The sequence below is a fragment of the Pholcus phalangioides genome, unplaced genomic scaffold, assembly GCF_987345545.1.
Source record: "Pholcus phalangioides strain wild (caught in Gottingen) unplaced genomic scaffold, Ppha-v1.0 ptg000017l_1, whole genome shotgun sequence".
Classification (NCBI taxonomy): Eukaryota; Metazoa; Arthropoda; class Arachnida; order Araneae; family Pholcidae; genus Pholcus; species Pholcus phalangioides.
In genome coordinates, this window is record NW_028301610.1 from 26908806 (window position 1) to 28062238 (window position 1153433).

General features: G+C 33.7%; 9 protein-coding genes, 1 long non-coding RNA gene and 73 other non-coding genes across 97 annotated transcripts; 6 read left to right on the plus strand and 77 right to left on the minus strand.

Moving 5' to 3' along the window:
* The first annotated feature begins 207 nt into the window (after positions 1-207).
* LOC149072625 (uncharacterized) lies at positions 208-31488 on the plus strand. 4 transcript variants are annotated; one of them, XM_089246209.1, is made up of 7 exons: positions 208-320; positions 3441-3539; positions 6331-6429; positions 8261-8468; positions 19024-19237; positions 27698-27778; positions 28230-31488. In XM_089246209.1, the coding sequence occupies exons 2-7, from the start codon at positions 3445-3447 to the stop codon at positions 28649-28651; spliced, it is 1119 nt and encodes a 372-aa protein (XP_089102335.1). In that variant the 5' UTR covers positions 208-320; positions 3441-3444; the 3' UTR covers positions 28652-31488. The 4 variants fall into 4 exon arrangements, with proteins under 4 accessions (XP_089102335.1, XP_089102338.1, XP_089102337.1 ...); XM_089246212.1 differs by having other exon boundaries at positions 211-274; XM_089246211.1 differs by having other exon boundaries at positions 214-295.
* A 14480-nt stretch (positions 31489-45968) lies between these two features.
* Positions 45969-57651, plus strand: RpL23 (ribosomal protein L23). The gene is made up of 5 exons (XM_089246488.1): positions 45969-46113; positions 51498-51581; positions 53180-53308; positions 53449-53562; positions 57517-57651. The coding sequence occupies exons 1-5, from the start codon at positions 46101-46103 to the stop codon at positions 57597-57599; spliced, it is 423 nt and encodes a 140-aa protein (XP_089102614.1). The 5' UTR covers positions 45969-46100; the 3' UTR covers positions 57600-57651.
* Positions 57652-64963: 7312 nt separating this feature from the next.
* On the minus strand, positions 64964-97480 carry LOC149072627 (uncharacterized). The gene is made up of 11 exons (XM_089247186.1): positions 97225-97480; positions 97038-97095; positions 87999-88955; positions 87355-87414; positions 83833-83927; positions 77951-78241; positions 76531-77210; positions 73846-74070; positions 70933-71228; positions 70098-70244; positions 64964-67112 (listed from the first exon to the last, which is right to left on the minus strand). The coding sequence occupies exons 3-11, from the start codon at positions 88869-88871 to the stop codon at positions 66906-66908; spliced, it is 2874 nt and encodes a 957-aa protein (XP_089103312.1). The 5' UTR covers positions 88872-88955; positions 97038-97095; positions 97225-97480; the 3' UTR covers positions 64964-66905.
* A 52861-nt stretch (positions 97481-150341) lies between these two features.
* Positions 150342-194067, minus strand: LOC149072628 (N-acetylglucosamine-1-phosphodiester alpha-N-acetylglucosaminidase-like). Of its 2 annotated transcripts, none has more exons than XM_089246250.1 (11): positions 193841-194056; positions 192722-193098; positions 190245-190338; positions 187356-187495; positions 180548-180656; positions 179086-179214; positions 171379-171632; positions 162739-162867; positions 161759-161878; positions 158572-158678; positions 150342-156932 (listed from the first exon to the last, which is right to left on the minus strand). In XM_089246250.1, the coding sequence occupies exons 1-11, from the start codon at positions 193918-193920 to the stop codon at positions 156813-156815; spliced, it is 1659 nt and encodes a 552-aa protein (XP_089102376.1). In that variant the 5' UTR covers positions 193921-194056; the 3' UTR covers positions 150342-156812. The 2 variants fall into 2 exon arrangements, with proteins under 2 accessions (XP_089102376.1, XP_089102375.1); XM_089246249.1 differs by having other exon boundaries at positions 150343-156932; positions 158572-158629; positions 193841-194067.
* A 14155-nt stretch (positions 194068-208222) lies between these two features.
* On the minus strand, positions 208223-208293 carry TRNAG-CCC (transfer RNA glycine (anticodon CCC)). Its single transcript has one exon. It is a non-coding gene; the product is annotated as a tRNA-Gly (tRNA).
* Positions 208294-208461: 168 nt separating this feature from the next.
* TRNAG-CCC (transfer RNA glycine (anticodon CCC)) lies at positions 208462-208532 on the minus strand. The gene has a single exon. It is a non-coding gene; the product is annotated as a tRNA-Gly (tRNA).
* Positions 208533-208700: 168 nt separating this feature from the next.
* TRNAG-CCC (transfer RNA glycine (anticodon CCC)) lies at positions 208701-208771 on the minus strand. Its single transcript has one exon. It is a non-coding gene; the product is annotated as a tRNA-Gly (tRNA).
* Positions 208772-208939: 168 nt separating this feature from the next.
* Positions 208940-209010, minus strand: TRNAG-CCC (transfer RNA glycine (anticodon CCC)). Its single transcript has one exon. It is a non-coding gene; the product is annotated as a tRNA-Gly (tRNA).
* Positions 209011-209178: 168 nt separating this feature from the next.
* Positions 209179-209249, minus strand: TRNAG-CCC (transfer RNA glycine (anticodon CCC)). The gene has a single exon. It is a non-coding gene; the product is annotated as a tRNA-Gly (tRNA).
* A 168-nt stretch (positions 209250-209417) lies between these two features.
* TRNAG-CCC (transfer RNA glycine (anticodon CCC)) lies at positions 209418-209488 on the minus strand. The gene has a single exon. It is a non-coding gene; the product is annotated as a tRNA-Gly (tRNA).
* A 168-nt stretch (positions 209489-209656) lies between these two features.
* Positions 209657-209727, minus strand: TRNAG-CCC (transfer RNA glycine (anticodon CCC)). The gene has a single exon. It is a non-coding gene; the product is annotated as a tRNA-Gly (tRNA).
* Positions 209728-209895: 168 nt separating this feature from the next.
* On the minus strand, positions 209896-209966 carry TRNAG-CCC (transfer RNA glycine (anticodon CCC)). The gene has a single exon. It is a non-coding gene; the product is annotated as a tRNA-Gly (tRNA).
* Positions 209967-210125: 159 nt separating this feature from the next.
* On the minus strand, positions 210126-210196 carry TRNAG-CCC (transfer RNA glycine (anticodon CCC)). The gene has a single exon. It is a non-coding gene; the product is annotated as a tRNA-Gly (tRNA).
* A 168-nt stretch (positions 210197-210364) lies between these two features.
* Positions 210365-210435, minus strand: TRNAG-CCC (transfer RNA glycine (anticodon CCC)). Its single transcript has one exon. It is a non-coding gene; the product is annotated as a tRNA-Gly (tRNA).
* A 169-nt stretch (positions 210436-210604) lies between these two features.
* Positions 210605-210675, minus strand: TRNAG-CCC (transfer RNA glycine (anticodon CCC)). Its single transcript has one exon. It is a non-coding gene; the product is annotated as a tRNA-Gly (tRNA).
* Positions 210676-210834: 159 nt separating this feature from the next.
* On the minus strand, positions 210835-210905 carry TRNAG-CCC (transfer RNA glycine (anticodon CCC)). The gene has a single exon. It is a non-coding gene; the product is annotated as a tRNA-Gly (tRNA).
* Positions 210906-211064: 159 nt separating this feature from the next.
* TRNAG-CCC (transfer RNA glycine (anticodon CCC)) lies at positions 211065-211135 on the minus strand. The gene has a single exon. It is a non-coding gene; the product is annotated as a tRNA-Gly (tRNA).
* A 159-nt stretch (positions 211136-211294) lies between these two features.
* TRNAG-CCC (transfer RNA glycine (anticodon CCC)) lies at positions 211295-211365 on the minus strand. Its single transcript has one exon. It is a non-coding gene; the product is annotated as a tRNA-Gly (tRNA).
* Positions 211366-211524: 159 nt separating this feature from the next.
* On the minus strand, positions 211525-211595 carry TRNAG-CCC (transfer RNA glycine (anticodon CCC)). Its single transcript has one exon. It is a non-coding gene; the product is annotated as a tRNA-Gly (tRNA).
* A 168-nt stretch (positions 211596-211763) lies between these two features.
* On the minus strand, positions 211764-211834 carry TRNAG-CCC (transfer RNA glycine (anticodon CCC)). The gene has a single exon. It is a non-coding gene; the product is annotated as a tRNA-Gly (tRNA).
* Positions 211835-211993: 159 nt separating this feature from the next.
* Positions 211994-212064, minus strand: TRNAG-CCC (transfer RNA glycine (anticodon CCC)). Its single transcript has one exon. It is a non-coding gene; the product is annotated as a tRNA-Gly (tRNA).
* Positions 212065-212232: 168 nt separating this feature from the next.
* On the minus strand, positions 212233-212303 carry TRNAG-CCC (transfer RNA glycine (anticodon CCC)). Its single transcript has one exon. It is a non-coding gene; the product is annotated as a tRNA-Gly (tRNA).
* A 168-nt stretch (positions 212304-212471) lies between these two features.
* Positions 212472-212542, minus strand: TRNAG-CCC (transfer RNA glycine (anticodon CCC)). The gene has a single exon. It is a non-coding gene; the product is annotated as a tRNA-Gly (tRNA).
* Positions 212543-212711: 169 nt separating this feature from the next.
* On the minus strand, positions 212712-212782 carry TRNAG-CCC (transfer RNA glycine (anticodon CCC)). Its single transcript has one exon. It is a non-coding gene; the product is annotated as a tRNA-Gly (tRNA).
* A 159-nt stretch (positions 212783-212941) lies between these two features.
* Positions 212942-213012, minus strand: TRNAG-CCC (transfer RNA glycine (anticodon CCC)). Its single transcript has one exon. It is a non-coding gene; the product is annotated as a tRNA-Gly (tRNA).
* A 159-nt stretch (positions 213013-213171) lies between these two features.
* TRNAG-CCC (transfer RNA glycine (anticodon CCC)) lies at positions 213172-213242 on the minus strand. The gene has a single exon. It is a non-coding gene; the product is annotated as a tRNA-Gly (tRNA).
* Positions 213243-213401: 159 nt separating this feature from the next.
* TRNAG-CCC (transfer RNA glycine (anticodon CCC)) lies at positions 213402-213472 on the minus strand. The gene has a single exon. It is a non-coding gene; the product is annotated as a tRNA-Gly (tRNA).
* A 159-nt stretch (positions 213473-213631) lies between these two features.
* On the minus strand, positions 213632-213702 carry TRNAG-CCC (transfer RNA glycine (anticodon CCC)). Its single transcript has one exon. It is a non-coding gene; the product is annotated as a tRNA-Gly (tRNA).
* A 159-nt stretch (positions 213703-213861) lies between these two features.
* Positions 213862-213932, minus strand: TRNAG-CCC (transfer RNA glycine (anticodon CCC)). Its single transcript has one exon. It is a non-coding gene; the product is annotated as a tRNA-Gly (tRNA).
* Positions 213933-214091: 159 nt separating this feature from the next.
* Positions 214092-214162, minus strand: TRNAG-CCC (transfer RNA glycine (anticodon CCC)). The gene has a single exon. It is a non-coding gene; the product is annotated as a tRNA-Gly (tRNA).
* Positions 214163-214321: 159 nt separating this feature from the next.
* On the minus strand, positions 214322-214392 carry TRNAG-CCC (transfer RNA glycine (anticodon CCC)). Its single transcript has one exon. It is a non-coding gene; the product is annotated as a tRNA-Gly (tRNA).
* A 159-nt stretch (positions 214393-214551) lies between these two features.
* TRNAG-CCC (transfer RNA glycine (anticodon CCC)) lies at positions 214552-214622 on the minus strand. The gene has a single exon. It is a non-coding gene; the product is annotated as a tRNA-Gly (tRNA).
* Positions 214623-214781: 159 nt separating this feature from the next.
* Positions 214782-214852, minus strand: TRNAG-CCC (transfer RNA glycine (anticodon CCC)). The gene has a single exon. It is a non-coding gene; the product is annotated as a tRNA-Gly (tRNA).
* A 389-nt stretch (positions 214853-215241) lies between these two features.
* TRNAG-CCC (transfer RNA glycine (anticodon CCC)) lies at positions 215242-215312 on the minus strand. The gene has a single exon. It is a non-coding gene; the product is annotated as a tRNA-Gly (tRNA).
* Positions 215313-215471: 159 nt separating this feature from the next.
* Positions 215472-215542, minus strand: TRNAG-CCC (transfer RNA glycine (anticodon CCC)). Its single transcript has one exon. It is a non-coding gene; the product is annotated as a tRNA-Gly (tRNA).
* Positions 215543-215701: 159 nt separating this feature from the next.
* TRNAG-CCC (transfer RNA glycine (anticodon CCC)) lies at positions 215702-215772 on the minus strand. Its single transcript has one exon. It is a non-coding gene; the product is annotated as a tRNA-Gly (tRNA).
* Positions 215773-216170: 398 nt separating this feature from the next.
* On the minus strand, positions 216171-216241 carry TRNAG-CCC (transfer RNA glycine (anticodon CCC)). The gene has a single exon. It is a non-coding gene; the product is annotated as a tRNA-Gly (tRNA).
* Positions 216242-216400: 159 nt separating this feature from the next.
* On the minus strand, positions 216401-216471 carry TRNAG-CCC (transfer RNA glycine (anticodon CCC)). The gene has a single exon. It is a non-coding gene; the product is annotated as a tRNA-Gly (tRNA).
* Positions 216472-216630: 159 nt separating this feature from the next.
* Positions 216631-216701, minus strand: TRNAG-CCC (transfer RNA glycine (anticodon CCC)). The gene has a single exon. It is a non-coding gene; the product is annotated as a tRNA-Gly (tRNA).
* Positions 216702-216860: 159 nt separating this feature from the next.
* On the minus strand, positions 216861-216931 carry TRNAG-CCC (transfer RNA glycine (anticodon CCC)). Its single transcript has one exon. It is a non-coding gene; the product is annotated as a tRNA-Gly (tRNA).
* A 159-nt stretch (positions 216932-217090) lies between these two features.
* On the minus strand, positions 217091-217161 carry TRNAG-CCC (transfer RNA glycine (anticodon CCC)). The gene has a single exon. It is a non-coding gene; the product is annotated as a tRNA-Gly (tRNA).
* Positions 217162-217320: 159 nt separating this feature from the next.
* TRNAG-CCC (transfer RNA glycine (anticodon CCC)) lies at positions 217321-217391 on the minus strand. The gene has a single exon. It is a non-coding gene; the product is annotated as a tRNA-Gly (tRNA).
* Positions 217392-217789: 398 nt separating this feature from the next.
* On the minus strand, positions 217790-217860 carry TRNAG-CCC (transfer RNA glycine (anticodon CCC)). Its single transcript has one exon. It is a non-coding gene; the product is annotated as a tRNA-Gly (tRNA).
* A 159-nt stretch (positions 217861-218019) lies between these two features.
* On the minus strand, positions 218020-218090 carry TRNAG-CCC (transfer RNA glycine (anticodon CCC)). Its single transcript has one exon. It is a non-coding gene; the product is annotated as a tRNA-Gly (tRNA).
* Positions 218091-218249: 159 nt separating this feature from the next.
* Positions 218250-218320, minus strand: TRNAG-CCC (transfer RNA glycine (anticodon CCC)). The gene has a single exon. It is a non-coding gene; the product is annotated as a tRNA-Gly (tRNA).
* A 159-nt stretch (positions 218321-218479) lies between these two features.
* Positions 218480-218550, minus strand: TRNAG-CCC (transfer RNA glycine (anticodon CCC)). The gene has a single exon. It is a non-coding gene; the product is annotated as a tRNA-Gly (tRNA).
* A 398-nt stretch (positions 218551-218948) lies between these two features.
* On the minus strand, positions 218949-219019 carry TRNAG-CCC (transfer RNA glycine (anticodon CCC)). Its single transcript has one exon. It is a non-coding gene; the product is annotated as a tRNA-Gly (tRNA).
* Positions 219020-219178: 159 nt separating this feature from the next.
* Positions 219179-219249, minus strand: TRNAG-CCC (transfer RNA glycine (anticodon CCC)). Its single transcript has one exon. It is a non-coding gene; the product is annotated as a tRNA-Gly (tRNA).
* A 159-nt stretch (positions 219250-219408) lies between these two features.
* Positions 219409-219479, minus strand: TRNAG-CCC (transfer RNA glycine (anticodon CCC)). Its single transcript has one exon. It is a non-coding gene; the product is annotated as a tRNA-Gly (tRNA).
* A 159-nt stretch (positions 219480-219638) lies between these two features.
* On the minus strand, positions 219639-219709 carry TRNAG-CCC (transfer RNA glycine (anticodon CCC)). The gene has a single exon. It is a non-coding gene; the product is annotated as a tRNA-Gly (tRNA).
* Positions 219710-219868: 159 nt separating this feature from the next.
* TRNAG-CCC (transfer RNA glycine (anticodon CCC)) lies at positions 219869-219939 on the minus strand. Its single transcript has one exon. It is a non-coding gene; the product is annotated as a tRNA-Gly (tRNA).
* A 159-nt stretch (positions 219940-220098) lies between these two features.
* On the minus strand, positions 220099-220169 carry TRNAG-CCC (transfer RNA glycine (anticodon CCC)). Its single transcript has one exon. It is a non-coding gene; the product is annotated as a tRNA-Gly (tRNA).
* A 159-nt stretch (positions 220170-220328) lies between these two features.
* On the minus strand, positions 220329-220399 carry TRNAG-CCC (transfer RNA glycine (anticodon CCC)). Its single transcript has one exon. It is a non-coding gene; the product is annotated as a tRNA-Gly (tRNA).
* Positions 220400-220558: 159 nt separating this feature from the next.
* TRNAG-CCC (transfer RNA glycine (anticodon CCC)) lies at positions 220559-220629 on the minus strand. The gene has a single exon. It is a non-coding gene; the product is annotated as a tRNA-Gly (tRNA).
* A 159-nt stretch (positions 220630-220788) lies between these two features.
* TRNAG-CCC (transfer RNA glycine (anticodon CCC)) lies at positions 220789-220859 on the minus strand. The gene has a single exon. It is a non-coding gene; the product is annotated as a tRNA-Gly (tRNA).
* A 159-nt stretch (positions 220860-221018) lies between these two features.
* Positions 221019-221089, minus strand: TRNAG-CCC (transfer RNA glycine (anticodon CCC)). Its single transcript has one exon. It is a non-coding gene; the product is annotated as a tRNA-Gly (tRNA).
* Positions 221090-221248: 159 nt separating this feature from the next.
* TRNAG-CCC (transfer RNA glycine (anticodon CCC)) lies at positions 221249-221319 on the minus strand. The gene has a single exon. It is a non-coding gene; the product is annotated as a tRNA-Gly (tRNA).
* A 159-nt stretch (positions 221320-221478) lies between these two features.
* Positions 221479-221549, minus strand: TRNAG-CCC (transfer RNA glycine (anticodon CCC)). Its single transcript has one exon. It is a non-coding gene; the product is annotated as a tRNA-Gly (tRNA).
* Positions 221550-221708: 159 nt separating this feature from the next.
* On the minus strand, positions 221709-221779 carry TRNAG-CCC (transfer RNA glycine (anticodon CCC)). Its single transcript has one exon. It is a non-coding gene; the product is annotated as a tRNA-Gly (tRNA).
* A 159-nt stretch (positions 221780-221938) lies between these two features.
* On the minus strand, positions 221939-222009 carry TRNAG-CCC (transfer RNA glycine (anticodon CCC)). Its single transcript has one exon. It is a non-coding gene; the product is annotated as a tRNA-Gly (tRNA).
* A 159-nt stretch (positions 222010-222168) lies between these two features.
* On the minus strand, positions 222169-222239 carry TRNAG-CCC (transfer RNA glycine (anticodon CCC)). Its single transcript has one exon. It is a non-coding gene; the product is annotated as a tRNA-Gly (tRNA).
* Positions 222240-222398: 159 nt separating this feature from the next.
* On the minus strand, positions 222399-222469 carry TRNAG-CCC (transfer RNA glycine (anticodon CCC)). The gene has a single exon. It is a non-coding gene; the product is annotated as a tRNA-Gly (tRNA).
* Positions 222470-222628: 159 nt separating this feature from the next.
* Positions 222629-222699, minus strand: TRNAG-CCC (transfer RNA glycine (anticodon CCC)). The gene has a single exon. It is a non-coding gene; the product is annotated as a tRNA-Gly (tRNA).
* Positions 222700-222858: 159 nt separating this feature from the next.
* On the minus strand, positions 222859-222929 carry TRNAG-CCC (transfer RNA glycine (anticodon CCC)). The gene has a single exon. It is a non-coding gene; the product is annotated as a tRNA-Gly (tRNA).
* Positions 222930-223088: 159 nt separating this feature from the next.
* TRNAG-CCC (transfer RNA glycine (anticodon CCC)) lies at positions 223089-223159 on the minus strand. The gene has a single exon. It is a non-coding gene; the product is annotated as a tRNA-Gly (tRNA).
* Positions 223160-223318: 159 nt separating this feature from the next.
* On the minus strand, positions 223319-223389 carry TRNAG-CCC (transfer RNA glycine (anticodon CCC)). Its single transcript has one exon. It is a non-coding gene; the product is annotated as a tRNA-Gly (tRNA).
* A 159-nt stretch (positions 223390-223548) lies between these two features.
* TRNAG-CCC (transfer RNA glycine (anticodon CCC)) lies at positions 223549-223619 on the minus strand. Its single transcript has one exon. It is a non-coding gene; the product is annotated as a tRNA-Gly (tRNA).
* A 159-nt stretch (positions 223620-223778) lies between these two features.
* On the minus strand, positions 223779-223849 carry TRNAG-CCC (transfer RNA glycine (anticodon CCC)). The gene has a single exon. It is a non-coding gene; the product is annotated as a tRNA-Gly (tRNA).
* A 159-nt stretch (positions 223850-224008) lies between these two features.
* On the minus strand, positions 224009-224079 carry TRNAG-CCC (transfer RNA glycine (anticodon CCC)). The gene has a single exon. It is a non-coding gene; the product is annotated as a tRNA-Gly (tRNA).
* A 159-nt stretch (positions 224080-224238) lies between these two features.
* TRNAG-CCC (transfer RNA glycine (anticodon CCC)) lies at positions 224239-224309 on the minus strand. The gene has a single exon. It is a non-coding gene; the product is annotated as a tRNA-Gly (tRNA).
* A 159-nt stretch (positions 224310-224468) lies between these two features.
* TRNAG-CCC (transfer RNA glycine (anticodon CCC)) lies at positions 224469-224539 on the minus strand. Its single transcript has one exon. It is a non-coding gene; the product is annotated as a tRNA-Gly (tRNA).
* Positions 224540-224698: 159 nt separating this feature from the next.
* On the minus strand, positions 224699-224769 carry TRNAG-CCC (transfer RNA glycine (anticodon CCC)). The gene has a single exon. It is a non-coding gene; the product is annotated as a tRNA-Gly (tRNA).
* Positions 224770-224928: 159 nt separating this feature from the next.
* TRNAG-CCC (transfer RNA glycine (anticodon CCC)) lies at positions 224929-224999 on the minus strand. Its single transcript has one exon. It is a non-coding gene; the product is annotated as a tRNA-Gly (tRNA).
* Positions 225000-225158: 159 nt separating this feature from the next.
* On the minus strand, positions 225159-225229 carry TRNAG-CCC (transfer RNA glycine (anticodon CCC)). Its single transcript has one exon. It is a non-coding gene; the product is annotated as a tRNA-Gly (tRNA).
* Positions 225230-225388: 159 nt separating this feature from the next.
* TRNAG-CCC (transfer RNA glycine (anticodon CCC)) lies at positions 225389-225459 on the minus strand. The gene has a single exon. It is a non-coding gene; the product is annotated as a tRNA-Gly (tRNA).
* A 399-nt stretch (positions 225460-225858) lies between these two features.
* On the minus strand, positions 225859-225929 carry TRNAG-CCC (transfer RNA glycine (anticodon CCC)). Its single transcript has one exon. It is a non-coding gene; the product is annotated as a tRNA-Gly (tRNA).
* Positions 225930-226556: 627 nt separating this feature from the next.
* TRNAG-CCC (transfer RNA glycine (anticodon CCC)) lies at positions 226557-226627 on the minus strand. Its single transcript has one exon. It is a non-coding gene; the product is annotated as a tRNA-Gly (tRNA).
* An 8360-nt stretch (positions 226628-234987) lies between these two features.
* Positions 234988-258939, plus strand: LOC149072702 (uncharacterized). 2 transcript variants are annotated; one of them, XM_089246573.1, is made up of 3 exons: positions 234988-235256; positions 250183-250272; positions 256096-258939. In XM_089246573.1, exons 2-3 carry the CDS (start codon positions 250216-250218, stop codon positions 257533-257535), a joined length of 1497 nt encoding a protein of 498 aa, XP_089102699.1. In that variant the 5' UTR covers positions 234988-235256; positions 250183-250215; the 3' UTR covers positions 257536-258939. The 2 variants fall into 2 exon arrangements, with proteins under 2 accessions (XP_089102699.1, XP_089102700.1); XM_089246574.1 differs by lacking the exon at positions 234988-235256 and adding an exon at positions 247432-248145.
* Positions 258940-285560: 26621 nt separating this feature from the next.
* On the plus strand, positions 285561-286310 carry LOC149072703 (uncharacterized). Its single transcript, XM_089247250.1, has one exon. The coding sequence runs from the start codon at positions 285678-285680 to the stop codon at positions 286308-286310; it is 633 nt and encodes a 210-aa protein (XP_089103376.1). The 5' UTR covers positions 285561-285677.
* A 2356-nt stretch (positions 286311-288666) lies between these two features.
* On the plus strand, positions 288667-326871 carry LOC149072704 (solute carrier family 52, riboflavin transporter, member 3-A-like). 2 transcript variants are annotated; one of them, XM_089246200.1, is made up of 6 exons: positions 288667-288773; positions 321387-321625; positions 323507-323992; positions 325600-325806; positions 325891-326121; positions 326496-326870. In XM_089246200.1, the coding sequence occupies exons 2-6, from the start codon at positions 321410-321412 to the stop codon at positions 326691-326693; spliced, it is 1338 nt and encodes a 445-aa protein (XP_089102326.1). In that variant the 5' UTR covers positions 288667-288773; positions 321387-321409; the 3' UTR covers positions 326694-326870. The 2 variants fall into 2 exon arrangements, with proteins under 2 accessions (XP_089102326.1, XP_089102325.1); XM_089246199.1 differs by lacking the exon at positions 288667-288773 and adding an exon at positions 298015-298155 and having other exon boundaries at positions 326496-326871.
* Positions 326871-354180, minus strand: LOC149072705 (alkaline phosphatase-like). The gene is made up of 9 exons (XM_089246198.1): positions 353985-354180; positions 345868-346091; positions 343106-343286; positions 342846-343009; positions 330888-331089; positions 329610-329750; positions 329011-329205; positions 328815-328925; positions 326871-327166 (listed from the first exon to the last, which is right to left on the minus strand). The coding sequence occupies exons 1-9, from the start codon at positions 354052-354054 to the stop codon at positions 326904-326906; spliced, it is 1551 nt and encodes a 516-aa protein (XP_089102324.1). The 5' UTR covers positions 354055-354180; the 3' UTR covers positions 326871-326903.
* A 20713-nt stretch (positions 354181-374893) lies between these two features.
* Positions 374894-869319, minus strand: LOC149072706 (uncharacterized). Of its 4 annotated transcripts, none has more exons than XM_089247135.1 (11): positions 868401-869319; positions 410476-410577; positions 398787-398924; positions 393397-393866; positions 385899-386096; positions 384491-384610; positions 384223-384356; positions 382284-382398; positions 381973-382178; positions 381753-381829; positions 374894-381075 (listed from the first exon to the last, which is right to left on the minus strand). In XM_089247135.1, the coding sequence occupies exons 1-11, from the start codon at positions 868492-868494 to the stop codon at positions 380003-380005; spliced, it is 2727 nt and encodes a 908-aa protein (XP_089103261.1). In that variant the 5' UTR covers positions 868495-869319; the 3' UTR covers positions 374894-380002. The 4 variants fall into 4 exon arrangements, with proteins under 4 accessions (XP_089103261.1, XP_089103262.1, XP_089103260.1 ...); XM_089247136.1 differs by lacking the exon at positions 868401-869319 and adding an exon at positions 525178-525658; XM_089247134.1 differs by lacking the exon at positions 868401-869319 and adding an exon at positions 459588-460550.
* Positions 707979-922626, plus strand: LOC149072707 (uncharacterized). Of its 6 annotated transcripts, none has more exons than XR_016194503.1 (5): positions 707979-708135; positions 786026-786070; positions 878691-878762; positions 917204-917317; positions 922480-922626. It is a non-coding gene; the product is annotated as an uncharacterized LOC149072707 (long non-coding RNA). The 6 variants fall into 6 exon arrangements; XR_016194506.1 differs by lacking the exon at positions 707979-708135 and adding an exon at positions 752799-753137; XR_016194504.1 differs by lacking the exon at positions 917204-917317.
* Positions 922627-1153433: the final 230807 nt, after the last annotated feature.

The window sequence follows — 1153433 nt, forward strand, 5'->3', positions numbered from 1 at the left end:
CATGTTATCTACAAAATAAATATTGTTGCGATATCTCTTGTCTTTCTTGGTGTTGCAATTTGGGTGGCCAGCAGTGTAATTAAATTTATTTAAAAAATAGGACAGTTAGACGAAAAATGAAGAGCACGGGACGTATGGTTAAGTCATGTTTCATTATCCGAAGCAGAAACATTAACGTAATATACAAAATTTCAACGTCAAGTCCAGTCACGTCAATCTGCATGTCAAGAACGCGCGTAAAAATTGTAAACAAAAGAAGCATTTGTTTGTGTTGGTGAGATTATGTTGGGCGTTTGTATGAGACTTTCTTCATAGAACGAGTTATTACAATTATATTTGTTCGAAATTTGTAACAAATTTTATTTGTATTTTAATTTTCGTTCGAAATTTTTCCTTGTTTGTTATGCATTTAAAGATTTTGTATATGTATAGTGGTAGATCTATTATGCATAATATCAAGGCCATTCCACCGTTAACCAAACACTAAAAAGTTATTCACGTCACTCAAGCTAATTTTCTCCGCATTTAGTTTGCATACTGATATGATTGAGTTATATTATTTGGTTGTATAGCGAACAGTTAGAAAAGATCTCATCCTGTCAGTGATCGTCAATCAGAATAGACTGACATTACCTCTCTGGGGTCCCTGAAACTCAGGTTGTCGAAGAACTGAGGTCTTTAATGAGTAAAAGTACACTGTGTAGTTCGTTAATTAAATTCTTATAATTCTCCAAGATTTAGAGTATTTGAAGCATTATAGTGTGTTGGTGACATCACTGCATGCATTCAGCAAGGACATAACTACACAGGGAAAATGTCCCCAGTGCCTGAGTTTCATTTAGCCCAGTTTCCCAACCTTTTTTGTCCCACCGCCCCTTTAGAATTTTTTTTTCTCCCATTGCCCACAAAACAATTTAACCCATAGGATCCTATGCTATACCCGTAGCTTCTACCGCCCCCCGTGGAAAATTCCATCGCCCACGTTGGGAATCACTGATTTAGCCCCTACCACTATATGTATGGCTTGAAAAATGGGGGGAAAAAAAAGATTTAGGAGCCACACATCCAAGTTTTGAAGATTTGGTTAAAACTGATGTAGCAAAGTATTTTATAAGTATGTTTAGATAGTTTTGCAATCATCGCTCGAAAGCAGGGTATCACGTGTAAGGTGGAAGTACATTGATCTTCCTATAGAGATATGATGGAATATTTATTGTGATTCTCTTGAATCTTATGTTAAAAATTTGTCAGTTACCAAAGTTTGTGAAGACCACAGATCTCAGATAGTAACATCTCTAATGAAATCTTAAATACAGTAAAATCTCCCAACAATGGCCACTAACAGGATCGTGAAAATGTGGCCGTTAATGGGAGAGGTAGTTTTATTCCTGGAAAAAAAAAAACAACTAAAATTTTTTATCCACATACATAGCATGTGAAATGACAATCCATTCTGCAACTGATTATGATATAGTTATATAATTGATTATATTAAAATATATACTTACACTTTGATAATATTATAATTAATCGATCTACAGCACTATTATGACATTCTAAAATTCAGGCTTGTAGTGCTCAGGTAGAACACAACAAGCGGGAAATCTGATATGGACCAAGATGATGTATCAGCAACCCCAGATAGTTCTTTGTTCACACTGGACCTTCAACTAGACCAGTGTTTCCCAAAGTGGGAAATATCACCAGCGAGGGGCAATGGAATAATCCAAGGGGCAGTAGAAGCTATGGGTTCAGTATAGGATCCTATGGGTTGTCTTGAGTTGGGGTGATGGAGCAAAAAATTTGAGAAACTATGTACTAGACCTTTCCAGGACGTTCCCGAGTCCAATCCGATAGCTGAAGACACAGGCGCTGACATACGTTCTTGTTAAAAAAAAGATTGACACATCTCAAAAAAATTAATACCCTTCACATTTCTATTTACGAGCACCATTTCTTTTGGATGTAGCCATCCCTTAGACTAAGGAGTGCCGTGAACTGCATATCCCTCTTGTCATTAGAGTACTGATAACAGGTCTCTTCTGTTGTCCCCTATATTATCTCTTCAAGATTTTTTTCTTCTCCACTGCCTTCAGTATACTCATTTGGCATTTGTACCCAAGAAAAGAAAGCATACATAATCTTCCCCCCCCCCCCTGTAAAGTTTGGGGAGCGGAAAAATTCCTTAAAAATCAGCTTGAAAATTATTTTTCTCATAGCGATATGCATACTTTTTTCCCGACTCCATATCCAAAGTGGCTGTTATTCGGAAATCATTGTGTTTGGAGGTTTCTTGTAATGTTTAAGTCTATGGGACGCTTTCAGTTCCAATAAAATGTGGCTGTTATTCAGAGATTACTGTTGTTCTGAGGTGGCCGTTAGAGGAGGTTTTACTGTATTTGTTCAAAAAGAAATGTCAAGAACACATAATTGCGATTCTGAAACCAATAGCCAAAATTAATGATTTTGTACAAAGGAACTACTGCTCCATAGCTGAATGTGTATTAGCATGGAAAAAGCTGAAATTGAAGATAAAAGAAGCATCAACACATCAAACAATAAAAAGGTCTTATCATCAGAGTATAAAAAATATATATGAACAATCATTAACAGATGCACACTTTGCTGCATTTATTTTAAACTAATGAATTGAACAACTTGCAAAGAAATAACAGTGATAAAAAATTTGAGTGTATGTTCATTGAGTTTATTGAAGAAAATGGCACATACATAGTTCTGAATCTTCTTTGGAATGAAGGTGATCATAAGAATGGCTCTCTTGGTCAATCAAATTTTCTTTAATTTTTTGCTTAGAACTTATTTCTGAAAGTGTATCTAATTTTAATCTTTAAAATCTTAAGGTTCCCAGAATCTTTATTACAAAAACTTTTGAAACTTGGAGAATATTATCAAACTATACTTGTAATTATGACATGATTATGCCAAAAATTGTTTTGTTCTGAATGTTTTAGGCTATAAAAACTGAGTTATATTTAATAATGTAAACAGAATTAGTAATTTTTTTTTCGTTATTTGAAAGAAAAAGACTAGTCTCTTGATTAATCTCCAATTTTTAGATCCAGGAGAATATTCTCGAACTAAAATTTTGTCAAAAACAAATTGTTCTAAATGTTTCAGGCAATGAAAACTGAATTATATTTCATAATATAAACAAAATTTGTAAAAAAAATTTCATTACTTGAAAGAAAAAAATAATATTCTCGATTGTTCTCCCATTTTTACATCCAGGAGAATATTCTTGTTCTCCAGAGAATATGCTCATATCCCATCTCTGTAAAAACTATATTATTGTTCAAATTTCTACCAAAAATAATGTCTATAATATTCTGTTATTTTAAAAATTGTTTTCATTTCCACAATTATTCAAACCAAAATTTTATTTCAAAGTAAAAAATTTGAAGATATTGTTCCAATTTCAGAACAATGGCGGAGTTGCCAGGTTACAAAACCAAGTCATGCAGGAGTGTCAAACCAGCAAAGCGTATTTCTGATCAGAAAAGGCAGAAATGGTCTGTCAAGTGAGTGTTTTTACAAAATGATGTTAATACACCTGGGTGTTTAAATTTATTTGAATGCTACAAATTCATAAAAAAAATTTAACTAATTTTCTGCAAAAAGTTTCTGTGTTGAGAATAATTCTGAATTAGGTGGAAGGTAGAGGGACATGTTAATTGTGCTGAAAGATCTATTTTTTATCAATAGGTGATGCAACTGTTGAATTAGGAAAATATTCTGATTTTGTTGAATTAGGAAAATATTCTGATTCTCAGTTAAAAAAATTTGATCTTTCTCAACCATTTTTCTTGCTTAAAAATTTCAGTTGTTATCCACACCTATCTATAGCTTTCATTTTCCACATTCTGAACAGAAGGAAGTTTGAGAAATGACACTACTACCCCTAGATTTTTAAAATTGACCAATATACTGGCAATTTCTGAAAATTAGTTGTGATAACACAGTAGAAAATCATAGTTGACTTGAGCATGATTCAGCCATTATGAGTAAAGTTAGAAAGGCCCTTTTTCTTCCCCCCCCCATTGAATTTCATTATTGTGCCAATGATGGAAATAAATGTTCAGTTATATAACTGGGGTAGTGAAGTGGTTGTGGTTCTCCACTGTATATGTGCTGTTGGGTTAAAAAAAAACACTTCCAACAAGATGTATGAAAACTTTTCTTTATTTTTGTGTGAAGTGAAACAATCTAGTTAATTTTTTATTAAATGAAATTGACACTTTTGTTAATTTGTATCTTGTGAAGGGTCTGGGAAACAGACCTGGATTTTTTCTGAACAAACTCTTAAAGATAGTCACCTCTTTTGAGATAGAATGGTAGTAAACTGCTGATGATATATATCAAGGCTGTATGCAGTGAGTACATAAAGGTGAAAAATAACAGTTGCCACTCGCCATGTGATGACTAGATACTTGAGCGTGGAGACTAATATTTTTTGCTCTACTTGCCACCAATTTTCCACGTCACATGACAGGAATAATGAAAATGATGAATTATTTCAACAATTTCATACATGCCGACCTTGGAACCAAGCCTCTCCATAGTGGCAATGTTCATCACCAGAGGGTCAACCCCCACCCAAAGAAAAAAAAAATTGAAAACCCAGAAAAACAAAATTTTCCCGAATTTTTTTCCCCTTTTTTTTAAACATAAGTTTTCTTCAACTTTAGAGAAAAAAAATTGTGAATATGACATTCTATATCAAACTAGCAGTAATACCTATCATTGTCCAGATTTTCTTCATATACTGGGAGCATTAAAAAAGTGACAAACCATTGTTGGGACAAGGTAAAAAAAGTAGGCAGTCCAAACGGGATTGTTGCTGGACAGTTTTTTTTTTACCGTATCAGGTATTTACCCTAAATTGGGACCTGTTTGGTGCATATACAAAATTTGGCAAAGATTGGTATGAAATTGTAAATTTATGTAGAGAACATGCACAGACACACAGAAAATCAGCTTTATGTAATTGAATTTATAGTTTTTCGTTCCATCTGTGAGTGACATATGAACTTCTATTTATCAAAAATCACTTTAGATCATTAGATAAGTTATCTTAGTGCAAACTGCACCTTTTTATGTCAATCGGTTGATTTGTTATTAATTCGATATTTATTTTTGACTTGATATTTATACCTTAGAGATGCAATCTTTGCGTGATATTATTTTGTACTCAAAAGGATAATGGTATTCAAAGAAATTTTTGAACAAAAGGTTGTAAAAAACACCAGATTTCCGTAGTTTTTAACGATTCGCCATAGTTCCATATTTTATGGTATAAATCCATAGAGAAACTATAGGAATTCCATAGTAGTTGGCAAGTATGCAATTCCCTAAAACTGGCAACAACGGCAAAAAAGCTGTAACAATTTTTCACAGTGTCACAGTAGAAGAGAAGACAATTCATCAAATGAGAAGGAAAATCATTTCATGGGTTACGCCACTTAACAGTGAAAAAAATGGAGAAAAAAGTTTTTAGAGATGGCTCTGAAAAATCAACATGTGTTTGTATGGTTCAAAAATTAGATATCATGTTCTCTCAGTCAGGTGAATTATAAAAACGACATATAGAGACAATGAGCTGAAAGGAATATGCTAATTATTTAGTCTCCTTAAAGAAAGATCACAGTCCGAGTAAATATGCTCAAAAACATAATGTAGACAAATTTTAAACTATCAAATATTTTTAGAATCACTGTTGGAGAAGATGACTTCTCCAAAGTTGTCTAAGTTTGAAAAGATGAGAATGATATTGCCAATTCTATAGGTGATTCCACCATGCAATGTCAAATTAGAAAGAGTATGAAACTAGGTAAAAACCATCATCAACGGCAAATCCAGCTCAATGAAAAAACATACAGTAGAAAACAAGGTTTTCATAAAAAAATTGAAAATATCATTAGAGAATTTAACATTCCAAAGAAAGAGTAGTTGTGATGGCAGAATTCCATTCAAAGCAGGTGTCCGTAATTAAAGATTCAAATGTGGTATATTTTAATTAATGTGTATATACCTACCTAAAATAAATGATTGGTGATGAATAGATTAAAAACAGAGAGGAGTGAAATTATTTTTGTTTGATGGGACCCTGCTCCAGGATGTAGGAGCCATGGATTTGATAGTGTTTTGGTTTGATCTCTTCCCCCCCCCCCAGACTTTTGGAAGAATATGGTGTCAATGTTTATTTTGTCTCAAGAAAAAAAAATTCAATCTAATATAATGCCGGAAGAATACAGAAAAGCTGTCCAAAGGATTTTCTTTTACATTCGTGTTTGTATTTGTGATTACTTTTAGGGAAATGAGGTTGCTTGCTGGTGGTCTAGAAAAACATGGTTTTGGAGATGTTTCAAAGATTGCGGCCGAAGTTGGTACAAGGTCTGAAAGTGAAGTGAGGTATGTTAATTTATTCTATAATTTTGACATGATATTGTCATACATAACATACACATACATACAGTATAATATTCTATGATAATTCGGTGTTTTTTTTTCTGAAGAAAACAATATGCTGGTACTCACCATGAAGATATTATTAAAGCATCCACACTTTTCCTCTTTCAAAACATATGCCTCACAGACTCCCATTTGTTTTATTTTTCACCTTATCTTTCTTTTAACCAAATCCTGTTAATGAAAGTTATATAACTTTTCATAGATGAAGGGAGAATTTAGTGACAAGAGATTACAATGAAGAGAAAATATGATACAGACATCAAAAACACTGACAGATTCTGAATACTTCCTGAAACAGACAATATAGAAGCATTTAAAGCATTTCCTCTCGCAACTTTTTGAGGATATATCAGACAATTTAAAAAACATTATTCATGTCAAAGTTTTTTTGAATAGCCAGTTTTGGTTCTAGGCTAAACCAGTGTTTTTCCACTTATTTTATCTCGTGACATGAAACTACAGTTCAACTTCCATGACACCTAATTAGGATTTTTCTAAAGTAGTTTTAATGGTTTAATATTAACAAATAATTTATTGTTATTTTTAATTAAAAGTAAGTTAAAATCGCTGAACCAAAGCTTAATTAAATATCTGAGCTTTACTTTACTATCTATTGTAACTCTTATCTATATTGTCTGTTTCAGGAAGTATTCAGAATCTGTCAGTGTTTTTTATGTCTGTAGGTAGACAAATCTAATGATATCACTCCAGTTTAAATACCCTTTTTGGTCTGGGTGTCAGTCTCGCACTATGGGTCTGCAACTACCTTGGGATAGAGTTTAATGAGCTTCCTTCTTTTGCTTCTTGTGAGCTTTCTGTCTCACCGTCTTGGGCAAAGTTATGTTCTTTGCCACATACTTAGCTGGAAGTAATCGTAACACCTTGCATATTTACACTCAAGAGTCATAGAACCACAGATCTCCTCATGTTGTGGCACAGTGGTAAGATGTTCATCTTCCATTACGAAGGTTACGTCAAGGTCCACAGGGTTTGAATCTGGGCAAAGACATCAGAAACAAGTTATTTACCTACCAAGCCTGGGGTGACCACCAATGGATGGTGCCTTCGTTCTCCACCCAACTCTATTGGTTGGAAATTCCCGTATGGCAATATATGACCGGAGTTAGTGTGCAGTAAAGTAGATCTCGTGTAAGCTCCCGGTGGACATGGGAAACCCAAGCTATGCCAACATGGGTTAAGATGGCCCTATTGCCATGGACAGCTCTGTTGGATTTTGAAAGAGTAGTCACATTTATTTCACCCAAGCTTTATTTGAGGGGGTTAAAGTTAGAGTGATGTAAGTCAATTTTCAACAGTTCTGGCTTAAATCCAGAAATGCAGTCTAGAAATGCTAAACTGTTGAAAGAAAAAATCAACCAAGTCTCAGCTTCAATAGTTTGCCACTAGATTGTGAAATTATGAAATTTTTAACAGGACTCCATATGACAACAATTCTGGTGAGGATTATTGACTAACACCCACTGTGTAACTTTAACCCCCTCATTTATTCACAGCTCTCTGTGGCCCTCTTTATCACTTGACATGGCTCCTCTTTCATCTAATGTTCACTCGCGGCCCCTCTAGAATATTCCAGGACTACAAGGGGACCCCAAGTTGTGAGAACCACTGATTTAGCCTACTGCCTTGTGACTTTATTCATTTTTTTTTCTTTTACAGTCCTTAATAGAAGCTTTGATTTATTCATAAAATTTATTTTTTGCAAAAACAAGGTAATTTAATAGTCTCATTAAAAAACACATATATTTTCCAGGTATTTCATGCAGAGGTGGTGCAATAGAGTGTATAACAAAAATACTGGTAAAAATGAGAATCCCTTGTATAAGCTGTTTTCAAAAAAGCATGCAAATGAAATCAAAGACTTCCAAAGTTTTCCTCCTATAGCCCTATGGAAAAAAGTGATCTCCAATCTTAAACAGCCCAGATTCAGAGGCATTGACCATAACAACATTTTTGCAGATGTAAGTTGAAATTTGATTAAAATATTTTTTAATGATTTTAAGTTGGCAAAAGAAATTAATGTGCACCTTGTAATTATGTAGAACCTCAATTATACAGGGTGCCCTGTAAGTGCTGATGCATCCTTTATCTCATGAATTGTTCATCGTAGAGATATAATTCCAATTCAAAAAATGCTTAGAAGGCGTTCAAAAATTACCCTGTACCAGTTTTGAAAGTAAAAATAGTTTGGCACAAAATAAAAATTTTTATATGGTCCTGTAACTTCCGATTTGAAAGTTGTTGCTCTGTCTCTCCTGAGGCCAACAAAAAATTCCATTTTACTAAGTGCAATATCCGCTGAAATATTTGAATTCAAAAATTAGAGAAAAGTTGTGAAAGAACAGCAAAAACTAACTGATAACATTCCTTTCCCTCATTTATGCTGTCCTTTCCCATCTTTTCTTCAATTTTGGAATTTGAATATCTCAGTGAATACGCACTTAAAAGCTTGGATTTTTTTTTTTTTTTTTTTTGTCCTTGAGAGAAATAGGGCAACAACTTTATAATTGGAAGTTAGAGGATGAGGGACTGTATAAAAATGTTTATTTTTTATTTTGTGACACTGTATTTCAACTCTCAAAACTGGTACAGGGTAATTTTTAAACGCCTTTTGAGCATTTTTTAAATTGAAACTATACCTCTACGATGGGCAGTTGATGAAATAAAGGCCACAATAGCACTTACAGGGCACCCTGTATAGAGTAATGGCAAGGAAAGAAATTGTGTATAGCCTAGAAAACCTGGGTAAGCTACCAGGAATTAAAAAAATTGCAAAATAACAGTAATCACAAAATAGTTTGAATAAATTGTGCATTCATGCACATTTGAGTGGTTTAAAATTAATACCTAGAATGCGTTTCCATGTTATTTGATTTCTGAGAAATTGATGCTCATTTTGAACCAAATCAGGCCACAATGATATGAATATGGAATTTTGGGTGGAGGATGGAACAATTGCACTAGCCACATCACCCCTAAAGTGAATGCAAAGGCAATGAGTGATCATAATGCAACATCAAGAACCCTAGCTCAAGAATTAGGGTTTGTTGCATGACAACCGGTGTCAACACATACCATTCGACATCATCTGCAACAGCTAGGAATTTTTGCTAAGCCTCCATGGCTGAAACTGTAAACATAATAGCATAATTGGGCAGGGTAGGCGAGGTCGCTAAGATACTTGCCTGCAGTACCAAAGGATGATCATCAGGTGTTGCAAGTTCAATACCTAATTCACTCTTGTCATAATCTTTTCTGACATGGAGGTGAGGTGTAACAGAAACAGTGATAAGATAAGATGACTGCAGAATAAGTTGCCACCACAGGAAGTCTCCCTCAGTGAGATATATGGTAAAAAAAAATTAGTCTGTCTAATTAGTCTTACTATGTAGAAAATGGCTGTACTGTGAAAGAAATAATCGAATAATTGTGCAATTAACAAGTATAGCTATGTTCAGTATTACTCTCAGAGTTTTCTATGGGAACTACACTTGGGAAAGGCCAGAATGACAGATCATGTATGCCCAAACTCCGATAGGCCAGAAAGGGGTTTAACAAATTTCAAAACACTATGGATTTTTTGTCTAAAAATGTATGTCTACCATCACGGAAAAGTCATGAAGTCATGGAATGAAAAAGGGGTCATGGAAAAGTCACTAAATTTAAGCAAAAGTCACAGATTTTTTACAAGTTTTAAACTTTTTTTTACAGCACTATTTTTCCCCCTAAAATCTGAACTTATTTTGAAGCTGTGGCATCCAATTTTCGTTTCTTCCAGGCTTTTTTTTCTGTGGGAGGTGAACAAAATGATGTCCCATCTAAATTTACTTGTGTAGCATATATTTTTATTTCTTTTTTGTCTTAAGGGTTCTCCTGGGGGGGAGATATTGCATGGTCTCTTTAAATCATTTTCATGCATCTCTGTTGTGAAAAATTGGGGAAAATTTATAATTATTCAATGTGGGTCCAATGGACCCCATTGGTAGTAAACGGTATAGAAATTTGGTGGTAGTCTAAAGGTTATGGATTATCATGGGTGAGATAACATCAGTTTGACTGAATTAAATCTTTGAATGGAGATCTCAATGAAAAATTTGTCTTATAAACCGAAATTAATTATAAAGTTTAAATTGTAGATGTAATGTCTTAAAATACTTAACAAAATAGAGTAATTGAAGTTAAACAAAACTTGTTTGTATTTCCTTCTTCTTGTCTGCTTTAACTAAGGATAATTCAAACTGGTCATGTAATCCCAAGGGAAGTTACAAAACAGCCACGTGACCACAGAAAAAGATTGCTGTAGGGAGTCCAACATTAAGGGGTTAGCACACCAACCTCTAGGTGAGTATAAAAAAAAGCTGCCATTTGGAATTGGCAATAAATTGTAGGTCCCAGAGAGAGAGAGTCTAATTAGCCCTGAAATGATGATGCTGAAAATGACCGTGATGCGATAAAAATGATCAAATGAGAGCCTTTAAGTTGAGATCTTCGTCCGGCAAGACCAGATTTTTTAACTGGCCCCCGTATAGCGTGAAAGAACAAAACCAAAAAAATTAAGAATTATCTTGGGCTTCCAGGCTGAAGCCCTGTCAGCCCCTACTGTGCTTTCCTGCGCTGGTGAACGGAGCACTGACTGTTGGCATTGGAAAATCGGCCAGCACCATGTTTGTACCTTCATACACAGGGCTGCAAATAGATACTTTGTCACCCGAGCAAACTGGCATTTTGGTGCCCCTTGACATGTAAAAGAAGAGAGTTAAAGGGTGAATTTAGCACCCCTTCTGGTCCAGTGCCCGGGGCACCAGGCCCTCCTGCTCATTCCAGTGCCATCTTAATGCATGGGCCCGCTGGATGCTGCTTTAAGAGCAGAGGGGTCTTAGAGAAATGAGAATTAGTTGAATTTTCCAAGAATTCGCCAGGTAGGATTCAGTAGAATCACTTGGCCTGGGGCTCCTGATGCTCTTGATATTGCCCTGCCCCACACAATGGTTTCGGCTCTCGTAAGCAACGTTTCCTCTATTTGATCTGTGCCAATGTTTTGTCTGTGTGCGGTAATGCAGTCACTAAAGAAATGGGCCCATTCGTGCACATTCTATTTAGGCAGCATTTTCTTCTAATGCAAGTCAATGCTGTCAGCAAACTGCTGATTTTGACAGTTGATGCCGATCATTGAACAAACTGCTCAATTCGCCTCACTCTGTTCAGCAGTGTTCTGCTCATTTGCTCTGTTTTGAGCCCACTATTGTTATGCATCACAGTGCAGCTGTTGTGCACACGGCTTAATATCGATCAATAATGTGTTCATTACTTTTGCTACTGCAAGATGCGTTTTCAACATTCACAGAGCTTGTTTCTCAAGGTTTCATCATGTGGGTCTAGGGTTACCAGATGCTTTTATATACAGAGAACCCGGGACCCACACATGCAGGGATGAATTGCATTGAATATTCATGAATTACTGAGGGCATAGGTGGCCTTGCTAAATTGCTTGAGGGCATGGGGAGATACTCGTAGAGCGTAGGGATGATCGTCCCTTCCCACTCATTAAAAAATTATATTATTGGCATAGGCAGAAGCAGGCATTTGTCACCCCCCCCCCCCCGTTTGAGATACAACCTGTATCTGCTTATGCTTGGAGGAGGAGCTTATGTCTTATGTGGGGCTTGGGCCCTTGGGGGTCCATTTACTATGTAGTGTTGTATTTGAATTAACTTGAAATATCAAAGTTTTACAAATTAAAAAAAAAATTATTCTGGTCAAATGGGTCTGCGCGAAGGGCAACAGTATGCCGATTGGTCCTATGGAAAACCTGTTCTCCGCCACTATATATACTCCTGGCTGATGCTTCAGCAGTGCATTCATTCTTCAATTCATCTTGCTTCGTCAACAAAGCAGTTCTGAGTGTAGAGCAGGAAGTGTTCTCACACTAACCTGTTAACATCATATGAGCGTTCTCTAACCATGTTCAACTAATTTTTTTTAGTGTTTTGTTTCGTGCTACTCTGGCTAGTCCAGGTACTTGGTGATGAATTCTCACGTATAGGTAATAGATATCTACGATAAGTTCATAAGGTGGTTGATGTTATTGTGATACATCCGGCAGTGATGTGATTATGGCTTCTTGCAATAAATAGCGATGGTCAACCTCTTCACGTGATGAGATCTCACTAGTGTCTCTGGTGTGTCATCTTCCTGTCAACTAACACTTAATCTTGTGTGCTGTGTCATCGATGTGCCGAATGGTGAATCACAATCTTGCCGATGTTATCGTCTGATTCCTCAGAGAAGTCATCAGAATTCTCGTAGCCTGAGGGATAGTTGCTGACATAATTGGGTGAGGTCTTACATGTTTTATATCAAGAATTTGGCAATTGTGTTCAACTCTGTTTAATTGATTTATTTAATGAACGTAACATAAAATATGCAGAGATGTGAAATAATAAACGATTTAATTTGGAAATTGCCTATATTTTCTTTGAGTTTGCCGATGACTTGCATTATGGATGTACGAATCATGGGACGTAGCCTATAGGAGATGCTACAGTGTGTACAGTGATACTTCAGGTGTGTAGCACCGGCATTGAATGGGCCACGTTCAACTGTCCATAAGATCAAGCGCACTATCCTTCGATATTATCTGTACAAACTTTCACTTGTGCAGCGGTTGCTTCCACATGATTATGATGCACGACTCCGGTTCTCACTGCAGTTTCTAGCTCATGTTGAGGTCGATTCAGAATGCCCTTGGAATATCCTCTGGACAGACGCACATTTTCACTTGGTTAGTGCAGTCAATACTCACAACTGCTGAATTTGGGAACCAGAAAATCTGCACGCTATCTTAGAGGTTCCGTTGCATTTACCAAAGGTGGCAGTGTGATGTGGATTTACTGCATCATTTATTCTCTGTCTCTACTTCTACAAGGAGTTACGTTCTACAGGTCCAGTGACATGTTCGATCACCGGGAAGCGAGATGCATTGCTGTTACAGAACAAATTGTTCCGGCTCTGCAAGCACGTCACTTCCTTGCAGACACAACCAAATGCAAGACGGGGCTCCTCCACACATTGCAGTGTGTGTTATGAATGTTCTTAAAACACATTTTACAGAAGAACGTGTCATCAGCCGGCACTTCCCTAAGCTGGCCTCCCCGGACCTTAATCCATGCAATTTTTGGCTTTGGAAGCATTTGAGACATCTGGTAAGTCATGACAACCCAAGAACTTTACCTGACCTTAAAGGAAGCATTTCACGCTACATGCTGAACATTTCCCTGCACTTTCGGTCAGTTGTGGAACATGCATATTGCGATTTCACGTGGTACTGAAAATTATCACTATCACATAGCTGCCAAGTCTCCCGAATTTTTCGGGAATCTCCCGAATTTTAGCTTCATCGCTCGACCTCCCGAAAAGTTCTTAAATCTCCCGAATTTTTACGAAAATCACAAAAATCCCTAATTGTCCCTTAAAATTCCCTACTTCATTAAAAAAAATCCCTGCTTATAAAAACAATCCCTAAGGAATTTCTTGTGGGGCATGAAGCCTCTTTTTTTTCCCGTTTCGAAATGACGTCACACGTCGTAAATGGGGAAATTCCCTTTTTAAGGAAGTTTTACAAACCCTCTGATGGTAACAAGAAAGTTGTTTGTCTTATCGTGCAGGGAAATGGCTTAGCAGCCAATAGTCCTGGATAATAATTGAAGATTATAGTCACGCGCATGTGGTCAAAATTTCTTTTGTTATAACGTGTGATATAACAAAACACGAATACTGATAAGCAAAAACATACTTAATCAATTTTAAAGATACTTATTTCGATGAATTTCCTTTCATCAAACGTTCCAGAAGAGGGCCGACTTTTCCTTTTTGTACAAGTTGTGTTACGGACATAAACATCGGGCATGGAAAGACTGCCATCATCACTCGTGAAATGAAAAAAAAAACCATCAAGCAAGTGTCACAAAAAGTCAGTGTTATTCAAAAATTGACGGTGTTTTCCATCATCTTCGGATGATTTTGGGGTCATTCGCGCAGAATGTTTGTTCACAGCGTTTCTGATTGAACACAATATTTATTTTTACATCACTGAAGTTTTGGCCTCCAATTTCACTTGTTTTTTGCGTAGGAATTTTATTTCCAAGGGTTTAACTTCCATGTGTGTAAAATCCCTATTTTAATTTGACTTCAGTAGGGATTTTATTCCCTACGCTTTAACTTTTATGTTTGGAAAATCCCTATTTTATTTGGAAAAATCCCTATTGTATTTATTAGGGAATGGTTTTAGCATAAAATACGGGTTTGCGCGAAAATCTCCCGAATTTTCATTTTCAAAAGTTGGCAGCTATGCTATCACGTGGAACATGTTTTGTTGCAGTAACAATTGTGAAAGTGTTTAACAATTGTTAAAATTGTAAATGTTTGCCTAAATGTGTCATTTCTTAATAAAACACCCTCTGGTGGTGACATGTGCAACTAATTTTCTTCCTGTGAAACAAATTCCCATCACTTCATGAAGTTCTCCACAAAATTTCACAATTTTCTGATGACTGGTTTCGCCTGTGTGCTGCTTTAAAATAGGGTCTTTTAATTATGGACGCCCTGTATATCACATTTTTTTGTAATAAATAAGGTGTTTGAGCTTTACAACCATGGAATTCTGTAATTATTTTTTCACAATTTTTGAATTTTCACCAATTTTGTAATTCTAAATTTTCATAGTTTCTAGAATTTATTCTTTCATTAATTCTGAATCTTCATCTTTTTCTGTAATTTTTTGTTTTATCAATTCTAGAACGCATTCATTAATTCTGAATTTTCATGAATTGTGTAATTCTAAATTTTCATCAATTTTAGAATTTATTCTTGCATTAATTCTGCAATTTTTCTTTCATCAATTGTAGAATTTTTTCTTTCATCAGTTCTGAATTTTTATCATCAATTCTGCAATTTTTTCTTGAATCAATTCTACAATTTTTCTTTCATTAATTTTGAATTTTTGTTAATCCTGGAATTCTGAATTTTCATCAATTTCACAATTTTCATCAGTTTTAGAATAATAAATTTTCATCAGTTTTAGAATAATAAATTTTCATCAGTTTTAGAATAATAAATTTTCATCAACTAGAATTGATTTTTTTTCATTTCTTTCATTAATTCTTTTTTTTAATCAAAATTCTGGAATTTTTGCTTTCATTAATTCTGAATTTTCATTGGTGCTGGCAGACCTGCGAACTCTCCGGATTTAGGCGTGAGACTCCGGATTTATTAAAATTTCTCCGGATTTTGGCAGAAAATGAGATTTTAGCGAGCTTTCACGTTGTCGTGACGTCAATGACTGCCGTCGTCGTTAGGGAAAATGCCCATAGAGGACAGCTGTAAAAAGTCTTGGTGACCGCATTTAAGCAACTGGCAAAGACGTGACTGTTTACCTAGCGTTTATCGGCAATCAGGGGGAAGCCCTTGGTTGCCGAAATTCCTGTATAATCATTATTGTATTCCATTGACAGCCGTGCAATAAACATGTTTTTTCATCAGCAACTTTGTATTTTGAAATTTTTTAATTGTTTTCTCTGATTAAATATGTCTTCAGCAAGAAAATATAAAACTTTAAGCTATGTAAAGCGCTAAATATAAAGCTTTTAAGAATTCATATACCCAAGATTATCAATCACTGATAGCATCCACAAGAGGAAACACACATGTTTTATAAACAGTATGTAGATGTGATTTCTCTATTCTGCATGAAAAGACTGACATGGAATTATATTCTGCTCAGGGCCAATGCAGAACCTGCCTTGGGGGAAATGGAACTTTTTCTTAATTAATTAAAACAAAAATTTTTTTGTCAAATTTTTTTTTTTTTTTGATCAAGTCTCTGTGCTGGAATCATTTTTTTTTCTTTTAAATTATTTTTTATTAATTCTAAATTTTAATTAGTTCTCAGATAGTTTCTTTTGTTGGGGCAAGGGTCAAAGACTTGCGCTGTGGTGTCTTGGGGCAGTCCCAACCTATGTCGGGGGCATCGCGGAGCAACGGTTCTGACAAGTCTTTCAAGCAGTTTCTTTGTTAAATTGCTCTGGAGAGCTGTGGATGAGCATTGAATAGGGAAAGGGGCGCTGTGAGTGTAAAAAATTTGAGATCGTCTTCGATAGGTCCTAATACATGTACATAAAATCATAGCTAAGGAGCCCCAAAATTATCAAGACGCCTTTGGCCCCATTATTATTTTTGCACTGTTCTGATGAGGGTAGTCCTAATTACATGTTTGCAGGTTCCAACTTGTATTAATGTATCTATAAATATGACTCATATGAAATGAATGAGTGAACACCAGGACTCTGCCACTGGACTTATCCCGTTGCCAAGATTCCTTCCAGCCTCGCTGGGGGGGGGGGGGTACAACATGTGGGTACCTAACATGGAACAAAGTTTGTGTACCTAACAGTTTGAATGCTTATATAGAGAGTGTTGTCTGATTTATTTTAGTGCTGCCATTTATATATCAAATTGTGAGTTACGTAATGGTTGAATATTTGTACTGTGTAGGGCTGTTGCTCTCTGTGGTAAGACTTTTTAAAGGTCTGACTCTGATAGATAAATTTGCTTTCTGTGTATGCTGTAAAACTTATGCTGTATGATTTTCATGATTGAGATACATGGGAGCATGTAAGGGTTGCAGCACCCCCCCCCCCCAATCATCAAAGATTTGTATGGTTGACCAAAATATATATATGGGTGTACGTTGTACGTAAAAAAAATTAACCGGGAATGTACTACTATGATTTAGTAGTACATTCCCGGTTAATTTTTTTTTGCCAACAATAAATCATCAACGGATGACAATAAAGAATGACAATATTTTTCCACTTGAAAACATTTATTTAACAATGTTAAGATTAAATTACAGTTTAACAGTTTTAGATTCTTCCTATAACAAAGAAAATTTAAAGAGTTTTTAAAGTTAAATATGTCACAAAAATATCACATTAAAATTTAAAGTCTCATCGAATCTGTCCGACTAGAATGTCTCTATGAGTCTATTGCACAGGAACTGTCTCTCCATCCATGAAGCCAGCACCAGTTTCTTTCAATTGGAGTCCATGGGCATCCACACCTTCTCTCCAACTGCAGATTCAGCAAAGTTGGAGGTATTCCAACACTTTATGTGGTCATCAAGGCCTGCAGGATCACAACTGAAGTACCGACAAGAATTTCTGGAAGGAAACTTTTACTTCCCATTCATTTTTAGGACTGGCTACCAAAGCAGGACTCTGACAATTCAGGAAGTGCCCAAGCGATCAGGAGAACTAGTCCTAGATCATGTCTAAATCTGGATACAAAAGCAAACAAAAGTGAGTGTTCACAACGCACACCTGTTTGTTTGTTATAAAGGAAAATTCCCTGTCATGTGCATTCACTAGAACCAATCCGCTTGAGATTTGTTCGGTATTCAAAATAGCATAATATTTCAGATGGAAAAACTAGTTTATATATGCTTAAAAAATTTTACAACATTGATTAATTATGCCATTCGGAATCTGGCATTAACACAATTGTAAACATTCAATATCTGGCCAGGATCAACAACATTAGGCCTATTTCAGATTGAGTATTTTCATGGCATTATTGATCTTAAAGCGGTCCATGGCCCACCATCGGTGTGAAGGTGAATATTGCACTTATTTTATGTATGAATATATTTCCAGATATTTTAAACTAAAAGCGTATTGCACATTTATTTCTTTAACTGAGGTGGACGACGACTCATCGCGGGCCTGTACTACAGTGAAAGGAAGGTGACACAACAAATCTCAGGATCGATCCTCCACACAAGTGTAAACGGAATTTGGATAGAACATCTGCAACCCGACTTCTGGTCCTGCTCTTGTCGAACAGCCAGGAGATCCAACCCGTCTGCCAGATTTAGCTAACTTGACTGGCCCGAGTCGGAACACCAGTGAGTACCTCGGGTGGTTTCCGGTAGCCGAGAGGTCTTTGGAGTCTGAAGTAAACAAATTAATGAAAAAATTGAATTTATGAAGGATTCTAGGTCGTCATGTTACAACATGTATTGACATCATCATCATGCCCTATCAAAAGTTGCGAACGATTAAAATTGATTTTTTATCAAATGTTTTTATTTTGTAAGTTTACTTGCATTCCCCCATTTCATTAAGAGCCCCATATCTTATTGATACAAACCCCCTTGGGGATCGTGACTCACAGTATGAGAATCACTGATATAAGAAAACAGTCCAGCATGGTTCATTTGTTCGAGCAAGAAAAGGTCACCAAAATTTCACAGAATGTTGCTTTTGGTGTATGGTAGACACCCGGTCTACCATAATTTCCATGGTATGGTAGTAGGTAGACACCCGGTATACCTACCGACCGTATGGTAGACACCCGGTCTCTAATTTCTTTAGTTTCTTTTGCGCAAATAATACATTAAATCAAATTTTCAATTTGTTTCATTGAAAAAATTCATTCATTTTTCATTGTATTTATTTAAAGTTATTCAGACAGTTTGCCAAAGAAGAAGAGCCATATCAATTTGAGGGCTTTCCCAACTTCAAAAGGATCTATGAATACTTGGCATATACTCTTGATGGGGGCATTCCACCAGTAACTTCAGCAGAAGACAATTTAATATTGAATTATCTGATGTATGATATGAAACAGTTCATGGACAAAAATGATTTGAAAGAAGAAAAAGAATTTTTCCAAAGTATTTTGGCTCATTGTTTTGTTTATTCTTTTTTACATAACTTTTTTTTATTTCCATACATCACAGAAAAAAGAATCGACTATACAAATCTATGAGGCCAGTCTCTTACTAGACATTAGTAATAATAACAAACAAATATATGATTATTAGAAGAAAACTAAAATGTAAGCAAATGAGTGTTTCACAAATTATTAATTTGTTGTGGCAAACAGTGGTGGTGCAATTGAAAAGCTTATTTTCAAAAGAAAACGTCAACAACCTGTTGATTTCAGAAGGTTTTAACTAGCCAAGGAAGGTACCTTTACTGCCCTCTCGTTGTTAACATAAGAAACACAAGGTTCTACAGTGGAATCTTCCATTACAGGACATCTCCACTGATGAACAAAATTTCGAATTACATTACTGTGCTTGGTGCACAGACAGGAAGAGATATTGAAACCGAAGTGATATCATTGAATGCACCTATGCAATGTGCATCTGATGATACCACTGGTTTTGACTTGTTTTCGAAAAGAATTTCGTCGCACAACTTTTCTGAATGTTCCCAGTGTTGTGCCAGATGGTTTAAAAGACGTATTCATGTCAAAAAAAATTGACATAACACATAAAATGCAACAAAAACAGTGCATAATTAATTTTTATCACAATTTGCATTACATGAAACTACCATATTTCGATATGATTGCCCTTTTCAGCTCTGGCTATATCTCAGGTGAAAGGATGCTCATGTTGAAATATGGTTGCTTTATGTAACACGAATTGTCGTAAGTAGATTATATGCACTAAAAAAAGTGGCGAAATATGCTCTAAAAATATACAAATATGCATTAAAAACCCTAAAATATACACTACAAAATATGTACTAAAATTGAGAAAATACGAGTTAAAGAAAATCACCATGCAAAAAAGGCATGTTTATAACCCATGTTTATAAAATGCAGATTTTCTATATCTTAGTGTATTATTCATTCAGAAAAAAACCATCTCCACATGTGTATAAATATGCAAATAACTTCCACATATTTTTTATTTGGGCATTTCTAATTTCTAGTTAGTCCTAGCTGCTCAGCAACAAAATACCAGTAACAAAAGAATTTATGTTACTGGTATTTCTAGAAATATCAACAAAAGTGATAAATTTTTGTTTACCTCATATTTAACACTTAACATTTAATTCAAAAAATGTGGCAAACAAATAAAGCACCCTGCTTCCAGCTATAGACCATTATAGCTAACACTTGCTGAAGGTTGAGTCTGCAATCTTTCACACAGCTCACAACATTCATTATAACTGTTATAAACTACAGAATTTCTTGTGCTTATATAAATAATTCAACTTTATAATTTATTACAGTATTTTCATTGTGATGGCACTGCTCTATAATAAAGAAAACAGGTCACTAAATCCTACTTGCATGAGAAAAAAACCCAATGTTATGACAATATTATGAGCAATATTCATTCGAAAAATTGTAAAAAAAAGAAAAAAAACGCGATTGAGATTTCGTTAAAATTCAAAAACACATCCTTATCCTGAAAATTATTTGTGTATTTATGTGCACCAATGCTGAAAAAAGGCCAAAATATGCAAATGCACATATACATTTGCATATAATCGTAGCTCTAGTCATACGTATTAATTATGTGCTGTTAGTATTGCATTTTATGTGTTATGTCAAGTTTTTCATTTTACAGTGTGTGAGTTGAATTTTAACTCTTTTTAATTTGTGAAAAAATTTCTGGGCCATGATAAAAGTATTTATAGTCTGTTTCAGGTTAACTTTGCAGTGAAGAGAAAGGTAGAGAGTGTATTCCTTCGCCGCAAAATATAGTTCTCATATATCGGAGGTTTAAGATGAACCTTTATACAGAATATTTCAATTTTTTCTATGATTTTGAAAAAAATACTGAAAAAACATCGTTTTGAACCGATGTTTACTTGTTTAAAATTTTTAAATTATAAAAAATATTGGTTACCATTATTAAAAATCCATAGCAACGGCAACGACACTCTGGCGCGATATCCTAGAAATTTTCCCCGCCAATATCACTGTCGTGTTTTTTTTCGTTACACAATTATATACTGTATATATACATTTTTTTTTTCGTTATTTGGTTGAATTTTCCATAACGATACAATTTTTCATTCAGTTTTACATGCAGTTGTAGGCTTACATAAAAACGAATATTCAATCAGTTTTATTTTCTCCTAAAAATAGCCTTCAGTGAGTTCAGATATTCACTCATAGATTACAAGAAGTGTTTCTCTTCCACGAGAGTGCCGATACTATTGTGACTTGTGAGAGGCCCTCTATGGGTGCAGAAGTTTTGGTTATAGATCCTCCTTTTTTAAATTATTTATTTTTTGCCATGTTTATGGGATAGTTTTAGTTTCCGATCACGGAGAGTGTTGACAGAGTCGCGACTTCCACTCACACGAACGGACGCCATCCTCCACCCGCCTGTTTCTCCTCATGCCCCTTGCCTTTAGCGTCTCTTGAGATACAATAAATGAGTGTGTGGGGGGGGGGGGTCCACAGTGGTTTGGGCTTTAATCTGTTATGTGACAGTTGTGTCTTAATTTTCCCCAGAGATAGCCACGCTAAAGTTCTCTGCTCTTCCATTCCTGAATACTATATTTTAGGTTTTTGAATATTCGTTGTAAACAAAACTCCATAAGAATAATCCGTAATAACCATGAGCAGCACATCAACCGTAACAAAAGACTAAAGCTGTCGGGAAAACAAGTGGCATCGACGTATACCGTTCGGGGAAGGGGGGAGGTCGAGTGACAGAAATTTCGGCAAGAAAAGTGAGTAAAAAAATTCTAAACTTTTCCGTATCATCATTATTATTATTTGGTGCTATTCCTGCATTTACACGTGAAAACAGAGTTAACCTGCTTCTTCTTAATTTTATTTAACATTAATTATTTCCATATAAATTGAAGAAAAAATTAAAAATCCCCAAGTTTTTGAGAGCCATGGTTAATATACAGTATTTTAAAATTACACGTTGCTTTCATAATATTGTTTGGATTTTTTTTGTAAATAAATTTCAGCTGAGGTAAGGGAAATATTGCAGAAAAATATATGACTTTTTTGAAATTTTTAATATTACTTACGGCCCATCAATGAAGAGTTAGTGACACGCTGATAGAAGATAATTATTTGTTTCTAAATTTTAAAACATTTTCTAATCAAAAAACAAAACAAATGATTTCAAAAACCTCACTTTAGTTTCTGAAAGTATCGGCAGTGGTTTTCTTTTAATTCTATAATTATTACTAATCTAACTGTGCAATTACGTTACACGTAAAAAATATTTTTCTCAGTGAGATTGGCGAGAATCGGCCCTATCTTACTGAGGCCGCGCATCGATACATTGGTTAAGAGGCTTTCGTTCCCATAGCAACGAGTGATGCGGTTCCCTCGTAGCTTCCCCTTCACTGCAAAGTTAACCTGAAACGGACTATAGTGTAAATCACGTCTTTTTATATATGCCAACTGGTTGATTTTTTCATAAATTTTAAAATGTGTCCGAGAATTCTCATCCATCCTGTACATTCCAAAAGAAAAAAAAATTATTTGAAAAAAATGAAAACGTATTCATGGGGAGGATAACAAGAAGCAGTTTTGTAATTTTAGCTAGCCAAAACTGGTTTTAACAAGTCAGAAACAGGTAGTGGGTTTTCTCTGGTTCCCAATTTGAGCTGTGAATGCGAGCCAATCTTCCCTTGAAAAGTCTTACCACACCAAGCAACAGGCCTACAACGGTACAAATATTCAATCATTACACTTCACTCACAATTTAAAATATATAGATGGCAGCACTAACTATGTGCTCAGGCTATTAGGTATACACTCATGCTTCCAGCAAAACTCATTCAGTAGTAAATTGCCCACGGCAATAAACTGTAATTGGGCTCTGTTTGAAAGGAAGAAAAGTAAAAAATGGCTAAAACTATTGAAATACACATCAATGTTCTTAAGGACGATATATATTACACTATAAAAGTTTTAGAAAAAGCTCTTTAATAAATTGTATGTGTCGCCTGGCAGTCGAGTGGTTAGGGAGCTAGCTTCTCACTATGCAGGTCTGGGTTGGAATCCCGGTTCGGGCATGAATGTTTACTAACACTAACAAATTCCCTGGACGGATCATGCTGATCCCTTGGGAATACGTGAGGATCACGTTATTAAATTTAAAAATAAAAAAAAAATTTGATGAAAACATTTTTAATGAGACCTATGTAAATGTATTATATGACAAATTTCTTGATATTGTGTTCAGGCATCATGATTTCTGGACAAAAGTCTAAATGCAAAACTGCAAATAATTTGAAAAGTGAATGGATTACGTATGAATCGAAATGTATGGTCAATACTAAAGAAGGGCTTTATAAAGTTTTTAAACAAAATCCTTCAGATCGTGATGAATAAAATGATTACAAAAACTATAATATACAGTTAAGAAAGCAAATAAAAGCTGCAAAGGATGCTTTCTACCATAACAAATTTATAAACTGGTAACATCAAGAAACACTGGATAGTTACTAATGATATCATAAATCGAAAAATAAATACATTTGTACTTCCAGTAAATACTGACTTTAAAACATTAGTGGATGAAATTAATGAATTTTGTATTGATTCTGCAATAACTGAAGATTCTGAGTTATATAAATAGATGGAATTAGAGCTTTTAGTACCAAACCAGTATAATTCTATAGTCATTGCTGAGATAGAGGAAAGAAATATAAATAATTTACTAAATAAATTAAAATAATGAAGTGGTTGGTTATATAGATGATTTAATCACACCAAAAATGTTCAAAACTATCAGTAAATACCATTTTAAGTTTATAATCCACATCATAAGCTCTTCAATTCTCAGTGGAGTTTTTATTGATAAATTAAAGCATGCAAGTGCTTGCAAGCTTGCATTAAGCATGCAAGTCAAACCCATTCCTAAATCCGGTAACGTCAACGATTTCAAAAATTATTGTCCAATATCTGTTTTGCCTGTTTTTTTTGAAAATTTTGAAAAAAATAATGAAGTACAAAATTAAAAAAAATTTTAAATCAATTTCATTTTTTTTCAAAAAATCAGTTTGGTTTTCTTGAAAATAAAAATACCGAGATAGCAATTTTGAAGTTTTCAGAAAAAGTATGAAAACATTAATGTGTGTGTGACAGAAATAGAACCCTTGCTATATTTTTAAACTTGAAAAAAGCCTTTGATAGTGTCGATCATACAATTCTTATGCATAAGTTATATTTTTCAGGTCTAAGAGGCAACACTTATCACTGGTTTTAAAGTTATCTGTCAAATAGAATGCAATCAGTTAAAATAAATGCTATAATATGCTCATATAGGATTATTAAAAATGGCATCCTTCAGGATTCTGTTCTTGGACCAATTTTATTTCTAATCTTGGTTAATGATGTCAATAATCTGAATTGGTGATTTGATTAGCTATGCCGATGACACAACTATTGTTTTGTCAGAACAAACATATACCATGTTGTTGAAATCTGATACTAAAGAAGATTTAACAAAAATTAACACTTGGTTGAGGCGTAATAAGTTTACCTTGAATCTCAACAAAACTAAATATATAAATTTTCAATTATATAATAGAAATATTGAAACACATAATTCGATGCCACGAGTTGGGATGTTCTGGTGACCAATGTTTTTGCCCGATTGTCTCTATAAACAAAAATTTGAAATGGAACTCTCGTGCAACTGCACTTAGTAACAAAATAAAATACATGAATCTTCATTTATATTGCTTGGAAAATATATCTCAATTTATTCTTACACTTTATTTTGCTTGGTTCTACTCACTTATTCAGTATGGTGTCTGTGTTTAGGGAGGTGATTATGGGTCCAACTTGAATGTGTTAATAACTTCTCTGAAAAAACTATATTATTTCCTCTCGTAACCCTACACTATCTGCCTATAATTATAAATCAGACTAGATTTAATATTGAAAAACTATATATATACCAAGTCTGGTCTGAAATCACACAGAGCCCAACAAACATGTCTTCGTCGAGGTTTTCAATATAATATTATACGACCTAAAAAAACATTAACCCAAAAGCAATTCATATATTTGGCTCCATTATATTTTAATAATCTGCCAAATGAAATAAAATATGAAAAAGAATTAAGAGCTTTCAAAACACTAATTATTAATTATGTTAATCTTTTACTACAATAGGAAGGTACGTCTTAGCCTCCAGTATACAGTGTTGTCACACCAAGGCCTCTATTTGTGTCTGTTTGTATATCTTGTGTGTACTTGCTATTATATGACAGTGTTTGCTACCACAGAAATATTTGTTTGCATACTCTAGATGGATCAAGCGATCCCTTGAGTAGAATATTGCATGTATATATATTGTATTTTTCTTTTCTCTTTCCCCACCCCCCAATAGAATAATTTTCATAAAACTGGAAAAATGCAACCAATAAGCACATCGGTTACATTCGAGTGATCGTAACCAATAGGTTTTTTTTAACTTTTGTAAAAGATTTTTATCAAACTTTTATAGTGTAATCCTGTAAGCTGGTGTAGTAATAGTTTTAACTGTTTCTTTAATATTAAAGTTTAAGTTAAAATCAATTTTTATTTTTAAAAACCTTCAGAATATTTTTGTTAAAAAACAGGATTTTATCTATCTTGACTAGGGAATGGTTTCAGCTATGTACCCCAAAGTAGAATATGCCAAAATCTGTGATGTACGTCACAGTACAATTAGTGCTATTGCAGAACAATCTGGAAGAATTTTAAGAAAACACTATTATGGGAATTTTCACTGCAGAACATTTTCAGTCAGTTGAGAGCTCATTGCAGAACGATGCGAAACATTCTGCTTTGGGGGGTTCTATGCATAAAACCAGTTTCAACCACCCTGGTTCTTATCAGTTTTTATCGTTTTGAGTGGTTTACTATAGGTATCCTCAAATGGTCGAAACAAACAGCAACCAATTTTTCTACTTAACCTTTTTTTTTTAATTTCACACGTTTTTATCTCATATAGATATCTTAACTTGATACCTCATTTTTATGTATGGCTACAATATGGCAAAAACTGTTTTTTTACTATAATGTGCAAAACCTTGTCAACCTCAATGCAATGAGCTCTCAACTGACTGAAAATGTTCTGCAGTGAAAATTCCCATAATAGTGTTTTCTTATTGATTATTTTTTAATTTTTGACATGTGGGGCTAGAATTTTTAATTTTATTTTTGTTTGCAGTAAATCTTTACTTAAATACAGTTAATTAACTAATCTACATTTAAGTATTCATACTTTACTTCTTCAGTCATTAATTAAATTAGATTATTATGGAAATCTCATAAAACTACTTTTTAGGAATTAATGGTAAAAAATTTGAAGTTTGAGTTTTGACCACTTAAAGTGGCCGAAACTGGTCAAAACTGATATTGATTAGGCTAGTTAAAACCTTAAAAAAGGTGTAGAAGTACAGAAATTTTTGCTCGTTTGTATTAAGGTCACATGACTCTCAAACAATCTTTTCCCTGCCACATCCATTTTCTATTTGCTTACCATAGCCTCTCCGAAGCGCAGTCTATTTTCTTGCATTATTGTTAATAATGGTGCTTTCGTTCTGTGCTTACACTTGTTTTGGAAAGCAGGGATATATCAGCCAAGCAAAGGTGCATTCATTAAAACTTGCATTTTCCGCTAAATAAGCTGCACAATCTTAATGATTTTCGAATAAGTATTGAAATTTATTTCAATAACAACAACAAAGTGTTTAAGTATTTTTGTACTTTTGAATAAAAATTTAAATTTTTTTTATCGATATGTCTATGTTTCGTAAGTATATTCGTGTTCCTCTTGACAAATAAATTTTTTGCAAACTACAGTAGTTCAGATGCCTTTTCTTAACCCATTTTAGACCGCTCTTTCGATTAAAATCAAATTGCATTTAATTTTTGTTATGGTTACTGGTTACTTTACATACATTAATTTACTCCAGAGTTTTGAGTCAAACAGGGGACTCCTATTAGAGAATATTATTTATTCCAAGATTACTTTTCATTAGATTGATAATGAATTTTCATAAAGAATCTAAAACACAGCCCTGTTTTGGGCATTATTACACCTCTCCCCCCCCCCCCCCTTATATTGCATTCATTGGATTACTTTTAAATGGGCCATATCTTACTGGTTGTGTTCTATAGCTAAGATAAGATTTAAAGCATGGGTGTTGCCTCTTACACCAGAAGATTCAAGTTTGTGGAGGAGAATTAAATGATTAACACTGTCAAAAATTTTTGTTATATCAAGGAAACAACAAGGGATTGTCGTGTAGGGCATTTCAGTATATGTGAATTTTCATAGTATTTAGCTTTTTATAATTCATGTTTTAATCGTGATTGTGTTCACTTTATTTTTTTTTTTTTGTCTCAATAGATTTTTTGGGCCCTCATCAGTTTGTACCATCATATGACATGGACAACTTTGATTTTCAAGTCATCTGTGACTATATAAATGGCAAGTTGTAGTGGAAAATTTTCATATTTTTGTAATATATATTTCTATGGTAGAGGCTCTCGGTTCTCAAGATCACTAGCTCTCCTTTATTCAGATCTTTCCCTAACTGGTCTTAAAAGAATGTTGAAAAGGGAGAAAACGTCATGGAACTGGCTGGCGCATGGGCAATTTCGAAAATTAGTTGTGATTTAACACACCATTTAAATAATATAAATTTCGGTGAATAGCAGTGACACATTTTCCTTTTCTATGGCTCGAAAAAAACCAACCTAAAAACTCTGGATTACTGATTATCGAGAGTCTCTGTGCCAGTATAGTCTTAACACATGGGCTCATAAAATGGCCCGCTGCCCCAAGAAAAGAAGGGGAGCCTCATAAAATGTTTTCTTCATGCAAAGGAATTTAGTGCTTTTTACCTTTTTAAAAAAAAAATTTCCCTCTATTTTTATAGAAAATGAAGAAATCACTTCACATTCAAATGATGTCAAGATGGAAGAAGCTGGACCATCCAGTAACTGCTCTCAGAATCAAGTTCATTCTTCTTGCACCAAAGATATATCAGTTGCAGATGGTTCATCTAATCAGATTGATGAATTGATAAAAAAAGAACAGTTGCCCAGTGAAAAAAAGAAAGATTTCTTAGTTGATTCACTGATTAAAAAAGAATATCCAAAAGATGTAGATTACATTCCAAAAGGAGATACTGTAGAAGTCCCTGCACATCTGTATCATTTGTACAAACTCCATCAGGACATACAAGAAAGTATCAATCCAATGATTGTCCCAGTGTGGATGCAAGAAGCAGAACAAAAACTTGTATATGACTATTATGAAAGTCTTGAACCTCGCCCAATTGGCAGTGATGGTGACTGAGGTTTAATTTTTTTTTTTCACTTCATTGCAAGCAAATTCGGAATTAGTATAATTGTCAAACAAATTTCTGAAATTTCGTCACAGACCTGTGCCAACTTTTGCACCTAAAGCTTAAAATTTGTTTATTTTCATTCAAGTTTATGCATATATTAATGTTTTTATGAAATTGTGGATTTATTTTATTCTACAAAAGCATCAGATAATTTTTTTTATACAAAAAACAGCTATAATAATTGAACTTGGCTCAAGCTGTTTGACAGATTGACACCAAAATTAGTTTTCAGACTATTCAAAGGGTGCAGAAAAAGAGTATAGGAAAATATAAAATTTCTAATGTGGTGGGCATTTTTCAGTGAAATGCTGCAATGTAACAATTCTAGTCTCATAAAGATCATTTTCTTCTATTAAATTTCTGCTGGCATTGTCAAATGTTATGAGTTAAGAAAACCCTACCATTTTTATTGAGAACTGTTTGATGGGCTCAAAAACAATGTGCTCCGGAAATATTTTCTAATTTCATTTTGTTTTTCATTTCCAGAAGATGTTTTTTAGTGTGCTGTAATGAATAGAATTTGAGTGCTTGATTTATATTTGTTTTATCTACGTCCTCAAATGCAACAGTGAGTGCTAAACTATATTTACAGTGAATAGATTTTCTTTTCTTTTCTTTTTTACTCTATGTCTATAGTGTGCATGTTCTTATTTAAAATCGTAAAAAGTCCATCTAATATAACTACTGTTTATCTTGCTGGTAGAAATTTTTTCCTTGCTATATTTTTTGCCTTAAACTTCAAAGAAACAATTGTATATACGTTTTTGATAAATATGTTTCAACATTATCTTCCTAGGTTATCATTGTGAAAAATTTCTGAATGTGAATTTTTTTTAATGTTTTCAGAACAATTTGCCAAAAATTTTCATTTTAGATTAAGACAAAATACCTGCTTTCTTCAGGATTTCTAAAATGAATGTTTAATTTTGTTTTTCTGTGTTGATTTAATTTGGATTTTCATAAAAATATTTTTTGTGAAATTTTTTGTCCTTGCGTAAGAACATTTCTTATTTTTGTGAAAATTTCTTTGTTCCTTCTTTTTTTAAACACATTCCCAGTTTCATCAACTACACATGCCTTATAGAATGTGATACTATGCTCCACGTGTGGTTCATGGGACAGGGAATGCGTTAAACCATGATTTGTTATTTATGTCGTATAACTATGTACTATGTAAAAGAATAATCCATAGCATAGCTGCCAAGTCTCTCAAATTTCTATTCCACCTCCCGGACTCCCAAGTTTCAACCGTGATTGTAAAAAGTCCCTACTTTCAGGGGAGAATATTCTTAAGGAATTTACCCGGAAAAAAGACTGTTGATATTTTTATGCGTATCACAAGCGTAATGTAAATTGTCACCATTTCTTCAAATCACAAAACAATATTTCATTTTCGGAGGAGATGGGAAAAATTCGCCGAACAGTCGGTCTTTCCACTTCTGAAATTATCAAGATGATTTGTATCTGCTTTGACTATATTTCCCGTTGAGTCTGTATACAACCCATTTCGTACTGGGTGGCATGTTTTTTTTTTGTTCACCAGATTTGATTTAAGAGTTGTAATGACAGGTAATTTAACCTACTGGTTGGCCACGATTGACAAGTTGGCGCTTATCAGCGATGGTTTCTGCAAAGGGAAAAAATCCCTGCAATTTTACTTTTATTAATGAAAAATTCCTTTACTGTTTTTTTTTTAAATCCCTTTTATATTTACTTTTGTGCGGAATTTGGAGGCGCGTGAAAACCTCCCGAATTCTCATTCTCCAAAGTTGGCAGCTATTCCACAGCTTGTGCTTGGAAATTTCCATAAATACTTAATCATTTTGATTCCTTTTTTTTTTTTATTTCCATGCCACTATCAATAAGATTCTTATCGCACAAATTGATACAGAAAACAATTGACACACAACCTGTTTAAGAATTGAATGAAAAACTTTATATGGGAATATATACAGGCTGTCCATTCTTAGGGATATACTTCCAGTTACAGTGAATCCTATGTACAATATTCTCCTCTCAATATGACAAATTTTCATCATTCCAACTTTTTCCTATATTGATATTTACTTCCCCTGGATATAATGTTCAAAATTTTCACCATTTCTGCTTAAAATATTTGGGAAATTGACATATTTCCCCCTTAAAATCAGCATACCTTTTCTCATGTAAAGAAACGAAAATGGTGATTATTTGTATACCAGTGATTATAACAATTTTGTGAAAACTAAAATTGGAACTTTTCTTTTATGGCTATTTCAAAGCCAATCATTTTTTTGCTTATAAGAATAAGCTAAAAACTGTTTCCTAGTTGTTCAAGGGTTGGATGCAATAATTAAATTTTTTTTTTCTCCCACTTTGTCCAACAATAGTATAAAGAGAATTAACTGTTCTTACTACTATTCAGATACACTAAGGTTATCAAATTATGTCTCTAGATAGGGAAACTACAGATAAGAACCGGGGAAAAATTTCTCTGAGGAGTTTCAATAATTTTTTTTTGCTTTCTTATTAAAATTTTCTGTATTAATTGAATTCCAGAAAATCACGAACAATCCTCTACAGTGGTATTAAACAATGTCCATGTATAACAAAGGAATAAATTAGTCTTTCTCATCCACTTCTCTAAAACGTTTCTCAATCTATCAATACAAAATCAAGTCTAAAAAAACGAGACAGACACAAAACACGGATAACATGACAGGTTTTTCAGGTGCCAGTATTGAATAGCATTTGAAAGATTTGCAACCCCCCCCCCCCAACTTAATTTAATCTTTCACAGAACATCCAATACGATAAAGAAAACCCAAGTTAATGAGAATGCAAAGATGCATTGTGCATTCATGAAAATGTATGATTTCTGTTTTTGAAATTTTTTTTCTTTCCTGTAAACTATATTCCATGTTATAATACATGTATATATTAGTGGGATAATAAATTATTGCTTCTTACTAAATCTATGTTTACCAAAATGTTTTTTAACAACTTAAAACTGTATGAAGTAACTATGCTGTATAATTCTCAGACATTTTCTGTTTGAAATGTTTTCCCATGTATAACATTTTTTTGTTGCAGTTTCTTGCAAAATATTATGAGCAGGATCTACTGTATACACAAAAATGTAGTCACACATCTTGTGCTGTTTCAGTCAGAAAAATTATTTCTTGGAAAGTTGCAAATTTAAATCCCTATACAGTCCCTTCGTCCTGTAAGTTATATCCTGTGCAATATGATTTTTATGTATACTATAATATGCGGAATAAAAAAAGAACATTGTTTTTAGATTGAAATTGATAAAGCTATAAAACATTGAATTTCAGACATTTTATGAATCCGAAATTGCATTATTTTAGCCAATCTCTTCAGCCATATATAAATTTATATCTAATCAGCAATGCACAGTTTTCTTTAGATTCCATTTAGGGGTCATTCAAGTATTATGTCAGCATCGAGGGGAGGGGGGGTTTCAGATTTGCTGACTTTTGATGAGGGAGTTTGACGGTTGCTTACGTCATCAACCACCCCTTTTTGAAGATATGAAATATTCTAAGCTGCTGACAAAATTTTGCTGACGGGGGGGGGGGGGGGTCAGTGTTTTGCTGACTTTTGTTGGGAAGGGGGAAAAAATGGCTGAAAATCTGCTTACGTAATACTTGAATGGCCCCCATATGAAGGACATAACATATATATAAGGAGTTACTATTTTAATGCACACCAACTTCAGTCATATATCGCCATATGGCAATTTTCCCCCTTTTTTCAAATTTGAATATCAGTGAATATTTCACTTTGAAATAAGGAGAGACAGGGTAACAACTTTCTAATTGAGTTTTGGGGCACACTGGGACTGAATAAAAAGTTTTTTTATTTGATATCGATAACTATACAACCCCTTGAAGCATGAATGACATATCTGAGTACTACACGTTATTTGAAAACTTCTGATTGGAAGTATACTTCTAGGATCAATGGTTTGCCAGTAAAATGCCTTGCCCCTTCACTAAAAAGTATGACAAGAATGTCTGACTACAACGTCCTCTTCCCCCGAAATTTAAGGAAAATGACTGATATAGGGGAGAGTGGGGTAACGCCGAACACTTAAGGGAAATCTCTAATTACTCAATTATTTGTAATAGTTCATGAAATATTTAGTATAGGTAGATACCCTGTTTCATTATCTAAACTGAAAAACCACAGAACGTTTGTATGTGTGACTATAGTTTTTATAGAGAATTTTTTTTTTGTAAGAGCTTACACTTTGTTCACAGAATTGCCGAATGGGGTCAGCTAAGTAAGGAATATGTAGCTTCCGTTACATAGTTTTTTTATGAAATTAATTAATTTACTAAAATGACAATCAACTCTAGAATTAAATGTTCCTGTGAAAATACACAACTAAGGTTAACAAAGCTAGTAATCAAGGAAACAGTTATTTTCCGGATATTATGCTGAGGTGAGCTCGGAAAGAAAAGTCATCATGTCTCCGCCGGAACTCGAACCCAGGCCCTCTTGCCTACCGGGCAAGCATGCTACCATCTACACCACTGGAGACACATGAATCTGCCTTCCTAATTTCACGCACTGTATCGTGAGGCGCTGAAGTAGAGGCATTAGTAGCCTCTCTTAACTTCAGGAAATGGCCCCCGGGTGGGACGGTTTAGAGAGATATAGATGGCTTTTTTCTCAGCCAGTGATATCAAGGAAGTTATTTTCCGGATATTATGCTGAGGTGAGCTCGGAAAGAAAAGTCACTTTTCTTTTCACCTCAGCATAATATCCGGAAAATAACTGTTTCCTTGATATCACTGGCTGAGAAAAAAGCCATCTCTATTATGCTGCGGTGAGCTCGGAAAGAAAAGTCACTTTTCTTTTCACCTCAGCATAATATCCGGAAAATAACTGTTTCCTTGATATCACTGGCTGAGAAAAAAGCCATCTATATCTCTCTAAACCGTCCCACCCGGGGGCCATTTCCTGAAGTTAAGAGAGGCTACTAATGCCTCTACTTCAGCGCCTCACGACACAGTGCGTGAAATTAGGAAGGCAGATTCATGTGTCTCCAGTGGTGTAGATGGTAGCATGCTTGCCCGGTATGCAAGAGGGCCTGGGTTCGAGTCCCGGCGGAGACGTGATGACTTTTCTTTCCGAGCTCACCTCAGCATAATATCCGGAAAATAACTGTTTCCTTGATATCACTGGCTGAGAAAAAAGCCATCTATATCTCTCTAAAGCTAGTAATGTTCGGAATTGCCCCAAACGACACGTCGTGGCAATTTCTCAGTCGAACCTGAAAATATACAGCAACCAAACTTTCTTCCTACTTAAGAATAGGAAACGCGTAGAATCTAAATGCGAACGTATTTTACTCATCTCCAATTTACTAACGAAAGTTCGGAAAAAAAAACTTTGGATGAGGTAGAGGGGGATAGAGTGATAGGGGTTTAATCATCTGCGATTCTATAGTTGGGGAACCTAGTGTGTAGGGATTTTCCTTGGGGGGGGGGGGGAGAGATTAGCTTCGTTCGAGACGTTTTTCATCGCTGAAAGCTGCCTTTGCGGGTAATCCTGTGGATGGAAGCGAATATGAGTGAATCTTCTCTTCTGTCAGAGTACCTGGACTTATTATTATCCGCTCGGGAGGGGGTTCAGAATCAGATCATCGAGAAGAAATATATATAAGATTTCTATTTCTCCTCTGAGGTTCAGATGTGGCAGTGATGATGGGTGAAGTCTTAATATATACGTGAAATCATGTTTGAAGGCTAGAGCAGGGTTTTCCAACCTGTGTTCCGCGGAACCCTAGGGTTCCGTGAGAGCTTTTTTGGGGTTCCGCGGAATCAAAAGGGACGGAAGCCCAGAAATTCGGGAACCCTGGTAGCTTGAAAAATAATTTTCTTGTTATTGTTTCACCTGAAGCAATTTTTTATTTTTATTTCTGTTAAGAACGGGTACTCTAAAATAATTCAGAGAAAATATTAGATAATCGACCAGTAGAAGACAAGCAAATATTCTTGTTGGCTCCTTTCTTCTTTTTTTCTTCCTATTCTCGCACACAAGCATGAGCTGAGATACGGGGGGGGGGGGCGTGGGCTGATCTAATGTATATATGTATATACGAATTGACATCATCTTGCCCCCCCCCCCCCCCGAGACTTCCAAGTCTATCTCCGCCTATGCACACAAGTCCTTCAGACAACAACAGTCATGATGACTTCGTGGGAATTGGTATTCCCAAAACTCTCAAGAGACCTACATGAGGATTTTTATGAGGGTGTTCCTTCAAAGATTCGGAAGTATTAAATTGTTCCTTTGTATTCTGTGAGCCCCCATCCCGGCCTGCCTCTCTTCCTTGAAATCGCCAATTGAAATTCATGGTGTCGGATTCTTATCACTTTTCTGACTAGCAAATCCTAAATAGCAATCCTAAGACAGTGAAAAAGGAAAAGCTTTACTTTCTAACTTGCTTGAGGTTATATTCTCCCATGCTACAGATTCGTTACCACAAATGGAACCCCGTTTACACAACGTGCAAGAGGCCACGTCAAAACGTCGTTTAAGGGTGAAAATCGTACAATTGAAACTTCTTTGAAAATGACCCCCCATCCCATAGACCTCACAGAAAATATCACAAAAATTCAATGGTTTCAATTGCATTTTTCTTGAGAAAAATTAGCCACAATATTAAATTTTTCAAAACAATATTATAAATTACTTAGATAACTAATTCGCATTTCATCACCGTTCCTTAAATCCCGAGTATTCTTATGTTGTTTTTCTGAAAATTTGAAAGAGGAAAAAAAACTTAACTTTTCACTTTTTAAAAAAGTTAGTTGTTTTGTTTTGTTTTCCATATCTAAGCAAAGCAGATAATAGTTGGACATCGAGTCCAACTCTCTAAAAGAGAAGAACCGAAATACTAGATATCAGTGTTTCTCAGTCTCTCAGGGAGCATCGCCAACTTTTGTCAAGGGCGTCGCGGGAAGCTGTCGACATTGCTGATTGCCTGTTTAGTGCTTTAAAGGGGTTTTTTTTTTTAACTATTCTGAGTAGGGCTGCAACCAGAGAGGAACTTGGGAGTTCTGGTGACCCGGGCGCCGGACTACGATGGGCGAAAATTTCACTCTTCAACTTCTCCCCCAACATTAAAAGGGGGAGCCTCGTTAATGGTGCTTGCCCCGGCTGACCAAGCATCTGGTTGCGGCCTCTGATACCGTACCTCTGTCAACAATCAGTCAATTAGTGACGGTGGTGATTATCGATTCAATGTATAGAAATGATCATTCGCGGAAGAAGGTCTCGAGAAAGGCATTGACATTGACCTGCGTTTTTTTTCTTCCAATTATTCTTTTGTTTAATGTTAAAAGAAAAGCGTAAGAGAAATTTCCCACGAGTGACCATCATTGTATGTGGGTGAGTTCACCGAAAATGTCAATATTCCCACTCCTAGTAATAACACATAATCGTTCTCAATGTCTAATCAGTGTTGGTCATGTAACATCCCATGACAAGCAAACATTTAGCACGCTCCAGGAAAACAAAATGGTCAATTGCTATAAACTGACCGTCCTTTCACTTACGTGTTTTTGCTCAAGTTGGAATTTTTCGCTCCTCTGAGGCCACGATATCAGTTTGTGCTCTCTTTAATCACAAGGGAAGTTATCCAGCAATTTGGCTGTAGTTTCGTTGTGTTCTTATTTGTTTGAAGCCTCAGTTCGTCTTGTTTTACTCTGTTGAAGCTTAAGAATAAATAGTTTTTGTTCATATTCACTGTAGCTGGTGCTGGTTTGGCACCCTGGACCGGGGGGGGGGGGGATGTAATATTCACCCTTTCTCTCACTTTGACCACTCGTTCCACATTTCGGATGAGAATGGTGTATGCCAAAATTCATACTCAACCCATGACCAAGTACAGTGAGTAGTAATTTTTTCCTGTTGTTCTGTATTTTGTTATCAATATTATTTATTGTTAACGGCAATTTCATCCAGGGTAGTGACTACGATTTTTATGAGGAGGGGCAAACATGATATTGCCACCCTCTCCACTTAAATTCTGATGATTTTATAACGGTATTTTTGTTCTTCACTGATATTTTCCGCCTCCTAAAGTTTAGCGCCCGGGGCAGTTGCCCCGTCCCCAGTTCCGGCCTTGATTTCATCTATTTTTTTTTCTTTTTACTATTTTCTTGTTCTTTTGACAGTTTCTTGCATTGCGCGAATTTTAATGTGAATGCTTAAACGAGAAATAAGTTATACTGTGTACTAGTTGTCAAGATTAAAAAACCGTGGGTATTTGTGAAATACTAATTACATAGCAGTGAAATATGGTAGCCCAGGTCGATAAGATACTCGTGAACTGTGCCGCAAGATGCTCAGAGATGTCGTGTGTTCAATACCCTCTTTTGTCCTTTACAGTGCTTTTTCTGATACAAGGAACTATTGCGAAAACAGCGCCATGATGATCAAACAGCACATTGCTATTAAAGAGTGTGCACACCAAACGTTTGGCGTTCAAACCCCTCTCCGTGAGAAACAAAAAAAACCGTTCGGGATCGGCTGTGAACTGTATAGGTAACGGTCTAATTAGTTTATTGAAAATGAGAAAAATGAATGTGGAGGAGAAAAAAAAGATTAAATGAGCATGTTTTTCGTTATCCTGAAACTATGTGTATAACTATAACAAGGATGACCATATGAAAAAAAACGAAAAAAAAAAGACATTTCCATTGATGCAGAGCCTATAGCTCATGTTAAATAACGAATTCACGATTTAAAAATTTCAAAGTGAGATTTTTTATCAAGCTTGACAAAATTAACATTTTTATTAAAACGATGAAATAACAGAATATTATGAAAAAATAATTCTGCCCCGTAAAATATGGATCATATGGCCACACAATGTGTAACTCACAAATATATACATTATATATATTTTTTGACACTTTTATCTACTGCAAGTTCTTGGGATTCTTGTTTCGCAGAGCGAATACAGACTTTTAGAACACCCTGTATATTGAAGAAATATTCAAAATTTATTACGGGTTCCGCGCGAGCTTTCACGTTGGAAAACCCTGGGCTAGAGAGTGTGACGTGCAGAGAAGGGATATTGAAACTATACGGGTTGAGCTTGAAACAAAAGGCGTCATAAGTTTAATGTAGGGGTTTGTTACAATCCGCCGAATAGGGATCCAAACTATATTGTCAAACTTCATGTGATGAAATTTCCTACATGTGAGGGTTGTCATATAGGTGATTTCAGTGCGATCACCTGGATATCGATTGGGAGAACTTTTTAACTAGAGGTCAATATGAAAGATATTTTCTTAAGTTTGTGCTCGATAGTTTTTTGTACCAGCATGTATCAGAAGCCACAAGGGGTACTGCTATTTTGGATTTAGTTCTCACTAGTTCCGAGGTTGTTGAACATGTTTCGGTGGAGGAAGAGTTTTCTTTCAGAGATCATCGTGTAGATGTTAAACAACATCTACATTTTTGTCCTTACCCAAAGCCTTAGTCACGTGATCATAGAAGCAAAGGAGGTTAGTCACGCATGACTTCCCCCTTCCTGAATCCATGCTGATTAACCTTGATTTCCAGAAGGCATTTGATCGGATCCAACATGGTAAGCTCTTGAGGCGTTTACACGAGATTGGGATTTGGGGCAACTTGCTGAATTGGCTAGAATCGTGGTTAAGAGATTGGTCGCAACGAGTTATGGTGAACGGGGAATTCTCTAATTGGACAGGCGTCACAAGTGAAGTCCCTCAAGGAATTGTCCTTGGCCCAGGGGCGTAGCCAGAAATTTCGTTCGGGGGGGGGACCACTTTCATTTCAGGGGGGGACCAAAGTGACAGAACAATGGATTTGGCCATCTTTTTCCCTTTTTTCGGTCATTTTCTCACATTTCGGGGGGGGGGACCAGACCCCCAAGTCCCCCCCCCCCTCGCTACGCCCTTGCCTTGGCCTCATACTTTTTTCACTTTTTATCGATAAACTCGATCAGAGTATTGATGGGATTGCTAGCAAATTCGCAGATGACGTGAAGCTAATGGGGTAGTCGGAATCAAAGCGAAAGGGAGTTGCTCCAGACCCACTTGAACAGGATTGGGACATGGACAAATGAGTGGGGCATGAAGTTTAGCGTTGACAAGTGCATGGTCGCTTATTTTGGCTCGAACAACCTACATTTCTTTAACGAATTGAATGGTTTTGTATTGCCTCTTGTGGTATTGTATTTGTATTTGTTAAAATTTGGTTCCCCTCCCCCGCGAAAGAAATTTCTGGCTACGGCACTGCCTTCACTTCTTATGCTCTGACCACTATCATGCCTCTCTCCCAAAGAAGAGGTTAACCAATACTTTTTGGCCACAACTAGGGGGGAAGCAAGCGGGTCTGGTGCGCCGGACCAGAGGGGATGCAAATTTCATCCTTTAACCCATGGTTTTCCCAAATTTTTTTGTTCCACCGCCCCCTTCTTCAGAATTTTTTCGCCTATCGCTCCCAACCTAAGGGCACCCATAGGATCCTGTGTTATACTTGTAGCTTCTATCGGCCCCCTGGACCGTTCTATCGCTCCACTTTGGGAAACACTGCTTTCACTCTCCTTCAACATTACAATCAGTGGCGTGGCCAAGTTTTGGTCAGTGGGGGAGCGAAATTCGGAAACGCCATTTTTTGTTCCTGCTTTAGGCTCAAACTTAAAATTATGCATTAATAGAAAGAACTTGAAACTTTTCAATTTAAATAATCAAATCAAATTTTAAATTAATTTTAAAAAATGTAAATTCTATTTTATGTTTTGTGTATTTTTACAAATGGAAACACGAAAAACATCTGGGAAATTGCCCTAAAAAGGTCATTGAGAAAAAATTTAAATTTTAAAATATAAAAAATGATATATATATATATATATATATATATATATATAAGGAGAATATTTATAAAAAGAAAAGTATATTATTCTCTCTCTAAAATTATTCCACGGTATGAAAGTACAGAAAAATCTTCATGCGTCCATATTATCGCTTTCTTCATGTTACACTCTTGTTGTAAGCACATATCACATATACACACCTACTACTCAATCGTACATGCACTTCCAAGACATTTCTCTCATAGAATTTCTAACAAATTGGTACATGCCGGAAAGTTCTTTCTTATATTATGCGTGACCGTGACGTATCTATGATGTCATAGTTATTCGTGGTTTGTGTTCAAGAAGTTTTGCCATCAGTTTTCTATATTAGAAGTAAAACTGGCAGATGCCTGAAGTTTCGTGTTATGCAAATACTACGGTGAAAGCCTGCCTCTCTGCGGGAAAACTTGTCAAACGAAAGATCGGTTAGCATTCGTAATTCGAAATTGGAAAAACGGGGAAAAAAACACTCACTCCAGTCAACCACCACTCTGCCTCTAGTAGGGTTCAAACTGGAATCATCGGGATATGAGTTCATCATGATGCCCGCACGATCGCGCAGTGGCTATCACATACTACTGGATTGCTGGCTATCACATGCTACTGGATTGCAGACGTACAAGCAGAGGATACCATGAATCCAGAAAGGTTTGGGAACCGCTGCTTCAAACGAAGTGGTGTGTGCCGGAAATTGTCGTATGTGTCCATAATGTATTTAAGTATGTCTGAGGCATGTTTGAAATGCCACTGCTCATTTTCCGAATCGAAGTGAAAGTGGCAGTTGTATGAATCAATTGAAATCATTTTCATGTTTTATGGTCTCTACCTGCTTCCTTTGGAGAAACCGTTTGAAAGGGAGTTCTGCACGAAGTTGAAAAACTTAAGCAGGCATTGCGCACGTCTATATTTATTTCTAGTGAAATAAATTACTACTTTGTATTTTATAACAAATCAGAGAAGAATGAAAATGTACCGAGTGATGAATGGTACAGACTAGTGCAGGAGTTTTCAAACTTTTTCCATCCACGGCACTCCCTTACTCTAATCAACGCTTATTCAGCTCCCTAGAGCAATTTAACAAAGAATCTCTTTGATAAACCTTCGGGTTTCTCCGCGGTGCCCCAGAAAAAAGTTGGCGGCGCACAGTTGGAGAACCTCTGGACTAGGGAGTTCTTGGTTCTTTCTCCTCGTTGTTTGACCAGAGGGTTTTCGGGTAAGTGCTGGCAAATCGCACGACCATAAAGTCCATATTAGTACGCACCGTAAGCCCTCGGATAAGTGCTAATTGAAAAACACTAGATAATCTTTTAAGAGTAGACACGACATTTCGATGGGACGTTTTTGATGGGATTTATTTTTCCTGAAATAGTATACTTACGTATCTTCAGTTACGTTTAAATTTTCCACGTAATACATGGGCAATTCCTGGCCCGGTGTCCAGATGCGTCAAGTGCAAAAGGGCCTTCATGAAGATAAGATCGAGTTAAAATTTTCGAGAGTAAACTGTTAGGCAGGCATTTCTGAACACCACCAAACATGGTCCCCTATCTGTCCCTTGCGAGATATAAGCGGTTCGCATCTCAGCCAGCTATTAAAAAACCTTCGCGTGGACAGCGGAGAATGACATCATCCTCGGATAAGTCGCCATCTCGTGGCAATGTCAGCAATTGTGAGCTTTGGCTTGAGTTAGGTCCGACCATCCATGTACGGTCCCGTTCAGTGCACACGAGCTCCAAGGAAAGATTGAGACATTCGTTGCCTTTGTAGTCTGGTGGTATAGGGCAGTGGTTCTCAACCTTTGCGAGTCCGCGGCCCGGTTTCATTCATTTTTGTGAGTTGAAAGCCCAGTCAAACACATAACCAACAGAAAATGAATGAGGAAAAAGAAAACGGCTAATCGCTTGCGGCCCGCTATGAATGATGTGAGGGCCCGGTACCGGGCCGCGGCCCGGCGGTTGAGAAACACTGGTATAGGGCGTTCACCCGGAAAGTGGAAGGACGTGGGTTCGATTCCCCGTAAATTCAGCTGAATTTTCTCTCTTTCCAAAATATATCTTCGCATCAGCCAGCTATTAAAAAACCTTCGTACTCTGAATCTAGCCAAGTCTCCTATACATAAGATGGTATTTCTAGGAGCTCAAGCTCTACCTAAGGTGCCCAAAGAAAACGTGATACATCTTGAATCCTAGCCATTACTTCATAGCTTCAGTCAGTGGTCTCTCCACAGGCGCCTTATAGTTAATGCTCTTGGTGACCCCTTCGGAACAGAATGAGCATTTCATTAACACCATATTCTCAGAACTGAAGCACCTATGAAAGGTATTTCTAGGAGTTCTACCGAGAACGACCAATGGTGGGATGGGGAAGTTACAGCAAGAAGTGGGAAAGATTCTGTATCCTTTAATAAAGCTGGGAACAGATCCTGGTCTAAACCTGCTTCCAGATAAAGAGCTTGAGAGAAATTTTCAAAAATGGTATATATATAATGTGAAAAAAAAAACCTCCACACTTTCTTTTTTTTCTTCTTCTCTTAAAAGACTATTGCAAACCCAATCACCGTGAAACTGTGAGAGGCGCCTATACAGTATATATAAATAGAGATTTTTTTTTTTTCTCTCTCTCTCTCTCATCATTTTTTAGTCAATGAAGGCAGAAATTAAACAATTAAATTTTTTTCAAGTTTTTTTAAAGATCAAAAGTCATTTAGGAGAATAGGAGCCAATGTAGCGTCCCCGACTACGCCACTGATTATTATGGGGCGCCAAAATGCATGCTTGCCCCGGCTGACACTACTGCGCTAAAGTGAAGCAACGAACGGAAATTTCAAGCTGACAGAAAGAACGGAAAGCCAGCAAATTTTGCCTGCGTTGTAGAGAAACAAGTGGGAACTATCACTCAGCTAAAAATAATTTGCGTTTCGTTTTTTTTTCAGGGTGGCAGTAAATTCATCTGTTCTGTATTTTCCTGTCGCGTTATTGTAAAGGAAAGTCAAATGGCCAAATTTTAAAAGCCCGAATAAAGGATACCTACATAGATAGACGGAGATACGGGGGGGGGGTGCACCCCCCCCCCCCAGTATCAGAGTATCAAAGATGGAGCCGACTGATCTAATGTATATGTGTTATATGAACTGACATCATCACACATGCCCCCTCTCCAGACTTTCAAGTCTATCTCCGCCTTATGACACGATATTTAAGTGATGCCCCATGATCGGTGCCCATCGCATTAAGACCGATAGGGCCTCTCGAAGTAGTTACAGCAGTCTGATGTAACGCGAGCCCTAAAGTCAACTGTTCCATCATTAGTCACTATGAAAATGAGCGGACGTCCAAGAGACACAGCTATTCACGATAACCATTATTTGTGTCTTTAAGCACGACGTCACAGACCACACGCAGCTTGTAAACTCGGTTCGGTCTTTGAACAGAAATTTTTTTATCACGCCAAACCCCCCAATGCTCGAAGGTTGATGGAGGGTCTGTTTGGAAATCTGGTCTCAAAGCCGCTTGAAAGTTGATCTCCTGTAGCTTTGCCTGGTGTCTCGAGATCTCCTTCACTGGATCCCAACTAGAGGTGATCATATCCCATGTTCGCCGACCTTTTCCGTTGAACGTTTTTGTGACTAATGATCGATTTCTATTCTACGTCTGTTGAATAGGCGCCGAAACTTGGCTGAGGCTATTTGAGCTATATCAGCCTCCTTAATGCTTTTTCCATGTCGGTGCCTCTGTCCTGTAATTCGAATTTTGATTTCTTATTTTCTTTGTAATTCCACCTGAAAGTGTCTTGTGTTTCATCTTATGACCTGTGTAAATGCCAAAAAAAACAGGATAGGTACATTTTTGCTTTTATGAGCAGTACTGGGCAAATACTGGTAGGCGCAGATCAAGGGAGATGTGTCGAGAGGGGTATCCTATTGCGTAGGTTCGTATCATCAGTATTTTACTTAACAGATATGTTTTTCCCATACATTATTACTCAGCTCTTTGGGGAGGGGGTGATCGTCCCCTCTAGATCTACGCCTGAAAACTGGGATAGCAACAAACTCCATAACCTGAATTCATCGGTGTTTCAAACATAAGAACAAGCTGATTATCAAATTTTGATGTGATTTTTACTGAAAGATATTTTTGGTTCTTCGTAAATTGGAGAAGTTGCTTTTACATCTCCCGGTACTGATTATGATCGAGTTTAAGATTAAATTACGTAATGAAATGGATCCCAAAATTCATCCATTGGTAGGCTGACTATATTTGTTCGAGAAAAATACGTGAAACTGGGCTTCGAAATACGGGGAAATACGGGACATTGCCAATATTCGCCAAAAATGATGCCAAAAGTGAGCAAAGTTGCCACCTCATGCTAAAATCTAAGGAAAAATCGCCAATCGAGAAAAATGAAGAGCCACTTCAAATGGCAATGAATTAAAAAAATATGACGAATTTGTGAAATAAATATTCTTATTTGTAGTCGTAATTATCGTCAGTTAATTTTTGAGTTGGGAAGATAATTTTTTAATCGTTGATGTGAAGAATAAAACCCAAATTGGCTTCGTTGAAAATACGTAAAAAACCCATTGAGAAGAAATATTTCTAAGTTTTTTTCCTCTAAGCTGAGCACCCGGTCGGATGAGCGCGTGAATGGGCTTTCTCCCTCTACTTATATTTCTTCTCAATGAGGCTTTTCCGGGCTAACGAGAAAGAGCCCCGGGTTTTTCGAGTAGACGTCATAATCATCATCAGCATAACTCCTGAGGGACCTACACTGGATGATCCCCATAGAGATCAATGTTAAAATTGCCGATTTTAGCGTAGATTTTAAATTTTAGTGGGATTTCCCGCCACATCAATAATTTTAAAAATTGAACTGAATTCTCTATTTTTGAAATATTGAGCTCGCTTAGAGATACGAAGCCTACAAAATTAAATATAAAATAATGAGCCAGACCCACTTTTGAGGGTGATATTCATGCAATAACATTGATTTCAAATTTTTATTTATATCTTTTCAAGCGGGAAAATGAGAATTAATGTCTCCGTATTGCCTTATATTATCCAATTGCATCAATCCATACAGTTTAGGATGTTTTTAAGTTAATTATGGGCCCATATAAATTACATCGAAGAAATTCCGCAGCGTTAATCAAGCAGTTTTTGAAGGAAAAACAGGCAGATCAATAACTTGAAGTTAAAAAAAAAAATTCGAAATTTCTAGCTCCCATTGAAAAGAAGAAAAAACGATTCATGAATACAAGAATACAAATACGTCTATGTTTCTTTAATTTAGATTTGTTTCTTTCATGAATCGCACAGGAAGTCGCCATATTGCTTATCTTGTATGTCTCTCTCTCTCTCAAAAAAAAAAAAAAATATATATATATATATCACGTGAGCCGAAAAGCCTCTCATGGGTTTCCCTCTCTCTAGTCTATTTATCCTCTAAGAAAAAACCGGGACATTTTGCGAAAAAGTCGGGACACCCAGAAAAACAGAAAAAAACCGGGACTGTCCCACCAAATACGGGATGTATGGTCACCCTATACATTGGTATAAATCAAAAAATATTTATCTTTTTAATCAAAAAATATCAATTAAGCATTAAAATGTGATTTAATGAGACTTTTTGGATCACGTGATATTTCCCTCTTTCTTTGAGGAACATGCAAAACGTATGTAAGGCAACAAACGAGGCGACTTCTTCGGCAGTTCATGAAAGATTGAAAGAACAAATATAAATTAAATAAATGTAAAAATGAAATAGTTTTTTTTTTCATTGATGGGCGCTAAATATTTCAATTTTTTTTTTTTTTTGAAGCTCAACATATTTATCTGCCTGTCCAATTACCTCAATTGCTGCGGAATTGCTTCCATGCAATTTATGAGCCATTATTAATTTTTCAAAAAAACTCAACTTATACACTGTGTATATGTGAATTGATGCAGTGGAATATTAAAAAGGCAACAAGCGGACATAAAATGCAATTTTCATACTCGAAAAGATATAAATGAAAAGTTGAAATCAATGTTATTGCATGGATATCCAACTCAAAAGTAGGTCCGGTTAATTATTTTATATTTAATTTTCTGGGTTTCGTATCTCTAAGCGAACTCAATATTTCAAAAATAGAGAATTCAATTCAATTTTTAAAATTATTGATGTGGCGGAAATCACCACTAAATTTCCGCATTTCTATAGTAAAATCGCAATTTTAACATTGATTTCTATATGGGGATCATTCTGTATCAGTCCCTCAAAGTAATGCTGATGATGATTATGACAAAAAGAGAGAGAGCCGCATTAAAAATTTTGAAAATTTGTAGTGCCCTCTATCGACTCATTGTGAAAACGTTATGTTTCACTAGCATAAAGATGGCAGCACAGCAGAGTTAAAGTCCCACCCGACGTTTGCTGTCACTTCCCGTAGCCGCTTGTTATCTTTAGTTGGCAACAACCTACTCAACGTGCAGTTTACTAACGGGTGAAAGATGTCTAAACGAGGTAATTAAATCCGTCTGATCCTTAATTTTAATTCGATTTACAGTAATTAATCTTTCAATAATCGATTTTTGAATTCATCCTCTTTCCAAAAATACTTTTATTTCCATGATTGATGATTATTATAATGCTAACAAACACCGTGAAGATACCTCTAGATTCGGATGTTATTGATCTCATCGGTTCATCTATTTTAATTATAATGCCATTAAACTGTCTCGTAAGCATTTATCCTCGGTGCCATGCTTCAATATTAATCCGATCTTGAATTTGCAATGAATATTTCTCAATAGACTTCAGTTGCCGCGTTTGTAAACAACACGTCGTAATCCCATATCGTATAATCCGATGTAAGGATTAGCGGCCCGTAGATCTCAAATAGCCATGCACTATTTTTTTTTCAAATGAAGCTTACACATTGTTTAAATGAGATCTTGAAAATAGCTTCGCTGCTATTTGACAGTTTGACTGTCAAAATCTAAATACCATATTGAATGGAAAAACCATCTAAAAAGCACCAGCGCTGCATGAATATTGTAATAGGTTTTGAATTCATACCCAATGGAAAGTTAATTAGCTGCTTAATGAAGTTGTATCAGGCTAGGGACTTTGTTGCTCGGAAAGGTTTTTTATGTTGACACTAAATACTGTTGATGAATTAATGTTGTATGGCAAGGGGAATAATTAAAAACATGTTTTTTTGTGCATTCCATTGTGTAATTTCAACTTTATACCCCCAACATTGGTAGATGAAATGCAGCTCCTTTCAACAACAAGATCAGAGCTAGCTGAAACCTCAATGATTACCAGGGCACGCATAAAAACTATTGAAATTGTGCATGGGGGATGTTAAAAAAATGTGAATTTTCAGATTTATCTTTTTGGACAAGAGGGTTAAATTAAAAGCAGTGACTAAGCCAGTTCTGCAGTAACCAATCAGTTTTCGAGCTGTGGAAAGTGCAGTCAGTGTTGATGTAGACACCATGAAATTGTGTCCTCATTCTTATTACAGTGTGATCTACTGGGAGTTGGTATACAAGTTTATGGTCCATTTTATCCAAACTGCTAATGTTATCTAAACTACTGATTACCTGTGTTCAATTTCCTAAGTGAAATAGAACTGTTTATTTGAAATATGTGTGGTAGAAGATCACAGGATTAGGTTTTTGACCTCAAAAACTTAGTATTAAAACAGTCAATAACATGTCAGTATAGTCATTCTTTTACACTCAAGTGATAACTTTCCTCTCTTAATAATCATATGCAATCAGCACTGTTAAATTAAAGGACATTTTAGTCCAATTTAGTATTCTTATTGCTAGCTATATTCTGTTATGTACAATAAGGGTATCGTTTGTTTATTTAATAACAGAAAGCAACATTTACATAGTATATGGCGTAAAGAGTAGAGTACATCAAATACTTCCATAGTTTTTCCTTCAGCTTTTGTTATGCTCTATTGAAATCGTATATTTTACATAAAATATATATACATATATATTGTCCAAAATTCTGTAGAGAGCAGAAAATTATTTTACAATCGTATTAAGTATTCTTTGTATAATATAGTGATTTTAAACATTACATGCAATCTATGTGTGTATTTTCAATGGGAATTTTTATATCGAAAAGCAATATTTGAGGTTTTTGACCCGGACAGTGTTAAAAACCTGCCAACCCTGATTAATACATCTGGTATTTTGTCACCTTTTCCTGAACCATATGACATGATAGATTTGTTGCCGTGGATCTCCCATATCTAATGCCACCCTTTGTTATTCCAGATGCGTTACCATCAGAATGTTAAGCATAATTTTTAACGATTGAAAATAATCTAACAATAGATATTGACATACTGAATTGATATAATATTCATCTACTGAATATCCAGTTGTCAAATACAGCGGAACTTTGGTTAACAAGTTAAAATTTTGACTCAACGAGTGATTTCTATTAGTGGCAAAAATTTTGTTTATTTAGTTTCACGTTATTGCAACTGAGCAGGTGATTTTTTTTTAATTTCGTCCATGCACGTACTGTGGAAAATTGTGGGTCTGGGTATGTGGTCAACAAAACTAGATGTAGCAGTGTAATCATATATAATTTTCTTTTTAATTCTGCTTCAAAAAATCTGCGGGCTGGTTGAATTGAACGTCAATTCGAGGAGAGTCGTAAACAAGAGCCACCAGTTGTAAGAGATGTCCTTGGGAAAGACCATGGAACTGGAGGTGAATGAAGATGGCTTTCAAGAACTAGTGGAGAAACATTACTATTAAACCATGCATGCATCTCGTCCACATTCCTCCATGGGATTTCTAATGAATAGGTACATGTTGGAATGTGTGTTGTGAACCTGATGTGAAGTTTGTTTCTGTGTAATGGTTGTTGTGTATAGTGCTTTCATCTGCCATCAATTTTTTTAACTATAAGTGAAGTGTAATGATTGAATAACTGTATTGTTGTAGGCCTGTTGCTCTCTGTGGCACAACTTTTTAATGGGGAGATGGGCTCGCATTTGCGTCTCGAAGTAGGGAACTGCAGAAAACCAATTTCAGCCGACCACCACTATAGTGGTGATTGGGTTTGAACCCATGTCCTAGTGGTGCAAGTCTGTCACTATGACCGCTCAACTACTCTAGTGGCTGGAGAAGCATGACTGGGAGTTGACCTCTGACGAACTGATAGATCTCTCTTGCGTATAATGGATGCGATTTTCTCTGAGGAAAAGAAGAGAGATCTCTTTATTTCAATGGTGGTTACAGAGGACTAAATGGAAGAAGCTGAACAAAATTTTGTAGAAAAGAACCACCAACATGAAGCTATAGCAGTGTGCGAGCAGTGAATCTGTAGATGATGTAATTTCTCATTTCCAAGAAATCCTAAAAATGAGACAAAGGTGTCATTGGATAGGTCTTTCTCAGTCACACAAATAGAATAAGTGTACAGATAATAGCAAGTCTATAAATCATCCTAAACAATAGTCCTCTCTTATTGTTTACAGAAAGTTTAATTTGTGAACATTTGCAAGTTTACTATGATTATTATACTGGGCATGTTAAAGTGTCACATACCTGAAACTAGAGATGCGAATTTTCTCCGGAGAATATTCTGGCCTTGACAACGACGTTGGACTGTTGAGGACTGGAAACACGTTGCCTGGTCTGACGAGTCTCGGTTCCAATTGCTTCAAGCTGATGGACGTGTACGGGTATAGAGGAGACAACCTCATAATCCATGGACCCTACATGTCAACAGGGGACTGTTCAAGCTGGTGGAGGCTCTGTGATGGTATGGGGCATGTGCAGTTGGCGTGATATGGGACCCCTGATACGTCTAGATACGACTCTGACAGGTACAACTGATCACCTGCACCCATTCATGTCCATTGTGCATTCCGACGGACTTGGACAATTTCAGCAGGACAATGCGACACCCCACATGTCCAGAATTGCTACAAAGTGGCTCCAGGAACACTCATCTGACTTTAAACACTCATCTGACCACCAAAATCCCCAGACATGAACATTATTGAACATATCTGAGATGCCTTGCAACGTGCTGTTCAGAAGAGATCTCCACCCCCCCCCCTCTTACTCCTACGGATTTATGGACAGCCCTGCAGGATTCATGGTGTCAATCACCTCCAGCACTACTTCAGACATTAGTTGAGTGCATGCCACGTTGTGTTGCGGCACTGAGGGCTCGCGGGGACCCTACACGATTTTAGGCAGGTGTACCGTTTTTTTTGGCTCTTCAGTGTGTAATCACAGAACTGTTTTCTTCAATGCACATGTACTTAAATTCCGTATCGCTCACATTTCTTTAAAAGTTGTGCAATTCAACCATGTTGGTTAAATTTTTTTGCTTCAAACTTTAATATTGTGGTTTACAAACTTCAATATTCCCATCTTGACAGGAAGAGAGACGGGGACAGAATATTCTTATCGAACATAATTATTCTCAAGTTATTTATCGAGATTGTTTATTATAATACATGTTATTTCATATATTCTTGATACTCTGAAAAGATTTCGGTAACTAAAGAATATTCTTTAGTTACATTCATAGTTTCTCATAGAGAATATTCTATTCCATGTCCCATTCTCTGGAAGGACTATTATTAATAACTTCAGAATAATTATTTTCTATAAAAATATTCCCCAGTAATTTATGAAAGTAGTCCTTCCAGAGAATATTCTCAAGCATATTATATGTAACTATATTATAAATAACAGCAGAATATTCTCATCAAGAACTTGTAAGAATATTCTCAAGTTATAATAGTAGTCCTACCAGAGAATATTCTCTAAAAGATTATTCTCGAGAATTTTAAATCTCTACTTTAAAAGTTGCGTTTTTAAATAGAAAATAAATATATTTTCTTTAAAAAGAAAAAACGTATAGGTTAAAAGCCCCTAGTTAGAATATTTTAAAAAAACTGCCAGAAGAGAGGGATTAGCCTTGTCTTTTGCCGATAGGGCTGGTTTGCGTTTAGACTTATGATTTTGAGTTTTTGATTGAATGCTGGAATGACCAGTTCCAGCATACATTCGTAACCACAAACTTTTTTCATTTACTCTTACGTTCTGAAGTTGTTTTCAGCTATCGCATGCGTAGAAACGGATCTAGACATTGCTATTAAATATATGCTTAATCTAAATATAAAAACTGTATAAGAACACAATCTTTGTCACCCCAGGTGGTAGCAATTAAGTTTTCTGGTTTGGCCCATGGACCTAACATATGTTTTATGCATTTTATTCGCAGAGGTGGGAACTCTGCGCCGCACTGCTCCAATAGCGTATTTTCACATTTTTCTGCGCCAAATAACGAATTTTCCTTCAGTATGCCCGGAATTTCGGATAGGACGGCAAAAAATTTTTGTTCCTGCTAGCCGAGCTCTTTACGAGAAGAGCGTGTTTTATTCCACGATACTCAAACTATCGGTCCCTGATCGGGCTTTCCATCGCGAAACCCTGATATTGTCCGTGATCGTGGAACTGAAGATGGTTTGCAATCCCTTTCAGCTTTAAAGTGCAAATTCGAGTGTTTCCGTTTAAAACAAAATTTAGTTTTGGTTCTTGTATTCATTTAAAAACATTTACATATACTTTGAAAAAACCATGCAAAAGTATATGTGTATGATTTTTACTTTTCTTATCCGATCAGAGTCTTCAATCAGAATTTTTCTTTTTGGAATTGAGTGAATTTGAATTATAAGCATGAATGTTTTCAATTAAAAAAAAACTTGGCTTTAAGCAATTACTCTTCTGTAAACCTTTTTTTTATGGAATTGTTAATTTGAATGCATGTGTGGAATGAAGTCAAAGCTGTCAGATAATTTAGCTTTAGCATTTTTGATCAATGATCACTTTTATCTATTTTAGGACGTGGTGGTACCGCTGGTGCGAAGTTTCGCATATCTCTTGGTCTTCCAGTAGGAGCCATTATCAACTGTGCAGACAACACAGGTATGTGAACTTATAAATCTTTTTAGTAATAAAAATGTATTCAATATAGCTGGTGTTATTTTATACAGTAACAGCTGCCAAGTCTGATTTTCCTGGTGGTTTCCAAAGAATCTTGAGTCTTGTCTGTAATCAAAAAAAAAAAAATTAGTAGTGGGGGTAATTAGTCTTTTTTTCCAAAATGATGTGTCATTGCGTTAAAACCAGTATCAGTTCAGTCTCTCCACTGTGAAATTGGTAAGATGATCTGTGTCTTGGATGACCATGTCCCATTTTTCAGACTGATGATTTTATGTTGACATGATTTTAATTTGAGTGTAGTAATGACATTTTTCCAAAGGGTAAGATCTCCAATTTTCTTTCACTAATAAATCCCTGCTTTGTTTTTGAACAGAAATGGATCATTCTGAAAATCGAATTCTCATTCTCTAAAGTTGGCAGCTATGCAATCAATGTGGCATGTGCTATTGTACTAGGTTGGAAAATTTTTAACCTAGTGCAATAGCACATGGCTTGACCAATTGGGGAAAAAATGAGCGTAGTCAAATTTCCTATGAGCAAAGCAAATTTTAGACGCCTTTGAGTTCATTCAGAGAGGACAACTGATCCTAATGGCAAGGAGTGGCTAATAAATATAGATTAAAAGAAAAATGTTTTTACTTTTTTCTTGTTGATTCACTTGCTGCTGTCATAAATTCTGCTAATATTATGTTGTCTTTGGACTCATTCAGATTTGTCAATCCCTGGTTCAAACCATATAGAATTCCTACTCTTTCTTGTCACTCAGGGTGAACCAGAATGGTAGATCACACATGCCCTAGCTCAGGCCAGGGGAAAATAAATTGTAATTTTGTATCTCTTTTGCATTTAACCAGTCAGCTGTCCAATTTTTCTTTTTTTTTAAAGTTTGAAGCTTATAAAATAAAATTTCCTGGTTAAATTTTTTTGTCTTCATTTAAACTGACTCATGTTTTAAATCGTCAACAAAACATTATGATAATTGAAATAATTACTAGTTTTCAAAAATTGAAATAAGAATAAAAATCGGTGCGAGCCATTGTAACCACCAGACTGGTTAAAATGACAGCAAATTTTATGTTCATTGCATGACAATTGGTTTACTGAATTGTAATTATGACGTTTTTTTATAGTGGATTGGGTATTTTTTCTAAAGAAATTTTCAAAGAATTATAGTTGGGGTAAAAAGGTTTTTGTTCAGTTCCTTAACCCCTTGAACCTGCAATTTATTTTCAGGCAGCACTGCTCAGACATACAATTTCATGGCAAGCTAGACTCTTCATTACAGTTCAAGGGGTTAATGAAAATTTTTCACATCGCACATTATATATTTTTTGACTCATTTTGTTAGCTGTATCTGGTGGCCAGGTGTCAATTTTGTTCCAAATTATGTAATCAGAGTTCTTGTAAACGGCAACACTCGCCAGAATCACCCAAGTTGTTTTTGATTTCTTACCAATTCACTTACATTAATAAGATTTTATAATTTTTATAAATAAAACTAGTTTTGTGGTGGTGCTTCCTTCATTAATGCCAGTTAATAAATGTATCTGGATTTTCATTTCATATTTGTAAATTTTCAGGTGCAAAGAATTTATACATTATTGCTGTAAATGGAATAAAAGGTAGACTAAATAGGTTACCTGCTGCCGGAGCTGGAGATATGGTAGTCGCTACAGTTAAAAAAGGAAAGCCCGAATTGAGAAAAAAGGGTAATTATAGAAATAAGTTTAATTTGGTGCATCAAATGTGTTTAAAAAAAATGTGTTGCAATTACAATGTTTTTTTTATATTGAAAGTCAAGTACAAAGAAATGTGTTCACATAAGTATTAATATAAATATATTTTATAGTTATGCCGGCAGTTGTGATCAGGCAGAGAAAACCATACCGGAGGAAGGATGGGGTGTTTTTGTATTTTGAAGATAATGCTGGTGTGATAGTCAATAATAAGGGCGAAATGAAAGGTAATTTTCATATGCTTGTGGTTTTTCTCATTTGTTTTGTTTAAAAAGATTAATCCGGTAGTTCAATTTTTTTTTTTTAATTCACTAGATTGTCATTTTATGCATAAATTTTCTGTCAAAATAAATTTGCTTCTAGTGATCATACTTGATCATAACGTATGCCTTTTTGTACTTGAATATGACTTATATAAGAAGGTTTGCTAATTATTATAAATTTAATTGTGCTTCTGCTAATAGATTCATTCCGAAAGTCATTCATTAGCCGAAACTTATAAAACACAATGAAACATATACACTTTCACAATTGCAGGGGTGGGAACTCTGCGCCAAAACTAATATCTTGCGCCATCCTGCTCCAAGAGCGTATTTTTACATTTTTCTGCGCCAAATAGCGAATTTCGTTTCAGTATGCCCGGAATATCGGAAAGGACGCCAAAAATTTTTTGTTAATGCTAGCCACGAAACGTTTCTTTACGAGAAGAGCGTGTTTTATTCCACTATACTTAAACTATCGGGCTTTCCATCGCGAAACCCCGATATTGTCCGTGATCGTGGAACTGAAGATGGTTTGAAATGCCTTTTCAGCTTTAAAGTGCAAATTTGAGTGTTTCCGTTTAAAAAAAAAGTCGTCACTGGAAGCAGCAGAAATTACCGTAGTCGATTGTCATTGTGTTAAATCCCGATGTTTCGTGAAAAAAAATTCCATTCCGGAAGTAAAAAGCGCATGTCCACTGAATTACGAATGTTAGTTTAGAAACTTTGCCGAATATCGCCAATGTTGCTGAATATCGAGCATTAAATCGCCAATGTTGCCAAATAACGAATTTTAAGATAATTCTTTTAATACACCGAGGAATGCTATAAAAACAAAAAATAATTTCGGTCTGAAAATTAAACGAACAGCTTTAAAATTGTATAAATGAGAGTATATAAGGAGATGCTTGATATTTTTATTTTCCAGTATACACACACAACTAACACCAGCTTTAGTCTGCTATAAATATAAAGCTCATGTTGACAAAAAAACCCAATCAAGTTCATACATGTCCCTATTCATCTGTGATTTGGTAAGCTCATTTCTGTGTCTGATACATGCAGATGGAGGAGATAATCTCCCACAATGCTCGGCTTGATGCTAAGAGTCTTGACTGAAAGAACGCATACTCTTTAAAAAAATAGGCCACCCTTTTTTTCAATGCATTTCATATTTTGGGTGAACCTTTCATTTCATTTGAAATGGTTCAAAGAATTTCAGAAAGAGATAAATCTAAAAAAATATCCAGAGGTGAACATGAGTGAATCGCGCCCTAGTGACAGTAATTCTGATTATTGGTGTAGAAATTCAGCTCACAAGGAAGCTATTTTATGTTAGTGCTTGCATTCATACCATCAAAAATGTTCGTTATCTGAATTTGTATTTGTTAGCCAAAGCAGAAAAATCATGGAAAAAAAATCTTTGCTGTCTGGAAAATTTGTAAGCTGTGAGTTATCACTGTACTTACAGAATCAATTTCTTTTTAACACTTGTTACAATTTTACATCTAATTAAGAACATATTACCCATTATTTACTCTCAAGTATTAATGCATCGTAACATTTACGACCTATTTTTCCACTAGATGCTCTTTGCCCCTTTTAGTAGCTCAATACGTTTCTTGTCTAGGTACATCCTTCAGTTAGTGAATTTGTGTAATTCACATGCTCATTTCACATTATTGCAGTAGGATTCTATTTTAATTTTCTACTTATCCCTTAGAAATTCACCCTGACATAACCTCTTGCACAGAAAGGAATAGGTATACACCACAATAAAATATAATCAGTAAATTGCTAATTTATTAGAAATTGCAATTAATATAATTGTTTAAAATTTGTGTTAAGTATTCTGCCGAATATCTGTGCAAATCTAAGCTAAGCATTATTTGGCCGAACCAAATGTTCGTCCCATCTCTAGTATAAGGGATTAGATTTATCTGGTATTAGGGGAAAAGATATTCCTATTGTTAAGAGGCCTCACATCTGGTAAGGACCGTCCTGTTCCTATGATTTGGTCAGGCCATTTTTTTCTAATGCATTTCGATAGGAAAGGTAACTTCTAGATTGTTAAGACTTCAGTTTCATACCAAAAACCTTGGACTGAAAGCTTATGTGCACTGAAATGTCTGAGTTTAGCCCTTTTTTAAATACATTTTCAGACCTGCCAACTCTCCCACTTTGGGCAGGAGACTTTGGATTTTTCATCCTTCCTCTTGCTCTCCGGATTTTGGCAGGAAATTAGATTTTACGCGAGCTTTTATGTTGTCGTGGCGTCAATGATTACCGTCGTCGCTAGGGAAAACACCCATAGAGGACAGCCATGGTCATTTCCATCGAGCAGTGTTAAAAAAGTTGTGCCCGCATTTAAGCAACTGGCAAAGACGCGTCTTCGTAGCGTTTATTGGCAATCGTTTATCAGGGGCATGACCTTGGTTGTTGAAATTCCTGTATAATCGTTGTGTTCTATTAACAGCCGTGCGGTAAACATGTTTTTTTCTTCGGCAGCTTTGTAATTTGAGTTTTTTTTAAATTGTTTCTTCCGATTAAACGTGTTCAGAAAGAAAATATAAAACTTTAAGCTATATAATAAAGCTAAAATATAAAGCTTTTAAGAGTTCATATACCCAAGATAGAATCACTGATAGCATTCATGAAAGGAAACATTTTATGAACAGTATGTAGATGTGATTTCTCTATTCTGCACGGAAACACTGATACTAAATTATATTCTGCTCAGGGACAATGCAGGAGTCTGTGAGTGCCCGGGGGGGGGCCTCAGGAGAATCTCTGGATTTCAAAAGTTGGCACGTCTGCATTTTCTTAGTTTAGTTTATCTTTCAGAAACTTTTTGAGCTATTTTAAGTAAAATTATACAAATAAAGTACATTGGAAAGTTTTAAGGAAGAAATGAATTAGGTTGGAGTGCCAGTGATTTTTTTTTTTTCACAATGATTTAGCCCACAGTGTTGTTTAAGAGGTAGTCGTTGGCCTAGGTACCGCTACTTTGATCAGAACTGGTCCCATTGTTCGTTGTCTGAAATTCTAGTTTTTTGATGAATTCGAATTTTTTGTTTTTAAGTTGGCAGATTAGAGAAATTGACAAGAAAATAATTTCTTATAAATATGGTTACTAGCTAAAATACCATGTATAAGTAGTAGTTTGGGTAAGTTTGGTTCATTGGTTAGCACATCAGGCTGGAGATTGGGGTTTTATCAGCTGTCATGGGTTCGAATCCAGACATGAAAAAGTTTGGCCGCTGTGGTGGTCGAGTGGTTATAGTGACAGACTCGCGATGCGAGGATCCGGGTTCGAACCCCACAGTGGTGGTCGGCTGAAGTTGGTTTTCTGTGGTTCCCAACTTCAAGGCGCAAATGCGAGCCGATCTCCCCGTTAAAGTCTCGCCACAGAGAGCAACAGTCCTACAACGATAAATCATTCAATCATAACAGTTCACTCATAGTTAGAAAAACTGGTGGCAGATGGCAGCACTACACATAACAAGCATTACAGAGAAACAAAAAACTTCATGTCAGGTTTCACTATACGTACGCGCACATTCCTGCATGTACCGATTCGTTGGGGGTTCCGTGGGCGGGGTGCATGTGGGGTGTAGCAGTAGTAGGTAGAGCCTCCAAAAAATGGCTCGGGGATCCATGATGTTCTTAAGTCAGCCACCTCGTTGGGCAATTTGCCTGTTGTGGCGTTGTATTTGTATATTTGTAAATCGATGCATGTATAACGTAGAACATAAGATACAGACGTATTAATTGCACACAAATAACAAATGTGACTTAAATGAGTACTTCAGTGGAGGGGGGGGGGGCGTTAATGCTAATGTCAGTGTATCACACATTCATACACTTGTAATGTATCTTCATTTTAATATACCTAAATGTCTTTTTTTTTTTAATTTATAGGCTCTGCAATCACAGGTCCAGTGGCCAAAGAATGTGCGGATTTATGGCCTCGGATAGCATCTAATGCAAGTAGCATTGCATAGGCTACTGTATAAACATGGAATAATAAATCCCGTGTTGATTTTCCTTTATTGATTCAATTTGGTCATCTATCACGACATCTTTACTTCATTCACAAGGTTCATCATACAGACATCTTGTACCTAAAGATTTATTAAATTAAATCAATGAAAACCATGCAAAATTTGCTGAGGATTTTTTTTCTCCCTGTTGAGTTTTAAATTGTTTTTTTTTTTCCTCCATGTTGAGTTGTTTTTTTTATGAGAGTCATTGTTGAGTTTTGAATTAAATTTCAAGTTACATGTGAGATGATGTCCAGTAAATTCCCTGATTGGGGATGTAGTCTTTGGAGCAATCATGGGATGAATTTGGTGTCCCTCCCTCTAGTACAGCACCAGTGTAACCACTCATCTGCACCCCCTTCCAACTTGTGGCCCTGAGGCTATCAACCTGTTTGATGCAGTATAGATAAGCATTTGGAGTAATTCTATCGCACACAATAATTATGAAACACGTTCTGGGGGTATACCGCCTTCTGATTCTTAATAACCAACCGTCCATACGTAAGCAGCACTTTAGAATCGAGCTCTGATTTCAACCTCGATGCAGTTGTTAAAGGCAATTCTGTAGGTCACATGATTATGGACTCTCAAAAAAATTCCCTTATGGGGAATTTCACCACTGACGGATCAGCCCCCAGCTAAAAATTAACATGTTGACAAGATGGGAGAGGGAAAGGAATCTCAGGATGAAGCTAGCCTGTAAAAATAATGGAGTTGGAGGAAATGATCAATGCTTTTTGAGTCATGTTTCAGTAGAACGAAATATATTCATATTTAATAATCCGATATGATTTTAATTGGATTCTTCCCACGTTTACAGGGATGCATCCCTTTTACCCTTCACAAAGAGGAGCTATGCTATATATGCTGCAGTGTTAGAGCTGTTATTATGAGTAATTACCAGCCATTTCGGTAAGTTTGATAAATTTGCGGTATGTGAACAAAATTTATCACATTTGCAGGTCATTGTGCATAATCATCAAACCATGGTTAATGCAATAAACAAATCGTTGTGTTTACATTATGTATGTAAGTACAGCGAACATTACAAGACTAACAGTTTTTATAATATGCTTGTTTACTTCAATTAGTTATGGCAAAATTCACGTGGTATAGTACATGTATCGCATAGCTGTTTCGTGGTCAAATTAAAGTGATCAGATAATATGGAAATATTAAAAATTGACATTGCTTCTGTAATGTTTGTTTTTTTACATACACTGAAGTGTTTGTAAAAAAACAAACGCAGTAGCAAGTTAATTTTAAAATTTGTGAAATTGTATTTTGGCCGATTAGAGCTTTACATATATTTTGTGTGAAAAATTCAATTTTCTCATTTTTTAAAGTAAAAGATAATTGTCAAATCCACAAGTTCTCCCGTGACATAAAAAATTTGTAATTACGACCCATCAATCATGATATTTATGGATTGAAAATTTGAGAATTGTACATAATCACTGGTAAATGTGATAAAATGTAGCAAAATTTATCAAACTTTATTGAGATCTAATTTTAACACAACCAACATGTGTGCTGTATATAGACTCCAACACTTTTCCACTTCCCTCCCACACACAACCTTTCGGCAACTTAAAAAGTTGGACAAATTCCTTATTCAACAATAATGCATCTGTTGTATATTTTTTTTAGAATATGATTGTGAATATGAGTCATAAGAAAAACTTATCTAAGAAGGAATTCACGTTATCTCGCATGGAAGAAAAAAATTGTGTATTAAGAAGTGGGGTCACCCAATTCTTAACTACGGAAGGAAAACTATTCTTATTTAAGAATGTTGTAGCAAAATTCCCTCTTGATTCTTCACTAAAGATCGAATCCGTAGTTAAGAATCGGGTGGTGGTACACCCCCAGATTTCAAATTTAGAAAAGGAAGAAAAAAAATGATTATTCCAATTATGTATATAATCATAAGTTTGAGCTTTGAATTAACCAAGTTTGAAAATCATAAATATCTCTACAACAAAGATCAATAGAATTATGCGGTAAACGGTACGTTTATTAGCAAAACTGTAAGAATGTTGTGCAGAAATTTCGAAAATTTAGTTATAAAAACTTAACAGATGGCGCTCTGCGTAACAATGAGGTGGCGTAAACGAACAATGAAATTTGACGTGTCTTGCAATGTCTCAACGGAAATGGAATCACATGCAACACCAATCAACGATTCAAGCTTATCCAGAGTAGCGGGAATGTTTCGATAGACAGTCTCTTTCAATGCGCCCCACAGAAAGAAATCAGATCGGGAGAATATGGGGGCCAATCTATTCCTGTGTCAGTAAATTTCGGATAATGTAACGCAATTTCTCTATTCCCAAAGTATTCATGAAGAAAGCGGAAAAACTATCTGTTCGATGTGGTCGAGCCCCATCTTGCATGAACCAGACGATACCTGGTCGGCCCTCCAACGCTAGATGTGTGCTGACAAATTGTTCCAAAATTGTAACATAACGTTCAGTAGTAATCGTTTCTCACACGAAGAAGGGGCCGATAATGCCTCTGGCGCATACCGCAGCCCATGCAGTAACTTTAGGCGAATGCAGTGGTTTCTCTTCACACAAATGAGGATTTTCGGAACCCCAAAATCTCCAGTTTTGTTTATTTACGAATCCATTCAAGTGAAAATGTCGATCATTGTGAGAATCTGATTCGCAAAGTCAACCCTTTGTCGGGTATGGCCTGATGACTGGATTTTGTATGGAAACATCTGTAGGCTATTTCTCAATATTTTTTGCGTGCTTGTGTTCTTCAAACCAGTCTCTGATGCAATTCTTTGGATGTTTTTTTTAGGATTTTGCTAAACAATTCCAGAAACTTTGGCTGTATTTTCAGGAGTGACTACAGTTTGCCTAGGCCCAACATTTCCCTTTCGATCATCATCCACGCTGCCAGTCCGTTCGAATTTGGCGAAGAGCATGCGAATGGTTTTCGCATCGGGTCCAACTGAAACATTGAATCGGTTTTGAAAACTGCGCCTTGTTGCCGTAGGACTGTGTTTTAATCTGTGATATTCCAGTACCAAAAAAAAACGTTCAATGGAATACGTTATTTCAATTTCTACACGCTAGCCTCTTTTCACTATCCAACAGTCATACTGATCGCTTTAGACTTTGAAGCACGTTTTAAAGGCTATTTATAGGTATCATTCCGATTACAGTGCCATCTGTTAACAGTTTTTGTAACTAAATTTTCGAAATTTCTGTACAACATTCTTAGTTTTGCTAATAAACGTACTGTTTACCGCATAATTCTATTGATCTTTGTTGTAGAGATATTTAATTTTGAAATAAGGGCTTATTCGCTGATATATAAGGGCTTATGTAGGTTTTTGTCTTACACGTGAAATAAAAAACATGAATAAATATATACACGCAGTTAACGAAAGGTCATCGAAATTAAAATTACAATATCAATTACATATAAAAATTTAATTACATTTGAAAATTCAGTTATAAAAATTTGAAATGTTAAATAATTTATTTTTGCTGTGATAAAATTTCAATATGTGGAAAAATTTCCATTGTATTGATATTCCCCAAATTACAGTGAGCCTATCTTTAACAGTAAATTTCTATCTGTCCCATGGGCTCGAGTCACCAACATCTGCCATTAAAGTATCTCCATAAGGACCTGAAATATTTAATTAAATTAATATTTAATTTTCACAGTGTAAGCTGCACTTCCCGCTTTTGTTGGGATTTCTCACAGTGAAGGGAGTTGGGCGCTGATCAAGGGTAGAAATGTACAGTGCTTATGAATGACGATTCGATGAAGTTTTCATATTGCCCACAGGATGAGCACAGACAGAGACCATGTAATCACCAATAAGAAAGACGACTATGGGTCAGTCGCATAGATATATTACCATTAATGTTATGTTTATAATCAGTCGCATATCGCTCGCTGGCTTGAATATTTTCACATAGTTTTCATTAGCGTCGAAGCTTTTGGTACAAGGTTGGTGGGCTTGGTCTACATGTTTCTGTTGGCAAAAACATGGAATATTGTAAAACCGAATGTGGAAATGATATGTTGGTTTGCGTGCGTTTAAAAGTTTTCTCCCATAATTCATGTTCCGAAATTAGAAAAACTTTTAATACAATTGAAAAAAAATAAATTAGCCTGTTGTTATAATTTTCTTTATTTGAGTTTTTGTTGTATCATGAAATAGAGATACAGATTATATGGATGACAAAAAATGTAATTTTTAAATTGTTTGAATTCAATTTAAATTGCAATAAATTGAAATCTTTTCCTACATATCGTTAAGAAAAAAAATTATGGTACTTTAAAATATAGCATCACCTATTAATCATCTGGCTTTTTATTGCGATATTCATGTTATATAAGTGTTTAAATAAAATTTTACTTAAAGGCACTGAAAATAAAGGTTTAGATATTGTGGAGTGTTTTTATATGTACGATACAAATTGTTTTTAAAATTATCCTAATAAATGTAGGCTATAATCAGAGACGGATTTATAGTTTTCCCACCTGTGGGCTATTGAAACCTTGCCTTCCCTTTCTAATTCATGTTCTTGTGATCAATTGTATCTTGTATTCAATTTTGGTTACGCACTTGAAATCTTGGGATAAAGCCCGCATACCCCCTCCCCCCCATCTAGGAAATATAGATATATTGTCGATAAAAAATTCCTTAAAGATATATTTTCTGCATAGATACATTTAATAGTGAATTACGCAAATCGTGCTGGGGGGGGGGGCACATTGATCACAATTTATTATCTCGATGTGCACCCCCGACGCCCCTCGCTGCAAGAAATGGAAATCTCTACAGAAAGCGGGAAGCGCTGCCTATACGATGGAAACTAAATTTTCAAAATTTATTTCATCCCAATTTATTATCTTGATGATATGAACGCCCTCACTGCGAGAAACGGAAATACGGCGTATACGGTGAAAATTAAATTTTAAAAATTTATTGGATCCCAATCTTGGTGTACTTTCCAATGTCCCTCGATGACTTCAATGAGTACTTTTCTTCATTTGTTAAAAATTAAAATAGAGATGGGAAAAGGGGGAATATTTCCAATAAATTAGAAAAAAAATGAGTTCAATTTTTCACGCCTAAAGCAGCTATCCTATTTATAAGATCGCAACATATGAATTTTAAAGCAATTCAAATTTGTCGCGACAACTTTGTACAGCAACGAAATGAGTCTGCGAAAAATTTGTACCGCAGCGAGTTTGTAGCACGACGAATTGACCTAGACCTGTGCCAAAGCAATTGTTTCCTGAAGAAAAGATCCAAAATAATACTAATGACTTTTTCAGGGCATAGTGACTCTTTCATGTTAGTAGATATAATGCTATAAATTCCAAATACTTTATGCTGCTGCCAACCTACAATTAAACTTTTGGGCACAAATACCAATTTTTTAGTCCACCTGGGATTAGTCTAGCCCTGGATATCAATATAGGATTTCAATGCCAGCTTTCTTGTAACTGTTTTTATATAGAATGCGAAACGGTCACGAAAACAAGTATATATATTCCATTTGCATTTTTTATTTATACTCTTTTGGATTGTGCTCTTGACCACTTTATGATCAAGGACATAATATTGCGTCCAAATGCCAGTGGAATAAATTTGAGAAAGATGTTTTCTTTCCTCATTGTGAAGCTTGGTTGCAGCCCTATATATTTTTTTTCCTTTGGGTTTTTTTTGTATACCCCGATAGTGATTTTCTTTCCACATGCGATGTATCTTACTTGCTGGGATTACACTAAAAGTTCATTTATAACATTTAAAAAAAATAAACTGTTGGTTACATTCAGCGAATGTAACTGATGTGCTTATTGGCTGCTTTTTTCAAGTTTCATGAAAGAACTTTTACCAAACTTTTGTAGTGTAATTCAAGCTTTATAAAAGTAAATAGGTAAGGTGAAAAGAAAAATCTTTGTGCCTACATTCTTGTCAACTTATCTGCTTTACTCTTTTTTTTTCCATTCCTAACATCCAGTTAGGAAAAGGCTGCTATATGTATCGCTGATTCGTCAAATAGAGAGCACCTGAATTTTTTGCCAATCGCATGCAAGCTAATGAGTTAATTCCACAGCCAGAACGGAATTAACCTTTTAACAATATATAAATGTTTAACACTTTATTAAAAAAATTTTGTTTTTCCTGAGGTGTGTTCACGATGGAATCGAATCCCAACATCCTAATAACACGAGATGCAAATTTAGAATATTTTAGGTATTGATGGTATTTTCTCAATCAAAATGTAAAACGAATACGATTGCTTGTTGAAAAAAACTTTTTACAGTATGAAATTTTGTTTGATGTCTTTCTACAAGTGGAAGCCAAAAAATATGAATATCACCAATATTTTGATACCCTATTTTTTCACGCACACACAAGGACTGATATTCGATTTTCTTGCAATTTATTTTTTTCTATCTCGCACCCCCAAAAATGATTGTCAACCTCCAGTTAAGAACCACTGTTCTATAGCTATATTTTTGGAAGATTTTCAAAACTGCTGCAACGATATTCTTTACGCTAGTGGTTTTGAGCGGAATATATATTTTGGTTCATATTCAAATGGTTCCACCCCCCCCCCCTCGCCGATCAGTAGTAGGAGTAAGCTATTCACTTTTTGATAATAGGAGTATTTGAAAAATTTTCCCTCCCTTTAGGGTAATATAGAAATATGTGTATAAAGTCTTTTTTTTCCCCTTGGTTTTTTTGAAATATTCTGAGTTGGAACTATCACATGCATAGGCGGAGACTGACTTGGAAGTCTGGGGGGGGGGCACGATGGTGTCAGCTCATGTACATTAGATCAGTCGACTCCACCTTTGACGCTGGGGGGGGGGGGCATTATCTCCGCCCATGATCACATGCACAAAATCAAGGGAAAAAGGTCATGTCCCTTGGGGCCCAATTTGTTTTTGTGTGTTTATGTCTTCTTTATGTGACTTTTGTTTTGCCTTATAAGTACATTTTGTGTTTTTGTAAAAAAAAAAAAGTGGCATTTTACAGAGGGTTTGGTGATTTCTACTGCGCCAGTTATAATACAGATCAGAGAAATTTATGAAATCACTTAAAGGGTTAATGATTCAAAATTTCATTGAACATATGTACTAAATATGGAAATAAAATTTGAAACGGGAAAAAGTTTAAAATACACATTCTTAAAGATTTTGCATGCATACATATCCCTTAAATCTGAGGAAGTAGTGGGGTCAATGAATATAATTTATTGATGACAGACTAATAAATTTGAGACACATTTAGTCAAAAAGGTTTTGATGCCATTGAGAAAGAATTACTAGTCAAATAAAATAAACATATCTTTATTTTCCAAGCAACCTGAAATCTTTGTCAAAAAGGTCTAAAACACTCCATTATAAAATATGGTGATAGCAAAGCATGACACGAGTGTATTGACAGCACTCTGTACAGACATTTAATGCTGAATAAATTAAAACTTTCATAGTATTATCAATTTCCCGGTGTTCCTAGCAAAACCTTTTAATTTAAAATATATAAGTCTTATTGAAGCTCTTTTTTTTTAAGGAAGTTTATAACAATTTTGACACAGAATAGACTTCACAATGGATACATAAAATAAATACAAAAAGTATATTGTACATAATAAAAACAACACAACGCATAAAGAAACCTTTACAATCATTACATACAAAACCGATTCATTTTCCTGAGACATTTAACAAAACCTTATAATTTACTCTTTACAATATGTATAAGCAATGAAATCTTAACCTACATTTTGCACATAAAAATCATTGACATGGTGCATAATTTTTTTTAAAAATTTTTCATCACACAACTTCTAGTCCAACAAAAGGATCATATTCAGATAAATAATTTTCTTAATCATTCTAGTAATGAAAAAAAAAGTTAAAAGTAAAAAACAGAATGGATACCATGAAAAATCACAATCCATTATAGCTAAAAACTGCTTCTTCCCAATTCAAGGCTTTCCTTCAGAAGGATACATAACTTACCTTCATAAACCCTATCTGCATTTACTGGCTGTACATCAAAACAAATACATCATAAACTATAGAGTACCATTGCTGTAGCAGCATGATAGATTGAAATGAAGTTTCATGGGCTTGATATGTAATTAAACTAGAAAAACGCTATTTTAGATTTATGGATTAGGAACAAATATTAAGTAGAATAAATAAAAAAAAAAACATTCATGAAAATCAAATTAAAAGTCACCTGTGAAAGATCTGGGTTTCCATCCTTTGCAACAATACATACAGCAAAACTTTTTTTAATAGATTTATATTCAATTTTCACACCAAGCAGTTTATTTTTTTTTTTCGTTGTGACATAAAGCAAAAGATTTGCATGACAGTAATTCTGATTGCAAGCATTTTCTATATTAAGATTATTACAATAATACAACTAACAGACCTGAAGTTGTAATGAAGAGGAATTAAAATAATTTCTGTCCTCATCAGACGTAATGATTAGCTTGTTAAAGATAGATGGCATTAAGATGAATGCACAGCACAGTGAGGTCCTCACTCTGAGCAGTTGATGAACCAAACTCTTGAGAGAGACTTGCAGGAAAAGCCTTTGCAGTCCAGAGGTTTTTCCTCTTCGGTACCTTCGTTAGTACAGTTCATACTTTATAACCCCTGCCGGCAAGAAGGAAGGCTCCTGGATGTTTGTCCTGTGGAATTTTTGTATAGCTTATGAATTTTGCTTGTCAAATCCACAGAGCCTTCCCTATTATCATAAAGGGCCGTTGTAACAATGAAGTACCATTGTTTCCTAATGTGGTCCTATGTTGAGTCCACCTCGACATAGGCAGCAAAAGGTTAAGTATCGGCTATAAACTGTAGGTCTCAGTCTAATTACAAAAATGGTCAAGAATTTGAGACTAGTTTCACAACTAATAACCTCTCATGGTCAGCAATGCCTAAATCTAACTAGTTGATCAATAAATAACTAATTAATAATTTTATATCGGGTAACTCGAAAGGAAAAAGGAAGATTTTCATTTAAGAACGATTCATAATAGACTTCTAATTATCATTTCATTGTCTTGGATTGATAATGATTTTTTAAGTACAGATCAATTTACACATAGCTTTATCTAGACATTTTTGAATAGAAAGCTGAAGATTGTAGTCTTAATAATACATATGATTTTAACAATTGAAAACAAAAATGTTTTTGTGACTTCTCACTTCATGAAAAATATATTGAATAAAAGTTTAATTCAATCACACAAGTCATTAACTGGATGTAAAAATGGACACATCATTATCTGCAACATTTATGTTTTGTTGTCGACCTTTCTTTTTAGCAGCAAGCAATTGCCTTCTAGCTTCTTCTCGAACTCTTGCAAGTTCAGCTGACTTGGCTCCCCTCTTAGGAGTGCATGGATTTGACTTAGAGACTGCACCTGATGGAGATTTTCTCGGCTTTCTATGGATAATATCCTACAAACAAAAACTACAACATAAGATTTCTGTCAAGATAAAATAAAAAAATGCATCTTTTATATTTTTAATAAAAAAAAAAGTTTTTCTTAAAATATAAATTAGTCTTTTTGAAGATTTGGTTTCAGTGCATGATATGTTAGTTTGTTAAGAATTGAAACATTAAAAAAAACAATGGGCAGAACAGAATGTTGCAATGGTAGAATATGAAGCTTTTTTGAGTTTCATAATATGAAGTGGTAGAATAAACTTCCGTATTCAGTATTTATAATTTTAATCAGGTCATTTCATGATAAACTTTTGAATTTAAAATTTGACAATTATAATTTAAAAAAAAAACAATCTAGGCAGTAAGCATTAAAATACATGCAGATAGTACAAATTTTTTGGAAATGTATCAAAAAGAATACATGAGAGAAATAATATTGGTTTCTAGCAAAAATGTTTAGGGTTATACATGCACTCAGAAAATTTTTCCCGGCAAATATGCCCCATATCCCATGGTATACCTTCTACTTCCTTGTATAACCGTGAAATGATCAAAAGATATCTAATTTTTCTTTCTTGAAACTGATGTCTCATTGTAGACATGTAGAATATCTTAATGTATAACTAGGGTTACCAGGTTTGAAAACAGGAAGGAGGACGCCTGCACGAGCACTCTTAGTAACGTTACTTTTTTCAATTTCCACAACAGATGGCACTACTATTCTGACCAATAAAACCAACCACAACAATAACGTTTTCCAGCTCTGAAACAGAACTGCTAAAACAAAGCAAAAACGGAAAAAATTCTGGGAATTTCAATAGCTCTTGGTCAATGCATGTGGGGGAAAAACACTCATATCAATGAGGAGATATATGCTTCAAAGCGGGAAAAAAAATTTCCCCAGAACAAAAAGAAAAATAATTCTGGAAACTTGAAAAGAAGGGCAAATTTTAAAAGGTAGGAAGATGCTTGAAATGACATCAAAAAGGAGGATATGTCCTCCTGAAAAAGAACGTCTGGTAACTATGTACAACTGATGCAAGCAAAATTCCCATTAAAAAATATGCTTGGAAATATTAAATTTATGAACTAAGGAAACATGAACAATCATATATACATAAGGTGACCATATCTACTATTCAGAAAGGACTGATCTCATTTTTTTTATACAACTTGGGCACATAGCCTTGAGGCCATTTATGGCTGGTTACCCTGTGAAGGGGTGGGTGAGTTGAAGTGAAAATTTTGGCCAGAGGTGAGGAAGGAAAGAAAATAGAAAAGAAAGTCATTATTGTTGCATCAGTTGCAAGACGATTTTAAGTTTGTTATTTGACTTCAGCAACTAATTCACATTTGGTTTCAGCGGCCATTTCTTGGCTCAATCTTTAATTTCAATGTAAAGGGATGAACAAGCTGAAGTGAGAAAATTCTTCCCCCCTCCAGTCTTGTAGAAATTTTCAGTTTGAATGGATGGCCTACCTTTTGAGTGCTAATTAGCAATTATTTGCAGCAGTTGACTGAATGTTTTAGGCCGGTATTACACTATAAAAGTTCGCTTTTGTAAAACTTGAAAAATCTAACCAATAAGGTTATTTGTTACAGTCTAGAAAATGTAACCATTGACCTTATTGGCTGCATTTTTCAAGTTTTACAATAGGACTTTTATCAAACTTTTATAGCGTAATACCGGCCTTATTTCAGTAATGTTGAGTTGGGTGTGAATGAAATTTTTTTATGAAATACGTTTTAATCAAATGAATAAATTTCAATTGTGTTTGAATACTATAAAAAAGTAAATTAATGGTAATTGAAAAATCTGACTTTCTCTATAATTTGCTGCAATAGGTTTCAGATAAAATGGACTTTAACCTATTTGTTCAAGGTTTTTTAAGCTGTGTGTGTGTGTGTGCATGTAGTCTATGGCTGATGTTTCAGCATATACATAGAATTTTTACTGCACAGTGAGAAATCCACTATGATGTGTACAGATTTTGCTTTATTATCATACCATACAGAGCAACAACTGATTTATACACATGGGGGTTCCCTCTAATTGGCTGCTTGGAACTGATTTGGTTATAACTGGAAATGATAGGCTGAATGTCCGTTTCATTTTTGTCTCTGGCTGGGATTACACTATCAAAGTTTCAGAAAGGTTCTTTTATAAAACTTCAAAAATGCAACCAATAAGGGCATCGATTACATTCCAGCAAATGTAACAAATACGCTTATTGTTTTTCTCAATTTTTGTAAAAGATATTTTATCAAACTTTTATAGTGTAATCCAGCCACACTGAAATATGATCAGCTTATACGCATACCGACTTTCTTTCAATCCAAGCACAACTCAGGTCTACCACCATGGGCAATTTACTACCTAGTGCGTTGTGAGAGTGTGTATATCTAACAGTCTGAGTGCGTATCTAGTGTTGTGTGTGATTTTCAGTGCTGCCATCTATTATTTCAGAAGTGAGTGTAGTGTAATGAAAGTATTTGTACCGTTTATAGGCCCGTTGCTCTGTGGCGAGACTTTTTAAAGGGGGAGATTGGTTCACATTTGCACCTCAAAGTTGGGAAGCGCAGAAAATCAACTTCAGCTGACCACCACTGTGGCGCAGGTGGGATTCAAACCATGCATATAGATTTCAATCTTTGCCGTCCATTTTCAAGTCTAGATCTTTGAAACTGAATGAGATCTTTTCAAGCTATCAGCCCATATTTAAGCATAGGCTCAGACACAACTGTCCTGCTGTGGTCAGAGCGCACTAAAGCAATGCACACATATTTTATCATTTTTGTCACACTGTGGTCATTTCTACACGAGGGCTAACTATACACCAGGACCTACAGTTAACTGCTGAATCTGAATAGCAGCATTTGACTTTTTTTTTGAACTGAAAAACTCTGGCAAACTCATTTGGTACTTTAACAAACTTTTATGCATTGTCATCTAAATTTTACATGGAAAAAGTTCATTACATTAGTGGAATACAAACCTTTTTAACTTCTTGCCAATTATTATCTTTAATGGCTTGAATATCACTGAAAGTCTCTCTCACATCTTTAACCTGAAGCATTACCATATCCCAAAAACCTTCTAAATCAGAAGCTGTGGTATAATAAGGAGTGTCAGGACTTTCTTCCTATTAAAAAAATATATGCATTGTAAAAGTTTAGAAGCACTAATACAAGTAAACTCATGATAACACAGCCATGCATTTTCCCATGGTTTCCTTTAACAAACCCTTCTTTTATAGCAAGGTCTCTGCTGGTATCATTTGCATAATACTTTTTAGACTTTTTACAGTCCAACACAAGCTTGTAGTTCTCTTACCATTTGGACTGCTTTTGGCTTCAATAAATAAGTAACCATGGGAATTTTTCAATGGTCACCAGAATTATTAATCATTCCCACTATTTTGATTAATATCACATTGAGACCATGTATGTATTTTTCATGAATCTCTTAAAAGAATTATCATGATGCATTTTGATTAAAAATCAAAAAAATATTGGAAAAAATTACCATACTTCTTGGCCTATCTACCACATGATAGTAAGAGCCAGTCTAAAAAAAACATTTTTTGCATATTCTGCAAAATTGTACTTCTAGAAAAATGCTTGCTAAATGCTCAGAAAGCTGTTTTTAAATAGTAAAAATACAATTGTATTAGTTCATATTTAAATGTTATACAATAACATTCACAGCAAATTTCTTTGAGATGGTTTTTTAAAAATACAAGCAATGCAGAGTATAAGCTAAGAAATATGACAGATATATAGAGTGTTGAAAGAAAAATTAGTGAGGCAACAGATGTGAGATATACTTACTATGTTCTTCATGCATAAGCCACGGAATTGTTCAAATTTTTGAGAAAGCAGAAGATTAGCTTTTCCACAAGCAGCTCTAATCTTTCCAGACACATCATCTGGAATATTATTTTGAAGCTCATTTTCCCACTTTTTTATTTGTCCTTTGATTTCTTTTGAACATATCTCAACAGTTATCAAGAAACTGTGCCCATCTTTTGTACTTGATATTTCATCATGAGAAGTTTTGATAGGCATTAATTTTGCTTCACTTGCTACATTGACTGAAGGTGAACTTAATATTGCTGATCTATCACCTGAAAAATTTCATTGCAAAATTAATGATTGTGTCACAGTTACTAAAAACTAACTTCTAATTTTAATAGGGTAATTACAGTGAAAATAAATTTTTAGTAACTATTTGTACCCAAAACAGTCTCCAGTGAGAAATGTGTGACTCTTAAGACCAGAACCGATGACTATATAAGCTCGAATTGCGATGGGTGTGTGGTTTGTTTGATTAGTAGCTCCCAATCAAGAAATGCAAATGTGTTTCACCTCTACCACCTGGTATATATTGTACTAAAATTAACAGTTTACATTCATTGCTTCACTAGCTTTCCAACCACAAATTATAATTTTTTGCATGTTCTGAACAGCCAATTACATAATTTTAGATAAAAATATACCAATACAAGGGCCACAACAGGCAAATTGCCCAATGAGGTGACCCATAAAAGGTATGGATGTCAAATATAACCAAAATACCCAATCACCAAAAAATAAGTAAATAAATAAAATAATATATAATACACCAAGAAAAATATTTTTACTATTACTATATAATGAGCCTTATTCTAAAAAAAAAATCCACAAAATGCTGCATCCAAGTATGTTTACAAAATTAAGTAAACTAGCTAGCAATATTGGTGTGAAAAAAATAATCAATTGCACAGGTGACAAAAATTTATGGTGAGAAGAAAAAATCCCTCCAAAATAGTTTGTTTAAAATCAGTTGTAAGCATGAAATCAGTGCCACCACCACTGCAGAAAAACAACTGGTAAATTAATAGTAGTAGTTGTAGGTTTTAAATGGCATCCCAATTGTTTAGAAATCCCTTACCCTCAAAACCAAAACTTTTTACCTCCTCTAAAGGGACTGTTGAAGTATTACGTCACCAGATTTTTAGCTATTTTTGACCCCCCCCTCTTGTAAGCAAAACTGACCCTCCTCCCCCCCTTGTCAGAAAAAAATTGTCCGTTCTTCCCTCCTACTTCCTAACGCATACTGGGATCAGACATGTATACAGGGGGCATGACCCCCCCCCCCCCAGAAGATCAAAAAATTATTTTTTTGATGCAAAAAATTCAATTTTTTTTCTATTAAATTAAAATTTCAGAAGAAAATACCTTTATATGTTATTATAATCAATTTCTGTTAGTTTCAATGCTATTTGAAGGCTAAGAACTCAAAATTTATTTTTAAGAAATTCATTGTGACCCACCCTTTAAGCCATATATGATAAACCCATGACCGTGGACCAAATGAAAAATCTCAGGGTTATCTGATGCGGGCCGCCACCTCAAACCTAATTTTGTAAAAATGAACTAAGCTGCACATTTACAGATAGCATAAGTGACCCATGGCACAATTCTAGAGCATTTAAGTGGCCTGGAACATTTTCAGATCACTCAAGTATAGGCCCATGGCACATTCACAGATCACTTGAGTGACTCCTGACACCGTTCAAGAACACTTAAGCACATGGCACATTTAGAGATCCCCTTAAGTGACATGTGGCAGTTTTAGAGCACTTAGTGGCCCCAGTGCAGTTCTGCTTCACTCAAATTACTTGCAGCACATTTCCAGATTACTAAAGTGATATGCGGCATAATTACAGATCATTTGAGTGACGTGTGGCACAGTTCCAGGGCACTTAAGCGGCCTGTGACACATTTCTAGTGTACTTGAGTGGACCAGACACCTTTCCAGATCACTTGAAGGATTCGCGGAACATTTATAAATAATAAATATCTTCACAACATCCAGTTTTCTGTATATCTTGCATTAACAAGTGGAGAGCGATATCATGTCATATATAGCCATCTGGTGGCTTGTCGTCCATGAGCTATTAGCTGATCATATCAGACTGTCCATTGCACGGTCTCGTTCTGCATATCTGTATATATTTATGCTCCAATGAAAGAAAATCTCTATCTCCTCTGTAGCTTAGTGGTGAGAGCACTCATCTGTCCAATGAGGAACCCGGGTTCGACTCCCGGTAGAGGCAGAGATGAGTTTTTCCCTTCCTTAAAAAAAAATCAACATCTCAAATAATAAATATCTTCACAACATCTAGTTTTCTGCATATCTTGCATTTAGAGATCACTAAAGTGGCTCTGTAGATAGGGGACAATGCTATTCCAGATGCCCACAAACTAGATAAAGATTTTTCTCGTTTGCACAGAGTAAGATGCCCTTAAGAATATTTAATATTTTTATAAAGGGTGGTTGATGATGTAAGCGTCATTGAAACCCCCCTTGTCATCGAAAGTCAGCATATCCGATACCCCCTCCACCCCCTATCGATGTTGACTTAATACTTGAATGACCCCTAACTACTATTTCAAGTCACGTGACTTTAAAGGACTGACAGTTTCTTTGTGGTTTCTATCAAGTATCAGTAGTTGAAGTGGTTCTTAACTTCGGTCCTCCGACCAGTAGTTAATTCGGACTAGTAGTTCCTAACGACCACAGAGATAGTTTCCCCCTGGTTACTAAGTTTGATTTAAGCTACCCATTTATACACGTGATACAAGTATCTGACACCATAAGTAAATAATCAAATTAATTCCTCTTTTAATTAATACCGAAAAAAATTAAGAAAGTCATAAGAAAATTAAAATGTGAAAATAATTTGAGAGAAAGCTTACACTCATCAATTCCAACATCACTTGGCAATGAATGGAATCCGTGGTCTTCTAAATCTAAATGCTTGCGGTAAACATCTTTATTATTTTCAGAAAAATTATAGTTTGTTTCTGCCATATACATTTTTCCTTCTTTCAGAACAGATGCTTTTGGAGATACTGAATCTTCCAACAACAATTGTTCCCTAAAGTCTTTCCTCAAATGCCTAAAAACTGGCAGTTTGCTATCTGTAAACAGTATGAAAAATAAAATTTTATTCAATCATTAACATGTTTACATAGCATGCAGTTGTCATTCTAACAATATAAAAGCACTCATCATTTATTACAAGTTTATAATGAATTTTGTTTTTATTTCAATCTAATTTGGTTGAATAAATCATTTTTGTATTTTGTATAAATTTTAGCCCAAATATTAGAAGTTTCAATGCTTCACTATCACAAGCATGGAACATTCAACAGTACACTTCTATGGCTTCGTTGGGCATATAAAATTGGGGAAAAATTTAACATATGAAGGATAAAAATTTAAAAAATAGCTTTGAATATGATTTTGAAGACTTAACTCTTCCTGATTTACAGATCAAATCAATCAACCAATTGATAAAGCAGTAAAATAACCGAGTCAATTTTTACACTAATACCATTATTAGCATAGGCACTAGCATATGCGGAAGGGGGATGCTAGTGAGCTGAGATTCTCAAGCTTTTCTACAGTCAAAAATGCACAAAACTCCCCTTCAGGACACAAAAGAGAGACTTGCCCTTGGGAAAATTTGTATACGCTGATAGGGGTGAGATATTTTTCATTGAAAAAAAGGTCTGAAAAACAGTGAATCATAGTGGTACTAAGTATAGTATTTATGCCATTATTGGCTGTAAGTATTTATTTGTCACCACAATCCCCCCCCCCTAAAAAAACAGATACAGATCCAAGGAACCAACAATGAAGGTGTGAATCCCAATCGAGGCGTGAATGCGAGCCCCCGTTTAAAAAGTCTTCCCACAGAGAGCAACCGACCTGCAAACAGTACAAATGTAATTCAATCATTACACTTCACTTCTGAAATATAGATGGCAGTACTGAAAAATCAGACACAACACTAGATACCCACTCAGACTGTTAGGTACACACACTTACTCTTCCGGCACAACTCAATAGGTAGTAAATTGCCCATAGATGGTGATAGACGTGAGTTGTGCTCGGTTTGAAAGAAAGACTTCTAGAACACAGTTATAATAGTATAATTAATAGGGCTAGGATTTCCATGTCTTAAAAACTTCTAAAAAATGCTCTATAAAAAATGCATTGATGCTCTTAACTAAATATGCTCTACAAAACGAAAAAATATGTCCTAAAAAAATTTTCATTCCTATCTCAGATAACATTAGTTTTTGTGAAATAATATGACAGAAGTATATAAGTGCTGATGCAGTCTGAACTATTTTGAACCATTACTTATTGTATGAACAAAAATTCTTCATTTTACTAACCACTACGAGTATCAGAGAATCAATAACAGCTTTCATTTTCTTTTACAGTTGATATATCAAACACACACGCAGAAATTTTTTATAAAGGTAGAAAAAAACCAATGATTTTTTTCTTTAGTAATTGAAGACCTCGTTTATGCTTTTTGGTGTTGATATGTTGCAGCACAGTGGATTTCCTTTCTGCAGCAACTTCAGTATCACACAGTTAGCAAAACAATAGTGTTTTATCTGTACAGAACACTTTCTCACCATATACAGAAATTAAGAAGAATTTGAAAATATTGAGGCCCCATAATTTTTATCTGGACCTGCTTGAACTTGATCAGATGCAGTGAGGTAATCTCCATAATTCAGAATTAATGTGCGGCCATCTGTAGATAAAACATCCAGCCTAATATTTAGCTGTACAAAAGCAGTGCACAAAATTAAAAAAAAATTGAATAATTCTTTTCATTTGATAAAACTCTCAAACTTTACCAAACACTAAAAAATTTCCTCCATGGACCAATTTTACCCACAAGTTACCATCACCGATTCAGCTGGTTAATCTATTTACAACCACACACCAGCATCATTGAAAGGGGCTAGTATTTTGATGCTCTAAAAATTCAATGTCATTGCAAATTGATTGAAAAACATGAATTTCGGGATTTTTTACCAATCAACAATGACATTTCATTTTTAGTGCCTAAAAAATCTTAGCCCTAAATGAACTCTAAACATTCACTGCATGCTTGAGCATGATTTTCAAAAAAGGTGCTAAGATTATCAGTTGGAGTGCATATTTCTGGTGTTTGACCCTTTAATAAATGGTCATAGATGGCCCAGGTTGGTACATTTTGGAGGCTTTCGTGAATAATGAGAAAGAAGAAAGAGCTTTCATCAAAAGTAGAAATCGAAAAAACCAGACGAAATTGAAATAGCAGGGGAAAAATTTACTTAAAAATGTAAAGACAGAAATCCGAGCCCTAATAATTAAGATTACTATATTAATAAAAACAATTGTAGATATGAGATGAAAAAAATTCAAATAAAATTGTTTTTCAATTAATTACTGAACTGATACTATAGTTTTTTAGTGGCTTGGCTATACTGCATATCTAAATTGGCAATAAACTTTTCTTAGAATCATATATTTTTAATTTCCTATTTAAAAAAATAAAAAATAATGAAAGGAGTCTGTCAGTATCATACCCAACTGGCTTTTTAAGACTTCCGGAGGACAAGATGGACTTCGTTTTGTACTCACAGAATTGTCAAAATGTCTATTTGAATGACTGGTAGGAAACCGGCTGTTTCGAGTTGGTAGTTTAGCCTTCTCTTCAGCAGATACTCCATATAGACTTTCAATTCTTTGTTGAACCAAAGACTTTGAGCCATTACCAACTTCTTTAGCTAAAAGAAATTTTTCACTTGCGTGACCATTTTGAGAAACTTTTGTTGGTGAATCTTTGACTAATTCTGGTGGCGAGTGTCCATTATTTATGAATATCTCTGTAGTGTAGTTTTTGGGTATTTGCAAAGGTATCTGCAACTGCTTGCTTATATTCACATGTTTTGATTCCATGAAGAGCGTTCGAGAATTCCCATTGCAATCGGAATAGCTACGAGTACATCGCACATTTGAGGGTGCCACTGTATTTTCAGCACCAGAGTCATACGTATGAGATGCCTCTAAACTAGATTTGCGGAAAGCACGGGCAGGACTATTATCACGACTACGACAAAACCGACTATAGTTTGTATAGCCATTGATAGCACAGCTTATACTAACATAGGAAGGCAATTTTATTTCTGCAACTGTACGTTCAGTTTTGTTTGTACTACTGTGGTGTCCGTTGCTGAAGCACACACCATTTTTCTCTTCAACAGAACTGGAAAGAGATGATACTTGATATACATATGAATTATATTCAGGAAAAATGGAATACATTGAAATTCTATTCAACCAAAAAAAACTTGGTCCTGGTTCAATTTATTAAAACAGAGTTTGACTGTAATTCTGTTACATTTCAAAATAAAGCAAAACATTTTTAGTGTTAAAACATTGATTTGATTTCATTTGACACTATGAATGAAATGCAGTTGATCCAGATTTTAAAAAAATTCCTTGATACAAATTTTTTTTTTAAAGTTTCTGTATACATATTTATGTTAATCTCAACCCTGATAATGATTTCCTATGATTTAACGAATAAAAATTTCACTTTTAGCTCATTTGTTAAATCACGGTTCTACTGTATACTTTAAAAACAGAGATAGTGATCATTTTAATACACTGTGTCTACTTTTGTCTAGGGATCACATCCAATGAAAGATTTATAAATACAGCTTTCTTGGAGTAGGAATGCATTCTTATTGATCAGAATCAAGAAAGACCAAAATGAGTAATAATTTTAATTGCAATTGGTCCATAACATTTCAAATTGTAATTATTAGTTGATGTTTTTTGAGTAGGTGAAACTATGCTAATACACTGATGTTTTCTTCTTAAAAAAAAATAGTTTGATGTAATGAACCAAATATTTGGTTTCTTGGGGTTCGTTATGATAAGCTTCGACAACTATATGTGTATTAATACTGCAGAAATAAAAGCAAAGCAATGATTACATACTTATTTACAACTAACTCTGATCTGTACGTCTTATCTTCATTTTTCTGGTTCTTCCTTTTCTCAGGCGAGTTCAAAGAGCCATTAAGTGACAGAATTTTTTCGCTTTGTAGAGTGAACTCTGAAGCTGTGGTGTAATGAGCTCTACCATTTTCGACTGACTCGCTTGCATCCAAATCCAAAGAGCAAGATCCAATTGATTCAACTGAAGCCATCCTAACACGAATTTTTTCAGCTCTTGTAGTGTTATCACAAACCCCTTGTTTTGCTAAAGTCAGTGATCCAGGCCGTAAGCTTTAAATAAAAACAATTATAGCAAAATGTGGTTATGGTGTAATTATTGTAATATTATGGTATACATATTAGTGATATATAGAGTCTTATTTATCCGACCTTCACCTATCCGACATTCCACATTATCCAATGTCCCACAGCAAATAAAAAGAAAAGCACCACTCGGCAACAAGAACTGCAAGTTGTGAGCGTAGTCTGTTTTTTCCTGCTCCTGACTCTACCGCGGCTAATTAGTTACCCCGTCTGTATAGTGGCACGCCCATCTATACTATGAAGAAGATCAGTATTAACTAACTGATGAATAAATCATCAATCTTGTAAACTGCGATGACAACGAAATTGAACATCCATATCAAGCACCAATTGTTGAGCCTCTCAGAATCTCACATAACGATGGAGTTAAGGCTCCAGAAACTGCAATTACATTGAGAATTTACACACAATTTACGAATATACAGGAATTGACATAATGATACTGCAAAGATGCAGAGACCTAGCAGCGAAGTAACTGCACTCATTACGAAAGCAGACTACGATAAAAAATTTATTTAAATCATCACAGGACTGAACTTTTTAAATACTGTATTTAGCTTCAGAATTTTTTGTAACTCAGGGTCATAACAAGAGGGGGAAACTTGATGGACAGGCCCCCCCCCCCCACAAAATGTGAGAAAAATGGCTGAAAAAAAGGGAAAAAAGATGGCCAGATCTCTTATTTTTTTTTATCAGTTTGCCTCCCTGAAATACAAGTGACCTCCCTCCGAATGAAATTTCTGGCTACGGCCTGCTGTAATTGTAGGTTCATTTTTCAAGTTAGTTTCTTCTGTTTTGTTGTAAAACATGATTTTAGAGTCGTAATGTATAAAATTATAACATAGTTTGATGTTTAATAGGCTTTTCCTTCCTATTACCTGACGTTATGCTGGCCCATTTATGTCGGATAAGTGAGACTACTGTACGTCCATAAAGGTATGCAAGATAAATTTCAAGTAACTTTTTTGTAAATTGTTTCTTGAGCTACAAGACAAAATACTAACACATATAATCATTTCATTCATCAAAACTACAGGGCGTGACAAATAAAAGAAAGCAGCAGGTGTCACCCTAATTTCTTAGGGGAGCCAAAGCATAATAAATATCATGTTTTTATAATGTGTTTGCTTCATTCCATTCCTGTGAATCATTAATTTGCAAGCGTGTAAAACCTTTGTTGTGTTTTGCGCCATCAATCATGTCATCACGAACTGTGTGAGTGCTTTGTCCCTCCTTGTGCTACAGCCGATTAAGTTGATTGCAAGTGTATATGTAATCATCTTCATATTTTCGTTATTATTACCGTATCATCCAGTTCCCAAAATTTATTTTTTAAATTCTTTTTTGTGAATACATTATAATTACACAAGATTTTTTTATTCATTTTCCATATACAATCCTTTTTAGATCAATATTTAAAGTATTTAAATATATTTGCAATTTAATTTTATATACATAGTGTAACAGGCAAGCTGTTAACAAGGATGTACAGCAATACTTTTATTCACGAGACACGTGAGATTTAAGTTGTATCGAGAGACAAAGACATTCTCGAGGAGTTCGATTTTAACCTTCATGACGAAGGGTTATGTTTCGCAGGTTAATGCAAAATAAAGGAATGCTTCATGTTCGTTGCTTCGTATACACCTCACCAATCATCACAATAGTTAATATGTTTTTTTAAACTGTACTGCAAATAATGCTGTAGATAACTTTAGTTAACAGGAACACAGGACCCGTAAATGTCAAGAAATGCAGAAAAATGTAGCATATATTTAAAAATTTCTAATTTACCCAATTTGTTTAAATTTTTGAGGGTCACATTTAAAGTATGTGTAAATTGATGTGCATGCATCAAATTTACAAATTTATGTTTTTGTTTGCAAGCAAAAAAGTTGTAATGTTTTTTTTAAATTATCATACACGCCACCAGTGCGCACACAATTTCATCTGCCCAAATTTGAATTTCTGCATAAAATTTTGTTTTGTTCCAAACTGTTTGTTTAATGAAATTAACTAGGATCTTTAAGATATGTAAAATGAAAATATTTTTAAAAGTTCAGAAACTTTAATAAAAATTTTAAATTTCAATGGATGTCTACCATTCTTGTTCATTTTATACGCCTAAGTAAAGGACACATACCAGACAAATTTCATGGAAATAGGACATAGTTCATGAGATATCATGCGCGCAATGACAAAAATTGATGTTTTGAGAAAAACTCGTTCAAAGATTGCAAAGTATGAATTTTTATGAAATTATGTTTTCCTCAAACACAGTACTACACAGATTCATGAGAATAGCCTCATTGTTCAATAATATAATTAGTTTTTAACATTGCCATCGTGTTTTCATACTTTAATTTGCCATTTTAATGTTCTAAGATCCTTGCCGCTTCAAACGTTCAAAACACAGCAGGTTGTAAAAAGCCACAGATCGGAGAACTAATAAGGCAAAAAAAAAATTCACTTAAATTTATTTTGTAGTCTGTATTATACATTTAATGTGTTGTGAGTAATATTTGAGATGAATTAACAACAAACCCAAGGAAACTGACAAAAAAGATTAGTTTACATAATGGTCGAGGGCTCATTGATTTTTGACTGTTGTGAAAAGAAAAAAAAATGTCAATGCGATTTTTTTTTTGGTTTTTTTCATTTTTATAGCAAGTAGTGGCATTACCATGAATATATTTTGTGGTGTGATACAAGAAACATGATTACAATTTATTTTGGAAAATAAGCACTGTGTCCAGTCTGCAAAAGTTTAAGTAGACGTGAAAGTTGTCGACAACATCAACAACAAATCGCGTTGCATAGACATGCAAGTGCATAACACATTATTATGATTGGAAGAAAATCTTTTGAAAATCAGGTTTTTCTCATTCACTAGGTGTAAACTTATTTCTGATGCCTATCACCAAAACAGGACTTTACAACAAACCACACAGAACAACACTACACGCAAATATGAATTTTGCATTTCTTCTATTGTTTTCAGTAATATTTCAATGGAATTTTCCCCCCATTTCATGAAAACGGTTTTATATTCATTGTTCAGAGTGTAATCACACTGATAATATTCACAGAAGATATGAACTGCTGTATGCACATAACTTAAAATCTTTTAGTATGTTCAATACATTCACATCTTTGATGTTTTTTCTTTACCACCACACAATCTAGGTTCATGTAACTTATATATGTTTCTAACATGATTAGTTAAAGGGTAATTTCACTAAACATTTTATAACTACACTAACAAATAACCATTCATGAAATATAATTGTGAAAAAAAAACAATTATAAACTAAATTGTAATGTAACACAAAACAACATGATAGACTCGCAGAGGCATGTGTACAAAGAGCATTGTCAACAAAAAAAAAAGTGAGTAACACTTTTTTTCTTCAACTCAATAAAGAAAAAGGAAAAAGACTCACTCAAAAGAAATATTTTGAATGTAGATGGAGCAAAAAAAAAAAAGAAGTCTATAACAAATATATTTAAACGCGAAACATGTGAGATGAACATGGAGGCACATTACTGGAAGTCCCTTTAAACTTGTGAAATTGGAATTTTTCATGTTACACATATTCCCACCTATCTCGATTTCTACTGCTCATAGAACAAAAAGTGAGGTATCAAAATGTTCAGGAAGACTTGTAGAATTTTTTAAAATAATAATAAAAAAAATTTGATTTCTTTTGATCGTTCAAAAGTCCTGTGTCCCATTAAGCAACTTTTCTAATTTACAGTAATTATTTACTTCCAGAAAGGGGTAATGGGGATGATTGTCCCCAACCCCCCAAAAAGCCCGATCATATGTGGATATGAATCCATTCCGTATTTTAGGGGACAGTAGTGCCTAGCAGTAAACAACTATTCACCCCCTTTGACTCTACGCCTGCAGGAGGCTGCAGACTGCTGGTTTTGCACAGGGTGCCACTTGGTCTAAGACAGGCCCATCTTGGAGAGGAGGAGGCATAGGCCCTACCAAAGAATAATTCACTTGCAAAATTAACCCCTCCTCCAACTCAAAGTTTATTGAAGGGCCCCAGCATCCTGAGTCTCCAGTTTGTGCTGCCCAAATAGTGCATGTAAGAACTTTATACACATACAATACATGATTTACATTATGATAATCAAATTCATGATTCAAGAATTTAAAAGAATTACAAAAATTTGCATTTTTAAGAAAACAAAAAGGCAGCCAAATCACTGGGTGGTAGCAGAAACAATGATCGTATCTTGTAAAAAAGCAGAACATATAGTCCACACACTAAAATTCAGAAAGTGGCACAAACATAGGAAATAGTCTGAATTAGGCTTGGTAAAAAACTTGGCCATCCCGGTCTAGTAAGACTAATGCTTTTTTGTTAAAAAATAATCCTTTAATATATATCCTTTCTTTTTATTTATTAAGGGTTTTAAAAAAGTGAAAAAAAAAAAAGAGTACTTATAAAAAATCTTTCGTTTGCAAGCAACAGAGGTCTGGAGAGGTTTTTTGGATAGATTTAGTGTGTCTGAATAGTGGAAGAGAATTCCAAAGCCTTCCGAGTCGCACTTGATAGGCTTCAAAGCTTCAATAAGTTGCAAACATGTATAATATAGTAGCCTCTTGAACATATGATAAATGAGGTTCCATGTTGAAGCATCGTATAAATGTGAAAGTCATGCAACTAAAAAGTAACTGCAAATAAGAGTAACCCCTCTCAATAATTCAATTGTGTTTTTATTTTGTTTTCAGTTACTGGGCTTAAAAATCACCTGAATACACAAATTATGTGGGGAAAAAACTACAAGAAACTAAACTTTTCAAAATTCTATTATTTTAAATTTCCTTAATTCTCACGTAACAGATTTTATTTATATCAGACCTTTGTATAATCATCTTTAAAGTTGAATATTTAATTCTTACACAAGTGTTTCACTTTTGCCACTGATCCAGCATTTTTGTCGAATTCTTCCGAAATTTTGCTTAGAGAGGAAGGGTGCTTTTTTGGTTTCTCCAAAATTAGGAACAGCATATTTGACATGGCCAGCTAGCACAGCACTATAACCAAAGGAAATTGTGGAATTTAATCGTTCCATTTAAAGAAGTGATAGTGTGCGTCTTTTTTTAGCAGATCTGCACTCTCAAATGTCTCAATAGGTTTTCTATCCTTTCAGAAATAATGCTTGAAACAAAGCACAAACATAGAAAGTTAGGTTAACACTAGTGTCTAACCTAACACGGAGTGTTAACCTATGTCTATCACTAAACTTTTTATGGCTCAATATTCATATGTAGTTTTTTTATATAATAAATTTATTTCTTTTTCAAAAAAAGATTTTTTTTACTTCATCGTATGATCAGTGTGCATTTTAATGAAAAAAGAATACAATATTTTTACGTACATTTTTGTTGCTCAAGTTTTAAGCAGTAATTTGTATTATAATGTGAATGCACCCTAATTTCCCATTCAATGCATAAGATTTTTTTTTTTGAAATGCAAAGCTATGATGGTAACTCAAAATTTTACGACATTAATAGACACAAAAGAAATCGGACTTACCTGGTTTCTGTTCCAGCATAAAGCTTTGTGTCAAAACTTCTACTAACAGGTACCTTCAGATAACTACTACTGATTGATTCTTGATAACTGGATGGCTAGTAAAACAAATGAAATCCTAAGTTTAGAATGCAAATGTAAAGAATAATTCACCGTTTCTAAAAGGATGATTTGCACCATATATTATTTTGAATTTGTCTTTAAAAAACTAATTGGCTACACTCTCATAATATGCTTTGAGCATTAGTGCCCTTTACCTCAGACATATAGATTTATACAGGACCTTAGGAGCTGTTTCTTGGGGGGGAGGGGGAAAGAGCAAACTAGTGGATTGAAGAGATGAAGAATACGGGAAATCTTCTGTACAGAAATTATGAGCTAATAACCTTAAAAAAAGTTGTATTTTAACTCTTTATCTACAACATAATGAAATAATTATCAAATTTTTTGGTAGGTCATTTTAGTTCTAATTAAAGCCTAAAAACAAGAAAAACATTTAGTACACAATGATTTAATTGACCTGGTATTTGAAAATTTTGTCAGCACTATACGTTTATAAAATAAAAAATATCAATTCAAATATGTTGAATAATACATAATAATGAATATTTTATTTATTTTAACACAAAGAAAGCCATAATTTGTTTTATACATTTGTTAGGGAACATTTTGTAAAAACATTGTTTTATTACACTAAAAAAAAAATTGTAATACAGTAACCACTTTTACAAGGGCAAAACATCAAACTGCATTTTATCAATTAACATATTTAAAAAACTAATAGTCTGATTTAATAATTGCTCAGATTTAACCCCAACACCTCCTGTGGGAGACAATTAACAGCAGGCCGCAACTAGCTACTTTGTCACCCAGGGCAAACCAGCATTTTGGTGCCCCTTGCCATGTAGAAGAGGTTAAAAGGATGAATTCAACACCCCTTCTGGTCCAGAGCCAGGGGAATCAGGCCCACATATGCCCACTAGTTGCAGCCGTGATTAACAGCACTTCGAAAAAAGTCCATCTAGCTAAATAAAATGCTCACAGAGGGCACAAAATTAGTTCTAGATGTTGTAAACGTTTGGTAGTAACTTATTCATATTCATCTTCCAGCAGAAATGAATTTTAGGCAGTTTTGAAGTTCAAAATAAAAGTAAAAATAAAATGTAAAATTTGAAATGACCATGAGAACTGATGAGGTTCAGACATGAACCGTAACATATATTTTTCTGACCGACTTTATAATCTATACATATAAAATAACATGTCCTGACTGATTCATCACCGAGCTCAAACCACTGAAGATACAAATATGAAATTTGGCCAGTAGTTTTACTTTATGATGTAAAGACATGTTAAGACAGGTTTTTTCAAAATTGGATCTCTAAGGAGGTCATGGCGAGCACAAAGAAAAATCACGCCAACCAGAAATCACTCTAAAGCTATGAATATGAAATTCGGTGTCAGTGGGTTTATTTCATGATATAAAGACTCACTAAGAGAAGAGGGTTTTTTTTTTTTAATTAGACCCGTAAGGGTGGGTCACGAGGTGATTCAAAGGCTATATAGAAAATAAAGCACAGCCGAAATATCACTGAAGCTAAAAATATGAAATTTGTTCAGTATTTTCATTTTGTGATTTAAAGACTCAATAAAATGAGATTTCTCAAAATTCAACCCCCAATGACCAGGGGAAGATCATTTGATCATTTTTGTCTCACCACGGTCATTTTCTACACACAAGGACTAATTAGACCAGGACCTACAATTTACTGCCGGTTCTGAATAGTAGACTTGTTTTTTTATACTTATCGAGAGGTTGGTGCGCTAACCCCTCGATGGGGCTTCCAGGCAGTAGCAATTTTTTTTGCAGTCACCTCGCCGTTTTTGTTGTACCCGTGTCAGGAAAGTTTTCTGACAAGGACAAACCAGGTATCGAACTCGCAACACCTCTAAACATCCTTTGGGTACTTTAGGTGAGTATCTTATCAACCTGGGCTACCGTGCCTGGGGGGGGGGGAAGATAATGAGGGAGTTCAAATGTTGTATGGGGGAATCCGCGCAGAGCAAATTTTCATATTACCAAATCCACACGAGTGACGAAGTGTGTAACAACTAGTTTGTCATAAAAGCAGTAATGCAGAAAATACATGGCTAGCAAAACATTTTCTATAAACACTTTATATCTATAAAATCTGATCGTACTGTAAATAAATGAAACATGAAATGAAAAAAATAAAATAAATTTAAGAAAATAATTTACTACTTTATTTTATTGCACCTCTGTTGGAATAATATATTTTATTTAAATGCCGCCTGGCAGTCCAGGGGTTAGGGAGCTAGCTTCTGACTGTGCAGGTCAGGGTTCGAATCCCGGTTTGGGCATGGATGTTCTACTAACACACTAACAAATTCCCTGGACGGATCGTAAAGATCTCTTGGGAAAACATGATAACCATCTTAAAAAATACATTAATTTTTTTTCCTTGCAACAAGTGCTTTTTATGTAGTTGCACTTTTGAAACAACTTTCATAACATTTTCTCATATTCAAAATCAGAATTTTGCTTTGTTGTCAATACTGTTGAACAGAAACATGTTTGTTTTATGAATGCGCAAAAGCTTTATTTGATATTATTAGAGTACATATTTTATTTGGAAAAAATGTATTGCATCATCTGTAGAACATTTATATATATTATATATGCATACAGAGTTTCAACTTTTGAAAATTCATATTGAAATGTGCTTTATACTACAAGCATACAAGACTAACATAAATTTCATCTGAAAATTTGTCAATTGATGGTGTTGAAGACACTTAAAAGAGTGATTTTATAGCAACCAATGATGGTATATAACCTCTACTGAAAGAACTAATACAATCGTTATGGGTAGCAATCCCCTTAAGCATTCTGTATGTAGGATTATACATACAAATACAACGCCACAACAGGCAAATTGCCCAACGAGGTGGCTGACTTAAGAACATCATGGATCCGCAAGCCATTTTTTGGAGGCCCTACCTACTACTGCTACACCCCACATGCACCCCGCCCACCCCCCCCTGGAACCCCCAACGAATCGGTACATGCGGGAATGTGCGCGTACGTATAGTGAAACCTGACGTGAAGTTTTTTGTTTCTCTGTAATGCTTGTTATGTGTAGTGCTGCCATCTGCCACCAGTTTTTCTAACTATGAGTGAAGTGTTATGATTGAATGATTTATCGTTGTAGGACTGTTGCTCTCTGTGGCGAGACTTTAACGGGGAGATCGGCTCGCATTTGCGCCTTGAAGTTGGGAACCACAGAAAACCAACTTCAGCCGACCACCACTGTGGGGTTCGAACCCGGATCCTCGCATCGCGAGTCTGTCACTATAACCACTCGACCACCACAGTGGCGAATCTTACAAAGTTAAGAAAATGAATCATAGGGTATTTTGCACACACACACAAAGCTATTTGTTTTGAGAAATAAGCAACTTAAGCAAACTTAATCTTTGCTACTTGATTTATCTCTACTTTACCTTTTTTGTTTCAATTGATGCATACAATGCTCCTGGTTGAGAAGAAAGGCCATCTTCTGCCTGTAGAAATAATGAAAATGATTTAGATTTCTTTTTAACACAGCATGAAAAGTACACTAAACCACAACTATGGGATTAATAAACTGAATCTAAATTACAAAAATTGAAAAAACTAAGTTTGACTCAAAATTTAGAAACAAATATGAACAAAATAAAGAAATGGGCCAAATGTTTTATGTATTGAATCAACTATTTCTCGTCCATGTAACATGCGTAAAACAAAGATGCTTCTTTGGAAAATATATACTGCTGTTAGAGAAATAAAAATGCACAGGCAAATGAAAACCTTATTTCAAAGAAACAAAACCTTCTTGAATAAAAAAAACAAAATTTAAAATCATGAATAACAAAGTAGACATAATTCATGCCTCAAAACTATGCAGAATGAATAAAATTAGAATTTCAACAAAATTGCGGAAAAAAAGTTCTCAGCGCATCAGTAACTATGATAGTGAAGCACATGAATCATGCAAGCACGTTTACAAGACAAAAACTTATTCCTTAGCTGGTACAAAACCTGTCAAATTATACAGTGATGCATTAGAGCCATGCAGTTTTCTTCATGCAGCTGCAACATTGAGTACCTGGCTTAAAAAGGACCTTCTGTCTCTAGAGCTACTGTCAAGGCTTCGATCACAAAATCGAGAATTCTGTGACTCTAGGCAACTTGCACTTGAACATTTTCTACATTTATTCTTTTTAGCTAGGCTTTTGAGAGCTCGTTTGATACGTTCAAACCTACGTCTTGGTGAAAGTCTAAAGAGTACAGAGTTTTCTGAGCGATACCTTGAGCAAATATCATTATGAGACTTGACATTGTTCTTATTTGTTTTATTCATCATATACTGGTGGTCCAAAAAATCACTTCCTGAGAGTGGTCTTTTGTTATTAGCAACAGCACTTAATATGCATTTACAAGAGTCACTTTCATTCAAGTCTTTCAGAGAAGTGAAATGTTGAGCTTTGGTTCGTACAGCCAGTTCAAAAGAATGATCACTCTTGTCACTTCCATCACAAGACACATCATCTTTACTTTGTGGAGAGAATTCAATTACTATCCATGGATTTTTCATGTCTATTGCACTTCTATGGAATTTCGGTTTCAACTTAGCGAAAAAATTTGAAAAACTTGAGCTTCTAGACTTCCTGCGAGTTTCACCAGTTGTACTGCTGATGACATTTACTGGAAGAGTTGAATACTTTCCAGTTTCTATTTTCTTTGGAGTTGCTGGTGTACTACTGGATAAAACACAGTTTTGGGGTTTAAGATGCTGATTTGAACCACACATAACAGAAAGTTTTGATTTATAAGATGCTGATGAGGAAATATTAGAGATGGCTTCAAAATAGCTAACTGAGCGATAGTGTGTGAAAGAAGTATTGATTTCAACATTTTCAAACTGCTCACGTTTGGGATTCCCTCGGTTTACAATGTCACTGACATTTTTCAGGTCCATTTTTGGTCTAGAAAAGTTTCACAAAAAGTTTGTGTTTTTTTTTGGTCAGATAACTTTAAACCCTAACAAACAATCCACACATTTCTGGAAAACAAGAGATTCATGTTAAATTTTGCTGAAGTGATACAATGAGGTGAGCTAAAGAAAAATCTATAAACTTATGCACATTATAAAAAATAAACAATTCATTCATATTCATGGTAGCAAAAAAAAGAATAAATATACATTTAAACAAAATTTATAAAAAGCAATGAAAAGGAGCGGCAAATTAGCTACAAGCAGCAAAACGAAACGAAAATAATACATTTAATACTAAAACAAGTTTCAAACTTGTTCTGTATCATCAAGATTAAAATCAGTGCTGTTTTTGGATGAAAGTCAAGGCATCTCAACCACACATTTTTGAGACAAACATACAGCTGCCAACTCATGGAGGGCGATATAGAGAAGAGTATCATGCCTTCTCCAGCCTCAATGATTGAGCTGACTGATAATATACATGTATATTTGTACTGGCATCATCATACTTTTCGAGGGTGTATCTCAGCTTATGTGCCAAACCCTGGAGAATTGAGAATTAAGGAGATTTTTATGCGGATCAGAATTCCTTAAAAAAAAACAGCACACAGATAAGTATAAGTTACTGGTGAACTTACATTAAAACATAGGCTTCAGAAACTAAGAACTGAGGCCATTTGAGCTCCCCCCCCCCAATAATTTCTGAAAAACAATTCAATGCACTGCTCTTTCTCCTGTGTATGTACTTGAGTCCCATATATATGGGACAACCAGCAACTTTCAGTCCCTCCCGATGTTTTCTTCACATCTATGTCTCTGTCTTGAAAGGCATTTCAGAAAAACAAAGTAGGGATTTTTTTTATAAATGACAATATATATAAAATATTAAGGATTGTTTACCTTTGAAAAATGTGATATATTGTGCAGCCATCCTCAATTATCTCTCAGGTTAAATTATTACACTAAAATCAAAATCATGACAACAAAAAATTGGGCCAAAAACAGAATGTATGGGAATGTATGGTCAAAGTTATTTCAGATTGGCCATACAGAAGGCTGCTGTGTGACGAATTTCTCTTTTCCATACTAAAATTATGAATTTTTTTATGATTCGAGGCAATAGTGAAAATCTATGAATGTCAGGCCATTTTGGGGGGGGGGGAGGCAACAGACTTTGGTTAAATTCATTGGGAATACTTTTTTTCTCTCAAAAGTAAAGGTTTTTGTTATCACCAAAACAATTCAGAGATATAAGAATTTTACCGGAGTCTGGGAGATGGAGTATAAATTCGGGAGCTTTATGGAAAAGCAAGGAGACTTGGGCAGCTATGCAAAAAAACAGTATCACCACCAGGGTTTGAGCTACAGTCACATTTTTTGCAAAATGTGAAAGAAAATCTTGGAATGCAAAAGAAATGGTAGCCACTTTCGCAAAAATGCGCACAGGAGGTACGGAACGAGTAGACATCCAACCATCAGTCATTACATTAGCATTGTAGCCTTTTGCGAAAGCTTTTGACCCCATTTTCACTTTTTTACGAAAGGAATTTTTTATCTAGCTTAAACCCTGATCACCGCAAAAGGAACCTCCAGATATTTTTGTTTTTCCCAAATTCTTAATCCTTTTTTGGTAATGGTCTGTTGAAGTTATACAAATGGTGAATACTGATAAAATTTTTACTCTTAAACAACAAATTTAAAAAATTACGTAAAAAAGTGTTGCCTGCTGAAGTTTGTTGTTCTCCATAAAATGGCAATTGTCAGCAGGGGGAGAGGAGAGTGGCTTGAGAAAAACTCTGTACCCATGCAGGACTTATTTTTGACACTCCTCCTAAAGTGGCACCCTGTGCAGCCGTACGGCCCAAGAGCAACCCCTGATTGGCAGTTCTCATAATGTAATTGTGATTTTTCTTTCGTTGGCATGGAATACTGAACAAATTGTTCTTTGCTGTACAGTCGACCCTGGATATTTGCAGGGGTTACGTTCCAGGAGTGCCCGCAAGTACAGAAAATCCATGAATAACCCAAATCCTAAAATTTTCTTTAGACATCTCATTTTTATAGTATCTGCTTTGTATGGTCCAGTGATTCAAGGCAATGTTTTCTGAAAGCAACAACAATGTTTGTTAGTAATTTCTGCTAAATTCCAGTTAATTTGCTAGAATATAGTAACAAGGCTTTCTCTATCAATTTTTCTACACGTGAATAATGTATCGTAGATGGATCTATTGCATGGAAACAATGTATTGCTGCTTTAAACTTATGAAACCTTTGCCACATGCTCATTATAAAACTTTTCTTCCAATTCTCAGGATTTTCCGATTAAATAACGATGGCTATAGTTTGCAAGTTATGCAATACATAACTTGCACACTTTTTTTATCGCATCCACAGAAAAACCACTTTCTATCTGAGACATGTGAATCCAGGGCTATACAGGTGTAGCTACAGCAATGGCTGATTGAATTTCAAGTTCTTATTTCTCGATATATTTGACTGTAGACTCATTGATGCCATAATAAGGGCAAACCGAAGCAATGAAGCTAAACTTTGCCAATATTTCGAATTTTCCTTGCAAGTTTTTCACTATTAGCAGCATTTAAACAACAGTTTTGTATAAATATTTTCTGAAGCACCAGAAAAGCCTTCAAGAAAGATTTTTTTAAATGTTTATTTAACACATACAGCTTATATTTTGTTCTGATACGAGAATTATTACCTCAACAGTGTTTTTTAAAAAAAAAAGGGAAAAATGCTGTGAATATGAAATACGCAAATACTGAGGGGTAACTGTATACTCCCTCTTGCTATTGAAGATGTAGGCCAACTAACTAGAACACTGAAATTATTTACAGTTACTGTTTTAATTTCATTCCAGGCTTATTTAATTTTAGTTATTGATGAGTTGTCATAAACTCTTCACTTACTTTTAACACAAAAAGCTTAGCCTCCTAGGTCTATACATTGAATTTGCCTGCTGACATTTTGATCATATATAACATTTTGCAGTTGTGTATAACCAAGTAACGAAATATGTTTTAACAAGATGTGTCAGTGGATATTACAGACTTTCTGAAATACAAGCATTTAAAATGTGACAGCAAGTCTGTAAGATGTTATAGTACAGCCAATCCCAGAACCAAACTTGATGACAATACCACGACCTCTATTTAGTGGTCACCTCCACAAAAACAGCACCTTTTTCACAAAACACCAATTCGCCATCTTAGAGAGGTTTCACTGCATATACAGTAGGACGTTCCCTATCCAAAGTAAAAAAAGCTAAACCCTGGTTGTGAAGGACCGAATCATTGATAAATCTAAAAGTAATGAAGACATCAGTCCAATTTCCCAAAAACTAAAGGCATATATTTTTCAACTAAAAAATTTAATGTTAAATAATGTTTTCCCCCTAGACTTTTACAGGATTGGGCATTTCTTCCATGTGTTACTAGACATGAATAACATATAATTTTTAAAAATTTTGTTTTGCCTTCAGAAGGAAATTTAGCAATCACACATGGAGAATATTTGGCACCAATAAAAAATTTTCAGCAGCTATAGAAACTGGTGGTTTATCCACCCAGTCAACGTTTCTCAACCTGTGGTCCGCAGTTGGATCTCGGAAATATACTAATTGAAATAAGATTTTTCAATGAAAATGTTGCTCGCATCTTAAAAAAATGTGTTGGAATGGAACATACCATACTTTTCAGCGGCAACTTTCTGTCAAGTGTTAATCTTTTCTACAGTAGTTGAAAAAAAAACAGACGAATCATCTGGTGGTCATTCTGCTCTTATCTCCCGTCTATTTATGACCAAAGAAATGATGTTATGAGGGGGGCCACTATACCACTAACTTTATGGGCTAAATAGCCCTATGCAGAAAAGAAAATTAAGAGTATAAGCATCTGACAGTAATGCTTTTCTTGTCACCCATGTCTAAACCTATGGATTGCTACCAATGAAACCGAAACTCTGATTCACCAACTGTAAAGTTTTGGTGATACAAAAAACAGGATGCATATGGTTTCAGCTCATCCAAAAACAATTTTTTCTTTATCAAGTTGCACCTATAAACTAAATGTAAAAAAAAGTAATTTTCAATAACTAATTTTTGCTTTTAGCGGTTACACGCAAATATGCTTATGTTCATATTAGATTAGCCTCACCAAATGTGAAAAATACGTTTTCTTCCAATTACCCTGAAAAAATAAATACATGGGACTGGTTGGACCACAGTGGCTCCAGTGTAGTATTATTCGTACATTTAGACCCTGAGAACCTTCAGATTGTCTTTCTTCTTTCATGCAATAAAAGATGTTGTAAAAACAATTTTTGGCTACAAATTTCTGAAAGATATTGATTTGATTCCTCTTTCTAATGACACTGTCAGTCGCAGCATCAATGATATGGCAGATAATGTAGATTCTCAGTTAATCTAAAGAGCTAAGAAAAGTCCATACTATGCGATACAAATCTATGAGACCACTGACGTGACTAATGACGTGCAGTTGATATGCTACACTAGATATGCACATAATAACATTCACAATGATATTTTATTCTGTAGAACTTTGCCGACACGAACAACTGGATAAGAATTATTTCACTCTCTCAACAGTTGTGTAAGAAAAAAGATCCAGTGGAAAATTGTGTGGGTTTTGTTTGCATAGAGCTTGTGCACTTACTGGCAAGCACAGTGCGTTTCTAAGGTCAAGGAAGTAGCTCCGGATATGAATTGGGTGCATTGTTATATACATAGGGAAGCATTGGCTTCCAAAGGAATGGCACCAGAATTTAAAAGTGCTAGACAACGCTGTAAACCTCATTAATTTCATTAACGCCCGGCAGTTTAATAGCAGAATATTTACGGTACTGTGCAATGAAATAAGTAATGAGCATAATCAACTCTTGCTTTACTCTGAAATTCACTCGCTTTCCAGAGGTAAAATACTGATGAGACTGTTCCAATGAAGGCATGAAGTTTTATTGTTTATGAATGAACATGTTATGCTCGACTTTGGGTGGTCTAGCCCAAAAATAGAAAGAGAAGGGAAAATGAAAAAAAAAAGGTTTAAGTATGCAAATTAGTAATTGGCATAACTTCCCATTGGTCTCATTTTTGCTTGGGAATAAAAAGTCAGGATAGTTTGGCAGATGCTGAGTTTTTTCCTTCTCGTTGAGGTTCTCAGTTTTCTTTCCTCGAATGACAGTGGTGGCCGTAACGTGCATCAAGATGTGATATTTGTGAGGCACTGACTTTTCCAGTTTTCCCGTGGCAGAGATTTAAGTTCCGATCTTAAGGTCTGTCGATTATGTTCAAGATCATGTTTCCCTTATTGCGCTACGATGTCGCTCCTCGAGAAGGCTTGCGATGGATGACCAGATCTACGGGAGATGTTTACAGGCATCGCGTATCGAGTGTGGATAGCTAACAGGCTTTCCAGGAATTTCTGACGGAAGTATGAATCATCTAGTGGTGAATGGTTGCTAATGTTTTCTATGTCACAGTATAGCTGGCTCTGAGTGAATCAGTTCTAGCTTGGTTTCTCCTAGTGTTTCTATTTGATCATATAGTAGTGTATTAGGCTGACTCAACATTTGGAGTTTTGTTTTGTGTTAATATTTTTTTTTTTGTCACATGCGATCAATTTTAATTATACTGTAAAATTTATGTTAGTTAAACGTTTGAAAAAATGCTATTATTTGAATAATACTAGGTTCTCAGAACGTTTTGTGTCTTTTGAATCTAGCCACTGTACCCATAGGTCGGGACTGCTATCTGGTGGCCTGGGTTTTTGCGAGTCTACACGACGAGGATGCTTTTTTTATGTTATTGATCCGGTGTCATGTTGTGTGCCGAAAGGGGTGCAACAAACACGAGCCTGATTCTGATTTTGCATCGCTACTTGTAGATGAAACTTGTTTGTTAACTTTGGCATATCTTTCAGACATTTTTTCTAAATTGAATGAGCTGAATATCTCTTCAGGGAAAATTTCTAACAGTTCTTGATGCCTTCGACAAAGTAAAGGCATCTGAAAGAAAATTAGATTTATGGATTAGTTATACACAGAACCGACAATTTGCACCTTTCCCAACATTGGAATTATTTTCAGTGGAAAGCAATATGTACATTTATTCAGAGTTTCCCAGAAAAGTCAGCAAACATCTCGAAATTGTGAAGGAGAAATTTGAATTATATTTTCCCAACAACCATTTTGAGAAATTTTTGTGGATTTGCGATCTGTTTCAGGCATACAATGATGAACATCACCTTCCATTGTCAAAAAAAGAAGTTAATTGAATTATCCAGTGACAATGGGCTTAAAATACAATTCCACAATCTTGGAACGTCAAAGTTTTGGATTTCACCTTCAGTGAGAAAGGATTTTTTTTTAATTATCTGAAGAAGCATTGAAAATCGTCATGCAGTTTTCAACCACCTATCTCTGTGAGAAAAGCTTTTCATATTCTCTCCCCTCTTCAAATAAAAACAATACATAAATCAACTTGGTGTACGTGGTGATCTTCGACTGCATTTGAGTAATATTGAGCCAGATATCCAATAACTCTGTAAGGGCTGACAAGCTCAACCATCTCATTAAGAGTGAAAGGTACAAAAATCCTATTCATCCAACAGTGGAACCTTTCGATGACAGACACCCATGGGACTAAATAAATTAAAGCCCTGTTCTGAGGGTTTCAAAAAGTGTCTGCTAACAAGAAGTGAACGTTATGGAAGGTTCCACTGTACAGTATTTTGATTTGTTTAATACAGATAAAATATGTAATGTTTTTTCATGTTCAAAAACATGCCCTTTCATATTTACCATGTTATTAATGGAGCTCAATGTTCTTGTTTTGTAGTCAGAAATTTTTATCGGAAAGAGAGGGGACTAAACTCTGGTACTTCACTCCGAGCGGGTCAAAACTGATATGTTAGTGTGATAAACATAATCACATGATTGTGTATGCATCGTTAATTTTTTTTACCTTTCGGGAGGGTTGACCAATCCTTCTATCCCCCTCTCCACCACATAAAATAGTGGTCCGTAGAACACATTCAGTCATTTGACTGGTTCGTGGGTTGGGAAACACTGCACCAAGTAATAACGTAGCAATGACAGTTTCATAAAATGAACCAATATCCATTTATTTAGTTTATACGTCACCATTTTCACATTAATCTTGTTGTCATGATAGTGAATGATAAATTTGCTCTTTACATCAGCAATACAAAGTTGACACTCCGATTAATTTTATTAAAACAAAGTTTTTGTGTTGGGATTTCTCTTTCCTGAACAAAAAGGAACATACTGCACCATAGCTTTTAGATTGACAGATCACAATAGTTTTCATATCTAATGACAATATTTTTCATCTCTAGCAATTTTACTACCACAAAAAACAAAACAAATTTTTCTAATACGTATAAGAACTACACCTAGTGTTGTTTTTGACAATAATAGAAATAATGTTAGAAACAAACAGTGTAGCCACAAAACACAAAAATGTTGTTTCTATTATGTACATAACAACTACACCTAGTGCTGTTTTTGTTTTTCTAATACAATTTCTATTATTATCAAAGTGTGATTACCATAAAAAAAAACCCTGACCACACAAATGTTGTTTATAATATTTATTGCAACTACATATCTAGTGTTTGTTGTTTTTGACGATAATAGAATGCATGTTAGAAACAAACAGATTGATTAACATGAAAAACAAATCTAATCACAAATTTTGTTTTGTTTGAAATATATATAACAACTAAAGCAAGTGTTGGTGTTGACAATAATATAATACATGTTAGAAACGTATAAACAATGTCATATCACTAGATGAACTCTACATTTGTGGTTGCGATATAGTCATGTACACACAAAGCTCAAATTTGAATGCAACTTTCAGTGCGAGACATGTAAAATATTAGCTTAAACACATACTGTAAAGTGTGTGTGTGACACACTAGACACCCACAGTCTAGTTTGTAACTACAAATACTATTTTATTTATAATAGCATTAATTGGCAAAATAAACCAATAAAAAAAAGCATAACCACAAGTGTAGCAATTTTACGTTAAAGATCAATAAAAGAACCATACTTGAATTAATTGCAAGTATTGAATAATTCACTAACCTGAAAATGCACAGCCTGGAAAACTTCCTTTTAATCATTACCTACAAATCCTTTTATGCTAAAAAAAAGAAAGAAAAACATTATAAACGTGTGGGAGGAGAAAAGAGGAGTCTATGGACAAGATATAATATTGACATTGAAATAATATTAGTAATTACGCTTGAAAATGGAAATTGAAAATTAATACTTAATATAAAATCCGGAGAGATTATGTCCTCGCGGCGTGAAATCTTCAAATAAGGAAAAACATCACTGATTGTACGAGCAACTCTTTTTTCGGTCGTTAAAAACACGTTATATATATTCGTAGAAAATAAATGCGGTTTTTTTTTTCGATTTTTTTAACCTTTTCGAGCTGTCAACTTGTATGGATAAAATGTGCGAGAAATCGACATCCCACCACCTAAACATCACCAACTATAATGATTTTAATACCAGGGAGTGGCGGCGACAATCAAAGGAACTGGTAATAGGGAGAAAGGAGAAAACGAGACGCACTCACGCATGTGGCTGCTCGGATACTTTATCCAATCACTAATCACTGCTTATTCGCACGAAATACAATCTCTGATAAGAAATTCATTTTAATTCGTCAATTTTTACGATTGGTGTATACCTGCTGCGCGCGTTAAAACCTACCTTAGAACTGATGGACGTATTTTTTTAGTCCGTAATGTGTGGATTACTGAAATCTTTTGTAAATTTTTAGATGAGAATATTCTCTTTTGATTGATTGAAATATCTGAGTCTATAGGTCTAACCTGATTTTGAGATATATATTATGTGCACATTCATCCAAACATTTTTCAAATACAAATACAAATACAACGCCACAACAGGCAAATTGCCCAACGAGGCGGCTGACCTAAGAACACCATGGATCCCCGAGCCCCTACCTACTACTGCTACACCACACATGCACCCCCCCCCCCCCGCGGAACCCCCCAACGAATAGGTACATGCGGGAATGTGCGTGTACGTGTAGTGCAACCTGACGTAAAGTTTGTTTCTGTGTAATGCTTGTCATGTGTAGTGCTGTCATCTGCCCCCAGTTTTTACTAACTATGAGTGAAGTGTTATGGTTGAATGATTTACCGTTGTAGGACTGTTGCTCTCTGTGGCGAGACTTTTTAACGGGGAGATCGGCTCGCATTTGCGCCTTGAAGTTGGGAACCACAGAAAACCAACTTCAGCCGACCACCACTGTGGGGTTCGAACCCGGATCCTCGCATCACGAGTCCGGCACTATAACCACTCGACCACCACAGCGGCTAACATGCTAAGATGCAAACATGCACGCGCAATGAAGAAAAATAGCAAGGAAAGGGAGAAAAAGAAACTGAAAAGTTTTGGAAAGAGAAAAAAAATTGTTTTATAATATAAAATAGAAAGATTTTTTTCTCTTATTTGTATCATAAATTCATAAAGCTTCACCATTAAAAAAAAAATCATACTAGTGGACGTAAAATCGTCTTAATCAGTCTTCAAAACTTATTTGTCGCATCGTCCAACTTCAAAAAAAAAAAGAAAAAGTTCCCACAATTGTTAAGAGCATTTGATCATTTTTGTCGCACCACGGCCATTTTCTGAACACGAGGGCTAATTAGACCGGCATCTGCAACTAATTATCTACTCTGAACGACAGCGTTCGACATTTTGCCTTTTTATATTTACCGAGGGGTTGATGCGCTAACCCTTCGGTATGGGACCCCATGCGGTAGCAATCTCTTTCCAGAGCCGCAACTAGGAGGGGAGAAGGCGGGTCTGGTGTCCCTGGCACTGTACCAGAAGGGGCGCTGAATTCACCCTTTAACTATATCTTCTACATGCCAAGGGGGCACCAAAATGCTGGTTTGCCCCGGGTGACAAAGTACCTAGTTGCGGCCCTGTCTCTTTCCCTGTGTGTGTGTGGTCATGTTTTCACCGTATTTGTTGTATCTCCGCGTCAGGAAAATTCTGACAAGGAAAAATCAGGTATCGAACTCGAAACACCTCTAAACATCCTTTGGTACTTAATGGCGAGTATCTTACCGACCTGGGCTAACGAGTCCCACTTGTTTAGAAAACTAATAGGATCCTACGTTATATCTGTATAAACCTTTTACCTTCTCTCTAATCCAGCGTTTCTCAACCTTTTTTAACCCACGCAGTCCTTTCCGCTATGTAATTTCTATGACGGAGCCCCGGAGGCCCATTTTTTATTGATTCATCAAAATTTCTGACTTATTTTTATTATTCAAAAATATTAATATTTTTTTTTTCAAATTTATTGTTTTTTATTTTCTTCGAGCGGCCGCAGCCCCTGGGAGTTCACACGGAGCACCGGTTGAGAACCGCTGCTCTAATCCATTTCATCGTCCCCCCCCCCCAAGGGGCGGTATCATTCATTTTGACCCATTTGATCTAAATCTATGTTTTTCAAAGTGGGCTCCCTGTGACATAAGGAGAATGGTCCAGGAAGACTCATAAGTGGAGATATACTTGAAGGGGCTTTTCCAGGCACGTCATTTTGCGGGTAGGGGGGGGGGCCAGATTTTGAAAATACAAATATATATTTGTATATATATATATTTATATATACCATTAAATTTAGAGGAGACCTTCATCCAGCAGTGGATTGAAAATGGTTGTTGTTGTTGATGATGATGATGATATATATATAAAATTATAAATACATTGAGTACATGTTCTTTGCCCCCCTGGAGAAAGTTGAAATGACGGCCCTGGGCTTTTCTTTCTTTTTCTTTCAAACCGAAAGCACAACTCCGGTCTATCGCGAAGGGCAATTTACTACCGAATGAGTTGTGCCGGAAGAGGCAGAGATGAGTTTCGACCCAACCCGCAAGGGCAAAAGGCTTATATCCCTGGAGGGACAGGCCTGGGTCGTGACTGGTTTGTCGGAAGTGTACATGTGTACCTACCAGTTTGAGTGCGTATCTAGTGTTGCGTGCGATTTGTAAGTGCTGCCATCTATTTTCTGAATTTCAAATGAAGTGCAATGAATGAATATTTGTGCCGTTTGAGGTTTGTTGTTGTCTGTGGCGAGGATTTTTAACGGGAAAATCTGCTCGCATTCATGTCTGAAAGTTGGGAACCACAGAAAACCAACTTCAACCGACCACCACCGTGCCGTCGGTAGGTTCGAACCCGGGTGAGATCGTTACTATGATCATACGACAGCACAGTTACAGACTTGAAGGAAACATTGACGATGATGATGATGTTGATTCATTTATATGCATACAATATCGGCTCCATCATTGACGTTGGGGCATTGACCACCCCCCCCCCATCCCCCATGGGGGTGGGTGTAGAAGCTACAGTTATTGTATAGGATCCTATAGTAGGTACGTATACAATAGCGTGCGATTTTGTAACGCACGACCCCTGCAACGGTTCTAATCCGTTCGTGGGTACACAAACTTCTTTTGTGTTCCTTGAAAAAACCGATTCTCGGTGGGTCCAGTTCAAACAGCTCAAGAATCGTTCACAACACCGTACAAGTTACTGAACAACCAATTGCGAATGCTTACATTACATGATCCGCACGCTAATGTATACCCGACTTATGGGTTTTACTTGAGCTAGGAAGCGAGAAGAGAAAAACTCTTTGAAGATTGGGGCGAAGGGCGATATATATATGGGACAAAAAATTTGGAAAACTATGGCCTTCAATTTATTCATCACGATCGCTTTTACAAGGCGTATGCAGAGGCGTTCACAGGACCATCGAAGATTAAAAATAGTTTTTCAAAAAAATTAAACGGAAATACCTTCTATATGCTTTTTAGAATGCGTCTTGAAGGTTAGCAGCTGAAAATTTCATTGGAGTGAAAATTTAGAGAAAAAAGTCAAAATTTCTTTTTAGTATTTATTTTACTAGAATAGATTAGCCCTCGCGTGCAGAAAATGACCGTAGTGCGATAAAAATGATTAAAGAATGAACAGATTGAAAGAACGAGGTTTTGAAATTGATATTTTTGGTCTGCCATGAACAATGTGACGGTAATTGTCGAAGCAGAAGATGAGTTTGTGGTAGCAATGAAGTAGCGTAAGTAGGATTTTCTCAAGGATCGGAGGAGGGATTTCACATTGTTTTCCTTCCCAAAGGGGGCGGGGATTACGTGCTTACGGAAAAAATACAACATAATCTCGGCTCAAAGGGAAGGTTAGCCCGAACCCCGTCTTTTGCGTACATCAATAGTGTAAATGGTCTACATCAGTGTTTCTCAACCTGGGGCCATATGGCCCACTTAAAGTCTTGCGATACTTTAAGGGAAGAGGGGGGCACGGCTGAGAATAAAATTGAGGGGGTGAGCCATGGTGGTTTGCTGAGGGGCCACAAAGCACTGTGAAAAAAAATTAAGATATAAAGAAATTAAGCTTCAAGTGAAGTATGGTGGGGAAAGATGTGAACATTCAGAATGAAGCGGAACTGCCCGTAGAGTCAGGGCCGTCTTAACGCATGCACCCACTCAGACACAGCCCGGGGCCTTGAGTGCGTAGGAGGACCTCACTATAATGAGATTTGATACTATTTTTTATCTAGAATAAGTATGCAAATTTGTACACAGGTATTCCCAGGTGAAGTAGGGTCCCTCCTGATGCTGCTAAAAGGGCCCTGCATAGAACCAGGGTCCATCTTAAAACATGGGCTAATCCAGGCATGGACCTGATATCAGTAAGGGGACCACCCACGTGATGAGCTCTGGTACCATGTGTTTGCGAGTATAAGTAAATCCTTAAGCTGTCATTTCCAGCTTAAGTAACGGACTGCAGACCATCCTTTTGCCCGAGGGTCCATGGAGGTGAGAGAGCACTGCATAGAACCCTCCCCCTCTCCCTCCCCCAAAACCCCTCACCATATCAGTGGTTGACCTCACTCATGAAAATCTTCGCTAATATCATTTTGTTCAAAAAATCGATTCAATAATACTTAAGTAGGGTCTCACTTCTTTTTGGGGTGAGGGCCCTGGATAAGACAAGGGGGCCCACGAGAAAAAAAATATGGTCCAAAGGGGGCCATGGGCGAAAAAAAGGTTAAAACCACTGGTCTACATACATTGGTCAGTGGCAGAACTTTGCGGTGGGGACTGTCTTGAAGTTCTTAAAAAAACTTCCATTACTAATTAAAATCTTATGGGAAGTACAAACCAGCCAGTGGTTTATTTGGCAAATACAACGGACGTAGGCTAATTTATGCAAAACACTTGCGGATCACTTGTCTGCAAGCTGAGTCTATCTCCAGGATTGTTTTTTTTCAGTTGTGTAGACGTATTTAATGAAATTAGACAAGGAGGTAGAGCATTTTAAGTGAAATAAAGCATGTTTCATATACATCTGAAGTTTTAAACCTTTACTTTTCCGTCATCAAATCATGGCCCCCCCCCCCTCACATGAGAAGGAAGTCAAGGATCCAGACCGAAGGATATGGAAGAATCCGATTATTTTGTTTTTTTACATTATGAATTTACCGTTGAGGGCTTCGTTAAGTATATTGAAGTGCCAATGCATTCAGAATACCAACCTGGTAATGAGGGTCATCACCCCCTAGCTTTGATAATGACTGGATTGAACTAGTGAGCGGAAATGTAACGGTGGTGTCGCTTGTCAAGCATCAGCTATAGAAGTTCATAATTCAGGAAGGGCCTGTAGTGTTAGATTACGTGCGTTCATTCCTTTCTCCATATTGACCCTAATACGAAACAAGTTCTTCAAATACAATACAAAACCGAGAAGTCCACGGTATGCACTTTGAACCAGGCAGTAGCCAACTGAGAACTGTGAAAGAAACGGTTGTCTGTATCTAAGTAGCCAATCTCTACGGGCATATGTGTAATTTTTTTGGGAGAGCGGCGGGCATAAATTTATTGTAAAAAACGGCTCATTAGTATTAACATAGTAATTTCCGCTTCAACCCACCCCTTCGGGAATAACAGGCCAAGCGATAGGCCTGGGTTGTTGTCGGCACTAGTAGTAGTAATGACATAGTAGTTGGTCGGTCGTTCCAATGTTATTAGGTTGGGTTGAGGATCACTAACAAAGACTATTCGTGAATTCTATTGTAATTCGGTTTACAGAATTCGTAAAAGGGTTAGGTGAAAATGAGTACTCCGAGACTAAATTTTCGTCCAAAAACTGCTCCTTGACCCAAAAAGTTTGGGAACCGCTTTACTAGAACATTAAAAAAAAGTACAGGAATATAGAACACGCTTGATATTTACAAAGACGGAGTCAAGTCGTTGCACTCGCCACTGATTGTATCGAAAATTTGTTGGATTTTATTATGTTTAATTGAGTGAAATCTTTTTAATGAAACATAAGTTTGCATGAAACGTAATGTAGCAATTCTGTGTGTGTGTTGAATACTTTTATTTCTCAATTGAATGAATATATACAGAATTGTGATTGAAATACCATACTGAATGCAACCAAAGGAAAATTAAAAAAAAAATTGAGGCATTAATTGCTTCAGACGTCTGCTATTGATGAAAAAACATTCAAAAAGTCTAATGAGTTTTTTTCCAATGATTGATTAGATTATTCATCCCTGAAACAGAAGACGCCACTCGTATTAGGCTACGTCTTTTCCAACAGTAACAGAAATGGATCTACTGAGCCATGGTAATTATTATTTTTTTAAAGATCCCAGTCGTTTGATATGGTCTTCCCTATTATAGAACCAGCCACTGTAATAATTATTTTTTTTGGCTATGGGACCTTTCTTATCATCCAATATCTATCACTTCCGCGTATTATAATTACATCTTTCCCACCAACATCCAGTGTCCTGCTTATTATTACATACGTCTGAGACGGCAATGTCATTGTCCAAGTAAGTATGTTTTTTCTCAACCGAAACAAATCTGATCGATCTTCTGATATATACAAACATTTTCGTCTGAACAATACCATTTCGCAAATGGACCAAACACTAAAATGATTAAAAATTCAAAGTTGAAACAAGATTTAAAATGGGTCAAGATCCAATTCACATTTTCAAATTCAGTCAGTTCTTTCTCTTTCATCGTAACTTGGAATTTTAACCTTTTATCTATTGACGGTACTGTGAAGTACCATTTTCTTTTTTAACCCCTTAACATCCCCTTACATCAGGGCTGGACAAATCCCAGACTCAAGCCCACCATGACGACTAAAAAATTGGTATTAGTGCCTAAAGTTTTCTTTGTGTAGCTACTAAATTGCAGGCTGAGAGCAGTCCAAAATGTTTGGAACTTATAGCAGCTTATCTGTCAACATGAAAGAGGGTCACTATGCCCTGAAAAAGTTAAAAACAGCATTATTTTGGACCTTTTTCTTCAGGTATAAGTTTTTATGGAGCATAAAAAATTGTTCTGTCGCCTAGATTTTCTTGCGATTTGTCCAGCCCTGCCTTACATAAATTGCTGGGCATTGGTAATTTGAAAAGTATATAGTTGTATAACAACTTTACGATTACCAGATGAGACAGCACAACTGTGGGATGAATAGTTTTTTGAACATGACGGAGATTTCACGAGGGGATTTACTTTCATGGTCGAAATTGTAAGCAGTTATTGTTGCAACTTTACAGAGACGTAATACTAAGAAAATAGTTAAAGCTGAATGCATAACATTTCCCCTCCCCTCAATGTTGATCCAAAGTTTGGTTTATGTTAACATTTTTGTAAAATAATACCTATGGGGTTTTTTTTCGAATGCCGAGAAAATTTGTGACTGGTACTTATAATATCGTCAGTACATGGTGAGGTGTAGATTGTATTGTAAACAATGATGAACTGCAACTCTGTCAGGGGCGTAGCCAGAAATTTCGTTCGGGGGGGGGACCAAAGTGACAGAACAATGGATTTGGCCATCTTTTTCCCTTTTTTCGGTCATTTTCTCACATTTCGGGGGGGGGGGGACCAGACCCCCAAGTCCCCCCCCCCCCCCGGCTACGCCCTTGAACTCTGTTGTACAGTAATTTGAACGTGTGTTTTTGAGAACGTAATTTGAACGTGTGTTTTTGAGAACGTAATTTGAACGTGTGTTTTTGAGAACGTAATTTGAACGTGTGTTTTTGAGAACGTAATTTGAACGTTTTTGAGAACTAGTAAATGAGATCTTGATATAACGGTACTCTGCGGACTAAGGGAAAACCCTAAAAAATTGTACAGGGATTATCGTTGTATCGGAAAACAGAGCATCGTCGTAATGCACCATACAATTTATGCTGTTCTTGACATATTTTCTAAATTCACGTTGTTATTTATTCACCACCCTTGGTATTCATTCGCCACAAAAACTGTAATTAATAAGTTAATTACTAAAATTCTTTCAAATGTTTCACCCCTGTAAAAGTGTTTACTGTATTACACTTTTGTATACTACTCTCTGAAACAAGTTACGTTTTTTTTTGTGGTGAAATAAATGAGTAGTTATGCAAACTGTATTATTTAACATATTTGAATTGGTATTTTCGTTTTTATTGTAAGCGTATAGTGCTGACGGTACTTTAAAGTACCAAGTTAATTCATTAATTGTGTGCTAAATAATTTTTTTGAATTTTTTTTTTTGTTTTTAGAGACTCTAATCAGAACTAACATGACCTACTAAAAATTTTGCACGATGATTATTTCATTTTTTTCATAATGTGGTAGATAACGGGTTAAAAAGCTGTAAGCTGACGTAATATAATTTTAATATAATATAAACTTCTAAAGTGAATATACTTCAGAATATTTTTGGTTTCAATTAAATTTTTAGGGAATACTCCGTTAATCTCAATGTAAATTCTATGAATATTAGTCAAGAAGTTATAACCAACATATTCACGACAAAAGACAGTCGCAAAACCTCGTTACTAAAGAGTGAACTTTCACATTACTGTCGGGAATATACTGTATTATCTTCTTTCAAATTAATAAATTTGCCTCAAAAGCAGTTCCATTTCTTCTTTTTGATGGATATGTTTCTAGTTTTGTCTTGGTACAGTGAAGACGCCTACCATTTTTTAATCTGAACACCAATTCATCAAAGAAAAAAGTTTTTTTTTATATTCACTCCATGTGAATGATTTCATCTGCAAAGTTCAAACCTTGAAATAAATGAGAGAAGCCAAACTGCAGGTTTCTCTGGCCAAACCTTGCGTTCTGCATTAAGACTCTAGGGTGAGTTTTTGCGAACTCCCTTTCCACTGGAGCAAATTAACATTCTGGTATATTTATAGCGTACAAATATAAAAGAAAATATAATGTGTTTCTTCGCTCTATAGCCCTGTCAGCTTCTTCATCGTGGGATCTATACCAGTGCCGTCTTAACGCATGGGCCCACCCGGACACGGCCCGGGGGCCTCAAGAGAAGAGGGGCCTCAAAAAAATAAGAAGTGGTTGAATTTTTCCAGAATTCGCCAGGTAGGGCCTCAGAAAAATCACTTGGCCCGGGGGCCCATGATGCTCTTAAGACGGCCCTGATCCATACTTCTGGCACACTGACCAACACCAACAAGAGTCTGTATGATTTTATTTGATGCATTTCTACCTGTGGCTGCGGGCAGCTACACATAGCTGTACAAATGTCATGTATTTTTTCGTTAATGAAACTGAATGGTTGCTGTTACTTGGTTCTGTATGCTATGAATGGGTTTGGCCAGACGTCCTTGACACGTAAAAAGTCAGTATCACACGTATAAGGTGTTTATTTTCCGCCACAGCTGTGACATTACTCTGGGATGATTGCATAAGTTCTTTGTAACTTAGGCTTGGAACTGTCTGACCTCAAAGCGAACTATGTACTTCACTCTAGTAAGCTGACAATTTGATATGCAGAATGCGGTTGCGAACAACACACAGCTATTGATCATGATGACCATACTTGATTTACAATGTTATTAAATCATGGTCAATATGAGACATTTTCTTTACTCTTATGTTTTATATTTCCACATACATTTTATTATTTTCATGCTATTCCATTCACTAGTCTCGACGAAACATTAAATCTCGTTTGCAGTTCTTTGGACTTCAATTTTCGGCACAATGCGTAGTTCTACAAGAATAAGACGTAGCTTTTTAGGATAAGGATGGTGAATCGTGTTGATGATGACTAACTGGAATGAGTGTACATGAGTGTCATAAACTTAATATCATTTAAAAATTACCATATTTATTTTAAAAGATTTGCAGGCTTTTTTCAACATTTTAAATGGTGGGAATTTTGAACCACCAGTTCCATTTCGCCCACCCTTGAAGAGAATATTAGTCGAAACACTTGCACTTAAAAAAGGGTAGACAAACCATTAAAGAGAGATAGGTGGCTTTTTTCTCAGCCCAAGATATCACGGAAACCGATATTTTCTGAATGTTAAAGACTTGCAAAAGAGCCCGGGTCCCGGCAGAGACTAAATGACTTTTCTTTGCGAGCTTACCTCGGCATAACATCCAGAAAATATCCGTTTCCTTGAAACCATTAAATTTCATGTATTCTGCGGTATTACGGCGTATTAAACCGATTTAGAGACGTGTAATATGCATCATAATAAATTCCATAAATTTTGTATTTGTTCAAAAAATTATCAGTTAAAGCAACGTGTCTATGAAAGAAAAATAAATATCCTTAAATTTAATCCCCACAGGTTACAGAGAAAAGTGCATGTTTATTTTTCTTTATATCTTTTTATTGTCTTGTTCTTACTTGTAGCGTTTTATATTTTGTCGTTCACTGTGTCTTTATATTTTTGTCTGATTGTGTGTGAATGTATAATAATAAAAAAATATATATCATCTCAATGGTGTGTATATTACATGATAATATGGTATTTTGGAAACAGAGATACAAAATCATACGTTCAGTAAACACAGGGAAGACGAAGTCGATAAAACTCGTAAAGAATTGTTGGTTCCGACACAAAAAAGCGTAAAACCATTTGGACATGCATCGCCGAATTGTATAAGACCGATGACCATCGGTTGCAAAAAAAAAACAACAAAAAAACAAAACCGGACCAAGGACAAGAGAAGCTGTTTGTTTGATCCACGAACCATGACGACACCAACTTTTGGAACGAACAAAAAATGTTTCCTGGGTATACAGAGCGTATTCTGTGTTAAATGTACGTAGTACGTACTACTTGCAACCTGCCTTGATGTGTTCCTGGTCTCTTTTTTTTTCCTGTTCTTTCTTTTTCCATCCCATCCTCTACCAAAGTTTTGAACGTGATCAACACCCCGGTAGTTATTTTGTCTGTAAACATGGAAAAACGCATAATTTTTTACTGTTTTTTCCTTTCTCTGAAACAGCAATTGCGCAAGGACACATTGATTTTCAACAGCTAAAAGCCTACGCTAATGAGTGTTCGTGGTAAGGATGATTAATTTTTAGCGTCAAATTTACGTGTTGTGTGTAGCTGGATATGATGAATGTTATTGGAGATATTGAATCCGATGGAAGTTGGTGTGCAATCCATCTTCATACCCCACATACATGTCTCCATCCTTTAATCACCGGTTATATCGGTTTGTTAGTTTCAGTTGAAATGTGGAGTGGGAAGTAATCAGTGTTTTCTAGATGGTTCCATCAGATTAAAATATAAAATATCCAAAAAAAAAGATGATCATACTTGTTTTGGTTAGTCATGAATTTTTTTTCTGTTGTCATACACGAGTTGCTTGATATTTTTTTTCGGTAGAGGGTTCTAGTTCAATTCAAACAGATGCTGCAGATGTATCGGAAGATTGAAGTTACGAAAACCGGAATCTCGCAAATGCGCTTGAAAACTAAGAATTATTTGAAAATTTATATACAGAGAGATTCTTAAAAAACAAGACATGACAAACTTTACGAGGCATCAGTATACATCAAACTAAACATTTCCTGACATAGTTTACCGGGTCGGAAATGAAACGTAAAAGTGTTACTGGGCGCTTACTCGTTGAGAAGTGCCCGCTAACTTAGAAGAGTCATTCTGGTTGGGATTTTATCTTTGGAAAAGACAACGACGTACTCAAAATTCTTCTCGGGAAGAACTCTTATATGCAAATGCCAAATACACAGCCTTAATAAGGCCGTCTTGAGGACATAATGTAATAATGAGGACCAAGTAATATTTCTGAGGCCCTACCTGAGTAATTCTCGCAAAATTCGACTACTTCTCGATGGCCCGGGGGGGGGGGCATCTGTTGAGTTGGCACTGGGCCTTATAAAAGACTAGTTCAGTTTGCAGAGAGATACAGTTCTAGAGAGTTTGTCAATCCCTTCATCACAGCCGTGCATTCCTGTTGGTAATCCCTCTTTTGAACAATTCTTGTAATTATTGCTTATTGAATGTCATTTTGTAACTAAAAAGTCATTCTTATGTTTTAACTTCACCTTATCGATGTTACAATGAAACGCCCTTTAACACATTTACGTTTCATTTCCGACCCGGTAAACTATGGACAATAAATGTTTGGTTTGGTGTGTACCACTACCTTCTAAAGTTTGGCTCATCTATGTATTAATAATAGGATGCAATGAAGTCAGTTTTCTGACTTAAAAACCTCGAAATCGAGCATAATTGAAAATGTTTCCGCACCACAGTTTGTAGGTCAGGGAATCCAATCTAAACGTCCTAAAAGAGTAGCTGGAATGAAACTTGCGCAATTCTCAAGCTCCGAATATCGAGTTCAAACAATGGTGTATTCGAGAGAAATAACCTCTTTATTCCAGAGAGAAGGTACACATATATATACTTTCATTTTCAACGGTTTTAAATGGTTTTAATGATTCTTTTTTCAAGTCAAGACCTGAGGTACACATATGTGTAGCTAACTCAAATGGTCCTAATAAAGATATCGACCCAAATTAATTAATTTATTTATTTTCTTTTTAAAGGGCATTTTGACATACAATAAACACAAATCAATTTTTTTTTTCAATAGCCAGTTTTGGTTCAGGTTGAAGAGGATAAGATATGCACAATATCAGACTTCCAGCTGGAATTTCGTAGAAATCACTCCAATTTCTCTCCAGTTTTTCTCCCCAGTTCTCTTATGAAATAAGATATAAGGATACGAACCTATAGTGTGCATGCTGGTTTTTGATTCTGTGAGTCAGAGCCGTTACGGATTCGTTAAAAAAACAAGAAATTCAGATTTTTAGCCAATCAGCAACGACGCCGAATCGAAGAATCGGAAACCATCGTGCACCATGTTCATACCCTAACTTAGCCAATAAGTATCACTCTTCACCTCGAATTACCTCAAGAATCTTTCCAATTTATCTATTCGTCTATAACTCATACTCATAAGCAAATATGAACTGCTGGTTAGTGAGAAAGAAATGGAAATAGGCTAATCTCTCTCTTGGTATGGGAGCAAGATGTCCAAATGAATCTTACAAAAGATTAAATCGGTCAAACAAGACTCACACATATTATTCTTATCAGTTTGAATAAGTTAAACCTCGTGAGATATGTTTTTCAGTGACAAACATAGTACCGGGACTTATCACGTCTTCGTGAACTTCAAATGGAAATAAGTTTTTGGTAAGTTTCCTTGCCAACAGGAATCACTTTGAATATTAAGATGGTCGGACTAATGAAAAATTAAAAATCAATCTGAACTTTTTTTGAAAAAAATTCGATTAATATGATGCATATCGAAATTATGCATGTATACTGTATTATGAATCATGGATTTTTGTATTAAAAGTCCAAATTTAATTAATTACTCAGCCGGTCTAAAATTTACTCGGCAGAAAAATAACTATGTTTATAAGTAGTAAAGTAATAATTTCAAAGCACGAAGTATATGTGAGAGTAATTATGCTTGAAAGATGTTTCTCAGACCAAGTTGGTTACCCTATTACTAACTAGGTGTAAGAAACATCACGCGCGCTAAACGTATACAGTGGACTAATAATAACTGGCGTGAGCTGCTTCTTATGTAGCTAGTCCCAAGGTCGACTCTTCAACTAGTATGTTTGGAGCAAGAGTTGAGAATTAAAAAATATAATTTTTCCGTAAATCCCCCCTTATCAAAGGCAGATGCCACAGCACTCAAATCACGAATTCAGAAACGAAAACATCAGACAAATTTTTTCATGGCATAACGTAACATGGTTCACGTTTTACGCTCCACACATGAATTCATTCCAGTTATATTAGAGCAGTGTTTATCAACCTATGGTCCGCGGCGATGATGTAGGTGGTTCACAGGCAGACTTGATAAAATTATTCGCCCGTTGTAATTGATATTAGTAATATCCATGTGGGTTCAAATAAAATTATACCTTAATACTTAGGTTCACCATAAATCATCTAGGGAAATGCAGGAAATCGCTGTGCTAAATATGACATATCACTAAATTTTGCCAAAAATTGAAATTCATTATTTTGAATGCAATTTGCTAATTACTGGAAATTAGTGGAAATAAAGGGCTGCTGCAAACCGCACTAAACAAAAATATATTTCACGAAACAAAAATATTCGAATATGATTTAATGACCGTATATCATTCAGAAAAATACGGTAAAAACAAGGATCTTAAATTATTATCCGTAAAATACGGAACATCACCAATTGGCAGAAGTAGGCACAATCACCAATCGTAATTAAAATTCCAAAAAAATACGTACAAAACGTTAAACCTATCAAATATCTAAGATAAATATTTATTAAAATTTTTGCTATAATTATAATATTTGTATGTTATTTATATTATATCATATATACATAGTGTGACGATTGGTGAGGTGTATACGAAGCGACGAACATGAAACATTCCTTTATTTTGCATTAACATGCGAAACACACATCCCTTCGTGATGAAGGTTAAAATCGAACTCTCTAGAATGTCTTCGTCTCTCGATACAACTTAAATCTCACGTGTCTCGTGAATAAAGTATTACTGTACATCCTTGTTAACAGCTTGCCTGTTACATACTCCCCCTCTGGTTTCGCGGACGTCCCGGCAAGGAACCAGCAATAGGCGTTATGGGAAGTTGTTCAGTGTTCTTGTTAGTTCCAACTTTGAGTGGTCGTCCCTTCTTTCGTGATGACACTATGGATACAGCATCCGGTTTCGCACATGGTGTGAGAGCAGAAGTACGATATACGCTGACAGAGACACCCGATTTGGCCGGGTCAGCTACTATGTACCTCGTAGGCGATCTCTGGGCTAGCACAGGGTACGGTCCATCTCGTTGTGGCGTGAACTTTGTCGACCAGTTCTTCCTTCGAGAACTCGGTTTGGAACCGTTGTCAACATAACCTTTGCGTTCATCCCGTTTTTGTTCCACTTTCTGCTTCACAGAAACTCTTGTAAGGCTTTGCATGGGAGTCAACCTGTTTTCACGACTTCTTTGGGCATGGCTGCGACTTTCTGATCGACGCGCGTTAGGGGTTTGATCCGAATATTTAATGCCGCTCCCCCTGCATTTATCGTTCCCTTCTCTAGCACTGCTTATACTTGTTTGGGTCCTTGACTCATGGAAGCTATTGCTAGACGTTATTGTTTGGCTTGGCATTTTACAACGATGCAGTATGTGATAATATCCTGGTGATCCTGGACTGCGTCGCCTGGCACCGGAAAGTTCGACTCGTTCGTTCCTGCGGAAACGTAAGTCTAGTACTTGCCTGCCTGTCGGAGTAACTCGTGGTTGCCTTTGCACCGATTGGTGATGAAAGCTTCTTGCGGATCGGTGGATTTCGCAATGGACAGCAGGACGTGGATAGCCAGAAACATGACGTGGATAGTCACGGACGCGACCTGTTTGGTTCCTGAGACGTCTAGACCGATCCCACCGCTGAGGTTCCGATGCCATATCACCATGGTGAACTTCGCCTTCGGGAATGTCTCCTCCCCCTGGACTGAAAAAATTTTCATTCTTTTTCCACGACCTGTTCAGCACTTGTTTCCGTTGCTCTCCTTCAACTTGTCGTAGTTGGCAAGAATTCAAGTTAACATGCTCTACTACATGTTGAACAGTTTTAATCGTAGACTCGTTCACAAAGTGGAATCGCTTCCGAGTATTTTCCCCGAAGAACCATTGCCTTCGCTTGAGATCCAACACGATACCAGCTTTCTCTAGAAAGTCGATTCCCAAAAGAGTTCTGTTACCGACGATTCCAGGAAGAACTATAAATTTCGTCCTTAGTCGCTTCCATTGGATGTTGACCAATACCGTTGTGGTCCACACATTCACCGTTGATTGCTGTCCGTTTGCAAGACGCATCTCGATAGTTTCCTGATGGAATTTGGCGTTTTGCTCTTTCAAAATACGATGCAGAGTATCACTTGCGATACAGTGCGTAGCACCGCTGTCGGCACAGGCAGTTCCCACTTTGCCATTTACATGAATTTTTAACAATGCTACGGGTTTTGTTACAGAAGAGCATAGATTCAGTTCCAACTGACCAAACTGAGCGGTTGTCGCTGTCATTTCGGGATTACAGGTCGGACACTGCGCTCTAATTACCCCCGGATATCCACATCCATAGCAGCTTAGAGGTCGCTGTTCATCCAGGCTGATCATGGGAAGTGTCTGTTCATCTGCAGGAATCACTGGTTTTGATGACGTCCATGGATATTTCCTCGGTGTTTGCTTTCGACGACCCTCGACATCGTACTGCTGGTTGACTTTCTTTGGGAAAGTACTCCTGGCATCTTCATACGCGTCGAGTTTCTCCGCTAGTTCCGATGGGGAGATCAACATGGCCCATACATCGATGAAATGTTCTTTCACTTGTGGAGGGCACTTCTTCTTCATCTGATCAGCTATGACTAGATTAATCAAGTCCTCGAATGTTGTGACCTTAACTTCTGTTAACCACCCTTCAAGATACGTTTTCAACTCAAAATAAAAATCACGCCATGAACTCTCCGAGTTCTTCCGATGCTCTACAAAAAGCTGTCGAAATCTGTCCGCATGTAGCTTAAATCGCTTTAACAGCAGTTCCTTGAGATACCGATAGTCCTTGAACTTCTCGTCAGGCTCCCTGGCACAGATCCTAGCCACCTCCTTCGGTAAACTATTGATGAGATACGTAATCCACAATTCTTCCGGAATCTGGTGTAATCCCATGTGTCGTTCGAACAGGACCAGGAACAGTGAAATGTCATCTGATGATTCAAAACGCGGAACCGACACTTGAAAGTCCCGATTTGTCACAGCCGGTCGAACGGAAGCTTGGCACTTCTCCGCTTCTATCCTCAGTCTCTCGAGTTCGAACTGCATTTCTGCTCGCCGGTTCCTCTCTTCGGCATCTTCCCGTCGAATCCTCTCCTCTGTTTCTTCTCGTCGAATTCTTTCTTCTGCTTCTTCGTGTCGAATTCTCTCTTCTACGAGGGTCTGTAGCACTCCTTTTGCGAAGACCTCATCGTATTCTTTACTGGACGTAATCAGCTTCTTCAGCTCTATCACTTTCATCTCGGGTTCGGTAGGTTCGCCCATCTCTTCGGCAAGGCGACGGAGTTCGTCTTTTCGATATTTCGCCAAGTATGCCATTTTCATTCACTTGGTACCTAATTAGGATGCCCGCTTAGCTAAAAACACTCACGCGTCTATTTTAAACGTTGGGCGCCAATGTGACGATTGGTGAGGTGTATACGAAGCGACGAACATGAAACATTCCTTTATTTTGCATTAACATGCGAAACACACATCCCTTCGTGATGAAGGTTAAAATCGAACTCTCTAGAATGTCTTCGTCTCTCGATACAACTTAAATCTCACGTGTCTCGTGAATAAAGTATTACTGTACATCCTTGTTAACAGCTTGCCTGTTACAATAGTTATATAATCATACGTAATTAATATAATTATATTATCATAGGCAGGGTGATTCAGAAAAGATGGAAAAACTTTGAGGTGATAGTACACACCAATACAAATAATTGTCATCAAAGAATGCATGGTCTAACATGAAACGCAAACGCGCTAGCGCGTATCGAAACGACCGCGCCGCAAACGTTAAAACGGCATTCCTGTTGAAATTTATCGAGAGAAAAAGAACACCATGCATGGAAATGTAACCCGGGGAAGAAAAAGAAACCGTATGCAAATCTGCGTCACAGTGAGTAAAAGGCACGGATGCCAGCCCTGCGAAGTTATTCCATCGTGAAACCGTTCTAACAGTTGTAACGTACGGGATTATGGCACACTTTAGTAATACTGAAAAAGCAGACATGCATTTCATTTACGGAGCTGCAAACGGAAGTACCACACAGGTAGCATGAATGTACGGTGAGCGTTTTCCCCACAGACGGTTGCCCAATCCGTGTAAAGTACAAATTCAAATAAGTATCTTTCGAAAAACGGGTCATATGTATAAAAAAATCGGAACGAAAATTGCAAGAATGTCATGTAATAAGGGACACAAGTGGTCCGTCACACTGCTTCAGACATTTTACTGGTCCTTGTTTTCAGAAAGGTTGAGAAACACGTTAAGAGCAAAAAGTTTCATTTTTCTATAACTAAAATGCTGATATCAGCGCAGCAACTAGGGGAGGGTAGAAGAGAGATCTGGTGCCCCGGGCGCCGAACCAGGAAGGGAGCTAAACCAGAATTATGTGAAGGGGGCGCTAAAATGGATACTTGCCCCAGGCGACAGAGTTAAATGCTTGTATCTAGTTGTGGCAGTGGTGATATGGCCTCAAAATATTCTACTATAGCACGGGATTTTCAACATTTCTCAAGTCGCGAGCATTGCCTATACTCATCATCAAACGAAGAGTACTCCTTACGACAAACTTTGACATCCTTATGTCTGAAATCTGCATAATTGTAATCCTAAAATGCGCAATGTCTACAAGATGGTTAATTGAAGCTCTGATCAAGTGCTCGCGAGCACGAAATCGGACACGAGCACTCGGTGTGCATTCAGCACTCAGCCTTGAGATACTAAAAGTGGGGGGGGGGGCACAACAATGCCAGCTGGTCGAAATACGGGGGTTTTAAGAACGCGAGATATCTCGTAATTGCCGAAATATAAGGCATCAACTTAGGTGATATATCTCGTCACTGTAAGGGTTAGTAATAGCAACTTATCACTTTATACTGAAAACTTCGCCCTTTCAGACCCTGGTGCCACACAGGGCCGGACTTTGGCAGGTGTGAAGGGCACGTCCACATCATCCTTGAATGGGGCCCTTGATTATTGACAGGACCCCAGACAAATTAGCTAGCTAGCTCCTTATATTAATTTACGAGAAAATTTATAGTTTTAAGTAAGGAAAAATATGAGACATAAGGCCCCAGAGAGAGCAGTCAGTCTTTTCCCCCATGGGGCATGGTATTAACGGCACAATGAGCCCTCGGGAAACGAGTTTCTCTGGGTACGTCTCCCTTTCAGACTTGAGGTGTCAGCCACCCCAAATCAAATATTTTTTCATGTACTAGGTATAATTTTGTTTTGCATGTGTCTCGTTAACGTGAGGCTCTCTATCCACCTGAACCACCCAGTGGGCTTATGCATGACCCCCCACGTCCTGTAACAAGGCCCCTAGGTTGGGATATTTGGCGGGCTCCCACATGCCAGAGTTTTCACGGACCCTTGTGTAGTAAATTTATGGCGTGAAAAAAAAGGAAGATAATAATCGCCCCGGACTGGAGTCCGGTCAGCTCCACCCTCGTGGGATCATGGACCCATGCCCATGCGTTAAAACAGCCCTGCATCTTCCTTGGAAATTTTCTTTGACGGACTAGAATTCCGAAACTTTTAGAGGGCCCCGTAAATTGATTTTCGGTGAATGTGTAAGCAAAAATGGAGCTCTAAGCTAAATCCTTATCATATCGTCCGTGGGCGGGGGCAGTGGCATACATATAAAAATCAAAGAGGGCCGCAAAACTGTTCTTGCACCGGGCCACTGAATGACCAAGTCCGGCCCTGGTACTATAAATGTGTGGGTTGCTTTTTCTCTCACTGTAGTTTTTTTTCTGTAGAATTTTTTCTTTTGACCTCAGGGAGTTAAGCCCTGCATTGAAGGATTTTATAAGTTTTGAGTTGGAAATATGGTGAATATGAACATTGTGGGGGCTTTCATCAGAGGACAGCACTTGAAGTTAAACTTTTAAGGAGACTTTAGATGGCTTCCAGGGGAAAGTGCCTACGGGAAAAGTGTGATTTATTACATAAAATTTAGCAATAAAATTCTAGAAAAAATTGAAAGGTGTAGATAAATATACCCTGCATCGTCTTAGCTGAAGAAATTTGAACGAAATGAATTATTTCTTCACAGAAAAAAAAAAATTAAAAAAGTTCCAAGTTTGAAAAAATAGAGATTTGATGACATATATGACATGATATGAGGACATATGAAAGCTGTACAGAACGTTCTTCGAAAGTAGGCATGTACAAATAGAATAAGGCATAATATCATGGTTAATATTTAAAGACAGGCACCTTGGAGAGAAAATCATGTTATATTGTGTATAGAACAGTGTTTCCCAAAGTGGGCAATATCGCCCCCTAGTGGGCGATGGAATGGTCCGGGGGGAGGGCGATCGAAACCACGGCTGTAACATAGGATTCTATAGGCTCGCTTGAGTTGGGGGGCGATGAGAGAAAACAATTTCTGAAGAAGGGGGCGATGGAACAAAAAGTTTGGGAAACTATGGTGTAGAACTAATTACATACGCGTCTCGAGATGTCAGCTTTCACTATCACGCTGGGAAATGAAAGTACAAATGCTGATACCTTTTGGAGAGACAGAGAAAAGAATGAAAGAGAATGAAAACGAATGAACAAGTTTCAAAATTGTGAGAAACTACCAGACCGAATCCCAAGAAGCGAAATAACTCTAAGCTCAAGTCAATTTCTTTGTCTCCATTGCTTTTCAAATGCCATCTTTTATATTTATTTTCTTTTCCCAGTTTCGGAATATTCTAGTAAAGTTCTAGCTAATGTTTTAGAATTTGATGCGTTTTGTGAATGGCGTATACGACGTGATGATGATGGCACTACTACTACTATTACTGCTAGTGCATCTTGAATGCTCTACTGAACGCGAAGACTGGCAAGAACAAGAATGAAAAGAAAGAAATAAAGGCAAGCACCACTGATCAAATCTTATATAGTACTTATATTTTTCCTCATATATCCTATCGAAAAATTACACAACATACCCTACCGGTCATAAATGTTTCATTTCTGTCACGTTTCTGGCAAAATATTTTATAGAATAGTATTCGAAACGGTTTATATATAGCCGATAAACGAAAAAATATTCATTTGAGTCTAACATTTGTGGTAAATTTGTTCTAGAAGATAAAGGATACTTATCATAAACTTATAATTTGAACATAGTATAAAAATATTTTGGGGGATTGGCTATATTTATGTACGATGTTCAATATGCGTGCATCGGTGAATAGTTGATCACTTGGAATAGTAATCAGATATCCCTACTGGTTCAAATAAATGCATAATAGCTAGTATCAAAATGTAACTGGTGAGTTACTCTTGATGACTTTTTCGCTCATTGAACTGAAAACTTTATGTTTTATAAATTTTTTACCAATCGTTTAATTTAACGATTTATAAACGATTGGTAAAAAAGTAGAGTAAAATATTTTTTTGCTCTATATCAGGGGTGCAAAACCTCCGATCCGCGGGCCAAATACGGCACGCCAAGAGGTTCCATTTGGCCCGTGAAAGGTGTTCCAGTAGTAAAGTATCAATGCAACACAACGCGACTAATGACTAGGTTGGTCATATTTCCGTGATAAAGGAAAATTGGGATCATCCGAATATCATATGGGAATCGGGATCCATATGGGATATTGCCAATTAATCGCAAAAATTGTTAACGGCAACTAAGGTTACCAGTTACAACCAAAAAAAATGTCTGAGGCAAGTATGGTTGACAATTATAGACGAAAAATTGTCGAAGGCAAATAAAGTTGCCAATTACAGATAAAAAAATTCTCAAAGGTAAGTAAAGTTGCTAATTACAGCGAAAAATATTGCCCCAAAGGCATTAATTTATAAGTCATAAGAGAATATTCTCAATTATTAATTTGAAAAATTAAGTTTGGATGGCCAAAATTACGGGAATGCCCTATAAAATACAGGTCATATGGTCATCCTTCTTTTCAAGTTTCTGGCCCGCGAGCGGCAGAATTACTGCATACCTGGCCAACGGACTGAAAAGATTGTGCGTGCACCTCTACTCTATATGGTTCACCATTATAAAAACGTATTGAATTTTTTTTTTTTTTTTTGAAAATGCGGATGTGAATGGATGCCGTTAGCATATTTTGATTAAAACAATAAATAAGCACAGCAATTTAATTCATTAAAGTGGATTTTTAATAGCTAAAATAGTTAGTTAAGGATAAAATATGCAGTTTACCTTGATTTTAATGCTATTTACAAACAGAGATAAAATATTGTTTAGCAAAGTTAAATAGTTCTTACCTTGAATTTTATTTTGAATCTTTGAATCCCCTCAATTTTGTGCGATTTTATAAATCTCTGAACACGTAAAATTTCAGCAGCTCTCAAAAAAATTACACCAACAAAAAAACAACGCTTTCTAGATACAAAAAGTACTGAATTTACGTAGCCATATTTTGAACTGAAATGACACTATAAAAATGATATACTTTCTACAATACCAAAAAAATTGAATACAAATACAACACCACAACAGGCAAAATGCCCAACGAGGTGGCTGAGAAAAACTTGCCCATAACAAATATGGATGTCATATATTTCTAAAATTACAACAACCCTAATAAAAATGCAATTATAAAAACTAGAAATAGTATACATATACAAGATAAAATATTATACAATGTGCCTATAAAGAATACTTATGGTTGTCTTATTCTAAGGATGGATAGCTTCTCGATTTACCCCAACATGCTTATCGTATTTCTTTTTAAACGTGCTAATTGTGTTAGAATTTACTACCTCCGAGGGTAAGTTATTCCATTTATTAATAACCCTATCGCAGAAACAATTCCTGCGACACACCTAGAATTGTCCCTTACCAATCGATACTAGTGTCCCCTTGTAGAAGCAGTCGATTGACGGTGTAACAATAATTCATGGTCCATCTTATCCATCCCGTTAAAAATTTTGAACACTTCGATCATGTCTCCCCGACACCTGCGTTCATCCAATGTGAACATATTCAGAAAAAGAAGTCTCTCTTCATTCCTATACGCATAATTATATTTGATCTCATTTCATGGATATTTACTACGCATATGTTATGTACTGTACAATGTTTACATCGTATTATCATGTATGTACTCTCTATATCTTACGTCTCGTGTCATCGCTTTTTGTCTAGATCATTCCCAGAACCCATCTGTTATAAAAACTCTGACGTTGTACCCGGGATACCTGCTTATAATCAGATTATATATCATACTTTCTCAATGCTATACGAAACGCCATAATTATTGTTATTCATCAATATATTCATGTGTTCGAATGTATACCGCCGGTGAATTCACTACTGCACAACTGAACTTTATATATTCAAGTGAACGTTGAAATTTCTCCTTACTTGATCATCATTAGGACTATAATATCCAAATCTAAATATGTCTCTAACTGGCAATGAAAAGTCCCCCCATAGCTTCTTCAGTCTTGTGATATTATTAATACCAGCAATTGGTCAATATCGATAATTCCCACTTACACCTTTATAGTTCATTGGACCTGAATTTTACAAGTATCTCTCCTGTGTGTTTTTTTCATGTTCTACTTTTAGATTCGGGCCTATGACAAAACCCTTCCAACAGAGGACAAGATGAGAGGAGTTGGTGATGCAGATCGGCTGATAGTTGGGGACAGAGTACGGTGATGAAAGCGGATGGCTCGGGATGTTATCGTTGGTTTCTTGCGGGCGATCCACCCGGGCTCCTTGGCGACCGGCGGGGGTTTCCGAGGACTTTAGGGGGGGGGGGTTTGAATGCCTTAAGTCGGAAGCGATTGGGGCCCCGGTGGGGTTGGATCCTGTGGCTTACGGGCCGGAGATGCCTGCCGGGCCCGAACATCAAGAGAGTTTTTCTAGCATGACCCAGTCGCTAGGTAATCTGTTTCAGAGAGAGGACCATGTTTGGTGTTAGTGTTTGTAGTCCTTTCGTGGGTCGGAGGTCCGGTGGCGCAATGCCGGCCGGTGTTCGGCCCGTGGTCTTGGTGGCTGGCGGGGCTTTTTATTTTTTTTCCAGCATGGCCCAGCCGTAAGGTAGCATGCTTATATCCCACAAGGGACAGAGCGGGGGCCATGTTTGGTGTTTGCATAACTCAAGCCCCGTCTGCCAATAACACGCGTAGCTCTTCTCTGCACCCCTTCAACCAATTCTATGTCCCTCTGTAGGTATGGCCCCCAAAACATTACAGCATACTCCACTCCAGGACGAACTAAGCCTCGGAAAAGCGTAAGAATGACTTTACAAGAACGCGAAGAGACCTTTTTGAAAATAAAACCAAGCATTCCATTTGCTTTTTTAAGCACCGCTGAGCAATGTTCAGAAAACATGAGCCGCTCGTCAATGAGAACTCCCAAATCGGTCACCCTAGTTGAATCCGGGATAGTGACACCATTTAACTCGTAAGAGAAACGTGGGTCGTTCGAGCCAAAATGAGCGACCATGCACTTGTCAATGCTAAACGTCATGCTCTATTCAAAATGCCATCGATACCCTGATCGAGTTCATAAAAAGTGCAAAAAGTATGCGGCTAAGGACACTTCCTTGAGGGACTCCGCTTGTGACGACCAATAAGAGAATTCCCCGTTCACCATAACTCGTTGCGACCTATCTCTTAACCACGGTTCTATGCAATTCAGCAAGTTGCCCCCATCCCAATCTCGTGTAAACGCCTCAAGAGTTTACCATGTTGGACCCGATCAAATGCCTACTGGAAATCAAGGTAAACAACATCTACATTTTTGCCCTTACCCAAAGCCTTAGTCACGTGATCATAGAAGCAAAGGAGGTTAGTTACACATGACTTCCCCTTCCTGAACCCACGCTGATTATCCGACAATACATTATTCTCGTCCATCCACTTAACCAATTGCCTTTGGATAATAATTTCCAAAATTTTCGAGAGGGAGCTGGTCAAACTCAATGGACGATAACTGAAAACACAAGTGGAACTTGGAACACTTTTTTGAACATTCGCAAGCTTCTAATCTCTTGGGACAACACTACTGTAAATTCCTGAGGACCCTGGGATAGATATCATCTGGTCCCGGTGCTTTGCTTGCACATACATTTTTTAGAAGATTAAGGACCTCCACGTCTTCCACTTGAATATCGCTGAGGATTTTGACACACCACGCAACACCCGGACATTGAATAGCATTTTCTCTATTAAAAACCGACGTGAAAAAGTGATTGAAAGCACTACACACGGCTACATTGCTCTCTAATCTAGACCCACCTATCGAGAGGGGGGCAACTGTCTGTTCCCTTGCATCCATTATTGACGTACCTAAAAAATGATTTTGGGTCAGAGCCAATGTTATCTGCCAACCTAGATTCAACTTCCTTTTTACTATCCCTTACCGCTTTCTTCAACGCACTTCTTTTATCAGTAAACAATGACAGGTCATCTCGTTCACTTTTATACTCTCTGAACGCTCTTTTGTTTTCAAGATAAAGGTTACGCACGATATCCGTGAACCATTGGGGGCGCTATGTACAAACACGCTTTTTTCGAATAAAGGGTATGGGGCCATTCAAGTATTACGTCAGCATCGAGGGGAGGGGGTTTCGGATTTGCTGACTTTTGATGACAAGTGGGGGAGGGGGTTGGAAGGTTGCTTATGTCATCAACCATCCCTTTTTGAAGATATGAAATATTCTAAGCTGCTGACGAAATTTTGCTGACGGGGGGAGGGGGGGTCAGTGTTTTGCTAACTTTTGATGACAAGGGGGGGGGGTCAAAAATGGCTGAAAATCTGTTTACGTAATACTTGAATGGCCCCTATGACGTCGTGCAAAATAGTGGATAGCTTCGTACTAAATTCTTCCCACTGATTCCACACAGCCGGTCTTTGAAAACTTCCGCTAACCGTTCTCTCGAAACATCAAAGTTAGTACTCCGAAAACAAGGACCCAGTCTTTTGTTATTAACCTTACTCGAAGAAAAGTCACAGAAAAAACTAACGGCACGAGATGATCACTGGAAGAAAACTCTTCCTCCACTGAAACGTGTTCAACAACCTCGGAACTAGTGAGAACTATATCCAAAATAGCAGTACCCCTTGTGGCTTCTGATGCATGCTGATACAAAAAATTATCGAGCACCAACTTAAGAAAGTCTCTTTCATATTGATCTCTAGTCGAAAAGTTGTCCCAATCGATACCCGGGTAATTGAAATCACCTATATGACAACTCTCACGTGTAGGAAATTTCATCATGAAGTTTGGATCCCTATTCGGCGGATTGTAACAAACCCCTACAATAAGTTAATGACGCCTTTTTGAAGCTCAACCCGTACAGTTACACTCTCTAGATTTCAAACATGATTTCACGCATATTAAAACTCCATCCCCTTTCTTATCCGATCTATTTCTTAAAAAAGTATCGTATCCTGAGATTTGCAAGAAAGATTCATCCCCATCATTTGCCCAAGTTTCTGTAATGGCTATAAGATCCAGGCCCTCCATAGCTATCATAGTTTTTAAAAAATCTTTCCTATTACTAAGCTCCTGGCATTTATTAGCACACATTTCAATTTTCCCAGTGATTTTGTGTCAATCGAGAAATCATCCAAGTCTGAGGTGGGTAAATCACCGTCCATACTGTTATTATTAACAATAACTAACCCGCATTCTCGTCTACTTGGTCTAGGAGTAAAAAAAATCTGACCTAAGCCTATGGTAAACCTCCCAGACCCCTCTCCTATTCAGATGAATCCCATCCCAACGAAGCTATCTGTCGGTAAATGCGGGAAGCTCCAAGAACCTGACCTCCCCCCCCCCCCCCCCCCAGTGAAGAGCAAATGTTCTTTAGTTGTAAATTAAATTAGTGGATCCTACCCCTTTACCCCTTGCTACCCGTTGGCAGAACTGGAATCACTGCCACATCTGAACCCCCTCCCGAGCGGATAATAGTAAGTCCCTGTACGCTGACAGAGACTCACTAATATTCGCTCCTACCTAATTCGTTCCCATTGAGAAAAGAAATAGGTATAATGGATTATTTTTTTGACCATGTATAATTTGCCATGTATTTTCAAATATACACAGGACCATAGAGGGTGAAATATGATCGCAAATATCTTACAATTAGATTTCCAAGAAACATCATTGGAAAAAATTGTCCTGGGATTACAATATAGTAGCAACGATCTACTGGTCGAACGCATTCGACGGGTTGTCGACCATTAAATTATAGAATGATAAACTATATTTGTTTTCTTCTTGTTAGACAATTGAGATTAATGTAAAATAAATTTTATAACGAGGGCAGGGAATCGATTAAATTTTCAACTGTTTAACCAAAAACTTTTAATAGATTGATCGAATTTAGATCGAATATTTTCAAATGCTAACGTAGTATTGGTAAGTAACTATATGTATACTGTATAATATTAATTTGATGCTATAGAGAAATATACAGTATATTCTATTCATTTCATGCACCTATTAGTAAGATGTCAACAAATGTAAGAACAGATTAAGAAATTAAGGCCACCCACTTGAAGAAATTTAATATGCTTGACATATTTGTAAAATCTAGGAATATTTTCATTTGGATTTTGTCATTTTATTTAGAAAATAAGTTATTTTAAGTTGATCAGATTTCCGGAAACTACTCTCGATCTTCGTCTTTTTAAATCTCTCAACCTCAATTTAAAACTATAATCATCACTTGTTTCCGTTGAATCGATTTGAAAAAAATTGTTGAAAACATATTGATTCACACAAATACTTTAAAATATACAAATACAAATACAAATACAACGCCACAACAGGCAAAATGCCCAACGAGGTGGCTGATAAAAAGATGCCCATAAAAATATGGATGTCATATGTTTAAAAAATACAGCAACCCAATTAAAAATGCAATTAACACAAATTACAAACAATATATACACATGATAAAATATTATACAATGCCCATAAAGAATACTTATGGTTGTCTTATTCTAAGAATGGATAGCTTCTCGATTTACCCCAACATGTTTATCGTATTTCTTTTTAAACGTGTCAATTGTGTTACAATTTACTACCTCCGGGGGTAAGCTATTCCATTTATTAACAACCCTATTGGAGAAAAATTCCCTGCGACACCATAACCTTGCATTGTCCCTCACCAATCGATACTGGTGTCCCCTTGTAAAAGCAGTTGATTGGCGGTGTACTAAAAGTTCATGGTCCATCCTATCCATCCCATTGAAAATTTTGAACACTTCGATCATATCTCCTCGACACCTGCGTTCATCCAATGTAAACATATTCAAAAAATGAAGTCTTTCTTCATAACTCAAGCCCTGTGTGCCAATAAGGACACGCGTAGCTCTTCCCTGCACCCCTTCAACCAAGTCTATGTCCCTCTGTAGGTATGGTCTCCAAAACCTTACAGCATACTCCAGTCCAGGGCGAACTAAGCCTCGAAAAAGCGGAAGAATGACTTTAGGAGAACGCGAAGAGACCTTTTCTTGAAAATGAAACCGAGCATTCTATTCGCTTTTTTGACAACCGCTGAACAATGTTCAGAAAACTTAAGTCGCTCGTCAATGAGAATTCCCAAATCGGTGACTCTAGTTGCATCCGGGATAGTGACACCATTCAACTCGTAAGAGAACCGTGGGTTGTTCGAACCAAAATGAGCGACCATGCACTTATCTACGCTAAACGTCATGCTCCATTCATTTGCCCATGCTGCAACCTTGTTTAAGTTGGTCTGGAGCAACTCCCTATCGCTTTCATTTCCGATTACCCCCATTAGCTTCACATCATCTGCGAATTTGCTAGTAATTCCATCGATACCCTGATCGAGTTTGTCGATAAAAAGTGAAAAAAGTATGGGGCCAAGGACACTTCCCTGAGGAACTCCACTTGTGACGTCAAATGATCATTTATCTAAAATGTTATGCATAGGAACATAACTTAAAACGTCTAATCGGTTTTGTCAACTAAATCGGTCAACTAAAAAACAGTTTTCGATTTTGCAAATACCATTGAAAAATCCAACAGGATGAGAAAGTGAATGGATCAATAGTTTTTTGGGCCTAGAAGATTCGTGGGCCCTTTACATGAGCCCCGTTTGACCTTGCGAGAAAAGAGCACTGGTCACTCAATAGATTAGATCGAAGACTCACCGGTCATTATAATAAATGATTCGTTAATGAGCGTGATAGACTCATTTAGAAAAAAATTATCTTACATAACTGATACGCCATTGAAGATGTTCCGAATTATTCTTCCAATATTAGGGAGAAGGCGGCTTTTTTTTTTTTGTTTTGTTTCGATCGGCAAGTAAACAAATAAATATGTGTCAAAAATATATCGTCTGCAGCAACTTTGTCGGCTTGTTTCCGTTGCTTAACCTTGGCCGTCGTTCCCTATCAACTAATTTATCGCTATTGAAGGTCCACTAATCTCGTTTGTTGATAAATTGACAATTGTTACGGCACCCGTACGATCTCTCCTTAGAATAGAGGTTACAAATGGTGATAATTTGTAATCGCAACACGTTCCAAACCCATCTCCGTGTCTTATCTCCAGCACTTTTCGTGACAATCAGTTTCGTCGAATTTGTCATGGTGAAAATAAATAGTAAATACGGCAACACGTTGACGTTTAGGCTAACTGTCGAAATGTAGCATTATTCACTGTACAGTGATACCTCGGCTGACGAAGATAATTCGTTCTGAAATCGCATTCGTAAGACGAAATCTTCGTTAGCCGAAACGCGATTTCCCATAGGTTTCTATGGAGAATCATTTAATTTGTTCCAGGTACTGCCGAAGATCTAAAAATAAGTTTTATAAAACACTCAAGAGCACTGCAAAAACAAAAAAACCGATAGTTAAAATAGGACTGTCTTAACGGCACCATGGGCCTCCGGGCAAAGTGATCTTCTTTAGCCCCTGATAAGCTGAAAGTACCTGCTTATAAATTTCTGAGCTTTCTCTCGAAAATGTGCCCGTGCCTGGGACGGCCCATGCGTTAAGACGGCACTGGATTAAAACTGAATGAAGGCATAATTCCATATATGAGAATTTACAAGAGGTTGAGATCCTGAAGATATTTTAATTTTACACGATGTACAAAACCTAGTCGGACTGTTGGTGACGTCTTATGATGTGGTCGGCTCCATTCTCTGTGTCATACAAATACAAATACAACGCCGCAACAGACAAAATGCCCAACGAGGTGGCTGATAAAAAGATGCCCATAAAAATATGGTTGTCATATATTTCAAAAATACAGCAACCCAATTAAAAATGCAATTAACACAAATTATAAACAATATATACACATGATAAAATATTATACAACGCCCATAAAGAATACTTATGGTTGTCTTATTCTAAGAATGGATAGCTTCTCGATTTACCCCAACATGTTTATCGTATTTCTTTTTAAACGTGTCAATTGTGTTACAATTTACTACCTCCGGGGGTAAGCTATTCCATTTATTAACAACCCTATTAGAGAAAAACTCCCTGCGACACCATAGCCTTGCATTGTCCCTCACCAATCGATACTGGTGTCCCCTTGTAAAAGCAGTCGATTGGCGGTGTACTAAAACACGCAGATGGAAAAGATAAGCTCCTAGCCTAGAACAATGGTTCTCAACCTTTGGAAGCCCGCGGTCCGGTTGATTTCTTTTTTGTTAAGGATCAGTCCCACGAGAGTGGGCTAGGGGACCCTTGGTAAGATAATTAAAGTTGATAAAAGTCTTTGTTGGACATAAACCGCAAAAACCACAGCCGGCGTGAAGTAATCCGTACTTGTTAGGTCATTTCTAAAGGAAGACGCTCGTTCCGCTGCCTTTGTATTGAAAGCCATAAACATTATTGCTTCCCCGAGGCCCGAGACAACCGCGGATCCTGACAAAGACTTTTATTATCTTTAACTTTAATTATCTTACCAAGGATCCCACTCTCGTGGGACTGAGGCCTTAGAGGAATACCCGGTCATACACACTACTAACGGAATGAATCACTCACGGAACAGTTTGACTGATGGCAGGGACTAGTACCGAGCCGCAGCCCGGCGGTTGAGAAACACTTTTCTCAGGCCGTAGCAAGAAATTTCGTTTGGGGGGAACCAAAGTGATAGAACAATAGATTTGGTCATATTTTTCCCTTTTTTCGGTCATTTTCTCACATTTTTTCGGAGGCAGACCCCCCCAAGTCCCCCCTCTACGGCCTTGACTGTTCTAGAACGTCCAGACCATTTAGCTTGAAGCTAAGAGTCTAGCACTAAAAGAACGTTCATACAGACCATAGTTTCCCAACCTTTTTGTCCCATCTCGCCCGCTTCTTCAGAAATTTTTTCTCCCAGCGCCCCCCCCCCCTCCCCCAATGCAATCTAACCCATAGAATCCTATGTTATACCCGTAGCTTCTACCGTCCCTGGAACATTCCATCACCTCCCAGGGGGCGTTAATGCCCACGTTGGGAATCACTGATCCAGACCATTCAGTGTCAAAAATCTTCGTGTGCACTAAAAACATTAATCTTTTTTTTTAGTATATTTTCTCTTAGCTTAATCGTTTATTTCCATGAAATGATTCAAAAACGGTATCAAAAAGAAGTGGAAATAAATCTTGAAAGTGATTACGAGGCAGGCATATATTAATCGGGCTCTAAAGACAATAATTCTGATGATGATTGTGCGAAAATTCAGCTCACAACGCCACTGTGCCATGTGAGCGCATGTCCACAAAAATGCTCGCTAGCCGAAATGTTCGTAAGCCGAGGCGTTCGTTAGCCATCGGCGACGACAGTTGAAGTGTTTTGAAGAATCGTAAAAGCTGAAAAATGGAGAAGGTTCCGTTAAGGTGTCTAAGATTAAAAGCACCGGAGAAACGGATTTGTTTCGATGATAAATGAAAGAAATGACGATTGCGATTGAAGAAAAAAAAAATGCCTTGACCAAATGGCTGCACTCGTTGTAGGCGTATAACGGGATCAAGGCGTAGGTTTTTTCCCGAGTAACTAACAATCTAAACCAGCAGCTGCGAAGAGGCGATGACTCATTGTAGGATGGTTTTCAAGGTTTCCAGTGGGTTTGACACGCAGACCTATTTATCATCGTAACCAAACAGAGCAATTTCTCAGCACACAGGCAACGAATTTACGCGAAAAAACTGTTTGAACAAACGTTTCCTATTTCCTAACGAGATCGTCTTCCTTTTTTTTTTTTTATTCCCTTGTCTTTGTTTCTGTATAAAAAGAATCGGTGATGTGAGTCAAAAAAAAAAACAGACACCAAAAAAAAAATCGTTTTCAGACATCATAAATTCACCGAAAATTTGCGGATGATACGGATTTCGTTCACGCTAACAATAACAGCTACGAATAAATGCGACAAGAGATTATAATAATTTTCAGACAGAAAACGAAAAATTGACAGTGAACGGAAAGATGCTGTAATAAAATTCGATGTTGTTTTTCGCATGAATGAAACAAGTTTTCTTTCTAGTGTTTTCGTAAAACTCCCTGCGACATTTAATTTTCTTTTCTCCCCCAAACTTAAAATTGGAGACTCGACGTTGCATTTATTAACCTATTTCCCAGTAGATGGTATCGGTTGGAGGAGTATGCCCACGCATAGGCTAGTTAGATTTGAGGAAAACGAGGCAGAAGAAAAAAAAAAACAAAAAAAAACTAGAAGACTGTCAAACCAGACACTCGGGACAGACATATTTCATGCAGTCAGTGAGAAAGAGACCAGACCAACAGACGTTGACATTACCAGCAGAGCTTTCATTTTGTGCTTACACTCTACTGAATCGGATCACTGAACAGCCAAACCGGCAGCAGCGACAATAGCTCTGCAATGAAAATCGTCTAATTTTCTGATTAAGTCAGTTTTTTTTCTTTAAAAAGACGTCGGACAACGTTGAATGGTGCTTTTCTTTGAGTATACAAGGTGCATAGTAAAGTCACACATTACACAATCCCCTTTAACTTTTGAACCAATGATTTTTGACGCACTTTCAATTAAAAGTAGGGCAGACTGCCCTGCTGCAGACCTTAGAAAAGGACCAGACCCAGAAGAAGGCACTGCTACACCTCTTAGCACATTATTTTTCAAATTTTTCAGTCAATTTTTACCGTAAAGTTTCACTAAATTCATTTTTAGTAATTGCATACTGTATGAAACAACACATAAATTTTAATTTAACCTTTTTTTTCTTACTGTAATCATGAAAAATGTTTTTTTTGCAAAAGGCAAAAATGTTTCAAGATACAACAAGGGGTCTTGTACATTGAAGCATGCACTGTTGTACCTTGAAACAGGGTAAAAAATTACGAAGATAAAAAAATACAAATGATACGGGAAAAATAATATACATAATAAGTATTTTTTTCAATATAAATGGTATATTGAAATATAAAATATCAAAATAATGTGACGCAAATATGATTATTAATATATCTAAACAAAAATAACAACAATGGAGGTAGCCTACCTCCAGTTCCTACCCAGGTGGGAACTTATTTACATAGATGAAATGCATAATTATGCTTTATTATATTTGTAGAAACGAAAATTATGTTTCTAAATCTTTAGTTCAGTCATTACCTCATTCCCATTCTTTAGCATTATTAGACGAATAGTAAAAAAGGTTTCCATTTTTCGCAAATATTTTTTATTTCATGACATATGTATCTGCACATTTTTAAATGAAGATTTATCTTTATCCAGATTTTTTAGTTCATATTTCACCGTTTTTAGCGCATATAATCCGGTTTTTATAGTAGTAATACAGTAAAACCCCTCTTTTGCGGTCATCGGCGGGACAAAAAAAATTCATTCGTAAAAAGAGGGGTGACCGTTAGAAATACATACTTCTATTACACAAGGGGGGTGGGGAATATTATTTGGCCGTAAAACAAGGGTGACCGCATCCGAGGGGGGTGTCCGTTAAGAGGTATTTTCATAATATCGGTTTTCCTTCCTCAGGTAGAATTTAGTGAATTAATAGAGATGTTCGTATTATCCAAATACCAACTAGAAATTAAAAATGCCTAAATAAAAAATACATAGAAGTTTTCTGCATATGCAGGGATATATACATATGTGGGGATATTTTTTGTAAATGAAATGTGCACTAAGAAATAGAAAATATGCATATATCTGATTTTTTGCATGGTGATTTTCTGTCATCAAAAGATGCATATTTTCTCATTTTCGGTATATATTTCGTGATTTTTAACTTTTTCCGTGTATATTTTGGTTTTTTTTAAGTGATATTTTGGCATTTTAAGTGACAGTTTGGCATTTTAAGTGATAGTTTGGCATTTTAAGTGATAGTTTGGCATTTTAAGTGAAATTTTGGCATTTTTAAGTGTATGTTTGCATATTTTTAGAGCATATTTCGCTACTTTTTTACTGCATATAATCTGGGCAAGAAAATTTTAGGGTTCAATACCAATATGTTAGTCGCCATGATGACCTGGCGCCTGGGATTTGTCCAACCATGGTTTACACTGTAATTCATTACTTCTTCTTTCTTTTATTTTGAAAGAACAAATAAACCGATTGACACAAAATTTTTTTGCATTTGATTTTCAATTGAGTGAAATATTTTTCGAATTCATTTTTGAAAAATGCACTTCGGGGGTGGTGACATCCCTTAAAGAGGGCCACGGAGAACTGTGGAAGAAAAAATTAGATGCCAAAAAATAAATCTTTTAAGTTAAATATGGTAGAAAAAAGTATGACCACTATCAGAATCCAACAGAACTGTCCATAGAACAAGGGCCATCTTAACGCATGGTCCCATCCGGCATGGTACGGTGAGCTTACATGATGAATTCTGGTGCTATCATAGGCACCCCCCCCCCCGGAATCTGGCGGAGGAGGTTGTTTGAGCCCCTCCCCCGCAAATAAATTTTACGAGGGGGCTGGGGGCCCCAATAATTAATGAATATGTACAATGCAAAGCACCACTCCCTCTCCTGCATAAGGCTAGAGTCCCGTATTTACACGACAACTGACAACTTTCAGCCACCTTCAATGTTTTTTTTTTTTTCATTTCGGTGCCTCTGGGTACTGTGATTTTTTCCGACATGGCCCACGTCTTCGACCACCTGCTTGAGACAGAGCGGCATGCCATGATCTGTTAAGGAGGAGAGTACTATGATTTTAGAGTGAGTACTTGAATTATGCAGGCTGTTAACTTCCATCCAAGTACGTTGACTCCCAGAACCATGGGGTAAACAGAACTCCAACCCTATATAGGGCCCGGGGTAACCCTTATCATTTTTTGACGCTGTAAACTCATTATGGAGGGTTCCCGTCAAGAATCCCAGCCTAGGGGCCCTGCTGCAGGATGTGGAGGCCATTCTCAGAACATCACTTTCCTCAGGGGCCCATGATGTTGAGACCACCCTAAATAGAAACAGGGCAAGAAGGAAAATCACTGAACTCTAGAGAGTACAGGGTTTTGGACTCTCTCTTTGAATCAATTTATAAAAAAAAATTGCTATAAATTTAATGAAAACAAAATAAATTCGTTCAGTAGAAAAGGTCTCACTCTTGGATGCAGTGGGGGGGGGGGGGTCGTTGAATAAGACGGGGGCAGCATGGGCGAAGATACGGGGCATGGGGGCATTGCCCCCCCCCCCAGCGTCAAAGGTAGAGCCTGCTGTTCTAATGTATTATATGAATTGACATCATCATCATACCCTCCCCCAGGAATCATCATCGTGTCTCCCCCCCCCCAGACTTTCAAGTCTATCTCAGCCTATGGGGGGGGGGAGGCATGAGAAGAAAATGTGATCCAAAAAAGACAAAAAAAAAAAAAATGTTAAGAAATACTTGTGTGTGTATTCGATTCTCATTAGAAGCGTATCGAAATTCTGACACTTAAAATTCAGAGTTTAGTATCGGAGCTAAAATTCTTCCAGCGTCGCACATCAAATCAATGGGAATTTCACACCATTAAATAAATATATATATTTTTTCCTGATGACCGATTATGTGAAGCTAATCAATCACGCTACCGATTTTCAATGAAAAGTCACTGGAATGTGACCGATTCATGACTCAACAAGAGAAGGATGATCAATACAGCCTTCCTCTGTAAGGGGAGGTTAACCACACCCGTCTCTTCCATTAAAGTAAATGATGTTGTACACAACAGTTGATATTGGCGAATCTAATGATTGGCAAAGCTATTACGAAATACTTCATTTTCTTTTTGTTTGTTTACTTTTGCTGAGAAATATTCGGATACTGCGAAACAGGGCGGCTAGGGCTCACTTGCCATCCGGATGTAAATACAAATACAAAGCCGCAACGAGCAAAATGCCCAACGAGGTGGCTGAGGAAAAAGATGCCCATAACAAATATGGATGTCATATATTTCTAAAATAACAGCAACCCAATAAAAAATGCAATTATGAAAACTAAAAACTATATATATAATGATAAAATATAGCACAATGCCCATAAAAATGCTTATGGTTGATCATTTTTGTGGCACCACGGTCATTTTCTGCTAATTAGACCGGGACCTATACTTTATTGCCGGTTCCGAACGGCAGATTTTTTTATACTCACCGAGAGGTTGGTGCGTTAACCTAAGTATGGATAGTTTCTCGATTTACCCCGCCATGTTTATCGTATTTCTTTTTAAACATGTTATTTGTGTTAGAATTTACCCTTATTAATTGTCCCTTAGGGGCCATTCAAGTATTACGTAAGCAGATTTTCAGCCATTTTTGATCCCCCACCCTTGTCAGCAAAAGTCAGCAAAACACTGACCCCCCCCCCCCTCTCAGCAAAATTTCGTCAGCAGCTTAGAATATTTCATATCTTCAAAAAGGGGTGGTTGATGACGTTAGATACCTTCAAACCCCCCTCCGATGCTGACGTAATACTTGAATGACCCCTTACTAAACGATACTACTTCACCAAACACCAACTCTCGTCATATCGCTATATTGCAATTTACTGCCGTTAGTGAGATGGTTTGGAAGTGAAGGTGCTGTCTATCGGTGGTCGCCTCGAGTTCGTTTGGGAAAACATCTTATCTATATCCTCCCGTGGGTTCGAACGCGGGACCCTGACAACAACCTTAACGATGGTAGACGAGTATCTTATCACCATGCCACTCGGGCACTACTAAACGATACTGGTGTTCCCTGGTCGAAGTAGTTGATTGAAGGTGTATTAATAACTCGAGGTTCATCCTATCCATCCCGTTGAAAAGTTTTAACTCTTCGATCATATCCCCTGACACCTGCGTTCTTCCAATGTAAACATATTAGAAAAATGAAGCGTGGGCGGCGATACGGGAGGGCGGGGGGGAAGGGGCATTGCCCCAATCTTCAAAGGTGGAGTCGACTGATCTAATGTATATGTGTATAGAAGAATTGACATCATCATCATCATCGTGCCCCACCCCCCGACTTTCAAGTCTATCTCCGCCTATGAAATGAAGTCTCTCTTCACAACTCAGGCCCCGTGTGCCAACAAGGACGTGGCTCTTCTTTGCACCCCTTCAATCAAGTCTATGTCCCTCTGTAGGTCTGGCCCCCAAAACCTTACAGGATACTCCACTCCAGGACGAACTAAGCCTCGGAAAAGCGGAAGAATGACTTTAGGAGAACGCGAAGAGACCTTTTCTTGAAAATGAAACCGAGCATTCTATTCGATCTTTTGACCACCTCTGAACAATGTTCAGAGAACCTAAGCCGCTCATCAATGAAAATTTCCAAATCAGTGACCCTAGTTGCATCCGGGATAGTGACACCATTCAACTCGTCAGAGAAATGTGGGTTGCTCGAACCAAAAAAAAAAGCCTCATGTGCCGCCCCTAAAGACGACCCTGGTGGGAGGCTGAAAGGGCTTCAGTCAAGGGGGCTCTGGGATAACCTTAATTTTTTATTTGTTTAAAGCTGCCCCTATTATTTACAGAACAAAAACTAATTGAACATATGTCCCGCTTTTAATTGACTTATCTAGGGTATTGTTTCTCAAACACCGGGCCGTAACCCAGTATTGGGCCCTGCCACCAGTCGAACCGGGCCGTGAGTGATTCACCGTTTCATTTTTCCTCATTCATTTTTCATTAGTCGTGTGTATAACCGTGACTTCGCCTCACAAAAAAAAGACATCAACCGGGCCGCAGGTTTCCAAAGGTTGAGAACCACTGATCTAGAGTAGAGGTCTTCAACCTGTGACCCTCCGACAAGACGTTTTAGTGGCCCGCGAAAACACCGATTAGTGGAAAACGAAATAGCATTCCACTATCTAAAACTATGATCGTAATTCTCATTCATGTTGGACATTCCTTCTAATGGTGCGAACAGTTGGTATATTTAGACAGACAGACATGACCGCTGACCGTCCAGAGAGATCATCTCTCTCTCTAGCATATCTACAGAAAAATCAAATCGTGACCAGAATTCTGACTGACCAGTTTCTTCACTTTAAATCAATAAGAGAATAATTTAATAAAATTTTCTGAATTCCATCAAAGAATTTTTTATCAATGGTGGTTGAGGGGTTAAAACCTTGGAATAAATTTGTTGAGGAATTTGATGTTTCGAAATGAAATTTTTTTTTTTTTTTTTGCTTTAGACCAGTGAATTCCAACGTGGGCGTTAATGCCCCCTGGGGGGCGATGGAATGTTCCAGGTGGCGGTAGAAGCTACGGGTATAACATAGGATCCCATGGGTTCGATTGCATTAGGGGACGATAGGAGGAAAAGATTTCTGAAGAAGGGGGCGATGGAACAAAAAAGGTCGGGAAACTATGCTTTATAGACCACAGTTTCCCAACCTTTTCTGTCCCATCGCCCCCTTCTTCAGAAATTTTTTCTACCAGCGCCCCCCAACGGAATCTAACCCATAGAATCCTATGTTATACCTGTAGCTTCTACCGCCCCCTGGAACATTCCATCTCCCCAAGGGGGCGTTAACGCCCACGTTGGGAATCACCGCTTTAGACTGATAGTCCTGGCGCATTTTTGCGTAAAATACTCAGAGTAAGCGAGCTCTGAATCTCTGAAATTAATTAATAATTACTTAATGATTTTATATATATATATATATATATAATGATTGTTTATTAATTAATTATTGATAGTTATATACTTCATTTGTAGATAGTTTTATTTTTTGCAATATAAATTCAAATTTCACCATAACAACTCATTGTATAGTCACCGGGGGGGGGGGCTACAAACCTCTCCCATTACATGTGACCCGCATAACGTTACGAAAATATTGACGTGGCCCTGGGATGGAAAACGTTGCAGACTCCCTAATGTAGAGTTATTTCACCGTTCTTAAGAGGTAATTTTTGCCCATTATACAGCTCTTATTGATGAACTATCATACTTATTTTCTTTGCTTTTGGTTTAATTTAACTTTAATTTAATTTTATTTTTAATTTACCTCAAATCTTTAACAAAGAGTTAAACCTTGTTGAGTCCGAAATACCTACTCTAAGGTTCCCAGGAGCCCTGGAGAAGTGAGTACCCGAATTCTTTCTTTGCCTTTTATTTGACCGTTCCCGAAAAATTAGTGGTCACCAAAATACACACTTGTCCCGCGTGATAGAGTCCATTCTTGTTTCTGGTATTACGACCCAGCCATGTTTGTTCCCATGGCCCCCCGCATCTTACTGCAGGGCCCCAGGCTGGAATCTTTGATTGGCCCCTAAGACAGGCTTTCCACGGGCCAATTAATAGTGAAATTATAGCGTGAAAAAACAAAAAAATGGTAAGAATCATTCCAAGCCCCTAGGCTGGGACCCTGTCACTCACACCCTTGAGGGGGGCAGTGTCTGTTTCCTTCACTTTTCATCTTCATCTTCGCGTTTTCAAGATATATGTCAAATGAGTGACATCACGTGAATTTGCATTATTCCGAAATTTCGAAAACTTATGTATAGAAACAAAAGCCTAGGTTGCTCAGGTGCGCCGTACCCTTGCACCCCCGCTTAAGTCGCTCCTGCTGCGGGAAGTCGGATGCGTGAAAACGAATTATTATTACGAGGTCAGAGCCGTCCTTGGGATGCAAGACAGGTGCGGCTGCACCGGGCCAGGTCAAGAAGGCCCCCACACTCACAGTAATGGAAACGAATAAAAAAAATATCGATGAAATATTTTTTATAACATGTTGGCAAAAATAGAAATTTTTATGAAAAGCTAAATAATATACATAATTAGTTTGTTATTCGTCCCACGAGCTGAGGCGTACCAACGATTTCGGGGACCCAGGACCCAAACATTCTTTGAGGGCCCCATTGAGCCGGATTTTATGTATTTTTTATAGGGTGTCGGCATTCAAAAAGGTGTAAGTTATTACAGAATTTACAGGAAAGCCGAAAAATATTTATATTAAAATACGAACACACAAGTAGGTGTAATTCACACACAAAACTGTAAATTGGTAAAAGTGTATGGAAATTTGGAATGGATGAAAGAAACCGAATCAATGAAAATTCAGAATTTATGAAAGAAATCATTTCCGAATTTATGAAAAAAATAATTTCAGAATTTATGAAAAAAATAATTTCAGAATTTATGAAAAAAATAATTTCAGAATTTATGAAAAAATAATTTTACAGAATTTACGAAAGAAATCATTTCACAGAATTTACGAAAGAAATCATTTCACAGAATTTACGAAAGAAATCATTTAGTAATTTAAAGCCTTGTATAATTTTCGGGCATAGGCGGATACAGAGGGAGGGGACGGGATGATAATTTCAATGAAAAACTTATATTATTTTCATAGGCGGGAGAGCAGAGGTGGACATTCGCCCTCCCGCGGGCCCCTGTTTGATTCAGACCCTGCGCTCGGGTTCCGTTGATCCGTTAACACACCTATGACCACGAATGAGGGGCTCCGCTATTACTTTTTGCAGCAGGCCCCGCAACTAGTAAGGGTGGCCCTGGACAAGGTAAATGTATTTTACATAGAGTTAATATTTTTGTTACCACGCATACAGAATCCGATTTCGACATGGGGCCCTGGGTAAATTCTTCGCACTTGTTCATGAGGAAATCGGGCCCTCTTTTTTGTTTTTTATTTAATGTGGAAGAGTATTTTTTCCAAAGGAAACTCGACTCCTAGGACATCTACAGCCATGTTGAGGAAAAAGAAGTTTAGTGCCACACGTATTATCGCACGGATGGTTTAATTTATTCACGAGACTCTTGAATTTCAAACAAATGCATGACGCCTATGAATCACGTTTTTAGCATACAATTCTGTCAACCGATCTCCAATTTTCTTGACCTACAATGTGTACCTTTTTTTCACTGTCGTTGAACGTTGAATAAACAGTTGTTTATTCTGTACGACAGGTGCGGTCGCACCAGGCCCCGGACTGGATAGAAGTTAGTATATATATCAAATATGTTTCAAATCTGAGATTTTTCTCTCATTTATTCTAAATTTAAATCAATTTTGAGATATTTCTTTTCATTAATTCTGAATTTACATTAATTCTGAATTTACATTAATTTTGAGATTTCTTTTCATTAATTTTGAATTTCCATCGATTCTGGAATTAATTCTCTCATCAGTTCTAAATTTCCATCTATTCTGGAATAATTGAGTTATTTCTCTCATTAATTCTGAATTTCCATCGATACCGGGTGTTTTTTCTCTCATTAATTCTGAATTTCCATCGATACCGGGTGTTTTTTCTCTCATTAATTCTGAATTTCCATCGATACCGGGTGTTTTTTCTCTCATTAATTAATGAATTTTCATAAATTATTGGATTTTTTTTTTGATTAATTATGAATTTTCTTTGATTAATTCTGAATTTTCTTTGATTAATTCTGAATTTTCTTTGATTAATTCTGAATTTTCTTTGATTAATTCTGAATTTTCTTTGGTGAATTGATATTCTTCGGCATTTCTGTATATTCTGTGATAATATATGAATTTTGGGGTGGCGATTCCCCTCGCCCACAGAATGTATAAAATCGGGTTAAGGAGCACCGAAATTATTTCTCACCTGGCCCCGCGTCTGATAACACCGGCCCTATTCTGTAGAATTACAACGAATGGCAATCGAAAAGACACGAGACACTGTGAAAATAATTTTTAAGTTTTTCCGGGAAAAATTTATAAATAATAATTATGATAATCGGATGAGAGAAAGAAAGAGAAATAAAACCCGACTAAAAATATAATATGGATGATCTGAAAAAAACGTCGTGACCCTTATAAGGTAACGAAAAACCGTGAAAACTATTCCGTGCAGCTTATTAGGGTGAATTTGCAATTCAAATTCTCGTGACGACTTAGGTCTATACTTTAGGCCAACTAGAAAATTCAAACTAAAGTTTGATCTATTTATAATACTTTGAAAAAAGGATTTCCTTAAAGAAAGTATTAATGAGCCACAATTGAATACACGAACTTCCGTGACCTAGGCTCTGGTTTTCTATTCTTCTTAGTTGATTATTTTGGCGGCTTTGCAGTAAGCTCTAGAAAATCAGCTCAGACAAAAGAAGTCTATAAATATTAACAACGAACCACAGCTTGGGGAGGGGGGAAGAATATGATAGCAACATACAGGGTGATTGTAATTATAGTTCTCGTGTACTCTGAATACTTTTTCTCAAAAACTGCTTATCCGAATTACAGTCAAATCTTTTGGATATCTTAATGAGACCATGAGAGAGAGGTTTATGAAATAAAAAAGTTCAATTTTCGACCACCAGGTGAAAAAGTGGCACTTTTTTATTAAATTTTTCTTTTTGCCCATTGACCAAGTTTCAACGGAATACGTCCTCCAGAACGAGCGCTATATAGGTTGGAGTAATGTTAGTATACTGACGAGTGCTATATTCGTCTGAGTAGTGTTAGTATACTGAAACTACATGTATACTCAGATCCATGTAGAGCTCGTTGTGGTGGAAGTATTCCATTGAAAATTTGTATATACGCTATATGGACCATGAAAAAAGGGGAAATTCAATAAAAAAAGCACCACTCATTCACCTGGTGGTCAAAAGTTGAACTATTTTTTATTTCATAAATCTATCTCCTATGGTCTCATTAAGATATCCTAAAAATCGGAGTACGGGTACTTTAATTATAATCACCCTGTATATCAACTGAACAACGCATAAAATTGTGTGAATAACGATCCAAAATAATAAATACCTCTTACCTAAATAAAATAGAATGCCATACATTAACACTTGGACAAAACTATATATACGGGATTGTAAAATTTACATTATTAAATAATAATTGGTTGATAAGAAACCAAAATATAAATTCAGTTAGACGTATAAAAATATAACACGTCCCAAAAACAAATAAAATACTTTTTAAAAAAAGCTACTCCTATACAGCCCCAAAAATATTGAGCTATTTCCATAGCATTAATACAATTAATGTTATAAATTTCACAAAGACATTCTGTCAATTATACAAAAAAAACTTAAATTATGCAGATATAATACAGTGAGTGTCATTTATTGTGTAAAAAAATATCTGAATTTTATTTAAAAAAACTTGTACTATGTATTGCGACCTTTCACTATTCTTCCGCCTAAATATTTTTCAGTATATTTCTCTGCACCCCCCTGGTTGAGGGGATGCACAGAAGAGTCACGCGTGCTCTTGTTAGCACACAAGGCTTGAGTTATGACAAAAGACTTGATTTCTTGAATGTTTACATTGGAAGAATGTACGTGCCGGGGGATATGATCGACGTGTTCAAAATTTTCAACGAAATGGATAGGATGGAGCATGAGTTAATACACCGTTAATCAACTGCTTCGACAAGGGGACACCAGTATCGTTTAGTAAGAGAATTCCAGGGTGTGGTGTCACGGAGTTTTTTCTCTGATAAGGTTAATAAATGGAATAGGAGTCGTGAATTCTAACCACAATTGACATGTTTAAAAAGAAGAGTACGGTCTTTAAAAGTATACAGTCTTTAAAAGCGGAACGTAAAGTCAAGTACATTTTGTGGGCTGAAAAATTATATGCGGTTTCGGACGGATACAGGTTTATCCCAGATTCCCTTCGGCTAAAGCCCTTTCAGCCTCTTGGTACTAGACGAAGGTAACTCCAGCAGTTAGTTCCCGTGTTTCTCAATAGATAGAGCTAACGCTATCGTAGCATTGGGGTGAAAAAGGGGCCGACTCAGCCCGATGGAGGGAAAATAGAGATAATCCATTCTTGCTCAAGCTCTTCAATTTTGTCTCGAGCCGTCCCTGGATAAACAGGGTGCCCGGGCTAAAGATGTCCAAAAAGTAATGGTTTATAATGAGAGAACCACACGATTAGTTGTGTGTCATTGACTGAGAATTATTCCAAATATTTTATCCAAGTTTTTTTATCACGTGTAAAATGTATCTATATCTATGTGTACTGTATCTCTCATGCATGTGTAATATTGTATGCATATTTATGTGCACTGTCGACAGCTGCTTTGAGGCGATGCTTTTAACGGCAGTAGCACTGACTGCCAGTCGGCATGTGAATGCCACAACGTAGGGAATCAGTGACGCGTGTTAGATGCGGTTTACAAACTGAGTGGAATGATGAGCCTCCAACATCGGTGTCAACTGTGTATCTCTGCAGAAGTTGATTCAATAACACCCAGAGGCACGGACATGAAGAAACATTGATCTGGGGGATGTAAGTTACTGGTCGTCCCTTATATACGGGACTCAAGCACTTACGCAGGAGTGCTTAGCATTGTTTTTTTTTCAGAAATTATTAGGCGAAGGGGACTGAATCCCCTCCTTACAAAATTTATTGGGGGGGGGGGGGACTCAAATGGCCTCAGTCGCTAGGTTCCGGCACCTATAATAACACCTAAAACGTTACTAAATACTTGAAAAAACATCGAATACCATATGGTTCTCTCACTACAAACCAGGTACATTACCTATCCAATAATTAATTTCTATGAATTTTTATTTATTGTTTAATGTCTTTTCAGCTATATATGGATAATATTTAATTTTATCTTCATTTTTTTTTTGAAAATTAATTCAAAAATGAAACTAAAAGATAACTATTTTTAACATTATTTGAGATTTAAAAAAAGATTCATCGAATATAGTTCTTCACTTATTGATTCCAGCCGCAATAAGTATAAATTAATATTTATTGACACACAACTCAACTGAATTTTTTTAACGTTTTTCCTGAGTCGTGTGTTCACGACAGCATCAAATCTAAGCACAACATGCTAATAACACCAAGTACCAATGTAAACAAACCACGAAACAGTTTAAGTATAAAAAAATAATGGTATATATTTTTTTTTCTCAACCGTAATGTAAAACAAGCACGATCGCTAATCGAAAAAGAAACTTTTACAACGCAAAATATGTATGACACATTTCTGCGAGCAGAAGTCAGAAGATGATGCCAGTTGCTGTCTTAAGGCATGGGCCCACCCGGGCATCTCAAAAGAAAAGGGGCCTCACAAAAATAACTTGGTTGAAATTTTCAAGAATTTGCCAGATAGGTCCTCAGAAATATCACTCGGCCCGGAGGCCCATGATGCTCTTAAGACGGCCCTGAAATGAAGCGTCAAAATATTGGTACGATTCATATTTTTTTAGGAATCGAAAAATTCAATTTTTATCATTATTTTCCTGAATAATCAATCAACATATTGTAAATTCTTCCCCATCTCGCACACCCGGTTGGGAACCACTGTTATAAACTGTTACGCTTTAGCCTGGACACCCTTTATATCGACGGCCCAGTTCAAAAAGGCAACAACTAAAAATCCCATATTTTGAGATACCTACCCGACTTTTGAGGGATGGAACTAAATAAGAATCAGCTCTCAGATTTAATTGAACTAGGGAGCGTCTATAAGCGTAGTTGCGAGTTGTTGCCGTTCAGCAATACGTGGAGGCATTTTCCACCGTTCTCATGGCGTACGTGCATGACTCAAAAATGGAATTTTCTGAGTTTTCGCCTTTTTCTGAAATTGTCCGTCGATATGAAAAGGTCTTAATGAACTCTGAGAAATTTTGATATTAATGTTGGAAAGATGATAATGACGATGATCTTTTTTTTTTGCTAGAATGTTATTATGGAACTAAAAAAAATCCTACGTAGGAGTACAACGTCCGACCCTTGACAGTTGGTTTCTTTTTTCTCTTCAAGACTTTGAATTTTTCATATACCATCCATTCTAAAGTCGATGCTTTTAGTAGACGGACCAGAAAGTCTGGTTTTCTCCCACTGAGTCCATGAGATTTTGAGTGAGAGAAGCATGTTTTGCACGTCCCACGATTGATAATTCGGCTTTTCTTTAGGGAAGATAACGATTCTATTTTATTATTATGTATTTTTCTTTCTTTCACCATCATCTCCGAGTTACGTAACGAAAAAGAAAATAAATAAAAATATTAATAAGATTCTTTTTTTCCCCGTGGAACGTAACTAGTAAAAGGAAAATAACCAGTTTCTATCGCATACTGGAAGGGATACTAAATTTGGAAGGAATCGAGCCGCTGGTGATAATATGACGTATTATATATAGGCTGATTTCTTTTTTTTTGCAGTCGATTAGTATCAGTGTTCCTGTATGATCCTAAAAATATTCCGAATATTATTTTTAATCGCCTTGATATAATCAAAAGGTCGTTGAATTTCATTGTTCCAGATGATTGCGGCTCGTGTGGAGCTTTTTGAATTCAGAATCTTTAGTCACAAAAACATTGAATGTTGGCTCCGGTAACGATAGTCGGGGAAAAAAAAAATTGATGTCAAAATAATTGGCTTTTTCACAAAAAAAACTAATCAATTTTAAAATACAGAATATCCTAATCAATTTTTTTTTTTGCTCTTGTTCGTTTTTCCCGAATTTCTCCTTCAAAAAGAAAAATTAAAATAAACCTTTATCATATTAGAAATATATTAAAAACACTTAAATAATTACAATGCGACTTGAAGCTTTTAAGGTAAGGGTGGCCAATTTGTGACCCGCTGTGGTCAGGGCCAGTTCCAGACATTTCTCAAATGTATCGATCCCCATCGGCCTCCTTTAGTTGGCGCCTTATGCGGCCACGTACTTCGCAGGATTCAAAAGTCCTTCCCTGGCTGTGGTACGCGAATGTTTCTCACAAAAATTTACCAAATTTCGCTAAATATCCGAAGAAATATTAGAAATTTTTTGATTTTAATTAAAATTTGTAGAAGCACGGGGGGAGTTTATTTAAGAATATATAACAATGCCGTGTAAATGAAAGACGTCTGGCAAACCTAAACGAGAGAGAGAGAAAAAAAAGCGGTACGCCCAAAAATGTTCATGTTGGAGTGTGGCACACGTAAGATTGATCTTTTTTGTTGCACGAGTTAGGAAAATTTGGCCACTAGGGCCATCTTACCTGTATCATGGACCCTCGAGCTAGAGGCACATTTATGGTTTTGCCGCCCTTCTCCTATTCCAGTCTAATTTTCTTGACTACTCTTCGCCACTGTGTGCTATAACCCGCTTGGCCTCCCCATCCCCACAAGTACTGTCTCTGAAGCCACTCTTTTAGTCATTCACATGCTTGTATACTGTTTTAATCACTCACCTACTGACCTGGTCCCTCGCTCGAAGACAGGAAGGATCTAGAGCTCGCTGTTGGTTTTTCCCTCATTGTGCTGAGTGACCATACACTCCGCATTGTCCCGTATTTTCCGGGACAGTCACGGTTTTTCCTCTGTTCTAGATTTTATTCCGTTTTTTAGTCGAAGTTTTCTAGAATTGGTTATTTAATCAAACACATTGATACAAGTACTTTGAACGGATTTATTAAATGCAATATTATCATATTCGCATTTCGCTCGGTGGGGCTGACCTCCCCATAGATTCACGCCTGTGCACCAAGGTCACTCACTTACCTGGTCCCTCACTCTGTAGGTCACTTTTTTGGTCATTCATATGCTCTCCCACGCTCTAAGTCACTCTTTCGCTCATGTGCTTGCACACTGTTTTGGTCACTCACTAACCTGGTCCCCCGCTTTGTAGGTCATTCGATTGATCATCCATATGCTTGCAAACTCTCTAGCTGACTCACGGACCTTGTTCCTTGCTGACTGGGCGGAAGTGGATTTATTGAGGGTTATACAATTCCGCCGCCCTTCGCTCATTCTAATTTCCTTCACCGTTCATTCCTCAAATTTGCCACCTTGGGCTATAAATAAAAATAATAAACCCGCCGTGGGACTATAGCCTGCTAAGCCCACCACTGTAAACAGGGCAAAGTGGTTTTTCGGGGATCCACCTGCTTGGCTAGAAATACCTGCTAACCCAGTGTTTCTCAAAGTGTGCATCGCGGCGAGCTGAAGATATTAATTTGTGTGCCTATTTATGCTTTGAAGTGATTCTTTTATATGGGAAAATATTCACCAAACTATTCTAGGGAACCGATGTGCTAACTAATTAACATATACTTTGTCGAAAAATTTCACCATATCTCCTATTCATTAGGCCCTTTTTGCACTTCGGGCTCCCCGGGTGGGCCCATGCATTAAGACGGCACTTTTGTCACCACTGTTTTGAGCCAATGTTTAATAGTTAGAGTTTTCCGAAGTAGCCCTATGTGGGAGTTAAGGAACGATCCAAGTAAGCACTCAGCGCCGCAACTAGAAACGAAAATTTACTGTCGCTCGAGGCCAATCTTCATTTTGGCACCCGTCTCCGTAATTTTGGGCGGAAAGCAGTTCAGCGCCTTTCGAGACCCCCTCCATAAGTTTCGACCCTGTAAGCAGTGCAGTAGCTATATGGGTGAAATATAGTCATGGGGCTTCCATCTGGATGAGGCTGATAGGGCTTGAGCCCAGAATAAATCTATTTTTTTCTCACACTGTAAATTCACTTCACAGGGAGGTCGGTATCCAGTACGTCGGATTGGCCGGGAACACTGGCATGGCAGTCGGACTAACATACCGGACGAGAACTCGCAGGCTACTATACCGGAGATGCAGGATACTTTTCACAACACGCTATCGCCGTGGGATTTATCGTCGGATTAGAGCACAACCTGCTGTACCCAGGAACTGGCTACAAATACCTATTTGCAAGTATGTGACTTTGAAATCTATACAGTCTTTCACTGACATTTGGAATGTCTCGAACTCAAAGCGATTCTCCTCACTTACAGACTATGAAAAAGGGACTACTAGCAACCATGGCCAACACCTGGGACTAGTACAGAGCCAAATGACTTCTCATGGTCAGCATACTTCAAAAATGTCAACTACGACATACAGATATGTCGTCGGCGACAAGAACCCACTAGTCCAAAACACATCTCTGCAGTCTATAGGCACTCCAATCCTGTCATGCACGTACTATGGCACAAGGACGGCGTCGCGTCATACCTAAAGCAACAGTACAATACAAGGGCGAGGAAGAACTATTCTCCAAGTGGCAACTCAATTCAAAAAAACCGTTCAAGTACCATCGCCGTATCACTGAATCTCATTGGATTGATGACTCTTTTACAGATCTCAAGACAGGCAGCAAGAGAATTGATGACATTATCGGAACACATACCTATACCTGACGGACAAGCTGAAATACTAGAAAACGACCCTGCACAAAACGTTAAATCCACATAAATGACATATCCTAGGTGGTTCTGCCGGACATGATAGCCCTCATGTTCGCTATAACTGACAATGACTCAAAAAAAAACAACTCAGTATACTGTTTAAAGTTATATCATGGGCGGAGATACATCATCATCGTGCCCCCCCCCCAGACTTCCAAGTCAATCGCGCCTATGAGTTATATGCATGTATCTTTTTAGTACTGAATTCGACTACAAATATTCACTGTTCTTTCTTGAATAACCTTTTGACTCACTGATTTCATTACTGTGAAATTAATGTTTTTCTCTTTTTCAGCATAAGAGGACATAGAAGCTGCTCCCGGCATTTCACTGAAGTGCTATACAGTGAAGTCTTCCATTCGGCGAGTTTTAGAGACTTCACAGCAAAACTCGCTTGCTCCTTAAAGTTGGCTCAAGCGTAAAGCTTCGCCCCTGAAAGTTTGCTTTTCCGACAACACATTTAGGATCACCTGGGACCTTACGACGCCTACAAGAACATTGCTCGGGTAATACTTGCTTAATAGTGTAATGCCTCTTCCGGGGGGCACGGCCGAGATTTCAGCCTTAGGTCTGGCAGAAAAAACTAGGTATAGAAGTATTCGTAATTGGGATGCCGCAAGATATTTTGAATATTGTTATTACTATAAGTGCGGGGCCTCCCAAAACGTGGGGTCCGGTACGACCGCACCTGTCGCAAACCCATAGCCCTCACATCCTGGAGCAGGGCCCTCAGGCTAGGATTTTTCACGGGCTCGATGAAATTCATAGCGTGAAAAACCCAAAAATGATAAGCATCCCGGGTCCCAGGACTGGAGCCCTCTGTCAGTACTACCCTTGTGGAGGCCATGCACACACTCCTAAGGGAGGCTCTCTAAATTGCCGAACAACTTTTAGGGACCCTTTCTTATCACGAATTTCAATTTTCGGAGAAAGAATCAAAACTTTTCATACTTTTTGTTACTGTTGATATATTTTTATTCCAGAAAAAAAATGCAGGCCATTACCAGATTCGAAAACTGAGAAAGGAGGACGCCTGTTCCTCAGTGACGTCACTTATTCCAACCAATAAAACCAGCCACAGCAGTAATTTTTTCCCAACAATAGTTTTTCAGAACTGCTTAAAGAAAGCAGAGAAAAAATTCTGGGAATTTCGACGATTATTTTTGAATACGTGCTGAGAAAAAACAAAACATTCGTACCAATGAAAAATGTGTTTCAAAGTGGGGAAAAAATTTTCATTGAAAAAAATAAAAAATAATTCAGGAAACCCGCTTTGGTCCTACCCTCAAGGCGATAACAGCGGCTTACAAAAGGCCTGATAGGCTGAAGTGGTAACCATATTTTGGCACAAGAAATTTATAGTAACTGTGGTGGCGCCCTCTTTTGCAGACGAATACAAGCGTGTAGGCTCTAACTTAACAGAGGTGGTTTGAAATTATATCGATTTAATGGTTTCAAGCTTAGGGACCCGGCGGCTCCAGAATGAGGGAACTATATAAGTATAATTTTGGGACTTCCACCTTTTGGTTTGGACCGCGCATACCGAATTTGGGAACTACAGTAGTCAATCGTTTGAAACTAAGTGTAGAGCTGCCATCTATTTCGAATAATTCTAGTTTCTTCCACTGTGCCCGAGTGGTAAGATGCTCGTCTACCATCGTGAAGGTTGTTGTCAGGGTCCCGGGTTCGAACGCAAGAGAGGATATCGATAAGATATTTTCCCTAACGAACTCGAGGCGACCACCGATAGACAGCGCCTTCATTTCCAACCCATCTCACTAATGGCAGTAAATTGCAGTATAGCGATATGGCCAGAGTTGGTGTTTGGTGAAGTAGTCTCTTCCACTCTCCAACGCGGAATCAGGCCCGTAACTAGGCTGAACCAACCGAGCCGAATGGGAGGTCTCACAAAAAGTGTACACTTATTTCGCAAAACAATAATTTTTTTCAAGCCAAGCCCCCCACCACCCAAGAAAGAGTCTGCCCTAGAAGGTGCGCTACGGCCCTGCACGGAATATTAAAAAAAAATTACGTTAGTTAAAATTATAAAATTGTATAGAAAGCAGGGGCGTAGCCAGGAATTTCGTTCGGGAGGGGGACCAAAGTGATAGAACAATAGATTTTGCCATCTTTTTCCCTTTTTTCGGTCATTTTCTCAAATTTTGGTGGGGGGGGGGGGTAGGGAACCCCCAAGTTTCTCCTCCCCCCGCTACGCCCTTGATAAAAAGTAAAATATTTTATCACATCAGGCAATGTGAATAAATCATGCTACTAAGCATCATACAGAATTTCAATCATGAAAATAACTTCCAATTTTCACTCCATTCACGATAGGAATATTGTGCAAATTCACAGGGAAGCTTAGCTAATTGGAATTTTCAATTCAATGTTGGAACTAAATTGAGAAGAATATGGCACATACCTAACACTATCAACTTTTCTTAGAAGTAAAACTAAAATTAGAGAGAATTGGAAGAAACAAGCTGCTACTATCCCATGCCCCCCCCCCTCCCCACAAAGGTGGGGTTGACTGAGCTCCAGCCCTGTTGCCCGAGGCAATTACCTTTATTTTTTTGTTTTTATCATGCTATAAATTCACTATAGAAGGGCCCCGTGAAATGTCTGACTTGTGGCCTACCAAATATCCCAGCCTAGGGACCCAGCTCCAGGATGTAGGGCCATGGATTATCCAGAAGCAGGTGAATGAATTTTCAAGTGGTTTTAATGGTGGGTGGCAGAGATGAATTTGAAAACGAGTGCCAAAGGAAAGTTCGTATTTGTGCGGCATATTGAATAGTGCATTTGTGTGAATTGCAAGATGGCTGACTTTCCTTTCTGGATACATCTCAGCATTAAAATCCAGGAAGTCCTCCTCCTCAGTGTATTGTGGGCAGAGGAAAAAAAACACCACTAACCTTTCAAAATTTCACCGTCCAAACCACCGTGGAATAAATTCAAACTCAGAAATGTTTTCTTTCCTCTACCTTCACCATCGCAAAGCTTCATATATAGCAACTCTATTATCTTCGGAAATTATATTATAAAGAAAAGAAGGGGGAAAAAGTATCTTCCTACTATATACATGTAACAAAAAAAATTGTGATTTTAAGTGCAATATTCACTGAGATATTTAAATTCAAAGACTGATGAAAAGTTTGGAAAGAACAGGATTAACTAACGAATAATGCTTCTTTTCCAGCTTTTTTAAATTCAAATATTGCAGCGAATATTGCTCTTAGAAACAGGATTTTTTTTGTTAGCCTCAGAAGAGACGGCAGCAAACTGTGTAATTGGTTTTTTTTTAAGATAGGGTGTCCATATAAAAATGAGATTTTTTTATTTTGTGACATACTGTATTTTCACTCTCAAAATTGGTACAGGGCGATTTCTGAACACACTTTGAGCACATTTTTTTTTTAAATTGGAACCATACCTCTAAAATGAATTGTTGATGAGATAAAGGGTGCATTAGGACTTAAAGGATCCCCCTCAATATAGGAACAAATTTTAAAACAAAAAACCTTATCTTATACACAAATGTGTAAAGTATTTAAAAAATCATAACCTTTGATTCTTATTATGAATTTCAAATAGCATGGATGAAGTAAAAACTTTTTTAAAGCAAATAAGCTACAAGTATGAAAATACTAAGGCTGGGATTACACTATAAAACTAAGTCTGATAAAAGATATTTTACAGAATTTGTGAAAAAACAACCAATAAGGGGTCATTCAAGTATTACGTCAGCATCGGGGGGGGGGAGGGGTTTCGGATTTGCTGACTTTTGATGACAAGGGGGGAGGGGGTTTGAAGGTTGCTTACGTCATCAACCACCCCTTTATGAAGATAGGAAATATTCTAAGCTGCTGATGAAATTTTGCTGACAGGGGGTGTCAGTGTTTTGCTGACAAAGGGGGGGGGGTCAAAAATGGTTGAAAATCTGCTAACGTAATACTTGAATGGCTCCTAAGAATATTGGTTGCATTCACTCGAATGTGACCAATATGCTTATTCGAGGATGATGCCACTCTCCGCTATCCATACAAATGTTTTTAACAGCTGGCTGATGCAAAGATATATTTTGGAAAGAGAAGATTCAACTGCCCCTGCGGGGAATTGAACCCATGTCCTTTCACTTTCATCATTTTAATACGCTTATATTGGCAGCATTTTTCAAATTTTCTAAAAAAATTTTTTTTTATAAAACTTTTGTAGTGTAATACCAGTCTAAAGGACTTCTATATATACCTGAAGATGAGTGTCAACATGTTGCAGTGAAAGCTACAGGTACACAATACTGAAAATTAAGTACAGTAGGACCCACTAATAACAATTTTGCATTCAATAACCACATTCTGGACTTCATGAGGAAATCAAGAGTTTTTTTTGGTACAATGGTAATTGTATCGAAATTCTATTCCTTTTAGCAAGAATTTTTTTTCCGTATATCTCAGATTTGCAGCCACAACAAGACGGATGAAGGAAAAAAGAAACTGAAAATAAGATAAAATGAGAAGTAAACACAAGGAGAACCCTAGAAAATTGTTTGAATTTCTCTTACAACTCTCCCAATAAAGAAATGATGCATTAAGAGAGAGTAAATGACAATCAAATATTTAAACAAAAAGCGCACCACATCTCATAAACCCTGTTTTCAAACAAGCAGGAACACACAGCACTTAGTCCAGAAGATGGTGCAAAAAAGTCAAAATGTAAGAAATTGACCAATCGGAATAAAACAAAAAATGGTCACTAGCCTCTGACCTTGAATAAAAACCTTGCATGTTTGATTACGAGGAACCTGGCCAGAATTTTTTCCTTACATATATAAATTTTGAAAATTTGAAGTTTTTGCTTTTGAACTGATTCATTGAGTGACTATATTTAACAATCATTTTTGCCTGTCCCATGCTTCTCACCAAATATTGGTCTTACTGTATACGTATTTGCATGTAATCACATAAAATATATTCTGAGCAGACTCAAGCAACTGAACTTATTGCAAATAACTTTTCCTGGCTCTAACAATGCATGTTAATGGATAGTGCATAGATACAAGTTGGAAGAATTAATTTCATAAATAATTTGACCCTTGCATTCCTCAGGATTTTATTCTTGGGAATAAAGCAACAACCAGAATTTTGCATATGCAGCTGCACATAATCCTCCTTAGTCCCTGTGGGAGAGAGGCACTAAACAGCACTTTAAAAAAGTCTATCTAGCAAATTGAAATTCCCAGAGACCTCAAAATTAGTTCCAGATGTTAGATACATTTTATAGTAACATGTTCATACTTATCTGTAGGCAGAAAATAATTTTAGGCAGTTTCACATTTAAAAATAAATGCAAAATTCAAAATGACAGAACTGAGAAGGTTATGCAATGACATTATTTTTTTCAAAGTAGCAGAGTTTTTATCTGCTGATTGCAAGCAGGAAATCAGAAAATTTTTTTGAGCTAGTGAAAAAAAAATTATTTGGAATGTGTGGCATATTATTTGTTATGAACAACAAATGTTTGTTCATATTCAAAAAATCTCTGCATGAATCTACAATGTACAGCACATTTTCTACAATGTTTTTTAAAGCGGAATAGTCTTCAATATGCAATTGAATATGTATATTGTTATCCTTGACAAAAATAGAATTTTATTTAAAATTAGGAACATCATTATTTTTTGTGATTATATAAGTATTCACACTTAAAAATGTGAAGACAAGTGACTATAGATACTGGTTTAGTACCGTGTTTCTCTGAAAATAAGCCCTAGCTAAAATTTTCAATCAGATGCATTTAGCATGTCATTGCAACACATGACGAATGTATTGAACTTACATAAAATAATACATAATAATAAAACCATTATCATCAGATAAAAATATAAATGAACAATATCATTGAAATTTATACTTGTTGCTTTTATCACAGAAAATGAAGAAAATTTCTACTAACAGCATTTCTGATAAATAAAAAAACAACATAGCCGGTATTACACTATAAAAGTTTTAGAGAAGTTCATTTATAAAACTTGAAAAATGCAACCAATAGGTGTATTGGTTATATTTGAGCAAATGCAACCAAAATTAGGTTACATTCAATTAAATACACTTATTGGTTTCTTTTCAAGTTTTATTAAAGAAAGTTTCTTAAACTTTTATAATGTAATTTCAGCCTATGATATATTTGGCTACTCAATGAATGCCAGTCATAGGCCAAGATTACACAATAAAACTTTAGTAAAATATCTTTTATCAAACTTTTATAGTGTAATCCCGGCCACAAGTAAACAACTGGTAGTTTGATTCTGAGGGCCGAATGAAGTGCCAAGTATTCCTGTCCGGCATGGACACAGCCTCATTTGGTCCTGAAAATCTAAACTGAACTTCCTGTTTACTTTTATGTAGTAAAATGTTTTATGAAGTCAAAATTTTTTTTTGTCCAATTTTATGTAATCATTTAAGAAAGTCTTCAAAAAATATAAAGTCATTCTACCAAAAAATAAGCCTTATCATGATTTTTTAGGATGCTCCTAATATAAGCCCAAAAATAAGACATTAATTTTTGCTTCAAAAAATGTATTAGAAGACCGAGTCTTATTTTCGGGGAAACACAGTAGTAAGAAATCTTTATAAATCTGAAGAACTTCGTTCTCTATATAGATCTCACTCACACACACAATTTTTTAACAGTCTATAATAATAAAACTAATTATATACACTTTTCATGACAAGTTTCTAAATAGTCATTTCTTTCAATATAAAACTACAGTTGAGTCCAATTTCTTTTAAAGGTGATCTACATTGTGATACTTTACAAGGAATGTGATTTTTTTTACAGCAAATCAATATGGTCAATGAAATACAAAAACTGGATTATAACATCAAAACAAGTTTTTGAAAGTTCATTTCTCTATCATTATTTTATGATATTTTATGATATTTCTATCATTATTTTATGATATTTCTCTATCACAAATATTCCCTCTACTGCTACATTGTCAAAATTTAAAAAAAAAGAAAAATTACACACATTAGAACTTTGATTATTCTTTATAAGTGCTGCTTTGTAGCAATAAGAATTTTTCAATTTCAAAAAATTTTCAGATGGTAACTATAAAAAGAATATAAGGCTCAATAAAAAACAAACATTACTCAGCTAGTGGTTAATGATTACACATTTTTACAATTACAGAAATTGAAAGATCCTCCTCACACTGCTAAAACTTCTAATATATTTTAGCAAGTTTGAATAATCAAATATTTAGCAATAATCTTGATTATTAGAATATAGGCAAACAAATTTTATGTACAAAATCTACCAAGCCTATGGTTTTACAAAATAGAATGATGATTACTCAGAAAAATTATGAAGTTATGATAGAAAATAGTCTGGATAGATCAACAAGAAACTCTATGGGAAAAAAAAACACCAAAACAAAAGTACAGTAGCCACCACTTATAAGAATCAAATCAGCAAAACAAAAACCAAACACTGTTTTAATGTAGGAAAATCATCAGTTATAAAAGAATCAGATTTTTTCTTATAAGAATAAAAAAATAAAAATTCTCCAAAACTGCTTCCATTCATCTCAATGGTAGGAATTTTTAGAATATAGTAGTTTTGTTACTCACAAGGTTATTTGGTGGATTGTCAATTTTTTTCACCTTTGTAATAACTTTAACTATCCCATACTGAGATTGTTGCCTCTCCCCCAAACAGTAAGGATTGCAGCTTTGCAGTAGAGTGAGCATCCATGAGTGACAGAAATTATCGGCAAAAGGATTATGGGAAAAAAATGGTCAGAAACCAGTTTAGTCATTTGTCAAAGAAGTTACTCCAATAAGCAAATCTATTTATAGCAGTTTCCAAAACTTTTTGTTCCATTGCTCCTCTCTTTAGGAATTTATTTTTCTCATCCCCCCCCAAACTCAATCAAGCCAACCTATAAGATCCCAAGTTACACCCGTAGTTCATACCCCTCAGACCATTATTGCCAACTTTGGGAAACATTGATATTGAGTTATGCGCTCATAAAATAGTACAGTAGTAATATAGGGCATTACTGCATAACATTTTAGTCAATCTACATTGACAAGAACCATGTCTAAAGAGATATATATATATATGGTTATCTTTTCAAACTAATTTGAAATTTAATGAATATAAAAATTTTAAAAGAAATTTACTAAGGATAATTAAAATAAGAACTCCTAAGGGTTTTTTTTTTACTTTTTTTGTTTTAAAAACAAAACATTCTTGGCTTAAGCCCCCCTCCCCCTCCGAGTGCTCTAGTGGTAACTATATGGGCAAGAGGAAAAAAAATCCAGGTATAAGAATAAACTGCTTATAAGAATTAAAATGGTTGAACCAAACATGATTCTTATAAGCGGCGGCTACTGTAATACATGTTTTTACAAAAACAGCTTTTACTGCTCAAAATTTAATAGTAAACAATAAAACCACCTATAAATGCATATTTTTTGGGTAGAAAAATAAAATCAAAAGCAAGCCATCATGAGCTTGAGAGACAGATAGAATGTAAATAGCTCAAAAAAGAAAAACAAAAAACAAACATACATTAACTCAATAATTGTTTTTTTTATTGATAAAAATGCAATTTTTCATTTTGATCAAAAACGGTAAAACTTAAAGACAAATGAATTTGAAGATAAATATTTTGAAAAGGAATAACTGAGAAACAAAATTTTTAAAAAGAGAAACAATTATCTCAATAATATGCTGATTACACTCTTCAGTACAGGCATTCCTTGCTTTATACAATTTCACTATAACATGATTTTGAAAAGTTAATTTTAGAAATTTGCAAGCCACAAAATTTGGTCTTTAGTTTGATTTTAATCCTGAAAATGAGCTTACAAATTAGAGGTACGGCATAATTAAAAAGGACAAATTCATTTTATTTGTTGACGAGACAAATATAAGTTAGAAGACACTCAAATCCATCTCACTGGATCTTACAGAGAATTTTTTGTATCACAGACAATGCTATCAGAATTTTAACTGAAAAAAATGAATCTTGAATCACCGTATTTGTGAGGGATATTCAGAATTCTCTAGCCCTGCTTTGAAAGTTTTTATAAAGAGATGAAGAATGCTGCTTGTCAGCTTAATCACGACTGCTTTAATTAAAAAATTATCAGCCTAACATATTAGGTTCTTTGGGAAAGAAAACATCCACACTCACTACAATCAATATGAGAAAGTGAAGACAGAAGTAAAAATATTAAATTTAGTCTGACTTGACTAGATTCATTTTTGTTTAAATAATTTATTTATTAAAAAAATTTATTGTGCTGCTCTGAAAGTTGGGTTTACTTTTTTCTTATTCTTCTGAAGAAAAACCCCTATTCCTATCTTACCCATATTAAATTCAACTCACTTTACATGATTTCGTCTTACACGATTATTTTGTAGAAACAATCATATGTAAAGTGAGGGACACCCGTAGTTTAATAATAAAAGGGGAACTCGAGCACACAAAAATAAATTTATCAGAAGATTTTGTATTCTATTGGGTTAAACCAATAACCTATTGTGCCTATATATTAGTATAAATATACTTCAGTCTTCATACAGAGTCCCTTTTTGACATTTTCATTCAATTGTATGAAATGCTTGCAGTATCTCCATATGGCAGCAGTATACATGACAAGCATTACACAGAAACAAACTTCACGGAAAGGTTCACTACACACATTCCAACATGTACCAATTCATTAAAGGAATATGGATAGGTGCATGTCTGGTTTAATAAAATGTCTACAGGTGGAAACTCTTTAAATGAATCATTTCACATTACATAGTTTAGTTTCTTAAAGAGAATTTATTTCACCTAAAGTTTTTGATATTTCAGAATTGTTCATAATATAATAACTAATTTTATGTGAAAGTTGTTTGAAATGAATTCTGTATAAAGTTTAGTTAAATAGAGGTTTCTATGAAGATTTACACTGTACATGTACAAAATCCATAAATATAAATCAAAGTTTCTCCATTTCTTTTAGAGGCGTTTCTTCACTTTCAGAGGAAGACAAGGCAAAAAGATCATGATATTGTTGCTTACGTTTTTTCAAATGTGAAGCTTTGTTTTTTTTGCAAAGACAGAACAGGAAAAGTAAGGCTGAAACTATACTGACAAATGTCACAACACATAGAGCATAGATGGCCCACTTGTAATTCCTTAAAGAAAAAACCATTTGATCAAAATACTGTGGAACATAAAAATATGACAAAAAATTTAGTTTGAGAAACAAGACAAACTTCATGCTCATTAGTTCCAAGGTACGTAACACATAAAAAATGGTCATAAACCTAATAAAAATTGATGTTTTTTTAATGTCATGATTATAAAAATCAACCACACACAAAATAATGACAAAAAAAAATCGAAAGAATTTGAAATTCTTGAAAATTACTAGAATTTTAGAATCTCACATAAACGAAATTTAGTCAATATTTTATAAAGTAGATGCCCACTAAGATGGAATTTCTGAAAATTCATCCCCCCGAGGGGTTCAAATGTTATATGGGGGAATCATCGACGAGTAATTTTCAGATTACCAAATCCATGTGAGTGAAGCTGCTGGTAACAGCTTGTAGTCCATAAAAATGGTTGGGCCATAGTTGAGAGCAAAAAGTACAATTTTCTATTATTTTTATATAAATATTTTTAACGCACGCAGTAGTAAAAATGTTTATTAAACATATGTAAGTACTAAATTACCTGTAATACAGAACATCAATAGCTCAGAGAAGCTTGTTGCAGTAACTTGTAGCCAAGGAAGTTTGCAGCTGACAAGATAACGTGAAAAAACATAACCCCTAACCAACAGCTGATTCGCGGGAAAGTACTGGAGCGAGGGCATCCTAACCACATCTCCATATTACACAATCAATGCTCTTTGCTTCAGTAATTAAATAATCCATTAGATGTTGTTAGCATTTCGATTATCAATGTTTTAGTGAGCACAGGAGTTTGGACCATAGTTGTGTGAAATTGAAATACTCTGATTTTACCCAATCAGCTCATATATGACATGACATTCACATCCATCTGTTACTAGGCCTTTAATTCCATTGATATGAACATTACAGGCCATGTATAAAGTTGCATATCTCCATGTAACTTCTCAGATAGCTAACAGGGCACATATGACGTGTAACTAAAGTAAAGACAATGTGGGAACAGGCATAAACTCATGCAAATTCCTATCATTGACGTAATACTATTTCATCACTACACTGCAATTTACAGCTATTATAGAGTTGGGTTGGAAAGGAAATGAAGGTGCTATCTTTTGGTGGTCACCAAGCTCATTGGGGAAATAAATAAATTAATTGAATTAAAATAAATTAAATTAAATTAAATTTTAATAAATAAATATATATATATATATGTTATCTATATTCTTTCCCAAAATCAAACCTGGGACCTGACTGCAACCTTCACAGTGGTGGATGAGCATCTTACCACCACACCACTCGAGCGCTATTGACATAATACTGACATCGCACTGCTTGTTCTATAAATACCTTTCAATCTTATAATGCGTTGTGCTCTCCCTTTAAAGTTAACAAGTTTCCATAATTAATCCATTTTTTTCTTGTGTTTTGTTGACAAATATGAAGTTGAGCAATCTTGAAAACATATATGCATTTGTTTGAATCATGTAAAAAGCACTAACTGTTCTGGTTGCATTAAATGACTGTTTAAAAAAACAACTAAATGTAGATGATATATCTATATAAAATTGTTATATTAATAATAATAATCTCTATGAATTTGTCCTCCATTTTAATCATCATGAAAAGTACTTACCTTATGACTTCTAGCATGATATTTTGCTGTTGGTTCATAACTTTTGTGATAATGCAATCTAAGATATAAGCGGGGAAGAAACATTGATAATGAATAGTTGGAAAGAGCTGCAAACAGAGATTAAAAACTTACAATAGATAGTAAAACAATGAAAATGGTTTAACAAACAATGTTAAAAGAAAAGAAGTTTGAATTGATCTGAAGCATATTCATTCTTTCATAACAAAATAGTTAAGCAATTATATAATGCTTAGTTTCATAATTAAAAAGGGCTCTCTTCATGCTATCAAGTCATTCTTCCAGTTTTCTGTAGCTTAATTCATCTTGGGCTAGAGTGATTACTATTTTTTTCAAGGGACATGATTTTGGTGTTCAATATTTTCAATGGGATGGATAAAGATGGACTTCAAGTTGTTTACATGCCACCAATTTAGGGCTTCAACAAGAAGACACCAGTACCAATTGGTTAGGGACAATTCCAGGTTACGATTAACCAAAGAATTATAATTATATATAATTATACAAAGAATTTTTGCTAACAGGGCAGTGGTTAAACATATAATAGCTAACCATCTGTTGTCCTAAATTCAACCACAATTGAAAGGTTTCAAAGGAAATACAATTTTAATTTCGGAAAAAATCAAGAACAAATATATTATTGGTTGATGAAAACAATATATGGACAGTAATTTCATTTTCACTCAGTTTGTTTCTTTGTAAAAAATTCTTTAATTTTGGGTAACTGTGTTTAGGGATAATGGATGGTCATTTTGGTTGTGGGAAATTTTGTTTTCAGTTTTTAGCCATCTCGTTAGGCAATTTGTATTTATGTATTTGAATTTGTATTTATGTATTTGAATTTGTATTTATGTATTTGAATTTGTATTTATGTATTTGAATTTGTATTTATGTATTTGAATTTGTATTTATGTATTTGAATTTGTATTTATGTATTTGAATTTGTATTTATGTATTTGAATTCTCTGCTAAATAAAATTATTCTTTAGTTTATTTCCAATGTTGAGGCATGAATGTAAGCTATAGAAATGATCGTATGAAGTACAATCTTGTGTGAACATAAGCTCCATTCACGTCTTCCATTTAAAAAAGTCTCTCCCTAGAACAGGCAGACCTGCATTAAAAATACACATACATGACATTTTCTGGCATACACTAATAGATGCCAGAAAATAGGGGCTCGAGGCCTCCCTAATTAATGAATATACAATGCAACACAACCCCATCCTCCTGCATGCATATGCACTTGAATCTCATACATACTAGACAACTGGCAACGTTCAACCCCCTCCTCAATGCTTCGTTCAAGTCAGCATATCTGCATGCAATGATTCAAGATTTCCCAGAATTTCAACCTCAATTTTTTTTCACCCTGTTTGAAAGTAGTAGTGTTCAAAGAGAGAAACTCATGCTACTCTCATATGGAAGCACTTCACCATGCTGACTTCGTCTCACTGTACAGATGCATACTGACTTTCAACTCTTGTGATGAAGAATATAAACATATGATATCCATAGTGTCACCTGGCACTGCATCTGGCCAAAAATGTGATTTACTGGTTATGAAAAAATTATAGCTATGGAATGACAGACTATATCTGGAATATTGCCCCACTTGATTCAAATTGTTTTCATGAATGAGTAATGACAGAACAGTCCAAAGAGAAAATCAGCCATGTCTTTGAAGAATTTTATTCCCCCCAACATCCTGATGACATAACAGCAGAGAAAATATTCACAAAGCATTTTCCTCATGATGAAGCTAATCAAACCAAAAACGACCCTCCTACAAATAAGCATGCTTCAAAACAAGTTTCTTTGACCATCATAGCTAATACAGATGTTTTCATTTAAAGCCTGAGTTACATAATTTTTGACAGTAAAATTGTTATTGCACAATCATTCAATATTTTCCACCACTTGTTTTTAACAAGTTTTGTCCATTGAAATTGACGAGTGCCTTTAACTTTATGAGAGTTTGCATCCGGTAATCATCACTGAGACTATCTTGATTCTCCATACAAGACAGGTTTTTGTCAGATAGAATGTCCATCTTAAACAGGTTTCACCAAAAATATTACAGTAATTTCCATTAAGTTTTTCCAAACACATAATCAACAAATTTTATATTGGAAAAATCTGAATTTCTTTGTGTGGACAGTAGCAGCCATGGCCCCCACATCCTGGAGTGGGCGCTAGGCTGGGATCTTTTGCAGGTCCCTGATCAGACTTTTGATGGCCATCTTTCTTTTGTGGGGGGAGGGGCATGACAGCAGCATATTATATACAGTGAAACTTTGATATAATGATACTATGCGAACCAAGATAAATATCTTTGTCAAGGGATTGTTGTTATATCGAGAAGCAACATTATCATCTCATACCATTAAATTTATGCCATTATCTTTTCTAAATCAGCACTGTTAGTACTAGAAACACACTTTTATGTATTTATTTGCCGCAATAAATTCAATTGCAATTGATTACTTGATTAATACAATTCAATGGGATGCATTTCCCCCACAAAGTTGTTTACCATGTTGCACTGTCATGTCATACAATGAAAGTAGCAATACCAATTACTTCCTTAACGCTTTTGGTGATCCTGTGGTGTAAAATACTGATGTAACAGAAGAACAAAAACAAGTGAGAAAGTTAAAATCGAATTCAAAATGATTCGGAGCAAATTATTAAAATATTGTTGTATATTGTTGGTGTTAAAAAAATCTAAAAAAATATCATTATAGAGGGAGTTATCATAGTAAAGGATATTGTTGCATCAAGAGGAGTTCAACATTAGACTTCAGGCAATTTCAAACATGATTTGAAAAAATATCATTGTAGAAGGATTTATCGTTATGTTGAGTATCGTTATAGCAAGGTTTCACTGTATATATGTTTTCAGTTTTTTCTTAAAGAGAAGTTTAGATACAAATAACTATTTTGAAGAATAACTTTTCTATAGGTAACAGATAGCATATAAAAACATGCAACTGGAAGAATCATATTTCATAATAAAACATGACTGAAAACCCCTTCCATTGCCGGAGATTTCATTATAGGTGATGAAAGTAACAACCACGACTTTGCATACGTGGATTATAATCCACGTGGCCACTGTATGCACAAAATTATTGTACTTTGAGTAAATAATATATCAAATACTCACCAGCATAAGCATCATGATATTCACTGCTGCCACAAGATCCATTTATTGAATTGCAAATACAAGAACCTTTGCAAGAGCATCTGTTCATACAATCCTGCCCATAAAAGCCTACAGGACAATCTAAATAATTCAATAAATATTTATGTTATATTCATTATCAGAAAAAGTAAAAACTATAAATACAATAACAATATGCAAACATTAATATGGGAAATACCACAATAAAAAAAGTGCAAACTATGTAAAAAATAAAAATACCAAATAAAGGACAAAAAATTTTCTGAAAATAAAGAATTTTAACTTGAATATTGAATTTTTACTTTCATATTCTCTAAATTAAGCATATCAAGAATATCAAAGAATTTAAAAAATCCCTGAAGTTTCTTCTTTGGCTAGTTCCTCAAGGGTATTATAGTTCTATCCAACACAAAATACAATGTCAATAACGATTAAATACAATTATTCAACATTGAAATTGAAGTCAACTCTAGTGTACACTATCTGAACTATTTAATATGGTTAAAGCAAATTCTACACAACTGACATGACATAGCATAGCAGCCTCAGACACATGTATATAGGAGCACTTCATGATTATTAAATTTTGCGCTATGATTTTAGTGAATGAGTATGTAAACTGGCAGGCTGGCAATTCAAGGCAAAAAGGGGCCCATGGTGCTCTTGAGATGGTTCTGCATATTAAAATGTATTATTAACATACTGCAAACCATGTCATTCATATGTAAGCAACACCAATGCTTCCCATGGAGCAGCATCATTATATACATGTAAATAAGGAGCATTCAAAGAAAATTACATAACAGCCCACAAACTTTAATATCTTATTATAATAATACAATTACACAAGAAAATACAACTTTCGTTTTTGGTTAAAAGTTGTTGCAAATTGTATTATATAAGTATTAAAATAATTCAGTTGTGGGTCTTCATGAATAAAGAAAACTAATAGCAAATCTAACCATGTTCACATTTTTCACCAATAAAGCCTGCTTCACATTTGCACTGTCCAGTCACTGGATCACACGAAGCATGATTCAAACAAAAGCACTTATTTTCACAATTATAGCCAAACCATCCACTAGGACATGCTGCGATAAAAAATAAAAAAAATAAAAAGGTAAGATAGAAATACATAGATCAAATGAAATGCAGTAGAATGATGATTATCTGGAGCCACTGTTACTTATGAAGAAAAAATTTACAATCAAAAAGTTGGGGAAAGATATTAACCCGAATTATCTGACGAATGGGCAATAAATATATCTTTGTCCTAATCTAACCGCATATTAGAAAGAGGGAAGACAAAATACACAAATAAAAGCATAAGATGGCACGAAAGATAAGAATGTACATAAAGTTTTTCACCCTCACTCTACCTGTTTTTTTTCACTCTTATAATATATATCATATGTGAGGAAAAAAATCACTATCAGGGTATACAAAAAACCAAAAGGAAAAAAAAAATTGTAAGGCTGCAACAAAGCTTTGGGATAAAGAGGAAAGAAAAAAAAGCGAACGTGTTTGAATTCATTCCACTGGCGTTTGGATGCAATATTACGTCCTTTGATCGTAAAGTGGTTAATGAAAGAACATACATGATAAAAATGTATATTTTTGAAATGCTTGTTAGAACTTACAATTTCAAAAATAAATAGCTAATTAACATAATTGCATTACGTTAATTGACATAATGAAATACTACTGAATTTGATTAATATAAATCTTCATTGTCTTTAAGTTATGTATATTGTGTGCAGTCAACAGGTTAAATCATTCAAAATCTTTATACGAATACAAGGCCCACAATGATGTGGCAGAAAAAATTAGCCCATAAAAATATGGAAATGAAATACAACCAAAATACCCAATATACAAGCATGTCACCAAAAAAGAATTAGTAATAATTAGTAATACACTACCCATAAAAAAGATTACGGTTGTCTTAGGGGTCATTCAAGTAGTACATCAGCATCGATGGGGGAGGAGTTTTCGATTTGCTGACTTTTGATGACGAGGGGAGTTTGGATGATGCTTACATCATCACCGCCATTTATGAAGATATGAAATATTCTTAATGGCATCTTACTCTGTGTGCCAAAAACAAGAAAAACCTTTCGATAGTTTGTGGGCACTTGAAGTAACATTCCCCCTATTGATAACTGCCCTACAGGGCCACTTTAGTGATCACTAAATGTTTTGCAGATCCAAGCGATCTGGAAATGTGTTCAAGCCATGTAAGTGCTCTGGAACTGTGCCACACATCACTCAAGTGATCCATAATTATGCCGCGGATCACTTAAATCAGAGAATGTAGCGTGAGTAACTTGAGTGATGTAGAACCGCACTGGGGGCCACTTAAGTGCTCTAAAACTATGTCATATGTCATTCAAGGGATCTCTAAATTGCGTAAGTGTTCTGGAAATGTCCCGGGTCACTTAAGTGATTTGAAAATGTGCCACGGGCTGCTTAAATGCTCTGGAATTGTACCACGGAGCATTTAAGCGATCTGTAAATGTGCAGCTTAGTTCATTTTTACAAAATTAAGTTTGAGGAGGGCAGGCCGCATCAGATAACCCCCAGGGCCATATTTGGTCCACTGGCCAAGGTTTTACCATATATGGCTTAGAGGGTGGGCTACAATGAATTTATTAAAGATAAATTTTGAGTTCATAGCTTTCAAATAGCATTGAAATTAACAGAAATTGATTATAATATATGTAGGTATTTCTTCCAAAATTTCAATTAAAAAAAAATATTTTTTCGCATTAAAAAAATAAATTTTTGATCGTCGGAAGGGGGCACGAACCCCCTATGCCTCCCCCCAATGTACATCTCTGATCCCACCAATATGCGTTAGGATTCAGAGGGGCAGAACTGATGACAAAATTTTGCTGGGGAGGGGGTCGAAAATGGCTAAAAATTTGCTGATGTAGCATTTCCTATAGGCCAACATGTAAGACCTCATCCAATTATGTCAGCAACAATCCACTCAGGCTACGAGAATCCTGACCACTTCTCTGAAGAATCAGACGATAATGTCGGCAAGATTGTGATTCACCAATCAGCACATCGATCACACGGCACACAAGATTAGGTGTTTGTTGACAGGAAGACGACACACACCAGAGACACTAGTGAGATCTCATCACGTGAAGAGGTTGACCATTGCTATTCATTGCAAGAAACTGTAAATCACATCATTGCCGGACGTATCACGATAACATCAACCACCTTATCACCTTGTGAACTTAATGTAGATATCTATTACCTATACGTGAGAATTCATTACCAACCAGCCGGAGTAGCATGAAACAACACTCGAAAATATTAGTTGAACATGATGTTAGGGTGTTGTATGTATCAATTTTGTTAGAATTCACAATCCCAGGAGGTAAGCTATTCCATTTATTCCATTAACTCCCTGCGACACCACAACCCGGAATTGTCCCTTACTAAATGATAATGGTCCCCTTGTCGAAGCAGTTGATTAATAACTCGTGGTCCATCCTATCCATTCCATTGAAAATTTTGAACACTTCGATCGTATCCTTCCCCCAACACCTCCGTTCTTCCAATGTAAACATTTTCAAAAAAATCAGGTCTCTCTTCATAGCTCAAGCCTTGTGCACAAACAAGAGCATGTGCAGCTCCATATACTAAGTCTATGTACCTCTGTAGGTATGATCTCCAACACCTTATGGCATACTTCAATGCGGGACAAACTAAGCCTCGGAAAAGCGGAAGAATGACTAGAAGAATGTGAAGAGACCTTTCTCTGAAAATGAAACCAAGCACTCCATTTCCTTTTCTGACCACTGCTGAACAATGTTCACCAAACCTCAACTACTCGTTAATGAGAATTCCCAAATCAATGACCTTAGTTACATCAAATAAGAATATCATCCAATCGTAAGTAAAAAGTGGGTTGTTCGAACCAAAATGAGCAACCATGCACTTTTCAGCACTAAAACACATGCTCCAATTCATTTGCCCATGCAGCAATCCTGTTTAGGTTGGCCTGGAGCCTCCCTATCACTTTGATTCCCGACTACCCCCCATTAGCTTCACATCATCTGTGAATTTACTAACAATCCCATCAATACCCTGATCGAGTTTATCGATAAATGTGAAAAAGTATGGGGCCAAGGTCACTTCCATAAGGGACTCCACTTGTGATGCCTGTCCAATCAGAGAACTCCTCATTCACCTTAACCTGTTGTGACAAATGTCTTAACTAGGGATGGGACGAATAGTGATTTGGCTGAAATTCTCTAATATCAGCTTTGGGTTGCCATAATTCATTTTTTAATTTAATAAATAAATATATTTGCACCTATTTGTCCGATATACTTCGTTCTTTTTATCTTTCTTTCAGGTCAAAAGAAATAAGAAGATTTACGTGTATCGCAAGAGCAAAGATGTCATAGGGTCGAGAGCATTTTACGAGCTTTTAGCTATTGCTCTCTTCCCTGTCCCAGCTTTCTTCACCATATTATGAATTAACTATTTTCTACCGTGTCCATTCAAACATTTTTCTCTTTGCATTTTCTGTCAGATATTGTAAATATGTAATTTAATTGTAAACTCTAATTTGTATAGTATTATTGAAATTGACTGGGGACAAATAAATTATGTTATGTTATGTTATGAATATCGAATATTCGGCAGCCCAATATCTATTTTTTTTTAAATTCATCAAAATTATAATAAATTTGGTGTTTTTAACTGCAAATTAAATTATTGGTAATTTCAAATGATATTGCATTTCAATTGTACAATCTATTATTTGAATAAATATTAAAAACTGTGATAATTGAAAGATTTTTATTGTCATGATACTTGACAATCAAATTTAACAATGATATATAGTCGAACTTGAATAATTCAAAATCCAAAATTCTAATTATCCAATTAATCTATCAGACCTGTAAAAAGGCTACAAATTTCAATTTAATCATCAACATTCACAAGAGAGGGGAGATAAGTTATCAATTATTAAAATTTTATCAGTTACGAAACTGTTTCCCAAATTTTAATTATTTATAATTATAATTGATCTTAGCTACTGTTCTGAAATCATTCTATAAGGATTTTCTTGACCATGCTTAAAGCCTTATTTACCGAAACAATTCATGATCATCGGTTTTGAAACTATTTTCAAATTTTGCTTGTCATTCTTATGCTATTAATGAAATACACTTTCAGTAACATATTATAATTTGTACTTTGACTATAAAAAGATTCAGATTTTGAATGGTACACCTTGATCCATAGGTTGAACATCATAACTGGTATCAAGTGGTACACATTCACGATGCACTCTAGCTGAACAATATCAAAATAGCATAGAAAGAATACAGAAAAACAGAATATTCAAAACTTTTGTTTTTAAAATTTATTGTTTAACAGTTTGTACAAGGATGATGTCACTCTCCGCTACCATACGATGGTTTTAACAACAGCCAGTTGTTAAAACCTTCGTATGGTAGCGGAGAGTGACGTCATCCTTGTATAAGTCGCCATCTGGTGGCAGCGTCAGCAGTTTTGAGCTTGGCCTGAGTCTGGTCTGGCCATCCATGTACGGTCCCTTTCAGTGTACACGAGCTCCAAGGAAAGATTGAGAGATTCTGTGCCTCTGTAGTCTAGTGGTCTAGGGCGTTCACCCGGAAAGTGAAAGGACGTGGGTTAGATTCCCCACAGGGGCAGTTAAATTTTCTCTCTTTTCAAAATATATCTTCGCAACAGCCAGTTGTTAAAACCTTCGTTTAACAGTTTGGTCAAATAAAACAAAGTCTGTGTGACTTTCAGAATTTTTCCAAACTAAATTTGCTGATACAAAAATCATAACCTTTTCCTTCCAACTTCGAATTATCCAAAACATTTGAATTAAACAAGAAATTTTAACATTTAATTAGACAGAAAACTCAAGGGGAGTTCGTAAAATTTCAAATTATCCAAAATTTGAATTAATCAAGTTTGAATTAACCAAGTTTTTTACTGTATTGTATTTTAATATTATTTAAAAAGAATCAGTTTTTTCACCACTTATCACAATTTTACATCTAATCAAAAAAATTTCAACTACTATTTACTCTCAACTATACTCTGTTCATTCTAACTTGATGTAAATAAAAGCACGTGTGCGATGCCCAAAATGATTGGTTGACGAACATTTCACCGTTTCTTACTGTGCAACACCGCCAAAGATATAGTCCTTTGTCGTTTGCCCCTCATACCATAAAATAGCTCATAATTTTTATTTTTTTTAAATATTTATTCCATGTCATTTCAAAGTTATCTGGAAGACGGGAAAAATATTTTTTAAAGATCGGTCACAAAGCGTCTTTGCTGCTATGTCTTCAGGGTGGGTGTTGACAGGATACGCCTTTCTCACTCAAATATTACCGTCCCCTTTTTAAACGGAAGTTTCATTTTATTATTATTATTCCTATTCGCAAACAGATTTGATATACACTTGTATACGCTTCTTCAAGAGTTCTTGCAAGAAAAAGAATTTTCTTCTTTATCATTTGATGACATAAATGAAATATGCGTGTCTATCTTTCTTGCAGAGCCATTTGAAAATGCATTTCTTTGCAGCTGCTCTGGACTCCTATAAACAACTACTACTTCACCAAACACCAACTCTGGCCATATCGCTATATTGCAATTTACTGCCATTAGTGAGATGGGTTGGAAGTGAAGGTGCTGTCTATCGGTGGTCGCCTCGAGTTCGTTTGGGAAAATATCTTATTTATATCCTCTCTTGGGTTCGAGCGTGAACCCGGGATCCTGACAACAACCTTCACGATGGTAGATGAGCATCTTACCACCATGCCACTCGGGCACCCTATAAACAACTGTCAACAAGATTTTTTTTCTCACCCACACGCTTTGACGTACACTGAAGGGGGGGGGGGTTACTTATCGTTCATGGTGAATATACGCATTTCAAAAGAATTCTCACTTCTGCTTGAGCAGCTTGTTGGGAGGAAGTAATATTGGTTTCGTCGAAGGCGGCGAGCCGAAGAAGTCTGAGGATTATCACGTAGACGTGAAGGTAACGTTTTGAAACTCTGGTTCGAAAGAGTAATGCTCATTTTTGATTCTGTTAGCCTCATTATGACAGACACTATAGATCCGGTGAAAAAGCCTGGCCTGGGGGCCAATTAAAAGATCCCAGTCCAGGGGCTCTTGCTGCTGGATATTGGGGTCATGGCTCGCAACCTACGCACGGATAAAAAACCGAGATTTCTTGACAAAAAAACAGGATATCAACAACAGGTTGAAGTAAAGATTCGAAATAATGTGGATGACTCTCTCATCAAATTGGAACTGCTACAGCCCGTAGATTATTATGAAATATTTAATTATACAGACCAGCAAGAAAAATAAAAAGTGGCAACACAACGGTAAGTTGCTCATAATTTGTTTCACGTTATAATTGGTAGCATATCCGACCCAGGAAAATCATACAGCCTAAATTAGCTCAGAAATAAAATTGTAAAATTCTGAAGAAAAAAAAGTAATAAGAAAAAATTTTTTTTTTCTCCCTATCTGCCGTAAAATAATAAACAACCCGCACAAGCTTTTGTAACAACCATGGCCCCACATCCTGCCACAAGACCCCCCCCCCCCCCCGCTGTGAATTTTTGGCGGGCCCTCAGACCAACCTTTCAACAGCCCTTCTATATAGTAAACATTTCGCGTAAAAAAATAAAAAAATGACAAGAATTGTCGCAGGCAATGTCTGGGCTGGAGTCCTGTCATCTCAACTATTTTTTTTGGGAGATATATACCTCTTTCTATTTTAATTAGTGTTATCAACAGTTTTTATTTCAACAAAATTTGGAGAACAGTGAAAAAAAAATTTCCAGGAAAATTCTTCATAACGAATTTACAATCTCGCGTTTGAGGAAAAAACACACGTAATGAAGGAACGGGTAAATTTACAACCAATAGAGATAAAGGATGCGGAGTGATATCAAAAACTGGTACAGCGGTTTATTTACATCAGGACTCAAGTTAGAGCGAACAGAGTATAGTAATGCATCATAAAATTTACTACTTATTTTGCCTCTTTCAGTAGCTTAATATGTTTGTACATCCTTCAGTTAGTGAACTTGTATGTATAATTCATGCTCACTCCCACCTTATTTCAGTAGGATTCTATTTTTCATTTCATGTTTTCTTTATCCTAGAAATTCACCCTGGCATAGCCTTCTCTTACAGAAAGGGATGTACACCACACAATGAAATATAATCAGCAAATTTTTAATTTATGCGAAAAATTACAATTAATATGGTTTTTAAAATTAGTTTGTTGCTTTTGGATTTACACAGATATTAGACTGAATATCTAAGCATCATTCAGCTGAATCGAATATTCTGCAAAAGGGCTGAATATTCGTCCTATCTCTATTCTTAACCATGATTCTGTTCAACTCAGCAAGTTGCCCCCAATCTTTTGAAAATGCTTCAAGAGTTTACCATGTTGGACCCGATCGAATGCTTTCTAGAAATTAAGATAAACATTATAGACATTTTTGCCCTTGCGCAAAACCCTAGTCACGTGATCATAGAAGCAAAGGAGATAGGTTACACATGACTTCCCCTTCCTGAACCCATACTGGTTTTCCAACAATGTTATTCTCGTCTATCCACTTCACTAATTGCTTTTTGATAATAATTTCCAAAATTTTCAAGAGGGAGCCGTCAAACTCACTGGATGTTAAAATTTGGCACAGCTTCTCTACTACCCTTTTTAAATATGGTAACCACATTATCAAGCTTCCAATCTTCTGGAACAATAGCTTCATCAGCACTATTGTAAATCTGAGCAACTGGCCCCTGCAGTTCATTTGCACATTCCCTAAGGACCCTAGGATAAATATCATCTGGTCCTCATGCTTTGCTTGCACAGACATTTTTTACAAGTTTTAGTACTTCCACATTTCCCACCTGAATATCGTTGAAGGCTTTATCACTTCATGACACATTCATACTTTTGATATCACCTTCTCTATTAAAAACTGACGAGAAAACATCATTGGAAGCACTACGCATGTTTACACATTGCTCTTTCTATCCTATATCCTTCTATTGAGAGTGGGCCAACTGTACCCTTACATCCATTGTTGACATACCTGAAAAATGATTATGGATCAGCACCAATGTTATGTGATAGCCTAGATTAACTTTCTTTTTACTTTCTCTCTAATCACCCTCTTCAATGCTCTTCTTTTTTCAGTAAATGATGACAAGTCACTTTTTCCACTTTTGTATTCTCTTTTCAAGATAAAGATTATGTACGTTATTCGTGAACCAGAGAAAGGGTGCGATGTTAAAAATTGAAAAAAACAAAAGCCTTGATCCATTTAGTTGAAGTGATTGATGCTAGAATGTGAAAAAGTTTGAGTGATAAGATTCTATTAATCATAATGTTAATCAAAGTTATTGCTGAAAAAGAAGCCAATTTTTATGAAATTAATAATGCATTCAATATTTAGTGAACTCATTCAGTAAATGATTCCATTAAAATGGATTGGTAAAAAAATAGAGAAAAATTATATATTTGAAAAAAAAACTTATATACTAACATTTTTCACAATCTCTCCCATAATACCCAGGTCTGCAAATACAACCAGTAGTAGAGCATATACCATTGCTGGAACAATTGTTGACTTGACAACGCATCTTGTCACATTGTGGTGGCAACCAATTCTCTTGACATTCACATTGGCCTTTAGAACAGCTGCCATGGTTGTTGCAATCTTTGGGTTGACACTCGGGATAATGAACACACAAAGTTGTACTGACTTTTCTTGCACACGTGAAATCAGCATCTTCTTCACTTGACCGAAAAAAAATTCCAAAGAAAATTTTTTTAGCTTATGAACTTTTAGGATAAAACCTGAAATTTCAAATTCGGATGTAGAATATGCAACTGAAGAATGAATCAATTGTATGTAGACTAAAAAGTACAGTATGTATACATTTTTTTTTAGAAATAACTTGAAAGGCTTTCAGTGGGTCAATTTTATTTTGCAAAACATTTGGCTTAACATTTCTTATGCCAGCAAATATCAGCAAAGGATTTTATATTTTATTATTGTAAAAACAAACAAACATTAGTGCGATATTGGATTACAACCCTCTCAATGGCAAAACTCCTATACTTCCACACCCCTGGTCCAGGGTGTCTACCAAATACCAAAAGCAAAATTCTGTGACTTTTTGGTGACTTTTCTGTGACCTTTTCTCATTCACAGGGCTCCCACTCAAAAAATTAGAAAAAGTAGGTTGGGGAGAGGGTACCCCCTTAGACAACATAATCATAATTTAAAAAAATCCCTAAATTTTTTTTTTTGAAAAATTTTAAAATTAACTTTTTCTTTCATAACACACTATTTCAGTATCCTGTAAGATTGACTCAAGCCAAAGCAAAATGACAGAAATGTCTTGGTTACAAAAAAAATTTTTTGGCCAAAATAGGGTCTTAGCAACCACAGATAATTCTTTTCTGCTCTCCTCACAATATATATTACATTCTTTTTTGGGAGTCCAGTCTGTCAACTCTCTTTGACAATTCATATGGTAAATTATGAACATACGTAAGTTTTTTAAGAATGATGCTCTTCTGATACTACTTCCAAAAGCAAAATGTGTAAATTACAAGGTCCAACATAAATAAGTCAAGGTGGACCAGATGGTTTTACTGCGTTGTTCATCCCATTTAAAAAGGATTTGTTTAAATTTTAGTGGTCAATGCCAGGGTAATCGTTTTTGACAAATGAAGCACTTTAATTTCTAGCTCTTTACTTGAGAACTGTAAACATTGTGACTCTGCATGCTCTAAAAATACAGAAGAAAATTGAATGCTATTAGGTATCAAAGCCACAAAACCTAGAACAGGTCTGTGTATCCAACTGCTTTATTATGTTAACTGTTGTTTTTTCACCTATAGCCTTCACAAAATGTGTACCATAATTTGGAATGATGAATGTTAGTTACTGTCCAAGACAATGAAGAGTAGTAAATACAAAATTTTTTTTCAACCAAGCAGAAGTTTTAAGGACGACTCTGTAGAACCCTCAAACTAAGGGAATGAAAAATTACTAAACCACCAAATGGTCCACATACACTTCACCCCCTTAAATAACCTTAAAAACAATACAATTTCTGCTTTGGCATAATCATTGATTGCAATCTACATCATTTATATTATTTGGCATCATGTCTACGCGCGCTGTTCCCTTTTCAATTAAAATCAATTATATGAATTTTGTTGATAGGATTTTGCTAAAAAAGTATGAAAAGTAGAACAAAGTGGGACATTTTACCAAAATGTAGGAAAAGCAGGACAAGTGGGAGCCCTGAATTTAACAAAATGAGCTATGCTGGACTGTTTCTTCTATCAGTTGTTCCCAAATTGTGAGTAGCAACCACTTAGTAGGGTTTGGGTTAATAAAATAGAGGGTCTTAATGAAAGGGGGAACGCAAGTAAATTAAAAAAAAAGACAAATTTTGTTTCAAATTTTTAAAAACGTTTAAATTTGAAGTTGATTTAAATACAACGCCCCATAGAAACTGGACCCTAAGGGCTCAAGCTGTGTCGGAAGTGAAATGAAGTGATGTATAATAATCGGATCGGGTGAAAAGGCCATGGAGCCGAAGGGAGACAGGTTGTTGACTGTTGGACATGAGAGCAAGTCGAACGCTCTGGTTTAGGAGTCTATGTAAATAAATATGAATATAAGCTATTCTCGTTGGCTCTAGTGTATACTTAAATCGTAATATGTCTAGGAGGCTAAGCGAAACACAAGCCACATAAGCCTTCCCCCAGCCCCGCAAAAGCATAAGTGGATACAGGTTGTTTCCCTAACAAGATGGGGGAAAGGATAATGTCCACCTTTTTTGCTCTTCTACCTACGCCAATAATTTTTTTTTTAATCGGGTGGGGGAATGGCAATCATCTTCATTGTCCTCCCTGTATCCCACCCATGGCTTCAATCAACTTTGCGAAATCACCTAAGCCCTCAGGTTATGAATACAGGGGTTGGAAGTGACAAAAGTCCATTTTGGAGCAGCAAAGTATAGGATTTGGCACAGATATTTATAAATTAGAGCAGCAAAATTAACTTGCAAAAATATTTTCGTTAATCCTCACCCCTTTTCAAAGTAAAACAACTGCCCTATCTTTTGTTATTAAACATCTTTTCATCAGCTTTTTTTTGGTGTTTCACAGGCTTTTGACACCTAGTTTGAAAGAGTGGCTGTCATAAAATTTTTCACACAAGTCTATTTAAAATGATTTTTGCTTATTGAGGGCTCTATTTGCTGTCTGGAACAGCAGCACTTCAAATGGGCGAAATATTTTCCATAAGTGAGCACCTGATTTTTTGTGCACTTGGAAAGAAATTGTCACAAAAATGGGAGAGAATTGCGGAAGAATGAACACAATTTTTGGCGATTTAGCACTCATTATTTGGCAAGATTGGCAATCCGACACTCGTTATTTAGCGATATTGGTGATTTAATGTTCGTTATTCGTATAGTAATAGGTACAAAATGAAGAGCAAAAAAAAAACATCCCAAGTGATTATTTTCCTAAATACTATAGGCCAGAGAGATGACTCATTGCAGCTCGTAAAAAAAGTTTTTTATTTTTAATATTTTTTTTCTCAATACTACATCCACATAGCGGAAGGTTCGGATGGGCGGCATATATTTCAGTAATACGTATTCAAGAATATGAGAGTGGAACCAAAGAAGGGTGGCAAAATCTGTACAGCCTACAGGCAGCAAAACCGTAAATACACAGTGGCAGAGGACGCTCGAGTACTTCCAGTACTTTGAGGCACGGGGGTGACAAAATGCTGTTTGCCCCGGATGGCTGAATCATGTTCGCCCCCAAGTGGCAAAAATCCTAGCTACGGCCCTGTCAGAAGATGCTCGAGCACCTCAGAATTGGTTCAGAAATCAAAATTCCTCATGCAAAGCTTAAAACGAGTGACCATGGGCCTGAAACACTTTCAAAATGCCCGGATCTATCATAATGGTGAACGAAACAAAAAGGCAAAATAAACAGTTTAAAGAAAAAATTATGAAAATTGCATTTTATTGGAGCTTCATATTATTTTAATTAATCATACTCCCATAGATATTAATGGGATACATCAAATCTTTAAAATAAATTGAAGGCACTGAACTAAAAACTTATGACGAGTTGAGAGTGAAAAATGATCTTTTCCCTTTCAAAAATAAATTAAAAATATAACCCTTATATACCTATACGGATAAGGTTTTATCTTTCCCCATTATCGGATCATGTAGATTACCTGAAGATACATTAAATAGTCATGGTGTTTAAATTTATTTAATTATTAATACTTTAAAAGAATTTGATCCTGCAAAACACATGTTAAGTATAGGGAAAAGAACGGTTTGTTTAGGCTTACTTGTCAGCCCATAGAGCTGCCACAACGGCTTCAATTTGCATGCATGATGTCACCTTGTATTATAACCTCCTTGATTGCAAACCATCTTCAGTTGCACGGTCACTGATATTATCACGGTTTCGCTATGGAAAGCCTGATAGTTTAAGTACAGTAGAATAAAACATGCTCTTCTCGGAAGGAATCGTTTCACAGCAAAAAAAAAGCAGGAACAAAAAAATTTTTGCGTTCTTTCTGAAATTCCGGGCATACTAAAATTTGCTATTTGGCGCAGAAAAATATGAAAATACACTATTGGAGCCTGATGGTGCAAGATGTTAATTTTGGGGCGGTATGGTACAATTGGAGCAGAGTTCCCACCTGTGAATATTCAATGCAATCCATTCCTGCATACACCCTTGCGAGTCATATATACGGACGTCTGGCAACCCTAGACCCCCCCCCCGTCATCAACGTTTTTGTCGTATCAGAGTTTCTTCGCCACCTATGACAAAACTTTTCAAAGTAAGCTCCGTGGGAGCACCTGCGCTCGTTGAAAACGCGTCCTGCGAATACAAAACTACTAAACACACTATTGATCGATATTAAGCCATGTGCAGAACAGCAGTGTGTTGCGCTGTGACGCATAGAAATAGTGAGCTCAAAACAAAGCAAAAGAGCCGAACGACGTTGAACGGAGCAAAATATAAGTGATTGAGCAGTTTTATTTGATCAGTTCAAAAATCGGTGCCAATTGTTGAAATCGGCCAACAATGGACGAGCATCGCCAGACAGGGATGTGCATCAGAAGAACACGTCATCTTAATGGAATGTGCACGAATGAGCCCATTTCTTTACTGATTGCATTAACAAGCGCAGGTAAAATAAAAAAAAATGAGAAGAAACGTCTGTTATATACAAGAGCCGAAACCATAGTTTAAGGGTACAAACATAATCCAGCCGATTTTCCAATTCGGAGGGAAGCACAGTGGAGGGCTGATCCAGCCCAAGGACTAAATGTGATGAGATAATTCTCATTTTTGTTTCTTCACACTATAAATTCACTATCCGGGGCCCGTGAAAAATTTGACCTGAGCCCACCACAGATCTCAGCTTAGGGGGGCACTACTGCAAGATGTGGGGCCACTAGACCAGTGTTTCTTAGCATTTGGAATGCAGCGGCACGATTGATTTCTTTTTCTTGATTGGAAGGCCTCGGCATACGCAAGATTAATGGGAAATAAATGGGTAAAAATGAAGTAATAAACCACTCACGCCCAGTTTGGCGGATGTCAGGGCCCGGTGGTTGAGGAACACTGCACTAGACCAACCAAGGGCCCTTTCGAAGGATGCGGAGATTTCACATATTCCTTTTCCTATTAATAGTTTTTGAAGTCCAATATTAGACGCTTGTTATTTGTTCTATCGTCATGCTTAGGTATCCGTCTAGATCAGGCATCTTCAATCCGTTACTCGCGAGCACCCAGAGTGCTCGATGCTTGTGTCCAATTTGGTGCTCACGAGCACTTGATCAACATTTCATTTAAACTCCTTGTGCAAATTGCATTCAATTATTAAACTCATCCGGATTTCATGCATTAGAAAGTCAAACATGACTTAAGAGTGCTCTTCTTTTGATGATGGGTACAGGCAGTGCTCGTTACTGGGAAAAGGTTACAGACCTCTGGTGTAGATCGCAAGCTTGTTACCGCATTCCAATGGTTCTCTTTTGTCAGCTGCCTCCCTTGCGTAATTCACGGTTCATCGGTGGCTTCCCAAGAAGTTTGGCAGTTTTTTTCCACCATATAAAAGAACCACTTTAAAGCATAGGTTTTGTGCACACAAATCCATATTTTGAGAGGAGCACGGATGCACACTTTTAAAAGCACTGTGGTACTACTTTAAATTCGGCCTAAAACTTATGTTGCAATACAATTAATAGCGAAAGAGTCAGATGTCTGTCTTCTCTTGAATTTGATCGTTCTGTCACATGCGTATATTGTACGATTTCGTTGTTCACTATAGCTAGTTGGTAAAGATCGACGCGACAAAAATAAATAAAAACATGGATGAAAATTTAAAAAAAATTCTTTCACTGAGAGAAAATTTGTGCCCTTTCACCTCTCCTCCACAAGGATGGGCCGACAGGGCTGCAGCCCTAAGGCCCGGGACAATCACCATAGTTTCGTTTATAATTTTTGTCGCACCATGGTCATTTTCTGCACATGAGGGCTAATTAGACCGGGACCTACAATTTATTGCCAATTGCGAATGGAAGGCTTCTTTTTTATACTCATCGAGAGGTTGGTGCACTAACCCCTCGATAAGGGACTCCCTGTGGCCCCAAAGCAGAATATGCTGAAATGTAACATGTACTGCTTGCGATCTTAGCCAGACAATAAAGCATGATGATAGAGCAAATAAGCGTAATATCAGGCTTTGAAAAAATGTGAATACGAAAAGGAATATGTGAAATCTGCATGCTCGTCCTTCGGAAGGGATCTGAGCTGGGTTGCTCTAGTCGGGACGGTCATGATTTTTCCCCTCTTAATCCAGTAAGAGGGAAAAAATTAACATCACAAAGGCCCTGGTCTAGTGCAGTGTTTTTCAACTGCTGGGCCCTGACATCGGTCAAACATGCAGAACAACCAGTGCTATTGCAGAACAATCTGGAAGAATTTTAAGAAAAGTGTAGAAAAACGCTATTATGTATATGTGAATTTTTACCGCAGAAAATTTTCAGTCAGCTGAGGGCTCGTTGCAGAACATTCTGCTTTGGGGCCCTGCGGTAGCAATTTTTTGCTGTGGTCAAGTCACCGTTTTTTGTTGTACCCTTGTGTCAGGAAAGTTTTCTGACAAAAATGAACTGGGTATTGAACTCGCGGCACCTCTGAACATCCTTTGGAACTTTAGACAAGCATCTTATCGACTGAGCTACCGCGCCCGCATGACAAACCCATTGTTTCGTCATGCTATAAATTTACTACAGAGTCCCTCAGTAAAAACTGGCTTGTGAACCCGCCAAAGATCCAACAGACCTGCTCCAGGATGTGGGGAGAAGATCACTTCCTTTCTCCGGAAAACCAATATTGTTCCCAAGAGGACTCCCTACTGTCGTGGTCTATTACAGTCCCCTCCCCCACCTCTAAGAATTATCACATGATCCTGAGAACACCGCTTCATTGAAGGGAATACTTACAGATGTTGAAAGGTCCGGACAAGCAAGAAAGAAAAGTTCTTTTTTTTTCATCCAGTCTAAATAGCTTTTTTGCCCCACCCATATAATGTCTGACGCAGTGTACTAGGGTGGCTACATATTGGCATTGTTTTTTTCTGTTGCTACTCACCCATCCATTCCCCCCGGGGCAAAAAAAAGGTACAATGAGGGAGAACAACAGAAATATTGAATGCCACAGCTTCTCCAAAGCCTAAATTTTAGGGGGAAAAAATTGAAAAAAAGATCTCTGGAGAATCAAAAAAATCTGTGACCTTCAGTCAAATTTCGTGACTTTTTCTGGACTTTTGTGACATTTTTCTCATTCCGTGACTTTCCCGCGTTGGTAGATATTCTGTGGTCTCATTGGTTTTATCCCCAACACCAGCACATTTATTCTGACAATCCTGGCACATCATGTATTAAAGCTTATGCAGTACACTTCATCCTATGAATACATGTGGGATTTCTGGATAAATGTTTGTCAATATATCAATGATTGAAATTCATAAATTTTTTACTTTACCATAGAGCAGTATTTCATTAATTTAGAAAAAAAAAAACAACTACCAGAAATTCACATGTACAGATTATAGACAGAAAATTATGGTAGTTAACTCACAATCAATTTGATTTTTTTTCAATTTTTAGCTCACCATTTATCGTATGGGTAATTGATGACTGTGCTATTGATCACAAATGTTGCAGAACCACCACCATCCAAATTTATTGCATTTACCAATCCAAGTTTTAACAAAAAATCTTGAAATTCCAAGAGAGATAACCTATAAAAACAGGAAAGAATACAATTTGTCAACACAATAAAACCCTCAGTACAATGTAGGCCTCGCAACCTGCGACCCATTTCATAATTTCAACTGACCCACTTGAGTTCCGAAAATAAAGTATAATTATATTCGGGTATATAAAGTATATACCTGAAACATCTTAATATACACATTTTGGTTGATTTTGACCAGCAGACAAGAAAGGTTGCTGACCCCTGGTATAATGTCTATCACTTTCTTAAGGCTACCCTCGCCCCATAACAGTTTTTCAAAATCCGTCAGCAAAATAAGTAAGTCAACCAGAATTTCATTTTTATTCATTCCCCAGAGGTGATGTTGACTAACAATTGCACATGGAATATGCAAATCAGTAATTGGTGAAACCTTCCCTGGTGGTAATACATGCTTGTCTTGTATACATCTCATCCTGCGATACATTATGCCAGGCATTCCTCAATTGTTGCTCTAGATTTGCAACATTTGGGTTGCCCAAATGTGGCAGTCTAACATGTCATATACATGATCAATGGATGAAAGGTCTGGTGACCAGACAGACCAAGAATGAATATTGACAGCAAGGAGTCAGACCACCAGATATGTGAGCCATGCGGGACCGGGCGTTACCATGCTAGAAAATGGCAGAAAATGACATGCCATGAAGAATAACACAAACAGTTGCAGAATGTCATCAACATATAATTGAGCTGCTGAAGTTGCAAGCAGGATCACTAGGGATAACCTGCCATTGTAAGAGATAGCACCCCACACCATTACATAAGGGGTAATAGCGTAGCTGCCTACCTCCATAAAACAAAGGAGGCTGATTGGGACTGCACCTTCATACATTGATGTGATGTTCATTTGCTCCAAGATCGAAGTGGAATTCATTGCTCAACACCATGTGATGCCAGTCTGCTGGCATCAATGATTGGCTACAGCACCACACCAAAAAACTCTGTTCATGTTGTGGAGTTAAAGGCAGACATCTTAAAATCAACTGTGAACATAACCCAACTTCCATCAAGCACTGAGATCATAGAAGGCACTTCATGTGCAAAAAAAATTCTTTTTTGCAAAAGCTCATGATTAAGCTCATGATTTTTATCTTCCCATGAATATTATGCCCATCCCACTCATGACCCACTTGATGTTAGCTCAGTCCCGAAGCAAAACTATTTCATGATTTCACCAATAGGAATATTATTTTTTGCTCAAAAACTTACCTGATGGTATAAAAATTACATTTTATTAAGATTAAACCACAACTTCGTTGGGTTTTGTTTTTAACTTTACTTGATAATCTTAATTGTTCACAATGATCTAATATTACCCATCAATACCAGACTTTCCCTCCACCTGAACAATAACTATTCTTCCATCAGCATCATGCCCAACTGCTGTTCTTGAAGATTGAATTTGAACAAAGTAATCCATGGAACCTAAAAACAAACAGGTTGAAAATTTTTTAATCATTCAAAAAAAAAAAAAAAGAAGATAAGACTAAAATCCAATATTTTTTATAATAGATCATTTCACTTCACTAAATGTCTCAAAATATTTAGACAGGCATTTAAGAAAAGGTAGATATCATCTAAAGGAATGGGAATTTGCATAGAAACCCATAACTGAAAATCCAAAAATGAAAGGGGGAACACGAGTGAATTCACAAAATAACATTTGATAAGAAATCAATTATTTTAATCCTTTGAAACTTTCCGCAGAACATGATGATGTCAATGCACATACAAACATGCCAACATTGGCATGAAGCCTCTCAGTGCTGAATATTGAGCTTCACCACGATCGGGTGGGGTGACAACCCCTCCAACCACAATAAAAAAAATTCAATTCTTTTTAAATTTTTAAAACATTTAAATTTAAAGATTTAAATACAACACCTCACTGGACCCTAAGAGCTCAAGCCACATAAGCCACCCCCACAAAAGCATACGCGGCTACAGGTTGTTTCACGAATGGGGAGAGGACGACAAATATGTGCACCTTCTATCTATGCCACTAATTTTTTTAATCAGGGGTGGGGGAGGGGAGCGATCCTCCCCACCCATGCCTTCAACAGACTTTGTGAGGTCGCCTAAGCCCTCAGTTAGATCATGAATATCCAATAAAATTCATCCCAGCATATGCCCTTGTGGGGTCCTATATACAGACATCTGGCAACACTAAACACCTCCCTGTTTTTGTTGTATCGGAGTTCCCTCAGTGCCTGCGACAAAACTTTCCAAAACAAACTCTACGGAAGCACCCGCGCAAGTTGAAAACACATCCTGCGAATGCAAAACTACTGAACACACTATTGATCGATATTAAGCCATGAGCAGAACAGCAGTGTTGCGCTGCAACGCATAGCAATAGTGGGCTCAAAACAGAGCAAAAGAGCCGAACAACGTTGAATGGAGCGAAATGTAAGTGATCGAGCAGTTTTATTAGATCAGTTCAAAAATCGTGCCGATTGTCGAAATCGACCAACAATGGATGAGCATCTATAACAATACCCATAGACCCCCGGCAGAAAACAGTCCTATTCTAGTCATTTTTATATACAAGTTGTCTCATCTTCGAGTGATTAAATTTATCTGTGATATTTTCATTGTTCATAGTCCAAAAAAATATGCGATCCTGATTGCGTCACCATTTTGAATTATTGTTGTTGCCAATTTTATTTTGCAAAAGTTGCTATAAAAATCTGTTTCACCATGAAAATTAGATATATTTTTGAGATGGTCGGTCCCAGGAGTTGGATCGTACCGCACTTCCCTTTCAGGTATAAATATCCAGAGTCACGATCGTCACTTCGCATTTCATCTCGCTGTAACATCCCTTATAGGAGTTATGCGCCCGGTTCGAATTATCCAGTTAAAAGCAGACAACAAGCAGGAAACAAACAAACAAAAGTTGTTTTGTATCACTTCAAAAGGCTTATTACATTAATAGTTATTTTACATTAAGTTAGACTCGTTCATTAAAACAAATTTTTTGCGTTAAAGTCAATTATTCAAACATCAATTTTAGTTATAAAAAAAGTCCATGTCCATTTAGCCGGACACCACCTTTCTTCTAGCAGACCAAAAGATGCAAGTGCATTAGATACGATAGCGATGTAGATCTATTCACGTCGTTGAAATCAACTGAAGAAAGAAGTCCCAAGATTCAAAGCAAGTCACCAGCAACCAGTTTTCAGGTAGATCTCCCAGCAATCATCAATGAAAATCCACGGGAGCCCAGCCAGTTGAACGTCGAAGATAGCAGACGTACTGGACGTTTCTGTAGCATTAGACTAGAAGTTTCATCAGGAACCGAACCAATCGAGGTTTCATCTACTAGAGAGGGCAACTACTCAAGTAAGAAGTGAATACTTGAATGAATGAATGCATGCGATTAGTGAGAACGAGTGACATGCTTTATACATCATAAACCTTTTTCAAATTTAGGACCATTCGTCCACAGGCAACACACAGTCTCTCGCTAAAAATTCAACAAGTCACAAAAAACAATTTGCATACGATTGCATGCCGGCAACATCACAATTGGCCTCGATCGCTGCCACACGACCACAGCCGCAGACGAAAAACAAGTAAACATTCATGCGATGCTGACTTTGGACTTTTACGCCAGGGGCCCATGGATACGTTACATCGCTTTCACTTTCAGCTCAGTATAGATCACTTAAGGTGAAGGTGGTTGCCTTTTGGTGAATCGTTTACAGTATGAAAAAACTCGTCTCACTGGTGTTCGGCACGTCGCCAGCTGGTTCCGGATCTCATCATGCCCCCTCTCTAGTCATCCGTTGTCACCACCGTCGTCCTGCATCCTGTCATCGTTCATCTGTCGTTTGGATTACCGTCGATCGTCACCTCGGCTCTAGCCGTTGAGCCTGCAGTTCTTGCCGCCACGTGGAGCCTCGTCTCAGGTCGTGAACTTCGCTTGTTCCCATCAAGGTCAATGACATCACGGCTCATGCAATTCACGAAAGATAGTCAAACTTCTGTCGCCGGACTATATTGTTCAGTCAACGGACTTGCACGGGGATCGGTATGAATTTGAGAAATAATTTCGTTAATCATAACCTACGTAATTGTTAAAAGTGCTAATAAATTTACTTATGCTAAAATCTGGAAATTCTCTTGAAATCATTTGTCTCTCTCTTACTGTGTATCGATTACACCGATTTCACCAGATCAGAATCCTGGGTCGCTATGCAGGGATGTCACACATCGCCAGACCGGGATGTGCGTCAGAAGACTGCATCTAAATAGAATGTGCATGAATGAGCCCATTTCTTTACTGATTGCATTACCGCATGCAGACAAAACATATCGGCACAGGTGAAATAAAAAAATTTAAATAAACATTTCTTATGTACGAGAGCTGAAACCATAGTGTTAAAGGTACATAGTCCAGCCGATTTTCTAATTCTGACAGTGAACGCCCCATTCACTCGTGCAGGGAAGCACAGTATGAGGCTAACAGGGTTCCAACCAGCACCTCCTAGAGATGGAAGACCTATGCACTGTTTGACATAAACGTCATTCAGACTATCTAGCAAGTTTTCCACATTTTGAAACAGCATCCTATTTCATTTCTTCTTATTTTGGCATAGAATCTTCCTGATTGGTTCACAAATACTGCATAGCAATTGGATGTGGAGCATAGAAATCGCCAATTCTGAGTCTGTTCATTTCTTTTCCTCACAATGATGATACTGCCACGAGTAGCAAAATTTTTTCCCTGAATATTCTGAGGGAAAATGGTGGGACTCTGCTTGTGACGTCAGTCACAAGCAGAGTGCAGATGCCTTCTATCTGTAGGAGGTGCTGTTTTAGCCCGGGGACCCTAGAGATAATTCACAATTTTTTTTCACGCTATCAATTCACTATATGGGGGCAAATGAAAAATCTGCCTGGGACCGTTGAAGATCCCAGCTTAGGGGCCCTACTGCAGGATGTGGTTCTCAACCTTTGGAATCCTGCGGCACGGTTGATTTCTTTTTTCCAATGATTGGAAGGCCCTGCCATACACACGATTAATGGGAAATAAATGGGTAAAAATGAAATAATAAACCACTTATGGCCTAGTTTGACCGATGTCAGGGCCCAGCAGTTGAAAAACACTGCACTAGACCAGGGCCTTTGTGATGTTAATTTTTTCCCTCTTACTGGATTAAGAGGGGAAAAATCACGACCGTCCCGAATAGAGCAACCCAGCTCAGATCCCTTCCGAAGGATGAGCGCGCAGATTTCACATATTCCTTTTCGTATTCACATTTTTTCAAAGTCTGATATTACGCTTATTTGCTCTATCATCATGCTTTATTGTCGGTCTAAGATCGCAAGCTTGTCACCGTATTCCAATGGTTCTCTTTTGTCAGCTGCCTCCTTTGCGCAATTTATGATTCATCGAAATGGTTATAGGATGGGCTGACAGGGCCGCAACCCCCTGAGGCCTGGGACAATCAACATCATTGTTTCTTTGTGCTATAAATTCACTACAGAGCCCCCGTGAAAACTCTGACTTGTGGACCCGCCAATGATCTAACAGCCCTGCTCCCCGATGCAGAGGGAAGGTCATGTCCTTTCTACGGAAAACTGATATTGTTCCCAAGAGGACTCCCAATTGTCCATCCACTCAACCCCCCCCCCCTTCCCCAGGAATTATCACGTGATCCTGAGAACACTACTTTAGGGGAATATTACAGATGATGAAAGGTCCCAACAAGCAATGAAAGAAAAGTTATTTTTTTTTCATCCAGACTAAAGCTTTTTTGCCCCACCCATATGTCTGCCTCGATGTAGGGTAGACTATACATTGACATAGTTCTTTTCTGTTACGACTCACTCATCCATCCCCCCTGGAGCAAAAAAAAAAAAAAAAATCCTGAGAGAAGAAATATTGAATGCCACAGCTTCTCCAAAGCCTAGATTTTAGGGAAAAAAATCGAAATGGAGAATCAAAAAAATCTGACCTTCACTCAAATTTTGTGACTTTTTCGGGACGTCCGTGATCTTTTTCCCATTCCGTGACTTTTCATGATGGTAGACACCTTGTACATTTAGTATGGAATGGCCGAGTTACTCAATGAATTAATTCATCACCAATGCTTCTTATACAGACACGTATTGTAGACACTGTTTGAATCTGTGTATCAAATTTTGTGCAACCATGGAGAATTTAGAGGTATCTAGTACAATAAAACCTATCTCTTTTTTGCAGACACCAGCGGGGCAAAAAAATTCATCCGTAAAAGAGGGAGTGATTGTTAAACAGGGGTTTGAAATGCATACTTTTATTATACAAGAGGAAATTATTATTTGGCAATAAAAGAAGGGTGACTGCATCTGGGGGGTGTCCATTAAGAGGGGTTTTTACTGTACTTAATTTTTTAATAATTATGTCTATAATGTTTTCTCACTGATCACTTCTTAAGGGGCTGCTACCACTTTCTCATGATGTTTCTGGTCATGGGTTCCTGTGCAATTTGAGACATCCTGTATTCATTAATTGTTTTTTTTTATTTTTTATTTTGGTAAAACAAGTCTTTTCAGTTTAGTTTGGAATTTATTTGAAAAAAGTCAGAATTAAATATTAACAGTAGCCAAAAAAGGGATTAAAATAATAACCAAAAAGAGTTTATGAAAAGGAATTAATATAGATAATGTAATTGATTAGAGAAAAAATAACAAATAGAAAACTAATTATTCTAGGGGGTGCAAGGAAGGTAAGTTGTATTGCACTGGGTATATATATGGGATGGGAAAAAAGGTTAAGAACCACTGCTTTAAATGTAAAAAAATTGCTGAACTGCATGCAGTCAATGACATGAAAATTTGGGGGGGGGGGTGGCCACCAAAAATACTCGAGTACTTGGGGCCTTTAAGAGTCTTAATCCACCCTGCCCTTACAAGACTAGTGCTGGAATTGAAATACATGCGAAAAGCTGAGAATTTAACTACCAACTATCCTTGCTGACCTACAGGTGCTTGAACATGAACCTGCATCATCTTCTAGCAACATACTCCTGACCATACTTACTGACTCATCATTATTTATATTAAGCTTTTTATCTGCACACAAGTAGAATAGCATCCACATGTAAAAAATACAGCAAAAAAATTTTAACACTTTTTTTTGGTCCAATCATTAGATGCCTCACTTGTCAGTTTATTTCTATCACATAATTTTCAGACAAAACAAATATATTCACCATATTATCTACATTTTATGAAGAATATTTTTTCTCTCATATTATTAGTCTCTTACCAATTCGGTGAAAAAATATGCTTATTTTCTCAAGTTTTCTAAATTACATAAACTGACTTCAATACTTTTAAATAGTGATTTTTTTATATTTAAATGATAATATTGCATCCATAAAATAGAATTTTTTTTTAATGAATATGGTCAGACTGCTGAAATATGTATAGAAGTGTAATTTCAAAGATCTAATTGGTTTTGCAAAATAAATGAAGTTAATTTGCAAACTTAACATGGAAGATTTTAATTAAATTTTATTCAGATGGAGTCAATTAATTAATTCGACTAAAAGTTTTTACTGCAGTTGACAATCGACTAATTGCAAACAGACCTAATTGCAAGTGATTTAATGTTACTTAAGTTACTCAAGCACAGTAAATTTGTAGTATGTAGGTCTCCACTGGCTCTGTAAAACTAGGCTTAAAAAATAGAAAAATAATGTAGGTGCTATAGCCAAATATCTTAGGGCCAAGTATATATTTTTTGAGTAAAATGGTAAAAAAAATAAAGTTTCTCCCCCTATTTTTCTGGGACTTATTGATCATTTCTGTGTTTGTAGACTTGCTGACATAATTAAAAAAAAGTTTTGTGCCAAGAGACTCCAATTTAATAATCACCAATATAAAATTTTAGATGGCAATGTCAATTTTCAAGTTACTGTGGCGACTTGGCACCTGGGAAAAGTCAAGCTCTGATATAAAACAGTCTTTTGGATAATTAGTTTTGCCGTGCTTTCAATTTCCCTTGTTTAACCTATATGTTATTATCTGTCATTCAGCTGATCTTTTTATTCCCAGTTGGGCCAGACAAGAGAAATTCTATATTAGCCGTTAACAAATAAACTAATGAAGTTATCAATGTATACATACCAGTTTCTTCAGTATTTTCACACTCCCAGTCTTTGCTTGAATTTACATAACCAGTACCATTCCTAATGATCCATATTACACCTCCAACAAGCTGCAAAAAGTCACCTTTATTGTTCAATACCTCTTCCTCAGAAATATACCTGTTCAAACATTTTTTTCCATGCAAATATGAAAAATAAGTACCTACAGTAAAAATCTTGATCTGACAAAGTTAGGACTGAGCCTACGTTGATAAATAATAATTTTAGAATAATCGAATATGTATAAATTGGAAAGTCCAGTATCATCAATACCAATTGCTAATGAGTATATATTATAACAGACGTAGAAAATAATGGTCATGCTTTGCTTTGAAGCTCTATCATAAAATTTTTCAACAATTTTTGATGAGTAGCAATCTTTTAGCTAACTTGCACTTGCAAAGTTCTGCCTTCATCAGTTTCATGAGCAGGGAAAGTCTGCACTAAGGTAATGATTTCCTCATCGATAAGGAAAAATATATTATTGCTAAAGATCTGTCTAGGTCAGCAGAGTTCTGGAGGAGTGAAAGTCTTTTGTCTTAAAAAATTATAATTAAGAAACTAAGGAAAAGTTACAAATTCCTAACACACTTCTACATAAAATGGGTGGCATCTTCATAGGACATACGTGGGGTATAAAGCACAAGGGGGGTATAAGTGCAATTTTTAAAAAGTCATTAGTTACTTGAGTTAAGTATAGGGAGAGTGAAGCTAAAATTTCCTTTTATTCAGAGCACAAAGAGTGCGTGTGTGTTACTCAAACAGAGGCTGAATTCTAGTGGTGTAAAGAAAAACGACTTCACCAGCCATCTATTTTGTTTGGAGCACAAGGGATATATTGCAGTTATATTCATTGTGCAGCCATGTTGAGTGTTTACACTAGTGGTTCTCAAAATTTTGTCACCAACGGTTCCCATGCCCAATTCATGATTCATCTGTGGCTCCCTATAGATTAGTTTAACAGATATTTTCACACTTATAAAAGAACCACTTCAAACCATAAATAGGCATACAAATCCATCTCCAGCTTGCCACAACACCCCTAGGAGCTACAATGCACGCTTCGAGAAATACTAGTTTAAACCAACAAAAGATGCTCCCAATGTCAATTTTGAGTTGTTCTAGAACTTACTATGCTCAACAGTTATGGACTTTTTGATTAAATTAATTTTTGTGTCCATAATCTTAAAGATGGAAACGTAGTTATGTTTAGACAATGCAAAGAAATTGCTTTCTTCTTGCTCAAATTAATTTTGTCCTCACCAAGCCATGTCATTTATTTGACAGCATTTAGCGACAATATTGGGGGACAAAACAAGAGTCACTTCATTGTTAAATTCTGAATTTATGTTATCCGTAGCACTTATACCAAAACTAGATCACAAATTCTTAGTTTTTGGACACTCATTCATGGGATGTTACCAGAATTCTGGGTTAACAGAGATGGCAAAAAAGGAAAGTGACTGGGAGGTGTTTGTTCTAGAATATACGAAAACTCTCATAACCAAGGCTAATACATTCATGGTGGTGAAGATGAATTACAAAAACTTCACCACTTTAGATTCTCTTAAGCATTTTCTTAAAGACACAGTGACCGGTAAATGGGAGATGCAATGGCTTCACTCCAAAAATGAACGAAAAATTGCACGTGGAACGTTTTCTATAAAGAAAACTTAGGTAATATTGCAGAGTTTCTACAATGAACTTGAAGTCACATTAACCTGCAAGAGTTGCACCGAGATTTCCCAAACTGAAAGTCAATGAGCTACAACAAAAGATCAAGTACAAGAGGTTCAAAAACCTGCTATTCCTTTATTATTTGAGCCACCAGTGCACCATGACTCCTATAATTCTCTTCAGTACCAAATTCCAGGAGGCCAACGAAGAAAAATTTGTACCCAAGAGCATGTGTCAGAAAAAAATACTGAGGACGATGCAGAACTGGATCAAAATGACAGTGAAAATGAATCTGATTCTGACTGAAAGACATGCTGTCACATTCCTCATCTGTGTAAAGACTAATGTTTTCATAAAATTCTTATTTAGATTGTATTATATAATTCGTACATTACACTTTTATCATTTACTTTGCACTCTTATTTAATAGGAAAAATAGTTTGGAAAACAAGTGCAGCATCTCATTATCAAATCTTTTATTAAAATTTTCATAAAATTTAAAAATTCTTCACAAATCTACTGTAAACTACTTCATATGACCAAAACGCAATGTGTAAGCACAAAACTGATATTGCAGAGTTTGCATAAAATTTTTCATTGTCACTTAACTTCACACAAACCCATTTTTCTCAGAATTAGGTATGTCACATTCACAGAATACCTTTAAATCAAGATTTCACAGTAGATAATTTTTTAACTTGTAACTTACAAAGAAAAATTACTTGTACAGGGTGGTCCTAAAATAACTTTGCCAATATACGAACCCCTAGCAGCCACACAAATCAACAAATTTGGATGAAATTTGAGATTTAAATGTTTCAGAGTATACGCTAAAGATGTGAAAAAAAAATTGAAATCCCAGCGCTTGCGGTTAAGGGCAGAACAAAAAATTTTACAAATTCAAATGGCAATACCCACTTTTATGCATTGCAAAATGATCAGCATATAAAAAAGCAAATGGCAATGGAGTAGTGCCTGTAGACCCATAAATGTAGGCGCAGGATGCCTGTGAAAAGGGCACATATATCAGCAAAGTTATTTTATGACCATCTTGCATTTTGATTTATGATAAACAGAATTGTAAAGCTGCTCATACAATATTATGAGTTTATAATATGACAAATGACTGCATATAACATTTGATATATAGGCCCTATATAATTATCATATAATATATTAAAAATTATCTTACCCAGTGAAAATACTTCCATCACTTTTCAGACCGAAATGAGCATTTTGTATTCCTTTTGAATTAACAACCACGACTCCATCACTGATAACATTTCCTACACAGAGCAAGATACAGGTAAAACTTGTTAGATGCTCATAAACTGGGTGCATCAGGGTTCAAGTTCAAATATCTTTAAAACTTGTGAAAACCAAAAAATAAGAAAAAATTTTTCAAAATATTTCTTTGTAGTGAAAAATATTTTTTTTCCAGAACACCGCCAGAAAGGAAGCTGTTTCTTCAGATTGCAATAATTTTAAAATTTTAGTCAGAATCACAATCAAAGGTTGAAAATTGGTTTAGACCAGTGTTTCCCAAACTTATTCAGCCCTTCGCCACCCACCCCTGGGAAGTGACATTAAAAATCCACATTAAAAAATTGAAAGATGCAGTGAAGAATTTTCAATTTTTTTGTATCAATGTTTTCCTGCAAAAGAGTAATATAAAAAGGCTGAAACAATCATGTTCACACTCTCTGAAGCATGGGTTGGCAACCAAATTTACCTGGCAATCTGCTGCTTTATGACTTTTTCGCCTTATCAGAGATCAACTCAGATGAGACAAGAGTCCTGGCTATTTCATTGTTTTTTTGTTTTTTAATCACTAGAATACCACCAAAATTATTTTAGTTTTGTTTTTGGACACTGTTGATTTAATTGTCAATTGGATTTTTACCAATCTTATCATTTGCAATTAAATATGTTTGCAATTTAGAATCAACAATAAAGGCAAATATTGAGGGGAAAAGCCATGAATTCCTGAAGTGTTTTGACACACTATAGATGCCGTCTTCAAAGGATGAATACAACCACTATCAACGCTGACCGGGGATCCCACTTCAGGTCAAATAATCAATAAAAGGTCTCAGTTTAGAAAATAATTTCTTAAACAAAAATGATAAATTATCTGAACTATTATATCTGAATTATTATCAAGAGAAATTATCTGAAAGATGTAGATACATTTTTATTTCTTCAGTCAGTTCTTTGACAGTTTGACTAGTGGAATACCCTTGTCTTCATCTATATTGCAGTACATTTTAGATGGAGGGAGTGCAAGATATCCAGTTAAAATTATAGTATGAGAGAAGAATTGCTGTAATTTGGAAAATGTAACACTGATACCATAATTAATTTTTTTAACGTTCTTCATTCAATTCCTTCAAAAGAGCTAATCCTCCATTGCTGCACAACGCTTATGATGTATCTTCAATCTCGAAAATAAATTAAAAGGAACCTTCTCCTATGCTGCTTCAATGAGAAATGACCACCACAGCAAAATACAACAGCAAACCAGTCATATATACGCAGAAACATTGCTGCTTGTCATAACATGCAGTGCCTTGTAGGATGTGTTCCAAAAGTTGCACTCGTGCAACCTTATATACAAATACAAAGGCCACAACAGACAGAATGCCCAACAAGGTGGCTGAAAAAAGATGCCCATCAAAATATAGATGTCAAATATATATCTAAACTATATCAAAACTTGAACAGTACAGTGCTGGTCTATGAATAAATTTACAATCAGTAGAATATCAGAAATTAATTCTTTCATAACGGGTTGCAGGCATAGGCGGAGATAGACTTGGAAGTCTGGGGGGGGGGCACAGTCATTATTGCTGGTGGGGACATGATGATGATGTCAATTCATATATACATTTATACATTTGATCAGTCGACTCCACCTTTGATGCTGGCAATGCCCCCCCCCCCCATGCCCTGTATCTCCGCCCATGGTTGCAGGATTTTTGGATCACTCTGTATACTATATAGGCCTATATACATAGTATATATTTTTAAATATTAGAATTCCATACATCTTTTAAAGTAGAAAATATTGAAAGAAGAGCATGAATTCTCACAATTTGCAAAAAAGAATTACAGATGACAACTGATGAACCTAAATTATAACATTCAATGTTGTTAAGGTATTGGTTAGGCTTGCAGTGCAAATTATTTACATGAATTTTACGTTGATAGAGTATTATTTTTGCACTGCATAGATGCAGATGTGAAAAATAGTTTGGTAAACAAAAATAGTTCGATTACGTATATCCAGGGCTCGATTTTGACTTCAGTGGACCCTAGGCAAAGCAGAAATTAGTAAGGTTTCCACTGCAACTGAGATGAAAGATATTTGGTTAGTCAACGAATAAGTTAAATGTTTAGATCTTGAGGACCCAAAAATCATGTGGTATGCAGCAAATGTCCCACTTGCCCATGTGGATATCATGTTCTGCCTGCATAATAATGCAATGCAAAACAATTTTAACATCCCAGAATTTTTTGTGAAGGGCCGCCATCAGTATTGGTATTATTTACAATGATATTAAACAACAGCATTTGATTTTTACTGAGTGAATTGGCCTCAACAAGGTTCGACTGTATTTTAAATGCAGTGAAATATATATATATATATATATATAGAACTCGGCTCACCATGACACTCCCCATTTCTTGTGTTGAAATAACCAGCATTAATGGCTAAAATGCAATCTTTTTGCCTGGCTGTTTCAAATACTGTCTGCCTCAAGTTTAACTTGCAACCTCCAGGTTGATTGGGCTCCAACACAGACAATGTTTGTACAGGGTTTGATATAACTGCATAATGACCTCGTACAACTTTCGATGCTCCTAAATCGGTGTTCCAAACTTGAACAAATCTCTTCATTTTATACAAAGGTGAATCATCACCATTATTGTTAGAATGAGCAGGAAATATTTCATGAGGTTGAGTTCCCGATTGTTGTTTTTGACACTCATGTATTGCACCATAACTCAACACAGATCCATGCTGGCCATTATAAGGAGTTAGGCTATTTAAGAAATTGAAAAACAAAAAGTTCAAGCTATAATAGTAAAAAAAAACAATGGATTATCAACTGCAAAATGTGATATCATAATTTAAAAAAATGGAAATTTTAGAATATTTCCCCAAATTAATTTTTTTTAAAAATCTATCATTGAATAGAATGAAAATCAAACATGAAAATTAGAATAAAAATTATGCTTCTACTTAAACCAGGGGTTCTCAGCCTATGGGTCAATAGTTTCGGAGATGGGTTGTTTAAATTTACTATCATACAGTGGGCTCTTGATCTATGGGTTGCACCCTAAACTTGATTCGAAAGGGATTCCCAGATGTGGGTCGTAAAAATCCATTTACAGCCAGGGATTCTTGAGCTATGGGTCCCGACCCAAACTTGATTCACAGGGGCTTCCGAGATGGGTCGTACAAATACACTTAGTCCCAGTGACGTCTTAACGCATGGGCCCACCCGGGCACGGCCCGGGGGCCTCAAGAGAAGAGGGGCCTCACAAAAATGAGATTCGGTTGAAATTTTCTAGAATTCACCTGGTAGGGCCTCAGAAAAACCACTTGGCCCGGGGGCCCATGATGCTCTTAAGACGGTCCTGCTATAAATGCACTTATTGCGTCACTGGTTTCACCAGTTTCGAAAAACAAACAAACAGGGGTCATAAAGCTGATTTTTTTTGTCACGGCTCGAAAAGGTTAAGAACCCCTCACTTATTAAACACTGTCAAATGCATACTCACTCAGAGCCAAGCACAGATACGAAAATGGATAAAACGGATATTAATTTATTTGAGTGCAATATTAATATGTTTAGGTGCATATTAACTTTAATATAATCAAGTGTATCTTAATTTTTCAATGCATTCGAATGCATATTGTATTTATTCTTTAACTATGTTATAAATATCGCTCGAAATCCTTAACATCACGATCACTGCTAGCGCATTTCAGACTAAATTAGCGCGGTTGTGTTTATATAAACAAACCAGAAAGGTACGATTTTAATCATATGTCTACATCACTTTCTACGATGTATTTCGTATTTCCCAATTTCCGTTACTTAATCGTAAAATTGGTTATAAAAATAAAGAATATTAATTAATAAATCAATTAATTAAATTAATACAACCTAACAGCTGAACAGTTCTGAAATATGATCGAATTTATTCAGCCGTTCAAAATTCTCTCTAAACTGTAGAGTCCGATATCAGACCGGCAGCGAAAAATGACCACGATACAATAGTCACAAAAGTGACATGTCTATGTAATTAATCAATTTGTGCGGTATGCAATCAAATAACTACCTAAAAATAAAAAAAAAGAGTTATCGTTTGTGCATGAATCTAGATCACTCTCAATTTTAAGATAGCCTAACTACACTGCTGGCCACCCAAATTGCAACACCAAGAAAGACAAGAGATATCGCAACAATATTTATTTTGTAGATAACATGTTGACCAAGCATCAAATGATTAAATTTATAGACTTCTGTGAAGTGTGGTTCCTGCCAAAATCAGTAGCCAGAGTAGCCGCCATTGTTGGAGATCACCGCTGCCACACGCCTCGGCATTGATTCAAAGAGACTTTGGATGTGTTCTTGGGGTACAGCAGACCAAGCAGCTTCCACGCGTTGCCAAAGTTGATCTGGTGTGGCAGCTGGGGATGTAATCTGGGTCAATCGTTGAGCAACCATGGACCACATGTTTTCTATCGGCGAAAGATCCGGAGAGCGAGCTGGCCAGGGAAGCAATTCAATCTGGCGATTGACGAAGAACCTTTGGACAATGCGTGCCACCTGTGGTCGCGCATTATCCTGTTGAAATATGGCTGTGGGCAAGCTCTGAAGGTAAGGAAGGACAACTGGCTCCAACGCCTCGGTGATGTAGCGCTGGCTTTTTAAAGTACCGGCAATGCGTACTAAAGGAGTGCGAGAGTGATATCCAATACCGCCCCATACCATAATACCCGGTGCAGGACCAGTGTGGCGGTGCATAACGCAGCTGTTCAGCATCCTCTCTCCACGGTGTCTCCAGACTCGAATCCGACCATCGTGGTGTTGCAGACAGAAGCGTGACTCGTCAGTAAAGACAATTTCATTCCATTGTGCCGTCCACATCCTTCTTTCATCGCACCATTGGCGGCGGAGACGTCTGTGGTTCTGCGTCAAGGGTAGACGAAGCAATGGACGTCTTGCGGACAGACCACTCTGCTGTAAACGGCGTCGAATGGTACGCGCAGACACTGGATGATGCGGTACAGACTGAATGTGCTGTGCTGTGGTTCGTGATGTGGCTGAGCGATCCGTCACTGCCATACGCACAATACGCCTGTCATCACGTGAAGTGGTGCACTGAGGTGGATGCGATCGAACACGTCGGTCCGTCGTACCCTCCTGCATCCAACGATCACATATCCGCATTACAGTTGTTTGGTTTCGTCCAACACGACTACCGATTTCCCTGAAAGATAATCCACAATCTCGGTAGGCCACTATCCTTCCTCTGTCGAACTCGGATACAGCGATCAAAAGATGATCGCTGTTTTCTACGAGGCATAATTGATCGTTTTTTTGAAAAAACCACAAGAAAAACACAATTGCCGTACTTCAAATCGTCGAAATCTCCAAGCCTAAAATAGCGCTTTGAAGTGGCGCCACAGGTGCGCGTGATGAGCGTCTGCGCTGAAATTCTAATCATTTGCATATCTCACCTCCGCTAATGCATGTTGTAAATTTCATATTATTTGCATGCTTCCTTCAGGGTGTTGCATTTACGGTGGCCAGCAGTGTATTTGATAACTGTATCACTATGCCCTCATGCTTTTATAGTCTACAGCCAAAGCCTCCTGGATAGAGACGGGTTTGCTACAGTCCAATTCAACCTTATTGACTCCTTAACACGTGCTCCAAAGCCTTTTCATACATTTTGTTGTTACTTTATTTACCGTCGAATTTTTAAAATAAACTGTTGAATCTCATTTTCAAGTAATGAGCTCTTTGCATTTATTTAAAAAAAAAAATTAAAGTGTTAAATCTTATTTTTATTTGATTTATATGAGGTATGTGCTATCAACATACACGGTTCAGGTACCTAGGGCGGGGACCTTAACAAATACCTTCTATGACCCTATTATAGATTCCATGTGCAACTAAATGAACAAAACATTATTAGCAGATAATGTATCATCCATTCATAGGATGCCCCCCCCCCATGACCTGGCTCTTGTAGGTGCCCTGGGTTTTACCATTGGTACAATGTTAATTTTGTCCATGGCTTTCACATGGAATTCTGACAAGATTCCAGCTGAAGGACCTGGGATGAATCTCACTGGAATCCATGCGAGGGTGTCCACCTTGGGGATCCTGGTTTAATTTATTGGTTCAGTCCTTGAAAATAAACTTTATTCATGGTGATACCGTTGGAGGGATTGACAGGTTTCCGAAAGGAATCTGATCGATACTTGCTGCCATAGGCAGTGATACACTTGGAAGTCTGGGGGGGGGGGTGCCACGATGATGATGTCAATTGATATATGCATATATATAAGGGGTGATCAAATGAAAAGGTACGAAACGACACGGTAGGTACAAATGTAGACTTTATACAAAATATACACCATAGGCCTGAGCACAACGATCCCACTGATGAACAAGCCGCAGGATTCCTTGTTCCCAGAATTCCCGCGGCTGTGACGAGACCCAGTCCTTCACAGCGTCCTTGAGTACGTCGTCCGAGTTGAAGCGCTTCCCTTTCAGGTGTTTCTTCAGTGGACCAAACACATGGAAATCGCAGGGCGACATGTCCGGACTGTAGGGCGGATGGTCCAACAGCTCCCACTTGAACTTGGCCAGTTCCATGTGTATGACTTTGGAGACGTGTGGACGCGCGTTATCATGGAGCAGAACCACACCCTTCGTGAGTAGCCCCGGTCTTTTGTTCTTGATGGACCTGCGTAGGCGTCGGAGTGTCTCACAGTACACATCGGAGTTAATGGTTTTTCTGTGCTTGAGGAATTCCACAAGTAGCGGACCTTGAACGTCGAAAAAGATGGTGAGCAACACCTTGCCTGCTGACGGCACGGCTTTGAACTTTTTAGGGGGAGGTGACGACGCATGCTTCCACTGCATGCTGTCCCGCTTTGTCTCTGGCTCGTAGTGATGGCACCAGGTCTCATCACCTGTGACGATCCGCTCCATGAAAGCGGGGTCTTCCTGATACCGAAACAGATGTTGCAGTGCTAGCCCCATACGCAGTTACTTTTGCTGGTCGGTGAGCTGCTTCGGAACCCAAGCGGCACACACCTTCCGATATTGCAACCTGTCGTGAACAATTGCCCACACGGTTCTCATCATTTTTTGTTTTTTTATACGCTATAAATTCACCATAGAAGCCCGTGAAAAGTATGTTTTGGGGACCCGCGAAAGATCACAGGATGTGGGAGGGCGGGGTATGGTGTTGCCAACAGCCAAGAAATTTTCCAACTAGATTAGTCTTAAACAACCACAATGAATTTCGGCAATTATTTGGATGACCTCGTATGTCTCGTATTTTCCCGTAATGTTATAATAGACTACTAGTACACAGGGCTGTTGAATATTCTTTACTTGTTAAGTAGGAGAAGTAAATCCTTCGATTGCTTCTTCATGAGGACTTAGAGGAATTAAGAGAGACTAGGAGTTGAGGCTAATACATAAGGTCCAATTTCCACCTTCTCGTGGTGCAGCCAGTAAATAGCCATGTTCAGGGCCGTCTTAAGAGTATCATGGGCCCCCGGACTAATTGATTTTTCTGAGGCCCTACCAAACAACTTCTCGAAAATTTCCATTTTTGTATGGTACCCGGGTGGGCCCATGCCTTAAGACGGCACCGGCCATATTGAACACGTGGTGAACAGACGCGGATGGGCTTCCTTCAACCCGCAGTGGCCAGCGTGGAGGGCTATGACTAAAAAACCCTCTAAAAATCACGAGCTCTGTGAATAAAACAAGATAAGGCCCTCAGTTCCCCAGCAGTCCAAGTGTCCCTGATTATTGCAGCCATCAGCAAGACATGAAGAGGTGCTAAGAATCTCTGGGTTGAACCAGGCTGCCATAGGATGACCTTGGCCACGTATAACGGGCGATCTCTTTCAACAGACAATCGTTGACAGGATTTCGAAGAACTGGAAAGAATAAATTGGGACATCTTAGGCATCTGTGACGTAAGAAGAAAAGAAGGACAAAATAGAACTTGCCAATGGACATGTATTTTACTACAGAGGAACAGATAATGGAAGAACTAGTAGAGTAGGATTTCCCATTCATAAAACATGGAAAAATCACATCGTTGAGTTAGATAGCACATCTGATAGAGCTGCAAAGTTGCGGGGAATCGAACCCACGTCCTCTCTCTTGCCGGGAGAGTGCCGTAGAGATAGGGCGTGGGTTCGATTCCCCGCAAGGGCAGTCGAATTTTCTCTTTCCTAAATATATTTTCGTATCAGCCAGCTGTTAAAAACCTTTGTATGGATAGCAGAGAGTGACATCCTCCTCGGATAAGTCGCCATGTGGTGGCAGTGCCAGCAATTATGAGCTTTGGCCTGAATTAAGTCCGACCGTCCACGTACGGCCCCGTTCAGTGCACACGAGCTCCAAGAAAAAAAATTAAGATATTCGTTGCCTTTGTAGTCTAGTGGGCTAGGGCGCGCACCCGGCAACAGAGAGGACGTGGGTCCAATTCCTCGCAAGGGCAGTAGAATTTTCTCTTTCCTAAATATATTTTCGCATCAGCCACCTGTTAAAAACCTTCGTATTACAGTATATTTATTCCTCAAGAAAGCAAAAAGCATCTGCTCTTTCTTACTGTTGCTATTATAACTCCATTCCAGGAAAACTAAAATTCATTAATAGACTCTGAAAAAAAGATTGTATTTGTTTGATTTCTATGTAAAGAAACCAACTGTTTATATTTTATAAAATCAGATACTCATCCAATTGCATTAATGTTGAGAGTACATCGCTTCAGTCTTTAAATAAGGTAATACTTTGAAAATTCGTCTAGTGATTGTAGGATTCATACTGTGCACACATAAATTTTGGCTAAAAATTTCATAAATACAGTATATTAATTATGACTAAGGCCAGTATTACACTATAAAAGTTTTCTAAAAGTCCTTTTATAAAACTTGAAAAATTCAACCAATAAGCTTATTGGTTGAATTTGCTCGAATGTAACCTATGAGCTTTATTGGTTGGATTTTTTGTTTTATAAAAGGGATTTTATCAAACTTTTATAGTGTAATACCGACCTAAGAGAAAGGTTTTTGATAGCTCAAAAACTATTTTTTTTTTCAAGAGATATTGCCAGGGAGAAGAACCGTCCAGTAGTTCTGAAGAAGAGTTCTACAAACGTTTGGAAATGGTTAATGCCAAAACATCAACCAATGGAAAGTCTCGGTAAATGGTGTTTCGAAAATGAAACGAATTTCACGTTTTGCTGACTCGCACTTTTTTATGCACGATATTTTGTTATCGTTTAATTATGCTTGATCATTATTTATCAAGTATATTATCATTGTGCTTGATTGTTAAAAATGCCTAACAAATTTGTTAATTTGTTATTAAAAAAAATTTATACTTATGTCCCACTATAGAAAAATAATGAATAAAATTCAATCTTAAATCACAAGAATGCTCGCATATCAATTATTAAGTAGTTTACATCTAAGTGTAGACTGATTCCAAAAAAAAAAAACTTTCTATAGACAGTAAAACGTATAGGATACCCCAAGAATTCGTGAATACTTTCAAAATTCACAAAAATTCGTATATTTTCATGTAATAAAAGTTTCAATGAAAAAAATGATTCGAACTTTCTAATCCATTTGTTCTTCCGATTCTTAAAGCTCTACATTAAACGTCAAGTCATCATACGGCGTAGCATCTACGTTTTCATCTTCTCAACTGTGCTATTATTGCTGTCTTAAATTTCAAAGATGTCGTCTCTAGTTCCGTCCATTGTGCTGTTGACACAACACTTTTGAAAGGATTTGATGATGATTTCCGTGGAAACAGAATTACACGTCTCGGGAACCCACTGGTACACTTGGTCAATGTCGGGTATCTTTAAGGCACCGCTTTGTATTGTTTCTTTAACTTCGGAACTCATCCACTCGGCCATATATAAATTCCTTAAATAATCTTTAAAAAGCCTTGTTGATAATCACATCTAAAGGCTATAAAATCGGCGTTAGTCCACCGTGTATCAAAGCCAACGATATTTTTATTTATTTTTTGATTTGGCTCTAACATCATCGGTTCTGTTGGGCTAAAATTTAACTACAAAATAATGTTACTAATCACCCTACTGATTAGTAACGCATCTACATGTATATTACAAAAATTACACAACTAATTACACTACTGATGACGCCATCTATAGCAGTCCAATGACGTCGCGAATCTTCAAGCTAGCCGTGTGGAGGTCACGTAGCTATATGATTTGAGAAAGTGTGGGGGTCAATATTTTCTCCTCAAAAAACTGACCCGTGTATAAGCCGAAACCCTCAAATAAAGGAACAAAATTTTCAACAAAAAAAAACTCGGCTTATAGGAGTACGTAGAATTTTCTCGAGGGTGTTTCAGATTTTTTCCTTCTGAGGGGGTTACGTTTTTTCCTGCAAAATAACACCATAATTTTGGCTCAAGGGCCTCCCTTTGCGTATGCCAATGTATACATGAGTATATACGGTAACTTTCGCAAACCAATATATATACTAATGTCTTTAATTTTTTGAATTTTGAAACTACTTACGAATTTATGGGACACGCTGTATACATAAATGCACTCTACGCATTTTAAAATATGATTAGAATGGATACATTTATTCTCTCAGCAGATTGGGTCATAGTTAAACTGGAACTATTCAAGCTATTCAAAGCTTGATTTAATATCCGAAATGGCACAAAATTTCGTATGAAAACTAATAAAAGCCTATGGGGGAAAGGATTGTGTCTGTGACGTTTTAGAAACTGCCTTACCTGCATAGCACTTTTAGGTGAGATGCTCCATCTTGCATGAAAGTCATCTGGTTCAGACGTTGCCTTTGTCGAAGTTGCGGAGTGACGATACACTGTTCAGCATTTTACAGAGGCGTATTTACAGGAGAGGGGGCTAAGCGGTCGAAAGCCCAGAGCAACAAAGTTCAGTAATTGGTGGTCAAGAACACATAAATTAGATCGGGAGAATGACGGCAAAATTTGAATTACTCCCAGGTGACAAAGCCATAAATCCAGCTCTGAAATTTTGTTATACAGTAAAACCCCTCTTAACGGTCACCCCTCTTTTAACGAGAAATAATACTTTCCTTTTGTATAATAAAAATATGCATTTCAAACTCTTGACACACACGGTCAGCCTTCTTTTTAAGGAAGATTTTTCTTGTTCTACCGGTTTCCGCAAAAGAGAGGTTTTACTGTACATGTGTTTGTTAACAAAACAAAAAAAAAGAGACTAGGGATTAACGTTTCCCCGGTTTTTCTCAATCCCGCAAAAGCGAGAATTGGAATCCTCAATCGCGGCACCCCGAGAATTTCCCGGGATTCGTTTATCGTAAACATGAGCAATTCAAGTAAATTTAAAAGCATTTAACCCTTTAAGCTGCATTGACGAGATATCTCGTCTTCATAAACGCCTCTTATTTTATCACTGACAAGCCTAGATATTTTGTGAAGTTGATTTCTCAATGGAAAGCTTTTACTTAAACTTCTTAGTTTGCACCTGGTGGAAATTGGAAGGAAGCCTACTTCATTAAAAAAGATGGCATTTTGAAGGGAGGTTTAGTGGTTTTTGGAGTTTTTCTCCCTTTCGGAGTAATTTCAATATTTGTAGAATAATCCTTCTAACAATTTGAGCTAGGCAGTTTTTATTTATTTTTCAAGAAAAAATTCATTGAATCACTTTTGAAACAAAGATTTGCAGTTGCGAAAAGGCTTCACGTCCTGCACTTACAACAACGTTTCAGTGGTGGACTTTGTCGGGTTCGTTTTTGAAGAATGATTTAATTAACTTTTAACAGTAAACATTAAATATTAATACTCACTTGCAGCGAGCATTTCAAGTTGCCTCCCGAGTCCACTCTAAAGCTGCGCTCATAGTGGAGCGAATACGCGTACGAGCTACAAGAATTGCGACTAGGAAGAAAAAAATGCATAGGGGTGGAGGAAGAGATGTCCGCACATAGTAAAGAAGGATAGAGAAAATGATCGGAGGGGTTCTGAAATGTAAGGGTGTGATGACGATCCCTCTTCAGAAGAGGGAAGGAAAAAAAGGAGAAACGGACCAATCAGCAGATAGTAAAAATCAGCAGATCGATTTGAAAACAAACAGGTTTGTTCAAGTCGCGCACCTCGTTGAGTAGGCTCTCTATTTCCTTGGCCTCATTTCTCGAGTACGAGCAGTGTAAAAAAACAATACAATTGTTTTCGTCGCTATTCTCTATTATACATTCCCGTATCTCTTAGTAACCGCACCATGTGCTTGGCCCAATTAAAAAAAACACCAGAGGCTTTTTTCCTCTTCTCCATCGAGAGCCTTTCTTCCTCCCAACCACGTTTTTAATCCCATCATGCCTGTTCCTGATTGCGCAAACTTTACAGACTTGTCAACCCTTTACGCGGCATAGAAATATAAATACAACGCCACAACAGGCAAAATGCCCAACGAGGTGGCATAGCAGCAATCATTGAACACCTTTGAAAATGCCATAATAATAAGGGTTAATAAGTAAGTGAATACACACCTACATATGAATGATAGAAGTTGTGGTAGGCTGTGCCATAGACCGGCCACAAGTTTTAACGTGAATACGTTTTTTGTGCCTTGAATCGCGTGGTAGGGTCATTATCCTCGGCTTTATCTATGGAAAAGCTAACAAATGATACCAATTTCGTCTATTTTCGTTGAGAACTGCTCGACATACAGCGAAAAACAATTTGTTACGAATCAGGGCAGCGGGCCTGGTGCCTAAACGGAAAGAGATATTAAAACCGAAATAATATCATTGGATTTGTCTTTGCAATGTGCATCTGACGATACCATAGCTTTTGACTTGCATTGCGCACAGTAGCGTATTTACAGGGAGGGGGGGGGGGGCTTAGTGGGCTATTGCCGATTGCGGCAAGTGCAGAGGGGCGGTAAATTTGGGGAGTGAGTGGCCAAGAAAATTTGTAGAATGGAAGAAGGGCGTAATCGGACGATATCATTGCTTTTGGCTTGCGTTGCATATTTTTTTTTTATATATCATCAACCATTTTCAATCCACTGCTAGATGAAGGTCTCCTCGAAATTACTCTGTCTGATGCTTTTGCCATCCAGTTGACTCCAGCCACTTTTCGGATCTCGTCCATCTTACGCACTATGGGGGAACCAATCCAGAATACTTGTGGTTGTGGTCCATCTGTTGTCCTGTCTTCTTGCACTATGTCCAGCCCATTTCCATTTTAAGCGTTTTATTCTTTCCATGATATCATACACCTTTATGTGGCTTCTTATGCGAGTAATTAGTTTTCTGTCTCTTCTTGTGATGCCTAACATACATCTTTCCATGCTCCTTTGTGTAGTCTGTAGCCTTTGTATCGTCTTGCTTGTGAGTGTCCATGCTTTAGCTCCATAAGTCAGTGCTGGTAGCACACACTGGTTAAACACTTTTCTTTTCAGGCATAATGGCATGTGGTTTAATTACACAGTTTTTGACAAAAGTGCTCCATCCGATCCTGTTTATTTCATTAATGATTCTGTTGTTGTCCATGCTATAATTTCTTGTCCCAGGTATACATAGCTTTCTACTTCTTCGATCTCTGTGTTGTTGAATAATATCATCATCTTCAAAGCAAAGGAGTTGAATGTAACTTTGGTCTTTTGCAGATTCATTTCCAAACCCACCTGAATACTTGTCTTTGCCATTTCTTGTATCATTTCTTCTAGTTCGTCTGAATTACTGTTGATAACAAGGCTGATAATGGAGATATAGCAGAAAACAATTTATTACTAATCAGGGTAGTGGACCCGGTGCCTGGACGGAAAGAAATATTTAAATCGGAGTGATATCAATGGATTTGTCTGCAATGTGCATCTAACAATACCATTATTTTGACTTGCGCTGCGTACAGTGGCGGCGTATTTACAGAGGGGTTAGCGGGCAGCAAGCTCAGAGGGGTGGTAAATTTGAGGAGTGAGTGGCCAAGAAAATTTGTAGAATGGGAGAAGGGCGGCAAAATTTGTATAAATCTCAATAAATCCACCTCTGCCCAGACAGCAAGGAACTAGGCTAGTGAACGACCAAAAGAGTGGCCTATAGTTTTTCAAGCACGTGAGAAAGCAAAAGAGTGATTTAGAGCTTTAGCAAGCATGTGAATCACAAAAGAGTGACGTACAGAGCAAGGATACCAGATCAGTGAGTGACGTAGAGTGTGTGCAAGCATGTGAATGACCAAATAATTGACCTAGAGAGGGTGAAAGTATGTGAATGACCAAAAGAATTACCCAGAGCGTGCGCAAGTTCGTGAGTGACCAAAACAGTGTGCAAGTACGCCGGCGACAAAAACAGTGTGCAAGCATGTGAGTGACCAGAACGATGTGCGAGAATATGAATGACTAAAAAAGAGTAACTTACACATCGTGTGAGCATGGGAGTGACAAAAAGAGTGACTTGGAGACACTTAGAGTGACTTATTGAGTGATCTACAGCATGCGCAAGCATGTGAATGTCCAAAAGAGTGACGTAGAGCAGCCATCTTATACCTGTCGCTCGTGAGAACCATGATGGTCTTTGACTCACCAAGAGTGCTCAATGCTCGTGTCCTATTTCGTGCGAGCACTTGATATAGGCTTCAATTAATCACCCTGTATAAATTGCAATTATGCAGATTTCAGGCATAAGTACGTCAAAGTTGTCGTAAGGGGTGCTCTTCGTCCGATGTGATGGCCATTAGCAGTGTTCGTGACTCGAGAAAGGTTGAGGACCCCTGAACTAGAGCATATGTAAACGTGTAAATGATAAAAGAAGTGACTCATAAAGCAAGGAACTATGCAGGTGAGCAACCAAAAGAGTGACCTAGAACGTGTGCAAGTTCGCGAGTGACAAAAAAGTATGCAAGCATGACCAAAACAGTGTTAGCAAGATCATATGACTTTACTCCAGATTCCCACTGTCTGACAAATTACTGGAAATTTCTTCAACATTACATTATGTCTGGGTTGGTCAATGCTAAAATAAGGGGGGCAAGAGATTGTCGAGATATCTCGTCAATGCAGCCTAAATGGTTAATTATACTGTGTAATCTCGGTTCCGGAAATCTATTTTTATCATATGAATTCTGAATTTCATGAATTTCCACCCTATCTGGAATTTCTTTTCCAATGAATTCTGAATTTTCATCATTTCTGGAATTCCCAATTTTCATCAATTCTTAAACTATTTCTTTTATTTATTCTGAATAAAATTCATCTATTTTAAAAGTATTTTTTTTTTCATTTATTCTAAATTTTCATGGGTGTGCTGGAATTATTTCTTGCATTTATTCTGAATTTTCCTTTTTTAAATTTCCGATTCCCCTCACTCACAAAAGAAAAAAAAATCGGGAATAGGGGGGTCCCCACACTATTGTTTTCTCACCCAGGCCCACGTCTGGTGAGAGCGGCCTTACTTAGGCATATCTATTTGAGTACAGAAATGTTTTCTGTTTCAACCTTATTTTTCTTCCGGTATCCCGAGAAATGAATTCGGATTCCTGGGAAATTTCCCGGTTGCGTTTTAGGTGCGGGTTCCCAGGAGAAAAACCCTAGACTAGTCATGTTGGAGAAGTATTCTGAAAAAATTAAGGTCGAATATGGAATATTTGATCTCAAGTTACACCAAACAGTGATTTTTTGGTGGATATGTTACTGCCAAAGTCCGAAATCGGCCAATTCGCGACGGGGCCGACCAGTTTGGGCAATGATCACCGGCCACTCTACGAAGTCCGATATCAAAAGACATGATTCGGGATCAAGTTGGCGTATATATTTTCTCGTGATAATTATGTCCACCTTAGTTATGGCAACCCATCAAAACGCAGTCACGATGCGGTAATCATTTTTTCTCCAAAATTTGGCAGAAAAGACTTTTATAGTTTTTCTCTCAAATCTCACTTTTTTCCCTCTCGTCACTAGAGCTAATCCAATACAGCTGCTACACACAGACATGTATCACACATTGCCGATGAAAAAAAATGGATTTGGCTCCTACCGGGCCGTCTTGCATCTGCACATCGAGCTTTGGCCAGGGATCTCCAGCCACTTCGCGAAATGGCCCGCCAAAGTGCGGATCATTTCTGCAATTCGGACTTTAGCCAAAACTCTTGGCCGATTCGCGAAGTTGCCGGCCCCGTCGCGAATTGGACGCATTTCGGGCTTTAGCAGAAACAGATATGGACCAGTGTTTCCCAACGTTTTTCTTGTCTCGCACCTCCAGTGCGATTCGTGTTACCTTCCCGCAATTCCTTGTGTTATGTGTTGGCTATTTGATACAAAATTCATATTTTTTGGAGCTAATTACATTAATTGTTCTTAAATTACTGTGAAAATTCTAAACTTGAAGCAATATAAAATTAATTTATTAATTTAACTCTTATTTAATTGATTAATTTTAATTTAGCAATATAAAATTAATTTATAAAATACACACAGTTGTATTATATCAAAAAACAAAATTGAAATTAGAGATGTGGTTCATTAACTTGGTGAGGGAGGGAGATCATAAACGAGGGGAGCATCATCAGAAAGCATTGCGCTTTTTCTATTTTGGGATGTCATTAAAATCCGTGTTTTCATTGGTCAGTTGCATCAGGGTCTACCGCAGGATTAAGACGCACGTTTCAAATATTGTGCGACCCATTTTTGCGAGCGAAAGTTAAAAAAATGCGGTGTTAAAAAGTAGATATGATTTGTATTGTTTAAAGATATGAAAAATGGACTTTTTTTCAATTCAATCTTCTTTAATAACCAATATGAACATGCTATAACTTTTTTTCCATCTCGCACCCCCAAAAAGGCTTTCCCGCAGCCCTGATTGGGAACCACTGATATAGACCATGATTTCCCAAACTTTTTGTTCCATCGCCCCCTCTTCATATTTTCTTTCATCTCATCGCTCCCAAATCAATCCAACCAATAGGATCCTATATTAGATCCAAAGTTTCTACCATCCCCTCCCCTTTAACCCAGGGGCGATATTGCCCACTTTGGGAAACACTGATATATACACGGTAGAACTGAAACTTTAGTCTAAAGTTTCTGCCATGATTCTGAACGTGAGGAGCACGCCCCTTGGATGGGGGGGTGGGGGATATTATTTTAAGGGGGCGATTTGATTTGTAATTGGGACAATTGGAAATTATAACAATTCATATTGGATTACAAAACAATTTCTCAGACTTACTCATTATTCTCACTACGATCACATATACTAACCTCACTTGGTGATCTATCAGACGAACGTATTATCTCGGCTCACTCGTGGTTCCTCCCGGAATCGTAGTATTCCGCGGCATACCGTTGTTGTTAATATGTCAATTCACCTCCCGTGGCGGTGATATTTTCTCTCAAGTCATTTTTTTAATCTTCCGATATTTTTAACAAACTTGATCATATTAACTCTTTATCATGCTTCACATTGCTGCACGCGATATCTCTTCATTCTCTCCAAGAGAGTTATGGATGTGAAAATGAGCCATGCCCAAAATCTACATATCCTCTTACCTCGTACTTATGCGTATAAATGACAACAATGGAAAGAAATAGAAGATTACGTTTTATAGAACCGATACGGGCTACGTACCAAGAATCACTACACGTACTGTAGAAATAAAATAAGAAACCATTAGAAAATAATCATGATGTTCGAAAATCAGTGTGCTTGATAATTCGCGTTTCGTCACACTTTGCTTTCATCTTGTCACACATTTTTGTTCAATCGACATCGATTTTCAAACCTCGATTCGATTACAGATCACCGAGAGAGTTCGAGGTGAATCAACATAAAATCAAGAGTAAATATCAACTGTAACCAATTGATTCATAAACGATAAAGGTAATACATCGAAATGATGCATCGTCCGGGAATCGAACCCGGGTCGCCCGCTTGGGAGGCGAGCATTCTACCACTGAACCACCGATGCGCAATGGCCGCCTAGCGTCTTCAACCCGCATGGGTCGTTATCCGTTTGAAACAAATTTGTCAAATACAGATCACCGAGAGAGTTCGACGTGAATCAAAATAAAACCAAGAATTAATATCCACTCTAACCAATTGATTCATAAACGATACAGGTAATATACCGAAGCGATGCATCGACCGGGAATCGAACCCGAGTCACCCGCTTGGGAGGCGAGCATTCTACCACTGAACCACCGATGCGCCATGGCCGCCTAGCGTCTTCAACCCGCATGGGTCGTTATCCGTTTGAAACAAATTTGTCAAATACAGATCACCGAGAGAGTTCGACGTGAATCAAAATAAAACCAAGAATTAATATCCACTCTAACCAATTGATTCATAAACGATACAGGTAACATACCGAAGCGAAGCATCGACCGGGAATCGAACCCGGGTCGCCCGCTTGGGAGGCGAGCATTCTACCACTGAACCACCGATGCGCCATGGCCGCCTAGCGTCTTCAACCCGCATGGGTCGTTATCGGTTTGAAACAAATTTGTCAAATACAGATCACCGAGAGAGTTCGACGTGAATCAAAATAAAACCAAGAATTAATATCCACTCTAACCAATTGATTCATAAACAATACAGGTAACATACCGAAGCGATGCATCGACCGGGAATCGAACCCGGGTCGCCCGCTTGGGAGGCGAGCATTCTACCACTGAACCACCGATGCGCAATGGCCGCCTAGCGTCTTCAACCCGCATGGGTCGTTATCCGTTTGAAACAAATTTGTCAAATACAGATCACCGAGAGAGTTCGACGTGAATCAAAATAAAACCAAGAATTAATATCCACTCTAACCAATTGATTCATAAACGATACAGGTAATATACCGAAGCGATGCATCGACCGGGAATCGAACCCGAGTCACCCGCTTGGGAGGCGAGCATTCTACCACTGAACCACCGATGCGCCATGGCCGCCTAGCGTCTTCAACCCGCATGGGTCGTTATCCGTTTGAAACAAATTTGTCAAATACAGATCACCGAGAGAGTTCGACGTGAATCAAAATAAAACCAAGAATTAATATCCACTCTAACCAATTGATTCATAAACGATACAGGTAATATACCGAAGCGATGCATCGACCGGGAATCGAACCCGGGTCGCCCGCTTGGGAGGCGAGCATTCTACCACTGAACCACCGATGCGCCATGGCCGCCTAGCGTCTTCAACCCGCATGGGTCGTTATCCGTTTGAAACAAATTTGTCAAATACAGATCACAGAGAGAGTTCGACGTGAATCAAAATAAAACCAAGAATTAATATCCACTCTAACCAATTGATTCATAAACGATACAGGTAACATACCGAAGCGATGCATCGACCGGGAATCGAACCCGGGTCGCCCGCTTGGGAGGCGAGCATTCTACCACTGAACCACCGATGCGCCATGGCCGCCTAGCGTCTTCAACCCGCATGGGTCGTTATCCGTTTGAAACAAATTTGTCAAATACAGATCACCGAGAGAGTTCGACGTGAATCAAAATAAAACCAAGAATTAATATCCACTCTAACCAATTGATTCATAAACGATACAGGTAATATACCGAAGCGATGCATCGACCGGGAATCGAACCCGGGTCGCCCGCTTGGGAGGCGAGCATTCTACCACTGAACCACCGATGCGCCACGGCTGCCTAGCGTCTTCAACCCGCATAGGCCGTTATCCGTTTGAAACAATTCTGTCGAATACAGATCACCGAGAGAGTTCGAGGTGAAAATCAATAGTTAATATAAACTCTATCCAATTGATTCATAAACGATACAGGTAATATATCAAAACGATGCATCGACCGGGAATCGAACACGGGTCGCCCGCTTGGGAGGCGAGCATTCTACCACTGAACCACCGATGCGCCGTAGTCGCTTAGCGTCTTCAACCCGCATGGGTCGTTATCCGTTTGAAACAATTCTGTCAAATACAGATCACCGAGAGAGTTCGAGGTGAATCAACATAAAATCAAGAGTTAATATCAACTCTAACCAATTGATTCATAAACGATACAGGTAATATATCAAAACGATGCATCGACCGGGAATCGAACTCGGGTCGCCCGCTTGGGAAGCGAGCATTCTACCATTGAACCACCGATGCATCATGGCTGCTTAGCGTCTTCAACCCGCATGGGTCGTTGTCCGTTTGAAATAATTTCTGTCAAATACAGATCACCGAGAGAGTTCGAGGTGAATCAACATAAAATCAAGAGTTAATATCAACTCTAACCAATTGATTCATAAACGATACAGGTAATATATCAAAACGATGCATCGACCGGGAATCGAACACGGGTCGCCCGCTTGGGAGGCGAGCATTCTACCACTGAACCACCGATGCGCCACGGCTGCCTAGCGTCTTCAACCCGCATGTGCCGTTATCCGTTTGAAACAATTCTGCCGAATACAGATCACCGAGAGAGTTCGAGGTGAAAATCAATAGTTAATATAAACTCTATCCAATTGATTCATAAACGATACAGGTAATATATCAAAACGATGCATCGACCGGGAATCGAACACGGGTCGCCCGCTTGGGAGGCGAGCATTCTACCACTGAACCACCGATGCGCCACGGCTGCCTAGCGTCTTCAACCCGCATGTGCCGTTATCCGTTTGAAACAATTCTGCCGAATACAGATCACCGAGAGAGTTCGAGGTGAAAATCAATAGTTAATATAAACTCTATCCAATTGATTCATAAACGATACAGGTAATATATCAAAACGATGCATCGACCGGGAATCGAACACGGGTCGCCCGCTTGGGAGGCGAGCATTCTACCACTGAACCACCGATGCGCCACGGCTGCCTAGCGTCTTCAACCCGCATGTGCCGTTATCCGTTTGAAACAATTCTGCCGAATACAGATCACCGAGAGAGTTCGAGGTGAAAATCAATAGTTAATATAAACTCTATCCAATTGATTCATAAACGATACAGGTAATATATCAAAACGATGCATCGACCGAGAATCGAACACGGGTCGCCCGCTTGGGAGGCGAGCATTCTACCACTGAACCACCGATGCGCCACGGGTGCCTAGCGTCTTCAACCCGCATGTGCCGTTATCCGTTTGAAACAATTCTGCCGAATACAGATCACCGAGAGAGTTCGAGGTGAAAATCAATAGTTAATATAAACTCTATCCAATTGATTCATAAACGATACAGGTAATATATCAAAACGATGCATCGACCGGGAATCGAACACGGGTCGCCCGCTTGGGAGGCGAGCATTCTACCACTGAACCACCGATGCGCCATGGCCGCCTAGCGTCTTCAACCCGCATGGGTCGTTATCCGTTTGAAACAAATTTGTCAAATACAGATCACCGAGAGAGTTCGACGTGAATCAAAATAAAACCAAGTATTAATATCCACTCTAACCAATTGATTCATAAACGATACAGGTAATATACCGAAGCGATGCATCGACCGGGAATCGAACCCGGGTCGCCCGCTTGGGAGGCGAGCATTCTACCACTGAACCACCGATGCGCCACGGCTGCCTAGCGTCTTCAACCCGCATGTGCCGTTATCCGTTTGAAACAATTCTGCCGAATACAGATCACCGAGAGAGTTCGAGGTGAAAATCAATAGTTAATATAAACTCTATCCAATTGATTCATAAACGATACAGGTAATATATCAAAACGATGCATCGACCGGGAATCGAACACGGGTCGCCCGCTTGGGAGGCGAGCATTCTACCACTGAACCACCGATGCGCCATGGCCGCCTAGCGTCTTCAACCCGCATGGGTCGTTATCCGTTTGAAACAAATTTGTCAAATACAGATCACCGAGAGAGTTCGACGTGAATCAAAATAAAACCAAGAATTAATATCCACTCTAACCAATTGATTCATAAACGATACAGGTAATATACCGAAGCGATGCATCGACCGGGAATCGAACCCGGGTCGCCCGCTTGGGAGGCGAGCATTCTACCACTGAACCACCGATGCGCCATGGCCGCCTAGCGTCTTCAACCCGCATGGGTCGTTATCCGTTTGAAACAATTCTGTCAAATACAGATCACCGAGAGAGTTCGAGGTGAATCAACATAAAATCAAGAGTTAATATCAACTCTAACCAATTGATTCATAAACGATACAGGTAATATATCAAAACGATGCATCGACCGGGAATCGAACTCGGGTCGCCCGCTTGGGAAGCGAGCATTCTACCATTGAACCACCGATGCATCATGGCTGCTTAGCGTCTTCAACCCGCATGGGTCGTTGTCCGTTTGAAATAATTTCTGTCAAATACAGATCACCGAGAGAGTTCGAGGTGAATCAACATAAAATCAAGAGTTAATATCAACTCTAACCAATTGATTCATAAACGATACAGGTAATATATCAAAACGATGCATCGACCGGAAATCGAACACGGGTCGCCCGCTTGGGAGGCGAGCATTCTACCACTGAACCACCGATGCGCCACGGCTGCCTAGCGTCTTCAACCCGCATGTGCCGTTATCCGTTTGAAACAATTCTGCCGAATACAGATCACCGAGAGAGTTCGAGGTGAAAATCAATAGTTAATATAAACTCTATCCAATTGATTCATAAACGATACAGGTAATATATCAAAACGATGCATCGACCGGGAATCGAACACGGGTCGCCCGCTTGGGAGGCGAGCATTCTACCACTGAACCACCGATGCGCCACGGCTGCCTAGCGTCTTCAACCCGCATGTGCCGTTATCCGTTTGAAACAATTCTGCCGAATACAGATCACCGAGAGAGTTCGAGGTGAAAATCAATAGTTAATATAAACTCTATCCAATTGATTCATAAACGATACAGGTAATATATCAAAACGATGCATCGACCGGGAATCGAACACGGGTCGCCCGCTTGGGAGGCGAGCATTCTACCACTGAACCACCGATGCGCCACGGCTGCCTAGCGTCTTCAACCCGCATGTGCCGTTATCCGTTTGAAACAATTCTGCCGAATACAGATCACCGAGAGAGTTCGAGGTGAAAATCAATAGTTAATATAAACTCTATCCAATTGATTCATAAACGATACAGGTAATATATCAAAACGATGCATCGACCGAGAATCGAACACGGGTCGCCCGCTTGGGAGGCGAGCATTCTACCACTGAACCACCGATGCGCCACGGGTGCCTAGCGTCTTCAACCCGCATGTGCCGTTATCCGTTTGAAACAATTCTGCCGAATACAGATCACCGAGAGAGTTCGAGGTGAAAATCAATAGTTAATATAAACTCTATCCAATTGATTCATAAACGATACAGGTAATATATCAAAACGATGCATCGACCGGGAATCGAACACGGGTCGCCCGCTTGGGAGGCGAGCATTCTACCACTGAACCACCGATGCGCCACGGCTGCCTAGCGTCTTCAACCCGCATGTGCCGTTATCCGTTTGAAACAATTCTGCCGAATACAGATCACCGAGAGAGTTCGATGTGAAAATCAATAGTTAATATAAACTCTATCCAATTGATTCATAAACGATACAGGTAATATATCAAAACGATGCATCGACCGGGAATCGAACCCGGGTCGCCCGCTTGGGTGGCGAGCATTCTACCACTGAACCACCGATGCGCCACGGCTGCCTAGCGTCTTCAACCCGCATAGGCCGTTATCCGTTTGAAACAATTCTGTCGAATACAGATCACCGAGAGAGTTCGAGGTGAAAATCAATAGTTAATATAAACTCTATCCAATTGATTCATAAACGATACAGGTAATATATCAAAACGATGCATCGACCGGGAATCGAACACGGGTCGCCCGCTTGGGAGGCGAGCATTCTACCACTGAACCACCGATGCGCCACGGCTGCCTAGCGTCTTCAACCCGCATGTGCCGTTATCCGTTTGAAACAATTCTGCCGAATACAGATCACCGAGAGAGTTCGAGGTGAAAATCAATAGTTAATATAAACTCTATCCAATTGATTCATAAACGATACAGGTAATATATCAAAACGATGCATCGACCGGGAATCGAACACGGGTCGCCCGCTTGGGAGGCGAGCATTCTACCACTGAACCACCGATGCGCCACGGCTGCCTAGCGTCTTCAACCCGCATGTGCCGTTATCCGTTTGAAACAATTCTGCCGAATACAGATCACCGAGAGAGTTCGAGGTGAAAATCAATAGTTAATATAAACTCTATCCAATTGATTCATAAACGATACAGGTAATATATCAAAACGATGCATCGACCGGGAATCGAACACGGGTCGCCCGCTTGGGAGGCGAGCATTCTACCACTGAACCACCGATGCGCCACGGCTGCCTAGCGTCTTCAACCCGCATGTGCCGTTATCCGTTTGAAACAATTCTGCCGAATACAGATCACCGAGAGAGTTCGATGTGAAAATCAATAGTTAATATAAACTCTATCCAATTGATTCATAAACGATACAGGTAATATATCAAAACGATGCATCGACCGGGAATCGAACACGGGTCGCCCGCTTGGGAGGCGAGCATTCTACCACTGAACCACCGATGCGCCACGGGTGCCGAGCGTCTTCAACCCGCATGTGCCGTTATCCGTTTGAAACAATTCTGCCGAATACAGATCACCGAGAGAGTTCGAGGTGAAAATCAATAGTTAATATAAACTCTATCCAATTGATTCATAAACGATACAGGTAATATATCAAAACGATGCATCGACCGGGAATAGAACACGGGTCGTCCGCTTGGGAGGCGAGCATTCTACCACTGAACCACCGATGCGCCATGGCTGCCTAGCGTCTTCAACCCGCATAGGCCGTTATCCGTTTGAAACAATTCTGTCGAATACAGATCACCGAGAGAGTTCGAGGTGAAAATCAATAGTTAATATAAACTCTATCCAATTGATTCATAAACGATACAGGTAATATATCAAAACGATGCATCGACCGGGAATCGAACACGGGTCGCCCGCTTGGGAGGCGAGCATTCTACCACTGAACCACCGATGCGCCACGGCTGCCTAGCGTCTTCAACCCGCATGTGCCGTTATCCGTTTGAAACAATTCTGCCGAATACAGATCACCGAGAGAGTTCGAGGTGAAAATCAATAGTTAATATAAACTCTATCCAATTGATTCATAAACGATACAGGTAATATATCAAAACGATGCATCGACCGGGAATCGAACACGGGTCGCCCGCTTGGGAGGCGAGCATTCTACCACTGAACCACCGATGCGCCACGGCTGCCTAGCGTCTTCAACCCGCATGTGCCGTTATCCGTTTGAAACAATTCTGCCGAATACAGATCACCGAGAGAGTTCGATGTGAAAATCAATAGTTAATATAAACTCTATCCAATTGATTCATAAACGATACAGGTAATATATCAAAACGATGCATCGACCGGGAATCGAACACGGGTCGCCCGCTTGGGAGGCGAGCATTCTACCACTGAACCACCGATGCGCCACGGGTGCCGAGCGTCTTCAACCCGCATGTGCCGTTATCCGTTTGAAACAATTCTGCCGAATACAGATCACCGAGAGAGTTCGAGGTGAAAATCAATAGTTAATATAAACTCTATCCAATTGATTCATAAACGATACAGGTAATATATCAAAACGATGCATCGACCGGGAATAGAACACGGGTCGTCCGCTTGGGAGGCGAGCATTCTACCACTGAACCACCGATGCGCCATGGCTGCCTAGCGTCTTCAACCCGCATGGGTCGTTATCCGTTTGAAACAAATTTGTCAAATATAGATCACCGAGAGAGTTCGACGTGAATCAAAATAAAACCAAGAATTAACATCCACTCTAACCAATTGATTCATAAACGATACAGGTAATATACCGAAGCGATGCATCGACCGGGAATCGAACCCGGGTCGCCCGCTTGGGAGGCGAGCATTCTACCACTGAACCACCGATGCGCCACGGCTGCCTAGCGTCTTCAACCCGCATGTGCCGTTATCCGTTTGAAACAATTCTGCCGAATACAGATCACCGAGAGAGTTCGAGGTGAAAATCAATAGTTAATATAAACTCTATCCAATTGATTCATAAACGATACAGGTAATATATCAAAACGATGCATCGACCGGGAATCGAACACGGGTCGCCCGCTTGGGAGGCGAGCATTCTACCACTGAACCACCGATGCGCCACGGCTGCCTAGCGTCTTCAACCCGCATGTGCCGTTATCCGTTTGAAACAATTCTGCCGAATACAGATCACCGAGAGAGTTCGAGGTGAAAATCAATAGTTAATATAAACTCTATCCAATTGATTCATAAACGATACAGGTAATATATCAAAACGATGCATCGACCGGGAATCGAACACGGGTCGCCCGCTTGGGAGGGGAGCATTCTACCACTGAACCACCGATGCGCCACGGCTGCCTAGCGTCTTCAACCCGCATGTGCCGTTATCCGTTTGAAACAATTCTGCCGAATACAGATCACCGAGAGAGTTCGAGGTGAAAATCAATAGTTAATATAAACTCTATCCAATTGATTCATAAACGATACAGGTAATATATCAAAACGATGCATCGACCGGGAATCGAACACGGGTCGCCCGCTTGGGAGGCGAGCATTCTACCACTGAACCACCGATGCGCCACGGCTGCCTAGCGTCTTCAACCCGCATGTGCCGTTATCCGTTTGAAACAATTCTGCCGAATACAGATCACCGAGAGAGTTCGAGGTGAAAATCAATAGTTAATATAAACTCTATCCAATTGATTCATAAACGATACAGGTAATATATCAAAACGATGCATCGACCGGGAATCGAACACGGGTCGCCCGCTTGGGAGGCGAGCATTCTACCACTGAACCACCGATGCGCCACGGGTGCCGAGCGTCTTCAACCCGCATGTGCCGTTATCCGTTTGAAACAATTCTGCCGAATACAGATCACCGAGAGAGTTCGAGGTGAAAATCAATAGTTAATATAAACTCTATCCAATTGATTCATAAACGATACAGGTAATATATCAAAACGATGCATCGACCGGGAATCGAACACGGGTCGCCCGCTTGGGAGGCGAGCATTCTACCACTGAACCACCGATGCGCCACGGCTGCCTAGCGTCTTCAACCCGCATGTGCCGTTATCCGTTTGAAACAATTCTGCCGAATACAGATCACCGAGAGAGTTCGAGGTGAAAATCAATAGTTAATATAAACTCTATCCAATTGATTCATAAACGATACAGGTAATATATCAAAACGATGCATCGACCGGGAATAGAACACGGGTCGTCCGCTTGGGAGGCGAGCATTCTACCACTGAACCACCGATGCGCCATGGCTGCCTAGCGTCTTCAACCCGCATGGGTCGTTATCCGTTTGAAACAAATTTGTCAAATACAGATCACCGAGAGAGTTCGACGTGAATCAAAATAAAACCAAGAATTAACATCCACTCTAACCAATTGATTCATAAACGATACAGGTAATATACCGAAGCGATGCATCGACCGGGAATCGAACCCGGGTCGCCCGCTTGGGAGGCGAGCATTCTACCACTGAACCACCGATGCGCCACGGCTGCCTAGCGTCTTCAACCCGCATAGGCCGTTATCCGTTTGAAACAATTCTGTCGAATACAGATCACCGAGAGAGTTCGAGGTGAAAATCAATAGTTAATATAAACTCTATCCAATTGATTCATAAACGATACAGGTAATATATCAAAACGATGCATCGACCGGGAATCGAACACGGGTCGCCCGCTTGGGAGGCGAGCATTCTACCACTGAACCACCGATGCGCCACGGCTGCCTAGCGTCTTCAACCCGCATGTGCCGTTATCCGTTTGAAACAATTCTGCCGAATACAGATCACCGAGAGAGTTCGAGGTGAAAATCAATAGTTAATATAAACTCTATCCAATTGATTCATAAACGATACAGGTAATATATCAAAACGATGCATCGACCGGGAATCGAACACGGGTCGCCCGCTTGGGAGGCGAGCATTCTACCACTGAACCACCGATGCGCCACGGCTGCCTAGCGTCTTCAACCCGCATGTGCCGTTATCCGTTTGAAACAATTCTGCCGAATACAGATCACCGAGAGAGTTCGATGTGAAAATCAATAGTTAATATAAACTCTATCCAATTGATTCATAAACGATACAGGTAATATATCAAAACGATGCATCGACCGGGAATCGAACACGGGTCGCCCGCTTGGGAGGCGAGCATTCTACCACTGAACCACCGATGCGCCACGGGTGCCGAGCGTCTTCAACCCGCATGTGCCGTTATCCGTTTGAAACAATTCTGCCGAATACAGATCACCGAGAGAGTTCGAGGTGAAAATCAATAGTTAATATAAACTCTATCCAATTGATTCATAAACGATACAGGTAATATATCAAAACGATGCATCGACCGGGAATAGAACACGGGTCGTCCGCTTGGGAGGCGAGCATTCTACCACTGAACCACCGATGCGCCATGGCTGCCTAGCGTCTTCAACCCGCATGGGTCGTTATCCGTTTGAAACAAATTTGTCAAATATAGATCACCGAGAGAGTTCGACGTGAATCAAAATAAAACCAAGAATTAACATCCACTCTAACCAATTGATTCATAAACGATACAGGTAATATACCGAAGCGATGCATCGACCGGGAATCGAACCCGGGTCGCCCGCTTGGGAGGCGAGCATTCTACCACTGAACCACCGATGCGCCACGGCTGCCTAGCGTCTTCAACCCGCATGTGCCGTTATCCGTTTGAAACAATTCTGCCGAATACAGATCACCGAGAGAGTTCGAGGTGAAAATCAATAGTTAATATAAACTCTATCCAATTGATTCATAAACGATACAGGTAATATATCAAAACGATGCATCGACCGGGAATCGAACACGGGTCGCCCGCTTGGGAGGCGAGCATTCTACCACTGAACCACCGATGCGCCACGGCTGCCTAGCGTCTTCAACCCGCATGTGCCGTTATCCGTTTGAAACAATTCTGCCGAATACAGATCACCGAGAGAGTTCGAGGTGAAAATCAATAGTTAATATAAACTCTATCCAATTGATTCATAAACGATACAGGTAATATATCAAAACGATGCATCGACCGGGAATCGAACACGGGTCGCCCGCTTGGGAGGGGAGCATTCTACCACTGAACCACCGATGCGCCACGGCTGCCTAGCGTCTTCAACCCGCATGTGCCGTTATCCGTTTGAAACAATTCTGCCGAATACAGATCACCGAGAGAGTTCGAGGTGAAAATCAATAGTTAATATAAACTCTATCCAATTGATTCATAAACGATACAGGTAATATATCAAAACGATGCATCGACCGGGAATCGAACACGGGTCGCCCGCTTGGGAGGCGAGCATTCTACCACTGAACCACCGATGCGCCACGGCTGCCTAGCGTCTTCAACCCGCATGTGCCGTTATCCGTTTGAAACAATTCTGCCGAATACAGATCACCGAGAGAGTTCGAGGTGAAAATCAATAGTTAATATAAACTCTATCCAATTGATTCATAAACGATACAGGTAATATATCAAAACGATGCATCGACCGGGAATCGAACACGGGTCGCCCGCTTGGGAGGCGAGCATTCTACCACTGAACCACCGATGCGCCACGGCTGCCTAGCGTCTTCAACCCGCATGTGCCGTTATCCGTTTGAAACAATTCTGCCGAATACAGATCACCGAGAGAGTTCGAGGTGAAAATCAATAGTTAATATAAACTCTATCCAATTGATTCATAAACGATACAGGTAATATATCAAAACGATGCATCGACCGGGAATCGAACACGGGTCGCCCGCTTGGGAGGCGAGCATTCTACCACTGAACCACCGATGCGCCACGGTTGCCTAGCGTCTTCAACCCGCATGTGCCGTTATCCGTTTGAAACAATTCTGCCGAATACAGATCACCGAGAGAGTTCGAGGTGAAAATCAATAGTTAATATAAACTCTATCCAATTGATTCATAAACGATACAGGTAATATATCAAAACGATGCATCGACCGGGAATCGAACACGGGTCGCCCGCTTGGGAGGCGAGCATTCTACCACTGAACCACCGATGCGCCACGGCTGCCTAGCGTCTTCAACCCGCATGTGCCGTTATCCGTTTGAAACAATTCTGCCGAATACAGATCACCGAGAGAGTTCGAGGTGAAAATCAATAGTTATTATAAACTCTATCCAATTGATTCATAAACGGTACAGGTAATATATCAAAACGATGCATCGACCGGGAATCGAACACGGGTCGCCCGCTTGGGAGGCGAGCATTCTACCACTGAACCACCGATGCGCCACGGCTGCCTAGCGTCTTCAACCCGCATGTGCCGTTATCCGTTTGAAACAATTCTGCCGAATACAGATCACCGAGAGAGTTCGAGGTGAAAATCAGTAGTTAATATAAACTCTATCCAATTGATTCATAAACGATACAGGTAATATATCAAAACGATGCATCGACCGGGAATCGAACACGGGTCGCCCGCTTGGGAGGCGAGCATTCTACCACTGAACCACCGATGCGCCACGGCTGCCTAGCGTCTTCAACCCGCATGTGCCGTTATCCGTTTGAAACAATTCTGCCGAATACAGATCACCGAGAGAGTTCGAGGTGAAAATCAATAGTTAATATAAACTCTATCCAATTGATTCATAAACGATACAGGTAATATATCAAAACGATGCATCGACCGGGAATCGAACACGGGTCGCCCGCTTGGGAGGCGAGCATTCTACCACTGAACCACCGATGCGCCACGGTTGCCTAGCGTCTTCAACCCGCATGTGCCGTTATCCGTTTGAAACAATTCTGCCGAATACAGATCACCGAGAGAGTTCGAGGTGAAAATCAATAGTTAATATAAACTCTATCCAATTGATTCATAAACGATACAGGTAATATATCAAAACGATGCATCGACCGGGAATCGAACACGGGTCGCCCGCTTGGGAGGCGAGCATTCTACCACTGAACCACCGATGCGCCACGGCTGCCTAGCGTCTTCAACCCGCATGTGCCGTTATCCGTTTGAAACAATTCTGCCGAATACAGATCACCGAGAGAGTTCGAGGTGAAAATCAATAGTTATTATAAACTCTATCCAATTGATTCATAAACGGTACAGGTAATATATCAAAACGATGCATCGACCGGGAATCGAACACGGGTCGCCCGCTTGGGAGGCGAGCATTCTACCACTGAACCACCGATGCGCCACGGCTGCCTAGCGTCTTCAACCCGCATGTGCCGTTATCCGTTTGAAACAATTCTGCCGAATACAGATCACCGAGAGAGTTCGAGGTGAAAATCAGTAGTTAATATAAACTCTATCCAATTGATTCATAAACGATACAGGTAATATATCAAAACGATGCATCGACCGGGAATCGAACACGGGTCGCCCGCTTGGGAGGCGAGCATTCTACCACTGAACCACCGATGCGCCACGGCTGCCTAGCGTCTTCAACCCGCATGTGCCGTTATCCGTTTGAAACAATTCTGCCGAATACAGATCACCGAGAGAGTTCGAGGTGAAAATCAATAGTTAATATAAACTCTATCCAATTGATTCATAAACGATACAGGTAATATATCAAAACGATGCATCGACCGGAAATCGAACACGGGTCGCCCGCTTGGGAGGCGAGCATTCTACCACTGAACCACCGATGCGCCACGGCTGCCTAGCGTCTTCAACCCGCATGTGCCGTTATCCGTTTGAAACAATTCTGCCGAATACAGATCACCGAGAGAGTTCGAGGTGAAAATCAATAGTTAATATAAACTCTATCCAATTGATTCATAAACGATACAGGTAATATATCAAAACGATGCATCGACCGGGAATCGAACCCGGGTCGTCCGCTTGGGAGGCGAGCATTCTACCACTGAACCACCGATGCGCCACGGCTGCCTAGCGTCTTCAACCCGCATGTGCCGTTATCCGTTTGAAACAATTCTGCCGAATACAGATCACCGAGAGAGTTCGAGGTGAAAATCAATAGTTAATATAAACTCTATCCAATTGATTCATAAACGATACAGGTAATATATCAAAACGATGCATCGACCGGGAATCGAACACGGGTCGCCCGCTTGGGAGGCGAGCATTCTACCACTGAACCACCGATGCGCCACGGTTGCCTAGCGTCTTCAACCCGCATGTGCCGTTATCCGTTTGAAACAATTCTGTCGAATACAGATCACCGAGAGAGTTCGAGGTGAAAATCAATAGTTAATATAAACTCTATCCAATTGATTCATAAACGATACAGGTAATATATCAAAACGATGCATCGACCGGGAATCGAACACGGGTCGCCCGCTTGGGAGGCGAGCATTCTACCACTGAACCACCGATGCGCCACGGCTGCCTAGCGTCTTCAACCCGCATGTGCCGTTATCCGTTTGAAACAATCCTGCCGAATACAGATCACCGAGAGAGTTCGAGGTGAAAATCAATAGTTAATATAAACTCTATCCAATTGATTCATAAACGATACAGGTAATATATCAAAACGATGCATCGACCGGGAATCGAACACGGGTCGCCCGCTTGGGAGGCGAGCATTCTACCACTGAACCACCGATGCGCCACGGCTGCCTAGCGTCTTCAACCCGCATGTGCCGTTATCCGTTTGAAACAATTCTGCCGAATACAGATCACCGAGAGAGTTCGAGGTGAAAATCAATAGTTAATATAAACTCTATCCAATTGATTCATAAACGATACAGGTAATATATCAAAACGATGCATCGACCGGGAATCGAACACGGGTCGCCCGCTTGGGAGGGGAGCATTCTACCACTGAACCACCGATGCGCCACGGCTGCCTAGCGTCTTCAACCCGCATGTGCCGTTATCCGTTTGAAACAATTCTGCCGAATACAGATCACCGAGAGAGTTCGAGGTGAAAATCAATAGTTAATATAAACTCTATCCAATTGATTCATAAACGATACAGGTAATATATCAAAACGATGCATCGACCGGGAATCGAACACGGGTCGCCCGCTTGGGAGGCGAGCATTCTACCACTGAACCACCGATGCGCCACGGCTGCCTAGCGTCTTCAACCCGCATGTGCCGTTATCCGTTTGAAACAATTCTGCCGAATACAGATCACCGAGAGAGTTCGAGGTGAAAATCAATAGTTAATATAAACTCTATCCAATTGATTCATAAACGATACAGGTAATATATCAAAACGATGCATCGACCGGGAATCGAACACGGGTCGCCCGCTTGGGAGGCGAGCATTCTACCACTGAACCACCGATGCGCCACGGCTGCCTAGCGTCTTCAACCCGCATGTGCCGTTATCCGTTTGAAACAATTCTGCCGAATACAGATCACCGAGAGAGTTCGAGGTGAAAATCAATAGTTAATATAAACTCTATCCAATTGATTCATAAACGATACAGGTAATATATCAAAACGATGCATCGACCGGGAATCGAACACGGGTCGCCCGCTTGGGAGGCGAGCATTCTACCACTGAACCACCGATGCGCCACGGGTGCCTAGCGTCTTCAACCCGCATGTGCCGTTATCCGTTTGAAACAATTCTGCCGAATACAGATCACCGAGAGAGTTCGAGGTGAAAATCAATAGTTAATATAAACTCTATCCAATTGATTCATAAACGATACAGGTAATATATCAAAACGATGCATCGACCGGGAATCGAACACGGGTCGCCCGCTTGGGAGGCGAGCATTCTACCACTGAACCACCGATGCGCCACGGCTGCCTAGCGTCTTCAACCCGCATGTGCCGTTATCCGTTTGAAACAATTCTGCCGAATACAGATCACCGAGAGAGTTCGAGGTGAAAATCAATAGTTAATATAAACTCTATCCAATTGATTCATAAACGATACAGGTAATATATCAAAACGATGCATCGACCGGGAATCGAACACGGGTCGCCCGCTTGGGAGGCGAGCATTCTACCACTGAACCACCGATGCGCCACGGCTGCCTAGCGTCTTCAACCCGCATGTGCCGTTATCCGTTTGAAACAATTCTGCCGAATACAGATCACCGAGAGAGTTCGAGGTGAAAATCAATAGTTAATATAAACTCTATCCAATTGATTCATAAACGATACAGGTAATATATCAAAACGATGCATCGACCGGGAATCGAACCCGGGTCGTCCGCTTGGGAGGCGAGCATTCTACCACTGAACCACCGATGCGCCACGGCTGCCTAGCGTCTTCAACCCGCATGTGCCGTTATCCGTTTGAAACAATTCTGCCGAATACAGATCACCGAGAGAGTTCGAGGTGAAAATCAATAGTTAATATAAACTCTATCCAATTGATTCATAAACGATACAGGTAATATATCAAAACGATGCATCGACCGGGAATCGAACACGGGTCGCCCGCTTGGGAGGCGAGCATTCTACCACTGAACCACCGATGCGCCACGGCTGCCTAGCGTCTTCAACCCGCATGTGCCGTTATCCGTTTGAAACAATTCTGCCGAATACAGATCACCGAGAGAGTTCGAGGTGAAAATCAATAGTTAATATAAACTCTATCTAATTGAGTCATAAACGATACAGGTAATATATCAAAACGATGCATCGACCGGGAATCGAACACGGGTCGCCCGCTTGGGAGGCGAGCATTCTACCACTGAACCACCGATGCGCCACGGCTGCCTAGCGTCTTCAACCCGCATGTGCCGTTATCCGTTTGAAACAATTCTGCCGAATACAGATCACCGAGAGAGTTCGAGGTGAAAATCAATAGTTAATATAAACTCTATCCAATTGATTCATAAACGATACAGGTAATATATCAAAACGATGCATCGACCGGGAATCGAACACGGGTCGCCCGCTTGGGAGGCGAGCATTCTACCACTGAACCACCGATGCGCCACGGCTGCCTAGCGTCTTCAACCCGCATGTGCCGTTATCCGTTTGAAACAATTCTGCCGAATACAGATCACCGAGAGAGTTCGAGGTGAAAATCAATAGTTAATATAAACTCTATCCAATTGATTCATAAACGATACAGGTAATATATCAAAACGACGCATCGACCGGGAATCGAACCCGGGTCGTCCGCTTGGGAGGCGAGCATTCTACCACTGAACCACCGATGCATCATAGCTGCTTAGCGTCTTCAACCCGCATGGGTCGTTGTCCGTTTGAAATAATTTCTGTCAAATACAGATCACCGAGAGAGTTCGAGGTGAATCCACATAAAATCAAGAGTTAATACCAACTCTAACCAATTGATTCATAAACGATACAGGTAATATATCAAAACGATGCATCGAGCGGGAATCGAACTCGGGTCGCCCGCTAGGGAGGTGAGCATTCTACCACTGAACCACCGATGCGCCATGGCGGTCTAGCGTCTTCAACCCGCATGGGCCGTTATCCGTTTGAAACAATTCTGTCGAATACAGATCACCGAGAGAGTTCGAGGTGAAAATCAATAGTTAATATAAACTCTATCCAATTGATTCATAAACGATACAGGTAATATATCAAAACGATGCATCGACCGGGAATCGAACCCGGGTCGCCCGCTTGGGAGGCGAGCATTCTACCACTGAACCACCGATGCGTCCTCCCAGACCTGCATCTTGAACCCACACGGCGTTATTCATTTGAAACAATTTCTGCCTATAGATCACAGAGAGAGCTCGAGGTGAATCGACATAAAATCAAGAGTTAATATCAACTCTAACCAATTGATTCATAAACGATACATCTAATAAATGAAAACGATGCATCGACCGGGAATGGAACCCGGGTCGCCCGCGTGGGAGGCGAACATTCTGCTACTGAACCACCGATGCATCGTTTCACCCTAGCGTCTTCAACCCACATGGGTCGTTATCCGTTTGAAACAATTCCTGTCATACAGATCACTGAGAGAGAGAGAGAGAGAGAGGTGAATTGACGTAAAATCAAGAGTTAATATCAACTCTAACCAATTGATTCTTAAACGACACAGGTAATTTCTCAAAACGATGCATCGCCCGCTTGGGAGGCGAGCATTCTACCACTGAACCACCGATGCGCCATGGCCGAATAGCGTCTTCAACCCACATGGGTCGTTTTCCGTTTGAAACAATACTGTCAAATACAGATCACCGAGAGAGTTCGAGGTGAATCAACATAAAATCAAGAGTTAATATCAACTCTAACCAATTGATTCATAAACGATACAGGTAATATATCAAAACGATGCATCGACCGGGAATCGAACTCGGGTCGCCCGCTTGGGAGGCGAGCATTCTACCACTGAACCACCGATGCGTCCTCCCAGACCTGCATCTTGAACCCACACGGCGTTATTCATTTGAAACAATTTCTACCTATAGATCACAGAGAGAGCTCGAGGTGAATCGACATAAAATCAAGAGTTAATTTCAACTCTAACCAATTGATTCATAAACGATACACGTAATAAATGAAAACGATGCATCGACCGGTAACGGAAGCCGGGTAGCCCGCGTGGGAGGCGAACATTCTGCCACTGAACCACCGATGCATCTTTTCAGCGTCTTCAACCCGCATGGGTCGTTATCCGTTTGAAACAATTTCTGTCAAATACAGATCACTGAGTTCGAGGTGAATTAACATAAACTGAAGTTAATATATACTCAAACCAATTGATTAATAAACGATACAGGCAATATTTCAAAGTATTGCATCGACTGGGAATCGAACATGGGCCGACTGGTTGGGAGGCGAGCATTGTGCCACTGAACCTCCGACGCGGCATTTCAACCCAACGTGTTAAATCCACATGGTTCGTTATCCATTTGAAACCGAAACAAAATTTCGGTCATATACAGATCACTTAGCTCGATATTCATGAACATCAAATTAATATCAACTCAAACAAATTTATTCATAAACGAGATACAGGTAATGTATGAAAGTATTGCATCGACTGGGAAGCGATCATTCTGCCACTGAACCACCGATGTGACATTAAACCCACATGGTTCTTTATCCATTTGAACCAAAATTTCAGTCAAATACAGATCATCTCGGGGTGTATTAACATCAAATTAATATAAAAACTCTAACCAATTGATTCATAAACGATATAGGCAAAATATCAAAACGTTGCTTCGACCGGGAATCGAACCCGGGTCGCTCAGCATTCTGACGACGGATACGTTACAGCTCTTTCATACACATGCCTTAAATGCAGATGGCTCATTATCCATTTCAAACGGAAAACGTTTCGTCAAGTATCAGAGAATACGGAACACTGAGTTCGAGGAGCAGGAATTATCAAATAGCGCGTTTACGTTATTTCCAGCTTGTTTTTAGTATTTGATTGCTAAAATTGTGCAAAGCACCTTTCAATATATTGCATCCGCTTGGATTATTACATTACAAATAAAAATATTAAATAAATAAATATTGCAGGGTATGGAATTTAACCCGTGCCACCTACATGGTTGGCAAGCATTCTGCCACTGAACCAATAATGCCGCGTTTTGGGCTGAATCTGTTAAATACATACGAAAAATGAAAGCCCAGAGAGCCAAGCGGAGATGACGTGTTGATACATATGCTTTAAAGAAAATATCTGACCTCTGTAGCTCAATGTTTGAGCACTCGCTCGGTCTGAGAGTGGTTGGTGGTTCGATTCCTCATAGAGGGAATTGTGAATTTTCTTTCCGAATTTCATCTTCAATTCCGCTTGGTTATCCAGGCTTTCGTACATGGTTCATTGTCCACAGCAATCCAAAAGTAAAAGTTATTGCCAGTTATCAGAAAGTACGGTTCACTGAATCCGAGGTGCATGAATCATTGAAGAGCGTTCAAGATATCCTCAGTGGATTTGTATTATTTTATTAATTGGCCTGATACGGAGGAGCTGTCAAAATATTTCATTAGCGCGTAATCGAACCTGGGCCGCCCGCGTGACAGGCGAGGAATTTTCTACCACTAAACCAACGATGAGTATTTCGCACGGGTGCACCTCAAATACGCACATTACTCGTTATCTGATAGAAACCGAAACTAAAATGCGTCGTTGAATATCACGCGCGCGTGCACAAAATAATTGCAATTCATTATAATCAATGCGCATTAATAATGGAATATCGTTCAAGTTATGCTAATTTCGTTTCTAATGTCACTGCTATACCGAGCAGTTTTCAAAAGCTATCAATGGCAGGGACTCGAACCCGGGCTGCTCGCGCGTGGGAGGTGAGCAATTCACTATTGAACCACTGATGCGACAATCTCAGCCGAGGGCCTCAAATTTATTTGGCACGTTATCTGTAAGAAACTGGAACTAAACATTCTTGTGAAATTATCAGAAAACACACCTCATTGTGCTCAATATGCATACATTATCAAAAGGCCATGATGTAAGACAGTGGGTTTTCAGCCTTTGAGACATAGCGGAACAAACTGACACTTTTCACGAATCCCAAAAGCTACAAATTCATATTTAGAATTCTAAGATGGAATTCAGATTCGAAAGAGCTTAACGTAATGTTAATGTGAAAGTGAGAGGGTTCCCGTGTGGCCCCCAAATTGAAGAGGGAACGGTGGCCCTCCCTTTAATTTATTCTGATCTATTATTACTTTCCACAATTCTGATTGATCTGGAATCGCTCTAAATAATTCTCAAATTATTCCTTTCGGTAACATTCTGAAATTATTTTTACATTTATTCTGATATTGTGTAGTTTTTTAATTCTTGAAATTATTTCTTTCATTAATCACCAATTTCCATCAATTCATTTCTGTTGATTCGGTGATTATGTATGCCTCTTTTAGATGCGATAAGTTCAACTGAGGTCCAGCTCTGTCTCCTTCGTTGATACACGCGGTATGTCCAGATGGACGTGTGCCACAGTGGAAGGCTTTTTTGGATGCCAACTTTTTTTTCCTTGAACTACATGAAATCAGGGGCCTTCAAAGTGTTTATCCACCCTCATACTTATTGTAATATCAATTTACTAAATGCGCATAACGTTACTGATGAAATCCGGGAAGCATTCACATCGAGCCTCATCAAATTTTTTTTTCCTGTATGTTCATCTCGAATATTCTATAGGGGGTGCCAAAACAAAATTTCATTCTAAGATACCAGTAGCCAATTTTCACAAATATGATTTTTCAAATTTATTTATTCTAATTAATGAGATAATTTGTGTGTTGAAACTTTATTTTCACAATACGCCTGTTCAAATAAGAAAAATTAACATCCAACCTGGCAGTATAGAAGTAAGCAGTTGGTACATTAGGCCTATTCCTGACTGCGACTTTTTCCAAAAGATCCTGAATTTAGTTTGTTTGCATGTGTGCGTGAGTTGTGTAGTGTACGTATATGTAGAGAATGAAAAGAGCCAGGCGAGGATTGTTCACTAATTTCTGCAAAATGAGTACTTATCGAGAGAAAACACAAAAAAAACAACGCAGTAGAAGGAATTATAAGTCATAAAAAGGGGAAAAAGTAGCAAAAAGAAAAAAAATGGCTTAACCCAGTGATGTGAGATGCTTCCCGGATTTCATCAGTAACGTTATGCGTTTGGTAAATTGATATTACAATAAGTATATGAGGGTGGATAAACACTTTGAAGGACCCCTAGTAGTTGAAACGGTGCTTAGCTTCGGTCCTCCGACCGGTAGTTACTAAGGACTAGTGGTCACTAAGGACTAGTAGTTACTAAGGGCTGCAGAGATAGTTCACCCCCTCACTGTTCATCATGTAGTTTATCATGATGATAGTTCATCATGTAGTTCAAGGAAAAAAAGTTGGCATCCAAAATCCCCCTTTCTTAGGAGCGGCCAAAACACAAAAGGACAAAATTTTGGCAGGTAGGACATATTGGGCCATTTATTCGTAATTGAAATTTTCATGCTTAGAGATGAAGTGACGGATGTTTCTATACTTTGAAGACTGCCACGGTTTCATTGCGAATGAGACGCAATGGTTTATCGTTTACAGCTGTGAAAAAATAAATATAAGCACAGCATATTTATTGCATATTATGTTAAATTGTTTTGCATATGTAAAGGTTTTTAAATCAATTTCTATTTAAATTCTCAATGATATTTTCCATATACAAAAAAGAGAACAATCCATGGAATGAATTTTGTGGAAACATTGAAGTCGAAACTTCTACACTATTGCCGTGTTTTGAAATTTGCAGTGGACCAGATAGAACCTCTAAGCGTGGCGGTAGTTAGCCCATCACTAGCCGAACTGCAGAATAAAAACGAATTAGGTGAACCAAAGAAAATAATTGGAATATAACTAGGTCTGGTCCGATTAATCGATTAATTGTGTTGGTTAATCGATCAATTAACAAATCGCAGTTAATTGATCGCAGTTAAAAATTTTAGTTGAGTTAATTGACTCGATCAATTCGATTAAAATTTTTATGAAAATTTTGTGAATCAACTTGATTTGCTTGAAAAACTTGAAAAAGACGATTAGTTGTTTTACAAATTACGTTCTTATACATAACATTTTGTATAAGTGACCATATTAAAAAATATTTGAGTCGATACAACGAAAACTGATGATTTAAGTTTCAAATTGATGGGAGCAAGGCCGGTTTAAGACGCCTGAAGTCCCTAAGCACTTAAGTAATTTTGGTGCTTCGACCCCCCCCCCCCCATTTCGTACCCTTGACTACACAGTTCAACAATTTTTTGCATTTGAAGGATAAAAATTTTTACTTTCAGGTTTTTTTCACGTTTAGATTTTTTTTTTTGGCGAGAATTGACAATATTGGACATTGTCGAATACCCTCCAGGGTGATCATACGTGCTGTATTTCCCATGCATTATTCCCGTATTTCCATGCATGCCAACTTGAGCCCCCATAAGGGTGGGGCTACTAGTAATAAACCAGACATGCACCTCGTTCATATTCCTCTGTGGAACTTCTAACGAATTGGTACATGTTAGAATGTGTGTGTATGTATGTATAGTGAACCTTCCGTGAAGTTTGTTTCTGTGTAATGCTTGTTATATGTAGTGCTGCCATCTGCAATCAATTTTTTTTAACTATGAGTTTTTCTCAACTCATAGTGATTGAAGTGTAATGAATGAATAATTATACCGTTGTAGGCCTGTTACTTTCTGCGGAAGAAAAAGTTAAAGACTTTTTAACGCGGAGATCGGCTCGTATTTGCGCCTCGAAGTTGGGAACCGTAGAAAACCAACTTCAGTCGACCACCACTGCGGTGACGGGCGGGGTGGGGGGAGTTTGAACCCGGATTCTCGCGATGTGAGTCCGTCACTATGACCACTCGAACAACACAGCGAGCGGCACAAGGGTGGGGCTGACGGCTCGAGCCCTTGAGCCAAGGGACGATTTTCATCATTTTTTTGTTTTTTCACGCTATAAATTCATCACAAAGGAACCCGCGAAAGTCTGGCCTTGGGGGTCCACAAAAAAATCTCAGCCTAGGGGCCCTGCTCCAGGATGTGGGGGCCATGTTCCCATCTATCTGTCCACATTGAAAAAACAAAATCTTAAAAAACGTCAAATGAAATTTTATGTTTTGAAATATAAAATGTCATTTGACGTTTTTCTGCGAACTACGATCGTAGTTGGCAGAATATGATGCGAATATTACAGTATTTCTAAGCAAAACTTCATTTATTTGAAAGGTTTCTCCCCTAACTCCAGCTTTTCTTATTTTTGTAAAGTCCTTGACATCTTCAAAACTAATGCAACGTGAACACACATCTGCTTACACTTTCAGCAGAGATGAAGCATCAAGTCTCTATATTGGTCTGCAGGCCTAAGAAGCGCAAGTGAATGTTACTATCATTGTTTTTGTATTTGCCAAAATGTACTTTTTTTGAAATTTTGCTTTCATATTTTCCAAAAAAACAAAACAAACAAACCTTCGATTCTTACCTTTTGTTCTAGTCTTTTACAAATATTTCTATGTATTTTCTCCCATTGACTGCATTTTAGAATTTCCTGAACCAGCTTCAGGAGCAACTACTGAACCTTAGCATAGCCACAATATTATTCAGAAGTACCCTGTTCTTTTGGGGTTAATCGCCGTGACTGGGAACCTTTTCTTTCTGATGCATTCTCGAGTTCATTTGGAATATAGACCTGGTGGCATTTCTTTAGTTTCTACGTTGGATCAAACTACACAGTTGATCCATATATGAGTTATACCCGTACATCTTCACATTTTAAGTTCAAGTCCTCATTCTATAGAACTTGGCTCACGCTGTGCCTTTTTGACGCATGGGACCATCCGTGCTCGCCTCGGAGACTTTAAGTGCAACGAGGGCCTCGTGACGTTAGATCTGGTTAAAATTTTTGTGAGCGAGTATACAAATTTGAAGGCAGATATTTTTAGCTAGATGGGAGCCTTGGAAAACTCTCTTTGCCCAGGAGCCTATCAAGGCTGTAGCGTGACCCCGGTGAGTGCTATGAGGGCCCCCTTCCCTCAAAAGGGGTTACGCTGACAAAAGGAGGGTTTGGGACTCCCATTCGGCTCGGGGCCATGGTTGTCCAGCCGGGTTTTGGCTTGGTTTCCGAATTATTAAATTTTTACCTTTTTGTTGCTCTTTGACCACCTTATGGGTATTTATTCAAGGAAAATTTCCCTTTTTTGTGTAAATTATTCACACACATTTTGAAAAATGTGCTCCCATCTTTATCGGTGAAAATATGTGGTAAAATATTGAACTGCATGTATGATTTAAAAAATATAATAATTTATTTTTTGTTTGATGAACTCAAAATTTCTCTACGTGGATCAATTTTCCCCAAGGATATGGGAAATTTGTCACTATAATAATTATTATTATTTTATAGTTACCATCACCGGGGCGGGTTTCTAGTGTGCCGAGAAGACATAACAAACTATTTGGGGCATAGGCGGAGATAGACTTGGAAGTCTGGGGGGGGGGGACATGGCCATTATTACTGGAGGGGGCAAGATGGTGATGATGTCAATTCGCATATACATTAGATCAGTCGACTCCACCTTTGACGCTGGGGGAACATTGCCCCCCCCCCACGTATCTCCGCCCATGGTTTGGGATTTCCCCCCCCCCCCTCCACTGCTACATCCCTACGTATAGAGCTATTTTATAGATCAGGACTCTACTTCTCGTGAGCCGAAAATATGAACTGAACTTGTCGTTCACTTGAATCTCTTGCAACAAGTTCTAAACAATTCTCCTGCAAATCGAAACCTTATTTCGCTTCAGGATATATTTTCTTCAACTGAACAGTGTAATAAAATCCACGGGATATATATATCAGATTTGAAACATTCAATTAACATTCAGATAACTTAGGCCATCAGTTTGATGCCTAGAAATACTTTTGTGGGGCGCGTGCCTTCAGGCCTTTATTACGAGCCGCCCATCAACCTAGGATCCAAAACGATATTTTTGTGGAGTCGGACGAGTTTTCTATTTCCTGATCCAGTGGAACCTCCCATAACGGACACTCTCCGTTAACGGACACTTTTCTGATCCCCGGTCCCGTGGAATAGGGCTTATGTATTTCACTTCCAGTTAGCGCGCAGTAAAAATCAGGAAAACTAATTTTTTTTCCACTCTTCTTAATTTTTTGGTTATCATATTCAACTAAGATCATATGTTTAATCCCAAGCTCGTATTGGTGAATATGACAAATGGTCAATTAATTATTTAATTTACTGAACATAATTATGGTCTGGGATGATGAATCCGAATGGTGATGTTGGTTTTGTTTGCTGATATGTCTGAAGAAAGCCAACATTACAGGACTGATGATTTTGTTTTACGAATGTTTTCATCTTCTTCACACTTATTTTAATTGAATTTTTATTGAAAAATATAGTAGTGCGCGTATCGTGTACAGATAGAAATAATTAATTGGTTTAATGAACAGAAGAAAGGTTGTAATTTTTGTCCCTATTTATTAGACTTTCGAACTTTATTTATGCATAATCGCCAGTAAAACTGATAAATGTAGTGAAATTTAGTCAAACTTTCTTTATCGAGACGATTGGTGATTATGCTTAACCATCGGTGATTTTGTACACACACACACACACACAGTAACATACATTTTAACATTAAATAGGAATCAATTGCGACCGAAGCCAAACGTCGTATAAATGTGAAAGTTGTATGGACGACGTTCCGCTGTATGTCGTACCTCCTCGTTAGCGGACACTCCCCGTAAGCGAACGAAATTGTTGGGGGGGTCCCACACGTGTCCGTTATCGAGAGGTTCTACTACATTGCGTATCCGACCGATCTAAGTCTTCCCAATATATCACAGAATTCTTTCTAGAAGTTCCCTTTTTTTTTTGCACGACGTTCAAATCCGAACTATTTTCTTATGATAAAATTTCTTACATCCTCCGCCGATGGGGGAATCGAAGGCGATTAACGGAATAAGATCGGAAAAGTGTTCGATTCCATCAGCGAAGTTGATGAGAATTTATTTCCTCGTCTCTAATTCGTTCTTAACTTATAAGCATCAAGTTTGTTTTTTTTTTTCTTCAGTTCGCGATGGGAAGGGAAACTAATAACAAAAGTTGAGCGAAAACTGTTTGTAGAAAAAAAAAATAAAAAAATAATGAAATATATCTTGGCTTAAAACTTGGCTGTTTTTAGACGACGTCTCTTCCATGCGCCATTCTAAACATCGCCAGACTCGAGAGAGGATCCATTTCCATCTTCCACTACTAAGCTTTCGTTCTCCAGAGGGAACGGTCGGACATCATCGCATCTCTGTAACATACGGCTATAAACGGTGCAGGAGAGCGAGAGATAGAGAGAGAGTATACAGTTGTCGTCTCTCTCAGTGATCCTCATCATCATCAGGCGGGAAGTCGGTCGTTTCCTTTGATCCATTCCTCTTCTTTCGTCCGCAGCGAGTATATTTCTCCCACACCGAAATCGTCGATATCTCCATGTCCAGGTAAGTGAGATGCTCTTGCTCTAACTCGGGGGGGGGGGGGAAGCAATGTATTTAAATTACACGATACCGTTACATTGTTTAGCTTAGCCTGTGTGAAGCCTCGATATTTTCACCCCCTTCCCTCTTGCCGTTCCGAATGCAATCGATTTTTTCGACGGTGTACTACTCGGAACCGATAAAGAGAGAGAGGATTCGGTTGTGGAATCTTTTGCCAACCCCATGACCTTCTCGACGGCGTTTTTGAAAGGGGAAAAAAAAGGGCCAAAAGCAAAATAAATAGATAAAAATAAATAAAAAAATTACCCCGTGTTGTGTCGTATGTGCTTGTTTTTTTTGTGCTCCCGACGACGTCGTCGTCGTCGTTCGTCGTCGACGGCGTTATTTATTTGTTTTTGTTTCCATCCTTATTAATTTACGAGTCTAGGCACTTTTAGTCATCGTTGCATTCTTTCTCTCTCTCTCTCTCTCTCTTTTTTTTTTTTTTGCTGTCGGTTATTATCATCATCGTTGTAATATTCGATCATTTGCAAATTGTGATGACCGGGGACGATGATTTCTTTTGTTGATCTACGCCGCGTCCGTCGGGAGGGACGTATGTGACGTAATAAAAGGGTCATTGCTGTTGGTTTTTTTTTTTTGTTTTGGTTGTTGATGTTTATTGTTGCGCTTCCTTGTTGTTTTGGTGCTCGTTCTATTTATTTTTTATTTTTTTCGGGGCGGGGGGGGGGGGTGGTGGTGTCGGGATTAATGTCGGCACTGATCGAATGTTATATCGGAATCGTTTTCAATGACGCATTAAAAATTCTTGTACTGTTATTTAAGCTTTCAGGAATCAAATAGTTTGAAGTCAGTTCAAAACAATGTTTTTTTCGAGTCACGATCACTGTTATCACCAAAAAAGATCACCTTTATGACAATTCCAACGTTTTCAAACTCAGATCTGCATCCTGCTAATAATATAATGCCAATTTGATGAGGTCATCTATTTAATTTAGTTTTCGAGTAAAAATTTAGACCAAAGCATCGATCACTCTTGATGGGCTTCAGTGAGCACATAATTAACTTCAAATTAATCCCTTAACTCGGTGATTCTCAAAGTGTGCAACGCGGCTGCATGGGTTGTCATGAAGAGTTAGTGCAATGAGGTGTGTCCGTTCAGTGTTCTGAAATTATGCATTCTAATGAGCCGAGGAAAAATGATGACAAAACCAAGAGCACCGCAGGTGGAAAAGGTTTGAGAGCACTACCTTAACTGAACTTTTCAACATGGGCAATGTACTATTAACGATAATACATTTAGGAATTTTAAAATTCAAAAGATACCTAATAATGTATCGTAAACTCGTAAAACTAATACATTTATAGAATGAAAATGACTGACCACTTATTTGGATACAGGCCATGTCTGCGATAGTGACATTGACATGTTTTTCTTAAGAATTTAACCTTTTAATTGGCAAGCATTAAAATATCCAGAGGAGAAAATTTTTCAGTGGTTCTACTAAGCGCAAATGAGGTACTTTGAATGCTATTACGTGACAAAAAAAATTATTGTCTATATTTAAAACATTATGGGATGTTGCACTTGTGAGGGAACACGCTATATTTATATTATTTACATAGATTTGAATAGCATAAAAATGTCTCTCATTTATTGTTTACCAACTTCTTCTACCATTGTTGAAGAATGCAAAGCAATATTTCTCCTCCACGCATGGTATTTCCCTTTAAAATGCAAAGGTCGAAAACCGTTCTTGCTTGGCTTGCAAGAAATAGGAGACGTATGTATGTTCCTTGGAGCCATTCTGCTAGAAATTGTAGGAACTTCATGATCAGCTCGAAAGTAAATATCGAATGTTTAGGAGTTGCTTAGAAGCATCATTGCCGAAACGAGCTCAAACTATAAAATGGCTTTATTTGAAAAATATATGAAACTCATTTGTTTATGAGAGCAACACTACCAAATAGAGGGTCAAGTTTTCTGGTTTTGCAACTGGATGAGGTTTTGTTAGAAAGCATTTCCGTCTCAATTTCTAAAATGAGTATAGGAGTATATACTGACTAGATGCATGCAAAAATACCGCAAATTGGGAGACGTTCCTTTAGCACCAAGGCTACTTTATAACATTAACTAATTTCAACCTTCTTTGCCATTTTTATTTCATCTTTACTGGTGCATCGTATCCACCATTCGTTTTTGTGCGTCCGAGATGCGTGAAATTCATCCAATAGATAAGATTGTCTTTTCTTCTTGATGAAGTATATTGATTAGTACGGATAGATGATAGTTTTTGCCGAATTGAAAATTCCATTTCTTAATGAACTCTTACTAGCTAAGTAAGCTCTTGCTGGTACCAAAGGTCGCTGCATTCACTCACTGTAAGATTGGTCTGTATTGTGTGTAGACACACTGGTCGAATATTTTTATCTATGTATGTATACGAGATAAATCTGTCGACACCTATTTCTGTGATCTCCAAACTCAGCGTCTCTAAAGAAATCAGCAATTTGTGGGGAGTTTTCCCCTCTCGATTCAAAAACTGATAATAGTTAATCTATCCAAACTGCTGTGAGGCAAACGATGAGACGCCATTGCATATGCAGCAAATAGCTATTCTCGAAAAAAACGATATATATATATATATAGCTTTTTTTTCTTCATTATTGCTTTTTTCCACCATATGTTCAATTTTGGAAGATGATCAAACACCTTTTTTTTCAAGTGCGAGACAAAAACACTCGATGATAGTAATTGACTTTCGCTGTTTTGTTTCCAAGTGGACTAAGATCGAAAAGGTAAGAAGTATTCTCATCTCAAACAATGGAGAATATTCATTTACGAACGAACAAGGTTTGTATGGAGATTCCGTATACTTAATTGTTTGTATTGCACCATACGTGCCAAGTCAGTTCAAAGAAAGATGTACCATCGCGTAGATTAAAAAAAAAAAAAAAAAAAAAAAAAAATTGGGGCCCATCAAAAGGTAAGGAAGAATCTCTTGCTTTTGCTCTTTCTCTGGGGGGGGGGGAGACAATTTTTTGAGGGTCTCGAGTCTTCAATTATCCTTTGGGCCAAAGCTGCTGCCTCTGCATTCTGACAGCAAACAGCTGGTTGTTGTTGTTCTGAAGATCACTACTGTGCAAAAAAAAAAAAAAAAAATTCTCAGAAAATTCCACTTGTACATGCAAGTGCATATCGAGTCACAAATTTCAAATAAAACAATAGGAATTGATGAGATTAAGATATCCATCTCTTTGAAGGATTGAGGATTCACATTTTTGTCCAATATAAAAACTGCGTGTGTGCGCGCACCAAAACAAAGGCTAAATATAAAAAAACCTCCTCTTAGAAGAAGAACCTTGCAGAAAAGAGAAGACGCGAGAATTCAATATCAGGGACATACTGGCACTGACATTGTTTGAGTGTATGTGTGCGGTTGGTTTGACTGTGTTCAGTCGTTTTTTATACTGTAGATATATATATATATATATATAATTCTTTTCACTTCCCTGTTGCAGCATTGTTGTGTTCGTGCCACTCGTTATAACGTAACTCACAATGAAATAACCCTAATTGCCACGACAGCGTAATCGTTTCAAGTATTCGTCAGCAGCGGTTGTTGCACAGTTTTTTTTTCCTCCCCCCCCCCTTCTTACTTTCTTTTTCCACCATTTCTTCCACGTTAGCCGTAAGGAGAAAATAAATGGTTTATGTAATAGCTATTATATATATCTCTTCACAAGCTCTTAAAATATACAGAATGGTAGAAATTTCATTTTATTGGTTTCTGATGGTAATTCAATCTTCTGTGTCTACATAAAAGAAAAAAGTAATCGTTAAATAGTAGTTCGTGACAAGAAAAAACAAAGATTATCAAAAAATGGAGGCCTCTCTTCTCTCTCTTTCTTTCACCACTTCATAAATATCTTTCCAAAATCGGTGAACAAAAAAAAAATTTAAATATGTATACTGTTTTATTTTCGGGATAACTAAATTACTCTTTATGGTAGCTGCTGATTTGGAGAGATATAGAAAAATGTGTTTCTCTCTCTGTTTAGACAAAGAAAGTTCTTCATAAAAATTGAGAAGTCTCTGCACCAAAAATTTTGAATTGCGAACCTGTCGTCAGAAACAATTTATTAACAAAGTCACTGATTCCACAAAATTTTTGCATCATCACATCGGTGACGAGTGTCACAGGGTAATTTGCGAAACGGATAACATTGAATATGTAGCAATAAGGCTACATAATTATCCCAAAGCAGTTCGTCAGAGGCAATATATGATGTTATCAAATTTCCCTTGAGATCGGCAGGGACGCACGAGATATTTACAATTCCCAAAAGTGATACGAAAGTCAAAAGTTAGGAAATCCTGGCGTTCTAAAGCAACTGCCATGCCTTTAGGAGTGGATGAAGAAAAAAAAAATGTTGCTGTTTAAAGCATTAAACCTCGCTAAAAGAGCCTTAATTAACACTTGTGGATTCACACCACATTGTTGTAAAAGTTTCTTGTCATAAGAACTAAAAATATTTATGTTTTCCATAGAAAAAGAGCTGTGTATAGAACAAAGGTTTTGTTTCTGTCCAAGAATTTCGCCACAATTGCCCAATGGTAAACAACAACTGACAAGTTACGCCTGAGATTTCTTGGACTGGAACAAAACAATTTTTTTATTCACAACAAACAGCTATTCCCATAGCAAGACAGTTTATATGGTATTATATAGCAAGTTTTAAGCAGAGGTGTTTATTTACTTGCTTAACAAACAGTTATGGTTAGTATTACAACTATTATCAAAAACTATCTGGTTAGTATTATTGGATATAAACTTCTTTTTTGTTATTGTTGAAAACACACTGGTATTTATTCATGGGAACAGCTACCACTTAAGGGTGCTATTATCCGAATTATAAATAAGATATTTATTCTGTTTAGAGGGAGAAATCTCGTCACATTAGCTGTTTTGAGACGAACATACAACAATACAATCAAATTTTTTTACAAACAAAAACTACGGCTAAAAGTAAATAAAAAAAGGTTTTTTTTTCTTTTTTAGGGTATAATCAAATTATTTTTTCAACAAATAAAAACAAGTTTTTAGTCAGAATAAAGTCTGGTCGTTCACGCGTGTTAGAATGCATCTGTTTAAAGCTTTAAACCTCATTAAAACGGCTCCACTTAACACTTGTTGATTTACACCGCGTGGAATGTAAACTTCCTTATCATAAGAACTAAAAATATTTATGTTTTCCATGGGAACAGTTGTATTGAATAAAATAAGGGTTTTGTTCTTGTCCAAGAATTTCATCACAGTTGTCCTATGGTAAATAACAAATGTCAAATTTGGTTTAAGATTTCTTAAACTCAGGCCCGTCATTTGGGGGATGGGTTCGGGGGAAGGGCAGCCCCCTGGCTTTAGAAAATACACCAAAAACCGTATATATATATATATATATATATATATATTACATATACACTACATTGAGTATATGTTCTTCACCCCCCCCCCACCCCTGAAAAAAGTTGAAATGATGGTCCTGCTTAAACTGAAACTAAACAATTTTTTTATTCACAACAAACAACGGCTGTTCCCATGGGAAAACATGGATAGTTTTGTTTCTTATGACAAGACAGTTTGCACTTTACAAGGTATTATGCAGCAAGTTTTGAGGAGAGCTGTTCATTTAGTTGTTCAGTAAATACAGTTTTGTTTAGTACTACATTGAATACAAACTTTCTTGTCATTGTATAGAAAGAAACATTCATCCCCCAGAGCAGCATCCACTTAAGATGCCACTATTAGAATATAAATAAGAGATTTTTGTTTCTGTTTAGACGAATAAATCTGGTCACAACAGTTTGATTGTGATGAACATACAACAATGCACTCAAGTTGCTTTATAAACAAAAACAGCGTCTCTAATAAATTTGAGAGAAAAAAAAAAACTAAAGCATAAATATATACAAAAAGATATAAAGATTTGTTTCTTTTGAGTGTAATCAAATTATATCTTCTTCAAATAAAGACAGCAGGTATTTAGTCTGAATAAAGTCTGATCCTCCATCTGAGATTACATTTTTCCACACCACGGTCATTTTATGCACACGAGGGCAAATCAGACGGAGACATGAGTTTCCCAATCTGGGTTACTCAAGACATGATAACGAATAGCCGTGGAAGCTAATTCTAGAACTAGTCGGAGGTTCCCAAGAGAACATGGATATCATTTCAAGGGTTCCACAAGGGCAAAAATGATGAGAAACACTGCGGTGAAGAAATAACCGCGGTTCAGTCACGCTGAAACAAAACTTACGTGGATAATAATAAACACGAAAACGAGAGAGGAAAAAAAGGGCAGTTTTCGCCATCGTTTATTAGAAATAAGAGTACGACATGCGATTTTACGTGATTCGCATGACATTACAATCCTTCAAGAGAGAGAGCGACAGTTTCTCTCTCTCTCTCTCTCATGTTCATGTTCATTTTTATTTTCTTACAAAACTATGATTGTAGTTTATGGTTGAATATCACACTCAGAAACAGACAAAGAAGAATGGAACCCAGAGAAACTTGGCTTCCTGTTCTTTCATTGCTGTCCTAGCGTGACTATAAGAGTTGGAAAAAAAATATATAACTCAAAGGCACAAGAGGCATCCCCCACTGGTCCCTGGGCATATCTTTACGCTTTCTGGCTTGCTGCCTTCTCATTAAAGTTGGTGAGCCTTTATTATTTAACGAGTGACCGGGTCTCGCTCAGTGCGGTTCTACTAGGGAAAAAAAAATAGCGGTTTTTTTATTTTTATTTCAAGGTTAAGGGAGGATTAATCTTCAGAAATGAGCATGTTCTGTAGTCCGTTGGACGGAATTAAGCTTGAGAAATAAGATCTTATTCTAGTTTCTTGTATATTATTATCATTATTATTACCATCTTCATCGGAGAACGAGGCTATCAGCTCGAATTTTAACGAGATTTGTTCCTTTTCCTCGAACTCTTCCCAGTGGAACGTCTAGGTTTATGTCTAGGCAAACTGTGTCTGTGTTTGTTGAAGAGTGTTATTTATTTGTTCATTGTTAATGTTATCTAATGGTTGCACCGTGTATTTTTGCCTTTTAATTAAGAGAGGAATGAATAATTATCACTATTAATTAGTTATATTCTTATTTATCTTACTGAAAACACCTCGAGGAAATTGTAATTAGTTTTATATTCGACATGGCTGAACACAGACGTGGATTTTTTTTTTTGGTGTGTCTGAATGATTTGAGAATTATATTTATATACAGGGTGAAACAAAAATACTTATACACAGTCAACTTTTAACCGTTGTTCATAAAAACTTAATCTCAGAAAAACTATTCGAATAACATGACTTTTGATATGCCATTTATTTTTCAAAGGAAATATAAATTTTATTTTTTATATGCCTCCCTTACCTATAACTTGAAAAAACAAAAATTTCTCTGCGTTCAATTTATTAAAGCGCAAAAATTCAATTTTCTTAAGTGAAATAATTGATGAAATATTTTTTTTGGATATCATGATTTTCAGCACTCATTCTGAAGAATTTCTACTTTTTGTGAAAAAAGACAGAATTAAAATATGGCGGGAAAACATGTGATTACTTTCAAAATCCAGTAGAACTACCCAGGGCAGCAACTACGGTGTCGTAAGAAGTTCTGGTGCCCCCGGGTATTGGATGCGAGAGTGCTGAATTCACTCTTTTAACCCCTCGTTCAACGTTTCACAAAGAGCCAAAATGCACGCTTTTCATGTCTGATCGAGTATCTAGTATCGAGTATCTTACCCAGGGCCGTACTGGACTATACTGGACGTACATTTGTTAGGGGGGGGGGCACTGGTGCATTATGAAAAAAACGAAGGGTACACAGAATCTTTTTCGGAGATATTTTGAGTCACTCAACTTAATAAAGTTGTATTTAACCCTTTATATCCGACATTTTGGAAAGTAGAACGAGAAGAAAATTATAATAAATTAAAATATAAGTATAAATTGTAATAATAATAATAAATAGTTATCATGTAAATTATTTTGTAGGTCATTTTAGTTCTAATTAAAGACAAAAAACAATGTTTTTGAAACAATTAGTTGGTTTAAAACAAATTATGTAACCTGGTACTTTAAAGTACCCTCAGGATATAAAGGGTTAAAATAGTAAGAAATTGGCTAAAACGACATTTTTCAAGATATTTTAATATTTATAATTTTTCGAAAATTTTGATCTCGCTTTTGATGGAGTCACGAGCAGGAGCGTAAGCAGGATCGACCTTTTTAGGGAGCACAAAAGTGGTTTTTTCCGAGAAATTTTCAGTCAAAATTTTCCCTTCAAAAAGCATTTAAATTAACAGAAATTGGTTAATATAGCATATAAAGGGTATTTTCTTCCGATATATTTTAATTTTTTTTCCACCGAAATATTATTATTTTTCCCTAATATTTGGTCGGCTCGGGGTCCGGGCCCTGCGTACGCCTCTGGGCACGAGAGTCCCCCTTTGTCCCATTTTTAGGTAAGCCTCTGGGCACGAGAGTCCCCCTTTGTCCCATTTTTAGGTAAGCCTCTGGACGACGTGGACGGCATTCTCGCACAAGGGTCTGGACCTTATTCACAAATTTTTGTATACGGTCAGAATCAATTGAAAGAATTCAATTGAACAGCACTAAGAAATCAATTCAATAACACTCAGAAATCAATTGAATAAGTAGAAAGGGTCTCTCGTTCCTGAGTGTAAAGGGGCCCTGATTTAAAGACAGGGGGCCACAAGAGGGAAATTTTATGCGAAAGAAAGGGAGCGATGGGCAAAAACGGCTGAGAAACACTGTATAAGAATGTTACTTAATGGGCGTAATTATTGCGTGTTCGTGAGTTGCGCCGGAAGTGTAACTGTGCACCTAACAGTCTGAGTGCGTATGTAGCCGTGTGTTTGATTTGTCAGTGCTGCCATCTATATCTCAGAAGTGAAGTGAGTGATGTGTTATGATTGAATTGCCTATTTGTACGTCTGTTGTTCTCTGTGGCGAGACTTTTTAAAGGGGAGATCGGCTCGCATTCGCGCCTTGAAGTTGGGAACCACAGAAAACCAACTTCAGCCGACTACCGCTATGGCGATGGTGGGGTACGAACCCGGGACCTCGCGACGCGAGTCCGTCGCTATGACCACTCGACCACAACAGCGGCGATGTACGTGATTATAATGGAAGGAGGTTAACCTGTTCATGGAAATAAGACAGACAAGCTGATTCTTTTGCCATCTATTCATTTCTTATATGAAAAGAGATGGCTTTCCAAGTCGAGGAAATGACTGTCAAATGTGCGTTCCAGATGGAATGTCAAGGTCAGTGATTCGAGAACGAAAGACCGTAGACCATAGAAAGGAAAAAAGAAACTCAACAGGTGTGTCTGTCATTTGCGGTTTTGCTGCATTTATTTTTTTGCTTCAACGTGTGATGTATGGAAATAGAAGTGGCATCATTTTAGATGTAACTTCTCGCAAAAGAGTGAATGATTCATTTTCATAGATTTTGTACAAGCATGGCTCAGCATTCTTTTTCTTGTCTGGTTACCAGAGGTTTCTATGCTACATTGCCATTGCCACGTTGAAAAGCAATTTTGGAGTACGCTTGCTTTGTCCCGTGATTGCAAATACAGTGTACCCATCAGAAAAAAAAAAAAGGAATCATTAATTTTGATCCTAATGAACTCTTCATACTAATGAACCCTAGACGGATCGTATGATCCCTTGGGTTAATATTGGAATATAATATGTGTTTGTGTATTTGTGTTCTGTATTTGTCTTGATGTGTTAATCAAATTTCAAAATGAAAAACAGAGACCGCGCCTAAAGAGTGTTGGAAATGATGTCCCTATATTTCAATGCATTTGCCCACACATTCTACCGTGGTTCTTGATGAAGCATTCCAGTGTCTCTACAGTGCATACTCTGAGCGTCAACGGTGGTGTTCATCTTCAACTGAATTGCTTCAAAAACTGAGTCATGAAAAATAGGTTTTAGAAAACAGGGAAACAGAGCTGTCCAAGACTGTAGCCTTTTCTGCATAAATTGTGAAACCTTTTGCTTTGGATGTACAGTCATTTCGCGATAAGTCAAACTTCGATAACTCAAATATCGGTTCAAGTCGATGTTTTTGGTCAGTCCCAGAATTTTTTCCGTTTTTAGCAATTTTAACATAGAATTCAACATTTTAGCAATAGAATTCAACATTTTAGCAATAGAATTCAACATTTTAGCAATAGAATTCAACATTTTAGCAATAGAATTCAACATTTTAGCAATAGAATAATAGAATTCAACATTTTAGCAATAGAATTTATAATGTGGTATACATTTTATTTATATTTCCTTTCATTTACACGAGTATAATGTATGCGTCCATAATACAGTATGTGAGTCTAAAATCTATTTCTAAATATTCTCATTCAATAATTAAATATGATTAAATTAGAATAACTTGTATTTTCGAATTTATTCATCTCCAGTAGTTTGACATGTTTTACTAATACGATATTCGCATAAACAGCACTGTATTTTAATAAATCTTTTTTCCCATTCTGAAATCGAAATTTCTGATAAATCAAAATAACGATAATTCGAAGATTTTTGTCGGCCACTGCACATTCGACGTATCGAGATCTGACTGTATTTCATCACACACTAAAAAATGATACCCTTTTGGCATAAAACACGTAAAAGTATTGAAGTGGGAAATGGCAAAAAAGAGTAAATTTATTAAAAAATGGACTTATGGCTTTTCAGTTCATTAGAAATGATTCTGTTGCTAACCATTCTTTGATCATGGTGGAATTTGTGGCATGATAAACCGCACTGCCTTAAACCTTTAACAGACATAGCAGAAATCACTAAACCCTCTTTAAAATGTCATATTTTTTTATGAAGAAGGTTTTTTCATACTTTCTTCCGGTATAAAGTAAGGGAGAATGAGGAAATGTGTTCCATTGAAAAATCAGCTTTACAAAGTATCTGGGCTTTTAAGAAGGGCATTTGAGAAAGCGAGAAATCTCGTCAATGCTGTTGAGAGGGTTAAATGGTGACCGTAAAGTTTTTTCAATTGTTGGCTGAAATTGACCATAGGTGTATAGCCATGTAGTCAGCTGTCGGTAGCGGATATCAAATATGAATCTAAAATACCAGAACGTTAGCTTTCGTCTTGAACTCATTAAATAAAATGATCGGGATACGTTATTCATAGCTCTCACAACGTTCCCGGAAAAATTGCGTTCAACAGATTTTATACATAATGACTGTACTTGGTCAAAATTTGGCTTGCCTGATGTTTATGATATTACTTCATGACCATATTAGATCATATATGGATGTGCGATCACGGCATTACTATAAATAAGAAAATACAAGAGTGTAATTTTGAATTTGCTAGAAGGTGTTCAATGGTGGTCATCCTGTTTACGAAGTGTAATTAGAACCTGACTGTAGGAAGATGGGCCAAAATGCCTAAAATTCCGCTGACATAATACTCGAATGTCTCTATAAGAGACCATGCTTCATCAGTGATGATTATTAGTGCTGAATAAAAGTCATGTTCCACGGAGTAGCAAAGAGACGGGAAAAAAGCAGATTAAGATGAATGAAAAGCAAAGGAAATGGCAGAAAAACACGGGAGAATGTATTTCTGTCGCGTATTGTATAGTTGAGGTTTTAGGAGTGGTCGGGACTAGTGGTTGCGGCATCTAGTATACAGAAGAGAGGTGTTTTCTCTCTCCCCCCAATTATAGGGCGTTTCCCTATTTCAAGCTTGGTTGAGGACGACTCCAGTCTCAAGCCGATCGATGCGGCAGGAAGTTGGATGATTTTTCTTTTATCATCATTATTATTATTATTATTATTATTGTTGTTGTTATACCATTATTCTAGGGGGCGTTGATATATTGTAAAGAAACTTCGAGAGTTTTTTTTTGTTATTTTGTGACATTTTCACGCATTTCACCTGTTAGTCTATCTTCGGAAGTAAGGCAATCGTTGGGATTGCGAGGGAGAGTATCAAGATATAAAACTGGAGATGGGTGCAGGTTTTCCACATTTGTAGTTCAGAATATTTTATAAGATTAATTAAAGTTCTTATTAATGGATGAGAGCGTGTAGAACGTGGTAGAAAAGTTAGGCCGTAAATTATTTATGTTTTTCGCATGATCCCCTCTATTGTTCGGGGCATTTCCTCGACCGTATCAAGTCCCTTCTACTTGTGTTGATTCTCTAAGTTCTCTCCCATCTGAAGCCGCATATAACACACTCCGATGCAGGTGGTAGACGTATCACCGTTGTTGTTGGCGAACCACCCTCGTTGCCCCCTCAATGTTTAATGCCGTTTATTTCCCCAGCAGTCAACCTTTGACCGTGGTGTTTTGTAACCATCAGCTTGTGAACTTTTAACCTCCGAGAGCTCAAGGGAAGAAAACGTTTATTCTATAAACTTGGAGAGAAATACATACTTCACCGTCCGAACTTTGTATCCCAAACTTATTTACCTCCTTCACTATGATGTGTAAACTCTACCAATTGGTTTTGTGAGGATATTCGTATCCCAAATTATTTATCAATACAAAGTTGAAGCCACAACACGAAGATTGTCCAACAAGGTGACTGAAAAAAAAAAAATTGAAGAAAGAACAAGGCCTCTTTTCGACTTGGAGGTGTAAACTCTACCACTTGGTTCTGTGAGGATATTTATGTCTCAAATTATTTACCTCCTGGTCTTGTGCACGTGTAAATTCTATCAACTGGTTCTGTGAGGATATGTATCCCTAACTTATTTGTGTCCTCCACTTGGATGTGTAAACTATCAATCGGTTCTGTGAGATTAGAGGCGTTAAAGGTAAGTCCATTTGTTGATTGGTCATCAACCATGATGCATTAGCTATGAAATGTATTGTAATCTATTTTCCTTTTCTTATAGTACTGGACACAATACCCCTCTTGGACCATATCAAACTGAATATCTTTTTTGCTGTATTAAAAAATAGGACCCGTACATAAATTCCCAATTTAAAAGGATCAAATGAATCCTAATGTTTGCTAAACAGGCAACTAAGTCGATAGTTATTTGTTTAAGCATTCGGAAGATAACTTTATCTCTAAAGTGTTATTAAGCAAGAGATATTTGCCGATAATACATTTTGTATTTAAAATAGAACAAAAAATATACGCAACTTCTCTCTCTCTCTCAACAAAGAGATCTTTTGTTAATCCAATCTCACAGCTTCCTTTTATCCTTCCCAATCCTTAATCTTTAATGATAAGCAAAGACGTTAAAGAAACATTATCAGCAGACTAATTGGCTCAGTTTATTCGACATAATCGTCGAATTAAGATTAACAACGATTGATTCAGCGTACATAATCGTGTGTGGTCTTGAGCTCTGATCTTACGGCCGTAAGATATTCAATTTCGGATAATAAGCAAATAAAAAAATGTAAAGGAGGATGATAAAAATGATAAAAATACATAAATAATAGCAACGACATCTTTCAAGTGATCGATAGATCGATCGATCGATCGGTCAAGAACGTTCAACTCATAATCACGTGTCAGAAACTTGTATGAAACGAACTAAAAATGCGTTCACCTTTGATTTCATTGATACTGAGTATGGTTTGGTGCCTTTTTCTTGTACTAATTCCATTGTTGTACTGTATTTAGGTTGTATAGCTCAGATATTTTGTAGGGAGGTTTCGTTAACCCTTTAGGCGTCATTGACGAGATATGTCGCCTCCGTAAAAGCCGCTTATTTTAGCATTGACAAGCCCAGATATTTTGTGAAGTGGATTTCTCGAAATGAAACACTTTTTCCTATATCCCTTAGTTTGCACCTGCTGAAAATCGGAGGACAGCCTACCTCATTAGAAAAGGTATAGCATTTTGAAGGGGGGTTTAGTGATTTCTGTTGCGTCGCTTAAAGGGTTAAAAAAGTTTAAATTTATTTCAGTAATTTTTCCCACGGCAATTCGTTTTTATTGCGATTAATCGCAATGTCTTCTCGTTGACTACTTGTTCCTTTGCTGATTCGTAAACAGGGACTAAATGAGCGAATTAGATCGTAAAAAAATCGCCATTGGAACGAACTTTTACTCTGGAAAGTATTCCTTACAGCAACACTTTTTCAAGAACAAAGAACCAACTATAGATGTTCCCTATTTTATATTGCATTAAAATAGATTATCCTTGAACTAAGATGGTATCGAGGCAGGTATTCTACGAAATGAAACTCCGCTCTATCAAAATTTAATAAATTAATAATTTCATGCCGTTATACGATTACCCGAAACAAACTTCAATGCGTTATATCATCTTAGATATTTTGAGCAAGACTGTATATATTGAATATAAATATACTAAAAATAAATTTATATATAAATATACTAAAAATAAATTTATATATAAATATACTAAAAATAAATTTATATATAAATATACTAAAAATAAATTTATATATAAATATACTAAATAAATAAAAAAATTTATGTGTTTTTTAAATCAGTTATCCATGAACTCTAAAGTAATCCCAGTCTAGACAAAATCTAATTTTAATTTCTAAAACTTCTTCAGTGGCGCTTTATTCGATTCGTTGGAACAAAATCGATTAACGTAACCGAGATTGGGTAACGAGGAGATGGTGGTGGATCGAAAATTGGAAAAAAATTCGTAATATAGTTGTTATCCGATCCTAGATGGTCGGTGTCATCTTTCAACTACCCTAGTTAAAAGTTTAGTCGATTTTGGTATTTTTTGATCCCACTATAATTTTATCCGATGATATACGGTTGATATGTTCTATTTTCGTTCAAGCAGAGACAGAAATAATGTTTGTTGGATGTATTTTTGAATTTTATATTAACATTTTGTTTTGTTTTAGATGGTACGATGCCTCTGAACGAAACTGAAAAACATGGGCTGTGTGTATTCTAAAGTAGAATTCGGGAGCCCCAATCCTAGGATATTTCAGGTAAGTTTTTCATTTAATTATTTCAGTTAAATAACGGTATACATCTGTTGAAAATGGTCTAGGATGTTTTGCGGGGTCCGTTTGTCTTGTTGGACTTAGAAATGAGGTACGATGGTGGATGTTAATCAATTTCTTTTTTCCGATTAATAAATTTGAGATGATAAGAGATATTAACAGGATGTATATAATATCTTACCGCACTGATATTATAGATCAGCGGTCACCAACTGGTGTTCCACTGACCACTGATGGCCGGGGAGATAATGTTGATGGTCCGTTATATACCATCCTTACAAGGCAATCAAAAGTGTTCTCGCCGTTATCAACATGTAGCATGGAAGAAGTGATCGTTGACATGGAAATAAGCGCGACACGTGTCATATAATCACTCGGGGGTGAGAGTGGAGATATTGATCTTGACCAAATATGAGATATATATATATATATATATATATTTGCACCCTAATTGTGCCAGTCGAAGCTCGAGCAGCGGTCGAAGTAGCTCGCTCAGGGCTGTCTGCTTTATGACTTCAAGGTATGATTGTCCGCAGCCTCACCAAGTCATCAAGTCATTATGTTTAATTACTAATTATTGAATGCTTAATTACTAATTACTGAATGCTTAATTACTAATTACTGAATGCTTAATTACTAATTACTGAATGCTTAATTACTAATTATTGAATGCTTAATTACTAATTAATCAATTCCAATTACTAATTAATCAATTCCAATTACTAATTAATCAATTCCAATTACTAATTTACAAATTTGAATCACTAATTTACAAATTTCAATTACTTATTTTGCAAATTTTAGTTACTATACTTCACATGTTTTTATTATTAATCAACAGATTTCGTTATTAATCAACAAATTTTTAAATTTAATTTCTAATAATTGCCGGCCCACTTAAGAGATCATTTAGCAGCAAATGTCCCTAGGTCCAATTGAGTTTGACCCCCCTTGCCCTGAAATGGCATCCTCGTCCTCAGTACTTCCTGGAACCTCTTCAACAAATTATCTCACCTCTTCCATTTCTTGCCTAGACAACTAGCGTCATTAAAAATTCTTTGCAATTCATGCAGCCTCAAAGTTGTTTTCGTCCGAAGTACCTGATTTTCACCACCAGTGCATTGTATAGCTAGAGGTACGTCAGTAAAGAGTACCAGATGCCGATAGGGATTAATTTAAAGACTTACGGTATGTGACATTTGCTGCAATACTATTTTGTTTCTGACGGTCGAGAAAAACGGTAAGAAATTTTTTTGATACCTTGCAGTTTACCAAATGGTTTACCGTAGACCGGTGTTTCTCAACCCGGGCCCTGACCTCATTCAAACCGGGCCGCGAGTGATTAGCGTTTCATTTTTCCTTATTCATTTTCCGTTGGTCATGTACTTGACTGAGCCTTCGACCAGCACCTCCTAGAGATAGAAGGCCTCTGCACTGTTTGCCGTAAACGTCAATCAGAATACCTAGCAAGTTTGCCACATTTTGAAACACAGCATCCTATTTCGTTCTTCTTATTTTGGCGTAGAATACAAATACAAATACAAATACAACGCCACAACAGGCAAAATGCCCAACGAGGTGGCTGATAAAAAGATGCCCATAAAAATCTTCCTGATTGGCTCACAAATACCGCATAGTGATTGATGCCCCACATCTATATGGCTAAACATATATGTTGCTGCATATAAAACATATATGCTCAACCCGCGCCCCTCGGGAGTCATCTGTTGTGGCCCGCGACACAAATCTAATTTTGTAAAAATGAACTAAGAGACACATTTACAGGTCACTTAAGAGAGCCGTGGTATATTTACATAAGGATGTTTCTCACATGGGCAAACGGGGCACGTGCCCAGGGACCACAAATTTTCAGGGAACCAAATATTGACTTCCTTTTGTATTTTACGTCCAGCCTACATGCCCCCTCCCCTTGTGTACGGCTCTGCTCGAAGGATACTCGCATATATATATATATATAATATAAAAGCCGCCCTTAAAATTCATAATTTTTCCAGGACCTGAACTTATGAGAAACGGGCCCTGTATTTACCGATCACTTAAGTGACCCGCGGAACATTTCTAGATCGCTTAAGGAAGCCGTGGCATATTTACAGATCGCTTGAGTGATCAGCTGCACAGTTTCAGAGCACTTAAGCGACCCACGACAAATTTCCAGATCATTTAAAAAAGACCCACGATATACTTACAGATTACTTAAGTGATGTTTGGCACAGTTCCAGACTTCCAGAGCACTTAAGCGGCCGTCGGTGCGGTTTCAAAGTGCTCAAGCGTCCCGCGTTGCAGTTCCAGAGCACTTGAGCGTCCTGCGTTGCAGTTCCAGATCGCTTAAGCGGCCCACGGCACATTTCCACGTGACTTAAGTGGCGCGCGGTACATTAATAGATCACTTTAATGATTCGCGGTGGATTTACAGATCACTTAAAAAGGCCCGACACGTTTTCAAATCAATGAAGTGGCCTGCACCCTCCTAAAAGCTGAGCAACCCTCGTCCATATTCCTCTACGGAATTTCTAACGAATTGGTACATGTTGGAATGTGTGTGCAGGTGTAGCGAACCTGACGTGAAGTTTGTTTCTGTGTAATGATTGTTGCGGGTAGTGCTTCCACCTGCCATCAATTTTCCTAACTACGAGTGAAGTGCAATGATTGAATAATCGTATCGTTGTGTAGGCCTGTTGCTCTCTGTGGCGAGACTTTTTAACGGGGAGGTCGGCTCTCGCATTCGCGCCTCGAAGTTGGGAACCACAGTAAACCAACTTCAGCCGACCACCCCTATGGCGACGGTGGGGGTTCCTGGACTGACTCCAGCACAAGCACAGCATCGAGTTTCGGTGTGCACATTGAATTTACCGCATTTTAAGTAAGATAACATTTTTGGGAGTGGCAATTTTAGGTGGGAACAAAGAACACCGTTATAAAATTATCGCATTCTAAAGTTGTGGGGGCGGCAATATAATGTTTGCCCCGTGCGGCTGAATCATGTTTGCCCCGCAATCATGTTTGAACTTCGCAAAAGACTGAGATAGGGAAATTTTGACTGCAGTATACTTTTTTTTATAGTTTTTACATTAAAAATTACTCCAGTACAGTGGAGAACCTCTCCTAACGGACACTCTCCGTTAATGGACACCTCACGTTAACGGATGCTTTTTAGATCCCCAGTCCCTTGGAATAGGGCTTTAATGTATTTCACTCTCCGTTAGCGGACAGTAAAATCAGGAAAACTAACTTTTTTTCAAAAACTCAAATTTATTAATTTCTGGTCATAAAACGGGAATTCATTATATTCAACTAAGATTATGTTTAATCCCAAGGTCATGTTGTAAATAATTAATTACTTAACTAACTGAACATAACTACGGTCCAGTATGTGTGGCAAATTCGAATGGTAATGTTGATTTTGTTGCTTGATGAAAGCCAACATTACAAGACTGATAATGTTGTTATGAATGTTTTTATCTTCACACTTATTTTGATTTAATTTTTATTGCAAAATATGTGTGGTGCACGTATCATGTACGGTTAAAAATAATTACAGTGGAATCCCGTTTTAACAAATACCGTTATAGCGAAAATCTCGTTTTAACGAAGCAGTTTTCTAATCCCCCAGATAAGTTTACATAGGAAAAATGCAAACACCTGGAATTCCTTTATAACGAAATTTCACTGTAACGAAGTGATTTCTCCGGTCTTTTAAAGTTCGTTATAACGGGATTCGACTGTAATTGGTTTAATGAAGAGAAGAAAGGTTATACATTTTTCCATATTTATCAGACTTGTGTGCGAATATCAAAGTGCAATATTCGCTGAGATATTTGAATTCAAAAATCGGAGAAAAGTTGGGATAGGACAGCATGAATGAGGGAAAGGAGCGTTGTGTGTGTGTGCCCGTTAGTTTTTGCTGTATTTTCATAACTTTCCTCCAATTTTTGAATTCAAATATCTCTGTATTGGTTAATGCAAATATAATAATGAATATAAATTTTCTGTTGGCCTCAGGAAATACAGGGCAACAACTGTCTAATTGGAAGTTAGAGGACAGGAGGGATCGTATAAAAATGTATATTCTTTATTTTGTGATACACTGTATTTTTTCACTCTCATAACTGATAGAGAGTAATTTTTGAACGCCTGTTGAGCATTTTTAAAATTAGAATCGTACCTCTACGACAAACGGTTGATGAGATAAAGGCCGCATTAGCACTTACGGGACACCCTGTATAAAAAAAAAAAATTAATGCTAAAAAGGGGGGAAAATCTTCGGGTGGAATTAGTGATACTTGCTCGGCCGTTTCAACTCTTTCAAACCCTGCTTGCAAAGCGACGAATTAGAGGGAAGAGAAGCGAGATGAAAATATAGCTGCGAGCTATGAACATAGCTCACATAGTGGGGGCGTTTAATATAGCAGAGAGTATCAAATATAGAAACTCGTAATCAGCTTGGTTTTTAATTAAAGAATGCTTAAAAAATTTCCATAACTATAAAAACCATTACTTAGACAACAGTTTAGAAATAGTGTTGCGTGAATATCGCTATTTCTAAATATATAACTACGGAAATAATCCACTCATATATATTTTGGTCGCTTTCCTTCCTACATCTTTTCCCGCGGCACTTGAGTGCGATGACTTCTCAAAAGATCAATACTTTCCTACTAAATTTATGAGTAAAAAATTGAGAAAATTATCAAGTTTATCAAAGCCGTCCTACCGTTTAAATTTGTATTATTAGCGTAGGCTGGAGGGTGGAAGTGGAAAATCCCTCCCGCTCGAATAGCTTTATTTGCGTAAATATTTGTTGGTTTTATTTTATTTTGCACAAGAAACGTAATTATTGACACACAAAAACCCAGCATAAAAACATTCGGTACGCTTCCAGTATGGAAATATTTACGGTACACAAAAAAATAAACAAACAAATAAAACTTGCCAATTTTTACACAGAAACATATATGTGATTCTTAATTCAGACTACTCAAATACATTTTCTCACACGCGGTGCGTGAAGCTTAAAACTCAAAATATAAATCATTTTTCGGTTTGGTTAAGCACGTGCGCACGAAAAAAGTTTGACGGGAAATGTATGAAAATTATTCGGTACTTGCTGTTTCCATTTGATCGTCCACACAATTCTGAAGCACGTCGAGAACTTAGCATCAACGATTCTGGTGACATTTTTGACCTCGCTACCTCTTTTTAACAGCGAAAACAAGCTGTTAATCATTGAAAAATTTTTAGAAATCACAATGTTCTCGAAGTGTCCATCATCACTGAAGATTTCCTCCAGTTCCGTATCTTTCAAGCGCCCTGCAACAAAAAAAAAAAAAAAAAAAATTCACCCTCTCCTGCTTCTGTGAATGAGTTCTGTATATATGGGGTGACTATCGACTCTCAGCCTTCGTCAATGCTTCCTTCATGTTGACGCCTCTACCCTCAAAGGAAAAAATCGCACAGACTTGAGGTCCGACGAATACAATGACCAACTCATACCTTTGCCATGCATACGGTGCCACGTCACTGCAGCGCCGTCTATCAAATACATAGTCTAATGACACAAAGAAATGTACTAACAAAAATTTCTGACTGTGTCACATTATCCTCCTGCCAGAATAACTCTCTCAACGTTGTTTTATTGCTTGCTATTCCATTTTAAACAGTCTATTTTAGAACACCCTGTATTTCTGTTGTTATAAAGATATTGTTTTATGGAGTATCGAGTTCAGTGTGACTCAAATGCCGATGAAATACCGATCAATAATATGTGACCAAATTTTTTCAATTTTCCAGGTGTGGAACGTAGACGGCGAAGGACGGCATGTCAAACCAGGAAAAATTGAAGTCACAGAATCGGAACTTGTCCTGTACCAGAAAGGTGATCTCACAGTGAGATGGCCCCTGAAGAGTCTCCGCCGATATGGGTTCGATGCGGAGCTTTTCTCCTTTGAGTGCGGCCGGCGTTGCCCCACAGGACCGGGAGTTTACGCATTCAAATGTAGGCGAGCAGAAGCTCTTTTTAACGTTCTCCAAGAAAGCTTACAGAATTCTGGTGGAGCTGGTGGAGTTGGGAACATTTCCATCGCTTCCATCGATGAGCAGGCTAGTGTATCCGCTCAGGCTGTTACACCAGTCCCGTTTGGTTCCAACAGCAATGTAGCAGTCGGTAACGTGGCCAACAGCACTCCTAGACAGACACCTGCAGTAGATTCTGCAGGTTATTTAGAGCCTATTACTGCGAGTCATCATCACCATCCTTGCCCACATAATTCCACTGGGACAAGGAATTCTGGTGTTAATGGCTCGGCAACTTCACCCGGTGCAAATTCTGTATGCATTCATTCCATGGGTAGCGAAGGAATGACTGTGGAATGGTCAGCAAACGGAACGTCGAGCTCTCTGCCCACGTGCTGCAGCTTCGGTGCATGTAGCCGAACCAGCAGTAGCAGTCATCAATACGTTAACCGAGAAGTTGTTGAGCAGGTATCACCTAGCTTCTCTGGTAACGTCTGCACGTTGCATCAGTATATGAACGCATCAGTCATTGCAACCAATCCTTCTCGTCGGTGCTGTTCCACAAAATGCCAAAGCCAGTCTCAGAGCGTATACGTGAACAGTCACGTAGTGAACTCGCCAAATGCGCAATGTTGCTCGGGATGCTGCACGGTAAGTTGCATGCACTGCGTTGACGTTAACACCAACTACGCAAAACTCGATGATCTACTCAAGCAAGAACAGTCCGTTAAAAGACAGAAGGAGCACCAACACTGCTATGTTAACGTCAAACCAGAACAAATGGGCGGTACAAGCGGCGCTTGCAGCAGATGCATGTCCGGTGGGTCCACCCCAACTGACTGCCTTTCCAGATGCAGTACAGTTACATCTCCAACAAGTACCACAGCATCTTTGAAAAGCCGTAAAGCCCACGTTTACGCCAACCTTGGCTCTCCGAAATCAGCCAGCAGCTTTGAAGCTCCTAAACATGAAGTCAAGACCCAAGTTAATTACGCAGTTTTGGACTTGGACAATAACAACACGACTCATCACCCTCCTCCCACCTTAAACGGCTGCTCAGTCCCAAACACTCCAGCTCGTACTCCAGAAGGGTACGTCCAAATCGATTTTGATCGCACTGTAGCTTTATCCAATTCCACCATTCCATGTCTAAACGATGAAAGCGTCCGTAAAACCAGGCATAACGCTATCATGCCTTGTGTCAGCATGCCCTCCTGAAGAGCTGTTTGATGATGGTCAAGTCAACGCTATCTAATAATCCATTCTGTACTGAAATCATCCGACCTATGCGCAATTATATTGTCAGAACGCAAAAGCTAAGTGATTTCAAAATTCTTCACGCAACTGATAAATCATCTATTCTAAAATTCAAATCAATTTGTTGTTTCCTGTTTGGAATGTTGTCATTGTGGCTTTTTGTGAGTGCTGTTATTTGGCGTTTCGATGTGATACCGAAGGTACAGCATATACCTTCTCGAGAACGTTCTGCTGCTCGTGGCAATAGCGCAAACGCATCGAATTGCTGACGAAGCTTGAATATGTGATGTTTTGTTTAGTGGTAGTTGTTTTCATGTTGGCAGCGACTAACCTGAGGATGTTGAAGTAGAAGAAAGACAATGGTCTAGATTTTAGTCGAGTTCAAGTTCGTGGTGCCGTTGCTTTCTGAAAATGTCTTGTAAAAGCTTTTAGAGCCAATGAGAAAAAAGTATCAGATGCAATGATGCCACTTAACTAGTACTATTCATGAACCGATTCTTAGGAGCTTTATGTATGCTCTTAGATGTGCAATTTTGTAAATACTGAAGCACGTAGACATTTCTGAGCACACACACACATGGTAAATTATATTTAGTAACTAATATGTTTTCAAAGTACGGATTAGTAACGATTAAAAAACACACAGCTGAAGTGTGTATATATTGTAAATACCCCACATGAGACATGTTGCGCGAACCTGAGGATTCCGCCATAATTAGTGCTTTTAGGATATTTGGATCATGTAGCTTCTTTTATATAAAAAATCAAATGTAACCTAAAACAGCCCACTTCGATTTAAGAATGTAGTATTCAAATACATAACTGATATGCAAATGTAAGATTTGAAGCTCAATTTGGTGCAAATATGGAGGCAATGAGAACATAATGCAGTATATATGTGTGTATATATAATATAGATAACTCTCTGTTCCTAAAATACTGAATACTATGTGGTTAAGCTCGGATTTATGATGAATAAACACAGAAAATGTCGTGGATGATGCGGTAAAATGATTTATGGTAATATTCAAGTGCTGTAATTTTGAAGTTAATTGTGTGCTTGTACAGAATAATACTGAAATTATATGATTTCGTATTTTTTTACCTTTGTTTTATGGTTTATTTTGTAATAGACGTCGGATTTTTGTTTTGACCATACCCTGTATTGCTTTTTCCTTTCCCCTTTAAATTGTTTGAGATATATATTGTATTATATATATATATATATATATATGAGATAGTTGTGCTGTGTGTTAACGTTTCATTTCGCCTCATTGTTGTTGTTCGTGTTATTATGCAGACTATGTTGTTCGTAGTGCCTTCTGAATATTTTTGCTTGTGTCTGCTAATAAAACAAAAATATTACTTGGGTTTTTTTTAATCCATTGAGTGAGTTTATTTTTATCAGGAGTCAAACACGAACTCGTTCCTTAAATAAAAATTATCGATCAATGGTTCTCGAAATCTGCGTCGTGGCTGATTGCGTGCCGAACTTACATGGACGTACTGAATTATCACGTGGTTTTAAGCATTAAAAAAAAATCTGAATTACGAAAGATTTAATTATGAATGCTTAGAAATGTAAAAAAGTCCGGCGGAATTACTATGGGTCACTCAATTTTGTTTTTTAAATATTACTATTTTGATCGCCTATAGAGACCAAGAATGAATTTAAAATCTCGCAACCCTAGACTGACGTCATTCAAACAACAGATGATCAGGTACAGAGCACATAAAAAGAAAGAGAACAGAAAGTGAAGGAAGAAAACACACACACATACAAAAGGAGAGAGCGCTATACATTATATTTTCTTTTTTATAAAATGTGTGTGAAGGGAGTTCAAATTTTTCACAGATAAATCACCAAGAATCGCGAGAGGTGATGAGTAGCCAACTGCTGTAATTTTTAATATTTTTTTGTGGCTTCAATAATTGCACTTCGCTGCTAATTTTTTTTTTGTTAGTATGGGTTTCTGGGTGAGATGAATGCATTTTAATTTTTTCATAATTTTTTGAGGACGATGCCTTGGGACCCTTTCCTTGTGAGAGCCGAGTGGTTAGCACACCAGCGTCTCGATAAACCGGGACTCGAGTCAGCGTCCGACTTTGAACTGTGTTGGCACTGGGAGAGGTAGCAGTCGTCAACATGCTACGCGAATAGATTCAACTCAAAGTTCAGCAAATATAGTATATTTTGTTCCAATCAGGATCTCTCAAAAAGGCAAATGTTCTACTTGCCCATTTCGAAATTAGGCCAAAAACGGGTCCTTAATTCCATCTTTGCATGAGAGGGGGTGTGGGGTGGGGACTAGATTAACTAGCCCTTGTTAGGAGGGTACTCCCCCTCTAACCCCAACGAAACTTCATAGTTCCACAACATTTGCCCCCCAGTCCTATTTATGTCCCCCGTTACTTGTGATTCTTGTTATTCAAAAACTAAACTCCAATTCACGTTGAGGAGTCCAAAAGGTAATTTACTTTGTCAAATTGTCAAAAGCAGTGGTCCTTAACCACGGGTTCTCTAAGAGACTTCAGGGTAGTCCGTGAGTTTTTTGAGATAATCAGCTCACTGTTTTCACATTGCAATACAGAGATTATTATTTTGTAAAGGTGGGGTCTGTGGATTTCATTTTTCTTCATTTAATTGGCACGGGGAATCCGTTAACTTTATCTTACTAGTAAAAACTTTGCGCGGAACACAACGTTAAGAACCTCCGGTAAAACCTCTCAAAGAAAACACTGAAAAAAGTTATCAAGAAATTGTTTAAAAGTATAAATTTGAACTGATATAATAAAATGGTGGGAGTTCTGAAAAGTTCCAAGCCTTTATAGAACTCATTCTCGGATTGCCCCCCGGGCCCTTGGGATTGACTGGTCTAAATATTGTTCAATGCGATATGTGCTTGGTGACGGTGAGATTCACCTACAATGTCGCGTACCGTTAACGTCACTAGAACAGCAAAAGATGAATAGTAACGAAATTTGATGCTATGTTGACGTGCCGCAGAGTGCGAATCAGCCTTTAAACCAGGAGTGGCCAACCTTTCTCCAAGCCGTGCCACTCTAATTTTAAAACGCAGACCATACGTCTCGTTTTTACGGGACTCCGTTCCTGCAAATTATTGTTGGATTGTTCTCTTATTTTCGCAAAAATGATCATTATCGCAGTGCAGATTGTGTATGTAGCCCACGTATATCGGTAGAAGTTTACCTTACCTATATACAATGTTACACGTAGATACCGGAACCTGAGAGCACCCACTGATTGGGCCCTCCTTCCCAATAAACTTTGTAAGAGTGTTTAGTCCCCCACCCCCAAAAATTAATGGATATACAATGTAATTATGCATGTCTCTTATGTGGACGATCCTGAATTTTGTACACATGGGATGTCCTGCTACTATGGCCAAAAATGAAAACCGAACAGTAACCCATTGAACAGAAGTTCACTCATCCCACAATTATTATTTTTAAGAGTACTTATCATACTAAATATAGGTTTGGAAGCCTACAAAAGACCATCGTTCATAAAAAAAAGGATAATTTAAAAGTTGGAGAGAATTTGTTTGATTGAAAAAAGGAACAGAGGTTTTGAAAACCGTTCACGGTTCCATTCCTGATACCATGGCGTGCCGCGGGTTGGCCCAACCCTGCTTTAAACTGTTGCTCCCAGACTAGTTTAGTTTGTCTTCGATTTTATGAAAAAAACAATGGCCATTCGTTTTTTAGTCGGAACAGCCAGGAAAACAGAAAAATCCAGTACAGTCCCGGGAAATACGAGACGTATGGTCACCATACATACCAGTGAGAGATATAGAAGAAAAGCCATAAGTGTAGTTTCCGGTTAATTAGCTTTCATGTGTATGAAATGATTAAGTAAAAACAAATTGCACACATAAATAAATCATCAAACTGATATAAACTAGTATTTTAGTCATTCGGTTAAAAAAAATTATAGTATTTCATTTGAAAAAAAACCAAGTTCATAATTTTACGGTTAGATGGCGGCACATAACAATACAAAAAAAACCCCCAAAAGTTTAGCATTAATATGCATATAAATGCATAAAATCGAAGAATTCTCAGAATATAAATGCATATTTTTGATGGATGCATATTTCATGGGTTTTCAACCTATGGATCGCGACCCAAACTTGGGTCGCAGGGGCATCCGAGATGGGTCGTACAAATCCACAGGAGTACGCAGAATTTTCTCTCAGGGAGTTTTTAAATTTTTTTTTTCTTCTGAAAGGGGGGGGGGGCGTTTACGTTCTTCCTGCAGAATAACACTATAATCTTGGCTGGGGGGGAGCACCTTTGGTACCCTTGCATACGCCAATGTACAAATCCACTTAAGCCCCGTTTACATGTGCAATAAGATATCCAGGGAAGTTACCCGTAACAGGGATTTTCGCTATAACCCGTTTACATGGCGTTTATTTTATGCCGGTATTCCCCCTCTTCTTTCCGGAAGTCGTCACTGGTTACGTGGGTTGAACGCAAGTGGTTGGTTCAAGATGGCTGACGAAGGAGCTTACAGTAGTTTTCGCGGCACAATGCATTATGGGAGAGGAGGTCGGAGTGACCCACCATTAATTAGTTATTCCCCAACAAAGATGGGACTCTTTTGACGAATCTCTTCGTCCCATGCAGGTAATAATCACCAAAGCGACCCCTAATCTTACCCATGTATAAACGGGGCTTATCAGTCATGAATTCTTGAACACATAACACATAAGTTACGACCCATAATTGATTCGCAGAGGCTTCTGAGATGGGTCATACAAATTTATTCACAGTCAGGGATTTTTGAGTTATGGGTCACGACCAAAACTTGATTCCCAGGCATTTCCGAGATGGGACGTACAAATTTATCCACAGTCAGAGATTCTTTAACTATGGGTCACGCGACCGAAACTTGATTAACAGAGGCGTTTTTTAGATGAGTCGTACAAATCCACTTGCAGTCCTTTTATAAATGCACTTATTGCGTCACTGGTTTTACCAATTTCGAAAAACAAAACAGTCCCATAGGTCGCGAAGCAGATCTTTTTATTGTTTTTGAGTCGTGGCTGAAAAAGGTTAAGAAAATCCCTGTTTTATTTAAGCACGCTTTTTTCCCGCTGGTGAGATTAAGTGAATTAATAGAGATGTTTGTAATGCAGTCGAATCCCGTTTTAACTAATACCGTTATAGTGAAAATCTCGTTTTAATGAACACTTTTCTAATCCCTCAGATACGTTTATATAGGAACAATGCAAAACCTGTAATTCCATTATAACGAAATTTCGTTACAACAAAGTGATATCTCTGGTCTGGAGTTCGTTATGACGGGATTCGACTTTACTGTATTTTCAAAATATCAACCTTTTACCGTAAGGCTATTTCTAGATATATGTCAAAAGTGACTGAGTAGCTGTAGTTATTTGCATGTGGAAGTATTTACATATGTGGGGATATTTTTTTGAAATGAATATGCATTAAGAAATAGAAAATATGTCTTTTAAAAACATGTTTCTTTTGCATGTTGAGTTTTTAATTCATGTATTTTCTCATTTTTTTGGTACTATTTCGGAATTTTTAACTTTTCGTGACTTTTTAATGCATATTTTGGGTTTTTCATACATATTTTGGCCTTTTATGCATATTTTGTCGTTTTTAAGTGCATATTTTGTCGTTTTTAAGTGCATATTTTGTCGTTTTTAAGTGCATATTTTGTCGTTTTTAAGTGCATATTTTGTCGTTTTTAAGTGCATATTTTGTCGTTTTTAAGTGCATATTTTGTCGTTTTTAAGTGCATATTTTGGCATTTTCAACTGATGGAACGAAGAGAAAAAAATGTCCTGGTTTTTCCCTTTTTTTTTACACAAAGCCTACATGAATTTTTATTTTTCAATTCATTCCACCTTTTTAGTACATATAATCCGGGCTCATAAATTTTCAGGAATTTATGTTCAGAATCATATAGCTTAAGAATTTTCTCACTTTTTTTACCAGCCACGTCGTTTCATATTTTACTAGGGCTGGTCCGATTAATCGATTAGTAGGAAATTTTTTGAATTCGTTACCAGTATAATGGATTTTCCAATTTCGTAATATTGAAAATCGCAATACATTGTTCCTATGCAAACTCATTTAGAGGCTAGAAATGTTTTCGTTACAACGAGATCTTCGCTATAACGGCATTAGCTAAAATCGGATTTTACTGTATTTGCTTACATCTAGATATGTGCGTCAAAATAAATAACATTTATATTTATAGCATCAGTTTACCCCAATACTACGTTTGTTATGAATGGATAGCATTTGAAAAGTATTTCGACTAAAATTCGATTAAAATCAATTAAAACTTTTTTGATTTTAAGAAAACTTTGAGATTTTGATCGATTCCCAGACCTATATTTTACTGATGTTTAGTAAACGCTGGTGACAACTGGTAGAATGATTCACATTTTATATCGATATTTCGCTTTCCTTCTTAACACATTGTCCTCTAGAATTTGCTCATAAGATTACATATTTATATTTTGGATTCTTGACCTTAAAATGTTCTATGTGGCTCATTGGTAATTATGTACATAAAAATGCAGGGTGGTCACGAAGTCTTGACCGCTTTTGAAAAAATATTAAAAAAAGCTATTTAAGATATAGAGCAGCCATCTTCAACTTGTTGTTCGCGAGCACTATGGTGCTCCCCAAAGTGCCAAGACTGCTCTACGCTCCTGTCCAATTTCGCGCTCCCAAGCAGTTGATAAAAGCTTCAATTAATCATCCTGTGTTAAATTCAACCAAGGATTATGCAAGATTTCAGAGACATACTTATGTCAAAGTTGCCATAAGGGAGAGTGCTCCTCGTTTGATGATGGGTATAGGCAGTGTTCGTGATTCAATAAAGGTTGAAGATCCCTGGTATAGAGAAACGGCTTGAAGAGCATTTGAAAGAAAGGGTTTCAAAGTTGTTATTTTTACTTACTACAAAATTGCTATACGCTTACACACCTTCAGTGGCGCGGAGGATGTCAGGCCTATGTAGCATTTCTTGCCGTGTTATTTGTAACATGAGTGTTGCAAAGAATGGAAGTAAAGACATTGAAAAAAAAACCTTCGAAACCTTCTTTATTAAATGCTTTAAGCCATTTGTCTCTATCTTCAACAACTTTTTTTTAAATACATTTTTCAAAACAGGTCAGGACTTCTGGAATATCCAGAATTTTATGCAAGTACAGATCTGAAATAATTAAAAAAAATCTACAAATTCAATTAAAAACTAGAGTGGCAACGTGATTAAAATCAATAAAATTTCTTCCATTCTTTGCAAACCTAATGTTACAAATAACATGAAAATAAATGCTTATATAGGCTTGACATCTTCCACGTCACTGAAAGCGTGTGCGCATGTAGAAATTTTTTTATTAAGTGAAAAAAAAAACTGTGAAAATTTTTCTTTCAAATGCTTCAAGCCTAAGCCTATCTTTGATAGTTTTTTTAAAATACTTTTTTTCGAAAGGGGGTGAGGATTTCCGGACTACCCTGTGTATTTAAAACTCTTCTTCACAGCATATAAATAAGAGGGTGTCGTGCTCTGTGCGACTAAGAAAAAAATCTAGTCGTGCTGTGAGCGACTAAATTCTTTTTCATTCTTTACTTTGAGAAATTTTTCCTTGAGATATTTCTATATCTTGTCATGTTTGACCGTCCTGAGATAGGTTAGTTTTACCCTACTGTTGACAAGCCGTGGTTGTCCGGATTGATACAGTGGGGTAACTCTATTAGCTAGGTGCACGTTGCACTAAGCCTTGGGGTCAGCGGCTTTAGCTCTGTAGCTATAACCAAAAACCACGCGATGGACATTAAGAGGGTTGGCACAGCACCTCCTAGAGATAGAAGACTTCCGCACGCTGCCTGTGACGTCAGTAAGTAGTACATTTTCCCTCAGAATATTCAGGGAAATTCCCTACTCGTGCAAGTATCACCGATGTGCGGTATTTGGTTGCTCAGAGCACGACGATATTTGTCTTTGTCGCACAGAGCACGTTTTTTCCTTGGTCGCTCAGAGCACGAAACCAATAAGAGTTAAGTGCTTTGTGAATTTAGTAAGCAGTGAATTAGAGAAGTAGAGCTGAGAATTTAGTTATCAGTCAAGTTTTTGTTGGTGACAGTTGATAGATAGGGAAGGATGAACATTGTATGGACCTTGGTTGCCATTTTATTTTATTTCTGTAATTTATCAATAATACATTCGAACTTGGTTAATTTGAATTTTAGTAATTCCCCTCCAGTTCCGTATTCAATTTAATGTTTAATTCACCTGTTATATTCGATTTTTTCCACTAATGATTTTGATAATTCGAAATTTGATTCAGCTATGTCATTTGCATAATGTTTCTTTTCTCTGAATTCCTGGCTAACTTTTAGTTATGACTTCGATCATAACATCTTTATTCCGTGTTTACTGATTTTTACCCGAGAATATAACGAGTAGTCTATATTGAAACGTTAACCATTTCACGTAGAAGCTTTTGGCAATAACTATGGATTATCTCTATTTGACGAATCAGCGATAAATCCGGTAACCTTGTCCTAACCTAACCGCACGTTAGATAAAGGAAGAAATAAAAATAGAAGAATGGAAAGAAAATAATATAAAAGAGAAAAAACCCAGTATAATAGATAAATAAGTAGATAAAAGAGTGTTTTTTAGTCTCTTTTCATCCTCACCCTACGTGTTTGTTCCCTTTCGCTCTTATATGTACAAAGTAGAAAAATACATTATATGTGAGGAAACAAAATCACAAAACAGGAGTATAGGAAAAACGGGCAAATCTTCTCATGAAGATGACGGAAGAAAAAATCTGAGAAAGCAATGGAGGTCCCTATTCCAATACCTGCAGAGGCTACGAACATGCTAGAAAATTAAGGCTGTTGGAGTTCAAAATTAGCATATTAATTTTATAAATCAACTTCGAAGATTTTATACTATGTTTAAGAGCATTCAAAAGAAAACAAATGGAAATATATTACAATTTTACAAAGGAAATAGTTTTCGTGACCATTTACGTTCAAAACAAACACTAGTTGCAACAACCAGGAAACTAGCTCAGTAAATGATAGTATTCAATACATTTTTATAATTATCAAGAGTTTTTTGACTTTTTGTGGAAGTTTCGTCCTCTTATATTGATGAATCCGGTTATTCGAATTTTGGATAAATCAAACTTTTTTTTTAAACTTTTTTGTTCTCCCCGTGAGCTTCGAATTATCCGAGTTTGACTGTATAGAAATTTCGGTATCTTACTTCAAATGTTTGTTTGAGGTTCGCGCTTGAAAATCATATCACTGTAATGAAAAAAAAAGTGGATAAATTCTTAGATTACAAGTAGTCAATAAGAGTCATGAGGAACAGTTATCAGCCAAGTTTTTGTGTCTTTGATGTTTATTAAACGCTTATACGCAAGTAATAAATAGTAGGAGGATAAAGATCATACAGACCCAAGTTTCTAATGTTCTCTTCTGGAATTTATCGATAAGAAAGCATAAGATGTTTACTTACAATACCTCACCCCCAAAAAAGGCAATACCGCTGTGATGAAAGAAAGGTGACAGATTTTTCGATCACAGCTTGTCAACAAGAGCCGTGAGACATTATTATCGGCCAAGTTTCGCCTCTTTTTACTGATGTTAAGTAAAGTCTTATACCGAAGTGTCAATTGGTAGGAGGATAAAGATTAGATATTTCCTTCTTATCGTTGTCTTTTAGAATTTATTGATAAGATAAAATGCAATATTTGACTTCTTGAATTTAAAGTCAATTTGTCCCCCACACTTTCATTTATTATATACAATCATTATTATTATTATTATTTGTTATAATTTGTGCTGAATTTTCTGTAAATATATACTCTACAGCCTACAATGTTGTGATTGCCATCATGAGCCAAGTTGGCTTCTTGGCAATTTTGTTCCCCTGTTTTTTTTGTTTAATATTGTTTTCTTAAAGAATAAAAATATATGTGTTGATGTTGTTGTTGAAGCGTTGCGTGAGTTTCACTTTTAATCGGTCCCTCAAAAAAAAAAAGCTATTACAAAAAATCTTCGCCGAAAGAAGCGGTTAGCAACCCTGCTTGTCTTTCGCAATATTTTCCTTACATTTTAATCACGAAGCAATTTTCAGCAAAAAACCCACATCGACGAAGCACTAATCTTCATCTAGCGCTTATACGACTTAACTACAATAAAGTGCCACGAAATTAGAAATAGATATTGGATCTCGTTCGCGCTACTCAGCCACGGCAATGGATGGAGTGGCGCTGTGGATCGTTTGCATGGGCCATTCAATACCTGAAAACTGAGCTTTTCGCTTTCGCCAGTGTATGGCGAGAAAACACGGATGGTAGAAACAGAATGGGGGTAATCAGACTAACTGAGAAGGGAAATTAGCCTTGATCGAAAGTGGTTAGTATAAGCTCAGGATTATATCGTATGTCACCATCGAGGCCAGACATTGGCTCAGATTATCACCCAGATTTATGAGGGATCCAGCCAAATAGTCAGTACCATACGATGTACACTTCAGCGTATGATTTATGAGAATCAAAAATCCAGGAGATTAATATTGTCTGAAGCACGTCATCGAGCTCAGCGTTTTGTCTGGCGCAGAAGACATAGTGAATGGAACCATCGACGATTGGAAGCAAATAGCATAATGATGAGTTCCGTTTTCAATTTTACGACCCGGATAAAAGACCAAGAGCATAGAGACGGTTCTTAGAGACCTGTGCAGTCATGTTGGCTCGATGTGTATTTGTGAAAAGCATGCTAGACTCTCCTCAGGTTCAATCTCAGAGAATGACGAAAAAGAGGATGACGACGATCTTTCTTTTTCGAATCTCAGGCTGCTACACCGAAAAATGGTGCCCCTCTGGGATATTCTTCACTCTTCGGCTGCGGGCAGTACAATTATCGATCTTTATTTCATTACCTATCGACACCCTACTTAATGGTCACCCAAAATTTTATGACCTGGTCAGTTTTATTTCCCTATTCGGTCAATTTCTTGAAAAAAGACCAAGAAATGTTTCGCAGACATAGTTTGGGAAACACTGGCCTGTTGGATAATAAACATTTTTCGATTGAAATTGAAATTTATGAAAAACAATTTTTAGACGTTGTTTAGACGCGGTTCATAATCAGCTAATTTTGAGCGCATTGATTAAATTCAACTGTCATCAGATTTCAATATGAAATGCTAATCAGATTTCAATATGAAATGCTTATCAGATTTCAATATGAAATGCTAATCAGATTTCAATATGAAATGCTAATCAGATATTCAGAAAAATGAAATACTTCAGATGAACTACTTCTGAATTCCTCGCAATCAATTCTTTATGTAATGATCTTTTTTCAAAATTCGTAAATTTTGAATCCCATCCCTCTTCATATAAGATACGGTAGTACTAACTTCAAATATTCAAGGCAGTGCTTGTCAAACTTTCGGCACCCACGGCTCCCTAACGCAGATGATAACGGTCCTTCTCGCCCTGGTGGTCATTCATTTGTGGCTCAATCGAGCTGACAAGCATTTAGAAGCAATATCTGCAATCAAGTACAAATACAAACACAATTACGAAGGCCATAACAGACATAATACAATTACAAAGGCCCAACGAGGTGGCCTGAAAAAAGATGCCCATAAAAAATATGGATATCGAATGTATATCCAAATTATATCAAAAATACAGCAACCGGATAAGAGCAATAAAAAAAACCAATAATTATGAAAAAATATAAATATACTGCCCATAAAAAATTGCGGTTGTCTCATCTACGTATGGATAGCTTCTCGATTTATCCCAATATGTCTATCGTATTTATCTTTAAACGTGTCAGTTGTGTTAGAATTCACAACCCCCGGAGGTAATCTATACCATTTATTGACAACCCTATTAGAGAAAATCATACTCAATATGACAAAATATTTTGTTACACATAATACCACGCACACACATAAATATTTCTAGACACCCATTGAACACATCCTCATCTTATATAAGAAATATCACACACACACAATCACTAATTCTTACAAACATGGTAAATAATATACCACGATAATTCTTATATACATAATCCATAATATATGGTTATATGATAAATTACGTGTAATATGATTTGTATTACGCTAGAAGAGTTTCTTTGTATCTCCGAGAAAAGGCAACAATTCACATGCAATGCTGACGGAAGGGAACACTTGTAGGACAAAAGACGGACATTTTCTTAAGAATAATATCAAGTTAGTAGATAGAAACGAGCTAAGAAAAAAAAAGAATAGAAATCATAAAAAAAGCTGTTGATTACATTAACAGGGAACAACATATAGAATATTCCAGAAGGTTCTATTCCCATCATATACAAGAGAGTAGTTCCCGCGAGATATGCGACAACGGAAAAGAGAATAAAAAGAGATATATATATATAACAATTCTACCCGCGTGCGTCAGTACATTAGCGTAGGCGTGAGAGTATACAGTAAAAAACCCCCTTAAGCGAATTTTCGAGAAAAAAAAGAAAAAACCATCCTCGTGGAAGTTGCACTGTTCAAAAATCAAATCATCGCCAGTGAAAAACGAATTGAGTTTGTATAAAAGCAAAAACGCGGATTATAAACATATTTTATTTTTATTTCACGTTATATTTTCTCACGGAACCCTGTTATTTGAACGAATCTTTCTATTCAATTTTATATATCCCGATACAACAAATATTTTACTCTCTCTCTCTTTTTATTGTATATTTAGCTCAATTTCCAGGTAAAGATGAACGTTACAGAGAGAGAGGTCCGGGTTCATAAGATCCGGGTCCAAAATGCACTGCATTGCACTGCACAAAAAAAAAAAAGCGCTTCACTTGACAGCGGAAGCTTCCGCACGCGAAGGTTAAATAACAAAACGCAACAAACCGTTATTACCTATTTAGGGGATGTAAAGGAGGAGGAAAATTGTCATATTGGAGATGTCGTAAAGAGGGAACATGCAACATGAAATTGCAAAATGAAAATTTCAGGTTTGATTCCAAAATTGTTTGAATTGATTATTGACCTATAGGCATATTATTCTGCTTAATGTTGTTCCGTTTTGCCTACTATCTCAACGATAGTTTGAAAAATTATGGTTACTCTCTTTGCTCATTCCCCTGTTCACGGAGCGTTTTGTGTTTGCAATCATTCTTGGTCATTGAAAGCTTTGTGTTCAATCTTCTGATCACCGAAGGCGTTGTGTTCAATCTTCTGATCACCGAAGGCGTTGTGTTCAATCGTCTGATTATTGAAAGCTTTGTGTTCAATCGTCCGATCAATGAAGCTTTGTGTTCAATCGACCGATCACTGAAGGCTTTATGTTCAATCATCTGATCTCTCTCTCATTGAAAGCTTCGCATTAAATCGTCTGTTCACTGAAGAATTTGCGTTTAATCATTTGATCACATTGAAGATAATTTGCGTTTAATCATTTGATCACACTGAAGATAATTTGCGTTTAATCATTTGATCACACTGAAGATAATTTGCGTTTAACCATTTGATCACACTGAAGATAATTTGCGTTTAATCGTCTCATTATTGAAAGCTTTTCATTCGATCATCCGATCACCGAAGGCTTTGTGTTCAATCGTGTGACCATTGAAAGCTTCACATTAAATCATTTGATCACTGAAGAATTTGCGTTTAGTCGTCTCATTATTGGAAGCATTGCGTTCGATTGCCCCATGACGATCAATCGTCTGACCATTGAAAGCTTTTCATTCGATCGCGCGATCACTGAAAGGTTGTGTTCAGTAGTCGGATCAATGAAAACTTCACATTCAATTGTCTGATCATTAAAATCTTTGTGGTCAATCGTCTGATCACTGAAGGCTATGCGTTCAATCGTCTAACCATTGAAATTTTTGTCTCATCACTGAAAGCTTTGTTCGATCGCTTGATCACCGAAGTCTCCCTGGTCAATCGTTCGATCATTGAAAGCTTTGTGTTCAATCACCTGATCACTGGGAGCTTCGTATTCATCTCTACTCATCCCAAGATCATAAGAATTTGGTGTTTTTTTTATTGTAGCTCATTCCTTTGATCACTCTACGTTTATTTTATATATTAGTACATTCCTTTATCACAAACGTTTTGTGTTTATTTTCTTCATCCCTCTATCACCGAAGGCTTTGTGTTTATAGTGATTTTTTTTAATCACAGAAAGCTTTATTCTTTGCTTATCTCCTGCTCACTAAAAAGTTTATGTTTATATATTAGCCCATGGTTTAATCACCAAGAGCTTTATAGTCACAATCATCTTTGATCATCAAAAGCTTTACGTCCACCATCAATCCTTATCACCGAAAGCTTTACGGCCACTATCAATCCTTGATCATCGAACGCTTCATGTTCCCAATCCTCTGATTACATTCACGGCCTTCACTTTATCTTTGCTAATCTCAAGATAATCAGAAGCTCTCTTTGTGTATCTTAGCTTCTCTTAGCGTATTCCCTCGATCACTAAAGGCTTTATGTTTGCCCTTTGCTCATTGCCTCACCATTGAATACATTGTGTTTATCTTTACTCATTCTAGGATGTTAGAACGTTTGTTATTTAGTGCATCACCATGGGTGAGAGCTTTATAAGCTCAACTTATGACAACATCTTAACTTAATCTATACAAATGCATAAAAACAGCGATACTTGCCTTCATTGTAAATAAATACAGTAGAACCTCTTGATAACGGACACCCACGGGACCAAAAATTTTGTCCGCTAATGGGGGAGGTACGATATATAGTGAAACTTCGTTTATACGGCTTTCACATTTATACGAAATTTGTCTTCGGTCGAAATTGGTTCCTATACATTTTAATCTTATTACGTATATACACACATATTACATTTTAATCTTAAAATGTATAATATGTGTGTATTACTGTAAAAAGTGATACACCGGCAGTTACGCATAATCACCAATCATCTCGGTAAAGGAAGTTTGATTAAATTCCACTACATTTATTCCTTTTATCGGCGATTATTCATAGTTTCCAAATAAAGTTGGAAAATCTGAGATAAATGTACATGATACGTACACTGCATGCATATTTTCCGATAAAAATAAAACTAAAATAAGTGTAAAAAAGATTCATACAACATTATTAGTTTTTGTAATGTTGGCTTTCTTCACAAGTATCGACAAATAAAACCAACATTACCATTCGAATTCACACCGTCCTGGACCATAGTTACGTAGAGTTAATTGGATAATTAATTGATTATTTATCATATTTACCAATACGAGCTTGGGATTAAACATAATCTTAGTTGATTACATGATAAATTCGCGGTTTATGATTAAAAAAAATTAAGAAATTAGTTTGCCTGATTTTACTGTCCGTTATCGAGAATGTCCGCTAACGGGGAGTGAAATACACTGAAACCCTATCCAACGGAGATCAGGAAAGTGTCCGTTAACGGGGAGCGTCCGTTATAAAGGGGGAAGGTTCTACTGTATACCTATTTATATAACCGCTGTAAATATTGTTTTATAGCGGTTTTTTACTACTTTTTCTATAAAACACCATTTTTCTTGAATTTTTACTGCTCGTCAAAAAAACAAGTAGAAATTCTCTAAATATGTAGATGGCCCCCGTTCTCACGAAAATTGAATTAAATTCCTCTTTTATCCAGTTATGAAATGGAACAAAATATTTGTAGAGAGACTGGGAGGTGCAATGAAGTACAAGTAATGACAATAAAAAAGAGCCGACTATACAAACGTCCAATGTACAATAGGACGTGAGCAAATGAGTGTGACAGTATAATGTGAGCTAAAGTACGGGGGGGGGGGGTTTGGTGTAAAAAAAATGAATATTCCGTGCAGGACCTTCATTTCTTTGTCGTCCAATCTCCGACTCGCTTTCCCGAATCAAAATTACTGAACTGTTTCATACTTCCCTCATCACGCTTTATAAAGTCAGATCTCAGAAATCATAACTGCTATGCATACACGTGGGGGTATATAAAGCTGCCGGTCGTTGGTCGCTGTAACATAATTTCATAGCATGGACTAGTTAGTCATACCGGACAGTACTGCAAGAAAGATCTCGTGTAGTATCAATTGTTGTGCGGTTTTTCTTCGATAGTTTAAAGGTAAGACGTCATCGATTTTATTTTATTGTAGTGTTTCAAATATTTTCTAGGATATGATGGAATTTGCGTTCTAAATACAGGGTGAATGTATATGAGTTGCGGTAAATGTGATGAATGCGGTTATTATACGTGTAACCGGTTGTTATGCATATTTATCAAGTACTTTGGTAAGTTTGATAAATTTCCCTAAGTTTACCGCTTTTACCGGTGATTATGCATAGTTCCCAAGAGTCGTTGGTAAATTTGATGAATTTAACTAAATTAATCACCTTTGGAGGCGATTATGTATAGTGCCCATGCGTCGTTGGTAAATATCATAATTGCTAAAAAGTAATCACTTTTACCGGCGATTATGCTTAATACTCAAGCGTTTCATTGGTAAGTATGATAAATCGTACTATATGATATACTATACATGATAATTCATACATGTATTGCATCATTATATCGGGGTACGGTCGTAAAACTTGTTATCATTATATCGGGGTACGGTCGTAAAACTTGTTATCATTATATCGGGGTACGGTCGTAAAACTTGTTATCATTATATCGGGGTACGGTCGTAAAACTTGTTATCATTATATCGGGGTACGGTCGTAAAACTTGTTATCATTATATCGGGGTCCGACTAGATTCGTCACACACTCATTTGGAGTTTCTCAAATTCACAAATTACACTTATTATGCATAATCACAGATAACGGCGATAGATTTCAAGTGTTCATCCAATTTATCAACGACACGTGGTTATTATGCGTAATCTTCGATAAAAGTGATAATTTTTTTAGTATTTATCAAATTTACCAACGACGCTTGGGTATTATGCATATTCGCCAGTAAAACTGATAAATTTACCAAACTTGACGATTGGTAAGTATGCGTAATATGACCAATTTATCACATTTACCGTAACATGTATAATATTAAAGCTTCAAAATGATCTAAAATAATAATCAGTAGTCAGAATTTTTGAAATTTTATCTTATGCTATAGAATTTTGGTGAACGAAAAAACAAAATTAGTTGAATAATTTGAAGAATAAATTTTCCGGTTTAAAAATTTTACATATAAACTGTACAGGAATACTCTTTTGAAACTTTAGCTGGTATCAGAATACGAAATAAAATTTTATTAGGCCACTCATAAATAGTCATTATTTTTGTATCATTTTCAGCCGTAATTGGACACCAATTTTTTACGCAGTGGCAAATTTCTCAACTCTTTTCCTTCACCAATAAAATTTTCATTGTTGAAGAATTTCGAAATAGGAATCTAATCCGTATACAGGGTGTTTTACGAAGAGTGTTCAAAAGGAATAAAAATTAAAAAGTGGAAAATCAAAAATTTTTAGTAAGAAATTGAGCTGTGGTAAATTTGGTTCCCCCTGTGATAGTTTATAAGTTTTTAATTTGCGTGAATATAAAAACTAAAACTTTTCTGTGCTTTGTATTTATTTTAATTCATAAATTACTCCGGGTGGCAGAAAATAGACATTTACTGTATTATATCGGAAGAAATTTATTCAGTATCATTTGGGGCCATTCAAGTATTATGTCAGCAGATATTTAGCCTTATCCTTACACCGGGGGCCATATGGCCCCCTGGTGGTACTGGGATACTTCAAGGGGGCCACGGAAGAAAATTTAGAAAGGGCCATGACAGGTGGTTTGGAGGGCTGCAGAGAGCTGAGAAGAAAAATTAAGGTGTGAAGAAATATAAAGCTTTTATATATTAGTGACTATACACTTACAGAATCCAACAAAACAACCCATAAAACCAGGGCCATCTTAGGGCATGGACCCACCTGGGACACCACCTCATCGCCTACATTTTGCATGTTCCCTGAGATGGGGTTTTACGCAGGACCCCTGGTAGATTTTTCACAGACCCCTGTATATAGTGTGAAAAACAAAAAAAATGATGAAAACCATATCAGGCCTCCAGGCTGTAGCTCTGCCAGTCCCACTCTTATGAAGGGGTCATGCCCGGGGTCTCGTGTCCATAAGTGACCCCACCTCATGATATTTTGTACAGTACAATAAATTTTGAAAATAAGTAGGGAATATGTAGGCTGTTTATTTCCAGCTAAGTATGGGATTACCATAGCATCACTTTGCCTAAGGGGCCTATGAGTATTGAGACGGCCCTGAATAGAACTCGGACTAGCGTGGAGCTCAGTAAATTCTACCCCAGTGGTCTGGGGGACAATCTTATTTGCAAAATTTTCGTTCAGTATAAATTCACTGAAAAAATCAATTTAATACGTATAAACGATCTTGCTTCTAGATGAGGGTCGAAGATTCTGGGTAAGACAGGGGAGCCACGAGAAAAAAAAATGGTTTAAAGGGAGGGCCACGGGCCAAAAAAAGGTTAAGAACCACTGCTCTAAGCCATACATGCTAAACCCATGGCCCGCGGGCAAAATGTGGCCCTCGGGGTTAATCTGATGTGTCCCGCCACCTCGTAATTTTTTTTGTAAAAATGAACAAAACGGCACATTTACAGATGGCTTAAGCGACCTGTGGCACAATTCCAGAGCATTTAAGTGGCCCGTGTCACATTGTCAGATCACTCAAGATCACTAATTTTTCTGTATTTTGTATTAGTTTTGTAATTAATTTTAATCAAGCAAAAAACCCGAATTTTCAAAAAGTTGAAATTTTCTGAATTAAACCGAAAGAAATTTATCCATTATCATTTGAAGAAAAATTCGCCTACATATCTGCTATGGAAATTCTTTATTTTTGCCAATTTTTTCGAACTAAAACAACCAAGTGTGAAAAGTAATACGATATAGTCCTTTGCGACAGTTTGCAAATTTACAATTTTCGTAAATATAAAAACTAAAGTTTTCCTGTATTTTTTTTTATTTATTTTGTTATTAATTGTAATTTATCAAAAATGGCTACTTGTAAAATGTTGCGATTTTCTTTATTATTACGAAAAAAACTTATGTAGTTTACCATTTAAAAAAAATTTCACCGAGATATCTGCTATTGAAATTCTTGATTTTTTTTTTTCACTTTTTACCAAGTGTGAAAATCAATACGAACTGAGACCTTTGTGATAGTATATATAAATTAGCGTAAATATTAAAAAAAATTTCTTTAGTTTGTATTAATTTTGTTATTTATCCAGTATCACGTGAAAAAATTCACCGAGATATCTGTAATTAAAATTCTTTATTTTTGTCACTTTTTACCAGCTTAAACAATCACGTGTAAAAATCAATATGACAGCCCTAGATAGTGACAAAAATCAAGAATTTAGATCGATATCTCAGCTGAACTTTTTTTTTTGAATAATCGTAAATTAATGGTATAAAATAAAAATTTTATAAATTGGAATTGTTCTTATTGGGAACCGCATAAAAATTTTAATTCTTATATTTAATGTAATTTTTAATTTTATGGAGCTAAAACTATCACAGCTTAATTTCCATAGTTTGAATTTTATATAATTTATTACATAATTTTTATTAATTCAGACACTTTCCGCAAGGCCGCCCTTATCCAACGCGGGGCCCGGTGAGGAAATCATAGCGAGGTGAAGTGCGTCCCAAAAATTTCGGGGCACCAAAAATATTTAGGACCCCGATTTTATATATTTTGTAGGGAGTAAAAATCGGCATCGTAGGCGAAATCGGGGAAAAATCGGCATTTCAGAATATACAGACCTGCTGAGATATATCAATACAAAGAATTTTAAACACATAATTAATTAAAATGTAAATTAACACAAAAATTGATGACAATTCATCATTGAAGGTAATTGAAAGAAAAAATTCCCGAAACTATAAAAAAAAAAAAAAAATTAGTAATGATGAATTTTTTAGGAATAGCTGAAAAAATAATTCCAGCACCAATGAAAATTAAGAATTAATGAAAGAAATAATTCCAGAATTCATTAAAATTAAGAATGTGTGAATTTGAGAAATAATTCCAGAATTGATTAAAATTCAGAATGAATGAGACGAATAATTCCCCCCAGAATTGTTTAAAATTCAGAATGAATGAGACGAATAATTCCAGAATTGATTAAAATTCAGAATGAATGAGACGAATAATTCCAGAATTGATAAAAATTCAGAATGAATGAGACGAATAATTCCCCCCAGAATTGATTAAAATTCAGAATGAATGAGACGAATAATTCCAGAATTGATTAAAATTCAGAATGAATGAGACGAATAATTCCAGAATTGATAAAAATTCAGAATGAATGAGACGAATAATTCCCCCCAGAATTGATTAAAATTCAGAATGAATGAGACGAATAATTCCAGAATTGATTAAAATTCAGAATGAATGAGATGAATAATTCCCCCCAGAATTGTTTAAAATTCAGAATGAATGAGACGAATAATTCCAGAATTGATAAAAATTCAGTATCAACGATAGAAATAATTCCAGAATTGATGAAAATTCAGAATCAATGCAAGAAATAATTCCAGAATTGATGAAAATTCAGAATCAATGCAAGAAATAATTCCAGAATTGATGAACGCGTCAGATAATTTCCCACGAGTGCGGGCCCAGTGCGACCGCACCTGTCGCCTAGCCCTGAGGGCGGCTCTGACTCGAGAGTAAAATTTAATAGTTCTCACTTATTGGTCGTCACAAGTTGTAGTGCAAATAGAAATCGTATTTGAAATCGACCGAGAGAGAAAGTAAAGAGAAAAAATCGATCCACTAAAGGAATATTGCTTTATACGCACTTGGGGTTATTTTTAGGAGTTTTTCCGAATTTTATATTTGCACAGAGAGTATTTTTCCAGAAAGTTTGAGGGAAAGTCAACTCTATCTCGGAGCTAGATTGAGAGTGGAATGTATATAAACTTGGAGGAATATTGATCTAATTTATAGATAGAATTTTCGAGAATAACCTTCTATCGACTGGAATCGATGGAAATTCTATCCCTGAGATAGATCGAGTTTAGATAAACATTACTCTATTTGTTCCGTGTTTGGTTTGATTTAATAACCTAATAGAATTTATTTTCGGGAAATTTTTTTTTTATTTGTTTGGAATTTTTCTGAAAATTTTCGAAAAAAAACGTGTGTTAATTTAGAAATTTTTCTAAATATTAGAAATTTTATCATTTCAGAATTTTTCTATGAAAAGTGACAGTTTTTCTAAAAAGTTTAAAAAATTTGATAACTTAGAAATTTTCGAAAACAAAAAAAAAAAAATAGAACTAGAATATCTGCGAATCTCGTACAAATATCGAGACGAACAAATATCTAGGAATGAAGAATCTAGGAATTGTCCAAATCAAAGAAATTTAGGAATTTGAAAATCTAAAAACCATCTAAAAAAATTAATAAATAGAATAAATAGAATAAAAACTACCTATGCCCCCCAAAAATAGGAGGAACTTAGAAATCAGAAAATTTCGAAATTTCCAAAAAAAAAATAAAATAAAAAATAAATAAATAAATAAATAAATAAATAAATAAATAAATATATATATATATATATATTTAGAAATCGGAAAATTTTGGAATTGTCCAAAGATTATAAATCTAAAAAATATAAAATCTAGATATGTTCTTGGTAAGTTTAAAAATTTGGTAACCTAGAAATTCTTTGAGTTATAGTTAGGTATTTCTTTGAAAAAATACAAGTAGGCTACTCGTGGTAGTAATTAAGTTTAAAGCCTTATTTTTCTCGAAAACATTCATCAATTTTCCCTAAAATGTAAAAATTTAATAAAGGAATTTTTCTAAAAATATACGAGAATAATAATACGTTTTATAAAAAAGTTACAGATTTGATATTTTTGAATTTTCATATAAGAAACAAGAAATTAAATAGTTTCAAAATTTTACTGTGAAAAATTTAAGAACCTTTTTAGCTAAAAAAAATTAGGAAAAATTTAAGATATCTAGAAAAAAATTTCTCTTCTATCTAGAAGTTTAAAATTTTTTAATGTAAGAACATTGTTTAAGATTTAGGAATTTAACAATCTAGAAACTTTCCGGAAAAAGTTTGAAAATAAGGGAACTAATAATTAAGAATTAAGACTAAAATAATTAAAAATTAAGACCCTAAAATAATTAAAAATTAACTCTAAAATAATTAAAAATTAACTCTAAAATAATTAAAAATTAACTCTAAAATAATTAAAAATTAAGACTCTAAAATAATTAAAAATTAAGACTCTAAAATCATTAAATATTAAGATTCGAAGTAATCAAGAATTAAAGCCCGAAATATAATTAATAATCAAGACCCTAATGATTTATAAATTAAGACCCTAATTATTTATGAATTAAGACCCTACAATAATTAAGAATTAAGACCCTACAATAATTAAGAATTAAGACCCTACAATAATTAAGAATTAAGACCCTACAATAATTAAGAATAAAGACCCTGAAATAATTAAAAATCAAGACCCTAAAATTTTTAAGAAATTTTTTTCCAAAATAATCAAGAATTAAGACACTAAAATTATAAGAAGAATTTCGTAAATAAATAAGGGAATTTCCAAAAAAAAAAAAATTAATCAATAACGAGATTTATCAGAAAAAAACACCATAAGTTTAATAATTTATGAATTTCCCAAAAAGATGGTAATCAATTCGATTTTCATTTCAAACTTATGATGAATAGACATTAAATGACATAAGAAAATTAAAAAAAAAAATTAAAAAAATTTCTTTCATAAATAATTATTTCCAATTTTTACAATTGAATTTTTTTCCCTCTAATTTTCATATAACACTACAAATTATTTAATTATATTTTTTTCCCATTTATTAATCAAATATAATAACATCACGGGAAAAAATGCGATCAAACTTATAAATTAATTTATCTCGATTAATTTATATTAATTTTATTACTTATTCAGGTGTTTCTAGAAATATTTTAATCATTAGTGATTTAATTTTCATTAGTTACACACAAATAATTAAATTATACCAAATAATCGAGAGAATTATTTCCGGTATTTTCAGGTTGAAATTGTCAGGTGTGATCACGGCGCAAAAAATAAATGTACAGGTGGCCAAACACATGCATACACAATAGAAACAATGCTCTCCCTTCCATGTCTAGTAAAGCTGAACATGGTTGTCATGGTATTTATTCAGCCCTCTATATCTCTCCACCTGTTTTCTATTTCGAATTCATCTCTAAATATGTCTGCCTGATGTATGCGTGCCATGATTTCAGCTGTACGCAGCATCTATTGAAATAACATTGATCTTAAATAATAAGCTTCATTGTTCGGTTGTCACAATGGTTGCTCATACCCTTTAAACATGGTGCTATGCAAACTATGCTCTAGTCTAGCGGTTCCCAAACCTCTTTTGACTCGCGGAGCCCTTTTAAGTAAAATAATTCTACGGCGGAGCCCCGTATATATTTATTCAATTATTAATTATTCATCAAAGTTACTCTGATTTATTTTTACTATTTAAAAATATTTATAATTATTTTTTAAAACTTTACTGTCTTTTTTTTTTATTTCATTTTCCTTGAGCGGCCGCGGAGCCCCTAGAGAGTCCAAGGGCTCTAGTCTAAGGGCCAGTCTCCCCCTGCACAAGGAGCCCCAAGGGCTCTAGTCCATAGTTTCCCAAACTTTCTGTTCCGTCGCCCCCCCCTTCTTCAGACATTGTTTTCTTTCATCGCCCCCCCCCGCCCACAACTCTAGCGTACCCATAGGATTCTATGTTATGCCCGTAGCTTTTATCGGCCCCCTGGACCATTCCACCGGCCACCAGGGGGCGATATTGCCCACTTTGGGAAACACTGCTCTAGTCCATAGTTTCCCAAACTTTTTGTTCCATAGGATCCTATGCTAAACCCATAGCTTCTACTGCCCCGTTGCGTCATCCCATCGCCCCATAGTCCGCGGGCCATATGTGGCTCAACTCTAATTTTTTTAAAAATGAACAAAGCGGCATATTTTTTCAAATCACTCGAATAACACGGTGCAGTTTCCCATCACTTGACCCGTGACGCAGTTCCAGATAACTTGAGTGGGACCCGCGACGTAATACTAGATCCCTCAAGCGGCCCGAGGCACATCTACAGATCACATACACATAACATTGAATAAAAATTGATTCAAAATAATCATTTTTTAGTTAAAGTGTCCCGAGAAATGGTGAAAACGATCATAAATTTTGGACTGCCTACGTTATTTTCTACGGAAAAATCATTTTTATATCAAATTTTAAAGCAAAATTTATTTAATATTCGAAACACTAATTTAAAACTTACTCAGAATGGAAGGTTTTATGATATTTGTGACCAGACGTAAAATATTCATGGATTACTTGCATGTAAAAAAACGAAACACTAAAGTGGACGTAACTTCAGTTCGGAGCGTTATAAAAACGAAACAAGGCCTGGTTTTTAATTACAAGAAACGGGGCTTTCATAAAATATATATATGAATATATATATTGTTCCTATGTAAACTTATCTGACGGATTAGAAAAGTGTTCGTTATATAAAACGAGATTTTTGGTATAACGGTATTCGCGTTAAAACGGGATGTTTTAACGCGAAGGGAAATGCTTTTCCCTTCTAAGCATTTTATGAATTTCTGTCCTCTTTCTTGACCCTTTCCCGAATTTCTACGCTTTTCGGAATTTATGTGCGAGGTTCTTTGCTGGAAATTTAGGCATCCCCGCTGTTTTCTGGAAATTCCGGTGCCTCTGTGCTTTCCTGGTCTTTTGCTCTCTCCTGCGAATATTTCTGCCCTTTTCCCCGACTTTTTCCCTAAATTTTTGTGCCAATGTTTCAATATTTAAACTTCCGAACTCGCATTGGCAGAATTATTCTCATTTTAAACATTGCGAGAGAAACACACTTTCCTTTCACATCATATGTCGCTAACCACTTTTCGATGTACATCATCGAAATTGGTGCGTCACGGCTTTTGTGTACACTGATGGCGCCCAGACATTAAAACATAAATGAAGATATCATTCCATTCCCACGCTTCAATTAACCAATCAAATTAGAGCTTCTTTTTTTCTTTTAACGTAGAAGTAATTCTCAGTTACTCTTACTTTCTTTGCGGCTTTGCGCGGGTAAGGGTTCGCGTATGAGTCTTTCCCTGGGGTGCTCTTAATTCTTGAGAAGGGGGGAACCCCTTCAAAATATTCAAAATGTAGTATTTAGCGCCTCTTGGCCGCAAGAGAGCCAGTGGAGATGAGCAGTACCTTGGTAAGTCCCATTTATTTCTGTGTGTGTGGAATTTCATATATTTCACATTACGATAATCTATTCTTTTATATTTGGGGATCATTTGTTTTCATTAATTAATTGAATTTAAATACAACTCTTCAGTTTGTTTAATTTTAATTATGTCTGGGTAATTATATATAGTTTTGAAATGATAAGAATAGTATTGGAATATATATTGCGACACAACGTCAATATCGATTATTTAATTGTGTATGTGCTTTTTTTATTTTAAATTACACGAGCTACAGAAGGGGCTCGTGAAGTCTGACAGGGGGCCCCGCTCCATGATGTGGGGACCATGATGTTCGCGACCCACGGCCTCTCCACATATTTTTCTACTCCTTTGCCTTTTTAGGACCTTTTTTTAAAAGTTCCTGTTCCTATATAATGCTTTTTTTTAAATATCTGCCTTTTTTGTTCTTTTCTGAATTTTTGCCTTTTTTGTTCTTTTCTGAATTTTTGCCTTTTTTGTTCTTTTCTGAATTTTTGCCTTTTTTGTTCTTTTCTGAATTTTTGCCTTTTTTGTTCTTTTCTGAATTTTTGCCTTTTTTGTTCTTTTCTGAATTTTTGCCTTTTTTGTTCTTTTCTGAATTTTTGCCTTTTTTTATTTTTTTTTCTGGAATTTTAAGGAATTTTTGCTCTCTCTTTCCCTTGCCTTTTTTGTTTTCTGAATTTCAACTTCTTGCCCATTTTATGATAATTTTTTTTTACACTCCGCCTTTTCTAAAAATTTCCATGCCTTTTTTTTTTCTAAAATTTCTGCTAAAAGTTACTGCTCTTCGAAAAATTTCAGCTCTTTTTCTGACATTTAACGCCCCTGCTCCTTTTCCGAATTTCGGCGCCATTGCCTTTTTACTGAAAGTTTCGCCGCCATTGCCTTTTTCGAAAAAAAAACAAACTCTTCCCTTCTTGCCCCTTGTTGAATTTTTGCCTTTTTTCCCTGAATTTCGACACTCTTGCTTCTTTTTTCTTCTTCAAAATTTCGCTTCTCCCCCTTCCCGCCCTTTACTAAAATGTTCTGACTTCTTACTTTTTTCTGAATTTCTGCCCTCTTTCTTAATTCCTACTCCCTTCCATGTTTATCCGAATTTCTTCGTTCCCTTTGCTCTTTCCTGAATTTCTGCTCCCTCGCTGTTTCTGAATTTCTGGCTCTCTTGCCAATTTCGATTTCCCTGGTCCTTGCCTGTGATCTAGCGATCGATCCCTAAGCGATCACAGACCGTCTCTGTCCATCATCAGAAGAGCGCAAGAGCATCCCAATGCAGAGGGTTCTTGAAAGGTGAGCCAACGGGCCTCGTGTCAATCAAGGGCCTCGGAATCCTAGAAGATTCATCCATTCTCAATTTATTTTGTAATTGGCACTTCGAATACCTCTGAAATAATTTTTTACAGAAGTTGAAAACGATCTCATAATCGGACCTTATTACATAATATATAATTATGTAAACTGTACCGTATGAATACCTAAACATTTTAAAAAAGAACAAAATATTAACGTAGACTTAATTCTTACAACAAGTATTCACATTTATTTTATATTTTTAACAAATTTATATCACTGATAAGTGATTAGATAAATTGATAATACTTGGAATGCCTTGGAAAATTACATTATTCCTCTTTTCATTACGGAGAATTATTGTTATACAAATACAAATACAACGCCACAACAGGCAAAATACCCAACGAGGTGGCTGAGAAAAAGATGCCCATAAAAATATGGATGTCGTATATTTCAAAAATACAGCAACCCAATTACAAATGCAATTAATAAAAATTATAAACAATATATACACGTGATAAAATATTATATTATTATATTATAATTTAATTATAGTGACGGACTCGCGATGCGAGGATCCGGGTTCGAACCCCACAGTGGTGGTCGGCTGAAGTTGGTTTTCTGTGGTTCCCAACTTCAAGGCGCAAATGCGAGCCGATCTCCCCGTTAAAAAGTCTCGCCACAGAGAGCAACAGTCCTACAACGATAAATCATTCAATCATAACACTTCACTCATAGTTAGAAAAACTGGTGGCAGATGGCAGCACTACACATAACAAGCATTACAGAGAAACAAAAAAACTTCACGTCAGGTTTCACTACACGTACACGCACATTCCCGCATGTACCGATTCGTTAGGGGTTCCGGGGGGGGGGCATGTGTGGTGTAGTAGTAATAGGTAGGGCCTCCTAAAAAATGGCTCGGGGATCCATGATGTTCTTAAGTCAGCCACCTCGTTTGGCAATTTGCCTGTTGTGGCAGGGTATTTGTATTTGTATTATATTATACAATGCCCGTAAAGAATACTTATGGTTGTCTTATTCTAAGTATGGATAGCTTCTCGATTTACCCCAACATGTTTATCGTATTCAAATATATTTAACTAGGTCGTGGTGCGTATTCCGGATAGTCGCGAGCCGGATATGCGACAGTCTACTGTACAATGCTAATCCCAGAATTTAGATGTCGGACAAAACTTCGAGAGTACATAATCGGGCGTACATATGTTGAATAAAGATGTTTTTCTTATGCAATATATTTATTACGTAATAATATATTTCAATTTATACGTTCTTAATTTCATTTATAGGTTCTTCGAATATAATTGAGGATGACATCACCTTAGTTAATTCTAGCAACTGGCTATGAACTGGCTGTATCAGACGTTGTATAAGATATATTGAGGACTTTTTTCCTTAACTTGGACAGATTTGAGATGGCTTTTGTGGGTGGTTACGAAAATTCCATCGATGTGTACAGTAATTCCATCGATCAACAATTGTTTGGTAACGAAGTAATGGATTATACTATAGAAGACATATCCCAGTCCGCCATCTATAAACCGCATCATCATTTTTACCACGCCAATTCGGTCTGCGATCCGTCGGCTGGAGGAGCGGCATCTACGTTCATGGACGATACTTTCCAGAATGGGACGTCGGATAACTTCCCTGGTAATCGAGTCAGAAAACCAGACATCACCATCCCAGGAGAAGATCACTATAGACGTTGTCACGAATCCGACAGCAACGACAGTAATGATCCATTCTCTAGTTATTGCCGGATACCAGTTCCAGGTTTCGATTCTGGTCCGATGTCGAGTTACCAAATGTTCTTGGAGACGACTCTCATGTGTAAAAGGAACGAGAGGGAGCGTCAACGGGTCCGTAATGTCAATGACGGTTTCTCTCGGTTGCGCAACCATTTACCAAGGACTTTCCAACAACATAGGAGACAGAGCAAAGTTGAGACACTGAGAAACGCCATAGCTTACATAAAACAACTCCAGAACATTCTTCAAGATGGCAACAGAACTAAAGAGAATGTCAAAATAAATTTTGGAGTTTAAAATATAGATATTTTTATGCACTGTATGTACTAGTAAAAAGATTATTCTTTGTTTCAAAACGAATGGAATGTGTACCACTTTATCTCCTCTCCATATCATAACTTAATCATAAGATGACCATATTTCCACGAGGCAAATACGGGACTTCCATTTACAGCGGAACCTCTCTTAACGGGTGTTATTGGAACCGTACTCCCTGTGACTCCCATATCCACGGTGATGGAAACGAAAAATTATTTTTGGATAATTTTTTATTTAAAATAATAAAATTGATTAGAATATACTACATTTCACAAAAAAAGTTAAATTCACGTTAGTTTCGTTGAAAATAAGGGACATTTTTTTTTACGGGTAAGCAATAATACGGTTTAAAGCAATAATTTACAGTAAAATAAGGAGAAAGTTGAATATCATGTGAGAAATTATTTTGTCCCTTAGAATACGTGTCATATGGTCACTGAACGTAACTCGTTTTTAAACAAGATCTGGGTGCCAAGATGTGTCGAAAATCCCCGCTGCTGTATCACAGACTCTATTATGGACACCATACACGCTCGGACCCAGGGCGGGAGGGGGGTGACTAATTGTGTAGATTCGTAGCACAGTCCCGTATTCAACAGGACAGGCCAATTTTTTCCATATTATTCATCACTTGGAAGCGACGATCGTTCGCATTGCCTCTCTGGATACGCGCCTGTTCCCACATATTCCAACGATGCATTGGGAAGGGGCGTCTCTAGGGCCACACATGTCACCGCTATGGAAGGGGTGCCAAATAAGGGTTAAGTAAAACAATGTAATTGCAGAAAAATTTGAAAAAAAAATGTTTTGCATGTAAAATTAAAACTGAATACATTGGATAGACAGGACTTGGATGTAGGGAAAACTAACTTTTAGCGATTTTCGATGGTGCTGCTTATACGTCTAGGTAGGACACCAAAAAGATGTCGCGCACAGATGTGAATTTTGCCTCAAGTCACCGCTGTCTCTAGGTCAGAATTGTTGGGGGCCTCGACCATGGCCCCCACAAGGGTGGGGGCTGACAGGGCTCCAAACCTGTTGCCCGGGATGACTCTCATCATTTTTTTTTTTGTTTTTCACGCTATAAATTCATCATAAAGGGACCCATGAAAGTTTGGTCTGGAGAGGGGGCGCAAAAGATCCCAGCTTAGGGGGCCCTGCTCCAGGAAGTGAGAGGGGGCATGGCCCCGACGTGAGAGCTCTTATTCAGCGATTTATATTTATTTATTTTTAATAATCTTTTTAGAATGAGCATATGATCCGTATTTTCCGGGATATTTATATACGAAGTTTTTTGGCCATCCCGACTTTCTTGTGAAAATGTCCCGTTATTTCCCGTATTTTCATCGAAGCTTTTTTTTGAATTATTATTCTTTTGAAATCGATTTAAATTACTCTTTCCCAACTTTTATAAACTGTATTATGATAATTATGCTTTAAAAACTTTTTCTCGTCGAATTCGTTTAAATCTACTGCAATTTTCAGTAGGGCTTCATTTCCTGCCATTAGTAATTTTTTCCGGCAATTTAAGACAATACTTTGCAAACGTTGCTTAAGTTTGGCATCGTGTTTTTACAACAATTGGTGATTTCCAGTTTTTTCCCGCAATTTGGCATCCAAATTTCCCCCGTATTTTTCTGCAGGACATATGGTCAGCCTTGATCTGCTATAAAATTGAAAATTATACAATTTTGGATTTCGCGTGGTGGGTGCAGACTGGAGCCTTGCCAGCCTCTTCTACTTTGGATTAGGGATTACACGGTTGCCTATGTTATATAAACTTCTGTTGACGAGAATACCACTAAATTCATTATTGATAGGCGAATGGAAACGGCCTCAAACCAAATTTTGTAAAATGCACTGAGCGGCACATTTCCATATTACTTGAGTGACCCACAGCATAGTTCTGACGCACTCAAGTGTCCTGCGGCACAATTACACATTCCTAAAGTGACCTTTAGGGATCGTTCACTTTGAGGGACCCACGACACATTTACAGATCACTTAAGCGGCCCATTTACAAATCATTAACCGGTGGTGCTATTCCAGGTTCAGCCATTTAGAGATGGCAGCACTGAACTAGATACGCATTCAAACTGTTAGGTAGACACACTTCTATTTCCAGCACAACTCACTATGTAGTAAATCGCCCATGGCGATAGACCTGAGTTGTGCTCGGTTTTAAAGAAATAAAGATAACTTGATTAAGTGACCCGCACTCTCCTAAAGGTTGAACACTCTCGCGCTATTCAATCAATAAAATACATAATATTTTATTGAAAAAAAATTCCTATTCAAAAGTTTTAAGTTATATGTATAATTTCATAGATGGCAGCACTTTGATCTCCAAATTTGAAACACGAAGTAAAACTATTACGCCATTCTTTCGAACTCTTTTTTTGAGATAAAACTCACGTGAGAGGAAACATTTCTTGAATTCCGGTAAGAAATCATTAATTTTTTGAATAAATTCAAAACTTTTACACATTCGATGATTTAAATATGCATGAAACTCGCCTAATTCGTGAAAACATGGCCCTCCACGTACGAGAGGCTGAAATAGATCAAATGTGGGATGAAACCGATCATATTTCAATTTTCTTAATATAAGTTTATGCGGGCCTTTGATTATTTCATCTTAGAGCCGGTCGAAGAGCATAGCCCAGGGCCCCGGCACCGCGGTGTGAAAGCCCTGCGTAAAATACCGATTTTAAAAATAAGAATAAACATATAGGATATATTCATCTACTCTTGGCGATGAAGATAACTTTTGGCGCGTTTTCGAGAGATTGGCTGCCTCCAGGCAGAATGTTCCAAGGGAATGTGCGCGTATCTGAAGGTCAAGGTTTCTAGAATATACGTCTGAAAGTCTTGAATCAGAGGTGCGTGGGAAATTTCCCGTATTTGTGGGAAAAATTGGCCAAAATTGGCCCACATGGGAAATTTCGAGATGCAAAATTTTGAAAAGCAAAAGAACTTTTGTTGAAAAAAATATATAAATGCAAAACAAATTCTTTTCTAGCGTAAAATACTTGACTGCATATTTCCACCGATAGATGGCAGGACAATTTTCTGAATGTGTGGGAAACATTTAGTCAAAAGAGAAATTTTGCTTGACGAGGTTACCATCACTGTCTTCAATCTATTTCCAGTCGCGAGCTCTGCGTGTACCCAGCGGTGCCGTCTTAACGCATGGGCCCACCCGGGCACCTCAAGAGAAGAGGGGCCTAAAAAAAAAAGAGAAGTAGTTGAATTTTTCGAGACTTCGCCTAGTAGGGCCACAGAAAAGTCACTTGACCCGGGGCCTACGCTCTGGTACCCAGTGGCGTAGTCAGGTTTTTTCAATAGACCAAAATCGGGAAAGGCGCCTTTTTTTCTGGTCTGGATTTAGGCGCAAATTGAAAATTATGCATTCATTGAAAGTACTTTAAATTTCAATAAAAAAAATCAAATTTATTTTAGTTTCAATTCGTTTTTTTAATTGATTTTATTTTTCAATCAATTAAATTTTAAATATTTCAGTATAGCCTACACCAGTGTTTCTCAACCGCTGGGCCCTGATATAAGTCAAACCGGGCTGTGAGTGATTCACCGTTTCAATAGTCGTGTGTATGACCGGGCCTTCCACTCGCAAAAAAAAAAAACCAACCGGGCCGTGGGCTTCCATAGGTTGAGAACCTATACTAGTATAAAAATACAAAGCCGCACAACCGGTAAATTGCTCACAAAGTGACTGAAAAAATAAGAGAATTTATAGAAAAGTTTTTTTAATTCCATCCATGTTACACTGCTATCGTGAGCAGATATCATATACCACTAGATTGCAGAAGCTCACGCAAAGGGTGCAACTATGAACCGAAAAAGTTTGTGGAACTGCCGTTTAGGAATTGCAAAAGAATTGGTGTGTGCCGAATAATGTCGCATGTATGCGTGTGTATGGCTAATGTGTTTGAGTGTCGGAGGCGTTTAAATTGTTTGAAGTGCAACTATCCATCTTCCAAATTGGAAGTGGCAGGTGTACGAATGAATCTTTTTAGTTAATCCATGAAATGATTTCATTTATATATATTTACACTTTATTTACAACGGGTAATATTTACATAATACAAACGGGAATGCTGGTAGAGAAAAATGTGGCCCGTGCGTCGGGGAGTAGGTAGGACAACTTGGTCTTGGTCTTATTATTCAGGGCTCTATGCTGCCAAGGCTAATCCCTGAAGTGAAAGGGAAGAAAGAAAAAACAAATTCCGCAGGAAAGACACATAAAAAACACAAAGTAATACAACCTTCAAGAAAGAAACAAAATAATTTGGCAAAAAGCAAAAAATACGAAAATGGTGATGAGAGGGAAGGAGAGTGTGATTTCTTCAAACCAAGGGGACGGTCTTGGTTACTAAAACAATATGCAAATGATATGTAGTCCCCTGATAAGTGTGTGTAAAGAAAAAATGGGAAACCGAAAAAACAAAATTACCAGCGATTACATGAAGTAAGGAATTCTTCTGACCTCCGAATCGCAACTTTAGGAGAAGTAGAAATAAATTTATTCCAATTGTTTATTTGAGGATGGCAATTATTAAGTGTCCGATTCCGAATATGTGAGAACTTTGAACAGTCTCCAACTCACCACAGAGAGTGTGAACAGTTTGGACTATCCAGTTCGCGTAGAAAGTGTAAATATGTATTAAGAGGAGCCCTATTAACAATGAATTTGAAAAACAAAATCTCCAACTTTCGAGAAGAGATGGGAATACTTTTCACAGGACTTATAGAAGCCAGAAAATTCTGGGAGTAAACTTCTCCGAGAGACTGAATTTGAGTTCTTAAATTTCTGAGGTAGGACAACATCAACAACAAACAAGCAAGCAGAGCCAGACGCCTTTGACTCCCGATTTCTGTTCTGTTGCCACCAGCAGAATATAGAATAATAATTATACAAGCTGCGGAGAGATACCCCAGCGCCAGTGCGGGGAGCACTACAAATCGATGGAATATCAAGTGAAATAATTTTCCCGTTTATTAGATCTACCTGATTTCACACACACACACGCATACTCAACCCCACGATCTCAAACCAAATTTTGTAAAATGCACTGAGCGGCACATTTCTATATAACTTGAGTAAACCACGGCACTTATAAAAATCACTCGAGTGACCCGCGGTATAGCTCTGAACATTGAGCTATAAGTAAAGTGGAGTGAGGACTGCGCGAGCCGTCGTCCTACGTTAGCAAGAGTTTGCTATCATATGTTTGCTATCAAATAATTACTTAGTTACAATGCAAACCTTTGTCTAGTATTTTACACAGACAAACTCTAAATTTGAAGGGACTTTCCAACATATGCAATTATTCACAGCATATAAGAAATTCTTACACATACTTTTTGCACCGTTGTTAACATTGACGTAAGATCTGATATTTTTTTGTCCCACCGTTTCAATCTTTACATGGAGCAGTTTTATTTTGAGCCTCAGTTCAGCTTTGGTGGGAATATCTGACTTCGGCACTTCAGAACTGATCTGGCCTTAGGGCAATCCTCCCTTGACAAAGTGACTGTAGCCAGTAGACTGTTGACAAAGGATAATGCTGTAGCAGCTGCTTCAAATTCATTTTGAACATCTGATTCAATCAGTGTTCGCCATGTTGTCATGATTGTGAACAGCAGTTTCCAACCTTTTAAAAATCTGCAAAAAAATAAAACCTAAGTAAAATATTAATTTCATATACAGTATACCTCTTATAATGGCCACCTCCAGACTACTGCCATATTTTGTTGAAACCAAAGGATTCCTGTCTCAGACTTAACATTAAAAGTCACCTCCGATCAACTATTTCCGAACGAACACTTGACACAGAGTTGAGAAATTTAAAAAAAAATTCAAGTTGATTTTCAAGGCAGCCCCCCCCACCTACCAAATTCTATGAAAAGAACGACTGTGTGTGTAAGATTTCTATTCCTGGGTATAAATGCTAGATAGGTGTTGAAGGCAGTGGAGAGGGGAAAAACAGAAGACATGCTGTCAACACTAATACACAAGCTGTCCATTTACTAGAAAAGATTTGCTTATGTGGCACTCCCTACTTCAAGGCATGGTTCAATACAAAAAATGGACCTTGCAAATAACAAATGAATAGAAATATCCAGGGCATAAATTTTTTGGGAGGGATGTGTCAATCTTTTCACAAGAACATCTTCAGCTATCAGACTGAACATAAAAATGCCCTGGAAAGAAGGCTCAATTAATTTTGGGGGGTCCTGTTAGTGGCCGTTGTTAGGCGGTTTTACTGTAATTTTCCATTATAGTTTGCAAATAAAGTTTTCTAATTTTTACGCGAAAAACTGAAGTTGCCAAGATTTTGAAACTTACATAAATATTTATAACTATATATAATATTTTAAATATATATATTTTGCAATATAAAAGCTGTGTACTATGGTGCACAATAGCAATTTGACTGTTCGCCGCATAATTGAATACACTAGTTAATCAAATATTATGTGCCAGAACTGTTGATAACCATTTAAGTGGGGCCGATTGTACTTGAAATTTAAAACTACTTTAACAAGGAAAAATAACTTAATATCTTACCAGTGGAGGGCGTGTAATAAGTGATAAGCGTCGCTTCTGCAAAGGTTGAGGGTGATGTGGAAAATTGAATATAATAGGAACAGCATGTTCTTTCAAATAGCATTGAGAAGAGGAGTTATAGCTGTCAGCTGCGAAATTCTCAGCACAAATGTTTTAGCAGCATGTCAAGATCTTCCTTTCACAGCTTCCACCCATTATTTAAGAACTTCTGGGTTTCGAAGAGGGAAACCTTTATTTAAAAAAAAAGTATATTCATTACCAGGCTTCAAGAAAGCAATAGAATCAATCAATCATTGTTCATAATAGTAGCCTAACAATGATAATTGTTTGATAATTATAATACATGAATAATATAATTAGATGTGAACATAATTATAACACTTTGATGATTATGATACATTTATGATTTTGCATATTTAGCAAAAACTGATGATGTAAATAATATCGGACATAAATGCATATGAAGCATATTTCGTCAGTATTTCTGCAATAAAAATTCTAACCCCAACAGTAATAAGCAATTTCAACACGATTTAAAAAAATATATTTATGAGGTTTAAAATTCATGCGATATTAATTTGTTATTTTGAATTATGCTCATTAGACAGAAATTGAACGTGAAACGAGAACTACACATGCGTTTAATTTTACAATTATAGTATAAAAATGAATGCATCTTTTAACACAAAAACCACGTACATTTACTTATGAAAAACTGAAATTTATTTCCATCTTCCTTCAATTTCATCATCGGTTGGAGAAATTATAGGCAGAACATGATATCAGCATTTGTGTATGTGAAGATGGACAACTATATTAATGAAATAATATGAAAACAACGGAAAAAAACACTCGAGATGGAAGTTTCCCCTATTGTTTACATGCTAAAATAGCAATGTTTTGCCCGTCACGCCCACTTTTGTATTCCTCCGCGTCGGCTCGCGCACGTCTGTGTTATTGAATAGGGAGTCTTCACTCCAGATTACTTATAGCTCAGTGGCTCTGAAGCACTTAAGTGTCCCGCGGCACAATTACAGATTCCTAAAGTGACCTGTGATACAGTTACGGATCACTTAAAAGACTTTTATGATCACTCAAGCGGACCGTGACTCATTTCCAGAACACTTAAGTGACCCACGATGGAGTCCCATCGTGACCTTAAGTTACCCGCTGCTTATTTGCAGGTCACTTTGATTTGGGAGGCCCGTGACACATTTATGCGAATCACTTTGAGAGACCCGCGACAAAGTTACAGATCACTTAAGTGCCCCGCTACACATTTACAGATCACTAAAGTGGCCCGCGGTACAGTCCTAGATAATTTAAGTGACCCGTGGCATATTTACAGATCACTTGAGTGAACCGGGGCAAAGTTCCAGATCACTGAAGCGGCCCGCGGCTCATTTACAGCTCATTAACCGGCGGTGCTATTCCAGGTTCAGTCATTTAGATGGCAGCGCTGAACTAGATACGCACTCAAATTGTTAGATATACACACTTACACTTCCAACACAACTCACTATGTAATAAATTGACATTGTGCGTTGTGTTGCTTTTTCAGTTAAATAAATCCATAGGGTCAATGCCTAGAGATAGAAGGCCTCTGCACTGTTTGCCATAAACGTCATTCCGACTACCTAGCACGTTTACCACATTTTGAAACACAGCATCCTATTTCGTTTCTTCTTATTTTGGCGTAGAATCTTACTGATTGGCTCACAAATACCGCATAGTGATTTGATGTGGGGCATAGAAATCGCCAATTCTGAGTCCGATCCTTTCTTTTTCTCACAACGGTGATACTGGCACGAGCAGGGAATTTTTTTCCCCCTGAGTACTCTGAGGGAAAATGGACTATTTACTGACGTCACAAGCAGACTGTGGAGGCCTTCTATCTCTAGGAGGTGCTGGTCAATGGCGGATCGAGCTTGAATTTTCACACCCGCTCGAGGCACTTATTTAGCACCCTTCTGGAGTATAAATCACACCAGTAAAACAACCACGAAAACTCGAGACTAATTTCGATTATTTTTCCGGTTTTCATCCATTTTTAAAGTTTCTACGGACTTTTTGCCCACCCTGTATTTGTATAAGTGATTGATCAAATTCTCGGAGAACAAAACATTTCATTAGAGCAGCAGTGTGGGGCATGGCCCCCACAAGTTTGGGACTGACAGGGCCATTCTTAGTGCTTTTGTTTTTTCATACTATAAATTCGATAAACAAAAAACTGGCCAGGTGCCCTGCTACAGGATGTAGGGCCATGGTATAGGCTTCCCAATGGGCCAGAAACAGCAGAACTTCGGCAGACGGTATGCCATGGTCATCTCGAACAATACCTTACGCCACTCAGGTGATCTGACAATGTGCCGCGGGCCACTAGTGTTATCTGGAAATGTGCCGCAAGTCTTCCAGATGAAGTGTGCCGTGGGCAGTAGCGTATTTACAGGAAGGGGCTTATATATACAGCGGGCTATAGCCCAGGGCGGCAAGTTTAGACTGGCTTCACATTTGAGGAACGATTGGCCAGGAAAATTAGTAAAATGGGAAGAGGGCGGCAAAATTTGTATAGCCCTTCAGGCGGTAAACCCATAAACCCACCTCTGCCTCATTGCCATAGCGTGCCTCCTCAATGCCCCCGGGGCAGACTTTTTTTGGGAGGAGGGGCCCCGTCTAAAACATAGTCTTTGTACCATCGCCCCCTTCATCAGAAATTTTTTCCTCTCATCGCCCCCCCCCCCAACTCACGTAAACCCATAGGATCCTATGTTAAATCAGTAGGTTCTATCGCCTCCTTAGACCATTCCATCGCCCACCAGGGGGCGATATTGCCTACTTTGGGAAACACTGGTCTAAAAGGTTATTAAGGCATGACAAACGGAGCGGGAAAAGGTAATAAAATGTTATTATTCGAGCCAAAAACCGCAACCGGAAGGTGCCTGGAAGACCGGTGCGTTTACGTCGGTGAATTTCGAGAAGACGTTGGTCCATTGTTTCTTCCCGTTGTAAGACATTTTATTGTCTTTTTTCCGCTCCATGCGCGTTGAGTGTTCCGTCTATTATCACCTTCATGCTAAACTAGCTGTTACCCGCGGCTTCGCTCGCGTGGATTTGGTAATCTGCAATCTACTCGGCGTCATGTTGATTCCCCCATATAACATTTCAACCCCTCGTGGTCCAAATCGGGGATGAATTTTCAGGAATCCCGTCTTACTGTGTGTCTACATTATAAAACATAATACTGAATAAATTTCATATATTTATGGTTTCAGCCAGTTCAGCTCAGTGATGATTGCTCCATATAACCTGTGAACCCCCTTCCCCATTATTCAATTCAATTCAATTTTATCCATCACATCATAAAACATACATTGGCAAAACGAAGAAAATCCATCCAAGGGATCGTTGTCGATCCATACTGGTGGACACGATTATTATTGAGTTAATTTTCAGAAACACGAATAGTAAATATTAATAATACTAAAATAAATAAATAAATAACAAACAAAACAATGAAAAAACGCAAGACAGAGAAATCATCTAAGGAATATGACATACATACACACACATATACGCAGACACAAAATATTACATTGATTTAAATTAAAATTAGTGATTTGTTTTATTAATATAAATAAAATAAATTATAAATGAAGCAAATAATTAGTATTAGTAATGAAATAAATAATGGCAACAACGGAAGGTGCGATTCAGAAATGCTTTGAGTGATGGGGTAGTGTTTTCCTTTTTTGCGAGAGCTCAATAGGGAAAAATATATATTGCATATTAAAAATAGCTTTCAATATCATTTATAGAGAGCAAATATTGTTTGAGACGTTTGAACATTAGGGGGTTGAATTTTAAAAAATCGCTTCTCACAGTGGGTTTCTACATTACAATAAAATAGGCTGACCCAGTTTCATATTTATAGCTTCAGCGCTTTCGGCTCGGCGTGATTTTTTAATATGACCCCACCCATCCCTTTATTTTAGCCCCTTATCATCCCCCTTAGGGGTCCAATTTCGAAAAACACTTCTCAGTTGATCGTCAAGTCATGAAACTGAACTTCTCTGACCAAATTTCATGAATTTCAACTGTTTCGGCTCGGCGTGATTTCTCTATGTTACCTTTGAAAACACTTATGACCCCCCACTTAGGGGGTGGGATTTGGAAAATCCCCTTCTTAGTGAGTCTTCACGTCATGAAATAAAACTACAGTAGAATCTCTCAATAACGGACACCCATAGGACCAAAACTTTTGTCCGCTAACGAGGAGTGTCCGCTATTCGGGAGGTACGACATACAGCAATACTTTGTTCATAAGACTTTCACAGTTATACGACGTTTGGCTTCAGTGGCAATTGCGTCCTATATGTCACTGGGCGTAAAAGTGATACACCGGTGGTTATGAATAACCATCAATCGTCACGATAAAGAAATTTTGATTACATTTCACTACATTTATCACTTTTACCGGCGATTATGCGTAATTCCGAAGTAAAATTGGAAAGTCTGATAAATATAGGAAAATTTATAACCTTTCTTCTCCTCATTAAACTAATTAATTATTTTCTAGGGAGGTTTTACTGTATTGACCAAATTTCATATTTACAGCTTCAGCGGTTTCGGCTCGGCGATTATGAATGAGTCAGTCAGGACATGTTATTTTATATACAGGTTGTCCTGTAAGCGCTACATGAAAAGAAGCACTTCTGCTAATTGCAGTAGATTAAAACGAATTCTACGGAATAAAACATTCAAAACATGTGAGTTGAATATTCTTATCTATAGTCGTAATAATCATGATATAATTTATGAGTTTGGAAAATAATTTTGATCCTTGACTTCAGTTAAGAATAAAAATTGAAATTGTCTTCTTGAAAATACGCGAAAACAAAAAACAAAAAAAAAGGAATGTTTTCACAAAAAAAGAGTTGGAATCACCTAATTTATGTGAAAATATGGGCATATACCGGTAAATGCGGGACGTATGGTCATCTCACAACTAGATGATTTCACGCAAGTACTAGGATGATTTCACGTATGCTCGTTAGCCTAACCGTAACTGCCAAACCTAAAACCAAAACTTGTATCATATTGAGTTAGTTTGGGTTGGTTGATTAGTGATCGCGTGCTTAGTCCGGTTGCTTAGTTTTTTTGGTGATAAAACCTGTGAAAACACAGTGATAAGATTTACCTTTTTATCATTGGAGAGAATGATGGAAAATTTCGGTGAGTTTGTTCTTTATTATCTCATATACCATGTTAACATTAAAATAATCAGATACATGTCCCGCGGGTTTTTTTCCCATGTTATTGATGTTCTCGAATTACAAGCATGATATATACAGCCGAATCCCGTTATAACGAACGCCAAGAGACAGGAAGAATCACTTAGTTATAACGAAATTTCGTTATAAAGGAATTCCAGGTTACCTGGCATTGTTCGTTCCTATGTAAACTTATTTGGGGGATTGGAAAAGTGTTCGTTAAAACGAGATTTTTTCGCTATAACGGTATTCGTTAAAACGGGATTCGACTGTAATTAACGAACCACCTGTATAGTTGATCCTTTTTTAGAACGTTTTCCCGTTTGGTACGACTTATTTTCCGGCCCCCCCCCCTTCCCCGTCGCTATTTCTCGTATAGGCGAACGAGGCATGTGCTCGGGGGTCCACGAATTTTAAGGGCCGACGTCGTTTCACTTTTTTGATTCAAAACCAAAAAGAGATGACAAAAATAGATGTTTGCTAGAGGTGACTAAATGGTTTCCAGAGGGGGAACAAATTCACTCACAACCCCGATTCTAACGAGCTGCCCCCCACCCATCACCCCCACATGGGGGGCCCGGGACAGTTCTCGTCATTTTTTGCTTTTTCATGCTATAAATTAACTACAGAAAGGGCCCATGAAAAGTCTAACTGGGGGCCCGCAAAAGATGAAAGCCTGGGGGGGGGGGTCCATGCCCCCATCCCCACATTATCGAAGTCTTTCGTCAATTCTCTGGAATTATTTTTTTCTCTCTCTCTTGTAGTAATTCTGAATCTTCAATTCTGGAATTAGTTTTTTTATAACCATTCTGAAATTTCATCAATTCGGCAACTATTTCTTTCATTAGTTTTCACTATTCTAGAGCTATTTTTTTTTCATTTATATTTCAATTTTCATAAGTTTTGTCACAGAATTATCAATTTCATTAATTTAAAATATTCTTCAGCTCTGAATTTTCATTAAATTTGTTTACATTTAATTGCGTGTGTATTTTTTTTTTGTAAGTATATAATATTTTTCACCATTCTTGTATATTCTGTAATAATGAATGAGTTTTTTGTGTATGTGGAAGACGATTCTCTTCTAAAATATATAATATCGGGGTTGAGGGTGCCCCTAAATATCGGGGACCCTGATAATTGCCGTGACATCCTTGGCCTGCTGTAATTATTTTCGCACCGAGCCCCGTGTCTGTTTAGGACGGCCCTGTAATTCCCTTGGGGGGGGGGGAATTTTCTTTCAATAATTCGGAAATTATTTCTTTCATTAATTCTGGAATTTTCTTTCAGTAATTCGGGAATTATTTCCTTTATTAATTATTATTTCTTTCATTAATGCTTCAATTATTTCTTTCATTAATGTTGAAATTATTTCTTTTATTAATGCTGGTATTATTTTTTTCATTGATTCTGAAACTGTATCTCATTGATTCTGAAATTGTATCTCATTGATTCTGAAATTGACTCTTTCATTAGTTCTGGAATTATCTCCTTCATTAATTTTGGAATTATCTTTCATTAATGCTGGAATTATCACTTTCATTTATTTTGGAACGGAAATTGTCACTTGCATTTATTTTGGAACTGTAATTATCAGTTTCATTTATTTTGGAGCGGAAATTATCACTTTCATTTATTTTGGAAATGAAATTATCACTTTCATTTATTTTGGAACTGAAATGATATCTTTCATTAATTCTAGAATTCTTCTTTCGTCAATGCTGAAATGATCTTTCTCATTAATTCTAGAATTCTTCTTTCGTCAATGCTGAAATGATCTCTTTCGTCAATGCTGAAATGATCTCTTTCGTTAATTCTGGAATTATCTTTCATTAATTTTGCAATTATCTTTCATTAATGCTGAAATTATCTCTTTCATTAATGCTGAAATTATCTCTTTCATTAATGCTGAAATTATCTCTTTCATTAATGCTGAAATTATCTCTTTCATTAATGCTGAAATTATCTCTTTCATTAATGCTGAAATTATCTCTTTCATTAATGCTGAAATTATCTCTTTCATTAATGCTGAAATTATCTCTTTCATTAATGCTGAAATTATCTCTTTCATTAATGCTGAAATTATCTCTTTCATTAATGCTGAAATTATCTGTTTCATCAATTCTTGAATTATCCTTCGTTAATGATGGAATTAGCGCTTTCATTAGTTTTGGAATTATCTTTCATTAATTTTGGAATTATCTTTCATTAATTTTGGAATTATCTTTCATTAATTTTGGAATTATCTTTCATTAATTTTGGAATTATCTTTCATTAATTTTGGAATTATCTTTCATTAATTTTGGAATTATCTTTCATTAATGCTGAAATTATCTCTTTTATTAATTTTGGAATTATCTGATCGATGCTGAAATTATTTCTTTCATATATTTATTGTTTTAAACTCCTATTTATACCATAAGAAAATAACGAGGGATTGTGTGTGTTTTCACCAAGTCACGTGATCTTCCGACGAATGATGTCGCGGACAAAGTTCTCAGCACCGCCAAGGCGAAGACCGCCTACGTCATACTCCCTCCAGTAATATAAGCTCGATGGTGTTTACTGTCTACGCTGACCATATTTTCTCGAGCGATATACGGCAAATTGGGATTCCGAATACGGGACATCACCAATTAGCGCCAAAAGTGAACAAGTTGCCAGATATTGCTGAAATTACGGAAAAATCACAATGGCGAGAAATTACCGCAAATTGCAGTGGATTAAAATGAATTCCACGAAATAAAACGTTAACCAAGGCAAATGTAGGAGATTGGTATTCTCATTTATAGTTGTAATTATCATAATATAATTTATGATCTGAAAAATAATTTCAATCTTTGACTTCAATAAAGAATAAAAATTCAATTAGGCCGCTTATAAAAAACGGGGGAAACCAGGACACTTTTGATAAAAAGTCGAGAAGCCAGAAAAACAAGAAATACCGCGACTGTCCCGAGAAATATGGGACGTATGGTCACTCTAGTGATGTCTGTTTACTCAGGGTCGGATCTTGAATCCAGTGAACTGTGCGGCCACAGAAGGAGCCAACTGAAGGGGGGCGGGGGAGGTTGATTTTTTTTGGGCGTCAACTTAAGGGGAGGAGTGAATTTTTTGTCACCAAAATATTATTCGCTACACTTGAAAAATGTCTATAACCGGCCGTGTGTTTACTTGCGTTATATTTTTGTTAATAATGGTGTTTTCATGCTGTTCCTATGCATGTTATGGAGAGCAGCATGTCTGGGAATGGGAAGAATAACGTTTTTTCCACAAAAATTAAAAAAATCATTCATTATTTTCATTTAGAGCTAGTCCGATTAATTGGCCAATTGTTAATCGCAGTTAAAAATTTTAGTTGAGTTAATCGACTCGATCAATCCGATTAAAATTTTTATTAAAAGTTTATAATTTAACTTGATTTATTTAACTAAATCGAATGAATGTTTTAAATTATGTTCCTTATAATAATACTTCAGATAAGGGATCGTAATTAAAAGCATTTGAATCAATATTTTGAGGAAATTTTTCGACATGAGGAAACACAAGTCGATTCAACGAAAATTACTTATTAACAAAAAACGACAAGATCAGAGTTAAGAAATTCTAGGATATGACAAACATGTTCAGCATATCGTCCGGTCGTACCCCTTATGCCAGAGATATTAATGTTCAAATTTTCACTTTTGGGTTAACCAGCTGGTTGGATCACTTATTTTGCTAGGTTTTAAACGCAAATGTTTATCCCCTATTGAAACACATTCTACATAAAACTCTATGGGTAGAGTAACCGTCCAAAAGTAGTTCTCCAAGTTCTAGAAATTTGCACATTCATGTTTCTGGGCAAAGTTGGACGATATTTAAAAGCTTCAAGCTGGCGGCCTTTATTTCTTAATCTATTTATATATATTTGTTTACATCCATTCAGTAAATAGATGCGTGAAATGAATGGAATAAATCAATTAATACAAGTTATTATATACTTACCAACACTACGTTTACTATGAATGAATAGCTTTGAGAAATATTCGATTAATGGATTAAATTTTTTTGATTAACCAGGTAAAAATTTTAATCGATTCCCAGCCCTAATTTTTGTATTTTCTGGTAGATATTAGTTATTAAAGTTTTCCCCACCCAAAGGTGCATATATTAAAACTTGCGCTTTCCCGCTAAATAAGCTGCACAATCTTGCTAATTTTTTAAAATAAATATTGAAATTTAGTTCAACAACCAAGTGGTTACAAATATTTCTGCCCTTTTGAATAAAAATTTAGTAAAATTTTAATCGATTTGTGTCTGTGTTTAACAAGTTTATCCATGTTCCTCTTGGTGACCGCCAACAATTTTTCCGCCAACTACATTGTAGTTACTACAATAGTTCAGATATGTGTTCTTAACGTACTGTATTTTTAACTGCTCTTCCGATTCTTAAGCAAATTGCACACAATTTTTGTATGTGGCAACTGGTTACTTGACATATCTGAGCAGTTTAAAAAATTAGACACTATTTTATTATGCTTTTCTTTTTAATTAATTTAACTTTTTAATCAATATAAAACTAATTAACTTTACCAACTTAAAATAATTTATCATTATGATTGCGGGAAATCTCATGTATCATGTAATAGAAGAAGAAAATATATTCTTTTATTGTTGAAAAAAGTTGTTTCAGGACAAAAAAATTCTGTCAAAAATTAGGACAAAATTTTGACGAAAAATTATAAAAAAATTAAATCCAAAAGCTATTTCTTTCAAAAATTACTGGATATTTACAGGGAGTTTTAGAGGCCTATAGCCAAGGACGGCAAGTTCAGTGGGGCGGCAAATTTGAGGAATGAGTGGGTCAAAAAAATTAGAATGGGAGAAGGGTGGCAAAATTTGTACAGCACCCACAGGTTGTTAAACTACAAATCCGCCTCTGCTTAGAGAGTGGGGAGCGGGCTAGGTGAATGAGCGACAAAAATTGTGACCTAGAGAGTCTGTGAGCATGGGAGTGACCAAACAGTATGCAAGTATGTGAGTGACCGAAAAAGCAACTGAGAGACACGAGCGTAGATAGATTGAGTCCATTTTTGCTTCTGGTATTACGGCCCCAGACCCTGCCTGTTCCCCTAAGTTTGCTCGAGATTTTCATTGTCAAGGTATGGTTCCAAAAGGGTGACAGCACGTGGTATCACGACTTTTTATTGTGCCAAAATTTCAAAATTTATGTTGCTAATCAAATTCAAGTTTCCAATCAACAAAAGCTCAGACTGCCGATTGTATGCACCGCACCCCAGTGCCGTCTTAACGCACGGGGCCCCCCCAGGCACGGCCCGGGGCCTCAAGAATAGAGAGGCCTCACAAAAATGCGAAGTGGTTGAAATTTTCGAGAATTTTCCAGGTAAGGGCCTCATAAACATCACTTGGCCCGAGGGCCCATGATGCTCTTAGGACGGCCCTGCCACACCCTTTGCACCTTCGTCACCCCTGGTCGTCCTGAGTAGAACACCAAATATGCATTCCGATACAATAGGCGACTTGCCCAACGAGAGAGAGAAAAACAATAGAAAAAAATGTGTGCCAAAATAACAAAAACTATAAGAAATTCTGTGTGTAAAGGCAGCATATGGGAGAAACAATGTATGCAATTATTTTCGTCACCAGAAGTAAAGAATGTTCGTTAATCAGGAAGTTTGCGGTTGGAATCAGTAGCTCAAATGATGCTCACAAATTTACTTTGATACACAATATTTTTTTCGTTGCCTGGAGGCCGCAAAAAATCATCTCAAGGGCCGCATGCGTCCACCCTTAATCTAAATATTCTAATTCATTCGATAAGTGACAATATGGAACATTACATTTGGTTTACATTACATTACATTACGTTTGGTTTTGCTCAGCACCGCAAACTATCCAACCAAAAACAGTTTCTTGCAGCGATAATTTAGATGTGGTGTAATCCAGTGTTCACATAAAATTTCAAAGAATATTTCGGCACCCAATAAAATACGAAGGTTTTAACAACTGGCTGTTGCGAAGATATATTTTGGAAAGAGAGAAAATTCAACTGCCCCTGCGGGGAATCGAACCCACGTCCTTTCACTTTCCGGGTGAACGCACTAGACTACAGAGGCACAGACTCAGGCCAAGCTCACAACTGCTGACGTTGCCACCAGATGGCGACTTACACAAGGATGACGTCACTCGCCGCTACCATACGAAGGTTTGGTATGGTCGTATGGTAGCGGAGAGTGACGTCATCCTCGTACCCAATAAAATGTCGATTCTATTCGGAATATCAAAGCCGGGATCTGATAGCCGTAAAGTCTCTGGAAAAGGGGAAACTCTTCAGATTTGCTGATGTATATATTTCGAAGGACTGAAACCCAACACTTTCGGAACGATCAGCAACTACAACGAGCTCCTAAACTTGTCATGTGACGATGGAATTATCACGTGCAGTTTCTGGTTCATGTTTACTGGGAAGCCCCTCAACCCAGACACAGCGAAGAAAGAGTTTTATTTCTTTTCAGTCCAAAGTCTATCTGCTCATTCAGTACTGTAGTAACAAAGCTTGGCAGCGATGCACTTATCCAACAGCGCTCTACATTGTTGTAAACAACCTTGTGAATCCCTGAAGTATAGTATTTTGCCAGTTGTGCAGGGGTGCTATTTATGAGGGTCCACGTGTGAATGGCTTCCCCCATCTCAGCTTGTTGTCTATCAGCAAGTGGCAGTATGTTTGATGCTTGTGTGGGAATCTTAATTTTTTTATTTTATTTTATCTTCTAACCCAGTGGTTCTCAACCTGTTGCCATGGCCCCCTTGCGTTCCTGGGATATTCTATGGAGCCACGGGTGAAAATAAGAAGAAAGGGGAACCACGAAAAGTGCTGAAAGGGGGGGGGGGGTCGCAGAAAGCTATGAAGGAATCACGGACAAAGAATAAATTATTTGTTCTATGCTATGGAAGAAATAAAGCTTACCAGTGAAATATGAAAGGGGGAAAAATATGAGACTACGTTCAGAATTTAGCAGAGCTGCCTGTAGATCAAGGGCCATCTTAACCCATGGGGGTCCCCATATCCATAGGGGGCCTACGCGATGAGATCTAGTACCTGTGGTGTTTGTAAGCACAGGTGTTGCAGCCCTTAGACAAATACTATATGGGAGTTATTTAGACCAGTGGTTCTCAACCCTGACTTGGATACATTAAGGGGGGGGGGCACGGGTGAAAATCTGATGAAGGGGAACCGTGGCAAATGATGAAGGGGGCCGCAGAGAGCTGTGAAGAAATAAAGTTTTCAAGTGAAAAATGTGCATAATCTGCATACATAAATGCTCCTACTTTCAGAATCCAGCTGATGAGCTGTTCATGGAATCTTAACCCATGGCCCGGGGCCTCATGTTTGGGGCCTCAACCAAAGACTGAAACTTACTCTGCCGTTCGGGACATGTATCCATTTTGGCACCCTCCCCCCCGTAACTTTGAACACAGACCTATTATTTCCATACCATTTGGCTATTTAGTACAATGATCTCACCCGCCCTTCTGAATCCGTGCCTGGCCCAGCGTTACAGAGATTGATCTTAATTATAAAATGTTTGTTCATTATAAATTTAGGTTTAACCAAGTTCATTTAGGTCATTTTATAGTAAGGATTTCCTCTCCTGGATGAGGGTGAAGCCCTGGATAAGACGGGGGGCACGAGAAAAAAATGTGGTCCAAACGAGCAGTGTTGTCTTAACCCATGGGCCCACCCTACCTCAAGTGAAGGGGGAAGGGCTCGCAAAAATGAGAACCACTTTAAATTTTCAAAAATTTGCTACGTAGAGCCTCAGAAAAATCACTTGGCCCGGGGTCACATAATCAGTCATAAAATCACTATGCTCTCAAGACGGCCCTGCAAAGGTGTCCATGGGCCGAAAAAGGTTAAGAAACACCGATTTAGACAATTAAAACAAAGGTTTTTAACAACTGGCTGATGCAAAGATATATTTTGGAAAGAGAGAAATATTTCAACTGCCCCTGCGGGGAATCGAACCCATGTCCTTTCACTTTCCGGGTGAAAGGCCCTAGACTACAGAGACACCGAATCTCTCAATCTTTCCTTGGAGCTCGTGTACACTGGAAGGGACCGTACATGGACGGCCGGACCAGACTCAGGCCAAGCTCACAACTGCTGACGCTGCCACCAGATGGCGACTTATACAAGGATGACGTCCCTCTCCGCTACCATACGAAGGTAACAACTGGCTGTTGCGAAGATATATTTAATAAGTCGCCATCTGGTGGCAGCGTCAGCAGTTGTGAGCTTGGCTAAGTCAAAGCCGCTTGAAAGATGCAGCAAGACTCTTAATGCAGCTTTGGCCTAAGTCTGGTCCGGCCGTCCATGTACGGTCCCTTTCAGTGTACACGAGCTCCAAGGAAAGATTGAGAGATTCGGTGCCTCTGTAGTCTAGTGGTCTAGGGCGTTCACCCGGAAAGTGAAAAGACGTGGGTTCGATCGCCCGCAGGGGGCAGTTGGATTTCCTCTCTTTTCAAGATATATCTTCGCAACAGCCAGTTGTTAAAAACCTTCGTATGGTAGCGGAGAGGGACGTCATCCTTGTATAAAACAAAGGTGTTTCTTTTTCAATAAATTTTGCCTCTCATTAACGCCTAAGCTCTTATGGAACTCTGAACAATTATGGATAGAATGTTTCATTTTGCATACAGGACATGATTTCCCGTAGTTTGAGGATTTTACAGCAAAGGTTCTCGATTCATTTATAGGTGAATTTTGAAGCTCACGAACGGGCATGGTCCTCTTGTGAATTACCTTTCAGAAATTGACACATGTACTTTCCAAAAACGAAATTAAGCTATTCCAACTAGGAATTTCTGTAGATTTTAGAGTCATTTCGAATTGTTTTCTTGTTTCTCTGTCGACCTTTCTGAGAATTGAATTGGATAATATGATTTCACTTAGATCATCTGTTTCAATGATTTGCAATGTTTAACGTTCTCAGGTGGTTTAGAATGTTCATCCCGCAAGGTTTTCAAATCTTTTGCCGATTCTTGGGTGATTTTAGGGATTGAGATTCACCACATTAATTTACGTATTAACAATTAAACGTTTATTTTCGAACCGTTTCTCTAGTGCAGAGAATAACGAATCGAAGGTGTCTTCAATGCTTTGAACTTGTCTAGCTTCACCTTTTAAGGCAGCTTGTAAATAATACAGCTTTTGTGTATCGGAAAGATTATTATTTTCTGTGATCAGAGAATTGAATTGATTTTTTTAATAAAATATTAGCCATAGCCGAAAAGAACATCAAATAATAAGTAAATTGATCCATATAAACTAATTTGGATACTTAATGCAATTAATTACAGAAAAAAAATTGAAATTTCTAACAGGTAAAAAACGCATTACCCAATCAACGGGGTGCGGGAATGTAAGTTGCATTGCATTGAAGGTGCGGGAAGGATAAAAGGTTAAGAACCACACACTATATTATAGACGAAGTTCTCCGAAACCGTCTATCCCTATAAAGTCCACTCTTTTATATTTGCCGCTGAATTGCGGCAAGGGAATTTCTGGTAAGATTCTAGATCATATTTTTTTTAAATTAAAACAAACAACAAATTACAAGATACAAATACAATATACAAATACAAACATAAATTACACGACAACGACACATGATACACACACATATTACATGCACTATGTAGCTCCAAGGGACGGTAAGGTCCTTCCAGTAGGAAGAAATCCCCATTTCGGAGTTAAGAAAATGGTTATTTTCTTTAATGCAGTACGTGTACTTCATTGCGTGTCAAAATTACTCAATGAAGAGAACGTTTTTAACTATAAATTTCAATGGAAGGTAAATTTTTTGGGTTAAGACATATTCCGGTGGAACAACTATAAATTTATAGACAGGTTTTTTTTACTGTAATGTAATGTCATTGATAGAAATAAATATATGGTTTTCCATGCGAAACCTGGAAAATGATATATTTTTCAGTGCAATGATTATAAATTACAATCAAAAACGAGAGGGCGTGAAAAGTATACGGAAACACCCGAAAAAAATAAATGAAAAGGCTGTGATGATGACCCCCCCCCCTTTAGACTCTGTTCTTTTTGTTTGACCCTTTAAGCGGCAAACTAGATGTCTCGCCTCCATAAATAAGGCAAACAACTCCGATTGCACACCCCGCAGGGTTAAAATACTAAAAGTATAGTACAGGGTGGGCAAAAAGTCCATAAAAACTTTAAAAACTGGAAAAATAACCGAAATAAAAAACGGTTTGCAGGGTTAGCATCGCTAGGTCACGGGAATTTTTTTTAGTTAGGAAAAAAAATAACTAAAAAAACTGCCGATAAGTGGCGCTAGAACGAGTGACTTCGGTGGAAATATGCAAATGAGAGACGGTTATAAGAACTCGCGCTCCTAATCCACAACCAGTTCACCGTTTTAAACGGTGTACGCAAACGGTGTATGCTAACCTGCTGCACTCTTCCGTTGCTGGATTTGTGACTACATTAGCGGACTACTCTAAATGCAGATCCTTATTGCTCGTTCTATACGTTTTAGAACCGTATTCACCGACATGGTTTAAACTTTAGTCACAATTTTTGGATAAGAGATTAACATACGTAGATTGGTTAAAAACCTGAATTTAACATTATAACCAATCCGTATCGATCTCCTATCCCATCCTATCTAAAAATTGTGACTATAGTTTAAAAATACCAGCCGACATGGTTCTTAATCGGGGGTGAGGGATATCATTTTTGACGGTGCGAAATTTGAAAAAAATTACAACATGTTGACTGATTATTCAGGAAAATTGAAATGATGATAAAAATTTAAATTTTTCAATTCTTAAAAAAAAATTTCCCCCTAAAAAATACTTGGCTCTTTCGTTTGCAGAAATATGTCACGCGAAATTTGCATTGTAAAATTTCTTTTTCGATTTGCGACCGTACTTGTTTCAGGTCGTGGTCTGCTTACATTGGTACCTCGTGTTATAAGCATGTTGTGCTTAGAGTTGATACTGTGGTGACATGACGCTGTAAAAACGTCAAAAAATTCAGTCAAGGAAACATTAATTTTTTATTGTCGCTGCTGGAATCAATAAGTGAAGAAATATTCAATGAATATTTTTCTCCAAAATATCTCAAAATGTTGAAAAAAATAGTAACTTTTTTTATGTTTGGTTTTTGAATTAATTTTCAAAATAAATGAATAAATAAAGCCAAAATAAAATATTAGCCATAGCTGAAAAGGACACTAAATAATAAGTAAATTAATCTCCATATAAACTAATTTGGATACTTAATGTAATTAATTACAGAAAATTGAATTTTCTAACAGGTAAAAACAGTAATAAACAGCTGTAAATAATACAGCTTTTGTGTATCGGAAAGATTATTATTTTCTGTGATCAGAGAATTGAATTGATTTTTTTAATAAAATATTAGCCATAGCCGAAAAGAACATCAAATAATAAGTAAATTGATCCATATAAACTAATTTGGATACTTAATGCAATTAATTACAGAAAAAAAATAGAAATTTCTAACAGGTAAAAAACGCATTACCCAATCTACGGGGTGCGGGAATGTAAGTCGCATTGCACTGAGGGTGCGGGAAGGATAAAAGGTTAAGAACCACTGTATTAGACGAAGTTCTCCGAAACCGTCTATCCCTTTGGGAAACAGCGCAAACCATCCTAAGATGGTCTCTCTGGGTGGTCATATGTCTGTCTGTATTAGACGAAGTACGAAAGTCTGGATAACCAAGCGGAGATGGAGATTAAGTTCGGAAAGAAAACTCGCATTCCTCTGTGGGGAATCGAACCACCAACCTCTCACTGTCATCCAGCGAGTGCTCAATCATTGAGCTACAGCGAAGACAGGTGTTTCTTTTCCTTATATGCTGAACGCGACTGCGCATGGACAGCCATATAGCTCAGCTAATAACTCTTATGACGTTATCCCTCCCAGATGGCAACATATAGAGAGAAACGATGTCACTCTCCGCTGTACATTCGAAGTACGAAAAGCGTGCGGATCATACGAGATAACCAAGCGGAGATGAAGTTCGGAAAGAAAATTCGCAGAGGAATGTGAATTTTTTTTTCCGAACTTCACGTCCGCTTGGTTATCCAAGCTTTCGTACTTCGTACGTAGAGTCGAGAGTGACATCATTTCTTTCTTGGTTGACGAGACAGTATAGCACCTCCTAGAGATAGAAGGCCTCCGCAGTCTGCTTGTGACGTCAGTAAGTTGTCCATTTTCCCTCAGAATATTCAGGGAAAAAACATTCCCTGCTCGTGCCAGTATCATCGTTGTGAGGAAAAGAAATGATCTCGGGCTCAGAATTGGCGATTTTTATGCCCCACATCCAATCACTACGCGGTATTTGTGAGCCAATCAGGAAGATTCTACGCCAAAATAAGAAGAAACGAAATAGAATGATGTGTTTCAAAATGTGGCAAACTTGCTAGGTAGTCTGAATGACGTTTACGGCAAACAGTGCAGAGGCCTTGTATCTCTAGGAGGTGTTGGGCAGTGCCGTCTTAACGCATGGGCCCACCCGGACACGGCCCGGGGGCCTCAGAAGAATCACTTGGCCCGGGGGCCCGTGATGCTCTTAAGACGGCCCTTTGGCGAGACATTTGTATATGTGTTTGATTACATATTTTTTTAGCAGTATGTGCCTGTGCATCCGGAGCTAAATTCTTCAATTCACGTGTTTTCTTTCGTAATTTCCCAGAGTAAGTATTTTTCATTGTTGTTTGTCGTGTTGAACGAAATTATTACGAAATAAATCGTATATAAAATCCATCGTTTCTCAACCTTTCTGAACCCAAGGACCAGTGAAATATCCGAGACAGTTTGACGAATCTGCAACTTACAGCATGAGTAGGGTGACCATGTGTCCCGTATTTGATGGGTTATTCCTGTATTTTTGACCGTTCCGACTTCACATTTATTGTCCCGTTTTTTTTTCCAACGAAACTTATTTGAATTTGTAACCTTTACTTAAAATGGTGGGTGAAAATAACTTTCATGACTTATATAAATTAAAATATGATAATTATGACTATAAATTATGTAAATACTCGTCTTACATATTTGTCATGTTTAACGTTTTCCCCGTCAATTACATTCCAATTCGGTTCGAGTTCCCAAGTCTGCTTATTCATAATTTTCAGCCATTTCAGCAACAATTGGTGATTTTGCTGACTTTTCGGTGATAATTAGCCCCTTATTTTGCCGTATTTTAGATTACAGTTTCCCGTATTTTTCTAAATGAAATATGGCCTATATTTTTCTAAATGAAATATATGAAAAATTCATGACTTTTTCTTCTCCTTTATTTATTTTTCTCGTACACCAACTTGTTTTATTGTAGTGATCAAGTGATCTGAAAGAGCCAACTTGGGAAGAGAAGTATAATATGATCATTTACGATCATGTTTCGGCCACATCAAGAGTTTTTCTCTCCTCTTTCGTCTTCGCTTTCATGCTCAACATAATGTTTTATCTACTTTTCTAAGTAGGAAAATATCTCAGGAAAAGTATTCATGTAAAAAACAACTTTAATATTGAAGTCGTAGCTTCTTTCCCCCCACCCCTAGATTTTTACGATTTTAGTTTAGGTTTGTTTCGTAAAATCCAAAAAAAAAAAAATATAAAAAAATTTGAGACTTTTCTGTTTTAAAGAAGGGAAATTTTGTGCTAGAAAAATTTTTTTACGGACATCATTTTTACCGTGTATTCATATTTTAAAGAAATGGGAATACCGTATTCTTGTATAATAATAACTATTTTAATCGTACACTGTGTAAATTGGAATGCAATGCAAAAACTATACAGAGAGATTATTAATCAACGGATAATATATTGAAAGTAAAATTAGAAACTAAATATTAGAATTTTTTTATGAGTTTGTGGAACGAGTGGGTGTCGAGGCATGTTTATTTAAGTGGGAGTTGGTGCACGATCTTGGCTTCCTACGCTTTCCTATGGTAAAAATCTTTTAAGGAAGATTTAAAAATTTTCTATTCACTTTAGGCACTCATTTTTTTCTCAAATACTATGGAAATTTTTATACATTTTAACCAGATCATTTAGGATTTTAATGGTTGGTTACATTTTTATCTCGAATTTTAAGTTCAACAACATGCGATTTTCTCAAACATCACTAAAATTTACCTGTATTTTGTATCTATAGATTTTTTAACAATAGATTTTTTTTTTTGGAAAATTTGAGTGCACCAACCCTCTTAATTGCATATTTTTTCAGCAATATCTAACATCGAACACCACCGTCGCCATCGTGGTGGTCGGCTGAAGTTGGTTTCCTGTGGTTCCCAACTTCGAGGCGCAAATGCGAGCCGATCTCCCCATTAAAAAGTCTCGCCACAGAGAGCAACAGGCCTACAACGATTAATTATTCAATCATTACACTTCACTCGTATTTAGAAAAACTGGTGGCAGATGGCAGCACTACACATAACAAGCATTACACAGAAACAAACTTTACGTCAGGTTTCACTACACGTACACACACATTCCCGCATGTACCAATTCGTTAGAGGTTCCGCAGAGGAATATGAACGAGGTACATGTGTGGTTTAGTAGTAGTAGTAGCAATATCTAACAGGCCTGTATGTTAGCCCCAAACTCTTCAATTCACATGCTTTCTCATCTATAATATCTCAACGCATTTGTTTTTCATTATTGTTTTTCGTATTGAAATTAATTTTGTCATAGCGTGATCGTATTTCGTAGAGACAAAAAAAAAAACGGGACAACCACGAAATCGAAAAGCGATATCACTGAAATATGGCTAAATCACTATCATTTGTTTGCTGAAACTGTAAAGAAATTACACGTGGTCACACTAAAATCATCACTGAACAGTGACAAAAGACTGCTATTTAAATTTGAATGTACTTCATGGAATTTGAAAATTAAAAAGTAGTAAAAATAACATTAATTATGTAAGTTGACAGTTGAATTTTTAATCAAATTATTCAAATTATCTACATCCGGGATTTCAGTGAAAACTAAGTTCTCCGCATAGTTGAAAATAAGAAATTACGTGACGTTTTCGGTCTTTCTTGCATCATCATATATTTCACAGGCATTTTCTCTTTTAAAATTCTTGATCACTGTGATAGAGCCATTCATTTTATTTAGAGCTGAGAATCGATTATCGTTAGTTACGGCCCTGGGGGGCGGGGCTGATATTTCCCGAATACGAAAAATGCTTTTCACAATGGAGACAACAAATTTCGATCTTGTCTTTTAAAACTGAAAATAACTGAAAAAACCCTTTCAAAACTGAAATAATCACCAATTTCCATTGAATTTACTTGAATTTCCCCAATGTCGAAAAATTTGATCAAAATATTAATTCCAATATTTTTAAATATGGTCTCACTCACATCTAAAAACATAACTTAAGACATCTAATCGGTTTCGTCAAACAAATAAAAATAAATTATGAATTTTTATTAAAAATTTTAATCGGATTAATCGAGTCGATTAACTCAACTAAAATTTTTAACTGCAATTGACAATTGATCGATTAACCGACCCGTTAAATCGGACCAGCCCTAATTTTATTACTACCTTAATTTTTTGGATTGTTTCCCGTTTTTTTTTGTATTTTGTGTATTTGTGTACATATTTTTTCGTAGTAAGTACAAGTTTTTATCTTAGGATCCAGGTTCGAACTCCGTTGAGCACACAGTGGTGGTCGGCTGAAGTTGATTTTCTGCGGTATTCCACCTTGGAGGCATGAATGCGAGCCGGTCTCCCATTTGAAAAAAGTCTCTCCGCAGACAGCACGCAGACCTACAACACGGTACTGATATAACATGAAAAATTCGAGCACTTCCATGTTTACTTCATCAAATGGAAGACAGATGGCAACACGAAACAAGCTCAACTCGACAACGTAAATACGTTAGAGCCACACATACACTCAGAACCATGGGCACCGGAACCTAGGGGCTGAGGTGATTTAAGCCCCCTCCCCAATAAATCTTGTAAAAGTTCTGAGCCCCCCCCCCCCCACAAATAATTTCCGAAAAAACAATGCAAGCAACAGTCTGAGTGCATATGTAGTGTTGTGTTTGATTTTTTTTTCAGTGCTGCCATCTATATTTCAGTAGGGAAGTGAGGGATGTGTTATGATTGAATTACATTTATGCTGTTTGTAGGTATGTTGCTCTCTGTGGCGAGACGTTTTTTAATGGGGAGATCGGCTCGCATTCGGTGTAGCGAACCTGACGTGAAGTTTGTTTCCGTGTAATGATTGTTGCGGGTCCTTCCACCTGCCATCAATTTTTCTATGAGTGAAGTGCAACGATTGAATAATTGTATCATAGTAGGCCTGTTGCTCTCTGTGGCGAGACTTTTGAACGGGGAGGTCGGCTTCTCGCATTCGCGCCTCGAAGTTGGGAACCACAGTAAACCAACTTCCGCCGACCACCACTATGGCGACGGTGGGGTTCGAACACGGGTGCTCGCGACGCGAGTCCGTCACTATGGCCACTCGACCACCCCAGCGGACAGTGTTTCTCAACCACCGGGTCCTGGCATCATTTATACCGGGCCGCGAGTAATTGGCTGTTTTGTTTTTCCCATTCATTTCCCGTTAGTCGTATGTTTGGCCGGGCCTTCTACTTACGAAAGTAGACGAAATCGGGCCGCGGGCTTCCAAAGTTTGAGAATCACTGCCCTAGACCAGTGGACTACAAAAGCAACGAATTCCGCAATCTTCCCTTGGAGCTCGTGTGCACTGAACGGGACCGTACATGGACGGCCGGACCTGACTCAGGCCCAGCTCGCAACTGAAGGCGCTGCCACCAGATGGCGACTTATGCAAGGATGACGTCACTCTCCGCTACCATACGAAGGTTTTTTTTACAACTGGTTGTTGCGAAGATGAATTTTCACCCGGAAAGTGAAAGGACCTGGGTTCGATTCCCCGCAAAGGCAGTTGAATTTTCACTCTTTTCAAAAATTCATCTTCGCAACAGCCAGTTTACCATACAACCAGATGAGTGACGTCATCCTTGCAGAGAGAGAAAAAAATATACGATCGTTTCGCTAGAGTAGGCATCTTCAACCCGTTGCTCACGAGCACCTCGGTGCTACCTGAAGTACCCAGGGTGCTCGATGCTCGTATACGATTTCGTGCTCGCGAGCACTTGATCAACGTTCCAATTCAACACCCTGAAGGAACTGGAACCATCAAGGATTGGAACCATCATAATTTCTTGCGTTCGTATGTAAAACTTGCAGTAAGGGTGCTCTTCTTTTGATGATGGCTACGGGCAGTGCTCGCGACTGAAAAAGGTTGAAGACCTCTGAGCTAGAAGATCATGTTTCGGCCATTTTTTTTTATTCTCTATACGTATTGCTTTATCTACTTTTCCAAAGTAAAAAACATTGCAGAAAATTTTTTTATAACAAACAACATTAATGTTAAAGTCGAAGCTTCTTTCTTTCGCATAATTTAATGCTATATAATTTCTTTTGTTTAAGTTTGTTTCATGAAAACTATAGGAAAAAAGGAAATTGAGAATTTTGACAATTTAAATTGTGTTTTTAAAGAAGGAAAATTTTGTTCCACAATTTTTTTATTACGCGATCATCATTTTTACTATGTGCTTATATTTTAAATAAATGGGAATACACTATATTTTCGTGTAAAAATAACTACTTTAATCGTAATGTGAATTGAAATGCAATACAATAATAATCAACGGGAAATACAGTCGACGCTCGTTATAGCGACCGTTCCATTACAACGACCGGTAGGATAAGACCCAAACGTTTTCATGCAATGACTACCCTATATGCTTTCCTTTCGATATGACGTCCCTCCCAATATAACGTCCGTTTTCAACGGGGAGAAGGGGGTCGTTATAGCAAGCGTCGACTGTACGTATATTGACGGAAATACTGTCAAATCCCGTTTTAGCGAAAATATCGTTTTAACAAACTTTTCTATTCCCCCTGATAAGTTTGCATGAAAAAAATACAAAAACCTGGAATTCCTTTATAACGAAGCGATTTCTCCGGTCTCTTGCAGTTCGTTACATCTGGATTCGACTGTATTAGAAACTAGCCGCTGTGGTGGTCGAGTGGTCATAATGACGGACTCGCATCGCGAGGATCCGGGTTCGAACCCCACCGGCGGCACAGTGGTGGTCGGCTGAAGTTGGTTTTCTGTGGTTTCCAACTTGAAGACGCGAATGCGAGCCGATCTTCCCGTTTAAAAATCTCGCCACAGAGAGCAACCGGCCTACAACGTAACAAATATTCAATCATTAGACTTTTCACTCACAATTTGAAATATAGATGGCAGCACTGAAATATCAAGCACAACACTAGCTACACGCTCAGACTGTTAGGTGCACTCACTTTGTTCCAGACTCTGCCACGAAGCTGGGCTGGAAGAGATCTCGGCAACGGGACAAGTCCGGTGGCAGAGCCCCTGTGGCGTTCATTCATTCATTGTATTAGAAACTAAATATTAGACCAGTGGTGTTCTTATTCGGGGGTACGGGAGAGCACTTTTGGGCGTGCGAGATGGGAAAAAAAAATTACATGTTGACTGATTGTTTTCAGGAAAATTGAAAGGATGATAAAAATTAAATTTTTCAATTCTCAAAAAAATATATATTTTTACTAAAACAAATAATTTTCTAAAAAATAATTCTAAAAAATGCTTGGCTTTCGTTTGCAAAAATGCATCACGCGATGTAAAAGTTTTGCAAGTCGTACTTGTTTTTTCCATTTAGGTTGAGAGAAAATACCATTATTTACCTAAACTATTTCGTGGTCTGTTTACATTGTTACCTCGTGTTTATACGCATGTTGTGCTTAGATTTGATACTGTCGGGGGACATGACGCAGGAAAAAACGTCAAAAAATTTAGTCAAATGTCAAAGAAACATTGATTTATAGTTGTTGCTGCTGGAATTAATAAGTGAAGAGCTATTCAATAAATATTTTTTTCCAAATCAAAATGTTGAAAAATACCAACTTTTTTAAGTTTCATTTTTGAATTAATTTAAAAAAAATAATAATAATAAATGAATGTAAAATACCGTAAACCATCGGTTCTAAAGCTGGGATCCCACAATGACTGGGTCCAGGCGTCGTCCTCAGGCCTCGTGGAAGCAATAATTTATGGTTTTCAATACAAAGACCATAAAATAATGACGGAACGGGAGGTTTTTCTCCCTCAAGCCAAGCGTCTTGCTTTGAAATTTCCGAAAAAGTACGGTATTTCATGACGCCGGCTACGGTTGCCGATAGCATTTTGCGGTTTATGTCCACACAACAAAGACTATTTATTATCTTTTACCTTAATTATATCTTACCCTGCGTCAGGAGCCAGTCATTGTGGGATCCCAGCTTAACTATATAGTCAGGGCCGGTGCCAACGGTCGGCTACGGCGGCATTTCTCATGAGACAGATTTGTTAGGACGTTGTTTTCACTCTCACAGATGTTTACACACCAAATTCATTTTGCAGAGAAAGCACGAGCGGGCAAATAAAAGCGCAAGTAAATACAATACTTTTGGAATGTTCTCCATTCAACTCTTTGGAGATTCATCAGTTCATCTACGGTCAACTCCTCGCCATATTTTACCATTAGTTCTCGAATGTCAACCTCATGCGCCTCTAATCCCACGGTCTTCCCCAAGGATCACAATCTCTTCGACAAATGTTGGCTCCTGTTCATGAGCTAGCCCCTCAAATTTACGTTCAATAAAGTAGTCAGCCCAGTTTCCTCCAAGCAGAATTTTAAAAAAACCAGTGGTTCCCAACCTTTCTTTCGCCATGTCCCGCCTAAGCATCTTGTACAATCCTGATGTCCCCTTTTAAGAGACGCGGGGAGGGGAAACATGGGGCCCCGTGCAACTCCCCCCCCCCCTAAGATGATCGGAAATTGAATAATATTTGTGAAATAAATAAAATTTAAAAAAAATATTTAATTTCTGTTTTTCCATCAATTTCTGTGAATTGAAAATGTCTTTTAATTTAAAGGTTAAAAACTCAGTTTTCTTTTGCGGAGATTCCCTGTGCTTTCCCTCAAATTAACCAAATTTAACCTGTGTGCCGCCCCCACCCCTAAAAATAAATCCTACTTACGCCCTTGTCACTTTCCTGTAACATATAGTTTTTATTATTGAAAAACCATTTAGACATTGCGTGCCAAAAACATTTCCCATGAAGCCCAATGCCAACAGGTCATACTGTGATATCTCTATTCACGCAGTGACATCTTAACGGGTAATCCCAACGGGGCCCAGGGCACCGAGTGAAACAGGGAGCATGTGATTTTCGGACAATTTGATTTTTTTTACTATACTATTTTTCATTAAATATGTATTTTCCTGTGAAGAAATCATTTTTCCTGTCAACATGAATTTTCATTAATTCGAATAATTTTCCCGTCAAATATGAATTTTCATAAATCCTGATTGTTCCCATGAAAAAGCAAATTGCCCCCCTCTTAAAAATCATATTGCTCCCCCTCCACGTGGGGCGTGTTTTACGGAAGATTCACCTATCAACAATTCATCGACGGAAAACTCACCTACAACAATACGACACTAGTCAGTGAGCCAATAAGGGAGCGAGGAATGGCTGAGTGAGTGAGTCACAGTAAATGATACAGTAATTAGTGAGTGAGTGAAGAGTAGTTTTTGTGTTGGTTTGTTGGTGAGTGAGCGAGTGACTGAGGGGGTGACCTAGAGATAGAGTAAGTGAAATGACCTAGTGGGCGAACTAGTGAATGAGAGAGCGACCTAGTGGGCGAACTAGTGAATGAGAGAGCGACCTAGTGGTAGATTGAGTGAGCGAGTGATAGAATGAGTGACCTAGTGAGTGAGTAAGTGCGTGACCTGGTGATTGAGTGTGTGACAAAGTGAGTGACCCAGTGAGTTAGTAAGAAAATGACCTAGTCACACGGGGAGCAACAGAGCGAGTGAACTAGTTAGTGAGTGACAGAGTGGGAGAGAGGCCTGGTGAGTTAGTGATAGAATAAGCGATCTAGTCGGGGGGTAACAGAGGGAATTAGTGATGACCTAGTTAGTGAGTGAGCGAGTGACAGAGTGAGTGACTCCTAGTGAGCAAGTGAGCAACCATTCATTCACTTGTTCACTCATGCCGAACTGTTGTCGGTGAATCTTCCCCCCCCCCCAATGGTGAATTTTCCGTCAATGAATTGTTGGCCGGTGAATTTTCCTCTCGGTGAATTGTTGTCGGTGAATTTTCCTGATGCGGTGGGGCATGGGCTCCACGTTGAGAACCACAGGCCTAGACATTTAGTCATGATACGATGTACAGTACAAGCAAGTAAAGATGCAACAAACTTCGGTTAGCGAGCAATTCGCATAACGAGCAAAAATTTGCAGCAAATTTAAAAATTGAAATGGCGCTTTGTTTATTTATTTTCGCGTTATCACAACTGGGCTGATGGTTTTTCGCTTCCGTCCACACATGTACTGTGGAATTTCGGATAATATTCTCCCCTTCAGTTTCCGGGTCAGCGTGCTTCACTCGAAAAATTGAACATACGTGCGAGCGTGACTGTTTACGATACAAAACTAGAAGTAGCACATTGTAACCACGCGCATGTGCGTTTGAAGTTTTTTTTTCAAGTTCTACTTGTGTGTGGAGAAAACTGAGGGTTGATTGCATCATTGAACGTGACTTCAAGGGGCTAGGCTAGCTCATGAACAGGAGTCACCATTTGTTGAAGGGATTGATTCCTTGGGGAAGACATGGGACTAGAGGTGAATGAGAACGACGTTCAAGAACCAGTGGAGGAACATGGCCAGGAGTTGACCGTAGATAAACTGGTGGATCTCCTTTGCACGAAACAGCAAGAGTATACGGACGGTATCTCGTCTGAGGAAGAGAGAAGTGAGGAGAAGTCCCACACTTCAAATGAGATTGAAGAAATCTGTATAGAATGTGGGAATTTGTGCAAAATTTAGTAGAAAGGAGAACCAATCAAATAAAGCTGAAGAAAAGCGAGCAATAAATCTGTCCAACGACACAATCCAACCCATTTCCGAAAAATTCTAAAAAGGAGGCAAAAGCAAGTGCCATTGGAGTTGCATTATTTATTATATTATTACTGTGTTGTATTATTGATTGAAACCGGGTTTTTTTTTCAGTTATTTTTATGTGAATGCATAATTGTGGAACGAATTATCTGAGTTTCCATTACTTTTTATGGGGAAGTTTGATTCGAATAGCGAATGATTCGGGTAACGAGCATGTTGGTGGAACGAACTAAGCACCTTAACCGAAGTTCCACTGCACCTTCCTTTTTGTTAGGGCAGCGGTTCTCAACCGGTACTCCGCGGAGCCCTTGGGGCTCCTTGTGCACACTCCAGGGGCTCCGCGCCCGCTCAAGGAAAATAAAAAAGAACAGCAAAATTTAAAAAAATAATTGTAAATATTTTTAAATAGTGAAAGAGTAAATCAGTAACTTTGTTGAATAATTAAAAAATTGGCCTTACGGGGCTCCGCCATAGAATTTTTTTACTTAAAAGGGCTCCGCGAGTCAAAAAAGTGAAGAACCGCTGTGTTAGGGTATAATTAACTTCGAGTTAGACAGCCACGCGGCAAGTGATTGGTTGGTTAGCACAGCTGCCAGCCGTTGTTTCGACTGTCCTGATTTGGATCTTGTCGAGTGGAATATAACCTTTTCAAACCTGAACCAAAACTAATCATTAAAAAAAAATTGTTTTTTAGATTGATTTGTGTTTATTGTATGTGTGCTTATTGTGCTGCAAAATGCCCTTCAAAAAGAAATAACAAATAAAAACGATTAATTAATTGATTGATTTCAGTCGATATCTTTACTAGGATCATTTGAGTTCCCTTACGCGAGAATCATTAAAAACCGTTAAAAATTAAGGTACACGTGTGTGTACCTCTGGAGTGAAAAGGTTAAGCAATAGCCATGAGAAATTTGCAAAAAACTGTAGATTCCAATGTGGTCAGTCCTTTTCTGTATGATATGACCATGGCCCGACAGAAATGACCCAAAAAACAATCATACCATGACTTTTCAACAAATGTGTAGATGTTTTGTGAAAAAATGTTTTTTTTTTTCATTTAATTTGTTGTACAGTATTTGATTTGATTTTAGAAATACGTGAAGAGCCAGAAAAGATGGTTTTGCGGAGGAATATTCTGGTTGATGTCCTTGCGGCAGTTTTCGGTATCAGTTCGTGGCTGGAAATAAGTGGAATTGGAGTCGAAATGCCATTGATGGTACAAGTGCTTCCGGAAAAATGGAATCTTGGATCCTACATAGTAGTAATCACTCAATTCGCTAACATTGGACCTTTGGCTTATGGGATTGCTAGACGTTACAAGTCACATGAGGTACGTGATGTATTTGGTCATGTTCAGTATATCTCAGTTATTGTCGTGCCCGGGACTCGAAAATATTTAAGTTGTTAATGATGGCCGTGATTGTATTAAATTATAAGGAAGGATATCAAGAGTCCAACAACTGCCCAAGCTTGTTCTTATCACATCGAAGCAAAGTTATCTCTTGGAGATCGGTTGCAGATTTTTCCCTTTCTTTGTTCAAAGATGGGCTTCACCTATGGGCACATGACCTAACAGGCATTCGACGAGCACGTTGGTGACTGGCTTCACAGTGATTGAAGGCAAAAAATAAATAAATAAATAAATAAATAAATAAACAGAGATAACGTCACTCTCTCCACTTTCCGTGCGAAGTGTATACGAATCATGACAGCGGGCTTGGTGCAAAGACTTGCTATTGTGGTAGCAACTTTTTTGCAAATGAGGTCCCACCCCACCCCCCCGTACCGTGCCCGGATGGGACTGATGTGTTAAGATAGCCCTGGGTGTTACGTGAAGTACACGTAAATTCTGCAATTTTTACAAGTCATAATTTCCTGATGAAACGGGAAACGGCATCCCCATGAACTGGGGATTCTTTCGGGGAATTCCGAACACCGTTGTCCTCGGTTCCTGTTTGAATCTAGAGGGGTCTGATTAGTATTAAACTTTCGGTGCTAAAATTGGTGCTAATTTGGATAAAAGATGGGGGTGTAGCCAGAAATTTCGTTCGGGGAAGCGGGAACCAAATTGATAGAACAATAGATTTAGCCATCTTTTTCCCCTTTTTCGCGTCATTTTCTCACATTTCGGGGGGGGGGGGGGACCAGACCCTCATGCCCCCCCCCCCACTACGCACTTGGTAAGAGATAAGTAAAATACGTTCTCGTTTAGAGTAGTGAGCTTGGTATCATTAGATTATACGTTTCTTTAGCTATTTATTAAGTAGGAAGAAAGTTTGTTTGCTGTGTGTACATTTTGAGGTTAGATTGAGAAATTGCCACGAGGTGTCGTTTGGAGAAATTGCGAACACTTTGTTCAGTGGTACAGAGGACTGCAGAAAATTTTATTAGTGATTTTTGTAGGCAGCGTTAGGTTCTAAGCCAGTTTCAACTCTGTTGTTGATGTTATTTTTGCTATTTTTTAAGAACATAGATGCGAGTGTTACTTAAATTTTTAGAACATGAAAGGTATTCATATCGATTATATAAAAATAATTACTAGCTTTATGTTCACCTTAGCTGTATATTGTCACAGGAATAATTGATTCTAGCGTTGATTACGTCATTTAAGTAATTAAATTAATTAATTTCTCATAGAAACTACGTAATGGAAAAGCTACATATTCCTTACTTAACTGATCCCGTTCGGTATTGCCCCGACCCGAACAGTGTAAGCTCTTACGAAAAAAAATTCTATGAAAACTTTAACTATAAAGTCAAATGTTTTGCGGTTTTTTAGTAGGTAATGAAACAGGGTATCCAATTATAGTAAATTTTTTCATGAACTATAGCAAGTAATTGAGTAATTAGAGAGTTCCCTTAAGTGTTCTCTCGGCATTACCCTGCTCTCCCCTATATATGCTTCAAGGAAATAAATGATCACTGCTTCTGCAGCGTAAAAATCTAGTGTACTCACACGGATTGTGAGGGTACGGTGGTTGCTCTTGAAAATGTCCTTCCATAATCCATCCCCACGTTGTATTCAGTTGCTTACACTTTAAATGGCAGCAATGTTGTATATCGAAATCTTCATGAGGGTTTTGCAGTAATGGTTACAGAAAGGAGAGTCCTAGAGAAATACTTTCTATGGCACGACATTCTTTCATAATTAAACGCATGTTCAATTTTCATATCGAATACTTAAAGTTTCCTACATGTTTTTACTACTTAGGTACTAGAAGTTCCAACGATACACGCAACCCTTGCGATTGCTGCGACGTCCTGTCTGTTACTCGCATTCACTTGGGACAAAACTCATTATATCGGTGGTAAAGAGCACAGCGTTGCCTTGTTGACGTTAGCTTTCTGCCTGGCATTGGTAGACTGTACATCATCGGTATTGTATCTCCCTTTCATGGCAAACTTCCGTGACATCTATGTCGTATCGTGTATGATCGGCGAAGGCGCTTGTGGGTTGCTTCCGAGTCTCGTTGGATTCATCCAAGGTGTCGGAGGATCCACCGACTGCGGGAATGAGACTGCCATCGAAAACAATATCACTGCCATCGAAAACAATATCACTGCAAGCTTCCAAGCCTCGGGCCCGGAGCCGCGGTTCTCTGTAGGAGTCTACTTTGTCATCTTGTTCGTGATGGTTATTTTGAGTTGGAGTGCTTTTGTCTTACTCTATAAATGGTCGCGAATAGACTCGGAAAGAGTAAGTATAGTTAAAAATTCTCTGTTTTAAATTAGTTTACCATTAGCATGTTGAATTATGTTTAGAGAGTGTCTCAAAATCGACTGGCGATTTTCAAAATAGGATAGCAAGGAAACAGTGACAGATATTAAAGCCATTCTTGTGGAATATAAATGTGCGAAGTTAGGAATTTCAGGTACGCCATTCATGTCGCAAGGGTTTGTATAGTTATTAAAATGAAAAAATAACTTTCTATATGGACATCTTGCCCTCAAAAACCCAATTAAAAAGTTTTTGCTCTGCCTCTTCTGATGCGAACAAAAAAAAAACTCCGCGTTTCTAAGTGCAATCCTTGCAGAAATATCTGAACTCAGAAACCGGAGAAAAGTTGGGAAAGAACAGCGTAAATCAGGGAAAGAAGCGTTGTCAGTCATTTTGCTGTTCTTTCCCAATTTTTCAATTCAAAAATAACTCAGACAATATTGCACTTAGAAACGTGGAATTTTCTTTGTTGGCCTTAGAAGAGACAGGCCAACAACTTTCTAATTGGGTTTTTGAGGACAGGATGTCCGTATAAAAAGTTAATTTTTTGTTATTTTATTAACTACACGACCCCTTGCAACATGAATTCCGCAAAAAATGACTTTAATATCTATCACCGTTTTCTTACTATCCCATTTTGAAAACCATCAGTCAATTTCGGGACACCCTGTATTTATTAATATACGTATTGTTAATGGCAGTTTCAGTGCTTGCATCACAAAGGAGATGAAGAGGTAAGAAAAAAAAAAGACAAAAAAATAACAATAAAACACTGAAAATAAAATAAGCAAGTGAATGTTTGCATGCATGAAAGAAAATAGAATAATTTTACAAACTACACAAGTAAAACTAAAAAAACACTCTTTTAAAACTGTTAAAAAGCGGTGCATAAAACTAAAATTACATAAAACAATATACAATGATAAATTGAAATCACAACGATGTAACGAACGCTGGCTTGGCAATAATAAAAACAGTGAAAATTCTACGTAAAATATCAGTTAAAAAGCATAGCATCGAAGCAGAGCCACCCTTAGGGGTATGCGACAGGTGCGGTATAAGTATCAAGAATAAGTATCCTGTACTAAGTATCAAGTTGCTACGTTTGCGATATGAACGAGGGAAAATAGTCAAATCATCAGTATGCCATGTATTTATGGGAATACCGAGGTCACACAGTGTTTAGTGACTGATGACAGGTAGACGTTGCCGATAGAACACTGGCAGCCTGGGTTGCGGTGCCCAAGCTTAAGAACCACTGTTATTGAGGGCGATGTGGAAGTTCATTGGATTGGCACCATACGCGGAGCCCGTTGAAAACAGCCTGAAGGTTTGAGCACGAGTTGAGATCATGAATATTTATGCAAAACTGAACACCTGGTTCAAGCGGGCTTTTGCATTTATGGCTCTGCGGGAGGTTTCCGTCCTCGCTGAGCCCTCCTTAAGACACCTACAGTATGTTGCTCTTAAAAAAAACTTCTCTCTGAATATGGACCAGGTTGTCGTACGGTAAGTTAGTTATAAATTCACAATTATTTTTCTTTCACCAAACATGTTACCTTGCATAGGTTTGTATTTATTTCTAGGTTTCAGTGGAACATACCAGAATACTAGACTGTACTTCTGATGCTTACGCCACGACTAATCCATCTTACGATGATTCTGCAGACACTCCTATTTCTGCTCAGGCAGAAACTGGTTCTAAATTTCTGTCTAAATTCCAGTATAATTCTCTCCTCGCCATTCAGACATTCATCTGTATCTTCCAAAATGGCGTTTTGTCATCCATCCAAGTAAATTTTCTTTTTAAACACTACATATATAGAATGTTTAATCCCCAATCCCAGTTTAAATTAATCCCATTTTGCACTTTTCAGTCATTCTCGTGCATGCCGTACGGAAGCTCTACTTATCAAATGGCTGTGAACTTCTCTCTGATATCGAATCCAGGTGGTTGCGTTATAGCTCTATTCAGTCCTGTCTGGACATTGAAGAAAGTATTTTTGATCAATTTGATAAGCATTTTTTTCGGAGTATACATTCTCGTCATTGCTTTATTGAGTCCTGAACCTCCTTTTAAAGGGAATTTTCTGGGCAGCTTATTGATAGTGAGTATGAATCTAGATATTTCTAACCTCTGTAGTCACATAAAGATTGGCCCGTATTGCACCTACCAATTTGAATTGGCAACCCTGTCAGAATATGTGCGTATCCTTTGAGAGTTGGGAGTTAAAACTGGTGGATCCATCCGCGGATTAACACTTACTGCACGTCGAGGATTATCATAATACCCGCTTCTGCACCAGCAAATGTGTCCATGGCTATACCATCAGCTTGACTATCAACATCCAAAGGATGTAGGCATACCGCGCGTGAGCATACACATTATGCAGGGTTCCAATTTGAGTTGGTAGGTATGAGAAGCGCCACCCTATAAGAGTCGTCAGAAAAATCTCATTAAAATGATTTCCATTGTTTTCAGGTAGTGGCATGGATGGCGTTAGTTGGAATGGCGTCTTACTTGAAAGCGAGCATCGCCGCCATGTTGAGAAAACATGACGGCAATCGAGCTCTGTTCTGGGGTGGAGCGATGTCTCAAATTGGATCTACAATCGGTGGTGTTTTTATGTTTTGCATTGTCAATTTCACTTCATTGTTTAAATCTGGACAAACATGCTGAAGAACATGAGCTTTTTTTTCCGACTCAGTATTATTTTTTTGTAGTGTTATGTCGTACATAGGCGTACTTAAGATATACGGAAAATATTTAAACCAGAAAATACTTTTGTCTTTTTCATACGCACATAATTTTTGTGTTTTTTTTTCTTCTATAAAATAAATGTTCGTTACAAACATATAAAAATATGGCAATTTATTCCTTACTTTACATTTATACATTAAAATATACAGACACAAATAATAACAACGCAATGTTCCTGTCTATAACGTTAGAGATACTTGCGGCTGATTTGCAGAGATTCTTGTCTGGCCCTGTGCAAGTTGCATATCCAATAACGTACGGTATGTATGACTGATCGTGCACTCCGTGGAAAAGATGGGCTTTCGGACCGGTTGCGTACACTGCGACGTCCTCGGCACCATGGGTTTCCCACTTGAGGGGCACTGCTGTTTCTTGTTGGTACTCGGCATCAACTAAAAGAAATTAAATAAGGACTTGAGATGAAATAATTGACATTCGAATATTGCTAAATTGTTTGAATTTTTTAATTTGCAACTAATTATCCCTCCAATAGTCACTGAGTTCTGGATTGTAAAAGTGTAAAGCGCTTCACAAGAACAAGTAAAAGTATATATCCTTATTTGGACCCAGTGAAATCCGGGAATGTTTTCTCAAATTAGTCATAGCAACGAATGCCTTATGATGGCCAAGACGTCACGGAATCTGGGGTAAAGTCATGTTCTCTGAGGCCTCCGTGTTTGTTTTTGATATTACCAGGTTCGATAGTACCAGCCTGACTCAAGTTACTCACCTACTCTCAATAATTAAGTTCGAATGATTGATATGATCAAGCATTCATGGGGAGTCCCGGTGGCATTATTAAGAAACCTTACATTGATACGAATAGGGGAGAAATTTAGCGTCTTGTGATTGGTCGTAAAGAGTGACGAAAAAATCACGCTCTTTTTTGCGCAGTTCGTGGTGAAGTTCAAGATGAAAGAGCAGAATGGAGGTTTTTTTCGCTTGCCATTGTGTTTACTGTATTTCGTGGTTGCAGACAGGCCCAAAACTTCATTTTCAACTGTGGGGAGGCAAAATGGGTCTGGTGCCGCGCACGCTGGACCGGAAGGGCACCGAATTCCCTCTTTAACCACTCCTTCAACATTACACCGGGGTGCCAAAACTCGAGCTTGCCCCGACTGACCAAATGTCTAGTCCAGGCACCCCCAACCTGTTGCTCCCGAGCACCACGGTGCTCCCTAAAGCACCTGACGTGCTCGATGCTCGTGTCAGATTCCGTGCTCGAGAGCACTTGATATACGCCCCAATTGAACACCTTGTACAAACTGCATTCAAGGATCCTCCTGATTTCAGACATGTATCTTAAACTTGCCGTAAAAAGGTGTTCTTCTTTCAATGATGGGTAACAGCAATGCTCGCGACAAGAAAAAGATTGAAGAGCTCTTTGGTCTAGTGTTGTGGCCTCGCGGTTGCAGAAACTTCCTTTTATTTTTCTATTTTAAATTTCGTTTGATTTTCTAATTTAATAGCAAAAGGGGAAAAAATCGTCATTCTGACTTCATTTCAAACTTCGCCAAGAGCTCCGCCAATGGTGACGCACTACTTTTGTCATTCATTGTGACCAATCACGGAATACCGAATTTCTTGTTCTAGTATCAATGTGAGGTTTGTTAATATGCGTCCGGGTGAGATCATGGCATCATGCATAAAGGCTGTGCTGATTAGGGCACGCAGATTTTGCGACATGCTATGGAGAAGCCACGTTGACGTAAATATCGTGGTGAAAAGAAAGTTTTCCCCTTTATTTCACGGGAAAAATTGAGTATTGAGTCCTGCGCAGAATAAATCTCACAGCACCAACTTTTTAGTTCGACTTGTCTGGATTCTAATCCTAGTTTCAGCATATAGATATACTTGTCCAAATATATTTACATTATTATATTAGTATATGCAATTAGCAATCTTGGTAGCAGAATTCGTCGGACGTTATCATCTTATTAGGCAGTTTGCTCTTGAGGATTAGTTCCGGGCAGCAATACGCTGTCTTGAATTTAGACATTGTTTATATGTTGGACATAAGATAAATGTAAACTATCTTACGGACTTCATCCTCAGTGAGATTTTTGCTTCTATCTTTCTTGTAACCAGGTCCATTTGCATAAATAAGCGTTGTCAATGTCAGGTTGTCGATATTAGACACTCCACCAATACCTAAAGAAAATTAAAATGTCTTTCTTATCACATTCATCTAAGTATTCTTGTTAACTTTTGCGGTAATTAATCGAATTTGATTTACCCAAGATATTGTTGCCTCTCCTTGGATAGTCTCCTCCGATTGTGAATGTGTGCGAATGGTCAGCAGTAACGACAATGAGGGTTTCTTCATTGTTCGTCATATCGATTGCCGTTTGAATGGCTTCGTCGAATTCAACGCCTTCTTCTAGAGCTTTCTTTGCCCAGTTTTCGTGGTGGGCCATGTCGATTCTACCTCCTAGAAAACAATTAGCAACAATCATCAGATAACAAGAAAATATTTTATCTATTCGACTTGAAAACGATTGTTCATCATCTCCACTTTGGGTATATTGTATGACTCTAGTAATGGCTGTTGAATCTTATTAAGATATGCCGTAATGTGACCTTATAGGTTCTTGCGCCATCATCAAAACCAATGAACGACGTTTGAGATCATAATATGATATCGGAATATTTGTCGCCATCAGCTTTATTGTTATTACCTTTTGGTGACAACGAATCCATTGCATACAGTATTTGCGTAATTTGGTATTCTGGTTCTTTTCAGAGGTTTTATATAAAATATTTGGAGGGGAATAGATTTTTGCAACTGTACCTTATATTCTTGCAAAATAATGATAAATTGTTAATTATATCCACCTTCAACGGCTAGGAAGTATCCATTGGGTCCTTTCTCTAGAATGCGTATTGCCATTTTTGTGAGCTCGACCAGATCAGGAACTTTTGCTCTTAGAAATGGCCTGTCCGTGACATACGGAAGGTGCGAGGCATTGAATAATCCTGTGGAATAAAATGTACTTCAACTCAAAACATAAACAATACGAGATTGATCATTCGCTAATTGAAAAAATTGCCTAGAAAACATACTTAACGAACCGCAAACAATATACTCGGGTAAGGGAGCCGCGGATGCAAAATTTTACCCAATGAATGGTATATGATCAGCCAACATGAAAGATATTTTTCAATATACCCACCTTTTGGTTTGTAACCACTTGGACACGAACTACACCTTCATATTTGAAACCACTTCAGGACAGCGAAAAATCATCTTTAATAAATTCAAGTTAGTCTCTTGCAGCTGCAGTATATTTTCTGATTTCTGCAGGTAGACTTTATATGAGTTGACTGTGTAAAGGCATAGTTTTTGGCTTCCTGCGTCAGCATTTTGGGCTATTTGTGATGTACTTATATTAACAATTCCTAAAGTGTTTTCAAGGCGGTTCAATGCGACCACCACACAGAATGGATATGAATCCCTTCTTTCTCTAGTCTAGAGACATCCAACGTCTATCTGCAAAAAACTGAGAATGTACCGCAGCTGCAAGTGACCCATTGTGACTTTTTAACAGGGGGATCATCTTCACTTCAGATACGACTGTAGATGCCTACCTTAGTTGTAGTCCTTAGTTGGAAGTTCTGGTATCCTTAGGCCATGGCTCTTTAGTTTAGAATCTTCTTACTTTGATGCCCGATATAGATGGGCGAGAGCCATAGTGAGATGAACAAAAATGAGACATCGTAAAAATTTACCATGAAATTATGTCGAACATATAAAGAATCTTCATATCTTAAGACAGTGGTTCTCAACCTTTTCTGACTCGTGGAGACCTTTTTAATGAATAATTTCTCAGGCGGAGCCCTGTTTAACTCGAGGAGCCCTTTATAGTATATTATTTATATGGCGGTACCCTTTAGGCCTCTTTTTTTGTTTGTGTATCAAATTTATTGATTTATTTTATTATTCTCGAGTGGCCGTGGAGCCCCTGGGAAGTACACACGGACGGGCTCCGTGGAGCACCGATTGAGAACCGCTGTCTTAAGAATAACATTGTACGAAAAAGAAAGGAAAATGGCGAGCTCATTAAGAATGTTGTCAGCTGCAAACAAAGAGACGAGAGCATCTTAAAGACGTACCTAAAAGATAATCCATTTCTTTTGGGTTGATTTGACTAAAACTCTCGTAATCTGCGACGTATTTGGCCCTCGAACCAGCGAATTTCTTGGAACTCACCCATTCTTCGAGTAGATTAGTAGAATCACTCCTGTTGCCCATTTCACCATTGTGATCTTTCACGTTGGATGGTAAGAAGACTCGATTGCCTCCGCCCAAGATAACCTGCACAGAATATAAAAAAAATACTCAAAAAGTTCTGTTTTCATCTTTTGCATAAATGTTGTGAATATTTTTATTATTCCACATAAAAAAAACACTTCTGGAATTTTGATTAGTTTCTTGGGATGTCTTGGGAACCCTACGGTTCAGCGGAACTACGTTTAACTCTTACATCGGCAATAACGAGGTATCTCGTCCAATTTTATGCTTTTTTTGGCAATCACGAAATATTTCGGCTGCTTAAAATTTTATCATTTTATCATTTCGGCAATCCAGATCCCCAGCTACTGCGTTGAAATCGTTTTTAATTGTCGGTCAAACATGTTTTCCACCCCCCCCCCAACCTGCCAGTGGGTGAGGTCAGCTTTTGTTCAAAGTGAGATAACACAAGGAGAGACACGATGTTTTTCCTTTCCCTTCGAGGTAGTATAGGATTACAGCACAAATAACAGAAAACGGTAGTTTTCTCTTCTTTGTTATTATTAATATTATTTAAACAGGTGTGGTGTAGCAATTTTTTTTTCAGAAGGTTCAGCGATTTCCACTGTGGCAGTTATAATCGGGATCAAGAGATTTTTTAAAAACCACTTAAAGGGTTAAGAAACACTGCTTTAAATTTCAAACATTTAATAACCGTGGAAGTTTAACTCTAGCGATCATAAATGCCGCTTTTTTTTACTCTAGTGATCATTTCATCACAATCATTTACTAACATCAGAGAAAAATCATTTATCCACAATTCCCTTGCCTTAGCGATCACTCAACGATGGCTTCTTCTGCCGAGTGATCACTCATTAGAGGCTTTCTTGCCTAGCTGCTCCATTTATTAACAACCCTATTAAAGAAAAATTCCCTGCGACACCATAGCCTTGCATTGTCCCTCACCAATCGATACTGGTGTCCCCTTGTAAAAACAGTCGATTGGCGGTGTACTAAAAGTTCATGTGGTCCATCCTATCCATCCCATTGAAAATTTTGAGCACTTCGATCATATCTCCTGGACACCTGCGTTCATCCAATGTAAACATATTCAGAAAATGAAGTCTATCTTCATAACTCAAGCTCCGTGGGCCAATAAGGACACGCGTAGCTCTTCTCTGCACCCCTTCAACCAAGTCTATGTCCCTCTATAGGTATGGTCTCCAAAAACTTACAGCATACTCAAGTCCAGGACGAACTAAGCCTCGAAAAAGCGGAAGAATGTCTTTAGGAGAACGCGAAGAGACCTTTTTTGAAAATGAGACCAATCATTCTACTCGCTGTTTTGACCACCGCTGAACAATGTTCAGAAAACCTAAGCCGCTCGTCAATGAGAATTCCCAAATCGGTGACCCTAGTTGCATCCGGGATAGTGACACCATTCAACTCGTAAGAGAACCGTGGGTTGTTCGAACCAAAATGAGCAACCATGCACTTATCAACGCTAAACGTCATGCTCCATTCATTTGCCCATGCTGCAATCCTGTTTAAGTTGGTCTGGAACAACACCCTATCGCTGTGATTCCCGATTACCCCCATTAGCTTCACATCATCTGCGAATTTGCTAGTAATCCCATCGATACCCTGATCGAGTTTATCGATAAAAAGGGGGAAAAAAAGGACCCGTGGCTGTCTTCCCCGAAACTCACATTTGTTGTGCGCTTCAATCTCCCAAATGGTCACATGCTCGCGACGTTCTTTATGGTAGTAACCGTTGTGCGAATAGTCATGATGTGTGAAGGGGCGGCTCTAACTCACCTGGTAGGGGCTGATTCTAGGATGAACCTGATTATTTTTTAACCATCTGAAGTCTCACACCATTATCTAGCATAGAAAGACGTCCCGCTTTTGAAGAAATTGTCCCGTTTTTTCTTTTTTGGTCCAGAATTATCGTTCTTAATTATGGCAGATAACTTTCTACACATTACAGCTCTCATTGATGAGAAATAATATTTTCAAATACAAATACAACACCACACCAGACAAATTGCCCAACAAGGTGGCTGACTTAAGAACACCATGGATCCCCGAGCCATTTTTTGGAGGCCCTACCTACTACTGCTACACCACACATGCACCCCGCCCACACCCCCCCCCCGCGGAACCCCCAACGAATCGGTACATGCATGCGGGAATGTACGTGTAGTGAAACCTGACGTGAAGTTTTTTGTTTGATTCTCTGTAATGCTTGTTATGTGTAGTGCTGCCATCTGCCACCAGTTTTTCTAACTATGAGTGAAGTGTTATGATTGAATGATTTATCGTTGTAGGACTGTTGCTCTCTGTGGCGAGACTTTTTAACGGGGAGATCGGCTCGCATTTGCGCCTTGAAGTTGGGAACCACAGAATACCAACTTCAGCCGACCACCACTGTGGGGTTCGAACCCGGATCTTCGCATCGCGAGTCCGTTTCCTTCTTCTTCGGGTTGCATTAGTGACCGCATCAATTTTATGAGAATCAGCATTAGATAGTCCAAAAATTGATAAACTTGACCCTGAATCTAATGGTATGTCTTAACACCGTTGGGGGGGGGGGTGATAAGAAAAAAACATTTCTGGCAAGGGACGGTAAAGAAAATAATGCTGGAAAAATTTGTGCTAATTAACAGTCACACTGGTGATAAGGTCGATTCAGATGATTGATTGATATGAAGAATTTGTGTATTTATTTATTGTTTTTTTTTGAACAGGATTAGGTGAACAATTATTACATGAAACTATTTTGTGCGTTCTTTTTGACAATAATAAATGATTTTTACAGTGATACAAGTGAATAGGATTGTTATCTCTCTAATAGGGTTGTTAATAAATGGAACAACTTACCCCTGGGCATGACCCCCCCCCATGGGCAGGGCTGACAGGGCAGCACTGGGGCCCGGGACAATTATCATCATTTTTTTTTTATTTTTCATGATATAAATTCGAATCCCGTGAAAAATCCGATTCGGGGGCCCATCAAAGATCCCAGCCTAGGGGCCCTACACCAAGATGTGGGGGCCATGCCCCCCGGTGGTAGTAAATTCTAACACAATTGACAAGTTTAAAAAAAATACGATAAACATATTGGGGTAAATCGATAAGCTATCCATACTCAGATCAAACATAAATATTTATCATGGGCCATTGTATTATATTTTATCATGTATATATAGTTTTTAGTTATTATAATTGCATTTTCAATTAGGTTGCTGTATTTTTTAGAAATACAGTCGAACCTCGCTATAGTGAACCCGGGATATAATAAACTCTCGGTTATAGTGAGCTTTTTCAGTGGTCCCAACTGAACACCTATTTAACTAACGTTATTTTAAATGCTTATAGTGAACTGTGTGTGAGAGAAAATGAAAGTCCGCTTATAGTGAATTGAATTGTCCCTTTCCGCAGATTTTTTTAACAGTTTTTCAAAGGTAAGTTTACACATATAAGGATCCCGAACGACAGTATTCCTTGACTTCCGTGTCAAATCTCACTTTTTCATCCTCCCCACCGTTTCTAGGAATCAACCACTGATCCACTACAAGACACCACTCTTTTCAAACTACCTTTTGAAAAATCGGAACAATAGTGGAACAGACCTAGAGTTATTAGATCTCTTAGTTAAATTTAGATCTCAAGTGCATCAAGCTTATTTTTTTGCCTCCCAATACAACCTCTGTGCTGCAACCGATGGATGGATCAGAGCGTTGTTCTCAGCCTCAAATCTCACTACAGGAAGCAGTTTGTTATGCGTATTTTGGAAAGGTATGAGATGAACAGCGAGTATAACATCTCTCTTTTGGAAGCAATCGTTTTGCTGGAGAAGTCTTGAAGACAAGTAACAGATGCAACAATTCGCAACTGCTTTGGACACACGGGTATTTCCAAGAACGTATTGGAGCAAGGAAGAGACAGTATTGCGGACGACGAAGATGAAAACCTACAGATCGCTATATGGCTGGAAAAGCATTGTGTAAATCTTTTTCAAGATGAATGTTTCCAACAAAACTACCATAAAATGCTAAGAAATATCAATGTTTCAACAAATTTGGATATAGTGAACAATGGGTTATAGCGAACTTTTAATTGGATCCGCAGACGGTTCACTGTAACGGGGTTCGACTGTATATGACATCCATATTTGTGTGTTATGGGCATCTTTTTCTCAGCCACCTAGTTGGGCATTTTGCTCGTTGTGGCCTTGTATTTATTTATATTAGTAATAATATGTAATAATACAGGGTGAGAGGGAGAGTATAATTAAAGTTCCCGTACTCTGAGTAGAGAGAGAGTTTTTTCTCAAAAACTGCTTATCCGAATACAGCAAAAATTTTATATCTTAATGAGACCATGTGAGAGAGATTTATGAAATAAAACACAAAATAGTTGAATTTTAGACCACCAGGTGAAAAAGTGGAGCTTTTTTTTTTTGCATTTTACGTTTTCCCATGGCCCATATAGCGTATATACCAAGTTCCAATGGAATACGTCCACCAGAACGGATGCTATATAGTTCTGAGTAGTTTCAGTATACTGACACAGGGCCGTCATTTCAACTTTTTCCGGGGGGGGGGGGCAAAGCACATGTACTCAATGTATGTATATATATATATATATACCATTTTTTTAGTGTATTTTCAAAAGCCGGGGGGGCGCCCCCCCCCTAAATGACGGGCCTGTACTGACACTGCTCAGACCAATGTAGCACTCGTCAGTATACTGACACTACTCCTCGGCATATGTAGCGCCCGTTCTGGAGGACGTTTTCTCCATTGAAACTTGGTAGATACGCTATATAGACCAAGGGAAAATGTAAAACGCAATAAAAGAGCTGCACTTCTTTACCTGGTGGTCAAAAACTGATTTTTTTTTTGTTTCATAAATCTCTCATTAAGATATTCTAAAAATTTGGTTGTATTCGGATAAGCAGTTTTTAGGAAAAACTACTCAGAGTATGGGAACTTTAATTATAATCACCCTGTATTTAGTAATATTTTTCGGGAATGTAAAATACTGTATTTATTCGGGCATGTATTATTATTGAGTCACATGCCCGACCGGGAATGCTAATTTTTGGAGATTTGTCCAGCCATAGAATATACAATGCAACTCAGCCCTGCTTTTTCTGCGTATGTGCTTCAGTCCTGATATAAGGATTCTTCATGCTGGCGCCTCTGCGGGTATAAACAATGTCTGAAATATCCCGGCTATAGCGAACCAAGACAATGTGAAACTTTCACAAAACATAAAGCCTTGTAAAATTGTTTCAAGCCGATTAATGTCAGAAGAAAAACCAAATGGACCTCCATTTTTACGTGCCTTGCTGCATTTTTCTCTGCGATTCTTTCTTGAAAATACTTAGTAAAAGAGGCTTATCTTGTCTTGTTTGGACAGCCATTTGTCGACGAAAGCGATTTGGTAAGGCTTTAATGCAACAGATATTGCATTCAGATTGCTTAAGATAAAATACAATGTTTTCCAAAAGTTAAGTACGTGATGGTAAAAATTCCACATAACTTCAAAAGTTTTGCTTCGATTGTCTAAAGCGACGATTCCCAACGTGGGCGTTATCGCCCCGCGATAGAATGTTCCAAGGGGGGCGGTAGAAGCTACGGGTATAACATAGGATCCTATGGGATATATTGCGTTGGGGGGTGATGGGAGAAAAAAATTTCTGAAGAAGGGGCCGATGTGTGTGGGACAAAAAAGGTTGGGAAACTATGGTCTAAAGCAGCGGTTTTCAACATTTTTTGACTCGCGGAGCCCTTTTTTAGTAAAAAAATTCTATGGCGGAGCCCTGTAGGCCCATTTTTAATTATTAATTAAAGTTACTGATTTATTTTTACTATTTAAAAATATTTATATCTATTTTTTTCAATTTTAATGTTTTTTTTTTATTTCCTAGAGAGGCCGCGGAGCCCCTGGAGAGTGCACAAGGAGCCCCAAGGGCTCCGCGGAGCACCAGTTGAGAACCGCTGGTCTAAAGGCTTCGAACCCAGAAAATCAAATTGCTTATTCCGAGAATATTTTAATAAATAAAATTATATATAGGAACAATACTCGGTTTACTGAAAATATTTTTCGATCGGGGTTCCATAAAACCCCGGGGTTGCCCGAGACACTGCTTGTTGTTGGGTGAGAGAAAGAATTGAACACATTGGTGATAGTTAGGTAGAGAGAGAAGTAGAAGTTGAGTAAAAAGGGTTAGGGAATCCTTTACGACAGCGTCCTCAACCTATGGTCCGCGGACCAGAGGTGGTTCGCGACGATGGCGTAGATGATCCGCAGGCAGACTTGATGATTTAATTCTAACTGGATGGAAAATTATTCAGCTGTTGCAATTGATATAGTAATATCCATATGGATTCACAAATAAAAATTGAGCCTTCATACTATGTTCATTATACCTCATCAAAGACAATGTGGGAAATTGCGATCCTAAATACTGGACATCACTAATTTGCAGCCCAAAAATTCAATTTACGACAAATTCGCTAATTACTGCAAAAAGAGGTGAAGGGTGGGGAAATAAAAGGTTGCTACAAATCACAGTTAACAAAAATTTGATGGAAAAAAAAACATTCAAATGACCCGATTACTGTAAAATACGCGACGTCGCCAATTTTCTTTAAAAATTTGCCATAAGTTAGCAAAATCCCGAATTGTAGTTAAAATTGCTGAAAAATTGAGGAAAAAAAGTTTAACTTGACAAAGTGAGATGAATATTTATATTTGCACAAAGAAAATATCGTAAGTTATAAAAACGCTATTTATTAATAGTATAATATATATAATAACATAGTACACATAATTATAATAACATTAGTAAAAAACGGGACAAAGGTATAAAAAGAAATTCAGAATCACTAAAAATACAGAAATGTCCCGTAATACGGAACCGTCGTGGGTCCGTCGAACGTCCACGCGAGTGGTCCGTCGAATTTTTTCAGATATTTTACTGGTCCTTGGGTTCAGAAAGGTTGAGAAACACTGCTTTAAGATATAGGAGTTCCCTGGAACATAGGTTTCTAACTGGGGTTCCATGAGATATTTTAATGAGGTTCCGTAGAATTGAAAACTGTTAAATTTTTCGTTGATGTTACAAAATAAAGTATCTACTCGTATACTATAGAAGTGTTTGTGTATTTTCGAGTTATTAGGTGGAACAATCTCGTAGTCATGAAGAATTCCACGTTGAATCTTTGAAACCTCTGGGCAATAAAATTGAATTTTTTCAAGGGTTCCCTAGGGGATAGGCAAACTACTGCCCGCGGGCCAGATGCAGCCCGACTGGACGTTCTTTCCTGCCCACCGCTGATTTTAACATATAGTATAGAAATTTTCAATTCCAGTTTTTTGATAAAAATTCATTTAAGGGGGGGGGGGTGTTCCATTATCTGCATATGCAAAATACAGTTGTGAGAATTTAGTTATGAATTGATTTGCAAACTTTTGCATATATGCATAAAAAGAAAAACGCCCTAATAAATATACTGTATATATGGATAAAGTTTTCAAATTACATTTATTTGTGTATGTTCAAAAAATGTGAAAATTAGTAACCAGTAAAAATTAGTATATTTAATATATTAGTATTAAAGAGAATTTTTATAAAATACTGTAATATTTTTTGAGTGACATTGAGTTTTACATATTGGCCCATCACTGCCCTAGAACATCGATTTTGCATTAAGATGTTCTCAATAGCATCGATATCGCTTCAACGGTTCTTAGAACATGGATGTTACTCAAACAGTTTCCTAGACCATAACTTTTTAACTTATGTTTCACTGAAGTCTAGGGTTCCACGGTTCGTAAGATGTGAAATATTTCATAAGTTGTCCAATAGAAATATCTATACCGTGGAAATGTTCGTGCTTGTTTTTTGTTCCGTGGAAACGTTTCGTGAACCATAAGCGGTTCCACATGAAGTAAAACATTGGATCTTCTGCCCATGAAAATTGCATTTTTACAAGGGTTCCCTAAAATATCGATTTTACTCTAAAGGTTCTCTGGAGCAAAGGTTTCCAAACAGGGTTCCGGGAGAGGTTTCCTGGGTTTCCGTGGCATCAAAAGCTGTAAAATACTCGATGTTGCAATAAAAGCATCTGTGTTCGATGTATATTCTTCTCGTTTGGGTAGGATTCTATGGAACCCTCGTAACCATCAAGGGTTTCATGGAACAGTCTGGCAGGAATTAACACGTTAAAAACCTCTGGTCAGATCATGGATATAGGGAACAAGAGCTGAGAAGCGCTATTCGAAATAATCCAACGAACTAGCGCAAACTATTTATCCTACGAAAACAGCCTTATTATTCCCCTGAGTCCGAATCTGATAATAAAAACGACCCTGCTTTTAAAAAGCAGTGTGGTTACACATCGAACCGCTCGTAAAAATTCAGTTATTTAACCCTTTCAGCGGCAGTGACGATATATCTCGCCATCTTGGAAGCTTTTTATTTCAGCAATGACAAGCCCAGACATTTTGTAAAGTTGATTTCTCAAAACGTTATAACCCTTTTTCCTTGCACCTGCTGAAAATCGGAATAAACCCTACTACATAAAAAGAGATATGACATTTCACAGTGATTTCTGCTATGAAGTGGTTAACAGGACGAAAAATGGTGCCGATTTTACAAAATACGGAAGATTTCAAAAAATGTAATTTCATTGGAAAGCAGTGTGATTACACATCGAACCTCTCGTATAAATTTAATTATTTAACCCTCTCAACGGCAGCGACGATATATCTCGCTTTCTTTTCGAAGCTTTTTATTTCAGCAATGACAAGCCCAGACACTTTATGTAAAGCTGATTTCTCAATAGAACACATTTTCCTTTTCCCCCTTGCACCTGCTAAAAATCGGAATAAAGCCTACTTCATAAAAAAAGAGATATGACATTTCTCTCACAGTGATTGTCGCTATGCCGTTCGAGAGATTAACCAGACAATGAAGCTGATTTTATAAAACACGGAAGATTTCAAAAATGTCATTCCATTAGACATAACACATCAAAAAAAAAAAAAAAAGCGTGTAATTGGCAACATGCATGACAAAGGTCTTTCTGTCTCTTGTTTAGCATGGAACGTACACAAAAGAATCTCGTTTCAACATTGATAGAAAAAGGGCTTAACTTTTATTTCCCACATGTCCGTGATTGATGTAACAGGAGACTACAAAGAAGATTCTTCACCATGAATGGTCAACACGCTAAAATAAAGAACCTGATTTTTTTGTGGTCCTTTATTTATTTAGTTACTTTTTTACACAGTTGCGGGTAATAAATAGTTGAATGCAAAACAAGGCGGAAACAACATTTTGTGGCTGTGTTTGTTTCACAACGAGTTTCCGAAATAGAAATAAAACACGAAACCAAGCAGTGATGTCTCTCTCAGTGGTGTTTCGTTTTGTAACGCTATAGCGTGCGTGGTCTAACGCATTTACTTCAAACAGGAAAAACCACAAAACGTGATTTTATGTGAAATTCTTCTTATAGATTATTGCAACATAATACGCGCAATTTTACTGGAAAATGAAATTCTTGCAGTGAAGTAATTCAATTTCCGCGATGGTCAAGAGATTGGAATTTGAAGAGCTTTTTTTCGTTGGCAGAAAATGGTTCTCTCGGACTGTATTTTTGTTTAGCGTGATTGTAGCGCCGTGTGTTTAAAACAGATGATACTGGATATTATGGAATTTATACCTACGTCCCTAAAATTTTCCGTTTTGTTGATTTTATTTTGTGGTGAAATATTCGTCATTTTTTTTTTTACTTTTTCCCGTCACTGATATGAAAAGAGGGAAATGGCCATTATGCATCGAATTTAGTTTTGAAACCGGAATTTTTTCGCATTGAAACATTATGAGTAGATAAAGATAGTCTATAGAGAGATATATGCGTGTAAGTTAATTTTTTAAGGAGAACCGATGTAGGACCCCGCCCGTACCGAGTGTGGGGGCCGGAAAATAATCGTGGGATCCCTAACGCGTGGATAATTTTTGCTGATTTCTTGATTCCTTACGCCATCCATTAAAAACAGCAATTTTCAGAATTTTTGTCCCCGGGAAACCATTGCGAGTTATAATATTGATATTAGTGGGAACCCTTAAAGTATAATCAATTTTCTTGGGAACCCTTGAAATAATATCCATGTTCTGGGCTTCCAGATTTAGGTTTCGCGAATTTTGTATAGATATAGATGTAGTTTTGTGTGGATATTTTTATTGCACCGCTAATGAGAAAAAATTCACAACCTTACTGCGGAACCTCTAACGAATCGGTACATGTTCGATTGTGCGTGTAAGTGTAGTAAAACCTGACGTGAAGTTTGTTTCTGTGTAAATGCTTGTTATGTGTAGTGCTGCCATCTGCCACCAGTTTTTTCTAACTATGAGTGAAGTTGAATGATTGTATCGTTGTAGGCCTGTTGCTCTCTTTGGCGAGACTTTTCAATAGGGAGATCGGCGCCTCGAAGTTGGGAACCACAGGAAACCAACTTCGAGCCACTGCGGCGACGGTGGGGTTCGAACCCGGATCCTCGCGATGCGAGTCCGTCACTATGACCAATAATCGAAAGAAACGAATTTTACCTGGTGACTTTAATTTTTACTCGGCAGCCAAGTCAAATATGGATTGGGACACCTACGAACTTGACTGGGTTGTGTCAAAACCATCGGGCGCGGTAGCCCAGGTCAATAAGATACTCGCCTAAAGTACCAAAGGATGTTTAGACGTGTCGCGAGTTCGATACCCGGTTTGTCCTTGTCAGAAACTTGCCTGACGCAGGGGTACAACAGAAACGGCAAGATGGCCACAGAAACAGATTACTACCGCAAGGAGTCCCGCACCGAAAGGTTAGCGCACCAACCTCTCGGTGAGTGCAAAAAAAGGCTGCAATCGGCAATAAAGTGTAGGTTCCGGTCTAATTAGCCGTCGTGTGCAGAAGATGACTGTGGTCCGACAAAAATGATTAAGGGTCCAAACCATCTTTAAGAGACTAAAGCTTGTGTTTGTTGGTACATAGTGTAAAATAAAAAGATCTTTAGTATCTCATCTTCCTGTGTAAATTCTCATTCACCCAATTTTGAAACTGTTCATTTCAGGCTTCGGTCAGTTCTTGTATTTTTTATAGCTCTCTAGGTGTTTTAAAAAACGTATTTTTAAATTTTGGGCAATACCCGGAACGGATACACGATTTTCCGTATAAACCAACAGGAAATTGCATTTCGGGTAACGAAGAATTGGGCTGACGAACGCGATTCCCGAACGAATTGTCTTCTGTATATATTTGCTCTTGCTATTGAAATTGAATACTTACTGCCACGGAATCCTTGGTGATTTGAGGAATCCCCAAGATTTCCGCGTTACCACGCTCGAGAATCATGAATATTTTCATCGTTCATGAGTTTTCAACTTGTTTTTATTATTAGGAAAGTTTTTAAATTTATATTACCCTGAGCGCGGGGGTCCCTTTGGAGTGTAGGGACTGGTACGGGCGCACTTATCTCCGCATGATACGAATTCAAGAGGCTTAATACGAACCTTTTCGATGTATTGACAACATTCAGGCAGATCCCAACGAGCAACTGACTCGCTTGGCACCAAAGCCGCTTGAAAGTTACTCTTAATGCAGCTTTGCTTGGCACGTGTTGCTTGTCTCTTGACCACAATCCCCAATACAAATAGGGTAGACCCACCTTCGGGTGCTTCACTGTAGTGTGAGTGAGCACTGTAGTGTAACAGGCGATGACTGCCTGCATCAGAGAGTTAGCAAATCGATCAATTTTGTATCATACTCACATGGATATCTTTTCCTGGACTGTTGCGGACAAGTTGGGTAGCTATGTCCGGGCATTTCGCGTCCGGTGTTTCTGACTCCCAGTTCCTATCGGCGACGTGTGCGTATAGTCCAGCTGGCGTGGCATGTGTAACTCTAGCAGATGTCACAAATCCAGTCTTTTTCCCTTCATAATAGATCAAAAAATTTCGGTAACAATTATATCTCTCAAGAATAGTTAATATTATAATAATATAAAAAAAAAATATTTTGCATTCGTCACCTTCATCCTGGGCCCATTTGAGAACTGAATGTACTTGGTTTGCTTTATCTAGCGATGCTGGGCAATCTCCTAATTTGACCCGACCATCCACTCCAATCGTTTGGAAGTTGGCTTTCACTCCGCAAAAATATGCTGTCGCGGTGTTCGCGGAATCCGGATTTTGCCTGTCTAGAGCGTAAGTCTAAGATAAAAACAAAATAGTTATTTTGAGCTAAATTAGATTAAATTTGCAAGGTAACCAAAATGTTCTTGCCGTTACAAAGAAACAGAAAGGCAATCCTCATCGGCAGCCAACGCTTTTTTGCTAAATTGGTTGCAGTGGCAAAGTAGTGAGAATTACACTCATGTCCATAAATTGAGGATAATGCCAGCTCCCGCAAATAAAGGTTCGGAAACAAAACAAACGTTACTTATTCATAAAGCCCATTTATTAAACAAAAGATAAAGAACAAAAACGATGGTGTATGTATGATACCATTCATAAAAACTACGATTTTTGCTCCCTGGAGCAATTGTAAAAAATATCTCCTTTACAAAAACTTACTATTACATGGTTGGTATGATGGTTAATACATTGTATGTCTCCCATGCGATGAAATACAGTCCGTACAACGCCTAGGTATGCTGAGTATCAAATTATCGATCTGATCTTGGGGAAGATCACTCCACTCAGCAAGCAATGCTCTCCGAAGTTCCGGTACACATGTAGGAGGTGGTTGACGGGCTGCTACTCGTCGGCCAAGCATGTCCCACACATGCTCTATCGGATTCAAGTCAGGTGAGAATGCTGGCCATTCCATACGGGTTATATCCTCAGATTCAAGGCATTCGTTTACGGTGTTTGCTCGGTGAGGACGGGCGTTGTCATCCATAAGCACAAATTCTGCGCCCTTGGCACCCCTAAACAAACGTACATGTTGTTCCAGAATGATGACCCGATAAATTTGGGCTTTCATGGTTCCGGTTTGAACATGCAGATCTGTTCTGGAACCCAGTATAATTCCATCCCAAACGAGCAATGCTGCACCACCGTAACGGTGTCGTTCAATGATGTTGTCTTGGTGGTAACGGGTACCTGGCGTTCTCCATATGAAAGTCCGACGTGAATCAGACTGCAAGCTAAACCTGGACTCGTCGGAAAACATCACACAAGCCCACTGTGACGATGTCCACATTGCATGTTCTCTACTCTAGGCTAATCGCTGTCGACAGTGAGTTGCCGTGAGCGGAACACATCTGACAGGCCTGCGAGCATATAGACCAATATCTCCCAAACGTCTGTACACGGTTTGCCTTGAAACTGTGGTACCCGTGGCTGCAGATAGCTGACGAGACAGGTCGGATGCTGTGCTCCGTCTGCTTCTTTTGGCAGTTACTGCCAAATACCGATCTTCATTCGGCGTTGTAACTCGGGGGCGACCTGTACTGTACGTCTACTGACATTTCCGTTATCTTGGAATCGTTGCCAAAGCCTAGAGATGACACTTCCATCTGAGTACGCCCACATTCCAGGCGGCCGATAGTTCTACCACGTAAAAAATCATCCACATGCGTCCTCTGTGTCATAACTATTCGCTTATGGCACTGAGCGCCTTACAGAACTCTTGTAAACAATTTCACTTCTTTGCCACCATTCCTTATATACCCCCCTCTTACACTATCGTCATTGTGACGTACTATCGGCATCATCTGGTGGCTTCCTGAAATTTGCATATCATTCTTGCAGATGTGTGTGATAATTCTACAGGTGAAATTTTTACTTTAGATTTCAATTTCCGATCTTCGATCGCTTCGATTTCTGGGATATTTTAAAAGAGGCACGGAAAAAATAAAGTGAGAGAGGAGTCATGATAAGTAGTTAAGGGTGCCACAGAGAACTCAGAAAAAAATTTAGATGTGAAGAAATGAAGCTTTTAATTGAAATATAGTGGGGGAAATGTGACTACTTTCAGAGCCTATAGAACCTGGACCATTTTAATGCATGGGCCCATCTGGGGTCTTATGCCCATTGAAGGCCTACATTTGGTATTACCATTTTCGAGAGTAAACAAATAACATACATGCATACAAATAAGTTGTTACTTCCAGCTATTAAGAGGCCACAGAATATCACTTTTATCGGAAACAAATCACGTTGAGACAGCCCTGCATGAAACCCCAACAAAAAAAGAAACTCACTGAACTCTAGCTCATGGTAGGCGCGAATCCAGGGTGATATGTAGGGAGGGAGAATTTATTGCGTAGGTTCATTGGATTGTCTCCACAGACCGATTTTTCCTATATAATTTGGCTCTTGGCAGGGGTGATTGCTCCTACTCTTTTCTGGATTCCCGCCTGACCCAGGAGTTGACCTTATTTATAAAGTTTATGTTCATTATAAATTTAGTTTTAACTAAATTCAATTTAGTAAGAAGGGTTTCTTTCCTGGGTGAGGGTTCTGGATAAGACTAGTGGGGACCACGAGAAGAAATATGGCCCGAAAGGGCCATGAGCTGGAAAAGGGTTTGAAATTATGGCCCAGAAGGTACAGTGAGTACAGAGGATGTTTCTAAGAAATTTTCCGCCAGTTAACATCAAATTTCCACCACCAGAGCATTTTGCAACCGGAGACCATCCACAAAAAAGCACTGTAATGCCGATGAGTATTGCTGTTTTAGAACCAAACCTCTCAACATTGCTTTAATGATTAACGGTGCGATATTTAATGCCTAGTTTTTTCCCCGATCACAAATGAACAAAAATCAGTGATTTTCGTTACTCACTTTAGCTAATGACACAAACGGGAACTTATCAAATGCTAACAGCTCTTCTTCACCACTCTTATTAGCCTTTTGGCCCTTATAAATTCTCATAGCCGTCACACTCGGGATACCCATACCGTCTCCCAAGAAGAAGATGACATTCTTGGCAATTCCATTCATCTGCTGCAATTCGATCGATGACTTGAGAGTTTCACGGCCTTTCCTTTCCCAATAAGATCCAAACTCTATTAACAAAAGAAAAAAATGAATATCATGAAAATTGATGTAAAATTTTAGGCAACGTCACCAAAATACATATTTCTTATGGGTTTTAAAGCATGTCTGGGAGGGATGAAACTTGCGTCAATCGTGACTACGCATTTCATCATGTTACGATTGGTTTTTTATTACGAAAGCTGAGTCATTGACAGGTATTTTGAGGGGATATCAAGGGCGAACACATAAATTACCAAGGAAAAAAAAGAGAGTGAGATCGCCATTTTCCATTAACCTGTTACGGAATCTCTGAAATAAGTAGTTGTTGGCAGATCACGTTCCCCTTGACCTTGGGGAAGTTGAGTACAAGAAACTCTGTTGCCAAGATAATTGGATGAATGCGGTTCTGCCCCCTCCACAATCTTATATTATTTTGATATGTAGATACTTATAGAATGCGCTGAGTTTGAGATCTCTATTCACAGCGCAATGCTCTTTTTCCCCATTCAAGATCCTCTGCTGGAGTTTCTTCAACTCATTTATTCTCTCGGCAGTCAGAGCTACCCATACCAGACAAGGGGCCCCGGTGTGAAAATAATGGTGGGGCTAGGGGTGTTTTGACAATTTCGGAGGTCTATAAAAATTTCTGTAGGCTCTTTAGCCGAGATTTTATTACTTTTTTTTTTTGGGGGGGGGGGGAAGGTGATCTGCACATAATATCCATACGAAAAAATATCTACGCATAATTGAAGAAGAATCATCACAAAATTAGTAAAAATTTCGCATTGATGGAAATTTAGAACTGAAGAAAATTTTAAATTGATAAAAGTAATGATAATTCAAAATTGATAAATTAAAAATAAGAAATCGAATTCCATATCAACTTCGAAAATTCAGAATTAGAGAAAAATAAATAATCTCTCAGTTATTGTGAGAGAAATAATTACAGAATTAATGGAAGAAATATAGCCCTGGAATATATTAATGGAAGAAACAGCCCTGGAATATATTAATGGAAGAAACAGCCCTGGAATATTAATGGAAGAAATAACTCCGCAATAAATGAAATAAATAATCCCAGAATTAATAAAAAAGTAATCCCAGAATTAATAAAAAAATAATCCCAGAATTAATAAAAAAATAATCACAGAATTAATAAAAAAAATTATTTCCCAGAATTAATAAAAAAAATTATTTCCCAGAATTAATAAAAAATAATCCCAGAATTAATAAAAAATAATCCCAGAATTAATAAAAAATAATCCCAGAATTAATAAAAAAATCATCCCAGAATTAATAAAAAAATTATCCCATTACTAAAATTGAAGAAATAATCCCAGAATTAAAATTAAAAAAATAATCCCAGAATTAAAATTAAAAAAATAATCCCAGAATTAACAAAAAATTATTCCAGAATTAATTAAAAAACTATCCCAGAATTAATTAAAAACTAGCCCAGAATTAATTAAAAAATTATCTGAGAATTAATGAGAGAAATAATTCCAGCACACCGGTAACAATTCAGAATTCATGAAGGAAATCATTTCAGAATTTATAAAAGCATTCGATAATTTGTGGGCCGTTGTTTGATTCGGGAATCTTTGGTCCCTTTGGGCCCCCAAACTAGAAACTGCAGTTATCCACCCCGGGGCAAACACCAATTTTTGTGCTTCTCCCATTATGATTTTGGGTGAACAAAGGGAAATTCGGAACCCATGGCATCAAATACACCCGCCTTTTATCACTCATGGCTCAGCAGCGGAGTCCCCCTTTCGCACACCTTTGTTTTACTTAATTTCCATTTCTATCACCGTAAATGCGGCGCTTCCTCATTGCCCATGGTCTGGTGTGACCGCAACTGTCACACATTCCCTTAAGGGCAGCTCTGTTGTATATTTTCAGGACGCAACAGCTTTTTTGACCACTAAAACCAATTTTAATCATAAAAATCCAACTAGTGTGCCCAGTCAAGCCAACACGCGTCTTGCTGAGTTCTTAAGGCTCGTTTACAAGCGTCAAGTAGTTAATTTTAAGTCGTCAAGGCTCAATAGACTGTCCCAACGTAAACAATCAAGTAGTCAATGCTCATTGGATAATACGAGGCCGCACATACTGGTGCATGCTCATAGGGCCTACTTAACCGAAAAAAATCCGGTTTATGTACTTGGCAATTAAACAATTTGACAACTTAACAACTAAACAGCGTGTAAACGATCCTTAACGTCTGCGTACATCCCAAGATGGTCTCTCAGGGCGGTCAGCGGTCATGTCTGTTTGTCCGCATACATTTTAAAGTACTATGCGACTTAAAATTTAGTTAAATGTTAAACTTCTTGACGCTTTTGTAAACGGGCCTATATTTCAAGTAAGAATGAGCTCAAATACTTCTGATTAGATCAAGGGTCCTCAACCCTTTGGAGAGGGTGGTCCACTTCATAGGTTTGGAAAAGTGTCACGGCCATTTGAGTGATTATGGAAATGTGCCAAGAGCCACTTAAGTGACCTCGAAATGTGCCAAGAGCCACTTAAGTGACCTCGAAATGTGCCAAGAGAAACTCAAATGATCTGTAAATGTTCTGCGAGCGACTCAAGCGATCTGTAAGCGTGCTGCGAGGTGCTGAAGTGATCTGTAGGTGTGCTGCGAGCCACTCGAAGCGTCCCACGGGCCACTCAAGTGATTTGGAAGTGTGCCGTCATTCACTCAAATAATCTCCAGATATACTACATGCCACTAAAGTCAGCTGGAGATGTGCCGTGGGTCGCTCAAGTGATTTTGAAATGTGCTTTTGCGTCTCTTGGGGGATCTGGATATGAGCCGTTGGCAGCTTAAATGATTTGGAAATGAGTCACGGACTACTTAAGTGATTTGATAACCTTTCGTAGGCCACGCGAGTGGTTTGGGTTTTTTTTTTGTTGCGGGCCACATCAGATGACTCCGAGGGCCTGCGAAATTTTGCCCCGGCCATGGGTTGAGCGTTTATAGATTAGATCATCGTTTCTCAACCTTTCTGAACCGAAGGACCAATAAAATATCTGAAACAATTCGACGGACCACTTATGTCTGGTATTATGGGACGTTCCTGTACTGAATTGTTTTGTACATTTGTCCCTTTTTTTCAACGATGCTCACTTAAATTTGTAATGTTTAATAAAGTCGTAAATAAATGGAATTTTCATAACTTATTATGATAACTATAGCTGTAAATACTCATCATACATATATCAGGTTCAACAATTTTTCTCAATTTTTCAGCTATTTTAACTACAATAGGGGATTTTCTCTACTTAAGAGGTACACATGACGTTCAAATGAAAATTTCTTATTGCTGTATATATCTTGCTAAAAATGCTTTAATGACATTTCAGTACCAATATAATAACAATTTCAGGTCTCTCATGATGATGAGACAAATAATTTTATATTTATTGGTAGTAATCGTTTCAGAACCATAATGGAAGAAATAACATCAAGACATAATTTCAGAATTAATGGAAGACGTAATTTCAGAATTAATGGAAGACATAATTTTAGAATTAATGGAAGACGTAATTTCAGAATTAATGGAAGACATAATTTTAGAATTAATGGAAGACGTAATTTCAGAATTAATGGCAGACATAATTTTAGAATTGAGGGAAGACGTAATTTCAAAATTAATGGAAGACATAATTTTAGAATTGAGGGAAGGCATGATTTCAGTATTAATGGAAGACATAATATCAGAATTAATGAAAGCTGTAATTTCAAAATTGATGGAAAAATTTAACTTCAGAATTATTGGGAAGACATAATTTTTCAAAATTGATGGAAAAATTTAACTTCAGAATTATTGGGAAGACATAATTCCATAATTGATGGAAGACATAATTTTTCAAACTTGATGGAAAAATTCAACTTCAGAATTATTGAGAAGACGTAATTTCAGAACTAATGAGAAGACATTATTTCAGAACTAATGAGAAGACATTATTTCAGAATCAATGGAAGACATAATTTCAGAATCAATGGAAGACATAATTTCAGAATCAATGGAAGACATAATTTCGGAATAGAGGGAAGGCATGATTTCAGTATTAATGGAAGACATAATATCAGAATTAATGGAAGCCGTAATTTCAAAATTGATGGAAGACATAATTCCATTATTGATGGAAGACATAATTCCATAATTGATGGAAGACATAATTCCATAATTGAGGGAAGACATAATTCCATAATTGAGGGAAGACATAATTCCATAATTGATGGAAGACATAATTTTTTAAAATTGATGGAAAAATTCAACTTCAGAATTATTCGGAAGATATAATTTCATATTGATGGAAAAATTCAGCTTCAGAATTATTGGGAAGACATAATTTCAGAACTAATGAGAAAACATAATTTCAGAACTAATGAGAAAATATAATTTCAGAATTAATGGAAGACATAATTTCAGAATTAATGGAAGACATAATTTCAGAATTAATAGAAATTAGATTGAGAACCCAATCTTCAGAATTGATGACACAATTGTGAAATTGTGTCACCAATTCTCTGAATTACACATTGAATTTCTCGGTGACATAATAATGAATCATAACCGCGGACGTTTTCGTAAAATGAAATAGACATCACATGGAAAATCAATGGAAAAACAATACTACACTTCCTGAATAATAATCAGGTAAATGCATGCCCGTCATATATTACAGGACACGTATACCCTGCTTCCGGGAGTAATAAATGAATAAACTTACGTGTTTTATGGTAGTTTTTTTTTCTTCAAAAAAAGACAACTTATTATCATCGCTTGTCCCAGATGATAATCATCGCGAGTTTTGTTACTGCACGTCTCTGCCGGTACATTGAACCGGCATTCATTTGCATACGCTATCTTCCCGTCATCCACCGCTAATCGGATCTAATATAACCGTTTGTATCTCCAAACGATTCGGATGGAGATACATAATTACGATTATTTATATGTAATTAATATTATAGCTTAAATCGTGTTAATTTTAGTTTTTTTTGTTGAATTCTCAAAATTTTTAATGTACGTGTCCAGAAAGTCTTTTTTTTTTTTCATTTTTCTTGTCAACCGTTGGTTGTAGACTAGAATTATCGATCGCAAAAATGTTTCAAAAGTAAATATTTGTATTGTGTAGGCTGACAATATCTGCTCGATAAAAAAAAAAAAAAAAAAACAGGAAATTGAGCTTCGAAGTATGGGAAACACGGGAAATTGCCATTTATCGCCAAAAGTAAGCAAAGTTGCCAACTCGTGCAAGGATCGCAGAAACGCCACCAATGCGGGGAATGAAGCGCCACTTTTCAAAATAAAAAATAACATGGCAAATATGTCAGATGAATATTCTTATTTGTAGTCGTAATTATAGTAATGTAATTTCTGAGTTGGGAAGATAATTTTAATCGTTGATTTGAAGAATAAAATGAAAAATTAAAAGTCAAGTTGGCTTCGTAGAAAATACGTGAAAAACCGGGGCATTTTGTAACCTTGATAGCAAAAAAAACCAGAAAAAACCGGGATTGTCCTGGGACATATGGGACGCACGGTCACCCTAATATTCTGGTATTTTTACGGGGAAAAATTACAAAGTTTAATTTTCTAGGGAGAGTTTGTATTTTTGGAAGTATGCACCAAAAACACAAGAGAAAATTAAAAAAATCGTCAACTTTGAAATTGAATATCTCGCTTAGTTTTATAGTTGTTATAGCGATGAAATTTGTTTTGTTTGCCTACGAGTTCGGGGATTCGCAAAAATTTTGGGAATGCCAATAAACCCGTGATATTGGTGGGGGAAGCCAGCATCAAAAAACGCATACATAATTCCAAAATGTACAGAAATGATAATAAAATTTAACTACACAAAAATATACGAAAGATTAACAGGAAGTGATAGCAATTAATGAAATAATGAAATAAATTGTGTCAGATGAAATAAAAATTTAGAATCAGTGAAAGAAATAATTTCAGAATCAGTGAAAGAAATAATTTCAGAATCAGTGAAAGAAATAATTTCAGAATCAGTGAAAGAAATAATTTCAGAATCATTAAAATAAATAATTTCAGAATCATTAAAAGAAATAATTTCAGAATCATTAAAAGAAATAATTTCAGAATCATTAAAAGAAATAATTTCAGAATCATTAAAAGAAATAATTTCAGAATCATTAAAAGAAATAATTTCAGAATCATTAAAAGAAATAATTTCAGAATCATTAAAAGAAATAATTTCAGAATCATTAAAAGAAATAATTTCAGAATCAATGAAGATACAGAATTACTTCCAGAAATAATTACTGAAGATTCTGAATTACTAGAAGAAATAATTATTAAAAATTCTGAATTACTGTAAGAAAAAATGACTGAAAATTCTCTTTCTCTCTCTCTCTCTCTCTCTCTGAATTACTTCAGAATTTAAGACGAAATAATTTCAGAATTAATGAAATAAATAATTTCAGAATTAATGAAATAAATAATTTCAGAATTAATGAAATAAATAATTGCAGAATTATTGAAATAAATAATTTCCAAATTAAAGACACAAATAATTTCAGAATCGATGGAAGAAACAAATTTCAGAACACAGTACATGAGAATTCAGAATTGGTAAAAGAAATAATTTCCGAATTTATAGATTCAGAATTAGTGAGAGAAAGAATTACTGAATCAGTGTAAATTTAAGGAAATAATTTTCAGATGAAAGAAAAATTAGAAAGCGATGTGCAAGAATTTTTTTTTTTTCAGAATTCATGTAAAAAATAATTTCACACTAAATGAAAATTCAGAATCAAAAAAGGTAATAATAATTTCAGACTCACAATGAGAAAATTCAGAATAAAAAAAAAACGAAATAATTTCAGACTCAATAAAAATTGAGAATGAATTTGATCTAATTTTAGATTCAATCAAAATTCAGAATAAAAGAAAGAAATAATTTCAGATTTAATGGAAATTCTGAATTTAAAAAAATAATTTCAGGCTCAATCTCAAAATCAGAAACAGAAATAATTTCAGGCTCAATCAAAATTCACAATCAAATAAAGAAATAATTTCAGCTTCAATGGAAATTCAGAATGAAAAACAAGAAATAATTTCAGACTCACTGGAAATTCATTATGAAAAGAAAGAAAATTTAAAAATCGATCTAAATTCAGAATTTACGAAAGAAATAATTTCAGATTAAATTAAAATTCAGAATTAAAAAAAATAATTTCAGATTAAATTAAAATTCAGAATTAAAAAAAATAGTTTCAGATCCAATAAAAATTCAGTATTGAAAAAAAGATAATTTCGGGCTCACACAATGAAAATTTATAGTTAATGAAAAAAATAATTTCAGACTCAATCAGAAAAAAAAGAAATAATTTCAAATTCAATCGATGAATGAATAATTGCAGACTCAATGAAAGTTCAGAATTTACCAAAGAAACAATTCCAAATCAATGAAAATTCAGAACTTATAAAAGAAACAATTTCCAAATCAATGAAAATCAATGAAAGTTCAGAATTTATGAAAATTCAGAATCAATGAGAAAAATAATTACTGAATCAGGAAAAATTCAGGACTTAATGGGATCCTTCCATTAATTCACCAATGCTTTCAAAAATTCCACTATTGTTATAGGAAGCTAATAATAGATCTTGATACAAATAGAATGGTTCGTTTAGATCATAGTTTCCCAACCTTTTTTGTCCCATCGCCCCCAACACAATCTAACCCATAGGATCCTATGTTATACCCGTAGCTTCTACCGCCCCCCTGGAACACTCCATCGCCCCCCAGGGGGCTGTTAACGCCCACGTTGGGAATCCCTGGTTTAGATAGAGCAGAAAAAGAAGGAATTTGCCGTAAGAAAAATATTATCACCGTATGCAGAGAGAGATGATATTTTTTACGAAATTGAACTTTCTTACCTTCTTGTGCGGAAACAACATAAATGGCGAATCCAACAAGTAAAGCGAATGTTTCCCGCCGAAAATACATGTTGTTATTTGTACTCAATCAAATGTCTTCCGTGAAAGTATGTTTTGTTGATGGCATTCCTGGGGCCCGGCATCGAGTGAAGTGAGTAAGTAGTAGGACATTACTTGCCGAGCTAACAAAACTGATAAAAAAGAAAACTAGATAAAAGTAGTAATTTTCTAACGCAAAAATTGGCACGCGTTTCGATATCGTTTCAACGCCAAGATTTGGCGAAACGGCGATGATCATTGACCTTGGAGTATGTAGTATATACAAATGCATGAGTATTTTTCTTTTCTCTTCGAGTTCATGTCTTGAGAGGAAAAGTAGTTTCTGTTTGAAATATCCGTGGTCATTTTTGTGCAAAGTCGACTTTTTTGTGATGTGTGTGGCTCTATTTTTATCGCTGGTGAAGTTGAAAGCTTGGTGAGAGTGCTCGGTGTGTGTTCTAAAATGGTGATTCGGCATCTACAGTCATCATATGAGAGTCTAGATCAGCGGTTCTCAACCTTTTTCGACTCACGGAGCCCTTTTTAGTATATAATTTCTATGCGGCCTCATTTTTCATATACAGTTGAACTCCATTATAACGACAACTCTGTTATAACGTCATTAAATGGCCGTTCTGACTAATTCATACGGAGACTAATGTTAACGGACCTCACTTATAACGTCGACCTCGGATATAACGACACATTTTTTTGTCGTTATTCCATTTTATCATAATTAGGGTGATACTATGACACGTATACAGAAAATTTCGTAATTTTGTCCTTCTTGCCTTTTTTTTCCCTTATACAGGGTGATTCAGAAAAGACGGGAAAAACTTCAAGAGGTGGTAGTACACACGAAAACAAACAATTGTCATCGAAGAATGCATGGTCTAGCATGAAACGTAAACACGCTAACGCGTTTCGAAACGGTTTGGCGACAGATCCCCACGGTGCATTTCCGCATAGGGGAGAATTTGGACACATTTCCGCACAATTAAGCCCTTTCTTAAAAAAATCTTATTTTTTTCCGTGTGGCCAAAAGTGGAACATATAGTGTAACGTAATTTCACACAACTATGGTCCAAAATAACACCATTTTCTAGATTAATCATCATAACTTCTGTATTCAGGCTATTCGGTTTTTTTTTTTTGCTGATATTGCCTGTAGAATGATCAAGTATTAATATTAAACACTTTTTTTTATTCCTTATGCAGCTCAAATATGGATTTTTTGAAAATTAAATTTTGGACCATAGTTGTGTTATGAAATCCCAACTATAGTCCATCAAATATTTCGTGTTATAAATCGTTTGCGAACCATAGTTGAGAGAATGTACTACAATCATGTCTTATATCCATCTTTATCCTCTTTGCTAGAAGAAGGCGAAGAAGGGCTTCTTCTAAATTCACTCCTGAAAGGGGGGTTCCTAGAGAACACCGAGCCAAAACCGCTGAAGCTATCATCATAAAATTTGGTCTGAAGCTTCGTTTCATGACGTAAAGACTAACTATGAAGGTGTTTTTTGAAATTCAACCGCTAAGGGTGTCATAAAGGAGTTCAATAGGAAGGGTTGTATGGAGAAATCACGCCGAGCCGAAACTGCTGAAGCTATAAATATGAAATTTGGTCAGTATTTTTGTATTTCGCAATTCACTGGGAAGGGGTTTTTCAGAATTCAACCCCCTAAGGGAGGGGGAGGGGAGTTCAAAGGTTGTATGGAACAATCATCACCGAGCCGAAATCACTGAAGCCATAAATATGAAATTTAGTCAATATTATATTTTATAATGTAGATACCCGCTAAGACGGGATTTATGAAAATTCATCACCCGAGGGGGTCTTGAGGGGTTCAAATGTCACATGGGGGAATCATCGACGAGTAATTTTCAGATTAAAATCCGCGAGCGAAGCTGCGGGTCCATAAAAATGGTTGGACCATAGTTGAGAGCAAAGTACAATTTTCTATTATTTTTCCTATAATTATTTTTATACGCACGCAACAGTAAAAATGTTTATTTAACATATGTAAATACTAAATTACCTGTAATACAGAACATCAATTGCGCATAACAGCTTGTTGTGGAAACTTGTAGCCGAGAAAGTCTGCAGCTGACAAGATAACGTGAAAAATATAACCCCAAATAAAAAGCTGATTCGCGGGAAAGTACCGGAGCGAGGACGTCTCTCTATCTCTTTTCATAACCACATCTCCATATTACACTATCAATGCTCTTTGCTTTAGTAATTAAATAGTCCACTAGATGTTGTTAGCATTTCGATCATCGATGTTTTAGTGAGCACGGGCATTTGGACCATAGTTGTGGCAAATTACGGTACCAATTTTGGCCACTTGCATGGCCTAAAACGGTGCGCATAGTAAATTTTGAACACCTGTTTTAGCAACCTACCATTAATTGTTAAAAATAACTAATTTAGATATGAAATTAGGATAGGAAGAAAGCTTACCTTTCAAAACCTAGTGGTGGTATTTTCACACATTTCTGAGAAAGCTTGATGATAAATTTTGTGAAATTTTGCTCTTAAACAAAGAACTCAACACTTGTGAGCACACATACTGCAGGTTTATGCATTTACTCGTCTTGCAAGTCACATGATGATTAAAATAGTGTAAGGTGTGAGAATGAATCTTATTGGTTAACATCAAATCACAAGCTAAATACTGGACAAACTGGTTTAATGCGGCCAAAATTGATGTAGTGGCCAAAAGTGGTACACTTCCCCTACATCATATGTGGAAATAAATCACTATTAGGATATAGAAAAAACGAAGAGGAAAAAAATAGGCGTTTCTTCCCCATTGTTGTAACCCTAAGCATAGGTAAGAGAGATAATACCAATAGAGATAACTTGCTTGAATTTATTACACTGGCGTGAAAGAAATATTGCGTCCTTGATCTTAAATTGGTTAATTACTTTCTCGCTTTTTCTGCCATCGCTGGTTGTTTTAAGCGTGCCCCTGAACGGTCTTCGACCAATCTTTGGTAAAGTACTCTAGTGAGTATGGTGCTCTCCTAAATCGCCAGAAAAACCCGTTCATTTCACCGGCATCTGAACTTTTACGGGTAAAAAATTCATCCAAGGATGATGTCGCTCTTCGCTATCCATACGAAGGTTGAATGGATAGCGAATTTCGCGCTCTTCTGTCACGTGCTCTATGCCACTCTTCGCTATCCAAAACCTTCGTATGGATAGCGAAGAGTGACGTTGGATAAGTCGCTATCTGGTGGCAGTGTCAGCAATTATGAACTTTTGCCTGAGTTTGGTCCGACCATCCATGAACGGTCCCGTTCAGCGCGAACGAGCTGTAAGGAAAAATTGGGAATCGTTATCTTTGTAATCTAGTGGTCTAGGGCAGTAGTTCTCTCACCATTTGGACACCCGCGGCCCGGCAAATCGCTTTTGCGTAAGTGAAAGGCCCGTTCATACACACAACTAACGAGAGATAAATGGAAAAAATTAAACCGAATCACTCACGGCCCGGTGTGACTAGTATTAGGGCCCGGCAGTTGAGAAACACTGGTCTAGGGCGCTCATCCAGCAAGTGAGAGGACGTGGATTCGATTCCCCGCAAGGGCAGTTGAATTTTCTCTCTTTCCTGCATTCTCCAGCTGTTGAAAACCTTCGTAAAATATTCATTACCGAGAGGAGCTGGTGATGGAACACGTTGAATAAAGGGTATTAACATTTTGGAGCTGGGATTTTTTGGAAACACAGCTACGTCGAAATGCTGTCAGCAAAGCAATAAAAGTAGGTAACAGCTGTGCAAACATCACAGTCCCTAGGCAAAACAAGTTCGGTTTGATGAAAGAGATTACATAGCAATTAAATAGCAGGAACAAGTCGAAAGCTTGACGTTATGAACTTGAATGATTGTTTTTGCAATTCCGCGATATTTGCTTTTGACATACAGTGGATTGTGACTCTGCAAAAGTAGTTCCGGGTATTTTTGCACAGGAAGATTTAGCTGGAGAGCATAAAGAATTGAGAAAACGCAAAATGTTCGTTGCACACATTTGGCATTCTTATAAAGAACGTCAAAGTCTCTGACTAACTGACTGACACACACCCACACACAGTTGCGTATTTACAGGGGGCTTAGCGGGCTGTGTAACCCAGAGTGGCAAATTTGAGGAATGAGTAGGCAAAAAAATGAGTAAAATAGGAGAAGAGCGGCAAAATTTTTATAACCCTCAATAAATCCGACTCTGCCCTGACAGCTAGGGATTCGGTCAGTGAGTGACCAAAAACGTGACCTAGAGAGTTTGCAAGCACGTGAATGACCAAAAAAAAGTGTGACCTACAGAGTGAGGAACCAGGTCAGGGAGTCGTCTACAGCGTGCGCAGCATGTAAATGACCAAAAGAATGACCTAGAGCAGCCATCATCATCATGCCCAACGAGATGCCCATAACAAATATGGGTGCCATGCATTTCTAAAATGCAACATCCCAATTAAAATGCAATGATAAAAACTAAAAACTATATATACATGATAAAATATTATACAGGGTGAGCAAAAAGTCCGTAGAAACTTTAAAAATTCATAAAAACGGAAAAATAACCGAAATAAAAAACGGTTTGTAGAGTTAGCATCGCTAGGTCACGGGAATTTTTTTTAATACAGGGGGAAAATGACTCAAAAAAGAGCCGGTACGTGGCGCTGACTTACACAAGGCAAAGAAAAGATACGCAAATAACGAACAGAATGCCTCCAAATCGTTTATTACAGCTGTATGTCTTCCACATGACCACCACCACAGGGGATAACACATTGCAGACGAGTCACAAATCCAGCAACGGCAGAGTGCAGCAGGTCCACATACACGGTTTACAACGGTGAACTGGTTGTGGATTAGGAGCGCAAGTTCTTATAACTGTCTCATTTGCATTTCCCCACCGAAGTCGCTCGTTCCAGCGCCACCAGTTTTCGAGGGGTTTTTTCCAGCCTTAAAAAAATTCCCGTGACCTAGCAATGCTAACCCTGCAGACCGTTTTTTATTTCGGTTATTTTTCCGGTTTCTATTCATATTTAAAGTTTCTATAGACTTTTTGCCCACCCTGTACAATGCCCATAAAAACATTCATGGTTGTTATTCTACGTATGGATAGCTTCTCGATTTACTCCAACATGTTTATCGTATTTCTTTTTAAACGTGTCAATTGTGTCAATTTTACTATCCCCGGGGGTAAGCTATTCCATTTATTAGCAACCCTATTAGAGGAAAAACTCCCAGCGACACCACAATTTAGAATTGTCCCTTACCAATCGATACTGGTGTTCCTTTGTCAAAGCAGTCGATTGACGGCAGATTAATAATTCATGGTCCATCATATCCATCCCGTTGAAAATTTTGAACACTTCGATCATATCCCCACGGCACCTGCGTTCTTCTAGTGTAAACGTATGCACCTCCTTTTCTATCCGATCTATTTCTTAAAAAAGTATCGTATCCTGAGACGTGAAAGGAAGATTCATCCCCATCGTTTGCCCAAGATTCTGTAATTTTGGCTACAAGGTCTAGGCCATTGTTTCCCAAATTGGAGAATATCGCCCCCTGGTGGGCGATGGGATTTTCGAGGGGGCCTATGAGTATATCATAGGATCCTATGGTTGCGGGCGATGAGAGAAAAGTATTTCTGAAGAAGGGGGCGATGGAACAAAAAGTATGGGAAACTATGGCCTAGGGACTAGACTCTAGACCCTCTAGTATATATCCCTCAGTAAATCCGCATCTTCCCAGACAGCTAGGGACTACATCAGTGTGTGACCATAAAAGTGACCTAGAGAGTTTGTAAGTACGTGATTGAGCAAAAGAGTGACTTAGAGCGTGAGCAAGCATGTGAATGACCAAAAGTTGATCAAGAGCACGTGTGAACGTATAGATGAACAAAAAAGTGACCCATAAAGCAAGGAATCATGTCAACGGGTAACCGAAAGAGTGATCTAGAGCGCGTGCAAACACGATGGCCAAAACAGTGTGCAAGCATGTGAGCGGCCAAACCAGCGTGCATACATGGGAGTGGTTAAAACAATGTGTGCAGGCATGGGAGTGGTTAAAACAGTGTGCAGGCATGTGAGCGGCCAAACCAACTTGCGGGCACGGGAGTGGTTAAAACAGTGTGCTGGCATGGGAGCGGCCAAACCAGCGTGCGGGCATGGGAGTGGTTAAAACAGTGTGCAGGAATGTGGGTGACTAAAACAGTGTGCAGGCATGTGAGCGGCCAAACCAGCGTGCCGACATGGGAGTGGTTAAAACAGTGTGCAGGCATGTGAGCGGCCAAACCAGCGTGCGGGCATGGGAGTGGTTAAAACAGTGTGCAGGAATGTGGGTGACTGAAACAGTGTTCAAGCATGTGAATGACTAAAAAAATGACTTAGAGAGTGTGCGTGAGCATAGGAGTGACCAAAATAGTGACTTAGAGGCACAGGTGTACTTGCAGGTGGGGGGAGGCCAAGCGCGTTATAGCACAGTGTGGCGAATTCGAGGAAAGAGTAGTCAAGAACTTATACAACAATGGGAGAAGGGCGGTAAAATTCGTGTACCCCAAGGGGGGGAAAACCCATAAATGCGCCTCTGTGACTATTATCCGCCAAATTTTTTTGACACGTGGCTTTATCTTGGAGCTTCATAGACAGATTAAGATTAAACATCCTCCATTTGTTCAGAAGTTCAAGAGCATGGGTCAATCAACATGAAGATCGGATAAGGTCGCCCCCAAAACAGAAGCTAAGCATGAAGTTCATCATTTGAGTTGTGAATAATTTCAAGGGCTCCGTTCGTCTTTTTTATATATATATTCCTCGTGTTTTTGTTAACTGATAACACAGTAGAATCAAATAATCTGATCGAAACCTCAACATAATGAGTGAAAGGTGTCGAAATGTTCGCCAATCTTTGACCCGTATTTTGGAAATGGACGGAAACATGGGCAGATAAACAGGAAGATGGGATGAGATCATTTCGCTTGGCTCTTCGTTTCACTCAGGTCTGATATATCACTGATCTACTCACACTTTAGTACTCGTATACTGTATATCGAGGATGCGTAATCTCCGGCCCACGGGCCGAATGCGACGCGCCAACGGGTTCCACCCAGCCGCGAATGATGTTCCGGTAGAAAAGTATCAATACACGATAAAATGCCTGGGCTGACCATATATATTTTCTTTATAAAAATAAGGGAAATCTACTATATCCATACGGGATATCTCCAAGTTCCCCCAACAAAGTTCCAAGTAAAGTTGATAATTACAGCCAAAAACTTGTCAAAAGCAAATTACAGCCAAAAAAATTGTCAAAGGCAAATGACAAGTTAAAAATTGTCAAAGGCCATTTACAGTAAAGAAAATGGTCAAAGTCAAGCGAAGTCACCAATTACAGCCAAAAAAGTTGTCGAAGGCCAATTACAGTAAAAAAAAAAAATTGGTAAATTGTAAAAATTGCGGTTCTCTTTTTTACAGAGTTCCTATAAATTCTGTGACTATGTTAGTCTTTTCATCGTCGGGCTGCGAGGGCCACACGTGGAAAGCCGGCCATGAGTTGAAGACAGCTGCTCTAGAGAGGGCCATGCTGAGAACGTGGGTGGAATACCCCCTCACCCCCGTCAATGACGGAACAGATTGATCTAATGTATGTGCAAATATATGAATTGCCATCATCATCTTGGTCACCCCCCAGCCTTTCATGTCTATCTGCACCTATGGCTGAAAAGATCCCTTTTTTAACATTCGCGGTCAGGGCCGTAGCATGGCTTTTCGGGGCTACGGGACAGACATTTTCTTGGGGCCCCCATGAAAGGGTTACGCTGAGAAAAAGAAGGGGGTTGTCCCGTTCCGTGGCAAAGTTCGATTTGAATCGGCTTGTGCTGCCATCTGTTGAATAGAATATCACGAAATAACTCGTGTTGTTCTTTTTTTTTCCCGGAATTAGGGTTCCCGGATGTCCTCCTGTAATATATCAAGTATATAAGTTAATCTGATGTCTATGGCTATAACCCGCTTGGCCTCCCCACCCCCCGACTCCTGCAGGTACACCTGTGTCTCTAATTCACTCTTCTGGTCACTCCCATGCGCCGACACTCTCTCCAAGTCACTCTTTTAGTCGTTCAGATGACGATTCACGCGCTCTCTAGGTAACTTTTTTGGCCATTCACAACACAAGCTTAAACACGCTATAGGTCACTCTTTTGGTCATTGACTTGCTTTCACGCCCTCTAGGCAGTACCATCTTAACGCATGTGCCCACCCTGGCATGGCCCGGGCCATGGTCCCCACAAGGATGGGGCTGACAGGGCTCTAGCCCTAGGGCCCGGGAAAATTCTCAACATTTTTTGCTTTTTCACGCTATAAATTAACTATAGATCAGATCGGGGGGCCCGCAAAAGATCCCAGCTAGGGCTCTACTCTAGGATGTTGGGGGCCCTCAGGAGAAGAGGGGCTATACAAAAATGTCATTCGGTTGAAATTTACTAGAATTTAAGTTCTTCGGGAAAACCAATTGGCCCGGAGGCCCATGATGCTCGTAAGACAGCCCTGCATCTAGGTCACTCTTTTTGTCAAGGACAAGCTTACCCACGCTCGAGATCACTCTTTTGGTCATTAACGAATTTCAAATGCTCTAGATCGCACTTTTGGTCATTCACGTGCTTTCACTCTCTCCATATCACTATTTTGGTCATTTACAAGATTGCACACTCTCCAGGTCACTCTTCTCTTCATTCACAAGCTTACATGCGATCTAGGTCACTCTTTTGATCATTTATGTGCCTTTACACTTTAGTTCACTCTTTTGGTCATTCACATGATTGCACACGCTCCGGGCAATCGCTAACCCGGTCCCTCGCGCTGTAGATCACTATTTTGGTCATCCAATCCCATGCTTGCTCACGCTCTATGTCACTCTTTTGATCATTCACTGATCTAGTCCCTTGCTGGCCGGGCAGAGGTGGATTTATTGAGGTTTATACAAATCTGCCGCCCTTCTGACATTCTACTAATTAGAATGGTCACTCATTCCTCAAGTTTGCTACCCTTCGTAACTTTTCGCCCTGGGCTATAACTCGCTAAGCCCCCCCCCCCCCGTAAACAGGGCTGTCTTAAGGGCATCATAGTCCCCCGGGCCAAGTGATTTTTTTGAGGTCCTACCTGCAAAATTCTCGAAAAATTCAACTACATCTTGGTTTTCAGAGGCCCTTCTTCTCTTAAGGCCCCAAGGACCGTGCCCGGGTGGGCCCGAACGTTAAGACGGCACTGCAGATGCTATTGTAACCATGACCCTGCTTGCTCCAGGATAATATGAAAACACAGTCCAAAAAACAACTCTGGAACAACACCACCGCAACATCTATCTTAAGAATACCATTGTTTGCTCACCAAAAGCTAATACCGTATACTGAAGTGCAGGGGCGTATTTACACAGGGCTGGGTGGGCTTAGCGGGCTATACAGCCCAGGGCGGCAAATTTGAGGAATGAGTAGCCAAGAGAAAGTTAGCAGAATGGGAGAAGAACGTCAAAAGTTTATAACCATGAATCCGCCTCTGACCCAGAGAGCGAGAGACATGGCCCGCACATCCTCGAGCAGGGCCCCTAGGCTGGGATCTTTTGCAGGGTCTCCAGACTAGATTTTCACACGCATGTGAATAGCTGAAAGAGTGATCTACAGCGTATGCAAGCATGTGAATGACTGAAAGAGTGGCGCAAAGTGAGTGCAAGCCTATGAATGACCAAAACAGTGTGCAAGCATGTGGGTGACTGAAAAAGTGTGCAAGCACGTGAGTCATGGGCGGAGATACGCCCCCCCCCCCCCAGCGTCCTGCGTTTCTGAAAACTCGCCCCCCTTTTGTCCTATTTTCTGGTTTTCGGAATAATTTTTTCCTTCTTTTCCTGAGGATTTTTTTTTTCACTTTGAAACACATATATCTCTTCACTGATATGAGTGTTTTTATATTTTTTTCCACAGGCATTCACCCATGACCCCACAAGGGTGGAGCAGAATTAACTACAGTGGGACCACCCCAAAAGTCCCAGCCTAGGGGGCTCTGCTCCAGGATGTGGGGGGGGGGCATTCATTGACCAATAGCTGTCGAAATTCACAGAATTTTTTCTCTTTTTGCTTTTTTAGGGATTTTTAGTGGGGAAAATTATTGTTGTGTGGCCGCGTGGTTTTAACGGTCAGTATAGTGGCGCCACCTATTGTGGAAATTAGGAAAAGTGACGCTATTGACGTCCTCCTTTCTCAGTTTTCGAAACTGGTTACCCTATCCGAAGTTATATCATCGGATTTGTGCCGCCATCTATTGAGAACATTAAACACTATGTATTTGGAACTTCGGCTTTAATGCAATGTGGTTTCAATGGGAAAGAAAAATTGCTTTCACAGAGGGCCCACACACATAATTTCGAGAGGGGGGTTGAGTCCCAAGTAATTATTTATGAAATTCCAAAAAGGCACTCATTATTTCAGAATGAACAGAAGTGATGAAAATACGCGTAAAATATATAAACGAATATAATAATGAATGAAAAAATAAATACTGAATGCAATTACGGTAATATAATATGATTAAATATAAATACAATTAACAGGGCGGGATTAAACCATATGAACGCCCTAAGCCAGGGATTCTTTTCCTATTGGTTGCGACCCGGGTCACAGGGGCTTCTGAGATGGGTCGTAAGAACCCACTTACAATATAGGAAAAATAATTCCAAAATTAATGAAAAAATTCCAAAATTAATGAAAAATAATTCCAAAATTAATGAAAAATAATTCCCAAATTAATAAAAAAAATTCCAAATTAATGAAAAATAATTCCCAAATTAATGAAAAATAATTCCAAAATTAATGAAAAATAATTCCCAAATTAATGAAAAATAATTCCCAAATTAATAAAAAAAATTCCAAATTAATGAAAAATTCCAAATTAATGAAAAATAATTTCCAAATTAATGAAAAATAATTCCCAAATTAATGAAAAATAATTCCCAAATCAATGAAAAATAATTCCCAAATTCGCAAAAAGTAAAGAAAAATAATTCCTAAATGAATGAAAAATAATTGGGATAATAATTCCAAAATTAATTGGGGAACCCCGAATGCCGGGGGGGGGGGGGGCCTCATGACAGTTTGATCTGGTTAAAGTTTTGGGAGAGTTAGTATGCACATGGCCCCTGCAAGGGTGGGACTGGCTGGGCTGTAGCCCTGAGGCCCGGGACGATTTGCGTCACTTTTTGTTTTTTCATGCTGTAAATTAACTATAAAGAGGCCCGTGAAAAGCCTGGTCTGGGGTCCCGCCAGAAGTTCCAGCCTAGTGGCCCCGTGCTATGATGTGGGGGGGGGGGGGCTCATGAGTATGCAAATTGGTAGGCAGGTATTTATAGCTAGGTGGGAGGGGGCGCTCGGAAAATTTTTTTTTACCCGGGCGCCTATGATGCTCTTTACAGGCTTTGGGCTTACTTTATGGAAATACTAAGCAAATTACAGCCAAACTACTGATGCCCTAAGCACGGGTTTTATTTTGCTTTACGGTCAATCCGGACATGATAATTAATCCGTATATTACAACAGATCTGGACGTAGCAATTTTTTCATTCCGCAATGCCGAATATTTATACCAAAATTCTATATACAGGGTGGGCAAAAAGTCCGTAGAAACTTTAAAAATTCATAAAAACCGGAAAAATAACGAAATAAAAAACGGTTTGCAAGGGGAAACTGTGCATCGCTAGATCACGGGAAGTTTTTTAAGACAGGAAAATAAAATTATTCAAAAAAAAAACAAAAAAAAAAAAAAAACAGCAGATAGGTGGCGCTGACGTCCACAAGTCAAAGGAAAGATACGCGAATAACGAACAGAATGCCTCCAAATCGTTTATTCCAGCAGTATGTGTTCCACCACCACAGGGATAACACATTGGAGGCGAGTCACAGATCCAGCAACAGCAGAGTGCAGCAGGTCCACATACACGGTTTACAACGGTGTACTGATTATGGATTAGGAGCGCGAGTTCTTATAACCGTCTCATTTGCATATTTCCACCGAAGTCGCTCGTAGCAGCGCCACCTATCTGCTGTTGTTTGAGGGGTTTTTTTTTTTTCCCAACACCTCCCATTAGCGGACAAAAGTTTTGGTCCCGTGGGTGTCTGTTATCGAGGGGGTTCTATTGTTACATGAATGAAATGTGAAAGGAAAACTTTAAGGAAAAATAATTTTTCTCATTGATTTTGAAATTATTTCTCGCATTAATTATGAATGTTAATTATTATTAATAATTAACAATAATTATTTCATTTCTTTCATAATGTGGTAGATAAAGGGTTCATTGAAAACGATATGACATTTTTCGTTAGTTTAGTGGTATATACAGGGTGGCTATAAATAAACTGACACTACTCAGACGTATGTAGCGCCCGCTGTGGTGGACGTATTTCATTGAAACTTGGCATGTACGTTATTTTGACCATGGGAAAAAGATAACTGCGATGAAAAAGTGCCACTTTTCCACCTGGTGGTGAAAATTGAACTATTTTTTAACAAATCTTTCTTTTCTCCCCGAATGGTCTTTAAATCCTGATGTATCCTGTGTACCAGCGTTTCTCAACCTTTTTAAACAAAAAGACTAGTAAAATGTCTGAAATACTTCGACGGACCACGGACCACTAACTTACCGTATGAGAGGTGAGGCCATATGTCCCGTAATACGGGACATTCAAATTCAGAAATAAAGTACATATTATGCAGGAATGTTTCACAGATTTGACTTTTTTTTAACGGAGCATATTTGGATTAGCAATCTTTACTGAAAATTACGAATGTTCCATTTTTTACAGTATTTGAGCTCCCATTTCCCGTGTTTTTCTGAATGGAATATGGTTACCCATGTCATGATGGAAACAATTCCATTGAGAAATAAATTCTTTTCTACCGCAATATTTGCTCTCTTCTTCCTCCTCCAGCAATTTCGGTAATAATTGGCAAATTCGTCGTAAATTTTTTTTTTTTTTTGCCTATATATCCCGTATTTAGAATCACAGTTTCCCGTATGTTTCTAGTTGAGATATGGTTACCCTAAGAACGAAGGTCTCTAATTTTCTATTTTAAACCATGAGGATATTACTGTACTTATATCCATTACAATAATTCTACAATTTTTCGGTCAGTTGGAATTTAATTACCAAGTCTGTCTGCGGACCACATGTGCCATCGTCGCGGGGAAAAAAAAATCCTAATTGGATGAGCCGCGGCTATGAATTAGCCATCCATAAGAACTAAAAATTTACTTTTCATGGATGTACATGTCACCCTGAAATGTATACATCTGACAAATTGCCAAAATTTCGTCAACTTTGCACCAAATATATTTCTCATTCAAAGACCCAAAATAGTCAATTTCAAAAATGCTAATCGCAATATATTCATTCTAAATTAATATACAATGACAATAAACATCGTTATTTATCTAAATAATGTATTATAAAACATAATAAAGCAAAACAAAGCTTTATCAGAAACGAAATTGCACGCCAAGCCTCCATCAGGGCCGTCTAAAGAAAATCGTAGGGCCCCCGGGCCAAGTGATTTTTCTGAGGCCCACCAGACAAGTTTACATGCTTACTCTTGAAAATTTCAACTAGATCTCATTTTTGTGAGGCCGCTCTTCTCCCGTGCCCGGGTGAGCCCATGAGTTAAGACGGCACTGGCCTCCATTAGTGGGAAACATCGTGAATCAAAATATGCAAATAATAAATAGTAATAGTAATAGAAAAAGAAGAGAAAATTTAATTCGCTTGGAAAGTAATTTTTCCATCCTTAATAAAAGTTACATTTGCAACCTAAAGCAGTGATTCTCAACCTTTTTAAGTCCGTGGCCCCCTTTGGACCATATTTTCTTCTCGTGGCCCTCCAGTCTTATCCAGGGCTCCCTACCCTCATCTGAGATCTTTTCTACTTATTGAATTGAATTAAGTCAGAACTAAATTTATAATGGACAAAATTTTATTCATATGATCGATCTCCTGAACCCTGGGCCAAGCACAGATCCACATTGGAGGAGGTGGGGGGGGGGGAATCCGCGCCCACCCTGGACTAGAGTTCAGTGAGATTCTCTCATGTGGGGGAGTATCAACATCATGGGTCCCCTGGCATAGTGATGTTTGTTCTGGAGCCCCCATACTTAGCTGGTAGTAACAGCTTACATATTTGCATGCTTACACTCGAAAGTCGATTATTCCCTGGACGGATCATGCTGATCCCTTGGGAATACGGGAATATCACGTTATTAAAAAAAAAAAAAAAGTCATAGCACAAGATCTCTTCCTGCAGGCCCTGTGGAGATGAAGCCCTGGGCTGCAAACACATGGGTTAATGTTGCCCTGGTACCATGGACAGCAGTGCTAGATTCTGAAAATAGTGGCATTTTTTCCCGGCATATTTCACTTGAAAGCTTTATTTCTTCACAGTTCTATGTGGCCCACTTCACCACTTGTCGTAGCTCCCCTTTCATCTGCTTTTCACCTGTGCCCCCCCCCCCTAGAACATCCCAGGACCGCAAGGGACCATATGGCCAGCATTGCATTTTTCAAACACTCACGGTGTTCACACGTCTAGTAGGCTACCCATTGGAAAAACAAGGAATTTCTTCTTTCCAACTCGTAAAAGTACCCACTCGTCACGTGGTTAGGCGTAGAAAACAAAAAGCAACCCTGCATGCGCGATCTAGTGTAATATTACATCCATGTGCCCTGGGTAGCCTATACTTCAGATCAAACGGAAAAGTAAAAAACAATCGTGCTTATATGACCCAAATTTCAGATTTCATTAGGCAAATTTTCAGCGTTTCTTCTGTATATTACGGTGTTACTGTATCAGTAACATTTACGTAATAAAACATTAGATACGCATATTGTCAGTTGTGGTCATACGTGTGTGGGTAAAGTGGTCATCTGTACAATCTAACCACCCAGCTAGTGTCAGCAATACTGTAATGCAAGGGTGCTCAAACTTTAGATGAGTGCAGGCCAGTTCGCTGGTTTGAAAATGTGTTGCGGGACATTTATGTAACCTGGAAATGTGTCGCGGGCCACTTAAGCGATCTGGAAATGTACCACTGGCCATTCAAGTGATCTGTAAATGTGTCATGGGCTGATTAAGTGCTTTGGAAGTGTATCGTGGATCACTCAAATGATTTGTAAATATGCCGCAGCTCACTTGAGTGATTTGGGAATGTGCCGCGGGCCACTTAAGTCATGTAAAAATGCACCATGGGCTGCTCGAGTGATCTTGAACTGCTGGTAACTTGAGTGATGTGGAACTGCACCGCTGGCCTCTGAAGTGCTCCAGAACTGTGACAAACGTCCCTTAAGTGACCAGTGGTATATATTTACAGATCCCTTAAGTGATTTGTTAATATTCTACGGCAGCTTAATTGCTCTGGAACTGTTCGCGCGTCCCTCGACTGATTTGTAAATATGCCACGACTCTTTAAGTGATCTGGAGATGTACGGAGGATCACTGATCTGCAGATGTGGAGCTCTGCTCATTTTTACAAAATCAGGTTTGTGGTCGTGGGCAACACCAGATGACCTCGAGGCAAGGACGCCGGAAGTAAAAAATGTTTGGTATTGCTGGAGTAATGAGCACATAATGTTCACTTGGATATGTCCGAAAACCATACGTCACACATTCAACAAAAATGTCCCGTTTTTGGTAAATCGCCCATCACCCGAACTGAGGGTGAATAAGCTATATTTGAATGATGATTGGCGTGTGTTGCTGAGCAATACCATTCAAATGATTGGTGTTGCGTTAGCAACATGAGCACATATACTACGGAGTCGCTGCCTCGAGGGACACATTTAGCCCGCGGGCCATGGGTTGAGCATATATGCTGTAACGAATGCTGTTTCGGATTTAAGTAATATTGGGATAACTATGTGACCCTTCTTTGAAATTTTGGTTGCTTCAACTTTTTTTTTCACAAAAAAGTCCTGTTTTTTTCAAGTATTATCTAGAACATAGTTTCCCAAACTTTTTGTTCCATCGCTCCCTTCATCAGAAATTTTTTCCCCTCATCGCCCTCCAACTCACGTAAACCCATAGGATCCTATGTTAAATCAGTAGGTTCTATCGCCCCCTTGGACCATTCCATCGCCCACCAGGGGAGCGATATTGCCCACTTTGGGAAACACTGATCTAGAATCTTATTTGCGTTTTCGATCCTAAATAAATCGAAGATTAAGACAATTTTCATTACGTATAAATTATAATACGATAAATATTCGTATCTTATGTATTTGTTATGTTCGACGTTATTTTGGTCAAATACACTTCAAATACACTGTAATTTACAGTAGCCCTCTATTTTGTTTCCACTCAGTGGAAATTTTTTTTTTTAGTGAATTCACCTATAATTGGCAATTATCCTCACTTTTTGCAACTTTTTGGTGAGAATAGATGCTGTAATTTGACCACGACCTACGTACAATGACCAGTAAAGTAAAGAATTTTGGGTAGTAAAATTCAGGCTGTATATTGTTTCGATTTTAAGACAAAATTATGGGAGAACTTGGGAAATTCAGAAACTGGCCCATAAGAAAGTTACGCCCGGATTTTTCATTTGTCCGGTTTTCAACCGGCAACATTACGCCTCTCCAAGTTGCTCAAAACCTCGTTTTGGAGAGGTGGCTGAGATGTTTTCGTTTTTGCGTGGTGAGGTTGGTTTGGACCCGGCTTGACGCTTCCGCGGCATGGTAGAAATCATCAAACCCCCTTCAAAATACCGTACCTTCTTTTAAATGTAGGCTTTCTTGTCCGTTTTTAGTGGGTGAAAACTAAGGGGTATAGGCAAAAATGTTGCATTTAGAAATCGACTTTACAAAATATTTGGGCTTGTTAATGATAAATAAGAGGCTTTCAAGGTGGCGAGATATCTCGTCAATGCTGCACAGAGGGTCAACAGTATGTGGATAAGATTTATGTGCATTATATTATAGTGTGTAACCAAACTGATGCTCAAAACTGTAAGGGGTGATAGAACTCACCAAAACAAACAAATTTCACCTTACAATGTTGGATCGGAAAGCAAGCGGCGAGTCGTGAGAGGGCGAATGGAAGTGGAGAACACCGCAAAGACGAATAATAAATAAAGAATCTTTATTACCGAAAACTTTAAAACAAATGTTCAAATGAGCGATCACAAGCTGCAATACCGGCGCCATATAGGTGATAGATAACAGCTGAATGACGGGTGCTACAAAAGGCGACGTTTCATTCACTCCAGAGAGAGCGCCCTCTCGTGGCTCTCCGCTTACTTTCCGACCCCACATTGTATGGTGAAAGTTGTTTGTTTTGGCGAGTTCTATCACCCTTACAGTTCTGACCATCAGTTTAGTTACAGCCTGTATAATCCCCGAATCATAAGTGTCTCTTGACACCAAACACGGAATGATCCACTTGCATAGTGCATGAAGAAACCAGCAACGCCGCAGTGTAAAATGAACATTAAAATACATTTATAAGATTAATGTAAACATCGTATATATCAATCTTCGTGGGATAAAATTAAATTTTAATGCATCGCACATTTTCTTCTATTCAAAATAAAAAAAAGAAAATGGTTAGAAAATGGCTGAATGCTTAGAATCAATTCCGAATACAGTTAGTCGTTCCTGCGTATTGGCGTGGGTTACGTTCCAGGGGCTGACCGCCAATACAGAAAATCCGCAAATAACCCAAACCCTAAAATTTTGTTCTTTAGGCATCTCATTTTTACAGTGTCTGCTTTGTGTGGAAAATAGAAAGGGGGGAGGGGGTGGACGAGTGATTCTAGGCGTGCTTTCTCAAAGAACAACATAATGTCTGTAGGTCTGTTTATCAATTTTTCTACATATGAAAAACGTACCGCAAATGGGTCTATTTCATGAAAACACTCCATTGCCGATTTAAACATACGAAACCTTTGCTATGTTGTTCATAATGAACTTGTCCTCTAATTCTAAATCTTGATCATGTTCATACATGATCCGAGTTGACTGCTTCGGTTTCAGAAGCCGTCAGCTCGATTAATCCCTCCTCTGTTGATTTCTGAATTTTCTTCTTTATCAATTAATTCTCTAACTTCTTTTATCGCTACATCAGTGAACCTTTTCTCTATTAACAATCCAGAAAAAGTGTTTTCATAGTCCAAGCTTTCGCATGGTTCATACAAAATACTGGGAAAAAATGTGACATTATTTTCATCAATACCTTACGGATTTCCAAATTAAATAATGACGGCTATAGTGCAGGTGTAGCAACAGCTGGTCGAATTTCATATTTGCTGATATATTTGACTGTAGACTCATTTGATGCTTTAATAACGGAAACCGCAGCAATGAAGCTAACCTTTGTCAATATTTCGAATTTTAATTGTGAATTTTTCACTTTTAGAAACATTCAAACAACAGTCTTGCATAAATATTTTCATAAGCGCAAGAAAAACCTTTAAGATAAATTTAAGTGTTTTACACGTACAGCTTATATTTTGTTTCCGTACGGGAATTATTACCGCAATCGTGTTTTGCAAAAAAAAAAGAAGAAGAAGAACTGGGAACGTACCGCAAATACCGAGGACCAACTGTACTTCAAATGCACAATTCAACTTACTGATATTTGAATATTATACGATGATACTCATATTAAATTTCTTAGAGATAGTCTGTTTTGAAACAAAAATGAACGGAGGACGAATCAATGTAAATTCCCTAAGATTTTAAAATTATGATTTTAAAAAAATGCCAAAATCATGTTACGACGCGCGTGTGTAAACAGAAACCCAACAATTTTTGGTTCACTGAAAATCTATGATACCACTATACATTTTGCTACATTTTAATCATAATTTTCATTACATTTATCATTTATCGTAAACCCGGGCTACTTTGTTCATGGGGTCCTTCTATGTCCCAAAACGATAAAATAATAAAACGAACTCTATTTACTGTAGAATACTATTTTCGAAAGTAGTTTTTGTAGTTTCTGCTAGGTAGCCTACTACAGAAACTAGTTCCGAAAATGCTTTTCTACAGTAGTTAGAGTGCGTTTCATAATTTTATCGTTTTAGAACAAAGGACCCCCGGGTCAAAGTACTGTAGTATGTGTTTACAGTACTTTTTTTATGTTTTCACTTTTTTAATTTTTTGATAAAAAATTAAACTTAATTTTTGTTAATGTAAAATTTTTCAAATTTGTATTCCCGTTATAAACCTAACATTTCTTTTCTCTATGCTGGTTTTTTGCCAAAAGCTAGCCAATGATGCAAGCATTCCATGAAAATTTCTAAAATTTATTTATAATTGAAAAATACACACACACACATTGTATATTTTTAATTATGTTTTTCTTTGCTATCATGATCTACTTTTGAGAAAAATCATTTCGTGATGAAGAATGCGAGTGATTTTTGAAAAGGAATTTTCAACGATTTTTTGCAATAAATCTTTTTTTTTATTGTTCAGTCTATAATTATGAAGGTGAAATAAAATATTAGGCCTAATTAAGCCACTTGAGAAGAAGAAATCTTATTTAACCCCTTTACGATCAGGGACGATATCTTTCGTCCAAACGGCAGTGGAATAAATTCAATCCAGATTTCCGTGTTTTCTTACCTCTCTCCTCACCATCGCGAAAGTATATTGAAGTTGTTTTTTTCTCCCCGTTTTCCCTCCACATATAATGTATCTTTCTACTATATACATGTGTAACAGCAAAAGAGAATACATAGGTTAAGGGTGAAAAGAGAAATCTACTGTGTGTATACTCAGTTATCTACTTATTATAGTATTTTCTTTTTTGTTTCCTTCTCTTCCTTTTTCTAACTTGCGGTTACGAGAAGGTTATCAGATGTATCACCGATTCGTGAAATAGAGATCCAAATTTGTTGCCAAAAGCTTATGCGTGAAGGGGTTAAAACCTTTCGCCCATTTTAGTGACGAATGTCAATGTGGGAAACGTTAAATCGTTCTCTTTTGCCGATCAAAACCTTCAATTCAACCTCTTTACGACCACGGGCGTAATATTACGTCCAAATTCCAGTGGAATAAATTAAAATAAGTTTGTTTTATTTCCTCTCTTTTCACAATCGCGAAGCTTTATAGCAACCCCGTTATCTACGAAAGATTTATTTTTCCAGATATATATCTTCTCATTACATACATGTAAGAACGAAAGAGAACACATAGGGTGAGGGTAAAAGAGGTCTAAAAACTATCTATTACACTTTTTCCTGTTACATCCCCCCCCCCCCCGTTCTTCTAGTGCACGGTTAAGTTAGAACAAGGTTACCATATTTATCGCCAATTCCTTAAATAGATATATCGAAATTTCTTGCCAAACGCTTGTACGTGAAGTGGTTATGAGGAATCTGTAACATCAATAAGATCGCCAAAAAACTTTTGTTTTCGATAAAAGCGGCGAACGTAGAGTTTAACACAAGTGTCAGCTCCAATTTATTCACCAATGTAACCCTAGAGTCTCTGGGAGATAGGTTTTCCATTTTTGGCGAAACTAGAATAGCAACATTCTTTGAGTTTATTTCCCATCTTCCAACATAGCCACCCGTTCATCAAAGCGATTACTTTTCTAGCGATAGAAAAATGTCGCCAAAGAACGCCAGAACCCATCGTGAACGATGAAACATACGTTGAGCCCCCTTTAACGACGGATTTATTGCAACCCTGCCAGAAATGTCGCCATAAGTGGAATTTTATTTTTAGACATGGAAAAGAAGTTGAACAGTCACTTGTAGACTTATATAAATAGAATATTTTGTAAAAATGTAACACTGAATGAAACAACGAGAGGGTTAAAATTTCAGCATTTTTATTAAATTTACTATACGACAGCTCTGGGTATAGGAAGTTTTTTTCATTTTTTTTTCCAATAAACAACAAAATAAAACAGGGAGACTAGATAACACAAATATATGAAGATATAGTTACATTTTTTTTTCATATTTCCAGAAAAAAGGGGAAAAATAATCTTGGGGGTGGGGAAGAGAAAAAGATGCTTGAAAATACAAGAAAGGAGATGATACAATAATTTTTCATTTTTACACATTTCATATTACATAGTTTTTCACTTTTCTGAGCCAAAAAACAAAACTCTCATCTTTGATATATAGGAAACATCTCGCTCATATTCATAAAATCTTCCGACTAATATCAGAAGAAAAATTCCGAATAAAATTTTCGGTTTTATCTACAAAAATTTCACTTAAATAAAAAACACAAAAGTTATTTAAAAATTTGAGCATAAGAAGCCGAAACTAAAAAATTAATAATAATTATAATACTGACCCAATTGGTCAATTACATGGTATATTTTTTTTGTAACACTCCTTTCTTGCTTTCCATACAAAATAAATTATATATTTATAATATATATATATATTTATAACTATGTATAATATACATAGAAACAAATGAAGCTTTATTCAGGATACATTGTGATGACATTGTTTTCACATAAAAAAAAATATTTTAGTGCCGAAAGTAATTATTTCATAACAAAAATTTAGAAAATTTCATTATCTTTAAAATGTTCCCAAACCCTCTCAAGTTCTTGGAAACATCTCTCAAAAACCAGCTTCATAGTTTTATTATAATAATAAGCAATCAAAATTCGACAAAACATCACCATTATCTCATGAGACCAATTGAAAATGTATTTTTCATTCAAAAATAAACATCAACTCAACAACAAGACTTCTAAGAAAAGTTATTGCAATGTTTTTCAAAAAAATTATCTATAAAAGCGGAGAGGGAAAAATTCCACAAATTCTTGACCAAAATTTGATGAGGTTTGGGGGGTTAAATTTTCCAATTATCCAAAAAACACTTAATAACTGTAATTGAAAAACAATAACATACATTAAAGATACAAGTTTTTTTCTTCTTCATTATAATAATATAATAATAATCAATTTTTATTATTATTCTCCAAACAAAATGACTTCTTTCTTCAAAGAACAATCTCGAATTAATTGGGAGAAACACCAAAAAACCCAAAGAAGTAACAGTTGTTGAGGTCTCGTTTTCATTTAATTTTAGTATTAACAATCAACAGAACATATAATTCAGGCATAATTTACCCTTCATCTTTCATTCATTTACATATTTTATCGATAAATGGGGCTTTCAAAAATGCCTGAATTGAAGTATTGCACACTGAATTATTCGAGGAATGCCAGCTTTGAGAGACATTATCATGGAAAATCATAAGTTTGTTGAATCAGGGAAAAAGGACAAAAAAATATAATCAAAAAACTATCATACACAAACACACACAAAGAAAATAAAGGTGCCTTTAAATATATAACTGCATTATCAATATGCATATGTTATATATGAAAGCAGAAAAACATAGACATACAGCTTGTATATAAATAAAATATATAACTATTTAGAAATATTCTATAAACTGTTGTTGTGTAAGCATTTCTCGTTTCTTTTTTGTTTTATCTACACAAACTATATTCTCAAAATTTGAAAAATCCCTACTAATTTACATAATGAAATAAAGAGGAGGTAAATTATCATAATTTAAAAAAAAAATTCATAGGAATTGTTTTTTTTCTTTACAATACAGAGAGAGATACACAATATGTATATAAACCATTATTAGTACTATATCACTATCTGCTCCACCAATGCATTATATCATGCAGATTAAGTTGATATATTCAGAATTTAATACAACATACAAATATTTAACATGCAATTCATCATCAGGACTATGATGGATGGATACGGAAAAAACGTTTCTTTGTCGTAATTTTTTTTAAATTAATATTTTGCGCTTCAGGAAGCCATAGTGACCATATTGTGTTTAATCAAAATATGATTCGATTCCTATTGACTGTTTGCTTTAGCTGAAGGGATTGATTGATGGAATTTTATTTACAATCGTTTATCTCAAGAACAAAGTGATTGTGTGATGTGGTGAAATAATAGATGATTGTCTATAAATCAGGAAAAATATATCTTGAAAAGTGAAACATATTCGAAATTATAAAATTTTTGACAAAACTGAACTTTAAGATATTATATCAGCTGTTGAGATAATGTTTGTGGTACCAATCAAAGAATTAATTTCTAGGGAGTTATAATTATAATGAAAAAAATTTGTTTCAATAACTAATTTGGTTCTGGAATTTCACCTCAAATTTAATTGTAAAAAATGTTTTTATTTCAAAGATACGTGATTTTGAATTAAATTTTGAGATCTGTCAAAGTGTACCTTCAGCTAATGCAAAATGAATATATGAATCCTTTATAATTCGATGAATATTTGAAGAACATGTGTTTTATTTTTTGGAGAGATGAAAAAAATCTCAAAATTTGGATGCATTTATTAAATAAGAGGATCTGGCACTTTCTCTCTCAAAATATCTCCCTCATATACCAACACCAGAATCTCTCTCACCATTCCTTATTTGAATTTCAAATGACTGGGAAACATAAAATACAATCACATCACCATTTGCTTGCTAATATGACTATGCCATTATTTCCTTTTATGTAGCATATGAAATATGGTGCATTTATTTGGAAAAAATTTAAATAATTATTGTCGATAATCATGATTTGTCAAAAACTGTAAAGCGAATGTTTATGGTGTATATAATATTGTTTAGATCATTATGAGATTCTTTATTACATTACTGAAATTAAGTGCTTTCTTTATATACCAAGGTTACTATTGGTGCAAAAATTACGTGAGTATAATCTCCCGATGAAAAGTTTACTGATTATGATGTTCACAATTTTGATGTCAAATGTAGAAATCTGAATTTTGAAGAATGAACAATAATTTAATATGATAAAGATTTCAACTAAATTAGAAAATTCAGCCAATTCCCAATCCTATCAAACACCACTGGTAAAAAGCATTATAAACAACTTTCAATCACAATTTGTAGATAATTTAGATTTTTCAGCTTAAACATCACTGTGTGTAGTTATATTATTGTATGTTGTTATAACTTCATTAGGAAAAAGATACTGTGAAGCTTCTGCAATCATAATTATCTTATGTAAGACACACCACAAAAAGACCCAAACACCAGTAATCACCATAGTAACCGTTTTGCTCTAAACGACAGAGTCAAAGTTCAGCAAGCAAATGGTGTTGTTAAGAAACGTATAAGTGTATCTGGTAAGACATAACTAGTACTACAATGTGTGTGGTGATCAAAAATATATTATGTATGTATAACTCAAGAAAGAAATTGGAAGTAATGCAGTTTTCAAACTTGCAACAAGATTATATTTGTTTTTTTTTTTTCTTAAGATCGTGCGGTAAAGTTTGTTGTTTTTCATTTCATGTTTAAAAAGAGGGGAGAAGAAAAAGGTGTTGACACTATCACATATATATCATCACATGACACAACTCAACTTAGAAAACTATGTTGGAAACGTCATCTTATATGGAGTACAATTTGGCATCCTATCACTAAATGCACTGATTGTGGTTTTTTTTTCAGGGAAAGAGAACCTGGCATTTCATCATTTTTCCCCTTCATCATCTTCTAAATTTAGCTGTCCACAAGAAAATGTTCAACTGCAGCAGTTAGTGTGAAAACAAACAAAAAGAAATGCACACACAAAAAACACGCAGTCTATGCCAGGTTATTAAGAACCACGATTGCAGCACAGCAGAATCTTGACGAAACAAAATGACAAATATTGCAAGTCTATAAGATGGAGTCGATATTTGATTTTTCTTATTTACTGTATATAGGTCATTATCATTATTCTTTTAATGTTCTGTGTACAACTTAGCCAGTCCACTCTTTGTACAGCAGCATTGTTCATGTAGGTCAAACAAAAACTCGTTTGTTTGTGTAGTCGCAATGCTTTTCGGCCTGCAGCTTTAGTTTCGCAGGTTTTCTTTTTGAAAAGAGTCCATATTATATGGCCAGTGATTTTTCATTGTCACCTTGTCTAGGATCAATATATTAAAGCCGTAAATCCAAATTACAAAGTCTTCGTCAAACATGATCTTTCATCTGAAAGTTTGGAACTTATCTTGAAAACACACAGTACACCACAATTTTCATTTAGTCTGAACTTTGGCCTTTTTTTAGTATATATTATGTATTTTTTTAAGCAGGATAGTTTCACTATGGCATTCATTGGCATCCAAAGGCTACCCCTCTGGTTCTCTGACTCGTGTTAGGATTTTTCTTCGCCATAAGAAAGAAGACGTCAGAAACATTGAATCACAGACGTACGTAGTATAATTTCCATTTCTTAGCCATTTTTTGCCAGAAAGTACTAGTAGTAGTAGTAGTCGTGACTCACTCTTACATGACTGTATGTGGCCCCGCAATAAGAGAGAAAATCTTGGGGGTTGGGGGGGAGGGGATGCCATTTTCCTGCTTACTTTATTGCACGTTTGGAGATTTATGCAACACAACAACTGAGTGGAATGAATATATCTTTACATACATATATATGCAAGCCTAAACACTCAACAATTAGAAGTTTTTTGTTTTATAGTCATTTAGTGAACATTGTAATTTCCCCCTTTGGTGGATAGTAACTTCTGTAGAGTGATAATTTTTCATAAAGGCCCAGTAAAAATAATAAAATATGACTCTTTAATTGGGGGAAAAAATATGTAATATTACATATGAATGGGCAGGAATCATATATTGGTGAATAATGCTCGATTTTAACACTATATGTTCTGATGTCATTGGCAGACGTGAAATATATGGGGTAATAAAAGGATGAGGAAAATAAAACTGGGAATTTTATTGTCATAATCCAGAGTGCAAGTTTAGCAAGTATGTCTGCAATGAAATCTCCCTCCCATTTTTGCCCTTCCCTTAGAACCTGTAGAATTGATAAAGTTTCCAACAAGCTAAAGAGTGAGGCCTGCTCAGGAAGGAGGGGGGAACATGACCTGCTCATCAATCGATTTTATAAGCATTGTTGGGGGAACCTGGTTCTTGTTTGATGCCTTTCTGAGAAAAGGCCAGCAGAGCATTTAGGCTGTTAGAGGAGCCCTTGGAGCCCATATTCATGTCCATTCCGTTTCCGCCTCCAGCACCAACGGGTGAAGATATATCAATGACTGGAGAATGGCTGCCATGGTGAGAATGATGCTGGTGTTGCACTTGGTGGTGGTGGTGGTGGTGTGGATGATGGTTGTTGAGAGCAGCTGTGCCATTGGTCATTGGCATTGCGAACCCCTCGGAAGACGAAGATGATACACTGACTCCAAGGCTGCCATTGTTGTTACCATTGTTGTTGTTGCCGTTGCCGCCGAGTGAAGATGCGTTATTCATGCCGGTAGGCCCGTTCATAGGATCTGCTGAAGAGCATGGACCATTCATCATCGGGCCAGGGCTGCGGCCATTTTGAGCAGATGGTGAGAGAACAGGTGCTACAGAGGAACCAATATTGTTGGCAGTATTGCCATTGCCAGTGTTTCCGCTGCCGTTATGGCTAGCAGACGAGGGCGAAGGGGTAGATGCTGGTGGCGGGTGACCCATTGGGGTGGCAGCACGAGACGAATTACTGTTGACAGACACAGCGGTCGATGTGGAAATGTTGGGTCCATAGTCTCTGTCAAGCCTCGGCGGTCTGCCTCTTGGTCGTGGGCCATCTGGCTTTGCCGGAGCCATGCCACTGTTGCCACTACCAGACTGTTGGGGATGAGAATTCATGCCAGTGTTGTTTCTAGGCGGACTTGAGCCGGAGCCAGACTGCATAGCAGTGGCTGCAGCAGCAACCTCACTCTCTTCCTTAATCTGATTTGCCAACTCTTTGACTACTCGAAGTCCTTCGTCCATCAGAGTTTCTTGGACAAGCTGCTTAGTTATCTGTGCACTGGTTTTCTTGACCATTTTCATAGTACCAAACACGTCAGCTGCTGCTGCACTGTTGTTATTAGACTGGTTAGAATCTTGGGAAGGAGAATCATGTGCCTCATGGCTCAGAGTAGGAGAAGAAGCATTGCTGTAAGCTGAAAACTGTGAATCTGCAAAGAAGAAATATGGTCATGTAATAACACTATCATAACAGTTGTATAAATTAGGCAAAAGTTTTGAAATTTTAACTGAGAGTTTCTTGGATTCCGTCTATCAAATACCAAGAAAAAATTATAACATCAACAATTAGTATTCAAAATATGCTTTAAATCAGGAATTCTTAATGAGGAGTCTTTAAAGATATATCACGGAGCTTGCTTGAGCTCGGATGAAAAAAAAATTATAATATTTTTTTTTACATTGCTATATACCATTGTCGTACGCAAGGGGGGGGGGTTCTAACCCTCCCCTCTTGAGCCAAGATTATAGTGTTATTTTGCAGGAAAAAAATTAACCCCCCCCCCCTCAGAAGGGAAAAAAATCTGAAACCCCCTCGAGAAAATTCTGCGTACGCCTATGCTATATACTGAATATTATTTTGTAAATGGCTCTATGGCCTTCATTTTATTACCAAAGGTGGGCCCGTGAATTTCACTTTATTGACGAAAGAGGTAAAGAACCTCTGCTTTAAATGATGAAAAACTGAAGATCCCCCAATTAAATTTTAGAAAAAAATAATAAATACATGGAACTTTGATCATTTGCTCAGAGGTATGACATTTTTTGAACACATAAATGAAGTAAATTCGATTCTGTCATAATAGTTCATCAAAATTAAAAGCCTTACCTGTGTCATCATTATCCATCTTATCAGGATCTGAACAAGAAGAAAGTCTGCCACATCCTTTGCTTCCCATATAGTACCTAAAAAAGATGAAGTTGATTAAGATACTGTATGAACGTATTTTATGAACACTGCTGCTGGCTCAACTGCAAGAATTTAGACATTTTTGACATATATTTCGACAAAAAAAACACTACTATACATATCCATCAAATGACCTTACCTATCAATTCTCCTCAGCTGTTTGCTTAGTTCACTCTGGTCATTGATCAGCTGCATCTGTTGGGTAGAAATTTGCTCCAGCTGAGATGTAAGATGACTGACAGCAGTGAAATTCTGCATCTCTCGGGCTTGTTGCATCCTAGTCTTCATCTCTTCTTGTTGACTACCAAGCATTTTCAGCTGTTCCGAGATGGCATCGAGCCGCTCCTGCAAATTCATCGAACAAATCACAAATAAGAAAACTGTACAGAACAAATTCCACTCGGAAAGTTGTCGAAACAAAAGATATTGGGCACAAAGTAGGCTACATACTTGTCGTTTCTTCCGCTCTTCTTCCATTTGGTTTTTGTCAGTAGCCTGTCCAGGGCTAGCATCTAAACGGAGACGCTTGCAAGTTTCATCATCCATCTTGTTGTAAGCTTGTGATCTACATAAATAATTTGAAACAAATATAGTTCTTTATATTCGAATGGTACTAATGGTTTATTCTAAAATATCATATTGGATCATATAAGTTCATGGTCTCTCTTTGTTTTTTAACTGTTTGCAACAATGATGGATAATGAAGCTTTGGTTTTCCACAAACAGAGAGACAAGGGATTAAAATTCCAATTAAGGCGCAGACATTTAATAACCTTTTTGAGCATTTTTTTATGGGGCTGAAAGTTATTTTAGTTTAACAAAACAAGTTCTCAGAGAATCAACTTAAATTTCTGTTCAAAATATCTAAAACTTATATCTATCGACATCATAAAATATAAAAGTTAGCTTCTAAATCTCGATATAATCAATCAAAAAATAACATAACTCTTGATTTTATCATCAATGTGATATTTTTTAATCAAATTTATGCATTTTACACTTGCTTTTGTCCGAGTATGAATTAACGTATATTTAAATTATAGGTAAATACTTGAACACTCTATATTTGTTAATCATAAATTTCTGCAATTTACATGGTTATTTGAAAGCGTTTGAAAAAAATTTAAATTTTCTAAATCTTTGTTTTCTTACTTAGGGACCGTTCAAGTATTACGCAAGCAAATTTTTAAGCCATTTTTGACCCCCTCCCCCCCCCCTCTTGTCAGCAAAATTTCGTCATCAGCTCTGCCCCTCTGAATCCTAACGCATATTGGTGGGATCAGAGACGTACTGCATGAAAGGGCATGGAGGGCTAGTTTCCCCCCCCCCTCCCCCGGACGATCAAAAACTTATTTTTTTAATGCAAAAAAAGTATGTTTTTAAATTGAAATTTAGGAATAAAATACCTTTATATGTTATTATAATACATTTTTGTTAATTTCAATCTTATTTGAAGGCTATGAATTCAAAATTTATCTTTAATAAATTCATTGCGACCCACCCTCTAAGCGATATAATGATAAATCGCATAAACACCCTTGGCTCGCGGACCAAATATGGCCCTGGGGATTATCTGATGCAGCCTGCCCTCCTCAAACCTAATTTTGTAAAAATGAACTAAGCGGCACATTTACAGATCACTTAAGTGTCCCGTGGTACAATTCCAGAGCATTTAAGCGGCCCGTGTCACATTTTCAGATCACTTAAATGATCCGGGACACAGTTCCAGAACACTTAAGCGATCCGTGACACATTTAGAGATCCCTTGAATGACACATGACGTAGCTTTAGAGCACTTAAGAGTGATGTAGAACCGCCCGCAGTGCGGTTCTACATCACTCAAGTTACCCACGGCACATTTTCAGATTATTTAAGTGATCCGCGGCATATAATTACGGATCAATTGAGTGATGCGTGGCATAGTTCCAGAGCACTTAAGCGGCCCGGACACATTTCCAGACCACTTGGATCCGCGAAACATTTAGAGATCACTAAAGTGGCTCTGTGGGGCACTTATCAATAGGTGGGAATGTTACTTCATGTGTAACGACAAACTATCGAAAGGTTTTTCTCGTTTTTGGCGCACCGAGTAAGATGCCATTAAGAATATTTCATATTTTCATAAAGGGTGGTTGATGACGTAAGCATTATCCAAACCCCCCTCCCCCCCCTTGTCAGCAAATCGGGAACCCCCCCTCCCCCATCCATGCTGACGTAATACTTTAATGATCCCTTAGAATTAAAAAGTTATTACTAATTTTTTGGAAATTTCGCAAGTTTTTTGAAAGTAAGGGAGTTTCCTTTCTTGAAATACATCGCTTTCATTGCGTTTTTATTAAACTGAAAAATCAAAATATATCAAAAGCTTAATATTTTGATGTTTACATACCTAGAATGACCCTTGGAATACTGGTAGCCGCTTTCGCGAACAACTTGCCTTGCTAAAGGAAAAAGCTCATCTCTGCGGGTCAACATCGCTGGAATGTGCTTACATATTTGAGCGGCGGCTTCGTTAACTGATACCTACACGGACGGGGGGGAAAAAAAAACAAAATAGCAAATTTTAGCTATAAATTATCATATTCCAGTTCTAAGCAAAACTTCCGATAAATTATTTTCGATTAAACTCCATGCTTCTCAAGAGAACTCGCGCGTACCTCGTGCAACGTGAGCGGCTTCTCAGGCTTCCGCTTGCAGTCGAACCGGCCGTAAATGGCCGCGTATTTCCGAATCTCATCCATGCGCCTTGGGTCATCCTCTGGCATATTCATGACGTACTGTAAGATTTAAAAAAAATCCACGACTAAGATTTTTTGAACTTGATTTCTTGTTTTCCAATCATAAATTGCAACACAGAATTACTTTAATTCAAATAAGTAGGATGATGTAATCCAATCTGAAATACAAATGCTACAACAACGAAAAAAATTTAAAAAAAAGAAAAGAAATCCGACTATAGCAGGCGTTATAGTTTAATATTCCACAAAAACTCATTGTTCGACAACTGATAGGTCAATTTCTATCAAGTCATTTTTACTCAAAGTGTAGGCCAAAGAAATGAAAAAAACTTTCACGAATTGATTTCTGTGTGTCAAGTTCCAAAGAAATAACGATATTTGACTCCTACAATAAATGTTAAAATTTCAAGGAACTTCTTCAAATCCGTTCACTACGAAACATTGCTACTAAACTTTCAAAGCCCATAAATTTAGCTATGTCTAATTAACCTCTTCACCCGTGAACTGGGTATCAAAACACCTTTTTTTTTTTTTACTGTTTTTCAAAATGTCCCATAAAAACAAATTTTCAGTGAAAAAAAATATTTATAGATAAGTTGGTTCGATTTCTTTACTAAGACCATTGGAGTAAGGAACACTCAGGTTTTTAATTTTTAAAAAAAGTATCATTAAAACCGTTAAACCTGAAAGTCCATGTGTGTGGACCTCTTAAACGAAGAAGTTTAAAAAGCATTATTGAGGAGTTTTTCGTATTAAATATTAAAAAGAATCTGATTCTATAATTCATTAGTATTATTCCTGTTCATCTATTGTTTAAAAATAACTAAGGAAGTATATTTTTAGGGGAGAAAAAAGTTATTTGCTCCATTATTTACTAAAATAAATATCTTAAGATTTACCCTACTATTATTCAAGACATTTACAAACTGAAACACGGAGTAAAATCATATTTGCTTTGTTATTATAGCTATAACGTTTATTATTATTTTTTCAGTTTCGGACTTCTATACAGACTCTGCTGAATCATTCAACATAAAGTAAGCAACCATAAGAAAACCACAATCAAGGACGCTAGACCAAACTATCCGTTATTCAAACCAACCGATATCGGAATGGAAAAGGTCTCATCTCTGTAATTCAATTTATCACAGCAGATGGACTATGTATAATTCTTCAGATCGAATCACTATTAACAATGACAATTCAACAGGCCAAGAGAAAAACATGGATTTACAGAGAAGCAAGCAAAAAAGCAAAGCTGAAGGACAACATTTTTTCGACGCGTTTCTTAAATTCGTCTTTCCTGTCTCTGGTATTTCAGCCGTACCTCCAACTCTTTGGTCATCCTCCTTCGATTAAGTTTCGGGTCGTAAGCTTGCAGTTGCATGTTGATAAGCAACGAAGGCGCAGCGAACATAACCAGAGCCTCTGCAACTTCAGCCAACCTCTGGATCTGATATTCTTCAAGGACCGGTGTCGCGTATGGATCTCCGCCACCGATAAAGTCGCCTCCACCAAACAAGCCCTTTAAAAAAAAAATACGAAAAAAGGGGTTCTCAAAAATTTGTTTTCAACAAGCCAAAAAAAGGCTATAAATTCTTTTTTTTTGTTTTTCAATGTTTTCCAGTCATTAACAAAGCAGAAATGTCTGCCAAATCTAACAATTAAAAAAAAAAACCATTAACACCCCCTCCTAAATATATTCTTTTCCCTACGAAGAAGTGAAATATGTAAATTATATGGACAGTTAAAAGTGGCAGAGATTGATATATCGGTGGCGGATAGGTGAAAAAAACTGTGTGAATAGCAGAGATATAGAGACAAGGCAGGCAAGAAGAGCAGAGATAGAGAGTAAGATATCGGTGTTGGCAACCCAGTCGAGTAGAGCGAGAGGTTTAAAAATAAATAAATAAATAAAGAGGCTCGGGCGGCTATCATGGGGCTTCGCGATAGATAAGAGCAATAGTTAGTCACATGCATGATACGCTAACCATAGATGATAGCTAGAAAGAGAAAGCAGAGAATAGAAGCAAGAGATGAGAAAAGAAACAGAAAAGTAAAGAAAAATAATCTCAAAAAAAAAAAAAAAAAAAAAAACGCTTCGCAGACTGAAAACACTGAAGCAACACAAAACAAAGCAGCAAAACACAAAAGAAGCACACACACATTACAAAACAAAACTGAAAACAAAAACAACTAAAAAAGATTCTATTAATACAAAACATAAATACGTATTGAAATTTTAACATTTTTCGGGCGGTTATGTCATGATCGAGGCATAACAGGCCCAAAAGTTTGAATATTAAGCCTCGATCCCTTCATAAAGCCCGGAAAGTTTGAACGTCAGGCCTCGATCCCAGCACAATAGCCCGAAAAATTTAAACATCAAACCTCGAACACGAGATAGCCCGAAAAGTCTGAAAATTAAGCCTCGATAACGGCACACATCTCGAAAAATTTGAAAATTAAGCCTCGATATTACGGTATAATAGTCGGAAATGTTTGAATATTCCTATGAACTCTGGCCGTGAAAGCCTACCTTATCTTTTCATAAATGTGAATTGGCTATTTCAGCGTTTCTTTACTTATGGTTCGCGGACCAGTGATGGTCCGTGATGATGGCACGGGTGGCCCGCAGGCAGACGATAATTAAATTCTTACTGATTGAAAAATTATCCGAATCTTGTAATTGATATCAGTGTAAATGGGTTCGAATACAAATTAGATCTTAATACTTAGGGTCATAGGCGTACGCAGAATTTTCTCGAGAGGGGGAGGGGGTTTACGTTTTTTCCTTCAAAATAACACTATTACTCTTGGCTCGTGGGAGCCCCAAAACACCCCCTTTTGCGTAAGCCAATACTTAGTAGGATAACCATATCCCATGCAGAAAATTTAATCGAAATTGCTATCCTGAATACGAGATATTGCAATTTTTAAAAATAAGAATGCTATTTATTACAAATCTCTGTTAATTTTATCGCCAAAATCACAGAAGGGTGCACAAATAAAGAGCTGCTACAAATCGTAATAAAAACAATGTATTTAAGGAGAAGACAAATTGATCGTGCCTATTTGGTCATTTTTCATGAAGTACAGGAAATTGGCATCTTTGATAAGGCAAAATACGGGACATCAGCAATTCTCACCAAAAATATTATCAAAATCACCAAATTGTTGCTCAAATTGCTGAAAAGTTACAAATAATTTATGGAAAATGAAGCGCTACCGGGAATTATACCAAGTTGAAATGTAGTTCGAGGAAAAACATTAAACATGAGAAATATGTGAGATGAATATATAATATAATACCCATAATTATCATAATATAATTAAGTTACGAGAATTATCTTTATTCCCGATTTCAGTAAAGATTACAAATTCAAATGAGCTCCGTTGAAATAACGGAAAAATTTTATAATGAAGTCCTAGCGGCCAAAAATACAGGAGTGTCAGGTAAAATACGGGACATTTCCTTCGTGATATGTAATTTATTTTATCCCTACATCTATGTGTTCTATATTTTAAGGGACACATGGTCACACTACTAATGTTAAACGTTAGTGGTCCGTCGAATTGCTTCAGATATTTTACTGGTCCTTTAGTTCAGAAAGGTTGAGAAATCCCACCCAGACGTCAGTTCATTTAGAACTCACTAGAGGGCGCTGTTCTACAGAAATATGAAAATTCTCTCTGCGATTCTACTACGTACCGTACAATCAAAAACTACGATTACTCACGAAATTTTCCCTATTAGTGGAATCAATGAAAGTGGATAATTTTTATATTTTCAATTAAAAATTTGATTTATATAGCTTTTTTGATGAATTTTCGTCAAAACATTTGCAAAAAATTTTGGAGGATTCATATAAAAAAATAAATATAACATCCAATATCAATTAATACGTTGATAAAATCAACTCTTAATTTGTATTTTCCCCAAGCACAAATTAAAGAAATAAGATCAAATTTATCGCGTAAAATTTTTTCGAATTAAGATAGTGCCAAATTCAGGTGATCAAACTGGCTGCGAGAGATATACAGTAATATCTCACCTAACGAACGCCTCGGCTTACGAATTTTTTGGCGAACGAAGAATTTATTCGTGATTATTCCGCCTCGGCTAATGAATACGAATTCGGCTAAGGCCTGGATTACATTATAAAAGTTTCATAAAAGAAATTTTATGAAACTTTTAGTGTAATCCTGGCGTAACGAACATTCCTTGATATGGATGCATGCGCTAGCATGAAACAGCCGCGTCGTGAGACGAGTTTTAGCGCCAATCATCTCACACATCAGAATCATGGTCACTCGAGCCCCATTTTCTAAGGCCGGGATTACACTATAAAAGTTTTCAAAAAGTTCTCTTTTATAAAATTAGAAAAATTCAACCAATAAGATTATCGGTTGCATTTGTTTGAATGTAACCTATGAGCTAGCTTTATTGGTTGGATTTTTCGAGTTTTATAAAAGGGATTTTATCAAACTTTTATAGTTTAATCCCGGCCTAATGCCCGCTTCGAAATCTTTACCCAGATGTACCTCCAGTTCTTTTTCTAAAAGTTTTTCTAACAATTTCATGTAAAATAAAAAAATTCAGTTCATAGGCTTTTTTAAATACATGTTCTCTTTTCAAAGCACGCGTTCTCCCTTGCAAAACGCTTGGCATCAATCAAGCTGAACAGTTTGGAAAATCTAGGACAGTGGTTCCCAAACTTTTTGAAGCGCGACCCCTCCTCCCCTACATAGGGTGACATATGTCCCGTTTTCCGGGACATTGTTATTATTTTTAATAAATGCGCTTCATTCAATGTGATGAATGAGATCGAATTGTTTTTCAATATTTAGTTGGCAAAACTGTCTCATGAGATTTCAAACTACCCACACGTTTTTAGCTTTGGATCCTGCGGACGGTGGATCCACATCCACAATTTAGAACAGAATGCGTATCTTGCGCATCGTAATGGTGCAGAGTGGATAACTTTATAACCAAACACCGGGCCCAGTGCAAAAATATTCTCGGTTTCTCTCGTAGGGGAAAACAATTTTTGTTGATTATTTATATTATTTTTAATATTCATAATATTTTAATGGTTGTGGCACCTTTGCTTTATTATACAAAAATTTGCTTTATTCTGCAATTAAAGTAGTATTTTCCATTATAGCGAGTACCCGGTGTACTTAGTACCCACAATATTTTTAGACACCCCCCCCCCCCGATATTTTCAATGACTTCAGTTCTTCACCAGAAGAGCTTCATAAGCGACACACTAGCGTTATAACTTGTTCATAATCTAAAAATGTAGACGTCTCCCCTACACATTCACATCGTTCTGTGTTTTTAATTTTCCAAAATATGTAAAAATCGGTTGCTTATTTCTGAATCTCCCTGTTGAAATACTCACCTGATCTGATTTGTACAAGTAAAATTTGATAAAATTACATTATATGATACGTGCATGGTAAGTAGCTGTTCAGCTGAAGTCTATGCGTTTTTTTAGTTTTGTAATATTTTCACTTGCGAAAATTGGACGTTTTCATTTTGTAGAATCTCCCGCGATCCCCGGGGGGGGGGATTTCGACCCACACTTTGGGGACTACTGATCTAGGAGATAATCTTTTCCATCTGCATGCATCGGACACAAAAATGAGTCGACTAAATCAAAAATAAATGGAAACACCTACGAACTCGATAGGTTATGTCAACACCAGACTAAAGCTGGTTGTGCATAATATAAAATAAAAAGATCTTCAGCAGGCATAGGGCTATTTCATCCTTCCTGAGAATTTTCATTTATTCGATTTTGATGCTGTTTATTTTGGTCTTTGATCAGTTTGTCTTTTTTATAGCGCTCCTTGGTATTTTGAGAAATTATTTTTAAATTTTTGGCAGTAGGCCTTCTTAGGACGAATATTCACCTTTAAATGCATAACTTTGCATATGTGCAAGGGGTCCTTTGAATGCTGATTAGGCCTACTGCAGCCAGTTAGAAGATAAAAAATTCCAAATTATTTTGGCACACAAGGTGAGGTCATATTCTTTCCATTTTATATTTTGAATTTGTAGGTAGATGTCCCAATTAACGACAACAACTCTTTGTTGCAGGGCATTATGTGGCTGTGATTTCGCTAATTTGTTAAACTGTTTTGTTCGCATTTCTTTTTTTGTGACCTTGAAGTTTGCAACCCGAATTTTTTCCTTGCTGTAGTTTGAATCACAAAGAACGTAATTTGGAAAGTAATATTACTCCAATACATTTATTTTATATGAGATTCTTGAGGCCCTGTACGCCCTCTTTAAGGCCCTTTATAAGCACAACAATTCGAAATAGATTTTTTTTCTAATGATTTTTTCGGCTTTCTATACGTGCCATTAAGTACGAAAAAAAAACTTATCAGCTCGAAAAGGAAAAAAATCATGAATTTATTAAGGAATGAACGATTTTCCACAGAAATTTATGGGAAACAGCGTTTCAGCTAACGAACGCGATTCCGGAACGAATTACCTATGTTAGCCGAGGTATCACTATTGCAAAAAACTGATCGCCAATACGATCGATACGACGCATCAATCACCGGAATCAGAACACTATATCCAAACTCGAAAATAAGTTTATTTGAAAAAACCGCGGGCACGAGAGAGGCCGTAAAGTCAAGTACAAAAGGTTCAACCACGCCCCCTCAGAGCTAATTATGTGCCAGAATACGGTTCCGGGTGGGAGTAACTTGTTCCAGAAACACCACCCACAATCATAGGATAAAGCGTGGGCGGAACAGGAACTCCTGTTGTCACCGCCCTCTAGTGGACAACACCTTAACTGCTTTCACGCAACAGGAGAAGGCACGAACCAAAAAAAAAATCACATTCGTTATTTATTCCAAAACTACTTTAAATTTACTTGTTTTTTAGTGTGAAAATTAATTCCCAAAATAATCAACGATGTATAAAAAAATAAATTTCATAAAAGTAAATTCTTAAAGACATGTAAATTACACGCCATTGAATTAACAATCAAATAGTCTTTAATTAGTAAATTTAAAAACTAACAAAATTCCTAAATACCACCTGTTCGTTTACATATAAGGGGGGCCAAAGTCAGAGTGCTGAGAGTCGATTAATCTTCATTTTGAAAAAAAAAGTTTTACTAGAATTGTTATTGGTTAAAATTTTAATGCTAAAAATTTGTGATTTCACAATCTAAAGGCGGACTACTGAAGCTGTGACTTACCGTATTTTAACGTGTGTAAGGCCGGGATTACACTATAAAAGTTCATTTATAAAACTTGAAACATTCAACACATATCGGTTACATTCGAGATCGGTTGCGTATTGGTTGCATTTTCCAAGTTTTATAAATGAACACACTTTTATGGAACTTTTATAGTGTAATCCCGGACTAAGGAACCCCATGGATAGTAGCCTATTATATAAATATTAACAAATTATATTTTATATATAGTTCTTTCCTTCCTGAAATCAACATCTTAAAAAAAATAAACATCTTCGCACAACCTCCAGTTTTCTGTATATTTTGCATTGACAAATTACTCTATTTCTTGCAATTTACGTTGAGAGTTACCCTGATGATGATAATGAACTAGCTGATTGTGATGTACTACATGAGAGAGATGAAGAATTTAATGGTTTCTATAATGAATAAAAAATATTTTTTTTTGTATAGCCTATATCTTTTTTCTGGATTAGGCCTACACTATAAAAGTTTTAGAAAAGTTATTTTATAAAACTTGAAAAATGAAACCAATAAATAAACCAATAGGCCTATTGGTTGTTTTTTCCAAGTTTTGTGAAAGATCTTTTATCCAACTTTTATACTGTAATCCCGGCCTTAAAAATATCTTTGATCGAAAACTTTTTTCCCTAATTTTAAGCCCAAATAATCAGGGGGCACCTTATACACGAGGGTTCCTTATGCACGTTAAAATGCGGCAATTTTTTTTTCAAAAGTTTAGCACTTCTATAGATTGCATTTCTGGACTTGACAAAATTGTTGGAAATGTGATTACATACATTCTGACTTTAACTTCCTCATTATAATCTCGTTGGTCTTGTTCCTGTGTTCAAATCAAACTCATATCACACTTGACATAAATATAATTCATGCATTTTTCATCTTTAGTCTGGTCGCTTTTTTCCAAGTAGGTCTATAATCACCAAACCAGTCTGGATAAAACCTTCATTCAGTGATTTCAAAGTGAAGACCATCCATGTTGGTACCATTTCTACGTTCTGGGTGATTTGTAGTCTTAATATCATGCATAGGCACTACTGTGTGTTCCATCTTGAGACAGCGTTATCAAACTAAAACAAGGCCTATTCTTTTACTTGATATGATTTTCTTTTGAACCTTTTAGAAATGAACTTACCATATTCCGATTTATGTATAGAACTTCTGCCTTAGTTTGAATGTTAGATTTGGCAGATTATATGGTGAGCTAGCAAGTTTTGCGTCACCCATAGAGCTGGGTGAAATCAGGGAGGAATCATTGTCAGGGCCGCAACTAGATGCTTGGTCAGCCGGGGTAAGCACGCATCTTGGCGGCCCCTTGTAATATTAAAGGAGGGGTTAAAGGGTGAAGTTTGATCCTCTTTGGCCTAGTTGCGGCCCCGATCATTTTCATTCAATTGATGACGTTTCCAATTGTTATGGCATTGAAGATGCCTTTTCAGCTTACAGAAGAACGCTCTCTTGAGATGGAACACGGTATGTCTGTGACTTACCTGGATGAAATACTAAGGTAAGACTTGCATAAAATGAAAAGAAATGATAAAACACAGGATTGAAATTGAAAGATTATCTTACCGGTGGCAGAGCCTGGGAATACATTTGCTGCAGTTGACTATGAGCGGCCGCAGCGGCCGCGGCTGCGGCCTGTTGCTGCTGCTGCTGGGCCGTTTGTTGCTGTTGCTGCTGGGCCGTCTGCTGTTGCTGCTGCTGGCTGGACAGCTGCGACTGGTGATGCTGTTGCTGCTGCTGCAGGTGCTGGTGATGGTGCATCTGGTGCTGCTGCTGGAGCTGGTGGGCGGAGGGCGAGGATGGCACCACGTCCTTGGAGCCCTGCGCCCCACCCGCCCCGTGCGGGGACGGAGACGAGTGGTTGGCCATCATGGTGGAGGCCATCGGGGGGCTCGGCCTCATCGATGGGGGCATCTGCCCCATGGCGGAGGCGGCGCCGCCGCGGCCCATGCCGCCGCCACCGCTACCCATGTGGTGATTGGCAGCAGCGTGACTGGGTGGCAGCGCTGGTGGTACCAAAGGAGTCTGGAACATGGCTACAATGGGGAAAGAGAAACCAAAACTAAATTCTCGAGAAAGCCACTTCTTCAACAAGGCGAGGAAATGAAAGAAACAAAAGGTAGAGGAACTTTTAAAGAAACTAACTTTTTAATCACCTCAACTATTGCCTTTTTCCTAATCGATAGGTAATTTTTAGGAAATTACCCGATCATTCAAAAATTAGAAGCGAGCAAATCTGAGCAAGCGCACACGACCCATCACTCGGGGTCACGGTGCACCGCAGATAAAAAGTTTTTGTAGCCAAAAAAGCAAAATAAAACAAACAGAAACGCACGTTTTCCTATCCAATAAAATAAAAGGCCAGACAAGGGGGTCGTTAATTGTTGTTTAAAAAGCAGAGTCGCTAGCCACCGGGCCACCACAGCCGCCACCCATAGCTGTCAGGTAAAACGATAACGAAAATAAAACATCATTTTTCAAATGGGTAAATAAATTTGTCATACCTGATTGAATAAAACTTGCTACTGGCCCAGAAGCTGCACTCGCTTTTAAATAAATAAATAAAGATTTAGAACATACAATTTTTAATGGTGGTTGTTGCCCTACCTTTTATTTGCCTGAGGATTATCAACGAATAATTTCAATGGGAGGAAAAAATATGTATTCAAAAACAATCACTTCCGTAGAGGTAAAAACAAATGCAGCTCATCAGCTGCAAACATAATTCATGTTAGTTGCATCAAATCAATTTTCTTCAAAGGAAAACAAAAAGCTCAACTTAAATCTACATACATACCAACATATTCTCCAGCAACGACCAAACTCGAAAGCTAACAATCGCATGCTACGATGCTCGAAAGAAGTGGGCATGCTGGATTTCTAAACATATAGCCCATTGATAGGCAATATATATTTCCGATTCTGATAGCTAGAAACTATTTCAACAATGGTTCGATTTTCTAACACGAGTCCTGATAGTCTTAATCATGCATGGGATGGGCTGCGTGATTAATGACAATATTCTACAACTTGGCGTCATACCGTGACCATTGTGGTGAAAAAAGCAGTTGAGTTCACTAAGACGTATGCCTAATGCAAGGAAAAATGATCTAGTTGGCAGAGTGCATCTACTACAGTAGGCTATATCATGCGGATCGTAGATAAGAAACATACAGAATGTTTAAAAATATTGGAGTGCTCTCAAGATTTAATTGTAGGCGTATTATTTAGCATATATTAATATATAACTGTAATAATGGCACAACTAAAAAAAATCATAATTTTCACAATTAATGCTAGCTAAATAATTCACGAGAATTATTTGCTGAATGTCCACTAATCACAATATTCTATGAGGGAAAATAAATTGTTTCCTTCGTTTTCTCGGTGAGTTATGCTATTATTGCAGCCAATATGATCACAAAATTACACAGAAAACTCAATTTTTTTCAGGTGTTTTTTTCACCCTTCCACACCCAATTTAGCATGGTTTTTATGAAATCATTACAGTAGCCTACCGATAAAACCAGTTGGTAAATATGGCACAGAGCTATGACAACAATTGGTGACCAACCCATCAGGGGTACATAATTCTATATTTCACAAACATTACGATGGAAATGAACCAGAGCAACATTCTGTTCATTGATAAAGTAGAAGTCAATTTTCCGACTTGTCCAGATACACACATATAGGCTACATTATAGTGATAAATTTCAGTGGGAAAAGGTGACTTTCTTGCTGTTTGATGAAATCTTAGCCACTGTCTTCTTACTGTCTCAAAGGCAAACACACAAAAAAATAGGTTTTAGAGAGACAGCGTATTTTTTTAATATTATATTTGATCACCATATCTCTAATATTTCACGATAAAGCTTCAGTCATTAATAAACACCCTGTACATAAGTTCTATCCATCATACAAGAAAAATCCACACAACATCCTCCCGAGACAGCCAACATCGTAATCACAAACTGTACAAAAATTTCGATCTTCCACGAATAATGCGGCCAATTATCACTATTAACCTATTTTTGACAGCTCCTCGCAAATTCATGACCAAATTGCACAACTTTTATATAGGCATGACTGGTTACTTCAATAACATTTGAGAAGTTTAAAAAAATTGGGCATTATAATTTAGCCTGTTTTTCTTTGTAGTTAATGTAACTTTCCAATTACTGTAATTAACTTTTCAATTTATATATATTAACTTAATTTAACAAAAATAATTAAAAACTAGTATTTTGGGAAGTGTTATTCAGGCCTGCCCTGTGATAAAAAATTGAGAAAAAACTTTTTTTTTCTATTTTTGGTCCTATGGAATTTTTACCCCATGGTCATGGGGAAAAAAATTTAAAATCATAATAAAATTTAAGAAAATTATTTTCTGAAAAGTAAAAAAAAAATCTAATTTCTTTGTGAATAAACTTTGAAAACACTATGAAACATTAAACTTTTTAATTCCCAAAAATATTTATAGTGGATGCTGCTTATAACGCCTTAAAAAAAAACGGTCATGAAAAACGTTGTAAGCGGGAAAAAGCATAAACGATAAATGTTGAAGATAATTAGTTGGGGTTGGGACCACGAAAATACGTCGTTCTAAGTAGGAACGTTATAAGCGGGATCAACATTCATTCAGAAATTTTCATGAAAATTAATTGAGATTTTTTTTTTAACAAAGCGTTGCGTCAGTCAAAAACGGGTTAAAAAGATACCTAAATTAAACTAAAAAATTTTATCACTCACAAAAACAGTTATTCCTTATTAAATAATATCCACGAGCCACTTAACACAACTTGGTACGGAACTCAACAAGGAAACAATCACAGAAGTTGCCTGATAGGTACCTCGGAAGAAGCAACGCACCAAGTTCATTGGAACAAAAATTATACAGCACCTATACCTAGGATCCAAACTATCTCCGAACACACCTCGAAACCAGGCTCTGCCGATTCAATGAACCAACCCCTGAATGAGCCCCTTTCTGAGGCCCTTACCCAACCATCCAACCAGCGAGCATTGCTCTAGTAGGAAGGAGGAGGGTCTTAACACCCCTAACAGGGGATGTTGCCCCTTCAGAGTGGTTCCGGAAGTTGTTGCATTCTCCAGGTGTCTAAACTAGGAAATTGAGCCTGCTTGAAAAGTCATTGACATTTCCGAGAAGTGATGAGAGCGGAAATATTTGAAAGCGGAATAGAGGGAACCAAATGTTATTCGAAATTTTTATCACGGCAAAAATTTCGGATAGAAACAAAATTGACATTTTTCTTCTACCACTAGTCTGCTCGAAGTAAGAAATTTCTAATCTTCGCGAAATTTACTTTTGATTTTACAACAGAAAATGCTCAAAAATATAGAGCACGAGCTGCTAAGACAAGGGTGCTGAACCTTGTGAAGAGTGAGGGCCACTTCATTGGTTTGAGAACGTGTCGCGGGCCGCATAAGTGATCCGTAAATGCGGCGCAGGCAACTTAAGTGGTCTGTAGATGTGCCGCGGGTCACTTAAGTGGTCTGGAAATGTTCTGCGGATTACTCAAGTGATATGGTTACGAAGGCTACTGCTTAGTTCATTTTTACAAAATTAAATTTGGGGTCGCGGGCCAAATCGGGCCATGGGTTGAGCATGTAGCCTACAGTAGGCTATGTGCTAAAGTGTAATTTGGTATCTGGCCATCAGAACTCGAGAAATCGAAGGAAATTTAGGAGCCAGACAGATTTCTTAAGAGGCAAGCATAGATTTTTCCTCTGTTGTTTTTTAGACTTTCCGAAGCTTAATGACCTCTTTTCACATTGGAAGAGACAGTGAAATCAGAAAATTTATGCCACTCTTTCGACGCTGATTTAGCAATCATATGTAGGAAATTTTTGGCACCAACACCGATTTTATAGTTGCCATGGCGACGTGGAACTGGGGATTTGTCAAGCCCGGCTGGTCATAATAAAATAATTCGGAATTTCTATTTTTTTATTTTTTTAAATGGTATCATGCAGATTTTAAATCACACAGTTGGGGTCCCCATTTTCCGTAAGACCAAGTTAGACTGGCTGTCTAATTAGTGGCCAAGATTCCATCAAACAGCGAGAAAGGGTTATTTTCCTGCTGAAATCGACCACTATTATGTGTAGGCATCTGGACATGTCGGACAGTGTCGACCTTTGCTCCATTTACATCGCAATGCTTGTGGAATAGGCCTATTGAATGCCGTATCTGGAACTCAAATTTTTATAAATATACGTAAAATTTACTTTTGATTCTACAACAGGAATGCTCAAAAATAAAGAGCACAAGCTGCTAAAATGCCTTTAGTAACTGGTCATCACGACACGACAAATCAAAAAAAAATTTTAGCACCAGGCAAATTTTTTAGGAGCTAAGCATGGCTTTTTTCAAGAGAAAAACAGTCCTAAATAATGTTTTTTTAGACTTTTCCGAGACAATGACAACTAAAAATTTTTTTTTTTCAATGTTGGAAGAGACTGAAATCAGAAAATTGCCATTCGACTCTGATTTAGTAATCACATTCTGGGAATTTTATGCATCAGTACAGATTTTACTGTCACCATGGTGACTTGCCACCTGAGATTTGCCAGCTCTGCTGTCACAATAAAATAGTTCAGAATTTAAATTTTATTTCATTTTTAGATGACATTCATGGAGATTTTAACCAAAGTTGAGATCACACACCATTTTCTGTAGGACCAATTTAGACTATTGTAGGCCTACTGGCATTGTTTTTTCAGCAGAGGCATTGTGGCATCCCGTAGAAACTGAAATTCAAACCAAGATGATATTCAATCTGGAACTCCCAGAAATGTTCGAAAATTGCGTACCACTGGGTCGCCAAATTTGGCTATTGATGGTGGGGGGGGGGGGGGGGTCTCGGACGTATGTCCTATTACGTGTTAGACACTTTATTGTTAGCGAAGTTATTGGTCGTTATATAATTTACCTGGATTGGAGACCCATTCTTGCAGGGCCTTTTGGAGTCGACGAACGTGCAGTGGTTTCGAAGCCATTCCCACCAGCGCCATGATTTCCAGGAACTCTTCTTCACCGGCTTCGCACAACTGCTGGACGTCGTCTCCACCTACACAAAAAAACATTCATATATTAAAAAACATGTCCTGGAAATTTTTAAAAAAAATCATATCATAAAACATTCCCCGTAATAAAATATGAATTCCACAATGAAAAATTCATCGAATATGAATTTTGAAAATTTCACTTATACAGAGCATAAGTGAAATTTAACTGCTTAAACAAGCAATTATAGTAATTCACGTAGAGACTTTTTTTTACCTTCATTTCAGTGAGTGAATTCATTCACTTCATTTCAGTACCTTCATTTCCGATAAAGTGAAATTATTGACAGTATTATTTGAAAATTTCTTTGGTTATATAGCTCAAATGAAAAAAAATAAATAAAATATTTAGGTTAAAAAATTTCAATTCAAACTAAAAAAAATCTGCCCGTAATGAATAGGCTATGGTTTCTAGGTAGGCCCCTACTCTTATGATCCCATTTTAAAACTCATTCTTAATTTAAATGAATAATAATTCTAAAATAATTGAATCAAAATACAAATGGCCAAACAAAAAATGTGGTTCCGTCCAGGAATGCTTTGCCACGTAACTTGTCACAAGTGGAAAATCCATTAAATTTGAATAAATTTTAAAGCAAAAATTGCATACCTTTTTCCTTTAAGATTTTCTTTGTTCAAATAAAAATATTCTTTTGAAAAAGCAAAATTCCTTTCAACCATGAAAAACAAGTTTCGCCGTTTCTTTACAGAAAAGATTATTGATTATAATCCATTGATACATTTTCAATCATGATCTGAAAGGACATAATTTTAATGCTCATCCAATACCTCCTGTTGTGCTGTTGAAATTTATGGAAATCGGAATTTTAAAAAAAAATTCATATTTCTTAGAGAATTTACACAAATAGGCCTACTCGAATTTCATTGATATTACGTTAATTGTTTTTTGGCGGGAAAGGTGAGATTAGCTTTATTTTCAGTTTTAGAGTTTACATTATAAAATTTTTGAATTTTTAATTAATAAATTAAAATGATTTATTGATTAATTTGTAATTTTCAATAACTTAGTGTCCGATCGGAAAAAAACAAAAAACTGCAACTTCCGATAAACTTTCTAGTAAATTTAACTTCAGTATAGGCGTCTAGTAGCCTTACTTGATTTCATAACCACACACTTTAGTTAAATTAATTTAAAATTTAGGCTTACGGTAAGAAGCCATAGTATTTACTTGTCATGTATCCAAGTGCTGATCAGGAATGAATCTTAGCAATACGATTCCCATAATGAACATCGAAGGTAGGTCTTTATCTAAAAATATTTAATTAAAATTTTACAATTTTAATTAAACACTTATGAACGCGAACTAGGTCTGACCACACCAGAGGGCGCCATGAATTAACAAATACTCGAACCGGTTCCTGTTAGAGGTGAATTCCAGATTCCCAGACACGGCCAAAAAAAAGAAAAAAACTAGAAATAACTCGAATATGCTGTTTTGGAGTTCAGCGATTAAATATGCATTTTATGCTTTTAGCTCTTAATTTGAAGCGAAATTTAAAATAGAAAAACATTCGTTTACAAGTTGGTAATTGATAGCGGGATCAAAGCTTGGAACAGGATCAAAGGTTACTCTAATTTTTGTGATGAAATCGATGGAAATTTTAATCGAAAAAAAAAAGACACTTAGATTACCTATACCTAAAACATTTTGAGGTCTGTGCGCACATGATCAGTTTCAGAATTATAACCGTTGGACATCCTATCGAAGGACTCTTGTCACACACGCAACGACCGTCACCAACGCATGCAAAATGATTCACGTCACACATAAAAAAATAAAATAGAATAAATAAAAAAACATCCACCTGCGTCTGCTACTACCTCGGATATATAGCCTGTATATAAATATCAAAAGAAAAAAAAAAATGTATTAAGAAAATAGCACACAGCTGAAAAATTACAGACGTCGGTAGTCGTTTGTGACGGTGACGCAAAGTGACATCTCTCCGCTTTTTCATATTGTATCAGCTGAAATAATGATAATAACAGTAGTATTCGAAAAAAAAAACAAAAAAAACTGAGTACCAGGGACGTCTTATATGTACCAACTAGATTGAAACATCCAAAAGAGAGGAATCGCAAATATTTTCTTGAGATTATTTTGATATTTAAATATGCAATCAATTAGGGAAAGTGTCCGTATACCGTCCCTCCTAAGCAAAACCGTTAATTCTGAAAATCCGTTTAGAGTTAAAAGTGATTTAAAAACTGATTCGAGCAACACAACTCCATACCTAATAGTGGTGCAAGTGCGATTGTACTAAATAAATTTGTTGTAACCAAAATAATAAAATCAAAACAACGCAAAGTTTGGATTTTCATCAAAGGTGTCCCCCTTCTCCAGTTATTAGCTACACATTTTATAGTTGCTTATATTTATTAATTATATTATATACAGTGATATATATATAATTATATTCATATTGCTTATTATATATTTATTACTTTATTTATATTAGTTCTTTTTTTCATGTGAATAAGACATTAAACATAGTATAAAGAGGTCGACAAATGGTCAGAAAAAAATATCACAAGAATATACATGATGAGTTTGATATACTCAGAGGAGACGGATTTAAGAATTCAGCTATAGCGAAAATTGTGACTGCTTTTAACGAAACTACTACTACAGCTACACGACTATGACAACAATGCAACGCGCTATTCAAGTAGTGATCTATAATTATCAATCTCTCTCGCTAACTGACAAAAAAAATAACTTTCCGTAAGGCCGGTATTACACTATAAAAGTTTTACAATAGTTCATTTATAAAACTTGTAAAATGAAACCAATAAACGTATCGGTTACATTCGCTCGATTGTAACCAATGCAAGTACTGGTTGCATTTTTCAAGTTTTATAAAATAACTTTTATCAAACTTTTATAGTGTAATACCGGCCTAAGGCGTAAATATAACTGCCAAAGTTGATTTCGCTCTGTAACAAGTTATAAAAAAAACTATTTTTGGAAAATTATAAAGCGTAAATGAAGAGAGCAAAGCAACTGCGTCACTGCAAGTAGTCAACTGAATGGTTCTGAAGAGCAAGTTTTATATCTGATATAGATTATTTTCTGAATAATATTGATGCGAAAAAAGGGCCGTAGTGTGCCTTTTCGGGGCCCCGGGGAAGACCTTTCCTTGAGGGCATTCTTGAAAGAGTTATTATGCAAAACAAGTACATTTTTTGGGGGCCCCATTCTGTTCGGGACCCTGGGGCAGTGACCCGGTTGCCCCAGCCTAGTTACGGCCCTGATGCGAAAGTAATTTTTGAATGATAAAATTCAACCCTTGCCAACCCGAAATCGTAAAGTTCTTCACGGGACCAAGATGAGGTCATTTTGACCCAAGCAGATTCTTTTTTTTTGCCTAAGAAGCTAATAATTATATCATAAAATACTAATTTAAGACAATCATCATTAATAATTTGAGAAAACTGAAACTCGATTTATGGAACAGTAATTATCCGTATTAACTAAAAGAATAAAAACAAGTATAAAAGTAATTTTTACTCAGTTTTCAAAGATTTTGAATAAATATATAATTTTGTTTATCAATTTTTCAAATGATAAAAGCTTTGTGGGTCTCAATATCTACCGAAAGATTGCAGACAAATGATGAAAATGATGTAAAAATATCATTTTCATGACTTCCGCGTGATTTCTTAATTCTCGGAAATGGGAAAAAATCAAAAGATTTCGAATTTTCAAAATTATGAAAGCATAAGATAATTAAAAGAAACGACCCAGAAACGCGGTATGTTGCAAAATGTTCAATGCAAAAAGACAGTGAAAATATAGCTGTGGTGTCGAATTGACCCCATCTTGTGCTTCCGGGCAGTGTTCGGACAATACGCATGCAGATGCATGATTGACGCATCAAAATTCAATTTTATTCATCCAAATTTTGTTGAGGAGTGAAAATACGTCAAATTTTAGGGTTTTTTTTTAAAATATATTCATTTCTCTATTTTTTATTTTAAAAAATTCCCCTTTTACAAAATTACCCCTTAAAATTTTGGAAAGGAGGGAAATTGCTCTTCAAAATCTTTCGGGATAACACTGCTTCCAAGGATAAAAATACAGTAAAAGTCCGTTATAACGACAATCTGGATATAGCGTGTGATTTGCAGGTGATTGTCATAGAGCTAATGCTACAAAAACATCCGATTATAACGAAAAGTCCGTTATAACGACAATTTTTCCTGTGATTGTGAGCTGTCGTTGCAACGGACTTCTATTTTATTATCTTTCACGAAATTCTGATCAATTTCTAAACATTTGGTTATGGTATCGTCCTTAAAACTTTGTTAAAGTCCATAATATTAAGTTATATATATATTTTTTTTTAACTTTTTATAATTGTATAAATATTTAATTTTTAAACCGACATTGAGAATAATTTCGATTATTGAACATAGATTATGATCAATTTCTGATATTCATATAAATTATGAGTATCTTTTGGCAACTAATTTTATTCTTAATTCCTGTTCTATCGGAGTAGGATATTTGCCCAATGAATCTGAATATTGATGATTGGAAATCTGAATTATTCATTAAATATAATATTTTCATAATTTTATTTTGCAGTTTTGGAAAAATATTCTCAAAACGTTGAAGCGCAAATGTAACAAGACTTATTTATGTTAAAAATGCGATAAATAATAGAGATTCATTATCTCGCTGTACCTTTCCTCAATCATATAACTAATAGATATTTTATTTTCTCCTTAATTAGCCTACTTGACTGACAAGTAGTTGATTAAAACATTAAAACAATTAACGTTATTGGCCATTTAATCATAAGGTAACAACTGTAACGACAGCGACCAGAAAAATGATCTACGTTTTTGAAAAAGTTTAATTTATTACCAATTATTGAAATGGAGATTCAGAATAAATACTTAAAACAAAAATTGGGGGGGGGGCTGTTAAACCTACTTCACTTTTCGATACCAAGGAATTTCTTCAATTTAGGAACAATCGATGATTTAACGCACGCGAACATTATTTTGGCCGGTAATAACTATAATCCGCGCAAGCCGTTGTTTCTCAACCAAAGGCCATATTAACTCCCCGCGGTCCTGGGGTATTCTAAAGGGGCCACGAGAGAAAATGAAATTGAAGGGTAGCCATGACAGGTGGCAAGGGGGCCACAGATGGCTGTGTAAAAATATAGATGTGAAAAAATAGAAAGTGAAATTATGATGGAGAAAATTTTGACAGCTTACAGAATCCAGCCGAACTGCCCATATAACCAGGAACATATTAACACATGAGCTCATTCAGGCATGGTCAGGGGTACTCATATCCATAGGGGACCTACATAAGGAGATTCCTGGTACTCCAAGAGTAAGCATTCAAAACTAAGTTGTGTTACTTCCAGCTTAGTAAGGGGCACGAAAACATGGTTTTGTTCGCGAGCCCATGATGTTGAGATGAGACAACCCTTAGAACCTCCAAACGAAAGCAGCTCACTCAACTTTAGCCCAGGCGTTCAGATATCGATCTGTTACAAAATTTTTGTTCACTATAAATTTACTCGATTCAATGAATAGAAAGAGTCTCGCTCCTGAATGGTGTGGGGCCCCGGAAAAAGACAGGGCACCAGGAGTAGAAAATGTGGTCCAAAGAGAGCCAAGGGTGATAATAGGTTAAGAATTAATTTAAACCATGGATAGTCCTCGTCTATTTTGAAAGTTCATCCGGCACGCTAAGGAATTTCAAAAGTACGTATATTTCATTAACTTGAGATGTAGAACGAGAAGTGGAATAAAAATAGATTAATAAATTTTGGAAATATTCCCACACAAATTAATAATTTCCCTGATAAAAATTCATAAAAATTTGTTTGTCTTGAGCTCATCAGTGATTCTGATTGATATTCGGCATTCTAAAAAACTAGTTTTGCGGCCCGCTAAAGTAAAGCGAAATACTGTTTCGCAAGCAGAAAAAATTTACACCCGTAGTTTAATAATTTCCACACCCAAGTTCAAATTCCAGGCTGGACATTTCTAATTACTTAGCTGCAGGTTAGGAAATCGCCCTCCCACTAAAACAATTTTAAAAAATCTGGATAATAGTACATATGTGTGGTACGATTCCTGTACATAAAACGACAGATTCTTTTTAAATGCATTTTTTCTATTCAATCAACCATCACTCCATAAAATATTCAACGATATAATCATTCGCAAATTAATTGCGCTTAAATTCCGTTAAAAATAATACCTGTTGTGACATTGCTTATTAAAAGAATCGATAAAAAAAATTATATTATTTTTCAATTGTCATAAAGAAAGTATTAAAACTTCAAGAGGCGAATTATTTTCAAGATTTCAAAGAGAAAGCTTGAATAACTTATACAAAAACTAATCTCCGATTTCAGATCAGAACCTGGATTAATTTAAAAAGAATCTGTATTTACCCATATTATGTGTCATTAAATGCAAGTCAACTTAATTAAAACATTTTATTTATTTTGTTGCCGGATTATTTTCTTCAGAAATTATTTACATTCAGTATTTTGTTATTTCCGAAAATTTTTTAATATTGGAATGTATCAATTTCGAAAATTTATTGATATTTTAGTTTCTGGATCAAGACGAATCTTTAAATTGGCCAGATAAAATTTTAAGCAGAACACAAGACTGGTTATTTTTATCCTAGAACCTCCAAAATTTTTTTCCAGTTTGCTCATTATCTAAAATGAAATTGATCTTCGTTAATTTTTTTGATGCGATATAAGAATAATTACTATAATAACTCGATGATGTAATTTAAATTGCTTAATTTAAGAAGGGACTACAACTCTGTACTTCAGGATATGTTGCAGTTATCAATAAAGATAAATGAAGAAAAATTTAAGATATAACCTAAGATATAACACAGAAATCACAATCGAGATTCATGAGTAGACTTATTATTGAAAAATAATCATCTCTAATATACGTACATCTGAACATTTAATATTACATATGCTTTGAGAATTCTTCACCGAAATTCTCAGAATGTTTTGCCAATAAATATTTGATTTTAATTCCATAATCTTAATGAAGAGATGCTTTTTCCCTAACTAATCAGTGTTTAGTCTAATTCAGCGTCTCTCAAAATTTTTGAACCCAAAGACCAGTAAAATGTCTAAACAATTCGACTGACCACTAGTTGTAACTTCTGTTGAAAATGTTACCAATATTATCGTAGTTTCTGGAATAAACACTTCGCTGTTAGTGCCGCAAAATATCTCCTAATAAAACCTGAAATTGGTCAACGGCGCAAATTATGCTTTTTCATTTTATCTGAAATATACTCATGCCCATCTTACTAAGCCTGAGAACCTCGGACCCAAAAATCTTGTGAGCTCATTTTCAAGTTATACAAATACAAATACAAATACAAATACAACACCACAACAGGCAAAATGCCCAACGAGGTGGCTGATAAAAAGATGCCCATAAAAATATGTTAAAAAAAGTTAAAAACAAATCTTTTAGTGTTAAAACATAGAATCGAATTGCCAAACGTATTTGATATTGAAGAAAAAAAAATTAAATAATAAAAAAGACAACAATCAACTTGGAGGCCAGATTTTGACGTGGGACCTAGCCGGAGCCTCCACCTAGCTAAGCCACCTATCAAGAAGCTATTTAATACTCACCAGATTGGATTCTGGCGTGAAATCTATTCGTAGTCACTATCGCAAAAATGATCTTTTTCAATATTTTTAGTAGGCCTATCAAGACAGTAGAAAGGACTCTCTAAACATTATCGTTAATTATAACCTTGGAAGCTTTGAACACGTAAATGCAACAGGCGCTGAACCAGTGTTTCTCAAAGTGTGCGCCGTGGCTCCTAGCAGCATCGCCGCCGTTTGGAAAGGACGTAGCGGGAAGCTGTTAACATTAATGATTGCCTATTCGGGACGGTTATTCACGGTTTAAATTAGTCACAATTTTTGGCTAGGAGATCGACACGGATTGGTTCAATTCAGGTTTTTAACCAATCTATGTGGTGATCTCCTATCCAAAAACTGTGACTACAGTTTAAACTATGTCGCTGAAGTCCACTTTCAGTGCTTTGAAAAATGGTTCTTTTTTTAGACTATTCTGTGGAGCCACGGATAGCAAGGAAGTTGTGTGTGTGTGGCGAACTTTAACCTGAGAACTTCTAAACACGTAAACGCGCGCTTCTTCCAAAAATTAAAGTAATTGCATACAATCAAAAAATTTGAACCAAATTTTCAAGTCTCCCGGCGGGTCACCTGTTCCATCTTCTCGAACCATAGGTTCAGAAACGCTGTAAGCTACCACTTATTGTAAGCTGCATAAATACAACTGCAGAATAATCAAATTAAAAATTCTATAGGCCTACTCCAGAATTCTTATTTAGCAATGAAGCTCAAGCTAACTTGAAAATTCTTACAATAGTTCCTTTTGATTGTTTTAATCTCATTCAGACGTACTTTTTTTGTATACCTTAAAATTTATTTGGAAGGCACATGTAATAGCCGAACGATATAGGCTACTGACTGATGACAATGGTACTGCCGCGATCATTACAGGACACCAAAAATCTTAAAATTCTAACCCCCGTGGGAAACAAGACGTGTATAATTACGAATCCAGAATTTTTGTTGATGTATGTCCACACGAAGGAATGTTTATAATCACATAATTTCCGCGATGTTGACCCAAAACTACCACTCCCAAAAATATAGATTAAAAAAAAGAGAGAGAGTGCAATTCGCAAAAAGTTCAAATACCTTCTCCCCCTTAGTGAACTTGTTCCTACAAAATTTCGCATGTACATAAATGTACATATAAAAAGCTCGGGCATTAACACCGAAAATGCACAAAAAAAACCTCGTGCAGGTAAAAAAAAAAAAACTACCTTTCCACACGGTTTCGGGTTAGCTAAAAAAAAGGGTTCAAACCTAAAAATCAGGGTTTAAGGACCCTTCGAAAAGGGGTTCGTTCTCTGGAGGCCTTTCGATGGTGTGCCTGTGAGGGAATTTTACGGGACCGAAAATATACTGTATATCGCTTCCGGTGCATAGTTTGGGAAAAAGTTGTGCAGGTACAAAGATCAATGCCTTTACTGTATCTCCCGCGTTCCCTTCTTGCCATTGTGATTTTGCGCAACCCTTTATGGAACCTCTAAAAATACGTGGATCTAGTAGATGTCAGTGACATCGCTCCATTCTCCGATCCTTCGATGCACTGATTCCATAAGAAAAAAATTACATTATGTCTAAGAAAACCTCAAGATGCCTCTTCGTCTTCACTATTCTCAGGATTATATGATCGGTTAAAAACCTTAAAAAAAAGTGGTGAACGTTGAAAGGGTTTTAAGAAACGAAAAGGGAGAGGGGGCTAAAAATTTGACGGGAAAAAAACCAGGTAGACCACGTAAGAATAGGGTGCCGTACATTTTCCTTACACTACCTGATCACAACGGGCTTAAAAATAAGGGTGAGGCAACGCTCGAAATATATTCCCACGATATTTTTCCATGTAAATTTCTTATTCATCATTTCCATGATCGTGGAACTGATAAGAAATTTCGCCGATTTCGGATTATAACTTCTGACATCATCGTGGTCAGAATTCAGACAATTGCAATAAAATTCAGTTTTCCTAAAAAATTTCGAAAGTACAGGAAACATTAATAAATTAAATACAATATTGGGACTTCATTGGCTGTAAAAAATAGTTTCCACTCTAATCTATAATCAATTTCTTTCTCAAATACAGTGTTGGTATCTCGCATGGGCAAGCTAAGCATATATGCAGGGCCCACATATTTCAAGAGGACAGTCTTTTCTGCCTTTTCACGAAATATTTCCAAAAGTGGATTCGTAAGTAGAGGTAAGGTAGGTAGTAATAACTCCCTACTTATCTGTAATCACAACATAAAGTTATCACCAAGTTCATAATTTTAAGTTCGTTTTGCGTATATACTTTATTATCTTGTGGAATTTTAGGATGTAAAATTGAATACCCTGATTAATAACCGTGAAAAGCAAACAAATGCAACAGCCTAAATTCAGAATTTATTTTGATAGAAGTTATAAATAGTCGCTACGTAATAACTCTCTATAACTATGCCTCAAAGAATGCGCTATATAAAGAGGAGCAAAAAATTCGCTCAGGGCCCGAACTTACGGGTCCTGAGTAAAGGCAATCAGCTTATGAGACAATAATCGGCACAGATTGCTTTGTCTTTTCTATACACACCCTCGGCGATATGAACGAGTTCATGGACCCATAGGCAAAAACTTCTTTTTTGACCCCTTGGAGCAGTGATTCTCAAACTTTTATCAACCCCGGCTCTTTTGCCCAATTGCTGGGAGTGTGAACATCCATCCGTGGCTCCGCAGAATAGTTGATATTTTCACACTTATAGAAAAACCACACTTCAAAGCACAAATAAATATCTCCAGCTCGCCGCGACAATCCTAGGAGCAGCGACGCACACTTTGAGAATCACTGCTTCAGAAATTAATTTGCCGTGATCATGTAATAATGATCCTTACAACAGAATGAAGTATTTTCGATCCAATTATGAACTAAATTTGTTCATTCTGTAATTTTCCATGAAAACAAACGAATAGAGAGTAGGCCTTTTTTGTTGAATTTTACTGATGCACATTCTCTCTTCCATATAAATATAACGTAATTGAATACAGATGATTTAAATTAAATATCCGGAAATAATTTCTGCACCCTTTGAGTGATCTTGCTCCAAAACTCAAGACGTTTATTATTAATATGCCTGTCTGGTAAACTCGAGGCAACTGGAGGTTGAACAGCTGGCCGTTTCGGTCTTTTTGGCGACCATATCCATCCCAAGGTCGATGGCGTAACATCAGCAGCAGCAGCAAACACTCCAAGACATACAGTTTCTCTTCTCTCATACAATTTTTTTTACTCTAGATATTTCAACTTCCCGGTGTTATCGTCTTCAACAGAGCCATTACGATTCAACTAACGTCCAAGAGGTTTTCCCTTCTTTCAGCAACTGTGTTACTTGATAAGAAGCAACACACACGTCCGATAACTTAATTTTATGGTCACTAGTCTCTTTTTTATTATGTGCAGTCACTAAGTCCTGCAGGTCTGTTACACGCACATGACCATGACATAGCAAGTTGATATTGTTTCCAGTTTTTTGAGAGCTGATTAGCTCATTCTAATCACCTAGTTGGAACTATTATATCCCCTTAGGGATGACATTGAAGAATGAAGTTCACAATGCTAGAATATTCTGATTCTTTCATGTCTTCCTATATAATCTCGTTTACAAGTACGTCAAATAATTTTTTTCGTGAATACTAGAGGTCTCATCCACATTCTTTCATGATGCTCCACTTTTTTTCTGTTTTATTCGGTGCAAAATTCACGAACAACATTCAGAATGAAATTAATGAATTTAAAAACTTACCTGGCATCGGTATAGGTTCTATTTCTAACTGTACAAGAACCTGAAAAATTTCCAGTTAAAAAAAACTGCAATAGACTAATTAGAGACTCACCTTGACATATGAAAGTATCGTAGTAGGCGAGGAGATTAGCCCTTTGTAGGACCCTGTACAACTGTAACTCCGACTCATTGGTCGGCTGGGTCGTCATCGCCACTGAAATAAAGTAAAAACAAGAAAAATCGTCAATATATACGCCTGACAGAAATTGTAAATGCAAAAAATATAAACACAGGTTTAATAAAGAGTATATTCATTAAGTGATTTTCTTAACATCAGTATGAAGAATCCCTTTACCGCAACCAATAATCTGGTCCTATATTGGCAGTGTGTTGCCAAATCAGTTATTTTCCAACTAGATCTGGTCTTTTTTTCAGCCATTTAGTGGGAAAAATACCCATCTAGTTGCCAGTTGTTTTTCCAGTCTTTTTCAAAAATTTTCTTGTCTACTAATAATATATTATTAAGTGAAAATACGGGTATTATCCGGAAATACGGCACGTATGTTCATGCAAATAATGGTTGAAATTAACTTTTTTACCAGCCAAATTCAGATTTAGATTGATTATTATAATTTTTTCCTCTTCTGATTTTTCAGTTTAGACATCAGTCAAAAAATTCATGGAAAAAAAATTCCCTATATGTTTTCTGAACTTGCTCGTGTCCATATAAACATTAAAATTAGAAACAATAAAATTGAATTTTGTTCTTCCTTAAAAATAGGTGATTTAAAAAAATTAAATTGATAGTGTAAAAATATAAAAATACGTTGAAATGATTGAAATTTTTGTTTTGCAAATCAAGTTTGGAATCTTACACCTTCGGGAAAAAAATGTAGTGCTTTCATGTACAAAAAAAATATTTTTTTTCTGATTAATAAAACCCATGTTCCCCATTGGGAACACTGGCCGTTAAAAGGTTAATTGTGGTTGTTCAAGCCCTGTTTCTCTAGTTGTTTTTGATGAAAAATCGGGTTGGAAAATTTTTTGATTGTTGGCAGAACTTTATATTGGTCAAAAGTTCACTATTAAAATGAATAATTGTTTCTCGAAGATCGATTGTCTATTCCACAACAACAAAAAAAAGAGATTGTTTCACTATGAAGTGACAGCATTCAATGTTCAAGTGAATAGAAGCATCACCGATACTTATCATTCAAAATTATGATTGATCTCCCAAGAAAAACAAAAAAAAAACATTTTTGCAAGTCTTGAAACCAGGACCTATAATTACACGCAGAAAAATACACACACAAAAAAAAAAAATCAAATTTTCTAAAATTTAGGACTAGATAAATTAATATACATTATTAAGGCTGAACAAAAACTCTTTTCTTGTCAGTTCGTAACTATCCCATGACACAAAACTGATAAAAATCTCAAACAAAAACGTTGACGTCCCATGGGAATCATACACGTGTAAACAACGCAAAACTTGAAGCAGACCAAAAACTAGTATCTTGGATTTGATATAGTCCCTTCCCAACCCGTCTATTGTTTAAAGACATCGAGACGATGTAATAAATAGGTATGTATAATATACCAGATGATAGTTAAACAACAAACAAAAAAAAACGTCCCATTTCATAAAAACGTCTTGTCTGAGACACATTTAAAATAGAGTGCGTCTCATCACCTAGAAATGAGAGGGAGAAAACCCAAACTCTATGTCTAATTAGATTTTGGCGCTGGTGGATATTAGTCCGAAAAATCACACACACACATAAAAATTATAGCTCGTAAAAACAAAACCAAAAAAAAAAAAAAGGGTGTTATTATCGAGCAATTTCTTAAAGCATCAGATTTAATTTTTAAGGAAACGCGTCAAATGTTACGACATCAACAAAACGTCCACGAGGAAAGTATACCCCCGCAGGCGTGTGCACTAAAATGAAAAATAATAATTGATAACAAAAATCAAAATGTGTGCGATGGGGAACTGGTTGACAAGAATTTTAAAGAAGCGATAATAGTAGCTCGTGTATATTGTATTTTGCATTGGAGAAGCCAATAACCGGCGATATTCTTATGACAAAAAAAAAAAAAAAAAAAATGGATTAAAAAATTTGCTGAAAGGAATATTCTTAATTGGGGTTTCGACGTGACAGGTGTCACAGACACACGCGTGCCAACAATGTCATCGTGATAAGTGCTCATTTCAAAAGAAAAAAAAAATCTGTATTTGTTTTCATATGCGCTTTCCATATTGGGTATTACAGCTGTGACTAGGACAATCGTAAGATTTGAATAGTGTCACAAATTGGTCACCGGTCAATTCGAGACACTCTACGGATCAGCATCATTAAGGTGCCAGAAACATTTTCCAGACTTAATGGCATCGACGAGCTTTATATGGTTTGGAGAACTGGGTTGGTTAAAAAAAAATCGAAATTGTAGTGGCCAAAATCTAAAGGTGACCTGCTATGTATATAAGAATAGAATCGATTGATATGTTCTGTCCCTTCACTGCTGAAGAAAATCCGGAAATTTGTTCGAAAACGGGAGTTCACTAATGAATTTGCAGAAAATAAACAAAATTTTACGGATTGAATTCTAATAGCAAAAAAAAAAAGCGTGTGTTGACCAATGATGACAGTAAGAAATGCGCGAAATTTCATAAATTTCAGTTAACTTTTGTATTCTGGTTGGAATTCAGACAATTTCAAAAAATATGCTTCCTGAAATTTTCAAAAATACAGGAAAATTGATAAATTAAGTAAAAATTTGGGACTTTATTGGCTGTAGAGTCGTTGATTATGCTAATCTATAATCAATTTTACTTTCAAATACGTATAAGAGACGTTATGCGGCAGAAATGTTGCTATTTCTTTGTCTTTGCCATATCCATGGCTGCATGGATTAGTTTGTAGGCTAGTCCAAACTTTTTTTCTGGGCCTTCTTGAGCCTACTTTATTATATTAGAAAAGTTGCGTAATTTCCCATAATTTGGGGATTCCTGTCGGACTCGGAGACTAGACCGAGTCCTGTTAGGAAACCATTGACCACAGACACACTCGAATAGCTGAATATGAAATCAACCTTACTGACTACTTTGTGTGTATCCCGAAAAGCTAACGAAAAAAGTCTGTTTACTTCTTCTGTGCTACATTTACTGCTATTTCTCTCATAGCTGCATTTATAGAATACTAACGTCTCATATGTAAACTAACGCTTATTTTTAAGAACAAAAGTGATTATAGATTTTATTCGAACTGTAAATAACGATTTTAAAGCTAACGAAGTCTTTATATTATACTTGATTTATACATTTTTTGGCACTGTTAGAAATTTTTATGAAAATAATATATTATAACGGACTGGGGATAGATGCTACATTCCTTTGCAGTTTTCTTCCGTTTCGTAAATTTTTATTTGAAGAAAATTGATTTTTACCTCATAAGCAATTTTTTATTGTTTTGGTTTTTATTTTATTTTACTGGCGCTATTTCTTTTATTTATATATTTCACTTTTTAAACACTTACATTTCCTAAGAGAAGCAATATTTCTGCATTCTCACAAGTTCATAATATATAGCCAATTGTTCAAATTTTATGTTTAAAAATCAAATATTTAGATTGGTATGAATTACATACCTGAAATAAATAGTGAAGATTTAACTATCCTCCCCGATCTCCCTTAAATACCTACTCCAAATTTCCACCATGATAAAGATAAATGGTATTAACCTAAATTTATGAAAAATCTCACGCATTTCTAATTGCCACATCGTGAACACGATCCTAATGTCAAAATTTGATTCGCGAAAAATTCCGTTTTCCCCCTGTATATTCTTAAGTAGATCTAGAGCACAAATTTTTCAATTTTGAAGGGACAGAAGATATCTCAGTCGATTTCAATAAAATTTCACACTGTCCTTATTATTGCATGACGGGTTAACTTTCCCAGATTGCACAGTCATCGTAATTTCAATACTATTTCTTTGCCAATGTTTTTAATACTTTCAACCATCCCGATACCGGAAAATTTTGCATTTTATTCAATAATTTTTTGCATTGCACTTATCGCATAGGTTATTTCGGAAACAGCTATTGCACAGCATCATCAAAGTACCAAAAACTCAATTTCAAGACTTGATAGCGTAAACGAGAGAAATTTAATAACAAATCACAAGTCAATATCAAAAGTTCAAAAAAAAAAAAAAAAAAAATCCAGGAATCCCTAATAAAATTTTTCAAAGCGAAACGGAAATTTTTTTAATACATAAAATAATGAGTTCTTCGAATTTAGATAAGAGTCTGAGATGTAATTTCTCAGCAAGAGGAGGAAGAGGCCATTACCAAAAGGATTCGTGATGTCGAAGATGGCATATATGGACAAAAATGAAGAGTAAAAAAATTGATGAAACAAAAAAAAAATAAAATCATAACGTCCTTATAGAACGACACGGACTTGGATGGACACACTCATACATTTGGCTAAAGAGGAGAGAGAGCCGTAAAAAAAAAAAAATCAAATAAAAGGCACACTCGGTAATCGGAGGTTAGCGTGATAGGCCGTAAACTACGTTCTGAAGGTAACTAACTGCGTGACCGTTTCGGGCGGTGAAAGGACCCCCCCCCCCTTGAAAATGTGTGTGAATTGTTACAGAAAGGGTTAAAAAGGAGGGGCGACGAGGACAAAGGCACTTCATTGCACACCTTTAATCTTTTCAATGGTTCCTAAATTTACAAGGGGGAAAAAAATTAAGGAAAAATAAATGCGATGAAAAGGGGTGGATCTCATTATGGGAGTGGAAAACGACAAAAATGTCTCAGAAATATTTCCGAAGAAAAAAGTTATTCCCGCAAAGAATAATCAGAAAAGTTTTTCAAATTTTTAATTGAAGGTTTTTAACCTTCAAGGGGTCGTATTTTGCCTTTGAGGTGAGTCGTATTCATCCGCTTGTATTGAGGTTATAAATTCATTTGTTATAACAGTGGTTTCATTGGGGGGTCTTAATGATTTCGGGGGACTTTCTTCAGATATGATTTTATATATAGCATTTTTGGAGAAATTGGGCCTCCAAAATGGAACGTTATTAGAATGTACAGCAATGCCGAAAATTATCTAAAAACATGAACACGTTAAAAAAAATAACGAAAATTTAGACATGATGGAATTCGAAATTTTAATGTACGAACAACATAATCCCAATGAAAAAAAATTCTATAATTAACGGAAAATGATCCCAGAATTTATGAAAAATAATTGAAAACAAATAATTCCAGAATTTTGATGAAAATTCAGAACTCAAGAAAGAAATAATTCCAGAATTTCCAAGAAAGAAATTCCAGAATTTTTTTTCATGAAAATTCAGAACTTAAAAAAAAGAAATAATTTCAGAATCGATGGAAACTTTTGATAATTAGAGCTTTTCCGATTTGATTCGGGTCCCTGGGCCCTGTTGGTCCACCTGCCAAGACATCATGGGCTAATTTCACTAATTTCGAAACTAAGCACATTTCATTATATTCAGAAATATAATTAGTCTATTTCTAATATGAAAATTCTTATTTGAGTCGCTGATCTCACTTGATCGCGTTGTTGATCTTGGGTCGCGGCTGAAGATTATCACGAACCCCTGCTCTATGAACACCAGGGACAATGGTCAAAAATTATTTTAAAAAAAGAGCAATTTAAGGCCTTCAAATCTCATGGGCCTTAAAAAAGACATCAGGCATTCAAAGTGACACCAATTAAGAGATAGAGAAAAAACCTCGATTCAAACAAAAGGAATCAATAACCATAATCTAATTAACACATACATATAAGTATTCAGATATTTTACAAAAAAGAGAAGACCCTTCAATTGCAGACAGTTCAAGAGCATGACTCGTCAACTATCTCCTATTCATCTCTCGGTGGGGTTTTTAATAATAAACTTCTCGAACTGAAAAACGAACAAATAAATTGAAAACTTTAAAAAACACGCGTATTTAAAAAAAAAAAAAAATCACCATTCCAAAAGCAAAGAGTTGATGTTAACTCGCATTTAAAATGTTCTTTAAAATAAAATACAAAATACAAAAAAAAACCAAGAAATGAAGAAACGAACGGAGCGGTATTTCCGAAGTTCGCAATCGCATTGTGCCAGAACAAAATTTGCATAATCTGCATATATTACACAAACATAAAAGCGTGAATCGGAGTGAGAAAAAGGTCCATGCGTGAAATGTAAAAGCTACAGGCAAGATTCAAGTGTTAATTTTATTTTTTTTTTAGTATTTCCTGGATAAAAGCCCCCCCCCCCTACATTTTTTCCGTGTTTTATTTTGATTGGTAGCGGCATTAGAAAAGCCGAGAATTCCAACGCCTTTAAAAGAGTGATTCTATTCAAATTGATTCACATTCAAAGCTTTTTGAACAAATGAAAAATAGAGCAAGGGAAATGAATGGGCTAGAAGAAAGCTATAAAGGGGGGGGGGTAACTCATGAATATTAGCTACGAAATGCCTATTTCGCGACAAGCAATCCGTGATGGACGCCAACTTGTGGATACCATCGAGTGAACTACATTATAGCCAATTAATTCAAATCAGAATTCCAACATGTGCGTCTTTGTCAATGCAACGAATCAAGAGGTGTCAAGACTCTTGAGGATTTGAAAAATTGAAAAAATATAAAATTCACTATTTTTGTTCAAAATAAATTTAAGGCTCACATTTTTATTTAAATTTTAATTTTATCTGCTTTATTTCTACACGTATGGTGAAAAAAAAACCTCTGCATTAGATTTCACCTAGACACAATGTTTTTTTGAATTTAAAATCACGCCGACAAAAATTAAAAAATAAAATTACGATTATATAAATCACATCAATAACGTATTAAATAGATGAGAGATAGTAGATTCACTTTGTATTAATATTCATTATTCTATCATATTCTACTGCTGTTAACCCTTTATCTACCGCATATGTGAAGTGCAAAAGCTGCAGGCAAAGATTCAAGTGTTAATTTTATATTTTATACTATTTTCTGGAGCAGAGTTAGTATACTGTGTAACTTCCTATTTGGCAATTGCTAAATAGAAGATGTCTTTATTTAAAAATTAATTACACATATATATATAATTTCTTTGTTGAGGGTGGAAATAATAACAGCGTGAAATTTCACAAACAATCGATTTTTCTTCCAAATTTCAAATCAAGAGAATGGAAATCGAAAAATAAAATTACTCATGATTACTTTGTATGGATAATATTAACTATTCTAGTACATTTTATTCATTTTTTTTTAACGTAGAGATTTTAATCATTTTTAAGCCAACGGTACTTTAACACTTAATTCTGCATTATGGGAAGTAGAATAAAAAGAAAATTTTAATAATAATTATCATGTAAATTATTTTTGGTCATTTTTATTTCCAATTGAAAACAGAAAAAAAAAAGTTTCTCAAACAATTAGTTCGTAAATAACACAAATTATCTTACCTAGTACTTTAAAGCACCATCGGGTTAAAGTAGCCTACTAGGCGAGATAATTTTCTATATGTAGCCTACTAACTGTTAAAAAACGGTTTTTTTTTCTTTTATTATAGAACCAACATGTCCTGCCAAATAATTTACATAATTATTTATTATTATCATGGTATTTTTCCTATTATAATTTGTTGTAATGTCGTAGATAAAGGGTTAACATTGATATATTCCATTCACTTTTTTTTTTTTAAATTGAGATTTCATTTATTTTTTTAACGTCGGGATTTCTCATTTTTTAACATTGAGATTATACTAATTTCTTTTGTGTTGAGATTCTACTCATTTTTAAAACATTGAGGACATTTAATTTTTTAAGGTTAGATTCTACTAATTATTTAACGTTGCGATTTCTCTTTTCTTAAACATTGAGATTTCTAATTTTTTAGCAGAGATTACTCATTTTTTAGCAGAGATTACTCATTTTTTAGCACAGAGATTTCTCATTTTTTAGCACAGATATTTCTCATTTTTTTAGCACATAGATTTTTCTTTTTTTTCAGCAGAGATTTCTCATTTTCTAGCGCACAGAGATTTTTCCTTTTATATAAGTAGAAATTTCTCATTTTCTAGCATTGAAATTTCTCTTTTTCTAGCATTGGAATTTCTCATTTTTTAGCATTGGAATTTCTCATTTTTTATCATTGAAATTTCTCATTTTTTATCATTGAAATTTCTCATTTTTTAACATTGACATTCAGCTCATCCTTTGACGTTGATATTTCTCTCATTTTTCCACACCACGTCGAGATATTTCTTTCTCTATTTTTATATAATATCTAGATTCTATCCCTTTTTTTAACATTGAGATTCAACTCATATTTTTAACGTTGAGATCTGTTTTTCAGCGTTGAAATCTGATAATTTTTTAGATCTTGAATCACATTTAGTTTTTTTTTTTTGACGTTGAGATTTAAAAAAAAATTTTAATGCTCAACAGATTCTACTCATTCTTTTTAACGTTGATATTTTCCTCACTGCCGGCGGACAACAGAGAGATCATCCCATACATTTTTTCAATCACGATTTCAACATGTGTGTCTTTCTCTCAACGCAACAACGCATCAACGTCATTTCAGAGATCTCACACTGCTGTTCACGAGAACCGGTTATCACGCAATCCCACACCAGATGGTCAACAACGGGACTCGACGCAAACTTCCGCTCGTTCCGCATATAACAATTTTTTCAACAAAAAAAAAAAAACAACCCCACAAAAATTAACCCTTTCTCTATTCCACGGTATAAAACCGAAAACTCATCATCAAGGACAGACATAAAACACTGGTCACCTCGAGATAGTTAACCGATGCGTAAAGACAAAAACCCATTTTTCAACCCATAGAAACCACCAGGAGGAACCAACCCAACAGGACATTATAATTTTCATTTTTAAGGTAAAAAAAAAAAAACGAACTAAAAACTAGATCTGGGGGGGGGGGGTGGGGGGGGGAGGATGAAGAGAACCCCAAAAAAGCGCAGGCGCAGCAAAGTGAAGTAGCACGTACATCAGTTTTCCAGAACAACAACGGGGTAAAGCTCAGATTCGGGATGCTATGGCCGAACAGAATACGTGTAAGTTGCATATATCAAAAAAAAAAATAATAACAATAGCAGCAAAAAACTGCAGCGACTAAAAATTCTTGTTCTTCTCCGATTCACGCCTATGCTCTACCTGCATAAAAATTGAAGAAGTGCAATTAGGCGCGAAAGACCAGAGTTTTATAATAATATAACCGAAAGAAAAATGGCGGAGAGAGAAGATTCTTAGGCCTTTGCCAGAGCTCTAGAGGAAGCAAAAAAAAAAAAAAAAAAAAAACACAAAAATACAAAAAAATTACACAACACACAAAAGCGAATTCAACCCTTTTTACCACCTCCTCTTCCTGAATCTTCACTCTTATAAACCTCTATTTTTTCCCAGCACACACTTTTTTTTTTCCTTATTTAATTCCGCCATTTTTTTTTTTTCCTCCGCGCGCTCTCTCTCTCGCTTATATATATATATCGAGCGCCCGAAAAATAATAATGAAAAAAACCATATAATAATAATAAAAATGAAAAAAAACCCCATTTTTACAGAGGAGAGAGAGAGAGAACTCGTGGCAACAGCCGAACAGCGCGCGCTAAAGGGCTACGTGAACGATTGCAGCGCCTCACGGCGGGGAGAGTCGGTTTCACTCCAGCTCTCTCTCTCTCTCTCTTTTTCCCTACCAGAATCATTTTTTTTTTTTTGCCCCAACACATTTCTTTCTCTCTCTCAACCCTTTTCCTATAACAAGTGGAGCTCCGCATTTAAATATACTGCTTTTTTGCCTCTCTCTCTTTGCCCTCTCTCTCTCTCTCCACACATACTAATTCTATATATCTCTCTGCATTTCTAGCTCTCTCTCTCTCCATTTTTTTCTCTCCACTTGGTTCTTTCTATTTTCCACCATTTTTTTTTTTAAATGTATTATACCGTTGTGCTTTGTACGAGCTGCTGCTCTTTGCTGATGATGTCTTTTCCTCTCATTCCCCAATTTTTTTTTTTTTTCCCTATCCCAATTCCCCGATCGCAGCGCCACAGGAAAACAGACATCCAAGAAAAGTGAAGGCTTCTTAACGGGTGTTGCTAGGCAACGGCATTTTTTTTTTTGCCCCATTTTTCTTCTTTTTAACCCATTACGTACGTATCCAATTTTTTTTTTATTTTTTCTACTATCCTCCTAAAACTGAAGTTATGCTCTTCAAGAGAAAGGGTTAAAGCATGAAATTGTTTCGAACCTGAATTTTTCGATCGAAGTCTCTCCTCTCTTTTCACGTGTTGTTTTTTTTTCCCCCCGTTTTTTTTTTTCATTCCTGTTCTCCGGAATTTAATTCTCCCGAAAACATTAGCGATCAACTCCTAACGGATTTAGGAAGGAAAAAAAAAATGTTTCCATTAAATCTAAATTTAGAGGGGGAAAAATATTTTTAGTCGTAACTTCGGAAATATTCCGCTATGGAAAACCCCCTTTTTTTCGTTTTAAATTTCATTTTATATCATAATCTCTTACGAAAAGTACTTTATTATTAGCTTATGTAACAAACGTCGGAGCTATACTGGATTATTATTTTTTACATTTCAATCGGACAAAAATATTCGCGCGTGTATTTCAAAAATTTTCGTAACAAGCAGCGTGTTATTTGGCTCGGTTACAAACTCGCCAAATAAATATCCCGGGCAAAAGTTTTGCGTGGAAAACTGGAAATTCCGAAACCGAGAAAGTTTTCCCACCATCGCCAAAAAATCGAATCATTGGCTACCAAAACAATCGAACCACGCGGTTATAAAACCCAGAGAGAATTCTCTCTCCGTAACATTGTACCTTAAAAACTCCACTGTATTCAGAGTCTCTTACGCCACTGAAAAACTAAATATTTCATCAAACTCAAATTAAAGGAAAAAATTGTCCGAAAATTTGCAGCCCCGAAGTAATGCAGCATATCTCCTCAAGTTCAATTTCGTTCAAAAAATTGCCCGAAAATTTACTGCTATGAAGTTAAAGCAAAATATTCCGCTAATCTCTTTTTTCCCCCCAAAAATTACCGAATCGAAGTTAAATATTGTGTTAAAATCAAAATTTTTACGAAATTCGGCCGCCTTAAAGTCAGGTAAAATATTTAATAAACCTCATATTCCTTCAAAAATGTTTCGTCTCATGCACGCTAAATACGCTCGATTGAAATTTTTCAGTGATGTAAATTTTTTGCTCAATTCTTAGACATCATACCCTAGCCCCGGGAAATTTTCGATGACAATATGGGAATATCCTAAATAACCAAGACACATCACGACAATAAATCTCACACCATACAAAACACGGATGAACTCAGCACACACACACCCCCGAATAACAATTAAAGATTCCTCTAGGAATATTCGAATATTTCCGTGACTTATTCCATAATCCACACACAGAAGGTAATCGCAGAAGAAAAGTGAGATCTTATGATAATAACATTCAAAGAAACGAGCGTTTGAATATATTAAGACACATTCACACACACACACACATAAAAAAATTCCGAATCCAAAGCCTCAAAGAGCGCTCACATTATCTACAAAACAACAACAACAACAACAACAAAAAAACTGAATAGAGAATCATAAATCATGCAGGCTTAACAATTTACACGAAACAAAAAAAAAAAAATCAAAATGGAAGAGCATTACATAAAAATCATGGATAAAAAAAAAAATAGTTTCGTGTGTCCACTTTTGGGAGTCCCCGTAGCAGCAGCAGAAGCAAAGCAAGCAAGCAGCTAGCACTAACCCTTTGATGCCTCGCAGAGAGAGAGAGAGAGGAAGCTAAGGTGTGTGTGTGTGGACGGACAGGAGCGGGGGGGGAGGGGCGGCTAAAAATACGACTCCACCCTACACACCCACGTCCATCCACCGGAGAAACGAATATATTTTTACACACACACATACGCACAAAGAACAAAAACGGAAAAAAATAAACAAAAAAACCAACTAATATATAAAAATCCTCTCTCCCGCTCCGAAAAACAGCAAAAAAAAAAAAAAGTATCAAAGACAAGAGCGCAAGAGAGCGAGCGCTCTCTCTCGAACGCGGGGAAGAAAGAAGAAACAAAAAAAAAACGAATTGCAACCGCCGCCGCCGTCGCCAAACCCCGCCAGCCTCCCGCGCGTCGAGGCTGGCGAGCATTTTTTTTTTTCCTCTCGTTCCGAAAGGGGGGGGGGAAGAAGAGAAAAAAACCGGCGATGAACCGACAATCGCGGCAACCCCGGAAGAGATCGGGAGCCAAAAACGTTGAGACCGGAGGGAAAGGGTTAGCTCGCGTGATCCGACAGACGTCGGGGGGTTGTATGGGAGGCGAGGGTAAGTAAGTAAGCGCGCTTCTACATCATCTGCGCCCGCCATCCACTACCTACGTTAGTTTTTCTGGGCGCAAAGGGTTGAGCTCGCTCGCGCTCTCTCTCTGGGGTATACTACATACACGCACACACAGACAGACACACGCGGAGCTACATAGATAGATAGATAGACAGAGAGCGAACGAACACAGCACAGAGAAAAAAAAAAAAAAAACAATATATAATAATAAAATAAGAGAAAATAAGTGCCTTTGTCTTTTTGGGAAGCAACAACACAATGGACTGTAATTTTCGCGTTTTTCTTTTTTTTCGGTCGTTTTTCCTGCCATTAGTAATTCACAATTTTTTGTGTTTTTTTTTTCCTGCGCTCTCGCGCTTTCCCATTTTCACCCCCCTCGTCCACCCTGGATAGCCACACCTAAAAATTCGATACGGACGCCGTGACACCGCACGACAATTATTAAGGCTCTGATATATATATGTATTTTTTTTTTTTAAATACATATATATTATTGGGGCCCCCAGTCCATTTTCTCTGATTTAACCCTTTTTTTTTTCTACCCCAGAGGTCACGCAAACCAGAGACGTTTTTCCTCGCTTCGCACTGTACGAAAAATGAGAGATTGAAAATGTTTTGTTTTTTTTATTGTATTTTATTATTATTATTATTTTTTTTTTTATCTCTAGCTATGGATACTGTGTATATATTTTTCTCTCCCACCGTAATATTTTTTCGTTATAAATACATCGTGGGGAAAAAAATAATCCCAAAACATGGCGTGATTAACGATTGTTTTTCAATCAGTTACGATACTGAAAAGCGGTACATCGTCACGAACGCAGTAATAGATTTTGTTGTTCTTTTGTATTTTTGTATTAATGCTTGCGGATGATTTAGAAGAAATTTGTCTTTATGTTGTTGGAGTATACTTTTAGATTGGTTGATGAGAAAAATCGGCGGTAGCTAATAAAAGAAATGAACTAAAAATACCATTTTTATGAATACTATTGCCTATCAGATTACGATTTGAAACCACTCAAAAAGACAACATGCCAAAAAAAAACGTTATTTAAACCATAAGAGTTTGTCAGAGTGGGTGATATCACCATCTATGCCAGGGGTCTTCGGACTTTCAGACATTGCGGATCAAAAAAAAAATTCCATGAAGCCCCAGGGTACACAACCGCTATACTATACTGCGGTATCTACATTCACACAGTGGCGTTTAGACGGATGGGCCTTTGGGCTACGACTCGATCAGTGTAGCCCTATATTATCAGAGAATTTATTATGAGATTATTTTTTCATTATGTATAAATATGAGTTTTCATTAATTCTGAAATTATTTTTTCAGTGAATATGAATTTCCACGAATTCTGAAGTAATTTTTTTTCATTCAATAATTATTTCCATATAAATAATTATTTATATTTAGTATGAACCGTCATTAATTCTGAAAAAAACAATCAATTCTGAAAACATTTCTTTCATCGATTTTAAAAATATTTTTAATAATTATGAATTTTCATGAATTGCAAAATACTTTTAATAATCATGAAATCATTTTTCTCTCAATAGTTGAGAAATATTTTTTAAGAGTAAATTTGAAATTATTTCTTTCACCAATTTTGGGATAGTTTTTCCTCACTGATGTCTTTTTCGGGGTATTTGTATAAATTCTGTATTTATGTAGAGCCTTCCATCGGCAGCCACTACAAAAAGCTTAGAGGGCCATGTGTTGAAAACCCCTGACCTATAGTTTGCTGATGAATTTTCAAGCACATTCCCCCCCCCCCTTTCATTTCTGTGAAAACGTCTTAGTGGTAAAAAACCGAATCGAATTGTCAACAAACGAAAATGAAAAAAAAAATGAAATATTGAATTTAAAATGTTAAAAACCAGATTACGCAAAACTCTTCCAAGATTTCAAGGAGCCCGTGGCCCTCCCTTTGAGATGCCATGGGAAGATGGAACTTACCAATGGAGCAGCGGCAGAAGAAACGAGTACAATGAATCCTATGTGCAGGATTGTAATAAATTGGAAATTATGAAAAATCCACAGTGAATAGCGCTTCGAAGATCCCGGGTATACTTTGTTTCTCTCATTAAGGCACCACGGGGGTTGGGGTGGAACTTACCAATTGAGCAGTGGATGCATGCGCCCCCCACCACGTACTGAAACAGGGCTCCTAGGCTAGGATCTTTGGTGGGCCGCTGATTAAGCTATTGCGAATTTATAGTATGAAAAAGAATCATATTAAGCCGGAGCTCTGTCTGCCCAACTCTTGTGGGGGTCATGGGTAGTAGAAATCGGTGCAATATAAGATTCTATGGGTCGGGGGAAAAAAAAGGATAATTTTTTTTTCTTCCACACCCCTTAAAAGGGGGCCGGAGAGAAAAAAATAAGTTTGAGAGACTGCTCCAAAAATGGATCTATATCAGTGCCTCTTAGAGGGCAATGGAACACAGACCAGGAGGGCGGTAAAAATACAGCATGAGATCCCATAGGTCGTCCTAGAAAGAGTGGGGAGGGGGCACTAGAAAAGTTTTCTATGAAGGGGGCGACGAGACAAATAAGTTCGGAAGACTAATCTAGTGTCAATTTTTAAGACTTTATTAAAAAGATTATTTACAAGAACCTCGCATCATGGTAGTTATAATTTGGGTTCCACAGGAGCTTTTTTTTGTGGTTCTGCAGTAAACCAAACCTGCGAATGGCCTACCAAAACCTGTGAATTTTTTCATTAATGGTGTAATAAAAATATCTAATTGTAGAGGTATCCATACGCGTTTGTATCCCATGGAAAAGTCGGAATCTCGTTACAAAAACGGATAGATAAAATTTCACTCCAATAGTATAGCTTGTGTTATCTGATAATTTACACAGATTAAAACAATTGGTAAAAAAAAAAAAAACTCGTTATACCGAAAACGTAAACCGAGTTGATTATAATGAGTTTTTTTTTTCATCACTCACGGATCGGTTTCAAGAACATACAAGGGCATATACATAGAAATTTCATTTCAACTAAGCAAACACTAATTATCAAAAATAAATCAGCATCGCATCAAAAAAATTTAAAAAAACAAAAACAAAAAAAAAAAATCTGAAACACAAGACTAATTTTTTTTTTAAAAAACTCGTAAAAAATTCAAAACATGAAAAAACCGGAAAAAATCGATAACCCTTCCGAACAAAAAAGAAAAACACCTAAAAAAACCTTAATTAGAAAAAAAAATAATAATAAAAAAAATTTAATAAATCTCCTCGACTTTAACAAGACAAAAAAAAAACACTGCAAATACTGCACTGCATCAGGAGACGGTACACGTACAAAAACCCCAAAAAATCGATACACGATGAGAAAAAAAAAGAAAAAAAAATGCAAAAAAAAAAAATCATTTTTTTTCCCGAAAGAAGAAAAAAAAAATCATTTTTTTCGCCAAGATGATGAAAAACAAGCGCTTTTTCCCCCGTTTTTTTTCCCCCTCAAGAGGACGACCAAAGGAGAAAAAAATTATATTTTTTCTTAATTTTTTTTTTTTTTTTTTTTGCAGATTTTTTTTTTTTTTTTTTTTTAATCTTCACGAAAGTCCATTTGGCTTCTAAGGAGCATGATAATAAAAAACACAGCATGGTAGAGCATTAACCGAGAGAGGATGGGGTTAAAGAAAAGAGAGATAGGAGAGAGAGAGAGAGAGTTAAAAGCGCTGCTCTCTCCTCCGAAGGAAATTCTCCATTTCTTTTTTTTGTTATTTTATCGTTTTTTTCTTTAAACATTTTTTTTCGCCGTCTGGCTTCGTCTAGACTCATTTCTATTTTTTTTGTAATGCGTTGGTGGATGAAGAACACTTCAAAAAAAAAAAAAAATAGAATGAAGCTCTTCATACAAATCGTACATAAACCAGACGCTGAAGAGCTAAAAACAACATATACCAACGCAGTGGGATCTATTCCATGCTTTAAAAGACATCAAGAATCCGTAATGAAAGGGTTAAGATAAAACACATGTGGTAGAATTTATTTCTTGAAAAAAATTCGAATCGGCACTGATCGAAACACAAATCGATATCGTGTTTGTTTTAACCTCATAAGAACGTATTGGAAGTTTTCTTACAAATACCGATCAAAATCAGGGCTGTTAGCATGTTTTTAATTGAAACAATACATAAAAACAGCAATTTAATTATAGTATATATTTTTTTTGCTAAAATGACCATTTAAGGATAAAATATACAGTTTTCTTTGATTTTTGTCTGATCTATAAACTGCTAAAAGCTTGCTTAGTAAAGTTGAATAGTTGTTACTTCGAATTTGATTTCAGATTCCCTCAATTCGGTGCAATTTTACAAATCTTTGAACACGTCATTTTTTAGATCTGCTAAAATTTTACATGACGAAGAATCAACTCCTTCTGAATAAAAAAAAATATTGCTTATATAGCCGTATTTCGTATTGAAATATTAAAAATATGTAGTTTTTGAAATACTAAAAAAAATGGAGAAAAGACATTGGTATAACTCAGTGGTTCTCAAACGTTTGCCAATCGTGGCTCCCGTGCCCCTATTCATGGTTCAGTAAACGGCTACTTGCAATAGTTCAGTAAATATTATGTATCCATAAAAGAACCATTCCAAAGGATGAATAGGCCCACACATCAATATTTACAGCTTGTCGCGACGCCCCTAGAAGCCGCGACGCACACTTTGAGAAACACTAATATAACGGATTTTCTGGCCATGTGTATTCAATATACATCAAGCCGTCATGGAGCTATGAATGTATTTTTTTTAAACTCCTTGTCGAACCGTAGATGGTTAACGAGATGGTTTCGAAATTTTAGTACTTTGAATATATGGATTTCAATGTGACAATATTTTAATATACGAACAAAATATGATAAAATCTTCTTCCCCCGATACGTTTTTTTTTTATTTATCTGATTTATTTATCGACGTTTAATTTATCTGAGAAAAATTTTCGGTATTTTTCAGTGAATGAATTCACATTTTAGAGACTATTTTTTAATCCCCTATAGTTCGATGTAAATTTGATTATGCATGGTCAAAAAATCCATTATATCAATTTCTTCTCTGATTATTTATGGTATTTTGGAACGTCCACCTTTCAGTGTCATTTCAGTACAAAATTTGGCTGTATAAGTACAATACTTTCTTTTTTTCAATCTACAGTCGATTTTTGTAATTTTTCGAGAGCTGCTGAAATTTTACGTGCTCAGAGATTAAGAATTGAATTGAAGGAACTGGGAATAAAACTCAAAGTAACAACTATTAGACTTTGTCAAGCATAATTTTATCAGTTTATGCAGTCAAATGAAGAAAAATTGAAAATTTTACCTTGATTGGCCGTAGTAACTAATTAAAACAATTCACTCTAATTAATTTGCTGTATTATTTCAATTAAAAATATGCTAACAGCACCGATTTTAATCGGTATTTGTAAAAAAATAATTCAATACGTTATTATGGGGGGGGGGGGTGAGGGTGAACCATAGAGGGTTAAAAAAAATTCAAACCCACATTGATCAAAATACAAATCGAACGTGTTTATTTTAACGAGATTTCAGATATATTGAAATTCAAATATTCAAAACGACTCCTAGCAAAAAAAAAAAAAATAAATAAATAAAATCCTATTCCGCGATACGTTTTTGTTATGACGTATTCATTCAATTTACCCGAGAAAAATTTCCAGCATTTTCAATGAATAGAAGAGACTCGAATTTATAAGGATCATGGTTAAAACTTTTTTTTTTTTTAATAATAAAGAATTAAAGATTAAAAAAAAAAGTAGGATAAATACAGCGAAACTGGGAGAATAACAATAGAGAAAAGACATTTTGAGGGTTTTTAATTATTTTAAAACATTCAAAAAGAAACTCTTTTTCCTAGTATTCTTTCTCTTTGTTGTTTTTTTTTTTCATTCTCTCGAAAATTCCCGAACACTTCACTGAAATGTTTGCTCCCATTTTAGAGCTAAGTTACGTGGAAAATTTAGATTTTTATAATTTCTCCTGTGTGTATATTTGCTCTTTGGAAAATCTTACTTCTTTATTCAATTTTTTTTTTGTATTTAACATTGTGGTGTATATTTTGCTTTCGGTTTGAAAATTAATTTCTTTATGGTGAGGACTTTTCAGGAAAAAAAAATTATTCTATATAAATTTCATACTTTCTTATATTTATACAATACCGCATTCAAAGTAACCAAAATGATAGCACGGAAATTATTTGTAGATATTCAAACCGAAATGTAATAAAAAAAAAAAACCCCGATTGGGTAGAAACCGGAATGGTACATTTTTACGGGGGGGGGGGGGGGCACCGGAAAAAACCCAATAAAAGTGTCATTATACCCAGCGATGCCATCGGGAATAATGTCGGAAATGCAAATGACGTGAAACCAATAATAATATAGCGAGTGAACTTCCACGTGGGTTTTCAAAAATACGTATTTTTTAAATCTTCTAATCTCGATTAATTTATAAAATATCTATGGTATAAATATATTTGAGAATTTTTTTTTGTTATGAAGGAAAATATATTTGTTTTTGAAATTGCAAAAACTTACAAATGTCCCTAATATTTACAATATAGCTACTGTCAAACTCTTTTACAAAATCGTGAAAACGAGAGTGTGGTAACCAAATGCTGTCACAACCAAATTTTCTCTATAGATGGAAAATGAAGAATGATCGACACAAACAATGATCCCCATTTCCAGTCAAATTTATCCAAAAAAAACCACTGCCTGTCACGAAAAACGTCGCACAATCCAATACCGTGTTGGGCGGTTTTTAGTACAAATTATGGCACGTGGCGTCTGCTTTATGACATAATACAATATTGTTTTTTTAGCCCAATATTCACCAATGTCTCCCTCTGGAACAAGAAAAGGTCAAATGAATCCCGAGATTCATTTGTAATGTCTATATGAAGTTTTATAAGCTCCCGATCGGATTTAGTTTGGGATTTGATGGTGGCCAAAGTGTCCAAATGATGCCTCGCACTATTTCAACCAATTTTTTTACAGTTCGAGATTAGTGCATCTTGGAATTGTCATCCTGATGCCATCCCTTCAGGCACAAAAAAAGTCCATTGATAAATGGTAATAATTTGAGACACTGAGCTGACTGGCTCCTGCTTAGCACTGTGACCCTAACACAGACCAACAAAAACAACTGCTGATCTTGAAGCATGCACAGAAGTTAGGCCTACAGTGCAATTATACCAAAAAAAAAATTCACAACGCAACATTTTTTCAATGTGTTAAGCTGTAAAAATTCGTTCCTTGGGGAAAAGCTAAAAAGTGGTGTAAAAAAATTGTGTCGCCGATCTTTTAAACAAAATTTACATCATTTTCTATGTGAATCAGTCAGAAACAAGGCCGTCTTAGGAGCATCATGGGCCCCGGGAAATTTGTCCCTGACCTGACTAGAAATGTCTGTTTTTACATGTTTACTCGCAAACATTTTGACCAGATTTCATTTTCATTCGTAGAGACGGCACCGGTCGGGATCACACGTATTGCAGGCCAGTGTTTTTCAGAATGTGCGTCGCGGCTCCTAGGGATATCGCCAACCTTTGTCAGAGGCGTCGCGGTGAGCTAAAAATATTGATGTGTGTGTGTGCGCGCCTATTTATGGTTTGGAAGTGGCTCTTTTATGAATGCAACAATATCTACAAAACTATTCTGGGGAGCCGCAGATGAATCATGGACAAGAGAGCCACGGGTAGCAAAAGTTAGAGAATCACTAATACAGGCGATAACAGAGTCTGACCGTCAGTAAATTAAAACCTGTTTTCCGATGCCACCCATTCCCTTCAGGCTGACCGCAAACGATCTCCAGATTTTATCTCTGGACGGCGGTCATGTCGAATGTTTATTAAAATATCACCAGATATTAGAAGAGTGACGATATTAGGAACATGTCAAAAATAAAAATTCTTTTTTCCCCCAATTTAAAAAAAAAAAATGTCTTCCTTTGTCAGAGTCATGATTTATAAGAGAAACAGGAGAAGAGACTGGAAAACAGGATGAATATATACAAACTATAACAGCATGTGTCTCTCTTTCGCAACAAAGTAAAGAGAGTTAGCAGTTCTGTGACACTGCTGCTGCTGCTTACCTATTTTTACAGCCGTTCAACATAAAAAGCAAGAAAAAAGGGAGATAATCACTCACTGATTTATTCATCGCTTGCAGCAGATTTTCCAACTTTTACTACTATGGTCTCTTCCTTGTAATTTTTTATGTTCGGTCTTTAAAACTTATTCTTAGCTATACGTTCAAATAAGGATTTAAGAAGACTTAAAGCGAAAAAAGGATTTATTTTTTGCTTCCTCTAAATACACTTATTAGCTGGAAAAAAGTCTTGAAAAACATGGATATACTGTACTCCAAAATAACAACTAAGTTTGGCGTACCTATTTTTTTGACTGGCTCAACGGAGACTATCAATTATTCATATACGATTATAGCATTGAAGATTTTAGATAGTTTTGAAGATTTTTTGTGAAAGATTTTCACGGATCCTCTTTCATGAAGGATCCTATTTTCAGCTGGAAGCCAAACCTACATCAAATGCCATCTAAACGAGTTGAAGGGGCGGCTTTGAATTTCGGAATAAAATTTCTAGAATTGTAAATTACAAAATAAAAATCGAATGTTGAAGAAATTAAAAAAAAAAAATTAGGATGGACAAAAAAAGTTTCAACGATCACGTCTCACTCCATTTTCGGCCTAAAATTAAGAAACCTTAATAAAGCTTACATGCAGGGTCGCATTAACATGGTAGGTCCCCGACAAAAATATTTTTCTGAGGGCCATACCTCACTAGAAATGTCTTTAATTTTTACATGCCAACTTACCTGCTTACTTTCGAAAACTTAAACCGGATTTCATTTTTATGAGCTCCCTCCGCCTCGCGGCAAAAAAGAAATGCGTTAAAATGACATTGCCTGCATCTGGAGGACTAGAGAGAGCAGAGGCCTCGATTCATTTTTTAGAGATAGGATAACAAGTTCTGAACCAAAGGTACTAAAACGATCAAAATTATTATTTTTCACGCGAATTTTTTAGATTAGGGAATAAGTTGTTAAATTCGTAAGACCCTTGGAAATGAAATTGGAGTCTCGAATATTTGCGACACTTCTGCTTGATCTCGAGGCACTTTGGTGGCACCCTAAATGTGTCGTGACGTTAGAGTCAAAATCCTAACACAACCTAAGTTTTGAATCACCATATATATTCGATATCACTTCATCCCATAAATATTTATCTTATTATTTTTCCAACTACAGACATCTGGTTGTAATTGGAGAAAATAAAAGAAGTAATTGTTACATTAAATAATAAATAAACGAAAATAAACAATGATACTCAAAATAAAGATGAAATAAAAACACATCAAAATTAGAATTTCTAAAGTGCTCTATAGGTGTATGAAAAATATCAGCGTGCCAAATATATTTTCACACCCAAAACTTATTACGGCACCCTAGGATACCGCGGCAACCGTAAAAATCGGTGTTAAATAATCTTTTCGAACCTCAACAATGATTTTTTTCGGTATTTAATTTAATTTCTATATAAAAATCCATTTCATTAAACTCTCGTTAGTAGCTTCAATACCTGTTTTATAGTTATTCTAAAATTCAACACCGAACAATGCCTCATGAGATAAAACACGCATATACACGAATAATACATGTTACACAAATTTTGTATATACGATATACATAATTTTATGTACAGGGTGTTCTGTAATTACTAGTACGGCTTTCATTTCATCAACCGTTCGTCGTAGAGGTATGATTCCAATTAAAAAAAAATTTCAAAAGGCTTTCAAAAATTACTATGTACCAGGTTTTTGAGAGTGAAAATACAGTGTGTAACAAAATTAAAAAAAAAACCAAATTTTTATACTGTTTCCCTGTGCTCTAACTTCCAATTAGATAGTTGTTGACTGAAAAACCATTTTGACATTTAATACGCTGTTCTTCCCCAAATTTCCTTTCTTTCGCGTTTTTCGAATTCTATAATATCTCTGTGAATATTGCACTTAGAAACATGGATTTTTTTTGATGGCATCAGGAGAGAAAGGGCAAAAACTTTGTAATTGGGTTCTTGAAGCACACGGGGACCATGTAAAAATATAGATATTTTTACTTATTTTTTGACACACTGTATTTCCGCTCTCAAAACTGTTACAGGGTAATTTTTGAACGCCTGTTGAAAATTTTTTCTAATTCGAATCATACCTCTACGACGGACGGTTGATGAGATAAAAGACGTGCTAGCATTTGCAGGACACCCTGTATAAAGAAAAAATAAATTCAGTTAAATCAGCCCATAAAAGAAAAATTAAAGAAAATCTGAGAAAGGAAACCCATATAACATCCGAATGTTTCCCATAAGAAACAAGTAAAGTTTTAAAAGAGAGAATTTTTTCCGCTATTTACAGGAGACCGGAATTTATTTTTTTGTTAATTTTTTCATGTTTTTGCTGAACTTTAATCAAATGTTCTTAGTATCTTTATGCAAAAGTCAATTTCATGGTGGAAGGCAGGGAAAAGGCTGCAGAAAATGTATACGAGCGCTCGCGGAAAAACCTTTGTTTTATGATTCCGAATATACTTTGCTTACCTCGAAAATTTTCAAGTTCTTGTAAAAGTTGAAAATTTTTTTGTGTATATATGCACACATATATAAAAATCTTTTCCCCCTCCTCTCTCTCTTTTCTTCTGTTGGTTTTTGGAAGCAGCCATCTGCCCGTTCACATAGGCTAGCGTTAGTAAAGCCTCCTGGGGGAATGTCTTGAGCAAAAGACTAATCTTCTCAAGTTTTACCGCATTTTAGCCATTTATATCATATTTTTTCAAATACTCTACATCTACGGAGAAGGTCAAAAATACTGACTAGGTTTTATAAATGCGAAGACGCGCGCGTAAAATTTTTTTTATTGTTAATAATATGAGAGATATCGAGAATTTAAACGTTTTAATTATCCCAAAAATTATAACAATACCGAGACTGAAAATAACGAAAGGTTGATCTAGATCAGAGAGATTCTTAACCTTTTTCAGCCTCGACCCCAAATGAACAACGTGATCAAGTTTGTGACCCATCTCGTTCTATTTGTAATTAAAAAAGTTATCATTACCACGTGCGGCAAATATTTCTGAATAACAAAATGTTTAGTTTTGAAATTAGTGAAATCAGTCTATGGTGTATTTTAGAGTGAGCCAAACTCGGTCCCTGGGCTCAGGACCTCAAACGAAATAGAGTGCTCTAATGTACTAAAAGGTTTCCCAATTCTGGATTTTTTTAAATTTTTTACAATTATTTTTTTTCCCTTTGTTTTAGAATTAATTTTAATTTATTTTAGAATAGTTTTTCATGAATTCCGGAATCATTTCCCTCATTAATTTTAAATTAATTTTTCATAAATTTTAGAATTATTTTTCAAAAAAATTTTGGAATGATTTTTGAAAAATTTCTCCCAATGATTTTTCAAAAATCTTTCAATCATCAATTATGGAAATATTTTTCATTAATTCTGGAATTATGTTGCTTAATTAATTTCAAATTCTCATCTGGTTTGAATTTTCCTTAATGTTTATTTAATGCGTTCATCTTTTTGGGTAAGTCTACATAACTTTCAACACATTCCTGCGCGTTCTATAATATCATGCCATTTGGGATACCGATTTTTTGAAATTTGAAATCATAGAGCAAGAGAGGTCCCAAATGTGTCTGGGCCCCAGATCAGGAAGCGGAAATCGTTAAGACGCCCCTGAAACCATTGGAGCGAAAAAATGGATATGTAGGCCTAGTAATCAAAAATTGAAAACTTAAATGTATTTCAGATGTTTGAATGGCCTTCTGTATAAGACTATATCCCTTAAATTTTTTTATTGGTTGATTATTGGAGCGCGTGTGCATATAAATAGAAAAGTGCTTTGATTGGAAGTTTTTGATGGAAAAGATTGGAGTTAAAAAAAAATTCTGATTGATGTGAAGAATGATGAAAACGAAACCAAGTGACCTAAAATATTACAAGGTTTTAAATTCTGAAAAATTTCTTTAATTATAAATTATTTTTCATTCATTTTAGAATTATTTTTCATTTAGTTCAGAATTAATTTTCATTTAGTTCAGAATTAATTTTCATTTAGTTTAGAATTAATTTTCATTTATTCTAAAATTATTTCTCTCATTAATTTTCAATCATTTTTAAAAAATTTTAAAATTTCTTTTCCATTAATTATGGAAATATTTTTCATTAATTCTAGAACTATGTTGTTTGGTTATGGAAACATTTTCCATTAGTTCTAGAATTATGTTCTTTAATTGATTTCAAATTCTTATCATGTCTGAATTTTCATTAATGTTTTTTTTAATGTGTTCATCTTTCTGTATAAGCCTAAGATAATTTTCAACATCCTGTGCATTCTATAACATCATGCCATTTGGGGTGCCAATTTTTTCAAGTTTTAAAATCATAGCGCAAGAGAGGCCCCAAATATGTCTGGGTCCCAGCCCAAGTAGCCGAAATTGTTAAGACGCCCCTGAAACCATTGGAGCAAAAAAAATGGATGTATAGTAATCGAAAATTGAAAACTTGAATGTATTTCAGATGTTTGAATGGCCTTCTGTACAACACTCTATTCCTTAATTTTTTTTTATTGGTTGATTATTGGAGCGCGTGCGTATAAATAGAATTGAAAAGTGCTTTGATTGGAAGTTTTTGATGGAAAAGATTGATGTTTAAAAAAAATTAACTTATGATTGATGTGAAGAATGATGAAACGTGTCTGTCATGGATAAAAAGAAAATATTTGCGGCTCAACAACTTGCTAAAGTTTTAAAAGAAGTAACACGAAGTAAATTCTAATGGATTCGCATTTTTGTTCGTTTCCCAGAAGAGTAAAACTTAAGAAGAGCTTATGAAATACGTCTAGATAATTTTTTTTTTCTTTCGTTTTGATAAATTTTATCTTTATACGAAGAAACAAGCATTTAGAAATAACAATTAGAAAAAATTACTCGCCAAGAAATGAATTGCATGTTACGGGCTTAGCGTTGATTGGCGACGCGGGACTTCATGCGAATAAATAACCGGTGAGCGGGGGTTCTTAACAGCTTTTCCTTCACGTCTTTTTGCTGCCAATTTTTCGGCAGTGGCGGAAAAACTGAATTCGATTTCGATGCCAATTAAAAAATAAACTAAATAAAAATTATCATTGTCCTCACAACAATTAGACAGTCGGTTGGGTATAATTACAGGCGCCGTTGGGACCCGGCGCCGGCTATCCATTCCCGGACCGCCACCACCACCCCCGACCTCTCACTCAACATGCAAAAGCACGCTTTCCCAACCTCCGGGAAGCCAAAAACGTCTTTTTTGGACCTCCCTAACCCCTTCGTTACTTGGCTACTGCACAACTTCCAGGACCTGTCCCTCCTACAACTCCTTCAGACAAAACTGGCAAAAGCTCTAGATTACCCTCCTCCTCCTACGGCCGGAAAAATTTACAGGTTTTTTTTGTTGTTGTTGTCGTTTTGCTTTTTCAGTTCCCAAGTGTGACTATATCCGGGAAAACATACCCACATTAGTGCATGTTTACAAATTCATTTGTATGCCAGCTAATTTGACCGGCTGCTCATTATCTCGACAGGGGGATCTTAAAAGACAGGTCTTAATAATTGCTTTCTTAAGATTAAAAATAATTAAAAACCCAGAGCCTTCTTACTATGGAAGTTAAAGACACATTCAAATTCCTCTCTTATTTCTTATTTTATTTTTTTTACTTTCCAATGAATTTTATTCCAGAAAAGAAAATGGAATCTTAACCGCTGACGAGTGATTTTAATGGAGGAAACATGATATCAAGGGTCCCGGAGCTCCACCTCGACATGGCTTGATTATTCAAAATATTATTAATCAAATTTTAATTCACCAAAGGGATGAAAAGCGGTCATTATAAATGAAATTACATTGATAAAGTTACAAGCCAATTAGGGAATGGCCTGTCATTAGTCGGTAATTCAATAGCTATGGTTAGAATGCTGGACAACTTTAAACTGGAAAATTTTCATGTCGCGCATTGACTTGTCACATATGTATTCATTCAAAAGCCTTTGATATTTTATTCCTGCATGAAAAACTTGGAAACGTAAAAATTCTTAAATAACTTGAGTGATTATAAGCCGTGGTTCCCAAAGGATGTGCCGTGACATTGGTCGGAGGTGACACGAGATATATAATTTCTAATCTCATTCCCAAAAGCTCCACAAACTGAAAAAAGTTCGAGAACTTCTAGATTAGAAAAAAAGAGATAATCACAAAAATGCCAATGAAATGAGAGACGGATTTTCAATAAACTTCACTTCAAATATCAATTATAAATTTCACTTTATTGAATGATAAAATTTAATTTTGAAGGTTGATTGAAATTTTAACCCTACAATGCATGATTTTTTTTTTATTTTGAGCTGATAATTTCTTCCATAATTAATGAAGCCTATAGAAAGCCGGAAAAAATATTTAAAAAAATCTATTGTGAATTGTATTCCTTACACAAGATCTCAAAGGGGATGTACAGACGACGTAAAATCGCATATAAAATAAATGTATTGAAGTATTATTACTTTCCAAATACATAATTACCTTCTTTGTGATTCAAACTATAGACAGAAAAAAAAAATTGGGTTGCAAACTTCAGCGTAAAAAAATAAATAAATGCATATAAATCATTTCGACCCTAAACTGCACGATTTTCTTTTTCGACCGATAGCAGAAGATTTACGTTTCTTTTTTTTTAATTGAAGAGTTTTACTGCTATCTATCAATGGCTTTCGAATGAAAATGAAAAATGAGAATAATGGATGTCTCAAACACGAAGTTGTCAATTTGCAACGGGAAAAGAAACATATTTAAAGTAGATGTTGCCAATTGGCAACAGTATGCACTATAGGGTTAAAACATTGCCTCCTTTATTAGTAAACTGTTATGCACGTAATTTTGATTTTTCAACAAACGTTTTTATATTACACCGCATTAATGAGAATTTTTGACTTACACTGAAAACTCACTGTAGGGTAGTAATATTGTTATAACGATCAGTGTGAGATCTTCAATCTTCTTGGTTGTTTTTTCTTACTTCATGTGTTTTGTAGCCTACTTGAGTTTAACCCGAATAACATTTTATTTGAAAAAAAGTTGATTTTTCTTTAACGCGAATTTTTAAAAATTATAAGAAATATGCATAAGCCTATAGTTCTTCTTTACATTTGTAAAAATAATGAGGAAATTAAAATACAAAAAAATTTAAGAAAAGTTTCTTAGACCTACTCTCCAAAAAATAAAGCGTTTTAAAGGTAAGTTATATGATCTATCACAATTCGGCTGGCCACTTTTGGGCAAAAAAAAGTCTTTAAAAAAGGAAAGGACCCAAGTGTATTGTTAAATTTTGAAAGCCTTGGCCAAAAACCTGAGTTCGGAAACATTAAACTAACCATCTTAGTTTTTAAAATATTAAAATGACTGGAAAAAGATTGACATTCAACAGGCAAATGGGACTGAACTCCAAATTAAAATGGCTTATAGCTGGGTTTCTCAACTTTCCTGAAACTCCTAGAAGTTGGACTGAAAAATTGTTGAAAAAATTGGGTGGACCACCAAGTTAACAAACAGTATGTGTGGGTCTAATTTATTTGAACATAAGTGAATACAAATAGTAATATTAGTCGCATGCAATTGAATGATAATTTAATTAGAATTAAAAATTTCAAGTTTGCCTGCGAATAACCTGTCCCATATTCGCGGACCACAGGTTGAGAAACGCTGGCTTCAATAGGCCAGGATAGACTGTTATAGTATATTCAGTAGTCCAGCTTACTTCACCTTCGAAAGAGCGGATTGGTCAATTCTATCCCTTTGGGAAGGAGTGCTACGTTCATTGTTTGTCCCTCCAAAATTTCCAGGAAACGCCTCTGAGAAGTGGACTGACCAGGTGGGAGACCAATGGCCGAAAATGACTATGAATGTCCTTAAAATTAGAGAACCCCACCCCTTTTTCGCATAAGGGTTTGAGGTACCATTGAAGTTAATTCAAAAACCTACACTGTTGAGTCAATAAATAACAAAAGGCTGCAACCCACCAATGTGTGTGTGTGTGTGATCAGTTTACCTCTTTACCATTGAGCTAAATAGAAACTTCGGTGAGCCGAAAAGCCCACCTGTTTACATATTTCTCTATAACTAAGTTACACATTCGATCATATTTTCTAATCACAATGCTCTTTCAGATAAGGTGGAATTAAAGTTGCATATGAAAGATTTAATAAGGAAAAGCCATAAATGGAAATTAATCAGTAAATTATTTTTATTTTTTAAATTTATATTCGTATCTAGACGTATAGGCCATATTTTTATTATAAAAATTAAGATGCGTAAAGTCAATGGAGTTTGAAAACATAATTTTTATTGAATTACAATCTTTAAATTTGCAGGGCTTACACTGGAATAGCTCACCACAAATATTTATTTGAAACTTCACCAGAGAAATTTTGGATTATATATACGAAACCACTGAGCAAATTTTGTAGTAGGCCTATATAATAAGAATGTATGCACGAAAAAATGGGATTTCTACATCATATTAAATTTACATTATTCTTTTTTTTAAAGAATGTCGTTAAAAATTCGTAGCCTGAAAATAGGATGACAGACTTGTTTACAAGTCTTCAATAGTTTAAAAAATGCAAAAATCCAGTTGCCATCTGTGTGGATAAATACTGCTCTATATATATATATAAGTAAAATTTTTAATTTAATAGTCCTCTGAAAGCTGATACAGGGTATTCGATAATGAGAAATATGAAGAAATATAAGCAGCCAAGTTATACATTTTTACAATTCTAGAGATTTGCTCCTCGTTCATTAATTTAATCTATTTTTAAAAACTTACGATCAAAATTAATCATTGCTGGTGAAAAAAAAAACCAAAAGGCATTTCGGTGTAATCTGTCCTAGAATAGAAATTTCGAATAATTCTCTAATATATATTTTATTATATTAGAGAAGTCTTTTACAAAGTTCAATATAAAATCACAATAATTATTTATTTATACAATATTGCTTGGCCGAGGTCTATACAAGGGAATGCGGTGGTGAAGTTGTTTGAATTGATCGATAATAATTGATTATTCAAAATAAATCACCTTTCGCAGTTTCTATATGGGCATTAGAATGATGATAATTGAAACCCAAAAATTCTTTCGTGATATTTGAGAATCTATTCAATTATGATGACATTATTGTGAGTCACTGAAAAGTGAGATTACGTGATTTTTAGTAGGAATTTTTGAGAGTTCAAGTTGTCCCATACATGTTATCAAGAGCCATTTCATTCAACTACGAGTCTTTTAAAAGCTGTATGTGGAAGAAAAAATTGTGAAAAATACTATGTTGTCCCGACTAAAAAAAAAAAAGACAATTTTTAGAAAATTAATAAGCAGTTCTCAAATATATACGAGGTGGCTTGAAGTTTCAATATGTCGATGTTACTGCTAAAGCCCGAAGCGCTTTGAGAAGTGCATTTTCGCCATTTCGCGAGAATGCCGGCCACTTCGTGAATTGTCATAGAGTTCTGGCCCCGTCCGATTTGCAGAAATGATTCGGACTTTGGTCGGCCAATTCACGAAGTGGCTGGCCAATGTTCGATGTGCTGATGTGAGACGGTCCGGTAAGCCCAATATATTTTATTCACAGCTAAATTGTGATACATGGCTATATACAGTAGCTGTATTGGATTAGCAACATGCGACGAGGAAAAAAAAAAAAGACATTTGAGAGAGAAAACAAGAAATATAATAATATAGTTTTTTTATTGTCAAATTCAAAGGAGAAAAAATTACCGCATTGTGACTTTGTGACTGCTATATGATGGGTTGCCATTATCAAGAAAAAATATGCTGAATGGCGATGTCCCCGAATCATAGTTTTTATTTTCGGACTTTGCCCAGAGATCTTCAGCCACTTCACGAACTCAAAAATTTACAACGAAATTTGCCCATTCACGAACTGGCCGATTTTGGGCTTTCACAGTAACATTGACATTTTTCTTGGCTGTTGCCGACCTGATGACAGGGTGATCTGCTGAAAATGACCAAGATTTTCCGATATTACTGGTTGCGACTTATTTCTGTAGGGATATTTCAACACCACGTGGTTATACCTGTCCCTAACAGCAAGAACTGGAAATATGACATAAAGTGGTAACACATCGATTTCATTAATTGGCAAAAACATAATTTTTCACTGTCTGATGATTTCTCCCCCCTGAATGTGTGGAATCCTAAATTCAATTTGAAAACAACATATTCATTCATTTCGGCACTTGTCATAAATTTAATTTTAAAAAATCAGCTGTTTTCGAGGAACAACAAAAAAAATTTTTTTTTGTGTTTCTATTTTCAATGTCGTTTCTGGGCATAAACTAGAAACATACACAGGAATTATTTTGTTTCGTAAATTTCTTGATTGATACTTCTAAACTAAAGGATAAGACATACTGTATTAAAATGAAAAATAATGAAAATCAATGTCTGAATTCGGCCTGTAAATGCATTTTTTTCCCCAACATTTACGATTCAATCTCCAAGAAGGCATCAGTGACCGAAGACATGCTTCAAAATATCACCAAGCAGAGCCAGGTAGTAAACTTATAATGTATGTAAAAAAAAAAATTTTAATTACCTTCAGTACTGTGCACAATTTTTTTTTCTGTATATGGATGTTTACAATAAAACTATTGTCATCTGTAATAAAGGCAATCCTTTTGATTTCCATGTAATCAATCTACGAGAAAATCATTGTTTAATCTGCTTATTTTGAACAGCTGCGAGTATATTCATGACCTAGCAGGGAATTAAAATAGAAGTTTTCTATGTTCCGTGTAGTGTAATTTCGAAATTGCCATGCGCAGCACGAAATTCACAAATTTAGATATTTTTTATACAAACACTTCAGCTGCAAAAACGAACAGAAATTGGAAAAAGGCAACTAAATGAGGATTTTTTGTCATTCTTTTGGGACTCGCCCCCTCCCCCCCCCCCATTTCTCAACATTTACTATTCAATTCTTCTCTTTTCAGCCCTTTCTGACCTGGCATCCATTTCAATACAATGAGTTTCAATGCGCAAATTTGTTCCTATTTGATGTTTATTCTTAATCTTTCAGTATTGAAAACCAAAATTTTATTATGGATTAGGTATTCAGTTTTGGCAACAATACATTGTCACAATGCGACTTTAATTTCTCTATTGCTGTAGAAACTTATACATTTCCTCAAGGCAAAGGTATCATGTCGCGGATGTCATCAACATTGAAAATTATTTTCCTAGAAAAACCATGATCATATACAAGGGACCATTACATATTAGAGAAAAAGGTTCGAGATCATTCGTTTTTCAGGCAAAATGAAATTTTATAGTTTTTTTCTGAGACTCGATCATTTTTTAACATTTTAGATTCAAATATCATTTTCTCAAGCCCGCTCAGACTTGACGTCCATATCAATGGACTAAGTTTCGAATACGCGAATTTGTTCTTACATGATGTTTATTTTTATTCTTTCAAAATCGCAATTTTATAAGATTAGACATTTGATTTTGTTTTGGCAACAATACAGAGGCATTGTGGACTTAATTTCTATTGCTATGGGTACTTCTGTTCATTGCAATTAGTTTGAGCCGCAGATTTTGAATACTTATTATGCATATTAGATAAAACTGCACAAAAACCAAGAAAACAGAACTTTTATGACTGGAAGTCACTTATACTTTTTTCTATTGCGTCAAGGGGATAGTATCCTGTCGCGGACATCCTCAATACACCGAAAATTGTATTCCTAGGAAAACTTTTCCAAAAAAAACCCCAAAAAAATAAAAAAAAACATGATAGTACAAGTAGGACCATTAGATATTTAAGAAAAGTGTTCCGGACCATTTCCTTTTTAAACTCAAATTTTTAGTTTTTTTAAACTCATTTTGCAACTCAATTTTTTGTTTTTTTAGGTCGAGATTAGAGGCCTACTATAAAAGCGATAAAAGATCTTTTACGAAACTTGAAAAAAAACAACCACCAATTTATAATATGCTGCCGGCCTTAGTCCTTTCAGACTTTATTCCAACTCAATGGAATAAGTTTCGAATGCGCAAATTTGCTCTTATATGATGCTTATTTTGGTTCTTTTAGTATTGAAAACCACAATTTTGTTAGATTAGATATTCAATTTTGTTTTGCAACAATACAGACGCAACGTGGACTTAATTTCAGTCACTATGGGTGATTCTAGCTCATGGTAATTAAAAATTGACTCTTCCAACTCACTTCTGGAAGGGTTTATTAGAGCCTAAGATTTTGAATCCTTATTATGCATATTACATAAAATTGTGTACAACACTTTTTTATGGCCGGGAATTACTGACATTTCCTCAACGCAACGGTGCCAAGTAGCGGATGTGTGTGTCCTCAACGTTGAAAACTATATTCCTAGGAAAACTTTTCTAGAAAAAAACCACGATAATACAAGGGACCATTACATATTCAAGAAAAGGGTTCGGGACCATTTTCTTGGGGAGGGCAAGGAGAAAAGAAACCCCCGTGCAGGAGAAAGTACCCAAGGAACTGTTGATGTGAACGAACCCTTTCTTTTTCCCAAGAAAGGAAGTGAAAGTTCGGGGCCAATGACATAAACGAGTTAGAAAAGGGGTGAGAACTTTTGTGAACGTGGGTTTTTTTGATCGAAAAAGGGGGGCCGATGAACTCCCGTGTTTGCTACCTGGCGAAAGGGGTGCATAGGATCTCACGCCGTCCCAGGAATACTGCATAGTCAAACTAGGATAGTTCCATAGGACCGAGGGGAAGCCGCGGGGGTCCTCGAACCGGGAACGCTGTACATGGAACAAGATTGAAGAAGGGGGGGCCCCTCGAAACTTCTATTGGGGGGGGGGTTTATTATACAACCTGCGTTCCGATAGAGAAACTCACGGGGAGAACTTTCACTGTCTGGAACCATCCCATGTTACGTTATAGGGCTCGGTTTGCCGTACCGGTAAAGAGTGGAGGGGGTAAAATCGAAGAGTACATAACGGAGTGTACAGAAGGGAAAAGATTGGATCTTGGCTCAAAAAAAAAGGAACCCGAAATACCTATAGGGGAAAGTACAGTGAACTTTCTTGCACAAAAGGGTTGCGATGTCATCGAACTTCATCGTCGACAGTACCGAGGTAGGAACAGAGATTTCTGATCCTTCTAAAAATGAATTTGAGCTTCGCGACTCGAATCCAGTGCATCAGAAACTTAGTTCTCACCACAGCAATTTTTCCTACAAAACTTTTAAAATATATTCAATTAAATATTTCGTCAATTATGACAGCTCTGCAGTTATGATCCAACAACCATAGCATGTATTAAGAATTACGTAAAAAATTATAACATATGTTGTAAGGAAAAAATTTAAAAAAATTAACAAACATCGGTGAAAACCCGAAGCGAAAATGTTCAAGTACCTGAAGAATTAATCGGTTTCGGCTTAAAATAAAATAAATAAAATAAAGGCAAAGACATAAATCATAGAATCTTCGAGATGATTTTCCTAAACGGAAACATACAAGCTAAGTCAACAAAATTTTCGAATATTTCCGAGTTTTAAAACCGCATTCCAATCAAAAATTCAGTGCTCCCTTGTAAGAAATTAAATGGGCACACAGAAGTAATTTAAGAAATTTATAGCCCACCAACAACTTTATTTTTTTTTTCATCCCATCCTTATTCCACTCTCCATATAGATATACAGTACATTTCTTTCTCATGAAATGACCCAGGAAAAATTTTTCAATTTTCCTCTGGTCCTCGGAGAGAAAACGAAGGAATTTTCCGGAGAAAAGCAATTTTTGAGAGCACGAAAGATTCGAGAAAAAAAAAATCAGTAAAAAAATAAAAGTATTTTAAAATAAAGTTGATTCAACAAGCCCCAGAAAAATAAAACGGATCGCAAAAATTCCCATTCCTCTTAATTAGCATTTATAATTCTTTCGGCTAGCTAACCCTTCCCTTCCGGGGAAGACATACATTTTTTTTTTAATTTGAAATTCTCCATTTTTTGAAAGAATTAAAAAAAAAAACTAATTTTTAAAATCACGGCGAGTAGCGATGGGAGTAGAGATGTTACGTGTGTGTGTGGGGGGCTTCCCTGCATATTACACACACGTCCAGAAGGTGGGGTGGCGGGGGCGTCTGAAGCAAACATGAGAATATTCAATGAGGTTAATAGCAAAAGGGGGAAGGATTATGCGAAGAAAAACTTCACGGCGAGAGCAAGAAGAGAGCCCGGGCCCGCTCTCTCTCTCTCTCTCTCTCCCACCATCACGAAGCCCGAAAGGGTTCTTTTTGCAAAGCCATGCGCGCACTCTACCGAAAGACAAGACATACATCCATGTATCCGGATTTAGTAGGCAGGACTTAAAAAGATACTTTACACGTAAAAAATATTACTAGAAGATTCTGGAGAGGACGCAGGGGGGCGTACGAAGAAAACGGCCACCATCCATAAAAAGAGGCGCCCCCCCTTTAAAAATGCACCGAAAGAGTGAGAAATGAGCCATTGCACACACACATACACACACCGTCTGTCATGGCAGAACGGGGTAAAAACAAGAAACGAATTAATTTTAAACATGCTTTTCAACGTTATACACGAGAATATTACATCTCCCTGGAGATTGGAAAGCAAGAAAACGAAAGGGTAGGCGAGACACGTACACGTCATTACAAAAATACCTGTCAGAAAATTATTAAAAAAAAAAAAATTGCTGAAATAATCATCACTATTAATCAATCTATAACTAAAGATAGTTGAAAACTAAATCTAAAAATGATCACAACGCAGAAAGACCTATAAAAGATTCATGTATCATTTAGATGAAGAAAACATTCACTCGAAGTAAAAATTGTTCCCCCCCATTTCTTTTTCTTTTTTTTTGCATTTTTACCTACATCACAAGAATTTTCGTTTCTCTCTACGTCAACTGAATCCACCAACGATATCAATGCTAATTGACAACACTTCATAATTAAAGATAGAGGGATGGTCCAAGCATGCGTTTACAACGGAATTGAAGTCCGATGGGACGAGTTCGATACATATAATAAAAAAAACACATAAACAACATAAATAAATATAATTGATAATGATAGGAAAAAAATAAATTTCCGAAAACGAAGAACAAAACTTGGCTTTTCCGGTGAAAACTCAACGAAATAATTATCATTTTTCCTCGCAATATTACAAAAATGCGAGAACACGGAGGAAGGGCTTCAGCGTAGATTTCACTTTGACGGCGATACACGTTTAATTGGTCGATTTTTATTATATCTACGATTCATTTTTTTTTTTTTACTATTATTAATTTTCTTATTACGGCACACGCGTTAGTTCTCGTTCGCGCTCTCTTTTTCTGTCTCGGGGAAAAACGGGAGGAAAAGAGAGAAAGAAATCTCAATTAATATTTTATTCGGCTACCTTTATTATTAGAGAATCTATTACAAATCAAATATTTACCTTATAAAACTGTTTGGGATTATACAAGAGCGATTCGAATGTCTGAGTGAAAGTAATTCCCTCATTAATTATTCCTCTGGACGTCCTGTAAATTTATCAGTTTTTACCTTCGATGCTTCGAAGATGATGATGATGATGGGGGAAAAACTGAAAACAGCACGAGTATGTGCGTTCAATTTATATTTTTATACCGTACGATAACGTGTAATAAAGTACGCTATTTTTTTTATTTGTGTTATCAGACTTTATCAAGGGCCATAAAAATTCTACATATATTTTTTTCAGTAATCTTGTTTCAAGAAGCTATATAGGCATGTGCAGTCCAACATTTTTAAAGTGGTCTAACTGGCAAGTTCATGAGAGAGACTGAAACCATGCACGAGGGTCAATTTTTCATCCTACAAATCCTGCCAATCATATTCAAGGAAAATTTTGTGAATATGGAGTGGTTTACAATTGAGACATATGCCTACTTTTCAGTGCAATTGACCAATACAAAAACAAAGGCCACAACGGGCAAACTGCCCAACGAGGTAGTAGGAAAAAAATGCCCATGGTTGTCAAATACATTTTAAATTTCAGCAACCCAAAATAAAAGCTATTCTCATGATCATGATGGAAATCATTAAAAACAGCACGAGTATGTGCGTTAAATTTATATTTCTACACCGTACGATATCGTGTCATAAATGACGATATTTTTTTTTCTTATGTCAGACCTTCTCAAGGGCCATGAAAGCTCTGAAAAAAGGGCCAATTTTTTTGGCCCTAGCCTCATAAATATGCAGTCAAAGGTTTATGTAAGTGGTGCAACTGGGAGCGAGGGTTAGCCGGTTTACGAGAGAGATTGAAACGGACGAGGGTGAATTTCATCCTACAAAAACTTTCAATCATATTCAAGTGGTGAATTGCATCGGAAAATTTCTCGAATTGAAGTTGTGAACGATTCATCCACCACTGCTTACTTTCCAGTGCACTGACCAATACAAAAACAAAAACCACAACAGGCAAACAACCCAACGAGGTGGCTGTCAAATACATTTCAAAATATCAGCAACCGAAAATAAAAGCTATTTTCATGATTATAATGGAAAAAAAATTAAAAACAGTACTCGTATGTGCTTTTAATTTATATTTCTACACCGTAGGATATCATGTAATGAAGCACAACATTTTATTTTTGGCGTCAGACTCTCTCAAGAGAGCTTCTAAATAATAATCTTCTCATAAATAAGCAGTAAAATCTCTTTTTAAGCGGATTAACTGGGACCAAAGGTCAGCTGGTTTATGAGAGAGATTGAAACGGACAAGGGTCAATTTTATCCTACAAAACCTACCTATCATATTCAAGGAGGGTCAATCGCACTGGGAAAATTTCTCAATATGAAGTTGTGTGCAATTCAGCCATCATACCTACTTTCCAGTGCAAATGACATACAAAAACAAAAGTCACAATAGGCAAACTGCCCAATGAGGTAGCTGAAAAGAAACAACTGAAAATGGCCATGGTAGTCAAATACATTAAAAGTTTCAGCAACCCAGAATAAAAGCATTTTTCATGCTCACGGAAGTGGTGGAAAAGTTAAAAACAGCATCCATGCTTTTAATTTATATTTCTATATCGTTTTATTTGTGGCGTCACACCCTTTCAGGAGCCATGAAGTTTCTATATATGCACATTATCAAAATAATGTTCTTATTTCATGGAGCTATGGACATATACAACTTTTTTTAAGCTGTCTAACTGGGACCGAGGATCAGTAGGTTTACAAGAAAGATTGGAGGGTCAGAGGGTCAATTGCACTTCCTGCAAAACTTGCCAATCAAACTCAAGGGGTCAATTGCACAGGAAACATTTCCCAATTTCAATAACTCCAATGGCAATTCTACCACCATGTCTACTTTTCAGTGCCACTGACTTTTATACCCATTGAAATTAGTAAGAAATTAATTACGCATTTATATTGTAGTATGTGTGTGTGTGTGTACGGGCATCTTTTTCTCAGCCACCACGTAGGGCATTTCGCCTGCTGTGGCCTTGTATTTCTATTTAGTACTTTAAGTTTGTTGGGTAATGTACTTAAGAGACCGAGTTGCAGTGCATGTATACCATTTCATTAAAATGACATCTAGTTGAAATTTTCGAGATTAAGCATGTAAATAGGCAGGCAAATGTTTCTAGTCTATTAAGGGAGTCAGAAAAATCCCTTTTCTCGGGTGCCCATTATGTTCTTGAGGCGGTTTGCTAAAGACAGACCATACCAAAGATAATTTATTTTCTTGACAACCCTCCCCCCTTAAAAGAAAGCCTTTGTATAGGCTCATATGTTGTTGTGTCTTCAACCATCATTTCCTGATCAGTTCCAACACCCTAAAAAGGGCGATATCATTTTTGAGATTACATTTTACACTGAAACATAATAACAAATTGCAATTGAAAATTAAGGGAATAGCCAATAGGGACATGCATACTAAGAACTACTGTTACGATCATAAGGTCACTTGCATCAAGTAACGAACGGAATTTTTAAAGTCCGGTTAAGAGAAGGGTAGGCCTTTGGCCCACTGTATTTTGTTTTAAAAATAGTTGTGGATGGGCTTTGACTCTTTCAATTGCTATTTCAAGACCACAATAAATTTTGTCGACAAAAACTAAGCAAATTCAAAGCATTACGCCTTATATTCAAGACCAGACTAATTACATCGTCAGTCAATCGGATTTCACTAACACTTGAGAAGGATAATAGGAAAGTTTTTTTTTGATTAAAAACAAAACAAAAATTCATAAACACCTCCCTTGATTCCTATCCGACACCCACTAGAATTTTCCACGGTTAAGTTCCCCCTAAATTGACAAACAGAATACCCGAGAGTTAACACCTTCACTTTAAAAGCTATTCTTGTTCGATTAGTAATAAATCGATGGGCTAAAAGCAGCGAAAAACACTAAAAAGTCTTCACTCATCCACTCTTCTCTATCTATCTCTCTCTCTCTGTGTGTTCGATTCTCGCTAGACCTGGCGCTCCTTTTCATTCAATTTCGCGACCTTAGCAGCATTAAGCAACACTGTTCCGTGGAGTAGTTAGTGCTCCACTGTACGTAGGTGTGTGTGTGTGTGTGTGGAGGTCGAACCACTCGGAAAACCTATTGTTCTTCATCTTCACACTCCCCGCTCCTTTTTGCCGAAATACCCTATCCCAATAAACGTTTATACGAAAACCTGATAGACAGATGAGCCCCAGGAAAAATAATAAAAAAAGGAGCGAAAGAGTTAAAATACCCGCTTAATTCCCGTTTTCGGTGGCAAACCGCGCTCTCTTTCTCACACCATATACACACACACAAAACCGAAGAAAACGCCGAAAAACATTAAAAAGACATAACTCAAATGTTGACGCGAGTTGTTTCTAGACAGGCGCATCATATAAAAACGCATGCAGACATCACCACCAACCCAAAAACTTTTCACGAAACAATATCATTCATCGCGGATGCTTTTTAATAGTATGAGATTTCAGCGCCGCACACACACATACGTACCTTCCGCCTTTGACTGGTATGGAATAAGGCGCCCCGGCGCCTCTTTTCTCTTATACACGTCCTTTTACTTCAAGAATTTCATTTCTCCACTCTTCCAAAAACGTCTCGCACAGTTATTTCTATTTACTTCATTTTATTTATTTTATTTTTTAGCGTTTTGCCGAGCGCTAAATGGATTAAGTTGTCTTTGGGAATTTGGCTTCGAATGTGTTTCGCGTATTTACAACATGTGGCAAAAGCAAACGTCGCTAACAAGCTCCATTATCGGCAACAGTTACTTACTCACTCAGATACATAGTAAAGGCTTTGCCGTCACCATCTCTCTCATTCTTTCTCACTCATATACACACAACGCTTCGTCTAAAAATAGATGAAGCAATTCATATGATGCGATTAAGACTTTAAAACACGACATACTTATGAATTATGACAGTTTATGAACTGAATTTACATAAATTCCGTAGAGATTTTTTTTACGAAATCGGTTACTTAGTTGCCATTTCGACATGAATTTCCAATTTTCTAAAATTGACCTCAATTCTTATTTTCCTAAAATTTTTTAGACTTTTCCCCGTATCGAATGTCAATTTGATTTTTCGTCTTTTCAATTAGCATATATTCTAATGGAATTATTATTATTTAAATTCTTAGGATTTTCTACTTATCTGAATGTCAATTTTATTTTTAATTAGCCCATAAATTTTCGACCGAAATTTTGATTTTTCTAAAAGTTTTTGACTTTCCTACTTACCGAATTTCAATGCTAAATTTATTTCTGATCTCTTAAATGGCCTATATTATCGAATTCCGATCATGTTGGAGATTTTAGGATACGTAATCCTATGGAATAAACCTTAGCGGTCATTCAAGTATTACGTCAGAATCGAGGGGGGGGGGATTGAAGGTTGCTTACGTCATCAACCCCCCCCCCCCATTTTTGAAGATATGAAATATTCTAAGCTGCTGACGAAATTTTGCTGACAGTGGGGGAGGGGGGTCAGTGTTTGCTGACTTGTGCTGACAAGGGGGGGGGGAAGGGGTCAAAAATGGCTGAAAATCTGCTTACGTAATACTTGAATGGCCCCTTATATAAATTATTTGTGATTATCAATTGATGAGCATCGATATTTTATATAAGATTAAGTTATTTATGAAGAACCAGTATATGGTACACCATTTAGCAAATGAAGCGTCAAGTTTACATGTAGAGGAATTTGTTCCAAAATAAATGCCATGTTGCAGGCCAAATCTCACGAAACCATTATTTTGGGTTTTCGAATTTTATTATTATATTCATCATTAATCATTATGACTTATAGATCAATTTTTGGCCATGTCATCAATTATTTTAGAATAATGTGAAATCAATAAACATATACAAATGGTTCACATTGTCATATTAATGAGGTCAGAAACCACGGTTATGATACTTGAATTATTTATGAATGACCAATTTATAAAGTATAATTTTAGAGTACTTTTGCATTTGGTATATTTTCTGCTTCATTGGATACAAGTAAGGAAAAAATTTAAATTAAAAAAAAAAAGAAGCAAATCATGTTTGTAAATGAATCACTTCACCATAAAATTGATTTTAAGTTTAAAATTTTTCTTCTCAGTTTCGGTCATTTAAAGATCATCATCAATATTTTCCTAATATAATCTGTGTTTCCGCATTTAAAAATTTTCTCTCAAACTCATATTGTAAAAACCTACCACCGAAGTCCTTGGAACCTCAAGAAGCTTTTATTGAAAAATTCATTTTTTTGGATTATACTTTAATTTATGTATTTTTTGTGAGAAAAATTTCAATCTTGAAATAATAAAAAAAAAAAAAAAAAAAAAAAATCCAATGGCATGGCGAATAATTAAAAATTTGAGTATCATCCCACTCGAACTACATTCCCATTAATTTAACACTATTCAAAATTTGCCGATTCCATAATTAATAGCACTTTATAACTCGTTAGAATCATTGGAATCTCTTTCGCCTGATAATGATTCTGACCAATTAGTGGAACCAAGTACAAAAATGCCCTTCAAATCTGGTATTGAAGCAGCTTTTTGACATTTATATATTTGCATATAAACGCAAATAAAAAACTCGTATTGCTATATGCTTATGACTATTATTAGTTGATAAGGAATCTCTTTCACCGAGCAACAACGAACAAAAGAGGACAGACAGACCCCCACCACCTAAACACGACAGTGTTGTTGCTGAACAAGAAATGCCATTGTTGTTTTATTTCATTTAATTTTTTTTTCTCTTTTTTTATGACTGCCTACGATGCAAATAGCAAAGACGAAAAGACTTAACAGCAATGTTATATTAAAAGAAAGCAAAAACAAGGCAAGAAAAAAGCAAATAAAAAAAGTAAGAACATAAGATGAGGTGTTGAGGAGCTGAGACAAAAGACGTATAAAATGGGGGGTAGAAAGAGAAACCTCAGCTCTAAGGTTCAAGGAACTTTTCTTATAAAATAAGAATAACGAAAAACAAAACGAAAAAACTGTCACGATACAAACTTCAGATGATATGAGGCTGGTACTTCCAGTATCTAACTTTTCTTCTATCGAAATAAACCAATGGGAAAAATTTTTCATTAATCGTTCTGTTTGTGACAAACATTTCGAAGAAAAACAATCGCTTTCATCATGAAACCGGCTGAATACGATACCCGTGGAAATTCTATTGAAAAAAACCTGTCTAGAAACTTGGAATTTTTTTTTTTAAAGAAATTGAAAAAAAAAGGGTTGAATTGATTTCAAAATTAGTTATTTGAGAACATCAATAAGAAACTGTCTTGATTTTTGGTGAATTTTCTTGTACTTAATCCTTGGAAGCCTAACAGAAAAAAAAAATTATAGAAACCCAAGATGAGGTCATGACCTCAGTAGATTTTAGTTTGAAAAACTGCTGATGTAAAAGGAATCGCTAATTTAAGGGGTCCCCCTGCCTTTTAACATAGTGAAAACTTTCTTATGAAGAAATATGATTAAAAATAATATTTATATGTATTCATTTATTTCAAATTTCCACCATATATATTTGATATTGTATGCTATCCTATGCCAGAACAAAATTGTACATATCTTTAATATTTATTTTTTCACAAATTTTTAAATAACGAATTAAGAACAGTTTGCGTGCATGATAAAATAACATGGCATCAATGAAATTGAATAAAAATTGATTCAAAATAAAGGAAGATGTTCAGTTCACAAAATGACGAAAAAAGTTTGCGATCCATTCATAAATACTTAGGTTACAAAAAAAATTAAATTTTTTTAAAGTGCCAAAAGTGCCAAATCTTCAAAAAAAATTTTTTTTTTTAAGATTTTAAATTTTTTTTAATTTTGAATAAGATTGAGTCGATAAGATCTGAATCTTTTTCATCATTTTATAAACTGAACAGTTTCCCTTATTTTGAACCATTTTTTATTCAGTTGCATTATTCCATGCAATTTTATCATGTACGCAAGCTATTTTTAATGAATTTTTTTGAAAATTTGTAAAACAAAGTATTGAAGATATGCAAAGTTTTGTACTGGCATAGTATAGCATAAGCAGTTAAATATATGTGGTAGACGTTTGAAATAAATCAAAAAGGATGCATAATATTTTTAATAATACTTCGACATAAGAAAGTTTTGACAGCTAACATTAGAAAAATGGAATTTTTTTTTTTTTTTAATGTTAATGTGTGATTGAAGTTACAATTAGAACAATCATCGATCTTTGCCGGATTATCTTATATACTTCACTTTCGGAATCCTAACATAAAAAAATCCATACAAACCGAAGATGAAGTCATGACCTCAGTAAATTTTAATTTGAAATATAGGCCTACTGATAATAAAATAAAATGCTAATTTAAAACAATTTAAATTTGCAAGAAATATGAAAATTGCAATGATCGTAATTAAAGTTACAGTTAGGAAAGTCATCGATACTGGTCTGATTTTCGTATACCCTCGGAACTTTCTAATTACAACTCAGCTAACGAAGATATTTTGTTCTGGAATCACGTTCATTAGCCAAAATGTGATTTTCCATACCGTCGGAAGATTAACAAAAAAAAAAAAAAAAAAAATCCATAAAAAAACCCAAGATGTGATCATGACCCGAGTAGATTTTAGTTTGGAAAACTACTGACAATAAAATAAAATTCTAATTTGAGACGATTATCATTTAATAGAAATATGAAAATTAGATTGCTTGACATAAATTCATAATTATGTTAAAAAAAGAAAAACATCGATCTTTGCCGGATTTTCTTATACCCTTGAAAGCCTTACAAAAAAATCCATAGAAATCTGAGATGAGATTCATGACCCCAAGTTCGGAAAACCACCAATGATATAATAAAATGCTAATTTAAGACGACTAATATTTATTAGAAATATGAAAATTAAATTTCTTGAAATATTCATGATTAAAGCTACAATCAGAACAGTCACCGATAGGTGCCTGATTTTCTTATACTCAACCTTCTGAAGCCTAACATGGGAAAAAAAATTCATGGAGAAACCCAAGATCAGGCTCTGACCCCAGTAGAGTTCAGCACGAGAAGCTACTAATAAAATAAAATAATTTTAAATATTTCACATCTTTTAGAAGTACGAAAATGAAAGTTCTTGAAATATTCATGATTTGACTTACAATTAGAACAGTTATTGAAATTAACGGGAAACATATAGTAATAAGCAAATTATTTTGGCACAAGAATTTTTAACTCTATCTCTTAACTCTTTAAAGTAACAGGTTAGACAATTTGTTATGTTCTAACTAATTGTTTAAGTAACAGTATTTTTTTTTGTCTTTAATTAGAACTAAAATGGCCTACCAAATAATGTCCATGATAATTATTTATTATCATTATACTTTATTTTTGTTTTTATTTTCATTTCTTATGATTTCTATCTTAATCTTTTTTCATAACGTGGTAGATAAAGGGTTAATTAATCAATGTAATCATGTATGATTGTGAAAGCGTTGTAGGCCAGGGAAATTATCTATAAACGTTGAAAATGACGCAAAAATATCTTTTTTAACTCTCACGTGAGTTCATTCATAAGTTTTAAGAAATTCCAAGATGATTTGAATTTTAAAAATTATGGAAAAAACAGGAAAGGATTTAGAAAAAAGAATACCAAGAATGTAATTATGTTGCTAAAAAATTAAATCTAAAAAAATGACCCTATCTTTTGGGCTTTTGAGGGTTAAAATATCTGTAGCCTACTCACATTGTAGGAATTCTTGTGTGGTGAACTAAACTGTATAGCATAGCTTCCGAACCTTTTTTTCCAACGCCCCCTTCTTCAGAAATTTTCTTCTCCCATCGCCCCCCCCCCCCCAACGCAATCTAACCCATAGGATCCTATGTTATACCCGTAGCTTCTATCGCCCACGTTGGGAATCACTGCTCTATAGTGTCAGTATACAGCATTTTTCTCTTACAATTCGATTGCCATTCAATTGGAAACTTCCTCTGATTCCAGTCTTATTCACGGATCTAATTTAAAGATCAGCTTAAACATTTCCAAGAGTTTCAGTATTCGGAACTCCATCCTTCCCAAATCCGGAACTCGTTTGACCAATGGTCTAACTCAGTTTTTCTAAACTTTTTCCAGTCCATGGTGCCCCCTGAGCAATATTTTCTTCTCGTGACACCCCGTCTTATCCAGGGCCCCTCCCCTACCCTTGGCCAAGAGCGAGGCCCTTTCTACTTTTCAAATTGAATTCAATCTCAATACTAAATTCATAATAAACAAAAATTTCATAGATAGGATTCATTTCTGGAATCCTGGGCCCAGGCACGGGTCTAAAAATTGGATAATCTTTTCTCCCTAAATCCGAATTATATTGGAAAAATAGGTCTGCGTAAAATACGAGATGATCCAACGAACCTACAGAATAAATCAAACCTTCCGATACATCACCCTGGGTCCATGCCAACCCTGGGATAGAATTCAGTGAGCTTTTTCCCCCCTTGTTGTGGGGGTTTTATGTATGGCCGTCTCAACATTATGACTCCCTGGGCAGGATAATGATCTCTCTGGGGGCTACCTTCTTAGTTGGAAGTAATAGTTCACATATTTATACTTACATTCGAAAATCATAGTATCATATCTCATCGTGTAGGCCCTTATATGAGGCTCCGGGTCATGTCTACATGAGCCCATGGGTTAATATGGCCCTATATTTATGGACAGCTCTGCTGGATTGTGAAAGTAGCACATTTTTTTCCCCAACATATTTCACTTGAGAGCTTTATTTCTTCATATCTCTCTGTACTCCCTTCATCACTTGTCGGGGCTTCCCTTTTATCTGATTTTTCACCCGTGGCCCCTTAGAATATCCCAGGACCGAGAGGAGGTCACATAGCCCCAGGTTAAGAACCACTGGTCTAACTTGCCAACCGTCAAGTTAACACAAACGATGTATTACCAAACGTACCGAGCCAAGTCTATAACGAGATTATAATGAGAGATTTTATGCTAAAGAAAAATAGTAAATATTGCATACTTACATTCCAAGCCACAGTATTTCGCCATGTCCAAATGTAAATTTTTTAGAAGTCTCGTCATCTCCTAAATCTATTCAAGACATTCTTATAGATCTCATGCCTCAATTTTTATTCTTAGATTTTAACTATTACTTTCCTTCAAAAGTTTAAGTCTCATTATAACCTACATATCTCAAGTCAAAAATGTGCGTCAAGTAAGTTCGCTGTTAGAATTTTAAAATTACAAAATTTATTTAGTTAAAAATGTTCGAAGAAAGTATTGAAATTAAATTTTAACACATTCGTATTTGCAAGACCAATTTGAATATTCAATTTATGGAATTGAATAATTGATGCACTTTTTATGGAGCCAGAATAATTTTTTAAAAAATTAATATGCAAAAAATACTCAAAATTGAAATTTCTTTCAGAAAAGTATCAATTAAACCTTTAACAAATGAATTTTTAATTTAAATTTAAGAATTTAAAAAGTGTTTTATTCTTAACAGTCGACATTTTTCGAACATTTCAATTACATTACCTTAAAATTTCTACATACTGCTATTGTTTAACACGAGAAAAAAAGTTTTCTTTCTTACAAGAAAAATTATTTTTTCCTGTTGAAGTAAATTTTTATTTTTTATGACTAACAAGAAAAACTGGTAGTTATTATTAGTTAACTAATTTTGAAAAACTATCAGGAAATATCTATACATATGAGATTTTTTTCAGACAGTTATTGCACAAATATTTCTAAAAAAAAACCTTGAGCAATTGTGTTTTTGTAGATAACTTCCTCCTCATAATGTCATTGAAAAAAGAAATTGTTTTCCTCGATATAGTTAATGAATGGAACAAAATGCTTAAATAATGATGAATATCAGTTTATATACTTCAGAAATAAATCTTAAATAAAAAAAATAATTAATATTTATTGTTTGGACTTTTTAAATTAGAGTATTAGTGGATTTTTAGTTTCAACTGTTCATCAATGTTTTTTAAATTTTAATATTTTTATTAGTTAAAGATATCAATTATCAATGGAGATTCTCATACATAAATTTGTCTCATTTTATTGCATGGGATTTCCTGAAATGTTATTATTAAATGTGAAAATAAAATTCCAACTATAAAATAATTAAAGTGTTTTTCTTCAGTCACATGAATTTGATGTTAAACGAGTGTGGTTATGTGTTTATAGTTGATTTTTAAATCAAAATTACTATCAAATACTAATTTTAAAATTAAATTCTGTTTCAACTACTATTTGTATTCGTTAAACTTTATTATTTCTCTGTGTTATTTCATAATTTAATTATTATAAAAACCTGTAATTTTAGTATATTTTTATCAGTGTGTATAATGGATATAATAATTAGGATACTTATATGTACCAAGTATATAATATCCTTATATGTACTAAGGGGATGTGGAGTTGATGAGATGAAGCAGTTGTTTCACATTGAATTTTCAAAATGATTATCAAGATAAAAGTTAACTTTATGCCTTATATGTTATCATTATTTAATACTGTGTTGATAAGAAGTTAATTAATTAATGAACAATTGTGTTACAGGTAGAATTTTTATAAAATCTAAGATCATATAGAGGAGAATGGGTGCTTAACTTCTCTGGCGTATCTAATTAATATTTGTTAATTATTATGAGGTTATAAATGAACTATAGAGATTCAAGAAAATTCAAATTGTGCAATACATCAGCTGACAAGCACCAAAATTCTATAAAAACTTTAATATCAGTCAAAAGTTAAATTGGCTTTTTTTTCTACGTTATTTAATTTTGTGAGGAGAATATTTAAAAAAACTGATACTCATTTTCGTTAAAACTTGATATAATTTGAAAAATTTAGGATACCTAAAACTGTTTAAGACACTCAGAGATGTTGTGTGGTGTTTAAATTTAAAAAAAAGTGACAATCATATCAGTGCCTCATGGTTATGTGTTGTGTTCCTACAAATGTTAATTATATGAAAAATAAAAGTAGAATAAGCTGTGAAAACGAATTTAATTGATTCAGTGATTCACTAAATACACTGAAAGACCATTATTCAATTTCAAATCAATGACACAGACATGCAGGGGTCCCTCATCAATATGTAAACAAATACTGTTTACATTATACATGCTCTTGTTAGGCTTAGGTCTGGACCAGAGAGTGTGTTGACCTCTCTGCTTTACTAGGCAAATTTTGGTTTTGTGAATGCACTAATATGCTTTAGACTAATGTATATTACTCATCTTTAATTATAGATCTGTGATTTATGTTAAAAATTTATAGAATTCAGTTGCACCATGCATATGACTGAGGGATGCAGCACAGTTGTCGAGATGATGACCATCATCTTGCTTTTTTAAAGCAGTTTAAATTGATTTTATCATCCATAGGTGTTTATGTATAACCAAAATTAATTCAATTGAATGCATAATCGACAATTATTAGGACATAGAGAACGTAGTAAATGATATACATCATGTTTTGGCTCATTTGAATAAAATCATATCTCATGGTGTGCATGTCCTTCACCTGAACCTTTATATGTTAACTATGCATTCTTTCAACATAACATCAAATTAATAAAGATGTATTTAAGATGTAATACAGTGCTTTCAGTAACAATATGATTGGCAGATCATGTTGTAAGCCAGTCACACTGTTTGAACACAGCTTTTAAGAATCATGTAAAATATGGCACTATTATTCTTACAATTACTTCCATATGTGCGTTTTATCATTTAATTACAAAGATTCAGTCAAGATACACATGATCAAAACAAGAGTTCATCAAGTCTAACTCATGTTGCTGACTGATTTGTAAATCCCGTAATTATGGCACAAATATTGGATTACAGTTTTATTGTGTGTGAGTGCGAGAAAATATTAATTTGCTTTTCTCAAAGAATTTAGGTTTGCAAAAATTTTAATGAGATAAAATTAGTTGGTTATAAAATCATGATCTATGTGCATTAGTCAAACATGATGAGTTATAATAGTTTTAATTTTTTAAACCCTGTAATGTGAATTCTGCTTGGTGTGTAAGCAGTGTTATTTATGTATATAACGCGTATATAATATATGCATCATGTAAACACTCACCGGTGCCGTTAGCATTTCTAGACAAGACCTTGCCTTGTGCCGCGTTGGGGGTGGCAGACCCAGGGGGAGGTGGTACACTGGGGCTGTTTTGCCCCCTCGACGGTAAGTGAAGGTCCGTGGACTTGACACTTTGTACGGGATCGCGGTCCATTTACGACGGTGAGAACCGCCAGTCAACACACACTCGAACTGAAAATACCGACGACCGAGTCCAGTTAACAAGTACGAGAAAAGTTTCACTGAATGATGACGACAATGATGATGATTCAACCGTGTGCAACCCCCAAGAGAGCACCACCACCACCGTTTTAATAATAAGTTCGTCACAGTCAAACAACTGTCTGTCTGCATAAAAAAAATGATAATTATTAAAAAAAAAAAAAAATTAAATTAGAAGTCACCGGTGACCGACGGAGTCTGTCGACGACGGACAACTTCGATGGCGACGAGCTAGTATCGGACGTCCGGTCGTAAAAAAACAACAAAAGTCGTTGTAGAAAACGTTGTCAAGCATGTAGAACGAACAGTAGTGTAGACAGTCTCCACCGGTGTTGTTGGTAACCGCATGAAGTCCACCCACGACGGTGTTGTTTTGTTTGGACCGCCGGCGGGACATCGCATCAAGTCCCGTGGTCGAAGTCTTCGGCCGTTATGATGGGAAACAGGAGGAAAAGGAAAAAAAAAAAACAACAATAAACACAAACGTAAACAGTACGGCACCCGGATTGTAGAAATCTTTTTAAAATACTTTTAAATTCTCATAATATACCGTTAGATATCATCGAGTAACGTTTCGGTAAGAAAAGAAAAACCACCGCAACGTCGATGAAGAGCAAGGAAAAAAAAAAAACCTCGGATGTGGGAAAAAAAAAACACCGCAAAAAAAAAGAAACACGCACGCACACAAAAACACGAGAGCTCAACGAACGGACGTCCTCTCGCGAACGCAGTTGCACGAAAACTAATCGCTGACGTCGGGGAGAAGCGGCAGTTTCGACCGTTCTCTCACAGATGGCGCTGGCGTCGACGCGCCCCTCCTCCACCGCTTCCCGTCTTCCCTATGCCCCGCTCTCCCGACCCTGTTGAAGGAAAAAGGGCCAGGCTCATTTGCATCCCTTTAGCATCGCAAATGCAAGAGAAGATTAAAATTTACGCGGCCGGAGCCAATCAAAAGAAATTATTCGAGGAGCTGCTCCGCAAAAACAACGAGAATATTCTATACCAAAAAAAAATAAAAAAAATTTAAACACGTATATATATATATTCAACTCTCGCATATATAAGTAGTAAAAAAATTTTTTTACTAAAATAAATTAAAGGAGGAGTGTGATAGATAGAGAGAGAGAGAGAGAGAGCCTTAAAAGAGAGAAGCTCTTTCTGGAATATATTCAAAAATAAGAAAAAATTGTTAAATTTTTTGTTTTTTTTGGCTTTTCATTATCATAAAATGTTGTAAAACTGTGAAATATTCATGCGACGAGATTCCAGTCTAGAATATATTATCATAAGTAAAATAAACTTTATATCTTGGACAAGTGTTGATCGAGCTCTTGAAGATAAATTTTTTAATGTTGGAATTACAAAAAAAAATTTATTGAAAAGAATCTCTTTGTTATCTTAAGGGGGTGAAGTGTCACTCTTAAAAAGAGTTATATATGGATTTTATAAGGAAAAAAAAAAAATCGAAATATTTCTTTTAAGATTTTATTCAGACTTGAATTTATTTGCTCCTTAGTTTTCTGGGTTTTTGGAATTTAAGTGCTGAAAATAATTTTATATTATGTGGAATGGTTTTATAGCGGAATTAAAATTTTAGATTTAATTAAAATTTTTAAGACGCGAATTTTCATTGAATTAGCCTCTCTTTTTTTTTGACAAGTTTCTGTTTTGCGAGCATTTTTAAAATTTATTGAAGGCTGAAAAAAACTATTGATGTAGCCTTTGTGTGATAACATTACATCTCATTGCAAGTTTTTGCATGAAGAATTTTGAAGATGGCTAAGTAAATTCAATTTAGATAATGAGATGTCTGGTCAGTTGATGAACATCATGATGTGTCTCATGGAGTTTTTTCTAAGAATATAAGATCTTGACAAACAATATAGTTAAAAGTATTTTTTGTTGCATTTCATTGTATGTAAATGCATACAGTATTTTTCCGATCAATTTCATTAAATGTACGTGAATAGCACCTTTATGAATATTTAGAATATCTGCTGAGTTTTGAATGGTCAATTACAGGTTTTCTTTTGGACATAGGACACAGTCACTCGCTAATCCACTCAGATCATTCTAGACAAAAATATGACATGAACCATGGAGATATAGGGAAATACTTTTAATTTTTATATTCATTATTCTATATCATTATATTCCGATTTATCTTTATGCCACTAACACAAGCTAGGTGGTGAAAGTGAACAGATTTCACAATTTTCTTTATTAGTTGTTGAAATTTTGGAATCAAAATTCTTAGTCAGATGGTCCATTCGATTCAAATTGTGAGCTGGTGACTTTTGTTCTAAACTCAAATTTGGAGATTTGAAACTTAATGAAACCGTTGAACTGCCGATATACATAAAAAAATCATCTCCATGGACTTGATGAATATTTATAAAATCTTTAACATTAAAAAGCTATTTAAAAATATTTATTACATCAAGTGCCTGAAATGAAACTTTCGATTGAACACCCTGTACAAATACTCAAAATACTTTACTTCGATTTCAATAAAAGACCGACTGGACATCTTACTAGGCTTTCAATTTCCTCGTGTTACTATAAAATGCTTGTTTTAATATAAATTGACACACCATCAGCTGAAATATGTGCTCACCCAAATGACAAAACGTGCAATATTTGTGAATATAATCTTCAGGTATCATTATTTTATTTACGTGGATTATTTGTGAAGTATTTTATAATTGACAATCCTATTAATCTATATGTGTGTGATAACATTTTTAGCCATTGAATGCAATAGAAAATGAGTTTTAGTGCTTTCAATGGCAAAAAATGTTGGTTGAAGATCTTAAAATCCCCTGAGTTGTGTTTACCTCAGGGGTCCCGACTTTGACCTTGGAGAAATCAAGAAAGCAGGACCTTCTACGACTGATGTCTGAGATGTTTGGTTGTTTAGTGAATAAATTAAGGCTAAATTATTGAGCATTTTATCCGACTTCTCTATTCGGAAATCGCACACCTATATTTACTTCATCAAAATCAGGGCTTGATAACTTGAAGAGAAATTTAGGTGCTAGCCAAATTTCTTTGGATCTAAGGCCTGGATTACACTATAAAAGTTTTGTAAAAGTGCTTTTTTTATAAAACTTGAAAAATACAACCATAAGCTGATCGGTTACATTCGAGCAAATGCTCGAATTTATTGGTTTTATTTTTCAAGTTTTATAAAAGCACTTTTACAAAACTTTTACAGTGTAATCCCGGTTAAAGCATATTTCTGTCCCCAAGAAAAAATGGTTCTGAATAATATTTTTTTTGACTTGGTGATCCCTTTCTTTGTCAGTAGACGTGCTCAAATAAATTCTAAAAAATTTATGCTGTCCTCAAACCCCAATTTAGTGGTCAAACCTGAAAAGTTTAAAAAAGAGTCAAGCTTCACTTAAAAGTATCCAAACAGTCCAAATAATGAATAAAAATACATTTTTAATGAGTTCATTCCATGGAAATTCAAAATAACTCCAAATGGTCATTCAATAACAAGTATTGTCCCTCAGAGATGTAATAGGCCAAAATCCGATTCATTTATGTATTATAAAACGAACTAATTAACAGTTATCATAATTCACTCTATGAACATGAATAACATTTCAAATGTTCTAAAAATATGTTCTTTGCATTCAATTCATGTAAAATTTGAAATCTTTTACAGTAGAGTACTTGGATATTCCAAAAGCTTCACGGCCAACAATTCGGGAACCTCATCTTAATTTAAAATCCATATATAAGAAGAAATTTTATTGTTTCAATAAAGCGAAATTAATCAATATTTATGGTTGATTTGGTACAAAAATTGAAACAAATTCATGTTGTGAATACTGTTGTACCTAAAGGAAGACCAACCGGTCGAGAAACATGGGAAAAACAAAATGGGTCAATTTCCATTTGAGACAGTTCAGTGATTCAAAAATTTTTTTCAGGTACGTCTAGTCTGATACAAAATATCTCTATTTGATAGAAAAATGAAGATAAATTGAAAAAAAAAATCGATAATTTTGATTTTATTCGATTAGTTTTAACGGGTCAAATCAATATTAACCAGAAGTTATTTGAAACAATAGAAATTGAGTGTTATATGTGATGCTTGAAAATAGACTGACCACATCAATCAATGTTATTTTATGACATGATATCAATGTTATTTTGTATACACGTTTTTTCTTTCATATAATGTTTATTTATAACTTGAGCAAGATTTTTTTTAGGATAAAGTAATCTGACTCATTCTTAACCGTAAAGGGGGGAATCGAATGGTTCAATTTTGGTGTGACGTTTGGTGACTTTTTGCGTTGTTTCAGTGTAATAAGGGATAAGGAGGACAAATTTTTTTAAAGTGTCAATATATTATTTATTTTGGTGGTTCTTAATCTGGGGCCATGGGCCCCCCTTGGCCCCGGAATATTCTAAGGGGACCACGGGTGAAAATCAGATGAAAGGGGAGCCACGACAAGCTGTGAAGAAATAGAGCTTTCAAGTGAAATACGTTGAGAAAAATGTGACTATTTTTCCACAATCCAGTAAAGCTGTCCATAGAACCAGAGCCATCTTAACCTATGGGCCTGTGGACTCATATCGGGTCTACCCGATGAGATTTGGTACTATGATTTTCGAAAATATATAAGGTTTTATTTCCAGCTAAGAATGGAGTTCCCCCAGAACATAATTTTTCCCTCGGGATCCACGATGATGAGACAGCCATGCATAAAACCCCCACAAGAAGAAAACTCACTGAACTCTAGCCCAGGGTAGGCATAGACCCAGGGTAATGTGTCAGGAGGTTAGATTTATTGTGTAGGTTCAGTGGTTTGTCCGGTATTTTACACAGACTTATCTTTCTCACATAATTCTGCTCTTGTGGGGGGGGGGGAAAGCTCACCTACTTTCTTGATCCGTGTCTGGCTCAAGGTTCCAAAGATCGATTTTATTTATAAAATTTTTCTTTATTACAAATTTAGTTCTGATAAATTCAATTCGATAAGTAGAAAGGGTCTCGCTCTTGGATGAGAATAGGGAGCCCTGAATAAGTCGGGGTCACGAGAAGAAAATATTGCCGAAAAGAGGCCATGGGCTGAAAAAGGTTAAGAAACACTGATCTAATCGATAAAGCCAAATAAGAAACATTAATATTAACTTATATGCTGCAATAAAAATGAGAAATTCACGTTTTTATAGTTATTTAGAATTTATGGCAGTTAATGCATTCGTATTATGTGATACAAGAATATGTTTATATACAAGAATGATCTCTTATACTAATTGTAGAGTTTGGGTTCACGTCACCACAGGCCATAAGAATTCAAGAAATCGAAAATCTGAAATCTCTCTAGTCCTCGAACCAATTTGGATGCGATTGTACCCAAAATGGTCAATAAGCTTTAAATTAATTATCGAATATATTAACATAATTTTAGAATCTAATTTAAGAAAATATGTGGTTTATATAAATACATGAAGGTTTTCACAGGGCCGTCTCAATAGAATCATGGGCCCCCGGGCCAATTGATTTTCCTGAGGCCCTACCTGACAGATTGCCGAAAATTTTAACTGGGTCCATGCTTTAAGACGGCACTGGATTTTCAAAAAACTAGGTAAGCCGCCTATCATTCGAATGGTAGTCCAGCTTCCTAACCGTCCGTTTGACCAGGCTTGGGTTCCAATATTTACCTCATTTTCCGGTAAATAAGCTAGTAGGATATACAGTGGAGCCCCACTTATACGACGTTTGAGTGCCCCCCCCCCCCATAGAGTTTGAAGAAAATATTATAATTTTTATAAGGTTTTTATTGAGTCATAAATTTTGTTTAATCATATTTTTGTGGGTATTTTTTCTCAAATACCGTAAAGTTTTCTAAAAAACGAAGTACCGATGATGTACATATTTTCTATTAACACAGAGAGAAAGACCTGTAGTCCGCACTCTTAAATGATTTCAATGCACTTTCCTAGGAAATATTTCCTCTGGGAATATAGCTGTGGACTTGAAGAGAAAAAATTCCAAATCATCGCATTTTAATTAAATTAAATTAATTTCGTTGGGGCTCGCCACAACCGCTGATTTCTCAGAGAAAAAGTCACAATATTATCACATGAACGTCCATTCTAAATTGGCCATAGCCTGTATAATGCTCATTTTCGTAGCTGTCAAGAATCACGACAGACTTTGACTTTTAATATGTATGAAAAATCATTTCAGTCGGCACGTTTCCACAATCTACGAAAATTACGTGGATTCGATGAATGAAAATGATGCTGTTTTCTAAAGATTTGGAGTTCGAGTTGAAATGAAAACGTCGAATAATTGATGTTGTGCGTCGAATAAATGACAAATTTTAACATAAAATGCATACAAATGAATTGCGACTAAAGCCAAACGTCGTATAATTGTGTAAGTCGTATACAGTTAGGAAACGTATAACCGTAATTCCACTATATAAGTGGTATAAAGAAAAATGACCGAAGAAAAAAAGGTTTTCTTAGAAACACCGCAGTTTTTCATCGTCGCTGCTTTGTATAAGCCGCACGTTATTTTATTATAAGGCCGGCATTACACTATAAAAGTTTGATGAAAGATATTTTACAAAAAATAAAACAACCAATAAGCCTATTAGTTACATTCGCTCGAATGTAACCAATCCTCTTATTGGTTAAATTTTTCAAGTTTTGTAAAAGAACTTTTATAAAACTTTTATAGTGTAATCCCGGCCTGAGAACTGGAAAAAAAAAAACCACATTTGAACAATTTTTTTTTTAAATTTAAATTGCCGTTTAAGTTTTATAATATTGCTGATTAGATATTATGGAGTAAAGAAATATTTTTAACCGTAATTATAATAACCACATAGATTTTTGGAAAAAAATCATTATAATCCCTTAATTTGTTGAATAGGTCACATCTTTGAATTAGACACAAGAACTAAAAATTAACTTTAAGACTGTATAAGTCACGGCTCTAGTACAGGAACGTACGGTAGCCTGCAGGTTCATATTATCCTTCATGTTGCATAAAACAACCGTAAATCAACAAAAAATACCGAACGAAGGTCATTGCAATTAAAAATATTTATTTTGTAACGATTATATATATAACTCACGATAATGCACTGCTCAAAACAATTATAGGAAATGTAATTTTTGTATAATTGTAATTTTTAAACATTTCAATTGATAAAAATTTGAAAAAGATAGATTGGATAAAAATTGACAAAGAACATTGTTAGGTAATCACAAATAGTTGTGTCACAAGAATTAATCATCGACTAAATTTTAATAAATTTAAATAAAGAATTCATATTCCCCCTCCCGATTGTTTTCAGCATTATATCATCCCCGGACAGACGTTAACTATAAAAATTTCCAGATTAAATTTTCTTAAAAACAATATTAAGTACTTTTGGATTTTTATAATTGCTCTATTTAAAGCATACATCTCTCTCTCTCCGTATATATTAAATTTTTAATTATAATTTACAGTATTCTTAATACATCAATCAGCAAAGTATTAGAAAAAAGAACCGATATAAAAAAAAAAATAGAAAGGGTTAAAGGTAATTTTTTTCTCACGCTTTCATAGTTACGATCATCTAACTCGAGTTCCTTACATGGGAAAAATTTCGTACAAGAATACTTTGAGGAGTTGGTTCACCACCGAATAATACAATAGGGTTCAAAAGGGAAGGTAAAAAGAGTAAAAAAAAAATGTATTAAGTAAGAAGAGAGGGGGAAAAAATACGGCATAAAAAATATATAAGAAAAGGTTAGAGGTTAAGAAAAGGTATTGGAGGGAGAAAATGGGTAAAAGAGAGTATTAAAGCCACAAAAACTAGTTCCACAAGTTTCATATACGAATACGTATTTTAAATGAAATCAGGTAACCCGGATATTACGCTGTATAAGTTCGTATACCTCTAATATCAACAGAGAAATAGAAAAATTTTATAATTTTTTTTTCCCCCCTAAAAATTATCCTTCAAGCTTCCAGGAAAATTTCCTGTCATATATCTTGAAAGGGAAATATTTTTTTTTTTGTTTCAAAGTAGACCGCTATCTTCATTGTGAGGAATATTATTCAAAATTTTTGGACATCCAACAAAGTTTTACATCCGCCTAGGGACATGGTAAGAGTTCCTGCTACTACCAAAACTACCATAATTTAACTTAACTATTTCCATATTTACCTTTTTTTCCCCCCCTCTTGTTTTATATAAGCGAAATTTTGGGAATTTTTCTTTGAAATTTAAGATGTTTGAAGATTGTTTTTGATGCGCCAATTATTTTAGGTACAGCACGGTAAATAATGGAAGACGTCACACTCTCCGCAAAGTCTGCCAATAAAATACAAGGGTTAATTGTACCAAACAAGTTTAACAATATTAATTGAACAACGAGTTATAGAACAGCTGTGCAATTTAGCCGTCATACCAAGAGTTTCTGGTGCGACTTACCAATTACAGCATTTCTCAGCCTTTCTGAACACAAGGACCAGTAAAATATCTGAAACAATTTTTTGAAGGACCAACAACTTACAGTATGTGTTCTTTTATTTAAACCTATCCGAATGTAATATCAGTAGTATACAATTTAAAAAATATATATTAATCAGCATTCATTTTTCAAATATGCTTGCAGACCACTACATCCGGTCCGCGGACCATAAATTGAGAAACGTTTACTTATACCACAAACAAGGCCAGGAATTACAGTTTGGAGCCGAATCCAAATGGGTTTGATTCTATGTCAGTCACTAGAGATGTAAGCCTGAACGTTTCAAATTCGAGGTTGGTTAGTCAATCACTTGTCTGTCACGGGGTATACTTGGGGAAAGCCGAAACTGCTATGCTTCTCGGCGGATCGCACTTAATATAAAACGCATCGATTAAATCTAAGGATCCGTTACAGCGGAAAAATTTCCTGGAAGGAACTGCAAAAAAAGCGGCTCAATGAGGCCGTTATGTAAACTTTATGGCGCAATTGACCCATACCACAAACGGAAATGAGAAATACACAGTTTGGAGCCAAATTCAATTGAATTTGCTTCTACTCCACTACCAGGTGTCATATTGGGTAAACATAATCCTTACTGCTATGCTTCCGTTCGGACAAAGGTCAATTGGCCGGCTTTTATATAAAAGGAACCAAGCGCCATTAAATCTCTCTCTCTCTCTCTCTCTCTCTCAAAACTGAGAAAAAGCTATTTAAAGTTATCTTCGATTCAGTTATCTTTTCAGTTTCGTAGTTGGTTCAAGTACACACAGACGGCATCGCAGCCTATATGTCACTTGGTTCTATTTAGATAAAAAATCCCACCTTTCAATAGTTCAGACGTCGTATATCTCAAAAATGTTAAAAACGGCGCTTGGTTCCTTTTATATAAAAGCCGTCCAATTGCAGTTCCTGTAAAATGCGGCGATCAAATCGAAGGGTCCGTTGCACTGGACAAATTGCTTGGAAGGAGTTGTGGAAAAACGACTAAATGCATCTGTCAAGCCAATTTTTTGGTGCAATTAGCCCATACCACAAACAATTTTAAGACCAATCCGAAAATGCAAATCTAAATCTTTCAAACTCGAATCTAGTTAGGCACTCGGCTGTCAGGGGATGTATTTCGCAAACTAAATTCCTACTGCTATACTTAGAAAAAAGGTTAATTTTGCAGTTCCTGTAAAAAACGCCGATAAAATTCGAGAGCACCGGAAAAATTGCCTGGAAGGAATTGTAAAAAAGCGGCTTAATTCGGCTATCGTGCCAACTTTCTGGGGCGATTGACCCATGCTAGAAAAATATCATGATATGCAGTTTGAAGCTGAATCCTACAGGGTTTGCTGCTTTGCTACTCATTGAAGATGCAACCCTTAACCTTTCATACTCGAGGTTGTGTGCGGTTTGTTAATCGCACGACTGTCAGGTGACATATTTGGGAAAAGCTGAATAACAACTGCTATGCTTCCGAGAGGATGATTGTCATTTACACTTCCTATAAGACGCGTCGATCAAATTCAAGGGTCTGTTGCACCGGACTAATAGCCTAGAAGAATACGTAGAAAAGCGGTTTAATTCGGCCATCATTTAAACTTTTAGGTGCGATTGACCCATACTACAAACAAGACCGAGAAATTCAATTTGAAGCCAAATCCAATCGGGTTTACTTCTATGCCACTCATTGGAGATGCGAACATAAACCTTTCAAATTCGAGGTTGGTTATTCAATCACACGTCTGTCAGGTGGCATACTTAGGAAAAACTGAATCACAACTGCTATGCTTCCGTGCGGACAAGGGTCAATTGCAGTTTCTGTAAAAAACCTTGATCAAATTCAAGGGTCCGTTGCATCGGAAAAATTGCTTAGAAGAAGTTTTATAGAAAAGCGGGGCTCATTTTTTTGGCTGTCATGCGAACTTACCGGTGTGATTGACACATACCGCAAACGAGACCGAAAAATACAGTTAGAAGCCGAATTCAATTAGTTTTCTTCTCTGCAATTCACTAGATGTGAAAACTCTAACCCTCCTAAACTCAAAGTTGGTTAGTCAATCACACGACGATCAGGTGGCATATTTGGAGACTGTTATGATTCTGTACAGATGAGGGTCAATTGAACTTTCCGTAAAACGCGTCGATCAAATTCAAGGGTCCGTTGCACCAGAAAAATTGCCTGGAAGGAGTTGTAAACAAGTAACTCAATTCGGCTTTCATGCCAATTTTCCGGTCCGATTGACCCATATCACAAACAAGACCGAAAAAATGCAGTTTTAAGCTTAAACTTTTCAAACTAGATCTTGGTTAGAAATCCCACAGCTGCCGGGGGGATGTTTGACAAACCAGATTTCTATGCCTATGCTTCTATGCAATATTGGTGGTCACTTGATAAATTCACTTCTTGTTGAATTTATCAATCAAAATCAAGGATCCATCACACACCGGACAAATCAACTGGAAGAAGTTGTGGAAAAGTGGTGCGATTCAGCCGTCATACATGCTATCCAGTGCAACTGACCACTCACCAGGGTCTCTGAAAGGGTTATATCTTTAGCTTCTACCGCCCCTTTGCTTAGTTGCATCGCTCTCCAAGAAGCGATACCACTTACTTTGGGAAACACTGGTCTATATAATGGAAGAATGAGAGATATTGACTCTCTGATCATTTCACGGGCTAAATACAGGAAACAAAATGATGATAATTGGGGTTCACCCTTTACTGCGATAAGAGCAGTCACTGTTCCAGGAAGGCTATCCAAAAATTTTTGGAATGCTTGGATCGGGACAACATGTCATTCTTACAATAAAGCTGAGACTAATGTCATGTGGCGCAAATTTTTGACGTCGTGGCCTGGTTCGCAGATTCATTCCTATGGTGCTCAATAGGAATTAGATCCCTAAGCAAGTCAGCCATATTCCTGAATAACTATTCCAAGAAACGGTACGAACAGTATGATGATGATCATACTGCCTTCCCCCCCCCCTCGAACTCTTGCTACAGTGGGGACAGAGGGAAGAGCTATCCATAAATTACAATATGATGCTGTGATAATAGTTTCCTATGACCCATCACTAGGAGAAATAGCCGCATAGTCACTGATCAAATCCACTAAATTCCAGTGGTGTCTCGATACTCATGATCAGAGAGAGTTTATTTTAGGATAAACTTATAAATTTATATTTAAGGCAACAAACTGATAAATTTATATTTAAGGCAACAAACTGATAAATTTATATTTAAGGCAACAAACTGATAAATTTATATTTAAGGCAACAAACTGATAAATTAAATTTTCATTAGACAATAATATATATACATATATTGACTATTCAAAAAAAAAAAATACCCAACCAGAAAATTTAAATTCGCGCATTACAACGTGAAAAATACTTACACAGATTACATTCCGCCTAATATAAATATTAGTTAAAATATCTAATAAAAATAACATGTACAAAAATAAAAAAATGTATGTATAATTTTATCACCGGTAGAATTTTATTTGGCAATTTCGAAGCGTTGAATTCTACCAAAAAAATAAAATAAAATCACTTTATACATATAACAAAACTGGATTTACCCTTTAGTTACCTGTATTTGTTTGATTAAAATTTCAACAATTTAAAAGAGGGGGCTTATAATCTCTTATCCAATGGAAATTGAGAGAGACAGAGAGAGAGAGAGCAAAAGCGACAAATACAAAAATCAAAATAAATAAGAAATTAAAAATTGAATAAAAGTCAACATCTTTTGCCATTAATTTAGCCCTATTTTAAAATTTCACAGCAGCAAAACACATGTATTAATTCGAAAAGATATTCTCCTATGCGACATCCCACAAATCAATTCCTATGTTAAAAAGAAGCAAGACGTTCTCTCTCTCTCTCTCGCTCTCTTTTTCACTCCTTATCCTCGACACCAGCGCCCCCTGGCGGTGGGACCAGCCTTTTTCGGGAGCGAAAATGAATGGAAACACACTCGACACACGGTATTTTAAAGGTTCTTTTCGTCGCTCCTCCCATCTTCTTCAACCCTTTTCTCAACTCATATTATACGCTGGTTGTCTTTTGATAAAAAGGGTTCTTCTCCACAAATTAAACTGTTTTCTTGGGACGTTTAATTCAATTGCAAACTTATTTCACACGCTGTAAAAGAGAGAGAGAGAGAGAGAGACAGAAAATCCCGTTTTACGTTAAATTCCTACTTCACAATCCCACTTATTCACGTTTTTTAATTTTATTTTAGGAACGTTTTACTCGAAATCTGCTAATTCTGGTATTCATTTCACTATCCAACATTAAGAAAAATGCACTTGTCTATTCAACTGCTGTTCATCACTCGAAATGCTAACTTAATTTTAGGAAATTCTTGACATTGTTGGATTCTGTATAATAGAAAACCCAGCTGCTCTCCTGATGTTTTAAGTAAAAAGATGTATTATACCTTGAAATGTAATTATTATTCCTCTCCCTCTTGTATGACTTTTAAGTATTTGATATTTTAAACTTGATGGGATATAAAGTATGCTTAAATTGCTCTATTTGGATTTAATTTAATATATTTGTTTACGCAATCTCGGGGAGGGAGAATAAAGATATATGAATATTAAATAATTTTGTGTTTTATTGAGAAAATGGTTATTCGCAGAAGGATCGAGATTGCTAGATATCTTTTTCGGTCGTTCTCATTTGGATATCTTATTGAATGATTGGGATGTCTTGGATAACCGACGTTTTAATTGGTATGAAATGAAAATTTCGACCGGTCGTTTCCCCCATTTTCTTCATCCTTTCCCTAACTCATATTACACAGGGTGTCCTGTAATTGTGCTAGCAGGGCCTTTATCTCATCAACCATCTGTCGTAGAGGTATGATTCCAATTTAAAAAATGCTCAACATGCATTCCAAAACCACCCTGTACCAGTTTTGAGAGTGAAAATACAGTGTGTCACAAAGAAAAAAAAATCTAAATTTTTACACGGTCCCCTCGTGCTTTAACTTCCAATTACAAAGTTGTTGCCCAGTCTCTCTTGATGCGTACAAAAAAAATTCCATATTTCTAAGTGCAGTATTCACAGAGATATTCGAATTCGAAAAACGGACGAAATTTTGGAAAGAACAGCGTTAAATGCGGGTGAAACGGTTTTTGCGCCTTTAACGCTGTTCTTTCCCAAATTTTTCCTGCGTTTTTCAAATATTTCTGTGATTATTGCACTTAGAAACATGGAATTTTTATTTTTTTTTGTTAGCATCAGAAGAGATAGGGCAACAACTTTGTAATTGGAAGTTAGAGTTCTTTATATCCCTGTAGAAAAATATAATTTTTTTTTATTTTTTTACACACCGTATTTTCACTCTCAAAACTGGTACAGAATAATTTTCGAACGCTTGTTGACCATTTTTTAAATTGAAATCATACCTTTAGGACAGACGGTTGATGAGATAAAGGCCGTGCTAGAACTCACAGGACACCCTGTATATGAGTACATAATATGAGCTGTCATATACGCTGGTTGTAATTTGATAAAAAGGGGGTTTTCCTCTACTAATTAAACTTTTCATTTGTACGTTTAATTCAATATGAAAAATTTGTTTCACACGTGGTAAAGAGAGAAAGATTTAGAAAATCCAATTTTACGTTAAATTCGTGTCGTCCCCCCCCCCTTCACAATCCCATTTATTCTCATTTTTATTACTTTTCTTTAGAAACGTTTCATTCAAAATTCGCTAATTCTGACATATATTTACTTCACTGTGCACCATTAAGAAAAATACACTTGTCTATTAAACTGCTGTTCATCACTCGAACTGTTTACTTGATTTTAAGAAATTCCTGACATTGTCGGTTTCTATAGAAAACCCAGCTGCTCTCCCGATGTTTTATTTATTTATTTTTTTGTGTTTTAGTTAAAAAAACGTTTTATGTTATATAAATGTAACTATTTTTCTCTCCCTCTTGCATGACGTTTGAGTATGTGATGTTTTCAACTGTATAGGATCTAAAGTATATTTAAATTGCTCTATTTGAATTTAATTTAGTATATTTGTTTACGTAATTTCTGGAAAAAAGACGTATCAATACATTAAACAGTTTTGTTTTATGGAAATGATGGCGATTTGCGAAAAGATCGAGATTCTTTGATGCATGGTTAGATCGTTTAATTGAATCTTACTGGATGATTTAGATTTCTTATTGATCGTGACTTGAGAACCGATTTAATTTCGTTTTAATTGATATGAAATGAGAATTTCTATTGGTCGCTTTTCCAATTTACTTCGACCCTTTCTTAACTCATATTATACGCCTGGTTGTGTTTTGATAAAGAAAAAGGCTTTATCTCAACAAATTAAACTGTTTTCTTGGGACGTTGAATCGCAAACTTGTTTCACATACGGTAAGAGATAGAAAATCCCGTTTTACGTTAAATTACTCCTTCACACACAATCCCAATTATTTTATTTTGTTTAATTTTTTCGTAACGTTTTCCGGGAAATCTGCTATTCTGGTATTCATTTCACTATCCAACGTTAAGAGAAATGCACTTGTCTATTCAACTGCTGTTCATCACTCGAAATGCTAACTTAATTTTAGGAAATTTTTGATATTGTTAGATTCTATATAATAGAAAAGCCAGCTGCTCTTCCGGGTTTTTTTGTTTTTTTTTTGTGTTTTAAGTAAAAAAACGTTTCATGTTATAAATGTAATTATTTTTTTGGCCGGAATCTAAAGTTTAAATTGCTCTATTTCGATTTAATATATCTGGAATAATAAAGATATATTAATATTAAATAGTTTTGTTTTATGGACATGATGGTGATTTGTAAAAAGATCGAGATTCTTTGATGCATAGTTATGCCGTTTTATTGAATAATTTGGATTTCTTATATTGGTCGTGATTTGATAACCGATTCAATTTTGTTTCGTTTTAATTAATATATGAAATGAGAATTTCTATTGGTTGCTTTTCCTATTTTCTTCAACTCTTTCTTAACTCATATTATACACTGGTTGTCTTTTTTGATAAAAAGGGTTCTTCTGTACAAATTGAGCTCTTTTTCTAGGACGTTCAATTCAATTGTAAACTTGTTTCACACGCGGTAAGAGAGAAAGAAAGAGATAGAAAAAATCTCCCGTTTAGGTTAAATTTCTCCTTCTCACAAGCCCACTTATTATTTCTTTAGGACAGCTTTAATTGGAATCTGCTAATTTTGGTATTCATTTCACTATCCAACATTAAGAAAAGTACACTTGTCTAACTGCTGTTCACTCGAAATGCTAACTTAATTTTAGGAAATTCTTGACATTGTCGGATTCTATATAATAGAAAACCCAGCTACACTTCTCCCGATGTTTTATTTTATTTTATTTTTTTAAGTAAAAAGATGTTTATACTCCTGAAGGTAATTATTATTTCCCTCCCTTTTGCATGACTATTAAGTATTTGATATTTTCAACTTGATGGGATCTGTAAAATAAAATTAAATTGTTCTATTTGAATTTAATTTGATATATTTACTAATCTCTGTGTGAAAATAAAGATTCAAAATATATTAGATAGTTGTGCTTTATGAAGATGGTGGCGATTCGAAGACAGATTGAGATTCTTAGATGCATTTTTTAAGATGTTTTATTGATACTTATTAAATGCTTGGGATTTATTATCGATTGCGATTGAATGCATGACTTAATTTTGTTTTAATTGTTATGAACCGAGAATTTCTATATTGGTTCTTTCTCGCGTTTTCGCTTCAACCTTTTCTTAACTCATATTATACGCTGGTTGTCTTTTGATTAAAAAAAAGGGTTCTTTGCAAATTAAACTGTTTTGTTGGGACGTTTAATTCAATTGCTAACTTGTTTTACACGCGGTAAGAGAGAAAGAGATAGAAAATCACATTTTACGTTAAATTCCTCCTTCACAATCCCACTTATTCATGTTTATATTTCATTTATTTTTTTAGGAACGTTTTATTCGAAATCCGCTAATTCTGGTATTTCATTTCACTATCCAACATCAAAAAAATACACTTGTCTATTCAACTGCTGTTCATCACTCGAAATGCTAACTTAATTTTAGGAAATTTTTGATATTGTCGGATTCTATATAATAGAAAACCCAGCTGCTCTCTCGATATTTTATTTATTTATTTTATTTTTTGTGTTTCCAGTAAAAATATGTTTTATACCCCTGAATGTATTTATTTTACCTCTTCCTCTTGCATGACGTTTAGGTATTTGATATTTTAAAGTTGATGGAATCTGAGTTATGTTTAAATTTGTCTATTTTAATTTAATTAAATATATTTACTTACATAATCTCTGGGAAAATAAAGATTTTATATGAATATTTAATAGTTTTGTCTTATGAGGATGATGGTGCTTCGTAGAAGGATCGAGATTATTAGATATATTTTAGGTCATTGTATTGAATGATTTTGTTTTGTTTTTGATCACGATTGGCTAACTGATTCAATTTTTGTCAAGTTCATATGCAATTAGAACCTTTGCCATTTAGAACCTTACATATTCTTCTTTTTTGTGTTTAAATAAGAAATCAAATATGAAATCTAATGAGATTAGATTTGATATTAGAAGATTAGATTCATTCATATGATTTGAATATGAAATCTAATGAGATTAGATTTGATATTAGAAGATTAGATTCATTCATATGATTTGAATATGAAATCTAATAAGAAATCATTATTACGGTTCACTACTATTTTAGAACGTATAAAATAACAAAAAATATTGTGGTGATTATTTTTAGAAAGAGTATTTGTAGAATATGAGTGATTATTCCTTTTTAATACGAAAGCATTGAGATCGTTTATGTTTGAATATAATGTTATAAGTTATAATTCTAAATTTTTGAGAAAAATAATGAGAAATAGGATGAAGTATGAGAGAAGTAGCTGAAAATGGATAACAACAAAAATTAAACGCTACTGTTATACGTATTACACAAAATTGAGGGATTTCGAATTTTAAAAAAAAAGCAGAAAAAATGAAAATTCATATAAATTTAAAACAAAAATTTACAATAACTCAAGAAAATAGCCTAAATTTAGGAAAATTAAAGAAATAACTTGTATAAAAATTTAAAAAATAAATATTGTTAAACAAAAAAAAATAAATAAATAAAAGTGCATAAAATTGAAAATGTAAAATATGTGGAAATAAGAAAAAATTAAAATCTGCAGAAATAAACACAATCAAAATAGGTATAAATAAACAAAATCAAAACAGGTATAAACAAACAAAATCAAAACAGGTATAAACAAACAAAATCAAAATAGATATAAATAAACAAAAAAATTAAAATGTGTAGAAATAAACGAAATTAAAATGTGTAGGAATAAGCAAAATAAAAATGTGCGTAGAAGTAAACAAAATCAAAATGTGTAGAAATAAGCAAAATAAAAATACGAGTAGAAGTAAACAAAATCGAAATTGGTATGAATGAACAAAATCATAAAGTGTATAGAAATAAACAAAAAATCAGAATGTGTAGAAATAAACAAAAAATCAAAATGTGTAGAAATAAACAGAATCAAAATATATACAAATAAAAAATCAAAATATATACAAATAAAAAATCAAAATACGTGGAAATAAAAAAATAAAATACGTGGAAATAAAAAATTAAAATATATAGAAATGAGAAATGAAAATATATTGAAAGGGAAAATGAAAATATAATGAAATAAAAATTCTAATGTTTAAAAAAATTTTTGAAATAAAAGTTGAAAAAGAATTTTTGAAAAAAAATTTGAAAACCAAAACATGTAGAAATAAACAAAATCAAAATAATCAGAAAAAATCAAAAAACGCGTAAAAAATAAAACATAAAAAAAAAACACCGAAAAATTTGAAAAATAAGTATAAATTGAAAGGGGGAAAAAACAACAACAAAATGAGTAAAATTAGGAAAAAAAAATGATATAAACAAAAATTAAAAATAAATAAAAAATTGCGAGAACGTCACAAAAAAAAAATTTAAATTTACAATAAATACTAAGTATCAAAATAAATCAGAAATGAATAAAAACGAAGTAAGAAACCATTAAGAAAGGGGCGTAGAAAAACTCAAATACATACAATCATTACTCAGCGAGCTCGGAAATTTCGATGGACAGCTATTTGAAGAGACGAGATATTTATGAGGAACCTAGCGCAATGTGTATACATACAAGCACATGGGAAAAGTTTTAAGGGATCGACGAACCCTGAGCTAGGAAACACCAAAAAAAAAAAAACGGGGTTCAGTTCAACGAATCGGGTAGTGACTGAATCCCGATAGCGGAAGCGCCAAACCCAAAAACTTCGGGAAGAGTTAATACTCACAACAACTCCATATACAAAAAATAAACGGAAATAACGGGGGCAGGTGATGTCGAGGATCGAACCCGAGTTCGTTCGACGACCCCTTCGACAAGAAAGGGTTCAAAAACCCTTTTCACTATCAAAGTGAAATTCCCATGGATGATGATGATGATGATGGTATACGAAATGTACATACTTTTCTTGTATAGCCTATCGTTAAGAAATTCGATATAAGAAAACTCGAAAAAAAATTGATTTTTTTTAAATCGGAAAATTCATTTTCTCTATTGTTGCGATCGAAATGAAAATATTTAATTGAAGAATTGCAAAATTCCAGAATTTTTTTAATGAGTTCTCGTGATATATCGGACGTTTCATAATTAAAGTTCCCACAGCCAAATTTCCAGGATATCTTAATGCAGGGGCCTTCAACCTTTCAGACACGACGGGACAAACTGAAACTTTCCACGTATGCCCGTGGGTCACCAATTAATGTAATTTACTCGCATCTTAATAGAAGAGGCCAATGGGGGCCCCCCCGAGTTAAACAGGAACAAAAATAATTGACGAATTTATTTATTTTGAAATTATTTCTTTTATTAATTATCAATTTTGATTAGTTCTGAATATTTTTTTGGACTGGATCTGAAAAATGTTTTTGATTAATTACTGATTAAATTCATAAATTCTGAGATTAATTTTAATCTGAAATAATTTCGAATAATTATTTAGTTGTCTATTTCGGTAATTCCGAAATCATTTTCTCGATATATATTTTGAAATAATTTCTTTCAATAATCATCCAATAACTCTTTTATTGAAATAATTTCTAAAATTATTGCTTTCAGTAATTATGAATTTTCATCAATTCTGAAATTATTTCTTTCATTAATCCTAGTTCTCATCAATTTGTTCCGAAATTATTTCTTTCATTAATCCTAGTTCTCATCAATTTGTTCCGAAATTATTTCTTTCATCAATATTCCGAAATTATTTCTTTCGTTAATTCCAAAATAAATCGTTTTCAACCTTTTTCCGAAAATGATCAGCGGACCACAACAAAAAGTTCCGATGGTCAAATGTGGCCCACGGGCCATGCGTTGAAGACTCCTGCCTTAATGAGACCATGGGAGAAAGATTTGTCCGATAAAAAATAGTTCCCATTTTGACCACCAGGTGAAAAATGGGGCTTTTTTTTATTGCATTTTTCTTTTTCCACTGCCCATATAGCGTATATACCGAGTTTTTTCAATGGAATACGTCTACTAAAACTGGCTCTCATTAAGTCTGAGGGGTTTAGGGTCCGTTCTGGTGGACGCATTTCATTGAAACTTAGTATATACGCTATATGGACAGTGGAAAAAGGAAAATGCAATAAAAAAGCGCAATTTTCTACCTGTTGGTCGAAAATCTAACTACATATTTTTTTATTTCATAAACCTCTTTCCCATGGTCTCATTAACATATTTCGAAAATTTGGCTGTAAACTACTAAGAGTAGGGGAACTTTTATTATGGACACCCTGTATTTTTCTCCAATTACTTATCATGCACAGAAATATTGTTCTATTACCAAACAGGGGTTCTTAACCTTTTTCAGAAGCGTCCCAAAATCAACAACAAGATCAGCTTCGCGACCCATGGGACAGTTTGTTGTTTTTTTTTTGTTAAAATTAGTGAAACCAGTGATGCAATAAGTGCATTTATAACAGGACTGTTATGTGGAATTGTACGATTAATCTAGGAATCCGCTGTGAAAAAAGTTTAGGACGTGTGACCCATAGCTCAAAAATCGCTGTCTTTAAGTGGATTTGAACGACCTATCTCGGAAGCTCCGGTGATCCAAGTTTGGGTCGCCGCCCATAGGTTAAGAACCCCTGTATTAGAAAATAATTATGAATTCCGTTTGAATATATTATATGTTGTCGGAATTCACGCCAAAATATTCCTAAAATATTCTATTTTAAAGTAAAGTATAATATAATATCTAAAGGAAAAATAATTTCAATATAATTATCATATTTACTAAATCCGATAATCATAATCGATTTAATAATATTTCGAATAAATATTTTTTTCAGTATTGAAATATGTTATTAAAAATACTTTCACTCTTTCATAAAAACATATTCAATAAATATATTAAGAAACGAGATTGCGTAACTAATATTTATATAATTATATTATTTTATGAGCAAATTTGATGCCAAATGTGGGGATGGAATTGCTTTTTTATTAATAATTGCTAACAATCAATTCTGATCAGTTTTTCCTGGAAATTGAGACTTTTTTTTTGATAATAAAATAAGTTTTTGATCAAATTTTCATTATGGATATTTTTCAAGATTTTTTGCGACTTTTACAAGAATTTGGTTTGGATTTTTTTGCTGGAATTTGGGGAGAATGTTGAAAATTTGAGGTTTTTCTTGTTATCAAGATAAAATAAGTAGGCCTATATAATTTTGTGGTTATTCGATGACCAGATATATGATTTCATTTCCTACTTTACATGAATCATAGAGGCTAACCGTGAAAGAAAAGTGAATGTTTGCATCAACAACAGCTGAACCATCGTCAAATAAATATCGCCGAGCACGAATTCAGCTGCTGATATCACTGAGACAGCCATCTTGTTGACGCGTCCAAGCAAAATTTTATTTTATTCCCAATGTTTTCGAAGAGATCATTATCATTCATCGTGTGTTATTAAAAGAAATTTATTATAAATTTTTAAAAGTCGATTTAATTCCTAAAATTTGTATTTTTTGTAAAAGTTATTGTGTTTGAAATATTTACCTTACACTAATTTCTTCAAAAAAGTTTTGTTTTCAGGTTACCTTTAAACGATTGATTGAACTGAAACTTATTGAATTTTTTGAATTTAATTTTGGGTATTTTTAAACAAAATTATATGGTTTATTTATTTATTGAGAAATTGTCTCTTATCACCCGGTCGGATAAATGAAGTGGTCGTCTGTGGTTATCGTGTTCATTTCGCTAATTATGTCGCTGTCAATTATGCTAATCGTTAGATTATTGTTATAATTCTGTAATTGTGAGTAATTTTGTGAGAAGCGAAACAATCTAGTCAATTTTGTACAAAAGAAATGAAATTTAAAACGTATAGGGTTTCGTTAATTTTTATTGTGATAATTTAAGATAAATGTGATGGGTCTGTTTTTCATTTTCAGAATTTTGTGAAGGTTCGGAAAAACGGACCCAATTTCGGTTAGACTGATCTTTGAATATCGATCTTATACGACTGCAAAACCCGTGGCAAAAGCAATTTAGTATCACGATTTTTTCTGTAATTGTATTTTAACATTAAAATTTCCTATTTTTTGATATTTCATGTACATCACGGATAGCAAGATAGTTTCAAGTAAAAAAAATCTAATCAGGACATCAATTTCATAGCTGATTTGGAAATGCCTTCCTGGATACAAACGCCTAAATGTATTGAAATTAACGAGATAATCACCGAATATTTCATCCGAGTAACATCGATAGATACATAATTATCTAACAAACCAATAAAATTCAACCCTCAAAGCAAACAACTTGAGTCAATAGCGAAAGAGCATCTAACATTCCTCATCCATTCAAGCCAAATGGAGACATCACGAATTACTACAAACACTCAGCACGTGGTTTTTCATCGAGACCAAAGTATTTACGTTCCCCGCGAAACACCAAATATAATCTAGTATTTCCCACGCCGGGGATAATTTACCTGTGTGGTAAAGTCTATTTATTTCTCAAAACACCAAATCGTGTATGAGATTTACTCATTCATACAAGCTCTTTCTCGTACTGCACGGAGGCTTACACGTGAAAAGAGCGAGTAAGAGAGAAATGGAAAGAGTAAATCAGCAACAACCTTGTAAACAGAATCCAATTGATACCGGAAAATATCTTTTAAAGTAAGAAGAACGAACGTCGAGAAGTGCAATTAGTGGCTAAGGAATTGATGCCGAGAGCAGAGCGGGATTCTCAGATGAAAAGAGAGAATCCCCCTTCGAATATTAGAGAATCAAGAGGAGAGAGTGAGAAAAGAGAGAGAAAGATGATCGCTAAGAGAAGAGCAAAAATGTCGACCTTCTCTCGGATTCACATTTCTTAAAACGAGAGCAGCTACAAAAGCGTGTATAAAAGGGGCTTCTATCAACAAATTCTTAAGAAAAGGAGCACCGAGAGCGAACGAGAGAGACTTCGGTAGACAGTGCTTAGACTAAATAGCTTAGACTTAGGATGTGTGTGTAAATGCAATGGCTTCTCTTGTTGTTAATCATCATCTTCATCCTTTGATGAAATTGACGTAGTGGCTGTGTTTCCCATCTCATCTCGGGGAAAAGAGGCCGAAAATCAAAAATCTTGAACAATCTTGTAAAAGGGAGAGAGGGAGAAGATAAGATTGTTATTATTATTAGTATTATTATACGACGGGGCGCAGATTTTTCATCATTAGATAGACAATAAGATAATTTGATCATTTACAAATCTCTCCTAAATGGATCAAATCGAATAATTAACACTATAGTTAATCAATTACGACGATATAAGTGGGACTTTTTACATGATTACCGTTATTATTATTACATGATCGAAGTATATCGATATTCTTCGGGTTTTATAATAGATGCATATGATTTAGAAGTAACTAACACATTTGAAATTTCTTAGATGTTCTTTTGCTCAATAACATATACGTAGTTTATACAAAAATTGCCGCGTTTTCAAGACAGATAAAATTTAATTGGTCGAATGGCCGACGCGGTTTCGGCTCTTCAATGGAGAGCCGTCATCAGGACCTCGTGGTCAGAATTAGTCGTAGAGGGGTGATGTTTACGTCTAGTCGTCCGGAGAGTTCGCTTTTGTATTTGCTGTGACCGAGTGGTCTTTGGATGCGAATTGGGGAGCCATCTGTTGCAAAGTGGTGAAAATTTTGTCTCGACTGAGGTTAATAAAGCCTGTCCAAGCTGACAAAATGGTTCAAAATGCAACAGATGGCTCCCCAATTCGCATCCAAAGACCACTCGGACGCAGCAAATACAAAGGCGAACTCTCCGGACGACCAGACGTAAACATCACCCCTCTACGACTAATTCGTGTGAATTCTGGCCACGAGGTCCTGATGACGGCTCTCCATTGAAGAGCCGAAACGCGTCGGCCATTCGACCAATTAAATTTCATGTCTTAAAAACGTGGCAATTTTTGTATAAATTAAAACCAGGCAAAGTTTCTAATTTTTGTGATAATATACGTAGTTATAAAAATTGTAATCGTTTTTGAATAAAGTATTTCCATTATTTACAGTGTCATAGAATTTTTTTGAAAGTTAATTTGCTTTGGCGTTGTTTGTGAAAATATTTTAAAATGCTTATTTGTATTTTTATCATTGGAATATGAATAACAAAATCAATTTTTTTAGTATTTTTTTCAACTTGATACTCTCTGATGTGATTATTGAATAGTTATCGGTTGATCATTTTGTCACATAATGGTCATTTTAAGCGCACAAGGGATATGAGTCAAGGAAATTTAGTTTTGAAAGGGCTTCTATATCAACATATCCTTAAGAAAAGGAGCACCGAGAGCGAGAGAGAGACTTTGGTAGACAGAAAATGCTTAAACTAAATAGCTTAGATTTAGTATGTGTGTGTAAATGCAATGGCTTCTCTTGTGTTGATCGTCATCTTTATCTCTCGATGAAATTGACGTAGTGGCTGTGTTTCCCATTTCATCACGAGAAAAGAGGTCAAAAATCAAAACTCTTGAAGAAAATTGTAAAAAGAGAGAGAGGTGAGATTATTATTATTATTATTATTATCAGCATTTTTTATTATATCCGACCGGGATTTTTCCTAAATGTTTCAATTCCAATAGTTAACACTACAGTTAATCAATTACGAAAATACACAAGTGGGACTTTTTACGTGTGTGATAATCGTTATTATAATAACATAATAGAAATATATCGATATTTTTATAATGAATAATGATATTTCTAACAAAATATACGTAAGTACGAAAATTGTACCCATTTTGGATAAAATATTTTCATGTGTTGACTCTGTGAAGATATTTTAAAATGATTATTTGTATTTTAGCATTAGAATGAATGATAAAATGATATATTTTTAGAGTATATTTTTATGAATTTCTTAGCATACTCTCTGATGTGATCATTGAATAGTTATTGATTAAGAATTTTGCCACAATGGTCATTTTATAATGGCCGAATGCAATTTCAAACATTGCTAGTTATTTAGACTTTTATAATTTTAGTGGGAATATTTAGAAAATGTTTTCTTAATTTTTAGCATCGAAATATGAATTATATAATATATTTTTCTAGTACCGTATATTTCAATGAACTTCATACTTTCTGGTGTGATTGATCGCCGTGTTATTTATTGAGAATTTTGTCACATCATGGCTGTTTCATGCATACGAGGGGTATATATTGAGAACATTTGGTGTTTGAAGGTAATTTCAGATGACGCCGCCCATTCACTACAATACGGTGTTGAAAGGTCAAGTGCCATACACTATAAGAGTATTGAATTTCAAGGAGATATTCCACATATTTTGGATACTAAAGAATCACATTATCGCAAAATTTATTACGGATAATATTCGAGTATGAATATCAATTTCGTAATAGTCAGTTATGAAAGCTAAACTTATTTAGGGTTGACGTAAGCTCCTTCGGACCTGAAATACCAAAAGAAGCTGAAGAAACCTCTTCAGAAATATTACATACAAGTCCCATAGACCATCCAGCACACAAAAATTTACTGTAACGACATGGACACAACGGTACAAAGAATACCATCAGCTTCCATAAGATTTTGTTTCCCTAAAGAAACCCTCATATAAGATCACTCCGTTGGACAACCGTGAACCATAAACCCGAAATGACGTTAGTTTTACGAACCGTACCATTCACTCCATCCATGAAAGTATTCCAAGCGAAGTTATCGTAAGTAAAACATCATCGTTTTTCTAGTTTTTTTTTTTTTAAACTTTTCTTTACTTTAGAGGTTCGAATTTCCGAAAATAGGCGAGTAAGAGAATCTAAAATTAAAAAAAAAAAAGAAGGTAAAAATCTCTCCGGTTAATTGTAGGGTCTCCCAAAGATTTTAAAATTCAAGGCCCTCCCCGATCTCTCTCTTTTCACTCTCTGTGTTCACATACAACCCAAAGGTTTTTAGTATGCAAGATATTATTGCTTCGCCAGCCGTTACTTCAAGTAAAAAGGGTAGGGCGAACGTGTGCGTGCATAGCTAAAAATCTTTGAACGGAACATTTACCATATTTTCCATTCGGCTTGTTGTCGACGGAAAAACTCAGGATTACAGCTTCTTTCACATAAACGACCATAATTCCCTTCAAAAGCCGGTTTTTACTCCTTTTCTCCCCTCAAAAAAGGATAGTTTTTGGGAGAAAACTCTCCTAAGAGACACAAACCTCTCTTATGTATACACTATAACCCTTTCGTATCATTTCATATTAGTTTTTTTTTTAAAGAAACCTGGTTCATCTAAAGTTTTACTATTGAAATCCTTGTGGGAAGTAAACTCACATTCTTAAAAATAACACATAAGAAAACACCTAGAAGTCTCAATAAAATTATAGTTTTTTATTTTAAAATTTAAAACACATATAGAAGAACAACAGTAAGTATTTTTAGAGATAGTTATAATAATAACAACAATAATAAAAACAATAAAAATAAACGACTTCTGCGGTAGCAGCCATCATAGGAATTTGTTACGTAAATCGGTTTTTGTTCGGTTCGAAATGGGTTATGGCTGAAAATGGCGTTTCGTAGAAAAGTTTCGAAGGAAATATTTTTACAGATTATTCCAAGTCAGAAAATAATATAAAATCAAATTAGAAAGTAAAAAAAAAAAATATTATGTTAACATTAATAGTAAATAAAAAAATTCAAGCAGATTAAGAAGAAAGGATATTATAATATCCCTATATTACATTTATACTCTTTCATTATATTCCGATTCATTTTCGTATCACCAACATCGGATAGACTGGCATTTTTTATAAGTCTAAAAAACTGTAAAAATCTACATATTAGTAGCTTTTTTGGCTAAAAATATAAAATTCTAGGGAGGTCAAAATTATCATATATTTGGCTTCTACGAAATTTTGCGATCTTGCGCTGGCGAGGGTTAAGTCAGCATTCCTCAATCAGGATTCCGTGGAATCATATCGGTCCCTGAGACATCCATAAGGGTTGAAATTCCGTGAAAAATAGTATTCAAGCAGTGTCAAATCTTTAATGCAATGTTTTGAAGCAGTGGTCACCCCAATAGTGTGATCCGTGAAGACGGATATTATTTGCAATTTTAATGCTTATTAGATTCTTTCATTATATTCTGATTCATCTTTGTGTCACAGACATCGAATAGACTGACAGTTTTCTAAAAATTATAAAAATCTATTTATTAGAAGAGTTTTAGGCTAAAACTGTGAGTTTCCAGTGGGGGATCAAAAAATTATCCTTCACAGGGACGTCTTAAGAGCATCATGGGCCCCCGGGCCAAGTGGTTTTTCTGAGGCTCTACCTGGTAAATTATAGAAAATTTCAACCAGATCTCATTTTTGTGAGGCCCCTCTTCTCTTGAGGCTCCCGGGACGTGCCCGGATGGGCCTATGCGTTAAGACGGAACTGATCCTTCATTAGACTTTTAATGATATTTTGCAATCTAGGACTGTCGAGAGTAAATCCAGCGTTTTCAAGCAACAAATAGTGTCTGTTAGGTTTTAGGGCAGCGGCACCAACCTGTGATCAATGGAGTGGTTTAGACATAATTTACGGTCTTAAGGTGTCCGACTACTTTGAAAACGTCATTTTGGAAGAAAACATCGATTTTAATTTTTTTCAATTTTCTGAAAGCTCTATTTGTTTTGTGATTCCCAGGTAGGCCTTGTTTTGTTTATATGACGCTTAGAACTGAAGCTACATCCACTTTAGAGTGTTTCGTTTTTATATACAGCAATTTTATTATAGCAACAGTGAATAAAAACTTTAAACACGGTTTACGAAGAATGCTATTTTGACATTTTATCTCAGTTTGAAACATGATTCATAGAAATCTATTCTTTATATCATTACGAAATTTTAGTATGACATTTGGCTACATATTGTTAAAGTTATATACCAAAATCTAAGGTCTGTCACATGTATTTGTCTAATTACAGTGTTTTTTATATACGCCATATGTAGATTTCAAAAAATTCACACGTACATTAACAGATTTGAATGTAACTTATGAGCATATCATTGAATCATTTAAATTTTCGTTCATAACTTGCATCATTACTAGCTAAATATACTGCGAAAATAACAAAGCATTCCACTCATGGAATTTTTTGCAATCGTGTTTGGCATGTTGCATGAATTTTGCTTAAAATTTGACATAAAGATGACTTTTTCATAGGAAATGACATTAAGTAGTCCAAAATTTATATTTTTTTCAGCATTTTGGGGCACTTTCTATCAAAAAATATTATTAAAGTTCACTCCATTACCATTTTACCGAAAAGTGACAAGAAAGGTAGCCCCGGAATGTTTATATTGCTAGAAAACTCTCTTAAGAGACACAATCCTCTCTCTACATACTATAAACCCTCTCATATCATTTTATATTTTTTGTTTTTTAAAGAAACCTGGTTCATCCAAAATTTCACTATTGAAATCCTTGGTAAGTAAACTCACATTCTTAGAAATAACATAAGAAAACACCTAGAAGTCTCAATAAAATTATAGTTTTTTTTTAAAAATTCAAAATACATATAGAAGAACGAAAGTAAGTATTTTTAGAGATAATTATAATAATAACAACAGAATAATAATAATAATAAAAAAAATAAACGACTTCTCCGGTAGCAGCCATCATAGGAATTTGTTACGTAAATCGGTTTTTGTTCGGTTCGAAATGGGTTATGGCTGTAAATGGCGTCTCGTAGAAAAGTTTCGAAGGAAATATTTTTACCGATTATTCCAAGTCAGAAAGAAAGTAAAATCAAATTAGGAAAAAAATAAATAAATATATATATATTATGCAAATAATAATAATAAATAAACAAATAAATAATAAAAAAAATTCGAGTCGATTGGGAAGGAAGAAATGAGAAAATATTAGAGAAAGTATAAAAATTTTTATAAAGAGGGGACACAAAATGTACGATATCGCTGCTTTTGCGAGGTAACGACTCTGTTAACTAATATATATTAATAAGAAGTTTTTCGCCCTCATAGGAATTGGATTTCATTACGGCTTTAGTCCCACGGAAAAGCAATCATTCGGTTATTATTATTATTATTATTATTATTATGTTATTGCTTTAATATATTTTTTTTTCTTATCCGTTTCCTCTTTCCTCTCTTACTTCTTCTAAATAAGTATATAAGTAATAATATATGTAATAGAAGTAGAGAGAGAGAGAGAGACGGAAAGTGATAATCGGCGAGTACCAATAAGGATTTTCCGAAACAGCAACAAAAATTGCTATAATTACTCGATTTCTGATCATAATTTCAAAAGATTCCAGCAGCAGCAAACGGTAACGAGCCTCTTTTAAATTAAAACTAAAAGATAACTTCCCTAAAAATAAGTAAAATAAAATTTAAAAAAAAATTCTCCTATTTTTTAACAAAAAAAAAAAAAATTACAAAAATTGTGGTACTACTAATAATAATAATTATTATTATTGCAGTTATGATAATGAGAACGCGTACGTGTGACTTCCGGAATATTTAAGTTTTCCTTTTTCTTAAGTGCAATAAACATATCTAATTGGATAATCTTTTTCCCCTGTAATTTATGATAATTCGTTTGGAGTACGGTTGATGAAACGCTTGTGTTTTTACGCGGGAGATTGATTCTTGATTCGTATCTTCATAAATGATATATTTGAATTTCCCCGAAATTTTTATGATTGGAACGAGAGTTGATGGCTTTGAAGTTTTTTGAATGATAATTGGAGATAATATGGGATTTTTTTTATTGCGTAGAATATCTTGCGATGATAATTTATGGGTCGGAAAAAATAGTAAAAGCAAAAATTAGGAACAATACAGCATGGTAGTTATGGGCATCTTTTTCTCAGCCACCTCACTGGGCATTTTGCCTGTTGTGGTGTTGTATTTGTATGCATTTGTATTGTATTTGTATTCAGCAGCATATCTGAACATTTTTTCAAGCTTCAAATTAGTGAAATAATCCTCACCGATATATTGGATCTGGCTTATAATCCCCCCGGATACAACACAAATTTTCGTTTTAATTCCCATAAAGTAATAGTATTATATTAGGGTAAATCGAGAAGCCATCCATACTTTGAATAAGACAACCGTAATAGTCTTTATGGGCATTGTATCATGTGTATATATTGCTTATAATTTTTGTGATTGTGTTTCTAACTGGGTTGCTGTATTTTTGAAATATATGACATCCATATTTGTTATGGGCATCTTTTTCTCAGACACCTCGTTGGGCATTTTGCCGGTTGTGGCGTTGTATTTGTATTTATTAGACAAATATACCGAACCATATTTTTCGGTTCTTTGAATTTTGTTGTATCGGTGTTTGGTGGTATTATCACCAAATACGCCATATCAAAAAATCATCTTGTTTTTTTATGGATTATAACCAATCTCTTGAGTACAAAATGCGAATGTCTTCACAATTTTATGCAACCAAAATTTTTTTTTATTGTGTTTTGAAAGAAAATTTTTCAAAAAAAGGGGGTCCCGCGATCGACCGTAAGGTTCATGATCTCTGTTAAATAGCGATTGATGGGGAGTGATTCTGTCTCCCCCCCCCCCAAAAAAAAACATCAAAGAAAACCCGTTTTCTTCCTGCAGGAAACAGTTTTCTCAGTATTAGTTCCTGGTATTCTTTCCTAAGAAAGTTATAAGAAACCCTTTTCCTTTACCTCCGCAACGGGAAACATTAGTTTTTTTTGAAAATTTTTGACATTTTTAAAGTTAGAGACAATTGATGTACTCTGTCGTTTGATTTATGACCTGTTTAGTATAGACCTACATGCAAAATTCAGTGAAGATTGGTTGAAAACATACATACATGAAGATTCGTATTAACGTACATATAAAGTGACAATCAATTTGCAGAAGATGTATTGCTGATGCACAGTATTTCTTGGAATAAGCGCCATGGTGCTTATACGGTTATTCTAAACACCGAGTTAAACAAGAACATGCTATAGCAACTCGCCATCTTTTCAACCTAATTTCTGCATTGTTCTGAAATTCATCCCACTGATGCCTTTAGACCTCTTGAGGATCACTTCTTGAAAACCACAATTCTAAGACAGAGGTTTTAAATGTTCCAGTTCCACGCGAAACCCAAACATAAATTAATATTTCTCTATGTATTTATTTGTAACATCAGTGAAAAAATTTGCCGCTATTATTACCGAGGAATCTCTGGAGAGCTCTTACGAAACCCAAGTTGGATAAACGCATGCTCTAGGGAATGCTCTAAGGTTCCAGATAGTCTTCCATACCTATGCGACTTCCTATTTTGGTGAGCTAACCCATAGGATCCCATCTGTAACTTGTACCACCTCGTGGTCAGTTAAGGCACCCCCGTCCAAGTAGCGGTATTTCCCAATTTGGGGAACACTATTTTAGACCATTTCGAGAGAAACATACTCTTCAAAGACTTACGGATTTAATGCCATGTTTCGACGTTTCAGAATTTGTATCGAAATCAGCGTTCTAGTTTAGACCAAGACTGTCTAACTGACACTGTGTATGGACATATCTGGAAGCGGTGCAAAGAGGCCTTGGTACATACATCTAGGCCCTTCCCATGATAACTGGCATTGCAATTGACTTGCCAAGTATAAGACGGCCCATTTACCGATTTTTAAATTTGATATCCTAGTCAACGTTATAGTGAAAATGTCCTAAAGCAGCGTTTTTCAAAGTGTGCATCGAGCTGGAGATATTGGTTTCTGTATCTGTTCTGGGGAGTCACAGATGAAGCATGAATTTGGTTAGGGAGCCACGGGTCACAAAAGTTTGAGAACTACTGTTCTAAAGACTCGATATACAAGTCAATATTCCATATCCAAGACAACATCAACACTCGATATCCAAGTCAACGTCATAGTCCAGATGTTTTAAAGACTCGATATCCAAGTCAACGTCATAGTCCAGATGTTTTAAAGACTCGATATCCAAGTCAACGTCATAGTCCAGATGTTTTAAAGACTCGATATCCAAGTCAACGCCAAAAGATTCTTAAATATTCGAACATTATTCATCAAAACGCATTTTCCATTCCGAAAACAAGTTAGAAAATCTACGCGTAAATGCGGTAGTAGCAAATGTGTTACAGAGGCGGTTCATAGCAAAGTTAATAGTCCTAAAGACTTGTCACAATTGTCATATTCAATAAGAAGACCAACAAAAGGAGAGGAAAAAGAGAGAAAATGTTAAGAATCCCTCAGACAAGTCATGATGGAGTGAGTGAGTTGTGGAGAGAATTGAATTTTAGCAAAATGGTGAATGTGTGTTGCGGTGGAAAGGGAGAAACAAGGAAACGGACCCATTGATTATTTTTTGGGAGTTTAGTGCGTGTCGAATCATCGTTGGGCTTTGTCTTCTTGCCGTTTAGTGATCTCATTTGTCAACTGGGAAAAATCACTTCTGGTAAAAATCTACGTTTAGCTGCTGCTGTGGTTTTAAATGGCATTTTAATCACTCGTTTTCAAGAGGCTCCCTCCACCAACCTTTGTATGTGTGTTCCTCCATTCTCTCCCACTTCCCTTGGCATTTTTTGGTTTTTAACAGCATACGATATATTTTTTAAAAATATATTTTTCCTAATTTTTGTTGTTTTTCGAACTTGAAGCTCAGCTCTTTTAGAACAATTTGAGAAACGTTAAATTAGCTTAATTCTGTTTCCTATTTTCCAATTGATGTTTGAGTCAGATTTAACCCGATGTTATATGTATTTACTTATAAAACGAGAACAAAAACGCAAAACGAGCGAGTAATGGATGTATTTGCTTTTTTGGAATTATCGATTTTTCTGTGCGTGAAGTACCCTAATGGTTTTTGATTTGCTGCGCTGAAATTGATGTTTCATTACTGCATTTGTATCTGAATAGATCCTTTTTTGTGAAAAAATAATAATTCCAGGAAAAAAAAATTGTTTGAAACAATTTTTTTTAATTATTCCGAGATTTCTGATGATAATGATAGTGGAGTTATCAGTGGATCGATAAGAGGCGTTGCCCATTAAGATGATGGTTCTGGTGTTATTAAAGGGAGAGGAATTTTGTTTTTGATAAAAAATAATGTCCTTTTTTTTGGTGGAATTATCTACGAAGTTTGTTTTCTCCATCTATTTGATTTATGGTGAAGAAAAAAAATTATAATTATAATGAGAGAAAAGAGACGGATATATATATATATCTATAAGGCATAAATTTACTGTGTGCTTGCATAATTAAGTTGATTGTGAATTAATTCTAGTAGTTTAACGTGCTGTTGGGTAATTTGACAAACGTGTAATTACGGTAAATTAATTTGTGTACAAAAAAAACGCTTTTAATTGCTATGATTCGATCACAATTAAAAGCGAGTCTGTGTGAATTCTAACTTCGTAAGTTCTGTTTTCTAGATGTATGAACCATAATTCATTATTCTTTGGAGTAATAAGGGGTTTTAACTATCTGCGACCATCATAATTCGTTGAGATCAATGTTATAACGAAACAAAAAATGTAAAAATATAATTTCGAAAATTGGGATTTTAAAATTGTTTCTTAATTATAAATTGCTAAATGATATAGAAATAGCCCTATAAATACTTGAGATACAATTGTAATCGGTTTAAGAAATGCAAAATTAATCCTATAAGTTTAAGCTCGACAATGGAAAAATAAAATTTTTGATGTTTTCTGATTTTAGGGAGATATATATCACGACGTAAAAAATATTTAAAATGTATTTCTGTTCTGAAGAGTAACGCGAAAGTGTAAAATATAAAAATTCCTGAAAATTACAACGTAAGGAAAAAAAAAATATATGTAAATGTACATTTCATGTAAAGATAATGAAAAATTTATTAATAATGATGGCGTATAAGACAAAAGACTAGACGAACACGCACATACTCGACCATAATAGGATAAGTCTCTAAGATGATAAGTTATTTTATCAATAATTCCTTAAAAGCATTTTTCATTAAAAATCGATATTTTTACACCTTTTTTAAACCATACAGATAAAAAAAAAATTACTAAATTTTCTATACTTTCACTATAGAACATTTTAAAACTCGTGAAAACCTGATATTTTATCCTAACAAGAAAGAAAGAAAGAAACTTTCGAAACTTTCTACGTTGAAAACACTCGAAGGGTTTCTGTATTAGAGTTAAAAAGGTTTCTTACGTCCATATTTACTTTCACCTTCGGTTCTTTGAAGTACTTTTCGATATCAGATACACATTTTTTTTTTCTCCATTATTATCATATTATCCTTCTTGTTACCACAGCATGTGCTCTTAATTTTCTTAACCAAGAGACAAGAATCGATTACGGACTCTCAAGCATCAGTTTCTTTCATTTTTCAAGGACCAGTTACATAGAAATCGAAATAGGAAGGTGTTTCGAACGGATATCTTTCGAAAAGCGGCAGCGGCGCTACTGTTGCCACCAATAAAATTATAAAAAAAAAATTATAATATTTTTTTCTTCCCGTCGACATTTTCGGATAAGAATCCCGATAACATTCAGTGAATGATAGATAGTACAAGAGTGGATATCGTATCATGGATTAAAGATTGAGATGAAAAACAAAAATTACGAGGGGGAAAGAGAAGTATTTGGAGATGTTTCTGATTCTAAGATATTCGAGATTTAAGATTAAGAAAAAAAAAACAGTCGTTTTAGTTGATTAAAGCTTGGTCGTGTCTTTGATTGCTCAAAGTATAAAAGTCGATAGATAGATAAAACTAAAGTGTAAAAGAAGACGTAGAAGAGATTCAAAATTGAAGGTTTTCTTCCCTCAACAAGAAAATTTCCTCTATAACCTTTTTCCTCTCCTCCTACGTTTTCTTGAAAGAAAAACAAAAAAAAAAGACAAAAAAACAAAAAGATAAAACAAGAAACGGAAAAAAAAAAAAAAATAGTTAATGAAAACCAAAAAAGAAAAAAAAAAAAGAAGAAAAATATTTTCTAAGACGACGGAAAAACGAAAAAATTTTTCTTGGGCAAATGCCTTTCTTGAAATAAAAAGAAATAAGGTTTTACGAATTTCCTTCGTTGAGCCGTGTGTTTCTCCGCTTTTTTAGTCTTTTTTTGAATTTATTATTATATTATTCTCGTCTTTTTTAAAAAACAGCCTCATCAAAAGAGACTTTGCTCCTTAGAGGAATGAAGTAAGAAAGTTAAAAGAGAGAGAAAGAGATGGGAAAAAAAAAATATATATATATATATATATATATATATATTTTTAAGAAAACGCATATGCGTTCCTAGAATCTTCTCTCCTTATATTTTATTTTATTTTAATTTTTTTATTCTTCTTATTCTTCTTACGGTGCTGATGTCATGGCGTGTAAGAGAGAGAGAGAGAGAGAGAGAAGAGAAAAAGAGTTAGAGAGAGAAGCGAGTGAATGTTTCATTATTTTGAAGCATCGCTGGAAATTGTCGAGAGTACGTACGCAACGTAACGTAACGTAACTTACGCTATACCGGTCGGTCTTTTCTTGAAAATGAAATAATAATAATAAAAAAATTTTTAAGACCATGTATGTACGAGGTGGACGTTGTTTTCTCCATCTTTCTGTTTCTCTCTCTCTCTCTCTCTCATCACTAGTCGATCATTGTCTTTTGCAACCAGAAATAAGACGGAAAAAAAAAAACAAACTTGAAAAGAATGGAACGGAAACTTCTCCTTTTTGTAGGAAAAAATAATAATAATATATTAAAGAGTAAAATTTTATGTATAAATATACTGAGAGTTTTGAGCCCCCTTGTTATACTAGGAGGAACAGGAAATGAGAAAGGTTTTCGTCGGGAATTTGTTTTGGTTTTTGGGACCATGAAAGAGCTAGTTGGAAACCACCTCCTTCCGTGGAAAAAAAAAAAAACTGGAAAAATCGCATTATATCTGTTCGCCAATAGCGATGATTTTGCATAATGATTGCGAAAACTGTATGGAGGGTACTTCTGTGTCTTTAAAAAAAAAAAGTACCGGTACTTTAACACGGGTTCTTAACTATTTTCAGCTGTGACTCGAAATCAAAAGAGCAATCAATTTCCCCTGATTAACAGAATGTTCAGTTTACGAATTAGTGAAACCAAACTCTGGCGTCTTAACAGGTGGATCGAATACATTTCAATATACATACTAAAATTCACAGTAGCCCTCCATTTTCACATCACTGGCAGTTTTTTTTTCAGCAATTGTATTTATAATTGAGAATTATTCTCACGTTTGGCGATTTTTGGTGAAAATTGTTGCTGTAAAGTGACCATAACCTATATATAGTGACTAGTGAAGTGGAGAGTTTTGGATGGCAAATTCAAACAGGCTCTACTTCAAGGGTTCTTGACAATTTTCAGTGGAAAATTTTCCGTGGAAAAAAACTGAAAAGTCACATTACCTGTTCGCCAATAGCGATGATTTTACATAATGGTTGTGGAAACGTATGGAGGGTATATATGTGTTTTTAAAAAAAAATTATTAGTGCTATAAGACAGGGGTTCTTAACCATTTTCAGCAGCGTCCCAAAATCAAAAACACGACTGACTTCGCAACCCATCGGTCTATTTCCAATTTAAAAATTTTTATTAAAATTTCTGGTTAACAAAATGAATTTTTGAATTGGTGAAATCAGTCCACATAACGTAGTAACAGTTGGACCTGATACACTTTAATACACTAATTTTACAGTAGCCCCCCATTCCCCAGCGATTCTACCTATAATTGGAAATTTTTCTCACGTTTTGGACTTTTTGGTGAAAATTGCTGCTCTAAAGTGAACACCACCAATGTTTTTTAACCAGTTACGTGGAGACTATCGGATGGCTATTTCAGACTGTCTGTAAGTAGTGCAGGGGTTCTTAACCAATTTCAGCCGGGACCCAAAATCCAAATCAACTGTGTGACACATCGGTCTATTTTCAATTTGGAAAATATTATTAAATATTTGTGACTTTTTAAAGAAATGTTTAGTTTTTTGAAATTAGTGAAACCAGTCAGGTGGTGGACAAACAGGGCCTGAGCCCAGGACATCAAATATTACAGAAGGCAAAAATTTTTAAAAAGCTTCCAGTAATTCTGAAATTATCTCTTTCATAAATTTTGAATTGTTGTTATTTCTGGAATTATTTTTCATTAATTTTAGAACTATTTTCATTAATTCTGGAATTATTTTTCATCAATTCTTGAGAATTTTCTATTAATTAAGTAAATATTTTTCATTGTTTCTGTAATTATGTTCTGCTTCCATTATTTTCGAATTCTCAGTATGTCTGAATTTTCATTAGTATTTTTTAATGTGTTAATATTTTTATATATGTGGATAATTTTCAGCATTATATGCATTCTGATACTATCACGCAATTTTGAATGTCCACTTTTCCCCAAAAATACTGTATATAAAATCATATAGTTATTAGTAGTACGTCCCCACAAAAGTATGTGGGTCCAGTCCAGGGCGCCGAAATCATTAACATGCCCATGAAACATTTTTGTATTTTTTCTGCCTCTCGTTGGGAATTTTGTCTGTTGTGGCTATTGTGAATTTGTTTTTATATAAGATATTATGTAAAGGTCATATGAGGACTGTATTATGTAAGGATTATCTTATGCATCAATTATCAAAATGTAGGATAACTGAGATATTTGGAATGTTGTATTGCTTTAATGCAGAGGTTCTTAACCTATGGGTCGTGACCTAAACTTCGGTCACCGGGACTTCCGAGAAGGGCCGTACGAATCTATTTACAGAAATATTTTTTGAGCTATGGGTCACGACCGAAATTTAGTTCACAGGAGCTTCCTAGATGGGTCGTTCAAATCCACTAACAGCCAGAGATAGTTGAGCCATGGGTCACGATAGAAACTTGATTTTCGGGGGTTCCAGATATGGGTCGTACAAATCCTCTTACAGCCAAGGGTTTTTGAGCTATGCGTCGTGGTCCAAACTTGATTCGCAGGGTCTTCCTAAAACTGTCGTAAGAATCTACTTATAGCCAGAGCTATTGGTCACGACCCAAACTTGTTTCGCAGAGATTCTCGAAATGGATCGTACAAATCAACTTGCCAAGGGATATTGAGCTATGCCCCAAACTTGGTTTTGCAGGGTCTTCCGAGAACGGTCGTACGAATCTACTTATAGCCGAGGATTTTTGAAAAACAGGTCACGACCAAAACTTGATTCGTGGAGGTTTCCAATATGGGTCGTACAAATTCGTTTACAGATAAAGGATTTTGAACTATGCATCGTGACTTAAACTTGATTCGCAAAGACTACCGAGAATGGTCGTACTTCTTACAGCTGGGGACAGCGGTCACCAACCGGTGGTCCATGAAGAGGTCTGAAAATTCTTAAATTTTAATGTTTATCATACTCTTTCATTATATTCTGATTCGTATTCGTGTCACCAAAACCGGATAGACTAACAGTTTTTCAGTCGGAAAAATATTATTGAATATCCAATATTTTTTCAGCCAAAAATCAATTGAGAGTCAAAATGACCACATTGTGTGCTTTTATATTGTTTCTAGTTTTTGTAGTGGCATTTTAATTGGGTTGCTGTGTTTTTGAAATGTATGACATCCATATTTTTGTGGCGGGCATCTTTTTTTCAGCCACCTCGCTGGCCATTTTGCCTGTTGTGACCTTGTATTTGTATTTTAGGAAAGTTTGCGGGCTAAGGTCAAGTAAGCGTTTAGCACCCAGGGTTCCGTGGAACCATATCGTTCCCTGAGTAATCCATGCGGACTCAACGGGCAATAGTATCAATTAGCAGCAGTTTTTCGAAATTTTAATGTTTATCATATGCTCTTTCATTATATTTATTCCGTATTACCAACACGAGATACAATAAAAAAATTTTCTGTGTCTAAAAACTGCAAAAATATACTTACATTAGTAGCTTTTTAGGCTAAAACGATAAAATTATAGTGGAGGTAAAAGTCATCACTTTTACGAAATTTTGCGACCTTCCGCTGGTGATGTTGTCACCATTTCCCGCGGAACCATATCGTTCCCCGAGACATGCTTGAGGGTTCCGCGAGAAATATTAGTTGTTAGCTGTGCCAAATCTTCGCTGTAATATTCTGAGGCAGCGGCAGGCACCAAACGGTGATCGTGAAGAGGTCTACATATTATTTGGAATTTTAATGTTTATTAAACTCTTTTATTACATTGTGATTCATGTTCGTGCCACCAGCAAGGTTAGACGACACATGTTTTCAGTCTAAAAAAGGCAAGAATCACCAAGTTTTGGCGAGGGCTAAGTCATTGGTTATATGTCAGCTATTTTTAATTGGGTTGCTGTATTTTTGAATTGTATGACGTCCATATTTTTATGGGCATCTTTTTATCAGCCACCTCGTTGGGCATTTTGCCTGTTGTGGCGTTGTATTTGTATTAGTAGTTCTCCACCGCAGTTCCGTGAAACTATATCGTTTTCCAAGATATCCATAAGTAGCCTACTCCACGGGAAATAGTAGTAACTAGCAGTGGCAAATCTTTTTTAGCAATACTTTAAGGTGGTGGTCACCAATCGGTCATCAGTTGAGCGATTTCGACATAATTTGCAATTTTTATGTGTTTGTTATACCGTTTCTGATTATATTCTCTTTTATTCTAGTATTCGTCTCTCTGTTTAACCAACATAGAATAGGGAAAAAATACAATTAAACAAGATCATTTAATACTAATAAAATTGCACCTTTATGACTATTATTTTATTAAGAAGTTTCATGTTAGTTTTAGGGTTAAAAATGAGGAGTTAGGTGGTTCACGGGGTTCAAAATTCTGAGTCAAGTCATGAGTGAAGTCTGAAAGGTTGACGACCGTTGCTCTAGAACACGGATATGACTTCAAAGGTTCTTTCCGCAAGGCTAAAATGATATAAAAGTGTACCATGTGTGATAGCGATGGACTATGAACAAGATAGGAATCCCATTCGTAGGCAATCTACTTAAGATTGAATAAAACCTTGATTGTAAAATAGTTCTGAAGCTAAGATAAGAGTAACGTCTACTCAACTAGTATAAGATTAGCTTTGACCTGTACAAAATTGTAATGATATTAATGTACTGATGAAATCACCACTGACCGAAATTTATTGCGCTTATATTGTCCAAGTGACGTTCGTGATAAGACATAGCACAAATATTTTCATGAAACAAAATCTAAAAATGTATGATTCTTACCTTTTGAAGATCCATAATAAAAACATGGATATTGTACGAGTCTTTAAGCCAACAGTATATGTCAATAACCTACGAAGCACTTTCACTTACCTGTACAAAAACGGGTTCATCAGCCCCATGAAAAACTTTCTTCGTTTCCGGCTAAGACGGAATCCCCGGATCGGAACCCCTTTTTCAGAACTTTTATATACCGACAGCCAATGGATTCCGTGGGAAAAATCTTCAACCCTTTCTCTCTCGCAAGCTTTCACTCTCCTTTTTACACGTTTTCATGCAATACTGTATACTGTGTCTATACCTTTTTCTTTGGTATATAATTCTTCGAAACTCTCTTTCCCTTCTTTTTCAAAAATCTTCCCTGTACGGAACCCTCCCTGTAGTGGTGCGTATAGTTATAAGCCCTATGTACTGTATGTACTGCTGCACCCCCTTTGGGTTGACGAACTCTGGATGCGTTTACCCCTTTCTGGGTACCTCTTGGATGCCACCGGTGGAGGGTAACGTTCCTATACACAGGTGGAGCGACGCACAAGTACATAGGCTAACGAACTTTCGGCAGTATAGCATTGCGGAAATAAACCCCGAATGTATATACTGTCTGTACAGCTTCCGATAAACATTTGAAAAACCGGAAAATATATGTAAAATACGTTATGGCAGCGTTTCTCAACATATGGTCCGCGGACCAGAGGTGGTCCACAGGCAGACTTGATAATTCGATTTAAAGTGAATGAAAAATTATTCAGTTGTTGTAATTTATATTACTAATATCCATATGGACCCTAATATAAAATTGCACCTTCATACTAAGTTCACTATTTGAAGAAAAATGCGGGAAATTCAGATCCTAAATACGGGATATGACTGATTGTAGCCAGAAGATGTAATTTATGACAAATCTTACAAATTTACTGCAAAAATGGATGAAGAGTGGAGAAATAAAGGGCTGCTACAAATCACAGAAAGCAGAAATGTATTTGTCGAAAAAACATTTAAATAAATAGATGACCATACCTCCTTGAGGAAAAATAAGGGGAACTGGGGGATCTTAAATACTGTAAAATACGGGACGTCGACGATCGTCAGCAAAAACGTTGCCATTAGTCCGCAAAATCCTTAATTGTAGTTAAAATAGCTGAAAAATTGAGGAAAACAACATTGAACCTGACAAATGCGTAAGACGAATATTTATAGCCATAATTGTTATAATAATTATGAAAACGACGCTTATTCACAATTTTAGTAAACATTAAAAATTAATTAGCATCGTTGAAAAAACTGGACGAATGTCTAAAACAAAATTTGGAACGACTGGAACAAGTGGTCCGTTGATTTATATCAGATGTTTTACTGGTGAGAAACGCTGTGTTATGGAATACGTTCTTAGACGATCCGAATTATTTTTAGCACGAATTTTGCTTAAAAATCAAAGTAAAACCGAAAATATGTGAAAAATTACTATAAGTCCCTATTAATCATCTTACACTTTTTTCCAGGAAATATTAAACAACAAAAAATTATTAATTCAGAACTTCTAAAATTATTTATGAAATAATTGTGAAGGAATAGACAAATTTATTTAATTATTTCTAATTATCATGCAGTTAGTGTCATAATTATTGGCATTAAGTGAGTTTATGTCCATTCCGGAAAGATGGATTATTCCATATGAAACGGTTATCTTTTAATGAATAATTTATAGTGGGTATATAATTTCTTTATTTTTAATGAGTACTATATTGATTTCATCTAATTAAATACTGCGCATGCGTACAGTAAAAAATATTCAATTGATATGCTATTACGAAATTATTTCGTAAAGATATGTATATTGAAGAAAAAAATAATTATTATAATTATATACATAATTATGATAGTCTTGAGCGAAATGTTGTAACACGAAGAAACAGATTTATTCCTTGAACGTTTGCGTGTGACTTAATTTTGGGGATTGATGAGATAATATTTTCGCATATTGGGGTCCAATGAGTAAATGTGAAATATTGCACCATGGATGGCGCATAAAATATTTCCTTGTCCTATACTGATTGCTATCAAATGAAAACCGTAAATTTATAAACATTATTTTGAATATTTTGTGGATAATTATAGGCCTATAGTTATAAAAATCAGTTCCACAATAGCTTGGAGGCAACTGACTGTATAATTCACATGCAAAATATTTCTTAATTTTTTGGTATTGGCTAGTGTTGTGTATATATACAGTCGATTCCACTTATGACGTTTTCCCCGCTTAGGATGACTTATTTCCGTGGTTTTAACACCAAGTATATATATAATTCTCATTAATATTACCCATTTGAAGTGTTTTCCCGCTTATAACATTTTATAATGACGGATTTTCGAAAACGTTGTAAGCGGGATCCGTATATATATAAATACTTTACAATTCTTCACGTTTTGTCACTTTTATTATGCGATTTTATATTGAGAGAAAATTTTACGAATAATTTTAGTACCTACGAGATTCAAGTTGGGAGAATTTTCATGCCAATTATATACACAATTGAATCTATTGATTATATCATTCATGTAAGCTATTTTGTAATGTTTTGATATTGACTAGGCATAGTGTCAATTTCACTTCACGATTTGTCACGCTTGTTCACGCGATCTTTTATTTGGCAGGAAATATTACGAATAATTTAGTATCTACGGGATTTTCAAATTGAGAGAATTTCCACATGCCAGTCATGCGTACTAATTTTACTTTTTATAATGAAATTCTTGACAAATTTCGAATTTTAGCTCGGAAGCAAATCATTTCGAACATGACTTGTCCTGGGAAAAATTTATGAGAATGGTACAATCTCAAGAATCTTGGATTTCTATGAACTACTAATTCCGATGAATTCATCATCTTATATCAACATGAACTAGAATTCCAGTATTACAATGCTGCGAAAATAAACATCACCAAAGCATTTGTTTTCGATGATATTTTGAAGTTTGTTTTATTTTGCATTATAGTAGGAAGTTTATCACGATCAGAAATGATAAAATACAAAAATTGCTGTAATTAAAGACAGTAGTAGTAATGACCTTTGGCTGCCATGTGAAGCTGTTAGAAGACACAGAGGCCACAACAGGCAAATTGCCCAACGAGGTGTCTGAAAAAAATATGACCATAAAACATAGTTCGATTGAAGATGAACAAAATTTTCACGATATGGTTTCGAAATCAAGAGTTTGTTAAAAATATTATTTTGGAATCAATGTGTACCTTGAGTGAAATGCTAGATGCCAAAGATGCATGTTTGGATCAAACTATAAAGGCAATGTAAAACCGAATAATATAGATATGTTCTACAGTTGTGACAGACAACAATCTGTATAAGTTTTAAATCATTTTTATAACCGACTCAATTGCGTATTTAAATTTTATTCTTGGAAATTTTTATACTGTTTAGTAGAACTACTACGAGTATGGATAGAACCAACAAATCGAATGAAAATATGAAATAATATCTACTCTATTTCCCAATCATATCTTTAATTTTTCTGGAATTTGACCTCTTCAAAATTTCAACAAAAATATTTCTTTGATTTTTTTTTTAAATATATGAATCTAATATCTTTAAGTAGGGCTAAACATTCTGGAAATCTACCAAAATCAAGTTGTGGAACAGTTTTTTTTGGCTAAACACGGCATCTAAGAATCTAACATCAACCGATGTACAAGTTCAGACGATATTTTTCCTTATACTTGCTCTACGATGATAATAGTACCTAAGGCCGGGATTATACTACAACATTTTGATGAAAGTTCTTTTAAAAAACTTGAAAAATGCAACCAATCAGCGTATCAGCTACATTCGAGCGGATGTAACCAATAGGTTTATAGGTTGTCTTTTTCAAGTTTTGTAAAAGATCTAAAAATACTTTTATAGTGTAATCCCAGCCCTAAGGAGGAATATTTTTGACATATGGAAAAAATAGAATAAAATCGGACACGAGAAACAGTTTTAAAATAAGACTTCCAACCAAGTTTATATTGATTAACTGAAATTCTGAAGTTGTATTGATTCAGCGAGTATTTGGCTTTGCATAATGTTTTAGCCTTGCAGCTAGACTTTTCGATCCCGTGGGTTTACGTATACACGAGAAGCATTCTGTCCGTTTTTATCCGTCATTGCAGGCCATTGAACGTTGCATTAAATAGCTATGGTGATCATGAATGCATAAACATGTTTTGTGAGAATCTATAAACGTTTGTTTTTCTATGTCTGGAGGCAAAGAATATCACATCTGAGGCAAAAGGTGAGGTTAAATTAGCCCATTTGTACCCACTGCTCTCATTCGAGTACAGTAAGGACTTGTCTTTGTATAATATTTTAGCCTTGTAGCTAGATGTTGTATATTTTAGCACGTGTAGATGACAGCCCTACTCAGAGATCGGCACTGAAAAAATTCTCGAGAAGCCATTTCTGGTTTAGAAATGAACTCTTGATATTGGTGTATTTTATTATCTCGTGGGTACTGTTTTTCCACCTTATATTATCGACATTATATTGTTATTTTCATGCAAGTGATTCTTTTGTAATTGATTATAGTCTAATGTGAATAACTAGCACAATTCAATTTCGTTTCACTTTAACTTTTTTTTAAATATGTCGTCATATTTTGCTGTCTTCTATCGAGGACACTTGTCCAGTATCATACATCATGTTTCTGTGTTGATGTATTTAAAAATTCTCTTTGAATATTATTAATTCCCGCAATTTCAACAATAAATTCATAAAACATTGAAATGAAATTCCATGCGTATCAAGGTGCGGAATTAAACGTGTTAAGAGAGGTTCTATTGCAATAGGCTACATTCAATTTTATGTAAAAAATCGATCTTGATATTTCTGATTAAATCCATGCGGAAATCGGCAACTGTGATTATTTGCCGGAATACTACTAGCAAATATTATGCATGAAAAGTTATAGCTTCCTACAGAAATAATATCAATTAGACGCTTGAGCTGTATGAATAAGTATAGTGTTCCATTCATTTGATGATTAATGGTGATATAAAAGTTATTTTTACAACCTCTGTTTTCAAGAATAATGTCCAAATTTTGCAATTATTTCGTCTGAATTTTAAATTCCTTGTAGATAAATTTTGATAGCCGTCCGCATCCGCAATTCCGAACAATTCTAAATCACTATTTAACCATTATTAACTGCTATCACTATTAATTGCAGGTATATACGTCATCGAAATATTTTCTCTCATCGATACATTAATACCTTACAATAAATAACAAATATTTATCGATGTATGTATATTCCGATAAATGCAGCCAGGTATTTCTTTAATTTTTAAAATCTATTCTTAAAAGTATACTGACCATTCCCTCCATTAACCACGCAAGATATTGAAAATAAAATGCAACTAATTGAGTAACTGCATGTGGGTAAATTTTCTTGGGAAAACGTCCACGTGTATTACCAAGAAACCAATCAGCAGTAAAAATAAACCAAAAAATAGGCTCCCACTGGCTAAACCAAGCAAGACCTTTTACAAAAGCCTGACATTGCTTTTCTCGGACTTAATATTATCTAAAGCTGCATAATTTAGCAGTTTTCTAGGGACTCTCGTAAGAGATGTAGAAGCAAAGTATGTACATATATCCAATCTAATGAAGTAAGTAGAGAAGAAGAAGATGTAGAGAAGAAGGATGGGGGGGGGGGGGGCGAAGAAAGGGATTATAGGAAAAGAAGTTGGATAACCAGGAAAAAGGATTAACAAAGGAGCTATTGAAAGCTCGGGAATTCAAACACCTGGTATCTGCTTTTAAAATTGATGCACTGCAAGAAAACTTGAAATCTCAACCAGTTTTAAATAAGCTCACAGCACATCAGAATGGACTTCATTGAAGAAGCCCAGTTTTAACCAATACATATATTTTTCCCTTATTATTTTTTCAACATTATATATATGGATAGCTGATTAGAAATATGTTCAAGAACTAGCCAATTAAGCCCGCGATGAAAACTTAAAATTAACGGAGAAGAATAAATTACTAAAATGAGAGAGAAGAGCCTCTTCAATATGATCTTTTATTATGAAGATTCCTCAGAACATCATTCATTATATCCTTTCACTAAGAATAATTTTATAAAAATTTTCATATCGATTGGTCTAGAAAAATTTTCAAGGAGGTATTTAAGCTTCTCCTTAATATAAAATAGACATTAGCACGGAAAAAGCGTAGATTCGGTTGTGGGAACGCATTTCCGATCGCATTCCATATTGATCAATGGATCAGTAATGTATTTTAAAAAATCAAAATAATGTTCCATTTAAATGCACAGAAGTAAAAAAAAAATGAATTTGTTTCAATCAAAAAATGCCATTAATTTCATTTTTCTAATATTTCCTTGAAATTTAAAAGAGATATGGTTTAATTTTTTTTATAAATGAATGATTATTTCTAAACAATTTCTTTCTAATTTCAGTTCATTTAAATAATAAAATTAATAAAAGTTGAAATTTTAATGACCGAAACCATTGTTATATAAGTATATGATGTATAGAAGGTTTTTTGCCCATGAATTTCTCACATCTTTAGATTTATTTATTAAAAATTAAATAAAATTTTAAGTTAAAAATGTGGCGAAATTTTCACCACAAAAATATATCTTATTTAGCTTTATAATTTCCCTCCGAAATTCAGTTCAATTTTTTAATAAATAAATGTGATTATTAGTACCAAACAATTTCCTCCAAATTTCAGTTTATTTAAATGATAAAATTAATAAAAATTTAATTCTCTTTTAATTAAACCGAAACTATGGTTTCATAAATATGTGATGTATATAGATTTTTGACACAAATTCCTTGCATCTTTGAATTCATTTATCGAAAAATTGCATAATATTTTAGGTTTAAATTACTAATTTATAATTTTAGAAGATTTTAGAGGAAACCTAAAAATATATTGGGATTTAGCTTGGAAATACAGTACTAAAAATCTTAGTTTTGTAATTGGATGCCTACAAACGTGTATATATTGACGTATTAACGACAAAACACGTATTTTTTTTTCACGTTAAATTCCATTTTATAAAAGCGAGGATTTTTATTTGTACGCTCTCTTTCTACCTGTTTCCCTTCTGTAAACGTTAGATGTCAAACAAATGGGCAAACACACCAGTCATTATTGTTTGTCGTCTTGACTTAAATCGATCCCGAGTTCGAAATAATCATCTCTCAAGCAATGATTTTCTAGCACTGATTTTACGCCAGATTTTTCCCAATTATTTACGCTGTTCAAGCAAATATAAATGTCAACTTTAGATTATGTACTAATCACTAATCGGAAAATGTCAGATACTGTATTTTTGCATTTTGTAATGTATATGTGTATATATATATACACACACTTGCTGTTTATTTTCATGTTAAAATATATACATTTATGTGTAATATTTGCATAAAAACAATTGCTATTACAACAGCTTCTGTGTCACATCTGATTTCTCTGTGTCAATATCGCATTGATATTAAAGTCTTGAATGCATATTTGACTTTCATATATGCAATTTTTGGCCCATCAATTTTGTAATTTATTATTTTAAAAAATCTAATGTCTAATTAATATTCGTATACATGAGTGGTGCAATATATTATGTAATTATAATTTATATACAGTTTTCTCTGACATTATCGTGAATGCAGTAACAACTATTAGTTTTATTGATGATTAATTTTGGTGTAATGTATAAATTTTTGTTAAATTATTCAAAGATTTGCCTGATTTGAATGCTCATCAAGACTGCTCAAAATTGGCTTTAATGTCTATGGAAATTTACAATTAAAAATGTTATTATTCGATGCAATTCTCTTACTTCAATCCTCATAAATACCCATAATTTTGGTTGGTTTTATCTTGCGAGACTAATACGCAGCAAACCCTTGGACCAGAGCAGAAGCATGAGACAAAACTAGCAAATAAATGCTAATGAATTTGATTATATCATTTAAAAAATGCTTATGTGAAATGTTATTAATATTCGTGTATATGTACGGTACAATTATACTACTAATATATAGTTTTCTCAGACATTATTGTGACGAATGCAGCAGAAATGAATAGTCGATGATTGTCTTGTGAATTGATTTCGCTCTAACGCAATGTATGAATTTGTGTTAAATGATTCATAAACATGATTTGAACATTCATCAAGACTTCTCAGGATTTGCTTTAATGACTGAAAATTTACAATAAAAAATGTTGTTTCTCGAAGCAATCTGTTCACTTCAGTCAAATGTTTTCCCCACCTGATAACTATATAAAATTCTGGTTGGTTTCAATTCCAAATAGTTACTAAATACTGCACTAACAATTGGTTTAACAGATCTGGGTTGAAATGCCGATGAAAGTATAGAAAGCATGGCCATTCAGAAAATCGGCTTCAAACCATATAGGCCTATATGCCTATATATAAGTTCAGGCCTAATTAGCTCTAGTGTCTAGAGCATAATTGACAAACTGGGGTTCTCCGAGAGAGCTTTTCTATTTTTATTAGCATCATAAGCAATAGAATCTTTTGGCGTTTAAATAAAAATATTTATATTTCAGAAATATTCATGTTTGTTTGGGTTGCCACACACACAAAATTCTTGTAACCATCAACGCTTCCACGAGACTAAAACGTAGCAACCCGTGGTCTAAAGAAGAATCATGACGACAAAAACTAGCAAATAAATCGCCAATTTTCGATTTTTTTCATTAAAAAATTTTGTGATGTGAAATTAATATTCGTATACATGTACGGTGTAATTATGTTATTAATATATGCAATTTTCTTAGACATTATTGTGACGAATGCACTGGAAATGATTAGTTATCGTTGAATGATTGTCTTGTGAATTGATTTCGCTGAAACTCTTAATGTATAAATTTGTGATAAATGATTCACACACACACATAGATATGATTTGAATATTTAGCAAGACTGCTCAAGATTGTCTTATGAATATGAAAATTGCAGTTAGAAATAATTTTCGATATAATTTGTTGACGTCGATCTGATATCTTCTTCACCTGATACTACGTGCCACATAATTCTGGTTTGTTGCAATTCCAAGTATTTACTGCATCACAATTAATCCAATTGCATTAACAGGTCTGGGTTCGAATTTCGATGAAAGTAGCCTATAGGAAGCATGGATATTCAGAAATTGACTTCTAACTGTATATATAGGTTCAGGTCTAATTAACTCTTGTGTCTAGAACTTAATTGGCGAACTGGGATTCCATGAGAATTTTTCTATGGTTCCGCAGCATCTCACAAGCTGTTAAATCGTTGGTGTTGAAATAAAAAATCTATATTATAGAAATACTCAAGTTTGATAGGGTTCCGTGGAACAATCTTTTGACCATCACAGGTTCCGCGAGCATGATGACAAAAACTAGCAAACGAAATTGCTAAATCGACTAATTTACTCTAATTTTAAGCATGGATATAATTCAAATCATTTTCACGTATATGAGTAAAATAACATGCTATTTATTGAAACATCTTGGTCCCTTTATAGTTGGGATGTTTCTATTCAATATTGAGTTACATTTGTGAACAATGTTTTAGTGAATAGAACAGACGATTTTGAAATTTAAATTTCGACGTCATGTTGTTTATTCAAACATAAATTTTCTGCTTATAGACCTACTTTAAATGTTTTGGAGGTATTGCAGGAACGAGAGAGGGAATTTTCACATAATAAACTTTCATTTTCATATCCAGGTTCTTGGAAATGTTGAAATTTTTATAGAATAATTGAATTACAATTAAATTATTACAATTACAATTAAATTATTACAATTACAATTAAATTATTACAATTACAATTAAATTATTACAATTACAATTAAATTATTACAATTACAATTAAATTATTACAATTACAATTAAATTATTACAATTACAATTAAATTATTACAATTACAATTGAAATTTTTGTATAATAATTGTATTACCGAATATCTCTTTTATACAATGCTCTGATGTCTAAGTTTGAATATCTACGCATATAATTATATCTAACAACAATTCACAATTTTTGGGAGAAATATAGCAGTTTGATATAAATATAGCAGTTTGATATAAATATAGCAGTTTGTATAAATATAGCAGTTTGATATAAATATAGCAGTTTGATATAGAGTGCAATAAAAATGAACCGTGATTTTTATCTTTTTAAATGTTGTGAATAAACTGATTTGAAGTATAATTTTCAGGAAGTAGTGTCTATACAATTTTTGTGTAGTGAGGAAACTAATGTGTTTGGGATAAGAATGTTTGATCTTGACGTTGCCTAAGTAATTGAAATATATTGGAATATAATGTATAATACTCATCACAAAACATTTTAATTTATTTTATTATATAAATATACAGTAGATGTGTTTATACGCCGTTGGTGAATATATCAAGTGCAAACCTTGTTTTTTGTCTCAACTTGAATGATTTGTATAGAATTTTATTTCCAAAAATGCTTTTAATTTCTCAATCTAAAATCTTTCTAAATGATTCAGGTGGTTAGCCTGACGAACACTATTTTCTTGTTACGTAAGGGCGTTCGTAACCAGAAGTCCATGGACCTCTTTGCCAAGAAAGAAGCGCGTACATTACTGTATACTGTTTATTTAACTGTGCTTCAATTTTTTTTTTATGCACTCAAAAATATTATTCTGTGAATGAGTCAAGAACCCGTGTGACACATGAAAGAATTTGAATCGGAAAAATCTTAGTATGTGTCTAGTACTCCTTAAACATTCAATTAAAAACGGGTATTCTTGCAACAAAACTTTGAAAATCTGGTTTCGAAAAAGATTAAATCTTCATTACAAAGATTCAGATTAATGCTTCTTCATTTACAAAGATTCAGGAGAGAATAATCATAGTTAATTTTTCTTCACGAAATTTCTTTTTCCGTGATTATCGAACATTTAAAAAGACAAGTCCATTAAAATTAGTGCAAGGCAAATAACCAAAGCTCTATCACCACTAGAAAAGCGAAAAAATGGGTATTTTGATTGTAAATATTCTCTGGCTCTATCAGTTAAAAAAATTGCAACATATTTGCAACCATGTCGGATTTTTTTAACTAAAATTTGCGCATGAAAAGAAGCGACATGGAAAAATCATTACAATCTTTCAGACAGATGAACAAAAAATAAGTATTATTTTTACTTTTGATGAAAAATAATATGGGTTGTCCTGAATCATTATGTGCAACTGGAGAGCGGTTGTTGCTATAAATTTCATTAGTCCAGTTCATTTCGATTAAGAAAGCTCAAGTTAAATACAGGGAGCCAAAAAGAAAAAAAAAACAATTAAAGGTGAATGATTAATCACGAACTGACTTTGATAGACGAGAAAAATAATGACTACTGAAAGGCTTCACCATAGCTTAGCCAGGAAAAATACACAATAAGAAGGTAGCCGGAGGAAATGGTGAAATAATTAATCACAATATATCTGGGTTCAGGAGTTCTTGGTTCAAATATCGTTTCAGTATGAATGGTTATTCTTGATCAGAGTAAGCTGAATTGAAGTACGGTGTGAATATGCTTTCTATTAGAACTATTCGCTTCAGAATTAGAAGAGAGACGGAAAAATTTAGAAAAATATGCCCATCATGCTGTTTATACATCTCAAGTAATATGAACAATCCTACGTAAATACAATTAGAGTGAACGTTTAGTTTTTATTACGGGAAATCTACTTCAAATCCTCGTATGATTCTGTCAAAAGTGTTCTAGGAACCATATAAGATATTAAAAATACCTTGATAATCTTTTTAAAAAATTATCTCCACTGCAACGACACACACACACACCATTTTTTACTGTAGCTATCATGCGTAAAATAAGTCGGGAAATATGAAGAATTTTAAATTGGAAACATCTATCATTTCCGGGAAAACATTGTGAAGTCATATAACAGTGTCATCTTCTAATAAACTGTGTGTCCCTGCGTTTACTAAAGATATATTTTGAATACTTTCTCTATTAGATGAGATATGTTACATGGAACCATCGAGTTAAGGATCTTCGTACACTATGACCTCTATTTCTTCCATCCGCCTTATATAAAAATACTAAAATTGATACTTATAATTAATTGTGTTTACCACAAAACCCCTTCGTTTCTCTGTTTTTCTATGAATAAAATATTTTAGTGTCAAAAAATATGAATGAAAACAGAACTGCCGTTGTGAGTAAATTGGTTCATATTAATTTTTGTTGTATCTATCATGTATTAAAAAGTCGGAAAATATGAAAATGTACAATTTAAATACAGTGGAAGCTCGATATAACGATATTCTGCTGACCATAGAAAAAATATCGTTGCAGAGGGATTATCGTTATATCGGGAGGCAACATGAGATTTACGTGTGATCAAAATTTAGGCTGCTGTTTTCATCTTTTCTACATCGGAATTGTTAATACCACCAGGAAATGCGCTTTTATGCATTTATTCGCCGCAAAAAAACTAATTGATTAATTTAATAATCAATTCACTTAGATGCATTGTCCTTGGAAAGAAGTTTATCACATTGCAATTTTTTGTCTCACACAGAAAGTAGCAACACCAATAACTTCCATTAGCTTTCAGTGATCCTTAAGTGTGAAATATCAAGATGTTAAAACCAAATTTTTGCACCAATGAATATTAATTATATATACTAAAATGCATCTAATGAAGAAAAGAGCTGTTGCTGAAGCAAAAAATCATATAATAAAAATCATATAGGCCTGCTGGAAGGACCATAGGGGGCCCTTAGGGCTACATAGTGCATGTAATATATGTGTGTGTGTTTTGTGTCGTTGTCTTTGTGTAACTTATGTTTGTATATTATTATTATATTATATAAATTTGTATTTATATATTATATTATATAAATTTGTATTTGCATATTATATTATATAAATTTGTATTTGTATATTATATTATATAAACTTGTATTTTTATTTTATTTATTTGTATCTTGTAATTTGTTGTTTGTTCGTTTAAATAAAAAAATAAAAAAATTCAAAGCAATTTTGAGAAAAAAAATCGTTATAGCGGTTTCAAAAATGGCGTAAAAATATCGTTATAGAGGGATTTATCGTAGTAAAGGTTATCGTTGCATCGAGAGGAGTTTAACATTAGACTATAGGCAATTCCAAACAAGATTTGATAAATTTGATTTGAAAAAGATTTGAAAAAAATATTTCTATAGAGGGATTTATTGTTGTATCAAGTATCGTTGTAGTGAGGTTTCATGGTATTCACCAATTGAAACATCCATGTTTTCTACTTTTTCGAAAACCGTTTTAGAGTCATAACGGTGTTACCTTCCAATGGTAACTAGGATGACGGAAGAAATACTTTTAAATACAAATTATTACATTTTTATTTTAAATAATTAGTTGAGAAAGGTAACATGGAACCAAAAGAGAGAATTAATAAACTTCTGTAGGAGAGTTAAGAAACTTCCTACTATTATTACCTCTATTTTTCTCTATCCACCTTTCCTGAAATATCTAAAATTAATAATTATAAATAGCTGTGTTTTCCACAAAAACCTTTCGTTTCCTTGTTTTCCTATCAATCAAATTTGAATGGATACAAAAATATATCGAACACCGGTTAACGAAAACAGAGAGCTGCCATTTCAAGTAAATTGGTTTATACGACTTTTTATTGTTGCTATCATGTATGAAAAAGTGAGAAAATAGAAAATGATGGATTTCAATATTCAAATTAGAAACACATTTTTTTCTACCATTTCCCGAAAATCGTTTCGAAGTCATAAAAGTGTTATATTCCAACGATGATTAAAGATATATTTTGAAATACGTTCTATTAGATAAGAAATGATGAGGTAAAACCACATCAGAGAGTTACGAATCTTTCGTAATAATACTGTTGTGGCCTCTATTTGTTATATTCTCCTTTCCTTAAAAATCCAAAATTATTGATTGCAAATTATTACAAATAATTGTATTTTCCACAAGAACCTTCGCCTCTCAGTTTTCCTATCAATCAAATTTTAAGCACCACAAAAATATATCCAACAACCTTCTGAATTAAAACAGAACTGCCGTTGTTGGTAAGTTTTTCGGAGAAAAATGTGCCTTTTTTATATATATACGGAAGAGCACTGACTCACACAAAATATATGTGCTTAAAGCTGAAAGAAGCTATATTCCTATAATTTAATTAATATTGAAATCAATGGTCTCTCGCAATAAAAATACGTACCAGCGACTTTTAAATTACACAGTGGCACAGGAATTTGAATGTAACCAATAGAAGTCTTGTCCAGTTTCTCGACTACTGCACCACAATCAAGAAGAATCACAATAACAATGCGAACTGATCATTCAAAACCAATAAATTTCATCTCCCACAATAATCGGGACAATTAGCCAACTGCTAGTCATCTGGTTTACGCTCTAAATTCACTACTGAGTTGGTTTTAGTTTGAATCCCAGGTAAGGGTATGAATGTGTAGTCATATTAATACTAATGCTTGCCTGTACCGAGATGTCCTCTAGAATCCAAGAGTGCTCGATATTTGAGCAAAGTTTCGTGCTCCCGAAATTATGTTCCACACCAAATCTAATTGCTTTTTTTGAATCCCCATATTTTGCTGTTCTAAGTTTGCGCATATGTTAAAATTCCTAAAAGGAAGAGGTACTCTTCATTTGATGCTGCGCGTGAATGGTACTAACAATGAAAACAGTTGAAGACACCTCGAGTCTAGCCGTTAAAAATCAGCTCTAAATTTAAAATTCTCATTCATATTATTTTATTAAAATAGTGAATTTCCAGTATATTTTTACTGATGATTATTAAGAAATGCCACTTTCTAAATTAGAATGAATTATCGCAATATAAATTTGACAGTTTTGGTATAAACGGGCATTCCTAGTTAGTATGTGTTAATTTTTTCACAAAATAGCGCAATTCAGTTTGAAGCCGAAACTGCTTGTCAAAGACAAACTGTACATAAAACAGGGTTCGAATCTTTATCATCTTCACTGCATATGCTCTCAAAATTTTATAATCAAGCGCGTCTTCATTTTTGATTTTACTAGAGCTATCATGTACGTAAAAGTCCGAAAATATGAAACGCAGAGTTTGTTGCGCTTACCGCACGACTGTGTCACGCAGCTAAACCAAACAGTACAAATCTCAATTTATAGCAGTTTATTATATCTGAAGAGTATCTCGATCGTCACTATTATTTTTGAATAAAAGCTTATATTCGGTCTGCTACAAAAAATGTTCTGAGAAATCAATCAATATGAGTATCCTGAATACTAGGCGTAATTCGTTTCGATCGGCCATTGGTTAGCTGGACTGAAGCTGAGAGATTAGTTTGCATAAAAACGAATTATATGAGCGGAATATCTTGCAAGAAACAAAAACATTGACGGTCACATATCTCCGAAGACCACCGTCCAGCGGACGTCGGATGCGGAAGTCTACTAAGCCTCACCACGCGGCGATATTTTCCGGTACATATTATCGAAGATGTTTTATTTAATTCAATTAGTCCAGAAAATCCTGGAATTAATGTGTGATTGAAGCAACCTCTGCATGTAATTTTATGACTTCATGTTAATGATTTCCGTGAAGAGAGAGATTTGAAGACTATAAAGCATTATACTGAAAATAAATATTAATTATATTGTTATTAATTAATTAATTAATGTTTTTCAAACATTTAGCAATTCACGCCAGCTTTCGGCATATTAGTTTACGTATCTCCATATGATAATTCGAAGTTCGAACATATAGTTAAGTTTTAACATCTAGGAAGTAATTGAAACACGTGTTGAAATTTTTTTATAAAGGTATGCAATGAGATATTAGTAGTTTATGCATTTTGAAATGTGGTCAGTAGGCCTATAGGACAGAGGTCTTCAAGCTTTTTCTAGTCGTGAGCACTTCCTGTACCCATCATCACAAAAAGAGCACCCTTACCGCAACTTTGACATACAAATGTGCATGAAATCAGGATGATTTCGGTCCGTGAATTTGTACAAGGCGTTTAATTGGAACGTTGATCAAGTGCTTGTAAGCATGAAAACGAACATGAGCATTGAGCACTCTAGGTGCTTTAGGGAGTACCGTGGTGCTCGCGAGCAACGAGTTGAAGATGCCTCCTGTAGGACTTATTACCATCGCATAGCCTAATCGCTCTCAAATTTTGGAATCAGGTGCCTATTCATTTTTGATTCCGCTTGTAGCTATCATATATGTAAAAGTCAAGAAAATTAAATTTTCTGGATGGGATATGGTTACCCTAAGTATTAAGATCTAATTTGTATTTGAACCCATTTCAATTAAAAAATCAATTACAAGACTCGAATAATTTTTCATTCAGTAAGAATTAAATTATCGTCTGACTGCGGACCACCTGTGCCCTCACCACGGACCATAGATTGAGAAACGCTGACCTAATATAATCGAATTCCAAGATTTGAGATTTACCATGAAATAAATCATTCATAAATTTAATATAAAACATTGTCTTAAAAGCCGAAGTAAAATAAAAGAACGGGATCTGTCATCACCCATTGATATAACAGTGACCAAATAACGGTAATTGACAGATCGAATTCCGATCTTTCTTCTAAGAGAATCGATAGTTACTCATTAAAAGATTATCGATTGAACAGAAACCGATATTTCAATATTACCTTTATCGAGACGTAGAATCTTAGGGGCATTCATTCAGAGACAGTTTTTTGTGTTTTTTTTCCCCGGAAGGTTTGACCACCAAGTCTGATATTTTTCCAGACAAAGTAGTTATTATTAGGATATTTCTTCTAAGACTTATAAGAAGTTAGGATCGCAATTTGATCTATATTTTTAATACTAGCTATATTACTTTTTACAGGTTGTCTAGATTATCCCAAATGCAAGAGAATAGCGTCTCTTTTGTTCTAAGACATGCAACTGATTCCTTATCCTCTTTTTTTTTTTCTTAATTGCAGTTTTTTGAAGATGGATCATTGCTATTCTTCCTTTTGTTATCAGGGAAAGAAGTCAGATTTTCTCAGAGAACACCCTTTTGTTACTTCTTCAGAAGGAGATTACAGGTTTTCTTCTGTTGGAATCGAACAATAAGACACGGCGATGTTTTTCGCATTAAACTAGAATTAACTCCGATATTTTTCTCGTTCTAACAAAGGATATTCTTTCCACAACCAACATTGATTCCTTATTATATATATATGTTTTTCAATTGTTGTTATTTTACTATTGCTTTTTTTTTTTTCGAATCAAAAAAATTAATGTCAAAAAATTGTCGTGAAAACCTTAATGACCGGTTCAAAGAGATTTCTTGAAGAATGCATGTCAAGATATCTCGTCATGTTTTGTTTCCGTTTTTTTGATTAGTAGGCACGCGACTGAGATTCGATTCTGGTGGTTAGAATAACAGATAAAGATTAGGCTGAGACTACATTTTAATATTTAATACTATGTGATTGAATGCTTTTTCATTTATTATTAACGTCTGCAGTATAACGTCTTTGAGTATATTTTTGTATTCTGCGATCATATTTGGTCACTATTGGTCAGTTGAGGGATTCTCAAACGATGTGCCACGGTACTAAGAGATGCGAGATTGGCATCCGAAGAATGCTGCAATGTGAAAAATTTCGGAATCCTTGGGTAAATTAGATTTGTCTCTGCAACAGCGTAAGAATATAATGAGAATGAATATAATATAATATAATACGTATAAATATAATGCGTTACATATTCCGTGACACATTATATTTCTGAGAAAATCAGAAATATCTGACACATTTCTCGCTGATATTTTATTAAAATTTCCTATATTTTTCGAGAATATAAGAATTTTGAAATTTTTGTGAGTCTGTTAGGTCAGTTAGGTTACTTTATTTTCATGATTTGGAAAATCTGGTTTGATCCATCTCATTAATTTTCAATTTGGTTATTGTCATTTTGGGTGTTGACCGGCGAACGTAAAAAGTTCAGGAATCTTGGTCAGTCAGATTTATCTTTGTTACCAAATGTTAAATTATATTCTTGAGAGAATTACATGTCCAACAAATTTCTCATCGGTACTTTAGAAGGAATTTCTGTACTTCACGAGAATATACAAATTCTGACATTTTTGTTATGTTTTTTCCCAACAATGCTACGAACGTGAAAAGTTTCAGAATCCCAGTCAATTATATTTGCATTTGTTACCATGCATTACATTGCATTTCTAAGACAGTTAGAGATATCTGACACACACATTTCTCACCGATAGTTTATGAGAAATTTCGGTATTTTCCGAGAATATACGAATTTTGAAATTTTGTAAAGTTCTGTAGTGTGTTTCTCACCCTAGTAAAAAAATAATGAGTCTTTGTTGGGGTTACTTTATTTTCTTGATTTCGGAAATCTGTTTCGATCTTTCTCATTAATTTTTCACTTTGGTTATGGCCATTTTGGGTGTTGGCCGGCGAACGTAAAAAGTTTAGGAATCTTGGTCAATTATATTTATCTTTGTTACCACGCGTTACATTGTATTCCTGGGAAAATTACATATCCAACAAATGTCTCACCGATATTTTAGAAGGAATTTCTGTATTTCACAACATTGTATTTCCCGAGAATATACAAATTCTGAAATTTTTGTTTTTTTCCTCATAGGGGAAAAAAAACAACATAATCTGGATTTTTTGTTGGTTACATTATTTTTTTCGGGAGGAGTTTTCTCGATTCATCTCATTAACTTTCACTTTAGTTATGGTCATTTTGGGTAGTGACCATTTGTACTAAAGAGTAAGAGTGATGGCAGGATTCCACAGCGGTTCTATCACTCCATATCTTGTGATTTGCCCGATGCAATTAAGCGTAAAGTGGAGAGAGGATTTGATTGACAGGTTTGTAGACCTACAGCTGAATAGCGGCTGTGAATTAACTTGTCCAGTGTTTCTCAAAGTGTGTGTCGCGGCTCCTAGGAGCGTCGCTAACTTTCGTTAGAAGCGTCGCAGCGAGCTGAAAATAGTGATGTGTTTTTGCATTTTTATGCTTTGAAATGGTTTTTTTTCATGGGAAAATATCCACTAAAGTATTTCGAGGAGTAGCAGATATTAACTATGAATAAGGCAAAGGGAGCTGCGAGTGGCAAAAGTTTGAGAACCACTGTGTTTCGGATATTTTGTTACATTATATATCTAGCACTTTATCCATCATATGATTAAATTATTCCAAAGTTCCATTCCGAAATTAATAATTCTTCTTTGCAGAAAATTTTGAAACTTATACGGAGAATTATGCGTAAATATTGGTTTTTTTTTTGTCTAATAGGCCTACTGTTAACCGAGAAACATGCTCTCTTCAAAGTATTTTAACCTAAAAATTTTTAATACAAACGAAGAAGTGCTGTAAAAATGTCCATAATAGACAATGCATCAACATTTTTCCTTTTATAATGAATAAAATTCTTGATATAGCATTTGATAATTTTGTTTTAAGCAAAAGCCAGATAATTTTATTTTAAGCCAAAATAGTCAGTATTTAGGTAATCTTAGCCATGAGATTCATGCTATATTTTCACAGGTAGATTAGAATGAATGGGAAACAGAAATCGGATATGCAAATCGTCATTTCCGAGTGTTTCCCGTTCTTCAAGTTATTTACATCAGACAGCACAAAACGACTACGATGCAAAGAAACGAACACCCTGATTCATTATCAATGCTTATGTGTTATTTTAGCAAATTTATGAAATTTATATTTTAATAATGATAGTCCATCTCAATTTAAAGGTAATATTTGTCAATAGTCATCCGTAAATATAAAACAGAAATTCATCCATTTTTAGACGTGCTTATAGAATTCTAACAATATAATTCCACGTTTGGTGAGAATTCCACGTTTGGATTCGATTTCTAATGGCTAGATTTGGTCTTCAATTTTTTCAAGTCGTGAGCACCATGGGCTTGAATTGTCTAGCAACCGATGAAGGGCACCTCTTCCGTATAGCAATTCTAACATGTTCTAAAGTTCAGAACAGCAAAATGCTATTTCAGGAATGCAACTATAAATATAATTCGGCCAATGGGGAAAATCTGGCTCAACAGACCAATCCCGACGAGGCAGTGCGACTCAAGTAGGGAGAAGGCGTAAGTAGTAGCCTTCTTCACGTCCGCAACCACCCGAAAACTTTTAAATTTAATTCTAATTTATAAATATGATGTCTATTAAAACTACGGAAGCACAAAATTTTGCTCAAATATCGAATATTGTTGAATTATAGTGAACTTCTCGGTGCTGGCAATCATTAGAATTAAGATGAGTTGTGTGCTACTAGACATGAATTCATGCCTTTATCCGGGATTCAAAAGAAAAAGCAACCCAGTAGCCATAAACCACCACATGACTGACAATCAGTGATTATTTTAATTACTGTGGGAGGTGGAAATTTATTATTTTTGAATGATCAATTTGCATTGTGAGATGTTTCTTCTTGCAGTAGTAGAGAAATCGGGCAACCCTTGTATTGGTTACGTTCTGACTTCTGGGACACAGCACACATGGTTACGGTCAAACCTATGAACTGCGGTATACCATTGTTACGGTTAAATCTATAGACCAATGGCATAACATTGTTACGTTCTAATTTCCAGAACCGTGGGAAAACAGTCCAGAAGAAACATTATACTGTGTGGTAACAAAAGGCCTATATGCCTATCGCAATGCATTGTGTCGGAATGTTACCGACAGTAAAAAATGTCTAATTACTTACATAATTATATTTAGTGTTATTTATTATTTTTTAATTCAAATCGAAATTTTCTGTATTTCTAATATTTTAGAACATTGAAGTATCGGAAAGTGAAGTACGCAACGATATTTCTGAAAGCTTTTCAAAACTTTTGATTTCAATCCCAAACGAGTCATCACCCATCAGATAGATTTACGCATTTACGATTCTACAATCCAAATTAATTTTAAATATTTCTTAATCATAATGCAAAAAAAATTTATTTATTTCGGAATGTAGTTATTGAGCTTTTAGTGCACTTATTAGTTTCAGATATTTTATTATAATATATTATGAACACACTATAATTTAAATTAAATTTAATTATATTTAATTTTTCCCAAGATTTTCACATTCCGAAACTAATAATTGTTATTTGCGGGAAATGTTGCAATAATTTGAAGATTATGTGTACATAAATTTTGTTTTATGTAATTCTTATTTGTTACCGGAAATCATTTGTTTTCTGCAAAATATCTTAACCTAAAATTTTAATTACAAATGAAAGAGAATGCCCATGATAGTCCCTATAGCGCATATACATTTTTTTATACATGTAGAATACCAATGATAGCCATCAACATTTTTTTATCGGGAACCAATTTCTCAAAAATTGTATTTAATAATTTTATTTTAATGAAAATATTCGATATTTAGGCGATTTCAGTGATGATCTCTGAGATTTACGCTGTGTACGTATTGCTATTTACCGGTAGTAAATAGTAAATATAGAAAACGGCAGCCGTGCATATGCAAATTATCATCTCCGGCTGCATTTCCCTATTTCAATTGCGTGCTTACATTCCAAATATAACGCATTTTTGAAAAAATTATTATTAAATTTGAAATTTTTGGAAACTATTATAGCCTACTTATCTGATTATTTTTTTATTATTAATAGAAACAGTAAAAATGACAGAGGAATACATTTTAGTTTCTTCATCGTAAGCTAACACGTATCGCATAAAATATCAAATAGACTTTGTTACTACTAAATGCAAGACTTAATTTCTATATATTTAATGTTATTCCAGCTAAATAGCTAATCTGATAATATAAAAATTCATAATATATAGAGTGATTGCTTTTCGTCTATGTCTAATCATAGCACCGCATGCGGAAGCTCTCGATTCCAATGTCGTCATTTTGCATTTCTTCCCTCTCATGGAATGTTTAAGATCTAAAATCTAAGACCATTTTGAGAGAGAAAAAACATAAAAATATTGTTAAACAATCAATCGCGGCCAAATGACATCAAAGCTATTATATGCAAAAATAATGGAAAAACGAAACTGACATATCCTTGAAATATTGAATCAATCATTAACTGATTATATTGATTTATTAAGCCCTATTGTCAAGTAAAGACACTTAAACCTCAATGGCCCTTTCTCATTTGCTTCATTATTTTAAATTATACCAAATAATTTTTGGTAAAAAAATATTCATCTGAATTTAATACAAAACTTGAAATTACGCATGATTCAAAAATTAACCGATAAGAAATGAATGTATTTTAAATATCTTTCCTCTTAATAAAATTATGATTAATATATGAATAAAATCACAGTGAGACTAATCACCTCAATGGATTTATTGTTAACTGCGTTTCCTTAAGATCTAGTCATATCCAGACCATATATCTAGTTTTATCAACGTCCATCAAAAATCTTAAGATCTAGAATTTAATTATGCAAGAATAGGCCTACTTTTGAAATTCTATCGAACAAATAGATTGACGCGATCATTATTAAATCGATAGCAATCACTCATAATAAGTTAATGTGTCATCTCTGTGAATCATACTATTATATAGGCTACCTAATCCACGAATCTTCGGCCGTTAGATAAAGAGAAAGACTTCAGAAAATGAGTTCAACTGTAAAGAAGTATGTAAAATACTATTATTTATTATAATGCAGATACATTATAATAGTCTTGAGGCTGCAAAGGACAGAGAGAAAAGATAGTAAAGGTGAATGTATCATATTGTATCAAAGTGAGAAAAGTTTTTCAATGCAGTATGAGGGAGAACTAATTTCTACTTTTCATTTTACGTGATATAAAGCATGCATATAACATGCGAGAATGAATAAACATGAGCAAAGAAGTGACATGCAATTTTTTTGAACGTCTTACCGTGTATATGTGATTTCAAGTCTTTCCGTATATATAGGGCCTACGCTATGAATTATATATTTAAATATTTTATATAAATATTTATAAAAATTTATAGTACTGTCGGAAACAGAAATTGTTTGATCGATTCTTAGAAAAACCTTGTAATGTCACATGTTTAAATCACGAGAATAGTGGGGACGTATTAACTGAATTTTAGGGAAAATAATTTTTGACATTAAATTCTCAAACTAAATTCATGTTAACAGACTCAATATGGTTTCAGTCAGCAGAATTTTAGGATATTTTGTGATTTTGAGGAAATGAGACTTTTCCAAACTATTTATATCCTTATTAATGCTGAATACAGTTCGAAACCATTTTAACTGAAATTACCAAGACCGTGTGTTATTAGTTAAGTATGTTATTTTTATGCAAATTTGTATTTTCCGGCAGAATAGATAATATGCCTTATGAAATTTACCGTAGTTAATGTTATATTTACCTAGAAGTTATTTTTGCTTTTAATAAAAATCATATCAATTCATATTATTAAAAAAACAATTCTAAAAATTTATATAACTTTAATATTCTGTTATGCAAATTAACAACTTATGCTACAATGAATTCTGATTTTACTGAAAATTGGTATTAGCATACACTTATTTATCACGTGAACTGAGAACTTAAGAGTATGCCGCTAAAAAAATTCAGACGAAAAATAAAGAAATACATGCTAAAAAAAACGTGAAGGACGTAGGGGACATTCCAGAAAAAATAATTAGAATAATTCTCTTTTTATATAAAATTTATTTAAAAATTTTTTCATATGCTTTGAATTTCAAATTCGGAAACTCGCAAAAAAATCTCTAGGTTCTTATATAATATTCGTAATAAACGTTATATGTTTTTGTCATAATGTAATGTTTTTTTTTTTCCGAGAGAGAGGTCAGGTCGACTGCACGTGGAAGCGAAGCCATAATACGTTGTTGGATCAAGAACCGGAACGCCCATCATTCCGATTAGGCGGCACAACCCCCTAGCGATCGTATTGTGCGAAAAAGGGGGGGGGGAAAGCACGAGCCTATGCCGTCAGCGTTGAACGCCATAATTCCCTGAAAGATGGCGCTGCTACCTGCCGGAGGGAATTAACCACGGCTATGCTCTTTTGGCGGTAAAATATGCAAGGACTTGAAAAAATATATTATCTACATTTATTATATAAGACACAAAAGTAATTTTAAACCAAAAATATATATTTAAATATTAACTTGTATCTAAAATTTTATTTAACGCTGAGATTGCGTGTTAATAAAGAAAAATAATTCAATATATTTCACAACTAATGATATAAAATTTTTTTTAAAACTCAAATTTTGTCCAGTTGCCTTAAAAGTAACTGCTATTAATTAGTCTTGAAAAAGAAAGAATTTAACAAAAGTTTAATCTTATTCACACTGTTTCGTGTAATTTTTAATTTGACATCTAAATTTTTATACTGTTCAATCATTTTTTTTTTAAATAATGAAAAATTTTAGAAACGAGAATTTGTGAAAATTTAAAGTTCGTGAACGTAGAAATTATTTGACGATCATTTGATTCCATTCAACTAAAGTAATTTAATAAAGAATTTCGAATTTAAACTTAATTTTTACTTGAGTAGGCCTATGTTTAAAAAAAAAAAAATTATAGTTACCGGAGTAACAATAGCGAAATTTCCAAGTTCCGATTTTTCAATTTCATTAAGTTTCGAATTTCAAGTCTGTTAGAATACCGGTAAATATTTTTGGTATTATAGACTCTTCAACAGTTTAAACTTCACATGAAAAAAGCCTCAATAATAATTTCAATTTGAAGATTTCGAAATAATTCTAGAAGAGAAGTCTAGAAATATCCAAATATTTTATATAGAAGCATTCGAAATGCAGTGTGATTTCAGTAAAATGTCCAAGAGGGTTTGGTTTTATGTAGGAATTTTTTTTTACATAAAACAACCGTTTTATTTTCGCGTCCAAATAGAAAAAATTATAAGTCAAAATTATTTAAATTAATACTGTCACTGTCCACTAATTATAAAGTTTTTGAAAAGAATGTAAGGAAAAATAAAGAATATCGGGGGAGGGGGGAAATATCAAGTTTCGAATTCACTTACTTTTGCTGACTATCATGTTGGCGTTTTGTTAAAATGTCCAGATTCACCGTACACTTTCACTTTTTTCAGTCAAAGTCAGTTATGTAAGTCCAATAAAATGTCCGAAGGACAGTTAATCAGAGTTCAATTGCAATATGTCCCGAACCACTAATAATCAAGAAAACGGATCCATCACTATAAGTTAACAACACTCGTATAAACAACGTCCATCGACATCATGTCCGGTTAAGTAAGTAGAAGTCCAGTCCAAGTCCAATGTCCACCGAGCACACACGGAGCAAAAGTCGTGCCAACCAAGAGAAGAGGGAGATTCAACTCCTTGACTCCGCAGGGAAGAAAGTTTTTTGCGTAGAAACTTGTCGGGCGAATTTTGGCGAACTCCGACGTTCCGTAGAGAACTTGTTGTTCCGGGGGTCTCAGGACAAGTTCTGTTTTAGCTTCTTGCCAGCACGAGGTCCCGCGCCTGTATGCATCCCCAGTTTCAAGCAGGGGCGGCGCCACGAGCTCATATGGGCGGGGCCGAGATGGGTCGTACGCGATTGGCTGGCCGTTATCACGTGCGTCGGGAAACGCCGGAACCTATCGCGAGAGGGCGCGCGATGCTCCGTCCGCCGGATAAGCGCTGCCGTTGGGAAGCCTAGACAAGGAGAAGGAGTGTTCTAGGCGGCCAGAGAGAGAGAGAGAGAGTGAGGAGAGAGAGAGAGTGAGGAGAGAGAGAGAGAGGCAGCACAGACCAAAAAAACGCCACAGCGAGAGAGAGAGAGAGCACGCAAAGAAGCGAGCCGAGCAGCAGTGGAAGAAGGAAGGCGGCACCTTCAACAAGAAGAGTGGTTTGGTATATAAAAAAAAACCACAGAGGCGCCCCTATTAGAGTCTGCGCATTAAAGAACTGCCATATTTTTGGATTTTTATGCAGGAAGCTATCGATCGCCCGAATCCTTGTTTCTTCTTCTCTCTCCGGCACCCGCCGCCTACGACAACCCCCCCCCCCTTTACAAGAAACAATGTTGATGCTGATGATGATGATGACACTTCCAGGAGAAAAAAAAAAATTCTGGAGATAGAACTCGCCAAAAAAAAAAAAACAAACCACAAAAAAAACAGGGAAGTGCAAAATTTTTTTTACATAGATTTTCTATAATATTAAGAATTATAGTTAGAATTTCTAAATTGAAACTTTTTCATCTAAATATTTTGAGTAATTTTTTCTTTAAAAGTAAATTTTTTTGCGCGCATTTTTTCTTTTTTGTTTTTTTGCATGAACAATTTTTTAAAATAATATTTAAGGGGAAATATTATTATGTAAGTTTCTATTTTGGAGATTATTTCATTTATTTTATAAAATATATTCATATGAATAATAGAATTTTTTTACAACAAATATTCTTATTTCTTCAAATATTTTTTTTTATAAAATTAGATTTTTTTCTATTTAATAGTAAATATTAACTGAATTTTTTTAAAACTTAGTATGATGTTAGTGCCTTATTAAATACTTTGAACTGCATTATGTGGTTTTAGGGTAAAAATGTTGGGATTTGTTTTTTACGATTAATAGAAATATTTTTATAAATACTTTTTTTTCCACAATTTCAATTCTAATTCTGAAATATTCTTTTTTTCCCCTGTATAAATAATGATAAATTCTAATAACCTGTAGGTTAAAAATTTTCTTATTTCATATTTTTCTTTAATTTAACAAAACTAATTATTTTGTCTTCCAATTTTTATTATTTACCAGTGTAATTATTTATTAAACTATATAATTTATTAATATGAATTTTTTTGTGAAATCAGCTACTTTTATTATCACATATTTTTGAATTTCATCATGTGGATTGAGTGACGAATTGGATGGCATTGAATGTCGAATAAGGTATGTGCATCTGCTTTTGTTTTTAGTAAACAGAAAGATAATATTATTTTTTGATAAAAAAGTAATATTTTGATTAATGAAAAAAATAAATATTCGCTTAATTTTAATGAAAAAGTAGGCTAACATTTATATACTGATTAACGAAAAAAATAATTGTATTATTTAATATAAAAATAGTGATATTTATTTAAATTTAACATGCATGATAGTTATATTGGTATGATTGGTGGACTCATCTTTTCCCTCAATATCATAAACATAAATAATTTCAGCTCAAATTTTTAACATTATAAGAAAGTGACAAATATATAGAAAGAATTTTATATAAAAATAACCATGAACGCGTGAAAATATTTTCCGTTATCATGCAATCATGTTTGTTATGGTATTATTACCGCGCAATTCTATAATATTGACCAATGACTCGAAACCGCACGGTAAGTATAGCCTACCAATTTGCGGCTTTGCAAATCAGGTTTGAGTAACAATCTCGGTTGGAGGCTTAAAAGCGAGGCTCACCGCGTGACCAGGGGTGGACAGGGGCTATCAGGCTGCAACCTCATATGTTTTTTTTTTACATTTTTTGCTATTAATTTACTGTAAGTCAATACAAACAGTCCTGATACCTAGTGACCCACAAAAAAAATTCTGTTTTAAAATCCATTTTTGATTTTTTGAAATCCCCTGCAAACTATTGGTCAAGCTATGACCATGATGAGACTAAATAATCTGATTTTGTAAATCATAAAACAATACTAATTCAAGTTTGAAAGAAATTTCCTCTCTGCCACTCGTAAATTTATTTCATCAACATTTGATTCGCTCATATTAGTAGGTCACAATCTAAAATAGCCTTCTTGTATCAAAAAATGACCGAAACCTTCCATTTTTAAGGGTATTTATTCGAAGATTTAGTATTATTGGAGTATAATTAAATATTCAGTAATAAAAATAATTTCTCATGGTTAACTGAAGAACATAACAAAAGAGAAACATCTGGGATACATAATATACATTCGGCTCAGGCCACACGGTAATGATTACGACTACGAGAAACCTCCTTTAATAATTAAGGTCATTCAAAACACAAAACACGTAATAGTTAGAGACTTAATTACAAGTTTGTTTGAACCGAATAATGACAATAATAATAGAAATAAAAAAAATCACAACAAACATTTCGATATTCAAATCACATGAAATAAAAACAACAATAGGACAAACACGCAACAACTGATTGAATGACCATAAAATGGACATTGCAATAATAGAAACTATAGTGGAAATTGAAAATATAAATAGGAAAATACATGGCGAACACATATTCATTCGTATTGACCTCGTTTTCATTTTTTTTTGTCCGAATATCAATTAATATTGGCCAATATCAAAAAATAATGATCCGATATATTCTTGATTCCTTGAGAAAAACATCATAACATTCATGTATACGAGGAAATAACAATAATAATCATGTGTATTGAGTTTCTTTTGAAAAAAAAGTAACATTGCGAACAATGATTTTATTATTATTTCATTTATTTTATTATTATTATTATTTTGAAATTATTTTTTCAGTGGTTTTCTTTATGATTTTTTTCAATTTAAATTTTTATGTTTTTTAGTTTTTCTCTCCCTATAGGATGTAGGTAGTACCAAGTATAAAGTGAATAAAGATTTTATTTATTTTTTTATTTATTATTTTTTTTTTCTTTTCTTCGGAATAATTAATTTTTTATTTTTATAGAAACATTTTATTTCTATAAATTAATAAAAAAAAATATTTTATTACTATTACCATTATTTTCAAATTGGTAGAAAAAGCGAGATTTTATAGAATTTTTTTTTGGAAATAAATCTGACTTTGAATTTTAGTTTTACGCAGGAACGCCCGAATATTCGGAATCTTTGTGGAATGGTCAATGCTCGTAATAATTTCAATTAACTGTACCTCAGCCGAATAGTCAATGAGTTTGGTAAGGACTCGTTGGAATGGTAAAACATACGAGATGAAAAATGGGTCTCTCTCATGTATGGTTAATGGACATCAAAAGAATTGAGCTGTTTAGTCAATGGAATGTAATTCACCCATTCACAGCCAGAATGGACATTAGAAATAGCAAGTTTAATTGATGGACTTTATATGGTCTACAAATACATACTCCACTCAATCATGCATGGTTTATAACTTATAATTTGGCCATGTATGACCAATCAGCTGTACGAAATTTTAGCCGTTTAGGCAAAATTTCTCATAAGAATTCAGCTATATGAGAAATGGGCTTCATAGAAATTTGGTTGCGTTACCAATGCATATCATAAAAATTTGGTTGCATGCCCAAGGGACTTTCAAAATAGAATAAGAATTCAGCAGTAAAAACAAGGACATTTCAAAATTCAGCCGTATTATCAAGGACGTTCTAAATTTCAGCCGTCACCGGCATTTCAGAATTCAGCCGTATTATCAGTGGTCTTATATCAATGACTTTTCAATATTCAGCCGGATGGTTAATGGACGTGTTAAACTCTGCCATGCTAGTACGAACACCAGAACTCTGCCGTCGCGATTATCCCGAAATTATCCTACCACCGGGCTCATCCATGTGGACAATGGGTAACATAATAACCAAGCCGTACGGTAAATAGAACCAATAAAAAGTCACCCGTAAGATCAAACGATTAATGCACTTAGTACGGTAAATAGACCTAATAAAATGTCGTCCGTATGATCAAAAGATTAATGCACTTACTTCGGTAAATAGAACCAATAAAAATTCATCCGTATGGATCAAACGATTAAAGCACTCAGTGAAAATTTAGCCAAATGTCAAAGGAATAAGATAGTATATTTAACTAATGCACGAACATTCTGTGACCGAATGTTCAGTGCATAAAGTTTTTGATCAAAGTTCCATCAGGGTCGCAAGCACACAAGTCCAAGTTATTTCGAATGGACTTGATGGTAAGATTCATTCCAACTAAAACCAAAACTGACAACAAAAACAGAGAAATATTCCCAGAAAAGAAAAAAAATCACACAAGTAGTATTTTCGATACTCATCGGATTTTAAGACTCATCGGTTAATTTACTGCGGTAATTGTAAAAATTAAAATAATTAACCCCAAATAAGATTTTACCGATGTTTCCGTAATGAAATAGCGGAAACATCGGGACTAGACGACGATGAGAGAAGTGAAATTGACATCACATAAACTATTCTCAACGAGACAGCCCACAATGGAATTCCACAATACGTTCGTTCTACATTTTTCCCGACCACGGAAATATAAGAAGGTATTTGCTGGCATTTTATAGAGTGAAAGTGAGTGACGCGACCTCGTTTTCGACTCTACTTATCTTTTGAGAAACAAACAGCGATCCAAGTGATTCCATGTCGGGTGTTGATTGACTTGATGAAATTAGTCCTTTCCTACCTACCTATACTTCTCCAGACAAAACTGCGAGAGAAAATGAGATAAAGGATTGTGGGATGAATGCTTTTCACAAACAATTCACGGATCGTAGGATAGGCCATCAAACCTCTCGCTTTTCCTAACGTGATTGGTTTATTTATTTCTAGGAATCCATCTATTTACATATATTCCACTTTTATTGGTGGTTGAGAGAGAGAGAGAGAGAGAGAGAGAGACTCTCGTCCTGCAAGAAAAGGACGGTTCGAAATTCAGAAGTATTATTATCAGTGGTCTTCTGGAATTCAGCCGTATTATCAAGGATGTTTTGAAATTCAGTCCTCGTTGGCATTTTAGAATTCAGCCGTATAATCAGTGGCCCAGTATCAATGACTTTTCAAAATTCCGCCGGATGGATGAAAGACGAATTAGAACTCTGTCATGCTGGCATGATTGCCAGAAGTCTAACGCCGGGCTTATCCTACATCATCTATAGCAGAAGGCCTCCGCGCGAAGTTCGTGACGTCGATGAAGAAAGTCATCTCACCTATAGTCATTGAATAGATGGTGTTGGCTTATCCGGGAATTATACAGCAATTGGCATATTCAGAAATTATCCTGCCATTGGAATATTCAGAAATTATCCTGCCATTGGCATATTCAGAAATTATTCTGCCAACGGTCTTCCATGGACATCATAATAACTCAGCCGTAGGGTAAAAAGACCGAATAAAAATTCATCCGTAGCATTAACGCACTTTACAAGAATTTAACCAAACGGCAAATGCATTTAATAATAAAATTAACTATGCAAAACATTCTGTGACCGAATGTTCATCGCAACATCCAAGTTTCTAGCCGAAATTGCATCAGGGTCGCAAACATACAAGTCCAAGCTATTTTGACTGAACTTGAAGGTAACATTCTCATTCCAACCAAAACCAATTCAACAACCAAAACGGACAATAAAAACACAACAACAATCATTTCCAGAAAAAAAGACACATAAAAAACAAGTGGTATTTTCGATATTCGGATAATCAAGACTCATCGAATAAGTTAGTGAGGCAATGGCTACCACAAGAGTGTGGCTGACAAGGCTCCAGCCCTGGGGCCCAAGACGATTCTTATCATTTTTTTGTTTTCTCATGCTATAAATTCATCATAAAGGGGATCACTAAAAGTCTGGTCTGGGGGGGAGTTCCCGTGGAAGATCCTAACCTAGGGGCCTTAGTCCAGGATGTGGGGGCTATGACTACGGCAATATTAAAATTAATGTTTAACTACACAATGAGATTTTGCCGACGTTTGTTTGTTTCCGCTAGTTCATTACGGAATCACCGTGACTAGACGACGATTAGGGGTCATTCAAATATTACGTCAGCATCGGGGGGGGGGTTCGGATTTGCTGACTTTTGATGACAAGGGGGGGAAGGGGGGTTTGAAGGTTGCTTACGTCATCAACCACCCCTTTTTGAAGATATGAAATATTCTAAGCTGCTGACGAAATTTTACTGACAGGGGAGTGGGGGGGGGAAGGGGGTCAAAAATGGCTGAAAATATGTTTACGTAATACTTGAATGGCCCCTTAGGAGTGAAATTGACATCACATAAACTATTCCCAACGGGACAAACCGCAATAGAATTCAAATACGTTCGTTCTAGATTTTTCCCAACCACGGAAATATTAAAAGGCATTTGTGCGTATTTTATAGAGTGAAAGAGAGTGACGCGACCTCGTTTTCGACCCTACTTATCTTTTGAGAAACAAACAGCGATCCAAGTGATGCCATGTCGAGTGTTGATTGACTTGACGAAATTAGTCCTTTCCTACCTACCTAACCTCTTTATACAAAACAGCGGGAGAAACCGAGAAAAATGAGGTAAAGGATTGTGGGAGATGAATGCTTTTCACAAACAATTCACGGATCGTACGATAGGCTATCAAAACTCTCTTTTCCCAACATGATTGATTTATTTATTTCTAGGAATTCATTTATTTACAGACATTCCACTTTTATTACCAGCTGAGAGAGCGAGAGCGAAGAGAGTCGCTCCCTCTCCGAGGAAAGGAGAAGATGATTTTGAGAGATGAGAAGTTGGCTTTTCTCTAGAAGATGGGTTTATTGTAAGGAGGAATATGTACGAAATTTCTCTCAACAATGCTTCAGGAGCTTTTTGGAAACTCCAGAGACAATTCTGAGTGTTCCCACCCCCTCCCCCCGATGGGTTGTTGTAGCCAGTCATTTTGAATTGCGCTTTATCTGGTCCATTGTTTTGTGACATATCAGGGTGGAGGAGGGTCATCGTCGCGAGTGTTCGTCAAGAAAGGTGAAACGGGCTAATTGATTTGGATTTAATTATCACTGTCATTGTTGAAAGGGCTTTTTAAAAGGGAGTTGCCAAAAGCATCATGGGAATTATAATCTAAATGACTTTTGATGGATGGAAAATGTCCGATTTGTATTATCGGAAATCGATCGTTTCAATTTAAAAGTTTTAAGCTGATTGATTGGCACGTGGAAATGTTTCAACAGGTCCGGGTTTAATTTGCGATTCATTTTTAGATTAGGGGTATCTAAAAAATGTCCACATGAGGCCAGGGCCGTAGGATATTTGCCGCCTAGGGCAAACACGATTTTGCCTCCCCCACCAATTTAAAATTCGGTAATTTTATAATGGTGTTCTTTGTTTCCATCTAAAACTTGCACCACCCCCTAAATTTTTCCTCCCTTGGCAGTTGCCCCCTTCCCCTCTCTAGTTCTGGCCCTGCATGAAATATTTTTCGGGCCCCCAAGCCAGACTTTTCACGGGCTATGATATTTGCTTATTTTACAATCCGTCAGGCTTCAATTTCACAAACATCATTCAAGAATTCAACAAACTGAGAAAGACTAAATATTTTAAATAATTTTTGGTCCTTGAAAATTTGTAGGCACATTTGCACGTAGGAGGAAAGGGCACTGTCCCATGATAAAACAAAAAAAAAAAAAGATGGTGATTGTCCCGGGGCCCAGGGCTGGAGCCCTGTTAGCTCCGCCCTTGTGGGAGCCATGGGTAGGACAAAAAATTTTCGGTAGAAGGGGACGATGAAGCCAGAAGTTTGGGAAACTCTGGTATTGGCCCACTCTGTGACAGACTAAAGTGGTCCTCTAAATCATGGCAAAAATCATGTAGTTCAGCGGTCATCAAACACTGGTTTGCGGGAGAATTTTGGTGGTCCGAAGAGAAAGTTGGACATTATTTGGGATAAGTCATCATCGTGTTGTCAAAACAAAATAGACGAAACAATTTAACATTTCCTATTTGTAAAATGATTTATTTATTGAACATTAAAAATATTTTCCCTTTAAAAATTTCACCGTTCTGTGGGATTCGAATTGTGAACTTAATGGTCAAAAAGGTTGGTGACTGCCGTCTAGATTTGTCCGTATTTCTCAAGATGTGTTCCATGGCGGTCTAAATTCTCTCTCTCTCTCTTTGGTGGGATTTATTTTATTACAAAATAAAATTGAGTTACTTATTTAAAAACAGGATTTCAGAAGTGAGAAATTTAAAAAGTTAAAATTATTAAAATGCATCATATATTTCTAATATTTGTGGTATTTATAATATGCTAAGCTTGCAGAGCAGAGAATACTGTAGTTTGTAATTGTCAACTATTCTTCATAGTGTTACGTAGCCTACACCCCAAAGGATTGAATTTTGATAAGATTTAATTATACACAATATAGGTTGAATGAAATTTCATAAAGTAAATAAAAGTAAATAAATATTATTTTTCGACTTGGGTTAAATAAATTTGATATAAACAGTTCGTATAAAAAGCTAAAGCGTAATAAAAAGTAGCCTACTAAAAAGTTGACTGAGTCCAACTGAGTACCGAAGTCAAGGAATTCTAAAGGTCTTTGATACCAAGAAGTTCAAAAAAAATGTAAAAAAAAATCCCTTCAGAAAAGGGCTTTGAGCCCGAATAAGTTCCCTATTTTAGCTCTCAAGAAATCTTCTCATGGTACGAACGTTTCTTCTCACCATAATAATCAGGATCCTGTTACCGGGAACTTGTACTTACGGAAAAGGTACTGCACCCTAACGGGTAAACGACCCTTTTTCTCAGTACCTTTTCTTGGGCCCCCCCAGCACATCTACGGATGCCATCAGTAAAGGGTAACGTTCCGATACACAGGTGGAAGAAGAAGCAAGGTACAAATCCCAGGATATTGAACCCGGGATAACCTACCATATTGCGGAAATACATCGAGTTTGTTTATTGCGGCTGTAGACTTTAAAATAAAATTGTATACCGTCTCTGGTACCGGGTGAGACTGAATTTTTCATGGATTTCTGATTCAAAATATAATATCGGACTATACGAAGAAAACTAAACAATACGGGAATTTGGTGGCAAAATGAGAATTTTCTGTAAAATAGTAACATCGGAATTTTGGGAGCGAAATTCCGGTGTTAATTTTGTGTCAAAATAATAGTATGGGGATTTTTAGTTTTATCAAAATAATAACGAGGGAAATTTGTGTCAAAATAATAATCACGGAAGATTGTGAAAATCTCACAAATCAATCAAAATTAAACTGTAAAATTCTTGTATACTTGCAGACAAAATAAAACTGGCTGCTGCCCGAATGCTTGATTGCACAATTTTCTGACTCTATTGCGTGCCGTATTTAAATCACGTTTATAAGTTATGTAGTCGTTAAAAATCGTTTTGAGCAACAATTATAAATTTAGTACCCCGTATGTATACATAACCCCATAATGAAACTAATAGTTATGGTAACATAAATAAAACATATGTTCTATCCATTAAGTACCAACGACCCATTTTGAGTGAATTGGCGCATAACATATATAAATTCATTTCTCGGGTATCATTGCCGCCAACGTTTGATTAATTCAAACTTAATACATCAACTTCAGAAACCAATTAACATTTCCAGAGTACGAATCCCTCTTCCATATCACTATTGGCAAGTGACCAGAGGCTAGGACAGTTTCCAAAAAAAATAAAAAAATTGGATAGGAATGGTTTTATCTATAAAGACCCGGACACATCGCGTGCAAAACATTAACCTTTTTCTAAAAATAAAGGCAAATATTATTGATTAAATTCGAACCGATTTTTTTTTTTACCTTGGTTCGAAATGTGCGTCACTGGCTAAAAAATCGAAAAATAGAATGGACGTGGATCTGCAACAAATGGGTATCACAGGGTGGGGTCATTTTTATCATCAGCGGACAGCGGCCGGAGTGAAGTTACTACTAGCTTCAATAGCGGAAATCATTGATTGGCTATGAGCCAATTCATTTTTTTTCCACGTTCGGACATCTCTCAACTAGGTCCATCATTGGAAATTTCATTCTAGTCAAAGATAATTATGGAACTTATTCTTATTTTCTTGGACTATATGCAGCACCCTTACAATCACCAATTGAGAAAATGGAATGCATTTTTGGAAGTGACCACGGGAAATTAGTTTATAATGACCCAACAGGGACTGACTAAAATTGAGATTAGGAGGACTTTTAATTGGAAATTATGACGGAATATTGTTTGACGGCAACTCACCATCAAAACAGAACCGTAGCGAAAGCCAATCTGGCCGTTCACGAAGCTATTTCTCAAAATTCTTCCCCGAAACCATTTAAAATTTGAAGAATACGGTTGTTCATCAGTATAACATACGTGTATTGATGGATACAACTGACCAGAGTATAAAACTTGCACTCTTTAATATTACTAATATTGTTGAAAATGTACTGGAATATACAAGGTGGATGGATAGAGGCTACAAGATGATCCAGAACCACGAGCAGTGCTAATAATAAGTTGTTCGTTTCACAATTTCCGCTGTAAATTCACTTTGATAGCTGCAGGGCTGAACACTACATTCCGGTTTCTTCGAGAAATGCACTTTTGCGTCCTTTCAAACTACTTTCTGGAAAAATTCTTGAGTTTTACAACTAACAGTCCGTTTAGAATGTCTTTCACTCAACCGCTGTATTTGTATCTGCAAATTCTTTTACCGTCTCATCTTAGTTTAAAAGAATAAGGAAAGTCACACAGGTCCAAGTCTAGATAAGGAATTTAATGTTTGAGCTGCCTAAAAAAAATCCAAGTTTCTCAAAAAAAGTGTGGAACCTGGCATTGTGTTATTATGCAAAAATGACTCACGGAAGTGACTTTTTGTTATTGTCTCAGAATTTTGTTAAAGACAATTGGCTAGTTATTTTATCCTTCTAAGTCATTAGTATTATGTTGTTTCATGAGTGGGATTGCGGCCACAACTCCAGAAAGTAAAAAGAAATTTACTACCATTTTTTCAGTTTTTTTGAGATTTGATCGCTTCAGCAGGTTTTGTTCATCTTCGATGACCCAAATTACCGATTGCTGTTTCGCTTCTGCATATAGTTTATAAAAATATAAAAATGCAGGTTTCTTCACTTGTGACGATGTTAGGAAAACGCCACATGGAATGCCACTAGTAATACCCACTAGTCCTAGAAAGTTTCTGTGCTTCCGTCAATAACTATAGCACCTAAAAAATTTTCGAATTTCCTCCCTCGACAATATTGCTGCAAAATGGTAGGTACCATAAATAACCCAACGCCCATCGGATCTTCTGGTAGGTAACATTTTAATTAAAAAAAAACAGCAACGCCGAGCGTGTTTTCGTGCACTACAGATTCAACAAGTCGTCTAAGAAGTGCCGAATCTTCCAGCCGTTCTTGACCATAATTATCGGTATCCGTTTCTGACGTATGCTGCAAAAGGTGCAATGTCAAAAAACATCTTCCGTCAAATTTCCACAACTTTCTGTATACAACTTCTCTAGCAAGTCCTACTTTACTACCTCCATTTTATCAGTTTAACCCGTTTATGCCCGCACTGCGCTTTGAATCCCATTTCGATATTGGGATATTTTGTTGAAATTGCACAATTAAGTATATTCCAAGAGTTTTCTTTAAATACATTAAGAGCAAGCAAGATACTGGGCGACAAGTCTCCTGAATTGGGGACCGAAATATATGACGACATATTAAAAAAAAGGTGAAGTGAAACGAAATCGAATTGCGTTAGATATTCGCATTAAACTGTAGTCTAAATAATCAATTACAAAAGAATCATTTACATGAAAATATCAATAATGTTGATATAATATAAGGTGAAAAACAAAAGCACCTACGAGATAATAAAATATACCAATATTACAAGAGTTCATTTCTAAATTGAAATGGCATCTTGAGAATTTTTTCGATGCCAATCTCTGAGTAGAGTTATCATCTACACGTGATATACAGCATCCAGCTGCAAAGCTACAATATTATACAAAGCCTAATCCTTGCTATAGGCCTATTCAAATGAGTACAGTGGGTACAAATGGACTCTAACCGGCCTCTTCCTTTAACATATTTTTCCACACCTTAAAATTTAACGTTCCTCCTTTGTAATTGAAGAAAACCTCCTTATTTTTAATTGCAATAAATCATAATCACCAGCCTAATATTTAAATGGTATTTGTGTTATGGAATATTTTTCTATAAAGATTTGATCTATTTTGATCAAATTTCTCTAAACTGGCCCAACATCAGCATCAGTTAAACTGGTTAAGAGAGGTTCTACCAGCACTTACAGATAGTAGGCATTAGGCTAATCTTCTTATGAATCAATACAACTTCAGGATTTCAGTTAATCAATAGAAACTTGGTTAGAAGTCTTATTTTAAAACCATTCATATATATATATAGCTGTTTCGTCTCCGATTTTATTCCATTTCTTTTCCATGTGTAGAAAATATTTCTCCTTAAGCACCATTATAATTGTAGAGTAAGTACTAGAAAAATATCGCCGGAACTTGTACGTTGGTTTATATTAGCTGCTTAGATGCCATGATTAGCCGAAAAGCTCTACTCAAATGAGTACAGTGGGTACAGATAGGTTGATTAACTTCACCTGTCTCGGATGATATTCTTTTCCTCCATAACCACACAACATAGAAAGACAAAAGTTTATAGATCCTCACCAAACGTGCTTATGCATTCACGAAGACCATAACTATTTAATGCAGCGTGCAATGGCTTCCAATGGCCGCTAAAAACAGACAGAATGCTCCTCGTATAAAAATCCCACGGGATCGAAAAGTTTTTACACATTCGGTTATCTAAAGAACCAAATGTCTCCAAATGTCAAGAAACATTTAATCTTTCAAATCATTCATTTCAACCTTAACAAAACGTCATAATAACCTATAATGAACGTCATCTCTCTTGGACGTTTTTGTCTTCCAATAACTCTAGTAGGGAGACGCAGGTGTTGACATTCTGTCGACACATACACGTCATACATAAATGTATATACACGTACGATTTTCTTTTACGACTCGCGAATGCAGACCACGTTTTAGTGTATGACGTGACGTGTTCCAAGACCCGGAAGACCAAAAGGATACTGTTTATACACACACAACAGATTTGAATAGTAAATAGTCGGAGCAAGGACATGTTGATGACGGAAAAAATAACGAATGTCTCTCATGTAAAGATACTACTACACACCATTACTTTATATAAAAACAATAAAAGAAATAATCAGCTCTCTGAAGTTACATTACAAGATATCTTTCTAAATACGGATTATTTAGAAAGAACCATGTCGGTCTCATTCGTGTTATTGTATACCATGTATGCAGATTTATTAGCATTAATTGCGTTTTTTATTCATCTTATCACTTCAATCATAACTATTTTTTTAGTTATTGTACAAGTATAATATATGACTTGTATTATTGGCTTAAACGTGATTAGAATATATAGAATACATAGTACTAAAAATTTACTGATTTGAGTTATATTGTTTATTGCTGGAATATTTATTGACATCTCTCAAATTATTACGAATAAAAGTTATAATTCGGTCTATTTTTGCATCATCCGTGTTTTCTTATGCTAAAATTACCTTTTTTTTTCTTAGAATCTATTTAGATGTTCTCTGTGACTAAGAAAGTCCGTAAATATCCAGATTGAATCTGAAAAATTCAATGCTTCATTTGAGTAAAGTCCCTCACTATAACCCATAATTACTTCTCGATCACGTTCCAAATTATGAATAATATAAGATATGAAATATATGACAGTAAAGCAAAGTTCTTTGGAAATTCGGATATTTTTTTTTTTTGCGATATGGTATCTCCTCGAGAGATGGAGATACCATAATAAAATATTTATAAGGGCCGCAACGTTGTAACAGCATTCGTATCGGACACTTTCGTCGATCTAGTTTTCAATTCAAGAATAAATTAAAGGAATGCTAATTTATATTTCAGCGTGGATTAAACATACTCCCGAAAAATCATAAAAAATCCATAAAATTTGGAATTTTCTAAATTTTAAAAATTAAAAAAAAATTCTAAAAATTTTGTCAAAAAGTATTTAACAGCTTTGTTTACTTGGATGATGTCTTCAGAAAGTAATATTGATTAAAGGAATACTAATTTATATTTCAGTGTGGATTGAGCATGCTCTCAAAAAACTATATAAAACAATAAAGTTTTATATTTTCTGAATTATATAAAAATTAAAACCTAAAAAATGACCAAAAGTAAAGGGTGTTTAACAGCTTTGTTAATCTCTTATATGATATCTTAAGAAATTAATATTGATTAAAAGGAATTATAATTTATATTATAATGCGAATTTTTAACATACTCTCAAAAAATCACAAAAATTCTATAACATTTGATATTTTATAAATTTTAAGAATTCAGAAAGTTAAAAAAACGTAAAAAATGAAGGAAAACAAACGGTATTTAATTGTTATAATTAATATATCTTAACTTAGCGTTTCTCAAAGTATGCATCGCGGCTCCTAGGGGTGTCACTAACCTTTGTCAGGGGCGTCACGGTGATTTGGAGATATTTTTGCGTGCACTAAATTTATGCTTCGAAGTGGTTCTTTCATGAATGCACGATATCCACGAAACTATGCTGGGGAGCCGCAGATGAACCATGAATAAGTGAAAAGGGAGCCGCGGGTGACAAAATTTTTAGAACACTGTCTTAACCCTTGAATGCGTAGCTTTGCATACGTGCAAAATGTGCTTTAAACGTTCATTAGTTCAGCCAGTTTGCTTTTTGCACTTTTTTTTGCACATAAGGTGAGGTCATGTTCTTTCCATTTTATATTGTTAATTTGCTGGTAGATGTCCTAATTGACGACAACAACTCTTCGTTTGTTGCAGAACATGTGTGGCTGCGATTTCGCTAATTTGTTAAAAAGTTAATTTAAATTTGTGTTTTTTTTACTCTTTGAAATTTGTAATTCCAATTTTTGTTACTGTAGTTTGAATCACAAAGAAAATAGTTATACTGTATTTTGGGAAGGTAATAGTATTTCAACACATTTATTTTGTGTATGATTTTTGAGGCGTTGCGCGTCTTCAATAAGGCCCTGTATAAGCATGACAATTAGAAACAGAATTTTTAAAATTGATTTTTCCGACTTTCAATACGTGCCATCAACTATGAAAAAAATTATCAGCTCAAAAAAAATCACAGCATTTAAGGCAATGTTTCTCAAAGTGTGCGTCACGGCGAGCTCAAGATATTTATTTGTGTGCCTATTTATGCTTTTATAATTGCAAAAATGCCTACTAAACTATTCTGGGGAGCCGCCGGTAATAAAAGTTTGAGAACCACTGATTTAAGGGGAACTCTTGCGTTGAAATTGAACAAAAACTTTTTCTTTGGGAAAATACTTCAAAGATTATTACTAAACGAATTTTCTAAACATTTTTACTTATATTGGGTTATAAAAAAATGTTTCCAAATATAGTCGACTATTACAAATTTTTATTACAAAAAAGAAGTGGTTTTTTGAAAATTTGACTAAAGTTTAGTTTTCCAAAAAATGTTATTACACCCACGAAAAATCACGAGAAATCCATAAAATTTGACATCTTCGGAAATTAGATAATTTTTTTTCAAAAAATGACCGAAAGCAAAGTGTACTTAACAGCTTTGTTACAAAACATATCTCAAGAAAGTAATATTGACACGATTGTGTGTGGGACTAAAGATTCCACCACAGGTGCCTCCAAAATCACTTGAATTACTCTCTATGAAGAGAATTTCGATCTAAATGTATAGTGTCAACTGGCGGCGTGTTGCCGCTTTATCGCTATTCTAGGTAAAATAAAACAAGGCAAAGGATATCCAGGAGAGAGAAGGGAGTCAAAAACAATAAGCCTTGAACAGCCACAGATGGATGAACTCCTAGCTTTTGGCTTAAAAGATCGAAAACGCTTTTAAACAACAAACTTGAAGTACCGCGCCAAAGGAGAGCGCGTAGAAATAAAGACACAGAGAGCAAAAGAGAGTGTGCGAGAGAGAGAGAGACATAGCTTTTTGGTTTTAACTGTAGACAAATAGTGTGTAATTCTACTTGAAGAGCTTGTAAGTCACAGCAATTAGATTCCCACTTCAGCTGAGTTTTGTCGCAGATCTTTCAAAAATTGGAACTTTACTCACGTGATTTTTATCTTACTTAGAGTCTCTCCCCATTTCTCTCTGTTGGTCCAATTTTTTTATGTTAAAGTTTCGGTCCATCATCTAGTGTTTACGTATTTTTATTTGGAATGTATGAATAGTTGTGAAATTGCATCTTAGAGAGGCCTTATGATCAGAAAGCGCAACGAGTTTTTCGAGTCCAGTTAGGGCGCTGTTGCTGCTCTCTGAGCCTACTTGATTTCGATTCTTGCGTTTGGATTGGGCGTAGAGACAAAAAAATTACCTTCGAGGAAATACTTCAAAGATTTATTGCTTAACAAATTTTCTAGACATTTTTACTGATATATTTGGTTGAAAAATTTTTTCTTCAAATATAGAAGACGATTGTGGTACAAAAAAGGAATTGGTTTCTCAAAGTATAATTGGAATTTACATATATATAGAATTCTTTTTCGAACAAATTTTTGTCACCAAAAAGAATTGTTTTTTTCCAAAATTTAATTGAAGTTTATTTTTCAAAAAAAAATTTCTGCAAATTTTTGAATAATCGATTTCAGTTTGTGTATTTTTATTTGTAGTTAGCTAACGAGTTAGGCCGCTGTTTCTGTCTGAGCCTACATTTAATTCTTGTTTTGGATCGGACGTAAATAGGAGACAACTTTAGAAAATACTTCAAAGATTATTGCTCAAGGAATTTTAAAGATATTTTTACCGATTTTGGGATTCAAAAAAGTTTTTTCGAATATACAGTAGTGGACTATACAAATTTTATTGTGAAAAAAAAATTGTTTTCAGGAATTTTTATAGACATTTACTTTTCTAGAATTTTTTTGAGAATTTTTAAATAAGCAGTTGCTGTTTGTGCATTTGTATTTTTAGTTAGTTAACCAGTTAGGCTCAGCTGTTGCTTTCTCAACCTACTTAATTTCAATTCTTGCGTTTGGCATTGACGTAAATATGCAAAAAAAAACTTTGGAAAACACTTCAAAGATTATTACTAAACGAATTTTCAAGAGATTTTCGCTGATTTTGGGTTCTGAAACAAATTTTCTTCGAATTTAGAGGACTATACAAATTTTTGTTGCAAAAGAATCACGGATTTTCAAGATTTAATTCAAACTTTTTTCTTAAATTTTCTTTGAGAATTTTGGAATAATCAGTTATTTTTTGTGTATTTGTATTTGTAATTAGTTAACTACTTAGGCCGCCGTTGCCGTTCTTTCAGTCGACTTGATTTTAGTTCTTGCGTTTTGACTGGACGTGAATAGAGGCAAAAAAGTCCTTTGGAGAAAATACTACAAGAAATATTTCCTAAAAGAATTTTTGAAAATTTTTACCGATTTCGAGTTTTAAAAAAAAATCTGCAAACGTAATTGTTTTTTTTTTTCAATTTTGTGTGTGTTTCAAAATTCATTTTTCTAAAAAATTTCCTCGAATTTGTGAATAATAAGTTGTGGCTTTTTTGTGTATTTTTATTTGTAATCAAACAATACACTTAGTGTAATCAAATCAATCAAAACAATATCCACATAACATAAAATATCTCACCAGGAATAACATTAATATCCGTGTCTGAACTTACCTATAAAAAAAAAAGAAAAGAAATGTAAGTATTCATATAAAATACTAAAAAAAGAGATTTATTTTCGAATTATAAAATAAGTGATGCAGAAAAAAAGCATTATATATATATATGAATGAGAGATACACCGTATGATTATGATAACATTGATCACCATCATTCAATTGGAAAACACTAACGAGTTTCCTATCTATAAGGTTTACATTGGAAAGCGGTCAGTGTTACTCCACCCAATTCTGGTAACCCCTGGCAACACTAGTGGACGAATCATTGTCAAGACCATGGAACAAGAGAGCAGAGAATACTAATAATAAAATAAAAAAATGCACAGTACAATAGAATAGAATAAAACGAAAAAAAAAAAATCTATACATAATACATAAAAACCCTTTTTTTCTCATTTTTTCAATACTATATCTTATGTATTATAGAATGTATAGAAAAGAGCAAAACAAAGGACTGCTCGAGGTGGAAAAGAGAAGGAAACGGGTTTTCAACAGTGGTTAAGGGTTCAAGAAACAGAGAAGAACTTTCTATTCGTATACAAAAGCATAACATTAACCCTTTCCATAGAAAAATAACTCGCAAAACAAATGAATTACCACCCAACCTAACCCTTTTTATGTTATTTTTTTTTTCTGGTGAAATAGACGAGCAGGTGCGGAGCGAAGGCACCTGTCAAAAAATAAGTATAAAGAACTATAAGGAAAAAAAGGATATATAAGAATAAGAAGATACTGTATAAAGACTAAAAAAAAAATATATATATATAAGGAGAGAATTGCCATTTCAAGACAAAAGCCTAAAGAAAACCCTTTCAACCCTTGAGTTGCCATCCTATAGCCTTTTTTAAGTCCGTTTCCTCTTTTGTTTTGTAACGGGTGCCCAGTGGGCCTATGTATAAGTTAACTGTTAAGATCATGGATTGTTATCCATTGTTATCCGACTTGGAAATTTAGATTTATAAATTCTGTAAATTAATAATTACAGTATTGTCCGGGAAGCGAATTGTGATAGGAAAGTTTCGAAACTTCATGGAAAGTGAATTAGAGAAATGCAAGAGAAATTATTGCATGAATAAATGTAAGTTTTAGAGAAGTGTTATAAGCTTTTCACCTCTTTAACAGTTTTCATCCTACAGTCTTTTACTTTCGTTTCCTCTTTTGTTTTGTGAAGGGTACCCAGTAGGCATATTTATAAGCTAATCATTAAGATCATTCGTTTACTTATTTCGTGGAAATTTAGATTTATAAATTTCGTAAATTGATAGTTAGTCCTATCATCCGCAAATCGGATTGATAGAAAAATTTCAAAACTCACGGAAAGTGAATCAGAGTCGTGCATGAAATTATTACATGAATAAATGTAAGATATCATTTGCTAATTACAACGTGTGTGATCAGAGGCGAGAGGAGAATATTCTGTGATTACCGTTTATAAGAAGCTCAATTTTTGTTGTTTCTTGCAGTCGGGTACTTTCGACTTTAAGGGGTACCCTGGATGAAAGTAGGCCCCATGATGAGGGTTGAAGGTGTTTGGTTTGTTAGTGGATATTTGATGTATAATAATGTAGATCTGCAAATACATTTTTTGTGTAGTTTTATTCACCTTAATTTAAATTACGATTTTGTTGATATGAATAAAATAAGAATATTTACTGAATATTAGTTTGAAACAGGAAAAGCATAAATATTATCTATAAAAAAAACCAATAAAGTAGAAACCAACCTTCTAATATATTTTATACAAAATATTTTGTGATTAATGCTATTTTTTATTCCAGTGGTTTAACCGCGGTTTTCGGTTATTCGTGGTCCTCTTCACCATTTTCCCTTGGTAATCTAGGTTATATCATATAACGCGGAGCTTCGTAACATGTTAGTTTGAGTGAACTCATGATCGTTACGAGATGTTTCAACGGACTTCAAACATGAATCAAATTACATGATGTGGATGTATTTATTTCTCACCCCAATGAAATGCTTTTTAGCTCTTCATGCACTGTAACCAGGAAAGCTCTCACTGAACTCTGGGGTTCTCAGAGCTATCGTTAGGGGTTCCATGAGCAATAATAATAATTAATATAGCAGTGTAAATATTTATAGTAATGTTGTAAAGAACATGGTATACGCGACTTAAGAACATGCCTGAGAGCATTCAAGGTTCACAAGGATATGGATCTCTAACTAGAGAGCTTAAAAATACTTCCTTATATATTGGAGAAGTATTCATGTTTGCTTGAGTTCCGTTGAACAGTGTTCTGTTCACCAAGGGTTCCGCGTGAACCAAAACGTCAGCAACCACTACTCTAGAATATGAATATTATATATATATATATATATATATATATTTCAAGGTTTCTCCACACCAGCGTTTCTCAACCTATGGTTCGTGGACCAGAGGTGGTCCGTAGGCGGACTTGATAAAATTATTCACTCGTTGTAATTGATATTTAGCATCCATTTATGAGTCCAAATAAAAAATTATACTTCCACACTTAGGTTCATCACACATCATCGACTAGAATGTAAGAAACTGCGATCCTAAATACGGGGTATCACTAAATTTTGCGAAAAATTGCAATTCATTGCTTTCAATGCAATTTGCTAATTGCTGCAAAAAGTAGCGGAAGGTATGAAAATAAAGGGCTGCTACAAATCGCTGTAATCAAAAATATATTTCACGAAAAAAATATTCAAATGATCCGATGATCATGTTTCATTGAGAAAAATAAAATTCGGAAATTTGGGATCTTAAATAATAATCCCTAAAATACGTGACATCGAAAATTGTTCTCTAAAACATTGTCAGAAAGTAGGTACAATCCTTAATCGTAATTGAAATTCCAAAAAAATTGAGGACAAAACGTTAAACCTGACAAATATGCGAGATGAATATTATTTATAATTTTTGTCATAACTATTATAATATAATTTATACTATGGAAACGCTGTACAAATTCAGTTAAATATCGCTGAAAAGACGGGACAAATGTGTAAACAAAATCGCAACAACGAAAATTACAGGAATGCCCCGTAACACGGGAGACAAGTGGCCCGTCAAATAGTTTCAGACATTTTACTGGTCCTTGTTTTCAGAAAGGTTGAGAAACACTGCTCTACAACACGGATATCTTACAGGTGATTCTTGGAACATATATCTGATATCACATTTGAAGATTTTCTAGAACACCGTGGAATACTGGTTGGGAATCACAGCTTTATTGCTACATTCAATATGATTCTATCCCAAAAAAAAAACACTTCACGGTACCCTTGACCGATCTCTCTCTCACAGCACACATTTTGGGAATCACCAAGAATAAGGATTTCCAATTAGATTGCCTTTCTGGGGTTTCGGAGGTATCAAATGATATGAAATTTTGCATTGATGCTGCAATTATAAAATATCTACTCATGTGTAATATTCACGTTCACTTGAGTTCCGTAGAACAGCCTTGTAACCATCACGAGTTCCGCGCTAACTAAAACGTGGGAACCTCCGCTTTAGAACGTGGGTATTGCAGAGGATCCCACTTAAAACGTTTTCAAAGAACCGCCATTAAAAACGTTACAAGCGGGAAATATTAATGAGAATTAGTTGGAGTTGGGACCACGAAAATAAGTCCTACTAAACGGGAAACGTTCTAAATGAGAACGTTATAAGCAGTATCGACTGTATTTGAAGGTTTCTCAAGACCACGGGTGAGATTCCTAGAACAATTGTGTAATTTAAATTGTTCCCAGGAACATTACATTACTTGAAGGTTTCCTAAAACGTAGATTTAAGGATACGTATATTCTTTGGAATACGGATACTGCTTCAAGGGTTCCGTAGAACATGAAAATTATTCCAAGCTGAAAATCATTTCAAGTTTGAGAAGCCGAAGGAAATTCAATGTTTTACATGTGAATATATTTTTGTTTTGCATTATAAAATGGTCTCATTTTCAGGTTAACGTTTGGAATGTGGATGCATGACCTATGGAGGGCTTGGGTCACCGTGAAATTTGTTCATTTGGTCACAGCACGGTCATTTTACAAATTTGAATGAATATAATGGACTATGAGATATAATTTGAGAATCGAATAATGGATTCAGATCTGAACATTGGTGCTGTACAGCCGCAGTCAAAATCGGTTACAAATTTGAACCCAGTCTTTGTTGTTGACCATTATGTGTACCAGGATAATTACTTAAGCCGAAGCTCTGAAATTTTTTATGAGGTTTAAATTTAAATTTTGCGCTTTGATTTAGTGAATTGTGAGAGTTAATGATTGGTCAAATTTTTAATAGCTTTTTAGGTTTTTTTATTAATCTTACTTTACTTTTCTCAAAGAAGAAATACCAATTGTATGTTATTTTCCATGTCACACAAGTTGATAATTATTAGTGGATTTTACTGGCCAATTGAATCAGTTAATTAAATTTTCCTTGGGATGCTAGACTTAATCTGTCACTACAAAAATTTTAAAATAGGTGACCTTTTTTCAATAACTGTATTGATTACATGATTTAATCATTACATTTTAGTTACTATATTGAGCTATCAGTATTTTCTATTTGTATCAGTCATCAGTTGATATATATATTAGCATAAATGAATAACTTATAAAGAAATATATAGGTTATATAAATTGGATATTTAAATTCAATACAAAAAAAATATAAAAAAACGCGATCGAAAATCCAAACTCTTTCCATACTTCGAACAATATAAATCATATATAGTTTAATATCATCAATCAATTCAGTTAACAGATAACTATAACAAACCACCCAATATTGCCGTCAAAAATCAATCAAAATATGATATATCATTAATCATTCATCATTATTAAAACATAAAAAGTTAAGCATCGTAACAAAATAATTTTAATTTCATAATTTTTTTCAGTAAAATCACGATTACATAGGAATTAATAACTTTATTGTCATATGAATCACGTGACCGAAATATATATTTATTTATTCCCTTACGTAATATGTCACTGACATCACGCTGATCGTAAATTATTCCTAAATAATAATGCCTAAAAAAATAATAATAACCCCGCTACAATTACCAACACTTCCTACCACGAAAAAAAAAGCCTAGTTAATAAACAACATAATTAAAAATAATTTATTACCTACAATATACCATACATAATAATACTTTTTCTTCACTCGGAACACACAATAATCCTATGCAATTTTCTTAAAAAATAATAACTCTTTTATATACAGGTTATTATTATTATTATAACTATATCGAGAAGAAGGCCATAGAACAAAAAAAAAATCATTCATAATGCTTATTAACAAACACGGATTAAAATTCCCTTCGGCCATCTTGGAATCGTGAGAAGAGAGATTCAAACACCATATTATTATTATTATTATTATTATTAATAATAACAAACTGTAAGAAAAAGAATTGAATTACAAGATGGCGTGAGAAAGAAAAATAATAGATGTAAGAAAGGATAAAAAATGGCCATTTTTTTTAGCCTTGGCCGATTTTTTTTTGTAATGGCCCAAGGGCAGTAAAGGTCATTCTATATAATATAATTTCTTTTTTCCATTGGATATACAAAATAATAATAATAATAATAATAAGTAATTAATCTTAAGATGCGATTATTCTTACTCGAGCACCTGACCAATTATACAATTTTTCTGGATTTTTGTTTGCAAGCTTTTTATGGGATGAGTCTTATAGAAATTTTTAGACAAAAATATCGAAATAATAATAATAGTAATGGTCGTGGCTGATGGCCGGGGTTGTGGAAGCTCCGCCCTCTCTTCCGGTCACGCGCCAGTTGTTTTTACCATGGTCAGTCACACTTAGATGACCACAAATTCATTGGAATTGAAAAATTCCACGGCTCTGTGATTATGTTTTGAGGGCGGGATGTTCGAAAATCCAACAGTTATGTGTGTGTTGTTATTCATTTAACCTATTATATCATTATTATCATCATTTATAGTCGAATAATAATCGTTTACGGATTAATAATATTCATGATTATTTTCTGGAATGTCTCTATAATGTTAAAAGTACTAAAAAATTTTTATAGTCGGATTTAAGGCGCAAGGTTGCTCAAAATTTTTGGAGAGTGCGGGCCACTTCATTGGTTTGGAAACGTGTCGCGGGCCGCTTTAGTGGTCTGAAAGTGTTCGCGAGTTACTTTAGTGATCCGGTAGTCTTTTGTAGGCCACTTGAATGGTGATCGGCCGAGGGTCACAATCGAATGGAATGTTTCATGGTTTTCAATTTCTTATAAATTTTTATACAGCAATATATGAAAAATTTTAAAACGAAAAACTAGAATAATGTTTTCCATTGTTGCCTATAGCATTGTTGGGGGAATATCTCATACACACGCCATATCATTGTTGGAAAAAATCGCCGCCTGTAGTATTGTTAAAAAAATGTTATGTTAAATAGCATTGCTTTAAAACCATTGTTGCTGATAACAATTTTTTAAATAAATTTTTGAATTTTTTCAGTTCGTCCGAAATCCCTCCTTTTTTTTAATAATCGTTTTGAAAAGTCATTGTTGTGTGCCTCGATTGCTTTTGATCGGTTATTGCAGAAAACAGCTTGTTTGAAGTCGAAGGGCCACATTTGGGGCGTTGGTCATTTGTTGGGTGTGATTTAAGGGTTCTCATACCTTTTAACATTGCCAAAATACCTCAACAATTATGCTCTGGTAGAAATAAAAATATTATTGAAACACTAAAAATATTATTGAAACACTAAAAATATTATTTAAACACTAAAAATATTATTGAAACACTAAAAATATTATTGAAACACTAAAAATATTATTGAAACACTAAAAATATTATTGAAACACTAAAAATATTATTGAAACACTAAAAATATTATTTAAACATTAAGTTATTTCAAATTTGGTATAGATATTTTTGATTGTACATGCTATGCTACGCCATCGCAATGTTTTATATACACGCACGCACGCACACACGCACACACGCACACACACACACACACACAAAAAATAATTTAAATTTTCAAAAATCTGAATTTTATTTAATTTAAAATATGATTGAGTTAATGAAATTTCAATCTTTTGCTTGATGCACTGAATAGTTTTCTTTATTTTCGATCAATTTCTATTCAATTGTATTCATGTCATGTTATTTTATCATGCCCGTAAGATGCTAATAATATAATTTATTTCGTAAATGTTTGAAAACCATGTGGTAACATATAAATACAAGTACAAATACAAATACAATGCCACAACAGACAAAATGCCCAACGAGGTGGCTGATAACATTCCTTATACAATCAAAATATGTGTAACAAATTGGAAATAAATCAATTGTTAATATTTTTAATGATAATTCCAATATTGTTTTTTTTAGGCTTTTTGTCCGTGTTAAAACGTATGGAACCTTTTATGGTAAGAATATTTTTAATATCCATTTTTTCGGAATAGAGGGCTATAAATATGATGATTTAACGGCAGTTTGGTATTCGGATATAAGTAGGAAAAAAAAAAATAAATGAAATAAATAGCCAATGACAAAGTGAGAGGATGAACCATTCGGCTTGTTAACCTTATACCAGATGAGGTCTCTTTACCCCTCCTCTTTCCTGGATGAAACATTACATGTTAATTGCAAAACAAAAATTTCACTCACGAAATTGCTCTTAAATTACTGCACTGACTTTTGTGGAGGAGCTATTGCGGTGCTACCGGAATAGCCTGGAACTATGAGAGAGAGAGAATGATGCTATGTGGGAAAAGGAGCAAAGCATTTTATTACACAAAAGACCCGAAAAAAAAAGAAGTAAACTTTTTCTCAAGCCTAAAGCGTATAACACAGTGGTGTTAATGCCACTAGAAGCGGCGTTTTTCCCAAGCCTTACGGTTTTTAATAACGCCTTTTTAACGACTTTGAACGCTATATGTTACTGCATATTTCACTGTTCCCTTGGCACAGACATTGGAGAAGAGATGGAGGGACGGTCGTAAAATATAAGCGTAAAATATACGTGGGTACGTACACAGTACATACTTCCTAATACTCTAATACTGCAGAAGAAACTGGGCAAAGAAGGGCGGCAGAGACAAGTACGATGGCGCTGAGAATCCGAAACAGCTATATTACACCTTCTTCTTCTTGTACGCGAAATCTGATCATTCCGCGAAGAAAATTAAAATGAGCTGAAGAGACGTCATTCGAGTTTTGTGGACCCCGTGGGAGCAGTTAGCCGTAAAGGTTAAGTCGTTTTCACCTTGCTTTATTTTCATTCCAAACCCTTATATCCTTAGACATTTGAGGATTGCGGCGATTTGTCTCAACTTCATCGACATTTCTCCTCCTTCTACTTATTTAGTCGTGAAGAATGGTCAGGATATTGGGAGGGTTGGGTCTAACATTACCGAGAAAAACATGGAGAAATGTTATTATTATTATTTTTTGGATATTATTACTCTTAGTATGATTAGACACTAAATTTGAGGATATCCGGATAGAAATCTTATTCTTCTAGAATGGTCAAATATTAAGAAAAAAGCAATTATTTGACTGAGTTCAATGAAAAAACGAGTTCAGGGATTTGTCCAGAAATTTTTTGCATGGTTCTGTTTTTGTAAAAATTTTCTTTATTTTTATGAAAAGATCCATAATTTTAGGAAAAAAAAAATAATTTTTTTATGAAGCAAAACATTCTAGTTAATTTTGTACAAAAGAATAATAAAATATTGAATTTATGGTATCATTAATTTGTATTTTGTGCGTTTTTCCAGGTTCAGAGTTTTTCAAAGGTTCCAGAAAATGAATCCAAATTCTGGCTGGACACACCTTTGTGGGTTTAGGATGTTTAAAAATTAATGGCAATACTTCTATTTTAATTAATAATATGCCATTCCCTAATCAAACTAGAGACAATATGAGAAGTCTTAGGTATCTGGGTCTGTGCAGCATTTTTTTACGAGGTCCCGTTTTCATGAAAATATTCTTTAGTTTAGTGAAATGTACGTGATTTTGTGGGAAGCAAAACAATCTAGTTAATTTTGTACAAAAGAAATAGAATTTGAAAGTTATGTTTCGCTAATTTGTATTTTGTGAAGGGTCCGTTTTCAGATTCGGAATTTTGTGAAGTGCCCAGAAAACGAACCAAGATTTAGGCTAGACAGACCCTTGGAGTTTTAAAAATGTTTAAAAATTAATGACAATATTGTACATTAATTAACAATATGCCATTCTCAAATCAAACTAGAAGCGAAATGAAGTCGTGAGTCTCTTTGTCTGTCCAGAACTTTTTTTATAAAGTCTTATTTTTGTAAAAACATTGTGAAAAGTAGATAATTTTGTAGGAAACAGAACAATCCAGTTAATTTTGTACAAAAGAAATGTAATTTCAAATTTTTGGTCTCGTTAATTCGTATTTTGTGAAGGGTCCATTTTTCATGTTCAGAATTTTATGAAAAACGGACCCGAATTTTTGAGAGACCATTGTAGTTTTAAGATGTTTAAAAATTGAATGGTGTATCTTCATTAATACTATAACATTCCCGAATCAAACTAGTGACAAAATTATGAATGATTCCTTAGGTCATTGGGCAACAATGACGAGCAGTAGACGTCGATTTCGGATCATGAAAATGACCTATCAATGGGTATTAATCACCTCATAGTTCCAGTTTCCACTAAAGCATAACACTGGGAAGTTGTGATTAATGAATAATCGAATTCACATCTGAGGTCAAAAACGAATGTCTTAGGATTAGCCAATCACTGTTGCGTATTGGTAAACCTTCAAACCATACTTCTAGAGAGGTCTACATTTACGTTTTATTATCTGTTATTCCTATTATCTGACGAATGTAAATGACTAAATTTTTTTTTTCGATTTTTTTATTAGAAAATTAAATTATATATTAAGGAAAAGAGAATAATATATTCACAGGCCCTTCATTATAAATTTGAAAAACTCTTGGGAACAACGGGTGTTGTCTTTGGAAGAGTTCCATCTACAAAAGTGTAAAAGAAAATCCATTTGGACGTTCTTTGTCTTGCTATATAGAAGAACGAACAAAGGAAATGAATTTGAGTTCTTATGAAGAAATAAGAAATTCTAAAACCACCGAAGAAAATTCATTCGGAAATTCGGAAAAACTCGCTAAAAGAAATTATCTATCCGTCATGCCCCACCCTTGTATACCACACCCACGAGAGTCATGCAATTTCTTTGAGAATCATCTAAGTATTTTTTTCCATGTATATTGGATTGGAAATTTTCTCTCACACTAAATTACTGAAGCGATCCAATGGATCATGAATAATAAAATATTCGGAATCTTTTCACACAAAACAACTAAATATTTTTATTTTCTATTCCAGTTTTAAGAGTCATAATAAACTTGGGAGTTCTGCGAAAGCTTTATAGGTTTAGCGGATAGTACTCATGTCAAGATAAATAAAGCAGAGTATTAATTGAGATGGCAGATTTATCGGCTAAGATTCAAAAAGGAATGGTTACGCCGTCGGTGAATCTATCGGAGTCTGTTTCGTTTGCTTAATTTTTGTCGCGCCAAGATCATTTTACGCACGCGAGAGGTAATTAGACTAGGACGTAAAGACTAAAGTCGATTTCTGACGGCTGCGAGCATTTGCACTTTAAACGGATTTGAACTCGAGACCTGTTGAATTAAAAGCCGATCATCCGTCTATTTTGGTCGATTTGTAATTTTCAAACTTTCTACTTGTGGTTGTTTGGTCTTTTTTTTTTGTATTTAGCCTCTAGACTTGGCGTCTGGTTTCAAACTTGGATTACAAAGATTTCATAACTTCAATTTATTTTTGTTTATTTTAAAGCTTCTAAACTTTTACTTACATTTGTTTTATCAAAGCTTTTGAACAGTTCAACGAATTCTTCCGTTTAAGTTTTGAACTTTCAAAGTCAGAAACAGTTTCATCTTTTTTATTTATACGAATAATTCGGCTCGAATAGTTCGGCTATTCTTGTTTTTTTTTAGCTTTCAAACAATTAGGATATTTTTGTTTGTTTTCAAACATTTGGCTATTTATGCTTATTTTCAGTCTTTCAAGCATTTGACTATTTACGGAAATTTTCAAATATTCAAACCTTAAAAAATTTATGTTCATTTTTTGAAGCATTAAGCTATTAATGTTTATATTTTAAGCATTCAGCCAGACATTAATGTTTATGCCCAGCCACTTATATTTATTTTCAGGCTTTCGGCCATTTACTTTTTTTTTTTTTTTTTTTTTCAGTTTTCAATTATTTGGTTATTTTTATTCACTTTGTACATTACGCATTTTTTATACATGGATGCAGTATATCCGCTCATTACAAGCTGTCACAAATTTTGCTAATTTTGATACTTTTTTTACTAAATATACTGTCATAAATTCTGATATTTTTTTCTTTATTACATGGATACAAGTTCGGCTATTTTTCTTTACAGAATTGGTCTTTTCAATTATAAATGTTTTATATATTCATATGCACAACTTTAAAATGTACTCAATAATTTCATACTTCAATCATGTATTATACTAGCCAAAGCAAGTTTGTCAGCCAAAAGTGAAATAAAAAAAAACCTTTAGAACCACTTTCGCCTGACAAAAACCGTACAAACTTCTTCATCCAATAGATGAGCTGATGAAATTACCGGCAACGTTCATGTTCCGACCGATCGACATTTAAACTGACATCGAGATAGAACATCTCCAAATACATCATGGGCAGAAAAAAAAAAGAAGAAACGCAGCGGAAAATTTTGTGTCTCAAGCATGAATTAACAATTAATTTTTAATTGATTTCAGCGTCAGATTTATGGGAAACAAGACTATACGTGTAAAATTTAATGTAACGATAAATCGCATGTCAGAGAATCTCATTATCTTAAAACATACTCAATACTCGATATTGAAGTTAGAAAGCCAGAACTTCGCAAAGTCTTTCGGGGGAGGTAAAAAATACACAACGTAAATACCATTTTGCAATTTTAAAGAAGTTCCAAGTAATTGTGTATTACCGACAAGTTCATAACTCAAATATATATATTCGTTTATAACCCTTCTTAAAAGAACCAAAAAATCAATTCTTATTACAACAACTAGAAATGATTTCAACTCTAACTTTTTTTTTTTTTTAGCTGGCGTGCAGTATACAATAAAGAGAGTTACCAATTTTACAACATTCAGATACTTAATGTTCCAGAGAGCATAAACTAACTTCCTTAGAGATAGCGGGGAGATTCACCAAATCCATATCTAGCTTCATCCACCAACCCTTTTTTGGTACTACCATCAAGGGTGCATAGGGAGAAAGACATAGCTAAATTATATGAAAAAAATGAACCCCCCCCCCTTCGGTTCTCTAAGGTTTTTCCACCCCTGTTCATCATAATGAGTTATCAGCCCATCCTTAGCATTGACCGCGAACAGACGAATCCAAGCAGCGACCCAGTTGTTCAACGAACTTTAATTAATATGATGAAGAGATATATACATGCACAAGAGAGAGAGAGGGTAAAAATCGAAACATTTTTCTCTACCACAAAACCAACCCTTTTCAACCCTTTTTAGAAGAAGAAACTTCCTAGTTTCGAGAGTTATTTAGTACGTGATGAAAAAAAAAATTGGAGGAAAAAAAACAAAACAAAAATAAATAAATAAAAATAAATTAGTACCAAACGTAAGAATTGGATAGAACATGGATAAGGGACGAGAGAGGAAAGGGTCGAAATGATTCCCACAAGAGTAAGGCAATGTTGTTGCGCATGCCATGCATGTAGACACCAAGCGAAGGGGTGTGCGAAGGCCGTAGTAGAGAGACACACTAACGATATGCTGGATTGTGGTTAGTTGTGGTGTTGGGATAAACTCACTGCTACTTTTGTGCTGTAAAATGACCAAATATCACGCGAAAGTGGTAGGTGTCAGAGGTTTTCTAAGGGTCGAGAAGAATGGAAAATTTACTCTTATTTTTTTATGATCATATTTATACCAATAAGCACCCCCAGTGAGTTACCATCTTGTCTAAAGACGGAACGCAAAAAAAAAAAAATTGCGCTTGAATTCTTAAACAGAAAAGGCTTTTGTCTTCTGTTGTTGCTCTCTCAGGAGGTGAAAACTTCTCAAAAGTGAGTTTTGTGTGGGAAAAATTGAGGGGTTAAAATAAGTTGCGTGATGCCATTTGTGTGTTGTATTTGGGGACGGGCGAGGACATATACACACACACACACACACACATGAGGTCGTGACAAATATGTGAATTAGGCGCTTTTGTGTCTGGGTAAGAAAACAATGTTTTAGGGGGTAGTACCTAATGACCAGCTGAGAAAAGTTTTCTCAACTAATTAAGCCATTGCAAAACCTTTGCGATGATTTCCATGAAAACTAACATTTTTTTTGTTTTCTTTTACTTTATCGTTTGTTTCTTTGTTATCTCTGACGACTTAATGAGTTGATTGTGTTCTGGACACGTAAGTTTTAGTTTGTTTAATGTTAAGAGGATGGAGAGCGCGATGAATATATGTGGTGATGATTTACTGATGAGATTCAATGCAAAGCAAATACCAAATTCTAATACAAAAAATTTAAATTAATCTCCAAATTTTTAGCAAAAATTTGACTAAAGATGTTGATTAAACAATAAGAAAAATTGATGCAGCATTTTATTATCAAAATAATGAGTAATATTTTTTATGATAACCATAGTTATATGAGAATAAATCCTAATGTGTCTACGACACGGATTCCGCTACTTACTATAACTTTCATTAGTTTTGATGGAAATTGATATAGCATTGATGCACGAAATTTTTAAATTTGAACATTTTGAAAATTTCTGCGTCTAACACTGCGTTCGAATTTTTTTCTACTTGCATTAAAAGTGAATTTCTAATATACTTTAACATAAATTGTTTTTCAAGCATTTACTGTTCTAAAATCTAATCCTTTCCATCAAAATGTCTTTTTCATCAAATAATGAACGTTATTTCAAACACTTGTTGTTAAAATGTCTCAAAACTGTTGTTGGCATTGTAGTGTTACATGTTTTAACGAGAGGATTTCTTATTAAAACGATTTCAAGAAATTTCACGGCATAAAGTATGGACTAATTGCCATTTTTGTTGTTTAAAGAGTCTAAGAACATAAAATGTGAATAAATTGTGGTGATTTTTTGGAAAATTTGAAGCAAATATTTAAAATATAAAAATAGCCAACAAGCGAAATCCTAAAAAATGCCCTTGATAAATTGCAAGAAGTAACCACAGAATTTTAGAAATTAACAGAAAATTTTTAAATGTTCTTTAAAAGCAGGAAGTTTTTTTCCATTGGAAAGTATAGGGAAACCCAAAATATCATGCATCAACCCGTTGGATTGAATACAAATGACTAAAACAAACGGAAGTTCACATTCTATAACCAAATTCCGATATACCGATCGCCGATGTTCGAATTATTAGCATTGATGGAAATGTCGGAAACTGTCCGAAATTGGCTTCAAGACACCGATCCTGATAACATGCTTATGAAAGGACCATAACGTGGTTGAAAATGAAATCAGTAGCATTTATAAAAATTCTCAACTTCACTGCTAGTATATTCCATAATGAGCAATAGTGACCAAGTCTAAAATAAACAAACGACAAATGTTTTATATGGGAACCGACCCAATATTTTTTCTAACCCAAAGACAAGTAATGGAGACCCAGAGAAAAGTACCACGAGCATTTGTATCATATGAAATTCATGGACCTTTTAGGCTAATGTGGTCATTTGTAATCGGCGAGTTGCTAATCTTAGCACGTTAGCCCCTTTCTCTGAGCACTTTCACCTGTTCTTCTTTCAATCTAACATGTAAACATTAGATCCCCCGATGGTTAGTTCTCACGAGTCTAATTCTAATTTATGGGCCGTTTTTTTTTTTGCTGTAGCTAAATTGTGAATTGTTTGTGTGTGGTCCACTGTAAATTATACAAATTTTGCTTTTTTTTTTTATTTACTCCTGCATCACGCACACTCGGCATAGGTTTCATAAAAACCATATGAAGGTTGATGCACTGTATCAATGCCCACATTTATATGAATAAGGCTTTATTGCGTGCATTCTCATGGTCAAGAACAATCAACATGGTTAAAACAAGCAATTATGATTCGTGTTTCCAAATAATTTTTAAGGGACATTTTAACACATGATTAATCTCAAAAAATTGGTTAATAGAGATCCTTTGATATAATATCTATTTATTTTAATAGTATATTTTTTATATTTGTACTCGAATAACTTCTATGATAGCTTCTGCGGTGGGTGAAATATAACGATCTGTAATTATGATTGGAATATTTATAGAGCTGAAATTTTTATTATGAATTTATATAGTATCATTATGCTAGTATTATGATTTATATAAAACATTTTCTATATGAACGTTTTCAGGTGTTTTATCAAGGTTTTTTTTACTATTTGTCGGATGAGACGAGAGGTTTTGAATTCAAGTTGGGTCAAGGGGTGTCCGTGGCATGCCAAACTGATTTTTGCAAGTTTTCAATTATGGTCTAGCAGTGTGTTTCCCTAAGTGGGTAATATCACCCCCCTGGGGGCGATAGAAGCTCAGGGTTTAGTGTAGGATCCTATGGGTTGAATCTTGACTTTTTGGGGGCGATGAGAAGAAAAAAAAATCGAAGAAGGGGGTGATGGAACGAAAAGGTTCGGAAACTAATGGCCTAGATCAAGTGGTTCTCAATATTTTTCAGCCCCTGACCACGTTTAGACCATATTTTCTTGTCGTGGACCCCTGTCTTATCCAGGGGCCCCTGCTATCATTAAGATTCAATATACTTTCCACTTATTAAATTAAATTCAGTCAATAAAAATTTTATAAATAAGATCGATCTGTAGAACCAAGAGCCAAATTATATGGGAAAAACAGGTCCAAGTAAAATACGGGACGATCCAATGAACCGCCCCTCCCGACGCAACACCATGAGTCCGTGCCTACCCGGGGCTAGAGTGTGAACTCCCTTCTTCTCGCTCCCTTCAATATGCACGACCAGAATAGGTCTCCTGGCAAAGTGATGTTCTGGGCTCCATACTTAGCTGGAAGTAACAGATTGCATATTTACATACACTCGAAAATTATAGTATCAGATCTCATCATGTAGGCTTTCGATGGACATAAGACCCCTGGCCATACCCACACGGAAACATAGATTAAGACTGCTCTGGTTCCATGGACAGATCTGCTGGATTCTGAAAGTAGGCACATTTTTTCCTTACATATTTCACTTAAAAGCTTTATTCATTCACATCTCTCTGCGGCCCCCGTCACCACTTGCCGTGGCTCCCCTTTCATCTGATTTTAACCCGTGCCCCCCCCCCCTCCTCCGGCATATCCTAGAACCGCAAGTGGGCCATTTGGCCCCGGGTTGATAATCACTGGTCTAGATGATGGTATTTGCTGTCCGTATCATGAGAAAGTCTTCTGAGTAAATTCTTAATAAAAATAAAAATTTCTATTTCTATTTATCTTCTCTCGTGGAGATTTTTATATTTCAAAACTTCTTTTAACCTTGACTGGAACCGGACTAAGCTCATTAATACAGAATTGACACTAAATGCATTTTCTATAATCTCCCGTGTTGCACTAAATCCAATTTATTTTGGAATAGAGAGCAAAAATAACGCGCTTTTTTGTCATATTTGCCGCTAATTCCTCTTATAATTCCGTAATTTTGGATTACGCGTTTCGCGAACTTGATAATCACATTACGTATTTTATACATTTTGTGGTGCCATTGAAACTTTGAATCATGTTTAAAGATCCAATACAATTCGAAAATGCTAAATGAAAAAAAAATGTTTTTTATTAAACTACTAATTGTCTAACAATAAATTTCCCCTTTGTTACAACAACAAAAAATTTACCATGACCCCCGCTCAGTCCCCGTAGGGGACATGAGCTGGTTACCCCCAGAGCAACAGATTCAGATAATCGGATGATCATCTATGACACAGCGTTTCTCAACTTTTCGAAACCTAAGTGCCAGTAAAATGTCTGAAACAATTCGATAGATCACTTCTGTCCCGTATTACGGGGTATTTTTAGTTGCTCCGAATCGTTATATGCATTTGTCGGGTTTTTTCAACAATGATTATTCAAATTTGTAATGTTTACTAAAATCGTGGATATAAATAGTGTTTTCATAATTATTACGATAATTATGATAATAAACACAAATGATCGTCTTACGTATTCGTTAGGTTCAACGTTTTTTCCTTTAATTCTTTCAGCGATTTCAACTACAGCAATGCCATCGTTTTTGATGACAGTTATCAACGTCCAGTATTTTACCGTATTTAAGATCCCAGTTCCCCTTATTTTTCTCAATGAAATATGGTTATCTATTCATTTGAATGTTTTTTTCCATCAAATATATTTTTGTTTTGTGCGATTTATAGCAGCCGTTTATTTCCCCACCTTTCACCCATTTTTTACAGTAATTAGAAATTTGTGATAAACTACATCTTTTGGCCACAATCAGTGATATCACGTATTTAGGATCTCAAAATTTCCCGCATTTTCCTTGATGAAGTATAATGAACCCTAATGAACCTGAAGTATAATGAAGTATGAAGGTACATTTTTTATTTAAACCCATACGGCAATATTTACTAGCAATATCAATTGCAATAATTGAATAATATTTCATTAAGTTATAGAATGGAGTTACTAAGTCTGCCTGCGGACCACCTATGCCCACATCGCGGACCATAGGTTGAGAAACGCTAATTTATGCGATGATTAATCTTATTATTTTTTTACAATTTAAATGGATTAAGATGATGAAAATTTCTGATGCAGATAATACGATTTTTTAAACCCAATAAACTTTTGGTAATTTATTTTATTAAAAAATTTAAAATTAATGAGAAAAAGATATGTAATAAAATTTATTTGAATGCAAAAAAAACTACTTCATGTTGGTATCTGGCATTTTAGGGAATAATTACGATACCTGTAAAGTAAGAAAAAGTAAATGGTGATTTTCTAGGCAACGAAACATTTTTTTGATTTTGAAAATTTTATACTATTTTCTTTAAATTATGTGAAATTATAATTTTTTTTCAACTTTAAATTTAGTCTGATTCAATTGTTATACAGAATACTTATTTTTAAAATACCTGGTAAAAATGCACAATTATAGGCTTGAAAAAATATAAATCACTTGTATTGGAAAGATAAAATTTATATATTTAGTGATTTTAATTTTAGGTGATTTCTCATTATACATTAATTTCTATCTCGTATGATACTTACGTAACTAATTGGTAATAATTATACTTAAATCTGATCTTTTCATTGCATTTTATCTATCAGACGTACGAACAACTTATGTAACATTAAATAATTTTTGCGTGAAAATTTAGATGTATTTCAAAAATTGAAAATTAACAGTACAAAAAATTTCCAAAATTCTCTAATAATTATCAATATCAATAATATAATAGCTTAAATAACCCATCAGAATCAGTAATCAATGGTCATTCACAATTTTTGATTTTTATAAAAATAATTAGCCTATTTAATCGAACATAATCAATACGATTTTGTACATTCATTGCAAGTTAATTCTTCATAAATTTATACCTAAACAAATAACCTTCAAAAATTTTTGAATTTCATTGATTTTAAAGTTTCGTGAAACTCAAAAACTAAATCAAATATCAAAGCAAATTCCAGTTTTTTCAAAATTAAATCCAGGAAAACGAAATTCAGGAGTCATAAATTTTTTTTTTGCAATTAAATTCACACCTTTATGAATATAATATAACTCAAACATCACACTTGACGAAATTTGCATTTTTACAAAAATCCTCTTCCACTATCTAATTTTTTTTTTTACCGAATACAAATTTATAGCATTTCAATGTTATCGAGACTTCTCTATACATGTAATATTTCTAAAACTATATCCTTCTCTTTTCACAAAGCAACCGTTTTCGTTTCTATATTTTTGCATATTTTCCTAATACCAAAAATTTCGTCGCTGAAATTTTTTTTTTGTTATTGTTATATTACTATTATTTTATCATTATTTCCTAATTTTTTTTTCTCTCTCCCTCGAAATTTTAACTGTTATAAAAGGGAAAACAAATGAAGTTTGTTTGCAAAATCAAATCCTGAATTTTACATTGTATTCTAATCAATGGAAGAGTAGCGTTGTTTATTTAGTAAAAAGTCGTGTTCACTAATTAAAGAGCTCCCGCTAAGAGAGAGAAAATTTTGCAGTTTTACCTGATTTGGGAAAATTGCCGTAGGAGCTACTGTTGCTTTTAACAAAACGGCAAAATCTAAACAGATGTTTCTTATTCAGGGAAATCCTTATTTCTATCGCCGGTATGCTAACATGGACAACTGTTATACGTTTGTTTGTTGAGTTTTTTAGTATTAAATTTGCTGATAATTTTTATCGTTTGTCTCTTGCATTCGTAAAAAGAATTAAATTTAAATTTAAAAATTCAAGACGTTCCCAAATAAAAATTTAATTTTTTTTTTTAAATTTTTAAGTCGAAATACGTTCACGTATTTACGAGAAAAACGATTGAATTTATAAATATTTAAACGTAATCCTTTATCATAATATGAAGATGAAAAAAGTTGTTTTTGAAATTTTGTGTTACACGGCTAGAATGGAACGAATTAAAAAATTTTTTTGTTCATTTTTGGCATTGTTAATTATTCAATAAAATTTTATTTTTTAATGAAAATTTTGTCCTTTTGGAATCTATATTTTAATTTTTATTAGTATAAATATGGTTGATTTTTAAGGATGAATGTTTAGTATATTTGAAATTTCGGGTTGCAAAAAATGATTTAAGTTGATTCTGATTAGAAGGATGAAAATATGTAATGAGCCAGTTACTGTAATACAATTCATGCAATATATAGGAAAATAACGTAATATACTCTAGCCGAACTGGAAATGAAGTCAGAGTTGAAAAATATTTATTTTTTTGTTATTATATATATTTTTTTCGCTCGATTTCCTTGTCATTGATATTTGTCGATTTGTTATATCGATGATAATTTGTATTTAGGAATGGATTTTGTAAATTTTTGCATTTTCTAAGGCAATTGCATTCTTAAAAAATTATAGCTATTCGTACTAATTTTATGAATCAGAGAAATGCATTTTATATATATAGTGTATATAAATGTACATAAAAGTATATTAAAAACATGAAAATTAATACAAAAACTTAATTGCATTTTTTCATTTGAAAATTTTTTCGGTTGTTTTACTTTTTTTGAATGGAATTACTTTTTTTTTACATTTTATTTATTTTCTTGGATTTTATTTAATTTTTCGGATTTTATTCTTTTTGTATATTTTAGTTGTTTTTTTGTACATTTTAGTTGTTTTTTTGTACATTTTAGTTGTTTTTTTGTACATTTTAGTTGTTTTTTTGTACATTTTAGTTGTTTTTTTTTATATATTTTATTTATTTTTGGATTTTATTTACTTTTCGGATTTTTTTTGTTCGATTTTATTTCTTTATTTTGATTTAACCTTTTTTTAAATAAATCATTTCCAACAGGTCTTGAATAAGTACAATATTGATTTTCGCTAGCATCGAGTATTTTTTAAGTATCTCAAGTTAATTAATTTCTGTGCAACTGTTAATATTTCAGACTTACTACTCAATAAATTGACAGCAATTTAGTAATTAACTAATCGTATCGGTATATGTGGTTTTTCATAGATATTTGTGATGGTCAAAATTAGATCTGGACATGAATTTAAGTCTTAAAAAAAATGTTACTTATGGAAATTTACAACTCTTATTTTTCAAAAATAAATGACAAACTTAAATTTCTCGATAAATTTATTTTAATATACGTTGATAGCGATCCCAATCGCTAAAATAAATCACAGCCTAAGACGTAAAGTTATTAAATAGAAAAAAAAAATTCAAAACCAATATCATTATCACTGACCAACTCCCACAAAAAAATAGAATTACTTTTATGTATTAATTATTATCAATCAAAAATTATCGTAGAAAATTTTTTAAAATTAAAAACTAGCGACAACCTGCTGGAAGAGAGATAAGGAAAACATCTATAGACAAAATGACCATTTTTGAAGTATTTTGCTTGTTTAAGATTATTTTTTGCTATTTATTTTGAAGAAGATTCCGCACTTTTAGTAGGTTTTAGGCCCGTAATCACTTGAATGAAGTACGAACTGATAAATGAAAACAAAATTTTCTTTTGTTCTTTGACAATACCTATCAATTTTAAGCTTGTCACACAACTCCTTTCCTCACCATATTTAAGTAAAATAACAGAGAGAGAGAGAGCGCGGCTATTTCTCCCATCCGAAATCCCTACAGCCGGTATTTTAAAAAACGAAAGCTCTTTCTCTCTGTGATCTGCATAAAAATCGTTCAAGAATTTCAAAACATCAATTAATCGATCCATCTCAGCCTTAGATTTTCCAGAGAAGTTTATAGAATACACGTAAATATACGCATAATAAAAAAAAAGAGCGATTTTTTGGAAATAACCGAAAGGAATTCCGTGCTCTTTTATGTACATCATCCGTCACTTTGGCTTCTACTTATTTCTATCTAACAAAGAAAAATCTTCTTACATGTAATTTTTTTGCTCCTCCCTTAAAGACTGTTGTATCTTATATATTTATTTTCGTTGTTAAGATACAAAAGCGCAACATCAGAAGAAATGCCAAGTCTTACCTGTGATAAATTTTAGAAAATATTTTTGTTTTTGCAGGTACTTCATCATTCTCTCCTATAACCTCACGTTTAAATCCTTCCAATCACCACCTGAATAGAGCTCAATTGGCGCTTACAAGTAAGTTGAGGGTCTTTTCATGGTTTTTAGGGTATAATTCCGTGGAATTAAGAATAGAGATAAGAATAGTTTTTTTTTTAAATATTTATAATGGAAATTTAGAAAAATTCCTCTCCTTCGAACACTTGATTAGATCCGATAACACTCAATCAAGTCCTATCTACAATTAAGAAACTTCAATTATTTCATTAAAATTCATCGGAGAAAAAAAATAATTTTTGAAATAATCTTAGGACTTGAGATAATAAATCAATATAGAAGTAAAATTTTAATCGTTAAAATATTGTTCACGTTTTGTCTCTCCATGGTCATTTTTCTTTGTTTTTCCATTGGTTAGATAATTAGACTAAGAGAGTGAGATGATTGAAACTGATAATGAGCAGAGGAATCCATATTTAGACTTTTTTTAAATATATTTTCAATTAAGATTAATTAAAGTGGAAATTTTTATAAAAAAAATACTTTCTAAGTATACGTTTTGTAAGGAATTGTAGAAACTTTCCAAATGTGAATTTGATAATTATAAATGTAAATTCACGCTGTAAATTCTAGAAAAATGGAAATATATATGTGATACAATGAAAAATGTTTGATATAGGAAATATAAAATATACAAGTATTTCTCAAATTTTCTAGATTTGATTTCGTGGGGTTTATTGAACCATTTGAAAAATCTTGTAATTTTATTTTCAGTAAAGATTCATTTCGTTAGATGGTCATTGAAGCACGGGTCTTGGCCGAATAAATTTTTTAAAATTAAAATGGAATGAATACATTTAATTGATTTTTATTTGCATGCGCAATCTCCTGCACATTCATTGAATTCAATTAGTTTACAATAAAATGTACAGAAATTGGGAAAATTATTTTAGTGTTGTCTGTGTGTGTGTGTTGTACATATCTTTACTTATAATAGATAAATACATATCTTTTTTTTTTACTTTCTTACATTTTTTTATTTTGAATGAAGTTAAATATTTATAAGCCATAATTCTGTGACTCGTGATATTATTATTCATCAAGGGATCTCTAACATTCAATAATAAACGAGAGTTATAAAAGGTTTGTATTATATTGCAATTCGAAAAAATACAATAACTCAATAGAAACATCGAAAACCAATATTATTGAATTGATCTAATTTAATCTATTAATTGATTCTATTAATTGATTTAATTAATTGATTCTGATCTAATTTAATAAATTAAAATTGTCAAAATGTTGTAATTTAAGAACTAAAAGTGATATGGCGGAAATGTTTTCGAAATTCGTATTATTACCTAGGAAATAATTGACCCTTTATTCTACTGACGGTACTATGAGGTAACAGGCTAAATAAATTGTTATTTAGCTAAAATTACGAGAAACAGTTTTTGTATGTAATTAGAATTAAAATTACATCACAAATAATTTGCATAATAATGATTTATTGTTATCATTAAATTTTTATTTATTATCAATTTTTTTTTAAATTGTATTTTCATAATGCGGTAGATAAAAGGTTAAAATGCATTTTAAAACAACATTTAAAGCTGAAACATCGGAAACGTTGTAAGAAAAATTTTGGCACACCACTCTAACCATATAATACGTATTGAAATATCTCATTCTTTCAACATAGGAAGAAATCAATAAACAAACTAAACATTAGTCGAGAGATTTCAAAAACCTTTTTCTTAGAGAATAGGTAAATGTCACCAACACGGAAAAGCGATTGACAAGTGCCGTCAACGGCTCGATATCCCAACAACAAAAATGCCAATAAACATAACTTCCCTTGATGAGAAATCCAATACTAATTAAGCCGATAGAAAACACAAGAACTTAATTACTTAAATACTTTTCAAGTGGTCTTCAAATTTTACATTCATTCATCATCAACGCCCCTCCCTCAACCCAATCACTACGACTCGCGCTTGAAAGACGATATTTCAAGTCGTTTTCTTAACTTTTCAAGCGTTCATAGTTAAGTTATTCGACATTACATAACAATGATTATTAATTAAAAATAAATTTCTATTATTCTTACACCATTTCGTTCTATAATTAGCATGTTTTCTTCCACAAAAATAATAGGAAAAAAAAATCCCCTTACTTGTAATATCCGATCGTCACTTTCTGTTTTAGACGTTGCACAAGAAACTGGATACAAATACATCGTATCATGATAACATGATAAGTATCAACCAGAATCATCTCTGGTCTCGATAACTAGTCAACTTGCTCCTTGTGATCACAACTAAACCCCAGAAATGAACGGGTTCTTGTGTAACGGAAGTTGCTTGAGGGCAAAGAACTTTACATAAAAGGGGTTTTTTCTTCCGATGGTAAAACTTTTCCTTCCCAAAAAGTTGATTTGGCATTTTTTTTCTCAATATTTTACCTTATACCTTCGGTTGGGTTGGAAGAAAAGAAACCACCATTTGCTTTTACCCTCTCTCATTTTTTTTCCATTTTATTGGAAGGGTGCACCAAGTTCACCTGTCATGGTATTAAGGGGTCCAAAATAAGAGAAAGTGTTGGAAAGGGTTGTTGGTTTCTTATATAAAAGATTCTCCCCATGACTATAAGGTCTTTGATTTCTTCCAAGACTTTCCCAGTTCACTAGCCTTTAGATGGTAAACAGAAGTGAAAGTTCACTCTTTCTTTGAACTTTTACTGTGGAAAATGGTTTTTTTTGGCGCTTTTCGTCTACTTCCCACAGTATTTAACCCTTTTATTCTTCCTATATTCTTTGTACAAGTCGATATTTGAAAAATATATATTTCCCGGTAAATGCGATAAATCTGGTTATTATTCATAATAATCCGTAATTATGCATAATCGCCGAGTGTTTTTTTAAGTTTGATAAATTCCCCTACATTTTAATAACTTTTACCGCCGATTATACATAATACCCAAGCGTCGCGTCGTTGGTAAACATGATAAATCGTACTATGTGGAATACTATACATGATAAATCGTACTATGTGGAATACTATACATGATAAATCGTACTATGTGGAATACTATACATGATAAATCGTACTATGTGGAATACTATACATGATAAATCGTACTATGTGGAATACTATACATGATAAATCGTACTATGTGGAATACTATACATGATAAATCGTACTATGTGGAATACTATACATGATAAATCGTACTATGTGGAATACTATACATGATAATTCATACATGTTTTGTATCATTACATCGGGGTAAGATCGTAAAATTTGATATCATTATATTGGGATCCGACTATATACATCACACATACTAGAATCATTTGGAATTTTTTTTCATGTTTATCAACTTCACCAATTTCACTAGGGTATTATGCATAATCACAAATACAGGCGATAAATTTCAATCATTTATCAAATTTACCAACGACACTAGGTTATTATGCACAATCGCCGGTAAAAGTGATAAATTTATTAAACTTATCAAACCAATTAGTAAATATGCATAATAATCGGTTATAATGTAAAATAACCGATTCATCACATTCATTATATATATTTTCAGAATATTTAGACAACATCTTGCAATAAATTTTTCTAAATTTAAAACAAAATTATATATCTTATGTGGTATATGAATGTGTTTCTAACAACAAACATATATATTTCTCTCCAGGGGTGACAATCGATACCGTTAAAGAAATACAGAATACCACACACTTACATTTTTATGAAAAATATTAATATATTGTTATTTTCCTACGCTCTCTTTCTAGAAGACTAAAATATAGAAGTTAGAAGGGCTTCCTTATATATGTGCGAAAAGATTCCCAATGACTATAAGGCCTTTTTTTTCCCTAAGACTTTCCCAGTTCACTAGCCTTTAGATCAAGGGTTCTTAACCTATGGGTCGCAACCCAAACTATAGTCATAGGAGCTTTGGAGCTGGGTCGCATGAATCCATATGCAATCCGATAACAAATCCATTTGTTACACCACTGTTTTCAGAGATGTCTTAACGATTCCGGTGGCCTGGGTTGGGACTCAGACATTTTTGGGGCAATCTTGAGCTATGATTTTATGTGCTGTATTTTTGGGAAAGATTGACATCGAACATGGCATGTTGAAAATTATCCGTATAAAATTATGAACAAATGAAAGATTAATAGAAATTCAATTATGAATTGAATTTGATATGAACATAATTCCAGAATTAAAAGAAAATAATTGTAAAATTAATGAAAAATAATTGGAAATTAGTGAGCGAAACATTTTATAGAATTGATAAAATAAACCAAGCTTTTTCGATAATATGTAGGGGTACCCCTTGTTTGATTTGGGTACCTTGGTTACCGTTGGCCCACCTGTTGAGAAGCCATAAATGATTGGTGTTTCACTAATTTCAAAAACTGAACAAAATTTCTTAAAAATTTTTAAATGAAAAATAGACCGATGAATTTCATCGCGAAATTTATCATGTATTTTGGGTCGTGGCTGAAAAAAGTTAAAAACTCCTTCTTCAGAGAGAAGTGAAAGTTCACTCTTTCTTTGAACTTTCACTATAGAAAATGATTTTTTGTCGCTCTTTTTGGGTACTTCCAACAGTATTTTACAATTTCATTGTTCCTAAATCCTTTATACGAGCCGATATTTGAAAAATATATATTTTCAGAATATTTAGACAACATTGTGAATAAATTTTCTTTTCGCAATTTTTTAATGGCATAAATTCTTTTTAACAACAAAAAAAAAATATATATATTTCTCTCCAGGGGTGACAATCGATACATACTAAAATAATATAAAGCACCACAAATTTTCATTTTATTAAAAGTATTATTATATTTTGTTCCTTTCCTACTCTCTCTTTCTAAAATACTAAAATATATGGCGGAAATTTTCCAGAGGAAAACCTAAAATTACTTTCATCCCTTCCCAACATTTCCTTGTTTCCTTAAAACGAAATCCCCGATAATCAAGTATTTTACGCGCGTTTGGGAAATTTTAATGAATGAAAAGGCAATAAGTTCTACCTAAAAGATTTGTAAATAAATATAAATAAATGTATATATATATATATTTTTAGCCCCTCTTTACGTGGTTATCGTGAATGCCATGCTATACGTTATCGATACGTCTCTAACCACTAATTAAAATCCAAGAAATTATTTTGTTGCAGCGGTTAACAGGGCTCTGCACTCTATCCATGGTGGTTTTATTATTCAGTAGTTTAATGCGCAATGCTTTCTAAGTCTTCGGATTTTTCGCACTAACGAGGTTTAATGAAGATGGAAACGTCCAATGGGAACTGCTAAAGGCTCTCTTTCTCCTTCGAAAAAGACTTTGATATGTTTTTGTTTAAGTCATACGGAAACGTATGATAATTATTTACATAGAATTTAGGTAGGAAAAAAAAAATAATTCAAACTTTTTGACGCGGTAAACTATCACTGAACTAATCAAATTGGTTAGATATTGGGAAAAATAGTTATCAAAATTATTCGGCTTAATTGACTAAATGCATGCATGGATTTGATTGTTATTTATTTTCATGACTATATAGGATATTTCAGTGTCGGACAATAGTGAAAATTCTAAAATTGAACTAAAATTTAAAAGTATTACCAGCTGAGAGAAAGAAATGCATCAGTGATGATTCATGTTCGTAAAATCTTCTAAAATATAAAAATTTCAATTTTATTTACAGCCCAAAAAAAAAAAAAGCTAATTATTAAAAAATGCTGATGTCTACTACACCGGAATAAATTTACCCCGTAATATTTGAATGAAAATTCATTTAAATATCGATTATTGAAATTGATTTTTGTGTGTCACTTTTTTGCGTGCTAAAATATTTCTCAAAAGTCCTAAAAGTGACAAAAGTCGATTATCGATATTTCGGTGAATTTTCATTTAAAAACATCAGGTAACAATTTCAATCGCAAATTTTACTAATCAGCATTTTTTTTCATCATTAGTTAAAAAAATTAAATTTTAATATTTTTCTTTATTATTTAGAATTGCATTTCCTTTTTCTTGTTTATTTTTCATATTTAACATATTTTCATATTTCATATTTTACAATCAACATTCGAGAATATTTATTCATTTCTCAATCACCTAGCACATTCAAAAAATATTTAAAAACTACTATTGATATTATAAAAAATATTTAAAAAAAAATATTGATGCTATAAAAAATATTTAAAAACTACTATTGATATTATAAAAAATATTTAAAAAAAAATATTGATGCTATAAAAAATATTTAAAAACTACTATTGATATTATAAAAAATATTTAAAAAAAAATATTGATGCTATAAAAAATATTTAAAAAAAAATAATTATTGATATCATAAAAAATAGTTTAAAAAATAATATTATTTAGGGATTTATTGAGAATTTTTTTACCGTGTAAATAAAAAATTAAAAAATTACAAAATTACACATTAAAATATACACATTAATACACATTAAAAAATTAAAAAATTCTCTGATATTTTTTACATAATTTGAGGGTTTACTAGGAATTTTCTCGTCTTGGAACATATGTGTATTATATCTAAAAAAATATTCAAGAAATAAAAAGAAATTTCTTTTCATATTTTCAGAAATACGTTAGAGAAATTTTCTTTTCGTGTAATTTTCGTAACCCAGTATATATATATATATATATATATATATATGCCTATAAATATTTTAAAAAAAATATTATTTATGGAAAATTTTCTCTTCTCTCTCTCTCTCTCCCTCTTGAAACATCTATTATATCAAAAAAAAAATAATTTTTGATATTTTCAGAAATATTTGAGAAAAATGTTCTCTTCGTTAAATGCGCTCTGTATCTGTCTAAAACACTTTTTCCAAAAAATAATTTTTGATATTTTTCATGATAATTTTTGATGTGTGTCTAAAAATATTTAAAAAAAAGCATTGTGTAATTTACGGAATGATTAGGAAATTTTCTTCTCTTGCAACATCTATCATATCTAAAAATATTTGAAAATTAATTTTTGATATTTTCAGAAACATTCGCAAAAAATTTTCTCTTCGTTAAATGCACAGTATATGTCCAAAGAAATTGGACATAATTTCTCTTCTGGTAACACCCAGAATGTGTAAAAAATATTTTTAAAAATTATTATTTTGATATTTTAAAAATAATCAGAAATTTTCTCTTCGTGAAATACCTAAGCATATCCACAAAATATTTAAAAACATTATTAATATTTACGGAATTATTGAGAATTTCACCGTGTAAAAAATAAGGTAAATAAAAAAATTGAGCAATTCTAGAAATTTTAAACTTATCGGGAAGTAATCTACAAAAAATACTGTACAGTATGAAAGGAGAGGAATCACTTCCTGCAGCTGCCAACACTGTATGTACTTCAGCAATAAGGAAAAAAGGGGTAAGCGAAAGTGATGAAAGGGTTAAAAAGAGAGAAACCGATCGACGAAAATATCAATTTCAATTGACTTCCAAGCGAAAACAGAGAAATTCGATATCATAACATGTACTACTACTAAACAAAAGATAATAAATAATTCGATCAGATTTCCAGAAAAGTGGTTGATTTTTTCGTAATTGATCTCTCTTTGGTTGTTTTCTCCTCAAGGAGTAGATGATGCTTTTTAAGGAAATTGGAATACATCGCAGTCTCGATAAGTAAGCTATATGTATTTGATTAAGATGGATTCACATTTGTTGCGGGGAAAATGATATTAGAGAATAAATAAATAAATTCGAGATAAATAAATTTATGATGTTTTTGATGAAAATTATTCTCTGTAATTTCAGTTGGAAAGATATATATATATAGATAATTATCATTTTTCGAAAATCGATATTTTACTGATATTTCGAGGGATTTTATATCCTTTTATTTTTTGAGGTAAATAGATATATATTTAAATTTTGTTTCCGGACATGAAAAATACAAAACCAATAAATTAAATACAGTATTGAATGAAAAAAAATTGAAAATAAAAATAATCGAATAAATAACTTGGTAAAAAAAATTATATATTTGTATCGATTACTCTAAATTTCGCAACGATTTCATTTGCACGATAAAATCAATTTTTGTACTTTATGAAAAAGTATTTATTTTTATAGATGCATAATAATATTATGGGTATACGTGAAAACTGATATAAAATTTTGCATAGATTTAATTTCTAGAATAAATAAATTTTTTATATCCGCTAAAAATGTTTTTTCTATAAACAAATATTATTACATTACGCATATGCGTAAAAATTTTGTTATAAAAACATTTCGTGTAGATTTCCAGAAAAGAGTCAAAACTTTTTTTTAAATTTAAAAAATACTTATTCCTATAAATAAATTTTAATTTTATAGCATACATATACGTAAAAGTTGTGTAATGAAATTTCCTATAGATTTTGTTTCTGCAACAAATCAAGTTTTTAAATATATTAAAAAATATTTTACTTTATAAATATATATTTTTATTATATTATGCATATGCGGTTATAAAACTTCGTATTGATTTTATTTCTACAATAAAATCAGATTTTATAAATTTACTAAAGATATTTATTCCAATAAATACATATTATTATTATTATTGTTATTTATCATGATAATACGTAAAAATTTTGTGATAAAATTTCGTTTAGATTTTTATTTTAAAAATATTTATTTCTATATTTTCTAAGGTTATAATATGCCATATATGAGTAAAAATTCTTTTAATGAAATTTTGTATAGATTTTACTTCCACGATAACCAATTTTTTAAATTTATTAAAAAATATTTTTCACTAAAAACATTATAAAAATTATATTACGAATATACAGTAATGGATAAAATTTATTATTTTATGCATTTAAAAAAAGAACCCGTATCTGAAAAATTTATTAAATAAAAAAAAATGTATTATTTTTTTTTATTTTACTGATTTCCGTATATTGATAAAAATAATTTCATATTTCCCAGTTTTAAATGATTTGAAATTGCCGGTTATCGTTATTATTATTATTATTTTAGAGTGTTTGAACCCTGAGCGCACGAGGGCATAGTCCCACTTTCCACTGAAAAGGCGCACACTGACACTTCGCAATATTCAACCCTTTGCTCCCTTAAAAGCAAGATGGCGACAGGGAGCGAATGTTTCCGGAGAGGGCGAGGAGAGTGAGTGAAGGGAGAGTGCTCTCCCTCCTTCCTTTTGCAAAAACAACAGCGAAAGGGTTAAAAAAAACGCGTGTGTGCATGTGGAAGAGCGAGCGCTTATATCGGCAGCTGTTTTATTTCATTAAAGACACGACTACCAGATTTTTCGCATTTTCCGACTTTTTGGCGAACATTTTGGCGAGATTCGGACCCGGATCGATTACAGGTTGGGGGTTTTTTTCTCAACACAAGCATAAAAAGGGATTAAAAGCAAAGGGTTAGAAACCAAAGGGTTGAGGAATGCCAAGGGATCGATTTTTTGGCGATTATTTGGCAGAACTGGGGAAACAATGGACGTGGGGAGCGGGAGGGGGGGGGGGAAAGGGTAATTTCGTAGGAGAAGAAGTGTAATTATATACATAAAAAAATTTTTTATCCAGCATATTTTGTAGAAGGTGCGCCTGCGTGGTTCGACGAAATCGACCGAAATTTTTCTTATTTTTACTGCAGCTTCTTTTAGATACACTAAAAATGGCAGCGGCAACCTTTTGCAAGGGAGAAGAAGACCAAGAAGAACGTCATGGCGCATATGCCGAGAGAAACTGCATTTTTTTTTTTATGGAACCTTTCTTGCAAGAGAAAATATCCATGACGTTGTTGCTATGGTGATCGATACACTAATTATTAATTTTTTTTGGTAATTGTTATTTATATCTCGAATAATATATATATATATATATATATATTGCTTTTTTTCTCCCTCTAGTGGAATGTTTTTTTTTTCATGAATATATTTTTTTTTTCGACGTCTTTAAATTTTTATAAAAACGTCCGCCATTTTTGCTTTGAAAGGTCATTCAGTGTGTTTTAGATGCGACACGTTTTCCGTGTATCTGCAGGACCGTAGTGGCTCTTCTCGGGGCCCCGGGGCAGATTTTTTTTTCTTGGGGCCTCTCGTGAAAGGGTTATTATTAGGTAAAATAAGAGTACATTTTTGTGGGGCTCCCATTTTCGGCTCGGGGCCCTGAGGCAATGCCCCGGTTGCCCCAGCCTGGTTATGGGCCTGCATGTATGATAAGCACTTTTTACTTTATTTTTTTTTATGTGTGTGTGTGTGTGTGTTTTGTGTAATTTCCTTTTTTCAATTTTTTTTTAAATTTAAATTTAATTTTTTTTAAAAATTGCAGAAGAGATAATGCACATATTTAACCCTTGATTTAAAATATAGACTCACTTACTTGTTACATACCATAAGCAAAATTAGTACGGTATGGTGTTTTGTGTGTGAAATTCGCAGTATAGTATATATAATGTAGGTAAATAATGCAAATTGTGTGAACCACAGCCAATTTGTAAAAATTCAACTTTAGCAAAAAAACCCCTCTGTAGTATCTTTTTATTTAACGTTTTCCGATATTATCAGAATTAAGTGAATATTAAATAAAACTTAAATAATAAAAAAAAAATATTTACGATTGAAAAAATTTATTTTTCTAACCAGCACATACACACAGAAATTTTTAATGAAACATTTTTTTCAATTCACTTCCATTAATATTACTCTTGGAATGCTAATTACATTCAATAGTAATTTCAATTACTTTTAAGAATAATTTAAATTAAAAATATTTTAAAAATAATTTAAATTACAATTTTTTTAAATAATTTAAATTACAATTCTTTTTAAATAATTTAAATTACAATTTTTTTTAAATAATTTAAATTACAATTTTTTTTTAAATAATTTTCTCCGCAATATTTTTAATTATTTTTTGATCACATATCTTGTTATTGATAAAATAATTTCATACAGATTATTCTAATTAAAAAAATATGGAAATATAATCATTATGGTACAAATCTGAATATCGATTGCTATCGTAGATTTTATTCTTACCTATGAAGATGGTAATAAATTGTGGTATATAAGAAACTCACCTATAAAATAAAAGAAAATATTATTAGTATCAAAAAATATTTTTTAATTATAAATATTCATACGTTAGATAAAATTTAATCAAATTTGAACATAAAATGTAGTCAGAAAAATTCAAAAATGATTCAATATAATAATTCAAGCAATTTTTTTATGAAAAAATTGTTTTTTTCTTTACAAAATTTTCCAAAAAAATATTTTGCACCTTAACTGTTATGTTATCTGTAGCCGGTAGCTAAATGATAGTTGGGTCCTAAATCACACAGGGTCCCTCAAATCATCAAAGAGTCATATTATCCAAATTTACTCTAGTGTTTTATTTCAATAGGCTATTCTATAATTCTATTTTGCTATCGGCAATTCATTTCAATGTTCCGATGCTAGAAGATATTTTACAGAACATATATATAAATAAGTTTCCATATTTAATTTTCGTACTCTCCAAACGCATTAAGACCATGGCTCGCACAAGGGGGGGGGGGGGCTGACAGAGCTCCAGCCCTGGGACCCGGGATGATTCTCATCATTTTTTGTTTTTCCACGATATAAATTCACTACACCGGTAAATGTCTGGTATAGGGCCTCACCCTAGAGGCACTGCTCCAGGATGTGGGGGCCATGGTTGACCCCCCCCCCCTGACTATAGATATCATCACATGATAACACACACATCACATAATAATCACATGATACTACCGTTAGTCATTTCTTACATATTTCACTGCATTTAATGAAAGAAATAGTTGTTGTGATACACATGGCATGGCATGGATGTGAGATACAGATATAAAAAAACGTCTTAGCCGGATTCCATCGTATGTTTATAAAAAATTAAAATTATTACTCACAGTAAATTTGCTATAACAACGCAATATCGTGAGTAGATTGAAATTTATGAAATTACTGCGAAAGATGCATGTTGTAGCATAGCTTTATCGAATAAAATTGTTTTTTAATGGATATATTTAACCACAATAATGAAAATAATTTTGATCATGAATGGATGAAAATAGCCGAGAACAACCAGAATCACAATTTAACCATTATTCCAGCAAGATCCAGCCATTCTGCTGTGTACACGCTAAAATAATGAAATTCAATTCGTAATAAGAATTAAATTAATTATTTTATTCTCGATGACGAGAAGCTATTCTTGTGTCTGAACTGATACACAGGAAGAGAAAAATAATCGGGCAGGTGAATGCACCGAAATCTGTTCAAACATATTTATTACGGAAGTATAAAACTAGTGACATACACAGAAAAATAATAAAAATCGAAAATCCCAGATTTTTCGGCTATTATCACGATAATCCATATCCTTTTATAGACAGTGCAATTGATACTATTCAAGGACCCTTCAATCAATGACCCATTAAGCCTTTTTCTATACCTAATAAATCTTAAATCTAATTTATTTTGATACACATTCATAGCTAGAAAATAATTACCTCTAAAATTTAAGGACTTTCTTAAAAATTTAAGCATTAATCTGATTGTGTTACGGACAATATTTTTGTCAGCAAATAATAAATTCTAACAAAAATTACCGGATATATTTTGAGTAAATTTTCGATTTATATTATTAAAACTATCCAATTATTTTTTAATTTAGGAATTTCCACTTTTATAGACAGTGTAAATGACACTTTCCGGTGACCCATTAAGTTTATTTCTGTATATTAAATCTAAATTTGATACACATCCACAACCAGAAAATAATTCCTAAAATTTGAAAACTTCTCCAGATAATAAGCATTGATCTAATTTTATCTCGTATAATTTTTGTCTAAAAATAAGACTCAGACAAAAAATTGCCGGATACATTTTAAATAAATTTTCAATTTTTACTATTGAAATTATCCGAAATTATTCGGATAATTGGATTATTTTTTCGATTTATTTACAAAATTTCATAGTTAAAGGGCGAGAGAGAGAGACGAGACTCGTGACTGCTCGTCATATAATCTTATTAATAAATGACACCGAAACCCAGCAAAGTTTCTCCCCAAAATCCTCAAAACTTCCCCCTCCGGATGACGGCGCTCAATTTGGCGGTTATTTCGGATCGCCAATACGACGCCAATTGGCTGGAATTGGCGCCCGTATCGATCCGGCGCGCGAAAATATTTTTTTCTTCATCTGTGTGTAAAACGCATTTTTCTTCTAGGTCTCTTTTTGCTCCGGGTTTTCTCTTTTCTATCTCCGTCCGCGTCCCGGGTAATTTTGCATAAACGCTCCTCTCCTCCGCATAATGGTTAATGTGTTCCGGGACACACAGAAAAGGGGGGAGGGTGTCCGCGCGAGAGAAGATGCACGGACGAATCCCGGCGTTTTCTCCATGAGTTTTTATCGTGGTGGAAGGGGTGGTAAAGTCTCCGGGGCGCCGGGTGTGGAGAGGGAGGCCGCATCGATTAAGTACGGCGCCCTTCTCCCCCCCTTACCACTCTTCCTACATAAATACACACGCCGTTCTCATCAAAGAAGAAAGAACCACCCACCCACGGTTTTGCCCCGCCTCATTCCGCATTTTAATCCACTGGAGATACCCCCCGACTCCCACGATTTCGGCGCCCGCCACCCCTTTTTACAATGCTGTTTTATGCTGAGGCAGGGGGGGATGACGCACGGGGAGGGGTGGTAAAATGATAAGAGAGAGAGAGAGAGAGGAGAATTTTTCCGAAAAAGAACTTTCCTGGGTAAAGAGTTTTCTTAGGGAATGCGGGGGAGGCGGGCTTCGTGCGGGTCACGGGAAGGCGGAGGGGGATGTTTGAGGAATGTTATGTGCGAGGGAGGGTTCATAATGTTGGGGGAAAAAAACGCATTCCTGTTCGTGCATACCAAAGAAGGTCGACAGAGAGAGAGGATGTGTACTGTGTACACACGGCAAAATAAATGAAGAGGAGGGTACATTCGACATGATAAAAATAAATAAATAATTAATTAATATTATTAATAATTTGAAGTTGAGAGTTATAAAAAATTTTTTTCTCGAAGTTTTCTCGTTTTCCCATGTTTATGAAAATTCTTTACGGAATCAATTTTCGTGATGGAAGAATTTTTGTTTCGCGCGCGCGCGTGTGTGTGTGTGTGTGTGTGTATGTGTTTACCCGTTTGTTTACTTTTATGTGGAAAATTTATTTGAGTTTGTGTTTATTCAGGGTAGAATTTTGGGATCAAGTGTTGTTCACCGAATACCAATACACGTACATACAAAGACAAATACCGTATTTTCGCGTCCCCCCCCCCCACCCGTTTTAGGTAGATTACTTTGCGGGTTCTGTCTTATAATGATGCATAAATAATAATGTTTGAATTTTCATATAATATTGGATTGGTACAATATTTTAGATTGGATTTTTCGGAAATGGTGTTTTTGATAAATTACGAATATTCTATTATTTTCATGTTCTATGTTTGTTTTGGATATGTAATTTTTTTTTTTAAATTAATCGGGAATGAATTATAATCATGAATTCCCATCAATTCCCTTAATGATGGAATATGAATTTTTAGGTCAAATTTTTTTTTGGGATTGAGTGAAAAGATTTTTTTTTTATTCTGTTGAAAATGTGATGAATTAATGAATTTTGATAAAAAAATATATATTTTTATTTCTAAACTTTTTGAGTAGACATATCTTGAACATTATGTATGTTTGTTTTTGTGGCTTCAAAAAATCAGTTTTACAAAAATGACAAAAAAAAATTAAATTTATAGAAATAATTAAAAAAAAAACTATTTTTCAGAAATGGCTGAAAAACACTTCATTCCATTAAAAATCGAATACAAAAGACTCAATTTTTCCTCTCGAAACTACATAAAAAAATATAATTAAATAAATAACAAATAAATGAGAATACTGAATTGAGAGTAATTTTAAACATCTTCAGTTTTTGGAACTTCTCTGTAAGGTATATTTATTTTTTTTCAAAAATCGCTGAGAAAATTAAAATTTCTAAAAGCATCGGTGAAATTTAAAATTTTTAAAAACAATGCTGAACTTTAAAAATTTTAGTTCAACATTTATTAGAAAATTAACTATAACAATTTTTGATTATTATATTGATATTAATTTATCTTATATTGATCTTGGAGTCATTAATAATGCTTTTACAATCACTATTATTGATTTTGGGAGCATCTAAATGATTTTGGAATCACTTATAATACTTTATGAATCGCCCATAATGATTTTGGAAATACTTATGATGATCATGGTGTCAGATCTCAAGGATGAGCACATAATTTCAGAAAAATTTGGTTAAAATTTTACGAACAGCAATTTAAAAATAAAGTTGGCTATATATATATATCTAAATCAAAAAAAAATTAAATTAATCTAGATGTAAATTTAAAATATTATATTACAGTTTTTTTAAAAGAGAGTGAAAAGTCCATATAATGACAGAATATATTTTGCATCTGACATAATTGCATCAAATAATGTAAATATTACAACATCGATTGTAACGACAATTCGGGTATAACGTCAATAATTGGCTGCCCCGGTGGATTCTCATAGCGAATAATGTTAGTGAACCTTGCTTTTAACGTCGATAAAAACACAATGACGTCGGATATAACGACACTGTGTTGACGCTTTTGCTCTCGTTTTAATTAATGCTTATCACCACTGTAAGTCATTATCAAATTTTTGGCCATTTTTGATATTTTTTCATCACTTTTTTTTGATACCGTTTCCTAAATATTCACTATCATTCTTTTCCTGATGGGGCACTAGCTAACACTAGCGACACAGGTAGTAAAGGGTTGAGTTCAACACCCTTTAGGGGTTTACATTTGTGTATAGGTACGTAGGTACAAGGAAAAATCCCACGGATGATACAGGAAAAATGAAAAAAAAAAAAAAAAAAACCTGGAAAAATCTGTTCTCAAAAGTTCGTTCAACCCTTTTTTATGTGCCGATTTCTAAATCGGAAGAAGGCCGTTCCCAGGACGTTCACCTTTCTCAGGGTTCGGCAAAAAAGGGGTTCGAACACCAGGTATGGGCCTATAGGTATGCCTACAGGGTTGCCATACATTCGTGTATGCCCCCCTTTTTCACTTTTTTCGCCCCTCGCTCCCATCTTCCGCATAACCTGTTCACTTTTTAGTGTTTAGGAATTTATGTGAAGGTGCGGTAAGAGGTCTTTGATCCCTGAAGTCGATATCTATCGAAATGTTTCTTGGTTTTCCATATCTATAGATTTATTTTACAATGCAGTGAAACTCGATTGTAGCAACCTTGGCTGAAACGGCAACTCGGCTATAACGTCAATAATTGGTGGCCAGGCAGATTTTCATGGGGAATAATGTTAATGAATCTTTCTTTTATAACGTCGATGAAAATGCAACGACATAGTGTTAAGGGCATGTTCGGCTGATGTTCAACTGATACCTAACAATTAAAAGAAAAAATGAATGTTTGACGCTCCCACTTGCTTATTCGCATAACAAATACGGGACATCGCCGTATTTTCCCGTAATTTTGCCCGAATTTCTATAAAAATTGCCCCGTTTTTCAATGATGCCCACTTTTTTTTTTACTTCATAATATTCACTAAAATTAGGGATGGAAATAATTTGGATCATTTATAAATTATACTTTGATTTATATTATGAATAGAAATACTCATGTTTATGTCATGTACAACTTTTTTTTCAAAATATATTTTAATTCTCTCCAGACTTACAGTAGCACTTTATTTTCCGCTCAAATGTTGTTTATATGCAATTGTATTTGCAATTTCGCTGACAATAGGAAAAAAAATTTTGTGGAGAGAATTGGCAACGTTCCATTTTTTTATCATAGCGATTTCCCGTATTTTTCTCGCAAAAACATGGTCATAATGTTCATAATGAAATAAGTTTATTTATAGTATTTGACTGCATGTGATTATATTTATCGCACTTAAAACATCAACATCAGTTGTAACGACACTTCGGATTCCATGGAATCTTCGCTGTTGTTAAAACCGAGTTTGACTGTATATTCAATGTTCCTTTATAAACGGAAATCTATTGTTTATCCAGAAAGTATAAAAAAAATATTTTAATATATGTTTGTACCAGGCCCGTTGCCAGGAATTTCGTTCGGGGAGGGGGGACCACTTTCATCTCGGGGGGGGGGGACCAAAGTGATAGAACAATAGATTTGGCCATCTTTTTCCCCTTTTTCGGTCCTTTTCTTACATTACGGGGAGGGGGCACTAGACCCTCAAGTCCCCCCCCCCCCGCTACGGCCTTGGTTTGTACAACAGACAATGTTTAATGAAACCTCATTACAAAGTACCATTCCTTAAGGACATATAAGAATCTCCTTAATTAAAAGTAAACAGGACTGAAGAACTAAGAGATGATGTATGCAAATTAGAGAGAGCTTCGGAAAAAATAGGAAATAATAACTTTGAGAATTTCTGTCAATATCCACGCCACCTGGAAACACACAGGAAAAACTCTGAATACTGACGGGATTAAAAACCCAGCAAACACTGTAAAATTGCCTAATATCCAGGCTTATCAGGATTTATTATTTCTTTGGAAAAAAAAAATACAACCACGGGTTGAAATATTTTGAATATAATTCCACCAATCCGTATCTGTATTATATAATAACCCCGGCCTAGAATAAGTTGCTAGGCTCAGGATTATCCAACAGGTTACGGTAACAAGAAAAGAGTTTAGAAAGAAAGACAGGGTTATTGTTATTATCTTTAAAAAAAATATTTCTGGATAAATCCACGCTAGCTGTACTCACTGGAACCAGCGTTATTGTGGAACAGCTGTTGTAGACAAATTGATAATGAGGTTGAGTCTGGAAGGCCGCTTTCGACTAAAGTGAGGGAGGAAAAATTCTAATTTTTGTAGGATTACTTACTGCCTGTTTTCCTGCATAGCATTTCATTGTTATGGGAGTTAAGAGCGGGCGAGCTTTTGGTAGATGGATTTACATAACATCTTATTCGGATTTCTATCCCATCGCTTTTCAAAGTGTCATAACCATACACAATTCATCTAACCTGTCAAATACTACTACGACTGTGGAAGATGGGACGCTGCACACAACAGAACTCACATACACAGGGGTAATGGAATGCAATTTATGGTGGAATTAGTGACTGGAAGTACCGTGCAATTTCCACTGTAGATGTGAAAATGACTTAGAGGATTATTAGTTTTTTAACTGTCCCTTTCCCACTTCGGTTATTATTATTATTTTGTAATATTTGGTTCAAGCAAAATTATGAATTGGATCGTGCTATTTCGAAACATTAGAAAATTTCATAGACCAAGCCGTGTCAATCATTCATCATCCAGTCTACTTTGGATCTTCTATAGCAGTGATTCTTAACCGGGGAGCATGTGGCCCACTTGCGCCTCGAGCTATATTCTAAGCGGCCCTAACCACATACATAATTCATCCAACCTGTCAAATACTGCTCCGACTGTTGAAGATGGTTATGACATACAACAGAATACTCACAAGGGTAATAGAATCCAACTTATGAAGGAAGTACAGTGTAATTTTTACTGTAGATGTGAAAGTGACCTAAACGACGTTTGTTTTTAAATATCCTTTTCCCACTTCAATTATTTGTCTAAAGCCGGGTTTTCTTAGGAGTAGAATTTCTGCGCTGCGTGCAGCGTAAAAACGCTGATTGGTTAAAAACTTGAAATTCGGGTTTTTTGACCTAGTCAGAGTTTTCACGCTGCACGCGCTGTAGAAATCTGGTTCTAGGAAAACCCGGCTTAAATGTAATATTTAGTTCAGACAAAATTATGAATTGGATCGTGATATTTCGAAAGAGAAAATTTCATCAGCCGCATCAATGATTTCCAGTATAGTATGGATCTCCCAGAAAAGCGGCTCTCAACCGACGGACACATTGCCCACTTGTGGTCCTGAGATATTTTGGGGGGGGGGGGAGGCCAACCATTCACAATTCATCTAACCTGACAAATAATACTACGACTGTGGAAGATGGGATGCTGCATACAACAGAACACACATACACAAGGGTAATTGCAGTTTATGGTGGAATTAGCGACTGGAGGTACTGTGGAATTGCTACTGTAGATGTAAAAATGACTTGAAGGATTATTTGCCTTTAAATATATCCTTTTCCCACTTTTAAATGTAATATTTAGTTCAGGAAAAATTATGAATTGGATCGTGATATTTCGAAATATTTGATAATTTTATTGACCAAGCCGCATCAATGATTTCCAGCCCATTTTGGGTCCTCCTAAAGCAGCGTTTCTCCGTTTTTCTGAACACAGGGACCAGTAAAATGTCTGAGAACGTTCGAAGGACCAATTTGATATTTTATTTATTTATAAATTAAAAAAAAGCTCGCATTACCAATATTTGTGGCGTAAAATTGAATAACTTCCATTTAATTAGTATTAAACTTTGAAGTCTGCTTGCGGATCATCTCCGGTCTGTGGCCCATACTTTTAGGAACGTCACTCTAGAGCGGTGATTCCCAATGTGGGGCCCACGCCGCACAAGGGGGAAATTTCGTTTTTAAGGGGGAGGGGCAATTAGAGTTTTTCTATGAGGACTTGGAACCTTCTGAACTCTCTTCACATTTTGTATATCTGTTCAAATTTTTAATTTTTAAACAGTTTCTTGGCGACTTTTATATTTCTCTTTAAAGGGAAGGTGTTTGACGAAGGGTTCTTGATGTTTTGGGTTCCATGAAAAATTTGTGTCAGTAAGATTAAGTCCATGGACCCCCTGTGCCAATAAAATGAAGAGAAATGAAGGCTTCGAACTTCTTTAAAAAATAATATTCTGTGTATATCAATGTAAGAACAGTGATTTAATTGGTGATAGAGAGATTGACTTATTTTTCCCAGCCCAATACACCAAGGAAACAGATATTTTCTGGATTATGCAGGAGGGTCTGGGTTCGAGCCCCGGCGGTAACCAAATTACTTTTCTTTCCGAGTTCATCTCGGCACAAAATCCTTAATGAGTCGATTGTTTTCTCATCCATGCTCACCGAGCCCTTGAAGTCTCCTTGAAAGCCCCCCCTCCCCCCGATTAAGACCCACTGCTTTTGACTTTGGCCGGGATTGCACTATAAAAGTTTTAGAAAAGTTCTTTCATTGTAAACTTGAAATATGCAAATAATCGTATTGGTTACATTGAGCGAATGTAACCAATAGGTTTATTGGTAGTTTTTTCAAGTTTTGTAAAATATCTTTTATCACACTTTCATAGTGTTATCCGGGTCACAGTAAAAGTAGACGACAGAAATAATGAGGGGCATAGTCCCCTGGTTTTAAAATTGAAGGAGGCAATTAAAAAATGATGGTTCTTAGAAAAAAAAACAAACTTTGTTGTGGAACCCATGAAGTTTCACCACGGTGGGGGGGGGGTGACGGAAGTCCGGGGGGGACATCAGGATTTCAGAGATGATTTGGTGGGGTATGGCCTAAAAAAGATTGGGCACCACTGCTCTAGAGGTTAACCCTCACCAGTACAAGATCTTAAAAATTCATGTCAAGATGGGGTCATATTGCCCCAGAAGATATTTATCGTATTATCAAGCTAAAAACAAATAATATAATATACTGAAGTAATAGTTTGAGGCTATCAATATTAATTGAAAAAGAAATTGATTTCTTTAATAGCCATGACTAATGACCCTCACATCATTGAGCCGGGCTTATAAGCTGAGATTTTTTTATGGGTCCCAAGTCATAGTTTTTCGTGGACCCCTTGAGAGTAAATTTAAAGTATTAAAAAATAATAATAATGAGATTCCCTTTGGGCCCCAGGGCTGAAGCCGTGTCATCTCTTCTGTCGAGGATTATGATCATGAACAATTAAAATTACGATCAAATCAATTATTTAATTTACAAAAAGACAAAAAAAAACTATATGAAAAAAATTATTTTGTAACAATAATATTAACATTAACATAACATTCAAAATACCTCAGTTTTATTGAATTCTGACATTCACAATGATTATATTATTATGATTTATAAGATAACACCCTGAATACGATTTTTACAGATAAAATTTCTTCAGCTATTGCAATTTTTGTCATTTTTAGATTTAAAGCCCAACAAAAAAAACAATTTTAAAATGAAAAAAAAAACCGAAAAAGAGGTAGAATTCAAAAAATTATGGAAAATACAAGGAAGGAAAGAATACTTAAAAACTTATCTTACTAAAAAATTTTTAAATGTCAAAAAATATACAAATCTCCTATCATATGATAAAATTAAACCTATCTTGGTCTTTCAGGGTCAACACGTTATAGTAATTCAGAACTAAATTCACAGTTTTATCATTTTATCATGGATAATTTTCTTAAAATTAGATGCGTAGCCTTACAAAAATAATTTAATTTAACCCATTCTCATTCTGAAATTATTTCATTCACTTAACTAACGACCTTTAACTGGAATTCTACTGCTTTTTCGCAATGCACCAACAAAATAACACGAAAACAATGTTGTGAACGGCGCGAGGGACGGCACGAGGATGCTTAATCACATAATCAGAATTAGTATGATTAGGCATCTCTTTTAAAATTTATTCAAATTTCGATCAATTTCCTAATCCAATAGACCAAAAATAACAATGATAGAATATAGCTTTCAACGGGTTCCACGAAGTACACGGTGATGATGATATTTCTTTTGTGCAACAATAGCGTTAAGTGATGGTATAGCATATACGACTAAATTGCTCCTTTCATATTTTTGAAAAAAAAAAAAATATTTCTATTCCCTATATTATATCCTTGGCCTAAAAATATCAAATAAAAGGTGTCGTAGAAGGAAGGGATTGGACTTAAGAAGGAAAAGAACCTTTTATATATAAAGTGAGGAGAAATTGTGATTATCCAAGGTCAGTGAGAGGGAGTTTAGGTGAAAAACTCAAGTGTGAAGAGCAACTTCATTTTTTATGCTTTATATTTGGGGCTAACAACGGGAGAAAAACGGTGTTCTAATTTTTTTTTTTGTGTGATTTTTTTTACTGTTTTCTTCAGACATTTTTTTTTTACCGTTTTTTATGCGTCTAGTTTTTTGTGTGAAATCGGAGACGTTTTTTGAGCTTAGTTTATACAGCACACAACCCGATCATCTTTTTCTTTCAAAAGTCTAGTTCTCAATCTTTGCACGTTTCTTGAAATAGGATTTATAGAGATTTCAAGATTTTATGGTGAGAAGGATTAAAGGTCAGATAATAAACGTGAGTCATTCAATTTGGTGCTTACAAAGTTTGGAGTTACACGTGTTCACAATTAGAAAAAAAAAAAGCGTTAATCTTACAAAAGGAATTCGTTATTTTGGTCATTAGGCGGTCATTTTACTTTTTCTTAAAATGGCTAATTTTAAATCGGAATATTTACTTTACTTAACAGATGCTTCTGCAAGGATAAGTTCTATTTTGAATTTTTTTTAATTGAAATTTTACCTGTCGGAATAATCATGGGCACGCAATGCGATAATCATTAACCAGCTGGCATGAATTAAAACTTTTAAGTGAATTTTAGTATTTCAGCTGTTTAATGAGTGCACATTGCTTCAACTCTTCAATGCACGAATTATTGTTTAATAATTTGAAATTCATCATGTTTAACTATGTCTCTAGAATAAGAATTTACAATATTTTTTACCATGTTTTTAAAATTTACTGTCAGTTGCTTCGTACTAGAACACAAGAAAATGACTGAATGGTTTTTGGATGCAAAGGAGGCTAAATTATTAATTAATTATAACACTATTATTATTAATTGATTTTAGCTCAGCTGTACGATGCATCGAAAGGTGAACCCTTTATTTACCAGATTGTGAAAAGTAGAACAAGAAGAAAATGATAATAAACATAAATTTATTGATAAGGAAAAAAATATATATCATGTATATTGTTAGGTAGGCCATTTTAGTTCTAATTAAAGGTAAAGAATAAAGCAAATACTGTTTTTCATACAATTAGTTACCACACAACAAATTATCTAACCTGGTACCGTCAGTAGATAAAGGGTTAACATTATTTCCAGTAATTACGATTTGTTCGGAAAATACAGCGAAGACAAATGTATTATGTATAATACCCGTTGTTTGAAACAGAATATGATAACTTTTAATGTAAATTCTCCCATCCAGTGAAAATAGGTTTCAATGCAATTTTTTTGTAATCATTCATGATATGGTTTGTAAAACGTAGACTGTGTATATTTTTGGGAATAATATAATTTTCGGATTGAATATGTGCATAATATCATACATTCGAATAAAAGTAATAAATGTATCGATAATTAATATTTCATAGAATAATCTAGAGTTAGTTTAACATTAAATATATTTTTTAAATTGTGAAATTAAATTCAAAGCATACATAGCAGAAAATGAAAACATTAAACCACAATGATGCTAAAAAATTCAAAATTTGCAAAAATTACGGGAGCAATCCTTTCATTATGATCAATATAAATCAATTAAAACCAATTCGATATCAAGCAATTTTTAAGTAATATAAAAGTAATCATTCCGAGCAGTAGTTTTTAAAATATGGTCCATGGACCTCGGAGGTCCATAGAATGTGTTCCATGATAAAATAGAAATCTTAAGGGAATGATAGAAAAACCTGTACACACACCCTTTCGCGAAAGACCATGTTATGGCTCAGGGAGTCTTTTGTACCCTCTCTGATACAACGGAGGATCTCCGAAGAAGTTTCTGATTTTGAAGTTTCAGAATTAGGCACCCCTGCCAGATGTCGATCTATCTGGCAACATAGTGGAAACCTCAAGAGCTACGACACACCGGTTGGGAGACACTGTACTAATAACAACTGATTTTATTTGAGAAATTTCTTCTCCCATGAGATCAGTCAGTGCGCCACAAAAAATATCTCACAGAGACTATTATTATATTGAAAATACTAATAAGGCCATGATTCCGAACAAGCGTTACACGGTAGTCTTTTAAGGTGTAGCCAAGTTTTTTCGTGATCGGAAAGAAGTTTGTCTCGCTTGATTTAAAATAATTCTTACTCGTTCCCAAGGATGAAATGAATGTGAAAGTCTAGAAATTCCTGAAAACTTGGAAAAAATTTAAAAAAATAAGGCTTCAATTGAACAATATGCCTCTGTCGTGGCCAGTGGCGGATTAAAGTCGGTCGAGGCCCCGGGCGCAAAAGAAAATATTGTGCTCCTTAAATTAGAAAAAAGTGTGAAGTTTGGATTTTTCGGGCCCTTTAGAAGGCGCGTGTCCGGTGCGCCCGCCGTTAAATCCCCCTCTGGTTGTGGCCCTGGGACATACTAAACGAACGAGGGCAGAAAATCAAGTGTATTACTAGCCATGTCAAAATACTAAGAATTTTCTCAAGGGGAGAGAGGTTTCAATTTTTTTTCTTCTCAAGAGGAGTTTCTCCTGCAAAATAACACTATAATCTCGTCTTGAGGGGGGTCAGAACCCCAAACCCCCCTTTGCGTAGGCCAATGCGGAACACAATATAACCCTTACCAGACAGATCGACAGAGCTCCAGCCCGGAAGCCCCATTATCGACTTTATTTATGAAAGTTTTTTAAACCATAACTTAAATCAGGTATCAATTTAGGATCCTAGGGGGGATGGGAAGAGCCTCGGTTAAGAAAGGACGGGCTATGAGAAAAAGGGCAACAGCAGAGATGACCACCCTTTTCCTCGGACAAATATAATCATCAAAAATCTTAAACATGCCATTATTATTTTTTAATTATTTCTCTCATTTAACAAAACATCCCATATGTACGAGAATGTTTGACATTTCGAATTATCTCCAGGTATCCAAAAGAAATTTAAATTGAAAAAAAAAGGGATTTTTTTTTCCATTTTGGGGCAAACGCTCTCGCATAAAATTCATAGCACCATACCGTGCCGCAGCGGTATCACCATACCTCATAACATGGATGCCGCTTCAAGGGTCCCCAAGAGTATAAATAATATATTTTAAGGGTCCCAAAAATGCAAAAAATTCCCTAAAGGTTATAAAACCTAAAACTCTGATAACCCGGAAAACAAACAACACTTGAAAGTAAAATCGACATAAAAATATAACATGCAAATACGCATAAATCATACCAATAGAAACCACCATGTTTTCTGTACAAAAAATAATCACAGTGAGTCCTTGAATATTTTTTTTACAATTTTTTTAAGATTCTCTTTTTGTTAGTGTTTTTTTTTTTTTGGTAGATGAAGATCAACTAAAGAGAAATCATTGTCTGACTTTTCAAGGATACGTATTAAAAACACACACACAGAAAAAAACATGTATAGAAAGTGAAAGGATATGAAATGACCAGCAGGAAAAAAAATCATAAATAAACTGTTATGCCATTTTCTTTGAATAATTTTTCTCATTTATGGTTGCCAGACACCCTGTATGTACGAGAATGTTAGATATTTATGAGTTAGGTATTTCAAAGAAATCTCCAAGCATTCCAAAAAATTTAAACGGATTTTTTTTCCTTTTAGGGCAAACCCTCTCGCGTAAAATTCATAGCATCATACCGTGCATCGCGGTACCACCCAGGGCCGTAACTAAGATTTTTGCCGCCCGGGGCAAACATTATTTTGCCACCCCACAACTTAAAAATTCGATAATTTTATAACTTTGTTCCCACCTAAAATTGCCGCTCCCTAAATTTTGCCACCCGAGGCAGCTGCCCCCCCCCCCTCTAGTTCCAACGCTGGCACCACCACATCTTATAATATGGATATCGCTTCAAGGATCCTCAAGAATATAAATAATATATTTTAAGGGTCCCAAAAAAGCATAAACGTCCACAGACACGACCTTAAAATTTTTTTATAAAACTTCAACTACCAAAACAAACACGGCAATCAACGAACACTTGAATTATTTCACCAATTTTTAAGATTGATTTTGCTTGTTAGTGTTTTTTCCCGGTAGATGAAGATTAACCAGAAACCATAGTCTGAATTCTCAAAGATACATATTAAAAAAGAAAAACTTATATAGAAAGTGAAAAGATATGAAATGGTCAGTAGGAAAACGATCATAATGGTTTCTTAGTAATACTGACCAAAAATCTTAAAAACATACCATTCTCTTTGAATAATTTCTCTCATTTATGGTTACCAGATATCCTGCATGTACGAGAATGTTCGGCATTTCAAAGAAATCTCCACGTCCCGAAAAATTTAAATTAAAACGTGATTTCTTTCAGTTTATGACAAACCCTCTCACGTAAAATTCATAGCATCATATATACCGCGCTACGGCGGTACCACCACACCTTATAACATGGATACCGCATCAACGGTTCCAAGAGTAATATATTTTAATTGTCCCAAAAAAAATCAAAAAATTCCCAAAAAGTTATAAAACCTATAACTCCAACCACCAAAACCCGGAAATCGACGAACACTTAAAACTAAAAAAAACCGATATAAAAAGAAAACAACATGCAAATAACGAATAAATCACACCAATAAAAAAAACCAACACACATGTTTTTACTACAAGAAATTGATCACAGTGAGAGAGAGAATGTCCTTGAATATTTTTTTTTAGTATTTCTTTTAAGATTGATTTTCTTTGTTAGTGTTTTTTTTCGGTAGATGAAGATTAACCAGAAATCATTGTCTGACTTCTCAAGGATACGTGTTAAAAAAAAAAACACACACACACAAAAAAAACATGTATAGAAAGTGAAAGGATATGAAATGGTCAGCAGGAAAATGATCATAAATAAACTGGTTTTCTTCAAGAAAAAAAAATAATTAAAGAAATAGAAAATAACAAAGAAATCCGGGTACATATATAAACACATAGGAGGTCATACCAGGTAAGCTCTTTTACTCATTCAATACACGTAATCACGACTGCAGCTGGCCCGACCTTTCTTACAGACGTCCAAAAAAACAACAAAAGATGGTCACACAGCAAAAATATATTTTTTATATATAAATATACTATTAGCCCCCCCGTGCCAGTAACTTTCACATAATTCCTGGATAATATAAAGGAGTATAAAAGAGACTTTTTCCCCCCAACGTTTCAGGTAGGAAACCGAACCCCTCCATTTTTTTTTTTATAAATGGGAAAAAATATAACTCTTTATTACCTTTAGCAATTTTTTTATAGACAGGTAGGTGAATAAGGAAGTGAAAATTTCCATTATTCAGGGGCTGTAGTAATATTACAGGAATTTTTATGATGGGTTTTGCAAGAATGAAATAACAGCCGTGATTTTAGGTCATGTTCCAATTTTATGTTTTGTATTTTGTGATTGTAAGATTGATGTGAATATTGTGGGTTTTTTTCGATGCTTTAAAATTATTTTCAGTATTCTGGAGTTTAAATAAACAATCGAGGAATTTATTATGAATATTGTTAGAAATTTTGGTGAAAAAAAATTTACAGGGTGATTCAGAAAGCATTACCCGATTTCAAAATAGAAGAAAAAAAAAATTCAAATTAAAAATCAAAATCATCATATGGTAGTCATTAAGAAAAAACGAAAAATTGCTATCCGAAATACGGGATATTGCTATTTGCTACAAAAACCATGTCAATTCTTAATAGAACTACCATTAATTACTGAAATTAATGAAATTTAGAGTTATTGCAGATCGCAATTATATATTTCTAATTTTTAGACATATTTCTAATTTTTTAGACATATTTCTAATATTTTTAGACTACGTTTCTAATATTTTTAGACTACGTTTCTAATATTTTTAGACTACGTTTCTAATATTTTTAGACTACGTTTCTAATATTTTTAGACTACGTTTCTAATATTTTTAGACTACGTTTCTAATATTTTTAGACATGTTTCGAACGGTTTAAAAATCAAATAATTTACAATACTAAATCATTTCAGATTTTTTCAGTTATAGGACGCTAAATATTTTTAGAATTTCATAACTTATAAAATTTCAGCATTGTTCTTATATTTTCGAGATTTGCCAAAATTCCGTAATATTTCCCCGATATTTTTATAGATTATCGAATGTTTTCAAAAAAAATTGGAATATCTTCATTTTATTTTCTTCAGATATAAATCAGTTTGAAGTTAATGACCATGTAATTTACAGACTATTTCTTCTTTGGTATTCTACGTATTCTACGTATTGGACGAAGATCTTGATGGATAAATAACATTCTCATGATCATATATCACGTAAAATAACAAATACTTCTTTATAATCCATCATTATCTTGTCTGGTTTTTCTTATTCCAGAGATAAGAAGGAAAATACATCTCGACCTTGGCTGTCAGGGACCACAAGGAATGGATAACACAGGTGTGTTAACATAGGATAAGCCCTACCGTATGCAAATGATATTTATCCATTACGCAATAAATATGTAGTTGTTGAACATTGTCTTTGTCGCTTCTTTTCCACAGGCAATTTTTTTTTTGTAAAAAAAGTTTATTCATTTGCTTTTAAACCTCTAACTTAATTTAATTTGATTTAATTTATTGATTCACCAATATAAAAACGTATTGAATTTTTTTTTTACAAAAACTGCTTTAAATTGGTGTTGATAACAATTTCAATTGTAACAATACATAAACACAGCAATTTAGTAAATTAGAGTATTTTTTTTTAATTATCTAAAATGGTTAATTATGTGAAAAAACAAAATTTGCCTTGATTTTAATGTTATCTATAAACAAATGAAATTTTGCTTATTAAAGTTGAATAGTTTTTACCTCGAATTTTATTTCCGATTCCCTCAATTTGGTTGATTTCATAAATCTCCGAACACGTAAAATTTAAGCAGCTCACAAAAAATGTCACTAACAAGGAATCACCTCTTTATACTGTAGATTAAAAACTATTGAATTTATAAAGCCGTATTTTTTACTGAACTGACACTAGAAAATGCACTTACTTTCTAAATACAAAAAAAAAAAAAAAAAAAATTCCGTGTTTTTAAGTGCAATATTCAGAGATATTCGAATTCGAGAAACGGAGGAAATTTGGGAAAGAAGAACATTACATGCAGAAAAACCGCGACAAACTGTGTTACCACTCTCAAAACTGGTACAGGGTAATTTTTGAATGCCTGTTGAGCATTTTTTAAATTGAAATCATACCTCTACGACGAACGGTTGATGAGATAAAGGCGTGCTAGCACTTATAGGACACCCTGTATAGAAATGCTTCGTAAAAATTGCTCAAAGAATGCAAACCAGGGATCGAATATTCATAAAATTTACGCAGATTTAAAAATGACGCCGACAAGAAATCAACTCTTTCTATATAAAAGAGTATTGTACTTATAAAGCCGTATTTTGTACTGAAATGACACTAAAGGATGTCTAAAATACCAAAAAAAAGTCGAGAAAAGAAATTTGTAATTTACCATGCATTTGCCATGTGTATTGAAATGGAACCTGGAGGATTGAAATCAATTTATTTCTCATAAAAAAACCAAAGAATAATTTGGAATTCAAATTTTATTTTTCACGGTAGAAGTTATACTTCTTTTATAAATTTTATATGAACACACATAATAAGGAAATTTTGCAAGATTTCACGAGTCTCTTAATCATAGCGGTGTCGTTGCATCGAGTCACCAAAAAAGTGACTTGAATTGTAATTACGTATTATGCAAATGAAATTTCAGCAAATGTTTATAAATTCACCGTGACTTGTTTTCCTCTTGAAAATAGATTGAAATTATGTGAGTGAGTGTGTGGAGAGGTGAATACTCCGTTATAAACTCCCGAATTATGCTTTCCCCGAATCGGACTTGTTTTAAACGAACATACACAAAATGCTAAATATAATTTAGTTTTAAAATATATATATATATGTTTTCTCGTTTCGTTGTTGGGGCGAATGCTGAGTGAAAAGTGATTTTCATTTTAGCCCATGCCAGCTTGAAATTCACTGACGCATTCACACACACACGCGTCCTTTTTAAAACAAGTAAATATCGCACAATGAGATCTAAACATGTGTTACGGCAGTTTTGTGGTGATACAAAGCTCTCTCTTCTCTTCAGCGAGTGTTCCTTGGGAAATTTCTTAAAACATTCTCTAAACAGTTACGTCCACTGCTGACGTTAGAAGAAAAGGCTTAATAGTAACTTGGGGGGGGGGGACCCTAAATGTCATCAGATTTTTAGCGGCTGGTAGAAATCACGTGCGAAATAAACTTTAGAGTTTTCCGTAAAAGATTTTAATACGTATACAGACTAGTTGTTTGGTATTCTTGTGGCTAACACAATATTAATGCTTATCCATTTTAGTTTACAGATCCACTATGAATTTTTTGGATTTTAAGTGTTTACGTGTTTCGCATAAGAATAGTTTTTATTAACCATTATACCGTGTTTATTCGAGTCTAACGCGAACTATATCTCTCAGCTGCAATAAATGCATTTTTTTTCTTCAAAACTTGATACTAATTTAACATGAAATGATAAAAATAGAAAACACGGGGAATTTTAGAGAGAAAAAGAAATCCCCCCCCCCTCAAAAAATTGTAAATTCGAAATTAGCAAAACAAATTGTAGGTATGAAGGACTGAGTATAGAGAGAGATTCTTTAAATATTTTTTCGTACGCAAATAACGTATAGAAGATGCATGGTCGAAGTGATAGTGTTTTGAGCAGCAGCTAATGTAAAAAATCATGGTTTTGTGCAGTCTGGCGGCAGCTGGATGAGTGTTTCCCAAAGCGGGCAATAGTCCGGGGGGAGCGTTCAAAGCTATGGGTTTCGTATGGAATCCTTGTAGTATAGAAACCAAATCTTTTTTTTTTTGTTTTAAGGAAACTGGACCCCTTTTTAAAATATGATAAATAGCTTGTTTAACCTGTAGCGATGACGACTTACACATTTTAAATTTCACAAATGAAATAAAGCATAATCAGCGAGCTGGATATTCATACCAAGCAAGCTCACTAATTATTAGATTAGTTAGAAGTAGTTTATGCCAAAAATAGGTGTGGCCACAGTAATGGGACTCGACCATATATGTGATTAAATTTTTGAAAATGTTTATAGAGATTGGATACATGGATCAAGATATACACCGTCGCTTATGTTCTTCGACGAGGAGAAGGCATGTCTTTGTCGGTAATGGACAATTGCAGGTTATATTGTCTTAAGGCAGTGGTTCTCAAACTTTTGTTTGAGATTGGGCTCCCTTGCCCAATTTATGGTTCCTCTGCGGCTTCTCAGAATAGTTTAGTACATATTTTCCCTTATAAAAGAACCACTTCAAAGCATAAATAAGGCACAGAAATCAATATTTCTAGCTCGCCGTGACACCCCAGCAAAGGTTGGCGACGTCCCTAGGAGCCACGACGCACACTTTGAGAAACACTGTCTTAAGGGGGGTTCTTCGTTAAACAGAGTTTTGAACACACGGAACAGCTTTCTACCACAATCGACATATTAGAAATAAAATGCGAAAAGCTTCCATCCATAAATGACATCAAATATTTATTGTGGGCAGTAATTTTTTTTTTCATGTTTATTAATTTTTTCCACATATAGTCGTAATCTCGGGTTCAGCACGATCTCATAATATTTGAGGGTTTTATGCAGGGACATAATTAGGAATTTTGCCGCCCGGGGCAAATATATTGTCGCCCCCCCCCACAACTATAAAATTCGATAATTTCATAACGGTGTTCTTTGTCCCTACCTAAAACTGCCACCCCCTAAATTTTTCCGGCAGGGGTCGGAGGGAAACTGCCCTTCCTGCTATCTCCTAGATCCAGCCCTGTCTTATAATAATATTGATTTGATTTTTCGATTGATTGATATTGAGGAATAAAATGCCTGTCATTATGGTCATTTTATATACAGGGTGATTATAAAAAAACTATCCCGACATATGGGCCCCTAACTATCATACCATTCACAGAAACTGAATGAAATTTTGGCATAAGGTATTTTGATGTATGCGCTCAAGAATGATATGGAAACAACAGTGTCACTCTAACAGTTACGGTTACAGTGAGAAAATTTCGAAAATATCAAATGGCAACACCAAGTTTTTTGTATTGGAATGTGATCTCCATTGTGAAAAACCCTAAATAGCGTTCGAACGGCAACTGTAGCATGAAAATCACCGGCGGTAGATAGGCTAAAAGTGAGGACAACCAATAAGGACAGAGAAGCAGCATAAAATAAAGCATTTTATTGTGTTTCACAAATTTTCCACATGACCTTGTGGAGGACTAATCAGGCTGGGATCTCAGCCGAACAAACGGTGTGACGAATGAAACGAACATTAATGCTCTGGTGCAAGGCAAAGTCCTTTTTACTTTTTCCTTGCCTAGCTCCGGGGATTTTCGTGCTACAGGTGCCATTCCAACGCTATTTAGTGTTTTTCAGTATGCAGATCGCATTCCAATACAAAAAACTTGGTGTTGCCATTTGATATTTTCGAAATTTTCTCACGGTTTTGTTTTCTTACGGTTACAGTGTAACCGTAACTGTTAGAGTGACACTGTTGTTTTCCATATCATTCTTGAGCGCATACCTCAAAATACCTTATGCCAAAATTTCATTCAGTTTCTGTGAATGGTATGATAGTTAGGGGCCCGTATGTCGGGATAGTTTTTTTAAAATCACCCCGTATATAGATTTATAAAGTATTTCATTGAGTTGTTGCCTCTGTATGAACAGTCAGTGGAGAAATACAAAGAAGGAGCACACTGCCGTATCTTTTATGGACGTCGACCCTTTCCGTACCCCAGAGGATAGCCTACTTATAGTTAAATTATTTTACAGTTCCACTTGTTGCGCTACCATAGTTGAAAAAGAAATATTACAAAGATCGGCATTTTTGGCCAGATTTTACGAAGAGATTCATTCTTCTGCATTCCTGAGAGAAGGGCTAAGGCCGGGATTACACTATAAAAGTTTCATAAAAGTTCATTTATAAAACTTGAAAAATGAAATCAACGAAGTTATTGGTTCCATGTTTCGAGTTTTATAAATGAACTTTTATGAAACTGTTATAGTATATTCCTTACCAAATTACACAATTTTATATATATTTATATATTGAACCATATATTTCAGAAGTTTCAAAAAAAATTAACACAAATTTTTATGTTTTTTCTTAATCAATATAAGTTTCTAGTAAATTTACTTTTCTATTGATATAAATTAATTAACTTCCTTTAAATAAAATAGTTAGTAACTTTAATCACGGGAAAAAATTTGCAGATTGAAAATCAAGATGGAATTTCTGAAAATTTCCTTTTTGAAAAATCATAAAAATTTCATTCCCCCCCTCCCAAAAAAATTAAAATACTATGACATTCATTATACTTTTGAATTTCTAGAAATACTCGTTTCACACGAAAATTTTTAAGAAAACTATTTGAAAAAAAAATTTAATCCATTTTTTAACGAGCATTTCAATTCGTGTGTGACCGAATTACACAATTTTTACATATAATTGCTTGAATTATATATTTTAATATTAATATGTTTCAAAAAATTGAATATTAATTTAGCATTATTTTCACTTTGTCTAACTAATTTAAATGTAATTTCAATTTGTAAAAACCATAAAAAAATTGAATTTCTTCGTAAACAAATTTTCAAAGATATACTATGACACTTACTAGACTTTTCAATTTCGAAAAATATGCACTTCATATAAAAGTTTGTATGAAAACTGCTTAAAAATTTTTTTTTTACAAAGTGTTGTTCAAACGCAACGCCAGAAAAACAATTTTCTGTCTATATGCATATATCATTATGCATATAGACAATAATATTGTGGGTCTGATATATATATTTGCTGTTCTAGACATTATTAAATCAGCTATCCCGGTAGCTCTTTATTATAGAAAGCGATAGCATGGCAGAAGAAACAAGTAATAGAGATTTATCTCTAGTATCACTTTTCCAGACATACAAGGCAAAACACTCAAACACTCAAGTGTCCATCCAAAAAAAAGTATTTTCTTCAATCTGTTGCTCCGGGATACAGCATAAAATATTTTCTCCAGAAAAATATCCCTTTTGGATCACATTAAGGGACCATATGGTGATGATTTAACAACTTTACCAGAGAATTGCCTTTTCAAGAAATAGTTTATGAGAGGTCACGGCTTTCTTAATTTGGTCATAAAAGCGGAACGGAAACTTCTTTTGGCGATAAAGGCGAGCCATCGAGGGTTGAAAGGTGGGATAAATTTCCTCATATAGAACCAGAGAAATCTATGAAATTCTTCGGCAAAATTCAAACTGCCTCTGGCTGACACTCCACATGACCATCCTCGACACATCAGGACAAAACTATTCCCGTTAGGCGCTTCATGATGGAATCTATTTAAAACGAGTTGTTCCTTTTTACCCCCTTACGACGTACACACATCACATAGTAATACCCTATTTGGCTCACTTTTTAAATAGCTTTTTTCCGAGGGTTTTATGTCTTTTTGGGGAAAATTCGGGGCCTTCAGGAATATGTCCGCAACGAAAGGGATGGAGAAGGGGGGTTTGGCAGGGCGGACTATCCTCAAAGGTGGAGAATTTGATAGAAGGCAATAGAGTACGAGGAGAGAGAGAGAGAGAGAGAGAGAGAGAGAGAGAGAGAGAGCGTAAGAGAACAGGAGACGTTTATTTTCACGGGTACGCAGTTTTTCGAATTTTTCAGTGTCGGCTATCGACGCTATAGGGAATAGGAGACGGAGGGTAAAAAAGATTCAGAAAGAGAGAGTGAGAGAGAGAGAGAGAGAGAGAGAGGGTGTATTACACTACAGTGCTACTACTACTACTACAAGCGTACTTAAAAGGCAGTGGCGGGTACCATACCGTCTGTTTCGCCAGTGTCGTAAATAACAGAGTTGTTAATCTTTTGCCTTTTAAGCCTGGTCTCCTCTTGCTCTCTCTCTTGCTCTCTCTTTATATGCCAGGCATACCTCGATCAGTGCCAGGACATTGTAAAACCATCCGACCATGAATTCGTGGAGGGGAAAAGACCCCCCTTGCCTTCTTAAAGGAGTCGCTTTCTTGGCTCATTTCACACGATTGAAGATGATGGCTGATGGTTCTTCGATAGGGGTTCTTAACTTTCACTTTCTCAGATTTAATCTAAACGCTTCGTTGGGCTTCTTATGGAATTTTTCTTATGTGGAGGTGGTTAAGAAGCCATCTCTGAGTCTGGTAATTTTTTTTTCGTCCTCCTAGGCCGGCCTTTGCTCTTTATTTATGGCATAAATCATCGAGCGGCTAATGATCGGAGCATGGAAAAAATGTTTCTAACGCGTTTTCTTCACATCAGTGTATCATAGTTTCCCCCCGAGGAATTCTTGATCATTATCATCTATCACACTATCTATGCACTTTTTCTTTGGTCCGGTAATCGTTCTACATAATCTACACGGTATCAAGATTTATAAACAGACGTTTTAAAGTTGATTTCAAATTTTATGAAGCAAAAGAGTTTTATTTTGTCTTATTTAGAAAAATGATTAGCAAAGAGAACAAGATTTTTCTGTGACAGTCGTCGAACTTTCAAAAATTGTTAAAATACGGAAATTAAAATTTTTATACTGCCCCCAATCAGAAAATTTCGATAAGTAAATTTTGCTTCTAATTAAAAAAAATTATCGTATGAGATTTGGATGAAGTTCACCGAGACATCAGTTATTGAACTTTTTGGATTTTTGCCATTTTTTGTAGTCTGCAATTTTTTTAAGACTTCATTGTTTAAATCCTTTGCGGTCCAGAGGTTAGATTATAGAGGTTAGAACTATTTATGAATTTGTGAGACACCCGGTATATAGGGCATGGATCCAATCAAAATAATCAACAAGGCACTGTGTAAGTTAGTGGTGGCTCTGTATTGATGAGGATAGCGTTCGCATGGCATGGCATGACATAAATCCTCTGGTCAAAGTCTACCTGTCATTAACTGGAGAGTGCCATGTTTATCTGCTTGGAGACCATTTAAAGCCGTTCATGGAATTCGTGTTTCCTTATAACGCTGGATAATTTAAAACGATGTTTTCCAAAGTAAGCAATATTGCTCCCTGGTGGGCGATGGAAGTATCCAACAAATGATTTGGCTACCTAAATCTCAGGCCACAATCTCCTTAGAATATTTTTTTTATATATATATTTGGAATATAATTGAAAAAAGCATTCGTACACTTGATCTGAACCAAATACAACCATATTTTTGGAGGCTATCGAGATTGCGTGGCTGGACATTTCTTCTGTAGTAAGTGTAGATATACTATAATAACATGTTTTCAAGCACAATATATCAAACCATAGACTACGCACCATTAAATAAGAATAATTAATCAGGCCAAGGGCCCAGTCATTGCTTAATCATTAGCTAAAAAATCACCTAGAAGTAACTCGAAGTCTTTTTCTGGATCTATCTACAATGAAGCCTCGATACACTGCGGATGAAGAAAAAATAACGATATAGATGGGTCATCGTTATATCGATAGGTAGCATTTCATCAGTCATCGCAACATTTATGCTGTTGTTGACATTTCTTCGAAATTGGCGTTTTTGTAAAATGATGACATGCATTTACAAATATTTGTTCACAACAAAAAATTATAATTGAGTTGTTGGTTAATAAAATTCAGTTGGGTAGATAGTGCAAAACACCGATATTATTAAATACGTTCGAAAGTGAAGAATTTAAAAAATAAATTTAAGGTGATCTTTTTGAGTAAAATAAAAAAAATAATAATAATAAAAAAAATATATATATATATATATATATATATAGTTGTAGTGGCTTCTCGAAATATCCTAGAAAAATATCGTTATAGAGGGATTTATCGTAGCAAAGGATATCGTTTTATCGAAATGATTTTAACTTTAGACCATAGGCACTTCCAAACAAGATTCGAAGAATTATCGTTGTAGAGGGATTTATCGTTGTATCGAGTATTGTTGTAGCGAGGATTCACTGTATTGTAATAACATATTTGTTTCAAACACAATATATCGAATCGTAAACTCCATCACAACCAAGAACAATTAATCTGGCGGAGTATTGAGTCATTGCTCAACAATTGAATGAAAAACATCTAGAAATATCATCTTTTTCTGATTTAAAAGTGTATTTAGGTATTGAATAGAATCGAGTAGCACATTGAAAATTAAATATTCAGAAAGTTTCACAAAAATTAACGATCCATCCATCTAATCAGTTTTTTCCCCACAAGCCGAATTTTTTTAGAAAATTTTTCTACAAAAAAGTCTAGAAATTTTCAAGAAAACGTTCCAGGGCGTAACCAGGGAGTTTTGAACCACACACACAAACTGTCTATTCATACTAGAATAAAAATGCCTTGTTCGTGTGGAGCGCTTTTCTTAGCTGCTGCAGTGCCTACCGTACACACATCTCTCGCCTTGCTTTTGTTCAAAGGGCACTGAACAAACCCTTTTCTTAAGGAAAAATCATGTCTACGTAAGAATGAACATATTACATATTCCAGACATTAACTCTTTAGAACATATTTAGCATATAAGTGAAAGGTGTCGTGTATTAAGTAAAAGTATAAAACGTATTAAAAAAAAGAGGCTATCCGCGATGGCAGGGCTGGACGTCTCTTCAGGGCTTTTACTGATTGGTAGAGATCACACAAGGTCTAATTGGGCTTTAAGGAGGTCTGACAGAAAGATCATGGCTTTTGAGGACTTCGGTGTACGAGGTAAATGAAAGAATGTAATTGTAAAGTGAGTTAATAAGTGTACCAATTTAGCTGAAATGTTATAATTTGGTACGAGCATGTCTTGTCAAACAGTAGAGTACACCCATCATAATGAGCATATAAAATAAAATGATTTGAGTGTTTTCAAAATTTTATTGTAGGAGTATTATTGGAAATATGGTCACAAAATTTTACTAGTAACATTGAGAGACCAACAAAAGTTTTTTTGCAATATCAAAAAATTCTCAATATGTGTATGCCTCTCAAATTCATCAAACATCAACTCTGTTAACATGTTCAAATAAAACCACCGCTGCTCAACCTAAAATTAAACCGACACTTCAATAGGTGTAAATACTGTAATAAGTAGATACCGTATAATCCGACACTATTGTTTCAAACACAATATGTCGAATCATAGACTCCACCATCAAGTAAAAACAATTAATCAGGTGAAGGACAGTTATTGCTTATTCATTAGATGAAAAAAAAAAAAAAACTAGAAATAATTTCACGTCTTTTTCTGACCTGAAAGTACATTCATGTTTTGAATAGAATCGCGTATCACATTGAAAATTAAATATTCAGAGAGTTTCCCAAAAATTAACGACCCATCCATCTAGTCATTTTTTCCTCCAAGCCGAAATTTTTTGGGAAAAATTTCAACAAGAGAGTCCAGAAATTTTTCAAGAAAGCGTTTTTCTACCTAACAAGGAAGTTTTGAACCACACAAACTGTCTATTCATACTAGAATAAAGTTGCCTTGTTCGTGTGGAGCGCTTTTCTTAGCTGCTGCAGTACCGTACACACACATCTCTCACCTTGCTTTTATTCAAAGGGTACTTAACGAACCCTTTTCTTCGAGAAAAATCACGTAAGAATTCCGCTATAAATGAAGGGATTCTTCCAGGAAAAATAAATTAAAATTAAAAAAAAAAACCCACCCAAACTAAGAACACACCTAAAATATACGTTGTTTCCTCCCATTGTTTTTCGACGTATTTTTCCTAAAAGTTTTCCTCTCCCCCCTTCTAATAGCTTTCCTGGTATAATTTGTATCCGAAATTTCCCAAAATCGTTAATCACAATTTTTCTTGTGCAAGGGGATGGCGATAGCGAGCATTTTTTTGTTAAAAATTTATTTAGTTTTTTTTTTATATTTTATTTTCAAGTCACCGCTGCTGCTGCTTTTCCCAAAAATCGCGAATCCCGCTTGAAACAATAGGCTGTTGGTTGATTGTCGAGGGTACATTGGTTGGTTGCTGTGGTACCTTTTTCCTATACTTTTTCGTTGGTACTGGGGAGAGGGTTATTTTGTCTGGTAGCCAAACCGTTCAATTCCTCTCTCTCTCTCTCTCTCTGTGTATGTGTCTCCCATTTCCCATTGCTATTTCTCCCAGATTCCACTCCAATGCACCAGATATATACGGAAAAGTTTTCGTTTCACCTCCCGAAAAAGAGAAAGTACTAATGACGAAGCATCGGAAACCGATGGAAAGTTCTTTTTCCGAGTTCTAGAATTAATTTTTTAATTGTATGTAACGTATATACTTTTTTTTTATCGTGTCTTTTCCTTTATTTTCTTACCATCGACGGCGATATATTCTTAAAAGAGTTGAGTTCCTGAAAGAGACCAATTCTCTTCAAGAAACCCTCTCTTTCTCCCAAAAGCAATTTTATTCACGCCTGGAAAGAATACAATAAAAGGCGACGACATTGCAAGATACAGTACTAAACCACACATAGAAAAATCGGAAAAAAAAATTTATATATATTGATATATAAGGGATTTTCTTGAAGATTCTTCTAGGAGATTCCAGTCGGATAAATTTATTTATTATTTTCTGGAATCTATTGGCGTCGGAAAGTATCGAAATAACCCTTTCATGACTTTATTTTTACTCTCTTGGGAGAATTCTCGCCGAGATTGGCAATGAAGGAATGCACTCTTTGCTGCTCTCTTTTTGCTCTCTCTGTAAGGTCTGGTTGGAAAGTTATTATTCAATCGTCGCCCCATTCGATTTATAACAAAACAAGTTTTAATTAGCAATGTTTCGTTAAGGGAAAATAAAATAAATAAATAAATAAATAAAATTTTTCGGGGTGTGTGGTGTTTTAGGTAACATCTGGCGATGGTTACATGGACAACTACTGCTCTTACTAACAATTATGCACATTTATAAATATGAAGAAATGGAATTTGGGATTGTATTTGGATTCTTATTGGATATCTGTGAAAAATTATTTAAATTTTTTTGTTTTGTTTTCTTATGCTGGAAAATTTTCTAAAAATTTATGATTATTTTGGATGATTTTTATTAGCGTTTCCGTTAATTATAAATACACTCTCTCTTTCTGGCCGTCGTATCTTTCGAAAAATTTTTTACTTTTCACTTCTTACCGGGAGAAAACGATCGCATAGATTATTATTACGTGGTACTTCTCCATATATGTAAAAATTTTTCGACGTATAAATTCTATTTTTACCCTCCCGTGAGGTAAAATGTCAATGGAATTTATGCAAATTTTCCTCCAAAAGGGCTAACGGCTGTGTTTTATTTGTTTGTTTGTTTGGAAAGGGTTTTATCTGGCGTTGTGAATCTCGTTTTGTGAGGGGGTTTTATTTTTGTGTTTTCCGATTTATGAAGTGTAATTTTATATGCTTTGTTTCCCCTCAATTTCAAAAATTTACGTTCGGAATAATAATAATAATAATAATTTTTTTTTTTTACTTCTTTGCGTTTCTCTTTGTTTGGCTGTGGAACAGTGCATCAGGATATTAAATTTACTTGGAAGTTTAATTTAACGATGTTCTGGTCCGTAAAAACGTATTTGCTAAAAAAATTTTTTTAATGAATATATAAAATTATTGATCATAAGGTGAGAAAACATTTGGAAATGATGATGTTTCCTGGAATGTCAGTGGAAACTATGCCTGCAGGATGTATTTCATTTTGGAAACAAAATGATTGTGGTCGATGGAGTAAATATTTTTGCGAAAGAATTTCACCAGATTGGTTAATTTGTATTGAGATTTTAGCTATGCTACAGATTGAGTAAAATAAAAGCGATACTGGAACTAAATAAAAAATTAGGAATATCTGTGTGATCTAAACGACCTCAAAACAAGCCGTCTGATTGAATGTAAAATAATTGAATTTTTTACAGATATATTAATAAAGTTTTTTAATAAAATTTATTAATTCAAATACCTTATTGAACTGTATGTTTCGATCTTTTACTGATCGGTTAGCATAATAAATAATGAATTTTCGATACATTCAATTCATACTTTACAAATCAGATCATTATTTTCTCAGAAATAAATATTATTAAGATTGATAATTAAAATTTTTGCATTCGTAATAAATTGATATACAAAAAATATTATTAAAATTGGAAAGATTTAATCTAAACCTGAAATAAACAAAAGCCTGAGAGATTTAACACCCTTGAAATCTACTCGAAACTCCAGACAAAATAATTATCATTTCAAAATAATGATAACGGACTGAAATTCGGTGGATATCGAATAATAGTGGGTGTAGGAATAAAATTTTTGTGCAAGTATTTTACCCCCCAGAGTGATAATTTCTATTGTGATTTTAGTGGTTTTCAGTTTGTTTCCAGATTTAGTAAAATGAAAATTACTGCTGAAACTGTATAAAAATTAGGAATGCGCGTGCATGTATGTGTGTATGTGTGCGCGACCAAAACGACCTCAAAACAAGCCGTTTGAGATTGAAGGTAAAATAATTAAATTTTTTTTGCACAAAGGGATACAATTAAAAAATTAATTAATTTTATTAATTTATCTTCATGTTAAACGGTGTGCTTCGATCTTTTTCACCGATCGCTAGGCATAATAAATAATGGATTTTAAATACATGCCGATTCGATTCATACTTTAAATCCGATTTTTAAGAAATAAAATTGATAATTAAAATTTTTGAATTCGTTATAAATTGAAATAGAAGGAAGATTACCAAAAAATTGGAAAGAATTAATCTAAACATCGAATAAACAACAGCCTGAGAGATTTAAGTCCCTTGAAATCTACTCGAAACTCCAGATAACATAATTATCATCTCAAAATAATGATAACGGCCAGAAATTCCGTGGATATCGATATTCCTAATACAGATGGCCAGAGGAAAAACGCATTTTAATAATCTCGACTAAATCACTCCTTGATGTGCTTAAAATATCATCATCACGGCACCAAATATCCACAGCTGGGCCATCGCCGTCATCGTTTAACATTAATGTATCTGTCGCTACTACTAGCTCAGTGGTGCTAAAATTTTTACGAGCAGATTAAAAATTTGCGTTTTATAGTTTTCCAAGGGGGGCCGTGGAGAAAGAAGACACGAACACCAACATGGGAAAGCTAAAAGGAGAGTAAGAGCGAGTGAATTAAAATATGCTACTCAATCTTCATTTTTCCTATCTTGGATATCAATTGTATATAAACAGCAACTTAATGAATAGATAATCATGGAAGAGGGGGGCCCCCCACCGACACCTCTAGCAAGGGGCCCCCTTTCCACCTTAGCCGAAAAGCCCTTTTCCTGAACGGAAGATGCTCATCTGGAGACTTTTAGGTAACACAAACCGGCGAATAATGGCATCACTGGGGCGGGTAATGGAGGCCATTAACATCTCATTAATGGTGTCACCAGAGTCTGCTATTACTTGGGAAAAGCCAGGAAATTGAGTGAAAAAGAAATAAAACATGTAAAGAGAGAGAGAGAGAGAGAGAGAGAGGTAGGTGAAAGGGTTAGGAGAAAGAGAGGTGGCTCGGTTGCCGGTGGTGGTGGTGGTTTTAGGTAGAATCCGCATTTTCAGGTGAAAATTCCTGTTTCCCAATCACCAATATCCGTTAAATCTCTCCAAGGCGACTGCACTTTCGTCATTGAAAAATCTGTTTTAAGTGATGATGCTCAAGTTTTGATTCTCCCAAGAGATGGAACCTGTTGATGAGTGTGTGTGTGTGTGTGGTGGAGATCAAACGCTCAAAATTAGATGCATATACATGAGCTCCATGGTGTCCGAAAGAAAATTTTACTAGACATTTTAAAATTTGAGTGAAATATTAAAAATTATCAACAAAAAAAGAAACAGAAGGGCTTTGCTTTGATGGTTAAATATTCCAAAAATGATTTTTAGGGGAATATATATAAAAAATGAAATTTTTGGAATCTGAAAATTGACAATTAGTGAAATTTGCGGCTCTCTATATTATATGAAAGGAATTTATTTAAGTAGATTGAACCTTTTTTGTTTTTATATTAGCAAAATATTTTTTTCATCATGTATATAATTTCTATTTCTCTCTCTCTCCCTTTTGATAGATTTACTATTACATAACCCTATCGATAAGTTCTTAGATGTTTTGTTTTGTAATGAAATTTACTGAAAGGCCGGGATCATACTATAAACGTTTGATAAAAGAATCTTTTACAAAACTTGAAAAAATAACCAATAAACCTATTTACATTTATTACTATATTATCGGTTACATTCGCTGGAATGTAACCGATAATATAGCTTATTGGTGGCAATTTTCAAGTTTTTAAAAGAACATTTATAAAACTTTTATAGTGTAATTCTAGACTGAGTTAGAATTTGTTGGCTTATGGTATGGGAAAATCTCCTTGGTTGTTTTTTCTCGCTTTATTTTTGTATTTTCAAATTGATTTCAACCTTATTAAATTTGAGTTGAAAAATTTTTGAGGCAGGTATTTGAGCGCATAATCAAGAACACTTTTCTTTGTAGTTCTGAATTTTTTTGAGGTGGCTATTTTAGTTCGCGAAACACTACATTATTAAAAACGCTTATATAGCCGGGATTACATTATAAAAGTTTTAGAAAGGAATTTATAAAAATGCAACCAGAGTATCGGATACATTCGGGCGAATATAACCAATAGGCCAATTGGTTGTTTCTTTTCAAGTTTTGTGAAAGGTATTTTATCAAACTTTTGCAGTGTAATTCCGGCCTATTTGAAGTACTGAAATTTTTTGAGACAGCTATATATATATATATATTAGCCCGGAAAACGCTACACCAGTGTTTCCCAAAGCGGACAATATCGCCCTCTGGTGGGCGATAGAATGGTATAGGGGGGCGATAGAAGCTACACGGTTACAACATAAGATTCTATGGGCTTGTTTGAGTTGGGGGGGGGGGGCGATGAGAGAAAAAAATCTCTGAAGAAGGAAGCGATGTGTGTGTGTGTGTGAAACAAAAAAAGTTTGGAAAACTATGCGCTACGTTATCAAAAACGCTTCTATTTTAAGTCCTCACATTTTTTGAGAAAGCTATTTTAGTTCGCAAAACGTTACAAAAATTAAAGCCACTACTGTATGAAGTCTTGAAATTGTTTGAAATACCTGTTTTAGCCCGTGAAATGCTACTAAAATCAAAAACACTTCTTCTGGCGGTCCTGAAAATTTTTGAGGCAGCTCCTGAAACGCTACAAAAATTAAGAACACTTTTTTGAAGTCGTGGAAATTTTGGAGAGACAGTTATTTCATCTCGTAAAAAACAACCACAAAACATAATAATTAAATTACCTATCAGTGAATTTTCATCTATTTATTACGGGATTATTTTTTTCGATACAGTAAAAAAGAGCACAAAATATGCTAATTCACATATTTTTGATTAGGGAGTACACAATTTTTAATTTTCGTATATTTTCCTAAATATATATATATATATATATATATATTTTAATTTAAATATGACGAATCGATTTTTCACATTTTACTCGAATTTTAAAATCAACAGTAACATTTTCATTCCATTCAGACACCTTTTGGTTGAACATTCTACATAAATCTAATTTTAGAGGAATTTTTATAATATTTATTGACGATGAAAGTTCTAAAATTTTTTCTTGAAATATTCCCCATAAAATAACAAAACTCGTGAATTTTTTTTCTTAAATCTACTTTCATCAAATTTTACTTTTAAGTTAGACGATGGTGATGAATGGTTCAAAGTTCCGCAATAATAAACCACAAAAATTAGTTTCGCGTGAACAATAGCGATCCTTCATTCGCTGGATACGGAAATACTAAAAACAATGAATAAATTTTAAAAAATGCATTTATATACAATATAATTCTCACTAGAGGCCAAGTAAAATTTATGTAGCTTTGAATAAAAATTGAAAGCGATATAAAATACCTAAGAGACGAGTTATAGAGTCTTTTAAGAGAAAATATAGCGCTTTTTGAGGGAAAAATATTTCGTCCATCCGCGGAAAGGAAAAATAGCGATTGTTTTCTCCACAACACTGTTTTCCGCGCATCGCCTCATTTGATGAATATTGTTGAGTGATCCTCTTGGGGGATGTGTAAAAAAATACACACTCACATAATGTGTGCACGATGTGTTTAAGTTAACTGAGGTTATTATTATTCTCATAAGTTTTCTCAAAGACTTAAAGCTCCCACAGATATAATAAATTCTCGCGTCAATTGATAAGGAATAACATAGCTATTATTCCTCTATAGTAGCCACGCACAATGCTTCTGTGTGTGTTGTGTGTATAAACACTGGTGTCGCTAACAATTCGAGAAATATTTGGTAACAAGGGAATGATTATTTTCTGTAGGTTTGTATTTCTTTTTATTTATTTAAAATAATTATTTAAATTTATAATTTTATAATATAATATATATATATATGTATATATATATATATTAAAATATTAATTATAAAATAAAATAAAAAAATTATTAAAATATATTATAAATATATAAAAAATAAATTATTTAAAAAAATTATTACTGATTATTTTGGAATTAATTTATGTGTGTTACTCGAATATGTCTCTATAGTGTGACATTGTTGATTATAAATAATTGTGAATGTTGTGGTAGGTTTTGGATATAATTATTTTTATTTTAGATATTATCTTAATTTGTGATCTAGTTGGAAAATTTCGTTTTAAGAGAGACATTTTTACTGACCATTTATAGATTTTTTGTGTTTAATTTGGATATATTCTAATCTTATTCATTAACCTTTTAACTGGTATATTAGAAATCACTGAACCACCTTCAGAGAATACAGTTTTGTTTTATAAAGTAGGTCTTTCTTCCTATTTTCAATCTGTGCAAAGTAAGGGAAGTAAGAGAGAAAAGTCAACTTTACAAAATATCTGGGCTTGTCATTGTTAAAATACGAGGCTTTTAAGAAAGCGATATAACTCGTCAATGCCGGTGAGACGGTTAATGAATTTTGTTTGGAGTGATTTTCATTTTAATTCTTTAATTCTCGTCATATCAACAATTTACGAATAAATATATGTGAATTATGGATTCATAATTCATATTATAATTATGAATTAATATTTTTCTTATATATATACAGTATATACGAATATATGCCATAATTTACCGAAAACGCAGTGGCCCATATAACTTTAAAATTTTCAGTTTTTGTGGCTATTCCAATGCTGCAGCCTATTCAATATTTTATTTTTTGAAAGTATGATTTTTAAGGATTTTAGTTAATGTAACAATATTTTTCCTTACATGTTTCTTTTTTAATCCAGTCAAAAAATTTAATTTTTACTCAAGAAAAACATGTGATGTTTGGTTAGTGATATCGTAAAAATCTCAAAGAAAACTAGAAAAGTAAATTTAACTTTATTTAAATGTCAGAGTGTTTTATTTTTAGTTCTTCAATAAAAATTACTTGCTCATAACAAAGCCAGAGTTCCTTCTAGGAAAAAACTTATTTTTATAAGGTTATTTTTCTGCAAGCGGCATTTACAAGAAACGACGTTGTTATTATTTTTTAATTTCTTAAAAAAAATTATAACCCTCAAAATAATTGGGTAATATCATGGTTTTGGTATGATATAGTAATATAAATTAAAATACGACGAGCACTCATCAAGGAATAAAATATAGTATGAATTGCACAAAATTTTTGAAAAAGTCGCAAATTAAACTAATCAACATTCTTCGAATGAGTTTGATTTGTAAACAAAAATTGTGAAAATTTTGACTGAAATCAATCCAATGTTCGGAATAATATCAATGAAGAACAGTCTAGAAAGAATGAGAAACAGTCTAGAAATGCAAAGGCAATATCAAGACAACTCATTGAGAAGTCATCAGTGATTTATTGATGACTTCTCAATAATAAATAACATTCATTTTTATTACAGGTGGCTCATGACTAATGACCAAGAGACGTTTTTCTGCAATGTACACACGTGAATCCTAGTACATATTTTCAGCACAAACTGTGAGAAATGATGAATACTATAGTTCTGATATGTATTCTTACAGACCTATGGTGTGACTTCCTGTAACAGCGCACTATCCAGTAGATCATGTGTGTATGAGCATGGTGATTGAAGAAGGAATGCATTGAAAAAAAAAATCGAACTCTGACTGTGAAACAAATCAGTGCTAGAAATGTTTCTGAAACAATTTGCTTTTCACCAGGAGTCAGAGAATATTTTGTTAGTATTGATAACAAGCTTGTTTAATACTGGGGAATTTCTTGATTCATCCAAATACAGGAAGGGAAAAAGTCGGTAAAAAATTTAAAAGTTCATAAAGTGAATCAAAATTTTAAGATTTTTGAATTGAAATATTAAGTATGTAATTGTATAAGAAACTGTTTGTTATTCCTAGTCATAGACATATGAATAGGATGAAAAAAAAAAACCCCTAGGCAAGTGGTTCAAGAAATTAATTTTCATTTTCAGTTTTTGATGCGCAAAACATTACCATTTTCCGTTATTCCCTATAAAATTGTTAAATTTCATCCATTAATTGTTTGGACCACATTTTTATTTTATCACATGGTCAGGATCGTCTTAAGAGCATCATGGGCTCCCGGACCAGGTGATTTTTCTGAGCCCTACCTGAAAAATTAACGAAAAATTCAACTACCAATTTTTTTCTGAGGCCCCCGGGACGTGCCCGGGTGAGCCCATGCGTTAAGACGCCACTGCACACAGTCGAGTCACATTAGTGTGATTACCAGATAATATCCAAAAAATAATTTTGTGCAGTTTCTGAGCTGCAGTAAAATGATCCCCATAAGATGTTTACATTCAAGCAGATTGCGGCCCATTCAATAGCTACTTGGAAATGCGTGGTGGGGTGATACCCATAATGATCTATGGGTAGAATATGATGATCGAGTTTGGTCCAAATGTGTTGGGTTCAAGTCTAGATAATCGTAGGACCAGAAATTCACTTGAAACTCGTGATCGTATTCTTTTAAAATTTTCATACATTTCAGGACTACGTGGTATGTGGTATTGAAATTTCTGAATATATCTCATGCGCTCGAAGAAGTACAGCAAACGTTTATTGCTGTATTACATGATCTGCAATGATGAATTCATAACCTTAACGGATGAAAGTGGCTTCCAGAGGTATCAATGTGACTAGACAATACCATAATAACATTTCTCAGAAAATATAATACTACTATCGCTTGCAATTTCCCAAAAAAATGGTTAAAGCGTTTTGTTCCCGGGTCAAACAACGGCCATAAATTCCATGTAGTGCAGAATGTGACTTATCCAAGAAGGCAAATCTTCGCCAATCACAAAAGGTCCAATTTTGCTACTACCTTGCGAATTGAAGTCATTTGTACCGAAGCGACTTCGTTATTATGAATATCCATCTGTTTTGTTGCACCATACGCAACAAGGTTCACTACGCTGACATTTTAAACAAAGAGTTGGTTTACCTGGACAGTGGATTGCTCAATTGTAGCATGTCGATAAACCCTCGTGCATTCTTTCGGTAGGTATTCAACTCTCGCATCAACCGTACTTGGTGCTTCACTGTCTTTACTTCAGTTGATCGCAGTAGTGTCATTTGTTTAGTCACGGTACACTTAAACGACTCCAGCCCACAAATATTTCACAAACTGCTCAGTTTCAGGCAAACTGATATGATTGGCTGAAAAACCAACAGCAATCTCGTGAGAGTAACGGCTAGTACATTTTGAAAATGTTTATGTTCCGCATTATAATTTGCACTAAGCCACCTCGCGAATTTTGTCTTATTTCACTAGCTACACGCAGTTGATGTTCAAAACCAGAGTTGGTCACAATAATGTGACTCGACTGTACATGCGCCATCTTTATTAAATTTCTATCAAATCTATGAGGAACTATAAACAATGCGATTATTTAAAAGATGGATGTGATGTAAAAAAAAAAGCACCAAATTCTTTTCTATAATAACAATATCCATCTCGTGACTGACGCTGCTCAGAGTCAGACCTGTGTAGCACCCGTCACCGTCAGTATACTGACACTGCTCAGACCTATGTAGCGCCCGTTCTGGAAAACGTATTTTATTGAAACTTTGTATATACGCTACATGGATCATGCGAAAAAAGAAAATGCAATAAAAGCACCACTTTTTTGCCTGGTGGTCAAAAATTGAATTATTTTCAATTGTATAAATCTCTCTCCCATGGTTTTACATATTAAGATATACTGAAAATTTGGATATGTTCAGATGAGTAGTTTTGAGAAAAACTACTCACACAGAGTACACGGGAACTTATAAATACCCTGTATTTCGTAATTGTTCATCACCACACAATGTAGCAATGTTTTGAAATTTTGCCATCTAATTATTTGCCATCCAAGCATGGATTTTTATAGATCATGAAGTAGAGACCATGAGCCAGAAAAGTAAAGAAATGAAAAATTCACCTTTTGCCTAATCTTATAAGTAACACGCAGCATTTTACAAATTTGTATACTTTAAGAATGAGTCGGAGCAATGCCCCAGGGCAGAAACAAAATTGCTATCGAATTGACTTTTGAATGATTCAATCGACTCAATTGTTCAGAAACGATCTTCTAATTGACCTATCGGAACCGTGCCAAACTTCAATGCGTTCTTATTCTCCCTTGTTTAAAACTTCTCCATGGTTAGTCAAATTACCACGAACATATTAACTTCTTAAAGAAAATGAGTTCAAACACACATCAGGTTCTTCACAATGCAAGTACATTAATTAAAGATCACCAATTCTTCTATTTTCGTGCAGAAAAAAAAAATACAAAAATTAAAATTATGTTATGCATTGAATTTCAACTAGTTAAAACACAACGAAATTTCATGTGTGCTGATACTACACATGATTTAAATTTTCAAACATTTTTAAAAATAACTTCTCACCATGACTTGAAACCTCACTAAGAAGCTAACCTTCAGAATATTTAAAGTTGCACTATAGAAATTAGTCACACGATTTGATTTCATATTTACCATCAAATATTTTGCCTAAAATTTCAAAATGACTAAACACCCAATAATTGATGCTAGTAATGCTTAAAAGATAGAAATACTTATCAGCTTCGTAATAGTTATGCAAATATTTCATTTTCCACGAGATATTCATTGTATTTATAATCATCTCAACTATCAAAAGCTGTGTAAAATAAGTTTGAATAGTGCTGGCATATTTCAAACGAGTGCTTTCCACTTTTGGTTTTTAGTTAAACGACAACCTTTTCTGTTTATACAGGGTGGTCATAACTAAACTGACACTATTCAGCTAGACGTATGTAGCGCTCATGCCGATGGGGGTATTTTGATGAAACTTGGTACAGTCGGCGCTCGTTATAACGACCCCAATAAGGTCGTTATATCGAAAGGAAAAACATAAAGTTATACGTTGTATGAAAATATTTGGAACTTATGCTACCGGTCGTTGTAATGGAATGGTCGCTATAACGTGGGATGGTTATAACGAGCGTCGACTGCATATGGCATATATGGACCATAGGGGAAGAAAGATTTAATGAAAAAATTGATTCGCTTTTTGACCACCAGATGAAAAAGTGGCGCTTTTTTTTAATCTGAATTATCTTTTTCCCATGGTCCAACTAACGTATATACCAAGTTTCAATGAAATACATCCACCACAACGGGCGCTACATAGGTCGGAGTAGTGTTAGTAGTATAATTAAGCTGAGTAGTGTTAATTTAATTACGCTGACACTCGTCCTTCCTATGTAGCGCCCGTTGGACGTATCATATTGAAACTTGGTATATAGGTTATTTGTACCATGGGAAAAAGATAACAGTGATAAAAAAGTGCCACTTTCCCACCTGGTGGTAAAAAATTGAACTATTTTTATTGAATCTTTCTTTTTCCTATAGTCGATACATCATATATACCAAGTTTCATTAAAATCCTTCCATCAGAATGGGCGCTACATGTGTCTGAGTAGTGTCAGTTTATTTATAACTATGATATAATTAATATACTATGATATACATCGCGGTGCATTTGCATTTTTTCCATATAATGAAATTAATATTAAATTGACGAATTATGCTATTGATTTAAATAATTTGGTACCATTGAGCATAATAGTGTGCTACATAATGATAAGACTACCGCTATTTTTTATTGTAACTAAAGGAATAATGATTTGAAGCTTGCAAAAAAATTTCATTGTGGAAACGAGGTCATATTGTAAATAGTGATAAAATTGTTATTTTAATTTCCTATATTAACCATTTGAAAGTTTTTAAGATTTCAAAGTGCTTTTTTTTTTAAATTGATTCAATTTGAAACAGGAGCATTTTTTTCCAACTGATACTTCTTTAAAATTAGAAAAAATTACTTGAAATAGATGAAGTTTAAAACTTAGTTTAGTTAGAAATTTTTTTCAAAAACAGATTTTTTAACAAAACTTTCCATTTTTTTTAGTTCGAATTTATTTTTTTAATATTCATTAATACCAAATATTTGGAAATTTAACTTTTTTGTTCTCTTGCATTTTTTTTTAGAAAATCAAGCGATATAGCTAAATTTAGCAAATTAATTTACCGACGAAGTGAAATTTTGAAATAAACTATTTTTCATAAAAAATTTTCAAAAAATTTTCATAGTTGATTTTTTTCAAATAAAATAATTACTTTGATTTGAAAATGGAATATTTGTGTGATATTTTAAAGAGCTCTCTCTCTCTCTCTCTCTCTCTCTGACCAAGTCTGACATAAAATATTGATTAAGACGTCTAAATTTATTTTTGTTTGTGGAACGTTTCGAAATACGTAAAAAAAAAATAGCTCGATAAAATTAACGAAAAAAATGTACTCAATATTTGAAACAAACGAATATTTCAACTCAGCGTTCCAATCAATGTTTCATAATGATATAACAATTTGATGAAATAGATAAAAATACTGGTCTAATTTGTTCAAAGTTGCAGGTGTTACTGCTGCTTAACCTGTTTAAAATATGCTAATTAAGTAGTATCAACCCACCACACACAGGGTCATTCCACTTCTTTAACTATTTAAAAATATTTAATGCACATTATATGCTATGAACATTAATAGCTATTTCTGAAGAACTGCATTTGTTAGCAGAAATTTCAGCTTTTTTATATCCAGGCACTTTGTATCATGTTAGACACTCAAACTAATCAAATTACACTTGCATAAATGCTTCTAAACTGCCATATTGCGAACGTGGTACGCAGTACTGTCATTTTTAAATGATTTGATTGGTAGTTACAAGCTTTTTATAAGTGGTCTATGATTATGAAACACTTAAATCTGTATATATTTTTTTATAAAAAAATTGTTTGAATTTTAATTTCCATTATCATTATTGGCTGTGTGACTTGGTATTCATCACAATTTTTTTTTTTGCAATCTTTAGATCGTAATTTATGTAAATAGAGAAAAAATAGCAATGACGAAACGGAGTTAATAATCGTAAAACTTGAATATTGAATTTCCGATTTTGTTTAAATTGAAAAATCTTTCTTTAAAAAAAATATGTAAAAAAAGAAAACAACAAAATTTTCTGACCCGTTTCTGATTATTTTTCAAGATTCCCATGATTTTCGCTAATTTTACTCTTTAGGGAATTTTACCCTTTCACTGGCATTAACGAGGTATCTCGCGTCTTTCTATGACTTATTTTAGCAATGACAAGCCCAGATATTTTTTATAAAGTTAATTTCTCAATGAAATATTTTTCCCTATACCCCTTTACTTTTCACCTGATGAAAATCAGAAGAAAGAGCCTGCTCCTTAAAAAGGGATATGACATTTTACAAGAGGGTTAGTGATTTCTACTCTGCCGAGGAAAGGATTAAGTAAAAGGAATGATGTTTCCGTCTAAGTTAAATGGATTACGTTGTGTCCTTGAAGTTTTCTATGAAATTGTAGCCAATAAATGCTATTTCGTATACCGGTCATTCCAAATTTTCAGCTCAATCAACTTCATGTACGGAGAATTTAATAAAAATGAGCATGGATGGTGCTTCCCTGAGTGCGTAAATATTACTATCAAGAAATTACAGTAGAAAATGGTTAATTCGACCGTGGTTAATTCAAATTTTGAATAAATAGAACGCTTACGAACCACCCTTGAGTTTTATGTCTAATTTTACATCTAATTTTAATGTTAGAATTTCTTGTTTAATTCGAACTTTTTTGAATGTTTTGGATAATTTGAAGTTGGAGAAAAAAAACCATGACTTTTGTGTGAGAAATTTAGTTTGGAAAAATTCTAGAACAAGTCGGACTTTGCTTTTCTCTACCAAATTGTTAAACAACAAATCTTTAAAGACAAATAAAAGTTAAATTTGTTTTTCTCTATTCTTTCTTTGATAATTTAATGACCACTTTAACATTGTTCAGCTGGAGTGCATCGAGAATGTGTACTACTTGGTATTGATTATGTTATTTCATCTTATGGGTAAAGGTGTACTATTCAGAATCTGAATGTTTCTATCGTCAATAAGAGTATGGAAAGTAGCAGAAAATACAAATATATAGTGTATTATGTCAGTAAAAGAATATTTCCTTGATGGCATAAGAATATGCAAAATTTGAGAAACATTTTGGTAACGAATGATCGTGAACTCTTTCCGTAAATCAGACTTTGAGCATGGTCAAGAAATTCTGCAGTGATGATGATTCCAGTGGAATAATGTAGCAGCTAAGATCAAGTATTATAGTTATAAAATTATTAAAATTTGGGAAACAATTTAGAAACTGATGATAAAATTTCCATAATCCATAATAATTATTAAGTTGCAATTTTTAGTCATTTTACGGATCCAGGATAGATTAACTGGATAATTCGAAGTTTTTCTAGTGACTTAAGACTTCGAATTAATCAAGTTCGACTGTATTTTTAGTAGTTTTTTCTACTAGCTATCCTATTGAGAAAACATGCACAGTGGAATAGTCCCGTTACTTATTCCATATCAAGACATCACATCAAAATCTAGATATTACGCTAACAGACGTTGTCGGCCACAAATTGTTAAATTATTCCCCAATCTTACTCGAGAGAATCACCTCTAATCAATATCAATGAGCCCTGATCATGATGCTTTTCACACCAAATCACACAGCCTCTAGGGCACTCACATCACTGTTAATTTACGCTGACGATGGCGGAGTGATATCGCAACATGCTTGAGGGAATTTGAAACATGTAATTCGAGAGAATTCAGTCGGCAAGGAATGGAGAGTTTGGCAACATATTTTGTAGCAATCTCCAATTATTCCATAACGACATGGAGTTTATTAAATAATGTTAATAAATTTGTTTTGGTTGATAAAAAATTGCTTCCCAATTAAATGACATTTTGATAGTACTGTGTTGGTATTGAAATTATCTCCAATCTAAATATACTGTACTTTTTAATTCAAATTCCCAGAAAATTTATTTAACATCAATAAATTTAGAAAAAATTCCAGATTTATATAAAATAATATAAATTATTAAAAAATTTCTAAGATCGAATATAGAAGAAAATATTTCATTTTTATATAACATTGAATTAATTAAAAAAGTAATTAAAAAATTATATTTCATGTAAAACAAATTTATTTCTCTTTCAGCTAACATTACATAAAACGTAGATCAATTTCAGACAATAAATTCATTTTTTATGCGATAACGGTACATTTCGCATTAAAATTTCACGCATAAATTAAAAAATTGTGTCCATATAAAGAAACGAGGGGAAGTATATTAAGAGAAATTTAATTTTAAAAATCACATATCTAATTCGAGAGCATTCAGTTGACAAGACATAGACAATTCGGCAACATATCTTGTAGCTATTTACCATTATTCCATAACAACATGGAATTTTTAAAATAATTTTATAAACTTATTTTACTTGATAGAAGATTGCATTCCAATAAAATGAAATTTTGACCATATTGCGACGGCACTGAAATTTTCTCCAACCTATTTTAAATTCCCTAAGTACAATTCCGATAGACTTATGCCTCCAATGTTTTAAAAAGTTATTAAAAATATTTTTAGGATCAAATATCGAACATTTTTTTTATAGCTTTGAATCGACGAAAAAAGCAATTAAAAAATTGCTTTAACATATCGAAATATTTCATGTAAAACAGATTTATTTCTCTTTCAGATAAGATTACATAAAACGGAGAGCGATTTCAGATAGTAAGCTCTGCATTTGCGCGATAACGGCGCATTTCGTATTAAAATTACACGCATAAATTGAAAAACTGAGTCCGTATAGATAGAAATGGGAAAGTATATTAAGAGAAATTCATTTTTAAAAATTACATAAAAGAAAATTTCAACTGAAGAATAAGATCTGGAGAGGAGAGTGAAAAGAGATATTAGAAATCTTGGAAAATAATCCTCTTATTTTCACGTATTCACAAAACCGAAGGAAAAGATATTGACTTGCATGAAATTTTAAGATTAGTCGCGTACAAGTCTCAGAGAACAAGTTCGGAGGAGGAATGGGGGGGGGGGTAGAAATATATTTCTTATAAAACATTACTGAGAAAGTCACAAGTTGGAGGGAGAGGGGTAATGTTAAAAGGAGGAATTTCAAAACTATGTGGAGGGCGGGAGAAAAAATTTGCATAAAACTCCTCGCTTTTCGCAGTGTGTATGCGTATATATGGGCATATACAAATTTCTAATTGAATTTCCTTTGGATAACAACGTCGAAAATTTGAATTTATTATGCATTTGGTGAAAAATAAAAACACTTTTATTGAGAGTAAACAACATTGAAAGAATTTCTAAGAGTGGGAAATACTTTTTGGCATCCGCGTTGTAAACGCACGTTTTACCTTGAATACTATTATATGCATGCTATATCGTATGTGTGTGTGTGTTTGCAAGTGACGTCGTAATTAACGTGCGTTTTCGTTGTGCGTTGTCTAAGAATTACATAAATTAACATTTGTTTATCATTGAGTTAAATTTTTCATATTTTAAAATTGACTTTTCGTTGTGCGATCGTATTTACTGGAAGTTGATTGGTTGTTTGTTTTTCCTCTTTTTTAATTAAAAAATGCATTTCTGGTAACTGAAATTTCTACTAGGTTTGGGAATCAAATTATGTATGCATGTCGGAAGAGAATGACAATGTTTCCAAATATGTATGGTACGCCTAAATTAAAAATTTTATTTTAGTCTCTTATATTTACCGTTTCATGTTTTTTTCAGAATCAATTTAATTTCAAAATTGATTTATTTTTAATTTCCATTTCTTTAAACTGAGGAAAAAATACTTGAAATATTTGAGGTTTAAATATTCAATTTAGTTAAAAAATTTATAAATTTCTCTATCAACAAACATATTTGTATCAAAACTTTCTCATAGAACGCAAAAAAAATATTCTATTTTCAATTTTTTCAGTCCGTAGTTTTTCAATACTTAGTAATACCACGTATCTTTTACTTTCTTGCTTTTTTGTAGAGAATTAGTGATGAACTTTCAATGAAATTTTGGAACAAACTGGATTTCATAAAATAATTTTTCAAATTTTTGCTTTGATTTGAAAATGGAATTATTTTATGTTCTGGAAAAATTCTGACTATGCCCAAAATACATGTTCATTCTTAAGACGTTTACATTCACTTTTGTTTATAGAACGTTAAGACATAGCACATTTTTTTAGAACATTTTGATAGAACACAAAAATGTTTGTGTCCTAAAATTTTTTCCCGTTTATATTTTTAGTTGGTATTTTTCAAATATTTATTGATAAAAATATCTTTAAATTTATCCTTTTTATTTTCCTACATTTTTTAGAAAATTAGCGATGGACCCTCAGTGAAATTTTGAAGCAAACTGAATTTGTTCGAATGAAATTATCGCTTTGATTTGAAAATTTGTATGCTGTGTTGTAGAAAATTCTGACTCTGTGTAAAATAGTGATTCTCAAGATGTTGAGATTTGTTTTTGATATATTTAAAAAAAATAGCCGGAATTTAAAGAATTTGGATGAATTGTTGATATGGACGATACATTTTAAAATTCACAATCGAAATCGTGGACTCAAATTATTTATAAAAAACTGGAAATGCGAATTTTTGACATTAATGTTGAACTGCATTATATTAAAATCGCATTGATATAATTTGATAACTTACATGGATTTTAGTGCGTTGAATTTCTAAAATTTGCATAGAAGCAAAACATCACTCGCATGTATGAAAAGGATCAACTAAGAGAAAAACAGAATTTCAGAATTTTAAAATTAATTTTATGTGTAAGTTTTGTTCCGTGAAAAATGTTTTTCAGGTTTCATCTGATACCGATTTTTTATTATTCTACAATTTTAGTTTTTATATATTCGAATGTTTTCTATTCAATTTCATAAAAATATTTATTACGTCAGAGGAGTGTTAAAAATTATTATTTACATTGAGAAATTACGCTACTTTGAAAGTCTACTTGAAAATTTTATTATGGAACATTGTGCTGGGAAATTTTCAGTTTTTAATTTTTAATTAAAAATTTCCTCCAATCTAAATTCCGAATAAATGAAAGAACTGCATAAAAAATTAAATTAAAGCTACAAATTGACTTAATTTTTTTAAAAATTGTTATTGTGGATTACATTAATATAAAAATTAAATTCATTTTATGATATGCTTAATAGGCAACTATGAACTAAATCAGCTTTTCTCAACCTTTTCGAACCCAAGGACCACTATAATTCCTGAAAAAATTCTACGTGTTTGGGCTGAATTTATTGTTCAAATCTATAAGAATATCATTGACAGTAATTTCATAAAACTCAATAATTTTCATTTAATCAGAATTAAATTTTCAAAAGTGCCGGTGGACTATCTGTCCTGACTTTTGGTCCATGGACCCTAAGTTGCGAAACTCTGGTCTAAAAGAATCTGCGAATTATATTGATAATAGCATTTGAAAATACTAACACCTAAAATTTCCTTGCACAATATTTTAAATTTTATTTGGCGTACGATCTATACAAGAGCTCTCATAGACATGGGAAAGGAAATTGGAAATTTCGAATACCGATCTGTTTTTCATTCCTCAAATTTTCATTCTTCATAAAAAAAATACTAATGCACATTCTCTCTCTCTTTCAAGAAAATTTCATTTTTTACATATATCATGCATGACCTATTACCCTAGTTATTTATTATCTTTTATGAGCATTTGAGATTGAAAGAATATAAGGTTAACAAAATCATGATTTCAAAACAAAACTAAGTGTTTCTTCCATTATAGCGCACAAAATTCAAAATTACAGCACCACAAATGCAATTTCGATCTGGTTATCAATGTGAAATGCCGTAATTTCTTGCTTTTTGGTTCCGGTTATTTGGTTATACGATTCACCTATAGGCCTATTGTTTTTCGCCAACCTTCAAAGTAGAATCCGAATACAGCTATGTGTAATATTTTTTCTCCCTGCATATCGATGGACACAGATGACCAAAATAGAAGAAAAATGGTCAAAGGTTATAAAAATATCCGTGGCTATCGATTGGACATTCGCTGGCACCACATGAAATATTTGATTCGATATTCAGTTTCAATATCAAATTACAAATAAATACAGTTACAAACAATATCAATATCTTCACAGTGATTAGAAATCAATAAGGTGTTTTAATTAAAATTAAAATACTGCATTGAAAAATTATTTTTTCGAAATATGGTATTATTTTCACCAGTTTTTGACGTTTTCAGGTTACAACAGTGGAAAAAACTTGCTTTTCGAATTTTGATTGAAATCTGAACACGATTTATCACTATTTTAAAACATTGGGGGTGTATACCAAAACATGTGAAAAATAAATATTAAATGGTAAAAAAATTAAAGTTTCGTATTAAATTACGACCTAAAAATTCGGAGAATTGATGCACCTGTATGATCAAATTTTAAATTATAAAAACATTCTTTATTTAGGAGATTATTACTAAAAAAATCAAGAAAAATGCAAAAGATTTGTCTTTCTTTTCAAATATACGGTATTTAAAATTTCAAGGCAAATTTTGTATAATTAAATTTTATTAATTTTATATAATTTTTATATAATTATAACAAAATTAGACACACAACGTTGTACGTATTTTTCCGCATTTCGTACGATTTTCAAAATAATAAAATCAACGGAAATACATTTTTTTCGTAAAGAAATTTTTATATAGAAATGTTTTTATAGAAACATCTCTCTAGACATAAAGCAGGAGACAAATTTAACATTTCCCAAGTAAGAGTCCGTGTCAGGTTCGCTCAGGCAGTCCACTGTAAATATCTCTATGTACAGAGTACCTCGGTTAGAATCATCAATGAATTTCTATATTGGAAACGCTAATAAGCTTATTATTCGAATTCCTAAAATTTAGTTTTGTTTTTGTAGATATTCAATACCTCACTCCAAGGACTTGATATTGAAATAAAATATACTAACAATAAACGGAAATTTAAAACAATACTGATTATATGAGCATGTTATGAAGTTATTTTCAGAAATTTTCTAAATTTGGTTTCAAGATGAATATAAAAATTTGAAAATTTAGTTCGAGGTAATAAAGTCTAATCCCCAATATTTTGGATAGTGATAGTAATTTCAAAGAATTCCAAATTAAGAGAATTTTAGATAACGTGAGAAGTTTATTTATCTATTGTGTAATCCAAAAATTATTGTTCGATCATTAATTAGTTTCGTTTTCTCGAAATGTGATATCCCGAAAATGTGGTGTAGTTTTGTTGGAATAGAGATGAAATACTCTATTGATCGTGTAATCTGCAGTCCCTAGATTTGAAACCACCAAGAATGGCTGATTTCCACTTATGAAAATCCGAAAATTTCAGAAAAATTGATTTTTGTATAAATGTCTCTTTGTTACTTAATTTGAATACCATATATAACGAATGGACTGCGTTCTTTGATGAGAATTTGTTCAAAATACATGAACGCCATATCGATTTGTGAATGAGTGGATTTGAATGAAATACAAAATCTAGCAGCAATGTTCCAATGGAATTTGAAATTTCACAGAAAACTGAGTGGCTCAGCCGTCTCTGGACAACGAGATTTCTTACACATGCTGATGAAACATCTGGAACCTTAGATTCCCTTTAATCACAATCCTTAGACTGGAACCATTTTCTCATCATAACACTGGAAAGAAATGCCTTCATTCTTCTATCAGAAATCCATCAGATAATTACAATGCGATGTTTATTTAGCCTCGTCTTTTCCTCACTACAATTCACAAAAATTTTGTTTCGGCCATGAAACTTGCCACATGAAATTAACATTAGTAGAAATAAAGGAAAATATCTACCCTCTCTCATTAAAAGAAATTCTTTAGATGGCTAGAAAACATTCTTGATCAGTATAATAAATTTTGTAAATCATATGTAGTCTCATGCTCGAAATTATTTGAACCAGGGGTGCAAAACCTCCGTCCCGCGAAAGTTGGTCCGGTAGAAAAATAATTATTCACGCAATACGATAAATACATTGACCGACCATATTTCTGTCATAAAAATACGGGTTATCACCAAACAAATTGTCAAAGGTAAGGAAATTTGTCATTTACAGCCAAGACAACTACGTTGCCAGTTACAGAAAAAAAATTGTCGAAGTTGTGTAAAGTTGCCATTTACAACCGAAAAATGTTTCAAATGCAAGTAACATTGCCGTTTATAGAAAAAAAAGGTCAAAGGCAAGTAAAGGTGTCATTTACAACCAAAAAAAAAAAAAAAAAAATGTTAAAGACGAGTAAAGTAGCCAAATCTCGTCGAAATTGCTGAAAAATTGCCAATCGTGGAAAATGATGGGTACTACTTGCTAGGTACTAAATGATGGGCCTACTACTACGTAACCGTACACGCACCTCGTACACATTCCTCCGAGGAATTTCGAACGAATCGGTACATGGTTGCTCGTTTGAACGTGTTGAACGACTATGCGAGGCCAAAACTACGGGAATGTTCCATGAAATACAAGTCATATGGCCACCGTTATAGGTTACTGCCAGAGCCCGAAATTGGCCAATTCGCGAATTGTGCAAATTTCGTTAAATATTGACCCGGCCAGTTCGCGAAGCGGCTGGTGATCCCTGGCCAAAGTCCGATAACAAAAGACATGACTCATCGTCAAGTTGACGTATTTTTTCGTGATAATTATGTCCACGTTAGTTATGGTAACCCATCTAACCGCAGTCACGATACGATCATTTTTGTTTTCTTCAAAATTTGGCAGAAAAACTATGTTTATATAATTATTTTTATAGTTCTTTCCTTCAAATTTCACTTTTTTTTTTCTCTCGTCAAGTCTTACATCCACGCATCGGGTTTTGGCCAGGGATCTCCGGCGACTTTGTTAATTGACCGGCCAAAATCCGAATCATTTCTGAAATTCGGAGTTTGGCCAAAACTCTGTTGCAAATTGGCCGCACTTCTGGCCGATTTCAGGCCAAAATCTCAGTGAATGCGACAAAAGTGCTCTGAAATACTAAACTACTCTACATTTCCGGGATATCACATTTCGAGAAAACGAAACTAATTAATGATCGGAAAGACTAAAATGTTTTTTGGAATTTTGAAAAATGCTCATATATATGTAATTTCAATGGTATAATTTTTTATTGGTTTTTTTTAAATCTTAATAATGATAATCCACGTGCAATGATATTTTTGGGTTACACAATAGTATAAATAAACTTCTCACATTATCTAAAATTCTCTTAATTTGGAATTCTTTGAAATTACAATCACTATCAAAAATATTGGATTAGACTTTATTATACCGAACTGAATTGTCAAATTTTTATATTCATCTTGAAACCAAATTTAGAAAATTTCTGAAAATGATTGACACTTCACCCCTAATTTGAATCTCCTCCTAACCAGAACATGGCCCGCCTCTCTGTCTCAAAGGAGTCTGTCTCTGTACCTAATTTAAACCAATGTACGAGCATTATGTGCTTCAGAGCACTAAAAATTTTTGTTTTTGGAAATATATAAATAGATATTTTTAATTTAAAAAAACGGGAGAAAATGGACTATAAATTTATTTTACACCCCTTGGGCATTCGGACAACTTAAAAGTACAATGTGATTAGAATTTTTTTTCAAGGACAAATTGAGTTTGTCTATCTTTTTTATTGATATGATGCACGAAATTAAACAGGGAAAAAAGACTCATTTTTGATGCATTTTTCCGAAATCTATTTCACACAGTTAAGGTACATAGCCTACTACACTGATTTTGAGAACACTCCTAAATTTATGAATTCTATTTTTAAATTTGTTTTCAAGTTCCATGTATAAAAAATTTAAAAGAAACACCAAAGTTTTACAGGGCATTTTAAATAAAATTGCTGAGTCTATTTTAGTTTTTTTTTCCATATAATCACTAATTTCCAATTCAATTTTTTTTATTTGAAAATTCGCACATCATTAATTTTTAAAATTTTCTAAGAAAGGATATCTCTATGAAATAAATTTCATCAATTACTCGTAATAATCAGAGATCGATTGCTTAAAAATATTGTCTACTTTATACAAAATTCCACATATTTTACTTAGAATTTTCTATAGTTCTCATATTCTCAGAACCTATAGAAATTGATAACTTTCCAAGAAACTAAAATTGTATCCTTTATTTACGTCAGTATTTCTAAGCATTAGTTTCGTTGAACGCTTGTACAGTAAAACCCCTATTAACTAACACCCCTCTAATGCGGCCACCCCTCTTTTACGGCCAAATTATAATTTCCCCCGTATAATAAAAGTATGCATTTCAAATCCCTGATTAACGGTCAACCCCCTCTTTTACGGATGAATTTTTTTGTCTCAAAAGAGAGGTTTTACTGTATTAGTTGAAAATTGTAAAAACAGTTAATTTTAATCAATAAGATATGAAAAAATGGACTTTTCTGATATTAAGCACTTTAATTTCTGTTGGAAGCCATTTTATGAGAACCTGTCACGCATGTAAACAAAAACTTACAATTTCTTGCTCACCCGAAATTTTCAATCACAATTTTTTTACTGTATTTTGTTTAGGTGCATAAAAGTTCCTAAAATACCAACCAATTTTTTTCAGAATTACCATAAAGTATACTTAACTATTACAATTGGTTTACATGTACAATTCTTAAACTGCATGGAAAAATAATAATCAAAATTTACACGTCATTAAGAACTAGTCAATAGTTTTTTTTTTAAGTGATAGATACCGTACCAGATTGGACTTGACTGGTCAATTGTATTAACATCCCGTGATTTGATTGGCCGCAGTAACAGAAAAAAATTAAGTATTGAATATTATTGATTTTCAAAACATCTATTTGTTAAAAATTAGACATCGAATCCATTGTGAACATTGAAAAGAAGGTAAAACGAAAATTCTTAAATAAGGTATTAAATAATATATAGCCATTCCAGAAATAATAATTTATATTTCATCCCATTGTTTGCACAAAATTCTATTTGTTAAAACGTTAAAAAATAAATTCATAGCTAGATAATTAATTACTGATCAGTTATTATCAATCACCCGAGTCGATTAAGGCAATATTCAAGAGCGCCTGTAAGTTGGTATTTTGCAATACGTAATAGATTAAGGACGAAAAAGCTTTAAGGGGGTACGCAATTTATTTTTAACATGCCAAGTTTACTGGATAATCAGTGTTCATCTCCATATAATATCGAGTAAAGAAAACTGAATACGATCTACTGAAATATCGGGCCTTAAAGTTTGTTAAAATTAACCGAAATTTCGAGTTTAAGGCAACTCTATTGTGTAATTAAGTTTCTCGTAGGAACATTGTATTTTCCGGTTAATCAATTTCTAACCACGCTTAAGTTAAACGAAATTGATCCATAGAGAGAGACAATCCATTACCACTTAAACCAAACCGAAAAAGATCAGAATTACTTGTTTCAGACCATCATTTCACTGACTTTAGATTTTAACAGATTCTCTTAAGGTCTATAATTCAACATAATTATTTAAAACTCCTAAAATTTCGAACACTAAATGCATTCATTAAATACATAGTTCCATTATATATAAATTTATATTCATAATCAAATTCCATATGTAAGATCAATAAAGTTTCAATTATTTATAAAGATATTTTAAGAATAATTTCCGTTCTTAAACATTAATTAATTATCCTCCCACATAAATGGCTTCTAGTAGTTCATTTCGACACTTTTCCCCATATAAAGGTTTGACACAATTAACAATTTACTCTAATATCTTTCTCTAATGACTGTTCACCGACAGTATTCCGGTAATTTGCGGTAAACCTTAATCGCACAACATACACACACGAGGCAATATACCGTGTCTCTAGAGGTGAAAGAGGAGCAACATCAAGGGATGGGAAAGCAAAGCAATTGGTTTTGGCGCTCACTAATAAAGCGTCTCCAATTGATAAAAATAATTGGATCCATTTCATCATATAGAACAAAAGAAATTGCTGTCTTCAATGATTCTCCGATTGTTGTTAGGTACTTTTAAGGAGGAGCAAATGCTAAGAGTTTCCTACGACACGGATAAATAAATTCGCAAATTCCTTATATACTTAGAACAGACTAAAACTCTCTTTCTGCCTTATAATCTTTATGGTCACTTGAAAATTTCCAAGTTATGAAACGTTACTCGGTGGGTTGGGCAGCTATTCTGCTAATTTACAGTGGGGGCTTTTTCTTACCTCGCCACAAAACTTCATACCAGTTAATGAGGCTATTAATTTCCTTGAAGACGGTAGTTGCCCATCGATTCCACTAAGGGATATAACCACCGCTACCTCAGCTTTCATTTCAATGTAATGAGCAGTCTTTAGTCTTTAGGGGCACGTCACCCCCCCCCCCAAAGACACCCCTCATATAAAAGACGTGAAAAAAAATATATATAAGAATAGGTTTGAGCAGGGGCGGCTGGGGTGGTTGAGGGTTCTTCTTCACGATGGGAGTGTTCTTCAAAAACTTTTGATGTTCTTTCTTGTTTTCTTCATCTTTTCTCTCACCCATACTGTAATGAGGTTCCTGAATAATTGTAAGGAAGCACAAAAGAAGGGAGGTACTTCTTCCTCGAGGGGGTGTAGAAAATTACCCTCCCCCCCCCGGATACCCAGAACAAAATACTGTAGAGAAGGGTCAGGAAATGAAACAAAAGAGAACAACGAAAAGAAATATATCCTCCCCCCACATATATCTATGCAAATGTATTTTCCCCTTACTCTCTCCATGGTGTTACCCCTTTCATACCCGTAAACCTTTCTATTCGGATTTCCCCTCCTCTACAAAAATTTCCCCTCCTCTGAGCCACCGACACTCCTGCCCTACCGACCAGCTTCTCGCGATCCCACCGCAGCGACTAAGAGCGACTAGAAGAACCACCACCACAGCAAAAGCCTGCCTGATTATATATATAAGAAATTTTTTTAGGAGGGTTTTCTCTCTCTCTTTTCCTAGAATATTCTAGAATCTTCTTTGCTTTTATGGAGAGGGAGGCTCGGGATGAGCGAGAGAGAGAGTGAGTTGGGATCATTTGGGATGCTGCGGTTGGGAGGAGACTTTGGTCACGGGCTCGTAGCTGATTGGATGTCTTGGCAACAGCATACTCGTGAATCCTCCAATGTTGATAAGGGTTTTGGAATGTTTTTTATTCGGCTCCAAAAATGCATAGAAATTCTCCAAAACCGGGTGGTATGGATGGTTAAAGTTGGTGGTGTGTGTGTGGAAAAGAGAAAAGAAAAAGAGTGGATGATATTTTCTGTTCTAGGCCCCCCCCCCCCTCCCGCCATAATAAAGCTACAGGAAACAACAACTTTTATGAATTTTTAAAGGTTCTGTGTGGGGGTATAATGAATAGGACGCGAGAGGTGTTTATCAAAGCGGGTCGCGAGAAAGCTTTGTTTCCAGCAAAAGACATTATTTACGCCACGAGAAAAGAGTGGCAACACACACACACACACATACCATAGGACCAGGAAAAAAAAAGTTTTCTAAAAGTCACAAGGAAATTGTCTCCCATAAAAGCTCAGTAGGTGCCATGCTCTATTGTTTTATTATAGGCAACTTTTAACTAATTATTCCAGAAAGTCACGATAAAAACGACTTTTTCTACTTTGTTCGTTGCTCGAGAGAATTATAAATACCATACTAGGTGGAGAGAAATATTTTTTTTTTTGGTATATGCCTCTGGAAAAATACCGAGTTCCTTATTATAACGTTTATTATTATTATTATTATTATTATTATTATTGTGGTTATTCACGAAGAGTGAGTTAGCTTCAGAGAGTTTCAGTATTTTAGTCGGAAAAATTTCGGGAATGCATAAAATGGGATTTCTTTTCGAAGTGATGTGATATATTGACATAAAGTTATGAAGAGAATTAAAAAAAATTGTTTGATAATTATGTTTTTTGGAAAAATTTAACGATCATTAGTTTATTTATGTAGTCAAAAATATCCATGATAACAAAATAATTTATTTATCTTGAAAAACGCTCATTTGAAATAACGAAATCAACTTTGTGAAAAGTAGTTTTGAATATATCTAGAAAATATTCAAAAATCACAAAAAGAGATAAAATAAAAATAAAATAAAATTTTAAATTAAATCACAAATAATAAATAAAATTTAAATAGAAAAAAATCGGCTTTATAATATTACAGGAATTACCATCATTGAATTTGAAAACAATTTAGAAATTTAAACTACTTTTTTTTCCTTCTGAATATTTTAGAATTTCTCATTAACACGGTTTAGTTTTTGGATCATAGAGGAGATGTTCTATTATTTCATTACAGGCAACTTTTAACCAATTACTACAAATACAAATACAAAAACAACACCACAACCGGGCAAAATGCCCAACGAGGGGGCCAGAATACGACGTTATATGTATGAAAAACTATTCATATGAAGTGATTCAGATCACAAAATAATTTATTGATACGGAAAAACGTTCACTTGAAATAACAAAATTGAGTATGTAATTAAAGTTTAAAAAAAATAGTTTTAGATACTAAGAAATATTCAAAAATCAAAAATAAAAATAGAGAAATGAACATGAATTTCTATCATTAAATTTAAAAAAAATGAGAAAAATCACCATTTCTTCGTAGCTAAATTTCAGAAATTATTTTGGTATTGTATTTATAAAATTTTTAGGAATGTGTATAAAGGGCGTTTTTCTCTCTCGAAGGAATGATGTGTATTGTAACAAAGCTATGAAGAGAAATTAAAAAAAATATTTATCAACTATTCAAATTTCGGAAAAATTCAGAGATAACTAGTTCAAGAATACGACGATAATACGACGTGTAATTAAAAATACTCATGTCGTGATTTAGTTCACAAAATAATATTTATTCATCTGTTAAAACGCTTATTTGAAATAACAAATTTGATTCAGTTTATAATAAAAGACAAACAAATTGAGATTATCATTAAGGTTTTGAAAAAATATATATGCATGTAGTTTTAAATATATCTATGAAATATTCAAAAATCCAAAAAAATAAAAATAAATAAAATTTAAACAGAAAAAAATCAACTTCATTTCAATTGATACCCATTCATTGAATCTGAAAACGTACAAAAATTTCGCAGTTTTGCCTTTGGATAATAGATACCATGATGTAGTTTATTACAAGCCACTTTTAACTAACTATTCCAGAAAAGTAACGATAAAAGCTGTTTTTCTACTGTGTTAGATGCTCGAGAGAATTATGAAATACTGTACATACACTAGGCAGACAGAAATATTGTTTTTTTTGGTATATGTCTCTGAAAAAATACTAAGCCTGTTATAACGTTTATTATTATTTTATTATCTATAATAAGATTTTCAGTATTTTGTTTAGAAAAATTTCGGGAATGTGTGTACAATGGGATTGATATTCGAAGGAACTGTTTGGATTGAAATAAAGCTATGAAACGAAATGAAATAATAATAACAATAATGAATTGCAACGTATTCCCAAAAGACCAGTAAGTTAATTTGATAGCTATTCAAGTTTAACGAAAAATTTAGATATTAATCAACAATGTCAATGCGAACAATATAATTTACTTGTATTGAAATACTCTCATTTGATATAAAGAAATCGAGTTTATAATAAACTTTTGAAAAAAAAAACTAGTTTTCAATATATCTAGGAAAAAATAATAATATTGCAATAGAGAAGATCCACTTCATAATAGGAATTTGCATCAATGAATTTGGAAAAAATTAAAAAATTACTCTTTTTTTTTTTTCTAAATAATATTTTAGAATTTCTCTTTAACGCAGTTATACAAATACAAATACAACGCCACAACAGGCAAATTGCCCAACGAGGTGGCTGACTTAAGAAAGCCTTAAGTTGAGTTGAAGCAGTTGAGCCTTAAGATCATAGAAATTTATATCAACTAAATTTTTATGGTAATTTTTTATCTTTTGCGTTTATTTAAATAAATTTCGGAGTGTGATCAGAAAATAAATCGATCGAATTTTTTCAGAAATGTAACGATTTCTCTCTTTTCTCCATTTTTTTTAGATGGAAACTATTATTTTAGTTTTGAACGCATTTTTTACGTCATATTTTAATATTGAAATAAATATTTTAAGAAATTTCAAGTGATATAACTAATGCTAAAATTTATTTTTTATTGATAAGGAATTTTGCTTATAGTTTTGTTAACACATTTTCTTGGAAAATATAAATTACCGATTTTTTTATTTTTATAAATATTCATAACTTTTCTTAAATAAATTTGTTTCGAGATTTTGAAGATGTGTTACGTAAATGTATCATCTTATACATTCAAATCTGAAATATATTCAATATTTTGAATTTTATTAGAAGTTTTTTCATTTCGGACGGACGCCTTAAGGATTAAAATTTTTTGTTTATTCAAAAAACTATAATGGAATTAGTTGATTCTAGTATTGAAATACAAAAATTCCCATTTATTGTTTACAAAAACATCCACAAAAATCTGTAAAATAATTTACCAAATATTTATTTTGACCATGTATATTAAAGCAAACTCTACATTTTTCTTAATATCATGTTTTCTTCCATGTTTCTTTCTAAATATGCCAATTACGGTGATGTTAACTTGAATTTTCATATTGCTATTCTGTGCAAATTAGCTAGATTTCATTTTCTTTCAGTAAAATTTTCATTCCCTACGTCATACTCAGGACTTGTTATGGTAGTAAAAGTACCATTGATGTGAAATTCAGCTGAAGAATTTATACATGAAGAAAATCTCATGTTCTTCATTGGAAATGATGCATAAAAATTTTCGCGGAACATTTCCACAGGTGATGCCATATTTACAGTATTTTAAATAAATGCGTACTATGTATGCTAGTCTGGTTTTTGAGAGAAAAAAATTGAGGTATTTTAATTTTCGAATTATTGGTACAACATATTATTTCAGGTTTCTTCGGAGAAAATTGAAATTTTAATGTCAATTTATAGACAATTGTTATGTTTTAAATTGAAAAATGATGAACACATAGTTTTCTTCAATTTTAGTGCATTATAACCTGCAAAACTTAGAGTTTGTGTAATATAATTTTCGAAAAGAATATTCATTTTGTAATTAAGAAATTCCGCTGTTCATTTTTATATAACTGCAAGTTTGTACTGAATCGATATTTTTTTGGACAATTTTTATTTCATTTTTAAATTTCGACAAATTCTGAATTTTTTCAATTTGAAACTATTTCTGAACAATAAATCCTATATAGGTATGTTTTGATACACTATATTACAGTATTAGTCTTTTCTTCTTAATTTTTTAGTACTGGAATATTTTTGTTGTACTTGGAGTTTTTTGTATAACGAATTTTTTTAGCATAAAGCGTATGATGGAAACGTTTTTGTATTTGCATAACTTTATATCGAATTTTAAAGGAATTTTTTTTATTTGTTAATTTTCCATTCAGTTTTTGAATTAATTTTATTTAAATGATTTTCAAATGATAGAGAAAAATAAATTTTTTTCATATTTTAAAATTTTTGCATATTTTTAAAATAACCGAGTTACTGTTTAGGTACCGAGTACTTTTCCATGAGAATGTTCAAAGTTTTAGATGTGTTCTGAACTTGAAAAATTAAACTTCAACAAAATATAACTTGAAATTACAAAGATTAAGTTTTTCGAATTCAAATTACTAAATTTTTACTTTTGAATTTAGAATTTTTATTTCAAATTGAAAATTTTTAACTTCAAAAATAAATGAGTTTCTATTTGAAAAAAAAAATTAATTTACGTGCGAATATATTGCGAATTCAACTAATAAAATTTTGTTTTGATCACCTGAAATAACTGTGGTTAGTTTTTAATTTTTTTTCAAAGATTTTAGGATCTTTGCAAATACAAATACACACGCCACAACAGCACAATTCCGAACGAGGAGACTGAAAAAGATAGATAGCAATAAAATATGGATATATTCTCCAGTAAAAATTGTAAATTCAAGTACAAATAGTTTTAAATAATCAAATTTTAAGTAATTTAATACCATTTTAGGTGCTGCCCCGTAAAAGATATTTAATTAAAAATGAAGTAAGAATGTTGATAGCTTAATTTAAAAAATTGATTTGAGATAATAAATTTGCTTTTATTTGTTCTACTTGTCTAAAGAAATATGCTATAAATTATATATATATTAACACAGACATCAACATTTAATTAATTGATTTAATATTAAAATTTGGAACTTCATCTGAATTTCAATAATAGTTTCTGTGCATGTAGGATATATCATCTATGAGAAAAATGCTTTCGTTTTGCACTGATAATATAAAAATATCTTATTAAGTCACGAAATAAATATTTTATTTACTATTTTCGTTTCAACATAGAGTAGAAAAAAATTAAATTTGTAACAAAACTTCAACATTTTTGTTTATAAAACTTGAGAAAAATTTTAAATCTTAAATTTTTATTTTAACGGGAATTTGAAGTTGCGGGAATCACAAAAGTTTGAAATTTCTCAGATTTTCATACAAGATTCATTCACGAATCGTAAAGAGATTCCATATAGACTTAAAATTTTATGAATTCGAAGAAATATTTAAATGGGTTTTCATGAACTTTGTTCCATCCTAGTATACAGAATTTGCATAAAAATTAATCTGAAAATTAAATTCTAATACATATTTAGTTTGATAAAAGTATTTTCACCGTATCATTTCGGGTACCAGAACGAACATCAATTCTATTTTGAAGCTGTTTGTAAAATTTGATGCATGACGTTCATGATTTTTGGTTAAAAAATTTTCGAACCGAAATTGGTTTTTTTTCCAAGATATAAATAACCAAATGAAAGTGTATAATGAATTTTACACAGTTACAATTACATTTTAATGAATGTTTGATAATTGCACATGAATATTTATAGATTCCAAGTATTATATTAATTGGGAAAAATATAGTAAAATATTTTAAGATTCAAATAGGCATGTAAATTTAGTAAAAAATTAACTTTTAAGCCTTTAAGATTGAAAATGAAAAATTACGAAAATAGTTTGTATACGATATTAAAACAATTCTTTGGAGTATGAGAGAGATTTTAGACTAAATTCTTATAAACTTTAAATTAAAACAAAATTAAATTCTTATAACCGTGTTTCACAATATATTTTTCAAAATATAGTTTTTTATTTAGAATGTTTAAAATTTTATTGTTTCTGAACCATAAATTCAATTCAGTTCAAATAAAATTAGATTTGTATTTTTAAAGATAATTTTTTTGGATCTAAACCTAAATTTGTAAATTTTGAATTTAGACTTCAAATTAGACTATTTTAATGAAGAAATCACGTTCAAGTCGGAAAGAACTTTAAATTTACGTATGCATATTGCGGAAACTGATAAAGTTTTGTTTTGGTAAACTAAAATGAAGTGTTTAGCTTGAAATTATTTTAGTATTGAGGTTTGCAAATTGCAAATTATTGAATTGCATTATTTGAAAATTGCGAAATTTAAATTTGCGAACTCTGATGTTGCACTACAATTAAAATATCAATATCGATATTGTTACTAATTTTCAATCATCGAAATAATGAAAATAATATTTCCAGAGGATAATTTGAACTGTGTATACACGTGATAAAATATAAAATTTTATCATGTCGTGGGATTTTTCAATTTGCAAACTACATTCTCATTAAGTAACAGGAAGTTTTATCTACCTAAAAGAATATGGAATATTGGAAACATGAAAAGTATACATGAGAAAAATAATTGAAAAATTATAAATTACACTGGTGTCCATCCACACAGTGCTTTCGAGGGACAGATGCATAATGCGTTTTTAGGATGTATAATAGAAATTGGAATAATCGAAATTGGCTGACAGCATTGACCAATGTCCGAAGTATATGCATACGTTGGTTGACCGTAATGTAATTGTTTTAATTACGTGAGAGTAAGGGCTTCCTGGAAAATTTAAAGCATAATAACCAAAAGAAAAATAACTTTTAATTTGTTAAAACACCAGATATTTGTTTTTTCTGCTTTTCACGGTGAGTGAAACAAAAAGCAATGCTATCTGGTTGTTTTTTCTGTAAAAATTGTAGGTAAATTGTGCAAAAGAAAACTCAACGCTAGGTGTAGCTAAGGAATTGAGAGTTGATGGAAGCATAGTTTGACAGAATGAAAACAGTTTTGTGATAATGAAACAGATCCTAATTTTTAAAGTCATGGGTTAGGCACCAAAACAACCCTAAATAAAGATAGTTTAGTAGCAAAGGGCAAACACATTTTGTCCACGAATTAGGCATCTTTATCGTTCGATTCGATGTGGCCTCATCAAATTTACATTGGCTAATCTACCATCAACATGTTGGAAGTTGACAGTATCTTGAGTAATTGTTCTTAGCCAATACTGTTATGAATGTAATTAGAATTTTTACAGTGAAAAGTGGAACGATGGTCACCGCAGTAGCGTTGGAGCCGTGCATTGAATGCTCGAGCACCCACGGCATTTAAATTAATTCAGAAATCTAAATTTCTCATATAAAACTCAAGATGAGCACCTACAAGTCCGAAAATACTTCCGACATCCGTGGGTTCCTGAGCGTTACTGTCAGGTGGTCTTTGTTCTTACTGTTGGAAATTCCTTCACTTTCAGGGGAGATATTGAATATTTTTCGACGTCCAGCTTGTAGTGATGATTTGTTGCAAAGTGAATGAATAGACTGAATGGATCAACTTGCGTACTTTTCTGACCTCGATACAATTGGAATATATGTGGGAGGTGCATGGCAGAGCGTACCAACAGAACATTGTTATGGTACTGTAACAGAAATAATGAAATTTAATCCAGGATCTACTGAAAGATTCTGTGAAAAGCATAAAAACCAATGTCATCCGTGCATTAAGAGTTGGACAAATACCCATTCAAACTTCGACGGGATACATAATAGCCCACTACTGCTATAACCGATCCGCTTCAGTCTTACTATGATCAAAAAATGACATTTGTTTTTGGTGCCGCGTATATCAATAAAACTCAGTAATTCCTTTCATTCGCATAAATTTATCTTTTGTCTGTGTATATGAAACAAGCTATTGACACATTTATTGTCATTAGCGTTTTCGAAACGTTTTGTTTTTCCTTCAAATCATAAAAATCGATTCTCTTAATTTACACACAATAGTGTACAAGAATTCAATTTCTGTTGAAAATACAATTTTAATTAAGAAATCTGATGTGAAGTTATTTACATATGCCCAAGCTGAAATTTTTTGTTTCGTTATAAATACACCAAACTGAAATATCTGGGAATTAACATTATACATTCGCAGATGCTTTAGTTAATTTTTTCTTATTATTTAATAAATTGAACCAAATATTAATTTTATATCACATGAAATTTTCTGATTCTTGTGGTTAATTTCATGACAGTTCTTTTTGGCATCAATTTAACTTTTACAAAATTATTTCATGCGTGCTAAACAAAATCGTTTACTTTAATATTGTGCAACTATAATTTCAAACTGTCTATTTTGTCAAGGAAACAGTTATTTTCCGGATATTATGCTGAGGTGAGCTCGGAAAGAAAAGTCATCACGTCTCCACCGGGACTCGAACCCAGGCACTCTTGCATACCGGGCAAGCATGCTACCATCTACACCACTGGAGACACATGAATCTGCCTTCCTAATTTCACGCACTGTGTCGTGAGGCGCTGAAGTAGAGGCAGTAGTAGCCTCTCTTAACTTCAGGAAATGGCCTCCGGGTGGGACGGTTCAGCGCCTCACGACACAGTGCGTGAAATTAGGAAGGCAGATTCATGTGTCTCCAGTGCTGTAGATGGTAGCATGTTTGCCCGGTGTGCAAGAGGGCCTGGGTTCGAGTCCCGGCGGAGACGTGATGACTTTTCTTTCCGAGCTCACCTCAGCATAATATCCGGAAAATAACTGTTTCCTTGATATCTCTGGCTGAGAAAAAAGCCATCTATATCTGTCTATTTTGTGTTTAGTAGAAAAAATGCAGTTTTGATTTTTAAATAAAAAAATATTTAGGAGTGTTTTTCTATGAAAAATATTACATTTTGTTCTGTGACTTTTTGATTCGGAATATATTTTTTAAGCCCATACCCTTTTTATAATAAATTATAAGTCAAACTTTTTAGCTTAATATTACTAAACTTCTCTTATAGTAAATGCATTAAATGCATCCATGTTGTGTACATATACATTGACATTTTTATGCCTTAATTTTAAGTAACGACTTAAAAAAAGTGATAGTTTCTGATAATAAATGTGTCTGAATATTGATATTTTCTATAAATTCAAAATATTGTTTATTATTGTGGATATGAATAATAAATTATTAAAACATTGATTCGAAAATTAGAAATGAAATTAATAGTAAATAATTAACCACGTGAAACGATAAAAAATAAATAAAATAATTACTTAAACTTTTGTAATAGTGTTTTTTTAAGAGAATATAATATGCAGTAGGTCTACAATATTTGATTGTAAATACAATTCCGTTTTCTTCACAGTTAATGAAATTGAAATTTCGTTTTAAAGATTTTTTTTTCACATTTATTTATCATACGTTTTGAAATTATTTTTGTGAATGGGATTTGGAAGCAAACGCAGTAGGGAGGTGAAAACTTTTATTTATCACCATACAATTTGGAATAAGGAGTAGCTAGAGGTAAATACCATAAAAACAGTTATTGTTAAGGTTCTGACTATCTTCTTGCTGGTGTTATTAGACTGTAGAACCGTAAAATTGTTTCTAAATTGAAACCATTCAATCTTGTATCAATTTGGCGAGCTGAAAACCAATATTATTAATATAAAAAGGTTTAATGCTCTTATTTCGAAGACACATTCGTATTGTCTCCAATATAATATAATGCATTAAATAATATATCGAGTAATAAATTTAGTATTAGTATAATAATAAATTCAATATTATCAAGAAATAGTATAATAATTCTATTTTTCACAAGTTATTAAACATGTACTATTATTGTTTGACGCAGTGTTTCTCAAAGTTTGCGTCGCGGCGATCTGGAGACATTGATTTGTGTGCCTATTTATGCTTTGAATTGGTTCTTTTATATGGGAAAATATCTCTCAAACTACTCTGGAGAGCCGCCGATGACCCATGAATTAGGCAAGGGGGCTGTAGGTGACAAAAGTTTGATAACCGATGATTTAAGGTTTCAAATTTTCACTTGATAGTTTATGATTTTTTCATCAGCTCTATAACGAAAAGAGATTGCATTGCAGGAATTGTCGCTGTTTAAATACAAATAGAAAATCCAAGGGCACAACGGGTTAACTGCCCAACGAAGTGACTGAAAAAAAAGGAGAAAAAATGTCCATTAAAAAAAAGTATGGTTGTTTATGTGGGCTCAAAATCTACTCTTGAATTATTTTTTTTGCTACACGATAAAAATTAGCTTGTATCAATTGTTCTTCTCATGCTGTTCTCGTGAAAGGACAGCATGAACCAGCAGCTGGAAAGGATTCATTGCAAATCGCCATCAGCGATCTTTGCTAGGTTAATTGAAGGTAATGTCTCTGTTGATGGGTCTTCAACTGAGATATTCCAAGTATTTCTGCTTTCTTTGTTGTTTGGACAGCCGAGTTAAAGATTGAAGAGAAATTGTGAGTTTGCGTCTTAAATCAATGAGCACAAAACAGAGGTGATAGGCCCATTTAAAATCATCCTACCTCCTCTGTACATAGCTAGGTCTTGTTAAAAACATATTACGCTAATATCAATGGACAAGAAAAAACTCCATTCACACAAGCACCTTTATGTAAAAAATTCCTTCACACAACTCAATGAAGCTAAAATTATAGAGGGTATTTTGTGAGCTTTTAGATCAGATAGATTTTCAGTAACTTGATGTTCGAGAAACTTCTTCAGGTGTTGCTGCATGTGCGTAGGTCAAGCCGAAGAATTGCGGGGATCAAAAGCAAACCAATTAAAGCACACACATTTGTGGTCTCCATACATTTGACTACTGAATGCCCTCAGAGATGAACTTTCAATTTTTCCCATTTGAATTACTTGCCGGTCAACTGTGGAAAAACCACTGCTTTGCACGGTGAGCGTTCCAACCAGGTTCTAGCTGTGATTGAGAAAGCTTTCTGAAAGAGGGCTTTCCTCTATGTTTACGAACTACTGTTGGTCATTCTTCAGGTTAAATAAAAGCAGAAAGAAGCCGATTTTTCAAAAGTTTCAACCGGTTTAGTAAATTGTTGATATGAATAAGTACATCTCATTTTTGTAAAATGGGTAAAATAAATAAATTTATTATATTTGATTTAGTATAATTCAATGAGTCCTATGGATTTGTTACTGTCAATATCAAGTCCAGCAAGTTTGTGAAGTTGTCGGCCATCTGAGAAACTGTGTTTTTGATCAGACTTTGATCATTTGTATTGGCGTGGTATTTGCATTTGTATTATCCATGAGATACGCGTGCATCTTAAATATACAAAGGAAACTAGTTCATTTCAAATAAACCTTGACATTTCAGTTTTCCGTATGGTCATATTCATGCTCACTGCATCGAATTCAATCAGAATTTACAATTTCTATCTCGAAATCATGGTTTTTTTTTTCAAAAATGTTACTCAGTGTTAGTACAATATAGAAAAAACGTTTGTACTGGGTTTCCAGAAATTATAAGCTACATATAGTGTGTAAAGACAGTGGTATGATTTAAAAACATGCAGTTATTATTTGAAATATTTGTTCTCCAAAGTTAGGAGTGTACCAGGAGTGGACAAGTGGAATATCTCTGAAGGCCTATTATGCTATCTGTATATCGCCATGTACTATTGATTCTAGGGGCAAAGGGTGACTGAATTTATTGCAGTAAATTTTCATCTATGAACTGGTCATGGAAATAAAACGAAACCACTAGGTGATAGTTTGAGAATTACGAAGCCAATTGTCTACGAGGGGTTTTATAAAACAAAGGTCGAATATAAAAACTGTTTCAGTTCACATAGCATTAATCCCACTAAAATATTGGGATTATTAGAACTGGTTATACAGGGTGTTGCCTTGAAGTGGTGGCAAACTCAGAGGGGTGATATTAGGCATCAAGCGGAATAATAATTGCTACAAACATGGTATCGCAACCCACGTTTAATCGATGAAAATCCAAAAAAATACTTATGGTGTGACGTCTAGTGGGACGAAAAAGGTAAATAATAAATAAATAAAAAAACATTTAATTGGCAGCATGATTACAACACAGCCTGTGGTGTACAAAATAAAGTACAATAATAAGTACAAAAGAGTAAAATAAATAAGTACAAAAGAGTAAAGTAAATAAGTACAAAAGAGTAAAGTAAATAAGTACAAAAAAGTAAAATAAATAAGTACAAAAAAGTAAAATAAATAAGTACAAAAAAGTAAAATAAATAAGTACAAAAAAGTAAAATAAATAAGTACAAAAAAGTAAAATAAATAAGTACAAAAAAGTAAAATAAATAAGTACAAAAAAGTAAAATAAATAAGTACAAAAAAGTAAAATAAATAAGTACAAAAAAGTAAAATAAATAAGTACAAAAAAGTAAATAAGTACAAAAAAGTAAATAAGTACAAAAAAGTAAATAAGTACAAAAAAGTAAATAAGTACAAAAAAGTAAATAAGTACAAAAAAGTAAATAAGTACAAAAAAGTAAATAAGTACAAAAAAGTAAATAAGTACAAAAAAGTGAAATAAATAAGTCCAAAACCATTTACTTGACAGTGTGTGTGTGTTTGTGTGTGATTTTGTACTTATTTATTTTACTTTTTGTACTTATTATTGTACACCACAGGCTGTGTTGTAATTATGCCATCAAATAAATATTTTTTCTACTTATTATATGCCTTTTTTCTATGTTCTATGTCAAGTTTTGATACTCTTGATGGCTGATATCGCCACTTCAAGGCAACACCCTTTATTAACTTTGTAACAGACTAATTAATAGCACAGATCAAACTACTAATAAATTTTACGAACCATGTGTAATATCAATTTATTGCAATTTTATACCGTTGACCATTCAGGTTATTCTACTTCCAATTGAGGTGTCAACAGGAAAAATAACTAAATATAAAAAATTTACTCATGTAACACTGAGTATAGTGCAGTTTAAATTTCAAAATAAATTTACTCAAAGTAATCAGGGGAATGTTTAATAGATGAAATTATAGTCTCCAAAACCTAGACATGCTGTTCGAAGCAGTGGAACAATACCAAAACTAAATCGAATATGGTAAGAGACGTTGAAAAAGTTGTACACAGAAAAGAGCGTATCTGCACGTTGCGCAACATTTTACATAACAAGAGATCGAAAACATTGTGATTATTGGCAGAATGTTATAATTATGGAAATTTTAGCAGTGAAAATTAATGTTAAAATGTTTGAAATGAATTAATAGAATGCGCATAGCAAAATTAATAACATGAATGTTTTGCTGAATCCTAGAGAAGTAGTTTGATATACATTTTTATTTTATTCTTTTATTCTTTTTATTTTATTCATCAATGATTTGGAAAAACACGTTAATTCCAATTGTTTGATATATGCTGATGATGCCAAAATCTTCCAAGTCATAAATATTACAGAAGACGCTGAAAAATTTTGTTGAATATGTTCATGGTGTAATACCAATAAGTTACACCAAAATATTTCCAAGTGCAAATATGTTTGTCTTTCAGTAAGAAACATTATCCTATCCAGTATAATTACAATATTGATGGTCAAATGCTCGAGAGAGTAGAGTACAAGGACCTAGGTATCACTTTTCACAGGACTTTAAAATTTCAACCAGCGCATTAATGTCATTGTTTCAAAGACATCAAGAAAAATCGGTTTCGTAATTCACAACAGCATGTTTTTTTTAAATGCAGGCACATTTCTTTATAATTCGCATGTTAGATCAGTTTTAGAATATTGTTCCATAATCTGGAATCCATATCACTCGTTCAATAGCATAAGAATTGAACGCAACGATTGGTTTAAGGCTTTTGCACTTCGCTTTGTTTATTTCAAGAAATTTCAAATTTTTGATATTGGAATTTCTACAGAAATACTCAGATCTGCTTTTAACTCGAAGTCCGCGGTCAGAATGCATTGATCACCTTTTTTGTGAAAATTCTGCACTTCGATTTGGATGTACCGGATATTTTAGCGCAAATCAGTTTTCACTGTAATAACATCAATATTCGTAACAGAAATCTCTTCTATGGAGAATTTTCGTCTTTTTCGCTTCCTCAGGTGTAGAAGTTCTCATGCGCTTTTTTGACATGCTTTTAGTACATATTTTTGTATGTACATATTTCTTTACTACATTTATTTGTGGAACTTTATTATTATTTAAATTATTCTTTGCCTTTCTGTATTGCAAAGTGCTTTTTATGTTCTTTTTTTTACTCCACTGTAATTGGGCATGTGCCCCGTTGTGTGAATTTATCAATAAATAAATAAATAAAATATATTTCCTAATAATTATTTTCTGTAAATGTTACATTCTATGAAAAGTGAATTAAACTGAATAGAAACTATGGTTACTTATGTCCTTTCTTTTCAGTTCAGTAATATAATAAAACACAATATATTAGTAAATAATTTATAAATTATCACAACTATTCGTATTTTGCCTGTAAAGATTAATGTATATATTTGTTGTGGGTAGAAATTTTTGATGAAGATAGAGGCAAATTGAAATGCAGAAATCACTGGAAATTGTTTTTTCTGCCAAAAATACGTGAGTCAAAACTTAATCCCCGAGATATTGAATAAAAAAATGCGAGGATTCCCCTGATATTTGAAAGTTATAAAAAAATGTCACTTTCAATGTCGTAATTCCTACTGTAGTTACATTCGAGGTATAGTATTAGGTGGAATTTTTAAAATGTAAGCCTGAATTTTTTTTATATTGTTCCTTTTCGCCTACATCGAAAAATGTAACCATAGTTAATACAAAAAAAGAGCATCAAAAATCAAAAAAATTTTGAGCTGTCAGTTTGTTGTGTTTGGAATTTTTTTGTATTAGCAAAAAAAAAACCACCTTTTAATCTTGAGTGTGAGAAATTGTTTTAAATAAATACTGTTTTACCTTCCCTTGTTTTGAAAAATTTAAATTGTTAATTTTAAAATTTGAGACTGAGATGAGTGAATGTTTCTTACATTTATCTATATATCTGAAACATATTAAATTAATTAAAAATAATTAAGTTATTTGTATAACCACAATTTCAAATGTAATACCAATTCGAAGCTTATTTCCCAATTGAAAACAAAAACATTTTCTTAGCGACGGATACACGTATATTGTTTGTAATTTTTAAAATACAAACAGATCTGTTATTGAAGCATCACACGAAAATGCCCAAAAACTTTAAATTTTGAGTAAATTTAGAAATTTGAATTCAAGTTTGGTATAGTGGAGTGTGCTATCAAAATTATTAATAATTTCAACCAATAAATAATTTTAATTCCATATGATAACAAAAAAATTAGTGGAATTTTAAAGGAATGTGTAATTTAATGCATGATAATTTTTTATGAAGCTCTTACATATAATTTTCTCTTTTCTTAATTATCAGTAAAATGATTTTTTTTCATTTTCATTCAATTAATATTTAATTTTTCTTATAAATTCTCTTATTTATACGAAAAATGAAGAATTCCAAAACATAAGAAATATTTTTTACATCTGTTTCATGAATTTAAAAGTTACTTTTGTTTTTTTAAATCAAACATTTTATTTATTTATACATGTATATATATATTTTTTTACATCCATTTCGCTTTCATCAATTTTAGAAATAACAGTACTTACATCACAGATAGCATCCATTGAAAACAATCCATGAAAATATTTTGAAAAAATAATATTCTAAAGTATTTGTTACGAATTTTAGTTGAAATATTTAAATACCAACTGTGTGTATGTGTGTTACTGAATTTTATTTTTCATTTGCGGGTAATATTGCCAATAAAATATTAGTTTGAAATTTTATTTGATATATACTGTATATATCTGGTTATAAATAATATTAATTAAGTAATGTTAATATAAATTAAAGTCTTAATATTACTTTTTAATATTAATTTATTACTTTTCAAAAGATACATGAAACAATATCTTTTTTCAATCAGTGACATCGGGAGTTTCTTTTGATTTATTCTATGCTGCTTAATCAGTTAAATTATGAATCTATCCGATCATAGGCATTACAACATTATATTGATTTGTATTATTTGTACTCATCTGAAAGTCATGCAAAACTGCTACAAATCATGCGAAAGTTTTGTTTTGACATTTGATTTTTTTTCTCATATTAACCAATTTTCTTTCGCAAATTTTTTTTTAATATTCTTTTTCTCCGCTTTAGTTTGTTGTTATTTTGTTCACTAATGAGTAACTGTGTTCATTATGACATCCATATTTGTTATGGGCATCTTTTTCTCAGCCACCTCGTTGGGCATTGTTGTCTGTTGTGAGGTTGTATTTGTATTTGTATTATTATTAATTATGAACTTGCAATGTATCAATCAGTATGGGTCTCTCTTGACCCTCTGCTGATTATTTTTTCTCATCTTGAATAAATGTAAGAAATTAGAACAATAATGTGTGAAAGCGAATTGAGAAAAATAAGTTTAAAAAATAGAAAAAGCAAATGCAATTTTTGTTAGCGTATTAAACGTTCTTAAGTAATAATGCACTTCATCTTTTTATAGAGTCAATCAAAAACCAAATACTGTACTGGCGTATAAGATGCATCTGTAATTGTCAGTGTCTTTTTTCGAATTAAAAAAATCGTCTTATATGGTACTACAGGCACCTTCAACCTGTTGCTCGCGAGCACCCACAGTGCTCGATTTTGTGCTTACGAGCACTTAATCAATGTCCCGAATAAACACATTGTACAAATTGCATTCAAGGATCGAAACTATCTTGATTTCGTGCATATTTGTACGTCAAACTTGCCGAAAGTGTGCTTTTCTTATAATGAAGGATACAGGCAGTGCTCGCGACTAGAAAAACTATCGTCTCAGATCGGTCAGAACTCTGCGCATCAAGCAAAAATTGTGAAAATTGCATCTGAAATGATACTGTAGTTTTTATTGAAACAAGTTTTTTTTTTTAACTTGATTTAGCTTTTTCAAATTAATTAAGCGATGTAAATTACAAAGGGATTTAGTAAGTTAGTAGAAATATATCAGCACGTTATGTTGATATGCTCTGCTATATGCGTTTGGTAGATCCGAAATAGAATTGGACTATTCTGAATTTTTGAACACGATATGAAAAGAACTAAAACCTCTTGAAATTGATTTTCATCTAATTTTTATGGAAATTTGGAATTTACTCCAAAATGAGTCTTAAAGATTACGATGTTTTTTATGTACGTTTTTCTTTCCACATGAAATTTCGCTAGTTTATATTCTTCTTCAGATTACTTAATTTCCTAAATATAAATAATGAAAAATTTATATAAAATTTCAAAATTCAAAAATTTAATTATTTATTAATTTTATAAAATTCTATCTCTAATTCCAAAAAAAACGTAGCCAATTTTGATGGTAATAATAATTTAATTCCTTTTAAACATATTTTGCATCATATTTTTCAAAAAGTCAAAGAAGCTACGAGATTGGATGAATTCCACGCTCTGATTTGTCCTGACCAATCAATAACTTTGTTTAACTTCCGCAAAACTTGTGAATGAAATGCGTCTACGTATCTGAATTTTAGAAAAATTTCAATGTACCTAGCAATATCTGTGATAAAAGTTTAAAAAAAAAATACTTTTAGCTTAAAATACTTAAAATTGAAATATTATTAAAAAAATATTGAAATTTTAATATCATTAAAAAACGATCAAAATTAAAAATTTAAATATCAGCAAATAATGATTAAAATCGATTCAATAAAATTTTTCATCGATAAATTTTAAATGAAATTTTAAGCTATGTGACATCAGTTTTCAAATGCATACCCGATATTGCAAGTATAAACGCTAATTCGAATAATTCTGACAAAAATGATTAAAATATTTCTATACGTTCACATTCTTCTCGATTCATCTTCACACTACGTTTTCTAACTCACCAATCTTTGACAATACAATGTAATGAATTCTTTCACACTTTGAAATGAATTCTAATGTATTTCCATAAAATTTTTATTATATTTTCTGGTTTAATTCAGCGACGCATCAAGATATTTTCACTACACTTTATGTTTTAATTAAAAATGGTTTTTCGTAAGTTATTGTTCCACAACACGTTATTGAAATAACCTTAAAATGAAGAACCTCGAATTTTCAAAATGACAGTTTTATTATAAACGTGAAAATAGTTCGTATATAAGGAGAAGCCTTATGAAATCTTTTAGGGGAATAAAAAAAAATTAATAATAATAATAATATATCTCTAAATCAAATAAATACAAGAGATTTCGACATTTTCTAATTCAAAAGTATTTGTGTATATATATATATATCCACACCAACGGGAGAATAATTTCTTAACCAAGCTTTTCTAAGAGAATAATGGTATGACCGTGTTTTTCCTACGAAGAAACATCGATTGAAATGCAAATTTAGTACTTTAATGATATTTATCAGGATTAATGAAAGAAAGAGGACTGATTAATTAAAAGCGTAAGATACAAGACGAAAATCTAGTTGTTGTTGAAAATATTTCTCTTGGTATATGAGGTACCAAAAGATTTACTTCACATCGTATAAAGCCCCCCCCCCCCCTCCCAACTCCCAGCTCTCCCTATCACTCTCCTTTAAAATTTTAGTATAGCTTAAAATTAAACGTGAACTAGGGCAAAACATAATTTCGAATCTTTTCAATATATATATACACACACACACACGAATAGAAGAAGCGCCATAAAATTTTGTGGATAAATTTCGAGGAAAAAAAAAATTTTAATAAATTAATGAGAATGCCTTGTAATCAATAGGGAATCTCTGAGTTCATACTTTTCTCTAAATTAAACAGATCGCTGATTAACGAAGAAAAATTCTGGAATGAAGGTAAGTAAGACAGAGTGAGAGGAGACGGAGGGAGTTCAAGAGTATGGTGTGTCGTCCAAGGAGGGTTGGTTTTGAAGAAAAATTCTTTTCATGCTAAGAGATCTTTACAATGCTTGATTAATGCTCGGAGAGAACATTTTTTTTTGTTTTTGTTGTTTTCGTTGTTTAATTTTAACTTTCTTACAAAGAATTAATTAACTGGAATTTTTTGAAAGAAAAACACACCCTATATAAGATATTTCTCGAGTTTCTCGGATCAATAACGTCTTCGAAAATTTTTTTTCTTCCACCCTCTCTCCTTTACTGTTAAGAATACAAAATCCATTTGATCATTCGGAGTTTTGGGAATTGAGGAAAAGGGCTCTAAAAAAAAAGGAGGAGAAAACGGAATTTTATTCCAAGAGGAATGATAAATTCTTCGCTGTTTTAAGAACCCTCTCGGAATTTAAAATTTATTCGATCTTCCCCTTCATGTCTATCCCTAAAAAAAAGAAATATAAATGTGTGTATATACATTATTCGAGTAGTATTATTTTTCTTGAACCGAATCTCTGAAAAATTAATTATTAAGAGGGGATATATCATTTTCCCAAAACTGCTTATGTTTGAATATGAAATTAAAATGTTAATTAGTTTGTTTTTACTATGGATTAACAATTTTTAGGATTTTTTTACTTGAAGTTTTACTGCTGAATAATAGTGATTTTTTGTGTTACGTGTATTATATTATTGGAGTGTTTGAAAAACTAAAAATATGAAAGATATATCTCATTATTACTGTATGGTTTGAAAAATTATGTATATGCTCTAATTAGTGTCCTTGGGATTAACTTAAATGAATATAGGTCTATATTATGAATAGGATTTATTTTTATTACAGCTTGTAACAACGCTATAGTGACAGAGAAAGCGATGTATTTATAAGTGCTAATTATTTTGGCGAGTTCATCCTTCTTAACCTTTCAGACCCTGGTACCACAAATGTGTGGATTGCTTTTTCTCACTGCAGAATGTTTTGTTTTCACCTCAGGTAGTTAAACTTTGACTTAAAAGACTGTTCAAGTTGTGAGTTAGAAATATGGGTAAATATGAATTTTGAGGGTTTACATTAGAGGACAGCACTTCAGGTTGAACTTTCAGGGGTTTTTAAGATGGCTTCCAGGAGAAAGTGTGATTTATATATTACATAAAAGTTTGCAATAAAGTACTGGAGTTTTTTTCGTATGTGAAGATTAATAAACCTGCATCATCTTTGTTGAAAAAAATTTGAACGAAGTGAGTTATTTCTTCACAAAAAGAAAAAAATAATAAATAAAACTAAAAATTTGAAAAAAATATCGATTTGCTGACATTAATGTTGTAATGCATTTTTTGAGTATCAAAAATGCAAAAACATTTTGAAAATTCCAAAAAACGAATGCCTGGGTCTGAACGAGGTATGAGGGGTTTCCGTAACCGTGAAACGATTAATTTTCGTTTTCATTAGACAGCAATTGCACTAAATGAAGCTTTAATTTTGATTTTTGAAGAAATATAATGTTCATAATTTGTGAACATGGGTGCATGGAAAACATTTGAGTGGAAAGACAATAGTTTTGTCTTTACCGGTGAAACTGCAGATTTTGTTTACTTTCGGATACTGTTGGCAGGTGAAGGATTTGTTTTGGCGTGATTTTGAATACTCAAGTTTTTAGGGCATGAGAGAACTATCTATTTCTTAGATACAAAAAAAAAACGCAAATAAAAACAGAATTATTAGATAATACAAAAAATACGCGTGAAAAAAAAAAAATTGAGAAAATTTAATAAATTATTATCAGATTGGAATGTTTGAAAATTAAAAAATCAAAATCAAAATATGCAATGCCTAATTGCGTAATCTGGAATACGATCATTGTTATTGTCGACCCAGAAAACAATGTAGTGATTCTATGCAACAAAATCAAATCGCATTTATTGTTCGAAATTCTTATTACATTTGCTCACCAACATGTGTAGGGTATTGTGTATTTTCGAACGTGCTGTTAAAAACGAAATATTTTCACATGAAATTTTTATTCAGTCTGAAATGTGTTGGATGCATGTGATTGTAATAAAATTCATATAATTTGCCGAATCAAAAATCACGCCTTTCCTACTTACAATGTGGTTAAAGCTCCAAGATTATATAGAAAGTAATATATTGCTGTTAAATGTATTTTCCCCCAAAATGAAATGAAATAAGTTAATAAATTGAGTCTATCAAGATGAGAAGGTCAAGAGTTTTATTATTATACGTGTGACAAGGTTTTCTCAAAAATCCAAAGTAGTATTTCTCAGTTAGCAAGCAAGCAAGCACTTGTGGGTTCCCCTCAGCGTAAACAAGACATTTTTCGTAAGGTCCGAGAAAAATTTACTAAATTGAGCACTTGAAAATTATTTCAGTTTTTTCGAGAAATTCAAACTGACCCTATTATTTCCATGTTTCTGCGTATTCCCAAAAGTCCGTGCTTTTTAAATTTTGAAAAAAAAAAATTAAAAAATATATATTTTATTGTCATTTAATTTTATTTAAATTTTCGAAATTAAAATAATTTTTTGGAAGTGCACTAATTTACTGGTTGGGTGCGCTTGAAAAATTATCCACATTTTAGGCCAAAAAATTTTCGCCATTACTAAATTTTGATATGGCCAGTACTGGATTTTTAACATGATCAGTTCCACGGTAACAATTGCACAAAAGTTTGAATTACAGAAAAATTCAGTAAATTTGTAAAACCAAAAAATTCATTCATCGAGATAGATTTCAAATAAATTGAATATTAAAAAAAATCAAATTTCGATCCTAATCCAATTATTCTGAACTAATATGACAATTACATGAATCTACCTAGACCAAATGATATTATTGGAAATTTCTATTTGTAAATTGAAAAGTACTGGATTTTTTCGTAATTGTTATGATTGTGATCTGTAAAAATCGACAATAATCCTCCAACACAATCACCAACAATACACGATTGTATGTATTCACTAGAAGTGTATAGAAAACCTCCAACAGTAATGATTCGAAATCTTTTACAATCCACTCTAGTAAGCACAGCATAGCGATCAATTTTCAATTTACTTTTCACCAATAATATAATCAACCATGTTAATTCAAGATAGAATACAGAAGGTTGAAAAAACAGGCTCCATCTTTCGTGTGGGAACTTTTAGGTGCTAATAGAATTATAGGTGGTTGCTAAAGTGAGGCACTTTCTGTGCGGGGTTGGTCGGAACCGCGTGGCAACGAGGGAGGATAACAGATAGAGGACTAGTAGCACCTTATATCTAGAGAGATTGCTTATGATTATGATCGGGGCTGGAGGGAAACCTATCGGACAGGCAAATAATAATAATAAAAAAAAAACAACGGGAGGGGGGGGGGTATTGGTCCAGCCTACCGTAGATTGGGTGGAAATGGTTTCTTACGAAACTCAAGATACAAACCATGTTGCTTGAATGGGAGTAAGCAGAGAACGTGGTGTACGCATTATCTCCATTAGCGTGAGCAAACTTCTTTTCCCTTGTAATCCAATCAACGTGGAAAGGAAATTGAAATACCTCGGGTTGTATATAGGTGTCTGTAGCTACCATGGAAAAACCTTAATCCAATTTATATGAAGCTTTCCCCGTAATTTAGAGATTACTGAAATACCCGTGTATACTGTAATTGCTTTTTGGGTACCCGTGATAATTATAAAAACAAATAAATTTGTTTTCATAAATCGGTGATTACAGGAAATCAATCATGTCCGGATATTAGAGCATTATTCTGACATAAAAAGTATAAAATACCTAATGATGTTGGTTTTTTTTCGGCTTTGATTAGTATTATAAAAAAAAATCACTATAAATATTGACTATTTTCTGGACGTTATTTTGTCCAAATCAGACTGTATAATTGGGAAAATGGAAAATAGGATCCAAGGATTGTCACTAAAAATAGAAAAAAATTGAAACACTATACAGCCATTTCAAGGCTAATGTAGCTCTTTGTTTAGTAAAAAAATGATCTGATATAGCGCAGACCGCTCGCTAGAATTAGCCCATTATATACCAAAACTCTATTATTTAAATTTTTCAAAAAGAAATTACATAAATATGATAACACGAATGACATATGAAAGAAAAATTATTTGGCAAAAAAGGTTTTTAATTAAAATTATTAATTATCAACTAATTAATCATTATTTAATAAAAATTTTAGAATAATTTTATTGAGTTTGTAATGTTTATAGCTGTCAGTTAAAAATTTAGGTGCAACAATCAAAACGAAACATTCCACTGCTTAATTATAAATGAAAATAAGCTTCTTAAAAAAGGGACAATGGTGAATAATGGGTTAATAATCTTATTCTAGCGAGTAGTCTGCGCTATATTAGACCATTTTTCACTGAAGAAGGGGCTATATCAGCCTTAAAACAGCTGTTTGGTGTTTCAATTTTTTTTGTACTTTGAGTGATAATCGTGGGATTTTATTTTCTACACTGTGTGTAAAAGCTGAATTTCTTCTTTTTTTATAATTTTAAGTTTTTTTAAAAAAAAATTATTCCCATAATAAATTGATTCATCATTCGGCTGATGGTAATCGATATTATAACCGCATCGTTCATGGGATATATTTGTTGTTTTTTTGATAACACTTTCATATCTCGTGAACTCATAATCATGTTGATAAATTTATGAACTCCATATTGACATCTAAGCAACTAAATTTATGTTTGAACTGAAAAATTAGGCAATATATTCCTATTGATTTTGATCAGAATTAATAGAAATTTCTGTTGGTTTTAATCAGTATTGGTAGAAATTTCTGTTGGTTTTAATCAGAATTGGTAGAAATTGCTGCTGATTTCAATCAGAATTGGTAGAAATTATTACTGATTCCAATCAGAATTGATAGAAATCTCTATTGAATTAGTAGAAATTATTACTGATTCCAATCAGAATTGATAGAAATCTCTATTGAATTGGTAGAAATTATTACTGATTCCAATCAGAATTGATAGAAATCTCTATTGAATTAGTAGAAATTATTACTGATTCCAATCAGAATTGATAGAAATCTCTATTGAATTAGTAGAAATTATTACTGATTCCAATCAGAATTGATAGAAATCTCTATTGAATTAGTAGAAATTATTACTGATTCCAATCAGAATTGATAGAAATCTCTATTGAATTAGTAGAAATTATTACTGATTCCAATCAGAATTGATAGAAATCTCTATTGAATTAGTAGAAATTATTACTGATTCCAATCAGAATTGATAGAAATCTCTATTGAATTAGTAGAAATTTTTGTTGATTTTAATCAGAATTGATAGAAATTTCTATTGTTTACGACATAATAAACTCCAATACAAAAATAAATCTATTTGTTAAGCAAATTTATGCTTTTTCTTATAGAAATTCCTTTTAGTTCCTTAGTTCCTTTCTCTTATAGAAATTTATACTAGACAAAAACGAAAACAAGGCATTTTGATTGGCTTAATTGAATCACGTGATTTGATTGTTTTCGTTTGATATTTTTGTTTACGGCAACAATTACTTGAAATATTTATCTCTTACCTGTTTATGATGATATTGAATAGCGTAAAACATTGAAAACTCACCTAAAAAATAAAGAAAAAAGTATTTCAATATACCACAAACTTATTATTTGAAAAAACAATTTGCTTATCAGACAAATATAATACAACTATTTTATCAAAACAAAAGAATATATGAGAAAGCAAGGGTGGGATACTATAATTAATTAAAATTACAGTATTTTCAAAATATTTAAAAATACAGTGTAATTTGACTAACACATTGAGGTGTTTGCTCTAAAGTATTTTTAGTTTGTTATTGTATACCGTAAGCTCCCTTAAAATTTCTGAGGGCATTTTTATGTAGGAAGCAAATTATATGATAGCAGGGAAAAGTAATTTTTTTGGATATTTTTGTCGGACACCTGATGCTTTAATTGTTGCCGATCTTTCGTTTTGGCTGAAGTCATTAATCTTCATTAGAAATTATCTCACGGAATATGAGGCCGCTATCTTTTTTTTTCTTATCTTTATACAACCAGACCTTATCCATCAAATAACATCGAAAAATTTTGCTCCTCAGACAATTTTCCTCGAGGTCGAATCCAAAAGTTCTACAATTTTTTTTTTTTAAATATGGAAACTGAGTGATTTCTTCAAACTTTTAGGCAATATTAACGCATTTTTAGACTTAATTTTTTGAAACAGCAACAGGAAATCTAGCAGGCGTTTCATTTTTGAATCGGAATAATTTTGTAAATAAGGAAAATCTACTAAATTTTTTCACGTAAATATTCTAGAAAAATGTCTGTAATATTATAGCTCTCCGGTTTTAATTGATTAGAGTGCAAAGCCAGGTGCGGAATGAATAGTTTTTAATGCATGTTTTAAATAATTAATGGATAGAAATTTTTAAATCATAATATAATTGAAAATTTTTGAAATGTGTGACAAGGCTAAATAATGTTATTGAAATAATTTTTAAATAATGCGATATATCTGACGAATTGTCGTGGTGCTAAACTGGCATAAAAGAATATTCGCTATAACGATCTTAAAAAAAATCTTCTTAAAATTAAAAAAAAATATGCCTATTTTCTAGATTTGTAAATTTTTTAAATTCAAAAGTTCTACAATTTTTTAATATGAAAATTTGGTAACTTTTTCAAACTTTTAGGCACCATTCACGCATTTTTAGACATAAATTTCCCCGATTTGTATATCGAAATTTTTAGAAACTGCTTGAGTAAATTTAGCAGACGTTTAATTTTTGAATAAAAATAATTTTTAAATAGGGTTAATACAAATTTTTTTGTAGTAAAATTTTATAGAAAACTACAATTGTCGATCTTTAATTGATTATATTTTAAATCCAGGTGCAAAAGTAATGATGCAGTTTATTTCTATGCATATTTTACATAATTAATAGATAGAAATTTTTGATTTATTGTATTATTAAAAAAACATTTTGACATTTGCAACAAGATAGATAATAATGTTATTGAAATAATTTTAAAATATGCGATATATCTGATGAATCGTCATTGCACTAAACTGACATAAAAGAATATATATTTTCGCTCTATGAAAAATCTTTTCAAAAAATTAAAAAATAAATTAAAAAATATGCATATATTTTCTGGATTTGTAAAATTTTTTATTCCAAAAGTTCTAAAAGTTTTTAATGTGAAAATTCGGCAATTTTTCTTCAAACTTTTAGGCAATATTCGTTCCTGAATATTAGATTCATAAATACCCCTGATTTGTAAATTGAAATTTTTTGAAACAGCTCTAGGAAAATTTATGAATCAAAATATTGTTTAAATAAGGTTATGCGAAATTTTTTTATTAGATTTTGAAGCTAGGTGTAAAATTAATGATTTTCTATGCATGTTTTGTATAAGTAACAGATAGAAATTTTTAATTTCTTGTATTATTAAAAAAAGAGGAATTTTTGCTATTGATAGATAATCGTATTGAAATAATTTAATTTTGAAGTATGTGAAATATTCACAAGATAATAAATTGTCGTGGCAGCGAACTCCGAAATTAAATATTATACATTTTTACTATAAAAGATCTTTTAATTCAAAATTGAAATTTTAAAAATATGTAAATTTTCAAAAATTTTTGCTGCTGAAAATCGCTCCAATTGTGAAATCGTATTACTTTTATACCTACATTCGAGGTATATGAATTAAAATTTCTCATCGTCCTAGTACCGCTTTGGCTGTTGACAAAGTGCTATTAACCATTTCAGTGGCATTGACGAGATATCTCGCCTTTTTAAAAGCCTTTTATTTTAGCAACCACAAGCCCAGGTATTTTGTAAAGTTGATTTCTCAGTGGAACACATTTTTCTATTACCCCTTATTTTGTACGTACTGAAACTCGGACAAAAGCGTACCTCATAAAAAATATATATATCATTTTAAATGGTGAATAGCGATTTCTGCTATGCCGTTTTAACGGTTAAAGAAATTGAAGAACATCCAAAAAAAAAAAAGAAAAAACACACAAATGCATATTATCATACATGGAAATAATCCTCATAAAAATACATTGAATAAATACAGTATACTCAGTTTTTAACTATATTAAATTATGGGTCATCACCAGAATTGCTTGTTGCCAACAATCACCATCTCTTCGTAAACATATTAGAAAAGAATGATCCGATTAGTTCGATTATCGACTCCACCAGGTTAAGATCATAACCTTGAAGGATTTCGATGAGAAGGGAGAGGAAAAGTCAATCGACGATGTGTTCTTGCAAAACAAGCTTAATCACAGAATTAGAAGCTACGGGACCGTGATTAATGCGTTAAATTAATTTAGTACCAAAGGCATCTATGCAATTAAAGGGAACGGGGGTATATTTTTGTCTAGCTTCGGAGGTCTTGTAGTACTACCGGATACTTTCTCAACAAATAAGTCAACAGCAGTCTCTGCAAAAAAAAAAAGCAAGGTAAGAAGAGATCGCGAGACTGGACTTAACAGGACAAAACAAGAGAAAAATTCTGCTCCTTCTTCGTTTTTTTTTTTTCTCCTGAAATCCATCATCGACATAAAATGGGATCGTGGAAGATTATATCGGATTCCGATAACGAGACTACCCCGCACGCGAGTATATACGCACATGAATCATGGAAGGCGACGACTATACGCGTACTGATCCGGACATCCTCATGCATCCGATCCTCATTTACGTGTTAAGAAACCGCTCTTTCTGCAGCGTAATCTTTAATAATAACGCCTTTTATGTATGCTAAACGGCAATAAAAATCAACTTTGGTTAGCTTTACCACGAGACTTGGAGAACGTAGGCAATTCGATTAAGTGTCTGTCTCAGATTTTGGTGGCAAAAGGTGACTTTTTTTTATGGGAAAATATCAAGATCTTGGATAATCTTGCATCCAATCAGGATACCGTGAGAGTTATGTGTAACAATCCCATTAAGTCTTCTTTCGCTATCACAAGACGTTAACGCGATAAACAAACCTGATTGGGATGAAAATTCGGCCAATGAAATGAGACGGATAATTTTAGTATTTTATGTGATACCTCTAAGGTCTGGTGCATATTTGAATACACGGGTTGGTCATATACTAATTTTGCCGATATACAAGTCCCTAATGGCCGAAGGGATCAACGAATACGAATGAAATTTGAGGTGTAGGCATTTCAAAGTATGCGCTTGTGAATGGAAAGAAAAACAAAACTATAGCTCTTGCGAAATTTTGAAAATTAGAATGACAAGATCGAATTTTCCGAAATATTTTTACTGTAGCCGTAATGGCGGCAGACCCAGGGTTTTGTTTTTCTCGAGCGCATACTTTTTTGAAACATCTATATCTCAATTTTCATTCTCATTTGTTGATTTTTGCTGTCGCTAAAGACTCGCATATCGGTAAAATTATTTTATGACCATCCTGTACATAGCAAATACATGGTCAAAAAACCCATTATACACCAATTCCTTTCCTCAATTTTTTGGTATTCCAGAAAGCACATTTTTTAGTGTCATTTCAGTGCAAGATACGGCTATATATATATACACACGTATAATAATTTTTTTTATTTAGAAGAACTTATTCCTTGTCGGTGTAATTTTTTGAGAGCTACTGAAATTTTACTTTTCCAGATATTTATAAAATTTCACCGAATTGAGGGAGGTTTGAAAATAAAAGTCAAGGTAAAAACTATTTAACATAAGCAAGATTTTATCTATTTTAGATAACATTAAAATCAAGGCAAAATGTATGTTTTACCCTTAATTAACTATTTTAACTACTTGAAAAATCAATTTTAATTAATTAAGTTGTTGTATTGAAATATGCTAACAGCACTCATTTACATCTGTATTTGTATAAAAAAAAAATTGCAATACTTTTTATGGGAGTGAACTATAGAGAGTAAATTGATACATCCACATAATAGGAAAATAAACATTAATTATTTAATTACAACTAAAATTCTATTTATCCAAAACGTGTGAAATATCAAATAGAAACTGTATTAAATTTGATATATTTGAGCGCATATTAACATAAAAATTTCCCTTCAATTGATGTTTTATTCATCTCAAAACATCATCAATGGCTCGAAATGTTTCGAGAAATACATTTTTCCCGAAAAATAATATTGAGAATAAATTATAGAATAAAATGTATGATGAAAGAAATGATAATAACAACTGCAAAAATGTAAGAAAATTTTATTACAGCGAGGGGGAAAAATGCGAGCGCGGAGAACTGCATTCTTTTGTAATCTAGCATCGTTTCAAATTCCTGACAGAGTCGAAAATTTTAAATGCCATCAAACGAAGAAGGGATCGTGAAAATTGGACAGTTTCGAGACATCTGCTATTGCTATTGGGTTAAAGGCAAATCTTCTCTTTCCTCTTTGATGTTTTGTGAAAATATTTCCGAGAGATATTTTCTCTCCTTTGAGTTGTTTAGAATTTTTATTTTATTTCATTTATTTATTTAATTTTTTAGTCTGCTTCCATCTCGGATTAAATTTCATTTTGATTAAAACCTTATCGATTAGCGAATGCATTTCTCGTCCTTCGATGAACTTTTATATTCCCGAAGATATCGGTGCTTAGTTCTACGTAATTATGATTATCATTAACATTAAATTTTTCTAAGTCTTGAAAAATTTTTCGCAATGGGAAATGTTATTATAAATATATATATATACATATATATATATATATATTTTTTTTTCAAATAAAAATTACTTGCAGATTTTCCGCTTGTGAGAATTTATATTTCGTGGAAAGACTGTTTCATTATTGAATGAAGTGTGTACAGGGTGATTCTGAATTCATGGGGTCAGTGATGTATCGTGAACTTACCTTGAGGGGGCACAGTGGTGAATTGGAGATTAGGGAGGCACAGGGAATTTCTTTTAAGGAAATTTGAGTAAATACCTTTCACAAAGCATTTTAAATTAACAGAAATAGATTAAAAGCGCTAAAAGTTTTTTTTTAATTTTTAATTTTTTTACAAAAATATTCTTAATTTTTGGTCGATTGTATATGGGTGTTTCATGGATAGTGCTCAAAAGGAATACAATTTCTATGATTGATTCCGAAATCGTAATAAAAGAAGAAAAAAATGTGCAATATTAGAAATATTTAGGTGGGATTTGAGTGAAATAATAATTGAGGGAAATTAAAAAAAAAATTAAAATTATTATATAGTCCTAAATAAAAAAAAATTATTAAAATTTGCTCCAATTTTATTGAATAAAAAATAATCCCGTGACACTGATGGGATTCAAATTGATAAAAAATTACCGATATATCAGTGATTGAAATTCTTAACTTTTGCTAGTTTTTACGTTCGAAAATTTTCAAAAAGGATGAAAAAATTCGCAAAAGTAAAAAATTTCAAACACATATATCTCGGTGAATTTTCATCCAAATATTACAACACACAAATTTTCTTCTTTATAGTTAAGAGTTAAAAAATATTTTGATACTTCTTTTTGATTGAGGAAGTGCAAAAATTTAAATTTTTTGTGTTAACATTTTTGTAGACGAACTTCTCTTTACTAATGATCATTTTAAATACTATTTTAATTGTGATATGAATTGGGAAATTTTATTTCTTCGGACATCTTATGGTGTTTTAGAGAGAGAGAGAGAGAGAAATGTTTATTTTTATTTATTATTTACAAAATATTTTAAGGTAACTCTTCTTAATGCTGTGATTTTATGGATAGGCACGGACCAAGCATATGTGTGTTTACTTCGACTGAGTGGAATTTCTTAAAATTTTTTAGTAGAAGACTGTGTAGCTCTCTCACATGAAAATGTATTTTACAAGGGTCTCGAACACGATCCAGAAAAGGTGTATGTGTAGTAAATGAGCGACCAGAGCACAAAACTTAATGAAAATTATATGAAAAAATTACCCAAATGTATCACAAAGTTGGAATGTTTGGGCCTTATTTTCTGTCGGATCCGCTCCAGAAGATACTTTTTTGATTGAGAAAGTATGAATATTTAAATTTAGTATTTTACGCAACTAATATTCCATACAGATGAATTTCTCTTCATTAATGATCGTTTTTGATGTCTCATTTTAATTTTGAAATCTTAAAAAGGACGAAAAATTGACAAACATAAAAAAATTTCAATCACGGATATCAAAATTTTCCCTGATATTTTTTGATTAAGAGAGTATAAAAATGTAAATTTTTTAAAACGTTTTTATATATATATATAACATTTCACGCACTATTTCACGCTGATCAATTTCATTTTCTGGAAGATAATTTTTCATATATTATTTTAATTTTAGTGTCAAATTATAAATTTTATTTCTTCCGAACACTGGTCTTTCGGAAAGTTTATTTTTATTTATTATATACAAATTTAAGGTAGCTCTTCTTTAATGTCGTAATTTTATGGATAGACACAGACTAAGTACAAGTGTTTAAATCGACTGAGTGGAATCTTTTCTTAACATTTTTAGAAGAAAAAATAGAAGACTCTCCAGCTCTCTCACATGAAAATTTATTTTACAAGGGTCTCCAGCACGATCAAGAGAAGGCGACCAGAGCACAAAACAATAAAAATGATATGAAAAATTTAATTTATAAATTTTGTATGACCCGAAACTAATACTCCATGTAGATGAATTTCGTTTTGTCAATGATCATTTTTAATACCTTATTTGATTTGGAATTTTTAAAAAAGAAAAAAATTGGCAAAGATATCAAGAATTTCAATCACAAACACTTCTGGAAATTTTCATCCAAATATTACAAGATAAATTTCTCAAAATATAAAATTCAAAATTTTCTCTTCGTTATTTTTTGATTGAGGGAGTACAAAAATTTAAATCCATGCATTTCCCACTACTAGAATTCCATGCAGATGAATTCCTCTTTATAATTATAATTTTAATTTTAGTACCAATTTAGAAATTTTATTTCTTAAGAAAAACTATTTTTATTTATTACATACAAAATAATTTAAGGCAACTCTTCTTAATGTCGTGATTTTAAGGATAGACACGGACTAAGTACAAGTGTGTTTACCTCGGCGGAGTGGAATTTTCTTCATATTTTTTTCAAGAAAAAGGGAAAGTAGCTCTCTCACATGGAAATTTATTTCACAAGGGTCTCCAACACGATCCAGAAAAGGTGCGTATGTAGTAAACGAGCGACCAGAGCACAAAACTTAATGAAAATGATATGGAAAAAATTGCCTAAATATATCACAAACTTGGAATGTTTGGTACGTACTTTCTGTGGGATTCGCTCCAGAGGAAAAGGTTGGTTAAAAGAGGAAAAGTTATGGATGGATAAGCGTAGGAGAAAGGTGGTTGGCTGGTTGGTAAGGAGATAATACTTTCCTCGCTCTTTTGAATTAGTAATGCTGTAATCCTATAACGACCACAGTTACGGCCTTCCGTGCTGGTGCAACTCTTACGGGAGACGTTTTTTAATGCTGACGCGACTCTCTCGGAAAACCATCTACAGCAAAACTGTTGCGAAGGAAAAGTTTAAGATCTTGCCAGTATTTGTGTGTGTATTATGCCCACCCACACACACACACACCCACACACACCCGTTTGCTTACCTGCAAGTTTCCCGAGGAATTCTGTATTTTTCATAATGCATATATACGGTTTATCACGAGTCTTTATTCTCGAAAATTATTTCTCTTGTGTAAAACAATGAAGGATTGAGGTGGAGGTTGAAAGCATGTGCGACATTGAAAGAAATTTTTATATTTTTATTTAATTTTTATTTTTTTAGCGAGTTGCAAGAATGCTTGCCTTGTCGTTGGTTTCGTTCTTATCCCTGTTCGAAAATTTTACTCAAGAATATAGTTTTAGGTAGGGTCAAAACTAACGTATGCTTTTCGAAATTTTTCTCCTGTTGGAAAGATCCAACACAATATGTCTGTCGTTTTAACCTGAAATTTATTAGTCCTCGTTGTTGTGAGGAAAAGGGGGTGTCCGTGAAGATATTTAATTAACCCTTTCTTTTTTCCTTCATCTTGTTTCACTTGGGACAAGCATGATTACCGGAACTATGCATCAAGAATGGTTCTAATTGCATCGTACATCGTCAGCCATGAAAGATCTCTCAATCTCAAAGAATATACTCTCTTTCTCTTTTCGTCTCCACATACGTGTCTCTACCAGCGTCTCTCAACATTTTCAACCTCTTGTGGAACCCTTGAAATAATTTTCATGTTGTAAGGAACCCTTGAAACAATGTTGATGCTCTAAGACTTAGAATCTAAGGAATCCTTTAAATCAGTGTTTCTCAACCTTTCTGAAAACAATAACACGTAAAATGCCTAAAAGAATTTGACGGACAGCTTGTGTCCCGTATTACGGTACATACTTGTAACTTTCGTTATGATTTTTTGTGCATTTGTCCCGTTTTTTAACGATACCTATATATTTGCATTTTAAATAATTACCAAAGCTGTAATATACAGCGTTTCGATAATATAAATGAAATTATCATAATTATGACAAAAAGTATAAATATTCATCTCACATATTTATCAATTTTAAGATTTTTTCCCGATTGTGCCTACTTTTAGCAATGTTTTTTATGGTAATTGGTGATATCCCGTATTTTACGGATTGTTATTTAAAAGATTCCAGTTTACCGTATTTTTCTCAATGAAATATGGTCGTCAGATAATTTGAATATTTTCTTCGTGATATACTGCATATTTTTATTGACTACGATTTTTAGCAGCCCTTTATTTCCACACGCTTCAGTAATTTTAGCAGTGATTAGCAAATTTCATTTAAAGCAACAAATTGAAATTTTTTGGCAAAATTTGGTGATATCCTGTATTCCAGATCGCACATTTCCCTGCATTTTCCTCGATGTGGGGTGAACCTAAGTATGAAGGTTAAATTTTATTTGAACCCAATATAGATATTACTAGTATCAATCACAACGGGTGAATAATTTTATAAACTCCATCTGCTGACCACCTATGCCATCGTCGTGGACTACCTCTGGTTCGCGGACTATAGGTTGAGAAACGCTGCTTTAAACAATACCCACGCTCTTAGAATCATCTGGAACGTATCCATATGATCTGTGATCTCAGTCGAACCATGAGCACCAGGGCCGGTTCGATTGACCGGCACCCCGCTCTTTAGGGAGGGGGGGGGGGGTTCCTGCTCACGATCCCGATCGGAATATTCAAGTATAAAAATAAAAAAATTAACATTATAAGGGGAAGTTATTCGTCTCGTGAAAGGGGATCACTCCTGTAGCGAAGCCATGAAACTATAGGGAAACGCAGGTGTATTAGGTGTAAAGGTAGCCCAGGGTGCCAAATTCCACTTTTTTCAACCATAAAATAACATCAGCAAGGGACAGGAAAAAAGGTTTTTGTCACAGTTGACTAAATGCATGATTTTTCATAGTTGTGGGCAAAAGGTATTCCGAGCCTCGAATCAAACAGGAGGCACGAAATTATCAAAGGCTTCCACAATTCTTGAATTATTTCTTTCACAAATTCTGAACTTTCATCAATTTTGGAATTTTCATTAATTTTCATACGTGTGTGGAATTATTTCTCTTTTTCTTGATTTATCAATTTTAATTTTCATTAGTTCTCAGATTATTTGTTTCATCGGGTCCCAATGTTATAATTAGTTTTAGAATTATTTTTTTTTAGTTTTAGAACCATTTTTTTCAACTTTAGAATTTTTTTTTTCAATTTTAGAATTTTTTTTTCAATTTTAGAATTATTTTTTATTAGTGTTATAATTATTTCTTTTGTATTAATTCAAAATTCGGCACCCAGGAGTGCCGGAATGAGTCAACTCATTAATATTCTTTATTTGTCTTTAAACGTTGCTTTAATTGAAAATTTATTAGTGTTTTAGGAAAAAAGTGAAATGTATATATTTTTCTTTATCTATAATTTAACTGTTTGCACTATTCATCATTATTGTTTTTCGAGGAACACCTACAGATATCTTTGGAATGCCCCGGTTGGTTCTATACCAACCTCAACATCACGGGGCTACTCCACAGATGTCCATTCTGGTCAACAAACTATGCTCACTGTCTCGGATTCCTCGACTAAATACCTATAATACCAAAAAATGTCTGATAGTACGTAATGACTATATCTGGAATATGCGAAGCGTATCTTACCTGTATTTTGTTATCAATCAGTCACATACATGTTAAGTCAATGGTATAAAAATGTTCAAATAGCCTTAACGTAACCAACTAACCAATAAACAAACTCTTCAGCCTGTTAAAAAAAATTCACTAATTACTTTAAAGCCTCGGATTCGAAACTTGTCAGCCAATCACATCATCATCATCACATCGGCCTTTTGTTGGATTCCTTAAATCCCATGAAATTACCAATCAGTAAAGACTTGAGTTATTTTGTGCTTTGGATACTTAATGCAGTACTTCTTTAATTTTTAAAATCGAAAAAGGAATGCTATCTTTTAGATATTTTGGTTGTTTCTTGTGCAAGCAAACCACTGACAAGAAAAAAAATAAGCAAAATAAATTCCTCTTTTACGAATACGTCCAGCTTAAAAGCTCTTTTCAAACTAATGATATTGAAATCGACAAATACCTAATTAAGCAAATTAATTGAATGCGACAAGCTAGGTTTTTAGAGCTGTTTTGTAGGAAAAAAAAAGGACCTTAAAGAATTTTGCGTTATCTGATTCCCGTGAGCTGTAAAAGATAGCGTAAATGCTTATATAATACAAAAAAAAAATTATGGAATTTTTTTTTTGAAAATGACTCATTTTTCAAAAGAAAGTTGCATCAGACTTTGATGTATAATAAGTCTCGTCGAATTCCAAGAAAATTATTGTTGACAAATTTATCGTGCTAAAAAATAATATAGATTTATTGATGATATAGGTTAATATCTAAATTACGAATATATATATATATATATATATATATATATATATACAAATTTTATGTACAGTCCACGAATTTTTGTAAAATTTTGCATAAATTGATGCCGAATAAATTATTATGTACTCTTAATTTTTTTTTTCTCTCCATATACATATTATTGATTTATATAAATTAAATTTTAATTTTTTTCAGGTTATGACTTCGAAATAGAATAAGTATTACTGAAAAAATTCAGATTCACGTTTATGCTGCTTAAAAATGAAATAAACATGATTTAAAACCATATTTTGGACATTAATTTTTGTAAACAATTTCATCAACTTGAGTTGTTATTGAAAAATCATGCATAATTTGTAGGTTGATATCGTATCGAACATTCTGGATAGATACCTAAACCACTGAAAAATGCTGCTCCATAAATCTGTGATGCATAATATCCTCTACGATACCTCAAAGAAGCTGTCCGATTAAAGAAATTTAATAATTTTCAAATTCAATACTATTTCCGCCATGACCGTAATATGGGTAGAAGCATTGGTATGTTGAAATGCTGCTGTGATAGACATTACTAACAGATACATTGATTGGTGAAATTTCTGCAGAAAGAAACCATTACAATTTTTCTCTCTATTTATCCCTTCTCAATTTCTTGAAAGTTCTTCTCAACATTCCATAGTTTCTTCTACCCAAATAATAAACTTCACAGCATCTCTACAAACTATCACCAATTTGAGATTCGTTCGAAATCCCCTATAATAACAAACGGCAGATTTTTGATTAAAACCTTAAAAATATTTTGGAATTACTAACTAAGAATTTAATATTTACGTTTACATTGCCTTACAATGAAATAAACATGATTCAGAAGCATATTTTGGGTATTCATTTGGTAAATAATTTCATAACATGAACTTTTATTGAAAAATCTAGCACGAGATTTGTAGGTTGACTTCGCACCAAGCACTCTGGATGGAAACAAACTACAAAAGAATGCAGTCCATAAATCTTACATAACATCCCCTAAAAACCTGAAAAATAAATTCAAGAAATCTAATAATTTTAAAATTCGAAATCATGCCACCGTATCGGTAAAACCAATAGCTTGTTGAAACTACACGATAGGTATTATTGTCAGGTACATTGATTAAATCAAGAGTACTAAAATTTCTGGAGCAAGAAAATATTTTTTATTTTCTCTTCTCTGTTTCTTCCAATTTATTCTCAACATTCCAATTACTTGTACCCAAATTTTAATTGCCATAATACTCTAAAATTACTCTCTTATTGTTAAATTTACAAATTTCGTGAATACCTGCAGAAAACTTAATCCTGACATAATTATTGTAATAAAGAAACAAGCAATCGGATATTATTAACCCTAATTAGCTTCCGAAGTCCAAGAATACAGTTCTTAGGCTGTTTTTCATTGTTTAAAACTTAATATGACATGAAGCAACATCATTAGGCACTTATTTTGGAGTTTGTAACCATATAATGCCGTGGGGCACGCCAAAATTATATTGTAATTAGGTATTTTGTATGTGTGGGATTATTAGTCTCCTTAATCCTATTTTCTTAATCAAAAATGTTTCTCATCACGTGGGTCTTATTCTTTAGATAATACGAGACGTAGACTTCCACCCCACATAATTAGTTTTAGTATTTAGATTTGAAATCGGATTAAGCTTTAAAAATAAAAATTTTGTTTGGTTTACCATTATACGGTTGCATGTTATGTAATATTTTGTAAATTGAATTCGGAAACCCTTAGGCTTAGTATTATTTTACAGTTAAATCATCTTAAAAATAAGCTAAGCGGATCAATATCAGCTATTGCAAATGGATTAAATTTTGTAAAAAAAAAAAATTTACACAGATCTCATGACCTACTTCAAGCACTGCATGTATTATGTTGCCCATAATGACATATTGCAGCACATTTTTACGAATTGGGAATGCTCTAACATTCTACTTAATCATTATTTAAATGTCAAATATTTTTGTAGTAATTTCATGATATTATATGAAATAGTAATCGTATTGTTGTTATTGCTATTCAGCCAAATGAATAATTCCAATTTCTCATTCATCAATTAGTTTTTTAAATTGAAATATTAAATTCTTTTCAACTTAGTTTATTCAGTTTAATTATTGATACAAATTAAATTTGGATAGCAAATAATCACACAATGCTCATTATTAAATTATTTTGAAGTAATATTGTGTCTTTTATAGTGAAATTTTGAACATTTGGATGAGTTTGATTCATTTAGTTTATTTTAGAAATTATTTAGAAATTATTATTATTACTTTAGAGCTGTGTCTATTATTATATAATCATTTGATTATTTAAAGTTTCTTCAAAAGAAAATGTTTTAATAAATTTCATAATATATTTTTAGTGTATTGAAAGCATACAAAGATAACAATGCCAAATTATGCTTTTCATTAATTATAAAAAAAAATTATCCTAAATTTAAATTTGAAAAATTTAAAAATCTACTACTTTCATCGCGAATAACTTTTTCTAATCAATTAACTAAAAAATATATTAATATATTAAAAATGATTATTTTCGCATTCAAATTATCTAAATTAATTTTCATCAAATTTTGGTACCGATTTAGTATTTCCATGAAATATTTTTAACTTACATCACATTTATTATTCATGTATTATATTTATATTATCATTATTATTTAAAGCTGTTTAAAAAAAATTCTTTCATAATTTATATTATGTATTTTGAATTTATTAATGACATAAAATATCAATTCTAAATTTTAATTTCATTAATTATAATAATCTTATATTTAAATTTCAAAATTTTGAAACTTTTTTACCTCAATCACAATGTCTTCTTAATAAAAACTTGTTAAAAATATTAATTATTTTAATAATTATTTTCACATTTAAATTATTTTAATTAATTTTCATCAAATTTTCGGTACCGATTGAAGTATTTTTTGAATTTAAATAGTAATATTTTTTTCAAATTTTCGAAAAAAAATAGTTATTCATTTATATTTATATTTCGGTGTCTATATTGTACCGATTACAATTTTCTAAATGTATATTATTAAGAAAATTTACGGTACAACACAAGAAAATTACGGTACTCTCGATGCATTGTATTATAATGAAATGCTTTCAATGTATAAATTTTCCTTTCAATTGTTATCCTTTTGAATATATTTCCACTATCTCGTGACAATACAACGTGAGGTAAATATGAGAGTTTAAATTAGATTAACTGGTGCATTGTGTTGAAGGGTTTAATTGGATGAACCAATGGTGTCAGAGAGAGGTTTCCTCTTGAGGAATGAGAAACGTTTTCAACAGGTTTCAAAGTGCCTATGAAAGTTTATGAGTAAACCACGGTGGCAATTCATCAGCAACGCGACCTTGACACCGGTTTTAACACTTACTTCATCTCAGATGCCACTTTAGATACACGGCACCGCTTTGAGAGTATTTCCAACACCTCTGAAACGGTACAGCGAAGGAGAAAGATGGTTGGAGAGAGAGTGTGAGAGTCTTGTGTGTGTGTGTGACAAATATGCTGGAACAGCCAACCAACAGGAGAAATAACTAAGGGAAATGTAGTAGAATCAGTCGTCCTAAGGGAGAGAGAGAGCGAGCGAGGCAAAGATGATGATGACAAAGAGAGTAAGTCTGAGAAAGATCGGAGGTGTGGTTGGAGAGAAAGCAGGACTTTTCCCATTTTGGGAAAAGGAAAACGAAGAAGAAGAAGGTTCTAGTACTGCTGTCATCTTTACTGGCACTTCCCATCTTCTATAACCAAAGGAGAAGAGGGACCCCAAACGAGGAAGGGACCAGGGAAAATCCGACGCCACCACTCCGATCAGTCAAAATTAAGCAGAGCAACAGTTGACTGTGTTGGGTCGGACAGGTGTATACATGCTAAGAGGATCTTGAAGAATTTCTCGACATGACGGCTCCATTTGCAATCTAAGAGCACTCGAATATGAATGTTTGACATAATGATACGAGACTAATTGGTAATTTGTCTCATTACGAATCTTGTTACGATTTCACTGTTGTTTTTAGCTGATAAATTATACGTAAGGGAATCGTTTAAAAACATTGATTGATTTCGATTGGACAGTAATAATGTCTGTTGATGGTTGAAATTCTAAAGCATCAATAGAATATTTTTATTGGCCATCCTCAAGCAAAAAAACATGATTTCGGTTCCTAACTTACTCAATTTGACGTGGTTAATGCTTTAATTATGTAGATTAGAACTCTGATTAAACTATGCTATGAGTTGAAATTAGTGCAAATAATATACTTTGTTGAATCTAAAGAGGTCTTTGATGCCGTATGTCATGAGGAATCCATCTGCAAGCTGATTCACGCCAATGTTGAAATTTGCATTTTATATGCTGGAGGGAGGAGGGGAAACGAGGAAATGACCCGGGAAAATCCGACACCACCACTCCGATCAGTCAAAATTAAGCAGAGCAACAGTTGACTGTTGGGTCCGGCAGGTGTATATATGGTAAGAGGATCTTGAGGAATTTCACGACATGACGGCTCCATTTGCTATCTAAGAGCACTCGAATATGAATGTTTGACATAACGATACGCGACTTATTGGTAATCCGTGTCATTACGAATCTTGTTACGATTTCACTGTTGTTTCTTTTAGATGATAAATTATACGTGAGTGAACCGTTAAAAAAAACATATTGATTGATTTCGATTGGATAGCAATAATGTCCGTGGATGAAGAGATTCTCCAAAATATCGATGGAATATTTTTATTGACCTTTATTGGGATTTAGTTATCCAATCGAGCAAAAAATATGATTTTGGTTGTTAACCCATTATGGTCCCATATATATTTGAATATATATGGCAAATTACATGGTAAAAACCCATTATATATATACCCATGTCTTTTCTCAATTTTTTTTATTTATTTTTTGGTTATTTTAGAAGTAGAGTACATCTTTTAGTGTCATGTCCATACAAAATACAGCTATATAAGTACAATACTTTTTTTATCCAGAAAGAGCTGATTCCTTGTTGGTGTAATTTTTTCGAGAGCTGCTGAAATTTTACGTGTTCAGAGAGATTTATAAAATCACACAAAATTGAAGGAATTGAAAATTTAATTATTTATATTAAATATAATCTAGTGTGTGTGTGTGTGTAAAACTATTCAACTTTACTAAACAAAATTTTATCTGTTTATCAATAACATTAAAATCGAGGTAAACTGTATATTTTACCCTTAATTAACGATTTTTTAGATGATTAAAAATCCACTCTGATTAATTACTGTGTTGATATATGGTTTCAATTAAAAGTATACCAAAAGCACCTATTTTCATCCACATTAAAAAAAAGGACTTTTTCCCCCAATTCGTTTTTATGGGGGTGAACTACAGAAAGTTAATTTATTAAATCTAGTTAGTATTAAATTATCAATGCTTTCTATATTAGAACAATTATTGAACCAATTATGGGTCGCAATTTAGTGTAAATTATATACTTTTTAGAGTCGGAATTGATCTTTGAAACAGTACGTCAGGATTAACGCATCTGCAAGCTGATCCAGACCAATGTTAAAATTAGCATTTTATATTTGACAGCTTCATTGAAGTAAAAATAAAAGATGTTATATAGCAGAGGTTCTTGACCCCCTTCGTGTTCTTCTGACCTTTTTTGTTAATTAGATGAAGACCATGGGGGGGGGGACCCCTTTACGAAATAACATTCAGGTTATACCCGATGGGAAACAATGAGTTAATTGTTTTCGTATTCAAGCACACGGATCCCCTGAAATAACCCCAATGAACCCCGGTTAAGGATCTCTGTTTTATAGGATGAAGTATTACAATGCAACAATTATAACTTTATCAACTATCACCTACTGTCATATTACGGGAATTTTGTTTGGCAGTTTGAGATCATATTTTGAACTGATACTTAAAAATGTAAATACCAAAGAATACAGATGATTTACTCACATTCTTTTAATGATACCACGTGAGAGAACATATTCCTATAATTTACGTGCACGCAATCTTTTCATGACTGCAGGTCACTTCAATCGTCACTTAAATTACTGCTGGCCACGTACCATTTAAATGTTTTTTTTTTTACTGTTCGTGGCCCACAATGAAAATATTTGGTTCACACTGATACTCGAAAATATTTCGAAAAATCATAAATACCAGTAGCGATTAACGGGTTCAGATCCAGGGCCCGAGTCATCCATGGCCCCTGACCATTGAAGATGTGTTCTTTTTCTTTCTAAGTACTTCTTTTATAAAGGTTTTTTCTTTCTTGAATATATTTAATTTAAGTCTTACTATTTGTGATTCCATCCTGAGTTTTTCACCATGAAAAGATGGTGTATACAAAAGTAAGAAGGATGCCAAAAGTATTCGGATGCGAATTCGGTGAGATGACTGTCTTCAGTTTCGACAAATGTTTCGGTAAGATAGGCAATTGTCTATCCATCGCCAGTTGGAATTTACATATTTCTCAATTAAAAATATTCATTAAAATCTTACATTCGGTAATTTGGCTTCACAGGCCATACGGTGAGTTGTGCGACTTGAACAAAAAGTAATACGTATTTACGAAAAAAAGGTTATGTACACATGTTTATGCATAGCTTAGTAATACTTGTTTCTTAATGAGCCAAGTCATATAGAAACTGAAATTAACTCGTTTTCTTTCAAATTTGACTCTTTCCCCAATATTGCAATTAACATTGACTAACAAACATTAATGCCAGATATTATTCCATAGTAATTCAGTTTTCTTGCCGATGAATTTGTACTCATATTGACTAAATATCGATCCTTATAACTTTTTGAAAACAAAACACCTCCATTGCAATGACAAGTGATAGATTAAAATGTATCAAACATTTTTGGAATTTTTTTTTAGTTGTGCTCAAGATTTTATGAATATGGATCTCTTATTTATTTTTTTTTAATTTTTTAAATTTGCATTTTGCGTCAATCATTCCTAAATCTAGCCTTGGCATTATACACACATATCTTGAAGAAATGTATACCTACATATCATATATAACGGTAGTTGTATACATGGATCTCTTATTTTTTATTTAAATTTTGTGTAAAAAATGAGCGTTCCTAAATTTATATGAAACCGAGAGAATAGTATTTGAGGTGAAAGAAGTCTGAATTTCATACTCTGTTTATTAATAAACAAATCAAAACATGAATGATGGAATGGCTATAGAAAAAAATTGGTCAATCGCTTGGCTATGGACTGCCAAGTGATTGGCAATCAGTCAATAAGCATTTCAACTTCAAAAAATGCTTAAAATTCACATACAGCTTCAAAATACATTCAAAAAATATACATTTATTATTTTTACTTAAGAAATTCGAAAATATGTGAAAATTCATCCCATGATACAATAACACAAAATTTTGAAATTATTTTTAAAAATCAAAAGGCAACATTTAAATTTAAAAAAAATTATAATTAAAAAAATGCCAACGTTTCTTGATAAATTTAAATTTATCACCTATTATTGCGTGACAGTTTTTTTTCGAAGAGTTGGCCAATCGGCATATGAATTGATATTTAATCACACGAATAAATATTTATCTGTAAAAAAATTGTAAAAAGTATTAATAAAATAATACAAATATCTGGCATTTATATGTTTGTTAGTAAAAGTTAATAATAATATCGTAAATAGTCGAATAACTCAAATTTTAAAATTTAGGATGTGTTAAAAAAATAGAGAGATAACTATCATACTGTGCTGTATGTGTGTACGAGGCATTATATTTACTGTATAAAATCTCTCCCTTGCCATAATAGAATGTTTCATGTAATATATGAGCTTAGTGAAGTGAATACAGGTTCCTACGCTAAAAAAATGGGTTTTTTTCCTTACTCTATTCTTCCAAGAGTTACAAAAACTCCCGTTTTTCCCCAATTTTTTTTTTTTTTGGAATGAGTACAATGCAGTACTCTCTTTTTTTCTTCCGCACGCAGTATTGTGATAAAGAGGGATCTGGGTTGTTTAAAGATAAGAAATAACTACAAAATATTTTGGTGTATCTTGAATCTTTCCACACATAACCTTACACTGATAAAACCTGCAACTATATTTTAACCCATTTGTGTACTCACTGTACTTATCTTAGTACAAGGGTCTCACGACCCTTAAAGTCGAATTTTTAAATATGACTTCAAAAATAATTCTTTCAATTTCAAATAAAATACTAAAAAATTCGTGTCAATCGATTAATTTGTTCTTTCATAATGAAAGAAATAATTAATTATAGTGTAAACAATTATAGTGTATATAAGAAAAAACACTTTAAAAGCGATTTTCTCAGATTACAGTTTTTGAGTTCATACGTAAGATTAAACAAAGAATTATTGCCCCGAAAATTTTGAAATTTTTCCGAAATATTTATTTCACATGTGCTTGTAAATAGACCCCGGATTTAGCAATTGATCAATGGGAAGTATTTTGAAAAAAATGTTGAATATAGATTTTTGAAATTTAGATATATTTTTCCAAACTTGAAAATTTCATAAAATTCTAACACGTGGTGGTGGTCAACAGATATTCAAGTTCGAGGTCTTTTTTACGCACGAGGTCTTCTCGCACATGTCGAATAAACATTTCTGCAAAATTTCAGAATTTTTGGAGTGGTTTTTTGAAACCTTACGGATGTGTGAGCTCAAAAACTGCAATCTGAGAAAACCGCGTTCAAAGCGTTTTTTTACTGCATACGTTTACACTAGAATTAATTAATTGTTTATTTTTTTTTATGAAAGAACAAATTAACCGATTGACACGAAATTTTTAGTATTTTATTTGCAATTGAATGCAATATTTTTGAAGTCATTTTTGACAATTCGACTTAACAAGAAAACGTATGTGTTGCAAATTTTTTCGGAGAAAAATACTCATGAGTACAAATTGGTTAATAATAATAACGGAACGTGCAATCATAAAAATATCTATATTCGAGTTACGTTAAAAATACAGATTTAATTTAAATATTTCGGAATTTTTTCTCCGAAATTTTCAAACTAAATTTTAATAAAACAATAAAAAAACAAATTATATTCTTACTCATAATTATATTTTATTATTGTTTTATCAAAATAGAAAAATTATTCACAAATTTTTTAAACTTTATCGACTAAAAAAATACATCTTCTGTTAAGAATCATTAAATTAAATTAATAACTTATTTCAATAACCAATCTCTCTCCTGATTCATAATTTATTTAACGTTTCTAAGATAATGCCTAATACAAAGTAATTACTTTTTTTTTTAATTATTGGAATTCTTGTGGATATATAATTGGAAAGAACTCTTGATGCCTTGGAGGAAGGCGTGGTGTAGAGTAAACAATTCGATAATACGGTACCACGTGTTTATGCTAACCTGGATTGTTATCAATTATTCAGAAAAAAAGGCACACAAAACGAAAATAACTACATTATTCACTAAAGCCTAAAAGAATAACTATTGTGACTATATAAAAGCATTTCGTCCTATGGGATTAAACCATATCGATAAGATACAATACGCATTTTAGTATTATCTTTTGCTCAAGCAATAGGATAAATATTCCGTTCCGTTGTCATTAATTTTTCACAAAGTTTCCATATATCGAAAAGAATTTTTTTTTCTTCCAAACTTGCGGAACTTGAAATAAGTCGTAAAATACAGTACCGCTGTGTATTATTTGTATGGATTTCTAGAATTCGCTTCATTATTGTATTTCATATTTTAGCGAGAGAAAAAAATGCACTAAAATAATATAGAAATTGAATATTTCCTAATATTGCTTTTCAATATTAAAACTTTCTAAGAATCTTGGAATTTGAATTATTTATGATTCGTGATTTTTTTTCTCCAAAATATATCTTTGCGAGGTATTTGTATAATTTTTGGTAGGGAAACTATATTTGAATTATCATTTCTTTGTTTTTAAAAATTGTAAGAGGTGATGTATTTTTTGTGGTAGTTTTCCTTGAGTTTATTCATTAAATACTTTATTGGAAGTTTTTTTATTAAAAAGTATATATGTATTAGTGTGAATTTTTAAATTTCATTATTTTTGAGTACTTAAAAGTCAATACAACAGCTTTTATTCACAAATATTCACTAGAAATTAAACTAGTATTTAGCATTTGTTTCAGAGAGATGTAGTCTGTTTATACGGTGATAAGAATCAATGCTCTATGTTGAAAATTATTGTATTAAGGTATGCCATATCAATTTGATGCTGGGTAAAATTTGAAAAATTCTTCTCTATTTGAATTTTCGTGAAATTAGAATTATCCGTGGTAATTTTATGCACGCGTGTGCGAAATTGAACTGAAATTTAATTATTGTGCATATTTACGAAAACTTCGATAATTCTCATAATTTTAAAACTTCTGAAGTGATATATATACACACATATATTATGTGTTCGGTGTAATATATATACATATTTGTTTTTGCTAACGTAAACAGAAATATCTACAATTTTCCAAACTTGAAATTTATCATTATTATTAGTTTATTTATTATTAATTTCATTTTCACCACAAATTTACTTTTTTTTAAATATAAATTTCCATTCATTTAATGCTACAGATATTCTGTTACCGTTGAAATTTGTTTATTGTGTTTAATATCATTGTTCGATCATCCATTAATGCTGAAAGAATAGCTTATTCAGAAAATGGTTACGAATATTTTTTTCCGTAACAACAGATAGCTTATCTGTCCTATTATTCCATAGAATTAGATAAGAGTAATGCTATTAAAAAATTGAATCATTTCAAGTCTTTGAATTGCCCTTGAAAATTAAACTTAAAATTATTTTAGTTTGTGTTATTGACATTTGTATATTATATTGTATTCATTCATTTTTCATATGATGAATTTACCTAAACATTTTAACTACAGAACATATTTCAGTGATTTCAACACATCAGTATTTTACTTATAATGTTTCAAATTATGATTTTTAGACATATATATATATATAATAAAATGTTACATCTTTTGTACATGTTTATATAAAAATTTGAATAATTCTCATGATTTTAAAATGTTTGAAATTAAATATGAGATAAAATATGTTCAGTATAGTATGATTTGTTTTGTTCCTAAAGTTAACACAGAGAAATTCCTACATGTTTCAAAACATTTGTCTGTTAATTTTTAATGTTTGCTGGATTGCTGGAATTTTACTAAAAAAATTGCAAAATTATATTTTTGTTCACAATACATCGACATCGAACACTAAATAAAGTGTTCAATGTCGATGTATTTGCGATATTGTCAATATACTTGTATTTGCGATATTGTCAATATACTTGTATTTGCGATATTGTCAATATACTTGTATTTGCGATATTGTCAATATACTTGTATTTGCGATATTGTCAATATACTTGTATTTTCTACATTTTCAATAATGCATATAGGTTTAAAAAAAAGAAATTGAAGCAAGATATTTTATTTATAAAATTTGATACTTATATTGGACAAAATATTTTTTAGGAAGCATTGTACTTTTTTAATTGGATTTATTAGTATTTTTTTATTTAAAATTTTAATATTAATATTGCTAAGAAAATAAAACTTCAGTTTTCTGTTACCATTATCTCAAAGTATATCTTTCTCACGGAGACATATGCATTTAATTACTAAAACAAAACTATTCAAGTTATCATCATTTTCGTGTATTGCCATTAACTAAATCGTATTTTAAGTATAATTCGCACTTGACTCTGAGTTTTAGTTCTTGAAAAAAATTGAGTATTGAAATTTACGGAATATTTACATCAGAAAATAAAATTTACGAAAATTTCCTGAAATTTATTGAAGTATAATTTTTATTTGTATATTTCAGTATTGGTTTGGTTTACATTTCAGATTTTGCTGAAAAAAATGTATTGAACGTTATAAATGGTTAGCGTTATGTCTTAAGGGGGTTGGTGCACGATCTTCCATGCTTTTCTATGGGGAAAAATCTCCTTCCTTTAAGGAACATTTTCTATTCACTTAAAATTTTCTATTCACTTAAAATTTTCTATCCGCTTTAAGCACTCATTTTTCCCCTCAAATACTATAGATATTTATATACAATTTAACATGAGCATTTAGGATTTTAATCGTTTGTTTTTCTCGAATTTTAATCTCAGCAATATGCAAGTTTTTTAAAAATCACCAAAATTTACCCATATTTTGTGCCATAATTTTTTTAAAATAATTTTAATAAAAAATTCTCGTGTTAAAGTATGTGACGTCATAGTGTTAAGAGACACGCAAAGTTTCAAGACATTTAAATAAGTGGAGTTAGAAAAAATTTTCCTTATCTAACAAAAACCTTAGTTTTGAGAAAAGAGCATTTTAGTGGAAAGCATAAACATATGCAGTTTATATTAGAAAATTAAAAAAAAATTTCTCGTACAGGGTAGAATAAAAACTTGGGCACAATGAAACGCAGAAAATTTCACAGTACTGGAAAACTGAAAAATTCGCTAATGTGTTTTTTGGAAAATTTTTCGTACATAAACCCCCTTAAAACAGTTTGTGTACATTTATAGTACCTGCGATATATCAGTAAAGTGAGTTTATGAATTTGTTTTTCTTATATTGTTACAAACACAATTTATTTCATTCAATTAAAATATTGATTATGTATGAAGAAAAAAACTTATTTTTAATTTTCCTACAGCTGAAGTTATGATCTAAAAAATGTTTGTTTACATCTTAAAAATAAGAGTTTTTAAATTTAGTATTGAACATAATTTTTTTTTTCATATATGTATATTAGTAATAATACTATGGTAAACTTCCTCGTATATAATTTGATATTTTTTTATATTTACATTTTTTAAAGAATTTTATTATTGTAACAATTAATTCTTTTAGCAATTTCTTTTGCACAATAGTGGAAGAAATTAGTAAATTATTATTTTTTAATTTTATATTTATTACAAAGGCGTAATAATTTAAATTCCTGAGATATTTTTGAATTACTGTGGAACTTATTCAAAATAAGTTAAATTTTTGCGTTTCTGTTTTGTTTTGAAAAATTGAGAAAAAAATATATTTAAAAATGATTTTGATATTTTGGATGAATTTTATTGAGATTTTATGCTATTTGAAATATTTAAATTGCATTAAATTTCGAAATATTATGTTTTAATGCACGTTCGACCATAGGTAAACAAACCGTTTGCGGGTCACAAAAGGTGAATCATGGCATCGGAATTTAAATAGAATCTCGTTGCGGCAACTCTCAGCTCGGACGCCCGGAGAGAAACGCAAAACCCAATCGCGGAAGGTCAAATTACCGCGTCAATTCCACATGCATGTGTAATAACAAAGTATGTTTTTCATCATTAATGATTAAAAAAATCATGATTATATCTTGAAAACTGTTTCTTATATCTATAAGGCTATCAATTCGCGGTTTTTTTAAAATAAATTTCACCAAAACTAAAATTTACATTTGATATGTATTTTCATATTCATGTCAACTCGTTATTTTAGAAATGATTTTGAAATTGATAGGGAACCTTAACTATAATTTATAATTTTTTTAAATTTAGTTATAATTATTATTTTAGAACTATTAATTAGTAATATTCAAATGTATATCCTAAGTCATGTTTATTAAACAAAATTTTGACTTTTTTTAAATATAAATATTTAAATTTAAAGAAATAAAATATCGAGAATTTTTTTGGGATTATTTTGTAGTATACACTCATTTTTTAAATTATTGGTAATTATTTTTTAATTTCTTTTATTTCAATAGTATGAAAAAACTTTTCACTTACTATTTGCAGCGCGAAGTGTATAATAAACCTATACGACTTATACATATGTATATTAGTGAATGTAAGTAATGTACGCAATGGTTAACCATTCTATTTGAATCAACAATTAAACTGTTGTATTAGAATGGAAGAATAATCTTTATGCTCGTTAAATATCATTATAATTTAAATTGAATGTGAAAGAAATATAGAAGAAAATACAATTAATTATAGAAAATTATTTTAAACATAACTTCATTTATATTTTTCTATCAAGTTTTCAATAATTGTAAACTATGGTGTTCATCCATAGGTCATAGATGTGTCAGAAAAAACATATCTAACAATGTAAACATTGTCTCTTCAGAGCTCATGTAAAAATTATTTGAGTATATTTTGCAAAATGAATGTAAAAATAGATAAATAAATATTTTATATAATCGGCATATTTTTAGTTTATATAAATTACAAATTAACGGGAACCAGAAAATACATTGTATTTAAATTAGATTTCCATTCTATCTTACTGTGCTAAAAAATTCATGTATTCCATACATTATTTTTAAATAATTTTTTCGGTAATTTATTTGAAAAACTACCAAAATGATTAAAGAATATATATATATAAGAATAAAGTTATTTATAGTTACGATTTTTAATTCCTTAACGCATAGTTTAATTCCTTAAAGTATAGTTTTCATTGTGATTTTTGAAAAAATATGAAATTAACGAAATTATAAATTTTACTATACAACTGCTGCTCTGTCTACGATATTTGTGTGATTATTATTCTTCAATTATCTCATGGAGTCATGTATTTTTTTGTGTATTTTATTTTGCATCCAATTATATCGATAATCAATAGAATAGATGTGTAATAAATTAAGCAAAAGATATATTTCAGATGTATTTATAATAAATTGCATCATTTTTCTTGAAGCTGTAATATCGAAATATATTGTCCTATACGTAAAAGAAAAAGCAGTCTATTTAAAAAAAAAAAATCTTATCATGATTTTATTTTACATATTCATTTCAATTACTTACTAATATTCAATTGCAGTGGTGAACTATAATTGTTTTCCTTATCATTTTTTGGCTATCGGATGTATAATTTTAATAAACCTTAAAAATCAGTTTATATTATACAATATAAATATTTCCAAATTGTTAATAGATATGAATGGCTCTATTTTTGGATCAATTTTCCCACCAAATAATTAATACATAAAATATACCGGATGGAAATCGATTATTCGAAATCCCATACAATGTTGAAAAATTGCTTCGTAATTGCTACTACATCAAAAATATTTATACTATTGTTATTTTCGAGTTACTTCATGAAATTTTTGTGTAATTTATTTCAGTGGAATTTTTATGTATTTTTTTTATTTTTTGTGTGTAATTTCATGGAATTTTGTGTATTTTATACCACGATATTATTCCTCAATTTTAAATGGTGTTTTGATATTAAAAAATACTCAATACGTCCAAATCGATTTGATTATTAACGGAATAGAATATATAGATATATAATAAGCAAAACAAAACCATACTCTTTCAAATGCATTTATAATGTGTGTGTGAATGCTATTATTCTTCGTTTGAACTTTATAAAAATTAATTTCTTTACCAAAGTTAATGTTAATATTTTGGTTAAACTATAATTACTATTTCACTTTTTATTCTTCGCTTTGAGTTGTGAAATAAATAATATATGGTTCCTAGGGATAGTTCAATAATAATAGTATAAATACTGTTGATTGAGCAACAATTAAGTATTAATTCAAGTAATTTTAAGAAACTACTGTATTTACAAAAAAAGAAAAAAAAATTAAGAACAATCATCATAATTTTGTTTTACAAACAAATTCCGGTGTCAAAATTTAAAGTTTATGTATAAAAATATTTCGAAGTTTATCCATATATTTGCATGACTTCATTTGGGTCCATTTTCCCACCGATTAGAACTATCTAAAATGTCACGTATGAAAACAATTTATGTATGAAATAACATAAAAATGTCGAAAAATATTTGATAATTGCTGCTCTATCAACAATATTATTGTTATTCATGAATTGTATCTCATGGAAATCATGTAGGAAATCATGCATTTTTTGTGCATTTTTCTCTGAATCCATTGTACACGGTGTCTTTATAGAAAAAAATATTTATTAAAATACGTACGAATCCAACCAAACTGGTAATCAATGTAATAGATTGGTAATCATGGAAAAAAAATATCTTTCAAATGCATTTATGATAAACGACATTATTCTTAAATACTGTAAGCGTATCTTTTCCAGTTTGTTGATAGATTTGAAGAGTTTTTGATTCTGATCAATTTTCCCAAAAATTGATAATACACACTTAAAATATACCAGGCGAAAATCTTGTGTTTCATGTTCTACACAATGTTGAAACATTTCTTCATGATTGCTGCTCTATCAATAATACAAATACAAATACAAGACCACAACAGGCAAAAATCTCCAACGAGGTGGCTGAGATATTCATATTGTTGTCATACTTGAATTGTCTCATGGAATCATGCATATTTTGTAAATTTATTCGGCCATATCATTCCTGATTGTAAACGATGTTTTTACAAAATTTACATCTTTTCAAGTTTATTAATTGATCGATTTAAATAAATTTTTACTCTCGAATGTTGATCTTCAATTTGAAAATACATTTTAAGGAGAAACGACGCCTTAATTTCCATGTTAGTTCAAAGGCTAAATGATGACCAAAATAAAATTATCGAGAATGAATGTCAAAAGTAAAAATTTCCCACTATAAATTTATCTGAGAATTACAAGGGGAATATCATTGTTTAAGTTGAATTGTTGTTATACGGTGCGTGTCGTTTAATCATCCAAATAGATAATTACAAGCAGATTTTATTCAACCATGTTTCCTCCATTCGTTGTCTTTATGTGGAAAATATGCATTATAAAATACATCTAAATCCAATAAAATTGATATACAACGGCATAGATTAACATTCTAATTTTTTTTGTTGGTTGGTTTTATTAATTAGCAAAAAGTATTTTTCTTACGTGAAAGTACTTGATTTTTTTTCCTGATCGTGTGAGATTCCAAACTTGAATCAGAAAACAAAAATTTAATTCATTTTAGCACTTATGCCATAAACTTTTTTTTAAATCATCTGTTTTTAAGGTAGAATAAAATTTAATTTTTTTTGTTTTTATTTTTAATGTTGTTTCTATGGACATCGGCAAGTCGAGAAAACATAAGGGAAATCTTTTTTCACGAATTTTATGGTTGATACCTCTAAATAATAAGACTAGAAGGGGAAACAACAACAAAAAAAATTAAGAAATTAATTCAAATCCTAATTCGGGCAGTAAAAGGTTTAGTCAATAAAACAAAGCGGCATAAAAAAATGCAAAAATTATATTGTACCATTATTCTCAAAAATGGGACAATTCTGCATAAAAATTTAATGTTAATTTTCTATGGAACTATAATTCTTATATCATTTTTATTTTGCTATCAGGTCCTATTAATCTTGCAAATTAAATAGTTTCTATTGAACAAAATAAATCATCCAAGTTTGTTAATTGATAAATTTGAGTCAATTTCCCATTACAAGTAATAAATATTGTATACCCACGCTGAGTTGGCCTATGGCTACGTCATGAAACGTCACGATGGGCAATCCCATTTATCTTCTTTCGGTAAAAAGATCGCAGGGAAAAGGAACAGGTTGGTATTTTTCGTTGGTATCTTTTGCGCTATTTTAGTGAGTTTTTCCCCTCCACCCCTCCGTTTCCCCTCCTTGGAAAATGAACCCTCCCTTCGCGCGTCAAGGTCAGAGGCCAACTCAGTATGGGCATACAATAAATATAATACACCGTGTGTGAAAATCATTTATTTGAAATTTCGCAAATTTTGCATTAATCATTCTCTCACGTAACTGAATATCAAACCACGTGCTAAAACAGTCATCGGATCTTTCAAAACATCTACGAATAAAATATTATCGAAATTATTATTTATCTGAAGAGGGGCGATACATGCCTCCGGAATCATTTCCAATCACACACGCGATAATTTTCTCGCATACCTACACATAATCGCTGAATATTTACTTCGAAAGCGAAACCAGAAATGACTTCTAAGATCGTTTCAAGGCAAAACATGCGTGAAATCATATTTCAAAGTATGACTTGGCACACATGCACTCATGCTTCATTCATAAATGGAAATCCACTTTGTAAAAGTGAGACAAAACTTAACAAAAATGTATGTTCTTCTCTTTTCACGCTCCCTTCCCCCCATCTCTTTACAAGCAATTTTTGAAGTACACAAATCGTGAAGGAATAGTATATGCAAATCAGTCGGTATTTCGATCAGTAAGAGAGAGCCGAGAACGGCTTCATTCGATAACATTGAGAGTAAGAGAGAGAGAGAGAGAGGTAAACAATCACATTACTTTAAAGAGGGCAGATTGGAAAACAAGTTTTGGCGGTAATACGATAGTTATGGATGAGATGTTGATGAAGGAATTTGAAAGATATTTATGCTACTCGCGCGCCAACTACTGGGAAATTCTACCGACAAGTATCAAATGGGGGCGGGGGCGTTGAATTAAATTGGAACTAACATGTAAGGGAACAACATACTTGAAAACATTAAATAAAGAGTCAAGGACTTTTCACTTCCATCAATAAGAGTTTGAAAATATGAATATTTTACCGACTTCTCTGAGAACTACAAAATGACGAATTTTAAATCAGAATTTGTTACGGAAAATTACGAATGGACTAAATTTGAAATTTATCTGTTTCATATGATTAGAGCGAACAAATTCGATATCGTAAAAATATTTTATAATACTATTTATGTAGTATTATGCATATATGTAGTTTAAAACGTACAAATCAAAAGAAAAATTTCGAGAATTTTTTGTGTTTTCCAAATACAACAATCTTTATATTCACATATTTGAAAAATTGTGAAAAATGTTGATGTATCAAAATAAGATTTTAAAATAAGGAAATGATAATTTATGTATAAATACTAATAATAATGAAAAAAACATAATTAAATGTTGAAAAATAAGAAAATAATTATTGTGGATAAATTCTACCGTCAAGTATCAAATGGAGATGGGAGGGAGCGTTGAATTAAATTTCAACTAACATGTAAGATAATATACATGAAAACTTTAAATAAAGAGTCTAGGACTTTTCCCTGCCATCAATAAGAGCTTGAAAATATGAATATTTTATAGACTCTCTAAAAACTGTAAAATAACGAGTTTTAAATCAGAATTTGTTACGGAAAGTTACGAATTTACTAAATTTGAAATTTACCTTTTTCACATAATCAGGCAGAACGAATTCGTTTTCGACTGTAAAAATATTTCATATTACCGTATTTAACAATGGAATATAAAATATATGTAGAGTTTAAAAAGGTGAAAATTGTTTGTTTTATGCAAATTTCAAAGAAAGCAAAAATTAAATTTATAAAAGAACTGAGTTAAGTGAAATTGAAAATTCCAAAAATAATTATTCAAAATGAAAAAATAATAAAAATTAATTCAATAACTTATGTGATTTGAAATCATGATTCTAAATAGATGTTGAAATCATGATTCTAAATAGATGTTGAAATCATGATTCTAAATAGATGTTGAAATCATGATTCTAAATAGATGTTGAAATCATGATTCTAAATAGATGTTGAAATCATGATTCTAAATAGATGTTGAAATCATGATTCTAAATAGATGTTGAAATCATGATTCTAAATAGATGTTGAAATCATGATTCTAAATAGATGTTGAAATCATGATTCTAAATAGATGTTGAAATCTAACTGATAAAAAATTGAAATTTTTATTTTCTCTCAAGATATATTAATTCAATTTATTTTTTTGATTTTAAGTAATTTATATTCATACCATACTCGTTCAATAGATCTTTTAGTTTTAGTTCAAGATTTCAAATCTTTACCACATATACTTGATCGTGTATATGCTATCCTATGTCAGTACAAAATTCTACATATCTTCAATACTTAATTTTTTACAAATTTTCTAAAAAAACGCACTAAAAACGGCTTGCGCGTGACGAAATAACATGACATCAATGAAATTGAATGAAAAAATAATTGAAAATAAATAAAACTGTTCAGTAAATAGATTTGAGATTCATTCACAAATAATCGAGTTAGAAATTTTTAAAAAAAAATTAATTTAAAATTCAATCTTGAATAAGATTGAGCCGATAAAATCTCAATCTCATAATTTCTATGAACTGAACTTAATTTTGAATCATTTTTTTATTCAATTATTTCATTATTCATTCAATTATGTTTTATTGTGCAAGCTGTTTTTAATGCATTTTTTTGAAAATTTGTAAAAACTGAAATTATTAGAGATACGTAAAATTTTTTACTCTGGCATAAGATAGCATACACAATCAAATATATGAGGTAAAAGTTTGAAATAAATAAATGGATAAATGATATTTTTAATAATATTTCTACAGAGAGAGTTTTTTACCATGTTAAAAAGGTAGGAGCATTTTGCATTCTTTTATATATTTTTTAAAAAAAAGAACAATTTATTTTAGATATTTATCTCGTTAATTCCGGAAAAAATATAATGGATTTTTCGTACGAAATATTGATTAATTTCATCTAACTTAAGTATATATTTTTCATTAGGTGAGTAATGAAATCATTAGGCTTTCTCGCAGCCTATAAGTTCCAACTAGAAATCATCCACGAGACACACAAGGCTGTAAACTCTTCCCCAGGTGACATCTATTCACTACAAGTCATTTCTCTTCTTTAGGTTCAGATTCAGCAGCGGCCCACGTTCTCCTCTTTTGATATTTTCCACATCGTCTCTCTAGTAACAGGTCGATGTCAAATGGACCGTCAATGTGGGAATTCAACCAAACAGCAAAAGCACGATTTTTAACGCTCCCGGAATTTTCCCATCACCAATCCCGGACCACAGACCGGCCACACAAAAATCCTAAGCGAAACTCTACTGTCACCCGACATTACCGACAGTGTTGTTAATTTTATAAGAGTAATCTATATTTTTACAACAGCAAATAGTTTTCCACCAACAACCTTCTTTCATTCACTGAGGTGCGACTAATCATTCAAACTGATATTTAAATGAATTTTCCTTATTTATAGAAGGTCGTTAATTATTCTAATTCACGAGAGGGGTGATACATATGTTACTGTAAATGCAATAAATCCGGTTATTATGCATAACTGCCGAGAATTTTGGTGAGCTTGAGAAATTTCCCTAAATTTATCACTTTAACCGGCGATTATGCATAGTAACCAAGCGCCGTTAGTAATTATGCATAACACCCAAGAGTCGCGTCGTCGGTAAACATGGCAAATTGTACTACATGATAATTCATACATGTATATTGTATCATTATATCGGGGTACGATCGTAAAATTTGTTATGATTATATCGGGGTACGATCGTAAAATTTGTTATCATTATATCGGGGTACGATCGTAAAATTTGTTATCATTATATCGGGGTACGATCGTAAAATTTGTTATGATTATATCGGGGTACGATCGTAAAATTTGTTATCGGGGTCCGACTATATTCATCACACATACTAGACTCATTTGGAATATTTTTTTTCATATGTATGAAATATTCACTAATTACACTAAGGTATTTTGCAGTCACAGAGGAAGGCGATAAATTTCAAGTATTTATCAAATTTACCAACGACGCTTGGGTATTATGCATATTCGCCAGGAAAAGTGATAAATTTATCAAACTCACCAAGACGATTGGTAAATATGTATAATAACCAATTTATCACATTTACCGTTACATATACATAACATTATTCTTAGCCGTACACGTGCCTTATTTGTGGAATCTTTTCACATCGCTGGCACCTGCTGCAGAAATTTCTTATAATACTTAATTTTCAAAGCCCGAAGGCCCCCCCCCCCTTATGTGAATTTTTGGGGTTTTGGATAAAATAAAAAGTCTAAGAAAATAATACGAAACTTGAGAGAATTTAGAAAACGGGTAAATTAACCGAGAAAAAAATAGTCTCTTCGTTGAAATATGGTTGATAATGACGCCACTTTAGTGAGAGCGTCTCCTTACCATGCGGTTACGTATCCTCCAAGAAACGCTTTTTTTTTTTGCTTAAATTGTTACGCCAGAAGCGATCTTAACTGATATGCATGGCGTAGATGATGGACATAATTGCTAATTTTATGCTAAACGATAACGTCATTTCTTTAAGGGAATAACGGAGCGAGGAAAAGGAGTGTGTGTGTGTGTGTGGATTTTCGAGAATACAAAACGGGAGAAGAGCGACCAAAACTAAAAAAAAAAAATATAATAATAATGCATAATAATAATAATAAATAATTATAATAATAACAAAAAAAAATTATCTTCAGTATAATAATCTAAGCTAGCGTCTTCCTAATGATAGCTGTCGAAACGACTTCTCATGGCTGCTTTCACCGATTTGCGAAGACATTTCGCCGTAGCCGTAGTTTAATGGAAATTATGGCACTCAAAGTCACTTTTAAATTAGTTTAGGATTTCACTAAAAGGATTTTTATCCGGAAAGACAACTAAAATGGTAATTTTCGAAGATTATGTAGCCTTAGCTTGATTTTATATATACGCGGATTTTTTTTTTTAACACTTCGTTTTAAAGGCATCAACGTTCTGAGAGATTGTTATGCAAAAACCTTCTAAATATCGTCACCGTAATCGACCATAAACTACTCTGGAATCATTTTTACCGGGTTTCGAGTAAATTCCAGTGAACTAGATTAGTGTTATGTGGGCGTGTGTATGTATACGAATAATAACACTGAAAGAGGTTTCAAAAGAAAATCATTTTCATTGACTTTAACGGGAGGATTGGATATCGTTAGCATCATTCTCTAACGTTCATTGCGTAATAAATTATTTAATTGATAATAAATTATATGATCAATAAGATAGAAAATTACTTAAGGATTACCGTGATTTTATAGTTAGATTTCTAACGTATTTTTAAGCTTTCTTCGTGAGAAATTACGATGCCAAAAAATGTAGGCTAAATATGAAGAAAAAAAATGTAAGGAAAAACATTGTGATTAAATTGATACTTAAAAATTATCAGAATTGGTTATCAAGACCACGGTTCTCTGTTGCAACGAATCCTCGGCTATAACGTCAATAATTGGCGGTCGCAGCTTATTCCCATAGAAAATAATGTTAATAAACCTGATAACGTCGATGAAAGCGTAACGACCTCACATATAACAACACGTTTTTCATCGCTTTTGTATTGTTTCTGTGGCATCGATTAATTAATGACATTAAATTATTGCACTCAAACTGGCTTAGGATTTCACTAAAAGGATTTTTATCCGGAAAGAGACAACTAAAATCGTAATTATCGAAGATTATGTAGTGAAGCTTGAATTTTATATATTTTTTAAGCAATTCGTTTTAAAGGAATCAACATCCTAAAAGATTTTTGTGAAAAAACCTTCACCGTATAATCGACCATAAACTACTCTGGAATTATTTTTAAATTGTTTCGAGTAAATTCTACTGAACTAGATTAGTGTTGAGTGGGTTTCAATTTTTATCATGTTTTCCCAAGAAATTCCTAAAATAAGAGCTTATCTCATTGAAGTAATGTTTGTCTGTTGTTCTATTTATACATTGCACTGGAGAACAAAGGTTTATTGCGTACTTAACGCTCCAAAACATGCTTACTCATCGACATGATCAGTAAACAAAACATCCCCGTATTTTTCCGTAACCGACTTTTCGTTTAAAAATATCCCGTTTTTTTCAATTAACCTTACTTTGATTCCGAATCGCGGTTGAAAGTAATGTGCATTAACTTATAGATTCTGTTTTCATGAATATCAATATAAATATTCATCTCGCATATTAGTCATGTTCATTTTTACCCAACGAAATACGCTTTAGCGGACTTGCTGTAGCTCTGTATTTCTTGCCAAGGGTTATTTATAAGGAATATTTGGCAATTTCACTGACAATTGGCAACGTGTTTGGGGAAAATCGGTGAAGGTGGGTATTATTTATTCCAGTTTTAAATATTTTTCTCGATCAAATATCACCCTAATCTTGATGAAATGAAAACCTCATAGCCCAGTATTTGATTGCATCTGATTAATTTCTTTTAGTCAAAAAAGGTCTCGAAAACCTCATCATCGGTTGTAATGACACTTCGGCTATCACGAAAAAAAGTCGTGGAAAGTTTGATGTCGTTATAACCGAGTTTGACTGTATAAGCATTTTTATTTCTAAAAAAGTATATTTCATATAATTCTCAACTCGTTCCAAAATTTAAAATTCTCAGTTTCTAATACATAAGCACTGTTCAGATGTTCTTTATTGATGAAAGAGATTTGTTATAAAATTATAACAAAAATCACTGTGAAAATGCTAATGGTACTTCTTCACGGAATGAAACATTAAATACCACTATCCAAAAAGCCTATCTTCAACTCTCAGGGCGACATATACAAATATGTATATTGAAGTGTTTTTGAATCCAGTTTTAGAGGAACTTTCCGCTATATCGCCATTACTGTATTTGTATATCTCTAGATAACTACTCTTTTTGGTGCGCTAGAGCGATTCGGTGCGTATTTTCTATCTCTTCTCCTCTAAGATGTCGAACATGGAAACAAAATAAAGAGAACAAAAAAATTATATATATTAAGGAAACGTATTGTAGCACGTACGTATAACAAAGCATTCTTAAAAGGAGCCGTTCCCCGTCCTCTCAAACTCTATACCAAAAAGCTCCTTGTTATTCTTATTATTCTTAATTTGCCAGATTACGAAAAGCGAATAAAACGTTTCGCAAGTGCCACTCTTCGGTAATTGTTCTTCGGAATGCCTCTTATGTATTTTCTCCCATTCCCAAAAGTGGAATTGAAGCAATTTTCCCACTTCGTGCTTTCCTTGGAAATATACATATAACTCCTTAGATATTTTTTCTCCACCTCCTTCTATTACATGAATATGATAAAACTCTTGAATATAATTTCTATGCTAAATTGGACATAAGTATCCGCTTTGTTCACGTATCATTCAGTCATAAACGAAAAAAAATATTCATTATATACGTCAATATAAAAACACTTATTAATTAAAGTTGCTGATCAAAGACTAATTAGTTTTTTATTATTATCTTTTTTAATCTTTGAATTACGATTCTTGGTAACATTCAAGAAGCAGTCATCTTCATTATAAGACGCAGATCTTGATATTAATTTTTGTTTTCGCATTTAAATACGGTAATTTAATTTTTTTTTAATTTAATTTCAAAAATTTGAAATCCTTAAATATTTATATGTGATATTTTTTGAGTTTTATTTATAAGAATATCTGTAAGAAATGGGCGTTAAATAAATATTTTTTGTGGTGAACATGAACTTTGAGTTCAAGCGAGTCATTCACCTTAAGAGTGAAACATCTTAAGGGGGTAAGGGCCTATAGGATAAGGAAGTAAGGAAGTTTTACCTATTGTATGTGTACTTAATGTACCTGCCGGGTATTCATATCACCCCTTTCAATTTCTTATAAGATGTTAACCCTATAGAAGAAAGCAAGGTGTATAGGGTTAGTGACTTCTTCAATATCTTGAATCGTGGGATAGGAGCTCTTAGGTACCTACCCATTCGGTAAGAAAGGACCTCCTATGAGAAAGGTAGATGACTTTTGCATGCAAAACTTCCGTGTTGTATGGGTGAATAACCTGTTATGTTGATTTTACATTCGAAAATACAGTTAAACTCGGTTATAACGACCTCGACCGTAACGACACCTTGGCTAACGTCAATAATTGGTGATCCTATCTGATTTTAATAGGGATCAATGTTGATGAACCTTGCTTATGACGTTGATGAAAACGCGATGACCTCGAATATAACGACACATTTTTCGTCACTTAATCTTCCATTTTTATGGCGTTTCTTCAAGAATTTCCCAGAAGTAGAGTTGATCACATTCAGGGAATGTTAGTTAATTGGTACCCCGTAACGATGAAAAAAGATTTATTACATATTGGACGCAACAACTTGTTCATTGACATGACGCATAACCGGGGCATTCCCGTATTCTGCAATTTTAATCCCCCCGACTGTAAAAATATGTGTTGTTTTTTATCAAAAGTTATTAAAGTTTGCTGAAGCCAAAATCAAGATAACGTTAATTTGAATAATTTAGAAATTTTATTTATTATGCATATGACTTATTATTATATCATATTAAAAACATGAATATTCATCACATTACATGTGCCATGCTCAAAATTTTTTTTCGTGAATACATTTTAATTCACTGCAGACTTGTTTTAGTACTTTTATACATATCTCACTAAGATATTCGATTTCATAAGCGATAATCGACAATATCACTGACAGTTGCCAAAATGTTTTGGCGATATCCCATCCTAATTTCACGCATTTTTCACAATAAAACATGACCAACCTGGAAAATTGAACTCCATTATAGTGCTTTATATATTGCACCTGACTATATTTTTCATACTTAAAAAAAAGGGTTATGAAAACAATAACCTCAGTTGTAATGCCATCTCTGTTATAACGACAAAATTTTACGAAATGTTTGACGTCGTTATAACGAGTGTGACAGTATATTTTAAAGATGAACGACACCTTAATTTCCATGTAATTTCAAAGGCTAAATCATGACAAAAATGAGTTTCGAGAGTGAAAATTAGGCAATTATAAATTTATTTAAGAGTGACATTACAAGAATATCATTGTTTGATATGAATTGTTGTTACACGATGCGTTTCGTTTTCGACTTAATGGCATATTCATCGAAATAGATAATCACGAGCAGTTTATATTGATTGATTGTAAACCTGAGGGTCATTCATTGAACAAGTTTGTCGCATAATTTGAGTAATTAATTTTCGAAAATTAAAACATGAGAGATTTCAATCATAATAAATAATTTATATCTCAAACAATCTCGTCAAACATAGTTATTCATCCGAGCAAGAATATATAAGTAGGCAAATTTGTCAGATTGCAGAATTTTTCTTGTTTAAAGAGAATTTAAAATCGCTTTAGTTTTAAACACACTCAACAATGTTATGTTCTGTAAACATGTTTAGTAGGTCTTTTGAATTCATTAACTAATTAAACTAGTGATTTGTGTCGAATGCCCTAATTAATTAAAATTCCGTGCTTCCATGGAAATCTACTCATCTGCTGATAAGTGAGATGACATGAATCAACACTCGAGACTGCATAAAAACATTTCTTAGTGAATATTACAAGTTTATATAACTTAGAAATATTTCTGTTGTTTGATTGTTCAATTTTAACATGAGAAAACATGGCATAGGGTTGTTTATTTATATTAAAGCAGCAGTCTGTTGATATGCAGAACACGTGGATATGAGCGCTTTTGGTTTTAGCCGATGTTTTCGGTTCTGTTACAATAATATACAATTCATTACGTCGCATGTTTAAGTGTTTATCAAGAACTGTCACCGTTGAATACTGTATAACTATGTGTACATAATTATAGTTCAGCGAGTCAGAAATGTTTGCAGCTGTAACTATTCATCAGAGAGTTATGGAACTTTGGAAAAGGCCTTAAATAAAAGGATAGGAAAAAATTTAGAGTAAAAAATAAGTCCCGACAACCGTCACTAGAGTGTGTTTTTTATGCGAATTACAGTGTACATGCTGACTTTTCGTAAACACGCGACGAAGCTGCTTAAGATCAATAGCAGGGTATATCTAATTATTTATACAGCAGAACCATTTTTACATACATTCTGATTTCTTTACTACACAATATGATGTTAATCTTACAAGAGAGTGTTTTGCTTGGAATTCTTTTACGATTATGGTGATTTCGCATTAAAAATTGTACATAGATTTTTGTTTTACACAGGTTCTTTAAAAATTTTCATCCTCTCATTTACAGCCCATCAATTTGTTAATTAAAAGGAAATATTTTTCATTCATGAAAGCACTTGATTTTTTCCCCTTGAAGATGTGAGATTTCAAACTTGATTTAGAAAACAAAAATTTCATTCATTTCAGCATTCAGGCTATTGAAAATTATAATTTTTAAGGTAGCATAAAATGTATTATTATTTTCTATGGATATGCGCAAAATCAGGAAAAACATAAGGGGATTCTTTTCCTCTCAAAAATTTCCTGGTTGCAAAACGAATAAAAATGGTTCCTCTAAATTAAAAGATATGAAAAGGAAATAAAAATGGAACGTATAATGAAAATCAATCTGGATCTGAGTTAGGCCCGTAAAAGGTTAAGACATTTCTATATAGATCCATAATTTTCTGATGGGTAGTTAAGGCACCTCTGAACAGAGAAGCTGTATTTATGTAGACCCTGTATGAGGTTTTTATTTAAAAAAAAGAAACTTTCTCTTTCATTCATTCTTCAGTGAGAGCCTGAATGTAAACAGAATAATATTTATATAAATTGAAATATTTCTGTTGACTTAATGTGTTTAATCAAACGAGTCGCATGTAGCAAATTCCGATTGAGCGGCAAATCTGTTTTTTTTTTTTTTTGTCGCTCAAAGGATGAACGATGAGTCACTTCTTTACAGACGCCTTAGACTCAGCGAAAACCTGTTTGTAACGTTAGACCTGCAATTTCAGAATATTAAAGCACTTGATAACCGGGCGAACTCATCTTCCTCCATCTTAATACTCATAATTCGGACATCATACTCCACACAAAGATGGTGGCTAAGTCAGCCAGAGTTTCCAGGAGCCTAGAGTTTCCTAGAGTCACCTAGAGTTTCCTAGAAAATATAGTAGCCCTACACGAAAACCATACAGAGTCATAAATCCTCACTTTTGAAATAAAATGTTTGGAATGTGAAATCAGCTCGAGAAACCTCTCCAGTCGATAACTAGAATTTCAATTTGTTTCCACGTGATAATAGATATATTTATTATATAATAGATCAGAAACCTTCCGTAAAAAAACATTTAACTCTCTGATCTTCATATAACTACCAGGTTCCGATAAGCTATACTCTATAATTAACTCACGAAATAAATACACGTGTCTATGTCACCCATACACAAGACACACAAAACACACATTCATAGACAGGATATCTCTTTCTCACGCGAGACCACGTGTTTTGTCCTGTTACATATATATATGTCAACCTTTGCTAATGACAACAACATGGGTGTTGGGAGGGGTTGAGACAAACAGACAAACTACATCAAAAATCTCTTGTCTGGTCTGAATACCTCGACGCAAAGAGACAGAGAGAGTTATATCGTAATGGTGTGAGAATACGCATGTCGCAAAAGAGGAGCGAGACACACACACACAAACACGCGCTAATGATGGAAGCAAGGTCACCAGGAGTCATGGTATTTCCCATTCAAGAACGCTTAAAACGTATGCTCGTCATCATCATCTCAAGCCTAGTAAAACCCACGTCACCAGCCTTGTTCTCTCTTCTCATCGGCATCTCTCTCTCTCTCTCTCTCTCTCTTATTACACCCATTTTACACACACGGCTCCTATCCTATCTTCAGCTAACTTGTGATTCTCTCTCTCTCCTTCTGTCTCTTCTCCCCTGATGATGATGCTCTCCCCAAATACCTTCTTCCTCCGAAACGTCTGGGGAGCAAAGTGGGCCAATTGATCCATCAACAAATCGTTGGCAGGAAAAGGACGGAAGGAAGGAAGGATACAGAAAATACTCAACTTCAAACAGAAGCAGCAGCAGCCTCCTTTTTAGTGCTTAAAACAGAGTAAAGCTCGAGATAGAATGAAAGAGAGAAGAGAGAACACACATACACACGCATATATCCGCAAGAGGTTAACTGAAGACGGATGCGATTTACCCGTAACCGCCTAATTAAATGGCAATCGCTGCTCAAGGAAATCGGGATCCCGCCCTTTTAAATGCGTTTTCGAGACATCTCGGTTGCAGCAGCACTTGGGATATAAGGAGAGAGAGTACAGAGTACCAGAGTGGATGAGATAGAGAGAGAAAGAGAGCACAGGAGAGCAAAAGGGAAATGGATATATCTCTGTTTTTACCTTGTTAATAGTAGTAACTTACACTTGTGTGTGCACTTCACATCATCGAGCAAGGAATTCCCACGGAAATGGAGAGAGAAATAAGGATTTCCCTTAAGGAATTACTTGGAAAGGATCGAGAACTGAGGTTATATTAGACTGAGGAAGTAGGAATGGTTTAGAAGGTGCGGAGCGCGGAGTTGAGCGCGATTTTCTTCGGATTTCCAAATGTGTTACCAGTAAATTGCGATAAAACACTTGTAACTGCAACAAGTGTTAGATGTCGCGATTGGAATGCTTACGGGTTAAAGAGGGCGGTGCGGTCGATTTTGGTTTGTTAATGTGAAAGCTTGCACGTGATGGGTTGAAATAAATATTATCATGTGTAATTTGATGATCACGCAGTAAACCGCGGACTTTTAAAAGTTTCCTCAATTCCTTCAGCCGGGCTTCTAGTTTGCCAGGAGAAGGCTGCGTGATATACAGTGACAACAGTATTATCGCTTGAGACAATCGTTGTTCACTGTCCCACTTTTTTTTAACGATAAGACGTAACTTTGAGCAAAAAAAAAACTGGTCTTGACGCTCTAAGATGGAGGATTATGACTCTACCCGGTTATAAAGGCACGTTATATTTAACGAAAACCGGTTTGTGACGTCAGACTAGCAATTTGAGAACAATTAAATGCGTTTTCGAGAGATCTCAGTTGCAGCAGCAGCAGTTGAGATATAAGGAGAGAGATTATAGAGTGGAGATGAGATAGAGAGATAAAAGAGAGATAGAGAGAGAGAGAGGGATCACAGGATCAAAAAAGGGAAATGGATTATATCTCTGTGTTTTTATCTTGTTAATAGTAGTAACTTACACTTGTGTGCACATCCTTGAGCATGGAATTCCCACAGAAATAGAGAGAGAAATAAGGTTTTTCCTTTTAAGGAATTAGTCGAAAAGGATCGAGAACTGAGATTATATCGGACTGAGGAACTAGAAATGGTTTAGAAGATATGGAGTGTGGAGTATAGAACGCGATTTTCTTCGGATTTCCAAATGGTTTCCAATTTCCTTCGGATTTTCCAAAATTTTAAACAGCAAATTGTGATAAAACACTTGTAACTGCAACGAATGTTAGACGTCGCGATTGGAATGCTTACGGGTTAAAGAGGGTGGTGTGGGTGGTGTGGTTTGTATGTAAATTCGTGTACGCCATAGGTTAAAATAAATGTTATCAAATATAATCTGATGACCATTCAGTAAGTCGTGGGCTTTTAAAAGAATCCCTGTATCCTGGAGACGGGCTGCAAGGATAAGATATTTAGCGGGCCTCTCTCCAGGTCGGGTTTTCCACGGATTCCTCTGAAGCAGTGTTCCCTAAAGCGCACAGATTGCCCCTTGGGTGGCGATGCAAAAATCGGGAGGGGTTGTACACTTTTGCAGGAAATCCTTCGCGAATGATGATGCAGACTTGCTGCAGCAACTCAGACTTCTTTGGGTCTACATAACCCGATTTTTACCACCACGAGAACATAGGCAACTGGAGGCACGTTAGCAGAAAGATGCAAAATGCGATAGGGATTAGTTTAAGGACTAATATAATGTGACGTTTGCTGTATCTTTTTTGTTTCTGACGAGCAGCTTTTTGTCTAGTACATTATAATTATTATTTAGCCCATACGTGCTCAACTGTTCACTGACTGATTGTAGATATGCGATAAACATATTGGGGTATATCGAGAAGCTATCCATACTACGATGAGGCAACCATGATTTTTTATGTGAACAGTGTGTATTTTATCATAAATTTTGGTTTTTTATTGCTCTTATTGGGTTGCAGTATTTTTGATTATCGTTTAGATATACCTATTCGACAACCATATTTTTATGGGCATCTTTTTTCAGCCAACTCGTTGGGTATTTTGTCTGTCGCGGTCTTTGTATTAGTATTTGTATTATGTTATGCAAGCAAGTCATCAAGCCATTGAAGTGGCCCGTGTGTGTCTAGTTGCGGAATCATTTGATAAAGATTTATCACCCTGATTGAGATATTGCCAAAATCTTTTTCTTAAACACGTCTTTGAATCATCGAATTGTTTTAAAAATGTCACAGGTTAAATTTTTATTAGTATAAAATAGAAAGCATATAATGTTTAAATACTTTTTTTTATTTTTCCAATTCAAATATTACGAGAGTGACACATTTTTGTTTCTATTGGTTAGCTTTTAGATTTTACTTTAATTCTAGGGAATCAACAATAGCTTTTATTTTAAACACCCGGTATGATTTGAAGAATAAAATGTTAAAAATAATACTTCTTTTTCCCATCAATTTACGTTTCCAAGTTCTTTAATAATCACTATTATTATATGAGGATTATATGCGCTAATAAGTGACAAAATGTGCTCTAAAAATATGCAAATATGCTCTTAAAAATATGCAAATATGCTCTTAAAAATGTCAAAATATGCACATGAAAATGACAAAATATGGCCTTAAAAATACTAAAATGTGCACATGAAAATGCCAAAATATGCATTAAAAACCCAAAATGTATATAAAAACCCCAAAATATGCACTAACACATCCTGAAAAAGTTAAAAATTTCGAAATATGTACCAAAAATGAGAAAATATACGTTAAAAAATATTACCACGCAAAAAATGCAGATATGTTTTAAAATGCATATTTTCTATTTCTTAGCACATATTCACTTACAAAAAAAATATATCCCCACGCACACAGACTGTAATATATATATATATATATATATGTCCCCACATCGACATACATACACAAGAATTAATTCCAAGTAAAAAAATTGCATATAATAACGACAACAGCAATAATAAACGAACATCATGTTGACTGGATGTTCGGTAATTCAATATGAACAATGTTCTCGTTAGAAGAGAGAGAGAGAGAGAGAGAGAGAGAGACTGTGTCGTCGATTGAGAGGTAACAGTAAATGAAAAGGATGGAGGTAAATACCGCACAAAACACGCAAAAAGAGAGATCTCACAACGGGGTTTTACGGCGTTTAATCAAAAATCGTCAACAAAATTTTATTCGCGCGTGCGAAGCGACGACAAAACGACGTCTGTTACTCTATCCCCCCCTTTTCCCACCACAAATATGAACGTATATATACGGCATTTCTCGACGACGACGATACATCGTTCGGGTTTTCAAAGGGGCAAAGGCAAATTTCTCAAGAAACTCTCCTCCGTCTTGAGAGCGTTACGGCAACGAGGTTTTAAGAAAAAGACAGTCTTAACCACGAAAACGGATTCAATTTCCCCCTCGGGGTTAAAGAATAAAAGGTAAAATTTGACAAGGAAACCGGGAACCCCCGAGACAGAGCGTTATACCTTTCCACCAAGAGGAGTTCAGGATTAATTTAAGCGTTACGTGGTATACCGTAAATCACAAATCCCTCACTGTAAATCTATTTATCCTAATTAATTATCAATTTCATAAATTGTGTTTCCTACTAATGATCGCTAAACAATTATGTATCGGCTTGTTGATCGTATGTTTTCCATCACAGTTCCTCTTCAAATAAATTAAAATTAAACTAATTAGAAAAAAAAATTAAATAATTTTAATTACTGAAAGTGATCGATAAAAATGTATAGATTGATATTCTAATTATTTTCTTATTTCGTTCTCGAAACACGTGTGAAAACTTTTAAATCGTCTAAATTCAAAGATTTATTAGAAAATATTATTTTCATTTAAAATACGAAATATTAGATTCAAATTTTTTATTTCGAAAATATTTATTTGACAAATCAAAATTTAAGAATATTTAATTAAATAAGTTGAAGGTTCAAAAAATGTGTAATTACATTTTGAAGTTTTAAAAACGTTTAATTAAAATTTCAAAAAATGTATGCTTTAGCTTTTAAGTTTTAAAAATATTTAACTTGAAGTTCAAAATTTAAAAATATCTGATTAATATTCAAAATTTAATTATATTTGATGAAAATTAAAAATTTGAAAATATCTGATTAGTATTCAAAATTTAATTACATTTGATAAAAATTCAAAATTTCAAAATATTTAATGAAAACTCAAAATTATAGCAAAACACTATTTGATTTATTAGTTGCACTATCTGGTTTTTTTTGCAATATCTGAAAATACACAATTTATTTCAATATTTGTGAGCAGTATTTATTTTTCTGAATATTTATAAATTCACTATATTTATTTATAATTTTCAAGATTAAAAAAAATTCACCATTTATTATTTTCAGAATTTAAAAGTCGGAATTCAAAAATATTAAAATTATAAAATTCTCATTTGAGAGAATTACAGTAAATGCATAAGAATTTAAGCTTCTGGAGGAAATTATTTTGCTCCAAAAAAAAAAAAATTATCGATGATTACAGCTACAAATTAATAAGATTAAAATAATCCAAAATTTTGTTATCATAATTGAATAAAAAATCGTATATTAACACATATCCAATTTAAAATATAATTATAATACAATAATTATACATATTGCCTCTGATTTAGAGGCATTTTAACGATTAATCACGCGGAAACAATATACTACGTATAGAAAATTACTTGCGTAAATTAAAATTGTAGAGGTTAAATAAAAATATAAATTAAATAGTAAAAAAATTATTTGTGTATATTAATTACTACCTACCTTCATAAATCACCTGCTACTCATAGGATACAACAGTGTATTTAACGCACAATAAATTAATGAACCCGATAGCAACAGTTTAAATCAACCATCACGTGTACTAGTCTCCTCATTACTGGGGGGACCCAAAAAAATATCGTACTAACCGATTGCGGACTTCGCAACCCGTTAGTCCAATAACCATATTACGTTATATTTCTCCCGTTTCAAACTCGTACACGTTTTTGAACTTACGACCTAGATTCGGTTTACCCCCTTTCTCCCCTTTGAAACCAGAGTATACAGTATATACCGATGTATTCTATCGATAGTGAAAATGAACCAGGAAAAAACCGGGCTAAAAACGAGAGGGAAAAGGTTGAAAGTGAAGCCTTTTTACCTTTTGATACATAGGAAAAAAAAACTATTTTCCGTTGAAAACTCTTCCGGGATAGGGGGTTAGTTGTTCGTCCCAGGAAGTACGTACTACGAAAGTGAAAGCTGCATTCAAAGGGGCCTTCTTGCGCACATATAGTACGCAGTATAACCCTTTTTTTAGCCTCCTGTATAAAAGTATAGTAGGCTGAACAAACATTGGAAGGAAACAGTTACGGAATTCAACATCTGCATATCCAAAGAGGTTATCGAACTTATCGGGAGCAGGAACTGAAATTTATTTTACGGATTGACCTACTAGGAAAAATTGTACTGAAATTGTGTCCCCCCCCCCTTTCCTTGATGACATACTAATTTAATTTAGTACTGTACGCGTTATAAAACGAGGTACAGTCCACAAAAAGGTTTAGTATACACAAAACTGAATAAGTTTTAGCTTTGTATGGTTGGTATGTTTTGTTGATTGATTTTCATTTAATTTTTGGATCTTGATCCAGTGTGTCTGTCGTTCTGGAATTTCACAACATTTTAAAAATTTCCTTATCCTTTTTTCAGAACAACGTTGATGAGCCAAAAAACAGAGAACAAGGCCCCAAAAATGTGTCCCCCTCTTTCCTTGACGACAATAATTTCATTTGGTACAATACGTGTTATATTACTAGGGCCAGTCCAAAAATAATGTTCTTAGTATGTGAAAACTGAATTAGTTAAGTTTTAGCTTGGTACAGTATGGTATGTTTGGATTGGTTCTCATTGACTTTTTGGATCTTGTTCCAGCATGCCTGCAATTCTGAAATATGACAACGGTTTCGAAATTGCCTTTACCCTTTTCAGAATCACGATGATGAGCCAAAAAACGGAGCACATGCCAAGGACCCAAAAATTGTGTCTTCTCTTTCCCTGATGACACTCTAATTTCATTCAGTAGGCTGTATGCATTATGATAAGAGGGCCGATTCAAAAAGAATGATCTTAGGATGCACACACAAACTGAATTATATGTACTAGTTTAGTGCTATAGCTTGGTATGGTATGCTATAGATTGGTTCACACTTTTTGGACCTTGGTCCAGCGTATCTGCCATTCTGGAATTTGACACCACTTTCAAAATTGCCTGTACCTTTTTGAGAACTACGTTGATGAGCGAAAACGCATCACATGTCCATTGCCCAAAAACTATTCGGTCGACACTTGTTTTTATGAATTTGAACTGACTTGAACAATTGGCTCGTAAATAGAAAATACTTTCAAAAGAAATTATATTGTTCTAGACCTGAGGACTAGTTAGTAAAAATGTGCCAGTTCATAAATTAGAGGTTGGTAAAAACGAGCGGTGACTATATTTACTTTTTCATCTTAACCCTCTATGGTTCACCCCCATAAAAAAACGTATTAAAAAATAATTTTTTTTTACATAAACAGATGTAAATTGGTACTATTAACATATTTTTAATTTAAACATAATATCAATACAGCAATTTAATTAATTAGAGTTGATTGTTTAATCAATTTGTTTAGAAGGCTATGTAAACAAATAAAATTTTGCTTCAAAATTCAATAGTTGTTTCCTTGAATTTTATTTCCAATCCCCTCAATTTTAGGAGTGATTTTATGAATCTCTGAACACGTAAGATTTTAGTAGCTCACAAAAAGTGACAACAACAAGGAATCAACTCTTTCTAGATAAAAATGTGTTGTATTTTATACCCGTATTTTACATTAAAATGGCATTAAAAGATGTATTTTCTAAAACACCAAAAAAATTGAGAAAAGAATGCCATCTATGCCCAAATATACACCAGACCATAGAGAATTAAATGGTGTTTGCAATACTAAATATTGGGACAAATTGGGAAAAAATCAAGCACCAATATATTTTAGCATTTATTTTTAAATTATTTACGTATGAGTATTATATAAAAATTCCTCAAAAAATGCTAACCGCAGCTCAAAAATTCATGTTTGTCCAGGGCCCGAATTTATGAGGAACGGGCCTGATTCTGAAAAACATTGTCCAGTATGTCTTCCGAGAACAACAGACTTGATGGATAAGTGCGAAACGTGACTGGGGCAATGTCAAAACAGACCATAGCTAAACTTTAATATAGTTTGTGAATAATTAAATAATACTCATTATTCTTTTGTCTTTGTATGCGGACGTATTTTTCTCCTTTTTTGAATATTTTATACTCGAGTATACCTTTCTATGCTCTGATAATCATTTTTTTTAGCTGAAATGACTTCTTTAATATTTTTTTACCAGTTCAGCCAGCACATATGTTTTACTCATTCAACATGAAACCACACTTGGACCACCTATTTTTACAAAGATTTTACTTTAGAATGTGTTCAACACTTGTGTCTGTTATTGTTATTTGTTATGTAGTGTAAAGAAAGTTTTCGGGTCAACCAAGCACATTGAGTTTACTTTCCGGCGTGAAATTTTGACAAATTTCGAATTACAGCAAGAAACCAAGTTGTGTGTTGAAATGAATGTGAAAAAGCTCGAAAAGAATGATGGAATCCTATATTTATAGAGATTTCTATGAGTTTCGATAAACATGCCATCCCTGGGAAAATCAGAGTTCGGTTCCTACAGTAGAGTACTGAGAAAAAAATTCCTAAATATTTATGTTTAAGAAAATTTTATAGTTTTCTAGATATTTTGAGGTTAACAAGAAAAAAATGCCTTGTTCTAATGAGTTTGTAAACTACTGTATATGAATTTAAATCTATTTAAGTAATAAATATCGGATGAATTTCAAAATTTCTATAATTTTCTGATCCGATTGATAATTTACATATAACCTCGAAATATTACAAGGGTTACTATATCATAGGATACAAAAAAAAATTATAAAAATTACTTTTTTTAGTTTTATTTCAATAGAAAACAATTTTTTGAAAATATTTGTGATTTTAAAATATGTAAAAATCATAGTTTTCAGATATATAAAAAATTCATATCAAATTTCCCAATAGCTTTTATAAAAATAAACAGAATCTATTGGGAAATTTGTTATGAATCCTGTATATCTGAAAACAAAATTTTTCACAATTAATTTTTTTAATAAAACGCAGAATAAATTTTAAATTATTTTAGTAAAAATGAGTTGGAAATTAACTTTCTCCTGCATTTTTATAATTTATGTGATAGAATATTTATATTTTAATTTCGTTAATAATTGCAGTTGTTTGTTAACTTGATACTCAGTATATTGTTAATTTGCGCGCTTAATATTACAATATGATTTATTTGAAAAAAATAATTTAGATTAATCGATTTATGCAAATTACACACACACTTAATGTAAGGTAGTAGATAATTCTATTTTACACGATAATAAGTTAAACGATGGAAAGTTTCATTTCCTTATAACTAATTAATCAAAATTCAGATGAATTGAAGAAATATTGACAATTACTTATAGTATTTATCAAGTACTTATCGTCAAAAATATGTGAATATATGTTATATTTGCATTTTATTAGAAACAATATTAATTAGTACTAAATTATTAAACTTTTAATTTTATTTACATAACCAAATATTGATGATATGTGAAAACTGTCTATAAATTTCATTTCTTAACTTTTTTTACAACTGTGAAAAGAAATAAATAATATTAAACATATCAGAGCAAGCAAAATATGTATAGTAGTTAATAAATGTATTAATAAAATATCGAGAGATGGGGCTTCTATCAAATGTTAGGCGAAACTTCGATATTAATCATTAGACAAATAAGACTGATTGTAATATGATAAATTTTCCACTGTTGTATTTTTCAAGTAATATATAGAATAATTGATATTATGTGTTTTGTATATCACTAAATATGAATTTAGTTTCACATTAAATCCCTCGTAAAATAGTATTTACTGAACGGGTAAAAATTATCATCGGGTAAAGTTAATATTAAAGGGTCTCTGAATAATATGATATTTCATTAATTCATGGCTATTTAACTGTGCACTAGAGCAGATTTTGCATTATCGTGAGAATTTTTTTGTTAAAAAAATCAAAAAAATATAATCTTATTTGTTTAAAACAACATGTTTTATTTATTTTTTTAAGAAGATTCATCTTTTTTCGGTTTTTATGTGGAAAAAAAAATTATTCAACTAAAAATATTTGTGCTAGTATTTATTATTGAAACAAAAAAAAGGATTTAGCAAAGCACGGTGATCTTAAGAATACGGATAAATTTATAATAATAGAATTTAATTATTAAATTTAAATAAAAAGACACAAAACATGAATTTAATCATAATATTTTGGTTTTGATGAACAATTGTTTTCAAATTTTCCTTAAATATTTATTGTTAGACAGAGTCCTAAAACCTCAGGTTTTAGTTTTATCTTCTTTTCTCACATTCAGCTTATGCAATAAAAAAACAAACGAATTTTACGATTGATTATTTTCTCAATTATTTCAAATTAAATTTTTTTATCGAATTAATTATTCATACTTAATGCACTGATAAGAAACGATTTCCAGCGTTTTTTTACTTGGAAAATCAAAAAAATATTAATCCCAGCGCGAGCTTTAACATTTAAATGTATTCAACCAGTCTTCAACACCGTGCATACGGTTGAAGAAAATCAATAACAAAGCCAATCTGTATCGAAAATCATTGATTTTACTAATGAATTAATACATTTTTGTCTGATTTGATCATTTTTAAATTGGCTCACAATAAATATATGCCAAAAGTGGTGTTATAGGCATTGTATTAAAGAAAACACAGCTAAAACTAATCTAGAAGGTCTCATTGAGAAATCTACGTATTACCTCGAATCTAATCAATACTGATTATGACGCATTTTAAAATTCTATTATCTTATTATCTTATTATCTATTATCTTCTTATTTAATTAAAACTAAAATTCACTAAATTCTACAAAATTAAATAGTTTTAGTGCTAAGAAAACTCTTACCTGTATGGAAAAGCATACACATTATCAGGTAATCCAGAGCCGAGCACACTTGTTCCACGAACACAAAAATGTTATTGTCCATGGTGCAACAATTCCCACGTTCCATGTACACATGGACGATGGACGATATAAGCAACAACACATAACCAAAAACTAAAAACACGTCTATATCAACAATATCAAACACACACACACATATACGCCAAACACCAACGTCAACGTCGTGATCCTCGGAAAATACCCGTAAATGAAAAGTTCTAGCCCACCACAGAATCTTGGCACCTCCCATTCGAGGAAAAAGTGCAAAAAAAAGGGGGCAACATCTTAAGGCACCACCATCTTAGGTGCATAGAAGCCAACGACCTATACGAACTTTACCAATTTCCCACACTAGCACCTTTCACTTTTTTTCTATATATCATCCCTTCCTCCTTCTGGTGGAATCATCATAAAACTTCAGTAAAAGTTAACTCCCCCCCCCTAAATTTATCCAGGATATTTTTCCAGGAAGCTAAAAGCTCCAAAGGGTACGATGAACCCTCTGGAGAACCCCAAAAAAAAACCTACAGAAAACCACACGATTCTTATACAACACGGAAAGAAAAGTGAAAGTGTTGAATTTTTTCCCAAGCCCCCACAGTACTTTCCTTATTATAAGGCCGGGGGGGGGGGGACATAAATGAAGGTTTGGGGGGGGGGCTTAGGTCCCATTGTGTTGCTCGCTACCGAACGGGGTAATATACCTCCTTAGCCTTTACCTACCCCCGATCTGATTTACCTGTCTGATATTTGAACTTACCTATACAGGCCTCTCTTGAAGGGGCATTCTTACGGGGGGGGGGGGGGTTGTAATAATAACACTGGGTAAAAAAAAAAAGTGAAGAAAGTGGGTGGGGTTGAAAATAATCGAAAGTGGTGGACAGGTTGGTATAGTATTGAAAAAGTTCATCAACCCTTTACCTACAGGCAATCGATGAGGAAAGTAAGAGAAAAAGGGGTTAAAAACATGTCTGTGTATAACCTCGGAATTTTCTCAGGTGTAGAACCCAAACTAGTATTTTCATGAACTTTCATCGACGTGCGTGGACATGGTTTAGCAGGTGCTCTCATATAATTGCCTAGTACTGATTAACCTAAGGGATAATGAAATCAAATGGATTTAAAAGTGCCTTGGTGTATTGTGTTTATGTGTTTGGATTTACTCTTTTTTTTCCACTGGCCTTTCAAGGATGGGTCACTGACCTGTAGGGGTATGTAAAATTTACCGATTATTCAGAAAATTATAAATTTAATTATTTTAATTATAAATATAGTCTATAGTAACATTACACATTAGGTTTATGATGTCTAAAATTCTGGATAGGAATTTTTTAATATTTGCTCAAAAATATTTTCAGGTTTTAAATTATACGAATGTTATTTTAATAAATATTTAATGTTCTATATAATAAGAGATTTTAATATTTATATTATTTTTAACCGGATTTATAACTTTTAGTACACAGGTGTACATTTATGTAAACTGACACGCCCCCTTTCATGTGACCTCTCATACTCGTATTATATTACCACGTGGTTGTTTTAAATTCTCCTAAAATTTAAATAAATTGAAGTAAATTAGATGACAAGTTTAAGAAAATAAATATTTATGAATATTTTAATGTAGTTTGTTTACACACATTTATGGTCATCGACATCATGAAGCATATAAACGTATTAATTAGAAGTTATTGCAGAATTTAAATTGGAACTTAATTTATGAAATTTAATATATGAACACTTTTACGGATCTTCGAGATATAATGCTGTTTATTTAAATTTATTGTTTATATTTCACATATCTGTCATTACAGATATAAGTGCACATGCGCAGTACATCATCAACCTGACACTACCTAAATATTTTTTGCATTCATGAGAAATTTCAAATTTCAATAATACTTGTATGGGTTTTCTACACCTCTCAACCAAAACTGCAATTGATAATATAATTTTCTGACAAAACAACTCTAATCCGTTTAGAGGATTAACATCCTAATCATCACTAAAACGGAATAGTTAATTAACAGTGTAAGATAATCAATAGTAATTGTTATTTATACTCAGATTATGAAATTATTATCAAATGATTTAAATATTTATAATTACTCAAAATAGCCTCTAATGACAGATTTGAATAAACGCTAAAGTTGATGGGTTTATGTAAATTTATTTTTGTTTCACGTATATGTCATTATCGATATCAGTGCGCATGCGCAATACACAATCAACCTGACATAATACCTAAATATTTTCATTCATTAGAAATTTCTAATTTCAATAATATTTTGCTATATATATTAGTTTTCTACACTTCTCAACCAATACTGCAATTGATAATATAATTTTATGACAAAACCTCCGTTTAGAGGATTAACAACCTAATCATCACTAAAACTACATTAATTATCAGTGTAGAATAATCAATAGTAATTGGTATTTATACTCGAATAACGATAAATAAACACGGAAATTTCCGATTTAGGGAAGATAATATCAAATGAATCAATGATTAATAATTACTCAACAGTATCTAATGATCGATTTGAATAAACACTAAAGTTAATGTGGTTTATGTAAATTTATCGTTTGTTTCACGTATCTGTCATTACCGATATGATTGCGCGTACGCAGTACAAAATCAACCTGTCCCTATTTAAATATTTGCATTCGTGAGAAATTTCAAATTTCAATGATATTTGCGTGGGTTTTCTGCACCTCCCAAACAAAACTGCAATTGATAATATAATTTCATGACGAAATACCACTCTAATCCGTTTAGGGGATTAACATCATAATCATCACTAAAACTGCATCGTTAATTACCAGAGTGTAAGAGATAATCAATAGTAATTATTATTTATACTAGAATAACCGTAAATAAACACGAAAATTTCCGATTTAGGCAAGATAATATCAAATGAATTAAAAATTAATAACTACTCAATAGTATCTAATGACCGATTTGAATAAATGCTAAAAACCCTCAAACTAAATATAATCTGTACAGTTAAACTCTTCTACATAGTACATTTTTGGGAAATTAATTTTTTTGATTATTTTTCCGTAATTAGAAATTTTGTTTCCACCATTATAATCGGTGGTTATAATATTCAGATTCATTCCGAATGCATCTCAATTGTACGTGTAATTATTATTAGCTGATAGATTATTAAAATAATCACACTAATAGCGAACGATATGGTCTCGAAATAAAACACTAACTACAAACCGAGCATCTATCGCCATCATTTACGTGGATTTCAGAGAAATGACAGGAATTTCAAAATGCCCTTTTTTTTTAAAAAATACTTTTCCAGTACTGTATATCTGAAAATGAGAGTAAAAATCTCTGATGATGATGGAACAATCTGATAGCGCCAATTAACCGACTACCATAGAAGTCTTTAAAATTCCTAACCTTTCCTTATATTGCCGAGGAAAGATGATTGGTTACCATCAGTATTTGCTTGATGTTCTGTCATTAGTGCTCTCCTGTCATCATCAAATGGAGATCCTTCCTTTTAATTATTATTTTTTCCATTTAATTAACATTCAGAATTTAATGACACTCTGTTTGTATGTAAATTTAGTTTCATTAAAAAAATATTTTCAATGCTGATGGGAATATTGCCGAATGTTTCGTGGAGCAAAAATTTTTTTTTTTCAACAAAGAGAAGCAATATTAATTGGTTTTTATAGCCGATTTAATGGTTTGCCAGATTATCAAACGTAAATATTGATTAGCAAAACTGCATTTATGGTTCATAAAAGTGTTTATTTTTCAACCATTTGCCCGTAACCATTATCTTCTGATCCGCAGAACATGTCGCCAATGTAAATACCACTTCATAATTTCAGATTTAGGAAATAAAATACTCTAAATTTGTTTTCATTTCTGTTTTTGCTGTCAGTCGGTCTGCTAATTTTTTCGTATGTATTTATATATTTTTTAATCCTAACATTGTTCCTCCTATTCATTTTTTTTCTGGTCCGCAAATTATCTGTCTCATTCATTTATTTTTTTCCAGTGTGCATGTAATTCCTCCATTTCACTTATTTTTTTGTCGGTCCGAAAAATTATTTTTTCCCGGCCGGTAAATTATTTCTCTTATTTATTTTTTGTTGTCCACAAATTATTTTTCTCTTATTTATTTTACGTTATTTTTCCACAAATTACTGCTCTCGTTTGCACCGGTCCGCAATTGAAAGAAAAGCTTGAAGAACACTGGTTTATGTAGAACAGTGCTATTCAACCGCTTGTCCACGAATATTTTCACCCAATCTACAGTATGTAGTCGCTATATAATTTCAAATTTGACAGATAAAATGGTTATACTCTGTTCATGTATTTTTGTCGGTCCGTAAATTATTTTTGGTATTTATAAATTTTTTTCTGCCGGTCCTCAAGTTATTTATTTCTCATTAATGGATTTTTTCTCCAGTCCACACATTATTTCTTCTATTTATGTGTTTTTATGCCTGTCCGCAAATTATTGATATTATTTATTGATTTATTGCCAGATCGCAAATCATTTACCCTATGTATGTATTTTTGACTGTCAGAAAATTATTCCCCTCTATTCATTTATATATTTCTTCCTAGTCCGCAAATTATTCATCCAATTTATTTATTAATGGTCCGCAAATTATTGATCTTGTTAATTTGATATTTTTTTCCAGTCAGTAAATTATTTCTCCTGTTTATGTTTTCTTCTGCCAGTCCACAAATTATTGATCCTATTTATGTATTTTCTGCCCCGGGAGTTACCAAATTATTTCTCCTGTGTATTTTTTGCCGGTCAGCAAATCATTTCTCCAATTTGTGTATTTTTACCGGTCCTCAAATTCTATTCCGCGACCTATTTCTTTTTTCATTTTTGCAAGTCCGTAAAATTTTGTCACCAGTCCGCAATTTTCAAAAACATTGAATAAAGCACTAGTTTAAAAGATTATAAAGCCCGTACGCGAACGTGCGCACTCCATACTTATCCCTCTAAAATATAGTTTCACGAATACAACACAAGATGGCGCTATGAAACGCTTCCGCATACAGCCCCGAAAGCCAAGTACGTGTATTTTCATTTTTTTACCTGAAAACTAAAAATACTCTCCGCTCCACAACCCTTTTCCTCGATAGAATTTCCATCGCCATCATCGATTATTATAGTAACCCTATCCCCGAATCAGAAACGCGAATTTACATAAATTTATAATAACGTATAAAAATTTGAAAAAAAAAATAAAAAATTCATAAATAAATATTCGATGATGACGTTAGAAAACACGAAAAATTTTTATGGGAATACTCTGCAGTACACAGAGCAGAATAAATTACTTAATGGGAGTAAGAAAGAGAGAGAGAGGAGATCGTATTTTAAACTAAGTACGCAGTTTTATACGAAAAATTAGAATTAAAAAAAAAAAAAAATTCTAATTATAAATTTTTTTTTTCAAAAAATCCAAACGACAAACACCAGCAATAAAAATAATTTAGAGATTCATCGCTCCGACAAAACGTGTACTTTTCGCATCCAGTATAAAAATACCCCCCCCCCCCTCCTTATTCTGCATTATTAATTTGATTCCTAAGTTATGTGCGGAGAGAGAGAGAGAGAAAGAATTTATTTCTCGGTGCTCGCAAATTATTTTTCACGCGTATACATGTAAAGGGAGAGAGAAAGAGCACTCCTTTTCCCAAAAATCGATAGTTTTCCAGTAGCGACGAAAAAATTTGCTAATTTTTTTTTTGGTTTTTGTGTGTGTCCTCGCCTTAAATATATACTTTATTAGTTCTTTGAGCAGCCAAAGAGAGACAGAGAGAGAGAGAGAGAGTTTGGAGAGAGAGAGAGAGAGAAGAGGACGTGTCCCCATTTCTAATTAAATCCTGTAACACTGCTACATTTAATTTATTACGATGCCCCAACTGTTATCTACGCCAGGCGCGTTTTCTAGAAACATCTAAGAAAAACAAAACAAAACTAAAAAAATTACTGTATAAATATTCCAAGTTTTGTCATTTTATTTTTATTTTATATTTATTTATTGTTTTTCTCCCCGAAATGCTGCTAACAAATGCCAACGCATTTATTTTCGTAATTTTTTTTTTTTGTGTGTGTGTTGAATTTTTGCTTATTTGTTATGTACCCACACGACCGCCGTTCGTTCTCTTGTATACTTATTTTACGGTTGGTTCTCTTTTGGATGCCCTTTACGTATCGACGCCCACTATGCAGATTCTCTCCCATTCGCCTGATTATTTTTTTTTTACCCCCTTCTGTCCTTTGATGTCCTCTCTTTTCTGTGTGTGTATGTCATTAATTATTCGTTAATTATTTTATTTATTTATTTATTTTTTTTAATCTGGATGCTGTCGTTGATCGGTTTTCGTTCGCGTCGTCGCCATTGCGGGTCTCTTTTTACCGCTTTTTGATACCCATACTGGGTATGTACATCTATTCCGACCGATAGCGTGTTTTTTTTTTGTTTTTTTATTTTAGTTTTGGTATAATTTTTAGCCCCCCCCCTTCCCTTTACGTGCGCTCCATCTTTTACCGATCTCGTTCCAGTATGTTCGAAACCCTTTCTATATCAGCGGTTGAGATCTAGAGGTAGGAATTTATATTCTGGAAGGCTTGTGTGTGTGTTTTGATAATGATTGGTTACAAGTTTTGTGTGTTGAGGTTTACCAGGTTAAATGTGGAATTTGTGTTGAGAGGTTTTTCGGTTCGTTTTCACGAAGTATCGAAATATTTCAACTGGGTACGGTATATATCTGTTTGTTTTTTTGTTTTTTTTTTATTGTTATCATTTTCCTAACGGCTGATGATCATCTGTGGTGATTTTCGATTTATTTTTCGTCAGCGTGAAAAATTGATTTTTCTGTGTGGGGTTGAAATTGAGCTCGTTTGATTATCAATCGTGATGGATTATTATTTTTTGGTTATTGGAATAAAATTTGATGTGTTGAAAATATTTTTTTTGATAAATTATCAATAAATTCGAAGAATTTTGTTCCACTAAACATATACTATTAAGCACTTTATTAATTCTTTGGGTACTGAAATGGAAATGCATATATAGAGACGATCGGAATAGATTTTAAAAAGAGCTGTTAATTTGGATTTTTGGCCATGAAAAATGACTGTTAGGCATACAGAGGTGGATTTAGCCGCCCGTGGGTTTCAAGAGAGAGAAGAGCCGCTCTTCTCTCTTTCTATTTTAATTTTCTTGGCCATTCCTTTCTCGAATTCGCTGCCCTGTGCTATAACCCGCTTGCCGCCCCTAGTCCCGTAAATACGTCTATGTTTCCAAGTCACTGTTTTAATCACTCACATGCTTGCGTACTGTATTTGTCTCTCCCATGCTCACACACTATGTTGGTCACTCCTCTAATCAGTTCTATGCTCACATACTCTCTAGGTCACTATTTTGATCATTCACATGCTTGCACATGTTCAGGGTCGCACTTTTTGGTGGCTCACTGACTGATCCCTTACTGTCTATGCCATTCTTTTGGTCACTTCCATGCTTACACTTTTAAGACCACTTTTTGATAACTCACATACGTGCGCTTTAAGTCACTCATTTGGTCTTCAACTGACCTGGTCCTTCGCTTTCTAGGTCACTTTTTTGATCACTCTCTTGTACAGGCTCTAGGTCACTCTTTTTTGTCATCCGCGTACTTCCACGCTCTCTGTAGGTCATTTGTTCACTCACATGCTTGCAATTTCTCTAGGTAAAAGCGGTTTGGTCACTCACTATCCTAAACCCTCGTAAAGGCGGATTTATGGTGGGCTATACACATTTTACTGCCCTTTTTGCCTTTTGCCATTCTACTAATTATCTTGACCGTTCATTATTAAAATTTGCCTCCCCTCTGAACTTGTCACCCTGGGCTATAGTCCGCTGAGCCTCCCCCTCCCCCGTAAGTATACCGGGTGTTCCAAGAATACTGTCTGAAAAGAATGAAAGTTCTACTGTTATTTCGAAAATTTAGGTGAAAAATATCAGCAGAAAAAGACGAAAATTCAGGCAGTAATAATGAAACCTACGTTATATATTGGAAGGGGATAGATAGATAGATAGAACCGCTCACAACCCCGGACTGATGCAAAGCACCTTACTTCCGTTACCTCAACAGAGGCAGAGTTGTGTCGGAAAAGTTAGCAAAGATTTATAGTGGTGGCTTCCCCTTGCCCCGTCTCACAAGTTCCGAATTACTCGCGTCGTTCTCCCCATGAAGACAGCCATCAACTCAATGCAACATACACGCCATTTGACAAAAATGAGTGACTGAATCCAATGACAAGAATTTATATCACAGATAATTCCACTTTTTCGTTTGGTTAAATCATACGAAGTGAATTTCTCTCAGAATTGCAAAGAATGACACAAATTCCACAAGTTGATCTTTTATTTTTTGGAAGGCCTACAATAATTTTCACATTTTCATGTCTTTCACAATTTTTAGTTTATGAGAGCTAAGTTTTAATTTTTTGTTGAAAATATTTTATATATACATATTTCAAATTTAGTACCAAACGTGGAATTTTTATTCCTTTCAGACACTCTTCGTGAAACACTCAGTATAACCAGGGCCTGTTTCTCGCAAGGGTAAACCGGGCACGTGTCTAGGGTCCACAAACTTTCAGGGCTGCAAAATTTGCTGACTTTTGTATTTTGGACGGGACCCACAACCTCTCTCCCTGCGTACGCCGCCGCCTCAAAGCAGACGACTACTAAGCCTTAGTTATAAGCGGCCCCAAAAATTCATATCAGCCCATGGCTCGAATGCATGAGAAATAAGCCCTGGTGATAACATGCATCAAGTTGAATCGAAAATATCATCATATAAATATTTTTATAAAAACAGAAAATGAATATTCATATAAATAACATAAATTATAGCTCTAATGCATTGAAATATATTTATTTACATTGAAATGGATTTAAAACTAAATTGAAATCGATTTAAAACTAAATTGAAATCGATTTAAAACTAAATTGAAATCGATTTAACTAAATTGAAATTTATTTAAAAAACTACATTGAAACTCCTCTTAACGGGCGACTTTCTTTTACGGCCAAAAAATTAATATAATTTCTCTATATTTTAAACTCTTCAACACGAACCTCTCTTTTTCACGGTCACCCCTATTTTACGGATGGTCTACCAGTGTCCGCAAAACAGGGATTTACTTTATTTGAATATTATCAATGCTCCTATTTCTAAAGTAAAAAATTATTTCTTACTGTTCTTAAATATTTATAAAAATTTACATTGGCTTCAAAAAATGAATAAAATTTCTTCGGAAATTATAGAATATTCTAAGAAACGACAGTGACACGTTATTGAATTTTAAAATATATGGTCCGTAAACAAAAGCATCAAGACATCATTCTTCAACGCGACATGATACTATATCGACTTTTAATTTTTCTAATAGAATTTTCCCTCAAGGTATTTTACGGGTAAATCACGGGTAAAGTTTTACGGGAAATGTAAGATTAAAAAATACTTTAGATCCTTCAAGAAAGTTTTTCGGAACAACAATAGCCTTTAAATAACGCAATAACCCCATGAAAAAAAATAATGTTTTACGTCGACGGTGGCACAGCCAGCGGCACCTAGCGGCGGAACATGACAAGCAATATCCCCCAAGATTGGGCCTCATCGCCCCAATCTTTCTTCACTTCACTCCCCTACACCATTACACACACAAAGCCGTTCTGTGATATCCTTTTCGATACTTACATTACCATCCTTCCTCATCTCTTAAACCCTTACCTTACCCACTCGGTATCTCGGTATCTCAGCCTCAGGGCGTGAAAACGCTTCGACATCAACTGCCTGGATTATCTCAGCTGGTGTAAATTTAAAATCAAAGCCTATTTGTAAACGTTTACACATTAGCTTAGGCCGGAAAAATATTTCGAGATAATAACGCGAATTAACTAAGATGGTGAAGAGAAGCTCGTTTTTGGATAAGGGTTAATAACGTGACAATAAAGAGGTCATATCGATAAATTCCAACGGAGAAAATTCAATAAAAAGGTACCCGTTTTTAACGGTAAAGTACTACCGTAATTTCGGATTTGTGACGTGTGAATTTTGGTTTTTATAAAACATTTCTAAATTTTATACCTCATAAATTTCTAACGATATCTCTCTATGAGAAATATTTCCGTTTTATATACTGTGATATCACAGTATTTATTGGGAAATTTTGGTTCTATTGAAAAAAGGAGGGCCTTAAAGAATTTATAAATTGGCTTAAAATTTTAGAAATTTGATATTTTTGGTACCATAAAAACTGCATCGATAGATTGAAGTCACGCTATCAATGGTAACACAAAAAATCTTAGCAGAGACAAATAACACGCTATTCATAGAAAAAAAATTGGGCGTTATTTTAGAGTGTGTATGTTCATGTTTGAGCGCATTATGAAATAATCGAAACGTATTATATATTATATAATGCGTTTTGATTTCCTGATTTTAATTTGACGCATAATTGAGCTTCTGTTGATCGATCGATTATGAAGTTCTACTTGGATATGAATAAGATATAAAACCAATATTAACGGAGTAAATTTGCAGAACACCTCAAAAAATACAGTGTTTGATCATTGGGGTTGTCCACGTGACCGGCATTTTTGTTTTTTAATTTTAATGAACCGATTTTTTGGGTTTTTTTATTGTAATGACCCGTTTTTTTTTATTTCAAAAATACCTCGTATATTGTTAATTTTTTTTAATTTCAAAAATACCTCGTGTATTGTTAATTTTTTTTACTAAAACAAATTGCGTATTTGCAACAAAGATTACTTGAATTCGTTACCTTGGTTCGAAACAGGGATATACATAATTCACGTTAATTTCAAAACAGCAAATTTTAAACTTTTCTATAATATACATCCTATATATACATAATTCACTCTAAATATACTAATATAACTTTTATTTAGCAAGGTTAAGAATTTAAATCGACTTCAGGCTTTTATTTCTCGGTGATTGGTGAATATTTTATGGCATTTAGCATATTTTGGCGACATTCGGTATTTTAACTCGACGACGGTCACCAAAATGAACCGGTTGTAAATCTATGTCATACTAATATGACTTTTATTTGATAAGTTAGAATATTAATGGAAAATTGTGAATTGGTAAAATTGTAATTAATTTCCAACACGAAAAGAAAAGATCCGTATTGAAAATAAAATAAAATTTGTGATCAACTGAGATGAAATCCGTACATATTAAAACCGTAAATTTAAATTTTTTCACTAAAATATATTCTAATTCACTCCAAATGTACAAAAATGATTTCTATTTAGTAAGGTCTAATTTGAATTGAATTCAGCTTTTCATTTTCCGCTGATTGGCGAGTATTTTATGACATTTACCATATTTTGGCGGTATTTTCCGTATTTTAACTCAATGACGGTCACCACAATTAAAAGTAGTGAATTGGTAAAAATTGTAATTAATTTCCACCACGGAAAAGAAAACGTCCGTATTCAAAACAAGATGAAATTTATAAATTAAGATGATTAGTTAACTATATATATACTAATTACTCGATCCGAGAAAGAACAATCATCCAAAAAAAATTAAGAATTAACAATTAATGCAAATGAATCCGATAAGAGAGATTGAACAATGGACGTTTTCTAAATTGGGCAATGCTAATCCTTAAATCTGAAGGAGTTTCTTAAGGAGGGAGAATGTGCATGCGCATTCTTTTCTGTCAAAAAGAAAACAACAAGGAGCGAGAACGTCTATCATTTAACAAGAGAGCCGTTCGTCACTAAAGTGTCATTTACCGTGTATGTTATGTGATTGCCCGCCCATGTTAATTGAGTTAAAGGTTCTTCTCCCACTTCTAAGCGAGGAAATGGTACCTGATGATTAAACACCTGATGATCTTTTCTCGTTTGTCTGTCTCTCTTTCTCTCTCTGGAGCAGAAGCAGCAGCAGCAAAATAAGTACTACGGAGAAATTTCAATGGTTTAAGGTTTCCATCGTCGAGCAGTTTTAATTGCGATCTTTGTGAGCCGGAATGAAGACATGGGAAAGAGATCACACGGAGCGAGAATCTTAATGGTTCTTCGACAATAATATACATATATAAGCCTCGCTTGACTTTCTACCTACACTCACACATGCACTACTTTTTAAATACCCATACCCGGAGCGAAATTACGAAAATACCCGGCGAAAGTTATCGCGAAACATACGTGGGAATTGGCCTGTTAAACTAATGAATTGAAAATAAGTGATAATAAAACGGGGGTATAGACAGACGGCTTATTCTTAGCCTCTAGCTGAGAAATAAGTCTCTCTAGTATAGAACCAGTTTAAGGCGAGTCTATCAATTATTCATCTTAAATACTATTATAAATTTTCCATCTTTTATTTTATTCATACAGCCCAAATAAAAGTTATAATTATTGATATTTATGTTTTCAGTTGACGTTTATCAGTTACCACGGTAAAAAAAAATATGTTACATGTCTTATCAAAACAATTATTGACCGTCTGCGTTGATTTGAATAAATTAATTGCATAATTTCAGAAACCTTTCAGAAAGATAATTAGTGTGACTATATGACCTGTATTTTTAGGATATTTTGCAATTACGAATCAACGAAGTATACTTGAATTTGTTATCTTAGATATGATAGGCTATATATAATCCACATACATTTATAGCTGCAATAATATGAAATATACATCTTGAACTACTTCAGATAAAGTAAGTGATTTAGTAGGTTTGAATGTAAATGGAAATTAGCCTTTCATTTCCAGCTGCTTAGCGAGGTTTTTATGGTAATTTTTATATTTTGGCTGCATATGGCGATGTCCCATATTTTAACTAGATGAAATATGGTCACCAAAATTTTAAACAAACCGTTTTTGAATTGAAGTTGTAATTAATTTTAAACAAGAAATTAAAAATTAGAAAAAATCAACATTTGAAACGATCACTTGTAGTTAATAAGTTTCAAAATTTATGTATGCATTTAATAAATATTGATCTGAAAATTTATATTAGCTTATTCTTATCCTCTAGCTGAGAAATAAGTCTCCCTGATATATGATTGTTTAAGGCGAGTCTATCGATTATTCATCTTGAATACTATTATAAATTTCCCATCTTTTATTCATACAGCCCAAATAAAATTGATAATTATTGGTATATATGTTTTTAATAGACGTTCATTAGTTACCCAGCAAAAAAATGGCATACGTTACAAGTCTTATTAAACAATTAGTAATTGTATGTATAATTTCAATACATTTAATTCCATGATTTCAAACATCTTAGAATTTGTGATAATTGGTGACCACATGACACGCATTTCTCGCATCTTTTACCAACCCGACTGTTTGATGAAGAATGTCCCGTATTTTAAACAAAAATAACTTGAATTTATATTCCCTGATTCACTGAAAACACGGATACATATAATTCACGTAAATTTATATAACTGCAATATATAAAATAAATCCTAATTAACTCTATATATGTTCCGTGATTAGAAAGATAATTATTAAATTATCCTGCTGATTGGTGATTTTTTTAATGATAATTTGTGCGTATTTTCGCGGTATTTTGCAATGTTCCGTATTTCAACTCGACGAAATATGGTCACCAAAAATCATAACAAACCGGCTGTGAATTGATAAAGAAATCAAAAATTTAAAAAAAAAATAAAAATTAAAAAAAAAATCACTGGTGGTTAAGTTTTAAATTTTATGAATGATGATTAATACATTTAATAAAAATCAACTGTGAAAATTTATATTAGCTTATTCATAGCCTCTAGCTGAGAAATAAGTATCCCTGGTATATTACTGTTTAAGGCGAGTCTATCATATTGTAATATTATAAATTTTGTCTTTCATTTTATTCATACAACTCAAATAAAAGTAATAACTATTGATATTGTAGAGTGTTCATTATTATTCAGTAAAGAATGTCTTTCCATTACGGAAGTTATTAAATTAAATTGAAGAAATTTTATAACTTCAAAAATCTCATAATATACTTGTACTCATTTTCTTTGGCTATTTTACCATCCCGACTCTTTGATAATTGATGTCCAGTATTTTCAACGGAGATTGCTTGAACTTAATAATCTTCACTGAAAACATGGATATATGAAACACAACGGAAAATTTAAATTTATTTTCAACTCCAGATTTTTAGTATGTTTGAATTTAAATGAAATTTTTCGCAATCTAATTCCAGCTGATTGGCTAGTTAATATAGTTTGGCAATTGTTTTGGCGACATTTAGCATATGTCCTGTTTTTTAACTCGATGAAATGTGGTCACAGAAAATCATAAACAAACCGGTTGTGAATTGTTGAAATTGTAATTAATTTTCAACAAGAAAGGAAAAATTTTAAATCATAATTAATTTTCAATAAGAAATTAAGAAATGAAAAAAAAATAATTTTAAAATTCACTTATAATGTAGAAAATTTAAAATTTATGAATACGAATACATCTATAACCCATAAAAATTTCATTATAAAAGTTGTTCATGAAAATTTTCAAAATCCACAAAAAAAATCTTTAAAATCTTTCTACAATGAGATTTTAACATTTAAAAAATATATGTGTGAAAAGTATTTATTTGAACTTTAGTAATAAATATAGAAACATTTTAAGGTTCATATTTACATTAAAGTCAACGACCTAAGGGAACTAACCTATCATTCTCGAAAAAAAAATTATGTTTGAATTTTTTTTAAAAATTTGAACACTTTCTTAAAGATTTGATGCTGACAACGGTGGGGTTGGAATGAATAGGGTCTAAGAAAAGAATTTTTTTTCTTAAGAAATGGGGCCCCGTAGGTACTTTCTTAAGAAAGTGGGAAATCGAATAGATGTTGGGATGGAAAATAATAATAATAATAGTAATAAGAAATGGCTGTCAACCCTTTATATTGTAAATGTGTGGGAACTTATTTTTACTCGGAGGGTAAAGTAAGGAGTTGAGAACAGGTAATGTAAGAAATTCCTAGACTTTAGGAAAGTGAACTTAGGTCATTGACATGATAATGTTTGGAAAATTTTGTGATTGAACTCAAAAAATATCAACAGGTAGTGAAAAATTAAACTAAAAAATATATTATGCGAAAACACATGTATAAAAAATCATACTATGTGAAAAATATTCAAAAAATTGTATATTATGTAAAACATATTCAGAAAATGTGTACATAAAAATATTTTAAATAGCCGTATTATGAAAAAAATACTTAAAAATTATTCTAAATGGTCAAGTAAAAATATTTAAAAAATTATTTTAAAAGGCCAAGTAAAAATATTCTAAAGTCGTGTAAAAATATTCTAAAGTCGTGTAAAAATATTCTAAAGTCGTGTAAAAATATCCTAAAGTCGTGTAAAAATATTCTAGTCGTGTGAAAATATTCTAGTCGTGTAAAAATATTTTAAAAAATCGCGTAAAAATGTTTCCGAAAATCATGTAAAAATATTTCGAAAAATTTGTAATATGTAAGAAATATTTTAAAAAATCGCGTAAAAATGTTTCCGAAAATCATGTAAAAATATTTCGAAAAATTTGTAATATGTAAGAAATATTTTAAAAAATCATATGTAAAAATATTAAAAAAAATCATATGTAAATATATTAAAAAAAATCATAATATGTAATAATATTTAAAAAAACCGTATTCAATAAATATTCAAAAAATTGCATGATAAATTTTCTTATGAAATTGTATGATAATTTTTCCACAGAAAAACCGTATGAAAAGTTTCCTCAGAAATAATCACATGATAACTTTTCCCAAAAAAACACATACACGTCAGCGACCGAACGTTGCGCTGTGATTAATTAAAAATCCCCAAAAGTGAATTTTTAACCAAAATTCCGGAACTGCCCATTTTGACGTGACTTTAATATGCAAAAATAACTATATTAACACGATAAAAAAAAAACGGTGAAATGTTTCGCTGCAGACAATATTGAAAAGAGCGATCCCACCATCCGTTCTTCATATAAAAGTCTTCAGTAAATATTAATTTCGCGATAATGCAATAAAACCTAGCTTATTATAATTGAGGTTTTCCGCAAGGGCGAACGAACACTCACCACACCAGTTACTGGCGTGTGTGTAAGATATTTATATATATAAAAATAACGTTGTTTTGGGGACCAGAGCATGTACCAAGACTGTGCTAAGACTTTTACCTTTTTCCCAAGAACCACATACTCTCTCTCATCCATGGAAATGATTTCAAGAAGAAGCCTAAGAAGCGAGAGTTAAAAGAGAGTCCTGTGCTTCTTTTCTCCTATAATATGTGTCCGCCTTATCTTAGAAAAGGAGGATATATAAAGTAAGAAAAGAAGCTTTTTGGGACGACTAGTAGGTAAAAGGTGGTGGGTTTTAGATCCAGGTGAAAACACATAAGGGACTGTAACCAGTGGTGGTGGTGGGTGGTTGGCATGACGTGTGGCTGCAGCTTCCTCATTTGCATAAAACGTGCTAGCTAGCAACCATTAAAACTAAGCGGGAAGTGTGTGTCGGTGAGGGTAAAAGTCGTTCATTCTCATCATATATATAAGAGAGCGAGAGAGAGAGAGAGGGTAAACGCAAATTTGAGCTGGTTTTGCTGCGAGGCGGAAGAGTAATTTTAAAAAGTAAGCGCATGAATAAAGCGCTAACGTGAGCTAACAAGCGCCATGCCACATAACAGCAGCAACAAGCATTGAGCTTTTAAAAAAAAAAAAATTAAATTTTAAAAAAGATTTCCTAAAAGGGAAGTAAGTTGGATTTTTGATGGAAAATTCAACGAAAACTACTCGAAAAACTTTTTTTTTCTTTTTTTAAATTATATTCTCGAAAGCGTTAAGTCAATTAACAGAAATTGATAATATTCCAGAAAAATTAATAAGAATATTTAAATTTTCTTTCCCCTTAAATCAACAAAATTCCCGTCGCAAAATATTTACTACGAAGACTTTATTGTTTGGTGATGAATAATAAAATATTTATTTTACGCGTGTCGTGAAAATACAGAAATATTTTTTTAATGCATAAATGTCACGAAATTCAATTTTCAAAATTGTAATAATAATAATTTTTAACATATGCGGAAATGTGAGTTTTTTTTTTTTTTTTGAAAAATAATCAAGAAATAATATTTGAGTATATTTTCTGAAAAATTAATTTGTTCGCATTTACATTATTATTGAAAAGAGTTTTTAGAATTTTTAATTAATTCGAAGTTTAAGATAGCGACTCTTTTACATTAATATCAAAAGAGATTAGTGAAATGGTTTCGCATTGGAGGAAGATTCAATGACGACAACAATGATTTAAAAAAAATAACAATAACAATAACAACAACAACAGTGAATTTTATATGCGGCGCTTGAACATGCAACATTAATTTTAAAATTTAATATTACTATTTTTTTTCTGCATTCGGAGAGGAAATTAAAAATAAATAGAAATATCTCTAGCGAATTATCCTAATTTGCATACTGTGATTGAGGTCACCGATCGATAACAAAGTGTTCTTTGGAGAAGTACAAATATCATTGCTCTTTCTTGGATATGTCTTCCGATTGTTTCGAATACATTACTTGTGTTAATGACTGTTATTAAAGTATGAGGATTCGATTATGTTTCGGAAGAAATGTGGTTTTGTTTTAGTTTTGAGGAATGTGGATAGATAAATCCCCGTCTAGGACGTGATTTGGCCATCCACATTTATATGGCATTTGTACCCCATTTGTTACAAAATATGGAAATTTTGTTATTAAAGCTTGATTTATTTGATTGAAATTATTGGTCGATAATATTCGAGGTATTTCTGAAAAATAAAATGAGATATTCATTTATGGTTTGATATTCTAAGATGACTTCCAGACGTTTGCTATCATAGATCAATAATATGACATGATCAATAATAATTTTTTGCACCTGTATTTCTCTATTAAATTTTAAAATCTTTAAGCTGGGACCATATCCTCTCTTTGTGGTGCTGAGTGATGTTATTCGTAAAAGTAATTTTGAAGTGATTTCGCTTCTAAATTTTGAAAGGTATTTCTGTAAAAAGAGGGTTGTTTTAATCCAGCGGAAAATAAATTCAAATTGTAATGCATGTTTATGGTTATTTACATTTCGAACATTTTGATCATGATCATTTATATTTTGAGCACTAGCTATTTGGTTTTTTGAAGCGTCGTTATTGTCATATTTTCCTTGAGTCGACATTTGATATCTATTTAACATCAAATAGGAATAAAAGTTTATAGATACAATCAATAAAATCGTTGAAAATTTTTACTGATTGATCCCATTTTTCTTTCTTTTTTGACAAAATGTTCTTAAATTTAATTTTTACTGAAATCATGCATGAAGACAATACGCGTTATTTATGGCGGATCGCATTTATTTGGTAAATTCAACTTTTTTTTTAATGAAATACATTTAATTTACTGCTGATTTGCTGTAGGTTGTTTTTATTGCCTGAAGTCAGTTTTTACGCGATTTCGGAAGTAATTGGCGAGTTTTCTCTAATTGGTGACTTTTTGGCGACCTCCAGTATTTGAAATCTGTAGTAAAAGGGAAGCTATTTTTAACACCAAACACCGTATCTTTAAAAGCAATGGATGGGCAAGACTAAAAGTGGGGGGGGGGGGGCTATGTACATGTTAGCCAAGTAGCTAAAACGCTGGAGCCTTTAAACGGCTAACCGGCCATCAACACATGTTTATTGTCTTTTTATGCACAAATGCTTTTTAAAAATTAAAAAAAAGAATGAAATCTTAAATTTTTGAAGGAGTGTTTCCCGTTAAAGAGATTTTGAGGGGTAAAAATTAATTTAATACGCCTCTAGATACATATTTGCGAACACTGGTCTTGAGATATTTTAGTAAAATCGAATGGAAGGTGAGCCTTAACAGGTGGTTAGAGGGGCCACTGAGCTGTTTGAAGAAATTCAGATGTAAAGAACCTACACAATAAATCGTCCCTCCAGACATATCAGCCTGGATCAGCACCTACTCTGGGCTAGAGTTGAGTAGAGCCGTCTCAACATTATCATTCGCAGAGCAAAGTGATGTTCTGGGGACCCATATTTTGCTGGAAGTAAGGGATTACATATTTGCCTACTTAAACTCGTGAAGTAATAATACCAGATCTCTCATTATCTCAGCCTCCTATAGGTACGGCCCGGATGGGGGGGGGGGGGGTCTCGGGTATATCGAAGAGCCTCGTATTCATGAGAGATACGGTACTATCATTTTCGAGAGTAAATATAAAAACGGAATTCCAGCCAGGTTGGGGCCACTGAACATCACTTTCCCAGGCTGGGGAGGCATGGTGCTTTTGAGACGGCCCTGGGTCCAGGTTCTATAAGCAGCTCTGCTGGATTCTCATAATAGTCACATTTTCTCTTGCCATATTTACACATGAAAGCTTAATTTCTTCGCACCTCACTTTAGACGTCTTTAAAACACATTTTCGTGACTCCTCTTTCATCCTATTTTCCTCCGTGGCCCCCCTAGAATATCCCAGGATCACAAAGGGGCCATATAGCTCCAATTTAAAAACTACTGATCTAACCCGATGAGATTTGTTATCATTTTTGAGAATAACGATGTAAATATGTAAGTTTTTACTTCCAGCTCCAGAACATCACTTTGTCCGAGGACCTCTGATGTTGAGATGGCCCTAGGCAAACCTAGGTAAAGAAAGAAGGTCCTTGAACTCCCTAGCACATGGGTCCGGAGACCGACGTTATTTATAACACACATTTTTGTTTAATAATAATTTACAAAAAAATCGATTCCAAAGTAAAAAGCATATTGCTCTTGAAAGACTGGGGGGGGGGGGTTGGCTGTATGAGACAAAAACATGGGGACCACGAGATAAAAATAAAGTATAAAGGGTGTCCTAATGAAGATCTTCCATTAATGCTACGGGGCCTGGGGCTCTACCATCCCCCATTTTTTTCCTGAACGTGCGAGTTTCCAAACTCAATTTACAAAGCAAAAATTTCAATCATTTCAACACAATATACGCTATAAATTTTTTTCAATTACCTATTTTTAAGAAAGAATAAAATTTATTTCTTTTGTTTTTAATGCCAATGTGTGTGTGTTGTTTCTAATGCACATAAGCAAGTCCAGGAAACATACAGAAATATTGTTTTCATTATTTTTTTGATTAATATGTCTAAACTGAAGGATCCGAAGGGGAAAGAAAACGAAAAAATTGTAAAAACTAATCCAAATCTGAATTCGGCCGGTAAAAGGTTAAACGTCCCGACATTCCTGGACGAGTGTGGGATCAGGATGTGCTTGCTGCAGGGAATGGCATATCAACCAGCCGCCCCACACACGTTTTATTACTTTTCGCATAGTAAAATGAAAGTATTTGAGGTTTTGTGATTGTATTGTAATAATTTTTTTTTTTCAAAAATAAATAAAAACACGAATTTTTCACAAACGCAACACTACCGCGAGTGTAAAAAACCGTAATCCGAATCTCAGTGTCAATGGTTCCCTCCACTTCTTGATCAACTATCGCTTTCCCTCCTTGTATTCGGAGGAAAACCCAAAGAATTTTCCGAAAAAGTAAAGTAAGTGGGAGAAAAATAGAGTTCTTGGGGGGATTCGAACCATGAACAGTTTGGTCACTTTCTATTCTGTGGCGTCATCGGACGCACTGCTCCACAATTGATGCTAGCCATTCGTAATTAAATACTATATCAATTCGCGAACATCTATTTGTCTCTATTGCTCTCAGAATGGACACCTATAGTAATAGTGATCGCTAGACACGTCAGTTTCTCTCGGATATCCTTTTATAAGCATTGGGGGGGGGGGGGTTGGTAGGATCCCTGGTCACTCAATGTCCAACATAGATAAAAATACGACAGGAAATGATTTTGTTTTTGTTTAGAAACTGTCACCCATGCCAATGGGAAATTATGAACCATTCATTCCGCTACCGATCCATTGTCAAACCATATAAGTGGCACTCGACTTTCTTTCAAATCACATTAGTAGCTCACATTCTCAGAAAAGTTGAGCATCCTCTGGTGTAGATTTCTGAACTTGGATCTGTAGCCCTCAAAAGTCTTGTTAGACCATTTGAGTGCGAAAAATTACCATGGTAGAATAAAATTGGTCTAGTCGACAACAAAATATTATTTACACACGATTATGACAAATGCCACATCTCAACAATGCTTAAAAATATCTCTCAAAAATGTATCAGAAATCTATAAGGTTTCAATGCGATTTCAGTGGAATGACTAATTCGATGAGATATCAATTATTAAAATTTTTGACTTTTGCCAACTAAAACCGACTTTTGTGTGCTAAAATGATCGTCTCAAAACATAGACAATCGATAAAATATATAAATAAATAAATGCATTTGAGCTATTGATTTCTCTACATAAATAAATTTTTCTTCGAAATTAGAGTAAATTTATTTCGGTACAATAAAAAAACCCACAAATTTCACTAATTAACATTGATTATAAAATTTCCAACTTTAAAATTTCTTACAATTATCATTTTACTTGGAGGAATTTACCCCAGATTAGTTTATCTTTAATGATCATTTTTCGTACAATATACTAACTATATCAATCGTAAAATTTTTATTCCTTTCTGACACCCTGTATAGCTGCTTAGGATTATTTTTTAGTAAACAAAGAAATATTCATAGAAAATTCCTAAGTATGTATACTAAAAAATTAAATTGATTTTTAATTTTAAATTAAAATTTCCGAATGGATTCATTTTCAACTTGTAATGAATCATTATGAGCATCAACGCTCTTTTTGCCGTACAGCAACAGGTCCGAGAGGCCTTGTAGCACGCGTCCATGATATCTTCACAAATCATGAATTGTGTATACTTTCTACAAAATTTGAATTTTTCAGACATCACATAGAACCTAAACAAACTTAATTAAATAAAATTAATTTAATCTCATAAAACTGAAAAAATCTCTTACAGCATTAATAATACACGCTGAAAACTTTAACTATAAAATTTATGGAAACGAGCATGAATATGGTAAATTTTCAACTCTCATCGTCAGCAACAATAAAAAAAGTGAAAAAAAATTTTTACCAAGCTAAAAATTTTTTTTTTTCATTAGCCTCATAATTTCGCTGTCAACCTGTCAGGAACAGGCGTAACAAGGCTTTGAAATATAATCATTGAGTCAACGCCACTGGAAGAACAAACTTTCAACTAAAAGTTTCGGTAGAAGGTAAGGGGGGGGGGGTCTAGGAGGTAGTTCCAGCCGTAATAGTAGTAGCAGTAGGCAGTGGCGCGGTGGTGGTGCGGGTAGTAGTAGTAGTCACCCGTTATAGCTTTTTTGATCTTCTTGTTTACTTTTACCCACCCCTCATAGAAAATAAAAGGATCTTCATATACATAATAACGTTGTCGTAAAACCCCAGCTAGCATGTATATAGCCCAAGGCTGGCTGGGCATTTTCTCCTACGCATACATACAGTGGCGTACTGTATATACTGTTTCTGTCTCCTTGCACCATCCACTTGACCACCACCATCAACGGTCTTCGCCCAGGTTCTTTTATACACATACCCAAGGCCTATATCGATCACTGCAGTTTTCGCTTTTATACGGGAGAAGGAGCGGGGTTTTGTGGAGAAAAGTTTGTTTTTTCTCATTCTCTCTTTTGCTCTCCTTTCTCTCTCTCCTGGAGAGAAATTTTTTTTTCCTCTTTTCATTATATATATACTTTCTGCAGTGTTCTTGAACATTCTCCCTCCTAATTAAAACCAAGTTAAGCCTTCTTCCATAAACCTCAGCGACAAAAGGGTTTTCGAGCGAAAACTAGTTCGCAGTTTACGAGGTTTTCTTAGGGAAAAGCCGGAAATTTTTTATTTTTTATTTATTTCATTTTCTTCCTCACTAATTTTCAATTTTTTTCAAAAAAAAAATATATATATATATTTTCTACTCACTAAAACTTCTCTCTTTTCGAAGCTTTTCCCTCTTCATTTTCAACGAAAAAGCATAATAAAACTCGTGAAAATGTTGTAACTTACTCGTTAAAGCTAGTATCCAGCCGAGCATATTTTTAATTAATTGTGAATTGGTGAGGGTTTAAGAATTTTAAACACTCGTTTTCACAACCATTTTTCCTCTCTTTGGGTATAATTTTTTTTTTAAAGTATATAATATATTTTCTTACCCGGTTTTGTTTGTCTCGCTCCTATCTCTCTCTCTTATAAATTCTTCGAATATTTTAGATATTTTTAGGGAGCTTTTGATGTTTCAAAACGACAAATGAGAAAAAAAAATTCCTTTTAGTCTAGAAATTTTTTAATAAATTCTCTTTTTACGTCTTAGTTTCCTGAGCGATCAGTATTAAATTTGAGTACACTATCGCTGATGTAATTATTTTTAATGTTGTTTTTTTATGCATTATGCATTTCTTTTCTCATGTCTACATCATCCTTTAAATTTTTAATAACAGTTTTCTTTACATCCACATCCACAAAATTGGATAGATGAGAAAAAAAGGAGGGGGGGGGGGGGTATTGAGAAATAAGTCATTTAAAAAAAAAGTTAAGATCGATATCCTTGTCTCATGTACATACTCCCATGGCTTCTCTTTACTTAACCCGCCCGTTGGAATCAATGTTTACATGCTTCTCCCTCTTTTATATTGGAGCAAAATATATTTTTTTACTTTATTCTCTTTAGGGAATGTTTGTTTTGTTAATTTACTCTCATTTATGTATCTTTTTCTTAAGAAAATTTTTGGAGCAGTTTTCTATTTTTTTCCTATGCTAGTGCAAAATTTTACACATCTTCAATACTTATTTTTTTTTACAAATTTTCAAAAAAAAAAACCACATTAAAAACATTAAAAACAGCTTGAGCTCATGATAAAATAACATGACATCAATGAAATTGAATAAAAATCGTTCATGAATTCAGTTCATGAATGACGAAAAACATTTGAGATCCATTCATAAATGCGTGAGGTATAAAAAAATTTTTTTTGAGGTAAAAAAATTTTTTTATACCTCAAGCGCATTTTTTTAATTTTTTTAAAAATTAAAAAAAAAATTAAATTTTTTAAATTTAAAATTTAAAACAATATTGAGAAGATACAATCTCAATTTTTTTTATTATTTTATGAACTGAAAAATTTCCTTTATTTTAAATCATTTTTTATTCAATTACATTGATAACATGCAATTTTATCATACGTAGAAACTGTTGTCAATTCACATTCTTTTTAAAATTGCAAAAAACTAACCAGTAGAGATATAAAAAAATTTTGCACTTGATTGTGAATTGGTGAGGTTTGTAAAGAATTTTAAACACTCGTTCCCACAACTATTTTTCTTGTGTTTGGGAATAATTTTTTTAAAAATATATAATATATTTTCTTACCCAGTTTTGTTTGTCTCTCTTCCTCTTATAAATTCCTCGAATAGTTTAGATATCTTTAGGGAGCTTTTGATCTGTTTCAAAACGACAAATGAGGAAAAAAAAATATTTTAAGTCTAGAAATTTTTTAATAAATTCTCTTTTTACGTCTTAGAGCTCCCTGGGCGATCAGTATTAAATTCAGGAAATACGCTACCGCTGCTCTGTCATTATTCTCCATGTGCCTAGTCATTTTTTTCTGCACGTTAAAACTTCTTTTCTCCTGTCTACATCATCCTTTAAATCTTTAATTACAGTTTTCTTCACATCCGCATCCACAAAATTGGATAGATGAGGGGAAAAGGGGGGTCTATTGAGAAATAAGTTACTTAAAAAAAAAAGTTAAGATCGATATCCTTGTCTCATGTACATACTCCCATGGCTTCCCTTTATTTAACACTCCCGTTGGAATCAATGTTTACATGCTTCTCCGTCTTTTAATTTGGAGCAGGATATATTTTTTTTTACTTTATTCTTTTGGAAATGTTTTCCTTTTTTTTCCTGTTAATTTGCTCTCATCTATGTATCTTTCTCGTAAGAAAATTTTTGGAGCAGTTTCCTATTCTTTTGCCTTATTACTTACGTCTTTTTGAAAGTTCCTTTACGTAATTCCTTTACCCAGCGGGAAGTTACGATCCTGCCACTTTTAGTTTTCTTATCTTTTTTAGGTTTTTAAGGTTTTTCTTATTATTTTTCTTCCCGCTGTCTCGCTCCCTTTTGGCGAACAGTTCGTTAATTTTGAGCTTCTAAGATACTTTTTTTTTTATTTTAGTTTTTAGTTTTTTTTTGCTATTTAATGTATATTATTATGCATTTTCTTTTTACATCTTGCATGAAAAGAGAGCAGCAGCAGCATGAGGAGTAGAGTAGAGAGAGAGAGAGAGAGAAAACACACCTCCTTTACCTCCTCTTTTAACTCTTTACTGTTATATATAACATGGCGACTCATTTTTGCTTTTGCTTTTACAGAAAAGCTCCTTGATTAATTTTTCTTATTTTTATGCAAGTTTGCTTCATGTTGGATGGCAGCTGTCCCCGAGGGGAAACATCTCCTTACCCTTTCCATTCCTTATATCCTTAACATTTCCACGTTGTGCGCATCATCCTTCAACAAGGCTTTCTCTTTTTTGACAGGTTCTTAACTCTCTTTCTCCATCTACCTTGTGTCTTTTATTCTTTTATTTTTCGTTCACTTTTTTTTTTTCATTCCTTCCCCTTTTCCTTGAATTTGGTTCTTTGGTGAGTTTTAATACATTTCCTATCGAATGTGGAATTGTTTACCTTACTGGTTTGATGGTGTTGAATGACCATAGGCTGTCCAATTACAGTTTAAAAGGCAGTAGTTCTCAAACTTTTGTCACCGCGGCTCTCTTGCCCAGTTCATGGTTTACCTGCTGCTCTCAAGAATAGTTTGATAGGTATTTAAAGGAACCAGTTCAAAGCATATAAATAGCAGCCAAATCAATATCTCTAGCTCACCGCGATGCTCCTGACTAAGGTTTATGACGTCTTTTTAGAAGCTGCGACGCACACTTTGAGCAACAATGGTTTAAGGGAATGTTGTCTTAACTTGTCCGATAGATGACACGTCGGTTTATTTGAAGTGATTGAAGTACATTGGTGTTTTTAGCATTCGTATAATTGGCTCTGATACTCGTGACGAGTGCCGAACTGTTACACCAAGTTGTATTTCAGGCTATATATATATATATATGTCCAGTTCCACGGCTTCAAGTCTAGTAGGGGCTCCTAGAGTTATTGAAGTAGTTCTGAAATGTTTATTAAATTTTTGTTATTTTCCTTCGACATTTTTATATTCAGTTTTGAGTGTTAATTCTATTTAGTGTTTTACCTAAAAAAATTACAGAAGGGTAAGAATTCGAAAGAATTCCCAAAATTTTAAGGACTCGTCTTAACGAGTCGCGAATGTTTCCACTTTGTGGTGGAATAACTTCCCCCTTCCACGTTCGATTTTCACTCACAGAGAATTCATAATTGTAGATCTGCCACCAATTGGGTTTTTCATATTTTCTTCAATCAATATTTATTGAGGTCTAATAATATAGCTTTAGCTATGTGGGGCCACATCAGATGGCATCAAGAGCCGCATTTGACCCGGAACAAGTGGGTTGAGCATGGATATTCTATGTCCTGACAGCAGCAACAACGCTTCATCATATGACATGTTTAGATCTTGATTATTTGGTAATTATCATTTATCCAATATGAGGGTCTTGGGAGCATTCCTACAGGTGCAAGGAATTGTTGAAACTACGATGTCGCACCTTGAAATAGAAGAAAATAAAAGAAGTATCCATGCGCCCCACAAATGGGCAGGACTTATCTCAATCCATCAAAAACAATCAACTACACTTCTCTGAAATTTCTGAAGAGAATTTCCAGGTTTTTTTAGGTATTAGAACAACCTGAGAAGTTTAAAAAGGAGACATGCTCCACTACATAATTCCTCATACGAGTCAACAAGGCATGCAATATTGGATATAAGACGATTTCGGGTACAGGTATTTCTGCGTACTCGTTATTTTTACCCTTTACCATAGCAAACTCAACAGAGTTATGCACCGTCGAGCAGAGCTACAACCCATTTAAAATTGGGCCTATAATGCTATAAAATAGATGAGCAATAATACTATGCGAAATCAAAAAAACTTACAATTTTCTACAATTAATAATTTTATAAAGACAACGAAGGATGTCCAATAAGTGTGTATGCGGACTTATTTCTAACAGCTGTGAGAGATATAAATTAAATATTCTGCACTTATTTTCTGACTTGGCCCTCTTTCCTAGTCCAAAACATAATTCTCATTCTGCTAAGAGGTTCTGTATCCGAGGATAGAATGATGTAGTCTGGTTCCAATCAACTGCCTGAATCACTTTGCCAACTCAAAACCAAGTCAATATAGCTAGACAGTTATGACAGTGTGTACCGATGTTTTGGTTGCCGTTTGGAGTGTCTCATTATCGAGTTGTAGAAGACATCGTTACTTAGCAATCTTATACGCAGTGGAGTCGCATTATTGTGACCACCTCCTGTTTTTTTCAATAACTGTGTAGCTGATGAAATAAGGCAATAGGTTGCGAGCTGGCTTTGTGTGAATATAGGACGAGATGTAAGCTTTATGCAAATGTATCATTCATCACCACTGTTCTTCATCTTTTAAATACCGTAATATACTCGTGTAAAGCCGAGTTTTTTTTGTGGAAAAATTCGTTCCTCAAGTGGGGGAGGGGGGGGGGGGTCGGCTTATACTCGGGTCAGTTTTTGATGAGAAAACATCGACCCCCACAATCAGTAGTCATTTTTGTAGCAGTGTTCGAGAAACCGGCATTATTGGTATGGGATATGTTCAAACCCCACAGAACGGATAATGTCAAAGCCGAGGCAAAGAAATCGAAAACATCATTGAGTTTGATACCAGGTGGGCTAACGTCGATTGTACAGCCTTTTGATGTGAGCATCAACAAGCCTTTCAAAGACTATTTGAGGAACTTGTGGATCGAATGAATGAGTTCCGATGATAAAGAAACTACAAAAAGTGGTGCCTTGTAGAAACCTGACATTGACCTAGTATGCCAATGAGTACAGGAGGCGTGGAATTTTGTTTCTACCGAAATTATCATCCGGTCCTTCAAAAAGTGTTGCATCAGCAATGCGATGGACGGATGGATGATATCCTCTTTGAAAGTAACAATGGTGATGACTGCCCAGATGAAGATAAAAACGAAGATGCCGCACCCTATGATGATCTGATGGATTACTATGAGCTTGAACTTGACTTGAGCTTGACTCGGCAGAAACGGATTAAAAAGTTTGAATCATTTTCTATCGTAAATTTCCGTAAGCTGTTCATTTTGCATGAAATATAAGAATTTTTTTCCTATGAAATGCACGGATTTTTTGGGGTCAGCTTATACATGGGTTTTCAATTTATTGTGGTTTTGGTGGTCCTGAAGTGGGTGGTCGGCTTATACACGAGTACATATACGGTAAGTTATTTATCAGATTTTAAAAAAGGATGCTCCCGACTCTTCAGCCAAGCATCACATTATATATCTGAAACTAGGTAGTTTGTGAAATATCCGTGGGCTGGTGCCGTTACGTGTTCTGTAACTAGACAAATGGCACAACTGTGATTAACTGAAGTAAAAACAGTGGAGTACCAAGTGCTGTTGATATGAGAGGTGAACATCTACTGTGTGAGAATGTTCGTGAGGGCTGACCGATACACTGTAAGTGAACCATCCACCACACAAATGTACCTTTCTTCCTGAAGCGTGTAGGATCTTTCGGAACGGTATTACGACTTACCATTTCGACTTGAAATGTCTAAAAATTATAAAAATACCGTAGCCAAAATCGCCAAGTACTGCTCTAAACCTCCAATTTTGCAGACTTGAACTTCCGCTATGCACTTCCAATAGCTATTGAATGGAATTCAGTCTGCATGGCTCGAAATAAATGTAAGAACCTTCAAGCATTGTGTCCATTCAAGAACACTGATGTCCGGACTGCACAAAATCGTTTTTTTTTTTTGGATGTTATTTGGTTGTCACGTTAACTTCATTCGACTGTGTGCATGATTCTTGTCCGACTCTAACCTTTCAAACTAAATCAGAAAGTAGCGTGGAATGCTACTCAGCATTTAGACTAAATCGCTTTTAAAGAAATCCACATAAAAAAATGTTTTTGTGGGTTTAAAATACTCTTGCCATAAACTCACACTTCTAAGGTCCTGTGCGAAACCTTCAGCATTGTCGACCTTAATGGAATTACAACGTTAACGGCAGAGTTTTCACCATTAAATCAAAAATGAAATTATTAAAGATTGTTTTCCAAACACAATATGATAGTCAGACACATATCAGCGTGCTGGGAATCTTTCAACCGAAATTTCATGACTACCCGCTATTCCCGTATTGGATTCGACTGGCAAATATTTGCAAATCCTAGCACCTGATTTCTGGTATAAACAGTTCATTTCGGAATAGTTATCAAAATTACTTGTTTTCGAATTCTGGGATCAAATCAAGAAATTTACTAAACATCCTATTGGCATAAGAGACACATTTTCTATTGACTATAGAGCATAGTGAAAAATTATGTAAAATGTGTATCTCCAAAGCATTCCATCTCAAAATTCAATTCGAGAAATTAGCGAGTAAAAAAAGCGAATGGTTCAATGGGGTATATGTGGGGAAAAAAACCAAGGAAACATTTTTCCTTAAAACAAGGACATTTTTCAAGGAAAAATTTCCATAAAACAAGTTTTAGCAATCAATTGACTCTTAAACATGTTCAAAGTTCATGTCTCCAAAACATTTGCAATCAAGAGATCAAGAAAGCTAATGGTCAGACGGACCTCAAGCCATACATGAGCACATTGCATCATACCAAAGATAATGTTTACATCATTCCTTTCAATTTTTTGAGTAGGGTCAAAAGTATGCCATTAATTTTTGTAAACCATATAAACCTATATAGACTTATTTACATGTTGGAGAGAGAAGCTAAGGGGGCATTTGATGGTGAGCATTGCTTGGGCTATGTAAAGACTTGATTCTTTGAATGTGTCTTCTATGGATGAACGCGTGTCAAACAGCGTAGTGTCGGAGGGATGTGATCTCAAAGTACCTTAGATTTTCCAAGGAATGAAGAGAATGGACCATTAGTACACAGTCCAATACTTAGACTATAGGATATCGATATTGGTTAGTTCTGGACAATACTAGGTTGTAGCGTCGAAGTTAGTTTTTTCTAAATAGGGATGTGTGGAGATGTACTAGCTCACCTTCTGTAATTGTAAATTCCATCACAATTGGCACTTTTAAAATAACAATTGCGGGCGAGAATCGCGAATTTATCCATTCCTAGATGAAAACATTTTAGTTTTCGTGTGTTGTAGTGTGTGTGTGTATATATATATATATATATATATATATTAATGTTTCTAATTTATTATTTTACTTATTAAATATACAATTACTGTATAAATGACGCTTATATTATAATGAGAATTTTATACATTCCCCCATATTTTATGCTTCCCATTTATAAATTAAATTTTGCGCTTCTCATAAAACTCTCTATGGTGTATAAAATTATACAGCTTATTTTATACCCGATTTCATCAAAACATACTATTGTAGTGATATAAGATGAGAAAAGTGCGAGTTTTAAAGCTTCCGAGTGTAAGTTCAATTACGTTTTTTAATCTGTATTACAATATTTTGATTGTTACTCCCCCTCCAATGTGGATCCGTGCTTGGCCCAGGGTTCAAGAGATCGATCAGAGGGTTTCTATGTTACTGACGTAGTTAAGAATATGATACTTGTATAGTGGTCAACTGTATAATTCTGATTTCATGCTACCAAAAATCAGGTTTTGTGGTATCTCTGTTGTAATTTAGTGGATTTTTAATACCCTGTACACGTTCAGGTAATAAGCCATTGTCTGTAGTCGCATATTATATAAAGTTCTGGAAACGTATATAATGAAAAGCAGAACACTCATGCATAGGATGCTTCCGAACAACATGTGCAAGAATTTTCCCACATCGAATTTTAACAGGGTTTTCGAAATAGCGACTAATAACGAAATTCTGGAAACTTTGACAAAGTTTTGCATAAAATACGTATTCCGTTAAGGGCAGATAATAAACAAATTGTTTTTTATATGGTTAGACAACTTGTAATTGTTTCTACCTTATTGTTGCAAGGAACTGTTACTCAAAGGATGTAAATATTTTCCAATTTACTTGATTTGTTGCATTCATGTACCAGGATATCCATCTTTACTTCGAACTTTCTACCTTAACTTGAATCACGTAATGGAAATAAAATCATACACATCAGATATCTGATATGCCACAGATACTCTATCTACATAGTGATACCGTTAAAAATTAATGCTGTACAAAACAAGTATTAATGTTTAATAATTTCGAATAAGTATGACGATGGGCAATAATCTGATTCAAAATCTGAAGAACGCAGGTGTAATCCTAATTCAATTATAATGATTGTGAGATAGAATGTGGTAGAATTTTTTTTTTAAATTTTTCCAAGAGTTCTTACAGATTTTGAAATAAATTTTTCAGAAATGGCATTAAAAAATACTTTACTCCATCGCAAATCAAATGCAAAAGAAACAAATCAGTGTCAATCGTAGTAATTATTTCTCCCAAAAAATTAGAAAAAAAAAGGATGACGGTGTAAAATTATTGAAGAAAAATTCCGAAATTTTTTTTTCAGATTGAATTTTTTGCAGCTTTGTCCGTCAGACTTAAAAAAAAATACAGCGTTAAAATTGCGGAAATTTTGTAGCGATATTGACAACACGAGATAGTAAAATGGATCTCTGGTTTAGGTGTTTTACTGTTTATTGAAAATTTGGGAATTTAAAAAGGTGAAAAAAATATATAATTTGAAAAAGTCTTAAAAAATTACTTTTATTGGTAAATCGTTAAACAGGAGGTATATTTTATTAACACACGTGTCGAATAAACAGTTCTACAAAATATCTGCAATTTTTGTGCAGTAATTTTTTTAACCTTATGGACGAACTTCAAAACTAGAAAAATTTTTTATCTGAGAAAAACGTGTTCATTTGTTTTTTTTAGAATAATTTAATTAACAATTAATTTTCTATTTCTTTGATTTCAAGAGGAACAAATAACAGATTGACGACCATTTTTTTACATTTGATTTGCAATAATCACACACACTTGTTATTTCAAGAAAAAGACTATCGACAATGAGTTCGATGATTTCCCTGTTGTACTTTGTGATTAGAATCAAATTATTCATAAAAATACTAAAATTCATGAAAAAATGAGTTCAAGAAAATTCATAAAAATACTAAATTATATATTTTTATAATTTTCAATAAGTAATATTTGCAATCTGAAGCCTTATTTAATTACATATTTATGTAAGTTATAGTTGAAGATAAATTCACAAATTTTTGCATCAAATAATACAAAACTGAAATGCTTGAATGAATTAAAACGAACCCGAAATGTTTAAAATGAATCTTTATGTAATAAAAGTGAACGGCTAGGTTTACATTTTTTTTACAATTTTAGAATTAGAAAATTAACGAAAGAAATCAAATTGAAAAAAAAATTACTTAAATTAATTTAAGAAGATTCAAAAGAAATACGTTCTATCTCAGAGTACAACAATGGGAATTTATATCGTATTTGAATACGCGCGTACGAAACTATCAAGAAACATTCAAGATACACTGAAGAGTTCGATGAAATCTAACAAGGATATCGGCAGTACAGCAATTGCCTTCGTAGGCCGGTCGACGACCCTCTATGTACGTCTAAAGACTGACTACTTCTCAGTGCGTATGCAGTGCGTACTGCCAAGGAAGTGAATCGTACCTGAAGGGAGGCTCCTCAGTTGAAGAAAGGGTTCATAAAAGTTCATCGGCCGTTTCGGGAAGGGGAAAACGGGAAAAGTCTCGAAAAATTTACGGAAGTCTGTATGAATTATACAAGGGAGAAAGGTTTGAAAAAGTTACAACCTGTACAAAGTACGTGAAATCGTGGGAAAGAGATAGAACGGATCAACAGTAAGGAAGTACCAAGTAAAATATATGAGGTTCTATTATGGGTTGTTGAACTTTCGTTTTCTTCGAGAAAGTTTTCTTAAGTATTTTTGTGTGTATATTCTAAAATATATTTTTGTGTTTATAAGAGTGCAATACAGTTCTTTCACTCGAAAATATTGTATTCCAAATTAAAAATATAAAAAATAATTAACATACAGTAATTTTCCAATTTAAAAAAAAGGTGAAAATTTCAACAATGAGTTCAAGAGAGTTCTCTGCTATACGTTATAATTTGAATCAGCAGCTATTGTTGGAGTATTGTACAGAATTATTTTCATAGTATAGCCTCTTCGCTCCTTTTCTCATTTTTTTACGGTTATTATAAGTATTCTTTTTTTCAAATTAAGGCCTGAGGTACACATATGCCTACCTAACCCAAATGAGCCTAGTAAAGATATCGACCCAAATTAATTGATTAATTAATTATTATTTTTTTAATTTTTTAAAGTACATTTTTACATACAATAAATACAAAACAATAAAAAAAAATTTAATTGTTTTGACTCTGGTGTGAAGAGGATAATATATGTTAATGTGAATGGTGATAATACATAATCATTGACCATATTGGTAAATTTGATAAATTTTGCTGAGATATTGCGAATTTACCACATTTACTGGTGATTATGTAATGGTAAATTTTTAATATAAAAAATAGTAATTTTTACCTGTGAAAATATAGTAAAACATAAAATTTCAAAAATTATAAAATAAACATTCATGCAAGGAAAGGATATAAGGTAAGAAAACATTGCTATTCTTACCTCACTGCCTAACAAAATATGCGTATTGATTTTTTAAATTCAAAATTCTGAAAATCAAAGTAGTTTTAGGCAAAAGTGAAACAAAACATGGAAGGTTATTATTTCAGCAAAATTCTGGATATCACATTTTTTAGAATGATTATTAATTTATTTGCCAAAACACAGATATCTAGATGAAAACTGAAAAGTTTACGATAGTAACTTTATCAGACATGAGCACTTTTTTATTTTAAATTCAAAATTGAGTTGAAATTAATATATCTTGAGACAAAAACGAAACCAGATATAGAAAATTCTTGTCAAAATCTGAAACATCGAATTTGTTTTTAAAATAATTATTAATTCATTTACTGCTCAAAATTTTCAAGTATCGAGAAGTTCACATGATGATAATTTTATTTGATATGAGTATTTATTTTTTAAATTCAGAATTGAGTTGAACCATGTAACCTAGGAAACATTGTTGAAACAAGCGAAGGTAATGTTGACTTGAACAACTTCAAACGAGTGGGTAAAAGTCAATGTTTCAGTGTCCATCGACAATGTCACGAATTAAGCAAAACAAACATCTGGTGATCTCTCAAAATAAAATCCCCTCAAAGGATAGCTAGTCTTAGGTAGTCTCTTAAAAGGACAGAAGCCAACAAGGGAACCATCAAAGTTCCAAGAATCTTTTTCTTATCGACAATGTACAACGAATTGTTACAGTTGCCAAAAGCTAATGCTAATTGGAAACAAGGATAATGTTTACCGTCCCCAAGCATGAATTAACACTGGTTTTAAGAAATACAGGTCATGTCATTTGACGAATCCTAGCGGTGAAAAGAAAAAACTCTTAAAAATAACTAAGTGGATGTTCAACTACTAATCTTAAGACACAATCTGAGGTCTTACTGTAATTTTCTGATGGAATTCAATGGAATCTGAGTTCATTGTCTCAGTTTGACAACCAAATTTATTTTTGACAAATAAAATTGCCGGATAACGTCCACCAATTTCTGACATCCACAGAAAAACCGAAAATAACTTCGGACTTGAGAAGTTAGGATGTTTACCATGTATAAATGTACCATGGTGATATTTTTAAATTAATATATAGACTAAAAAGGAATAGTGTTTATTTGTTGACATGAAAAAATGGATATAAACATGAATTCTCGATGGGTAATATCGAATATATTCCAGGAGTTATTTCACTAAGATTCACAAAAATGACCAAAGATACCAGATATTTGTTGATCAATTTTGAGACATTCTCGACATTTTTTGATATTTACTATTAATTCAATATTATATGAACACTTTTGGCTTGATTTAAAATCACGTGTCAACAACTGCTTCGCAAAATTCATCGCTTTACAAAGAAAAAAATTCCAAAGTAAAGGAAATTTTTCAACAAATAAAAATCGCCCAAAAAATTGTCTTTAAGGGAAAGAAAAATCAATATTGGGAAATAACTAATACATGTACTTTGAACATAAAATTGGAATATAACTAAATATAAAATTACTTTGAGCTTAAAATTTGAAGATAACAAATACTTTAAACATGAAATTGGAAAGTAACCAGTACTTTAAACATAAAATTGGAAAGTAACCAATACTTTAAACATAAAATATGGTGTACCAGTATATATTTACCTGGGGTCATATGTCCCCTTGTGGTCTTGGGATATTCTAAGAGGTCACGGGAAAAATACAAGTGGGAGGTAAACCATGATAGATGATTAAGGGGTCATAGAAAGGTGAAAAGAAACGCAGATGTGAAGGTAAAGGCTAAGTATGTTGATCCTAGAACACAACTTTTCCCAGGATCCTATGATTCTGAGACGGCCCTGCATAGAACCCGCACCAAGAGGGAAGCTCACTGAATTCCAGCCCAGGGGGTTTGGACATCAAACTCATTTACAATTTTTTTTTACAAGAATTTACTCAAAAAGTCGACTTAGTAAGTGCAGAGGGTCTTGTTCCTAGAACTGGTTGTCCCCTCCCGGATAAGACAAGGGGAGCCACTAGGTTTAAGAAAATATGGTCTAAAGGGGACCACGGGCAAAAAAATGTTAAGAAACACTGGTGTAATAAACCTACTTTTACGATAAGAAGAAAAAAAAAAACCATCCAGGCCAATGGGCAGGTCGATTTCAACCCTCCCGTAAGCCTATCGTTTCAAAACCGTAATTATACGTCAGTTTCTTGCTTACCTCTTCCTACAAAAAAAGCAGCAGTTATTATTATTTATATATAAAATCAAGAAAAGGATTGCTTGTCACTTGATATCATTGCAGATGTGCTGTGGTGAAAGCAGCTCGACCAGTTCAAGACGTTAGAAAAAAATAATAATAACTCTGATGAAAGCACTGACTCACACTGATCTTAAGGAAAAAGTAGACGTGCCGTCTGAACTTCTCAAGTTTTCTGACGTTTTGACAGTGTCTTGAAGATAATTATAGGCACTAATTTCCGGAAGCGCCTTTTTATTTCTTACTCCTTTTGGTTTCCAGTCAATCACTAGATAGCGACTCTTACAAACAACACCATTTGAGTTAAAAAACAAAAAAAATAATTAAAGTGATAGTTACCGTTAGTTTAACGGGGTATCTAAGGGAGTGTGAAAAGGGTTTCTAGTACATTAAATAATTACTGTTGTTTTTCTATCGTGACTGAATTAGGTCATTCTTGAAGGTTGAAGTTCATATTATATGGGGGAATATCTATGGTTAATTCTGAATTGTTGAAGTAAAATATATTGTATTTTACTTCATCCCATATTTTTTATAAATTGTATTTGATATTTTCAGCTCGTAAAAATTAGCAAAAATTGGAAATTCTAACTCTGATGTACGATGAGTTTTCATTCAAATGGGAAAATGGAAAAAAAAAATACAAATTTTATTCATTGATATCCCTTTGATGAGTTTTTAATGTTTTATTTAGATTTTATGAGCAACTATATCTCTTACTCATTTTAGACATTTCTTATGAAACAAAATATAAAACATTCTTTTCTATGTTTACCATAAAATACTTTGATATGAATAATTTTGAATTTATAAAAAATATATTATTATCATGGATCTTCAGTTTTTATCTCGATACCTGAATATTTTGATTAATAAGTTAACGATTAATTATCAGAAAAAATTAAATTTCAAATTCCCACGTCCTTACTTTGTCTTATTTTTGCCTATATAATTTTTATTTAATTTTAAATTTTAAAAATCAGTCATACATAATAAATTTATCATCGCGAATCTTCAGTTTTTATCCCGATACCTACATATTTTTGGTCAGTAAATAAATTAATAACTTCACAAAAAATTTCAATATCACATTTTTAGTGAGAATATGATCGTGCACATTTTTTCTCATTTTTGCCTTAAAATATTCATTTTTAATTCAATTCTGAATTTAATAAAATCAATACTCATGTCAAATAAAATTATAATCATAAATCTCCATTTTTATTCCTATACCTGAATTATTTTAGTGAATAAAAAATTCAATAATTACTAAAATAATTCAATTATTTAGATATTCAGAAAAATCTATTTCTTGTTTCATTTTGGTTTTAAAATATTACAATTTCAACTCGATTACGAATTTAAAAAAATGAATACTCATATCCAATAAAATAACTATCACCAACCTCAGTTTTTATCTCGATACCTGAATATTTCGGTCAATATATGAACTAATAATTTCCCAAAAAAATCAATATCCAGGTTTTAGTCAGAATATAACCATCCATATCAAGTCTCATTTTTTTTTGCCGGAAAATATATTAGTTTGTACTCAATTCTGAATAAAAAAATAAATACCATATCAAATAAAATAATTACCATGTGAACTACAGTTTTTATTTAGATACTACATATTTTTGCCAAATAAGTAAACTAGTAATTTAAGAACAAAAACAAAAATTCAATATCCAGATTTTGTCGAGAATATTTTAAATCCTGTCTCATTTTTTGCCTCAGATATATTTCGCAAAACAAATTTAAATTTTAACTCAATTTCAGTTTTAAAAAATCAGCTCTCACATATCCAATAAAATTGTTATCATGTGAACTACAGTTTTTATCTAGATACCTGCATATATTGATCAGTAAATAAATTAATAATTGTTCTTAAGAAAATCAATTTCTAGACTTTGGCGAGAAAACACGAACAAATCCCGGATAACGTCACCACGTACTTTCTAGCAAGCCAAATATTAGATTAGAAGCCATTGATGGATCCAGACCAATTTTTTTTTCTCTCCTTACCCAGATAACAGGAGTAAAGTTAACCCATTAAAGACCAAAACTCCTAGAAACGCGAAAATCCCAGAGAGAGGAAAAAGAATCTTGGAGAGAGAATAAATTTTTTTAACTCTCTCTCTCTCTCTCTCTTGAAATTCCTTTCGCTCCTCCCGTGTTGTCTCGCTCAGGGATTTATGAGAATGGCATACACACAATTTGAGAGAGAGAGAGAGAGGATAGGGCTGTGTGTGGTTCGAGGGTATGTAGAAAAGAAGAACAAGAAAACAGCAGGGCGAACCAGGATTAGGAAAGGTATACAGGGAAAGGCTCTAGCTTGTGTGTGTGTGAGGAGCAAAAATAAAAGATTTTCCAGGCGAAAGAGAGTGAGAGAGAGAAATCCAAAATTTAGGGAAAAAAATAAAATTAGAATGCTAATAAAATTTTAGAAAAGTTAATTTTAATGAGTTTCGGACACGCTTGACAGACGTTCAAAGCGATTCAGCTCAACTGTTTGCATAGTATCATCATCATCATTGGGGAAAGGGTTAAGACATGTATTAATATTAAGGCCAAAAAAAATGTGAGAGTATATATGTATTTTCTCTCTAATTTTAATTGAAAACTACGTTTAGAAATTCCCCGGTGATACGAAAAATTTTTATCGTTAAAATAGGTTTTTTTTTTTTATTTTATTTTGATTTTTCGAATATTATAAGCGTCCAATAGGGGAGAAGTGGGTAAGAAAATAAATGATACATCCAAGTTAGACCGTAATGTTTTTTTTCTTCAAATTTTGTTGCCTCTAATAATAATGATAATAATAATAATAATACATCTCTTTTCAAAATCTCATTCCTGTTAAAAAAAAATTTTGAAACACTTGTAAAAGAGATATTTTTGGAAATTTAAATTGGAATTAATTCAAATTTTATGGAAATATTTTTTGATGGAAATGTGTTTTTTTTTTTTTTGGAGATGTTGGATTTTCGAAAAATGTCATATTTTTGAGGAAAAATTGTTTTCTGGAATTGGGATGGAATTTACATTGTGTTTTGAAATAAAATGGAATGACTTTTAGGTTTTATGAAATAAAGATCATTTTATGACTTTTTTTAAGGTATTTAGAATTTAGAGAATTTTTGCTGATATTTTAGGAAATATATTTTATGAAATTCCTCATATATATATAAGCTTTGGTAAAATTTAAAAATGTAAATTTTCTGTAAAATCTTTGTTTCTTCGATATTTTCGGAATTATAAGAATTTGTATTGTTTTTCTCTCTCTAAAAAAACGGCTGATCTTTAAAAATACGACCTTTTACAAATAACTAAAAAATCTACAAATAATTTAAACATTTTAATGAAATATTTTCTAGTGTTTTACATGTACAAGTTGTGTGAAATAAATGTTTTCGAATCTCCAATAAACTAATTGAAATTCGGATACATGATTTAAATATGTTTTTCACGGCAATTTTTTTCCCATATAATCAGGATTTTTACAATAAGCTGTCTTTTAGCACCAAATCATGTTTTTAAGGTTTTGCTAATGTATTCGAGGCTATAAGATGCTCCTAACGTTCAACTTCAAATTTGAATCTAAGGGATGCTTTTTTTTTTCAAATTATAGAATATGAAAAGTATTATTATTATTTTAATTATTTTAATGATAAAAACTTTTATTGTTAAAGTAATTTTTTAATTTAATTTTTCCAAGATTATAAGTGCCAGAGATGGGGGGGGGGATAAATTATAAATCCAAGTTATGGTTTAATTTTTTTCAAATTTTGTTGCCTCGAGTATTAATGATAATAATAATAATAATACATCTCTTTCGAAAATCTCATGCCTGTTAAAAAAAATCTGAAACAATTGTGAAAAAGATATATTTGTAGGAATTTAAATTGGAATTAATTCAAATTTTATGGAAATATATTTTTTGATAGAAATGTGGTTTTTGGGAGGATGTGTTTCAAAATAAAATGGTATGACGTTTAGGTTTTAGGAAATAAAGATCGCTTTATGACTGGTTTTTTTAAGTATTAGGAAATCCTTGCCGATATTCAGAAGAAATATATTGCACGTAATTTCTTGTAAACTTCGTTAAATTTCAAAATGTTAGTTTTCTGTATTTTTTAGTAAAATATTTGTTTCATGAATATTCTAAGTGTGAACATTTTGAAAAATAACTCTTTGCTAAAATGTGCAAAATTTTACTATTATTATTATTATTTACTATATTACTTCAATCTCTAATAAATTGAGTGAAAATTCATAAATTTCACCTAACTATCTAAATGACGTTTTAAGAATTTTCAACAAAATATTTTCTAAAATACAGAAAATTGTATTACTTTTTACTGTTTTATTACTATTACTATATACTATTTTTGTAAAATATATATTTTTTGAATTTTTTGCATAAACAAGAGAAAATTCAAATTGTAGGCCTATATATAATCTAAATACAGTTTTCACTGCTATGTATTTCTCAATCAGGTTTTGCTAATGTATTCAACGATTATATGCAATCAGATGCTCCGAAGTACGTAATTATTAAAATTTCGATTTAAATAAAGTTTTGAAATATTTTTTATTATAAAAAAATTTTAAATGCATTAATAAAATTCTAAAATAATTATATTTTATGCGCAAATACAATTCTTTTTATAAACGAACTTCAAAAACTATTTAAATATTAGTATATTTTATTGAAATATAAATTTTTTAATCTTTCTAATAAATTAAGGGAAAATTCAGGTATAATTTAAATATCATGTTTTTCGTAACAATATTTTTTTTATAATAAATATTCTGATGTCCAGCTGTCTAGCACTAAAATCATGTTTTTGAGTTTCTGTTAATGTATTCAAGACCTATATGCAATCAGGTGCTCGGAAATATCTAATTATTAAAATTTCGATCTAAATGACTTTCTAATAAAGGTGATCGGAATGGATGAGAAATGATTGGCATAGTTTCCCATCAAGGTTCACGCGGCACATACCAAAAAAGCTAGTGGATAGGAAGAGGGAGGGATCGAAAAATATGGAAAGCCTCTACGTGTTTTTCATAGCAAGATGAGCCTAGTCGAGTGACACGCATGTCGCTGGATCATTAGGTATATCAATCGTCACCGGTGCCACGGAAATTTTTTTGTTAGCATGTGCGTGCGTTTCTCATTAACATTCACCTCCCGCTGCCCTTGTAGAATATTTAATTGGCACCAATGAGTTATAAAGGATGGGTATGACTGATATCCTAAAGGCCGATAGGTCATTTAGCCTAAAAAGAAAATCCTCAACAACTACTTTAGACATTTCTCACGCATTTATTTTGAAACATTGTTGCTAGATAACCTGGTATTAAAACTGTAAGTGTTTGTAATAAAAAAATAATAATAACTGGTTGTTTAAAACAGCAGGTGATTTTATTTTTAACGTTTTCTCTTTTGGGTTCATGAAGGCAGGAGGACACTTGTAAATGACTTTTTTTTGCTTTTTTTCCCATCATTCCGATTCACCATCAATTCAATCACCGTTACCGAAAACTTGGTATGATTAATGATTTTGCCATGGTTTCGTTCATTCTCGCCAAATCAATATTTTTTGTATGTGCCTCTGGTTTTTCTTGCCTATAATTTAATATAATTATTCATTTATACTGTTTATAACTATGTTATGTAATATCACATATGCATAATGATGTCTGTCGCGTATCATCATCATAAAGAATCATTTTCGATCCACTGCTGATGCAGATCCTGCCTTTGCTGATGCAGATCCTGGTGCTTTTGTCACTCCTTTAGTTCGAGCCAGCATTCGGATTTTACTCAAAATTTTGTATGGGAGCACCTGCTCTGATGTTCAACTTGAAAATATTCGTGGTCTATCCGTTGCCGTGGATGTACTGATTTATTAGAATTTATCGGCAATTTTTACAAAAAAATATAAATTCAGTGTTCTAGTCACGATGACGTTCAATGATTTCATCTGACTTTAGTAAACCCTTAAAATACAGAAAACCTCTCTTCGGCGGACATCAGTGGGACGAAAAACTTCGTCTGTAAAAGAAGATTGGCCGTTAATCAGGGGTTCGAAAAAAATAGTTTTATTATACATGGGGAAATGGCTATTTGACCATAAAAGAAGGGTGACCGCATGTAAGGGTGTCCGATAAGAGGGATTTTATTGTATACACAGGGTAATAAGGAAAGTCCCTAGGCCGCATTTTACTGGCAAACCGTTGATGGTAGAGGCATACCTCCAATTAGAAAAAGTATCCAAATAACGTGTGGAACTTAAATACGCCATTCATATTGCAAGGGGTAGTGAAGCTATTAAAATACAAAAACGAACTTTTTACACGGTCACCCTGTTCAACAAAAACCCAATTAGAAAGATATTTCCCTGCCTCTTCTTAGGCCAACCAAAAAATTCCACGTTTATAAGTGCAGTATTCACTGAGATATTTGAATTCGAAAACCAAAAAAAAATAGAAAGAACACAGCAAAAACTAACGGAAAACGTTTCTTTCCCTTATTTATGCTGTTCTTTCGCAACTTTCTTCCGCTTTTTGAATTGAAATATCTCAGATTGCACTTATAAACCTAAAATTTTCTTTCTTGGCTTCAAGAGAGACAGGGCAACAACTTTGCAATTGGGTTTTTGAGGACAGGGGTGCCACTATAAAAAGTTAATTTCTGTAGTTTAATAACTATACAACCCCTTGTAATATGAATGACGTATCTGAGATTTACTCGTTATTTGGATAACTTCTCTAATTGGAAGTATGGCTCTCTAAGATTAGCGGTTCGCCAGTAAAATGTGCCCTAGGGACGTTCCTGACTACCCTATATATATTTTTTTTTAATTTCTGACCGCAAATATTTCAGGCAAGATAGATCTCTCTGTCAAACCGTTCAAAATCAGATCTCAGTGTGTCTTGGTCTGATGAGTAAGACACCCATATTCATCAAATGACCGTAGTACGACAGATATGAATGTAACATTTCTAACGGGAAGAATGATTTTCGACAGATTTTTATTGTAGTGTTACAGAGACTTATTTTTAATTTTAAAATCATAGACATTTGGTGTTACGCTCACAGATACCTTTTCTTGCATGAGCTTTCAATAAAATTCAATGGTTGTTCAAAATAAACAAAGTATGCCCTTAAAGTGAGTGAAGCTCGTCAGTACCACATTGAAAGACGAGGTTCAAATTAAAGATGGATCCCTATGGCAAAACGCAGTGTCAATATTTTATATTATGCTTCAAGATATGTTTAGACAGTTATTTCTTTAGAAGCTATTACTGTGTTTATTTTTTCGATACTGCTAGCAAACTGATATTTTTGTTCAATATTACAGTGCGTGCTCGCACTTTCACATTTATGGTTGTTACTTGTTTTATGTAATGCGAAATAAATTTATTTATTTTGAATTGTTTCGTGTTTTTTCAAAAAAAATTATTTGAACTACAATGAAAATAAATTCAAAATTTAGAAATTGACTTTAAATTCATTGATTTCATTTTATTTCACAAACTTGAAAACACTAAGATTTCTATTTTTGGAAGTTTTTTTTATAAATAAAAATGCGTGAATTAAATCGACTTTTGAAAATATAATGACGAATTCTTTTATGCTATATTTGTAATATTTTATAATATTGATAGATTGAAATTGAATAAAAATTAATATATTAATTATATATTAAGTAATATATATTGGAATCTACAGTATACATTTTTATTAGAATTTTATTCAATTTAGCACTTTTATATCATGCGTAATTATCATTTGTAGAACAACTTTATAATTTTTAGAAAAGAAAATTGTGAAATATTTGAGTAGGTTTGTAATTGCCGTTCCAGCCGTCCACTTTCTTCTGCAGGTATTAATTAGTTCCAAACTCCTCCGATATCACCTTATATATTTAAAAAAACTCAATTGGGTGAGTTCCATGCATCAATTTCTTAAGAGAAAAGGGAACCGACGAGAGTTCGGTTTCAGTGAAAACTAAAATTTAGAAATGTCTTTTCAAGAACGGTATTTATCAATTAATTGCCGTAGAAATCTTCCAATGGCATCTCTTATTTCAGACATATTGATATATTTTTTTAAATAATCATTAAATAAAATTTAGTTAAATTTCACGAATGATAATGTTTGTATTAGTATGAATTTGATATTTATTAATTAAGTATTTAAGTTTAAAAAAAAAAACATCAACAAATTAACATTGTGATGTTTTCTTAGAACCTTTAGGCTACACAGTCAAAAAAATATCACTTTAAAATGCTTTAAAAATGCTTTTAAATCTTGATAATTCGACGAACTATAGAATAACCACCAAAATTTCTTTCAAAATACCATTTTCAAATTTCAACAAAAAAGGGTTTTAAGGCCCCTCTTACCCTTTAACATTTTGGAAAACTTTCTTATGCATAAATATTATTAAAAATATTACTTATCCATTGATTTATTTCAAACTCTCACCACATATATTTGATTGTATATGCTATCTTAGGCCGGTATTACACTATAAACGTTTGTTAAAAGTTCTTTTATAAAAGTTGACAAATGCAACCAATAAGAGCATCGGTAACATTCTAGCAAATGCAATCGATCATCTTATTGGTTGTAATTTTCGAGTTTTATAAATGAACTTTTATGAAACTTTTATAGTGTAATCCCGGCCTAACGCTGGTTCAAAATTTTACACATCTCTAATACTTAGTTTTTTAGAAATTTTCAAAATAAGGCAATAAAAATAGCTTGCGCACAGGACAAAATTACACATCAACGAGATTGAATAAAAATTGATTAAAAATAAGGGAAACTTTTCAGTTAACAAAATGACAAAAAATATTTGGGATAATTTCACAAATTTTTGGGTTATAATATTTTTTAAATTTAAAAATCAAATTTTGAATAAGATTGAATCGATAAAAAATCTGAAGCTTTTCCATCAGTTTCCTTCATTTTGAATCATTTTTTATTCAATTACATTGATATCATACAATTTTATCAAGCACGCAAGCTGTTTTTAATGAATTATTTTTGAAAATTTATAAAACAAAGTATTGAAGGTATGTAAATGTTTGTACCGGCATAGTATAGCATACACATTCAAATATACGTGGTAAAAATTTGAAACAATTATCAATGGGTAAATAATATTTCTAATAACATTTTTACATAAAAAAAGTTTTTTTTATATGTCAAAAAGTAGGAGTCCCCTTAAAGTACTTAGATATCTTTCAAGTATTCAGAAAAATTAGATTAGAGTCTGTTATGAATCATTAATTTTTCCAATACATGAATGGTTTAGCAACTCAATTCATTTCTTCATGTTTCGAAAACATTTTTAATACTAGATTTTTTTTTTGTATCAAGGTTAACAGAAGGTGAATCTGATGAATATCAATGCAAGGCAACCAAAGAGAGAGAGAGAAAAAAAATGAATGGATTAAAGGTCAAATGTAGAAAAGTAATAGTGCAATGATGATATCGCTTTTCTATATAGAAATTATTAGGGCAAAAAGGAGAGGATATTCTTGGGCAAAATACAAAAGAAACCGGTTTCTAGAATATTCCAACTGAAACTAGCGGTTTTTTTTTGAATTGAATAGAGTTGTTGAAGATGGTTGGTGGGTGGTTTGGTTGGGAAAAGTCACTATCTTATAAAAATCTATACGATTCTTATATCTTACGCACACAAGAACAATTATCTTCACTAAAACCATTCTAACCCACATTTCGTCCATTTTAACCCTGAAAAACAAGAAGGAAAAAACTCCGAAGGTCTTTCTCAGATCTTATTTAATATTCAAGAACGTATATGATAATTATTATTTCATTTTTTATATGGCCTTCGATTCTTTGGTATCACATAACCGTTAGAAAAACAAAAAAATTACAACGCAGTTCTAGACTTTGGATATAATGGATTGCGTTTGGTTCTCTTACGTTATGTGATTTAAGACATGGAATATATTTTTTGTGTATACCAAAAAAAAAATTACTCGTATTCAAATTTAGTGACTAAGGAGAAATGAATTTTGGTAAGTTTTATTTAGTTATAGAAATTCAGATTTTTATACTTTACGTAAAAGATTTTAATGAAAATAAAAAATTTTTATGTGACGTGAAATCATAAAAAAATTCAAATTATATTCCCTTTCGTGTTAAATGCATTTACTTTTACTATACATTGATAACCATTGTTGAAATATTTACCGTAAAAACCTTATTAAACTGCCAATTATCTGGGATTGAGTTCAAAATTTCATACAAATTTCAAATGTGAAGTTTTTAATTCATTTTATGGATTCATATGAATGTAATGTTTTCCCGTAAGAATTAATTCTTATGATATAAATTATATAATTGAATATACTGTTGAATGAGACGTGTATATTTTACTAGAAAATTGATTTATTTTTTGTAATTTAATGATAAGTATTAGAAATTATTATTTTTTATAATTATAATTATAAAAAATGACAAAAAGTTTTATATACGTTCAAATTTAGTGACTATGAAGAAAGAAACTACGGTATGTTATTTTAGTTTTAGATATTCAGAGATTTTTATACTTTTCGTAGATAATATTTACGTAAACTCATACAAAAAATTCATGTAATAACATGAAATTCATAGTATACATAGACAGCCATTATTGAAATATTTACTGGAAGATGTTATTAAACTAAATTACCTGTTACTAATTTTAAATTTAAAGTATGAAGATTTTAGTAGATTTTCTATGTTCGTGTTTTCACGTAATAAATTTGTGTATTAATAAATTTAGTATTTAAAATAAAAAATTAATTTAAATAATGAGATTAAATGCATAAAATAATTAGTTATTCATATCATCTTCAACTGAATATATTATTCGAATGAGACGAGAATTTTTCCAGAAAATTTATTTATTTTTTGTAATTTAATGATATAAGTATTAGAAATTATTTTTTCCTAAATTAATTCATTTTAAACTTATCGATTCGATATCTTGCATTATAAAAATGTTTGATCGGATTATTCTGAATATCGACAAAATTTTATAATTTGTATCTTTGAAAGAGCAGAGATCGACAGACTTATGCTAATGAAGTTTATTTTTCATTATGAGTATTGTTGCAAATATGTAATTGCATATTGAAAGCTAAGGCATATTGTAATGTGTCAAGTATTCCGGTAATTAAACCGAGCAATTTAATTAAATACGTTCTATAATCTTCTGAAAACTAGACAATTTTATTTTTTTTTGTTGCCGCAGTTGCGATGGAAATCTTTACAGAAAATTGTCAAGAAATTCATTATTTTAATTAATATCGGGAAAATGATTCGAAAACAAAGGATATTTATATTTCCAATAATTATATTCATTAATTTATTTACTCGGTTATATTCCTCGGCTTGTTTACATATATTGCAAAATAATCATTGATTGAAAATGCAGTTTTTTCAAATGTCATGTTGGCGAATTAAGATTTTTCGGATAAGAATGGTCGGAGGTTCGAGTTAGGATTCCATGTATCTGCATTAAATCATTACGGCTGAATTTTAGTATAATTTATTAGTTTTGTGTGTAATTAGTCACCGATAACTGACTTTTCAGTGACACAACACCGACCTTGACCAAAAACAGACAATGATCTTACCTATTACAACCATCAATTATTATTAGAAGATTAATTAATTGTAATTGATTGAATTTTAAACCTGCTAAATGTATTTCAAAATTACAGAAATCATCTAAATTTACTGAATGTATCCTTATGTCAATAGCATTAAATTATTAAGAATTTTACTTTGGAAAAATTTGAGCAAATTTTCAAGTCTATTAAACTTATATTAATAGATAAAATACTAATTTTTGACTGTATATTTACATATAATACTTTTATCCGTTGGATTTTCGAATTTTCCCTCTACCACAATCTTTCGTATTCACGTAATTTTCAATAGAATTTTTTCATATTTGAAAGCATGATGAAAATTTTCTCCTATTCGGAGAAACTTGGAAACCGTAAACACATATGGGATTTTTATATCGGGAAATACTGAGTATTTCTTAAATTAAAGAATAATTAAGAGAATATTTACATATTATTATAAACGAGATTTGAATTCGGATTATCAGAAGAAGAGCAATGTTAAATGATTGCACCATTAATGTTTAATGCCATTGAAATTTCTATTTCGAGCAAAATTGCAAATTATAAATATCTCAAAAGTCAATAACTGCTGTCAATAATGGGTCTTGTGCCATTTTAATATGGTCACAAAAAGCCTTAGTAGTTATGCTCTAGTAGAAATATATCTCTCTCATTAAAAATGTTATTTAATCATTTATTTATTTCAAATTTTTTACAATTTCATATACTATGCTAATAAAACAATTTACTTATCTTTAATACTTTTTCCCCAAATTTTGAAACATTAAAAATAAAATGCATTGTTAACACCTCGCATGTAATGATGATAAATAGCATGGCATTAATAATATTGAATAAAAACTGGTTCAAAATATATCAAACTGTTCAATTCATACAATGAAGCATGAATTTTAGATCAAATTTCTTAAATCGAAAAATCTAAAATTCAAATTTTGGAACTTGGAAAAAAATATTGATTGATTTAAAAAATATATTTTTTGTTTATATAAATCAAATATTTATGGATGAATCTCAAATATTTTTCTTCATTTTTGATGAACTAAACAGTTTTCTTTATTAAAAATCAATTTTTGTTCAATTACATTGATGCCATGTTATTTTATCATGCGCGGAAGGTGCTAATAATGAATTTTTTCTCTAATTCTTTGAAAATTTGTAAAAAAAACAAGTACACGTAATAAAGATATATAAAACATTTTATTGTCATATGATAGCATACACAACAAATTGACAGAAAACCAAGTATTGGAGATTTATAAAATATCATGCTGGTATAGCATAGCGTATTTAATTGAATATATATGTGTACCAAATTTTAAATAAGCCAATATGATATATTTTAATAATATAGATCTACTAGAGATAATATTGTATATATTTCTACTTTTTTGACTATGTTAAAAGGTATGAGATCTTTCAACACATTCCAAATAAACGTAGGATTCGTGAAAGGAAACAAAATATTAAAATATAAATGAATTATTCCAAAAAATATCAGATAAATATTTGGTTCTTAAAAAATAATTTTTCACACATGTTACCATGATGTAAACATTGAAAATGTTAAAACATAAAACAGGGTACCTAAAATACTACCCGTAATTCCAAACGTGGTAATTGATGGTAAAAATTTTGGTATCTTGCACGTTGTATGAATTTTTAGAATTTACTTTTTCTTATACACATCCTTATTTTATTCATTGAGAGTAAAAGCTTTGGGAAGCGCTCAAATCGCATTCTCCTTGAGTAAAAACGCCAGAATTCTTGATTTCATAAAGCTTTCACATTTCTCCAGATTTTTTATATAAATCGGGTACTTATGAATGGATTTGAAATATTTTGCCTCATTCTATGAGCTGAAAAGTTCCCTTTATTTGAATCAATTTTTATTCAATTATATGGGCGCGGTAGCCCAGGTCGATAAGATACTCGCCTAAAGTACCAAAAGATGTTTAGAGGTGTCGCCGAGTTCGATACCCGGTTGGTCCTTGTCAGAAAACTTTCCTAACACAGGGGTGCAACAGAAAAGAGTCCCCCATCGAGGGGTTAGCGCACAAACCTCTCGATGAGTATAAATACAAGCCTGCCGTTAGGAATCGGCAATAAATTGTAAGTCCCAGTCTAATTAGCCCTCGTGTGCAGAAAATGACCGTGGTGCGACAAAAATGATCAAATGATTCAATTATATTGAAGTCATGCTCTTTTATCATACACGCAAGGTGATGATAATGCATTTTTTCTTAATGTTTGAAAATTTGCAAAAAAAGAGTATTGGAGATATGTAAAATAATGTATTGGCATAGCATAATAAATAAAAAATAGAAAATATGTGTACCAAATTAGAAATAAATAAATTTTGAAGTAATAACTATACAGTAGAACCTCCCTTAACGGACACTTCCCGTTTGGCAGACACCTCCCTTTAACGGACACTTTTCGGATCCCCGGTCTCGTGGAATTGGGCTTTAATGTATTTTACTCCCCGTTAGCGGACACTCTCGATAGCGGACAGTAAAATCAGACAAACTAATTTTTATTTCCAAACTATAACTTGTGAATTTTAGTTCATAAATCGAGACTTTATCATACTCAACGGTGATGTCAATATGATAACCCGTCAATTAATTACTTGATTAACTGATTAACTATGGCCCAGGATGCTGATTCCGAAAGGTAATGTCTGTTTTGTTTGCCTATGTTGATACGTGTGAAGAAAGAAAACATAACTAACGATAATGTTGTGATGAACTTTTATTTATTCTTCACACTCATTACTTAATTTAATTTTTATTGCAAACTATATGTAGTGCACGTACCATGTACGGGTAAAAATAATTAATGGGTTTAATGAAGAGAAGAAAAGTTACAAATTTATCCATATTTACCAGACTTTGTATGGGAATTATGCATAATCACCGATAAAAGTGGTAAATCTAGTGAAATTTAATCAAAGTTTCCTTATATATCGACATGATTGGTGAATCACTTTTACACACAGTAACATAGAAGAACCACAATTGCGACCGAATCAAAACGTCGTATAAATGTGGAAGTCGTATAAACGAGGTTATGCTGTATATCTTACCTCCCCAATAGCGGACACTCCCCGTTAGCAGACCCATGGTTTTGGTCCCATGGGCGTCCGTTATCGAGAGGTTCTACTGTATTGATAAATAAGCTTATTATAACTATTGATAAATATGTTTGTTAAAACTATTGGCGAATAAGTTTGTTAAAACTATTGGTGAATAAGTTTATTATAACTATTTATAAATATCTTTTTTATTACTATTTATAAATATCTTTTTTATTACTATTTATAAATAACCTTTTTATAATTATTGATAAATAATAAAACAATTTAATTTTTTATGATATTTCTACTACTGTTTGACCAGGTAATAATATATGAGACCTTTCAACGTATTCCAAGTAAACGTAAAATTTACGAAAGGATGCAAAATATTTAAAAAAAAAAAAAAAAATCCAAAAAATACCAGATAAATATTTAATTCGAAAAAATAATTTTTGCACGCATGTGTAAAATATTAAAAATGTTAAAACATAAAGAGGTGGGAATCAAGAAACAAGCTAAAATACCACCCATAGTTCCGCAAACGCAACATGGTAATTGGTACAAAAGAAATTTTAGAATCTTGCATTTCAGAGATAACTTTCTTATACACACATCCTTACTTTATTATTGAGAGTTAAAGCTTTGAGAAAAGCGCTCAAATCGCATTCTCCTCGTGTTAAAACGCGAGAATTCCTGATACATAACGTTTTCATTTCTCCGAGAAGCTCTCTAACCCCTTTTCTTAACGTTTTCCATCGCATCAAATATTTAAAGAAACTTAAGAAACATATAGAAATACACACACGTAATACTTTTGACTTACTCTCTCTCTTATCTTTTCTAAGAAAAGTGTCACGCTGATCTCTCAATAGTGCTGCTCGCGAGCTTTTAAAATCGCATTGTCATTCGCAGTATATCGAATTACCAAAGGACAGAGAACGAACCCCTCCTTCTTTTATGCCCCCCCCTTCACTTCATACCCCCCGTGATAGGTCCATATATTTGATGGTTGAAGGGGGGGGGGGTGTAAATATGCCAAAATGGAATGGTTGTGCTAGACGCCACACCTATGACTCGAATATCGAGCACGCTCGTGCAGACTGTGGTGGCAGGCAGATTGCTCATACACCCCCCTCTCCACCACCACACGTACTCTCTGCACACACATTACAATTTTTCCTAGATAGGATGATGATGAAGAACGAACCCATCTTGTTAACTGTCGTGAAGTGAGACTTATTCTTAATAAACGTTAAGATTTTACGGATCAACGTTTAATATATATACAGCGAGAATCGAAAGTGACTCTTAAAAGACGTTTTGACGGAAATTAAGGAAAAATTTTTACCCCCCTCCCAATGAAAGTGATATATATGTATATATATATAGATAGATATATTTGAACTAGTACATATATTTAGAAAAATTTTTCATAATGTGGATTTTTGGAAATGATATTTGGCTTTCAAACTAAGATGGCACCTTGACAAGTGCTAGACTCATCACTATGTGAGCTTTCATTTTCAACTAAATTGGATGCGTTCTTATAATCATAAATTTAGAGCGTGTATGCGTTTTTTTAATTAATTAAATTTTGATATGATTTGCGGATTTTATTCTGTGGAGTAACGTCTGGAATTGGGATTTTAATCTTGAAAATTTTCCAGGCGCGATTGATTTTGTTTGGTCAGAAATATTATTTTTAAATATCCCCGATATTATGAGAAATTTCTGTGAAATCGTGAATTGAATTTCGTGGTCAGTCAAGAGAAATACAGCATCGGTTAATCTGGGCCGTAGTGTGTCTTCTCGGTGCACCGAGGGGGGGGGGCAGACCTTCCCTTGGGGCCCGTCTTGAAAGGGTTATTATTATGCAAAACAAGTATAAACTTTTGTGGGGCCCCCATTCGGCTCGGAGCACAGGGGCAGTGCCCCGGTTGCACCAGCCTAGTTATGGCATTGTGGTCAATGATGCGGAGTATATGGGTATTTTCCTGGACAATCTATTAAACAAGACAATTTTTCCTACATAGGATGATCATGAAGAACAAGCCCATCTTGTTAACTGTCGTGAAGTGAAACTTATTCTGAATAACGTTTAATATATATACAGCAAGAATCGAAAGTGACTCTTAAAAAGACATTTTGACGGGAATTAACGAAAAATGTTTACCCAACTCATGAAACTGATATATATATATATATATATATATATATATATTGGAATTTATATAAATATATGATCAATAATCTTCAATATTAGAAAAAAAATTTCATAACGTGGATTTTTGGAAATGATATCTGGATTTCAAACTAAGATGGCACCTTGACAAGTTGCAGACTTATCACTATGAGAGCTCTCATTTTCAACTAAATTTGACTCGTTCTTATAAATTTAGAGCATGGCTTTGCTTTTTTAATTAATTAAATTTTGATATGATTTGTGGATTTTATTCTGTAGAGTTACGACTGGGATTGGGATTTTAATATAGAAAATTTTCCAACTGTGATCGATTTTATTTGGTCAAACTTTAGTCTATTGTATTTTTATATATTTCGGATTATTATGATTGATTTCTGTGAAATCGTGAATTGAATTCCTTGGTCAGTCAAGAGAAATAGAGCAAGACACTATGTATTGGTTAATGATGCGGAGTATATGCGTATTTTTTTTTCGGGACTATGGCTATTAGAAACCCGTTGTATCAAACGAGACAATTTTTCCTAGATAAGATGATGATGGAGAACGCGAACCCATCTCATTAACTGTCGTGAAGTGAGACTTATTGTTAATAAACGTCAAGATTTTACCGATCAATGTTTAATTTATATATATATGTGTGTTACGGTAAAGTGATAAATCGGTTATTATACGTAATAACCGGTTATTATGCATACTTGCTAATCGTCGTGGTAAGTCTGAAAAACTATCACTTTTACCGGCGATTATGCATAATAAACAAGTTGATAAATTTGATAAATATAGGCTTTGAAATTTATCGCCTTTATCTGTGATTATGCATAATACATAATACAATATTTGTAATTGGTGAATTAGAGATATATATATGGAAAAAGAAATTCCAACTGAGTTTAGCATGTGTGATGAATATAGTCGGAATGATATAATGATAGCAAACTTTACGATCGCACCCCGATGTAGATACAATACATGTAGGAATTATCATGTATAGTATATCATATATAGTACGATTTATCGTGTTTATATATACCAATGACGCGACACAATTTTTTTGGAATTTTATTTACGATTCATGATTGTGTGCCTACTTCTGTCAGTGTTTTTGATGACAATTGGCGATGTCCCGTATTTTACGGATTAAAGATTCCATACTTTTTTTTAAATTCACAAAATTTTCCTGGTGGGATCGATTTTGTTTGGACAGATATAACCATTTTATTTTAATATTTTTGATGAATTGAATTTCTTGGTCAGTCAGGAGAAATAGAGCAGGACACTGTATGTATTGGTCAATGATGCGGAGTATATGTTTATTTTTATGGACAATGGTTATTAGAAACCCACATATCAAACAAGACAAATATGGCAAATCGATTTTTTTAAAAAAAATATACCAGCGTGATGATCAGGGCTGTCCAAAAATTTTCATTTGTTAGTTTTTCATAAATTAGCATCAAACTATAAAATTATTTATTTCACATGCCAAAAGTCGGCAGAAATAATTTTGGTTCTGTTCTGTTCTGCTGTAACAAAATTATTTTTAGTTACATGGCATCACGGAACACACTTATCAGTAGCCATTTGGGGAGTTTTTTCTTACAGCATTACTGCATTGGTGAAAAACACGAATATCTTTCTGGACACTGGTTATTAGAGACTCATATATCAAACTAAAAAAAAAATGTAACTTATGAAATTGATTTTCCTAAAAATATCTCAACGTGCTGACCAGTGTTGTCCGAGAGTTTTTGTTAGCTCTCGCATAAATTAACGTCATCGTGTATCAAACTATAGAATATTATTTAAAAAAAGAAGTTTTGTTTATAATTCTGCTTTAAAAAATCTTCAACTGTCCAGTGATGACATGTGACTAAAAATTTATATCATATGATTATTTGTTATTATTTGTTACATTTTTGTATCTTTAAAGGTATGCGTATCTTTCTCGACACTGGTTATAACAAGCTCATAATCAAAAAATGTGACTTATCAAATCGAGTTTCCTAAAAATATCTGAACTTACTGTCTGAGAATATTTGTTAGTTCTCGCATAAATTTTCCTCACCCCGTATCAAACTATAGTTTAAAAATGGATAAAAATTTTGCCTGTAACTCTTCTGTAAAGAAGTCGACTAGCAGTGATGACATGTGACTAAAAATTTATATGATATCATATTTTTCATAATACGGTATTTTTGTATATTGATATTGGTAAACATTTGCTTATCTTTCTTGACGCTGGTTATTACAAGCTCATATAAAATTTTAAGAAATGTGACTTATGAAATGGATTTTTATAAAAATATCTCAACGTAGACCTACTGACCAGTGTTCTCAAAGAAATTTGTTGTTGTTGTTGTTAGTTTTTATATAAATTATAGCCTCATCAAACTGTGCGATATTAGAAGATTTATAAAAATATTGCCTATAATTCTTAGGTAAAAAAGTCTTAAACAACCAGTGATAGTCCCATGATAACATATAACTAAAAAGTTATATTATGTTACAGAACTTTTGTATTAGTAAAATATATGAGCACACATCTATCTGGACACGGGTTATTACAAACTAATATACTAAACAAAAAAAAAATGTGACATGAAATCAAATTTCCTTAAAATATCTCGACGAGCTGACAATGCTGTCCGAAGATATTGCCAGTTCTTGCATAAATTAGTCTCATACCGTATCAATTAATTTTAATGGGATAAAAAAAATGCAAGAAATGTGTTACCTATAATGTTGTAAAAAGTCAACGGCCAGGTAGATGTGTCAGGTCACACAGCTATATTCCACGATGACAAGTAACTAAAAACTCATATCACATATCATATTTGTCATCATTTGTTACGACATATTTGTATTGATAAATATACGCGTATTTTTCTGAACACTGGTCTTAGAAACTCATATAACTAAATAATGCGATTTATGAAGTCGATTTTCCTAAAAATAATCTGAACGTGCTGACTAGTACTGTGTTTGAGAATTAGTTTTTGGTTTTTGCCTAAATTATCCTCATCACGTATCAAGCTAAGAAATATGAAAAAATAGACGGAATGTGTGTGTGTGTGTGTGCTGCTTATTCTGTTGTAAATGAATAATCAACTGGCCAGTGATCACATTTAATTTAAAATTTATATCATATCACACACATATACACGTATTTGCCAAGATTTGTTACTGCATTCTTGTAATTGTTAAAATATGGCTATTTTTCTGGACCCTGGTTATTTCAAGCCACGCGATATAGTATATCAAACTAAAAAATTTGCCTTATGAGAGAAATTGGTTTCCCTAAAAATAACTCAACGTGCTGATCAGTGTTGTTCCAGAATTTTTTTGTCAGTTCTTGCATACATTAACCTCATTCCGTATCAAACTATAGCAGACTATACCAGGGGTTCTCAATATGTGCTCGCTCCGCAGAGCCCTTACAGCTCCGTGCGCTCTTCCCAGGGGCTCCATGGCCACTCCAGAACAATATAATAAATAAGTGAATCTGATAAATACATAATAAAAAGTGGTCTACGGGGGAGGGGAGGGGACTCGCCATAGAACTTATAGAGTAAAAATGGTTCCGCGAGTAAAAAAGGTTGAGAACCGCTGAACTATATAAATATAAAAATATTTTATAAAAATGTTTGTTGTCTATGTTCTTCTACCAAAAATATTGCTTAATTCTGCTTAAAAGTAGTCCTCAATTCCAGGGCCGGAACGGGCGGGGGGGGGGGAGGCAGGGAAGCCACTGCCCCAGCCGAAAAGTTTAGGCGGCGGCAGTTTTATGTAGGAACAAAGAGCATGTTTGAAATTATCGAATTCACCGTTATAAAATTGGCGATTTTAAAGTTGTGGGGGCGGTAAAAAATCCTAGTTATGGCGCTGCTCAATGATAGGTGTGTCCCATTATGACATGTAACTAAAAATTTGTCATATCGTATTCGCCATAATTTCTTACGGCTTTCTTGTAATGGTAAATATATGCGCATATTTCTGGGCATTGGTTATTACACAAAAACTGATATAGTATATCAAATTAAAAAGGGTGACTTATGAAATTGATTTTCGTAAAAAATATATCCCCGTGCTGATCAATGCTGTTCACGAATTTTATTTTTGTCAGTTCTTGTATAAATTAGCCTCATCCCGTATTAAACTAAATAATATAAAAAACTTTACAAAAATATTGCCGTAATTCTGCTCTAAAAATTTTCTCAACTGACCAATGATTCCATTATGACATGTAAATTAAAATTTATATTATATCATATTTGTCATAATTTTTTCCGGCATTGTTTTGAGCAGACATTACTTGTCTCAGTCTCATTAAAACTAAAATTAGGTTAGAACCGGGCTTTTGAAAATAACTATCAATCATCATAATCCATATGTTTCATTTACTTTTTAGAAATGTCAACGTTTCTATTTGTAAAACTATCATAAATATGATGAAGTTGGCTGCAAAAATAGCCATCAATCAAAAATTTAATTATTTATTTATGATGTTTATCGGTGGTGGATCACTACTCAGTGTGATTGCTTAGAAACTTTTAGTTTAGCCAAGTATAGGTCAGCTATGGATCTATATTTTTCAATGTACGGTCAACATCGATGGTGAAACGGATGGCCAGTTACGGTATGCATCTTTTTCTGAAAGACAACGTTTTCTCTGGACAAATTTTTCTGGGTTAGTTTATCAAACTAAACGTAGAAGTAAAACGTTTTAAACATATATTCCGGACATCATTATATGACATATGTGTTTTTGTGCTTGTAATGAGGCGTATCAATTGACGAATGACTGTTTTATCAACATTTGCTTTCTGAAAAATAAGTTTTAAGATCAGTTTATTTCGAATTGTTAACAGAAGAATAGAACCGAATCGTTCGAAGAACAATCTGTCAATCATGATTTTAGTATATTGGTCAGTGTTGGGAATAGTCCGATGCCGAATGAATATTCTACGCTGAACATTTCTCTAGTATTTGGGGTGAAATATATTGGTCAATTAGCTACCAAGCAATATGAAATCAATCTAAAAACAACTATCAGTCATGAAAGTCTATGTATTAAAATAAACAGATAACCGTATAAAAGTCTTTTATTTGTTGGTTAAAAAAAATTGACCACACATGGTCAATGTTCCATGTCAAAAATATTCAGCATTGAATGAAAAACAATAGGAGTAGTCATCGGATTTTTCTGTCATTTTAACCAGCATTTAGTAACTTTTTCAGCCTTATATATCTACCAGATTTTTTTTTTTTAATTTTCTTATGTGAATTTTTCAAACGTTAATTTTTGTTTAGAAAATATAAATTGAGCACACATTATCGTATATATTCAAATATCAACTAACTAAATAACATTTCAAGTATTCGAAATTTTCTGAGCATTTAGCAGTTATTTTCAAACAGATATATTTGTAAAATATGAAAAATAAACTTTCATTTTTCTCCTGGGAAAGTGTGTTGCTTATGAGCGCTATTTAAACGATGTTTTTCTTAAACTGCGGTACTTACGTTAAAAAATACGATAATCACAATTTTATCAACACCATGGAATTTCCATAATTTTCACGTGGTTTAAAATCATCAAAATTCCAAAAATTTTGTTTTCTAACATTCCCAATACAGGCGATATATTCGGCAATATTTTTTCAAGTTCTCAAGATGTTCAAAAAAAAAACACCTTTTATTCCAACAATACTGTGGTTTCTATTTAACTCATTTTCATAAATGAAATATTTGAAGGAAAAAACATTTCTAAAATACAAGCTTATATATTATTCAAACATTTTTCACGATTTAAATTCAAGTGATATTCAATGAGGCATCTTACAACAGAGAGATCTTAAAACTGAAAGACCAATTTAAACATTATTCGGGATATACGGAGTTGTAATATTTATAGAGCGGAGAACATTTGCGTTTTGAATAGTTAATTCTAGTCAAATTTTAAAGAAAGAATGCGGCGATATAAGCAAACCATTATACAACTCTTTCGTCACGCGAAGAGGAATCTGTTTGTGCTTCGTTTATAGAAAATTCCTTAATAAAAATATGTTAACGTGGTGGAAGAAGGACCTCTTTCAGCGTTGGCCAATGCTGGAAAAGTCATTTATAATGTAACGTAAATGAATATTTATATTTTCCTAAGGCAGCCATTAATAAATAAGCGCGTTATATAGAAACGCCGCGTAAACTCGCGTACATTTTTATAAATAAGCAAAATATATTGAAAGTTTTCTTCTCAAAACTGGAATGATTTTTATTCTTTTACCAACTGTAATTTGAGAAAATTCTACTATGTAATTAATTGTTATTCCGAATTTTGCTTAAACACAATGCATGCTCTCTGCATATTTGAAATAAAATTATGGATAACTATAGTTTATTGAAATGGATATCACTGGAGTTTTATGTGTATCCGAAGAAAATCTAAAATTACCGGGTATTGATAATAAATTATATATTGATTTTGATAATAATAAAAATTGAAATGGAACTTTTTATCAGAAATGTATTTGTAAACAAATGATAAAATTATCATTTTATCGTAAATATATATTTTTAGGTATGAATTTTGCTTAAAACTTTTTTGATAACAATAAATCGAACAGAAAATAAATTATTGACAACATAACTTTTAGCCAGTTTTTAGTCTATTTCTGTAAAAATTATTTTTAATTTCAGTTATTATATTGTTGAAAAATTAGAATAATTTTTGAAAGTAGAGTCTAAATCTTGAATGCATTTATAAGTTTAATATTTCATAACTGATATGCTTCAAAATCAATTCTTAATTAAATTGAAGTTTTTGATTTCATTTAATAATATTCTAGTAATATTATTTATGAACCTAAATATGTTTTTTGAATATTCAAAACTATTGCTTTATTATTTTTATATTTATTTCATTTATTTATAAAATATTTCACTGCGTGCGATTGAAAAGAAGAAAAAGAAAATGTATAATCTTTCAAAATATCATTTAATGAATACATTTTCTCATTATAATTAAATATCTGAATGTGATCAAATGCTATGAAAATAATCAGAATATTTACCTTCATTAATTAGAATTAATATTAATTAGAAAAAAATATATTTTTCTTACATGAAAAAGCACTTTATTTATTTTCCCTGAAACTGTGAGATTTCCAAACTTAATTTACAAAACAAAAATGTCAGTATTAATGCCACAAATTTAAATTTTTTAAATCACCTATTTTTAAGGAACAATAAAATTTAATTTTCTTTTTTGTTTTTAATTTTAATGTATCTATGGACATGGGCAAGTCCAGAAAACATATAGGAATTTTTTTCATGAATATTTCAATTGATATTTGCATTTACAGTTGAATATGCATTTATTTATTTATTTAATATCTCAAAACATCAGAAGGGGAAATATAAAAAAAAACAAAAACAGTTCAAATCTTAATTCGGGCGGGGTTGTTAAAGGTTAATTTAATAATTTTTGAAAAAATGAGAAAAAATTAAATTTAAAATTAAATTAAATGTATTCACGTCCGATTAGACGAAGACTTAAAATTAAATCTCTCCATCTACGATCAAATCGAATCATGATTTTTTAATATATTTAAATATATTTTAATGTGTAAAAACACAGAAATGGAATCAATCCAATAGGGCAGTATTTCTCAACCGCCGGTCCCTAACGTCAGTCAAACCGGGCTGTGAATTATTTACTGTCTCATTTTCCTCCCAGTTATTTCCCATCAGTCGTGTGTATGACCAGGTCTTCCCCCCCCCCGCCCCAGGGCCATAGCGTGCCTTCTGAGGGGCCCCCTTGAAAAAGTTATGCTCAGAAAAAGTTTGCCCCCCTCGTCATTTTTCAATGATTCGTTTTGGAAGTGAGTTTCTCTTGCAGATTATTTCAAACACGAAAATAAAAATGTCCAAAACATAAGCAAAATAAGATTATTTTTTTTCTTTGTGGGCCATCAATTCTGCTCGGAGGCCCTGGAAATCACCCCGGTTATCCCACTCATGGACCCCACAAGGGTGGGACTGACAGGGCTCCAGCCCTTGGACCCGAGATGGTTGTCATCATTTTTTTTTCACACTATAAATTAACTAGGGGGCCCCGTGAAAAGGCTAGCATGGGGGCCCGCCAAAGATCCAGGCCTAGGGGCCCTTCTCCAGAATGTGGGGGACTAGTTACGGGCCTGCTTTCCCCGCAAAAAATAAACCAACCGGGCCACGAGCTTTCAAAGTAGGAGAATCACTGGAAAATATACATAGGGAAATAAATAGTTATCGGAACAGCGTGTAGTTCGCCATCCTGGCACTAGAGGGCAGTGGCTTCCTGCTCCGCGGATGTTTCTTCGCCTCTCCCGTGTATTCCTCTCTCTCTTTGCCAACTTTTTCCGTACTCTCTACTCTCTCATTTTTTGGGAGGCGCAGGAGCCGGAGAAAAACGGGGAGAGCGGAGAGTAGAGAGGAGAGAGAGAGAGAGAGGAAAAGAAGGCGGGGCAAAGAAGAATAACCTTAAAAAGAGCGGAGCCGAGGCGCATGCGTAAATAATTAACTCTCCCTCCTCGTCACCGCCTCACCCAATCCTCGGAAAAATCCACACACACGCTATACATATCTCTAGAGAAAAAAAAATTCTCCCCCCCCCCCTTATACTCTTATACTCTTCCCCGCTTCACTTATTTTAAAACACAACGCGTGCAAGTGAACGCGAGAGAGAAGAGAGAGAGAGAGATCTTCGATCGGTGTCGCCGATACCTCCTAGTTTATGAGGAATTACAACAACAACAAGAAGTACACAGTACATAGGAAGCACGGGAGAGGTTCATTTGCATATTGACTAGAATAAGCCGGGTTAAAATAGAGTGGGGAGAGGAGAGGTAAAAAATAAGATAAAAGAGGAGGGTATGTATATGCATTAAGAAAAGAGGAAAAGAAAATTCATGTATATATATATATATAATGGCAGTATATCCGGGTATACTGTGGGTACCTACAGCGCATGCGCACATGAATTTTTTCCTTCCCCCGTACATAACTTTGATTTATGAAGAAACACTTCGCAGGGTATTTAATCATATTTTCCTAAAAGTTTTCGACGTTTTATCACGGGTTGATGGAGAAAAGGAGCATGAAAGAGAGGAATGTGCTCTAGAAAGGGTGTACTATCACATATATAAGGCGTATTTCCTCTACGTCACTTTTAAAAGATGACTCGTGATAAACATCTTCGATATTCTTAGGCTGGTTTTCTTGAGATTTTCCTACTCCCCACCTCCCCAAAACCCCTAAATATCGAATATGGCGCCGCAGCTACCAACACTAAAATATCGTGGTTTTTTTTTAATACTATTTTCCCTCGTAATGACAAATAATATTTCAAAACCTTCCATTTCTGAGGATAAAAGGGTTATACAGAGAGAGAAGAGTAAGGAAACATATTACCCGACGATCTATATTTCCGTACATATTGATACGCAAATTAATACTCGCGTCTCTTATTATTTTGCGCGATTGTTTTCGATAAATGTGTTTCTGTTCCTCGTTTTCGTGATTTTACCTCATTTTTATTGATATCGAATGATGGGGGGGGGGGGGGTTTGTATTCCGATCGCGGTGCGGTAAATAATTAAAAATGCCCTGAATATGCAATGTTATGTACTGATTATTGTGCATATTTGTTTATCATCAATCGATTTTTAGAAACCTGAATATGAAAGCTAGTGATGAACTGAAAGCAGGAAAAACTTATTGCTGAATGTTCACGTAATATATTTATTTTTTAGTGGATCTTTAAATTTTTAATTTAAGGCTAAATTGAAAATTTAAGATCGAAGTGCATTTCGGGTTAATCCCAAGAAAAATGAAGTCGATGTTTGATATAAATGATTCGATATTTTTGTAGAAGTTCCCTGAAAAATTAATTATTTCGTAATAAAATTTTAAATTTCATATTTCCAAGAATTTTTGTAATTTCCTAATTTTTCTTTAATAAGCGTTCGTGTAGAATCTGGTAACTAAAGATTAATATTTTAATTTTACTATTTTTCGAATTTCAGATGCAATTACAATATTTACATATTACATAAATATTTTCAAATTTTTGAATTAGTCTTAAATTTTGAATTTACTATTGAAATACATTTCTCGTTTAATTCAAGAAATAAGGAGTCTATAAAAAGAATTTGATTTTTTTCATGGAATTTTCTAAAAAATTTCTCTGAAAATTAATTTTTCGTAATTTCACCTCGTTTTTATTGATACCGGGGGGGGGGGGGGTTATATGCGAGGTATTCTGTTTGGTGTGGTAAATAACTAAAAATGATTTGAATGCAAAGTTATATTCTGATTATTACGCGTTGGAAACGCATATTTGTTTATGATAAATCGATTTTTAGAAACCTGGAAAGCATTCGATCGGGTAAATTTAAGATCAAAAAATTCATTGCAAAATTTATACAATGAATTTATTTTTTGTGACTATTTAAATTTTTGAAGCATTAAATTTTAAATTTACTATTGAAATACATTTGTTGTTTAATTCAAGAAAAAAGAAGCTTAAGAAAAAGAATTCGATTTTTTCATGGAATTTTCCAGAAAATTTCCCGGAAAATTAATTTTTCGTAATAAAATTTTAAATTCCATAATTCCCTGAATTTTTTTCAATTTTCTGTTTTTTAATAAGAACCAGAGTAGCATCTGGAAACTAAATGTGTTAAAAATTACCAATTAATTGTTTTTCTTTAAATTTCGGATTCAATTACAATATTATTTTATGTATTATCAATAAAAAACGAAATTAATTTTAATATTAGGCCTAATAAATTTTTTTATATCATTATCTATTTTTTGGGAAATACATTAATGTATTTTTTTCCCCATCTAACCTACGTAAAGGGTGTAACAGAAATTGTTTCGTGTGAGAAAAGCAATGACTCGTTGAAAATATTGTGAGAAAACATGGTTTTTTTGTGAATAAAACTTTCTTAAATAATTATTATTTTTCAGGAAATTGAATTTTCGTGTGATTGATTTTTTTCATGAATATTATACCACTCGTTGTGGGTCGTTGCATCCAGACGGTCACACCCAAGTCCTTAAGACAATAACAAAAGTTGCCTTGAGAATTTTTTTAGATCCATCTTCCCATGCATGTTGATTCCCATACATGAATCAAATAGAAATGTGATAGATGTTTTGTTCTGGTTGCAAACCTTTTAATTGCAAACATTTTGGCTTGAATTTTTTTATGTGATGGTGATGAAAGGACAATATATACAGGGTGTTGCCTTGAAGTGGCGACATACTCACAGGGGTGATATTAGGCATCAAGAAGACCAAAAATTGCCACGGAACATGGTATCACAAACCATGTTTAGCAGGTGAAAATCGCAAAAATACTTATGAAGGGTGTGTTGTCTAATAGGACAAAAAAAAGCTAATAATAAGTATAAAAACATTTATTACAGCATGATTATAGCACAGCCTGTTGTGTACAAAATAAAGTACAGGGTTATTCAAAATGATACAGTATAAAAAACTCATTTTTAAACATACACTTACTAGAACGGGTATAAAATAAAGGAAAACTCAAACATTTTTTTCATTTTATCGCATTATAAATGTTCTATATGAGTTCCTCGAGTCACACGGTTAATGTCCAGACGATAGTCCAGTTCCAGCCAAATTCGTTTCAGCATGTCTGGTGTCACTAAGTTCAGAGCATTACATATGCGTGTGTTAGGACACCCAAGTTGGGTGCGAGGTAACGGTGGCATATACACAGTCTTCCACAAAGCCCCACAAGAAAAAGTCACATGGTGTGATGTCAGGTGACCTCGGAGGCCAAGCGTACAGCATTTTTGCTGAGATGTCATTTTTAGTTGTAGCGACAGTAGCGCCACTACAACTTCCATAGTGCTATCAGCCAAGTGGATTTTGAAAACTTTTGTGTTTTCCTTTATTTTAAACCCGTTCTGGTAAGTGCATGTTTAAAAATGAGTTTATTATAGTATTTTAAAATACCGTACATCATTTTGAATAACCCTGTACAATAATAAGTAGAAAAAAGTAAAAAAAAAAATGAATAAATACAAAACCATTTACTTGACATTGAACATTGAAGGACCGTACACACCCCGCTTCCCATCTCAGAAAGATATCGAAGCTTTCCCGGGGGATGGGTGTATTCGGAAATTTATTAATTTATGTGAGAAAATAACAAACAACGATATTTCATACATGCATATATACAATAAAGAATCTGGAATAAAAATTGTGATCTCATAACATAATCCATAGATAATCAGTCCGTAACATTTACTTGACAGCATGATTGCAATACAGCCTCTGCAGCACAGTTCAGTGTCAGAAAGTAGACGAAGAGAAATAATTACAGGAGTTGTTTGAAGTCGCACAGGCTGTATTGTAATTATGCTGTCAAATAAATGTTTCTTCTACTTATTAATGGTTTTTTTTCTTTTTGTCCCACTCGACGTCACACCCTGCGCAGGTATTTTTGCGACTTTCACCGACTAAACGTGGTTTGCGATACCATGTTCTATGGTAATTTTTGTTCCTCTTGATGCCTGATATCACTTCTCTGAGTTTGTTGCCACTTCAAGGCAACACCCTGTATATTAAAATAGCATATTTCTTTACGTACGTTTTAAAAAACATAATTTTTATTAAGGAAACGGTTATTTTCCGGATATTATGCTGAGGTGACGTGAGCTCGGAAAGAAAAGTCATCACGTCTCCGCCGGGACTCGAACCCAGGCCCTCTTGCATACCGGGCAAGCATGCTACCATCTACACCACTGGAGACACATGAATCTGCCTTCCTAATTTCACGCACTGTGTCGTGAGGCGCTGAAGTAGAGGCATTAGTAGCCTCTCTTAACTTCAGGAAATGGCCCCCGGGTGGGACGGTTTAGAGAGATATAGATGGCTTTTTTCTCAGCCAGTGATATCAAGGAAACGGTTATTTTCCGGATATTATGCTGAGGTGAGCTCACCTCAGCATAATATCCGGAAAATAACCGTTTCCTTGATATCACTGGCTGAGAAAAAAGCCATCTATATCTCTATAATTTTTATTGCTTGAGTATTTATATATAAAGCATTTTAAACTAATATTCACTTTTAAAATGCAAGTAAATGATAGTAATTGAAAGGAAATTAAATTTTATCCTGGAAAGTTATGGTGTTTACGAATATTATTGAATGTATTTTCTCTGAGGTGCACATTTCTCCACCAATACCTATATATGTCAGAGAAGTTGTTCCAGGCCAGTTAAGTCAATTGCAAAACTCTGGCATAGGTCACCGTCTACTATACTTTTTAACCACGGTTTAACCGTGATTTTTAACCACTATAAAACCGTGGTTTTTAACTGCTATAACGCCGTGGTTTTTAACCGCTATAAACCGTAAGATTTTAAAATATGTATTGTATAAAAATGTCAGTTCGGTAGTGTTGTTCAAGACTTGAAAAGGCTAACATTAAAATATACGGATGATGTTTCATACAGCAGAGTTGTCAGCTGAGTGGAAGTATTGGAGGAGAGCCCCCCCCCCCCCCGAGTTCCCACAAGTGTTGGTGGTGGTTTCAACACTATGTGAAAATATATCGTGATGCTTTAGCACAGTACATCCTCGTATCATAAGGCCTGTACAAACTGGAAAAGACCTATCTTCAAGTGACGGAAGAAGTAGGTCTTTCTACTACCACATATTTCCAAGGTTTACTGCATACAAACAGTAGGAGAAACACACCCTGCATGTCCACAGGTCTACAGTTAACGAAGGTTTGACCTCGAGTACAGAACATTGGTTAGATGGGTCGTGTTTTGCTTACGGTTGAGTCTTCGTAAAGTGATTCAATCCGTGTGTTATTAACCTATGAATTATCAGGGACTTGTTCCACACCATCGCCATCGTGAAACGCGATTGTTTTAAGGTTCTGGAATCCTCGTGTTGTTGGCGTAACGATGGATGTAACGCAATGTGTCACATATTTAAAAGATGGCCATTGTATCATGACATTATTGCGCCCGCAGATGTAGGGTCCCTCTTGGCAATGGATTCCTTCCGTTGGATGATAATCTTCATCGAACGGCACATAGTGACAACTTCGCACAACGTTATCCACTTCTGAAGCATTCGCCAGCTCTACTGAAGTGGTACGTAGGTCGACACGTTGGAAACCGTGGATAATTTAGTGGAGGGTTTCTCAACCTGGAACCATATTGCTCCCTTGTGGTCTTGGGTTATTCTAAGGGGCCCACGAGTAATAATCAGATGAGGTGGAATGACACGACAAGTGGTGAATTAGCCCACAGAGAACTAAGAAGAAATAAAGCTTCCAAGTGAAATATAGTGGAGTGACAAAGTCAATATATACTTAACTAATTTCAGAATCCAGCACTGTCGTCCATAAAACCAGGACCATCTTAACTCATGCGCCCATGTGAGCATGGCGCTGGGTTTCATGTTCATAAAGGACATGATGAGATCTGGTAAGCCTACTATATGATTTTGTGTAAGTATGCAAATATGCAACCTATTACTTGCATCGAAGTATGGGGTCCCAGAAGATCACTTCGCCCGGGTATCCATAATGTTGAGACGGCCTTGCATAGAACTTTCCCAAGAAGGAAGCTCACTGAACTCTATACTAGGGTGACGTGTTGTACTGTTTAAGTTCGTTGGATCGTCCCGTATATATACAGACCTATTTTTCCTATATAATTCTGCTCTTGAGAGGGATGATCAGCCCTCCCGCCACTTTATCCATGCCTGATCCAAGGTTCCAGAGATCGATCTTATTCATAAAATTTTTGTTCATTATCAATTTAGTTTTCATTAAATTTAATTCAATAAGTAGAAGTGAGATCTCGCTCTCAGAAACACTGATTTAGTGTGGAGTAGGCTCTATGCTCAAACACTATGCTGGAGATATCCCTGTATGAAACATGCACTTGCCCGTTTGAAATAATCTAATTTTTGCACAGGAAAATAGGATTGTTTTGGCGCCCAATGGAATTAAATGTTGTTATATACACACTTGACGTAATAAATTTGTCTGAACTAATTTCAGTTTGTGCCTTGAAATTTTAGAAATCAGTGAGATTTGCCACGAGATAAAATAAGTTTGAAAATCCGTTTTGCATTGAAATATTAAGCCCATTTCTATATAATGGAGAAATGGAAATTACATTATATATATATTATACCCATTATATAATTTAATTTCCACGTAAAAATTAAAACTAATTTTTTTAGATATTTGTATAAAGTTTTATTTAAAAAAAAAATAATACATGAATTCTTTAAAACATTGAGCTGCTAATTGTTTGTTTACTTACATCACAATACTGAATGCTGGAAAGCTGCCAATTTTTTTATAGAGACTATTAAAATATATTTTAAATTGAATTCAAATTATTTCCAGGTGTAATGATTTTTTTCAATTAAAAAATGCTTTCTCTGATTATTATAATCGCACATTTTAAAAAGGTTTAATTTATTTAAATGATCTTTAACTTCCATTTATAAAAAAGAAAATACAAAAAAATATATAATAGATAAATCTGTCCTTCACGGTTATCTCTTATATACATTTAAAATTTGAATAGAATCTATATAAAACTTGTTTAAATTCTAGAATCGTTCCAGATAAATGGAAATTACATTCTATTATGGTGGATATATCAGAAATGTTTTTAGAATGATAAAAAAAAAGAACTGTATCTTACAGAATAATAAGTTTCAATTAAACGTTCGTGTTATGGAGTGTTTTTAAGCATAATTTATCTGTTTTCAAGGTTTCGTAATGGCCATATATAAGATAAGGATGGACTTTAATGTGTTGTTCGAATTTTTAATTTTATTTCTAAATTACAAAAAGTACTTTAAACGAAATGAAGAAAGTAAATTTACTCACGGTACGTGCTTCAACATCAGTTAGATATTTCTATTCTAATATTTCCCACAAACAAATCATGCTGGAAATATTTTTGTTTTAAAATTTGTTTCTATCTTATATTTTTGATACGGTCTGTATGGAATGTCATTGATAATGAGAAATACTTTTAAATGAGAAGCAGTCCAAAGAAATGAGGATTTCAAGTTCACATATCTTGATAATGGAACTATTGGAAATCTTGGATATATATCCCGAAGATGAAATCAAGCACTGTATTAAGCTCTGGAGTATATAGTAGCATAATGGATATAAATGATGTATTGTTTGAATTTTCAATTTTATTTCCAAATTACAAAAAAGTGCTTTGAATGACATGAGAAAAGTGAATTTACTCATACACAGTACGTTTATTAGTCGAACATTAGTCGAATATTTCTATTCCAATATTTTTCACAAACAAATGTTAATGGAAATATTTTTTGAAAATATTTCTAGTACGGTCTGTTTGAATTATTATTAGCCATCTGAAATATTTGCCTGGGAAGTGAGTGCATATGAATTTAAATCTCAAGTTCGAAACGTGTTATTCTTGCAAATTCTTAATTTATAACTGGTACTATCTTAAGTGTGATTAGTTTACTTTATTCATTGACATCTATCTTATTCTAAAGCCCCAACATGACATCGTCAAAATCTTCAAATTACTTTCAGAGGCAAATTTTCGTATAGCTTTTACTGAAGAAATAGTTACCCTGTAGGGGAAGGGGGAATTTGTAAATTTCATCCAGATGTGACTAGTAACAATAATGATGCAATACTAACATATGTCTGTATGAGATATATTGATAATGGGAATGTAGGAAAACTTGGATATATCCCGAAGAATAATAATCAAGTAGTGTTTTAAGCTCCGGGGTAATACCATAATGGACATAAATGTGTTGTTTGAATTTTTTCATTTCACTTCCAAATTAAAAAAGGTATTTTAAATAACATGAGAAGAAAGTAAATTTACTCACAATACGTGCTTAAACAAAATATTCGAATATTTTCGATCAACAAATCTCACTAAAAATATTTTTTGAAATTTGTAAATTTATTTCGATGTATATGTTTCATGAATTATATTAATATTTTTGATACGGTCTGTATGAAATAATATTAATTTTCCTGATTGATGAATCCAGAGAAATTAAGATTTTGAGTTCAAACATGTGACACATTCTTAATTTATAACTCATAATATCTTAAGTTTGATTAGCTTACATCGCCGACATTTGTCTTAATTTAAAGCCAACATGGCATCTTCAAAGTCTTCGAATTACTTTCAGAGGCCAATTTTCGTATAGCTTTTACTGAAGAAAAAGTTTCCATGTGGAATTTGTAAATTCCATCCAGATGTGATTAGTAACAATAATGATGCAATACTAACATAGAAGTCTTTACGGGATATGTTGATAATGGGACTCTTGGAAAACGTGGATGTATCCCGAAGAAGAATAATCAAGTAGTGTTTTAAGCTTCGGCGTGGTACCATAAGTGGATATACTCGGGCAATCCATGCTCAGATAACGGTCTTGATCAACATTTCTCCTTTTGATCCTTTTACTCACCAGTGAATCCCATTCTATAAGAAGCGAAAGAGTAGTTTTCGACTAATCTCCATTCTTAATCCGAGGTAATAATTTTATCGTCAAATGAGGAAAATAACCTTCCGCACAACAACCGCTAATCAGTTTTGGTCTATAACCATCACCACCAAAAGCAGCCCCTAAACAGGCTTTAAACCCATAATGTCTGAAAGTGGCATTTTTGAGATAACGATGCCTAATTTGTAGTTATACTGTAACACCACTCCCCTTTAAGAACCCTATAGGGCTGTACATACTGCACTAAAAGAAAACGGCATCGAAGAAAGGATTAGATCGGCAACGAAAGCGGCTTTTCCTCGAGTCATCTTCAGAAAATTAAAACATGGCAGCTACTGTGAAAATTTTCCCCTTAATGAGCTTGTCAGATACCTAATTAAATTTTGCATTTCATTAAGAAACCTTCCAACCCTGGTATAAGATCCTCATTTTCTCACTCCTTTCTAAAACTTGCCACATTTACTTTCAAACAGAATGGAAAGAATTCTTCTCTCAATAGGGTAAAAAACCCAATATTTTCACCTAACAATGCCTTCACAATACCCCCATAGACAGTTCCATATACTGACATACCCATTGTTGATCGTTTCTATGCAGTAAAAACTGTTTAAAATGATTTTAGTGGATCCAGAAATTTGTTTTGAGTGGAAAGAATTGAAACAGGCGATTTCGAACTTGTCTCTGATCAGATTTGTTATTTCTCGAATACAAATTAGTGAAAATTAGATACAAATTAGTATAAAGTTAGTAACAAGTAATAAATTTATCACAATTTCCATCGTGGATGATTTTCAAAATTTCTCATAATTTTTAAATTGAATTTTCATTTAAGAACTTAAACGTAGTATTTAAGTTTTTTTTTTAACTAATTTCTTGCTTAATAGATTCAAATATTTTCTAAATAATCACCAAGAAAAATAATTTTCACTCAACAAACTACTTCACGAAACACTAACCATATCACTATAGTGCAATTTTCTGCCATTAATGAGATGGGTTGGAAATGAAGGCGCTATCTATCGGTGGTCACCTGTTAGGGAAAATATCTTATCTATACCCTCCCACTGGCTCGAACTTGGGACCGTGGCGGCAACCTTTTCGGTGGTAGACGAGCATCTTACCACCACCCCATTTGGGACCACTCAAGTAAGTGGAAGGTAAATCGTTTTTTTGTACCAAATATGTGTAAAAAAATGGTTGGACAAAATTTAAATATCCATAGGGAATATATTAAGCATGTCATTAACAAATCTTCCGACCCTGGTATAAGAGATCCCCATTTTCTTACTTCTTTCTAAAACTTGTCACATTTACTTCCAAACAGAATGCAAAGAATTCTTCTGTTAATAGGGAAAAACCCAATATTTTCACCCAGGGCCGGAACTAGGCTCCGTGCAGTAAAATTTAGGGGTGGCATTTTTAGGTGGAAACAAAGAACACCGTTATAAATTTACCGAATTTTGAAATAATGGCAAAATAATGTTTGCCCCGGGCGGAAACAATCCTAGTCAAGACCGTTTTCACCAAACAGTGCCTTCGCAATACCCCCAAGGACAGTTCCATATACTGACATATCCATTGTTGATCGTTTCTCTGAATCATAAACATTAATACTACAGTGTTATAATTAAATTTAAGTATTTTATCGAATATAAAAATTGATATTATGCTTTAGTAATAAGATTTAACCATTCGAACGGAATATAAAGATAAATGGGGTTGTGTTGTTTTTTTCATTTTATTTTCAAATAATCTGTGTATATATGTAAAAAAACCAAAATTAAAAGACTTGAAAATTTTTATCCGAGTAATAGTCTTATACTTATTTTCATTGAATTACAGCGGTATTGTCTGCGCATGGTACGCAATCCGTAAAATGATATTAGATAAAAAATAGTTGCTAATAGGGTAAACAAGATAATAAGATCAAGGTATAATATCACTTAATAATAAGATAATGAGATTAGAAATAAGATAATAGTAATTACTAATAAGATAATAGTAATTACTAATAAGATAAGATTAATAATAATATACAACATATAAAATTTATCAGTCTTGTTTTTAGGCGTTTTCGCACAATTCAGCGTATTTAAGAAAAAAACCAGCAGTATACAAAGGTAATACTGTACTATACTTCAATATTTGTGAATAAAAATGCTTAGTTATTGGATTATAAATAATTATTGGTTAGTTATAGGATATTATAAGTGATTTCTCACACGTATTATGTATAAAAATGTAATTTTTGTAAATAAATAAATAAATGAACTGGGAAGTGGTTAAATAAGCCTCCCATATAAAAGGTTAAAATGTTAATGGTTTTATATTAATTAATTATATTAATATTAAATGTTAAAAGGTTTAATGTTAAAAAGGTTAAATTAAAGACATGGTGTAATTTACACCATGTCTTTAAACCAAAATTAAGTTATAGTAAATTAGATGCGAATGTTATATAAATGTAATATTTGAAAAACAATTCCCAGATATTAAAAACAACTCGGGGTAATCGAGGACAAACGCGTCACCCGAGTGTACTCTTCATAACCTGTTAAGTTTAAAACAAATTTTAATATTATATACAAATTTTATAAACAAATTTTATTCAAAGAACAAAATTGAGAATTGAATGTTATTTTAATCACGCGGATTTTATGAGCAAGATCATCGGAAGAAAATTGATTTACGATTTTCTATCGTGATTTTAACAAAAAATAAATAAAATTATTATATGGATAACAGATGGATTCTCTTTACGTCAGCAAATGTGGAATCAAACTCATCATCCGAGAAGAATCATGCCTGAGGTTGAAGAATTAAAAAAAAGTCACTCGGTGAACAATAACCAAGGAACAAAAGAGCAAGGAGAACCTTTTTTAAAATTGTGATGCTTCATTCTAGGAGAGTCTTGACCACGTTCCATGTTGCTGCTTGAGATAGTTGCTGTTGGCCTTTATACTCATTAACCACACAAGAAACGCAAGATAAGATCTACTACTCCTCGAAAGAACATTGTCATCAAGTATCCTGTTGGATACAAAGACGTTCTCGTATGTAGTGGATGATCAGTATTACCAAGATAAACTCAAGTACCCCTGTTGTATATGAGAAAAGTAATGTTTATAGAAAACATTTTAAGATAATTTTCATTGGTGGCGTCAATTAAGGCGACTGCCTTCCTTCAAATGATGAATTTCACAAAAAAATTTGAAAATTAGTTTTATGTTCATTTGGAAGTGCAGTTATTTTAGAATCCAAAATTGTGTTTTTTGTGTCTCTACAATAAAGAGAAGCGAAGTTATTGTCGATTAAGTAAAACGAATTTACTGATATAAGTCCTGTAATGAAATCTTTGAATGCGTTTTCTTTGTGTTTTTTTTTTTGCTTTTTCACTTCATGAAAAACTTTATAGTTAAAAAAAAAATTCAAAATATCTTTATAAAACTTCCCCGCTTTATTTTAGACAGTTCTGGCTAAGCAACATGCTTGAAACTTTTATATGATTTTGAATGGAGAATATCAAAAGCATTTTTAACGAAAAATGTGTATCGCGTAAACAATCATATCGCAAATAGTTTTTACCGTATTCTAGAACTTTTAGTTCATTGCACGGAAAAATGTCGGAGCAATAACTTGTGTGAAGAACATGTTGATACAAGCAGTATTTTTCAATGTACAATATCTAGCAGAAGTGCTGAAAGTATTTTTCAGTGTGCAATGTCTAGTAAAGTGCTAAAAATGCGCTAATTTCAAGCATAAAATTTGCAATAACTTATTTTTTGCGAAAATATTCATCGTCAATGTATATTTACTTTTTATAGCCTCCTTCTTTATCCAGGAGTGAATTCCTTTTTACTTACTGAATGTATATTTTTGAATATACAGGGTAATTGTAATTAAAGTTCTCGTACTTTGAGTAGTTTCTCTCAAAAATTACTCATCCGAATATAGCTTAATTTTCGGGATATTTTAACGAGACTTTGGGAAAGAGGTTTATACAATAAAAAAAATAGTTCAATTTTTGACCACCAGGTGAACAAGTGGCACTTTTTATTGCTTTTTCCCCAAGGTCCATATAGCGTATATACGAAGTTTTGATGGAATACCTGCATCAGAACTGGCGCAGAACCTGGATCAGAAACTACTCAGAGCTACGTAGCACCCGTTCTGGTGGACGTATCCTATTGAAACTAGGTATATACGCTATATGGACCATGAGAAAAAGGAAAATTCCATAAAAAGCGCCACTGACTGACCTGGTGCTCAAAAATTGAACTATTCTTTTTATTGCATAAATCTCTCTTCCCATGCCACATTAAGATATACTGAAAATGTGGCTGTATTCGGAGAGTACGGGAACTTTAATTATAATTACTCTATATTTATAGCAAATTAAAGAGGTAGGCCTACGCTATACTACTTTACCGCACACCAACTCAAGTCATATATCGCCATGCGGCAATTTCCATCAAGTAGAACTGGGTGGAAAATAAAGTCGCCATCTATCGGTGGTGGCCCCGGGATCGGTAGGTAATAAACTTGTTTCTTATGTTCAACCCCGGATTCGAATCCATGTACCTCCAGGGCAACCTTCACGGTGGAAGATGAGCATCGTGCCATTGCACCACTCTGGCGGAACCTACTCTTTACTGGCGCAGAACCTTGTATTTCGACCAAGTTTTTAGATCGAGCATCAAATTTGTACTATTCTCTCAGTTACTTCAGTCTGTTGTTTACTCAATCATGGATTTGTTGAATGTTAAGATATCGCAATACTGTATGTGCTATGAAAAGTATATCGAATTTTTTTTTTTAGTTTACACGTATTTGTGATGGTTTTGTCTGAAAGATTGATTTTAAATTTAAAATTAAAAAAAGACCAAAAAAAGTGTAGTTTAACTGTGATATGGCACTTTCGTGAAATAGATTCGGAGAAATAGAAGAAATAAAATTTCACACGGTCTGCAAGTAAAACTAATTCAATAAATAAAATTTTTGTTTTAATTGATTGTACTGAACTAAATTTATTCCATAAAATTTGGATGAAAATTGGTCGAGATAATGGTGATTTAAATTATTGATCATCGAACTGTTTGAAATCAAAAATTTGAATGTGACTTTGTGAGTGAAAAATTTGAGCATATCTGTTTTACTGAAATAAATTTACACTCTCATATCCAGATGAAAATTTGAAGAGAAATTCATCCTGTGATATACTTATAAAAATTGACCTACATATCGGTGATTGAAATTCTTGATTATCACGACTTTTCGAAGTTGAAACATTTTGAGACTTGTATGAGATTTTTCTGAATAAAATTCGATCATCCCTTTACCGAAATTTACTCCGTCACTATTGGATAAAAATGGATGTTGATGACCCGGATGGAAAGAATACTGGAAATTATTCAAGGCGCATAATCGCGTGTTATACATCAGAACGTACAGTAGCCTACTGAATAATTTTCAGTGCTCTTTCCATCCGGGCCATCAACATCCCTGTCGAAAAAATATGAAAAGATGACCCAATTCTTATTGTCTCGCAGATACGTTTTTGAACCCTCAACGGTCCACGAGACATACTCCTTCCATTAATAGTTGACCCAGTTAACCACTAATGTCATTTCCAGCAGCTGGAGCACGTGTAATGTACGTACAGTACGCACACTAGAACTCTTACAAGCCTCTAAATTCATCTAAATCCATTCACAGATGTAAAGGTATCCGGAAAAGTCCGACCCTCCGGGTACCCCTTTGTACCCGTCACATCCTCATATACCAAGGGTAATAAGTCCCCGTGACCTGTATTCCGCCTAAACTTGGTCAGATGTCGCACCCGATTAAACGACTAACGGTTATACACACACACGGGTGTACTATCCCATCCTGTACTGAACAAAAACCTAGTCTAAAGCTACGAGAACCCTATCATAACCACGTTTTTTTTTATACTATTTGGGAAGGGGAGATGGGTATTCTCTATACTTCTGGCTCACCTGGAGGGTTACTGAAAGGGTTAAAAGGTACGGAGGGGTTATACAAAGTACTATATTCATGTACAGTATGGCATTCTCCCATCATGGAGAGGAGGGGGGGGGGTAGGGTGGTGAATTAAATGGTTAAAATCTATGAGAATGGTGTGAGGAGCGATTTCTGTAACCCCGATTTTACCAACTTTTTTTTTTTAGGTATATCCATGGTATAACTAGTATCATTCACTGTAACCATGTGGAGTTTTTTTTTTTTTTTTTTGCTTAACCCTCTATTGGGGTGTACATGTACGTGTTGCTCCACGTGGCACGGTGCTCAACACGAAATTTTGTCCCAAAGAATGAGGAAGTGTGTTTTTGTGATGGAAAGTTCACTTTCTCATGATCTATATTCGTAAGGAGGAAGTGAAGTCACCATGAGAGTTAGGGAATTCACGTGCACATGGGAATCATACGCATTTTGTATCTTGTGGTCCTTTCGGACGTGTCACCCAATATGGATTATATACCTTAGAAGTCTGTACAAGGCTCCCTAGTGTATGATGTAAGTTATCATTCTTATTTTTTTTAAATTTAATTTATTATCAATTAATATACTTTTAATAAAATTTATGAAATTAAGTAAATTGGAATAATTCTGTGCGCCCGATAAATTACATCAGAATTCTGTACACAGGGCTACCTAATGTTATAATGTATTATTTAAATGTATAATGCATTATACAATGTATTTATTTTTTTATATATTTCTATATGATTATATTTTTTATTTATCAATCAATTAAAGCTTTAATTAAATTTGTGGAATTTGATATATTCGAATAATTGAAGTAATTATTTCTTAAAATTTTTTAGAGGTTCGGTAGGTGTACTTGACTAAATTCTAAAATCCGAATGTTAAGATTTACGCTTTTTTAAGGTCAATTTTCAACAGTGATCTACAAAATGTACTTTGTTCAAATAATAATGAAATTCTTGAGATAACTCAGAATCTATAATTGAACTTATTCCAAAATTCCAATTGGAACTCACCCAGAAAAACGACCAAGAATGAACGAAATTCCTTTCTTGTTTCTTCATTTGACCGTATTTATGATTTATGTTAGACTGATTTCTTAAGAAAAACTCATTTAACTTTTTGACTTAATTGTTTTCAATTTCTTGGAAATGTTTTGTTACCATAATTAGGCAAAAAGGATGGACGAATATCAAGAAACTTTGGGTTTGATCTCGCTCGATAAATCTAAAAAAAATTTTTAATGTAATTTATAAAATGTATTATCTTCTAATATGAGTATTTAGGTTATATATGTCAGACAGAAGTATGTGTGTACGTGCAAATACAGTGAAACCTCACTACAACGATAAGCGATATAGAGATAAATCCCTTTACAACACTATTTGTCAATTCTTATTTGGAAATGCCCGTAGTCTAATGTTAAACTACCACCTCTCGATATAACGATAATCCCTATACAACGATATTTTTCTTAGTCCGCAGAGTATCGTTATATCGAGATTTCACTGTAGTTAGATAGAAATGCAAATTTTATCATTCTTATCATGCCAATAGTCGCCAAGCAGGTGTTTGCTATGAATAAATTCAGCCAACCAACTTTCATACAAAAAACATTTTAAATACGTGATGTAATTTCATTTTAAAATTATATTATAAATTTTGCAATCTGGATAAAATATCATTTACCAAATTATTGGTTTATTTTAATGAAATTGGAGAGCACGAAAAAAAAACTTATGATTCGAATTCGCAATTTTTTTATAAAATTTGTGAAAATAATCTTATGGAGATATTTCACGTATGTCGATCATTACATGTAAACATATTTTCGTATGGTAAAAGTCATAACTGGAATAAGCAATGTGTTTTTAAATGCGACTTTAGATAGGGCATGTGCACTTCTGCGCCGAAAATAACATATAATACAGACCACATGAAACCGTAAAACATTCATTATATGGTCAACAAGAACAATAGGTACTCGTATTAATATCTTGGCAACGTTTTCCATGTCTCGCCATGTCTACGAATGACCAGAAAACATGTTAAGCTGTGATTGATAAGATCCACATAATGAAGGCTAATGATTTGCAAATTGACTATGGTGGAATATCTACAGTATAACACCTCGAAGTGATAACTACGCTGATATTCATGCTGGAGATCTTAATTAGATAAATTATACTAATTTTGAATTAATTGGGAAGTTTCCATCATATCGCGAAAAACTGTTTATCAATTATTATAACTTTTTTTTTCAAAGTTTCTAAATTGATGTGAATGAAGTGAACTATGAATTTCAAATCATAATCGATGTCGAGAATTAAATTTTTTTTAGAAAACTTTTTCACACAATTGAAAAAATTCATATATTGTATGTTCCGTATTTTCTAGATGAAGGGAGCCAAAGAATTTCTAAGAAGAATTTTGTGCTCACAGGTAAGGAATATTAACGTCATTCCACTGTACATTTGAATCGCAAACACCGTATTAGAAATTTTCCGACAAACCAATCACGGTTAAGAAAACTTAAATTCCCAATTTTTATTTCTTCTCTTCTAAAACATAATTTCAAACTGGTCATTGAAATTTGAGGAAGAACAACAGAGCGAGTCCAATCACCAATCAACAACATTCTGCATCTGATCAAATTGATCCAGTTAATTTCGAAATAAGCTGAATATGGTCGGAGACAGTATTATCGCAGTGTATAGGACAAGTAAAGTTAGAACTAACTCGAAAAATATACTAATTTGTCTGAACAATCTCAGTGGCACCCGATACGTCATAATTTGTGCTTTTGTTGCGTCGTTATAAGTATATACTGGCAATCAGTAATAATTAATAAGCTCAACACACGTGACGGCGAATTTACCAATGGAATATCCTGATTGCACGAATCCGATATTAGAAGAAAGTTTTACAAGAATCATAACATTCGTCACGATTGAAGATAATTAAACTAATTAAAGTCACACTAGAAAGCATAGAAAGAACTAGTATATTTTATACCTTCGCATACTTTACTTTCACATCATTTACGGATATCGCTGTGTTTGATTTTTACTAGTAATTAAGTTTTTGAAAATATTGTTGAAGGCTAATTAACGTTGAAGTTGCTATAATACTCATGACAGATATTCTAAAAAATATTTTGGAATTTAACAAAAATCTAAAAACGTATATTTTTTTGAATTTTTGAAATATTTGTTTAAAAATATTCAAACCTCTGGTACCATGTATATTTGAATATACATGGCAAGTACTTGGTCACAAAAACTCATTACACCTATTTTCTATCTCAATTTGTTGGTATTCTAGAAAGTACATCTTTCACACACACAGTGTCATTTCAATACCAAATACGGCTACATGATCTCAATACTTTTTTCATCTAGAAAGAATTGACTCCTTGTTGGTGTCATTTTTGAGAGCAGCTGAAATAAAGTTAACAGTACGTTAAACAACTAGAATTCACGTGAAAAACAACTAAAATCGTGATCTAAACAACTAAAAATAATTATGTCAGTAAGTTACCAAGTTATTTTGCTTTGCAACTAGATGGGGTATTTTTTCCAACTAAATAGCCTAAAAAAGATCAGATCTAGTTGGAAAATAACTAAATTGCAACACTAGAAATAAATAAATTATTATTTTTATTATTATACATGAATGTATGTTTTTATTGTATTATATTATCTAGGTAACAGGTTATCTCTAAATACCGAATGTTAAAGGTCATTCCGTATAAATTTGACACGGGTCGTTGGGTAGAATTTAAATTTTAATGAAATTGAAACCTTCCAATGTAATCGTTATGATCTTAACCGCTTCGGCCGAAATGTATCGTCTACATTTAAATTCCAATATTCAATGGCAATTAGCCCGGTATCCGTTTCCCGTGTTGTGCGATGGACTAGAAAATGAATTCAATACGGAAGCTAGCACGATTTCCGAAGCCGTGGAGGTCAATTGACCTGACCGCTCGTAAACGGAGAGCTTGTCCGATAAGTTATTGAGCAAAACGATATTGGTCGAAGACTACACAAACAGCAGTTACTGGGAAATACCTAAAAGGAAATGATTAAATTGAATAATGTAGCCCTTATGTTGTGCCAATTCGAACGGATAACGTATAATAATGCAATCCTTAATATAATGCTAAAAGCCCCCCCCCCATTAATTAATAAAATTCTTTTCTGATACATCAAGTAGGAATATGATCATCATGATGTAAAACTTTAATATTTTTCTCCGATTCTAATACTTAAAAAAATATTGAATTATTTGCAAAAATTAAAAAAAAAAATTGCATGGTAATTATTGTTTTCTATTACCATATAAAGTGGAATGAGTTCGAATCTAGTACTTTGAGGTAGGTTATTATTACCGACTCTAGTAATTTCATCATGTATGAGAAAATAGAAATTATTGGATGAAGCAAAATATATTTAAAATAAAAAATAGCACTAATAATCGTCAATACTTTAAATTTTAAGACAGTCATAAACCCAATTTTTGTTTAAAAAAATGAAATTTATAATGAATACCGTTTTTTGTGTGTGAAGATTATAAAATAATTATTTAAATGCATTTTCTTTTGGAAATTTTTGTAAAACATTAACTATGGCATAGGATAGCATACACAATCAAAAATATATGTTGTTAAACTTTGAAATAAATCAATGGATGTATAATATTTTTAAAAACATTTCTACATAAGAAAGTTTTTTACTATGTTAAAAGGTAAGGGACCCCTTATTTCTAAATAATAATTTCTAAAACATTGCGGACTATTTGTAGTTTTTCATAAGTATTACTCTTTTACGCATTTTTTCTTGGCACAGTATATATTTTCATTTTATAAATATACTACTTATTTTCTTAAAATTTTTATCAGGAACATTTCTTGGTCAACAAACAGGAGTTACTGGAAAATACCTGAAAGGAAATGATTGAATTGAATAATGTAGCAATCATGTTGTATCAATTCGAACGGATAACTTATAATAACGCAATCCTTAAAACATGCTGGTCTTAATAAATAAAATTCTTTTCTGATACATCGAGTAGGAATATGATCGTCACGTTGTTTATAAAATTTTAAAATTTTTCTTCGATAATTCAATATTTTTTAATTATTAGTATTTGAAATATTTAAAAAAATGTTGCATATTAATTATAGTTTTCTATTACCATATAACGTGGAATGAGTTCGAATGTAGTAGGTCTACTATGCGGTAGGTTGTTATTATCGACTCTAGTAATTTCATCATGTATGAGAAAATAATATAAATTATTGGATGAAGTAATGTAATATATGGGAAATATATAACAGCAAAATAATAATAATAATAATCGTCAATATTTTAAATTTTTAGAACATAATGTCATAAAAACAATTTTTGTTAACAAAATGAAACTTATAATGAATACTGTGTTTTGCGTGTGAAGATCATAAAATAATTATTAATAGAAAATATTTTTTTGTATTTTTTTATTAATTATAGCTGTACAGAAATATGATTTTTAAAAAAAAATATATTTTTAAATTATAGGGAAAGATGTTTTTCTCTTTTTTTTACATTTTTAATTGCTTAACGCGTATTTCGGTAATATTACTTTTTTTAGTCAAAAATGCATGATTTTCATTTCTGATTTTATAATGTTTAACGTAGCTTATGAATTAATATTAGAACTTAGATATAATTCCAGCTACAAAAAAATCATTGAAAAACTTATTAAAATTTAAAAAATTGCCCTCTATGAATATACGTTAATTATGAAATTCAATCTCTTAAGAAATTCCATCGAAGACTACGGATTCGTATAGAATATCTTATTTTCCTGATTAAAAGAAATTAGTTTTATTATATCATTATCGGCAATTATAGTTTTCCAATTTGTTGATTAAAATTAATTAAGAAGATTTCATTTTTTATGTCCATTTTTGAAGAAAAAGCTAAATTCTCATTATCAGTAGGCTACATAATGTTTCTTCAATATACCGACATTTTACTTGATTTATAAAATTGTTCTCTTCATAATATATAGGTAGCCAAAATAATTTGTGGGGGACAGTTTTTGAAATTTTTATTTTAGTTTTTTACAAAAGGATATAAAATTATATCTAAGAAAACAGCATTCTAGCTTTGTATTTAGAAATATTACTTTAGTGTTTTCAACCGAAATTGTTTATTAAATTTTTAATTGGAGGGGGGGTTGCTCAATTTTACCGATGAAATATCAAAGTAAAATCCAGCTTCACTCGTTAGTCTATATATCAGTAAATTAATAATTTTACAATCAATAATTTTACAATTAATAAATTATTTATAGAAAGTGACAGAAAAATAAGATCATTTTTTGACTGAATAAAAAATTCAATTTTATATTATTTTACAGCTTTGCAAATTTTTTATAATTTTTTAAAGCTCGAAAATATAAATATAGCTTATTTTAAATTTCATAACTTCTAATTACTTGTAGAAATACACTGAAATTTGCAGAAAATGTTAACAATAAGCGTGTTTAGTTTGTTCAAGAGCAATAGACCTTCATCATTATTTAGTAGATTATTTGTAATTGAACTAAATTCTAATTCACGCGTAATCATTATTTTAAATGTTTTTGAAGATTATGGGAAAATATTTTGAAAACTAACACTGAAATCACAAAAATGTTGAATAAATTCTTTGGGAATGTTTTTCTCAATTTTCATTCACATGGAAAAAAAAAAGATTTAGATAAAAAAAAAAATCGAAGCAAAATGTCGAATTTTCACTAATTTGAAACGTTTTTACTAGGGCTGGTCCAATTAATCTCATCGGTTAATCGATCAATTGTTAATCGCAGTTAAAAATTTTAGTTGAGTTAATCGACTCAATCAATTCGATTAAAATTTTTATCAAAAGTTTGTGAATCGATAGGATTTTTTTTTAAAAACTGATTCAAAATCATGTTGTGTACAGAACATTTTGGATAAGTGACCATATTTAAAAAATGTTTGAACCAATATTAAGATCAAATTAGATTCACCAAAAAATGATGATTTCAGTTTCAAATTGAGATTGTTGGGAGTTTTAGAAGACGACCAAAATTTATTGCCACCACTGTGAACAGTAGTTTTTCGTATTTTTGGAAGAATCAGCTCATCTCCTCACAAGTACCATTCGAGAGGAGTTTTTAGGAAAACAAGCAATAGTATAATCGAAAGTAGTTTCGAAATCAGGGAATAATAATCAAAAATAAGCGATTAAAAAAAAAACAACAAGATCCAAGTGAAATTACAGGTTTTGACAAAATATGATCAGCATATTGAGCTGCTTGAAGCGGGCAGCCTTAATTTCTTAACCTAATTTCTGTATTTGTTTCCATCTACTGAATAGATGAATGAAATGAATAAAAAATATTTTTATAGAATCTTATTAATATATATTATATGGTCACAAAAAATATTCGATTAATCGATTAAAGATTTTTGATTAACCAGTTAAAAATTGTAATCGATCTCTATGTCCTAGCTTTTACTCGAGAGGAAATTTGCCGTGTGCGGAAATATTATTAGAAGTAAACTGTCTCAAATGTGATGTATTCTCCAGATCATTTCCATGATGTGGAATTTTGACATTTTTTTGGAAAATGTATAAATCAAAAATTTAAAGTCAATGTGTAAAAAAAAACTCAATTTAACCATTCAGGTATTTTTTTTAATCTTTCATTTCACAATTTTATCAAATTATTTAAGGAATTCAGTAATGATATATATATATCTGAAAATATATCTTACAATGTTTCTCTAAAAAAAATTCACAACCATTTCCGAAATGTGGAAATGATTGTGGATATTTGATTTCTGGAACACAAATCTTTGCTTAGCAAAATTATATTTTCCCTGAAAATAGCTATCATTTGCGTACCACATTCATAGTAATAAATAAATTCAATTATAATGATGCATGTTCCATGCAATTCAAAGAATGGTGTAGTTTATAGTGATAATTTTTGTGTGTGGTTATAAAAAAATAAATAACATTATCTTTACATGTTATGAAAAATATCAACTTTTTCTGAAGCAAATTAATATCATTTTGGAAATTTAAAAATTTTGAATTCTTTTTTTCTATATTTTATATAATTCAGATCAGTGTTTCTCAACCGCCGGGCTCTGACATCAGTCATACCGGCCGTGAGTGGTTCACCGTTTCGTTTTTACCTATTTATTCCTCAGTAGTCTTGTGTGTAATTGCGGGCTTCCAAAGGCTGAGAAACACTTATTTAGATTATATTTGTACCAATTTTCCCATAAATCGATATGCATTATGTAGTTTTAGTAAAAGTTTTGGACAATCAGTCTATCATTAATTCTAGAGTTTAGCATTTATTTACACATCTTTAGAATTCAGAAATTTTAATAATGAAAAATAAGAATAATTTGACAACTCTATGGATTCATATAACAAAATGAACTTGAATAAACTACGAAAAAATACAATATAAATTTCAAGATACTTAAAAAATTATACAAATTCAAATATATTTTTAATTTTTTTTACTAAAATTCAGTAAAAAAAAATCCATTCAGTTCTTTACACATAAGTAGAAGATGAATATTTTTTAAAGATTACAAAATTTACTATTCAAGTTTCAGTAAATGTTTCAACCAATACTAAATATTTTTAAGCAATAAAAAATAATGATTAATTTCTCCAATAGATGATACTATACTTATAAATATGTAAACGTAAAAACAATAAAACATATTTCTCATAAGAAATCGAAATTACTTCCTTTTGAATGGACCATTATATATAAGTAGGCCTATCTCAAAGTTCCTATTTAGAGTTGCAACAAACGCAATTTCAAACTCGTTAACAATTTTTTTACCCAATATTTATATTTCTATAATTTATTTTTAGCTTTAAAACAACGTAACGATCGAGCCATGTCCTTGCTTTAAGAGATGACCGATAAAAATTCAATCAATTTCTTTTTATCAAGAAAAATATTGAAAGTAATATCGGAATAAATAATACTTTTGAGGATGAAAAGCAATATTTTTTGGGCTATAGAGTCTTCTAAAATACACAACAATAAAACAACATATTCTGTATTGTATTTGCATGTTATTTAAATACTATTTATTCTTAGAATTTTAATATTTCAGTCTCATTAGTTGAGAAATCGATATTTCTGACACGATGGCTATAGAACGGGAAATTAGTTTGAATCTATCATATGTATATCTATGCAGTAGGTTGTTATTATTGGCTCTAGTAATTTCATCATGTATATGAAAAAAATAGAAATTATTGGATGAAGTTATTTGTTATTATTTTCTGAAGTTGTGGCTATAGAATATATAAGGAATTTGTTATTTACTTGTAGTAATTACTATCAATGAAACTGATATGGATGTAAAGTATTGGCATTGAAATTCACAAAACAGTCATAAAAATATTTTATTTAAACTCGAAATAATAATTTTTAAAATATTACGGCTATTTGTAGTTTTCTCATAAGTATTACCCTTTTACGTATTTTTTCTTGGCACAGTGTTTTCTTCTTATATATAAATATACTACTTATTTTCTGTAAATTTCTATGAGAAACTGCTTTGTTGGTAAGTATTCATTTGAAGATTTGAGATTTATTCCAACATGATATTTTATTTAGAAAAACTAAATTTTACCCATCTATAATACAAATCCGATAGCTTTGGTAATCAAATTTAGTAAATATAAAAATTTTGATTTAAAAATGTTAATTTTAAACTAACAAAAAATTTGAAAATTATTATTTACGATTACGCTATTTTATTTATATAAAAATATTTTATATATATATAGTCTTCTTCAATCGCTTCATTCTGAGGTTTTCATGATTTGATCATATTTGAATTTCAGTAAAATATTTAATATAATTTTGACAGTGAATATGATTGAAATTGTGTATATAGATGAGCGTCTGGAACATCAAAAATTTGATTCTTACATGAAACTTTCAATACTTATTTCATAAATTCTAATTTATTATTTTACTTCATTTGAAATTCTCTACGAAATATGTTAGAAACTTTTTTTCCGGATTTTAATATTTTTAGATATTGATATCACGAAATCAAAATAAATTTCAGAGGGTAAATCAAAAAATAATTCAGAAACAAAATTGGACTCCAATTTGCAAAAATTTTACTTTACTGGAGCAGTTTAGTTAGCACCCAACTCATCATTTAATTCAAAATTGAGATACGTTCTTTATAAAAACATGCACAAATGAATGTTTTTCATAGGTAGAAATAATGCATCGATTTTGATTGCGAAAATTTTGATAATTAAATATTTTTTGAAGTATTACGTGCGTACGAATTTCTAAAACTGGAAATTATTCTAGAAAAATCTAAAATATTATAAGAAAATAATATAACGAAAAGCTTTGATGCACCATCCAATTTGAAAGATCTCATTCAACTATTAACCAATTTTGAAGTCAGAAACTTTAGATAAATTTTGAATTTCTGTACCGTTTTGCATTTTGAAATAATCTAAGTTCGTACTTCTGCAGGAACAAATTCGAAAACCATGATTATTTTTCCTAAATTTAGCTGATTAAAATTCAATTAAAAAAATAATAACACAAATAAATTGATTGTATATATTGATGCGTATTTAGTTTACAACATACCGTACAATATTATACAAACATAATCTTAAAATACTCCACTTAATTCGAAAAGCATCATTCAAAATCTAAATAATTCACTGGTACAAAGCGTAAAATTCATTTCAGATACATGTATTAAAACAAATTTTTAAGAATTTTCGAATCTCAGTTATTTATTCCAGTCTTCAGTTTACGAAGTCATTTTTAAAATTGATTTATTCCTAAAATATTTGAAGTGAATTCCAATAATGACTATTTGATGATTGAATTTTATTGCATATCAAAGATATTAATACAAACATGTACATTTTTCGTAGACAAAACGAAAGATGAAAGGATTTTCCGAAACTTGCGCGAAAAATTCCATTCGGCTGCTTTGAGATTCAATAATTTATATCACGGATTTTTAAAATAATTTAAATTTCTTTCAAATTGCAATATCAATTGGTAAATTTCAGACTTTACGTAGAGTAGGCTTGCTGCTGCACTATGTTTTCCTCGTAACAGTATGCCGTAGGCTAGAGGTTGAATTATACAAATAATAAATTTTGTCTTCAAATATTATAAATCACTAAGCAAATTGGAAAACTATTAACGCTATGATTTAATTAGAATTTACACACTATTACGGATTAAAACGCTTAAACCTACATGGAATGTTTAGACAAACTTTGATTCTATGGTTCTTTCTCGTTGAGTTCAGTGACTAGCTGAGCTAGAAAAATTTTCATGTCATGTCTTCATGGATTTAGGTCAGCGTTACCCGAAATGGGTGATATCGCCCCTTTAGGGAGGCACTGTAATGTACCAAGGGGGTTGTAGAAGCTACAGATACAATACAAGTTCCCGTGTGTTAAACTTAGCAAGGCCGAAACGCTGTAAACATTTTCCACTGAGAATATAGGCGATGAAAAATGTAAGTTTGAAGACTGATGAATTCTTCAGAGATTTTCATATAGAGATATCTACAGCGACGTTTTGACATAATTGTGTATTTTTGACGGGTGGATATTTCATATTTCCAGATTTAGCAACATTAAGTTTCATAATTTCTAATTTTGTTCATAAATAAATAAGGATCAAAAAAAGGCTTGCAAATAAAATTGAATTAACACTGTCGTCTAATGTGTGTCAAGAGTGAAAAGTAATAGAAAATTTACAGAACATGAAAAATAAGATTAAAAAAAATCAAATTAAACGTGTTTTAGAATGATATGACCACTTGGTTAAATAGCTTGAAAATATTGATGAAATATGTCCAAAATCACTGGTGGAACTGCTACGTACACTTTTGTAAATATGCAAACTAAGTTGCACTTATAAACCTCTGTGTATTTTTTTATTATTAAGTTATTTTGCGAGGTAACTTGAAAAATCTACGAAGTTCATCAATGAGTCATAAAAATTGCTGCTAAAAATCAGAGTGGCTTTTCAGAAATAGCTAGTTTAGAAGCAATCGCATCTTGGGTTTGGCAAATTACTATAGTTGATGAATATCTTCAAATCAACATTAAAAACTCACTAAAAGCATTAGAAAATAGATTTTACAGGAATAAAAAATCATAAAAAAGTTGATGAAATTTAATGAGTTTATGAGATTGGCTTGAAGACTTACCCGCTATATAATTTCTCCAATTCGATCTAAAAAATACTTGTCATCGGTTTCTAATTTTACCTATTTCTGAAAGACTACGTCGACTTATATTGCCAATTTTTGGGGTAAATAGATATATACTGTTGACTTCTCACGTTAGCGGCATAAAAAAAGTGAAATCTTGGTATATATTGAAGGCACAAAGTCGCATCATATAGAATCACTTTTGTTTTTTATACTGGTCATGAAATAGTTATTTTGTGATGACGTGAAGTAAGCTTTATTCACAAGGCAAAAACAAGCATTTTGTCCTAGTGGTCAGACGAATACTATTGTATATCAAACCTATCAAAAGAAAATCTCATCTTTTCACAAAAATATTGGAATATCATCTTAGATATTTTATTTGGAAAATAGATATTGCGCTCATAGAAAATAGATTTCTCACGAAAAAGCCTCAAACACTTGACGGAATATATAAGATAACCTCCAAATATTTTCAGAAAAAAACCAAAATTTTTTTCTCAATAGGGTATTATAGAAATTAGCATTCTACTATTTAATTAGAGTTCTTTCTGAAATATTACACTGACTTTTAGCAGCAATTAAACACTTCTTAATGCTCCATTAATGCATTTTACCAACCTATCACATTAAACACTAAAAAAATGAAAGCGATAACCCACACACAGGTTTATAAAAATGTAATATGTATATATAAGTATATTTTAAACATATTTTTTAATCATTATTAACTTCATTACCTCGTTTTCTTCATTTTAAAAATATTCTTATAGCTTCTGATCATTTTATTATTAGCGAAAATAGCATTGGTCATGTTAATGTGAAAAGCGTTGTAATGTGAAAGTTTAATTTTTAAAAAATCCAAACCTTTTTTCAGAGTGATTCATTCACCAAAAATAGATATTTAGCTTACGTAGCACCCCTATATAAGCTCTGATAAAATAAGTAAGAATTTGCGATTTTCACTTTATTCAATTTAAATTGCTTTATTTTGAAATTTTCAAGCTTCTTTATGGATTATATTCAATATTACATTACTGAAACCTTAATGCAAGACTGTTTTCAAATCTATAAAACAGCGCTTCTCAACCTATGGTCCGTGACGACGGCATAGATGAGTCCGCTGGCAGACTTGATAAAATTATTCACCGGTTGTAATTGATATTAGTAATATTTTCACATGGATTCAAATAAAATTATACATTCATACTTAGATTCGCCACATCACCATCCATCATCGAGGAGAATGCAGGAAATTGCGATATTAAATACGGGATATCAATTTTGCCAAAAATTGCAATTTATAGCTTTAAATGCAATTTGCCAGTTACTGCTAAAATGGCTAAACGGTGTGGGAAATAAAGAATTGCTATAAATAGTTAACAAAAACGCACAGTTGTTTCACGAAAAAAAATATCCAAATCATCTGATGACCATATTTCTCATTGAGGAAAAATACTGTAAACTCGGATCTTAAATGATAATCCGTAAAATACGGGATATCGCCAATTGTTATAAAAATAGCATTGTCAAAAGTATGCTTAAGCACCGATCGTAATTAAAATTTCTGAGAAATTTCGAAACACAAAACGGTAAACCTGACAAATATGTGAGATGAATATTTATAATTTTTGCCATAATTGTCATAATTTATATTATGAAAACGCAGTGTATTACGACTTATGTAATTGTTACAAATTGAAACACTATCATCGTTAAAAAAACGGGACAAATGTATTAAAAAAATCGGAGCTACGAAAATTACAGGTATGTCCCGAAATGCGAATTCCTTAACACTGTCGTGTGTTTAAACCACACATGCTCAACTCATCGCATATGTGGGTCTTGGAGTCACGGATGTGGCCCGCGACCTCAAACCTAATTTTGGAGAAAATGAACTAAGCGACACATTTACAGAGTGCTTGAGTGACCCGCGGAACAGTTCCAGGACACTTCAGCTGCCTGCAGTGGAGTTCCACATAACTCAAGTTATATACCGAAGCATGTGTATTAAGACAAAGTGATTATGTTGAGTTCGAAATTTCGTGCCTACAAATTTCGTAGCCGCAATGCGTTAAGAAGGAAGGCACTGCACTCAAGTGATCCGCGACACAGTTTCAGAGCTCTCAAGCGGCTCGTGGTGTAGCTACCTGCACATTTACAGATTAGTTTAGTGGCCCACGACGCATTTGTAGATGATTTAAATGACCTGCGGCACAGTTCCGGAGCACTTAAATGACCCTCGTCACAATTCCAGCTCAATAAAGTGATCCGTGGCACATTTGCAGGTCACTTAAATGGCCCGCGACGTATTTTCAAACCAATGAAGTGGCCCGGTTTTTCCTAAAGGTTGAGCACCCTCGGTTTAAACTATTCTACCTCAATTGTTTTTGAACCCAGTAGAAAAGATGTCCACGGATATCTCAACACGCATCGTGTATAATAATAGAAAACGATACCAAGTTTACGTTGTTTAAAATTATAAAGATTTTTTGCATCTAGAAATGACGCAAAATAACGCGGCATGATGGCCATATATTTACGGAAATTTTGCATCCACTATTCCCTTTCGCATATTTGGAGTAAATTTTCCATAGGCTGCAAATACCTTTTTGTCGATTATTGGATGAAGGATTTGCTATAATTGTACGAAAAATGAGACAGTTCGAGACAGTGTTTCATGAGATTTTGATGCTTTGAGATGTAGAACAGTGTTTTTCAACGTTAAACTTCTCGCTTAAATCTTGACAGTTGTCTCTCGGCTGTTAGATAGTTACATGGTTGTTTTGCGGAATTCAAACCAAATATTTGAATATTTATATTAAAAAAAAGTGTGTCCCTACTTTTTTGTCTCAACAGTTACATAGCTCTAGGACAAAATGAAAGAGGGCTTAGGCACCACCGCTGAATTCACATATTTATTGTCATAGTGCCAGATGTTATCGTAGAAACCTCTATGCAAATGTCCCCCCATGCAAACCCCGTGCCCTGTCCGGGCGGGACTCATAAGTTAAGATGGCCTGGGTGTCACGTAAAGTACACGTAAATTCTGCAATTCAAAGAATCCTCACTTCTAGTGGATGAAAATTTTCCAAAAAAAACCCCATCCTTTTTTTGTACAACTTGTAATTTCCTGATGAAACGGAAAATGAAATTCATAAACTTCTAGAGCTTCTGGTTCGAAAATTCGATTTGAACAAATACAATGTTATTGTTCCCAAGTAGTTTAGTATTATCTGTCGTCTGGATTTCTTTTAAAGCGACACTATCTAGTTAAAATTCAGAATAAAGAACAGTTTTGCGAGTATTAGAGTGGCAGGAAAGTTTTCCTCTTTGAAAACTCTCCGAATTCCGGGATTTTTTTAGGGTCCCGTAGCGTTTGACCATGCGGAATCCCGAAAAAGCGGTCACGGAACCCCAGGGTTCAACGTAACACCAGTTGGAAACCCGTGATATAGAAGATCGAATGTCTCAATGATGAGATGATGCTAAGAAACATACCTAAATGAAAAGACCATGAAAAATATTTCAGCTAGAGGAACTTAGAAGTCCCTCCACGCTATCATAAAGACGTTATTTCAGAACATCAGGTACTCCTATAAATTTTCGAAATAGTTTTCTGAAGCCCCGCCTGTACCTACAGCATAGGCCTACTCTACCATTTAAATAGAATTTTCAAAAAAAATGAAAACGTGAAGGATTTTTCGTTCGTGTCATTGAAGTTAGTCACTTTTGTTTTATTCTTCTAATTCCCTATATCTTTCTATATCAATCGCATTTCCATTGATTCTGGTCTGTGTCCAATTTACATTCTGAGAAAAATCATGGCAATGAACTGAAACACTGCCGAGACGAGTTCTTCATGTATCTTGATGGAATTTATCTATCCTGAGTGACTGACTGAATCATCATCGCCGAGCCGAAAACGCTGAAGCTATAAGCATGAATCTTCGTCAGTAGTTTCACTTTATGATGCAAAGACTCACTAAGAAGGGGTTTTTTTGAAATTCGACCCGGGTCATAAGAGGGTTGGTTCATGGGTTACATACAGGAATCCCGCGGAGCTAAATCTGCTGGAGCTATAATTATGAAATTTGGTCAGTAGTTTTATTTCACGACGTAAAAGCTAACTAAGAGGAGGTTTTACGAAATTCGACCCCCCTAAAGAAGTCCTAAGGGGTTTCAAAGGTTACTTAGAGAAATCACGCAGAACCGAAACAGCTGAAGCTACAAATATGGAATTGAATCAATTTTATTTTATGATCTGAAGACTAAGGAGGGAATTTTCAAATTCCAACCTTCTAAGGGGGTGATAAGGCGGTTCAAAGGCTATATGGGGCAATCATGGCCGAACCGAAACAACTGAAGCTATAAATATCAAATTTGGTCATGTATATCTTATAATGCAGATACCTTCTAAGGCGGGATTTTTGAAAATTAAACCCCCAAGGGGGTCATGAGGAGTTAAAATGTTATATGGGGGGAATCATCGCCGAGTAGTTTTCAGATTACCAAATCCCCGTGACCGAAGCCGCAGGTAACAGCTAGTAAATCCATAAATTGGTAGTAGAACAGTGCCAAAACCTTCATTGAGAAATATAGAATCCTATGTCTGAAAAGCCTGATATATATGTTACAGTCAAACTCGGTTATTATGCCAGTAAAGATTTTTCCTATCCAATTCTTTCAGAGCAGTGGGGGGGGGGGTCCATGGACCCCTTTGAAGTTTATGGAGAAATGTCAAGGGGTTGTGAGATGGGATGTGAAAATTGTTGTTTACATTGCTATACTGAATATTATTTTGCAAAGTGGTTCCATGGAACAAAAAACAGGTCAACAACAACTGCCTTAACGCATTGTAGGCCTGCCGCGGTGTGTTTTAGAGCTTTAGATCAATGGTTCTCACCCTTTTGAGACCGCAGGAAGAAAAACAAAATTTTTATGGGACCGGGGTAAAAGTTCTTGAGAAGATTAAGACAATAAACAATCACAACTGATATTTTAACTACGCTCTATTTTTATGGTTAACCAGAGCACACACACACTATTGATTAATTAGAATTACTGCATAATTATTTCAGACACGAGTGCATAATATTTATAGTATTATCTCATAACTCAACGGCCTGATTTTACATTTTTTTTCTGAGCGTGGTCGGTACATCAAATTTCGATTACTAAAAATTCAAGGTAAAATTAGTTATTTTAATTATTGACTCTAATTATTTAGTCTTAAGTTGAAGAAATTAGTCATAGTCTGTCTACATTGTAACTCATCATAAAAGTCAGCTAAATCGCAGAAATGATGAAATTATTTTCAAAAAATATTTGTAACATACCTAGTGTAGATATTTATATAAAAATGTGTAACTCGCTATATTACAAAACTGGATTACAAGATTACAACCTGTAAGAGAGCCCTAGAAAGCAGTAGGAGTTTTTCGAGGATATCTTACACACTTTTTCCTATATTTTTCGGTAATGGTAGCTACTTGTCTGCAGAAGTAATAGCTTCGTACTGTGTTTTCGTTTCATACGGCCCTGTAAGAAAACCAGCCAGTGAAGTAAGCAAAGGCACTTATACTCGAATCTATGGTAGAAGAATCATTGATTAGAAGACTCTAGAATTTGATCAATCTATCCGATTTTTGAGGACTGAAAAATGTGTGGATATGTTCCATATAACAATATATAAATAGTGACAAAAACCATTTAGTAATCCGTGAAAAAGCTTAGAAAAAGATTGATTTCACGGCTCGGCTTTTGAGAAACACTGGTTTAGAGACTAATCAATAGACCTTACTTTTAACACCAGCGAAATGCAACCAGTGGGGCTATTTAAGGACATTTTTCAGCACTTCTGTAGTGTTTTTCTGAGAAAGTCTCAGAATTTGAGCTCAACACATTAACAAACTATTTGTTGACCTTTACTATCTTTGATACAAAAAAAAATGTGTTTCTTCGCATCAAATTGTCAATCGTTGTTCAGTTTCTAACCATTATAAGCATATTGGAACTTTGGAAGGGTTACTATAGAATCGATGGATCCATGTTAATATTTTTTGTATCCTTTTTAGTATCCATACGAAAATACAAGTATCGCTGTAGAGATCAGAGTCTCAACTATATATAATACAGTTTATTCATGATCACTGATTATCTCTAAACCTTGTGGAAATTATACCATCTGTACCAAATACACCATCTTGAAATTCACTCTATTCACCTAGTTTTAAACGACATACGAGTTTAACGACTAAATTACGTTCTTATATCCGACATTGACTGTATACCAACGAATTTACCTTCCTATAAAATTGACTTCGCGTATAAAATGGGCCCAAAATTTCGATAATGTAAATTTTGTAAAAATTAATACTGCACTTAGATCTATATATACCGTAGGTCACACTTCTCTCAACCCTTTTCCAGTCGCGAACACTGCCTGTACCCATCATCGAAACAAGAGCTCCCATACGGCGAGTTCAACATACAAATGAATGAAATGACGATGAATTCAATCCTTGAATGCAATTCCTCCAAGGTGTTTAATTGGAACATTGTGATCAAGTGCTCACGAGCACGAAATCGTGAGCAAGTATCGAGCACACTGGGTACTTCGGGCAGCACCGTAATGCTCGCGAGCAACGGGTTGAAGGTGCCTGATCTATATAATGCATCTGAACTTGCTGTTGCTATATTGGCATCTAAACTTGCTGTTGCTATATTGGCATCTAAACTTGCTGTTGCTATATTGGCATCTAAACTTGCTGTTGCTATATTGGCATCTAAACTTGCTGTTGCTATATTGGCATCTAAACTTGCTGTTGCTATATTGGCATCTAAACTTGCTGTTGCTATATTGGCATCTAAACTTGCTGTTGCTATATTGGCATCTAAACTTGCTGTTGCTATATTGGCATCTAAACTTGCTGTTGCTATATTGGCATCTAAACTTGCTGTTGCTATATTGGCATCTAAACTTGCTGTTGCTATATTGGCATCTAAACTTGCTGTTGCTATATTGGCATCTAAACTTGCTGTTGCTATGTTGGTGTAGAAACTTAAGAAATTACATATTTTGCACGTATTGTTTGTTATTTGGAGAGAAATATTTCATATATAACTGTGCGATTTTAATTGACAATTGAACTGCTATCAAATTTTTGGTAAACCTCCAAAAAACGTTTCAAAATTGTAATTTTTAAGGTGTGTAAACAAATTTTTTCCAGTAATTATTTATCGTTTCTTACATGATTTTTCTCTATTAGCAAGAAAATATATTTCTTGTAAGCTAAAACAGTTGAACGATATCTTAATTTTGATGTTACAAAATTATGATTTATCACTTACTGGAATAATTATTTTGCATAAAGCTCACTGTACACTGTTTCAGCATTTTATTTCACTGAAAACGCAAACATAAATGTTTTCAGTAGCAAAACAAATATTTTTACTGGTTTAAGTCCCCTTCAGTTCTTAACAGCAATTTTTTTTTCGAAAAACAATTTAAAAAAAAAGTTATGTAACAGTGATGCTTTGCTATAGAGAGAGTGTAATAAAAAAAATATTAAATTTCGTAAAAATTTCTACAGTTCAATAACAAATCTTAGTGAAGCTTATTAAAGCCGATCTAAGCATTTGTCCTCGACCAGAGCTATATTGCCCCTGAAACTTTTTGTAAGATGGCTTAGATTAGAGGGTAAAAACGCACAATTTAAATTATTAATTGCCGTCAGCGTCAAAAATGTTGATAAAAATTCCAAATTACGAAAATCACAAGCTTTTAATGGTAAATGGACTTTGCTTTATATAATAACGGTAACCACACAATCCATTCTTATTAAATTCTATTGGATTTAAACATCAATACCGTACCCCGCTCCTTTGATAGAGCTTTTTGTCATCATTTTGAGCTATTATAAGAGCGCTTTTTATGGGAGCCAAATCGCTGGGTAAAACCAATGAATTTTCTCAATCAAGGAGCTGTTTCCTGTCAATTGATCTGTGAAAAGATGCGTTTTCAAGATGGAATATCCGATTTGATCCTCTTAAAACGTCTTCAATCGGTTTAAAATTCTTCTCGAGAGTAACTTCTAAAAAGCATCAGTCCTTACTACCATTCAGGAATGTTAAGGAGGACTGCCCATTAGAAACAAACGTCACCTTTATGTCTGCAGAGTAAAGCTCTTGACTTTCTATGGGATTCAAGTCACTTGCCAATCTAAAACCAATTCATTTTTTCTATCAAAGTGCGGTTAATTGATCTGTCGATTGACGCGTTCTTATGCTGAAAAATCTTTATCTTTTAAAAATTCCCCAATCGGTTGAAAATTGTTCTCGATTTTTTCCTTGTGTATATCAGATCTCAAAAGACCATTCATGAAAGTTTTTGAAGACTGACCATTAGAGAAACAGGCTTTCCCCTGATGTCCGCTGAGTAAAAATATTGACTTTCTATAGAATTCAAGCCCTGGGTCAATTTAAAACCGATCAACTTTTTCGATCAGTGCACTATTTTGTAGAAATTGAAACGTGAGTAGACCATTCTCTCACGCTGAAATATCTTGTTTGACCCTCATAAAACATCTCCAATCGATTAGAGTGTTTCCTTCTAGGCATCAGAGGGCTGATGACCATTCAGGAAAGTTAGATTGTCTGGTTAGGTACAAACATCACCTTAGTGTTTGTTGAATAAGGCTCTTTCTTTGGGACTCAACTTGCTAATCAAAAACCAATGAATTTTCTCGATCAGAGAGTTGCTTTTAGTAATTTACCTGTGAATAGACGCATTATTAAGCTGAAAAATCCAATCCAATCCGATCCTCTTTAAACTTCTCCAATCGGTTTTAAAATTTTCACGAATAATTTAGTGTTCTGACGATTATTCAGGGAAAGTTAAGGAAGACCATTTTCAACCAACAACACCTTAGTGTCTGCTGAGTATAGCTCTTGGTTATGTATGGAATTTGTCACTGGTCAATCTAAAACCGATGAATTTTTCCGATCAAGGTGCTGTTTTGTAGAAAGTGATCTGTGAGTAGACGCGTTTTTATACCGAAAAAAATGCGATTTGATCCAAAAAAATTCTCCAATCATTTGACGAATTCCCAACTGATTGATGAATATTTCTCGAACGTTTCCTTGTAAGTATCAGAATCCAGACAACTATTCAGGGGAAGTTAAGGAATATTGGCCAACAAAAGCAAACTTCCCCTAATGTCTGCTGAGTAAAGTCCTTAATTCTTTTAATAAGTCGCCAGTATTTGTACCTAAATTCTATTTCTTCATTACTTAACATGACATTGAAATAATTCTTATGATGGTACATAATATTTCGAGCCCATTTTAGTCGAACTTTTGATGTTGTCTTGTTGGTTTTCCGGTCATTCTTATAATCAAATACCCAGTTTCATTGATCTTTCCATAAACACAGAGTCTTTCAAAATTCTCACTCAAGCGGTTTTGTAATTTTACATCTTTTTTTTTATGTTGAAGCCATTCTCTGAATAATTCTATCGTGGTGAAGACTTGTAGGCCTATCAGGATACATTTTCAGCTTGTACGATCCACATTAAGCCGAAACACAGCAATATTTTCCGAATTTATATAAATATTCATAACTAATTTTTTTCTTACAAAGACCCAAGTTATTCGCATTTTGATATCAACCAAATAGAAATTGAAATCAAAACTTTAAAAGTATCCATGAAAATCACAAACGAAGCGTTTACATGATGAAACAAATTGACAAATTAAATTTGGTTGTCATTTTTCCAGATACATTGCACAAAATATCAGTCCTAACTACGTCATAAAAGATGATACAAAACTGATTTATGCAACGGTAAGATGTTAGAAGTGTAAGATACAGCTGGCTCACGAATCGCTATCAGATGGTATCAGTCCATAAAAATTAGGTCTCTACAGAATGTGTTATGATTGGCGTTTGGATCACCCTAGAAGGCCAAAATCACGATAAATCGGGAGAGAAAAAAAAAGTATGTCTGGCATATGCATCACTGCCTCAGTTATTATTGAATGTAGGCCAAACGGATTCGTAGACCGTTGGTATTGTAGAACGAGAGAGAGAGAGAGTGAGCTAGGCGATTCCATAGTGAATGAGGATAGGGTTAAGCACGAGGCAACACAACAGCGAACGATATACAGGGCAGTGTTGGGGATAAAACCTAGTGTTTCCGGAAAAAAGGGGTTGCTTCTAACCCTACCGGGTTTTTGGAAAAAAAGAGGGTTTTCTCTATCACGTACGGGAATAACTGGGTCACACACGTGATATGTTCATTCATATTCAGCCTTTCCCCCCCCCCCCATCTCATAACCACCTGGACTCGAACCCTTCGTTTACCAAATTCTACCAACCATCCAGAGAAAGAGAGATACATAAATACACGGAAAGGGTTAAAAATCATAAAAAAATTGTGTTTCCTCTTTTTCCTGACAAAAAAACCTTTCCTGCTTTCTAGGTTGGGTTTTTTATTGGTACGATTTATAGTTTCCTATTTCCTGATATGTACGATGTTCCTTATGCTCGAAAAAAATGTAAAGATGTGTCTTATAAGAATTATGCTTGGGAGAATTCCGACGTCTTAGTACATTGTTAGATGCAAGTTGCTCTTAGAAATTTGCCGATCCACACAAGGACTTTATAACACAAGCTTCTAGAATTTAAATTTTGAGTTGTATTGTTTCCATTTTCAGAGCCATCTTCCGGTTTTTCCTAGCACATCGGCTAAGGTATTTTATGACGCTGTAAAACGACCAGAAAAGTAAAGCATGCGTTTCCATGTTCTGCGTGAAACTCGGAAAAAATACGGCTGATAAAAGTTTTCTAAGAAACACATAATTTTGTGACTGACATGCTTGTTTTAAACGCGGCCAACAATCATTAGAAGACATCGAGTGCTTTCGCGCCCTTCAACAGGTACAACCCTTGATCGTGTCTAGGAAAATCTGAGAACAATTGCAGACTTTACTGAAAAGGTATAGGATCTATGTAAGAGATCCTGAGGAATTAACTGGATAAAAGACTACAGCTTTTGGTTGCAACAAACTGGATGCTTTATCACTAAAATACGTCATCATGATCTGTTCAAAACATGCAGCAGTATTAAAAAAAAATCACCGTTTCCTATCATACTTATTCGTCTCATATAGCCATTTGTGACTTTTTGATGTGTTTTGGAATAAAACGATAGTCAAAGGACAAAAATTCGGGACTTCAAAAAAATTCAGAACAACACGAGAGCTGCGTGGAACACCCTGTCAAACGACTACTGTCAGAAGACTTCGATGAATAGGAAAAACCGATGTGATCGGAAATTTCAGCCCTAAACAGATTACTTTGAAGATGAGATCTATTACAAAGCATACATACACACACAACACACACAATAAATACTAAAAACTAATAAATAATTATATATAAAAAAAAAATTTAGTGTCAAGTCCGACACACACTCTAGGTCACTCACTGACCTGGTCCCTCACTCTTCGGGTCATTCTTTTGGCCATTCACATGCTTGCAGAAACTCTAGGTCATTCTTTTGGCCATTCACATGCTTGCAGAAACTCTAGGTCACTATTTTGGTCATTGTCCTGTTTTTCGAGTCACTTCTCCCATTTCTTGACCTCCTCATTTTTTGTGTTGGGACTTCAAAAAAAATTGCAAACATATTCCAAATGCCAAAATTAAGACCGAATATATATTTTAATCTCATCAACGGTAAATTACGACAAAATCATTAAATTATTCTACTTTAGAGTTTTCTAAGGCATATTTCGATAACCTGATGCTACACCCAACACTTAACAAGAATTTCAAATGGGTGAACTCGATCACGTAATGATAGGGTACAAACCAAAAGTCTACTCGTCAATCCAACTTATTTGTTTGTCTGCAAATCGAGCACGTGTCCATATCGTTACGAGATGTAAAGCGGTTGTGTTTCTGCCCTTCAATATCTATTCCATACTAGGAAAAAAACGAAGTGCAAATGCAGAACCAGAAACTCACATTATAAATATGGTTGTTAGTTGTTATTTTGTCTATATGAAGCTAGAATGGAAAAATAAAACAAAGCGCTAAATCGTAAACGTATAGCTGTGTTTGTTGTGTCAAAATTTAGTTCAGAAGTTCAGCTGTAGAACCGTAAACATAAGCTGTATATTTTTGTTTTGTGTATGTGGAGCTTGCAAGAAGCGTAGCAAAGGTACAGAAACAAAAACATAGTTGTGTTTGCTTGCTTCGTCTACACAGAGCAAGCTTGCAGAAAAAATAGCAAAGATCCAAAACCGTAAGCATAAGTTGTGTATGTTGGTTTTGTCGATATAGAGATTACAAGGACCGTAGCATAGCTGCCGAAACATAAACCTATGCCGTGTTTGTTTGTTTTGCCAATGTGAAACTTGCAAGGAACGATAGCGAAGTAGCACAACCTTGAAAATATAGATGTGTTTGTTTCTCTCTATATAGAATTCAGCAGTAACGGAGCTCCGCTACAGAACCGTAAGCCTGAACTATGTTTTGTCTGTATGTAGTTTCAAGGAAGTAGCAAAGTTGCAGAACTCTACGTTCTTGCTTGTTGTTTGTATCGCCTGCATTGAGCTTGGTAGGAACGGAACAGAGTTTAATAATCGTAAAGAAACTGCTGTGTTTGTTGTTTTTGATATAAGGGCTTTTAATTCCGGGAAGGGTGAGAATCTCTCTCTCTCGAAAAAAAAAATGGATGTTTTGATATCATCACTTGTAGAGCACCTATAGTGAAGCTACAGATAAATAAAGTATTGCAAATTGAACGAAACTAAATGTTTACCGTGATTGGCAGAAGACTACATGTGTTTGCCGAGTTTTCAAAGTTCGATGAAAAATTCTTTTTGCCTCATTAAAAGTATTTCTAAAGATATTTAAATGTTAACAAAACTCATTTAGCATCACATATCAAACGTATTTTGTAGGGAGTAATAAAGCACCTGTTAGATGAACCCAATTTCTCTCAGAAGAATACGAAAGATTGGGTTTCCAATGGAAAAATCCTGATCTTTACCCATCTTAATGTCTTTAATATGATATGATTGAGTAGAAAAGACGGTGAAGAAAGTGTATCGATATAGTATCCATCTGTTGCTGACGCAACAGTGCACGTACATGTATACGAGTATTTTGGATCGCGTGTTACTGGTATAACATTCAAAATGTCAGCTTCCGCCATTCACCCGCCGCCAAAAACTTTTATCCTAGCCTTTATGGTACAAAATGGTTGTCCCTATCCACCTCATAGAAAACATGGCATGTGCTTCGACAAAGTGTTCCACATACCAAGTAATACCCACGCTCCGTGGAAGATCAGTGTTTTCGACTCTGTGTAGTGGATTCAGTGGCTCCAAGAACGGTATGTTATGGAAAACTCTCGGAAAATCTAGTGAACATAGAGGGGAAGGTTAGAGTAAGTGAGAGACAATGGAATCACGCTGAATAAATAAATAAATAAATATATATATATATATATAAAAGCAAGCCAAAGAGGATGCGTGTGTTTTCTGTGGGAAGATCGTAACGTGTATCGTGCGAGAAACATAAGAGTAGGTGGTTGTTGGAGATGGTAATGAGTACCAACACCACGAATAAGAGAAAGTGGTTATACAGCACTGGAGGTGAGGTATGCGTGTGTATGTTGAGGGCGAATTTGTTAACTCCCTCTCTCTCTAACTCTGCATACTACCTTACCAGGAAAAGGTACCAGAGGTACCTAGCCCAAAGAAGATGCTTCTCCAGGGGGTGGGGATATATCAGGAAATATGAAAAGTAGAGAGCAGAGAGGTAGAGAAAACAGGTAAAAGAACAACATCCTTCTCCCTGTACAAGAGCAAAAGGAAAATGCATTTTCCTCTCGTAAAACGCCGCGATTGGCGGAGAGATACCGAAATAATGAGATCGACGGACACCTTGCCAGCAAAACCTTGCCGGTGATTGGACGATGCGTCGTCATGGAGAAGACAAAAATACTGGGTACAGTGGGGGATGGAGAATAGTCACAGAGAAAGTAAGATGCACGTAAAACACAACCAACACCTACACCCCTACAACCCTGCAAGCAGCAGCATCCAAAGAAAGAGTGTGAGGAATGCAAGGGGTTATGGAGAAAGAAATTATCTCTTCGGAGCATCAGGATGAGGTAGGGATTGCGAGAGACAGGATGGTGCTCGGGGGAGGAATGGCATGGTGAACAGCACCACCACCACCACCATCATTAGCATGCGAAGGGAGAAAATACTTTCATATTAATGAGGGAGTAAGGTATTCTACTCATTGCTATGCAGGCGAGCGAGCTAGCGCTCTTCTTCTTCTTCTTCTTAGCCTTCTCTTTCTTCTGCTGCTTGTTCTTCTTCTAGTTTTGGGAGAAAACTGCAAATGTTGTTCAGGATATAGCAGCAGCAGCTCTCTCGCTCCCTGCGCTCTTGTACGACACCTAACCACTCACAACCCCTACCTCTCTCCTTAACTCTTTTTTCCCAGAGTTCTTTTCTCCATGGTGACAAGTACTCGGCGGTGCTGGGAAGTTTAAAGGAAAGAGGGGCGGGCGGTGGGAGCTGTACAAGACGGAGTTAAAAGATGCCTAGAGCACGAGCGGAGAGAGAGAGCTCCAGAGCTCTCTTTCTGTGGCCTCTCTTGCAGAGAAAGAGAGAGAACAAGCTGTCACGGATGCAAAAATGTCTTCTTTTTAAGCCCTAGCTAATTTCGCCTTGGACCTCTTTTCACCCAAACAACGTCTTGGAGCCTCCAAGAAGGGAGAGTTTGTGTTGTTCCATCTATATCTACCGTCCCTCCAACCCTCCTTATGACACGACCTAAAGACAAGCAATGTAATTAAAATCGAAATTGAATTTGAAAGTCACTATAAGGAGAAGGAACAATTTTTTCTTTTTCTGTTTTTGAAAAAAAAATTTTCTTAAAAGATGGAAGGGGTTGGATAAGATATTAGAGAGTATGTGAGAGAGAGACTTACTTCAGTCTCCCCAAAACAACTTTGAACTTTAACAATTGAGGGAAATGATCTGGTAGTTGGAACAACAAGAGAAGAAAGATACCCTTAGTCTTTTATGAGAGTAAGGGGAAATTTAAAATTTAGAAAAAAAACAAAAACATTTCCTGTACAGAATTTGTCCCATAAGACAAAAGTGAGACTGGCGAAAGAACGGTCTTGCTTGCTTAATTTTATGGGTATAAGTGGGGCGAAAGCCTGAGGGTCGCTCTCTTTCTCAACTTGATGTTTCTTGAAAATAGTAGTCTCCAGTGGAAGTGATTTTCCTCAAGATAGAGAACATGTTTCTTAAAGTGCCAGTTAAACCAAAAGTCTCGTTACAAAAGAGAATGTTTTGGGAGGGGGGGAGGGGGGTTTAGTAACTTTGTTATAATATTCTAGAATATTCTAGGGAGATATAAATGCGTGTTTGGGAAAAAGAGGGCCTCTTGCTTAAAACGGGCAGAAGCCTAGAAATGTGTCGTGTAAATTTCATTGTTACCCTTTCTTGTTTTATGGAAAATGTCCTTAAATATTAAGATTTTTAGGAATGTGTTTTGAAATTATGCCATCTCGTACTGAAAACGTGTTAGGGCAATTTTTTTCAATATTTATATTCATTCTCTAGAGTCAACCATACTGCTGCCGTGAATATCGGATGAAAGAAAACTCAGATTTTCATCACAAATACAATAAGATGGTTTTCTGCGTGTTTTTCTTATTTAGTACCGAATTGCATGGAAATTCCTCATATTATGTGCAGCTCTATTCTTGGGCATATACTTTATTTTTGGTGGAAGATGTAGTGCCGTCTTAACGCATGGGCATAGGCGGTGATAGACTTGGAAGCCTGGGGGGGGGGGGGGGGTACGGGAATTATTACTGGGGGTGGCACGATGATGATGATGTCAATTTTTATATACATATATACATTAGATCAGTCGACTCCACCTTTGACGCTGGGGGGGGGGGGAATGCCCCACGCTCCCCCCCCCCGTATCTCCACCTGTGCGCATGGGTTCACCCGGCGCGGCCCGAGGGACTCAAGAGAAGACAGGCCTCACAAAAATGAGATCCGGTTGAAAGTTTCAGAAAAACCAGTTGGCCCGGGGGCCCATGATGTTCTTAAGACGGCCCTGGGAAGATGCATAGTTTGATTCTTGGCAAAAGCCTAGTAATGTGTCGTGTAAGTTTCATTGTTACTCTTTCTTGTTTGATGGAAAATGTCTTTAAATATTACTATTTTTAGGAATGTGTTTCGAAAATATGTCATCTCGTATTGAAAATGTGTTAGGGCAATTTTTTCCACTATTTATATTCATGCCCAAGAGTCATCCATACTGCTGCAGTAAATGTAGGATGAAAGAAAACTGGGATTTGAATCAGAATAAGCCAGTTTGCTGTGTGTTTTTCTTATTTAGTATCGAATTTACATGGATAATGCTCCTATTTTGTGCAGCTATATTTTTGGGCATATAATCTAATTTATTTCCGGTAGAAGATACATAGTTTGTTTGCTAGTTTGCCATATTTTCGTATTTTTCCTAATTTTCTATTCTTGTGTTAATCTTTTTTCCTATAATTTGATTCTTAGGTCATTGAAATGTATTCGGATTTTCATTTCTGAGCTTTAAACCTTGTTTAAAAATCATAAACTTACATTTCTGCGTTTTTTGTTTTCTTTATTTACCTACAGCAAAAATTTATTTCTACAAATATCTATTCATTCGTTCAAATTAGATAAGCTTGAAAAACGAGTATCGCAATTGGCAGTATCATTATCATTGTTTTATTTAATATGGATTACGGTGAAAATGTAAAATTTGGGAACATAAAACACATATTTTCCATTATAGGGAAGAAATTATTATTTTCTTTTTTTCCACAACATTCCAGTATATTTTCTACCATTTAATGCTTTTAGAATCTCCGAAGCTGGCTTCAGGAAAAATATCTGAAGCTAAGATGGCCGTAATACCTACAGTTAGCTCATTATTTCTTTTCTTTGGGCTTCTCCTGAAATATATCTGTAATTTTCTGTGCATGTTGTGTTGTGTTGAAAAATGTTTCTCAATTCGCTACCAAATTAGGAAATAAATTTTCTGAATATGCGAGTACTTTTCCGTTTCCCAAATGTTGTGAGTTTTTTTTTTTTTTTATAAATAGGGATAAGAAAAGGATTTTTGTAAATCTACCGTAGTAGGTTATAATGCACTATACATATAAAATAACATGTCCTGACTGAATGATTCATCATCGCCGAGTCGAAACCGCTGAAGCTATGGATATGAAATTTGATCAGGAGCTTTTATTTTATGATGTAAAGACTCACTAAGAAAGGATTTTTCAAATTCGACCCCTAAGAGAGCCATGTGGGGGGGGGGGGGTTTCAAAGATTATATAGAGATATCATGCCGAGCAAAAACCGCTGAAGCTATGAATATGAAATTTGGCCAATAGTTTCATTTTATGATGCAAAGGCTCACTGAGAAGAAATTTTTCAAAATTCAACCTTTAAGAGGGGGGGGGGGTGTCAAATATTATATGGGGCAACCATCGCTTAGCTGAAATCGCTGAAGCTATAAATATGAAATTTAGCTAGTATTATTTTTTATGATGTAGACACTTACCACGACGGGATTCCTGAAAATTCAATCCCTAAGGGGGTCGTGAGGGGGTTCAAATGTTATACGGAGGAATCATCGCCGAGTAATTTTCAGATAACCAAATCCACACGCGAGTAGAGACGTAGGTAACAGCTATTGGGACTATAACCACGAGTAAGCCCTACACTTATAAAAGCGTATGGATGCAATATGTTCGTTTGATTTTGAAGTGCGAACAAAAATTATGATAAACTTCTATCATATTCACAAAAAGTAAATGAATGAAAGTTTTTTTGGAATAGTTTTTGCTAACGAGTTCTTTTTTGCATCCTTTGCTGAGGATTCGTGGATGCGCTTGAAGAGTAAGTAAATCAGCGAGTATATGTACGTACGAAACTCGTTATAACGACTGCACGTTGTGATCATTTCGTTATAACGACCGGTGCGGTAAGTCCAAAACTTTCTCCTGTACATGACATGTTATTTACGATTCGATATAACAAACGAAACATATCATCGCATCCCTCACAACGTCCACTAATTTTTTGCAAAGAAATTAACCAAATCCCTGATTAAATGTGTTTATCTTATTGCACTTGAACATAAATTCATTCAAATTTTATTATTGTAGTCACACTGGTTATAACGATCATGTGTTATTACGAACTTCCATTAAAACGACAACTTCGATAATTCTGATTTTTTTTCCCCCTATTCATTCCATGTTATTTCAAATCCAATATAACGACCCAGAAAGAACGTTTAATCGAATACAACGCCCGGACGCAGCTATGCCCAGCCTAATTTTCGCAAGAAATGAATAAAATCCCTGTTTTGGGTTTGCCAAAATTGCGGTTGATTTGACCCTTTATATTGGAGAATTTGGTACATAGGTTGCTTGCATCTAAAATTAATTAATACAATTTTACTATTATTTTCTAACATTATGCATTTTCACTGCAATTTTTTACGTTATAAAAAATAATGCAGTCTTTTATTGCGTTAAAATATAAATCCTTTCAAGGAGCGTATTTTTTTTCAAACGTTCGGTATAACAACCTCCCAATATAACGTTATTTTCTAACGAGCGTTAAATATATCAGCATTATAAGAAAAGAACCATTATTAGGCCTCTTTGAATTGTAGGAAAATACCATTCACTCCATTGCGGAAATCCAAGTTCAGATCTAGAACCTTACTACACAATGCCCCTCCCCACTTATTAAAATCACTTTTATCCGGATGATTTCGATTGCCTTAAGCGGTTGATTTTTATAACCGATAAATCAAGTACTAAAATTTTAAAATTACAGAATTTTCCTTAAAAATATGATGCATTCTACCTTGTTGAATTGACACTTCTGTTAATAAGTAAATTACCATTAACTAACTTAAACTACCACATGCACGTTACAGTGCAATGCAAAAACAGTTCTAATACAGACGTTCTAATTACGAGAGGCATATTTATGGTTTTGCAGCCTGCGGCCACACGAATTTTGTCACCCTCTTCCCCCATTCTAGTCTAATTTTGTTGATTACTATTTCCACCAATTCGCCGCCCTATGCAATATAACCTCCTCGGCCTCACTTCATTACTGCAAGTACAGCTGTGTTTCTAAGTTACTCTTTAGGTCACTTCCATGCTCATATATTTTAAGTCACTCATTTAGTCATTCACATGCTTGCACACTATTTCGATAACTCACATGCTTCCACACTGTTTTGGTCACTTACATAATTACACACGCTCTAGTAACTCACTCTTCAGGTCATTCTTTTGGTCATTCACATGCTTGCACAAACTCTAGGTCACTGTTTAATTGCTCACTGACATGGTTCTTTGCTGGATCACTCTTTTGATCATTTACACATTTACATACTCTCCAGATCATTCTTTTGGTCATTCACATGCTTGCACAAACTCTGAATAAGCACTTTTTTGTTCATTTACAAGTTCGCGCACGTTCTAGAGCACTCTTTTAAACACTGACATGCTTTCGCATTCTCTAGGTCACTCTTTTCGTCATTTACATGCTTGCACGCACTCTTGGTAACTCTTTCGCTCACTCACGTGCTCGGAAACTCTCTGGGTCACTTTTTGGCCATTCACTGAACCAGACTATACCTGTCTAGACAGAGGCGGATTTACTGAGGGTTATACAAATTTTGCCGCCCTTCCCCCCCCCCCATTCTACCAATTTTCTTGGAATATCATTCCTCAAATTTGCCGCCCTGGGCTATAGCTCTCAAAAAAGCCACTCCCCTCCATTAATACACCATTGTCTGTTTTACTTGATCTTCTTCCGATCTTTCTGACCGACTATCCGTTTCAATTTTATGATTTCTAATTCGATTTTTGAATAGGATTTTTCCAATAGCGTGTCATTCTCATTTTACTGCAGTAAATTTCCCATAATGAGCGATAGACCGGGCTTTTGCTCGGTTTAGAAAAGTCCTGTTTTTTCGAGTCACTAGTTTCTTTTGTCACTTCTCCCATTTCTCGATCCCCTTTTTTTTGTGTTGGAACTTCAAAAAAAATTGCAAAAATATTCCAAATGCCAAAATTAAGACCGAATAGTTAATTCTCACAGGTTAAATTTTCTTTTGAGTTTTACGCCGTTTTTTGGTAGATAAAACTCATTTCACAAATACAGGGTGATTATAATTAAAGTACCCGTATTTTGAATAGTTTTTCTCAATAATTACTCATCCGAACACAGCCAAATTTTCACGATATCTTAATGAGTCCATGGGAGAGAGATTAATGCAATAAAAGAAATTGTTCTATTTTCGACCAAAAGGTGAAAAAGTAGCGTTTATCGCATTTTCCTTTTTTCTATGTCGATAAAGCTTATATACCAAGTTTCAATGGAATGCGCTTACCAGAACGGACGCAACAGAGGTCTAAGCAGTTTCAGTATACTGACACTACTCAGACCTATATAGCGTCCGTTCTGGTAGACGTTTTAAATTGAAACTTAGTATATACGCTGTATGGAACATGGGGGGAAAAGGGGCATTTTCACCTGGGGGTCAAAAATTTAACTATTTTTCATTGCATAAATATCTTTTCCATGGTCTCATTAAGATATCCTGAAAATTTAACTGTAGTTTTTGAGAAAAACTATTCAGAGTAAGGGAACTGATTATAATCACCCCGTATAATCAGCCACCTCGTTGGGCATTTTGCCTGTTGTGGCGTTGTATTTGTATTTTTGATTTTCAAAAACCGTGGCGGTGATTCTATAAAACGGAAATTTTATAATATGATTTGCACTGATTTGATTTAGTTTCGGCAATTTGATTTTATAAAACTGCTGATTTTATAAGTGGTGAGTAATGTAGTACAGCTATTATAGAGATGATATTTAGATGACATTCAGATGCAGCAAACTTTTCATTTCAAAACCCCTCAACTCTCAAAATGACTAATTTTCAAATTTTTTATATCGGTGTTCATCAACGTTTGTGAACTCAAGGACCAGTAAAATGTCTAAAACAATACGATGGACTACAAACTTACAGCATTATGTTGTCCCTTATTTTACGGGACAGTCATAATGGCCAGATTTACGGCTGTTCCGACTATTTAATGCAGCTGTGCCGTTTTTTTTTCAACGAAGCTCATTTGAGTGTGTAATGTTTACTAAATTTGTGTGAATGATGATAATTTCAACAGTTTTTAGTTGTTTGAATTGTTTTATATACATTTGTCCCGTTTTACAACAATTCTTATTTGAATTTTTAATGTTTACTAAATTCGCGTAAATAAAAACGGCGTTTCCATAACTTACATTACAGCTATATAAATACAAATACGCACATATTCATTTTACATATTTGTCAGGTTCAGCGTTTTTTCCTCAATTTTTTAGTGAATTTTACTGCAATTGGGGATTTTCTGGATTTATGGCAACGATTTTAATGACAATTGGTGACGTCTAATATTTTACCATATTTAAGATCCCAGTTCCCCTGATTTTTTGGCAATGAAATATGGTCGTCCAGTCATTTTAATGATTTTTCGTCCAATATATTTTTGTTTACTACGGTGTAATAACTAAAACAATAATGCAGTAGTAGTCAGTATACTTTATTGTAGTTGTCCTTTACTACCCACCCTTCGCCCATTTTTGCAGTAATTAGCGAATTCGTCGTAAACTGCATTTTTGGGTACAATTAGTGATAACCCGTATTTAGGATCGCAATTTTCCGCATTTCCTTCAATGAGGTATGGTGAACGTAACAAAGTATAGCTTTTATTTGAACCCATGTGTTTATTATTAATATCAATATTACAACACTTGAATGATTTTTCATTCAGTTAGAATCAAATTATCAAGTCTGCCTGCCGACCACCTATGCCATCGTCGAGGACCACCTCTGGTCCGCGGACCAAAAGTTGAGAAACGTTGAATTACACCATTTGAACAATTTTACAATTGATATTTGGAAGTAAATTATCAAGTCTGCTTGCGGACCACCTTTGTCATCATCGAGGACAAACTGTGGTCCACGGACCATAGGTTGAGAAACGCTGTATTATATAGCTGTATTGACCTTCAAAGTCGATTGATAACTATGGAACATTGCTCAACATGTGGAAAATGAAATGCAATGGAAAATTCACATTTACAAACAAACGTAATTGCAAAATAGGCCTACCGTATTTCATAGGATATCCGCTCGTGGCACTTTCATTTTTGAAATATATAATATTGTGCCAGTTTGTGAAAGACAAGTGACACGGGCGGATATCCTATGAATAGGAACAATAAAGTGACCCTGTGGGAAGCATGAAACTGATATTCTATGCTTAAATTGAGCTTGACAGGGAATAGCCACATTGCACGCAATACGCTTTTGGCAATTTCTCGAGACAACACTAAGCAACTTTTTCAGCAAATACTTGATAGGTCCCATCGAGGAATCGAAAAGCAAAGGGTCGACGAATGTAATGGCCGTTTTTTAATGTTCTGCTCGTCTGTGGGGTCTTTTATCGAATTTGAGCATGGAATATTGCCATCACTAGAGCTTGGATTATATGCAAATGCATAGGTGCACACACACATATGCAATTGCATATTTTAACACTTTTCACAGTGTTAAAATATGTATTTGCATATAGAAGATCATTTTTAACTTTTTATTCTTCGAATTTCATCAAATTTTCTTGAAAAATCATTCAATTTTTTCAAGAAAATATTTCACTATTGAGCATTATTTATTTTACGGCATATTTTTAGGCATTTTAAAATGCATATGTTTGCATTTTTAACAAACAAAAATAAAATAAACAACCATGCAAAAGCATTGTTGAGGCCTATGAACCATTGTTGTCTGACAGTCTATGCCTATGTCGTGCATTTGCCCAGCTCTGGCGAACTTCAAAGTAACCTATCGTTGAAGTCCGGTAATGTTCAGCATATATGCGGAATTTACCCAAGATCGGTTTATAGTGGATTCAGAGGCATCGACATGAAGAAAACATTGGTGGGGGGGTTCTAAAAGTTGCTAGTCGTCCCGTATATACGGGCCTGAAGTACGTACGCAGGAGAGGGAGGGTGCATTGCATTATTTTTTAAGAAATTTTTGGGGGAGCTCAGCGACCTTACAAAATTTATTAGGGAAACTCCAAATGGCCTCAGCCCCTAAGTTCCAGCGCCTGTGAATGGATTTGTATAAAAAACATGCACACTGATACAGAGAAAATTAATTTCATATGATCTATAGCAGCTACCCAAAATCAATAATGTGATGAACTTAGCGATTCATCGGTCTATTTTTTAATTTTAAAAATATTATTAAGTATTTCTCATTGATAAAACGTTTGTTTATTTTTAGAAATTAGTGAAACCAGAGCTCGTGGTATATTAACAGGTGAGCCAACAGGGACTGAGCCCAGGGCTATCGAATCAAATAGAGGGCCTCAAATTATTCAAAGCTTTCACTGATTCTGAAATTATTTCTTTCATAATACTGAACTTTCATTAATTCATGAATGCTGAAAATTCTTCTTGATTCTGGAATTATCTCTCACATGAATTCTGAATCTTTTTCAACTCTGGATTTATCTCTTGCATGAATTCTGAATTCTTGTTCACTCTGCAATCATTTGCCTAGTTAATTTTTCATCAATTTTAAAATTATTTTTTTTATCAGTTCCCAAATCTTGTTTTTCCATCAATTTCAAATTCTCAAGAGGTTCCCCAAAAATGTCTGCGTCCCAGTCCATGCCCCTAAAACGTGTAGCGTTAAAGCGTCATTGAAACCAGTAGTGCAACAAATGAATTTTCAATCGCATTTGTGAAAGGATTCATACGACCAATCTCAGTAGCCCCTGCGACCCATAGGTTAAAAGAACCCCTGGTGTATAGTCTTATATTTAAAACACATATGCCACTTTTCGATTACCAACTAGATGACACAATTCGTTTTACAACTAGATAAATGCCAATATGGATGCCAAATTATTTTTTATTATATACGTTAAATTAATCGCGAAATTTTCAAATTAATTTTTCAGAGATTAGAGTTAATCCAATTAACAAAGTCCGTGTCAGTAACAGGTATTATAGCTAATTCGGGTAAATTTAAGATAACCAATCTATGGGAGTTTGAACTCAAACAGAAATTAATCCATTAATCTATATCTTTTATTTCAAAAATAGTAACAAATAATTAGTATATATTTTTCCAAAAAAATAATTTGTAATTAAAATTTTTTCATCCGAAAATTTCAAATCTGTTTTAACATGGAACTTTCGTTTTAAATCTTGTGATCAAATAAGATATAAAAATGCAAAATAAATTATCAAAACACGCAAACAAACTCTTATTGGCTTGAACTTTATGAAAAATCAAAATTTTAATCGTTATCGACTAAATATTTGTGTTAAAGTTGTCAAAAATATTTGAGAATGGATAACGAAATTCCTCAAATTTGACAACACGCCACGAATAATGGCCACGACGGCAATTTAGATTCACACTTTGGATAAAGTTCAAAAAATATTGTGATTTTCAACTTTAAAAACCAGCAAAATGTCTTGATATTTAAAATAGTAAGAAATTGAAAATCGAAATTTTAATTTAGAATCAATCCTTTCACGAGCTTATCGACTGTTTGATTTTCAATTTATCGACTTTGCAAATCTATAAAATTCATGTTAAAATTCCTAAACGGGAAGAATGAATTTCATTGAAGGGATATTGATTCGATAGATATTGATCAATTTATAGAATATCGAGGATTCGTCAAAAATAGGTTCTACAAATAGTATTTTACGTTACGAAACCGAAAATCAGTTAAATTTGGCTTAAAGAAAATCAGGAAAATCCCCAAAAATTCCTGAATAATAACTACAGCGTTAAGAGGTGACACATAATTCCAGACATGATAAAATATTCATAAAAATTTTCCTTTAAATGCTAATAAATGAAAATCCAGTGAAAATAATTATTACATCAAATATACGACGATTCGAGTTGAATGCCTTATTATTTATCAATAGCACGGAATCATTCTAAACATTCGATTAAATTGATTGTTTCTAATTGAATATTCGGCAAGTTGTTTTTATTAGATAGAAAAATTCTCTTATATATACAGAATATAAATTTATGCAAAAATTATATAAAAGAGAATCAACACGATGAGAGCAAACAAGAAAATGATTTAATTTAGAGATCGTGTATGTGTATGAACGGGGGCTGTAAGTAATTATCAACCATATATAATTTTTGGTTTACCTAGAAATTCCCATAATCTCATTATGGTCGCGATGTGGATGTGAGTGGGGGATAACTTGCCGATGGCCACACGTAAACCAACATTTCAATAAAGATAACCCGAAAAATGTTTGCACACGCACAGGGCAAACTGTGAAACTTTATTATTTGGCGCTGATCATCACACAGCAAACAAAGCCGATGATCAGCTCTTGTTCTGTGGAAATCTATTCTTGTCTGATTATATAGAGATGCAAGTGTGTGAGAGAATGCTCGAACACGGCTATTATTTTAATTTCCTTTATAATGCAATAATAATAATAACGATTTTTTACTCTTCTCAGATTATGAAGTACTATTTTACTGAATTATGCTTATTATGTACTGAATTATCCAATTCAATGTCAAATTGAATAAGTTTTTGAAGGGTATCGAAAATTTTTCCGAGTGTGAAATTATTGAATTTTTTTATCTCCTCAAATTTTTCTAAATATTTTTTAGTGTAAAATTTTGGATACAATTGTATTGTCAATTTTTTAAATAGCCTACTTTATAAGATCAAGTGTCCGAAATATTTTTAGTGTATCAAATTCTTATATAGTGTCAAAATTTTTCGAAGCATTTTTAGAACTAAACTCTTATATACTACTTTTATATGTAAAATTCTTGCTTATTTTTAACGTCAAGTTCCCGAATCAAGTCAAATTTACGATACACACACAGTTTGTAAAGTTAATTTTCTGAAAAATAGTTTTCGGTTGAAATTCTTCAACCAAAAACATTTTTTATTGTCGAAAATCTTGAAAGAACTTTTATTGTCGAATTCATGAGATATTTTTAGGTGCCAAACTCTTGAAATATTTTTCAGTGTCAAAGTCTTGAAATATTTTACTATCTTTTAGTGTATAATTCTTGAAATATTTTGAGTCGATTTTTTTATATATATTTTCTGATATCAAATTCTCAAATATTTTTCGTGTATCAAATATATACCAAGTATCTTCTCAAATTCTTAGTTATTTGTCGTGCCGATTTTGAAAAGTATTTTCTGGTATAAAATTACTAAAAAACGTCAAACTGTTGAATATTTTTACCGCCGAATTATATTGGAATGAATATTTGAAACAATGTTTTTGGACTTTTAAATAACAATATTAAAATAAAATTTTTTTGTTATTTAGAAAAAAAAACATTTTTTAATAATTTCAATGCGAATATTCGAGAAATATTTTCAATATCAAGTTCTTCGAGCATTTTTTATTGTTCGTCTTCTTCAAAACAAGTTCGTCAACTTCAAAAAAGTTATTTTGGTTTGAAATCATTGAAATTATTGCAAATTTTTTTAAACATTCTTAGTGTAGGATTCTTAAAATATTTCAGTGCCGAAATTTTCTAAAATTTTTGAATAACCATTTATTTTCCCCTTCCAAATAATTCTCATAAAGCACTGAATATCATTTCGATGTGTTATTAGGACAGTAAACGAAAATTAAATTATTTAAAATAAAATATTTCAATAATTAAAAGAATTAAAAAAACTGTAATGATCGATAAATTTTTATTGACTTTTATCAGTATATTATTGAATAAACTTCAATTTTTTCGTATCAAGGGTACGCTATGAAACAATTTACTTCAGCCAATACGTGAGATTCCTATGGTAGGGATCCACACCGTGGATACGGACTTTCCGTAACAATGATGGAAGAATGTCTTTCTCATGGGATAACTAAAATTTAATCACGTGGTCGGCTAGTAAAATAAATGGCGCACAGAACACAGCAAATTTCTGCGCGAAGAGTGATTGCTTCGGCGTATTAAATAGCGCGACTAGTGAACTGGCGTTATCTTGACATTCTCCATGTTGGTGGTGCGAAATCCTTCACCATCTATTCGCACTGACAGACGGCCAAAAGGTGACTTGTTAGGTAATTAATAAAAGGAATCTTGTTAATAACATTAAACTAACTACAGGGAGTGATTTTATCCTTAAATAATTACGAGCATGTCAAGGTGCTTGTTTGTACCAGAGGGGTAAATCCCTCGGCCCCCGCCTCCTTTATATGTATGAATAATATAGTCTCCGAGGACCTCGACTTCAGTGAGAAATTTCGAGATTTCACCCGATCTTTGAAAATGACGGAACTCGAGCAATTTTGGGAGTTGGCGAGATGAAGTGTTTAAATATTTGTTGTTGTTTTTTTTGTCTTTTACTGTATTTTTAAGTAATAATAACTCTTCATAACTATAATTATTAAACAAAATGGCGGTGATTAGAACGTTAGTAAGTCGATACTCTTCGCAAATTTCGGTGACATAACAGTTTGAAGCTTATATCGGTGGTTCTTTTCGACATTGGATCGGAAAATCTCAACACAAAATCATGTTTCCATTACTTGAATATTCAAATGAAGAATGTGGCCCCGTGGAGCCATTTGTGCCGCGAAATCAAAAACAATTTGAAAACTACCTGAATACTGGAACTTAATTAATAGTAATTTATTAATAAAAATTTGAATATTCCAACTGGTTGCATATATAGACAATTCCAAATTTTCTACGTGTGAAAATTTTGGGAAGGGGGTGTTTATTTCAGCAGAAAAATTATGATCCCAATCAGTGTAGCTTAGACGAATCCGGGGCTCGAGTATTTCTGGGTAAATTTTTAAACTTTTTATCTTCTATGAAAACTTTTTTTTTTAGTAAAGCACATAAATAAGGAATCGCAATAACAAAATTAAATCAAATGCTGAAGAAAGAGTAAAAAAATTCAAAAAAATTCAGAATTAAGATCATTTTCAATGATTAACGTCTCTGTTTAGTTTGTTGTGCAAGCTCTGTTTTTTGGTCCATCTATTAAAAATGCCACTGATTCTTATCATTTAAAATTTACATTATGTTAGTAAAAATTGTTAACCTTTTAATTTTATTATGGCCCTTAGATAGTTAATAAAATATTCAAGTGACTCGCCACCGATTACAAATCAGTTCAAGTGACCAATACTCACTAAAATGTTGAGCACCCTTTAGTTGGAACTGTGTTCGGCGACGCGTCGACCGCACACAATCATGGATTTCTATCCCTGTTTCAGTCTATCGAGGGTCTGTTTTTATTAAGAATGTATTTTGCTTTGAAATTTCTTTTAAAAGTTGTGGTACTCATAAAGTACAGCAGCTAATTTTATTCAATTACATTAGCTTCTAAACTGAAACGTTGGTAAATGTATAAGTAATCTAGTAATCTTTGAGTGAATTCCAGAGTGATAAATATTATTATGAAAAATGAAACAGGGGATTCGCGCGAATGTAGAACAATATTTCGAGGGGGTTACGATATTACTTGGGGGTGAAATGTTGTACCCGTATTTTACGGGACAGAACCATTATTTTATCGTAATTACAGTAGAACCTCAATTACTCGACATACGGATAATAACTCGACTAACCTGGATTAGTCGAGGTAATGTGATAACCACTCAACATTTTTATTCTAATGATTGGAAAAATACTAAATTGAATTGGCAGAAACCTCTCTAACTAGATGTAAATTGCTATACTCCTCTTAAGACGACTACGATTTGTACTGTGCAATCACAACTAATAATAATAGCAACGTGATCCTCACGTATTCCCAAGGGATCAGCATGATCCATCCAGGGACTTTGTTAGTGTTAGTAAACATCCATGCCCGAACCGGGATTCGAACCCAGACCTGCACAGTGAGAAGCTAGTTCCCTAACCACTCGACTGCCAGGCGGCAAATACTTCGATAATTTTTTGATATTGTCCATGCGTTAGCTAGTTCAGACATTTTTACGGCATTGCTCTCGTATGTTGCAACAATTCTACGTTTTGTTGCTTCTTGTTGTCTGTTGGTCGAAAATAGTCCTTCACAGTTTAGGGTGACATCACTTTCTACTATTTTGTAACCCTAAAACTCTACCTGTACACTACGAAATTCACAGATAATGGATGATACCTGAAATTTCTGAGCGAAAGATCGGTGAATAAGATAGATCGGAATTTTTATGTGAGAATAGAAAGTTTTTCTAATTTCTGACCACTGCTCATTCACATATAAAAAATGTTTCTTCATATTGCGTTTCCTTTTCCCCAACCTAATTACAAATTATTCGAAAACTTTTCATGAAAAAACTGCAGATAAAAAATTTAGCTATTTTTGGATGATGGAATAGAAATATTCAACTATGTATATATGAATACATAAACTATTCTATATTCAAAATTGTGAGGGTAAGATTAAATGATACCTCGCTAACTTGACATCCAAGTTAACATGTTTGCCGATACGTCTGGAGTGTCAAGTAAGCGAGGTTAAACTGTACTTTTAACTCCCAGGCTGTTAGGGATTTGTTTAATCGTTTCCCTCTGTCTGGATCCACGTATTAGGAACTATAACTCGCGTACATTAGAGTCAATTTCGGTAGAGGAAAAGGTCCAAATATATATGAGCCACAGCTAGCCAATATTTAGACTATGGCTCATATATTTGAACCTTCTGCTCTAAGTGAAAATATTGGAAAGTTAAGCCACAAATAGATATTCGGAATCTAAAAAAAAAAAGAGTTCATATAGACCGAAGACTAACCGTGTATGTAACTCGCGACTCAACCAGTGCTGCTCGAGAAGAAACTAAAGAAAAAAAAAAGGCAACTGTAGAGAGACTTGGTACAAGTGTCACGTATAACCGTGATACTTAATTTGTCTCCTAAAGCCCACGCCAAGGAAAGGCCTATTATTTGTCTTTATGTCACTTAAAAGTGCTCCCGAATTTTCCTTCTTCTGCTCAAATTGCGGAACTAACTTGAGTCAATCGTCCGAAAGTAATTACAACACTGGATGGAGGGTCCATCCTCCTGCAGCCTTTCCTCGTTCGCATAACACACACTAACATAAAGGTCTCTCCCAAACTACAAAATCATGAGTTCATGATGTGTCTGGCAATGACAAACTCTAGATAAACATGCGATGGTAAAAGTGTGGATGCTGAACGGGCGTAGGAAAAGATGTGAGAGAGACAGAGTGGTTGCACCACACCGACACCAACCACACCACGGGCAAAAGGAAAAGGGTTTTCGAAAAGTTTCCCAGAAAAACTCTCGCCATAGAGTGACATACGACGATGGGTTCTCGTAACGAAAGATGATTTCGCCATCAACGGACTCCTCCTCCTCTCAGGATAGTACTTTCCAATCAAGGCGTGTACAGATGGAAAGAGAGAGAATGTCCCATGTCCATACTTTACACAGGGAATTGGAGTTGTTCTTTTTATAACGTTATATCTATGGGAGGAGATGGAAAGGGTTTTCTTGTAAATTTTACCTCGGTTGGATGGATAGTTGTGGTGGGAACAAGAAGATTCTTTGTCATGTCCATTACCGAATTGTACTGAGTAGGCGGTCGAAGCGTGAGAGGAATCTAAGAAATGTGCACATGGGTTAATTCTTGTGTCCGTATGTATTTATACAGATATTTTATTCTCTAAAGCAAAAATCTCTCCATTTGTTACATTTGTGGCAGTAGTGTGTGGTGTTCTTGCGTGACACAGCTGAGTAGATTTTGCATCTTACGATAATGGAAATTATTGAGATTGATGACATGGATTGCTAGTTCAGATAATCTCCCGTACATCAAGTATATTTATTTATTTGTTTATACAATATTGTAGGCCAAAGCCTATACAAGAGAATGTTGGACGGAATATGAGAGAGAGAGAGAGAGTGAGAAGAACAGTTGTTCCAAAGTTTTATATCATTTCAGACATCATGTGCTGCGGTTTTTGTCACGAAATCTATTTTTAGAATTATTAAAATAAAATTCATAAACTGCCACGATAACGTTGAGGCAGTGTTTCTCAAAGTATGCGTCACGACTTCTAGGGGCATCGCGGTGAGTTAAGGGAAATTGATTTGTGTGCTCATTTATGATTTTAATTGGTTCTTTTATAAGTGAAATATCTATTAAACTAATCTAGAGAACCGCCTCAAAACATGAATTGCGCAAGGGAGCTGCTGGTGGAAAACGTTTGAGAACCATTTTTTTTTAAGGGGTTCTCATACCTTATGACATGGTGAAATGCCTGAGAAACTATGTTCAAGTCTTGACCCATAAAGGGCTCGAGCTCGTGGGCCTGGTGTGATTCTCGTCATTTCTTTTGTTTTTTCACTATAACTTCACTATAGAAGAACCTTTATAAATCTGGTCCGCGGACCCACCGAAGACCTGAGGGCCTAGGGGCGCTGCGGTAAATTACCACACAACACAACTAAATATATACTTGCAATAAAAAATATATTTAATTGTTTGTACTTGTGCTCTGCCAACATAATAGTTTACACATTTCCAATACATGGGTCCTCCTAAGATGATTTGGCCATCAACGGGCTCGTCTCCTTCTCTCAGGATAGTACGTTCCAATCAAGGCGTGTATAGATGGGGAGAGAGAGAATGCCTCATGTCCATATTTTACACAAGGATTTTTTTATAACGTCATATATATATAGGAGATGGAAAGGGTTTTCTTGTAAATTGTACTACAGTTGTGGTAGGAATACGATTCTGTGCTGTCATCTCCATTACCATTGTACTGATTAGGTGGTCGAAGCATGAGAGGAATATAATATACACATGGGTTGATTCTTGCGCGTATGTACAGTTATTTTATTCCTTTCACAGGGAACTCGGAAAGTAAAAATCTGTTCATTTGTTGCAATAGTGACGGTAGTATGTGTGCTGTTATTGCGTGGCCCAACTGAGTAGATTTTGCATCTAAAGATAATATAGAAATAATTGAGATTGATGACAGGGTTATGAAGTGCCGAGTGGGACTCTCATCGCGAGAACCTGGACTCGAATTCCACCGTCACCACAGTGGTGGTCGGCTGAAGTGTTTTTTCTGTGGTTCCCTATTTCGAGGTGCGAATGCGAGCCAATCTCCTCGTTAAAAAAATCTCGCCACAGAGAGCAACAGGCCTACAATGGTACAACTATTCGAGCATTAAACTTAATTCATTCTTAGAAAAATTGACGGCAGGAGGCTGTGCACTATTCAAGCATTACACAGAAATGCGTACCGTTCACAGCACATTTTCCAGCATGACCCAGGCCTTCGACCACGAGCTTGATATCTTTTAATCGAGACAGATCAGCGGACTATTATCTGGTTAGGAGGGCTATGAATTGCTAGTTCGGATAATTTTCTGTATGAAGTACATGAACATGAAGAAATTTTGTTTTGTTTTGTTTATCATTTCATCATGTGCAGTGGTTTTATCGATACATATATTTTTGGAAGTATTAAAGAAAAAATTTTAAACTGCGATAACTTTAACCCTTACGGCGGCAATCCCGAGATATCTCGTCAAACTTCATCTGCTTTTTATTTTGGTCACCCCGAAATATCTCGGGTTCTTAACATGCTTTTATTTCCGATGTGGCAGTTATAATGCCGGAGATGCCCCGGTTGCCCTCCCCCTGGGGGGGGGGGGCAGAAGTACTTACGTTGCTTCTTGCGACAGAGCCTGGGTGTGTGCCTCGCGGTTTCCCCAGTCCAATGCTGATCAATACTAAATTTTAAAAACTGCTTAAAGAGTTAAGGATATCGCATACCTTTTTTAACATGGTCAAAAAACTATTTTCTAGTGGGAATACAACGGGGGGAAAAAACGTCATACAAATAATGTTCTCACAAATTCTCTGAGACTTTTGAACGAAAATTAAAAATGAAAAACAAAATATCGTAGCAATGAAATGAAAATATTGGAAATAATCTCATAGTAAGTTGAAAAATTTGAAATAATTTTTACCTATGTCTGTTTTTTTGAAAGACTGAGTATGAACCGTAATGATTTAAAGTTTGAATTATAAACCTACGTTTTGATACTCTGGCTGCTAGTGCTGTAGTGATCGGGATGACAAGCTAAGTCGTCAATAAACGGAAGCACGAACTCCCCACAACACGGAAAAAGTTCTCATGACCTCAGAGAATAAAAAATACGACATCACCCATAACAGAGGCCGCCGAGGTGCTCTTCCATGCACCCTGTTATTCACCTGCACCGCGACTCTATGGTAATCGTTACCGATTTCATTGACTATTTTCTACATGGGGTTTCCTAATGTAACACGATTGCTCTCTTTCTGTACTTAATATTCAAGGTATACTTTTATATTCAACATACCACTTTTATCCATCGTATTAAACCACGTATTAACTGTATACATTTTTGATGCCTTTGCGCCTCCACGCGTTCTATCTGTGGGTAACAGATATTTTCTGGGAACAGATATTTTTTATGCTGAGGTGAACTAGGAAAGAGAATAGTCATCTTGTCTCTGCCGGGACTCGAATCCAGGCCTTCTTGCGTACATACTGGGCAAGCATGCTACCATTATTTGCATACATTTTTTTTACGTCGTTGCAGTGCGATCTATAGTAGCTTTTATTGTAAGGTATCTGGTGGGTGCCATGGTCATATTTTCGACAAGCCGGTTTTAGGAGATTTTAAGTAAATACATTGTAATTTTGTAAAAAATAGTAAAACCTCGCTATGTGTCGCCACCCTAATAAGTCGTCACTTTTCTTCGGTCCCGTCTAGGCTTTCATAGATAACAATGTTATCAAACCCTCGTTTACTCGTCGCTAACTTCGGGTAACTCGTCACTATGGAAAAGTTTGAGAGAGAGGAACAGATGATTTTATGTGGCTTCCTTTGAAGAAAGAGCTTGTGTGTGTGTGATAACAGCGTTTCTATATATATATATATACAAGTTGTATATTCAATTATGGCCATAAAATCCTTATGTACTAAAATGGAACAGCTCAAGTGACGAAAGCTCATATGCCGATTAAAAAAACAAAAGTTCTTAAAACATTAGAGACTGTTTGAGCTGGACGTAATTTCTCCATGGGGGCCCTCTCCAATTTAGGGCTTAAAATATGAACAAAATATCTTTGTTGAAAAACCAGGCATTTTTCCCAAGTTGAGGCCTTCTAGTATCTACTTTTCCCTGTTCAGGAACCCATAAAGTCTAAATTCGGCCCCATGTTTGAGTTTACCTTATATTTGTGTGTGTGTATGTGTATCATGAATTACTAAGTACACTTTACCATAATAAGTAAAATACTAAAAGCTCAAAAAAGTATAAATTTCGTTGTTTTTTTTTGTAATCGATAGATTTTTTGTTAATATCCTAATTTTAATTCATATCGAAGTATGAGTTTTATATTACTTTAAAATTATACGATTCTCACAATATTGCACATTGACACTGACGACAATTCACTCAAAAGTCGTCACTCCGCTTAAGCTGTCATAGTTTGTCGACAATATGAGTGACGACTTGACGAGGTTTTACTGCATAATAATAGTTTTGCTTCATCGGGAAATACGAAAATAATTTTTTTTTTCAAAAGAATCTATTTTAGCCATATTTGACCTTGCTGATATTCTGCAAAATTATATGAACATAATTCAGAAAGAATCCGAAAGAATGCGTTTTCGACTTATATTCGGATAACATGCTACTACTAAACCACACGTGTACCTCGTCCATATTCCTCTGCTGAACTTCTAACGAAATGGTACAGGTTGGAATGTTCGTGTACGTGTTGCGAACCTACCGTGAAGTTTGTTTCTGTGTAATACTTGTTATGTCTAGTGCTGCCATCAATTTTTCTAACTATCAGTGAAGTGTAATGATTGAATAATTGTATCGCTGTTGACCTGTTGCTCTCTGTAGTGAGACTTTTCAATAGGGATATCGGCTCCTGAAAATATATACTGTACTGTAATTCCATTCCAACACAAACGCTGCAGAATCTGTAAGCTACCAGATCTAGAGAGATCAATCTAAGACAAAACAGATCATGTATTGCTGTACACGAATGTAATATTGTTGTCATACTGTTACTCGTTATGGTCCTTTGTGTTTACTATCATTTTTATCAAATGTCTTTCCATAATATTCTCTTCACATCACCTACCAAAAATTGGCCAACCAACAACATATATTAGTCATGGATTTCGTCCGCGACATTTTCTGGTGCTACGGTCCTGGACCCACTGGTTGTCGTTCATAATGAATTGACATTTTAGTAAATTTCGTCAGTCTTACCCTGTAACAGTGGGCTACTACAGAAGTGACGATTGTACATAAATTGAACAGCTAAAACTCTGACGTGCTTTTCTGGACCTCAATATCCGTTTCACTTCGCTCCACGATTTGGTTAAGATGAGGACTTTAAGCAGATAACACTCGAATTCCGTGTCACTGCATAACAACTTGACTTCTTTATCACAGTGGATTGGAACTCTAGTGAAGATAATCGTCGCTTCTGTAGTAGCCTATTGTTACATAAAACCATATTATTCTGGTTTTTATGTAACAGTAGGCTACTACAGAAGTGACGATTGCCTTTATCCTCATCTTAACCGAATCGTGGGGCGAAGTGAAACGAATATTGAGGTCCAGAAAAACACGTCAGAGTTTTAGCTGTTCATTTTTTCAACTTTCTCAACGGCATTGATGAGATATCTCACCTTCTTATTAAAAGCTTTTAATTTCGGCAATGATCTGTCCATTGACTTTTTGCCCACAGTTGTTTTGTGAAGCTGACATCTCAGTGTAGCACATATTTCCCTATCCTTCCTACTTTGTTGTATATGCTGCAATTCAGACGTAAGCCGACTTTCATATTGAAAAATATATACAAATACAAGGCCACAACAGGCACAATGCCCAACGAAGTGGCTATATATGTATATGAAATTTTACAGGGTTTTAGTGATTTCTGCTATATATGCCGGTTAAGGGTTAATCACTGTTACAAAGCCAAAGCCAATGCGATTCACGATAAATTGATCTAGACCATTCCAGTTCATTCAAGTTATTGGTAGGTATATCATACCCAACATACAGATGCCGTATCAATTTTTTTAGAACAGTCTCTACCAGTGACTATTACAACAGAAAATTTTGATAGTCAAGTTTTTAACTGTAACAAAGAATACGTTCATTGGAGATTAATCACAGCTCCAGCCGGACAGTTTCCGCACATCGCAGCAAATTACTAAATTTTTTAACTTAATTCAAGTCAATAATAAAAATTTGAATAGATTTCAACTCCACTGCTAAAAATATACTTCTCCAATATTCTCGAGGAGTTTAATTTTCAAACAAAGAGAGAAAAAAAACCTAATAATATTAATAATTGGCACAGGCCAGCTGAGGAGTATTACGTGCTAAAGGGGGTAAGAAGCAAAACTCTATATGGAAGAATAGACGTTGGTAATGGGGAAAAGGCAAGACTTCGTTAATAACGAACTCTCTACCGAACAAAATATGTTTACTCCTCCCCAAAGGCGATTATTCGAAACGAAAGCGACGGTGAATTTTATGATTGGTTTTCTAGGACTCATAAATATAGCGGGAAAAAGTTTTGAAGTTTTGCCTTGCCATAAATATGATGCCGTAAATAATATTGTCCTGGAACTTTTCCAGGTGCTTCTAATACTAGCAAGGAGGAGTCTCCCTCGTCCTCCCTTTCTTCATCACCACATCGTGATTCAGCGCTAAGTTTAGCAAAAATATTTTTCCATCCTCTCAACTCTTTTCTAGAACTCATCAAAAATAAATTGATTGGAACAAAGAATTAGTTTCGTCTCATTTCACTTTTGAAAACAACTTTTCTCAAAACTTCATTGGAAGCAATAAAAATAGTTATTGGAATTCGCGGCTAAAAATTGTGAGGGAACCGAAACCTAATTGTAAAAACTCCTACCGAAGAATATATGAAACATTTTTAGATGAACCCGGTTTTTGGCAGCATGATTGATTTTTTGCAGTCTAAAATTTAAATATTCGCTAAATTGATTTTTTTTTTATGCTGTGAAGTCTCACTTGTTGTGATTAGAAAAATTTAAAAATATTTCATTTTTGCATATTCTGGTAACTTATTTGGTCTGACATTAATACGAGTGTCATTAACCTATTATTTTAGTTCATTTTTTCCCCTAAATTTAGTCATAATTCCGCCTACAGGAGTAAATCTAGTTGCACTTAGAGCTAACATAACACAGTGCACAAAAATATAAAACAATGAAGAATGATATGAAAATAAAATAAGAATGAATAAAAATAAATTTCAAATAGATTATGTATTACAAATATTAAATTTATTTTAAAAATGTAAAGTTATTCAAAAACTATATAATAAATAAAAAAACTATATAAAAATTACTTGAAAAAATATAAAAATTATTTGAAACATATACACAAATTATTTAAAAAATATAAAAATCATTTGAAAATATATTGAAATGAAATAAAAAATATTAAAAATAAAAACACTTTTCATGACTGAATTTAGTGCATTCTATTTAAGCACACTTATGATCCCTATATGATAATATAAAATGCGGTATTTAATTAATAAGTAAAGATGAAAAATATTTGGACTATACATAATATATATGAGTTTTTGGGAGAATGAAATTATGACTTTTTGTCAAAATATATCCTACATCAAACTCATCGGAGTAATTGCTTCTACACGGAATTTATATGACTATGAAAATTCAAGATGACTTTTTGTCGCGTAAACTAATATTTCACGAGACTTAACCATAGCATTCAAAACCTCCTAAACGTTATAGTTTAAAATATAAGAACGTCGAACTATTTTTAACTGCGAGGACGACGAGCGTGATGGATTTCGAAGTTCCTTAGCCGAAAACGCGCAAGACAGGTATAACATCGGCCATCATTTACTATCAAGAGACGTATCCCTCTTTTAACTACACGAATAAAATTACAAACTCGTGCCCTCTTCGGTTGGAATTAAGAAAGAAGAGAGAGAGGGTCTCGCATCGACTCTCTCTTTCGTTCTCTCTTTAACGCTTAAATCAAGCGAGTGTATTGGCAATAAACTTGGAGAGAACGACGATTTGCCTCTTCCCAGACTCCCAAAAACCTACACCTTTTACAACAGCCGAAGAATTTTCCTATTCAGCGGCTAAGCCAAAGAATTTCCTCGAGAATTTAAATTCTTAAGGACCTTTGCTGAAGTGAATGACTTGCGAAAATGTGGAATGATGGTTAGGAGATGATTTCTAAAGAGTTAGTTCATTTTCTATAACAAAAGATGAAAAACAAATCTTATCTCTCACTTATCATAATAAAGCAAGCATGATTCGACAGCTTTTTGACATTATTATTCCGCAAAAATGAGATTTAAAAGTGAAATAAGATTCGTTTAGAACATTTTCTGCATACATATTGCGGTAATTTGCCGGTTAGGAATTCAACCACGCTAAACTCTCCGACAGATCACAATCACAAATATCAACCTAGACTTGATTATTCAAGGTTTTTAACCCCTCTTTTCAGTTTCTTAGAAAATTTTTCGTAACATATGACATCTATAAAGTCTAAATACATAAATAAAATAGCTTTTTTATCTGATCAAAGCACTTGTCACCTGAACACGCATGGGTTTTGAATTATTAGGTTTGAAGCATTTGAATACTGTTGGTAAATGTGATATACATATTTTTGTTGTCAGCAATTTTATATACGGTTTTTTTCTAAATATTTCTGAATATCAATAAGTATACAGATGACAGCAAGAGATATGAGATATTAAGCAAGAAGGGAAACACTAATACTAATAAAAAGTTCAGTCCTACACGGTGACATGATATTTGTCAAATTTTGTTTTTCCAGCAAGACTTTCCCTGCCTATCAATAATCCATTACCTTTATGTTGAGCGAAATGGGAAAAAATGTCTATACGGTTAGGGTTATCACTATTTTTTTTTTTTTTGTCATTATTTTCGTTATCATTTTTAAAATGTCTTTTTTTAGAGATTTTAGACCCACCTCATCGTAAATGTAAGCACAAGATGGCTTTTAGTGCCCGTTTTTCATTTTCTACAGCGTAGAACTAGTTTATTTCCCAAAACCAAAATTTTTTTACAGCAGCCGAAAACTTTTCCATTCAACGGCTAAACCAAAATATTTCCTGAAGAATTTAAATTCTTGAAGACCTTTGCTGAAGGGGATGACTTTGGAAAAGGTGGAATGATGTTTAGGAGAGAAGTTCACTTTCTGTAACAAAAGATCAAAAACAAATCTTATATCTCTCACTTATCATAAAGCAGGCATGACTCGACAGCTTTTTGACATTATTCCGTAAAAATGAGATTTAAAAGTGATATAAAATTCGTCTAGAACACATTTTCTGCATACATATTGCGATAGTTCACTGGTTAGGAATTCAATCGCACTTAACTCTCCGACTGATCACAATCACAAATATCAACCTAGACTTGATTTTATTAAAGGTTCTTAACCTCTCTCTTTCCACTTTTTTAGAAAAGTTTTTCTAGAAAGACATTCAACATATGACATCTATAAAGTTTTAAATACATAAATAAAATAGCTTTTAATCTGATCAAATGCACTAAAGCCATCTAAAACACGCATGGGTTTTAAATTACTAGATTTGAAGCATTTGAATAATGTTGGTGAATGTGATATACATATTTTTGTTGCTGTCAGGAATTTTATTTATGCGGTTTTTTTTAATATTTCTGAATAACAATAAGTATACAGATGGCAGTAAGAGATATAGCAGGGAGAGAAGATAAAGCTAATAAAAAAGTCCAGTCCTACGCGGTGACATGATATTTGTCAAATGTTGTTTGTCTAGCAGAACATTCATTGCCTATCAATCGTCCATTACCCTTCTGTTGAACGAGAGGAAAAAAAAATGTCTACGGTTAGAGTTATCACTATTTTTTTTTTGTTATCATTATCGTTATTATTTTTACCCTGTCGTTTTTCAGAGATTCTAGACCCACCTCGTCGGAAGTGCGAGCACAAGATGGCTTTTAGTGTCTGGTTTTTGATCTTGTTTTCACTTTCTACAGCGTAGAACTAGTTTATTTCCAGACGTATAAAAATAAAATAAGTAAATATATAAATAAATATTATAGATTAAAAAGACAGACACACACAAATATATAAGAAAGGATTGGACTGGTAATAAAATACGAAAAAAAAATTATATATCCTCCTAAATGTTTTGCAATGTTATACGCAAGAGTTCATAACCTACAATTTTACTTACATTTTATTTTATTTTGAAATATCTTATGCTTTATGTGAAATTGGTTTTTTTATACATTGGTATTTTAAAAAAAAAATTTATTTAGGTTTAAAATAACTTCATTTTTCGATGTATAAATATGTTTTCATGTAGGGATATTTTTCGACGAGTGAATATTTTCAAGTGATTGATGTTTATTGAGGTACGGTATATAAAAATTGAATTATGTAATTGATATATATAACTAAATATTAATATGCTTGATTTATACTATAACCTTATCTGATTAATTAAAATATTAGTGTATTACAATATGGATATGGTCAGACTTGTGTTTGTATCCAAAATAGATCACCTATACAGGGTGTGCTGTTAATGGACCAACAAACTCAGAGGGTTGTTAGTAGGCATTAAGAGGAACAAAAATTGCAATGGAACATGGTGTCGCAAATCCCGTTGAGAGGGTGAAAATACTCGCTTATGTATTTTGTATCACAATACTTGCTATTAATTAATTTGTTTGCGAGATTAATAAAGATCGTACCCATTGTAGCATTATATAATTAGTGCTATGTGACTGGTTTGTAAGTTTGTGTTGAAAAAAAAATATCTATTTCATTATAAAATCAAAGGTAAACTTGTCACACTGGATTGACATTCGTCAATTTCATTTGTTTTGTTTTATTTATTTTTTGATTATTTTAAATCATAATTAATATTTTTAAACATTCTAATAATTGCATAAAAACTGTTAAGAATCCCCAAAAAAACTTTATTTAAACTTTGTATATTGTATTTGTGATTTTGTTTCTTTAATCGGTTATGATGAGATTTTCTGTGTTTTGATCCTAATCAATTATTGTTGATCGAAATATATTAATTTTATAATTTTTTTGTTTTTTTCATAATGAGTAAGCTCCAATAAGCTACTTTTTACCTATAATTTACGAACTCAAATAGTTTTTTGTTAAATAATAAAATTAATTTTAAATCGGTAGAAATACACGAAATTATTATTTATTTACAAAATTTATGCTCGATATAGCCAAGAGACTTTTCATCATGTTCAAAATAAATTGAAGATAACTTTTTAATAAATATTGTCATGAAAATTAGTGTGCAAGTACTATAAAGATTACATAAAAGTAAATCATTTAGTATGCTCGCAGAGTATACTCTTAAAAAATTCAAATTCAAATTTAGTGGGCAATACCGGTGATAATTGAATTAATGATCTTAAAAAAAACAATATTAAAATAGTTAGCTAATAATTCAAACTATTAAATTATTATCCGTAAACAGAAACTAACATACAGAAAAATAACAAAATTTTCCAATTGAAACAACAAAAATATTAAAATATTGAATACCTAAGAGTACTCAACTATAACCATGAAACTTAAAATGCAAAACTTTATGTGGGAATTGAAATAGTTATATTTTATGCACCGATATCTTGATAAAGCAATTGAAACATTTATAAAACGTTATTTTATTGACAGACATGATTTTATATTAATTCATCAAATTCTATTGATATCCATGTAAATGAAAAAAAATATATATTGAATAAACAACAATGAAGCGTAAACTCAATTCAACACAAAAATCGCATATACACTACATTAACATATCTTTTATACCGCGTTTATTTATCATCGATATCACTAACTAAAGAGATTCTCTCGTTGGTGAATTATAGTAAAATATATTTATTATTAGAATAAAAGACATAAAAATGTATGTCTCTCTATATATCATTCGTATTTCGCATCGAAATTACGTATTCAATTTTCGAAAAATTCTTCGATGTTTACCGAGATAAGAGGTTGGAAATAAACGCGTACATAATATTTCAAAATTAAAACTTACAGAGAGATTTGCCCCATGTACAAACACGGAGATGCACAGTAATACTGGGGAAACTCAAATAAAAGTGATATTTAAACAAAGACTTGGGAGAGAAGATCCAGATTAAATAAATCTGATTCTCTCTCTCTATGACGAATCCAAAGAATCGTTTTTTTTAATGTATTTACGTATAGACAATAATAATCTAGGATCCCATTCGATTCTTTTCAATCCCGTCCTCCCGGTAAGGATTCATCCTTCGTTCGATACCGATAATTCCATTCCTTAATATTTACAGATACATGCATACATTCGATAGTTTCGTTATTTTTTTTCATTCCCGAAAAATGTTCTAAGAAAAGTGAACTATGGAAACGCGTGAGAACACACCAAGAATTACGTTTTCCGCTGAAATCGCGTTTATCACGAATTCCAAAGTTGATTAATTTTTGGGAAAAGAGAGAGTGTAGGAAAGCATGCATATATCATCATATCTTCTCACACAATGAAATATCGAAAGATTTTTCTCTCTCGCCTGCTTCTCCTATCCAAAATGAAATTAGGATAAATTTTTGATGGAAAAGGAGCAAAAAATAAATAATAATAACAAACTAAAAGTTGTGTTATACACAATTTTCTCTGTGCAACGTGTATGAGATCTAACCCCCCTTTTATTCGCTTAATTCGATATCAAAGGAAGCGGATTAACAGTTTTCTTTTGTCTGGGAATAAAGCTCTTAGTGCATCAGATGTTGCAAGAAGGCCCTCGATTCTTTCAACCAATCGCTCCTAACGTTGGAATATATATAACAAGGTTATTTCTAGATTTATGCATAGTGAAAACTCATCCCCCTTTCTCTCTAATACATACATGAAACTTTTCTATTACATTATATCAAAAACACTGTCATATGTATGTATTATGCGAAGCTTCGATGCTAGAAAATTATCGGCAACAATGATTTCGAATGCATGAATGCTTCATTTTACATGCGTGGTCCTCCGGCACAATGTAGCACTCCTCTCAATTATTCGCATTGGATGAAATTTCATCAGCATTTTTCGAGTTGATGGACTTGGCTCTTGATGTTCCATTCAGTTGAATCTGGAATATGGAAAGCTGCTGTTTCTGGCATCGCATCTGGTGGCAGGAAGTTGATAGATTGCGTTCTGGGACTGCGTATATTTGTAACAATTGAATCAGAGGTTGTGCGTGTACACTTCTCAATTGGTGCCTTAATTAATTTTATTATCTGGACATTATTTTTATTTTATCCTGGATTGTGAAATGACCAACAGGGTCACGACATTTTTGTCATCTAAACACCCCTAAGTAGCCGATGACAAATACACAGATGGTCAAATCTTACAATCTTACCGTTCGAAATCGCTGATGCAGTCTTTCTTGCTTTTTCTCTTTTGGATGTCCAAAGCAATGTATCAAAAAAATTTGGGTAGGCTATGCCATAGACACAATGCCGCAAGTTTTGACGGGAATACGTTCTGTGGGCCTACCGTAGAGTGATAGGTACTGACGTAGTGAAATTGGTACCATCGGATATCTCCTTGGAAAGCTAACAGACGATATCAATGTTGTTTATTCGCGTTGCATAGGCCTACTTCTCGAGATATAGCGTAAAACAGTTTCGTTACGAATGCGGGCCGCGTGCCTGATGTCCAGACCGGAAGACTTATTAAAACCGAAGTGAAGAGATTTTTGGATTTGTCTTAAGAATATCTATCAGACGACACCATTGCCTTGTATTTGCATTGCGATCCTTTCGAGATATAGCGTAGAACCATTTCGTTACGAATGCGAGCTGCTAGTCTGGTGCCCAGACCAGAACAAGTATTAAGACCAGAGTAATATCATTGGATAGAGATTATACGAGATCTACCCGTAGACATGCAAAACATCGATATATTCTGATATATTCTGAATATTTCTCGAGAGTATAAATTATTTTATTATCAATCTTTTTCTCCGAATGCACCCAGTGTCGTCAGATGATTAAAAGGAGTATTTATTTCTATAAATCGCACAATAAGGAGAAAAATTGTGATAATTCGGTTAAATATCACTTCAATACATGGTAATTTGCATATGCGTCAAAAGGAAACACTAATAGTACTTATGAACGGTATGTTAATGAGTGTCACTAGTGTTGAGTGACTCATTGCAAATAAAAACCTAAATTCAACTGATCAGCAGTGAATTACAGATGAATCTTCGGTGGAACTAAATATATTTACAAATTTCTAGGTTGCCAATATTTTTTAAATAATCTCGAGGCAACATTTGTTGGAATAGACGCACTTACAGAGTCATAGGCGGTAGACTCGAAGCAGGTCAACGTCAGGCTGAGACAAAATGACTACGTGTCAATCGTTGCATGGTACGCACGGTTTGTTGTGAATGTTGCGCCTGTTTCCCACCACGAGTTGAGCTTCAGGAGTTAAGGTTCATTTCGAGGTATACTTCAAGGTACAGCTTTGATCGGCAAGGAGAGCTATATGCTAAGTCAGAGGTTTGCAACGTTTCTGTTCTCACGAAAACCTTAATGGTTGCAAGACTGTTTCAGGGAATCCAAACAAAGAAGAATATTCCTCTAATGTAGACATTTTCATTGTGCAACATCAGTGAAAACTTTACATCTTTTAATTCCGCGGAACCCCAAAAAATCCCTCATGGAACCTTGTGGTTCCGCATTACAATAGTTGGAAACCCATGTGTGCTAGGTGATTGGTATTTTTATGTCCCCTTTGTCTCCTTCTGCGGTAAAAAGTTTAGAACTGGACACACAATCTCTTCTGATCTGGACTCAAAATCAATGGAAGTCCGTACTTTCTGCCGATAAGATCGCTATTCATTTCACACACATATACAAGGAAGGATATTTTTGATATTAAGTGGATGTACTTATCTGTATGCTTGATAATACATGCCAACCCACAAACGACCTGGTTCAGCAGTGTTTTTAGGATAGAGGTTCTTGGCCTTCCATGTCTTACAAGTCTATTATACCGATAATTCGGAATCGGCAATAAATTGTAGGTGCCGATATATAGCCCTCGAGTGCATAAAATGACCATGGTTTGACAAAAGAAATGATCAAATGAACTTCAGTTAGAACTGTTTTACGTGACCAGTGGGCAGTAGACATTGAATGCAAATTACTATTGACAACATCATAAACAGCTAAGACAATACCGGCCCATATTCCTATTCAAACATTTTCTCGAATTTAGTCATGATTTCCGCCTTTCAGACTTCCATGTTTCATTGGCAATCCAAAAATTTAAGAAATTTTGAGTAAAGATTATTACCAAATTTCATCGAAATTGGTTATTATAATTTTTCTTGCATTCTTCTGCTTGTTTTGTGGAAGTTTATCATATAGTTACCATCCTCACACAAACAATTCCTTTAAGAAATATTTTGGTTGAAACACCACACATAGATTCTCAACAATAAAGTTTTCTTTAAAAGTAGTCTTAATTCCTATTTTTGGTATCTAAGTAATTAATTAAAAAATTATTAATTCCAATCATGAATCAGTAATACAGGTACAATAAAAATTTAACACATTTTAACCTGTTTTTTTTCTTAAAAACGCATTTTTCTGGGCGGAGCAACATAAAAGAGAGATAAAAAGAAAATTAAGGTGTATTTCGAATGTTTTTCCTTAATGATATGCTTAGTTGGAAATGAAACTTTTAAATGTTGTTTCTGAACATCGTCGTAGATTCAAAAACGAGTCTTGGTGAAGATATTCTAGACAAGTTTTTCCTTATAAAAAAACAACAAAAACCCTGTAATCACATATGCATGTAAAATATTGGTAGGAAAAATAAATTAAAATTCAAAACAATAAAGAAAAGTTGAAAATCAAGTAAAGTTGCAAATGTAATGAGGTAGAGCATCTTGGGTAGACATGAATTATTTGAATTTTTTTTTAGATAAAATAAATTCAAGAGGTGACCTGAATTCTTCGTATGTACATTTTGTGATCTGCATCTTAATAACTGTGTATTTATAAAAAAAAGGCATTAGTTTCGTAAACGTCTACAATCTTGATAGTAATTTTCAAAAACTTGATAAGATTTCAAAATTTTCAAGAGAAAGAGAATATGGAAAAATTTTGGATTTGATGTTCGTAAATAGTTATTGTCTCAAATTATTCTAGGAAAATCTTTCAATATTCTAAAAAAAGTTCAAATATTTTCGAAGAAAAAAATTTCGAAGCTTAAATTTTCAAAATAATTTTTAAATTCGTTTTTGTTTTGAAGAATTTAAAAATATTTAAGAGAAAGAGAATAAGAAAACTCAAATTGCAATTTAAATGTATAAAAAATACCGTACACTTTTCAAAATTGTTCTAGGAAAAACGTTAAAAAATTATACTAAAAAATATAATTTTTTTGGAATATTATATTTATATTTGCTATTAGATTTATATATAATAGCAAATATTGTCGAAGATTAAATTTCGAAAACGTTTTTAAAATTTCTGAAACATTTTCTTTAATTTCCGGTTTTTTTAAATAAACTAAATGTTAAAAATATTTCAAATAACTTATTTTTGTAATTTATCAGGTTTTGTTCTCTGTATATTTTTGACAAAAATATAATACACATTTCAGAAACTCCAAACATTAAATTTTTTTGCTTTAACCAAAATAATACAATTATCTGATACTTGCATATTTTGCATAATTTTATGAATTTAATTTTCAAGAGAGAAAAGCAGACATTGAAAAATGTGTGGTCTTGTTGATTAAGCTTCCATTACAGCGACGCCCGATGCAGATCCATGTAATCCCTCGTGTCTTCTCCCGATTTTTCCGGTCATGAAAGTTCCGCATAGTTCAAATAGTTTGTAAATTTTTCATCGCCGAATAGGAGTTAATATTCTCAGAGAACCAACCTCATACTACTAATTACTGACGGATAGTTTTAGAATTAGTATTTTGCCATGGATTTTGAATACACGTACCAATTTGCTACGAGTACTTTTATTTTTAAAGGGATATAAGGGTATTTAAAAATTCGTGGGATTCAAGTAAATGTAATATTTACGTAAACAACCATCCATTAGAAAATTCAAAAAACTCGGCAAAATAGTGTATCATCTTAATCTCTTCAACGAAACCCCACAAAAATGCTTTGAAAATTTTTAGGAGTTATTTATTATTGCAAAAAATAACATCAAAAATTCTTGAAAATGAACTTATTAAAATGTCAGAACTAATGAATTATATTAAATTAAAAATAATTCTTAAAGAAATGTTTTGGGCATTTTCTCCAGAAAATTTATAAAACATAATTAAAATTGGAGTATCAATCATTGATACTCATTGGTAATTCATATAGGTCTATCTGCTTTATTTTTAATATACTCCAATTTTTCTGACCATAGAATGATTTTTACGAAATTTTCAAGTCCGAAATGTTGTAAATAAGTAACTATATTTCCTGATAATAATAAGCATAAATATAATTTTTGAATAAAATTTCTTCGGAATGTGTGTGTATGAAAATTACATATAAAATTCTTGAAAATGAACTAAATATTACACAGACATAATAAATCATTAAATTAAGAAATAGTTTTGAAAGTATTTTGGATAAATTAAAAAAAAAATTAATTTGAGTATCAATCACTCAAAAATAATTCATTTAAGGGATTTGTTTTTGAATATGCTCAAATGTTTCTGACCATAATATGATTTTTGCGAAATTTTCAATATTGTGAATAATTGACTATAATGTCATATCTCCTGATAATACCGTTAAAACAAAAAAATACCTACACTTCATTGACAGTTTTGGTCTAGTGTTTTAACCAATCACCTCAAAGTTTTAAAGAAGACATAAGGGCATTTAAAAATTGGTTAAATTCAAGTAAATGTAATATTTGCTTAAACAACCTTCCCCCTAAAAATTCGAAAAAATCGGTAAAAACTGTACTTAAATTGTGTACTCATCCTCGTCAATGAGAGCACTAAAATATTTTGAAAATTTTTTTGGGGAGAAAAAAATTAAATGCAATATTCTTGAAAATGAGCTGAATGGCACGCAGACCTGATAAATCGTTAAATTAAGATATAATTTTAAAACTATTTTGTATAAGTTAAATTAAATAAAATTTGAGTATGAATCAAAATAATTCATATAAATGCTTTGTTTTCTAACCATAATACGATAATTTTAACGGAATTTTCAAATCTTAATCCTCTGTTCCCGTATATTTGAATATATATACGGCAAATACATGGTTAAAAAAAATACCCATTATACAATTTTTTTCTCATTTTTTGGTATTTTAGAAAAATACATATTTTAGTGTAATTTCAATACAAAATAAAGCTATATGAGTGCAATACTTTTACAAAATTTACGGGATTGAAAATGAAATTCAAAGTAAAAACTAATCAACTTAGCTAAGCAAGATTTTATCTATTTATAACAATAACATTAAAATCCCTGCAAACTTATACATTTTGCCCTTAATTAACTCTTTTCGCTAGTTAAAAAATCCATTCTAATTAATTAAATTGCTGTGTTGTTGCATCGTTTGGATTGCAAATATATTGATGGTACTGATTCGCATCCGTTCTCCTGTAAAAAAAAAATTCAATACGTTTTATGGGGTGAACCATGGAGGGTTGAAATATTTTTACATTTATATTGGATAAATTTTTCGATAAGTGAAAAAGAACTAAAATTTGAGTATCAAACTTTTTGATAATAACTGATATAAATTCTATATTTTTTATCATACTGCAATATTATCTGACCATAATATAGTTTTTACGAAATTTTCTGGACTTAAAAAGTAAATAATTGACTAATCTCCTGATAATAATAGGTATAAATACTGTTTGTGTGAATACATCCCACTTTTATATCTCCCATAATTATTATGATCAGTTCAAACAAACGAAATACCTACACTTCACTTGCATTCTTGCTCCAATCTTACAATCAATCACATCAAAGATCGATTTCATTAATCCGATATTAGCAACTAATTAAAGAAGACATAAGGGTATTTGAAAATTTGTGAGATTCTCTCTCTCTCTCTCTCTCTCGATTAAATGTAAAATTTACTCAAACGACTTTCCTCTAAAAAAATCTGTATAAATTGTGTATAAATATAATATGCAATCCTTATCAATGAAGTTCCAAAAGTATTTTGAAAATTTTTGAGAGTAAAAAAACTACGTATAAAATTCTTGAAAATGAACTTATCAAAATGTCACACAGATCTAATAAATCAATTAAAAAATAATTTTTACAACTATTTTGTATAAATTTAAAAAATTTTAAATTTGTGTATGAATCACTCAAAATTTCATATAAGTGCTTCATTTTTGAATATGTACTCCAAGGTCTTCGTACCATAATATGATTTTTGACAAATTTTCAAGTCTTAAACGTAAATAACTGACTGTTCTCCTGATAATAATAGGTGTAAATAATCTTTGTATGAATACATCCCACCTTTATATCTCCCATAATTATTATAATCCGTTCAAACAGAGGAAATACCTACACTTCATTTGCATTTTTGTTCTAATCTTATAACCAATCACAGCAAAGTTTCGACTTCATTAATCCCTTATTAGCAACTAATTAAAGAAAACCAAGTGCCCCGATTGTTTTCCTATAACCGTTTTCCTTCTCGTAAACTTCCACTTTCTATCATTATTGTCACAATTAGGTTGTATTGTGACACATTACAGACATATCTCGAGGTCCAAGTGGTGCAGCCACCGAATTCCTCCATCCGGTTGGTTCTCCGATTCATCCGATCTGTGCGGCTGGTGTCTCGATTTTTCGCGAATTGATCAACATTTATCTGATTAATTCTCTCATGAGCCACTGAGAATATGCAAATACATACACATATCTCTCACATACGTACATATTTGTTCCATCGTTTTCAAAAGGCGCTCACCATCTCTCTTTACTAAAAATATGAAGAGACTTGGCAGAAGGGGCTTGGTTGTGGTGAGCTTGTTCCCTCGTTTATTAACGTTTAATGGCCACTCCAATTAGCGCTCGTTTCACGCTTCCAGGAACAATTCATTTTGTCATGGCCTTCGAAATCCATTGTAACTACTGTATTGTGAGTACATCGTCATCGTCGTCTTAAAAATGCTTCGCTATCTCTTTCGAAAAAGAGAGATAGGTTACAAAAATCAGAACTCACTGGCTAGAATCTACTAGAAAACTAGCTCATTATCGTTACTAGATGAATGATTACCACCAGTTTTCTTGATAATGACCAGCGAAAGTAGTAGAAGCCATTTAGATGCTTTACATAGCAGTTCATAAATAATAGAATTAATTATTATTTTATTTCGATAAATAAAAATGAGATCGAAGTATTAAATCTCGTGAAATCACTGTATAATTTTTATTGTGTATCCCGGAAAATTGTTTTGCAAAGTAGAAAATTCTTAGAATTTTTCAAGACTTAATTTTTATACATGTACATAGTGCATCTATTATAAATTTTGATTTCAGAAAACTATAAACTATCATGTCATGTGTGTGATGGTATAGCTACTGTTGAGAGGAGAGATTTCAGATATAGATTATTTTCTAGATGATTCCTACTCTGGTATGGATTAGCGGTACGTAATGTTTGAAAAAATTCGAGTTACAAACAAACTTCTAGACTTTATGCTGAATTATCAAAACTCCCACTTGCCTTTTCAAATCAAACAAAAATTTCAATGTTTTAAGCACTTTAAAAAAGACAATTTCCAAGTTTCGAACAAAAAATCTAATAAAAAACGATGATCCTCTCTGCTAATTATACGAAGTACAGATGACCGGATAACACGCAAAGATAATTGGAATGAATAGTCGCATTCCTCTCTGGAGAATCGAACCACCAACCTCGCACTTTGCGCCCGGAAAGTGCGAGATTGGTGGCTAGATTCTACACAAAGGAATGTGACTTTTCTTTCCTATCTTCGTTTGGTATTCAGTCATCTGCACTTCGTAAAAAATCCAGTTTCTTTCCTTCACGCGAAATCAAGAAGCCAACTTTCAGGCTTTGATGCAAGGCAAACTAAAGGAAAAGCCTGATTTATGAGCAAAAATCTTATATTCAACACTATGCTAAAAATTTCCAACCATTCCTTTCATTCTTCGCAATACTTCTCTATGAATACATTAAAAAATTGTCTGCTCAAAATAGTTTAAAATTAAATCTATACCAAAAAAATTATATGGAATTTTCTCTAGGATTATTATTATTTTTTTAAACCAAAAGATTAGAAAAAAACCACTTTTTTTTCAAGTTTCAATAGTGCCGGTACGATACATGTATGAAGTGCAAATCAGAGTCAAATTTATCTGATTGTATTGAATAAATAATATTGCGGCAAATCATACAAATATCTCAATCCGCCAGGGGCGTCGGAAGAGTTTCGAACCTGTGGGTGCTCGTCTTGAGTTCTATGTAGGAAATTTCGATTTCTGAAACAATTCTGTGGGTGCTCAGCCTGTTTTACAAACTTCCGTGGGTGCTCGAGCACCCACAGCACCCCCGGCTCCGACGCCACTGCAATCCGCAGTTTATTGATCGCACGATCCTTACTTTTTTCATGCTGAATTAAACCGTCAACTTTCATGCTTTATAGAGCACTAAAATGCCAATTTTTAGGATTTACATGACACCAAACTGCCAACTTCCAGGCTTTAAAGATTTAACGTTTAGAGTTCTATCAAAAAGCCCCAGTTTCCACCTTTTAACATCATTAAAAACCAACTTTCGCTTGGATGCGTAGCAAATAAAGGTAAAATTTTGGTATTTAAAACATATACAAAATATAAATAGAAAACCCAATGTAGTCTAAATACAGGGTATATCTGAGCAAATGCCTTGTATTTAGAACATGCTAAAAATTTACAACTATTCCTTTCTTTCTACACAATACTTCTGCCACATGATTATATTAAAAAATTATCCGTTTAACATGAAACAAATTATATGCGATTCTTCTACTTGAAATTTTGTGAATTTTATTTGAAAAAATTTCAAACTACAGTATTTGAAAAGTTGAGCATTCTTTTCAAAAACAATTTTGACATTTTCACACAAATTTTAAATAAGATCTAAACGATACGTCTATTATCCAAATACATAAAAAATAGTAGGCCCTATTGCGGTAGAACATTCTAAATATCTCAACCCTCAGTATTCATATCACGATCCTTATTTTTCAACGTATAATCAAAATTTTTTCATAATTATGAAAACATAACAATCAATATTAATAATTTATAATTTTTTATGCGGCAGTGATTGCATTCAGGACAATCAATGGACGATTCCGGACAACAACCATAAATCATTTTAAAAAGCAAAAAATAAAATAAAATGGCATCAATCGAGGTTCTGTTTCGTTTCTTAATGTCACATGCACATCAAGGAAATTAAATAAAAAAACATAATTATAATTAATTATGAGTCTACCATGTTTTTCCATACGAGGTTACGAGACCTCTATGTCTGATTTTTTATTAGTTTTCGTACATTTTTTAATTTATGGAAATTTCATTATAAAACTGAGTAGGCCATTAAAGCAATATAGGCCACACCCAAAATAGAGACCAAAAAAGAAATGACACAAATTTAGATTTGCTTAATGTGACGAACGGAAATATATTTTATCTGAATAAAATGTTATTATTTAAATACGTACGTTTATTTTAAAATTTCAAATAAATTCTTTTATATACCTGATAAAGGTCACCGGCGTTTATTTAAATATAATAAATACTTAAATTTTGATTGATTATGTATATAATATTAGATAAATGAATCCATTGTTATCTTTTCAGTCCAAGAGAATGTGATAACAACTATATTCGCAAAACATAATACACGATCAGTCTTTTTTACCCAAAAAAAATATAAATAAAAACGTATCAATCAACTATATTGAAAAATAACAACAATCACGATGGCATTTTCCATTACGAAATAGATATTTATATTAAAACAGAACCCCGACGTATATCGTTTCATTGATTTGAAACGTCAAGATAAAAGTGAATATTTTCTGATGAAATACCAATTCTCACACAAAAATGTGAAATGGAGACTGCCATTTGATCACCGAAATCGATCTTCAAGGCGCAAATATTGCGTAAATATACATTAAATGGTTGAGGAAACAAACAGGAATATTCCAAAAACTAATGAAAATATTGGATGTGAATGTGTGATAATGGAAATAAAATAATGGTCGCGATTATGACATTTTTCCAGGGGTCAGGGAGATTATTGAATAATCAACATCAAAACTGATTTGCGTAAATTTTTCTCTTTTTTGCGTTTCCAATTGATCATTTTTCAAATCACTAACTAAAGATGAAGTATAATATAAAAAAAAATGCATTTGCTGCATTTAAGTAGTCTTTGTAGGTAGGAAATTATATGGTAGAAGAATGATAGATGGTAAATTTAATATTATTAAAATACCGATTATACCATGAAGGGCTTTTAGAAAAAACGGCATCAATTTTGTTAAATTCGTTCAAAAATTCTCTAGATATCTCTCATGGGAGTCGAAGAAAAATAAACGTATTTTGTAAAACTCGGTTGTAACGACATCAAAGATTCCGAGAATATTTTGTCGTTACAACCGAGTTTGATGTTTTCAAGACCGTATGAAAAATACAATCATATGCAATCAAATACTATGCATAAAGCTATTTTAATATTTTTAAGGTGACGATATTTTAGCGATAAAAATACGGGATATTTCCAATTTTTGCCAAAAATTTCATCAATAATATTGCCGTCGAGATAGCCAATTATTGCGTATACATGCGTAAGAGAGAGACAAACTAGAGCTACAAATCTGAACTGAATTGAAACGTACGTATTTTTGAAGTTGAAGATGACAAATGTGATATGAATACTTATGCAGTGGATCCCGTTTATAACGTTCCCTCTTAATACATTTTCCGGCTTAGTACGACTTATTTTTATGGCCCCAACTTTCACTAATATTCATCAATATTTCCCGTTTAAAGTGTTCTCCCGCTTACAACATTTTGTGACGTGACGGTATTTCAAAAAAAATTTTATAAGAAGGGTCCACTGTGTATTTATATACTCATTATAAACTATAATTTATAAATTACGTAAAATATCCATCACCGATTTCAATAAAGATCGTAAATTAATGTGAGCCTCTGAAAAACGGGACATTTTTAATTAAAAAATCGGGTAAAATTACTGGGAAATACAGAAATGTCGTAAACGGATTATACCATTAACGAAGTTTAAGCGTAAAACATGTAATTTTTCGAATGTTGAGTATATCAGTGGAACAACAGACGAACATTCTCAGGACAGCTCTATAAAAACGGAAGCAAAAGCATCGAAAAAATGTGGCTATATCGTAGGTCATGGCGTTTACATCGACATTAGTTAAGCATTCATTAACATCATTCTTCATGGGAATCATCCAGGACCATCAATTTCGCCGTTCTAAGCTGAGGTGTCGTTACAAGCGACGACACTATAACCGATTTTGACTGTATATCCATCAAGAATCTTAATTATAAACATAAACAGGACATCATAATCACCACTTATGGCATTTTATTGCAATAAAACTCACGTGTATACAATATATTACTTCAAGACTCTCCTAGAAACCCCTTAGGGATTCTGTCTGGAAAGTTTTCCGACATCTTGTAAACACATCGCTTCTCATTTTTTTTCCCATAGTAATTCAATATAACACTTTCACGCATGCGCAATAGCCATACACCAGAAACATTTGTATAACATAGCATACAGTACTGCGCATTTTTCGTATAAAATAAAAATCCGGAAAACGCATTTTTGCATTTTTTTTTTTTTTTTTACAAAACTCGCTCCGTCTAAGTCGTTTAATATTTTTGAACAATTTTTTTATACATATCTTATTATACTGTATATATGCATACATACCATTAATGTATAATATATATTATACATTTTTTTACCCAGTGTTGTGGTTGCTATGTCTGGTAAAACCAGACGTTTCATATTATAGATGTTGAAATTGTTTGCAGGTGAAACACTTCTTTATAACCATTCCGGACATATCCGCGTTAATATACATATACGCAATTTTTTTTCTCTTATACATCCCTTTTTTTTCATTATTATCATCATCATTATCATTGCAACTTTCCATCATCATCATATACCATTGCCTTCACTATTATTCAATGCCATTTTCGGTGTCAAAACCTATTTGCTATAGGGAGATTGAGAGTAATAATAATGATATATTTTTTGAAATAGTTTTCATTTTTTTAGTTTCGTTTTTTGAACTTTATTATTTTTCGATTATTTTTCTTTCTCCGGGTAATAAAAAAAATTTTACTTTTATTATATATATATATATATATTTCTGTATTTTCCCTTTAGCCTTTTTCCTATATATAATGTTAGTTGTTTTTGCCTTGAGAATACTACTTCCCAATGCGCCAACAGATGTCCGAATGTCTGGAATTTTGTTTTGTTGGCTAGAAACCCAGACGACTAAGAATTAATTGTGTCTGAATTTTCTTGTTATTTGCCTCGGGACGGGTTATGGTAATAAGAAAAGAGAGAAAGAGTGTTGGACCTGGATAGAGAGAGGTGCCATTATTAAAAAATAATAATAATAATAAAAAAATTCAGACAGCAAATTTCAAAAGAAATTTTTTTACTACCTTGGATTAGACAGGTGAAGAAAAAAAATTAATTTCAATGTGTTACCTAATACCATAGAACTCACTATTTTTTTTTTAAAATATTGATTGGGAGTGAATAGGTATATTTTTTTATTTTCGTAGACAATGAAAGTGAAGTAAATGTTATTTATGCTTTAGGTGAGAGCGAAGGATTCTCGGAATTATTGATTAAGATCCTGGAACATTTTATCAAAAATACAGACGTGTAAAAATAAAATTGATATCAAATATATAAATGATAGTAAAGAAAAAAAAAATTTGCAGAAGAGTTCCGGGAGTCTTACTTACGAGATTTTTTTCGAATTTTTTGCGTGAAAATTTGAATTTTTTGGCGTTTTATTCTAGTGATACCAGTTGGTTTTGTTTCTATGCATGTGTGTAGTATCGTTGGATGTGGATAGATAAAAATTTTGTGTAAAATACCCAAGACCTGTATTAATCCTAAAAATATTTCCATAGTATGTACTGATTTAATTGGCTATTTTTTATGCGACCTTAGAAAAATGAATTTCCTGTAAACTATGCCAACTTCTAGGCTGTATATAGCACCGAAATGCCAACTTATAGGCTTTATATACAGCTTTATATGCATTTGACATAGCAAATTTAAAAAATAATAATAATTCATCACCTTGGATTTGACACACACGCAAGTAGAAAAATAAATTCACTTGCATGTGTTACCTAATACCATAGAACTCGATAGTTTTTCTTTTATGTTCATTGGAAATGTGTGTTGAATAGGTATTATATTTAAAAGTATATATTTTTGTGTTATAATGAAAATAAAAGGTTTTATAAGACTGAAATAAATGTTCTTTATGGTTTAGACGTGTGAGAAGGATTCTCAGAATTATTGATTAACATCCTGGAATATTTTATCTAAAATACAGACAAAAACCTTAAAATCTAAATATCTAAAATACAGACAAAAACCTTAAAATCTAAATATCTAAAATACAGACAAAAACCTTAAAATCTAAATATCTAAAATACAGACAAAAACCTTAAAATCTAAATATCTAAAATACAGACGTAAAATTATAATTAAAAATAAATTTGCGGGAATTTTGGGAGGCTTACGAGATATTTTTCGAGTTTTTATCGTAAAAATTCAATTTTTTAAGTCCTTTTTTTTTTGTGATACTACCTATTTTTGTTTCTATTGCATGTATACAGTATCGTTGAATGTGGATGGATACAAATTTTATTTGAAGTCCAAGACCTGTATTGAGCTTAAAAATATTTGCATAATATTGTCTTTATTGACTGATATTTTTATGCTGAAAACTAAAATTTCCAGTCAACTATGCAAACTACAGGGTTTATGTATCACCCAATTGCCAACTTACAGGCACTATATAGGCCTACAGCGCCAAAAATCCGCCTTCCAGTTTTTAAACGACACGGAAATGTCAATTTTCAGCTTTTAAGACTCCAAAAAAGACACTTTCTAGGTTTTGAGCTTCAGCAAAAAGGCCCAATTTCTGGATTCACGCTTTAAAAAAATTACCAATGCATAGGTTTCGGGCAATAACAAAATACCAATTTCAAAGCTTTATGTGCCACTAAACAAAAAACAATTTCTAGGCTTCACGTAGCACTAAAAAAACCAATTTCTTAGCAAATTCATGGCCTGAAATAAAGTTTTGAAGGAAAAAAAAACTTTCATGATCTATATTGCGCAAAAATATGAACTTTTCAGTGGCATCGAAATTCGAATTTCCAAACTTTCAAGCTTCGACAAAACGCATTAATTTGCAGGCCAATTGGTTTTAAACTGTTCTGTTTTTCAAGCCGAGCTCCTCTGCTTGAATCTTGCCACCAAGTGGATTTCATTTTGTGTTGGAAACGATAATAATAGCGCGCTGATATGTTCAGATTCTCTCTCTTCTTTGCAAAGTCTACAAGATATAAATTCTACAGAAAAACTTGTGGTGGAGACACAATGTCTTATAAATGATCTTAAAAAGAAAAAATATATAATCGATTTCACACATGTTCGAAGTCACTGTGGCATCACTGGGAATGAGAGGGCAGATGATCTCGCACGGTCTGCTACACTTCTTAATGTCATAGAAAATGTGAAAGTCCCAAAATCTCACTATAAATATGTGTATCGACACAAATCAATCCATCAGTGGAACACAGAGTATGTCAGTTCCAAAAATGCCAGGCCGGTAAAGAAATTCTTCCCTTCGATTCCGGCGAGAAGGAAGTGTTACCATTTCTCCACAAATTTCCATCTGACCCAATTTATTACTGGGCATGGGAATTTTCAAAGTTATCTCGCGAGAATGAAACTTGCCAGTAGTTCGCTGTGTATATGTGGAACCAATGAAGAAGATCCTATGCATCTTCTTCTGTCGTGCAAAAATCTAACGAAGGAGAGGGTTCATTTCAGAAAAGAACTTAAGAAACTGTCTATTTCTTGGCCGCCTGCATTGTCCGATTTGGTCAAATCAAAGGAAGTCCTTCGCATTCTAAAAATATATGTACAAAATATCTTTGCGAAAAAATAATTGGTTTCTATTTTATTTTTTGTATATACAATGTGTACATTCTCATTTTCCTTGCAAGTGCTGTTTTCGATTCTTGAATAATTAATCAAAATTTCCATTTAAGTACTAATTATTATTATTATTATTGTTATTATTATTATTATTTATTTTTTTTTTTCTCACTATCTTTGTATGTATGTATTGGTGTGTGTATATATATGTGTATGTGTGGATATATATATATACTTATGTGTGGTCGTATATTTTTCTATTCATGTGTGTGTATTGAATTTTTTTTTTTTTTTTTTTTTTTCATTGATACCATATGGCATTCACTGGTGCAATATTGCGCTTTGAAGTGCATTCGTATATTGTTATTGTACATACTGATCTGATTTTTCCTTTCTTTTGTATTACGCTGTATTGCAAATTTTGAGTTTCTTGAACCGTATATGTTTGTTGTTGTTACTTACGTTTGTAAGCCTCGTGGTATACTCTGTGGAACACGGGGAGTTGTTTCTGAAGGACCCAAATAAAAAAAAAAAAAAAAAATTGGTTTTAAAAAACGAACTTTCAGGCTTTGAATGCACAACAAATGAAGACAAAATTTTAACACCCAAAATATCACATAATTTGAATAAAAATCACAGTTTTGGAGGGAAAATTCGATTGTATGCATGATAATGGCGTTAATTCATTATTATTTTTTTCATTTTGTGCAATATTTCTCTCACATTAACATATATTAAAATATTATTTCTTCAAATTATCAAATATAAAAAAATTAACTACGATGCTCTTCTTGAGAAATTTCATTATTTTTTTTAAGTATTCAGAAAAAACTCAAATTTGAATGCAGTAAAAAAATATTTTTTATCTTTTCACAGATATTTTATAATATTATTTTAAACAAAGATAAAATTTTGAAAATAAAAGAGGATTTTCAGGGTTTTTATGCTACGGAAAAATGAGAATTTACAATTTTACAGGGGCAGCAAAATTTCAAATTTCTTAACTTCCAAGCTTTAGCAAAACGCCCTAATCTGATGTGGTTGGAAAAAGCCAACTTTCTGGCTTTGATGTATGACAAATGACAAAATTTTGATACTCTGAATATAAATAAATACCTCAATGTCTGGGAGAAAATTCAAAAAAATTTATTGTATAACTATATTGATAACGATAATTGGCAATTGTTAATATTTTAAAATTTAGTGTGGATTTTGAAATTTCATTTCTTATAATTATCAAGCACAACAAAAAAAAAAAATAAATAAACTACGCTTCTCTTCTTGATTTCTTTAATTTAAAAAAAATCAAGGAAATCTTAAATTTAAATGCATCAAAATATAATTTCGATTTTTTTGTTTTAATTTTCTTTGAAAAAAAAATTGTTAAATTTGAAAATTTTCTAAGAACTAGATTTATTTCCGCAAGCTTCTCTAGGAATATCCGCCATCTTTTCTTCATTGGTGCTCCGTGTTCTTCTCACATCGAAAAGACGCCATGTTTTATTTCCGAGGTTTGGGTGGAAAAAGGCAAAAATAAAAATTCCTGTGTTCCGGAATTTGTTTTTCTTTTTTCGAAAACCCCTCTTTCGCCCAAAACCGATCGATACTCGCTCTGTGGAAAAACTAGTGGTAAACCGCGAGAGGCGAAACGAGTGATACGGCGCCACCTGGCGGTGAATTATTACTTCACAAAATTAACTCTTTCCACATTGAAATTTAACAAAATTCATTATAATCAATATCAGAGAATTTTAATAATTATTATTATTAATAACTTTACAGCATTGATAACTATTAGGAGAAGGGTGCTTTAGGAAAGTGCGAGTTACTTCATTGGTTTTAAAACGTGTCACGGGCCACTTAAGTGTTTTGGAACTGTGCCTCGGGTCACTTGGTCTCGAAATGCGTCGCGGGCCGCTCAAGTCATGTGGAAATAAGCCGTGAGCCGCTAGAGTGACCTGGAACTCTGCAACACGTCACTTTTTTAAATGATCTATAAATGTGTCGCGAATCACTTGAGTGATCTGTTAATGTGTGCCGTGGAAAAATTGAAAGATCTGGAAATGTGTGTCGCAGATAACTTAAAAGATTTGGAAATGTGTGTCGCAGATAACTTAAAAGATCTGGAAATGTGTGTCGCAGATAACTTAAAAGATCTGGAAACGTGTCGCGGACAGCTTAAGTGCCCTGGAAATATGCCGCCGGTAAGTCAAGTGATCTGAAAATGCATCGCGGGTATCAACGCATGAGCCCACCCGGACACGGTCCGACCGCCTCAAGAGAAGAAAGGCCCCACAAAAATGTGATCTAGCTGAAATTTTCGAGAGTAAGCATGTAAATGTATCAGGGAGGCGGAGGGCCTCAGAAAAATCGTTTGGCCCGGGGGGGTCTCCACGATGCTCTTAAGACTGCCCTGAGCGCGGGTTGCTTAAGTGATCTGAAACTGCGTTGCGGGTCTCTCAATGATTTTGAGAGGGTCGCTTAAGTGATGTAGAACTGCACCGCAGGTCACTTGAGTGATGTAGAACTGCACCGCAGATCACCTGCACCGCGGGTCAATATCAAGCGATTTGTAAATATGCCACGACTCTCTTAAATTATCTGGAAATATACAGTGGGCCACTTGATCGATGTGTCAATATATGCCACCTAGTTCATCTCATTGGAAATTACATTTGAGGTCAGGGGAACAGATGGCTCAAAGGGCCACATTTAGCTCGCGTTCCTGCTGGGCATATATGCATTAGAATACCGATAACCAAAACGTAACTCGTCAGGGGCCAAAATCCAAGCACATTTCAACCGATTTTAAAAAGCGTATCGAAATTTCAAATTTCAAACTTTCAAGATATATGTTAAAACTTTCTCATGGTATCCAAGAAAGTTCATCGAACTTCAGGAAGAAGGTTACAGTCTCACGGAATGTAGGGAACAGGTGAAGGGATCTTTGAACCCCGTAGAATTTCGTACCCCTTTTCTTGAAGAAAAGAAGGGGGGGCCCCCTTTTATTATATTGCCTTAATGTACATAAGAAAACGAATCTCCTTATCGGGTTTACCCCTTCTCTATTCGGGGTAAGGTAAGAAAGAATATAAAAAAACAGGGTTAAAATCCTCATAAAAATTTGATTTCGGTAGATTTTTTCCGGGGCCACTTGCCCACGGAAGTGAAAATCTCAAGGAAGAAGGTGCAAAGCGGAAGAAACGTGGTAGGGTAAGGTCTTTCTTGGCCGTTCACCTCTTTGTAAGAAAACACCTGATGTCTTTTGCCAGCGTTTCTCAACCTATGATCCGTGGACCTGAGGTGGTTCCAGAGACGGGCTTAAGTATTTTGCGGTGTAAAAAAAAAACTTTGCGGCGCTCTGGATAGGGGTTACCCAATATTCCAGTGCCCATGGTTATGACCCTGGTGCCCGGAAATTTCGAAATTGGCTCCCGAGAATGACTATCAAACTGTTTTATGGTCATAAAGAAAGCCATTCGCCAATGGATATGGACAATACTGTCCGTTCCCAGCGAGAAAATTGCAATTGCAGCTCCCCAGGCACTTGTGAGGGCTGGAAAACCGATTATCTACCCAGGGCCTCAACTGGATATTCTTTCAGCTGAATAAGCATGCATTGTGCCTCCTTCATGTAATTTTGAAAAAGTGGTTGAAAGAATTTAGTGACCCCCTCTGTTCCAGCACCCAGGACACCAGATCCACCGGCACCACCCCTCTTGGCTTGGGGGGAAAGGAATTCTGTCGAAACCCAGGGTCCGATGGTTCAATGTCTGAATGTTAGAGGTTCTGTATCTTGAACTGAATTTTAATTAAGGTAGTGCAAGTTTAAGTCAAAATGTAATCACAATTTTTTCATCCCCTTTTTGCGGCCCTAAAAATTTAGCGGCCTGGTGCGGCCGCAACCTTTGCATCTGCCTAAGTCCGGCCCTGGGTAATCCACGACGATGGCATAGATTACCGTTACCATTTACCCGTTCTAATTGATATTAGTAATATCCATGTTACGGTAAATGTGGTAAATCCGGTTATTATGCACAATCGCCAAGCATTTTGGTAGTTTGATAAATTTCCCTCAATTAATCAATTTTACCTACCCAAGCACCGTTGGTAAATTTAAGAAATCCTAAAAAAATTATCTATTTTATTGGTGATTTATGCATAATACCCGAGCGTCGCGTAGTTGGTAAACATGATAAATTGTACTATATATATTATACTATGCATGATAATTCATACGTGTATTATATCGGGGAACGGTCGTAAAATCTGTTATTATTATATCGTGGTCCGACTATATCCATCACACGTACTAGACTCATTTGAGATTTTTTCATACTTATCAAATCCACAAACCACACTAGGGGGTTATGCATAATCACAAATAAAGCCGAAAGGCGGTAAATTTCAAGTATTTATGAAATTTACTAATGACATTTGTGGTCATTATGCGTAATCGGCGGAAAATGTGACAATGTTTTCAGTATTTAATGAATTCACCAACGACGCTTGGGTATTATGCATATTCGCCGGTAAAAGTGATAAATTTATCAAACTTACCAAGACGATTGCTAAGTGTACATAATAACCGATTTATCCCATTTACCGTAACATCCATACTGGTTCAAATAAAATTATAACTTCATACTTAGATTAATCATACATCATTGAGGATAATGTAGGAAATTGCGATCCTAAACGCGGGATATCACTAAAATTTGTTAAACATTGCAATTTATTGCTCTACATGCAATTTACTAATTACTGCTAAAATTGCTGAAGGGTGCGACAAAAATATATTTCATAAAAATATATTCAAATGTGATGTGATGACCATATTTCATTGAGAACAATAAAATTCGGTAAATTGGGATCTTAAATAACTATCCGTAAAATACGGGACATTGCTAATTGTCATCAAAAAACTTATCAGAAGTAGGCACAATCACCAGTGATTCACTTACAATTAAAATTAAATTGATAATTAAAATTTCCCAAAAAAAATTGAGGAGAAAACGTTAAACCTGAAAAATATGTAAAATGAATATTTAGAATTTTTCCCATAATTGCCACAAAATAATTTATATTATGAAAAAGCTGTGTATTCACGACTTCAGTAAATACAGTAAGCCTATTAGAAATTTAAATAAGTATTGTTGTGAAAAAAAACGGGACAAATGCATAAAAAAATCGGAAAAATGAAAATTAGAGGAATGTCCCGTCATACGGGACAAAAGTTTTCAGAAAGATTGAGAAATATTGTCTTATACTTATAAGATTTTGATACGTACCTAAATTTTAGGGGCTTAATCCGTATACACATGAATGAATATTAAATATGTGATATTTAAGTTTTATACTCACTTTTGTTTTGATCCTAATTTTTTATTTTATTTTCACTACATTGGAAATCTCTAGTTACCAAATTTTCATGCATAATTGGCAATTTGTAATTAACTGACCTATCGAATATAGATTGATACTCAATGAAAATACTGATTGATTATACTCAATCTCATTCGATCATTTTTCTCACGCAAACTTACCTTTAGAATCGTCTCTGATACACGAACTAAATAATAAATATGAATAATTTTTGTACATGCCAATGTTTTTATAAAATTGTATTTAAATAACGCGATTTTCCGAAATTTTTTTCCATGTTGATGGAAAGGAATTCCAATCATACGCGTGAATAGTATTTTTATTTTTGATGAAAATCTTTTTTTGAAAATTTGCAATTTTTTAAATAAAATTTTGTTACTTCAGTTTTTCCGATAATAATATGTGAATAATATTTGAGTTTTGCGGGTTTTTTTTCAGATTTTCTTGGTAATTTTTTTTTGTTATTTTTTATTAAATATAACAATGATTCGAATAATATTCTCGCGAAAACTTATTTTTAGTCTGGGTAAGGAGCTAAATAATAGCCGAATGAATGATTTTTGTAGGCCTATATACTATGGAAAATGTGATATAAGCAATTTGTTTTTAATTTTATATGAATTTCTATTTTTTGCCTTGTGTTCATGAAAAAGAATTCGAATATATAAGCATGAATAATACAGTATTTAGATTGTTGGTGGAAATGTTTCTTGAAAATTTACAACTTTTTAAATAAAATTTTAGACGTGTGTATATATGTCCTTTAACAAATGAATAATTATTAAGGTTTTCATTCATTTTTGGATTGATTCTGTAAAAACTTTTTTAATGAAATTAATCAATAATTCGATTAATTTTCTCATGTAAACTTTGCTTTTGAATCGTTTAAGATATATGGCCTGAATATTAGCCCAATGAATAATTTTTGTACATAATTTCAGAAAAATAAATTTTTATTTAAATTTAATCACATGAACTTTCGCAACTGTTCTCGTGTTGTTGAAAAGAAATTTGAATATACGCGCGAATAGCATTTTTGTTGTTGATGAAAACTTTAGTTGTTTCGATAAATAATTTGTTAATAATATTTGTGTTTTGTGTGTGTGCATTATTTTTCCAGATTAGTTTGGTAAAAATGTACTTTTTTAAAGGAAAAAAAATTAGTCATTCGAATAACTTTCTCACGAAAACTTATTTTTACTCTGGATAAGGAACTAAATAGTAGCATGATGAATAATTTTTGTACGTATATACTTTTGAAATTGACGTAACGAGCTGTATTTAAATTTCACAAATAATTTGAATATATACGCATGAATAATATTTGGATCGGTGGTGAAAATATTTTCGAAAATTTATAATTTTTAAACAGAACTTTAGACGTTTGTTACCTAAAAATATTTATTTAACTAATGAATAATTATTGAGGTTCTCATTTTTTCTTGGATTGGTTCGGTAACAATTATTTTCATGACACATTAATCATTCGAATAATTTTTTTCACGTACGCTTACGTTTAGAATCGTCTTAGGATGTAGAAGCTAAATATTAATGAATAATTTTTTAACATGCTTTCGAAAATTGACTCAACAATTCATACTCGATTTGTGTACTCGTAAACAACTTTTTTTTCTGAAAATTCTTCAAATAAAATTTTAGACTTCATTATTGCATTTAATAATGTATGAGATTTTTGAAAAATTTCTGATTTGGATTCATTATTTTTCCACATTGGTTTATAAGAATTCATTTTTTATGAAATTAATTAATCATTCAATTAATTTTCTCACGCAAACTTACCTTTTGGTGAAAATACAAACTAAATATTGGTGAAAAATTTTTGTATATGCTTCAAATACACAATTCTTTTAAATTAGGCATGAATATCCGTATTGAAGAAAAAAGATTTGAATATACCCGTGTATAGTACTATACTGTTGATGGAAATATATATATATTTGAAAATTTTAGACGTCATCGGTTATTTCAATAATTGTGAATAATTATTAACGGGTTTTTTTAAATTGGTCTGCTGAGCATTATTCTTTTTGAAATTAGTCAATCATTTGATTAATTTTCTGCAAACTTACCTTCAGAATCAGAATCGAATCATCTGTGATGTAAAAACCAAATATTAATGATTAATTTTTTGTGCATAAGCGTACTTTTAAAAATTGACGTACACTAAATTTGTATTAAATTTCCGGAATTGTTTTCGCGTTTATAAAGAAAAGTTCGAATATACTACATAATAATATTTTCATTGTTGATGAAAACATTTTTTTTTTAATTTACAGTTTTCAAAATAAAATTTAATACGTTATTTTTAAGTTTTAGTCTAGTGAATTTATTTTTAATTGATTTGTGATTCGATCAAGGTTTCCACTATTTTTTTTTTTAGATTATTTTAGTATAAGAATCCATTTTTTATCAAATTAAAACACATTTTACGTGGAATATTTGGAATTCCTAAATAGTAAAACAATTGTTTCTTTATACTGAACTTATTTCGTTAAAAGAAATTCCTAAATTAATAAATCATAAATTTGGATGCTTTTATTTCTAACCTTTCGCTAAATGTTTTTGAAAATTAAAATTACAAATATTTCTTCAGTTACAGAGCAATCTTTTTTTAAGTTGTAATCTTTTACAATTTTGGTGATCAGCAATTTAATAAGTCATTCGCAAATTTAATGTTATCCTTAAAAATCTGTAAAACAATTTTTAACGATCGTTTTACAAAAACGATTGTTAACAAAGAATTGTTTATAAACAATTTTTTGCTCAACATAAATTACATTGAATAATGCAAATTTAAGTATATATTATTATATAGTATTAAAAATACAACGAATTATCGTACATTAGGTATGAAATGTATCATACTAATATTTATTTATAAATGTTTAAATTGAATTTAACTTTGTTTTAGGCATTTTTATCTAAAAATCTCCGTTGGCTACACACATCAAGTGAAAAAACATACCGAAATATATTAGTACTGTATGTTATAGTATAGTACAGTAATTGTACTGTATAATACATAGGATACAGCGGGTTATCGAGTCAGCACGATGCTGCTGCCATCTAGCGAAAGAAAGCGGGATCGCTGAAATGCCGAATTGTTATTCGCTGTTTATCATGCGAGAAAAGCGGTAAATATTCAATCAATTATTAATCAACAAAGTGGGATTTCTTGTACAGTGTCTTCCAATATTTTTAATTAATATCAGGATTTATTTTAATCTGAATTTGAATAATTAATAATATCGTATACTTATTGAGCATTAATTCCAATATTGTTTGATTTCAAATTTTAAAGAATTATGTAAATTTTATGAGAAACGATTATGTGTACGGCATTGCACACACGTATTTACATAATTTATCTAATTATGGTTTTTTTTTCGAAAAATTATCACTATTAATTCATTTCTTAATTGATATTTTTCGAATGCAAATATACTTTTTCGATGAATGTTTTAATACGTTGGCGTAATTTTATACCAATATTATAATAAGTAAATACAGTAGATCCTGCTTATAACGTTTATTTTTCTTCAAAAAAAACCGTCATGGTGAAACGTTGTAAACGGGAAAAACGCTTTAAACGGGAAATTTCGATGAGTATTAATCGAAGATGGGGCCACGAAAATATGTCGTATTAAGCAGGAAAAGTTTTAAAAGAGGGAACGTTATAAGCGGCAGTCACTATAAATATTAATCTCACATTTCTCCTCTTGAACTTCAGAAATACATTTCAATTCACTTCAGACTTATTATAGCTCTTGTTTATTCTTTGGCGAGAATCGGCAATATCCCGTATTTTTCTCGATAAAATATATGACCAACCTAATAGTAGTGAAATAAAAACTTCATGTATAGTATTTAATTGCATCTGATTGTATTTTTCTTACGGTCTTGAAAACGTCAAACTCAGTTATAACGAGAAAATTTTGTGAAACCTGTGACGTTGTTATAACCGAATTTTTCCATGCAAATTTATTTCTGTTCAATATCTATGAGAAATCTTCAGAACATCTTTGAATGAATTTAACCAACATGCGGTTACCGTGTTTAATACCGTGTTTTTGTAAAAAATATATAAATAAGTAGTGGGCCTACGTAAATTCCAATATCGTTTGATTTCAAATTGTAGAGAAATGTAAATTATGAGAAACAAACGTGTGTGTACGGCACTGCACACGTACTTACAAATTTGCCAAATTATCGATTGTTTTTTTCTTAAAAATCACAATTAATTAATATCTTACCTGATATTCCAGATCCAAAAATAATTTTTTCATAAATATTTTACCTCGACGTTATTTTACAACAATATTATAATAAGTAAATACCGTATAAAATCAGGCCATTCTCTCACTGTCAAGACTGTTATCTCCAATAAAACAACATCGCAAACAATATAAAAAAAGTGATTCTTACCAATAAAGTCTTAATTGGAAATTCTATCGCAGATAAAGTGTTAATGATTTAATCACAAGTGACTTTTCGTGAGACTTTCTTAACGAAGATTAATTCTAATTACTTCACTAAAGGTCATCAGAGACTTTCCTCGCTTAGGTTTTAGTTAATGTAATTGTAATGTTTAAACTCGAGACTCTCTCTCATTTCCTAGATCGTAAAATCTTAAAAATCTCGCGTTACACTCTTCCTCGTCATGGTGAAGAAAACACGTATACATATACTTAATTTTTAATCTTTAATAATTCCTTATATGGGAAAAATAACCGAGATAATAGTTAGTTTCTCTCGATTTATGCGGATATTTTCCAGTTATTCACGCGAGTTTAAGTTTCTTATAACACGATAACATTTTTCTTTAAAAATTCTCCCAGAAGAAGAATCTTAAATTTCGTAATTAAAACTAGAATATTCAGTTAATGATGGCCATCGCTACATCAACTAGGACAACCGGGAAAATAATTGGTATTCTTTTACGGCTTCCAGTAATTATTAGAATCCCCCCTTGACATTTATTTTAGCCCGTAAAAATGACATTCTACCCTCAGACCAGTATATCACACTACCCTGGGTATCTATATACAGCCCGAAACGGGATAAAACAAATATCCCGAAAGTAAAAGTGAGACAAAAGAGATCTCTTAACATAAAAGAGATGAAAGGCGATGGTATTTTGGGATATGTGAGTTAACACTCGAGTGTTCTTCTTTTGCACTTAAGACACATGTGCATGCATCTATACCTACACATACACATTGGGTACGAGGCTACAAACACTGTTTTATCCCAAAGAGTCATTTGACGCCGCTCAAAAGTCTTAATGGGTCTCCGAAGATGGCCATCATCGAAAGATGAAGCTCCTTTTTGCATGTTAAGACGGCAGCGGGGGACTCTTCTCGTTATAAAAGACCCTGAGAGAGGAATAAGATGAACCAAACATTTTCTCACAAGGGTTTTATGCTGTTTATGCTGTTTTATATTCTAATTATGAAAATTTTCCTCTTGCCTTAGAAAAGCCGAACAACGAAAAGAGGGCGTCATAAAAGATAAGACGGACATAAAGTACATAAACACGAGATTTCTTGGGGTACAGTTTTACAGAACATACAACATTTTACAATGTTCCAGAAAAGTTTTCGTTCTTATATTATATATATAAGGCTTCTCTTATTTTATTTTATTTTTTCTGCAAGACTTAAAACTCCGTTTTAACGGCCAATCTCCAGGCATCGTCTTTAAATAAACGACTTAAGCAAGGGAAAAGAGAACCAATTCTTTATCGTTAGCAGCGTTATTTTCCAGCGTATATTATAAGAACGCTCACGCACGTACCTACGTACATACACAGCAACAACAAAACTGCATAAAACTTTAACACACATCACATAAACTATTCTAGAATAAATGGTAGGAAAATCGTGTGTTGTGCAAAGAAAGTACTTTGGTCGGTCCAAGGGTTTTGGGAAAAGAGGTAGAGAGAGAAAAAGCAATTACCATAATTTTCGCGTGCTCTTAGATTAATTACAGTACCGAAGGGTGGCTGGGGGGGTTTTGAGAGGGGGATGTGTGTTCGGGAGGGGGGAGGGGGGTCTTAGAATTTTATATACACTACACAGACATTTATGTACAAATATATATATATAAGTTTTAGAGCGAGGGAGGCGAAAAGGTAATGAATTTTTCAAGAAAATGGAATTTTATTATTTTTTGAATTAATTTTTTTGTTTTTTGAGAAGTGGAATGTGGTAGTGAGTCGGAGGAATGTTGGGGTTGACAGCCCCGTCCAATCAAAAAGTATACTAGCTGCGCAGTCATAAAGAGATTGGCGAATCCCGTGATAGTATTCGTACCTTCCCCGCTGTATTCTCCTCTCCACGTTACGTACGCACTGTGTGTTATTGGGTTCTTTAAAAATAAAAATAAAAAAATTGTAAAAATGCAAATAAATGAAAATTCCAATATAATCACGTGACAATGCTCCCGTTCGGTGCTCTCACCCTACCCGTTCACCCATCGCCACCGATTTATTCTTAAAAGCGGCGCTGTTTGCTCCTCCAAGATGCGATCGATATTTCCTGTGAAGGAGGAAGACGGATGGCACGCGGAAGAAAATAAGGAGAGGTTTTCTTGAGTTTTCCTTGGTTTTTACTTCCTTTTTCGCCATCGTCAAACAAGCATCTACGACTAAAACATTCAATAAACCTCCTTATAAGCAATTTCAGCTTTCAATTTTCATTATGGACACAACAATCGTGGTCACTACCACCATTATCGAGAGACAATGGTCAAGCCATATCAATGGTGATTTCTATGGTCATTCTGTGCACAGGAATGACCAGTGGCGAGAGAAAAAATTGAGGTTGAATTGACTTGTCTCTCTACGTGGTGCATGCAATCTATATATATGTATAAAATTATAATTTCAGAAAAGATTGAATAAATTTGAATATATTGTCAATATTATAAATAACTTTTCATCTGCTTCGCTCTGAAATATAATTAATTAGTCATATATAACAACATAAAAACTGTTACTTACCTTGAGATGAACAATGGAATTTCGTGCTAATCGAATATTGTTAATGTTCCTTAGGTAAATTCTACTTTTTAAATAATTTTTAACCCTCTCACCGGCATTGACGAGATATCTCGCCTTATTAAGAGCCTCATATTTTAGCATAGACAAGGACGAATATTTTGTAAGGTTGATTTTTATTAACAGAATACATTTTCCTTCTTTCTTACTTTGCACCTGCTGGAAATTGGAAGGAAGCCTAATTCATGAAAAGGATACGGCATTTTGCGAGGATTTCACTGATTTCTGCTATGCCGGTTAAAGGGTTAAGAAGAATTTCGTCCAACTCTAAGATTGGTATAGTAGAACTTTCGTGGCATTTTGTAATGTGAAGTTATTTATTCAGCATATAGTAGCAGCCTAGGTAAATCGTGATGGCTGGTGTTTAAAAGTTCTATCTCGCATTTTAATCATGTCGCACATGTCACAATCTCCGTTTCTCAGTCTTCCGCATTCCTTGCCGTCGAAGAATTTGACAATATGATCAACGAAAGCACAATATGTGTGACAATAATATCCTTTTTGTTTCCAAGACATCATTATCAAAATTTATTGAAATTTATTTTTAAATAATAAAATTAATGGCTAATATAACACAGAATATAGAAAACTTAATTTTTTGTTAAATACAACTCCCATGATTAATATCTAATAATAAGTCATTTATATTAAATCACCAAATCCTATCTTGAGCTGTAAGTATTGTTTATTATCATCATTCTTTAAAATGAGTCAAAGTCAGAAAAATTTAACATAAAGATTAAAGAAATAAAATTATTTTCATAATTAATAAAAAATGTATAGGTACAGTTTATGTACAAGACTTATGTTCAAACTAATTTGAATAAAAACTAATCATATATATGCATATTGAATTATATGTGAAAACCACTTGTATTAAATAATAGTTAATTAAAATCATTTGTTGATTAATTAGTTTCACTATCGATAGAAATATGATATAGTTTTTTTAATTGCGAATTTTTAAAAAATTAAAGTTTCAGAAAATAATTATCATGTTTACAAATTTAATTATGATTATAAGTTATAAAGTTTATTTATTAATTAATTCTAAAATTATGATCGAAGATAGATAGATAGATAGATTGTAAAATCAAGTCATTAGTGTTTGATGTCGAATTCCTGTCGATTATAAGTCTTAAAGTGTGTAAATTAATGTGATATTTCCATATCTTGAACAATGTCCATCGATGGGATATCGTTTGCAGATGTCCATTTATCTCTGGGTTGAAATTTCTATCTCGTATTCTGGAGTAGGTAATACTTAAATACTGGAGTAGGGAATATTTCCTAACACTTATGTACTTCACTACACATGGATAACAATTAATTAAAAAAAGTAATTGTTCACTAATTAATGAGTCATTAAATTTCAGCTTACCTTGGCGCATATGATGCTGCTGCTGTTGCTGCTGCCACACGTTCCGTGGGTCCCGGGGCCCCGAGGACCCCCTACGTCTTGACTCGCCGGACATGCTTGACCAGTGGTCACCAAAAGTCCGTCGCCGTCTACCGATAGCTGCTGCTTGCTACTTATGGGAAAACAAGAAACTTTTCCCCCTGAAACTGTCCGTCCGTTGTTGGCCGGTGGTCGGTTTTCCCACTGTGTTTTCGTTTGCTTTTGCGCTACTTCGCTAGTCCGAGTTTCGTATCTGAATGGCCGTGAGGGAGACCGGTCCACACACTCACACACAGTCCGAGGTGGGTGTAGCGATGGTGGCGGCTGGGGGCGATCGGCTCGCGAGATGGATGAGGGAGTTTTCGGTGCAGTGCAGCCGGGGTGGTGAGACAGTATGTAGTATATGTTCAGTACTGGTGATCCAAGGAAAGGGGGTGAAAAAGACTACTGTACCAAGCAGCGCCCTGATAGTATGGTGTGAGAAGGGGGATGCACACAGCTCTGTACTAGTCTGAAGACCGGGGTGGTGGTGAAGGACTGCGAATTATTACGAGAACGGGGTGGCGATACTACCCCCTTTTCCTAAGATCCGTCGCACGCACGCACGCACTCACAACACACACAAGAAAACGGTCCGTTTCAACGTTGGAATAACAAGAATAAGAAGTCCTCGAGGCCGCCGATCGGGCCTTTCATGGGCAGAACGAGATTTTGTTGCATGGGAATGAAAGGCGATCGTCACAACCGGACAGACGGACCTACACGACGACGTCCATTTCCTTCACGGGTTTTGGGTTGGGCTCGGAGTTTTTGGCTCAACACGAGGAAGAGTTTTGTCTGGAATGGCGGCTTGTAATGAGACGAATATCGGTATAAAGTGGGCGGTGGAAGATCTCTCCGGCCAATGGCAGCCAAGATCACGCACTCCGTTTTCCCTAGAGTTAAGTCTTGCTTGTCCGAGTTTGCGCTTGACTTTTCCCTCAGCGCTGTTGTTGCGGGCTTTGGGTTTCGTTTCACTTCACTCGCACCTCACACACACACTTGTCACTCCTGCAAAGAAACAGTTGTCAACTGAATTTCTACACATATATTCCGCAAAAAAAAAAAACATCAAATATATATCCATATAAAAAAATTTAAATTTAAAAAAAAATTATAATTTCACAAGCATCAAAAAACGAAAATTCCAAAAATTCCAACGGGTAAGTCATACAAAAATATTTTTATTATTTAATTAATCATTTATCCTATACAATAATTTTTTTTATCAGAAATTTATATTTTTATTATTTGAATTATTTAAAAAAATTATTCAAAATTTAAATTAATATCATTTTAAAATTTAAAAAAATATATATCTAAATTGAGAAATTGATTAAAATTTCTTAAAAATCAAATTTACATTCCATACTAAATTATTTTTTGTGGTATTTATCAGAAAGATATAGAGGAAGCAATGCTGTAATAAGCATCCATTCCTCAACGGATCTTTGACGGAACTAATTCTTTGAAAGCCCTCTCTTGTTCCTCTCTCCCATAATTTTTACGCTTCATCTTTTTCTTCCGTAAAAGATGCGACGGAGGAGCAAGAGGATAAAGAAGGAGGAGCAAAGAAGAAAGAAGGTGGAGAATAGATACGGTAGAGGCAGGGAAGGTGCAAGAAAGCAGGTGGGGGAAGTTAAACACTTTTATTAGGCAGCAGGGGGAAGGGCGGGAAGTGCGGGAAAGGGGGGATCGATGTTTTGGGGTTCGGTTATTTGAAGAATAAAAAGGGGGTGGGGACTTTTGTTGATGCCGTTTTCATCGTGGGGTGGCGGGGGTGTGGAAGAAAGCTCTCCCCCCCCCTCGCGTTCGTTTGTACGCGTGGGGTTCGACGGTGGGGTTGCGAGAGGGCGAGGGTGTTCTGTGTGCGCTTTGGGCCTATCAGTATCGTCCAGTCGTGTTTGCCTGATGGAAGTTTCAGAGGTGGGGTGGGGGGGGGGTAGATCGCGGGTGGCATTGGAGAAGGTTGAGGCTGGTGGCGGGGAGGGATTGGGTGAACGGTAGTTTGGCTGAGAGGAAGGTGGTGGTGGTGGTGCCTAATGAGATGCAAAAAGCATTCTTTGCTTTTGAGTGGGGGGGGGGGGGTTAAGGGGAGTATTGTCGTGTGTGTGCGCGGAGGAGGAAGGTTTTGTGAAGGAATATTTGAAGGAAGAGATAGATTTTTCCTCGTTTTGAAGAAAAAGGAAAAATGCAGTGTTGGAATTGGAGGGTGGTGGTGGTAGTGGTGGATTGCGAAAGAGATTGCGCGTGATCTGTGGCTTTGTTTGTTTGAATACAGCGAAATCTCGATATAACGGTATTCTGCGGATCAAGGAAACATATCGTTGTCGGGTGATTATCGTTGTATTGAGGGGCAAGGTTATCATCACGTGCCATCAGATTTATGCTATGTACTGTTGGCATGTTCCCTATATCTGCATTGTTAGGTGGGCCTACTACCAAAAAATGCGCTCTTGAGTATTTTTAAGAGGAAAGACGTTCTAATTGATTATGCAAGACGTGAGGAAAACTAGATGTTGTGTTGTGAAGATACTGATTTATTTATTGTTTTTGAAGAGATGTTGATTTTTTTGAAAAGAAAAATTCATCTCTGGCTCTACTGGGATTCGGGCTCCTCGTATGCCGGAAGAGTGTATCACTTATGTTATTACAGAGAAACCTCAATATAACGCTACTCTGTGGACCAAAAAAATATCGTTTTAGAGAGATTTATTGTTGTATCGAGTATCGTCGTATCACAAGGTTTCACTGTATACCTATGCGCTAGAAGGAAGAAAATTTCTATCTCCTCTATAGCTTAGTGGTTGGGGCTCGAGTCCCGATAGAGACAGAGATGTTTTTTTTCAATCAACAACTTTCCAAAAAATCAGCATCTTCACACAACATCCAGTTTTTTGTACATCTTGCATAAAAAAGTGGAGAGTGGCATCATGTCGTATATTTAATTGGTTAATTCAGGGGGTTCTCAACTTTTTTCAGCCGCAACCCAAAATCAACAAGATCAGCTTTGCGACCCGTGGGACTGTTTGTTCTTCAGAATTATTGAAGCCGATGATGCAATAAGTGTATTTACACCAGGATTCGTAAGACTCATCTAGGAAGCCTCTACGAATCCCTTTTGGGTCGCGACCCATAGGTCGAGAATTCCTGGCTGTAAGTAAATTCATACGACGCATGTCGGAAGCCCCGATGAATCAAGTTTGGGTCACGGCCCATGGGTTAAGAACCCTTGTTAATTGATAAACAAAATTCAGTTAGATGTAATGCCTCTGTAGAGCGGTTTATAGCAAAAAACTTTGGTGTACGGAAGTGTACTTTTGAAAAGTAGCAATACAAAGTAGTACAAAAAGTAGCGATACCGAATACTTCAATACTTTCGATGATCAGTTTGTGCCAAATATTCATATTATTACACGTCCTTGAAGAAATAAAATATGTGAAAAGCATATTAAAGGAGAAAATAGTTTTTATCACACCTGTCCCAGCGTAGCCTTAACTAGATCTTGAAACGTCAAATTCATCAGGCATCACCAATCTACTGTTTTAACAGTTGTATCCTAAATTAGTAAACTATTGCACACGCAAAAAACACCTTGAAATATGAATTAATGATAAAAACGAAAGCATGAGTTTTGTTTACGTTGATGCATTGATTCAAGTAGGCTTTTAAATGAATTGCAATGCATGCTGCGTTAATGTGGTGTCATTATACGGTGGATAAAAAATAGAAATTTCAGAACATCAATGGGACTCAAATGTTACAATTCGAATAGTCTATTGTGCTGGAAGAGAAGTTAAAGACGAATGGATCGCATGCTCATGCAGCAGTAGTCTTTCCACACTAAGAGATAATCATGATTAAATTACAATAGTAAATTTTTCATCATGATACAGCACCAATGAAAGTGCATAGCCTAGATATCAGTAAAGCTACCGCAGGCTCTCACTACCATACACACGAGGTGTTGGAGGTAGGCGCTACTGTTATGATGTGTCATTAGATGCTTTCATGAATTATGGTTATTTTACCGTAACATATAAATAATGTTGAAATAAACAATTTTAAGTGATCTCCAGGGAACAGAACCTACCTTCGAAACATGAAATAATGATAAAAGTCACAGTCATGAGTTTTGCTTTATTATGAAGTCACCAATGAATAAGGCAAATATACGAAAAGTTACAACTTTTAATGCATTTCGACATACAGTGGGTGTCATCTTCACAGGAAAAAATGTTTAATCACCAGTCACGCTGAATAGTTTTACTAGTCTTAATAGTTTTACAAAGTTTATCTACTCTTCCATGAGTTTTGTTTATGTTGGCTTATTCCTTCAAGTAGGCTTTCAAGTGCAAGTCCCTTTTAATAAAAGACAAAATTTTTGAAAATATGGCGAGTGCATTGATTTATTAGAGTTTAAAAATCCGATCCGTGGTGAGATACTTGAGCATATTATGACTAATAGAATAGAAGAAAAGACATCACACAGAAAAATATCATAAGAGATTCATGTTTTCCAGGAATTTTTCCAATCTTCCCCAATAGCATATAGTAAATGGGAAATGGAAAAATAATCAACAATATCATGCGAGAAATCGGTTTTTTATAGTCAATAACCAAAAAAACAAAAACAACAACGGAGATGGGTCAGTTGTATTGAGAGTAGGTTTGATGGTCATTGAACCGTTACTCGTTGTCAGCGTCCGAATTTTACTGGACGCCCATCCCCGTTTTCTACGGGTAGCCTACCGATATTTAATGAATTTTTTTTTCATCATTCGTTTCATTCATCTTCACTTCCAGGCATCTTGCTTTTGTTTGATTTGCCCCAGCTATGTATGTTTTATACAAAATTTCACTGAAATGTCGATATAAATTTTAAATATAAATAATTTATATATATAAATTTCACATAAATTCCATTCTTTACGAGAAGGTAAGATCTACAAAGCACGTGAAAAAATTACTACGTAGAATTCTATAACGACACGCTACAACTACTACTTCCAACAGTATCTACTATAGGTAAGTAAAGGCTCGTGTGTCATATCTATAGGGAGTTCGCGCATGCAGCTCCATGACATTTTCCCCTCCGCGGTACAAATAGCCCATGTGATTAAAGGGGAGTCCGGTACAATTGACCTTCGAATTTGATTGACAAGTTTTGTGGGGTGAGCAACTGACCCTCGTACAACACAACTCCTCGGATAAGACGTCAATAGGTTGCGGTTTCGACCGATCCCTATGGAGAATAATGTTAATGAACCTCGGTTTTGACGATGACCTCGAAGATAACTACGCATTCTTCTTCCATCCATTTTTTTTTCCCCAGACTTTTCTTTAAACAGGGCTTTGCTTTCTCCTTCGCTATTGCAAATACAGTATGATGATAAAAACACCATTTCTCGTATGATATTGTCGATTATTGTTCAGTTTCCTTCCATTTTATCAGCCACCTCGTTGGGCATTTTGACTGTTGTGGCATTGTATTTGTATTGTGCGCAGGAACACATACGGAATTCTTAGAAGATGAATTCTTAAAGTTATGTGTTTTTTTTCTGTTTTCTTAATATTCATAGCAAGCTGCAAATATCGCTTCATGGATCAGGTTTTTTAACTTTATTGAATTCTTGGATTCGTCATCTTTTTTAAAGCTTTGTCTTTCAATTGAAGGGAATTCAGCAATTCACTTGAGAGCGTACCTGAAGGAATGCGTCAATGTAAACAAAACTCGTGCTCGTCACTTTTATCATCTATTTCAAGTTTTGAAGGTGTGTTCCGAGTCTCCGTATATAAAGACCGTTACCTGGGGAGGTGCACAACCACTTCACGATGCCATCTAATGACTTATTTCTTACCAATGCTTTTAATACATCATAAGGTATTGTAATTACGTCCTGCGTTTAGCTTTACATGTATAGGGTATACACTTCCATTGCTGCTGTACGTACCATGGCCAGCAACGATAAATTTAAACTTTATTATACAAATTTAATCAGGATTTTCTTTTAGTGTCAATACTGCTGATTGAGAATACGAAACATTTATTTTTACCTTCTCCTCTCTTGAAATATAATACTGTTCGAAATGTAACATTGCGTTATTGCTATCTTTAAATCAACTGTAATCGCACCACATCAGCATGACCGTATAGGTAATCGAGCATTGGCCTGAAAAATCTCCGGAAGTTTACATGCCCAACTACATCAACTTTGAATTTGTGAAAAAGCATGATATTTTCATGATTATTGCTAAAGACCAGCGTTTCTCAACCACCGGGCCCTGATATCATTCATACCGGGCCGCGAGTGATCATCCGTTTCATTTTCCCTCATTCATTTTCCGTTGGTCGTGTGTATGATCGGGCCTTCGACTCACAAAAATGAATGAAACCGGGCCGCGAGCTTGAAAAGGTTCAGAAACAATGCTATAAACAGCTGCTACTGATGAAATGTATGAGATTATAATGATGAAATATACTGATGAAATGTATCAGATGGTACTCACTGATGAAATGAATCAGATGGTACTCTCTGATGAAATGTATCAGATGTGGTATACTATGATGAAATGTATCAGATAGGACTCTGATGAAGTATATTAGATCAGCGGTCCTTAATCTTTCTCCCTTCCCGCACCCCCAGTGCAATTGCAATGCGACCTGCCTTTTAGCACAACCTTGGATAATGTGTTTTTATCTGTTAGAAAAAAAATTTCTGTAATTAATTACACTAACTGATTATTTTACATATTGTTTAATGCCCTTTTCGGCTATGGCTAATATTTAATTTTGGTTTTATTTATTTTATGTTTTTTTTAAATAATTTAAAAACGAAACTTAAAAAAAGTTACTATTTTCTTTTAAATTTTTCTGAGATTTGGAAAAAAAAAGATTCATAGAATAGTTCTCTTCACTCTCACTGATTCAAGCCGAAACTATTATAAATTAATGTTTCTTTGATATTTGACTTTTGAAACCTTGAAAAGGTTTATTTACAACCACATTCTGAATCTGGAGGTGGGATGTCATTTTCTCAAAAATCACTGTAAAATTCTTGTACACTCTGCAATGATTGGCAGACAGCGTCGGTCTCATGGATCATTACATTTATTAAGATATATCCATCCAAATATACAGTGGGGTTATCTGGCACGTGATAATCATAGCAACATAGACATTTTTTACTGTCATATAAGATGACTATATAATTTTGGGGGATCAAAATTGCAAAAACAAATTCGATCATATATAATCTAGTAAATACGGTATATTTTCGATATTAATATACATAACTGCTGAGAGATAATTAATGTCTCGTTTACAGGAGTTTGCAACACTAAATTACGAAATGTTCAAAATTTCTTTAAAAAATTAGAATATCTTTTAGTTTTTTTTCAGAAAGCAATCCAAATTTAGAAGTTAACCACTATTCATCAGCTGTAATTTCGAGAACCATTCCATTAAAAATGCTTATGTCATGCAGCAATTTCTAATGGATCAATGGGATATTTATTTATTTTTTTATGAGTGGGCAGAAAATTAACTTATACAGCATTTCATTTCCCCTAGTGGCTGATAGAAGTCATTTTGCTGAGAGAGTGACACAACTGCAAAGAAAACCCATGTTTCCCTCTTTTATAGCTTTTGAACATAATTTTTACACTACTTTTTTTATCACAATTTTTATCACCTTTTGCATGTATATATTTATTTTCATTATTTTTTTAAATGCAAAGTCCATTGTATAAATTTTATTAACTCTGAAACTCTATACTTTATCTACGTTTATTTGAAGCTAAAGCTATGAAAGAAAAAAAACAGGAAAATTCATTGGGGGGTTAGTTCAAGATTCGAAAGTTTGATTAAATATGAAATTCATCTAAACAAGACATTATAAATAATGCACATAAACGGTTTATAGCAATACAGTGGTTATTAATCGGGGATGCAGGAGAGCATTTTTGGGGGTGTGAGGTGGAAAAAAAATTTCAACATAGTGACTGATTATTCAGGAAAATTGAAATGATAAAAATTTAATTTTTCAATTCTTAAAAGAATTGAATCATACCAATATTTCAACATCTTATTTTTTCGCTTTCGTTTGCAGTATTGTGTCATGCAAAATTTGCGTTGCAAAAGTTTTTATTACGATTAGCGATTCTACTTTTTTGTTTTTCATTTAGATTGAAAAAAAAATACCATTATTTACCTAAACTATTCCGTGGTTTGTTTAGATTGATTGGTACCTCTCGCGTTATTAGCATGTTGTGCTAAGATTCGATACGGTCGTGACCATGACTCAGGAAAAACATCAAAAAAATTTAGTCAAGTGCCAAACAAACATTAATTTATAGTTGGTTATTTATCGGCTGGAATCAATAAGTGAAAAGATTTATAGAGAGAAAACTATTCTTATAAATCTCTTTTTTCCAAATCTCAAAAAATGTTTAAAAAAACAGTATTTTTTTTTTAGTTTCGTTTTTGAATTAATTTTCAAAAAATAAAATAAAATAAAGCCGAAATTGAATATTATCCATGGCCGAAAAGGGCATTAAATAATAAGTAAAAGATTACACACATAGAAATTTATTAATATAATTAACTACAGAAAAAGCTGAATTTTCTAACATATAAAAACGCATTATCCAAGCGGGTGCAGGAAGGCAAATCACATTGCACTGGGGGTGCTCGAAGTAAAAACGGTTAAGAAACACTGATCTAAGATACATTTCATCAGTATCATCTGATACATTTCATCAATAACGTATTTCATTAATTAATGTATCATCTGATACATTTCATCAATAACGTATTTCATTAATTAATGTATCATCTGATACATTTCATCAATAACGTATTTCATTAATTAATGTATCATCTGATACATTTCATAAATAATGTATTTCATTAATTAATATATCATCTGGTACATTTCATCATTGTAATCTCAATTATTTCATCAGTAGCAGCCGTTTATAGCAGTAATCACGAAATTTCACACACATGCTTTTTCACAAATTCAATCTTTTGCTTCTTGAGAGACTGACATGTACCAATTTTCAATATTAGACTTATAACGATGGATAATTCAAAAATCATATTTTGAAAACAATAAAACTCAAGATATAAAATACAAATCCATTGCTACATATATGCAGGGGGCATAGGTAACAGGGTGTATGACATTTTACTGGCGAACCGTTGATCCAAGAGCAATACTTCCAATTAGACAAAGTATCCAGATAACGTGTAGTAGCCCTACTCAGATATGTCATTCATGTTGCAAGGGGTTGTATAGTTATTAAAATAAAAAAAAATACTTTTCATACTGTGTGTCCCCGTGTACCCGAACACCCAATTATAAAGTTGTTTTCCTGTCTCTCCTGATGCCAATTAAAAAAATTCCACGTTTTTAAGTGCAATATTTAATGAGATATTCGAATTTGAAAACGGGGGAAAGATGGGAAAAAACATCATTAAAAATGCGGATAAAACGGTTTTCCCACATTTAAAGCTGTTTTTCCCAACTTTCCTCCGTTTTTTGGAATTCGAATATTTAAATATTACCAACTTTTACATAAGTGGAAGTAATCACAATTTTTTAAATTTATCAATCAAATATATATCACAGTGAACGCTCGTTATAACGACTTCACGTTATAGCGAACATTCCATTACAACGATCGGTAGGATAAGTCCCAAACGTTTTCATATAACGACTATCATGTATGTTTTCCATTACATTCAACGACCCTCCCAATATAACGTCCGTTTTCGACGGGACGAAGGAGGTCGTTATATCGAGCGTCGACTGTAGTTTGTGTAAAAATGACTAAACTATGCATAAAAATAAAAAAATAAACCTAAAAAAAAATTAAAGTTTAGATATGTTTAGTTTTATTCACACTGGCGTGCAACAAATATTACACACAATTTAAAATTTTGACTTGGTAAGGATTTACAAACAATTATTCAAAAAAGTTTTTTCCAGTTTGTATTCTAATAACAGAATACTTATTTACTAAAACTGATTGGATTTTGACAATCGTTTAGATTTCCGTATTGTTGACAGGGAAGTCAAGCCTCAATATAGACATATAAAATCACCGCTTAATAAGAAATTATTATAATGACACTTTTTGCGAATCCTTCTTGCACGAATAGTATTTTAAAGATATTTGAAAGTAAGTTATCAATGTGTTTTTGATTACAATTTCTCTCTTTATAGGAATTTCGTTGAGCTATATGACTACTTTTGTGGTTTTGGAAGTAGATTAAAAAACTCTAATTTAACGTTGAGGTAAGTTTGAGATATTCTGCATAAATCAAAAAAGATTTTTAATTTAATGTTTTTTACAAGTTTAATTGAATTTTTAAAAATTGTAATTACACATTTTTTAGCAATTTAGGATGGACTGCGTCCGAAAACACAAATTTAATTTCATCAATGAAATTTTTATTACTGTAAGGTTATCTATGATAGCTTATAATCATTGTTTCTAACTTTTAAATGTTGCACGATATTAATCATTTAGGTGTATGAAAAGTGTATGGAGAAATACTTAATTTACGTGTAGTCCTATTTTTTTGAATTTCAAAGCTTTCCTGACTATCGGATGTTTTCGTTTCGATTTCTATGAAGGATGTATACAGCATTAGTGCTTCGAACTTTTCAAAAATTCATGATTCGATGGAATCTGTGCATGTTTTACTTTTGCTCCCAATTAGTAACCTAAAATTTAGTCGAAAATTCAGTTTCCGTAAATCAGTTATTCTATTTCACTGATGTTTGCCTAATCAATAAAAGTCAAGCAAGATTGTCGTGAAGCAGTAGGGAGATAAAGAAAAACTGCACGAAAAAATTTGTTAAAAATAACAACACAACGATACACCATGGAAAAAGATATCAAGTTTTTCGGGATCTACATATTTTTTTTGTAGGGCCAAAAATTCTGTTATAAGCCATCAATCCTCCAAGACAAAACTTGAAAATTCAATCTCGGGTTATCTGGTAGACTTATTTTTTATATTTTTATCCGTAATCTGTACTGGAACAACTGCAATAACAAGTATATAAAAATACCAAAGGCCGAAATGATTATCACACGCACGCACGCACGCACGCACGCACGCACAAAAGAATTAATCAAGAATTCGAAAATATTTCAATTGATTTCCAACTGTCTGTTTATAAAACCAACTCCACAGAGTCGTGACAATGTCGTCAACACCGTAGATAATTAATTACCGATTGTTTACGGTACATTACGCAAGGAGTCTGCTCCCTGTAATTCACTATCATTTGGAAGTTGGCTTTGCGGGATGCACATGCATCAGAAAAACAGATACCTACGATATAAGAGAAACAAATTATTTTCTTTTTACAGTAGTTGTTTTTCCTGATTATTCAAGATAAAAGAAGCTAATTTAATTTTATTCCAATAAAAAAATTATTCATTTATTAATACGGATGATCGTGGATCAGTGTTTCCCAAAGTGGGCAATATCGCCCCCTGATGGGCGATGGAATGGCCCAGAGGGGCGATAAAAGCTACTCGTTTAACATAGGAACCTATTCAATTTAGTTGGGGGCGATAAGAGAAAAAATTTTCTGAAGAAGGGGGCGATGAAAGAAAAAGTTTGGAAAACTATGTTCTAAGTGGTAGATCGTGACTCATTTTATCGTATAGGGTAAGATTATGTTCGTTAGTTACAAGCAACAGAAAAAAAATACAAAAATGTGTGTCAATTTCTTCCAGTCTGCACTACACTCTATATCACTGTTTCTCATAGTGGGCAATATCGCCCCCTGGGAGCCAATGGAAGGTTCCATGCAGGCGGTAGAAGCTTGGGGTTTAGTATAGGATCCTATGTGTTGGCTTGAGTTGGGGGACGATGGGAAGAAAAAAAACAATTTAAATAAAGGGATGATGGAGCGAAAAATTTGGAAAACTATGCTCTATATAGTTTTTTCCATAAAAATCTAATGTATTCCTGCATATAGTTTTTCGTATAGAACATATATGTAAATATCACTATAGTATACAAAAGCAAGAACAAATACTATTGTAATGAAAAACGTTTTTTGAATTGCATTTACAAATACAGGACTATACATATTAGCAGTAGGTCTACACTTCAATCTAGACCTGCTGTACTGCTAATATTATACTGTTTTGACACCTTGTCTTATTTGCGTTCGCTGGTCATTCGTCTACTTTTCTACATTACTTTCATATTGTATTACAAAATTAATCCAATATATTTTAAAGCATATTTTAATTGAATAAATCACGAAAAATGCATTGATATTAGACCTGGAAATCGATTAATAGTTTTAACTGTTAATCAAAAATTTTTAATCGATTAATCGAATTTTTTTGTCTTAACTTGATTTCATGCACCTATTCCCCAGATGTACACACGTAGATAAAGAAATTAATTTACTGCCCCTTGAAGCAATTTAAAATGCTTAACATATTTTGTCAAATTATGGAGTTTCTTCCCTTGGATCATCGATTTTTTTAAATCGGTGGTTATTTCAATTTTAGATCAGTCACTGATATCGAAATCACTTTCGATTGTACTGTTGCTTGTTTTACTACATAGAAACTCCCCCGAATAGTAGGCCTACATGTGAGAAGAGGAGCTGATGCTGCCAAGAAAATAAGAAACACTACTGTCCATAGGGGACAATAAATTTCAGTCTTGAAATGAATTTGAAACTGAAATCATCAGCTTTCGTGGAATCGAATTTCATTTTCCCATGCCAATAAATGTGATCAAAATATTGATTCAAACATTTTTAAATATATATGGTCCCTTATCCAAAATACTATATGTAGGTACATAATTTTAGGCATCTCGTTTTCAGTTGAACTAGTTGAACTGAATCAAGTTAAATTTCAAACTTTTAAGCATATTTTAAGAGAATTTTAATCGAATTCATCGAGTCAATTAACTCAACTATATGTTTCAACTGCAATTAACAATTGATCGATTAACCGACCCGATTAATCGATTAATTGGACCAGCACTAATTGATATAGCATAAAATTTTATAATAAAATAGCAATAATTTTCGTATTAGCCAATTAAATAAACACTTATACTTAAAAAAGGGGGAACTAAATTAAATGCATAAACTAATAGCTGGCCATACAATATCAAAAATAATCGGAGAAAACATTCTTTTCAGTGAAATTATTTGATGAAATTTTCATTATCATGTCAATAAAATCAATTATTATATAGGTATTTTTAAATAACTTCGATTAATTCCGAATCAACCTAATCCATATATATATATATATATATATATATCTAATTTTACAAAATTTTAATTGCAAGTTTTAAAGTTTAATAGAAATCGATCTAAATCTTGCCTTAAAGACATAAAGCATATGCTGGGCGATACAGGGCTGGAAAAATTGGAAAAAATCTACTTTTACCAGGAGGAAAAAGTCCAAAATAATACTTCTTTTGACTTTTTCAGGGCATAGTGACCTCTTTGATGTTAGTAGATATGCTGCTATAAATTCCAAACATTTTGTGCTTCTCTCAGCTTGCAATTTAGTAACTACACAAAGGAAGTTTAAAGCACCAATACCAATTTTTTAGTCTCCATGCCGACCTGACGCCTGAGATTTGTCCAGCCCTACTGTATATAATTCGTTGATATACATAATTTCGTTATAAACTACAGTCAATCGATAGTTAAAATCACCTGTTGTACTTAACAGACGTCATAAAAAAATATCAATCGTTTTCTTGTATTCCAATAAATGAGAATTCCAAATATGTGAATAAAAAAACAGTATATTGTCATGTCAGAATCATGACCAAATATGGAAAATCTCAAATTGTGGAACAAAAATTGATACATTGAGGGTGAAAAAACTCATTTAATTTAAAAAAAAAATCACTTAGATCTGACAATAAAATTATCTTTTATCGGGGAAAAACTCAGAAAAGTGCCTCCTGTAGTGATGAAATTAAATTAAGCATAAAGCTCACTAAAAGCTGCCTGGCTTTTAGTCAATAAAAAAATTCCATGAAATGCTTAAAATGGAATTTTAGTCATCTTGTTTTTATCTTATTAACAAAACTAAATATTACATAAAATTCAAAATATCGGGAAAAAAGTATTACAGGAATTTCTTTAAAAACATCCACACAGTAGCCTATTTATATACATGTATATATTTTATATCTAAGAAATCGACAACTGATAAATTTAAACATCGGGGGAAATACACTCGAGTTTTAAAAACAAATGTTTCACGCTCTTCATTTTCTACGAAACTCAATTAATAATAATTGGAGGAAAATCTAACGCCCGTCTTTATTGTGATACGTACGTGTCAAGCTACTAATATTTTATGGAATCTCATCCGTTTTAATTAGAACTCTCACTTTGTTTTGCCATTGTCACTAATTAGGCACGTTAAGCAACGCTTTCAAGGGAACGAAGGTGTGATTGTCTGTTTGTGTGTATATCTCCAGCAAACGAACACAATCAAACGGATTAAGGAGAATATCTTTTGAGTTATATACGTAAATTATTTGGTGCTTTGCTCTCCCTTATTCTCTCTCTTCAATCGCTATGTATCGTTTCGAAGTCAAATGGAGAAGAAATTTTTCTTAATTTCTCTGTTCGCTTTGATGTTTTGCTAATTCTTCCAATTGTGACAGCACCAATAAATATTATACTGAAGATCGGCTATACAAACCCGAGACATACTTGCCTGAAATCAAGATTTCTGTCTATAAATCAGTAGGCCTACAATATCGTAGCCAATGATAGGTAGCGCTTTATGATATTCGTCGTATAAAAGTAATTTTTGTATAATTTTGTATCTAGATTGAAACAGAGAGAGAGAAATGAATAAATTTTGAATAAATTGAGAAATGAAAATTCAAATTTTAAATATAAATAAAAACGCCATTAACGTATTTAATATTTTGTGATTTTCAAAACATGATCGTTCACTTTTTTTCTTTTTAGGAAAATTCAATCCATAAATAGGCAAACATTTCGAACAAAATCATATTTTCTGAATTTTAGGGAAATTTTGCAAATTAAAAAATATGAAAAAATAATATAAAAAATGAGAAATAGTTTCCTTTTTTAAAAAAAATAATATTGAATGATAAAATTATAGAGTTATCAAATGGTATTTCAGTTTTTTTGGGCTCTTTCCTAATAAAAAAAAAACTGAATTATTTTCTATTTCTCAAAGTTACATACCTGCCTGAAATCATGATGCGACATTCTGTCTGTGTGTGTTTGTGTGAAAAATTAATTTTAAATTCAAACAAAAACTTCATAAAAATATATCATTTTTCGCGATTTTTTTTAAATTGCAATTATTATTCACTTCTTTTTTATTTTTTTTAGAAAAACTCAACTCTTAAATAGGTAAAAACTTTAATAAAAATCGTATTTTCAGAATTTTTGGGAATTTTTACGAATTTTATGTAATCTCTAACAAATTATGACGCAAACTAGAATGCCCTTGAAGCACAAATTTAAATTTTCCGATTGTTACAATACGTATATTAGTATTTACTTATCACATAAGCAATCCAAAATGTGTGAGTAATATGCATAGCAGCCTATATCTTTAAGACAAATATTTTTCATTTTTTTAAAAATAATATCGAATGATAAAAGTATAGAACACAAAATATAATTCCAATTTTTTTTTATTCTTTCATAAAAAAAACTGAACTTTTATAAAAACTAAAATTTATGTGCTTTTTAAATACTGGGTGGGCAAAAAGTTTGTAAAAACTTTAAAAATGAATAAAAACCGGAAAAATAACCGAAATAAAAAACGGTTTGCAGGGTTAGCATCGCTAGGTCGCGGGAATTTTTTAAGAGAAGAAAAAAAAAATTACTCGAAAACGGAAGATAGGTCGCGCTGGTGTGAGCTACTTCGGGGAAATATGCAAATGAGACGGTTATAAGAACTTATGCTCTTAATCCACAACCCGTTTACCGTTGTAAATCGTGTATGTGGACCTGCTGCAATCTGCCGTTGCTGGATTTGTGACTCGTTTGCAATGTGTTATCCCCTGTGGTGGTGGTCACGAGGAACACATACTGCTGTAATAAACGATTTGGAGGCATTCTATTCGTTATTTGCGTATCTTTTCATTGACGTCAGCGCCACCTATCGGCTGTTATTTTAGTTATTTTTTCCTTGTCTTAAAAAAATTTCCGTGACCTAGCGATGCTAACAATACAAACCGTTTTTTATTTCGGTTATTTTTCCGGTTTTCATGAATTTTTAAAGTTTCTACAGATTTTTTGCCCACCCTGTATATAATATTATATATATTTAATATATAAAATAAAATTGTATTCAAGAATGCTAAATTATAACATAAAATACAATAAATGTTAAATTATTCTTTTAAACAATAACGAATGACAAAATTATAGAGCTCTCACAAAGTATTTCAATTTTTGAACCCTCATAAAATAAAAAAACTGAAAATTTACGATTTACAAATTTTGATGAAACTTAAAATTATATATCACCATATAAAAAAATAACAAATATGTTCAATAATTATTTTAGATAATATCGAATGATAAAATTACAGAACTTTCAGAAATTATTTTAATTTTTGGGCTCTTTCATAGAAAAACTGAATTTTTCATTCATGCTTTTCAAATTTTGTTCGGTTTTTTTTTTTGACCCTCTATGTCTTGTCCGGTACGCATTTAAATATACAGAGCAAATTCCATGGTCGAAAAACATGTTATTCTCAATTATTTTTGTATTTTAGATAGTAGTATAGTGTCATTTTAGTACAAAAAACGGGGCTATACAAAATACGTTACTTGTTTAGTCTAGAAAGAGTTGATTTCGGTATTATTTTATCGGTATCATTTTTTGAGAGCTGCGGAAATTTTACACGCTCAGATTCACAAAATCGCACCCAGTTGAAGGAATCGGAAACAAAAATTCGAGATAAAAAACTAACTCAACTTCGCTTAGCAAGATCTTATCAGTTCTTAGATAATAATGAAATAAAGGCATACTGTATATTTTACGCTTACTTGGACATTATAACTAATTAAAACACCCATTCTTATTAATTAAATTGCTGTTTTGATGTTTTTTAAATTAAAAAAATATGCTAAAAATCACCAATTTACATCCGTTTTTTCGAAACAATTTATGAGCCATAACGGGTAAAAGATTTTTCTTTGTGATTATATATGAAAATTAATGAAAGATTTGAAAAATTATTATAAAGATTATCAAATATCAATAAAAAGTAATAAATTTCAGTTTTAGCGATCGATTTTTTTAATAAATAAGTATTGATTAATTCTGAAACATTGCCAAAGATATATTTTCTAATTGTGATGTTGTGGTGCCAAAGTACATTTTGAGTATAGTGATGTCGATTTTAAATATAATAAATACCGTTTGCGGATATTGTATGTGAATTGAATACGATGTCCTTCTCATATTGATAAAATTGCAGAGCTATCAAAAGGTATTCCAATTTTATTCGGACTCTTTCATACAATTATATCCTTTCGAAATTTTAATAAAATATTATATTTTAGTTTTATTTTGAAATATATTTTTTGTAAATATATAAAGATCTGTAACCACAATTACTATAAAAAATTGTTATAAAGATTACCAAAGATTAATAAATATTAGAGAATTTCAGGGCTTAATGATACATTTTTCATCAACCATGTTGTTACCAAAGCTGTATTTTAATTGGGGATTCAAAGTACGTTTTGAGTAGAGTGTTGCCGATTTTAAATAGAATAAGTAGTGTTTACGGATATTGTATGTGAGTTGAATACGATGTCCTTCTCATTCAACAGATGCCTCTTAGGAGGAGCCTCGAATTGCGTTTATCAAGGAGGGAAATCCGTTCCCTTTGAGCTTAATTATCCGTTTCGTCTTTTAAAGATATTGCTGCTCTCACTGATTCCATGTTGTTAGATGGGTGGAGGCATCCAATTTTGCAAGCGGCCGACACCAGCCACTTCAAACATTTTACAAATAGGCCATTTACAAACGTGTGAGATTATCACCAAGTTGATCACCGTTCTGTAAGAATTTGTATCACAGAATTTGGTGATACGTACATATACAGTAGATTGCGTATATCTCGATTTCCCTAATCACCAAGATGACAGATTAAAATGCACTGGCATGAATTATCAATTATAGAATATTACTTTATACGGAATAAAAGTTGAGAACTCTTTGTATTCTCTGGAATCGGATGACTGAACGCTCTATGTAATTTAGTATGTGATTTTAGTTTTATAAAATCCTTGGAAATTACATGGAATTCGCAGTTTTTTTTTTAGGATCGCTTGGCTGAAAAAAAAAGTACAGAAATTATAAAAAAATAATTAAAAATTTTTACTTATAAAGGTTTCATAAGCAAGAACTTAAATTAGAAGGTAATAAAAATATAAAGATATATATATATATATATATATATATATATATAATACTTTACAAGTAAATATGCAAAAAAAACTAAATACGCATTTAAATTGAAATAGAAACTTTGATTATAAATTTTTTTAGATTTTTTGTGGTAAATATATTTTTATTTATTCGACTATTCTTACATACTACGGCTATTTTACAATTTTTAAAAATCATTTTTAAATTAGAAACTTGGTTGAGTAGACAGATTTGAGGGTTACTAATTTTCATGATGACTCACGAAAATTTTATCATGCATAGAATCCACGCAACATGCGTCTAATTTGTCTGTAATTTGTACTGGTAACGTCTTTATTATGTAATACTTACATATTCCCCCGAACTAGCCGACATACCGTAAAACTCGAGGGACACCAGCTTTTTGAATGCTGGGGTCTGGTTCGTTCCCGGTATGCCGGGAAAAACGATGTTTAATAAGGATCACAATATGCATTTAGTCGATTCGGATTTTTAGAATACAGATATTTATATAAGAATTTTCCAGAATCTGCGACTCTAATTTCCCGGCATGCTGGTCTCCCTCGCTGTTTCTCAGCATTCCGGATAATGTGGGCATACGGTATTACTTAAATTTCCATATACCTAATATATATATACACACACACATACATACAAATAAAGCACAGTAATTTTTTATTGAATTTTTTTTTTCAAATCATCATCTGTATAAATTAAAGTTTTACTTAAATTTTGAGAAGTCTCACGTGAAAGCGAATATTCATATTAAAACTTGTATTGCCGGATAAATACATTTTTTTTCGAAAACAATACAAATCAGTATAATTTTACATTTCAGAGTTAGAGTAGGTCTAAGTCGGCATCTAGCATGCATAGTCTACAAAATGGGATATGGATGAAGCCTGTAATATCCTACTTGCATATACATGTTGGCTATGACCCAATGCACACTGCAGATTCTGCCCGTGATTATTATAGTTAGTGATATGGTGTACTGTGCTGATACTTCTCAATAGCTTAGATATAGCATGCTGCAATGCTCAAATATACACAGTGCGAGAGACAGCACTGACGCATTATTCTGAGTGTCAAGATAATACGTTCCACGAGAGAGATATATAGCATTGCAAATAACAGTATATAATTTGTCTTAGCAACTGGAATATACCTCTATCAGTGCCGCTTGTAATAGTACTAGTAGAGCTGTATAATCAGTGCTTTAGAGAGTGAGTGCATCGCCATTATTACAGGTTTAATAAACTTTATATTTGTACCGATATTGCTGTACGATTTAAATGATTTAGTATCCCACAGTCACAGTGACTATACAGTTGCACATCATGAGGCCAACAGAAAAAAAAAATTATATTTCAAATATTTTTAGACTGGATATAAATACAATAATGTACAAAAAATGATTGAAATTTATTTAAATTACACTCATAAAATAAATATATCTAATGCGTTGCATGAAAAACATGAAAATATATATTATAGTTGTATATTAGTCATGTTGTATTATTTGTGTGTTTATATTCTTTCAAAAATTGAGATATATCTTCTAAAATTTGATATTACGGTTCGGAACAATAAAACATACTTTTATAAATACGGAATAAAATTTACTCGCCTAAAATTACATTTCCTAAAATCAAAATTGAAACTTTTATAAATCAACATTTTGATATGTAGATAAACTTTTTCAATACATCGAGTTTTATATTAGTTAGGCCGGGATTACACTATAAAAGTTTCATAAAACATATTTTACAAAACTTGAAAAAACAACCAATAAGCCTATTGGTTGTTACATTTGCTCGAATGTAACCGATACGCTTATTGGTTGCATTTTACACGGTTAATAAAAGAACTTTTCTAAAACTTTTATAGTGTAATGCTGGCCTTGATAAATTTTAAAAACATTCTTTAAATATTGTAAGATTTCTTCCCCCCCCCCCCATTTTAACAACAATTTATACTGGAGAATACTTCCTTCATCTTAGTTTAATTATGGAATCTTTTATGACATACTATATCGCGTATAACAGATATACTATCGCGATATAACAGGCGATATCCTACCTATACATTCCTCTATCCATTTGATATTTATAGATTCTTTAAATTTGAACTGCATCGTTTGATAACAGCTATGTAATCATCGTTCCGATTTCCTAAGCTGAGGAAAATCCATTCTAATCTCCGCTTACGAGCTTTTATGAGCTCTGTACAGGAAATAAATCCATCGATTCGAATAGCTCAAACATACACACATTAGCTTCAAGTTTTGTCATCATTTGTCATTGAGGAGTTATTGCTTTGCTCCGTGGGCATTATTAGTATTTATGTAACGAGAGATACCCCCAACACTCTAGTATTATCCATTGCTTATTATTTTGTTTTAATAAAAAGCAACAACACTGTAATCCCTTATTAAGTGAAGAACAAAAATGGCTGAACGTTTAACAGTTTATCCCGAGTATACTCGGTTACTACTGTTGGTTATTTTACGTTGACATCTCATTTTAAAATGTTTTTTTTTTCTTAAAAATTCACGTCCCAATCACTCTAAATTAGTTTTATATTAGCAGGTAATGTTACTTAACCATATAAAATTTTCAAAAATAATGAGTTTGTTTTAAGTATTAATATAAAAATACAAAAAAATTAATTCATCCCACTTTCCACTTCAATTAATTTCAAAATACCCCTTCCCATAAATATACAAATTTTCATTACAGTATAGGAAGCAAATAACATTTATACACAAAATTATTTAATGACCTTAAATTAAACATTCATATATAAATTTAAAATTACTATTATAGGCTACTCCTATACAGTTAATTTTTTTCCCCTTGAATATGTGCAGTTTATTAGAAACACCCATCACTTTTGAAGACTAATATTTTATATTATTACATATATTTATTTAATTATATCACCCATTGATAAATAGCTTTATGAAAAATAATTGGGAACAATGAAGAGTAGCTCCCTCCCCCCCGTTACAACGCACACGCCTTTTATTAAGATAACTTTAACGTTTTGACTGTCAAAAAATTTAATTCATTATTAATAAATTTAACTTTCACTTAAAATCCACCAAAAATCATCGGTTATATCGCACTTTTTCTTTGTCGCCCGGCATGCACTATAATTGAGTGGTTACTATAATACTTAAATAAAATTTATTACCAGTCTCTTCTAATACTGTCTTTTTTGGCATACATCAAGTGTGATAAAAACCAGCAACACGGGGTTAAAAACAAATTTTACATACTTCCATAAAATTATTAAAATTTCAGCCAATATCTGTAGTGGTCGGCTGAAGTTGGTTTTCTGTGGTTCCCAACTTCAAGGCGCGAATGCGAGCCGGTCTCCCCGTTAAAAAGTCTCGCCACAGAGAGCAACAGGCCTACAACGTTACAAATATTCAATCATTACACTTCACTCACAATTTGAAGTATAGATGGCAGCACTGAAATATCATACATAACACTAGCTACACACTCAAACTGTTAGGTGTACACACTCACTTTGTTCCAGACTCTGCCACGAAGCTGGGCTGGAAGAGATCTCGGCAACGGGATAAGTCTGGTGGCAGAGACCCTGGCGTTCATTCATTCAGCTAATATCTGTATTAAAAAGTTTCTTTCATTTTCTTGAATGAAAAATTTAACTGGTTGGTATTGTTTAGTTTTTTTAAACCTCACCATTGTTTTTTTTTTATATGAACAGTTATTCCATCTTCTGCCTAAGTTACTCTGTATGCAGTCGAATCCCGTTATAACGAACTCCAAGAGACTGGAGAAATCATTTCGTTATAAAGGAATTCCAAGTTTTTGCAATGTTTCAGTGTAAACTTATATGGGAATTAGAATAGTGTTCGTTAAAACGAGATTTTCGCTATAACGTTATTCCTAAAAACGGGATTTGACTGTATTATCTTTTAATATTACAATATTTGCGTGATCTATGTGCATACTTTCGTATTATATGAAAGGTTCTTCTTCAACTTAGAAAATAATGAATGGTTTTCCGAAAATAATTGGAAATATACGATATATACGTTATAACACGCATTTGAATATTTCACGACCTGTTAGAACAGCTGTTAAAATTTTAACAATTGAAAACTCTTAACTATTAATTAATTTAATTTTAAGGCATCCGACTACATTTCTTGTCACTTTTGTATAAAATGGTACTGGAGTGAACTTTAATAATATTTTTGATAGAAAGTGTCCCGAAATTGTGAAAACAATCCAACATTTTGTCTCATATAACGCGTCATATAAACAAAACAAGGCCTGTTTGAGAATTACAGAAAATAAGTCTTTCATAAGAAATGAAAAAATGAAAATCGATATTTTCTTCTAAAATGAAGTTTTCGAAACGTAGTCGGATACCTTAACTAACTTATAGCTAAGATAAAGATCACACTTTTGTTTGTGCACAAAAAACGAGTAGTTGCTGTAATACCAGCATCTTCAACCTGTTGCTCGCGAGCACCACGGTGCTCCCTGAAGCATCCAAAGTGATCGATGCTCATGTCTGAAATTATGCTCGCGAACACTTGTGTGATCAACGTCCCAATTAAACACCTTGTATAAATTGCATTCAAGGATTGAAATCATCCTGATTTCCCGCATTCGTATGCCAAACTTGATGTAGTAGTGCTCTTTTCTTTGATGATCGGTACAGGTAGTGCTCGCGATTAGCAAAAGTTTGAAGACCTTGCCGTAGTAATTACAGTAAATAAGACGATTACCAGTCTTGTAATGTTGGCTTTTTTCCTATGCATCCAATATGATAAAAAACCAACACAACATGGGGTAAAAAATAATTTTTTTTCATCTGCATAAAGATATTTAAATTTTAGCCAATAAGCGAATTGCAAATAATTTTTAATTCCCATATAAATATTTAAATTTTAGCTAATAACCTCTATCGTACATATTTATTTACACATACGTATTTTCTTCCGATTTCTTGAATGGTAATAAAAATTCACCGAACAGCTAAGTGTATTGTTAAGTTTATTTCAAAACTCAACAATATGCTTTTCAACAGTATTTATTCGTGTTCTGCCGTATAAGACTTTGTACATAATAAATGGTTTTTTCTCAGCCCAAGATATATATATATATATATATCAAGGAAACAGTTATTTTACGGATTTTATGCTGAGATGAACTCGGAAAGGAAAGTCATCACGTCTCCGCCGCGACTCGAACCCAGGCCATCTTGCATACCGGGCACAAGCATGCTGCCATCTACACCACTGGAGACATGACCTTGCCTTCCTTATTTCACGCACTGTGGCGTGAGGCGCTGAAGTAGAGACATTAGTAGCCTCTCTTAACTTCAGGAAATGGCCCCCTGGTGGGACGGTTTAGAGAGAGATAGATGGGTTTTTCTCAGCCCAAGATGTCAAGGAAACAGTTACTATCCGGATATTATGCTGAGGTGAACTCCGAAAGAAAGAGGCTACTAGTCTCTACTTCAGCGCCTTACGCCACACTGCGTGAAATAAGGAAGACAAGGTCATGTCTCCAGTGGTGTAGATGGTAGCATGCTTGTCCGGTATGCAAGAGGGCCTGGGTTCGAGACCCGGCGGAGACGTGATGACTTTTCTTTCCGAGTTCACCTCAGCATCATATCCGGAAAATAAGTGTTTCCTCTGTATATAATATTTTATACGTGTGATCTATGTGTATATATCTCAGTCATACATAAAAGTTTCAAATAACGCTATTCTTCTTTAAGTTGGGAAATAAATAAATGGTTTTATGAGAATAATATGGAAATGATTTGGATATTTCAGGCCTTTTTTTATCAGAACAACTATTAAATTTTAATGAAAATTTACTTAATTATTAATGAATATATTTTTTACTAACTTTAAACCTAGCTAAAGTCATCGGTCGCATCTGTCATATCGCAGTTTTTCTTTGACTCCTGATGTGCGCTATAATTGAGTGGTTGCTATAATAATTTAATAAAATTGATTACCAGTCTTGTAATATGTCCTTTTTTCTAATATACATCGAGTATGCAAAAGAAAAATAAAAAAAAGACACCAACAACACAGGGTTAAAAATGATTTTTCATTTCCACATAAGTATTAAAATTTCAGCAAATAAGCGTCATTAAAAAATTCTTTCGATTTTTTTACATAAAAAATAATAAACAATCGCACCACTGAACACTTGAATATTATTCAGTCCATTGTTGTGTTCGATCTTTTAACAACTGTGAACCGATAAAAATTTTAAACAATTGCTACGGAATCAAAGTTACTGATTTATTTTTATTATTTGAAAATATTTACAATCATTTTTTTTAAATTTTACTGTTTTCTTAATTTTCCTTGAGCGGCCGCGGAGCCCCTGGAGAGTGCACAAGGAGCCCCAAGTCCTCCGCGGAGCACCGGTTGAGAACCGCTGAGTTAGAGGAATAATTCGCAGACCAGAAATAAATAAATCGTGAGAAACAATTCGAGGACCAGCAAAAAATAAATAAATAGGAGAAATAATTTACGAATGGCAAAAAATAAGCAAATGAGAAAATTAAATTGCAGACGAACGAAAAAATAATAAATGGGAGAAATAATTTGCGGACCGGAAAGAAACAAAAGGAATAAAACTCCAGAACACGAACAAAAACTGAATAAATGGAGAAATTATTTATTCGGATGGCAAAAATAAACGAATGGGAGAAATCATATGAAGACTAGCGAAAAATAAACAAATAGGAGAAATTAATTGGAGAACGGCAAAAAATAAATATAAATAATTTCGAGAATAACCGATTATCAAGAAAAGAAGAAATATATAATTTCGGGACGAAAAAGTATTAATAAATAGGAGAAATAATTTAAAGACCGGCAAAAAATAAATAAATAGGGGAAAATAATTTAAGAACCGAAATAAATAAATAATTGTAAGAGAGGACTCAAGACACACTAACAAAAAATTAATAAACTGGGGAAATTATTTACGGATGGCAAAAAAGTGAGGAATTATTTGCAGACTAGCGAAAAATAAATAAATAGGAGAAATAGATTGAGGTCCGGCGAAAGATAAATATAAAATAATAATTTATGGACCGGCAAAAAAATCACTGGAAGGAATAATTACGGACAGGCAAAAAATAAATGAAAAAATAATTCACGGACCAGCTGAAGGGCAGGTCCTGCCAAGAATTGAAAACGAATATAGAGATAGTATAATATTTAAACTAAATTTAAAATTTCACATAAGTGTTTTTCGAAGGTTTTTTACAGATGGCTGATGCGAAGATATATTTAGGAAAAAGAGAGAAGATTCCCCCTTGTGCGGGGAATCGAACCCACGTCCTATCCTTTTCACCGCTATAGCGGAGAGTGACATCATCCTCGGATAAGCCGCCATCTGGTGGCAATGTCAGCAATTGTGAGCATTGGCCTGAGTTAATTCCGACAGTCTATGTACGGCCCTGTTCAGTGCACACGAGCTCCAAGGAAAGATTGAGATATTCGTTGCCTTTGTAGTCTAGTGCTTTAGAGCAGTGGTTCTCAACCGGGGGCTCCAAGATATTCCAGGGGGGCCATGGAGGAAAATATCGCAAAAGGGGAGCCATGGCTGCTGATAATGGGGCCACAAAGAAATTTATTAAAAGTGTGACTAAAAAAATTTAACTTCAAACAAAATGAAAATAGAATATTTTTTCACAATTTTTCCCCTATTTAAGTAATATTAACATAAAGTATGACATGAATGTCGCTCTCCACTTGTTAACACAAGATATACAGAAGACTGGATGTTGTGAAGATATTTATTATTTGAGATGTTAATTTTTTAAGGAAGGAAAAAAACTCATCTCTGAATCTACCGGGAGTCGAACCTATATATACGCTCTAGCGAAGGGAAATCTCTATCTCCTCTGTAGCTTAGTGGTCAGAGCACTCGTCCGGCAATCGAGGGACCCGGGTTCGACTCCCGGTAGAGGCAGAGATGAGTTTTTTCCTTCCTTAAAAAATTAACATCTCAAATAATAAATATCTTCACAACATCCAGTCTTCTGTATATCTTGTATTAACATAAAGATTTGATTGATTTTTCAACAACGCAGGATATTTCAACACCGAGCATAAGGATCTGAGTAGTTGAAAGATGAAATTTAGTACTTGAAGTATCAAATATTTTAAGAGTTTCACGAAAACAAGCACAATGACATTTTTGTGTGTGTTCATCCAATTTTTCATAAGTAGGGCTCTGATTTTTATGACCTAAAGATGAAACGTCGTTGCTCATAAGTTATTAGCTACTATGTTTCTTCTTTAGGTCATAAAAGTCAGTCCTAGTCATAAGATTGTGTTATCAATAATTATAAGGTTTCGAGATGAATGTGTTTGTATATACAGTGTCACTTTAATGACTGATTTTGACAGTAACATTTACTTGAAGACAGCCAACCAAAAAACTGCGTTAAATGTAGATGAAACGGTTTTGTTTTCGTAAGGAGAGACAGGGCTACACTTTGTAATTGGGTTTTTGGGCACATAGTGTCTATAAAAAGTTAACATTTTTATTTTAATACAACTCTTTGCAACATGAACGACATATCTGAGAACTACACGTTACTTGGATAATTTTTCTAATTGAAAGTATTCCTGTAGGGTGAACGGTTTGCCAGTAAAATACCATACGTCTTGTTACCTATGTACTCTGTACATTACATATAGTATGTAGTGTCTGTTATGTGAAATATTGTGTTGTGTTTAAGAATGGTCATTATGTACCATTATTACCTACATTGAACATTATGAACCAAAAAAGCCACTTGGAGATAGCTTGTCATCCAACGAGACGTCAGAATTTCACGATGAATGTAAATCTCACCGTATCAAAATTATAATCAATAAATCGATAATTTTTTATTTGAAATCTGATTATAATTTCTGATTACTAGTTTGAAATTCTGATTAATCCAAATTCAAATTTACCCAAGAAAAAATAATTTGTAAATAATTCAAACTTCAATCCTGTACAGCAATTGACGTCTTCAAGCGAAAAAGGGGTCATTCAAGTATTACGTCAGCAAATTTTTAGCCATTTTTGACCCCTTCGTCAGCAAAAGTCGGCAAAACACTGATCCCCCCCCCCGTCAGCAAAATTTCGCCAGCAGCTTACAATATTTCATATCTTCAAAAAAAAAAGGTGGTTGATCACGTAGGCAACCTTCAACCCCCCCCCTTCCCCCCTTGTCATCAAAAGTCAGCAAATCAGAAACTTCCCCCCTCGATTCTGACGTAATACTTGAATGACCCCAAAGTTTACATTGATTGAAAATAATTTATTATTTTTTTTACTGTGTCATATGTTTACTTTGCTTTTTCGTTATTTTCATAAACTAAAAATTAATTAAATTCAAACACACATTCATACTTCAAACAATATTTGAATAATTGTCTTTTAACGGGAAAACGGGGGGGGGGGGGGTAGGAAATTAGTCATTGTCGCAAGGGGGGCCACAGGAATGAGAAATGGTTGAAAGGGGGGGCCAGGGCCAAAAAAATGTTGAGAACCACTGCTCTAGAGCGTTCACCTGGAAAGTGAAAGAACGTGGGTTCGATTCCCCCCAAGGGCAGTTGAATTTTCTCTCTTTCCTAAATATATCTTCGCATTAGCCAGCTGTTGAAAACCTTCGTGTGGATAGCGGAGAGAGTGACATGATCCTCGGAAAAGTCCTTTATCCGTACTAATCTGAGTAAAAATAGACTCACGCATACATTTCCGCTTTTCAACCAATTAAAGATATACGGTAAAAGGGGTATTGCGTGTGGGGTACTATGCATAATCGCTGGTAAAAGTAATTTAGGGAAATTTATCAAATTTACCAACGACACTTGGGTATCATGAATAATCTTCGGTAAAAAAATAAAATTTAAGGAAATTTATCAAACTTACCAAAATGCTCGGCGATTATACATAATAACCAGATTTATCACATTTACAGTAACGTATATATGTGCATTTCTTTTTCCTTTTATTTCCCTCTTATTATAATTTGTATCGATAAACATGTAACAATTATAATTCTTCGATGCTCACAAGCTAGCTTATCCCTAGAATGTTTTGTGTCTGTGTTTTAACTGATTAAATAAAATTATCTTATCTATCTTATCTTAATTATATATAAGCTATATGAATAGGTCGAAATTTCTCGTCGTTCTACGGACCAGCAGTTGAAGAACCCTGGTTTAGTTTATTTTTAAAGCTCAATAATGATTTTTATATCAGTATTTATTCATCTCCCGCTTCAAGCTGTTCTGTGAATACGATCTTTTATACGCGTGATCTACGCACATACTTCAGTCATACACACAAAAGCTTCAAAATAATACTATTCTTCAACTCGGTAGGAGGGGGGGGGTAGCATTTCGCATCGCTGATCAGCCTTCCTTACTTCTTATTCTCCATCTCTTATTGTTCCTCAATCTTAAGATCTTATAATAAGGGCGGAGATTGTGAGAAACAAACGAGCCAAGCTGAAATAGAAAAGAATGCGGAGGAGAGAAAGGCATGCGTTTGCGCGTGACGTCACAACAATAAGAAACACCCTCCTCGCATTCCTTTCTTGCTTTAAGATACGCGCGTGTGTGTGTGTGTGAGTAGCTTCAGTGAAGGGTGGAGAAACGAGCGTTTTATCTTAGCCACACATCCAAGAAACACACACACACACACATACACATACCAAGTTTGAAAGGCGTGGCTATTTATGCTAAGTAGACTTTAGGTATAAGGGGGTTGTGGGTGTGGGGACGAAGTATTTTGGAATGTTGAGGAGTTTTCTTCCTATACCGACATTCCCACCCCCCCTCTTACCTGCCTGTACTGTGTACATGCTGGGAGAGATAAGAGAGAGAGGTAAGGAGGGTTGGTGAGAGAGATTCTCCGTGCCTCCCGTTAATTAAAATTCTCTCATTCGGAACATAATCAGCGTTCAAAGTAATTAGGGAAGTATTTACCCTCGCGCAGAACGTGATTTTGGAGCACTTTTTTTCTCCTCTCTAACTCTCTATCTTCTCGTTCTCTACCCTGTATAGGCCTATATGTATGGTTCTCTTCCATGAGATCGATTGGGTACTGGCGATGGACACTTCTACTTTAGAGAGTACTGGAATCCCAGTACAGTAACACTATCCAACTCTCTTTCTCTCTCCCTCCTACGATACCTTTCCCCAATCTATTGTGCTCATTCAGGCAGAAATTTTCCACAAGGTTTAACATTTGTAGGAAAATTGTATATTCCACGAATTATCGACTAGTTGTTCTTTCTGATACCCCTAATCCTTTTGCTGATGCACACACATACATACTCTCTCTTCATCTATCTACCATCAGCTATACTTATCCCCTGCTGTTTTTGGCAGAAAAATGCATCGAAAATTACTAGAAGTTATGGAAAATGTTATCTCGATAATTTGGATATTATTCGATTCGTGCTTTAGTCGCAGCGTATGGAATTCATTAGTTATTTATAAGGTGTTATAATATTCGTGTCGTTATCTCTTTGTTGACTAATTGATTAGATGAATGGATAAATGAGTAAATCCAATACTATTTATTGATGTACAAAAACTGAAATATTTTTAGAAAACTTAATTTGAAAAAATTAAAATTTTGTGTGAAACGCTATCATTTCAATAGAATTTAAGGATTTAAGAGAGACAAATTAGTGATTCACTAATGATTAAACTTCATATTTGAAGTCTTAATCTTATATGGACAATAACTATAGGCCTACTTAAATTCATTTATTTGATCATTATGCTTACCGTTCTGTAGGCCATGTAAGTTGCAAACTAAAAGTTCCGAATATTTTACTTGACTTCCAATAAATATACATGTCCATTTCAATATATATGAGTTTTTAATATTTTCGTTAGTTCTATATTCAGAGGAATAAGGAAAGTTTTATGAAAGCTAGTAAAATCCGCAGTCAATTCAAATTAATAAATTAGCAGACTGCGTTACGTTTTATTTCACAGTAATAAAGATACGATGATGACTTTAAACAAAATGAATTTTTTCAGCTTGAAAACCAGCGACACGTCATTTATAGGTCAATCCAGTTATCTTCATTATGATATTCACCAAAGCATCTAAAGGTGCTCGGTGGTTATGTCCAATCTCAAACTTGCCAAGTCACGTGGTATTCACCGATCTAATACGCTCATTCAAGTTGCATTAAAAGTTTAGCATTACGCTGATTTTTGACATCGAGCACATGTCAGGAATGCCATATGGATGCTGTTTTTCCTAAATGAATCTTTTTCCCATGAACGGTACTTACGCCCCCCCCCCCCCACCAAAAAAAAAAAGTTGAAGATGTCTGTTATAGTTTTTTTTTTTTTCAAATTCAAATTTATTTTTCCAAAATTAGTAACAAGAAATTCAAAAGCAGTCAAATTTTAATATTTGTCGTCAAGAGGCCGACCCCTGTATAGAACGACCGATCAAAAAGACCGATAAAAATTATTACAAAAGTAATAAAAAATATGAGATAGTTTTGCATAAAACTTTTTTTAAAAACTATATCGAAATACATGTTCATGGCAGTAGTATTCAATGAAAAAAATTTGATATGAGGCATATTATCTGAGGCAGTTCATCTCTCACGAATTTAAATTATACGTCATTGGGAATCAATATATTGAAGAATACAGATTTTTATTTACATTTATTTTCGGCCTACTTTCATTTTTCATTTAGACCTACTTATTTTAAACCCAAATTGTTTTGCATACTCGCTTGAGGTGAATGCATATCTAGAAAGAAATCGGGGCATGTTTTATTGAGTTTTGATGGACTAACCATGTAAATGTTGAACATTACTAATGATGTCATTAAAATAGAAAATAAAACTAGTTTATTACTAGAACTATTACGCTAAACTGTTATAATAAGAGAAAAAATAGAAAAAAAAATAGTGATATTTAAATCTTTCAAGTAGGGAGTTGATTTGATATAAAAAAAAAGTAAAAAACTCGAAAATAGTAAAAACGGTTTTTTTTCATAATTTTAATAATCGATACAATTTTTTAATTCAATGATATTCTAGAAAAATTTCTATAAATATTTGAGATAGTTACATGATTACTATGGTAATTACGTGATTATTTAGATAGTTGCGTGGTTATTGAGATAGTTTCTTGAAATTTAGATATTGTAAATACTTATTTTCCTATTTACCAATCATCGTGATTTGAAGAGTTTGTAATTTAAAATTGAATTTAATACTGCAGTACAACAGATAGGCTTTCATATGGTATTCAAATTGGACTAAATAATACTCGAAAAAATTTCTTTAATTGTTACAGCTAAAAATGTATTCTAGAGATTTACAAAAAGAAACTAAAATCCAATTTTATCAATATAATAGTTTAATATTATTTCAAAGTGGACGGATATTTGCAGCACTGAATCAACATCGAAGAACATTATTTATTTATTGGTATCAGTAAATTCAATCGACAATCAGACATTGGAATAAGTGGTCGTATATAAGGATTTTTTTAAGTTCATGGATAGTTTACAAACCCTTGTTTGACTTTTATAGGGTCTGAGCACGTTTTTCACCACCCATGCTTCTCAGCGCAGACGTCAAAATGGTCCCTATATTTTTGAGATTCACAAAAAAATTTAAATTCAATAATATTGAAAGACTATCTGCAGCACTGAATCAATATCGAAGAACATAAATTGTCGGTTAAATTTACTGGCACCTATAAATAAGACATTCTTTGAATGAGTTCAGTATATGAGGATTTTCCAAGTTCAGATATAGTTTGTAAACCCTTGTTTGACTTCCATAGGGTCTGAGCACGTTTTTCACCACCCACGCAGCTCAGAGCAGAAGCCAAAGTGGTCCCTGACTGGAATTTGTACGAACTTGTACGCACTTCTAAGACTATCCAAAGTTGCTATGAGAAAGTATGAACATAAAGTTTTGCCATAAACCCCAAGCAAGTTCTTTTATGGTGCAATTACCATAATGTATACTTTGCTCTTCGGTGTTTAGTAGAATTCATCAAAAATTTTGGTACTGAAGTTTTCTCGCGCTTCACTCATATGCGGTTTACGTGGTGGAAGTACCTAGCTGTACCCACGACAGACAACCAACCTGCAGGGCGTAATTGTTCACTATGTTGACATCCTTAAGGATGCAGTATCCACTACAAAACTTTTCCTTTCCTGTTAAGAAGCATATCATAAGGCACGTGCCTAGAAAATTTAATGCTCGAGGATGGAGAATGGGGCAGGGATCCATGTCGCTGTCTCACCACCGACCACCACGTCCCGGACCAATGTGGTTCGCATATGTGGTACAACTTTTTGGAAAGTTTCCTCACGGTAAGGTTCTGGTTGCGGATATATGCGTGGTGATTACTTGAAGAAAGGGGGTAGGAGAGAACAATCTTTAATATCTCGAGGAAAATCCTTTTAATGAAGTCAATAAATTTAAGCCTTATTATAAAGACTGGAAGGGATATTCGTTTACCGAACTTATACAACCGACCATAATTTCAGAAAATTTTAAGATCCTCCTTTACTCCTTTCTCTCTCTCTGAATATATATTGCCCTGTGTATAGAGTAGGGGGTGGCGAGTAACTAATCTGTATGTTTCTTACGACTCTGGGATGGTAATTTGTCTAGTGATATTAGCATCTTTATGCTTCAGGGTAGAGACTAAGGCAACGGTTAGAGATGCTTCTTGGACCGAGGCAGGCACTTATTAAAAGTGAACTCTGAGCGAAGGAAGAGACAACAGAAAAGGAGGGCGTCATTCTTCGATTAAAGAAAGTTTCGAGAAGGAGTAAGGGGGTGTTATAGAGGTGAGAGGAATGTGTCTTATCTGACAAGAAGTTTCTCTTGAAGTTCTCGGGCTAAAACTTTGCTGCGACAATGTTGTCTCCTATCGGGAAATTCCAGTTTTCTGTTAACTTTTCGATGTAACACTCCCTGAAAATCTTACAGATAAAATTAAATCTTGAAATCAACGAGCATTTGATATGCAGTGAAATCTCGATATCACGATGCTCTGCCGACCAAGAAAAAAATATTGTTGTAGAGAGGTTATCGTTATATCGAGAGGTAGCCTTATTATCAGTCACCACCGAATTTATGTTGTTAGCATCTCTTTTGAATTGGTGTTGTTAGTACTCCCATAAAATGCATTTATAAGTTGGTTACAGGGTGCTTATAAATAAACTGTCACTACTCAGACATATGTAGCTCCCATTCTGATGGAGGTAATTTGATGAAAATTTTTATGTAAGGATATATGGACCATGTGGAAAAGAAAGATTCAATTATAAAAACTTCTATTTTTGACCACCAGGTGAAAAAGTAGCGTTTTTTTATCGCAGTTATCTTTTTCCCATAGTTCGAATAACTTATAATCAACACGTGCACCACTACATAGGTCAGGGTAATCTCAGTATAATTCAACTGCCACTACTCAGCTTAATTATACTGACACTACTCCGACCTATGTAGCACCCGTTGTGGTGCATGTATTTCATTGCAATTTGGTAAATACATTATATAGATTCTGGGATAAAATTGAACTATTTCTCTTACTGAATCTTTCTTTTTGAATAGTACATATGCACGTACCAAGTTTCATCAAAATACCAACATCAGAATAGGCGCTACATACGTCTGAGTAGCGTCAGTTTATTTATAACCACCTCGTATTTATTCGCAGCAAAAAAAATTACACTTGGTCACCGCCCGAGTATTGTGATGGTAAGATGTTCGCCTACCACCGTGAAGGTTGCCGTCACGGTCCCAGGTTCGATCCCGAGGAAGAATATAGATAAGATATTTTCCCCTAACAAGCTTTAGGCAACCACCGATAGATGGCACGTTCATTTCCAACCCAACTGCAATACAGTGATATGACCGGAGTTGGTGTTTGGTGAAGTAGTTGATTAATAAAATTCAGCTATAGTTATTCTCTCTCTTCTCCCTATTGCAAAGTACAGTAGTTTACCTCACAGCACTGTCATGTACTACACAGAAAACAGCTTCATAAGCACTTTAGGGGGGTATATAGTGCAAAATATCGATGCTATTAAACACTGTCGAAAAAACAAACACAGGCGAGGAGTTAAAATATATTGGTGATTTTGAGATATATATATATATATATATATATATATATATCGTTGTAGCGTGGTTTCACTGTAATACGTCGTAAATCGAAGATATCAATAAAAGGCGATGATAAAAAACAATATAAAAATAAAATCAACATTTTGAAGGACTTAGCGTCCCGTTTTCCTCTTACGTTTTCGAGCGAACGAAATAACGTTCTGAGAGAGAGTATACCCATTTATTAATTGCAATATTTTTTTTCTATACCTCAAGCAATTTTTTGGGTATCTAAAAATTTTCTGTTTGCTGAACTTCACTGGTTTATAGGTAAAAAATTCATCTACGTGTGGCTTTTGACAGCATTCATTGAGTAATTTTCCCTGTAAAAATTTTGATAAGGACAAAAAAAATTAAAGTGAGATAGTGGGTGTATAAGTGATATATTTGAAATATACAGGGTGCATAGGTAACAGGGCTCATGTCATTTTTACTGATAAATCGTTTAACCCGCATATAATGCTGTTTTTTTTTTCAAACTTTCCTCCGTATTTTGAAATCGAATATCTCAGTCAATATTGCACTTAAAATCGTGGAATTTTTTTTTTTTTTTTTTGGCATTATTAGACACAGGGCAACAGCTTCTTAATTGTGTTTTTGAACACGTGGTGCCCGTATGAAAAGCAAACATATTTATTTGAGTAACAACACAAACCCTTGCAATATGTGAATGACATATCTGAGTACTACACGTTAGTTGGATACTTTTTCTAATTGGAAGTGTATGCCTTTCTAGGAATAACGGTTTGCCAGTAAAATTTCATGCTTCCTGTTACCTATGCACCCTGTATAATAATATATATTAAAATATAAATGATATATTTGAAAGACGTGGGTAGAGATATAAGAGTGTTATAGATAAGAGAACAATGAGAGGAATCTGACAAGAAGTTCTCAGGCTAAAACTTTGCTGAGACAATGTTGTCTCCCCCCTATCAGGAAATTCTAGTTTTCCTGTTAAAAATTCTTTACCATACAGGGTTACTGTAAAACATACTGAAAATCCTTTAAATAGAAATAAATCTTGAAATCATCAATCACTTGATTTCATACATCAAGATATCAATGAAGGATGAAAAGTCCGTAGGGGGGCCTTGGGGGTCTGGCCCCCTCCCGAAATGTGAGAAAATGACCGAAAAAAGAGAAAAGATGGCCAAATCTATTTTTATATCACTTTTGTTCCCCCCTCCCGAATTCGGGTGATTTTAAAAGTTCCTCTTTGTAGAATTTAAGCAAAAAATTAAAAAAAAAACCATCTATGTAAATTTGAAAGCATCACTTCAATGACCAATTTTCCACTTGAAAAATTCTGGTAGGGACGAAAAAAAAATTAAATTAAAATGAGATGATGGGATGTCTAGTCACAGTTATGGCAATTTGATAAACCTATCAGACTATCTCGTGGAATTTTATTTCGGTGACCAGAGAAAAACGAGGCTTTAAAAATTGGTAATTTTCGTTTGTCCAAATAGAAGCACAAGCACACATTTTTTTTCATCAATCCATACAATTTTTTCACATTAATTTCAAGAAATGTTTGTGAATTGTAGCCTACTTTTAAAAATGTTTAGCATTTCTACTAATTTTCTAGTGGTCAATTTCGAGGGGTTTTTTTTGTAGCCTTTAAAAAAATTTCCTTTATTTTGGGGGTTACTGTATTTATATATACAGGGTACCAGCAAACAGGGGTATGACATTTTACTGATGAACCGTTGATCCTAGAGGTATACTTCCAATTAGAAAAAGTTTCCAAATATCGTGCAGTACTCAGATATGCCATTCATGTTGCAAGGGGTTGTATAGTTATCAAAATATAAATTAACTTTCTATACAGTCCCCGTGTCCCCCCAAAACCAAATTAGAAAAGTTGATGCCCGGTCTCTCTTGATGCCAACAAAAAAAATTCCATGTTTTTCAGTGCAATATTCACTGAGATATTCGAATTCGAAAAACTAAGGAAATTGGGGGAAAAACAGCGTTAAAAATGCGGTCAAAACGGTTTTTCCGCATTTAGAGCTGTTCTTTCCCAAATTTCCCCCGTTTTTCGAATTCGAATGTTTCAGTGACAATTGCACTTAAAAATGTGGAATTTTTTTGTTGGCATCAGGAGAGACAGGGAAACAGCTTTCTAATTTGGTTTTAGGGCACTGTTTAGAAAGTTATTTTGTTTTTATTTTATATACAAGTACAAATACAGGGCCACAACAGGCAAAATGCCCAACAAGGTGGCTGAGAAAAACACGTATAGTTTAATAACTATACAACCCCTTGCCACATGAATGACATATCTGAGTACTACAAGTTATTTGGAAACTTTTTCTAATTGGAAGAATACCTCAGGGCCTTAACTAGGATTTTTGCCGCCCGGGGTAAACATTATTTTGCCTCATCAACAACTTTATAATTTTATAACAGTGTTCTTTGTTCCCACCTAAAATTGTCTCCCCCCTAGATTCTGCCGCCCGGGGCAGTTGTCTCCCCTTGCCCCCTTCTAGTTCCGGCCCTGGTATACCTCTAGGATCAACGGTTTGCGAGTAAAATGCCATACCCCCTGTATAATATGCACCCTGTATATATATTTGACATAAACATTTTTAAGGGGATTAGCTTTTTTGTGGTTTTTGATTTTGTATATATATGAGGGGATACAGATCAAAGTCATTTAAGTGTATATATAATTTTTCATAACAAAGTATTCTTTCTTGAAAGCTCCCAAAAAACCAGTTTTCCTTGAAATGCTTTTTTGCTTACGAGACTCTTCAGAGCCTAAAGTGCAAAATAAGTAAAAAAAAAAAAATTGAAGGAAAACTGATTTTTTTGGGAGCTTTCAGGTAAGAACGTTTTATTAAGAAAAGTTGAACTCCAGTGACTTGGACTACTTTGATTCTCAACCCTCCATCTGTTGACGCCAATAATAATATCAATTTCCTAAATTGCTATTTTTAATCAATTATATCGAATAAACTGTATAAATATTCACAAAACACACCTATTACTATAAAGCCAGACCGAAAGTCTCAGTAGATTTTCACTCTCCGTTTTTATTGCTGTAAAATGTTCATTTTATTACCATAAAAGATACAGAAATAAAACGTTTAGAGACTTTCCGGACGGCCTAATAACAGCCTATTATAGGCCAATTAGGCAAGAATGTTTTGTATTAAAATTGCGGATCGAATATATTGATAAGAAACCTGTTGCGCTATATTCTTTTGCAGGAATATCAAAGTAGATAAGCACTTAAACAAATGTAATTCTTATAAGCATTAAAAAGAAATCACTCCAAATCGTTGAACGACTCGAAGCACGAATTCATTGATTGCATTTCCCGACCAGTAGATCATAACAACTCCAACTCAATAAAATCGAAACCTATGACCGTGTTATTAATGTCTATTGATTATATCTGCGGTACGAAAATATCGACGAAATCCTTTTTCCCGCTCGTTTAAAAATCGAAAACCCCCCCTCTCCGACATCAATAAACAAACTACAACCCAGAGATACCGTAATTTTTCAACCCAAGAAAGACAATTTAGGAAAAGGGTCGGATGGTAGAAAAGGAATAATATGTTCCAGTTGAGCAAATGGTGTTTGTTGCTGCTCGACGTCGGACAAAATTTATCAAATTTCGGCAAAAGAGTCCGTTTCATTTCTGCGTGCGTGTGTGTGTGTGTGTGTCTCCTTTTCCTATCTTCAACACTATCACATACTGTCTCTCTCACTCTTTCACTACGTTCTTCATAGGATCGAGATTGTGCGCAATCTGTCACCACTACGCGATCATTTCTACGGATAATACAAATGGAAAGCAAGAGAGAAAAGACATTCGCGCTTACAGCAATTTTCCCTTTCAACCCAATACCAATGGAAACCCATCGTATGGATCATTTGCTGGTGAAAAGGGCGATGGCGCTCTATCCATCGAGCAGAGATTCATTCGCTCACTGGTAAAGGAGAGCAACGGGAACCTCAATAAAGTACCAATTCGAATACATAACCTTTTCTATTTATCTAGTATCTATCTATCTATTTATCTCGCACTCCCTATAATTATTCGGTAGGTGTGATGCCACAGAAAGAGGAAGACAGAACGAGATAGAAAGTGAGATCTCTCCATCATTCCAGATGCAATGCCGTAACGCTATAACGCACAATTCACATATGTGTGAATGAATGTGAATAAGTGCGTATGCGTATGGGTGAGATGAATGAAAACGAGATACTCTAAGTGCGAAATAAAATTATTCATAACCGCCATTACCATCCACCTCTCATCTTTCACCCAGAGAGCCTCTTCTATAACAGTCCGCAAAATATATCGACTTGGTAATTGTTGTAGAACCGAGAAAGTTTGAAATTAATTTCGCATTGTTTTTAAGGACTATTTAAAACAATTAACGTCAAGAACTCATGATTTTGTGTGAGCTCTTAGTATCAATCACATTTTATTTACGTATCCCTTGTTTGTGTGGTGAGGATGGGAAGAGGGAATCAATTGATTGGATTGCCCACACAATCAGTAATGACATTCGAGATGGTCGAAATTCATCAGAGAATAATATCGCTATTACACTTATTTTATGAGATTGTTTCTTGTATATTGATGCGATGAGATCAGGAATCGAATTGTAGGCATTCGTGGCAACTAACGAATTATTTGGATTTTCAATCACCTTCGTACGGATTTCAAATCATAATATATCATGGTAAACTAAATCAAAGTATGTAAATCAGAATTTATCTTTTTACCCAATTTCAAATGTTAAGTATGAATCAAAATCGTAATAGTCATTACGATCGAGTACTAGGGAATTAGACAATTGTACGACCCCTTTGTTTGAAAATGACAAATCTGTTCAAAATTCTACAATATTTGTTTTCATATCAAATATAAACGTTGTCCTTTCGAAATCGGATTCGTATCTTTAGATCATACAAATGATTGGAATACCAAATTCCACTTCGGTAACGTGCACCGTAACGTTACTTTGGAGGACTTAGTAGCTGATTTCCATTCTAAAATTCATTGATAAGTGTATGTGTGTCCTGTCGACCATCGAGTGCCTTTTAGAACAATCCTCAAGCGTAGATCGAGAGGAAATTCCAACCGTATTCCGGTTGGTAAAGTTTCTTTGTGGGCAACCAAAACTCTCGGAGATGACCGTGAGGAGTAGAAAGAGTGAGGGAGAGAGAGGACAGAGCCATGATCAGTGAAATGGTGGGAGTAGAAGAGTAAGGTGGACTGTGGACTTGAAAGACAAGCTGTTTCGTTTCGGCTGTCCCTTAATAACTATTAATAAGACCGTATCTTCTCAGAAGGGAGGAGAGAAGAAGCTTATGAAATAGCTTCTGAAATCAGCTCTCATCCAGAATAGCAGAAATTACTGGTCATTACGATTTCGCCGCTTGGACTCCTAAGATGCCGCCGCCACCGCCTTCATGGTAAGCATGATATGCCATCTGGTAATCTTCTCCATTGCCGATTTGCTAAAGGTTTTGACCTCAAAGCGTTTACGTTTCACCAACACATACCCCACAGCCTTCTCTCTCAATTTTCATCCCTATTGATGGAACGTATAGGCAAGTTTCCTCGCTCATGAATTCTTCAGATACGTTTTGGCTGTTTCAGGAATCTCCTGCATTTACTACCACTGGGCAAAGGAAAGCAGTAGTGAGTCTGTATTAAAAATTCAAAGTGGATCTTTCTCTCTCACACTCCAAAGCTCTTCAATGTACATGGAGTCGAAGAGTGGAAAAGGGATTTGGAATCCGAGAATATACTCTTCTAACTTTATCTGATTACTAATGTCTACATGCAAACTCCTTTTCAGTAACGAAGTCGGGTTGATATGTATACAACTTCGTCATGCATGAGTTTAGGAAATCCATATATATACATAAATATATACACGTTCTCGTGGTTTGAAATAACGTTCGTTCTTTGTGCATATCTGAATCGCCACTGGATAGTATCATTCTTGACGTCCAAGAATTTGTGTATAAGGACGTTTCTCTCTCTCTTTGAAAATTACGGATTTGAATTTTTTATTTCGAGTGCGTGATTTTTAGTTTTGTTTGTAAATATGAATAGGTAAGAGTCTCCCATCAACAAATACTCACCGGAGATTATTTATATGATTTCAAATAGTGTAAGAAAATCATTTTTGCAAGCCAAGGTAACTTTTATCTTACATGTATGAAAACTAGACTGGTCTCATCGATAATCTGGTGATAGATGGGTAGTGTGTTATATTCAAATGTAGAAGTTTTTGGGTACAATTTGCATCAAAGCTGAGGTATTCGTAAGTCTTTCATGAATATGAGGCACTTACATCTTACACCTCCTAAGGCTCTTCATGGTATATATATTTGGGTTTTGCATTACCTAATGAATGCTATAAAGTCTCAAACTATTTATCACAAACAAGATCCTTCCTAAGACCTTGAAGCTCAGCTCCAAATTAATCTGAAGAAACATTTGAGAAGTTTTCATGAACATGTTTTTTGATGCAGATTGTTCGAGCAAAATATTTTATGCATCTTTTTATGAGTATTCTGATGTAAAATTTTACTAAATATGAGATTCTTATAAGAACTTGAGGTGTGTGTGACGTTGAGGGGATTGGCTGTTATGAATTGAAACATATCGATAAATTCCTTTCAAATAGACCATTTCGATGGACATTGATTAATTGCTTTGATATGAAACGACCAAAATTCATAGCGTAAGCAATTTCGAAACCATCTAGATCTAACTGAGAAGAATGACGTCTTCATTCAAGATTTTCGTACCCAACCACGAAGCACTTATTCGAATGAATTTTGCCTCTCCTAGGGGAGGATATGCTCTCAAGCCGACCCTTAATCTTTGTGCATGGCTTTCAGGATCAACACATAATATATCTTGATTATTTTGTTTGGACGTCCGGGATCATCAAGATGCAAATTTCGACTGATACATTAGCCAGAAGCAAATTGAATAACGACCATGGAGTCTGACTCTTTATGCAGAAGTAATGGGTAAAATTTTTTATGGGTGGCAAAGACGATAGGAATATGCAGATATTAGGCCCATTTCGCCAGATATCACTGAAATTTTGATTTGATCACTGAAATATTCTATGTTTATTACTATTTCTTTGTAGCAAGTGCATGATTATGAGTTTTATGTACATTACTAGCGTGAAACTGATTCAAAATTTCATTTAAATAGAAAAAAATATATTGTTGTTGTTCTCTCTCACAATACATATTTTACAGGATGAACACTTTCTAAAGTAGGCCTATCTATATTAATTTATAGAAATTGACAAACGTCTCGAATATTAATCCAACCGTACACTGAAAACAATAAACGAATCCTACAATACTTATGCCACAAAGACAGAATGTGCAGATATATTATTTCGCTAGCAATGAATTGCTTCACTGTATAGTTTATGTATAGTCTTGTTATTTCTTTTAATGTATGATTCCGATTCTTTTAAGTTTTGTGTGTACTCCCAGCATGAAACAGATACTAAATGTCATTTAAATAGAAAAAATAACTATTACCTATTCTCTCTCTCCCCCCTTGCTTATAATACATATTTTGTAGACCTATCGATATTAATTTATGGAAATTGATAAATATCTTGAATATTAAATCCAACGATACACCAAAAAACAATAAACGAATCCTACAATTATTATATCACAAAGGCAAAAATCGAAAAACAAATATATATTTCCAGAACTCATAAAATTCCAATTAAGCATCGAAAACACACAGAAGTGCATTCGAGCGGTTTTCTTAAGAATGGGATAAATCTAAGCTCGGGAAATTTTACGAATTCCCAACAAAACTATCTCGTTGCCCATTAGATCCGCTCAAACGAGTTTTAATGGAATAATTGTCAATTTCGAACAATAATAAACGGGTACGGGCACCGCGTACAAAGATTAAATTCCTGCCATTTCCGCTTATAGAGACAAAACCCGTAACGGAAGACAGAAATATATAGACAGAAGCATCTTTACGCTAGTACGAAAGAGTAGATGGAACACGCACGTATACTGACGTACACACACACACAAAGTTAATTGAATATTCTCTTGTGTTCAAGATCTTCCATCCTTTCTACCTCGTACCCTCTCATCACAACACCTTAAAACTACAGCAAGCCCAATACCGTACGTGCCGCCACCGCCACCTTTTACCTCTCCGAGTGCATATACGCGTGTATTTAATAGAATTCAAGCTCTAAACCACTGTGAAAACTCTCTTTTACAAGCATATGCAAATCTCCACAACCGCCCCTCCCCCCTCCCACCCCCCCATTTCAGAACAACAACACTACAAACAACACACGCATACGAAATAGGAGGCGGAAAAAATCTAAAACAGGGGCGCTAAATATTAAATCTAAAAATCTTTACTCGGCTCTCTCTCACATCATCTTACGTGGTTTATCAGCGTTTTATTCAAGTCGTAATCAATGCGGAGAATGCCGAGGAGAAAGAGAGAGAAATGAAGGGTTTAGGATGAAAAATAATAAGGGAGAGATGGTTCAGAGAGAGAGAGAGAGAGGGTTTTAAAGTAAAATACAAAATTGAAATAATAAGGATGGGCCTATAAAATGTTTGTTCTAACAGAGCTAAAGTCGTGCCGCACATTATAATTTTCATTTATTCGTCCATCTCCTCGCATCCCCCTTCACGTACTTTTCTGGATGATAGTTTTATCTTAAGAGAGAAAAGGAGGAGCAAAGAATGTTGTGTTAAAGGAGCCGTCGGTGGGGTAAAGGGGGAGTTTTCATTAAATATTCACGCCTTCCTCTTGCGTTTTCCACCTATAAGAGCAAAGACCATATTTCCCCACCTCACCCTTATTTTCGATGATCCTCAGCATCCCAGTAACCCTTTTTATTTTGTTGCCGGTCCGGGTGTTCCGTTGGCGGTGTTTTATTCCTGGGTTGGCGTCGTTTTTTATGTGTGGTTTTGACCTATTTCCCCCCTTTTTTTCGGATTGTTGATAGAATTTTTTTATTTATTTGGTAATTCCGAAAATGTTTTGTTTTTATGGTTTTATTTTGTAGAGAGAAATTTTTGTTATTACTTTCTAATGAAAAAAAAATTAAATCTTTTTTTTTTTTTTTTGTTGGTTTTATTTTCAATTTAAGAGAAATATTTTAAAACGTTTCCCGATGAAATTGAGGGGAAAAATAAGGCTAAATGAATATTGCTTGCAGTATTTTATAGTGGATACTGCTTATAACATTTTTTGAAAAAAACATAGTAAGCGGGAAAATATTTTAAACGGGAAATATTAATGAGAATTAGTTGGAGTTGTGAGACCACGAAAATGAGTCGTAAGCTACTAAGTGGGAAAACGCTCTAAGTGGGGGCGTTATAAGCGAGATCGTCTGTAAATGATTTTTTATGAATATTTCTTAAATTAAAAAACACCCACATTCAGTATTTCGTATAGCCTATAAAATTGAGAAAATATTTCTTTTTTTAATTTGAAAAAAAAATTTTGAAATTTTTGAATTTTTTAGTTCTTTCCAAAAATGTCGTTTTTATATTTTTGTTTTGTATAACAAATTTTCGTTGTATTTCCTAAGAAAAAAAATTTAGTTTTGAATCTGATTTTACCGAACTTGATGAGACAATATTAGTGATCTGATGATTGCTTAACTTTTTAGTTCTATGATTTTATTTTGTATTATAGAAAATTTTGTTCTTAATTGGCTGGGATTAAAAATTCACTATATTAAATCATTCTTACTCTTAGTACATTTCACAAATAGTTGACAGAATTGTTTTTCCTAATCTGATGATTTTAACACTGTTTCATTTATATGATCTTTTATGACAGAAATTTTTGCTATTATTTGCTAAGATCTGGTTTAACTTCAATTCTACTTGGTATTTTGCAAATGGTTGAGACTATATTTATTTTTTATAAATTTGATAATTTAAACAATGTTTCGTTTTTATGATTTTAATTTGTATCACAGGAATTCCCGTTGTTATTTGCTAAGAAATGAAATTCAGTTTTAAATCTTGTTAAATTTTTATTCCACTTGATATTTTGCACATAGTTGAGATAATATCTTTTTAATGTGGTGATTCTTAATCCTTTTCATTTCCATGATTTTATTTGTTATGATGTTTTATGATTTTCCTTAGAAAAAAAATTCAAAAATAAATCTGTTTTAATTTTTATTCTACTTAGTATTATCCGCAAATAGTTGAGAAAATATTTTTTTTTCGATCTGAAATGATTCATAATCTGTTTCGTTTTAATAATTTCATTTTTATGACAAATATGTGTTATTATTTGCCAAGAAAATAGAATCAGTTTAAATCGGGTTTAAATTTTATTCGACTTGGTATTCGCAATTGTTTTTAATCTGATGGTACTTGAACTGTGTTTCGCTCTATAATTTTATTTCTTTTGATAAGAATTTTTATCTCCTAAGAAAGAAAAATTGATTTTTTTTTCAATTTGAGAGAAATAGTTAAAATGTTTCTGGATGAAATTGAAAAAAAAAATGTTTGAATTTTTATTCAAATTCAAAATTATACGATCAGGTTCTCACACCCTACACTTTTTACGGGCATTCCATCTCCACATATTGATTTTATAGCAAATTTATAATCTAAATAAAGGTTGGTTCTCAGCCTCTATGATTGAATAAAGCTCCGACCCAACCAATACTATTGAAATCCCTATTTAGTAGTATGTCGAGGTTGGGTTCGGTTCGAAGTCGACAAGGCACTAGGCCTCTCAGCCTGTCTTTTGTAAAAGCGATTAGAAAAAATGACCCTTGGATTTAAATGACAGTTTTAGTGAATAAGTACAACTAACTATCATCAATTATTTTTTTCTAATTATGTCTTGTAATTCATTTTTTAAACAAAAAAATTCAAGAAATTTGAAAAGTGAAATAAAAATTATTAAAAAATTCGTGACGTGAAGAATTGATATAAAATAACTATGAATATGACAATAAAAAAATATACTAAACTTAAATATTTAATTTTATTGTAGCAACAGGAATAATTTTATTACTTCTTCCTGACTATTGCTAATTACGAATTTATTAAATTAAAATAAAAGTGAAAATATATATATGATGATAATAAAAAATAATTATTATTGCAGTTTAATTGCAGAAATAATGACTGACTATTATTTTACTAATTACGAAAAAATTAAAAATTAAATTAGAACCAATGTTGGAATTGCACACCATATTCAAATCTTCCACCAACAACAGTGCCAAATGAGAAGCTTTGGCGTGATTCTCAGCTCATTACGAAGGTCCAGTCGCCAATGTGTGCAAAAAGGGGTCTCACTTTACAACAAGAAGGATAAAGAGAAGGGATGCTTAGGATGAGAGGAGAAGAAGAAGCGTGTATAGCATGGCTTGCATGCATGCATGCAAAATCAGTAGAAGGCTGGTGTGTGGTCAGGAATGCTAAAACACGATAGGGAAAGGATGCGTGGTATGAGAGTGGTGGTGTTCGGAGGGTGATGCTCCTGGGGTGGGAGGGAGCCTCTCCATTGGATGTTGCTCCCTGGCTGTTTTATGTCAATGAGGCGGGGCTTAACCAACGAAAAGTGATACCAGCTTTTGCATGCTAAAGTATTCCTGGAATCCTGCCAAGTTCTCCCATTCACCCAAAGCACCATTAGCTATGCCCTTATAAAAAAAAATTAACATGTAATGCAGGTAATGGGATGTCCAATGGAAATCGGATCGATATCCGAAAGGAAAGGGCGGAAAAACCATGTTTGAGCAATTTAAATGAAAAGTATATAAATAAATATAAAGCAAGCGCGAAAAAAATAAATAAAATTAATTAATTATTAGTTTTATAGTAAGTTTATATAGTTTTTTTTAAAGTATTAGTTATATTGGTTTTTTTTTGCTAGTATAGCAAAATAAAAAATGATTATAAATATTCAGCAAAATAATATTAAAACGATTCTCATTCTATATATATTACCGATTTTTCCGATCTCTGATTTTATCATTTTTTTATTGACATTATTTATTGGCCTGAAAATTGAATTTTTCAACTGCTTTATCAAAAATAGTTAAAAAGCCGAATTATTAATCGCTCATTTTTAGCTGTCAACAGTTAGAACATACGTAATATCGATAGCAATGTAACACCAACTGATGCCACAAAAATTTATTTTGTCGTTTGTTTTAACTCTCTATGCATATTTGAATATGAATGACAAATACAATGGTCAAAAAACACTTTATACTAATTTCTTTTCGCATTTTTGTTTTTTATGGTATTTTAGAAATTAGGCCTGCCATTTAGTGCAAAATACGGCTTTACACAAGTGCAATACTGTTTTATTTAGAAAGAGTTTATTCCTTGTCAGGGTCATTTTTTGAGAGCTGCTGAAATTTTACGAGTTCAGAAATTCATAAAATCGCACCAAAAAAATTAAGGGGATTGGAAACAAAATTCAAGGACAAAACTATTCAACTTTGCTAAGCAAGATTTTATCAGTGTATAGATAGCTGTGAAATATAGGAAAATTATAATTTTTTTTATCCTTAATTGGTCATTATAACTAAATAAAAAAAATCCACACTAATTCATTAAATTGCTGTGTTGACGTATTGTTGTAATTACAAATATTAACAAATATATTACAAATATAAAAACACTTACATCGGTTTTTAGAGGGGAAAAATGTTTCAATCTGTATTGATGGGGTATGAACCATAGAGAATTAAGAAAATGTAAACAAATTAAAATTTTAAAAATTTTAAAAAAAAAGTGTTTTATCACAAACTTATTTGTACTAGATTTGTCTTTTTTTCAAAAATCTTGTCCTTTCTCGAAAATTCAACAATCTTAAGCTAACTTGAAAATTTTTCAGACAATTTTTACTGCATTTTGGTGAATTATATTTTTTATTATTTTTTCTATCATTATCACAATTATTTTTGTCACAATTATAATTTTTCAATTCTTTAAAAATACACAAAATTCCCCACCAATAAAATCATAGCAAAATTATTATTTTTTCTTTCTACGCAAATTTTATCTGAATGCTGTCTAATTACGAACATTGAATGAAAAATTAATTTGAATTTATAGGAATCACAAAGGGTTAAACTGATACATTTTTAAGGCTATCTTTACTGTAATGATCAAATAAATTTTTCTAAAAAATCAGTAATAGTGGGAAATTAAAGCAACAGTTTTGAAATCAATTCAATTGTTTCAGAAAAGCAATCAATTTTATTTTTAATTAAAACACTAAATGTCGGGGAAAAAATAAAACGTTCTATATATCCGATAGCTGTTGAAAAACTTTTAATAAAAAATTATTAAAAATAAACAAATTTCAACAAAATTAAAAATAAAGCTGCGTATTAATACAAAATTTCAATTGGATATGCACAAATGCATAAAACACAAATACATTTGTATTTTAAAAAAAAATGGAGAAGTAAAGGTACAATAGGCCTATTATTTGATATTATTTTGATAAAAAGGGAAAACAACTTTGACACGTCTTTACCCTAAAAGGTAGAAAACATCATTTTATGCAGAATGTTATTGTTGTAGTTTCTGTGAAATATTTACAATAGGTAGCTTTTACGGTAGTTGAAGTAATTTATCGTCAACTCTCTAAAATTAATACTTTTTTCAAAATTTATATTTAAAAATATAATTTAATTCGAAACACTTCACACAACTGTGTTTCAAAAACTGAGAATAATTCAATTTGTCGGTATTTCTTTAAAGTTTTGAATGTTTAAAAATTTTTTGGTCGATTAAAAAAAAAAAAGTCCTTCGAAATTTATAAATATATGAAAATTTTCGGATAGACGAAAATAAAACATCTAAAAAAATTAAGTCTGTATGACAAAATTTTTTTATTACAAAAAATTCATAAATAAAACAAACGGAATTGGTTTTAATGAAATGCTGTGTCAGTTGCTACCATCACTTTACAATTTTTTCACTTGATTATCACAAATTAAGTTTGTCAATAAATTGGGATAAATTGATTTTTCTTTAAAATTTTCAGTATGAGCTAATCCGAATAGACTGGTTTAAGGATGTAGAACGCAGCATGGCTTGAGAGATGATTCATTTCATTCAGGATACTGTAGCCTACGTCAAAATAGATTCGAAAACTAAGGTATAGATATATACTGTATATATAGACTAACTACTCGTATTTTACGATAGTTTGCATGATGATCAATTTTGATATTTATATCATGCTATTTCACGCTCTAATGTGATTAATCTCCATTTATAAAAAAATTAATTTTTCACAATAACAGTATTTTTTATTTATTTTTTTGCATTTATGATTTTTGCATTGTGTAATTTTTAGACTAGGTCTATAAATTTCAAATAAAAAAAACCGATCATTCTCATGTTTTCTTTGTTGTAACAATGATTTTCCTTATGAAATTCACGCGATCCCAATACTTCTTTCCTATAAAAGTTATTTCATTTATTTCCTTGAATTTTTTTTCATGAATTTTGAGATTAATATGAAATATTCGTGACTTTAAACACGACATAACAATAATAAATTCTTATCAATGTTATATTTTTGTTGATGATTGAACATATAGACCGATATTGTGTGTGTGTGAGAACTATTTTTATTTAAATTCTCAAATATTCAATAAAAAATTGGAATTTCTGTATTTAGGTACTGCAAATATTCCATTTGTGTTTTTTATAGAAATTTCAATAAATTTAATGAACCTTTGATTCTTAACATAATTATTATGAATCAACAATTTTAAGGGTAAAAAAAATTAATTAAAAGGAATTTTTCGAAGAAGAAAAAATGAATGTAAAATATTTTTCTCGAATGTATAATAGAAGATATAGCAATATAACCGAATTGTTTTAAAATGTGGCCATTGTTTAGGTCTGAGACTTTTTGTAAATTTACTTACCACCTAGAAATATTCCATTCAGTTCTACGTAGATGAATGGTTGTTAGATAGCGAACTATGTAGCACATAATCTCTAGTTGAAGATAACGCCGATAATCAATAATGGTTTTCAAGATAAATCTTAATTCATTTAAGTGTTTATCTCGTATCTGAGAGAGGTGCAGTGTTTGTAGAATTGTTTTTCTTTGGTATAGCCGATAAAATTAATTAGGTGAAACTTAAAAAATTTAATCAGAGTATATTCATTAGTGATACCACTAACGATACTTTAAGTTTACTTTAAATTAATAATTAACTTTTAACAATTCATTAAAGATCATTGCAATTACTTTTAATTGAAATTAATTTTTAATTCACAGTTTCATTTAGTGGGGGTTATTTGGTTACAACATTCTATTAATATGTACAAGTAAAGAAATGTTAATGTGAACTGAAAATAAAATAATCAAATATTTCATCATTATTTATATGATAAATTTCGATGATTATGATTATTAGACTTATGTGTTTCTTTGTTTATTCAATCTTTACTGCTTTTTTAAAAAGTAAATATGAATTTTAAATGCACCTGCTAATATTTAATTGGCGTTATTTTTGAGATATTCCATAAGTTCATGGTTTTAGTTTCAAAACGAAATTTTTTCATATAATTTTAAATTTAATTAATAATTTTAAATTCAATAAATAATTTTAAATTTAATGAACAAGTTAAATTTAATAAATAAAATACAGTTTTAAAAGGATAAATTCAAGAATATGATTAATATAATTGCATTAATCATTTTTCATTGACTCGTATAATCCGTTTTATATGTGGGTAAAACTATATAATGTGTTTCACAAAAAGGAGAAAAAAATCCTAGGTTCAACCGTAAAAATTAAATAAAATATGAAAATAAATTATATAAAATAAAGTCCACCAGTATGGATCAACAACGATCCCTTGGATGGATTTTCTTGGTTTTGTACAATGTACACGTTTATTGGTGTGACGAATAAAATTGAAATTGAAAATTTAAAAAAATGAAATTGAAAATCACAAAAAATGAAATTGAAAATCACAAAAAATGAAATTGAAAATCACAAAAAATGAAATTGAAAATCACAAAAAATGGAAAAATTACGTTATTATAGTTTCATTTCCTGAGAATAATAATTGGAGGAATATAAAAATTGCAATTTTTACGGGTCCTCTTCTAACTTGCGTCTTTTTTTATTAAACTTTAAGAAATTTACCCGAAAAATGTAAATAAAAATTCACCGAGATATATCAATAATACTAATTCTTGATTTATGATTTTTGTCAATTTCACTTGAAAAATGAGTCTCGGAAATAGAGATTTTAAAATAGGTTTAAAAAAAAAATTCAGTTAGTGATCTCAAAAAAATTTCATTTAAACATTGAGTCAAATTTTATTTTGCTTTAAAAAGAAGGGCTCAAATTTTATTTATTTCCATTTTTGAGTTGGTTGCGGTATCATTTCCATGTTTCTCTCAAATTATCATTTTGAGGGAGTGAAATTTGCGGCTCAATTTTTCTCTTGGGGAGTTTTTTTCCCAAAATTTTACAACTATCTTTAGAATTTTTAATCCTTTCAGGCATTAAAATTACTTGTATTAAGAATTACAGTAGGCCTATTAGAAGAATTTTTATTCCTTTCAAACACTGAATCAATTGCTTGTATCCGAATGGATTATAAGTCCATATTTCTAACAATTAAGATAAGTCCAATAAACGATATTTCGGATTAAAAGAAGTAGTTTCAGAATAAATTTTTATTTTATTACTCGCCATTAAGGAGTATAATGCCTTCGGATCAGTAAGTCTTAGATGGCTGCATGCCAAGAAGATATTTGAAGAAGAAAAGCCGTCACAAGGGAAAGTGATGGACACGGGCTGTTGGTGTGAGAATGTGGAACATACACACACACACAGACGCGCGTGTGAGTGGTGGTGATGGTGAAAGTCCAGAGGAGAAGGGTTGAAATGACTTTGAGCCGAAACGACAAGCAGTGAATTGAGTGAGAGAGAGATGGGCGAGAGGAAAAAGGGCTGCGAGTGGGCGCCCAAACTCCAAGAGTGATGGACAAACAGAAGGTAGATTAGAGAAAAGGATGGTATGTAAGAGAGAGAGAGAGAGCGAGATTCTCTAAGGGAGACTCTTGACGAAGGGGGCATCTTGCGCGAAAGGGTTAGGCGGTAGAAGAAAAGGCACCCCGGGAACAGTACACAAGGCCCAAAGAATAAGAAATATGACGAAAATTCATCACCGAAGGGTCTGCTCCTCAACCGATAAGGCCATGGCAGTCTATTTTAACGCGAAAAGTTGGAGACGTACCAGAGAGTGAGAGAAGGGTTACACAAGGGGCTTTGGAGACAGAAGGGGGGGGGGGTCCCCTAGATATATACATCCAAGAATCGATTTCACCATTCAGCTAACTTCCCCAAACACTGACAAATGATTGGTTACAAGAGATATTTTCTACAGCAAAAGCATTTTTCAATACCTTTAAGCTCCGACTTTGTCACTTGGAATTTCTTTGGACGTCATTCATTATTACTCTTTTCCTACCCCCTGCGTGATCACTATTCTCGGCAACAATAATTAAGGCTTTAGGTTATACATGGTGTGTGTGTGTACTGAGAACAAAAGGCACAAAAGAATAAAAGATAATGACTGTGTGTGAACCGCAACCTTTTCTAAATATATTTACGAGTTATCGATTATTTTTTAAAAAATAATGGCAATTATGAAATTGGCATTCCATCACTTTGATTGTATTTAGAAAAATACATTTCTAACTTGAGAAATGTTTACTTTCATTATTTATTTATCCATTTGTTTGACTGTTAATGAGTAATTGACTGATTCCGATGATGTTTATTGTTTCTTTAATGTTTCTGGACCAGATAATAAATTGTTGGCTTTGAAAATTTCAGTATTTTAGAGGCTGGAGGGGGTGGGGTGAAAGTGGAGGAAAGCAGATAAAAATCCAAGCTTTCTTACTAGAAGGCAAGCAGTTTGACTGACGAAACAGTCTTAATACAGTCTTATTCAATTGTTTGAAATTCTTCTTATATATCAGAAAAATTGTATTTATATATAATGTTTTGTCACGATCTGTGATGAAACATATGTTACAACATTCTGGTAAATTAAAAAAAAATTAAGTTTTACAGCTTTCATTTTTTAGTATAATGAAATTGAATAAAGACAATTCAAAACTTTTTCGTTCTGCCCCATCTTTTCCAGAAATTTTTAGTTCTCATCACCCCCTTCACCCAACTGAAGACTAAACTTAAATATATATAAATATATCTGCTGAGGCCAACAGAAAAAAAAATCCATGTTTCTCAGTGCAATATTCGCAGAGATATTCGAATTCAAAAATAGGAGAAAGTTGGGGAAGAACAGCATAAATGAGGAAAAGGAGTGTTGCTGGTTAGTTTTTGCTGTTCTTTCAGTTCTTCTCCAATTTTTGAACTCGAATATCTTTGCAAATATTGCGCTTAGAAACATGGAATTTTTTCCGTTGTTCTCAGGAGATACAGGCCAAGGACTTTTTAATTGGAAGTTAGAGGACAGGGGACAGTATGATTTTTTTTATTATTTTGTTACACACTGTATTTTCACTCGCAAAACTGTTACAAGGTAATTTTTTAACGCCTTTTGAGCATTTCTTAAATTGAAACTATACCTCCACTACGGACGGTTGATGAAATAAAGGCAGCAATAGCACTTACAGGAGACCCTGTATAAATGCTGAATCTTCCATCCAAATCCGCCGCTAATTCGCATTAGACTTTGTCATTTGGAATCTCTTCGGGCGTCATTCATTATTACTCTTCACATACTCTTCCCTATCCACTTCCCTGATCACTATTCCCGGCAACTATAATTAAGGCTTTAGGTCAGTGTTTCCCAAAGTGGGCAATATAGCCTTCTGGTGGGGGATGGAATTGTCCAGGGAGGCGATAGAAGCTACGGGTATAACATAGGATCCTATGGGTACTCTTGAATTGGGGGGGGGGGCGATGAGAGAAAAAACAAGAAGGGGGCGATGGAACAAAAAGTTTGGGAAACTAATGCTTTAGGTGTGTGCTGAGAACAAAAGGCACAGAAGAATAAATCTATGTATGTTTATGAGTTAGCAATTATTTTTTTCAAAAATTGTTTTTATTATTAATATTATTACAATTATTTTTTTTTCAAAAATAATGACAATAATGAAATTGGTATTTCATCATTTTGATTGTATTCGTATTTAGACAAATACATTTCTAACTCGAGAGAAATGTTTTCTTTCATTATTTATTTACCAATTTGTATGACTGTTATAGAATAATTGATGTTGATAATGTTTATTTTTTCTTTAATAGGAGTTTCTGGACCAGATGATAAATTTTTGCTTTGAAAATTTCCATGAAAAATTATTATTTAAAATGAATTTTTATCGAAGATTGTGACTTGCAATGAATAACATTGTTATACTCGTGTAAAGATTTTTGTATTCATCATTTGTTATAGACGTGAAATAAAATTATTTACCATTGGTCTCTCTTTTTCAATTTGCCCGTACACGTATACATTAACAATATAAATGACATTTTTGGCCACGTTATTTTATATACAGGGTGTCCTGTAAGTCCTTATCCGGCTTTTATCTCATCAAGCGTTCGTCGAGGAGGTATGGCCTCAATTTAAAAATCACCCAAAATGCTTTGAAAAATCAACCTGTTCCAGTTTTGAGAGGGAAAATACAGTGTCAAAAAGAATCTAAATATTTATATGGACACAGTCCTCATAAATTCAGTCAGAAAGTTATTGCTCTGTCTCTCCTGAGATCAACAAAAAAGATTCATGCTTCAAAATGCAATATTCATGCCCCCCACAATAGTGCCCGGGACAATTACCATCATTTTTTTGTTTTTTCATGCAGTAAATACGCTGTATAAGGGCCCGTGAAAAGTCTGGCTTGGGAGCCCATCACAGATACCAGCCTAGGGGCCCCGCTGCAGGATGTGGGGGACAATGTCAATATTCACTGAGATATCTGGATGCCAAAATCGGAGAAAAGTTGGAAAAGAACAGCTAAAATGATAGAAAGAGGCATTGTGTCTGTTAGTGTTTATGCTGTTCTTTCCCACCTTTTTTTGGTTTTGGAATTCAAATATTTCAGTCAATACTGCACTTGGAAACGTGAAAATTATTTGTGGGCCTCAGAAGTGACAGAACAACAACTTTCCGATCGGGGTTTCTCAGACAGGGTGTCCATATAAAAATGTAGAGTTTTTTATTTTGTGTGACAAATTGCATTTCACTCTCAAAACTGGTACAGAGTGATTTTTGAACACATTTTGAGCAATATTTTAATTTAAAACAATATCTCTAAGGCGAACGGTTGATGATAAAAAGGCCGAATAGGGACTTACAGGACACGCTGTAAAACCAATTTTACTTCGTTATGCTTTACTATAAATCTACTCGCTTACAAAATAATTTTGATAAACAGCAATCTATTTTGTTCCCATTAATGTGGTTCGATTTTTATGTCTACCTCAAAAAAAGCTTCATTGTAAAAGTTTATTAGACGAAAAGATTATTAAATACCTTTTTAATCCAGCATAAAAATCATGGAATGAAGCACTTCGTGTTAATAAACTAGAAATTTTTAAAAATTCTTAATGTTTCATTATCATCTCTATGTCTTTATCCTGTCGTCCGATGCTCTATACCAGTATTTCTCAACCTTTTTGAACCAGTAAAATTGCTGAAAAAATTTGCCGGATCTCTGTATACATAGCTTCTTAATTTCAAGTAATATAGATAATAAGATGTTGAAGGCATCCAGAAGTATCACTTGAGAAAAATATGTTTTTGTAGCTACACTAGTTTCATGTAAGCAGCAAAAAATACACAAATAAAAAAAAAAACTAACTTGCATGCAATTTTCACTTAGTCTTTATTTTATTTGAGGATTTTAAATTACTACTTATGAAATTTTTTCCGTAAAAATTCATCATAATTTCCATTGGAAAGAAAAAGTTATTAGATGTGCCGAAAATTGAAATTAGCTGCTACTGGTGAAATTAAGTTTTTAAAAGCTACATAAAAATACTTTTTTAAAAGCCACAGCTTCTCTGGTTTTTTTACAGAAAATTATGATAGTATTTGTGGTATTATTAGAATTAAATTTTCAAGTGTGCTGTAAACCCCCTGTCTGAGAAAAACACTGCTTTATATACTTATACTTGTATTACTTTACATTTGCTGAACAACAAAATTCTGTACTAGCAATACTTGAGCTATTTACTACTTTTAGAAGCATGAAACGAGTTTATTTCTTGAACTAATTATTCTGTCATCGTGGGACAAAGCGGTAAAAAACAAAATAAATTGTACGTAAAAAATGTCACTTGTAGGGCCAATGTCCGAGAGAATATTCAAAGCCACCACATTGTTGAAACAGTGTTTATTTTCTGGAATAATATAATTCAAATATTTCCATACTATTCTACCAAAACGGATGTTATTTAAGGGGGTCTCTCCTACCTTTTAACATGGTAAAAAACTTTTTTATGCAGAAATATTATAAAAAATAATATTTATCCATTGAATTATTTCCAATTTTCACCACATATATTTAATTGTGTATGCTATCCCTATGCCAGTTCAAAATTTTGCATATCTGCAATGACATTAATGAAACTGGATAAAAATGAACTAAAATTAAAGGGAATTGTTTAATTCATAAAGTGACGATAAAGATTTGAGATCCATTCATAAATACATGGGCTATAATTTTTTTTATTTAAAATTTTTTAAATTTAAAATTAAATTTTAAATAAGATCGATTTGATAAAATCTGAATCTTTTTCATCATTTTATGAACTGAACAATTTTCTTTATTTTGAATCACTTTTTATTGAACTGCATTGATTTCATGCAGTTTTACCATACGCGCAGACTTTTTTAATGCATTTTTTTCCAAAAATTTATGAAAAAATTACGTATTGGGAGATGAGTAAAATTTTGTACTGACATAAGATAGCATACACAATTAAATACATGCGGTAAAAATTTTGAAATTAATTAATGAGTAAATAATATTTGTAATAATATTTTTACAAAAGAGAAAGTTTTTTACCATGTTAAAAGGTAAGAACGGTTTCGAATTAAAGTTGGTCGAGACCACGGGTGGAAAAGAAAATATTGGGAAAAAGAAAAAGAAAATTTTCTAAACTAGAAAAAAAGTGTGAAGTTTGGGTTTTTTGGGGCTCTTTATAGAAGTCGGCGGCCCTGGGAGCACGCCCGTTGCGCCCGCTGTTAAATCCGCCCCTGGGTAGAAGGCCCCTTAAGATCAAGAGAGAAAAACCGAAATTATTCAAATTTTCTATCTTGGTTTTTCTCACCGAGTCGGAAGAACATCCCAGTGTTATGCTCGCCTATTATACATTCACGTCCATGAAATATGGTTTGAATTTCAAATACGATCCCTTCAATCCAAAAAAAAATTTTTTTCTTTACCTATTAGTCATAATACCGGAGCGAAATTCCATCAGCATTTTCAACGAAACCCTTTAAAGAAGAGGTATTCTCTCTCTCTCTCTCTCTCTCTCTCATCCCTCCAGCATTTCTACAGACAAGGCACAGCAGAAGCAGCATCTTGAAATAATGGCTCGTTGTGCCTTTGAGCTAAAGACGGTCATTTTGCTTTGCACGGAGCTTACTTCGCAATTAGACGCTGTTAATTAAAAGACCCGTTTAGCCTTAGCTCAGCGTTATTTCAAAACAGAATGCCTAACAACAAGTGCAATATGCAAAACGCAGATGCAGAAAGCTGTTTAGAAATTCTGGAGGAAAAGCTTTGCCTAACCTAATGGGCGCTGCGCTTTTCTACCTCTTTTCCTCTCTCTCTCTCTCTCTCTCTCTCTCTCTCTCTGTGTGTCGTTCTCTCTGTATTTTGCTCCTACCCCTATATCCAACTGAAGATACCAGCGGGCTCCAAGCTCGAAAAATTGTTTTCAAGACAGAAGTAAAGCCCTGGAGGAAGAGCCATTTGCGATAATGGTAACTGCTACTATTTCCTTCGACTCTGTCTGCCCTAGTACATACACCCACGTAAACGGCCGCGATTAAAAATAGTTGATGGCTAAAACTTTTCTCAAGTACTACTTCATCCCCTTCTTGTACCTCCTCGTCGTCTTCCATTTCCACCGGAGCTGTATTTCAGTATTTTAAGGAGTGGGGTGAAAGTGGAGAAAAGCATTTAAAAATTCAAGCTTTCTTACTGGAGGGCAAGCAGTTCGACTGACTAAACAAAGTACTTTCCACTCTTATTCAATTGTTTGTGAAAGTCTTCTTATATATCAGAAACATTTCATTTAGATATAATATTTTGTCACGACCTGTGATAAAACATTTGTTAAAACATTCCGGTCAATTAAAAAAACTTAACACGTTTTAAGACATTCATTTTTTAGCATAAAAAATTGAATAAGAACAATCACCCAGTTTCTCAATTTTTTTTCTGTTCTACCGTCTCTTCAGATATTTTTAGTTCTCATCGGCCCCATCCAATTCAAGACAACCCTAAATATCCCTCAGATTTTCTGACATCCCCCCCTCCCTCCCTCCCTCCAGATAAGAGATTCTCAAACCCAATTCACGATTCTTCTGCGGTTGACCAGAACAGCTTAGTGGATATTTGGTTGATGGCACCCCTAAGAGCTGCGACGAACACTTCGAGAAACACTGCCTAGATCAATCCTTGGACCCATATGAAGTGATTTTCCCTACGGTGGGAAATACTGGTCTAACACTTCTCAAAATATTCATTAATATTTTTGCAATATTCACTAATCATCTCCTTTACTTCGGTATGTACCAGAAATTCATCTAATGAAAAAAAATTATTGTTTTTATACAATTTTTTTTCTATATATATAAAGCGCCCTAGATTATATCTCTCCGTCTAATATCACGAACCCTTCCTCCCCGGTTTGTTTCGAACGATTCCAGCGCTCCAAGCGGGGAACTCGCGAAACTGAAAAATTTAACTCTTGAGAGGATGAAAATTCATTTTTTTAGGAAAATTCCCTTTTTTTACGGTTCGAAGCTTCTAAAAATATCCACCAGGGAGCGTTGTATTTTTTTTGGAATGGAACGTATTATCACTTCTTGTTTTGTCAATTTCTTTAACAACTACAATTTTTTAATAATGGAATATCTAAAACAAATTAGCTCATTCGAAAACTAATTAAATTTTCAAAAAATTAATGATTTTATTAAAAATATTTTTTTTTAATTTAGGAACGTGAAAAATTACATTGAAATGCAAAAAAATTGAACAGTTGACTGCATTTTCGATTTATGGTGATAACAGCGTCACTCTCACATAACGGCAAATTTTAAAATTATCTGTTTTTATGCATTTATCTCTGTTATCTCTTTATATAGCCACCATAATTTTAAAAAATAAATGTAATGGAATTTTTAAAAATTCCATTATTATGTGTACGGAAAAAAATTTGATGTGTAGAATCGAATAACTTTTTGAATATAATTTTTAGAAATTTAATTCTTCTACAAAAAAAATCGTAATGAAATTTTCATAAATTTAATTCTTCTACAAAAAAAATCGTAATGAAATTTTCATAAATTTAATTATTGTACAAAAAATATCGTAATGTGTGGAATTCTTATGAATTTAATTATTGCATAAAAAATAACGTAATGGAATTTTTAGAAATTCAATTATTGCACAAAAAGAACGTAATTTAACTTTTAGAAATTTAATTATTCTACAAAGAAATCGCAATGAAATTTTTTGAAATTAATTTATTGCACAAAAAAATCGTTATCGAATTTTTGTAAATTTAATTATTGTTCCAAAAACGGTAACACAATTTTTGGAAATTTATGCAGCAGTACAAAAAAAATCGTAATGACATTTTTTAGAAATTAAATTATCGTGAATTAAAAATCTTTCTCTCATAATGACATTTTTAGAAATTAATTATTGTACACGGACACATTATATGTATATACTGTCTTATATAGACTATGCAATTAAGTAGCACGTTGTAATGAAATTTTTGGGAATTCAATTATAGTAGAAAAATAATGTGTAGAACTCTTCAATCATTGCACAAAAATTACGTGAATTTTTAAGAAATTTAATTATTGTAGACAGACGTATTTTGTATATATACAAATACAAATACAAATACAACGCCACAACAGGCAAAATGCCCAACGAGGCGGCTGATAAAAAGATGCCCATAAAAATATGGTTGTCATATGTTTCAAAAATACAGCAACCCAATTAAAAATGCAATTAACACAAATTACAAACAATATATACACATGATAAAATATTATACAATGCCCATAAAGAATACTTATGGTTGTCTTATTCTAAGAATGGATAGCTTCTCGATTTACCCCAACATGTTTATCGTATTTCTTTTTAAACGTGTCAATTGTGTTACAATTTACTACCTCCGGGGGTAAGCTATTCCATTTATTAACAACCCTATTGGAGAAAAATTCCCTGCGACACCATAACCTTGCATTGTCCCTCACCAATCGATACTGGTGTCCCCTTGTAAAAGCAGTCGATTGGCGGTGTACTAAAAGTTCATGGTCCATCCTATCCATCCCATTGAAAATTTTGAACACTTCGATCATATCTCCTCGACACCTGCGTTCATCCAATGTAAACATATTCAAAAAATGAAGTCTTTCTTCATAACTCAAGCCCTGTGTGCCAATAAGGACACGCGTAGCTCTTCTCTGCACCCCTTCAACCAAGTCTATGTCCCTCTGTAGGTATGGTCTCCAAAACCTTACAGCATACTCCAGTCCAGGACGAACTAAGCCTCGAAAAAGCGGAAGAATGACTTTAGGAGAACGCGAAGAGACCTTTTTGAAAATGAGACCAAGCATTCTATTCGCTTTTTTGACAACCGCTGAACAGTGTTCAGAAAACTTAAGTCGCTCGTCAATGAGAATTCCCAAATCGGTGACTCTAGTTGCATCCGGGATAGTGACACCATTCAACTCGTAAGAGAACCGTGGGTTGTTCGAACCAAAATGAGCGACCATGCACTTATCTACGCTAAACGTCATGCTCCATTCATTTGCCCATGCTGCAATCTTGTTTAAGTTGGTCTGGAGCAACTCCCTATCGCTTTCATTCCCGATTACCCTCATTAGCTTCACATCATCTGCGAATTTGCTAGTAATTCCATCGATACCCTGATCGAGTTTATCGATAAAAAGTGAAAAAAGTATGGGGCCAAGGACACTTCCCTGAGGAACTCCACTTGTGACGTCTGTCCAACCAGAGAATTCCCCGTTCACCATAACTCGTTGCGACCTGTCTCTTAACCACGATTCTATCCAATTCAGCAAGTTGCCCCCTATTCCAATCTCGTGTAAACGCTTCAAGAGTTTGCCATGTTGGACCCGATCGAATGCCTTCTGGAAATCAAGGTAAACAACGTCGACATTTTTGCTCTTACCCAAAGCCTTAGTCACGTAATCATAGAAGCAAAGGAGGTTAGTTACACATGACTTCCCCTTCCTGAACCCATGCTGATTATCCGACAATACATTATTCTCGTCTATCCACTTCACAAACTGCCTTTTGATGATAATTTCCAAAATTTTCGAGAGGGAGCTCGTCAAACTCACTGGACGATAATTAGACACCACTTCTCTACTAGATATGTAGGTTTATCAGCTATACAGGGTGTCCTGTAGGTGCCAATGTGGCCTTTATTTCATTAACCGTCCGTCATAGGGGTAAAATTTAAAAATTACCCTCTACCAGTTTTGAGAGTGAAAATCCAGTGTGTCACGAAAGGACAAAAATATTAATTTTTTAACTGTCCCCCGTTCTTTAACTTCCAATTATAATGTTGTTTCCATGTCTCTCCTGAGGCAAAAAAAATTCCAAGTTTCCAAGTGCAATGTTCGCTGAGATATTCGAATTCAAAAAATGGGGAAAAGTTGGGAAATGACAGCATAAAAATGAGGGAAAGGAGCGTTGTCTCCGTAGTTCTTTAATAATTTTTCTCAGATTTTTGGATTAAAATATCTTCCATTTTTAAATAAAGTTCCATAATGTTATATTCAAACTAAAAATAAAATTTAATTCAGCCAGTTGACATAACTAAAATCTCTACACTGCTTCTAGTGAATTTTTTGGGTCCCCTGGTGGCTAAAATCTGTATCATTGAAATTTGCATTATTTTTTCAAAGTCGATGAATATTTATTTATTTTTTTAAATTTATTACAAGAGTAGCAAAATCAATGTCTTTAGTTGAAAAGAGCTAAAAGTATAAGATATACATAAAAAATAATTAATTAAATAAAATAATGCTGCACTGAAATGCAATGGTAATACCAATCTTGGCCACATGGAGATAAGATTAATCAGTTGTAAAATCTAACAATTGTTATAGTAAGACGTTTTTTCCTCATTGTTTTCCTTACAATAACATCAACGAATGTTCGAGTAAATACAGTAACTTAATGAAAAAGTTGATTTCTCTACACTACTTCTAATAATTTTTTTGGATTCCCCTGGTGGCTGAAAGCTGTATTAATATGAAAGTTTTATCAATAATTTTTTTTAAGTCGATGAATATATTTGATTTCTTCATTTTTTCAAAATATATTAGAAGAGTTGCAAAATCTGAAGTTGAAAAGCGTAAAAATGCATACATAAAATAATTAAATAAAATAATACTGCACTGAAATTTAACGGCATAGCCAATCTTCGTCGCGAGAAAGAGATAAAATGAATGAGTTGTAGAATCTAAAATTTCTTATAATAAGACATATTTTCCTTATTTTTATCATTACCGAGTGTTCGAGTAAATATAATAACTTATCTAAAATGTCAATGTAACAATAAAATGTAAATAATTGTAAATGTCAATAACAATCTACACTGCTTCTAGTGATTTTTTTGAATCCACTGTTGGCTGAAATCTGTATTTTTGAAATTTTTCAATACATTTTCAAGTCGATAAATATTAAATTTTTTTGAATTTGAATTTTTTTGAAAAATATATTACAAGAGTTACAATCAATATCTGCAGTCGAAAAACATAAAAAAATATACGTAAAATAATTTAATAGAATTATGCTGCATTGAAGAAAGCAGAATGGAAGAAAATTCTAGGAAGGATTCCAGAAAATCGACAAGCCAATCTTTGTCACAAGAAAGAGATAAGATCAATGAGTTGTAAAATCTAACAATTGCTTATAATATAAGACGTTTTTTCTCATTGTTATCCTAACAATAATCACCACCGAATGCTCGAGTAAAATTAATGGAAATCCTATTCACAACATCACCGACAAAACGGAAGATTAAACCGCACATCATTTCTCTCTCTCTCTCTCTCTCTCTCTTGAACTAAAACACCAACTTCGTGGTTATTTGCATATAATGAATTCGATTTTCTCTGCAAAATATCCCAAAATGTTTTATGCATGTTCGGCGGGCATATATAAAATCTTCGGAACCATTCATGTCGGAACAATGTTTGTGTGAGATCAATAATATCTACGAATTTCATTATGCCGACATTACAACGCATTGTATTATAAATGATTTGCCCCCCCCCCCCCCCACGATAGAGTATAGGAAATTTATCTTGAACGTATCTCGCTAATATATGTATGTACAAATACCGCCGAAAAATTCATGAGTGACACGGAGGACAACGATAACTATTGTCTATTTAGCCTATTGTATCTACAGATGTATTGTATCTATTAAATACAGATATCCATTGTATACATTAATCAGAGGCGCATTTATGGTTTTGCCGCCCGTGGGCTACACGAATTTTGCTGTCCTTCCATTCTAGTCTAATTTTCTTGACTAATCTTTCCTCGAATTCGCCACCCTGCGCTATAACCCGCTTGCTTTCCCCTCCCAATTCTGCAGGGAGTGTGTCTCTAAGTCACTCTTTTCGTCACTCCCATGCTGACACATTCTCTAAGTCACTCTGAAAGACAATGTTTTGGTCACTAACATGTTTGCACACTGTTTTGGTCACTAACATGTTTGCACACTGTTTTGGTTACTCATCAAACTTACGCTTCTCTTTTGGTTACTCATCAAACTTAAACTTCTCTTTTGGTTACTCATCAAACTTACATTTCTCTTTTGGTTACTCATCAAACTTACATTTCTCTTTTGGTTACTCATTACTTGCACACGCTGTATGTAGCTCTTTTGATTGCTAACTGACATGGTTTCTTGCTTTATGAGTCACTCGTTTGATCATTTACACGTTTACACATGCTCTAGGTCACTGTTTTGGTCATTCACATGCTTGTGCACGCTCTAAAACACTGTTTTGGTCATTCACATGCTTGTGCACGCTCTAAAACACTCTTTTGGTCATTCACATGCTTGTGCACGCTCTAAAACACTCTTTTGGTCATTCACATGCTGCACGTGCTCTAGCTCATTCACTGACCTAGTCCCTTGCTGTCTGGACAGAGGCGGTTTTATTGAGGATTATACAAATTTTCCCACCCTTCTCCCATTCTACTAATTTTTTTGGACACTCATTCCTCAAATTATCCGCCCCTCTGAACATGCCGTAGCATGCAGCTATAGCACGCTAAGCCGACCTGTAAATACGCTATTGCCATTAATCGGTTTGTGTTATACGATCCTACGATAGGTGGCGCTGAAATGGAACAGTTAAGAATTCCTTGTCTATTATGAGATTTTTATCTCTACATTTTTCGCATTAAATTTTATTCTTAAATATGTCTTCGAAACTTTACTAAAAGTGCCCCTAAGAATACAAATTTTATGGTTCATATTAAAATTCGAATGAAATATCAAAAAAGTTCAGTAAAGAGAGAAGAGCTACTCTGAGATAGTTGAACACTCAAAAAAAATACAAAAAAATTGACATTTTACGGCCACAATAATAAAATTTGTGCCTTCTTGGAAGAAAAAATTTCGGAAAAATTTGATCTAGTAACAATAGAATGAGAATTCGTCGAGATATCTGTGATTAAAATTCTTAATTTTGGTCACTTTTTACGTCCTAAAATAATTGTCTAAAAAAATTATAGGACATGGAAAATAGCCAAAATTGGAAAAAATCAAGTATAATATTCAAATTAAATATATTATTTAATAATATCTAAATTAAATATTATCTAATAATATCTATATTAAATATTATCTAATAATATCTAAATTAAATGTATAATCCATATCTAAAAATAGGTTTTTTTAAATCCATATCTAAATATACAGGGTGTCCTGTAAGTGATAATGTCCTTTAAGTGATAATGCGGCGTTTATCTTTTCCACTTTTTGCCGTAGAGGTATGGTTTCAATTTAAAAAAAATGCTCAAAATATGTTAAAAAATTAACCTTTACCAGTTTTGAGAGTGAAAATACAGTGTGTCACAAAATAAAAAATCTAAATTTATATACGGTCCCCCTGTCCTCTAACTTGCAACTAAAAAGTTGTTGCCCTGCCTTTTCTGAATCCAACAAAAGAGATCCTATCTTTTTAAGAACAATATCCGCAGAGATTTTTCGAATTCAAAAATCGGTGAAAAGTTCGGAAAGGACAGTATAAATGAGGGAAAGAGACGTTGTCCGTTAGTCTTTGCTATTATTTCCCAACTTTTCTCCAATTTTTGAATTAAAATATCTCAGTGAATAGTGCAGTTAAAATGTGGAACTTGTTTTGTTGGACTGAAAAAAAACACAGGGCAACAACGTTCTAATTGGAAGTAAGAAGACAAGGAGACCGTATAAAAATTTAGATTTGTTTATTTTGTGACACCCTGTATTCTCAATCTGAGATACAGGAAAATTTTTGAATGCCTTTTAAGCATTTTTTAATTTTCATACCTCTACGACGGACGGTTGATGAGATGAGGGCCGCATTAGCACTTACAGGACACGATGTATATGGACCAATAGCAAATATTAAATATTTTATCGTATACCCGATATAGACTTTTAGGCAGATAAAAATAATATATCTATAAATATATATTCAAAATCTTACATCTCTATCATCTATAACGAAGATTGAATAGTTGATATCATTTATTTGTATTTTTCTGAAGTTTTTGAGAATGTCTAACGTGTGTTAATGTTTTGTATGTTGCTTGGACTTTTTTTTTAATTTTTTGACAATTTTGACAAGCTACTGATGAGTTGGTTTCTGAACAAGTTTGCTGATGCTGTGCAAGTTTGGTGGCTTCAGCCGAAAACCATTGACCAGATTATGATCACAGATATAGGACTCTTGAACTACAAAATCATTCACTGATAAATTTTTATTGAAAAAAAGGGCAAATTTTTTTATTTTTTTTAAATGTTATGTTGTATTTTGTAGAAAATATGCCAACAAATATTTAATAAAAGTCTGAATTATACTCTGTGAATTTCTGAGGCTCAGTTCCTCTTGTTCAAGAATATGTCCTAGAGCAGTGGTTCTCAAACTTTTGTTACCAGCGGCCTTCTGGCCCAATTCCTGGTTCATGCGCGGCTCCACAGAATAGTTTAGCGCACGCACACACACATACAAACCGATTCCCAAATACTTCTGGTCGCGGACCCCATCGGAAATCTTGGTGTCTGCCATAGACCCCCCCAGCTTTTAGTCGTGAACCCCGGAAATCTTTCTGCCTGCCATAGACCCCTATTTATTGCAGCAGAAACAGTTATCAGAATGTTCTGGAACGATGGAGGACATTCGATCCAGTGCTAGTAAATTGGATGCGATAGCCTGAACCGCCTGAACTAAAACAACGTTTCATACGAGACATATCCACAAGTAACAATTTTTATCAAATCATAACAATATTACTACTGCAGTCTACCAACGTACCAGCGGTGTTTTTGCACGTTAATTTAATTAAAAGGTTTTTTTTAAAGAAATTTATATATTTTTTTCAACTTGGTTTTATTTTTTTCAACAATTCTACAATTGGGGGCCGTGGGTCCCTAGTAAAAAAGGAAGTGGACCCCTGGAATTCCAGGCACCGACAATTGGGTACCGCTAGTTTGTGTTTTAGATATTTCAACTTATAAACGACCATTTCAAGGCATAAATCTGCACGCAAATCTACATCTCCATCCCTGTTGTCATTTGTCCCTGTATAATTTCTTAGTGTCACAATTATATTTTTCGAGACAAAGAATCAAAAATTTGGATTAGTTGGGGATGACTTTCTAGAATAGATATCATCCAGAATTATTCTGTATGAACTCATGAACACTTACCATCACACTTTCTACTTTATGAATGCTGTATAAATTTTTGACGACTCAAAGAAGAAAAAGAGAAATCTTTCGTAGCCAGGGTCTAATTGGATCAGAGGGTAGGCCTTTGATTCAATTAGAGATACAAAAATTTCTCCAAGACTGCATTATTTGAAGGCTGTCTATATAGAATTCTCTAATATCGATAGCTATAGTTGAAATAATATTCTATATATTCAGAACTTTGGCTTTTTTCTTTACCTGCTAATGCTCATTAGACATTTTTAATCTGTATAGGTTGTTGGTGAAATAAATAAATTTTGGAAAATACAAATTCAAGGTTCATAATGAGAATTATTTAAGGGGTCTCCCATTCTCGCTTAACATGATAGAAAACTTTGTTGTGTAGAAATATTATTTATCCACTGGTTTATTTAAAAAAAATTTTCCCCGTATATTCGATTGTGTGTATGCTATCTTATGCCAGTAAAAAACTTACATATCTCTAATACTTAATTTTTTACAAAATTTCAAAAAAATGCGTTAAAAACAGCTTGCATGCATGATAAAATAACGTGACATCAATAAAATTGAATAAAAAATTGACTCAAAATAAGGGAAACCATTTAGTTCGTAAAATGACGAAAAATATTTGAGATACTCATAAAAATTCTTGGGTTACAATTTTTTTTTAATTTTTCAATTTTTTTTATATTTTTATTTTTTTTAATTTCTAATTTTTTTTAATTTCTAATTTTTTATATTTTCAATTTTTTATATTTTCAATTTTTTAAATTTGCAATTTTTTCAAATTTTAATCATTTTATGAACTTGACAGTTTCCTTTATTTTGAATCATATTTTTAATTAATTACATCGATTTAATGAAATGTTATCATGTGTGCAAACTGTTTTAATGCATTTTTTTGAAAATTTGTAAAACGCTAAGTATTGGAGAAATGTAAAATTTTGTACTAGCACACATAGTAGGTCTATAGCACACACGACATGTGGTAAAAATGTGAAATAAATCAATGAATACAAATAATATTTTTAAAAATGTTTCTACATAAAAGAAAGGTTTTATCCATGTTAAAATAGGTAGAAGAGCTCTTTAAATAGAAATTGATTTTGATGTTTCCATAAATTACTAAATATATACAAAATGTTTAGATGGCTTCAGTAGACGGAGATGAGATGATTCATGGGGAACAATTTTAGTTTTGTTCTGGTTAAGTATTAATTATGCCTAAAGAAATTGAAATAGTGAAAATTCGAATGTTGATAAATATTTGTGCAATTATTAGGATTATATTGTTTAAGGGCCATTTATGCCAAGAGCATGATCTAACATGCATATACGTACATAAAAAGACACATTAAAATATACATAATTACTGGTTACCATCAAATTTAGTATAGTTATACAACGTTTCTTGCAATATATATGTATGTAATACAAACGTGGTTATTCACAGTTTACCTGACTAATATTGGGTAATGGCCTAAGACGCAATTCTGCTCGAGCTGTCCGTCATCTGCAAAGATTCAAAATCGGTTATTGCCGTTCCTGGGGTATAGTATGCGAAACTAATACCCACCACCTAAGGATTATTCTAGAAACCAATGGGTGTAAAAGCTAATTACACAAGTAAACCTGTGCAAGAGGTTGGTTGTAATTTATTGCCAGGGAATTCCATAATCAATCTAGGCTGTCCTCCTGACAATGGAATGCATGGATGGTCATACGTACATAAGAACGAAGGATTTGCCGCTGATTAATTAATCAGTCGATGAAGGAGGTGGCCACGATAACGTCGATAACTGAAGGATATCGGTCCGATAGCCCCAATTGTAACAGTTCTCATCAGTAATAGCCGGTAGATATTTTTTTATGTATAATGTTCAGGATTGACCTCCGAGATCGATGCGAAATTACAATAAAATCTGACAGAAGATTTCGTCCATGCCTTACTAATTCTAAGTACATACAGGGTGTCCCAAAAAGAACTCACTGATTTTAAATTGAAATAACTCGGGAACGGTGATCGTTAGGACAACAAAAAAACCATTATGTTTATTCTGAAAACCGTTCAAATGTAATCGCAGTTTGGAATCCAAGAAATAGGCTATAAAATGTCCTTTGCACGCATTCGTTGCAATCACATCACAATAGATTCAAAAATGTGCACCTTTCGCAGTACAGAGAAAGAGCAAACAAATGATGAAATTTTCAGTCACTCTCTGTGGTGCTTCAACGGGAATAAACGTATATGTCTCACAGATTAAATCTTGAAGCTCTACCAGTATCACAGGATTGGTACGGAAAACAGTGTTCTTCAATTTGTTCCACAGAAAGTGGTCGAAGGGGATAAGATCGGCTGAGCATGGAGGCCAATCCCTGCCTCTTCCAGTAAATATGGAATAATTGAATGCGGTGACTCTATTCCCGAATTGTTCCTCATGAAAGGCAAAAACCGTTGTAGTACAGTGTGGTTGGGCCCCGCCTTGCATGAACCACGAAGTGCCTCGAAGTCAACTCAAGTGACAAACTGTTCCGAAACTGCAACTTGCCCCATCTCTGTGCTGCAAAACGTACGCATTTTTTAATCTATTGTAATCTGGCGCAACTTGATCATATTGGTCCTTGCGTCAAAAAAATCAAAATCCTATTGTGATGATTGCAACGACTGCTTTTACAAAGGGCAGTTTATAGCAGGGGTTACCAACCTGTGGCTCGTGAACTGTTTTCAAAAAAATAAAAAATTGTAATCCATTTTTCAATCAGAGAAATTCATTCCAACCTTTAACCCTTTAAGCGGCAATGACGATATATCTCGCCTCCATAAAAGCGTCCTATCTTAGCATTAAGAAGCCCAGATATTTTGTAAACATGATTTCTCAATGGAAAGCTTTTCCCCATGCCCGATGAAAATCGGAAGAAAATCTACTTAGCTAAAAAATATATAGCATTTTGAAGAGGGGTTTAGTTATTTCTAATTGCCGCTTAAAGGGTTAAGCAATTTTTTTTTTATGAATGATGGTCTTGTAGGCTGCCAAACTTATACATTTAGTATGAGCAAGGCCTTAGGCGGAGATCTTTCGTGAGCCCTCCCCCCCCCCCTCCCAAGTCAGACTTTTCGCGAAACCTTCTATAGTGAATTTATAGCATGAAAAAAACAAAAAATGATGGTCATTGTGATGATGGTAATTAAAATGATGGCCTCCGGGCCCTAACACCCCCATCCTTGCGAGGACCATGGGGGTCCCAAGCACCCCAAGTCCCCAGGTTCCGGTGTCTGTGCCCGATTCGGACTGGTAAGATGAACTTCTACCGATATACTTACATACATAATCTTCATTGCGATAATCGAATTTATGACAAAAATGAAAACAATTAAGAACGCAAAAGAGTAGCACACTGAGCTTTTACAAGAAAGGAAAGAATGTTCATGTTCCAGCCCGGGCGGCTTTAATCATTAAGACGCCTAACGAAACCAGTAGGTTAACAAATGAATTTATAACCGGATTGTGTGTAAGTGGATTTATACAACCCATATCAGGAACCCTTGCGGCCCATAGGTTAAGAACCTTTGAGCTAGAATTTCAATGCAGATATTTTCATATGTGACTTAGATACCCACAGGGTGTCCCAAAAACGACTCCCTGATTTTAAAATGAAGTAACTCATAAACGGTGATCGATAGAAGAATAAAACCAGCGGTATGTTTATTTTGAAAGCCGTAAAAATCTGATACAGAAGTTTCAGAATATGGCTGTAAACCATATTTCAAAATTGATGAAAAATGATCGGAAATGAAGGACTAACAATTTCAGATTATGAAAAAATTCTGAAAAAAATTGAAAATAATTCTAAAATAAAGAAAAAAAATAATTCTGAAAAAAATGAAAAATAATTCTGAAATAAATAAAAATAATTCTGAAATAAAGAAAAATATAATTCTGAAATAAATAAAAACAGTTCTGAAATACAGTAAATGTGAGTTACTGTAAAATTTTTTTTTAAATAAATGAAAAATTATTGAAAATTTAAGGACAGAAATAATTCCCGGATATATATATAATGAAAAAAAATAGAAAATTAGTGAAAAATGATTCCCGAATTAATAAAAAATATTTCCATAATTAGTGAAGAATGATTCCAGAACTGATGAAAAATATATTCCCACAGTTAGACATATAATTCTAAAATTCTTTAAATATAACTGAAAATTAATGACAGAAATAATTCTGAAATGAATGAAATATAATTCTAAAATTAATGAAATATAATTCTAAAATTAATGAAATATAATTCTAAAATTAATGAAAAATAATTCTGAAATTAATGAAAAAAGTGTTCTGAAATCAATGAAAAATAGTTCTGAAATCAATAAAAAATAGTTCTGAAATCAATAAAAAATAATTCTGAAATCAATGAAAAATATAGTTCTAAAATTAATGAAAAAACAGTTCTAAAATTAATGAAAAAACAGTTCTAAAATTAATGAAAAAACAGTTCTAAAATTAATGAAAAAACAGTTCTAAAATTAATGAAAAAACAGTTCTAAAATTAATGAAAAAACAGTTCTAAAATTAATGAAAAAACAGTTCTAAAATTAACAAAAAAATAATTCTAAAATTAATGACCGAAAAAATACGAGAATCAATGAAAAATAATTCTAAAATTAAGGGACAGAAATGATTCCAGAATTTATGAAAAAAATAATTCCAGAATTTATGAAAGAAATAATTCCAGAATTTATGAAAGAAATAATTCCAGAATTTATGAAAGAAATTATTCCAGAATTTATGAAAGAAATTATTCCAGAATTTATGAAAGAAATTATTCCAGAATTTATGAAAGAAATTATTCCAGAATTTATGAAAGAAATTATTCCAGAATTTATGAAAGAAATTATTCCAGAATTTATGAAAGAAATTATTCCAGAATTTATGAAAGAAATTATTCCAGAATTTATGAAAGAAATTATTCCAGAATTTATGAAAGAAATTATTCCAGAATATGTAATTTTGTGAAAATTTATATTCTGGAAAAATAAATGATTCCAGAATAAATGAAAATTCTGAATTTGAAATAAAAAAGTGATTCCAGAATAAATTAAAAACCCAAGAAATAATTTCAGATTTTAATAATTTAGGGCTTCCTGTTTGATTCAGGGGCTCTGGGCTCAAGCCTTGTTAGCCTACCTGTTTAGGTAGATCAGAAACATTCAATAAAAGAATTTCTAAATCAAAAATAGACCGTGGAGTCATGAAATTGATCGTGCTGCTAATTTTGGGTAGCGACTGAAAATGGTTAAGAACCAATGTTCTAGCTAATACGAGTATAGAAATTTTTAAATTTCCGAATCGTTAATGATCTAGAAATGCACTCATGCGTGTAATACAGACGCAGAAGTCATCATCATGTCGATTAATCCATTTTTTCTTGCAAACATCATGATTCTACGAAAATCTCGATCCATGAATCTAGTGATAAATAAAAAAAATTCGGTCAAACTCTTGGTAGTAGGTGCAAGCATGATCCGGTATTGATCGATATACTTAAGGAGGCTGTAATTTGGACAGACGTTGTATCGATTAAATAATCAGTGACAGAAACTCCTTATCCTTGGGTCTAAAATTGCGTTTGATTAACGAACACTAAGTAAAGCTTACGGTGCCATTAATTTCTGCTTAATTTGCGAAAGACAATGCCAAAATGTTGCCTTCGCTATAGGGGATTTTCCAAAGGACAGCACCAGCGTGACTCCTTTCGGCTATTACGCTCTTCTCGGTTTCCAACTGCGATGATTTTGTCTTCACAAGGATTCCAACATTTCTACAAGTTTTCTCAAACACACACTTAGTTGCCAAAGTAACATCCGCATTTGATATGTTTTCTCTAGCGAATTATTGAAATTTATGTAAAATGCAATTTCATTAAAATTTGTCGAATTGCTGGTTAACTAATTAGTAGGGGAGAAGCTGTTTCTAAACAAATCTCAAATATTTTTTTATGTCACATAACTTGTAGTTCCTTTCTTTATCTTTCATTATCATCCATTTTTTAGTCTTTTCATTGAGCTTGCCGAACATTGCATAACATTCGTCTTTATCAGTGTTTCCCAAATTGGGTGGTATCTCCCCTTGGGAGTCGGTGGAACATACTAGCGGAGTGGAGAGATAATAGTTACGGATATACAATATAGCAGCGTTTCACACGATGTCACAGGTGGTCCGCAGGCAGACTGTAATTAAATTCCAACAAAAAAACTACAAACAAAAAATTATTGAATTGTTATTATTGATATAACCGAAGCACAGCAATATCCTCATGATTTCAAATAGAAAATTAGACTTTCGTTTCTAGGACCATGGTCTGTCCCCACAAGGATAGAGCTGACAGAGCTCAAGCCTGCGGGCCCGAGACAAATATATATAATATATCATTATGTATATTTTTTTCACACTTTAAATTCACTATAGAGGGTCCCGTCAAAGATCTCAGAATAGGGGCCCGGATAAGGAAGGGGTGGGGTACATGTTTAAAGTAACCATTTCTCAACGAGAAAAATAAAGGAAATTGCGATCCTGAATACGGGATATATTTGTAGCCAAAAATGAAATTCACGATGAAATTGCTAATTATTGCTGAAATTACTGAAGAACATAGAAGTCAAGAACTGTTGCAAATCGCAGTACGCAAGAATTTATTTCAGTGCAAAAACATTTATCATGACTTGGGTGACGATATTTCATTCAGAAACGGGAAATTGGGAGCTTAAATACTGTAAAATATGGAACACAGGCCATTTTAACAAAAAAAAAGTTGACATAAGTCAGCAAACTGCCAATTGTTGCATAAAAATTATTCATCTGTGGGTAATGAAGAATTACTGGAAGGAATTGAAAAGTAGTTCACTGAAAGAACTTTAAGGGATCTCACGACCCTTTCAGTAAAAAACAAAAGGAGAAAAATGTTCTCTTATACTTTGAGTGGTTTTCTTAAATAGTAAAATTACCCAATCAGTTCAAAAATGTTATATGTTTTTGAGAACATTTCATATATTCATAAACAAGTTTTATTTGTTGCCCTTGTTTTTGTATACTTTAAAAAAAAAATTCAAACAAAAAATTCCAGATTTTTTAAACCACTGTATCCCACCATCCGTAAGATTGTCAATGGAAAAAAAATCAGATAAATTAAATTTTGTGGCACGAAATTGAACTAGGTGAATGCCCAAATAGAATAGACCTCCATTGTGGCAATTAAAAAAAATAACTATTTTTTTTTAAAATAAACACAAATTTTTAAAATTTGGTGTTTTTTTGAAAATTTATAAATTTATAAAAATTGAAGAAAAAAAAACAGTCGGATATCTACAACTGAGGATTATTCTACTAGTACATGTTACACAAACATATTGCAAAATTTCAGCAAATTCAGTCCAATTGTTTTTCAAAAATAGAGAGAGTCTCAATATAGTTCCTCCAAAAACTACATTCTGAGTAAAAATTCGTTCAAAGTTGTCTTTTTTTTCTCTGATTTATTTTTATTATGTTACTGTATTTAAAGCTATTGCAACCATATTTTTTAGGCTTTTTCCCAATATTATTTTCATTTACATTATTGATATTTTCTTATTTTTTCATTTTTTTTTTACCTTTTTTCTTTCTTTTTCAGACACTTTGTTAGGCAGACCAGAACCAGCATCACAAGTTTAACGGTGATGCCTGGCCCTATTTCGGGCCATAAGTCACCATAAGGGCCGTGGTCCATTGAGAGCCCCATGTGAAAACTTTATTGGGCAATTTGCCTGTTGTGACGTCCATCCAATAGTCTCAGGAACCGAAAAGTGACCGTGTTGTGATAGTCACAAAAAAAATGAAAGAGGTCAATGGGAATTTTCACGCTCATGTAATAAATAACGTAGAAAATGAGAGAGAATTAAATATTTCATGAAATATATATCCACCAATAAAATAATTAATATTATCATCAATAATTGATATTAATATTAGTCATTAAACCTTTATCCCTTTCAGACCAGATCATTCATTTTTTTGGAACTTTTAAGATGATTTTAATACTTAAAAATTAATTAAAAACATAAATATCAGCGCAAATCTTTATTTTTTAATTCTCAATTTTTTATTTACTTTATATTTTTTTGTGAAGAAATAATTCACTTCGTTCAAATATTTTCAGCTGAAATGATGCAAGGTATATTCATTTTTACATACAATTTTTTCCAGAATTTTATTACTAAATTTTATGTAATAAATCACTCTTTTCCCGGAAGCTTTTTCTCTAGGAAGCCATATTAAAAACCCCTGAAAATTCAACTTCAAGTGCTACCCTCTGATAAAAGCCCAAAAAGGTCATACTCACCATAATTCTAACTCAAAACTTACACAATCCTTGAAGTCAGGGCTGAACTGTCTGAGGCAAAAAAAAAATTCTTCAGTGAGAAAAAGCAAATCGCACATTCGTGCATGCAGGATCTAAAAGGGTTATTTGGCCGTATTGCTTGCTCTCAAGCACAACACATGAGGTTCTTATATTTTTCAAATAAAGGCATTTTGAGCTCGTTTCGGCATTGATGCTTCCAAACAACTCCTAGAAATTCGATTTTTACTGGGAAGCTGTTCATGAAGTTTCTATAATTACCAGAGAAGAATGGCTCAAAGGTTCACGTCTTCTTTTTCTTGACACTCCAAGCAAGAACGATTTTTGACCTTTGCATTGACAGAGAAATACCATGTGTGGAGAAACATATTGCTGCTGAGTAAGTTGGCAAACAATAAATCACATTTTTATACTATTCAGGTCTATGGAAATAATATAAATACAGTGTGTTCCCTGAAGTGCAACATCCCATATTATCTTTTTAAATATTGAAAATATTTTTTTTTGTTATGTAAAGGTATTCAGGGTACCTACCTCATTCACTATTCTAAACCCTCAAATTTATTCTCTTCTGGATATTTCAATGCTTGCCAATTAAAGGGCAATCGTGAAAATACTTCAGTTGTTATGCATATATTGACGATGATATAATTCACTTCCAAAAGCATAAACTGGGTAAAAATATCCATATGCAATTACGAATTTTACCACAGTTGATGTTTTAGGGAGCATTTGCATATAAATGCTGAATCTTCCATTCATATCCATCGCTAATTCACATTAGATCTCATTTCTGGCCAGCCGCTTTAATGGTCATCCTATTAATACATTGTATATAAACGCCAAGAAAGTTTTATATTTACCAAATATTAATCAACAAAGACTAGCGAGACGAAAATTACGGATATCAGCCAAAACTAATTACTTTCAAGACCTCAAAGACGACAAAAGTTTCCACAAAATACGGTTGTGTAGAGAATTTCAAATACGAAATTATTACGTTCATAAAAATATCCCTAGGCAAGATTGTGCAACATATTTTATTGGTATTTACTAATTAATTTAAAATCAATATCAATATAGAATGTGACTGCTCGGACACTAGAAAATTATTAAAATAAATTTTTGCACTTGGTATATTTCCACTGATGCACGAATTCAGTAATTTCACCTCGAAAGCGATCACAACATTGTCCATCACGCTCATTTCTGGCCAAACGCTTCAATGGTCAGTCTATGAATAAAATGTATATAAATGCAAGAAAGAAAATTCCAAGAAAAATACGATATTTACGATTATTTATCAGCAAAGATTAGCGATACCAAAATAGCAAGTATCAGTAAGAACTAATTAATTTCAAAAACTTACCGACGAGATGAAAATTCCACAAAAAGCGATTTTTAGATACGAAATAATTCATAATATTTTCATGAGAGAAATATTCCTAGGTAAAATTTTGCAATATATTTCAGTAATAGGCCTATTTAATATAATTACAGTAAAACCTCTTTTAACGGCCACCGAACAATAGTAACCTCCGATCAACGGCTACTTTGATCATGGATTCGGAAGAAAAATACGCATATCGCTATGAGAAAAATAAATTTCAAGCTGATTTTCAAGGTAGTCCCCCCCCCCCGAAATCTATGGGGGAATTATGTATGTTTCCTTTTCCTAGGTATCTAGGTATAAATGCTAGACAGGTTCATTGAAGGCAGTGGAGGGATAAAAGAGCCCACTCAAGAGTGATCTATAGTTGTGCCGCGGGCTATACGTAAGTGATTTGTAAATTTGCCACGGATCACTTGAGTGATTTAGAACAGCACCTGAGGTGGCTGATGTGATCTGAGAATGTGCTGCTTAGTTCCTTCTTACAAAATTAGGTTTGAGATCGCAGGCCACATCAGATGACTCCGAGGGTCACATTTGGTTCGTGCGTCATGAGCATAGGAGAGTTTAAGAGAGCCCCCTCTGGTCCGGCACCAAGAGCACCAGGTCAGCCTGATTCTCTCTTGCTGCGGCCCTGTTGTTTAGATTATAATATTGCAGTGCCAATATAATCATTCTTTCAAATATAATAAATGATATAATTATCGTAATTAATTACAGAACGAATTATCATTTTATTACCATGTTAGTGCCCTTTATTGAGAGATTTTATTGTAATATTATCCATAGAATTTGACTGTTTGGGCTTTAGAAAAATATTGAAATAAACTTTTGCACTTGGCGTATTTCCAATAATATACGATTTAGTAATTTCACCTCAAAACCTATTGCAGCAATGTCCATCACGCTCATTTCTGGCCCAAAGCTTTAATGACCATTGACACGTTTGGCCAAATGCAATGTATATAAATGCTAAGAAAATTGTAACTTTACGAATACAGTCAAACCTCTCTTTCTCGAAAAACTCTATTTCGAAAAATGCAAAAATGATTGCATTTTCTGTACTAAATCAATGAATTTTCAGCTCTCTGCCTCGAAGTAATTTTCGAAAAACTCTCTATCTCGAAGGCCAAGCCCCATGATAGTAGAAAGAAAGCACAAAAATTCCTTTTCTTTCGTGAAAAAATTCTTTTTCCGGCTTTTCTCCGGAGGTAAAAGAAACTGATAAGAAAGGATTATTCGTATTTTACAGCCCATTGTGTTGATGGATCTTGTCGATCATAGGCGGATACTGTGATTGACGGGCGGTGGATGCCATGTGTGGATGGCTTGTTCAGCATGGCAAAAAGTCAGCCAACAGATAATTCAAAATTTCTTCAAGAAAGCTACGGGTTTCAAACCAATCATCTCAGTGATGAAGGAATCAAATCTGGCGAATCAACTGGAATTTCAACGAATCTCAGAAAAATGTTGTAAATGGAATAATGGAATTTCAGAACATTAGGGCATTACTAAAAAAAATTGAGAAAAAAAGTGAATGTATTGTAGTGTATTTGCATGTAGTTTGATTGATCATTGATTGTGTAAACCGACCAATAAATTGCATCAGTATGTATTAAAATATAGTACGGTATTTTTTAATATAATCAATCGAATTTCCCGTCATTTATGGCGTGCTTTCCCTTTCTTATTAGAAAAACACTACTTCTCTAAAACTCTCTATCTCGAAATTTTTTTTGGGAGTTTCAAGATAGAGAGGTTTGGCTGTATTAACCATCAAAGATTAGCGGGACAAAAATAACAAGTATCAGTCAGAACCAATTAATTTCAAGAACTTACCGACGAGATGAAAATTACACAATTTTATAATATCTTACATTTAATAATATATTTTAGTGATATTTAATAATATATTTTAGTGATATTTAATAATATATTTTAGTGATATTTAATAATATATTTTAGTGATATTTAATAATATATTTTAGTGATATTTAATAATATATTTTAGTGATATTTAATATTATATTTTAGTGATATTTAATATTATATTTTAGTGATATTTAATATTATATTTTAGTGATATTTAATATTATATTTTAGTGATATTTAATAATTTATTCAAATTTAATATTATTAGAATTTTACTGCTCGGAATATTTCCAATGATGTATAAATTAGTAATTTCACCCAGAATTAATAGCAGCAATGTCCATTACGTTCATTTCTTTCCAACTTCAATGCCCATTCTATTATACATTGCATTAACGTCGAAAAATTACATATTTCCACGTATAAAAATTTGAATTTTTTGACACACTGTATTTTCACTCTCAAAGCTGATAAACTGATACAGGATAATTTTCGAACACATTTTGAGCATTTTTTAAATTGAAACTGCTTCTACGACAAACGGTTGATAAGATAAAGACCGAATTAGCACTTACAGGACACCCAGTATAATGAAGGAATTCTGTAATTTCAACTCAAAATGTCGCCGTGCAATGTTCATCAATGTCCAGCGTTCAGTACACAAGGATATAATACAATATAATATAGATGGGATTTTACCACTCAGGGTCTCTGTAAGAGATTATTTAGAATATTATATTATTTTTTTCATTTTTGGTATATTTCAGTAATTTCACCTAGAAATATCAATAGCAGCAATATCCAGAGTTCAGTATACTACGATATGATATGATATAGAGTAGTGTTTCTCAACCGCCGGGCCCTGACATCAGTCAAACCGGAATAGCTCACCGATTCATTTTTACCCATTTGTACCTATTTATTTTTACATTAGGCATGCGTATTGCCAGGCCTTCTACTCACATAAAAGAAATCAACCGGGCCACGGTCTTCCACAGGTTGAGAACCACTGATATAGAGCAGTGTTTCCCAAAGTGGGCAATATCACCCACTAGGGGGCGATGGAATGTTCCGGGGGTGATAGAAGCTACGAATTTATCATAGGACCCTATAGGTTAACTTAAGTTGGGGGGTGATAAGGGAGAAAAATTTCTGAAGAAGGGGGCAATGTGGAATGAAAAGTTTGGGAAACTATGATATAGAGGGAATTTGACCACCTCAGGGTTTGGAAGAATATATATTAAGGTTAATTTTTTTCAACTTGGTACATTACCGATAGTGTATTAATTGGTTAATTTTGCCTCAAAATATCGATCTCCGCTATGTTCAGTGTTCAGTACACAACGGTGCAATACAATATAGATAAAATTTGACCGCTTAGGGTCTAAAATAATATAATATATAATAATTATTTTTTAATTAGTATATTTCCAATATAGTGTACGAATTCAGTAATTTCATTTCGAATCGATCGTAGCAATGTCCATTACAGTATTGTCCGTCGTCCAGTGCACTATAGCACAACATATAAGTACCTTCTGCCAATTATATTCACGGGGATAATGCAGATGTATAGGTACTGTATCGTTTTTAGGCGTGTGTATACACACATATACGGATCTAACGTGTGTTAGTAACCGGTTCAATATTGCGATAACTAGTTATATTCCCCACGTATAGTCCTGTTGTCTGTCTGTTAGTGTAGATATAACTATTCCGGACTTGTGATGCAGACAAAGGCTGTCGATGGGGGCCCCGATGAGGGATAGAAGACAGTCCGTACACCATTTTACCCCACTGACCATCACCACCACCCCATACCAACAACACGAACAGTGTGATTGCGATAGTTATCGACTTTACTGGTGTTCTAGAGGTAGCGGTCATTCTAGTGTCCATCCGTCCGTCCGCCCGTTCATCAAATCGAGGATCTGTGCGTGCGGGGTGTGCGAATATACGTGTGTGCAGGTGCGTTTGATATCCCCTAGGATGCCATTTCTATGATTACTCCGAATACCCTGGTCACCCTTGTCGGGGTGGTGGTGGTAGTGGTCAGTACGTAAGCGAGATGTCCGTAATCAGAACTGAACGGGTTGACAGCTAAACAAACATAGTAGAAAGCACGAAGCTCGGCACTGCTAAAAACTAGCATAGAGGACGTGGAGAAAAAAATAGATCCGAGGCGAGAGAGAGAGAGAGATGGACAGAGGAGGAGAGAGTTTTGGCTTCGTCCTCGCTGGCCATTGGTTAGTCCCTGGACAGCAGCCGCTGGCAACACATACCCAGTGTGTACGTGCGTCAGTGGGGTGGAATGGAAAAGCCGCTTGCTATTCGGCATAGTCGGTGCTTCCAGCAATTCCGTTAGATTCCATAGCTCAACGTAAGGTATTACGGATGCGGATGACAGGTCAATACTATTCAAGTATATACGTGTGGGCACGTATATATGTGTATATATATATCCTTTTGGTCATTACTTTAGAAAATGCATTTAGCTTTGAGTACCATGTGGACATTCGATTCCCTTTAACAAACAAGTACTCAGAAACTAGGATGCTAGCGAGCACGAGAAACAACATGAAATTAGAGAATACATACAAAATATATGTGTACTCAATGCGCAATACATCAAATAACTCCTGACAGAATATTCTATGGTCATTTCCGATTCAACCAGACTGTTCCTGTCTATTAATAATTACTTCTAAGCAGAATCAAGCTTGTCCGAACACATCCTATTTTCTGCGCTTGAAAATTTTCAAAAAACTGCAAAATTTTCAAAACATTGCTCAACAAAAACAAAAACAAAATTCATGTTCCCAAGGGAAATTTTAACCGTTTTAAGGTATATTGGAGCTGCTGATTGCTGATTTAAAAACTGGTGTTGGTTTTGCCGAATTGGTTCTAGTTTTTGAAATAATGCATCTCCCAGCATTTCAATATACCTTGTAACCACTAATTTTTGAGTGGAATTTTTACTTTTAATTTTTTTAATTTTTTCAATATACAGGGTGCTAATGCGGCCTTCATCTTATCAACCGTTCATCGTAGAGGTATAATTCCAATTTAAGAAATGCTCAAAAGTCGTTAAAAAATTACCTTGTACTAGTCTTGAGAGTGAAAATACAGTGTGTCACAAAATAAAAAAATCTAAATTTTTATACGGTCTCCTTGTTCTCTAGCCTCCAATCAGGACGTTGGTGCTGTGCATCTCTTGAAGACAACAGAGAAACTCAAAACTGGTACAGAGTAATTTTTGAAGGTCTTTTGAGCATTTTTTAAACTGAAACTATACCCCTACGACGGACGGTTGATAAGATAAAGGCCACTTTAGCACTTACAGGATGCCCTGTATTATTACATTTATATCATAATCAGACATCAGTGGTCTTTCTTTATTGATATTAAGTTTATTTATTGATTTACATTTTGCACACTTCGAATGTGATCTGTATGCTGTTTATGTATTACCGTTAAAATTTAACTTTCACTTTATTCCAAAAACTAGAGCTAAATCTCACAAAACTAATGCCAGATTCGGAATCAGCGCCCTAAAATCACTAAAATATCTATGAGAACAAAATCAGTATTAAGCAGCGTTATTTTTAGAAAAATGATGTAACAGTGATAAAAAATTGAATAATATTGTTCAAGCTTTCATGACAGACGTTAAATTCTGTGCATGGAATTTTAATGGTGAGAGATTGGCCAATTTTTCTCAGCTCTTTCACTCGCTATCGTGGCCGGGACAGCGACCAAAAACAAAATCTGACTTCGTCACCCGGGGCAAGTATCGATTTTGGATTTTGAGGGGGGGGGGGGTTGCCCTCTCCTCGTAATTTTGAATGAATAAAAAGCAAGCGTGGATCCAGAGGGGGCGATGGGGCGATCGACCCTCCCAAGAGCAGAATCATATGGGGAAAATTTTCCCGACACATCTTCTCCGACACATCACCTTGTATCCGCCTACCTCTGCTCCATTCGCAGCTGAAAATATCTGCTTTCTCTCCATTCCAATCTGAAGTTTTCTGGCTATTTGCAGCTGAAGATGCCTGCTTCTGCTTCATTCGCAGCTAAAGATATCTGCATCGGCTTCTTACGTAGCTAATGATGCGTTTCTCTGCTCTTTGTAATCGGAAATGTCTGCCTTTGCTCAGGTGCGGATCCGGAGGAGGGGATGGTAACGATCATCCCCACCCAAGAGCCAAATATTATGGGAAAATTTGTTTGACCCGTAAAATACGGGACGATCAAACGAACGTACACAATTTGCCCCTCCCGTCACATCATCCGGGATCCGCTCCTGATAAAAAGTAATTTTTTTGCCTTCCATGATCCAGCACATGGGCATCGGACGCCTTTGCTCTCCCTGATTGCGGTGTCTTCAGAGAGAATGTCTGATTCTCATAATGAGCAATCTTCGCTCATTCTTCAGAATGAACATCTATGCTTTTCATGAGAATTCAGGACTATGGACTAGGAAGTTTTGTGGACTGCATCTGACAAAAAATTTGAAAATAACAATAGGTATTGAAAAAATATTTTGAAAATTAGCTGCTTCCATTAAACAGTCGAGTCAAATTTATGTGCTCATCCCCAAATTATATCCAGAAGAATTGTGCGGAAAGGAATATATATTTAAGGAATATTTGTCTAGATCAGCGAATCTCAACCTGTTCACTTTCCAGGGGCTCCGTGGCCATTCCGAGAAAAATTAAATAAATTTGTAAATTTTGCGTTTATGTATATAAAAAAAAGAAGCCAAAGGGGGCTCCGCAAGTGAAAAAAAGGTTGGGAACCACTTTATTAGACTGGGAGACTGCAGTTTATTTGAAAGTGGTAAGAAAGTGCGTGACTTAATGGTTATAATGATTTATATTATTATTATATTATTTATATTAATGGTTATAATGATTATAATCATGATGCTATTAAGACATTTCCGTCTTAATAGCATCATGGCAAAAATAATTTTCTGAAGCCTCGTATCTAGCTGATGTATCTGTCTATCAATAAACACAATTACTGTCGAAAATCATAGTACCAGATCTTTACATCCTGAGGCCCCCAGCCCACGCCAGGTGAGCCTATGGTGACCCTGGTTTAGAGGAAACGATTATGATCGAGTTTGGTTCAAATGTGTTTAGTTCATATGTTTAGTTTGGTTCAAAAGTCTGGAGAGTTCGGGTACCAAAATATATATCAAAATTATATACCAAAAAGAACTCGCGGAGCCCTTTTTGATATATAATTTCTATGGCGAAGCCCCCGTATAGGCCTATTACTTTATGTTACTGATTTATTTTTATTATCTCAAAATAATTATAAAAAATATTTTTTTTCCAAATATATACTTTTCTTTTTTTAAATTTTCTTCAAGTGCCGCGGAGCCCATGGGAAGTGCACACGGAGCCCCAAGTACTTCAGCCCAAGGAGCTCCGGTTGAGAACCGCTGATGTATAGGAACATAATTTAAGACATCTAAAATCGATTTCGTCAAGTAAATCAAGTTAAATTACAAACTTAAATCGAAATTGAATCGGATTGATCGGGTCGATTAACTCTAAAATTTTCAACTGCCATTAATATTTGATCGATTAATCGAACCAGCCCTAATTATTTTAATTGAAAATTATGCTTAATAGCATCAGTATACACCAGTTCTTTTTTTTCTTTTTTTTAACGTTTCAACACGTTTTTATGTGGGTGAACAATAGAGAGTCAATTGCAAGAATGCATTATAATATGGTACATAACGAAATTTTCCAAAACATGAAAAATTTGATAATTTCGCTTACGGTACCATTTTTATCAACTTGGTCAAAAATTTTGCTATGAATGTTATTTAGGTCATTCTGAAAGTTAATTTCTCTACTTTTCCTAAGGAAGTCGATAAATCACGAAAAACTGCAAACGGTTGCAATTTCCTTTCAAAAATTTATTCAAGATCTTGTTTTAATAGAGTGATCTCGATAATGCGAAGTGAATGGGACCGAGACCACCTCGGATTACTGAACACGCGAATTATCCGAAAAATAGTAGAACAACGACATTTTGAATGGGGGAAGGGGCAGTCACCTAACTCTTACCTGTTTTGCTCTTAATTTAACCGCACAATTCATCAAACTGGCAAGACCTATGGCTTTTTAAAAAGGGAGGCTGACAGAAGCTCCTGTCCTGGGGGACTTCATACGAATGTCATTCATTCACGCTATAAATTTAATATAGAATTGTCTGTGAAAAATTCTGGCCTAAGGGTCATCATGCCCCACCTGGACAAAATGATTTTTCTGAGGCCACGTGGCCAGAAATGCCTGCCTACCTTACTACAGAAATTAACATCCTTACTCTCGAAGATTTAAACCAGATCTCACTCTTATGAGGCCCTTTGCACTTAAGACTCCCCCCCCCCCCCGGGAAGTGCGCGGATGACCCCTTGCTTTAAGACGGCTTTTGTTCCACCGAAGGCCCTAATCTAGGAGTCAAGTTCTCCCCCCCCCCTCCTCAAGCTTAAATTATTCATATTCGGGGGAAAAATAAGACAAAATGAAATAAAAATTTTGGCGGAAAAAAAACCGATTTTGAGAAGGAATTGTGAAAAATTCCAGCACCTCGAACTATCCGGAACCTCGAAAATTCGAGACTGCTGTATTTCAGAAATTCCACTTTTAAAAACGACGATTTTGGCAACAACGTAACTTTTAACAGATTTTCATGCGAAAACTTCCGCATTGCATAGTATTATATAAGTTACATAGAAAAACCCTTTCTTTTCCCCCATCTTTCAGGTGCACATTCCGAAAACCCCCCTAATTCGCGGGGTGCATCAGGGGTTCCTTCAAGGGGGTTCTTGTCAGGAGTTACCCCAAACGTGCCTCTCTTACCTTTTTTACCCCTTATATTTGTATCGATCACGGTACCTATTCGAACTCGCACCTGTTTCTTACGTATATGTGTCGTATTGAAAATCCATAAAAAAGTCTCTATTTATAAAGTTCATTGCACCTTGTGCTTTCTCAAATTTTTTTAAAGCGTTTTTTTTCGAAATCACAGGTGTACCAAAACATAAAATATTGGTCAAAACAAATATCGTTTAAAAAATATAAAATAAATCAACTTCAATATTTTTGAAAGAGGAATTTTTAAATTTTTTTTTTATCAATCAAAGGAAATTTTATAGGATTATATTTAAATTCGTAGGAGTTTTTTTGCTGATAAATCTAAGATTTCCATATATAGACGCATTTTAAGTTTTTAAAAATCTAATAAAATTTCCTCAACCGGTAGAGAACGTATGGAGTATTCATTGTTTTATGAGTTTTTAGTTTTAAATTTGAATCATTTGTATGTGTCTCGAATAATACTGATTGGTTTAAATTTTGTAAGTATAAGCTGTGTTAAAATTTGGAGACATTTCAAGGTGATTTTGTGAATTCTATAATTTGTTTCTTTTTGTAATATAATGCAAAAATTATTATTTAGCAAATCATATATTGCATACTTTTATCAGATTGTAAAAAGTTGAAATATTCCGTTTTGTTAAGATTTATTATTCCGTTATCATTCAAATCTACCTATAACGCAAAAAAATCAGGATATTGGTGATTTTAAAATTCAAAAAAGTTTATATAGAAAATAAAAACCAGTGCATATTTTTTAACAAAAATTAAAAAAATAATAATAATTTTTATTCACAATTACGGCAATTAATTCTAAAAATACAATTTCAGTACTAAATAAATTGAAACACTAAATTAATAGAAAATAATTTTAAACACAAAAATTTGACTTCACTTCAATAATCCGAAATTTAGACAATCCAGTTAAACTTTGAAAATTACCTTACAGTATAACAATATCTTTTCAAATACAATTGTTTTTTCAAATTCTCTACGAAATTTGTGTTTTTCCCCCTTTAAAATTACCACTATATGAAAATTGCAATACATTACACAGTAGGCCCTATGAAGTCATATTTATATCCTCTCTAAATTCTTTTTTGCATCGATATACATGCACTGATTCGGAAAAAAAAAATTAACAGAATATTCAGCTCAGGTACCTAATTACCTGCAATAAATTCTCGGTATAAAATCTAATGAAAAAAAATCTAAGGAGCCAAATTATTTTTTTAAATTTCCATATTTTTTCTGATTGCTTTATATGATGTTTTTTCTGTTTTTTTTTTTTTTTTTTTTTTTTTTTGCATATTTTGTTAGTAATAGATACTTTTCGCCATATAATATTTGTTCTCTAATCATGAGTCGTACGGCTTGAGAGTATTGCTCAAACGATCACAACGATCAAAGACAATTTTGTGTTCATTGTAATTTCACAATAATTATGTACATCATTATTTGAAGAAAAGTTATGATTTAACTCATAGTTTTCCAAACATTTCATTCCATCGCCCCCTTCTCCAAAATTTTTTTTTCTTTGATCGCCCCCCAACTGAAGTGAACCCATAAGATCCTATGTTAAAATCGTAGCGTCTATCCCCCCCCCCCCACCTGGACCGTTGCATAGCCCACCAGGGGGCGATATTGTCCATTTTGGGAAACACTGATTTAACTGCTTGGGCTTCACATTTTTTTTACCATTCTCCTCCCGTTATAGTATAATTTTCTAGTCCTCATACTTCATTTTCATTCTGAAATTTCTTGCTCTCATTAATCCAAAACATACTTAATGGCAAAAAATGAAATTTTTGCCATTAAGTATGTGCTTAAAAATGTCTTGAAAATATGTTGATTTTCACTTTCAAATTGTTTCTTAATTTTCCAAAACACTTACTTCATGTGAAAGCACATAACATGCTTTTTATGTATCGCATATATGTTGTACGATACAGAGGAAACTGATCAGACTTCTAAGAAAGAATACTTGAATAACGATGTGAGGGTCAAAGTGGGTGTAAATAAAAATTATGAAAGGTCAGTTCTGCGCGCAAGTGACACCGTGCTTATCTGACATTAAAAATGATAAAAATGACTGAAAATGGTTTAATTTAACCCTTGCCAGCCCAAGAACGGAAAATTCCATAAAAGATATAGATGAGCTCATTTTGATCCACTTTCCCCATAGATTTTATAATTTTTAGACTCGAAAACTAATTTTATATATAATGAAATACTAGTTCAAGGCAACCAACATTTATTAGAAAAAAATTAATTAAACTGATGGCATGGTAACTAAAATAACAATTGGAGCCAATGTTTACAAACACCAACGGAGTTTTAAAACTATTTTCACTATTTTTTAAGAAAATTCGAACGAATATTTGTTTTGAAATTAAAAGCATTATAATTCACAATATCTATCAAAATATTGCCGATAAAATATTAAAAAATGACGCAACGTAAAATGCTTGACTTCACCTTGATGGAAAATTCGCTGTTTTTGGAAATTGCAAAAATAATGATTTTGAAAATTATGAAAAAGCAAAAAAAGATTAAAAGGGAAGAATACCTCGAAACATATTTTGCTATAGAATTTCTGGCTGCAAAAATGTGAGCAAAACAAAAGTGTATCGGTTTTAGGGTAAAACTGATATATCTTAGGTTTCCGAGGTTTAATTAAGAAAGAATATTTGTTTATCCCTACTAATAAAACTTGATAAAAAACTTAAGCCCGATTAAGTATCAAATTTAACTATCATCATGAAATCGGAATTTAGTGAAGGAAAATTCAATATTTTTTAAAAATTCACTTTTAAGAAATAAAACTACTCATTTTCATAAGACTTGCTAATTGAAAAAATTATTATTACACATAAAATCCAACTCACAATTACAATTTCAATTTTTGATACACATATAAAAATTGTAATGTGTAATCGATGTCATTGTCAATTTCAAAAATTAAAGTTGTAACAAAAATTTGTTTCATAAAAAGTTTATCCAGAAGTAAATAATATTACTTCATAATTAGAATATAAAAATATGGCGATTATCATCAATTCGATCTCATTTTGTTTTAGAAAAAAGAAAAAACAACTTGAATTTACAAATTATATCTATATAAGTTACTTGAGTATAGTGAAGTCTTGCAATAATGCCACCAGTAGATTCAAACGCGTTTTATCACTCAAATAGTTATCTCCTATCGAAAGATTTTCGGAATAAAAGCAATAAAGATTTCAAACGGAATAAAACTAATATCCATAATATTTGGAAATAAATAATGACAATTTGTTTCATTAATTTTAATTTTAACGTATATTTTTTACAATCATTGATTCACAAAAAGTTTGAGACTTTATTATCTCGAACATTTGACAAATAATTTATAGTGGTTGCACCATATATTTTTATTCAAAATTAATCTCTTCTTTCTCCTTCGTTCCTGAATTATTTGAGCATTATATTCTTCGATACACATTGATGTTACTGAATGAATAGCTCATTTAACGTATTATATATAGTAACCTATGAGTATAGGTTAGTTATAAAATCATTCAAGTTTTCACTAAATTCATGCAAAACCAGTAAAGTTCACTGCTCTCACACTGTATTTTTAATCTTTTATTTTTTAATTAATTTTTTTGGTTAATTTTTATGATTTTTATTTCTAAAAAATTAGGGTGGCCTTATATTTATGTCACGTACTGTAAATGTTACCGCTAAAGCTCGAAAGCCGTTAATGTGCGCATTACCTAGCTAATCTGCAGATTAACTGATTTGATACCTAGATAATCTGTAGAATAACTGATTTCTGAACTCTTTATAGTGGTAACATACATAATATTATTTTAATCAACATGTTATCACTTTCGTTGGGGCTTGAAAATTCTAGTAAATACTTTTCTTGGAATTTAAAATTAATATTTTCTTAGAAAATTCAAACTAATATTTTTCTTAAAAATTCAAACTAATATTTTTCTTAAAAATTCAAACTAATTCTTTACTAGAAAACTTCTTCAAACTTCTATTTTTCTGGCACAATTCTGTGCTCATTTGGTGTTTTAAAGGTAAACTTTATTTACTATTATTAACTTTTATTACTATTATTGCTATTATTATTACTTTTATTACTATTATTGCTATTATTATTACTTTTATTACTATTATTACTACCATTATTATTAATTATTACTATTACTATTATTATTTAGGTTATTTGTCATTTCATATTAATTTCATATAAACGGTTTCCTGTGAAGAAATTACGATTTCTTAGATCACATATTATTAGTCAATGTGAATGCGTTTAGAATCTTTTTTTTCGAATATCCAAGACAAGAAAAATTGTTAATTGAATAAGGTGTCCGTACAGGCAAAATGCCCAACGAAGTGGCTGAGAAAAAGATGCCCCATAACAAGTATGGATGCCATATATTACTAATTATACTATATCACTAAATATAAAAGTGATATAAAGAAAATCTCCCAGAATTTAACTTGAACTAAAATTATACTGAAATTACCAATGTTTACCTTTCATAAAAGTAAAATACATATATATATATATGCTATTTAAAGATCAATCATATGTGCGATGTTTTTCGAAAAAAATGTTATGTTTCAAAATATATCCCACTGAACACAAAACGCTCCGCAAGATGGATGGGAATATGAAAGAAATTTAAACAAAAGCAGTGGTCCATATATATAGAATACTTTTAGCCCCCATAATGTTCTTTCTGTCTATTCGTTTTCGTTAGAAATTTATTTTATTCCGTAATTTTCTTCTAGAAGCATTTGCGGGCACTTAGACCAAAAGTGTCATTTCTTTTATAGATTTTGATAAATATTTTGAAAACATGATAGTTTAAATACTTCCTGGGACTGAAAAAAAGTTATTATATTTTTGAAATATAGAAAATTTTCTAATTTTTCTTTCGTCCGAATATAGTTTTTGATTATTTCATGTCAAGTATCAAAAGACACATGACGTATCCGTCATTTTTTGAATCGTGTTACATTAAAAAAATTAAACTTATCGTATTTTGACATGCTTCTTTTAGACAAACTAGTTACTTGAAGAAAATATGAAACGTAAATTATTTATATTTTTGTCCCACAAAATTTTGAGTAGAATTTGCATAAGATGTATTTATGACACAAATTTATGTATCGTCTGATTTCAAGAATTATTAAAATGTCTTAAATAATATATAGTTTTTCTTCCAAAGTGGGCCTATTTGTTTCCAAAAAGTTCAAATTTGTTTAAAGTTTTTGACAACCCAAGTATATATTAAACAAAATGCTGTATAAATAGGTGACATATTTTGCACATACAGTGTTATGAATGAAAACATGGTTTTTCTATGAAAAGTTTTGCGGAAATATTCTCGTATATACGTTAGACCGGGACCAGTTGAGAATGGACATACGCGGACATAGACTTGAAAGTCTGGGTCTGGGGGGCACGATGATTATGGTGATGTCAATTCATATGTACACATATACATTAGAACAGTCAACTCCCCCATGAGACCGGGATTTATGAGAGTATGCAAATAGATAGTAGAGGGGGATATATTCACCAGCAGTGGTCATCGACTGTCCAAACATATGATCAAGATTCAAGAATAATTTCTTTCTGAAAAGGTTTTGTGAAGAATGTGTTTTTTATGTAAGTTATGTGATTTTTCCTATAGTTTTGTTTAAAGTGACTTGAGTTATTTAAGTGACAAAGAAAAAAGTTCTGGTACTTTGATGAACATCAAGGTTACCTTAAGGTACAGACATAGTGAACGCTGGTTGATTCTGCAAGTCGGCACCGTTACGGATTTTTTAAAAATCTGAAATTCAAGTTTTTAACCAATCCATAACGGTGCCGACTTGCAGAATCGTCTGTATTATGGAAACCAACATGTACTATGTTCGTACCCTTAGATAATAATAATAAAGGACAATGCGCCTATATCAGAAATAATAAGTGATAATGATTAATATTAACTTCTCTTACTTAACTTTTTATGATTTTGATAACAGCTCTATCTTTTTAAGATAATAATTGCCTTTTAACATTGTTTACTTTGTGTAATAAAGAGGATTTTCTTGTATGTTTAGTTGAAATTATTAACGTCTACTACATTTCTATATCGGCTGATTCAACTACTATTTGACTTGTACATGTGACTCTAGTACTTTTCTCGTAAATTTTTTCTAATACGGCAGAAAACAGCTGCATATTAATTTAGCATAATTAGTAATCTTTGTGAATATCGGTAGGGGAAAAAATTATAAGAATTATTTATTGGTTTCGAATGAAGTTTGTAAAAAATATATACTGTTACATCGTTTTGAAATTTTTGTATAATAGAATAACATATCGCGGTGATATGCACAATGTATCATAATTCTGGAACCATATAAGGACCCTGGTTGCTCAAGGATATTACAAATACAAATACAAGCACAAAGACCAGAACAGTCAAATTGCCCAAAGAGGTGGTGGCTGAAAAAAAAATGGTGCCCATAAAAAATAATACAAGAAATGATACAAAATAGTACAAGAAAATACAAGGGAGGGGGGGGTCTAAGGGAATTGTGTGAAGTAAAGCGATATGCCCCTCATGCACTGAACAATGGTAATTCCCCTAATTGTTTTTTACTGGTCAAGCTACGTAATTGCAATTTTTTTTATTTTCATTGATTTAGTAATATGTATGAACGAATAGGGAAGATTTTGCATAATATGTGTATTCGAACATGTAAATTATATTTTTATTTATTGACTCAGAACTCAACATGTTTTGAACAAAAATTTTTTTACAGCTATTTGCATTCTGTTCAAAAAATTGTTCATATCCCACACGCATGAAATATTAAAAATGAACAATACTGGAAGCCTTTGTTGCGATACTAAATTTGAATTCACCATTTATGTGAGGAATAGCAGCAAAAAATTTCGAAGTACTTATACACGCAAATCAAAAAAATATATATGCTATATGGTAAATGTGATAAATTCGGTTACTTATACATAATAACCGAATTATCTATTTACCGTAACGTATATACCGTAGTATAAGTATTTTCGAAAAATCGTATTCATAATTATTCCTCAAGCTACTTTTACTTTCTATATTATATCGTCATTACTAGTATTTTATTCTTCAATATTGATTTAAAATTTTTACCTAAGATCTTTTCCAGCGTTATGCCATTTTTTCAAAGCTCTGGGTTTCGAAACTTTGTGAAAAATTGAAAATTTCGCTAGTATTGTAATTTAAATTTAGTAATTTAGTACTTCATAGATGAAACAAATATATTTATTTCATATTGAAATATTTCAAAATGCACAAAACAAAACAGATAAGATAAATAACAACATCACACTTTCTCTAACTGTACGATTTTGCTGCTTATCACTTCATATTACCTCAATAATGAAAACAATTTTAGAATAAAAGTTTTTAAAATGATCAAAATAACCAGTAATGTACGAATAAAAATGATCAAATTACATTGCGATGTAACCAACTATACAGACTAAATATTAAGAGTGTCAATGTTATAGTGTTGAAATGTTATTTTTTTTACAACACAATCGGATTATAATAATTTTGTGAGCGAAGAATGTCCTTTCATAATGGTAGTTGAGTAGATTGTCGAACCAGAATTTTTATTAGTCAGCAAGTTGTATTAGTAGCGTGCCTTCTCGGGGCCCAGGGGCAGACTTTTCTTAAGGGGGCGACCCCTGGAAAGGGTTATGCTCAGAAAAGGAGTGGTTTGCCCCCTCTCATTTTTTTAATGATTCATTTTGGAAGTGAGTCTCTCTCAAATTATTTCAACCAAGAAACTCGAAATCTCTAAGAAATAAGCAAAATAAATGTACGTTTTCTTTGTGAAAACCCCCAACTCAGCTCGGGGGCCATGGAGAATTGCCCCAGTTGCCCCAGCCTAGTTACGGGCCTGTATCAGGAACATTCGTGAACACAGCATCGTAAACTTGGGTCTCGGATCCGAACTTATGACTAAAACACCACATAAAAATGTCGTGTTTTGATATTACATGTTTTATGCAGTAAATACATTTACGTAAATCGACGTACGGGGTCATTTGTGCTCCAACCATGATTCTGGTTTTCCTCACGTGTGTACCAAATGTTCTGTGTTCGCAAAAGTCTGACTGAATCCGGAACTTTGAATGCAGAGTTTTCTCGGAAAGGGTACAAAATATTTCCGTTAAATGTACCGGAAGCAACATTGCTCATGTACTTGAACCAGACTTTTACTGTCTAAAACTACATTTCCGTTTGTGTGTACCTAAAGCAAATATTTCATAAACAAGCGTATCGCTAAAATAACAGATGCCTTTCTAAAGATTTCCTCTTGAAGCCATGATCTGTTTACCTTCATTCTAATTCGGATTGTAAAATTCAGCCCTCTGTATGTACACCATTGAGCTTCTTACACAAAAATTTATGCTCTAGGGACAGCTCTGAAACTCTTAGAAAGGTGAAGCAAGTGAAGCTTCTCATCACCCCCACCGCCATCACCACCGACAACAACCCACCCCTACAACATCCAATGCCAATTTTTCGCAGAATTACACGGAATTCCGCTGTAAGACACGATTGGCTAAGACAGATTTAGAATACCAATCACGAATGAGCAAACTTCTGGAAAACACTTTTCTGTTTCAACTCAGAAAATTATCTTAAGTACTTCAGTTCGCTTCGGAATTGCTTGGAATTCTTAATGCTTCATTGACCAACGGCTGCAAGGTGACCAACATTTTCCAAACGCTTCTTTACTAATTTCTGATCCTTATAATAACCAGAGACGGGAGAGAAAGAATCACCGAAACATATATATGTATACAGTATAATGATGTTCATTATCATTTTTAGCCGGAGACACGTATTTTTGAATATTCCTCAGGAATACCAAGCTCTTTAAACTCTGAATATCCGAAATTAATTAAAATGTATTAATATTTTATAAAATACGGTATTGGAAAATCTAAATGCACTATCGAAACATTAAAGCTATCTGATCAAATTCGTCCCAATCTTTCTCTTTCGGTGATTCCTAACGTGGGGCCTACGTTGGGAAGCCCACAAGGAAGTAATTTGATTTTTAAGGGGGTAATTTGAGAATGAATTTTTCTATTAAGGCTTGGAAATTTTTCGGACCTCTCACCATTTTTCTTATCAGTTAACAATTTCTTGATGGCTTCTTTATATTTCGCTTTCAGTGTTTCCTGTGGAAGGCATTTGATCAGGGGTTCTTAACGTTTTGCGTTTCATGGATAATTTGTGCCCCCACGAACCCCCTGGGCCAATGAAATGAAGAAAAATGAGACACAGACACACTTTACAGAATAATATTTTGTGTACAGGGTGTCCTGTAACTGCTAATGCAACCTTTATTTCATCAACCGTCCGTCGTAGAAGTATATTTTCAATTTTAAAAAATTGAAAATTTTTGAACGCCTCAAAAGGCGTTCAAAAATTACCCTGTACTAGTTTTGAGAGTGAAAATACAGTGTGTAGCGAAATAAAAAAAATCGCAATTCTAATACGGTCCTCCTGTCCTCTAACTTCCAATCAGAAAGTTGTTGCCCTGTCTTTCTTGAGGCCAACAAAAAAAATTCTAAGTTTTTAAGTGCAATATTCACTGATGTATTTTAATTCAAATATAGGAAAAAAGTTGGGAAAAGACAACAAAGACCTCAGGAGATGCAGGGCAACAATTTTTCTAATTGGAATTTAGAAGACAAAGGTCCCGTATACATATTTAGATTTGTTATTTTGTGACACACTGTATTTTCACTCTCAAAACTGCTACTGGATAATTTTTGAACGCCTTTCTGGATTGGATACTAAATCTTAACTCCCGGTTGCTCAGCGGACAATCGAGTTCAGACCTCGAAACATTTGCTGATAAAAAGCCTCGAAACCTGCAAAACAGCCCGGAAAGTATGGATACTATTTATATTCCGGCCGTGAAAGCCTACCTACTCTATTCAATCATTTAATTGTTTTTTCGTCCAAGCTCAATATGACCCTATCCCCCCAAAGTTTCTCCAATGACCCTGATTTCGAACCACTACTTTTAACTCAGTAAATGATCTTTTTGCCTCACTCAACGTGAATAAACGTTTACTTTTTCAATAACAAGAATTTGAAATAACGGGGACAGACAAATCACTGGAGGTGGGGAGGGGGTACCCGGATTGCATAATTAGACATGAAAAGCAAAAAGTGTAAAAAAACCAGACTTTGTTGTAGAACTATGATGTTTCACGGGGGGGGGGGACATCAGGATTTCAGAGATGCTTTGGTGGGACATGGCTTAAAAAGGGGGTTGGGACCCACTGTTCATTTATTTATTTAAAATGTATTTTATATGAAACTTTGAGTTTAAATCAAGATCCCCGTAACCATCTGGTAGTATGTGGGTATTTAGTGTAGGCTGAAAAATTAGGTAAGACTATCACCATTCAACTTACTTAAGACCAGGATTAAACTAACCTAAGTTTTTTTATAAAACTTTAAAAATCCAACCAATAAGGTCATTGGTTACATTCTAGAAAATGGGACCGGTGACTTTATTGGTTGCATTTTTGAAGTTTTCTAAAAGTACTTTTATCAAACTTTTATAGTGAAATGCCGGCCTTAGTGTTTGTTATCAGTAGAGCTAGGATTTTAATTACCTAAAAACTGACAGAGAGAATTTGCTCTATATAAATTGCGTTTATGCTGTAAAAAACTTACGATGACTGCCTGACTTTGGGGTATATATTAAAAAAAATTATTTTGAACAAAGTGAATGGTTTGGATATGGTATAAAATTAATAAAACATGTTGTTTTATGAATATTTTGGCACAAAAATTATTGTATTTGTCAATTTTATACAGGATGTCCTGTAAGTGCCTCATCAACCGCCCGTCGTAGAGGTATGATTGCAATTTAAGAAATGCTCACAATGCGTTTAGAATTATCATGTACCAGTTTTAAGAGTGAGAATACAGTATGTAGCAAAATAAAAAATATAAATTTTTATACGGTTCCTCTAAATTCCAACTACAATGCTGTTGCCCTGTCCTTTTTGAGCCCAACAAAAAATAACCCCATGTTTTTGACTGCAACATTTACTCAGATATTTTAATTCTAAAATCAGAGAAAAATTGGGAAATAACACTAAAAAGTAACGGACAACGCTCCTTTCCCTCATTTATTCTGTGCTTTCGCAATTTTTCTTAAATTTTTGAATTCTAATATCTCAGTGAATACTACACTTACAAAAGGTGCATTTTTTTTCATGTTGGCCTCAGGAGATACAGCACAACAACTTTCTAATTGGAAGTTAGGCGACAAGAGGACCTTCTAAAAATTTAATTTTTTATTTTGTTGTTACACACTGTATTAAATTGAAACTTTTCCAACCTTTCTCCGATTTTTGAATTCGAGTATCTCTGCGAATATTACAGTTAAAAACATAGGATCCCTTTTGTTGGTCTCACCAAAGACGGGGCAAACAACTTCCTAATTGAAAGTTAGAGAACAGAGGGACCGTCCGTAAAAATTTAGACGTTTTTATTTTATGACACACTGTACTTTCACTCGTAAAACTGGTACAGAGTAATTTTTGAACACACTTTGAGCATTTTTTAAATTGAAACCATACCTCTATGACAAACGGTTGATGAGACAAAGGCCGCATTAGCCCTTACGGGACACCCTGTATGTAAAATCAGCATATTTTCAGTACTTCTGCTAGACATTGTACACCAGAAACTACTGCTTGTATTAACATGATCTTCACACAGATTATTGTTCTGACATTTTTCTGCGCAACGAACTAAAATTTTTTGAATACTGTGAAAACTTTTCGAGATATGATCGTGTAAGTTTTGGATGCTGGAATAACTGCACTTTGAAATGAATACATAAAATCAATTTCAAAAGTTTGTGTTAAATTTGAAGTCAGCCAGTTGCCTTGAAATATGCCGTAAAAACCTGGAAATATGCCTTTATAAATAGGCTGGCCATTTTTCCTCGAGGAAATTACAGGAAATCGCCAACCATTGTCCAAATTGAAGCCAAAGACACACAAATAAAATTGTCAATTGTTGCAGTTATCGTCGAAAAATTGCCAATGTGGGAAATGAAGCTAGTGAAGAGTGAAGTTGGGGAAAAAAATCAATCTTCACATTGTTCTGCTGAAATATGCAAATAATGCTCAAAAATATGAAAATATGTCTTAAATTATGAAAATTATGAAAAAATGGTATATCGCGTAAAAATAGCGGAATATGGCCAAATCATAAATAATTTTTTACAAAGTCATAGAAATTCGAGCCGTAGTTATCAGTGTCATATCTGAAATTTTAAGGAAATTCATCATTTATTCAATAGTCAAATTTAAATTTTGAATACACATTTAGTTATTTTTAAATATATTAACCCTTCATTAAGAAGGAGAAATGTGTAAATATGTTTAAATTGATGTATATTAATATTTTTAAATAATTTCAATTGATGGTACTTTAAAAAATATGAAATTTTTATGAATTATTTTAAATTTCCTACAATTTTAATTTCAAATATTTTGTTGCTATACCCCGTCATTATCTTTTTAACTGCCAATGTTCCCAATTGGGAACACTGGCATTTTAGAAAAAAAAATATTTTTCTTACATGAAAGCACTTGATTTTTTTTCCTGAATGTATGAGATTCCAAATTTAATTTACAAAACAAAAATTTCACTCATTTCAGCACTTATGCCACAAATTCAATTTTTTTTAAATCACCTATTTTTAAAGAATAATAATATTAATTTTTTTTTGTTTTGATTTCAATGTTGTTTCTATGGACATGGCAAAGTCCAGAAAACATACAAGAAAATTTTTTATCATGAATTTTATGGTTGATATCTCTAAGGGATCAAAAGAGGAAATGTAACAGAAAAAAATTTAGAAAATCAATTCAAATCTTATTTCGGCCGGTAAAAGCTTAATAAGATTTTTAAAATGTGTAATATCAATTGGTAGCGATGCCTTTGTAATTGATAATAAATTATTTCTATTTAACTGTAAATTGAAAAAAATAACTTTGTTACTTACCAAATAATTTTAACAAGAAAATATATATATAATACCAGATAGTTAAATTGCGTGAGAATAATTGTAAAATATTCACTTAATAATCTGTTTATCTTATTAGACATTGATTTCAAAGATTAGGTTAAACATCTGATAAAAAGACAAAAAAAAATCACCTGATAACATTCACAAATTGTAGTAAGAAATACAGGATGATTATAATTAATGTTCCCGTACTCTGAGTAGTTTTTCTCAGAAACTGCTAAACCGAATGCAGCCAAAGTTTTAGGATATCTTAATGAGACCATGGGAGAGAGGTTTATGGTATTTAAAAAAGTAGTTCAATTTTTTACCACCAGGTGCAAAAGTGGCGTTTTTTTATTGAATTTTACATTTTCCCATGGTTAGTATAGCGTACATACCAAGTTTCAATGGAATACGTCTACCTGAATGGGCGCTATATAGGTCTGAGTAGTTTCAGTATAACTGACACTGCTCAGACTAATGTAGCGCCCGTTAGTATACTGACACTACTCCTGGACTTATGTAGCGCCCGTTCTGGTAGACGTATTTCATTGAAACTTGGTATATACGCTATATGGACCATTGGAAAATGTGAAATGCAATAAAAAGCACCACTTTTTTTCACCTGGTGGTCGAAAAATGAAGTTTTTTTTTTTAAATTTCATATAATCACCCTGTACTTTCATGGCTTTTATTTTTACTTCAATTAAATCGAACTTTTGAGTAATTTTTTATGAGGTCGGGATTACACTATAAAGTTTTATTAATGTTCTTTTATAAAACTTGAAAAAAGCAACCAATAAGCATATCGATTACATTTGTGAATGTAACCAATAGGCTTACGGGTTGTTTTTTTATCAAGTTTTATTAAAGATCTCTTATCAAACTTTTATAGTGTAGTCCCACCATAAGGAACGTTAGAATCGATTCCTATTTCTTCTAAAGTGTTAGTCCGGAATTACACTATAAATTTTGAAAATATATATTTTACAAAACTTGAAATAAACAGCCAATGAACGAACTTGGCTACATTTGCTTGAAGCTAACCGATACCCTTATTGGTTGCATTTTTCAAGTTTTATAAAAAAAATTTATCAAACTTTTCTAGTATAATCCCGGCCTCATTGTTTTCAACCATACAGAATTGTAATTAAGCGGTATAAGAAAAACTATGTATTAGAATCATTTTCCAGTTATTAAAACAATTTCAATACATTACTAAAAAAAACTTCAAACGATCATCAAAAAACCATAAAGTAAAAAAATATATATTTAACCAACAAACACAATAATTATAACGGAAATTTTTGAATAATATATCAAATTAAATTCAAATTTCTGTCCTTTTCCAAAAATTCTTTCATAACGAAAATATTTTCATAATGAATGACATCACATAGTTTAAAAGATAGAAAATTATCTTCTATATATCACTTTTTATCAAACATTGAATTTTATTCATCAGCAATCGGTCCAGAAACGAAAATATGAATTCCAAGGTTCAGAAAAAATTGGTTCATGTTAAATACAAATACAAATACAAATACAAATACAACGCCACAACAGGCAAAATGCCCAACGAGGTGGCTGATAAAAAGATGCCCATAAAAATATGGTTGTCATATGTTTCAAAAATACAGCAACCCAATTAAAAATGCAATTAACACAAATTACAAACAATATATACACATGATAAAATATTATACGATGCCCATAAAGATTACTTATGGTTGTCTTATTCTAAGAATGGATAGCTTCTCGATTTACCCCAACATGTTTATCGTATTTCTTTTTAAACGTGTCAATTGTGTTACAATTTACTACCTCCGGGGGTAAGCTATTCCATTTATTAACAACCCTATTGGAGAAAAATTCCCTGCGACACCATAACCTTGCATTGTCCCTCACCAATCGATACTGGTGTCCCCTTGTAAAAGCAGTCGATTGGCGGTGTACTAAAAGTTCATGGTCCATCCTATCCATCCCATTGAAAATTTTGAACACTTCGATCATATCTCCTCGACACCTGCGTTCATCCAATGTAAACATATTCAAAAAATGAAGTCTTTCTTCATAACTCAAGCCCTGTGTGCCAATAAGGACACGCGTAGCTCTTCTCTGCACCCCTTCAACCAAGTCTATGTCCCTCTGTAGGTATGGTCTCCAAAACCTTACAGCATACTCCAGTCCAGGACGAACTAAGCCTCGAAAAAGAGGAAGAATGACTTTAGGAGAACGCGAAGAGACCTTTTTGAAAATGAGACCAAGCATTCTATTCGATTTTTTGACAACCGCTGAACAATGTTCAGAAAACTTAAGTCGCTCGTCAATGAGAATTCCCAAATCGGTGACTCTAGTTGCATCCGGGATAGTGACACCATTCAACTCGTAAGAGAACCGTTGGAATAAATTGATGCTTGTTTTTTAAACTTCAATACCCTCCAAAATGATGAGCGTTTAATGAACAAAACTTGAAGTAATGAATTTTTAAATGATTGAATAAAACATCAGAAATAGTTAAATAGTTTTGCATGAATTTTTTCCCCAAAACTTTGCATCATTTTTCAAGCATAAAACATTTTACTGTATCTTCTCTCTTTCTCTCTTTCTCTCTTCATGTATCCTATTCTCATAAAATATGACAATAAAGTCATTTAGTATTTCATTGAACATTAAAAACAAATTAAGCGTATTTAAATTTTATTTTTGAAAACTCGATGAAGAAATCACAACAATTTCATATATATTTTTTATTTTTTTCAATTTCATTTTACTAATTTAATTTCCCAAAAAAATTCAAAAAAATCAGCCAAGAGGTCAAGGCTGACCCATACTGGTTGATACATTGCAAATTATTTTTTTAATGCAACTGCATTAAAAACATAATTAGTACCAATTAATATCAATTGACTAAATTTTTGAATCAAACTATGAAAGTATCGCAAGATACAAAAAATATGAATCGATAGAAGCTCCCACAATCAACAATACATATCAATTTTGAAAAAAAATTACAAAATTCAAAATTTTAACCCCCGTCGCTAATGTTTCACGAAGCCCCTGAAAAAATTAAAAATTTTTTTATTTAAAAAATTTAATACTTATTAAGTTTCTTAATGCGATATACAATTACAGTGAAACTCCTCTAAGCCGGCGACTCGGCGTTCCGCAAAAAAATTGGCCGTTTGCGGAGATGACCGCCGAATAGAGGTTTTATGACAGGAAAAGCACATTGCAGAGGGGACGTGTAAAAATAACGGTTTTCAATGTCACAAAAAAATCTTGTGCTCAATTTACTTACAATGTCCACAAAACAGATACTTACAGTGAAACCTCGCCACAACGATACTCGGTATAACGATGAATCCCTCTACAACGGTATTTTTTTCAAATATTGTTTGGAACAGCCTATAGACTGCAATGTTAAACTTCTCTCGATACAAAGATATCCTTTAGTATGATAAACCCCTCTATATCAATATTTTTAGGAGGATTTTTTAAATAATAATAAAAGTTTACAACTTTTATTATTATTTATTTTTCGCTCGAAATATCCTTCAGTATATTCTTCAACTCCTGTCATGTTTCAGTTCTTTCGAGGACGTCTAAAAATATCGGTGTTGGACATCACCTAATCACCGAAAGTGTGCGGTATTGCTACTTTTTGTAAACGATACACCAAAATGTATTGTGATAAACCTCTTTACGGGAGCAATACATATCTAACTGAATTTCTTTTATCAGCTAATCAATTAAAATATTTTGCCGCGAATAAATACTCAAAAGCGCATTTTGTGGTGACACTGAAAACGTTAGTTTAGAAAAGTTTCCAACAGCAGTAAAAATTTGATGACACGTGATGATAATTTTGACTGTCGATTTAAAACTAATTCCTCTACATGTCTACAAAGATATTTTTTCTTGGTTTGGTATCGATATGTATATCGAGGTTTCACTGTATCTTATGCAGAACTTGAAATACTAGATCATCCGATCAATTCCTTAATCTGGATTATCCGGGATCTGTTCTTTCTTTATAGCAAGTACTGTACATGTTCTTTCTGTATAGCAAGTACTGTACATGTTCTTTCTTTATAGCAAGTACTGTACATGTTCTTTCTTTATAGCAAGTACTGTACATGTTCTTTCATCGCATTTCTTTTACTCTCTCACTGTTATTCTACTGAATCTCTGAAGAAAGTATCCTCAAAGACGAAACTTTCACATCCTTTACCTATTCAGTAAAGATCATAGACTATATTTGTCTGGTTTACCCTGCTATTCCGGGAGCAAATTTTTAAACTGTCTCACCAGCTAGCAGCAACCGTATAGCATTAGCATTTGTCATCTTATTTACAAATGTTTCCAACCTGATAGTGTCATACACATACATGAACAGAAAATGAGATTGATCCTAAAGGTATTTATGCTGATGTATAAAGATTATAAGGTTATACAAAAAGGGTTACCGTGCCCTGTGCGACCCGTGCCCTGGGCGGCCAAGATAGATATCGTCGTGCCCTGAGCGACCAAATCCTTCTCCATTCTTTAATTGGACAAATCCTTTCTTTTGTGATATCTTGGTGAATAGAATAATCTTTCGATTTAGATTTCCTTTCTTCCTTATAGGATTCAAGTAAGGACTCATCGATGACCATTTCAAAACCTATACATTTTCGCGATTAAAGAGCTTTTTTGTGATTAGAAGATATTTGAATAGACACGTTATAATATTGCAAGTTTGGTCCTCCTAAATCTTCTCCAATCAGTAGCAAATTGCTCTCGAGGATCTCCTTTGAGCATCAGAGTTTTCACGACCAATTTCATACGCCAAAGAAGCCTGACCATTAGAAGCAAATGCTGTCCATACCATTATCGAAGCTCCACCTCAATGTCTGCTGAAAACTGAGGTCGTGGTTAAAGAAAGTATTCATCAATGATTACAAATCACGAATATTTGTTCGATCATAAAACATCCGTACATAACATATCGTCACATTGTATCATCATATGATCATTCCGTCTTCGGGAAAAACAAGATATATATAAAGCGAAAAAATATATATCATTGACTTCAAATTATTTGCCTGCGCCTGTGCGCTCTCAATACCAACAAAAAAATCCGTCTAGAGCATGTGAATTCCATTTTTTTGCACCACTAAATATGATACCAAGCTATTTGTCTCCATAAAACAAATGATTTCGTGCCCATTTCACAGCCTCTCTTCTCCACCTCTTTTTGGTACGTACTTGTGACAGCCGATATCCTAACCACTCTCTTTTGAATCAAATACAAGCTTCCGTGATCTGTCTATGAACTGTATCTGTTGAAAATTTTCACTCCAGGATCTTTCATAATTTCACGCAGTCATGCGTTGAAGCCAATCTTCCAACGGTTTTACTTTGGCGTAAACTTGTACTGCGTTGCCTACCACAACCAGGTTCTGGCTTTTTTGGGACACACACATTGTCAATACACGTCAAACACTTCATTTCGACCTGCTCAAAACAATAGCAATGTCTTTTTCAACCTTACTTTTTGCCTCCAAATGAAGTACTCGAAGGATTTCACAGTACAAAATATGTGACAACTTCGGTATTTTTTTTTTTAAATCTAATTTTCTACTTATACTATCACGTCTCTGTAAGCCATATAGACGCGATCTTCAAAATTTGCATACAATTTGAAGTTTTCCTAATCTTTTAAGACAACTATTTTTCAAAATTTTGAGTTTAAAAAAACTTGTTTTCCTCGACAGCGACCGAAGTTTAAGGCATCCTGATCACAAGCATAAAACAAATAAAATCAAAATTTGCAACGGTATACATGACATAGTTAAAAATCTATAGGGTCTAAGATTTTGAGACGGACTGAATATCCAAATATACACGGGACCATAGAGGATTAATGAGTTTGCAACCGGTCGGTGATTTTTGCTTCAGTGATATTTTTAACTGTTCACGTGTCACAATGACATAGAATGGTGAAAATTTTCTAATTCTACACCACAATGAAAATTTCCAGTTATAATGAGGATCGGTGGTGTCTAATGGGCCAACGGGACTCGGTCCCACGGCTCCCTATCGTATCGGATCTCTTAGTCATTGAAGCGTTGTTTTGAATTTTTTATTAAATTTTTGTTTCTTTCTTTAGTAGAGACCTGGTTAAGCATGTATGTTTTAAGGCACAGAGGTCTTCAACCTTTCCCTAGTCGCGAGCACTTTCTGTACCGATCATCAACAGAAGAAGTCCCTTACGGCAAGTTTGGCATGCGAATGGATGACATCAGGATGATTTCAGTCCTTGAATGCAATTTGTACAAGGTGTATAATTGGGACATTTATCAAGTGCTCGCGAGCACGAAATCGGACATAAGCATCGAGCACTCTGGGTGCATCAGAGCGCTCCATGGTGCTCGCTCAGCAACGGGTCGAGGATGCCTAGTTAAAGGAGTACTTGTGGTTGTACAGAGTGATTCAGAATTCATGGGACTAACTTAAAGAGGTGGTAGAACTTAAACAAGCATTTTTCGTCATGGAATGTGTGGCCGAATATGAAAGGTTAAGGCCCAAACTCTGTGATGAAACACATTAATGACGCTAATTTTGGCGATGAGGTCCCCAAAGGTGCCAATAGGAATCATATGCATGATTTCTAGGAGATAAACTCACAAAAAGAAGTCAAGAGAGAGGAGATATGATGAGAGAAGTGTGCCGTTTGTAATGAGCTCGGCGTATCTAATCCGTTAAAGCAGGAATATAGTGTTTGAGTAATTTAGAATTTCTCCCAACAAAAATCGGTCTACTTCATTAACTTAGAACCAGCTCGGATGGTTGATAGCACATATCGCAGTAAATCCGTTGGAAAAATATTATAATTTGCTACTGGCGAAGTGTTATTGTGCACACTCTAAAAGCACCTCTAACGTCTTTGCTATTGCGATTCCACCAGACATTCAATGATCAAAAATGCTTGCTTAGGTGTCTTATATCCCTTCTTAAAGTTTGTTCCATGAATTTAAGATCATCCTAGATGGATGTCTTGAGAATCATCTGGGAAATATGATAATTAATTCGGTCAAATAGCCATAATTCTTTTGTTCAGTCCGGAATGGAAGAAGCTGATCCACGTCTGTTCACCACGTTATGGACATTTTCACTAATGCCAACAATCCTACCACGGCAGTCTGGACTGCTATGGTCACTAATGGGAAGGCACGGTTAGAAACTCAAGTCTTCAAAAATAAATAGGGACTATTTAACACCCCAAAATTTTTGGTACTAAATTTTATATTAATAAAATTACTTTATCACAGGTGTGACAATTACGTGTCCTATTTACCTGAAATGAACATAACTAAACTAGGCCATTCAATGGCAAACTTAACTAGGTTAGCAGCTACCATGGAAGCCGGCTGTGTACAAAAAAAAACCACGTGTTGCGTTCCATACTTGAAAGTACCTCACAGGGGGTTCAAAGGGGTTTCTTTAGGAAACGGGAGCTTGGGAATTCCCACGATTTCCCCCTCTCAGCTCGTCTCATGTCCTGACCCAGTTCAGAGAATTGAACCCTTTACTAAACACTGTACATCGCGGGTATTTACTGAAAGGGGTACCAATTTTTCTTTACCTACGTGAAGTCTATCAATCTGAAGACGATTCCGGAAGAGGAGGAAAAGTATTATAAAAAGTAAAGGGAAAGACACATTTTTTTCCCGAAATTTATACCGAAAGGAAATCGACACCGAATCAAACAGCAAGAGCTTTTTCAAGGAAGTCGGTGCTGGATCGTACTCTTATACTGTATTAATATGTATACCACAGGAAAAACTAGATCTCTGAGAACCGGAAGCAGAGAAAGCCCATGCTTGGGAAATTGTATTGCCAACATTTGGTGACCCAAATTCCAATACTTGCGTACATATGTACTGTATGGGTTATAAGGGGAATAAGGATACTAGGTCATTATATATAGCTACATACGGGTATCGAAATAGAGCGGAAACGGATATTGATATAGATTGACATGTAAAATAGGTCAGATTAATGTAGGTATTTTAGTGAAATTCTGATATTTTCTGTACTGTCGTTATCATAAACCATAATGGTACAGTATGAATTTCAAGTGCCATAAGTATTTTTGTACCTGCCAAATTTAGGATTTACAAAGTTCTAAAATTTGCATAAAATATGGAATATCATCTCCATAGAGCTAAATTCATCCATAATAGTGGCATGTCTATAAAATAATAATTGAAAGAGATATGTAAAGTAAAATTGTGTTATACGGTCCTGAATTACAAGAATGACATTTATTTCAGTTTTTCTTAATCGCATTAAAAAAATTTACTCCGTAGCAATTTCGTGAAAATTTATCAAGATATCAGTGATTGAAATTCTCGACATTTGTCACTTTTTTACGTGCTAAATTACGTTTAACTTTTCATATTTTACGCCCAACTCATTTTCATATTTCATTTCAGTTTTTGAATTTGCATTTCTTGAAACACCTTCTACAGCATATATCAACTATCATCGACAATAATCGCCTTGAAAATTGCCGAAAGTCTAAAAATTCCAGACTTAAAAAAAAAAGAAGAAGAAAAACAGGAGAAGAGTACGAAAAAAAAATTTCTATCACCGATACCTCGGCAAATTTTTATCAAAAACAAAAATTATGAGAAAATTACTTTTAGTACAATAAATAAAGGCACAAGTTTTATTGATATATTGATAGACATTTTTAAGATATCCAACTACGTTAGAGAACACTTTTCAATAAAATGGTACTGGAGTGAGCTTAAATAGCATTTCTTGGATAGAAATGTAGTATTCAAACTTTGTATGCAAACCTTTTAAGATATAGCGTAAAACTATTTTGTTACGAAAGTAGGCCGCAAGCTTGGTGCTCAGGTCAGACAGGTCAAACCAGAAGGGTTTCGTAGTACTTTCCTTAATGAGATATACCCGCAGACATCAAAAGCACTGATGTATACTGAATACTTCTTGAGACACGGGCATTTAAATTATTTCATTACACAATTTTTTGAGAATGCACCCAATATCGTCAGATGATTTAAAAGACGTATATTCACATCAAATATATATATATATATATATATATATATATATATATATATACATATATTTCACGATAATTGTACACTCCATTGCAGAATTTCAAATCTTTTGGATATTCTTGAAATACTTTGTATAACATCAACGAAAGCTCTCATCGACAATAATCGCCTTGAGAGCAATTTATGAATTCAATCGGAATCGATTTGCCAGACAACCGAATTTAAACGTCTATATTTTTATCATTTTTCCAGCCAACATTTATGGTAATAATGTGAATACGACAACGGAAATCGTTTTATTCGAAGCAATTCCCTTATGGATCAACCCAAGAAAAGCTTACACGCTTCAACTAAAACATCAACGACCCTGTCCCATATTAACAAAAGCTTTTGAGCTTTAAAATTTTGTTTCGACGCTAATCCCACCAGCGTGAGTTTCAAACTAAACACCAAACAATCTATCACAATATCTAGCATTATTTTTCATGAACTGATTATGCTTAGTTCCCTATCTATCTATCTCGAGTATGTTAGTGCATTTACCACTAGCCTAGCCTCTTACGCCAGAGAGGTCCTTTTACATGAAAATTTATTACCGAGTTATTTTCGTCGCTTTGTTGTGTTCCTTCATGTTTAATAACCAAGGAGCTTGACAAAAGACGTATAAAGGCAACTATTAGTTCTAAAAATCTAGCGAAACAATGCACAGAAAGAGAGGATGAGGAGCACATTATTTCGGAATGAACTCAAAGTGGCTCTTTTCCCATCAGGTATACACCATGCATATCTCTCCGGCAGTACTTTGGGAACTTCATTATTTATTTTCACCATATAAGAGACAAAAATTTTTCTTCTCATGATACAAAAGAGTCGTTGTTGGTTAGTTTAGTTTTAGTTCTTGACGTAGATTCCACTAGAACGGCTCTAGAGAGAGAGAGAGAGATATGGCGCTTTTCACACACGCATAAAGCGAAACAATCGGCCTCAGTTTTCATGAGAAGAGTGTGAAGTATTAAGGCTCCGGGAGGGCAGTGCACACACATAACAAAAGCTGGTAGACGTTCCTCCAGAAAAAGGTATAGCCTCGGTGACATGTCCGAGCGCTAATGACCAAAATGCTCCAAATTGCAATTAGCGAATGTGTACTGAGAGAGAGAGAGATGGAGGAGATAGAATGGAGGAGAGAGTTTTGGAGCTCTCTCTCTCTCTCTCTCAGACACACAAATGTACATACTGCGGGCACACGATGAGGTATCACGTGCGATAATGAGAAAGTAATGAATACACCTCTGATATTGTGCCCATGGCGAGAGAATCATCTATACTTGCGATTCCGCCTAAGAGGAAAATGCTGAGATAATATTGGAGAGCTATTACTCTTCTCGCCCGCGCTTATGAGGTTTGGAATTTAAAAACCATACAACTTGCCTATTAATTGGACTTCTGTATCTCCCCCCCCCCCACTTTTAGACTTTATATGGTATCTAGAGATACTCTTCGATCTTCCGGAATGGAACGCGCTGATGGAGTTGCGTTAATGGTACTTCTGTCGATTTCATATTTTTTGGAAAAAAATTCTAACAACATAAAACATTTTTATTCTTCTATATAACCTTGTTGTAATGTGAAATGTGTTTGGTATTTTAATATATTCACTTTCAACACAAGAGAAGTGTCTGAAATGAATAAAAGTTTTATCACACTGATTATAAAATTGGAATCAAATGTGGAAATATATCCAGTTACTGAAATTTTCACCTAAGATTCCAAACGAAATTTATCCCGTAACATTTGGATAAAAATTCTTCGAGATACCGATAGTTGAACGTTTTTGACATTTTTACATGTAATGAATACGGAGATTTTCACAAAAAAAAGTCGCAAAAAATGTGAAAAAAATCATATTTTTTAAGCAAAGTAAAATCCCTTTTTTTAAAAACTCATTGTGTGTGAGAAATTGTTTTGGTTGTATTATTTGCGTTATTTGTATTATTATAAGAGTAAATTTTGAGTATTTTAAGTTTGTAAAAACCCCCAGATACAGGCCCGTCATTTAGGGGGGGGGGCGTTGCGCTCCCCTGGCTTTCAAAAATGCACTAAAAATGGTATATATATATACAAATATATATATACATACATTGAGTACATGTGCTTTGCCCCCCCCTGGGAAAAGTTGAAATGACGGACCTGCCCAGATATGCTAAAATTATATGTTATTGGGATTTTTCTTTAAAAAAAGTACAAATGTTTCTTGACAACAGTACGTCCATTGCATTATAAATGTAATAATATCCGTCTTCATAAATGTTTCTGTCAGAATTTTCCAACGAAGAGGGAACTCAAAATTTAAGAAACTAACAAAAATTACGAAAGAAAATCGTTTAAGACGGTGTTTCTCAACCTGGCCGTGGATCCCCCCCCCCCCGGACAATATTTTCTTCTCGTGCCCCCTCTTGTCTTATCCAGGGCCCCCACCCTTATCCAAGAGTGTGTGTGTGTGTGTTTATGTGAGACCCTTTCCCCTTATCTCGATTTGAATTTAATCAAAACTAAATTTATAACAAATAAAAATTTTACGAATAAGATTTATCTCTGGAACCTGGGGCAAGGCACATATCCAAAAGGGGGGGGGCGGGGGTGATCATCCCTCCCAAGAGCCGAATCAGGAATAATATGGGAAAAATAGGTATGTATAAAATACGGGACGATCAAACGAACCTATACAATAAATCAAACCTCCCCGGGTCCATACCCACCCTAGGCGCTTCCTTCTTGCGGGAGTTTTATACATGGCCGTCTCAACATCACGGGTCTTCGGGCAAAGTGATGTTCTGGGGCCCCATACTTAGCTACCGGGCCGCAACTAGGAGGAAGCAGGCAGGTCTGGTGCCCTTAAATGACTAAGGGGGTAGCTGAATTCACCCTTTAACTGCTTCTTCTACATTACACGGGGTGCTAAATGCTGGCTTGTACCGGGTGACAAAGTATCTATTTGCGGCCCTGCTTAGCTGGAAGCAACAGCTAGCATATTTACTACAGTGACAGGCGAAACGAAACCATACTTACATTCGAAAATCATAGTATCAGATCTCATCGTGTAGGCCCCGGGTCATGTCCACATTGGCTGAGATGACCCCTGGTTATATGTAAAGCTCTGCTGGATTGTGAAAAAGTGCCCCATTTTTCCCAACATATCAATATTTCACTTGAAAGCTGCATTTCTTCACAACTATGTAGCCCTCTTCACCCCCCTTATCGTGGCCCCCCTTTCATCAGATTTTCCTCCGTGTCCCCCAATATCCCATTACCGCAAGAGTGCCATATCGCCTCAGGTTGAGAACCACTGCTTTAAGACATACGTGATATTTCACGGAAATTGTCAGCGCCTCTCTATGGTTTATTTTGAATTAAGCTTAGAATATAAAAAATTAAGAAGGAAAAGGGATCAAAAACTGAGGTGTTACACACAGTTTCACTCCCGTAAAATCATAATTCGGGGAAAATAAAATTATGACTTATAGTTATACAAAAATCACACGAATTTGAACTATCGATATCAAATTTTGATTTAAATGTTACAGACTAAATTTCTTTCGATATAATGAATAGGTCGCAACGTTTATACCAAGTGAAAATTTTTTATCTCCAAATTATGGCCGTATAAAAAAATTCCATTTTTCATAATTCTCTCAATTTTCATTTTCACAGTGTAGTTGAATCTTTCTATCACTGCTCTATTTTTCTCTTTCCCACTGATCACTTTTCATAATTTTATTTGACTATAGGATCAAGCGAGTATTTCTGTTAATTTTGGACATTTTTCGTGAAATATTCTGCATATAAATTTTTAAAATACATTGCTAAATAAACTGCTAATGTTGCTGAGAAGGGAAATAAATGATCCAAGATAGGGACTCATATCCAAAGGACAATCATTCCTTTAAGTCTCTGAAGAAAAGTGGCTCAATTAGGAATCTATTTTATAAGAACACTTTAAGAACTCCGAAACTCTCTATAAATAGACATTGTTCCGATTAATTGATAAAAATTACAAATTGATTTTTGGTTTGATTTCCGCATCTACTCGAAATTTACATTACAAATAAATGCCCATCGCCTAAAATCTTTTGACCAAATCTATGAGCCCCCTTTCTATTGCCGAGTATGCCCAGGGCCTCCCAAGTTGAAGGTCATAAACGGGGTAAGACATACGGTTCAGCATTGTTACATACTAGAGTTTCCCAACCTTTATGTTACAACGCCCCCTTCTTCAGAATTTTTTTCGCCCCCCATCGCATGCTAGCACATAGCACCCTATGTTATGCCTATAGCTTCGACCGCTCCCGGAACATTAAATTGTTTCCTTGGGGGCGATGTTGCCCCCGTTGAGAAACACTGTTACACACACACACATGCTGGCAATTTTAACATCATAAGTCAACGTCGTTTTCCATTAATTCTTTTAGAAAAATTATCTAATATAAGTAGTGTCAGTTTTACTGAAATGTTCAGCAGCATTTAGATATTTTTAGAATGATATAAATTTCGTTAAAAAATGCATTTTTGTTTCCTGTTTCCAAATTTTTCTTGTTTTTCATGGTTTTATCACTTTTTAAATCTTTCTGTGTGTTGTTCATTCAATTAATTAAAATACACACACATTTTTTTTTTGTGTGTTTTTGTAACTACTTTTTTGCTGTTTTAATTCCCATTAAATTTCACAATTAAAAAAATATATATTTGATTTCTTTTGTGGTGGTCGAGTGGTTATAGTGACGGACTCGCGATGCGAGGATCCGGGTTCGAACCCCACAGTGGTGGTCGGCTGAAGTTGGTTTTCTGTGGTTCCCAACTTCAAGGCGCAAATGCAAGCCGATCTCCCCGTTAAAAAGTCTCGCCCCAGAGAGCAACAGTCCTACAACGATAAATCATTCAATCATAACACTTCACTCATAGTTAGAAAAAACTGGTGGCAGATGGCAGCATTACACATAACAAGCATTACAGAGAAACAAAACAAAAAAAAACTTCACGTCATGTTTCACTACACGTACACGCACATTCCCGCATGTACCGATTCGTTGGGGGTTCCGGGGGTGTGTGTGGGCGGGGTGCATGTGTGGTGTAGCAGTAGTAGGTAGGACCTCCAAAAAATGGCTCGGGGATCCATGATGTTCTTAAGTCAGCCACCTCGTTGCGCAATTTGCCTGTTGTGGCGTTGTAGTTGTATTTGTATTTGTGTTCTATTTTGTATCTTTTGTATGTTATTGTAATTGAGCTTAACGCCATTAAACAAATTTCATTAAAAAAAAAAAACATTTGAGGAGCAGCTAGATTCTTTTTTTCAATATCGCTTTTTAATTATAGAATGAATAAAATGAAAATTAATTATTAAGTTATTTTATAATTTACTCTCTTATTCAATTCCTCTATATTTAAGTAGTAATGTTATATAATTTATTTATTAATTATTTTCAAGATCTTCACAAAATGATAAAATTTATCATTCCTTGATTCCAAGATTCCTCACGTCTCAAGACGACATTGATGACATTGCAATACCTGGTGACTCCTTTTGAGATGTGATTGATACAATGGAATCTTGGATATATATATATATATATATATATATATATATATATATTTGAAATATATATATACTTTTTAAATTTTTCATTGAAATCTGGTTTTGTTAATTTTCTCTTTGATGCATACTATATATATATATAAAATTGAAGAAAACAGCTCAATTTTATAAAACATCTCGTCGTAAACTTCACCTGTGTTCACCAGCAGGGAATGCTCCGGTAACAAATTTCATAATTTCATTTTTTTTAAAAATTGATTTTTTTTTTGTTTTTTGAATTTTTTTAAATTAATTTTTGCTGATTTAACGCACATTAAAAATTCTGTAATTTCATTGATAATATCTGAAGCATCTAGATTCTCTTTTAATATCAGTTTTTAATTATAGAGTGAATAAGATGAAAGAAATTATAAGGGATCTTATAATTTACGCTCTATTTACGGGATAAAATGTTTGCCCCTATCACTGGATAGTTCCAATTATGTCGTTTATTCATTAATAATTTCCAATGTCTTCACACACACACAAAAAATAAATTCATCATTCCTGGGTGCCAAGATTTGTGACGCGTCAAGACGTATTAGCGATGACATATTACCTGGTGACTCCTTCCAGATATGATTGATACCATGGAATCATAGATTCCCTTTAGATCGGTCCCCAATTTCTCAACCCCCTTTCCCTGCCTTTCTTATAAATTGAAGAAAACAGCTCGATTTTACAACATCTCGTCGTAAACTTCACCTGTGATCACCAGCACGGAATGCTCCGGTAATGCGCTCCAACCCCTTCCCCCATCACCACCATCATCATCATCCTATCACACCAGAATCGATGTCATTATTGCGACACCGATTCCGCAATGATATTCGCTTTGGATGACAAAAGACGGGTTGGCGTTATTTATTGAGCATGCGGATGGCTGATGAGGAATTTTTAAGCAATGTTACGCTTTTGCACGGTGGATACGTACACGTTTTGAGCAGCACAAAATGCTTCCAATAAAATACTTTATGCTTCTCGCCCCCCCCCCCCCGCGCACACACACACACATCAATTTCGACGAGACCGGGGGCCCCCGTGGAGGTTGGCAAAGGACAGGCGGTGAGGGGCGTCACTGGGGAGAACACTTGGACGCCGAGCAGTTGGAGCATCGGCATGGATGGTGGATGGAATAGGGACTAGTCATTAGAGTACGGAAACTTCGGACATCGATATCACTAAAAATTTTCCTAAAGAGACCGGGGGAAAATTTTCATAGGTGAAATCGTTATACAGTCGTGGCGGTGGTCGGCGGTGGAAGCTTGAGCACAAGTAGGGTCCTCCTACTCCTTTTCGTAGGAGAGGAGTCCTGGGTAAGGTTGGTTCGACGGGCAACTGGAAGAGAGGAGGGACGTGTTTTCAAAAGACTTGGTGGTGGTGTTGGCGGAGAGGGGGGAACATAACGATGTCGGTAAGGAAAGGGATTCAATACTGGAATCGGTTCCTTTTTGAGGAGAAAAGGAGGGATGGCACACGGGAAAATGAGGAAAAGAGAATCTTTTAGAAATGCGGAAACGTGGGTAAGGTAACGTCGAGGAAGAATCGACGACGGTGTGGGGTGGCCGGCGCCCCCTAGCCCTACCCTCCTTCTCTCTCCTGGACACAGAAACAACATTAGATATGGAGGAAAAGCATTGATCAAAGCATTGTCTTTTCCGAGAAGACTCCTCCCACGCTTTCTCTCACGGGGACATAAGCAGTAGAGATTACTACAGGACTTATGTGTGTGTGTGTGTGGGGGCTCCGGGAGAAAATGGAGCAAAGACAGCTCATTGGGCGTGAGGGCTTCTTCAGCTCCTTTCTGGACCTCTCCCGGCCCGACCACCTTCTCAAAATGTCATTAGGACTCACGTGAGGTGTTCTCGACCAATCCTGAAGGTGGGCGGATTTTTGAAAGGTTCTCAAGACTACCTCTTTGGAGAAATCTAAAGGAATGCGAGGGTGGTGGTTATAGAAAATGAGGCATGCAAAGAAATGTCTATACCAGGTGTGAGGAGACTAGAGGGGAGACTGGAGAGTCCAGGTATGACCGTCACTGGACATTCCCCTCTCTTTCCTCTCTGGGACGTGCAAACACGTCAGGCGCTCCAAAGATAAACGTGTAAGCCGTTGCTCTTCAGCATCCTATGGGATGGGAGACGGTACAACACTGATTTTGCGGTACCTCTCTTTGAGGTATTTTCAACATGAGACTTATGGGCCAAAAGACTTATTACCTACTGTAGTACTCACAAATCTCATTCGGTGTTATATCACACATATCAAGCAGAGAAACCCGTCTCGTATTTTATTGTATTATTTATTTTTGAATACACAAGACTGGAAATTATAAATTAATTCCTGGAATTCAATACAAGTCGGCGTGCCGATGGATGAGTTTTAATACTCTAGAATTTTATTGGTAATAAGATATATTGGATTGGAAAACGCAATTTTGCTCGAGTGGTGAAGGTTTTCGTCTAAAAGATAAGAGATTTATTGGCAGACTGGGAAATATTGGTATCATGATATGTACATCGATACCACTTTCAGATCTTTCACCGTGATGAAATAATTATTAAATATTTTAATATTATTCATTATTTTAATGTTTCTCAAATTTATCTCAGTGGGGAATTTTTAAGATGTATTTTAACGATTTCAATTAAGCTATATTTCTTAATAGTTTGAAATACACGATATGCACAAAGCATATTTATGTGAATGTATCGTTTTATGACACATAATATGCTATTAAATTTGTTATTTTATAGAAAAACATAACTTTTACTCGCTTTATACTCTCCAAAAAGTTTTAAATTTTTTTCTAGATCAAACTAGATAGTTTTCATGCTCGTTTTTCAATTATCATTTGATAAAACGTTTCTTCCTACACACTGAGAGATCGAGGATCTCTGCACCATGTCATAAAGCAGCGTTTTTCAACTTATGGTCAGTGGATTGGAAGATGAGACAGGTTATTTACAGGAAATTTAATTATAATATTGAATGAAAATTATTCAGTTGTGTACCACAAGTATTAACAGCATTTGCTTGATTTGAAATAAGAAATTAGACCCATATACTTGTAGTTTAGTGGCCCAACGAAGTTTTACAGACATTTTACTGGTCCTCGGGTTCAGAAAAGTTGAGAAACGCTTTGGTATAGAGTTTTGAGAGAAAGTTTTCGTTGGAAAAGAGTTGCTTGTGAATTTTAATTTAGCTTACTCCATGAAAATTGATATTCCATCAAGTTAAGTAAGATTCACCAAGAGACCCAAACATTCCTGTTTCGCATGCTAAATTCAAATATGCCTTAGTTCTTTTGCATGAGACAGGGATTTTTTAGAACGTGCAAACTATAATCGGGTTTAAATTTCACAAAATTAATAAATTTAATTATAAATATATAGTTAATAAATATACACCTTATTCTGGATTATTAAAAAAAGTTGTATATGATACTTTCGAACATATTTTGCTTTTGGAACGTCTCCTTAAAAGTGCCAGAATACTTGATCAAGATTTGATACTTTTTTTATATCATCGAAATCTGTTGATGAAAATGTCATGCTGAATGTTAACAGGCTCAATATTTTTTGGGGAGAAAATCCTCCGAGGGTAAAACAGTGGAGTTTCCTCAGCCATATTACATCCCATATCTTTGTATGGATCCACAAGATCGCTCACTATATCGATGTTGTTTCTATAATTTTACGGCTTATTTTTTTCAGTGGATCAGATCCTCAAAATTTTGTCATCTATAATCAGCGCTGGTATTGTTGCTCAGTAAAAATTGTCTCCTTCAATTATGCAACTCTAACTATAAGAAATTTACTGTAGATTTCAAGAGCACAAATGCGATAAATGTTTAGTCAGACTCTCGGTCACACATTCCGCTCACTTTGGTAGAAAATTTATTTTTCCTATGTAATTAAAACAGGTCTCAAAATACCAATTATACATTGAGACACTGAACTGTACAGTTTATTTTTGATATTAGTTAAGTAGAAACACCAATCAGTTACATTGAAAATGAAAAACTCATGTTTCTTCTCCAATGAGAAACTTCACACATAACACATATACAGGGCCTAATTTTAATTTTTGAAATTTCTCTAGGTTTGCCTTCAAAATAAAGTTCAAAACAAGCGGTATAAAATTTCACTCTTGGGCGTTATAAAATTAAGTTTATACACAGAAATTTTCCAAAGGGTGCTCAACATGTAGGAAAGTATGGGCCACTTCATTGATTTAAAAACGTATCGCGGGCCACTCGAGTAATCTATAAATGTGCCACGGGTCATTTAATTGATCTGGGAATGTGCCGCGGGCCACTTGAATCATGTAGAAATGTGCTTCGGGTAACTAGAGTGATGTGGAACTGCACCGCGAGCCTCTTAAGAAACTCTGGAACTGTGCCACACGCCCCTTAAGTAATCTGTGAATATGTCGCGGGTCACTTGAGTGATTTGTAAACGCCGCAGGTAACAATGTGCTACGGACAACTTGAGTAATGTGTAACTGTACCATGGGTGACTTTAGTGAACTGGAAATGTGTCACGGACAGCGTAAGTGGAACTTACCGTGGAACTTACCTCTGGAACTGCACCGTGAGTTTCTGTAGTGGCCTGTAAATAGGTCGCGGGTCCCATGAGTGATGTGAAGCTGTGCCACGGGCCACTTACGCGCACTGTAAATGTGCCAAGGTTCACTTGAGTGACCTGTAAATGTGTCACTTCGTGCATTTTTACAAAATTAGGTTTGAGGTAGCGGACCACATCAGATGACTTCGACACTCCGAGAGCCACATTTGGCCCGCGGGCCATGGGTTGCTCAAAAATGGTTTAAACACCAGCTTGACATATTGAACTCTTATAAATTTAGAACTCAGTAATAAATTTAGATGAAAATGAGCATGATACAGAATACCGACATGAAGAAAAAACGAATATTTGAGCTAGCAGAAATACTTCATGAAAAATACTAGCAAATACAGTGTGAACATGAATGAACATATTTAGTCTCAGTATTTTTGCTAACCGTAAACAAAAAAAAATATATTAGAGCAATTTTATCGAATACAAATAAAACTTCAAGGGCCCCACAATGTGCAAACTGCCCAACGAGGTGGCTGAAAAAAAAAATCCATAAAAATATATGGTTGTTAAATATAAAAATACAAGTGATTTTCTCACAAAAAAACTAGAAAGAGAAAACTATTATAACAGGGTCGCCCTTACCAGATGTGGGGCCCCGGTGCGATAATAATATTGGTGCCAGAGGCGTCTTGATAATTTCGGGGCCCCTTATCCCCGAATTTTATGTAGAAGAAATGCAAGAAATAGTTCCAGCATCCACGAAAATTCATAATAAATGTAAGAACTGATTTCCCCATCCATGAAAATTCATAATAAATGTAAGAACTGATTTCCCCATCCATGAAAATTCCAAATAAATGCATGGAGTAATTCTATAGCCCATCCATTAAAATTGAAATAAATAATTCGAAAAATTGTATAAAATTCAGAATAAATGCATGGAATAATTCAGACCATCCATTAAAATTCAAATAAATAATTCTAGAAATTGATGAAAATTTCAGAATTCCAAAAATGATGGAAGTTCAGAATTCCAAAAATGATGAAAGTTCAGAATTCCAAAAATGATGAAAGTTCAGAATTCCAAAAACGATGAAAATTCAGAAAATTCCAGAATTATATTCCTTTCTATATGAAAATACAGAAACAAAGAATTTATGAACGGAATTATTATTAAATTACGGGGCCTCCCAAGACGCGGGGAATTTCGTACTGCCATAAAAAAAAAATTGACTAATAGAAATTTATTCGGATTGCATATTTTAATTAAGGAAGAAAACTGCTCGAGAGCCGCTGTTCAGATTTTTGTTGACCACTGCTATCGGCTGAAGCATATTTCCCGGTAGGGCTTAGCCCAGGGTGACGAGTTCGGAGGGGCGGCAAATTTTAGGAATTTTAGGTCAAAAAAATTAGTAGAATGGAGATGGGCAGAAAATATTATAGAGGTCTCACAAGTGGTAAAACAATAAATTCTCTTCTGCCTAAAGAGGGAGTGACCAAAAGAGTGACCCAAAAAATTGCGCAAGCATGTGAGTGATCAAAACAGTGTGCAAGAATATGATCAACTGAAACAATGTGCAAGCATATGAATGACTGAAAGTGAATTGGAGCGTGTGCAAGCATGTGAATGACAAAAGCAATGACTCAGAGCAGTTTTTCTCAACCGCCGGACCCTGACACCAGTCACACCGGGCCGTGAGTGATTCGCAGTTTAATTTTTCCTGCTGGTGATGTCTATGGTAAGGCTTTTACTCGCAAAAAAAATTTACCGGGCCGTGGGCTTCCAAAGGTTGAGAACCACAAACCTGGAGCATGTGCAAGCATGTGAATGACCAAATGAGTGACCTAGAGCGTGTACAAGCATGTGAGTGACCGAAACAATGCTCAAGCATGTGGATAATCAAATGACTGACTTGTAGAACACCACCAGATCATTGAGAACCAAATAAGTGATCTAGAGGATGTGTGAGCATGGGCGATACCAAAAGAGTGGCTTAGATATTGTCTAAATAGAGAGTAACCTAGACAGCGAGGAACCAGGTCAGTTTGTCACCAAAAGAGTGACAAAAAATGACCAAGAAATGTTCAAACATGGTTGTGACCCAAAGAGTGACTTGGAGACGGATGCGAGTTTCCACACACGAGGACAAAGCGGGCTATAGCCCAGAGCGGGAAATTTGAAGAATATTGGAGTGGTCATGTAAATTGGATTAGAATGGGAGAAGAGCGGCGAAATTTGTGTAGCGCACAGGCTGCAAAACCATAAATCCGCCTCTAAATATCGGTCAGTCATAGGACAGAAATATTCGTCCGTAAGAGAGTGGCTGGACTTTGCTTTTCTTCCTTAGCATTGCCTTTAAATGTCCTACGGATCGTTTAAAAGAGACCCATTGACACTGTTCTCCTATTACTGGGGTCCAAAAATTTGAGATAATGACTATTCATAACCATTGGCCTATTATTCATATTATCCGACAAGTTATTTCTAAAACTTTTTCTTACTATCGTTGAAGTCTCGGTACGGTCAAAAAATATGTTCATATTGCAGAATAAATTCGAAAGTTGGTTAAAGTTGACTTTACAACATCACATATAATATATATATGCTTATGTGTGTGTGTTACTGTAAATTTGGTATATCCGGTTATTATGTATCATCACCGAGCGTTTTTGTAAGTTTGATAAATTTCCCAAAATTTATCACTTTTACTAGCGATTATATATGCACAGTAACCAAGCGTCGTTGGCAAATTTAATAAGTACTAAAAACTTAATCACTTTTACCGGCAGTTATGCATAATACCATAGTGTCGCATCGTTGATAAACATGATAAATCATACTGTATGATATAGTATGCATGACAATTCATACATGCATTGTATCATCATATCAAGGTGCGATGGTAAAATTTGTTATCATTGTATCGGGGTCCGACTATATTCATCACACATACTAGACTGATTTGGAATTTTTTTCATATTTATCAAATTCACAATTACACTAGGGTATTATGCATAATCGCGAGAAAGGTGATAAATTTCAAGTACTTATCAAATTTACCAACGGTATTTATTTATTATGCATATTCGCCAGTTAAAATGATAAATTTATCAAACTTTCCAAGACTATTGGTAAGTAGGCCTATGCACATATAATAACCGATTTACTGGAACATATATAATTAACTATTGCAAGTTTACATATATAATTAACTATTGCAGTGGAAATTTTAAACCACACAAAAAATTTTGACATTATTTTGTGGATATTACCATTATGGATCATTAAATGAGTGCTTAATCATTATGATTCTACCGTGAGTTTGATTCGAATGAAACATTTGAACTATGATAATTTTTTGTATTGAGCAAATTATTCTATTCTAGGAAATTTAAGAAAATAAAACAATTTCATGCAGTCTTGTATAGTACCTATAGTTTAAAATTGTTAATGCATTGCAATTCAAAATTATGATTGAACTAAATTAATGACATTTTTCCCAAAAAGTTTTCAATGGTCAAATTCCAGACTTTCTGCTGAAGAACAAATTTTAGCACAAAAATTACCGTTCAGAAAGGTGTTTATTTTCATTTTTTTTAAGAAATCGAGCGCATTTTGGTATCTCTTAAAAATATATTCGTATAAATATTTATTCGTTTTATAATTTCATTTAAAAGATGTTTTTTAAGTTATTATTTTTAAAAAATGTAGTGTGTGTGTGTGTTTTTTTAATTACCGATCATTGTTCTGATCCATATTTTGTAATCTATATCGTGTGCGATAAAAAGCAACTATAATATAAAAATATTCATAAAATTCGGAATTTTATTGGAATACCTCAAAAATCTGCAAGTAGAGTAACTTCAACATTTTACAAATAATCATTTCGTCATGATGAAAATCAGATAATATAGCTTTAAAACTGCGGAAACTGAACTTTTTAAAAGTTTCTTTATGCATAGATTCTTATGCATTTGATAAATATTTTGTACATAATAAAGTTGTTGTTTTGAATATATTTGATTTTTTTCTTTCAAAAATTAACTTTTTTTCAATAAATTATTTATGTGTTTGAATTTTCAATGGCTAAGAAAGTACTAACATTTTTAACATTTGAGTATTGTATTTTTAAACTATAATATAATTTTTAATTAATTTTGAAATACTTCTCAAATCGAAATCCTGTACAATTTTCCAAAATGTATACGAATTTAAAAAAACATGGAAAATAAAAAATTTATGCACCAAAATTATGCAAAATACTTGCTATATATTTTTCGGAGATTGCATTTTTCAAACATGCAGGTAGTTTGTTTGTTATTTGATTTATTAATTCAATTTCGAATTATAAAGACGAATAACATGAAATATATTCAAAATATGGATATCAAATATATGGAGTTCATTCTTCATATATAGTTTTACTGAAATTTGTGGTGAAAAATAGAATTTATTGGTCAAAATATTGAATATGCGGATGCAACTGAATTTTACTGCACTATTTTTTAACAGAAAATCGATTTCTTTAAAGTTTATAGTTTATGGTGCTCATTTACACATTTTCATTCATTTCCAAAGTTTCATTCCTTTATTACCGAAATATTATCTACAGTCCAACAAGTATTTCTTAACACCCTGCATTTATTTGCATTGTATTGCGTTCGTTCTATCGATTCTGATGACTGGCCATCAGCCAGTTGCTAGTCATGCCATTCCAAAATTATTAATTTTTATGCCTTGAAATGTCGTAAAAAATTATTACAGTTCAAAAAATTCTTCTTCGGTTTGAGCATGCAGATGAAAGTAAAAAAAAAATTAGTGCCAACAGATTAGTGTTTGTATTTTCAGTTTAAAGGAAAAAATATAATCAAATTTCAAAATTCATTAGAGTTCAGTAATTTACGAAAAGTAGTCAGTAATTCTAGAGAATAGCGCCTATAGTATAGGAAAAATAATGGAAAAAAAATCAATTCTGGATAGTTTTGAAATGCCAATTTATTAATTTATTATTCGAATGCCATGAGAATTTTGTTATAATAATTAAAATATTAAATTTCTTGGCGATGGTGTACTTTTGACAGAAATTACGATCACAAGCCAAAAAAGTAAATTATGTTTTTAAAAACTCTAGTGCCGTGGTGCCGCCCAAGAAATACGGTATTATGCATGATATTATTGCTACTCGAACCTTTACAGATTAATTGGGTGGTTTAGTTATTTTGTTTGGTACATTCAAATATGGTTTTAAGATGATATATTATTGGATATTTTTGTTTTCTGATTATTATTAGGTTATAGTTATAACAATCAGATTTTTAATGGAATATCTCAAAAATTAGAAAAGTTACGGTAACTTCAAAACTTTATATTCCTCGCTAGATGTTCGAACAAAATATGATAATAGAAAATAATAGACATTTCAAAATGTTAAATACTATAATTTTGAAAAAAGTTTTACGCATAGGTTATCGTCATTAAGTTTTTGAATCATTAAATCATAAATTTCATCAGTATCTTTTTTTTGAACTAATATAAGTTTTGTTAATGTATACAAGTTTTGAAAACATTCGATATCTTTCCTCTCAAGAAGTTTCTTTCAACTAATTCATTCTAATGTTTAAATATTTTAATATTTGAGAGATTTCTAATCGGTTTGAGATTCAGGTATATATATATATATATATATATTGCAGTAGATTTTAATTAATTTAAAAAAACCTCTCAAATAAAAATCTTGTTTAAACTTAAAAAAAAAGCAAATGAATAAAATTAAAATTAATGCTGATGAATAAATTCATTAAAATGAAATTACTTTATTACGAGGAAAAAAATTAATTTAAAAGTCTATTTGAAATTTTTGTTACACACATTTCTAACCTTTTTCTAAATCATTTTATATTATTTTATATTAATTTATAAGTTTCTATACAAACCTGTAAACCTTTAAGAAGGTAATTTTTCACGATTTTTGAACAAACTTTTTTACCAGTATTTGACTTAAGCGCATGTAATGCGCTACATGCTGAACAATATTATATGAGCCTACATGAAACTATACAGATTAAACGTAAAAAATGCCAAAAAACACAAATTCCGAAGTGCATTAATATGTGATAGTTCCATACTTCAAATTCACGTATACAGATTCTACTTTTGAATGCAAGACGAATAATATTGTTGACGAATAATAATATAATAGGTCAAATGTTATCGCATGTCATGCTTTTGTTTTAAAGTTAAATTTTAATACAAATATTTACGAGGAAATTATATACTGTATTACATGCTATAATACTTTCATTTCAGAATAATCTATTTTTTGCATGAATATCAACTGAGATGAATCAAACTCATTGGTATTCATCGAGCACATGGTATTTCATTGAAATAACTTGTTGAATTTCGTGTTTAAACATAATAAAACATGTTCATTCACTTGTTTTTATACGGATTCCTTTTGTATGTTATTTATTTTTTGTGGTAATTGAATCACACAAAATATTTCATGTATTAGTTACAATAATAAAAATGAAATGACGTTCTTTTTTAACAGTTCAGTTTAAACTGGCTGTCTAATTATTTACCAAACCAATTCTATCGAAAGATTTGTATCCATATTAACTAATGCGTTATAATTTGTAACGAAAACAAAAACATTGTGGAATGTGAGAAGGATTCAACTTAGGCCATTACAATTTTTTGGCCTTGATTTATATTTTAAAAATGAAAAATGAAATTGTAGAAATAGATCTAAAAAAAATAGATCTCAAGTTTTGGAAAAAAAAAGTTGATGTGAAATTTTATATAGTGGTAACTATTAAAATATATGTTCTTTTACACGCATGAATCTCAAGTAATTTCAAATATAGCAACCAAGTAAGAATTCCCAATATTTAATTTTTTTTCTTCAAAATTTTATGTAATTTGTGTAAAACGTTTTAGCTCGATAAGTTCATATTTTTTCTCTATCGCATGAAATATATTAAATAACTACTGTAGAATGTGTTACTGATGCATCAAAATTACGCAAGCATTTAAATGCATTTTAAGATCTCACTGTTTAATGTATTAAATCATTCTTCCAAAAAACTCAATTTCAATATTTTTTATGGAAACGTTTTCTCCTCACTAATTTAATTTATAAACAGTATTTCACGCTCTTGAAACAAAACATTAAAATAGCCATGTTTTATTATAAAACTTTTTTTTACGCAAGTCAATTATTCTATAAATTTTCAATTGAAATCGCAATAAAAATTTGAAAGAAATTAATTCTAACGTCTGATACATATCAATCAAAATAGAAATCAAGACTTAATAATTTTCATTTAATTTGAAAATTTAAGTTTCTTACTAAAAATTATGTCAAACTTAAATTATTGAATGTTCTTATATAACAGAATTTCGAGAAGAACTATAAAGATGAACGATAAATTCTATGCACTAATATGATTAAAAGAGATAAAATAGCACATTGAATTTGTAAGAATACAGTTTTATAATTGCTATGAAGAAAATTGAATTATTGTTGCATTATATATTATTTTTTCATGAAATAGAGTATGCCGCTCGTTCTTGGTGATAAAACAGAGCAATTACACAAATAAAAATCATTATTTTCATCATTTCCATTCGACTGCAAAATTTATTTTATTATCATTGAGTAGAAAAATCAGGATTACAACTAATCAGATATACTTTTGTAATTTTACTAAGTATATCGTAAATCAGTATTGCTACATGACCTTTAAGGTGTCGTATATGAAACACTCAAACCAGATTCTTGCCTTCGCATCCTTTTTCCGTAGAGGTTATGTTGTTTTTGAAAAAAAAAATGTTGAAAAGTATTGAAAAAGAACGTTTTTCTTGCGTTGTATATCTTCTGTTTTATTTCATTCCACAATTCTAAGTATCTGTCAAAGCAAAAGAGAAGATTTGCTTTTTTCATGGATGTTCCTTATTATAAAACTAATATTTTTATCCCAGTAAGAAAATATTTTAAAGCAATGGTCCTCAAACTTTGCGCTTAATTTCGCGTGTGTAATTTTTATAAAATGTCTAAAAATGTAAAACAAAATTTACTACTTCACTTGTAATATATTTAGTTGTTCCTATCGTTACATAATAAGTTGTTATTCCTGAGCTCCGTTTCGGAGACTACTGCTGAAAAGTTATGAACAGTGCGCTGATAATCTAAAAAACGAGTTACTTGAACCTAGTCCAGAATAGGTATGATACAATGCAAAATCAGTTTGGGCTGAAGTATAGGTGGAGATTATGCCAACCACAATTTTTAAAGTTTATTTAATATGAAATCCTGAAAGTTAATTGTTTGAACTCATAAATAAATTGTGTAAAACCTAAAAATTATTAACAAATAGGTTACTTATTTTGTTTATAAAATGACTGTTTTATTTGCATTCTTTGTGAGAAAATATACAAAATATGTCGTGTTTTTAGCTCAAATAATCCTCAGCATATCCTACAGTTCTTAAGATTTTCTTTTTACCTATCGAAATCTCAACGATAATATAATTGTTGGCTATTGATAAAAATGACCAATTGGATATGGTTGCGTGAATTTACTATGCATTTTATTTATCAACTCGGTAAGCTTTTTGCATGTTCTGCTCTATTGTATTTGAATGCGTATATAGAGTAAAATTTTTGTTTTGGAAACTAAAATATTTAGAAATCTATAAAATGGTTTCTTGTAAGTCGTCAGCAGTTAAAGTATTGATAATAGAGCATTTTTTCTTCAGAAAAAGAGAAAACTAAATTTTGATGCCGAGGTTGTTTAACATGTATATGACATCGACTTATGTGAATATTAAAAAATATTTACCGCTTGCGTGAAAGCGATTCATATACATTTTAACAGAGGATTTTATATGCGTTTTCATTTAAATTACTTGAAAAAGCTATGCCATTTTTAAAACAAAGCACCATTAGATTTTAATAAAAACATCTTACCTCAAAATTATTTTTTATTTAAAAATGAAAAAAATTGATACAACTTAGATAACTAGTCTTTTGATATAATCTATAATGTGAGAAGATTTATGAACTAATTTACAATTTATGACTTTCCTGTTTACTTTGCATTTTATGATTCAATTTTTTTTCCTAACAACTGTAGGCTACACGAAGCTCACCTACTTTAGACCAAATAGTGTTATTTTAATAATTTATTATAAGGTTTTTGTCCAATATGGAACTTATATAAAGATGAACAATATAACTTGATACAAATTTTAAGAAATTTTAATTTTATATTTTCCCGTAGTTCGTAATAAATGAAACATTAATATTCTAACGATATTTCTCTCGACAGATCTAACTTTCAAAAGTAAATTTTATTTCTTCTACAGAAATGTACAAGTTAAAGAAAAATTATCATGTCTGCTAAGTCAAACTATATCAACTCGCCCATTGTTGAGGCATATTGTAATAGATGTTTAAGAAGTAGATAACAACGCAACAATGTTAAATGATGGTAAGAAAATACACGGAAATTTTCGGAAATTAGTCGTTTGTTTTCAGAGAAAAGAAAAATATGTCATCAAAAAATTATAGAAAAAAGTGGCTCAATTAATTAGTAACAATGAGTGCACAATAATTGTAAATCTATTGTAAATATTTTGGATTGTCTTTTTCAAAGAAATTTTAATATTTATCAAAGGCTTATCATCATATATACTGCCAACTTATACATATTCCAGACCGTATCAATCTGTACCAATTACAATCCGTATAAAATTACCCCTAACAATGCTTTTTAGATTGAAAGAATGTAGACAGGAAACTAACGAAAAAACAAAAATAAATACATTTTCTATCATTTTAGTGGCTAAATAATTTTTCGTATAGAAATAATTACTGAGAATTTATTTAGGCCATTATGTCACTTCAAATAGCTGTCTATAAAATTACTTGGCGTTATGCATAAGAAACAAATTATTAAAAAATAACTTGGCGGGGATATATTTCTGTTTATTATTTCCAATTTTATTGATTGATTGAGTTGTGCACCTGTGAAGTTAGAACCTACTGGCCTTGTATATTAAATAAATAAAATAAATGCTCAGATTCTTTTCAATTTTTTTGATTGTGAACAATTTCACCTCTGCTTTTCTATACAGGAACTCATGGGCCGGAAGGTAAAATGCACATAAAGAAGCATTTTTTGTGTAGCAATGTGGGGTCGAAATGAAAATTGTTGGCGGAAAAACACGAAATGCTAAGGAAGTGAAAAAAATATTTGCACTTAATTTATAATTACAGTAAGTGCTCAAATGTTCCACCACTAACATCCATACATACCTGGCAGTGTCTAGCAAGTGATTGACTTACCCTTTCGAAGATGTATCTTTCTCAGCAAGACTTTCACATAATGATGTAAATGAAAAGTTTTTATTTCCTTAGCATTTCGTGTTTTTCCGCCAACACTTTTCATTTCCGACCAAACATTGCTATACAAAAAATATATTTTACCTTCCTTTAAAGTTTGGCACCCTGTAGTTTCTTTGTAATCTTTCCCTGTAACTTTTAGAAATAAGCGCAACAATAGAAAAATATATTTCAATAATAAAATAACGTTAAATTCACAAGCACCACCACACTTATCTTGTTTCTCCTAACAAATGTTTTTACTAAATCACTCTTTATTAATTCCACTAAATTAATATTTATTAAAATATGCATACTTGTAAAACTATAAGCTATGATATTCGAATACTAGGAAAGAGTTCTAAGATGATTCAGAAGATGACGTTTTGTTCTTTCTCTCAGCCGATATCTTCGAGTTATCTTCGGGATAAGCGCCGTGGTGCTTTTACCGAAAAATACGGTATTCGAAAATCTAAAATACGTACGTATTTGCCGGCGTGTTAGATGCAATGGCGTAATTTATTTTGTAATCATTTATAAAAAAAAATCAAAAATTTGATATCAGTGTACAGTTCTCACGCATTCTTCAGACATGTCTTCGAAAGAAAAGTGCGTATCGAACGCCAACAATTATAGTAGTCCTTCAGTACATGGAAAAGGGTAAAAAATTAACACTTAATTGGATTAATATTTGTAATATAATGTTATAATGAAATTATTATTTATTTTTTTTTCGATTTTTCCAAAATTTGTTATCATTCACAACAAACTTGAAGAGATATCTTATCGTTATTTCAAGGGATTTTACTCGGAAAATTAGCAAAAACCATGTTATTGAAACATTCTTGTGTAATCGCTTTCATTGTTCATGATGTTGAACTCAAATTTTCTTTATAATAAAGTAATCCAGGGTGTTTTTTATTTAATAATGAGGATAGATAGAAGAATTTCTTGTTTTGTTTAAACTGAAATGAACGAAATTAAGAAAAAAAACCGATTACTTGTGAACTCATATCAAAAGCAATGAAAAAAAATTTACTTTGCAATTTTATTTTTGTAATTTGCATAAAAGTAATCACCTAAAACCTATAATTGTAAATGAAAATGTCAGTTTTTTCCCAAAACGTGCCCTGAACATCATAACATCAAGCCCATTAACAAAATGTTTATGTAACCCGATATGTGTGCGTGTGTCGGAAGTACGTACTGTATGCTGCAGCAAGTATGTTGAACATTCGACGTGAAAAATCATGGGTACCTGATATTTTATTGGTTTACTTTAAATTAACTACAAAATTAGCAATAAACTCCTGAGCCACTGGTAGTGTGCGTTCTAATATTAATTAGCTGATTTTTGCAATAAATGATAAAATTCAGTTCAATTTTTGACGCTAAAACATTGAAGTAAAATAAAAAATGTGAACTCAAGCTTTATAAGTTATATAAAATTATATGTTTAGTTTCATTCGGTAGAATTGGAAAATATCAAGAATTACGTTGCATTTGTGGTACTTATCTTTAAATCTGAAGGACTTGGAACTAAAAAAGAAACAGCGGAAAAAACATGGGTATTTTTTAACAGTACTATGTTTCAGTTTCTCACTTTCTGAATAATTTATCAACACTTTTGAAACATGAGCAATATAATCAAGTTCAACTGCAATTTTTCAACCGATTACAATTAATGGTTTTGTATTTCTGTTGTTTCAATAAAATTTAGATTTGTGTTCACTGCGGCTATCTCAAATTTAATATAAATATTTCAGGAAAATGAAAGAACTTAAAATCAGAACTATAATACGTGAAAAGAAAGCCCTTCTAACATTTATATTTTAAACTATTCCTCAACTGCATTTTATAATTGATATAATAATAATTTATAAGCTCTTTTAAATTTTAAATAATTTTAATCTTTATACTTATGCACTTTGTTGAGAAGAAAATTATACAAGATATTATACTAGAATGCGCATTGTCTATGTTACATTAATGTGCTAATCTATTTTTTCATTTATTTATGAAATTTCAGTAATTACTAAGTAAAGATGAAGAAAGTTTTCATGGCGAATTTCCATTTAAACACACATGCACAAGAGAGACAGCTTTCTATCAAAAATATAAGAAAAGGCCTCTAAATTCCATTGACAAATATATTTGTTTTTAATATTTTATATATAAGTATTTATTTACACACTTTTGAAGCTATTGCACATAATTTTTATCTACCATATGTTTTCACACATGCTTATCCAATCATGCTTAAAGTTCCTAGATTTTTCCCAACAATCGCAGTAATATGAAATTTCATTTTAAAAATAAAATTTTTTTTTGGTTATTTTATGAACTTCTACGATTAATTTGATGTTTTTATTTATTTTTATCTCTCTTATCACTGCTTTAACTATAGCGCCTACAATCTCTACATTTAAATTCTCAACAACAAACATTTTCTATGATGCTCAAGATTTTCGTTTTTATGCCAAAAAACTACTCATAATAAAATATAAAACGCTATCAAAAGATTAATTCGCACCGGCTGTAAATGTAAAAATTGAATTTTTTAATATGCATGATTATGCGCCAAAGTATAATTTTTTTTTTTCACATGAATGCTCAAATTTGCCAGTTTTGGAAATTAAAAGTCGTAACATTTTCAAAATTATAAAAATCACAAGAAGGTTGAAAAGAAAAAGAAAAATACCTGGGATCTCTCTCTTATTTTAATAAAAATATATTTAGATCCTGAAAAGTAAAACAACTCGTTGTAGAGTGAAATTGACTCCATCTTAAGAATGCAAAAATTAACTAAGACACCATTCGAAACATTATACACATGGTATATAACCTTAATAATGGAAATATAAATTTCCAATGTATAGAATTATACATTAAATAATTGAATATTGTTGTTCTTGCCAATCTTTGTAATGGGGCAATGGCCTATATGCAAATAAATTGTTATTATTAATAGAATATAGTTTATTCTCTCAAGTGTGCGTGTATTTCTGTATTTACCAAGTATATATAAATCGAACGAAATAAACTATGTATATAAAAAAAAATTTATTTGAAATATATTCGTAGGATTATTTTTAACCTTTTTTCATTTTTACATTTAATAGCGGAATGAATTATTCAACACATTTTTTGAGATCGGTTTTATGAAGCAATTAAAAGTTTACTGAAAAATCGGAAAGGGGAAATAAAGAAAACTAGATTTAACTACCATAAAATTCAATTCACTTCACCAAAATATAGTTTATAAATAAGTTTTCTAATTTTCAAAATGACGATTATTCCAAACACTAATAATTCGTTATTTCTTCTCATCCCATTGCTAACATTCCATATTTGTTTTATTTCTATGTCTCTTGGAACTAGTTTTCATCGAAAAAATTCTTGCCATGCATATTTAAATATACAATGGACCATTAGAGGGTTAAAAATCCATTGTTTAACTTTTCATAAATCCAGCTTTGTTTCCTGAAATTGTATCATTGTTGATTGGAAACTGTTCAATTAGTATGCGGCTATAAGCTTATGAATAAAAAAATATGCATGGCAGCTACATATCCCACTGTAAAGGTGCCTACCCACTACTCTGACCTGACGTGGTCCCACGCCACGTCAGAGTATTGTGTAGGGACCTTGACTCGCCAAATTCACGCTCGTAACTACTGTAAACAAATTTGATTCAGTAGCAATAGGGGGCTTAAACCTCTAAGAAGACTTAACATTTTGATTACCTAAAACTATACGAGAAAAGTTAAATCAAGATGCTTTTAAGTGTGTTCCATATATTTTATTTTACTAACTAAATAAACCTAATTTTTACATAATCGAAAATATAGTTTCGGTTTCACCTCTTATAAAAATGACGATTATTTTTGCTACCTGGCAACCGGAGCTACCAAACCGTACCGAAAATGTCTGGTTAGGCACGGAACCTTCATAATATGGTTTCGGAAGATTAACAGTAGATTTTATTCTTTTGCGCATATAATGATATTGTTGTGACATGCATTAGTAGAAATACACATTTTTATTAATTTACAGATGAAAATTTTTGAGAACTTCAATCAAGAACTTTCAAACTTGAGGAGTCTCTAGTTAATTTTTAGTGAAGATTATTTATTATTTGTGAATGCACATTCAAGGTGTTTTATAATGAAAGCTGCATCTAGATGGGATAAATAACTTTCACTGAGTGATAAAATTTAGTTTTATTGGAAATTTTTTGTTAGTTTTGCATTTTTTTTTAAATGCGTACTTTTTGACATATTGACTAACAATATTCTTGTTGAATTTTTATATCACTGCTTTGCGAACTAACTATAGCTGATGAACGGTCTGTTACCCCAACCATAGTTAGTGGATGTAAAATTTGAGAAACCCTCAAAAATATTAATGAAATTTTCAATGAATAAATCGATATTTATAGGATGTTTCTCTTTACGCAAATATTTTCTTTGATATTCTGCTGTCTATCATACAAAATAGAAATTACCTTTTGGATGAGACAGTATAGTAGGGAAGAAACAACGTGTGTGGACCCAAAATTGGTTCCTTTTACTTTGTTCCTTTTTCCAATTTTGTGTCTACACACGTTGTTTTTTCCCTAGTATATCATACAAAATAGTTTCATCGGCGTTATTTGAAGTGATAATAACAATTTTTTGGGAGAAAATATGTATACCGTATTCTCTCGCATTAGACGGCATGCCGTGAAACTCGAGGGACACCAACTTTTTTTAATGTTGGTTCCTGGTACGTTCCCGGCATGCCGGGAAAAGCAAGGTTTAATAATGATAACAATATGCGTCAATCCAATTCAATGTATTTCAACAATAAATATATTTACGAATTTCCCAGAATCTGTGACTCAAATTTCCCGGCATGCCGGAAAATACACGTATTCCCGGTATGCTGGTCTCCCTCGCTGTTTTTTGGCATGCCAGCTAAGGTGGGGGAAATACGTTGTCAGCTTTTAACAGTCAATTTTTTCTACTTATATATAACATTATTTAAGCATTTGGGAATTTTCGAATGTTTTTGAAAATACGTATAAATATTATATCACCTTGTAATTTATAGAATAAAACTCGTAAGAAATAGAAACTGAATTTTGATTTTAATTTTTCCGAATTGCCCAAGCGCATAGTTCAAAAAATATTTTTTTTTTTCAGAATTTCCCAATATTGCTTAGTATGCATTAACAAAATAAATATCGAGTTTTTCTTGAAGAAAGATACTATTCACGAAGATGCTAATACAGGGAAAGATGCACTTGGTATTCTGTATGTGCCGATACTGTGTACTGTTTCATATTGCAGACAAATATCCTGAATACACAATAAACATTAAAAAAAAGTATTCACTTAAAGCAAACAAAAAGCATTGATTTTCAAACATTGTATATGCATTGAACATATTAAGTATAATTGAAGGTTTTATTTAACACACATTTATTTAAAATTTTAAATTACAGCATTATCATCAATCGCTATCAACACTTTTCCTGCTTCTTACAAAATAAAATTTGACGATGAATCGGTGGAACTGAAGGTAATGATTTATGCTTGTGTTAAATATATATATATATATATATATATATATGAAATGTATAGGGCTGAGAATTGATTAGAATATTTAACTGGTTAAATCAAAAAATTTTAATCGATTAACTGATGTATTTTAATCAAATTTTAATCGAATATCTTCAAATACTATTCATTCATAGCAAAAGTATTGCCACTAACTATATACTACCAATTGATGCTATAAAAATATATTCTATTCATTTCACGCATCTGTCCACTGAATGGATGTAAATGAATATAGAAATAGATTAGAAATATAGGCCACCCACTCTTGAAGCTATGTCCACCTTTGCCAGAAACATGAATATGCAAATTTCTAAAACTTGAGGAATGACTTTCCAATGCTTACTCTACCCATGTTACTCTATGGAAGTTGTTGTCCTAAAATGTTTTGTAAAATTTGTTTCAATAGGGGATACACATTTGCGTTTCGGGACAAACTTAGATAGCAAAATAAGTGATCCAACCAGCTGATAAATCCAAAAAAGAAAATTTGCACATTCATGTCTCTGGTATAAAGGGGACGATATGCAAAACATGCTTGTCGTGACCTGGAATTTATCAACTTGGATATTGGTTTTTTTTATCATTAATTTTAGAAATCATCACTAGTTTTCATTGAATCGACTTGTGTTTCCTCATGCCGAAAAGTTTGATCAAAATATTGACGTGATCAAAAATTTTACGTGATAGATAGTGAAATTTGAAAAATAAATTTGCGTATGAAAGATAATATAAACACACACATCTTATAAATATTCATTCATTCATTTAAAAAATTTGATTTTTTTGAATGTTCTCATATCAAAATTTTAAATTTTTTTCCTTTAAATTATTCCAAAACTTTATTCAAAATTTTAGGATGACAAATCGTTCATCTTCGATTATAGAAAATTTTGTAAAACAGTATTATAAAAAAAATTATGGGAAATTTTTAAATATCGATATTGTTAAAATACATTGAATTGGGTTGACGGATATTGTTATCATTATTAAACCTTGCTTTTCCTTCATACCGGGAACGTACCAGAATCCAACATTAAAAAAGCTGGTGTCCCTCGAGTTTCACGGCATGCCGTCTAATGCGTGAGAATACGGTATATATAGGCCTATATATCTTCTTCCAAAAATTCATTATTATCACCTGAAATAACGGTGGTGAAACTACGTTTTGTATGATAGACAGCAAAATGTCAAAGAAAATATTTGTGCAAAAAGATAAACATCTTATAAATACCGATTTATTCATTGAAAATGTTATTGATTTTTTTTAGAGTTTTTCAGATAGAAATTTTACATCCACCAACTACGGTTCCTGTAACAAATCATTCATCAGTTATAGGAAATTTCGCAAAGCATTGATATAAATATTTAACAAGAATATTATTGGTGAATATGGTCAAAAAATACGCATTTTAAAAAATACAAAAGTAACGATAAAAACAACTTATTACTAAATTATTTAACTCAGTGAAAATCATTTTTCCATCTCTAGATGCCTTTTTATTATAAAACACCGTGAATGCATTCACCTAGTCATAACCTTGAATAAAAATTGGCTGAAGAGTTTCATTTCAAAGTTCTTTATTCAAGTTTTCAAAAATTTCCTTTCATTAACTTTCCATTCGTAAATTTAAAAACTTGGGTATTTTTTAAATGGACTGATAACTACTGGTTAAGGGACCAGGACTACAGTTCGAAGCCGATTCCGAAACCATGTGAGGTTTCATACCCATCCCGAATGCGTAACCAGGCATGTTCGGTGCGGTTTGGTTACCCTCCGGCTGCCAGGTAGTAAAAATAATCGTCATTTTTATAAGTGGCGAAACCGAAACTAAATTTTAGTGATGTAAAATTGAGTTTAATTTAGTTAATTAAATAAAAAGTATTGAACACTGTCTTCATCTTGATTTAACGCTGATTTGAAAGAATTTTCTCATATAGTTTTAGGTAATCAAAACTTTAGTTGTAGGAGTTAAAAAACTCTAAAATTTTTTCTGTCACCATCAACCGCATTCTCATGTATAGGTCGCGGCCAACATTTATGTGTAAATAAATAAATGAATAAATAAAAACCTCTATTGGTATTAAATTTCATTTGTTTACAGTAATTACACGCGCAAAATAAACGAGTAAATGTGCCTGCACACTTCTCTGACGTGGCATGGGATCACGTCAGATCAGAGTAGTGTGCAGGTACCTTTACAGTGAGTTATGTGGCTCAAATTTGTATTATCTTATAAATAAACCTATGACCGAATATAAATTATATGCGTGTTATTAATTGAACAGTTTCCAATCAATAATAATAAAATTACAGAAAAATAAGCTGGGTTTACAAAAACTTAAGCAATACATTCTTAAACCTGCAGGTCCAGTGTATTTGTTTTGATAATATTGTTTTATCTAGAGAGTTGATTCTTCATTGGTGTCATTTTTTGAGAGCTTCTAAAATTTTACGTGTTCGGATATTTATGAAATCGCACCAAATACTGGAAATGAAATCCAAGCTAACAACTATTCAACTTTGCTAACAATAAGGCAGGTTTTATCAGTTTATAGATAACATTAAAGTAAAGTAAAACTATATTTTATAATATATAGAGTGAATTTTTAATTTTGGTAATTTTAACATTAAAAATTCATTATAATTAATTAAATGGATGGTTTTGATGTATCATTGGAATCAAAAATATGTTACAGTACCCATTGACATCGGTGTTTCTAAAATTAAAAGAATTTCAATACGTTTTTTATGGGGGTTAACCATACAGGGTTATTTTTGTGTATAAATACTTATAATGAATTTTTTGTAGTTAACTGTTCAAATTTAGTGTTTCAGGCCTTCATAAATATTAATTAACATTTTTTTTTTCTTTTCTGACACTAAAATGACATGTAAAGATGAAAGTTTTTCGATGGAAAATAGATGAAATACACATAGAAGTAAAAGAAAAATAGAATATTGGCGAGATGAAATGAGCAGAAAGAGCGTATTATTAGCGTACGGAAGTGTTGAGATTATTAGGGATTCATAAAAATTAAATTTAGACATTGAATATATTTGAGCTTTTTATTAGTGAATTTTGCAATTCTTTTTTATAAAATATTTTCATAAACTGAAATACGACTAAAAATTAAAATTAAAATATAAAACAGTAACCCCGATAAATAAGAATATTTTTTAAGAAATGATATTAAACCAGGATTATAAATATATTGCAAGCAACATACTCTGTCAATGGAATATTTCATTCATTCTTTGTTTTTTATCAGTAATTTTCACAAAATTTTTTCCACAGATTTACGCGTGACTTTCAAAACTATATAAAGTAAAATAATAATAAAAAAATTTTATTTTGGTTTATTTTTACAGTAAAATAATGATATTTAATATCTTTTACGGAATCACGTATTCAAATTTATTTAACAATAACAAAAATCACTATAATTTTGACAGCATTTCTTTATTATCATGATCTTTCCAATAAAGCTTAGGAATGTTTTGTATAACAATCAATGGTAGTAATTTGAATTATAAACATAGTAACCTTTAATTGCAGTTTCAAGATACAGGAAATCCTTGAAAATTTAATAGGCTTTTTATACCTGAACGAATTTTTTTTTCCATTTAACATAGAAAAAAATTCTAATTCTCTTCATATAGTCAAAAAACAGACATGAAATTTATGGTGGTAATCAAAAATAACTTCAAGTGCTATGAAGTAAATTTTAGCAGAAGTAAATACCAAATATAGATGTGATCCGTACTTCAAACGCAGTTAAATATATCAATCAGTAAATTACTTGCTATTTTCTGGCACAAATCATTGGTATTTTATGTTAGAAACACCATATTTGGTATGACCATGGATTGGTTTAAAAAATTATTTAAACTTGATAATAGGATATTTACAAAATATTGTATCCCTCTTTGTTCTTTTAAATGCATATTGGAATTTCAAACTTATAGTTGTTAATTACTAGAACTAGAAAAATGTTGAAACTTCATCAATAAAATGATAATTTTGCTATATTTTTTTGATAAAAACTTCACTCACTTATTTTTTGAAACAAATTTTGTTTGTGAGGGGTTTAACTAAATACAAAGATTTTTCACCGAAAAAAAAAATTCTCTTTTTCCGCATTTAATTTTTATGTAATTCAATCAAACATTCCAAAGATAGATATGTATTTTTAAATTTGCACGTCGTAATTTTTGGATTTGACTTTGACTATGGGATTTTAAAAATAAAGAATTCTTTAAAAATTAGAAAAAAAGACAAAATTACTTTGATTTTTTTCTAAAGAAATTTAAAAATACTTAGACGATGTCTTGTAAATTGTCGATGTAAAACACTTCACTTAAATTATAAGTAATTTGAAATTTTGGATGAAAGTTGATGGAAAATATTTGTTACATATTTTTGAATATTCTTCAGTATTACAATATTATTTTCAACATTTTTGTATTGAGAAGGCTAAATAATAAAAATCTGAGAGGAAAAAAATATTATCAGGATAGTTGATTATATCATTTCTCCCAAAGCTTTATTTTTGAATAAGCTGGAATTACAATTCATTATTTTCTATTTAATTTATTGCGGAGTTTCTTCTATTTTGTCATTCTCAATAAAAAAATAATAATAACTTCACTGTAAACACCAATTTCGAAAAATTCATTTCCGAAACTATGCGCTGTTTTCACTTCTGTCAAAAATTCAATTTCGGAAATTTGCTCCATTCATTATATTTATTGTTATTCGAAGCACTGCCAAGTTGCAGTTCCGTTTAGTAATTAGTAAAATATTTAAGTCATATAAATATAGTATTTGCAAAACGAAATACACTGGAAAATTTGTAAATTCAGGCTAAATTTAAATTTTGCTTCAATCTAAGGATATGTTTCATTCATAATTCGTATTAATATTTTTTGGATAATTTTTTTGTGAAGTTTCGGTTTCATCATTCCGAATTGGCAAAGTTAAACTTTTCGTCGAAAATTATAGATATTGCACAAATTTATCACCAAAACTAAAGTGCTAAGTAAAAGCCAAGTTTTGCTTTCTTAATTTTTAGGGTCAGTATTGATAAAAATAAATTTAGATTATTTTAATTTAGAGTCGCTTTATATTTTTCTTGTGAAACGTTAAAATTATTTTATAAACTTTTAAGTGGAATTCGAAAAGAAATTTTCATTCTTTGATATTGATGTAATATTGATGTAAGGGGTCACATACCCTTTAAAATGGGAAAAAGTTAAAATATCATTAAAAATACTATTTAGCCATTGATTTATTAGAATTTTTTTACATATTTTTGATTCAATATGCTATCCTATGCGATTATAACATTTTACATATTTCTAATACTTAAGTTTTAAAAAATTCAAAGAAAACTTTAAAAACAGCTTGCGTACATGATAAAATGACATGGCATCAATGTAACTATACAATATTGAAATTTAAATGAAGAAAATGGTTCATTTCATAAAATGAACTAAACGATTTCAGATCCATACATAAATAGTTGGTTTATATAAAAAAATATATTTTTGAAAATTTAAATTTTAAATTAAATTTTAAATACGAATGAGTCAATGAAATTTCAATCTTTTAGTTGACTTTATGAAATGAACCGTTTTCTTCATTTTGATTTCTCAATATTGTATGGTTACATTGATGTCGGGTCATTTTATCATGTGTGCAAGCTGTTTTTAAGGTATTTATTTCAAAATTTTTAAAAACTCAAGTATTAGAGATTTGCCAAATTTTACACTAGCATAGGATAACATATTTAATCAAACATTTTGGAAAAAAAGCTATAATAAATCAATGGTTAAATAGTATTTTTAATGATGTTTTAACTTTTCCCCATGTTGAAGGGTATGTGCCCCCTTTAAGTATCAATGCTAAAAAAAGTATTAAGTATTAAGTATCAATGCTAAAAAAAGACCAAAATATGCAAATGCATATGTGCATATGCATTTTCATATAATCCGGGCTCTTTTGATTTAGAGAGAAATTTATACAATGTAACGCAAATTAGATACAAACCTGTATAAATCAGTGATCAAACTGAATGAAATTAAATTCATTCGCAAAGGTCAGGCAAAACCATGATGACCATAATAAATGAATTTTCTTTAGTCGATTTCTCCTAGTAATGACACGCATGCTTTTCCTAAAGGATTTTGTCTATTTAATGTTCATTCTCTCAAAGTGCATTTACATATTTTGATGCTGTGGGATTCTTGATTTTCGACAAATCCCAGCATGTTTTAACGTTATTAAGCCTTGGGTAAAGAATTTCTTTACCTGGTCAATTTTAAAAGCCACTAAATATGCAACGAAAGAGTGCGTGAAAGTGTAGCTATTTAAAAAGTATGGCCATTCTAACTGATTCAAGTCTTGGTTGATTCAAAATTTTCCAAAAAACACATTTTCCAATTTTGCAGTTTTTAAATACTATGAAATTTTCTGCGTCTACCTGCGTTCAAGTTTTTGTTCTACATATACTAAAAATATTTTTAAAATATTTTAATAAAAACTGCTAGCAGGCATTACACATGCTAACGTTTTCAATAAAATGCGTTTTTCTCAAAACGCATTTCAGTTCTTTGTTAGATAAGGAACAATTTTCGAACACCACTCAATCAAATGTCTCGAAACTTTCTGTGTGTCTCAACACTATGGTGTTACATACTTTAACTCAAGGTTTCAGGATTTTAATAGTCTGCTATTTTTTTCTTGAATTTTAATTTTAACAACATGCAACTTTTTCAAAAATCATCAAAATTTACCCATATTTTGTGCCATAAAATTTTTTAAAATAATTTTAATAAAACATCCTCGTGTTAAAGTATGTAACACCACAGTGTGGAGGAACACAGTTTCAAGACATCTGAATGAGTGGTATTCGAAAAAATGTTCCTTATCTAACAAAAACTTAGAGAAAGAAAGATTTTGAGAAAAACTCATTTTTTAGTGAAAGACATTAGCATGTGTAATGCCAGCAGTTTATATTAAAATATTTTAACAGGTAGAGCAAAAATTTGAACACAGACGCAGAAAACTTCATAGCATTTAAAAATTGAAAATTTTTTTAAAAATGTGTTTTCTTTTTTGGAAAATGTGCGTGCACCAACTCCCTTAAATTTAGTATCATTCCTTGCGAATTCAACATTCAACATCTCGCATCTTTAACATGTGTCGAATACTCTGACATCATTCCTAAATTCTTATCGTTTAGCCATACCCGGAAACATTTCAGCACAAAAACCCTTTAAATGACTTATCAACAATTTGCTAATACTTGAACATCCTCTTTAAGCATGTTACTATTCACAAAAACTTTTCCGCACGTTCTTCAGTTTGCATGTTTAGGTACCTCATTCCAAGAAAAAAAAAACGATTGTTAGATAATTTTTCTATATATACCATTTCATTCAGTTCATTCACTGCTTTGCAATAAACGTTTCTTTTCACCATCTTAGCATCCTCGTTGTTATCAGTAAATGCTTTCTTCTACGGGTTGTTGAGTATGAGAAACTAGAGTGAATTTCAATACTATGTTCCAAAAGTTTATGTTTAAGAGTGATTTTTTTTAATGACTATTGTTTTTTATTCCAAATATATCGTAATCATAAAGCATAAACTCTGTAGAGATTTAATCGATAAAAAAAAAGATAATTGTGTGAACTTCATTCTTGCGTTGAAGTAACACTGTACCTAAATCCAAGACTAAAATTTACCTTTGTAACGGCAGGGAATGTGCCGTTGCAAAGGTAAATATAAATTACAAAATAAAAATTGTAATGATATATTAGTTTCATTTGCAAAAATGATGAGATATGAGATATTATAACTATATTTATCATAAACTTTTCATTACTGTCAAATTTTCTTTTTCTTTTCAACAAGGAAAATGTAATTACTTGAAAGTTAACTTAAATCACCGAAAAAGTAAACGTGTGCATTCAACCAAAATATTGCGATTATTTATAATAAAATAAGAGTATCGTTCAGTTTATTAAATAATTAAAAAAACATATTCTTAGAAACATATTAATACAAATACAAATACAACGTCACAACAGGCGTTGTATTAACAGGCGTTTAAATTAAACCATTTGTAATGTTTTTGTCATATAACTAGCTTCACAAATATCCTTTTCGTTAAAAGCAAATGAAGATTTCGAGTTTCGAATTCCTGGAGCTCTCAAATCGCACCAGTTTCTATATTTATTTGAGAGTAAACACTTAAAAATCATATTGTCAATAGAGTTTAGAAACTTGACATCTTCGGTTCATGATTGAATTCGTGATAATCTTTATTTTAAAATGAGCAACGTTTGATGTTCCGAAATTAATAAAAAAAATTAAATTTTTATCTAAATATAACCTTATCGTATTATCTTATTTTTATCTAAATACAGCGTTTATCTAAATGCAACTTCATGCCACGGAGAAATTCGACTTGACAAAAATTCATTGAATACATGTTTACAGTTAACTCATTTTACTTGATGTGTACGTAATTCATAAATGAATATACTTACGCACATGGAAATCTTTACTATTTTTTAAGACGGATAACAGGTAGGGTGATACAGTGGAAAAAAAACGTTGTAAGCGGGAAAACGCTTGAAACGGGAAATCTTAATTAGAGTTGTAGCGACGAAAATGAGTCGTATTAAGCGGTAAAACGTTCTAAGCGGGATCAACTGTACGTTAGTATTGTTCAAATAAATGGACTTCTTTTGGTAAGAGAATTATTTTTCCCCCAAATTTAAAATTTACCCTGAATTTTTCTAAAAATGCAAAATAATAATGAAATAATGGTGATTTTTATAATTCTAATTCCTAGAAAATTGAAATTCTTTATGATTTGTTTCTTAAACAATTTGATGGTTTTCCAATTTTATCCATAAAATTAGATAATTACATTAAAATTTAAATTTTCTTTCAAATCCATTAGTTCAAGGGATTTTTTCCTACAAAATATAAAGACGTTTTATTTTTTTCTTAAAAGGTTACAATTAATTTATGGACTTTACAAGGAAATTTGAAGAGAATTTCCAATTTTTTAATATCAATTCAAATTTTTTTCGAGTAGAAGTGCATGAATTTGAAAAAAAAGTCAGAAATTTATATATTATAACTTCAAATTAGATAAAATCATGTAAAAAAATTAACTTACAAATCATATTTGCTTTGGTCAGTATATTCAGACTCATTTAAAAATTGAGCTGCTGAAACTGAACTGCAACCACCAAAATGCTTGGAAAGTAATCTTTATGGGTTTTTTTTTGTTTTTTTTTTTTACTTCCATGAAAAGTTTAGAAATTTTCCAAAAATTTGTAAAGATGAATGCTTTTTCTAAAAAAAAACGTATTTAACATGACTAAATGTAGTTTTGTTATAAGTATTTGAATTGCTCCTTAAAAACTATTTTACAGAACCAAATTCTCCGTGAAATGATATTTTAACTTTCGAAAGGAGAAATTCTATAATGTCGTGATTCCAGAGGAAAAACAAATCCTTAAAAATCATCAAATTACAGGATTTTATTAAATTTTCGTTTTTAAATTTCTCGCTGATCAAAAATTCCATTTCATCAATCCTCAGATCAGTTTTGTACTTTACAAAAAACCTTGAACTTTTCCCTAATGAAATATTTGAGAATCAGAATTTTTGTAATTTTTGTAAAATTTTTCAAAAAAAATTACATGATATTGATTAAACAGACATTTCCTTTGATTGTAGTTGAGAATTTTATAGAAAATATATCCAACTTCATATAAAAATAATTGGTAATAATGGCTTGTATTTTTGATTGATTAGAAATAATTTATGAATTACAATTTTATTGACTAATTTCCTTTCATCGTAACTACAACTTTTGCATTGTAATTATGGGTTAGCCAGAAATTTTCTAAGCATCTTTTACTTGATACATCATTCGATAATAAAATTTTGTGATAACGCTGAAAAATATAAAATTTACTCAGTTGTTCAGAAAAAAGCTTTAATCAATATCTATATGCTGTAGTTTGAATATTTTTAAAATTCAGTTTTGATATATATACAAAAGTGTTCAATACAAAAGATAAAAAGTTGCTTTCGTGAACTGTTTGCTCAAGTTCTTGTTTTCTTCTTGAAATTGGAGGAATATTTATGAAATCATTGAAGATTATGTTCTAGGTAATTAAAGATGGATAGCGAATTTTCACTATGAAGTGTTATACAATACCAATACAAATACAAAAACAACGTCACAACAGGCAAAATGCCCAACGAGGTGGCTGATAAAAAGTGTTCATAAAAGTGCCCATAACAAATATGGATGTCGGTGACTACAATGCGGTCTAAAAGGTCGGACTTTTCGAAATAATTTCTATAAGTAAATTTCACTGTCATTCAATGAAATCTGAATATGTTCTCAATGCGAAATCTGGGTATCTCAAACAATATGTCAGAAAAACTGTGCGAATGTGTTTGACTTGTATCTGTTTTTGGTCCACGGAAAAACAAAATGTATCATAGGAATATATCGGATAGCATTTTTTACCACGTCCACCACGCACCGGAGACACCAATCTCTTAATTTACACTTCCATTTCCTTCGCCAAATTCAAAATTCTTCGAATGAAAAAGCATTTGCGGATAAAATGCTATCAAATGCCACTCAGATAACGTTTTTGATTCTAAACCAGCTCGTATCTGTATGGACACGTGTCTATTGGAAATTGTCCAAAAGATGGCCTGGAGTTGTTTTGAAAAATTGTGGGATAGCCTACTACGAAGAATAATTACAAAAATCCATCTTTCCTTTATTAAATAACTTAATTTTAACATTTAACAACTTGAATCCTCCATTGATTATCGAAGGAAATAAATTGCTCAACATTTAAAAAAAATCTAAAATTCTATTCCAAAATTTTTTTTTTTTGCAAAATTATATTTGAAAAAAGAATCTAAAATTATATATTTTCGAAAAAAGATTCAGTATAATTTTATTAAAAAAAAACATTCGGTATAATTTTATTAAAAAAAACATTCGGTATAATTTTATTAAAAAAAACATTCGGTATAATTTTATTAAAAAATATTCTGTATAATTTTCATCAAAAAAGATTCTTTAAAATTTTGTATTCTACAAGAAAAGTTCCTGCAAAATTCTATTCTGAAAACGAAAAACAAAATGAGAAAATCATTTCACATTGATTAATTAATCCTATTGACTACCATCAGAAATTGTTGCCGTATTCAAGTGATGTGATATATACTTCAAAATAGATACTTCAACTTTCCATACGTTTTTTGTAACTTCTATTAAATTAAAAAAAAATTATTATAAAGTTGAACAGAATAGAGTAATAGGAATAAAAGAGAGTTTCAACACAACCTCCAAAGAAATGTTTGTTTTAACCATGATTTTCTAAGAATAATTAAGATTATTTTATTCTAATCTGATCAAATTGAAATCATACATTTAATAGGTTTTCATGAATTAATGATTGTGAATTTTATTTTGTGCGACATTGTTTTACGTTTCACGCAACATTGTTTTCTATCATGCGTAATTTTACTTTTTTGACATGACAAGAGCAAGTTTTATCTTATTTATAATTGGGCATTTGTTTTGGCACAGTCTGACCTAGTTGGTACTTGCGCCAATGAAACCAAAATCAAATCCAATAAATTTTTTTACTTTTTAATCATAATAAACCTAGTTCTACTGGCTCTAGATCAATGATTAACTTTACAAACTATAGTGGATTTCTGAATTAACAGTGTAAAAAACTCTTAAATAAAATTTTTATTAAAAAAATATGCATCAATATAAGTGTTGGACATGAAAAAGTTTAAAAATAATTGAATTTTCTGTCATTTTACTTTACTTCAATGGCATTCTAGCGTTAAATGTTTGTTTCAAGTATAATACATACATCGTTGATTTGGCATTTTTTATCCACAATTCTCTAGTGTTTTGCAAATCTTATAAATATAATATTTAATGAAAAAATGATAAGAAATCAAAAAATGAATGAATTTCCCTCAGAATAGAAAAAATGTAGGAAAACAAAAACTTAAACACACACACACAAGGTATTCAAATAAATCCTTATAACAACGAAGACTTATTTGTGTGTGGGAATTCTTTAAAAAAAATCATTGATAACAATACAATACAAACAAATACAACGCCACAACAGGGAAATTGCCCAACGAGGTGGCTGACTTAAGAACATCATGGATCCCCGAACCATTTTTTGGAGGCCCTACCTACTACTGCTACACCACACATACACACCCCCCCCCGCGGAACCCCCAACGAATCGGTATATGCGGGAATGTGCGTGTACGTGTAGTGAAACCTGACGTGAAGTTTTTTTTTGTTTCTCTGTAATGCTAGACTTAAAAAAATGGAAATTAATCAGTGACTTAATATGTGTGAACGGAAAGACAACAAATGTATTCCTTTCGGATCAATTTTGTAGATATCTCGCAGGAAAAAGTTAATCATTTTTTCATCAACTTAAACGATAATCTCCGTATGATAATCATTTTATATTAGTCTTTAAATTACTTTAATAATTTATAATTATAATTAATCTTGACCATGCTCGAAGTCTGATTTACGAAAACAGTTCATGATCACCCGTTACGAAACTGTTTCTAAAATTTTGCTCATCATTTTTATGCTATCAAAGAAATATAGCATACATAATTTAAATACAGCATAACCTAAACATAGGTTCAAAATTCTTGTAGAATTTTTCCAAACTAAATTTGCTCCAAACTTGATTTTTTGCTTGATTTTTACCCTCCAACCTCAAATTATCCAAAGCATTTGATAAAGAATTCGAATTAGAAAAGAAATTTCAACATTAATTAGATAGAAAAGGGGAATTCGTAAAAATTCGAATTATCCAAAATTTTAATTAACCAAGGACTACTGTAATAGGATCCACCTTAAATTGCGTAGTAGTGTTATTTCATTGATTGTCGAATTCTAATTTATTGATCCGCAATTTGGCTTTATAGAAAATGAAAATATGGAGATGAAAAATTCCCAGAACATGGATGAGAAGCAGCAAATAACAATAAACAAACGTTATAGTTTTCGTGGATCAGCTATTGAGAAATGTTTAATACTGCAAAGCATGAAATTTTTCTATAAATAAAATATTTCTACATATGGATTGAGAAGTCAGATGCAAGCTATGAAAATTGATTCAGAAGTTAGTAGTTTCGAGTAGGTGTTAGTAGTTCGAGTGAGAAAACAAATTTCCACCTATCTAAAAATTGTTTATTAGAATCAGATTTATTTTAGTTTTACCGAAAATTAGAGTAAGATGTTTTTTGCTCCATAATCCCATTGACTGTGAATATCAGGTTGCATCAAGGGTTCTTAATATTTTCTGGCCGCGACCCAAAATCAACAACACAATCAACTTCATGACCCATATTTCTACTTTGAAATTAAAAATGCTAAATAAATATTCCATTATCAATAAAATGTTTGGCTTGAAAATGTACGGCATGTCTTGAAAGCCTTTGTGACACAAATTTGGGTCACGGCCCATAGATTAAGTTGCACAGTCTAAAAAATTTTCAGTTCATGCCTGAGTAGCACTTCCCATAATCAGTAGGCCTGTGCTCTATGTAGAGGGATTATATGATTAAATATTCAAATTGGTAACTTTCCTGAAAAAAATATTAATTTTTTTAAAAAAGAATTTCTATAATATTATTTTAAAAACTCTCTTTCATAATTATTTAAAAAATATCCTAAGTAATTATTTAAAAAATATCCTAAGTAATTATTTTAAAAACAGTCCTGAAAAATTATTTCAAAAATTGTCCTAAATAATTATTTCAAAAATTGTCCTAAATAATTATTTCAAAAATTGTCCTAAATAATTATTTCAAAAATTGTCCTAAATAGTTATTTCAAATATTCTGTTAAACAGTATTTCAAAAAACATTTTTAATATGTAAAATAGTGGTAAAATAAATAAAATTTTTCAATAAAACAATTACATAGTTTTAGCATATATTGTTAACCTATAACTATATTTCTTTAATGCTCTGACTACCAAATTAGTTTTTCACACTTCAAGAGTTTTAATTTTTTTTCCCATAGATTTTTCTCAATGTAAATCTCGGAATAACAGGATTTTCGCTATAAAGGATTTTCTTGTAAAGGGTGATGTTTCTTATGTGAATAAGAAGCATGTTTTATCCAGTCTTTGTTGGAAGTTACTACTAGTTTATGCGGATGAATATTTATTTATAGTAACTACTACTGGGTAGTAGTAGGCATTATTGTCCAACTGGACCTCAAGCCCAAAGTCCAGCTCCATACATATTGCATGGGAAATTTCACAATTGTCTACTACCGCTTGTATCATGAATACTATTATTCTAACCCTCTGCCCGGAACTATGCAGAATAACCATCTAAGGGGGGGGGGGTTACAGAGGGGGATATAGAAGCAGCAGCAGCAGTAGTGTCCACTCCTAATAGTGTATGGTGGTGGTGGTGGTGGTGCAAGTAGTAGTAGTAGTTGGCCTCGTGCAAATCGCTTTTTGCGCACTCGGAAGAGTTGCGCGCTGTTTGCTGAACATCCGGTCAGCAAAATGTTTCGTGGACGCTTGGGGTAGGGGACCGAGAAGCGTTTGGGTGAGTGTTGCACGGGGGAGGAGCGTACAACTGTCGAGTGGACAGTGTCCAGCATTAAAAGGGGGAGCGAGTCTGTAGGATATGGCCGTGTGTGTGGGGGGGGGGGGTCGTACTTGCATTAGACCTCTCCTCACTTTCCCCGTCCGTCCACGACCCCAGCATGTGTTCCATATGAAAGATGACGTGCTTCTGCAGTAAAGTGTCTACATACTAACCACCCCCCACCTCCAGTCTTTCACTAGTTCCTGCAATGCAATTCTCTGGACGAAGCATGCCAAGTTCCAGCGGCATTGCCTCTGTACCACCTCCCGCTCCCCCCCTTAGGGCTCCTGAGTCCAGGGGGTATACAACATTCCATCCTATCCTTCCCATGCTTTCCCAGCACTGCTACCTACCCTCTGCATGCTACGTAAAACATAAATGTCCAAAGACGAAGTTGTTAGTAAAGACTACAGAATAGCCTAATGCATCAAGAATGGGAGAAGGTGGGGGGGGGGGGTCTCCATTGCCCTTTTACTCGAAGGCATTACTTATCTCAAAGCAACTGCTTATGAAACTTTGATTCATCTGTCTTCTTGTCAATTAGGTCTGTTAAAAATTGTCTCTTACCCCCTTTCTTCGTGATTGCCTTCGAAATGCTGCAGCATAATTTCCGATTTATTACTTTTAACGTAATCATTAAAAATTGATAAAAATTAACTAAAATTGTAGAGAAAAATATTTTAAACCCCCATAAAAAAATCACAAAAACAGACGTTCTTCTTTAATTCAAAATATCCGGCTTAAAAGTTAGCACTAGGTTTATAAAATCAAGATTTTTTTAAAATAAATTTAAATTAATATTCGACTTTTCAGGTAATCACGAAAAATTAAGAACAATTAAATAAATTGTATCGAAAATGTTTTTACACCCCACACAAAACACAAAAATTAACGATGTTTTCTAATTCACAATACTGGGTTTAAAAGTTGATACAGTACTTGACTTTTTGAAGCATTTTTCTTTCCAATGGAATGCAAATTAAAATCAGACATTAATTTTCAGGTAGTCACAAAAATTTAAAAAAAAATTGAATAAAATTCTCTAGGAAAAATTTTTTTGTACATTCCAAAAATAGTGATCCCATTTAATTCAAAATACTGGGCTTAAAAGTTAATACTCCATTTTATGAAACATTTTTGTTTTAAATAGATACAAATTAATATCAGATTTTTTACTTTTCAGGTTATGAAAAATTAAGAAAAATAAAGTTGCTGAGAAAAGTTTTTCACACCCAACAAAAAAATTAAATTCACAATATTGTGCGGGTTAGTGAAAAACCCGATTTCATAAAATCAAAATATTTTTGTTTTAAATAAATTTTAATTAATATCAAACTTATTACTTTTCAGGTATCGCGAAAATTGAGAAATAAAATAAATAAAATTATTAGGGCTGGGAATCGACTAAAATTTTTAATACAAATACAACGCCACAACAGGCAAAATGCCCAACGAGGTGGCTGAGAAAAAGATGGCCACCTTGTTGGGTATTTTGCCTGTTGTGGCGTTGTATTTGTATTAAAAATTTTAGTCGTTTCCCAGCCCTAATAATTTTATTTATTTTATTTCTCAATTTTCGCGATACCTGAAAAGTAATAAGTTTGATATTAATTAAAATTTATATCATTATTATCCAGTTATTTATCCGGTTATAAATTTATAACTGGTTAATCAAATATTTTTGATCGATTAATCGAATATTTTTCGTAACTATATGATATGGATTCATACATCTATTCGTTAGTTTTAAACAAATATAAGGATAAATTAAAAAAATTTCCAAGGCTTTCCGCATGAAGCAATTTAAGATGCTGAATGTTATTTGTCAAATTTTGGAGTTTCTTCACTTGGATCTTGTCATTTAAATCACTAATTTTATGTCCATCACTCATTTCGAAACTACTCCCAGTATTCATACTTGTTTGCTTCAATCTTCAATCCTTCTTGTTTTCATAAATACTCTAGCCAGGAGAGAAACTGATGCTTCCCAAATACAAATACGAAGGCCACAACAGGTAAACTGCCCAACGAAGTGGCTGAAAAAAAATTTCTGCAAGAAATATATACGTAATACAAGAAAACTTGTTTTCACGGTGGAGACAATAAACTTTGGTCTTGTCTTCTGAAACACCCATCAAACTCAATTTGAAACTGAAATTTCTGTATCACCAATTTACATTACATAGACATGTATTCCCCAATGCCGAAAAGTTTAATTAATACATCGATTCACACAAATATTTTTAAATATGGTCACTCATCTAAAATGTTATGTCTGACTGACTGACTCAAATGGGACTTTGTAGGAGGTAACGGGTGTCATATAAATGCGCCCTTTACGCCTTCATACGAGATGGGAACTTCAATTAGAAATTTGGAATTTCGGCTAAGGGAAATTTGAGTTTGATGTGAGGTAAAAAAGTGTATGAAAGTTGTGTGTGGAGAAAATGTTATGTATAGGACGACATCAAAATTAAGACATCAAAAATTATTTTCGTCAAATCACTCTAAATTACAAACTTTTTCTGCAAACTTTAATCGAATTGATTGAGTCGATTAACTGAACTGAAACTTTTAACTGCAATTAACAATTGATCGATTAACCGACCCGATTAAACGAATAATCGGACCAGCCCTAAAAATTACATAGAAAAGTTTTTTTACACCCCACGAAAAATCCCAAAAATATTGAGGCTCTAGTTCAGTGTTTCCCAAAGTGGGCAATATCGCCCCCTGGTGGGCGATGGAATTGTTCAAGGGGGCGATAGAACCTACTGATTTAACATAGGATCCTATGGGTTTACTTGAGTTGGGGGGCGATGAGAGGAAAAAATTTCTTATGAAGGGGGCGATGGAACAAAAAGTTTGGGAGACTATGCTCTAGTTCAAAATACAGGACTTAAAAAAGTTAGTAAATTTTATTTAAAAAAATTCTCTTTTTGAATTAATTTAAATTTAAATCACTTTCTAAGAATTTCATGCAAAATAAAAACATAACAAACAAAACAATGTTATAGCACCTTCGTATAATCCGCAAGTAATTTCTCTGAAAATACTAATTCTCATTCCAAATGAATGAAACTGAATTTTGCACGTTTAAGAAGTGCTGAAATTTATTCGACGTCATGATATCCTGTGTGGATGTTTATTTGCTATTATTAGTCTAGAAATTTTTTGCGCTTGAAAACTTGCCATTTTTTTGTCCCGGCATCTTGTTATACGGCTACTGAAGAATATTTTTGAACGACGTTGCGCTTGCGTAACGCTTTGTTAAAAAAATTTAAGTAATTTTCATGCAAATTTTTGTAAGCAATGATCATTTTTAGAAATTAAAAAGTCAAATTAAGTGTTTTTTTTTAGAATTTGTTCACAAAGCAATTCGATGTTTTATGATTTTCCAAAACAAATTTTCACAGCTTTCATCCTGATTGATTTTTGATAGGAATTGTGCGTTTGTCTGTTTCATAAATTGATAAATTTTTGTAAAACAATAAAAAACAGTTTCTTCCTAATCTTTTTGTCACATATAAGATTTCTCATAATCATAATCAATAATTATTTTAGCTTGTAATTAAGTCAATTATTTTGTGTTAATTGAAAAGGTGATTAATTGAAAAGTTATGTGAATTAAATAGAAAAACATTAAATTTCCGTCCAAATATTTGAAACTTCTCAAATACTGTATACATTCAAGTAACCAGTAATCGTATATGAAAATTGTGTGTAATTTAGTCATGTATTGGAAAAATGGTCAAAAATGGGTTACGATGAAAATTCACGTTAATATAGAAAATGGCACGAAATCAGAAAATCAACACTATTTTATCCATAAAGTAGTCTCTCGACAATCCCCTAAGTGAACGGGACTGAGACTACCTCGGGTTAGGGGTCATTCAAGTATTATGCCAGCATCGATGGGGGGGGGGGGGTTCACGTTTGCTGATTTTTGATGACAAGGGGGGAGGGGGGTTTGAATGATGCTTACGTCATCAACCACACTTTATAAAAATATGAAATATTCTTACTGGCATCTTACTCGTTGTGCCCAAAAACGAGAAATACCTTTTCCTATTATGTGGGCACCTGAACTAACATTCTTCTTAGTGATAAGTCCCCTATAGAGCCACATTAGTGATCTATAAATGTTCCGCGGACGTTCACGTGATTTAAATGTGTCCAGGCAGCTTAAGTGTTCTGGAAATGTGTTGCGGGCCACTTACGTGCTCTAGAAATGTGTCTTGGGCCACTAAAGTGCTCTGGAACTGTGCGGCGCGTCACTCAAGTGATCCGTAATTATGCAGCGGATCACTTAAGTAATCGAGGAATGTGCTGCAGGTCACTCAAGTAATCAGGGAATGTACCACGGGTAACTTGAGTGATGTATAACCGCACTGTGGCCCGCTTACGTGCTCTAAAACGGTGCCACATGTCACTTAAAGGATTTCTAAATGTGCTACGGACCACTTAAGTGTTCAGGAACTGTGTCACGGGTCGCTCAAGTGATCTGTAAATGTGTCGAGGGCCACTTAAGTGATCTGAAAATGTGCTACGGGCTGCTTAAATGCTTTGGAATTGTGGCACAGGTCATTTAAGCCATCTGTAAGTGTGTCGCTTACAGATTAAGTCACATTTTTACAAAATTAGGTTTAAGGTGGCGGTTCACATCAGATAACCCCAAGAGCCATGGATTTAGAATATATGGCTTAGAAGATGGCCCCTATGAATTTCTCAACCTTAGAATGGTGCCTATACGTGGTGCTTAAGAGACGTAGTTTCGTATAGGTGTTAATTAAGCAGAGATTTTTTAGGTACCATTCTCGGGTGAAAGAGTAATTTTGAGTTGCTACCTTTCAAATAGCATTGAAATTAATAAAAATTGATTATAATAAGATATAAATATATTTTCTTTGTTTTAAATTTTAATTGTTTTAAAAATATTTTTTGCACCAAAAAAACCAAAACAAATTTTTTTACCGTCTGGGGGAGGGCATAGGGGGCTCGTGCCTCCCCACCCTTAATATCTCTGATCCCAATATGCGTTAGGAGGTAGGAAGCAGACCTGATAAAATTTTACTGACAAGGGGGGTGGGGGTAAAAAATGGCTAAATATCTCCTGACGTAATACTTTAACGGCCCCTTACTGCAAACTAGGATTATCCGAAAAGCAATAGAAAACAACTTTCGGGGGGGGGGGAAGAATCTCCTGTATTTATTTTTTTGGTAAATATACCATAAATATATTGTACTAAAAAATTAAGAAAGCACAGAGTCCATCCCAGGGCCACCGGCTGGTTGGAACTTATCCTCCTTATCTGGTGAAAAAGTTCTAACTTGTTTTCTTTGGATCTACGTATTCATACTCACTCACACCATTTTAATTCTTGATTCACAGACTTAATTCATTATATTAGGGCTGCCAAGATCCATATCCTCCTTATAATGGGGCTCCAGCACTGTGGACCCGATATGAGAATTTTTTTTATACTGTAAGTCTACTATAGAAGAACCTCTGAAAAATTCTGCTATCTGAGGTCCCAATGAAAACCCCGGCATAGGGATCAAGATTCCCTTTAGTCACATACGGAGATACGGAGCGAGTCCTCTTTAAAAACTGAAACTACTGACATTATTCAGAAAAATAAAACAGAACAAGACTGAAGTTTTTGAGAAGGAATTTCGAAAAATTCCAGCATATATACCTCGGATTATCCGGGACCTCAAACTTTCGGGATTCCAATTATTGGTACTACACTGCATTACAAGATACATTACGATTATCTTATACCATGTGTAATGATAGAATTACGATTGTGTACAGTACTATAAAGCTACAATCAAAATTGTAAAAAAAGTATGAAAATAAGATAAAATGATAAAAGAACGTGGGACAGAAAGAGATCAATTTTTTCCATGAATTCAATAGAAACACTTAGCTTACAACCCTATGATTTGATAAGTTTTGGTTCGAATTAAGGTTTTGAATTTGTATTTAAATCTTATAGACCGTTGTTTCCATATAATGACCATTTCGACAAAATTAATAATTGCACCTATAGGCCTACTCTTAACAATCCTGGGTTGGGTTCGACGTTATAAACAAAGTAAAAATTGTATGAAATAGTTTTCTTTTTTAGTATTTTGTTCTTTAATGAAAACGTTATCGGGATGTAATATGAAATAGAAAAATATAGATTCAAAATATTACATTTAAGTAATTAATTTATCTGCAATATGAGTACATAGACCGAAAAATCAACCTTGTTATTATCAGATATACGGTACGTGAAAGTTTTTCATTTAATATTGTTAAAGATGCTAGCTAAATGGAAAACCGTATTTATAAAATTTGAAACATTCGAAAATTAACTGTTTCTCACATATATATTTCCAATCTACGTTTTTGCATTATTTAATGACAATGACTTTAAAATAGCTTCAGTATATCCTTTTATCCATTCTAACCCTCTTTAGTAAGTGAGTAGGCCTATTCCATCTAACTATATATCCACTTGCAAAATTTTCCCTTACAATGAAAAAATTTGATAATTAATTAATTATTATCGTAATTATTCAGGTCGTTTTCTTTCTTTTTTTAATTTCTTAATTGATCGAGAAAATTTTATTCTAAATTATCGATTTTATATTATTAGATGAATTTTAACATTTTGCATAAAAGTTCATTACATTTCTCCAAAGAGCATCAATATCTTATACGTTTTTTTTGTTAGTTTTATTCAATTCTCTGGACAATTCAGATACTAGTTTTTAGATATATTTTCGATTATATATTATTTTTATAATACTATATTTATTTTTTACATATATATTTTAAGTACGTAATGTATTTACCTTTAAATACTCAATCATCAATACTGTATTGTTGAAAAATTATAAGCTATTGTCATACGATACAGATATTTATATATCTATCATTATTGTTATAGTATTTTAATTCATATTATCATAGACAAAATTACTGTTAACATTTAAATTAGAGACTTATATTTTTTCATATACATCATATATATATCCATTTTTCATAGCCATGGCGTTTTTGTGTTTTTGCCACGAAGTATATGTGCATGTATAATGTATTATTCACACTTTAATGTAAATGGTGATTAACTTCCACGACAAATTTACTCAACAAGCTGCAAATGATTTACATCAAAATGTACTCGCCTGGCATTTTAAGCAGTTTCGGCCAAAGTCATAGTCAATAGTGCTAATTGGTCAATTATGAAGCTTATTAATAATTCTAGTAACCGTATCTATCTATCTCTCTCAGAAATTAGGTCCTCTTAATTTAAAGGCATTCAGTAAACATATGCCACAGTGTACTAGTCGAAGCTGAATTCATTCGCCAGAACTTCCTCTTCGTCCAGTACATTTGCTAGGCCCTCTCTGATGGCTCTGAAATGCAAATTTCCCTAATGTTTGCGACTTTTAATTTGCGTATCATACAGATAAATCACGATTGGAACGAGACGTGATTTCACGAAATCTATAAATTTCATCATGTCCGAATGTAAAAGCTTTCCAACTACGAAAACTTTACGCATTCTAGAAGAACACAAAATAAATACACACATACGTTTACTATTACTGTAATTTTCTGTGGTAAAGCCGTGGCTTATAATGTTAATTATAAGCTCATGCGGCCTATTCAATCACTATTCTTTTCTGGCGTTCTAAAATTATTTCAATGAATTTTTATCAATAAGCATACCAGGATAATGTCTAATGTTTAATCCTTTAGCTCTCTATGCTCTATGGTCTTGTGTGTAGTTGAATATATATGGAAAATACATGGTAAATAAAAACCTCTTCATACCGATTTCCTTTCTCAATTTTCTTTGGTATGTTAGAAATTACATCTTTTAGTGTCATTTGAGTACAAAATATAGCGATATAAGTATAAAACTTTTTTTTTTAATCTAGAAAGAGGTGATTCCTTGTTGGTGTCATCTTTTGAGAGCTGTCGAAGTTGTACGTGTTTCAAGATTTACAAAATCACACAAAATTGAGGGGATTGGAGATAAAACTCAATGTAAAAACTATTCAACTTTCCTAAGCAAGATTTTATCTGTTTATATATGACATTAAATTCAAGGCAAATTGTATATATTACCTTTAATAAACTATTTTAGGCAACTAAAAAATTCACTAACTAAATTGCGGGGACGATAAATTTAGGATATTCTTGAATTAAAAATATGCCTAACAACAATAAATTTTCATCCATTTTTGTCAATTATTTTTAATACATTTTTATGAAGGTGAACTATAGAGGGCTAAGTGGTATAGCAGATCACCAAACTCCTTATAAAATGTTATAGGCATATTTTTTAAATAATTAGTCTTTGTTCCAATTTTCAATAAGGCAAAAAAAAAGATATCCCAGGTCCGGAACTAGAGGAGGCGGGGGGGGGGGAACCTGCCCGGGCGGCAAAATTTAGGGGACGGCAATTTAGCTGGAAACAAAGAAAACCACCATAAAATTGTCGAATTTTAAAGTTGGGGGAGAGGTTAAATTTTTCAGCGGGCCGAAAAAATGGGGTAGCCTATACCAAAAATTGTTTCATTGAGAAATCACCTTTACAAAATATCTAAGCTTGTTAATGCTTAAATAAGAGGCCTCTAAGAAGGCGAGATATCTCGTCAATGCAGCTTAAATGATTAATCACTGATAATATAATGTCCTTGTATAAAATTGTCTAAAAAATAAATGGCAAGTTAATCGAGATACATCGAAGTTTTATTTTTCTTCAAGTGTTTGAATGAAAATTACGTGAAGCTCGTACGAAGATCCGGCGTGAAAAAAGCCCTGGTCTGTCACTTTTCTGGATGTGGCTTATATACCTCAGTGACTTATTTAACGGAAATAGCATGGTAATATCAACATTTTTAAAAAATTGTGTAGCATGAGAGTTTACCTCACAGTGATAAAAAATATTGAATCATATTTTTGATTTAAACCAAGTATCGACTGTTTTACACCGCAAACTAATATCTTAGATATGTGCTTTTCTTAGCGAGAGCATTTGAAAGGCGAACTTTTCAAGTTTTTTTTAAGAATTTTATAAGAAACTGATCAAATATTAGATATTACCCTGGAATAAAAATAAATAAATTTTTGAATGTTGGAAAGGAATGTTTATAAAAATTATATATATGCCAGTAAAAAAATCATCGCATTGGCAACGGAATTAATTAGCCCGAAGAGATAAAAAATTAAATTTAAAGCGGTTTAAGACCGAGCTTTCTTACTGGAAGTTAAGTTATATTAATGGTTGGCAACCAAAAGTAAAAAATAACATTGCTTTCGTTCAATAAAAATGATCAGCAACACCGAAAAGCAATTAAAATTTTTTAGTTTTTTGATACGTCAAGTGATTTGATTGAGTTTTTGCCTAAAATTCGTTCTAGATTAAAATTATCTTTAAAAATATTCATTTAAATTTGTGCATGACTGACTTAGTACCTATTGCATCTTAGTAGGTGGAAATTTAAATTCAATAAAATTTGAAATCAAGTATCTTTTAATTGATAATGATTATTAATGATTGAGTCAATGATTTTGATGAATTAGAATTTGAAAAAAAAAATTAAATTAAAATATGAAAAAAAGTTTGCCAAAAATTTCTTACCTTGTTCAATAGCTTGAAATTCTACCTGTAAAAAAATGTATAGAAAGTTAGAAAGCAAAATGCAATACTATAATCATCAAATATTAAGCACTTATTTATTTTCTTAATAATAACGATTGCTTTTTTAATTATGGGATTTATAATTGCTACAGTTGTTAGTGTGCTTTTCATTGATCGCTGACGAAAAACTAAATATGATGGAGATTTATAATTTCATAAATTTAATCCTCTCAAACTTTGAACTTAATGTGTGTGTGATCTATATATTTCATATTTGATATTCTCGTACATTATATTCTTGAACACAGTGGTATTCTTCTTATAAATTTTATTATTCTGTAATATACTATATTTTGGGACAGTACAAAGTTTGAAATACTGAGTTTGTGAAAACAAATAATTCAAAATTTGATCTGAAACGACGATAGTCAACCATGAGCGTGCCTCATGAAATAGTTTTGATATAATATATTCAACGATAATATATTCAATATATGTGATATGTGAACACTTCGTGGGTACAAAATGCATTGTACAATGCATAAATTCGAATAAAAATCACACTGTTTTTAAATGAAATATCTCGACATTCTTTCAGACCAGAAATTCCCAAATTTTCACAATTCGCAGAAATCTTGGGGATGAGATCAGAAAATAACGTCTTCCATTTTTATCAAAATTAGGTTTATTTCCATTTTTGAATATTATACGAAATGAAAAATTAATACGTAGGCCACATGTTAAATTTCACATCAAAATCACTGTCAAGTCCCATTCATCTACGATACAAAAATAATTTTTGCATTCTCATTATAGCTTAAAATATATATTTTATCGGATAATTATCTCTTTTGTTTTGTATCGCGTCGCAATATTTGGAAATCACTGATGTAGACCATATTTGCGAATGTTTTCGGAATTTTTGTCATGTTTTATTAATGAATATTATTATTTTCTCATTTTTAAGAGCAATTAACATTCAATGCCATTTTATAAAATTTGTATTTATGTACTGACATATATGAAATATATCTTCTAGTATATGTTCGTTTCGATTCTTTCTGTATCCTTAGTTTCCATATATCTCAATCATTTTGAATTGAAATATTGTGTAAGGAAAACCTTGAATATACTAAAAATAAAGTATAAGAATTTTGAATAAAGGAAGTGAAAAATAATTATGACAATATCGGTACATTGACAGTAACTATACGGTGATATTGTCAAATTGTTTTCTATCTGTACTTTTGCAAATTGTATGTATTGATTGATATCCATAGATTGTATATGTAAAATATGTGCTCAAAATACAAGCATTAAAAGAACAAAAATGTAAACTTTGTATTACTATGAGTGCATCAATTTTGAAATATTTTACGAATTATGTATTTTTAGTATTGAAAAAAAAATATATTTATTAAAAACAGGAGGTACGGTATTCTGATTTATATTCTTCGAGGTATTGGGAATTATTATTCTTTGAATAATAATTTGAAAATTATTATAAATATTATTCTTTGAATAATAATTTATATATCAGAATACACTCTCGAAGAATAATAATTCCCAATACACTCGAAGAATATGTGTTTGGGAATTTTTAGAATTTTTGAAATTCTAAAAATTCCCAAAAATAATAATTTTAGCTACCTAATTTTTGCGTCAATCAAAATAAACACTAAATTCAATTAGTTGTATAAGTAAATTTTCAAATATTCGTGCCTTTATTAACTGCAATTTTACAGAAAATGCGAATCGATATTATAGAAAGTGATATCTATGAATATTTCTAGGCAAAATATTTTGTATTTCGTGTGCAAATTTATCCAATATTTTCATGCAAACCCGAGATAAAGTGAAATGTTTCACAAAATGCGTAAAATTTAAACGCTATTTTAGTTATTTTATTGTCGACTTATAATTTCAGATGGAATCAGTAAAGATTGTATAGCAGTTAAGAATTTCTTAAAGAATTTAGAGAAATGGGAATTTCGTATTTAATTCAAACTCAGAAAGTTAAAAAAAACTCATTTTTTCCAAAATTTCAATTACGTTGAGTAATTAATTTCAATCTTCTCATTTAAATACCAAATTTCTCGTGAATATTTCTTTCTTCTTCAATGAAATCTACGCACCTTATAATATGAGCCAAACCCGAAAATGAGCTCAATTGGTACCTCTTGGGGAGGCACATGCTATCAATGTTTTTCTTGTACAGTTTTATGCGTAGATTAAGAATATATGTCATAGCAATGTCGAAGTGTGGGAGCTTTATATGAAAATAAATCATGTTTTATACTAAAAATTGCTTTTCAATTTAAAACATAATAGTTTTCTGCATAATTTTTTTCCCACATAAAACTGCCACTTAGACATTGATATCACATATATGCTTGATCTACTCATAAAACTGAACAAAAAAAACAGTGATAGCGTGTGCCGCCTAAGGAAAAGAAATTTTTAAGGGGGAAAAAAGCAGTTTAGACTATATAAAAATATGATGTTTTTCCACAAAAAGCTAACACTTTGATATTGCTATCACATATATTCTCGATCTACGCATAAAACTGTACAAGAAAAGCATTGATAGCATGTGCCACCTTGATTGGTACCTTTTTACTATTGTTTAGGAGAAAATTAAATTTTTACTATAAAAACATAATTTTTTTCGCATAAAGCTACCACTTTGTGTATCACATATATTTCTGATCTACTCATGAAACCGTACAAGAAAAACATATTCGACCATTGCCACCTCAGGTTGTACCAAAAAAATAGTTGGCTCATGGATTATAATTATTCGTTACTAGGACTATACTATAAGAGTATACATTCATAGAAAAAAAACGAATGTTTATCCACTATACATGATACAAGCAAACACCCATTGCATTTATATATATAAACCGTTTTTAATTACAAATTTCCAAGGTAAAACTAGATTTAAGAAAAATTGAGGAATTGCGGGAAAATTAAATAACCATTCGAAAAAGCCTATAACTGCTGCGACCTCGATTAGAACTTCGATGGTTGCGTATTTGATTATTTTGAAGTGCCATGGTCGTTTCGGTCATTCAAATGGGGTAATTGCACCATTATCGACAGTTTAGAGTTAATTCCGAATGGCAAGACAATGACATCCATGCCATAGCTTGAGATTTGAGTTCAAACCTGTATCAGTACGATTACTTGACCACCAAACGGGAGCATAAATCTTAAAGGAATTCGAAATAACACCAGTTTTAGATCCTAAACCTATCTGTCTACGGTTTAATATTTTACAACGGTAAACAAAACGGTATTAGTTATTTATAATTTATTCAATCGCAAAGTATATAAGTATCTTAGACTTCAAGGAAAGTTCACGTTATTGTTTTTTATTTTTTTGCTGAAATATTTTCAATTTCTTCGGTAAAAAGCACCATTATTTGATAAAAAAAAATACACCTTAGATTAATAATATAAATAGATTCAGGGAGATTGTGAAGCATTATTATGGAGATAAATAAATTCCCCATAATGATATAGCTATGTATTACACATGTATGTTTTTTGACATTTATGATATTTTAATATTTTAATAACTACAGTATCGTGCATCAATATTTATACTTTTAATTTTTCTCCATTTAGTAGATATAGCCGATTTAGTAGAAATTTTATGTCAAACTATCATGTTTCCCACTGTATATAGTTGGTCTTTAGTTTATAAATTCGAATTGTATGTAGTCAATTAAAATTTCTCCTACTGGTCGATGTATAAATTTGAAAACATAGTCATCTGATAATCGTTTCTGAATTCGAGTGTTTTATTTTAATTTTTTCAGATTAATTGTTAACATTTTTTTATCTGTATTTTTGCAAACACTTTTATTTACGCTGCCAATATCCTTATATATGTATAATGAACTCCAGCACATGTACTGTTCAAAATATAAGCATTAAAAGCAAAAAAATATGAATTTTGTGTAACTATCAGTTCAACATATACATATATATTTTTTGAAATATTTTTAGTAAAACATTAATTAATTCTTACAAATAGTCTATATTCACTGTTCTATATTTTCGAACTTGATTTATAGTACCAGTATGAACATTTTATTGATACAAAATAGCACTTTGAAAAGAATTACAATTCTTTTCAATATTGTTGTAAAATAGATCCCAGTTATAATGTTTCCACTAAGAATGTTTTCCCGCTCAGTACGACTTATTTTCGTGGTCTCTCCCAACTCTTTTTGATACTCATCGAGATTTCCCTTATAAATCAGTTTCCCGCATACAACGTTTTTACATGACGGTTTTTGAAAAAAAAACGTTAAAAGTGGGATCCCCCCTGTATTTGGTCATTTTGCTTGTAAAGTGAGATATTTTATTGTATTTAAAAGTCCTTCTGAATCATAAAAAATGTTCTCAATTATTTAAAAGCAATTTATTAAATTTTATTAAAGAATTCAAATACTTATACAATTAACTGAGCTCAATGTATTCCAGTCTGGTAATTAAACTAATTACAAATTTTATAGAATTTGGTTTGGTGTTTCCATAAATGTATGCTATCGGGCATACCAAATCTAAACATGCTTTATTTTGACTACATTGTTACGGTATATACAAGTGATAAGCTAATTGCATGCTCATTTTCAGAGAATGAAGATATAGAATGAATATAATCAAGAAAAAATATTTAGAGCTTCTGCTGAACGTGTTTTTTTTTTTTTTTTTTTTCAGATCTCGCACAAAATCTAAAATACAGTAATACTATCGATGGTTTCTGTGCATACACACATTATGTGCACCGAAACCAACATTACAGTTTTTGAAGAAAACGGTTTTTTCGATAAAAAAAAATATGTTAGGAATTCGAATATTGACATATTTATGTTTAAAATCCTGAATAAATATCTGAATCGGTATTTTTCTTTCGTATTCTCTTTGCTTCAGTTTTGCACATACGTGTACCTGATTTTTAGTGGTTTTAAATGGTTTTTAATGATACTTTTTTTCATGTCAAGACCATCGGTCCCCGGTAAGAACAGTGTCACAACTCAAAAAACCTAAAATTGCAGAAATAAACTTCACTTTTTCAATACAAAAGGCTGCCTGCTAGAATGAAATTTCTACTTCTCAGTGGTCAATTTTGTAACTAAAGAAATGTCACTATTACTGATTTCTAGAGAAAAAAAATTGCTGTTTCGAATAAAGAAAATAACTCAAAAATGTGAATTTTTGAGTTGTGACGTTATTCTTTCTTAGGTATGATATGTGTACATAACTCAAATGATTCTAGTAAAGATGTCAACGCAAATTAATTAATTAATTACATTTTTTAATGCATTTTGACATACAACAAACACAAATCCATCACAAAAAATTTTAATAGTTTTCCCTAGACAAAGTAGACCCAAAAATATCCAGTAATTTTACTTTGCGCAAAATTGTTTCAATGGAAAATACTGAAACCTAACACAAAGAGATTGAATATTTACGATTAAAAGATACTTAGAATAAAAAAATAGTTTCTTACTAAATGGAAGCTCTCTCTCTAATACGGACACCCATAATTCTCAAGAATGTTTTTTTTTTCAACCGGTGACTGTGATGTTCTTTCTTTACCGAAATTCTGGTCAGGCTTTTTCTTATACATCGGTCATTTTAATTCTTTTTGTACCACTTATTGTTGCGGTCCACCGGGGTTTTTAGGGCTTATAGCAAAGTGGAAACATTGATGGCGCCTGCATTTCGATGAATGCGATTAGTTAGAAAGTCAGCTTTGATCAAAAGAACTTCTCTTCTTATATTTCTCCGCACTGTATAGTTTACCTTAACTATTACTTAAACTTGCCCAGCGCTTTATTATTTTCTGTGATTACCTAAGTGCATTTCCAAACATGCCGAAAGCGTCAAGTTTTGTGCCAGGTACAAGCTGCAAACGCGAGCAACGCTTTAAATATATGTGAGAAAGTTACTTTTCATAGAAGCTAGATTACAAAACACCCGGTACGAATATTGTGTGGAGAATATGGAATCGGAAAATATACCTTTATCATCTTCAGAAATAAAAAAATATTTCTGGGTTGTTTTTTTTCAGATCCGAGCAATACCTACAAAAAATATTTAAAGAATATGTAAAATAATTTTTTTGATTCTTCTGGTGGATAACTAATAAGCGTTTGTAAAAATTATGGTTTAAAATTATCTGTTATTATTATTATTGCAGGTTGATTTCAATGGAAGTTCTCATGTACTCTGAGTATTTTTTCCCAAAAACTCTTTATCCGAATACAGCCAAATTTTTTAGAATAGCTTAATGAGACCATAGGAGAGAGAGAGAGAGAGAGATTTATAAAATAAAAACAAGGTTCAATTTTCGACCACCAGGTGGAAAAAAGTGCCGCTTTTTAATTTCATTTTACATTTTTATATGTTACGATAAAAGCCCGAAGACTGGTAAGACCTGGGTTTTACCAAGGCCAGTTGGTAAAAGCCCGAAATACCCTTGCAAACGTTTCCATTTTAGATATTTACCAAGTTGAAGCCTGTTTTTAATGAATAAATCAACCATCATGGCCTTATAAATTAATAATTACAATTATTTAATAATTATAAAAAACTAATAATAAACAAATTAATTAATTCACTGCCATGAACTTATTCGTTCATGGCACTAATAAAACAATTGCTAAAATTATTCACTCCTGACGCTGATTAAGTAATTATTAGTTATTATTAATTACCGAATTAATCTATTCCGACCATCAATGGTCAATTGGTTCATTGAAAACGGGTTTTGATTAATTAATTTTCTCCGAGCAGTATGAAGTCAAAATTAATCAATTAATTAATTAATGATAATTTGTCATTATTTCGTTAGCGTCAGGAAGTATCGAGTTCTAGGTGGTTGATTAATTCAGTAGTTAATAATTAAGTTATTATAACTATTGAGTTATTATAATTATTAATTAATGATAGTCAGGAACTAATAAGTTCATAATAGTTCATTCATCCATTAAAAACGTACTTTGACTTGGTAAAAGTTAGAAATGAAAACGCTTACAAGTGTATTTTTGGCTTTTACCAACTCACCTTGGTAAAACCTAGGTCTAGGTCTTACCAGTAAAACCTAGATTTTACCAGTCTTCAAGCTTTTACCGTAACATATATGCTAAGTTTTAATGAAATGCGTCTACCAGAACGGCTCAGACCTATGTAGCACCCGTCAGTACATCGACACTACTCCGACCAATGCAGTGCCCGTTCTGGTGGACGTATTTCATTGAAACTTGGTATATACGCTATATGGATCAGAGGAAAATGTAAAATGCAATAAAAAGTACCACTTTTTTCCACCTGGTGGTCAAAAATTGAACTATTTTTTATAAATCTCTCTCCCATGATCTCATTAAGATGCCCTAAAAATTAGGCTGTATTCGTATAAGCAGTTTTTGAGAAAAACTACTCAGAGTAGGGGAACTTTAATTATAATCACCCTGTATATATTGGTTTATTAATTTTCTTTCAATAGAAAATATGCATTAAAATGCTCAAAGAGGCATACTACTGCTACCATTTTTGACCGAAGTTTCATTTGCGCAACTTTTCGAAAAAAAAAGTTCAATAATTTTTTCATGCAAATTTTTGTATGAAATGAATATTTTTGAGAATTAAAAAAGTTAAATGAGTGTCATAGTATTTTTTAAAATTTGTTTACCAAAAGAAATATGATTTTTTATAACTTTCACAAAAATGAAATTTTAAGAAATTTTATTCCAACTTTCAATGTGATTTTTTTTCCATGATCATAAATAATTAAATAATGTAATTGTTCTCATTAAATTTAGTTAATTAAATTATTAACTAAAAGTAAATTAATTAGAAAGTTACATTAATTACATAGAAAAATATGCCAAATTAATGTTCAATTTTTTTAAACTTTTCAAATATGCTACTTTTGCAACCACAGTTGTCATACATATAAATTTGCAGAAGAATTTGAAGAGCGGTCAAAAATGGATTAAATATAAACAAAACTTGTGTGATCCGCAATCCGGAATGACCTAGATCTTGGAAAGTCCGGATTGGAGAGGTTCTGCCGTAGCCTAATATAAAACATGACTGTTTCTTAAATTCACAAATTATATTTTATAGATATATTCAGAAATGATAGAATTTTATGGAATCATTAACAGAAAATCAAACTATATTTTCCTAATTAACATTTTGAACAATGTTAAATATTTACTACAGTAAAACCTGTCAGTTTGGACACGTCTATATCCTAGACACCTTCCTACATTGAACGGTTTTGAATGAAACCAACCATAATTCTATAACACAGATTGTATGTCCATAATACTGTACCTCTATATTTTGGACACCTTTCTAACTTGGAAAGATTTTAATGGAACCGTGGGTGTCCAACTTAGACAGGTTTCGCTGTATATTAATAAAAAAAAGATAAAAATACTTGAAAAATAACAATTCCAAGATTCTTTAATGTTTGTTTATCTAACCTGAATGGGAATGTATTTTTTGAAAATCCTCTTAACCCATTAACGCCGGTTGATAAGAAAATTTGCTATTCTAAATTTTAAGTTTTTTCTTTGCCAATAAATAGTGGAAGTGGTTCCACTCATTATTTTTTGTTTTAAAAAAAAATCAAAGTCGTCGTTAATGGGTTAATATTCGGGTAAGATAAGTTATTGATAAAACTAATCTAGCGTTGAATTATATTGTGAATTTCTGATTTCAATAAATGTAAAATTACTTGAAATAGTGATTAGGATTTTATATATTTTTCTTAATTTTTAGTTTATTATCAGTGTGTACCAAATGAAAAAAAAATTGTGTAATCATTCTGTAAAGTTCTACGGAATTTGAATTTTCTGATGCAAAAGTATGTTCATTAGGTTATTTTAGATTGCAGTTGACATTAGTGAAAAATAGTCGTTAGTGAAATAAGACAACAATAATAAAAAATTTAAATGATAAACTTTTATTGAATAATTAGGAAACATTAAATTTCGATTGAGATATATGCTGCGTAGTTATAACTAATCAAATCTAGTATATATTTACAAAATATCCAATCCTTTTGTTAAATTTATCTAACATATGTAACATTTGTTTAAATGAATTATGTATTGTATATAAAAATCATAAGCGTTAGAAATTGGTAATTAAAAAAAAACCCCATTTAACCGTCACATTGATTTTTGTTTAATTTAAATTTTTTAAAATGTTAAAAGCCTCTCCAAAAATTTAAAAGACATTTCAATCGTATTACATTTCAAAGTTTAAATGTTTTATTTTGATGGCATAAATCGGAAATTTGGAAAAAAAGACAATACCTGATTCTTAAATTTGAATAAATATTAAAATTTTAGGTGGTATTAATTATAAGTAAATTCTAAGCAAATATTCGAAATTTGAAAAACGTAAAGTTACCAATCTGTGTAATTGATTTAAGAAGTATATATATTTTTAATAATAGATTTGAAATATATATACAAATTAATTTTCTAAGTAAGTTGATAGTGATGAAATAATTACCGTAATTTCCTGAAAGAAAACCTATATACAGCTTTAAAAGTGAACGAGTATTTGCTCTTGCAGCAAATGCAAAGCTGCGGACTACCAAATATATTTTTTTCAATGTTCTGAATTTAAGTGATTCTAATTAGTTATTATAAATTTTTTCATCTATTTAATTTTAAGTTATTACTCTAAAATATCATGAAATTATCAAAAAGAAAACCCAAAGTTCGATTATCGTGTTTGTTTTTCACTCTCTCTCTGCTGCATGTAAAAAGCCTCCAAGTTTCTTCGAAAACTTAAATTTATTTCATTCATTTTTTTATTGAGGCTCATACATCTCTCTTAGCGGCTCATTTACCAGAAATTTCAATATTTTTTTTAAAATATAGGTAGGCCTGATATAGGATTGTTGAAAAAAAAATGGTGGAAAAGAATAAACAAGACGTACTTCATGTGTACATCGAATTGCAAATTCACTATTTAAAAAACTCTATTTGTATAAAATTTGAATTAAAAAATTTATATTAATGTAATTTATTAAATATTTCTGATTATCAAATACAAAAACAAAGGCAATATTTTAATATTTAAAAATACAGTTATCTCAGAAATGTAGCATATAAGTGCCTTCCACGTTCACTTCAAAGAAAGTCTGGTAAATTATATCGTGCATTTTTATTTAAAAAAAATTGAAATCCTTCCTTTCATATGTTGCAAATAATGTGTTTTTGTGCTAAAAATATACACCATTTTCGTAACAACGTCCAAAACAATCTAGGTTGCGTCTGCAATATACTTATGTGTGCCGTAAAATCACTATTCTACAACCAGTTTCATAAAATGTGTCATAAATACTATTTTTCGTTGAAATTAGTGAAATAATGATCTGAAGTTAAAGAAAAAAAATTATGATGGAAACATCATGTTGCAAGCAATGATGATCGAAATTAATAGTAAAATTAACAAGTTTTTTAATAAACATAATTTAAATTTAACCTTAAAAATGTTTCTTAATAATGTGAAAACGTGGCCTCAAGACTTTTACAGGATTTATATTTTTTCTCGAAATTTACCTTAAATGCGCAGCTTTGCATATGTGAATTTGCACTTTGCATTTTTAAACTTGTTATGCTGATATTGCACGTGTAAATAGTATGGTATAAGACTTATACAAATTGGAAGAGTAATCAACATAAAACAAAAATTTGAGTATTTAAGGGTTCAGAAAATGTAATATGCAACTAAGCAACTAAGAGAAGTTTTTGATTATAGCTTTTTCTAAAATATTACTTAGTTTCGGTAGTGATTTCAACCTTTTCCATGTTCAGTCGATGTATTTTGTCCCCATATTACGTTAGGCACTGAAAATAATTGGAAAAAAAGCAGATTTGCAAGCACTATAATGATTTGCACAATTTGCAGCACCGTCTGTTATCTTGAAAGGATTTAGCTGGTGATTTCCCCATAAACCCATATTTTATTATGTGGTCATATCATTATGAAACACATTTCTCCTGTGATTATTTGAAAAAAAAATGAAATTTTTTTTCTCACTATCCGCACTTTTGCCATAACATCATCTCCATCTTTAAAAAAACATTTGGAAGCTTAACCAAAACCAAAATTCCTCATAACATAATGAAAAGAAAAAAGAATTGAACGGTAGAGGAGAAAGGAATAGTTTTTGAAACTTTAATTAATTTTAGGTATATATTTCATATCGATCAAAATACTAAAATTTTCACATCAAGTGTTTGAACGGTTTTATTTTAATAAGATTTTCTGCAAATGCGGAAGTATGGGTTTTATCTAGAAAATATTAATTTTTAAAATCTTTTTGTCGGTTATGACAACTAATCCCATATACCGAAGTGAAAAAGTTGTCTCACAGAGCATAGGATAAGTTTTCACATGGATATGTAGTCACAAATTGTATATTAAAAATTTCAAAAATTAAGCATTCAAAATTTATCACGAATTTTCGATTGAGACGCTAGTTGGCTATCATGGAAAAAAAGGGGTGAAATGATATTGAATACTTAAATTTATAGATGTGGTTACTTTTTATATTAACCCCGCTCTCTCCTTAATTACATAATAAAATAATGAAAATTTTTGATATTGCTGAACAATTTATTTAAATAATACATACATATTATCGCTGGAACTGTAATTTTCCTAAATTTAACAAGCATTGCCGCTTGTATACAGTGGTGTCTTATAGAAATATACCAAGTAAGTGGCACACATTTGCCACAAAATAATACCATTAGAGTTATGTTATTATATGAGACAACTAACCTGAACTCATATATGACTAAATGACTAAATATATGAAACTTAACAGCAACCTCTGTTAGGATAATAATGATTTGTCATTAAGAAAAAAATTAAAACCGAAACCCAATAAAAAATTGCTTTAGTTTAAAATCAAAAAAAAAATTCGCAGAAGAGGTCAAAGCTTATGAAATATATACAAATGAGTCTTCTTGTTATAAGCTAATTCATTTTTTTGTCTAAACAGAACTTTGTAATTCTTTACTTGCAATAAAATCGTCTAACAGATCATTTTGTTCTGATATTATCGAATGAAATCGTGAAATTTATTTTTGGCTTATAGCATTTGATTCTCTAAAACATTTTTACGTATATAGTAATTCCGTATTCTCAAAACTATTCGGACGAATAATTAGTTTTCAATCATTATCTTACTGCTCAATTTTAAAGCATCATGGACTCTTTAGCATCTTTCTGCAAATCGGAAGGTTTTTTAGCAGGGTTTGTCCAACCGTTCGGAAATGATTTTAAACTTTTCATTATCAGTTTTCTAAATACCTCTATATTATAGAAAAGCATATAAGCTAAATGAGGGTTCGAAGCTACTTGTCCGAGAAAATGAGGACATTCGTCTCATGTAGAAACTCACCAGTAAATCTATTACTGTGTGTTAGTTCGCATTTAATTAGTTGCGTCCTTTCTAAAATGAAAAATTACAATATTCAGGGAATTCAAAAAAAAAACCCATTAAGGCTATTTCAATATATCCAGAGGAAAGTTTTGTTGTTTCATTGTGAACCGTATTCAAAATGACTCAAAACAAGAGGAGATTCGTTGCACATCATGTGAATTGTAGTATCATGGTATAGAAAAGATTATCTGCAAGATTTCGGGGGTCCAGGGCACTAGAATGTTTCGGGACCCTTGACAACCCAAATTATTTATTAAAAATCTCACACATGTATTCATAAAATAATGATTTTGGGGCTCCTATAAACAAGAGAAGCAAGACACCAATAATATATACAAACGAAATCAATTATTTCCAGTTTTATTTCATTTTAATGAACAAATTGGTAGCAAATAGAAAACTCGCGGTGAATAAAAAAAAATCATCTTATTTAGCTCTATAGATTCTGGTGTTATAGATCCACAGTATAGTTTTGTTAAGTCTCTAGGTCCGGTGTATATTTTGATATACACATGACGAATGCATGGCGAAAAAAAATCCTATTACACCTATTTCTTTTCTCAATGTTTTTCGGTATTATAAGAGTAGTCTAAATCTCTTAGTATCATTTTAATACAAAATACGCCTTATATAAGTGCAATACTTTCTTATCTGGCAGGAGTTGATTTTTGAGAACTGCCGAAATTTTACGAGTTCAGAGATTCATAAATTTGCACAAAATTGAGTAAATCTGAAATAAAATTCAAGTTACTAACTTTTCAACTTTACTAAACAAGATTATATCGGTTTATAAGTGACACAAAAATAAAGAAGAATTGTATACTTTAAGGTGGTTGAAAAGTAGTTTAAGGACAACCGAAAAAATGTCATATCTTGAAAACTTGTGGTTGCATGTGTATGAAAATTTTAGAGTGATAACTACAATTGGAACTACAGTTGTTCCAGTAAATATAATTCAGATGAGTACTGCGCTGCTTCAGGAAAAAAAATTATAGTAAAAACCTCTGGAAGAAATATAAGGATATAATTAAAAATTATGCGCAAAAATTTTACTTTAGTCTCTCAAAAATCACCTACTTTTCTTTATCTTTCGGGATACAATTGATAAAATAAGCCATTAATAATTAGTTGCGTAATCAATCGCAATAAGATCATGTTTGTTTTCGTGCTGGGCACCATTTTTATACGTTTCGCGAGTCAAAACAACACACAAGTGCTGTACAGGATTAAGAAAACGACTTATCGGTGACCACTCAAGGGGTTCGACTGATTTGGCTCCAAATTAACAACTTTTAGACATTGAAACATTGTACAGACGCATTGCCCTGTTGAAACAGAAGTTATCTAAAAGTAACGAGATGTGTCCTTATACTTTTTTCCAGGTTTTTTACTTTTACTATAGTTTCAACAATTTATTTCTGAAAAAGTGCAGCATCCATCAAAATTATTTTCAGTGGAAAATGTTTAGTTCTACTTATAGTTACCGCTCTAAATTTTCCATGCATCGACAAACATATTTTTTCAAGATATGGTTGTTTTACTGTTGTCCTTAAATCTAATTCTACCACTTTATATAGCGATAATCAACAATTTCATTTAATTAAAAAATTCTCTCTAATTAATTAAATTGGTGTGTTGATGTGCATATCTATTGGTGTATAAATTTGGTTATATTATTTCAATAAGAATATGCTAACAGCACCGACACTTACATCCGTATTTGTAAGAAAATAATAAGTTTTTATGGAGGTGAGAACCATAGAAGTTGAACAGATATTATAAAACACCATATGCATAATCCTATGAGGTACCCATCAAATTCACTATGACAGCTTACGCAGAGGATATCTACATTCTGATTCTTAACAAGAATTTACTTCTTATGGAGCTGGTCTTCAGCTAAGACGCAAGGAGGAATTTTGCAACCACGGTCAAAACTAAGAATTGTTTTGCCTCTCATACGGTATGAGGTTTGGTTGTCATAATCAATAAGAAAAATTAAAAATTAATATTTCTTATAGATAAAGAAATGTATTTTTGCATTCACATAAATTTAGTGCATATATATTGGTGTGTGTGTATACAAGTGAAAAAGCGTGTTGTAAATTTACGAGAAATACAGTTCCAGTGATAATATGTATGTAATGCCCAAATAAATTTTCGTTTACCTGTGATTATCAATGCACAAAATTTTCATAATTTTAGTGAGTAATAAAGGAAAGAAACAAAGTCAAAATATAAAAAAGAAAAATAATAATCAATAAGAAATTATTAAAAATTAATATTTTCTAGGTGAAAAAAAAGAGAAATATTTCTGCATTCACAGAAATTTAAAATATTTCAAGTTTGAATTTCAATCAGTATTAATTAATGCAAAAAATTGGAAGGAATTTTTGTTTTAAAGAAGATATAATGTGTCACTCTCCGCTATTCATACGAAGGTTTTTTAACAGCTGGCGATGCGAAGATAAATTTTTTGGAAAGAGAGAAAATATTCAACTGCCCCTGCGGTGAATCGAACCCACGTCTTTTCACTTCCCGGATGAACGCCCTAGAACAGCGTTTCTTAATCTTTTTTTGCCCGTGGCCCCCTTTGCAGCACATTTTTTTTCTTGTGGCTCCCCTGTCTTACCCAGAGTCTTCGACCCTCATCTAGAAGCAAGATCCTTTATACGTATTGAATTGATTTTTTCAGTGAATTTATACTGAATGAAAATTTTGCAAATAAGTTTGGCCTCCAGACCACTGACCTAGAATTTATCGAGCTCCCCGCTAATCCGAGTTCTATTCAGAACCGTCTCAACATCATGGGCCACCTAGGCAAAGTGATGCTATGGTAGTCCTATACTTAGCCGGAAATAAAGTCTACATATATCCTACTTATTTTCAAATTTATTGTACTATACAAAATATCATAAAGTGGGGTCACTTGTGGACATGAAACCCCCGGGCATGACCCCTCACAAAAGTACGACTGACAGAGCTGCCGCCCTGGGCCTGATATGGTTTTCATCATTTTTTGCTTTTCACAATTTAATATAGAGGAGGGATCTCTGAAAAATCTAGCCGGGGCCCCGCGAAAAATCCCATCCTAGGGAACCTGCTCCAAAATGTAGGCGGTGACGCCCGAGTGGATCCATGCCCTAAGACGGCCCTGGTTTTGTAGGTCGTTTTGTTGGATTCTGTAAATGTATAGTCACTAATATAAAAGCATTATTACTTCACACCTTTTTTTTTCTTTTCGGCTCACTGCAGCTCTCCAAACCACCTCTCATGACCCCTTTATAAATTTTCTTCCGTGGCCCCCTTGAAGTATCCTAATAGCACTAAGTACCACCGGTAGAGAACCACTGCCCTAGACCACTAGACTACAGAGGCAACTAATATCTCAATCTTTCCTTGGAGCTCGTGTGCACTGAACGGGACCGTACATGGACGGTCGGACCTAACTCAGGCCAAAGATATATTTGTTGCCTCTATAGTCTAGGGCGTTCACCCGGAAAATGAAAGGACGTGGGTTCGATTCCCCGCAGGGGCAGTTGAATCTTATCTCTTTCCAAAAAGATATATCTCCGCATCAGCCAGCTGTTAAAAAAATTTTGTATTTGTAAATTCGATATCAAATATTGAAACATTCATTGAAAATGCAGTTGGCGCTTGTTATAACGATCCCCATCGTTCCGTTGAAAATGGGCGTAATATTGGGTGGTCGTTATATCGAAAGGAAAACAGAATAGTCGTTATACGAAAATTTTAGGGATTTGTTAAACTGGTCGTTGTAATGGAATGACTGCTAATGCGGGGCCGTTATATATAACGATCATCTGTATAAATAGACATCCTAGGCGAAACTTGTATACTAATTTCTAAAGGACCTGAAATATAGTTGGCGCTCCTTATAACGGCGCCTATCGTTCTTGGGAACGCCTATCCTATATGTTTTATTGAAATGAAAACAGGATATAGTCGTTATACGATCACTTTTGGGATTTGTCTTACTGGACATTGTAATGGAATGGTCTGTAATGTGGGATCGTTATAACGAGCGTTGACTCTACATCTACAGAGCGTGCTGTTGCTTATCGTATTTGTTTCCAACTGGTGTTCCGCGGAACCCCATTGTTCCGCATAATCAAACACCGCGGGGAACTCTTAAAAATCTCGAAACAAGGAGTGCTTTCATAGAAGAAAACTTTCCTGTTACAGATACTCGCAAAGCTGTTCGTGTTAACGAGATATTGTGCCGTTTAAAAAAATCAGACCACATGAATGACTAACTGAGAAATGGCAACATTAATTTTTTTCACTTTGAATTCTCGTTCATGAACGCCATTTTCCGAGTCATCAGGAAATTATAAGTTGTAAAAACGTTTTTTTTTTTTTTTTTTTTTTGGTTCCTCTAAAAGTAAGGATTCTTGAATTATGCAAAATTTGCGGGAAATTTAAGGGACACCTAGAGCCATATTCACACGAGTCCCACCCGGTCATCGCACGAGGACCTCATTTGCATAGGATAATGGTTCTCAGATTTCTGTTATCCACGGCTCCCTTATCCAATTCATGATTCATCTCAAGGCCCAGAATAGTTTTGTAAATATATAATTTCACTTATAAAAGAAGTACTTCAAAGCATACATAGGCACACAAATGAACATCTCCAGCTCGCCGCGACGCCTCTGACAAAGTTTGGCGATGACAAAAGTTTGGAGCCGCGACGCACATTTTGATAAAAACTGACATAGGGGCTTGCACGATAAAATCGATCACAATGATTTATAACATGAAATATGTAAATTAAGAGGTGTTATATTTTATATTATTTAATTATCTAAGCCACCCAATGCCCTCTTTCATTTTGCTCTGGAACTATGATGTTATTGAGACGGTAGTAAGGTCACACTCTACTTTGAATAAACATTTAAAAATTTGTTTCAGTTCCGTAGAACCGCCTCATGATCATCAAGGATTTCGCGAAAAGTTTTACTTGGGAACCTCTGGCTTATTGTGTAGGCGTACAGAAATTTTTAAGCTGTAGGACGCACCGAACGGGTCCTTGATAGCTACATAGTGTATGTATTATCATTTTTGTTGTACTGTCTTTCTTCGGTACTGTCTTGGCATTGTATGTGATTGTATTAGTGAGTTTTTACAATTAAAAAAAATTAATTGAAACGTCAAAAATATATATCTCAATTATTTACATACAATTTCCAAACCTTATCTACCAGCCACGATACAAATCGCACTTTCAGACATCCCCTTTAGAACCAAAGAACACACGGGGACCTAAATTTATCAAATTTGCATTTGATATTCGACCCCGGTATCGCCAAGGACCCCTCTCCCTAGGTCCTTTCCACAACATCCACTTACCCACACACACACACACGTATTTTGTGCTTCATTTTTGCGTCGTGCATAGAAAGAGAACGGAGTTTTGGTTAATTGATGCGAGAGAAGAGAGAGAGCAAAAGGATGCTAGAGAGAGAGGAGGCTGAAGAACAACCCACCCTCGCACCTTTTGCAAGGAATAGACGAGAGAGAGAGGGGCTCTTTCTCCAAAAGCGAGGAAAGGCGGGGACTTTAGAGGAAGAAAATTAATATGCAAGAGAATTTGTATGCTCCTGTCATACGCACTGCGTGCCAACACTACGAAAAGGCAGGCTGGCAAGCAAGCTAGCACCAGTGGCGGCGGTGGCAGTGGCGTAGGGTACTTTTCGTTCAAGAGGGAGGTTTTGTGAAGAAGAAGCAGCGTTGTGTGTGTGTGTGGTACGTGGTACCGAAAGCAAGAGAGAGAGAGAGAGAGAGATGGAAATTCAACATTAGAAATTCTTCGTTCTACCATTTTCGAGGGGGCGTGGGAAAGGACGGAGTAGGTGCAAATGAGAAAAGGCACCGTGGTGCCAAAGCAAAGCAAAGCAAAGAAGAACAAAAACACCCTCGACCACCACCACCACCACCATTTCCCAAAACTTACGCGCCTGCGCCTCGACGACAAAACCCTCGGCAAAACTCGAGGAAACAACCAATCACCTTCCTCCGTCGGATGCTGATGCTGCTGCATTCCAGGCATTATGTGCATGCATGCAGCAAAGGCAAAACCTCCTGGGTCCAAAACATAGATTGCCCATAACAGCGTTTTCGAGAACGTGGCGGTGGGCGAGGGGAAACGGGTAAAGTCGGTGAAATCTTATGCATTTGGAGCAAGGAAAAGCTGAAAGAGAAGGCATTGCTTGTGCTTTAGACTGGGTACGATTGCCGCGGGGCGTAGGGGGAAGGAGTCGTATGAGTACAGCATGGAGACTTCGGTGGTGGTGTGGTGGTGGTGGTTGTATTCCAGCAGGGAGCCTTTCCTCATCTTCTTAGCCCGGCCCACTTTCCAAAAATAAGCCAACCCACCGTGTGTCCAAGAACTTGGAAGGTTTCTGGGGCGGATCGTTTAAGTTGTGAGAGGAAGCTGGTGGGTAGTGGCGGGTTATACTACCCCCCCCCCCCACCACCACCAACGCCTTAGCAGAAAGTTCTCACTCGCTTTTATGCCCCCACACCCTTGTGGAACTGTTGGACGGTGGGGGTTTTACCCCCCCCCCCCTCTACCTACCTCTCTACCCTCTTCCAAAAATGGTCATTAAAGATTATGATAATGAGTTGGGCATCAGGAGGTGATTTACAATGGCCGCTGGAAACTCGTGAGCTGATCCTTATGTGGAATACGTAATTACTTAACGTCTTGTTGGAGAAATTCTCCAAAATTATATCTTCCCCACTCCACAGGTCAACACTGACCATCCACTTTTCATTCTGAGAGCAAATGCAGATAATTAGTGAGAGCCAAAGTTTTGGCCATTGCGGCTTACCTTCAAAGACAAATTGCTACTGCACTACCGGAATTCTAAAAAGAGTTAGAAATGTATTTCGTCTTTGGAGAGTTTCACGCGGATTACATAAGACTGTAATGCAACCTTTAGAAAAGTTTAAGCAAGCCAAGAATTTATTCATTAAAAAAACTTAAAATTTTTTGAAATCATCTTACATTGCTAACACATAAAATATAATAAAATAAAAATATAATATTATTTCAAGAAAATGAATTTTTGAAAAAATTGAAAAATTTTAGAACAACAGTTTAAGATCGAAAATCGTGTAAAAAAATTCCTTTAAACGTTATTTTTGTGTTTATCAAATTTCACTTAAATTCCGCAAATGAAATTGCTTCTCGTTCATTTTCGAAGATTCAATCAATTTTCACCAAATTTCGCCAGACTTTTCAATTTTTATTGGAAGTTTAAAAAAAATAGCATTAAAAATACAATTTTTCGAGTAAAGAAATGTTATCAACTGAAATTTTATGGATCAAAACACCCATGAAATATTCTTGAATTCGCAAAATTAATATATAAATATGCCTAAGAGAGAAATTTGATCATTACCATAGAAACAAACTAATTAATCAAGGGAATTCAAACAAAGTTAATATTATCATGCTTATAGTTAAAAAATTATTTTCCTGATTTTTTAACTAAAACTTTTCTCCGATTTTTAAATTCAAATATCTCACAGAATATTGCGCTTGACGTGGAATTACTCTTGTTAGCTTCAAGAGAGACAGGACAACAACTTTCCAATTAGAATCTAGAGGACAGGGGAACTGTATAAAAATTTAGATTTCTTTATTTTATGACACACTGTGTATTTTCACTCTTCAAACTAGTACAAGATGATTCGTGAACACATTTTGAGCATTTTTTAAATTGGAGATGAAGACGATTAGATAAAGGCCGCATTAAGACTTACAGGACACTCTGTAGGCCTATATATACAGGGTGATTCAAAACTCAGCGTACAAACTTTTAGTGAAGGTAGAAAACACAAAAAACACAAAATAGAATCACATAGGAATGAATGGAAACCCCAACCTGATAAGCTGGAGGATAACCGAAAATGCAGAAATGGCAAGCCAATATAATGGGTGGGAAAACTCTTTATTTAGCAATACTTTGTATGAGGACAGTACGTGTACATGTTTAGTTTCACAACAAGTGCTCAAAATTAAATATTAAGATCCACAGTTACGCACAAAAAAAATTGTGGTTCTGTTTTGTTTTTGCGTTTTCTACCTCCCCTAAAAGTTTGTACGTTGGGTTTTCAGTCACACTGTATATAAATATATACTTTGACATTCACTCTTCATAAATGTCAGTAATTAAACTTTAGTGATTAAACTTTCTTATATTATAAACATGTAGCCTACTATTTGGATTTCAAAAATATAAACTTTCAGCCTTTGGGGTCAAATTAGGCTAGTAAAATGTAGTCTAATGAGAACTGTGGCAATAATTCAGAGAAAGTGTTTCTGGTTTATCTGATGTATTTTTTTCAGATTTTTTCAACAAGTTAGGCTATATAATGCATGTGTGATATTACATGCTACATGAAAAAAAAATTGTCATCACTCCGCGATTAGTGCCAGCAAAGTGTTCTCTCTCAAGCAACTTAAATATTCGGTAGTGGCGTCAAAGCTACTCCATATAGCTTAACCACCAACTCAAAAACTAGTAAGATTCCATTTCAACACCTTTTAGCTTTGGACATAAACACTGAAACAATGTTAAAATGAAATTTCATTGTGTTCATCCAGTTTTTTGTGGGTTTATTTTTCTTGTCTAGACCACCGAATTTGGGGTCTAATGGGGCAAACGAGTTGATGTATAAAATTGATCAACGCTGCGAAAGCAATTGAAATTATTCGTTTTGAATATTTTTATCATATAACCGAATAAAAATGTCAATAAAACAAAAAAAAATTGTTAATTTCTCTTTGAAAAAAATCAAAAACTAAAATTTGTCCCATTAGCCCCCCACACTTTCTCCTACACATCTTTCACTTCACTAATTAATGCATAGAAAAATTCCTTATGACTGGAATTCAGTTTTATATCTAAGTAATTTGTGATATTATACACGTGGCAATAAAAATGCAATTAATAGATGTTCTAAATCATTTCATTAAGCAATTGTACTAAAGCAATACATAAATTTTGAAATATATGACATCTATATTTGTTATGGGCATCTTTTTCTCAGCCACCTCGTTGGGCATTTTGCCTGTTGTGGTGTTGTATTTGTATTTGTATTTAAAAAAAATAAATAAATACAAAGCCTGTTTCAATCACTGCCTTAAAAACCAAATTAAAATGAAAATTTATTGATACAATTTTCATTATTTAAAATCTTTGCTTGATATTCACATCTATAGATTTGTATTCATGCTATAAATGCAAATCTATAGATGACTAAATTTCTTTCTTAGGAATAGTTATATATTAATTTTACAAATCAACGAATATTTCATATAGGTGTTTTGATCTATAAAATTTCAGTTGATAACATTTCTTTACTCGATAAACTGTAGTTATAATGCTTTTTTTTAAAAATTATAATAAAAATTGTAAAGTCTGGCGAAATTTGGTGAAAATTTATTGAATTTTTGAGAATGAACGAGGAATTTCATTTGTGGAATTTAAGTGAAACTTGATAAACGTAATGCTGTAAAATTGAGTAGTAAGATAATGATTAGGAATTTTAATCATTCGACAGATTAGTTTTGAGAATATGAAATTACTATGTATGTAAAAATGTTTTTTAGAGAATCAACTGCTATAAGCCAAAAGTAAATTTCACGATTTCATTCCCTAATATCAGAACAATTGGACGATTTTATTGTAAGTAAATAATTACAAATTTCTATTTAGACAAAAAAAAAAGATGAAATTCGCTTATATCGATATATTTGCTCATTTGCATATATTTCATAAGATTTGGACACTTTTAAGAAATGTTTAGGAATTTTGTTTTCTGATTTTTAACTAAAGTAATTTTTTATTGCGTTTCAGTTTAATTTTTTATTTCAATGGCAAACCATTATTATCCTAACAGAAGTTGCTGTTAAGTTTCATCTATTTAGTCATAAGAGTTTCAGGTTAGTTGTCTCATATAATAACATAGCCCTAAGGGCATTATTTTGTGGCAGAGAGTTCACATTTACTTGATATATTTCTATAAGACACCAATGTGTATGGAAGTGGCAACGCTTGTTAAATTTGGGGAAATTACAGTTAAAACGATAATATGTATCGCAATGATGCAGCCCCGACCCACCGCGAATGGTATACGGGATATTTAGTAAATCTGACACTACGTTCCTGCTCAGTACGAAAAACTGGCCGGGGGTCAAAACGGCATAAATCCCCGAGTCGAGTGCCATTGAGGTTAGATTGGAGAGAGGTGGCCACTCTCGTAATATATATGTGAATTCTGTAGATGTGAAATGTAGTGGTATCTGATAACATCCACTACCAAAACTGCATATTTATTCTTTTCGTATGTAATATCTACCGATTTTATTACTTACGGTAATAGTCTTTTTAATGATTTTTTTTTTTTGCCAAGCATTTTATAAACGGAGAAAAATACTGTATATACATATATGCGTAGTAAAAGAATCATGCCAAGTTCAGTAACATCGAAGATTATATCGTTATAATAAATATACAAAAATTACGGGCGTTTAATTGTGATACATCATATTGACGACATAGAAAAGCGTATAAATTCTACTTCTATTCTGCTACTATTAAAATAATAAAATAATGAAGCATCAAATGAATATATTACTACTTTCTTACAGATAAAAAATATAGAATTTTTTATTGTCAGATTTTTCGTATTTTAAAATTTCATCCAAAAATCATTTAAGCATTCTTTAATTTTTCTAAAATTATATATTTCAACTAAAGAGAAACATTCGATCAAACTTTAATTATTGAAAATATATTTTAATATCTATTATATAAAAAATAGAAATTGAAATATCCTTTTTTTACAAATTCATTGGAGCAATATGTTCTTAAATCGTTATCTCTAAAATCCATCATAATATCAAGTCCTTTATTCAAAATTAATTATTTCATTCAATGGAGATGCCTATTTCCTGGATACGAGATACACTTTTCGATATTTCAATGAGATTTTTGTCATCGTATGCTAATTATTCAACCAAATGAATTTTGTAAATTTTGAGTTTATTGACAAAAATTATTTTCCAGACAGTAAGAAATAATTTTGCATAACCGCGATGAAACACAATGACATTGTACCGTTTAAATTACTTTATCTTTAACGACAACGACTATTTTACGCGCACTAGAAGTAATCGGGCATGTATATTTGGTTTAGTCTATTTCAAATGATCAAGTTTTTATTTTATGTTTATTATTCTTTTAATTTATAGTTTAAAAGATAAACTTATCATAATTATCTTTTGTAGTAGGCCTAAATTAAAGTACATAATGTGTAAGTGGTATGCGGTACTTCCTTGTCTTACCATGTTCTTCAGGAAAAATATGGGTATAGTTATAAATTTATATTTGTAATATTAGCAATACGACTTGAAAAACGATATCTACACGTATAAAGATACGCGTTAGATGGGTAAACTAGAAGTAATCAAATTTCTAGATAAAAAATGTTTGAGATTACAATTCCCATATCCCTTTTAATTTTCTTTTACAGTTAAATGAAGTGAGTAGAAAGAAAATCGGTAATTGTATTGTGTTACTTGCTCAAAAGTTTATTATAATAGAAATCTCACGCATCATACCTCGCATTATCTTGTATATGTCACGGCAAACAACATATGTATCGTAATAAATAAACATTATTTATTTAAAAACATGGTTTTGGTGGCTTGTAGTGCTTACGTTAATTTTTGTGTAAAGCAAAGAAACAAGCGGTCTCTTAGAAATAACCTATGGACATCGTTGTATAAAATCACAATACCACTGAATAAAATTACATTTGAAGTACTGTACATACAGTGTTCAGAATTATTCCTTTTAGTAGGTCTAAGCATTTTCTAACAAATATGTGTGTTTTCAGATTACAAGAAAACAGTGATTTGTATGAAACTTGAATATTCCTAATGGTTTCAAAAATTATTTTTGTCGTTTTTGCACAGTAGAATGCGGCTTTAAAAAATTTGCAATTAGAGTCAGCCTTGCTTAATCCGGTAACGGATAAATAAATAACCCGTTTTTATTGGAAATAAAACATTCCAAAACTAAAATTGTCCCTATAAAGACAATGTTATAAAATTCCCGTTTATCAGAGAATAGGTTATTCCCCCAGATAATGCAATAAAATATTGGTCTCTACTTTTTATCATGAAGAGTAAAAAAAAATTGCCCGATTAAAAGTTTTGGGTGCAATTACAAACAGAAAACAGTAAACTGAAATTGTGGAACAATATTAAATTTTTCAAACTCAAGTGTAAAAATGAAGAAAAATACTGATAAAATTAAAAAACAATGGCAAAAAATGGATGGTTAAATTAGATAACGTTTCATATGTTATCCCCTGCATAATCGAATATCCTACTTAATCGAACATTATGCACCGCAATCGTTTATATTTGTTTGAGGAGGGCCGAATGTAGTAGGCTACTTCGAAAAACATGCAAAAACCATTTATTTTTCTTTACACACACATTTATTTTATAAGTAAATACAAATATTTCTTAAACATTTATATTTTTTTTCATGTTTTCTATTCACCCATAAGCGTAATTTATGTCATTAAAATTTTTTGAATCTTGAAGGTATCGAAAAAGCATGAAAACAAATTGTCACACCAGATATCTAAATAACTTTAGATAACTTATTTTAATTTAATGCTCAAGGTAACTAACACTTATTCTATAATTTGCATGAGTTCTGTAGGCCTACTCAATATACATAATAGGAGCAATTATATGGGCAAGTTTATTACATGTACATCTATCAAGTATTCAATATTATCACATTCATTATTCTAACGTACATTTTTTTTAAAGATTTCAATTTAAAATTAATAAATATTTAGCATGATTTAATTTATTTTCAGGTAGGTGAATATAACTATTGCTAAATCTTCATTGACTTTTGTTGTTTAGGCTACTGCAGATTTTAACGACATAAAATGATATTTAGCTCGATAGACATCGTTCCCGAATTTGACATTAGTACCAAAAAAAAATCTGGTACGTTTTAATAATACATTCCTAATGAAATCTTTTTCATCAAATACATGATGAAACTCTTCCAAATACGCATTTATTTAAAAGAGCATGGTGACACATACACAACCGATTTTGACTATATTTGTGAACTTTTAATAATAATTTATCCAAATGTATTCGTGTTAAAAAACAAAGCTATACGGAATAAAAAAAAAAATTCAAATGCATTGTTGTTAATTGTTAACTTCTAATGCAAAATTCTCTAAATTCAATTTCAAAATAACTTATCGTAATCGCGTATATATTGAGAAATATGGCTAGATTTCTGAACCATTGAGCTCAGGAAAAATGACTTCCTTCTCAAATATGCGAACATGTAAAAAAAAGGTGCAACAACTAACAATGGTTTTCTGATAAAACTATGAAAAATTCTAAAATATATCTTTGTTTCCAACCACTCAGAAACTATAAAGGATATATTACTGGATAATTGCCTGAAAATGGTTCCAAGATAGCGTAGGAAGAAATCAAGAATTAAATAATAAAAATATTTCAATGAAAATTTAAGAAATTTTTAAAATTTACAGGGAAAAAAATTGCTGTTATATAAAGAAATTAGTATTGTTTTAAAGACATGAAAAATTGTATAGTTATACATTTTTAAAAATAGCTATCTTTATGACTGAACTTTAATTTTAAAGTTTAAAAGCAATGTAATAACAAATAATCACAGTTGATTAATTTAGCTATCAACAATTCATACAAATATAACGACTTTATTCAGTTCTTGTTTCCAATTTAAAAAATTCATTTATAGTACATTCGGGTAATATGGAATGCCACTTTTATTTTTTCGATTCTTCCAATTCGAAACATGGTAGAGAAACCTGAAACCTATATCTCTATAGAATTTGGTTTCTTGTCCTTGCATTGAATTGACAGTGTATTGCATTAAAAATAAGTATTATAACTAAAAAAAAGTCATTTATAAAAGTCATTTTCGTGGGGTAATATGTAATAGAGAGTTCAAAAATGAAGAAAACTATAATTCTAATTGATCAAAAACAAGACTTAATGAGTCTGATGATTTAATGGCAATGAAAATTAAAAATTTAATTGTCTTTTGTTTTTGTAGTTGATGGTAGTGGTGCCACAGTCTATAAGAGTAACAAATGCAATTTTCCTTTTGTGCCCCAAAACAGTCAAGGTGGGCCCACACAGAACAAGACACACACATTGTTTCTAGATCTTCCCCTCTTCCGTCTTATTAAACTTTCCATCTCAAAGACATATACTACCCCACCTCAGAAAATACTGATAGTAGATCTATTCCATATTACCCGACACACCATCTGTGAAAAAAATAGCGTTCCATCTAACCAGAAAGAATCGCTAGCTAAAGATGAGCACTGCACAATAAAATACAACACTTGGGATGTACATTGTGCTTAGTTTCAAATTATTGAGCACATTTCCAATTATTAATAAACACCTTTTGAAAACTTGCCTGAGTAAATTTTAGGAACTGGAAAAACTAACATTTCCTCCTATAGCAGCCGTGATGATGGTGGTAACCAATTGACACTGACTCTATAGCATCACGAAGACATTTTGGAGTCGTTTATTAATGTTCCTCTTGGAGACCATACCCGAGGGCAGAGAAATACTACGCGACTATTCCATATCAACTGAATGTGTTATATTACATACAGCCTGTCCCAAATTTTTTCCACAACGGATATCTCTGTAACCGGTGACTTTAGAAACATGCTTTCAAATCATGAACAAAAGGTTTTCAAATCACGTGCATTTACTTAAAATCTCGCAATTTGTTTGAGAGGTCGTACACATGAAAAAATAAAGAAATTAACTTTTTATACACGGTCCCCGTGTGCTCAAAAACTCAATTATATAGAAAGTTGTTTTCCTGTTTCTTCTGAGGCCAACAAAAAAAATTAAGTTTCTATGTGTAATATTCACTTAGATATTTAAATTCGAAAAACGGAGGAAATTTGGGAAAAAACACCGTTAAATGTGGATAAAACAGTTTGTCTGCATTTAGAGCTGTTTTCCCCAAATGTTCTCAGTTTTTCGAATTCGAATATCTCAGTAAGTATTGCACTTAAAAACGTGATTTTCCTTGTTGGCCTCAGAAGAGATAGGGCAACAACTTTCTAATTGGATTTTTGAGCGCACAAGGACGTATAACAGAGATAAACTTGTATAAAAAGTATTAAAAAATTACCTTGTATAAAAAGTTAATTAATTTATTTTTTCATGTATACGACCCCTCAAACAAATTTTGAGATTTTAAGCAACTGCATGTCATTTCAAAAATTTTTGTAATTGAATACGTTTCGAAAGTCAACGGTTACAGAGATATCCGCTGTTCCATTTGGGACAGCCGGTATATAACCTTCCATGAACTAATGAATTATTATACCAGATTTTTATTGACATATACATCGTTGACAAAAATTACTTGACTATTTCTTCAAAATTTGATTAAATATCTGAAAATAACCGAATTTGTATTCAACGGATTTTCAAGTCAATCATTCCTAAGTTATAAGTGAAAATAAAAATTTTAAAATCCGTCGTTTCGAACATAATAATCTAAAAATGCTTTGTAAAATTAATTTTTAATAATTTGATAATATTTTCAGTTTAATTTTTTTGGCTTGGAATTAATTTTGTGAATTGGCGTTTTCTTTCAGTTTTGAAGAAAATGTTTTGAATAGACATTTTTGAATTCTTGGACATTTGAAATGTCCAAGAATTCAAAAATAATTTCAACAAGTTCTACACTAGAAAAATAGTCATTTCTATGTGATCTGAGCAACGCCATTAATGATTCATTGTACTGCTATATTAATAAATAAATTTAATTTGAAAAGTTTATACAAAATTACGGTTATCTCAAATTAAATATAGATATTATCGATTTAATTTTCATCTTTTTATTTCAACGGTCACTATTCAAAGCTGTAAATTGATGAAATTTTCGTTTTTTTCATTTAAAGTGTCCTGCTGCCTTTGCGTTAAGAAATTGTAGATTTACTCCAGATTCAAAAATAATAATAATTTGGCATAAATTATTATTTTAATATTAACAATATTAATTAAAAAACAACCTCAAATCATGAACAAAAGGTTTTCAAATCACGTTTACATGATTTCATGTACATTTCATTACATTTTAATATTCACATTTTAAATTAATAACTACCACATTTTAACGCGTATATAAGGAAACCCTGTTTTATTTGGCTTAAAATTTGGAGGAAAGTTTTGATCAAAGATATTTTTTATTTTAAGATACAAAAACGGATGTTTTTATTCATCGTAGAAACCATTAAGAAAAAAGCGGTGTCACGACCCCTGAAGTCGGTTTTTCAAAAAGGACTTTAGAAACATTTTCATTCAATTGCAAATTAAATGCAAAAAATTTCATGTAGTATAGTGTTAAATGTACAGGGTGATTATAATTAAAGTTCCCGTACTCTGAGTAGTTTTTCTGAGAAACTACTTATCTGAATACAGCCGAATTTTTCTGATATCTTAATGAGACCATTAGAGAGAGATTTATTAAATAAAAAAAATTGTTCAGTTTTTCGACCACCAGGTGCAAAAGTGTTTTTTTTTTAAATTTCATTTTGCATTTTCCCATGGTCCATATAGCGCATATACAGTTGCAGTGGAATACATCCACCAGAACGGGCGCTCCATAGGTCTGAGTAGTTTCAGTGTACTGACACTGCTCAGACCAATCTAGCACCCGTCAGTATACTGAAACAACTCTGAAATATGAAACGAGCGACTGTTGTGGTTTCTATTGAAACTTGGTATATAAGTACGCTGTATGAATCATGGGGAAATATAAAATGCAATAAAAAAGCGCCACTTTTTCACCTGTTGGTCGAAGAATGAACTTTTGAGAGATGTATCTACCAAATGAAAATACGATAGATACATCTCTCAAATTGAAAAAAAATAATAATTTTATTAATGATAGAGGCTGTATATACACAACTATTTTAAATTTTCCAAACGAACATAAATTCAACTTTTCTTCTGCCATTATTTGACTTATTTGTGGTCACCTGCTCAGCTTGAATATTAGTATTCAAGTTTTCATTAGCAATGTATTATTATTTAACTGTTACGACTTTATTATAATTATTCTAGAAAATTTAACAAATCTTTGGACGGTTCCAGCCATGTCGTTAAGCATTTTCATGTTGAGGCTTTGGTATTTCTGTCTGAATTCCAATTCACATTCATTTTTAATATTTCTAAAAATGCTCATATATAATCCATTAAAAATATAAAAACGAAACTTGGAGAGAAGTTTTGAAATTTTAAGTTATATTTTATTGATTGGTAATTTTTTTGTGACCATTAGTTGTTAGTTCAAACTAAAAATCCAGCCTCAGTGAATACCGTTCTTGATTTCTTACATTTATATGTGCAGTTGAAGTGTTATCTTTTTCCTAATGCTGAAACTCTAACGCCAATTTACCCATGTTATTGAATTAAGCTCAAGAAAAATATACTATTGTCAATTTCGATTTTTTTTACGTAAAATAAATAGAGAAATATTGAAGTTATTTATTTATAAGTCGTTATTTACATGTTTAAAAATAAATAAAATAAATATGTTAGGGAAATCGAGAAGCTATATCTATGCGTAGAATAAGACAACCATAAATGTTTTTATGGGCATTGTATAATATTTTATCATATATATATTTTTTTTCAGTTTTTACAGTTTTTAGTTTTTATAATTGCATTTTTAATTGGGCTAACCACCTTAGAAATATGACATCCATATTTGTTATGGATCATTTTTTCGGCCTCCTCGTTGAGCATTTTGCCTGTTGTGGCCTTGTGTTTGTATTTGTATTATATGTGGAAGGGGGAAAAAATTCGAAATTGACAATAGTATATTTTTCTTGAGCTTAATTCAATAACATGGGTAAATTGGCGTTAGAGTTTCAGCATTAGGAAAAAGATAAAACTTCAACTGCACATATAAATATAAAAATCAAGAACGGTATTCCCTGAGGCTGGATTTTTAGTTCGAACTAGCAACTAATAGTCGCAAAAAAATTACCAATCAATAAAATATAACTTAAAATTTCAAAGTTTCGTTTTTATAGTTTTAATGGATTGTATATCAGCATTTTTAGAAATATTAAAAACGAATGTGAATTGGAATTCAGACAGAAATACCAAAGCCTCAACATGAAAATTTCCAACGACATGGCTGGAACCATCCAAAGCTTTGTTAAATTTTCTAGAATAATTATAATAAAGTTGTAACAGTTAAATAATAATACAATGCTAATGAAAACTTGAATACTAATATTCAAGCTGAGCAGGTGACCACAAATAAGTCAAATAATGGCAAAAGAAAAGTTGAATTTATGTTTGTTTGGAAAATTTAAAATAGTCGTGTATATGCGGCTTCTATCATTAATAAAATTATTATTTTTTGTCAATTTGAGAGGAATAATTTGAGAGATGTATATACCGTATTTTTTTAACATGTTAAGGGACCACTTTTTTCCAAAATTAGATCACAAAAATACGGGGAGGGGCCTTCTTATATAGGGACAGTGTTATAGATATCAACAAATTACTGTAAACTCAATTCCTCGAAACTGGTGTCCCACAGGTTTTTGTTTTCATGAACGTAAAAATGAATAAAAAACACATTTCATATCCTGCAAGTTTCAAACTGAAAGTAATGCATATTTTACAAAGTACGGCATAAGCAACAACATAGATGGTACTCAGGAACAGGATGATGCAATTTGCAACGAGAGTGATTCTTATGATGATAATGAACTAGGAACACCAAAGCCTCCACATGAAAATTTTCAACGACATGGCTGGAACCGTTTGATACATTTTCAAGAAAAGTTATAATGAACTTATAAGATTTTAGTTAAATCCGTGAAGAGAAATATATAATCGGATTGGAGTTCCGTAGATTGTGAATTGGATTAAAGGATAATGAGTGACAAATAGAATTTATTCGTTCGTATTCAGCAAATGACTGCTGACAAGTAGGTATTTTGAAAATTGTTCGTTATAGTTTTCTTCCCGAATTTTCACTCATTGAATTGCGATTAGGAGATAATAAAATTTCTTCTACGTGCAATATGATTCAGATTATTTTGTAGAAAATGTTCGTTTCAGTTAATCTTAAACTAATATTTAAGGCCACTAATATGAATGGACAGTTCATAACCCACCTGTTTCTAAGTATCTGAATTTACTTCTTGTTACACATGTACGGTCAAATATTTTCAGGGGACACAATTGGAACCAAAAAATATATGTATTGACTTAAAGCTTCATTCATTTATACGGTTATAGATATATATACTAGTACAATGAAAATAGCAATTAATACACTGAATACCACAATACCATCGAAATTAATACATTAAATACCACAATACCATCGAAATTAATACCCACAATTTGTTTTAATGAAGATTATTTTATGCATTGGTTTCAATTAATTATTTTATTACAAAATTATCCAGAGCTTAGCTTTTAAAATGTTTAAGCTTACATTTATACTAAAAAATGATAGACTTTTGCGGATGATATAGCATTGTCGTACTGAACTGACGATACACCAATCACTTGCTTAAATTGATGAAAATTTATCTATTTGAAATTCATAATCGGTTTAAATCTAATGGCTTAGAATTATATAAACCAAAAACTGAATTGATGCATATTTTCTATTCTTTAACTAACATACTCTTCAACTATAATTTAATATTCTATAATAACGACTGTTATTATATCTTGGCATTTCCCATTTCCTAAGGTGCAAAGCAACCAGAAAATACTGTTATATAAATTATATAAACTTCAATCTAAAACCACTTATAGACCGGTCTTCATGCTTATATTGTACTATAGTTTACTCCAAATTCAACAATCAATCTACAAAAAAGAACAATAAATTCATCACTAATAATTACAGTGAAACCCCTCTAACCGGTCAACCCGCAAATGCCATAACCCCTATTATACGGCTAAATAATAATTAAGTTTTATTTAAAAGTCTTCATTAAGAACTCCCTTCTTTACGGTCACTCCCCTTTTGCAGATGAATTTTTTTGTCACTTCGGTGTCCACAAAAGAGAGGGTTTTATTGTATTTTTACTCATTCTACACAAGTTTTTCATAATCTCGCAATCCTTAATCTACGTCACACACATCTTTCATTTTATAAATCTATTTTACTTTTATTTAAGTGTCAATTTAATTACCATTTAACAAATCTCAATTTTCAAATAGATTAAAATAATATTTTGTCATTATCTTCTATCTATAAAACACTATAAAGAAATATTTCAGTTACGTCATTTTAAATTTTTCAGCACATTAACACTTAATATTTGTCTAATGTTAATATTCTTCATTTTTCACTACTAAAAACGCACATGGGGCAGTATTTATTTACAATCAATTACTGTACATATATCAAAAACGTATTCTACTTTTTTCGTGACTTCATGTAGTTTGAAATGCATTTTTTTTTCTCATTTTTACATGTTGAATTTTTATATTAATTTTTCTCTTTACTTATTTTGTGCAGTATGTGAAACTTGTGGTAAACATTTTGTGTTGTTGCCAAAAAACTGTTGCCAAATGATTTTTGTGAATGATTATGAGCGTCATGTATTGCATTTGTATTCGATTTCGATTTATATATATATAATATCTCCAACTATACTATTTTTTTCTCGAAAAACTGCATTATTTTGTAATTTTCTTTGTCACTATCGATTTGGTTGGAGATTGATTTAAAATATTATTTTTAACAATTATTAAAGATATTACCATTATGTCCTCCAGTGAAAATTTATTGTTTCCATAGTTGGTTTGATTTCTTTTATGTATCCTCAAATATGTTTGTAAATAAGTTTGAAAAAAAAATTAGAAAATCTCGCTTTTAATTTAGTATGGTTTTTGTGCAAACAGGTGGGCTATAAAACGAATAGAAAAATATAAAAAATGAATAGAAAAATATAAAAAATGAATAGAAAAATATAAAAAATGAATAGAAAAATATAAAAAATGAATAGAAAAATATAAAAAATGAATAGAAAAATATAAAAAATGAATAGAAAAATATAAAAAATGAATAGAAAAATATAAAAAATGAATAGAAAAATATAAAAAATATAAAAAATAAGTAGAAAAATATATAAAATAAATAGAAAAATATATATAAAAAAATGTAAAAAAAATGAACACAGGGATTTTTTTTTTTTGCATTTAAATTTGGGACTGAGCATTCAGGTGAGTGGTTTTATCCACTTCTCGCATATTTTGGGATCCGGGACTACAAAAAAATTATTCACTCAACCGATTTGTTCTCTTATATATCCAGTATACACTTACAGAGGGTCCGACTGCAAAATTAGCTGTAAAATATTAAATACCGTGATATATAAACATTTGTATTGTTTAATCTATTTAATCCCATTTTGAATTTTTCTTAAATTTTCAGGTTTTTTTCAAAATTTCCTCTAATTTAAAAAAGTTGACACACATGTTTGACATTAACGTCAAAATGTCCAACCGGGAATAATAGATAGTCATTCATATTGGCAACAAAAAAAGAGAAATTCCATAAATAGATTTGAAGTGGTTAAATTCAACTGAACTATTCCTAATATTTTGCGCTCCTTTTAAAATTTCATTTAAACTTCACACAATGAAAACTTTGCGTATTCACTATAAAACCCAGAAACTTGTATAAAACGGGAAAGTAGTTTTGAAAACGCCAAACGAGTAAATAAATTGTGATTTACGAGGTGTTTATTATCGGGGATACATATTGAACTCATTGCTAAGCAACATTTGAAACTTCGGGAAGCAATTTGCATCTGATACCGTTTAAATCGCTTTGTGCTTGGCTGACTGGCTGCACCTCGTTTATAAGCCGAATGTAGGACTGGCAGTGCTATCTCTTACACGTCATGACGGGTCATGCCTTATTCATTCCGATGTCCGGTCTCAAATGACCCGAACATTCGAGAAAGTGTGGATTTTTGACGTTGAGGATTCCAAGTAATATCCATTACGGCGGGGTGAAATATTTTTCGCCGCGTGCCAGCTATCACGTTTCCGGACTCGAGGCATTCCAAAGACTCAGGGCAATCAGTCACAGAATCCCCTTAAATGTCAGAACCAGCGATGTGAATGTGCATGTCCTTCCTTCAAGACATAACAATAGATATAATCATGAGAAATCTGATTTGTCTTTGAACATTTATCAAAACCTCTGCAATGATAATGCGACTACACGGCCAGTGTAACCCTTTCAGTCTTTTATTCTGTCAAGTAATTTTTGTGCCCAGCCCGAAAATTTCATGCGCTTGCAAATTTATGAAAATATACACATATTATTTATTCTCTGAGACAATATAACTGGAGGAAATGAGTTTGTGAAAAGACAATTTGTATGATTCTTCTCAATAGTTGGAAATTTTCAGTTTCTGTAATTACGGAAATAGTAATGAGAATTTTATGAAACTACAAACGAAATTTTTACTGTAGGTGAAAAGATAAATGGTCTTAACTTAATTATAATGGTTGATATATTACTAAAATCAATATACATAGACTTCAAACTTGTAACAGCGTAAGCCATTCTATTTGATAAAATAAACTATATAAAATTCTTTTCTCGTCTTTTAAGGGGTGTCACGGCCCTTGATGTGGAATTTTCAAAAATGACTTCAAAAAAATATTTCATTCAATTGCAAATGAAATACTAGAAATTTCGTGTCAATCGGTTAATTTGTTCTTTTATGATAAACGAAAGAAATAATGAATTATAGTGTAAACCATAGTTTCCCAAACTTTTTGTTCCACCGCCTCCCTTCTTCATCGCCCCTTACTCAAGCGAACCCATAGGATCCTATGTTATACTCGTAACTTTTATCACCCAAGGACCAATCCATCGCCCACTAGGGGGCGATAGTGCCCACTTTGGGAAACTTGTGACACACGGTGAAACACTGGTGTAAAAATATAAGTTACGGTAAATCTGATAAATCGTATAACCGGTTATTACGCATACTTACCAACCGTCTTGGTAAGTTTGATAAATTTCCCACTTTTACCGGTGATTATACGTAATATCTAAGTGTCGTTGGTAAATTTGATAAATATTTGAAATTTATCCCCTTTATCTGTGGTTATACATGATACAAGATATGCAGAAAAACTGGCTAATTCTGTAGAGATACTGATTTTTATTCGCAATTTCATGTCCCTGTAAGGGCAAAGATGAGAATTTTTTTCAAAAATTAGTATCTCTCTACAAATTTAGTCAGTTTTTTCTGTATATCTTGTATTAACAAGTGAAGAGTGCGTCTTTCTCTAAATGCATAATACCTTAGTGTAATTGGTGAATTTCATAAACACGAAAAATTTCAAATGAGTCAAGCATGTATGATGAATATAGTCGGACCCCGATATAATGATAGAATACATGTAAGAATTATCATGTATAATATATCCTATATGTAGTATGATTTATCATGTTTATCAACGACGTGACGCTTGGGTATTATGCATAATGACTGGTTACTATGTATAACAACCGCATTTATCACATTTACCGTAACGTATACAAGGAAAACAATTTGAACGCGATCTTCTGACTGCAGTTTTTGAACACATACGTAAGATTAAAAAAACTACTATACTAAAATATCTGAAATTTTGCAGAAATATTTATTCAATATGTGTTAGTGAAACAAACCTCGGGATTAGCAATTGACTAATGGGGAGTATTTTTAAAAAATGTCGGATTTTTAGATTTTAGAAATTTATATATTTTTTCAAACTTTGAAAAATTCATAAAATTTTAATGAATGGTCCATTTTATTAACACATTTCGAATAAAAACTTCTGAGAAATTTCATAATTTTTGGTGTCGTAGTTTTTTTTTAATCTTACGGATGAATTTTTTTAAAAATTGCAATCTGAGAAAACAACGTCCAAGGTGTTTTTTCTTGTATAAATTCATACTACAGTCGAATCCCGCTATAACGAGCTCCAACAGACCTGGCGAATCTCGCTTCGTTATAAAGGAATTCTAGGTTTTTGCATTGTTACTACGTAAACTTATCTGGGGAATTAGGAAAGGGTTCGTTAAAACGAGTTTTTCGCTATAATGGTAGTCGTTAAAATGGGATTCGACTGCATAATACATTAGTTCTTCCTATTATTTTGAAAGAACAAACTAACCGATTGACATGGAATTTTCAGTATTTTATTTACAATTGAATGAAACATTTTTTGAAGTATATTTTGAGAATTCGACTTCAAGAGAGGGTCGTGATAACCCTTAAATTTGACTCATAATTTCAAAAAAATTTCTATCAATATTTTAAAGCTCTCCAGCCTCTCTGCACATGCGTAGGTGATTACATACTTTATTAAAGTTAATGAGATAATCAATCGGTCACCAGGAATTGAATCTTGACAGTCCTCATATAATTAACTATTGAATAAACATTCATGATGGAAAGTTTCTAGAACTGAAATTTCGTTTCATCTCACCACGAGATACATTCTATGCACATTGAGGGAAAAAGGACTACACAGTTTATATCTTAAGTTTAATATAGGCCCATTGACTAAGTCTTATTTCAGTGGTAACCAAAAGGTAGATATATTTGCTGTTTGAATACCTGGTACTGTTGGACTCACTTGAGATTCAAACAGGGCCGCCCTAACCGAACGCGGGGCCCGGTGCGAAAATAATTCCAGCTCCCATGAAAATTCAGAATAAATAAAAGAAATAATTCAATAATTAATGAAAATTTAGAATTTATTAAAAAAACAATTCCATAATTAATGAAAACTGAGAATAAATGAAAGAAATGTGGATATTATTGATACTTATGAATAGTAGAAGCTGAAAAATTGTATGCAGTTTCTAGTTTTTCCAATTTAGGAATTTTTAAGCAAATAAATAAAATTAGTAAATAGCAATATAATTTGAATATGAAAACTACTTCTACCTTGCAATGCGCATTTTTCAATACAACTTCATGAATAACTTACTATTTCAGTTTCATACAATGTAAAAAAAAAAAATTAAAGTAATTGGAAAAATGTTTAAGCGTTAAAACACAATATACACTTGTTATTTCTGCAAGTTGCATTCCGTAACAAAGAATGAACTAGTCCAAGTGGATAATTTTTTACAAAGTTCCGTTTCTAGAAATTAATAAAATCGGATTAGTGAATGCCATTTTATCGCCGCCTTACTGAGAGAATGCTTATTCTCAACCCAAAAATTTCAAACACGATATAAACTGCACTCTATAAATCGATACTGAAGTTTTCTATTCACTTTTTTTCATGTAGCTACCTCTTTGCACAAAACATGTGTATAAAACGTGCAGCATAAAAAATTTACATGTATATGCACATATTCGGTGGGAAAAAAGTTCTTGTGGAGAAATGATAGGTAGCACCAGATGAGCTGCATTAGTCGCATTTACAGTCTAATTTGCATAATCGCGATTGTTTTGGAAATGCTGAGGTGCGTTCTAGTAGAACGCAAAATTTTGCTTGTTTTTTGTAACTTTTAAGTGTAATACGGGACGTGTAAAATGTCTGTTGAAAAATCTAAAATTCGTAGCCATTTGGTTCCAATGAAAATCCAAACTTTTGGTGGCTTTCAGGCCTGCAACCGCGATAAATTTCGTCTTAGGAGAGTTCACTGTAATTGCAGAACACTAGAATACTGTTTCTGTTTTGGACATTTCCCTCGACAATCTACCTGGAAATTGCCCAATGCTAGGGCAAAAAAGGTTTTATTTCTGTATCATTTTTTCCAAACAATAAATTTCTGGCAAGAACTTTTTTCCCCACCTAATATATGCTTTTGTAATTTTGGAAATGATTTTATGGTAAAAAATGTAAAAGGAAAAATTTCACCATATTTTGTATAGCTAGATAAGTGTTTATTTTTATTATGCTTACTGCCCCATCGATAAGTATTTACTGAAGCTCATGCTTACTTTTATGCACTTCTGAGTAACATTTTTATATTATATGAAGTTCATATTTGTATTCAAATTGTTTTCTGTTTCATAATTTACGATATCAACTGTGGGAATAAGAAAATCTGGCTCATTCAAGAAGCAAAACAATATAGAACGTGAAACCTTTAAACAAAAAGAAATACTACTTTGCTACAAATTTTCCTTGAAAGAATTGCGTGAATGTTTTGCATTGCTATTTGGTAATTGAAAAACCAAATTCACAATATTAAAATTTAAAGTTCCAAGTGAAAATTGCCGACTATTATTGCCGATAATTTTTCATCTATTTCTTTTTCAAATATATCATAAACTTAATTTTTTTATATTGCAAATGTATTGCATTTTTTAAAATATTTTATTGGTTTTTGCTATATATAGCCTTGGTTTTCAGTATGAAATATTATATATTTTTTTTATATATTTTAAGGCATTTTAAAATTAACAGCCTACCCCGTTGGATTTCATGCCTGTCGTGGCCTTTGTATTTGATATAAAAATCGTATCCATATAAAAATAATATTTTTCTATATTTTAAACTTTATATATTTCAACATAAATTTCATGTAACGGCTATACACCGAATAGTTCATGCACACTGTATTTATTACGCTGATCAAACCACTATAAGTTTACTAGTTATTCGATTTATGGTGATTTTTTTTACCATAACCATTTAATCATGCCAGGGGTTTGAGTTTCTTGCATAAAAATCAACGTTTTTAAAATTCTTGAAATTTTGCGATTTCTGTCGAATTTTGAGATAAACATTCTAACTGAAATTCAAATGTTTTGATGCGTTAAATCTTAAATTTTGATGCACACCGAGTATATAAACTCAGTGTGCATAATAATATTCTTCATAATACGCCCAAACTTGTAGCTGGATTTATCTTTATTGTAAGAAATTTTGTGTAATTTTTTGAAATTTCGCGTCTAACTGTGTTAAAGTTTTTCTTCCACCAGTGCTAAAAATATTTTTAAAATCTTTTAATATAAACTGTTGGCAGGCATTATACATGCTAATGTTTTTCACTAAAATGCGTTTTTCTTAATACCAAGTTTTTTGTTAGATAAGGAATTTTTTTGAACACCACTCTTGAAACTTTGTGTCTCTCAGACTATGGCGTTAGATACTTTAACGCGAGGATTTTTTATTAAAATTAATTAAAAAAATTTTATGGCACAAAATATGGGTAAGTTTTGGTGATTTCTGAAAAATAGAAAACTGTTTAGTTCATATGGAATGATAGGGAAACATTTGAAATCCATTCATCATTACTTGATTAAAATCTTTCAAAAATTTCAATAATAAAATATATTTTAATTTTAAATTTTATTTTAAATAAAATAGATTGGGTCAATATGAAATTTCAATTTTTGCATCATTCGATCAGTTCACAATCTTTATTTTGAAACAATTTTTATTCAATGGCATTCATGCCATTATACGCGTGCAAGTTTTTGGTCATGTTTTCTTAATATTTGAAAATTCGAGGAAAAAATAGCATTGAAGATTTGTGAAACATTGTAAAAGTATAGCATAGTATATATAATTGAAAATATGTGTACCAAATGTGAAATAAATTAATAGTTAAATAATATTTTTACTGGAGCATAGTCGTTGAGGCTTTATTTTGACCATGTTAAAAGGCATGGGACCCCTTATAGCAGGGGTTCTAACCTTTTATGACTCGCGGAATCTTTTTTAGAATATATTTTATATAATAGTTTCTATGGCAAAGCCCCGTAGGCCCATTTCTTTTTATTTGCCAAATTTACTTATTTATTATATTTTTTTCGAGCCCCTGGGAAGTGCACATGGAGTCCCCAAGGATCCAGCGGCTGAGAACAACTGCAATATAGAAATAATAACAATAAAAGATCCAGTTTTCCATCAAATTTTCATTTTCTAAAGTAGGTCATACGAGAAAGCAACAATAGTAAAGTTTAATAGAGTATATCTCCTGGTATTTCGAGGTTATTTTTAAGTGGTAATATTATCAATACAAACAAAAATGTCAATATTCATTGATTAAAATTAATTTTAAATTTTTCCTACTAACTTTGACGATCTTTACTCCTCTCTATATCAAGAAATAGGAATTTCATTATTATTGTTTGTTAATTACAAAAGTTTAGCATTGATCCTATCATTATGAAGCACAGGGTACACATTATTTTCAAATTTAGAGATACCTAGTGTTGGAGAAGTTCCATCGTTAAGACACGGAACAAACGACTAAACCACACAGAAAAGTTTGAACTAACTAACCAACAACTGATAATTTAACCTCCAAAGTTATTTCTATGGCTGCCTACTTTAGAAGAAATTATTAAAATTATCAGCTTAATTGCACTCTTGTGCAACGTGGCCCTCCTCAGTTTCGGAATCTTTATTGACATCGTTCTGGCACCACGCAAAACTGTTGTAATAACTCTCGTTATCATGTCCTAATGCCTAATGCGAGAGTTTCTCCCTGCTAACAAGACTACTTATTTCACTTGAATTCGTTCCTTTATAATCACCAGAAATTTGCCAACTCATAATTAAAAAAAAAATTACATAAAAAAATAATTATGTTAAAAGAATGCGTACGAAAAAAATCAAAATTATATAAATGCCTCGAACTTGACTTATAGTTTAAAATATTAATATATGAAGTGGAACAAAGATGAGGAAATTTAAATTTCTAAAATAGTACCGTTTTGAATACCCAACTTTATTCCAACAACTGTCTTAATGGGTCTCCTACCCTTTAACATGAAAAAAAAAAATTCTTACGTAGAAATATTATTAAAAATATTATTCATCCATTTATCGATTTCAAATTTTTACCACATATATTTGATTGTTATCAATACTATGTTAGAACAAAATTTTGCATATCTCTAGTACTCAATGTTTTACTAATTTTCAAAAAACAGCATTAAAAACAGCTTACGTGCAGGATGAAATTGCATGAAATCACTATATAATTAAATAAAAAATGATTCAAAATAAAGAAAACCCTTCAGTTCATGAAATGATGAAAAAGATTGAGATTTTATCGATTCAATCTCATAATCTCATTCAAAATTAAATTTTATAATTTTATTTTTAATTAGATAAAAAAAATTTATAGTCAGAATTTATGAATGAATCCCAAATCTTTTTCGTCATGTGAACTATATTGAAGATTCTTTTATTTTAAATCAATTTTTATTCAATTTCATTGATGTCATGTTATTTTATCATGCGCGCAAGCTGTTTTTAATTCATTTTTTTTTAAATTTTCATTTATAAATATTAAGTATTGGGATATATTAAATTTTTGTACTGTCATAGTATAACATACAAATACAAGGCCACAACAGGCAAAATGCTCAACGAGGGGCATTGATATACGATCAAATATATGTGATAAAATTTCGAACCAAATCAATATTTTTAATAACATTTTTTACACAAGAAAGTTTTTACCATGTTAAAAGGTAGGAGACCCCCTTAATAAATGCACTCCACTCACATAAATGTTAAATGAACTTTTCTTATAAATTCTATATGTACATTTATACAAATACAAATACAACGACCATAAAGAATATTATGGTTGTCTTATTCTCTAAGAATGGATAGCTTCTCGATTTACCCCAACATGTTTATCGTATTTCTTTTTAAACGTGTCAATTGTATTACAATTAACTACCTCCGGGGGTAAGCTATTCCATTTATTAACAACCCTATTAGAGAAAAATTCCCTGCGACACCATAACCTCGCATTGTCTCTTACCAATCGGTACTGGTATCGTATTTATGTCGATGTAGATTTTTTTATTATCTAAAATACGATATTTTAGGAAATATTTCATTATTGCTATAGATTTTTTTTGCATTTCTATAAATATTCCGTATTAAATATAACTTTCTGCTTTCGTAAAATATCAATCTTAATTTTTCATTCATTATTAACCGTTTATTCTACGCAATCAGAGAAAATTTAGATTTCATTATTACAAGTTGCTCTAAATGATAGCGATGTTGATACACTCATTATACAATTTTGAAAGGTATAGTGACTGCGATGGCTGAATTTGAGCATAAAGTTTATAAAACAGCAAGATAAATTAAATTCAATGTTAAAAAGTGTGTATTTTGAAAAATACGAGATAATTTTTAGTTTTTTTTTCGAAAGAAACTAGATCTTTTACCGATATGCGTGTTAAGGTAACGAATTGATGAATTAAAAATATTGAAATTACATTTCCTTAAAATTTTTACAAAATACTGTTTTTAACTACTACGAAGAGATTAGCATGAAAAAATAAGTCTGTCCCGTAAAATATAGTCATATACAGTTATATAATATTTATTATTCAAAAAATTTTGATAATTGGAATTTTATGTAGGTATATTGGGGCTATTTAAATTGAAATAAATTCAACTAGATAGCACAACATATCGGTAAGGACATAATTTATGCCTATATAATCACCGTAGATTTAACAACTCAATAAAAAAAATGTACATAAAAAAATCATGTTAAGAACTCATACTAAAGTCACACAAATATAATATTTCGAACATTATTTTCAATTAATAGTGTTAATGAAAAAAGTGAAATAACACGAAGATACAAAAATTTTTCTAGAATATCATCGTTTTAATTCGCATTCGTATCAAAAATTGTCTTAATACAATAAAATAAATTTTAATATCTATAAGAAAAAGTACATTCATACCGATTATAAAAATACAAATACAAATACAACGCCACAACAGGCAAAAATGCCCAACGAGGTGGCTGAGAAAAAGATGCCCATAAAAATATGTGTATACGATTTTTGATGTCTTTTCAAAAATTATAATATTTCAGAAAATATGTTCTTATTTCTATAGATTTTCTTTAGATTTCTCTCTAAATATTTTGCATTAAATATATTTTTCCCCTTGGTAAAATATCAAAAATAAAATTTTAAATTTATTATTAATCGTCTTTTTAACGGTTTCAGAGAAAATTCGATTTCATTAGTTCATGTTACACTCATCAGACAATTTTGTATTTACTATTAAATTTTAGAAAAAAGTGTAGATAAATTAATGTCAATATGATAATGTTATATTTAGAGTGTAATAAAATTTTATTTATTTTTTTTAAACAGGATGTTTCACCGATATTTGCGATAACATAACGAATTCGCAAATTAAAAATATTAAACTTTTCTTTCTCGAAAGTCTTAAAAAAATAGGAATTTTCACTAAAACGAATAGATGAATATAAAAACAAAAATAACTCTGTTACGTAAAATGCGATCGTATAAAGTTATATAATGTTTATTTTTTAAATATTTTTGTTTTACGGATATATACACCAATAAAACACCAATTTTAATTAAAAATATTAATTATAAAGTGAAATAAAGGGAAGTGAATAAATCTTTTTTTGGGATAGTATAGTTTTGAATGCAATAAATTTATCCCAAAAGTATGACAAAAAAAATTGCCTTACTACAATGAAAAATTTTCAATACCCTATAAAAAAGGAAATTTATGCCGATTTTTACTATACTTATTTTCAAAAATTATATTTCCGAAGATATTTTTTATTCGTATAGATTTTCTATGGATTTCTTGGCAAAAAATTATATATTAAATATTTCATATTAAATATTTCATATTAAATATTTCATATTAAATATTTCATATTAAATATTTCATATTAAATATTTCATATTAAATATTTCATATTAAATATTTCATATTAAATATTATATATTATATATTTCATATTTCATATTAAATATTATATATTTCATATTTCATATTTCATATTAAATTTCAATTTTCTGCCTTACTAAGATAAAATATCAAAATGAACAATTTTCTGCTTTATCAAAACTAACAATTTTCTAATTATTAACCATCAAACTTACTGTATCAGAGAATGTTCGATACCATTATTTTATGTTATGTTGCACTTAATCATTTCAATATATACATTGATGCACTCATTAGACAATTTTATCATTTTCAAAATGATTATAAAAAAGATGACTGAATATACATAAATTTTTGAAAACCATAAAACTAATGTCAATGTGATGATATTATAGAATCTTTAAAAAAATATACAGTACATAAAATTTTTTAATATTTTACTGTGAAGATAACAGATTCACGAATTAAAAATAATAAAATTATCTTACTAGAAAACTTAATAGAAAATAAACATTTTTACTAAAAACGAAGAAACAGCTGATTACATGAAAAAATTTCTGTCCCGTAAAATACGGGTTATATTGTGTTTCACTCATATTTATTTTCAAAACTTTGTGGGTTTCTAAAAAAATATTGATAATTAAGATTATATGTAGGTATATTGAAGCTATTTAACTAGACAGCACTACATGAGCAAGACAATAATTTGTATCTATATAATCATTTACCAACTTCTAATTAAATTTTTTCATATGAAATTTAATATCAAGAATGCGTGCTAAAATCAAAATTATATAAATGTCTCAAACTTGATTTTTAATTAAAAATATTTATAAATTAAAAATATTTAATTTAATTTAATTAAAAATATTATAGGTTTGAATAATGAGAAAAGAACAAATAGTTTTGTGAAAAAGCATAGTTACAAATACAGAGCATTATCAAAAAATTAGCAGGACAAAAAAATTGTCTTAAAAAATACATTAAAATAAATTTCATTATCAATGAGAAAAAGTAAATTGAAAGTAAAATGTCAAAAATAGTGACAGGGATGGCTTATAAGCGAGGGATGCGATGCACTCGAGCGGCAGCTTAGACTAGTTAGACACACCAACATTTTTTAAAACTTCCAATACTAAAAATTCACATGATCAGACTGGATTTATGGTTAAGCCGACTGTGGGCTACAAAAAATTGTTTCACCCTTCTCTCCTCCTAGTCTAATTTTCTTGACCATTTATTTCTTAAATTTGCCGGGCTATAGCCCACTCAGCCTGTAAACATGCTTCTGTTTCTTAGTTACTATTTTCGTGTCATTCTTTCTAGGTCAATCTTCTTGTTGCTCACTTACCCACTCCACTTCACCAAACACCAACACTGGCCATATCACTATATTGCAATTTACTGTCGTTAATGAGATAGGTTGGAAATGAAGGCACTGTCTATCGGTTGTCGCCTCAAGCCCGTTAGGGAAAATGTCTTATCTATTCCTCCCTCGGGTTTGAACCTGGGAACATGACAGCAACCTTCCCGGTGGTAGACGAGCCTCTCACCGCCACGCCAAACGGGCTCACTGACCTGTTCAGTTGTTGTTCAGGATTTTTTTTCGGTCACCCACATGCTTGTACATTGTTTCGGTCACTCACATGCTTGTACACTGTTTCGGTCACTCACGGGCTTCAAACTCTCTAGATCACTCGTTTAGTCATTCAGATCTTGCAAACTCTTTATACATCCCTCTTTTGGTTACTCACATGCTCGCAAACTCTAGGCCACTCGTGTGGTTGCTCTCTGGAATGGGGGGGAGGGGGGGGCGGATTTATATTTCGATAATTTTCGGTGCCCTTCTCCCCTTTTACTAATTTTCTTGACTACTCATTTCTCAAATATGCCACCATGGGCTATAGCCAGCTAAGTCCCCCTGTAAGTACGCCTCTGCACATGACATCCTGCTTTCGAGCCATAACTTGCCGATACAGACATTTCTTGGGACAATAATACCAGAAACAGGAATGTGGGGCAATTGTGTGGATTTTGTAATATCTAGTAATTGTTCTGGAATGGTCCAATGAAGACAAATTAAGAATTCGGCTTCTTACTTGTCCGGTATCTGGCGCACCAGAAACGCCCCTTTAAAAATTAATTTTTTAAATAAAAGTCGCCTCGTTAAACTTCCTCTTTACAAGATAAGTGTCAGGAATGATGACTCAATGAGGAATAACAACAGCTGTAATGTGAATTGAGAAATTCGGCACAATTAAGAACAGTAAAATGATGTTAAACAATCCAGAACACTCTTTTTAAAAGCGGGACGTATGGTCACGCATATTCTGATTGGTAAATAATTTTATGTGGCTTTGTACTGCAGAAAAGCAGGATTTTTTCATGGTTCCCTATGGGGAAGTCACGTCAGCCTTCCGGCTTTTTTAGGGGCGGCACGTGAAACTTTGCACCCTGATGGCAGCTAAACTCGAGTCACCCATGAATAATGAGAAGAAAATAAATTTCAATTAATTAAAATATCAAAATTAATAATTTTCCACTTATTGTTAATAATCTAACTTACAGTATCAGAGAAAATTCCAATTTCATTATTTCATGTTGAACTTAAAGATTTCAATTTTGATACATTCACTCATTAGACAGTTTTATCATTTTCAAGAAATTGTGAATATGATGAATGAAAAATATGCACGTAAATTTTAGAAAACCACGAAACTAATGTCCGTGCAATAATATTATAAAGAGTGTATTCAAAAAATAATATGTATTACAATTTTTGATATTTTGCCGATATTGGTGTCAAGATAACGAATATTCAAAAATTCAAAATAATCAAATTAACTTTAATGGTTAAAACTCCTATTTAACCATTGATTCATTTTATTTTTTTACACATGATCTTGATTATATATGCTATCCTATGACAGCTTTACATATCTTTGATACCTACTTTTTTTTACAAATTTTCAAAAAAAAAAAAAGCATTAAAAACAGATTGCGCGCATGATAAAATACCATGGCGTCAATGTGTAATTGAATAAAAATTGATTCAAAATATTTAGAAAGGAAATTATTCAGCTTATGAAATGAAGCAAAAGGTTAAGATTTCACAGACTCAATCTTATTTAAAATGTATTTGTTTTTATTTAAAATTTAATTTCAAATGCGATTGAATCAATGGGATCTCAAACTTTTGCTTCATTTTTCATCAATTTTTTTTTTCTGTAGGCCTATATAGTTTCTTTTATATATTTTCAACGAATATATTTTTATTCAATTACAATGATGTCATGGTAATTTATCATATGCGCAAACTGTTCTTAAAGCATTTTTTTGAAAATTTACAAAAAATTAAGTATCAAAAACTGACATAGGATAGCACATACAAGCAAGAACATGCATACAATTTTTAAATGGTTAAATCGTATTTTTAATGACATTTATGTTAGAGCATAGTTTCTCACCATGTTAATAGGTATGGGACCCCTTAATATAAGAAAACATTTCTGTCCCGTAAAATACGGGTAATATTGTCTCACTCTTATATTTATTTTAAAAAATTGGGTTTCTAAAAATTTGATAATTAAGATTTGAAGTAAGATTTGTGTATTGGGCCTATTTAAATTAAATCAAATTTAACTAGACAGCACTACATCAGTAAGACCATTATGTTATATGTAAGCCATTTTGCCAGATTATCTGTCTGAGGTTTGTGATTAGCAGTACGCAAAAGCACTCATATTCGGCGCTGACCCTCCCTTTCATATTCCACACTCAGACACAGAGCGCATCAGACTGTCCAACATGTCTTCGCGTGTGACACATTCCAATTACAAGCGTCGCCAAAATTTTAATCGGTTAGAGTGCTCGTATCATTTGGGGGGGGCTCAAATAAAATTCATTTAATAGCTAGATTTTCACTTAATTCCAGGCCAAGGTAATCCTTAGAGAAAATTATTTCGAACATTTTATTAAAATTACAGAATTTCTCTCGATTGGGACCCTGGGAAAAACATCAAATAAATTACATAAGAATCCTTTAAAACTAGTAACTACCCTTTTAGGAAAGATATTTTAATATCGAATAACTACTCTAGAAAAATCTTTGTCTTTCAAGAATGGCAGCCGAACAATCCCATGAGAATATTAATAAAAAAATTATAATAAATTCGCAATGCATTTCGAGGACATAATCCTCCTATTCGTCGTATCGAAACGTCCGAATCGAATATATATGTACGTAATAGTGGGTTGTTCATTTTAATTTAGGTCGAGCACACAGAACCAGCCAAAACTTTTCAGTAAGAAGACTCCGTCCAAAATTCCATTTGATCAACTGGAAAACTAATTAGCAAAACTAATTAAATTTCGAGAAAATGACAACGTTCATACCTAGGGTCTTACGACTGGTGGGCAGTGAAATGTAAATCAGTTTTCCCCCGGTCGCTTCTTAAGAGGTAAATTAACAGAAAGGTGGAAAGGGTGGCCTCTTATACCCTCAACCGTATTCCACCTGTAAAGTAATCAATACATTAATTTTCCTCCATTAACCGGAAAGGATTGTGGGGGGGGGGCGTAGGGCCCTGAGGGTGGAAAAACAGGCGAAATAACATCTTAGAAATACGATAAAGCACATAATTCCATAGGAAACGTTTCGGGGAAGAAGGATTTATACCACCACCAGCACTACCATCCACATCGAAAATGTTAATGCATCGGAAACAAAATTAACATTTAAGAACCCGAAGATGTTAGATAGTAGAAATACATTTCGGAGAAGGGGGTTGGTGAAGATTTTAGAAACATTTTACGTATTTTAATACATTCCTGAACGCCAAAACGGGAACAAATAGTTTCTACTCCGTTGCATATACATACTAAATACAAGCAAGTTTATCCATAACCCATTCCACCCTCCTTTTCCGAAACTTTCTAGAAGAAAACGTCTTCGTTCGAATATTTTCGATGAATTTTAACATTTCAATAGGAACTGAACAAAGTTGTGTGTGTTTGATTCTTTCCAAATATTATATAGCAGAGATTTTTACTAGAAGAGGGAGGGAAGAAAACTCGAATGTTTTCTATGTATATTTATATTAATATTTGAAAAGCCTGTTTCCAATCTACTTGTAGAAGAGCCGAGAGAAAAGGCAATGATATCGCAAAAGTAACGCGTCTTAAAGCGTCTTAAAAGAAGTTTCCTATCATATATATGTATATGAATCTTTTCCTTGTCGAATATAATTTCCATGTTCTGTGCGTTTATTCCGTGAAATGGAAACTGTTTGAACATGAAGACTCGAGGAAGATACTTATTATAAATCCACGTCGCGATATTTTACCTCGGATAAAACAAAGTATCGAGATCTTTATGTTTAGAACTTCAAGTTCATGGGAATTATTAGTCTCGTGAGATATTACGTGTTATTTGCATGAATCAAAAATTATTATTATATTTTTTGAGAACCGTGGAATTTATTGTAAATTAATTTAGCTTTTATTTGTATATCGTCTTATATAGATGTTCTGCCCATAAGAGATTCTAATTAGTGAGGGTTTTTATGCATTTATTTTAAACCCTCTATGGTTCTTCTTCATAAAACCATATTGAAAATTATTATGTTTTAAAAATTTATGTTTTTAGCATATTTTTAATTAGTGTAATAGATCAACACGGCAGTTTAATTAATTAGTGTTATATTTTTAATTAGCTACAATGGACAACTACGGGTAAAATATAAGTGTACTGAAAAGCTTGCCTTTATTTTACTGTTATCTACAAACAGATAAAATCTTGCTTAAAAAATTTGAATAGCTGTGTGTGTGTGTGTTGTGTTGTTATATATATAAGTTGAATTTTATTTCCAATTCATTCAATTTTCGGTGCGATTTGATAGATCTCTGAACACGTAAAATTTCAGCATCGCTCAAAAAATTACACCGGCAATGAATCAACTCTTTCTAGATTTAAAAAAAAAGTATTGTACTTATATAGTCGCATTTGTTATGAAATGACGCTAAAAGATGTACTTTCTAAAACACTAACATAATTAGCAAAATAAATTGGTATAATACTTGGTTTTTTTTACCATGCATATTCAAATATACAATTTTTTCTCGGTCAACTTTTTATTCATTATTTAAGGACGGGTAACCCAGGTCGATAAGATACTCGCCTAAAGTATCAAAGGATGTTCAGAGGTGTCGCGAGTTCGATACCCGGTTCGTCCTTGATAGAAAACTTTCCAGGGGTACAACAAAAATGAAAACATGACCACAGAAAAAGATTGCTACCGCAGGGAGTCCCACATCAAGGGGGTTATAGCGAACTAACCTCTCGAAGAGTATAAAAAAAAGCTGCCGTTCGGAATCGGCAATAAATTGTTGGTCCTGGTCTAATCAGCCCTCGAGTGCAGAAAATGGACCGTGGTGTGACAAAAATTATCAAACGATCAAATTCTTTATTTAAAAGAAATTACGGTAATTCTTATATCGGATTTGATGCAAAACGACTGAAAAAGGTTTGACTTTATCTATGGATACTAGAAACTATAATATAGATATATTTAAAGGATTTTTCAATTTACCATTGAAAAATCCATTTAAAAAATTATTTTTATTCAAGAATAATGTCAAATGTCGGGTATTGTTCAAATTATGGAATTCTTAAAGAAAATTTGAGAGCTGCAAGAAAAACTAACAACATATAATTTCATTGGGATGTTTCTACGAAAACAATTTTTTCGGTCAATATTTTGGCTTTATTTACCAGAAATTACGTTAATTTAATGCAAAACAGCTGAAAATTTCTAGCCAAGTTCGACTGCGTGTATTATCATATATATTAGAATATATCGATATTTGAATTATTTTCCAATTGTTTAATCAACGAAATTTAACGCCGATATATCGCTGTTCCAAAAGATCTAATGAAATTTTCTTTCAATTAATCAAGCCGTGACAATTATTATCAATGAGAATAAAAATTGCATTAATGCCAACTTCGAAATGTCGATCGTATTGTGAGGAATATTTTCGAACGATATAAATGAGAGCAATTTTCCCCCCTTATAAAAGGGCTAAAATACACAAGTATAAATTAATTTACACGCAAAGAGTATTGAATTATCAGGGACTTTTCTATTAGCATTGTGCCATCGTTCGTCTTCTCGACCATTCTCGTTGCTGTACGAAATCATTTCATTAGCCAGTGATAGTAGTAGTAGTAGTTAGTTGGAAGCGAGAGTCGATATTTTTCAATTGCCATTGTGTGACAAAAGATCCTCTTTCCTAATTGGGCAGATAGGATAGTATAGGCCTATTTGAAATTGACTTCAAATGGATATCTATCTAACTCCTACTACGAGCGGGTAAATTGTTCCAAAGAACTTCTCTTTTACGATCATTCCAAAGAGATCGTCGACGATTACGAAAAAAGAACAATCAAATTGCCATTTTTGCGAAAATACAAGTCTTTTCTTTCATTTTAATGAAAATACAAATTGAGGAAATACGAATCAAACATTACGATATAGTATCTGAAATTGAAATTGGTATATTGTAGTGTAAACACCTAAAATTTTCGTCTTAGGAATTAACAAGGGATACAAATAACTGAAATACTATAGCGTTTATGGAGAAGTAAAATTTTCATTATAACTAGGGTCTTCAAAGGCCTTTGAGCTTTTGCCGTGGCCCGCCGGCCATTTTCAGAAAATTACTTTTTCGCCAGTAGGAATTTTAATAAAGGCCCCTGTGGCGTCTGAGAGCTAGTTGTACTGAGCTATTTAAAAGTGTCAGACTCACCAGTAACTCTGTGTATTGGTACATTATAAGGGTCGTGTTCTGGGGGCGAGGGAACAAATAATTTTTCGGACACCTTGTTTTCATATATTTTGGAGGAAGTCAGCATGAAAAAAGCATACAGAATTTACAGAAATGCTGAAAAACACCCTAATGAAATAAACAATTGAAAAAATAGTGAAATAAATAATTTAAAAACTTAGAGCAAATATTTTTTTTAATTTAGAGAATTTTTTTTACAAATACAATTTTTAAAATCTTTTTTTGATTGTTATTGAAATATTAAGTATTTGAAGGGGAGGTATTAGTGTTGGAATTTGCTGCTTTTGTCTTTCAAACCTTACAACATTTTTTTTTTAATTTAGAGAATTTTTTTTTTAATTTAGAGAAAAAATTAAAAATTAGAGAAAATAAATTATAAAAAATTAATCGAACAAAAAATTTAAAAGATTAGTGAAACAAAAGAGAAATCAACAATAAACAAAACTAGTGAAATAAATAATCTCAAAAAATACATTTTGAAACAATTTCAAAAATTAGTTTGGAAAATTTCAAAAATTACAGTTTGGAAAATTTCAAAAAATGCATTTTGAAACAATTTCAAAAATTACTGTTTGGAAAATTTCAAAAAATACATTTTGAAACAATTTCAAAAATTACAGTTTGGAAAATTTCAAAAAATACATTTTGAAACAATTTCAAAAATTACAATTTGGAAAATTTCAAAAATTACAGTTTGAAACAAATTTCATTTATTATTTTTAGGAACAGATTTCATTATTATTTTCAGAAACAGATTTTATTATTATTTTCAGAAACAGATTTCATTATGATTTTTAGAAATTATTTCATAACTATTTTCATGAATGATTTCAGAATGATTAAAATTCTTTAATAATTTATGAGCCCTGTAAAAAACATTTGAAATTAGAGATGAACAGTTAGACAGGTGAAAAAATTTTACAATATTGTGTTGAATTGAATATTGAAAGGGTGAATTCCATCCACTTTACCACTTTTTATTATATCGACTGTTTGGGTTTAGATTTGAATTTTAACACGGGCACGTTAGCCCATCCTTTATAAAACCTTATTGTACAATATACATGCTGTATTTTAGAAATATATGACATCCATATTTGTTATGGGCATCTTTTTTTTCAGCCACCTCGTTGGGCCTGCACCTGTTGTAGCCTTGATTTTGTATTTGTACATAAGTCTCTGCAAATCTGGACACAATCTTATAATTTTAAATACCGTGGAATGATTGGGGGGCCCTGCGGGTATCATGGGAAAGTTTTAATTTGGCCAGCAATGTAGTTGATGAAAATAATTGCAAGTAACACAATGATAAAAAAAATTATTTATTAGCCTTTAATAATGTTTTTACGCATCTGTGTGTACCAATTCAAGAAGAAACCAGCACTATAGGAGTAATAACATAATTTATAAATTTTTCTATATAAATGTTGCATCTCTGGCCATAATAAGTGATTTTTCACACATATTTTTATTGAAACTATAATTTTCTTCCAATTTATGAAGCAAAAATTATTTTTGGATGATTATTTTTAAACTAATTAATTGTAATGCGATTAAAAGAATTTTTAAATGAAAAAAATTAACAGTTTAAGGGGATTGGTGCACGATCTTGGCTCCCCATGCTTTCCTATGGGAAAAATCTCTTTCATGCAAGGAACATTTAAAAATTTTCTTCTCACTTTAGGCACTCACTTTTTTTCTCTCAAATACTATGGATATTTCTAAACAATTTAACTCGAGCATTTAGAATTTTAATAGTTGGTAATTTTTTTTCAAATATATTAACTTCAACAACATGCAACTTTTTCAAAAATCACCAAAATTGACATGTTTTGTGACAAAATTTTTTTAAATAATTTCAATAAAAAAATCCTCGTTTAAAAGTATGTAACGCCAGTGTTGAGAGGCACACAGAGTTTCAAGACATTTGAATGAGTGGTGTTCGAAAAAATGGTCCTAATCTAACAAAAAACTTAGTTTTGAGAAAAGAGCATTTTAGTGGAAAGCATTAGCATATGTAATGCCTACTAACACAGTTAACATTAAAATATTTTAAAAATATTTTTAGTACAGATAGAACAAAAACTTGAACACAGCTCGACGCAGAAAATGGCATAGTATTTAAAAATTAAAAAATTTAAAAATGATTTTTTTTTTTTTGAAAATTTGCTTGCTGCAATTATCACGCCTGAAAAAATTGCATTGTTGAGAATGTTTTTTCTCTCGTTAAGTCACACCATCCAAGAATTAAAAGAATTAAAATTTAATTTAGTTAAAATGAGACGTAGATATAGTAAATGTAAAATTTGAAAATGGGATGCCGGACTGTATTCGGGATAAATTGTTAATCAGTTAATGAAGTTATTGTTATAGAATTGACAATGCCGATTAAATTGAATATTGTAAAAGTGCATTACAGAAATTGAAGCATTTAAAACATTTTCGGATGTTTGAGTATCGATGCGAATTACATTTTCATATTTTACTTCAATTTCAGAATGAATCATAGAATTTTTAATCCTGTCGAACACAATTCGACATTACACAGTGTATTTGGATGTATGAAATTGATAAAAACGATGAAATCTCACTAAAATCGAGAAAATATGATGTTTTCAAAAATGCGAATTTAATAAGAAAAAACGATAAACAAACTGTGTAAGAAAATAAAAAATATTGCTAATTTGCTAATCATTAGATTTAAAATTTATATCTAGTCACAGAATATGCAAAAATATTTTTGGGATGAAAATTTAAGAGTTTATGGTTCACCCCCCCCCCATAAAAACGTATTAAAAATATTTTACACTCAAATACCGTCAAGCTATTTTTAATTGAAACAATACACCAACAAAGCATTTTAATTTAATTAGAACGGATTTCTTAATTAGCTAAAATATTTAATTAAGGCTTCAATACAGTTTTCCTTGATTTTTAATGGTATCTATAAACAAATAGTCCCTACACACGTGAAACTTCAGTAGCTTACAAAAAATGAAACCTACAATTAATCAACTCTCTCTAGATGAAAATGTTTTGTACTTATGTAGCCGTATTTTGTGCTGAAATGACACTAAAAGATGTACTTTCTAAAACACCAAAAAAATTGAGAAAAAAAATTTGTATGATCTTTTTTTTAACCATATATTTGTCATGTATATATTATATGCAAATATACAATTTATACAGTTTTCAAACTGAGTTTTCAATTCTGTTTCGAAACTACTTCAGTTTATCAAACAAAATTATTTTGTCTCAACAACTTTATAATTTTTCTATGAAATGTGACAATTTTATTAGTTTCTGTAAATATATTACTTTAATATATATAAATATATATATATACTCTTTTTAATTAAAATCATATTGACTAACTGGAAGGACCTTCAGTCCCTTGGGGTCACAGAGTGTTATCGTCATGTATGTAATTTTGTGTTTTTCAGTTGTTTTGAATTATGTTTTATGTGTTGTGTTCAATCCAATAGAAAAAAAATATTTTCATACGTAAAACTGTTTTTGCTTAAATTTTTTTGACAGCCTCCATAATTTGAAATAATCAGAATAGGGCACCGGTAAAAATTACGTAAAAATAATGGCACGAACTCAACGAGATCACTAAGAAACAACGAAACAACCAACACACAAAATATATACTAATGTGTATAAATTTATACGCGAAATTAAGATTGTGCGCCGCCATGTTAATGGCATACAAATTACTCTTTCGAAGGGGCACTTTAAAACTCGCTTAAAACAACCTGTAGATAATTTTTCAAAAAATCATTAAGACTGGTTTTGGTGCAACAATTTATGGCCATAAAGTGATAATATTTGGAACCGATGCCGTAGACACCCGCACACACATATGTATATATGTGATCGTTATGTGAAACAGTGAGAAAAATTTCGCGCCCGCGACTCACAACTCCAATACGTTAGCGCTAATGATCTCACTCTTCATTACTTACTCAATTGCCAGATAACAAGTAGTTTTCAGAAATGAGAGGCATTAAATATCCACACTCACAACAGTAACATTGTTCATTACCAAAACGCGCAAGAGAAATTCTCAATCTGTTTGACGCGCGTGCGCCATATCCAACATTTTGGAAAACCATCAACGAAAGTTTAGTTTTATTTTGCTTAGAGTGAAAGGAACCAAATGAGCAATGATGAGGAAAACATTAAGGCCAGTTTCGGTCCCCACCAACCACCACCAACTTCCAGAGAAAAGTTAGCCAATATACTCTCATATTCAAATCGACTTTGGTACCACACTCACAAACACGATCTTCAGTTTGCGGCTGGGTAAAGAATGAGAGTCGACCAAAACACCATTATAGCAAATCAGAACTCAAGTTATTCAAATTAAAAAAAAAAGAAACTAATAAATTAGAAATTAAGAATCATGGATATTCAACACACATGCCACACATTACTGTGACGGGTCGCAGTGATTGCCAACAATGCAAATTTCCCACTGCAAACAGATCCACCAACGGGACACAATCGGAAATACGAATAGCCGGAATGATAATTTAAATTTCATGCGTGGCATGTAAATGCGTTCTATTAATGCATTTCGAATGCTTCTCTCCGAACGGTTTCTTCAGGAATAACAACGATTATCGAAATTGCAATAATTACCCCCCATGCCTTAATGGTAATTAACTCGGTAATGATTGACACTCTGCTAACACCGGATGGCCTCAACCCATCAACGGTATCGGAATAGAAAGTACATTGACTGTGTAATGTGTACTGTATGTGTGTGTGGGAGGGAGGGGTGGTATATACACTCGTTTCTTTCATAATCCTCCCTATCATGGATCATTTTTCTTTGAGCTCATTGGTATGAGTTTCCATGGAATCGAACATAATTTTTGATTACAAGCAGTTAGAGAATGCAGATTTGTGCAAACTTGTACTGTACACTTTCAAGAAATATCCGGAACTTTCAGATATTTTAACAACTTTCCGGTTAGTTAATGATAAAAGTTAATGTTACTCTTACTTACCCCATGGAAATTAAATCTACAAATGCTCAAGGAATTGATGGTAAATATTCTTACAAATGGACCAAATAATAAACTTGGAATGTCGTTTAGATTCAGGTTCTTACTTGAAATGCTGCATCATTTTTTGTTGGGCAAGAATCGTACTGTTCCGTTTTTGTTTTTTGTTTTTTTTAATTTGTATGTTTTATTGTGTTATATTAAAAAAAAACTATTTTGTTTGGTAAAAAAATTGATCTGAATACTATTCAATAACTAATCTGTTATTCGCCATCTTGAATATTTAAAAATTGATTTGAAGAGTATCTAAATATTGATTTGAATAACAGAATTGATTTGAATATCACAGAATTTATTTGAATATCACAGAATTGATTTGAATATCACAGAATTGATTTGAATATCACAGAATTGATTTAAATATCACAGAATTGATTTAAACATCACAGAATTGATTTAAATATTAAAAATTGATTTACGTATTAAAAATTGATTTGAATATTATTCAAAATTGGTTTGAATATTATTCAAAATTGGTTTGAATATTATTCAAAATTGATTTGAATAATATTAAAAATTGATTTAAGCATTATTAAAAATTGTTATGAATAATATCCAACTAAACATGATGGTCAGGAAACTGTTGTTACAATGTCACCAGGAAAAAAATTGTACAACTTTCCGGGGCAATCTTGTCTCTTGAGTGTTTTATCAAACAAAAATTCATATGAAATCTCATTTATATTTGAAGTAATTACACATTTTTATAATAAAGTGCATCTGTTGCTAATAAAAACTAACATTTTTGTCACTAAGCCTAAAAAAATCTAGATTGCTGTGCGAAAATCGTCACCTACATGTTTGAATAATTAATCATCGGAACTTTTTTTCAAAATTCATTCACTAAAATGAATGTTCGTGTATTACCTAAAGTTAAGACTAACTTGCTGAATACAAAAATTTCCAAAAAATGAATAAATAAATAAAACATTGCCTAATATTTTTGAAACAGTTTTTTCCTCCCCTGAAAAATCACCAAAAATCTCTTAAAATTTCTTTAAGGTGCATAAACCACCCATCTTCATATTTGAATAATTAATTGTCGACAATTCGATTTGTCAACTAAAATAAATATGTTCACACATTATTTAAGATGAAAAGAGGTAATAATTTCTTAACTATAAAAATTTCTAAAAAATGAATCATTGCTTAATATTTTTTAAACAGAAAATAACCAGATATACAAGTATTCATATTTAAATTGGCATTAACATTCGCACATTGTTTTAAGGTAAATTAATAACTTGCTAAAACACAAGAGAATGATCTAAAAAATAAATTATCATCGAATATTTTTAAAACAGTTGTTTTTCGTCTCCTGAATACTAAAAAAACAATATAATGCTAAAAAATTAGTTGCGATGCAAAAAAAAGCATCTGCATATTTGAATAATTAATTGATGGCTTTTTAATTTCCTAATTAAAATAAATATTCATTCCTTACTTGCTAAACACACAAATTTTCTCATAAATAAAATAACTAATTAATTAATAAAAAATAACAATATAACTAATGAAACTAATACTTTTAAGACAGTTTTTTGTCTCGAAAAATTACTAGAAAATTAAGCGAAAAATTATTTAAAATATTACATTGAGCTGAAAACACTAGATATGTCCATATTTACATAATTAATTGACAATTCTTCATTTCATTAACTAAAATAAATATTCTTACATTAAAGTTACAAAAAATTCTAAAAAATAAATCATTAAGTAATAATTTAAAACAGTTTTTCTCCTGAAAAATAAAAAAATGACACTTATTCTTGTAAACACCGGGCTATTTAATTATAAATTTATTTAAAAAAATTAAATTCAATCCAAAATAAACTCTCACCACTATATCCATTGTTTCCCTTACATATCCTAGATCTGACTTATCCCGATATATTCGCGGTTTTGCAATTTGTATCCACGGATATATAGACCGATTCCATTGTATCCGTAAAACTGAAACGACAAACACATGCATGTTGCAATGTTTTATCCAAACAAAAGAGGTAGATTGAAATCGATCCATACGGCAAATCACACACAGATTCTTGAACATCCATCAAAATCTAGTTGAAATCAAATCCATCCACAAACCACACGCAAAATTCCATTACAAGTTCCATCCGACAAAACATCCAAAAACTAGTATATGTGTATAACTTATTCCATCACAAGATAAAACACGTGTGTGGTAAGTATTACAGTGCCGTACGGGGCTCAACAAAACACCGATACTGTGCCATGAGGACAGCACTAAAAAATACTGGGGGGGGGGGCGATAGATAAGAAAATCTTAAGAAAGTAGGACGGAAATTGTGCTACTTCGAAATCCTCCAAGTTCCCTTTCAAGAATTAAAAAAAAATAGGAAATATACAACAAAACGCGGAAGTTACCCATTTTTATGGGTAAAGGCCGTTTCTTAAATTCTTAAATCTCCCGATTTTTACCCATTTTTAGCCCCCCAAGACGAATATATCCCTCCTTTTCTCTAACCCTTTGCGCGTCTATACACGCGTCTTCTTAAATGGGAAGTAAAATTGGGACGTGGGACCTGTATCGGAACGCGTGCGAAAGAGGACAATGAAGGAACCACTATTTTTTGGGAACGTGGGAACCGTATGGGGACTTTTAAGGGGATATCGAGGGGTGCATGAGATTCCGATAAACTGGAATAAAAAAGGGTTATATGACAATGGACTGACATAATAGAGTCTAAAGGGTGGAAAGGGTTTTTTTGGTACTTTTTACATGTGAGTACTTTTTCCACCTTTGCATCTCCCTGACCCGGATTTTACGTTCACATGTACAAATATGTACATGTATGTATCTAAATTTTAAGGCGCTTGTATTTTTAACAAAACCTGTCGGAATTTCGGTTTTATGTAAAGTAGGACGATTCCCATCGGTACTATCACCTCACACTGGTTTCGAATGGTTATGGATTCGTGATTAATGTCTTAAAAAATACATTATTCCCGTAATTTTACGTAATGGTGGCATGGCTTATATAGCTTCAAAAGTTAATTTTTAGTTTTTGCGTCTAGTTTGAGGTACGTTACTAGTTAACTACGTTGAAAACGTCATTTTGGAAGAAAATATCGATTTTTATACTATTTGTTATTATTAATGAAAGCCCTATTGTAAAAAAAAAATAAATCCAAAACAGCCTTAGTTTTGTTTATATGACGCTTAGAACCAAAGTGAGGTTCACTTTAGTGTTGCGTTTTACAAACAAGTAAAGTAATCCGTGAATAAAAACTTAAATCACGTTTTACGAAGAATACTTTTATTCCTAAAAACATTCTTTAAATCATAACAAAATTTTAATATGATATTTTGGTATATATTGTTAAGGTTATGAACCAAAATGTAAGGTCTATCTCATGTATTTGTCTAATTACTAACGTTTTATAGACAATATTTAGAATGAAATTTCAGAAAATTCACACGTACATTAACAAATTTGATTGTAACTTACAAGCACACCATACATTCCTTTAAATTTTGGTTCAGTACCTATCATCACTATATAGGCCTATATATACTGTGAAAATAACAAAACATATTCCATTCATAAAATATTTTGCAATCGTGTTACGAATATTCATAATTCAAAATGCAAAATTCATAAATTTTACTTAAAATTTGACATAGAAATGGCATTTTCATAGAAAATGACATAGGTAGTCCAAAATTTATTATTGTTTCCATCATTTTGAGATACTTCCTACTAACAATGTTATTAAATTTCACTCTGGGACTATTTTATAGAAACGAACGTAGTCGGATAACTGAAAGCCCGGTAAATTCAATAACATATTTTCTGACATTCTAATTTTAAGAGATTCCATACAGTTTTGATTAGAATTTTTCATGAATTTTTAATCCAGCTAAAAACTACTTTTTTAATTCGGAATGACACCTAATGTTTAATCAATAATATTCCAAAATTCTAAAAGAAAACTTGAAGATAAGTCACACGTACAAAATTTAATTTCTATAATTTTTTTTACTATGATATAAAATTACTATATACTCAGAAAATATTTTAAGTTCATATAAATAGACGATATTTTTCTTTTTGGCTTTATTTTTAATGAATCATCATAGTGAATTTATTATTATTTCAAAATTAAATTATAGTAAGAGTTTTTGAAACATACTACTGTATTTATAATGAAAATAATGTGGGTATCAAAAATTTAAAGATGTTATAAAATTATCAAATTTGAATATTGTGTATAGTGTTAAGATTTGTGAATTTTGAACTAAATTTGGTATCCCAAGAATATTAGTTAAAAAATTCATCAATAATGAATAGTGCATTGAAATTTACAACATTCACGTAAATTATATATTTACATGAATACGTTATACGGTTAATTTGGTTTTTTGTGCTCAAGTATAGAACAAAATATTTTGAGTTAAGAATATTTCTAGAAAATTACTGACGATATATATGTCAAGAAATTACTTTTTTCTAAATGAAATTGACCGTAAAATCATGACAATAAATTATAATGTTTTAAAATGAAATAATTCAAATAAAAGGTCACGACTGAAATATATAAATCATTCATTATATTCATGAAAGAATGATCTCAATACCGAGCCCTAAGCCTACTATATATAGAGTTATTTTAACTTTTTATTTTCTCTCTTTCCATCCTTTTCCATTATTTTCTTTAGAGTCTTTTTCATTTTCTTTCCAATTTTTTTCATTGTTTTCTTTCCAATTTTTTTCATTGTTTTCTTTCCAATTTTTTTCATTGTTTTCTTTCCAATTTTTTTCATTGTTTTCTTTCCAATTTTTTTTATTGTTTTCTTTCCAATTTTTTTCATTGCTTTCTTTCCAATTTTTTTTATTGTTTTCTTTCCAATTTTTTTCGTTGTTTTCTTTCCAGCTTTTTTCATTGTTTCCTTTCCAATCTTTTTCATTGTTTCCTTTCCAATCTTTTTCATTGTTTCCTTTCCAATCTTTTTCATTGTTTCCTTTCCAATCTTTTTCATTGTTTTCTTTCCAGTCTTTATTATTATTTTCCCCTGGCCTTTGAAAAAACACTAAAAATGATATATATATACAAATATATATATACATACATTGAGTACATGTGCTTTGCCCCCCCCCCCCCGGAAAAAGTTGAAATGACGGCCCTGGGCTATAAAATTTTTGGTCATTAAAAGTTATTCTTATATATTTTCCCCTAATATGATTTTACATCATTTTTGGCAATAAATGTTATTTATTACTACTTTCTCAAAAGTCAAATTTTGTTCATCAATGGACTTTCTTTTTTGACTACGTAATACATTCCACAATCAATATTTACTCTCTATGGTTCACCCCCATAAAGACGTATCGAAAAAAACAATTTTTTTTTTCAGAAACGGATGTAAATTGGTGCTGTTAGCATATTTTCAATTGAAACAATACATCAACACAGCTATTTAATCAATTAGAGTATTTTTAATTAGCAAAAATAGTTAATTAAAGCGTAAAATATACAGTCATCCTTTATTTTACTGTAGAATAAGCAGATAAAATTGTTACCTTGAATTTTATTCCCGAGCACCTCAATTTGGCGCGATTTTGTAAATTTCTAGACACTTTTTAAATTTTACCAGCTCTCGTAAAATTACGCCAACAAGAGATCAACTCTTTTCATATATATAAAAAAATTATTGTACGCATGTAGTTGTATTTTGTACTGAAAAGACACTGAAAGATGCACTTTCTAATGTACCAAAAAATTGAGAAAAGCAATTGGTGTAATAAGGTTGTTTTTTTACCATGCATTTGTCATGTATATTCCTTTTTCTACAGGACCATAGAGGGTTAAGATGATATCTAAATTAAAATTATTGTTAGAAATCAAGTTTTAACGGAAATATTGTTGTACTGAAATTTTACGAAAATTATCTTCAACCTGAATGATCTGTTGCTGATTTTTTTATTTAATTGGCTGCATTGTATTATGATTATTTGATTGATTGAAGGCTTCCATCTATCATGGCTGATGAAGGCTTCCATCTATATGTATGATGGCAAACGTATGATTCTTTCCTTTGGCAATGGGAGAAAAATGCTGTTATATTATGACAATTGTAAAAAGCTCTACTTCTGCATTCCTATCGTGACACTCGAAGGACGAAATCTTTAGTTTTGTTATAGCTTTTTTGTTGATGAACGTTTATGTTTTTCAAATTCGTTTATCAAAGGGCATCATCATCAATCATATTCAATCCAATGCTGGATCTAATGTTTCTCTGAATTCTCCCCATTTTTTTATGTTAGACGTTTCTGAAATCCGAAAATTGAAATTTGAAATCTTTCAGATCTCATTAGTCCATGTTTGTTGAAAGGGATCTCTTGGACTTTTATCAATTTGGAGATACCATTTGAGGATTTCGTGGTCGAGCAGTTCGCTGCGTTTGCCAAATGTCTCCTAACAAACGTATTAAACAAATTATGGCTTTCTTTGTGGCAAAATAAATAAATATCCATTATCATGTGCATGAATCATTTAACGTATTTGAACTGGTATTTTTTATTTTTATTATAAGCGTATAGTGCTGACGGCAATTACCAGGTAAATTAATTCGTTGTGTACTAAATAATTTTCTGAAAAAAGAGCTTCAAACTACAGCAGATGGTAAGACGACGACAATAGCTTTCTGAAAAGCAGTGAAGACCAAATATAACAAATCTAATATTTGTGTCTTTCTACGAGTTCCTCGATTCTTTTATATGTGTTATGCAGTCAATCTCACTTAGAACGCTTTCCCACTTGGTACGACTTATTTTCACCGTTTCAACTCTAATAAATTCGCATTAATATTTCTTGTTTAAAGCGTTTTCCCGCCTACGACATTTTATCATGACGGTTTTTTTTAAAAACGTTATAAGCGAGATTCATTGTATATAGAATCATTATACTAAGTCCACTTTTTCAGTCGAGCTGCGTCTAATGTCGATTCCCATCTATGTGTCATTACTAAAATAAAGGTTTTATAAGCATTACTGATAATAAACTAATTGACCAATATAAATTTCTTTTTACGTTCTCTCTCTTTCGTTTACTTTTCTTTAAAATCAGAATCACCATTGCAATATTGCAGTTTTCTATCATATTCTTGTCTATGCAAAATGTATATATTTTTTCGTTAAGAAACAGATCAAGTTGTCAGAAATACCTTATCTTTTTAGCTCAGTCATAAATTTGCAACTGCACATTAGAAAATACTCATGATGCTCGCAAGAGAATAAAGATATAGTATATGGTTAATTCTCAAAGTTTTCAAAATTCTACGCAATTTACGTTGAAAATTTATATAATTTTTTATAAATTTCAACACGGCTTCAGATTTGTTTCCAACACATTTTCTTATATCATTCTAGTTACATCAGCCATTTTTCTTGGACATTCAAATTCCCAAAAATTAAATGAAAATATTCAATAATATGAAACCTCTCCTCAAATTTTAGGTATGAACAATATCGCTGTTAAAGCATTTCCCCTTTTCCTCTAAAAGCAAATAGGAATGATTTGATGGTGACGTGAACACAACTTAGACTGAAATTGGAAATTACTTCAGGGTCTAGAGAAGATTCCCAGTTGATAGAAACGAATGATGATTCAAAAAATAAAAATAAAATTCGAATTCAGTTATGTCTGAGATAACTAAAGTTGCAGCAATTCCAATGTCGGAAAATAAACCAGATGCTATATAAAACTGCATTACGTTAAACGTTTCAGACAGTCAAAAGATGACAGCAGCATATAAATTACGAAGACTGCGAAAGATATATTCTGGATATATTACACATATATCCAGAAAACGCTATAGAACATGATTTATTCGTGTATAAAATATTTCTTGAAAAAATTTCTCAGACTACGCGGTTAGTATTAGTAAGTTCTGAATCGATGATGTCTTCTAAGACAGGCATTATATAGATCATGAGCATTACTTACATGATGCGGGGCCAGATTCCCATCAGAAATGGCTGAGGAAAAATTATTTCTGACTTGTAAGATTTATGAGAGAAATATTTACCTCCATTATTTGGAAATACTTTTACATGTAATATATTTTGATGAGAGACTTGGATATCTGCTTAAAACGATCACGATCCCGTATATTTTACGAGATCATGATCATTTTAAGCAGATATCCAAGTCTCTCATTAATAGAGCCAAAAATATGCATTTGCATGTTTTGGTCTTTTTTTTTAGCATTAATGCATATAAATGCATAAAATCAAAGAATTTTCAGTATAAGTGCATATTTTTGAAGGTTTATTTAAAAGCTCACTCAATTTTTTTTATAATTTTTCAAGCAAATATTGTTCATAATATTTTCATAACATCGGTTTTTTTTCCCGCAGGTGAAATTTAGTGAATTAATACATATTTATAAAGTATTTTACAAATATTAACCGTTTTATTGTAAGGCTATTTCTAGAGATATGTCAAAGTGTTAAATTTTTTTTTTTTAGAAATAGTGTCGAAATTCTTTTGTTAATGCTATTTTCGTTATTGAGCAACTACAACAAGTTGGAGATTAAAAAATGCCCGAATGCGATATATGTATATGAGGGGATATTTTTTTGTAAATGAAAAATACATATGCACTAAGAAATAGAAAAGAGGCATTTCACAAGCATATGTGTTTTTTTTTGCATGATTTTTAATGCATATTTTCATTTTTTAATACATATTTCGGAATTTTTGACTTTTTCAAGATTTCTAAAGCATATTCTGGGGTGTTTAATCCATATTTTGGGATTTTCAGTGCATATTTTTGTATTTCAAGTGCACATTTTGGTATTTTAAGTGCACATTTTGTATTTTAAGTACATATTTGTATATTTTTAGAGCATATTTTGCCGCTTTTTTAGTGCATATAATCCGGGCGCTACTCACATCAACATATATTATATGTAAAAGTATTTCCAAATAATGGAAGTAAATATTTCGTAATAATAAATAAATAAATATTTCGTAAGTAAATATACATTTGTTTTTTGTCGCTTATTGTATGAAATGACAGAAAATAATTTTTGACAATTTTTTAGCTATTTAAATTTTATTATTTTTAAAACTTTTCAATTTTTGCATTGGAATTTATTTTTCTCAGTATCTGTGGTCTGTTTAAGAAACTCTCATGTATGTGTGTGTGTAACATGGATGAATTGAACTATGAATTTTGCTCGTTTTTATCGAGCCGTATAAAATTCTTGATGCAATAATTGATCCTGGCAATGTAAAATTAATATCAAATTTTATTATCTAAAATGCATTCGAATTATGCAAAGTTCAAGTAATCGAAAATTAAGTAAGATTAATGCGGGAAATATTTATTATTTCTATACCTCCATTATTTAGAAATACTCTCATGTATAATATATTTCGATAGAGATATCTGCGTAAAATGATCAAGATTCATAACGTAAAATGATCAAGATTCATAACGTAAAATGATCAAGATTCATAACGTAAAATGATCAAGATTCATAACGTAAAATGATCAAGATTCATAACGTAAAATGATCAAGATTCATAACGTAAAATGATCAAGATTCATAACGTAAAATGATCAAGATTCATAACGTAAAATGATCAAGATTCATAACGTAAAATGATCAAGATTCATAACGTAAAATGATCAAGATTCATAACGTAAAATGATCAAGATTCATAACGTAAAATGATCAAGATTCATAACGTAAAATGATCAAGATTCATAACGTAAAATACTCATAAAAAAAAACTACTGAGATATAAAATCTCAGTAGTAAATTTTATTATCTGAAACATTCGAATTATGCAAGATTCAAGTACAATCAAGAATTAAGTAAGAATTTATGCGAAAAATAACTTCTCCCGTTATTTGTAAATACTTTTATATATAATATATTTCGATGAGAGACGATGTCTGCTTAAAATAATCAAAATTTCATAAAATATATTACCATAACATACGAAATAATTGATACTATTGATTTTGTGCTCGTTATCTGATCCGAAATGATAGAAAATTATTTATTAATTATTATAAAATTATTTTTAATTATTATAAAATTATTTTTAATTATTATAAAATTATTTTTAATTATTATAAAATTATTTTTAATTATTATAAAATTATTTTTAATTATTATAAAATTATTTTTAATTATTAGAAAACTATTTTTATAATTTTCACAGCTATCAATATTCATTGAAATTCATTTTTCTCAGTGTATTTTTCAAATCTATTTAGACACCTTCCGTGTATGTGTGTGGATAGAATTTAATCACAACAATGAACTTTGATGGTTTTTATCGAGAATGATGTGATTCAGAATACAATAATTGATCCTGGTGATATATATAAAATTAATATTAAATTTTATTATCTGAAATATATTCGAATTATTGCAAGATTTATATTATTAGGACTAGGATATCTGCGTAAAATAATATAATTGGCGTTTCATAAAATATATTACCATAACGTAAGAAATAATTAATGCTATTGATTTTGTTGTCTGATGGAATAGGAAACTATTTTTATAATTTTCCTTGAATTTACTTATTTTAAAAAATTAAAAGATTTTCTCATTAGAATGTATTTTTCGCAGTATCTTCGAAAACTTCTTAAACACCTTCCATGTATGTAACGTGGATAAATTTCAATCAACAATAAATTTAGCTTGTTTTTATCAACTAGGATACAAGAATTGATTCCGACGCAGTAAAATCCATGCACTAATTTTAATTTTCCAGATGTATTTGAATTATGCATTCAAAGTGAAATATAAATATGATTCAGCAATGAAATTTTTTGTGGAATTAGTGTCGTTTTAAAAATAAAAAATAATCTTTATACAAAGGGAAAATAGATACTTTGTATACTTTCAGAAACAAAAAATTGATTAATAAACTGATAAATTGATGGCGCAATGTTCATGCATGTTCTGTTAGGTATGAAAATTTATTTAAATTTTACTGAAATCTGGAAAAATTTCTATTTCCGATACGTCGATTTATAATGCATTTTATAGACGCATCCACATCACGTGTTTGTATAACTTTAAATAATAAACAGTTTCACACCAGCATTTTTGCATGTGATGTTAGAAGAATGCGGTTTCATGTTGAAGTTATTTTTCAAAAAATAATGGTTTGTGAATAGTAATCGCAGCATACATTACCATAGTTTTCGTAAAACATTTTCAATATTTTCAAGCATGGTAACATATTGGCCTCTATATACTTGATAGAATTGACATCAACAATGTAATTATGTTACACAGGTAATATTTTTATATTTCTAGCAACATTCACAGAATACATTTATGATTGTATTATCGGTTTTTCCGCGGTGAACCTCCTAGCGGATTTTTTCTGAATTATTTCAAACATCAAATAATTTATAAATTGTTCAAGTGCATCAAATACTGTAATATACATATCACTATACACAAAATACTTTAATACCAACTGCAATGTTAAATATATATTTTGTACAATTACTTTTTAAACAATTTTAAACTAGTAAACTAATTGAAATGTTGAAATCGTTGTTAGCAATTGTTATAAATTTGGAAATGAAAGGAAAATAAAATATTCCATTGGAAATTATTTTTATAACAATGACAATATTGTAGACTATAGCAGTGCTTCTCAACCTTTTCAGCCCATGGCCCTCTTTAGACCACATTTTTTTCTCGTGTCCACCCTGTTTTACCCTGGGCCCTACCCTCATCCAAGAGCGAGACACTTTCTACTTATCGAATTGAATTTAATCACAAGTAACGAGTGGGCCGGACCCGTTATTTGGGGGCAAATGCCCCCCCTCCCCGGTTTTAGAAAATACACTATTAATAGAAATGGTATATACACATACTTTCAGTATAAGCTCTTTGCCCCCCCCCCCCGAAAAAGTTGAAATGACGGTCCTGCCCTGGGCCCTCTTTACCGCACACCAATTTCGGTCATACCATCACCATTCGGAAATTTCCAACCAGTGGAACGTGGTGGGAAATGAAGGCGCCATCTAACAGTGGTCACTTAGGGCTCGGTAGGTAAACAATTGATTTCTGATGTTCTTTGCCCGAATTCGAACTCGAGGACCGGGACGCAAACCTTCATAGCGGAAGACAAGCACCTTACCATTGTGCGACTCGGGCATGGTGCACTGGGCCCGGCACGGATCCAGAAGGTGGGCGATCATCCCACCCAAGAGCTAACCTGGAAAAAAAAAATAGGTTTATGTAAAATATGGTACGGATCCAACGAACCTACCGTCACATCACCCTGAGTGAGAATTCAGTAAACTTCGTGTTTGGGGGGATTTATTCATTGCCGTCTTAACGTCATAGGTCCCTGGTGATATTCCATGATGGTGCCTCATACTTAACTAGAAGTAACAGCTTACATATTCCCATTCGAAAATCATAATACAAGATCTCATTGTGTAGACATTGACATGAGGGCCCCGGGTCATGCTAACATGGGTTCCATGGATTAAAATGGTTTTCGTTACATAGACAGCTCTGCTGAATTATGGGAGTATAGTAGCGTTCTTTCCCACCATATTTCACTGGAAAGCTTTATTTCTTCATGGCTTTCTGTGGCCCTCTTCACCTAAAATTTTCACTCGTGACCCCCTTAAAATATCCCAGGACCACAAGGGGGTGTCATATGACCCCAGGTTGAGAACCACTGCACTAGAGGTTATACGACACATATTACACGTACTATAACTGAAGTTCTGTGTACTGTACGCATAATAAAACTTTTTCTCGATCAATTTTTTAATTTGAAATTATTAACACAAATACTTCAAATTAAATGTAATTTTCTTCTCATAAAAGCTTTAAAATTTATATTTTTAAATTTTTATCATTTTAAAACATTCTAAAATTCATTTTTAATTTTCCTCATTTTTTAATAGATCTGTTTATAATCATTTGCAAAATCATGAGTCGATGAAAATTACGTTGATATCATAAATAGTTGCAGAAATAGTCTTCTAATACAGTAAAACCCATCTTAACGGACACCCTTCAGATGCGGTCACCCCTCTCTTAAGGTCAAATAATAATTCCCATGTGTTAATAAAAGTATACTTTTCAAACCCCTGATTAACGGTCACCCCTCTTTTTCTGACGAATTTTTTTCTCCCACGGGTGTTCGTAAAAAAAGAGAGGTTTTACTGTAATTTTTTATTTCCAACAAGCTTGAAATTTAAATTTCAGATCATTCAACTTGAAAAAAAACAATTAGTTTTTATTCGAATACCTATAGTCTGAAATAAAAAAATTATTCTCAAAGCATGAAATGGATGTGCGAAAAAGTTTGTTTTTTTTTCAATTTACTTTTCTCGTATAAAAAAGCTAAACTAAATATTTAAAATTACTGAAAATTTTCCAGAAAAATAGTAAAGAAGGTATATTATATAATTATCTTAATGTCACACACCGCTAGAATTAGGTTAAAATTTCGTAAATGCATCTTCGTATTTTATTTTGAATGCACTATGTCTTTCAGGATGATTTTGAGTAACTGAATTTGGTATTTTTGTGTGTGAATGGGTCCCAAATCTCGTATTTTTAGGTAAATAGACAAATGCGATTTTTTTTTTCAATACATTGAAGTTATTTAATTTCGCACACAAATACCTACATATCATAACCTACATAATTGACCTGCGTAATACAATGGAACCTCCCATAACCGACACTCCTCGTTAACGGACACGTTTCTGATTCCCTGTCCCGTGGAATAGGACTTATAGTATTATTGTATTTCACTCCCCGTTAGCGAACACTCTCGATAGCGGACAGTAAAATCAAGCAAACTCCAATTTTTTTTACAGAAAGTCTAATTTTTTAATTTTTGGTCACAAACCAAGAATTCATCATATTCAACTAAAATTATGTTTAATCCCAAGCTCATGTAGGTAAATGCGATACAAATCGTCTATTAATTACTCAATTAAATGAACATAACTATGGTCCAGGATGATGAATTCGAATGGTAATGTTGGTTTTGTTTGTAAATACGTGTGAATGAAGGCATGAATGTTTTTATAGTAAAACTTATTTTAATTTCACTATTATTGCAAAAATATGTATAGCGCCTGTATGGTAATAATATTTAATTTGTATAATGAAGAGAAAAGTGAAGTTATACGTAAAATGTTCCATGCTTATCATACTTTAGAACTTTATTTGGGAAATTATGCATAATTGCCGGTAAAAGTGATAAATAATGTGAAATTTAATCAAACTACTTTCTTTATTGAAACGATTGGTGAGTACGATTAACCACTGATGTTTTTTCGCACAATAACATATACATTTTAGCATTAAAATGTATAGGAACCAATGGCGATCGAAGCTAAATGTCGTATAAATGTGAAACTTGTATAAACGAGGTTTTGCTGCATATCGTAACTCCCCATTATCGGACACTCCTCGTTAGTGGAAATTTTTTTCGTTCCCATGGGTGTCCGTTATCGAGAGGTTCTACTGTATTACACTGGAGTTCAACTTACGGCCCTTAAAAGTATTAAAATATCGGATAGACAACCTATATCAATCATATTTCTAATATTCTCAAATTCGAGACATAAATGTCGAATGTATCTTTGCTGGCATTAATCTCAACAAAATTAAGAAACATTATTATATAGGCCTACATACTATTTTTATTATTTTAAGAAATCTCTCAATTTTAGTATTTTGAACATTCATGCCGAAACGTGTCTTGATAATACTGCATTATTTACGGGAAGCACATGCGTCACGTTATAAGAGATTTTCCACTTCAGTTACGTTGTCTCAAACTAGGTGTGACCTGCAAAGACTCGGAGAAGCGTTGATAAAAGTGTCAATTCCCTCCTCGAATTTAGGTTACAAACAACTTCTGTATTATTTCTCTTCTTTACATTCAATTTTCGGTGAACTGTATAATAATTCTTGAAATCATTTTGAAACTCAAGCAAATAAATCGATTACACCACAATTGTTTTTTCTCAAGCTTTCTTGAAAAGTAACAAACACTCATGTCCTCAAATGTTAGCTAAATCATGCATGGATGCGCTACTTCAACAATAAAACTGAAGAGTAAAGTGAAACTGTAAAAAACAGTTAAACTAAAGTTAAACTGTTTCTATACCAGCTAAAGCAATTCCTTTACATTTCTCAAGGCTAAGAAGAACATTTCCAGTGAATCATAAAAACAGAAAATGAATAATATTGTTGAGACTTGGGGGGGGGGGGGAACCAGCGCTCCTTTTGTTGTTATAATAATCGAGTTCCTGAATCCTATCGAGTTCCTATATATTTTTTTTTATTCTGTGAATAGAGACGTTTCCTTTTCAAAATTTAATTTGAATGTTTAGCTCAATTTTTTTAAACTTTAAAAACGCTTTTAAAAGTCTTTTCTATTCAAAACACATTTTCTCTTAGAAATGACATGGTTTAAGCGTTTAAAAGCTGATTTCATCAAATTTGTTCATCGTTAAATTCATACATTAATTAATTTAATTTAATTTCTATAACTATTTGTAACTATTAAAAGTAATTTAATTTCTATAACTATTTGTAACTATTAAAAGTAATTTAATTTCTATAACTATTTGTAACTATTAAAAGTAATTTAATTCCTATAACTATTTGTAACTATTAAAAGTAATTTAATTTCTATAACTATTTGTAACTATTAAAAGTAATTTAATTTCTATAACTATTTGTAACTATTAAAATTAATTTAATTTCTATAACTATTATATTTTCCCATTGCTATTTTAATGGGAATTGTTTTAAGCCTTGTTGTCCATTTTACCTGTTGTGGCCCCCTGAATTTGTATTTGTATTTAATTTTATTAGAATCCCGTGACCAAAACGATCACACAAAAGCTGGTTCTTTTTCCCATTTCTCATTTATAAATTCATTCCGCCTATATATGTATTTGTATATGTACAAAAGGTCGGCATTATGCAGTTCGTACCGTTACTTTGAGTAATACAGTATAGACTAATGTGTAATACATCATATCTGTAATTTGGCATACCGTAATTTCTAATAAATCTGGAATTAATAAGCTACAACCAGGAAAAATCCGCACGTAATTTCCATTCAAGAACTGAAAAAAAAAAATACTAGCATTTGAATGAAACAATTTTGTAAGTTTTATTTCAAGTTTCTTTTGAAAACTTTTATGATATAAATTATTAAATATTAGACTATATCCTAGGATAGAAAATTTATTTATTTTTATTATATGAAAAAGAATGCACACAAAAAATTAAATTAAAAATATTCATAAAAATTATTTTGAATATCTAAGTCAGTACATCAGAAAAAAAGTTCTTGAATAGGCCACAAAAGCTAAAAATTAATAATTAAAAGTTTTAATTATTAATTTTTAGCTTTTTTTAATTTAAAACTATATAAGCGACGGCACGGTAAATTATATGTTTATTTTATTATTAAAATTCTCAATTCAGGTAATTCAATTTTTCTTCATGAAAATGACAAATTAAACTCTTTAAAATATTTTTTTTCGATGGGGAATATTTTCATTTTTTGTTCTCTATTGATTTACAAACTCTTTTGGAACAGTAGTTCTCAACCTAGGTCAATATAGGCTCCCTGGTGAAACGGAACGCACAATTAAAAACAAAGAGCAGTGAAAGCCATTTCAATGGTCATCCTAATAAGTGCAGCCACCCCTGTTTTACGGCCACAAATAATGATCATTTTTATTTTAAAGGCTCGAATAAGAGAGAGAGAGAGAGAGAGAGAGAAACCACTTTATTATGGTTACCTCTGTTCTACGGACAAATATTTTTGTGACGCCAGTATCCGAAAAAATAGGTTTGTTTGTAAATAGAAAACCGTAATAAAAGATTGGCCGTAAATGCGTAATCACCTTGACTCAACAGATCTGCGTTTTAGTTATCCCTCACACCTATAGGCATAAAAACGTTTTCTGTCCCAATCACAATGGTAATTACTGGTGAAGAAATATTTATAGATTTTTCATAATTTTTTTTGTATCTATCGCAAAACATGTTTATATGTTATAATAAAAAATACATACATATATCTAACGATACTAGCTCCTTCAAAATGGGAAGCCAGATACTCGGAGAGAAACTTTATATATTTCCACACATTTTTTTGCATACCAAATTTATTCAAATGTCAATTTAATCAGTATAAATAGGCCCGCTGCTGGATGGCGGTCGATCGTGGTTGAGGAAGGGGGCCACAGGAAGAAAACGCGGTCGGAACGGGGCCAAGGGTGGTAAAGGGGGTTATGTTTAAGAACACGGTGAGATTCGAATCCAGACCAAGTAAGCTAATCTTATTTTAGAAGGTTATAAACACTATTTTCTAAAATGCTTAGTTGAAAATAGATAAACATGGACACTGGTTTTTAAATTCCCAATAGACTTTTTATTCTTTCTTTCTGGAATATCAACAGGGTGGTTCCCTATTTGACAAAGCTGTTTAAAGCTAGCGCATGCAAGTGGAAATGATAGTCCAGGGCAGCGTTTCTCAACCTACACTCCGCGGGTCCTTGACGATGGTACAGGTGGTCCGCAGGCAGACTTAATAATTTGAATTCTAACTAAATGTAAAATGCCTATCAATACATTTTATTGATTTTTAGTAATATTCTTTTGGGTTCAAATAGAGAAATTAGACTTTCACACTTAGGGTAACCATACGTAATTGAGGAAAATACTATTTATCGCAGATATTAAATTATGGCCAAAAAATGCAATTTACAACAAGTTTGCTGATTATTGCTAAAATTGCTGAAAAGTGGCAATCGCTGCAGAAAAAAATCGCAGTTAACTAAAATATATTTTAATAAAAAGCATTCACACATCATTACTTTGGGGACCATTTCCACTGAGAAAAATACGGGAAACTGATCTGAAATAGCCTACTGTAAAATATGGGATATTGTAAATTGTTTTCTTAAACATTGTCTCAAGTTGGCAAAATCACAAATTGTTGCTGAAATGGCTGAAAATTATGAATGAGTGTAGGAATAGTAACTTGAAATTTAGTTCACGGAAAAAATGTTTATCATGACAAGTATGCGAGATGAGCATTCATACATAGTCATAATTATCGTAGTATAATTTATAAGTTATGAAAGTTATCTTCATTCACCATTTGGTAAGCAAAGATTAAAAATTAGAATAAGCTTTGTTGAAAAAAAGGTACAATTGTATAATGTCGGAACAGATGAAAATACAGGAATGATCCGTATAATACGAGCCACGTGATCACGCAACTCATGCTGTAAGTTAGAGGTCCGTCGAATCATCTCAAATATTTTACATGGTCGTTGGATTCAGGAAAGTTGAGAAACGCTGGTCCAAGGGATTTTTGGCCATAAATTGCGCCCTTCACTCTGGTCAATACGGGTGAAACCCATTCGCCTCCGTCCAACATGTGTATTGGGCATGGTTATTGACCAAATGATATAGGTTTCACTTTAAAATAGTAATTTTGTCAGCCGCCCCTCGAAATCAACAACACGATCAACTTTGCAAGTCATTGGTCTATTTTTTTATTTAGAAATTATTATTAAATATTTCTGATTAACAAAATATCAATTTTCGAAATCAGTAAACCAGTCCATGACTTCTTGGGCCAACAGGGCGTGAACACAGGCCTCAAACGGGAAGGCCACAAATTATTAAATTTTTTTCACTTAAATTCTGAAATTATTTCTTTCTTTCTTTCATGAATTTTGGATATTTTCGTTTATTCTGAAATTATTTCTGTCATCAATTTCTATTTATTTTATTATTTTAATAATAATTTATTATTTTATTAATAGTTTTGGTCACGTCCCAAGCTAATTGAATATATAAATGACCACGATCTCTCAACAAAGTTGAATTATTGCAATAGGTTCCCAATAAAATAAAGCAGCGTTTCTCAACCTATGGTCAGTGACGATGGCATAGGTGATCCGCTGGCAGACTTGATAAAGTAATTCACTCGATGTAATTGATATTAGAGTAATATTCATATTGGGTTTGAAATAAAATTATACCCCCATACTTTAGTTCAAAATGTATGATCGAGGAGAATGCAGGAAAAAATTTAAATTTTGCCAAAAATTGCAATTTATCGCTTCAAATGCAATTTGCGAATTACTGCTGAAGGGTGTGGAAATAAAGGTTTGCTACAAATCACAGTTAACACAAATGTACACGAAAAAATATTCAAATAATCTGATGACTATTTTATTAAGAAAAATATTTATCTTAATGATCTCTTACATACTAACAAATGTTTTACAAGGAAAAATGTTCTTATATGGAAATATTTGTATCTGTTTCTAAAATTTCGAAAAATATGCTCGAAATAGTGAAATACAATCAGCACGAATGGAAAATATGCGGTGAGTTTCCATAAGTAGTTTCCATGACATTGCGTATGCAAAAAGGCTAGACCCAATATGGATGTTTTCTGTATGAGTGGGGAGATTGTCGCAACAGAAATATTTGGTCTCAACATTAATGGAAAATGGGAGAAAAAATTATACACAATGAGAAAATGATAGCCCGTGACGATGTCCTGCTGCCCCCATTGCTGGAATATTATTCGAGGGGGCAAAAGTGACTAGTAGCGCCCGGATTATATGCGCTAAAAAAGTGGCGAAATATGCACTTAAAAATGCCAAATATGTATTAATAACTCAAAATAAGTTATGCACTGAAAAATCCTGAAAAAATTAAAAATTTCCAAATATTTACCAAAAATGAGAAAATATGAATTACAAAAATAACCACGTAAAAAAGCATATATATTTTTATAATGTATATTTTCTATTTCTTAGTGCATATTCATTTACGAAAAAATATTCCCATATATGTAATATACTGCATATGCGCGCGCACACACACACAAATAACTTAAACATATTTTTTATTTAGGCATTTCTCATTTCTTCTAGCTGCCCAGTAACGAAATACCAGTAACAAAAGAATTTCAACACTATTTCTGAAAAAAATTCACTTTCTCACTGAAAAAAAAAACACTTTTGGCATATCTCTGATAGCCTTACAATAAAATGGTTGATATTTAGAAAAATAGTATTACAAACATCTCTATTAGTTCACTAAATCTCACGTGTAGAAAAAAAATCGATGTTACGAAAATATTATAAACAATATTTATTTAAAAAATTATAAAAGTGATTGAGCTTAAGAAAATTGCACTTTCAAATTGTGCACCTTCAAAAAAATTGCCCTTATTCTGAAAATTCTTTGATTAAAGAAGTTAAAATATCATTTAAAATGCTATTTATATATAACCATTGATTTATTATGAGTTTTTTTCACATATTTTTTTGATTAAATATGCTATCCTATATATATACCAGTATAAAATTTTATATATCTCCAATACTAAGTTTTTAAAATACATTAAAAATAGCTTGCACGCACATGATAAAATGACATGACATGAATGTAATCATGCAGTATTGAAATTAAAATGAAGAAAACAGTTTATTTTTCATAAAATGAACTAAAATAAACTTTTAATATTGCATGGTTACATTGATGTCATGTGATTTTATCATCAAAGCAAGCTGTTTTAACGGTTTTTGTTTTATTTAAAAATTCTTTAAAAAAAATGAGTGTTTGCGATGTGTAAAATAATTTTATACTAACATAGGATAGCATATTTAATCAAAAATATGTGAAAAAATTATAATAAATCAATGGTTAAATAATATTTTTAATGATATTTTAACTTTTCCCCATGTAAAAGGGCATGTGCCCCATTAAACATTCATATGCATTAATGCTAAAAAAAAAGACCAAAATATGCAAATGCATATGTGCATATGCATTTTCATATAATCCGGGCTCTAGTGATCACATGAGAAAAAAATAAGCCTTTTAAATTCTGGGGGGAAACATGCATTTGTTGATTTTTTCCACCTGTAAATAAGTTTTTACGGCATTCATAGACCTGTATTTTTATTTTGTTCTGTTCAAAATTTTCCTATACAGTTTTGAAAGTGACTAGAATAATGGTTATTACGCATTAATGTCATTACAATCATTACACAGAAAATTCGATATCACATAATTTTTAATAATTTAAGGGAACTTAATATAACAGAATTTCCAATATAATTTTCTACGGCTTCAGTTCATTCATAACCTAAATATACTGTGGGGAATCCATAGAATGGCAAGATTCATGATAGTCGAGAAAATTCTTTCAAAAATGTAGTTTTGAAGGGAATCTGTTCAGTTGATGTCATAATTACGAGAGTCTTTTCCCATAGAATTTCGTAAAATATAATTTCATAATATTTCGTAAAATTTCTATATCACAGAATTTTTAGCAATTATAGAAAACTTGATAACATGAAAGGCTTCAACGGGTCTCATTTGCAATCTAAAAACAGTGTGGGAAGTCCATAGAAATGGCAAGATTCATGACGGTCGAGATGACTGAAATACGACGAAGACGTCTAAGTCTCTTCGGTAGGTTTGAAATCATCCTAATTACTGACCGTTAATTGAAGAGCAAGAAACTTCAATTTATCTCAAATAGGCTTCTGATCTTTTCTCGTATTATACGCTCTCCTCACTTTTCCTGATCAGGCAGTCGAGATTAATTAGAATTTTAAATTACAAGAGCACTTAGAGAATATTACACTTCCATCGCTCGAAATGACGGTCAGTGTAATTTGAACCCCATCGATCCCTTTACGCTCTGAACTCCATCCTTAGGCCTGAGGAAATGACCAATGATCAACGGTTTTAGGTTTCTTTGAACAACCGTACTGTTACGCAAAACTGTCTTCAGTACGTTCAGTCTCGATCCATCATGGAGACAAGATTCTTCACATCAAATCATATACTTATATCACATATCTTGATTTAAAATTCAACTTCTAAAATTTATAATGTAATGAAAATGACCATTCGTCCAAGATCTATCCTACTGCTCAAAAGTTAAGCAACAAAATCAAAATTGCTCATAAAAGCAAATGTTTTTATTCTTTTATTTTCGTTGGTATTTGCACAGGTCACCGGATGAAGCCAAAGACACCCTCAGGCGAAATTGCAAATAAAATAAGAAATTAAAATTCAAACAACCGTCGCAAAGAGGGTTATTTGAACTGAAAAGCAGCTATTTCACCAAACACCAACTCTGGCCATATCGATATATTGCAATTTACAGTCATTAATGAGATGGTCATGAGTCACTAGGGTTAGAAATGAAGGCGCTGTCTATCGGTGGTCGCCTCAAGTTTGTTTTTTATACGCGGAAACTATCTTATCTATATCTTTCCTCGGGTTTGAACCTGTGGCCACAACAGCAACCTTCACGGCGGGAGAAGAGTATTTTACCATCACGCCACTCGGGCAAACTGAAAAGCTGGCCAAAAGTCGATTTTTTTCAAAATGGGCCGAAGCATAAAAAAAATGATTCTTTTGAACAGCTGAATAGATTGTGCATTTTTTGCCAATCTTGGTTTCAGCTCATCAATCGGGCCCCACGGAAGCATGTTTTGGCTAGTTCTGTTAGTCTGAAATCGGTGATTAGAAATTGCGCGCGTCAGCTCTCACAAACACCAGTCCTTTATCGAAATTTTCAAGACAAAGCATTTGGGTGTTCATGGTTGTAATACCTTGAGCAGATTGTGCGAACGTCAATGTTCGTTATATTGATCTAGCATTCTTTTTAATTGATCTACTGAATTTTCAATATGATGATGGATATTTTCTGAAATTTTGAACATGAATTTTTTTGAAACACGAAGCATTTGTTATAATTCCGGCATGTTTCCGGCAAACTTTCTTTTGTTCAATTTAAAGACGGCGTCTTCGAGCTTCCATAAACACAAAAATTCACTGCGAATTTGTGCGTAATTTGCGAATTGTGCGAATTTGTTGCGCGTTTAATACGCGACTGCCTTCAAATTTATTATTCGCATTTTATAACTATTTTCGCCAGGCTAATCGAAGTCGAAATGTTGATTGTACATCAACTTTACATTACCATGCAATATCATAAAGACAAATATATTAATAATACGGTGCATTATTTATGACATTTTCCGCTTTATCAGGAAACATCAAGTAAAGAAGATTGAGAATGCAATAAAAAATAATGCTGAATGAATGTAGATATACAGTGTGAAAGTAAGGATGTTAAATTCTTGCTTATTTCAAATAAGCAAGAAAATTATGAGATTTGTTTACTTCAAGGAATCTTTAACAGATTTAGTAACAGCCGATTTATAGTAAAATTCGATAGTAACATATAACCGCTTATTGAAATAATTGACGCTCGATCGAGCTGTAGGTCGGGCGTCAGAAAAGGCATTTAATATTTCAAGCGAAAGCACCGAAAAGTGAAAACGGAGCAACTCGGAAATCTTGCAGAAAATTTGAAAAAAAAACCAATAAAATAACTTCTGCTATATACGGGAAGGCCGTCGCGAGCAGATAAGAAAAATAAAGCCTCAAAAATCAATGAAAGATTTAGTTACGGATAAGACAGAGATAAGCAACGGAACATAATACTAAACAAGTCAGTTTAAAACAAAAAAACACACCAAATGGCATCCATTAGAAGCTTTATCGATGTTTATTGAAGCTGCATTATCTGAAAATCATCCAAAAACTACACATAAAAAAATTAAAACTCGTCGCTTTAACACAATTTTACAAACAGCGAAGAAAAAGTGTACTGCATCCCCTCAGTAACATGGCATTCCCGGAAATAAACTTGCATGATAAAAAAAAACCACACCAACTATTTCGAGAACAATGCTAGATTCAAAAGGAATGGTGAAAAACGTAAGCGAGAGAAATGTACCGACATTTTCATATTAACAAATAAATGCTCGTAACGAATTATATCAAATTCAAAATAATAAGCCAATGAGCATCAATAATTGATCTCCACAGCGTTCGATAGTCCGACAATATACGTGAACTTCTCTTACATTAGTTGGATTTTTTCTTCTTTATTGAGGAATTTCCCTCATCATTAAGGAAATTACATAATTTATGTCAAAATATATTGCCATATAGCGAAGAAAACACAAATAGTATGAATATTTATATAATATGTCGCTCAAAACTATTTTTCTAGTATTTTGACGAAAAATTAATCGATATTTCAGCAACAGAATAGAGCATTGAAAATGTTAAAATAATTTTGACCAGGTTTTAGGGTCAAACACCCCACTCTGTGCAGTGAAAACAGGCACGGATCCAGGACAATGTGTCGGGTGGGGCGAATTGTGTAAATTCGTTGGATCGTCCCGTATTTTACGGGACAGGGAAATATTTTCCCTACAATATTTGGCTCCCCTCCGGATCCGTGCCTGAACGAAGGCCGACATCTTTAGCTGTAAATGGAGCAAAGGCAGGCGTGTTAAGATTTGGCTATTTGATTTCTCTTTTACAACAAGGGTGCTCAACCTTTAGGAGCGTGCGGGCCACTCAAGTGATCTGAGAATGTACCGCGGGTCACTAAAGTCAAGTAAAAATATCCCGCGGACGGCTTCAGTGATCTGGAACTGTGGCACACGTCACTTAAATGATATGTAAATATGTCACGGGTCACTTGAGTGATCTGTAGATGTGTCGCGGAGCAGGATTATTGGACGCGACCCTTCGGATGCCAGACATTTGGACCCATGCCGTTTGGACGCCGTCTCATGGTCACGTCCAATCAGCCCGATCATAACGTCTTATTTATTTAATCTAACATTTTATTCTCTTTTTTTTATTTTAATTTAATTTGTTATTTTTTATTTTAATTTAATTTGTTATTTTTTATTTTAATTTAATTTGTTATTTTTTATTTTAATTTAATTTGTTATTTTTTATTTTAATTTAATTTGTTATTTTTTATTTTAATTTAATTTGTTATTTTTTATTTTAATTTAATTTGTTATTTTTTATTTGTTTATTATTAAATAATCTTTATTAATCATTAATCAATATTATACTGTATATCGTATCATTTCTTCATTAATATAATCATCACATTTAATTACAAATTTAAAAAAAAAACAAAAAAAAACAAAAAAACATTTGAAAAGAAATTTAAAAAAAGAAATTTGAAAAGATAAAATGCGTAAAAAACGTAAAATTAAAAAAAAAATCATTAAATTATTATAGTATTAAATTATAATTATAAATATTATAAATTATAAATATTATAAATTATAAATATTATAAATTATAAATATTATAAATTATTAAATTATTAAATTATAAATATTATTAAATTATTAAATTATAAATATTATTAAATTATTAAATTATAAATATTATTAAATTATTAAATTATAAATATTATCAAAAAATCATTATAACATAATCAAATTGAGTTATAGCATAATTCTGACCACAATAAGTACTCAATAAGTACAAAAAAAAGCGAGACATGTATAAAAAATAGTCGGAACAGACAGAAATTTAACTTGTCCATCAGTCCCGTAAAATACCAGATGCCAACATGTTTTAAGTGGTCCGTCGAATCGTTTCAGACATTTTACTCGTCAGAAAAGTTGAGAAACACCGCTATAAGAGAGAATAATAGCAATGGGACTTGATATTACAACGTCGATAAAATGCAATGACCTCGGATATAACGGCATTTTCGCTTCAATTTTTATGGCATTTCTTAAAGAAATTAACCGACCTTTGACTGACGTTGCATTTGCGCGATGCTTTGTTTTGAATTTTTTTTTTTCAATTAATTTTCAGATAAATTTTTGTATGAAATGAACAGTTTTGGAAATTAAAAAGTCTATTGTAGTAACCATGTCCATAGTATTATTTAAAATTTGTTTATACGAAAAAAATTTGGTTTTCTGACTTTTCAAAAATGAAAGTTTTTATTCATGGAGATTTTATCCCAATTTTCGAACTGGAATTTTCAACAACAACAATAAATATTTAAAAAATAGGAAAAAAAATAGTTTTTCTTCGTTTTTTTTGTTACGTGGCACGTGAGGTTTGGCAAAATCATAATTATCCATTATTCCAATTAAATTGAGCTAATGAATTTTTATTAATTGAAAAGTTGGTTAATCAGAAAGTTACATTAATTACAGAGAGAAGAATGCAGAATCAATGTCAAATTTTTTTAAACTTCTCTCGAAACATGTTAGTTAAGTAAATAGTTATCATATATAAAAAAACTGTGCTATTTGTTGTCATGAATTGGCGGAGTGGTCACAAATGGGTAAAGGAATTGGAGTTCAGCAGATTGCGAAAATATTTGTCTGTTGTTCTATTGATAATTAACGATAGCAAAAAGAATTTTTGAATTGGAAAAAAATTTTGCGGATGAATGTGAAATTTTTCATTGGAAACTTTTTGCGAATGAATTCAAAATTATTGATTTGCAAAATATTTTTGCTGATGAATGTAAAATTTTTGATCTGAAAAAATATTTTTGTCGATGTGAATGTGTGAATTTTTTTTTAATTTGGGAGAAATATTTTTGCGGATGAACGCAAAATTTCGGATCAAAATTATTTTCTTCTGCGAATGAATGAAAAATTCTGAACTTGAAAATTTTCATTTTTTTTCTCGAATAAATGCGAAATTTCTGATTTTGAATTTTTTTTGCGAATTTTCTTATTTTTTTGTGAAATTTACGTATCTGAGCATTATCTTCTTCGCTCCAGTGATTCACGATTAACTTTATTTTTAACGTTTTAAATGGTTTTTAATGATTATTTTTCAAGTTGAGGCCTGAGGTACACATATGTGTGAACCTAATTCAAATGGTCTTACTAAAGATATCGACCCAAACTAATTAATTAATTAGTTAATTAAAAATATCTTTTTAAAGGGAATTTTTACATAAATAAACACAAATTAATAAAAAAATAATAATAATTTTAACATTCAGTTCTGGCTCAGGTTTGAAGAGGTTATACAATTTCAGTTTTTATTTGAAATTTTAAATGAACAAAAAACTTTCTATGGTAAGATTCTGAATTTTCCGAGACCTAAATCTTAAAATTTTCGCAATCGGTCATTTCAGTGAAGACGGATGCCCTTGATGAGATGGTCCAAAGTTTCTTCCATGACACGTTAAAAGGGTTTTACTTGAAGCGAAATTGAATGACTCCTTAAAATGTCATTGGACATCTCAAGATTCAGATTTAAACGTGGCAGGAATTTTCAAGCAACCTAAGTATTGGTTTTCGATAGCCTCGGATGTGTCTATCAAACCGTTATCAAAACTCCTCTTTTCCAAGAACCTCTCCAAAGTAACATTGAAGAGCGTTAAAATGCCCATGAAATGAGCTGAAAACTTTTGTTAGAAGAACGTGACCGCGTTTTCTCTTGGACAACTTTATCCTTCTGGTCTTGTCAGGTCATTTGTTTGTATCCTGACAGTCCATTCCAAGGGATGAAATTCTTCACTACTAACCAAGTTTTATTGCCATTTGACTTAATGAGACTAAACCAGCGTTTCTCAACATTTCTGAACCCAAGGACCAGTAAAATGTCGGAAACAATTCGACGGACCATTTGTGTCCCGTATTACGGGACATTCCTGTACTTTTGGTCGTGCCAACTTTTTTTTATATACATTTGTCTCGTACGATACTTATCCAACGATACTTATTTAAATTTGTAATAAAATCGTGAATAAAAAGCGTTTTTTAACTTTATAAATTATATCGTGATATAATTATGGCTATAAATATAACTATTCGTCTTACACATTTGCCAGGTTCAACGTTATTTCAGAAATTTTAAAACAATTGGTGATTTTTCCGACTTAAGTTGGCAATGTCCAATACCAGGATTCGGAATACCAGATTTTCCCGCATTTTTCCTAAATGGAATATGGTCTTAGAGTCATTTGAATGTTTTTTTTCGGGAAATACGGTTTTGTTTATTGCGATTTGTAGCAGTCATTTATTTCCCCACTCTTCACATCTATTTTAGCGTTAATTAAAAAAATTGTCGTAAATTACATTTTTTTGCATAATTAGTGATATTCCGTATTTTGAACCGCATTTTCCTCTATGCGGTATTGTAAATCGTAGTATGAAGATGTAATTTTCATGTGAACCCATTTGACATTACTAACGCCAAATACAACAGCTGAATAATTTTCATTTAGTTACGATTAAATTGAAAATTTTACCCACTGACTACCTATGTCATTGTCGCCCATTGGTTGAGAAACGCTGGACAAATATTTCACTATTCATAGAAATATACTCTTAAATATAACAGAATTTATGTAAATATATTATTCAAATATTTCACTGTTATCTGAAATATTTCACCATTTCCACATGGAAATCACGCATTTTTTGTGATTTTTGAGGTAACATAATACTTCACTGATATCTAAAATTGCAAACATGATGCAACTAATAAAGTAATAATATTCAAGCTAGAGCATTTTATAAATTTAGGCTGAAAACATTATTTATTTCACCATGTTTTAAAGGTTTTTTAAAAAAGATTTTTTTAAAGATTTTTAATTAGAAAATTCTCAAATATTCCAATATGAAATAATTTCGGAAATATTTCACTATTTCCAACTAGAAAACATGATTTTCCTGTAATGTTTGGGATGAAATAATACTTCTTATATCTAAAATCTCAAACATTCCGCAGCTAATAAACTAATATTCAATGTAGAGCATTTTTTAATTTAAGCTGAAAATATTATTTATTTCATATATTTACAATATTCCTTATTTTTACAATTTATATAAAAGATTTTTCTATATAGTTAAAAGATTCATGAAAGACGTTTTGCATTTAAAAGATGTTCAAAAGATATTTTTCATTTAAAAGATTTTTAATTTGGAATTTCTTAAATATTCCATTATGAAATATTTCTCTATTTTTGCAACTAAAAAAATATGAATTTCCTGTAATTTTTGTGATGAAATAATAATTATTTGATATCTAAAATCATTCTGCAGCTAATAAATAATTGTTCAAACTGAAGCATTTTAAAATTTTAATTAAGTATATTATTTATTTTATCACATTTTTTTACAATTTACGTAAAATATTTGAAAAAGATTAAATATTTTAATATGAAATAATTTCGGAAATATTTCACTATTTCTGCCTGGAAAACACTCATTTCCTGTAATTTTTGTAATATAATAATACTTCACCGATACTAAAATTTCCAAAATAATGCAGCTAATAAACTAATATTCAAACTAAAGCATTTTATCTAATTTAAGCTGAAAATATTTATTTCACCATAATTTTACAATCTATATAAAAGCTTTTTCCTAGTTGAAAGATTTTTAATTTTTGACTTTCTTAAATATTCCAATACGAAATAATTAAAGAATATCAAATTTTATAAAATAATTAAAAATATGCATTCAATTTATATTTTGTATTCCAGATTTATATCTGGAAATATATAGCGGATATCGAAATTCTCAAATTTAATGCAGCTAATAAATTCATATTCAAATTAGAATTTTAAAATTCAAATTGAAAATACTATTTATTTCACTAAGTTTCTACAATTTGTATAAAATATTTGTAAAAGATTTTTAATTGAGAATTCCTTAATTATTCCAATATGAAATAATTTCGGAATATTAAATATTGTGAAATATATAATTAAAAATACACATTATAAATTTCTATTTCATTACTGATTTATGTCTGGAAATATATCTCGGATCATTTCAAAAAATATCTGTGAAAAATTTTGCGTTCTTTACATTTTCCTTTTAGAGAAATGAATAAAAAATGCAAAAATAAAATTGTATAGTAATTAATTATACTTTTTTATTTATAAAAAAATTATTTTATTATTTATTTAATTATTATAATTATTAAATTAAATTTTATGGACGCAGACTCGGCACATTTTTTTCATCAAATATATAATTTTTTTAACTTTATTAAAAGTCTTAGAAAATCTCTCGAGCATGTTAAACAGTTGTTGATCTTGAAATCGGTAGCGAGCGCCATCTAGGGCTCCATTCTGGTACTTCCATAACCGGATTCCCCCCATGTTTTTACCCCACACACATTCTGGTTTTCGCGTTTAAGGGGGAATTTGGATATCCCTGATTTTTTTTTTTTTTTTTCATATAACAATATTTTCAACCAACCATTTCCATTCAGGACCATCATACGCATGCAAGAAAACATTGTTAAAAAAATATTCTCACACATTTCCCAGTTATTATTAAAATTTATGATTAATACTCAATTATAATTAAAAATAATAGTAATTGAGAATTTTTTTCCTTTTGATTGAACTAAAATAAAATAGCCCATATACCATTAAGTAATTTAGTTTTCAGTCTTGAAAGCTTTTATTGTTTGAGCGTCCGAATTGCTTTTATGTAGAAATTTATATGACAAAAATAACATAAACTCATCAAATATTTATAGAAATATTCTCTCTGATGTACATCAATTCACTTTTTTTTGTTTTTAAATTTTATTTATAATTCTGGTTTTAATTTGATTTTATATAATTTTTATGATATTACTATGTATTTAGTATGATTGGTTTCCGCCATGTGTATGATTTTCGCTGTTTATTGCCTGAAATAAACATAATAATTATCCACATTTGTTCAAAATAAACATGAAAATTATACACATTTGTGAAAAACAAACATGAAAATTATACACATTTGTGAAAAACAAACATGAAAATTATACACATTTGTGAAAAACAAACATGAAAATTATACACATTTGTCCAGAAAAATATAAACATGAAATTTATTTAAAAAACCTATATTCGTTGGGATGTAAATTCCAAAAATATAAAAAAAAACATCGGCAATTCGATTTTGTAGAAAACTTCTAAAAAACCACGGAGACGGAGGTGGGTGTTATTCTGCATTAAAATGAATCATACTTCGAAAATATTCATAGTAGTGATTTTATGGATACCTGAGAGTTTAGAGTATTCCTTCAATAAATTAATTGTCTATAATTTTCTAGTAATATATAAAATTCAATTAAACTTTTAAGATGGTGCCTATCACAGGTGTTATCAAATCGGTTTGAATATTTTTGGTATTCATTTGAAAATAAAGTTCATATGACACCGTAAGTAAAATTTAGGATTTGTTTCAAACCATCATAAAATTTGTTCCAAATTTGTGAAATAACTTTGCGAAAAAGGGAAATAAAAGACAGAAAGAGCATTGACATGAAATATTTATTTCTCAATTGATAAAGGCCAAAAGTAATTAGGCTAAAAATGTTAAAGATATTATATAAATCGATTTCTTACCGATGGGAATTGGAACGTAATTTATTTGAGCATTCACATCTTCAATTCCAGCGTAATTTTTTTTATTTTAATTCATTAAAATTAAAAAGAAAAACATAAATCATAATCTTTATTTAAATCACAAAACTAAATTAACTATTTCTTCAATTCAAAATCTTTTGCGATAATGTTGAAAAATAAATAAATTTTCAATTTTTTAAATTCGAAATTCATTTTTCGAAATCCTGCTTTTCATGGAATCACATTGGGGTCAATCTTATGTAAGTTATTTCTTCAGGATTAACCGAGGAGTACCTCAAGGATCTGTTCTTGACCGACTGTTCTTCATTATATTCATAAAAGGTTTGTGTTATTTCAAAATTTGTATCAAAATCATCATGTTTGCTGATGATAGTTATTGTATACAGTATATTCACTCTACTTCTCATATAAATCTCTTCAAAATATAGTTAATTTTGATATGATAAAAATCTGGTTAAAAAGAGACTGGTTTCATGCAAATGATTTAAATATTTCTATTAATATCTCAAAAAAACTAAATACCAATAAAATTAAATTCATTAAAATTTCTTTACATAGTATTTCTTTTGTGAGTTTGATTTTGTTCCATGAACCAGTTTGTAACATTGGCACTAGTTGCAACTGTCGTAAATTAGAACAAGTGAATACTATAAAACAATGTTTCACAACCTTTCTGAAAACAAGGACCAGTAAAATGTCTGAAACAATTTGACGAACTACTTGTGTCCCGTATTACGGGTCATCCCTCTAGTTTTCGTTGTTCTGATTTTTTTTTTTTCTGAATTTGTCCCGTTTTTTCAACGATATTTATTTGAATTTGCAATATTTACCAAAGTTGTAAATACCCACGCACGCACGCACGCGCACACACACTCACAAACGCGCGTGCACAGTCGTTTCCATAAAATAAATTATTTTTGTGATGATTATGGCAAAAATTATAAATATTCATTTCACATATTTGACAGGCTTAGCGTTTGTTCTCAATTTTGTTATGGAATTTTAATTACGATTGGTGATTGTTGATTGTGCCCTACTTCTGATAATGTTTTTGATGATAACTGGCGATGTCCCGTATTTACGGATTATTATTTAAGATCCCAATTTACCGAATTTTATTTTACTCAATGAAATATGGTCATCAGATCATTTGAATATTTTTTTCGTGAAATACATTTTTGTTTGCTGCGATATGTAGCGGCCCTTTATTTCGACACCATTCAGCAATTTTAGCAGTGATTAGCGAATTGCATTTAAAGCAATAAATTGCAATTTTTGGCAAAATGTAGTGTGATATCTCGTATTTAGGTTAGCAATTCCTGCATTCTCCTCAATAATGTATGGTGAACCTGAAGTTATAATTTTATTTAAACCCATATGGTCATTGCTAAAATCAATTACAACGGGTGAATAATTTTTATCAATTCTGCCTGCGGACCATAGGTTGAGGAACGCTTCTATAAAATATACGGTTTTTTTTTTACTCTGATTTGTGAAACGGGAAAATCTCACGTTTATAATCTACAAACATAATCAAGATTTATAATGTATAAATTTTATTATACAAGAAATATAGTTAACATATACAGTTAGACCCGCTATTATATGAACACAGATATTACGAATTTTCACACATAACGAAGTTTTTCCATGTCCTATGAACTTCGTATTTCTTACATGTGTTATTTTGATTGCTTATAACGAACACCGATTTTAGCAAAGTACGCCTATAACGAATTTTGAACCGGTTTTCAAGCAAGAATTTTCGAGAATTTCTTTGTATTCTTATCTAAATCTTCTTATCCGAAAATGTACCTTTTTGCAATGCCTAGCTACAGCTGAAAATGTTCCTCTTTTTTTTTCCTGGAAGGCATCTTATTGGTGAGTTTTTTAGTATTTTTATTGTAAGATCTTCTTTGCTTATTATTATTTTTTTTATTGTTAGCCATTGAGTCCTATTTTGCTTGAAGAAAGTCTTAGAAGAAAGAAGAGAGACATTTCATTCATAAGACCATATAACCTCCAAAACGCCTTTGTTGCATTTGCCACCAGTGGCGTCAGAGCCGAGATGTTGTGGGTGCTTCCCACAGTATTTTTTATCACGCGTCAGAGCACCCCAGAATTACACAAAACTCGATTCGAACACCCACAGGACTAAAACACTTCCGACGCCCCTGTTTGCTACTTTTCTTTAGCTAAAGATTCGGACGTTGTTTGTGGTAGTGTTATCGTTTGCGAGTAAATTTTCAGAATGTCCAAGACCAAAGCGCTTTCTATTGCTTTCAAAATTGAAGCTATACACATGGACCCCACATCCTGGAGCAGGGCCCCTAGGCTGGGACCTTTATCGGGCCCCCAGATCAGACTTTTTTTTTCACGGACCTCTTCATATTGAATTTATAGCGTGGAAAAAAATGATGAGAATCGTCCCGGGTTCCAGGGCTAGATCCCTGTCAGCCCCACCCTTGTGGGGGTCATAGATATACTGGTGGCTTAAAGCCAAAAACAAACAAAAGAGGTGAGGTATCAACCGTATCGTTTTTCACGATTAAATGTCTTGAAACTCTCTCAACGCTAAGGCGTTGCACACTTTAAGGACAAGATTTCCTATTAAAACGAATCAAAGAAATTTTGTGGCACAAATTAGGAATAAATATCAGTGATTTTTTAAAAAGCTGCATTATGTTAAAGTTAAAATTTGAGAAAAAAAGTAATCAACAATCGAATCCTAAATTCACTCGTTAAATAGTATAAAACTATTTAACGAGTTATTAGATTCTAATATTCTAAATATTCATTCTAATATTCTAAATATTCATTCTAATATTCTAAATATTCATTCTAATATTCTAAATATTCATTCTAATATTCTAAATATTCATTCTAATATTCTAAATATTCATTCTAATATTCTAAATATTCATTCTAATATTCTAAATATTCATTCTAATATTCTAAATATTCATTCGAATATTCATTCTAAATATTCATTCGAATATTCATTCTAAATATTCATTCGAATATTCATTCTAAATATTCATTCGAATATTCATTCTAAATATTCATTCGAATATTCATTCTAAATATTCCTATAATTTGAGAAAACAATTGAACGCCTGAAGTGAATAGAAAATTTTAAAATGTACCTTATAAATAACGATTTTTCCAATAAAAAAGCATGAGAAGGCAATATCGTGCTTTTTAAAACTCAAGTAGTACACAACCTGGTACTTCAAAGTTTCGTCAGTAATATACGCTTACAATAAAAAATAACAAATCAAAAATTTTGAATAATACAGTGTGATGCACGTTGAATAATACATAGTAGTGAAATCTACAGTTGTGTTTATATTTTATAACTTAAGAAAACCAAATTTGTTTTATACATTCGTTAGGGAATATTTTGTGGAAAGTAGTGTTTCACTGCATCACACAAAAGTGCAATGCAGTAAACACTTTTACGGGTTCAGACCATCCAACTGAATTTTGTTAATTAACAAATTTAAAAAACTAGTCCCACACTTGTGCTGTCATCTAGTGACCGTAATATCCATTCATACTCGTTGTCTCTAATTTGATATTTAAGATGCACCCACACGTTTTTCCACAATGGTAAAGCAATCAATTGTGTTTTTCCGTCCTCCTGTCACCCATCTAATTTCTTTATATTTGACTGATGTATTCCCTCCCCCTCATGCCATATTTTTTTTTTCCTTTTCATATTTTACCTTTTTGTAAAAAATACATATTATCTATAGTATGTGACATTTTATGTTCACCGTGGATGGCCAGCTTTCTCGTTTTCTTCTAAGTGCTTGTATGTTTCTTTTGTTAAATGCGTATAAAAAAAAACTTGCAATTTATTTTGTATGGTGAAAAATTTAAGTTTCACAGTTTCCATGGAATGAGAACTTCTAAGGGTATAAAAGCATTCAGGTTTTAAATAAATTTCTGTATCCCTTTCCGAAAGATATCGAATATCGCATCTATAAAACTTGAAATGAAAAGCGATCTATATATCAGGAACTAACATAATTACAATGATAAAAACATGGATATCTACAAAAATTTAGTGAATTTTGTTTGCAGCAAACGAACAAAGCTAATTCATTCATGTACTTCTATTTTTGGCTGTAAGTAAATTTAAAAAAAGAATAGTAAATACAAATACATACAAATAGTAAATAGTAAAATACAAATTATTTAGCTCTAACTAATCCATTCATTTCCATGATTTCATTTTGATTGATTTTGGCAGATATATTTGAAATTTTTCCAGAAAAAGTGTTGCTTTTTTTTATAAACTAGATTATCGGGTTAACTTGAAAAATCGAGATTGTAAACATTCTAAATATTTCAGCAAAAAAACACTTATATCTGAAGTGATGGCTATAAAATACTTAAATAATATAACTATGGAGAAAAATAACAAATTTTTTGATTAATTTATACGATTTTAAAATTCAAGTAAATAACACTATTTATTTCATTACTTAGAAACTCAAAGCTTTTCTTAACAATTTTATCGTTTAATTATTCTATCTGATAGTGTATTATATATTTAATGTACTTATGAGCAATATGGTTGAAGGCATTAACTGTATGTAACATAATTTAGTTATTAAAAAAGTGAAATTAAATCTTTTAAATTTCTTAAGAAGTATTTTCTTTCAACTAATATTTTTGGGATATTTTAATTTTTAACAAATATATTGTTAACTCTATAATATAGCAAGACTAGAGGATATAGTTTCTAGGCTTTATAGAGCTAGAATAATGCTTAATTTTTAAGGTACAAAATATTTGATATCTGGGGTAAATCGAGATGCTATCCATACTTAGAATAAGACAACCATAAGTATTCTTTATGGGCACTGTATAATATTTTATCATGTGTATATATTGTTTACAATTTTTGTTAATTGCATTTTTAATTGGGTTGCTGTATTTTTGAAATATATGACATCCATATTTTTATGGGCATCTTTTTCTCAGCCACCTCGTTGGGCATTTTGCCTGTTGTGGCGTTGTATTTGTATTTGTATCACATTTATCAATCGAACTCTTTTTTGCTGCCTCATAATATTTTGTAATAATAACACTTATTATTATCATCCAACTAGAGAGCTGAAGGGTTATCACTGATTTAACTTAATGAAAAAAAACCAGATTATTAATTTATTTGATCAATTTCCACAACAGGCATCAGGTCAATAATAATCGAGTGTAACTTATTTCAAAACAAAAAATAGAGCAAAAGCATAAAAGATCACAAAATTTCAAACAAAAAACACAAAAAAAGGAAATGAGTAAAATTTAAATGTAAATAAATCATTCAGATAATATACTGTACACACAGAAAAACAGTTTTTTCATTTAAATTATATCAAAAGAATCACATCTTTTATCTAAGTAAATGAAAAAGTTGGGAATTTCTTAAGAAAGTATTAGGAAACTACACAAAAATAAATGAATGATTCCGTATCAAATTGAATGATGAAAGATGTCAACAAAATCAATGAAAAAAAAACTTTTTTAACAGTGGCTTTCGACTGTGTTGTATTGAAGAGAGTAGATCTACATGCAAATAAATTTCATTTTCTTGAAATATGTTAAAATGCACTCAAAGGGGGAAAACCTGTTATGAATGCGTTCGATTCTAAATGCATTTTGAAAGAATAACGAGGATTATTGCAAATTATGCAAGATTGTTCCGAAATTAACCGTGCATGAAATATATAAAAAATAATACTTTCAGTATTTTAATGCAATTTACTATACGCATATAACGAATAGTGTGACCAACATTCTAAGAAGAGATTGTGAGAAACTATATTCTTTAAATGCTGATTAAAAAACAAGTTCTAAGCCGTTCCTTAACGTAAATTCAATTTTTTGAAGGGGTTGACAGTGAATATTAGGACTAAAAATGTGAAATTTCACGAGAAGAAAAAATCGAAGATGGGGTCATTTGACCCGTACTTATAGATTTTTAGCAAAAAAAACTACTTACGATATAAACAAATACGGGTTTGAGACAATAAGCATTTATTATGCAATTAAAATAATTCATAAATAATTAATAAATTTATCATCTATTAAAATAAAAATTAAATTTGTAGAATCGTGATAATTAACTTACATTAAAAATGGTAGATGCAAGGATAATATTAATCGAATCACTGAAATTTCAATCATTGTTCGAAAAGGAAACTTTTTTTAATTTGGAAATAATTATTTGAAAAATCAGCACAATTTGTGACGTCAAACTTTTCATCCAAAATGATTCATATACGCATATTTTAAAATAAACTTTTTGTAATTTTCGGAAATTCCATGAATGTGATTCTTCTTTTATTTCATAGTAATTAAGACTATTTGAAACCATTTCAAAAAAAAAAAAACATAAATCAACTGTATTTTCCAAGGAATATAAAAATACTAGAATCAATCTGATAAACGCTGTGATGCGCGTATAATCATAAATATCAAAAAACTAAACAATTTTACTAAAAGTATGAAGTATAAATAAACATTTCTGATCATTGTTAAAAAGTTTTGAATGAGTATTTGTTTTTTGCATTCATTTTTAATGAATAAAAAATATAAGATCCATCAAAATATTGCCGATAAACGATGAAAATGACACAACATTATCATTGAATAAATCTTAAATCTAAAAAAACTACCAAATTAGTTAAAAGCAGAGAGGATAAAAACTAATTTCAGTTCAATTATTCAAAAGTTGTAAATAAATACTTATTTTTGCACTCATTTCTAATGAATGAAAGATGCAGCAATACCTACAGAAATATTGTTAAGATTAACAATGTAAATGACACAACAGCATCATTTAATTCATCTTAAATCAGAAAAAAAACCAATTCAAAAGCGCAGAGTGAAAAAATAAATTTCAGCTCATTATTAAAAGATTTTGAATCGATATCTTCGTATTTGTATTCATTTCTAATGTGTACGGGTAAAAGATATATTTACCGAAAAATTGCCAATAAACAATATAAACACAGAAGTATCATTTTCAGAACTTTCTCATGAACACCTTGACATTTAAAAATTTTAAAAAATGAGGTAGAATTTTCCAAATTATTAATAACAAATTTAGAAGAAATTAAAACGAAAAAAAAACCAAAATAATATGTATTTAGTATAATGGAGACGTTTGGACTATTTTTACACAATTGACTCGTTAAAAAAGAAATACAATAAATATATTGGGGTAAATCGAGAAGCTATCCGTATTTAGATAAAAGAACCATAAATATTTTTGTATGGGCAGTGTATTATATTTCATCAGGTATATATATAGTTTTTATAATTGCATTTTCAATTGTGTTGCTGTAATTTAAAAATATACGGCATCCATATTTGTTATGGGTATCTTTTTTTTTCAGCCACTCGTTGGGCATTTTGCCTGTTGTGGCCTTGTATTTGTGTAATATTTTTTTAATATAAAAATCCTACTTTGAAGTCAAATTAACCGGCTTACACTAGTAAATTAAATGATTGTTAAACAGCAAAATAATTGATAATAAATGTAGTTTATTTTTTAGATTATATCGAACATTTCACAGATCACCTGTTTCGTAACAGTTTATTTAAATAAAAAGAAAGAGTGGGAAATAAACGGGTTAGTCTCAACACACTATTCACACACAGTACACACAGTAACTGCCTTTTTTACCCTTTAGTGCCTATAATTTTAGTCCCCCTCTTTCTGTGTATTTTTCCGCATTCCCACGCAGTTTTACTTCCTAGTAGAAAAAACTGAGGAAAAAGTGAATTTTTGATGTGTGTCGGGGACGTTCTTTGAACCCTTCTATATCTCAAGACGGTACACAATACCCGAAAAGAACCCCTAAAAAACTCAAGACCTATCGTGAGAACTTGCACTAAGAACCTCTTCAAAACGCAAGGTGAAATGAGGCGGCCTTAAGGGGTTTTTACTTAGGCCGTACTCTACACGTGTGTATACTTTCATTTCGTACGTTGACTTTCACCATACACGAACAACACTTATGTTTCTTAAAAATACAACAGCATTATCTATGGAAGATCTTTACAAGTAAGTAATTTTTGTTCGTAATAATTTAATTAGAAATTTAATTTTTAAACAATTTGCATATTAATATATTCATTGTTCTGTATCAATCTCTTCAACCTTAGACATAGCGGGCCGAATTAAACACGAAGCCCGCGGGGCCGCAAATTCATGTCGTGATACTCTCGGTTATTAAACAGGGTTCCCTAAATTTATTTAACACTTTTTTTACTCTAAATTTATCTTTTCATTAAATTTGAATTTTTTTCTCGAATAACTTCCTTTCAATTAATTAATTGTTTTTGATTGTTTTTTATTTTATTAAATCTGGAATCTCTTGATAAATCTGAAATTATTTTTTCATTAATTTTAAATTTTCATTAATTCTGAAATTATTTCTTTAAAAAATTCTTAACTTTTCATAAATTTTAGTTCAACTTTTAGAACTCTGTAAAATTGACAATTCTATGAAATTATTCTTGACAATTCTTAAATTATTCTTCATAATTCTGAGATTGCTCTTGAAAATTCAGAAATTATTCTTGAAAATTCAGAAATTATTCTTGAAAATTCAGAAATTATTCTTGAAAATTCAGAAATTGTTCTTAACAATTCAGAAATTATTCATGAAAATTCAGAAAATGTTCTTAACAATTCAGAAATTATTCTTGACAATTGTATGAAATATTACTCTTGACAATTCTGTGAAATTACTCTTGACAATTCTGTGAAATTACTCTTGACAATTCTGTGAAATTACTCTTGACAATTCTGTGAAATTACTCTTGACAATTCTGAAATCACTCTTGAAAATTCTGAAATTATTCTCGACAATTCTGAAATTATTCTTAACAATTCTGAAATTATTCTTCACAATTCTGAAATTATTCTTCACAATTCTGAAATTAATCTTGCCCATTCTGAAAATATTTCTATCAGTAGTTCAGCAATTATTTCGTTCACTAATTCTGTAACTATTTTTTCATTAACTATAAATTTTCATGAATTATGAAATTATAAATTTTCATGAATTCTTTTCAATAATTCTAAAATTATTGCAATTTAATCGTTTTTCTCTGTAAAATAGCTTTTCTTTTCTAAAAATGGTCGGCAGGCCACAGCAAAAAGCTCATATGGCCACATTTGGCCCAAGGGCCATCGGTTGAAGACACCCCCACCCCCCCGGCATAGATAATTCCTAGATAGCAACATCGATGTTTACGAATGTAATGTTGCGCATAATGTAGAAAGGCAATTATTCATCGCAAACGACCATTAGTCCAAAATGGGTCATCACTAGTTAGAAGTTATTGTCGGATGGATTATTAGTTAAAATGGGAGGATATCTTCCCCATAAATACACGTGTAATTAATTATTTAAACCGGTCAGTCTAACTTTCCCGCGTACGGATACCGAGTAATAATGAGTTTTGAGTCCCTTTCAAAGAACGTGAGAAAATGCCACTACGTAGATTATTGTTGAAATCTCCTGGGATTTGTTCAGTTACACGATTAATCTGCGTACAGATCACGAAATCTAATCTGTCCAAATTATTCGTGGTATACCCAAATCTCTTTTTCAAGACATATATATAATAAGGGGTCATTCGGGTATTACGTCAGTATCGATGGGGGGGGGGGGGGAGAGGCAACTGCCCCGGGCGGAAAAATTTAGGGAGGCGGCAATCTTAGTTGGAAACAAAGAAAACCATCATGAAAAATTGTCAAATTTTCAAATCGTGAAACGCAAAAACGGTGCTCTAAAACTGTGCTACACGTCACTCAAGGGATATCTAAATGTGCTAAATATGCCACGGACCGCTCAAGTGTGCTAGAACTGTGTCGCGGGTCACTTAAGTGATCTGTAACTGTGCCAACTAGATGGGGGTGGAGGCTAACTGCCAAGAGTGGCAAAATATAGGGAGGAAAAAATGTCTACTTTTTTCAATTAAAATAATTTTAAAAATTCAATTTTTATAACTAAAATATTTTGAAATTAAATTTACATTCGAAATTTTTTAAATATAGGTTTTGAACGAAAATTATTTTAGATTTAATTCTAAATATACAAAAAAACTTGATTTTTCAATAAAAATCACTTAAAAAATTTCTATTCGAAAAACCTATTCTATTAAAGAAAAATCCAACCGATATATATACACATAGAAAATTATTTTATCTACTTTTTATAATTATTTCTTAAAACTATTCTTAACGAAAATAATTTTAAATTAAACTTTTTTAAATAAAAAAAATATATCTTTTTTAATTTTAATTTTTTCTAAGCAAAAATGATATCAAATTCAATTTTTCCCAAAGAAATATTTTCAACTTTCTGGTTTCAAAGAAAACATGCTTAAATTTAATTTCTCATATAAAAATGTTATCTACTTTTCAAACAAAAATTATTTTAAATTCAACTTTTTAAACAAAATTATTTTTAATCTAAAAATAATAATTAATTGGAAATTTTAAAAATTCTCAATTAAAATATTATTTAATTTGTATACAAAAAACATTTTTTAATCTAATTGTTTAACGAAAAAAAATTTTAAGTTCAAACTCTTAAACGAAAATGTTTTCAAATTTGAATTTTTTTTTTTTAATTTTATAAGTTTCGAAATGATACGTAAATTGGCGGTATAATTTCTATTCTAATTTCCCCTTTCCTGGAAGTTTCCCGAAAATCCCGAGTAAACGTTCGGGATATAAATATTTAAATGGAGAAATTCAGGCCGTCTTAAAAGTGCGCGGGAAATTTTCACCCAATTAAGGGGGGCTTTTGCAAGAGAACTTCTGCGTATGTTTATTGGCTCAAACCCTTTCACTTGGGCCCCCTCCCCCGTCGCGTTTTCACATTCCACCCACCATCTCGGCACTCCCCACCCATTTTAAAACGAAACACGCGATACGTTGCCAACGCGCACATGCATTCAAATTATCCCCACTTATCAAAATAAAATACCTAAATCACAAAAAAATACATAATTTTTCAGAAATTTTTGCTTTTCTTACCGTAAATTTCCGAATAGTCTCGTTTTCCGAAATCCTTGTGTTTTGCGGACTTGGCTGCGAAAGACCACGATGTTGGTCGGTTGTCCAGCTACTTGCGACTCGAAATCTGAGTATAGTCAGTCAGTGGAGTATGATAGTAGCGCAGTATTAGCGAGGACGGGGCCCCCCGAGCAGCGGAGATTACGGCTGTCTCCCTACCAAATTATAATCGACGGCCAAACCGGCCGTTCGGTTGGTCGACCGGTACTTTAGACAAAGCCCGGACAAGCAGCCAGACCAACTGGACGCTGAACTACGCCGTAACGCGACATTGAAGTGGGGAGAGTAAAGACGCGCGATGAATAAATGGCTCTTTCATGCTGTTGCCTTTACTCAGGGGCAGACTTATCTCAGAATCTGACATCAAGTTATAGTAGGGCCGACTTGGTGTTTCTCTCGATTTCCCAATACCCTATTCAATACAAAGACCTAAAATCCTTGATTCACGTGATTTCCGAATAGAACACTATACAGGCAACTGGAGCATCTCACGGTCAAATCCATGGTTGTGGGATATAAGTCAATAATTAACATTCCATCCATATTCAAGAATTTTCTCAAAATTTTATTCAAGTAAACAAAATGCCTATCTACATTCAACTGAATGGGATACTCATACAAATACAAAAACAAAGGCCACAACAGGCAGACTGTCCAGTTATGTGGTTAAAAATGGCTTTTTTGTTATAGATATTTTGAGATCATTATTAAAATCGGTAATAATTATCAATATACAGGGTGGTTATAAATAAACTGGCGCTACACATACATATGTAGCGCCTATTCTGATGGAGGTATTTTGACGAAACTTGGTAAATAGGATATATGAACCATGGAAAAAGAATGATTCAGTAAAAAAGAATTGTTGACCAACTAGGCCAAATTTTTTCCAAAAGTATGGCACATTTTGCAAATTAAATTTATTAAACAAAACTTACTAGCTATTATCACCATTTATCATCATGTTATTAGCATGCTATCACCAAATTTTGTTGTACTAGTTTAGAATGTCCATACTTCTGTTCATATGCAAATTTTAGTCGAAGGACTGGTCCATACTATGAAAATTTTGCATTTAAAATTACCAACTTCAAATTTTATGAGAAAAGTTTTTGCTGCATTTCTGACAATTTCCAGATAATTATCAGAGAAATTCTGTAAGTGTGGCTTATGATAACACTATTTTTCTTTCAGAAACTACAGTACTTCAATTGGTAATCATACATGAATAAGAGTTCTGCATATCCATTTTATTTTATGACCATAAAATAAAATGCAATTTCTCATGCAACAAATGCACGAATTGTGCATTTTTTTTGTTTGCACATTGGAATCCATTTGTTAAAGTAGAAAATGCATTAAAATCGGAATATTATTAGATAACGAGATACAAAAAAAATCCTTTCATCTATAAAATATTCGAAAGAAAAATAACCAATTTCAAATTTTATTAAGAAATCATTCACTGGTGCAGCATTTCTGACCAGTTTCAGATATTATCAGAAAATATTGTACACTCACGGTGCTTATGATAATTTTGGTAACTATGGTAATCATACACAAATAATGGTTAGAATTCCGCCTATATCCGTGATACATAATATAAAATGAAATTTCTCGTGTAGTAAATATACGAATTTCTCCCATTTGTTTGTTTGCAAATTGGAATCTATCTGTTAGATGTAGAAAATTCAATAAAATATAAAAATTGCGAAATAACGAGTTGAAAAAAAATTGATTAAAATTTTATAAATTTCACAATACCAGATCACTCTTCCAAATTAAATTACATTTTCTTTTGTACACAAATAGAGAAAAAAAATCTCATTATTAATTTCCCGGAAAATCTTCCCAATTTCGTAGTTTTTTTCGGAAAAGTTACAGTATTTAGCTAGTATCACCATTTTATTAGCTAGTAACACCAAATTTTATTGACACTAGTGTCCATATGCTACTTTGAGTAAAAGGACTTCATAGTATGAAATATTCGCCACAAAAATAACCAATTTAAAAATTATTCCCTGGTGCAGCATTTCTGACCAGTTTCAGATTATTATCAGACAATATATTACAATGACGGTGCTTATGATAATTTGGCATTTCTCACAGAAACTGTAGTATTTCTCATTGGTAATCATTAGGGCTCGGATACTTATGACCTAATGATGAAACGTCGTTGCTGATAGGTTACAAAACCTGAAATTCAGGTTTTTTAACCGATCAGCAACGTAGTAATCATGCATAAATAATGACTAGAGTTCCAGATATATCATGATATAATATAAAATGACATTTCTCGTGCAGTAAATGTACGAATTTTTCATTGGTTTATTTGAAAATTGGAATCCGTTTGGTAGATGTAGAAAATTCATTAAAATCGAAAAATTACGAGATAACGAGTTGAAAAAAAAAATATTAATTAAAATTTTAAGTTTCACGGTACCAGACAGATCACTCTTCCAAATTAAATTACATTTTCTTTTCTGCGCACGTACAGAAATCCCATTATTAATTTCCCGGAAAATCTTCCCAATTTCGTAGTTCTTTCCGGAAAAATTATAGTATTAATCGTGCTTTTCGACTCTCTTTTAGTACACGTTAATTTTACTCATCTCCCTCTCGTGATTCTTCTCCTCTCCTCTATCTCCGAAAATACTCTCTTTCTATCTCTCGTGGAATGTTCAACAAAAATACACAGCACGTACAGAGCGAGCACCACCAGTACTAGAGCACCACACATGACGGGTGATAGGTCTCGGAGAGATAGAGAGAGAGAGAGAGAGAAGGTTCTCTCTCTCCTTTTCCATAAAATTTTTCGTTTCTGTATATGTAAAAGGTAAAAGGCCTTCTCACACTCAAAATAAATATAAGCACACACTTGTACCTTTCTCTTGAAAATTTCTGAATTTCCCGGGGGATTTTAATTAGTTAGGTATGCGCCTGTACACCTCCCTCTACCTCTCTCTACTTCTCCCAAATATCCCAAGAAAGGAGAAAAGAGGATTAGGACATTAGTAGGATGCTTCCAGCGTACGGGCAGTAACAAGGACTACTAGTACTGGTATGGATAGTAGGTGGAAGGGGTCTGTTGGATTGAACCGCCTCCTTGGAGATGCTCAGAGTTCAGTACTTGCTTCGATACCCCATCCCCACTCCTTCAGTTCTCTAATCTCTTCTAAGTAGAAAAGATTTCTCCGTGGACTCTCCAACACTGTGTACCAGCTCTCCAGCTCTCCGGGTCCCGTCGTAGTACTGGGTACACTACTGAGAAGACGAGGACCCGCACACCTACCCAGACCCCACCGCTACCAATTCCAGAGAAGACAGTGCTTGGAATTTCTAAGTACTTTGAATATAGAGCAGCAAACAACAGCCAATCAGCATTTTTCTTCGTGTGGTGTCTCTCCTATTGTTTTCTTGCCTCTTTTTCGGGAATTTTCCTCCTGCTAATTATCCCTAAAACTTGATGGGAGTTAGATTTTTTGAATTTTCTCTGACACTTCAATCAATTTTTTTTTTCTTATTTTATTTTACTTTGGATGATTCTAATTACGTTGAGAACGTTTTAATCTCTTGGCGCATTAGTATTGTTGCATTTCTAAGAGATTTTCGTCTATCGGGACTATATAAACGCTAATTCATTGTTCGGATGCGACTGTGATTTACATAACAATGGTCGTTGATTTCGATGGAGGGATTTGCATAATAATTACTCGATTTCTAATTTCCTGTTATTGCATCAAGTTCTTGAAAATTAGTTGGAGAAAAACTGACAATTTTACAGTTTTAAATTTTTTACACAATTTCACAATTTTAAATTTTTTGTAGAACTGCATACACTACTTAGATGACGAGACCCCTATACCCTTCCTCTACTAATTCCAGAGAAGACAGTGCTTGGAATTTCTAAATATAGCAACCGCCGCTTATAAGAATAATGTCTGGTTCAGCATTTTGATTCTTATAAGCGGTTGATTCTTATATATATATATATATACAGAGATTTTTTTCTTTTGCTCCTCTATACCACTGGAATACACAAGAAGTGTGGGGGGGGGGGGGAGTTTAGGCCAAAATTATGATGTTTTTGAAGTAAAAAAAAAAATCTCATTAATTTCTGTTTTAATATAAAATTTTAATTCTTAATTTAAAAATTTTATTCTTCAAATTTTAAGTCAGTTTGAATATCCATACCATATCGTTATCCTTATAGACATCGTTCGTTGTCAATTTAGACTGACGAAAATGTTACACAGTAACTGTACTACTACTCATCAATGTTTCCAAAAAAAAAAAACCACCTATTCCCCCTTCCCCCAGTACGCCAGTCATGGCCCCCACATCTAGCATCAGGGACCTCCGGTCAGATTCTTCGCGGCCCTCTCAGTAGTGAATTTCGTGTGAAAAAACAAAAAAAATGATAAGAATCGTCGCAGGTCCCAAGCCGGAGCCCTGTCAGCCCCATACTTAGGGGTGGGGGAGCATAACGCCAGTGTTTCTAATCGATTCATGAATTATAATTAGTTTATTAGAAAAATTGTTATTTTTGATGAAACCTAAACGAGGAAGAGAAAAAAAAAACAACAACTTGGGAAAAAAATTTACATATGATTTTGACGCTGTCAGAACTTTTTCTTTTGACATTCGAACATAACCGGATTTTCCAAGAAAACATTTTTTGTAATTTTGATGGCATTTTTTTCCAATTTTTAGGCCATTTTTTAAAGTGTTTTCCAGATTTTTTAGAGCAACGACATCCGCGCCTTGGTTATTACAAATGTGGAAAGTGCCAATAAGTAATAGTTTATAAGTTCCAACTAATCAGATAAACATTGGCAGTTTTTGAGAAAAAAAATTTTTTTTTGATTCTTATAAGTGGAAATCTGATTCTTATAACCGCCGATTTTCCTATGTTGAAATAGCAATTGGTTTTTCGTTTTGCCGATTTGTTCTTATAAGCGGTGGCTACTATACTTTCAATATAGAGCAGCGAGCGACAGCCAATCAGCGATGTTCTTTGTGGGGTCTCTTCTATTGTTTTCTTGCCTCTTTTTGGAGAATTTTCCTCCCGCTAATTATTATTTAAACTTTATGAGAAATTAGTTTTTTAATTTTCTTCGAAATTGTAATTAATTAATTAATTATTTTAGTTTGGATTGACGTGATTACATTGAGCACATTTCAATCTCTTAACGCATTAGTATCGTCGCACTTCGAAGAGATTTACACCTATTGTGGGACTATAAACGCTAATTCATTGTTCGGATGCAACTGTGATTTACATAACAATGGTCGTTGATTTTGATTGGAGGGATTTGAATAATAGTTATTCACATGTACGATTTCTTATTTCCTATTATTCCACTAAATTTCTAAAAATTGTTTTTTTTTTTTAAATTTGCAGTTTTAAACTTCTATCTATGAACGAAAAATTAATAATTCCAAAATTGACCAATTCCTGAAAAATGGAAATAGAAAAAAAATTGTATTTTCTGCAGAAATATTAAAAAAATGATCTTTTCCACAGAAGTATAAAAAAAGTTATTTTATATAAATTTTAATAATTAAGGTCGTCAATCTCAATAGAGACATTTATATGATAATTAATCTCGTTCAATTTCTAATATTGAAAATATTAATTCAAAAGTGATTTTCACACAATTTTAAATTTTTCAATCCACGAGTAAAAAATTTTATTTTTCTAAATTTATTAATTTAAATTAAAAATTTCCAAGACCCCTCCTCCACAAAATTCAATTCTTTACAATGTCTCAATTTTAAATTACTCAATTTTGAAATACTCAATTTCTCAATTTTGAAATGCTCAATTTCTCAATTTTAAAATTTTGAATTTTAAATTACTCAATTTTAAAATTTTGAATTTTAAATTTTAAATTACTCAATTTTAAAATTTTGAATTTTAAATTTTAAATTTCTCAATCTTAAATTTCTGAATTTTAAATTTTAAATTGCTCAATTTTAAATCTGTCAATTATAAATATTTAAATTTTAAATTTTTCAATTTATGAATAAAAATTCAATTTTTTTAAATCTGTAAATTTTAATTTCCTCAAACCAAAAAAATTCGTCATAAAAAAAAATATTTTACAAATTTGTATACAGCCCCCATACAGACCCCCAAGTTTATTCTCCCCGTTTCTGAACCGGGGTGAAGTTTCGCCTCGTCACCACCAGGTAGCGTTAGTCGCTTATACGGGAATATTTCCTCATTTTTTCAACGCAAATTTGGAATATATTCTTTATTATAGTATGGAATCTCTTCGCAGAATCTTCTCCCGCGCGCTCTCTCTCTCTCAAAATGTTCTTATTATTTAAGAATTCTCCATCCAACACGCACGGGTAATCTTTCTTCGTTATAAGTTCGCCTTTAAAAATCTCATGCAAAGAATAAATTAGTCGATGGGGATGGATGTATCTCCATTTCCACCATTGCCTCCTTCTCATCCTTTATGTACCTTCCAGCAGTACTTTAATAACGATCGTTGTATCCAAACAAGAGTTTTCTCTCTCTGTCAGACTTAATTTCGAATATCGTTGAACTTATACATGTCTGTATATACACACACACACATACGAAAAGCGAAAAATCCTTACGCGTCCTGAAGAAAGACGGGGTTTCTAGCTTAAGGCTGCAATTTTAAACAAGTTCCAGTATCCGTACTAGTACTTCTGTTTTCGGTAAGCAGACACTAAAGCGCGTATAACTTCAAAGAAGTAGAGCAAATACCATTAATTTCGTTCATTCCGGACTTTACAAAGCTTAAATCGACGCTCCATTCCTCTCTTTCCACCCCAGTTTCCAAAGTAATTTCTCCTGAAACGAAACTGATGTGAAAAGATTCCGGTAGCCAGGCCAGGGCCAAAGCCAAGCCATGCCAAGCCGGGGCCTTCTCACCCCGACCCCCCAACTCTTTTTCTCCTAGTCTTCTCTCAGAAAAGGAAGAATGCTTACACATACTACAGTACTACGTCTAATGTGTTTCTTCGGGAAAGTGGACGAGACTAGGTGGAAATAAGTGCAAGGAGTCGAACCAAAGAATCTTCCTATCGATCTTCCTTTAAGACACGGGAAATTTGTTTTGACGTCCCTCCCATTCGTGTACTGCAAAAGAGTACGGCGGGGGGTTCGAGGGTATAAGATGGAGAATAAGAGAGTGGGAGAGAGATCCTTGTTTCTGGTAATGGCGTTTTCTTGCCTCGTAGAATTCCTAGTTTCTTCTCAAGAAGTAAGGCGAAGAGGAAGATCGATACGATGCACGAGGGTCTTTTATCGAATATCGATAGCTTTCTTCTCTCCTCCTACTTACGTACTCCAAAGGAACAAGAAAGTAACCCCTTAACTCTCCCGTCTTAGATCCCCTGGCTATCCACTCTCTCTCTCTCTCTCTCACATTCTTATCGCCAACTCCAATCGCCTACCCATTGCCTCGTTAAGAATGTCTTCCCCTCATCAGTAAAGAACAGCAGCACCATAGGGGGTATGATATGAGGACGGACTTACTGGTCCGAGGAACAAAGACTCTCTTCTAAAACATCCAAACTATTCGAATTAACAAATGCCTTTGCCTGAAGGTTGTTATCGGAGAGAGAGAAGTTTGGCCTTATCTATCTCACTTCATATCATGCTATCATATTATAAACCTAATATGTCTTAGTAAATGTCTAAGGCATCTGATATATGTATTAAAAAAGTATTTCCTGTGATATGTCCCTGTGATTGAGGAATTTATGAACATTCCTGGGTGATGTCGGAGAATTTTGTCCCGTGATTAGGAAATAGCACGTAATAATTATGGATAGTTTTTTTCTTTCTTCTTCAATTGTTCTATCTGATATTTGAAAATAATTGCTTGCATTTTTCAAAAATTAAATTTTTAAGATTAAGATTTTCTCAAACACGCACACAAAGTATTTTAAATAACTTATGTTAATTATTGTACAGATGCCTTTGCATACCATTATTGTATATGCTAAACTAATTTATATACAGTATTTATAAGTTAGTTTACATGATAGCCCTAGTTTTTAAAAAAAAACTTTTTTTACGAAATTTCAATCAATCAGAGAAAAGAACTTTCTAAAATACCCAAACTATTCGAATTAAGAAATGCCTTTTCTGGAAGGCTGTTATATCAGGGAGAAGTTCGATCCCATCTCACTTCATATTATAAAATACACCTAATATGTGTAGGCTGGGATTGCATTATAAAAGTTTGATGAAATTTATTTTATAAAAAAATTAAAAATGCAACCAATAAGCTGATCGGTTACATTCAAGAAAATACAACCGATAAAGCTTATTGGTTGCATTTGTGAAGTTTTATGAAACGTTTAGAGTATGAGGCTGTTCAAGGAATATTTGAGGAATTTATGAACATTCCTGAGTGATCTCGAAAAATTTGGTTCTGTGATTAGTAAATGACATGTAGTATAATTATGGATATTTTTTTATTATTCTTACATATTAGAAAATATCTGAAAAATTTCAGTTGGATAAACTAACCCTCTATGTCGCTATAGCCCAGTGTAAATTTGAATATATACGGCAAATACATGGTCAAAAAATCAATCATACCAATTTCTTTTAATTTTTTCTTTTTTTTTTGTTCTTTTAGAAAATACATCTCTTAGTAATTTTAGTACAAAATGTGGCTATATACAAGTGCAATAATTTCTTATCTAGAAAAAGATGTTCCATTGTTGGTGTCATTTTTTGGAAGATTAATAAAATCTTACTGAATCGGGGAGATTGAAAATAAAATTCAAGGTAAAAACTATTCTTTTTCGAAACTATTCAAACAGTAATCTATGCAAGATTTTACCTGTTCATTGATAACAGTAAAACCAAGACAAAATGTATATTTTACCCTTAATTCGGCCGTCTAGTTTCAAAACCGGATAGATCACTTTTTCACAAATTTTTCAAGAGAACAAAAAAACTAATTAATTGCATCATTTATGGAAGAATGTTATTTTTTTTTTTACAAATTGATATTACATACACACAGGTCTTAACCAAATTTTAGCTCTGTATAAATACCACCATGAGAGAAAAAAGTTAAAACATAATCTGAAAATTTATCTATCTGGTTTTGAAAATTACCGGCTCAATTAATAATGCTAGTTAATTAAAAAATTCACGCTATCAAATAAAATTGATGTATTGATGTATTGTTTCAATTAACAATATGCTAACAGCCCCTCAAATAAATTTTTGTAAAAAAAAAGCTTCCAATACTTTTTTATGGAGGTGAACACACACTGCAAAGGGTTAATATATTTTTAAACAAATTTATAAACTGATTAACTTCTTATCATTCTAGATAAAAACAAAACGTTTAAAATGTAATGAGCTAAATTAAGTGCAAATTGAACTTCACGAACAATTTATGGTTTAAATAATTAATTTCCAGATTGTTAATAAATTTAGAGTTATTTTTTTTCTAAAAATATAAATCGAAATTACTAATGAATGATTTTACTGAAATAAAAATTGAACATAAAATACATTTGAAATTACATTTAATTTAAAAATATAAATTAATATCAATTATTTAAAGTAATTTTCTCAACAAAAGAAATCAGTTTATGTTTGAGCAAATATTATTCTTATGAAATTAAAAAAGTAAATAAAATTTAAAAAACAAAAGCTGAAATTTCAAGCAATTTTCTGAAAAAAATTAGCTAAAATTTTGGAAAAAAAAATTTAGATGAAAATCGGGAATATTAACTATGCTAAATCCTATGTACAAATAAACAATAAATTATGTAAAATAATTTCTGAGAAAAATACAAAAATTGATATTTTTGTATTTGAATGGGCTTCAATCTTAGAAACTTTAAAAGTTTAATAACATTTTAAAAAAGGAAAAATATAATGCAATTTCCCATAATCCTCTGAAAATATTAATTCAATTTTTTTTAATGTTTGTGGCTAATATAATTTTTCATAAATTTTATCTAAAATCATCATTCCCCCTGGATGTAAAAAATTTACTGTAACTTTCCGTAATAAAGAAGTGTTTTATGGAGTTTATAAATTTAATATTTAGTTCTCACGGCTATTTATATAATTTTAAACTATGGCTTTCATGAATTTTTTTTTCTTGATATTCTAATTTCGAGGGATTCTAATGAATTTTTTTAATACGGTTTTCAAATTAGTTTTCATACTGATACATAATTATTTTAATTTAATTTTTTGATAAGAAATACAGTGAAGCCCCCTTTTGTGGACAACGGAGGGAGAAAATTTCTTGTTTAAAAGTGGGGTGACCGTCACAAAGAAGCCCTTGAAATGATTTTTTCCGTTTGAAATAAATTCAATTTTACTAAATAAGTTAGAGATTCTTTGCGAAACTAGCACATAATTTAGTACAAAAAAAAGTTTTTGTGGGAACACCGTGATTTTTTATGTGCCAAATTTTCGTATAAGCCGAAAACAATTTCCATTTAAGAACCGTGTGTGATAAAACACTAACACACTCAAATAAAATTTAGTCACGTGCGTTCAAATTTCCACTCAAAAATTTCCTCCACAGTTTTATGATAATACTGATTGAACACTGCATCTGGATTTTAAAAAAAAATTAACCCATTATTTACCATAGTCCCTTTTTGGGGACGCTTGTTTTTATCTTTAATTACCAGACCAGACCAGAATGAAATTTATCCTTGCGGTCCATCTGCGGGCTTACAAATTGTAGCTTCGGAGACTGCGTGTGAAGGAAAAGACAAGGGTGTAATTTCAACTGTGTGTGAAGAGCCAAAAAAACTGGTACAGGCATGCGCGTGCAAATAAAGAGATATGGAACCAATCAGAGTACGGCGCTGCGGTCGACAACGCAACAAGTGTCTGGCATAGTTGTTAGATCGGTTACTGCTGCTACAATGGCAGGTTATCGAGATTTAAAGGTTTGAACGTGGTGTTATAGTCGGCGCACGAGAGATGGGACATAGCATCTCCGAGGTAGCGATGAAATTTGGATTTTCACGTACGACCATTTCACGAGTGTACCGTGAATATCGGGAATCCGGTAAAAAATTAAATCTACGACATCGCTGCGGCCGGAAAAAGATCATGCAAGAACGGGACTGACGAGAATCATTAAACGTGACAGACGTGCAACCCATGCCCGAGTGGCATGGTGGTAAGATGCTCGTCTACCATCGTGAAGGTTGTTGTCAGGGTCCCGGGTTCGAACCCAAGGGAGGATATCGTTAAGATATTTTCCCTAACGAACTCGAGGCGACCACCGATAGACAGCGCCTTCACTTCCAACCCGTCTCACTAACGGCAGTAAATTGCAGCGATATGGCCAGAGTTGGTGTTTGGTGAAGTAGTAGTAGACGTGCAACCCTGCTGCAGATTTCAATGCTGGGCCATCAACAAGTGTCAGTTTTCGAGAGGGATTATAGAAGATTCATAACCTCCATCAGATAGATGGCGCCACCATCAATTATGCAGTTCGAATTCAATAATTAAAGTTTTTGTCTATATTTTATGAAATCTGTTTAAAAATTTTGAGTTCTTTGAAATTGAAAGTTTTAATAAAAAAATTAAGTTATTCTATAACCAAAATAATTTTTTTAAATTAATTTTAGATAATTTTTAACTCCATTAACATTATTTTAATTTAAAGTTTTGAAATTCAATCCCTTACTTTTCGTCGACTGAACTTCAATTTGAACAAAATTAAATTTCTCCTGTGTCCTAATTATTGATTTTCACTTTTTTTGGAATTTTTATGAATTTCATCAAATTTTTAATTCCATTAATATTTTCCGTATATTATAATGAATTAATTATAAATATGAAAGAATTTTTCAGTTATATTCAAAGTATGTGTGTGTAACCTTCTTTCCTTATAGTTTGTATAATTAAGTTATATATTAAGTTGTATAATTAAGCATCCATCTCTGTCCGTGATGAAGTTATCGAAATTCTTCGTTGATTTCAACTCTCTCAAAAATTTAAGAAAATCCAAAAAAATAAAAAAATCATATGTTTCTATAGTTTTCGGTGCATCCAAGAAATTGTGTTTCTCAAGATGAGTTTATTTTGACTTTAACGGAGTGTAAGAAAAAGTTTTATACTTTTATTTCCAACTGTTGCAATTAGAATACTGTGCAAAATAACACAAATCAAAGTTCAATATTTAAAATTAATTTTTTTTCAATGCTTATTGAATCCACGATTCCTTCAATATCTTTTTTGTTTATTTACTTAAAAACAAAATTATAATTATGTTTTTAGTTTAATTATGAAAGACCATCCATGTCCAACTCAATCCCTAGAAATTCTGTTAAATTTTCCAAAGAAAGGAGCTTCCCAAACTGTGGATCGCTTTGCTGTAAATAATTGTCAAAATATAGTACTCCAGGGCTGGACAAATTGCAAATTGCGAATAACTATTTTTTAGGTGCCAAAAAAATTTTACCTAAACAATGCTCTTTTGACTTTTTTAGGGCATAGTGACCCTCTTTAATGTTGGCAGATATTCTGCTATAAATTTCACACCATTTTATGCTGTTTTTAGCCCAAAATTTAGTCGGACTCTGCCACGAAGCTGGGCTGGAAGAGTTCTCGGCAACGGGTCGACTCCAGTGGCAAAGCTCTGTTGTTCATTCATGCACATTCAGCAACTACACAAAGAGAATTTCAGGTGTCAGTACCAATCTTTTCAGTCGTCGTGGTGACCTGGCACCTGGGATTTGTCCAGCCCTGCAGTAGGCCTATTCGATATACTCAAATACTATAGTGAATGTTTTTAGACATTTTTTTTCAAAATGCAGTGCAATAACGATTTATTGCCAGAATTTCTGAAGTTATCTCCTGTATTTTGAGTCCATTGAATAAAAGCATATTTCAATTACATGTCAAACTTAATAATCTATATTTAAAGTTATATTTCAAGGGTGCTCGATATTTGGGAGATTTTGGACTGCTTCATTCATTGGTTTGGGAACGAGCGTCGAGCCACATGAGTTATCTGGAAATGTGCCAGGAGACACTTGAGTTGCATTCGAATGTGCCGCAGGCAGTTTAAGTGATCTGGAAATATATTAAGAGCCACTAAAGTGAAAAGGCCGCGGGTCGCTTACGTGAGCTGTAAATGTACTGAGGCCACTCATGTGATCTGGAAACGCTCCGCGGGCGACTCAAAAGAGCCGCAACTAGAAACGAAAATTTACTTCGTCGGCCAGGGAAGTATCTATTTTAGCATCTCCCTTCCTCTCGTTATTTTGAATAGGAACGAGTAAATTCGGCATCCTTCCCTGTCCAGCCCCTGGGTCACCAGATAAACCTACCTTTCCCTAGTTGCCTCTCTGCATTCGAGTGATTTGAAAATTCACCACGCCAGCCACTTGAGTGAACTAGAAATGTGCCACGAGCCTAAGTGATTTGAATTTGATAATCTTTCGTGGGCCACTTGAGTGGTTTGGTTATTTGTGGCGGGCTATCAGATGACTCCGAAGGCCACATTTGGCCAGCGGGTCATGGGTCGAGGATGTATGTTATAGGTATCTGTAGGCGTTGTTTTTACAAGTCGGGTAATGCTAAATTATTGGTAATGCGGAGAAAGAGTGAGATAAATCTAAATGTGTTCAAATGCCCATGGTCATCATTTAGGCAGTTATATATAGACGGGGGGCGAATGCTCGTAGTTAAGGCTACATTGGTTGAATTAGTCTTTTTGTTGAGAAGCTGTGCACCTTGATCTATTTAAATATTCCTAGACATTCAGTCCAAGAAATAAAATCATTTCTATTTTTAAAACATACTGTAAATTTTTGAATTGGTAGTATAGTCCTCCTACCACGAGATGAGATTTGGCTACGGCACGTCATGTCACGTCAAACGATTCTATTTTATCCTAGAAGGACATGCCAATCGTGAAAGCTCAGTCACTGATGAACTTTTCTCGATGTGCAATCGTCTTACCAAAAAAAAAATTGAATAAAATCATCCGACGTGACGTGACATGACGCAGCGAAAATTCATCTCGTGGTCGGAGGACTATACAGTAACTTTTTACGCTGAAGATATTTTGTAATGAGAGATGTCAATCCAAATATAGGGTATCCCTTAAATTCGTAAATAGTTTAAAAATTCATAACAATTGAAGAAATTGGAAAATTTGAATGCGGTGTTTGCGAAAAAATTATTCTTACCAAGTGGGATTTTTTTTGGTACAGGAAAAGAATTAGTTCAGTTTTTTGTCGATAGGGGATGCTGGATGAAAGCAAATAACTGGAAATATGCAAATCAGAGCCCTATAAAATGCAGGGTGCAGGATTAACAGCTTTTTCTCTTACTGACGCTTACATGAGGTTTTCATTGAGATGTTGGCATTGGTAGGTAAAGCACTATTAGTGTTGTTTTATTTCGGCCACGGTGAAGCTTTACAAACGTTTCAGAAACAGAAAAGATTGAAGAAAGATTCAGGTCCAATCATCTGTGATTTGCTTACGTGTAGCGCCTTCTGTCGGCAAAAATGCGATCCAATATTTTTCTGAGCCAAAATAAATTCCCGTTCATGAGAATAACTTCTACGCAACGACCAGTTTCTTCAGTTTTTTATGAATTTTAAAATTTTTTAATAATTTATGGGGGCGGCAGTTTTAGGTGAGAACAAAGAATACCGTTACAAAATTATGGAAGTTTAAAGTTGGGGGGACGGCAAAAATCCTAGTTACGGCCCTTCTTTAATTGTTTGCAAAAATGAAATTAGCCAAAATTTAACTCTATTCTTGGCATTACAATATTGTATCTGAACAGTGATCCGAAAAATGAGTTCTCTAGAGCAGTGGTTCTCAACCTTTTCGAGCCCGCTTCCTGGTTTCATTCATTTTTTGAGTCGAAGGCCCGGTCAAACACACGACCAACGGAAAATGAATGAGGAAAAATGAAACGGGCCCGATATCAGGGTCCGGCGGTTGAAAAACACTGCTCTAGAGCAGCGATTCTCAACCGGTGCTCCGCGAAGCCCTTAGGGTTCCGTGTGTACTCCTCAAGAGCCTACACGGAGAGAAAATAAAAAAAAACCCAGTGAATTAAAAAAATTATTATATTAAAAAAAATTTATTAAATAAAAAAAATATTTTCAAATAATTAAACTAAATCAGTAACTTTGATGAATAAATAAAAAATAGGCCTATACTGGGCTCCGCCATAGAAATTATATACCAGAAAGGGCTCCGCGAGTCAAAAAAGGTTGAGAACCGCTACTTTAGAGCATTTGATGGTTTTTATCTATGAAATGTATATGAACAGAAAAGGGTCCTAAGGTATGCGAACAGAGACAAGGTAGACAAGAAGTCTTGTGGGCACATTTTGAAAATTAATAACAAATCAACCAATCGACATAAAAAGGTGCGATTTGCTCTATAATACTTAAGATGGGCAAGATTTTTTTTTTCATGAATTAAAAGGAAGTTTAAATTTCCCTCACAAATGAAAAAATGAAAAACTCGACAAAACACCGAAAATGCAACACAAACAGTGCATAGCAGTGAAAATTTGCGAAACATGAAATTCCATACTTCAACATAATCACGCTTTAGGTGTAGCCCGAGCTAAAAAAAAGAGCTCTCAAATGTGATAGATTTATGTAAAGCAAATTGCCAGAAACATAAATTAAGAAGCTTATTTTCAAAAAGAGCATTTAAACTTTTGCTAAATTTAGCTTTACAAAAGTAGAAAATAGCCCAGCAGGGGTAGCATGTAGGAATAGTAATGTAGAGAATTATCTACATTTGAATTTTGAAAGAAAATTAGTGTAAATGTTACCTTTTGATTAAAATTTGAACTGGTGACACGAGTCTGAAAAACTGGAAATTTCTACGTCACCTGTTGATTCCAAAAGTTTTTAACAAGCCCAGGAAGGTATCCTTACTGTCCTCTAATCATTAACATAAGAAGCACAATTATTCTACAATGGAACATCCCATAATGGACACAAATTTGAATAATATCGACGGGACTCAATGTATCTTACTATCCATCAACGGACACCCCTCGTAAGCGGACGAAATTTTCGATTCCAATGGTGCCCGTTATCGAGAGATGAAAAGTACCGAAGTGTATGAAAAGGTGTATATGTTCCCTTTTGATAGAAATGACTATCAAAAGGGAACATATACATCAATGACTTTACATTGCAATTTAAAAAAAAAAATACCCACGATAAGCATTTATGCGCAAACCACGCACCTTTTTATGTAAATTTGTTGATTTGTAATAAATTTTAAAAATGTGTTGAGGTCTTCCCGCCCACCCTGTATATATTTTTACCTCTCCATATATGAATCTTTTTCCCAGACGGTGTTATGTACCGGTTCCCAAATTGCGTTTGATTGCAGTGCACATTTTTAATGGAGCCTTTATTCAACAGAACTCTGCCCAGTTACAACAATTTGTCCAAATACGGCCGTGAAAATAGATCGAAAAATTGGTCAAGACCCCCCTAACATACACGAAAACGCGAATAAGAGCTGTCATAACATCCAAATTCTCAATAAAGACGTACATTCCCTCAAACTAACATATATCCAATCACAGCAATTTTTCAAACGGGTGCCATTGTTAACAAAATTCGCGAACTCGATCCTGATTTTGGTCATTTCCCATAATAACCATCAATACGAATTTTCCCTTTATCATTCAAACATTATATGAACATCGGAACACAGTTTCATCGCAAACAAATAAAATCCATCGAATTCTTTTCAAAAGACAAAGCTGGTAACGGAGATTCCACATACGTAAAATCTGTGGATAGATATGTAGATACACACGGGTAACGGTTTCTACTTCAAGAATTTCCCTCATCGGGTCCGATTAAGATGAAACGACCACTAGTATCGATTATCCGACGCTCCGGAGAACTGTAATCCATAACCTTTAGGGTGCTTCAAAACAAAAGACGCGACTGATCTTTCTGAAGGCCTTTTACAGGAAAGACTCTTAACCACACGCACACACACACCATCACCGCATTCCACAATATGATGCGTACAACACAGTACAGCTAGGGTGGGGGTGTAGTGTGGGGCTGTCTTTGATCTGTGTTGGCAATTGTTAAAGTTAGACGACGACGGCCGACGACCACGTACGTGTATAGAGACACATACGCGGCGCTGATTACTGTTGGCTCTCTAGGTTTTCTCTTCAACCTCGTCGATGTTTAACGTCATCGGACAATCGACTTGCGAGATTTCCACCGTTGCCGATGCCACTATCCGATGCATAAAACTGTGGGGAGACATTAGAGAGAGTGGCGAGAGATGGGGGGGAGGGGGAACCTCATGAAATTTGATAAGCCGCAGTTGATGAATCGATTAACTTCACGTCGATTCAATAAATTTTGCACAACTCTTTATGTCGCTTGCGGAAATTAGACGGCCGACCTCAACTAAGTTTTGCTAACTTTAGCTTTAGCTTCGGCGTACATGCCATTGGCTATTCTTCCATCCGGTTTATAAGACCCTTCCGACGTCAATAAAGAATAAGTGCCTAGGTTTTAAGTATCCGTCGTACGTAATCTTATTTTGGACCTTTCTCTTACGGAATTATAGCTTCTATGATTTTTCCGAGTAAAAATTGTGAAAAGAGGGGGGTTTCCCTTCTGAATAGAAGACACTCCCACAGCGTTAGCTAATTTATTTCTCTCGGCATAACGAAATTGGTCCATACATATATATATATATATCTATATTTGCGCACACACGCACAAGCATATAAAGATGGAACAAGCGAATCTATCATTTCTTGATAAATTTGATTACCCAATGAAATCGAGTTATCGTAGTTGGAAGAAGAAGCGTGATTTAATTTACGTCGATGGGGATTAAAAATTTGGGATTTCCTCAATAAAACTCGAATTGTCAGCTAATATTTTTGGAGGCAAAGTCAAATTTTATTTGACGGCAACTATTATTCTTAAAATATGATTTTTTTTTTTTTGGATAATTTTCCTATTGGTTGTTGAACTCGGCTGTAACGTCAATAATTGGTGGCTTTGATTAATTCCCAAAATGTTAACGAACCTCACTTATAACGTCAATGAAAATGCTACGATCTCGGATATAACGACATACTTTTTTGCCGTTATTCCGAAAAAATATATATATAATTAGGATTATAACATGACGCGTATGGGAACATTTTGTAATTTTCCTCTTCTTGGCATTTTTCATATAAAAGAAGGCCCGTTTTAAACTAAGCCTACTTTTCATAACTAGAGCTTGGATTTCTATGAGTATATTTTTTATGATTTTCCATATTTTGCTATTTTTACGCGATAGAGCATTTTTTGATGATTTTCAGTAATTTCAAGGTATTTTTCCTGATTTTCGAAATTCCAAGGTATTTTTCCTGATTTTTCGAAATTCCAAGGTATTTTTCCTGATTTTTCGAAATTCCAAGGTATTTTTCCTGATTTTCGAAATTCCAAAGTATTTTTCCTGATTTTCAGAATTTAAGGCATATTTTCATATTTTCGAGCATTATTTTGCATATTTTAACAGTTCAATGAAGAGATTTTTCCCCCGCCCCAAGTTTTCGCTTTCCTAGCTTCATTTCCCACAATTCGCGATTTTTCAGAGATATTAGAAGTAATCGGAAATTTTACTTACTTTTGGTATTATTTTTGGCAACGATTGGCGATTTTTTCGGAGACAATTTGCAACAATTAACGATTTTATTTGCTTACTTTTGGCATCATTTTTGACAATGGTAGTCGATTTTCCGTAATTTCCCGTATTTTTCTAAAGGAAATAAAGTCAGCCTATTTTTTTAAAGACGGTTCTTATGGCATAAATGAATTTTTTATGGGGCAAATTCTGTCAAGGTTATAAAAATCATAGCTCTACTCACATAGTTTTAGTGGCGTCTTAATGCATGGGCCCACCCGAGCCTGCCCGTGTACCTCCAGTGCAGAGAGGGACTCATGAAAATGAGATCTAGTCAAATTTTCGACAGTGAGTATGTCATAGGTATGTCATGAGTATTGGGTCATAGGTATTTCTAGCCAGATACGGGACCGCAGAAAAATCGTTTTGCCCGGGAGCCTGTGATACCGTCAAGACGGGTTTGACCGTGTACATTTTTTTCCTATGAAATACATTTTCAACCACTGCAGACTTCTGTAGCACTGACTTTCTCGCCAAGAGTTATTAAAAGAAAGAATTGGCGATTTGGCCGACAATTGGAAACAGCGAGAATCGGAATGTCCCGTATTTATGATCTCAATTAACCGCGTTTTTCCTGACCAAATATGATCAGGGTGGGGTAGCCCAGGTCAATAAGTTACTCGGCTAAAGTACCGAAGTATTTTCAGAGGTGTCTTGACTTCGATTCGTCCTTGTCAGAAACTTTCCCGACGAGGAGGTACAACAGATACGGCAACATGGTCACACAGATAAAGATTGCTACCACAGGGAGTCCCACACCGAGGGGTTAGCGCTTCAACCCATCGGTGAGTATATAAAAAGAGGCAAAATATCGGACCATGCCGTTCGGAATCGGCAATAAATTGTCGGTTAAAGTCTTATTCACCCTCGTGTGCAGAAAATGACCGCGGAGCGACAAAAATGATCAAAATGTTTATCAAATACGGTCACCCTAATTTTATAATAGAACAGCAATTTCAGATGGGCACTATTTGAATGCATTTGATTATATATTTTTTTATTATTATATTTAAAAAAAATCTCAAAAACGTCATCTTTATTTGTTACGACACCTCGGTTACAACGAAAAATTTTCGCGGAATCTTCTAGTCGTTATAACCGAGTTTTACTATATTATCGATGTATGAAATCTCAGGGGACAAATCCGACTTTCACGGGTAGTTTTCTGCAAATTCAAGGATCTCGAAGACACTCTTCATCTGGGATGACTTTCCTGTAAGACACAGAATTCCTAGAGTGAGAGATAGAGAGAGAATTTCAAAGTACTCAAATAAATTATAAAAGCTCCTTGTGTTGCCAACTGTAATTCATCAGCGGAGGCCTTGCTCTTGTGGCAAATCGGCACAAAAGGACTGTTGGAAGCTCTGCGACTGTTAAATTATAACGTCGGAAAGGTGACCGATTAGCTTGAACGGGAAAAGACTGTAACAGCGTAACAGCTAAACTCTCTCTCTCTCTCTGTTTTGAAAAATGCTCTAAGAGCACGATGCTTAATATCTCTAAAACCGCGAAAATTTCTCTATAATTTTAACGACCAGATGCTTGAACTTGCAAACCATTTCGAAACGCTCTTCCCGGGCATATACCTCTCTCTTGCCAAACTGCCACCAACAACATACTCTTACCTTCTTCGAATATATGAGAAGAACGCCCACTTTTCTTAGTGTGTGAGAGAGCCAGAAAAGACGGCCAATAAGACCTTTAAGAAACGCATATATACGTTCTCTTACGGTAAGATTCCTCAGTATTTCTAAGAGCGTGAGAAAACAGATTTTCTAAGGAAAGAGTGTGAAAACTACTTGAGAAAGCGAGAGGAAAGAGCCACAAAAGTGTTTGCTTGCAGCTTAATTCCGCAAGAGAGTTTTGCAAGGCATGTTGAGTTAGATGGAGATTGTCTAGATAATATCGTAACACGTTTCGATTGTCATCGGCGAAAGGTAAAGGGATTCGGAAGGAATCGAGGAGTTATCGCTGTGATAACAGAATGCGGTTTCTGCCATTTTGAACATGAATTAGATCGGAATATCGGTTTCTTGGACTAGAAAAATTTTAATTGAATATTTTTTCGTGATCTCAAGCGTTAATGATTAAAACGACAAAACCTTTTTAGTTATTAAATTTTAGTTGTGAGTTTCACGGAACTGATCGTTAGTACAGTAGAACCTGTCGGATCAACATCCACGGGACCAAAAAAATTTTGTCCGCTAATTGGAAGATATAGTGTACAATGAATCCTCGTTTATACGACTTTCACATTTATACGACGTTTTTCTTCGATTGCAATTGGGGAGGGGGGGTTTCCTATACATTTTAATGTTAAAATGTATAATTTTGTTACTTGAAAAGGGATACATCGGCGGATATGCGTAATCACCAATCGTCTCGGTAAAGAAAGTTTGATTAAATTTTAAATTCCACTAAATTTTATCACTTTTTTACCTGCAATTACGCATAATTCCCAAATGAAAGGAAAAGTTTGATAACTATGGAAAAATGTATAACATTTCTTCCCTTCATTAAACCAGTTTATTATTCTTACCAGTATATGATACGTGCACTACTGAAATTTTGCAATAAAAATTAAATTAAATTAAAATAAGTGTGAAGAAGATAGAAAATATATAAGCCATTATTAGTCTTGTAATGTTGGCTTTTTCCCCATGTACCAGCATGTGCAAACAAAACCAACATTACCATTCGGAATCACCATCCTGAACCATTGCTATGTTCAGTTAATCAAGTAAATAATTAACGGATTATCATATTTATCTATGTATGTGCGAGCTTCGAATTACTCATAATCACAGTTGAATATGATAAATTCTCGATTTTTGAACAAAAATTAATGAATTAGAGTTTGAAAAAAAATAGTTTGCCTGATTTTACAGTCCGCCAGTGTTGCCAACAGTCAAAAAATTTTCTAACCAGATTCTTCATCAAAAACAACTGGAAATCGGGCTCGAAGAACCAGAAGTAATTTCAGTCATTATTTAGATGACCATACGCCTCGTATTTTCACGTAATTTAATAATACACTACTAGTGCACGTTAACATTTTTTGAAAAGGACTAGGAAAAACTACCAAAACAACAAGAAAAACTAGATGGGTATTTTTTCCAACTAAATTGCGAAAATAAAACAGCATGTCTAGTTGGAAAATAACTAAGTTGGTAACACTACCGTCCGCTAACGGGGAGTGTCCGTTAGGGGAGGTATCACTATATGGTTAAGAAATACTTGTCGAAACATCTTTGAAGACATATGAGATTTCAATATCTTTGAAATTTCTGATGGAATTTTATAATAATCATTTGGATTGATACGAGGTGTTTCACGAAGAGAGAGAGACTGTCCGAAAAGAATAAAAATTTCATCAATAATTGAGAAATTAAAATCAAATATCAAAAGAGAGGAAATTTTCGTAGTACAATTCACAGAACTGATCATTAATATCGTTAAGAAATATGTATTAAAATATCTTTGAACACTTCGAAATCTCATTTATGTAATTTCTAGTGAGATTTTTAAAACTAAAATTTAAGAAAATTACTTTGGTGATATTGAATAATTTTTGCTTTATCAAATAATTTTGATTGATACGAGGTTTTCATGAAAACTATCCGAAAAGTAATTAAATTTTAGAGTAGAGACCAAAACTAAAATCAAATTTAAACGCGAACAGCAAAAAGAGAGGAAATTTTTGTAGTAAAATTCACAGAGCTGATCATTAATAGAAAAATGTGTCGAAATACACCTTTGAACACTCATCAAATCTCATTTTATTTAAAAATTCTGATGGGATTTTTATAATTAAAATTTTGTAAAATTATTTTCGTGACATTTAATTATTTTTTGTAAGTCTAATAATTTGTATATATACGAGTCTTAAATAAGACTGTCCAAAAATAATCAAAAATTTATCAATGATTCCAAAACTAAAATCAAATATTGCAATTAAACATTGAGAGCAGAAGAAATATTCGTAGAAAAATTTGCAGAGCTGATTATTAATATAGGTTAAGAAATGTGTCAAATATCTTTGAATAATTGTGAAATCTCATTTGTATAAAATTTCTAATGGGATTTTTATAATTAAAATTTCAGAAAATTACTTTCGGGGTATTAAATAGTTTTTGCTTTGTCAAATAAATTTGAATTGATATAGAAGTTGTTTCACCAAGGCTATCCGAAAGGAATAAAAGTTTTATAGTTGATTCTAAAATTAAATTCAAGTGTCAAAAGCGAACAGAAACAAGAGAGGAATTTCACCCTCGTGCTTATTTTTTTTAGATCCCTCCAATTAAAAAAATATTGATAAGAAATTTTCTAAAAAATATTGATAAAAATTTTTCTAAATAATATTAATAAGAAATTTTGTAAAAAATATTGATAAAAATTTTTCTAAATAATATTAATAAGAAATTTTCTAAAAAACGATTTTCTTTTCTCATGATAATCACATTTTTCACAACTTATTTCAGTTTCAGACTCAAAGAATTTTTTTTACACCTTTTACGAAAAAAAAAATCTGCATGTGTACATCAAAATTCATAATTTGGCTCTTAAAATGCTTTTTACTTGAAAATGTATCTTCATTATAAAATTCATTGCAGAAATATGTTTTTAAATGAATTATTTAAATACATTTTAATTACTCAAACAAAAAAGCATTAAACTTAAAAGGATGAAAACAAAAATTGCTTTAGTTAAAAATTTCATGGCATATGAATTAAATGACCTTTTGAGAAACAAAAGTTAATTAATTTTTAAATTCAGATTGATGATTTAAATTATGAAAAAAATTATATACACATAAAGTATGAACTTGATAAGTCTTTATCCATATTATTGCTAATTTCAACAAGACAAATAGTTGAGATGTTATCAACAAGATTTTTGAATATTTCACTATCTAAACTTGAAAAAAATCTGAATTTTCAATATGAATGCAAATAAAACAAATCCAATGGGAGTGACAAATTAAAAAAAAAATTCCCTTTGAAAGTTTTATAATTTTTCAATCAAATTCTGAAAACTCTACTGAAAATTCACAACAAATTCAACCGATAACTTAATAATATTCACACTAAATCTTATTTTAGCAATCTCGAAAAAAAAATTATAACAGAACTGAATGTTCAAAATTTCATTTTGAAAACTAAACAAATTCAATCAAATCCAAAAAAAACCCAATCGAAAATTCTAAAACCGATTGGCTGAAAATTATAAAAAAATAAATAGAAATAATTTCCATAAAATAGAATTAATTTTTATTGAACTGAATTCGATGTATTTAAAAATAATAAAAATTAAGAATTTAAAAAAAAAAATTCAGATTTCAATCAGATGAGAACAAAAAGAAATCGAAAATTTATTTAAAAAAAAATTTAAATAAAACTAAAAAATTAAGAATTGAACAACACATTCAAAAACTTGATAAAAAAATTAACAAAACTTGATAAAAAAATTAACAAAACTTTTTCGAAAAAAATTAACAAAATTTTAAATCGAATAAAAATTTCTAAAATTGTACGTAAACTGAAAAAGTGAAAAAACGCATAATTAAAACTTTAAAAACAAAATTATTGTATCAAACTTCACTCTATCCCGTTTATTTTTCAATGAAGTTTAACATTCATTAAACAATATATAAATTTATAAAAAGCAGAAATTTTTTACACTAATAAATTTTAATCAATATCATTCAATACAAATCGATTGCTCAATAAAACGCTTTGCAAGGTGAATTAAATGGATTATTCTCGAGGTTAGAATTGCACATATTTTAATCTAAAGCTTTTTAACGGCAATATATAGTGATTATTTAAATCTAAAATATATTAAAAGTGACGCTGACACATCAGGGCCCTTGAAGCAGGTTTCTGGGGCTCCCAATATTTACGCAGCGCACCGCAAGGGAACCCGCAAAGCGCTTCGACAAACACGTGTCCTATTAATCGCATTAAGCATTCATTCCCGTTTTGCAAAGGAAATTATATTTACGTACTTGCCAATGAAAGGAATTGTCGGCGAGATAATTTATTTAGTTGGTCTTGAAGCTGTATATCGCCGCCATTCAAGTAAATAAAATCATTTCCCTCTTTTTGAACGGTTTTAATAAATTTCGGAATAAATTTCTCGTTTAAACGAAGCTTGAATTTCATTCTAAAAAAAAATTACACATCAAATTACACATTCTCAACTTCAAAAGTATTATTTAAGGGGGTCTCACACCTTTTTTAACGTGGTGAAAAACCATGTTCTACTAGAAATATCATCAAAAATTAAGCCACCTCGTGGGGCATTTTCCATGTTGCGGTCCTTGAATTTGTATTTGTAGTTAATAAACAATATAAAATTTTTATTTCTTTCGATCACAGTTTGTGAAACATAGTCCATTTCTCCCGTTTCGTCTATGTTTTTCTTAGAAATCGGGTGTATTTTATAAATTTGTAAATCACACACACACACACTTGGAGGAAACTTATCTAGAAATGACCTCATAAAATAGTTGGATATTTTGAGAATTAGAACTACATCATAGCTTTAGATATTGTATTACATTGGACCTCTGCAAGTGGGTAACCAATAAAATGATAAACCACTAGAATGAGTCTTTTTCTAGTCATATCCCACTTCTATGCATTAAAAGGTCTCCTACTTTTTAACATGGTAAAAAAAACTTCCTTATGCAGAAATATTATTAAAAATATTATTTATATATATCCATTGATTTGTTTCAAATTTTTACCACGTATATTTGATTGTATATGCTCTCCTATGCGCCGGTACAAACTTTTATCTATCTCCAACACTCTTGATTTTTTACAAAGAAATGCATTAAAAACATCTTGCGAACATGATAAAATTGCATGAAATAAATATATAAATATAATTGAATTAAAAAGATTCAAAATGAAAAAAAATGTTCAGTTCATAAAATTTTAAAAAGGTTGAAATTTTATGGACTTAATCTTATTCAAAAATGAATTTCGAAAAATTGAAAAATTTTCAAATTCAAAAAAAAATTGAAAAAATGAAAATAATAATAAAAATTTAAAAAATGAAAATAATAATAAAAATTTAAAAATTTAAAAATTATTATTTTTTCATAACTTAAGTATTTATGAATGAATGGACCTCAAATCTTTTTCGTCACTTTATCAACTGAAAAGTTTCCTTTATTTTGAATCAATTTCATAGATATATTATTTTATCATGCACGCAATCTGCTTTTAATACGTTTTTTTTTTTAATTTTTAAAAAATTTTGTATCGAAGATATGTAAAATTTTGTAGCGACGTAGGATAGCATACGCAATCAAATATATGTGGCGAAAATTTGAAATAAATCAATGGATAAATGATATTTTTAATAGCATATTATTCTACAATATATAAGAAAGTTTTTTACCAGGAATTTAAAGAATATAAAGAAAATCAGGAATTTAATATATCGCTTTAGAGGACAAAAGAAAAAAAACAATTATTTTCATCCCAAAATCTTATAAAAAAACATTTTTAAATATTACTTCCCAAGTGGGTAATGAATTTTACATTCATGTCCTTTACACAAAATGCGTAGAAAAAAGTGTGTTTTAGTAGAAATAATTTTACACAATAATTTTCTATCTTAGTATTTCACCGTATTTTTATGACTTCATAAGAGAATATAATGTTCAAGTAGATATCATGATTTCGCCCATACACTTAGATACGTTTACCGTAAGGTAAAATTTGTTTATTTTATCAGATTTGCCCCACGACTGTCATTTTACGAACCCGAGAGCTGATCAGGCTTTAAACAATAGTTTATAGCTTATCCGTTTAAGTTGATGAAAAATGTTGAGCTAATCGTTCGTGTAAGAGCCTTTAAACCAAGGGTGCACAATCTTTTCAGTCCGCCGGCCAGGTATGCGGTATTCCTACCAGAACTTGTATACATAGGGTGACCATATGATCTATATTTAGCAACTTCACTTGCTTTGGAGAACTTTTTGGTTGTGATTTGCCACCTGCTTCAGACAGTTTTTTTTTGGATGCAATTAGCAAATTCACTTGCCTTTGGCATTTTTTTTTTGGCTGTCAATGACATCTCTACTTGCCTTCGACAATTTTTTGACTGTCAATGGCACCTTTACTTGCCTTTGGCAAGATTTCTGGCTGTAACTGACAACTTACTTGCCCTACTTGCTTTTGAAAAATAATTTTGGATGTCATTAGAGCA

Excerpts from the sequence above, each read along its gene's own strand:
- LOC149072625 (XM_089246209.1), top strand. The coding sequence starts at position 3,445 with ATGGCGGAGTTGCCAGGTTACAAAACCAAGTCATGCAGGAGTGTCAAA. Across the intron at positions 19,238-27,697 it reads AGAAAAAGAATTTTTCCAAA|ATTTTTTGGGCCCTCATCAG; the intron begins GTATTTTGGCTC and ends TTGTCTCAATAG. Across the intron at positions 27,779-28,229 it reads CATCTGTGACTATATAAATG|AAAATGAAGAAATCACTTCA; the intron begins GCAAGTTGTAGT and ends CTATTTTTATAG.
- RpL23 (XM_089246488.1), top strand. Across the intron at positions 51,582-53,179 it reads CAACTGTGCAGACAACACAG|GTGCAAAGAATTTATACATT; the intron begins GTATGTGAACTT and ends GTAAATTTTCAG. Across the intron at positions 53,563-57,516 it reads TAATAAGGGCGAAATGAAAG|GCTCTGCAATCACAGGTCCA; the intron begins GTAATTTTCATA and ends TTTAATTTATAG.
- LOC149072627 (XM_089247186.1), bottom strand. The coding sequence starts at position 88,871 with ATGGACCTGAAAAATGTCAGTGACATTGTAAACCGAGGGAATCCCAAA. Across the intron at positions 83,928-87,354 it reads CATCAATTGAAACAAAAAAG|CCATCCAGTTATCAAGAATC; the intron begins GTAAAGTAGAGA and ends TTGTTTTACTAG. Across the intron at positions 77,211-77,950 it reads TCAGAGTTAGTTGTAAATAA|TTCTGTTGAAGAGAAAAATG; the intron begins GTATGTAATCAT and ends ATCTCTTTCCAG.
- LOC149072628 (XM_089246249.1), bottom strand. The coding sequence starts at position 193,920 with ATGCACCTAAACATATTAATATTGCACTCAAATAAATTAATATCCGTT. Across the intron at positions 193,099-193,840 it reads GTATCTGTGCTTGGCTCTGA|CCTAACTCCTTATAATGGCC; the intron begins GTGAGTATGCAT and ends TTTCTTAAATAG. Across the intron at positions 158,630-161,758 it reads ATATCATGATGCTTATGCTG|ATTGCATTATCACAAAAGTT; the intron begins GTGAGTATTTGA and ends CTTATATCTTAG.
- LOC149072702 (XM_089246573.1), top strand. The coding sequence starts at position 250,216 with ATGGGCTGTGTGTATTCTAAAGTAGAATTCGGGAGCCCCAATCCTAGG. Across the intron at positions 250,273-256,095 it reads CCAATCCTAGGATATTTCAG|GTGTGGAACGTAGACGGCGA; the intron begins GTAAGTTTTTCA and ends TCAATTTTCCAG.
- LOC149072703 (XM_089247250.1), top strand. The coding sequence starts at position 285,678 with ATGGCTTTTGTGGGTGGTTACGAAAATTCCATCGATGTGTACAGTAAT.
- LOC149072704 (XM_089246199.1), top strand. Across the intron at positions 323,993-325,599 it reads CGCGAATAGACTCGGAAAGA|GTTTCAGTGGAACATACCAG; the intron begins GTAAGTATAGTT and ends ATTTATTTCTAG. Across the intron at positions 325,807-325,890 it reads GCGTTTTGTCATCCATCCAA|TCATTCTCGTGCATGCCGTA; the intron begins GTAAATTTTCTT and ends TGCACTTTTCAG.
- LOC149072705 (XM_089246198.1), bottom strand. The coding sequence starts at position 354,054 with ATGTATTTTCGGCGGGAAACATTCGCTTTACTTGTTGGATTCGCCATT. Across the intron at positions 346,092-353,984 it reads TGTTGTTTCCGCACAAGAAG|AGTTTGGATCTTATTGGGAA; the intron begins GTAAGAAAGTTC and ends TTTTGTTAATAG. Across the intron at positions 331,090-342,845 it reads GTCCAGGAAAAGATATCCAT|GTTATCTTGGGCGGAGGCAA; the intron begins GTGAGTATGATA and ends TATTCTGTGCAG.
- LOC149072706 (XM_089247134.1), bottom strand. The coding sequence starts at position 459,738 with ATGGACCGCGATCCCGTACAAAGTGTCAAGTCCACGGACCTTCACTTA. Across the intron at positions 410,578-459,587 it reads TAGAAATGCTAACGGCACCG|TGGCGATGACGACCCAGCCG; the intron begins GTGAGTGTTTAC and ends ACTTTATTTCAG. Across the intron at positions 381,076-381,752 it reads GATGGATAATGATGACACAG|ATTCACAGTTTTCAGCTTAC; the intron begins GTAAGGCTTTTA and ends TCTTCTTTGCAG.